The 1,153,433-nt window shown below is 34.8% G+C and overlaps 1 protein-coding gene, 1 long non-coding RNA gene and 2 pseudogenes across 2 annotated transcripts; 1 reads left to right on the top strand and 3 right to left on the bottom strand.

Annotated features, from left to right (window-relative positions):
• Positions 1 to 57,962: 57,962 nt before the first annotated feature.
• LOC126950831 (B-cell CLL/lymphoma 7 protein family member C-like) lies at positions 57,963 to 58,569 on the bottom strand (annotated as a pseudogene).
• A 110,039-nt stretch (positions 58,570 to 168,608) lies between these two features.
• On the bottom strand, positions 168,609 to 169,345 carry LOC126950833 (elongation factor 1-delta-like; annotated as a pseudogene).
• Positions 169,346 to 248,160: 78,815 nt separating this feature from the next.
• SEMA3A (semaphorin 3A) lies at positions 248,161 to 784,031 on the bottom strand. Its single transcript, XM_050785247.1, has 20 exons — positions 783,630 to 784,031; positions 668,263 to 668,339; positions 604,452 to 604,536; positions 473,765 to 473,958; positions 414,413 to 414,570; positions 407,744 to 407,806; positions 388,069 to 388,188; positions 336,981 to 337,074; positions 328,909 to 329,028; positions 297,229 to 297,371; positions 294,179 to 294,293; positions 294,018 to 294,087; positions 290,681 to 290,825; positions 288,678 to 288,897; positions 285,291 to 285,382; positions 274,897 to 274,938; positions 270,610 to 270,767; positions 266,745 to 266,812; positions 253,020 to 253,162; positions 248,161 to 251,636 (listed from the first exon to the last, which is right to left on the bottom strand). The coding sequence occupies exons 4-20, from the start codon at positions 473,874 to 473,876 to the stop codon at positions 251,181 to 251,183; spliced, it is 2,319 nt and encodes a 772-aa protein (XP_050641204.1). The 5' UTR covers positions 473,877 to 473,958; positions 604,452 to 604,536; positions 668,263 to 668,339; positions 783,630 to 784,031; the 3' UTR covers positions 248,161 to 251,180.
• Positions 784,032 to 819,030: 34,999 nt separating this feature from the next.
• Positions 819,031 to 870,664, top strand: LOC126951260 (uncharacterized). Its single transcript, XR_007724406.1, has 4 exons — positions 819,031 to 819,161; positions 836,399 to 836,505; positions 858,402 to 858,530; positions 870,498 to 870,664. It is a non-coding gene; the product is annotated as an uncharacterized LOC126951260 (long non-coding RNA).
• Positions 870,665 to 1,153,433: the final 282,769 nt, after the last annotated feature.

A 1,153,433-nucleotide genomic window follows, 5' to 3' on the forward strand; every position in this document is an offset into this window, starting at 1 on the left:
AATCTTAGAACACACGTATTGATACTTGAGTTCTGTTCACACCTCTTTGACAATTACTCATTCCACCTCTGCTTGAGTACTTTTAGTTATGGGAAAATGGTCGTTCTTGATCTGGTGTAATGTTCTTATTTGAGTAGAAACATGCTCGAGTTTGTACATGATAGTTTCAAATTACGATGCCCAGAACTAAATAAATTACTTCATATCACCTCCTTTATTATGAATTGTCATTCATATTCACCAACATCACCATAACTTTTTTAACTGAATGTATCACTGGAAAATAAAAACATCTTCTTTTATTCTTAATTCTGAAACAGTTGTGAATATTTCAATTTGTGTTTTCCAAGATGCAATATGTCTACGAATGGTGTTATAAAATGTGATTTTAGATGATATATAGAATAACCATTTTCTGTTAATAATTATGTTTTAGCGGTCATGTGTATTAGAAAGCAACAGCACATTCTGCTTGTGATTTAATAAACATTATCATTTAGAACAATATTAAAGTTAGATTTAATTTTAAGAGGTTAGTGCAGTTGATTCTCATGTATGATGACATGAATAAGAGACATTTGGCATAATGGATCTTTGCTTCTAATTGTAGTCCACTTGTGAGAGAGAAATGACTATGTTTGCATGTTATCTTTCACTTCAAAGCAGTAAAAGATTGGAATAGAAGAATGTTAATTTTCTAAAGAAGTATATTGTTTTAGGTTTATTGAACTTTGTACACAGATCCCTTTCCAATGAGTTTTCTTGCCTCAGAAACTCAGGAAATGGAATGAAAGCAAATGCTTTAGTGTAAAATAAATCCGGACTAATGAGGAACTCTCTTTTCATAGCCAAAACACAGTAGAATCTCTGTAAAACACAATTTAGCAGTAAGTCTCACAGCACAAGGCATTTAGTGGAAAACTTTTAGAGGATGGTGGAAAGCATTGAAGAAAAGCAATATACTCTTCAAAAATGTGTTAATTTAATGACTCTTGAGAAAATAATGTACTTCTTTTGCTTTTGTATTATATTGCTTTTTACTGGCAGCAAAAAGAGGGCTTTTGACCTAGGGATGATCCTTTGATGAGTATTTCTCCTTCATTTGCAACCATGGTGTCTTCGAATGAATTATTCTGTTTCTCCAGAAAATTGTCTCAAGTCATCAACTCATATTAACTGTCAGGACTTCCTTGCCTTCTCCTTGCAAGTAAGTTGAAACTAAAAGCTGTCAAACTATAAATTAGGTATTTGGTAAAATATAAGTTTTATATAAAACATGCAATTCTACTGGCATACATGTCTGAGAAACAAGGCCAAGCCAACAGAGCTGTCTAGTTCAGACAATATAAATTGTCAAGTTGAACACTCATGATCCAAATAAATGGTTAAGTCACTAATTTGTGGCATTTGTTACGCAGTAAAAGCTAACTGTTACAAGACTTAAACTAACCTGCTTGATTTCAGACCCTGAAAGTAAAATGAACATCATAGTGGGTCAATGAAGCAAATAAAATCCTTACAATATCCTAAGTTGTCTAAATAACAAGAAAATGAAAGGAAAAGTATTAGAACAAAAAATAGTGATACAGCATCTGGATTTTTAGTCTGTATTTTACTGGAGTTAGATTTACTCTGTATGAAACTAAAGAAGGTTGACAGTAAAGCTGTATAAAAATATAACAAAGTCCTCTTTTTACATTGCACCTAATGTGGGAAAACAGAACTCTAATTTAAAAAAAACGACGACAACAACAGAGGTCGTTTTAGGAAGATTGAAACACCTTAAAGTAATAATCTAATGGAGAAATAACATTCCATAGGGTAAGTTAATGGAAATTATAATGATGGCACAGACACAATTTTCTCAGGGAAAAATTGTGACAGATTAATGAATAACTTGTTTCAGAAAGAAAAAATTAAACCACATTCTTGCTTTCTGATCTTAAATAGTATTGTTATTCTAATAACATGTCACAAAAATAGAGATATAGCAACCCTTAAACCATAGCAATGATTGATGGTCATACAATTAGGAAAACAAACAGTAACTTTTACACTGTTAGAAATTAAGTTATGTCAACATCTACCGCCGATATAGTTTCACGATTAGGGTGGCATCTAATTTATATGAGGTTATATGTCAATTCTACTAAGCAGTCCAAAAAAAACAGTCTTATTATTTTATGTTCATTTACAATGTGCAAGCTAATTTTATTATACACTATTCTTTCTATTGCTGTGTAACAAACTACCTCAAACATTGGTTTAAAAATAACAACCATTTATTTTGCTTGTAAATTTGGGTATTGGCTGGACTCAAGTAGGCAATTATTGTTCAGGGTCTCTCATTAGATTGCAGTCAAACAGTGGCTGGGGTCATCTCAAAAGTTATTTTTATGGATACATTGTGATTGTACATATTTATTGTGTGTATGTCAATGTTTTCATGCATATATATGTCATATAGTGATCAAATCAGTTTATTTAGCTTATGCATCACTTCATGCATTTATCACTTCTTTGTGGTGAGAACATTCAAAAGCCTCTCTTGTAGCTACTTTGTAATATACAAGAACTTGCTCTTAACCATCATCACTGTAACTGTGCAATAACAGGCCAGAACTTATTTTTTCATCCTCTCCTGCCTTCTTTTCTCCCCAGTCTCTGGTATCCAGTGCTCTGTTTTCTGCTTCTGTGATATCATGTCTCTCACTGTCTCTTTTAAACTTCACATATGAGTAAGATTACAAGGCATTTGTCTTTCTAAGTCTGGCTTGTTTCACTTACCGTGATGACCTCCAGGTCCATCCATGTTGTCACAAATGGTGATATTTTATTCTTGTTTATGGCTGAATATTATTCCATTGTGATTCTTCACTCACATATCTGGTGCCTAAGCTGGGAAGACTGAAAGAGCCGAGCTCTGTGGGCATATCTCTCTCTGCCTTGATTTGCTCTTCATGGTATCTCTACACAGCTGCCTAACACTACCAAAGCAAGTGTCCCAAGAGAGGCAGCAGAGATTACATGGCCTTTTCTAGCCTATCATCACCATGTGACTTACGTTGCATTCTGCTTGTCAAGGCAATTATAAAGCCCCATGCAGTTTCAACAGGAGGAAACATAAGCTCCACTTCTTGATGGAACAGCTATCAGAGAATTTGAGGACATGTTTTAATACCACTATATATACGTATATATATTGTATGTACATATAGTGATATTTTACATATACATATAGAGTGGTCTATATATATACAGTGGCATATACATTATATGTGTATTATGCTATACTATACATGTATATATAGTGATATAGGTATACATGTATATATATATTTGTGTTTATATATTGTATTTACGTACCTTTTCTTTCAGCCTACTCCTACCTCCAATGAACACACCACAGACATATTCTAGGAACAGTCCACCTATCTTTACAGATCAAGGGCCAATGGGTTCACTTAAACTTACTGCTTTAATTGTGTACAATATATTTTCATATTTTTCTTCTATGACTATTTAAAAGAATTAGCATATATTTGTACAATTTCTTCTTGGTTATGCATGTCTAACTTTTCAGTAAAATTTGTAAAAATATTTTCTTTTACTTTCCAGATGTTATGTGAAATCTGAGGAAGAGTACTTTGAAAAATATTAAATTGGGTTATTCTCCCTTATAAGTGAGGTAAGGACTAAAAGAGGCAAGAGAAAAATTAACATACTTTGTCCTATTATTTTCCTATATCTCTACAGGAATATAATATGTTTCATTCACAGAGCAAAATTTTTACCTTTATGTTGAATAAAGTGAATCAAAACCTTGTCATCTGTGAAAATGAAAACGCAGCTACAGCCTTAGGTACATGATTATAATGACTAATTAAATCAGTGATTTCAAAGCTTTTAGACCAATGATTTCAAAGGGTTTTTGAAGTATTGCTTTGATGTATTGCACTTCTTAACATCTTTTAATGGTTTTTCTTGCTTTATGTAAAATTAAATAAACAATGTGTGATTCAACTAGTAATGAATTGATAAATAGAATACAAGTTTATCTAAATATGGAGTTCCTTTCAATTTCATTGTAAGTTTATATTTAGGTCAGACTCTAAGAGACTACATTGGGGAAATAATGAATTTTTCTTCTGTTTTTTTGCACTCATGTAGTTGTTAACATAACCAAAATTTTGAAAACTCTAAGCAAATATTTTATAAAGTCAGCACTGTTTTAGGTTAACTAACAGAAAATAATTCTCCCAGTCTTCCTTAATACAAGAACTGCATTTGTATTTAATAGCCAGAGGCAGCGGGAAAAAAGAGAAAGGAGTGGGGGAAATTTTACACTTTCCCCAACCAGTCTACAACTATATAAGCAGTTAATTATCAATATGTGAGTAATAAATGTTTAATGAGAAGAAAAAACACTGCAAATCTAAATAATTTAGCTGAGAAAATAACTTTGTAAAAATGAAGTATTTTAGAGCTTTTAGGAATAGATGGATGGATGGATATAAATAGTAGATAGAAGCCAATATTGTTTTGTGAACAAAAACAAAAAGGACTTTTTATTTAATAAATCCTTAAGCAAAGGTCTGATATATGTGTAGCACCACACATGAGGGAAGGAGGGACCCTCATACAGTGATCTCAGCCTTAGGCAGTTAGGCTCCCTCAGTCTAGGCCTATATTCATTCACCAATGCTCTCTTCTTTTTTCTGCAGTAGAACCTTCATGCTGTGTTCTAGATCTGTCTGGATCATGCCTCTGAATCCTAAGACTGGTCAGTCCCACAAGTAGCACTCTATATTTCCCATCCTGGTACTTATCATACTTTGTACTTGTTCGTTTGTGTGATTGGTTGATTAATGTAAGATTTTAAACTTCAGGAGTGAAAAAAAGTTTGTTTTGCTTATTTTCTATAAGCTCATTTCCTAGCACTGTGTCTAGAATAGAGTAGTAAGTCAATAAATATTGTTTCAATTACATGATGGACGTTTCTCAGACAGTCTTAACCTTAGAGGAAAGGCAGGGAGTGTCTTCATGACGCCTTAAATAAATACAGTTATATCATTAGTAGAATGCAAAAATCCCATAAGTAAAAGGGTAAGAGAAAGAAAAGAAGGAAAGGGAGGAAGGAAAGAAGGAAAGAAGGAAAGAAGGAAGGAAGGAAGCAAGGAAGGAAGGAAGGAAGGAGTGAAGGAAGGAAGGAAGGGAGATAAGAAAGGGAGAAAGGGAGGGAAGGAGGGAGAGAGGGAGAGGGGAGACTAAGCAAGTCCTCTCTTTTACTCTTCCTCTCCTACTCCAAAAATGCTTTTTCTATCTTCATAACTGGAGGTAGTTTTACAACTTGGAGCAAGGCATTTGCTGTCACCTTCCCATAGACACTGGGAGATACGGGCCCTCTCTTCCTTAAAGACTACGTTTCAAAGACATGGCTCATAGTTCCTTGAGAAAGACTATCCTGTGTTGTAAAAGTGGGAAGAGGCTTTAAAAATATTTACATGTCAAAATGAAGGGGAAAAAATTCACAATGACAGGTTTTCTAAAGTAAAGGCTCTAAAAAAAGGGAGGTTGGGGCCTAGAGCCAGAAAGAAGTCTGCGTAAAACTTAGTTAAGGGGAGAAGCATATTAAGTCTGTCTTGGTCACCTGCAAAGAGCAATCTCTTCACACTGGATGAGCTATTCCAGGCCTAAAAAGTATTTCCCTGCATTAAATCCCTACCCTACAGGATCTCTGTTCATGGTTAAAGAAAAGAAGGTGAAAGAGATGAACTGATCTCTGGGAATAGAGTCTGCCGCCACCTTCCTGCATCAACCAGGGGTGCTCTTTTCAGGGGTAAGAGTTACATTTTCTTCCAGTGATATATTCAACCCTAATCGAATCAATTTCCTAAATTTCCCCTGAACCCCTGGACACTTATATCCTAGGGTTATTTTTTTTTTCTGGTAGGAAAGTCCTCAGGACTCCATTGGATTCCTGCATATTCTCTGGGGCTGCTGGATCTCAGAACTATCCTGCTGAAAAATGTTTCTTTCTCTTGCTCATCTAGATATCTCATCAAACCAGAGACCCTAGACCTGACCTCTGAGCCCTTCAGCTGCCTCCCTCATATCTGGAAGTTCCCAAGCCAGGTTTCTCCAAACGTGGGTTTCAGCCAACCATTTTCTGCCATCAGCCTCCACAAGATGTGGCTGGAAGTCAGCATCCTCAGGCTAGGGGAAGACCTCTTGGCTTTGCAGCATTGATAGGGCCTCCTTTATTCCTGAACCCTGCAGAGAACTGATCTTCCTACTGTTTAGGCAACTACTGTTTTGTGGTATTTGTGTGGTTTTAGCAGCCCAGGGTTCAAAACTCTGTGTGCAAACAGTGGCTGGCAGCAGCCAGAGGGCCTGTTTGTTTCTCTGAGCTCGACCTTTTCTGAAGAAGCCAAGAGAAGCAGTTAGGCCATACTTGCAAGTGAAGCCCTACAAAGAGTCTGCTCTCATAATTTGTCTTTACTGTGCCTTAAACTTCCCAAGAGAATATTACTGCTTCAGCCTCCTTGCCAGGCACTGCTGGTGGAAATAGAAAACTAAAACAACTGTTTTGTCTCCAGCAATATCTTGCCTTTACTGTGTTTTTGCAGAGGGCTTCCCTTTTTTACACCCTGATTCTTGTAAATAACATATAGGACTAGGTGTTAAGAGAGTTTCATTTGTTTCTTTATCATGATCATAATCTATAGAAGGAGGAAGGTTTACACTAATTATTTCTTTCAGTTTTGAGCTAAATTCAGTATTTTTTACTCTACAAGTAATGCAAAGTAGTAACCCACATGCCAGTACTATCTCTTACCTACCTAACCTGACTCCAAACTCCATCCAGTTTAGTCAGGTTTTTTTTTTTTTTTTTTTAAACAAGAGGAAATTCTGGAGAAATCATCCTTGTTGGTAAAGCAAAAAGATAATGTTTTTAACAGAAATAGGTGAAACAAAGAATGTTCATTCATGCACAGATATGGCCTGATAAAATTTCTTTACAATATTCCTGCTCATGTCAAAGAGATCCAGTATCAAAAAAGGCAAAAGGACTACAACATTCAATTAATAAAATGCAGGCTGGGCGAAGACAAGAGGTAGGGTCCTTTAATGAAGAGCACTGACAGTCTGCGTGTGGTGACTCATACCTGTCATCCTGGCAGTTTGGGAGGTTGAGGAGGAAGGATTGCTTGACGCTGGGAGTTTGAGACCAGCCTGGGCAACAGAGCAAGATCCCTGTTTCTACAAAATATAAAAAAATTAGCTGGGCCTTTTGGTGCAGAAAGAAAGAAGGAAGGAAGGAAGGAAAGGAAGGAAGGAAGGAAGGAAGGAAGGAAGGAAGGAAGGAAGGAAGGAAGGAAGGAAGGGAAGGGAAGGAAGGAAGGAAAGAGAAAGAAAGAAGGAGGGAGGAAAGGAAGGAAGGAAAGAAAGAAAGAAAGAGAAAGAAAGAAAGAAAGAAAGAAAGAAAGAAAGAAAGAAAGAAAGAAAGAGAAAGAAAGAAAGGCAACGCACTAGCAAAAACCCAACTATATGAAGAGATATAGGCCATACTCTTCAAAGGATAATTAGTGTAGTAAATATTAACTCTCACCATATTGATCTATAAATATGTGATGGAATTCTAATCAAAATCCTAATGGTGTTTTTCACAGAAATTGACAAGTCATTCTTAAGTCCATATGCAGTATTAAAAGTCCAAAGTTAGCTAATGCATTAACAAAAGGAACAATGGTGGGAGAACACCATTCCAGATAACAAGGTTTAATATAGTGTTATAATAATTAAAACACTACAGATAAATAAAAGACAATACAGAACTCAGAAATACAAACATGAACGTGAGGAAATTGAATATGGCAAAGATGGCATTCCAAATTAGAAGAAAACATAGATTGGTGTTAAAACAATTGGCTATGCACATGGAAAAATATTAGATAATTACCACATACATACATTTCAGATAGGTTGAAAAATGTGAAAGGTAAAATTATATATTAAAGCAAAACTTTAGAACTTCCAGAAAAAGTATAGAAACATTCTTATTGTAAGATAGGGAAGAATTTATTTTTTAAAAAATTATTTATTTATTTATTTATTTATTATTTTTTTTATTTAATTTTTAAAAATTTTACTTTAAGTTCTGGAATACATGTGCAGAATGTGAAGGACTGATACATAGGTATACATGTGCCATGGTGGTTTACTGCACCTTATCAATCCGTCATCTAGGTTTTAAGCCCCGCTTGCATCAGGTATTTGTCCTGATGCTCTCAAGATAGGTAAGAATTTCTTAACATTCAAAAACACAAAACATTAAAAAATATATTTAAAAAATACCCTTCTGTTCTACTAGTAAACCTAATTTTTGACTTCTTGAACTGATGGTCATTACATGGGTACGTTCACCTTGATATAATTTATTTGCACTTAAAATTTGTACATTTTTAAAATATACTTTAGTTGGAAGTTATATTTAAAAATCCTTGTTGATTTAATTTAAAAAATAATTAAAAATTAATTTAAAAATTCAAAGCAAAGTCACATTCCTCAAGAAGCTATATTTGACACATGCAATTAATAAAAGCTTGAAAACAACATCAAAGAACTGTGAAAAATAAAAAATATAAAATGAAAGTTGTTCCTGGAAATTATTGAATGGCCAATAAGCCTATAAAATGATATTTATTTTCAATAACAACTAGGATAATACAAAATATAAAGCAATGTCACTTCATGTTTAAAATATTTGTGTAAAAATTACAATTGTTTACCACCAATTGTTAGTGAGCGTAAGGAAAAATAGACAGAAAACTGCATTGAAGTCAAGAACCATTGTTGTGAATGCTTAACAATGTAGAGTGAACAATGTACAGCTGCATAGGTGTGAGATCCAGCTGTCGGGGCAGTGTTAACATAGATTAAAATGTAAGTTGTGCCCCTGGCAGTTATGTTTGTGGCAGTCCTGCATATATACCTCAAATCAAAAGATATCACAGTTATACTCTATATAATCATGTTTTTATAAAAATCGCATGAGCACAGACAAAACAAATTTCAAAAAAGTTAATAGAGCATTTTATTAGAAAAATTTAATGTCTATCATTAGAGAACTGATAAAAAATTGACTAATACTTGTTCACAATGTGAGCTAGTAGATAACATTGAAAAAGAATGAACAGAAGAATCTCAGCATATATCTATAGGGAGATCTCAAAAATAATTTTGAGTGAAAAAGCAAATTGTAAAATGTCTACGAAGAGTAAAATTCACTATAATATGTATTTATGAAAATATATACTTGCAGAGACTATATAAACATGATAGAAAGACATAGATACATTTAAGATAGTGATTTCTCTTTTAAAAAGGAAGAAAAGACATCGAGTGAGAAGAAGGCTTTCAATTGAATGTAAAGCATTTATTTTTGAACAAATATTTGAATCAAGCATGGCAATACTTAGCATGAGTTACACTAGAGGGGTGAGGACATGGGTATTTCATATTGTTCTTTGTACTTTTTTTACTTTGGAGTATTTCAGAATTAAAATACACATGTATAAAGTTGGAAGTGTTCAATTAAGTTTTTTTTTTGTTTTTTTTTTTTTTACTGAAGGCCAAGCAACATAAAGATGTGACATTGACCAGTAGCTTTGGACAAGAGCTTGATTTTCAAACTTTAGTGTCCATCAAAAACAACTGTAGGACATGCTAGAACACAGATTGCTGAGACCTAGAATTTTCGATTACATAAGCCTAAAAAGAGCTCTAGAATGTGCATTTTAACAAGGTCCTAGATGATATTACTGCTGATCTGTGGACCACACTAAGAGAACTACGGGTATAGGTTACAGGTGACATTGATTAGAGACTTTTCAGATGAGTTAGTTAAAGAGAAAATAGATGGGCAATAATGAACACATTTTTATGGTAAAACTGTCAAAAAATAATGTAATGAAGGTAGAAAACTATGTGGTCATTTCCTTAAATAGAATATATTTTGAATGTTAGAATCAGAATTCATTGAAGATATAAAAAAGTGCAGATACTTACCAATTATCCCAATTGCTTAATGTTTGATATGAAATATTACCAAACTGAATTGTATGAATTTTATTGTATCATAATTTGTCCAAAACGTATTTTGAAATACATCATAGCATATATGTGTGTATACATATATATGCATAAATTTATACATGCATATATTTAGAAATTTATATTGGTTTTCAAAATTAAACTGGTATTTGCTATTTTGGAAACTAATAATAAATTGATATTTGATAAGCAATTTAAACCGTCTTTTAAACTGAGACTCAAATTTCAATATCATATTGGTTTCAAATGCTAAAAGAATTTAAGACTTACTTGCATGTAGCTAAATAACTCTCTGTATTATCTGTTTCCTTTGGGGATTAAGCATGAATTAGAATTACTCGTGGATTTCCATCAAAATCCATTAAGGGAAATATAGCCCAGGGAGATTCTCTTACATCTGACATTGCTTAATGTGCTCACAGTATTAAATGGATACTCTACAACTAAGGATTAATTCATTATATAGAAGTCACATATGTGAAACTGTCTCTTTTTAATACTATTCTCATGCTTAAAAATCTGTCATAATAAAATTAAATAGAATCTATATACCTCTTGATTCCTTTTTAATTGGGAGATTTTAATTGGAATTACAAGGTAATCCTTCAAAGTGACTTTTTGTTAATGAACATTTTTTCTTTCCAAAAATTTAGGCTAAGAAGTTATGGTACTTCTCTTTGTCCTTCACATATTAAGTCTTTTTACATTATCAAAGAGGCAGTATCTACACAGCATGAACCTGGCGCCATAGCTATAATTTGCAAAGTGTCAAAATTATCTTGAAGAACTTGTTAAAAATACAGATTTTTACGTCATATCTCTATTTCTTATCAGTTAGAATTCACTGTATGTTGGGAAGGATCCAGAAGTTAATTTTCACTCCCATGTTGCCTGGCTACATTTGAGACTGATCTGCCTACAGAGGAAGCTCAGGGCACCAAGGCTCCTTAGGGAAAATGGCAGATGTTTCAAGGAGTCCCTTACTTACACCAAGGGTTCACACTATTTTTCTATTATTTTTTAATTTTTTATTTTTTTATTTTTTGTTCTAATTGCTGAGGTCATGAGAAATACTCACTTTTGGTGATTCTGGAACCTAACATCTTTCTGGCCATGGAAAAAGAAAAATACCTGAGAAGTAAGTGTGACTTGAAAATATTTAACATCAAGCATGACAACACCTGCCCTCATGAAAAATAGTTTTGACTGTATGTTCCAGCTGTATCTTTCTTTGAGAAAAGAGTTAAATATGCCTTCTTCCTTTGCCTAAGGCAATACACCTGCATGAACTTTTGTTACCAAAGTGTTGTATCTCTCATGCTTCTAATCTCTTGACAGTTTCACTACTATCATTGCCCCTTCAGGTTTAGTTAGGACACGGCTGATATTCGGCTCTCCTTGTAAACTCTACCAGCTTTACCACTTTGGGTTTTTCAGGACAAAAGGATGAAAGAAGAAAATGATTACATGGTTCAAAATGGAATTTTCACTGACTTCTTATTTTAAATATAAGCCTGGAATAAGCCAAAAGTATGAGTGCACCTGTGTGGGACTTTCACTCTATGCACATCACAATTCTTTTTATTGTATCACTGTTTTAAAATAATCTGGGTATGTGTTTGTATTCTATGCTAGTCAAAGACTCCTTAAAATTACAGGATATCTTCAACATCAGAAAGACCAAAGACAGATTCATCATAAGATTATTATATAATATTTATTGAATGCTTGCTAATATTTTATTTAGCAAGCAATTATATAGCACATACTGTGGGCACTTTACAAATGGAATCTCATCTAAACCTTCAAAACAGTCCAATGAGGCAGGCATTATGCTGCTTTGTGTGAGTTCAGTTATTTCTCTCAGCAGTTACCTAAGAGGTAGATTAATATTGTTCCTATTTTATAAACGTAAAGAGGGAAGTTTATATTAATGGTATTAGAATCCGTTCCGCTTCTGACCTGCTCTAATTATTTATTTATATATGTGGTCTATATAAATGCTGGAAATTACAATGCAAAGGGATACTAGAAGCATATTGGCCCTGAGCAATGAGCTAGGGATACAAAGTTAGGATATTTGTTGAGAGAATGCTTAATGTATCAGGAGAAGAATGACTTGGGCTATTAAGTAACAATTTTACAGATGTATGCCAGCACTGCCCTTTTCTCTGCCTTGGAAATAATGCGGTTTCCTTTTTAACCATGGCATTGTCCTTTGATCTAGCTAGGGAGCCTGAGGGAAAAAAAAAAAAAAAAAAAAAAAAAAAAAACACCAGGGAGGAATTCAGCACCTTCACTGGCTGTGTTTGTGTAAACACACAGGAGAAAAACACACCATCAATCAAGGAAAACAGCCCCAGATAAACATGTATCCTGAGGAATATTTTATCTCTTTTAAATTTATTAGCATGAATATTTGAATGTTTGTGCTGCCTCCACAGGTTTATGATATGACAAAGCCCAGCGCATTCAGCTAACTGCAGGGCATCTCCTCACTCCGATTAGATTGCTATTGTTCTCTGATGCAGCTGACATTTCTAAATGAGTTTTTGTTGGATTAATTATCTTCATACATTGTTGTGACCTTATTGTTCAGTTCTGAGGGCTTTTGTTCAAAAGCTTAAACATAAATAAATAATGTGTCTCCAATTACTGCACTAGTATTTCAGAAATATCCTGAGGGAATAGAAAAGTAAACTTTATGCTTGAATGCTCTCCCTCTCTACCCTCTTTGTAAGTTAATCAAAACTTCTATGAATATTATTTCCTATTTTGGAATAAATTATTTTTCTAAAGCAAAATTTGAAAACCAACATTGCAGTCATCTTCATGTGGCATTTTCACTCTCTTTTCAAAATAAATAATGCCTGTACTTTATTGCAGTATTTTAGAGTTTAGTAAAGAGCGTTAAGATTATTAGGTAAAATTCCTTTTAATAGCCATATTTTGAGATTTGTTTCCTATGTGTAAGACCAGCTTTCACGGTGATTACTAATTCTGTCTAGTATCCATATCCCCAACTAGCAGACATGGAAGAAACAAGATTTACCACCCTTGACTGTCCACTTTGTATTATAACTTCTTAAATCACTCTATTGATCATAGCCTCTACAGTTAAGGGAGTGTGAGGTAAAATAGAGGAAATGAGGTTATTCAGGTTGCCATAGAACATCTAAGGGTAAATTTGGAGAAGATTTTCAAGCACACAGAGCCTGTGATCTCTGTCTCCCCTGAGGTTAGAAAAGGAAAGAGGAGCCTTAAACCACAGCCTAAGAGGATTATGTTGGATATATAATCATCGCAGATCAGAAGTGAAAAAGTCTATAAAATCATCTAGTGTAAACCCTGCTCTTTTCAGAGAGGAGAAAACTGAAACTCACAAAGGGAGGGTCAGTGTGTAAGGTTACATTGTAGATGTTGGAACTAGACTCTGTAGATGGACTTTGCTTAAAGTCTCTGTCTCCTGTCAGAGAAGGTAGTTTGATCTGCAGATGGATTACTGAGAGATGATGAGTTTTCCTTTTGAGGGTGACAAGATGTTATAAGCAATCCAAGGAAAAAGTTATCACCTTAATATTTCCATGAATCAGCAAAGAACATTTTAAATATTTTTACATGGTCACATTTAAGGTCACATTTCTCCATGGGTACGAAAATTTGTTTGGATTGTTTAATCATTTAGAAAACAGCTTGATCACAGTGTCATATACTGTGCTAAGGAGAACAATGTAGTGAATCTGCCTAAGAAACATATAGCTTAGTGCAATGACTCCCAAATAATAACACATGGATGGGTGCATGCTTACTTATGAAAACATTTTAAAAGCCTGGAAACATAATGTGTTCCATAAAACTAATCTTTTGTTTTTTAAAAATATGTCATTCTTACCTTTTAAGAATTAAAATACTATTCATTTCATTTGTGAAATGATGTTAAGAGTAAATCTGATGTTAGGATTTTTACAAAATTGCCCTGACTTACTAAAGAAAAGTTACTGCTCCATGAAATTTGTAAATCTGGTCTAGTGTAAAAAGACAATTATAATACTGAAAAATAAGCAGTGATAGAGGTACAGGCATTGTGGAAGAACACAGGAACACAGCATCAGATTCATCCACTTTTGACAGAAAACAAAACGATATTATATAAAAGAGTGGTTGGACTCTATCTTATTTAAGTTCTAGGGAAGAGGATGTATGAAGAGAAGCAGCATATGACCCTTTTAATAAAGAGATTTTTCTGGGATAATTGCACAGTGAGTCCATGATTGTATTAGCGACAAGACAGGCTGAAAAATGTACTCTTTGAGCTAGGCATCAAACATTAGGATTAGTTTTTAAGAATCGGAACAAAATACATAATGGGAGGCAATCTTAGTCTCTACTTTAAAATTAAGCACTAACCCAATTGTTGGAATGAGAGAAAATGCCTATTAGGCTGCTGCATAAGTAGGCTGAAAATATTATCTAAAATAAAGATGAGAAACGGGTGAAAAAATGTGTTCCAGGAAATATTTAGCTAGGACCTGATACCCTCATGCAGAAATAATAATTAAATCTAGTTGTAAGAAAGTAAGATGAAGAAACGTGAGGGATAAATAGAGTTTGGATTACAGATGGCTTTGTAAATTATATCAAGGGTTTTAGAACTTTTTTTAATGGCTTTGGGTATTCATTAAAGGTTTTAGCCAAGTGTGTGATGTGATCTGTTTATGATTTAGAGATAATTTCAGCAGCTTTATAGTAAATGAATTGAAAGGAGTTTAAGACTGGACTCAGGGCAACATGTATTAGACTTTTGCAATAATTCAAATGAGATTTGTCTTCTAAGAGAATAGTGGTAATGGAGCTAGATTGATGTGAGTGGAGCCAAGATATTTAAACAATTGATTTAGTATGTCATAATGAATGATTAGATATAAGGGAAAAAAGGAGAGAGGATTGCAAGGTAACACCCTAGTTTCTGTGTTAGATAACTAGGTGCATAGTAGAATAACTCCCTGAAAGAATATAAACTGATTTGTCGGGAAATTTCACTTCATTTTGGACCTACTAAATTTTAGACACCTGCTAGATAGTCAAGTGAGTATCTCTGGGAGACTATTGTATATGTGCATCTGTGGCCCAGGATAAGTATTTGTGTTGGGATTATAGTTTGTCTCTTATCGCATGTAGCTGCTACTTGATACCTTGTAGTAGATGATGGTGTGTGCAAAGTAGAAACTGAATCGAGACTAGATGAGAATCCTAAGAAACAATCAACAGAAAAGATATCTAAAATGATAACAAATAAGAATTAGCCTGAGTTTACAAAGAAAACTAGCAGACTAAAATATGACAGAAACAAGAAGAAAATTAGCATTTTAAGAATGAAGTTGGTTCACTGCTTTAACTGCTATGCTGTGGAAATAAGATACAACATTCCAATGGTCTATTGACTTCACCAAGCAACTTTTGGTGATTTGGCAAGTGTAGTTCTCTTAGAGCATTGTGGTGGAATTCTGACTACAATGGTAATGTGTATGGAAGTGTGGAGAGTGTGGAGACAGGTCTTTCAAGAAGTGTTGTGAAAAGAAAAGCAGAAACATAACGTATAATGACAATGGCAGAGGCATGGAGTTGAGAGAGGAATTTGGAAGAACTACTAGAAAAAGAGAGATTGAAATTACAGGAGAAGAATAGTAAACAAAGCAACATTTCTAGAGAAGTGAGAGGAGATAAAATCCAAAGTAAAGGTAGAAGTCTGCTCCTTAGTAGAAAAAGGAATATCTTTTCTAGTTTAATAAGAAGAAAGAGAAAAACCATTGGATTAAATACAGATAAAATTGTCATTTGGGGAAGAGTATTGAGAGATTTTTCCTATCATGCTCCCACATTCTTCTCAAAGAAGAGAGTAAGTTTGTGAGATAAAATACTTATAATAGAAAAGGTATTTCAGGTAAATTTTTCTCATTTTTTCTCACACTTTTTATCATGCTATCAGTTGAGATTACATTCACTTGAAAGTTACAGATACCTAGTTGGATTAATGAAATAGAGATTTGTTTGTTTCATGTGAGAAGAGTAGCAAGGGTAGAACTTCCAATACTGGTATTGCTGCTCTTGGAAGTCATCAAGTCCTTCTCCACCATCCTTTGCAGGTGATTTTTCCTCCTTCTGGTCCAAGATAGCTATCCAGCATCCAGTTACAGGCAAAAAAAAAAAAAAAAAAAAAAAAAGGGAAAAAGGGAAAAGAGATTTAGGGGAATCTATCTTTTTTTTTTTGGAGACGGAATCTCACTGTGTCACCCAGGCTGGAGTGCAATGGTGTGATCTTGGCTCACTGCAACCTCCTCCGGGGTTCAAGTGATTCTCCTGCCTCAGCCTCCTGAGTAGCTGGGGCTACAGGCATGCACCACCACGCCCAGCTAATTTTTGTATTTTTAGTAGAGACGGGGTTTCACCAAGTTGGCCAGGCTGATCTCAAACTCCTGACTTCAGGTGATCCACCCACCTTGGCCTCCCAAAGTGCTGGGATTACAGGCATGAGCCACAGTGCCTGGCCTGAAATCTATCATTTTTAGCCATGCTCACTTCTGCTACAAATAAGACTGGGGTTTTGTTAGATTGTGGCAAAAGCAGTAAGAGAGTCTTGTCAGTTATTTAGTTTTAAAGTCCCAATATTTTGAGTGTGGATGAGAGAAAAGGAATGGGGAATGGCAGGAGCTAGCAAAGAAAGTTTACGTATTATTATTTTCAGACACTATTAAGTAACTTTATTTTATTGGAAGTAACTTTTTACATTCTGTGTTTTTGTTTTCTAAAAAAATGGAAATATGATTTTTTTTCCAAGTAAGGGTAGACTATTGAATGCTTCATATTTCATGCATAAAAGAGTTTGAAAATTCAGTTCTGTGTGATTTGGGGTGAAATAAATGTTAGTTTTGGTAGCATTCATAATTTCTCCTTCCTGTTGATGTCTCTTAAAATGAACTGTTAACATAACGTCAGTGTTAATGAGTAGAGGAGTTCCTATTTATTTTCCAGCCTGCCCTGAAACAACTGTAGAGAATTTCAGAAATCAATGAATTTCAGTTTAAAACATGACTTCCAAATAATAGAACATAAGTTGATGTAATAAAAATAAGCCTGTGTGACATGTATCTATACATCATAAATTAACAAAAGAAGTAGTTTATTTTGTAAACTAAAATACCCAATTTACTTATAAACAATAAACCAGGCAAGATATTTTCTAAATCTTTACTCTTTAATTATAAAGGCAAAGATTGAACTATGCTTACCCATAGGCAAAAATGGAATATTCTTTAGACAAGTTAGTGTAATGTTTTCCACAAATGTGTGATTTGGGGTGAAATAAATGTTAGTTTTGGTAGCATTCATAATTTCTCCTTCCTGATGATGTCTCTTAAAACAAATAAACTGTTAACACAACATCAGTGTTAATGAGTAGAGGAGTTCTTATTTATTTTCAACCTCACAAATAATTTTATGTTCAGATTATGTAAAAGGTGTCACTAGTAAATGTTTGAGAAATAAAATATTGACTTTACAGTAGAATGCCTTTTAACTTTGAAGAATTAGGGTTAGGTTTCATATCTAAACCATGATGAGATCTCTGTTTTTCAGACTTGAAATATGCACATAAATCTTCAATATTTGAGAAACGGTTTAAGTTACATAACCTTTTAAATTTTATAACTGGAATATGTAATCAAGCCAATCTTCAAATTTTCAACATGCTTATAATCCTATCTAGAGTTATTTAAATTTAGATACTAAGTATTGAGGCCGTGCATGGTGGCTCACACCTGTAATCCCAGCACTTTGGGAGGCCAAGGCGGGTGGATCATCTGAAGTCATGAGTTTGAGACCAGCCTGGCCAACATGGTGAAACCCTGTCTCTACCAGTAATACAAAAATTAGCCAGGTGTGGTGGCACGTTCCTGTAACTCCAGCTACTCCGGAGGCTGAGGCAGGGGAGGAATCACTTGAACCTGGGAGGTGGAGGTTACAGTGAGTCTAGATCACGCCATTGCACTGCAGCCCGGGCAACAACAGAGATCACTCGGACTCAGGAAGGGGAACATCTCACACCGGGGCCTATCATGGGGAGGGGGGAGGGGGGAGGGATTGCATTGGGAGTTATACCTGATGTAAATGACGAGTTGATGGGTGCAGCACACCAACATGGCACAAGTATACATATGTAACAAACCTGCACGTTATGCACATGTGCCCTACAACTTAAAGTATAATAATAATAAATAAATTAAAACAAAACAAAACAAAACAAATTTAAATACATTAAAAAAAATTAAAAACAAAAACAAAAACAACTCTTGATTGGATTTTCCATTTTATGATAGACATCTAGATGTGTCTAAATTCCATTTTTATTTTGCTTTGCTTTATTTAATTTTTGTTTGTTTTTAAATTACAATCCAATATAATCACAAGTAGGTAACCTAAATTTATTTTAGTGGGATCTCCGTATTAAAGTAGCTTGATCTAGATATTTGCACTCCATTTTAGCATTAATTGTGTGTATTTTATTTAGTCCCAAGAATACTAGTACATTATTTTCTCTTTCAATTTAAGCTAAGTGTATATAAACAAGTGTCATCGCTTATGGCATGTATGTGTGTGGGAGGTGAGGGGAGGGAGGAAGGGAGGGAGTTTCTCCACTTATGTTTTGCATTCCATAGTTTTACTATAATACTGTGTGGCAAGTCTCCAAAATCCAACTTTGATCTCATTTTGTGGGTCATCCAAATTACTCAGAAGGACAAAAACAACAGTGAACAGTGAGTCATTTTATTTATAAAAAACTCTGCTTTTCTGTTTTTAGAACATAGTAGACTTTGTCTTTCCTGCTTAGAAGACAACTGCAGTTTGTAAGTTAGATCTGTGTTTTGTTTCTTCTGTTTGATCTAAAAGTTTACAAGTTAATATCACATGGAAAATCCAGTTTATAATAAAGTTACATGATGTTCATTAATTGTGAAGTGAAAAAAATGAATTTCTTAGTAGCAAATTTTGGAGGACAAAAGTATATCAAAATACAAGGTTTAATAGACACATTTTCCCTACATAACTGCATATTTTCTTTAAGGATGATCTTTTTATAATTTCATTATCTGGTAAACAGTTTGCCTTTGAAAAGTGAAATTTTTGTATAACAGCATACAAAAAATGAAGAACAATATTTAATAGGTAATATATTTACAGAGTTCAAAAATAGTAAACTGTTAAGAGCTGTATATTGAAAAGTCCCCAATTCGTCTGTTTTCCATCCATACGTTATACACTTCACTTCTACCCATAACTTCTATTGTTAATTCTTATACCTAATTCCTGTCTTTGTCTTTGCTTTCTTTAAGCATACACAAATGAACATAAGTATGTAATTTAATACCCACTTTTTGACATAAAATGTAACATGCATGTTTTGAATACTCATTTTACCCCTTTACATATATCATGGAGGTCTTTCAGCATCAGTCTATTCATGGAACTTAATAAAAAGGCACTTTTACTGGAGAGGAGTGAAGTTAGAATAACTTCCGAGCCATTCGTAGATATAGTAGTAAAATCATAAACCTCAGGGCAGTAAAATTATGTATTATCCTTGAAATTAGAAAAAGGCAATATAGCAGTAGATTTTCACTGATCTATAGTTTTAACATAAAATTTAACATCAATATTAATTCTACCTAACCAATAATAAATTTATATTTCAACTGTTATTTTAATTGCACCATAAGTCTAATTCAAAAAACAGGTAACATTTTCTATTATTTTAAGAAAATTATTTCATATAAAATAAGATAATAAGAAGGGTCTGCATAGGTACATCGTATAGAATGGGAATCTCTGAGCAACTGAAACTAAAATGGGGGGGTTACTAAAGTCTAAATGCGTTCCCCCAATTCATGTGTTGGAAGTTTAATCCCCAGTGCAACAGTGTGGCAAGGTAGGGCCTAATAGGAGGTGTTTAGGTCATGGAGGCTTCAACCTCATGAATAAATTAATATAACCATAAAAAAGGATGGCAGGAGTGGATTCCCTCTCTTCTGATTTTTGGCCATGTGAAGATACAGCCGTTCCTCTTCTCTGGTGGATGTAGTAACAAGGCACCATCTTGGAACAAGAGATCAAACCTTCTGGTGCCATGACCTTGGACTTCACACTCTCTAGAACTGTGAGAAATAAATTTCTTTTCTTTATAAGTTACTCAGTCTTTGGTATTCTGTTATAGCAGCACAAACATTTCAGGATATTGAATGAACTAAATATGGATTAGACTTGAAACTTTTCAAATTGAAAGAACCCATTTGAAAGGCCAAGTTAAATGAAGACTAAATTAGGATTTTAAAATAACATTTTTCTTGTAATATACCAAATTTTGAATTATAGAGGAAAATTATTTACTCTAAATTATGTTTACTCTAAATGAAGTATTCACTCTAAGAGATGTTATCTTTTGCATTATATATATGGCAAATATATATACTTAATTTTAGTATAAATAAAATATAAAATAATAAATAATAAAATAATAAAAATATTAAAAAATAATAAATATATATATTTAATTTTGGTGGTCATGAGGAAAGACTGCTAAAAAATTTTTAGCTTCAAAAGGGAAAAGGACTTACTAAAAATGTTAAAAATAGACTTAGCATGAGACCTAGCAGTTTCAATCATAGGTATATACTTAAAATATTTGAAAACAGATTCTCAAAAAAAAAAAATACTTGTACACTCATGTTCATAGCAGCTCCATGCACAATAGCCAAAAGGTGGGAAAAGCCCAAATGTTCATCAATGGATAAATGCTTAAACAAAGTATGGTACATACATACAATAAAATATTATTCAGCCATAAAAAGAAATGAAGTGTTTATGCAGATACAATAGTGGAAGAACTTCACAAACATTAAGATAAGTGAAAGAAGCCACACACAGAAAGGTCACATATTACGATTCCATTTATATGACATGTCTGGATAAGTTAAATTCATAGAGACAGAGTACAGACTGGTGATTGTCAGAGGCTAAGGGGAGGGGATGAGAGAGAGAAACTGCCTAACGGATACAGAGTGTTATTTTGAAGTGATGAAAACATTTTAAATCTAGTTAGTTGCGGTGGTTGTACAACATTGTAAATGTCCTAAATCCCACCAAATTGCCCTTCCTAAAATGGTTAACTTTATGTTTTATAAATTTCATCTCAATACATTTTAAAATATCAATTCTAGAGTCATGGCCAGAGGAAAAATAAAACTTATTGAAATGATTTTTTTTTCTATTTTCTTTCATTTATTGTAAGCAAAATAACAGGCAACTTAATAAGCAATCTGTACAGCTTTATATATTGTCAGGATTTTTTCTTAGGGCACTATTCCTACCCTGTTAAAAATAATATACTTTACCAATAAATTGCATAAATATGAATAACATATTTTCACCAGGATGCTTTTGATTTTATTACAGTGTATTTTCTCATTTAATATTGTGAATATTAGCATTTGATGAACAATGTTAATTTGTAGAGGAAATGCCTTGACTACAGCATATATTCCTATATGTTTACAAGATGGGCTTTAGAATAGATATGAGAACATTCTATCTTTCATTAAATTTTGTATATATGTAATATTTTTAAGCAATATCTATATTAGTCTGTTTTCACACTGCTAATAAAGATATACCTGAGACTGGGCAATTTACAAAAGAAAGAGGTCTAATGCACTTACGGTTCCACATGACTCGGGAGGCCACACAATCATGGTGGAAGGCAAGGAGGAGCAAATCACATCTTACATGGATGGTAACAGGCAAAGAGAGAGAGCTTGTGCAAGGGAACTCCTCTTTATAAAACCATCAGATCTCATGAGACTTATTCACTATCATGAGAACAACATGAGAAAGACCCACCCTCATGATTCAATTACCTCCCAGTGGATCCCTCCCACGACACATGGGAATTGTGGGAGTTACAATTCACGATGAGGTTTCAGTGGAGACAGAGCCAAACCTTATCAGTATCCTATTTGCATTCATGGAAGGGGAGGAGGAAATAATGGCTTCTAAACTTCTATACACCTGCCACAGTTGCTCCATTTTCACATCTCTGGCCACAAGGAGTTTTATGTGAATATCATCTTTTTCCAATTATTAATATTTCCCTAAGACATTTTTCTTTCATTTTAATAAATTCAGTAAATCTCTTAAAAAAAGAAAAAAAAAAAGGAGAAGTCACACATGGTGACTCATGTCTATAATCCCAGTACTTTGGGATGACAAGGCAGGAGGATCACATGAGCCCAGGAGTTCAAAATCAGCATGGGCAACATAGTGAGACCCAATTTCTACAAAATATTTTTAAAAATTATCCAGGTGTAGTGGTGCTCACCTGTAGTTCTAGCTACCTGGGAGGATGAGACAGGAGGATGGCTTGAGCCTAGGAGTTGGAGGCTGCAGTAAACCATGTTCTTGCCACCGCATTCCAGTCTGGGTGACAGAATGAGATCCCATATCTAAAAAGAGTGGATAATAAGTCACTTAATTACTAAAGTTACTAAAATCACTAAATCTAATAATGGTAAACCTCAAATTTTATTTTGTAAATTTGGATAAAATTTTGCTATACAGATTGACTTATTAAAATTAAATACTAGAAATTAAAGTAGATAATTTGGAAAACAAACATGTTGGGATGCTGGAAAATAGCTGTATTTTTCTGTATTCTGGGTATAAAAGAAGGTTGATGATTCGAGCTTGGAGAGTTCATTTGGTTTCCAACTAAATGTGTGTTGACATTGATGCCCTCCCACATGTAGAGGACTTTAAATATAAAGCTATAATTTGGATGTCATGTGGTTCAGAGATCTGAAGAAAAATCAGGTCTTACTTCAAAAATCCAAACTGTAAGGGATTCTGGAAATTCTTATTTTTCATACCCAAGGAATATAATCAAGCTTAGTTTCTGGGCCTGAATTTTAAAATCTCATACGCAAAGTAAATATTCTTCATAAGAATCAGTTAGAACACATAAGCTGAGAGAATTTTGTCTGACTTCAGCAACATTGAATGTCAGGTTCAATGTTTAACATTCAACTAGCTGTGCAGGAAAAAATATATATTTTTTTGTTTTGTTTTCCTGTAAAGTCTAATACAGGTAAGAAAGTGGTTTGTTGGATAAAGTATTTACTTTGGCAAAGTCAATGGTAATTTTTGGCCACGTTTTTCCTTTTAAAAAATAGTTTATGGCCAGGTGCAGTGGCTCATGCCTCTAATCTTAGCACTTTGGGAGGCTGAGGTGGGCGGATCACCTGAAGTCAGGAGTTCGAGACCAGCCTGGCCAACATGGTGAAACCCCATCTCTACTAAAAATACAAAAATTAGCCTGCTGTGATGGTGGGTGCCTGTAATCCCAGCAACTTGGGAGGCTGAGGCAGGAGAATCACTTGAACCTGGGAGGCGGAGGTTGCAGTGACTCAAGATCAAGTCAATGCACTCCAGCCTGGGTGACAGAGTGAGACTCCATCCCCCCAACCCTGCCAAAAAAAAAAAAAAAAAATTTGTTTACTCAGGTCATATGGCTTTCTGACTATAAAATGGCATGGTTTTCGTATTTATTAGAATAGTTGTTGTATTATACTAATGTAGCTACCATGCACAAATTTTATACATACTTAGCTTATATTCTTATGAAAATAGTGTGCACTGTGGAGGTAATTTCATTAAGATAAGACTATTGTCTTCCCTTTGTGTTGTGGGAAGTCAGGGACCCTGAACGGAGGGACTGACTGGAGCCATGGCAGAGGAACATAATTTGTGAAGATTTCATTTTAATATGGACATTTATCACTTCCCAAATAATACTTTTATAATTTCTCATGCCTGTCTTATTTTAATCTCTTAGTCCTGTTATCTCCGTAAGCTTAAGGATGTACTTAACCTCAGGACAACTGTGATAGTTGTATCTAACTGTACAAATTGATTGTAAAACATGTGCGTTTGAATAATATGAAATCAGTGCACCTTGAAAAAGAACAGAATAACAGATTTTAGGGAACAAGGGAAGACAACCATAAGGTCTTACTGCCCATGGAGTTGGCCAGAATAGAGCCATATTTTTCTTCTTGCAGAGAGTCTATAAACAGACTTGCAAGTAGGGAAGATATCACTAAATTATTTTCCTAGCAAGGAATATTAATAATTAAGACCCTGGTAAAGGAATGCGTTCCTCAGGGGAGGTCTATAAATGGTCGCTCTGGGAGTGTCTGTCTTATGTGGTTGAGATAAGGACTGAAATACGCCCTGGTCTCCTGCAGTACTCTCAGGTTTATTAGGGCAGAGAAGAAAACCCACCCTGGTGAATTTGAGGTCAGACCAGTTCTCTGCTCTCGAACCCTGTTTTCTGTTGTTTAAGATGTTTATCAAGACAATACATGCACAGCTTAACATAGACCCTTATCAGGAGTATTTGATTTTGCCCTTTGCCTTGTGATCTTTGCTTTGCCCCTTGCATTGTCATTTTTATTGACCTCAAAAGCATGTGATCTTTGTTCTTCTTTGTGCCCTTTGAAGCATGTGATCTTGTGACCTACTCCCTCTTTGTACACCCCCTTCCCTTTTGAAGTCCTTAATAAAAACCTGCTGATTTTGCAGCTCAGGTGGGCATCACAGTCCTACTGATATGTGATGTCACCCCCAGAGCCTCAGCTGTAAAATTCCTCTCTTTGTACTCTTTCTCTTTATTTCTCAGCCAGCTGACACTTAGGGAAAATAGAAAGAACCTATGTTGAAATATTGGGGGCGGGTTTCCCCAATACCTTTGTGTCTAGAAAAATTTCTTGCTATTATTAACCTGTGCTTAAATTTCTATATAGCTTATCTTGCCCACAAAATCTCATTTTATAATGCGTTAATCAACATTGATTTTTAATCTTTGTTTTAAAATTTTACTTTAAGTTCTGGGATACATGTGAGAACGTGCAGGTTTGTTACATAGGTATACATATGCCATGGTGGTTTGCTGCGCCTATCAACCCATCATCTTGGTTTTAAGCCCTGCACGCATTAGGTATTTGTCCTAATGCTCTCCTTCCTCATGTCCCCCTCCCCCAACAGGCCCTGGTGTGTGATGTTACCCTCCCTGTTAAGAAGTTCAGTCTTATCTGAAGGTAAAATTCTAGGGATACTGTGTTTATTTATTAATATTATAATAGTTATTTTTTTTAGAGACAGAGTCTCACTTTCCCCCCAGGCTGGAGTGCAGTGGCATGATCATAGCTCGCTGCAGTCTCAAACTCCTGGGCTGAAGCGATGCTCTCACCTCAGCCTCCTGAGTAGCTGAAACTACAAGCATATGCCACCGTGTCCAGCTAACTTTACTTTTTATGTAGAAAGCAGGTCTCACTATGCTGCCCAGGTTAGTCTTGAACTCCCTGGCCTCAGGCATCCTTCTGCCTTGGCGTCCCAAAATGCTGGGATTGCAAGTATTGGCCACCACGCCAGGCCATGAAACTGTATTTAAACAGGGACTTCTACAGGCTATTGTCACTTAAATGCAAATGAAAGGAGAAGGCAAAGGAGGGAAGGGGGTAGAGAGACAGAGAAATCATAAATATAAATAATTCAAGCACAAAATTTCTCAACCTTAGTATGCTTCTCTTCTCTTATATTGCAGTCTCAGATTTTCCAGCAGACAGTTCTAATCAGAGCACTAAAACCAAATTCTCATGTGTATAATTAAGTTCTATCCATTTTAAATGCCTCTTATGTTGTGGGACCTGACCTGGTCAATGATGTTAGGCTTTCATTTCAGAGGCAAGTCTATTTTCTAAAATCACTCGGAAGTCTGGCCAAGTCATGCAGGCCTTGTTGCTTTTTTGAGGACAACGAAATAAAACAAAACCAAAAACCTGACAAATAAGAACAACTCAATATAAGCTGTTTTCCTAGAATGATGAGTGTGCTGAATTACAGGACTCATTTTCAAGGGAGGAAATCCTGAACAGCATCATCCAATATTAAATATAAAAGTACAGTGAAGACTATTTGATGAAATGTCTGTATGCTTGTATCAAGTTTCCAGAAAGATATAAACAAAATTTCATATGTCACATTTCATCTCAGTGTGTTGTATGCATAGTTACTACATGCAATGCACTACATCTATTTAAAATGTTTCAGTCTTTGCTGTGAGTTAATTTTGCCTCCTATTATATACCACTATGCTGCTCATGTATTCTTCGTGAATTTGTATTCATTACCACATTTGGTTGCTAAAAGTTAAGGCAAACCAACATTTCAAGTCACCGATCATTGTCATTATCAATTAGTGCAAGACTGCCCTTAGTTCACTTTACCTTACTTCATTTCATTCATAAGAGAGAAAGATCTCATTCATAAGACAGGGATTATTTACCTTAATGATCTCTCTCTTATTCCACTTCTTACATAGGCATTTTCTTTTATATGTTTGCTCTATGTCCTTAACCATTTATTATTGGAAAATATGCAGTAATTTCTCTCTCTCTTTTTTGCTTTTTTAGAGATGTGGTCTTGTTATGTTGCCCAGGCTGGTCTTGAACTCCTAGTCTCAAGCAATCCTTGAGGTAGATGTTGATTTTTCTTGCCATGTTTTTTAAGACACTGGTCTATTCAAGTTTCTTGTTTCTTTTTGTGCCAATACTGAACTTATGTTTTCTAGGATCTTATCTACATTATCTAAATTATGGAATTTATTGGCATCAATAGTTGGCCTTTGAACAACACAGGTTTGAGCAGTGCAGGTCCACTTATATATGAGTTTTCTCAATAAACACAGTCGGCTCTTTGTATTGGTGCATTCCCAGTTTGCAACCAAATGCAGATCAACAGTAATCACGGAAAGCTAAACCCACTTATATGAAGGGCCAATTTTTTTTCCTGTCCTAGGGTTCTGCAGAGCAGACTGTGCGACTTGAGTATGTGTGGATTTTGGCATCTGTGTGGGTCCTGGAACCAATACTCCATGGATACCTATGAATGTTTGTAATCATTTTTATGTCTTTGAGCATTTTAATATTTATTATCTAGAGATATTCTCCCTTTTGTAATGTGGCTTGTATCTTTTGATCATCTGCCTTTTCATTTTGATTATTATTGCTGTATATTGTATATTTTATCTAGTTTTTCAAAGACTTTTGTCATCTCTGTTTTGTGCTCCTTTCCTTTGCTCCTTTTTTAGCCATTTCCTTTTACATTGTTTCTATGACTCTATTTTTATTACTTTCCTTCATAACTTCTTAATTTGAATGCCTAAGAGGTTTTGTTTGTTTTGAGTTTTCTGTTTCCTGACATAAACTTTCATTTTTATTTTTTTTCCAACTTTCATTTTAGGTTCAGGGAGTAACACGTGCAGGTTTGTTACAAGGCTAAATTGTGTGTCTTAGGGGTGTGGTTTACAGATTATTTCTTCACCCAGGTGAAGAATTTTACAGATTATTTCTTCACCCAGGTAATAGCATAGTACCCGATGGGCAGTTTTTTGATCCTCACCCTCCTCTCACCCTCCACCCTCAAGTAGGCCCTGGTGTCTAATGTTGTTTAGCTTGTGCTTTTAAGTGATGCAGTATTTTTTTTCTTGTTCCTGCATAAATTCATAAATTCTCTTAAGATAATGGCCTCCAGTTCCAGCTGTGTACATGTTGCTGCAAATGACATCATTTTGATCTTTTTAACTTTTATGATTATAGATTGCATTCTGAGTATTCATATTCATTTAGTTATGTTGTACAATCTTGAGATACAGTTTTTTCTTGACTTTTTTTTTTTTTTTTTTTTTTTTTTGAGACGGAGTCTTGCTCTGTCACCCAGGCTGAAGTACAGTGGCGCAATCTAGGCTCCCAGCAACCTCTGCCTCCCGGATTCAAGCGATTCTCCTGACTCAACCTCTGGAGTAGCTGGGATTGCATGCCACCATACTCGAATAATTTTTGTGTTTCTAGTAGAGACGGGATTTCCCCATATTGGCCTGGCTGGTTTCCAACTCTTGACCTGAAATGATCTACCAACCTCGGCCTCCCAAGGTGGTGGGATTTCAGGCATAAGCCACCATAGCAGGCCACTTGGCCATTTTTAAATAAGTATTTTGAAATTTATAATTTTCTTTCCTGCAGTTTCCTTTTTAACTAAAAACATATTAGCAGTACTTTAATTATTTTATAGTGTAATTTAAAAACTATATTAAAATTTATTTTACAAGTATTTATTGAGTGTTTAGTATGTTCAGAACTGGGAAACTTGGTGCACAAAGCAAACTAATAAATACCAATCTTCATAATACCTATATTCAAAAGAGGAAGACAGAAAATAATACAGGTCACTATTCAGTTACATAATATGTTATATAGTGATGAGTGCTACAGAGCAATACAGAGTTGAGAAAGCATGATTAACAATTGAGGATAAGGCCGGGCTCAGTGGCTCACACCTGTAATCCCAGCACCTTGGGAGGCTGAGGTGGGAGAATCACTTGAGGTAAGGAGTTTGAGACCAGCACTCCAGCCTGGGTGACAAAACAAGACTCTATCTAAAAAAAAAAAAAGAAAAGAAAAGAAAAAGAAAAAGAAGCTTTCAATTTTAAAGGGAATAGGCAAAGTTTAGCCTTATTGAGAAAATAATGTCGGAGCAGACTGAACTTCAAGGAGTGGAATAGAAAGCAGGCCCCCGGGGGCATGAATGGAGGGAGGAAAAGGGAGAGTTCATTTTCTACTCTGTGACATGGTAGTTGAAATCACCTGACAAGAGGAAGTAAGTGAAGTAATGAGATTGCATTCTTTTTATTTTATTTTATTTTATTTTATTTTACTTTATTTATTTATTTATTTATTTTTTATTTTATTTTATTTTATTTTATTTTTGACGGAGTCTTGCTCTGTCACCCAGGCTAGAGTGCAGTGGTGTTATCTCAGCTCATTGCAACCTCTGCCTCCCAGGTTCAAATGATTCTCCTGCCTCAGCCTCCTGAGTAGCTTGGACTACAGGCACCCATCACCACGGCTGGCTAATTTTTGCATATTTTTATTTATATTTTATTTATTTATTTATTTATTTATTTATTTATTTATTTAGTAGAGACAGGGTTTCGCCATGTTGGCCAGGCTGGTCTTGAACTCTTGATCTTGGGAGATTCACCCACCTCGGCCTCCCAAAGTGCTGGGATTACAGGTGTGAGCCACTGTGACCGGATGAGAATGCATGTTTTTAAGAAAACTTTGAAGGTTTGAAATAGTTATTGTAGACAATGAAGAAGGAGCTGACTAGGAACCCACACATGCATTTCTATACAGGTTGAAGGGCAAGCTTGGTTTGAAGTCCATGGCATCTAGCAAAATCTTTTGACACTTGAAATTTTTCCAAAATGGTATGTCAAAAAGCATACAACTGGACATCATTAACTGGAGTTTTCCCAGGTGGATGAGGGTAAAGAATAAAGAGGCAATCACTGGCAAGAGATTGAATGAGTTTTTCGATTCAGTTTTATAGAACGTAGTTTTTTATAGGGAGGCAGAGAATTCTTAGATAATGGAGAAGTCTACTGAAAAATCAAAATATGATATAGGCATGTGTGCACACCTGTGAGGTTTTTTTCTGCTAGAGTAAGAAACCTTTTTGTCTATACTTGTGATGGTACAGGACTGCATAGTCAGCAAAAGTGACTTAGCAAATAAGTCACCAGGAAGAAATAGTAGTCTGTATTATATTCCTTTGAGGAAAAAGAGGTCTTCTTACTAGTGACTGGCATTTTTGATCTTCAAGGAGTAGCAACCCATTTTGTTGTTGTTGCTAAGAATAGGGTTCAATATGGCTTTTCCAATGGACCATAAAATCCCGTAATTCTAGTATAGCACCAGAATGAACTTTTAGGTAGGTCTTTACAGCCTAACGAGGAGACAGAAAGAACACAAATAAAGAGAGAGTGGGCTTGGGAAAGGAAAAGGAGAAAGAGCACTGGAAGTAGGGAATATGAAGAAGGACTACTAGGCCTCTTTTCTGAAAGTGGTCCCATAGGTGGTGGCAGAGGGCTAGGGCCCAGGAACTGTGCTAGATCAGATGATCGTCCCCAGGTCTGCAGACAAATCTGTAAGCCAAGTGCTGTATCATTTGAGTAGAAATATGGCCTACCTGCGATATTCCTGCCTGCTGGTGCCCAGAAGGTTCACCGTTCTGTCTTAACTCCGAAACTTCACCTGCTACGCTGTAATCACATTAAATCACCGACTTGAAATCTTCTAAGATATTAATTATCCCTAAAAGACCATTGTATTAGTCTATTCTCACGCTGCTAATAAAGACATACCCGCGACTGGGTAATTTAAAAAGGAAAGAGGTTTAATGGACTCATAGTTCCCCCTAGCTGGGGAGCCCTCACAATCATGGCAGAAGGCAAAGGAGAAGCAAAGGCACATTTTACATGGTGGCAGGCAAGAGAGCTTGTGTAGGGGAACTCTCCTTTATAAAACCATCAGATCTTCTGAGACTTACTCACTATCATGAGAACAGCATGGGAGAAACCTGGTCACATGATTCATTTACCTGCCACTGGGTCCCTTCCATGACATGTGGAAATTATGGGAGCTACAGTTCAAAATGAGATTTGGATGGGGACATAGCCAAACCATATCAACCATTAAATACCATTAGTTTCCATGCTTGTATAGTATACAGATTGAAAAGGTCACATCAATATCATGTTGTTTTGGGGATTTTCTCTGCTTCTTTTGGAGCAATAGGTTGAAATATGCCAAAGTTTAAAATGATTAAAGATATATTTTATTTGGGAAATATGAACTATTAGGTTGTTACATGAAATACAAAGGAATGTATCTCTTTTATATATGAATAGTTTATTTTCCTTGCTATATTGTACTTACATACATTAAATACTGCATTAGAGAAAATTCACACACATGTTTAAATAAAGTAATCCAATACAATAGTCTCAGAAATAGGTATTAATATAGACAATTAATCTTTGAAAATTTATCAATCTTGAACTGTGGATAAGTTAATCATCTGCAGCTGTCACAGGTTAATTTCCACTTTCACTTCAATAGCTACTGTGGTTAAATTCAACATATGGACTCATAACTTAAAGAATGTTCTTACTTAAAGGGCCTTTATGATAAAGAAAATTAATGCCAAACAGATCAGGCATAAGCTCCAGCACTTGCAGAATTCATTACTCTATTTTCACTATTTTTAAACGTTATGATATCATTCAGATCAATGTTTTAAAGTTATCGTTTTTCACTCTTGCAGAAAGAATACCTGTAAAATAGGTCTTTCATAAAGTTTGTACTTCTTTCGTATAGTCTGTTTTTCTGTGTGTGCCACCAGAATCACTCAAGAAAATTTAAACCTATTCTCTTACATACTCAGTAGGACCTGTTGTTGGGTTGTGCTTCTTGGTAAAATACACAATTTCTAGTTTATCTGTTTAATTTGAACTTTCTACATTTTGATTGCTCATGTATATAAACAATTAAGTCTAGAATTATATAACGAAGAATACACAAAAATTATTTTTATCTCCTTTAAAGTTTTAATAGGGTATATTTTATATATTAAGGTTTTTTATGGCACATTTTGTTTTATTCAATTAGCAGAAGATTTTTTTGCACATAGTTCACTTCACTTTTGATCACCTATATTTAGGATTGATTTGTATAGAAACTAATTTTCTGAAACAGAGCAATTATGATTAAGAGTCTCATGCCAGTTACTGATGCTAGTTATTAGTGCTATGATTTGATGTATTTTATTTATACTGTCATTTAAAAATATTGCAGTCATGCAGGCAAATTGTTGATTATTTGTCAAATAAGCACCTAAATGCAATCTTGAGCAGATGTAACATATGCGAAGACATCATATGATCTCTAAAATAAATCCAAATCCCTTCTATTAAGATACAGCTGTCCTAGTGATTTTTGAATTCCCTTTCCTAGAATGCTATAATTGAGATGAAAACTGACATAATTTTAACATGTTCCAATTCTAAAATACAAATTTTCCATTAAATGCAATAATCACTCAGAAATCTAGCTAATTAATTCCATCTACTTTGGAATAAAATTTCAGTTGTGTTTTTCCTTAAAAGTCTTATGTAGTACTTTGAATACTATGGTGTTAAAATGTTAAAATATCTTTACATTCTTCCACTTTTACATTTGTGGAAAGATGCAAAATATTGAAACAAATAGTAGGTTGCATATTCAGGTTTGACTTTATTAATTTGCGATCCAGAATTTTATAGTTTAATTTGTAAATCTTTATTGGGGAAAATGTGAAACCCAGACTGTTCCTGGCACTGAGAATCTATAAAATTACCTTTAATGTTTTGATCTCAAACACAAAATAGTGTTGTACTTAATAATTGTGTTGATTCATTTCCTATTTGGGGCTTATTACATGTGCTTTGAGAAAGTATGTTGTTAAAAATGTTTTACACTTATTTACAGTAGTGTAAAAAAATTGGTGGACTTTAAATTAGATTCATTCAAACCCTTCTAAATAGGAATAGTCCCGGATTTCAGAGAGCGACGCTTCTAAATGAAATCTTACCCAATGCATCGAGCAGCAGTGTTTACAACACCTCAGAAATGAGACTCTGACTATTCCAAGGGAGATGATTACTGCCATGAAGCTGATTTTTTTGTTTGTTTGTTTGCTTTTGAGACTGTGTTTCACTCTTGTCACCCAGGCTGGACTGCAATTGCATGATCTCGGCTCACTGCAACCTCTGCCTCCCAGGTTCAATCTATTCTCCTGCCTCAGCCTCCCGAGTAGCTGGGATTACAGGCGCCCGCTGCCATGTCCAGCTAATTTTTATATTTTTAGTAGAGATGAGGTTTCATCATATTGGGTAGGCTGGTCTCGAACTCCTGATCTCAAGTGATCCATCCACCTCGGCCTCCCAAAGTGCTGGGATTACAAGAGTGAGCCACTGTGCCCGGCGAAGCTGATTCTTTTTTTAGCACTGCTGTCTAATTTATACAAGCCTTGGTATGAAAATGGTAGAGCTGCCAAATCATTGATCCTCTTATGCTTGCCTACATCAAACTCCATCATCACCAAATTAGTATGAAATCTCTAGTAATAACACTCATCTTACAGATTTTTTTATATGGTAAAAGACATAGGGAATTATATTCATTTTCTAGTGCTAGCATAACAAATTTTTATAAACTGTGTGATTTAGAACAACTGAAATGTATTCCCTCAAAGTTCAGGAGGCCAGAAGCCCCAAATTAAGATGTCAGCAAGATTGATTCTTTCTGGAGACTGCAAGGGCCAAACTGTGCCATGACACTCTCTTAGCTTCTGGTGGTCACCAGCACTTGGCATAGCTTGACTTGTGGACTCATCTCTGCCTTCATGTTCACAACACGTTCTTCTCTGTGTCCTTGTGTGCCCCTTTTTGTCTCTTGCAAAGACACTCTCATTGGAGTTAGGGCGTATCTTAATCTAGTATGCTCTCATTTGCCTCTTTACCTTAATTATATCAGCAAAAATCCTATTTTCAAATAAGATAACATTCTGAGGTCCTGGGTGGATATAAATTTATGGTAGGGACACTATTCATCCCACTATAGGTATGGAAAAATACACTGTCCTTGGTAAATACTATTGGGAAATACCACCCTCTATTTCTAGGTGTCAAGAATATTTAAAACTTCAACTTTTACTATGGATCAAGCATTACCCATTAATGTATTAATTCATTTGATACTCAGAAAACCCCACTAATTAAGTACTGTCTGTTGTCATCTCCAATTTACAGATGGAAAAACTGAAGCACAGAAGGGTTGAAGATGTTTTGACAGTTATTATAGCTGTTAAATGGCAGAGCTACATTTAAATCCAAATATTCTCACAGAGAGCTCATGCTCTTAACCACTATCATATTCCCAATAAGGAAACAGGATGGGGAAGAAAGGAAAAGCAAACAAACCAATGATTTTGAGGGGCTAATATGCCTAGGTGCATGTGCTAGGTAATTTAACTTTAATAATAGACCACTTTAGTAGGTCTTATCAGTATTCCTCATTTTCCTGAATTAAAAATGACGGTTAAGCAATGGGAATTTTCTCAAGGTTCCATAGCTAGTCACATTCAAGTCCTGTTGCGGCTGCTTTCAAAGCTCACTCTGATTCATCACATGTTATTTTCCTTGTTCCAGGAATAATGGGTTTTAACAACCTTCTCAGAATTTATATGTATATTTCTAGATCAATTAATTTCCCAATTCTCAATGGTGATTTGCTGTGGAATTATTAAAAATATAAATGTTATTTCCCTTCAAATTTATAAATGACTTAAACGTATTTTTCAAAATGTGTCTGGTCATTAAATATTCTACAGAAAATATTATAATACCACTACTCATGAGTGAGAAATAATTAATATTTTTATAGATTGTAGGAAAATATAAAATTAATAGAACTAAATGGATTTGGAAAAAATAAATATATTTCAAATGGGAATATTATGTTGCTGTAACTTTCAAGTATTTAAAATATTTCTAAGGCAAGAAGATATGCATGCTTCAATTACAAGATTTGAAAGTAATGATTTAATTTTGCAGCAGTGTAAAAATGAACATACATTTGGGCCAATTTCTCGTCTCATTCCCATGAACTTAAAATTGGAAATAAGTGCTCACAGATATTTCCAGATTGACTATTTTAGAAACCACATGGAAGTTCTGGAAGGTGAAAAATCTGACTTTTTTATAATGAGATTTCATCAGGGAACACTGACAAATAAAAAATATTCAGCAATATTTTTCTTGTAATCTCGTGTACCTTATAATTTATAAGAAAAAAGCTCTATTTTTAAAATTAGTCTGACAAGTTTTCTTCTTACCATGTATTTTATATATAACTGGTATCGTTACCACACAGCATATTATGCTATGTTTGCATTCTTGGCATTAAAAGACTTTTTATATACTTTGTACAGAATGATGTATTAATAGAAGTGGTGCATTTATTTGAAGAAATTGCCATTAATTTTGGCTGGAAATTTTTTTAAAGACTCATGCCAATCATTGTAAAATGAAATAAATAAAAATAACAATTTTATTGAAGTTGAAAGAAAGCAAAGTAGAATGGTATATTTATAGTCTCCAGTTTGGACATTTGTAAAATAGTGCAAGTTTGTGTCATATTCTCTTGAACAAAAAAATACACTTTGTCATTTATTCAATTTGGGATTCAAATGAAATGCTAAAGGTACACACACTATTGTAGTCATTTATGGTAATATTCAAACCGCTGAAAGGCTTTTGGAGAAATTTCTATATACATCATAATTTATTCACCGAGAAGACCCTTATACAATTACAATTCTTCTTTGTCTCATGTAATTTAAGCTGCATTTACCATTTCCGGGGAAGAACATTAACACTCTTCAGTAGGAACTAGCAACAAATATGTAATGGAAAATACATGTGGAAAATTTTTCTCAGTGTCACATCAAATAATCATGTATTAATTACTTCAGAATATTTACTAAACATCTACTTGTGACAGGTTTTTGCTAGGCAATGAAGGCTTATTGTTTAGTGGAGAAAAGGCACAGTTCCTGCCTGACAGCAGGCACATGGTCACGCAAGGTTGAAAACACGTGGGAGTAGTATTCAAACATTTTTGTTGCCCAAGGATAGCATAAAAAAGAAGAGCTAAATAAATAAATAATTCATGGAGATGACGAAGAAAATCCTTTGGCATTTGAGTTAGTATGTTACACATGGGCCTGTTTTATGGGAATGGCTTTTTTCTTCTTTGCGGGTCGAATGAGTATTTGCATCACAGATCAAGACTATTGCCTTTTAAAAAATGTGCGTCTTAAAATAAATCAATAATTTAGGGTAGAATATTTGCCTTGCACATTGTTTTTATCTCCACAATCTTGCTCACTCTTCGCCTACTGACTGCAGACATACAATTCATACACTATTACACAACCATGTGCAGTGTACTGAATACTCCCCCTGACATCCTTCCTTATTACAAATTCACATCAATACTTTAAAAGGCAAGTCTAAGTTTTAATCCATCTTAGCATCTATTGCAATTCATCTCATGCCTGCATTTCCCTAGCAATTATTTCCTGTACCAATTATTTGGTTCAAGAGAGGGACTTGCAGTGATGCCTACTATAGGCTCTCCGGAGACAAATTGCTTGGGACAAAAGCTGAGTCTTATTTTGCTAAGTGTTACCTTAAGCAAATGACATAGATCTTGGTTTCTTGGGAAGAGTAGGTAAGATAAATATTCAGCTCAATGCCTAGAACGTTAAAAAGTGTTTAGTAAGCAGCATTTTCTCCTACATTTTATTGCCTATTTTTCTTTCCCTTTTAAATTATGTTGTTTCTATATTTATCCAAGAATTCCAAGAAAATTATTTTTAAAAGCCAATAGTGTTAAAAGATTTATGATAACAACCAGAATAAAACTAGTTATTTCCTGCCCTCTTTCCAACTCACCTACTTCATTCCTCTCCCAAGATGCATTGTGATCTATGGCACGTATTTGAAAACTGTGGCCAATACAACAGTGAAATATTTGTCCATAAAACAATGCAGGAATCTCTCATTAATACAAACTGAATCACAAAATATAGTCAATATATAACAATGTATAATATTTGTAGTGAAATAAAACCAAAATAGAATACAATAAAATCAATAGGTGAAGTTAAACATTTTAAATAACTCTTACCATAGTATCAAAGATACTGTGTAAAGTTCCTACTAACAAAAACAGTTTCTTTCTCACTTTCCTAAAAAAAAAAAAAAAAAATCACGTTAGAGTTTAAAAATTTGATTGGAATTTTTATTAAGGCGCTCCGGAGCTAACAAAGCCCATCAGAGTTGTCCCAATTTGGGCTACGTTTATGAGTTTTTCCTACCCCCATATATGGGCTGATTAATACACCCTATATCAATCAGTCATTGGATATAGGCAGCTGTGGAAGGAACATAACCTTGGGTAAAGTGGTCTGCTGCTGCTGAGGCAATGCTGAAGGACCTGGCAGCTGTACTCACTTCCCTGACAGCACTCTGCAGTTCTGATAGGTCCCTCTTTGAAAAGAGGTATAAGCAATACTTCTCTTTGTCTATTGGAGTAACTTATGTAAACTTTAAAAAACATTATATCGGTTCAAGAAACACTTTCAGACAATGAGAAATACCTTGGCAAGACCAATTGAACATTTAAGAAGAAATTATTGACAGATAAGTTAATGGATTTTATTTTATGAAAATATACTTGTTATTTTTGAGGTCATTATTTGGGATGAAGATCTTAAAACGAATGACTGTGTTCCACATTATGGCTAGAAATAAATACACCATGGAAGCCTAGTGATTTGGATTTTTTAACAAATTTAAGAAATTTGTACGATTAAAAAATGAGATTGAGTGTTTGTCTTGACTTCAATGAATTTTAATTCTATTTTTTGTTAAATGGTCACTCAAGATTTATAGTTCAACAGTTCTTTCACAAGGGCACCAAAGGTTATTGTGGAGTTCTGTTTCTGCTATTTTCCAAAGGATATTGGAAGGCTTATAGCTATAATCAACTGTATTTTTTTTTTGGTTCAATGAATTGGAGACCCATTAATCATATGACTTTAGAATCAGAATTGAGAATTAAAGAACATGAAATGAAGTTTCCAAAATGGTGGTTCACAAGCAAAAGCTCTCTGCTGACAAATTTTGTTTTTCCCACTTGTATTCATACACATTATAAATTACTTGCTATTAGGTTGAATTAGTTGCTCTTCTCTTCTCCACTCTGGAGAAAAATTATATTTTTTCCAACCAAGACATTAGTATTGGCCATATGACTGTTTTGTCATGTGAAATGTTATTGACATATTTTAACTTTAACAACCACTGGATACTTTGCCACATTCTCTTTTCTCTCTGCTGCAACTCAATTAGCCTGGAGTGACTATGACGTGGAGCACACAAGCAGCAGAGCTGCAGGTAACCTGTGATGGCCATGTAGGATGGACAAGAAATACAGTTTGTTGCTGTAAGCCATTACAATTTTCAAATTGTTTGTTACTACAGCATTACCTCATCTATTCATATAGATTTGCCAACATTTAAAACATGATAACTATAGCTTCTGGTCTAATTAGAATATATGATTATCTCACTACTGGATAGTGGTTACTTCTTCAAGTAAGCAGTGTATTCTCCAGTTTGCCAAGGTGCCCACATAGCTTTTAGCTACATATCTGTACCCTATAGAAAAGCATATTTGCAGCTCTGACCTAAGACTTCCCTTGTCATTCAAACTATTCTATATAAATGTGAATTTAATATCTATGTGTGCATACAAACACACGTATACACATATACTTACCGTTATCACAATATTACTTGAAACTCTAGAAAATTTCTATTAACATTAGAAATAAAATAATCGTGTTTATTACCATTACTACTTAACATTTTATTGGAAATATTAGCCAATTCACAAGAGGAATAAAAGGATTTTGAGCCACAATTATTAAGGTTTACAGGAATGCAACTGTCTGCAAATAAATTCCAAAATATTTAGTTATATAACTATTAAAACTGGTATGAGATAACTAATGTCTTACAGAAAGAAATATACCAAAACCCATAGTTTTCTAATCTATTCACATAAATAGTAATACAATATAATAAAAAATAAATTTACAAGAGGAACTATTATGGAGCTCCTTGAATAAAAATTAAAAGACATTCTCATCAACTAGTTTACATGTTTAATACAACTTTAACCTAAATTCAAATATTATTTTAGAAAATATGATAAAATTATTCTAAAATTCTGCTGACATACTACTGAGACAATAAAAATGCATAACAGCCAGGAAAATTGTAGAGAAATAAAAAATAATGCCATTATAATATATCAAGAAGTTAAAATAACCAAAGTAAGTGTAGTAATATCTTAAAAGACAGAGAAAGTACAACAAAAAAGGCAGAATCCTGAAAGTGACAGAATTTAGTATGTGGTACAGATGGGAATTTTTAGAAAATAGGTGAAATTAGTAAATGTAGTATGATTTTATAAATCTGTAGTTACCTGAGGAAGAAACCATAAAGATTAGACTCAAATACATAAAGTAAGAAAAATATAAGATTATCAAAATTCTATGACAAAAACATCATAAACACAATTAAAAGAAAAATAGTAATCTGAAAAAAATGTTTACATAAAAAGTGTTCATATTTTCAAAGTAAAGAAAGTTCTTATAAATCTATTTTAAAATGGACACTCCAAAAGAAAAAGAGACAACATGAATAATTGCAGTAGTCAAGAATCTTTCTGCGTTGACATCAAAAAAAACCCAACACAAATTAGCTTGAATAGAAAGGGGGCACCTTTGTTCATTTAACTGGAAAATCTATGAATTGCTGGATTCAACTGTTTAAGCAATGATATTGGAACTTTTTCTCCATCCGTTAGTTCTGTTTTCCTATACGTTGGCTTCATTTTCAGACAAGGTCATTTGCTATGGTGGCAAGGAGACTTCTGGCAGTATCAGGGGTACATCCCCCCACCTTTTTTAAAAGCTATTCCAAAAGTAAAAGGGCTTTCCATCAGCAAAATATAAAATAAGCTCTAATTTGCTCGGATTGGCCCATGTACCAATCGTGGACTAATTACAGAAGTAAAAGATGAGTTCTCTGGACACAAGGAGGGGAGAAACACACATTGGGGCCTATCAGGGGACAGAGGGCAAGGAGGGGCGAGAGCATTAGGACAAATACTAATGCATGCAGGGCTTAAAAACTAGATGACAGGTTGATAGGTACAGCAAACCACCATGGCACATGTATACCTATGTGACAAACCTGCACATTCTGAACATGTATTCTGGAACTTAAAAAAAAAAAAAAAAGATGAGTTCTCTGATTGATCAAGCATTGGTAACATGAATCCTTGTATGTGACATCAGTTCACCCAAGCTATGTGGCCTGAATGAACCAGGAAGTCTGACTTACCAAAGAAAATAGCCAAAGGATTATAAAATATGCTTACTGTAAAGACACATGCACATGTATGTTTATTGAGGCACTATTCACAATAGCAAAGACATGGAACCAACCCAAATGTTCATCAATGATAGACCGGGTTAAGAAAATGTGGCACATATACACCATGGAATACTATACAGCCATAAAAAAGGATGAGTTCATGTCCTTTGCAGGGACATGGATGAAGCTGGAAACCATCATTCTAAGCAAACTATCACAAGGACAGAAAACTAAACACCGCATGTTCTCACTCATAGGTGGGAATTGAGCAATGAGAACACTAGGACACAGGGCAAGGAACATCACACACTGCGGCCTGCTGGGGATTGGGGGCTGGGGGAAGGATAGCATTAGGAGAAATACCTAATGTAAATGACAAGTTGATGGGTGCAGCAAACCACCATGGCACATGTATATCTACGTAACAAACCTGCATGTTGTGCACATTTTGCAAATGTACCCTAGAATTTAAATTATTTTGAAAAAATATTATCTAGTTCATTCTCCTAGCCAATGGAGAGCAATGGAATATTTCTTATTCTGTGCATCTGTCTACAGTGCCTCTTTCTAATTATTACAGAGTTCTACATTATTTTTAGTAAATTTACTTTCTATTAATGTTTTCTCTCTTGTCAAAGCTTTGCTGTCTGCAACATCATAGCTTAAGTATCCTTCACTCTGCAGAACCTTAAAATAGTGAATAAAACAGTTATTTCTCAAAAGAAAAATAAAAGTTCTGTTCCCAGAAAAGTGAAGGCTAGGTCAGATGACAAAGGACCAGTCCAAGTATGAAAATAGACCAAAATGATAATTTAGTTGAATTTTTTTTCATTTTGATCTGTAATAGAAACAGAGAAAAACTCTATTGAAACATCTGTATTAAAAATAATGAAGAAAGCTCCTTAATGCCCCCGTAGTTCCTTGCTGAGGCATACTTGAAGTTTTGTACACAGATGCTCCTAGGCTTATGATGAGATTATGACACAACAAACCCACACTATGTGAAAGATACAGTAAGTCAAAAATGCATGTACTACACCTATCTACTGAACATCATAGGTAGCCTAACCTACCTTAAACACTCATACTATGCTACAGGTGGGTAAAATCATCTGACAACACAGTACTCTCCAGAGTATACAGAGTACTCTCCAAATCACTTGGCTGACTGGCCCAGCATCACCAGAAAGCATCCTACTGCTTTCTGCTGACAGCTATTGCCTTCACATCATGGTAAAGTTTGAAAATCATTAAGTAGTACCATTGTAAGTCAGCAACCATTCGTACAATGCTTCATGTGTTGCGATCTGCCAGTCAGAAGGAGTGAATTTCAGGTCCATTGCCAAATGTATACTATTAGCCTGGTGAAGGAAACACATGAGCATCTGAATTCTACCTGCTAGTGTATAAGGGAATTCTTGCTGCCTTACAATCGCATGCTCCATGTTCTATTTCTTATTGTGTCCCTAGACTATTCTAAAGATGGACTGGAGCTGGGCATTAAATGCATGTTATTTAATGTATAGCAAGAGAGAGAAGTAACAAAAGAAGAAAAGAACTGTAAACAGATGAAAGATGGTAACATGAAACAGTAATAAAATAACCGTGAATTAATGAAATTCTGAAGTATTTTTCACTTATCAGGTTGCAATGGTTTTAAAATTTATGCTGTTCTAATTGGGTGAGAGTATAGAGAAATAGTCTCCCATGTACTGTTCAAGATATTTTAAACTGGTGATATTTTTACAAGGCAATTAGCAATGAATTTATCAAAGTTTTAAAAGTAGTTTTTCCTCAAAATATTAATATTTATTTCACTAAAATATTACTGTTTACTCTTGGAAAATGTATATTTATAGAAATATATGTATATGAATGTGTAAATGTTTTAAACGTTGAATGTTTCAGTGGTTATTAATTGATGGGAAAAATTAAAAATGTATATATTAAAAACATTTGGTTAATCTACTTTACATTTCCATGACAGAAATGCTACTGTTTTCTTAAGTTTGAATCTGAGTATTGTAAATTTTGATTGTAGATATTTAGAGTTCATTTAGAAGAAAGAGTGCTAACCTCTAATTTTACTTAGAGTTTTCCAAAAATATTTTCTAAAAGGGATTAGATTTATTTTACTCATAAAATGCATATGTCATTAGTCAATTACCCTCAACATACTTTGAGAATGGCTACATTGTCAAAATTTTAAAGATGTACACTAAAAGGAGTGCATTGTTAGTAGACGTCATATTTTGAAAAAAAGAGCATCTGGGTAATATAAGATGTCCTCGTTTATAAATTTATGAGGTGATATTGGAAATATAATTCATGTTCTGAACCCTAAAATGCTAGAATCACATAGATTTTAATGAAACACATGTATTATGTAGTATAGTCCATGTATATTATTTGGTACCCACATAGTAAACCTCATATCACTGCTTTTTTCTCACTATATTGAAAAAGACAAATGTAAATTACATTAATAGCTATTATGGAAATACTAACTCACAAACCCATAACATTATATAAACACTATACTAACAGTTCATTTTGCATAAAAATTTGACAATTAAATGCACACGATAGCTTAACTTCAGGATAATCAATGAACTGAGACAAATCAGAAACCGAAAAATTAACAGATGCACATAAAATATTCTTTTAGCAGATATTTAAAACTAAAAGTTGCAAATTTGAGATGAACTTTTCAGTAAAATTAAAGTAAAATCTGTATTGGTTTCTATCAAGTGAAGTTTTCCCATTAATTTTTCCAAAACAGAGTGAGCCTGAGAATCTTATGACTCCACATTACATTTGTTTTTTCTTTTTTTTTTTCCTGAAACCTAAAAAAAAAAAAAAAAAAAAAATTCCCTTTTGTTTCTAGGAGGCTGAGCATCTCCATATCAATTTTAGTCTAAATTACTTAAGAAATAATCATTTTTTTCCAGTCCAGGTTTTGGAGACCAGATTTTCATTAATCTGGAATAAATGGAGTTTCGGGAATTTTCCTCACTGCACAATTACTGAAATTTTGATCTTCAGATTTAGTTATGATTGTAGGATATGCTGTTATTCCCTGAACAGTCAGGAGGAAATTGTTGGACTGGGTTATTTTTCTAGATGCTGCTTGTAAGTGTTAGTCTGTTTCACCTGGTTAATGATCCCGGCATTAACATAACATGTTTCCAAATACCACTGCCCATGCAGAGCAAACGTGCTTTCCCACCTATTGCTCTTTTGATCAAAAGCCTACATTGCATTCATTGTTCATCATTCTCTCACATAATTATGTCTTATTTTGCAGGGTCAGTTGAAGTTCTTTCATTATGGGCCAAATTGTTTCTTTAAAAAAATTTTTGAAGCCATTGGAATTATCATGTAATCCAGTTTTGAATGAAAAACTGAAATAACGTCTAAGTTCCAATTTCTAATTCAGGTCCACATGAGATGTATACTTTAAAAATTATCCTCATTTTTAAAGGTATTATACAAAGTAGGTACAGTGAAATCCTTGGTTGACAAGGCTGTCATGTAGAACAGTGATTTTTAACCACTACTATTGCTTCTATGCTCCTTCCAGGTATAATAGATAATCCTCCTTCTCAATGTTTCCATGTCTTCTAGGGAAGGGCATCTTGGAAACTCCAGGATTCCTAGGAAACTGGAGTAGGGTGTATCTGGTCATCTAATAATGGTGATATTTATGAAATACTTCTTATTCCCTGGCACTTTGTTAAGCACTTTATATAAACACTGTCTTTTAATAAATACAATGCACAAAACAATCTCCTAATGTGAGCATTAATATGAAATCAATTTTTCTAGGAAACTCAGTCTTAGCAAAATTAATTCACCCATGTTGAAAATTAGTGCCTGGTTGGGTCATAATTCATACTCACAACTGTCTGTCTCCAGAGCCACTGCTCTTATCCACTATATTTCTTCTGTTTGACAGTAACAATATTCTGTGTTCTTGTTGATACATACAGTGCTATGGAAGAATAGAACAGGGAACCATCTTTTTTTCTAAAACAGTGCAGAATAAATTGTATATTTAAAAAAGAAGATAATCTTATTTGTGTCATTCACCGTGCATCAATTGTTTCCTAATAGCAATGGGATTTGAACAGAATCTTAGGATACTTAGAAATTTAACATATGGAAAAAAAGCCATGGTATTTCAAGATAAAGTTATGCCATGAGGAAAGATGCAGTCATGATTGATGAAGCATAATAGCCACTGAAGGTAGAAAAATAAATTTTGTTTGTAGAGGTAGTTGTGATTATTGATTTTTTGCTTGCTCTGTCTTTATGAACTTTAGTACTTCACATAGGGTGTCGGAGGATGACATATTCACAAATAAAAATTACAATGCAGTTTAACAAGTCTAGAATAAGTGTACCTAAAATACAAACATGATTAGCAAGGTAAGAGGCATTAAGTTTTCTTGATAGAGCAATGTATTGATTTTTTTTAATGTGAGGATATTTGAATGTTTTTATGTAGAATACAAGGAAAAGGTCTTTCCAAACAATGGTAACGTGAGCAAAGACATAATAATTTGAAGTAGGACTTTGGATGGAGAGAATACTTAAAATTATCTTATATATTCAGACCGTGTGTGGGATTATGGGATGGTGACAGATGAGGACCGTCAGATAGGTAGAGTTCTGTTCTGAGAAACCTGGTATTTGAGGAAATAGCATCAGATTTGTTTTAGAAAGTGTGGCAGTGTGGAGTTTGTGAAGTGAGAGAGATGTAGAGCAGAGAAACCAATTAGTGGAAGATTAATACAGTAGCACAGATTTGAGATAGTGAATCTACCATTAGGAATGGGATTGGAAATACGTGATGCAAAAGTGAATAACAGGTACACGGATGTTTGATGGGTCATAGGAAGAGAGGTTGGTAGGTTATTGGGTGACATAAAGGATCAGATGTACAGGAACAGGGTAAGCACCCAGGGTCCTCTTGAAGGGATGTGCCCATGGACAGTTCCAGGGAATCTTGTGGGAGTGTGATAGCCAACTAGTGAGCACTATGCCTCCCTTATGCTGAGGTCCATACTATTGTCTTCCCACTGGTGTTGAAAGTGCACCTCCCATCACCTGCGGCTAGCACGTTGCTTGCTGACTCTGCAGCATAAGTGAACCCTCTTGAGCATAAGTACATTTTCCAAGACTTTGCTTTGTCCTCACTAGAGTTACCTCCGGTAGTCAATCCTTATATTGTTTCAAGACAGTCACAATCCCCAGAAAAATCAGAAGGTGAATCCTGGACCCCCCAAATGTATGAAAAGGACAACCTGTCTTCAACATTCCACCCAAGTATTATTAAATAAAATCAGTTTGAGTATTTGTCCCAGAACCAAGGCAGTGGAAAAGTACTCCTCTATTGAATTCAAATAGGAATTAATCTTTTTTTTTTTTTTTTTTTTTTTACAAAAAGGAAAGGAAAATAGCTCTATATAGTTTTAATGAAGAACCATTGATACAACATATATGAAAGCAAAGATACTTTGAAGAATTACACAAACATAAATTTTTGTTATTATAATTCATTTGACAATTATAATCCATGTATTTCTTATGTTACATTATCTCAAATTAAACTGAAAAGATTCCAGAATGATAGTTAATTTGTGATTTATACTGAATTATACTTCTTTGTTTCCTATGAGCCTTTTTCATACTGCTTTATATTGTGAGGTTGTCAGTTTGTACTTGTTGACTCGTCATAGGAAACCTTTAAATGTGTTTGGTGGCAAAATATCTTGGAATTTAATGTTAAGGAAAACGTGAAGGAGAAATTTGACTTTAATTGTCATTACTATAAATACTAAGTCATATTATAAAATGTTCAAAGAAAGTCTCTTTGACATTACCAAGGAAATAAATACAGTGTTAGCATAAAATAATTTCTGGTTTCTGAAGAATGACACCTAATTTTAAAATCAAGTTCTAAGTTAAAAGTTAACTTGTTTTAAATATCTTTCTTTATATAGTCTAAGAGACACCACTTACTGGCAAAGCAGGAGCTCATAAATGGTTTGATCTCATCTCATTGCATTAATCAGAAGGAGGTAGAAGATAATTTTTACAGTTTACTTCAAAACATTTAAAAAGCTCATCAGAAGTCAATTTTCAATTTTTATGAAGAATAACACAAAAAGAGACATGGATTCATAATTCCAAGGCCAATGTCTTTTATATAACTAATGATGTGATTTGACTTTGAATGCAATTTAGACTACAAATTTAGTTCTCTACTAATCATTAGTCTTCATTTAAAATATTCTAATTGTGCCAGGGAGAGAAACGTGATATAACTGCTTTTTTTCTCTTTCACATACACACACATGTGTACACACACAAATGTATACACACACACACACACAAACACACAAAATGCCTACAAGTCTCCAACCTTGAGCATGGTATGTATATTAAACTGTCTTAAGATCTATTTCATTTCCCATAGTAAGCCCTAATTCATTTTCCTGTATTAAGCTGTAACTCATTTCCGTTGAAGGAATTATTTCATCCATTTTTCTTCATGGCTCCTCGATCCACCACCCATTTGTAAACTCATTCTAGTCCTTTTTTCTCTTTGGTCACATCTTAAATAAGTGCTAGAAAGAATACCTTCCTCTGAGCTGTGGATTATTCACGTTGTGCCTCATGCTGAGGGAAAATTGGATTCTCAAGGTTATTACTATTTATTTATTTATTTATTTATTTATTTATTTATTTATTTATTTTAATTCTGAAGCAGTCAAATTTCTGACTTTTTGACAATAAAATTTTCTTAAATCAGGAGAGCTGCTGATTTGTTTTATTCTAATTTTACATGTACCAGTAATCACATACTCAGAGTTCTTTTCCAGATGTGGTTCTCAAATTTCTCTATTTCATTGCTTTTCACCAACTTGCTTACCTGTTACTTTAATGGTAAACACCTTTTTAAGAAAATGAGTGGGAAACCATGCCTAAGCTTATTAGTTTCAGCTTTGATTTATTATATTTATTTGAGACATTTCACTGGATCTTGTTCAATCCTTTTAAAATTCCATCACCAACTGTTAGGAGTCTATAAGCAGCTAGCTTTCCTAACTCTGGAAGGCACAGAATTTCAGGACTCTGTTCCCTTTTATTTCAGCTTGCAAAATGGTCAATTTATTCTTAAATTGACCTCCTCCTTTTGATGGTAATATTTTGTTAAAGTAGTCCATAATCTTCAAAATATATTAATTCAGTATAAATATACTAATATACTAATTATACTACTATATTTTTCCAACTATATCCTCTAAAGTTTCCAGATGAATAGGAAATAGGAATAGGAATTTTCTGCTTTCAAGTTACTATATGCAAAAGTTTTATCAAATGTTTGCTTTTGCAAAATATGGTTCATCATCTTTCTAAATTTCAGTATAAGGTTTCAAACTGTCCTTTTCCTGTTCAGTAAACATATAATACATGTTTTAGGTCTTTGTTACAGCTATATCTCTCATATAATATTGATTTACGAATTAGGATAAGTTATGCGATGGTTAAAAATAAAGCATGAAATCCTAGTGGCTTAGTAATAACAATGTTTATCTCTTGCTCTTGTCAATATTGTATTGGTCTAGCGCGTATTGGAATTGACACTCTTTGGCAATTGTCATGGACTGCATGTTCGTGCCCACTTGCCAAACCCAAAGGTTGAAATCCTAAACCCCAATGTGATGGCAAGGCCTTTGGGAAGCGATTGGGTCATGAGAATGGAGCCCTCATGAATGGGATTCCTGTCTTTATAAGAAGAGGCCAGAAAGCGAGCTCATTCCTTTTTTACCATGTGAGGATACAATGAGATGTTGGTAGTTTACAACCTGGAGGCAGGTCCTTTCTATAATCCAGTGATGTTGGCACCCTGATCTCAGATTTCCAGCATCCCGAACTCGATAAATTAATTTTTGTTGATTATAAGTAACTCAGTCTGTGATATTTTGTTATAGTAGCCTAAACTGACTAAGACAGCAGTTTACCTTCAAGCAAGTACTCAGAAATTCAGTCTCTTTTCAGGTTACAATCCTGGTAATTTAAACTCACGGCTCCTAAAAAGGATCAAAAAGGGACTCTGGAGACAGACCAGAAAGTACATATATTATTGTCATCAACCTCCATTGATCAGAAGCAAGAAATCTACTCAATCCAGCTGCAAGAGTTTGTAGTCATTCTGTGTTTCCCAAAAGAAGAATTTGATGCACATCTAGGCAGTATGTGGAATATTATCTCCTGTGGTTACTTTTTTCAAAAATATGAAAAGGATCTCAATATACAGTGTGACAAATGCTTGTTAAATATTATCTGATTAATCAAAAAGACCATCCGTCTTCACCTCTTACAAACTGTCATTGAAATAATATCACTCCTCAAACTTCCTAAAAATAAAACAACTTTTCCATTATTCCTAGTGGCATCAATTTTCATTTTGTTTACTCCTCTCTTTCAGCATATGATTATGAACACTTACTTTACCTCATTGCTTAATAAATTATCTTGCATTTGGGGAAAGAAGATTTCACCTTACTTTCTTCTGTAAAATTTCAGAGTTTGCAAGAGGGAAAATTCCTAGGAAAAATGCATGCCTGTTTAAGAATAGATTCCTTAACCCCTTGCTCCTTTTTCTTCACTACAGGGAATAAATAACTTTATAGTAACAGTAATCGTTAATTGTTTTGATTTGCCATGACCAAAGCAAGTGCTGGACAGCATTCAGTCCCCAAGGTTTTGAGTAATATGGGAGTATCCTTTGGAAATGATTGCTAGATTTAGTTTATCTTACTCCCACCAGAGTCTGAGGTCTGGGAAATGCCAGGGATTGAGTCACCAATCAGTCATCATTATAATTTCGAGATCTGAATCTTTGTTACTCCCATAAGACAGTAAAGGTCACCCGTAGAGTGTGAATCCTCATAACTGCAAGTCTGTAAATTACCTTTACAGGTCCTTAGAGATATTGATGGAAATGGGAAATGATCAGTCTGGTTCTAAATCTGTTCAAACTTTCTGTTTTCTGTTGCATATCCTAATTATGATTCAAAGTTCTAGATTTTGGCTTCTGGAATGGAACTCCTAAGACTTTCTCAGTTTTCTAGTAGCAATTACTCAATACCAGCAATCCCAAAGTAAGTCTGCTTACTTGCAAGGTCCCAGGTAGACACCTAGGGAATCGGGTCTCTATTGGTGGCACAGGGCAGATCTAGCCTAATCTTGGTTGCACCGAACTCTTCTCTTTCCAAAGGACTCTTATTTCATTGCATAATCCTGAGATTGGTATACATACATAAATGTGTTTGTGCATATGTATGTGTATGTGCGTATGTATGTGCATGTGTGTGTGTACACCATTTTTTTCAACAGATTGAAAATCATAGTAAAAGGGTACACTCAACTTTGGTCTCAAATGATTATTTAATCTTAGGCCCTAAATTCCAGAAGATTACTCCCAAAATGTAATAATTATAAAACAAAGAACTCTGTGATTGAGTTTCTCAATATGATTTTTAAAAAACTCTAAAAAATAAATAATTACCAAAAAGTACAAATTTTACTGACATTTATTTTAAAAAATAATGAAGGGAAAGGCCATTCCAATCTGGATGGGGCCTAAGAGAACAATTGCAGGCACATTAAGTTTTTGGATACATGATTATATGCTTATCAAAAAATAAGAAATGATAGGGTTTTTATTTTTATATTTTTAAGTGGAAGGTTTCATTATTATCGTTTTTACTATTTTCACTTCTGGCTTTTTAATTTTTAACTCATGTTATGTACTTTAATATATTATTTTACAGTGCAGGCATATGAGACCTGTATTCTGAAACAATGAAAGCTTTTAAACTAGTTTTACTAGATATCATAATATACTTAGTGATCTAGAATGTTTCATAAAAAATAAAACTCCATATACTTTTATGCTTGCAAAATGCATAAAATTTTTGCAAATTCAATTATATGCATCAAATTATCTGCTAAGAATTCCCTATCTTCTTAATACAGCAGTCCCTTGGCATCTGTGGGAGATTGAGTCCAGTACCCTTATGGATACCAAAATTTGCAGATACTCAAGTCCCTTATATAAAAAAGGCTTAGTATTTGCATATAACTTATGCACTTCCTCTGTGTACTTTTTGTCGTCTCTAGATTACTTATAATACCTAATACAAGCCAGGTGTGGTGGCTCATGCTTGTAATCCCAACACTTTGGGAGGCCAAGGCAGGCAGATCATGAGGTCAGGAGTTCAAGAGCAGCCTGATCAACATGGTGAAACCCCATCTCCACTAAAAATACAAAAATTAGCCAGGCATGGTGGTGCGTGCCTGTAATCCCAGCTGCTCAGGAGGCTGAGGCAGGAGAATCGGTTGAACCTGGGAGGCAGAGGTTGCAGTGAGCCGAGATCACGCCATTGCACTCTAGCCTGGGGGACAGAGTGGCACTCTGTTTCAAATAATAATAATAATAATACCTAATACAATGCCTACACATCACTTCATTCAAATGGATTCAGTGAAGTACTCGGTGACAACAAATTAAACTATTGTTTTCTGGAACTTAATATAATTTTTTTCTTGAATATTTTCTATCCGCAGTTGGGTTGAATACATGAACATGAAACCCATAGATATGGAGGGCCAACTGTATATACCTTACCAGATTAAAAAAAAAAAAATAGTGCTGGAGTATCACTGTACTTACGGACTATGAAGGCTTTCTGCATCTATGAATGGAATAGCCAATATCAATAGTATGCCGTAAAATAAGACCTACTTCCATAGCAATGAACCTAACACTGGCTTCTCTTTAATGCTAGTAAGTCAAAACATAATGAAAGTGATTGTCAACATTTATATCTGTTGCACATTTTTAAGAACACTAATGTCAAAAGCAACATATTTCCTAGAGAAATACCTTTTACTGGGCAAGTGTGGGCATGGCCTAAGAGTCTATGTTAATATTATTCTTTCAAGTGTTTTTAACGTATATAAACATGATCTTTTATTGACTCATTTAAGACTCCTAGTGGAAATCTTATAGAACATGTTACCATAACTGATCTTTAGGGATTCAAGTGGGTAATTACTCAACTAAATAAAGTGATTGCTTTTCTAATCTCCTCTTGTAATGTTTAGTTAATATGTTCAAAACAAAGCACATAGTGACACTATTTCTTGTTTCCTTTTACTTGTGAGACTCATGGGACTATTAATGAATTCCAGCAGAGCTATTATTAACTGGATCGTATACATGCATTATGTTTGAAGTTCTGTGCAAATATCACAAACGTGAAGCAGAGAAAACATTTTAAAATGTTATTCTAATGTTTCAATAGGCAGAGAAATTTTTAAATACTCTGAGAAAGAGCGTGTTTCTTCCATGATTTTAAATGTATAATGGAAAGCTGTGCTTCCCCATTAGGCCAAGAAAGCATAAAATACTCTGTTTGGAAACAAAACCATCACAGATACTCTTCTTGCCTATCTGACAGAGAGACACATTCTGGAGACTTCAAGTATCAGTACTGAGTGCATATTTCTTTTTATGAATATTCTGGAAATATATCCTCCCTGTCACTGAAGATCCAATATCAAAGTAAAGATACAAGTTGGGTAAAGCTGAAGAGTTTTGGCTCACATAGCTAGAGGTGAAGAACCCCATAGGGAGGCTGTGAACGTATTCTGACACTTGTTCCGAGGCACATAAAATAAAATAAAAAGTTTGCTTTGGTAAACTCCAGACATATGGTGACAGAGATAAAACATAATATTAGCTTGGTGCAAAATTAATTACTTTTTTGCCATTACTTTTAATTAAAAAGTAATGAAAAGTAATGGCAGAAACCACAATTACTTTTGTAGCAACCTAATAGCAAGCACAGGTAAGTATCCATAGTTCGACTCCCTAGATGGGGATATTCACTCAGGATTACTCTGGAAAATCTGGAAAGTTACTCTCAGTGTATTTTCTCTCAGTACTACTGGCTCAGGAAGTCTAACTGTCATGTTTTCAGGGCTTTGGGCTCTCTTCTCGTATGTGTTTCAATAAGAAATCTCATTTACTCTTGTGATTCTTATTACTACATATAAACTCATGACTTGCAACCTTTCCCTCTCTCTGAACTCCAGACTAGACCTTTTTGTTGGTGTCTCACAGTAACTCAAAATGAATATGCCTAAAACTGAATTCATTGTCTTCGTGTCTTCATCTTATTAAACACCCCACCACTTGTTCGGCATTCAGCTTTTGGTGTCTTTTATACTATGTAACTCTGAGGATAGCAGAGCCATGTATACAGTCACTTAAGTACAAATCCTGGAAATAAATTAATGAAGAAAAAAGTCCAAGACTGTAGAATTTTTAAAAAGTGGTTGCTGGGCAACCCCCTTTGGGTCCCCTCCCTTTGTATGGGAGCTGTTTTCATTCTATTTCACTCTGTCAAATGTTGCAACTGCACTATTCTGGTCCCTGTTTGTTACAGCTCGAGCTGAGCTTTCGCTCCCGGTCCACCACCGTTGTTTGCCGTGGTTGCAGACCCGCCACTGACTTCCATTCCTCTGGATCCGGCAGGGTGTCCACTGTGCTCCTGATCCAGCGAGATGCCCATTGCCACTCCTGATTGGGCTAAAGGCTTGCCCTATTGCTCCTGCACAGCTAAGTGCCCGGGTTCGTCCTAATTGAGCTGAACACTAGTCACTGGGTTCCTGGGTTCCACGGTTCTCTTCCGTGACCCACAGCTTCTAACGAAGCTATAACACTCACCACATAGCCCAAGATTGCATTCCTTGCAATCTGTGAGGCCAGGAACCCCAGGTAAGAGAACATGAGGCTCAGCACCATCTTAGAAGTGGCCTGCCACCATTTTGGAAGCAGCCTCCACCATCTTGGGGGCTCTGGGAGCAAAGCATCCCTGGTAGCATTTTGGTGACCACAAAGGGATCTCCAAAGTGGTGAGTAATATTAGACCACTTTCGTATGCTATTCTGTCCTATCCTTCCTTAGAATTGGAGGAAAATACCGGGCACCTGTTGGCCAGTCAAAAACGATTAGTGCGGTCGCCGGACTTGAGACTCAGGTGTGAGGCTATCTGGAGAAGGGCTTTCTAACAACCCCAAACTGCCTGGAGCCAGCTTCCACTTTCAATTTTCTTGGGGAAGCCGAGGACCGACCTAGAGGCAGAAAGCTGTCATCCCGAACTCCCAGCAGTAGCTGGTTGAGATCATGGTGCAGTCAGAAGTCTCTACTCAACAGTCGCCCATGCGTGTGCCCCTACCTTTCCTTCTAACCCATACCTCCTGGGTCCTGACCATGATTTTCTTCAAAGTGTAGCCCCAAAATCCTCCTTACCTCTGAATCTACTTCTTCTGATCCCTGCCTCCTAGGTACTAATGGTTCAGGCTTTCATATCATCTAGCAAGTTGTATCTCCAAAGCGATCTAAAGAAGCTCAACGCTGTGTCATTAGGCACCTAGGCTATAACCCAGGGAGTGTTATCCCTGGTGTCCCTCCCGATTTAGGTATACAGCTCTCTACATGGGCAGTTATGTGGGACCCATTCCCCATCACCCTTGCCAGGGCCCCAAGTTTGTAATGGCTAAGAGAGAGAGACAGAGAGAGAGAGACATAGAGAGAGAGAGATATGGAGAGAGAGAGAGAGATGGAGAGAGAGAAGGAGAGAGAGACAAAGAGGGAATCAAAGAGAAAAAGAAAGAAAAAGATAGAAATAGGAAAAAAAAAAAAAAGTGTGCCCTATTCCTTTAAAAGCTAGGGTAAATTTAAAACCTCTAATTGATAATTGAAGGTCTTGTCCGGGACCCTAAAACACTCCAATACCACTTTGTTGTCAGTGTAAATAAGGGCGTAGCCCTGAGTAGTCCTCAGTAGCACTGAGGCCACTGACAACCCGTAGCTTTCCTAATAAAAATCCTTAACCCAGGACCCGTGGATGGGCCAAATGCATTCAAGTCGGTAGCGGCAACTGCTTTGCTAAAAGTAGAAAAGCAACTTTTAGAGGAAACCTCGTTGTGAGCACACCTCACCAGTTCAGAATTATTCTAAGTCCAAAAAGCAAAAAGGTAGCTTACTAACTCAAAAATCTTAAAGTATGGGGCTATTCTGTTAGAAAAGGCTAATGTAACTCCAACCACTGATAATTCCCTTAACCCTGCAGATTTCCTAACAGGGGATTTAAATCTTAATTACCATACAAAGGTCTGAGCAGACCTAGGAGGAACTCCCCTCAGGACAGGACGATAGATGGTTCCTCCCTGGTGATTGAGGTAAAAACCACAATGGGTATTCAGTAATTGATACGGAGACTCTTGTGGAAGCAGAGTTAGAAAAATTCCCTAATAATTGATCTCCTCAAACGTGAGCTATTTGCACTCAGCTGAGCCTTAAAGTACTTACAGAATCAAAAGACTATCTCAAACCTGACTCAAAAGGTTAGCTACACCCTCTCTGAAACGAATTTGCATAAGAACTGTTGTTTATGGGAATGCATCTTGATGGGCAGCTGGGTTGTTATGAAATACTCAGGAACCCAGCCCAACTCTAGGACTCACCCCTGAGCACAAAGGCAATGTTGGGCATGCTGGTAAAGGACCACTAGAATTCAGCAGCCTGGACCCCTTTCTTTGTGGTCAAGAAAGGCAGGAAAACAGGTGCAGGACTGCTACATTAGTGAGCGTAACTAATCCGATAAGCAGAGGTCCATGGGTGGTTACGCACCCTGGAAAGGTGTTGGAACCGAACTGTCGATTCCTTCCTGGGCAGGGGTCGCCGCGAAGGATCACCGACACGAGATTCACAGCAGAGAGTTATTTATTACTAGCGCGCTAGGGTCCCAAGCTCTAAGTTGGCCCTGGGACCCCGACTGCTTGTTACAGGCTGTTTATATAGGCAAACACAAGTTCAAACACAGCTTATGGCGCGAAATTTAAACAAAGCTTAAGGCGCAAAATGATTGGGTCTAGCTATGGCCTGAGCAAGATGTCTTACGCTAATTGGTTAGAGCAGGACCTTATGAGGTTTTTTTTCTGGAGTTGTTGATTCCGGGAACTTCGAGGCAGGGTGGGACCCCCGGAATTGGCAGGGTGGGACCCCATGAGGTTGTTTCCCGGAATTGGCAGGGTGGGACCCTATCAGGGTGGGTCCTTATCGAGGCAGGGTGGGACTCTATCCAGAGCCACCTGGTGTTAATTTTTTTTATATGAGGCCTAGTTTCTAAGTTTTATGAGGCCTAGTTTCTAAGTTTTATGAGGCCTAGTTTCATTCCCTCCTCTTTTTGTGTCAGAGGCTCAATCTTGAGCCTCTTTTTCAGTCCTGAGGGTCTGGTATTGTTAGGTCAGAACCATAGCATGTACTATGTTTAATCTATTTTTAATAAGGGTGAGTAAGTGGTTGAGTATGCATGGCCCGAAAGTCAGGATGAGCGTGAGCAGGATGAGGGGTCTTAAGATGGTGGAGATTAGGGTGCTAAGCCAAGGGGATTGGTTGTACTAATTTTTAAACTAACTTTGTTGAGATTTTTTCTCTTTTTTCTTTGTCTAATCTTTTTTTTAGTTTTGCCATAGAATCTTTAACTATTTTTGAATGATCTGCATAAAATCAACATTGCTCTTTTAGGGCTGCACAGAGCCTGCCCTCTTTCAGAAAGACAATTTCTAGTCCTCGTCGGTTTTGTAATACAACTTCAGACAGAGAAGTCAAGGACTCTTCAAGTTTTGTGATAGATTGTTCTATGGCTCTAAGGTCTTCATCTATGGCTACTTTAAGTTGTTGCAGATGATGGTTACCATGCACTAGGGCTGCTGTCCCGGTCTCAACTCTAGCCGCTACCTTAATTCTTAACATGTCGGCGAGGGTGAGGGAGATTAAGGGCGGGGAAGTGCTTTGAGGAGCTTTTAGTTGGGGCTTCTCCGATATGGAAACCGGGGGCTTCCTAGCTTCTAATAAAACCTGGTTTGACTTTACTGCAACAGGGGCAGTGTCTGGATTGACTAATAGTCTGATTTGGAGGGGAATTTTAGGCGGGTTGTGCTGGTATAAATAGAGACCTTATATTAACCTTGTTGTTATCTATCTGTTATCAGATTTTGCCACATCTTCAAACTTGATGCGAACCAGGTTGCAATTTTCTGAATATCGGGTTGTGGTACAGGGCTGGACAAAGGACATGGTTATATACTAAGGTTTTGTGGCCTATTTCTACTCTTTATTATTAGTAGTTACACAGGACCAGCTTTTGCAATACAAGTGAGTCAGATTTTTACAAGTTTTTCTTATTGGTTCTGTCCTGCATCCAGGACAGGCATAAAACCTGTTCCGGCTGATGGACATTTTTCTAGCCTGTCCTTTCTATTTTTGTCTATCCTGAGGAGTCCTTAATAGGACTCCTGTGGGACCAGTAAACTGGGGGCCTGTGTCTTTTATCTTTCCTGCTATTTTTTTTTTTTTTTTTTAGGTTGAAATAGAGGTCTGGAAACTGTCTTTATAGGAGTATTCTCGGAGGTCTTATTTAAGACCTCTTGATTATTAAAATTAATTATCTGTCAGGTCAGGCTAAATGGCCGGTGGGGGGTTAGCGTCAAAAACTACACTAGAGACGGCGCAGGGAAGAAGGGCAAACAATAAGCAAGGAGTTAGATACGAGAGAGTCTTATCTTGAGCGGGTCCGCGGAGCGTCGGAGTTTCTATGTCTTAAGTGGTGTTGGTCCGGACGTCTCTGGAGCAGCCTTGGCGTGGGATGCGTGGATCTAAGTGGAGATTCCGTCAACTTTTATGTCTGTGGGCGTGGTCAGGAGAACAATGTAGGGTCTTTTCCACTGAGGCTCTAGTCCTTGAGTGTGGTGCCGTCTAACGTAGACAGAGTCTCCTACCTGGAAGGGGTGACTGGTCTGTGGATGTCCTGGTTGGTACAGTTCTGCCAAGGGGGCCCAGATTTGGGCCTGTACTGCTTGGAGTCCTTTTAGCTGGGCCTGTAGGTCAGTCTTAGGATCGGAGGGGGAGAAGGAATTAAGCAAGGTTGACAAAGGGGGAGGTCCTCCGTAGAGGATTTCATATGGAGTGAGCCTAAAACGGTTAGGTGTATTCCGGGCCCTTAACAGAGCTAAGGAGAGGAGGCGTCTCCAATCTTTTAAACCAGTCTCTAAGGTCAATTTAGTAAGGGTCTTTTTTATTGTTCTATTTATTCTTTCTACCTGTCCTGAGCTCTGGGGTCTATAGGCACAATGTAATTTCCAATTAATCCCCAATATCCTGGCGAGCCCCTGACTTACCTGAGAAACGAAGGCCGGCCTGTTATCTGACTTAATTACCTTGTGAAGTCCGAATCTAGAAAAGATTTTTTCCAAAAATTTTTTTTTTTTTGGCTACTATGTGTGCCGTTTCTTGCCGGGTGGGGTAGGCTTCTACCCATCCTGAAAAGGTATCTACAAACACCAGTAAGTACTTATATCCAGCATAGTGAGGTTTTACTTCTGTGAAGTCTATTTCCTAATAGACTCCTGGGCGGTTACCACGAGTTCGTTTCCCTTCTGGCACTCGGGTAGCCCCAGCGTTTACCTGCTGACAGATCTTACAGGCAGATGTCACTTGTTCTACGAGGGTACTTGCCTTTGGGATTAGAAAGTCAGTTTTTTCAATCAGTAATTTTAGCTTTCGATTACTCAAGTGTGTCTAGGCATGCATCTGCTGGATCATTGCCAGGGCCTCCTTGGTCAGCATTGGGGGTTCGTCAGTGCTGCCAGCAGTTATGCCCCCCGGGATTTTTCTTTTGGCCCAGCCGTGGGGGCTGAGCTTTCTCAGGGACCCCTTCTGGGGGTCCGGCAGGTGACACAGGGCGGCTGGGCTGGGGGGCGCCCCCAGGACTGGGCTCTGTGCCTTTTTGCAGGGAACCTTCCGAATGGAAAATCTGGTTGCTGTTCTCATCATTGAGATCCAGCAGGATGAGAGGGCCACCCCCTCGGGGACTGGCACCCCTGCCCCGACGTTCCCGGCCACGGGATCTCTTTGCCCCGCCACCTGCCCGCCTTTGCTCCTCCTCCTGGGAGTCCACCACTGGCACTCACTTGAAGATACGAAGGGAAGTGTCACCCACAGTCACTCATTGCTTCTTCCATCTCCGGACCTTCTCGATGGTCGCCATTACCTTCTTGATGTCATCTTCGGCCCGGCTCCGGGTTTCGGCCCGTACGGTCCGGCCGGCCATGCTGGCGGGGCTGGGGCCGGAGCCGAGCCTGCGGCGGGGCCGCCTCCCGTCCGGCGGGCTCAGGCTCGGCGCCAGGCCTGGGCGCTGCTCTCTCGGCCTGCCGTCCCCCCCGGGAGTTGGCCGCGCCCTCTTTCGTCCTTAACGCCTCCGCGAGTCCCCTGTTCTTTGCAGTAGGCACACTGGTCTTTTTCCACTTTTGGCCGCCTCCGCTTTTTCCTCTCTCCTTGGTCCTTTCTCTCTCACAACTGCCGCCAGGATTTTTGTTAAATGCTTATCCTTTACTCGGTTCTTACGATCCTCTCGCTCTATCTGTTCCTTCGCTGACCTGGCTTCCCTTTCCTCAGGGGTTTCTTTCTTATCTTGGCCAAATTTGTGGGGCGTTTTCCTGCCCCTTTGAGACCCGCCAACAGAGCCTGGCGATAGATTTGGAGACTCTCCCTACCTGGTGCCGTTTCATGGTCCTAGTCCGGGCGGGGGAGGGGAAATCCCTCGTCTATTTTATTGGGAAGTTGGGTTGGGAGGCCTCCTGGTCCTGGCACATTTTTCCGGGCCTCCAAGAGGACCCGCTGCCTTTTTCAGTGGTTAAGAGGACCTGCAGGAGTTGCTGGCAATTATCCTAGGTGGGCTGGTGGGTGAGGAGAATGGATTCTATTAACGAGGTTAGGGCCTGAGGGTCTTGGGAAAAGGAAGGGTTATGGGTCTTCCAGTTATAGAGGTCAGAGGCAGAGAAGGGCCAGTACTGGACCGTGACAGTACGGAGGGGAAAAAGGGAGGATTGCTAAGTGGAAGGGCCTTCTGGGTCCTCAGTCCGACGCAAGCGGAGACGAGGAGGTGTCGGCAGCGGCGTCCGAGGGGTGAGTTTGGGCGGGGCTGGAGAAGGAGACGGGGTGGAGGGAGGGGCCGAGGGAGAAGTTGGAGAAAGGGTAGGGGCCGAGGCGGTAGAGGAAAGAGCTGGGGACAAGACAGGGGGCAAGGGTGAAGCGTAAGGTGGAGGTCCCAGAAGGGGGTTTTGAGGTGGAGGAGGCAGGGGGTCGAGAAGGACGAGGTCCCTCTGGGGTTCATCTGGGAGGACTGGCTTATGCGGGTCCGGATTCCGATTCTTTGGGGCTTTTAAGGCAAGGAGGGTAGATTGGGATGGGGAAGGGGAATGGAGGAAGGGTTTTACCCAAGAGGGAGGATTTCGGACCAGATCCTCCTAAATAATTATGTAGGCCACCTGGTCCGGGTGTCCGAGTGGCCCAGGATCCATCACTGTTGCTTTAACCTGTAAGATAATTGGGAGGTCAAATGTTCCGTCCCGGGGCCACCTAACATGGAGGGTAGGCCACTTGGACGAGCAGAATTTTCGCCATCGTCCCTTACGGACTTTTATGGAGAGGTTGTGGGCTCGAGCCCGAACGTCAGGGAAGTGAGTCAGGGTCAGAGACAAAGGAGTTGTCAACGTCTGTCCTATTTCGTCCACGTATAACAAGGACAAAACGAAAGTAACAAAAACAAAGACCAGACAAGTAAGGAGAAGCCGCGCGGCCAGGGAGTGGCGCCACAAGATCACAAAATATTCAGATGGCAGGGGCGACCTGCCTACAGATTTGAGGAGGCTGACTGAGTCATTAGCCTTCTCCCAGACTACCGCCAGGGCGTCCCCCGGGGCGTGAGTGGGAAGGTGCCAGACACGTCTGTCCCCCTTCCCCACTTAATTCAGAAGGAGTACTCCCCAGAGTTCAGAGTTAGCCGGCAAGACAGACAGAACAAAACGAAAGTACCTGGTAGGTCCGTTCAGTCAGCAGTCCGTGGCCCGGGCCAGATGGGTCTCCGCCAGATGGGTCGGGGGTCCTCGGACAACCCCACTTCCCGGCCAACGCACCAAATGTTGGAACCGAACTGTCGATTCCTTCCTGGGCAGGGGTCGCCGCGAAGGATCACCGACACGAGATTCACAGCAGAGAGTTATTTATTACTAGCGCGCTAGGGTCCCAAGCTCTAAGTTGGCCCTGGGACCCCGACTGCTTGTTACAGGCTGTTTATATAGGCAAACACAAGTTCAAACACAGCTTATGGCGCGAAATTTAAACAAAGCTTAAGGCGCAAAATGATTGGGTCTAGCTATGGCCTGAGCAAGGTGTCTTACGCTAATTGGTTAGAGCAGGACCTTATGAGGTTTTTTTTCTGGAGTTGTTGATTCCGGGAACTTCGAGGCAGGGTGGGACCCCCGGAATTGGCAGGGTGGGACCCCATGAGGTTGTTTCCCGGAATTGGCAGGGTGGGACCCTATCAGGGTGGGTCCTTATCGAGGCAGGGTGGGACTCTATCCAGAGCCACCTGGTGTTAATTTTTTTTATATGAGGCCTAGTTTCTAAGTTTTATGAGGCCTAGTTTCTAAGTTTTATGAGGCCTAGTTTCAAAGGAACAAGCATTGGGACCATAGAGGACGCTCTATGACTAATGCTCGTCGGAAAATGACTAGGGGTGCTGGTATCCGTGTGTTCTTTTTTCAGATGGGAAACATTCTGCCCAAGGCAAAAATGCCCCTAAGATGTATTCTGGAGAATTGGGAACAATTTGACCCTCAGATGCTAAGAAAGAAGACTTATATTCTCCTGCAGTACTGCGTGGCCACGCTATCCTCTTCAAGGGGGAGAAACCTAGCTTCCTGAAGGAAGTATAAATTATAACGCCATCTTACAGGTAGACCTCTTTTGTAGAAAAGAAGGCAAATGGGGTGAAGTGCCATATGTACAAACTTTCTTTTCATTAAGAGATAAATAGCAGGAAGCCCTCAGAGTCTACCTCCCTACCCCAGCATCCCCCTGACTCCTTTTCCAACTAATAAGGAACACCCTTCAATCCAAACAGTCCGAAAGGAGATAGACAAAAGGGTAAACAATGAACCAAGGAGTGCCAGTATTCCCCAATTATGGCCCCTCCAAGCAATGGGAGGAGGAGAATTCGGTCCAGCCAGAGTGCATATTTTTTCTCTGTCAGACTTAAAGCAAATTAAAATAGACCTAGGTAAATTCTCAGATAACCGTGATGCCTATATTGATGTTGTACAAGAGTTAGGACAATCCTTTGATCTGACATGGAGAGATATAATGTTACTGCTAAATCAGACTCTAACCCCAAATGAGAGAAGTGCTGCCATAACTGCAGCACAAGAGTTTGGCGATCTCTGGTATCTCAGTCAGGTCAATGATAGGATGACAACAGAGGAAAGAGAACGATTCCCCATAGGCCAGCAGGCAGTTCCCAGTATAGACCCTCACTGGGGTGCAGAATCGGAACATAGAGATTGGTGCTGCAGATATTTGCTAACTTGCGTGCTAGAAGGACTAAGGAAAACTAGGAAGAAACCTATAAATTATTCAGTGATGTCCACTGTAACACAGGGAAGGGAAGAAAATCCTACTGCCTTTCTGGAGAGACTAAGGGAGGCATTGAGGAAGCACACCTCCCTGTCACCTGACTCTATTGAAAGTCAACTAATCTTAAAGGATACGTTTATCACTCAGTCAGCTACAGGCATTAGAAAAAAAATTTCAAAAGTACTCCATAGGCCCAGAGCAAAACTTAGAAACCCTATTAAACTTGGTAACCTTGGTTTTTTGTAATAGAAATCAGGAGTAGCAGACGGAACAGGACAAATGGGATTTAAAAAAAGGTCACCGCTTTAGTCATGGCCCTCAGGCAAGCGGACTTTGGAGCTCTGGAACACGGAAAGGCTGGGCAAATCGAATGCCTCATCAGGCTTGTTTCCACTGCAGTCTACAAGGACACTTTGAAAAAGATTGTCCAAGTGGAAATAAGCCGCCCCCTCGTCCATGCCCCTTATGTCAAGGGAATCACTGGAAGGCCCACTGCCCCAGGGGATGGAGTTCCTCTGAATCAGAAGCCACTAACCAGAGGATCCAGCAGCAGGACTGACGGTGCCCAGGGAAAGCACCAGCCCATGCCATCACCCTCACAGAGGCCCGGGTATGCTTGACCATTGTGGACCAGGAGGTTAACTGTCTTCTGGACACTGGTGCAGCCTTCTCAGTCTTACTCTCCTGTCCCGGACAACTGTCCTCCAGATCTGTCACTATCCGAGGGCTCCTAGGACGGCCAGTCACTAGACACTTCTCCCAGCCACTAAGTTGTGACTGGAGAACTTTACGCTTTTCGCGTGCTTTTCTAATTATGCTGGAAAGTCCTACTCCCTTGTTAGGAAGAGACATTCCAGCAAAAGCAGGGGCCATTATACACCTGAACATAGGAGAAGGAACACCCATTTGTTGTCCCCTGCTTGAGGAAGGAATTAATCCTGAAGTCCGGGAAACAGAAGGACAATATGGATGAGCAAAGAATGTCTGTCCTGTTCAAGTTAAAACTAAAGGATTCTGCCTCCTTTCCCTACCAAAGGCAGTACCCCCTCAGACCGGAGGCTCAACAAGGACTCCAGAAGATTGTTAAGGACCTAAAAGCCCAAGATATAGTAAAACCATGCAATAGCCCCTGCAATACTCCAATTTTAGGAGTACAGAAACCCAACGGACAGTGGAGGTTAGTGCAAGATCTCAGGATTATCAATGAGGCCATTGTCCCTCTATACCCAACTGTACCTAACCCTTATACTCTCCTTTCCCAAGTACCGGAGGAAGTAGAGTGGTTTACAGTCCTGGACCTTAAGGATGCCTTTTTTCTGCATCCCTGTACATCCTGACTCTCAATTCTTGTTTGCCTTTGAAGATCCTTCGAACCCAACCTCTCAACTCACCTGGACTGTTTTACCCCAGGGGTTCAGAGATAGCCCCCATCTATTTAACCAGGCATTAGCCCAAGACTTGAGCCAATTCTCACACCTGGACCCTTTTGTCCTTTGGTACATGGATGATTTACTTTTAGCTGCCCATTCAGAAACCTTGTGCCATCAAGTCACCCAAGCGCTTTTAAATTTCCTCACCACCTGTGGCTACAAGGTTTCCAAACCAGAGGCTCAGCTCTGCTCACAGCAGGTTAAATACGTACGGCTAAAATTATCCAAAGGCATCAGGGCCCTCAGTGAGGAATGTATCCGACTATACTGGCTTATCCTCAACCCAAAACCCTAAAGCAACTAAGAGGGTTCCTTGTCATAACAGGTTTCTGCCGAATATGGATTCCCAGGTACGGCAAAATAGCCAGACCATTATATACACTAATTAAGGAAACTCAGAGAGCCAATATCCTTTTAGTAAGATGGACATCTGAAGCAGAAGTGGCTCTCCAGGCCCTAAAGAAGGCCTTAACCCAAGCCCCCATGTTAAGTTTGCCAAAGGGGCAAGACTTTTCTTTATATGTCACAGAAAAAACAGGAATAGCTCTAGGAGTCCTTACACAGGTCCGAGGGATGAACTTGCAACCCGTGGCATACCTGAGTAAGGAAATGGATGTAGTGGCAAAGGGTCAGCCTCATTGTTTACGGGTAGTGGTGGCAGTAGCAGTCTTACTATCTGAAGCATTTAAAATGATACAGGGAAGAGATCTTACTGTGTGGACATCTCATGATGTGAATGGCATACTCACTGCTAAAGGAGACTTGTGGCTGTCAGACAACTGTTTACTTAAATATCAGGTTCTATTACTTGAAGGGCCAGTGCTGCGACTGCGCACTTGTACAATTCTGAACCCAGCCACATTTCCTCCAGACAATGAAGGAAAGATAGAACATAACTGCCAACAAGTAATTGCTCAAACCTATGCTGCTCGAGGGGACCTTCTAGAGGTTCTCTTGACTGATCCCAACCTCAACTTCTATACCGATGGAATTTCTTTTGTAGAAAAAGGACTTCAAAAAGCAGGGTATGCAGTGGTCAGTTATAATGGAATACTTGAAAGTAATCCCCTTACTCCAGGAACTAGTGCTCAGCTGGCAGAACTAATAGCCCTTGCTCAGGCACTAGAATCCGAAGGAAAAAGGGTAAATATATATACAGACTCTAAGTATGCTTACCGAGTCCTCCATGCCCATGCAGCAATATGGAGAGAAAGGGAATTCCTAACTTCCGAGGGAACATCTATCAAACATCAGGAAGCCATTAGGAAATTATTATTGACTGTACAGAAACCTAAAGAGGTGTCAGTCTTACACTGCCAGCGTCATCAGAAAGGAAAGGAAAGGGAAATAGAAGGGAGCCACCAAGTGGATATTGAAGCCAAAAGGCAGGACCCTCCATTAGAAATGCTTATAGAAGACTCCTAGTATGACATAATCCCCTCCAGGAAACCAAGCCCGGAGAAATAGAATAGGGAAATTTACAAGGACATACTTTCCTCCCCTCAGGATGGCTAGCCACCGAAGAAGAAAAAATACTTTTGCCTGCAGCTAAACAATAGAAATTACTTAAAACCTTTCACCAAACCTTCCACTTAGGCATTGATAGCACCCATCAGATGACCAAATTATTATTTACTGAACCAGGCCTTTTCAAAACTGTCAAACAGATAGTCAAGGCCTGTAAAGTGTGCCCAAGAAATAATCCCCTGCACTGCAGGCCATACATTTCAATCCCTGTATCTTTAACCTCCTTGTTAAGTTTGTCTCTTCCAGAATCAAAGCTGTAAAACTACAAATTGTTCTTCAAATGGAGCCCCAGATGCAGTCCATGACTAAGATCTACCACGGACCCCTGGACCAGCCTGCTAGCCCATATTCTGATGTTAATGATATTGAAGGCACTCCTCCCGAGGAAATTCCAACTGCATAACTGCTACTATGCCCCAAATCAGCAGGAAGCAGTTAGAGTGGTTGTCGGCTAACCTCCCCAACAGCACTTGGGTTTTCCTGTTGAGAGGGGAACTGAGAGACAGGACTAGCTGGATTTCTAGGCTGACTAAGAATCCCTAAGCCTAGCTGGGAAGGTGACCTCTTCCACCTTTAAACACGGGGCTTGCAACTTAGCTCACACCCGACCAATCAGGTGGGAAAGAGAGCTCCCTAAAACGCTAATTAGGCTAAAACAGGAAGTAAAGAAATAGCCAATGATCTATCACCTGAGAACACAGCAGGAGAGACGATGATTGGGATATGATCCCAGGCATTCAAGCCAACAACAGCAACCCCCTTTGGGTCCCCTCCCTTAGCATGGGAGCTCTGTTTTCACTCTATTTCACTCTATTAAATCTTGCAACTGCAAAAAAAAAAAAAAAAAAAAAAAAAAAAAAAAAAAAAAAAAAAAAAAAGATGATTATTTTGGTGTATGAGTGTATGATAAATATATATTGTATTTATATAAAAGATGTTCAAAATTTATGGACAGAGCAGAGATTCTAAGGTATATGAGACAATCTGTTAACAAATATTAAACTAATGCATTTTAATCCCCACCAAAAACCTGTTCTTGAAAGTTCTCACCCTAATATAAATTCCAGCGTTTGCCTCTCCAAAGCAAGAGCTGACGGGCAGTTGACCTCCTTGTTGAGACAAGAAGTCTTAAGCCAGGCTTCTATCTTCAGAGAGGATTTTCTAAAGTCTTTCTCTTTTCTTTTAGTATGTGAAGAATCAAGCCTGGAGGGTTCAACTCAAAACTTTCTCCCTTAGTATGGAAAATATACAATTGAGTTTAAGGCTTTCTGTTCTATATTGGCAGGTAGTTATAAAGTGCTTGAAGAAGCCCATTCTGATCACAGAGATTGGTGCAGAAAATAGGAGTGAGACAGAGATGAAGAGGAATATTTAGTATTCACATGCATGCAGCCAAAGTTTGTTCTCTGGGTGTTTATGGGAGTATAGCATAAGGTCTAAGATTAAGAGCCAGTATTTGGGGAAAACTGAGAGGGACTTGAATGACCTAACCTCAAGTTGCCCTGCCCACTCTGCTCCTGTGGATAAGGTACTGTAGCCAAACAACCTTCCTTATCACAAGGTCCAGGCATAGTTCCTGCTTATTTCTGAGTGTCTGGCTTCAGTCTTCCTGCAAGATCACCAAATTATTCAAATAAAGCAATCACATTCTCCCACTGGAGTCTGGTGGCACCTCACCCACTTGACACTACAAAGCCTGCCTCCCATGACCTCTCACAACACCCCCAATGGCCCTGTGTGGTGTGTAGGATCCTTTTCCCCCAGGCTATGAATATATGGAACTAATAACCTGCTGTCAATCTCACCTAGTCAGTGTTGTATATTGTGTATTCAGCCAGTGCCATAATCTTAGGAGGATCTCTGCTGTACCAAAAGGATGAAGAGGATGGTGGTAGCTGGGCGTGGTGGCTCACGTCTGGTGGATCACCAGGTCAGGAATTCAAAACCAGCCTGGCCAATACGGTGAAACCCTGTTTCTTCTAAAAACTACGAAAATTAGCTGGGTGTGGTGGTGCATTCCTGTAGTCCCAGCTGCTCAGAAGGCTGAGGCAGGAGAATCTCTTGAACTCAGGAGGCGGAGGTTGCAGTGAGCCAAGACTGGACCAGTGCACTCCAGCCTGGGCAGCAGAGCAGACTCCCATCTCAAAAAAAAAATACAGTGGTATATTATATATGACTGGGAATTCCACAGGAATACAGAGTCCTGCCTGTTTTATTTAGGGCGTTGGAAAGAAACAAAACGTATTGGAGTGAATTTGGTGGTAGAGTGTGCTGAAACACGAAATCCCTAGGTGACACACAAGGAAACAAAAGTTCTTTGGCTACCAATGCCTTGCCCATAGTACAGTTTCAGTAGTTAGTACTTATTGATTTAATAATTGAAACACTATATGACATGCTCTAAATAGAAAGGAAAGGAAATGACCAATGTTTCTGATTTAGGAGTTGAATTAGGAGAAAAGACCATAATGGAACAGCTAACAACAAAATCAAAGAATCACATTGAGGTTGGTGTTGTGGGATTCACAAGTAAAACCACATTGGAATGCATTTCTCTACCCTTTTCAGTAAATCACAATGCGGTTACTTCCTTCTTTTTCTTCAATCTAAAATTCTTTTATCTTTCTGATATTATCATTGGGAATATAAAAAACTTTGCAAGAGGAAAGGAGGCAACATACTTCTTTGAAATTGTCTCTCTGATTTTCTTTACCTTTAAGGTCTTCCTTTCCCCTCTCCTCATCTCTTTACCAACAGCCATGGAAAGCCATTTAGTTGGATTGGTCTTTATCCTCATTTTACCTGATGGTATTTGTTGGAAACATTTTGGTAGGGGTGGGGAGTGTTAATTTTATATTATTATGTGTAAGTTATTATTTACTATCCACTTTAAATATAATTGGATAACACTCTTTTAAAAGCCTGTTCCACCTTTGCTAACTTTTTTTTTTTTTTCTTTGAAACAGAGTCTTACTATGTTGTCCTGGCTGGACTCGAACTGCTGGGCTCAAAGAATCTCCTCAACTCAGCCTCCTGAGTAACTGGGACTACAGGTTTGTGCCACCAGGCCTGGCCCGTTTTGCTAAGTTTTTAAGGTACTATGAATTCTAGAGCAGTATTACTATATAACAAAATTTAATAATAAATATAGCTTTAAATCTTATTCATCAGAATTTTGAGCATGGTAAGTGTATAGTTATTTTCACATGAATTTAAATATTAGATCTTGGAGGAAGGATAAGATCAGGAGAAATAACTAATGGGTACCAGTATTAATACCTGGGTTACAAAATAATCTGTAGAACAAACCCTCATGACATGAGTTTACTTATATAACAAACCTGTACATGTACCTCTGAACTTAAAATAAAAGTGAAACATGTTAAATCTTTATAAAAATTGGGTGGGGTCAATAGAACAAGAACTTCATAACTATTTTAATATTTTTATAATCTTTTTTTATAATATTTTTATAATCTAGGCTATATAATTTCCTAGACTATCTATGGAAGTAAAGGGAATGCCTCCTTTTTATTTTATTTTTTTTTGAGATAGAGTTTTGCTATTGTTGCCCAGGCCGGAGTGATCACACAGTAGCCTGACCTCGGCTCACTGCAACCTCCGCAGCTGGGGTTGAAACGATTCTCCTGCCTCAGCCCCACGAGTAGCTGGGATTGCAGGCACCTGCCACCATGCCTAGTTATATTATTTATTTTTTTCTTTTTTTGTATTTTTAGTAGAGACTGGGCTGGTCTCTGGCCAGGCTGGTCTCGAACTCCTGATCTCAAGTGATCCACCTGCCTCGGCCTCCCAAAGTGCTGGGATTACAGGTGTGAGCCACTGAGCCCGACCCCTATATTTCTTTACTTAGGTATAGAGAAAAAAATCCTTCAAGCATGACACAAACTCACACATACACAAATGTGCACACTCCTGCTTATAAAGTAGATATTTAATTCTCTATCATTTGCCAAATTTTTAAATCAAAGTCAGCATTATTTATCTACATCTTATTAAATAATTTAGTGTTTGATGGAAATTTGGGGCAATAATTATATTTCTACATATATTATGAAATAAATTCAATGAATATCATTTGTTTTCTCATCAAAACTGTCAAAATTAGCTTTTTTCTTTGAATAAACAGAAAACAAATGGTTACGGATCCTATCATAACCACGCGAGATGGTTTTTTGTTTATATAGTGTTATCCTTTGAGATCCCTAAGTTTCTATAAACCATGTCATATGTATATCAGTGTGTTCTGAAAGAAAATGAAATTAGAAAAAAAGTCCATGGAGTATCTAACTACACTCAGTTTGATCGATGAAGCCTTTTTCTCTCAACTCGTCAAAGTCATTCTCCATCCAGCTTTGTTCCGTTGCTGGCGATGAGCTGCGTTCCTTTGGAGGGGGAGATGTGCTTTGATTTTTTGAATTCCCAGCTTTTCTGCAGTGCTTTTTCCCTATCTTTGTGGTTTTATCTGCCTTTGGTCTTTGATGAGGGTGACGTACTGATGGGGTTTCCCTGTGGGTGTCCTTTGTGTTTGTTAGTTTTCCTTCTAACAGTCAGGACCCTCAGCTGTAGGTCTGTTGGAGTTTGCTTGAGGTCCACTCCAGACCCTGTTTGCCTGGTTATCAGCAGTGGAGGCTGCAGAAGATAGAATATTGCTGAACAGTGAGTGTTGCTGTCTGATTCTTGCTCTGGAAGCTTTGTCTCAGGGGTGTACCCCGCCGTGTGAGGTGTGAGGTGTCGGTCTGTACCTAGTGGGGGATGTCTCCCAGTTAGGCTACTCAGGGGTCAGGGACCCACTTGAGCAGGCAGTCTGTCCGTTCTCAGATCTCAACCTCTGTGCTGGGAGATCCACTGCTCTCTTCAAAGCTATCAGACAGGGGCATTTACCTCTGCTGAGGTTTCTGCTGCTTTTTGTTTAGCTATGCCCTGTCCCCAGAGGAGGAGTCTACAGAGGCAGGCCGGCCTCCTTGAGCTGCGGTAGGCTCCACCCAATTCGAGCTTCCAGGTGGCTTTGTTTACCAACTGAAGCCTCAGCAATGGTGGCGCCCCTGCCCCAGCCTCGCTGCTGCCTTGCAGTTAGATCTCAGACTGCTGTGCTAGCAATGAGGGAGGCTCCGTGGGCATGGGACCCTCCAGGCCAGGTGTGGGATGTAATCTCCTGGTGTGCTGTTTGCTAAGACCCTTGGTAAAGTGTAGTATTAGGGTGGGAGTTACCCGATTTTCTAGGTGTTGTTTGTCTCAGTTTCCTTTGGCTAGGAAAAGGGATTCCCTTCCCCCTTGCGCTTCCCAGGTGAGGCAATACCTCCCCCTGCTTCAGCTCTTGCTGGTCGGGCTGCACCAGTTGACCAGCACCGATTGTCTGGTACTGCCCAGTGAGATGAACCCTGTACCTCAGTTGAAAATGCAGAAATCACCCGTCTTCTGGGTCACTCAGGCTGGGAGCTGGAGGCTGGGGCTGTTCCTATTCAGCCATCTTGGGCATGCCCAGAATATAATTGTTCTCGCTACTCCTTTTTAAAATTCCGATTTTACCGAATACAATATATTAAAATTATATTCAGATCAGGTAAAGAGGTACCTCAAAGTATGGATGAAAGAAACTGAAAAATTTTAGAATACTAAATTAATTGCATATTTAATTGTGACAACAACTGTTTATAATATCATTGGTAGGCATAAAGAATGTCATTAGGGCCTCCCCGCAATGCAGGCCAGAATGACTAATGACTCCCATAAGAAAATGTTTCTGAAAATAGTAATTCACTTCTGCAAGGAGCAAATAAGGAAAACTAAGACTGAATATTCTTGTCTATTTTATTGCCTTTTTTCCCTTTTTAAGAAGTAGCTGTAAAATAGCTGTAAAAAGCGAGTGAGTTTAAGAGAACAAGCTAATTTAAGAAGGAAAAAAAAGCACTTGGATTGAAATACCTTGAATCCCCATCAAAAATTTTATTATTTACATGCTTTTTCCTTATTTGGTGACCTTCAGATTTAACTATGATAGTAAAATCCTACAAAATGGGAAAGTAGCAACAGGAAATTACTACTAAAATCCTTTAACAGGTAATAGAACCTCTCTCACTTTTTAAAAAACCTTGCAGTATTGTTTGATTTTTCTCATAGCTTTTCTGTTGGTTCTGGGAGGAGTGTTTTTTTTTTTTTTTTTCTTCCTTCCCCTCCTTTTTCTTTCATTCTCAAAAGCAGTGTAGCACATGCCAGTTTCCACTCCACTTGCCTTCCTACCTGTGGTAATATCAGCCTCCAAGGCTACCGTTGCTCCCATGAACTGTGCTTAGACTGCAGAGACATTGTCTCAGAAGTGCTGATGCCATAGTCCATCACTCCAGAAAATACCGGAGAGTTATACTACCACCTTGTGCCCTGAGTTTCACCCAGCAAGTTAAGTGAAAGGAACTTTTTGAGATGTTTTTATTTTTCTTTGATCTCATCTATGCTTAGTCACCAATCAAGAACACGCCATGAAGACTGGACAAGAGGAAATTCTGAGCAGCAGATAAAATTCTTCCACTCACACTAGCCCATGTCCATGGCTCTTTGTTGGGGGTAGTCTTCCTTCCCGTAGGATAAATAGACGTTCATAGGAAGCCCAACATTTCTTCTTGCAAACTGAACCCTGGTGGACTCCATGATCATCCTTCTGAGGGTGCTGCGGAGACTGACTCCTGCAATGTTTAATTTTGTCTGCCAAGTTGGTACACCTGCTATAAGTAAAATCGTTTAACTTCTGCAGCTAGTAGAATAGAGTGTTTGAAAATGATGTAAATTGTCATAAATTAAATGAGAGTCTTTCTTAATTTTGACTCAATTTGCCTACTGCTTTCTCCCATCAAGATATTCTTTTCTTTTCTCTTGCTCATAACACTTCAGCAAATATACAAGGAGTACAAGACAGTGCCATACAGCTCCACACAGAGATCTGCTAATCCTAGAAAGTGGTAACTAGCACAGGCATTCTTTCATACTGTTTCGGAAGCAGAAAACCTCAGATCTGTGCAAGGAAATGCAAAGATTACTGGACCAATAGAAATCTAGGTGATGGAAACTCCCGACTTTAACATCTGAAATGAGAAAAATCATGGGTTAAGATGGAGGTGGGATGAGGAGTGACCATTTTCTACAGTCAGTTTTATATTCTAATGAAGATTAATACAAAAAATATTCATAACGTGTAGAATACTGGGAACAATGAGAAAAGGTCATCTATACTGTCTTTCATGAAGATAATTTTTTTACAGTCAGTTAATTATTTCAAGTTGACACTATTTTCTGAATTGGGAAGCATTGAAAATTTATGTGAAAAGGACTGTATTTTTTCTAGTTCATATTATCTATCTGCCTGAAAAAACTACCAAACACTATTGTCTGAAATGATTTATGCAAAGAGATGTATACACGGTCTTCTTTTAGTGTTTATAAAGTCCTGATTAAAGAACACCTTTTGTTACCTCTAGGTACCTGGACATAGAACTTAACTAAAAATTATAATCATAAATTTTTATGTACTAAATAGCCTAAACAAGTTAAGAAGTTTACTTCCATTGCCCCATGCTAAATTACTACAGTAAACTAACACTTGTTAATGAATTCATATGTTCAATTTTTCTTTGAATGTTGTCAAGTTACTGGGGGTGATGGATATTTATGACTATAAATAATTTATCACATTAATGATATTAAATGTTGTTTATGTTACCAAAAATGAATTTATAATTTCTTACAGAAATTTGTTTATAATTACCTACTCACTTTCTTAGAATACTGAATACTGGTTATAGAAGATCTTTTGTCTACTGAAAGGAAACAAATTTAGTATTTACAATAGTATACATTCATGTATATGAAGACAACACTAAGTGAAGGTGAGAGGAGCCAGGTTTGGAGAAACTGAGACAAAGCTGAGTTGTTGTGTATAAGAAATGGAGCAATGTATAGAGAAGATTGGTGTGGGATGGTTACTAGACAGAGAACACTAGAGTCAGTGACCCTGGTGTGGACAGAGGGAAAAAGGGTGGTGGGGTGCTCAAACAAAGGCTGCAAGAGAGGATCCCAGAAAGAGAGGTAAAAGGAGACATTTGGGGGAGGTCAAATGATGTCCATGTGTGGTGTTATATACTCATTTTATAATAAATGCTTATATAGCACTTACTGTATGCCAGGCCCTATCTAAATATTTCACATATATTTAGTCATTTTAGTCAGTAGTTATCAGTCACAATAAACTTATGAGGTAGGTAAATTATTTCCATTTTATGGATGAGAAAACTGAGGAGGAAGAGGCCAAGGTCACTCAGCAAATAAGTTGAAGAGGCCAGAGTCCAACCTGAGTTCTAGAATTGGCTGGTAGTACTGACCTTGATGCTATTTTGGGTTTGCTTTTGGGAAAAGAAGAAAACTGTGATGTCCTGTTCCAGTGCTGGCACATGATGGAAACAGAGGCTGTTTTCTCAGCCCAACCATATCTTGATGTCGAGTACATAATAATACAAAAGAAAGATTCATAGATGAGCTCTTTGTATTATACTTATTTAAGAAGTTGAATTCTGTGCCAAATGGTTTGCTGTAACCTAAAACCAAACAAAACAAAAAGCATTATTTCTTCTAAACCACTTCTAAATTTGCTTTTGGTTTTATTATGCTATGCCTTGAAAAACTCATGGTGTCTCTCAAACATGCACAGATCTTAGCAGACATGACTTTTAGAGACAGTCAACTTCAATGTAGAATTGAGATTCGATTCTTTTTGTTGTGTTCCTCTTTATTATCCAATAAGCTTACAGTGGGTCATACAGATATTGGAAACTAATTGGTTTTAGTATCAATTAATTGCTGCAATATTTATTTATAATCTAGTGTTTTATTAAGTTTGATCCTTATGATAGAAATCTGAGATTATTTTTTTCTTTTATTAAATATTAAACCATAATTAGCTGAGTTTAGTCCACAAACATGTGCTTACTATACTTCAGACCTGGAGGTAATAAAAACAAATTATAGTCAATTACCTACAATCATCTCTTTCACAAATAAATATCATAACTTTGAGCTATGCCCACAGATGCTTATTCTGAAAAATTGCTCTCTTAAAAAAATAAAAGTACACTACAGGATTTGACAGGTTCTAGGGGCTAAGATTCCTGCAATTATTTTTATGTTTTTTTTCTTTTATCGTTCTTTCTTCATCTTCTTTTCTTTTAACTCTCTGGCTAAATATGATATGATTTAGAAAAGTTAATTTATTCTCTTAGGAGACAAACTCTTTCAATACCGATCTGAAGTTCAGTGTCACTCAATACTGACTAGCACAGGGGAAGGAACTCACTGGGAACACCATTTTACAAGAAGCTGACTGCTGAATGGAGCCTATGTAATCGAATGGCAGATGTTGTAAGTAAATCATTGGGATGTCTACTATCAGCCACCTGAGTATTTTTCAGTTGCCACTGAATAGCCATAAATTAGTGAAGTGCTGAAAAGTCTGTCGACAATGTCACATGCCTGGAGTGACCAGGCTTTCATCTTTTCTTACGTAAACAAAATAAAGATCAATCACAATATGATTAACAGTTTAAAGGGACTGCTTTACTTTTTAACTTGAAAAATAAATGGAGTCTATCTATATCAACTTTGTAATGAAAATATCCTATATACCATAAAAATTTGTTAGCTGTCAGTCTCTTTGTTCAAGATAACAGTTAAATAACAAAGATCTATAAAATGAATTATTTCTTAAAGTCAGATTAGTTGCTCAAACTAAACGCATGTGGTGTGTAAGAAAGCAATATATATCTGTAAAATTTAAGCTCTGCTTATACAAAATTAAGTGTAAAATACAAGCTCTGTTTATAAATTAAAATGACACAGTCCATTTTGTTGATGTTTTTACTTATTCAACACTCTAAGAGCTTTAGGTGTATTTCCATTATACAACAGAAAACACTCCAGGCCTTAGGTGTATTTCCATTATACAACAGAAAGAAATGACATTCCTCCACCTTCTTATGACTATTCGGAGTTTGTTTTCAGTTTTTATAGCTCAAGACACACCTGTGCTGCTACTCATATAAGTTTAATATATTACAGTCATAAAATGCCTCTGATGGTTAGAATTTAGTTCCCAAGAGATTATCTAAATACTAAGTTTCAGAATTTGTTTAGCAGAGGTTGCTGCTGCTCATTCAGCACTACTCTCCTTGTCCTCTGCTGTTAGCCCCTAGACTTGTTCTAGTGGGATTAGCCTCAAAGGCCCAATAATGACATTAAATTATAGGCCCAGGAGCAGAAAACTGTTTCAGCCATCAAATTTGCTTAATATTGGCCTTGCCTCTGTTTAGTGTTATGCTACTCTTGAAGGCTACCCTACCAATGAGCAATTCCCCCAGAGCCAGAAAGAAATGTCTACTCTTTGGTTAACAAAATTCTTTCTATGCTATTTTGTAGTTCTAGTTTCTGCACTGTTATTTGCCCTGGCACAGACCTTCCTTTCAACTCCCCAAAGCACTTCACTTATACATTTCCTACAGCATTTCTCTTACCTTTCCTTGCATTATAGTTACATTTTTACTTATGTTACTGAATGATTAAGTGCTAAGATCATAGAAAGAAAACAGTATCTCTCACTCTTCTCTCTAACTTTTTGTATACTCATCCCAGAGCATGAACTAAACGTCTGTGACTTTCATTTGACTCTTGCTTTGGTAGGAGAGTATAATTTTGAGAATTTCAGTTTTTAGGTATTCATTCTTTTTGTTGTTCTAACTAGATAATTTTTCTTTTCTTTTCTTTCTTTAGTTTCCCTTTTGCAAAATGATTACCTAATTTCAAGCCTAGAATTTTGTAAAACAGCCTGTTCAAAAAGCTTGTTCTAATGTCCTTCCCAACAGTTTTTTTTTTTTTTTTTTTTTTTTTTTTGAGGCGGAGTCTCGCTCTGTCGCCCAGGCTGGAGTGCAGTGGCGCCATCTCGGCTCACTGCAAGCTCCGCCTCCCGGGTTCCCGCCATTCTCCTGCCTCAGCCTCCCGAGTAGCTGGGACTACAGGCGCCGCCACCACGCCCGGCTAATATTTTGTATTTTTAGTGGAGACGGGGTTTCATTGTGTTAGCCAGGATGGTCTCGATCTCCTGACCTCGTGATCCGCCCGTCTCGGCCTCCCAAAGTGCTGGGATTACAGGCTTGAGCCACCGTGCCCAGCCCCAACAGTTTTGTAATAACCATGGCTATGTGTCATTGGACAAAGTAAGGAAAATACTGCAGGTTTAATTGAACAGCAGAATTCTGATACCTCACAAAAGATGAGCAATGAGGGACTCCTCAGTTATGAGGAAGCAAACAGGAGTAGAATTAGCTCCAGAAAGAAGAATCTTGCTGTAGCAGAAAGTTAAGAATGTTCTGGACATTAATTTGTCTTCCACTTACTAAATAAAGCATAGCAAGTTTAAATATGCCCTCTTTCTCATCTATAAAATGTATGTAGTAACATGTACCTTAAAAAGTTGCTGTAACGATTAAATCTGGTAATATTCATTCAACCCATTTACTGGTGACTTTATCAATGGTTCATTGTCTGAAGTATAATGGCAGCCTTTGGTCAATGGTTCATTGTCTGAAGCGTCGTGATCAGTTATGGGCCAAATATGGTTTCAACTGATATAAGGTCACAGGTGATAGTGCAGAAGGGTTACTATCATAGAGGACCCATAGATCAGAGAACTGAAAATGCTTATCTTGTTTAAAAAATTGCTCAAAGAGCAGGTGCTATCTCTGGTCAATATGTATTCATTCTGAGAATGACCTTTATACTAATTGGGGATTTCCAAAATAGAGCTACGAGAGTGGGACTTGATGTGGTATATGTGTATTGTGGACGTTGCAGAAAGAGAATGTCAGAAAAATGAATACAAAAATGCCTTTCCAACACAATTTTCTATGATTATACATATACAAACATATAATTTACTCTGCATTTTTTTTTCAACAGCAGCTATCTTCCAACTCTTCATACACTAACTGGATGTCCAGCAATTCAATGCAATTCTGACACAAACTATCCAGAATTAGCATAAACTTCACAGGTTGAGGACTCAGTCCCACAAGACCACTCCCACTTCAGATGACAAAGGCAAGTCACAGTCTCCTGTACTTCTGACAAACTGCTTATAAACCAGGGATTCCCATGATCCCATTCTCAGGTTCAGTGATTTGTTAGAATAGCTCTCAGCACTTAGGAAGGCACTTTACTATTATTGATTTATTGTAAAGGATACAACTCAAGACCAACCAAATAAAAGAGGTCCATAGGGCAAAACATGCTGGGAGAGGTGTGAAGCTTCCATGTCCTCTTTGGGCACGCCACCTCCCAGCACCTTGTGTTCATCAATCCAGAAGCTCTCTAAGCCCCACTGGGTAGGAGTTTATTTTTTTATTTTTATTTATTTTATTTTATTTTATTTTATTTTTTGAGACGGAGTCTCACTCAGTCGCCCAGGCTGGAGTGCAGTGGTGCGATTTCGGCTCCCTGCAAGCTCTGCCTCCCGGGATCACGCCATTCTCCTGCCTCAACCTCCCGAGTAGCTGGGACTACAGGCACCTGCCACCTCGCCCGGCTAAGTTTTTGCATGTTTTTTTTTTTTTTAGTAGAGACGGGGTTTCACCGTGTTAACCAGGATGGTCTCGATCTCCTGACCTCGTGATCCACCCACCTCGGCCTCCCAAAGTGCTGGGATTACAGGCATGAGCCACCACGCCCGGCCTGTTTAGGACTTTTTATAGAAGTTTCATCATTGTAGGCATGATTGACTGTTAACTCAATTGCCAGCCCCTCTTTCCTTCTTGGAGGTTGCAGGGAATGGGGCTGAAAGTTCCAAGTCTCTAATGGAGGTTCAGTCTTTCCAGTGACCATTCAACCCATTTACTGGTGGCTCTGTCACATGGAAGGCTTTGGTCCACGGTTCATTATCTGAACCCTTGTGATCAGCTATGGGTCAAATATGGGTCCACCTCATACAGGGTCAGGCCATGCTGGAGTTATTGAGGGATATGACAAGAGCTGGTTCATTAGAACAAAATACTCTTCTATCACCCAGGAAATTCCACAGGACTTAGGAGCACTATTTCAGGAATCTGACACGTAAACAAAATGTGTATTTCTTATTATGTCACACCTGCACACATGCACACACGCACACACACGCATGCATATGTTGTTGTTAGAACAGGTCTAACAGTACAGCTGTGATTGGTTCTCGTCTTGAATTACAAAGAATAAAAATGTCTAGTCAGATTCATCAGTGGAGAGGTAGAACAAGAAAATTCTTCAGAATTCTATACAGGCACATGTGAAGATCTGAGCTGAAGATAAAATTTGGGAGTAATCAATATATAAATGTAATTTTAAATAATGAGACTTACTGAGATAATTAAGGGAATTAATACATGTGAAAAATTGAATATACAGGTAGTGAGGCCTAGGACATTTCAGCTTTAAAGAGGATCACGAACCAGCAAAGGTAAAGACTGGCCAATAGAAACCAAAAAATGTGAATGATTGTATTTTCCTAAATGACTGCAACATTTTTCATTACACCTGTTCTTCTTACAGTGTAACTTTGACACTCATTCCATGAAGAGGTGAGTCTCTGTTTTCTCCTCTTATACTTGACAGGGGCTTTGTGACTGCTCTAAGCAATAGTGTCAGTGGAAGCGATGTTGTGACTTCTGAGGTTAGATTATAAAAAGGATACAGCTTCTACCCGGCTTGCTTATTTGGGTATGCTTTCTCTGGTGAAGCCAGCAATGATATGGAGCTTGAGAAAGCTCAAACTAGCCCACGTGGAAAAACCACATGGAGAAACCCACACACAGAGGAACTGAGTTTCCCTGTCAACAGCCAGCATAAACCTTGCAAGTGATTTTTACTCACAGTACTTTCATTTGTGGTTTCAGACATTTCAGAGTACAACAAGGCCAACTCTGCTGTGCTCGCTCTCGCTGACCCATAGCATCCGTAGATGTAATAAATGATTGTTTTACAGCTCTAAGTTTTGGAGTAATTTGTTACCTAGTCATAGGAACTGGTACCACAAATTGGCCATAAGGATATGCTACCCAGACATCTTAAATAATAATAATAATAAAATTATATAAATTAAAAACTTTACTTACACAGAAAACAGGTTGTATAGCAATTCCAAATAGTTATTAGTTAATCACTATTGCAATATTTCTTGAGATCCAAGGAAGGGAAGGAGGCTAACATTAATAGTTTTCTATTCATTCATTTATTCAATCAACATTTATTAATTCATTCAGTATACAAACATACATGCACATAACAGAGATATATATGTATATATAGTAAATACATAAATACACACACACATCATTGCATGGCTATAGGCACTTGGGATATTAATAGAGAACAAAACAGACAGAACTATCTGTTTTCATACATGGTGCCCTGTACTAGAAACAGGGAGTAGAAAACAAACAAGCAATATGCAATTTGTCAGATGGATAAAAGTCCTAAGGAGAAAAGTAAAACAAGAAAGAGAAATGGGGATTGCAATGAGAGGAGACAGCAGTAAAGGGTCATGACTTTCAATAAGGTAGTTACGGGAAGCCTCTATGATAGGGCAAACTTTGCAGGGAAAGAGGAAGGAAGCTTTGTGTAAATCTGTAGGTGGAGGAGATGTGTTCTAGGCACAGAGCATTACAATTGAAAAGGTTGAGGTCTGGAACAGAGTGAGCAAAAGGCAGAATAGCAGTGTATGAAATCAGAGAGGCAAGGCAGGGCACAGGCAGAAGACAGATGGTTACTAATGATTAGGCTTTTCTGGTTCTTTTGTATATCCTTTGTATATCCTTTCTCTCTCACTGTTTATCATTTTGTACTCTGAGAAACCTGGGAGGTCTTTGTAGGGTTTTGAGGAGAGTAGCATTGTCCGACTCACATTTTAACGTGCCAATATGGCTGCTGTGTTGAGAATAGATTTGGGTGGAGGGGAGGCAGGAGGAATATGGAAGAAAGAAGGGTCAGTTTGGAGGCCGTTGTGATAATCCAAGATGTAGATGATTTTAGCTCAGACGAGACAGGCAGCGGTGAAGGTAATGAGAAATGGTTTATGTTTTGGGTGTATTCCAAAGTGTCTGTACTGGATTAAGTGGAGAATGTGACTAAAAGAGAAGAATCAAATATGATTTCCAACTGTCCTGAACAATTGGTAATATAGAAGTCTACTTATAAGATGAGGAAGACTGTAGGAAAAATAGATTGTGGAGAAAAATATCAGGAATTCATTCCTGGACAAGTTTAACATCCCAATTAGACATTCAAATGGAAAACTGAACAGTCAGAAGTAAGAGTTTAGAAATCAATGGAAAGATCTGAGCTGAAGATAAAATTTGGGAGTAATAAATATATATATGTAATTTTAAACCATGGGACTTACTGAGATAATTAAGAGAATTAATACATGTAAAAAAAATTGAAGATCCAGGGAGCAAGGTCTAGGGCATCCAGCTTTAAAGAGGATCAGGAACCAGCACAGGTAAAGACTGGCCAATAGAAACCAAAAAAGTGAAATACATCAGGGAATTGAAGAAATTGTTGCAAACAAGAGGAGTAATCAACTGTGACAAATGTTTCTGACAGATGAAGTAAGTTGAGGACTGAGATGGACCATTGGATTTAGTAATGTAGAATCATAAATGACTTTGGCAGATGCAGTTTTGGTGAGGTTGTGGGATTTATAGACTAATGGACCTGGGTTAGAGAGAACCTAATAAGTGGTATTAGAAAAAGTGAATGTATTAATAGGAGAATTGTTCTAAAAGGGGGATATAAAAGTAGTCTAGCTGGCAGGAAAAATTGGTTAGAAAGTTTTGTTTGTTTTTAAAGATGGGAGAAATAATAGCATATTTGTATACTGAAGATTTTATAATGATGACCTAGTAGATCCAGTAGAAAGGGAGATACAGAAAACATAGGCAGTAGAGAAGAGAATTCTAGAGCTGTGTCCCTGCAGATGGAAAGGCAAAAGTTCCATCATATACATAAATGGGATTTGTCCTTAGAGAGAGATACAGACTGTTGGTCTATGGAGATGGTAGAAAGACAGAGTAGATGGATGCTAACAGAAAAGGGGTAGATTAGGGATTAAGAGCCTATAGACCTTCCTTTCCTCAACTTTCTCAGTGAGGAAGCAAGATCTTCATCTGAGAATGAGAATGGGGAGCTGGCACAAGAAGTTGCAACATAAGTGGATGATTTAATGAGCTAAAAAATGTAGTAGAATTGTAGTAGAAATGTAGTAGAATTACCAGGCAGGAAAAGGGCCCTCTCTAGGTTGGCAGTCACACATTTAAAGTGAGATAATTCACCATTGTGTAAATTTATTTACCATAATTCTTGGTTGTGTGTTTTTCTACAGCCATGTTCAGCTGTGCAGGAATAACCATGGAGAAAGAAAAGGGTTATATTTAACCAGGCATGAGACTTTTTCCAAATAAGGATGGTAGAACATAAGAAGTGAGAGAGTTACAGATTTTCAATAGGAAAGGATTACAGTGATTGCCACAGGATTCAAATTGGATTAAATGTCCAGAGAAGCCAAAAAGGGGGGCTGAGGAAAATTAAAATAGTAGTAGTATCAGTGAGTTGAAGACATCAGTACTTTTGCAGTCAGGAAATCAGAAGAGAACTGGAAAGAGGTAGTGATCAGCGCTGAGGAATGTTTATTAAAACTATGGAAAGTGTACATCTACTGGCAATAAAAGGACTAAGTCACTACCATGGAAATAAGTGACTAAGGTGGAATGGAGGAAGAGGTCATTGGAGGAGAAGAGTTGAAGGAACTCCAAAGCCAAAGAACTAAAAGCTTAACCTGCCTGGGTATTCAAATCATCCAGAAATGTAACAGGAGTCATTTTGGCCTGAGTGATGGTAAGCCAGGAGTAAAAATCTCCAAGTAATGAGTTACGGTATCCAAGAAGTCAGTAGTTTCTAAGGTTCTAGAAAAGAGATTTGAGTGTTTTTGTGTGAAAAGAGAAATTTTGTGTGTGTCTGTGGACAGGGCTTGGGGTAGGGTTCAACAAGTGTGAGAGATAGAAGGAGAGAAAAGGAAAGAGGATACAGGTCAAGTGCTGTGTGATGGAAGGGCCAAGAGAACACCCCCAGATGAGGGTTGGCCAACAAGGGTTTCGAAAAACATAAGTGTCTGATTTGCCTGTGGCTTGCTGTCCACTGAATTTTGTGACTCTGTCTCTTACACTCACCTTTGGATTAATATCAATCAGACTTGTAAATGTTTTGTGCATATTTTTTCAAAATGTTAATATTATTTTGTGAAATTTTATGAAGTTACTCTCTTCCACATTTTTATCGTCAGAAGAGTGAGTAGAGACTAACAGAAAGATGGAAGTGGCCAGGCGCAGTGGCTCACGCCTGTAATCCCAGCACTTTGGGATGCCAAGGTGGACCGATCACGAGGTCAGGTGTTTGAGACCAGCCAGGCCAACATCATGAAATCCCATCTCTATTAAAAATATAAAAATTAGCCAGGTGCAGTGGTGGGCACCTGTAATCCCAGCTACTCAGGAGTCTGAGGTAGGAGAATCGTTTTAACCCAAGAGGTGGAGGTTGCAGTGAGCCAAGATCGTACCACTGTACTCCAGCCTGGGTGACGGGGCAAGACTCCGTCTCGGAAAAAGTAAAAAATAAGATGGAAGAAAGAGGTAGAGGAGGCTAAGAGAATGTAAACCTCCTATAAATTCAAATAAAGTTTGAGGAGTGCTTTGGAGATCCCTACGTTGCAAATTTGGTGGACTGTAAGTGGAGAGTTTTAGTCAAGTTTCCTTTACTGTATTAGGAAGTTAGGAGCAGATGTGCCCACCTGTCTTTGCTCTATATCTCTATATGTGGTATCCATGTTATAATTTACCTACAGCACTGTTTCTCAGCTTTCTAAAAAACATTGTCTCCCTGTGAAACCTTTGTGCACAATTTTTTCCTAATTACCCCCACCCCATGAAATTGTAACACCACTGATATAAGGCACAACTGTTTATGTACTGGGATCTTTTGGAAGGCCAAAGACCATTGTAGGGCCTAAGATTTTTCGCTCTACCCAAGAACCAATTTTGCCCCTTTGAAGGTGATATTGGTTAAACAAGCAGTAGAATCTAGAGATATAAATATATATATGCTGAATTTTTCAGTCTAGTGTTCTTTTTACTATAATTGTATTCTCTTGTTCAAGGTAAACTTACTGCTTCCTAGAAATACTTCTTTAGGGAAAAATGGTCTGTCACCTTTCACAAATCCTATGCTACAATGTTATTTATTTTTCTTCATACCTATGTCCAGTGAGGATTTCCCAGTAGATTTTCCGAACCAATTTAATTCCTTATTAGTGTGGCTGATTCATGAACACTTAAGCAGGTTTCTACTTTCCTTGGGGGTCCAGGCACATGTTAAATGGTTTTGTATCATCATGGACTAATCCTTAGTAATAAAACAGGATCCCAGAACAGCTGCTTAAATGACTTGGCCTCCTGGTACACATTTCAATTTTTTTAGAACCATAAATCTACAATCATTTGTAGCTAACATTCTCTTCACTTACTCCAGATGTGGGTGGAGGAATAGGATGGAGATGAAGAAAGTGAAGGTAAATAAAATAATTGTATATTTTTGGTCTTTTGTCCAACTTGGACTTCCAAATTCCATGTTCGATGTATCTTACCATCCCCCATTGATATCATGAGTTAAGGTAGAAATTTCTATCTGAATGTCATAGCTTACCTTTTATTTTACCTAATACAGTGATATTGTGTTATATAACCTTACACATTTCTCAGTGTGTGTGTGTATAACAGATACAAATGCGTTGAGTATATATATGTGTATATACATATATATATACACATTGCAGCTACAAATACACATTTGGAGCTGGAATGTCTATTAAATACATAAATGTTTAAAATGTTTATATATGTGTGTGTGTATCTATCTATCTATCTATCTATCTATCTATCTATCTATCTATCATCATCTATCATCTGTCTATCTATCTATGATGTATTAGTCGGCTTAGTTAGGTAGGGCTGCCATAACCAAATACCACACACTAAGTGGCTTAAACAACAGTAATTTATTTTCTCGCAGTTTTGAAGATTGGAAGTCTGAGATTAAGGTGTTGCCAGGTTTGGTGTCTCTGGAGGCCTCTCTCCTTGACTCGGAGAGGTGCCTTCTCATTATGTCCTCTCATGATCTTTTCTCTGCATGTGAGTGTCCCTGGTGTCTCTGTCTCTTTTTTGCAAGGACACAGTCATATTAGAATAGGGACCCACACTAATGACCTCATTTAACCTAGTTTCCCTCTTAGGGGTTTCTCGAAACACAGTCACATTGGGGCTTAGTGGTTTAGCATATTGGTGTTGGGAGAGCACAATGCAGTCAATAACATTTATTTATTTATTTGTTAATTTGTTTGTTTATTTAAGACAATAGCACTTTTAGTTACTATGAGTTTGGTTACAGATGTATCCAATATAGTGACCCTAAAAATGGCAATACAGTAACTTCATACACAGGAACCATGATATCAATTTGTATCTAGAATATGCATCTAATTTATATTATAATATGACTTATATTACTAGAGCCATTAGAAAGATGATGCAGTGATATGTACTTAGCAGTTTTCATGTAATTATTATAATTATTTCCAAGACTAGTGATCTCTAAGACCAGGGATAGTTTTTTCCTGAGGTGGGCATGGATGTTAGGAATAAAAGAGGAGGGTAAGAATTGACCAGCTATGCACTTTCTTCCTTAATCTATTACTTAGCTTCTGAATAATGAATATTGATGACAACTACACATTTTTCTTGATGTGAGCAGGATAATTGAAGTTTAGGAAGCACTATAACTATTTTAGCACTTGAATTTATTTTTCTTTTGAAAAATCAGTATAACCAAAGTAAATAATCTACCCTTCTTCCTGTCTAAAACATTAAATACTTAAAGAAAACATCTGCATGACAGCAATATAAAGTGTTAAGCCAATCCAGATGTTTAGATCTCTTTATATTGGATTTGACTTAAACTAAAACTTCAGTAGCATAAATTTGGCCTTAAACCATAGCTATACATACCATTATATATTGTCCCCTAATTTTGTTTTTACAAAATGGCATCACATTACAAGACATTAAAGGGCAATTTGCCTGTTTTCCCCTCTAAACAACATATTGTAACCATTTGCTTTTCAGGTCAATTTTTATAGATCTAACTAGTTTTATAAATGTAATAGCTACATAACGTGGATATTGTATAATTTATTCAATTTCCCTAATAGTGGTCATTATTGTTTCTAGTTTTTGTCACTCCAAATAATGCTGCAATAAGTACTATTATAATATAGTCTAATTTACTGTTATATTTATTCCTGAAGGTCAGAGTCTTAGAAGTAGGACTGCTTTTTCAAAGTGTATGTGTACTTGACAGTTTACTGGAACTGCCAAGTATTTTTAGAAAAATCTTCCTGCAAACTTTATATACATACACTTACATCAGCATATTTTTAGGATCATCAGTTTCTTACACCTAATCAACACTTGGTAATATTAATTGTTTTAAATTTGTCCGTCTAATGTATAAAAAGTGGTATCAGGTCATGCTGGCATTTTTATTTCCCTGGATTGGATATTATTTCATAGATTTATTATTCATTTTTACTTTTCTGATCAACTCATTTATTATTGAACCGATTATCCCACTAAACTTAAATGCAGCTTTTATTACACAGTAAATGCATACATATATACATATTTGGAATTGTTTATATGCTCTATTCTGTCCCACCAATTCATTTGTGGTGTTGTAGATATGTATGTACATGTGTCTGTCCAATTCTTTTGATCATAGTAACCCATTAGCATAATTTAATGCTTATGATTTAGTACCCTATAATAAAATAGGTTTCCACTGCCAAAATGTAAGAAAAAAGTAATCATCTCATCTCGAGGATTTATTAAAAGTATGGTCATATTGTAGCCTTAATTCCTTAGGTACTTACTTTGATGCTCGAGGTCTTCATTGGTGGTGATATGCTCAGGATAAATGGGAAACTCCTTTCCTTCAATACTTAATATGGTGGCATTGTGAAAACTGCTGCACTTAATTTTACAAATACAGTGTTATAAAATGCAATACAAAATAGTTCCATTTAAGCTAAAACATCTTTCAGTTATGACATAATACATTTCTGCTTAAAAATTTAAATACATTTGTTTAAAACAAAAGTGTATGGCAAAATAAACTTTGAAAATCAAAGATCCATTTCCACCTGACAGAAAAAGAAACATTCTTCCTTTCCTATAGAGAGCAGCTGTCATGTTACAGGCACGTCGTTCTGTTGGGGAATTTGATGATGGCTTTAAAAACCTTGAAGTTTCCAGAGCAATTTAAATATGATCTTTAATGACTTTGGAGTGGATTAGCCCTTGACCTTTCTGTTCCCATGGCATTTTTCTCATCTAGCTTTGACATATGTAAAAGAAAATTGTGCTCTTCAGATCACTTTGAAACTTCCAATTATGTCAAGAGGCTTAACTTTATTTTTGATTGACTTATAATGGCAAGAACTGATCTCTGGAGGGGGTACAGATGCAAATCAGCGTTCTTTAGGACTCTATTTTATCAGATGTAATTTTCCTAATACTAAAAGGAAACATTTAAAAATAATAAATTTGTGATGTGATTTATGTTTATGTAATTTTTGAAAAAAATATAATTGATTTCCAAAAGAATGCAAATTATATTCTTTGGTATGATTGTTGTTCCTATATTATTTCTCATAATTTCCCATTTGTTTTTAAAATCCATATAGAAGGTAATATTTTCATATGAACTTAATTTGGAATAATGTCATAATAAGGTTAAAACCGACTTTCCAAATTGAGTAACTGACGAAATGCTCTTCTAAAGCAGAGCTTCAGGTACAACTAGAGGAGGGGGGAAGCAGATACCTGTATAGAAAGCAAGATGAGATATAGAAGACGACACGTAGAAAATCTTAAGATGGTTAAAAGATACAACGAAATGACCACTAAAGTAGTCTGTGCTTTAAATACAATAAAGTCTGTGTTATATAAACATTGCTGTACAGCAAAAAGAGCATTTTACAGAACAGATGTACTTTAAAAATTAACTTTATAACTTTAATTATTTATGTAAATCTATATAGAACGAGAGTCCAGACTAGGAAAAAATAGATAATTCACATTAAGAATGTGGAATTTGAAGGTATTGATGAATAGAATATTTCTGTTCATATTTATAACTCTTGAATATGATTCTAAATGAATTATTCTAAATGAAGAGCAAACGAAAAGAGAGACATTGTCATTCCTGTGCATTAGAAAATTAGATGAAAAAATAAAACTTTTTTTTTTTAGCCAAGTAGTAGTCTACCAGCCACGATGTAGTTTTGGTTTTAATTATTGTGCCCTAGTAATATAGACCCTTATCTCATTTACAAGATTTACAGTGAAGGTGTTAGACAAGTGCATGGCAATTTGTTTTAGTTAAATTTGTGCAATCATTTAATTTCTCTACAAATTCTTGTTTGCAAAGATAATAAGTGTTATGGACTGAATTGTGTCTGCAAAAATTCATATGGTGAAGTGCAAACCACAAATATTAATAGAATGTGACCTTATTTGTAAATGAGGTCATTGCAGATGTAATTAAGTTAAGATGAGGTCACACTAGAGTAGAGTGGGCCTCTAATTCAGTATGACTGGTGTCCTGATAAAAGAATGCCATGTGAGGAGAAAGACATACACAGGGAGAATTCTGTGTAAAGATGAAGGCAGAGACTGCAGTGATGTTTCTACAAACCAAGGAACACCAAAAATTGCTAGCAAGCCCCCATAAGCTAGGGGAGAGGTATGGTATTTGTTCTCCCTCACAGCTCTATGAAAAAAAACAAGGGTGATGCCTTAATCTTGGACTTCTAGCTGTCAGAACTGCAAGACAACACATTTCTAGTGTTAAAGTAGCTCAGTTTGCAATACTTCGTAACAGCAGCTCTAACAAACTAATATAATAAACATCAATTAATCCTTCTAATTTTTTGTGAAGTTAAAACCAATAGAATGGAAATAAATAATGACAAACAATAAACATGTAATAGAGAAAGCATGGGTTATAGTGCCAGCATGAGGGGCAAAGTCTGGTAAAATCAACAATTCAAGTGAAAATTTACCAATATATTTGCAAAAACAGAAAATTAACCAAGTACATGTACTAAATAAGGAGCAATGTTATGATCTCAATACCTTTTGTTCCTGGGCCGGTAATTAAAATTGCATTGATTCTACAAATGGAAAAGTACCATTTCTTACTCTGCTAGTATAATATATAGTTCTCCAGTTCATCCATAATCTGTCTACGTATCTTCAGCTACTCTATTTATTTACTGGTAACAGTAAATTCTACTAAAAATTAGCTGTATTGAATATGTTGGATATTGAATATTGATATATTACTTCAGCCTAAGACTTTAGGCTCACAAATAATTAAAGTGTTGTGAATAGAGTTCTTTCACCCTGCTGATTTTTCTGTTGGAAGGAAAGAAGGAAGACAGGAAGGAAGGAGGGAACTTACAATCTTTGGAAAAATAACTAAAATATGATTGAGACCTTTTGGGAAAGGAATAAAATTTAAAAATTATATCCCCAAAGGCATCCCTAAAGCATTTTTAAATAAAGCTAAATTTTGAAATTTTTATTGGATTTAGCTAGCTGTGTTCAAATATCAAGGTATAGGTTTAAACAGTTGCTTCAAATTTCCCAGAGTTGGGGAGGAAAAAAAAAATCTGGAGAACTAAAAGTTAAACAATTAAACAGTTTATTTAGATTACATCATTATATTATTAATAATGCCCCCCAAATAGGACCTCCCTCTGTATGTCATGCAATGCTTGGAAAGGTCTTTCACAGACCAGCTTATACACTGAAATACTAAACATCTCTTTTTGCTACTCAAGTTTCTTAGATATATAGCAAGATACAGTACTACACAAGACACATACTTTCACTCGGAAAAGCATGTCTTATTGAACATTACTATATTATTTATAAATATATTTTCAATTTTACAAAAATGAAGGACAAAAGTATGCAAAACAGCAAAAATATTGAAGTAGCATTTTACCTAAATTAAAATATACTATGTTATGTTTACCTTGAAACTCTTAAGACTTCACCAAAGAAAGTCAAATAAAATCACGCATGTGAATTGAAGTCAAAGCTCTATTTTTGTGTGATTTTGAGCAAATAAAATAATTCTTAGCTTATTTGGAGGGAAATATTGGGTGAAATGAATATTCTGCTGTGCTTTTCGATTTTACGGAATTATTTTTTATTACTACTTGAACTGTTTTCTGAGGAAGTAATGCTGAATTTATGAGAAGTTTGTTGATTTCAAGGAATATCTTTTCTTTCTATAAAACAGGGGTAACCCCTACCTAACTTACTGGATGAGGTTGCTATGATGAACTCTTAAAATAATGCATATGGTGTTTTTGTATATGTGTCAAGTCCTATACCAAAACAAGGGATTATTATTTTACATGAAGATGTCTCCAACTGACTCAGTACATTTGTTTTTTCCTTTTCTCTGAATTATGCTTGTACTCTCAGTTAATGACACACATGTCTGTTCATGTTTGAATCCTTTCATTTATTTAATACAGTCAAATTTCAATCTTTAAAAGACTTTTATTTACATTTTTAGAAGAAGGTTTATTTGAGCAACATAGAAAAGCATGACAGAACACTTCACAGGTCACTTTACACAATAAAATAGGCAATAATAACATACTTATTTTGTAAGCATAAACATACACTCTACTAATGACAGACACGTGAGTATAACATTTATGAGCAGATGAACAGTACTCATTAAAAAGTTCCAAAAGCAAGGTGTATAAACATATATCACTATGGTTGGTAATTGTGTGCAACCAACTTTATAATTGTAGTCATCTGAAGTATTGTGACGGACAACCTAAATCTTCTTTTTTTCAACTTTAATTTTAGATTCAGGGAGTACATGTGTAGGTTTTTTTTTACCTGGGTGTATTGCGTGATGGTGAAGTTTGGGGTACAAATGATCTCATCACCCAAGTACTAAGCATAGTACCCAATAGTTAGTTTTTCAATCCTTGACCCCTTCTTTGCCTTCTCCCTCTAGCAGTCTCCAATGTATTTTTGCTATCTGTGTGTCCTTGAGTACCCCTTGTTTAGCTCCCACTTATAAGTGAGGACATATTGTATTTGCTTTTTCTATTCCTGCCTTAATTCATTAATGGCCTCCAGCTGCGTCCATGTTACTACAAAGGACATCAATTCATTCTCTTCTACGGGTGTGTAGTATTCCATGGTGCATATGTACCATTTTTTAAATTCAATCCACCACTGATGGGCACCGAGGATGATTCCATGCTTTTGGTATTGTGAATAGTGCTGTGATGGACATATGAATGTATGTGTGTTTTTGGTACTGTACGTTTTTCAACATGGTTTTTCCTTTTAAATGTTTTGTGCCTATTATATGTTCTCTGTGTGTCCTTATAAGTACAGAAAATAAATTTCTATTTTATGTCTGTACATGTAAAATATTATTGCATATGTAATTTAATGTAGATTAAATATATGTAGAAATATATGTAGAAAAATATTTATATTGCCCAATTTCTTGTTCTTTGCCTATTCTTTTGGCTCAGTATATACAATTTTTTCTTTCCTTATCCACTTAAAGCTTCTACTTATGTTTTAACCTTGCTTCAAATGTCATTTTTTAGAATTTGCCACATTTATTTAAATACTTCTCTTTTCTCCTAAATTATAATTTCCTTAAAGGCAGGAAGTTATAGGGTTTTGTTCTATTCCTTTTTGTATTCATAGCATCTACCTCTTTGCCTGCACATAACAGATCCTTAATAAATGTTGAATGAATGAGTTATTAATTTGAAGAAAGTTCAAAGTAAATATGTGACTAAAATATGAAATATATACACAATGTTAATGAGACATTTGACATTTAAATATTCAAACTGGTGTGAATTGATTTGATGGCATCTTTAAGTGGTCAAGATAAGCACTTTTAAATGAATAATAGTGCTTACCAATAATGTAGATTTATTTTTCTATGAACTTACTTAGAAATATATAAAGCTAATAATGTTTAAGCTGAATAAATGTTAGATACTTTTTATTATTATTATGAAATACATCACACAGATATTTGGAGGTACACACACACACATATATATGTGAGTATATATATGAAATAATGAAATATATGAAAAAACATGAACAAACATGTGTGTCATATATGTGTGTGTGTGTAAAGGCTGAAAAATTAAGTTGTAAACACAAATCTATATAATGAGATGTTACTATTTTCTAATAAACATTAGATGAAGTTCCCAGGAAAAGATAAGCTAATGGACTATCTGTGTAACAGACTGGCTTCAGTTTTCCTGAGATTGTCTAAGAGTCCCTTAGGGAAGTCAATGGACAGGGTCATGAGTGAGGCCTGGAGTACACACGGGGCAGCACTGTGGTATGGACCTGGTAGAATACATCCAACAGAACTACAGAAAGAAAGAGTGGGTGGCTCTAGTTATTGTCTTATTATGAGTATTCTTATTATAGCCCTCCTCTACATTGCAGGAATATGTCAGATTAAAATATATTTGCAGTGAAATGAATGACCCAACTGATCCAGACAGCAGACATGCATGATACAGCAGTAACTTTACCACATAAGACAAACCAAGGATAGATAAAAACCTAGGCTAGGCTTATCCATAAATTCTGTCCTGAGGCAAAAAATCAGTTCAATGGGAGCAGGTATCTTGCTGATAACCACTATACTTCACCTTTTTTCTTAAGTTATGTGACTCTGGTTTATGTTCATTGCTGTCGAAATCTGGGGGCATAGCTGTCATATACGATCTTGCATTTTCACTTTACTTCCTTCTTGTGTTGAATCTCCTGGTTCCTATATTCCATACCTTCTTCTTCTGAGGTTAATTATTTTGTCTTGCTAAAATTCAACCTCCAGAAGTTTCCTGAGACTATTCACAGAGACTTGCGTTATTCTAACCTCATATTCAATTGACATTTTAAGTGGGTACAGAATTCTAGGTTGGAAATATTTTTCTCCTCAGAAATTTTATTTTAAGTTCTGGGATACATTTTGCAGGATGTGCAGGTTTGTAACATAGGTAAACATGTGCCATGGTGGTTTGCTGTGCTTATTAACCCATCATGGTGGTATTAAGCCCAGCTTGCATTAGCTATTTATCCTGATGCTCTCACTCCTCTCAACCCCATTCCCTGATGGGTCCCAGTGTGTGTCATTCCTTCCCTGTGTCCATGTGTTCTCATTGTTCAGCTCCCACTTATGAGAAAGAACATGCAGTGTTTGGCTCTCTGTTCCTGCATTAGCTTGCTGAGGATAATGGTTTCCAGCTTCATCATGTCCCTGCAAAAGACATGAACTTGTTCTTTTTTATGGCTGCATAGTATTCCATGGTGTATATGTACCATATTTTCTTTATCCAGTCTATCCTTGATGGGCATTTGGGGTTGATTCCATGTCTTTGCTATTGTAAATAGTGCTGTAATAAACATATACATGCATGTATCTTTATAATTGAAGGATTTATATTCCTTTGGGTATATACCCAATAATGGGATTGCTGGGTTAAATGGCATTTCTGGTTCTAGACCTTTGAGAAATCGCCACACTGTCTTCTACAATGGTTGAACTAATTTACATTCCCACCAACAGTGTAAAAGCATTCCTATTTCTCTTCAGCCTCACCAGCATCTGTTGTTTCTTGGCTTTTTAATATTTGTCATTCTGATTAGTGTGAGATGATATCTCATTGTGGTTTTGATTTACATTTCTCTAATGATCAGTGACATTGAGCTTTTTCTCATATGTTTGTTAGCCACATAAATGTATTCTTTTGAGAAGTACCTGTTCATGTCCTTTGCCCACTTTTTACTGAGGTTGTTTGTTTTATTCTTGTAAATTTGTTTAAGTTCTTTGTAGATTCTGGATATTCTACATTTGTCAGATAGATAGATTGCAAAAATTTTCTCCCATTTTGTAGGATGTCTGTTCACTTCTTTTGCTTTCCAGAAGCTCTTTAGTTTAACTAGATACTATGTGTCAATTTTTTGTTGCAATTGCTTTTGACATTCTCCTAATTTTGAAACCATTAGTTCATTATCTTATTTTTAGAAGTGTATTTTATTTTTAGAATTCTTTTTAGAAGTGTAAAGCACCCTAACCTCTTCTTTCTTGAAATTTATAGAATCCCTATGCTCTGAAATGTGTTGATATGCTTTTATGTGTTTTTATATTGCTATATTATTTTTGAGAGCACTATGGACATTAAAATCTAATATCACATGTTCTCAGAGTTATTTCCTTGAATTATTTCCTTGAATTATTTCCTTGAATTATTTCCTTGACAATTTTCACTTTCTATATTCCCTAATTTCTCTTGTTATAACTCATATAATTTGGATATGGGCCCTACTGGAATAATCCTCTAATTGTTTTTATTTGCTTTACCTTTTTTTTCTATTTTACCGAGTCCTTTTGTTTTAATTTCTGTAAATTTTCCTCAAGTTTACCCACGTGTGTTTTCATTAATATTTTTAAATCAGGTGCGTGCCACCACGCTCAACTAATTTTTGTGTTTTTTGTAGAGACAGGCTTTTACCATGATTTCTAGGCTGGTCATAAACTTCTGGGCTTAAGGGATCCACCCGCCTGAGTCTCCCAAATTGCTGGGATTACATACCTTCTAATCCCTTTTTTTGGTATCTGTCATTATCTTCTTTTCCATTCTCTTTTTTCTTGTCAATTTATAATTTTCTATAATTTTCTTTACATTCACAGAAAGAGATTAAAAAATTTTAAAGAGCATTTATGTCAATGGATCTTTTTATTTGCTATTTTGGACTGCTATAAGATTGTTTATATTTTAAATAATAGACTGTGAATTGTTCTTTTTTTTTTTAGTGTTTGTGATGTTTTAGATAGAACATGGATAAATATTTTAATTTTAATATTTCTGACCTTATTTTAATGGATACTAATTTTTATCTATTACTTACGGCAAATGACTCTGGTTTATATTTACAACTGTGATATACATTTTATTTTCCATATGGATTATAGTTAAACAGTAAGTTGGCTTAAAATTTAAAAACTAAATAATAGAACATGCAGTTTGCTGATATGGCAAAATTCATTAAGGTGAATTGTAAATGATGATAACTTTAGAAATATATGAAAGCTTAGTTTTATAAAGAGATTCCTTTCTCTGAAAACAATTCCTCTTTTGTGAACATCTATCTGTTCCCTGGACACTAATAATTTGTATACAAAGAACCAAAGAAAGAAATATCTGCTTCTCATACTGTATAGCATGGTCATCTCAGTGTTACAACTTACGGTGGTTAACACTAATATTAGCTGTCAAGCAAGAAATAAGTGTCAAATTACTAACACTTTGATGTAAATAAAATTACCCATCCTTTTTCAGTCTGATCAGCTATGAACAAAGACATGTTAATAACTGACCAGACTTGGGAGGCCGAGACGGGTGGATCACTTGAGGCCAGGAGTTCGAGACCAGCCCAGCCAATATGGCAAAACCTTGTCTTTACCAAAAAATACAAAAATTAGCTGAGTTTAACAACTCATGCTTATAAGCCCTGCTATTCAGGAGGCTGAGACTTGAGAATCACGTGAACCGCCGAGGCAGAGGTTGCAATGAGCCAAGATCGCACTACAGCACTCTGGCCTGGGGAACAGAGCGAGACTCTGATTCAAAACAAAACAAAACAAAACAATTAAAATTACTGGACATTTTACACAGAAAGAGGTACAACAGATCCAGATGAATATTCAGAGCAGATGAGCTGAAAGGAGAACAGAAGCCAGAGATGCTTTGAGGTAATGATAAGAGTAGGAAAAGAGTTAATGAATTGTCAGTGAAGATGATAAGAGGAACAATTAAAGAAACATGAATAACCTTGGTTTATTACAAAATTTTTGTGAGCATAAGTACTGTAAATAAATATTAATACTAATTCATACATCTTTCAAATATGTATCTTATGTGTTATAGTCTTTAATTCTCTTGTATAGGTGAGTGAAAATGGCAGTTATTGGAAATTATTAGTGCTTGTTTATCAAATTTATATAGCTCTCAAAAGTGCTTTTTTAGATACATGTTTCTTCCCTGAAAATCTTTCAATTTGAAATAAATATAAGATTCTTTCCAATCTTTTACATGACTTTTTGTAAACTCCCCTGTGATATTTCACCACTTAGTAATAAATGAATTGCCCAACTTTATTTAAGACCAAGTTGATAACATAATTTAACCAATATATGTTGTGACAATTTTAAGGCATAAATTATTTAAGTAAAAGTAACAAAAGCAAAGAGCTAGAGAAAATTCTAATTAGGGGAAATGAGTGCCTGCAATTAAAGGTGAGCTCTCCATTCTCCATCATCTAAATTAATTACATCACCTGAAATGTATGGGATATATTTCTTTGGCTCCAAGAAACACCTTATTTAGTTAGTATGTGTTCTTTGGACTATATATTATACCCAAATTTCTTTTATAGATTTTAATATTTATAATAACCCAGGCAATGAAAATACTGGTTTTTTCAATTCAAATCTGTTAGTTTTGAAATATTGCCATTGGGAATTTAATTAAATATTCATACTTAGTATTAAATATTTATGGCACACAATTTACAGCAATATTATTCAAACAGTATGATACAATTTTTTAATTAAAGCATTTGATCAAACTGTGATGTTTTAACAAATTAAAATACTCAAAATCTAAGTGTCATAACATCAGGGTTTTGAAGTCATGCATTTTTGCCCCTAAATGGCTTACTCATTACTGTTATTTTCTAACTAGTTCCCAAATGAAAAAAAAAAAAATGAACTTATGTAAAAACTGTAAATTCAATAGCAAAAGCTACATTTTAAAATTACAAAAATTACAATTAAAACTAAAATTAAAATTACAAAATTAATACAAACTAAGATAAGACAAAACATAAAATATGCTTTAGTTGGACTAGGAAAAGGATGGTTTTTGCTTTTGCATTTTTACTCTCTAATGTCTGGTTTGAGCTAGGTTCTACTAAGAACGTGAACACATATAAAAACAAAGTATTTGCTTAACTTATGAAAAAAGTTAATATTCCATTATTATAAGACAGTTCCAACATTACTACATTAATGATGTAGCTAAAAGGGAATGAAAGATGATAAAAACTTAAAGAGGCTTTATTTGGGTTTTAAGATAAATGTTTATTACTCTAAAATACTTTTTGGCATTAGAAATGTATTTGCAATGATTTAAGTTGCAATGGTATTTTCAGATGTGCTCAGTCTTATCATCGGGTGAAGAGAGAACCCATCTATTGTGTTTTGCTTTCTTATTCTATTTTAAATCCATTCCAATCAAGCTTTCATCATCATCATGCCACTGAAACTTATTTTACAAAGAAACCAATGATCTTCATGTTATGAAATTCAATTGTCAATTCTCAATCCTCATATTATTTGGCTGTCACCCAAAACTCACATTTACTCACTCTACAATAGATTAAAAGTAATCATAAATTCTTTTACACTCCTTTCAGTGAGAGTCAAGGTCTATAGACCCTCTCCTGTATGGTAGAGGACACACTGCCAGTTTCTGGACCCAAATCTTAAGGCAGAGGCAGTGTTTATGTCTTGTCATAAAGAACACATTCATTGTCAAAGCCCTAAGCCAGTATGTAATAAGACTGATTATGCCGAGATTTGGAGATGTCATTTATAGGTGCTTTGGTAGACAGTCCTAGTTGAGCTCAGCCTTCTAGACATCACTGCTGAGAAACCAGAAATGTGAAGGAAACTGTATTGGACCCTCCAAAGTAGCCACCCACTAGCTGAATACCACTAAGGACCCCAGTCAATGTAATGAGGAGAAAAAAAAATCCTCTTGGTGCTTCCTACCTTATTTTCTGACTCACAAAAATAATGACATATTAATAAAATAATTGTTGTCTTAACTATCTAAGTTTCAAGGTGGTTTTAGTCACACCAATCTATACCTAGAACACATAGTCTCCTTCTTATTCTAATTTTTTCACATTGTTTCCCAGACTGTGACATTTTCTTGGTTTTCTTCCCACCTCATTGCAACTGAGTCTTTGTTTCTTTGATGGTCGTTTCTTTGCTGATTCGCTCACTCTTTAATGCTCGTATCACTAGACTCAGTCTTTGGCCCTCTTTTCTTTCTATCTGTCTTCCAATTTTTTGAAGATCTGATGTAGTTTCACAGCTTTAAATGTCATCCATGTGCTAATGAGTACCAAATGAGATGGTATGAGATATGAGATATTAAAACTCTCATATCTAACTGCCTAGTCAACCTTCCATTAGCATTTCCTGTAGACAAATCAAACTAATTATTTCTCAAACTTAACTGCAGATCTTCCCTCAAAATTCTGTTTCCTCCAGTATCCCTCATTTCAGTGACCATAGGACAACCATATAATTTGTCATTTAAACTAGTTGCTTTCAAAGTAAAAGGCATACTATATTAGAAGGCACAAGTTGGGATGGAGGAAACCGGGATGTAGGGTTAACCTGGAAATCCATGCTTCAATGTTCAGATAAAAAACAACTTGGAGTCACTTCTGATTTTTTTCTTTCTCTTACAAATGCCACTTAATCCTTCCCCAACTATTATAGTCATGCTTTTGTGCAAAAGCCTGTCTCCCAATTTTACTCACAGTCAGAGCCAATGTCTTAATACAAGCTACAATACAATTCATGTGCTGGCTCCCTCACATCTCTTCTATATTTCTAACTTTTCTTCCCCTCACTCAGGCTGTTCTAGCTATATTGGCCTCTTTGCCTTAGGGCCTTTGCAGTGGCTGTTCTTTTTGCCTAAATTATCTTCTAGTTATTATATAGACTTGCTCTCTCAATTTATTTGTGTTGCTTCAGTGTCATCATCTCAACGGGGGCTACCCTGAGCATGCTTTTAAAATTGCATTATTGCCCTAACACCCCACCTGACATTCCTGGTCACCTTGCAACATTATCAAAAGACAAAATTACAACAAATTTAGTTATAGATCTAATGGGGTTTTTATTCATGAATCACAAATGGGAGCAGCCTCTATTCTACAAAATAGAATAAGAGCAACCAAAGGGCCAGGCAGAACGGTGAGTTTTGTAGGGTGGAAACAAGAAAAAAGAATAAAAAAAGAGACTGATCAGTTAACATCACGTTAGGTCAAGTTAATTTTTTTAAAAGGTGAAAGTAGAGGGGTCTTCCTTATTACACTAATTCAGGTAGACCGGAATCTTGTTTTTAGGAAAAACTGGTCTGTTTTAGGATCTATCTGCTTCCTTAAAGTTTGATCATGTGGCATTTAATAAGAATGACACCATTTTGGTTTCATCTGTTCTGTTGAGTCCTAGTGCAGGAACTCAGTCGAAAACAATGGACCTACAACAAGCTACATAATTTATTTATTGGTTTTGTTTTATTTTATCAGTTATTATTAATAAATGTAAGTTCTGAATTTTTCACTGGTACATTGCAAGTGCCTAATGTGGTGCCTCACATACAGTTGATGCTAAATTTATTTATACATAAATTAATGAGCATATGTTATAAATTTCGTACATGGCCATAGGAATTGCATTGATCAACTCTAAGTATAACAACAAAGAGAGTCATGCAATTATAATAGGATTCTTTAATTTTTGAGCCAACATTGTTAGTGTGTTTTTCTCATGTAATGTTTTGATATGTCTAAATGTTATGTACATTTGAGGCAACATTTGTATTTTCTTTCAGATAGCTATTTTATGGTTTTTAATCATCTTATTCTCTATGCTTGAAATTATTATTAATGCTTAGAGAGAAGTGAGAGATAATATGCAATCTGTTACATTATGCTTCCAGCTTGACAGTTTTGTCAGCTCTGAGATTTGCAGTCTTGTACACATTTTGATTTCTTTAAATGACACGTTCAATCATTTTTGTCTTTACTCTTTCATATAAAAACTTAAAAATAATTGCTTAAATGTAAATCATTTTTAAAATATAAAATTGCTATATCTTTGAAACAAAACCCTAGGTCTTATTTTGATGTGGGTGTGAATAAATATTGTATTGATCTCTCCCAGACTGATGAATCTCTGATATGCTCTTATCCCAGCAACTGTTATCACTTTATAACAGATTGGCTATCATATAAATTGGGTAATTTCTTAGTCATGATTTTAAATATAATATTTTCTGAAAATCCTGGGTAATCTTAGGTATAAACTGGGTAATTTCTTAGTCATCATTTAAAATGTAATCTTTTCTTGGATCTGATTAAAATGTACTTCAGTCAGATATTTATTATGTGAAATGAAAACTAATTATAAAAAGGACATTTACAGACAACTTATAAAAGGGGCATTTTATAAACCATTTATAAAAGGGGCAAGTAAGGCAGATGATTTGGTTTGGCTCTGTGTCCCCACTCAAATGCCATGTCGAATTGTAATCCCCATGTGTCAGGGGAGGGGCCTAGTGGGAGGTGATTGAGTCATGGGGCAGACTGCCCCGTTGCAGTTCTCGTGATAGAGTTCTCTGAGATCTGGTTGTTAAGTGTGTGGCACTTCCTCCTTTTCTCTCGTTCTCTTGCTGCCTTATGAAGACGTGCCTTGCTTCCCCTGTATCTTCTGCCATGATTGTATATTTTCTGAGGTCTTCTCAGCCATGTGGTACTGTGAGTCAATTAAACCTCTTTTCTTCATGAATTACCCAGTCTCAGGTAGTTCTTTATAGCAATGTGAGAACAAACTAATACAGAGGATTTCACGATTGCTTTCTGGTAATCCACTTTCCACTTATTTAAAATTAACTGAATTCATAAAATTTATTTTTGGTGTAGTATGATTTTAGAAAACTCCTGAATAGTTGTTAAAATAATGAATAATAATGTGTCTATTTTTTTCTTATGATGTTGTCATTGGTCATTTCAGGTATGTATATTAAGAAATAAAACAATTCATTATTTTTATTTTAGAACAGACAAGTAGACAACTCTGATCCCTTAAATTAGGTGAATTGTATATATTTTTCCTCTAATAGTAATCCATGCTAACTTTTTCAAATGGAATTGATATAGCTGGCTTTCTGATGTCTCTCTTACTAAACTATAAACACTTAAATATATAGTCACTGAATACACCTAAAGAGTAAATACATTGATTCATCTACTGCAGGTGCTCACAATTATTATGTGAGTTAATACATGGTGTTTTATAATTCATACGTGGTAAACCATAAGAAATATACTTGACATAATGCCAAAAACCTGACAGAAGACACCACACACATAAATAGATGTGCAGTCCAAATTTTCCCAAGATATGCTAAATATGATATGAAATACCAAAATAGATGCCCCTTTACCAACTAAGACAGATCCTATGGTTAAGAAAACTCAAGTTACCTACAGGTTGAGGGTTCAGGTCTCGGCTTGCATGATAACTTCCTAAATTCCTATAACTACAAGAAAAAAAAGCCTTTCTTACCAAACTCCCTAAAAACAGAAGCTATCAGATACCCCAACTCTGACTTAGAACTCAGACTACTAAAACTCTGATTGGACAGAGGACCTGCCTTGTGCTCTTTTCTAATAAGCAACTGCAGACGTTAAGCCTGTTCAGTCAGCTTATAGAGACTGTGCACAAACTGTCTTTGTGTCCTGTAGTTCACCTTTTGATGTAAAGAGCCAAATTCCACCCCACTGTAATGTTAAAACCCCACCCCTAGGTGAACAAGGGATGTTTATGTTACATATATGTTTGCATATTTGCAGGACCCCATCATAAATATGTATAACTTTCCCCCCAAACATGCTGAATATGTATGACTTTATTGTCTGATATAGGCCCTGTGAGGCATAAAACCCAATCTGCCCTTTCCCTCTTAAAAGAGGAAACACCTTCAGCCCATGGTAGAGACTTTCTTTTCCCAGATTGCAAATTATTATCACCAACAAAGCTCTCCTTTCTACTATTTAGCCATCCTGGTGGTCTTTTGGACAACATGAGTGATGGAAGCCTTGTACAAAAGAGCACAAACTGAATGATTCTAATTACAGGTAGTTTTATAACAGGCAAAATTAATCTATGGTGGGGGGAAATCAGAATAGTGTTTGTGTACTACGAAGTGCAGGCAAAGACGGAGTGGCAAGGGGCATGAGGGAACTTATCCAATGAACGGCTATGTTTAAAAGCTATTTATATTACATAGTTGTATGCATTTGACAAAAGTTGTAGAAGGATGTAATTAACATTTGTGCATTTAATTGTATATAAATTTTACCTAAAAAAGAACTATAAACAAACATTGAAAATTTTAGTTAATAATATACATGTTAAAATGTTTATGCTGTTGTGATAGTTCATTTTATGTGTCAGCTTGACTGGATTAAATAATACCTAGAGAGCTGATAAAGCAGTATTTTTGGATGTGTCTGTGAGGGTGTTTCCAGAGGAGATTGGCATGCTAGTCATGGGTGGGGAAGATTGCTCTCAGTATGGCCATTCAGTCAGCTGGGGGCCTGGATAGATCAAGAAGGCAAAGAAAAGGCAAAAATTCTTGTCTCTCTCTTCTGGAGCTGGACATACTTCTTTTGTCCATGGACATTAGAACTCCAGCCTCTCTGGCCTTGGGACTCTGGGACTTGGACCAGTGGGCCCCTGGGCTCTCATGTCTTTATCCTCAGACTGAGAGTTATACCATCGACTTTCCAGGTTCTGAGGCTTGTGGCTTGAACTGAGCCACAACTGACATCTGGGTCTCCAGCTTGCAGATGGCCTAGAGTGGGAACTTCTCAGCCTCCATAATCACATGAACTAATTCTCCTAATAAATTCCCTCTCTCTCTCTCTTTCTGTATCCCATTTTTTCGGTCCCTCTGGAGAAGCTTGACTAATGCAGGTGTTTACTGTAACCTTTTTAAAACTGATATAAAAGTTTGTAAATTTTCATAACAAAAAAGAAAAATATTCCTGAGAAAGTGTGGATATTATTATTTCAAATTGTTTTCTCAAAGATGTTTTAGTGAAATTATGCTTTCCTTATTTTAAATATTTGCAAAATCATATTATTAAAGATTGTAGAAAATTCTACACAAGAGTAGAATCTGATTATATAATTTCAGTTTAGTTATATTTTATATTGAGCTTCTTTAATCTCAATTTGTTAAGCAAATTGATTTGAGAACTTGACTAACATAAAAGAAAATTTGTTGTTGTTTTTTTTTTTTTGGCCATAAATTGCTACAGAGAAAAAAATAATTATATTTCTAAAAAAGTTATATTTGTGGCTTCTTTATGCCAGAATACTACCGTTAACATACACATTCCTAAAATTATGGTATCTTCAACAAACTATTTTATAGAATCCATGATTTTCACATAAGTAGCTGGCTTACAAGTAGAATTCTATTGAATCTCAGGTAAATATTGGCGTACCAATTATGTAAATAGAAAACACTAAATATGCACTTGTTCTGACAGGTCTGACTTGATGCCTTGGCCCCAGTCAAAAAGAATGCACTAGACCGGGGCCAGGTGGCTCATGCCTGTAATCCTAGCACTTTGGGAGGCTGACGCGGGTGGATCACGAGGTCAGGAGATCGAGACCATCCTGACTAACACGGTGAAACCCAGTCTCTACTAAAAAAAAAAATACAAAAAAATTAGCCGGGCGTGGTGACAGGCGGGCGCTTGTAGTCCCAGCTACTCGGGAGGCTGAGACAGGAGAATGGGGTGAACCCGGGAGGCGGAGCTTGCAGTGAGCGGAGATCGCGCCACTGCACTCCAGCCTGGGCGAGAGAGCGAGACTCTGTCTCAAAAAAGAAAAGAAAAAAAAAAATAAAAAAGAAAATAATAATAATAATGCACTCTATTAAGTTATTGCTTTTTTTCTGGCTTGTTAAAAAGCCAAGGGAAGCATAACTGGACTTATAATTAATCATTTGCCTTTAGAGTGAAAGCAACATGAACATCAGTAAACTAATGAGTGGGACTAGAAGGATGATGAGATGGTCAATTTTATGTGTCAACTTGGTTAGGCTATGATGCCCAGTCGTTTGGTCAAATATCAGTCTACATGTTGTTATGAAAGTATTTTTTAAGACTTGATTAACATTTAAATCAGTAGACGTTCTGAGTAAAGCAGATTACACTCCATAATGTCTGTGGGCCTCATCCAATCAGTTGAAGGCTTTAAGAGAAAAGACTGAGGCCACTAGGAGGAAGGAATTCTGCCTCTAGACTATCTTTGTTTTCAAGATGGCAATATAAATTCTTGTTGCAATGTTGGACTTGCAAAATTGGTTGGAATTTTTAAATTTTTTTTTTAATTTTTTTGTAAAAAACAAAAACAAACAAACAAAAAAAACCGGGATATATGTACAGAACGTGCAGGTTTGTTCCATAGGTATACGTGTGCCATGGTGGTTTCTTGCACCTGTTGACCTGTCCTCTAAGTTCCCTCCCTTCAACCCTACTCCCCGCAATAGGCCCTGGTGTGTGTTGTTCCCATCTCTGCGTCCATGTTTTCTCAATATTCAACCCCCATTTATGAGTGAGAACATGTGGTATTTGGTTTTCTGTTCCTATGTTAGTTTGCTGAGAATGATGGCTTCCAGCTTCATCCTTGTCCCTGAAAAGGACATGATCTCATTCCTTTTTATGGCTGCATAGTAGTATTCCATAGTATATATGTACCACAATTTTTTTATCCAGTCTATCACTGATGGACATTTGGGTTGATTCTTTGCTATTGTAAATAGTGCTGCAATAAATATACGTGTGCATATGTCTTTTTCTCTCATCCCTTTTTCTATGATCACAACTCTGCTTTTGACTTCCATCAGCTTCCACCTAGGTTATTTTAGTAGTCATTCTTCCTCTGCCTTTATTCTACGCTTTAGTCTATCCTCACAGAGCAATGTTGTTTCTCTTATTACTCAGACCTTAGTCACTTTTCTTTTACTACTTATCAGCAGTATTCTATTTCTGTATCCTATGAAGTAGAAATCTTTACTATGTAATTTTCAATTGAACTAGAAGATAATTTTACCAATTTGTGTTCTAAGTGGCAGCATAGTGTAGAATTAAAGGATGTGGGCTTTGGAATAAGGTAAGAATTTCAATGCTGGCTTTCACTTTTTTGCCTCATGTAACTTGGCAGAATTCATAATTTCTCTCATTTTCAATTTTCTCATCTCTAAAATACAGATAACAAAAGTCTCTGTACCTCATGCTGTTGAGAGATCTACATTAGGTAATGAGATAGTGAATATAAGGTGCTTATTTCCTATAGTTCTTGAAACAAGTAAGCATTCAAGAAAGGCCAATAGTGATTAAGTTAAATGTATTATTTAATTGAAAAATATAGAAAAGGATTTAACCTTATAGAGTATTTCAACTTTGACCAATTTAAATGTATACTTTTATAAGAAGCAACTTCCTTAAGTATGGACATTTATTTTTCTTTGTAATATCTTTAGATGAACAAATATCTAAAATGTTTTCCCTATAAACTGATTTTTAAATGATTTGTAACTCAATTCTAATATTCTTACTAGTAACAGTAGACATTCAAAGGTGAAAATATGTAGTGAATAATTATACTTACTTCTGGTTGAGTCAGGTAATTTTATTTATTGTGATGACTTAATAATCAGAAAATATGTCTTTGACTTCTGGTTATCATTATATTTATTGAGCATGGACTTTTAAGTAATTGTTTGAGGACATTATTTGCATTTATGAAAGGTGTTTTTGGTCCTTTTCATGTAAAGTTCATTTAGGTACACAATGTGCATATAGTTATATGGTTACAAAAATGATCTAAAAAACTATTTTGAAAAAAATCATGGCAATATTCCCTTCATTCTGTTTCTGAATTTTATTCATTTAGAAACATCAGAATTAAATAACAATGGGTATTAATTTTAGTTAAGAATAATATTCAAAAATAGGGACAAAATTTATGAAATTAAGTCTGGAACACTTTATGTAACATAGAAAATGCATTTACATTTTGAATTTTGTTACTTGATGTGAAAAATTATTTTAATTTGGCAATGCTGTAAAAAACTAGGTGATCCCAAAAAGTAAAACACAGTTGTCCCTCTGTATTAGTAAGGTATCAGTTCCATAACCCAGCCTAGATACCAAAATCCATAGATGCTCAAATTCCTTGCATAAAATGGAGCAGTATTTTCATAAAACCTATGCATATCCTCCCATATACTTTAAATCATCCTTAGATTATTTATGATACCTAATGAAATATGAATGTTGTGTAAATAGTTGTTATGCTGTATTGTTTAGGGAATAATGACAAGGGAAAAAAGTCTGTGCATGTCCAGTACAGATGCAACCATCCTTTTTTTTTTTTCCTCACATATTTTTGATCTGCCATTGGTTGAATACATGGATGTAGATCCGAGGGATACAGAAAGGCAACTGAATTCAGTATTCTATAATTAAATATTAGTTTGTTATGGGTTCATATTTTAAGAAAATTACACTTAGTTTTCTAAAGTGTGTTAGCAGCAAGTCACTAATGTGTTACAGTTTTTTAATTGCACGGTATTATTAAAATAAACCCTGTTTATTCATGAACAAACTTCCTCTCAATATTTAATTATTTATAGTAAATGAAAATGCATTTTAAAATATGTTTATAGTATTGTTACAAACAAGAGTACACTAAGAGTTGTTAATAAATGTTAATTTAAATCTTATCTGTGACATCTCAGATTATTTCATCTAGTTAGCAATTCTGACCTTGTAAAAGCTTTCCAACCATATTGGCCACTTTATTCTATTACTTGTCTTTACAGTCTTTCGTAAGTGGTGGTTTTGTGTTCTACACAGTATCTAAATTTCATGTTAATTATATACATCTTAAGAAAATAGATTATGTACAATTTGATAAAGAATTATCTTTCACTTGGGAACAATATCCATAAGCTTTATGTACATTAAGTTAATTCAGAATCATATGGTGAGTGGAATTTTTGTTAAATTTTATACTTACCTCTTTGTGTCTCAGAGTGATTTATCAGAGATCACAGCAGCCAAGCTACTTAAAATGTTTATTGTACTTATACCAGACATTTTACTAGAAGAAAGATCATTTGATTGGCAATTTTTTATTCTCATGAAAAATGAGAATAGTGCCCCTTTTCATAAATAGTAGGTTGATGCAAAAGTAATTGTAGTTTTTGCCATTACTTTCAATATTTTATTTATTTATTTTTAAATATTTTTAGTGTGAAAAATCACCAAACTTATAGGTGAAGAATTTCTAAGCAGTGGAAAACATCAATAAGTTACATTCTATATTTTAATATAGGGATAAAATTATGATAAGTAACTGTTATTTATTTATTTTTTATTGAGACAGAGTCTCGCTCTGTCATCCAGGTTGGAGAGCAGTCCTAGAATCTTAGCTCACTGCAACCTCTGCCTCCCAGGTTCAAGAGATCCTCCTACCTCAGCCTCCAGAGTAGCTGGGACTAAAGGCATGCACCACCATGCCTGGCTAATTTTTGTAGTTTGCATTTTTTTTTTAAGAGACGGGGGTTTCGCCATGTTGACCAGGCTTATCTTGAACTCCTGACCTCAAGTGACCTGCCTTGGCCTCCCAAAGTGCTAGGATTTCTGGCATGAGCCACTGCATCTGGCCCAATTATTGTTATTTTTAAGAAATCTAATTATGTTGCAACATTTAAATGAATATATTAAAAATGATAGGTTTTAAATTTTTTTTTTTTAATGCTAAGTAATCACCGAGTTTGCTTCAGACAAAATACATTCTGACAATCACCAACAAATCTTCAAATAACTAGGAAGGTAGAAGCCTAAATGGATTAAAATCATGGGATTTATCAGTATCACTCAATGTTCCCATGTACCAAGTCTGCACATGTACCACCTGTATCTAAAATAAAAGTTGAAATTTGAGAAATAAAAACATGGGGTTTAGAGTCAGACTAACTGACTTTCTTCAGTTATTGTGTGACCTCTGGCAAGTCTCTTATATTTCCAGAGCCTAATTTTCCTCATTTGTAATGTAGCCATAGAAAAGCGTATCTCCTCATAAGGTGTTCTCAATTAAAGAAGGTATTGCATTAAATGTCCAAGAGAGTAATCAGTCAGTAATTATGAGTTTCTTCTCCCTATTATTTGACTAAAAAGAAAAAGCAAAAAATAAAAATGTAAAAAGCAACAGGAAGACAAATCACTGAATATAAGCTATTTTGGATTATTTTATATTCAGCAATACTCAAAATGGAAACTATATTTCCTATACAACCAAACTTTAATAGTGTTCTCTTCCTGGAGCAAGCAAATTGAACTCACTTTGAACAATTAACTTGCTCACAAACAATTAAAATAAGTGCTTAAACTAATTATTTTGCATCCAGGCTGAGACTTCCGGGGTATAGCTGGCATATCTCATTATGTAGTTTGTTTCTACAGTTTTACCTTTCTAGAAACCACACATCCCAAAACCTATATGTGGTATTCTTATTCAGGCATGAATTATATTGGTTGATCTTTTCTGTGCAATTTCTATGACATTTATCATACAAAATGTGAAAGGAGAGCTCAGTTCTATCATTATCAATTAGTATTTATATCCTTGGTGTTTTGAAGGTATTAAGTAGTGGGTTTTTATTATATACAAAATACATTTATCCACACTGTTCTGATTTTTGTACTGTTGAAAAGTTTTAACAATGCATTTTTAAGCTAAGATATGCCTTCCTCAAAATCCAACTGCAGGCTCTCTAGTCCATCTTGAAGTTAAACTGCAAAATATATTGACACTCATAACACAATAGGCAACGAGGACTCCCACTTCTGCAGTGAGTAGGGAATCAGACCAGTCCAGGTGCTCTCAACAACTAATTGTATGTGGCTGCCATAGTGGCCCCAGGTTACCATTTGCTGAATGAACTGAAGCTTTCCCATTATGTCAGCAAGCACCATGTCTGCCTAGACGATATGAATGAGCTTGCTATCTTGCTGTCCTGGTTTGCATGTTGGTTTCTTCTCTGAGACTGAGGTCCAGACCATTATCTAGTGTGTTCAGACTCTTGAAAACCTACCAGGTTCACCTAAAATCTGATATAGCTTGAATGTTTGTTAATATCCAAATTTCATGTTGAATTGTAATCAGCAATGCTGGAGATGGGGCCTGGTGAAAAGTGTTTCGGTCATGGGGTTGGATCTCTTATGGCCTGGTGCAGTCTTCAGGATAGTGTGAGTTCTTATGAGATCTGGTCATTTAGAAGTGTGTCACACCTCCCCCTCCACTCTCTCTTGCTCCTGCTTTCATCATGTGACATGCCTGCTCCTCCTTTTTCTTCCACCATGATTGTAAGCTTTCTGAGACCCTCATCAGAAGCCAAGCAGATGCTGGTGCCATACGTGTACATCCTGCAGAATTGTGAGCCAGTTAAACCTCTTCTCTTTATTAGTTTCTCAGTCTCAGATATTTATAGCAATGTAATCATGGCCTAATGTCATACAAAGTCCTAATCCCCAAAGTTGGATTTCCTTCATTGTTTTACTTCTACCGTGCCTGGTGTTCCTTTCAAAGACTATCTGCTGTACTATTATCCTGCCTCTGAGCATCTTGCTACTTATAAATGCCAGCCATTGAACTATATCCAACAGAGAAATCATTTATCAGGGTCAAGTCTGTTTCTCTATGACTTAGAGCACTGGTTCTTGAATTTGGGTCTACATTGGAATCACCCAGGAAGGTTTATAAACTCTTTATGTCTGCTCTCAGACTCAGACATTCTCATTAATTTGATATGCACTGTAGCATGCAAAGTGGAATTTTTTTTTTTTATTATTATACTTTAAGTTCTGGGGTACATGTGCAGAAAGTGCAGGTTTGTTATATAGGTATATACGTGCCATGGTGGTTTCCTGCACCCATCAACCCGTCACCTACATTAGGTATTTCTCCTAATGCTATCCTTCCTCTAGCTCCCCAGCCAGGCCAGGGTGTGTGATGTTCCCCTCCCTGTGTCCATGGATTCTCATTGTTCAACTCCCGCACAGTGGAATTTTTAAAAGCTCAGCGAATGATTCTCATAGGCAGTCAAGATTGAGAACCACGGATTTAGAGTGCTGACTCCAGGCCTCCCCTGATGCCTGCCCTAACCGAGGTTATTTCACTATGCCTTAACTACACCTTTTCCTCTTCTACCTACATTTTCTTCTGCCTTTTTTGCAGATCCCGATTGTCTTTGTAGCTGAGTTTATTTGAGTAGTGACAACAGAATTCTGAAGTTTGTGGTGTTGTTGCTATTATTTTTGTTTGTTTTTGGTAGGTTCATTTGTTTTGGAAAGGTTAGATAAATGGCAGAAGTAATTGAATTATTTCAAAGAAGTTTTTACTGACATTTTACTGCTGCTTTTGAGCCAGAAATGAAAAAAAAAAAAAAATTCTACCAATTGACAAGTCAAGGACATATAGAGATAAATTTTGGGTTCATTACATTAGCAGTCACCAAAATAATATGGAGGGAAGTGTGCAAGATGGTCTGTTAGCATATCAAAAAATATTTGAAATTCTATTTATGTGATTGTTTTGGTAAAAAAGTAGAAAAAAATGAAGATTTAACAATGCATACAGCACATGAATTAATATTGGTGCTCTCACTTAGTCCTTCATTTACTTGATCATTTGGTAGAAAAATAGAAAAAAATGAAGCTTTAACAATCCATACAGCACATGAATTAATATTGGTACTCTCACTTAGTCCTTCATTTACTTGATCACTTGCCTTGCAAGTTATGTGAGAGGAAAGCCCTGCAATTTATTATAGCTTTTGTGTGTACGGGTAAGTGGGTGTCAATCTGATATGTAACATCATGGAAAATGCTCCATCACAAGATAGAAATAGCTTAAAACCAATCTCTTAGTTAACTGTAGATTGAAAACTATAGGTTGAAAATGTCAAAAGATAAAAGAATAAAATTATTTCTAATTTTGGCTTGTTTAAAAACTTATGGCAATAACTCCGTATTTCAATTTTTATCATTATTTTCATTTAATAGTAGCAAAATAGTGAGCAAACTAGGAAATTTTTTAATAGCTGAATTTCTTACTTAATATGATGTCACTCAAAAATTATTGTGAATTATTTATTGGATACCAATAAATGAATAAATGGCTTACTTTTGTAAGCATTTTATACACTATCTCAGCATACACATTTGATCCCCAAATATAAAAATAATATTTTTAGTTGAGCACTCTCAAAATTTTTGTGAGGTATCCACCTTTCAAGATAAACCCAGAAATTCCTGCCTCCTGGAATTCATGTCCTTTGGTAGTCCCATTTCGCTTGTACCAGAGTCAGTCAGGTAACCAGTAGCTCATTGTGGAAATGATGGTATGTCGCTTACATGTTTAGGTTATATAAGATTGTGGTAGCCAGGTGTGGTGGCACATGCTTGTAGTCCCAGCTACTAGGGAGACTGAGGCAGGAGGATTAATTGAGCCCAGGAGTTCCAGGCTACAGTGAGCTGTGGTATCACCATCACACTCCCAGCGTGAGCACTCTCTCTCTCCCATTTCTTGTTCTTTCTCAGATCACTTACATGGGAGGAAGCCAGTTTCTATGTTGTGAGCTGCCCTGTGGACTTATGGAAAGGTCCATATGGCCAGAAACTGAGGAAGGCCTTTTGCCAACAGTCGGAGAGGAACTGAGCCTCTCAGTTCAACAGGTGGTAAGAAACTGAGGCCTGCCAACAACCACAAGAATGGGCTTGGAAGCTGATCCTTTGGACCCAGGTGAACCTTGAGATGACTGCAGCTCAAGAAGACAGGTAGCTGGATTGCAACCTCATGAGAGACGCTGAAGTCTTTCTTAACATAATTACTGTTTTTTTTTTTTAAGAAAAATAAAGTGAAAATATATATTAATAATTTTAAGGAAGTATTAACTTTTTATTTCTTACTCTATATGTCCTTTTTTTTACACAGTTGTATTGGATGTCAGATGATTTGAGATCTACTTGATTTGGAAAAGTCACCTAATTTAATGTTGCTTCTTCCTCATTTATGAGATGAGACTTGCCATGATTATTCTTTACTGAATACTGACTATTTACTAAGCACCTATCTTATACTTCACAAGAGCCTTTTTGGATTTTGATTGTTATCCCAGCTTTTTATGTTAAGAAACTGAGGTTTAGTGATTGTTTATCATTATGTGGCTAGCAGGTTGAGATTAATCTCACCTGAATCTAGCTCCAAATTTCTGTTACAACATACGACTTTCCTTGTTAAGCATTTTCTTACTGAGATTTCAAGTGTTTTATTAAGAAAATTCGGATTTTGAATCAAATTTTGCATTTTCCAAGAATAGAGCACCACATACTCTCCAGAAGAGGAGAGTGGATGCCTCACTGAAAAAAAAAAAAAAAAAAAAAAAAAAAGGAAAGAAACAAAGAAGGAAAGAAACATTTTGTACTTTTATCACAGTTACAATATTTTCTACAAACATGGTGACTTTTTTTTCCTAGTAATATATAAATGTGGGGAGAGGTGTGGGGATTTTCTTCTTTCAGCATAAAAAGGCCCATTAATGTCTCTCACATATACATTATCCCTTAATGCTCATTTTTCACAGCAGCAGGTCTTTGTAGAAGGATCACATGGTTGGAATCAGTCAAATGTGGCTTTGAATCAACAAGTTGGTTATTCTGTCTGAAACTCAATTTCCTCATTTACGAAGTGGAGCTAGTAATGCCAGCATTCAAGATCGTTTTGTAGATTAAACGGGCATTAAAAAAATAGCAGTGTGTAGAAATGGTAAATATTGTGGGTTCACAATTCTGAAATCCAAATACTTTGAAAATAATAGGTGTGAGTGATATGGGGTAAATAATATATTTTTTCTCTGCAGGCATTTTGATGAGTTTCATTATGAATTATAGTCCCAGACTCCTGAGGAAATATGACATGAGGTATGGCATATGCACCATTTAACTGTTTCAAATATTAAAAATCCTTCATTCCAAAAGAAATCTGGCCTAAAAGTTTTGGGAAAAGCATATGGATATATTATTGTTATTATTAATATTATTAATTATAATTAAATATGGATTAAAACTTCTATGTAAAATAAGAACTTTTATACTCAGTGAAAGTATTCATTAAGTTTTACAGTGAATGTTCAAGATTTATATCGAAACACTTTGACTTGAAATGACAAAATTATCTTCACAAGTGGCAATCAGTAAAATTAATATGACCTTTTGAAAGCTGAAGAAACTGAATTATGAAAGACATATGTAATTTATGTAAAATTAAGTTAAAAATTAAGATTGAAGTTGAGATTTGAAATCTTTAACTTACTTTCTTTGTGTTTAGCTCTCTGATTAGGCATCTTTTATTTTCAGCTCAAGTACTTTTGGAAATGATCAGCTTTGCAAAACAATCTTTATGGCAACAAAAAAAATAGCAGCCTATATTTCTAAACTTTTTTTTTCAGATTAAAACAAACTAAAATTTTACAAGCAATTTTTGCATATAATCTTTATATTGGCCATTTGTTCATATGAATTTGCTCAAGCAGAAATTTTGAAAACCACATTATAAGAATATGTGTGGTATGTAAGAAAACATGAACACATACATGCGAACCTATATATCTATGCTTGTTAGCCATCTAGTGGCTTTGAAATAAAATTAACAACAAAAGTAGAAATTACTGTGTTATCTTAATTGCTACTATGGAATATTTATTGTGTGAATTATATAATGTGTTCTTAGTTGTTAAACACAATCATTTTGATAAATTTTGAAGTCAAGTTTTATTTAGAAAATCTTGCTTTCGGTTTTTTATGAACTCTCCCTAGTCTACTTCTCACTTTCAATTGACATAAGTAAAGTTTGAAACACTTGTAATTTTAATTTATTTTCACTCGCTATGGACATCTATGCCAGTGCTACACAAAAGTATTGTCCTTTTGTTTGTTAGAAGATTAGCCTTTCTTGCCACAGGATTGCTATAGAATTAAAGAGCCTAAGGCCTCTGTTATTTTAGTATAAGAGGACTGTAAAATGTAGTCATCCTTTGGAGTTTATGTAGTCTCCAATCAACAGACTTCTTCATATAAGAAATCACTTCTCATTTTATAGAGTATCCTATATACTATGCAATTTCATATATTTTATAACATCAGACAGTGAAAGATAAATTAAAATATCAAATATAAAGAATGTTTGGATTATTTTCCATTTTGGAACGCTTACTCTATTGTTGAGTTATTATTAGCCTTGCCTACTTAAGGCCTGTGTAAACGTTTTTATTACTTATTTTGTGTTTGGCTAGATTTTGTGAGAGTGTGTCTGTGTGTTTTTTATAACTTGGTAGGCTTCTTTACATAGAGATGGAAGGAGCTAGAGATACCATGTGATTTATTTAATTTCCTTCAAAGTTTGCCATTCTTTACAATTGCTGAGTAGCTGTATTAACATTTATGAAAATGCTGTATTAACACTATGCCACGTGTGTTGAGATGATATAATCTCATTTATTGATTAAATTAATGTATCTTTATATTTAAATAAAGTATAAAAATATTGTTCCAAAATCTTTATATTTACTACAGAAAGCCAATCTAACAAAAATTATTGTTTTATCATTTCTGACTAACTTTATAAACTATAGCTGAAGAGGTGTTTATTTCTAAGTATTTGTTAATTTTCAGCCATTATTTTGCAAATTCCTAAGGACTATTTACATGTCCAGTCAGGGCGTTGTGAACAATCTTCTCAATCCATTGAGGAGGGCTCTGGGTCATATTATTTTTTGGTAGAATTGGTGTGATCAGCTCTGTTTCAACCACATCTCTGCACTTCTACATCTTATCAAGGGAACACAAACTAGGTTCGATTGTAAAAATTTAGATTCTGGGAAAAGAAAACACGAAATCGTTTCCTATTTCGTTCTACCAATTGCTACGTATGGGGGGACTCTCTATTTCACTGCTAATTTTATACTTTATTATCTTCACCCACTGACTTTGGACTCTGCCTCAGAATTATAGTTTTATTAAGTAAGGCAACAGAACTCAACATTTGTTACAGCAGTGTTAACGTTTTCAGGTGACTAATAAGTGTTATATTCTTACACATTTTCTAAATGTGCATTAATCAATGTATAGGATTAGTTTACTTCTTCAAAATTGTGAGTCATAATATATTCATTTTCTTGGGGTAACAGACTAGTATAGAAAGATGTTCCTTGTCTTTCCAGAATGGAAAGACAATATGTCTTGTATCTTGATAATGTTGTTTTCTTTTTTGTTATTTTCTGAGATGTTACTAGATTATAGATACTAGTTGAAAAACAGATGTTTCATTGTTAAAGCAAAATGAACAGGTGTCTTTCATGAGTAAAATAAAAGGTCTTTCTTTAACATTCTTGTGGATATGATCCTTATTGTTTCTTTTTTAAATTACATAATGGGAATGTTAATCTTTATATCTCAGTTTAAATTGGTTTTAAGTAACTAACACATTTAAAAGTTGGAATACCTTAACTACTTCTATTAGGGATTTTGTGTTTAAATTACTTAATCCTTTTTACACAGAACTTGCATGTCATTTCTTGAAAGAATACTGCCTGTGAGTTAATTACATGAATTAGATATTTGTGTTCATGGTTTCTTGGCATTCAATCAAATATTTGGCTAGAAATATTTTGAGGTTTTAGAAAAAAAATACATGGGAAATAAATTTAAAATATAATGCCTTCATTCAGATAGGCAAGTGCATGGCAAACCCTTACTTTTGCAGATGCACAATAGGATTTAGGACAGCAGAACCCTATCTAGAAAACATAAATTAAAATGTAGAAACTAATCCTCTTGGATGGTTTCTCCTGCTTCTGTCAAAACGTGAGGCCCTTTATCTAATTACAGGAGCAGAAAAGAACATAGAAGAGAAAAATTTTCAATAAATTCAGAATGTTGTGACAGAAGAGAAATAAAATTCCTATCTACTTGAAAAAAATTGCCACAATTTGAGACAAAATTTACTCACTAATTACAGCCAGTTGAAATTACTGGTGACATACTGATTGGCAGAAGGCACAGTTACAAGGTGTTCAATGCTATGCACTCCCTCTGAGCTAATTAAACCACCTTCAGGCTTTAGCCATGGGCTCCATTTTCAGCAGAAGGATAGATGCAGGCCTCAGTATCTTTTCATTACTCAATGTTCAAACACCTGAGTGCAAAGCTGAGCATTGAGATTGACTAGAGTTGGCAGCACCTCTTCAACATTTCTCACATCCTCTCTCATTTCATAGTAGTTTCAGAAATTCTAAGTGTTAGAGTGACATTTGGTGACAGACCGTCAGTGCTGTCATTTGGGCATTAAAAAAAATCAACTGATTATTGACTTTAATTAGCTTGTTATTCCTACTCTAATATTAACTGTAATTTGGAATTTAGGAAAAGAGATGGCACCAAACCCTGTTAGTATTCGTCTATTTTTCTCCTTGGTGAATTCAGTTGTTGATAGCAGTTTTATTATTATAGATATAACATAACTTAAAATGTATGGAAACTATGTATGTGTAATTTAATATAATTATGATTATTTTGCTGATGCATTGAAACAGAAACTTTTATGTTAGATGACATACTGTTTTTATTTGGGAATCTAAAGACAGTCCCTTAAAATGCATACTTGTACAATATTTGGTATTTCTTAAAAAAATGTAAAGTAGGAGAAGGTAGCACAGAGATGTGTTCACTGAAGCAATTTTAGATTTAGACATACCTTAGTTTGAATTCCAGTTCTTTCACTTACCAGGCAAACAAATTAATCTATTTCAATTTTCTTGTCTTTAAAATGGGAACAAAATGTTAGAGGTTGGTTTCGAGGACTACATTAGTTGCTATAGAGTGCTTACTTCAGTGGCTAGCACATAGTATGTACTCAATGAGGTGTTTTTTTTTTTTGTTTTTTTTTTTTTTTTTTTTTTTTTTGAGACAGAGTCTCTGTTGCTCAGGCTGGAGTGCAATGGTGTGGTTTTAGGTCACTGCAACCTCCGCCTCCTGAGTTCAAGTGATTCTCCTGCCTCAGCCTACTGAGTAGCTGGGATTACAGGCATCCACCACCACGCCTGGCTAATATTTGTATTTTTAGGAGAGACGGAGTTTCACCATGTTGGCCAGGCTGGTCTCAAACTCCTGATCTTGTGATCTGCCCGGTTTGGCCTATCAAAGTGCTGGTACTACAGGTGTGAGCCACCGCGCCCAGTCTCAATAAGGGTTTTTAATGCAATAATGTGATGATATTAAACTTGGTGTTAACGAAGTATGCATTCATGATTATAATTATGTAATTGCATAACAAAGTAATATACTATATAATATTAAAGATGTATATTATAATAAAATATGTCATGATTGCATTCATTTAAAATATAATTACAGTGTATACTTTATAGTATAATATAATATACTATTAATATAATATACCATAGTAGTAACAATATAAAATCATACACAGTATATTTAATATATTAAAGTTGAGTCATTAAAATACAATAATATATACTTAATTGTTATTACGGAGATTAAATAAATGAGGAAAAGCTGGAAAGTAATATAATTTATCTGATTTTTTTTTCAATAAATTATATATTTTAAGCTTGTTACATACTAAACACCACATTAGTTCTGTGAGTAAAATTAAATTTAACTATTTATCTTTAACTCTTGGGGACCTACATTAAAAAATAGGCTATTCAAAATATAGAGGAACAAAATAAAGTATGTTTTGGAACATTTTTCCTTTAAGCTGAAAATCACATAAGTCCCAAACGGCCTCCCGTCTACAATGTCCTCCACAAATTGAGACCCGATGTAGAATGGCAATTTGTTCTGAGAATGCTGACAGTAATTGTGAACTTCACTTCTCAGAACTGGGGCAAGAAAGTGCAGTTACCGTAAGAACAGATGTTCTTTAAGGCGATTTCTATTCTGTGAAGTCAGGAATTTCCCTTTTCAATGTTATTCTCTCACTTTATTTCAGCCTTGTCCTTAAACTAGTTTCTAATACTGATTTCATCTTTTTTCTTTTCTTTTCTCTAAACTCAAAAACAAAACTTGAAGTTCAGTACCACACTAGTTTCTAATACTGATTTCTTTTTTTTTTTTTTTTTTTTTTTAACTTTTCTCTAAACTCAAAAACAAAACTTTCAGTTGGGTATCAAACTGGTTTCTAATACTGATTTCATCTTTTTTTTTTTTTTTTTTTAACTTTTCTCTAAACTCAAAAACAAAACTTTAAGTTGGGTACCAAACTAGTTTCTAATACTGACTTCATCATTTTATTTATTTATTTTTTTACTTTAAACCCAAAAGCAAAACTTTGAGTACCAATTATTTCAATATTAAGTAGAGTTGAAATGTGAAGCATTGACCATTAATAAAATAAGATTTTGTTGACCTAAGCTGGCATTGTAATACTGGTTTGTTGTATTTCTTGGGGGACATTATCATAAATCTTAGCTTTTGACATGATCATATGATCTTTATTGGAAAAAGCTAATGTTAGAAATAGAAGAAAACAGAATGTTTTATTCAGAATTATTAAGTAAAATATATAATTTCCTTTTAATTTCCAGAAGCTATTTCTAGAAGCTGTTTCTAAAATAGCTTCTCAAAAACTGATTTCTTAAAATATACAAGAGTGATCAAATAGGTATTCGATATTATGGCCTATTATCTAGTTGGCAACTCTTTAACATGGCTGCTCAGTCTCTATGACATTGTTTATTGTAAAATGCAGCTTCTTACCGTCAGGAAAATAAGAAAATATGAAAAGCCTGCTCCCATGACACTATCACATTCTTGACAGTTACAAGTACCCCCCAAATTTGGATTTCATCAGAATAGTGAAAATAGGTAGTTGAAACCATGTGATGAGATGAGATCTCTGCATGAATTAAGGTTTAAAAAGATAAAATTATATTCAGGGAAGAACATTAAGAAATCGCTGAATATTAAGAATGTCTATATAAGGATAGTGTCAGTAATGGGAGAAATTCCACGTAGTTACAGAGCTGTGATCTGCGAGTAGTCTTTAGCATTCTGGCCTGTGCTGTGTCTACGGTAATGGATCTGTCATTCTCAGCCAAAAGAAAGATCATCAGCATAGAGAATCAGCAAAGTAGAGAAAGAAACCTCACATTTTCAACAAAGATCAAATGACAGTAATACCAAGCATTGTATATGCCAAAGATTATGCTAGTCTATGATGTTTGTCATTCAATAAGAAAAATATTTTTCTAAAGTATTGTTTTTAACATTTATATCTTGTAGAATCTGTCTTGTAGCAGTTCTAGTCTCTCTCCATCTTCAAACATCTCTAACATGTTGCTCATTAAAGAACAGCCATCTTCAAAGTAATAGCATCAGTACACAAATGTAACATCATTAATATGAATTATCTGTATAAGGTTAAGGTCACTAAAAAGTTAAATATCTCTCAAAAAGTATGTATGTTTTGAGTGTTTGTGAAGTATTAAAAGCATAAGCGCTCTCTCTCTATATATATATATATAAAATGATATATAAAATTACAAAAAAAAAAAAGCTGTATAAAGTAAGTAAGTTAAAACCTTCCAAGCTGTGTAAAAATTTAGAGAATCAATGTGTGTTCCAGTTGGGAAATTCCTAAATATATACAAAAAACATAAGCCATCTTACTTTTGGGGTTTTCCAGAGAAACAGATCAATAGGATACAAATAGATATATAAAAGGAGAGATATTGTAGGAATTGGCTCTCATATTATTATGGAGGCAGAGAAGTCCCACAGTACATTTTATGGAAGCTAGAAACTCAGGAAAGTAGTTGCTTAATTCAGTCCTAATTTGAAGGCCTGAGAACCAAGAGCTCAAGAAGAGAAAGAGAATTTGCCTTTCCTCTGCCCTTTTTCTACTATCTGGGCCCTTAAAAGATTGGATGATGCCTACCCACATTGTTAAAGGTGGGTCTTCTTTACTCAGTCCATTGATTCACATGCTAATCTCTTCTGGAAACACCTTCACAGACTCGAACAAAAATAATGTTTCACCAGCCATCTGGGCATCTCTTAACTTTACAGTCAAGTTGACACATAAAATTAACCATCACAGTTACTATTACAGAAAAATATTTTAATATAGAAATAACTTTTTTTTTTCTTTTACTATTAGGAAATAAAGAGCTAAATAAACACTAAAACAAAAAAGATATGAGAAGGCTGATGCACAAAAGAGTAGATTTATCTATTGTTTTCTCTTCCTGGAAATAATTGACTTCACTTGTAATTTTAAATGGATTACTAGGTGGTGACCCCCTTTTAATAATAGGAAGCAATTGTCATAAAATAAAACTAAGTGACAATATGTTGCAATTTTGAAAATTGAAACATGTTTAATAAAATACAAAAAGATGAAGATCTATATGGATCTAGATCATCAGGAAGTGTGGGTCAAGACTTTTTTTTAAATTGTGATGAGGTTCTGGTATTTGCTAACACAAGTATTCTAAGGAGTTAGAAGATGTATCCTTAAATGGAGAAGGTAGAATAGCAGCAGAACTGGAAAGCGTTGTGTCTAAGGCCCTTTTATTTGACCAGCTACCACAGGGTAAACTTATCTTACTGTTGCACGTGAGCTTTTCTACTAGCAGGTCAGCTGCCACTGATCATGCAACATGAAGATTTTAGGCTGATTGTCAAAGTGAATTTTAAAATAAAAAATAATAAAATCACCTCTTTAGGGTTTGATTACTGTGAACTCCAATACCTCATACAATCAATAAAGTCACACGTACACATGCACACACATGAACACACAAAATTAGGAAACTTTCAAATATAAAGGCAAAACTTGGATGATCCCAAGAAACCATTCTAGTTTTAGAGCAATACAATATCATTTTCGTAAAGAAACTCTAAAACAACAATTAACTAAGTAATTATATTTCAGAAAAGGGCCACAACAAAATGCACAGGAAAAAAAATATAATTCAGAGATTTAAAAATTACAGCAAGCAAACCAGACAGTTCTCTGCATATACATATTTATAAATTATAAATAATGAAATACACTTTATTTTTGTGCATTGTGATATTCATTAATTTTATTGCATTATATTTACCACACTCTGCAATATGGTTATATTACAATCTTCTTTTTATTTCTTTTTCTTGCTTCTTTTTTTTTTTTCTTTTTTTTTTTTTTTTTTTTTTTTTTTAATTTATTTATTATTATTATACTTTAAGTTGTAGGGTACATGTGCATAACGTGCAGGTTTGTTACATATGTATACTTGTGCCATGTTGCTGTGCTGCACCCATCAACTCGTCATTTACATCAGGTATAACTCCCAATGCAATCCCTCCCCCCTCCCCCCTCCCCATGATAGGCCCCAGTGTGTGATGTTCCCCTTCCTGAGTCCGAGTGATCTCATTGTTCAGTTCCCACCTATGAGTGAGAACATGCGGTGCTTGGTTTTCTGTTCTTGTGATAGTTTGCTAAGAATGATGGATTCCAGCTGCATCCAAGTCCCTACAAAGGACTCAAACTCATCCTTTTTTATGGCTGCATAGTATTCCATGGTGTATATGTGCCACATTTTCTTAATCCAATCTGTCACTGATGGACATTTGGGTTGATTCCAAGTCTTTGCTATTGTGAATAGTGCTGCAATAAACATACGTGTGCATGTGTCTTTATAGCAGCATAATTTATAATCCTTTGGGTATATACCCAGTAATGGGATGGCTGGGTCATATGGTACATCTAGTTCTAGATCCTTGAGGAATCCTCAGAAATAAATCCACACATCTACAGCCATCTGATCTTTTCTTGCTTCTTGAATGAAATTTTCAGCTGCTGGATCACAGGAAACACCAGTATATTCCTTTGTATTCCACGTGTCAGTTTAACTCTGGCTATACATGCCAGTACCAAATATATATCCATTGAATACAATAGCTATAATATAGCTTATTAAGTTATATCTTATAGAAAAAACTAAACAAACAAGTTTCCCTGATAAAGAAGAAAAAGTCTGCATCATTTAATTTAGTAACCAGAGGAGTTTCGTATAAACTAATCAGACAACTTAGGTAATTACAGATGTTTACATAGCAACAGGTGAGAATGTTTACTTCTAAACAAATATAGCTGAAAAATCTATTTGAATAAGATTATATTAAATATATTATAATAAATATCAACAAAGTTTTCCAAACTTTTAGCAGTATCAAATCATGATGACAGTCATTTTTTTTCAAAGCTCTTTGAAGAGTAAGCATGGCTAATTACACCCTCAAGAATTTTTAACTGATATGAGTCATTATGATAATTTGACAGATAGAAAAATAAAAGGTACAAAGAAGTACAATAACTTCTGATGTCACCATAGAGGCACTGCAAATACAGAGAATAACATTAGGCCTTTAAATACTGTTTACTCTATAAGCAAATTCACATTATCCTTGACAAATTTCTCCTGAAAACTAATTATTTTTAAAAGTTATATAATGAGATTTGTGAATTTTTATTGACTTTGATAAGTACCCCTCACTATTATATTTCAGCTTTTATGGAAGCTTGAATATTTCAGGTTCCTTTAATTTTCTAACACTATTCCTTGTGACGGGAAAGCATGGACGATGCTTGTGTTGATCACCTCCGGATCTCCATTAACTGGGATAGTGCCCAGGACACTACAAAACTCAACATATATTCATAGATTTCATACGCATTAGCTTCAGTTCCCTGACCCTAACTTTCAAGAAGACTTTTTAAATATTAGGGCTATCATTTTCAGTAATGATTTCTATCTACACGATTTTTAAATTTGGTGGAGCCTAATTCCTTTAGTATTGTCTGTGTTTTGTGCTGGTACTCCTCTTCTCTGATTCAGCAACTAGCTTTAGATATTAAGTGCTTAATACAAAATAGGAATAGAAGTTAAATAAATAAATATTAACTTCAAGGTAATTCACATGTCTACTTTTTTCTTAGTGTAACAAAATATTTAATAAAAAGCAGTTGAAGTCTTCTTTTCAATGTGATATTGTTCTTATTCTGTTACTAGATATGTTTAAAGATTGTATTTTATTATTAACTCAAATGTGTTTATAAGCAAAACATTTTTCTACATCTACCATCATCGGTAGGGATAAGGATTTTGTAAAGCTGATGTAGCATAGTCTTATGTCCTCATAAAGCGATCTCACCTTTGTCATGCAGATACATAAATGTACCTCGGAAAGAAAGTCTACTCAGTGTTTCGATGTTATCACAAATAATTTGTTCAGTGTTTATAGTTGTCAACACCACTGAAATAGCTGGGGACTAATTAGCTCAGTTTGAAAATGTAAATTCAGTAAGGTTGGCACCCCTTTTAGAAACTGAATTTTTGTCATCAATAAACTTCCTAGGGATAAGGTACAAAAATGCATTGAACATTTGCCAGGGCACACCTCTAAGTTATTTATATGACATATTTTCCATTGGTGGAGTTTTGCTTGACTTGCAAAACAATATCTTTTAATAGGATTCCTGTAGCATCAATTAGCATAGTGTGCACCTCATGTCATTTCAGCTACCTGCAACATTTAAAGAATAACTTTAAAAGATCAGCACCCTCAAATAAGAAAGGCAGTATATTGCACTGTCTGAAAGAGTGGATTCTGAAGTCAGAATACCTGGGCTTAAATCTGCCTCAATGATGTGTTACTTTGCAAAACGTATTACCTAATAACCATTTGCCTCTGTTTTCTTATCTGTAAAATGGAGCCAATAATAGTATGTGAGTCATTCTGAAGAGCAAATACAAGCGAAAGTATTAGCTTGGTACGTATTAGGTGTTTGATATGGTTTGGCTCTGTGTCCCTACAAAATCTCATCTTGAATTGTAGTCCCCGCTTGTCAAGGGAGGACGCTGATGGGAGGTGACTGGATTATGATTTCCCTGGTGCTGTTCTCATGATAGTGAGTGAGTCTCACATGATCTGATTTTTTTTTTTTTTTTTTTTTTTTTTTGAGACGGAGTCTCGCTCTGTCGCCCTGGCTGGAGTGCAACAGCGCAATCTCAGCTCACTGCAACCTACGCCTCCAGGGTTCAAGCAATTCTCCTGCCTCAGCTTTCCAAGTAGCTGGGATTACAGGCACCTGCCACCACACCCAGCTAATTTTTGTATTTTTAGTAGAGACGGGGTTTCATCATTTTAGCCAGGCTGGTCTCCAACTCCTGACCTCAGGAGATCTGCCTGTCTAGGCCTCCCAAAGTTCTGGGATTACAGTCACCAGTCACCACACCCAACCCGATGGTGTTAAAAGTGGCAGTATTTCCTGTGCTCGCACTTCACTTCTCTTGCCTGCAGTCATGTAAGACGTGCCTGCTTCCTCTTCTGCCATGATTGTTAAGTTTCCTGAGGCCTCCCCAGTCGTGCAGAATGGTAAGTCAATTAAACCTCTTTTCTTTATAAATTACTCAGTCTTGGGTATTTATAACAGTGTGAAAATGGATTAATTAGTGCTCAATAAATATTAACTTGTTCTGATGATTAATATAATAATTATTGATGATTCCAATGTACAAAATGTATTCATAGATGTTTTCAATAATCTGGCCTCTCAGTTTGCTGAATACTTCTTCTCTACTAATCTTGTCCTCAAATCTCTTTCAGACACACTTACAGCGGTACTGAAGTGTTTAATATGGTAAACACATGTGACTATTTATTCTTAATGTAAGTGCAAAAAATTAACAAAATTAGAATTGTGTTTCTCAGTTGCACTAGCCACATTTCAAATGCTCATTAGCCCTTTGTGGCTAGTAACTATGGTATTGGACAGCACAGATACAGAGCAGTTCTATTACAACAGGGGATTTTATAGAATAGCACTGCTATAGACCTTGCATTCAATAATGTTAACTGCTTTCCTATCTCAATTCTCTGCATTATACTCTTATCATCACTTCCTATCTTTGAGCTCACTTTCTTTTACAATGACTTCAACAAAGTTTTGACTTTATCATTTCCTCTAATTTATCAGTTCTCAAACTTTTTAGTCTCATAAACTCTACACTCTTAAAATTATTGAGGATGCTTAAAAGCTTTTATTTATATGAGTAACATCTTTGTTATTTGTTGTATTATCAATTTAAAGTGAAAATTAAAAATAATTTATATGTTAATTAAAATAGCAAAAATAGATTAGTTATATGTTAACAGGAACAACCCATTTTAAAATCAAATTTTATATTTGGGAGATTGTTATATTTTCCAAAGCAAAAGCAAATTTAGAGAAAACAGTATTAGCATTGTTTTACATTTTGCAAATCTCTTTAATGTCTGGTTTAAAAGATGGCAGCTGGATTCTCATATTTTCTTTTGCATTAAATCTGTTGTGATATCACCCACTATGAGCTGTAAAACTCCACTGCAAAGTCATCAGCAATAAGAGTAACAAAGGCAAATAATATCTTAGCAGTATTATGAAAACTTTGATCTTCTGGATTTCCTGAAAGGATCACTGAGAACCTCATGACCATACATTGAGGACTGCTATTCTAGATCTGACTCTCTTTACAATGTCCTTCACTCCCTTGGATTGTCTGTCCGCTTTCTACCCAGCTTAAATACTTTCTTGTATATAAAATTAATTTTCTTACATATAATTCTTTGGCATGCGAGCTTGGGAAAGTCGCAACCACAGTTAAATGCTACTTTTTCCTATTCCACAGCTGCATCTGCATCTGCGCAGACGAAAGCAGGAAAAAGATCACACGAGAATGCGGTCTTGTCTCACTTGATGTCCTCTCAGTATTGCGAGGCAGGGATGCTATGCATCACAGACTGTTTATCCCTCACTTTCATCTTTATCCCTCACTTTCATCTTTTGTCCCTAACCCCCTATATCTCTTCCCTACAGTCACTCTCGATGACTGATCTCACTAAGAAAAGCAAGCATTTAGGAGAGAACTTCCACGGATTCTTTCCATTTTATGTAGACACTTCCAGCACCTATTTGTTGGTGCACGGTCTCTGATTCTATCTGTTACTGGGAAAGAACACTTCATAGGCCTGACTAATCCATCAGTTCATGGGAGCATAGATCCTTTTTTCCTTCATCTAAGCAAGAACCTCTCTCTATGATTTATTCTCTTTCCTCTTTACACTACCAAAGAGATCAGATCATTCCCATTATCAGATCATTCCCATTATCACACAAACAAACTATTGTTTCCCAACTTAAAACATATCTTCTTTTGACCCAATCTTCAGGAGCTACCATTCTATTTACAACAAAAAAAAATTCCTGAAGTCACTTGGAATTCCAAAAGTCATTTGGAAGCCCTATTTCAAATACCCCTCTCCAGTTCATTCTTAAACACATTCTAATCAAGCTTTCATCCCTGCCTTCCTCAAAATCTGCTTCTGTCAATTTCACCTCCAGGTTGATAAAATCTAATGATTAATTTCTGGTTCTCACCCTAATTTCCTTATCAAAACATTTAATATTGTTGATCACATTTCCTCCTTTGATACACCCTTGTTACTGGGTGTATTAGTCAGTATTCACACTGCTGATAAAGACATACCCAAGATTGAGTAATTTATAAAGAAAAAGAGGTTTAATAAACTCACAGTTCCCTGTGGCTGGGAGGCCTCACAACCATGGTGGAAGGCAAACCCATGTCTTACATGGTGGCAGACAAGAGACAATGAGAACCAAGTGAAAGGGGAAACCCCTTGTCAAGCCATGAGATCTCATGAAACTTATTCACTACCACAAGAACAGTATAGGGGAAACCACTCCCATGATTCAATTATTTCCTACCGAGTCCCTCCCACAGTATGTGGGAATTATGTGAGCTACAATTCAAGATGAGATTTGGGTGGAGACACAACCAAATCATATCTCTGGGCTTCCAGGACGTAACTCTCCTATACGCTTTCCTCAGCTTCTGCCAGCCTTCTTAGTTTTGGAATACCGAAAGTCCCTTTCTCTTCTCTATGTATTGTTGTTTTGTTGACCTCATCCAGGTTTTAATATCACTTCTATACTGCTAACTTCTAAATTAGAATCCTCAACCCAAAACTTTCCCCTGAACACCAGATTGTACAGCCAAACGCCCCCTTGACAGTTTCACTTAGTTGTCAAATCGTTATCTTTAATGTGTTCCAAATGAATTACTGATCTCCATTCACAGATGTTTCCATCTCAGTTGATAGCAAATCCACTCTTGACAATGCTCAGACCCTAGGACTTAGAATTAACAGTACTCTTTCTTTTCATCCCTCACCCAGTCTGTTATAAAATCCTAATAACTCTACTAAATGTGGCTAGTGAGACTGAGGAACTGAATTTTAAATTCTATTTCATTTTAATTAATTTAAATTTAACATTCACCTATAGCTAGTAGCTAAGTATTGGGCAGCACATGCCTAGATGGACCACTAAAATAATAAAGATTAAATCACTATTAGGAAAAATTAATTGATAATAGTTTTCAGTACATCCAAAAGAAAGTAGGATAGAAAAGAAATAATATAGACCAGTCAGGATGAAGAGAAAGCAAACAAGACTCTTGCATTCTCCATTTACTGGTATATTATGTTCGTCTAAAGTAGTGCCTGGCACATTGTAAGCGTTCAGTAAGTATTGAATGGATATTACTGTTAGCTTTTTATGCCTCCTGATATTAAACTAAAGATAAATATTTTGTATGTTTTTTGTATGAATTCTGTTTTATTCTTAACATTTAATCCCTAAAATCAATATTTTATGTCACAACTTTAAAAAATACCATCATCTTTACACAATGATTATAAAAATGTAAGTTTTTGGTGGCTTAAAGCCCCATGCTAATTGTTTTCCTAACACACAGTTCTTTGCACTATATTAAATGTCACCTACATGTAAAAGTGCTTTACTGCTGACTTTTGGAACTGTAGATACATTCAATGAGGCAGATAATGTCCCTCAATAGTTGCAGAGAGACTAAGTTTCTTTATTTTGATGACTTTATACTCTGGGTAGATTATAGATAAACATATTTTCTCCAATAAAACTGTTGTTAGTGAAATTTATGTTTTTCATTATTTTGCTAATAAACTTATTACTATTATTTAGAAGGAGTTGTTTCCTGGTTTTTCATGGCTTGAGCATGATACATTTTATTTTAAGGGATTCATGCCAAGATAAATGCCATATGTCAAAAAATACCTCCATTGCCTTCAAAACTTAAAGTTTGGTGACCACCTAAAAGAAAAAAAAATGACAAAAACCTAAGGAAGATTCTCTCATTTCATTCATTAACATAATTAACTCATGGAAATGCTTTTCTTTCTTGTGTGCTAGCATTAATAACTTATTTATATGGGCACATTTACAAATGCCAGGACTATTGAATGGCACAATGTGTATCTTTTACCAAAATAAAAAAATCCTTAATAACAGTTTATAAGGATTCATTGCACAGAGTAGATACAGTAATATATACATACAATTTATTAAAATGTATTTTTTATTAAGACTTTAAATCAAGTTTAGTTTTCGCTTACTGTTTCTTGCTAAAATTGAATGCTCAAAATCCAGTATTCTGTTGGGAAAACACTTAAAAATACTATGTTAAAATTCAGCATATTTTCTCAGCAAATTCTGGGAAAAATATAGTAGAGATATTTTATATCGTTTTAAATCTTTTGTAAGACATACTCTATGGGCATCTGCAAAAATGAGAATTCTGCTTGTTATATTAATAATTTATTAGTCTCAATTACATGACCCCAGTGTGTGTGTTTATGTATATTACACATATCCACCTCTCTATTTATCTCTCTTTTTCTAACTCTCCTGCAACATCCACTTTGTAAAGTTAAAAATTCAATCCATGACCTACTTTTTAATTATATTCACATCAGATTCACAATTCTATGAAACAAAATGTAGAATATTTCTCACTGGAGAATAGATAAATAGATAAATAGAAACCGTTTCTCTTGACTTAAATAAATGTAAAGCCCCTTATAAGTCTCAATGTGGATCAGATTGTCTGGACTGTAAATTACCCTTAAAAAAATAAAATTAATGTCTGTTGAAACTGAATCATACTTTACAACTTGCTTAACTTATTCCTCACATGAGACAAATAGCAATCTATTCTCACCTCTTGTTCCTTTATGACATTTTTAAAGATTATTTTTAAAATTCTAATATGTACAAGTTCATAGAGAATTTCTTATTACATTCAATTCCTGTTTAACTTTTAAAAATTCTTGATGCTTAGCCATAACCTACTGTAATTCATTTCATTCCATTTCTAGAAGAAAATAGGAATAAAAATAACAGCTTCTTCAATCATGAGCAGTAGGAATTGCTGGAATTTGTTGATGTGATGGTGCTGCCAGCCTGACCTAACAAGTATAAAGCAGAGTCCTTGCTTACATTGGCGCCTAGTCCAGGCAGGTGCAACTCCACTCCCATCCACACGTGTTCATCTACTCACTCTTAAGAAATGGGCCATTTTGTCCTTGTTTAGATTTATATGCATATGCTTCAAAAAATCAATTTTAGAGCTTGAATATAACTTTGTTCTTTGTAGAAACAAATGAATGTGATGTTAAAATAAAGTTTCATCAAAGCACATATACAAGCCTCAATAGGAATTTACCCAAAATATCAGTATAAATTTTATAAAATATTAGGTTCCTACAACACAGTAAATTAAGTAAACTTAGACTCAAATTTCTTATTGTAACCAACACTGACCAAAGCAAATGAGAATAGTCAAGGTGCGTTGGTTAAAGCACATCTGCAATTTCACATTCAGCTTTAGATATCACTTCTGAAGTTCTGTGTACAAATTAGAATTAATTAGAAAACAGTGACAGGGAAACGAAGTGACTCCAAATGAAATCAATTTCTGTATTATTTATATACCTTTCTTCTGTTTTGTCCTAAAATTGTTTTGAGGTAGCTTATACAGATACATGTAAGAGGTAGAAATTCAGTTAGAATGAAGAATCAAGAGCAAGAGAAAAACAAAACTGTGCAATGCTTATGTAGTAATGTAAGTTTGAACAACTCCATACAGTGTTGCGGATACGTGGTCTTATTCTAGAGTTTCCTGGCATCCACTTAGAAAACATGATTATGAACCTGACTCATGTTGTCCTAAAAATAAAATGAAATGCACGCAAATTGCTGAGGCTCTGTGTTCTGGCCCTAGGCCTGAAAGCAATTATTCACATGACTCTTTATATTAAAAACACTGAGTAATGTAAAAACAACGTCCTCAATAACATCCTCTGATAAATAAAATAAGAAGTTCCATATGTTGAGTATGGTGTCTCACAGAATAAGCTCGGGACAAAATACTCTGTGTAAAGAAGTTCTTCAAGGAGCTAAAACCATGTTGTATAAATGCAGTATTTTCTGCAGTTTTAGCTTAATTGAGATAAAACCTAACTATCAAAACATGGTAGACTTGAGACCAAGTCACCAGGGATGTTGAGGAAACTTTGGCGGTGGAGGTAGTGGAGGCAAAGGCATGAGCTGTAGAGCACAGTGCTTTTACTGAACAAGTTTTGGGGAGGTGCCCAGGATTTCTCCCCCCTAACCTATTAACTGTCTATGCAATTTGAGTGAATGCTGGAACCCCTCTGTGTTTGTTTGCTTCTTTGTAAAACAGAGATGATGACCGTATTTCTATTTTATATAACTGTTGTCAGGACTGAGTGAATAAATACAAGTCAAGTCCCAGGAAAAGGGGTCTGGCAAGTATCAAATATGCAATCAGCATTAGCTATTAATTTTATCTTTAAATCGAAAGGGATTAATATAGTACACAAATGAGGATAAGGATTGATTTGTTCCACTCTAAGCAGTGGAAGTAGGACAAATTCAGTCGATGCTCATTCATGGACTTGGTATTTTTTACTTCCCTTATTCATTAAAATTTATTTATAACTTCAAAATCAATAGTCGAGGAGCTTTTGTTCTCATTTTGTGGACATGTGCAGAGCAGGAGAAGATTTGAATTGCCCTGTAAGAGTCGCCCAGTTCTCAGCTGAGAGTAACAAAGCGATGCTCTGCCTTCTTGTTTCAGCTCTCACACGACAGAGTCCTTTTCTAGTTACTGTGACATTTTCCACACTTTTGTGCTTTTTCTTGGTGATTTTGCTGTTTAAAATGGCCCTTGAGAGTAGTCTCGAAGTGCTGTGTAGTGTCCCTAAGTGCACGAAGGCTGTGATGTGCTTTTGGAAAGAAGAGCACTGGGAAGAAGGCAAAAAGAACAAAAGCGAGGCAATCGGACTCAGGAGGCTGAGCTGCTTCAAGAGTTAGTGTGTCTGTAGTTGTGATGTTGAAACATACAATGAATGACCATTTATGCCTGATTCTGTAAAGGGGAAGCAAGCAAGATTCATGTTCAAGTCATGAATCTAATAACTGTGAAAAAAATTAAGACATTTATAGAAAACGAGTGGCATTTCTTCAGATTAAAAATAATGGGGAATTATACAATATTTAAGAATAACGCTTGGTTTTCATTTATTTTTAAAGTTTAGCCAGAACTATTGCTAGCTGTTGTTGTTGTTCCCATGCTTAACTGATTTCTCAAGTATTTGTATTTATGTCTGTCATGGCAAGTTGAATTTACCTAATTTTACATACAGTATCTACAATATGACAAACTTCTACTGTAACAAGGTCTTCATCAATGAGTTTCTTTTTTGTTTAAGAGAACCTGTTATATTTGGATGGTCATAAGGTCAAACTAAGTTTATTGAGCTTGCTATAAAACACTTTTTTCTATACCCAGCACTGGTTCTTTTGAGAAGAAAGAATTACAAAATTATATAAATATTGTAGCTCTGCATCCGGTTATATATTCCTAATTTCTATTCTCAGTCTAAACAATGCATACCCACAGATGAGGAGGAGGTTTGCTCAGCCTGTTGTACCTACTTTCTCTACACCTCTGGTCAGGTGGCTTATGGAGAAATCACTGATGCATTTTTTTATAACTCATAATTCCTTTGTGGTTACAAAATTGTTTTCCCAGACTGGCCTGCAGTGACTTGCCATGAAATGGAATGTTAACAACGAGTAATTGAGGGTCCGGGGTAGGAGAGGCACCTTTTTCCTCTGTGTGTAAGAAGGACGTTTACTAGAGTTCCAGGGAAATGTGGACTCATTGTTTACAGCTATTTCTCAAAATTGATTGATTTATTTTTTTTCTCTGCTGGCTTCGTAAAAACAACAACAACAAAAAAAGCACATACTTTGGTGGAAACTAATTCAGCTCAACTTTGAATCAAGTTTAGTTACTTTTTAATACAAACATAACAATCATTTAATACAAATGTAATACTCATAGGAGTTAGGAAGCAGAATAATAAAATGTACACATTTTATTGTCACCACTGAACTTTGGACCTAGAATATTGCTAATCTTTTAAAACTGCCTGTGTAAACTTCCCTCTTCTATGCCATTTTCTCACCGCTGATCATTTTTTTCTTTCTTTTAAAATTTTTATTAAATGATTCTATTACTTTATTTATGTATACACACCATATATTTGCCATTACGTTATAGAAATGAGCATGTGCAACCTTCACGACCAAGTGATTCTACTCTTGAATAGATGTGCCAAGATACAGGTACGTAGGTGTTGTAATAGCTAAGGCAGGAAACAACTCACATGTTTTCCAAGAAGACAATACATGAAAATATTGTGGGATAGAGTATATATATATGGAGAGAGAGAGAGTTTTATTTAGTTTTGAGTTCAATAAAAATGTTATCTTATTGCTTATAATTCATATCTTTCCACAAACATATTTCTAATATTATTCTATGCTGTTACAAATAGCTATAGTTTATTTAATTTCACTCAATAATTTCAATAATGGCTGTATAATATTCCATCATTTCTATCCCACAATTTGTTTGTGTATTGTCTTCTTGGAGGATATGTGAGTCGTTTCCTGCCTTAGCTATTACAACACCTAAGTACCTGTATCTTGGCACTTCTATTCAAGAGTAGAATCACTTGTTTGTGAAGGTTGCATATGCTCATTTCTGTAAGGCAATGGCAAATTATCCTTCAAGATGGCTCTCTGTAAACATTCCTACAAGTTGTGTAGAACAGTTCCATTCGTGTACACGAACACCAACAGTTGGGAACATTAGGTATCTTAATGTTTGCTAATTTCCTGGGAATAAAAGGAACCAGTGACTCATCGCAGTCTCAATTTATAAATTTCTGACCATTATCATGGGTGAGTAATTTTCCTATGTTTAAGAGTTTTATTGTTTCTTCCTCATTGAAATGTTTATTCATGATTTTTTTTTGAATGTGAGCTTTATTTTTTAGAACATTTATAGTTTCACAGTAAAACTGAGCAGGTGAGAGATTTCCCAGTTCCTACACACATGCACAACCTCCCCACTATCAACATTCTGGCTGTTCATCAATTTTGTACTGTTCTCTAGTGATTGGTATTATTTTTTTTTTTTTTTTTTTTTTTCTGAGCAGTCATCTATTTTCTAGTTTCTGGCTTGTCTTTTCACTGTTTTATGGTGTTTTTTGAAAATCATAACAATTAGAAGTTACTAATTCAGGTGTGTAGTTTATCAATCCTTTTTTATATGGCTCACATTTTTCTGTTTTATTTGTAAAAGTATATTCTATACAAAAGGCCATGAGGATACCTTCTTACACGTTCATATAAATTTTTTTCTAGTTTCTCCTTTCACATATAACACTTTAATTCCCCTAAAATGAATTTTTGGTACGATAATGTAAGGCTCTAATAGAAGGTTTTTTTTTCTATAATGACAGTATAATCAGTATATTAAATTCTCCCACTCAAAATAGTAGGGGTTTAATAACTTTAATTCTGATCATCTCTTTCTTATATGTACACTATAATGTTGCCACGATTTTATTTCTGTCCTTATTTTCAAGTCTTCATATTAGACACTTTATATACAGATAATGTTTCATTTATTTATATGCATAATTTTCAGTTTATTTGTTTTCCATTCTAGCATCTCAAATCTTCATTTTTTCTTTTAATATTTTTTTTCTAGAGATCATATGAGATATTATAGGTTATTTAAATGTGTTTGTTTTCATACTGAGTGAAATTGGGGAGACTTTGGAAGTTTTGGGTAAAGATGATATGGTCTTACATAAAATTTAAAAGGATCACGCTGGTTGCTCTGTTGTAATAGAGGTACAAATAGAGATAAATTGGCAATAAGGAAGAAGGCTATTGTATTATACAGGAGAGAAATGATGAGAACTTAAATAAGGTTGGTAAGGGCATAGAGAGGAGTGAATATATCTCAAAGTAGAAACTACAGGATTATAATATTATTTTGCTATGTTCTTAAAATATCTTTATATAATAAGATATAAAAATAATACCCAAAAACAGTTGGAGAAAAAAATGTAATATTCAACAATTATGTATAGACTCTCTTTTGGCAGAAAAATATATAGTGGAAGCATTTTTTTTAATTTAGCAGTCCAGAAACTGTAGTCATTCATCATCTCATGTTCCCAGTCTAACCTATTGTTTTTCTATTGATAATTCTGCTTTATTTTTAAACATATTGTGTTATACCGAATTATAAAATCTGCTTTGAATCATTTTATATTACGGCTTGTTTGTTCAATAACCTTTGGTACTCTGATGTCTTGAAAATTCAATATGTTAGGATGTGACTATGTTTTTATTATGCCCATGGACTTAAGATTTCACATGTAACTTTAGTTGCTGGGCAAAACTATCTGTCTTGAATAGAAACAAAGATAACAATGTGTTTCTGGAATAAATGTGGGTATCTTCAGTTTTGGAAAAAAGGGAGTTTCCATAGGGAGGTGATTGAATTGGTAAAGAAAAGAAGATAACAGCTTAAGAACAGATCAGCAAGAAGGATAACATTATGACCCTACTTAAAGTATTCAAACAAAGATACTTCAGTTCCTAAGCTAAGAGAGATTTAAAAAATTAACTCTTGCTGTAAGCAAGAAGAATGTGATGGGAGTTATACACTGTGTTTGCAAGAGTAGGTTGAATTGCCAGGAGGTGAAATTCAGGTAAAGCATCAACTTTTTCATTCTTTTTAGATTTTTAAAAAAGTTTCATTGTTTCTATTAATACTAAGATAGAACATTGTGAACTCTGTGAGCTTAGTTTTAAAATGTAGAGATCCCACATCTTCAAAATCAACCCAATACTAGAGAATCGTCCGTAGTTTCAGCACTGGAAACAATAGGAAACCACTTACCAAGACTGTTCTGAAAATGTGGAGTGGGAAGTTCCAAATTAGATGTTAATTCTTAACCAGGGCCTGAGGGAAGAGCTGTAAGGGCAGACAGAATGTCATAGCGGTAGAAACAGAATCTTAAGAGCAAATGAACACAGGTGTAAGGTGAATCTGGTGGCTAATATCAAGTAGCAAAATCAGGAGGGGCTGGGACAAGTGCCACATCATATATATGGGTCAATGATGGAAGTCAAATGATCAAAATGAGTCAGATATTATTATATAACTACAGGCACACAGATATTCAAAGTAAGGGTCCAGGATACTGAACCAAGTGGAAGCCATGGAAAGCTGAAGGTCTGTATAATCAAAATTTATTTATTTATTTATTTTTTGCTGATGGGTAGTGTGCTTTGGCTGCCTTTCATTCTTGATTTCAGGTGTTTCTGTCTCTGGATTTCAAAATTTCAAGACTCTTGTCTTACACAAGGGTATGTCAAGTGTAGCTTAAAAGTGCTAAATGCCTTGCACATTATAGGTGCTCGATAATGTTTATTTAATTAAATATGTATTTAATTTAGTTATAGTATATAGCATGCTAATGAGTTGCATGCTCTCATATAACCAAATTAGAAACATGTGTTATTGATCAATAGATATTTCATGGGAGGGAAGAAAAAAGAAAGGAAGGCAAAAGGAAAGAAAGAGATGTAGAAGAAGAAGGAGAAAGAGACAGGCAGGAAGGAAGGCAGGCAATAAGAGACTTACATTTTCTAAGTCCAGTGTCAGAATATTATTCAACAAAGTTTTTTAGGTGGCTTCAAAGAGGATATAAAATATAATTCTGTGGCTGTGAATGTTATAATTTAAAAAGTAATAATTATAATTAATAAAAAGCAATATTAATAAAAGTAATTATAATTAATAAATTAAAAATGTTATAATTTTAAAACTTTTCAGGATGGAATGCTTTTTGTGGATGAATAAATGGAAGGCTCACATGACAACAATTATTTTCAATCCTCAGCTGGAATACATCTATAGAATAATGAGGAAGCATGTAGCAGGGTCAGGGAAATCTAAACACCAGTGAAATATACATATATATAATGAGGCAATGTAAGTGTGAATGACTCCTCATACTTCATTTAGAGCAGGTTCACTGTGCACTAGTTACCAATTTGTCTGAGTTTAATGAGATAGAATACCTACACACACCACAAACTACATGAGCAGATTCATTGCTTACAGAGAGTAAGGAAGGGGCAACAGAAACTTATGACTCATTGCCAACTGAACTCCCCCAAGACCCAGAAAAGCTGCCCAAGGGGGATGGAATCTTACCTTCATGGTCTCCACACGAACTGCAGCTGAGAGATCCCAAAAGGCAGTCGATCCTGAGCTTTATGCACTGGTGTCACATGAACCATGGGGGAAAATCCTTGTAATAAATCCTTTTCTAGAGGGAGGCTGGAACAGAGCATGACGTATTCCATTGAGGTTCTATCTTAGTATGTTGTAGTTCCAGAACATTCTACAATTATTCTTGAGAACAGGAGAGAAGAGAGAGAACTGGATTGGTTCAAGACCACCTGAAGGAATTTCCAGTGTCTCATGATATAAATTCAAAATTAACTATGCTTAAAAAATGAAATCATCATAAGGCTGGAAGATAAGATGAAAAATATATAATCATTAAAATGGAAAGGCTTGTTTATGAACCAAAATTAATTACCCTAATAGAAAATATTAATCAAGTATAATTACATATAAACTTAAACCATCAACAAGAAGAACAGCTAAAAGTAAACTAGTAGATCTAAGGAAGAAGATGCAAGAGAACTACATGGCCCAGTGACCAGATACCAGAGAAATTTGGATGATTCAGCATATCTAAATGTAGACAGGTAGCAAAGAACAGGTGGAAAATTGTGTTTTCCTTTTTTTTTTTTTTTTTGAAACGAAGTCCTGGTCTGTCACTCAAGCTGGAGTGCAGTGGCACAGTCATAGCTCACTGCAGCCTCTATCTCCTGGACACAAGCGATCCTCCCATCTCAGCCTCCTGAGTAGCTAGGATTACAGGCATGTACCACTACACTTGGCTAATTACATATTTATTTATTTATTTTGGAGAGACGGGGTCTTAATATGTTTCTCAAGCTGGTCTTTAACTCTTGGCCTCAACCAATCCTTTTGCTTTGGCCTCCCAAGGTGCTGGGATCACAGGGGTAAGTCACTGTGCATGGGTGTGCTTTCTACTAAATGCCATTCGAAGATATGCCCACAAAGATGGGCAGTGTGTTAGCCTCCTAGAAGTTAGACTTAAAGATAGAAATTTGAGGAAGAAAATGCCCGAATTGATCAAGATATCCCAGTTTAACTGAGTTAGGCTAAAGGGATTATCTTTTTGCTTTCAGATAGAATGGGGAATCAATAGTAAATTAAATCCAGCTTTTAATTTTTTTTACATAAGAAGCAACATGAACAGCAAAAAGCACCATAAATAAGGCCATAATGCAAAAATAGATTATTTAATTTTACTATGTAAAAATTATAATTGTTGCAAATATAGTATTATATTTGATACAAAGATACAAAACACTGAGAAAAAGCATTTGCAATGTGTAGCACATGAAAGGACCAATCTCCTTAAGGTATTCCAGGAGCACCTAAAAGTCAATAGGAATTAGCATGAAAGCTCCTGAAAATCAATAAGAATAAAGACATTCAACCCCCACTTCTCAAAACACAGCCAGATACTAATCATGGAAAATAACTTATGAAAATTCACCCAGCCTTATTTTATAAATTAAATTCTAATGCCAATATTTAGCAACACATTTTGTTAATGAATCTATGGGGAGATAGGTGTTCTCAGATATTTCTGGTGGAAGTGTAATAGGACTTTACAAACACCTTGAACGATTAAAATTACAAATGTATAATAATTTGACCTAGCATTTCATTCTAGAAGTTTATTTGCATGAGTGTGAAATGAATATGTTTGGTGCTTTATAATACAGCATTGTTTAGAATAGCATATAACAGGGAGCAATTCCATATCCATTAATGAAGGCCCAATGAAATAGAATATGGCATATCAATAAAATGTAACAGTATGAAGCTATGTAAAAAGTCTGAATAAATGTTTTAGATACTAAATGGAAAAGTTTCTCATGTGAAAATTTTACTACATACCTACCTATATATTTTACATATTCAAACACATAGATGTATCACCTATTCAATCACATTAGTAAAAATTAGAGATTATATAATAGCTTTCATATAAAAGCAATGAAAATTAGAGAAATATTCTCTTATTTGAAGATCAGTGAAATAATATGTTTGTTCAACCTCTTTATTACAAAAATATTCCTGCAAATTAAAACCATATTGTGGTACCATTTTTCATCTATCAGAAATGGAAAATTTCAAAGTTTGACAATCCACAATGTTGGTGAGGCTCTGAGGAAATAGGCACTCTTGTACCTAGCTGGTCTTCCAACCCTGCGATTTTATTCCTATCAATTTTTTTTTTCTATCAGAGACTATCTCACACTGTAATAGATGAAAATATCAGCTACTTTCTTTCCCAGAAAACACTGCAGCTAACACATGAGCACGGAAACTGGTACAAATAGAACCTAACAGGATAGCTGAGTAGCTGAGACTCCCTTTTATTTTATTTTAGTTTTTTACTTTTATTTTTTCTAACAGAAAGGAAGAACACAGAAGGAGAATATTTCCCACTCCATAAGAGGCTTTTGACGGTAGGACTGTAGCAACCATGTTGGACCATACTGGGACAAGTTAAAAATGCCTTACATTTCGATTTTGTATTACATGAGATGGTATGTCTGTAACTTTCAGCCACTTTTAGTCTGTTATTCATAGCTGTAAGCACTCTAACTGCTACACAAATTTATCAGAAAGTAGATCAAATGTAAGAAATGGCGCAACTTCAAGTAATTATTATAACTTTTTCACAGGTTAATAGTAGAAATATAGAGAAGTATAAGGATAGAGAAAGACTGCAGGGAGTAAACATCTCTATTTTCTGTAGATGTGTTTTGCTTAGCTTTAGCAATGATACTCCTTACTTGTGTGGTTTATGTACATATGGTTTTAATATTTAATCACATGAAATTTGTGAGTATAACAAATGTTGATATAGTTTACTGAAAGAATGCAGAATTCAAGAAAATCACTTCTCAATGAACAATGATGATACTGAGGTGAGTCTCTTTTATATGTTTGTTGATTTTATTTGTTTCAGATGTCAGCACCTCTTTGGGATTTGGACTCTTAAAAATTGTGATCATTCAGAATAGAATCATGCTACTGGTATCTCCTAAGTTATTCAGTGATCAGTTATTGACTTGTGAAAATTGAATCCATCTATGAGTCTATGCAATTCCTACACAATTATTACTCCCTTATTACTACTACCTACCAACCACAATGTGTTTTTAGGTTTTCAAGTCTATACTCTAAGGTAATACCAGAGTATTTTTTCTCCAAATGAAGTCATATGAACAAGTAGTGGATTGCTAAGGAATTTGTACATAACAAATACATTAATGGAATTTACAAAGAGAAACATAGGTAAAGATTTCTATTAACAATGACTGAATCAATTCAAATCAAAGAGCTGACTGAGATTATTAACTTACTGGACTGTAAATAACTCTAATTTTTTGCTTATATATAGAAGTATATGTTTATTCTCATTTTCAATGAAAACATTCAGATGCTACTGAAATTGAGAAATTATATCTAAACCAGTATCTAATAAACACTATAAAATTTTAAATTTAGGAGATCTAAAGACTTACTGGTTTCATTATTTTGCTAGTACATCTATGTAAATATCATTTTTCTTATATAAATTTATTTTTGTACTTACTATGTTATTATATTTCTCCCAAACCTTATAAAATCTAGATGAAATTGCAACCATTCTACTTTCAGAAATGGCAGCTAAGAAATTATAAAACCTCTGCCAGGAGCAGTGGCTCACTCCTGTAATCCCTGCACTTTGGGAGGCTGAGGTGGGTGGATCGCCTGAGGTCAGGAGATAGGGACCAGCCTGACCAGCCTGGTGAAAATCCACCTCTACAAAAAATACAAAAATTAGCCTGATGTGGTGACTGGTGCCTGTAATCCCAGCTACTCGGGAGGCTGAGGCAGGAGAATCACTTGAACCTGGGAGGCAAAGGTTGCAGAGAGCTGAGATGGCACTACTGCACTCCAGCCTGGGCAATAGAGTGAGACTCCATCTCAAAAATAAATAAATAAATAAATATAATAATAATAATAATAATAATAATAATAAATCCCCAAAAGTATTTAGGATTTTATTTTCCAGAACTACATGATTATGTAATATAGAATTTAGTGACTAACAAACATTTGGTTAAACATTAAATTCTAAGTTAGCTATTCAAAATGTTTTACTCTATTGTTTATAATGATTTATCTCCTTTTTCTTAAGTATTTTAAGCAGTGTAAGATGTATATTGCTTCTTCAGCTGGAACAGGAATAAATATGTATAGCAAGTTTGGTTGATTTTCTATGACTTAAGGAAACTGAAATTACACGTTGTTTCCAGGAGTCATCTGAGGTTGACAGACATGTTATGAAAGGAGGAGGAAAATGACTAGGGCACAGGAAGAGAGAGCTGAGATTATCTGAGCAATGCATGGTCATATCTTGGTGGGGGGGGGGTCGGAATAACATATAAGAATAATGTAGATTCCTTGGAATAATTCTTGGTAATACTGGGGGTGGTGGTCCCCATATTTCATCACATGTCACAAAGCAAAACTTCCTGAAAAAATTCTTGAACATGTCTTACTCATTACAGCTTTTATTTTCTAAAGCAGGTGACATTCATCTTGTTCTCCTTCTATTCCTGTCCCCAAGGATTTTTCTTTAGTCTTCCTCTACCAATATCCCTTTCTTTCCCCTTTCATCCTCTCCTTATTTTTGCTTTTCTATCCTAGGAAGGAAAAAATGGCTCAGCCATGAGTCCAATTTAGACAAGGCATTTCTTCTAACATGGCTCTTGAAAGAGTGTGTACTTCTTGGGGGATGGGGAAAATCTCAATGCTTCCTGCTACATATGTCTTGCATATGTCTGAATTATAAGACCTGTAAGATATATGTCTTATACATGTCTAATCTGTATTGCATGCATACTATGGACCTAACACTGATTTGACAGTGATAATGCACAGATATCTACACATACACACATAAATACATACATGTACATATACACAAACACACACACACACGTATGTGTATATATCATTTCCTCATTAAATTTCTGATTGGACTATCATTTTATCCATTAATGCTCATGTGCAAGCACAGATTACATGTTTCTCTGAGGCTGCTTTCCTCTCACAGATGTTTTGATGAGATATTAAAGTAATTTTGCTGATATTCCAGTTAACCATAACCTTCCCACTCACCATATTCTTTTGCCTTCTGTGAGTTTCAACTTGTTTCTGCCTCTTGGACTTTATTATGGCTCACTTAGATAAGCTTCCAAAAAGAGTTGAATGTAAAGGTACAGAATTCCAGAAACATTTGTTTGAATATCCTTCAAATATGCTGCTTGCTTCATTCCCAGCTACTCTCATTTTGTGAAGCCCTGTCCATATTCATGATGAGCCTATGTCATGTCCTTTCTCTGTGGCTGCATGCCTGCCCAGATAAACTTTTCACCCATGTAAACATATGCTGGCTTTAAAATCTCAATGGAGGAAAAAGTCAAAGTTGGTTTTCCAAAACTCTTTCCATTCTTTTTTTAAATTTAACAATGTTTACATAAAAAATTTATATATTTACCAGGTAAAACATGATGGGTTAAAGTGTGTGTATATATATACTCATGGAATGACTATATCTAGTTAATTAACATATTCATTAACTCATATATTTATTTTGTGGTGGAAGGAAATCCTGTCAGTTGTGACATTATGGGTGAACCCCGAGGACATCATGTTAAATGAAAGAAGTCAGGCACAGATAGACAAATATCACATGATCTCACTTAAAAGTGGAATATTGAAAAGTTGAACTCATAGAAGCAGAGAGTAGAATGGTGGTTACCGAAGCCCAGGTGCAGGGCGTCTTGGGGAGATACTGGTCAAAGGATACAAAATTTTAATGAGGCAACAGGAGTAAGTTCAAGTGACCTGTTGTACAACATAGTGACTACAGTTAATCACATTTATTTTTACTTATGTTCCTCTTTGTTTAAACATGAAAACATTCCCTTTTGTCCTATTCTTAGCAATAATAAGGAATAATACATCCTATTTCAATTATTTCTCCTTTATCTAAAGGTCATCAATGTTCATGTTCTCTGTTCTATTTGATTTTATCCCAAATGCTCTCTGTCATTTTAAGAGGCAGACTAAGATGTAACTAGCTGTATTTCAGTGTATTATTGTAATGTGATTTATTGTCTTTTATTTCAAGTGTGCCTACCTTTTAAAAGATAAATATCACAGACATTTTTACATCTAATTTTAAACTACTACTGGTATTCACAAGCATTTAACCAAATCTTTTAACTCATTCTGAAACACCAGCTCCCTTCAGATATCGTTAAGGAATGTGTGTTCCTATGTTCTTTTTTTCACCTCCGTATACAAAGCAGTATTGTGTTCAGGACTAGCAGGGCACCTTAATAGAATAAAGCTTTGTTTCATTTAACTGACAAGAACAATAGGCTTCCTCAATGCCAACAGGTGTTTTGCTTCTTTCTTTTTTTTTAAATCACTCATCTACTCCAATTAGAAACATTAGGAAAATATGATATATACTATTTTTGGACTCTAAACTTCTTTGTAAGTAAATCTTTATGGTTCCAGTAGTTCATAGAATAACTATAAAGAAACCCCTTTTATTTACCTGACAAATCATTTTTAAGTAAATTTGTGCAGAGACGTGTGTAATTGCAGTATTTCTATCATAAGGACTGGTAATACTGCTAATGAGTATAACAATATTTAGCTCTTTCTAATCATTAGCACTAATGCACTTGAATGGTACATGCATCTCAGTATGGAAAGCTGCTCAAATGAGTATCATTTTCTGGCAAAATTGCTTAGAGTAAGTCAGCTTCCTTTCCCAAATAACTTTCTTTTAGTGCTAAGGAGGAAAGGACTCATTAGTAGTCACGGAGCATTCCCTGCCAAGTCATTTCCATTTCCTCAAGGTAGAAAAAGGCCCTGAAAAAAACATTATGGGTAATGATAGACAAGCAACAACAGAACCATGTCTCATGACCCGTGGGAGTATGGGAAAGAGAGTATCAAAAAAATCAGGAATCGTTTAAAACAGCTTTATTTGTGCTATATATATATATATATGAGAATATATATGATTATATATATATGAGAATATATATGATTATATATATGAATATATGATTATATATGTGAATATATGATTATATATGTGAATATATATGATTATATATGTGTGTGTGTATATGTATATATGTATCATGAAGAACATTTTGGATCGAAGTTTATTCTTTTTACAGTTGGCTGCATGGTTTCCCAGTATCAGTTATTCAAGATTCAATTATAACTACAATCACCTTAGCCTATTTCTGGAGTTTCCAGTGGCTTACATTGCTCTATTTATTCACATGTCTGTTGGCATAGTTTTGATTATTTAGGCATTCTAATATATTTTTATATCTGCTAAATTAGTCTAACCTTTTTATTCTTCTTTTTCAGCTCACACTCCTCCCCATCCCCAACCACATTATTTTTCTAATGTGAAATTTAGGTCATTAACTAAGGTGATATGAATATTATATATATGTATTAAAATGAATCATTAAATATTTACTTAAAAATCAGTGGATTTCTCTATAATAGTTTCTTCCCCTTTTCTAATGATATGCACTGAATGTTTATGTCCTCTTAAAACTCATATGTTGAACCTAATTCCCAGTGCGATAGTATTTAGACGTGGAACCTTGGAGAGGTAATTAGGACATGAAGGTAAAGCTTGCACAAATGGGATTAGTGTCCTTAAGAAAAATGATATCTCTCTTAGTCATGTGAGGAGACAGCAAGAAGGAGGACTTCTGCAAACCAGGAAGAGGACCCTCACTAGGAATTAAATAAGCTGGAACCTTGATCTTGGATTTCCCAACTTCCAAAAGTGTGAGAAATAATTGTCTGTTGTTTAAGCCATCCATTCTATGCCTTTTAAGTAGCAGTCTGAGATGACTAAGACACTTAACACATGTTGTAGTTTATAGGAGGTTTTTAGTTTATATAACCATTTTTTACTTTTAAAAAGAAAAAAAATTCTTTTTAGTTGATACATTTTAGTTGATACATGAAGTCACAGAAGCATGAAATTCATTCTGGCATCACAATTTAGAAAAAAAAAAAAACATGTTTTTGATATTTTTTATTCTTCTCCTTGATATTTTGTGTATCTCATCTCAATTCAGAGAACCTAGAATAATTTAACTAAAAAAAATACGATTAATTTTTGCTTCCTCTCCAAGGTTGAATGCTTCATAAGAAGCCTCTTGAAAATGGAGTTCTCAGTATTTACCATCATAGGGAATATTTGCTAGTCGCGCAGTGCAATAGCTGAGACTCAATAAATGTGCACTGAGTTGATTTGATTAGCATTACCAGGTATTTAGAATGTCTTGCCAAACTTTAGCTTGCCAAGCCACTACTTCTCATCATTTGAAAATTGTCTCACATGAGTTTTGATTTCACTTCCAGATGTGATATAAAAGAGCTCTCAATTTCCTCAACCGTGTCCTGCCCTCTCATCAGAGATTTTGAGATTGTTCTCCTTCAGCCATATACATACTCTTGCAATGCTTAATGATTCTGTGGTACACTGTGCATCTCCGAAATATTTTATTATCTATTAATTTTATTTTTTAGGGCAATAAAGTCATCTAACAATGTCTGTAAATTATTATAAACCCTCAGAAAGCAAAGACTTGATATAACAGTAGAACTTTATACTTTATAGTCATATATAGTCAGAAAATCAATGAATAATTTTATGTGACTTTGAAGATTAATATTATCGTAAAGTTAGTTTTCTTTTCTGATCTACTGCCTGTTAAGTGTTTTTTGCTTATGATATACTCACATTTTAAGCTAAGTATAGACATGTTATGGTATTATTGACTACTAATATGGAGTTGTATAAAATACTTAAGTTAATTTTCCATGTACATTTTCCTGAATTTTTAAATGTATGTGTAACTTAAAGGAAATATTACAAAACCCACATGGTTTCATTCATTTCTATTTTAATTGTGAAAATGCTCACTCAAAGAACTCTTTGAAGTTCAAGGATATTTTTAATAGCCCATTACAGCCTTTTTATCTTAAAACTAGGATTGCATTTTGCCAAGAATAAACAAAGACAAACACCTAAAGGTTATGGTTCAGCTAGAAATTCCAAAGTATCATATTATCCTCCATGTGTTCTAAACTTAAAAATTCATAATAAAGCCTCTTTTCCCTCTTTTCCCATTATAATCAATTACTAGAAAACAATCGAACATTTTATTTTGTATACTGACTTAACTGAGGAGAATTTTTTTTTTTTGCTTATTTTAATATACAGCTCATGATGCTTGTTCAAAACTGTCATTTTATGCTATAAATGTTTTTTTATTTAATTTCCATAATACTAAGTTCCAAAGATAAAGAGAGAAAAATCCACTCCAGTAGATAGGACAGTAAATAAATAGAAAATGTTAAAGATCTAATAAAGTTGAAGAACCTTTTGTAACAAAGCATGACACTTTTAAAAGTGATAGATATTTGAAAAATTAATTGCTAATATGTCATCAATATGTTCGATAGATACAACATACATATTCATATTTCATTTTCCATTGCTTAATCTATTACCCATACTCTTATTCCTATACCTTAAGAAGATATTCATTATTTTTTCTCTAAATTAGTCCTAAAAGGGCACTGTTAGCACCAGAGCTTGCATGGGTGTGGTTTTTCCTTAGGAGAAATACACTATATGTCTAGATGTATTGATAGTTAGATGTTATGCCTTCAGCATGTTGAAATGTCAATGTTATGATAACCATTTCAACTATTCAATTATGAAGATAGTATAAAGAAGAGGACAGTATAGAAATAAAATGATATATTCAAGTTGTATTATCTTATTGATATCCATGGTCATGACAAGCAAATATACACAAAATATGCTTAATGTGAGTACATATGACAAAAAATTGGAAGAAAATGTGAATAGAAAAATCTATTACTTTTTAGGTAATAATAGGTTTGCAACATTACATTATAGCCACAGAATTATGTAATAGATGGAAAACATCAATCATAAACCCTCTATTTATCCTATCTGCACATTTTTAGCAAGAAATTTTTATTCATATTGGTACTATATACCCAAGGCTTATAATAAAATTTGGCAACCCTTACCTATGAATATTGGTGAAAAATTTAGTAAGTGGATATGGCAGACCTCTTATGTAGCATTTTATCATCTACATTTTTCTTTAATGATTTTGAGATATAAGCTACGCAAAATTGTAATTAGGAAGTGGTTCTAATAATGGCAGCTTTTCTAATTATTTTCCTTTATAAGGATGACAAAAATTGTATGTTTTGAAAATAAGGCTAATTTTCTGAAATGTAATTATTCTTTCACATATAAAATACATATCTTATTATATAATCCTACATGTATCATCAGAGAAATGGTCAATTATACTATAATATATATTAAGTTTTGCTATTAAGTAAAACACAGTTGAATGTCTTTAAGCTGATCCACCTTTCTTTCCTTTCTGAGTGTAAAATATAACATCTTTATTTTTATTTACAATTTTGTTTTCAATTTCCTCTCTAATATTTTTAGCCTTTCATAATTTATTTTGCAGGGTGCCTTTTTTCCAAGGTAACATAGCAGGGCCTGGCTACCCTACAGAAAGAATTTTGTACATCATTAGTGAGTTCCATCTAGTATGGGTTTGACCATATGATGAAAATTGTTCTCCAAGTGCATTAGTAGGATTTTTTCTTCCCCAAATTTTCTTATCTGTATATTTCTAGTGTACTTGGGCAAAGAGATGTGGGATAGGGCAAGCATGTTGCACTCTCTGTGAAACTCTTCTATTAAGCGAAGAAAAAAATGACTCTGCTGCGAACACTAGTACATGTTGGAACTTTCTCAACTACTAATCACCTAGTAGTTTAATGACTGCAGAAGATAGTCCATATGACATTTTGAACTGACAGTCCCAAAGTAGGCTGATTCTCTGATATAAATGGAATGATGTAATCCGTCTCAAGATTGAAAGAATGAGACACAAGCTCATTGCATGCTATGGAATCAGCTGCAGGATGCTGTACGGAGATTAGTGATTACTTTGCCATAGTAGTTTCAGGCAAGCATAGGAACAAAATCCTGATAAAATTATGTTGAAGTGAAATGGATTGTTGAGAAAGTGTAGGAAGTGAGTATAGATACATGTTGGGATAAGATTTTCTATAAAGGCTACAGGGAAATAGGCAGAGAAAATGATCCTGTGGGGAATTAATTTTTATTTTTTACAATGTGATCTCTTAGAGTGCATTTATATTTTTATGAAAATGAGACAGTAGGAAAAATAATGATTTAGGTAAGAGAGAGTGTGTGATTACAGAAACAAAGTCTTGGTATGCTAGAGGAGATGAGATACAGTGTAAAGGTAGAGGGAATGCCATTCATAGCAGAGGGAAATTGCATTCCTTAAAGGAGGAGGGAAGGTTGAGCTCCTAGGGTCAATTCCAAAATCCTGATCAACTAGAAGACTTCAAATTATCTTGCCATTATCTTCAGCCTTATGTGTCCTATTCTTTCTTTCACAGTCTCCTCTGCAAAAATGATGGCCTTCTCTTGGTTCTTTCTATAGTCCCTCTTCGTTCTTCCATCTCAGTCTACACACACATTATTCCCACTACCTGGACCAGTCTCTCATCCAAATCTCCCTTTTTTCTACTCTCTCTGTTTGCTCAGTTAATGGCAACTTGTTTTTTAAGACTAGACTTAAATATTATTTTCTGAGTGATACCTTTCTGATCCCTAAAGTACGCTGTGAGCTTTAGTTACGCACATAAACAGCATCCTGTGTTAGCCTACAACATTTATCTCACCCACACTTATTTATTTGCTTTTCTTTCTGCATCATGAGCTCCATGTGAGTAGAGATTGTTTTCCCTTATGACATTTCTATATCCTATAACAGTTGACATATGATAGATTCTTTTTTTTTTAAATTTATTTATTATTATTATACTTTAAGTTGTAGGGTACATGTGCATAACGTGCAGGTTTGTTACATATGTATACTTGTGCCATGTTGGTGTGCTGCACCCATCAACTCGTCATTTACATCACGTATAACTCCCAATGCAATCCCTCCCCCCTACCCCCTCCCCATGATAGGCCCCAGTGTATGATATTCCCCTTCCCGAGTCCAAGTGATCTCATTGTTCAGTTCCCACCTATGAGTGAGAACATGTGGTGTTTGGTTTTCTGTTCTTGTGATAGTTTGCTAAGAATGATGGTTTCCAGCTGCATCCATGTCTCTACAAAGGACACAAACTCATCCTTTTTGATGGCTGCATAGTATTCCATGGTGTATATGTGCCACATTTTCTTAATCCAATCTGTCACTGATGGACATTTGGGTTGATTCCAAGTCTTTGCTATTGTGAATAGTGCTGCAATAAACATACGTGTGCATGTGTCTTTATAGCAGCATAATTTATAATCCTTTGGGTATATACCCAGTAATGGGATGGCTGGGTCATATGGTACATCTAGTTCTAGATCCTTGAGGAATCGCCATACTGTTTTCCATAATGGTTGAACTAGTTTACAATCCCACCAACAGTGTAAAAGTGTTCCTATTTCTCCACATCCTCTCCAGCACCTGTTGTTTCCTGACTTTTTAATGATCGCCATTCTAACTGGTGTGAGATGGTATCTCATTGTGGTTTTGATTTGCATTTCTCTGATGGCCAGTGATGATGAGCATTTTTTCATGTGTGTGTTGGCTGTATGAATGTCTTCTTTTGAGAAATGTCTGTTCATATCCTTTGCCCACTTTTTGATGGGGTTGTTTGTTTTTTTCTTGTAAATTTGTTTGAGTTCTTTGTGGGTTCTGGATATTAGCCCTTTGTCAGATGAGTAGATTGCAAAAATTTTCTCCCATTCTGTAGGTTGCCTGTTCACTCTGATGGTAGTTTCTTTTGCTGTGCAGAAGCTCTTTAGTTTAATTAGATCCCATTTGTCAATTTTGGCTTTTGCCGCCGTTGCTTTTGGTGTTTTAGACATGAAGTCTTTGCCCATGCCTATGTCCTGAATGGTACTACCTAGGTTTTCCTCTAGGATTTTTATGGTATTAGGTCTAACATTTAAGTCTCTAATCCCATCTTGAATTAATTTTTGTATAAGGAGTAAGGAAAGGATCCAGTTTCAGCTTTCTACTTATGGCTAGCCAATTTTCCCAGCACCATTTATTAAATAGGGAATCCTTTCCCCATTTCTTGTTTCTCTCAGGTTTGTCAAAGATCAGATGGCTGTAGATGTGTGGTATTATTTCTGAGGACTCTGTTCTGTTCCATTGGTCTAGATCTCTGTTTTGGTACCAGCACCATGCTGTTTTGGTTACTGTAGCCTTGTAGTATAGTTTGAAGTCAGGTAGCGTGATGCCTCCAGCTTTGTTCTTTTGACTTAGGATTGTCTTGGAGATGCGGGCTCTTTTTTGGTTCCATATGAACTTTAAAGCAGTTTTTTCCAATTCTGTGAAGAAACTCATTGGTAGCTTGATGGGGATGGCATTGAATCTATAAATTACCTTGGGCAGTATGGCCATTTTCACGATATTGATTCTTCCTATCCATGAGCATGGTATGTTCTTCCATTTGTTTTGTGTCCTCTTTGATTTCACTGAGCAGTGGTTTGTAGTTCTCGTTGAAGAGGTCCTTTACATCCCTTGTAAGTTGGATTCCTAGGTATTTTATTCTCTTTGAAGCAATTGTGAATGGAAGTTTATTCATGATTTGGCTCTCTGTTTGTCTGTTACTGGTGTATAAGAATGCTTGTGATTTTTGCACATTAATTTTGTATCCTGAGACTTTGCTGAAGTTGCTTATCAGCTTAAGGAGATTTTGGGCTGAGACAATGGGGTTTTCTAAATATACAATCATGTCATCTGCAAACAGGGACAGTTTGACTTCTTCTTTTCCTAACTGAATACCCTTGATTTCTTTCTCTTGCCTGATTGCCCTAGCCAGAACTTCCAACACTATGTTGAATAGGAGTGGTGAGAGAGGGCATCCCTGTCTTGTGCCAGTTTTCAAAGGGAATTTTTCCAGTTTTTGCCCATTCAGTATGATATTGGCTGTGGGTTTGTCATAAATAGCTGTTATTATTTTGAGGTACGTTCCATCAATACCGAATTTATTGAGCGTTTTTAGCATGAAGGGCTGTTGAATTTTGTCAAAGGCCTTTCCTGCATCTATTGAGATAATCATGTGGTTCTTGTCTTTGGTTCTGTTTATATGCTGGATTATGTTTATTGATTTGCGAATGTTGAACCAGCCTTGCATCCCAGGGATGAAGCCCACTTGATCATGGTGGATAAGCTTTTTGATGTGTTGCTGAATCCGGTTTGCCAGTATTTTATTGAGGATTTTTGCATCGATGTTCATCAGGGATATTGGTCTAAAATTCTCTTTTTTTGTTGTGTCTCTGCCAGGCTTTGGTATCAGGATGATGTTGGCCTCATAAAATGAGTTAGGGAGGATTCCCTCTTTTTCTATTGATTGGAATAGTTTCAGAAGGAATGGTACCAACTCCTCCTTGTACCTCTGGTAGAATTCAGCTGTGAATCCATCTGGTCCTGGACTTTTTTTTGGTTGGTAGGCTATTAATTATTGCCTCAATTTCAGAGCCTGCTATTGGTCTATTCAGGGATTCAACTTCTTCCTGGTTTAGTCTTGGAAGAGTGTAAGTGTCCAGGAAATTATCCATTTCTTCTAGATTTTCCAGTTTATTTGCGTAGAGGTGTTTATAGTATTCTCTGATGGTAGTTTGTATTTCTGTGGGGTCGGTGGTGATATCCCCTTTATCATTTTTAACTGCGTCGATTTGATTCTTCTCTCTTTTCTTCTTTATTAGTCTTGCTAGTGGTCTGTCAATTTTGTTGATCTTTTCAAAAAACCAACTCCTGGATTCATTGATTTTTTGGAGGGTTTTTTGTGTCTCTATCTCCTTCAGTTCTGCTCTGATCTTAGTTATTTCTTGCCTTCTGCTAGCTTTCGAATGTGTTTGCTCTTGCTTCTCTAGTTCTTTTAATTGCGATGTTAGAGTGTCAATTTTAGATCTTTCCTGCTTTCTCTTGTGGGCATTTAGTGCTATAAATTTCCCTCTACACACTGCTTTAAATGTATCCCAGAGATTCTGGTATGTTGTATCTTTGTTCTCATTGGTTTCAAAGAACATCTTTATTTCTGCCTTCATTTCGTTATGTACCCAGTAGTCATTCAGGAGCAGGTTGTTCAGTTTCCATGTAGTTGAGCGGTTTTGATTGAGTTTCTTAGTCCTGAGTTCTAGTTTGATTGCACTGTGGTCTGAGAGACAGTTTGTTATAATTTCTGTTCTTGTACATTTGCTGAGGAGTGCTTTACTTCCAATTACGTGGTCGATTTTGGAGTAAGTACGATGTGGTGCTGAGAAGAATGTATATTCTGTTGATTTGGGGTGGAGAGTTCTATAGATGTCTATTAGGTCTGCTTGCTGCAGAGATGAGTTCAATTCCTGGATATCCTTGTTAACTTTCTGTCTCGTTGATCTGTCTAATGTTGACAGTGGAGTGTTGAAGTCTCCCATTATTATTGTATGGGAGTCTAAGTCTCTTTGTAAGTCTCTAAGGACTTGCTTTATGAATCTGGGTGCTCCTGTATTGGGTGCATATATATTTAGGATAGATTCTTAAAAGTTTTACAGATTGACCACGCTTCCTAATTAAATGAAATTCTATCTTTAGTTGTTTTTTTTTTTAAGTCTTTAAAGCCATATAGTTCTGTGAAATATGAATTTAGTATAGAGGAAGCTATTACACTGATGTCCATTGACACTACAATTCAGGTTAGTAGAAAGCAGAGCAAGGTAGGGATGAAACATGGGCTGTATAAGCTCCATGGCAATCGAAGGGATCAGTAAATATCTAAAGTATCAGATACTAAGGATTCAGCATGAAATTGACTTTAATGGAGGGAATAAAGTCACTCTGTTCTCTGTGGAAAAAATACAAATTTCCCTACACTCTGTTTTCAATTCAGTAAAAATAACACTGGTCTTTTCTTTTTTGTTAGCCCAATCACGCTCCAGACTTATGACCAGTTTAGAGAAGTTGATTACTTTCTAATATGGTTTGGCAATAGCATTTTCCAGCTTGCTCCCATCAACTGAGTATCTGCTTTATATTATTTTTTTCCAAATTTGTTTTAGCAGTTGAATGCCAACCAATTTTCCAAAGTACATGTTGTTTTTGTTTTCATTCTGTATTTCTGACATAGCTACCTTTTTCAAATTGTCCTTGAGGAATCATTAAGTGTTCAATCTATATTTTGTGTATATGACAAATATTTATTGATAATTTTTTACATTATAGGCATTATTCTTAGTGGAGAGGGTATACATGGCATTTACTCCTGACTCAAATTGGTATACAACTAATTACAAAATATAATAGGAGGTGATTGGAACTATTGAAAGATTTTAAGTGGTATGCTTTTAGGGTACAGATGAAGAAATAATAAACTGTCTTGAGAGAACTGAAGAGAACTTATAGAAAACTTTTGAATGGGGCCAATGCTAAAAGTAGTAACTCAACAAAATATTCAAGTAGAAATGGAGGTAAGATTACCAGCACAGAGGTATCAAGTTTGTTTGGATAAGTGACTTCTCTGGTGTGACAGGAACACTGTGTATCTGAATGAAGAAGAGTAAAGACATGAAGCAAGAAAAGGAGGTTAGTGCCAAATTTCACAGGACGTTGGTTTCTAAAACTTAAAATTTTATTCTGTATGTGACATAGTGTAAATCAGACCTACATTTTGAAATATAACTTTTTTGCATAATTGCTTCAAAATTTGGGAAAGAAGGAGCCCAGTTAGACAGCAAGAGAGAAAGAGGGCCTGAATTTTGGAGAAAAGAAACTCCCATCCATTTATAAAACTACTACTTGGTGCCTGGCAATGAGCTGAATGCTTCTAAGAAAGTCTGAGCTAAAACTTTCAACAGTCTTACGAAGTGGGCATTTGTACTGAGAAGAGCAAGTAATCATAATAGCAATATTTATGTGCTTATTTCTAAGTGCTCTTCATGAATTTTAACTCACTGAATCCTCTCAACAACCCGAATGGAGTCCCGGAGAGAATAAGCAACTTTTACATAAAGTTACATGGTTTGTAAGTGGCAGAACTAGGATACAGACTCAACGAGCACAGCTCCAGGGGCCTTTTCTTTAACCCTATGTATTACTGCAGATAAAGTGTCAACATACTGGGCATAAGGCTGTTGTTCTTTATGGGTTAACAGCAGACATCACAGAATCATATGAGATAATGGCAGGAGAAGGAGTGGAAAGAGAAATTATGAATCAGGTACTGAGTTCTTTTAAAGTGATTTTTACTTTTGTTACGAATTTGAAAAATAAAATTAGATAACAATATCCAGCATAGTGTGTTAGTAAAGAACATGAACTCCAAAGAAAGAATTCCTGGATTGAGTTCTGGCTCTGCCAGTTGCTGTGTGACCTTGAGGAAGTCAATTAAGTATAACACTTCTTTTCCTATTTTCTTGTATGCATTATTGGTGATATCAAGTATTGGTAAAGTACTTAGAACAATGTCTTGAGTGTACCCAAATTAACACTATATAAATGTTAAATACAGTGAAAATAAAATGTCAACTTAAATCTTAATTATAGCAACGTCAATTCTGTTAACTAAAAAAATCTTAATTCAGAGCAAAATAATAAAAAGTCTGTATTTATGTACAGGCTCCACCGATTTATGACCTGAAGGGGAGTATATCTACATCTAAGAAAATAAGTGGGTCATCCAACAAGGGTAGTCTTGCTGCTTGTTTGGTTCTGAATGGACTTTTCCTCTACCTGGGAGAACTGGTGACTAAACTTCCTAAAAGGTTTGATGGTAGTAACTATCCCACAGAAGCGGTTTATTTTCTAGCACAGTAACAGGCATCTGGTGATTTTCTGCAACTATCTTTCATAAAACGAGCTAAATTTTTACTGGATTGGTTGTTGAGATTTTATTATACATATGTGTCTCTTTTCCTTTCTTTTTTTCTCTTACTTAAATGTGACTGCCTAGAGTAGTAGACGGTTTTGTGAGAAGTGGAAAATTTGTTAATTTTTATTTTATAAAATGCCTGAGTTTTTCCTTATGTCAGCATGTTTGGAGAAATACCTATGTGTATGAAATAGCCTGATAGGTTTTAAGTGGAATTTTTGTTTCAGAGATCTTTCCCTTATGACTTTGATTCAACGAAATCAGCATCATAATGTCTAAGGTCTTAATAACTAATATCTAAATAAGCATATTTCATGGTAAATGCTTGCATTATATTTGAGCAAAACATATATTTTTAGAATCTATTTCAAAAACCAGTACCAATACAGTGGATCAAGTATGAAATAATCCTTATTCTGTGTAGAACGTGGTGAAATTTACTAGGGCAGAGCTTGCATGTTTATTTGCACTTATTTGGAACTGTCTTTAATATTATAGATATTTTATTCTCTCCAATACATTTACCTTCCAAAATAGAGCAGGCTTTGGATTGGCAAATAAATCCGAAAAGAAAACCTTGTATGAGTCCAGTGAAGTGCTAAAGCAGTTTACAGTAGCCCTGAAAGGATGAGGGAAAGGACGTTTAAAAATCCTCTGGGGATATTTGACAAGCAGCCTCCTTTCATGCTAGAGAAAGCTGCTGATATACCTGGCTTTTTTTCTCACATTAGTTTCTGGGTCATGACTCCATCTAACATAAGCTGCTTATGCTTAGCAATTTCCAATTTCCTCTTCAATGATAAAAACATTATATTTGAACACACACATAGGTTAATAAAAATTCCCCATGCCTTTTATTTAGCAAACAAGATCATATATTAGGCAGAGATAGGATAATAGTTTTAAAATATCCAAAAAATAAAGTATTATTCTGATTTACAATCACCCTTTACAACTAAATCTTACTGTGAATTGTCACATTGTCTACCATTTAAGCAAACCATACATTTACAGTGAATGAAGTCAATTAGTTTTTCCATAAATGTTGATAAAATCTTTTTAAAATATTTTTTGACGGCCATTTTTTAAAACATTCAGTTGTAAGAAAAGCAACATCTGAGAGACAGCTTTTTTTTTTTTTTTTTTTTTTTTTTTTTTTGAGACGGAGTCTCACTCTGTCGCCCAGGCTGGAGTGGAATGCACGATCTCGGTTTACTGTAACGTCTGCCTCCCAGGTTCAAGCGAGTCTTCTGCCTCCACCTTTTGAGTAGCTGGGAGTACACCAACGCGCCACCACGCCTGGCTAATTTTTTGTATTTTTAGTACAGACGGGGTTTCACCGTGTTAGCCAAGATGATCTGGATCTTCTCACCTCGTGATCAGCCCGCCTCGGCCTCCAGTGTGCTGGGATTACAGGAGTGAGGCCCTGCGCCTGGCCCAGTCTTTACCGTTCTGAGGTGGACGAATATCAAAATAGTCCCCGGATTAGAAAAGAAAAGCACTTGGTGGATGAGGCTGCGAACAACAAAAGCTGAGAGAGAGCAAAATCATCTTATATAAGAAAGAACATAACTCAGGAGGACTCAGCCCAAGATAGTGTTGGAGAAACTCCAAGAAGGTTCAAGTCTACAGGCAGAATAAAGGTATTTAAGAAATGTAGCAACTGCTTTGAGGGGTGAAATGCTAGGCAAAACTGATGGTTTAAAAAGGATTTTAAAAAAGCTTTGTTTTATATCTGTTCTTTCTCCTCTGTTTTATGAAATCTTCAGAAAAATATTTATTCCCCCTTAATGTTATTTTAGAATCTTTATTTACCAGTTATAGGAGTATATTTTTTCTCTCATTTGCTTACTAAGGTATTATTTAAAACAATACTATTTGTTTATTTTAAGTGCGCAGTTTGGTGAATGTAGGTAAGTTATATAATTGTGCAACCATCACCACAAGTAAAAGAGTACTTCACTCTAAAAAGTTTTCTCCTGCCCCTTTCCACCCCATAGGCTTTCCTAACCATGGCCCCAGGTCACCGCTGATTCACTTTGTCACTATAATTTGCCTTTTTGAGAATTTCATGTAAATGGGGCATATAGTACATAACCTTAGCACAGGGTTTCTCTGTCTTTTAACTACTAACATTTTCTCTATGTTTTCCTCTCTTCTACATCATTGATTTTTCCCTTTGTATTTATTGTTTCCTTACTTTTGTTTGCATTGTGTTCTAGATTTATCTTCTTTTTATGGTTTCCTAATGTTTAACCTTAGCAACAGAAATGTTTAAGTAATAATGGCAGTAAGAAGCCTAATTAATTTACTTTCATCTATAATTCTGTGCATTTTCTTTGCATTGTTTTTGGTTGGTTTGTTAAGAAACTAGGGTCTGTGCAATTTTAAATGGAGTATGAGTAACAGTTTTCTCTAGTTCTTTAACTGGGAGCAGCTTTTTGTGATACTGCTAATCATGTGTGGTGTGAATAGGTTTTCATCAAACGCCAAAGAAAACAAGAAAACCTATGGTGGATGCTGTGTTTACCACTGGGTTTTTCTTTCCGGACCAAAGCTATCATTTCCCCAGCTGCCAGGACTGTTGGCATTGCACTCCTACGTGGAAATTACCTGTGGTCAGGTGCAGCTGCCTCACTTAAACCTACATACTTTTTTTTCTAGGACAACTCATAATCAATGATATGAGTCATGAGATAATTGTACATGTAGGGAGAGAAAAGGTTAATGATACTTCTTTACCTGAAATTGGGATGGCACTGAAGAATCATGCTAGCTCCAGAGCTCCCCATGGGCTCAGCTGAAGCACTGTAACTGCATTGTAATTCAACCTCTTTCCTTGCCCAGTCCTGCCTTCTTCAGAGCCTTATAGGTATTGAATAGAGTGTGCTCCCTAATAAATACCTCATACACAAATACCCATCTCAAATTTTATTTCCAGAAAATCTGACCTAAAAGAGTTGGTGCCGCCGGGCGCGGTGGCTCACGCTTGTAATCCCAGTACTTTGGGAGGCCGAGGCAGGTGGATCACCTGAGGTCGGGAGTTCAAGATCAGCCTGACCAACATGGAGAAACCCTGTCTCTACTAAAAATACAAAATTAGCTGCGGTGGTGGCACATGCCTGTAATCCCAGCTACTCAGGAGGCTGAGGCAGGAGAATCGCTTGAACCCGGGAGGCGGAGGTTGCGGTGAGCCGAGATCGCGCCATTGCACTCCAGCCTGGGCAAAAAGAGCGAAACTCCGTCTCAAAAAAAAAAAAAAAAAAAAAAAAAAAAAGAGTTGGTGCCGTGTATGGCACCAGGAAATAAACTTTAAAATGCAAATTGGGAATTGAATCACCTACCAGCCAGATGATAACAAAGACCCCATCTCTGAAAATCAGTAGTGTTTCCATAGCTCTTGATATTCTGTAGTGATGCAGTTATGAAAACTCTCCCCTGTGGTAAGTGGGATGAGATACCTGTGGAAACAATGTATGGGCTAATGAAATTTCTTAAGCATTTGAGAGATATGGGGAAAGTACTAAGTACTACAAAATTAAATGGTTGTTGGAAGCTATGGATGTGGTAGAGAAACAAACGAAAGGCTGAATGTGAATGATTGCCAATTTAAGGTGAAATGTGAGTCAGAATGTTTCTTTGGTTCTCTGTAAAGAAACTTATATTTTGGCTAACAAAGGGTTCTTCCATAATATGAGATTTAATAGCCTGGCAGGGACGCCATGAGACAATGCTCACATGCTACTATGATTGCATTTGGAAGTATAGAAAAAGTGATGGGCTAAGCTAAATATAGAAGAAGGGTTCAAAAAGCTCAATGAGGTGTGCATGCTGGAATGGCTATATTAAGTAAGGTTTAAAAAAAATCTACCAGCCTATGTTCCACGGGAGGGCCAAAAGGACACTCCATTTATCAAAGAAATATGTTAGCGAGAGGAAACCAGTATCAGTGAGCTCAGCAGTGGTTGTTCTCTGTAGGCCAGGTTCAAAATAGAAAATGCTGATTAGGAACAGGGCTCCCTGAAAGTAATAATGACCCTGATATAATAGAGGCCAGCTGGCAACATTTAACCATCAGAATTCAGGTGGGAGCAATTTCCATAATAGGTTGAAAGGTCTGAATGGCAGTCCATGATTCTGCCCTGTGGAGAACTATTGAAAAAAGAGAACAGTGTTCCTAGGCACAAGATAGTGGAAAAGCAAACATGAATACTTTGTAAACTATACAGTCATAATATATCAAAGATGGAAGATGAGGAGGCTGAAGGCAGTCTTTCCAATAAAATGTCACATTCTTATGCCTAGTTCTGAGACTTGAGCCAGCTCTAAAACTGGAATTCACAAGTCCCCATAGGAAAGATCCTGCAACACCAGTGCAAATATAAACAGCAATGATAGCCCCAGTGGTTTTCTAAATAAACTTAGGACTATTTACTTGGAAACTACGTATAGAGAAGAGGGAAATAGAAACTTTGGATGTAGGACACAAGGTCTGAGTGTATACAGATAACCCAGGTCTCAATGTCATCATGGTGCCATTATTAATTAAGGTAGACATGTATGGGAACTTAGTAATAAAAGCTAAATCCTGACCAAAGTATGACTTACAACGTTTTCGCTAGGTCCACAGATCCAGTAAGTGTCTTTTTTTTTTCTTTCTGATTCCTGAATTTCCCAGAAGTTCTGGAAAAATAGAGTGAAGGGTAATCTTTTGAAGGTAGAGATGTAAGACCAGCTTAGAGAAGATACCCTGCAAGGATGGGGCACCATTCTCTATGAGAACATGGTATATATTCTATATTAATGAACATTATTGTATACTATTTATTCAAATAGTAAAGTCTATGGGCCCTGGAACCAAAGGACAGAAGTAACATCACTCCCAGTGACCCAGTTTGAAATCTGTATTCCCCAGTCCCTCAACTTTAGGTTCTGTGGGCTTAGAGCAACTGGAGATGATTTTACATCCCCCAACCCCCTTCCCTCAAGGTACATTTGGCAGTGTCTGTAAACATTTTTGGTTGTCACCACTGAAGAGTGATACTGGAAACTAGTGCCTAGAGGCCAGGGAAGCTGCTAAATGTCCTGCAATATACTAGAGGGCCCAGAACAAAGAATTACCAGGATTAAAATGCCAGTAGTGCCAAGGTTGAGAAAACCTGATCTGGAGAACATGCTTTCCAGAGGGAAATATGCTCTCAACAGGAGACACAGTAAGAGTTCAGTTGAACTTTAAACTATTGTTGCCATTCAATCACTTCAGAATCCTGAGCCCAAAGTAATGCATGTAAGTGAAGGAATCAGCATCCCAGATGGTGTAATTTGTCCTCATCATTAGGAGGCAGTAGGGAAGCTGTCATATTACAGGACAGGGAGGTTCACCCCTAATACTCGGGTGACACAGTGCACCCCTTTTTTTTTTTTTTTTTTTTTTTTTTTTTGGTACTCTCATGACCAATTTTGATAATAAGTGAAAAAGTGCAGTAGTCATGGCTTGATGAGGACATAGTGACTGGGAGCTCAGTTCTGGGGCATCTCACCAGGTATGCCACATAGAGAAACAGAGGTTCTGTCCATGGGCGTGAAGAATCAAAAGGAGGGATATGATGAGTTTTTAGATGAGCTGCATCAACAGAGATTATGATCTGTTCCACTAACCTTCAACTTTTAAGTTTCCTGAGGAAATGAGACAAAGCAGAATTTTGCAAAAGTAGTTGCAACTTACAGTAAGAAGTAAATGGATCTAAGTGGGTGGTAATAGATCTTTTGGTGCACTGTTCATTCAGGACCAAAGTACTTATTCTCCCAGCAGAGAGGCCTTTGACTACTGAGATCTCAGAGCTTTATCCCCTCCCAGGAATCCGCCTCACTCATTAATGCAGGAGTGAGAGTTGCCTCCATGTCAGATTATTCTCAAAGCAAACCATGGGGCAGGTGACATCTCTTTTACAATTGCATTACAATTGCAGTTGGTCTCTAGTACCCAATCCTGCTTTCCTCATATCCATAGAAGTGTTGTTCCCAAGTGCACACTTTAGTATATGTCTGCATAAAAATTTTCTCTTTTTTTTATTATTATACTTTAAGTTCTAGGGTACATGTACACAATGTGCAGGTTTGTTACATATGTGTACATGTGCCATGATGGTGTGCTGCACCCATTAACTTGTCATTTACATTAGGTACATCTCCTAATGCTATCCCTCCCCTCTTCCGCCTTCCCAAAATAGGACCTGGTGTGTGATGTTCCCCTTCCAGAGTCCAAGTGATCTCATTGTTCAATTCCCACCTATGAGTGAGAACATGCGGTATTTGGGTTTCTGTTCTTGCAATAGTTTGCTGAGAGTGGTGGTTTCCAGCTGCATCCATGTCCCTACAAAGGACACAAACTCATCCTTTTTTATGGCTGCATAGTATTCCATGGTGTAGATGTGCCACATTTTCTTAATCCAGTCGGTCACTGATGGACATTTGGGTTGATTCCAAGTCCTTGCTATGGTGAATAGTGCGGCAATAAACATACATGTGCATGTGTCTTTATAGCAGCATGACTTATAATCCTTTGGGTATATCCCCAGTAATGGGATGGCTGGGTCAAATGGTATTTCTAGTTCTAGATCCTTGAGGAATCGCCACACAGTTTTCCACAATGGTTGAACTAGTTTACAGTCCCACCAACAGTGTAAAAGTGTTCCTGTTTCTCCACATCCTCTCCAGCACCTGTTGTTTCCTGATTTAATGTTTGCCATTCTAACTGGTGTGAGATGGTATCTCATTGTGGTTTTGATTTGCATTTCTCTGATGGCCAGTGATGATGAGCATTTTTTCATGTGTCTGTTGGCTGTATGAGTGTCTTCTTTTGAGAAGTGTCTGTTCATATCCTTTGCCCACTTTTTGATGGGATTGTTTGTTTTTTTCTTGTAAATTTGTTTGAGTTCTTTGTGGGTTCTGGATATTAGTCCTTTGGCAGATGGGTAGCTTGCAAAAATTTTCTCCCATTCTGTAGGTTGCCTATTCACTCTGATGGTAGTTTCTTTTGCTGTGCAGAAGCTCTTTAGTTTAATGAGATCCCATTTGTCAATTTTGGCTTTTGTTGCCGTTGCTTTTGGTGTTTTAGACATGAAGTCCTTTCCCATGCCTATGTCCTGAATGGTATTACCTAGATTTTCTTCTAGGGTTTTTATGGTTTTAGGTCTAACATTTAAGTCTCTAATCCATCTTGAATTAATTTTTGTATAAGGAGTAAGGAAAGGATCCAGTTTCAGCTTTCTACTTATGGCTAGCCAATTTTCCCAGCACCATTTATTAAATAGGGAATCCTTTCCCCATTTCTTGTTTCTCTCAGGTTTGTCAAAGATCAGATGACTCTAGATGTGTGGTATTATTTCTGAGTGCTCTGTTCTGTCCCATTGGTCTAGATCTCTGTTTTGGTACCAGTACCATGCTGTTTTGGTTACTGTAGCCTTGTAGTATAGTTTGAAGTCAGGTAGCGTGATGCCTCCAGCTTTGTTCTTTTGGCTTAGGATTGTCTTGGCAATGCGGGCTCTTTTTTGGTTCCATATGAACTTCAAAGCAGTTTTTTCCAATTCTGTGAAGAAAGTCATTGGTAGCTTAATGGGGATGGCATTGAATCTATAAATTACCTTGGGCAGTATGGTCATTTTCACAATATTGATTCTTCCTATCCATGAGCATGGTATGTTCTTCCATTTGTTTGTGTTCTCTTTTATTTCACTGAGCAGTGGATTGTAGTTCTCCTTGAAGAGGTCCTTTACGTCCCTTGTAAGGTGGATTCCAAGGTATTTTATTCTATTTGAAGCTATTGTGAATGGAAGTTTATTCATGATTTGGCTCTCTGTTTGTCTGTTACTGGTGTATAAGAATGCTTGTGATTTTTGCACATTGATTTTGTATCCTGAGACTTTGCTGAAGTTGCTTATCAGCTTAAGGAGATTTTGGGCTGAGATAATGGGGTTTTCTAAATATACAATCATGTCATCTGCAAACAGGGACAGTTTGACTTCTTCTTTTCCTAACTGAATATCCTTTATTTCTTTCTCTTGCCTGATTGCCCTAGCCATAACTTCCAACACTATGTTATATAGGAGTGGTAAGAGAGGGCATCCCTGTCTTGTGCCAGTTTTCAAAGGGAATTTTTCCAGTTTTTGCCCATTCAGTATGATATTGGCTGTGGGTTTGTCATAAATAGTTGTTATTATTTTGAGATACATTCCATCAATACCGAATTTATTGAGAGTTTTTAGCATGAAGGGCTGTTGAATTTTGTCAAAGGCCTTTCCTGCATCTATTGAGATAATCATGTGGTTATTGTCTTTGGTTCTGTTTATATGCTGGATTGCGTTTATTGATTTGCATATGTTGAACCAGCCTTGCATCCCAGGGATGAAGCCCACTTGATCATGGTGGATAAGCTTTTTGATGTGCTGCTGGATTCGGTTTGCCAGTATTTTATTGATGATTTTTGTATCAATATTCATCAGGGATATTGGTCTAAAATTCTCTTTTTTTGTTGTATCTCTGTGAGGCTTTGGTATCAGGATTATGTTGGTCTCGTAAAATGAGTTAGGGAGGATTCCCTCTTTTTCTATTGATTGGAATAGTTTCAGAAGGAATGGTACCAACTCCTCCTTGTACCTCTGGTAGAATTCGGCAGTGAATCTGTCTGGTCCTAGATTGTTTTGGTTGGTAGGCTATTAATTATTGCCTCAATTTCAGAGCCTGCCTTTGGTCTATTCAGGGATTCAATTTCTTCCTGGTTTAGTCTTGGGAGAGTGTAAGTGTTCAGGAAATTATCCATTTCTTCTAGATTTTCTAGTTTATTTGCGTAGAGGTGTTTATAGTATTCTCGATGGTAGTTTGTATTTCTGTGGGGTCGGTGGTGATATCCCCTTTATCATTTTTTATTGCATCTGTTTGATTCTTCTCTCTTTTCTTCTTTATTAGTCTTGCTAGCGGTCTATCAATTTTGCTGATCTTTTCAAAAACCAGCTCCTGGATTCATTGATTTTTGGAGGGTTTTTTGTGTCTCTATCTCCTTCAGTTCTGCTCTGATCTTAGTTATTTCTTGCCTTCTGCTAGCTTTTGAATGTGTTTTTCTTGCTTCTCTAGTTCTTTTAATTGTGATGTTAGAGTGTCAATTTTAGATCTTTCCAGCTTTCTCTTGTGGGCATTTAGTGCTATAAATTTCCCTCTACACAATGCTTTAAATGTATCCCAGAGATTCTGGTATGTTGTATCTTTGTTCTCACTGGTTTCAAAGAACATCTTTATTTCTGCCTTCATTTTGTTATGTACCCAGTAGTCATTCAGGAGCAGGTTGTTCAGTTTCCATGTAGTTGAGCGGTTTTGATTGAGTTTCTTAGTCCTGAGTTCTAGTTTGATTGCACTGTGCTCTGAGAGACAGTTTGTTATAATTTCTGTTTTTTTACATTTGCTGAGGAGTGCTTTCCTTCCAACTATGTGGTCAATTTTGGAATAAGTGCGATGTGGTGCTGAGAAGAATGTATATTCTGTTGATTTGGGGTGGAGAGTTCTGTAGATGTCTATTAGGTCTGCTTGGTGCAGAGTTGAGTTCAATTCCTGGATATCCTTGTTAACTTTCTGTCTCATGGATCTGTCTAATGTTGACAGTGTGGTGTTAAAGTCTCCCATTATTATTGTATAGGAGTCTAAGTCTCTTTGTAAATCTCTAAGGACTTGTTTTATGAATCTGGGTGCTCCTGTATTGGGTGCCTATATATTTAGGATAGTTAGCTCTTCCTGATGAATTGATCCTTTTACCAGTATGTAATGGCCTTTTTTGTCTCTTTTGATCTTTTATGGTTTACAGTCTGTTTTATCAGAGACTAGGATTACAACCCCTGCTTTTTTTTTTGGTCTCCATTTGCTTGGTAGATCTTCCTCCATCCCTTTATTTTGAGCCTATGTGTGTCTCTGCATGTGAGATGTGTCTCCAGAATACAGAAAACTGATGGATCTTGACTCTTTATCCAGTTTGCCAGTCTGTGTCTTTTAATTGGACCATTTAGTCCATTTACATTTAAGGTTAATATTGTTATGTGTGAACTTGATCCTGTCATTATGATATTAGCTGGTTATTTTGCTCACTAATTGATGCAGTTTCTTCCTAGCATCGATGGACTTTACATTTTGACATGTTTTTGCAATGGCTGGTACCTGTTGTTCCTTTCCATGTTTAGTGCTTCCTTCAGGATCTCTTGTAGGGCAGGCCTGGTGGTGACAAAATCTCTAAGCATTTGCTTATCTGTAAAGGATTTTATTTCTCCTTCACTTATGAAGCTTAGTTTGGCTGGATATGAAGTTCTAGGTTGAAAATGCTTTTCTTTAAGAATGCTGAATATTGGCCCCCACTCTCTTCTGGTTTGGAGAGTTTCTGCTGAGAGATCCGCTGTTAGTCTGATGGGCTTCCCTTTGTGTGTAACCCGACCTTTCTCTCTGGCTGCCCTTAACATTTTTTCCTTCATTTCACCTTTGGTGAATCTGACAATTATGTGTCTTGGAGTTGCTCTTTTTGAGGAGTATCCTTGTGGCATTCTCTGTATTTCCTTAATTTGAATATTGGCCTGCCTTACTAGGTTGGGGAAGTTCTCCTCGATGATATCTTGCAGAGTGTTTTCCAACTTGGTTCCATTTTCCCCGTCACTTTCAGGTACACCAGTCATACATAGATTTGGTCTTTTCACATAATCCGTATTTCTTGGAGGTTTTGTTCATTTCTTCTTACTCTTTTTTCTCTGCACTTCTCTTCTCGCTTCATTTCATTCATTTGATCATCAATCGCTGATACTGTTTCTTCCAGTTGATCGAGTGGGTTACTGAAGCTTGTGCATTTGTCACGTAGTTCTCGTTTTATGGTTTTCATCTCTATCAGTTCTTTTAAGGTCTTCTCTGCATTGATTATTCTAGTTATCCATTCATCCATTCTTTTTTCAAGGTTTTTAGTTTCTTTGCACTGGTTATGTAATTCCTCCTTTAGCTCTGAGAAGTTTGATTGACTGAAGCCTTCTTCTCTCAACTTGTCAAAGTCATTCTCCGTCCAGCTTTGTTCCGTTGCTGGCGGTGAGCTGCATTCCTTTGGAGGGGGAGATGCGCTCTGATTTTTTGAATTTCCAGCTTTTCTGCACTGCTTTTTCCCCATCTTTGTGGTTTTATCTGCCTTTGGTCTTTGATGATGGTGACGTACTAATGGGGTTTCCCTGTGGGTGTCCTTTCTGTTTGTTAGTTTTCCTTCTAACAGTCAGGACCCTCAGCTGTAGGTCTGTTGGAGTTTGCTTGAGGTCCACTCCAGACCCTGTTTGCCTGGGTATCAGCAGCAGGGGCTGCAGAAGATAGAATATTGCTGAACAGCCAGTGTTGCTGTCTGATTCTTGCTCTGGAAGCTTCGTCTCAGGGGTGTACCCCGCCGTGTGAGGTGTGAGGTGTCGGTCTGTACCTAGTGGGGGATGTCTCCCAGTTAGGCTACTCAGGGGTCAGGGACCCACTTGAGCAGGCAGTCTGTCCGTTCTCAGATCTCAACCTCTGTTCTGGGAGATGCACTGCTCTCTTCAAAGCTGTCAGACAGGAATTTACCTCTGCCGAGGTTTCTGCTGCTTTTTGTTTAACTATGCCCTGTCCCCAGAGGAGGATTCTGCAGAGGCAGGCTGGCCTCCTTGAGCTGTGGTGGGCTCCACCCAATTCGAGCTTCCAGGCGGCTTTGTTTACCTACTTAAGCCTCAGCAATGGCGGTTGCCTCTCCCCCAGCCTCGCTGCCACCTTGCAGTTAGATCTCAGACTGCTGTGCTAGCAATGAGGGAGGCTCTGTGGGCGTGGGACCCTCTGGGCCAGGTGTGGGATATAATCTCCTGGTGTGCCATTTGCTAAGACCCTTGGTAAAGCGCAGTATTAGGGTGAGAGTTACCCGATTCTCCAGGTGTTGTGTGTGTCAATTTCCTTTGACTAGGAGGAGGAATTCCCTTCCCCCTTGCACTTCCCAGGTGAGGTGATGCCTCACCCTGCTTCAGCTCTCGCTGGTCGGGCTGCACCCGTGGACCAGGGCCAACTGTCCGACACGTCCCAGTGAGATGAACCCGGTACCTCAGTTGAAAATGCAGAAATCACCGTCTTCTGTGTCATTCACACTGGGAGCTGGAGGCTGGAGCTGTTCCTATTTGGCCATCTTGGGCGTGCCCCCCCGTCCAAAAATTTTCATCACAGAGTCTGCTTGCAGGACCCCAGACTTAATCAGAATTGGTGAAACAATTCTAACAAGTTGTGATGATGAAAGCATTGTCCTGAAAATTCACATATAAGAGGTATATCTAAAAATTATTTGGTACATGAAATAGAAACATTTTGAAACCTTTTTTATTAACAATAAATTTTCTTTAAAAATTTTAGTAAGCTGGACAGAGAATAAATGAAATAAGAACAGAATGGAAATCAACTAAAAAAGCTATAGCAAAATCAGTAATATCAGTAATAACACTGAAAGCAAAATTCAACTGCTCTACACTTAATTGTTGATATCAGTAACTAATGTCAGAAGCTTTGAAAGAAAATAAAGGTAAAATAGGAAGAGATAAGTTTTGTGAGAGAAAATTAAAGATACATGGACAGAATGTGGACACCAAACCATGAATTCTGAGTTATCACAAGAAGATGATCATAATTTTACTTTTAAAATTTGTACAAAAAATTACTAGAAGATTATGGCTACAAATTATTAATGAACTGATAGGATTATACCTTTTGTTTTTTCATACTCTTGCTTAACAAAATGATATGGAGTAACAGTGAAACGAAAATATTAGTTTATTTTTCAAATTCAAATAGTACTTTGTGTATAAACTTTAATATAATAGTGTACAAATAATACTATTTGTATTCAAACAGTATTGTATATATACTAATAGCATGAGGAACAACAATCTTGCACCATATATTTTTTTTTTAAATAAGCCAAAGTGCAAGTACAAAGGAAAAAGAGGAAGGTCTAATTAACACTGCCTAGTATTAAGGTATAATAAAAAGGAAATGGCTGGATTTTAGTGTAATTTTGACACCACTGGTACTCTATGTTGGCAAATATTGGAAGAAAATCAGTGAGTAGCACAGTTTTTCATGAGGGGCTAAACAGAGATCCCAGAACACAACAAAGCCACTGTATCATATGCAGTGATCAGTGATTCAGTGGATGAGTACACTCTCCTAATATGGGCACATGAGGAGTCAACACTGTGGGTTTGCTCACTCAGGGAACAGATTCCCTCAGGGGAATAGAGAAAAATCTATGGATAGGGTGTGAGTTGTCTTGGGCTATGAACCATCCTGGCAGGCTTAATAAGTTTAGACTTGCCTTTGCCTTGGCTGTCATGCTAGGCAATCACAGTCCTTAGGAAGAGAAAGCATGGATTTATATGAACTGTTATTTTAAACTTACAACAAAGTAAGCAAACAAAACAACTAAAAACCAAAGAGTAGAGGAAATCACAAAGCATTTTCTACATGCAAATTGAAAAGTAATATTAGTCCAAAGAATAAAATGAAAAAGAAACAACAAACTAGGGACACTGTTTGTTAAATTTCACAGAGCATGGTTTGAGGGTCTGCTCTGTGTCAATCAATCCCGTGTTAAACTCAACTCAGTTTAAACTAAGACTGTGGCTTTGGGCAGGTACATCAGCTGCTCCACATCTCTGTGCCTTTGTGTGTAGAATAGAGATAATAATGGTATCGATATCATGGTCTTAGTTTAAACTAAGTGAGAATTATGGTGAGAATTAAATATAATGAAAACTGTAAAGGTCTTGGCACAATTCCTGGCCCGTATGTATTATTATTACTATTATTAAAATAAATGAATGCAGATAAACACAAATAAAGATATATATATATATAGACACACACACACACATTAGGGTATGAAAAATAATTTTAAACATAGAAATTCACATGGTTAATATGTATCAAAGTGTTGAATATCAGTAGTAAAAGATACGCAGTTTAATACTCCTAATTTTTCCTACCAAGTTAGTGAAGTTTAAAAACTGATGGCATAGTTTAAATTGCTGCCTCACTGTTAGCAAGGATGAAGTAAAAGAGACATTTCTATATGGTCCTGCTAGAATTATAAATTGGTGCAACCTCTTCACAATTCTGTTTGACTATAATAATAGCCATAAAATAATTTGATCAAGTATTTCCTCTATTAGAATATATTTTAAAGAATTAAAAAATTAGACAAAGATTGATGTATAAAGGTATTTATTACAGTATCACAGGATATTTGAAAAATATCAGAAACAAATTATCAGTATTACAGATACTGTTTTTTTGATCATTTGTTTTGTTTTGTTTTGCCAGTCTCCGTGTTTTGTTTTTTGTTTGTTTGTTTGTTTGTTTTTTTTGAGACGGAGTCTTGCTCTATCGCCCAGGCTGGAGTGCAGTGGTGCGATCTCCACTCACTGCAAGCTCTGCCTCTGGGGTTCACACCATTCTCCTGCCTCAGTCTCCCGAGTAGCTGGGACTACAGGCGCCTGCCACCACGCCTGGCTAATTTTTTGTATTTTTAGTAGATACGGGGTTTCACTGTGTTAGCCAGGATGGTCTCAATCTCCTGACCTCGTGATCTGCCCGCCTGGGCCTCCCAAAGTGCTGGCGTGAGCATCCGTGCCCAGCCACTGGTCTGTTTTTAATCCTGGCAGGGCCTCACACACACGTGCATGCACGCACACACGCGCGTGCACACACCCACAGGCTTCAGATCTTCTTGAGAGCTGTTGTGTCGACACCCTGCACATGTTACTCAAACTTTGTGATCTCCTCTTCCAGCAAGTCTGTCCCTATCTTGTCATCCCCTGCCACACACTGAATCTGCAGCTTCTGGATACTGTAGCCCACGGGCACCAGCTTGGAGCCCCCAGACCAGTCCGTCCAACTAGATGGAGCACACACAGGCCTGCAGCTGGGCCATGTCCATCTCATCATCTCAAGGCTTGACATCCAGCAGGATGGAGGACTGGGCCACCAGCGTGGGCTTCTTCACCTTCTTCCCCGTGTGCTGCCGCAGCCGCTCCTCCCGCAGCCACGCTGCCCCCTTGTCCTCCTCCTCATTGCCACTGCCAAACAGGTCAGTGTCATCGTCCTTGTCATCCTCTGCTGGTGTGGCAGACTTCTTGGCCGGGGGTTCCACTTGGTGCATGGGAGACACGTGCTGGGTCTGCTGGGCTGTGGCCAGGTGGCCAGGCCTCCAGCTTGGAGACTGCCTGCTGTAGCTCCTGCACTACGCCTCGCAGGTTCTCCACTTCCAGGCTGGCGCTCGGGACGTCGAGCTTGCTGTCGTCTCCTCTGGGGCCATTGGAGGCCCTGGGTACCGAGCTGTGGCAGGAGGCGCCGGCCACAGTCCCGTTTATCTGCTCCTAGAATGTCCTTTCTGCGTCATCATATTTGAATTTGTGGAACCAGATCTTCTCTTGTACTAGGAAGTTTGTAGACATTTCTCTGACGCCAGCCAACGACGCTGGGACCAGAGAGGAGGAATCGGCAGGCACGTGACGCCTGAGGAGAGGGCCAGTATTACAGATATTGTTAATCAAATTGGAAGCCCTCTGTATAATGGACTATGACAAGTTTTTATTTACATTAAGAAATTGTGCATGATGGAATTAGCTGCTCTGGGAACTGCCTCAGATCCCAAGCCTGCTCTTACATGCTATGAAAACAGAGAAAAGCTAGTTAGAGGTGGGAAAGGACACTTTCAGCCCATCTCTGTCATCACAGTGTCCACGGGCTTCCAGAGGCTTGCTCTGAGAAATGTCCTATCTTAGATTAAGAGAATAGCCGAGGGAAAAGGTGTTTTCTGAATAAGTACTGAATTATCAGGCAGACTATTATTTTAGAAGCCTAATCCTGAAGAGTGCTTAATTAGACCAGCTTCCCGCAATGTTCAGGAGGAAATTAGATATGAGAATAGTTCATTAGAAATTGGACATTGTGGCTTAACCTGTTGAGCTCTTTACATTGTGTTTCATAGTTCGTGGTTCATCACTTTGCTAGCCATCAAACTTAATAGAGGAATTTTTAAAACATTAGATTTCTATGGAGATTCTGATTTAGTAAGGTACAGAGCCCAAGAATCTGGGTTTTAAGCCAGTTTTCTGGTTCCATTATTTAATAAGCATAGAATCTATACCTTGAAAAAGCAGCATGGCTATCACTATTGGAAATCAGAATTTCAGGTCACACCCTAGCCCTTCTAAAACAGAATGTGCATTTTAGTGAGATCCCCAAGTATTTTGTACAAACATTAAAATTGAGAAGCTCAATTGCATTAAGTTTGATAAACAACCAGGTTTGTTAACTGATGTGGAAGTTCAGGGAAAGCCTGAGAGTAAGACATCATTGTTTAATACGAGTTGGTTGCATTTACCTCAAAAGTATTTGGTCTGTTAACTTTTTATCGGAGTGACTAACATATAATTAAATTTCAAGGACTGTTTACAAAAAAAAGAAAAGAAAAATCTTAGCCACGGAATGAACCTATTTCATAATAACAGAGCAATAACTATTGTACATAACTATTTTCTATAGTATATTTATGACCATGATTAGTATGGAAAGCATCAAGATATCCACAGAGCTATGAGAATGAACTAGAATAGAGAAGCTAAGTTACAACACTAACACAAACTACTAGGACATAACTCGGAGCAATGTCTTAGTTTTGCTATATTTGGCAGTAGTAGTAGCAACAAAATAAAGGTAGCTGGAGGCTCCTTGTACCACACAAATTTAAAAGACCAAGAAGCCCAGAGTAACAGACTTTGAGTCTTCAGTTATGGTCTATGCACGTTTATACACTGTTCAAAGGAGCATTTGTCATGCATCCCAAAATTGTACCAAAACAAACCCCATTTTCTACAACAAACAAACAATAAGCAAAAGAAATAGTATGATGGAATCAGTTTTTAAAATCATTTCAATAGGAACAAAATATTGTTATTGCATGATCAAAGCTTGCCACCTTTCAGGAGAATAATTAGTACAGTCAGTCCAGATCTGATAATAATGTTATAAAATCGGACAAATCACAGTTGGAATCCTACTAGAAGAATGAAGAGAGAGGCTAAGAATCAAATGCTTAAAGGTTTTGTTTGCACCATAAAAGGGTTTAGAGGTGCAGCTCAGCTGAATTTGGAGTCAATAATTCTTTATTTTATTTATATAAAGTGTTCTTGTATTCAAGTTTTTTAATCACTGCTGTCATATGATTGATTTACACAGAGGAATATAATGTTGATTTGATTCTTTACCTCACACAAAAGAATATACCTTTCTCTAAAGACAAAGGCAATAAGTGAATTGTGTGTCCCATTCCTTTATTATTTTATGAGACCAAATTTATTTTAAGCTTCTGAAGAAGCTGCCTTCCTCTGCTTGGCTGGGTTCGTAGCCATCATTGCAAGTGTTGTGAGAGACTTAAGGAATCATGTTGCCAGCACATTGGCAGAAGATGAGGAACAGACAAACATGGAAAATATTTTTCAAGAAGTTACTTCACCCTAGAAGAAGAGACAAATAGAGACATAGCATGTCTGATTAAGGGATGGTGTAAGTACCACTGTGTACACCACCTATTTTTATACATTTATTAATCACGAGCAAGAAAGAAACTTCCAAAACATAAACAGTACAGCAAAGATGTTAGATATGAAATAGTGGCATTAATGTCAAACAGATAAATGAGAAATAGACAATTACAGTAACAATAATTTCATGTTACTTAAAGTGTAACTTTTGAGAGGTTATGCTGTTTATAGAGGAAAGTTACGGCAGCACAGAAAATTGCGGATTTAATGCAGTATAATAATTTATGGTCAGAAACTACTGTGGATTTTTTTTGTTCTAAATTTCTGTAGGGTTTATATAGCTTTAGGTGGATTCCCATCTGCAGTAAAATCAAATATATTTTATTAGTTATACTAATTACCACAGTCTACAGAGGAGCTTGGATGTACATACTAAAATAAAATACCCCCTAAAAATATTTGGATAATCTGAAATGCTTTCAAATTATAACTCTACCCGAGATTTTTGAGGTTCCTGCTTTGCTATTTTTTTTTTCCAAAAGCCACTGAGTAAAGCTCTGAATTCACAGCAATTGGTCTCCATTTCATGGCTTATTGCTTGAGGATTAGACATCTGGTCCAATCGGAGCCAATTAAATTCCTCTAGTTTCTAGTTTACATTTATTTGGTATTAGAAGTTGCATCTGGCTGTAATGGCTCTTAAATGTGTAGAGTACCTGGTTTTTGGAGTTCTTTGGTTGCAAAAGAAGAGACCAAAGAAGGTTTCCAGTGAAAACATAGCTGGAATATGCCATGCACATGGTTCAATTAGAGTTCCCAAATTCCTGGTTGAGGAACACTCTCCCTTAAGGTAACTGCTAGTGCCACAGCCTTGGCCGCAGTGTCACTAAACCCTTTTGAGGTTCCACAGTACTCAATGCCATCATTTAAAAGAAGGTAACAACAACAAAAACTAACCAACTATCTCTGTATTGTCGGATTAGTCCCTAAGATTCAAAGTCTCTGTTATGATTTAATTACATATATCATTTTTTGAAAAGGAGCACAAATATTTAATGTTTTAAATAACTGCTCACAGTCTAAACCATATTTTATCATTACAGAATTTACGACAGTCTATTTTAATCATTACGTTTATTGCATAATTGTTTATTTCATAATCTAGCATATTATCATCACAAATATCTAAATTATGCAATAAATATAATGGTTAAAATAGACTGTCTTAAATACTTCAGTGATAAAACATGATTTAGACTGTGAGAGTCAACCCAGAAGTTATTTAAACTCAGCTGTTCCAACTTTTCAAAGACGTATCATACTCAGAATATAATCTAAAATTCTTTATGCATTCTGCAAGGTCCTATGATCAGACACCGGGATGTCTTTCCAATGGTATTTTCTGCTGTATTTCCCCTTGCTCAGATGCATCGGCAATACCAAGTCACCTGCTATTTTTTAATCGTATTAAGCAGAGTCTATACTTGGGTCCTTGCTATTGACTGTTCCTGGGACTTTGGTCCCTTGAATATTCAAATGCTTTCATTCAAGTGTCTACTTAAATGAAATTTCATCATTGAATCCTTTCCTAACAATTCTATTTATATTGGCATCCCATCTCCATCATTCTCTACACCTTTACTTACCTTAATTAATTTTTTCTTTGACTTCTAACAACTTGACATCTTACATATTCAGCTTTTGATTCTTGCCCGAGCACCACACACATACACTCACACACACACGCACACACACACTCCATACTGAAAGGAATGTAATTGTGTTAGTCCGTTCTCACGCTGCTATAAAAAACTGCCCAAGACTAGGTAATTTATAAAGGAAAGAGGTTTAATTGACTCACAATTCTGCAGTGCTGGGGGGGCCTCAGGAAACTTATAATCATGGCAAAAGGGAAAGGAGAAGCAGGTACCTTCTTTACAGGGCAGCAGGATGGGGTGAGTGCAAGCAGGGGAAATGGCAGATGTTTATAACACCATCAAATCTCATGAGAACTCACTCACTATCACAACAGCATGAGAATAACTGCCCCCATGATTCAATTACCTCCCACCAGGTTCCTCCCACGACACGTGGGGATTATGGGAACTGCAATTCAAGATGAGATTTGAGTGGGGACACAGCCAAACCATGTCAGTAATGTAAACTCCAATTTAAGGATTCTTTTTCATTGTAATATTCCATACACTTTTAAGGATTACTAAATTATGGTATGCACTTAATCAATATGGGTTGAATGAACTAGCAATATGGCAATAGATTACTACAGATGATTTTTTTCAGAAGGTAATACTCAGAAACTTTCAGCATCCGTGTTTCTTGATATTCCAGATCCTTAATTTTTTTTTTTTTTTTTTTTTTTTTTTTTTTTTTTTGAGACGGAGTCTCGCTCTGTCGCCCAGGCTGGAGTGCAGTGGCCGGATCTCAGCTCACTGAAAGCTCTGCCTTCCAGGTTCACGCCATTCTCCTGCCTCAGCCTCCCGAGTAGCTAGGACTACAGGTGCCCGCCACCGCGCCCGGCTAGTTTTTTGTAGTTTTTAGTAGAGATGGGGTTTCACTGTGTTAGCCAGGATGGTCTCAATCTCCTGACCTCGTGATCCACCGTCTCGGCGTCCCAAAGTGCTGGGATTACAGGTTTGATCCACTGCGCCCGGCCCCTGATCCTTAATTTTACAGTTGAAGAACCTGATGGTAAAAATAATGAATACTGTGCAGCTGGGAGACTGAATGCCTTGATTCTATTTTATGTTTTCGGGTGGGTTTTCTTTTAGATGATAAATCATTTTTAATACACTTGTAATGCATATATTTAGAAAAACTACTTATAAATATACAAGTAATTGACCCTCATCTCTAGGCCTTGTGGTATTTGACTTGTAAATTAGGGTGTAGGGTCATTAAAGATTAAGATAATTTTTTATTGTGTTTAGTATCTTTTTATTATCAGAATATAGCCCCAGTAAAAATACAGAGCAAGATAGTTACACAGAAAAAAAATTGTTGTATGTTGAGAAAATTTGTGTTGCCAATTTTATCACTTGTCAATGAATGAAAGACTTGACAAGTTGAGGAATATAAAGAGATTTTGGATAGATGACTTTCAGATATCTTAAAGTCTATTTGTGGATATAATATATGTATAGGCAAAGAAATTACAGTGCAATTTAAGAATATGACAAACTAATGGTAGAAGAAGCAAGTTAAACTTTGATCGAAGAAGATAGCTTAGAGCCAGGGAAGTCTTCATAGAGGAGGTAAAATAGCACCTATATTGGTGATAAAATACAAACATTTTCCTAGATTACCCAAATGAAAGATAATTTAATAAATTAATAGCATATTAATTATTTAAACCTGAAATAGAAAAACAGAATAAATAATATGATTAAGGCTTTCTAACCCAACCAGGGTCATATGTAAAACTCTAGGTGGCCACTTGACTACTACAAAAGACGTTATAATTCCCATTTACTCTAGACGTAAAGAGTTACTGCTGGCACAGCTTCTTCTCTTTTGAAAAGGAACACGTACTTTAATGTTTTAAATGCCTGCTGAGCTGACTATAGCTCAGAAGTATAGACAATGTTTATCTTCCTAATGAACCCAGAAAAGTGATGACATGTCAAAATAAAGTGAACAAACAGCCCTTTTTAATGCTTACAATAGTGAATGGGTCTGGGCAATTTGCATTCCAGATCAAACTGAAAAGGAAACTAATCAAAAGCTCCATGGACCAGTGACACAATATGATTTCAAATTTGATCCTTGTTATTCAAAGAATCTGAAAGTCTGTTCGTGTCAAGCTGTATTGCTCTATTTTATTAAAAGCCTTAATGATCATATGAATAGGGCAGTTGTTTGAGGGACTTGCTTTATTATATATCTACCCGAATCGATTTGCTGCATCATTTCTATGCACATTTTTGTTGTCATCATTTAGAAATGCTGTATATCTTTTGCCTCTCTTTCCTCCTCTCTGCTCCAGACTTTCCTTTGCTCTAACTGTACGCACATTGGAACCCAAGCACACACGTACACAGCACAACAATAGATGCACAAATGGCAATTACTTCATTATCCTTGTAATTGAAATTAGCCTAAGGTCAGGCTCAGGCTAACTAGTGAGAATCTCTGTAGATACCGAACATAAAGCTTTTCATTGAAATATGAAGAGTTAGAAATGAAATCATCAAGTGAAATGAAGAGTTAGAAATGAAATCATCAAGTGAAGTGGTCTCTGCACACTTCCCTTCATGTTACAAAAAGGGACTCAAAATGAGTAATTTTTACATGAAAGGAACTTTTTTATTGTCCTTCTTTTACTGTCTCTAATATAATTCTTAATAAATCTGCCTAATATCCCAAAGAACAGACAGTTCAAGAAAACAAACAAGTAGGGTCAGGAGAGAGTAAATCTCTAACAAAGAAATGAGAGATTAAATAAACTTAAATAAAAAGGGAAATGTATAGTAGAGTTTTGCCACTTGAAATAGTAAAGACCAGTGATATGAAAAATTTGATGTAACTGAATATCTGATTCCCTCACCTATGTGAGAGAAGTAAATCATTATTGCATATAACTTTCTTTTCCACTGATAAAACTTCCAGCTCTTTCTGAAACTTATTCTTTGTTTACTTCTCAGTTATAACCTTGTGACATGGTTGGAAGTTTTATAACAGATTTTACAATAAAAACTTACGGAAAGATATGAAGTATTTCCTTGAAAGATAATTTCAAAAAATAATAGAACTTGTGCCATTAAATTGATATTTAAAAATTCTAATTATCTTATTACAATTAAATTTTATGTTCTAAAATAAAAAACTGTAGATGATTATCATACTTAATTTAATTTAAAATTAAAAATTGATACTTTATGATAAAAATTTATTTCAGGATTTATACACATGGAAAATCTATTGCCTGTATCCTTGAGACAGCAGTTTCCTGCTTTCTCAAAGAAAGAGACCTTAACATTAATGGATTTCATATGTTGGGTCCTTTCCTGTATGTACACAAGCAGTTAGATGTCCATTCTCCAAAACTATGAAATTATTTCAGTGAATCTTAGACCATCCCAGAACTAATATTACTCTTTTTCTGACTTTTTTTTAGACGACTTTGTTGAGAGGCATAGGAAGAAGAAAGTCTATTTCTATAAACTCAGTTGAAATTTGAAGCTTTAAATAAGCAAAATCAATTTCCATCAAATAGAAATCCTTTTGATAACTCTGAAGGGATTTTTTTTTGTTTGTGTGCAAGGAACAGGATAATTCTAGGGAAAATTTCAGATTGCCGGGGAGGGGGTGGGGGGGTTGTGGGGGGGGCAGATACTACGAAGACCTTATATGGACTTCACTGGATACATTTAGATGCTATAAAATTATAGCATTTAATGTGTTAGAAATGTCTTCTGGTATTATTCTAACTGTGTTCCCCACACCCAGAAACATTTCTCAAAGATGTTCCCACTGGAGGTAGCAGTGGGATGGGAGTGGAAGTGAGAAAGGAACTCTTGAACCATGAATCTTGCTTCAGTGAGAAGAGGTCCATTTTATGAACTTCCAGTTTTGAGCTTTCCTGTTGAGTTTCACTCAAAGCAAAATATATGTCCATTTTGGTCCTCTGGAAAGCAGATATTGATATGAAATTTGGAGTGTAAGGTATTGGTTGTGGGAAATATCTGTGAAGGACAGAGGTGAGAATGAGCAAGCATACATGGATTAGAATAATCTTAGTCCTTAGAGAAGTAGATGTGAAAATGGGATTAAGGATATCCAGATTTAATATAAGAAACTTGTATGAAAGGAAACAGAAGGCCAGAGAAGTCTTGTATGCTTATAAAACCATGGTACAAGTCTGATTGTAAAGAAAAGAGAAGGAGAGATGGATGGGAGCCTCTCAGACAACTGTCTAATCTTACAGAGGATCAGCAAGACCTTTCAAAGAATTCTCAAGTCAAGGTTGGCCTTCCAAAGATTCCCATGTCTACCAGGAATGGGGCTGCCTTAGCATCCTTGCTACACTCAGTCCTTTGCAGGGAGCATCACATGGATAGTGGAGTCTAATTACAAACTTGGCAATGGATGTCTCATTACAAACTTGGCAATTGATGAGAGCTAAATGATACCTCATGGACATAAAGAGGGGAATAACAGACACTGGGGCCTATTTGAGAATGGAGGGTGGGTGGAGGGAGAGGATCAGAAAAAATTAGTTAAGTACTAAGATTAATATCTGGGTGAGGAAATAATCTGTACAAAAAAACCCTGTAACACGAATTTACCTGTATAACAAACCTGCACGTGTACCCCTGAACCTAAAATAAAAGCTTAAAAGAAAAAAAGAAAGAAAGAAAGAAAGAAAGATCTTTCTGGAAGAAAGACATGGGTGGTACACCTTGGTAGCTGCCACAGGATTTCATAGAAAAAACAAGTTTGAAAATGACTTATCTAGTAAATCTCTCATTTTACAACTTTATAAAATTTAACAACTAAATGAAACGACTTTCAAAATCACAGTTACTTGTTCTACAGACAAGACTGAAACCCAAATATCTTTATCCTCTACTGAGAATTATTTCTACCATACTTCTGGGCTTTTCCAATATTTTCTTATGCAATATAACCAATTCTGTGAATCTTTGTTGTTCTCACTATCAAAGCCTTCAAATAATTACAGGATGAAGAGATATCACAATTTGGACTTGCATTCTAATTAAATTTTTATTTTCCTTTACACATTTTGAAATTATTAACAAAATTCTCAATCAGAGATTACCTTATAGTCAAGTGTTAAGGATAACATCTTTCAATTAATTTTTAAAAATAAATTGCCAATGATTTGTAAATGAAGAAATAAAGCCATGGTCAGAGGTAAATTGCCTTTACCTGTCTGAACAGCAAGAGACTATGCAGGATGGTGTAACTCATCCAACCAAGAGAGCATCAAAATAAAATAAACATGATTTATTTGCATGTGGTTATTTTCATGCATTTAAAGATGGTTCTGTTGACAAGATTTCTTGCTTTCTGTTAACAAGGAAGTCATAAAAGTCAACCTGCTGTGTTCAGTGGCTCACGCCTATAATGAGCACTTTGGGAGGCCAAAGATGGAGGATTGCTTGAGCCCAGGAGTTAGAGGCCAGCCTGGACAACATAGAGAGACCCAGTCTCTACAAAATACACAAATAATTATCCAGGAGTGCTGGTGTGTGTCTGTAGTCCTAGCTACTTGGAGGTTGAGGTAGGAGGATCACCTGGGCCTGGGGATGTCGAGGTTGCAGTGAGCCGTGACCTCACCACTGAACTCTAGACTTAATGACATAGTGAGACCTGTCTATTTAAAAAAGTAATAATAACTAATTTATCATTCATTAAATGGTATGTGCTCTTAAAGCCCTGCCTCTGTAATTTTTAAATTATGACCTTATAGAAATACTTTATGGTATTTGCTTTTTGACACTCAAGACAAATAAATACAATGAATGTTAAACTTTTCATAAAACAAATTTAATAAATAAAATTAAATGAAAAAGGTAGATTTTTAGTGCTGTTATTTCTGTGGTATTGGATCTCTCTAAGAAGTTATAGATTAAGGTTTTTCATATTTTCATCTGTTCCCTAACTTTTTGAATTGTTGAATAGTATACATGTTATTTATTTCTTAACTTTGCTCTTATGTGTATTCTAGAATAATGTTTATAATTTATTGCCAATATAGAAATTATATGATGGAATGGCTTTTTCCTCATTGTTTCAGAAGAAAATAGAATGAAACAAGACAACAGCATAAAATGACACTGACATTAACTGTATCAGAACTGATTTTTAAAATCACAATTATATTTTATATTTTAAATTATATTTGATGCACAGCTATGAAACTTGTGGTATTTTGTGTTTTATTTTATTTTTAATTGGCATATAATAATTGTATATATTTATGGGGTACAATGTGATACATTGTATAATGATCAAATCAGGATATTTAACAAATTGGTCACCTCAAATATTTATCATTTCTTTGTGATAAGAACATTCAGAATTCTCTCTTCTAGCTATTTTAAATTATATAATAAATATTGTTAACTATTTTCACCCTGCTGTATAATAGAACACCAGAATGTATACTGTATCAATTGTAACATTGTACCCATTGACCAACCTCTTCTTATTCACTGCCACCCATCCACCCTAGATTCTGGTAATGGCTATTCTTTACTTCTATGAGACCAACTTTTTCTAGATTCCAAGTATGTGTGTGATCATGAACTATTTGTCTTTCTGTGTCTGGCTTATTTTACTTCACATAATGTTCTCCAGGTTCATCCATGTTGTCCCAAGTGATGGGATTTCATTTTTTATTGCTGAATAGCAATAAAATGTGGTATATATACCACAATGGCATATATATAATTCCATTGTGTATGTATACCATGTTTTCTTTATTCATTCACCTGTTGATAGACATTTAGGTTGATTTCATTTCTTGGCTATGCTGCAATGAACATGGAAGTGTCGATACCGCTTGACATACTGATTTCATTTTCTTTAAATAAATACCTTGTAGTGGAATTGCTGGATCATATGGTAGTTCTATTTTTAATTTTTTTGAGGAAACTCCATGCTATTTTCCATAATGGTAAAAAAGCCAATTTTATAAGAGATTATGTATAATGTTTTTTCTTTTGTGAGAGTTTTGGCTTTACATTCCAAATCATCAAATAGTAACTTTTAATAAAATACTGTGAGCTGTGTTACACATTATAGCTTTAGAAAAGAATTTAAGACTCTCTTTTGGTGCACTAAAGGCTTAGTCACCATGATCTCAGATCTAATGTGAATTTAGATATCATTCAACACAGTTTATTCCCTGTGCATTCCTTTTGAAAATATCCAATAAATTAGCAACCACTTGGGTCAGAAACAACTCTTATTGTTAACGAACACCTTCATTATGTTGGCTATGCCTATCTGATCTTCTGGTTTTATTTATTCTTTGTGAAGCAATTCAAAACTTTTTTCATCCCTTTTTCCACATTATAGCACTTGAATGCTGAAGAGAATTCCCGTGTCTCTACCTAATAATACACTTTTGTCTAAATGTATGCTAATATACCTTTTCTTTTAAATTACATATCTTGCTTCTGTGCCTTTAAATTCATCCTGGATTTCATGAAGAGCCTAAATAAAGCACATTTTAAGAATTGGTAGGAGTTTTTATTTCGTTGACTTCTTTACAAACCAAGAATCTTGATGAGAGTCAAAAGAGGGTGGGGGGGGGGGGGGAGGCGGGGTGGGAATTTAGCTTCTTCAAATCCTTTAGAATCCAGAGAGAAATCTCTGGAGAAATTGCAGTAGAGAAGGCATAGAAGGATAAGCTTTAAAAATAACAGAATCTGGCCGGGCGCGGTGGCTCACGCCTGTAATCCCAGCACTTTGGGAGGCGGAGACGGGCGGATCACGAGGTCAGGAGATGGAGACCATCCTGGCTAACACGGTGAAACCCTGTCTCTACTAAAAATACAAAAATTAGCCGAGCGTGGTGGCGGGCGCCTGTAGTCCCAGCTACACGGGAGGCTGAGGCAAGAGAATGGCGTGAACCCGGGAGGCGGAGCTTGCAGTGAGCCGAGATCGCACCACTGCACTCCAGTCTGGGCGACAAAGCGAGACTCTGTCTCAAAAAAAAAAATAAATAAATAAATAAAAATAACAGAATCTGATGATTAGATTTGTTTGGGTCATCTCCTTACCATCATCATCATCTACTTTCTCATTTAGTGTTATTACACATCAAGTGAAATAATGAGAACACTTTCGTAGTGAACAAACTGAAAGTCTGTTAAAAAGTGAGAAATTAAAAAAGAAAAAAAAAACAGAAAAAGTCATTAATTTGTAGCTATTTTAAAAATTAGTTAATATTTGTGCATGTATGCATCCTAGTTTCCATTATGTAAATTTAGAATGCATTATGTAAAACTTATATAATAGTGAATGGGATTTTTCAATTCTAAGTGGAAGGTAAAACTAAAACTAGAGTTCTTTTCTTCTTAATGTAAATGTTTTACTTATTTTAAATAATATAAGAGACATGTCTAAGTACTACAGAAATTAAATTTAAACTAGCAAATATGAAATCTTCTAAAACCCAAGATTTACTTTCAGTCATGTTCTCATAACATCCCTTTACTGTAAAGTGACTTTTTAAAGTTATCTTCTAGGAAGCAGATGCATTTGGTTTCAATTGCACAGAAACTTATGGTGAATTTATATACATCATTTGCAAACATCTCCATGCACAAAGGCACAATATGGTATTTTACCAAAGTGTATATTGTACATACTGCTCTCAATTTTGTTTCTGTATGTGTGTGTCTTCTCTTGGTGGTATTATTTTAAATCAGTTCATATGATGATACTGTTATTTGGCACTTCATTCGAGTTAACTGTTAACATTAATTTATATATTTTATTTCACAAAAGTGAAATATTTGCTACATTATTCTAGAGCCATTATGATTTATATATATATATATATATTTTACAAATCTCACCAGAACAGCAAGAAAGAAATAAATGCTGAATATGAAGCAAAATTATTTTCTATATTCTAGCTTTCTACTTTTGTATGCAAAATTACTTCATTCAAAATAACAACTTTGTGCCAAATAAAGTAAAATACTGGCTGAGCATCATGGCTTATCTCTGTAATCCCACCACATTGGGAGGCCGAGGCAGGCAGATCACTTGAGGCCAGGAGTTCGAGACTAGCCTGGCCATCTATTGTTTTTGTTTTGCTAGATTCCTTCTTAATTTTTTTCTGAAAATAATACTCTAGTGAGGCCCTAATCACTAAACTCTATCCGCAATTTTAGAAGTATCCCCAATTTTAACTAAGGCTTGGCCAATAAAAACGTTTTTTATCCTTCAAACCACAATGATTGACACAGAAATCTGAAAAAAACCTTAAGCTTTTATACAAAAACGTTGAGAAAGAGGTATTATCTTGACTACCTGCACTGATGTAAGCCTGGATCTGTCAGAGGTCATAGACTTCCGTGGCTTCAAGTAAGTCAGAAGAGGGAATGAGTCCAACTTACTGGGTGAGGTCTAGGAGAGAGACAGATGACTGAGAACCTAAAGACATGATTGAAACTTGGGATTCCCAACTAAAAACACCAATAAATCCCCTTTTATTGCTTATCCGAGGTTGACTTAATTTCCCTATTTCACAACTTGCAGTGTCTTCACAAATACAGGGTGCAATAATGTAATCGCCTGCAAAGAAGAGTAATGTGCAGTAACTTATTCTACTGGGAATTAAAGTGTCTAGTAAAATTACAATAAATAAAACAGTGACGTGACATTTTGGTAAAAAAAAATTGACAAGGCAAACCAATGAGAAAGAAGATACTGCATGGAAAGGGCCTGTGTGTGTGTTAATTCTAGTTAATTCTTGTATGAGTGTGTGTTTACATGTTTGCATGGGTATGTACTGACACCTGATGGGGCAAGGGGAGTGGGATTGCTACATACCCATAGAGGATCTGTTGAATATCCACCAAACAGTGCTAATGTATTTGTCATTTGGGGAAAAAAATCAAGTCATACACTTAGTACATTTACATACTAGATGTCTGTCTACTTGCCAAATTTACATGCTAAAAAGTTATAATACATAGTGAATAAATGTCCAAAATTTAGATAAATTATTAATGACTTTAGAGATCAGAAGGACATGTTATTCTGAGAAACAATGAAAATAACAAAAATAAATGCATTTTAATATATAAATATGATATCCTATAAATCAGAAAACAAAAATAGTAAATATTACTAAGCAAGAGATAAGACAATTAACTAAAGAAATACAAATAACTAATAACTGTATATAAATATACAATGTTATCAATAATAAAAAAATATAAGACAAATTACAAAAAATTAAAATGAAAAATATATAGTGTGATTTGAAGATGGCATGATGGCATACACCTATAGTTCCAGCTACTCAGGAGGCTGAGGAGGGAGAATTGGTTGAGACCAAGAGTTCAAGGCAACAATTTGCTATACTTGTGCCACTGCACTGCAATCTGGGTGATACAGTCATATCCAATCTCAAAATAAAATAAAATAAAATAAAATAAAATAGAAGATGGCAAAACAGGCAACCTAACAAACACAATTCTGATAAAAGCTTAATTTTGCACCCTTTCTACAAGAAGCTCTGCCCGTCTGAATAAAACTTCTTATATTTTATGGGCTTTTAATGACCCTTCAATGAGTTCTCCCAAAACATGTACTTTTATAATTGTTTTTGCATAGTTATTTAAAATAAGAGAATACAACAATAATGTTAGTCCTAAAATAGTTAATTCAATTATGTTACCTTCACACAAAAATTTTGAAGCCAATTATTTTTTTTAAACACAGATAAATGTAATGTGCAAAAGTAAAGAAAATAAAGAGAAAGTCCCAGCCAGAGCAATCAGGAAAGAGGAAAAAAAAAGTCACCCAAATATGAAAAGAAGAAGTCAAACTATCTCTCTTCATTGATCGTATTATTTTATACCTAGAAAACCCTAGGGACTCTGCCAAAGGGTATCTAGAACTGATAAGTGATTTTAGTAAGGTTTCAGGATATTAAATCAATTTAAAAAATATCATTAATACTTCTATACACCAATAACATCTAGGTTGAGAGTCAAATCAAGAATGCAGTCTCATTTACAATAGCCACCAATAAAAACAAAAACCAAATCCAAAAACCTAGGACTACTTCTAACCAAAAAGGTGAAATATCACTACAGAGAAAAAACTACATAACACTTCTGACAGAAATCAGAGATGAGACACACACACACACACACAGACACACACACACACAGATAAATAAATGAAAAAGCATTCCATGCTCATGGATTCAAAGTATCAATGTCATTAAAATGGCCATAATGGCCAAAATAATTTACAAATTCAATACTACTATCAAAGTACCAACATCATTCTTCAACAAATTAAAAAAAAAAGAAAAAAACTAACTTTGTATAGAACCAAAAAAGGGCCTGAAGAGCCGAAACCATCCTAAGTAAAAAGAATAAAGCTGGAGGCACCACACTACTTGACTGCAAACACACTGACCAATGGAACAGAATAGAAATCTCAGAAATAAAGCTGCATAACTACAACTGTTTGATCTTCAACAAGGCCAGCGAAAACTGTCATTGAGGATAACTGGTTCCGGGATAACTGGCTAGCCATGTGCTCAAGAATGAATCTGGACCCCTTCCTTATACCGTAACTCAAGATGGATTAAAGACTTAAATGTAAAGCCCCAAACTGTAAAAACATCAACTTTGGCAAAGAATTTTCAGCTAAATCCCCAAAAGCAATTGCAACAAAACCAAAAATTGACAAGTGGGACTTAAACTAAAGATTTTCTGCACAGCAAAAGAACTATAAATAAACAGATAACGTACAGAATGAGAGAAAACATAACAAACTGTGCACCCAACAAAGGTCTCATATTCAAAATCTATAAGGAACTTACACAATTCAACAGGAATAAATAAATACTCCCATTAAAATTGGGCAAGAGACATGAACAGATATTTCTCAAAAGAAGACATGCAAACATCCAACAAACATGAGAAAAGGAGATCATCAGAGAAATCATCAGAGAAATGCAAATCAAAACTGCAATGAGACACCATCTCACACCAGTCAGAATGATGGAGCTGGAGGCCATAATCCTAAGCCAATTAGTGCAGGAACAGAAAATCAAATATTGCATGTTCTCTCTTATAAGTGGGAGCTAAACATTGAGCATGCATGGATATAAACATGGGAAAAATAGACACTGCAGACTCCTACAGGGTGGAAGGGGAAGTGTGAATGGGGTGAAAAGCTACCTAATGGGTACTATACTCACTACCGAGATGCAATATACTTATGTAACAAACCTGCACATGTATCCCCGGTATCTAAAATGAAAATTTAAATTGAAAATAAGAAAGTGAAGATCATGGAACAAAGCCATATGCTATTATTATTATTTTGTCAACAAAAGAAGGAAAAAGGGAGAAGAAGGAAGGAAGGTAGCCAGAAAGAGGGGAATGAAGGTTTTTCAGAAAATAATTTTTAAAATACTAATTTTTGAAGTGGGGGATGATTACAAGGGATTCACCAGAAAATTAGAATACCTTGGGAAAATTCCTTTAGGTAACAATTAAGAATTTTATTACAACTACTTTTTATTACAGGGATAGAAACACGTGCGTCAGCTATTTTTCCTAATACTCTTCCTCCCCCCACCCCACCCCCCAACAGGTCTCAGGGTATATTGTTCCCATCTCTGTGTCCATGTGTCATTATTCAGCTCGCACTTATAAGTAAGAACATGTGGTGTTTGGTTTTCTGTTTCTTTGTTAATTTGCTGAAGATAGTGGCTTCCAGCTCCATTCATGTCCCTGAAAAGAACATGATCTTGTTCCTTTTCATGGCTGCACAGTATTCCATAGTATATATGTACCATATTTTTTTAATCTAGTCTATCGTTGATGGGCATTTGGGTTAATTTCATGTCTTTGCTATTGTGAATAGTGCTGCAGTGAACATACATGTGCATGTTTCTTTGTAATGGAATGATTTATTTTCCTTTGGATATATATCCATTAATGAGATATATTAATGACCTTTGGGGAATTGCCACACCATCTTTTACAATGGTTAAACTAATTTATGTTCCCACCAACACTGTAAAAGTATTCCTATTTCTCCACATCTATTGTTTCTTGACTTTTTAATAATCAGCATTCTGACTAGTGTGAGATGGTATCTCATTGTAGTTTAGATTTGCATTTCTCTAATGATCAGTTATTGATATGGTTTTGCTCTGTGTTCTCACCCACATCTCATCTTGTAGCTCCTATAATGTTGTGGGAGGGACCCAGTGGGAGATGACTTAATTATGAGGGCAAGTCTCTCCCGTGCTGTTGTTGTGATAGTGAATGGGTCTCACGAGATCTAATGGTTTTAAAAACAGGAGTTGCTCTACACAAACTCTTTTTTTTTTTTTTGTCTGCTGCCATCCATGTAAGATGTGACTTGCTCCTCCTTGCTTTCTGCCGTGATTGTGAGGCCCTCCCCAGCCATGTGGAACTGTAAGTCCAAAAAATCTCTTTCTTTTGTAAATTGCCTAGGCTGTGGTATGTCTTTATCAGCAGCATGAAAACAGACTAATACAGTGATGTTGAGCTTTTGTTCATATGCTTGTTGGCCATAGGAATGTCTTCTTTTGAGAAGTGTCTGTTCATGTTCTTTGCCTACTTTTTAATGGGGTCATTTGATGTTTCTTGTAAATTTGTTTCAGTTCTTTGTGGATTTTGGATGCTAAATCTTTGTCAGATGGATAGATTGCAAAATTTTTCTCCTATTTTGTAGGTTGCCTGTTTGCCCTGATGATAGTTTCTTTTGCTGTGTAGAAGCTCTTTAGTTTAATTGAATTCCATTTATCAACTTTTGCTTTTGTCGCAGTTGCTTTTGGTGTTTTAGTCATGAAATCTTTGCCTGTGCCTATGTCTTGAATGATTGCCTAGATTTTTTTCTAGTGTATTTAATACTGAACCAGGAAGAAGTTGAATCCCTGAATAGACCAATAACAAGTTCTGAAATTGAGGCAGTAATAAATAACCTACCAACCAAAAAAAGCCCAGGACCAGATGGATTTACAGTTGTATTCTACCAGAAATACAAAGAGAAGCTAATACTCTTTCTTCTGAAACTATTCCGAATGATGGAAAAGAAGGGACTCCTCCCTAACTCATTCTATGAAGCCAGCATCATCCTGATGCCAAAACCTGACAGAGCTACAACAAAAAAAAAGAAAACTTCAGACCAATATTCCTGATGCAAATCGATGCAAAAATTCTCAATAAAATACTGGCAAACTGAATATAGCAGCATATCAAAAAGCTTGTCCCACGATCAAGTTGGCTTCATCCATGGGACGCAAGACTGATTTAACATACACAAGTCAATAAATGCAATTCATCACATAAATAGATCTAAAATGGACGCAGAAAACGCCTTTCATAAAATCAACATTCCTTCTGTTAAACACTCAATAAACTAGTTATTGAAGGAACATACCTCAAAATAAGAGGAGCCATTTATGACAAACCCAGAGCTAATATCAACCTGAATGGGCAAAAGCTGGAAGCATTCTCTTTGAAAACCAGCGCAAGAGAAGGATGTCCTCTATATTAGTCAGGGTTCTCTAGAGGGACAGCACTAATAGGATATATAAAGAGGAGTTTATTAGGGAGTATTGACTCACAGGATCACAAGGTGCAGTCTCATAATAGGCTGTCTGTAAGCTGAGGAGCAAGGAAGCCAGTCCAAGTCCCAAAGCTGAAGAACTTGGAGTCTGATGTTCGAGCGCAGGAAGCATCCAGCATGGGAGAAAGATGTAGACTGCAGGCTAAGTCAGTTTAGTCTTTTCACTTTCTTCTGCCTGATTTTATTCTGGCCATGCTGGCAGCTGAATAGATGGTGCCCACCCAGATTAAGGGTGGGTCTGCTTTTCCCAGTTCACTGACTCAAATGTTAATCTCCTTTGGCAACACCCTCACAGACACACCCAGGAGCAATATTTTGCATACTTGAATCCAATCAAGTTGACACTCAATTAACCATCACATCTCACTACTCCTATTCAAAATAGTATCAGAAGTTCTGGCCAGGGCAATCAGACAAGATAAAGAAAGAAAGGGTATTCAAATAGGAAGAGAGGAAGTCAAATTTGTCATTGCTTGCAGATGACATGATCCTATATCTAGAAAACCCCATTGTCTCAGCCCAAAAGCTTCTTAAGTTGGTAACTTCAGCAAAGTCTCAGGATATCCCCCAGTTTTCATCACAAAACACATATATTATCTGCCTTATAATCTGAAGGGAAATAAAGTAAGACTTAGTAGAGAGTGTCGAGAAGTTCACTTCTGAAGTATAGAAAACCTATAAATTTCTTTCAGCGCTCTATAAACTTATTATACATTTTTCTATAAGAATAGCCTTTTTCCTTTGATTGCAGGAAGCATGCCAATCTCCAAATGTCTGTCATATATGCTTCTGGTTAGGAAAACTTTTTAAAAATACTTTTTTTTTTTTTAAAGGAGACACAAAATAAGAGTAGGGGTGAGGGACAGGGAGAGAATGTAGAGAAGGAAGAAATGAATGTGAAGATGAAGGAACGCATTCCCCCACTTCTCAAGTCCACCCAGGGGTAAGGGACCCTGTGATACCCACTTGCTGTGCCCTGTGTGATAAGGTTGAGTTGCACTTGGAATACTTGCTCTTAGGAGCTCCTTTGGTTTTTGAACTTCTATCTAGGTCTGTGTTTGTTGTTTACCCTGAAAAAATACCTTTCTCGGCGGGGCGCAGTTTCTTACGCCTGTAATCCCAGCACTTTGAGAAGCTGAGGCGGGTGGATCACGAGGTCAGGAGATCGAGACCCTCCTGGTTAATACAGTGAAACCCCCTCTCTACCAAAAAAAAAAAAAAAAAAAAAAAAATTAGCCGGACGTGGTGACCAGCGCCTGTAGTCCCAGCTACTCCGGAGGCTGAGGCAGGAGAATGACGTGAACCCGGGAGGCGGAGCTTGCAGTAAGCCGACATGGCACCACTGCACTCCAGCCTGCGCAAGAGAGCGAGACTCTGTCTCAAAAAAAAAAAAAAAGAAATACCTTTCTCCATGTTCTCTATGTGGTAAAATCTTACTAATCCTTTGAAAGACAGTTCGATTTTGGTAGTTATGCCACTCCCGTTTATCTGTCTTAAAGCACATGCATATATCCTTGCTACTCATCACCTAGGAGCTTGTTAGAATCCAGATGTTCAGATATATTAGTCAGCATCACATGTGACAAAATCTTCAGATGATTTGTATGTACATTCGAGTTTAAGAAGTATTAGTTCCTATTGCCAATCATTTTAATCATTTTATATTTTAAAAATTTATGTACATAGAATATCTTCAATTTTATAGTGAGCAACTATAGGTAAAATATTGTAATTTATTTATATTTGAATCAACAGGTTTTAACACTGTATTTGTTCAGTAAGTATTCTAGAAGTAAATGAAAATAAATGGAAAAGTACCTGTAGCAAAAAAAATAATAATAATAATTTGCTCAAGAAATGTAAATTTCAAATGTTGATCAACAATTATTACAAATACTGTTATTAACTTTATTCACCATTCTGCTCTGTGCTTCTATGAGTTAAATTTTTTATATTCTACATACAAGTGAGAACATATGGCATTTGTCTTTCTGAGTTTGGCTCATTTCACTTAGCATAATGTCTCCAATTCCATTTATGTTGTCGCAAATAACAGAATTTCTTCTTCTTTTCAGGCTGAGTAGTATTCTATTGTGGATATATACCACATTTTCTTTATCCATTATTTCACTGATGGATAAAACTTAAGTTGGTTCTATAACTGTACATTTCAATATTGCTTAGAGACTATGTCTCAAATGTTCTCATCACAAAATATGTCAGATATTTCGGATGATACTTAAGTTGCTTAGTTTGATTTAATAATATATTACACATTGTATTCAAATATCATAATATCACTTTTTACCCCATAAACATATATAATGATAATTTGTCAATATATAATTTTAAAAATTAAAATATACTAAAAAGATACCTAATGATTATATTTTATTACTTAAAATTTTCAAAGCAACTAGTAGTAATATCATTTTTCTTACATTGCTGGTGAACAGGTCAAAATTCCACATTGTACCCCAATATACACAATTATTATTCATTTTAAAAACAAATTAAATATTTTTATTCATCTTAATATATTTATGTAACTTGGAAAATGATATTTGTTGACTTCTCCAGGACAGAAATTGAGAAAAGGAAAACTCTTTGTTAAAAGAACAATTGAGTCATAATCAAGATGTTTATTTCAAAGCCTTCCTTTGTGTATGCAGAAAGACATCACTAAGAGTATCATACTTCAGAAATTTATCTACTCTCTTGTTCTTTTAGGCCTGAAAAAGGACACTAAGCAGAACTCTAAAACATGAATGAATAACCTTTGGGGAAAAGAGGCAGCTTGTAAGTTATAAGAAATCTATTTGCTTCTTTTTCATTTTGTATTAAAATTACATTGTCTTTAAAAAATGAGTATTTTTTTCTCTTGAAAAGGGTGTATGTAAATGTGTGTGTGTGTGTGTTTGTGTGTGTGTGTGTTTGAACAACTACACTGTGGATGCCTGGAATAATAAATGGGTATGTCTAATTTCCCATTGGGAGGGAGGTCTTTAAATAAAACTGTTTTGAAGGGCTCAAGCCCTTGCTGTACTTTATGGGGAGACTAAGAGCAGCCAGATACCCTAGACTTTGACATTCTGTTTTTCAAACATTATTATGTATGTTTTGTGGAACTCCAGCTCTGGTGTTAGTTTTAAAGGAATATCTCAGAATTAGGGAAGTGCACTACCCATGAAATAATGGAATTATTGATGGGCATGGGGTAAGACCAATTCCTCTTGGAAGGAGGCTTCTAATTGCTGAGTGAAGAGCAGAATGCTAGAGCTGAAGAATATGAGGCATGCAGCAGGGAGTCAGCAGTGAGAATGCCCATTGAGAGAGTTTAACCTCCCCTTAATCCAGACACTGCCAACCCAGGTGCCTCCCAGGTGAGGCAGGCAACAGAAGTGAATCTAGCTGCCAGGTGGAAGGGTGTCTGCATAGTCAGTGTGAGTGGTAGAAAAATGAAAAGGCACATTTTTTGTTTAAGTGGGTGGCTTACTTTGCTCAGCTGCTGCAACGAATGCCATAGACAGGGTGGCTGAAACAACAGAATTAGATTTCTCAAGTTATGGAGACTGGAAAGTCCAAGATTAAGGTCCAAGCCGGCAGATTCAGTTCCTGGTGAGGGCCCATTTCCTGAGTTGTAGGCAGCAACCTTCTTGCTATGTCCTCACGTGGCCTTTTCTCAGGGCAAACACATGAAGAGAGAGGAAGAAAGAGAGACAGATTTTCTGTCATTCTGTTCTTAAAAGTGCATTATTCCATCCTGAGGGGTCTACATTCATGACCTCAACCTAATTACCTCCCAAAGGCTTCATGTCCAAATACCATTTCAATGGGAGTTAGGGCTTCAGAGTATGAATTTTGGGGAGAACGTTAAGCATTCAGTCCATAATAGGAGGAATCCATTCAGCTCCAGCCTAATGCTGCCACCCACACACATCTACTGGCCAAGTACTCTCTGATAATTATTTTACAAAAACAGTTGGAAATCTGGATTTTCCTGTAAATTATATCAAAATAACAACACAGTTTTCAGATCAGCTATATCTCATAACGGCTGGTTTGTAACCTCCTTTTTGGAGTAAGCAAAATGTCTTCTGTCATTAGATGTCAGCTTTAAGTTTTCTCCTCTTTTTGGTAATCCTCTTTGAAAAGCAAAGCAAGGATTGAAACAACTGAGTACACGAGAAATACAGATGATTCGCTATCAACTGGGTTTCCACTATCTGCGGGGAAATATAGATGATTCGCTATCAACTGGGTTTCCACTATCTGCAGGGAAATATAGATGATTCGCTGTCAACTGCGTTTCCACTATCTGCAGGGAAATATAGATGATTCGCTGTCAACTGCGTTTCCACTATCTGCAGGGAAATATAGATGATTTGCTATCCACTGGGTTTCCACTATCTGCAGGGAAATATAGATGATTCGCTGCCGACTGGGTTTCCACTATCTGCAGGGAAATATAGATGATTTGCTATCCACTGGGTTTCCACTATCTGCGGGGAAATATAGATGATTCGCTGCCGACTGGGTTTCCACTATCTGCAGGGAAATATAGATGATTCGCTATCAACTGGTTTTCCACTATATCTGTGGGGAAATATAGATGATTCTCTATCCACTGGGTTTCCACTATCTGCGGGGAAATATAGATGATTCGCTATCCACTGGGTTTCCACTATCTGCGGGGAAATATGGATGATTCACTATCAACTGGTTTTCCACTGTCTGCTGAGTAGCCACCATCTCATTACATTCGTTGCCTCTAGTAGTTTCAAGGTCTGGGATCACTGTAGGGTGGCGGTAAATAAAAAGGCCTATGACTTGAAGAATTGACGTTAAAGTGGCTTCTCAAAGGGGTTATGAGTAAAAGGTCCTCTTTCCCACTCTTTGTTAACTAGGCAAAGACAGACCTTGGACTGGAGTGGAGGCTGGATGAAGTAGAGGACAGCATTATATTTATGACTTATAAAGGCCTGATTGTCCTCTTACAAATACGAATTCAAACTTGAAAAAGATCATTCAGTATTCCAAGCAGATTTTATTTCCTTCCTCTTGTAAAAACAAAAAAAAACAAAAAAAAAAAAAAACAAACAAACAAAAAAAAAAAGTTACTTTTATTTTACAGAAAAAAATGTATGAGGTTTTTAATGTCAGGCTGGAGGAAAATTTCAAATTAGTGGTTATGAAAATCAGCAAACAGGGATAATTAAGACACATGTATGTATTGAGCCCACAATCAAAAGAATAAGTCCAGTAACTGTTGAAAATTCCTTTAAATTTAATAATCGTTAATAAGAAATTTCCCAGATTTACTCAACAAAAATAAAAATAACATTTTCTCCTTCCACCTACTTATGATTTAATGTTATTTGCTATTTTAAAGTTTGAAATTTACTAAAAATTAAAATGTCTCAAAATGTTAGAATTTGTAGTTTATATTATGCCTTATAATCACACATCAATTTTTGTGGTCCCTGAAAAAACGATGTAGGGAATATGTTGCCTATTTCAAAAATATACATCTAAAAGTAGAAAATAACATTTGTAAATAAAATTAATTCATACATCAAAAAGATAAAGTCACTTTTGAACTTTGATTTCACATATCTGATTATAATAAATATAAAAGTAATTTTCAAAAATAAGATTCTCAAGCTCAGTAATTTATAGAATTCATCATTATAATGTAACTGATAGATTATATACCTTACATAGATGATAATTTGTTGGTGTGTGTTAACTTTGCCCTGATATCTAGCATTCCCCCAACATGACCTCGCAATTTGAAAATGTTCAGTCTTTCATCACAGATGTCAGATCTTCTGCTGAGCATGATAACATCAATGAATTCTTTCAATGCACCATTATTCTCTGCTTTTCTCCCTTTTAACTTGTAAGAAACAGGTATGCAGGTGCAGAAACACTCTCAAAATTTCTAATAACCATTGGCACATAACTAATGATCCAAGTGATAAGGCTTGAAATTGCTGCCGAGTAAATCCAAGCATTGTTTTTTGTTGAAAAGAAATGTGAACAATGTAGAATTCTGAGATGGAGTGAATAACAAGAAAATATTTAAAATGTCTGAATTATTACCTTATTGAAATAATATTTAAATCTTTTTTTTCTAGTAACATAACACTGGGAATCAAATCATCTGAGATTTAGGGTGAAATGTGTAAATCTTGGTTGAAAATTTTACTTTTTGACCCAATTTCTAATTCACTCCTCTATGTAAATTATATAGTCAGCGTGATTTAAATTTTATTTTTATATAGAAGTAGAGAAGTGTCTATTGTGTGAATGAAGTATATGTGTACATATATATATATGCCAAATTGGTCATAGGCTATTAGGCTATTTAAGTACATTTAACTTTACACATTTCATTTAATATATATTAAATATTAGGGTATTTAACTTTATACACTTTAAATTTCCAAGTTCTTCATACTGTGTTAGTAAAGGTCATTTTGAAAAAATTGTGGTAGGTTCTACAATCCACGGAGACAGCTCAAATTTGTTCTTATGAACCGTGACGGTTGTTGTAAACCATCCAAATTTCAGAAAAATACTGATTATTTCTGAATAATAATCCAAATATAGATGCTTATGGTTAGATTGAGCCTGGATTGCCCTCAATTAAGGATAATTGAGTTTTTTTGTTGTTTGTTCATTTTACGTGTCGTATTGGTGCATGGTACATGTACTAATGGTTTTCCAAAGTCCATGTTTTTGGTAACTTATATAAGAAATTAATTGTCAGCCAGGCACGGTGGCTCACGTCTGTAATCCCAGCACTTTGGGAGACCCAGATAGGGGGATCACGAGGTCAGGAGATCGAGACCATCCTGGCTAACACGGTGAAATCCCATCTCTACTAAAAATGCAAAAATTAGCCGAGCACGGTGGCGGGAGCCTGTAGTCCCAGCTACTAGGGGAGGCTGAGGCAGGAGAATGACGTGAACTTGGGAGGTGGAGCATGCAGTGAGCCGAGATCTCGCCACTGCACTCCAGCCTTGCGACAGACAGAGTGAGACTCCGTCTCAAAATAAATACATACATACATACATAAGAAAAGAAAAGAAATTGTCTATCACAAAGCCCTGAAGATATTCTCCTATGTTTTCTTAAAGAATATATATATTTTTTAACTTTCACATTTTAATTATGGTATGAGGTAGAAATCTTTTTTTTTAATGGATAACCAATTGTTCTAGCATCATTTATTGAAAAGACCATCATTTCTTTTCTAATTGCAGTAGTGCAAATCAAGCACCCATCCTTGCACAAATATCCACCCAGCTGTCTTAACTGTTGCTTTAGTGTATGTGTTGAAATATGGCTAAGTTCTGCTTTTTTAATTTTCGTTTTGAAGTTTGTATTGCCTAATCTAGGTCCTTTGTATTTCTACATGGTTTTAGAGAGTATTTCCATTTCCGCAAGAAAAAAGCATCCTGGGATTTGGATTGTTCTTTCATTGAAGCTGTAGATCAATTTGGAAGTGCAGGATTGAGTTTTCCAATCCATCAACAGGAAAATATCTTTATTTACTTATGGGTTTTTAAAAATTATCTCAGCAGTGATCTATCACATTCCTCTCAAAAAGATCTAACACATTTGATTTTTTGATGATGTTTTATATATATATATTTAATTCTAGTTGGCTGTTGACCAGGCATTCAGCAACTTTTCTAAATTCACTTTTGACAACCTTAACAATGCATACTTTATTTCTTTGGTTCTTTTTATTATTATTATTTCAATACAGTTTTGGGGAACAGCTGGTGTTTGGTTACATGACTAAGCTCTTTAGTGGCGATTTCTGAGATTTTGGTGCACCCATTGTGTGAGCAGAGTACACTGTACCCAATTTGTATTATTTTATCCCTCAACCCCTTCCCAAACTTTCCTCAGAGTCCCCAAAGTCCATTGTATCATTCTTATGCCTTTGCATACTCATAGCTTAGCTTCCATTTAAGAGTGAGAACATATGTGTGGTTTTCCATTACTGAGTTACTTCACTTAGAATAATGATCTCCAATTCCATCCAAGTTGCTGAGTAAATTCACTTTTTAATACTACTATTTTTATTTATTTATCTTTTGAGACAGAGTTTTGCTCTTGTTGCCCAGGCTGGAGGGCAATGGTACAATCTTGGCTTACTGTAGCCTCCGCCTCCCAGGTTCAAGCTGTTCTCCTGCCTCAGCCTCCTGAGTAGCTGGGATTATAGGCGCCCGCCACCACGCCTGACTAATTTTTTGTATTTTTAGTAGAGACAGTGTTTCACCTTGTTGGCCAGGTTGGTCTCGAACTCCTGGTCTCAGGTGATGCACCCACCTTGGCCTCCCAAAGTGCTGGGATTACAGGCGTGAGCCACCACGCCTGGCCAATACTAGTATTTTTATAGAGTCTTTCGAATGTTGTAGACATATGATGAAAATAATGTTCCTTCCTTTCAATCTTTATAGGTTTACTTATTTTCTTTGTATTGCATTGGATAGGCCTTTTGGTAAAAATTGAAAAAAAGCGATGAGAGTAGATATCATTGTCCTTTTTTCAACTTTAAAAAGAAAGTATTACATATTTCACCTTTTAGAATTATACTAGCTCTAGATTTTTTGGTAGATGGCCCTTTATGATTAAATCAAAGAAGATTTTTTTAATGTCTAGTTGTTTGAGAATATTTATTATAAATATGTGTTGAATTTCATCAAATATCTCTTCTGCCTCTAGAGATGGTCATATATTTTTAGCCCCTATTGTTAATGTGGTAATTTATATTGATTGTCTTTGTAACTATAATTAATTTCAAATTTATAAAACAACTCCCTCTAGGACATAGTGAGATATATACAATGTGACTATTTTGTTTTTGATTGTTGTATCTATGTACATGAGAAGTGTTATAATTTCCCATTCTTGTAAAGTTCATACTTCACATTAGTATGGTGATTATGCAGGATGCAAGAACGAACTGAGAATTATTTCTTCTTTTCTATTCTCTAGTTTTATAAAACTTATATATTCCTTTAATATTTAGAGAAATTTATCATTGAAGACAACTGGGCCTAGACTTTTCTTTATGGGAAGATTTTAAATTATGATTTTAATATTTACAAAGTTATTTCCTAGATTGTAATTTTTATATTTTATCTTCAAGCATAAGTAAGGTTTGGAGCAATAATATGGAGTAAGTGTTGAGAAGTGAAACTCAGGCAAATGTAAGAACTCCTCAGGTAGTGGGGGAAGAGTATCACTTCATACAGAAATTCAATTCACTATTGTTAGAAGAAATGGAAGGGTGATGTGTGGTTACTTATAAGTTCCATTTAAAATGAGCATGAATTATAATTTAAAAACAGTACACTTGTGTTGAGAAACAGAAAATGTTATGAAATATTAATAGACTTTAGAAGTATGAGGAAGTTCTTGGTTTACTTTGTGAGATTATTTTTACATCTAAATGTAATTCTCTAAATTCACCTGTGCCAAAAACCATAGTTTTCTATATTTTTTCCTCTCTCACTTCTGCTGATGCACCTAAACAACCTACATATTTCAGAAAGCAGAATGAATTGCTTTGCATTTGGTTTTAATTATGTCCCCTGATTGGCTCAAGTATGTCTTAAGGATTTCTCTTTTGAAATAATTGTAACAATTTGTTTAATATCAAAGACATCTAGCATAAATTTGTTTGATTTTTTTTAGTAAGAATTCATGCCCTTCTAATTTAAGCTGGCATGAGAGAGAGACAGAGAGAAAAGCATATTTATTCTTTATTTATTGAGTTCTGAAATTTTACCAGGGTCATTCATGAAATAGTTCCATATGCCACTACACAAAATGTTTATTTTAAATTATGTACCTTCCATGTATATGGTGATGTTACATTAACCATCACTTTCCTAAAGCAAAGTAAGAAAGTAAAGGACAAAAAAATAATAATTATTTATATTGGTTTCTCTTTCCTCAAAATAGAATTAGCCCTTAAGAATATAAAAACATTATTAATAGGACTTAATAAAAAATGATCACAATTATAAACTTCAAAATCCAGCTTTTTTCTACTTTTTGTATTGCATAATATGGAAAACAGGTTTACGATGCTTACTCTTGAGTTATTCCTTTATTGAACAATTTTTTATTAAGCATCTGCATTAAGTGTTCATGAACTGAATACGAGTAAATGGCTAATTAATTATTCTTTGTGCTAAAGTAATGTTAGATGTTTATCTTCACACAATGCAATTTGTGATTGAGTACAGAATCTTAAATTATGTATTTCACTATTTAACCTATTAAGAGAATAATGAATTATCTTAATAAGGAGAATAATATTTTAAATATTTTTTGTCTGACACTAGGATTTTTATTACAATTTAATGTAAGTATTTCATTAAGTACATCATTAAATTATGAGACTAATTTATTTTGTATTTAGTGTTCATTAGGTAGAATATTTTACAAAAATAGTTTTAATAAAAGATTCATCATCTCAACTTAGTAGATAGCATTTTACATTTTGCTTAAAACTCTTAACCTGAGTATAGCATAATCCTTAGCAAATGTTAACAAGTTATTATCAAGTTTTAAAACATATTTAAATGTTTAACATTTTTTCTGTACTTCAGAATTTCACCCCACTAAATTATAAGCTACATTTTTACTGGAAATATATTTTATTTTTCATTGAATTCCTGACACCAAGCTGAGGTTAGGCATTCAATAAATGTTAACAGAATGAGTTTTAAAGTTTTATAATATTTTTTTCTTGTGGAAATAAAAGACAAATTATCATTACTCTGTAGTGTAGACTGAAGTGGGCTAAAGTCACCAATCTAAAAACATATTCAACTTTGAAAAAGCATAATGGGACATATTTTAAGAAAATAACTTGCATACATTTGTATTTAATTACAGTGTGAGTTTTTTTTTTTTTTATTGGAAACACGGAAAAACCCCCAATTATCTCATCGTTTACTTTCCAGTTATTCTTTTGATCAGAAGCCCGAGGTCATGCTGTGACACCTCCCAGGTTTCAGCTACTGAACAAGGAGACCTGGTTTAGAAAACATCTCATCAGAGTTAACACCAAAGGGAGCCGATTCTAAGTTTGCTTATTTGTAATAAAGCAGTCTTACATGGAGCAAGACATTTTCATTTCTCACTCTTCCGTAGTTGAATTTAAAGTCAAACGATCTTCTAACTAGAAATGGAGATTGCCACACTACTCTTATTTTTTTCTACTCAAGGCAATTTAAATTTCAAGGATTCATGACTCATTTAAGGAAACACCAGGTAGGGACTTTCAGTGTAGAAAACGCTATACTGAATTTGAGGAATGGAAATAAGTCGAAACTGGTCTCACAGACTGGAAAGCTGTCAGGAATTGAACTTAGTCTGTGTCTTTCAGAGATGACACATCTCCCATTTGTCTTTGCTTATGTGCTATACTTTCCTGTTTCTGTAAGCAGAATGGCCTTTCTGTTTCTTTATTGCCTTTACATAACTCAAAGCTAAAAGCTATAATCCCAAAGTATATGATTGCTTGACATCCATTATTGGTTGACCATATTCTGTGTTCTTGATTTTTTTAATTTAAATTTTATTTTTATTTTAGAGTAAGAGGGGTACAAGTGCTTGTTTGTTACACAGATATATTGCATACTGGTGAGATTGGACTTCTAGTGTACCCATTACCCAGTAGTGAACACTGTATCCAGTAGGTGACTTTTTAACCCTTGCTCCCCTCCTGGCTTTTCCTCTTTTGGAATCCCTATTTTCTATTCTTTCTATCTGTATGTGCATATGTACCCATTGTTTAACTCCCACTTATAAGTGAGAACATATGGTATTTGGATTTCTGTTTCTGAATTAGTTCACTTAGATTAATAACCTTCAGTTCCATCCATGTTGTTGCAAAGGACATAATTTTATTCTTTTTCATGGCTGTATACTATTCCATGGTGTCTATCTACCTATCTATCATCTAATTATCTGTATGTTTATCTATCTATATGTATTTGTATATCTATTATATATGTATACCACATTTGCTTTATCCAGTGAACCATTTATGGACACTTAGGTTGGTTTCATGACTTTGCTATTGTAACTGTCTTTTTAATATAATGATTTCTTTTCCTTTGGGTTTATACCCAATAGTGGGATTGCTGGGTCAAATTTTTAGTTCTTGAGAAATCTCCGTATTGTTTTCCGTAGAGATTGAACTTATTTATATTCCCACCAAAGATGTAGAAACATTCCCTTTTCTCCACATCCATGCCAATATCTGTCACGTGCTTTCTAGTAATAGCCATTCTGACTGGTGTAAAATGACATGTTACTGTGCTTTTGATTTGCATCTCTCTGATGATTAGTGATGCCGAGCATTTTTTCAGGTGTTTGTCGACCACTTGTATTTCTTGAGAAATGTCTGTTCATGTCCTTTGCCCAGTTTTTAGTGGTGTTGTTTGTTTTTCCTTGTGGAGTTTTTTAGTTCCTTGTAGATTCTGGGTATCGGTTCTTTTTCAGAGCCATAATTTGCAAACATAGTCTTCTAGATTGTAGGTTGTCTATTCACTATGTTGCTTATCTCTTTTGGTGTGCAGAAACTTTTTAGTTTAATTAAGTCCCATTTGTTTATTTTTGGTTTTGTTGCATTTGCTTTTTAGGTCTTTTTCATAAATTCTTTGCCTAAGACAATGTCCAGAAGAGTTTTCTCTAGGTTTTCATCTAGGACTTTTGTAATTTCAGGTCTTACATTTAAGTCTGCTATCCATGTTAATTTTAGAGTATGGTAAGAGATAGGGAACCAGTTTCATTCTTCTTCAGAGGAATTGCCATTCTACAGAAGGCAATTTTCTCATCACCATTTATTGAATAGGGTATCCTTTCCCATTGCTTATTTTTGTACTTTTTGTTGAAGATCACTTGGTTGTAGATATGTGGATTATATCTGTGTTCTCTATACTGTTCCACTAATCTGTGTGTCCACTTTTGTACTAGTACCATCCTGTTTTAATTACTTTAGCCTTGTAGTATAATTTGAATTTGAACAGAGTGATGCCTCCAGAATCGTTATTTTTGCTTAGGATTACTTTGGCTACTCAGGGTCTTTTTGGTTCCATATGAACTTTAGGGTTTTTTTGTTTTTCATAACTCTGTACAAAATTATGTTGGTAATTTGATAGGGATTGTGTTGAATTTGTAAACTTCTTTGGGTGGTATGGTCATTTTAACCATATCTTTTCTTACAATCCATGAGTATGGAATGGTTTTCCATGTGTTTGTGTCATCTATGATTTCTTTCAGCAGTGTTTTATAATTCTCCAGTAGAGATCTTGCATCTCCTTGGTTAAATATATACCAAATATTTTAATTTTTGTGTGACTATTGTGCTTGAAATTCTTAAGAGAAATAAGCTTATTGGCTCAGTTCAGCGCATGTATCCCTCCCTCTACCTGTTGGTTGTATGTGTATCCTAATGTAACCAGTCATGTCCAGCGCTGTGGATTACTGTGATAACAGATATAAATATTTACACTCTCATCTAGAAAAGACACTCTAAACCCAGAAGCTCTAGATGTGGTAGATGCTGTGGAATGAGCTGTGAATGAGGCAGGTAAATACACTAACATGACTGGTAAAATACCGTATGAATTTAAAGAGAGCAGTTGCTCGTGTTTACTGCCATAATGGAATGTAAGTCTGTTTCCTTTCTTTTTGTGTTTTTCTTCTATTCTCTGTTTAGAACCTTTTCAAGATAGACAACTTTAGCACAATTTTTAAGTGGTTTTGAAATTACTATTTTTGTTTCTATTGTCTGCTTGGACGACTTCTTTTTCCTTACTGTGCCTTTTTTTCCATTCTCAAATACCTGAACCCTACATAATATTGATATAAAATAATTAAGAGATAATTTTAAAAACATTTTAAGATGTAATATTTCTAAGAACTTAGTTAATATTTATACTCTTATCACCAAAATGTTGACAATTAACTTACAAATGGGGGCAGTATAGCATAGTGACCAACAGTTCAGACTTTGGAGTTAGACCATTTGGTTTCTTACATAACTTTTATGATCTTGTACAGTATGCTGAATGCATTTAATTTATTATATATACTAGTCATGAACTATCACTGTTAGTACTACTAGTGGTATTATTACTACTTTCATTGCTTCTATAACTAGTACTATTACTACTAGTCAATTGTCTTTGAAGCTTGTTAGTTCCTTAGAGTTTGCACATTAATGAAACATATTTAATTGTACTCTTGTGGCTTTTCCAACAAGAAGAAGATTTACTATTTTAATCTGAACCTCAATGATAACCTTCTGTCAACTTTACCTTACTGAATATTTGTTCATTGGGGAAATTCTATCTTCTGAAGTGAGATCCAGACAGAAACACTTATTTCCTTATCATATGAAAATTGTCATTTTTCAGGGCTGTATAATTGCCATTTAAAATCTTCTCTTCTCATGCTCCACTCTAACCTCAATTGACAATTTAGAGTACTACTAGATTTTTTAAAGGCAGGGAATTTTATTTTCTAGGTTTTACTTTTTATAGCTTTTACTTTTATTTAAATAGTCTTGTTTTCAATGATCTTATATAAGAAGAATAAAAACCAACAGACTATTTAATATTTCATTTCAATGAAAATTCTATGCTTTTACTGATGAATGTTTTACTGTAGTCAATGAAATGAAGCTTCTTAATGGGCAGCCTTCTGATATAAATTTTGCTATTATAGGTCAATGTGCATCCTAGTTTCTACATCTTAATGTACCTACCATATTATTAGAGGAAAAAAGTAGAAAGAGAGGATATAGGACTATGTTGAGAAAGGAAGCACACATAAATTTCTTTACAAAACCTTACAAAAATAGTTGCCTATTTCATAAGAGAAGTGATTATGAGTAAAATATAACTCAAAAATGCACATAAATTATAAAGGCAGGACAACCATTTTCATTGAGATAATTCACATTGTGGCAACCCTTGATTTGCCGCACATCTTGGCGCTATGTAAATATTTCTATAGTAAGTACAAATCAAGAGGAAGATCTTTTTTAGATTAGTGTTAAATTTGAGAACACGTGGAAGCTTAGTTGCTGGAAAAGAACATTCTCTGGTGCCTTCAATTTTATTTCCGAGAATGACAATCTTAATACCCACTCACCAAAGCCTTTCCAGGAAAGACTTCTTGAGCATGTCAGCTGATTTGAAGCCATCAAGACATTTAAATTCTTTGGCTGGTCATCCTGGGGAGGAGAATTATGAAACAAATGTATGGGAAACCTTACATATACATGTAGCAATTGTAATTCATGTGGACATGGTAGAGATTAGATTTTTCTTTCCCCTTTTTAAAAGCCTAATGTTATTTAACTGAAACAATGCTGTGTTGCTCCAAATAGGTAAAATAAAATTACATTAGTTATAAACATTTGAAACCAAATAGAGGCTTTTAAAAATCCCAACTAAATAATCTTGTATGTTCTCGACTTGTTTGGTTGATCTTTCTTTCTCTCTTTTTCTTTTTCTTTTTGCTTCTTTCACCAATAAGACTTGTATTCTGACAAATAGCAAGATTATGGAATATATTGTTGAAGTTACTGAATTAAGTGTTTTGACCAAAAATAAAAATGAAAACCCAAATCAAACTGTATTTTTGTGGTTTCTAGTTTTGAAGTAGAAATCAAGTTTTGTGTTGGAATTGAGTGATTTAGAAATTAATTAATTGGTTGTCTTGATGTGATTTGTTTATTATAAATTACATACTTCTGGCAGGACTGGGCTCTCTATACAATAATTTAAAGAGAAATGATAGCTATGTAAACCTACTATAATCTGTAAAAAGACAAATAGCATGTAATTCAACTACATTTATTTGGTCCTCAACTTACTTAAAAATGAGAAGACATCATATTACCATTTATGCTACTGTTCCTGATAGCATATTTCAGACTTTAATTATTCAGGTTGTTATTGGATAGGAGCTAACATTAAACTTGGGACTCATTGGACAAGAAACATATAGGTAAAAAGATGAGATATTTTCAAAAATGGGAAATCAAGTTACTAATTCATTGATTCATTTGTTCAATGTGTCTTGGGAAAACACTATGCTGAGTTTTTTGGGTATTGGGGTTGAGAAAAAGACAAAACAATATACCTTTCTGTAAGCTATTTGAATTATAGATGAAGGAATAATTATTTACATGTTTAATATATCTTTATTAATATAAAATTAATGCAAAAAAGGATGTGTAAAGATGAGGTGGAGAAAACATTTTTAGTAATGAACTGAACCAAAAAGTAGTAGCCCCTGTTCTACACTGATGTTACAGTATGAGTCTCTATAAAATCTCATTTTAGGCACACGACTAGAAAGAATACCAGATGGCGGGGTGATTTTTAGATCCCAACTCAGGGTCAAAGTTGATGGCCAGATGTAACAGATCTGGAGAAAAGAGTCTAAGCCAGATGGAACGGGTAGTTTAAGCATACACACAAACATACACGCTCTGTATTTTTAAAAGGCTAGAAGTTTGGTATTTCTTTAGTAAGTCATAATCATATGTGTATTTTCTAAGTGTAATTTTTAAAAGTTAAAGATATTAATATTAAGAAAGCTACTAGTTGTAGACTTACGTTGTAAGAAATTATATAACCTGATTTGTTTTGGAAATGTTGTAATATACTAACTTGATATTCAGCCAAGTGATACTGACAGTAAGTCTTGATGTATTGGTATCTATGACCATGAATCAAACATCTTATTATATTACAACAATTTTCAGAAAAGTTTTCCTCCAAACTTCCATCTCATTTAATCTCTTATAAGGCAACTTAGTCCTTGATTTGCTCTCAGTCTCTTGTGTAAACATACCTTTCTTAAGTCTATATATATTTATTTCCCACTTCTTGTACCAGGCATTCAAGTCAAAACCCTCTGCAATATCCATTCCTCTGCAACACGTGGTCTGGATATTTGAAGAGCCCTCTGGAACTAAAACAATGAGAGCTTAAATCAATGACAATTCACATACTTTGAATTCATTAATGGGATATAAGAAAGTTAAGGAAATCTTCAGGAGCAAACAAAACAAAACGATCAACAAAAGCAACAATAAAAAAAAGTGAGCTGAGGACCAGGTGTGCTGGCTCGCACCTGAAATCCCAGCACTTTGGGAGACCAAGGCAGGCAGATCATGAGGTTAGGAGTTCGAGACCAGCCTGACCAACATGGTGAAATGCTGTCTCTACTAAAAATGCAAAACTTAGCCAGGCATGGTGGTGTGCACCTGTAACCCCACCTACTCAGGAGGCTGAGGCAGGAGAATCGCTTGAACTCAGGAAGCAGAGGTTGCTGTGAGCTAAGATAGCACCACTGTACTCTAGCCTGGGCAACAAAGCAAGACTCCACCTCAAAAACAAACAAACAAATGAAAAAATAGTGAACTGAAACTAAAATGGGTAAAGACGTTTTTGAATGACTGTTTACATCAATATATCTGCAATAAGAAATTTCTATAAGGTATGTTTTTTAAAGATGGGAAATGACCAGAGAAGGAGAACAGTTACGAGAAAGAATAACAAACAAAGAAACAAGTAAATTGAAATGTGTATCGTCTATATAAAATAATAGTATAGTCTAATTTATAGTGTTAAGGAAAAACAGAGAAATATTAGGAGAAATCAAAATTGAAAAAATCTAAAGACCTTGTATTGTTTGGTAGGGGATGAAGACACCGAATAACTTTAGAAAAAATGTTAATTTAAATATATACATAAGTGATACAATTTCCAAATATTTTTATTCAAAGGGAAAAGATGAAAAAGAAAAAAGGCAGTCATGCCAAAAAAGTAAAATATAAAAAATTTGAAACTTAAGAAAAGACACATTCAAAATGCAAAATAAAAATGGTAGAAATGAATCCTTTGTGTCAGTTGTTGTAATCAATGTATTAGGTAGGTAAAAAAGTAATTGCAGTGTAGTATACATAGAGCAGGATTTTACATCATTATCCTATTATCCCTAATATTGGGTTGGTGCAAAAGTAATTGCAGTGTTTGTCATCCTTTTATGGCAAAATGCACAATTACTTTTGCACCAACCTAATAAATAGGCCAAATTTGACAGGCAGAGAACAGAGGTCATCAGGTGGGATAATGATGTAAAATCCTGCTCTGTGTTTACTAGCTGTATATAGATAATATAAAGATGCAGAAAGATACTCAATGGTAAAGTTATGTAGTAATTATCCAGCTCCAGAGTATAGGATACTCTAAGAACAACTATTCACAAGTCTATGGTATGAAAATGGTGCTGGAAGTGAAGTGAGAGAGATCAGTTCAAGAGTAAAATGTATGCCTTTTTGCCTTTTGTATCTGTATTACATTATATAAGTTTTTTTTTTTTAAAAATTACGCTATCCTGACCCAGTTTGGAGGTCCCAACTGGAGGTCAGCCAGTTCCCTTCTTGAGCAGCTGAATAAATTCTTACTCCTATCCATTTTCCTTATCAGGCTCACATGCTCCAGTCAGATACCAGACAATGAGAAACAGCCCCTATGCCCCCGATCTTACAAAATTATTCAACTTAGTCAATCCACAGGGAACAGAGAAACCTAGCTAACTCTGCTTGCCATACGTAAACTGCCTTTTACAGCGTTAGTTTACTGTTACTCTATCCAAAGTGCAACTCCCAAAGTGGGTCCGCCTGGCAGCCTTCTCTCACTTGGAGCTGTAAGTAACAGAAAAGTTTTGCCTTTCATCTACTGAAGTATTACTGTGTTATGGCTCTCCATCAAAAAGATCCTTAAATCTTATAAAAGGCATAACAACTGTTGAAGTGTGTTTTGTGTTGCCATAACAGAACACCACAGACTGGGTAATTTATAAACAATAGAAACTCTGGAGGCTGTAAAGTCCAAGAACAAGGGGGTCACATTTGCTGAAGGCCTTCTTGCTGTGTCATAACATGGCAGAAGGCATCACATGGTGAGAAAATGCACAAGTGAGCAACAGTGGGCTGAATTTGCTTTTATAACAAACCTACTCACATGATAACTAACCTACTCCTCTGATAATGACATTAATCCATTCATGAGGGCTCTACTCTCCTAACCTCACACCTCTTAAAGGTGCCACCTCCCAACACTGTTGTATCAAGAGTTAAGTTTCCAACCTGAGGGGCCATATTTAAACCATATCTACAACCCTAGCCTTGAAACTATGGGCAGCCACAAAAAATAATTAATTCAACATTCATATTCAGGACTCCAAGTAAGAGGTGTTTTGTAGAATTTGGGAACAAAAGACTTTCATAATGAAAAAGCCTGAACATGATTGCTCTGGAGCAAACAAAGAAAATGTAGCCAGCTACTATTTTTAACTAGCTTTTTAACTTCTTAAAAGAAGCAGTTATACCTTATTCCTCACGTATATGCCTAGCATAATATGAACTTAAAAACAAATGCCAATCAGTTGAGTTCAGAAAATATTATAGATCTTTCTTTTTAGATTGGACATTCTGGGAGATACCTTTTAGTGTTTCATTATTTCTGTGTGAATGATTTAGTCCAATCTAATTGTATTAATTTAAGGTAGGCTTAATAGACCCTGAGGTCAAATAACATAGACAATAATTACATTGAATTCAGACATAAATAGTATTTTATCATTTTAAACTAAGCTGGCTGCAACTAATGTTCTTTTTCTGCAGTCTCCAGCGTCTGCTGAATTTACTCTATAGCTTGTATTGTCCTTACATTTTGGCAGAAACATAAGAGAGAACATATTTTCCTTACTGCCCCTCACACCCTTTGACTGGAAGGTTCCACTACTTTATTTGGACATTTTCCATTTTACTTCTTATAGCATCCATATGCTAGCTTTTTGTGCCTATTAATGTTTTCTTTACTCTGGGCACCTTTCCAAACACTACTTTGAAATATGGAACTTCTTATTTAGTTATATAGCCAATATCTAAAAAACCTCAACTAAGAAAAGATTTCCACCAGCATTTTCGAAGGTGCTGTTAAGATCAATCAATGCAGTCACTCAGTGAGTATGGAAAAGAGTCTTATATCAGCTCAGGAAATCCACCCCATTAAAGCCTCTACCAAACAGAACATATCAGAAGACACAGCATACAAACCACTATAAGGAAAAACTGTAGCCAAACTCAGCAGCAACAGATGTAGAATAAATGCACTTATTGACTAACTTCCTTGTGAGGCTGTATTTATGTTTCTACTTATTGGGTGCAGATTATATTTTCCTGCCAACAGTAAATGCTGTTGATTTAATACATGTGACAGCTCTATACCACATTGTAGCCCCATGAATGTTGGGATGGAATAGAAACATAGACTTATTTTTCTAAGATACAGAAGGTAACCCACAGAATACGCAGACACTTTTGCTCAAGAGAGGCTCATGGCTAAGAGGAACTTATATATTGTCTTTGAAAAAAAGTACAGACATGAAGTAAAAATACATTTTGGATGGGGATAAGCAACGTTGCTTCTTTTCCAGATGTCTGCCTAATCTCCTTGCCAGAAATTTCAAAGATGTGTATAAAATTTTCCTTAAAAATATGCTTACCAATGTTCTGTGAAAGAAAAAGCAAGGCACGTAATGACTTCATCATCTCAGAATGAATCATAATAGACCAGATACTGCATCATTACTGAGAAAATATGAGTCCAGAGAAAGCAGAGATCAGGGCTCTGGCTACTGGCAGAGCCATGCTGGCTAGCATGAGCAGAGGCTTTTGATCCAATTATAAATTTTCTACTTTGTGATGATGAGATTCCATCTCCAGCATTTAGGAGGTAAACATTTTAAAGTAACTGGTAACATCATTCCAAAATCAAATCCCAGAGATGCTGGCTGGAAGCCTAAGAGTTACCCCCTATGTATAAGAAAGTGGTTGCCGCATAAAATTAGGTTAATGCTGGACTAGACTTGCTTTTGATGAGTTGGCAACTGTCATGACTGCCTTGCTTTAAGTGGGCTGGTGCCTGCAAGGAAACTATACCTATGGGACTTAACAGGAGACAAGCACCAGAAAGCAATTGAAAAGCTGGAATTCCTCAACCTTTTAAATAATGGAATCACAGAACAGAAAGGTCATCTGTTCGAGTTCCTGACATTACATGCATTTTAAGTTTGAAAGATAAAATTTGATCCACTCTTCATTTATGTCCCCAAAAGGAGACTCCACCATCTTCTTTGGTAAAGGTTTTAAGGTATAATATATCAAAAACTTCTTCCATATGACTTTTCAAATTCTCTGTGTTATAGTTCAGTCCCAGTACACTTTTTTCTCGTAATATCTTTTTACATACACATATGTGATTCTTTCATATTAACTGTTCCAATATCGGTACTTTTTTATTAGTCACGTTCTATACTGTGAAACTGTTAATTTTTCAGTGGTTTAAAACTGATTATTATTCCATTAAAAACATGATTCGATCCAATTCTGATAACATGGAAAATGTTACACTCTGGTTCTTCTTGGATTTTTCAAGTCTGATTACTTACAAAAATAGCATGTTTGTGGTTATTTGATACTTTATTAATTGAAAGATACTATGAGGGGCACTAAATACAAAGTTTGCCCAACGCTAAATCGTTAAATTACTTAAAATCAAATTTGGATGAAAGTGAGAATTAAAAATACCAATATATAGAATGAGTTTCTGGTATATAAGAAAAAAATGCTGATTTTATATAAAACAAAACAAAGTTATTATTCAATTTTATTTTTAAATACATAGAATTACATGTATATTTAAAGTTGTACACTATTGCAGGAGCAAAAACTTTTCAAAAATGTTAACTGCTGTAATGTCCCTGAGTTATATAATGATACTAAAAATATGAAATACAGTCACTTTCCAACAGCACATTTAATAGAACAGATGATTTTTTTTTTGTACTCTATGGAATATAATACAGGGAAATATTTTTCAGTAGCATGTCTTACAGAAGGAATTTTTAAACCAAAGATTCTAACTTGAGAAAAATCTCAAGAATACATTATGAGGTTTGAAAATGATTGGCAAAGTACAGCATTCATTTTGACCAGGTTTGTATTGATATGAAATGTTAGCGTCTCCTAAGCGAATTAATGCAGGAACAGAAAACCAAATAATGCATGTTCTAACTTATAAGGGGGAGCTAAACACTGAGTACACATGGACATAAAGATGGAAACAATAGGCACTGTGGACTACTAGACAGGGGGAAAATGGAAGGGATCACCCACTGGGTACTTGGCTCACTACCTGAGTGATGGGTCATTTGTACCCCAGACCTCTGTGACACACAATTTACCCTTGTAAAAAACCTGCACATGTACCCCTTGAAACTAAAATAAAAGTTGGGAAAAATGTTAGCCTCCATAGACAGAAAATTACGAGAAATTTTCCACTTGAATTATTCTCATAAGTACACGATTCTGAACTTCGATGAGAAAGAACAAAAATGTTGTGGCTACATACTTTGTTCTTGCAATTTTTTTGTTCCTTTAAACATTGTATTATTAATCCTGTTGCAAACCAAGTTGACTTGTCAATGATTTTATGTATATCACTTTAAAATTTTTCCTCCTACTGGATTTTTATGTCTATGTTGATATTTTTCTTTTAATTTATCATTAGGGAAATAATTACCAGATAGTTTTAAAGGTGTTTTTTCTTTGCAATGATCGTGGCCTAAATGAAGTGAAATAACAAAATATTAAGGCTTATTGAAAATTAAGTACTGTATAATGTTATAAATTTTAGAATTCAAAACAATTCTACAAGGATTAAAAGTACTAGATACTTAGTTTTTACAGTTTTGTGTTAATATTATTTATATTATTTTTAAAATCTACCCGGGTGCCATGGTATGTGTCTGTAATCCCAACTATTCAGGATCCTGAGTTAGGAGGATTGCTTGAGGCCAGGAGTTCAAGGCAGCAGTAGCTATGATTGCACTACTGTGCTCCAACCTGGGTGGCAGGGCGGGTCCAAAGCGAGTCTCTCTTTCTCTGTCTCTGTCTCTGTCTCTCTCTCTCTCTATATATATATATATATACACACACACATATAATATCCTTTAATTGTAATAAATAAATTATATATAATTTAATATATAATTGTATATTTATATATTATTTATATTTATATTTTATATATCATATAAATTATATATTTAAATTATTAAGAAGGATATACTTTTCTTAAAATATCTGTGCCCAAGCTAATATATTTTGTCTTTTAAATTTTTATGGTTTTTCCATCATTCTCAGCAAACTATTGCAAGCACAGAAAACCAAATACCGCATGTTCTCACTCATAGGTGGGAATTGAACAATGAGATCACTTGGACACAGTAAGGAGAGCATCACACACCGGGTCCTATTGTGGGGAGGGGGTGGGGGGAGGAATAGCATTAGGAGATATACCTAATGTAAATGATGAGTTAATGGGTGCAGCACACCAACATGGCACATGTATACATATGTAACAAACCTGCACGTTGTGCACATGTACCCTAGAACTTAAAGTATAAAAAAAAATATGGTTTCTTATCTCTTTGAAATGTATAATTTTATTTATACATATAGTAATGTCCTTCACAATCATGATGCATTATTGTAGCATTTCACACATTCAACTATAAAGTATGCTCATATATGTGTACGTTCAGAAAAAAACATCTTGAAATAAGGTATTCGGAAATTCTAGCCACATTTAATGGGTCATTTAGGGGCTATATGTTAGTCTCTACCAGGCACTTGTACATCCTTTGATGTACAATTTTTTTTTTTTTTAATGAAAGAGTGTCCCTGCCTGGCTGTATGTGTGTGTATATTTCATCTTTTGCTTTTTAATTAAAATGTAGTTTAGTCGTTTAAACAATACAATTCACTCATTTAAATTGTAAAATTCTTCATATTTTAGTATATTCACAGAGTTGTGCAATCATTACCACAATCAATTTTAGAACAATTAATTACTCCAAAAAGAAACTTGACATGCGTTAACAGAGTCTCCATTTCCTCTCAACCATCTCAGCCCTAGGCTGCTGTGTTTTCTGTTTCTATAGATTTGCCTATTCTAGACATTTCATATAAATGCAGTCATACTGGTCATACAATATATGGTATTTTGTGAGTGATTTCTTTCACTAAGCATAATGCTTTCAGGGCTCTTCTATATTATGACATGCCTTAGTGCTTTACTCTTTTATCTTACTGAATAATATTCCATTGTATGGAATATTGAATGTTATTTATTCAGTCATCAGTTGGTGGACATTTGCATTGTTTTCACTTTTTGGCTATTATGAGTAATGCTACTATTAATATAAATATTCATGTAAAAGTTTTTGTGGGGACACCTGTTTTATTTCTCTTAAGTATATATCTAGAAAGGGAATTGGTGAGACATAGAGAAATTCTATGTATAACATTTTGAATAACTGCCAGATTGTTATTCGCAGCAGCTGTACCCTTTTACATTCTCAGCAGCAATGTACAAGTGTTCCCATTTCTCCATATCCTCAAGACTCATTGCTGTATGTTTTTTTGCTTATAGCCATCATAGTGGGTGTTATGTGGTATCTCATCTTTTTTTTTTTTTTTTTTTTTTTTTTTTTTGCATTTTCCTGATAACTGATGGCCAATCATGTCAAACATATTTTCATGTGCTTAGTGGCCATTTGTTTTTCTTCTTTGGAGAATGTCTAATTGTATACTTGCTTCACTTTTAAATTTGGTTTTTGTCTTTTGGTTATTGTGCTATGTGAGTGATTTTTTAAATAAATTTTGAATACAAGTCCCATATCAGATATATAATTTGTGAGTATTTTCTACCATTCTCTGGTTTTCTTTCCACTTTCTTGATAAGAACCTTTGATGTACAATTTTTTAAAATTTTGAGAAAATACCTTACATTATTTCTTATCCCTTGTGCTTTTAATGTCTTATGTAAGCAGGCTTTGCCTAATCCAAAGTCTCAAAAATGTATTCCTACATTTTCAGTTAAGAGTTTTACAGTTTAGCGCTTACATTTCAGTCTATGATTCATGTTGAGATAGTTTTGTGTATAGTATGAAGAAGGCATTCAACCAATTGTTTTACACGCGGATGTCCAATGTCCCAATGCTATGTTTTGAAAATACTGTTTTTCTCCCATTGAATTGTCTTGGCAATGTTGTTGAAAATCAATTGACCATTAGTGTAATTGTTTATTTCTGGACTCTAAAATAAAGTTCATTGTTCTATATGTCAAGTCTTATGCCAGTATCACACTGATTACTGTAGTTTTGTAGTAAGCTTTGAAATTAGGAAGTGTGAGTCTTACAACTTTGCATCTCTTTTTCATAATTATTTGGCTCTTCTGGGTACCTTGCAATTCCATGTGAATTTTAGGGTCAACTTGCCAATTTCTACAAAGAAGGCAGCTGGGATTCTGATATGAGTAGCTGACTCACCCTGGGAGTGTCAAGAGGACACAGCTTTCACTAAAACTCTGAGGAATAGACTTGTGAGGGCAGCCCTGATATCCATGGAGAACTCTGTGGTCATTATTCTCTGTAGGTCAGAAATTGTACTGGAATTTGCTGCCCTGAACTAGAAGTATTAAATGCAATGGGGATAATCAAATCCCATGGTGGCAGAGTCCAAGTGGTGTCACTTAATTATAAAAGAAAGTGATTGTGCTTACTGTAAAGAAGCAGAGTCAAAGCAGATCAGAATAGCCTGTCCCTAGAAGTGAAATAGAGGAGCATTCTATTAAATTCTCTCTTGATCTTTATAGATAAAAGAGTTCTAGGTCAAGTAAATAGAAGTCTAATTTCACTCAGGAAAACATAGTTACAGCTTTTTGATCAATTCCCAGACTTGAGTCAGTTTACAGACCTGAAACTCTTTGAATGAAGGGGTGGCCAGGTTACCTTGAAGAAAAACCTGGATACACTGCCAAAAAATCCATACTGTTACTCTTTCATCAGTTTTCTGCCAAGGAACCTGTAGACTTTTACTAGGATGACTCTGCACTGGGGAAAGAAAACAATCAGACATTTGGTGTATTACTGGACACTGGCTCTAAATTAACACTAATTTTAGAAGACCCCAAACATTACTATGGTCCACTCACCAGTCTCACTAGGGGCTTGTGGAGGTCGGGTGATCAAAGGAATTTTAGCATAGTTCTGTCTTACAGTGGGTCCAGCGAGTCTGTAGATACATCCTCTGGAAATGTTTCTTTTCTTAAATGCATAATAGGAATATATTATATATATTAATTATATATATTAATATATTAATATATAATATACTCAGCAACTGGAAGAATCACCACATTTGTTTGCTGACCTGCAAAGTATGGGCTATTATGGTGAGAAATTCCAAGTGGAAGCCACTAAAACTGTTGTACCTAGGAAAATAATAAACCAAAAATAATACTGTATTCCTGGAGAAATTACAGATGTGAGTGCCATTATCAGACACTTGACAGGTGCAGAGGTGGTGATTCTCATCATGCTACTCATTCAACTCATCTATTTGGCCTATGCGGAAGACAAATGGATCTTGGAGTATGACTGTAGGTTATTGCAAATTTAACTAGGTAGTGACTCCAGTGACAGCTTTTGTACCAGATTTGGTTTCATTGCTTCAGAAAATTAACCCATCTTCTGGCACCTAGTGTGCAGCTGTTGATCCAGCAATATTTTTTTTTTCTCAATATCTGCTAGTGAAGACCACTAGAGCAGTTTGCATTCAGCTGGCAGGGCGAGCAATGTATCTGTACTGTCCTACGTTAGGGGTATATCAGTTCTCTAGTTCTAAATTGTAATTTAGTTCAGAGGGATCTTGACCACCTTTTCCCAACCCCTGGCCCCCAACAAACATAAGATATCACCCTGGTCTATTAAATTGCTAATATTCTGCTGTTTGGATCTAGTGAGCACTAAGCAGCAGCTACTCAAGACTAGGTAAGGCATTGTTATGTCAGGGGTGGGAAATAAATTGAACAAAAATTCAGGGATCCTCTACCTCAGTGAAATTTTTAGAAGTCTAATGATGTGGGGCATATAAAGATATCCCTTATATGGTAAAGGATAAGTTGTTGCAGCTGGCCCCTCCCACAATCAGAAAAGAGACACAATGCTTAATGGGCCACTTTGGATTTTTAGAGACAGCCTATTTCTCATGTGAATGTGCTACTCTGGCCCATGTATGAATAGCACAAAAGCTGCAAATTTTGAATAGGGTCCCGAACTAGAGAAGGCTCTGCAACAGTTCCAGGTTGCTGTGGAAACTCTTCTGCCTCTTGGGCCGTATGATCCAGCAGATCCAGTGGTGCTTGAAGTGTTAATGTAAGATAGGGATGCTGTTTGGAAACTTCAAGAGAGGTCTCTAGATGAATCAAAGCATAGACCCTTAGGATTGTGGAGCAGTGCCCTAGCCTCCTCTGTGGATGACTATTCTTTTGAGAAACAACTTTTGACTTACTGTTGTGCCTAAGAAGAGGGCAGAACCACAGACAGACTTGATGTGTGTGTGCACACATATATGTGTATATCCTGAGAACCTTCTGTTATGCAGCCTCCACTGACCCCAAGAAGACCATGTTTGCTTCACTAGAGCTTAACTCAAATAGAAATGCACTGGACCAAATCTTTGAAAAATAGGCCAGAAAGAATGTACAGTTTTATTTGAAAATACTGAAAAGCATTTAAGTTCTATATTTTTAGGCAAAATATATTTGCCTACAGTCACCAAGATGAAAATGATGATCTTCCAATAATGGAAACTCTATTGAAGATATCAAATTAATTACTGAATATGACTTAATTTTTCATGATTACTTGGAAAACATCAAAATGAAAAAAGTGACCAATCTGAAAACCCTTAAGATGAATGAAAATACGTACAGAATAATAATAAAGCAAATAAATAAACTAGAGACCAATTTTTACTTATAGCTATAGATTTTACATCATATGACAAATGCCAATCATTGGCAATTACCTTGTCTTGCTGTTGCAATAAAAACCTTCAGAGTCAGAGTGATTTTTAAAAATTGTTTTAGCATCAGAACATCAGTTATATGTGACTTTATTTAGCACAGCATGATTGTAACCTTCCTTTGGATTTTCAGTCTGCTGTAAGCCAATGTTATTTTTAAGAACTGTAAGAATCCTATGGAAACATCAGTAAATACACAGAATATGTGCCACAAGCAGCAATTAATCTCAATGTCATTAAAGAAAAAGCTACCTCTGTGGTAACAGATGCTGCTTTAGTATTTTGCCATAATTACAATTTTTCTCTTTGGTTCTTCTTAAACACTCTTGATAATTTGGGTTTTCCTCTAAAAAGAAAGTCTGTTCTTATTGTAAAGCTATAAATATACTTCTGAAGATTTGAAAGTGAAACCAGAACATAAGCAAAATGCAAAAGTTCATTTAAAAGTTGATAAAGCTTAAGTGTACTATTTTTATTGTAATTAGGAAAGATGGTTAAAAATGTTTAATGAAACTAGAGAGAAATTACAGATTATTGACTTGGCTATTTTTGAAGGATACTTTCTTCTGTCATTTAAAATTTATTAAAAAACAGAGAGAAAGTTCAGGTAAAGCTGAAATATAAAACAAAGTGATGCACAATAACAATAGGAGAAATCGTTCTCATATCCAGTAGTGAATTGTAACAAAAAAATTAGGTAAACACTGAAAGTAGTAATGTAAGAAATAGAGATAAATTTTGAGTGTGACACACCAGGGCCTGTTGCGGGGTGGGGGGTGAGGGGAGAGAACTTAGAGGACGGGTCCATAGGTGCAGCAAACCACCATGGCACATATATACCTATGGAACAAACCTGCATGTTCTGCACATGTAACTTTTTTTTTTTTCCTAGAAGAAATAAAGAAAAAATAAAAATAAAAAATAAATAAAAATCTTCCCTGTCAAAAAAAATTTTTAAGTGTAAGTGTTGAATAGGTTCTTTCATTGTATGATAATCAAATTATTGAAGAGCAATAAATCATATGAACACATCTGAAAATACTGATGGTAAAAATAATATAAAACCCATAATGCACTGCTACAATGAGAATAGGAAATATTCAAGAAGCTGTGATATTCTGTAAAATACAGTATTATGATTTATGCAGAGAAGTAACTTCATAGATGCTTTCCCCAATTTGATAACAATCCTAAGAATTTCATGATATTATCTCAGTTGCGAGGCTGAAATTTTTCTAAGCTATTAGCAATTTAAGACAGAGACATTTTTATTATCTCTATAGAAAATGCTATTACAAATTGTTGTAAAAGTAAGAGGTAGTGAAAACTATGTAGTTAAAAATGTAAGAAAAAAATGTGTTATTAAGGTGTATCAGTCAATTAATAAAACTTTTTTATTTTATAATGTTTTTGTTATTTGTAGTTTTAAAAGATGGTTTATTTGTTGTAATTTCATTTCTCATTCTAAATAAATATTTGTTTTCTTATTTAAGTTTGTATATAGTTTATATACAATTTTGTGGGGTTTTTCAGTGAGGGTTTTTACAAATTGTATAATCTTCAGGTTCTATGGAACTGAGTCTTGCACTACTGATGAGGACCAATTCCTATATCACAAACTTACAGGATTCTATTGAGAGTAAATAAGACTTTACTGTATGTTATTCTGATTTGGTATTTTGCTTAACCATATGATGGATTCTAAGCAGTTTTTCCTTTCATTAATACACAAAGCATATTTTTAATTCTACTTTTTTTAGTTTTTGTCTCTAAGTACAATAGTAATAAAAGATTATTTTTTTAACTGATTAATATAAGCTGGATTCCTTCTCTGCTTTTCAGTATGTTGGTACCTCTGTGTGATATGAAACTATCAGAGAAAACTTTTTAATCAAATATTATGAAATAAATTATTTGTCAGGTTTAAATAATCTGTCCAGCCCTGTCACTGATAAGACTATTTATTAAGTCAATAGAAACATTATTCACCGTGCTTTTTAAGATAGGTAATATTAAAACCTATTTTATCCTTTCAAAGGGAAGGAGTGTCATCTTTACATTTCCAATGTCATAACATGTATTTACAAAATACTAATCTGTGTAATTATACATTATATATGAAAAAATATGTTATCTTGTATACCTAGAGTACTAGAAAATGCTAATGACTTCCATGACTCACTACTATTCTTTTGCAAATATTTGTTGAATGCACATTCTTTTAAAAATCAAAAACATGGGATTAGTTATCCCTTATATTAATTTCTTATTGTCACCAGAGAACAATACCAAACATTTGTAAATTTGTTGTTCACTTCAAGCGATATCCATTTATTATCTCTCAATTTCATTGGGCCAGAAGTCTAGGCACCATGCAGCTTGCTGCTTCTCTGCTCTGCGTTGCAGAAGGAACACATCAAGTTGTTGGCAAGACTATTCTTTCATGGTGAATCTAGTGACAAATCCATTCCCAAACTAATTCAGGTTGTTGTCAGAATTCACTTTGACTGGCATTGTTTTATATTTTAGCAAATTTCTATAATATCTGGCAGTAAAAAAGAGCTAGATTCTCTGTCATCTTCTGTCACATTGCACACAGAGAAGGGTGCCTCTGAAAAACTCCACTGTACACCTATGAATATATGAAGGTGAAAAGGCAAATAATGCATTAGTATTATTAATGTATTTTTGACCTTATGAATCCACTGAATGGACTTGGAGTTCCCAAGGGGTCCACAGAAAACACATTGAGACCCACTTTTCTAGTGGGAAAACATTAAAAAAAAGATTATTTAGAGGAGTGACAAGTGAGGAAAAGGGTCATACAAAGTGTTCATTTGTAACTAGGTCTCTAGCTTATCATGCTATAGAGGGCATCATTCTCAACGTTAAACTGTCCTTCCCAAGCCGGAGCATAAGAGGAAAGGACAATAATAAATTCCAACATGTATTTTAATTTACTTTAGAATGAATTTAAGAATAAGTAGGTGTGTGAGAAAATGTATGAAGATTTTCTATTTCCTTTAAAGAATAAATTCTTTAACAATTTATTCTTTTTTTTTTTTTTTTTTTTTTTTTTTTTTTTTTGACCTGTAGTTGGAGAAGCCAATGCTCTTAGGTTTTCAAACTATCGTTTAGAACCAACTGCTCCTCACTAAAACTCATCATCGCAGGAGCTAGGTTTTCTACTAGCAACTGGTTTAAGTTGCCACCTACCTTCTATTTATAATAAATTGTCAATACTTTTGTATATATATTTGTTTTTCAACTTTTATTTTTATTTCAGGAGTACATGTGCAAGTTTGTTATGTATTAGGTTGGTCCAAAAGTAATTGCAGTCTTTGTCATTAAAAATAATGGGAAAATGACAATTACTTTTGCGTTAACCTAATAGGTAAACTCATGTCAAGGGGGTTTGTGGTGCAGATTCTTTCATCACCTAGGTACTAAGTCTAGTTCTCAATAGTATTGTTTTTCTGCTCCACCCTTTCCTCCCACCCTCCACCCTCCACCCTCAAGTAAGTGCCAGTGTCTGTCGTTTCCCCTCTGTTTCCATGTTTTCTCATCATTTAGCTCCCATTTATAAGTGATAACATGCAGTAGTTTTCTGTTCCTGTGTTAGTTTGCTAAGGGCAATGGCCTCCAATTCCATCCATGTTCCCACAAAAGACATAATCTAATTCTTTGTATGGCTGCATAGTATTCCACGGTGTATATGTACTACATTTTCTTTATACAATCCATCATTGTTGGGCATTTAGGTGGATTCTGTGTCTTTACTATAGAGACACATGTGTGCATATGTCTCTATAGTAGAATGATTTCTATTCCTCTGATATATACCCAGTAGTGGGATTGCTGGATTGAATGGTAGTTCTGTTTTTAGGTCTTTGAGGAATTGCCACACTGTTTTTCACAATGATTGAACTAATTTATACTCCCAATAACAGTGTATAAGTGTTCCCTTTTCTCTGCAACCTGGTCAGTGTCTCTTATTTTTTGACCTTTTAGTAATAGCCATTCTGACTGTTATGAGATGGTGTGACATTTTTGTTTTGATTTGCATTTTTCTAACAATCAGTGATATTAAGCTTTTTTTCATATACTTCTTGGCCACATGAATAATTTATTTTTAAAAGCTTATAACCATTTCTCTCTTTCTCTACAAAAACAAAGGAAATACTGGGCAGCTGTGTTAGTCCGTTCCTAGGCTGCTATAAAGATCCTACCTGAGACTGGGTAACTTACAAGCAAAGCAAGTTTAATTGACAGTTCTGCAAGGCTGAGGAGGCTTCAGGAAACTCACAATCATGGCAAAAGGGGAAACAGACACCTTCTATACAATGTGGCAGGAAAAACTGTGAGTGTGTGAAGGAGGAACTGACAAATACTTACAAAACCATCAGATCTTGTGAGAACTCACTATCATGAGAACGGCATGGGGGAAACTGTCCCCATGATCCAATCCCTTCCACCAGCTCCCTCCCTTGACATATGGGGATTACAGGGATTACAATTAAAGATGAGATTTGGGTGAAACAGAGCCAAACCATGTCAACAGCTGAACATAATCTTTTAGTGGGTGTGTACTTAAAATAATTTTCTCTGTGGTTGCTGACAAACTGCTCTCTGGCCTCAGCTCTTTTATTCAGAGTCCTGTTAGAGTATTTAGTTCCTGAATATAATTACCTTAATCCTGAAGGGAAAAATGAATACATGAATGTAATGTTCATATACATTTCATTCATTGGAACGATATTTTTTCATTCATATTACTAGTCGTTAGGCCCTATAATTCACAATTTCTTTTATCTTCACCTATAACAAATGGCTCTGTGAGTTTTTTATTTACCTGATGTAACACCAGATTTCTCTACTTTATTAGCTGGTTTATAAACTGGGAAATTAAGAGTTGTCTAGCATCCTTTGTGAATCATTTTAAAAAGTTGATGCTTTTAGAGCAGATGGGAAAAGAGCAACAGATTAGGAAATGTGCACAGAGATACAGCATGTGATGTTGGGCAAAATATGTTTCAAAAAATAAAATCAGTTATGCTTTTGGTGTAATAATAAGCTCTTTCCCCATTCATTTTCATGGATTCATCAGTTATTTAGTTATTTATTAACAGCTCTTGATCTTGGATCCTGAGTCAGGCACTGGACTGGGCACTGAGAATACATATGTCAAAACACATACAGTCAGGCCTTGGTAAGTTTACCTTAATCAAGGGCATTTCAAGCTGGTAGCATGCAGCCTAAATCCAGCCTAGAGAGATCCAAAACAGTGTGCTTTGTTTTTGTTTTTGATAGTTTTATCACTTATCAAGTTTTATCACTGGCCCCAAACCACAGGTAACTGGCTTCTAAGCCATACTCTAGTTAGTGAAGCAAGCACACCACAGAAAAAATAGTTTCCTTGAGATGCTTTCATTGTACTGGGGGAGGTGGGTAAACACAAAATTCGTTGGAAAAGGCACTGTCATTTTATGAGATTATTATCAAGGGAGATGCTAATTCTTTGGTGGTAGAAAGAGTTGGAGAAGATTTTTATAGAGGTGCCATCTGAGCTAGAATTGTAGCATTATTAACAGGCACAAAAGCATCTTCTGGGTAAGGACTGAGAAAGGCAGATCATGGTATATTTGAGAGAGTACCAATTATTATAATACAAGTGAATTTTAGCCTGCATAGGAGGCTGAATAATGGGAAGTGGCCAGATATAAAAGTGAGGGGACTATAGCTTGGAATAATATCAGTGTATGCAAGGCTATGAAAAAGATGCTAAGAAAAAATATAAATAGAGGAGTGGCTTCAGATTTGAGCTTCAAGTCAAATCCATGGGTGGTTACTATTATGCAATGTAGAAATAACATCCTGAATATTCCAATAATATTGAAAACTCTTCTACTTAGAGGAGAGACACATAAACAAGATATAGAGCTTGATTTGGTTATAAAGTGTGTGAGTCCACAGCATTAACTACCCAATACCATATGCCCATTGTCAAACATTAAGCATGAAGAAGGACTCAGGATTATCTAAGTTCAATTTCAATATTACAACTTAACTGCTCATTTGTCTACATAGCTTTTGCTTGAGCAGGAAACTCAGTTATTTAGATTCAGTATACTTTAAAATATTATCACCATTAGGCCTGATCCCATATGTAGAATCTCCAAATTCCCTTGATACAAATACTTTGCATTAAGCTATGTGTGTAAAGTCTCTTACTAAAAGCATATATATGGTACAACATAGAGATAACAATGATCTTATTAGATAATATTTCCAGGATGTAGAATATTTTATAACCTTATTATTATTATTATTATTATTATTATTATTATTGAGACGGAGTCTCACTCTGTTGCCAGGCTGGAATGCAGTGGCATGATCTCAGCTCACCACAACCCCTGCCTCCCGGGTTCAAGGGATTCACCTGCTTCAGCCTCCTGAGTAGCTGGGATTACAGGTGCTTGCCACCATGCCCGGCTAATTTTTTTTTTTTTTTGTATTTTTAATAGAGACGGGGTTTCACCATGTTGACCAAGCTGGTCTCTAACTCCCAATCTCAAGTGATTCACCCACCTCTACCTCCCAAAGTGCTGGGATTACAGGCGTGAGCCACAGTGCCCAGCCATAAAATTATTTAAGTAGTCATTTAGAAAGGCTTTGAGAGTTTGTGGCATTCTTTAAGGATAGATACATGTTAAACATTTTAAATTCAAAATGGCTATACATTATTAAAAATTCAAACTAACACTGTTATTCATTTTCACATAATTGTTTTATTAACCATAAAAATTTGTTATAAAGAAGCTTTCTTTAAATCAATTTTTAGCTATCAACAAAATGATACTCCAAGTTTGTTGCTGTTTGATAATCAAACTTATGGCGGAATATATTTCTGAAATGTTATAAAATGATGTGTAGCTGTTTGTCATTCTGTTTTCTTCTCCTACCTGGGAATATGAATGACCTCAGCTTTTAGACTCTTGCAGTAAGATGTTGCCTGTAAATAACCACTGGCCACAGAATGGCAGTGAAATGATACATGCAACTCAGACCATCTGTGTGATTACATTCCATCTACAAGCTGGATTTTGATGCCCAAGTTCACCCGAGAGAGCATGAGTTGAAGGTATTACAGTTTCCATAACCTGAGACCCTTTAGGACTTCCAGGAGAATACGTCCCTTCCCTACTCCTCCCCACTCCTCATCAGCAACACTTCATTGAACTTCATATGGACTAAAGTAAACAAACAAGCAAACGCACACATTTTTATTATAATGTGCTACTGATATTTCAGGAGTTACCTCTTATAGCAACTATCCTTACCCTGCGTTGAACTACTTGTAAAAAACGCTAAAACTGTGGATGTGTTTAAGAGACTGAAGTTACCCAGGAGCAATTTGTAAGCAGCATGTTAGGTCTCACTTTGGGACTAACTTTGACAAGTTCAGGGAATATCGATGATGGAGGCAGTGGGATCTTGTAGGATCTGGAAAAACTTTCTTTTCCCCATTGCTCATCTAATTGATAGGATTCAGGAATTCGCTTGAGTTTTATTTATTTTCTTGTAGTGGAGAGGAGGGCTCTGAATTGTTATGCATTTGTGAATCCCTCCTACTGGTAATACAGTGAGTTTCCTTTCCTTTGTTGTTTTGCAAAACCTGAAAAATTACTCTGTAAAATTTTAGGTGTGTTGTGTATGTGAATTAGTATTCCATAATGTCCCTGGACAATTGATTTAACTCCAGGTTCTCTTTCTGATTTGAGATTCTCGTTTTATACAGTCACATGTCTCGAATGTTTTAAAAAAGGAACAGCAACAAAGACAACCACCTTTAGTTCACAAAATATAAATTAAAAGATTGACGCTTCCTAGAAATACTGCTATAAATGACATTTAATAATTAAAGCAAGTTTCCTCTCACTGTTCTCTATCTCAGATTTTTGTTTGTTACCTTCATTTTATACACTAAATACGGAATTATTTTAATTGTTTTATTTTTGAAATTTGTCTAATTCTCACCATAATACACATCAGAAGAGGCCTTCTACCCTTTTTTATTTTATTCACAATTGTGTCCTGGAACTTAACCAGAGCAACCAAAGCATAGTAGAAACTTAATAAATATTTGTTAAGCACATTAATTTAATACAGTAAAAAGTATTTTCTTAGTATTTACCACTAGAGGGCATTTTTCTTCTGTCTTAAATTTCTAGTTCTTAAGACAAAAAGCCTTTTTTTTTTAAAAGCTGAAGGTACTAAGTACCACTTTATTAACTTGTAAAGATAAAATAAACCATCTCAAGTTATCAAAAGCATATATTCTTTATGGTACATATTAGCTTAAAATACATACTTTAAACATTCATATTCTATAGTAACATCAGCTCAAATTTAAAACATTGATCTAATATTCAGGATTTACAATTTAGATTAATACATCAGTATTTTAACACATAGACATACATATAGGATTATGTAAAATATTTCAATGATGTAAAATAGACATGATGGCCAAACACAATGTATTTTGTAGCATTTTAGTTATCTAAACTTATGGATTTGATAAGATTTGATGAGAGATAAAGATATTTTGATTAAGTTGAAGAATAAAGCCTTTTTTTTATAGAAGAGGACAAAACAAAATCACATGGTCATAACAAGGCTGTCTTTCAGCTTGAATTGCTGTTTCGGTTTCTCTGGAAGCAGGAGATGGAGTTCCTGCAAAGTGTTCACCAGAGAATACTATTGGGGTCATCCCATGTGGACAAGAGGATAAGAAAGCAGAACTGGGCCAAGACAAAGGCCAAACTCAAGTTAAGAAGTTGAAGTTGATAGGAAACAGCCCTCCAAGAAGTTCCGGAGCTACCATGGCGCATCAGAGGAGTGCCAAATTAAGTCAAAATGGCTGGCTTTTATATTCTTGATCCCAGCAGCCAACAGATGTGGGTGGACAGAGGAACTGGAGCAGTCAGCTTGCTGCAGCTGAGGAATCTCTGAAGAAGCCTGCAGCCGAAGTGTGAGGCAGGGAGTCCTTGGACAGGATCTCTGGGAAGGGCCTGGCTACATTTATCACAACTTAGTTTTGTGACGAATTTATGGGAAACGAGGGTTAGGTAGGGACTGTGGAACTGGTAAGTATATTTAGAAACACAGTATGTATTGTAGATGGAATAGAATTGTTTCAATGTAATAATTTTTTAATGCATGGATATTTAAATGACATTATTAAAACTTAAAAGTCAGAAATTGAGAAAAAAGTGTAAAGTGTCCATGCATAAATGAGGTTTTAAGTAGAAGACATTGTGAACATAATTTAACATTAATAAATCAATTTTAGGCCGAGGCGGGCGGATCACGAGGTCAGGAGATCGAGACCATCCTGGCTAACACGATGAAACCCCGTCTCTACTAAAAATGCAGAAAATTAGCCGGGCGAGGCGGCGGGCGCCTGTAGTCCCAGCTACTCGGGAGGCTGAGGCAGGAGAATGGCGTGAACCCGGGAGGCGGAGCTTGCAGTGAGCCGAGATCCCGCCACTGCACTCCAGCCTGGGCGACTAAGCGAGACTCTGTCTCAAAAAAAAAAAAAAAAAAAAAAAAAAATCAATTTTATAATTCGGTTGTATTTTTGATATATGCTTGCTCTAATTTAAATGTTAATATTAATGTCCTTGAGTAAAGAACATTTTTTTGTTGTTGTTTTTATTTTATTTTTTATTTTTTTAGACAGACTCTCTCTCTTTCGTGCAGGCTGGAGTGTAGTGGCGCGATCTTGGCTCACTGCAAGTTCCGCCTCCCGGCTTCACGCCATTCTCCTGCCTCAGCCTCCGGAGTAGCTGGGACTACAGGCGCCCGCCACCTCGCCCGGCTAATTTTTTTTTTCTTTTCTTTTTTTTTTGTATTTTTCAGTAGAGACCGAGTTTCACCGTGTTAGCCAGGATGGTCTGGATCGCCTGACCTCGTGATCCGTCCGCCTCGGGCTCCCAAAGTGCTGGGATTACAGGGGTGAACCACCGCGCCTGGCCAAGAATATGTTTTGAGCATCAAGAATTTCCACACTACTTAATAGCTAATTTACCTGAAGGAATTTACAATAAAGTATAAATAACTAGTTAGGAAATGAAACAAAAAGACCCTCTCTTCACAGTAAAATTAACTGCTGTTAATGTTCTCTGTCAAAATACATCCCTTTGTCCTCCTTCTTCCCCTTTCATTCCACTTTACTTTTTAGAGTGCATTTTTTACTTCATTGTATGCAACTGGAAGTGGAGTAATATCTTGATGAGGAAATGATATTTTTAGCAATTCTGTAATTCAGCTTCAAAGAAATGAAAATTCTTTGAGCAATAATTTTCTTTGCGAAGAGATTCAGTCTTCTGTGTGTGCTCAATGTTGTTACCCAGCAGATGGCACTCTTGCTCCTCGGCAGTGAACCTGGAGGCTTTGAAACTTGTCAAGAGTATGGGTCAAATATCTTCCTTTGAAAGAAGTGTAATAAAGAAGGCGCCTTCAGCCTGTATATCTGAACCAATTGAGATTCTTTATGTGCAGGTGCAACTAATCCTTTCAAGATGTAATGAAGTTCAATAAATCCTCCTTTTGCAATATCTTCACTAATCTTTCAGGCTGATTTTGCTTTCTGTAAGAAGAAAAGTGCAGAACAGCTCAGCACAATGCTATATGTTTAAGCAATAAGGAAACTGACCCATTGTCTCATGTCAAGCTGCCTGGGACGCAATTTCCTTTTTCCTGTTCTCAAAATTAGCTGATGAGAGCAAGTTCCCTAGGCGAGCATAAGTTCCCCCAATTTTTTTTTTCTTTCTTTCCTGAAGTAGGTGGCCAAAGAACTACACCTTCACTAGCTGTTATTCTCTATTTTATGTGCTGGGAAATTCACTTGAGCACAATAAGTTATTTTTCATATCTCCATCACTGCTTCTTATTCATGAAACAAAATACTTACCTGTTATTTATTTTCCTTTTAGCCATTTCATAAATTCTGAAACTACCCATTGGAAATATTCAGAACTCTTATTAACACAGGGATCGATAGCATGCATTTTTTTTTTTTTTTTTTTTTTTTTGGTACAGGTAAATTGTTCTTTGTTTATTTATTTATATCACACAAGATAACCAACCTTTTGGACAGCATATTCAATACCAGTCATTTCATGTTAGCATTTTTTGCCATTTTTAAAGGAAATCTCAAATTCTCAGATGTGGTTAGCTAAGAATATTATTGCTAACTATCTATGTCTATAAGAAATAGTATAAATGAAAAAGAAATAGGACTTTACATTATTTTTAGTTCAAGAAAATTACAATGTCAGTAATTTCAATTGATCAACTATGAGTCTTAGCCCTTCTTCACACTCTCAGTTTGGAAAACAAGCAGTTGCTTCTGGGAGTGGATGGAAAACAAAATGAGAGGAGGGCTGCAATTACTCATATGACAATGACTTGTATTTGGTGTTGGCATCATCCTCCCTTAATATTCTTCCATTTTTCTACTGTCATTGTATTGATACTAAAACACGCTGCCAAAGACAGGATTAAGAGTCTGGAAATAGCATGTTGAGCCTACTCCAAGCCGCTCCTCTTTATGACTATATGCTATAGACAGAAATACTGGGTAGAAGAGGGCAGTTACCCACCAAAGGCCCCACCCTCAAGCCTGGAAATCTGTGGCCCTAAATGAGAACAGGTATTCCTATTTTCATGCCCAAAAAGTTGCCTTTTGGCCTGCTATGTCCCCTATCCTGTACCCATATAAACTCCACATCCCAGGCTCCAGAAGTGGCCGAGCAGATGAAAGGCAGAAATGCAGGACATTTCGAAGGAGAGAAGAGAAGGAGTGTCTGAATGTCGAGAGGAGTTTGTCTGGGGACTATTGGAAAGGAGGTTGGCCACTGGACAGCCAAACTCCAGGGGAAGATCATCTCCCCACTCCATTCCCCTCCCAACTCCCCATCCATTCCGTGGAGAGCCACCTCCACCACTCAGTAAAACCCTAGCTTTCACCCTTCTAGTCTGTGTGCGACCTGATTCTTCCTGGATGCTGGACAGGACCTGGGTGCCAAGAGGATCCACTGAGCTGTCTAACACTTAAGCTATCCATGGATGGCAAAGCTAAAAGAGTGCACTGTAACTCATGCCCACTTGGGCTTCAGGAGTGTCAGACATCCACTCCTAGATGCTGCCATGGGGCTGGAGCCCAAAAGCGCTCCCCTTGGTTCCTGCACCTGCCCGTCTGCATGCTCGCCCTCCCATAAAGGGTTTGAGCTTGTTCAAATGAGAGTTTGAGAGCTTGTTTAAACAGAGAGCCACACCCCTGTGGCAAGTCCTGTGAGGGTGGTCAAGGAACTCTCCCATCTCACTAGTAATTGAAAGGCCAACAACACAAAATACATTGCCAGGTAGAAATCAGAGAGAATTTTTTAAATGTTAAATACTGAGTCTACTTTTTGTTTACTTCAAAATTTTCACACAGTTTCAAATTGGATTTAGAATTAAAATCTGTATAAATTCCTAAGTTACATGAATCTTGAATTCCTTTCTCACCTGTCTCCTACCCTTCTATCCTTAGTCCATTGAGCTTTAGCCTCATTTTGGTTCCTTAAATTTGCCACACTTAGGAGTTTTGCTGTTGCCGTTTCTTCTATTATGAGCATCCTTTCTGTTTTTCTTTTTTGTGGCTAGCTCTTTATTTTCACACAAACCCCAGAATCAATCTCATTCATTGATTTTCTATTGTATAATTATCTTCCTAATTCTTTACCTCCAATGGATCACTGCTGTATTAGTGCTGCATTAACAAATTACCACAAACTAGGTGGCTTACAACTACAGAAATTTATTCTCTCACAATTTTAGAGGCCAAAAGTCTGAAAGTCAGGTGCTGAAAGGGTCATGCTCTGTACAAAGGATCTAGAAGTAAATTCTTCCTTGATTCTTCTGGTTTCTGGTGGCTCCTGGCATTTTTTGCCTTTTGGAAGCATAACTAATTCTGCCTCCCTCCAAGCTCACATGGCCTCTTCTTTATGTGTGCCTCTCTGCGTTCCTCTCCTTTTCTGGTAAGGACACCAGTCATTCAATTTAGGGCCTACCCCAAGCCAATATGACCTCTGCAAAAACCCTACTTCCAAATAAGGTCACATTTTGAGGTTTGGGTAGACATGGATCATAGAGGGACACTATTCAATCCACTGTAGTCACTATTTGATATTTTTCTTGATTTATGTATTGTATACTTTATTGTTATCCTTCTTCACCCATGGCAACCACCTTGAGACAAGAAACACTATCTACATGCTTATGTGATATACTGATATATAAGAGAATTTCAAGAAATCTTTTTTCTTTTTAATGAAGAAGCGATGGTTCCAATAATCATAGCCTGAAGCTCTCAGACATTTGAATCATATAACTAATTCCTTTTGTCCAGATTTCATGCTAAATAGAAACATTCCATTGCATGCTTTTCTATCTCATTCACAGTTATATTTATCATTGCAAATTAGTAAATTATCATTCTGTTTTCCACATTGAATTTTGTACCACTAGATTCAGCATCTCTGAGTACATAAGCTCTGGAAATCTGGCAGATCAGATTTCTGAGCACGTAAGGACTAGACAATGGGCCTTGTTGAATACAATATCATTCTACTTTGTGTGGCTTTTTAAAAATTAATTTTTAGAATATTTCCTGGAGATACCCTAAATTTACTGGAGCCGCTTTTTATTCAAATAATAGACAATTGCAACAGAGGAAAACCAGCAGAGGATAAAGATAATATCACAAATCCTGGAATGCTCTTTCAATTTTATAATAGGCATCATAGATTCAAGCTCTTCCTCTCCTCTATGAGCGTGTGTGTGTGTTTTAAATTCTTGTTATTGATATCCTATCACAGAAGGTTGCATCCTTGGCTGGATATAAATGTCACTTGAGAAGCTTTTAGAAATCCTGATCCTCCGGCAGCACCCTGAACCAATTTTATCATAACACCTAAGGGTGAGACTCAACACATTTTTCAACACTAAAGTTGAGTTCTCAACACTTTTATTCTTTAAAAATATCTGGCAAATAAGAATTGAATATATTCAAAGCCAATGTAAACCTACATATACATTGTCTACCGATCGCCACAGTCACAATAATTAACACATCCATCACCGCAGATAGTTTCCTTTTTAAACAGATTCCCATGCAAAAACTATCTGCTGATAGTCACTGTTCATCTAATCTGTTTTCTCTAGTTCAGATTCTCCTGTTTTATTTTTAATCTTTCATGGGGCAGATACTTTTAGGGTGTCTCGTGATTCTATTGAAGTGTTCTTATTGGTATTTCAGCTTCTCTTTCAGGTGTTTGGTTATTTTAGCTTAGTAAGTCTGTCTGGGGTGGAACACTCGAACTACAGCTGGCCCATTTTCTACCCACAGTTTTCAGTCATTCTAGCAGAGGGGCAAGATTAGCCTTAGGTAGAGGCTAACCTGCTCTTCTTTCTTTCATTTTTTTCTCAAGCATTCCCAGCTGCCTACGGCATCGTCTTCTGTCTCCGTCCATGGAGTTCTAGCTGGAGACAAACATAAATGCTATAGATTGTACTGGTGGAGAAGTGTGTGTGGTGTGAGATGGCAGAGGAATAGGAAATGGGCTTGGGCTGACAGACTATTCCTTTTGTGATACCCCAGTTAATTCTAATGTGCGTGCTCCAGCCTCCTCCCACTGCAGGCCTCTACCATGGAATTTCTGTGGCTTTACTCCTATCGAGTTTTAAAAATCACACTTTTCCAAAAGTTTGATGAGCTGACTTTCTTCTGCATGATCAAAGTTTGTTCCTTTTCAGTCTCTTGGGAATAACTCTGTTTTGATCTTCAGAAACTTTACTTACTAATTCTGAGCATTACCCTACATCTATGTAACGTTTAAAAACATAATTCTTAAAAAATATTTGGTTCTAGGGTTTAATATGAGTGAAGGAGACTATGGCGTGTCCTCAGTGTGCCTTTTTGTTCAATGCTATGGTGCAATATCAAGTTTTCTACAGTTGATACTATACTACGTATATGTGTACACTCACACCCATTTGTCATTCATACTCAAATACAGCACTCTCATTTTAAAATATATGTTAAAGTCTGACATGTTTCTAATAGTAATGCAATTACAAATCAACCAATTAAACACCGATTGAGTACCTACTGCTATGTGTCTAGAACTATGCTTGCAGCAACAGACATAAAGACAAATCAGATTAGTCATTTTTTTTTCCCAAAAAAGCTCACCATCTGAGTTAAGATGCCAGTCAGATTAAAATGTAAAGTATATGTTGTATGGATATATAAAACAGGAAGTGCTAGAACAGAGACATATGGGAAGCTTTTCTGAAGAAAACAAAAGATAAAATAAGTAAAATGGCCTATGCCTTTGAAGGATCAAAATTCAATATCTGTCATTACTTTTCTGGTTTGTGTGAATTGTCAGTTTCCTCTGCGTTCTTCACCTGAGTTCAGGGAATTTTACTGGAAGGATAGTGGTGCTTTTGTTAAGTCCTCATAATTGGGGTCATCTGACTTCCTATGGTCATGGTTATCTGAGCACTAGAAGTCTCTGTTAGTTTTCCATTCTTTATACACTTTGACATTGCCTATTTGTCTCGTGAACTGTGTTAAATTTGTGCTTAAAATGTGTCACTCTATCTTAGCTCAGTGTCAGACTGACCTGCCTTGTTACCATTGTTTCATTGGTAACTAATCTACGTGGCAAGTGCATTTCGTCAGTGGTGTTATTGTGTTCTTTTTGCCTGGGGTCACTATATTTGATTTTAGAAAATATCATTTTATTGCTGTTTTTCATACATACTTATCCCATAAGAGTTTGAGTAAATTATATCAATTTATTGGCATTAAGGTGGCTTTTCCTTATCCAGATCTTATTGGAGAATCTTGTGTTCTTTCATGACTAAACTCTTCTGAGAAAAATACATTTTCAAAATTGTTACAACTTAATTGTATGAAAGTGTTAAGTGGTGGTTTCCTTTTTAATATTAGTTATTTTGATATATTGCATTAGCTGGTAACTGTGAAAAATAGAGAAATTACATAACATCATTGCAGACTGATGTGTTCTATGACATTTCGTATATCTTTCTAAAAATTGTAGTTGATAAACAACAATCAATCCTGATATTATTTTCTGCAATTTTATACAAATGTTTCAATATTCCTTTGTTTTCCTATTTCATTTTTGGATTTAATATTCTATAAACTTGATCAAGGCAATAAACATATTGCATTAATTAGAAAGTACTGACAAATTTGAGGAACTATTGAGAAGTGAATTAAAATATTTACATTGCTAGTTTAACTGCAGGGTCAGCTTTTGCACAAATATTTTGGATAGTGGATATCTTTATTATGTAGCTAATTGCACATACCTAACTAGCTAACATTTGGAGTTGAGTTGGGTGGCAGTAAGTAAGAAGCCCCGTCTATTTTATATTTTTCTTTTTAGAGATGTGAGTCTCACTATGTTGCCCAAGCTGGACTCGAACTCCTGGACTCTAGAAAACTTCCAGCCCCAGCTCCCGAGTAGCCGGAACTACAGACATTCATGTCCAGTAGAAGCCCGCTCTATTTTAAATGTAATACATTTTAAATACTTTGGGAAATAATTCACCATTTTTAAAACATAATTTTGTTATATCCTAATGGGAAAGTCTTTTCCTCAATTTTGATTTGACTCTTTTTAAACTTATTCCTTAGTTTTAAAATATTAGGTGCTATAATAATATGTAATTAAGATTAATAGTCTCTCATTTTAAAAGTAGGGGAATTGAAGTTTTTATAAATGTACCTCTCATTTGAAACCACAGTCATTTGGAGAATTCATACAATATCAGTTTTCTCAGTTAACAAAGAATTTGGGAGAATCAATCCAAATAATAAAATATAATATTCAACTCCGCTGGGATTTCAGAGTTAAGAGATAGTGGCAGAAAAGAGGTGTTGTTAGGAGAATGTTCCTGAATAAGTAGATTGTCTACATTTTTCCATGTTACTCTGTCCCACTTACTCATTTAGTTTTATATTACTTCCTTTTCCCTATTAACTAGATTTCCCTTCAATTGCCTATGAGAAAGCTAAGAAAGAAAAGCATTTTCTCATGGTATTGTTTCTAACAAGGAAGGCCTTGGAGGCTAAAGAAATATTTTTTAGGTGAAGGTTTATTTATTCTATATTTGCAGATGTACTTATTCACTTGTTAATTTTGGTTCCCCATCAGTGAAATATATTATAATTTTGTGATTTATGGTACCTACTTACCTTTTAATAAAAATAGGTGAATTTAAGCAAATGAACTAAACTCATGTATGGAATCTACATATGTCAAACACTTTGACTCTATTCGTGTAATTACAACCTCAAATAGCATTAGTTAAGTTTTACCAACTGACACTGATGGAAACTATCATAGATTTACAATGTGTCATTTTTTTCTTTTCCTGAAGGTTTTTCATTTGAAGAAGGACAGATGTTGAGATCCAAACTGAGTGAGGCCAGTTCTCAATTAAGTGGTTTCCACTTGATTATATGTTCATGGCATAATATTTGCAAGTGCAAGTTCTTACATGGTTGGATAACAGGAATCAGTTTAAATAGACTGATTTTAAGGGTTAGTTAGCTAAATTTTATGTTATGATAAGATACAGAGGAGTTTGTCTCGTATTAAAGGATTTCTGTGTGTATATGCACATTTTCTGGAACATTAGAGGTACTCAATTATTTGTTGAATTAATAAATTAAGGTGTGTATTATCATCAAAATTTAATTATTAGCAATGATAAAAGGAAATGATTATAGCACAAATAGTGGAACTATCAAATTATATAATAATCAGTTTTAGCACTTATAACACATTTTATCCCCCTACTTGGTATATCTGCCATTCTGGGTGCTTTCACCACTTCAGTTTGTATATTGAAGCCACTTTGAAAAGACTAATTTTCAGCCACAGCTGCAGAACCGCTTGACTATTTTAGCCTGCACGCTAATACTGACCTATTACTCATTTTACAGAGGTATCACCATCACTTGTCAGACTGATTCAAATAATTAGCTGAAATAGCTTACTCTTTTATATCTTTTAATTCTGATTGATTGTGAATTGTCCATTGTGAATTTCACCACCCTTGAAAGTGAAGAAGGAATAAGATGTCTTTATTCCATCCTTCCTGATTCATTCAGGTGCAGCCACCCCTACTTAGCTGTATCTAACCACCTACCAGAACATCACTAACTCCATGTCTTTAATTTTTGTAACACTTACAATGTGTTGTGCATAAGTTTGTGTTGAAGTGAAGTGATGCTTTCCATGATTTACTATGTGGTAGGCAGTGTGATTTACACATTTAGTACATTGTGTTTTTAAAATCTTTACAGAAACACTGTAGATAACTCTTTTTATTCCCATTTAGCAAAGATGATAAGTAGCTTGTTAGTAAATAGCAATGACAGGCTATATCTTTCATTCAACAAATAGTTGTTAAGCACTTACTATGTATAAAGCACTTTGCTTAATGCTAAAGAAAACGGTGGGAAAAACAGATATGCTAGATATATACTTGTTTAATGTTTTATTGTGGGTTTCACACGCTGAAATGTAAAAGCCTTTAGTGTAGGAATTTTGCCTTTTTCTCTTTCACTACGAAATCCTCAGCACTTAGAAACAGTTTTAACATAAAGTAGTAGCCCTCATAAAACATTTACTGCATGAATAAATGAATGAATGACCAAAATATGTCCTCTTGGAGTGCTGATATATGGGTCAGAGGTCTAGGTGGGATATCACCTTCAGAAACAATTCCTTGCGCAGGATTCCAAATCCAACTTAAAAACGAGAGGCAATGATGACAATCTATTTTCTATGCTCATTATCTAACCTCATTAATTGAGTTTTGTCAAAGATTAGATAGATTTATGATTCTTTCAAGTTTTTCCAAAATGCAAGAGGAAGAAGGCAAAAATCAAAAAAGGAAAGGAGATTTCACCACTGAAAGTAGGACTCTAACAGTTGGAAATAAGTTCAATGCGATTTATAAAAAGCTTTTACTTCATGCAAGGAAATCACACAAGCGTAAGTCCCCAGGGAAAATGTCAAGTGCAGGTGGGCTAACATCATGGAGTTTTTAAGTTGCCATACTCGTTTGGAATCCTGTAATGTTACATTCTTCAAGATAATGACACATGGAGATGCCTTTCAACTGAAAAATAAAATGTCAAAAACAAAAGTTGCCACAAAATTCAGACAGACATTTTATGATGTGAAAATAGCCTTTGCAAAACTCCTAGATGCTCATATCCTGAGAGGTCTTTACTTGAAAAGTTGACAGACTGTTGATGTTTTCCCCCAATGCAAACCCATTCTCAAGACTGAACTCATCCCAAAGTATATTTTAAAAAGTGAACACACAATTAAAAGTTGTGCATTATATTAGCACAATGTGAAAGAAATGAGTAATCTAAACTCCTAGGATCTTTCTTCGTAAAAGCAAAATAATTATTAAGAAGGGGTTAATAGGAACCAAGTCATGGAAGCTACTAGTAGGCAAATTGAAAAGCAGAGCGTTACCAGTATATTTGTTTTGGAAATATAAAACATATTTACACATAAGCAAATTTATATAAAAAGTACATTTGTATAAATATTTCAATTATCATAGAGAAACATTTATGTTAACTTCATACATCATAGAGACAGTGCTATTTAGTATGATCAGCACTGTAAGAGACATTAATCCACCTGGACGTGGTGGCTTACACCTGTAATTCCAGCACTTTGGGAGGCCGAGGTGGGCAGATCACCTGAGGTCACGAGTTCAAGAAAAACCTGGTCAACATGATGAAACCCTGTCTCTACTGAAAATACAAAAATTAGCTGGGCGTGGTGGCATGCACCTGTAATCCCAGCTACTCGGGAGTCTGAGGCAGGAGAATCACTTGAACCTGGGAGGCAGAGATTGCAGTGAGCCAAGATCACGCCATTGCACTCCAGCCTGGGCGACAAAGCAAGACTTGGTCTCAAAAAAAAAAAAAGAGAGAGAGACATTAATCCTAGTGTCAAAGCCTTCAACCACATGCCAATTGTCTGTATAATAGGGCTAAGAAAGCTGGATGTGCCTGACAGAAGGAAGTGGCTCTTGAATTATTTCTGAGGCTTTTTAATTTAACTACATGTCTCATGAATTGTTGTAGCATGTAAACCTTTTTTTTTTAAAGATGCTCATCACTTTCTACTATATATTTCAGCATCATCAACTATCTTATCTCAACTGGCAGGTCGTAACCCCCTAGAAGTCAGGTTTATATTCCTATGCTGAACACACAGTAAGGATTTGATAAATAATATTTGTCCAGCAAGTAAATGAGATATATCAATATATTTTGGTCTTCCTGAGCCCATTGTCAATCCCTTCATCATGCATGTTTGATTAATTTTTATATATTCTAAGCATGTGACAGACAATTGCCTATCATACGCACCTGTTTCTGATTAATAGATCTCTAAATAAATCATCAAATTATGATGATAGTATGGATGCATTATAGGAGACAGCATGACATTTTTTAAAAGTGAACTCAGATTCTAACAATAGTACAAGTGCCTGGGTATCCACAGTTGTGAGCAGTGTTGAACAGGTCTCTCGTGGAAGGAGAGACTAAAGTAAAGTAAATTTCGCAGGAAGGCAGAAGAGGCAGTAATGTGGTAGAGGAGATTTGGGGAAGATCCTTCCTATTCCGGAAATACTTTCCTGTTAGTGTATTATGTTGTAATTCAGATCGTTTCAAATTCCATCATTTACAGCAATTATTTTATGTATGTTATGATGCACAACCTGGAAAATTGTTAGAATCACATATGAAATCTGTTTGGAACAGTCCTGTGATACTTGTTGCATATCCCAAGGGTCTTCCTTGGTTCACCTTCTTTCCTCTGTAATCTATGGAAGGTTTTGAGGAAGAACTTGAAAAAAGCTTCTCCTAAAAAAAAAAAAAAAAAAAAAAAAAAAAAAAAAAAAAATCACTCTAGGAAGAGAATGAGAACAATTGCATTTGGGCACTGTCACCTGAGACAGAAAAAAAGTCTGATGCAAATCTTCATCTTGCCTGAAGTCTCTTCTGGTTAGGTTTACATTGAAAATTCTTAAAAGAAATGATTAAGGACATTTGAAAATGTGTGTAGACTTATTACTACTATTGGTCAATTGTGTGGATCAAACCAGGAACCAGAATATGTCAGATGTAGGAAGGCCAGGGTAGTAGAGGAACTGGGATGGCACCATCGAGTGGCACAAGGAACTGCTGTGGCTTCCGAGCACAGGGATCTGGTGCTGGGTATGTGAGCATCAGCTAAGACAGGCTCTTAGTTGGATCTAAAAGAGCAGCAGGAACTGAAGGTGGGTAGTGGCAGGGTCCAAGACAGAACTTGAGAGTCAAGAATTGTAGGAGGAATGTACAACCATGAGGTGTATATGGCATTTTATTTCTCCAAGTTCTTCTTGAGTTTTGTGGGAAAGATGGAACTTTTGAGTTTCTTACCACTGAAATGTACATCCCTAGTGAAGCAGAAGTTACAGTCCGTTCTATAAGCGAATGGTGTATAAAATGCAAAGATGAGGAAGGTGAGTGGCTGCTTGCATCGTAAGAAATATTGATTTCCAACAGCAATTTTAGCTTTGAATATAAGAATCCTACAAGTGACTTGTTTTTAAATATAAATAAATAGGGCTATAATGTGGACATGTTTAAATTAGTTCAAACACACACACATACACACACACACACACACAGAGTACATAGGTGAAACAACCCAAGATTTGAGAATCTGTGTTTCCAGCTAAATTAGCTACTCTCTGAACAAACCATTAAGTCATACCTTTTTTCAGATTAACCCAAACCCCAAAATTATCTTTCCTGTAGCTTCACTGTAACTATTGTCTTGAAAATTCAGATTTCTAAAAGGAAGAAAGGTAAAGTTAGTTATCCTTCCATTTTTTCTCTCACTGATCTTCTCACTTCTACTTTTGGGCAATTACTCTGAACCCTCAATCATATGTAGCTCTTTTGCTTCGACCTGAGGAGACTTTTCTCCTCTCTGGAAGTGGTCAGAGTGCTCCTGTTCCCACCCTGTGACCTTGCTATGTACTTTGTGGTTCTCTCTTCAACCCCAAAGAGAAAAGGATGCAGGAAAGCATAGTTCTTCTTCCATGCTGAACAATTTTCCACTATTTTTGACTAATTAACTAATTAAAATGCCCACTTTACATTTCATTTGTGTCATGAGCTACTGGCCACTACTCTATGGTGGTCAGCACAGGATTTGAGCGGAAGGCATGTGCATTCTCCACTGCATCTGGCCAAGAAAACAGTTCCTAAACGGTCTTGGTTCTAAGTAACTTCCCATAAATATGTGTCAAGACAACACATTTATCAATGCGTACCTAAGAGTGGACTCTTTGCTATCAATGGAGATTTGGATTGTAAGATTCTGTAGCACTAGGCTTTGTGTCTAATGACATGGCTGTTAAGGCTATATGAAATTTTTATTTAAGGGCTATCGTTTTAGGATAAAAATAGAAAAGTACGACTTTTACCATCATATTAAGAAGCCTAGGCAGGGCGCGGTGGCTCAAGCCTGTAATCCCAGCACTTTGGGAGGCCGAGACGGGCGGATCACGAGGCCAGGAGATCGAGAGACGATCCCGGCTAACACGGTGAAACCCCGTCTCTACTAAAAAATACAAAAAAACTAGCCGGGCGAGGTGGCGGGCGCCTGTAGTTCCAGCTACTCGGGAGGCTGAGGCAGGAGAACGGCGTAAACCCGGGAGGCGGAGCTTGCAGTGAGCTGAGATCCGGCCACTGCACTCCAGCCTGGGTGACAGAGCAAGACTCCGTCTCAAAAAAAAAAAAAAAAAAAAAAAAAAAAAAAAAAAGAAGCCTAACACATAATGGTACAGATGAAATGGTTATGTTTTATAAGAGAGAAAGTAAACTAGCACTTCTTTGTTAGTGTCTTAATTTTGTCCTGTAACAACTGCTCAGTTAGTGCATCATATCTGCTTTAGAAACTTTCCTGCACCTCACTTTGCCCCCTGATTCCCAATCCCATTGCTCCCAAATTATCCCTTCTCTCCAACAAAAATTTAGGAGTCTGTGTTACACATTAGCAAATCAGCAGTATTTTAAGATGATTTACAGAGAGCTTAAGATAAAACTGTACTTTTCAAGCTCCATAGCTGGAAACTCCCTTGAGCTTTAATTTAAAGTCCCTGCTTCCTGAAATCTCATTGACATAAAACATTCAGGACTTCAGTTCTAAATGATTTTGCGGAAGTGATTTTTAATAGGCACATAATGCTGCTGCTATTTAATAAACTATTTTCATACAAATAATAGTATAGGCACTTTTTTTTTTTTTTTAGTTTTCTTAAGGACAGACATTCTATTTGACAGAATGTATGATCTATGGCAATGGACAGTCCAAGAAGTTCACAGCCTTCTTAAACACATAGTGTCTGCTGCTTTGATGTGCAGCAGTCAGTACAACATAAAAAAAAAAAAATCATTTCTTCATGATCCTACTTGAATTTTTCAGGACAAATTATTGGGTGATTTTAACATTATTGCAAAATTTTAATTGTACAATTAATGGTAAACATTGATGAGGGCGGTGAACGGGTAAACTTGCTGAAACCATTGTAAATATCCTCTGGTACTTAAACAATGCACACATGGATTTTATTTATGATGATTTTCAATAACCCTGAACTTGGGATCATTTGGTTGTAGTGTAAAAAGCAGTAGTAGACCACCCAGTAAGAATTGAAAAATAAATCTTAGAAATATACAGCATGTATGCATGCATACATTGTTAATGTTGGTTGTATTTTTAAATATTGGCTCTATATATTATTGGATTTCAATGGCACCAACATATTCTAAGGAAATAGCCTCTGATTACTGTTTTTGCTAAAGTTGCATAGTTTAGTTTAAAAGGTCTTTCAGTTGGTAACTTGAGTATTTCTATTTATAGGAAATATTTAAGTTACTGTATTTCCTTCATGGAATAAAAATACTGTGAAAATTCCTGGAAAAAATTATGGAGAAATCAAACAACTCTCACTGCTGCCAAACTTCATGAAGCCAAATACTGTAATAATTCAGAAAAATATGTACTTTCATTACACTGAAAGCCTAAAAGAAATGAGAAGATAACATTATCTATAAAGTATACTCTTCCATTACATTACCATTACATTGCAATGCACTGACTCCCCTAAGGATGTTATTTGTCAGCTGGATAAAAATATTTCTATAGTTGAGGTGTTCCATATTCTTTTTTTATCAATTTTTTTTAATAAGGGATGCATTACTTTTGAAAAGCTAAATAGGGGCCAGGTGCAGTGGCTCATGCCTATAATCCCAACACTTTGGGAGGCCGAGGCCGGTGGATCACTTGAGTGAAGAAGTTAGAGACCAGCCTGGCCAACATGGTGAAACCCACCTCTACAAAACCTACAAAAATTAGTTGGGCATGTGGTGGCATTGCCTGTAGTTCCAGCTACTCATGAGGCTGAGATGGGAGGATCACCAGAGCCTGGAGAGGTTGAGGCTGCAGTCAGCCATGATGGCGCCACTGCACTCCAGCCTAGGCGACAGACCCTGTCTCAATAACAATAATGATAGTAGTAATAATAATAAGAAGAAGAACAAGGAGAAGAAGAAGAAAAGCAGAATAGTAGAAATAGTAGGAGTAGAAATTATCCTACCTCCAATTTACCCTATATCATTGCTGAGTAAATATTACTTAGAACACAATACTTTCTAATGATTTCCATCACAACCACTCTGAGATACTTAATAGTCTCTTTTTCATCAGCGCACTAAGTAATTTTAACCTGATGTTTTAGGGCCCTTACATCTTAGTATCTGATCCTCACCCCTAAGGACAACAAACCTTGGAAGCAGGTAAGCCTTCTTAGAACTCAGACAGGAGAAAGCCTGAGTAGAGCCACTGGGTCAGTGAAATCTTGACAAATCACTGGGTAAGAACACTCTAAATTTGTGCCCCTGAAAGAGTGAGATACAAATTTATATGAATCACTAGTTAAGCAGTGGTTCCCAACCTTTCCGCTTCAGGAACTGGTTTTGTGGAAGACAATTTTTCCACAGTCGGGGGTGTTGGGAATGGTTTCAGGATTAAACTCTTCCACCTCAGATCATCAGACATTAGTTAGGTTCTGATAAGGAGCACCCAACCTGGATCCCTGGCATCCACAGTTCTCAATAGGGTCCGTGCTCCTTTGAGAATCCAAAGCCACCGCCGATCCGACAGGAGATGGCGCTCAGGTGGTAATGCTGGCTCCTCCACCACTCACCTACTGTGCGGCCCATTCCTAACAGGCCATGGACTCCTACTGTGCGGCCCATTCCTAACAGGCACTGTGGCCTGGGAGTTAAAAGCACTGGGCTCAAGCATTGTTTGCACACAAATCACCTGAGAATTGACTAAAACGTTGATTTTGATTCTGTAGGTCTGGTGTGGGTCTTATGTATCTGTATTTCTCATGAACTCCCAGGTGATAGCAATGTCCATATTCCACACTTTTATCACGTTTTGAGTATGCTGGACTTAGTGGATGGTTACCCATGTTAGACAATCTAAAGAGAGATCGATAGCTCATAAGATTAGGATCTGCAGAAGGATAAAAAAGGAACAAGACAGTAATCCAAGCATTTGCACTGTTAATAAGAGATGATATCTTTGTTCTTTTTCTGCTGTTACTTCCTTTTAAAATCAATGCATTTTCTTTCCTTGCTTTTTTGAGCCCCTATTCTCTCTTTCAACCCTCCCGGCATTGAGATTTTTCTGGTTCATTATGTCTTCATTTTCTAAAGATTTTGAGCACTTTGCAATTCAATCTCTTAATATTGTATTAAATATTTTAGCATGATGTGACTAATAAATGAAAGCTGAGTATGTAAACTGAACTGTGTTGTATTCAATGAAAGACGTTTAAACATAGGACAACTGCCAAGAAGCACTCAGAAACTTAGATATGCCTAGAACTAGATATGTATAAATGCATGAAATATAAATATAAAATATAAATATAAATATAAATTCAATGCATGAAAGAAATCTTAGTCCAAATTTTATCTGAAAATTATCCTCAGTGCTATCTACCATGACTATATTTAGACACACTTATGTATAGCCTATTGGGTTTTTTAATTAATTCTCTTTTGAGTTATGGACAGTATAAAATATTTGTGTACAGGCTTTACTCTTTTTCTCCCTTTTAGATTGTCTAAACTCTAATGTATACAATTGTCTTTTCTGGGGGCCAGCCCAAATGGTGTCTTTAAGTTTCTATGAACAAAATGATTATACTTCAAAGCCTGCACTTTCGTTTCATCTTTTTATGCTGCTTTTTATCAATTTCCAAGATAGTTAAAGCTTAAAGATGACAATACTTCAAACAAAAGCAATTATTTAAAAAAAGATTACCAAATAATTGAAGTCAATCAGTGTTCACACTTTTGGAACTTTTATCCTTTCCTACCAGACCTTGAAGTCCATCAGATTTTGCTGAGACCTTCATATTAGTGAACATCTGGATCATGTCATAGTTTGGTTTTATTTTTGCCTAACAGTTTCTTTGTGGATTTGCCTCCCACAACACATATGGTTTATTTCTTATGTTTATCCCTAGCTTGGCAGGGTTTTGAGGTGTCACGTCTCTTTTCATCTCTACTTTTTAAAGGGAATGATTTTGCATAAATTATCATCTTTTTAGGTGTGAATTATGGTAGTGGTCTTTTCATGCATTCTTTAGAGACTATGAATAAATGCCTCTGCTTACATTTTCTTCCTGTGAATTATATCTTATTACAATAAATAGAATTTTTTCAAAAATATATATTTTTTGAGTTTGATTTTATTTTTGAAAGCTCTTCATTAGCACTTGCAATTGCTTGGACTGTGTCTCAAATCTTTTCATATATGAAAACACACTTAATATCATATAGTTTATTTCATTGAGCCTGTATAAAAATAATCATTTTGTCTTCTGGAAGATACTTTATTAAGTAGTGAATAGAAAACTGTCTCCTTTTTGAGCTGGAAAATGCTAACTTTGAAAACTATATACTAAAAGAATTAAATATGTGATTACTTCGTAAAAAATAACTGCCTAATGTATTCTAAAATACATTCTTAGAGGTCATGATGGCAGACAGTAGCTCCAAAATTAGGAATTAAAAGTTAACATGGTTGGAAATTAAGATAAAAGTGCTGGTATCTTAATGCAGTGTTTTTTTAGAGGATAAAAAGTCAAACATCTGTTATCTTTGATTAGGAGTCATTTAGAATTTCTTTTGCAAATATTTATGGGCAAAGGTAAGCTGTAGAAAAGTGCTCACATGAAAAACATGACTAAGGGAGATTATATCTATTTTTTACAACTACTACTTTAAAATGGGAAGCAAGAGAAATGAATGACAGAAAGCAGAGGGCTAAAGATCTACAGAAGGTGGTAATAGATATAATAAAAAAATTTTATTTGGAAATGAGAAAGAACATCATGTTCTCATCATTATCAGGATGGAAATCAAGAAAAGTGAGTAAATTTTAGTGTTAGCAATAAACATTATATGTCAATGTTAACAATTACCCCAATTCTGTGAATAAGTTTTCTATCATTTATCTCATATAGATGGAAGAACTGAGATATTAAAATCTCATACATGGGCGAACTGAGGTCCAGAGAAGTAAAAATAAATCAATCCTAAAAGACATCACTAAGTACATGGGTATAGCAGGTATTCAACCCAGGTTTGCAGGTCTCCAAAACCTGTGTTTAACTACTCTGCTGATTTCCTATTTGATGGTCTCTCCCATCTTAGTGAAATATATATTCCCTTCTTTCTAGGTCAATTCACTCTCTATTCTCTCCTTCATGTTCTAAGAGTCTTTGACATCTTTTTTCTTTCTTTCCATACAGCATGGCACCTTAAATTGTATTTACAATAACTAGTTATCTTTCTGGAAACACAGGTAATTGTAAACCATACTTGAATTAGAACTTTATGCCTACTGCTTTTGATCATGTGAATTGAGCAGTTAGTTATGTAACCATTCTGTACTTCAGTTTCTTTATTGAAAAAATAAGGATAAAATAGGATTTTTTGAGTTGTTATAATAATTAAAGTAATACAAATAAAGCACTTGATAAGGAAAACAGTATGTTGTAAACACTTGATATTACTGCTATCATTACTAATGTGACTGCTACAACTATTATTATATCCCTTGTATGACACATCATGTTAAATGTTGTGTTTCCCTCTCTTCAATAGACTGTGAGTTTCTCAAAGTCAGAGGCTAATTCTCACTCACCATAGAAAACCCAAGTACAGTATGTTGTGCGAGATCCTTAGGCTGTGTGTCTTACTTCATACGAAAAGGCCTACATGATATCATAAAAATATTTAGATTATAATATCTAAAAACACAATTAATATAAAAATAGGTAGTGAATATAATATCTAAAAACACAATGAATATAAAAAATGTAATGTTACTATCACCACGCAGTAACTGTGGCACTTTAGGATGTATTAATGCTTCTATACTTGAGCTTGTGTTGATTTTGTTTAATATTATATTATTACATTTAAATTAATACAGTACAATGTATTATAAAGAGTTTCTGCTTTGGGCTTATTGATATAAATTTTATACATTATATAAATATTTCCTTCTAGAAGTTCAAGAATATTGCTTCTCAATAATGAATATAGAGCTTCCTGATATGATGTAGTTTTTAGAAACGACGTCTAAGGACCAAGAGGATCTTAGAAGAAGAAAACCAGTATGGTCACAGTTGAAAATTACATTCAAATCTTCACTGAGGGGAAGAGGACCTGCTACTTTTTAATGATAAGTGATTTTGCCATCTAGATTACTTGTTGATTTTTTGTTTGTTTTGGTTTTGGATTTTAGAGAAGTCAGAAAGTTAAAGAAGAAACCTAAACAATGTAATGTGTCTAAAGTTAATGACTACACAATTGTTTTGATCAAAATAGAATAATCCTGGGATAAGTATTCTCTTATGTTTTGAGTAAATAGTTTAAGAATTCAATAAACTCCTTGACAGTATTCTTTTCCATATGGATAACAGATTATTTTTGTGATGCTGTCTAATATTCATTGGGTAATAATTTAAACCACTTCTGAAGCCAAATACAATAAAAATAATTTCAACAGGCATGCTATTAGGGTCAAAAGTTCTGCAAAGAAGAAAATGAGCAATGATTCTGAAATTGATAGATGGCAACAATGCAAATTGGATACTTAGACCATTATTCATCAGAATCTAAATTTAAATTGAATACATTGAATGGTATATACAGACCCAGACTTAAACTAAGTTTTTCACATTTATCAGCAATTTAAAACACTGCATGAGTAAAATACAAATATTTGAGGGCTAATAAAACTGTCAATCTTTTCTGAGGGATGAAAATCCCTAAAAATTGTGGTGTATTTAAAAAATTCCTAAAGTGGCTGTTTGATTTTAGATGAAAACTTTGTCTGAAAATGTTTAAGCTTCTCTGGAATTAGTTATCAACAAGACAAACAAAACATTAAGAACTGAGCTACACAAATGACATGGATTTTTTACAAATGTATTTACTTGAGGTCTAATGCTTCAGTGAGATTTACAAAGAGAGAAGATGGAAGTTGAGACTTCAAATTACCTGAATTGTGATGACATGAACACATCTATAAAAACTTTTGCTTAGGTCCTATATAAATAAACATTGTATATACAAGTATAGTGTTTAGATTAAAAGAAATAAAATCCATTCTTTTGTTATATGAGAAAAACATGACATTTAATACAATGGTGGTGTGGGATTGACATATTCAAGATGAAGGTGGGTCTCATTTTTAAAAAAAAACTTTTTTGGTTTGTTTGTTTAAAATAATAGAAGTCTGCCTATCTTGGCCATGGATTACTCCAACTAAGGTATGCCTTGAACAAATGCAAACTTCATATTTTAATGCTATCTTTGCTGAAGTCTTGTTTGTGAGCCCCCTTGCTTTTTAGCAAGGCAATGTTGGAGCTCATTGCTGAGTAGTCTAATGCTAGCTAAGTGAGGTAAGGCTGTAGGTAGGTGAAATATAACACAAACTTTCGTTTGAACTGAGTCAGAGCACAGAGGAGTCTCTCATGAAGTTAGCTTCCTGTAAATATTTATTTGTAGAATTCAGAGTTTCAGCTGATGCGTGGTGGTTTGAACTAGAGAAGAGATTATGAAATAAGGATTAGTTTGAAGATGGTTGTGGGAACACTGCCTAGTGCCATGACTTTAACTGAGTAAAGATAAATGAGGTGAACATTAAGAAGGAAGGTAAAGAGATTGTGGGGTGGAAGTGTGGGAGGCTGAATGCATGACATATGACAGTCTGTGCCAAGGATGAGAATGTGGGGTACAAACAGAGGGTGATAAATCAAAACCCAGGAAAAAGCAAATGCACCATTTTGACTCATAGTAGTGGGACATTTAACTTTTCTTCATGAAACCTGTGTTTTATCTGTTTGAATACTTGTTCTCAGAAAAAGGACTTTTTTTTTGCACCTCTCCTCCTTTCTCCTTATTTTTTCTACTCAGATTGCCATTTTGTTTCTTCATCTAGTCATATCTGGCTGATTCACAGCTGGAAAGTCACTTGTTCTCTGAAGCACCCATGATCTCTCTCCACAAGTTAATTCCTCCTTTTTTTTTTTTTCCTTTGATCCATACTACTTATTGTGAGCTTGTATTTGGCAGTTGTCATATGGTAACTTGGTTCTTTTCAACAGTGATTTATTGGGCTCCCTCTTTGTGCCAGGCATCATGCTAGACACTGGGGACAGAGATCAATTAGATACAAATCCTGCCCTCAAGGAGCTCACAGTCTAGAAATGGAGATGGAAACATAAACAAATAAACCACACACTGGGGTAGTGTGGCAATAAAAGCTATATACAAGGCACAGGTTTAGCACAGAGAAGGTGGTTAGCCTGAACTAGGGACGGGTGGATCAGGAAAGACTTGCTGGATTAGATGATGATAAGTCATCTCTCTCTGTTTCCTTAATTTCAGTGTGAGCTCTTTGAGAACAAGGGTTATGTCTTATTCACTTTAGTGTCCTCATCACCTAACATAATGCCTAGGACATTGTAGATACTCAAGATCTATCAGTGGAATTTACTCGGACATGTAGGAAGCTGGTTCTAAAAGGCGAAGTGTCTAGAGGCCCAGTTTTTTAATATTCAAAATCATCTTTTTGTTTGGTTTGGTTCCAGCTTTGCCTCTACCTGTGTGTGCCTGCATGTTTGAAATGATAACAAAGCTGTTTTCCTTGGTTACGTTGATTGTGAAACTGTCCTTACTATATGGACTGCCACATATATTGATTTCATTCTCTCTTTCATTTAGATATTTTCTTAATTTATTAACTTGAAAAATTATGTTCACTTAATTAACTAGTTTAAGAAAATTTTTAGCGATCCAACAAACTAATAAAATTTTACAGATTTTTGAAAAATACTGTTTTCTTTTTTATGGAAACGTGTATTTGTAACCATTAACATTGACTTCAAATAATTATTACAAATCAAGTTAAAAGTAATAGATGTCTTTGGTGTTAGACTAGTTAAATTCTAACATGTTATTACATAATACGGGAATGTTGAATCCTATTTAAGTCTGTCTTTGAAATCATGAAACCTGATAGAGTTTCATTAAATTGAATGGAAATTTTAAAATGAACTAATAAAACAAAGATTTTAACATATTATACTAATGGCTGCATATTAATAAAACGCTTGTCTGTGACCTTTAAGATTAGCTATTTCAATAACAATCATCTGACATCTTTGTAGATCCTGAATAAAACCAAACTGATTATGAAAATGACACATTATAAAAATTTATCCCTACATTTCCTTTTTAGGTATGACATTAAAAAGAACAATATTTAATTTAAAGGGCGTAAAAATTCACATCCTCACCATAAATATAGAATCCAGTTTACAGATGATTACAATGAAGAAATCTGTTAGCTAATTATGTAGCAACCTGACTCTGGTTCTCAACATTTTATGAGCTTATGTTCCTTAACACCATATGTTATAGGGAACAGTAAAGACATCTGAATTCAAATATTTTGAAGAAATGTGTATTTAGCAAGTGAATACATGCTAAAAGGAATAATTTACAGCAGCAGTTTCATTACATTTTTCTCTCCAGTTTTTCTAGTTCCCATCTGAAATGCAATGATAAATACAGATATGGAACATATTTCCTACCTGGCAAAAAACATGCTTATTGAATGGGCACGCACCTTCTGCCCTTATATAGTACATAAACCACCTTGTCACCTGCGTGGGAAAATCTTGCATTTTAGGATGTTGAACACACTGAAATGGAGTACCTATAGAAAGTTTTATTTTACACTGTTCTTTCTCTTTTTCTCCCAAATTATTTACATCTTTTTTGCCTGATGTGTAGGTAGCAAAAATATTAAACACATACCATTGAAAATTTCTAAATAATACATAAAATGAAGTGTGCATTTACATGCATTTACATTTTACATTTGATATCAACTGGGCCATAATGTCTCTGCTGTGATGCATCATTTTCATACTCTAAGACTGCTGTTGTAATTTTCGTAAGGTCACATGAGTCTCTCAAACAGTTTCATCTCTGATGATTCATGCATATGACAAAGTCTATTAAAGCTGAATTATTAAATGGGCCAATAATTCTTTTTCGTGCAAACTGCCCCCTCTCAATACACATGGGTAGAGATTATAACTGTAATGAGTTACTTATCTGCAAGTTATATCTACAATTTTCTTTGAAAACTTAGACCTGATGGTATATAAAGACATGCCTGTAGATTTGTTTGTGTAACTTTTAATTGAAGTCGAGACTTTTTTCTATTGTCATTTCATAACGCAAAACAAAATGCATTCAGATTTTGAAAGGCTTCTATAAAGTTATCATATAATCTCTATCCCTTCAAATCCTTTATTTTTGAGGATGAATAATAAGATATTTCTGCTATTGCAAATAAATTTATTTCAGCTGCAAAATTTAGAATGAAACACAACACTGACTGTTAGTACAGTTAAGGTACTTTATGAAAATAAAAGAATGACCTATTTTTTGGAGCACCCTTTGTTCTTCGATTTATATTTCAAACACTATTTTCTGTACAGTGGTGTGTCCTTCAAATAATTTAACGATTCGGCTTCCATTTGAGGATATACAGTACTTCCAAAAGCAACACCATATTAGTCAATGGAGCCTAAAATTGAATGTAGATTATTTTTAGGCTTCTGTTTGAAACAAGTGGCAACAACTTGTTTATTCAAGGCAATCATTAAAACTGAAACATGAGCTTCCATCTGTGAAATATTTCAGCTGATAGAAAATAAAAATTCACTGTAGTCTGAGGTGAGAAATTGATGCTGAGTTAATTAGAATCCAAAGACAGCTAGAATTAGAATTTCAATGTTGCTTCATTAATTACTAATAAGATGTTTTCTTTGCATTTTGGTGCATGATGAGGAACCTGGGGGAGGAGTCCTGAATAGGTGAGTGCAGTGCAAAAAGAAACCACAGTATAATGCTGAAAGTTTTAAGTATATCAAAGTCAGTGATTCTCAATGAAACGTCTTAGGACAATGAAGGAAGCAAATCTTGAATTTTAGTCTTTTACCTTATTTTGTAAGTTGTTGCAGGAAACAAAGAGTTTTACATTGTTTAAATGTGGGTTGCATCCTGGAAAATACTTTGTAGAAAATTCCCTCCCATTGACATGAAAAGAGTCATCTGTTTCTTGTACAAATAATTGTCTTAAATAAGGAAAGATAAGAGGCACCTGATACAGATGTAAATGGTTGGAAACTTTGCCTTTAACATGTTGCTCTGAATAGTTATTGATCTCTCTCTTTCAAAAAAATTCAGTGACAAAGATAAAATTCTTAGTGGAATCATAAGAGAGATCTTTGTCTCAAATATCATGCAAGAATTCAAGCACAGAATTAAGACACATTTTCTATTAACAGTATATTAAGACAATGCTTATTATTTTCATGAAATATGCAGTTCCTTTTCCCTTCATTGATTCATTATAGTAAAATATACTTAAAAATCAATTTATTTCTTCCTTTTTTCCTGGTTAAATGTTCCGTTTTTTTTCTAAGAACATTATGAAAGTAAAAATTAATTTAGATAATGCTTAAAGAAGGGGAGGTGTGAACAGCTTCCATTTGTTTGATTTTCTCAGAGAAATAAAGCATAATTTCTATCCTGGTTTTAGAGGTTCACTCTTAATGATGTATGTTTCTAGAACAATATCATCTATCCCTCTTACAGAATTGAAAATAAAATGTCCAAAGAAAGCAGCACACCATTGGAATTTTTAAAACAAAAACTATATAGCACAATAATTGTAAGACAAATCCTACTCTAGCTTAGAAAACAACTAATTTTTACTGCATATTTGTCATGGTACATTTAAATTATAGTTTTAATAAAATACATCTTTAGATCAAAGCTGAAAGAAGACATCAGTAGTAGATCAGTGTACTCCATTTTTCTTCTGGATGATGGATGGCTTATGTTTTCTTTTTTTTTTTTAATATTTCCACAGAACGTTTCATTCAGTATCATTTTACTCATTTTACTCCTCAAGTACATACAAACATGAGGGCCGGTAGACAAAATATATCCTTGAATCCAACCACGTTTTGGAATATTCATCAGCTTAGTAAATCCATGCAGTTCATTTTAAACTTTTAGTTCAATACAATGGCTTTGCTGATGCAGTTTTTCTCCTTTAGATGGCAATATGGCAAATGACATTTTTATTTCTCAGGCAAAGAAGAAAGACAAACCTGTACAGTGAAATCTCATAGGAAACATTAAGTCTGCTAAAGTGAACAACTGCATTCACGTGTGTTCTCTGTTAGGTGTTGGTATTAGGAAAAAAAGCCTATTAGGAAAGTTACTCATGGATTTAATTTATAATTGGTGGAACTCAGTTGAATTTCCCACCATTGTAAACATCCACATAATGCCATGAAAAAAGTTCATGTATATTGCATTTTTTTTTCCAGTTATTGTCTAGGCAAGTTTCACTTGTTTGAGGTTTCTAGAGGTAATGCAGCTCAGACACTCCTGGGTGCCCTCTCAAATTCGTGGGTCCTCCTGTTTCTACCTTTCTTATTTTCCTGTAAGTGCTTCCATTTGTTACTGTTGCCTTGGGTATGTCCTGGCCTTTGCCGACGTTGTTTTCGGTCCCTTTTCCAAACTTGTTCACAGAACTCATCCATCGTGTTGAGATTGGGGTGGTTGATGAGCTGCATGAAGTCTCTGTACCAGACCTTCTGGCTAGGTGTCATGCTATTGGACATTTCTTTGGTCTTAGAGCCATCTCCATCATCATCTTTATGAAGAAGTTCTTCCAGATGCTCTGTGTCAATGACTTCCAGGGTCACCTTAAGAAGAGTTTGTATGAACCCATGTTCCACCGCATGGCAGAGGTAACTGCCTGAATCCTTCCGTTGTAGACTACGCAGCAGAAGGCCTTGATCTGTCCTGATGATATGATCATCCACTCTGATCTAGCAGGTTAAAAAAAGGCAGTGTAAAATATACATATTTAAAAGAAATACAAGCTCTAAAACTCTGTGTCTGTAAAACTTTAGATTATGTATCGAGGCACAGTTTAACAGTTAATAAAATTTTTAATTTAAGAAAATTGATAGCATTTTTCCAGTAGGAAAATTATAATATCTGTCAGTTGTTTTTAAGATGTATTGGGGAGTATTGGTTATATTACTGTATCCATAGAATTTCTTATTATAATGATTAAAATAGTCAAGGTAACTGGAAGAAAGAGCAAAGATACTTTATAAATTTGAAAGTAGGTATGTAAATATAGGATAAAGTTAACATTAAATGTTGAAATTAGAACTACAGAACCATGACACTAGAAAGATATGAGGCATTAGAATGAATTTATAATAAGATTTCCAAAACTGAAATTTAAAAAAATAGAAGTTAAACAAGCAGAAAATTTCATGCTTACTAATTATTTATTTCATTTAGTTGGTCTTGAATGGGAATATATATGAGACCATATTTTTGAATATTTGTAACCTTGCTTTTATTTTGAACACTGTTTACAACAGAGGTCTCAAAAAGCCTCACCTGGTAATGCATAAAGTCAATCTTGCGTTTTATGGTGGGATTATATAGTTTTAAGACTGATTAAAATGTCAAAAGATAATGGAGGAGTTTTTACCTTTAACATCATATTATGTTTGTAAAATTGTCTGAATATAATACATTTTATTAATCAACTTAATAGTCTGTTTACACTTATTTAAGGCTGTTAAAAAGTTTTAAAGGCTCATAGTGCTCACTAAGATTTTCTGTATACAATTCTTTACTCTTAGGAAGTTACAAATGGAACAAATGAGCAGGGAAATCTGCCTCATCCTGCATCAATAGTTGATGTCAGAGCTTATAGTGCAGCCTTAAATCCTTCATCCTACATCTACTACTATCTTTTCCCAACCTCCCTTCCCCATTTAAGGAGGAAGGTAATGGATAAAGAAAAACAGATTTTGATAACATAATTAATTTAACACAATTTAAAATTAGTAGGAGGGTTTTTTTTTTTTTTTAATTTGTGCACAAATTTAGATAACACAATTTCTTTGTAGATAAACACAGTAAGAAATAAGGGGAGTCTAATATGTATCCCTAAACTGCTTCTGGGACAGAAACTCTTACCAGGTTACCTTTCTTTGTCTAATTTCTAGTACAGAGTCTATCACATCATCAGTCTGCACCAAATACTTGTTTAATGAATGAGCGATTGATTGGTTCAGAAGAGGATAAGCATTCTCAGTGCTTTTTCTTTCCTCAAGTAAAAAATACAAGGGTTACTTAACAGTATATCTTAGATATAAATAATCCGGTCAGTTTCATTCCTGTACCTCTTCTTTTCGCTCTTCATTTCGCCTCTGGAATTGCCAGTAGACCAGTGCTCGCTGTGACTTCGGACTGCATTCCAAAAATGTGCTACTATTCTCTACACCATAGATGATTCGCTCTTCAGGGCTGTGGCCATGGTGATTATCTGGTCAGTGATGAGAAAATGAAATGAGAAAATATTAGAGAAGTAATCTCAACTTTCCAAAGTTTTTATTTGGAAATTCAGGAGACAAGTTATTGCCAAGTTTCAAGTTGTTTCATATTGATTGAGGATGACAGAAATGTCAATGATGTAAGGTTTCAGAGCCCAAATGCCTACCTAAATCGACTAATCATTTTGGTATGGGTTACATAAAACAGACGAGATTTATCTACCAGAGATTTATCTACCAATTACATTTACAAAATCAGTCATGTGTATAGCATAACTATACGTCTTTATATGTCATGATAAATACTCTACAGGAAATTATTTTCACTGCAAAACTCCGTGCTTGGACTAATGGGGCCAGTTTGTATTATATTATTCTGTAACACAAAAAATTATTGGATTAAGTTTTTGGAAACAAGGATGTATTTCAGATAAATTATTTTGCCTCTGTTTATTTTTTATCTGTAAAATTAAATTTGCCAACTAATATTTATCTAGCATTTTACAGAAGGTAGAGTGCAGGAAGTTTATACTACCCACTAATAATTCCTAAATAATCTACAAGTTTGTTCTGAAGATCAATTGGTGTGAAAATTTAGGGATGGCTTTGAAAAACAGATGCATAATTACAATGCAATGTGGTTTCAATTGTTCTTATTTTAAAATGACACATCTTTTATTATTTTCAGGAATTAGGCTATGGAATAAGGCAAAAGTACATAATAAAGTGCAGCTAAAAGAAAACCTGTTTCCTGATTAAGTTTCTATTATTTTACCCTTTATGTAACCTCCTCCAATGTGGTAAATGAAACACAGTTCAGATCAAAAGTACAACACAGGGAGTCTAGGTACAACTCATTTAGAGAACAAAACTGCTTATTATCTTGCATAATCCTGTTTCCATTATGACATCCTGTACAATCTGAAACTCATTAAATTAATTTAGAAAATAATAAATATGTTTTACATGCACAGAAAGCTGAGAGTATAGACAGATGAAAAATTTTTGCTCTCTACTTCAAACTCAGCTAGATTTTTAATTTAAAAAATGTTTCCCCCTTTTTTTGTCATCACTTTGACAGTTTTACTCTTGTCATGATCAACTGAATACTTTTGACTGTCATAGCTGATATGATTTGCTCTCACTAGGTTTAAAGCCTTCAAAAATGCTACTCCCATACAATCCCTGCACAAGGCCTGTGTCTATCATCTCCTACTCTCATCATACCCTACCTACTTCATTCCACCTTCTAGCTTCAATTGCTATCTCCAGGAGTGTTAACCTCAGCACCTATTTCTCAAATGCCCTAGGTATGAAACAAAACTCTTCCAATATTGGGAACTATCTGTCCCTTCTTACTGAAAAGATCGATACCCTGGAAATAGGAAAATAAATCAGAAATGATTGCAATGTAAAGGAACAATATTTAACTGATTCCAAGTCACATTTTAAAAAATATTGGAGATGCATATCTTCATGTGTCAATATCTACATTGTATAGGCTGTGTTTTTTTCCCTTTGAAATTATTAGTGTGTCTTGAATTGAATGCATATGGAGCATGTTGCTATACTCATTTGTAAGATATCTGCTTCCTGGGATACAGGCGAATTTAATTGCTGTGGCCAACAGGGGCTGGAAAATCTGTAATTCAGGAGCTACCATGAATAATTAGAATGCATTGTCACAGAAGTTAATGCTATTTACATTGAATACATTTTTTTTTTTTTCTGCCTGTTCTGTGGTTTAAACTTCTTTTTTATTAAGAAATACTTTTAGGAGGAGACCTTTCACTCAATCTCTGTATATGAATGAATTATCATATAAATGACAGCAAAACATAGAAAAATCCACTGGATTTAGAAACAAACAACCCAGTGATCTGCCAGCATCTCCTTTCTCAACAGCCATGTCTCTTAGGTCTATTTTCCCAGCTAGAAATTTACAATTATAACTGACTTGTCTCTTGCATAATCTGCTAAAGCTACTAAAGAAAACTATGGTATAAGTAAGTTATTACTCTCAAACATAGAACTTCATATAAATCTTTCAATACATTAATTGACTAAGATAAGAGGAGACATGTAACTAGTATAATAGAAAATAAGTGTTTCAATACCAATGTAACACCAATGGGTACATTTTTTAAAAAAATCACTGAGTGATTCTAACTAATTTAATCATTCTAGTTAGTCCACAGAGATAATTTTCTGGTAATCTTTCTTGTAGTTCTAGGTAATTGCTCAGTTTTCATTTCCTCTTCAAGACATCCTCTGGTGGTGGCAAGCTTTTCCCAATGTACCAGAAAACATACAAAAATAATTCTTTCAATAGAAAATATTTTCTTATATTAAAAAAGTATTTCATTTGATCTGCTACTTCTTCATAGTGGAATCTAGAATATATAGACTATAAGATGGTGTTTGATTCCGCAATGATGATAACAAATTGTTTTTAGTTTAATATAGTAATATCTCACGCTCTTCAAGAAACTTTCTGATATTCAGGTACTTTCTCACCTAAATAAGGCAAGAACCACAATTGGTTAATTTGGTTTATGAGCTTGGTGCCCTTAGTAAGTTTGCTTTGATAACTACTCTTACCAGTACCTCAAAGTCTCATTATTTCCCAAGTTGACCCTTTCTTTCCCCTTTTCGTCCAACAAAAGGAAACAGAATCATCCAGTTGGTAACCAGTGAGGCTAAAAGCTCTGTCATGTTAACTATCAATCACGGTCAAGATACAGTGATACTATTGTATTTCTTTGGTTTAAGATTATCCTATTTTATGTTTTGTTAGGTTCTGTTGCGATCAGCAGTAATTACTAAAAATAATTTTTTTTTTTTTTTTTGAGATGGAGTTTCACTCTTGCTGCCCAGGCTGGAGTGCAATGGCACGATCTCGGCTCACCACAACCTCTGCCTCCCAGGTTCAAGCCATTCTCCTGCCTCAGCCTCCCTAGTATCTGGGATTACAGGCATGTGCCACCACGCAGGCTAATTTTGTATTTTTAGTAGAGACGGGGTTTCTCTATGTTGGTCAGGCTGGTCTCAAACTCCTGACCTCAGGTGATTCGCCCTCCTTGGCCTCCCAAAATGCTGGGATTACAGGCATGAGCCACTGCAACCGGCCAAAAGTAAATTTTTATTGGATGCAGTTATTTCTATTAAGTCTTCTGCCATAGGATGTTTCTACAAACAGCAACGTCTGACTTAGGAACAGAACTTTTATTCAAAATGACCTCAGCCAAGCACCCATATATTTGGGTGTTCAGAAGTAAAAAATTTTCTGTTAATTTTCCCTAACCTGACATCCTATAAACAGATACCTAATCAATGTTTTAAAATAATAATTAGAAGGCATTCAATAAATATACTTTCCATTTCCTGACTGTTCTACCGCAACCACTTGCATAAATTTTGTACAATATAGGAAACATTAGAAATCCATTAACAATGTGTTCTATCTCCCTCCAGCCTCCTTCTCTCCCCAGCTCCAGAAAAAAAGTACAAAAAGAAATAATATTTCAGTTCTTCTTATAACCTTATTAAGTTCTTCACATTTTCTTGGGATGTCAAACATATTATCAATTTTGCCGGGCATGGTGGCTCATGCCTGTAATCCCAGCCCTTTGGAAGGCTGAGGTGGACGGATCACTTGAGGTCTAGGGTTCAAGACCAACCTGGCCAACATGGTGAAACCCCATTTCTACAAAAATACAAAAAATTAGCTGGGCATAATGGCGGGCGCTCACAATCCCAGCTACTCCGGAGGCTGAGGCAGGAGAAGCGCTTGAACCCGGGAAGCAGAGGTTGCAGTGAGCCGAGATAGCCCCATTGCAGTCTAGCCTAGGTGACAGAGCAAGACTCTGTCTTTAAAAAAAAAAAAAAAAAAAAAAAAAAAACTATGAATTTTAACTTTTTGTTTTGTTTATAATTGACATATAATACGTGTACATATTTATAGGGTACAGTGTGATGTTTCCATACATGTATACATTGTATAATGATCAAATCAGGGTAATTACCATATCCATCACTTTAAACATTGATCATTTCTTTGTGGTGACAGGTAAAATCCTCTAGCTATTTTGAAATATATACTACTTTATTATCTGCTATAGTCCCCCTACTGCATGCTATCAATTTGATTCTTTATTAAAGCAAACAGCCATACACAGTATAGCTCTACTCTAGGTACTTTTCAGAGAGTATAATATTTAATTCATGGTTACCCAATATAAACAAAAACTCAACTGAGGAAGTATTGGTGATTACGTATTTTCTGAAGGATATCAAATCTTATATATTCAGGATAAGAGTAATATAAAATCTCCTTCTGGATTAAACCAGTTGATCTGAGAGCAGTTTACAAGGAACACACCATGTTAATTACATCAGACAATTGATTTTATTAAATTGGTTTTGGCAGGGTGTTCCCACCCTATGCTAAGTAAGACTTTTCTCAATTCTCCATTACTCACTGTATTTATGTCACAATATTTTTGATATGATATTGATGGCATTGCCGTGTTTACTCTGTTTACCTTTGTGAAATTTTTCTTTCCGATTTTACTTTCTAGAAATTATTGAGATTCTCTTGAACAACAGATTCTTTTATTTTTAAATGAACTTTGTGATCATACTTCCATCTACATTGACTGACAAAAAGCAGTTAGACAAACATATGTCTTACCCTTATAACTTCTTGGTAAATATTCTTGCCACGTGTCTGTCTTTGTTCTCTCTCAGTCTGCTTGCTCTACGTGTGTGATGTTGTTATTTTTATCTTATCTTTATTTTTACCAAACAATTGCAACTCATCTTGTATATATTAGATAGGTCATTTAGCAATTTTAGACAGTGAAATATTTTTATAGCCCTTTCTTTCTTTCTTTCTTTCTTTTTTCTTTTTTTTTGAGAAAGAGTCTCACTCTGTCACCCTGGCTGGAGTGCAGTGGTGCAATCTCTGTTCACTGCAACCTCCGCCTCCCAGGTTCAAGTAATTCTCCTGCCTCAGCCTCCAGAGTAGCTGGGATTACAGCTGCCTGCCACCAAGCCTGGCTAATTTTTATATTTTTAGTAGAGATAGGGTTTTACCGTGTTGGCCAGACTGGTCTCAAACTCCTGACCTCAGGTGATCTGCCTGACTCAGCCTCTGAAAGTGCTGGGATTATAGGCATGAGCCACTGCCCCAGGCTTTTATAACCTTTTCTATTTTTGTTATTCTTAAAATATTCTTGTACAAAAATATTGGCACAGTATCTGGGCACAGCAATAGTCATAAACATGTCAGGTGACATCATTATTATTGCTGTTGTGATAGTTTAACTGCTAATTAAATCTTAAAATCCTTTATTGAGAATCCAAATGAAGACAAATTACACTCTTCAGCGTGAATCTCACTCCCCTACAACCATCAAAGAAAATATTTCCTCTTCCATATTGCCAAAAAAAACTCTCTTTAGTTATCTTCTTAGAGTTTGTGTAGTTACATTTGTTACAATTTTTTTTAATCTGATTTATTCCCCTCGTCCACCACACTGTGCATTCATAATCCTGGCAGAATGGTAATTGTAAACGCTTAGCTGATGTTTGCTAAATGGCAAATCCAGATAACATGTTGAATTTAAAACCTGAAATCTCATGTAACTTTGACATTCTCAAGACACAGAGTTATCACAATTATATAAGAGTAATGAATAAAAGTTTAATCAAGCAAAAAGTAATAGGGTTTATAACTCTGATTATGATGGAATGCTTCATTGAACTGCTGGAGGATGTAAGCATTTCAAATATTCTAAATTTGTTAAGTTTGATAATGTTATAAAAATTGACTTGAGAGAGGGTGGGAGACAATGATGACTAATCATGTCTACGCCAAAATCAAAAATTCCAAATAGGGAATAAGAAGAAGAGAAAGAGAACTGAGAAGTCACATGAATATCTTCTCATATCTCCAAGGATACCTGTAACACTAAAGGATGTCATGTAATAGATAATTTTGCGGGCTTCCAGAAAGAAAGCAATCTCACTTTAAATCATTTTTAAATAAATTTCACACTTAGAAAGCAACTGTTTTGAATACAAACTTTTGTCATGAAAATTGCCAGTAGAAAAGAAGGGTATCCTTGTTAAATTAGCATAGTGATTCCCCATGGGTTCAACCATCTGAATGGTTAGAACAAAATAATTGAGAGCAACAAAACATTAAAATTCTTTTAAAAGCACCACAGTGTGTTTGGATAACACAACGTTTCAGTATGTTGCAGCTGTTAATGACAAGAAATAATGTTTTTAAGGAAGCAATCTTCAATTAATCATTTCCTCCTTTAGTGGGATAATTTATGGAAATGAAATGAAGCTAATAAACCAGAAAGAATGGGAGGAAAGAAAATAGTTAAATAAATTGCTTCCTTTTGTAACAACAAAAAAGTCATGATATCCATCATTTGACCAGAAATATCATGTTGCTAAAGGCCTTATTGAGCATTTGATTTTCTTCCAATATAGCAGAAACAGAAGGCATCACATTTCAGCTTTCTATTTATTCACTCTCCATTTTAACCCCGTAAATGTCTCGCAAGATTGAAATGTTAATAATGCAACCTATCTGAGGAAATTTGATGTTCTATAGAGAAGACAGAGATGGATGAGGTTGTGAATCATATTCATTCAATTTTGATTTGTTATCAATTTTAGTGTTCTTCCACTTTATTATGAGTTTAATTTGTAAATAATAAATGTAAAACTAAAACAATTTAGGACATGGGTAAATGAATGCCAATTATTTTACATATTTATTTAGGTTATTTAACAAATACAGTTAGTTTCTGTACCACATAAAGCAAAATAAAATTCCAGTTGTTTTCATTATAATTTTAATATTTCTTTCAATAATACTCAGTGTCAAAGGTCAAGAACAGGAGGAAAGGAAATGTTGCCCATAAACTCCTGGTGACACAGAATACTGTACCAATGCCTAACTTAAAGTATAAGCAGCATTACTTAGATTTTTCTCATTGGATTCTATATGATTTTCTGCAGAAATACAATAGATGCTCTATCAATAGAAAAGACCAATTAACTTCAAGTGGATGGAAAACACTTCAAAGATGGGTCAATATCTCTTGAGAAGACATAAAATATTTAAAAATGTGTAAAATGAAAACAAAAAAATTCATTCCTTCTTAACATTCCTGAATATTTTGAACCTGAGTGTTAAGATGGCTAACAGGCCGGGCATGGTTGTTCATGCCTGTAACCCCAGCACTTTGGGAAGCAGAGGAGGGTGGATCACTTGAGGTCAGGAGTTCGAGACCAGCCTGACCAACACAGTGAAACTCCATCTCTACTACTAAAAAAAAAAAAAAAAAAAAAATACAAAATTCGCCAGGCATGGTAGTGCATGCCTGCAATCCCAGCTACTTGAGAGGCTGAGGCAGGAGAATTGCCTGAACCCGGGAGGCAAAGGTTACATTTTGCAGAGATTGTGTTATTGCACTCCAGCTTGGGCAACAAGAGTGAAACTCCGTCAAAAAACAAAAAAGAAAAAAAAATGCTAACAAACTATTTGATAATATCATATATTGTAGTGCAAATAAAACAAAGTCTACAGCATATACTGGAGTACATAACAGTGATTTTGTTTACTTTTCGAGGTAATGTCTAGTACAATGTTTTTCCAGTGTCTAGTATGATATTTTCACCAATTAGATTCTGTGTAAATATTCAATGTGAGTTTGCAGGCATGTATGTGTGCATGTACCAACAAGTGTGGTTAAGAACATGCATCTGTGCTTAACCCATTTACTAGAAATAGGACCAATAAATATGAAGTTAGTGGATGTAACTTGCCAAGTATAAAAAGACAATGAAACCTTAAAGAAAATTTAAACTTGTAATTTTTCAACTGGCTAAAATTTTAGTTTTAAACTACTTTGCTTTATGCCCTACATTAAGATGGCTTTGGTGCTGGGAAGTAATTATTAACCAGGATATAGTATTTAGAATTTTATAGTTTAAGTGTTTCTAATCTTTCCTGAATCCATAGATTCCTGAGGATTTGAACTTAAAATTGGCTAATCTGTGTGTATATGTGTGTGTACATATATATGTGTGTGTCTATATATATGTGTATATATGTGTATGGATGTATGTATATACACACACAGAAATACACATACATATGCATAGATATAAGTATGAATATATATACAAACGGTTAAACAGTCATAGGGTCAACATATTTTAATGTTATTATTCATAAATATTTTTTGGGGGTAGAGTCACCAGTATCTTTCAGAGATCATTAATTTGAAATATGATAATAAAATTTCATAACTTTGAAGCCACTTGAATAGTTACATAGAACACTGTACTTAATATCTTGTGATGTCATGGGTAATAGGCTTCCTTAGTATACGGCAGGCTGAAACTCATTTACTTGACAAGCAATACCAATATGAAGATATCTACTGTAATATTTATTTAGTTTATATTGAACATCTGGTATGTTTTATTTTCATGATTTTACAGCAAATGCATTACAAAAGAAAGCACAAATAATATCTATGCCAGAGCAAAATTACCATAGGAACGTTTACTTTAAAAAATCAGGAAACATGGACTTTAATGTTTCATTTACTTTTCCCCAAGAGATATGACGGGAGATGGAAAACACCCATTTGCTGAAGCAGAAACCTTCCATAAACAATAATGAAAATAGCATCTTGTATTTTAATAATATGTGATCCTTATAACTTTTGAAATAAAAAAATGCAACAAACTTTAAAAAACAATCTCAGTTTGTAACAGTTGAATTGTAGGTGTATGAACAGGTGATCTCTGATGACATACTTAAAGACTTCAGTGGAGAATAATGATACGTAAGCTATTTCAAACCTCTTCTTATTCATGTTATCTGTGCATTTGCCTTGCACACGTATAATATGAATATTCGATTTTTTTTCCTAAGCAGAAGACAAGTATCGTGATGACTGATTATCTCCAGTGAAAATATTCAAACAGGGTTTACAAAACTCATAGAAGGTAATACTGCAAGTATTTGATTCTAAGATGCACACTTCTTTATACTTTAATATCTCTGATATCAGAATGTGTCTTACAATTTTTCTTGATCTGAGTTGAAGTTGCTTTCTTCTAGGAGAAATTCTTTCTTACTTCTGCCAGACATGTGGGATCCTACTGACATGATACCTCTTTAAATTAAAGTCTCTGTCTGAAATTTGGGTCCATTCTGTTTGTGTGAATTCAGAAAGTTAAGTCTTCATAAATACCACCTTGTAGTTCAAGGAGTATTTTTTAATCTCTTTCCAACCAGACATGATTATGATTGAAACAGACAATTTTCCTTGCTATTATCATCTGAATAAGAGTTTATTTCTCCTTTAGACTAGTCTTGAGTCATTTGGTGTCCCAATTTGATGCTGGGATCATCTGGCAGACTGACCATCTTCAGCAGTTTTTTTTTTTTTCTTAAAAGTACATAAAAGAATGGTATATTTTATATTATATCATCTGAGATTTGATGAAATTTGATAATTTATTAAAGGTAGGGATTATTTTTAAGGCTGACATCATGCTCATCTATCAAATCTTGAAGCTCCTCTTGGGGCTAAATGCTCAGATTCATCACTGGAGGAGGCTAAGGCACAGATTATAATAGCACTGCTCCAAAATACTAACTTTACAGTTCTGCAGATCATAAAGATGGCACTGCCAAAGACATTTTATGAAATTCTGGAATGATTCTGATGCCAACCAAGATAATTGAGATGGACAGTTTAGGAGATAATTAAGAAGATTGAATTCTGTGGACATATTACTTTGAGGTGTCAGAAAGGTAATGCATGCATGCAAAAATATTAGAAAGTGAAATTCAGTCATACCATTAGACTAGAAGATAGGACATAAAGTATTTCAAAGATTCAGAAATCTAACATGATGGTATGGTTAAAAAATTAGTACTGATGGTGTAATTTTTTTTTTCCTTTCTGGACATGTAATCATAATATGGCCCATTCTTAGTGAGAAAGAAAATGGGAAGTAGTTTATAGGTAAATTGCCTTGATCAGTCATTTTCTTGAGTACAAGGTCAGGTGAGCTCCAATTTTGTACACAACAATTATTTTAGGGAGGAGAACAGATTGGAAACAACCTGAGATTTCTCTGTAGCATCCTGTTTGAGGTGTGAGTGGGAAGACAAGAGTTTGCCAGCACACGTATATTAAGATTTGATACTAAAATCTACCCTAGGTGACCAGCCACCAGCAACAGAGGAGAGTATCCTGGGATCAGGAGGAGGTGTAGCTGGATTTTTCTGTTTCACCTGGCCTAGTTCACCACTTGGGCCACTTTACATATAAGGGAGCAGAGTGCCAAGTGAGTGTTAAATGTTTCATCTAAAGTGAAATTTCTTCCACCTTACTTCTGAGTTATTTTGTATACAGTCTCTCTATTAAAACCTCTGGATGTGTAAACTATAGAGTGTTACAGAATGTGTTTACCATTACAGCTGGAACTGATCATCCTGAAGTATGTAATTTGGCTCCATGTTGCTTACCAGCTTTCTGTGAAAATATCTCATATTTTTACATGTTTCCACATGAGCACATATATTTTATTCGATGAGATAATTGATATTAGCAAGGCAACATACATGATTTAATAAGGCTGGGTTCCAGATTTTTGCTCATTTTACTTTCAAATACTGACGTCAACTATTCCAAAATAATCACTGATTCCTAACGGTAAGGCTCAGCCTGGCCAAATGGGAATGCCTGCCTTAGTTTCCAAATATTTGAAATTTAGTGTAATCTATGGTGTATATGGTTTATGTGTGGTCAGTTATCAAAACAAGCAGACAAGGGAAAAAGAGGCATTCAAAAAAGGAATGTTTTATGGCTGCAGGGCTTGTTGGGCTAGTTTACCCTTTCCTCCCAGATATCACAAACATCTAGAGTTGTTTACCACAACCCTCCCCCAAAAGACCCTGTAACATTAAACAGTAGCACTTTCTTTTCTCTCTCCAGTATGCATTCTGACATAAGAATCAGGAGAGAAATTTATTTACACTCACTTTACTTCTTTCTTCTTGTAGCTAAGCCATTCTCTATGCCAAATTTTAATAGTCTTTAACCACTCTAATTTTATCAAAACACATCTTTAATATCTGAAACACTCTCCAAACCCCAGTCATTCAACAGTCAAAAATATTTATGTATCCACAGTCTTATTTTTCATAAAAATTCCTTTGGTCCATTTTTCCCTGTATATATTTACACTCATAACTCTAGCATTAATATAATTTTGAAATACAAGCTGAATCTATAAAGGGATCCCTAAACAAATGAATGTGCCATTAAGATTATATATGCATATAATCTCTAACAATTTTCAAAACAGCATAATGTCCTACACATGATGGCATATAATCAATATTCATTAGCTAATTGATAAGTTCATAATGATGCTTCCTAAGAGAGATTTTGTTTTTGAATATAATGGTGTTAATAATAACATTATATTAACCTTACATGTTAATGAATGACATAAGGTATTTTTTACAAAAATCAATAAGTGCAATTAGTTCAAATCTCTACTGAAAAACAAAAGTACCAATACAAGTATCTAGATTATAACTTGGAATTTTTGGATCATTCATTCAACTAATATTTGTTATCTACAATACTCATAATGTTGTATCGATATAAACCTAGAAATATACAATGAGCAAAATAATGTTTCATTTTGACATGGAGATTAATGTCTGATTGATTCAGTTACATTCTCTTGATTCTTTTACTTCCAGTAGTTATCATTAACTCTCCACATAAAGGCAAATATATTATTTAGTGTAATGAATTAATATTTCAAAATACTACATTGCTGGAATGGTGCTGATCATAATTCAATATTTTCCCATGAAATAGATTAATGAAAGACTAGCAAATATTTTATGATCTGATTTAAATATGCCATTTGAAAAAAATTAAGGAAAGCGTTCAATAAATGCGCCATACTAATGCAGGGACAGTCATAACATTTACTCCAGTTTTGTGGTATCTTTCTTATGTATAGTGAAGATAATCACAGATAGGAAAGTCCCTGGTGAGAAAATTTGCAAGCAAAGTGGTTCCGAAACACTGGCTTCATTCGTGGTTACCTGTCTCCTGGTATTAGGATTCCCCAAACAATCCTGTGAGCATTCAAAAATCAAATACCAACCCATCCAGCTTATGCCACAGGGGATCTGAATTTTAGAAAGTAAGTTTTGGAATGTATGCTGGGGTGCTATGTATGGTAATGTTTTCTTAAAATTCATAAACAGGGATATTCCACACATAGAATTAGTAAATCAAAGAAAAGTTAATTGATAAATATTAACTACTTTTAGAATAAATGGCATCAAAAAATTAATAGAATAATTATGTTAAGTGACAATGTTTACATTGTACATTTCAGCCATTTTTAACTATGTTCATTAGCAGTATTGTTATTGATAAGTTTCCCCAGCAGAGGGAAGCATAACCTCATTATTATTTCCATAATAATATGGCATAATGTTTGAATTATGGAAAGTGGGGCATCATTACAATTTTACTCCATTTTAAGTGAAGGTTGGTTGATGTTTCTGCATTTACTAAGCAACTTCGACATTAAATATGCTTTGACATCCTTTAGGAAGCAAAAAATGAATTTGGTATAAAAGGCCCAGTGTAAGGGAGTACCCAACTAGTAATTCAGTGTAAGGATACCCACATTATCTTCTGCTTGACTAGAATGCCCAATAATGATATATTAGATTTATATCATGAGCATAGAAAAGAATCATTTGTAAGGCATATTTTAAGACTATAGTTTTTTTCTTTGGTATATTTTAATGAAAATTTCCATTGCCTACTTATCTCAGGTTGCTACTATATGCAAAATGAAGTACTTGCACATGGCTTCTTGTTGTTAATATAAGAAAGTTGAGCTTTAAACCTTGTAAGCATCTAAAATTTTGAATTTATCATCATAATAAAACAAAATTCATGATAATAAAACGTAATTCAGTGTTTTGTGTTCTTTTTTTTTTTTTTTTTTTTTTTTTTTTTTGAGACGGAGTCTTGCTCTATCGCCCGGGCTGGAGTGCAATGGCCGGATCTCAGCTCACTGCAACCTCTGCCTCCCGGGTTTACGCCATTCTCCTGCCTCAGCCTCCTAAGTGACTGGGACTACAGGCGCCCGCCACCACGCCCGGCTAATTTTTTGTATTTTTTAGTAGAGACAGGGTTTCACCGTGTTAGCCAGGTTGGTCTCGATTTCCTGACCTCGTGATCCGCCCGTCTCGGCCTCCCAAGGTGCTGGGATTACAGGCTTGAGCCACCGCGCCCGGCCAATGTTTTGTGTTCTTTAGCATTTACTTTCTGTAAGATTTTATTTCTCTTCGGCTGCATTTCTTTAAGTATTCCGGGAGAGATGCATACATTGCATGCATGTGCGTGAATATGCATTATTACTTAGGCTTTTAGCCTGGTCTTAGCAGGTTGAAAAATGAAAAATGTGACTTACCGTGGTGTTGTAAGTCGGAACAGTGAGTCAGTGGGTCTCCATTTCTTATATCTTGTCGTCTTGTGCGTCTGAAACAATTGCATTTAAAAGGTCTTATTGTATCCTTATTTTTCCATTTTAGGAATTTGTCATAAGAATGAAAAAAAATTTAAAAAATATAGATATCATAGACTCTAGGAACTTACAGGAAGAGATGAATCTACATCCAACCAAAAGACTTTTTTTTAAAACAGTTCATTATACCTGTAAGAGCAGTCTCCAAGATAATCAAAATGGGAAACAAGATCCAAATGTACTAACAACATATTAAAAGTCTTTAAAATAGTGATAACAGAGAATTCATGGCTTTTTCATGACCAGATGTCAATCAATAACAATCTAATGTCTAGAAACTCAAGGCTTAACTTCTGTGGAAAAAGCACAACATTTGAAATAATAATCAATTTTTTTCAATAAAAGAAATTAAACTTTTTCTGATTATTAATGAAGAAATAAGCTTGAAAATTATAATTCACATGAATATTCTCTTTCTCTGAATGCTTATACATAATTCCTTAAATAGACTTTTGTTGAATTTTATAATATTAAGACTAGAAATTATATTTTTAAGCTAGTTTTAAAATTTCTTTTCTTGGTTGTTATATCGACCTGTTCTTTTTTAAAACCGTTTCTTTTATGATCATACAGCTATGATTGCAAACCAATTTAACTGTGAAGTGAATAAAAGCAACAATAAATGTTGAACTTAAAGGCAAGGCCTCCTCTTGCCAGAGGAATGAAAGAGAGAATAAATGAACTTACATTTAAGAGAAAAGCAAAGTTTGCTTATAAAAAACAATTTCTTCTACATTCTACCCTCAGATCACATGTGAGCTGCAGCACATCGTGAGTTTCCTTTCTCTATGTTTTGCTAATGGTTGCCTGGGAAGGAGGAGGTAGGCTCTAGTCATTGTGGTGCAAAAAAGATGTGAAGTTCCAGGAAGAGGCTAAAAATGGAGACTGGCTATGTGTAACAGACTGGAAAAGATTGGGGGACACTTGCCCAACTGTTTGCTGCTGCTATTTTAATGGGTATTGTTTTGCTGCAAAATTAGTTACCATCCCTAAAAAGAGCTCTCACAAAGTCCATTGAGAATTGCAAATATGGAATTTGTTACTGTATTCATAAATTTAGAAGTCTAAAGTATTTATAGATTTCTATTTGTAGAATTAGTGAAACAATCAAACAGATGTTGCACATTTCAAAATTGAGCCAACAAGAGAACTTGTGAAACACAAACCACAAAGCATTTGGGAAGGCATTTTTCACTGCCATTTAAGCTTTTGAAAAATGCCATCACAAAGAATATACAAATCATGAGGCTTCTAAACATCCTTTTTAAAGACAGAGTGTCACTCATGAAATTGGATTAAGTAAAATCTGTAAGGCATAACAAAAATGTGCTAATGAAAATTCCTTCAATCTTGAATTGTAGGTATACAATAAATACTTTTTAAATATGTAATAACATATAGGTTTTAACTTATTATAGATGTGTTTATGATTTTCTTTTTATCTCTTTCCTTATTAAGAAAAGCTTAAAATTCAAATAGATTATTACTAAATTATATAACATTATAAACTTCTCATGAAGAAGAAATAATACTCATTTTAGTTCAAACACGAATTCCACTTTTTTTTTTTTTTTTCGAAACAGTCTTGCTCTGTCGCCCAGGCTGGAGTGTACAGTGATGCAATCTCAGTTCACTCCAACCTCTGCTTCCAAGTTCAAGCAATTATTCTGCCTCAGCCTCCCAAATAGCTGGGATTACAGGCACCCGCCACCACATATGGCTAATTTTTGTATTTTTAGTAGAGACAGGGTTTCACCATGCTGGCCAGGTTGGTCTCAAACTCCTGACATTGTGACCCGCCTGCCTCGGCCTCCCAAAGTGCTGGGATTACAGGTGTGAGCCACGACGTCAGACTGAATTCCACATTTTTAAGTAAAATAAAAGCCACCTAGAGTAAAACGTTTTTGAGAAGCATTAACTTTTAATCTTAAAAAATTTAATTTCACTGCTGTAAAGACTGCATATCACTACTCCTTAAATTACCTACAGTTTCTTTAATCAACAGACATTATCTCCACACTAAGTTTTATTTTAAATTTGAAATTTCAACAAAATGAATGTTTATATAAAAGTAATACAAACATGTTACCTCAATTCTGAATGTTGAAGGTTTAATAATTGTATTTCTTATATGATATAATACTGCATATAGATTTAATATTATTAACAGGGTACTGTGTTTTAATCCATTGGACTGATTATGTAACAGACTAAATTGTAGATTTTTCTACACTCAGTCAATGTTATCTAAAGTGTGTAATCAGAAGATTTAAGTAGGCATTAGGGCCATTTCTTTGGTTAAATATTTTACGAAATATTCAAGCTGATACAAATGTTGTAGGACATACTTCATTAGCTATGAAAATCTACATTCATGATTTCTTTGAATAAAATAGCTATAATAAACAATAAATAAATCAAATTATATTGCTTCTAAATGCAGAGGTTTCATAAAGCTGGTTTTCATTTTATGTTTTAATAGGTTGATATACATGCTGTTAATCTTTGGGCTCATATTAACGAGATACTGTATGTTAATTTCGTCCACCATTCTCATTTCCTAAACCCTGCTAAGTAATGATAGAGAAAGACATCCTTCAGTGAGTAGTAAAGGATACGCTGTTGAAAGGGCTATTTTGTCAAATGAAGGCAAATGAAGGAAGAGTTATCTTAGCAACTTTTATTCAATCACGTCCAAAAAATACTTTTAAGTATTATCAAGAGCATATTTAAGAGATATATATGTATATATATTGCCGGGCACGGTTGCACACGACGTAATCCCTGTAATCCCTCCCAAAGGCTAAGGCGGGTGGATCACTAGGTCAGGAGATCGAGACCATCCTGGCCAATATGGTGAAACCCTGTTTCTACTAAAAATACAAAAATTAGCTGGGCGTGGTGGTGCATGCCTATAGTCCCAGCTACTTGGGAGGATGAGACAGGAGAATTGCTTGAAACTGGGAGGCAGAAGTTGCAGTGAGCTGAAATCGTGCCACTACACTCCAGCCTGGTAACAGAGCGAGACTCCATCTCAAAAAAAAAAAAAAAAAATAATAATATATATATATGTATGTGTGTGTATACATATATTATGTGTGTGTAATACATATATACATATATGCATACATATATACATATATATTGCATATGCACAGATATTTTACTACATGGTTTTATGTTTCAAGTTCAAACACTGCAAATGCAAGGTGATACTATAATAATATAATACTTAAATTTTCTTGAAACAAATAGACGTATTTGGGGATGTTAATCAAAATTACATATATCACATATTAAAATGTAATATTTTTTAAAGTAGAAATAAATTATTCTGGACTTTTTATAATTAGGCACCTGTGTATTACCTAAGACTATAAAGGAAAATAAATTCCTTTCTCTGATCATTTTCTGTTCATCCAGAGACATAAATTGCCTTATTAAAGTTTAAAAATGAGACAGAATGTTGCTGGATAGAAATAGAAGAACATGTTTGGAAAACAGAGTATGTTGGTCTAAAGGGACAAGGCTCAGTCTAGATTCCGTTCATGACTTTCTCTGTGACTTTTTTCCTGATTGTTTTAACTATTTGAAGAAAAGAGAAAAAAACAAAACAAGCCCCTCCCTCTGCCCTCACATCTTTTTATTCATTAGAAAAAGTTGATGCACTTATTTGAAGAAAGCTATTTCAAGCTTGGAATCAGATAGGATAACTAGCAAACATTTCATTTATTTTGAATATTGTTCCTACCTCTTTGCAGTGGGAAAATAGCGAGAGCATGAAGAACCATCCCAAGCACAGTAAGGGTCTCGGGCGAGGCAACACTCAGCACAGGCTTTCCCGTAAATATCACACCGGTGTAAAGGGAGCTGGGCAACCCCAGCTGTTGAACCAATATATAGTTGTTGCTGTGGAAAGAATTTACTGTTGTGACAAAAATTATCTTGTTTTTTAAATCTCTTTTTCTCTTAAAAAAGAGTTTATTTATATATAACTTCTCAGAGATAAATTAAGGGTTTAAAAAATCGTCCCTTTATTGATAATTTCTTTAAAGGCCTGCTAGACAAGATGGCAGTTTAAAAAGGAGCAAGAGCAAGTTCTAAATATTTGACTGAAACAGATGTCTTTTATTAAGTGTAAAACAAAGGGAAGATGAAGACAGTAATATACCAACCAATGTAATGTTCAAAGCTACAGTTTTGTCTTTGCAAGTTTGCTTTTTTTACCTTTACTGTTTATAATACTCATACACCAAAATGTCTTTATTACCATGTGTTCCATATTGGCCAGAGGCAGGAATCATTGCTGCTGACTTCTCAGTACCCTATTGTATTGCCTGTGATGGACCGTGCCCTTTCCTATGATATGGGAAGGGGCAAAAGTTTGGTGCTTACATTTGAAAAAACTTTGGGCTCAACCCCAAGAACTGTCTTGCCTTGCACTACCTCCAGGAAGATTACTTTTAAAAAGACTACTAAATAACTACCCTTCAGAAACATCTTTCAAAAGAGGAACTAAGTGCACTCTGGTGCAGTCTGCCAAACCAAAAGCTGAGGTGTTTTGGAAGAAGCATAGGATCGGGCATGAAGGTACCTGGATTCTAGATCTCGCTGCCCATTAACGCCCTGTATGATCTTGAGCTAATCATATAATTTTTCTAAGAATTAATTTCCTTATTAAAATGAACATGTTTAACAGGTCTTTAAAGTATGCATTCAGATAAACATTCTACAATACATTTATTCTCAATTAAATTGGTGGTATTGAAAGAACCAGAATATGGAAGATTTAAAAAATTGTTTTTCTACTAATTCAGGATTTCAGTACAAGTTTTAAAATGCCTTTAACAAAGTTGAGCCAATGTAGCATATTAGCTGCAAATTTATGTAAGCACAAAATGAAATAAAATTATTTTGCAATTTCTCCACATTGGTACCATAGCTCTCTTTTCTTGCACTAGAGGATTCAATCATTGTGGTAAGCCTTAAATAAAACTTAAATAAATACTAAAACATGTAATGGTATACATTGAAAAGAGATCAAAAGTGTATTTTAGTTTCTCTAAATAAGTTTAGTTTCTCTAAATAAAAAGTAAGTTTTAGAAAAGTCGGTCTCTGAACAATGATATGCTTTTTTAATACTACACATTTTGTAATAGTTAACAATGAATATAAATAAAATTGCATTTCCAAAGACATTCATTTATAAACTGCATGTATAAGTAACCAGATAAATTGAATGCAGACTGAACTGAAGTACCTATGATAATCTAAGAAAATATTAAGGTTATTGGGAGTGTTTACATAGAAAATACTTCTCTGCTTAAATCTCACCAACTAACTTATACCTTATTACAAGCAAAGTAAATAAGGGGAAATGTAATACAATAAAATCTAAACCATTGTGGAAATATTTATCTTCATTAATATTATTATTCCATTTCACTACATGGAAAAATGAAATTACAGTGTATATTACTAAGTGCTCAGTTTTTTGCTATATTCAACTTTTATTATAGTATTGAATTTTGCTATAACCCAGGACAAATTAGGAAATGATGGTTAAATTATTTGGGCAAAATAGATTAAGTGTTGTTAAGCTTTCCTTCTCCCTTTCCTTCCTTCCTTCCTTCTTTCTTTCTTTCTTTCTTTCTTTCTTTCTTTCTTTCTTTCTTTCTTTCTTTCTTTCTTTCTTTCTTTCTTTCTTTCTTTCTTTCTCTCTCTCTCTCTCTCTCTCTCTCTCTCTCTCTCTCTTTCTTTCTTTCTTTCTTTCTTTCTTTCTTTCTTTCTTTCTTTCTTTCTTTCTTTCTTTCTTTCACAGCCTCCTTTTTTAAGAATGAACTTACACACTAATGAAAGTAAGCACTTTCAATATATGGACATGTCAATCCGTACATTGTGTTTGCAACTGTTTAGGAAAGCTACTCATCAAGTTAGTCCTACAATCAAAGGATCTCTATGTTTGGCCGATAACTTCTAAGAAGCATGAACAAAATATATATTTATAGATTTTTTTAAGAATATGACATTTAAATAGGAAAAGTGTTATTACCTAAATAACAATATCTAATTATGTCACATTCCTTTAGGGAAAAACAGAGAAATAGTATGTGCAAAGAATAGAAAACCAAAATATGGCAACTGAAATTATTATAACAAAAACCTGAAGTGTGATAAAATGCCAAAAGTAACTATAACTCAATGTCATGTTCATTTTACCATAATTTTGCAGTATTATTAATGAAGTGCAAAAATAATTATGCTATCCACATGAAATATAGGGTAAGCCTTTAGGCACCATTGAGCAGAAACCAGTCACTAGTAAGTAACCTGATGTGCTTTTTCTGCCCAATTTAACATCACCACAGGCTCTCTCACTATCCTCCTTAACAAAGTGTGGGGTATAGGAGGAGATGGGTTCATTTATCCAGAAAATTACTTGCAACACTACTTGTGTCTCTTGAAACTACTATCTCACTTTAAAAATGCCCATAAGCCCATAAGCGTGAATGAAATTGAGTCACATCTGAACGAAATCAAATCATTTCCTCCAGTAATGGAAAATAAAGGAAAAAGACACTTTCTTCTCTCACAGTATTTTAAATTGATAGATTGTTTTTCTTTGTCAGTAAAATGTTGGATTAATGTGTAATTTTTAAGTAGCTTTAAAAATGTAAAACAGAAATAAATGGTTTACAAAAATAGATGCAGATTTAATGTAATTAAGATTGGCAATGAGGCTTAGCAGAGAATAAATAAATAATTTTAAAAATCATTACAGGAAAGAATATACCAGTCTAGCTTCCATCCTGGAAATCCCCAGATTTATTTGCCAACCTCTAACAATTTTTAGATTACAAGAACAGGTGAACACATACTTATGCAGTGTTAGATAACAGTATCAGGTCAATCATATCTGTTCTCTGGGTTGCTCTAAATATCTTGGAGATTATCAATCTATTTTGATATGTCTGTGTGGGGAAAGGATGCACACTGAATTTTACTGGCAGAGTAATTTAATGTCTTGTTCAAGGGATAAAGTATGGTCAGAGATAAAACATGTAAATGGTTCAGAAATAAGATTTGCCAAATGATTCTCACTTTACAATTGTGTAAATAAGTTTTTACTCCAGTAAGTGAGGCATACCCTACTTCATTCTGGCTTTTTCTATTTTTTGTTTTTGTTTTTGTTTTTGTTTTCTGCTTTTTTTTTTTTTTTTTTAAAGTTACCATTGATATACTGACAGAAGAAAATCTAGGTAACATTTATGGAGAAAATATAATTTATTAGACATTAAAACTATATTTGTTTACACATATTACACAGTATTTAGAAGCAATTGACTTTTCTGAAGTGTCTTGCCAAAGCATTCATTCTATATGAATAGAAAGACTATTAACATGTTGTCCTTAATCTTTGAATTCATGAAGTTTTAGAACTTATTTGGCAGTGACCTTTTTTGTTTTCCTTTGATATTTAGGCAAAGTTAAATGCACAATTTGTTTTCTCTAGCATACATTACTACGGGAAAAGTAAAATTAACTTTGAAGTCAAGGTCCTCCAAACACATATAGCCAGTGAATAATTTTGCTAGCTTCTAAAAATGCATTTTTGTTTATATTTGCAAAGTAAGAATCAATTATAATTTTTTTATTCCTGAAATATCACAATGCTATTTCAGTGTATACACACACACACATATATATATAATCAGAAAAGATGAAAATTATTATTGACTATTGAGTAAATTATATTAAAATGACCAAAATACGCTGTAAGTAAAAATTTATAACAAATAATGATCTGGAAAATATGTTTATAGAACACAGATGAGATTGATCAAAAACATGAGGACAATGAAAACTATCTTCAGTTTCTAATCTACTAGCTTATTGTAAGAATGATATTTGTTTTCTCCTGTATTTTTGTACAATTGTTAACAAATCTGTGAAATTTGATAAATAAATAGATGTATCTATTTGAAACACAAGAATTAACAAAATATTGGATATCAATGGTAATACATAATGATAGTACCTGCTTGGTGGAAAGCTCCATTGCTGAAATAGTAGTCGGTTCCTAAAGGAGAAAAAGAAATATGTGAGGTGTTTGGTCAATTAGAACAGTCAGCTATTAGTTAATTAACTGAAGGCACTGCTATTAGTTTTCAGAGAGAGAGAACTTCAGTGTCCACAAGAAGCAATGTGATTGGGAAATAAGACACATGAAAGAAACTACATAGATAAGGGTCAAATATGTGGAGCAGGCAATAAGATTGTGTCAATGTCATACAGTCTACATACCTGTAGTTGACCAAGTTGGGGTTATTGTTTGCTAAAATATAAGGGAAAACATGAGCCTGCGCAGTGAGCACAGTGAGAAGGTGTTGGAAAAAACATGTTTTGGACTTGTGTTAGGTGATTGAGGGAGGGTTCAAAGAAGTAGAGCTTTGTTCTACCTTGGATGTTGTCAAAAAGCAGGGGTAATTCTATGGTTAAGTGTCTTCATACATCATTTGGAAGGGAAGAACAAAGTAAGGCTAAAGCTGTGACTGGTGAAGAAGTAGCAATAATTCGTGATAGGCAGGATAGGGTGTATATGGTCATTTTTGTGGTTTGGACAATGTTCTTGTTTTTGTCTGTGGACATGATTACAAAATGGTTTTGCTTTTATCTTGATTCATCATGGTCTCAGAGTGGTCCTTTCTGATGTTGGTATTCTGTGAAAATTGTTCTGTTCAACTGGAGAATGCTGCCTTAGCTGAGAGTGCCAGCCTCATTCCTAACAACACCAGTAACAGCTGATGAGAGTATGTCACTTTCCAGTTGACAAGGACTACAAGAGCTCAGGTGGGATGAGATTACTTCATTATTATGAAAAACACGGTTTCGTGTGCAAGGACTTACACCCAGGTCTTTGCCAGAGAATATAATCTCTTTAATGTCTATCAACAGGTTAACATAGAGGAGTAATAACTAGAAAAGTAACACTCACCAATGCACTTCATTAATTGTTCTATCTGGAGCTTATCATGAATGTGTATAGGCTTGCATAAATAAATTGTGTTCTTTGATATAGGCAGATACCAAACCCTATATAACTGAACACATGAGTTTACATCCTTTAGGTTCACTGTCAACGAACTGTGCTGCAGGCTGTATCTTTCATTCAAGACAAACATGATGAGAAGACAGAGACTGCTTGTGGGTTTCTGAGAGGTCTGATAAGAAAGAGGCTTAGGTGGAACGAAGGATCTTAAAAGACCTCACTGTGTAGGTGACTGAAGCTACTAAATTAAGTGTGAAGAGTTGGACTCTGGAGCCAAACTGCCAGATCTCAAATTGTGATTCAAATCTGGCCAGAAATGCAGTATTAGGCAAAGTGTGTAAACTTTTTGTAATTCAGTTTTCTCATTTGAAAGTTAGATGGTGCCTCTTACAGGGTTGGTGAGAAGACTGAATGAGTTAATACATGTAAAACAAATTACAAATGTGCTTGGCATATAGTGTTTATTCAGATCTCTCCTCCCTCTCTTCCTCTCTCGTCTCTCTCTCTTTCACATACAGCCACACCCACATGCACACACACATTTCCATCTCATTTCCTTGCTTTAGTTTTTCTTTTTAGTGCTTATTACCAGTTATATATATATACACACACACACACACACACACACACACACACATTATCTAACACACATTATTTAATAATATATTATTAATATGCCTTAATAATCAATAAATTTTATATAGATACATATAATTCATTTTTTTGTCTTGTAAGTTTCTTCACACTTCCCAAAGCAGAATCTGAGATAAAATCTTGTTTGCAGGTTTGGGGCAAGAGTAAAGAATTGAGGATTGAGAAGGTGGAAAAAATCAATTAAAAAGTGTATTATGGAAGTCAATACTAAGAAAAAAAATCTAAGGATAGTTGACAATGACTCTCCAAATTGTCCACTGAGGTTTGTACCAAGAAAAGTACTTATTCATTCCATTCCACATTCCATGCTCTCAGGGGGTTAAGTCTCCCACAGCCCCAGCTGTGACTCTAGCTTGTTTTTTGGCCTGCCGGGGTATAAAGAAAAGATTCCTCATAGGAATCAGAAGTGAGGTGAAAGGATGTGAGGAGGCAGCTGAGGCATCTCACGTGTCTTTCCAATTGCCTGTCCCCCTCAATTTGGGACAGAGATTTTGGCTGTTTATTTCACAGCCATATCCCTAGTACCTGGAATTATGCCTGGTATTTACAAGTTCTTAATACATATTTGCATGAATGAATAAATGAATGAACAAATTTTTTACCAATGTTCCTCTTTCTCTCCTCTCTTCAACTTACCCCACTATACTCTCTTTCTTCCACTTAATTTATATTTAAGATAAAGATAGCCGTTCTATTAAGTCTTTCTTTGTTTCTTATAGCTTAGCTGGAATTTCTTCAAAAATAATTTAGAATAGTCTACACTCACTGCTTTTGCTTGTTCATCTCTCATCCAATGCCTTCCCTGCTCAACCCACTGAGTCTAACTTTTATTCTAGAGAGGTGGCCTACTATCTTCAGAAGCAGAAATCACCAATGAACTGGGTATTGCTGATAGGACACTTTTCTGTATCCATAACTATTATTAGACTTTGTTTTATATGTTACTATTGACGACTTATTCTTTCTTGACTGCTTCCTCTAATAAATTCCATTATGCCTTGGGATTCTTTATTAATTATTCCTTAATGACCTTTAACACAGTCTTCTTCTCATCCTCCAGCCACTCCTAACATATTTACTGTTCCTTGACTACTCCTTTCTACTCTCCTTTGGATGCCGTTTTTCTTCCCTAGTAAGCTCTTGTGTTTTTGTTTGTTTGTTTGTTTGTTTGTTTGAGACGGAGTCTCGCTCTGTCGCCCAGGCTGGAGTGCAGTGGTGCAATCTCGGCTCACAGAAAGCTCCGCCCCACTGGTTCACGCCATTCTCCTGCCTGAGCCTTCCAAGTAACTGGGACTTACAGGCACCCACCACCAAGCGCTGCTAAATTTTTTTTGTATTTTTAGTAGAGATGGGGTTTCAGCTTGTGTTAGCCAGGATGGTCTCGATCTCCTGACCTCGTGATCCACCCACCTCAGCCTCCCAACTCTTGTGTTTTTAATTACTCCCTATGTGCTATAGAACTGCAAATCTCTACTTCAAACCTGATGGATGAGCTGAGAACAGAATTTTCTTAACAAATTTAAGACAATCTGCCTGAGACACAAATGAAAGAAATGATTTAGGAGGTACATTAATGTAATGGTATAATTTAGAGATTTTCCATAGTTTCCCATTTTTATAGCTTAAATGATTTATATTAATTATTAAATATAATAATTTTACACAAAAATCATCAATAATAAAGACAACTATGAAGAAAGGAATGTCTATCAACTTTTTCTATGCAGAGATATAATCTTTAGAATTTAGTAGCCTCAACTCAAAAACTAAGGGCACAACGTATCATGGATATTTAGCCTTAAAAAAAAAAGTTGAAGACTGTATTTAGGTTTGTATAATATTAGAATCAATAACCAAAACAGAAAATTTAGAAGAGTAAGGAAAATTTTCCACAGATACTTCTTTCATTCCAACAATTTCACAGGAAAAATAGTCATGCGGTTATTAAGGAGCTTATTTCATGAAGACTTTTATGACGTAAAGTTTACAATCAAATTTCAAAGAAAGTGTTTCTTAGGCAGAGAAGTATTAACAGCTAATGTAATTGAAGTGAAATTAGCTAGCTCTAAGTACTTTCAAAAATGAAGGCGATTAATATTTATACATTTCATGTTCCTTAATAATACAAAAAACAAACATCTATAAGGTAGATAAAAAATATTTCGTTTATGAATGGTAAAACATAAAAGAAACCCTAGTACGTTGTGTCATATTAAGATTTTAACGTTCTTAAGATTCTAGAATCCATTAATTAAAGGAACCTTATTTATTATTTAGACCAGGAAATTAATAACAGTTTGGAATAAGATGAACTATATGCTGTCTGTGGTTGAATTTTAATAGACAATATATTACGATGACATTCATTTAAATAAGCTATGGGGATTTTTTTCTGAGAAATAGCGGGTAGTGAATATGACTTCCATTTAAAACAGATGTAGCTTCATAAGCATGTTTTCATGAAACTGGTTTCAGTTGCATTTAATTGGTGTTCAAGTAAAAATAAAATTAAAACTTAGCATCTTTTCAAGGCTTTCTATGACTCCAATTTACAATTTTTTTCAGATATGTTAATCTAGTCCTTATTAAACTTTCTCACTTGCAAAGCTTTTCAACCTGCTGATCCCAGGAGATTCTGACACAGCCTGTTGGATGCTAAACACAAGGGCACTTTTTTAGAATGAGTTAATAGACTAGGTTAGGAAAGTATCAATTATGTTTTCATTTGAACAAAAATTAAACTCTTTCATTTGTCTGCTCAGCTGTTCATGGAGTATTTCACAAATTGGGTTTAAAATGTGTTATCAGTGTAACTGCCTTGCAATTCCATGCATTCAGTAGAACTATAAATAAAGCCCACTGTCCTAAGAGCATTGCAACTTGATATAAACTTTCAGTTTCAAAACTAAACCCTCTTTGATTGTACTGGAAAGAAAATCCCAAACTGACTAGTTAAATAGAAATCAGCATAAATTAGGCTTTTGTATCTTCTGAGTATTTTTATAAAACAAGGTATATGTATGGAATTTTCAAGCATTTTAAAAGAGATTTTCATTTGTATAACTAGTTAACAATAGCTACAATTTACTAGTAATCTTTTTTTTTTTTTTTTTTTTTTTTTTTTTGAGACGGAGTTTCACTCTGTCGCCCAGGCTGGAGTGCAGTGGTGTGATCTCAGCTCACTGAAACCTCCACCTCCCAGGTTCAAGCGATTCTCCTGCCTCAGCCTCCTGAGTAGCTGGGACTACAGGCATGCGCCACCATGCTCAGCTAATTTTTGTATTTGTAGTAGAGACGGGGTTTCACCATGTTGAAAAATCACTCTGGTGTCAAACTCCTGACTTCGTGATCCTCCCGCCTGGGCTTCCCAAAGTGCCAGGATTACAGGCATGAGTCACCGCACCCAGCCTTTACTAGTAATCTTAATTTTAAAACAAAACACTTTTTAAAAGTATTTATAATCACAGTCTTTATTGTCAGACGAAAAAATTGAGGCTCAATTGACTTTAACGTGTTCAGAATCACATAATAAATACGATTGAAATTCAGGTTTATGATTGCAAATCATTTTTGGAATTAGGCTTGTTTCTTAGTACTTTAATGTCATTTAGGGTATTTTATAGCAAATCAAAGTCATTTTTAGAGTCCTATACCAATGCCAGTTTTATTTCACCTCTTATTACTTATTAAAAATTTTACTCAAAAATGAAAATGTTCATTACTAAGGAATATTTTTCTTTCTATACTCTGATCGAGATTTGATTTCACCCCAAATAAAAGTATATTGGATGTAATTGAAACCACTGGAATATGTGTGATTAGTCAGGGTGTTTTCCTGAAACCAACCTCAAAGTGGGAATGGGTGTAGTATTGGTTTTAATTCATGTATTTATATGAGGTTTGGTTATTCATTCTGTCAAGAACACGTAATGAACATGGTCTCATGAAGATGATAATATGGTAAAATTAACTGGTTGGGTATCATTAAATGTCTTTAATAAAATCCAAGAATATCAGATACTACCACTACCCTAAATCTTTAACTTTTCTATTTACCTTGTCAAATAATCCCTGACCTTTTTTATAGTATTTTATTTTAAATGGATTGCCTTACATGGCTCAAATAGAAACAAAGAAACAGTAAAATTTGTCTGCTTATTTCACTGTATATAGCTATGGCTTTAATGTGTTGTGGGGTTTTTCTTCCTTCCCACTGTAAAATTAAACAAAGTTTGACAGTGAAATATTCCAATTGCTAGACCACAATATATGTATGAACTTTGCCTGATAGAATAGAATGTTGAAAGTAAATATTTCTCTAAACTCTGCCCAAATATGTTTTGTCTACTTGAGTGCCAAAGAAATAATAATGACAATAATGCATAGCAGAGACTATAGAAGAGAACTCAAATGGTTTTCTATCAAAGGAATATTGTTCACGCACAATCTCTTTCCAAAATTGTAAAGTCCGAAACAAGCATTTCCATGCCAGCACAATAGTATTCATTTGCATTTAATTGTTACAGATTGATAATAATGAAACATTTTTTTTTTTTCTTTGAGATGGAGTCTTACTCCATCACCAGTGCTGGAGTGCAGCGGTGCAATCTTGGCTCACTGCAATCTCCATCTCCCAGGTTCAAACTATTATTGTGCCTCAGTCTCCTGAGGAGCTGGAATTACAGGCACCTGTCACTACACCCAGACGATTTGTTGCATTTTTAGTAGAGATGGGGTTTCACCATCCTGGCCAGGTTTGTCTGGAACTCCTGACATCGTGATTCGCCCGCCTCGGCCTCCCAAAGTGCTGGAATTACAGACGTGAGCCACTGCATGATATCTTAAATGCTACACAAATGTCATCTAATAGCTATCAAAGGTATAAGTAGGTTATGTATTTCTCTGGAAACTGCAAAAAGCTAAAAAAAAAAATCTAATAGATATTAAATACTTGTACCATCATGTATGGGTTGATGACAGAGATACATTCTGAGAAACACATCATTACGTGATTTTTGTCATTGTATGAAAAATCATAAAGTACACTTACCTACTACCTAGGCTAGATGATACAGTCTGTTGCTCCTAGGATACAAACTTGTATAGCATGCTACTGTACTGAATATTTTAGGCAATCATAATACAATAGTATTTGTGTATCTAAACATAGAAAAGGTACAATAAATGTATGGTCGAAAAGATTTAAAAATGGTACACCTGTGTAGGGTATTTATCATGAATGGAGCTTGCAGGACTGGCAGTTGCTTTGGTCAAGTCAGTCAGTGAGTGGTGAGTGAATGTGAAGGCCTAGGACATTGCTATACACCACTGTAGACTTTGTAGTCACCATTTTTCTTTCTTCAGTAATACATTAATCTTAGCTTTCTGTAAATTTTTTACAATATAAACTATTGAATTTTTAAAACTTTTTGACTCTTTTGTAAAAACACGTAGCTTAAAACACATATTATACACCTGTCCCAACATGTTTTCTTTCCTTATATTCTTGTTCTATGAACTATTATTGTATTTAAAATTTGTTATTATTATTTTACTTTTTAAACTCCTTTTGTTAAAAATGAAGACATAAACACATACACTAGCCTAGGCCTACACAGGGTAAGGATCATCTATCTATATCTCTGTCTTTCACCTCCATGAAGGACCTCAGGGTCAATAGCACATATATTTGATATCTCTATATTATAGGAGATAACACATTATCTCCTACAATAACAATGCTGCGTTCTGGAATACCTCCTGAACGATCTGCCTGAGGATGTTTTATAATTAATTTTTTTATAAGTAGAAGGAGTACAATGTAAAATAACAACAGAAAGTAAACTATTGAAAATGTTAGGCAACAGGAAATTTTAGGCCCATTATAATCTTATGGGACCACTGTCATATGTGGGATTTATTCTTGTCCATAATGTTGTTATGCAGTGCATGACTATACTCGCAAGATTGTTGATTTCCAACATCTCATAATTTTCATAATTTTGTTAAAAGTCTTTTAGTAGGTCAGTTTAAATTAACACCTTTTTAAATTAAAATTCTTATTAATGTACTAAACAACATAGCCAAGATGTGAAATATAAACTTAAAATCCCTGGAGATATAAATAATAAAAATTCACTAAGATATAATATCACTGCAAAATTATGCACATTCTAATTCATAATATCAGAAAATAATTAAATAATAAAAAATAACCTTATTTTTACAATGTAGTGATATGATACAATTCTACAAAATAAAATGTAATTGCATTAATAGGTAGAAAAGTAAGTCGTAGAAACTGAGATTGATAACACATCATAGTCTTTGAGCTGCATGAAGTCAGAGACCACTTTTATAGTGTTCATCTCTGTATCACCAGAATTTAGCATTGTGCCAGTCCCATCATATCTACTAATATACATTTATTTACAGTGGAAATTAGTTAATGAACCCTGTTTTAAAAATGTATTACAGCTGAAAGGAAATATGCAAAGGAACCATGACAAATGCAAAAGTAAGAGATTCTGGAAATTAGAAATTACTAAGATAACCGTATTTTAGTGTCTCCTGTAACTTCATTTACAACAGTAGTGGCAAAATTTGTCTCCAAATATATGTTGGTAAAGGTTTTCTACTGGAGAATAATATCGTGCAGAATCAGGATGATAACTTGTGACTGTTCCTAGTTTATTTTTCTCATACTTGGGCACCTCACTTTAAGCATCGTCTCCTTGAAGAAGGCCTTAAATTCTTTAATTTCTTGTATTTCACTTTTTCATCAATACTAATTAATTCACTCATTTAATACATGTTGGTTTAAAAGACATTTTAGGTTTTGGAGATGTAACAATAAAGACAAGACAGCAATTTATATATCCACCCCTGAGTGCCCGTATAGTTTTCTAAATCTAAACATACTCTATAGTGGCCAAACAGAGTCCATTTGGATAGTTGTTAGCTGTTGTTGTTTTTAATTTCTAAGATAAAGTACCAATGTGTTTGTTCATTGGGGTAACCTATGGGACATGGTGATTGATAAGGATTAGTCATCATTCTATACCGAACTGATAAATTAGATCACTTTGATACTTTAGCATACAAATTATTATAAAAAAATAAGGCTAATGTGCCTGATTGTAAAAATCATAATAGAATTATGATTATTTTATTATTTTGAAGACTTAAACCAAGAATTAGTAGGAAAGGCTACTGGGAATGTAGCTCATTTTCAGTTTAGCTAAACTAAAATAATAAAATTATATTAGCAATGACATTTTGAGCTAAGTGCCTGTTATTGTCTTTGATGCATGACTTACAGTGTTTCTAAGTCTTCCAGTGTCCTGGTGAAATAGGTATTATGCTCACTGTTTTACTGATGGTGAAGTTCAGAGGAATGGTTTAAGTGTTCCAAATGGATTTGTCATGTAGATATGAGTGTAGAGTCTAAACCCTTTCCAGTAGAACATTGTGTAGCTTGTTATCATAAAATATCGATGTTACAATTCACCAGTTATATGTTTCAATGTTAATTATAATGCCAGTTGAATGACTATGTATTAGAAGTTTTCCATATTATACTTCATTTTTTCTTTAAAATACTACTGAAGAGGGAAGAATAACTTATTGTATATAGGTATGAAAGTATTGGGGTAAGACATCTTGGGAAAACTGCTTACCATTAAAATATTGAATCAACTGAAAATTTTAATGAAGCCCATTCATTTCATAGGTAAACTACCACAGACACCTGAAGACTAAATGAGATCACTTGAAGTTGTCAGACTAGATGCAATATTTTCTCATTTTTCTGTCTACCAACTTCTTCTAATACACGGTTTTGGTGTTTTTTGTTTGTTGGTTTGTTTGTTTGTTTGTTTTTGCAGTTATAAATGTCTCAACAGATGTTTGCTCTATTCTTTTATCAAAAAATTCAAATAACACATTTACAGGCATATATTTTTCCATCATATGTCATTAATCATGTCAAGATGTGCTTCAATTTAAACTATTTCTATTAGCTGACTTCCCAAAAGGAATAACAGACATGTGGTATATGTTAGACTACTCCAGTTCTCCTCTTTCCCTTCACCCACCCAACACCCCTCTCACCTGTACCCCCATTCCTCCAACCCTATACAACTCCCCTGGGCTGTCTGTGATTCAGGATAATGGGACTAATATCTGTACGTTTCTTAAGCATGTAGACTAGGAATCTATAACAAATTTACTGTCAGTGATATAGATCTCTCAAATTTTCTTTTGCTAACAAATGATTTCTTTAAGAAAATATAAAATAATTCATACATAAGCTAAAAATTGATTAAAATGTCTTCACTATTCTGTCATTCTGAATGTATTTCCTTTAGTACATTCATAGAAGTTACATATCATTTCAGTTATACTATCATGTGTAAAATAGATTTTAGGAGTAGGGAAGAGTTTGTTCATTGAGGTAACTTACATAAATAATATAAAATGTAAATAATATATTTTATCATTGAGAAAACAAAATATGAGCCAAAACTATATTTCTTTACATCTTTAGGTTTAACCAGCATTGAAAGTTTCAAGGTTTATTTTGACTAGTGTCTGGTTTTCTAATTGACAAGCTAATTAGAAGGGTATGTATGCTAGACTACTTGTCCATACCAAGTTCGGTGTGCAGCTGTCCTGGGGGAAAGACGTACAACTGAACTTGTTGACACTTGAAATTAAGCAGCACTCACCCGAAAAACTGTCATTTCTTCCAGCAGAACCTCTTCTAAATCATGCCACGTCTCCTTAGGAATTGAAACTACTTTAAGGACGGTCCCAACATCTTTGAAAGAAAGAGGGGAGAAGACCACAAGTTAAGTAGATCTGAACAGAGTTTAGTGTTAATGAATGAAATATGTATTTGTCAGACAAAGAACCTTTGATATCAGTCTTCCTTTTAATTTATTTTTTGGTCAAAACACGAGTAAAATACATATTCGAATGCATTTCTTGCAGTTAGACAAAGTATAAGGGTAAACTATAAAGACAAACTTGGAATATAAAAGACTGAATTTTTAGAAATATGTTAAGCCTTGAAGAAGGTTTTACCATGAGACTGCATACATTTTTAAAAATATAATAATTATTACAGAGATTGCCTGGGTTGGATCAATTCTTTTCATTATTTCTAAAAATATCTCCTTAATTGCCTGGTGTCTCTGAAACAAAACCTAAAAATAATATCAGTTTGTCATGACAGGTTCTTCCACTTTTATTACAAAATCAGGGTCCTACTATGAAGACTCAATATAAATGAAAAATGCAAGGAATGTTGTCAAGCAACGGAAGTAGTCAGAGCTTCAGAGCCCTGGTTGCTCATCTTGTCATCTAAAAGTCTTTAGTACTTAGAAGTTCCTAATGATGGCTCAATGGCCATTATGTGATGAATGACAATAACCCGATTTCTCAAAGTTAACACCTAGGATTACTTATTGCTGTGGTCTTTCAAAAATGCACACTTTGGTTATTCCATTTTAGAGCATTAAGGAAATTTATCATTCAGAAACCAAAAGCATAAAAATATTGAACACATTTTATAGAGATTTCAAACCTTATTTGTTTTTCTAATTTGCATTTTTGAAAGAGACAACTTGTTTTAATAACAAGGGTTGTCACTCTTATTTTAAGTTGGGCTTAAAAGTTATTAATTTTCCAGTATTACAAGTATGTTCCTGTTCCTTGATGGAATGAGGAACAGGGGCTTATTAAATTCAAAAATTGTACTCTTCAGCCTTCTAGTTCTGACTAAACTTGATCAAATCTAGTTGGCCTCAATTGGTTCCTTTTAATCAAGTTCAACAAAGTAATTGTGAAGAAAATCTTGTCAACGAAGAATAAATTATATGAGAAAAATAATTCATTGATAACTATTTTTAGAGAACCAACACGATATGTTATATGAGATCAAGAAAGGTTGCTAATTTATCCCTTGTAAAGTTAAACCAAAAAACAGTACACTTTTAAGAAGATCCTTCTATATTTACAGGACCTTAGGCTACTCATAACACTAAAGATTAAAGGTAAATTAGGTTAATCTACTCAGTGCCTCTGATCAGGTCTCTGGTACCCAAACACAGCTTTATCTCTTTTCCAGATCAAGTTTTACTGAGTAGTATTTCAAACAATTTCACACAAATTGAATCAGATTACTCAACTAGGATCAATATACTATGATGTGCAACTTAGTTAAAAGATAAAATTACTGTAATCAGTTTACTTTGCTGACAGATGACCCTGGTCTGTACTGACCGATAGACATCCAAATCATCAGACAGTCAACACACTCATGAAATTGGTGCCTTTAAAGACATGTTGCGTCCAAGAGGAATTAAAAGCTCATGATTAGGTTTATTTGGTCAAATACCCGGAAGCAAGCTTTGTTGCTTTGACAGTGAGAGACTTCTCAATACATTTAAGCCAGAGGTGAAGGAAAAGGCAAGTGTGACATGACTGAACAAACTTAATTACTCTGAAAAGAAAAGAAATTATAATTTGATGTTGAATGATAAACTAATATTTATCTGAGAGAAATACTATTTCTTATATGTTCTAAGGATATTTATAACCAGAAATTGATACTTGCGATTCATTGACTTTTATGAAACCCTGGGTCTGCTTGAGATTCTTTTATTTGGTAGAGAAACTTTCTCACTCATAAAAGTGGACTTTAATGTATTGCTCAGAACCTGACACTGTTACACCTGATAACATAAGTATTTCACAATTTTGTTATAAAACTTTAAGTCTTTAAAGCACTTACTATATGGTTGCCATTCCCCTGTAGTTAATGCAATTTTTTTTTTCTGTTTCTCACTAAGGGAAAATAAATGTTATTATACAAGGTTTCAGTGGAGCACTCACTCTGTTCCCCATTGATTTATGTCAGTTAACAGCGTTAATGGAGACTAGAAATTTATTACCTTGGAATCTGACCCTAAGTAGCAAGTATCAGATTTGTAACTAGGACTTTCAAAAATAGTATTACTATTAAAAAGAGCAGGGAACAAAATAAAATAATATATCATAATAACAATGGAATTCATTCTTAAAATATACCTGAAAAAGTCTGTTTCTAATTATGGAATTAGTAAAATGAATTGTTAAATGTCCATAGAAATGTATCTAAGAATTATTTGAATCAATTATGTTGTTTTTCTAATGAATTTTTTTTTTCTTTTCATTGTATGGCAGAAACACTGGAAAAATTTTATTGCTAACATTTATTTACTAGACGATGTTCACATTATTGTAATTTTAAAGTTCAGATAATTTTGCACTAATATTCTGAAACTATTATTGAATGTCTTGGGAATTTAAGGCAGAACTTGAGTAATATATCTTTGTTCTAAAAAGCCACTGGTCAGAAGAGTTATGATGCAATTATAAATATTGATTGCTTACCTAATCATTAGCTTTACCTGATTAAACTTACCAACTTTTCACTGAAAAGGGAATTTATTTTAAATTAGTATGTCTCAGCTTGTCTGAAAAGATAATAAATTTGAAATGAAAGAATATTCATGTTATTTACTTATTTATTAAAGGTGAATTATACCTTGAAGGTAACTATAGAAACTGGCCTCAGTTCTTAGTATACATTTGAACATTGAACAACGTGGATTTGAACAGTGTGGGTCCACTTATATACAAATTTTCATCTGCTCCTACCACCCTTGGGGGAGCAATGCCAACTGTTACTCTACCTTCTCTTTAACCTACTCAACAGGAAGACAATGGCAATCCAATTCCACTTAAGGAATATTAAATATATTTTCTCTTCCCTATAATTTTCAGAACACTTCCTTTTCTCTAGCTTATTTTATTGTAGGAATACAATCTCTAATACATATGACATACAATATGTGAAGCTAATCAACTGTTTATGTTATAGGTAAGGCTTCCAGTCAACAGTAGGCCATTAGTAATTAAGTTTTGGGGAAATCAAAAGTTACATGTGGATTTTCAATTGCACAGAGAGTTGGCACCCCAACCCCTGTGATGTTCAAAGATCAACTTTACTTAATCATTTAAACATAGTGTTCTGGAAAAAAGTTTACAGTTGAAATTTAAAAATTTACCTGTTCCGATAAACATAACATCATACTGTCCATCTTCTGCATCCACTCGGTCTACTACAATTTGTGTAAATTGATAATTTACATCCGTTTTGATCATTATTGGGCGATTGTTTATAGGAAACACTGGATTGTACATGGCTGGATGACTTCTTGCAAAGGTTATAACATCATCAGGTAGGTCCTTTGTAGAGTCAAAACCACCAAATGTTTTGCTGGGACACTATTATGATAAAGAGAACAGTATCCTTTGATTAAAATCTAATAAACATAACTGTACATCATATAATAACACATGGCCTCAATGGTTCTACTTAAAATAGCAGTTCAGGCCAGGTATGATAGCTCACACCTGTAATCCTAGCACTTTGGGAGGCCGAGGCAGGTGGATCACTTGAGGCCAGGAGTTCCAGACCAGCCTGGCCTAACATGGTGAAACCCCATTTGTACTAAAAATACAAAAATTAGCTGGGCGTGATGGTGCATGCCTGTAGTCCCAGCTACTTGGGAAGCTGAGGCAGGAGAATTGCTTGAACCTGGGAGGCGGAGGTTTCAGTGAACTGAGATCATGCCATTGCACTGCAGCCTAAGCAATAGAACAAGAATCTGTCTCAAAAATAAAATAAAGGAAAAGAGTAGTGCAATATATAGTATATATTTCCCAAATATATCTTAATTCTCAGTGAGATTTAGTTATGTCACTAATTCTTAGGCAAAATTACAAATATATGTAATGAATTCAGTGTACAGGAGAAGTTTGGTGCCTCTATTAGTGCCACAAGCATGAGTGTTATTAGTAAAATAGGTGAAGTATTTGACATAATGAATGGAATATACTACAACTAAATGCAATTAATCTTTGAATTAGAGATACTCAGAATAATTTTATTGAATACATTTAACTTTTTACTATGGCATCATGCTAAAATACAAATTCTCTTTTCAAACTGAAAAAAAATATATTCTTTATTGTTTTGTTTCTAACATAATGCTAAAAAAGTACCATCGAGAAATGTAATAAATAAAATAATCCCAGTGATAAGGAAAAGTGTTATTCAAAGTGTTTAACAATCTGCATTGCACAAAAAGTGACCAATCAGAATGCACGTCATGACCAAGCAGAAGAGAAAATGGCCCCAGCAGCCAGAAAGATGCTGGTTTTGCACTGGCATAACCTCACCTCTGGATGTAAACACTCTGTGTAAGACAATACAACAAAAATGACAAATTGAGATTTCACCACCTCTTTTCACTATAGTTATTGATGCAGTGCAAGCATTTTTAGAGTACAATATCTCCAATCTCTTGCTTTTAGCCTTACACTTAAGTAATTTCTACCATTTAATGTAAAAGCTTGGGAGCTAAAATGTAATTATGAGAGATTCTTGATCTTACAAGGAGCTTAGAATGAGAAATCAATTGTCTTTGCCACTAGCTTGAAAAAGATTAATAATTCATGAGAAATAAAATGAATGTGTTTTGAAATGGGAGGAGTATATATAAATACACACATATATATGTCTATGTATGTGTATATAGATGCACAATAGTACAACAATATAACAGTTAAGGAATGTGAGGTTGTATTTCTTGTTTTGTATGTAAATTATAAAATTAAGGTTATAGAAATATCAAACATTTACGTAAAAACCTGGAAGACACGATAAAGTGTATTTTCATGAGATTGAAAATTATTTCTGCACTTCTCTACTACCATGTAAAAAATAGTTTGCAAAAATTTAGAAATGTGTGATCAAAAATTAAAATAAGATTTAATAATTTTAGATTTATATCTTACACTGAATTTAAGCAGAGACATCTGTAAAGAACATGTTTTTAAATGTGAAATTTCATTCACTCATGGAAAATCTTTGTCTTGCTTTAATTTATAATCTTGAAATCTTTTTTTTTACATTACAGGATACATTTAACATCTGTCTGTAACTGCATTGTTTTTTGGCCTTTGGCAGAAATATATTCATCTCATAAACACCTAAGCTACTTACAGTTCCCGGCCGTGGATAGGGGACTCTTCCTTGATAAGGCACCCACTGATAGTTGGGTCCATCCCTGTGGGCATATGGACCGAGGAACACCCTTCTCACATCACTCATGCTATACATACACACGGCTGATCCCTTGAAAATGTTACTGAACAAGACAGCAAGAATAAAAACAGATGTTCATCTTTATACAATGGTAAGGGAAATACTGATACTGAGTTCTTACATTTTTGATATTTATTAAAATATAAATATAAATTGTTAGCAATAATGTTTAGGATTTTTCTAGTCACATATATGCATTTAACAATACACAAAAGAACAAAAAAATGTGATTTCTTAAAAATAGAAGGCATAGCTGAAAATGGCTTTACTACTCAGAATATATGCCTTCATATGAAACATAGAGTACTAGGTTTTGATAGGAAAAACGAATACATATAAGCTATAAATGAATATGTAATTTTAATATCATGGGGAAATTTTTAAAAATGTAGATTAAGTCTCAAGCATTATTACAGAACCCAGGAAACTTTTAAATTAGCAAGAATGTTTAAGAACTCACTTTGTAGGCTGAAACTAGTACAAAAAATAGTGTCAAATGATGTGTCACATTATATTATTTTTAAATTCCCAAAAGTATTAGATCAAGTAGGAAGTTGATTCTTGTGAAGACACTTAAAATCAGCTCTTTCTAACACAGAAAATAATTATGTTAGTACCTATTTCACTCAATTAAAGTGGATAATTACAGCAATTATACTCATCATTTCACTAAACAAAAATTTTGTTCGCTAAACAAAAAATCAGGTAAACTGGAAGCAAGCCACTGAATTGCCACAATTTTCCATTTTATTAGGCTTATAGAAATGCGGCTTGAGTAATGTATTTATGCAAAGATATTAAACAGTTGTGCACATTTAAAATATGGAATGCTTATCTTTTAACCAAACTTTCCCCCTTGAAAATCACATATAAATCAGACTGAATGAACAACATGTGCTCTCTACAGTTTATTATTGGAAACTGCTGCATATAGACAGCGTTTCATAGACTCTAAGCTTCATGAGGGAAGAGACCATGCCTGGCTTCTTTTCGGCTACCCGAATTATATATCATATGGCATTTCAGAGAGTAAACCTCAATAAATACTTATAGAATTTGGTAACATTTTCATAGCAGAACAAATAGCAAATAGTGCATACTTGATACATCACACCGTGTAATGTTTGGGTTATATATCCCCTTTCAGTTGTTCTTTACTTTGCTTATCTTTGATTAAATCAGCTATCATCGAAATACTTAAGGAATATGATATGTAGCTATTAAGACTCACATACAAATATCCATTCTATTGAAATGAAGAGGTGAAATTATTTTATCTCTAGCTCTCAGAAGGTGGCAAACGGCACGGGCATCACCTGGGTACTTGTGTGAACTGCACATTCTTAGATCGCATTTAATTTCTATTGAGTCAGAAACTCTGGAGGCAAGGCCTAGGAATCTGAATTTTATCATGCTCTCTAGGAGAGACTTAAATTTGAGCCACTGCACTAAGCAGTGAGGAACCAGAAGAAATGGATTAATATTTGTTTGAGTCTCTTAAGTTCTATAGCTTAGTCATTCTGTTTTTTTTTTTTCCAAAGGGAAGAAATATTATTTAGGTATGAAGAACTTCAAATAGTTTTAGACATACAGATTTCTTAATTTTTATGTGATTTTTAAAAATTATTGAGTAAAACATCCAAGCAATTTGTAGTGGCTTTAATAGTCACAGAATAAAACAGTGTTGGACATTGCAGTTAATCATTTTCTTTACTATCAAAGTTACTTGCAGTACTTGTTCTGACTTTTGATTTTAAATTATTTTTCTTTTAACATTTCGTCCACATCCCAATGCAGATCCTTCTTTATATGCATGTAAATGTACATGTATTTCTTTCAAATGTACATGTATACACGTACAGTATAACGTGAACTTTATACTGAATGTAATAGTCTGGAGGGAAATAATCTCTGCTTAATTGACAGCAAGAGACTTGGGGACCATGAAAAATAGGAAAAGGAGAAGTGTGAGGAAAGAGGGAAGGAGGCAAGAGGAAGACAGAGAAAAAGAGGAAGCAGAAGGGGAAAGAAGAAGGGAAGGAGCCAGTAGAGAAAGAGCAGGAAAAGCAGGGCAGGGATAAAAGGGGATAAAAGGACAAGGAAATTAAGTTTGAGTTTGACACTGGTTCCAAAAAATAAAAAATAATAATAAAAAAATCATGCTGTAACACTGAAGGTTTTTGTTTGTTTTTATTATGTGCTGTAATGCTGAAGATTCTTGTTTGTTTTTATTGTCTTTTTATGTGGTTATAATGTAACCCTAGTGCTGTAATGCTGAAGGTTTCTGTTTGTTTATTTTATGTCTTTTTACATGATTATTTTAAAATCTGTGTTACAAGGTAGATAATAAAAAACCAAATGGAGTCTCAGAAAAAAAAAAAGTAGATTTTTTTTACAAAGATAATCTATTTACTGACTTAAAAAGTTTTAAAACTATTTATACTACGCAAAGGGTCTTCAATTGCTGTATTAAGTTTCACACAATCTTAAAGGTTGAGAGGTGATGATTGTATTAATAATTTTTTTAATTACCTAAAGGCAATTAAAAATTTTTTTTTGTAAACAATCAACTTTCTCCAAACATATACATTTCTAGTTTAGTTCTAGGGTTAAAGGTTTAAAGACCAAAGAAAAGCGTAGCAAATATCCCATCTGTGGAATAGACATACTGGGAAGAACCATGAACTGTTTTGACATTTCTAGATGTATTTTGTCCCCAGATTCCCATACTAATCATCTGGTCAAAGATAGGACTTTCAGTGCAATTGCTGATGAGCTTTTCTCTTATCTCGTTCATTAGCAATTGACTAAAGTGACAGAGAGATCAAGAGACAGAGAATTGTTTCCGTCATATTTTCAACAAATTTAAATTAATTTTTCCATCCTTAATTTGTATCCCTACAAACTCTTCCCAAACCTCAGACTTCCATCTCTATAATATCTTACATTTTATTCAAGGTTTAAAGTCAAAGATATGCATAAGATGACATAACCATTTCAAACTGTTTCACCATAACACATTCACATCATTACAATGATGATTTTTTGTCTAAAATTCATTTAAAAAACAAACATCTACATAGATCATAACTTCTTTCAGTCACCCAAGAATACACAACAGCTCAAAGGTTAAAGCAACACTTGTCTTTCAAAAATATACTTTCACAAATTATGGGTACTTGGGTACCCCCTAAATAACATGAAGTTTCTATAAGGTAGTTAAAAAGTTGTTTACCTGGAAGTCGTAAACACTCCATATACAATTGGGTTTTTAGGATCTTTAAAGTTCATTAGGAATACATCCTCTGTTTAAAAACAAAATTGGAGAAAGTTGCTTTTTTATGGAATGGCAAAGTCTGAACAAATATTCTCTATACATAAACACTAGCTTCTTACGCAGTTCATCAAAATGAGTGTCAATGCCATTTGGACCTGGCACTGAGCAAATCAAACGAGCTTTGAGGAATGTTGTCCATTTATTCACCAGACTTCTGTGCCCTCCAAAGTCATTCTGAAAGAAGGGAACACCAGTATTAGGCACTGTGAATGCAAATGATAATTTCAAATATTTCTGTTTTCTTCGTATCTTCAGACAAACATAAAATACAGTTCTTCATGTTTTAAAAGTTCCCAATCATTTTAAATGACCAGATATAGGTAGCTATCACTTATTGTTACATTTGTGGTCAAATCATTCCCTCAAGTTTTTTTGACTTTTTAAGGGATATTTATTGTGAGTAGTTCCTTTATTTATTCAAGGGATTACTTATAAAATCAATTAATGTTCATCTACAGATCAATGGATAAAGAAATTGTAGTCCATTTACACAATGGTCCACAATTCAGCCTTAAAACAAAGGAAATCAAGTAGATAAGTGGAAGAAACAGTTTTCTCTTTGAGATATGTTGCACAATGTGGTATCATAAATAATAATGTATTATACATTTCAAAATCATAGTAAGAGAGTAAATTTCAAATGTTCTCACCACAAAAAATAAGTATTTGAGGTGATGGGTGTGTTAACTAGTTGATTTAATTATTCCACATTATATTCATAAATCATAACATTGCTTTGTAATCATAAATTTATGTAGTCATAATTATCAATTTACAGTTTAAAAATAAAAATCAAGAAGAAGGAAATCTTGTCATTTGAGTCAACATGAATAAACCGGGGGACATTATGTTAAGAGAAATGAGATAAGCACGGAAAGACAGATACCACGTGACCTCACTTATATGTAGAATATAGGAAGCTGAACCCAAAGATGCAGAGAGTAGAGCGGTGGTTACCAGGGGCTTTGGGGGAGGGATGAAGAGATTTGGTCCAAGATACAAAATTTCACTTAGATAGAAGAAATGAGTTTAAGAGATCTATTGTACCACATCATGACTTTAATTAATAACAATGAATTATATTATTGAAATTTGTGAAAAGAGTAGATTTTAAGTGTCCTCACCATGAAGAATTATAAGTATGTGAGATAATGCATATTAATTAGCATGATCTAGCTATTTCACAATGCCTACACATTTTAAAACGTCATATTGCACACAGTAAATATATACAATTTTTATTGTCTATTAAAATAAATAAGAGAATCTTAAAAATCACTTAACTTTCCTTTCTACTCTGCAATGAATGAATTCGTTTTGTTTTGGTATAATGCTCTGTCTCCTTCCTACTGTGCATTGAGATCTTACCAACATAGGCGGGTTCACAGCCAGTGCTTGTACACAGTAGGCATTCAGTGAGTATTTAAAGAATGCATGATAAACATATGCCTTAAATACCCATACAAAAAATAGATCTCAGACAAAAGCATGCTAGCATCAAATATTTCATAAGCTGAAGGAGTTGAAGCAATTTATGTTTTACAAACAACACGTTGAGAAAATATTTGAATAACCCTTAATAAAGGAAACTCATTCCAGAGAAAACATTTTGAAAGGCTTCTCACCTTGAAGAAAACTGATTTAACCTAAGCATAGTAATAAATTCTATTATTGTGGTAGGTGTTTACTAGAAACTATAGTTTTCAAAAATGATATTTATGTACATATATTGAGAGAACATGCTCCTTTAGAGTAAAACTGATTTATATTTTGTTTATATACTTTTATACACCTTAAAGATTTTTTTAAGCCTTGAAAGTAGTGCTTTTAAATATGACATGTTTTTTGTAGAGAAAAAAATCTCACTTCACATGTTATTTGTATGTTTTCAAGTATTGAAAACTTTTAATTTTTCAGTAATTGAATACACTAGAGATAATAATTAGATCATATTGGGGTAACAGGTCACACATAGAAAGAAACAGATTTTTAAAATTTCAGGATGCTTTCTTCAAAAGACAGAATTCAATTTTAAGATGATCATGGAATGTGGCTTATGATTTTCTTTATTTGAAGGGTGCTTTAATATATACTAACAGTTAACTTTTTCATATTGCATAAATACTGCACTATGCACCATAGAGGGAAACAAATGGCACTATTGTATTTTCACACTGATGATACTAATTAATCTATGTTTGTTGAGCAATTTTTTTCCATGTATCTAACAGTATAATGCAATATTACATTTGACATTAAGCCATACAATGAGTGAAATACCTCAGATAGGTAAAGCTCACAGCTTCAAAATTGTTTTTGTATGGGTGTTTGTGTGTGTGCTGTGTGTATATGTGTACATAGGATGCTACAATCAGTTTGTACAAACGAGCTTTCATGTTTTTCTCTCTTAAATGAATACTTCACATCTTCCAACAACAAATATTTATTCAAAACTTACAAGGTAGGCCGAGCGCGGTGGCTCACGCCTGTAATCCCAACGCTTTGGGAGGTCGAAGGGGGCAGATCATCTGAGATCAGGAGTTCAAGACCAGCCTGGCCAACATGGTGAAGCCCCGCCTCTACTAAAAATACAAAACTTAGCTAGGTGTGATAGCAGGTGCCTATAATCCCAGCTACTTGGGAGGCTGAGGTGGGAGAATCACTTGAACCAGGGAGGCGGAGTTTGCAGTGAGCTGAGATTGTACCACTGCACTCCAGCCTAGGGGACAGAGCAAGACTCTGTCTCAAAACAAAACAAAAACTAACAAACTTACAAGGCATCGAAAACTGTGCTAGGACTGAAAAAACATAAATTATCTTCTCCCAGGTAAAATAAAATCATTTTATTACTCTAGAATTTCAAACAGATATTATGTAATGTAATTATGAAACAATGCCAGTTACCTCACAACCTCTACCTGCATATTTGACTGTGTAGAGTTACTCATAACCAACTATAATATTCAATCATTATTTACCATTTATTTGTTATATCAGTCAAACTGTAGCCAAAATTTTATTGCATGTGCACACAGGTAGAAAATTTTAAAAAGCAAAGTCGTTATGGGAAAATGACATCCTTCTCATTTTTTTTTTTTCTTTACCTCACCTTGCATATCTGACCTATTCTAGCGTGAGTAGCTTTTCCAGAGTGTTCTCCATCTATTGCATTTTCACGGAAGAAAAAGTATACTTTGTCATCTTCAGGATTGTCACTCTCTGGGATGAGGTGGGCACTAATGAACCTTGGATCTGAGAGACAAATTATAGCATATATATTAATTCACAGCTTAATAAATAATACCATTCTTTATGGTCCATTTTTACTTTTTCTTAACTCTTAATTGATATATTTCAAGAAACGTATCTTTCCTTTTTCCATTGTGTAGGTACATATTAACTGTTTTTTATGCATTATAAAGTATCTTATAAAATACCTTATATCTCTAGAAAAATTTTTGTATTTTGTTCTGAAGGTTAGGAGTAGGTGCAGAAAGAAATCTTTAGAGTGATCATACATTGCAGATCCATCACTGGATATTAAAATATTTTGCAAACTATAAGTACTATCAAATATTACTTATTGCTGTCACCATTGTTATTCTTTCTTTTAAGCATAAGAATTTAAATCAAAATACTAATAGGTCTATTTCAGTTTTCAGCAAAGACTGAGTGGGAAGGGAAAAGTGAAATCTATATAAAATAAAACAAATCCTCTCCTGTCATTCCCCTTTCCTGTAAATGGCAGTGTCATTCCACTAGATACACAGGAAAAAATCCCGGTCACCCTTGAGTTCTCCCTTTCTCTCATACCCAACATTCTATCTATCAGCATATCCCTATTTATCTCCATTTCTTTCCACATTCTTCAATACCACTTTCCCTCAGGAAACTACTGCCAATATGAATTACTAAAGTAGATTCCTAACTAGTTTCTCAGTTTCTACCTTACCAACCCTTGTCTCCACACAACAGCCAGAATGAACCTCTGCTCTATCACTCCTTCTCCAAACTCTCCAATATCTTAATTGGATTTATTGTCTGATATGATACATCTCCCAAAGTATTTATTGATTAATCTATCCATTTGTCTATCTAATCTTCCTTTGCTTATGTCTGTCTCCCCCGCCACCCCAATGAAATATACGTTCCATGAAAATAGGGATTTGTTGTATTTTTTTTTGATGCGGTGAACCTAAAGCTTAAAACATGATAGGCAGTCATGAATATCTGTGCAACAAGAAAAGAAAAGAAAAATGGTGAGGGGAGGGGACTGCCTAGGTTATGCAGAATATATATCAGGGACATTTAGAGCTCCACTTAAAAGAGCACTTTTGAATGTTCTTGGGTTGATATGCCTGTGTCTCACAAACTATATAAAATATGTAATAGTTTCATAGCCTTAAGAAACTATGTGCTATGAACCTAAGGGTACCTCACTGAAGGCACTTAGGATACTGCAGACATTTATATTCTTACAATAATCTACATTTATTCCTTAGTGTATTATTTTATCCAGGTAACAATGAAATATACACGTACAGGTCAGCACCATTCTTAAGAGACCAGGAAGAGATCAGAACTTGAAACTAGCTTTATCCACATATAATCCAAGTTATTTAGTCCTGATCTTTACACCTGTGAATAATCATCATTATCATGTGTCCTATGCTTGTAACCTTTTAACATTTGCTCTGGGACCATGCATTCAACTATATTTCACAAGGCCAAACTTTACTATCCTTTTTAGGCAAATTGTACAGATTCTGGAAATAACGTGAAACATATGAAATATTGCCTGTTCATATATAAAGCTCAGTGTGCCAGTGAACAAGAGTAGGAGAATAATAATTTTAAAGTAGAATTGCTTAGCACCAGATTTTTTTTAAAGATCCATACAATAATATATTACTTTAACCTGGATAACTGTTCAAAGCTTTCTTTTGTTCAAAAATTCCTACTTGTTCATATGGATACATATCTATTATATATGTAAATATGCATGTATAATGAGGAGTATATTTTCTCATAACGGATGGTGAGCAGAATAATTAATGTGACATGTTAGGAATTACTGTCACAAACTAAAGAATTACAATCACATTGGTAAAGTTAGGCTCCAGAAATGTGTGTGTGTGTTTGTATGTGAGCACATATGTAACACAAACCTGTTTGTGCAGTGATTAATTTAGTCACTTGCAGCTTCTGTGTCCTTTAACAAGACTCTTCCCTCTCTGAGCTCAGATGCATAATTTTCATATTATGTTTATTTCAAATCGAGTTACTTCAAACTGGGATCTATTCACCTTGTCTGTCATAAATAGTTAACATAAAGACACATATTTTAAGCCTAAGACATGTGAAACAAATTTGTAAAATGTTAACAAATACACTATATTAATATTATTATGATGATACTGAAAGGAAGCCTCCATCACATGATAAGTTTGAGGATATTATAATCCAACTGCAGAATAAAAATGAAAACAATCATACATTCTTCTGCTTTAACACTGGAACAATGGAGGGAGAAGTTAGTCTACTATTACCTCCAAAATAGTGTAGTTGTTCATACAAACACTTGAATAACTTAAAGAACTCTGAGTAACTAAATTCAGTTGCCTGTTGTTAGATCACAAGTATGTGCAAGACGCCATGTAGAAAAGATAATCCATAATATATAATCCTTGTTCTCAGAACGTCACAGTCTAACAAAAGCAATGTTAAAAGCACGAAAATGACAACAAAGAAAACAATATTTTACATGTGCAGATTCTTATGTTCTCTTGGTGTTTGGGCATGAGTGAAGATGTTATTGAGCACTGCACTGACCTCTCTAAAATATGTGAGGATAATTATTATCTTACAAATCTGGACTCTAGTGGGAACTAACTCAAGCAAATTATCAAGAATATTCATTGCTGAAAGGACCTTCAATCTTAGTCTCTTCTTTAACATATGATAACTACAGATGTGGGGAGTTTTGCAGGTGAATTAACAATCTTATCCAGTGTCAGGTACAGCCAAAAAGTAGAAGTACACACAGAAAATGAAAACCAAATTCATTAACGCAGAAAATGAGACTATCCAAGAAAAACACTGTCAATTTAACATAACTTGTGTTCAAGAAATTTAGGTTATATCTCAGACTTGAAAAACAGTCATTCCCATTTCCAAATATAATAGGCCTTGATTTTAGCTGATCTCTTCCAACAATTTAAAAGGAGCCATTCTTCTAATGTTTCACATTTAGAAAATCTGCTTTTTGGTCAAAACCTCTGCTCACCACACATTTTCTACTTCTTCAGTCCCACAAACATTGCCTTCCCCTTTCTTGTTATGTTTTGTCGTCTTAGCCCTCTCTCTTATTCTCTAAGTGTATTCATCCCCTCACTGATGAATCACCTCTTTATTCAATCCGAACCTTAAAATCAGTCATTCCAACTATCCTATTATCTAGGATTTCTTGGCTGCTGGAATCTCCACTGTAGCAGCTATATAAATCCCCAGTTTTTTCCCCTTTGTCCTTACACTTAAGCAAGGGTTTAAAAACCCATGTACGCATAGTAAATATATCTGCTATAAATTGAAGCTATTTTTCCTAAACAAGAACCCTAGTGTTGCTAAGAAATTGTTTTATTTTCTTCTAAGATCACTATAGATTTATTATCAACAACTATTTTAAAGCACCTGCTCTTCCTCAAATCGACAAATATACATCTTTAATTTGCTCTCTAAAGATGGTGTTGTTGCCTGCTGTACTGATAGGACCAAAGCCATTTAGTAGTAACTCTCTCCTTTTCCTTCCTTCACCTCCTAATTTCTCTTCTTTCAGGGAAGAATGATCTTTTCTTATTTTTAAGTCTAAGGTCTCTCACTATGTGCTCTGAATCCAATATTCTACAAACTTTTGCACAAATAACTTTATTCTTCATGCAATCACTTACCATTTATATTTTCATTTATAAAATAAGTGTAACATACCTACTCTATACTCTGGATTGTGGAAGATTAGGGCATATTAAGGTAAAATGTTTTTTGTCTAGATTGTAGTTATTATCTTCAAGGGAATTCTGGTAATTAAACTGAACAATTGTTAAACTGCACAGAAAGAACAAAAATAAGAGCTTAGAAAAAAAGGCCTTGGGAGATAGGGCATTGAAGGAATATACCAGAAATAATTTGCATAAGTCTTAGTCAGAAGATATGACATATACTTCAATATCTGAAGAATAACCAGAAACATCTCAGGTGAAGGAATGCATTTGCAAAATCACAAAAACAATGGAGAAAGTTGTACACACAGAGAGTAGTCAAGAAAATGGGAGGTGGTCAGAAATGATGACAGAAAGTTAAGCAGAGACAAGAATATGCAGGAAGTCATGTTCAGGAATATATCTGTCCTACTGGCTCTGGACAAAGCCACTGAAGTGTTCTAGACCTAGTAATGACATTGTCAGGAGTATATTTTCAGAGGATCACTCTGGCTGCTGCAGAGAAAAACTAAACAAACAAACAAAAAACAACAAAAACAAAACAATTCCAGTGAGGCCAAAATGAAGGGAGGAAGACCAGTTTGGTGGCTGTCATAGAAACACAAATGAGAAAGGACAGTGACCTGGATGTGGATGGGATAGTGAGGATAGAGAAAGGAGACATGCAGGGATCAATTGAAAATACAATTGATGAATTATGCTCATTGATAATATGTCGAATGTAAGAAATAGTGAGAGCAGTCATAAAAAAGAAACTTCTGATTTGAATAATTGCTTGTAGAGGAGTTACTAAGATAGAGAGCATGTGAGCAAGGGAAGATTTCACAGATGGAAGGAAGATGAATTCTGTTTAGTGTGTCTTTAGAGTGAGAGCCTTGTGAAGACCCAGAGGTCATGAATAAAAAAGCTTAGGAAGGAAATGTGGACTAGAGTTGAAGTTATTTGAAAGTGAGCCAGTGGAGTGATTAGGAGTGTACAGAGTAAAAAGAAAAACAAATAAACAAACAAACAAGAAACAAGACAACCTAAGACCTTGAGAAAGGTGAGGAAAAGTAGAAAGCATTCTCACAAGTGGGGAGTTGCAGAAAGGAAGGAAGGAGATATATTTCTTCCTTAGATTTTTTATTCTTTCCCTTTTTAATGACAATCCTTAAATACAAATATGCATTTAAAAATTTCTTTATCCTGAAAATAAACTCCCACAGTCACTGTATGCTGTTGAGTCTCATGATTCCTTGCATTCATTCTTTAAACCGGAGGACTTCTTCAATGGGTATATATATATATATATATATATATATATTTGCCATTTTGCATCCTTCACTGTTATTGTATTGATAATCAACAGGAACTAGCAAAAAAAATAGATTTGTATACTTATCCTGTTTTAGTTGTCTTCAGACATTGGCACAATAAAATTTCACGTGTTTCTAATATTTCCATTGCTTTTTCTGGCTTCTTGTGGCTTTTCTGACCCAGGACCTGAATTGTAAGCTATATAAACTTCACTATTTCATTCATGACTTCTCTTTCCCTTTTTCTAAATTTCTATATATACTTCTTAAATTTTTCTTTAAGTGCCCTTTATTTTCTTTTACTTCTATAAATGAAGTCATCACCTAGTGTTTCTTTCACTATTTCAATATTGTTAATGATCTTTCTTTCTTCTTTCTTTCTTTCTCTCACTCTCTCTCTCTTTCTTTTTTTCTTTTTTTTCTTTTTTTAGACGGAGTCTCACTCTGTTGCCCAGGCTGGAGTGCACTGGCATGATCTCAGTACACTGCAACCTCTACCACCCGGGTTCAAGTTATTCTCCTGCCTCAGCCTCCCAAGTAGCTGAGATTACAGGCGACGCCACCACACCCAGTTGATTTCTGTATTTTTAGTAGAGATAGGATTTCACCATGTTGATCAGGCTGGTCTTGAACTCCTGACCTCAGGTGATCCACCCATCTCGTCTTCCCAAAGTGCTGGATTACAGGCGTGAGCCACTGTGCCCAGCTGTTAATGATCTTATATTTGCTTATTTCTCTTTGAGAACTTATATACTTCTGCAGCTTCAAGTTCAAGCTCTGTCAACTTTCCTATTTTTTTTTAGACCTAATGCTGCATTTCAAAATTCTGCATAAAAATTTCTATCTAGATACCTCACTGCATAAGTATATAAGTTTCTTACTTATAAACTTTCCTCTTGAAACTGCTTCTGTTCCTACCTTTTTCATTTTGGTTAATCTCATCATCAGGCATATAAATAAAATGTTATTTTACCTTAAAAATTTCCATCTCTTGCAGGACTTCTTTTTCAGTGCTCTAAATTTAATACCAAAAGTATTCCTATGGTTTTCATTTCCTTTTCTTGTTTTATAATCTTAATATTGCCAGTATAATTTGTGTCCTCATTATTTTACAGTAATATTTTGGAATAATGTAACTGGTCTTCTGCCTGCATTATCTATTTCCTCTAAGTCCCCCATACAGTATATAAAAACAAATATGAATGCATTTATATATTACATTTTCCAGAACAGATTTCAGGTTTCATAGATTTGAGAAATTAACATAATTTAAGACATATAAACAAAAAAGACAAAACTGATGTACTGATGTTATTCTGTCAGGACAAAGGCTAAAAGTATCTACCACGTGGATCAGTATATATACTTGAGGTGGGTCACGATTTTGGCTCCCAAGTCTTTTAGCATGATAGGGAAATGAGAAACCTTGTCAGTTACATTTTCATAGTGTTCCTAACATGCATTAATTAACCTTGATGTATCTTTCCACCAGAACTGACCACAGACTCTCATTATGAATCCTTTAATTAAACTGTTTATCATTGTACAACACCTTATCTACTATCTTAATAAACTTGTTGTTCATGTGACATGGAAAGAATCTTTGCTTCTACTTATTTTATAACATTTAATTCTCTTTATAATATCGGCATTTTCATACTTGTCTTATGACAGGCATTTGTCCTATATTTCTTCCTCTCTCGCCTTCAGCTTCTATATATAACAATGTTTTCCAGTAAGCTTATTTTTAATCTTTCCCACTGCAACTATCCACATGTAGGCCCTTATCTTTTCTCTCCTGGCAGTCACATTCACTCTGTTTTCCCTGCCTCCAGCCTTACCATCTCCAAACCACGTTGTATGGTCTATTGCCTTTTAACACACAAACCTTTCCCTGGCATCTGGTGCGTATTCCACAATTAGAATCTACAAAAGTCTATCTTAATCACTTGTTTCCCTCCATCCATCTTCTTGTAAACTAATATCCCTATTTTTTTCTTTTTCTTTCTTGCTAAGCATAAATCCTGAAACAGTGCGTAGTTCCCAAATGACTTAATGAATGAATTAATACATAAATGAATCTCCTAAACTAAAATGGTAGGTTCCTTTGAAAGAAGGAATTACATTTTCTTGTTTTTTGGCAAGGTTTACAAGTTTTTTGGATGAGTTGAGCTTACCATAGACTTGAAAATGTTTAGGATGTCAGTTAAAGAAATGCTTACACATGCTTCTTTAAATTTGCTACTATTTCTGCAAGATATTATACAATGGCAGGTTTTCAAAATGCTTTTTTGAAATTTTATGAATGTTCTTTTAACCTAGAAGCTGTTCTTTTCTTTGCAATAGATAATTAATGCATTAAAATTTTCTATTTGCAATTCTTCAGAATTAGATTTTGTCAATAGGATTAAAATAATAGAAAACATGTCTCTCCATTTTATGTAGCTAAGAACAATGCATATGTTGGAGATCAGAGATTCCCATTGTCCTGTGAAACCACAAGAAATTCAATAACTTGCCTTGTCATCAAAAACTCCCTACGGAAAAGGTTTACCAATATCTATTCAGATTGACCTACTTTATTAATTCCCCTTGGTAACCTAAGAAAGTTTGTGATATTCACAAAGGAAGCTATTCTACGTCCAGTCACTCCCATTAAATGCAAGCAGAAATGAAAAACTCAAATCTAATAATTAAGTTTTCTTTTTAAACCTGTGTCCTGTAGCCCATTAAAGTAAAGAATACCTATTTTCAGCCTGCAGTTACAAATTGTTGATTTCAATGTGGCTGCTGAAACTAATTGACACAAATACAGATCTTTAATAATGTATACAGGGACCCTGGATGTCTTTCCACATGAAAATGCCATCTACTCTGTTCACAAAATGCCATCTAACAGTAGTGTAACAAAATAGTTTTGAAATTAATTTGAAAAGATTTATTGCTTTGTGAAGGAGAAAGTCATTGTGAATGTATATTAAAAGCTGAACATCAAGAGAAAGGGGCAATATCCATTTTAGCAAGATCAAAGTGCATTAATCTCACTGCCATAAAAACTGCAATGTAAACACTATGAAAGGTAAATAGAATTGGAAAGGATTCTTGCATTTGCATAGCTTAAATGGTATGCCTTTGGGGAATAAACTTTGTATTTACAGATACTAGGGCAATTTTGCAATGTCCTCAGCACATAGTGGAAGCTGAACAAACAATCACATTTACTAATCTTGAGCCAATGCTATCATGTGAAGCATGGAAACTTTAGTCATGATAACAGCAATAAACGCTGAGTAAATAACACCACTTTTCTCTCTTTCCCCTTTATCTCCTTTACCACCCCCTTGACATTCTTCCATACCTCATCCCACAGATGGCATTTCTTGCAAAATTCGTTTGGGCACCACCTGCCACTTGTAACAGTACCACTCTGTTGAAATATTTTTAGCAGCTGCAAATTAAACTGTCCTTCAGGTGCAATCTTACACTTAATGAAAATGACACCTTGGCACAGGACACGCGCTGCACTTATGATTCATTTGGCAGCTTGAGCTTATTTAAATAATGAATGCATTTTGCTGCTCTCAGCATTAGAATCAGACTGAATGTCTAGTACAGCAACATTTTGACCAGCATTTAGCTGGACCTATCCCTTCCACCAACAAGCCCCCGAAAGGACAAGAACAAAAATATTTTTTCTGAGAATGAATCAAATGTACAGAATGATTAAGTAAGGCATTTGGAGTATCTGTAAATTTAAAAGTTGGGATATGTATTGGTTTTCTAGGACACAAATCATATAAATTTCATTTGTAAAAAGGGTGGAATTAATAATTATAAACTCTCTCGCACAAGTGCTGCAAGGCCTAGTTAATTTCACACCATGAACCACTCAGCCAATCCTCTTGTAAAACATGTCAGAGGTTGCAGAGCAGGGAAGGAGGAACATAACCCCACTGCAGAAAAATGACAGAAATCCCCCCTCTCTCTCTGAATCAATAGTAACACCCTCTTTGAAAGGAAAAAACAAGGCTTTAAAATGTAGATATTCCACAGAAATATACATACACATTCTTTTCTTCACACTTTAAAGGAGATCCCAGTGACAATATAACTATGAAGGAAAACTCTTTCAGAAAGCAACATAAAAAGAAGCAAGTTTTTCCTTCACTGTACTTATATAAAAACTGCTTTGTGAAAGGATTCAGAGAAAATGGGCAGAAATTAGGCGTCTCCCAGTCACTAGATTTATTACTTCAAAAATATCAACTTGGCCGGGCACGGTGGCTGACTCCTGTAATCCCAGCACCATGGGGAGGCCGAGGCGGGTGAATCACTTGAGGCCAGGAGATTGAGACCAGCCTGGCCAACATGATGAAACCTTGTCTCTACTAAAAATACAAAAAAAAAAAAAAAAAATTAGACGGGTATGGTGGCACACACCTATAATCCCAGCTACTCGGGAGGCTGAGGCACGAGAATTGCTTGTACCCTGGAGGTAGAGGTTGCAGTGTCCTGAGATCGCACCACTGCACTCCATCCTGGGCAACAGAGGAGACTCTGTTCCCCCATGCCCCACCGCCCCCCCACAATAAAAGAAAAAAGAAAAAAATATCAACTAGCCTCAGTTACTTGACTATCAGAAAGTATATATCTTTGAGGAATGTTGGGAGAATTAATTAGGGAATACATATGCATCTATCTATCTGCCAATGCCAAGCATATTACTGGTCTTGAAAATTGCTAGCTGTTATTATTTTATAACATAGTTTTTAAAACTTTGTGAAATATTGTATAAAATATATGTTTAAAAGTTAATGGTAACATAAGATCAGGTGCGGTGGCTCATGCCTGTAATCCCAGCACTTTGGGAGGCCGAGGCAGGCAGATCACTTGAGGTGAGGAGTTCAAGACCAGCCTGGCCAATATGGTGAAACCCTGTCTCTACTAAAACACAAAAAGAAGCTGGGCATGGTGGTGGGTGCCTGTGGACCCAGTTACTTGGGAAGCTGAGGCAGGAGAATCTCTTGAACTCAGGAGGTGGAAGTTGCAGTGAGCCGAGATGCTGCCATCCACTGCACTCCAGCCTGGGTGACAAAGTGAGACTCAGTCTTTAAATACATAAATATAAATAAATAAATGAATAATGGTAACGTAACCTTAGATTACCAGTGGAAGCAAGTTGATAGCTGATAAGGATTCTAAAAACCTGCTAAAGACAGCTAAAATAACAAAGACTAATGACAAATTATGTAAATTATAACGTTATATTAATATTTCCAATATCACAGCCTCAAACTTCAAAATATTTACAAAGAAACTAGCTGGGAAATTGGTAATGGGGAATAATTATCACCAGATGACTGCCAGCACACCAGGATGGCAGCCACAGTGACTGGTTTCTTCCCTTTTCAGCTATGCCACAACATACAGAAAACAAAAGCCCCAAAGAATCAATAGACCATGAATGGGAACTTTCAGTGCATTAAGAATGCAGGGAATGCAACATAAGGTCATCTCACATTCTTAGCTAACAGCCTAAGCAGAGTAGATATATCATTTTTGGCTGTGGAATAGAAAAACCTCTGGCTGCCAAGGAACAGGCCTGGAAAAACTTCTGATGCTAGCTGGCTGGGAAACTGTGAATAGCCCTTGGGATAGTTTAACCCCAAGAAAAGTTCAAGATGAGTCACATCAGGAGAGAGGGAAGGGCTGATTAGAATGAAAGATAAACACAGAAGGCAAGTGAAAATAATAGGTACTATTTATTGCACCCTTTCCTTCTGTACTATCTGCATTATCTAATCCACGCATACCCCAGAAAGAAATCCTGGGATTAAGACCCAGTGAATGTTCCAGGTACAAACTAGTAACTGGCAGAGCCAGGGCATAACAAGAGCCGAGTTCCTTCTACTGCTTCAAGCTACACGGAGTGTTTGCACCTATGTAATTTGCAACATGTCTCTAAGTTGCAGGTACTTCTACACTATTTGGTTATTTGATTTACTATTTTAACATACTTTTTAATCATTAATCAAGAGAATAGTAGGAAAGCTTGCTACCATCTACCACTACAAAATAAGGCTATTTGAACTAAATGGACATAACCAAAAGAAATGGTTTATAGTTTTCCTCATAAAGGCAAATGACTGAAGAAGAAGTAAAAGGCTTTGGGATATTGGACTTACAAGCATAAATAGATAAAGTCATCACGAACATCACTGTGGCGTGGAGTGACCTTGACTCTGTACCTTAAATCAAATTAAGTACCTTGTATCTCTTATTCAACCCTGCCTTTGAGGAGAAAATGTTTTCCACTTTCATCTTTTCAGTTTCAACTCCCATATCTATTTAAATGGCAATTACTACCAATTCTCCACTAATAATTTTTAGAATATTTTTCCCTTATTTACTTTTTTTCTATTTAAAGTCTTCCCATCTCTCTCTTAAAGGATTGATGTGACCTCTCGAACGAGTCCCATGCTTTGAACTACCATGCAACCCAGCAAACCCATTACTAGGTATATATCAAGAGGAATATAAATCATTGTACCATAAAGACACGTGCACATGAATGTTTTTTGTAGCACTGTTCACAATAGCAAAGACATGGAATCAACCTAATGATAGATAGATTGCCCATCAACGATAGATTGAATTTAAAAAATGTAATTAGTACATGTACACCATGGAATACTATGCAGCCATAAAAAAATGAGATCATGTCTTTTGTAGGAACATGGATGGAGCCAGAGACTCTTATCCTTAGCAAACTAAAACAGGAATAGAAAACCAAATACCTGCATGTTCTCACTTGTAAGAGGCAGCTAAATGATAACCACTTCTGAACACAAAGAAGGTAACAACAGACACTGGACTCTACTTGAGGGTGGAGAGTGGGAAAAGGGAGAGGAGCAGAAAAAAATAACTATGGGCTACTAGGCTCAATACCTGAGTGATGAAATAATCTGTACAACAAACCCCTGTGACATAAGTTTACCTAAAAAGCAAACCTTCACACGTACCCCCAAACCTAAAATAAAAGTTAAAAAAAGAAACTGCGAGCAAAATTATGGGTGTGTGCCTACAAAAAATGGACCATTGCTTTAAATAATTTTCTTCCAAATCAATATTTTACAATATTTACAAGGTATATCTCTAAATATACACAGTTTTTTTAATGGTTTTTCATTGGCTAAGCAAATTCAGATGCCTTTAAAAGACATGCAATGTCTCTGCTACCTAGCCCCAAAATACAAATTCTAGGCTAAAAATTACATAATTCTAGGCTCACTTCCAGTTGAATTTCCTTGTATCCTCCTACCCTACCACTTGGGATTCCCAAAACTTTTATTCTTAAATTACTTTATTTATGAAAATTGCTTTACCAAGAATCATGACAATTTTTCAAGACTACTTTCAAATATATTTCACAAGTCCTTTCTCTAAATTTGTCAGGTGGAAATTTCTCTTCTGCATTTTTATAATACAGTATTTTGTCTGATTTTCAATGAGTTACCTGCCAACCAGCACTAGTTTATTCTTTAGAGCAATACAAATCTGGGTTTCCATTTCTATTTCACTAAGTTTTTGTTTGTTTGTTTGTTTGTTTGTTTGTTTTTAGTTAGAGTTTTCCATTCATTTTTGAATCCTCTCTAGTTCCTAACAATATATTACACTTTAGGATACTTGTTTACTTGAACTCAAACAAACACTATTATATATACTTACATAATTGGCTTATGGTTTATAAACCGCCTTCATGGAGATGGTGGCAGTGTTAAGAAGCTGTCACAGTATCCAGTTTAGCTACACCACTTAGTTACTGTGTGATCATGAGCAAGTTAACATCTCTGTCTTGAGTTCTTACTCATAAAGTGAGCATTTGGAGACATTATAAAGATAATAGAGCTGATACACACAGGCTTAGAACAACATACTATTGTGAAATAGCTATCCTTATTGTTATCCCATGGTTGATTACTTCTGCTTCATTATTAAGAAATGTGTTTACCACCAAAAATCATTTTCTGAAAGTGTGTCATTGACGTCATCAAAATACAAGTATTCTTTCTGAAAACTGAAGTGGAAGACATATCATTAATCATGTAAGAAGGGTGTACCGATGTCTGAAGCTACTTTGCCTTAATAAAAAGAAAGATGATTGATGAATGGAGAGAGGAGTGACTGGATAAATACATGATACATTGTAGTAAATTGTAAATTTGTAGAATCTAGGTGGAAGACAAAGGTTTATAGCAGTAAAATTATTTTAACTTTCCTGTATTTGAAATTTTTCATATCAAAATATTAGAAAAAATACTTTTATGCTTCCCAAAAATAAAAAGCAGATTCAGCAAAGGTGAACTTAGGTGAATATAAGGATTAAGGCAAAACTAAGAAAATACAATATGTAAATACAATAATTATTATAATGGGTGAATGATTTAGTTTCTTTTACCAATACTGTACTTATCCTAATGGTTCACACTTATCCTTAAACTGGAACAAAATCAACAAAGTATGTTGTTTTTACTTAAATATTGTGGTCGTTAACATTTTATAATTCAATAGGAAACTTAATTTTTTTTTTTTTTTTGAGATGGGGTCTCTCTCTATTGCCCAGGGTGGAGTGCAGTGGCACAATCTTGACTCACTGCAAGCTCCACCTCCAAGGTTCAAACCATTCTCCTGCCTCAGCCTCCCGAGTAGCTGGAATTACAGGTGCCCGCCACCACACCGGGCTAATTTTTGTTTTTTGGTTTTTTTTGTATTTTTAGTAGAGACGGGGTTTCACCATGTTTGCCAGGATGGTCTCGATCTCCTGACCTCGTAATCTGCCCACCTTGGCCTCCCAAAGTGCTGGGATTACAGGCGTGAGCCACCACGCCTGGCCTTTTAGGAAACTTTTTATAATGTAACCGGCTATATGCTATAGAATTGCTTTTGAAAATTAAATGTATAGTAAATAAAGTTTGTTTGTTTATTTATTTATTTTTAGATGGAGTCTCACTCTATTACCCAGGCTGGAGTGCAGTGGCACCATCTCGGCTCACTGCAACCTCTGCCATCCGGGTTCACGTGATTCTCCTGCCTCAGCCTCCTGAGTGCTGGGACTCAGGCGTGTGCCACCATCCCCAGCTAATTTTTATTTATTTATTTTTTGTATTTTTAGTAGAGACGTGGTTTCACCATGTTAGCCAGGATGGACTCGCTCTCCTGACCTCGGGATCTGCCCACCTTGGCCTCCCAAAGTGCTGGGATTATAGGCGTGAGCCACCGCACCTGGCCATAAAGTTTGTTTTTTAAGACAATTTATTCTGTCACATTTCAACTTTGTATTTCTATATTATTGATTGATTGATTCCCATCATGATATCTTAAAATAGCTTTTCTACCATGGTGAATGAATGCCTCAAATTGAATTGCAGGAATATAGTGCTGAGCACAAACGTATCTTAAGGAAAATGCTGGGCATATTAATCTAATTTGGACTAAATAGATATATGAAAATTTATTTAACTTTTTTGTTATTTTATGTCATGATTTGATAATTATTATCTACTAAATTGTGACCTATGCTTAAACTCTTTTATCTTATAAGTATGTGGTGTTTTCTACTGACTGTTTAAGAGACAATTCTTCAATATTTCAATGTGGAATAACGTAATTATGTGCCTTTAAAAAAATTTTTTACAGTGGTTTTTGTCCATTGCAGATGGCAAAAGTTGCATATAATGTCTTGTTATTTACAAGTTCACTATGAATAATGATTTAGAGGTCTGTATCTTACAATGTTAAATATGGATTAGAAGGATTTCAATGTGTTTTGATTAATCTAGCTACTTTAACTATAATATTTATAGGCATTTCTGTAATATTTGGTTATTTATTCCCTCTTAACTACAGGAAGCTGCCATATTTACAGATGCTTCTTTGCATTAGGTCTTCAATAAATAAATTCATAGTGTATATGTATTCATCCATCATCATCAACTATCCTTGAATAATTTACATTGTTATGCTTTTGAATTACATTAGGTATAAACCTAGTGTGTGATTAGATTAGATGCTCTTGTCATTTGAGTATATCTGATAGAATTTCATTAGGTAAATAATCTCTAGGAACAATTTTTTTATTATCTCACAAGGTTACACATATACACACACATCCCTTCCACATACACACACACACACACACACACACACACATTTTAGAAAGTAGTAATTTGGATATTACCCTTGATTACATTTAAAGACATAAAGACAATACACAGGTTTTTAATGAGTTTCTATAAAACTGAAAAGATTTGGAGGACAAGATGATCATCTTTTTACATTGTCAACACAAGAAGGTCGATTTAAAAGAAAAGTGGAGTATAAATAAAAACATTCTGCTCTTTAGAAACAAAATGGTCCTCTCAGTGGGGCTCATGTTCAAGAAGTAATTAAAACATTTTTCTACAATGCAATTAAAAATAACTTTTGAAGTTGGATGAAGTAAAGCAAGGCAGCAAACCTTCATATCCTACACCCAAATAATAGAGAACTTTCTATTTAGAAAACCTTTCCTCTATGATAACAAGTAATTTATATGATTTTATTTAATCGATGACTTCACACTAAAACGTTCTCTTTAAAGGGAAAATTGGTAGTGATTCAAGAAACATGGTATTTCCTAACCTACCTCATTTTTAAATTAGAGCACGTTTTTCTTCCCTTTGCCAGGAAGTTCATCAAATTTTTAGACAGTGTGCTTACTCTGCTTTATTAAATGAGATGAAACAAGTACATTTAAGTGTGTGTGATTTATTTTTCTTAAAGTTTCAGTGCTTCAGCAGGAGCTAAAAAAACTGAACACACCAAAAAGATATAGTACAGGCATGATTTAAATCTCTCTGAGAAAAAAGAAAAATATACCAATTCTTGTTTCAACTCTTTCTCCAATCCACAGTCATATCTTACTCATTGGTTATGTTTAAAACAAGGAGTCTAGATAAGTTTAAGATGCATCTCATATACGCATATATATTTTTCAAAGAACAATTATAATAACAGATTCCTTGAATTAATAACGTGTTTGTATCCATTAAGAACTTTAATTGGGATTCAACTGTTTCTTGGTTATGTTAAGAACATTTTCTTCTTCTCCTAGCTAACATATTTAAATTGATCACACAAAAAAAAAGATTTTTATCTAATTTTTAACATTGTACTGGGGAAAGCACGCATTTCATTTTAAATATTAAGTTAATGAACTGAGCTAAGAAAATTCTTTAATAGAATTGATTGTATAATTTTATTTGGAATATTTGGATATTCATAAACATATTTGCTTCTAGTTTTACCTTTTGTACACTTTTTTGTTTTGTTTTGTTTTGTTTTGATACTGAGTCTTGCTCTGTTGCTAGGCTGGAGTGCAGTGGTGCGATCTCGGCTCACTACAACATCTACCTCTCGGATTCAAGCAATTCCCATGCCCGAGCCTCCCGAGTAGCTGGGATTGCAGGTGTGTGCCACCACCCCTCATTAATTTTTTTGTATTTTAGTAGAGACAGGGTTTCACCATATTGGCCAGGATTGTCTCAATCTCCTGACCTTGTGATCCACCTGCCTCAGTCTCCCAAATTGCTGGGATCACAGGCATGAGCCACTGTGCCTGGCACTGTCGAGTATTTTTATTGGTGATATTATAACTCCATGTAAGTTGGATGACTTGAAAATCTTTTTCATCTTTGTCTGTGCTCTAAAACATTTCTTAAAGGTTTCATATAATTTTTTTGCCCACATATTCCATACATGAGTCAAAGATAAACTGATTGACAATAAACATAGTCAAAAACCAAACAAGAAAACCAATAAGCAACAGAAAAACAAAAGCAAATACATAATAAAAACTTAATGTTTTTTTTGTATTAAGGTGTCCTAAAATATAAGCAGATACTCAATTTATGCGTACTTTTTTTCCTCTGAAAAACAGGTTAGAATCTACAGAGAAAAACATGGATATTTGTGAATTCCAGTAACTGTTTAATTCAAAATACAAAAAGATTGTCAAATAATCATAAAATTTACTTTATCAAAAATTGTTGAATACGTAATCTCACAAAACATTTATACCGTGAAATAAAAAGTTAATTTTATGCAAAATGGAGAAAGTTTGTTTTGATGACCACCTGTTCCCTAGGGCATGCGAGGAGTTCAAGCACTCATTAGAGGATGGCATTGGCAGCATGGCTTGTCCTCTGAGTTGCCTCTGATTAGGCCCTAGGGGTCTAGTGAAAGGGAGATATCTATAAGAATGTGGCCTGATTCTTAAAATAAAATAATGAGTTAGGGACCAGGAAAGATTTAGGTCAATTTTTATTTGACACAGACCGTGGCAACTTTTTAAATAACATGAATGTGATTATAGATAGAACCTAATTATACTGATTGCTACACAAGAGGAGCTTCAGCACTTCGATTATTCCATGGTCAAAAAATGTTCTCAAAAACACCAGAAATTCAGGATCTTTACAAAGAAGAAAAACATGTTTAACTGCAATATAATTAGCAGTTTCTATGGCTTTTGTTCATAAGAGACAATAAGAGTTTTGATTCTTGAAAATGCCTAATTATATGAGAAGGAAATTCAAGGCAGAAAAGCAGATAATTTATAGCATAATTTTCAAAGTAATTAGAATTCGTACAGAACAATTCTTATCACACATTCTGTTTAATCTGAAAGATCTTATTATCTTTTAAGAAATAAGAATTCAAATTCAACATTAACTACCATGGTTTTTGAACTTTTCTAATCATAATATATTGAAAATAAATAATTATTATTTATTTGTTTAGTATCCTACCTTGGTGAACTAAATAGTACAAAAGTTGTTACATTTACATGAATTTGAAGAGTTCTTTTTATATTGGGGAAGTGATATTTTATTTGTATAAATCATATTATATATCTATAATTTAAAGTTTAAGGTTATGACATAAAATTTAAAGTTTTAACATAAGATGTATAATTTGTGGTTTCATATTTGAGTTTTAAGTTATTGTTTTGCACTAAAAATCTTCCTTGCTTTCCTTTCCTGAGAGCTTCTGACAAAAAGATGTTTACAGGGAAAAGATTGCAGATTACCACATATTATAAATACTATTTGTTGTTTTATCACTCTATTTATTATTTAAAATACACCATTAGTCTTTGTGTGGTTCCAGTTAAAGACAGTTAATTCATATTAACCTCTTCTGAAAACAACTTTTTTAAACCACTGTACTTTGAGACTTTTCTTAAAACCCAGAAGTCACGACCTCTACTACATATTTTTAAAATTCTTAATATGTAGTTATGGAAAATTTTTAGGCTATCATAAAGAGCATTTTTTTTTTAAAAGAAAGGTTTAAACACAAAACTTTGTAATAGTGCTAGCAGCTATGTTAATCTGACACTGCCTCAGTGAAATGAGTCAAGCAGTGTTAGATGGGCTTTCACTGATGGTTGCTTGAAAATCCAACCTACCTGTTCAAAGAATACACTTAGACTATGTTTTCATCTTCCCAGCTTAAATGGAACAAGCCACTAATTTGAGATGCACAAAGACTTTATCCCTCTTAAATTGCAAAATTTGAATTACATCACAAATGAGCAGTAAACTGAATCTAAATAATGATGCACCTGCCCTGCCATACACATTATTTTGTGCTAAAAGTAGGGATATAAAAGAATCTATTCAGGTAAAAGGGAACAAAAACTATTTTTATGTCTCTTTTAATAATCAAAAGTATAATATACTTTGGTAGTTTAGTTGAGTTCTTCTCAAATTTTAATGTGGGCTCTTGAGAGAGGACAGATTCTCACTCAGTAGAACTGGGTGGGCCCTGAGATTCCACATTTTGAAAAAGATTCCATGGATGCACATCCTGTTAGTTCAAGTGCCGCACATGTAGTAGCAAGGGTCTACACAAGCTAAGTTTTCATTGATTTTAACTATGTATAAATAATGCAAATCTTTGGTTTGTGAACTATGGTATATAGAATCCTTCAACTTCGACAATTTTTTGTTTTTATTTATTTATTTTTTTCTAGGCAGAGTTTTACTCTGTCATCCAGGCTGGAGTGGCATGGCATGATGTCAGCTCACTGTCACTTTTGCTTCCCAGGTTCAAGTGATTCTCCTGCCTCAGCCTCCCAAATAGCTCGGATTACAGGCACATACCACTACACCCAGCTAATTTTCGTATTTTTAGTAGAGATGGGGTCTCATCATGTTGGCTGGGCTGGTCTCGAACTCCTGACCTCGAAGGATCCGCCTGTCTCAGCCTCCCAAATTACTGAGATTACAGGCATGAGCCACTGCGCCCGGCCTGCTATGCTCTTTTATCTTACCTTGCAACAGTATGTATCTGACTCGACAAACATTCCTTACATGTAAATATTTTGCAAATTGCAGAAATGTGTAAATTTTTAACATGGTAAAATTAATTTCATAAAATTAATTGTAAAATGAATTTAATCTCAGTTATCACTAAATATCAGTTTATAACTAACGTTTTGCAGGTTACTTAATTTGATTATCAACAGTTTTCTAGTTCACAGGGTTTTTGGGAAAAAGAAGTGCTCTTGTAGATAGCACTTTGAAGATAATAAAATACAATACAAATATAGTCTCTTTGTTGTTCATGATTATTTCAGTTATTTACTTCTGTAGGACTGCCAATTTTTCAAATATTGCTTTTAATGATAAAACTTTCAAATACTCAGTGTAATAACTCCAATGTCACGACACCTACAATTTGGTGGGTACAATTTTAAATTCCTGCTTATGACTATCAAGTATTGGTCTTTGTTCAGTGCAGGCACGCCATTAATCCTATTTCCTGTTTTTGTTTTATTGTTGTTGTTTTCCCCTTATTGAGTGCTGATATGGAGTTGTTTGCATAGGTACCTTATCAAGACTAATAAAGGTTTTTCTAAACTAATCTGATACTTCCAACTTTCTTTTGAATAAGCACATAGTTCCTCTCATTTTATGTTATTAGCACAAAGAAATGGTTTCCAGTATCTTCATATAAATTAAAGTTAGGTTTACTTTCTAGTTGACCTACTATTTTCTACCTTTTCCCATAAAATAACTACTAGAACATACCTAGAATCATTATTCCTGGACAATGCTGAGTTTTCTATAATTAGATATTAATTAGAATAAAATTATTAGACCATCTATAAGAAATGTTATACATATATTTATTAGTTAAAAACAACAAATAAAATATATTTCACCATCTTTTAAAATAATATGCCTCCAGATCTTACTGAGACCAATGAAAATACTTACAGATTTTATGTAAATAGAAAAGCAATTTAAAAAATATGCGAACAAACACAATTTACACATTTATATAGTAAAACCCAAAGAAGTTGGGAAATGACTGTGTTTTTTATTTTCTTTAATCATAAAATAGGAAGGCAGTAAAATTACTGGTATATAAAAATTCTATAGCAAATAACATGTTAAATATTTTTTGTCCATATTGTAAGTGTATTATTGTGTTTATCATTGATTAAGATGAAAAAAATTAAGAAATTTTCTCAGAACATGTATTTTTTAGGTTCCTATTTATTCACTCCTTTAAATAATCAAAGAAAAAATTAAAATCTTAAAGCAAAATAAAACCCCTTAACTCTGGGAAAAATGTCTGGATCAAGAACCACGATTATTCCTAATGATTAATTTATTATCATTTTACATGTGGCTTTTAAAGTGCAGAGACTAGCTGAAGAGACCTTATTTTACTGTGATAACAGTCCATGGTGTCAGTTATCAAGCTTCTACTGAATAGAAAAGAATACTGTTTCTGGTTTCTCCCCACTCTCTGATTACTTCTTTCTAGACACCAGTCTTTTTCATCTCATTATTTTTTCAATGATTTCTGTTCACAATTTACTTATAGTTAGGGACATTTGTCTCTGAGATAACATAATTTAAAAATCTACAGTCATATAATCTAGAAATAATATATAGTTTTTCTGGTTCCAACTGATTCCTGTCCTTTTCTTCAAAACTTAAAAAAATAATTTCCAATTTCTTGTTGTTTTGAACTCTCTTGTACACACAGTCTCTAACAGAAGACTGGATATATTTAGACAAAGGAAAGCCTGCCTCATAAGTTGTCATCTCCTGCTTTCATTTTATAGTGAAATCCCCAGTCTGTAGTTGTAATACTAGGTTGAGAGCCTGAAAATCAATGGGATCCAAAAATTTGTTTAATCTAAAGGAAGATGGATAGTAACTCCTCCCTTTCCTATGGGTTAAACAATGGTCTTGAGATATAAAGACGTTTTGGGAATATATGAATATGATCCTATTGATGTGTTAAGACTTCTAGGGTTTTTCATCAGATAAAAAAGTACTATAGGTATTATCCTGGAAGGCAGGTTTTTCACTTAATTTTGTTTCTTATAACAACAGTTCCTTGAACCTAGTAAATACTATTTGCATGTAGAAAATGGAAGCTGCCAGAGTATATATTGGTAGCTACCAAATGTAGTTCATACACTGTGCTATTATCAGTGATTCTAGGAGGACTTATATCAGCAATAGGGAAATGAGAAGAGAATAACATTCTGTGTAGGTAACTGGAGTGATTTAGAAACCTAAATTTTCTACAGGTAAACAGAAACATCATTGAATGAGAGGAGAAGAGACTAGACTTGGGAATATAAAAATACTTACTGAAAATCAAAATTTCAAAAAGAAACAAATTGATAAACAGTAACTGAAATGAATAGCTTAATCTCTGTAGAAAAATACCTAGTCTTAACTTCTCAATAATAATGTAGCTATTTTACCTCTATCATATTATGTTACATAGTATCTTAATTGTTTTTATGGACAACCATATGGTCAGATATAAAATGGTAATCTGAGTATTCTTAGGAATTAATATATGTTCCAGTAGCATTTTAAAAAATGTTTTGAGCCTATAAAAAAGTCCTTAAGTATGTATCACCTATAACTTGCATTATAAAATTGAGAGTTAAACCTTTGGATAGAAGACTTTATACAGTTTGGGGATATTTATTTCTTTGTTGATGTCATTGATTTTATTAAGATGATACATGTTTAATATAATCAAGTAATGACAAAAATCTCATCAGGAAATTATTATTAACCATTAGGAATTATTTTCTTTTTTCCCTTTCTTCCTCCCGCTCCTTCATCATTCTTTGCAGATTCCTTCCAAATAGCTGAGTGAGGTTTTTTTTTCTTTTTCTAAATTTTGTATTCTCTTTAGGATTACCTGTTTTCTTATCCTAGAGAACATGTAATAATTCCAATTCAGCAATGAGAATAGCAACACCAGTTTTCCATAAATACCCTTACAAATGTGTGGGAAAGCTCTCTGTGATATCAAAGCCCTGGTATCTTTTGTTTATTTGTTGTTGTTGTTGTTGTTGTTCTTGTTGTTTGAGACATGGTCTGGCTCTGTCACCTAGGTTGGAGTGCAGTGGCATGATCACAGCTCACTGCAGCCTTGACCTCCCAGGCTCAGGTGATCCCCCCACCTCAGCCTCCCAAGTAACTGCGACTACAGGTGCATGCCACCATACCTGGCTAACTTTCAAATCATTTGTAGAGATTATTATTTGGATTCATAAGAATTCAGGCAAATTTGTAAACACATTGAAAAGTTACATTTTTGATGAGTGTCTTATGCAATTAGCCTATGTGAAATCCAACAGTAATTAAAATTTAGCAAATCAAGTAAAATAATAAAAACCATACTTCTAATGACAAAACTGCACCCATATTAATTTATAAAATTATTACTAGAAACAAATTGTGATTCATTTTAAAAGTAAAACTCCATTTTTGAATAGATTTTTAAATAATAATAATAAATATATAATGGTATGCAACTTAAAATGCAAAATGTATGTGATAATAAAAAAGTGCCATAGGAAAATGATAATTGGCTTAGAACAAGGATTGTGATATTCTCTTGTCTAATTTCTTCAGTCATGTAGTAACCTGTATATTTCTACCTTGAAAATGTTTATTTTAAGGGCATCTAAATACACATATTTTTTTACCAGTATTATTGGGGAAACATTTTTAAAGACCCTTTACCTGAGTAACACTTTTAGTTGATATATGAAGCTTAGCACATTTTTAATGCCTTTTTGTCGTGTGTAAGTAACTTAGCAATAAGTATGTCACTAAGCTTAGAAAAATACTTTTTCTTTTTATGGAAGCAGAGTCAATTTATTTTCATCAAAATGAGCAGACACCATTAGGCAAGAAATCCTGTATGTATAGATTCAGTCTAAGGAAAGGACATAGATCACTATCACTTCATCTGGTCTTGTTTTCCCTAAGCCACTTTGATTACTTTCCTAGAAATATGTGGCTGCACAGTTTACTGAGATTGTGCATTTTACTACATTTTTAGCACTTGGTGTATTTATGTATTTTAATTGTTCCATTCATTAAAATTCTTACACAATATTAACACAACATCAACTGAATTTCTTGTGATTTTTGTAGTAGTCACTTTTCCAAATGCACTACATAATTAATTCATACCTGATTCTCATAACAACCAAATGAGAGAGAAACTGCAGTTCTTCTCATTTGAAAAGAAGAAATTGGTCACAGAGAGCTCACACTGGGTCACAAAGAGATCTCTTTACAGCTGCTGAAGTCAGACAGTAGGTCTCCAGAAACTCCATGCTGTTATCATCCCAAAGATTATAGTTGACGACCCCTCATGAAAAATTTAAATATTAAACTGCGATGTAGCAGGAGAGTCATAAATGCAGTTAATGTCTTCTTAACCATTTTATTGAAAAAAAAATACTGCAGAATTAACCTAATTATTTATTTAAGTTTATTAAGTTAAAAGTATTGTACTTACTAGAGATAAATTAACACACACAGAAACACATTTCATTACAATTTGACCTTGGCTGTTGTTTATAATTTCATTGTTTCATCTTCTAATTTTGTAAAACACAATGTGTTTTATGATTTTAATACTAAAGCTAAAACTATTACTAGAAACATATTACATATTCCTGATGTACTAATTTCCCCATAAAATGATAGTAGCTATCAGTTAAAATATAACCAAATAGCTTGACAATATTTAAAGGAAGACAAGCATAAACTTCAGAGTTGTTTGTTGTATCAATTTGCTAAACATGTATTGTCTGCTTTGCATGGAGGTGGATATAGGTAACAGCAGCAGCAATCACAGTTAACATGAGCATTTACTGTATTATCAGATACTGTTCTAATTATCCTATATACACTGCCTCATGCATTCTCAGAAAAACAGTATGAGGTATTACTATTAATCCTTTCTTACAAACCTTAAGTGTGTGGCAAATACAAATAACTTAAATGACTCCCGAAGTCATGTAAGTAATAAATGGAGGAACTGGGATACAAACTGAGGCAGATTAACTTTAGGGTCCCTGAAGAGATTCATTAGTTTCCTATTTCATATATCCTAGGGTAGGAGGCTGGATGTTAGGCCCTGTGATAACTACAAACATACATCTATCTGGTCTTGGGGTTCAAAGGTGCAAACACTTAAAATCCTGTGGGCAAATGGTAAGGCTATATGAAAAAGATAGCAAATTTGAGGGCCACCAGCTCTATTTGATTTGAGTATGGTACAGTTTAATATTGGAGAGGTCACTTAGGATTAGATGATAAAGGACTTGACAGGCAGCAGAATCTGGATTCAATTTGCTTGTAAATTGAGAGACATAAACGATTTTTGAATGAGAGAGTATTGTAAAGTAATCAGTGCTGTATTTAGGGAGAAATCTATCAGTTATATCCAAAAAGAAATGTATATATGGCTTAAAGTGTTATGCAATCTTATAAAATTAAGCATAATCAATAACTTTATCAAAATAAATTTTAATTAATAAAAAAATTGCATCTAGAATTTGTCCTAAGCCTGTAGACACAATTTCTAGGTATAATTATCTAAACTGATATTTGTAAAAATAAACACAAGAAAATATATTCTCATAAGTTAACATTTCCCTCTGTCTCAGTATTAATTTTATAGTGCATCTGAGGATTATATCTTATATAACAGTAGAGTAGATATATGAACACATATTTTATCAACATGGAAAAGCAGGTTATTTTGGAACTTTAAAATAAATATTATATGACCTTTTGAGATACTGTCATTAATATCTTCCACTGTGAAAGTTTCTGAAATCTTCTATTCTGAAAGTATTTGTATCAAACCTACATTGAATATTTCATAATATTGTAAACCCATTCCTTTCACTCAGAGTGATTAGGGTATAACAAGTGGCTTTTTTTCTTTTTTTTTTTTTTTTTTTCTGGTCAAAACTATCCATGCCATTAAAATTCAATGGCATTGCTTCCTGTCATTCAGCTTGATCTGGGTAAAATCCTTTAATTCCCCAGCCCCTGCTGTTGGGGAGCTCTAGGCTCATCACACTTAACCTCTGCCTGGGCTTCTCAGAATAGAATTTGTTTCACTCCATTCATAGCTTCAATAGTTGAGCAAGCCACACGCAAGTGCACACTGGTCTTTTACCCTGAGCACACTAATCTGATTGTTTTTCCACTCTACAAACTCTGGGTCAACAATCAAGCTGCCGCCAGAAACTAATTAATTTGCAAACAGGCTTCTGTTTTCACAGAGGGAAAGCTTTTGAGAGCCATGTCAGGGAGGCCGGTCACACCATGGTTACATGCATTGTCATGGCATCCACTTCTCTTGGTAAATCTCTTGCTTGATGTCACTGCACACAGGAACCCAGATTACCCAGTCAGCAGTAAATCCCCATTGAGGCCCACCAAGCTTTGAATGTAGTGACTCTAGAAGAGGAAATTGGTATAGACAGGCTGTGTATTCATTAAACTGATGGTGAGACAAGAGAGAAAAAAATGTAAAAAACAAGAAGAAAAAGGAAGCTGCCTTTGATATAAAGAATTGTCCAATATATTGTCTCATGTGATCAACTTTCATTTAAAAAGCAGGATTACCTTGAGAAAATATAATAATACTTCTAACTCTTATATTTCTACTCTCATCAACTGTTAATTTCAAAGCAAGACATTCAAAATTTGCTGCCTATATGCCACATCTGAGAGTTGTACGTTTTAGCCCAAGATTTAAAAAAAAAATGAAATGGCAAAATTTGAACAATTTTTTTCAGGTCGCTTTTCTTAGAAGCCTGGAAGAAAATAAAATCAGTTTTTAAACATATTGCCATTAATGAGTTAATTTTTATTCCAAAGCTTTATTCATATTTCCTCATTAGTGATTTCAAAAAACTCGCTAAAAGTCATTATGTTCCTTAGACAAAAAGTTACAGAGAAAGTATGTCCTTGATAAAGGATATCAAGTGATGGTAACTTTTAGCTTTTGGAAACTTTTAGCTCTTTATGAAAAAAAGAGATATTTAGTGATTTGATTAAATGTATTATTATTTAGAGAGTAGAATAATTTCATGGTGTATACTTATTGTTTAAAAAGATACATTTCTAATGGCTGTGCATTATTTGTTAAGATGAAAATTTTTCTGAGTAATAGATTCCTGAGAAAACAAAACTTAACAACTAAGTTGTCTTTAGGTATAGACATAACTATTGTTCTAAAGTTTGCATATTCAAATTTTCAGCGTAATTTAAAGAAAATAACTGTAAGGATTGTCATTTTATTTCTGTTACTTTATACATTGATACTCCAGAATTGCTAGCTAATGCATACACTGCTTACTCATAGAATGCATAATTCAAATGTTTAAAAATACTGCATTCTTGTTTTCTTCTTTCATTGACTATAAAAACTAAGAGGACCTTTGTTGTTGCTGTTGTTTTAACTGAATGATCTCTCAGCTCCTCTAACACTCATCTGCTCAAATGAGCATGAAATAGGCTTATAGAGGGCTTTTTCCCCAAAGGTCAGCAAAACATTACTAACTTGCTTAAGCCAAAGAAATAATCAAAAATGACATCATCAGAAGTCTGACATTATGCAAAACTAGATGATCTGTTTTACTTATTAAAGAAAATGCAATTGGATACTCTGACATTATGTCTCCAAAGATAGTAAGATCAAAATAGTGTATTAAAAGAGCTGTACAAGTGATTTGAGATTGGGTATCTGGTAACGTGTAATGTTAACTTGTGTATTCATAGTTTATTTGCAGTCATATGTTCCGTCACTGGGTCTAGTTTTCTAAAAACGCATGTTGTGGAGAAATTTGAATCTTAAGAGAGTACGAAATATCCTAGTACATGACCACAGAGGAAGCTATGCTGATTCCAATAAGGGCAGGCCATCAGGGTATGAATATTACAAGTGAGAGGAAGTGGAGTGATGACTTGCATACCATTTCAATTACAGAAAAAGAGCAAATGGGTTAGTCTATCTACAGGCACGATCCTTTTAGGAAATTCCACTAAAAGAAAACAGGTCTTCCTGAAATGAGTGGGAAGGCGTCACACTCCAGGCATTGTAATTAGGTCTGTTTGTGTTCCCCAGGCCTTGGGATCCATGTGGTTTCATGTATTAAACCCGACTCTGGCTGCCCTTTCACCCTGACTCAAACATAATCACTCACAGAATGAGTCAGGCCAAGCTTCCTAAGTGTGCTCCACCCAACAGAAGTGGGATAAAGGGTACCCAGATAATTAGCATTTATTAAGTGCTTACTACATACCAAGAACTTGCTCAGTGCTTTTTATACATTATTATGTGGTCATTTTCCACAATAACTCTAGGAGACAGGTAGTACCTCTGTTCATTTCATTACTGTAAGGGACAAAGTAAAGTGAAACCATGCCTCATTCTAAAGATAGTCTTTCTTCTAAATCATGTATCATCCCACTATTACTCAAAGACATAAACAATACTGGAAAACAGTCTCCATCAAATAAGAAAAATAAATTGGGCTAGTAATCCAACTGCTCTAATGAATTGTTAATATGGATAATAACTAGGTAGTAGTATTTTCATAATAAATGCTAAGATATCATGATAACAGCAGCATAAATTTATCTGTTTCCTTACTATAAATATATACAGAACAATTTTACTTTATTTCCACATTCAGCTGAAGTTGGAGTTGAAATTTGAAACCATATAATACTGAGAGAATTTATGTAGTATCAGAAAAAACTACTGGATTTTGGCACATCATGCCAAACCCCTAGCAGTATATTTTCTGAAATAAAAAATTGTTATAACATTTAGAAACCCTAAATTAGGGTTTATCGTAACTAATGAAGATGTTTTAAGAATGTTATTACATGTTAAAATGTAAAATACACAACAGATTCCATTGTCTGAAGTTTCTTAATCTGAAAGTGTTATTCACTCCTAAATTTTCCTGTTAAAACTGAATTTAAATGTTTATTGGCATCATTATATAAACTTTCTAGTTATGAAAGTAGTGAAACTCCATTTTAATAAATCAAGATATTTCAAGTTCCAATTTTAGACAACTGTTTTGTTGTTTGTTTTTCCTTACCAGGAACAAAAATTAAAAGTCATCTAAAATAGGTGAACTGATTCTTCCAAAAGAGTTGAATTGATTTGAGAAAAATAAAGTCCTATGCTGAAATTAATTTTAATAACCCTGAAGACCCTTGAAAAAAAATACTTCGCAAAGCAATGTATTAATTCTGGAACACATATGATTGTGTACTCTATGCTGATGCCTCAAAACTTGTTTATTTTATGCATGAATGTGTAAACATTACATTTTCAATTTTATTGTGTAACGGCATTTAATGTCACAAGGCTTGTGATTCAGAGTCCCTTGGTTCTATCTCAAACATGTCTGTATCCTCCATCTTGCAGCAGTTCTGTTTTTTGCACCCTGTCAGATGTAACCTTTGTGCTAATTTGGAAAAATCAGTTCTCACGTTTAGTGCTGAGAGACTGATAACTGAATTCTCAAATGAACTACACATTTTCAGAGATGAAGTACAGAGCTGTGGACAATGACTGTGTTTTCCCACAGTGTAAATTCTTCAGACTCAGCTGTCAACATGTGAGTGTGCAGCATAAAAGCAGCTTTAACTTGATGGCTTTTTTTTTCTCCGAGGCCATAAAAATGAAATGGATACTATACTTTCCTTTATGTTATTCCATCTTCTAATGAGATTTTGTTTCTCATGGACAGAGAAAGCCTGTATGCCCTTTAGGGTACTTAGTAGATCAAAGTCTTCTTTCTAAATAGAAAAACAAACATTCTCCCTCCCACACAAATATTTCAGTTTGTGAACAAACCAGATAGCAAAGTTAAGAGGGTTTTTTTTTTTTTTTTTTTTTTCCTACTAATTTTGCCTCTGCACACATCCTAGGGCTAATAATTTATACTGGATATTCTAGAATATTCCTGTGGGTTTTTGGAGTTCTGCACATGCTCTTCTCTTCATCTCAGCACCTTTTCTTTTCCCCGGTGAGGCATCAAATTTCTCACATGGTCACCCAGGTACCATGAAACTCTGTCTACCCCCGGTGGCAGAGGAACATTTGACTACATGTCTAATCCCCTTTGATTACCACAGTGTTTGTATGCAATCATCAATTATGTTAGCCATCATTAGGATTTAAAATAGTAAAGAAGTGATGTCAAATTTAAAGAAAACTTGGGAGGTCAAGAAATAGGGGAAGCTAAGAGAAGAGACTTTAAAAGAATGGGCTAGTTAATGATAAATGCTGCAGGAGACATTGTCAAAGTAGATATTAATAAAAAGTAATAGAAAATCATTAGTGTCCTTTGGAGGAATAATTTCAAGGAAGTAATTATTGGATGAATGCCAGGTTTAAAGTAAAGGTAGTAACATTGAGGAAACAAGTCCTAACCAGGCTATGAACTTAGATATATTGGGACTTTGTGGCATAGCATGACAGAACAGTTTTGCTTGGGATAAGTAAGATTTTAGCTTGGGGGAAGAAATTAGTACTGAAAAAGAGATAAAGATAACAAATGAAATGTAAATTGACTAAATTAATCAAAGAACATCAATGCCATTAAGAGCCAAGGCTGAAGGGTCAAACGAGGAGGAAGGGAGCATTGCTTTGTCACTACTACATGGAAAATTATAGGACAGTCAGAAATGCTGTCACAGGAGGGAAGAGTTGCTGACTGAGGTAATTTGAGGTATGTTTTGTGTTTTGAGTAGTCACTTTGAAGTATAAGATGGATCAGAACAAAGGTTGTCACACAACTCATGGTCTCTTGGAATTTCAATGAGATCTAGAGGTAGACCTGTGATTTTTCTCTAACAATCAATGAAAGACAGAAGGGATGAACTATATTTTGGGGTTCCTGAAATAAGGCAGGAACAACAACTGTGGCAGAAGTTCATAGAATGAGATATTCAGGCGTCTTACTGAGAACATGACTATAAACCATAAGTGTCTTTCTTAGTAATGAATTATGTATAACCAGGAAAAATTTCATGCTTCATTCTTATTAATGAGTTATGTACAAGCAGGATAAATTTCATGGAGGGATAATTGGAGATTGGGTGGCTTTGTTTTTTAAGATTGGAGGTAGGCATAAATATAGATCATTAAGTAACAATAAAAACAACCATGGTTAATATACTAGGGACTTTTATAAAAATTTAGGTAAATGTGTAAATGACTAACCCAAAAAAAAAAAAAATGAACTCTAGATAGGAGGATATGAACAGATTGCTTAGTTAAAATTTTGAATAAGAGTAGTATTTATTTATTTTGGGTATATACAGCTTGTATATTTTCTGCTATGCCAAAATTATTTTCTATACTAAAAAGAAAATAGAGAGTAATAGTAATAAATAATAATAAGCATCTACTTGATCAAGTAGTTAAGCCGGTGCCTGAAGTTCAGAAAACTGGGTTTCTGTTCTAAACATTCTTCTACTGGATTAGATAAAATATTGACCTTAAAATCCTAACCTATAAAATGGGAGAGGGGTTTTAGGATGATTAAGATTAAATGTGAATCATATGAAATCATGATTTAAAATACCTTTGAAATTTTGAAAAGACTATTAATATGTTATTCACACTGCAATAACATTCAATTTTTGACATTCACTAGTATATAAGATGATGTTTTCAAGGAAATAATAAGAGACGTAAAGGGAAAAAAAAATACTACCCTGTAAGATTTGTTGTGGTGTCCCCATAAGACAGAATTGGTAAGTCATCTTATCTTTTTCCATTGCCTCCCTTCCGTAGCTCTGATCCAGATCTTTCTTTCCATAGCTAACTACTGAGAAACTTCAACTTTGGCACTAAATGAATCTTTTCCTGAATATTTAATCTCTCTTTTCTTTCTTTGCCGAACTTTCTCACACCCAACATCATGAAGTCACCACCATTAGCTTAACTGCACACTAAATTTCAAATCATATTGCATGTACTGTAAAAGAGTTCTCCAGTAACTTAATACAGTTACATATGTTATATGTCTATTTTCTTTCATAAACCACGTACCATTAAGCCACCTGGAATCATGCTGCTCTGTCCTGATTGGGTGGTGGTGCCCAAGAGTTCGGAAGATAGCAAAGTCTCGCCCCATAAAATCAGCTGCAGTTCCAGAGTATAATTCTCCATCTGTGTTGTGACAAAACCACATACACATTCTTTAACTCAGTTAAGGCAAAAACAAAGCAAAACGAACAAACAAAATGCAAGTTTCATGTTATGAGAATGCTAAGAAGAAAACTGAAATGCTCTCTGCATCATTATGCAGCGTTACTTATTTTTTAATCCTATGTCCTTATTGAAGGAATTATTTTATCAAATATTCACTGATTTAGTATATGACTACTTATCTGGTACAAACTTAGAAAATCTGAATAAAGTCCAATTCAGTGAATCTTGCTAAAACATAAAATTATATTCTTTTCTACTATGACCACTGACAAACTCACAAAATGCAAACTACATTTATTATATCATTTGCTGTTATATGTGTACAGTTACCATGGTTCTAATATCCTTATAACGTAGAGTGAGGTATCATTATAAAATTTTATTCATAGCTTTATTCTAATGGCAATTAAATCTTTTATATACTTCTTTCTCAGTGGGATCTGAATTAATGAGATTTTGCTATGATTTAGAAATGCTGATTTTTTTTGCCAGAATTTTTTTCTTGCTTCTTATTTTTTAATGTATCTAGTGGGAGAAGTGTTTTTATTTGTTATAAGCTATCAACCAGTCCAAAAATAAGTCAACCACATGACCTCATATACAGCAGAAATGTGTTTTAAGAGGAAGGAATTTTGACAAACCCAGATCATAATCACTCCAATGCAAGATTCCATCACTTTTTGACTCATTACTACTTAAATTGAATTAACTCTAGGTCAGAGTTTAATAATGGAGGAATCATAACCAGACGGTAAAGAATAGAAGGGAAAAGACAAGGGCGGGGGGGTAAAAGAGAAGTTAATATTTACTGAATTTCACTCCGTGTTTTTCAGGCAGTTGGCACTGGCTTGACACATTCAAGTTATCTCATTTAGTTCTGTTAACAATCCCATAATGTAAATAATGTTATCCCTATTTTACAGTTCAAGAAACTCAAGGTTGCTCGGCTAATGGCAAGTCAAGGTGAAGGTTCAAACCCAGGCTTGTTTAATCCCAAGCCTTTTATACTTAACCATACCACCTTTCAATAAACTAAAGTTTGTAAAAATCACTCTTTCTTACTTGGAAACAGAAAGGGCCTTGTATTCTCTCTTCCAGAAAACATGTAGTTGCCTTTCTACATACAGTGAATTATTTGAAAACAAAACAACAAAACTTAAATATTTTCCTTCAAATAATCCATGGCAATTACAGTATATCTTAATATTATCTTGTTGATCGAATAGGTTAATGTTTATTTATTGATTTGGGAAATATGCAGATAATAAAGAGGGCAAAGATAAATTATAACTTAAGCATTTGTGTAACATTACCATATGTTCACATACCTAATTCTTACTTGCAAATAAGGGCTTTGCAATGTAAAATTGATATTCATAGTGGCCCAAACCAAAGCAATTCCTTTGGTAGAACCTTTGTCTCACTTATATGTCTGAACAGACTTGATTTTGGAGACCCTCCAGAACAGTGGAGAATAGCTACACAGAGAAAATCACTGAGCAACATAAACATGTTATTACTCTAAACATCCATAGATATGAATCTCATCTTGAAAACTGAGTTTAAAAATGTGATCTTTCATTTTGGCTTGTTGTGACTGAAGATAAATAAAAATGATGGTTAGATAATTTATTGAGTATAAATTATTAGTAAGTGAATTGTTCTGTCGTGTCATCCTAAATTGTCACAGCATGGTGTCTTTGGGATTCAACAGCACTTTATACTCTCTTCACTTACTTAACTATCAAGTGGAATCTGAGTTGTTCTCACTAAAATATGCCTTTTTTTTTTCAGAAATAGCCCTTTTCTGAAAATGCACAAATGTTATGATAATCTATGTATAAATTTCAAAGCCACTTTGAAATACATAAATGCCTGTTGTCTCCTTAATATTAACCAATATTCAAGCACCACAACATTTTTATTAAGGGTAATATCTAAACTTTTCCCAAAATATTAGCAAATAGATGATGTATTTTTAAACATCCGGTGAATAATTTGTTGTTGGTCTGGGTGAATAAGAGGGTCTCAGTTAAAAGTGTATTGTCAAAACATCATAAAATGGTCATGCAAATTTCAAACATTTTCATGATGGAACACCTATGAGAAGATAGCTTGTGTCTTCTTTTCTTAAAAAAAAATTAAAAAAATTAAATTACTGGTTGAACCTCTTTGCCTCTAAACCACACTTAAAAAACTAAAAGTAGAATAATTAAAAAAATGAAAACTGAACAATTTAATATCAGAATTTAGTCAAACCATGCCAACAGGAGGTTTAATAGGAAATATTAGAGTAAATAATGTAATCAATCAATCATTCTTGTCATTTAGCTTGCTTTAGGGTAAGAAAATCCATACTTATGATGTTTATTATATTTAAAGTCTATTCAAGAAGCAGTTGAAATAGTAAAATCAACAACTAAAACCTGTTACTTGGATAGAAAAGGTGTTTATCTCTCTCTTGCATTTGGTTGTTTTATAACATTTTTTTACCCACCCTCATATTAGAAAGACAAAAATCAATGCAAAGCAATGTAAAGGCAGAAATAATATTTTCTTTCTGTTTTCACAAAAGTTGAGAAGGTCCTTCAGAGAAAGCAGAAGAGGTATGCAGTAAACGAGCTACTCCATTTAAGACTAAAAGAGAATTAAACAAGCGACTTACAAACCAAAATAAGTATGCAGTTTAGGCACCAGTTCCTCCAGCTATAGGAAATTACCTCCCACATGAATATGATTTTTGGCAAGAGTTAGATGATTTTATTGAACTGGAGGGTACCAGATGATTAAGTGGCCATGAAGGGCACATTCCCATCTTGTCCATGCTTAATGTCAGTGACTGTTTAGTTGCACCAGGGCTTAGATCACATTTCCTGGTGAGAATTCTATGGGGAGTCTTATCAATGATGATTGCTCTAGATAAGGTATGACATCTTTGTTGTTTTGCCCAAAAACATAGGCAGTAGTATATTCTATCTTCTCTTATTTCTCATTAAGAAGAAATGTAATATCAAACCAGAGTATATGCCATTTAATAAACTTGAACATTTACATTCTGTGGCTTTCTGAAATAAACTAAAGGTATCTGATGACTATAAGAAATTTACAATACCTCAGTTGACTTATTTTGGAGAATGGACATATTTTTTTTTAAATGTTTACTCAGCAAACTTCTTTTGTGGTTTCTAGGTCACTTATGAAGTTATCAAATTATATGTTGATTCTTAAGCATAGTGTTAATTTGACAATTTTCTGATCCTAATATATGTCTTATTGAGAATCTGAAGTAGTGTATTAATTGTTATTCTGCAATAATTCAAATGGCGTTATGATTGAGGTACCTACTTTAGGGCTGTTCACATATACTAAGCCAATTGTGAAAGAAATAAACATTTGTCCAATTTTATTAAATTGATGGTAGAATCATATATCTAGAAATTATTATCTACATTAAAAGGTGGTTGTGAATACTATACCCTACAAGATCTTTAAGCCTCTAGAAAAAAGTACCACACGGGCAGTTTAACATTTCAAAAAAAATATATTGAACTAAGACAAATTAGTGCTGACAGATGTAAACTATCATCCAGAAACTGTCAAATACAAAAGCTGCTATTTGAGTATATGACCATTCTTTCTTAACTGGAAGCTTTCTTAACTCTCTCACAGGAGAGCATACTGTACTGAGATGAACAAAAACAGTTTTGTGAACTGCATTTCTATTATGGCTTAGTTGCCTGAGAAGTATGTATTAAAAACAAAAGTTCATATATGCTCTAGACTTTCTGTTCAAAACTCAAAATGAAGTAAAAATGTGGCTTAGATCAGTGAATGTATTGGATTACAATTCCTAAGCAGGGTGTGGTGAGGAGAAACAGAAGGTGGAAACAAAACCACATTTCCTGATGATATTGCAGCATTACTAACACAGGTGAAAAGTGTGACATGGATGTGAGCAAAATATCAAACAAACTTAAACACCAAGCCATTATGTTGTTAACACCTTAAGTAAATTCCACTCACAGAGCAGCAAAGAAATTAGAAACAGAAGGGAAAAAAAGAAAGAAAGAAAATACTCCCTCTATCTCACACACACACATGCACACACACACACACACACACACAGCATGGATGAAATCCATGGATGTAAGAAAAATTTTTCACTATTACATTTATTGAGCACCTTCTCTATATCAATAAATATAATATGTTGGCTTCATTACTCATGTTGTTCTTTTAAAATTAAAATTTTTCAACAGTTTATATGTCTACATGGTATAAAATTGAAAATGTAAAATTTATAAGGTACCAAATCTCCCTCCCAGCCTTTCTACAGGCAACCACTGCTACAAGTTTGCTTATTTTATCTTTGCTTATATTCCGGAATTACACAAGCACCGAAAATGGTAGTATGCTGTTATGTTGTTTTATTTCTCACAACGAACTAGTGAAAGCAAAACTGCCATGCCATTTCATGTACAAGGAAACTGAGCTCAGAGAGCTTAAAATAATTTTCTCAATTGTATGCAATTAACTTAGAGAGTTCCTTATTTGCTCTAATATCAAGTGAGAGCATTTTGTAATGTCAAATTATGCTCTTTCCTGAGACAAGACAGCATTTTGACTTCAGGATATAACCTTAGCTAAAAGTCTCAGGACTTTGAAATAGGACTCAGTAATACCTCTTAGGGATGGAATATTTCTAAATTACTAGTGCTGCATTGTCTGGAAAAGATTTTAATGAAAAAATAAAATTGCTCTCAAGTTGACTATTCTTTCACATCATGAAAATGTGAGACAGTACTTAATTAGTGTTGGAAAATACTGAGATTTATCCTTGTGCTATGTTCACACCTGGCATTTATTATTAGCAGGTGAGTAATTGCTATCTGTAATAAAATATTTTTTTAAAAACAAATTCATAAAAAAACATTTGCAGGTGGATGAAATAAGAAAGGGTAAAAAATATAAGGTCATGCACTGTGGCTCACACCTGTAATCTCAACACTTTGGGAGGCCAAGGTGGGTGGATCACCTGAGGTCAGGAGTTCGAGACCAGCCTGATCAACATGGTGAAACCTTGTCTTTCCTAAAAATATAAAAATTAGCCAGGCCTGGTAGCACATGCCTGTAGTCTCAGCTACTCAGGAGGCTGAGGCAAGAGAATTGCTTGAATCTGGGAGGCAGAGGTTGCAGTTAGCTGAGGTCATGCCACTGCACTCCAGCCTGGGCAACAGAACAAGAAAAATAAAGACTACAGCAACTTCATCTTGACAAAATTATCACTTTTAAAGGAGATTGCAAAATTAACTTTACCATGTTGGTTTGAAAAACTTAGGACATGTTCTTGGATTTGGGGACTTAATTCGGTAACTTTGCATTACTCAGGAGATAATCCAAATTCTCAACAGTCCTCAGCTTAAAAACCCATGCCTTTTTGGAGAGAAGTCATACTAAACCTTGCTAGTTTTGGAAACTAAAAATTTTAAGCTGTCGTCTCATTTTAAAGTTTACTACTGTTTGAAACTACTTCTTTCCTAGTGGGATTGATGGTATAAAAAATATTTGCTGCCAAGATCCATCTAACCAGTTTACAGATGGTTTGAGCCCAGGCTGAAATTTTATTTCCCAGTATTGGGGAAGGAAGCAGCCTGGAACCACCTTGAAATGCCTATCTTATTTATAAAATGAGGAAGATATCCAAAAACTTTTGGGAAGATAGGTTTTCCCAACGGCCATTTTCTGATATACAAAGTACAACCTGTTTATTTCTGAGACAGCTGTTACCCTTGTATGTAAAAGAGTTTGGGAAGTGCCGTAGAAAATATTTATGTTAAAAATCTCCATTAAACTAGTGAGCATTCTTTTTAGAGAAGTATGAGAGAAAATGCCAAGGAAAACCCAACAAGGGGAATTAAATGTACCATAAGAGGAAAACTTTATAGCACAGTTATAAAGAAAGCAAATAACTTCAACACAGAGAGTTACAGCTGTTGAATTAAAATGGTGTTTCAGGTATGAAGGATTTTACCAGGTATAATACGGCCTGTTTCTTTTTCTGTATCTTGCTATCAATGAATTCAGAAGTTAATTTATTTGGTCTTGTCAATAAGCACTACATGCCTCTGAAAGTTACTAAACCATTTTACCATATTAGATAGGTTAGGTCTGCACTTCCATCTGAAAGTTCTTTTTCTGAAACACCTATTGTTCTTTCTGGCCATATCCTCTTCTTGACCTTCTGAACTTCACTCATTCTCTTTGCCTTTTCATAAACCTATATGGCTTTTTCAAAGATATTCAAATATAAAACTAGAACTGTGGAGTTTCATTTTCTTTGTGGACTTTGGGTGGTTGCATACCATATGAACTATGTAATACCTACTTGTCATCATTCTTTCTTAGCGGAATATTAAAATAAATAATCAAGCAAGTCCCTACTGAGAAACACAGCACAAATTAAAGCTGCTTTGGGCACACTTCAGCACACTGCTTTTTAAGGAATATCTATCCTTTTTTCAGTGTGCAATTTAAATAAGTATAGGCTGTAAGTTCATACAAAATATGACTCCTACCCTTTGTTTAAAAGAACGTTCAAATTTCAGCATGTGTTTTTGAGGAAGTCATCCACAAATAATCACTAGGCCATCCGTAAATAGGAAAATTGTTAAGTGTGCTAGGTATGCTGCATTCCTTCAGGTCTTAAACTTTTGTTAAAATGCTGCATAAATGCATGAAATGGACTAAAAGTGTCCCCATTTGAAAAGCAACAGAGGAGATAATTCATGCCACAATGGATTTCTTCTTAATAGAATAAGGATCAGTGAAACATGGTGATAAAAGAAAACACTAGAGAATACAGAAAAAATATATATATCTTCATGGTTAATATGGCAGTCACTATGACTAGAGTTTATTTTTCTGAGTAGAAAAAAAAAGAAGAGAAACATGGAAAACTTTATAAACTTATGACACATCAGATTACTTAAATTTAATTTTTTAATCAATATTTATTATTTAAAATTTAATTAGAAATTTTAGATTTGAAAAGTTTCATTATTATTTTGTTTTGCTATTAAATAATTCTTTTGCATATTTTACAGAAAAGGGAAACAAAAAGGTACATAATTTCTACACATATATGTAGAAAAATACATTCAAGAACAGAATCATGACCCAGAATTTTTTTATGTTTTAGGTTGTTGGTATGCTCAAAATTTCCAAAATAAAAAAGAAAGAAAGAAATGATAAAAGAAAGAGAAAACAAAAATTTTAAAAATTACTTCATGATTTGCCACTTTTTGTTTGTGTATTTAGTTAACTCCAGTACAGAGGTAGTTAAAAGAGTCTGGAAAAAATTCTTTGTTTTTCAGTACAGACTAAAGTTTTATCTTATTTGTATCTACGTCTATTATTTTGAACTATAAGCATTCCCCACTTATAAGCAATGCTAAATGAAAAGAGGAGAAAACTAGAAAAGAAGGTGGTTACAGAAAAGGATAGAGGAAGTCACATCAAATATTTTGTTAGATTTTCCAAAAAGAAGAGCTAATTTCAATAAAGGTGAATACAGAATGTATCTTCCCTTAGCCAGTATATGTAATATGATATTAGGATGAGCCAGCATAAGGTAACACAATGGGTCTTTGCCAACTGTACCAAGTGGGGATGAACAGTAATTGAGCCATTTGAAGATCCTATTCCATTTCAATTAAAAGAATCAGAATAGTTGGTGCAATAATGAAAATACCATTTAGTGTTTCTTCTTCATTTTCAAACATTTCAATATATCACAACTAATTGCCTTGTAAAACAATTATCATTTCAATAATGGAAAATCTTGGTAGGTAAAAAAGAACATGGAAACTGTTATCTGTAGAAAACTCACTGTTTGATTGTTGACTACGCACCTATTAAAAGAGATGCTGTCAGCAGCTTAGGGTCATATGGACTCTTCCCACGGCCGTTTTCAAAATGTGAGTTCTCCAGCTTAAAAATATTGTCCTGTAGATTTAAAAAAAAAAAGAGAAAAGGGTTTCCTTTATATATAAAAGGGAGTGTTTTCAACATATCAGTTAATCAAAGAGATGTCAAGTATTCATGTCCAACACAAGAGTTATTTTTATTTGTTCAAATTTCTAAGATGGCAAAAAAAATCAAGTGTATTGAAAGTAGGTAATGCTAGCCAAATATCTACTTAGCTTAATGATATTTAGTAGCAATTAGCACGTTACAAGTAATAATGTGTAAATGAACGATAAAGAACAGGATGTGTCATGATAAGAGGAGAGTGATTATTTTATCACACAGGTATGTTAAGATCTATCATAATGGCTTTTGAGGAAAGAATGTTAAACTTAAATAAAATGACTCATTTCCTTCCTTTGTAGAAGAGAAAAATAGCAATTCACTACGCTAGTTGTCTAGAATAAATTACACAATCTTGTCTGTATGTACTTTCCGGAATACATGCTAAATAGCCATCAAATTTATTTTCCCCACTATGTCCTTTGTACATCTTTGGTGGCTACATGCTTCTTGTGTATTTTTAAGTTACATCAGCAGCAGGTGAAGTGCCTGAAATGCCTCATTCACTTCTCTAAGAGGGAAATATCCCAGGTTAGGAGAGCAGCGTGCCTGGAGGTGCTGTCATTGGAATAACAAGCGCATTATTACCACGGGAAAGCCTGCTCTGTTGGGTCCCTAAGTACTCAGAAACAGGAATAAACTTTTGACTACATATAAAAAATATACACATGTCTCAAGGTAGAATATGTGCAGGAAAGCATGACATCAAAAATCTTGATAAGGAGATAACTAATTCATGCTTGAGACCCTGTTGTCAGAATGTGTCTACCTACTGCAATCTATTTGTGACAGTGGAGTAAATCTGGGGACATTTCTGAGCATTCTTTTAAGAACCAAGTGCCCTGGGAATTAATTAGATAAGAATATGTATGCTTTTTCCAGTAGCACATTAAGTTATCCACAGACTGAAATAAAATAGCTTTTTATTTTTTGGCAATTTCTCTACTATTCACATAAAAGTATTTTCTACCATCTTGGGAGAGTAAATGATGTCCATTTTATGATCAATAAGGATCGTTTTATTTAACATTTAATATTTCTGATGGAACTAATGGCAGGGTTTCAAATTATTACTCTTAAAACTCATTTGAATTAAGGACGAAAGTTAAAAAAGGAAGAAATTCCAAGTGTTCTGTTTTTATTACCGTGAATGAGAATTACTAATTCTATTCTTCTTTCTTTGCATTTATTCTGTATTTGGCAATTAGCTGTCCCGTACTAATGATATTTCTTTAGCTTAGTTCTAAAATCTCTACTGTGAAATAATTTATGGGCTTTCACAGAATTGTGCTAAGTTACAGTGGAAAACGCAATGAGCCAGGCACCAGACTTAGCTCTGGTTTTCTGGTCACCGTTTCATATCTCTGAGCCTCTAGTCCTAAAATGTCAGCGCAGATAAGGATATTTAACATCACAAGTTAATTGGGAGGGTTATATAATTTATTTGAACCATTTTAAAAGCAGCAAAATTTTTAAAATGCTTTTCATTTCTATTCTATTAATAATGTTAATATTACCAGTATAACAAATATGAAAATTAACACAGGTTGTTGCCATTATTTTCAACTTTCCTAACATAATATGAAATATTACATTAAGACATTTATATAAATCACTAAATTCCAAACATTTTCACAAATACAAATTTATCGTAGGCATTTAAATATTAAAATTATATGAAACAACATATTCTATTCAAAAACTTAGAAGAATCATTAAAGAAATACCCAGATATATGTGTGTTTTGATTAAAAATTAGGAAATAGTAAAAAGGAAACATAATAAAAGACATATACCCTATTGTCACAGTTCATACAAAATATTAAAATGTGTATATGTGACTATATATTACAGATTAAAAGAAGCAGCACAACGAAGTGGTAGTGTGGTAGAAATTATTGCTATAAATATTATCTTTTCTTGTACTCGAGAAGATATTTTACACTACTGATACAGACAGAGGTGCTATCTCCTCAAAGCATAAGATACTTTATGTCTGGGATCATATGTCCAAGTTAATCAGACAATGCCAAGGTAGATGAGAAGTACTTCCAATTTCATGCAGTATTTGATTTACAAGGTAAAGGATTAGACCTCATAGGAAGAGAGGTTAAGCGTGTCAGTTATGGTTCAAGAGAAGATGAAAAACTATCCTTCGTCATGGTGTCAGGTAATCAAAGCTGGCATCCCTTTCCTTTCCTCCTTTTTGTTCAACCCCATAAATAAATACTAAGTTAGTCACCTCTTTTGCTGATACATAATATGTTTCCTTTTAATATAACTCCTACCCCAATTTCTGGGAATCTACCCTGTAAATCTTCTATATTCTTACGTGATTCCATAGAGAATCAAAATAAATTGAATTTCCTTTCCAGTCTAGTGAGATGAGGATCTGAAATAAATATAATTTGATTTTTGGATAGGGAGATAAAATGACATTTCTTACACATGTTTGTAGTGTAGAATTCACGCCCATTACATGTAATAATGGACTTTAAGGATGTTGAAATCGGGCAGAACTGGGTGTTATCTCTGGCTATGCCTTTTATTAGCTCTGTGCCTCAGGCAAGTTCCTACACCCTTCTGAAACTCAGACTCCTGTAATAAGCAGATACGAAAATCCCATAGTTGAAGTGAAGAGTTCTTGTAATAATGTCTACAAAATATTTAGTATGCCCTTGAAACAGATTTATTAATTTCCCTTAACCATTGGTTATAGTCGTTACAGTAAACTTATTCTGTTCTACTATGATTGAAATATCTTATGTCACAGTGGAAATGCCAGTCTATATTTTTATCAGTCTTAATTATAACGCGTGTTTGAAATATACGTAAATATTTCGACCTTTCACAATGCATTGAAAATTCTTCTTTCTTATAGGTAGATGAGAAGCTAATTGAAAACATTTCAGGAAAAAATAATTTAAATTAGAAAAAGTACATTATTTTTCTAATATGTGACATTCTTTCAAAAGGAATATAACTGCCAATTCATTAAAATATTTTCTTGAGAATCTCTAAAATTTACAACATTATTACATAGAATGCATGTGAAAATCATCAATTAAAACAGTGTCCTCTTTAATATATCTGACAAATTTAATGTCATTGATATAAAGAGACACTATATTGCTGTTTCTGTTATCTAATGAGCAAGACCTTAATTTAGATGTGTGAAGGTATTGAATTATCATGAAAGAACAGTGCTAATACAATTACATATTAACACCCTTTGTTATCATATGAAAAATATCACAGAGACCACTATCTAGCTTTACTTGGAAGGACTTTCAAAATCCGATTGCTACCCAGTGGATTTCTGTTTTGGAAGAGTGTAAAATAGATCACATATGCAAGTAATAAGACTGAAAATCCTAAGACCAATGTTTACAATTAAACTGTATAGCTTATATGTCTTACTTGGGCTGAAAGAGTTTTCACTGTAGAAATACATGAATAAAACTTTAGCTACACGGATTCTAATTGCTTTAGCAGACGCTATGAGCATATCATATAAGGTTTTGTGCTATATTTTATTACATGATTGCATCAGTTTTCAACGACTGTTTTTAGCTTTCAAGACCACTCTCTCCCCTTTGTCTTTTGGATTTCCTGAATGTGATTAGACTGTGGTGAGGTAAGGCATTAGAGGAAATAATAACTGTGCTAATGTCTAATCCAAAGTCTCATAAATTATAAACCATTGGTGACTTCATGGCAAGAAATTTCCTAAATCTCAATCTTGTCCAAGTCATAAATTTAGGTAACAAAGTTGTAATTTTAGTTGTTTTATTTAATGATTAAAACATAAACGATGTTTGTAAAAGAAAAAGAAAGGAAAGGAAAAGAAAGGAAACCTTTATATATGTGATGGGATAAATATTTTAGGTGGGAAATGGCATAAAATTATGTGAAAACTAATAGTTGGACAGTATTGAAAGAATGCATATTATCATTATTTTTTTCAAATTGTATTTCCTGCCTTTCTGTTTCTCATAAAAGACACTTTCTATGCCAGTTATACTAAATTATTGAATATTCCCCTGGTCATGCCATCCTTTTCTCATCTGTGCCTGAGATCCCTTCATTCTGCTCTTACTCATCCTCAGCCCCCAACCTGAGGGTGACCTTCTTTTCCTTTGAGATTAAATTCAAAAGTCACTTCCTGGAAGTCTTCAGAGATTCCTGCTGATATAATTGGTTAGTCTTCCTTTCCACATACTTCAATTAACAATAGTATACAGGCAATAGCTATATAGGGTGAAACTACTGGCTTCAGCAAATAAAGAGTGTAATAAGATCTCAGAGGAAATATTGTGACATATTGCACTTTGACCAAAAGAGATCCTTCTGCAGATCAAATTTATCCATAATTTACTTTTCCTTAAAAGGCAACTTTAGATATACACTGTGCAATATTACAGTCACACGTTGCTTGTGGTTATTTAACTTTAATCAAAAAGAAAAATTCCATTCTCCAGCTTCATGAGTCACATTTCAAGATGTCAATAGTCACATGCAGCTAGTGGCTTCTATAATGGATAAAGGCAAATACAGAACATTTCCATTGAACAACACGTGTCCAAATCCTGAATCCTATGCCCTTAACAGCACACAATAGAGAGTCCACAGTCAGAGGACCTCCAGGAAGAGAAATTTTGACATCAGATCACAATCATAGTAGAAAAAGTCCATGAGATCTACAAGGAGGGATCACACTGAAAACATCAGTTTAGTTTTTGGGTTGTTTTTTTAGGCCAGGAGTTATGCCAAGTCATATTTAATGGTAGTACAGATGAACAAATACTCACTCTATTTTTCCTGTATGTCATTCTTCATGAACTTGGAGTCACTTTTCCCTAATCTAAGCAGGTACAAATTTTACCTATTATGTAAAGATTAGGCCATGATGCACAGTACATTAAATGTCCAGTTATTTTCCCCAGGAGAGAAAAATGTATTATCTCTGGAACTTGCATAGCAATCTATTCACATCTTTCTTCTGTTATTTTCTTTAAACTTCAAACTTGATATTTGGTGATGCATGTATTCCTTTTTTTTTATTAGATTTTTTTTAAAGGTAAGGGACAAATCTAACTGCATTTCTTTCAAACGTAAATATAGAGCTTTGCACTGAGTTAAAGCTCATAAAAGAATCAATGAATGAGTGAAAAAATTAGTAACTGGATGGAAGAGACTGGAAAAACTACATACAAAAAGTAGCAAAGACACATCCCAGGAGCTAATAATTTCGCCTTCAGGAGTTAATAATTTAAGGATCTGACACAGATGTGAACACAATTGTGTGGGAGATGTTAGCCTACAAAATTCAAATATTACCAAGTTTTAAAGTGAGTTTTGGGAAATACGATACTCTTTACCATCTTGGTGGTACGTGTGTTATTATTAATATATTATTGATGCTTACAGACTTCAAATATTAGTCTACTCTTGTTACAAAAGATTAAAAAATAAAACCTATAGTTTAAAGTCCCTTTATCTTTATACTAATCTTGCTCCTCTTTAATTTTCACTGGGCCTTGTAATTCTTCACCTGATTTTTTTTTTTTTTTTTTTTTTTTTTTTTTTTTTTTTTTTTTTTTTTTTTTGAGACGAAGTCTCGCTCTGTCGCCCAGGCTGGAGTGCAGTGGCCGGATCTCAGCTCACTGCAAGCTCCGCCTCCCGGGTTCACGCCATTCTTCTGCCTCAGCCTCCTGAGTAGCTGGGACTACAGGCGCCCGCCACCTCGCCCGGCTAGTTTTTTTTGTATTTTTTTAGTAGAGACGGGGTTTCACCATATTAGCCAGGATGGTCTCGATCTCCTGACCTCGTGATCCGCCCGTCTCGGCCTCCCAAAGTGCTGGGATTACAGGCTTGAGCCACCGCGCCCGGCCTTCACCTGATTTTTATATTAAGCTAATCAATAAATGTTACCCCTCTCAAAAGGGTCATCCTCACTGATAGGTAAAATTATCAAATTATTTATTTGTGGAACATAAACTTATTTCTGATTAATGTAATGTCTCTCCTGTGTATCCCATCATTCCAGTAGTTTTTTTCCTGACTTCTTTTGCTCAGTAGAAATTACTGCAGGCAGCTCTGGGATGTAGGCAAGTGGAGGAGCAAACTAGAGAAACTGCTTGGGTTTGTGAAATGTAATTTTTTGTTTATGGAAATACATAATTGATTTCTGATATTTTCACCATTGTATTTGTTTTTGAGGTTTTATTAATTTATGTAAGTCTTTGAAGCACTAATATAAATATTGATGACTCAGTAGATACATATCGAGCTGTTTCTATGTAAGATTTATATAGGTATTTGGAATATGGAGGTGGAAGATGTAGTTGCAAATCTCAAGGAGTACACCACAGAGTAGAACAAAAATTATATAACAATAATACATTATGTACACTATTATAGAGTTTATAAATTATTTGTTAGCTATTTTCATTTAAGTGTTAACATTTCCTTAAAACTTCATGTATATATTATTTCACTTAATCTTCATGACAACCCTACTATTATAATACCTGCTTTGCAGATGAGAAAACTGAGACATTTTGCATATAATAAAAAATCACAACGCTAATAATGGAGGGAATAAGAACTTGATAACATCTTTTTCCAAAAACATGGTTTTAACCACTATAAAAAATGCAGGATTCACAAACATAGTATTATTTACACAAAATAACACGCTAAAATAGTAGAAACAATTTTATTTTAGTATATTTATAATACACTAAAACTATTTTATTTTCGAGTATTCATAACACACTAAAATAGTAGAAACTGGAAACCATAAGAGTTCAATATGAGTGGAGTGAATGTTCTGTTTTAGTATATAAATAATACCTTTATTTGATTGAATTATTGAAAATATATTTTGTAGAAAGATGTGTGTGTGTGGGTGTGGGTGTGTGTGTCTGTGTGGACTGGATATGAGTGTAGGAGGCCCATAGAATCCACAGAGAGAGGGCAGAGGAAAGCAGGGAGACAGATTATTCTATCCAGAGGAAATAGCACCAGCAAAATTTCCAAAGAAAATAAATACAATTCATACTTGAAGAATAACATAAAGTTGAGTTTGGACAATGAAGAATATATACATACATTAAAAAGATGAAGCTGAAAAATAAATGTGGGGACCAAACTTTGGAGAGTTTTCTATGCCAAAATAAGCAATTTAGTCTGTATTCAGAAGGTGCCAGTGACACAGTGATAATTTTAGTTGCAGAACAATAGCATCAAAGAGGTGCAATATGATGATGAATCTGACAGGGACGATTTAGAGACACACAAACCTGGTAGAGGGCAAAGAATGATTTGCCATAGCTTGGGAAGGGAAGAATTAGGTCTTTTTATGCATTACGGCCGTTTATAATTAAGTGTTGTATGCTGCAACTTGGTCAAGTCACTTAGCTTCTTTAACTCATGTTTCTCAACATCTGTAGCATCAGAATCCTCTTTGATATTCCAACAAAGCTATGGCTTAAAAAAAGCTATTTTAAAAAAGCTTAAAAAATGAAGCAAACCATACATATGTTTTATCAGCAATCTTAGAAAGTTATGGACTTTATGTAGTCATGGTAAGAAGTTCTAAATTAATTATGCAAAGGTCTTTCCATTTCTAACACGGTGTAATTTTAAGGTCATATCACTCTGAACATCTACATTTACGTCTGGTTTCATTCCTTGTCTCCATCCTTGTAAATAAATGCAGAGATTATCCAGATTTTTAAAATACCTTTCCCTTTGCACTGTCTACATACTATTATATGGAATTCACTTATTTTTACAAATTCAATTATTGAACCTCAGCCCTCATTCTTCTGCTAATGAAATTGCTTAAACTTGGTTTCCTGACCTGTATGAAATTTCCTTACTTTCCGTAGTTATTTCAAAATTGCAAGCTATTAAGAGTCCTTGGATCTTCAAAAGAATATGAAAGCAATTACTAATTATAAGCTTCATAAAATTAGTCTGTCAGAAGTAGTTATTTAACAATATACATTGTGGGAAGATGCAAAGAAATGTAACCCTGATCTCTGTCACCAAGTGCTGAGGAATTTAAAACATAAACTCACACGAATAAAAGAAAGTATAATTTTCTGCCTTGTTTATAATATATTAACCCTACTTTAGATTTAGCTATGATTTACAGCCATATTCCATTAGAATTTCACCTTTCCCTTCAATAAAGCAATAAATTGCTGCAAATAAGTTACTATTATAAATTGAAAGAAGAACTTCAGTGAAAGATAAAAGTTTAAGGAAGATGTGTACCTATAAGGAAATTTGGGTCTGAGTATATTAACTTTTTAATATTAATTAATAGTTTTGAGTAGCTTTAGATGTATAATAATTATAATATGTAGTTTTAAATCTAAAATGTAGTTGCTAACTAAAATGTTTTAATCATTAATTATACTTATTTTGCTTACTCAAATAACAACCACTATTTTTTCAAAAACTCCACACTTTAAGAAAAAAATCTCAGCAACCACAACTACAAAGCAACCATAATTGCTTAATAATTGTTTTGACAAAAAATGCATTTTACCTATTAAACAGTAAAATTATTCCATCTATATAAATATGATCCAGTTTAATATTCATGTATAATCTGTATGATTGATCTTTAGTTATATCTAGGCTAGAATTTATTTACTGATTAAAACCTCTGTTCCTAGAGAATCTCTACTAGAATCTAAAATAGAAGGAAAGATCATATTTATTATCGAGCTAGACAATATTCCCAGAAAGTTGATGTACAGGCTGAATCTAAGTAGGAATGCTTTGTCTCTGCCCTCATTGACCTCAACTTTTTATTTTTATTTTTATTTTTTGAGACGTAGCTGTTACCCAGGCTGGAGTGCAATGGGGTGATCTTGGCTCACTGCAACCTCCACCTCCCGGGTTCAAGTGATTCTTCTGCCTCAGCCTCCTAAGTAGCTGGAATTACAGGCACCTGCCACCATGCCAGGATAATTTTTTGTGTTTTTACTAGAGACGGGGTTTCACCATGTTGGCCAGGCTGGTCTCCAACTCCTGACCTCAGGTGATCCACCCACTTCAGCCTCCCAAGGTGCTGGGATTACAGGCATGAGTCACAGGTTGTTTTTTTTTTTTTTTTTGCGACAGAGTCTGGCTCTATCACCCAGGCTGGAGTGCAGTGGCGCGATCTTGCCTCACTGCAAACTTTGCCTGTTGGGTTCAAGTGATTCTCCTGCCTCAGCCTCCCAAATAGCTGTGATTACAGGCATGTGTCACTGCCCAGCTAATTTTTGTAGTTTCAGTAGAGATGGTGTTTCACCGTGTTGTCCAGGCTGGTCTCTAACTCCTGACCTCAAGTGATCTGCCCACCTTGGCCTCTCAAAGTGCTGGGATTACAGGAAGGAGCCACTGTGCCTGGCCATTGACTTCAACTTCTATTGTGTCCATTCAAGCACTTCTCTATTGTAGCAGAAATCTTACCTTTGATATTGGTCACCAGGCATTATATGGCTTTTCTGTGACTAAGAATTTCCCCATTACTTAACCTTTAAGGTGCATGTAGTAAAAATATTATGGTTTATCGACTATGAAATCTAGAATCTCTGCCTCATTGTAAAATTATTGATTGTATATTCTAAAACAAGTTTTAAAAATATCTTTGAAGTGTCAATATTCTTATCTAGGAAATGGAAATCCTCTACCGATTCCAGGATTAAATGAAATAAAATATGTATTAACATAAGGAAGCATATGTAAAACCTATAGAAATTTAGTTAATTATAATTTATTACCACAGATACACTTACGGTACACTTATGGTGTAACTTTGTTATGATAGATAGCATGTGAATAATTCATTTTCTAGGATAATTATTGCTAATAACTGTTAGGCAGCGATCAGCCAAGAACAATCTTTTAAGTGCTTTGTAGATATTTACTTTTTTACCTTATAATGCCCCTTGAAATACATGGTGTGATTGTTCCACTGTTGTAGATAAAGTAGCAGAGACAGAGACAAAGTAAAGTAATGATTAATTTCACAAGCTGGTTTGTAGCAAAACCACATAACCTATTTCCAGAACAGTAGTTAGTGGAGAGATCATAAAAACCTGATTTTTTTTTTCATACTTGATTTACTCAACTATGCTACTTTACTGATACACTTCAGACATAAAGAGTTGTTATACCATATATACTATCTCTTAATATGCCTTTGCAGTTCCTTTAGTTCAAGCATGTATTAGACCTTGAATTCATCTGAACTGAATTGACCGTGACAGATAGTGTTGTATTTAATATGGTCTTCAAGTTATACTGTTAACATAGTAAAGGTAAATAGAATGAATTAACATATTTTCTACTTTATTTGCAAAAATATATAAAGTCACTTTGTTTCCAAGTTTGTGAAAAGTTAGTATCATGTTACCCATTCCGATTCTAATACAATATGTACATGCACAGAACCCTTAGAGTTGGATTAAATAGGATTTGCCCTCTTAAATTTAAGGGACCTGAATTTATCTGGGTTCCTCCAAAAAACATTGGGGTCATAATTCATCTGCTTTTTGTCATCATTAAAATTAATGGTAGAATCCAAGGAAAACAGAAAGCATGTGTGTTCAAACTTCAAGTAGATTATGTTTTTAATAGGAGCTTAATTTGAGTTTATGCAGATATCATATGCCTGCCATGGTATAATTATTCAGCTATGAATGCCTGTTAACTCCCAAGATATATAACAATGAAAGGGAAAATTCTATCTTGGCTAGAATGAGAAAGTCCAGAACATGAACAATTTACTCTACAACATTTTGCCCCAGTGAGACCTGGTAAAGTAAGCTGAGTCAGAAAGCAAATCAATGGTCTACAAAAAGTAAAGTAATAGAACAATTGACTTGATCTCTTCATATGTGCATTTTAAGTCTTCTACACTCAAAACAGTTATTTTTATTTGTGATATTATAATTTCTTAAAGCATCAATGTTTTTAGTACTAAATTGTGAAAGTAAAGCTATTACTTTTTTATCACTTCTTTTTATAAACATGTTTGTCAAATCCACGATTAGACATCACTGGGAAATTTTATCAACCTAAATGTAAATATGTCAACAGAAAAGAGCATATGTCCTGTAAAAAGAATTGGAATCTAGTCATATGGTTTCTTTACATTTCAAGATTTTTTTCAGAGATGCCATCTGGGAAGTGACGAGGCCAAAAGTATTAACATTTTATTTATACCAAACTTTGTTTCAGCAAAGCCTTGTCATTCAAGCGCTGTCATAATGGTATGATGTAACTATATGATTTTCTTTTAGCAAATTAGCGAAGACTTCAAAAATAATTGTTATTTTGACAAAGTTATTCTGGGAAAGAGACAATTCTGTCAATTCTTAGCGATAATGCACATTTTAGAGAATAATTTGGGAATTTGGAGGATCGTTAAAAATGTCCGTACAATTTAACTTGATTATTTTACTGTAAATATATCTTTATGAAAAGAAAAAAGAAAAAAAAATCAAAGCAAGAAAGTTCATCATGGTGAACTCAGTATTTAAAATATTGAAAAATTTTAATGCCAGTTGGGGGAAATGGCAAAGTATTGCCTATCTATGTAATTGAATATGAGATAGGTGTTAAAAACAGATGTTTAATAACTCTACTGTTTCATTGCAGAAGGAATATGGAATGCTGTGACAACTATTTAAGATGTGTGGAGAAACACTTTGAAGAAAATGCATTAAAATATTAGGTCTTTAACATATGGGATTTAGGAATTTATTCTATTCGTAAATTTTTTCTCTATTTAAAATATGTTTTACAAGGACCATACGAGACATGTATTACAATAAGTAGGGTCCCTGTATCCCGTTATGCAATTTCTTTAACTGACAGTGTATGGAGTGAATCTAGCCCAGAAACAGGCTTTATTTACTTGAGACAGAGTTGTGAAATCTTGAATTTGAAGGCCTTTTCATGAAACCTAAGGGCTTTTCAAGGGCGAATTTAAAATTTCAATTACTCCTTATTATTTTGCATTTTTAAAAAAATCTATTAAGATGTTTCTATATTTTTATATCAACTGACTGAGCACTGTAGACATTTGAGTTTGCAAGCCTTCTAAAGCATTGTAACTCATCTGATCTCCAAAACTACACTGCATTTATCTTCTAAATACTTGCCATTCTCTAGCTTTACTTCAAATAGCAAAGTTTTCAGAGGGTTGTGGTCCCGCTGTCCTATCTCATGGTAGAGGTACTATATAGTTTAGCAATTAATTATGGATGGACAAGGAAGTTAATGGGAACTTCAAAGTGATTTGAAACTCTAGTTTAATTGTCATAGTATCATAAATCTCCATAGCTTTTCACTCATTGCTTTATTATTATATATATGTAATTATGTAATATATATATATGTTTTATATGTATACAGACACACACATACTGCTATTTAACACTATGTCTCTGTTTTATTTAGAAAAGGAAAACTGTTTCAAATATTTATGTCTACATTAAGGGTTGAACTGTAGGGATATATATTTAATGATTTCAAAATACAGGCAGGGCGGTTCTTAGTTATCTAGATATTAAGTGACTTATTTTGCTATCAACTTAATCACCATAGAGGGTACTCTGTATTACCTGTTGAATTGCTTTTAGGTCATTATTTATAATCCACTATAATTAATACTTGAATTATTTATAAATAATTTATCTCACTGGTAAAAATTTTTGTCTAGAGAGCAAGACATCTTTGCATCAAATAAACAATTATGATTACATCATCTATAATGAATCAGGCATTTAATTTGTTTTTTTAACTACAATGTTTGATGTTAAAAATTATACTGTGGGCTTAAAATTAGCATTCATATTTATTGGACATTTATCACTCCAAATTATATTTTCATTTGGAGAAAACATATTAAATATTTATTATAAATTATTTTGAGTAGTTGAAAGTTTGATTAATATCTTGCTCAACTTACTAATTGCAACTTACAATTATTTAAAAATATACTTTAATCTCTGTGATTAAGAACTTTTAAAGTTTACATGTGGGGACAATATTAACACAAATAAAAATATAAAAAATAGTAAAAATAATTACTGTAAGTTATGATATAAATTCCTATATAATTTGTGTTACATTTGTTCAAATTAAAACAATGCAAGGTTTAAATAAGTTGAAGAAAGAATGCACATGATTCATATCTATATATGAGATCATTGCATATATATATAGTATATGTTAATTATCTTTGTAGCTAGATCTAGATATAGATCTATATTTAGAAGAATTATCCAACCTGAAGAGTAGACTGATAGGGGCATGATAGGCAAAAAAATTGGGGCATATTTATGTTTTCGAGCTGTCTAGGCACCATTGAATTAAAAAAAAACTGGTAAAAATTTCCCAAGCTCGTGTGTTACCAATGTTGATGAGTAATACAAACAATTATAGTCGGATAGCCCCTAAAAACTATGCAAGCAAATAAATAAACTGAATGGAAATATGCAGATATTAAAACATTACTTTGGACTACTTATTACATCCATATATACATTTGTACAAATGTACAAATAAACGTACAAATAAAACATGTTTTATCTCATATATTTTAAGTAACATATAAATATGCATATGACTTAATGTTACATGTTATATTTATAATCTCTTACATATGCTCTTTTGTTTACAAATATTTAAACATCTAGATACACACAAAACAACAATGTCTATTTTTGAAGTTAAGAATAAAGAAACATTTAATTATCGGATTAACTAAAAGTTTCCCTGTTTTAATTTTAATTTATGCTCTCCTCCTTATTTTTGTTTTTATTTTTTATAACACTGCTGGAAACAAGGCTAAGGGTGGTTTGCCCCAAAGTGGTAGAAGAAAAGGACTTAAAAATGAATTTTACCTTTTGAGTACCTTATCTGTCTGACTCATGGTTTTGCTTTAATGTCATTCTTTTCTAAATTGTATCATCCTAGTGATCTATTGTATTGACATGTCCTTGAGTACACAGAAGCAACAGGTATATGATGTTGAAAGATAACATATTATATGTGTTTCATTCATTTCCAATTGTAAACTATCTGAGCTATGTTCTAGCTACAGAGCTACATGGCAAGAATGAGCAGCAGGAAGTGGGAAGTGGAAAATGGAAGGAACCTAATTTGCTATTAACAGATCATAAGAAAGGAGTGCAAAAGATAACAAAAAAGACACTGGGTACATTGTGAAGTAGTAACTCCTGAGAAATTAAAGTAACTTCTAATATTATAATCGTAACTCCAAAAATTCTTTATTACTAAATAAAACAAAAACTACTTGGAAAATAAATATATTTTAAGTCATCTTTATTTATGATCATGTATAAAGACACTATTCCTTACTTTGAAAAGAAAAGGTTATATTTTGTTAAACTTGAAATAATTTAGTCCCAAGGTCCTTTTTAAGGATTGATTAAGAAAAACCTAGGAGCATGTTGAATATGGAATATCTACAAGCAAAGTCAAAGATGCTGTTAGATTTCGAGTTCAAATAATTTCTATAAATTACTGCTATTACTCAAACTCAAAAAAAGTCAGTAGAAAAGCTAGATTTTGGCTTTGGCAAAATTAAAATATTGCAGATGTCATCATCTCAGAGCCATCATCTATACCTAAAAATGCAGACATTCAAATCTTGTCTCCTTTTTACAGGGTCACTTAAATAATGTATGATGCCAATTGACAGTGATATTCATACCTGTATTAAAATAATTATAATAAAAATAGAAGTTTCATTCACTAAATTTTATGTAATAATTTGAGTCATTTGGACATTTATCTTCACAGTAATATATAACAACATTTTAAAAACTTAGACTGTCAAAATGTAAACCAGGCCCAAACTTGATTGAAAACCGATGAATTAAAATTTTTTGGTAAATAAACCAATGTATGATAAGATTTCCTATCTTTAAATTTGTATTAAAGGGCATTAAATGATGAGCATCTGATATGAGATGGTTTATTTGTACCTATATATATACACACACACATATTTGTACTTTATTATATACTATTATTATATTGAATACTAATTTGAAACCATATTTCTTTTTCTTTTTTTTTTTCTTTTTACTTATTGTGGATACATAATAGTTGTACATATTATGGGGTAAATGTGATGTTTTGACGCTAGTACACAATGTGTAATGATAAATCAGGGTAATTGGGATATCTATCACCTTAGGCATTCATCATTTTTTTGTGTTAGGAACATTCCAATTCTACCCTATCAGGTGTTTTGAAATATACAATAAATTATTGTTAACTAAAGTCCTCCTATTGTGCTATCAATCACTAAATCTTATTCCTTCTATTTAATTGTATTTTTGTTCCCATTAACCATTCCCTCTTCATTTCTACCTCCCGACTATTCTTCCTAGCCTCTGGTAACCATCACCTGATTTCTTTTAAAATTTGCTATACAATTGTATATCAATTCAAATAATGGCAAAATAATGACTGACCCAGGTAAGTAATAACCATGACTTTTAAGTAATAAAGACTTTTTTATCTTAACATTTTATATAATTCATCCAAATATACAAAAACACTAAAGTTCAGAGAAATTAAGTGACTGTTCAATATCAAGATTCAAAGTTTTCAAATCTTTTCCACTAAATAATTTGGCTCTTTCCATGGTAACCTCTGTGGGTTACTGTCATATTTATTATAAGTTCATAGCTAATGATATAAAAGGCATTATTCCATTCACAATAACAGCTAAATCTCCAGTGTCACTACTAATTATATTATATTTCTTTTTGCTGACCTGTTTCAAGTCCAAATTTCTGCTTGGCTGAGCATCACTGATCATACAAGCAGTGGCCAAAGGGTAGGTCTAAAAGCACCAATCGTTTCAATGCAATTCCAGCTGGTCATATATGTTTAATGCCTTTTGATTTTTGAGTTTAATCTGGAAGAACCATGTATAACTTTTCTTTTTTTTTTTTTTTAATTTATTTATTATTATTATACTTTAAGTTGTAGGGTACATGTGCATAACGTGCAGGTTTGTTACATATGTATACTTGTGCCATGTTGGTGTGCTGCAACCATCAACTCGTCATTTACATCAGGTATAACTCCCAATGCAATCCCTCCCCCCTCCCCCCTCCCCATGATAGGCCCCGGTGTGTGATGTTCCCCTTCCTGAGTCCAAGTGATCTCATTGTTCAGTTCCCACCTATGAGTGAGAACATGCGGTGTTTAGTTTTCTGTTCTTGTGATAGTTTGCTGAGAATGATGGTTTCCAGCTGCATCCATGTCCCTACAAAGGACACAAACTCATCCTTTTTGATGGCTGCATAGTATTCCATGGTGTATATGTGCCACATTTTCTTAATCCAATCTGTCACTGATGGACATTTGGGTTGATTCCAAGTCTTTGCTATTGTGAATAGTGCTGCAATAAACATACGTGTGCATGTGTCTTTATAGCAGCATAATTTATAATCCTTTGGGTATATACCCAGTAATGGGACGGCTGGGTCATATAGTACATCTAGTTCTAGATCCTTGAGGAATTGCCATACTGTTTTCCATAATGGTTGAACTAGTTTACAATCCCACCAACAGTGTAAAAGTGTTCCTATTTCTCCACATCCTCTCCAGCACCTGTTGTTTCCTGACTTTTTAATGATCACCATTCTAACTGGTGTGAGATGGTATCTCATTGTGGTTTTGATTTGCATTTCTCTGATGGCCAGTGATGATGAGCATTTTTTCATGTGTCTGTTGGCTGTATGAATGTCTTCTTTTGAGAAATGTCTGTTCATATCCTTTGCCCACTTTTTGATGGGGTTGTTTGTTTTTTTCTTGTAAATTTGTTTGAGTTTTTTGTAGGTTCTGGATATTAGCCCTTTGTCAGATGAGTAGATTGCAAAAATTTTCTCCCATTCTGTAGGTTGCCTGTTCACTCTGATGGTAGTTTCTTTTGCTGTGCAGGAGCTCTTTAGTTTAATGAGATCCCATTTGTCAATTTTGGCTTTTGCTGCCGTTGCTTTTGGTGTTTTAGACATGAAGTCTTTGCCCATGCCTATGTCCTGAATGGTACTACCTAGGTTTTCCTCTAGGGTTTTTATGGTATTAGGTCTAACATTTAAGTCTCTAATCCATCTTGAATTAATTTTCGTATAAGGAGTAAGGAAAGGATCCAGTTTCAGCTTTCTACTTATGGCTAGCCAATTTTCCCAGCACCATTTATTAAATAGGGAATCCTTTCCCCATTTCTTGTTTCTCTCAGGTTTGTCAAAGATCAGATGGCTGTAGATGTGTGGTATTATTTCTGAGGACTCTGTTCTGTTCCATTGGTCTATATCTCTGTTTTTGTACCAGTGCCATGCTGTTTTGGTTACTGTAGCCTTGTAGTATAGTTTGAAGTCAGGTAGCGTGATGCCTCCAGCTTTGTTCTTTTGACTTAGGATTGTCTTGGAGATGCGGGCTCTTTTTTGGTTCCATATGAACTTTAAAGCAGTTTTTTCCAATTCTGTGAAGAAACTCATTGGTAGCTTGATGGGGATGGCATTGAATCTATAAATTACCTTGGGCAGTATGGCCATTTTCACGATATTGATTCTTCCTATCCATGAGCATGGTATGTTCTTCCATTTGTTTGTGTCCTCTTTTATTTCACTGAGCAGTGGTTTGTAGTTCTCCTTGAAGAGGTCCTTTACACCCCTTGTAAGTTGGATTCCTAGGTATTTGATTCTCTTTGAAGCAATTGTGAATGGAAGTTCATTCCTGATTTGGCTCTCTGTTTGTCTGTTACTGGTGTATAAGAATGCTTGTGATTTTTGCACATTAATTTTGTATCCTGAGACTTTGCTGAAGTTGCTTATCAGCTTAAGGAGATTTTGGGCTGAGACAATGGGGTTTTCTAAATATACAATCATGTCATCTGCAAACAGGGACAGTTTGACTTCTTCTTTTCCTAACTGAATACCCTTGATTTCTTTCTCTTGCCTAATTGCCCTAGCCAGAACTTCCAACACTATGTTGAATAGGAGTGGTGAGAGAGGGCGTCCCTGTCTTGTGCCAGTTTTCAAAGGGAATTTTTCCACTTTTTGCCCATTCAGTATGATATTGGCTGTGGGTTTGTCATAAATAGCTCTTATTATTTTGAGGTACGTTCCATCAATACTGAATTTATTGAGCGTTTTTAGCATGAAGGGCTGTTGAATTTTGTCAAAAGCCTTTTCTGTATCTATTGAGATAATCATGTGGTTCTTGTCTTTGGTTCTGTTTATATGCTGGATTATGTTTATTGATTTGCGAATGTTGAACCAGCCTTGCATCCCAGGGATGAAGCCCACTTGATCATGGTGGATAAGCTTTTTGATGTGTTGCTGAATCCGGTTTGCCAGTATTTTATTGAGGACTTTTGCATCGATGTTCATCAGGGATATTGGTCTAAAATTCTCTTTTTTTGTTGTGTCTCTGCCAGGCTTTGGTATCAGGATGATGTTGGCCTCATAAAATGAGTTAGGGAGGATTCCCTCTTTTTCTATTGATTGGAATAGTTTCAGAAGGAATGGTACCAACTCCTCCTTGTACCTCTGGTAGAATTCAGCTGTGAATCCATCTGGTCCTGGACTTTTTTTGGTTGGTAGGCTATTAATTATTGCCTCAATTTCAGAGCCTGCTATTGGCCTATTCAGGGATTCAACTTCTTCCTGGTTTAGTCTTGGAAGAGTGTAAGTGTCCAGGAAATTATCCATTTCTTCTAGATTTCCAGTTCATTTGCGTAGAGGTGTTTATAGTATTCTCTGATGGTAGTTTGTATTTCTGTGGGGTCGGTGGTGATATCCCCTTTATCATTTTTAATTGTGTCGATTTGATTCTTCTCTCTTTTCTTCTTTATTAGTCTTGCTAGTGGTCTGTCAATTTTGTTGATCTTTTCAAAAAACCAACTCCTGGATTCATTGATTTTTTGGAGACTTTTTTGTGTCTCTATCTCCTTCAGTTCTGCTCTGATCTTAGTTATTTCTTGCCTTCTGCTAGCTTTCGAATGTGTTTGCTCTTGCTTCTCTAGTTCTTTTAATTGCGATGTTAGAGTGTCAATTTTAGATCTTTCCTGCTTTCTCTTGTGGGCATTTAGTGCTATAAATTTCCCTCTACACACTGCTTTAAATGTGTTCCAGAGATTCTGGTATGTTGTATCTTTGTTCTCATTGGTTTCAAAGAACATCTTTATTTCTGCCTTCATTTCATTATGTACCCAGTAGTCATTCAGGAGCAGGTTGTTCAGTTTCCATGTAGTTGAGCGGTTTTGATTGAGTTTCTTAGTCCTGAGTTCTAGTTTGATTGCACTGTGGTCTGAGAGACAGTTTGTTATAATTTCTGTTCTTGTACATTTGCTGAGGAGTGCTTTACTTCCAATTACGTGGTCAATTTTGGAGTAAGTACGATATGGTGCTGAGAAGAATGTATATTCTGTTGATTTGGGGTGGAGAGTTCTATAGATGTCTATTAAGTCTGCTTGCTGCAGAGATGAGTTCAATTCCTGGATATCCTTGTTAACTTTCTGTCTCGTTGATCTGTCTAATGTTGACAGTGGAGTGTTGAAGTCTCCCATTATTATTGTATGGGAGTCTAAGTCTCTTTGTAAGTCTCTAAGGACTTGCTTGATGAATCTGGGTGCTCCTGTATTGGGTGCATATATATTTAGGATAGTTAGCTCTTCCTGATGAATTGATCCCTTTACCATTATGTAATGGCCTTCTTTGTCTCTTTTGATCTTTGATGGTTTAAAGTCTGTTTTATCAGAGACTAGTATTGCAACCCCCGCTTTTTTTTGTTCTCCATTTGCTTGGTAAATCTTCCTCCATCCCTTTATTTTGAGCCTATGTATGTCTCTGCGTGTGAGATGGGTCTCCTGAATACAGCAGACTGATGGGTCTTGACTCTTGATCCAGTTTGCCAGTCTGTGTCTTTTAATTGGAGCATTTAGTCCATTTACATTTAAGGTTAAGATTGTTATGTGTGAACTTGATCCTGCCATTATGATATTAACTGGTTATTTTGCTCATTAGTTGATGCAGTTTCTTCCTAGCCTCGATGGTCTTTACATTTTGGCATGTTTTTGCAATGGCTGGTACCGGTTGTTCCTTTCCATGTTTAGTGCTTCCTTCAGGGTCTCTTGTAAGGCAGGCCTAGTGGTGACAAAATCTCTAAGCATTTGCTTATCTGTAAAGGATTTTATTTCTCCTTCACTTATGAAACTTAGTTTGGCTGGATATGAAATTCTGGGTTTAAAATTCTTTTCTTTAAGAATGTTGAATATTGGCCCCCACTCTCTTCTGGCTTGGAGAGTTTCTGCCGAGAGATCTGCTGTTAGTCTGATGGGCTTCCCTTTGTGGGTAACCCGACCTTTCTCTCTGGCTGCCCTTAAGATTTTTTCCTTCATTTCAACTTTGGTGAATCTGGCAATTATGTGTCTTGGAGTTGCTCTTCTCGAGGAGTATCTTTGTGGCGTTCTCTGTATTTCCTGGATTTGAATGTTGGCCTGCCCTACTAGGTTGGGGAAGTTCTCCTGGATGATATCCTGAAGAGTGTTTTCCAACTTGGTTCCATTTTCCCCCTCACTTTCAGGCACCCCAATCAGACGTAGATTTGGTCTTTTTACATAATCCCATACTTCTTGCAGGCTTTGTTCATTTCTTTTTCTTCTTTGTTCTTTTGGTTTCTCTTCTCGCTTCATTTCATTCATTTGATCCTCAATCGCAGATACTCTTTCTTCCAGTTGATCGAGTCGGTTACTGAAGCTTGTGCATTTGTCACGTATTTCTCGTGTCATGGTTTTCATCTCTTTCATTTCGTTTATGACCTTCTCTGCATTAATTACTCTAGCCATCAATTCTTCCACTTTTTTTTCAAGATTTTTAGTTTCTTTGCGCTGGGTACATAATTCCTCCTTTAGCTCTGAGAAATTTGATGGACTGAAGCCTTCTTCTCTCATCTCGTCAAAGTCATTCTCCGTCCAGCTTTGATCCGTTGCTGGCGATGAGCTGCGCTCCTTTGCCGGGGGAGATGCGCTCTTATTTTTGGAATTTCCAGCTTTCTCTGCCCTGCTTTTTCCCCATCTTTGTGGTTTTATCTGCCTCTGGTCTTTGATGATGGTGATGTACTGATGGGGTTTTGGTGTAGGTGTCCTTCCTGTTTGATAGTTTTCCTTCTAACAGTCAGGACCCTCAGCTGTAGGTCTGTTGGAGATTGCTTGAGGTCCACTCCAGACCCTGTTTGCCTGGGTATCAGCAGCAGAGGCTGCAGAAGATAGAACATTTCTGAACAGCGAGTGTACCTGTCTGATTCTTGCTTTGGAAGCTTCCTCTCAGGGGTGTACTCCACCCTGTGAGGTGTGGGGTGTCAGACTGCCCCTAGTGGGGGATGTCTCCCAGTTAGGCTACTCAGGGGTCAGCGACCCACTTGAGCAGGGAGTCTGTCCCTTCTCAGATCTCAACCTCCGTGTTGGGAGATCCACTGCTCTCTTCAAAGCTGTCAGACAGAGTCGTTTGCATCTGCAGAGGTTTCAGCTGTGTTTGTTATTGCCCTGTCCCCAGAGGTGGAGTCTACAGAGACAGGCAGGTTTCCTTGAGCTGCTGTGAGCTCCACCCAGTTCGAGCTTCCCAGCAGCTTTGTTTACCTACTTAAGCCTCAGCAATGGCGGGCGCCCCTCCCCCAGCCTCGCTGCTGCCTTGCCGGTAGATCACAGACTGCTGTGCTAGCAATGAGGGAGGCTCCGTGGGTGTGGGACCCTCCCGGCCAGGTGTGGGATATGATCTCCTGGTGTGCCTGTTTGCTTAAAGCGCAGTATTGGGGTGGGAGTTACCCGATTTTCCAGGTGTTGTGTGTCTCAGTTCCCCTGGCTAGGAAAAGGGATTCCCTTCCCACTTGCGCTTCCCAGGTGAGGCAATGCCTCGCCCTGCTTCAGCTCTCGCTGGTCGGGCTGCAGCAGCTGACCAGCACCGATCGTCCGGCATTCCCCAGTGAGATGAACCCAGTACCTCAGTTGAAAATGCAGAAATCACCGGTCTTCTATGTCGCTCGCGCTGGGAATTGGAGACTGGAGCTGTTCCTATTCGGCCATCTTGCTCCGCCCCCTGAACCATGTATAACTTTTCTACAGTTCTCTATTCCTTTCAAGTCACTAAGAAGTATTTATTTACTTATTTTCCTAATAATGCTTTCAAAAAACTGATTATAAAAGCCAGACAATGACTACCTGGCTATTGTTTTTACTTAGTCTTTGAAATTATTTTGAATGGTCAAATAGTTATAAGAAAAAATCATATTTATATTTTGTTTGAAAACAATTATGAAATTAGCAGGGGTAATAAAAATGACACAGTAGGAAAAATATGTCTAACTAGTGAATTGTAATTCTATTCATGCGGTATTACAAATTTTCATTCAGAAACTTTTGAAAATAGAAAGGATACCAGTCAGTTTGTTCAACAGAGACTGTAAATTGAGAATAAATGTAAAAAAAATAGCTAAAATCATTTACAATGTAATCTGGTCACTCCAATGTTCCATAACATAAATCATAAAATAATTCCTATTCTATTGTGTTTAGAATGCCTAATGGCTAATTTGAAATTGAAAGTATTTGGGGGGAAAATGAATTTAGTACATTAAATGGTTAGCAAAATAACTGTGGCTGTTCTATATGACATAAAAAAGTTATTTTAAGAAACACAAAACACTTTTTTATAGGGCTTCTTATTTTGTGGTTTTAAAAAATCAGCATTCCTGGAATTTGACCTTAATTTCCCATCATTTAAATGTATGTTCCCTGATTTGGCATGTATTGGAAAGCTAGCTCTTGTTTATTTGAAGACACTGAAATATTGCTAATTCCAAGACAGTATGTGTAGGGAAAAATGGAAAACTTAGCTTTACAGTTGATTACTACATATCCACAACAATATCTGTTTGCCTAAAATATCCTGTTGCTTAAGTCAAAATCTCTGACCTTAAACAAAATAAGATAGGGATCTAATCACAATGGTAAGTGAATTATTATTTTTTTCTTTATAGATACATTTAGAAAGGGATCTCTTTCAAATAAAGAGGATGTCTATGTAATGTAAGACCTACCAATGTGGATTTCTCAAGGAATGTTAAGAATAAGGGTCAAACATAAACATGTGTCAGTATTAGCGAGGGTGGATGCTTCATTGGGAATGAGATTTTTTTTTTTTTTTTTTTTTTTTGTGGCTAACTACATCAATGGACTGCATTGAAGTTTAGGAGGAGCAAAGGGAGGATGAGTGGGGGTGTCATAGGAAATGAGAACATAGATGTAGGAGGATATCATATTACACAGGGATTTGAAACTGACCATAAAATCGTAGACACTATTCTGGGAGAAAAAAAAAAAAGTAAACTGGTGGGCTGGATGAGAGCAATGAGTGAACACATATGGAAGTAAAAAAACTGTAGCAAGACCAGTACAAGAGAAATAATGATAGGAACTGAACTGAAGAATATCCCGAATCATGCGCTAAAGCTATAAACTATAGCACAACTGTGAATTTTAAAATGTTTATTTTTTTTGCAAATAAAAAATGTCTGTTAACATTTAACAGGGAAAAAATGATTAGAAACATGGAATCAATTTGTTGAACTATTTATATCATAATATTAATTTCCTCTATAACACCCTTTATTTTATCCTACTTTTTTGGTATCTTTCTTAACCTTTTAAGGTAAATGAAGCCAGCATTCTCCTCTAAACTTTTGCATCTTCCTTTTCCTTTTAAAAATAAATGAAGCAAAATGGAAAAGATGCATATGCATGGGTTGTCAGAAAGTAAAGTTTTGTTTTTAGTCAGAAGCTCTGACATATCCTCTTTTTTGGAAGAGAGATGTACAACTGAACCTTAAATATACTGTCAACCCAAACTGTTTGGTTCCCACAATTTTCTTTTTGCCATTATTGGACACACTGTAAGAGTTTCAGCTTCTAAAGATATGTAGCCACACGGAATCAGGGAAGGGGCCAGAATAATGCTATTTTTCCTGCTCTTCTACTACTGTTGCTATTATAAATGCTCTATGAGTGCTCTGTGTGATAAAGTCACAGAACCAGAGAATGTATGTCAAAGGCAGAAAGTCTGCTGCTGATGTGACTACTACAATCACTACTACTGCTGTCAACCTTTGTCAGCACTCTCCCTGGTACAAGCATTAAACTATAGCAGCACAAGCTGAGAACACAGCGCTGGGTCCTGCACTGGTTCCTACAGCAGTCTCTAGATTTAGCATACCTGACTTTGAGTCCAGAATCTGCTGCTCTGTAGTTGTGTAATCATGACCTTAATCTCCTTAAGGCTGTTTATTCCTATGTGATGATAACATATACACTCTTAACTATTATTATTATTTTTAATATTTCATATTATATATATAATCCTCACAATTCTCACAAAAATAAAGGTCGCTTATGCTCCAGAGGGCACAACTCATAATTAACTATGCCTGAATTTATAATAATTATATGCATGGCCAAGATAGGCATAACTGTTCGAGTTGTTGCCATATGAAATATATGATTTTTACAAATTCATAGCACAAAAGATGTGGTTGGTATACTGAAGAAATATTCTGGGAACAAGAAACTATTATTTCTAATCTTACTCTGCCACAAGTTGTCTTAACTTGTTTCTTCTTAGGTTCAAAATGATAACGAGGGGTCTGGTTAATCTGCTGGCTATGGGTTAACAAATGATAGAGCTGAGAAACAAAGGTAAGTCCTGATTTTTTCAAAGAATTAATTGGGAAACAGATTTCATACCTATAAAGATAAATTTAGTGGTCACACAACTTGTTTTGCCTCCTGACCAAACTCTCTTGAATTTGACTCTTTTCACCATCAAATTTCATAACATAAGTCATTTTATACTTGCTGTTTTCCCTCAATTACCCCTTGTACATTAACACTTTATTCTGAATTTCATTCCACTCTTCCACTAAAAGGTCGTATAAGAAAGCACCAATGACTTTCTTGTTCCAACTCCCCTGGAGTTTTCACAAGTCTTTTATTGTTGCTTCTTTGAATATTAAAATTCTGAGTGCCTATTTATTTATTTATTTATTTATATGTTTATTTTTATTTATTTTGACAGAGTCCTGCTCTGTCGCCCAGACTGGAGTGCAGTGGCGCAATCTCGGTTCACCACAACCTCCGCCTTTTGGGTTCAAGCAATTCTCCTGCCTCACACTCCCGAACAGCTGGGACTACAGGCACCTGCCACCACGTCTGGTTAATTTTTTTTTTTATTTTTAGTAGAGACAGGGTTTCACCATGTTGGTAAGGCTGGTCTCAAACTCCTGACCTCATGTGATCCACCCGCCTTGGCCTCCCAAAGTGCTGAAATTATAGTCATGAGCCACCGCGCCTGGCCCTGAGTGCCTATTTTAAGTTACGGTTTTCCTTTTGACTCTACTCTGTATTTGTTCTGTCCCATCTCTATTTTTATTGTCCATTTCATTTAATACTTCCTTCAGTTTCTTAATCACTCCTCCCCCAGCTTAATTAAAGTATCTTTAGTAAGATTCAGTCTTTGGCTTTCTTCCATTGTCTCTCTCTAATAATATCAATAATATTGAATTATTACTCAGAACTTAAAAGTTATTGATACCTCTCCTCCTTCTTTTTCCTTTTAGCTCAATACTAGCCTAAGTCATGGCTTGCTTGGATGCCCCTTCCCAATCTTAACCTCAACAGAGTGAAAGTCAAGCGTGTACCTTCTTACCTCAAACAGCAGGATCCTATTGTCAGGCTAGTTCTCCTAATGATGCTCCAAATCTTAGCAATAAATCATTATTATTCGTTACCCACATTAAAAGCTTAGAACATGCTTTTGGCTTATCAGGTTCATGTGTTCTTTATCATATCTTTTTATCCTTTACAAAGGAGCTCATACATACATATATACATATATGTGTGTGTGTGTGTGTATATATATATATATTTTTTTTTTCACACTCACCTTTCAAGTATTGGCTGTGCTTACATTAACTAGATTTTTTGCCCAGCTTCCTGATGGACTTCTTTAGTGCTCTATCCTTCTTTATCCAATTACTTCATCACATACTCCAATAAACTTTATAATGCATGCTTTCATCATGTTAAGTAGCTACTCAGTAATTCTCAGCAGCTCTCTCTTTTCATATACATGATTTTCTTTCAAGATTCTTCATAATTTGACTTAATCCAAATCATCAAATTTGTCTTTCTACTATTTTGTAATATTCAAAATGGTTTGTAAAGAACATTCTCTTTATTATGCAACAAAAATGGTACATTTGCTCTTACTTTTATGTCTTTTTTGTTGTGTTATTCTTAATGAAAATATTTACGTTGTTCCATCCATTTATCCAAATATTTCCAGGCCATTATCAGTAGTTTATCATAGTTACTGTATTAAGAGGTTAGTACTCATAAGGCTCTGAGTTCAAATCATGGCTCTGTGATTCCTTAGATGTGTGATTTTGTGTTATTTCACATTTAATTCTCATTTTTCTCATCTATAAAATGCAAAAATCCCATCTGCCTATTTAGAATGTTATAGGAATTACATGAAATTGGCATAGTGTGTAGACATGGAGTCATTCATTTCTACAGTATTTGTTGTGATCCTACTTCATGCCAGGGGCTAGGGTTCTACAACTGGATAAGACAGATCCAGTATTAGTCCTCTGGTGCTTACAGTGTTGTAGGGAAGATCAGCATTAAACATATACTTTCACAATATTCATGTAATTGTAATGAATATTCCTACAAGGACAATATCATACGAAAATATATGATGGTGATTTAACTTGGTTGGGGACTAGAAATGAAATAGAGATGGCTTCCCTAGAGGACATCTAAGTAGAGATGTGGGGGAGTAAAAAGAAGCTATGCCAAAATGTGTTTAGGTGTAACTCAATGTGCAGTAGTTGATTATTGTTATATTGGCATTGCTGTTACTACCTTCTTGAATCCTTTTCTGAACATTTCATTCCCATGAACTTCTGTTCTCTGAAAACGTATTGCACAGCATTTTATTCTTTTACTATTGTTGGCCTTACTCTATGTTTTTGCATTTTGTTTTACTCTGATTCCACTTTGCCTTGCAGTGTTCTTCTCATTTGCTGAAATGATCCTATTCTTGTTTCGACCCTTTTTGGAACTAGCTCAGATATTCCTAGGCATAATTAAATATCACTGTTTTAGGGATCTTGTAACACTTTGTAAGTAACTGTAGTATACCAGTCATTGCTCTATGCTACATTTATTTTTCCCCCAAATATGTAGTTCTGAGGGCGAGAAACATGTTAAATTTATCTTTTCATTATAAATCCAGATGTTGTCATCACAAAATGAAAACAAAAAAGTGTTTATTGAAAGTATGCTTGCCGGGAGCGGTGGCTCACACCTGTAATCCCGGCACTTTGGGAGGCGGAGGCGGGCGGATCACAAGGTCAGGAGATCGAGACCATCAAGGCTAACACGGTGAAACCGCGTCTCTACTAAAAATACACAAATTAGCCGGGCGTGGTGGCGGGTCCCAGCTACTTGGGAGCTGAGTCAGGAGAATCGCTTGAACCCAGGAGGCAGAGGCTGGAGTGAGCCGAGATCGCACCATTGCACTCCAGCCTGGGCTACAAAGCGAGACACCATTTCCAAGAAAAAAGTATGCTTGACAACTATACTAGCTTTATGTCTCTAAGTGAATTCTAAAAGTTACTTAAGGGGAAGATTCCTATCTTAATTTCAATTTTATTTATCATTATTATAATATTGTAAAAATTGTATTATGTATGTGTCTATATGCTGGTTGATTAGGAATACATTTTTCGACATCGATTTAAATATGATAAAATCATTAACATTTGACAATAAAATTTGACATATTCAGAAAACAATATGAAATGCATGATTCTATTTATTTTTCCACCTTCCTCCCCAACATTAAAACTACAAGAATATAAAATAGTAGTTGGAGAATTTAAAAATGCATGGGGTGCAATTTGATCTAGTTGATGTTTAGTTACTTGCAGCATGATTAATACATGAAAGTATTCCTTTGTGAGTGAGAAGGCTCCCTTGTTGCTCAGAATGTTCTTTCATGTTAATATTTTTTTTTTCAGGATTTTAAACAGTGGTGGAGGGGGTTTTATTTGTTCAAAAAAGCAAAGTTATTTTCTTAACTTTTTAGAGCTTACAGTAAGAGTAAAAAAAGAAAAGGCATTGAAGTAATAATTCTCCTAAGACACAATAATGTGTCAATTTAGAGCTGTTAGGAAGAAGAATGCCATTTGGTGAAAACGTATATGTAAACACTCATCTTGAGCACTACTTTGCAGCATGTTGTCAGAGGAGTAGTGCGAAATACTTCCCTTTAAAGAAGAATAGAAATCTCAAAATCTCACTTAGTTTAGTCATAACCGTTCTGTTTAGTAGTCTGTTTGCAGGAGAAGATACGCTGTTGTACACGCACATATAATGCAACTAGTATAACTGGTAGTAATTTTGCCATTTTTTAAATGAATGAAGTCCTATGCAAATGCAAATATGTCAACAAAAGTAAGAATTTTCAACTACATAGGTAACAATCCTCAAAATTTGTCAATTATTAACATATGAATAAATACCATATGGTAAATGTTATTTCATAGATAAAAATAAGAAGTGTTAAAATTATTGATTTTAATGTAATTATGGGTTTGGAGTCAACCGTATAACAGTCTGTAGCCTTCAGTTATTGTATCGCCTGTCCATTATTTTAAGATCAATACATAAAGAAGTTTTAGAAATAGAAAGGAGGGAGTGTATCTAACGATGTAGCAGTCATTAGTTCTCTCATTGACAAAATCTCATCTTTTTATTAAATACACATGATGATCTTTCCTATGTAATATTAAAAATCACTTTCCTAGTACCTAAACTCACATAGTTTTACTTATAAAGTTATTACCAACTTCTTTCCAAATCAAACTTTAAATCTGGGGACTGCATAAAATTACTCCGTATGGTAAACGTTATTTCACAGATAAAACTAAGGAGTGTTAAAATTATCGATTTTAATGTAATTATGGGTTTGGAGTCAACCATATAACAATCTGTAGCCTTCAGTTATTTGACTGAAATCATACATATCTAAAATATATAAACTTATGCTGTAATTGCAAATTGTCTAAACATCTAATAAAAAATATAGTGATTCCTAGGATAGGTGCAGTGGCTCACGCCTGTAATCCCAGCACTTTGGGAGGCTGAGGCGGGCGGATCACAACGTCAGGGGATCGAGACCATCTTGGCCAACATGATGAAACCCCATCTCTACTGAAATACAAAAAATTAGCCTGGCATGGTTGTGCTTGCTGTAATCCCAGCTACTTGGGAGGCTGAGGCAGGGGAATCGTTTGAACCCGGGAGGCGGAGCTTGCAGTGAGGTGAGATCGTGCCATGGCACTCCAGCCTGGCGACAGAGCAAGACTCTGTCTCAAAAAATATATATAGTCTTTCCTTCAAAGCAATTATTAGTATTTGGATAGTAAATCATTATGGGACTTCTTTTATAAATTGATTTTTTTTATAATTATATAATTCTATAAGGACTTTTATCTATATACACATTTGGTAAATATATGTATACAGATAAATAACTTATAGACATTTGTGTATCATTTTATATAACTAGATTTATTAACAGAAAAGGAAGCCTTTGGTGCTATCAGACTAAATTTTAAAGGTTATGAACTGTGCTGAAGATGCAATATTGATTTGTAAACTTGATACATTTAATAACTATATAGAGACTAAAGTAGGACATTTACAAAATTCATTGTTAGAAAAATATATTTGAAAATACCATTATTATATGATGGATGATTTGAAGTTAGATCTATTTTGTTATAGAAAATAAATTTGAAAAATTATGCTCATGAAAATTTGAAAGATTTTGAAGTTTAATCCCATTCTCTGAGTAACAAAATAATACAAAATATTATACAAGATGGTTTTCATTTTTTTTGTTGCAATGGAGGAGTAATTTTATGCAGTCCCCAGATTTAAAGTTTGATTTGGAAAGAAGTTGGTAATAACTTTATAAGTAAAACTATGTAGGTTTAGGTACTAGGAAAGTGAGTTTTAATATTACATAGGAAAGATCATCATGTGTATTTAATAAAAAGATGAGAATTTGTCAATGAGAGAACTAATGACTGCTACATCGTTAGATACACTCCCTCCTTTCTATTTCTAAAACTTCTTTATGTATTGATCTTAAAATAATGGACAGGCAATAAAATGTTTGCAGACGATTTGTCTAAAACTGTGCAAGAATAGCCTACTACATGGGAATAACATGTTTTCTCTGCAAGGAGGAAAGATTCAACCTAAATGCAAAGAAAAGGAAACACAGGACACAAGTTGAACAAACAATGCAAACGTGCATTAAAGCTTATGTGTTGAAGAAGTGAAAATAAATAAAAGGGGGACCAAATGTATGCTTTTAACTAAGCAATTTTTTCTTTAAAAAACAAGAATATTATTTAATATTGATAATTTTAAAGTTATAATTATGTTGACATGGGTATCTATATTCATTTATTGAAATTAATATATATTATCAAGTGTGCAAAATATTCCAGATAATACACTGTAGAAAATTGTGTAGGTTGGCCGGGCGTGGTGACTCATGCCTGTAATCCTAGCACTTTGAGAGGCCGAGGCAGGCAGATCTCTTGAGGCCATGAGTTTGAGACCAGTCTAGCCAACATGGTGAAATGCCATCTCTGCTAAAAATACAAAAATTAGCCGGGCGTGGTGGCTCATACTTGTAATCCCAGCTACTCAGGAGGCTGAGGCAAGAGAATCACTTGAACCTGGGAGGCGGAGTTTGCAGTGAGTTGAGATCATGAGATCATGCCATTGCACTCTAGCCTGGGGAACAGAGTGAGACGCCAACTCACAGAGAAAGAAAGAAAGAAGAAGAAAGAAAGAAAGACAGAAAGAGAGAAAGAGGAAGGAAGGAAAGAAGGAAGGAAGGAAGGAAGGAAGGAAGGAAGGAAGGAAGGAAGGAAGGAAGGAAGGAAGGAAGGAAGGAAGGAAGGAAATTGTGTAGGTTAATATAAAGAATATTCTTTTACACAAAATATTTTATATTTCACATCTAACATAAAGAGTAAGCTCCAAACTAAAATAACACACACCTTATCAGGGTGTGCTGGGTTAAGAATGTGGGTGGAGATTTAGAATGATAATTATTTACTGTCACAATCAGAAGCTATTCAGCCGAGTGCTTTACTAGGTTATCTACATTTGATCACAGTATCCCTTTGAGGTAAAACAATATAATTAAACTTCAGTCTAACACTGTGGACAATCCAAAGCGGTTTCTAAAAATTCAGTCAGGATTAGAGAAAACTGCTTTAATTTGGCTCCAATTTTTAGAGAATGTCTTCATACTTTTCTCAAGAGGAATATCCAGAAACTTAATGATGTATTAATAACCATTAGTGAAGAGTTTAAATAGTCATTTTGATGATAATGTTCTTTTTCTAACCTGCAAAGCATATAATTCTGAGATGCTTTATTTAGAATCTAAATCAGTTAGTTATGAAAAAATGAAATTCCATAATATTAAAATGTTATACTTTTTCCTAATAGATATGCAGGTTGTATTTTTATATAAGTCTACACACTATGCTAAATTCTGAATTCTAGGCAGAGTACCACAAGAATACTCTATTAGTATTAGAGTATCAGAATACTCTAGAGTATTAGTGAATTAATGTTATACATGTGCCAAATGTATACGTGCTGTTCACATAGATTTTTTAAAAGGCATTTTTTTAAATGCTCCCTCTCAACCTTCTCAATTTTCAAAATACCCGATTGTTAAGCAGGTTGTGTCATCTCCTGCCAATTGAAATCTTGATGGAGGAAGATAAAAGGCAATTTTTTTATCCAAATAAAATTTACCATTATCCTCAGAGAGCTTTAATTTGAAACTCAAACTAGTGGAGCATAGTTTTCTTGTAGCGCCACTTTCAGTGATTATCTTTTGAATGTCCGCATGTACGTACGAATGCCTTTGTTTCTACTTGTCTCCTTTGCACTCTCACTTTAAAAGTCCCACTTCCCTCCAGTGCCGGGAAGAAAGCTGCCACTGAACATCACTTCACTTTTCATATTTATTGCTTCCTGTGTGTCAGTTTCCAGGAATAAAATGTAAACTTTAACATAAACATGCTACTTTTTTTCAACGTAACAAATGAGTGGGAAGATCCCCACAAAATTTTTGTGTCATACCTAATTCAGAATATTGAAGTTTACAGACAAAGCATTTCTATTCTATTTTAAGTAAAGGACATGAAATAAAAGTTAACAGATATTATTATCTAACAAATTCCAGTATTAGCCAGATTGGTTTTACCAAAATAGATCTTGAGGTATATTTCTTACTTCCTCCTTCCCTCCATGCCTCCTTCTTCCCTCCTTTAATTGTGGATGTGCATAACCTCCAACTATTTCTTTGCTGACTTGCTACATAAGGACTTTAACAGAAAATAACTTTTACTTGCACTTCTGTGTAAATGTTATTGTGAATAATTCATTTAAATTTATTTTCTGTTAGGTCATATGTATATAAGGGAAAAGACAATTATATAATACCAACCAAAAAAAAATCAAATGTGTTAAAATTACAGGATAATATTTGTTAATCAGTATAAATTATTCCTGACATCGGTATTGATTATTCCTGACATATATTGATATAGTTCAGATATAGGAAATGACTCATTGAAATATGGAGATATTATATTTTATTTTTGAGAGACTTCTTTGGTGTTATTTATCTAAGAATTTGAACTGGCTGGGGACATTTATTTCATGCTCTAATTTTAATTTGCACCCTGTAACTTTTTGCAAAAAATAAACACAAAAACAACTAACATTTGGGAGATGAAGAAATGGTCTTCAATAGTTTAGAGAGTTTGTGAATTCTACATGCAGATAAATATCCTACTTCAGACAAACTCTTTAATTACTATTACAGCACTTACCACAATATGTGTATTTATTTACTCATCTGACTTTTTGCTGTGTTGCCATGAAAGCATATATAATGATAGACTACAATAGAAGTTAGTGGAACTTGTTCTGAAGAAGTAATGCATGAATTGAGATCAGAAGGATGAGATGGATTTATTAAAGCAAATATCCAAGAAAAGATTTATCCTCCCAACAAAAACAATAAATGCAATGTCCTAGAGAAGAGAGATGAGGAATGAAAAGGAATGGAAAGAACAAGACATACAATGTAGTATATATATACATCATAAAATACTATGCAACCATAAAAAGGAATGAGATCATGTCCTTTGCAGGGACATGAATGGAGCTGGAAGCCATAATCCTCAGCAAACTAACACAGGAACAGAAAACCAGACACCGCATATTCTCATTTATAAGTGGGAGATGAACAATGAGAATACATGGTCATAGGAAGGGGAACAACACACATTGGTGCCTTTGGGGAGTTGGAAGGAGAGCATCAGGAAAAATAGTGAATGCATGCTGGGCTTAATACTTAGGTGATGGGTTGATAGGTGCAGCAAACCACCATCGCACACGTTTACAATGTAACAAACCTGCACGTGCATCCTAGAACTTAAAAAAAAAAAAAAACATGCAGAAGTAGGAAGCACCAAGAACCAAAGGCCAATTTCTCCAGTTGCTAGGACAAAAGGTAGGCAAAGGAACGTCTGTAAACAGAGGCTACCAGGCTACCATTTGTCTTTTTTGAAGTTTGTTCTGGCTTTGATGTGGAAGTCAGACTGGATAGTGTAAGTCAGGCCAGAGAGGGGAGAGGTGGAGAGAGTGGGATGTCAATTAAGATTGTTGGCCGGGCGCGGTGGCTCAAGCCTGTAATCCCAGCACTTTGGGAGGCCGAGACGGGCGGATCACGAGGTCAGGAGATCGAGACCATCCTGGCGAACACGGTGAAACCCCGTCTCTACTAAAAAAAATACAAAAAACTAGCCGGGCGAGGTGGCGGGCGCCTGTAGTCCCAGCTACTCGGGAGGCTGAGGCAGGAGAATGGCGCAAACCCGGGAGGCGGAGCTTGCAGTGAGCTGAGATCCGGCCACTGCACTCCAGCCTGGGCGACAGAGCGAGACTCCATCTCAAAAAAAAAAAAAAAAAAAAAAAAAAAGATTGTTATTTCACGAAGAGGAACCATACGCCTTGGTAATGCTTACACTTCTGGTCTGCTGCCCAGGAGAAAAGTACACTTAGTTCATTACATACAGGCACCATCTTTGAGGCAAACGTCCTTCTTTCTGTATTTTTAAATTACTTTCTCCCTACATATAAGATCTTAAGTTTGTGCCCTTTTTTTTTTTTTTTTTTGCCCATGTTATAGTTTCTCTGATCTTAAACAGGCTCTGTTTTCCTGAACATAAATTACATATATTTTCAATAGCATTCTTTTTATCTTATTATTTTACAGAAATTAAGTCCAATTCGAGGTTAAAGCTCTGCTGGCATTATTTTATCTACTTGTATTCTAGAGCATTCATATGCATATAACGATGGGTGTTCTTATGAAAGAATGTCACATATGTACATATCATCTGCTAGATATAAGATTGGGAACTGCAGCTATGGCATTCAAAATCTTAGAAAATACTATGTTATGTGATAGTGGAATCTATGTTTCTGACACCATAATATGACACTGATTCTAAAATAAAAAAAAAAAAAAAAACACCACCACCGTTAACAACTAAAACACACTTTGCAACACAAAAGCTCACAAACTTGAAAGTACATCAAATTTATTAATTGCCCATTGAAATATTTTTGCTTTGAGTATTAGCTGTAGTTGAGAGATGGACAATGCCCAGGTAAATACATTTGTATATAGAACTGATCCACTTCAAAGGAATCACCTTTCCCATAGCAGACATTTATTTCCTTAAGTGGAAAACTGATTGAAGCCTACATTACAAATATATATCCAATCAGTCTAACATTAATTATATTGTTTATATAACACCTTCATAGTTTTGTCTAAGATATTGTCACACACCATGAGTAAAAACACACACACACAATATATAGTGTATATATGTAATTTATAATGTATATAAATAAATATGCTGTGGATCTCTATATATATTGCATTATATGTAATTATATGTATTGTATATTATATAATTATATTTATATATTATATATAATTATATATATAGTGCTGTGTGTATATATATATATTCCCATTGAAAACATTTTAAGAAACTCACTTCTGGATTTTTACCTACTTTAAACATAAATCTAACTGCATTTATTTCAATTTTTTTTTCTAAGTCAGACTTTATCTCTTTTGACTAGTAAGGTCTGAGGCTATAAATAACTTGGCTTATGCATTTTATCTTTTTTTTTTCGTGCCTTATGTCTTATGTCAAGTAGTCTCCATTCTGTTCACTAAACCTTTATTCTAACAGATGTTGCTTTTTTTTTTCTTTTCCTCTTTCATGTTATTCAGGGGAGATCAAAGCATTTAGTCATTCTTGTCCACTGAATGCAGAGGTATGTGTGTGAAATTTTGCATGATTCCTGTGTTCAGGTTGCTTCTCTAATGTTTCTAATTATTTTATTTGATAATATTTGATATGTGTTGACTGCTTCAACTGATAGAAATCACCTTATATCCAGCTACTTTAATGAAAATAATAGTTCCTAAAGTATTGAAACAATATTCACATTTTGTCTACTTTGATTTGGCAGTTGATTCATTTTCAATAAGTAATACTATTTTTATAAAAGAAATAATAAATATTTTCCCTGAAATTACATAATATAGTTTATAATCAGACCATTTATGCATGAAGAGGTAAAAGACAACTGTATTTTAACAATAATTATTAAATGTTACTAATGAACATTCAATTTATTTTGATTTTTGAATACAAAACCTTATAAACATCTTGAGGTACATGGAAAATTGTGGCTTTCATTTCCTTTTAAACATTTGGCAGTGAGAGTGAAGGCAATGTAACATAATGGAAAAGACTCTGAATTAGCTGTCAAGAGAATTGAGCTTAAGTTCAGCTCTTACCACTAAATAGCCGAGGGATTTAAAGATACTTTTTAACTAATTCGAGTTTAAATTTTTTATATTATAAAGGGAAGGATAGGAACTAGAGAAGCTGTACAGTAACTGAAAGCTATAGTATTTTATAAACATATTTTTTAGCAAGAATTTTATGGAAATTTTGGCCACAGCTTTTCTCTGGACATCTGTTTTTCTCAAAGTAAAATACCATATATTGTTGAGCATTGTGTTCAGTATTGCATTAAGCATAAGGAGTTATGAGTAGATAAAAATTTACAAATTAATTTTTTGCACTACAATATTCCAGATGAAAATTATTTTCTTAGAAGCATTAGTTGAAAATAACTTTCATTTGTGTCTTAGGATATTATTAAATCTTTTAGACTTTTCTAAATACAAGATAGAAAAGTAAATAGGATAAACTTTTTGTCAGTTATGTGTCAAGCACATCATTTCATTTTGTCTTTTCATTTTACTTGAAGTTGATTTGAATTCACATACAGGAAATTACTGATTGCTTCTGATGCACCCCAAAAAGCAGGTACACAAGTCACTTCTATTTTGCTGGATTTTCATATGATAAAAAATTAAGATATTTTGTTTACCACTCACATAAATTGTTCCCATTCTTCTGTTAGATAAATTATTATACATTTCTAGAAAATAAAATATTTTTACATATGTCTAAGATACTGTGCAATTTTAACATGAATTTTAAAATGTTTCCATATTGCAGTTAGAAAAGTTTGATCTGGTGTCAGGGTAGTACCTAGGAATGCTATCTAGCGTGACAAGAATAAGGATTCTTAAAGGCAAAGGTTACAGTTGTCCCCAAGATTGAGGCCAGCAAAGGGCAAGTAAATGTGGGACGCCAAGCATCCATCTGTTCCAGGTGAAGCAATTTAAATATGAGGTAAGACAGTTATGAAATGCCAACCAAAGATAAATCAGAAGAAGACAAATTTGCCAGAAGAAAAGCACTTAAAAGGATCTTGAACCCTGGCACGTATACAAAACCTCATTTGCAACACAAGAAAAATACAGACTTTTAAGCCTCTGTGTAAAGCTTTGTGCTAATCTCAAGTGAGGTAACTGATTGAAACAGAAAGTAGTCTAATATTTATCAATCAGTAATCTATGTTCTTTAGTGTACATGCATAGTGAATAGATAAGTATTTTTTCATCACAACAAAAATACAGAGGTATAAAAATGCTGGTTTAAGAGACTGGTTTAATGTCATTTCAGTGGCAGCAAAAGGCACACAATGAATCAGTGGCAGACTTGCGAATTGATTTTAGATCCCATTAGACTCGCTTTTTAACCACTCAGCAATTCCTGGGATTGCTTTCAGGGACCAAAGATACACAATGGAATTAAAATGGCAGACTGGAAAATAAAGATAAAACCAAAATGGAAAGTAGTCAATGGATGTGGTTTGATTTCTGATAATTTGAAGTAATATTATTTTTCACCTATAAATGTATAAATCTTAAAGCTGTATTTGTGTAGTATTACCAAATATTCTATCATTTTTACAGAAATAGATTTTAAATTACTAAAGAATAATAGCAAAATATGCAAGGATAAAAATAATTGCATTCAATGAAAGTTGAATATCTATGGCATTTGCTTTTTTCACGCAATGATTAAAGGATGAACCTTCACATAAATATAAATTTCTCCAAATGCATTTGTTCCTGCTGGAATTTCCAAAGATTCATAAGTACAAAATTAGAGTAAAACATAGCCTTTGGGGAAAAAAAAAGGTAATATTTCAATATTCTTACAGCTAAGGATAGCTTGAAAAGGCCCATTTACATTAGAAATAATAGAAAAAAGAGTATGCCCATCTTCTGATATTTAATAATAATTTATGCCATATAAAATTAAGTATTTGCTGATTCTTTGAGTATCTATAATTCGTTGATAGTATACTGGTATTCAGATGTTTCTGTGTATTTGAAATATTACACGATCAAAATATTAGGAAAAAGTAAAAGGACATGCTTCATTGGTAAACTTACTTTGAATGAGAGTTGGAAAACATTTATTTTTATTTTCTTTTTTTTTTTTTTTTTTTTTTTTTTTTTTTTTTTTTTGAGACGGAGTCTCGCTCTGTCGCCCAGGCTGGAGTGCAGTGGCGCTATCTCGGCTCACTGCAAGCTCCGCCTCCCGGGTTTACGCCATTCTCCTGCCTCAGCCTCCCGAGTAGCTGGGACTACAGGCGCCCGCCACCTCGCCCGGCTAATTTTTTTTTTTTTTTGTATTTTTAGTAGAGACGGGGTTTTCATTGTGTTAGCCAGGATGGTCTCGATCTCCTGACCTCGTGATCCGCCCGTCTCGGCCTCCCAAAGTGCTGGGATTACAGGCTTGAGCCACCGCGCCCGGCCGATAAGTACTCTATTTCAAACATATGTGTATTAATGCTACAAATCCTAACTTTTTCCTCTTGGTAAAAAACATAATTACATTTTTCTCTGATTGTAATACATGTTACAATTCTTCTTGTCCCGGTAGATGTAAGGATAGGTGGGTTTCATTTATCTTTGCTCAGTCCCTAGAATTTCTACGGAGATAATTAGTAGTAACAAAATAACTGTTTTGTGGGGTATCTTAGTACTAGTTTTATTAAAACATAACTCCAGTTTATGTTATTACCATAATCTTTTAAAGGACTCTGTGAATTTGCCACTGCCAAGGAATTTTACCAAGGTGACATACACTGTCACTATTTCAGCATGAAGAATTTAATGCTACTTTCAAGAAGTAGCATTAATAATGTTACTTGTAATTTAATAATGCTACTTGATAATGCAAATTGTGATAGATTTGATTTGAAATTCAAAGTTTTGAGAGTGTTTAGAACTAAGTACTAATAAGCACATCATATAGCATAATCTCAAAGGGGTATAATATTGATGCCATTAGAGAGGCCATTTGTTATGACGGGTATGAGGACAGATGATTTACTAGCTGTGTGATGCTATGTAACATGTTGAACCTCCCTGAGCCTTAGTTTCCTCAACTGAGAGACTGAGATAATGCTTCTTTCACAGAATTATTAAAATCAAATTATATAATTTTGATAAAGCTATCAACCATGCCTACAATAATAGCCTGTAATAGTAATAAAAGTAATAACAACAATCATGGGCAATAGTTATAGCAGAAGATAAATTGGATAGAATAATCAGAGATTAATTAGGAATTACATTTTCATTAAAAATTCACATAATTATTATAAGCTGTAATATAGTAAAGAAGTATAAATAAAGCATAGCTTAGTGAGTCTTGATGTTAAAATTCACTGTTTCTAAGTGCTATATATTAAATCTTTTTTCTTTCTGTTTAGTTGATTTTTGTGTTTTGAATTTTTTTTTTAAGAAAAGTGCATTTGAATTATTTTCACATATACATTCCCCAAAATAGCATTTTCCTTATTCACAAGTACGGAGAAACTCTTCTTTGTGATATGCTATCAATGCAAAATTCACATAATTTTGCCTATAGTGGCTTAATGTTTTATGTACAACGTAAATGCAGCTTAATGCAGCTTATTTGCAGGCTCAGGAGTTAAAATTAAATGTGCATGAACCACAAAAGGCTATAAAATAAGTTTGACTAATTCACAAAAGAATTGTAAACTCTTTTTTAATGAGGAGTTTAAACAGTGTCATCACCTCAGTTATATTTCATCTAATGGCTTATGAGATCTGGTTATTACTCAGATATCTTGATGTTTTCATTTGAGAATTGTAACTTTATGCAGCATCTTTCAGTCAATATCAGAATAGAGTCTTATCATGTCACTACTGAACTGTTGCTATAGCCTCAAAAGAGGATGTTATGTATATGTCTATTAATTTTTCTCCCATATTTACGCCAGAAATATGTTTCAAAGTGAATCATGGCAATAGTGGCTGTGTCTTGCTGAAAACTTGCATGGTTCTTGACTAGCTTCCCTAAACTGAACTTGATCCTAACTTTCTCGTCTCCTTTTTTTGAAAAGCAGTAAACTCTATGCACACTGGGCTATTTGCCATTTCCCTGTTGGACTACAATCATTTATGTTTTCTCCTTCCATTCGCTGTTCCCATAGCCTGTCTGTCTTCCAAATCTATCAATACCTTATCCATTTCCAAAATCCAGGTCGAATAAGATGGCCTTTGTTTACCTCATCAAGTGTTCCTTTATTTACACTCATCACTTTGTCCAAACGAAGTGTGCACTCAGTATTTCTGAAGTATAAATCCAGGAGAAAAAAATCACTCCGACATAGTCCTCTAAACTAGAACTAATCATTTTACTTTTCTTCTCCTACTGTTTGGTCCTGGAATTTCCTTTTAAAGGCGCAGGTTCTGGATTCAGATATGAACTACTTAACAGCATGCTTGCCTCGGGTCTATTACAAAACGATCGTGAAAAACCTTACTTTTCTCATTAGTAAAATGAAGATACTGAGAGTAGCTACCTCATCAGATTTTATGATAATTAAGTAAAATAATACTTTTAAGGTACAGGATATATATTCATCGTTCAATCACTATTAGTTGAGTATGATTTGTGTTATTGCAGATGTCTTTACCAACGCTGAAGTTAGATATTTGTTTCTATGTGAGCCCTTTGAGGGAAGATATTTGTGTTTGTTATTCCTTACCATTAATATTAGAAAATTAAGCAAAAATATTCCTAGGTTTTTATTAAAGCTATTTTATCACTACTGAATCATTCATGTGAACACAAATTGCTTCCAAGGTCATCTGGGCATTGTTAATTGCAGTTGAGCAGTATTGTAGCCTCAAACCTGAAGAAACATAGAGATGAATGTTAAGCCTCCATTATTTTCTAGTACTCTCTCAAATATATGTAATAAAACCTTTATTGCAGAAGGTTTGCTCATGATGCTTTTCTTTTTGACCTCAATGCTAGTCTCATTACTTCATGCTGATTCTCATCCAAGTCCCTACTATTTCTACTTCCCCAGCTCTCATCCTGTAGGAGAATCATGGTGCAATGCTGACATTAAACACAAAGATACAGCAGACTAATCAGACTGCTTCCCCATGGTACCCTATGATGTCTTTTTTTTTTTTTTCTTTACATTGCAATTGCATTTATATCAGTACAAACACATCTCAGCAACTTAGATTATGATATATCTTCTGGCTTGTTATAATTGCATGTGTATGCTCTTACAGCGAAACTGTTAGATCCATAAGGTTAGGTCCTTTCCAAACCAAAAGCACAAAAGCTTTCATGAAACGTCATGGATAACAAGAGGAGTTCCATAACTTTGGATACAAACAAAGCTATGACATCATTATCCCCCTTTTCACTATTCCAGAGTAACATTTTTTTTCTCTTCTCTTGAATAAGGACTCTTTCCCCATATTTGTATATTGGTGAATGTCAACTGACATTATGCAATATTTGAATCTTTCACCATAAAATGATTTGAAAATTTACCATCACGTTAAAACCACTGTGCAACTATAACACAATATAACACAAGTTCAATTGTGCAACATGCCAGCTTTGCTGAGTTATACTCCAATTAGTTCTAACCACTAGATTTCATTCAGTTTTGTTGGGTACATGTAAAACAGGTTAAAGAATATTATCATAAGCAACAATATTGGATTTCATCTATCGGATATTGATTTTTACACAAATGCTCATGTAGATATGATGATCACCTGTCATTCTGTATTCTATCTTTGCTTTACCTTGTAGGACTGAGCTGTCCTATACGGGAGCCACTAGCCAAATGAAGCTATGGAACATGGGAAATGAGACTAGTCTAAATTTATTTGAGCTATAAGTCCCACAAAAACTCTAAATTTCAAAGGCAGTACAAAAATAATGTCAATGTTATTAACAATTTTATATTCATTACACATTTAAATGCTATTTTGGATATATTGAGTTAAAATAAATATATTAAAAATAATTTCACCTGTGGTTATTTTTATTCCTTTTAATATAGCTACTAGAAAAGCTAAAATTACATATGAGGCTAGCATTATACTGCCTTTGAACAGAGGTGTTCTAGAAAACCCTAACTTTGATAGACTCTAATGGAAATGACAAAAATGAAGTTTTAAACAAGAGTACTAGTCTATGCCCTATCACCAATAAACTGTGTGAATTTGTGTTAGTGATATCAACTCATACAATTTATTTCAAGATGCTAATTTAGGATAAAAGTGTGACTATTAAAGTGTGCTTTTCTACTTATCTGCCTTAAGAGAGTTTCTTGACTTATTTTTTACAAATCATGGTAATGCTTCTATTATGACATATGAGTTTTAGTCATTTTTTTAAACCACAAGCTATCTGACTTTGACTGTGGAAGACAATGATCTACATGTTCTAATTGAATGAGACATTAATCCAGTAAGGAGAAAAGCAGAATTAAAGCTATACTGACCAAATGTGCTAAGTCTGGAGCAGCAGAGAGCCATCGGGACCCATAGACCAGGGCTATAAAATTAGGGCAAGGAGAGTATCCTCTGGTGTGAACACAGAAAAGGAGATTGCATTATCTTTTTTTTTTTTTTTTTAAACAGTCTCACTCTTGTTGCCCAGTGGCGCAATCTTGACTCACTCAACCTCTGCCTCCCGGGTTCAAGCAATTCTCCTGCCTCAGCCTCCAGAGTAGCTGGGATTACAAATGCCTGTCATCACACCTGGCTAATTTTTGTATTTCTAGTAGAGAAGGGGTTTCACCATGTTGGCCAGGCTGGTCTCGAACTCCTGACCTTATATGATCCGCTCACCTTAGCCTCCCAAAGTGCTGGATTATAGGCGAGTCACTGTGGCCAGCCTACACTATCTTTTTAAAAACACTTGTAAGGTGTCTTCTAGCATGTTGTCAGAGTTACTACATATTGTATGGGTTTTTTCAACAGCAACTAAGTATATGCTCTTTATATTTAAAATTGAATACCAACAAAATTGGAAAACAAATCCGATCAAAATTAATTACAGTAATGTAACGTGACAATGACATTGCTATGTATACTGAAAAGTAAATACATTTTTGCTGTGTGAACATAGTCCTAGTGCCCAGAAGCTACAGTCACTGAGGCTGCCAATTAAACTTTCCTGTGCTCTGGGATGATTTAATTCTCGCACCATTTTTCTCTTTTTCAACCACAGCAAAATCTTCCTTCATACTGTGCACTCTGGCCTTACTTTAGCCCTTAGTTGGCAGAGTATAGCATTTGCATATCGAGTCAGGCTTTGTTTCTTTCTCATTAGCTCAATACCATTAAAGGAGCATTTTTGGCATTTAAATAATCACAAGCTTCAAGCAAATGAGGGCACTAAAATTAAAAAAAAAAAAATTATGACTATGGGATAGCCATCCAAATAATTTAGAATGTGCTTACATCATTTTTTACATTATTATCAGAATAAATCATCACATTTAAAAACAAGACTAAGAGATAACTTACTGATTCCATTTATTAGAAACACACTGCAGGAGGAGATGAAGGTATTCTGATTTCAGGAAATTCAGTCTAAGTTTGTTATGCTACTTTTCTTACATTTTTAAGAAATAACAAACTTACTCCTTCTTTCTCATCTGCAGACTCAAGCTGTATTTCCACTCTTAAACTTTGGTTTTAAAATGAAATTATTTACACAAGGAGACAAAGAGATAAAAAATGAAAACAAAAATAAAACATAGAACTAGAGTCGAGAGGTAAAAGAAGGATCATGATGCCTGGAGAATGAAAAGGAGATGAAAAAGTACCAAACAGGTGAACAGGCAATGGGATTTAGTGTTGTTCTTCATGTTTTTGTAAATTTAATATTTATAACAAATAAATGGAAGCTTTGATGAATAGAAATTTCCTCTTAAAGTAGGTTATATGGGAAATGTGTGTAAGAGAATCAATCAAAAGAGAAAGAGTGAGAATCATCTATGAGAAAGAGTAAGTAGGAGATAAATAACTCCAGTAACTGTCTCACCCCAGTAAATGTAGGAGCTTTGATCCAAACCAGGTATTAGTCTACAAGGAATGGGAAAACATGTTTATGCTTAATATTAACTGTATATGATGTAGCCCTTATCTGCACTGATTTCTGTTGAATAAAGAAGTCATTCAAAAATCAGATACTATAGTGCTCGCTTCGGCAGCACAGATACTAAGACATAAAGTACTATAGATAATATATTATTTTAACAGGTGATTGAGAAGGGCATTATTGCACCAATATGGCCTTAGAAAAACCGTTTAAATTTGTCCAAATACTTTACCTGGCAATAGGTGTGCTATATGTGCTAAAACACAAAACTAAATATCCTTCAAGGTAAGAATTTAATGCTAACATTTCCATTTGTATCTGTCACTGTTTTTAGGGGAAAAAAGACTGTCAACTAGTATCAGAAAACTTTACAATTGAGCAAACAAGTGGTACAGGATAAATGAATGTTAATCTCAAAACTATGGGGTTTATATATCAAATATTCGGGGAAATCAAGTCAAAATATAAAACGCTGCCTTGAAACATTTTAATTAAGGGTGTGAAGGATGTTCATTTGGATTTTGGTATCTTTTTTTTAGCATTTTAAAATTTTTTCTTGTTTCAAATTATGACTTAGGTCACCTTACTCCCTCACTTAAGCACTAGTTCTATTAATTTTGAGAAATAGTCTTACTGATAATATTTAGAGTTTAGAACTTTAACAGTTCATGCAAAAATACACTAGTGAGTTATCTCAGAATTTATTAACTGTAAAGCTTCTCCTCAAGTACAAAGAGCAGATCATTTTAAAATTTAATTTTGAATATAAATGATGGTGTCCTTTATTAAGCATAGTAACTTTTACAAGTCCATCTTCCAACATGATTCCAGTATTGAAAGATTAGGAAAGAAAAACCTAGAAACCACTATGGACTTAACTCTAATCACATTTGGCTCGGGTCCGTAGTGCAAATGAGGGATACGCTGCATCTGATGGAGACACTGAGCAGTTGAGTTGTCAATAAATCTCAACTTTTCTCACTGAGGCTAGTGTGCTACAAAATAAATACAGACTCCAATGTAAGATCTCAGAAAGATGATACACCTACCCCAAAGCACCTCCTCATTATTTTCCCAAGATATCTGAATTTCTCAGCTCCAGTACCAATTCGTAGAAATAAACTTGCTCTTCATTGGACTAAATAGTATAATAAATTGAAAGAAGTAACTCAACTAGATTGGGTTAGATTAGATGAATAAATTAGTCGACAGAGCATTACCTCGTACTTAAATAACATTTTGGCCTGGGGGACTGTTACTAAGAGGATTGATTCAAAGTTTTGCATCAGAGCACACTCCTATTTCTAGTGGAAGGGAAGAACCAGACAAAACATTTTATTTCTTATATAGATATATTGGTTGTCATTGTGGAAATGACCTTAGAGATAGCCATTAAGCCTCATTGCATTTATTAATGTCCCTTTAGTTCTATCATAAATCGCAATCATGACATTATGAGAGTATTTATGGAGTTAATACAATTCAGCTCTCATCTGTGCCTGCCTTTTTCTTTTTTTCTTTCTTTTTTCTTTTTCTTTTCTTTTTTTTTTTTTTTAGATTTCCTGCCAGTAAGTAGAAAAGACCCATTTGGAATTTGAGAAAACATCCAGAGACGTCTTCGAAAATCTGTACTTCTAAATTCATACTTTGTTTTATTAACAGATGTACATTTGAAGGGGAAATACCATATACTGTAAGCCATTTGGGAATATTCTGCCTGTCAAGGATGACTCACGCTTTTCATTTCAATGGCATGGATGCTGAGAGCTTAAACTCCAGACTCATCTGTACTCTAATTCTAAATCATTTTTTCCATGAACTCTGCAAGCATTTTATGATAAACACACACATGTGTATGACGTATGTGACCTCACCGGGAGTTTTCTGCAGTGTCAAGTGTTATTGGAAGATACCCAAGAATTGATTGACACATATCTTACAGAACTGGAGTTAATTAATAGGTCTACCAATTCCCAAATGTACCACAGGAAAGAGAAAATCTGTTTAAGACAGCAATCAATGACATACTGTGTGTGGTCAGGAGGTATTCATGATACGGCAAAAGTAGATTTTGCAATACGCTATTCAGGAGTGTAAATATAGTCAGGTGGCACATAACATTTTGGTTAATGATGAACGGCATATAGGATGGTAGGCCCCTAGGATTATAGTGGATCTAAAAATTTCTTATTGCGTAGTGACCTCATAGCCATTGGAAAGCCTTGTCTCTGTTTACATATGTTTAGATGCACAAATACTTATTATTATGCTACACATTGCCTACAATATTCAGTACAGTAACGTACTGTACAGATTTACAGCTTTAGGAGCAATAGGCTCCACCAGATAGCCTAGGTATATAGTAGGCTATCCCATCTAGGTTTGTGTAAGTACACTCTATGATTTTTGCACAACAGTAAAATAGCCTAAGGACATATTTCTCAGATTCTATCTCTGTTGTTAAACAACTCATGATTGTATGCTATTAAAACACTTGAAGGGTAAAAGGTCTATTTTCATAACTAGAGGACGAAACTGAAGGTTATTTTGCAAATGGTTGTATTATTACTTTAAAGGAGCTATTAATTTCCTCCTATAAGATCCAAAACTATTAAATAATTAAGTAAGCCCTGATTTCCTTCAAAGTGATGTTTTTACTTCTGGGGCATTCAGCCATATAGGATGCTAAGTCTATAATGTCATTTTCTGACAATGGAATTGCAACATTCTTGAAAACAGAATGTAAGATGATAAGTTGTTTTAAAAGGAAGAGCACTGCAAAGAAAAAACTGAATGTTTAAATGTCCATAAAAGTCTTAATAGAAGCAACAAATGAAATGTCTTTTTTTCTATGATAAAATTATTTGTAATATGTCTAGACAAAATTTTAAAAGGAGATTAGTCTTTCATCATTTTGAGTGGGGCAGGTAATAGCAAAGTACATACACAACTTCTAAACTAGAATTTAGGAGAAAAATGGGTTCTTTATCTGAAGAGTTGTCCTTGAGAAAAGAAGTTGATATATTCAAACTCTGTGAGAGTTTATGAACTCTAAGCCAATAATCCTGGCCTCTGTTTCGATTGCTATTTTATTTCTCACTCTCCCGATCTTTCTCTTACTGTCTTCTCCCAATAGTACGAAGTATACACTGTCTCTTTTTTTCAACTTCACAAACAGCATAACAATTTAAATCCAAAGGTAGTGTTTTAAGTATAATATAGATGAATTTAAAGCAGATTCTCTCTTAAGGCAGCTTAAGCATTGAAAATTAAATTTGATGTAGTCTAGACAAGCTATATTGATAATATCTTTTCCAGAATTTCATAGATTGACTGTCTAGACTGCTTCAAATTCCCCAGGTAATTGCATAATCATCTTACTTCTGATCCCCTAAACAGTCTGGAACAGCATTTCACAATCTATAGTTATCATGCAAATCAAAATCACTGAGCTTCTGAAGGAGGACCTCTCTCAAAGCCTGTGAGTTTCAGAGTCTCAGGAAAATACTCGCATTTCAATCTTCCACCTCAGAATGCTTGGACAGGAAGCTTTATATATTGGCTATTTGGGTAGAGGAAATCCTGGTAAATGGCCTGGCTCCAGAACCTGTACCTCTTCATTTCCCCGGCGGCCCACCCATAGGGCAGCAATGAGTAGTTGATGAGTGGAAGAGGAAATAGACTGTTAACTCTGTTAAAATCTCAACTTCAAAAATCAACATTTCGGGAAAATGATAAAAATGCAAGGATAACATATGGCGTTTTAATTTAAATGACCATCAACATCATGTAAGCCTCGCATTTAAAAAGGGGAAATTAAGAAAGGTGCAGAATCACCCGGCAGCCATGAGAATCCAGTGCCATAATTTACAATCTCTGATGAAGTGAGAAACATTTAAGAGGCAAAGTGACAACTGCTATTAAGCAAAACAGCAACACAGGTTTTAGGCTGTGATGCAGAATTATATTTTGTATTAAACAGGTATAGACTTGTATTTTAAAATAGTTATAGTTTCTAATATTAATTGACTTTTTTTTAGCCCTTATTATCCATTAGACAATGTTTAACTTTCACAACTGTATGAGGTACAGACCATTTTCCTTAAAAATTTCTAGCTTAGAAACTTAGATACAGAGGAGGTAAATAATTTGCACCAGATTAAGCAGCTAGTACCAAGCTGAGGTTGAATGCAAGCTCTGCAGTCTGAGGCTAGCAGATATGCTTTTAACAATGGTGGGATTAAAACTCCTTGAGTTTCTACAGGGACAAAAAAAAAAAAAAGTCAATGGGTCATACTGTGCTCAGAGCGGTAGAAGGCAGTTAGAGGTGATAAGTTAACCTTGCATTTAAAATATACAGACCCCGAGAATCAAAAGATTGTTTTTAGCTTGTGTTGCATGTGTGAGACAGAGTCTCAGAGAAGTTAAGTAATATTTCCAGTGCTCCACAGCTAGTAAGTTGTAGAGCAAGATCTGAAGACAGATGCGACACCAAAGTCCAGGTCCTTTCTGCTAATTTGTGCTAAAAGTTCGGCATTCCTGCTGGGCTCTGTCACTCACGCCTGCAATCCTAGCACTTGGGGAGGCCGAGGTCGGTGGATTGCCTGAGCTCAGAAATTCGAGACCAGCCTGGGCAACAAGGTGAAACCCTGTCTCTAGTAAAATACAAAAAATTAGCCAGGCATGTCGGCATGCACCTGTAATCCCAGCTACTTGGTACTTGGGAGGCTGAGACAGGAGAATTGCTCGAACCTGGGAGGCAGAGGTTGCAGTGAGCCAAGATCACGCCACTGCACTCCAGCCTGGGCAACAGAGCGAGACTTCATTTCACACACACACACACACACACACACACACAAAAGTCAACATTCCTGATTCCATTGCCAATCATGTAGAGCATAATTCCTGATGCATGTAAAAAGTGCAATACCATGACTCATGTAAAAAGTGCAATATCATGTGGAGGGGGTTCTCTAGAGCTACCTTCAGAATATAGAAAAGTGAGACAATTGCCTTGCACGCAAGCTTTAGGACAACTGATGTATTACAATAAGAATTGGTTGAGAAGACAGCAAAGAGAGAGTGACTAAATCAGGTGCTAAAACAAATTACATGTACAAAGTCTCCAGTACCATGTGCATAAATTTATCCCCAATTTAATCAATGTAAAACAAGCAACATCAGTAGAATTGCCTGTCCTAAAGTTGCTTTTTACTTAAAACTCTTCAGTCTGTCGCCGGGCGCGGTGGCTCAAGCCTGTAATCCCAGCACTTTGGGAGGCCGAGGCGGGCGGATCACAAGGTCAGTAGATCGAGACCACAGTGAAACCCCGTCTCTACTAAAAATACAAAAAATTAGCCGGGCGCGGTGGCGGGCGCCTGTAGTACCAGCTACTCAGGAGGCTGAGGCAGGAGAATGGCGGGAACCCGGGAGGCGGAGCTTGCAGTGAGCCGAGATCGCGCCACTGCACTCCAGCCTGGGCGACAGCGTGAGACTCCGTCTCAAAAAAAAAAAAAAAAAAAAAAAAAACTCTTCAGTCTGTCAGCATAAATATACATATGGGCTTATAAAAAAGAGAAGAAGGAAGGATATGGTTGGGGAAATAGGATGAAGAGATACTGCCAACTAGTGAGATCTTGGGAATGTGTCTTCCCTGGTTCATCAAGAAGAAAAAATAATTGTGTTTAGTCTAGAAACTGCATAATATCTAAGGTGATTTCTTATACAAAGAAGATATAACAAACTATTTTGATTTCTAATTCATTTGGGTCAAAAGACATATCACTTTGCGACACTTTATGAAATTTAGGGAGAGAGTCTAAAGTTTAAGTTATAAAGAAGTGAATACCATGTCAATTTTATTTTATCTTTAGGATATCAGAAATATTTCAAGAATAAGTCCTTTATTTGTTGAGTATTTCTGAGTTCCAGTTTTGAAGAAAATTCTGTCACCAATGATTTTCTCATCACGTGAACACTTTTGTTCCTCTTAGGATTTCATGCCAAAAATTACAAGAGGGTTTATAATTGAAGTCTATTGATAAGCCAGATTCACCAAACTGCTTTCAACATTAGCAACTTTTTCTTTATCTTGATTTTTACTTAAATGTACATAATTTCCTCACTAAAACATCTTTACAAGGAATAGAGAGATTAAAAAAAAAAACATTTTTTCTTTCCCATACTTCCAAAATAATAATCAAAAATATAAAATCAAAGCTTAGCCAAGCAAGAATACAAATGTGAATAATGTGAGTCAAACCTGAGACCAGATCATTGTGCAAATGTATGGCATCCTTTCTTAATCCCTAGGCAGAAGAAAACAACTGGTGGCAGACACTTCTGGCTGAGGATGGAAATGGAGGAGAAAGCTGGCAATATACAAATGAAGGAGAAAACACCGAACATTCAGCCTGCTGACATCTGCTGCACATGCAAAATGGATTGGACTCTAATCCAGGGTGAAAACAAATGCTTTCTTCCTTCCTTCCTCCTGCTCCCTAGTTTTTGTTGAGTGATGTTCTCATTCTTTTTGCATTCACAGATTAAAATTAATAACAGCATCTGAATTTGAAGTAGGTCCCACTGAATAGTGAACCAGAAGCAAAATGAACTGAAGAAATTAGTAATGAAGCATTTTGAATAGAAAGGGGTCATGGACAAACATAATTTTTTAAAAGCCAGCTTTACCTCAGGATGATGTCCAATTTCAATGTAGGTGCAAATTGGATGAAAAGCCCCCGTTCCACAGGCGTACAAGTGAGTCTGATTATATGCCTTAAGTACCTTGATGAAATTAGCACATTCTTTCTGTAAGACAAAAGGAAAACCAAAGATTTTCAGCAATCAGCATGACTGAGGTATCCTCTAGGGTGCTAGGCATGCTGGAACAGATTTGTCTTTTGTTTTCTTTTTTTAGCATCCCTTTCACAACATTGTAAGGACTTACTTATTTTTCTATTGTTTTGTTTATATTATAACACGCATTAAAATATAGAGTTTCTTACTCTGGTGAGAACAATTATTTTATGACCTTCCATCAGTCTTTCATTAAAACTATTTTTAATTTATTTATACAAAAGCAGAAAAAAAAATTAGATAATCAATAATCACAGGTGATTTTTCCAGAAATGAGGAGAGCAGCAAATTACTTGATTAACTAATGAATTAACTAAACAAAATGATGGTGAAAATTTACTTGCAAAAATCAGTTTTCAGTTCCATTTTAGGAAAAGAAAACAAAAATATAATATAATATGACCCTCTAATAAACATAAAGTTTAAACATCATTAGTAACCCATTTTGGAAATATCCAAATGAGTATTCACATGGTAAATAATAAAAACTGCATTCAAAATGATTTTGTTAAAGGCTATAGACTTCCTTAACTACCTTTTTTTTTTTCTATGAACATTTGGAATTAAGAACCAAATATGTAACTATAAATGCAATTAAGGATCAAGTGTGGACAACAGTACAAGCAAGGCAGGCACACATGACAGGACTGGGTTGTTCCTGGGACTTCTAAGTGTGTCACACTCCCAAAGTCATTCTCTATGACTTGCCAGTTTTCAAGTGAAAGCTCAGAGTGCTTTATGTAGTCAGTTGGAGCTTACAACTGAGGTGGTAAAATTATTTGAGTACATTTCCACATGACATCTGTATTCTATATTTGAGGCTGATTATTTTTATCTTAATTCCATTGCCCCCGTAAAATAAGGATCAGGTAACCAAACTTAAGCAGATTAATTGATATTTAAATTCAAATAATTGCTGTCTATTATCACTTATTTTTCTAGGATGAAACCTGATGATGACCCTAAAATACATTGCCCTAAAAATGAATGTGGCCCATTTAAAGTAAAATGCGAAAGTTTCTAGTTATGACTCCTCCCTCATGCTTTCCTAACATATGCTGAGTACTTTGGGGGTAACTAAAATAAACATAATTTCTTCCACTGTTTTGCTACACAGATCCTCAGTCTTTCTTTTGTCTGGTAAGGCACTACAATGCATAAAATTACTCTCTGAAATAAATTGATCTTGCAAGTTGTTATGAGGAAAAATTTCCTAGCTTAAAAGGTATGTGGCTCTCATCCGTGTTTCACTTTAAATAGGGTACCTCTTAGGCAAAACTATGAAACAGATATAACTTAACTTCCACTACTCTTAGCAACAAGCTCTCCATTCTGTAAGAGTCTCTCCTCCTTCCCCAAGAGAATAGGGCATGAAGGCTTGGGCAGAGCAAAGAGGTTGTGGAAAGGGAAACATCTGATAAACTCATTTACAAACCAGGCATTCATGAGCCTTACCCAAAGGATTTATTTGTGTTCTTAAAAAAATTTCAGTCATTTGCAAAGAAGCCATTTTCAGGAAAATGTTTACTTTGAAACACGTAGGTGGCCACATACTCTGCTTTTATATAAAGATAATCATCTCTGATTGTGGGCTCAATATTATAGTATTCCAGATTAGAAATAACCAGTTCCAGCACCATATGCTGAAACTAAGAAATTGGCTGTGTACATATTGGTAAGCAAACAGATATTCTAATAAATAATAGTGGCAGACCCAGATGGATGTCTTTTTCATTCTAGAAAAAAACAGGATTTCAGTTTGCATGCCATGCCTTTATAGATATGCATGCAATTTTTTCCACAAACCCCAATTTTTTAGTCTTATCAGTATCACCTAACTGCCTCCTTAGAAATACGACAGTGGAACTTACTTCTCCATAATAAATAAGGAAGAACATATTTTACCAGTAAGAATACTTGTGAACAAAACAAAGGCTCATGTCACCTCTGCAACTGTTATGAATCATAATATCACAGAATTTGTGGGCTCTTTATCTCTTATAGATTGAATAACTGATTAGCAATTTATAGTGAGTACATCTGTCCTTCGAAGGAAACTAGCAGATTGTAATTAATGACTGAAAAACTCTCAGGGTTCTTGCTAACTATGAAATTGGGCTCCACTGAATATCATAATTTTAATTTGTTCTCTATTAACTACTAAAGAGGAACCACTATAACATGACAACAATTCCCCTACAGAGCTGTTGGAACAAAATCAATCACAGGACCATAGCTGTGAAACCTGGCAAAGGGTTCTACCGAGAGTGCTGATAACGGGATTCTATCTTTTTACTAAGCAACTAGACCCACCCTATTGGCCTAAGGCCTGGAATGATCCCCTTCATTTCCCCACTGAGCTCTCCCAGTTGGCAGCCGGTTGTATTGTTACCATGCCCTGGGGGCAAGCTCAATATTATTTTGAAAGTGGAGGTTGATGCAAATATAATGGAGAGAAATTTCTTGGGCTTAGAGGATATAAAGATGCTTGAAATAAAACAAAGGAATGGAAGGAAATACTTTCAAATTTGGTTAAAAATAGCTGAGAGAAGACCCATCAAGAACAATGGAGGAGGAAAGTGTATTAAAAGAACTGGACAGAGAAGAAGCAAAAGCTTGACAGAGACATTGTTAGTAAGGATTTGTTCTTAATAGAAAACCTACATAAAAGAGTATCAATCCTGTCATTCATTTGCCTTCATTCTCTAGCTTGTTGCTGCCAAGGTTTTCGAGTGTTCCAAAACAGGATATTCATTTTATTTGGAAGCAGCTTGGACATTCCTCTAAAAAAGAAGGAAGCGTGGCAGAAAAAGGAAACACACTTCACACATTTCTGCTCTAGGGAGACAGAAGAAGAGTGTTTCTGACCTTTTCTTGAACCATGACGATTCTTAAAACTCAGAATGTAATGTACTTTTTGGCCTTAAACTACTGCACTGCTTTGCTCAGCACTGGAGGATTTACAATGTAATAAAGAGAGTGGAATCAGTTCAAAATGAATTCATTTTTCAAACCTTGATCCTTTTTGGAATTTAAGTTGATGAACACAGACAAGTTTAGCAACAAGTTGACTTCCCAAGAGTCAGGCAACCATACTGACCTCTTATTTTACTGAAATGTTCTCCAGAGCAACAGTGTTATAGATTGTTAGCTAGAAATAAAAGTAAGGCCAGTTATAAACCAGTAAAATCCAAGGCCACACCTGAGGAGTAACGATTCATCACCCTTAGTGACAAACCACTTACACTTATGTTTTTAAGGGTCTCTGGTCTTTCCAGATCAAAGGAATGAGGAATTATGTATAAAGATATTACCTGGAGTAATAAATTTAGAAGAAAATGTCTACCCCTAGAAAAAGATACAGGAGCCAAAAGCACAGTGATTCAAAAACAAACATTGCAGATATGAAGCACTGATTAGACTGTGTTACACAGACTTTTCCTGGACGGTTACAAAAATAAAGTCCATCCATCTGTCAAAACAACTGCTCCATGCATGAAAATTAAAACAGAACTGAGGTGTTTTTAACTAACTTCCGATAATTATACTTTCTACAAAAGAATATGATTTACCTCCAATTCCAATTACCTCCTTGCATGTTCTTAAATTCTGGATGGAGCAGTTAAATTTTACTCTAAGTAAGCGAAGAGAAAAGGAGAGAAGACTTGTGAACGTGAACAATCTCTATTCAAATATATTCAGTTCATGATTAAATCAAACAAGTTGTTCTGGCTCAACTACGAATCAGTCCAAAATGAATGAGTAGCATATAACATTGACTCAGGTCAATGAGAATTCATGTAAAAAGAAAAAAAAAATGCTTCTATTCCATCAATAGTTTATGTAGAAATATTTTGGTGCATAATCTAGCAGCTGGGAAAGCAAAGGAAATCTTTTCCTATCATGATGGGTGGATACATTTATGCCTGAAAACCCATTAATAAGCTTAATTCCTGAAGTTAATCTGTTGACTTTCTTTTTCTCTGGTCAATTTATTTGGCAAGCTAGCTGAATACTGGAATCTTCGTGCCAAAGCAGTAATCCGTGAGATTGTTCCTGTCACTCACTTCATCCCTTCCTCTATTTAAGCTTTTCCGCACTTATCTGGCAATAATGTTTAGTCTTTTTTTTTTTCTTTTAACCTTGTGCTATTATAGCTGTAATCCGATCATCCATAATTGTGTCTTTCTAATACTTTACTATTCACTAAAGGATGTTAGAAATCTCTTCTCCAAAGAGGCTTATCTAATAAAACTAAAATATAAACCATGTTATAATTATGATATTAGCCTTCTAATGTTGAATTTGTGACTTGGAATTTTTTAACATTCACCTTTTAAAGTGATGAATAGGCAGTTCTGTCCATTTTGGGAGGCATTTTTACCATCAGTATTTAGAATATGCCATAATAAAATGAATTGAACTTTCCATATCAATGCTTTTATATGTTTTAGAGATTTAAAATAATACTGATTCAACTAACACAACAAAGTTAGCAATGTTACATAGCCAGTAATTTTGGTATGTAAGCATATTCATATTAATTGAACTATATCACCATTAAACCTATGATAACTGAAAAACAACTTTTAAAGTGGCTTGAATTATATGATTAAACTAAATGAAGACTCTCTGTATAAGGCTCACAAATTATTTTACTTAAATGTTCATTGCAGTTAAGTGCCCAATTTGACTGCTCTTTTCCCTCTAGATTGACTATTTGTTTTGAAGTTCTACAAATATTGTTCAAGATTCTATAAACATTTTTCTTTCAAATTACTTGAAACCTTCAAACATGTTCAAAATGATTATCCACATAGGCACTATAGACTATGCTATTAGCAAAAGCTGACCGCTGTGATTTTCTTTTATTTAAAGGAGTTCAAAAAATTCACTTTGAAGTTCTGTGTGGACCATAGAAGCTTATGATATCAATGTTTAGGCTTATGTTTTCTTTTATATTATACTGTCACTCGGATTCATCATGATGTGTGCCATTCATTTGCATGATTTGACTGTGGTCCATTATATGTACCTAGCATAACCTTTCTTCATCTTATATTGCAATAAATGCAGACAATTGCAAATATTCTGGGAAATCTACATAAATATGTTTCCTACCAAACCAGGAAAATGATGAAGTACTCACAATCCTCATCCTTATTTCAAAAATGATATTCAGTGGTTTCCAATTTTATGCAAGGGGCTGAATATTTAGTGTTCATGCCTTAATGCAACCAAGTCATTTGTTTACATCAAGTAAGGAGAGTTACAATCTAAAGGAATTTATTGTGGACAAAATTATTTGGCATATTTAATTCTAACATACATGCCTTTACCATAACAGAAATCATTACACATAAAAGAGAGATGAACTGCATCTTTAATTGCACGTGAGAGGTAGCCTTAGGGAAAGACAGAAAAACTGAGCCCATATTTTAGAAGAATGCTTGATTTTATTCACATCTACCTCCTTTCTACCCCTTGTCTTGCCTAATATCAAACATTAATTTTTGTTAGAGTCCTTAAAGTCCAAAGTACTAAAGTCTGGTTTTTGTTTGTTTGTTTGTTTGTTTGTTTTTGTTTTTTTTTGAGACAGAGTCTGGCTCTGTCGCCCAGGCTGGAGTGCAGTGGCCGGATCTCAGCTCACTGCAAGCTCCGCCTCCCGGGTTTACACCATTCTCCTGCCTCAGCCTCCCGAGTAGCTGGGACTACAGGCGCCCGCCACCTCGCCCGGCTAGTTTTTTGTATTTTTAGTAGAGACGGGGTTTCACTGCGTTAGCCAGGATGGTCTCGATCTCCTGACCTCGTGATCTACCCGTCTCGGCCTCCCAAAGTGCTGGGATTACAGGCTTGAGCCACCGCGCCCGGCCCTAAAGTCTGTTTTATAGTTATAATATAAAATATTATCTGAATGCATCTTATAATAATTGGAGACTCTAATCAAGTTTAGTGTTTGTTACATACACACTGATGTATCATTTATTCAAATGCAAGTGCCTATGGCATATTTCACATGTATACTCTTGTCCTTTTCTTCCTTTTTTCATGACCAAAAATTTAGTTGATTTAAAAGGAGATTAAAAAGTAGAACATTCAGAAAGAAAGAACTTTTACAATATAAAAAGGTTTGAAAAGAAGTCAAGTGCCCACAGGGTAAATGAACTATCAAACCAGAGTTGTGAGATTGTCTTATAGTCTGAACTCCATTTTCTCAAAATTTATACCTTGAAATTCTAATCTCTACCATCTGGGAATATGACTCTATTTGGGGATAGGGTCATTAAGGAGGTGACTAAGTCAAAATGAGGCCCTTAGCGTAGACCCTAATCCAACCTGGCTGGTGTCTTTATAAGAAGAAGAAACTTGGACACATAAGGAGACATCGGGGGCATGAGTGCACAGAGGAAGGGCCATGTGAATAGGCAGCAAGAGGACAGTCATCTGCAAGCCAAGGAGAGGAGGCTCAGAGGAACTCAACCCTGCTTACACCTTGAATTTGGACTTCTAGCCTCCAGAACTGGAACATAAATTTCTGTTGTTTTAGCCAACCAGTCTGTGCCACTTTATTATGCTAGCCCTAATGGAGTAATACAAACATTAAAAAGAAAGTGGATAATTGGAGGCAATCTGCTGCTTAGTCAAAAGATACTTAAATTTACCATTACTTAAAATATTTTGACCGTCAGAACATACGTGGTATCATAATTTTGTCACCCATAAGCCAACTTTGGATCTTCTGCTTTGTACAGAATTAGATATTAAAGAGGACGTTTTACAAATTTCATTTTTTTCTGGCATAATTTTATTATTTCTTCAAATATCATCCATATATCATAATCTTCCCAAATATGCACATATATGTGGATATTTGTATGTAAACCATATGTATATATCAACTTGTAGAAATAATTTATGCATGCATTTAAATTTCAGAAATTAGGAATTGTTAAATTTATATTTATTGATATGTAATGAAGATGTTACTTATTCAAGGATATTTGCATTTGAAAAGGTATTCTCAAAAACTTTAAGAAAAAACATGTAGGGCAAAACGAACAATTTCATAACGGTGAAACAGAAATGGGGGTAATTACTTGTATCAGTCTTACACCTTAGAGCAGGGGTTCCCAAACCCCAGGTAGACTGGTACCAGTCAATGGCCTGTTAAGAACAGGCTGCACAGCAGGAGGTGAGCAGTAGGCCAGTCAGCACTACTGCCTGAGCTCCGCCTTCTGTCTGATTCACTGCCGCATTAGATTCTCATAGGAGGTTGAACACTTTTATGAACTGTGCATACAAGGGATCTAGGTTGAGGTCTCCTTGTGAGAATCTAATTAATATCTGACGATCTGTGGTGGAACAGTTTCATCCCAAAACCATCCCCTTTTTTGCCCATGGAAAAATTGTCTTCCACGAAACCAGTTCCTGGTGCCAAAAAGATTGGGGAACCACTGCTTTAAAGTCAGTTAGACATGGGTTAAAATTACTCAGGCATTTTCCATTTGCTGTGTGACTGTAACAAAGTTACTTAGAATCTCTGAGCCTGAGTGCCCTCAACTGAAAATGAGATTAATGATATATTCATGTAAATTACTTAGCATGATGACTAGCACTTATTAATTGATAGGTAACTGGTTATCCAATTTTTTTGTTTTGTTTTGTTTTTTGAGATGGAGTTTCGCTCTTGTTGCCCAGGCTGGAGTGCAATGGTGCGATCTTGGCTCACCGCAACCTCCATCTACCGAGTTCAAGCGATTCTCCTGCCTCAGCCTCCTGAGTAGCTGGGAATACACACATGTGCCACCACCCTGACTAATTTTATATTTTTAGTAGAGACAGGGTTTCTCCATGTTGGTCAGGCTGGTCTTGAACTCCTGACCTCAGGTGATCCACCCGCCTCGGCCTCCCAAAGTGCTGGGATTACAGGCGTGAGCCACCGTGCTCGGCCCCAATTCTTAAAATAATTAAACTTCACTATTGTTTGGATATTTCTCTGACTGCTTAACTCTCACACTCTTCTACATATTATGCCATTTCACAAATTATGAGGAGCTCCATTATGAATAGTTCATTCTTTGTAAGGATGCAGTTAACAGAGTTTAAGCCCATACTTGGTGCTAAACAGAGATAGATTTTTAAAAATTGGTTTTGAGTATTACTTTATGCCCATTTCAGCTACCAAGGGCAATTGCATTTTGTTCAATAGAATTTATATGAAATCCTAGTCCTCTGGCAGTGAAGACTTATAAATTATAATCACTGTTGTTATCAAAGCAGTAAAAATGCCATGATTCATTGTCTCAATACAACAGCAAATACAGCATGCGTTAGTCAATAGCTGTGGCAGAATTGTACTGTGCCAACTGAAATAAGCTAGAAAAATATTTCCTCAAATTCCCTTTCCTGCAGGTTGGTTTAGGCTGGCTATCAATGAAATCCGCATGAGGTTTGGGAGGTATAAATTAAGCTGCAACCATTACACTCCCTAGGTTGTTCTGATCTGCTGGCCACACCAGGGCCTCCAGGTCCTCTGGCTTCCACCAAATCTCATTTGTTAGTTTCTACCAGACTGAGTCCTGATATTTGTATAGCTCCATGACAAAAGACATCCGTTTCTTCTTTAAGTCACCCAAATCAACCCAAAGAAAGTTAGAGGTAGTAAAAGACAGACTCTGGTCCTAGTTTGTGCTGTGGGTCTCAGTTCATCCTTACTCTTCCTACTTCATATCTGGCTTTTCTTCTATAAACATCAACAACTATAGTTACCTACAACAACTTCACACCCACTACCTGTCTCAGGCAGTAGCCTTCCATAGAATTCTTCACCAGCTCTCATGATTGTATAAGGTCTAATTCCCATAATAAAACTCTTTCCATATCAATCACACAGGTGGTCTCTGATAAAACCATGATGAAAAGATATATCTTACTGCCATAGACTAGCTCATTATGATATGTAATATAAAGGGAACATAAATTTGACCTGTTTAAAAACACACACATGCTCACTGTATGAACTAATGACTAAAGGTCATTAGTTAATAATTTTATTTACTTCTAAATATGAAAGATTTCTTTTTTTTCTTTTTTTTTTTTTTTTTTGAGACAGAGTCTTGCTCTGTCGCCCAGGCTGGGGTGCAGTGGTCGGATCTCAGCTCACTGCAAGCTCCGCCTCCCGGGTTTAGACCATTCTCCTGCCTCAGCCTCCCGAGTAGCTGGGACTACAGGCGCCCGCCACCTCGCCCGGCTAGTTTTTTTTTTGTATTTTTTAGTAGAGACGGGGTTTCACCGTGTTAGCCAGGATGGTCTCGATCTCCTGACCTCGTGATCCGCCCGTCTCGGCCTCCCAAAGTGCTGGGATTACAGGCTTGAGCCACCGCGCCCGGCAGATTTCTGCTTTTTAAATGCATATTAAAATCTATAATCAAAAAGTTGTATTAATGTTGGTATCATTTCAAGCACAATACTAAAAAACCTATCTTTTAGCATTGAATACATGTGGAATAAACACATGCACACATGTATGCATACATAACAGTTACATTTAACACCATGGATAGCATGGATAGTACAGTATATTTTGCACCTAATTTGAATGGAACAGTGAGAAGCTTCAGGAATTTTCTGCTCTTAAAGCCAAAAGCCAAGATTCTTCATCTCTAGAAATAGTGTGTCAAGTTTTCAGAGCTACCATAATTTTTGCAGTCTCTTTTCCTTGCTACCAACTAAAAAGGCTAAAAGTAAGTAGATGTATATTAAAATTAAATGGCAGAGCTTCGGGAAAGTTTCATGAGGTCCTGTGTATATAAGAAGCTGATGGTTTTTATTGTTATTGCACAAATGAGTTTTACTGTTATTGCACAAATGATTTTTACTGTTTTTTTTACTAGGTCAAGCAAAAGGAAAACAGTCAAAAATTGGTGATAGCATATTTGTCTTGAGACATAACATATCTAAGTAAAATATTATTAGAGTCCCTGTTTATTACAAGATATGATGGACAGTGTGCTATCGGAAATGAGTAGAAATCTACTTATGAAGATTATCAGACACATATAGAAGAATACTAAACACAAGTATTAGAAACTACGTGTCAGTGGGACTTGGATCAACTTGCTAAATATGAGGAAAGAAGATACTGGCCAAAATCTTTTCTCCTGAAGGAACTGGTCAAATCATGATAATGGACCTTCCAGATTGTAAAATACTTACTCTAAAAGTATGTACACTGATGTACGGATGAAATATGGTGTCCAGTCAAATCTAAATAATAATTTGTTAACCAATGCCAAATATTTCATCTTCATTTCAGCCACTTAAGGATGCAATTGAAATTTCCAGTAAAAAGGAAAATAAATCAAAATCTCCAAATCTTCTAAAAGATTTTTATAAAATGTCTCTATTTCCAATGCTAGCCTTACTTTGCAAAAATAAATAAATAAATAAATAAATAAATAAAATGCATTTAAATTTTAATCCTGACCCTAAAATGTTTCCAAAAATTTCAGTTTATCTGTATGAGACTTGGTGCATGGCAAGTCAAACATAATTAATACCAACTTATTTGGCTGTATTCGTAAAATGTATTAATTCAAAATATGAATACTACGTAAGTTCTGAAATAAACTTCATGACAAAGTTTTATTTGCCATGTATCTTTTACCTTACATGCAAAATTTGCTTGTTTAATTACTTGAAAAGAAATATGGACTTGTAACCAAATACAAGTCACCCAAACGAGTTAATATACGAAATGCATTTAGATCAATACCAGGTATAAAGCAAGCTCTCCATAAGTGCTGGATATTATTATACTACTTCTGAAGGCTAGAGTTAAACTGTAATTATTTGGTTCAACATATCAGATATTTACCCACACACAGATATATACATACATATGAAAGGTACATACATATGAAAAGCTATGCTCATTTCTGTGACATGTGATAAGGTATTTACTGGAGTTCATCAAAAATCAGTTATCTGTACAACTGAAGTGCCATCAAAATTCTTGATGAAAATCATATTTTAAAATGGATAAACTGACCATATTCTTTCATTTGTAAGATTATCCAGAGTGTCTACATAAAATTACAATCGATATTTTCAAAAATTATAAAGGGTCTGGGGTTTTACCCTATTTGTAAGATAATGAGTTAGCCTACCATGCTTTCATGAATACTAACAAAAGATTTGTGACTAAGGGGTCAGAGATAAAGGACTTTATTACTCACAGAAATAGTACTAGCCAGAGTATTAGAATTTCTTGTGCTATTTCCACTGGGTATTCGGAAGAGGATCAGGTAATACCCATACACGTGGTGAGTTGCATTATTGGAGAGGAACTCTGGATGAGAAAACCGAAATATTATATAATAGGTATAGCATGCTGACCTTTAGATATTGAGGGAGATATTATGTTGATTGCACTGGACAGTGCACATGTCTGCCCTTTGCTTCAGAGGGAGGTATTCTCTCTGTTTCCCAAGACCATTTGCAAACCAACCTTCTACTTCAGAGGAAGACACTATCGTAACTGTATAAACAGTTTAAAAAAAAAAAAACTTAACAAAACAATTTTTTATTATACTTTAAGTTCTAGGGTACATGTGTACAACGTACAGGTTTGTTGCATATGTATACATGTGCCATGTTGGTGTGCTACACCCATTAACTCGTCATTTACATTAGGTATATCTCCTAACGCTATCCCTCCTCACTACCCTCACCCCACGACAGGGCCCGGTGTATGATGTTCCCCACCCTGTGTCTAAGTGTTCTCATTGTTCAATTCTCACCTATGAGTAAGAACATGCAGTGTTTGGTTTTCTGTCCTTGAGATAGTTTGCTCAGAATGATGGTTTCCAGCTTAATCCATGTTCCCACAAAGGACATGAACTCATCCTTTATATGGCTGCATAATATTCCATGGTATATATGTGCCACATTTTCTTAATCCAGTCTATCATTGATGGACATTTGGGTTGGTTCCAAGTCTTTGCTATTGAGAATAGTGCTGCAATAAACATACGTGTGCATGTGTCTTTACAGCAGCATGACGTATAATCCTTTGGGTATATCCCCACATGTGCATGTGTCTTTATAGAAGCATCATTTATAATTCTTTGGGTATACATCCAGTAATGGGATGGCTGGGTCAAACGACATTTCTAGTTCTAGATCCTTGAGGAATCGCCACACTATCTTCCACAATGGTTGAACTAGTTTACAGTCCCACCAACAGTGTAAAAGTGTTCCTATTTCTCCTCATCTACATATCTGACAAAGGGCTAATATCCAGAATCTACAAAGAACTTAAACAAATTTACAAGAAAAAATCAAACAACCCCATCAAAAAGTGGGAGAAGGATATTAGCAGACATTTCTCAGAAGAAGACATTTATGCAGCCAACAGACACATGAAAAAATGCTCATCATCACTGGTCATCAGAGAAATGCAAATCAAAACCACAATGAGATACCGTCTCACACCAGTTAGAATGGCGATCATTAAAAAGTCATAAACAGTTTTTTTTAAAAGTGTGCAAAAAGGTAGTCAGGACCTCTGCTTATAAGATGTGAGAAATGTGAAGAACCATGAAAAACTATTCCAACAATTATACATGAGGATTTTGAAATTTAATGTAATTTTATTATTTGATAGACTCCTAAATTAGAAGGTAATTCTAATTATCCACTTAATGCAGTTTTATTATGTCTCGATGTGCCCAAAATAAAATTTAAAAAAATGAAAAGTTAAAGTCAAATTTAACCTTTGAAAAAGTAATGAAATTTAAGGGTTGACATAGGCATTTTGGAATGCACTGTAACTTAAGATGCATGTGCAGCTTTACATTCTCAATTGCATTCACTTGGCAAAAATTAGTGCTATTGAGGTCCTGCAATTTGAGCCACAGTAAACATGATAGACATTATAATATATCATATCATTAAGAGGAGTAACAACTAAGGACAAATATATAAAAATAAATCCCTCAAGAATTTTAAAAAGTCTCAAAGTTCAGGTGCATGATACAACACTTTGAAATGTATCCAAGAATCAGAATGTTATGAGAGTCTGCTTTTTTGTTCCTCTCAGATGGTTGAAATTTTGATTTCCAATGATATTCAAAATATTTCTAACAGTCATACGGTTGCCATTTGGTTTTATTGAAATTTAGTGCAAAGAGAGATGGTTTAGTAGGATAAACAAAGAAGATTCAGAGAGCTATTGATTCAAAACAGATTCTTTTACCAGCTTAGAATGTATTCAGTTTTCATTTGCAAAACAGGGTCAACGAAGTTAAGCTATCAATAGAAATGTTACTGTGTATAACAAGTGAATTTTAAGCACTAGAAAAATACCAAAAATGGGAGCAAAGGTGAATAACAGCAGCCAGAATACAGGTATCTTGACTGTATTTATTTCCTTATCCAGGGTCTTTGTTCAATACTATTATGTGCTGTATTATATATATATGTTTTTCAAATAACAGCTCTCAAGTAACAGCAATGGAAAAATTCATGAGCATTTCACTACTCTAATGCTAAAAATTCCATAGCAATTTGAAGGTTTAGAATCTACAATACCAAAAAAGGCATATTAATATGATGATTTGTTTTATATCCTGTACATTCTGTTCTACAAGAGAAAATGAAATTTAGATGAATATCATAAATGTCATCACCAGCACATGCATGCACATGCGTGCACAGGCACACACACACTCTATATAGAAAAAATATATAAATACATAGAAAAGCAATATAAAAAGAATAAGGGTTATCAGATAAAATATATATATATCAGATAAAATATATGTATTTAAAATATACAACTTATTTCTTATTAATATATATTTTTATCTGATAACTATATATATATATTTATCTGATAACCTGATATATATATATATATATATGAGAGAGAGAGAGCAGAAAGTATAACTATGTGCCTCAAGCTACAGGCTTGCTCTTTAACAACAAAGTCCATTCTTGGTGTAATAGTTGCTTGAATTACAGCTGTTGGTTTAATATATGTGTTTGGTGCAAAACTGGGCAGAGAGTAATGATGAGTTATATTATCCCAGCTGCATGAGGGAATGCGGAGAGGTTTCGCTTTTCTGTATGATACCATACTCAGTGACACAGAAACTATGTAGGTTCAATCCAGTGGCATGTCCTGGCTTCTGGTTTACTGTGTTGTCATAGCCATAGGAATGAACTTTTCCTTAACTAGGCCTAAGAATGGCCCACTCTAAAAGTGCATAAGATTAACCAGTGTCTTGACCCCGCTTTTCCTATTGTAGCCTTCTATCTGAATCTAATGCTGCAAAGACAGTCCTTTACCCAGTGTGACTTGTTTAAAGGCACTTCATTTCCAGTAGACTTTTCAAGGAAATTAGTAGGAAATGGTAAGCACAGGCTCCGGAAATCAGGGATAACAAGTAAGGAGGTTGTTTGTTTACTTTACTATAAATGTTCAGGTCAGTTCCTATTTTGGTTACAATCCTGTCTTGGAGCCCTGATGGCTGCCACAGCCACTCACACCTATTCTTGTGGTTTTCAGTATTACAGGAGCCCTTTGAAAGGAATTATTGTCCATAAGTCACAGCTGACTATTATTTACTCAAGATACAGTGCAGAATTTCCATCAAACTCTCCTTGTGTCACTTTGGAAATCAGGTGTCAAATGAAAGAAAAAGTCTCTTTCTTCTTAATATTTATTTCTTACTGTTTATTTAAATCATTGTTAAAAATAATAATGTTATTTATTTTCTTATGTTTATTAAGGAAGGGATGGTACAAATCCCAGGAGCCATCCAATAGCTATTTCTAAAATCATATATTAAGAAAGAAATGCAAAAATTGCATCTGTAAATTAAAGTCCAAAAATAACCAATGAATGCCATGAATCATCTTGAAGTGCACAAAATATGTAAACTGAGGCATTACTTAAATGAGGTTAACTGAAAATGAAAATAAATTTTAATAAAATTCTAAGTGAATAAAATATACCTTGCATAAAAAAAGTATGAAAAGCAATATTAAAGGATCTATAAGGGTTATCAGCAAAATAGCATGAAATATATTTTAATGTTGAGTAGAGCTGGAAGAAAAATATATTTCTCCTTGAAATAAAATATATAAAAACTTCTGTTTTCCTTTCACTATATAAATCTTAATGGAGAAAAATCAAAATCTCGATTTAATGCAGAAATACCAAAACACAAATATTTTATAATGTTACAATTAATTAATTGATTTTTGAAAACATTAGTAAGGCAATATTATCACACCGTCGCACTTTTAAAAATGTGTGTCTCTCTATGCACCTCTATCATAATGATTTATATTTTTTCAGGATCCTTATATACAAGGTGCTGTGAAATGATCTGGTGTCACTCTATCAGATTCAGCAAACTCCATGTCTTAGATCCTTTTAATTAATTTCCATAAAATTCGAAAAAAAATTTAGTAAGCGTGGAAAAATGCAGTGAAGTTGCTTTTCTTCTTTGAAAGTATTCTTGACCAGCCTGGCCAACACGGTGAAACCCTGTCTCTACTAAAAATACACAAATTAGCCGGGTGTGATGGTCACCTGTAATCCCAGCTACTCCAGTGGCTGATGCAGGTGAGTCTCTAAAATCATGATTAAGTGATTAAGTTATCCTCCACAGGGCATTGTGGATCATGAGTTTATTGCGGCTGCTGAACTAACTGCATTTGGGCTAACCACAAGAATCCCTTAGTTGTTTGTGTTAATAATAGGGAGAGAGAGGCAGAGATAGAGAGGGAGAGAGAGGAGAAAGTTCCATAAAAGATGTGGGAAATGCCTTGAGGTGAATAATTTTAGAAATCACAATCACAAACTACATCTGCTATCTCAGCCATTGAATGAGTTGATCCGATTATGAAATCAAATATGCTTGATTGGGTTGATTCATTCGTGAAATCAAATAAAGCTTCAGTTTGTATTATAATATGCAGATAATTTGTAAGATAACTAGATAAGCATGGTTATTACCTTCAACTTTCAGACCAAATCAGATTCAGAACAACGAAACACTGCAGTGGTCACGACCGTTAAGGAGTATTGAATTAATTTCATTAACAATGTTTTCACTTAGAAATTGTCCATACTACTCTATTACATATACTAATAATAGCAATAATGACTAACATTATATTTATATTGTTAATTATTAATATCTCAGTTACATAATATTTTGTATGGGTTCCTTTGAGCCTTACAGGAATTCTGTGAGTTAGTTATTTTATTTTACTTTTTCTTTGAAAGAGTCTCGCTCTGTCGCCCAGGCTGGAGTTCAGTGGCATGATCATGGCTCACTGAAACCTGCACCTCCCGGGTTCAAGCGATTCTCCTGCCTCAACCTCCCCAGTAACTGAGACCATGGGCACGTGCCACCACGCCTGGCTAATTTTTGTATTTTTAGTAAAGATGGTGCTTCACCGTGTTGGCCAGGGTGGTCTCGAACTTCTGACCTCAAGTGATCCATCCTCCTCATCCTCCCAAAGTGTGAGGAATACAGGCACGGGCTACCATGCCTGGATGAGTTGATTATCATTATACTTACACAGTTGATGAGCCAGAAAAGGTAATATATTTGTTGAAATCTATTACTTATCATCTGTGTGTTAATGGACAAGTTCAAATCCAAATATTCCAATTGCTATCAAAACATCATCAGGGACACTGAAATTTTGATCTCAATGTCTAGAATAGTACCCAAAACATGCATAAATTTTTGAATGTAAAGATTTTTAATGAAGAATCTGAATCATTATATTTCCTGATCAAGCATAGGAAATCATTCTATTTTCTGATCAAGATCAAGAAAATGGGATAACTATATCTGCCTCATAAAGCTATTGTTGAAACTACATTTACTAAATGCTAGTTATCATAGTAATTAGTAGAGGAAAGATTCGATTTTAACAGAAAGGGAGAAGTTTGCATTTTCAAAGGTAACAGCTGTATATAGGTAAATTAGCCATTTCTATCATCCTCAGGTATTATCTCACTGAATATTTTAACGTAATTTGTTCATGGTAAATGTAGCTTTTTGATGTTAATAGATTTTCGTTTGTTCAGTTATACTTTTAGCCTTATATTATTGAAGATTTTTCTACTTTTCAAATAATTTCCACAAAAACTATTAGAGTTGTTTCTCACAGTGATATATATGTTGTCTCACTTAATAGATGAGAAGCTAAAGGCCAAAGAAAGTTAGCATACTTGCTCACTATATTCATGAGTCAGTAGGAGTATCAGCACAAAATTCTCAACCTCTCTGGGTTCTTATTTCATTGTGTTTTCTATTTACTCCTTTCCAAAAGTTTCAAATTATGCATCAGCTAGGGATAGTATAAAATTTGATAGAAGAACACACTTTTTTTTGATCCACTGTTACATAACCAGAAAAACATTTGCTGTACTATAAAAGTGTGAAGTGACTTTCAGTTGACAGGTTCTCTCCCTACCTAACTCTAGTCAGACTCCCCTGAACTCTCTTCACAAGAAGGCCCTGACTGTCTGATTTCCATGTTCATCTCTGCTTGGTCCAGTTTTCACAAGAATCCTGTTTAGTCAGTTTACAGAAATTCTCCCATCGTTGATACGTGTGATCAAATTCCTACCCCACTGCCCTACCTCACTGTCAATATCTTATCACCCTGGCCTGCCTTCAGTAATAATCCTATCTAATCGATTTACCCACGATTCCCATTACTCCGATGTTTCCTCTGGGCAATTTTCCACCCACTGACTCCCACTTTGCTTCTTAGCTATAAATTTCCACTTATCTTTGTATTCAGGATATCCTGTATTAAACTCAATCTCTTACCCCCATTACAAAACTTCATTGTAGCAGTACCCCTGAATAAAGTCTGCCTCACCGTCTTTAATACGGGTCATGAATATTTTAACATAATAACTATATATATAATATGCAATTTTCAAGGATGAATTTCCCGTGTTTGCTAATGTATAGGTATTAAAGATGGGGGATACCTTTGCTTTGTGATCTTCTACCTAACTTCCTTCACCTATAGGCAACATTGCTGCTAGATTGAGTCAGTCTTTTCCCAGGAACTCAGATTCCAACTCTAAATCCTTCTAAACATATACATCATTGTAGGCAGCTGTAACAAATCAATCAAGTTGTCCCTTGAAAATATCTATGTATCTATACACATATGTACAGTTTGATTTATGTCTTTAGGCAACACACAGAATAAATTTATTCTAAATCCTAATACTTTTAAACACAGATAAAACTTTTAAACATATTGCTTTCTATTTTAGACATCCCCAAATATCAATTAAACATAAAATTATATAAAATTATATATTTTAAAAATTCTGTAATTCATTTTAATTAATTTATTTAAATGATTATAATTACTTTTCATGATCTGTGCAAATACTGGGCTATTCCTCAAACCAGTCACCCACTTAATTTTCCTGACAGTTTACTTTACAAAAAATGGCCTGTGTCTTTTAACAATGGTAAAAACATTATAGGGATTTCTTACTATTCATCTTTCACTCCAGAGTGCCTAGGACAATTCCTATTACATGGTCCTTTTCCAACCCATATTTATTTAAAGGATGAGTACATGGAAGGAAAGGAGAGAGGAAGAAAGAAAGGATGAAAGAAAAGAAAAAAGATGGAGAAAAGGAAAAGGAAAGAAAAGAGATTAAAGGAAAAAAATGGAAAGAAGAAAAAATAGGTAATTTAATTATGACTCAGAAATGGAAACATTTCATAGCATTTCAAGAAGAATTCAAGGGGAATTAACATAAAAATCAACCTGTGGAAAGAACTTGACTTATTGAATATAAATATGTATGCTACAAAATCACATTTTGTTAATTAATTTTTGCATATATAAACAGCCAAAAAGACCAGATTTTTGCTTTAAGGAATATTATTTTTACATATATTCTATACATAAATCTGTCAGTGTTCCAAAATTGAATGCTATCATTTTATTTCTCGAGTGATAAAGTTTAAAAGTAAAATGTGGTGCTTCATAGAACACTAAACAAAAATAGATGACAGAGTAATAAATTACTTATGTCATTACTACAGGTAGAGCATCCCTAATTCAAAATCCTGAAATCTGCAATCCTCCAAAATCTGAAATTTTTTGAGCACCCACATGACCCACAAGTGGAAAATTCCACACCTAACCTCATGTGATTAGTCACAGTCAAAATGCAGACACACAGCAGAGTTTTTTCAGCATCCCTGAGGGGAAAATAAAATTACCTTTAGGTATACCATGTATAGGAAAAATAAATACATCTTGCTTCTAGTCTTGGGTTCTATCTGAAAGATATCTTATTATATATATGAAAAGATTCTAACCCCTTCCCCACCAAAAAAGAAAAAAAAAAATCAGAAATACTTTGTTCCCAAGCATTTTCAATGAAGCATACTCAACCTGTATAATAATTTAGTAGGTTAATGCTTACCAGGATGTCTTTTCCAGCCCACTTGCATTCATCTCTTCTGGTGTAAGATACTGGCCACACAATCTAAGGACAGAGAATAAACATTGTTTTATGTCAACTAAGTTGTCTCAGAGATCCAACACCATATAGTCTTTTAGATGACATTGGGGCAACTGAAGTAAAGAAAGTTTCGTAAAGACTCTTTCAGGAACCTTTCACTTTAGATCTTCCAATGGCGTCAGTTAATTGGTGTGAACATAAGTCACTGATTCTCCATCTACCCAATAGCCTTTGCTGTATAAAAAAGTTGAGCAAGAGAGAAACTGACGCAGACAATAGATCTAAGCCGTGCAGTGTGGCAAGAACTGGCACACAGATTGGGAAAGGGAGATCTTCTTGAGAGGATGTGAGAATTTAGTGAAGAGAAGTAGAAACTGGCATAGAATATGGCTCAGATTTTTCTAAATTGGCCTTTATCATGAAATAGTGATTTTGTAATTTTAACATTTGGGTGCTTTGGATACATTTCTCTGAAACAAATCTCAGCATGACATTTTAGAATAAGTAACTGAAAGGATTAAAAAAAATACTTAGAATGGAAACTTCTCTTTTTTCTCCTCTTTACTGTTTTTGTTTTTTTTTGGAAAGGGAAAATATTTATAAGTAACATGGTATATGCTAGAGAAATAAAGGTAGATTGAAGAAGCAAATAGATAGCTCTAAAAACGATTACCCTCTCTAATGTGGGCTAAAAGACTAGTTGAGAAACAATTATTTGTGTTTTTATCCCTCATATTTAGTCTTCATCCTTCCAGAAAGTCTCATATTGTGTGAATACAGTGACAGTAGTAGATGAACCATGATGTTAGTGGTGGCTTGGAGGACAGTGGATTCATCCCCCCAACAATATTAATCCAAATACTCCTCTCATTTGATTTTAATATAAAATCCCCTGAGCAATTCCAATGACTCTTATCTGTATAGGGGCAGAACAATTTGTTTTTTATTCATTTTTCCTTTCTAGTAATATTATTAATAGTTAATTTCAGTGGGAAAAAAATCATATATAAAAAAACAGAAATGGTGGCACTTAATCATTCGTGTCTGCTGGAAAGCTTTTAGTCTAAAATGACTGATTATCATTCATTTGGGAACCTCTAGATAAATCTTTTTCTTGTTCTGTCGTCCAGGCTGGAGTGCAGTGAGTGACGCCATCTCAGCTCACTGCAAGCTCTGCTACCCGGGTTCACACCATTCTTCTGCCTCAGCTTCCTGGGTAGCTGGGACTACAGGCACCCGCCGCCACGCCCGGCTAATTTTTTGTATTTTTTAGTAGAGACGGGGTTTCACCGTGTTAGCCAGGATGGTCTCGATCTCCTGACCTCATGATCCACCTGCCTCGGCCTCCCAAAGTTCTGGGATTACAGGGGTGAGCCACTGTGCCCAGCTAGAGAATTCGATATAAATGATCATAAACTTGGGCAAAAAATATGATATTCAATCTGGAGAATTGCAAAGCAAAACAAAACACATTTACAAACAAGGATTTGGCACATACTGAAGTAATGTATGATGACTTGATAAATGCATTTCAGGTCCATGTCAAAACAGTATGCCCTAAAAATTATTGGATAGGGATACGCATTCTTTTTTTTTTTTTTTTTTTTTTTTTTTGAAATGCAATCTCACTCTTGTCACCCAGGCTAGAGTACAGTGGCTGGATCTTGGCTAACTGGATAGGCGTTCATTTTTAACATTAAGTTCTAAATTTGAGTATTCTTTCTATTTTATGTGCTTTCCTTTTCACATTTGCCTGCATATGTAAATTAAAATTATAGTTGATTTGTTCCACAGGCTTTTACAAAGTAGTCATATAAAAAATTCAAGATCAGTAAATGTATTGTTCTTATAATTAACATTACTCTGACTGCTGGATTTCTATAATGATTGCTGGGCAATCCTAGCAGTTGAGTCTTCACATTGGATATGGAAAGGCAAGGGGATCTATTTTTATTTAAGGTTTATAATGTAAGAGGGTAAAACATAACTTTTCTCTAGGGCATAACAGTAATAATATATAACAGTTAAGATTTATTGACTTTCATATTCAACTTTCCAGCTAAATTATGCTGAAATCACTGATTGTTAAAACATATATACGTTTAAAAACAAAGTTACAACATATAAATATATATATTTTAAAAGACAAGTTATTTTCTCATAGTTTCCTAGCTCTTGTTGCTTAATTGTTGAGACAGCATGGACGTCATTTTATGATTCTCTGTGATTCTATTATCTAAGTAAAATATTTATAAACAATAATCTGTATAATATTCATGCTAAAAATTCTTAGACCTAAAAGGGTCTATTAACTTTCTAGAGTTCCAGGGTTAATAATAATAATAATAATAATAACAACAACAACAATTAAAAGTTTAGAAGTCTGACATGAGTAAAATAAATTTTGATGTAGAAATGTTCTTTTGGAGAGCAATTTAATGAGGATAAGTATAAGCCAGTGGAACAAAAGTAAATGTATGTTTAATAGTCTTTTAAGTATTCATTTCCATAAAGAATAATTACTAACATTTTGGTTGGATTTGTTTAACTGTTGGTTGTTGGAATTATCTTTTTATTCTTTGCTCACAAATTTCTCAGTTAACTATCTAAATTTCTTATTCTCATTTTCAAAATGCTTTATAATCTATTTTTTACTTTTTCATCCTTATGCCTCTACACTTCCATTCATGGCAGGCCCATTTACACATGTTAGGTAATAAGCATTTATGCTTTAAAGAGATCGTACCTTTTATCAAAGCCAAGAATCTTTCCACAGTTCTTCCAAACCTGAACATGTGTTTTTGCCTCTGAGAGGGATTTGCCTAGTATTTACCCAAAAGATTACTAATTTACCTTTACTGCTAACCTTGTAAGGTCATCAAGAATTATTAATAACATATCATAAATCTCCTGTAGTGTTCATCACAAAAAATAGGTGCTTAGAAGAAAGCTATTTGAACATTACATATGCTTAGGTTAAAAGGAATATTAAAACACCCCAAATATATGTATAAACAGATCTAATATGTATGTATGTATGTATGTATGTATGTATGTATGTATGTATTTTGAGACAGGGTCTCACTCTATTGCCCAGGCTGGAATGTAGTGGTATGATCACAGCTCACTGCAGCCTTGACCTCCAGGGCAATGATTGTCCTGCCTCAGCCTTTAGGTTAACTGTGACTACAGGCGTGTGCTACCATGCCCAGCTTATTTGTATATTTTTTTTTGTTTTTTTGGTTTTTTTTGTAGCGACAGGATTTCACTATGTTGCACAGACTGGTCTCAAACTCCTAGGCTCCGGCAATCTGCAGGCCTTGGCCTCCCAACCTGCTGGGATTACAGGTGTGAGCCACCACATTCAGCTGATATAAATTCTTAAGTAAATTGGGTTCATTTGTATAAACAATGTGACATAATTAAAATTAAATAATCTGTTTGTAATAAGATGTTTTAAAAATTAGAAATATACCTTTTATTGGGCCGGGCGCGGTGGCTCAAGCCTGTAATCCCAGCACTTTGGGAGGCCGAGATGGGATGATCCCGAGGTCAGGAGATCGAGATCATCCTGGCTAACATGGTGAAACCCCGTCTCTACTAAAAAATACAAAAAACTAGCCGGGCGAGGTGGCCGGCGCCTGTAATCCCAGCTACTCGGGAGGCTGAGGCAGGAGAATGGCGTAAACCCGGGAGGCGGAGCTTACAGTGAGCTGAGATCCAGTGAGCTGAGATCCGGCCACTGCACTCCAGCCTGGGCGACAGAGCCAGACTCTGTCTCAAAAAAAAAAATTAAAATAAAATAAATAAATATACCTTTTATTATTAGTAGAATGATTTTAAACTCAAAGGCAAGCACTATAACAAGAATATCACAATTTTGGACAAATGATTTACCTTGTAATTCATTACTTTAAAATAGTTCATTTTAAGTATATTTGGTAAAAGATACTGTGATATATTCTGAGTGTACAAATGGCTATAGAGTTTTTCTTAGATATAAAATGGTAAATTTTTTATTTTATAATTTGATTATTTTCAGTTTTAGAAATAATGGAATAGTTTAACCACATTCAGAATATATAGTCACAGAAAAATGTTAAATAAGTTAAATATATAATCTTAGGTATTCTATGCTCATAATGCTCTCTGTCTATAGATATATACATACATGAATATCACAAAATGATAAATTATTATAAATACCTACAATTTTAACTGATACAATTTCCTAAAATCAATATATCTAATATTTCTTAGTTGACTTAGATTTTTTTTTTTTTTTTTTTTTGACAGAGTTTTGCTCTTATTACCCACGCTGGAGTGCAATGGCATGATCTCGGCTCACTGCAACCTCTGTCTCCCAGGTTCAAGCCAGTCTTTTGCCTCAGCCTCCCAAGTAGCTGGGTTTACAGGCGCCCATTACCACACCCAGCTAATTTTTGTATTTTTAGTAGAGACAGGTTTCACCATGTTGGCCAGGCAGGTCTTGAACTCCTGACCTCAGGTGATCCACCAGCCTTGGCCTCCTGAAGTGCTGGGATTACAGATATGAGCCACCGCACCAGATCTGTTTTGTGCTCACTTTAAAAAGAATGGTTTTCTTTTGGTGAAACAACAATAAAAATCTGCTTATTTTATGATATTTTCAGAAGACTAAGATAAATATTTATCATTTCAGAAAAACAAATGAATAACCAATATTTTTAGACAATAGATAACAGGCATTTATTATTATCATCTGAGGGGGCTATGAAATCAGTTGAATTGAAAAATCAAAATAGAAATACCCAAAGTTACTTTTTTTGAGACGGAGTCTCGCTCTGGCGCCCAGGCTGGAGTGCAGTGGCCGGATCACCTCACTGCAAGCCTCACTGCAAGCTCCGCCCGCCACCTGGGTTTTTTAGTAGAGACACGCCATAAGAATCTCGATCTCCTGACCTCGTGATCCTCCCGTCTCGGCCTCCCAAAGTGCTGCGATTACAGGCTTGAGCCACCGCGCCTGGCCTCCAAAGTGATTTTTAAAGCTGGCATATCACAATTCTAAAGTACATTATAAGTGTATTACCATTTTATATGACGCTATATATAATGAATCAAATTTCTTTATGCCGTGGTCAGATTTTTAGTGTTCAGGTAATGAAAGAAAAGCAAACGTCTTAGGTTTATGCTATACTCTATTAAAAATATAAATCAGCTTTGAATTTAAAACTGCATTTTATCCCAAAAGCAACACTCTCCAACCAGAAAAAAAAGCTTGTGAAAATTCTGTTACTTCTTAAAAATCATCACCAAATCTGTTATTGGTTGTGAGTAGTTGGGACATACCAGTTCAAAGCCTACAATATTAAGAAGTAAAACTAATACAAATAGAAACAGACAGGGAGGTATTCCAAAATGAATATTCTACTATTACCTTTATGAAAGCTACTGCATAAAGGCCTTTATTCTTCAGATAATTACTATCAGAAATATTGACTGTGATAAAATGGTTCACTTAGACATACTACATGTAGACTTAATAGCACAATTTTCACTAATTTGTCAATCCATGTTTTTATTTGTTAATCTGTATAGCTTATAAAAGGTCGGGCGCGGTGGCTCACACCTGTAATCCCAGCACTTTGGGAGGCCAAGGCGGGCAGATCACTAGGTCAGGAAATCGAGACCATCCTGGCTAACATGGTGAAAACCCGTCTCTACTTAAAAAAAAAAAAAAAAAAAAAGTATAAAATTAGCCGGGCGTGGTGGCAGGCACCTGTAGTCTCAGCTACTTGGGAGGCTGAGACAGGAGAATGGCATGAACCTGGGAGGCAGAGCTTGCAGTGAGCCAAGATCACACCACTGCACTCCAGCCTGGGTGACAGAGCGAGACTCCATCTCAAAAAACAACAACAACAAAACAAAAACAAACAAACAAAAAAACTGTATAGCTTATTAATGAAATAAGCCAGAAATACTATAAAGAATAAAGATAGAACTTATATCCTGCTGATGTCTGAATGACCACATTTTTAAAAAATCTGATACTTTGATCTTCTAGATCAGGGTTTGGCAAACTCTTTGTTTAAAAGGCCAAATAATCGTTTCTGTAGACCAGTTGATATCCTTTGTAACTACTGAATTCTGCTATTGTAGCACAAAAACAGACACAGGCAATATGTAAATGAATGAGAGTGCTTGTGTTTCAATAAAACTTTATTTACAAACACTGATAGCATGCCAAATTAGGCATGTGGGTAATGGCTAGATAAACTCTTCATTTTCTGGAAATAGAGAAATATAAATTTATACCTACACACATATGCATAGTTCATGAAGTCAATTAAAATGTATTGCTACAATGGTTCAAGTATTTACTTTTATGTAGGAAAAATAGATATGAAAGGATAAGCTGAAGTTCATATTTCTTATACTGATTACTGCAAATACTGTGGTTTCATCCTTGATATTTTTTTAATCTATTGCATCCATTGATTAATTATTGTCATTTTTATTTGCATCAGAAAAGACAAAATATTAATTCAAAACAACTTTCTGTCAGTAATCATGCTTTTAAATAGCTAGAGAATTATCTATGACTTGAGATGCTTCAAAATAACTATAGTGCATATATTAGAATACTGATACCTTTTGAAAATCCTTGATATTAACCAGGTTGAATGAAAATATGTGATCCTTTGCTCCAACATACAGCCTACTCCGTTCCTCATCCAAAAGGAAGGTATGATAACTGGAGCTGTTGGCCAAGCCATTGAAAGTGATCACATTGTTGGATTCCAACATTTCTGCAAGGTAACAAAGCAAAACATTGGGTATTAATGTGAAGCACTATACAAGTATAGACTGTCGGTACATGGTAACCTGACTATATTGACTGTTGTAGCTATCAATCTGTGCTTATTCTTCAGGGTACTAAGAAATATCTTGGAACCGGAACCAAAATGTGTGCATTTTACTTTTTTTTTTTTTTTGAGATGGAGTTTTGCTCTTGTTGCCCAGGTTGGAGTGCAATGGCGCGATCTCAGTTCACCACAACCTCCGCCTCCTGAGTTCAAGTGATTCTCCCACCGCAGCTTCCCAAGTAGCTGGGATTACAGGCATGCACCACCACACCTGGCTAATTTTTGTGTTTTTAGTAGAGACGGGGTTTCTCGATGTTGGTCAGGCTGGCTTCGAACTCCTGACCTCAGGTGATCTGCCCACCTCGGCCTCCCAAAGTTCTGGGATTACAGGCGTGAGCCACTGTGCCTGGCCTGCATTTTATTAAAATGGGAGTTATATTCCTATTTGCTGGTTTCATACTTAACATGGTACAGTCCTAAAGACGAGAGGAAGAGAAATACCTGTACTTTAGTAACAGGAACACTTTCAGATTAAAAATAACATTAAATTTAAGTCCACTTTTGTGTTAAGAAGGTAATTGTTGGCTTCTTAAAGATACGTTTTGCTCAATGCACACACACACACACACACCCACCCACCCACACACACACACACCACCCCCATGAGATAGAATTTTTGAGGATTCTCCAAAACTGTATCTCCAAAACTCTATGTCCTGAATCAGTGCTTTAGATTTTTCGGGTGCACACTTAGTAGGAAACTTTCAGCAGCACACACAAAATGTAGAATGCGATGTGCCTTCCAAAGACAGAAAGCTGCAATGTAGACCTGTTCTAACACCTGTTCCAGCTGTTAACATCAGGAAACATATATTAGTCATGTGACCGATTGCCTTGTTTTATCTATTTGTCCTACTGACCTCTTCATTTTATCATTTTATCATCAAAAATATGATTTCAACAGAGGATAAAATTCATACTCTTTAACTTAACACTAAAGATCAGGTCACTATCATTTCAGTTTAGACCCTATCCCAGTACTTCTCATGTCCTCTATCATGAGGAAAGTCATGCACTGTGCTCATTCACTCCTTGGCCTTTGTTACTATTTTTCCTGACTCCGACAGCTACAGAATAGATCCACGCTTAAAGCTAGTTCAAATGCAACTGCCAAGAAATTCTCAGAGAGCTTCCTGTTACATTTTGCTTGAATTACTCTTATAACCTGCATCCCACTGTCAATTATTGTAATCTTATCTACCAGAATGAACATTCCCTCAGGAAACAGATAATTAATAGCTCATCATGCCTAACTCACATGTTTTTTTCATATTACTAGGTCAACAACGTAAAATGGAATATCTATCTTTTTGTATATTTACCTATCCTATAGGCAAAAATTGTTAACTAATTGTTAAAAGATACTTTTCTCATTTCTTCATGAGAAATAGTATAATACTAGACTGGCCTTACTCCCTACCACACCCCACTCCCCACACACACACAAAAAAGAAGCAGGAGAGGAAGGAAGGGACGGAAGGAGGGAGGGAGGGAAGAAGGAAGGAAGGAAGGAAGGAAGGAAGGAAGGAAGGAAGGAAGGAAGGAAGGAAGGAAGGAAGGAAGGAAGGAAGGAAGGAAGGAAGGAAGGAAGGAAGGAAGGAAGGAAGGAAGGAAGGAAGGAAGGAAGGAAGGAAGGAAGGAAGGAAGGAAGGAAGGAAGGAAGGAAGGAAGGAAGGAAAGAAAAGAGTTTAATTCATGTGAAACACAGCTGAAATAAATGAGAGGGGTTAGTCTCCAGAGAAGAGGGACAGATAATCCACTACATAATATCTTAATTGAAATGGAAGTCATTGGCTGGGCACGGTGGCTCACGCCTGTAATCTCAGCACTTTGGGAGGCCAAGGCGGGCAGATAACAAGGTCAGAAGTTCAAGACCAGCCTGGCCAACATGGTGAAACCCCGTCCCTACTAAAAACACAAAAAATAAGCCGAGCGTGATGGTGGGTGCCTGTAATCCCAGCTTCTCGGGAGGCTGAGGCAGGAGAATTGCTTGAACCCGGGAGGTGGAGGTTGCAGTGAGCCAAGGTTGCACCACTGTACTTCAGCCTGGGTGACAGAGCAACATTCAGTCTCAAAAAAAAAAAAAAAAAAGACATAACATTCATTTCATTGGCACCCCAAAGATTACAACTGATCGATGCTACACTACGCAGAGTCAAAAGACTGAAATTTCAGGCACTCTGAGTTGTGTGAGGATGGAAATGGACTTCTGCCAGAGGCAAGGGCTCTGTCACTGGATATGTTCAGGCCCTGATTGAATGGTCATTAGAAAAGATCTGTTTATCAAATGGATGCCCTTCATCTTTACTTCCAATTCTAAGATCTATAATTCTACCTTAGTTTCAGAGAGGCCAAACTTAAAAAAGAAAAAAAAGCCCACAAACTTAAAAAAAAAAAAAAAAGGCCATCTCGGCCTAAACCAAAAAAATTACATAAAGATATTAAGCAATTAAAGGGTCATGTAAGAGATACAAGAATGGATTTTAATTGCAAATGCATAGAAACTACATAGGGGATCTCTAAGCATTAATTGGAAGAAGTTGTAGGAAAATAAATACTATAGCTATAGATTTTAGAGTTATACAACTATAAGTAAGAACACAAGCATCACCACAGTACTTATTTTTTAGGTGTACAAACGAGGACAAGTTCCTTAAACTCCCTGGCCCCAAGTTTTATAGAAGATGGGGTGAATAATGTATCTTTTAAGAGTTCATGTATCTTTTAAGAGTCACTGAGGTGAAATTAGATAAAGCCTGTAAAAAACCTAGAACAAGCATTTCCTAGTAAGCACTCAATTAAATATTTCCTGTTTGTATAAGTAGAGGTTAAATATTTGTAGGTTGATCTTCTTGACCAGATGTAGCAAATTACAGTCCAGATGGAGTAGACTGAAAACTACATATATAAATATATATGTGTGTGTGTGTGTGTGTGTATATATATAACCTATCTTACTAAGTGTCCTAACTTGTTAACATCAGTAATTTTGTTTGGTAGAGGGAAAATAAGAATAGCAATATGTTCTTTGATTTACACTAATATTAAATGTAATGACATTTTAAGAACAATAAAGTATTCCTTCTTCTTTTCCAATGTATGTATTCTCAATTCTAAATAATAAAAGGAATGGCTTTCTATATCACAGTTCCAAACAATGAAAATACTTTCTCAATTGAAAAATATGTTCTAGGGTGAATTTTGCAAATTAGTTTGGACAGAATTATTGGTCCCTACGTACAGACAATTTATGGAAGTTTTTGGTGGCTTATATTTGAAATCATCATGAAAACAAACCACAGTTTTAAAGTGTTACTTCTCAACAGTTTGATTTTTTAAAAAAGACAATACTTTCCTGGCATATGTGTTAGTAGCTGTTTTCCATTGCTCTCAAATGTGCTTAATTTTGTCTCATTGTTCCTTTCACTCCAAATCCTTTAGATGTTCTTCTCCAACACGAGCTTTTTATATTGCTTTATAACTTAGAGAAGAGTCTTAAAAACAAGTGTCAGTGAACAATACAAATTCTGGATTGCTTAGGTTATATCACTACTTTCCAGTGTGAGATTAAATAGAAATTGGGTGAAATTTTATTAGATTAAATAGAAATGTGGGTTAAAATCAGACACATTTTTTTTTTCCAAATCTAGTTCTCAGATTCTTCAGTAATTTGTTTTCCTCAGTTAATGCATGACTTTGACTTTCCTAGATGTAGAGACAATTAGCTGCATCTGATAGTAAATAACTTTGAATGTACTCCTTCAGCATTTTAAGTCTTTCTTTTGTTTCATTTATGTATCTTACAATGACATAAACTGCTATGGGAAGTATAGTAAAATTCACTAATGTGAAATGTGTAGTATTCTTCTAACTTCTTACATCTTACCTATGCTCCTATTCAGTTAAACAACAATTGTTATTTTTAAAAAACAACCGAAGTTTCTATAAAATTAATTTGACTATGGTGAATCTGAGTAGGACAAAGCTTTTAAAGGGATTAATTCTCTTTGAGTGTAGTTGTTTTTCTCTGGTTGAGAGATTACTTCAACTTCCACACGCTGTGTCGAATTATAAGAGAAGCAAATGTAGGATTGTAATTAAAGATGCCATTTCAGAACACTCTTTAATAAAGTATGTATTCTTAAATTTGGAAGGTGAGTAAAGAAGCATTCTGTTCACTCCAGATTCACCAGAGGATTTAGTGTATTTATGAGTTGCTTAATGACAGCATGGAAAACACACTGACTGTAAAACCAGACAGAGACAGGCAGTTTGTGCTCAATAAGTGCTAATTATTGTCACCATTCTTACTATTATATAATATAAGACAATGAAGATGACAAGCTTTAGTGTATATAGCTGGCAAGGCCAAAAAAAATCAACTTAAATAATTTCAAGTGTAGTGTTGTCAATTATAAATAAATTGTACTCTCTTGTGATGTAGTTTCACAAGATAGAGGAGTCTCATGAAATTCAAGACTCATATATAAAGTCCATTTGACAGATTTCTATTTAAGAGTATGTTACAAAAGAATAAATTATAATTGATCTATAATATGCTACCAGTTAATCATGGGAGAAAAAAACATATTTTATAATGAGTCAATTCCAATTTTTATTCTATTTATCTATAAATGTTCATATTTGCTTTTCCCCCCAGAGTAATCATAATCTCTAATGTATATTTACTTTTGAAAACAAGCATTTGAAGGGAGAAATTCATAGCAATCACTATCAGTCCCACATTTGAGATATTAAAGGTTATTTTCTAAACTAGTGTTCTTCTTATGCATGTGTTTTGTTATATGGAAAGAAAAAACACACTTACACCAAAATCATGCATGATGATTGAGAACACTTACACAAAAATAATAAAAGATGATTCACCCCTACATAACAAAACTCTATGTTTCCTGTTATGTTCTGATTTCCTTTAGGATGAACACAGATTTACAAAGATGGTTACATTACAATGACTGGGTCAGATTCTCAAAAAGGCAATGAAATGAATACAGATTTCTGGTTTGCAGGACTGCCCGGAACTAGAATTTTTATAGTGGGATGAAGAATTCCTGTATATTTGACCTTCAAATCTAGACAATATCCACCCTGTTCTTTATATTTCTGACTTCTGTTACATTTTTCTGTCTCTCTTTTTCCCTTCTAAGTTTGGTAACATGAAAGGTAATAGGACCCCACCAGTTGCTGGACTCAAATGAATTGCCTGTATTCATTGATGGCTTTAGGCTTATGTCCTTTTTCCATGACTTGAACTTTGTCCTTTTCATAGAACAGTCAAAGAACCCATTGAAAGTAGTCAAAGGCTGAGTCTATATGAAGCCAAAACATTTTGGCTACATGATGACCACATCTAGATATTTGTAAATATTGGAAAGTTCAGTAAGGTCCGACAATTTTAGATCCTATATTTTAGTACTTCCTAGATTTTATTTTTAATTTCATAAACCAAAAAAGTTCAAGAATAGAGGCTGAAATAAAGGTTCACAACTTTTTCTTGTACTATAATAACAAAAAAGAAACAAAGGCAAGGACTATTTGCTATCATTGTCATTTCATTAGGAAAAAAAGGAGGGGGGAGCCATTTTATTTTATGAATAAAATGATCAAAGTGAGCAAAGACATGAACAATGAATAATCTTCAGTGATAAATATATTTGCATAATGGAAAAATTCTATTTATTTTCTTTATTTCACCAAGGACTAGTTTCTAACACTTTATTACATGCAAGATTAGGACCTTTCCACAGACTGATGTTTGGCAAATACAGCTCTAAGGTAACTGTGTGGAGGATGAATTCTACTCCTACTATTTCTGGTCACTGCATCTTGTCATTGTGTAGATGGAGCCAATACCAGTGGGGATCTATATGCTTTTATTTATTCGGTGATGCTGAGAATATTCTTTCATTCTACACTGTTTGCTAAGTATTGTTTGAGTCCATTTATTAAAAATTATCTTCTAACTTCTATCGTAGTAAACACTTAAAATATGCATCAAGCTTACACATCCTGATCTGTTACTAAGTTTTGCCTTGACTAGTCTCTCCAGTTGGTGCCAGAGGCCACAGCAATCTATGAAACACAGCTCTACTACCTTTTCCTAGGACATGTTTCCAAGCTCTTCTTCCAACTTTTCCCTTTGCATTTATTGATGTTCTGTACTCTAATGTCTCTATCCACTGAATTTATGCCAGGATTCTCCTCTGCCAGATGCTTATTTTTAGTTAATATGAATAATTGGTTTTACTTGTATAGACTTTCTTTTTTTTTTTTAACATGTATTTTAAGTTCAGGTTACATGTGCAGGATGTGCAGGTTTATTACATAGGTAAATGTATGTCATGGGGGTTGGTTGTACAGGTTATTTCATCACTCAGGCATTAAACCTAGTACCCATTAGTTATATATCTTGCTTCTCTCCTTCCTCCCACCGTCTACCCTCCAATAAGCCTCTATGTGTGTTGTTGTTCCCCTCTACGTGTTGTTCCCTTCTATGTGTCCACGTGTTCTCATCATTTAGCTCCCACTTATAAGTGAGAACATGCAGTATTTGGTTTTCAGTTCCTGTGTTAGTTTGCTAAGGATAATACCCTCTAACTCCATCCATGTCCCTGCAAAGGACATGGTCTCATTTTTTTATGGCTGCATAGTATTCCATGATGTATATGTACCAAATTAAAATACAAGATGCATGTACCTGAGCTTTGTACAACTAGTAAAGGTTCATTCTCATCCCAAGTCCAACTCCCATACTTCTAGACTCCACACAAGACACAAGTGTCCTAGGCCATGTTGTCAGGGAGATACACTATATTTTTTCTCAAATATGCTTATAAAACTTCAAGGGCAGAACTATATGTTATATGAATTTATTTTTCATTTTGTATATGTGAAAAATATTTATGTAAAGTAAGTTGTTCATAATCTAATTTTATGATTCAGATTTTTATCACTTAACTATCATTCACCTACTAAAGTCAACAAAAACACATTTAGTCCATATTATATATAACATATAGACCTTGACTAAAAACTATGTGGAGTATTAAGAATAATAAAAACTTTTATGCAAACGTAGACAAATACCTTTATAGAAGCAAAACCTAAATCAGTAAAAGCAACAACAAAAAGAGGCTAACTATAGTTAAGGAAGTTAATAGGAGTTCATTCCCATTTTTTTCTCATGAAGAAATTGACTCAGTTAGTTAGGCTATCAGGAATATCCTAGGTCACAGAGCTAGTATGATGTAGAGTTAAGATAACTATTTCCATCTGACATCAAAGGTCTGGGTCTTTCTGTTTTTATCCATAATCACTACTAAGGAGGGTATATTTTGGAAAATACTAAGAACTGATTTTTGAAAAGTTTGTTACCTTTCACTCTCATATAATTTGCTTTAGCTAACAGCTCTTGCATATTTATATTATTTTATTTGCTCTGTACTTGGTCTTTTTACACATTAATAACTTGGTGGCTAATCTTATCTACAACTATGGCTTTCATCACTAGCAGTATTTTGACATGTCTCAAATATATATCTTCCAAGAGATATTTCCCTCCAAAGTCCAAACAAAGGCTTACTGGAAACCTCTATTTAGGTATTGTACAAACATCTCAGAGTCTGCATGACTTAAACAGAATTCACTCCTTTTTCTTCTTTCCATTACTGACATCATCACCTTTCTGCATGTTTTAAATTTGTTGTATCAATCATCACAGACCCATGCAAGTCAGACCCTTCTTTATCATTCATTGATCTGATCCATCACTTCATTTTTGCTTAACACAATAATTTGTCCTGTATTTTCTTTTGCTTACATACTCACTGCCACTGTCCTAATTTAACTCCCCATAATATCTTCCCTCAATTACGGTAATCATCTTCTCACAGAACTTCCTTTCCAGGTTTACACCAACAAACCATGTTACATACTGCCCCCAGAGTAAACTTTCTACAAAACACATGCACTTTCTACTGGTGCAAGATGACAGAGTAAAACCATGTGTATTCTATCCCCTTCTTTTGACTCTCAGGAAAATAAAAAAGATGAAAAGTTTAAGAGGAAAATATACATATTAAATAAAGAAATAACACCAATTGATATCTAATTATTAAGGAAATATTTCAAATATACTGAAACTTGAAACATTTTGATATAAAATACTGAGATCTGGCATATCTCTCCATATATTCCAAGTAGGATAGAATTAGTTAACAAATCATAGAGATTGCATCCACAAACGCTTGTATTACAAAAACACGCTCTAGGAGTCTACACAACTATAAGATTACTGGAACATGCCCATAAAGAGTGGAGGTACAGATCGAACACAGTGGCTCAAGCCTGTAATCCCAGCACTTTTGGAGGCCAAGGTAGGAGGATCACTTGAGACCAGGAGTTCCAGACCAGCCTGTGCAACATAGCGAGGTCCCATCTCTACTTAAAAAAAAAGTTGCTGTGTGTGCTCAGGCTGAGCAGGAGGATGGTTTGAGTCCAGGAATTCAAGTTTGCTGTGAGCTATGATTACAGTGTGAGACCCTGTCTCACGAAAGAAAGAAAGAAAGAAAGAAAGAAAGAAAGAAAGAAAGAAAGAAAGAAAGAAAGAAAGAAAGAAAGAAAGAAAGAAAGAGAGAGAAAGAAAGAAAAAGAAAGAAAAAGAAAGAAAGAAAAAGAAAAAGAAAGAAAGAAAGAAAGAAAGAAAGAAAGAAAGAAAGAAGGAAGGAAGGAAGGAAGGAAGGAAGGAGGGAAGGAAGGAGAGAGAGAAAGAGAGAGAGAGAAAGAAAGAAAGGAGAGAAAGAAAGAAAGAAAGAAAAAAAAAGAGAAAGAAAGAAAGAAAAGATAGAAAGAAAAGAAAGAAAGAAAGAAAGAAAGAAAGAAAGAAAGAAAGAAAGAAAGAAAGAAAGAAAGAAAGAAAGAAAGAAAAGAAAGAAAGAAAGAGAAAGGAAAGAAAGGAAAGGAAAGGAAAGGAAGGAAGGAAGGAAGGAAGGAAGGAAGGAAGGAAGGAAGGAAGGAAGGAAGGAAGGAAGAAAGAAAATAAAAATAAAAAGTGGAGGTATAGGTAAAATATAAAGGCATGGTCATCATCATTATAATCATCATTTCAACTAACATGGGCAAGCCAAGCTAGATACTATTCTAATCTCCCTCTCCCTCTGTCTCTCTCTTTCTCTCTCTCTCTCTCACATACACGCACACTATTTATTGTGTATGCATTATCCTTCTTCTAAAGGATATCACTGTAGGTAAATTAGTATGAGGGCAAAAGTGAAAGGTATGAATACCTGACTATCCCACAGGGTGTTTCTGATGGGGCTTCATGAGAAACACAACAATCACACCAATCAAGATATGAAAAATAATAATAATAATAAATAAAGTGAGGTGTATACCCAGAAGAAAATATATTAAAGATCACAGTGTGTTTAAAGTCAAAACAACAAAAATCATAGGCTGCAAATTCCTCCAGCTCATTTCCTCATTGTCAGAAGGAGGAAACAAGTTCACTAAAATGTAAATGAAGGGCATAGGAAAGAAGAGGAGTTGGCACAAGAAACAGAGGATTAATTCTGGTTGCAAAAGTTACAAACTAAGTAATAATAAAATCTAATTTTTTGAAAGAGATGAATTGATTAATATGATAATAGAAATGAAAGATAAGGAAATAAAACATAAAAATAGAGTTGAATCTACAGACCAAAAAGTTTCTTATAGAAGTAATAATTAATGGAATTTACTAAATAAAGAAAAAATACATTTGGAATTTATGTGGAAAATTGAGTCACGTACAAGGGAGGATATCAGGTGGACCTCATACTTGTTCAAAACAGCATTATTTGTCCCCAGGGAAGCAATTTGCACAAATAACCAAGTGAAAATATCTGTGACACAGCAATTTGTTTTTCAAATGAGAGACGTATCACCAGTCATTCTCAAACAAGTGTAGTTTAAGGAAATAGAGCAAACATTCAAGAAACTATAACAATAACAACTTCTTAATAATGAAATTCATTCAAACAAGGCATGAATCAGAATCAAACAGATATTACATTACTTGCCTCCTTAAAACCTGGCTAGAATTTTTCATTATCTATGTGATTTGGGCTCTTTATATTTGACATACTCATTTGTTTGCTCCTTCACCAATAGAGTGTATGTAAGTGTATATGCATGTGTGTTTACCCCTATATACAACAATATATAAATATGTATTTTATTTACATACACAAAGAATATTTCCAATTAGCTCGATGACATGCCATCTATAGACTCACAAATTAGAATGCTCTTTATCTCCCCAGTGCTTTCCATCTTCCACCCTCACTTGCTTAGGTAGATTTATTCACCTTTCAACACCCACATCAACCCTCTTTTGTGAATTCCTTGACCTTCTAAGAGACAATGCATCATGCTTTCCTTTATGAAGCATAGTGCCCTGTACATACGTAGATTAACCACTGCTTTATCTCCTTAGCTCCCCTTCTAGAGTTAAAATATGCTGCCTTTACTTATTTTTGTATGTCTAGCCCTAGAACCTACTCCTGGAATATACCTATTACTGACACACAGAAGCAAGTGAGTCAATATATGTGATTTGAACCACATTGTTTTTTTAAAGCAAAAAAGCTTTAGAAAGAGTAAATATGATAAAAATATCTAAGAAAAAGCAAATGTGGCAATATAAATTATATGTCAGGATATACATTAGCTTTGCTAATTAAGTTATAAATTATGTTCAAATGACTATTAAAATTATACCATCTAAACCTTAAATTATTTATAAATTGGCTATGAAATAACAATTAAATGGCTAATGTTTTTTAATTCTATGTGCTCAGCACTGTTATGGTTGTTTTACATACAATAATCACATGAATAAATTTCTTGAGAGTTCTGTTTTGCCAGCAGCATTAAACACAAAATCTACTGAAACAGCAAAGTAACTTGTCTTTATGTTCAATTTCTCTCAATTTTAGTATACTCTTCAAGTCACCGACATATAAATTAATGAGAAGACATTTCAAAAATGTAATGCAGCCGGGCGCAGTGTCTCACGCCTGTAATCCCTGCACTTTGGGAGGCTGAGGAGGGTGGATCACGAGGTCAGGAGATCGAGACCATCCTGGCTAACACGGTGAAACCCCGTCTCCACTAAAAATACAAAAAAATTAGCCGGGCGTGGTGGCGGGCGCCTGTAGTCCCAGCTACTCGGGAGGCTGAGGTAAAAGAATGGCGTGAACCTGGGCGGCAGAGCTTGCAGCGAGCCGAGATCATGCCACTGCACTCCAGCCTGGACGACAGAGCAAGACACCGTCTCAAAAAAAAAAAAAAAAAAAGTTATGCTTTTATTAAAACAAAGCACAGACCTACACCCACCACCTTTACCTTAGTACCATCTCATTAATAGCAGTTGCAGTCCCTAATCTTGTTTTGCTATCTCATTTTATGCCTGTTTCTGTAAGTTTCCACAATTCACTCTTTTCTAAACCTAGGTTGCTGCCTCCCGCTTCTAGTTTATGTTCCCTTTTCTTGTGCTTCAAGCTGCAGTTACAAGCTATCTCTCCCATCAATGACTTGAGAATTAGCAGACATCTATCCTCCGATGGATGCCTCACTGTGCTTTCATTATAACACACAGTCATAAATTAATTGCATGCCACTTTTCTGCTTGAGTATTAGAGTACACACATTAGTTCACTTAGATGTAAAGGTTAGCACAATGCCATATGGGTCAAATTATACGTGGAGGAAATGGTTAACTAGATAATCAATCATTAAATTAAAGATCTAGAACGATCTTTAGACTGTCTGAAGTCTGACTACTTGCATTTAGAAAAGAGCATACATGACTTCACCATTAACAGTTGCAGAGGTCAGATTTAAATATAAGTCTCCTGGCTCTACATTTGATGTTCTTTCTAAATAATTTTCTGGAAAAATTGTGACTTTAATATTTCTCCACATTTTTTGCTCCCTGGTCCCTGATATTGATAGTAGCCTTTTGCACAAGAATATAGGCAAAAAATAAAAGTTGCAAACAATTTACAAAATAACTAATGAGCAACATTAATTTTTACTTCTTAAGGGAATAACTGGAGTTTAAATGTAATGATTGCATAAAACAAGTAAATGTCATAATGTGAACAAAAATGGATAATTCAAATGTGCATTGCCATCGGTCACTCGTTTTTGTGTGAGATGATTAGTCAGTAAAAATTTAGGATTAAAGTGCAGATTCTTCTTTTAAAATTCCCATTGGTTTTATTTAATGCTTTGGGTGATGGGCTAGTAATCTAGAAATCAAAATTTTGTTTCTGATTCTGCCTTATATTTTAATTATATATGAGACTCCTCTATAGGCAAGTCTCTATTACCAATCAGTCCACTGATAAGTGCTCATTAAATACCTATGAGTGGTACGGATTGTATTATCATTAGCAAAGTGAAAAAGAGGAGGCTTCTCTGCTTCATACAGTTGAAATACGATTTTTTCAGTCAGTCTTGCTCAATTATTTACTGTAACACAGCACATGTTTCAGAGTGTTCTTCAAATAACCATATTTCACATGGCTACAAGAAAGCACGTGTTTTTTAAAAAAAGAAAGCACATGTTTTCTGACATTTACAAATTATATATACTACATTTTCCAGTAACAAAACAGTGGAAAATATTCACATATGGAGAAATAAATAGTGATAAACCACTTTGTCACCCATTACCTGTTGCGTATGTCTACTATAAGGCATTTTTAAAACTAAGAATGGTTTATTTAATTTGTTTTAATGCTGAGCAAAATGAGTGTTTTTAGAGATAGAAGCTTAGTATTTTATCCAGGATATTTCTATCATTTCCATCCCAAGATACATTTTGGGGAGGAAAAAAGTCTTCCTTATTCACTGACAAAAACTGATCTGTATAAGTGCAAATATACTGGAGAACATATTCCTATCAGTGTTCATGGACTGATATATATCTGAGGCAAGCGTCTATTTCATTCTCAGAGTGAAAAGAAAGAGAACTCAGGAGATCACATAGACATACTCAAGGATCAATCAAGTAACCAGATCAGAGAGGCAGGCTTGTGTGGCTGGTGGTAGGAATTACCTAAACTGTAGATTTGTCTGACAACAGGTGCTTAGTATATACTTATTGAATGAATGAGTAAATGGATTACGGAATAGTCGGATAAAGTAGATATGTTTATGAACATGTAATAGTGCATATGGGTTAGATAGCTCATAATTTATCATGCTGCTTTTACTAGTTTTACTCTCTTCATTTTTTTGCAACGTGCCTGGTGTTATAAGCGAATGCAATTAAATTTGTCATTTTAAAAAATAGTTGTTTCCTTCAGAGGTTATTTTTTTCTTTGTCTTTCTTACTCTCTCTTTTTTCCTTCCTCTCTTTTTTTTAAGACACTGTCTCACTCTGTCGCCCAAGCCGGAGTGCAGTAGCATGGTCTTGGCTCACTGCAACCTCTGCCTCCTGGGTTCAAGGGATTCTCATGCCTCGGCCTCCCAAGTAGCTGGAATTACAGGCATGAGCCACCACGCCTGGTTAATTTTTGTATTTTTTTTAGTAGCGACGGGATTTTGCCATGTTGGCCAGGCTGGTCTCGAACTCCTGACCTCAGGTTATCCACTCACTTTGGCCTCCCAAAGTACTGGGATTACAGGCATGAGCCATCACACCCCGACCCCCTTTTTTTTTTTCTTTTCTTTTTCCTTTCTTTTTTTTTTTTTTTAAGAGGCTTCTAGAGAACATTGATATGACATTCCTAGCTATGTCCTGCACCTTTATCTAGAATAAATACATTTTGATTACAAAGACTTCTGGGTTCCCCATAAAAGGATTTCGTTTAAATCAGAGCTCCATGCAGAGGGATGGAAGGAGATGGGAGAGCAATATGTTGAAAACCAACAAATTCAAAGAATCTCTCATGAAAACCATACAGTGTAGTCCGGGTACATTGTTATCTTAGTCACAATAATGTCCTATGTCCTATTTATGATAGCACATTATAAATTTGTCTTCCCTAATAGTGTGCTTTAATTTTGGAGTGGACACATTTTGGAGTTTATGAAGTCAGATACCCTAATGAAATTTGTACATAACAATTCATTGATATATTATAACTTTTCTAAGTTGACCCTTGAACAACATGGGTTTAAACTATGTGCCTCCACTTATATTTGTATTTTCTTCTACCTCTGCCACCCCTAACACAGAGAGATGAATCCTTCCTCTTCCTCATCCTTCCCCAGCTACTGGACAAGAAGACACTAAGGATGAAAGACCTTTATGATGATCCACTTCCACTTGAAGAGTAAATATTTTTTCTTTCTAATAATTTTCTTAATAATGTTTTCTTTTCTCTAGCTTACTTCATTAGAAGAAAATAGTGTATATAGTACATAGAACATACAAAATATGTGTTACTTGACTGTGTTATTGGTAAGGTTTCTGATCAACAGAAGGCTGTTAATAGTTAAGTTTTTGGATAGTCAAAACTTATATGTGGATTTTTGACTACACAAAGGGTCGATTCTTCTAACCCCCACCTTGTTCAAGAGTTAACTGTATATACAAAGAAAAGAAGGAATAATTGGATTATCATGTAGATAAGTTGGACAAGATTAAGTTCTACTATATCCAGCTCTCCCCAAGTAATTATTTAGTGAAAACTATCTGAAAGTATTAATTCTAGAAATTATTTTGATGGCAGAGAAAAAACAAATAACAACTTAAGGATTTTATCTTAATTGGCAAATGAGAAAATGTTAAATTCTTCCATTTTGTTTCCAAATACTTTCTTGCTATTAATGTAATTGTCTAAAATTGGGTCATATTTAGAAATGTTGTAAGATTGAAGTTAAATATTATGTGAGCCATGTTTGGTTTAAGACCCCTAAGGACAACTCATGATTCCCTTGAATGAAGCTAAAATTCCAGCTTGTTTGTTGAAAATCCCTGCTCTCCCAGGACCCATTAAATCAAGCACACCTCTGGGTTGGAAAGGACAATAGACTAAAGATTTTCTAGACCAATGCAGGACACACAACATTAATCCCCACAATGTCAAATGTCAAATTCAGAACCAGCTTTACCTCTTGAAGATTGGGCAAAAATATAGCATAAGCTAATTTCTCATTAAACTTCCTTCTCTACTTCACCATAAAACATGATTGTGTACCATTGACAAAAGCAAAACAAAAACAAAACACTACTAACAATGTTAAAATTACAAGTCATAAACCTTGTTTAGAGTGAAATATGATCTCTATTTAATCCCTGCTGGCCACAACATTCATTGAAAATGAGACACTAACATTAGTTTGAAGGCAGAGAATAACAAGGGTAAAATTCACCTTTCCACATGAAAGAAGGGGAAGTAAGTGTTATTGCTCTTAAATTCTAACAAACTCTCATGGCAGTTCAATGTGAGCAACCAGAAGAGTCATGTAATATCACTAAGGTTGCTGATTTCTTAATTCTTTCATTTTTCTGATATTTATTTTGCATGTAAAGAGTTTAAAAATGAATATCTTTGTCAATCACATCTTTATAACAATATTGTCATTAATCAGTTTTGGATTGAATAGTTGAAAATAGTTTTATGTATTTAAAATTGAAATATTATTTATTTGAGGATAACTGGTAGGAATTATTTTTTAACTTCATCCTCAAGTTAATAAATTGTTATGAAAATAATTACCTATGTATGTCTGCCTCACGAAATTGCTTTAGAAGCTGAGGTTATGTACTTGGCTGTGTCTCTAAGTGGCAATATATTTTCACAAAATTTCCAAGATTTTAAAAATTTATTTTATTTTTATATTTTCTATAAGATAATTATGTAAAGCAGGCATTTGTTTTTATTAGCTTAAATGCTACTGCATTTAAATGTAAAAAAGTTGTAAAAACTAGCAGAATTATAAAATTGAGAAAAAATTCTAGCTTTTCCCAATTATAGCTGTTATTTTATCATTTCTAAGTACTCAAGGTGGAAAAATGACTTCCACTTAAAAATACTTGTACTTAAAAGATCAAGAAATTAGTTTAAAAGTTCATAGTTGAGTTTGTTTGATGATCTTAATGACTTTCACCTCATTTAGTAAATCAGAATCTAAAAAATGCTATACCCTCCTTTTGATAAGCTCTGGAGTTTATCAGCCCTGCTTTGCCACTTCATTAGCTGTCAAGAACCAGTAAGTGATATTGCTATGAAAGTCTTGATTCAGGTAGTTGAAAATGCTCTTGTTGCAAAAGTACCAATTATCAACAGACTTGAAGTTAAAAGAGGGTCTATCAGGAGAGGCCTGTCATCCACGTACATACAGTTGGTTATCATCTTTGTGGACATCAAAGAAAGAGGGAGCATTTGAACTATCAGTAGTTCACTTATAACATTCAGAGGAAAGGACACACACTGATTTAATATACACTGCAGCAGAGTTATTACTGACCTTAGAAATCTTACCCTATGATCATGTGATGGCAAGTAAATGAGAATAAAAGGTGATTTGTTTTTCCCCAAAGGAAACAGCATAAAATATGAAAAGATGCATGTTTTAATCTGTACGTTTAAGTAGTTTCTTAAATTTAGCCTTGCATTGTTTTATGGTGAATGTTTCCTTAAATGTGTTTTTGTTATTTAAACAACTCTGCCATGAGTTTCCCCTTTAATATAGATACACCATTTGAGGTCTAAAATGGTACTTTAATAAAATTTACTTTTAATTACAAAGACTTTTATTTCCTCTCTAGCTTCTATTACACTTCTCTACAGTTAAGCATAATATTAAACAAGAAAAGCGTGTTGATATAAAATCTTGAATAGTTCAAATAAAAGTTAAAAATATTTTCTATTTACATAACACTATTTACATATTAAGAACAATTCACCCATTTCTTTGCTTGAAGAAAGCAAACATACATATTAATGAATGAATCCTTTATGGACATGTTCCATAAAACACTAGTTCCTTGTGATGTTCAATGGAAGAAAGGGTTCCATGAGAAAATGAATTCAGGAGAACACTACATATTTTATTATATTAATTTCAAATAAATATATTAAAGATTTTGGGAGGTCTAGCTGTCAAGACATTTCCTTATAGAAACCTTATTAAACCAAATGTCTCTCAATTCTATACAAGATAGAACCATTTTTTTAATATATAGTGTAACTTAATTTTCAAGGAATATTTAGAGAGATACTGTAATATTAATAATAAACTGATTATTAAAAATACAATACAATTTATGAGTAAAGCTGGGATGTCAAAATATTTGGGGGAAAATAGTTTGATGGAAATTGGTTAAAAATCATAGATATTTCTTTGGCTAATTATTTTGAAAAGTCAATACAGATAAGCTCCTTTCTTTAAGGTAAATAGAACCTAAAGACAGGTGATGACGCCAGGCACGATGGCTCACGCCTGTAATCCCAGCAATTTGGGAGGCCAAGGCGAGCGGATCACAAGGTCAGGAGTTCGAGATCAGCCTGACCAACATGTTGAAACCCCGTCTCTACTAAAAATACAAAAATTAGCCAGGCATGGTGGTGGGCACCTGTAATCCTAGCTACTCAGGAAGGTGAGGCAGAAAGATCGCTTGAACCTGGGAGGCGGAGGTTGCAGTGAGCCGAGATCGCACCACTGTATTCCAGCCTGGGCGACAGAGCAAGACTTACTCTCAGGAAAAAAAAAAAAAAAAGGCAGGCGATGACATTAGTGCAATAAATATTTTAGATCTAATTCAGATGAATTTATTAATTCATATTGTCTAAATAAGAAATCTGGATGGTTTCCTAGAATTTCAATCATATGCCTAGAATTGAAAAAAAAAATAGAACATGTCACTTTATATTTGCTGTAAGTTTTAAGAGGCAATATTTTTAGAAAATACATTTATATCAATATATTTTTGGTCAAGCCTGTTATTGGTTTATTTCGAAGACAATTATATTTTCATGCTGAAGCAGCATGTCTGAAGGTCTTGGGTCCAAATGTCCACCTCTCTTTGAGAGTTGTGGAATCCTTAAAATGACAGTAGCTAATTTAATTCCATTTGTGTGCAAGATACTGCATTTTACAAAAGCAGCTGTTTTTCGTGGACTAAGTCCAGGTTTTCTCCTCAGGATATGAACCAGTGACCTCATACTTCCAACTCAAGACCTATCTATCAACACTCTTTCCCATGAAGATTTTCATGACGCAGGATTCTGCCTATGATTGAATCAGCATATCCAGGACCATATAAAATAGTGTCTCTTTTAATTAAGCTCAAATATGCGCATCTTACATTGAATTTTCATATTTTTAAAATTTACTCCAACTCTCTGGGAGAGTTGTGGTCTATTTTAGCTTTCATCAAACTCTATACTTTACTAGTCCACTGCTTCCACATTTTGAGAAGTCAATGTGCTTTGGGCAGGTATGCTTCCTTCTTCCCAAACAACTTGGCAAAATCATTTGACCTCAAATAGGCCATCTTTTCCACTTTAGGAATTTCTCTTCGTTGGATTATAAATTGTGTCAACTTTTACCAAACATTGCCTTAAGTGGTTACCAAATGCAGCGTTCTTGGCTTGCATTACTTGGTTCTGCTTTACACTCATTATCTTAATTTAATCATGTAGGAGAGGATAAGGAAGATTAAAGTCAAAATGTTTTCTTACTCTAACTTTTCCAATAAAACAGAATTTAAAGTATGTATTCCATTTGCTGGTAAGAGCTGCTGAGATTTTTTTAGAAGTTATGTTAATAATTTTTTCCTTGTATTTATATCAACGTAATATAATTTTCAGATTCAAACATATTTAGTTTAACTGTAGGGTAAAAGAAGATTCAGAAAGCTCAGTTTTTGCTCAGAGTATTTTATTTAACCCTATGATAGATTTATGAAAGAACTAATGGCAAGATTCTGTGTCTTTGTCTGACTCTGTTTGACCACATATAAAATACCTGTCTGTAAATATTTTTCAAGCAAACTTTAAAAAGTATGATGAAATGTCTGAATATCTTTAAAGCCCTTTTTTGAGTTAAAATGATTCCAATTTTTTAAAGTTTCTATATAGCTTTTTATAATTAGGATTTTGTAAATTACAACAAGTCACATTTTGTTTTTGCCTTTTTCATATCATCCTTTAAAATCAAAGGTTATTCATGTTTACATGACGCATCAGAAAAAAATAAAGAAATTATGGTGTTTATACTTTCTTACTTCTTAGGGTGTATTTCTGACTAAAGTATAACATCTTTTACTTATGGCTATGACAACAACTTGGTTATTTAGACTCAGTCAAATTTGAAGTCTCCACTGGTGAACGTTAGGTGACAAAAGTAATCTTTCAAATATAACCCATGACAGGTAATCATGAACCTCTGAAAGTGTAACATTTTATAAATGTTATTGTTAGAGCTATGATAGCATTCTCAACTTGCCAGCATTTCCAATATAATCCATTAGAAAAAATGATTTAGATTATTGTTGCATAATTGAGGAGGCCACAGAAATTATTATTTTATCACTTCCTTTAATATTCATTGACTGGATTCTGTGTGAAGAAATTATTTGTAAAATATACATTCCGATTCTACGTATGTGGCATGTTTCTGTGGGAAAGTTTGTACGCATGCGAGTCTGTATACAGTGAAGATACACATGTCAAAAAGACATGAAATGTATGTGGGAAGATTATGTTTTTTTACCAGCTGTGTGTTTTAGCCATAAGATTTTTTTCTCTATATATTTATTTGAACGAAAGTCATCGTCCTCTAGCCTGACCCATAAAATGTTAATCCTTTCAAGAACATTTCAATTTCTTTTGTTAAAGGAACTCTGTATAACATTATCAATCCCAGAGCTGGTTTTACAATACATTATTATCAAATTCTTACTTGTAACTAACCTTTTCACCTGCAATATCATGGCCATGCTTGAAATGTCTACTATTCATGCCAGCACTGATTTAAAATACATGTATAGAATTTGTTTTGTCTTTAAATTCCTGAAAAATTAACAATCAGCAATGTAATTTTCAATCTGGGTACATTTTGATCAAGAGATTAAATGCTCCATGCAATTTTTACATTACCTGAATATGTGCGTGAGTAAAAATGCACTCTTTTAAATGGCAGTAGATGAAATGCCGATTATTAACATGTCTTTGAGTACTAAAGTCTGCTAATTTTCCTTCACACTGGTACTTCTGCTTTTCCAGACTTCTCATAACAATACTTTACAATGTGTGTTTACATGCAACAATGCAGGTATAACTACTAGCTTTAAACCATTTTTCCATGCTGTAAAATGACTACATCCTTTGAAATACCATACTTCATTGTTGAGAGATGAATAACATCTGCAGGCATCTCAAAAGCCTTGAGTTCACAGTCTTTTGAGTACTAATTTGAGAATTCACACGCACGGTTTTGTTGTTATCATTGATGACCACAACACTGTTTAAAAATCTCTTATGTTAAGATGAGAGCCAAAACATTAAAAGGTGGGTGTTGTGTTCAACTGTTTAAAAAAATCTCTTAATGTTAAGGGGATGCTGGAGAGCAGATCTGCTGGGAAAACATTAAAAGGTGGGTGTTGTGTTCTTAACTGCTTTGTGTGTATATGAAAATAGCGCTGGAGCATATGGTTAGTTCAAGCAATTTTAATATTCTGACTAAGGTATCTTCTACATTTTAACTATGAGGGAATTGATAGAAAACCAGTCGTTGAAATTACCCAAATTTGGAAAGTCATTGTTAACTCCATCCTTGGAATACATCTCAATCTTACACACATCTTTCACTTGCCACCACTACTGCCCTAGTTGAAGACACTCTTTTCTCCTTGTACTCATGCAACAGAATTCTAAATAGGCCATAGCCTATTATTTGACTACAGCATTTAATGTATTCCACACAGAACTATCAGGCGTATACCCTTAAAACATAGGTCATATCATACAATTCCCTGCGCAAACTTCCTACTATGTTTCCCTTTACATATGGGATAGAAATCCCAACATTTAAATTTTCCTTAAGTCCCTGTCATACTAGAGTCAGTATCTAATTAATTCCTCCCTCCTTCCTTATACTTAGAGATAAAGTTCTTTTCTGTCATAGGTCTTTAGCTGATGCTATAACTTTGGTCGGGAATCTTCCAATCCTCTCTACCTGTTCTTCCCTTTGCTACATTGAACCTTATGCTTAATTTAACGGCTACTTCGTTGTTTTTTTTTTGAGACGGAGTCTTGCTCTGTTGCCCAGACTGGAGTGCAGTGGCGCGATCTAGGCTCACTGCAACCTCCACCTCCTAGGTTCTAGTGATTCTCCTGCCTCAGCCTCCCGAGTATCTAGGACCACAGGCACACACCACCACACCTGGCTAATTTTTGTATTGTTAATAGAGACAGGGTTTCACCATATTGGCCAGGCTGGTCTTGAACTCCTGACCTCGTGATCCACCTGCCTCGGCCTCCCAAAGTGCTGGGATTATAGGCGTGAGCCACCCTACCTGACCAACAGTTACTTCTTTAGTGATGCCTTACCTGATGTGACAACATAAAATAAACCTCCCTGTTAGATTTTCTTGTGAGGGCTTACTTGCTTCACAGCATTTATCACAGGATGAAACTCTATATACGTACATTTCTCATAATTTTGTGCACTGCCTCTCTTCCCAACTAGATGACAAGTGTCATTTAGGTAGTGCCATGTATGTTTGTGCTTCCTTACATAGCATGTACCTAACACGGTGCCTAGCACACGGTCAGTACTCAGAAGAAATTAATTAAATGAAATTTGGATTAAAAATTATTGAGACAATTTTTATTGCTAATAATTCTTATATTGACACTTGCAAATTGTTGTGGTACCCTGAATTTTAATTTCTTTCTAGATTTTTTATCATTAAAATATCCACAAGATGGGTTGGGCGCGGTGGCTCACGCCTGTAATCCCAGCACTTTGGGAGGCCGAGACGGGCGGATCACGAGGTCAGGAGATCTAGACCATCCTGGCTAACACGGTGAAACCCCGTCTCTACTAAAAATACAAAAAATTAGCTGGGTGCAGTGGCAGGCGCCTGTAGTCCCAGCTACACTGGAGGCTGAGGCAGGAGAATGGCGTGAACCCGGGAGGCGGAGCTTGCAGGGAGCCAAGATAGCTCCACTGCACTCCAGCCTGGGTGACAAAGCGAGACCCCGTCTCAAAAAAAAAAAAAAAAAAAAAAAAAAAAAAAAAACCCACAAGATAATAGCAAAGAAAACTTGTAAATTTTCTATAAAAATTAATGCATATTAGTTTCTGTAGATCCCAAGCATTTCCTGAATTTATATAATAGGTCATAGCTCAGTCCTAAATTAAATTTTACAGACCACATTTTAAAGTTGGCATCTAGGAAAGTAGGCAATTAAAAAATAAAAAACAAACAAACAAAAAACACCTTCACGTTACTTGCTGGACCTGATAAATTAATGACTTCACATTATCGTTAACTCAGAAGGTTTAACGTTTTTCAACTTTTTTTTTAAAGAAAGGAACTGCATATTCTGTCTGCCTTCCCCTCTTTGTAGAAACTCAGAACTATCTGCCACTGTACATAATACATAGTGAACAGCCACTATAAGTTGTTTACCAAGGTCTTAAAGGTAAAATAGTCATAAAATTATAATTCACATTTTAGTGCTTAATATAATTACGGTGATACTAAAAGATTATTGCTACATCTACAGAGGCATTTCATTCTAACTGCTACATCTTGCAAGAATAGCAATTTTTTTTAAAAAAAAATCTTTTTCTGCACCTTTTTATTTTTAAGTAATTTAAAAGAAGTAGAATGATGTTTTTGGAAGCACTGATCTTTACAAATGTATTTCTCTCCAGGAAATATTACACATAAATCCTGTCAAATAGCTAAACAAGTTAGATGCAAAACTCCTACGTGAAGCTCTGTCATTCTACCCTTGCCTTACTTCCAAGAGAGTTGACATAGTAATTGTGGGGGAAATAAAATTAGAACACCACCTCTTCACACCAGTAGAGAAAAGCTTTCCAACATTAAGGCAATTTGCAGTTGGAGAAGCATGCTACTTAATGATACTATAATTCAATCACAGAATAAACCATCAAAAAATATAGTTAGACCCTTAGCTCTTGATGCAGTCTCAGGATTAATGCTTCTTATAATTTGAGGACTGGAAAGACCCAATTTTGCCATTAGTTTTAGAAAATGACTTATATGCTAACTGGATGTGAACAACTGTATTCTAATGAGCTTAATACGAGTTTCATAATTTGTGCATTTTGCTGTTAGAAAGCCAGAAAACAAAACATCAAAACCAGTGTGAACAAGAGTTACATGAAGGAAAGCATCAATTTTCACACCAGAAGGAATAAAAACAGGCAAAAAGACTGTAAGTTGACCCTCAAAATATGATTGATTTTAAGCCTTATGAGATAATTGTGAGGTATTAAAATCTGAGGTATTGAAAACTTAGAGTGAATATATATTCTTAAGAATTATAATGATTCCACATTTATCCTCATTGACAGAATTGCACCAAATATTGGTACTTAAGTGTTTACTATAGACCATTTCGTGAGATAAAAAAAACTATCTGTCTGTCTGTCTGTCTATCTATCTATCTATCTATCTATCTATCTATCTATCTATATATCTATCTATCTATCCATCCATCTATCTATAAAAGAAAATACAAAAATTAGCTGGACGCAGTGGCACATGCCTGTAGTCCCGGCTACTCAGGAGGCTGAGGGAGGAGAACCACTTGAACCCAGGAAGCAGAGATTGCAGTAAGCCAAGATCGCACCATTGCACTCCAGCCTGGGTGACAGAGTGAGACTCCATCTCAAAATAAATAAATAAATAAATAAATAAATAAATAAATAAATACACACACACACAAATAAACAAACAAAAAAAAAACTCCATGGGGGTCAGGTGCAGTGGCTCATGCCTGTAATCCCAGAATTTTGGGAGGCCAAGGCCGGTGGATCACCTGAGGTAGGAGTTCGAGATCAGCCTGGGCAACATGGTGAAACCCCGTCTCTACTAATAATACAAAAAAGTTACTTGGGGGTGGTGGCACGTGCCTGTAATCCCAGTTACTTGGGAGGCTGAGGCAGGAGAATTGCTTGAACCTGGGAGGAAGAGGTTGCAGTGAGCTGAGATCCCGCCATTGTACTCCAGCCTGGACAACAAGAGTGAAACTCCATCTCAAAAAATAAATAGCCGGGCGCGGTGGCTCACGCCTGTAATCCCAGCACTTTGGGAGGCCGAGGCGGGCGGATCACAAGGTCAGGAGATCGAGACCACGGTGAAATCCCGTCTCTACTAAAAATACAAAAAATTAGCCGGGCGCGGTTGTGGGCGCCTGTAGTCCCAGCTACTCGGGAGGCTGAGGCAGGAGAATGGCGTGAACCCGGGAGGCGGAGCTTGCAGTGAGCCGAGATCGCGCCACTGCACTCCAGCCTGGGCGACAGAGCGAGACTCCGTCTCAAAAAAAATAAATAAATAAATAAAATAAAATAAATAAATAAATAAATAAATAAATAAATACATAAAATAAAATAACTCCATCAGGTAGGTAGTATTATTTTTACTTTGTTGATCGGAAGACAGGACCCTTATCACAACTGCACTTTCTGTGAGCCTCAGCAGACATGGTCACCAGAATTAGGATGAAAGGTGGTTGTTACATGGATAGAAGAGGATAATACTTTTTATTTAAGAATTTTAAAATTTAGGCTGGGCGTGGTGGCTCATGCCTGTAATCCCAGCACTTTGGGAGGCTAAGGTGGGCGGATCACGAGGTCAGGAGATTGAGACCATCCTGGCTAAAATGGTGAAACCCCGGTTCTCCTAAAAATGTAAAAATTAGCCAGTTGTGGTGGTGCACTCCCAGCTACTTGGGAGACTAAGGCAGGAGAATCACTTGAACCCGGGAGGCGGAGACCGCAGTGAGCTGAGATCACGCCGTTGCACTACAGCTTGGGCAACAAGAGTGGAATTCCATCTCAAAAAAAAAAAAAAAGAATTTTAAAATTTAATCTAGAAATTAGCATGTGAAAACACAATCCTTAGACTACAAAACACTATCTACAGCACAAATCATCCCTAACACCCTCATGGGACATTAGGTCCCATGAGGCTCTTCTACATTAGAAAAATCGGTGTTAGAAGGTTTTCACACTACCAAACTATAAAAGTCATTGGCAAGCTCATGAAATAGGTGGCTAGAAGTGATGTGTGAAATGATTTCATTGTACAGTGTGTCTTTCCCTGCTTTTGGACGTTGTAAGAATGCCTTGATTTATGGAGAGAACTGCTAGATCTTTATGGTCTAATTTTGGAACTGGTACAGAGCAGACACAAGATAGGGGTTCTTTCATATATAAAAATATTTGCATGTAGTCTTTACTAAAGAACAAAAGCAAATATATGTTTAAAATGTGAGAGGCTGACTGTAAGAAGAGATGATATGAATATATTCTATTTTTAAAATATTCTAGAAAAACTAATATTTAAGTTCATTTAATACTATTAATGTTTCATTTTTCTAGCACCTTGATATGAGCTTATTATTAAAAACAACACTGACAATATATCAGAAAACTGCCTGGCTCTGCAGCAATTTAAATCCTGACCCTAATTCGCAGTGCTGAGAGTGTAGCCTGCTTAAGTATACAATATTTAACATATGGTCTTATTGGATTTACTAAAAATAAAATGTTTATATTTTGAATTTAATGTTACTGGGCAAGAATATTTAGCTTCATATAGTGCTTGTTGAATAGGATAAGTATATGTTTGAATAATTCATTTTATATCAGTGTGCAGAAGCTCTTTTATGTTTGGAATTTGTTCCAAAATGCCATTTATTAGGTCTATTTTTTTCTCTAATAAAAGAAAGAGTCACTACAGAAACAATTGGATGTTATTATGCTCTGTGAGTGGCTGGCATTGTTGACCCTGTGTGTATACGATAGTATGATTTTACAAATGTAAATGTGCAAAGGATGAGGAAGGGTGGGGAGAGAAGAGAAAAGCAACGTGATCAGCTAGAGTCAAACCTGGGATCCAGGCTTGGCTACATTTCAGGAATTGGACCTGGGGACCCCTCATTTGATTTAGGGCCTGTGAAGGGAGAGACAAGAGAGAGAAACTTCATAACAACTCTCAGGAATAAAAACTGAAGGATGATTCTGATTCTAAGTACAGCAATGGTATTAATTTGTCTTTTGGCTCATATCCTCGATTTTTTTTTTTTTAATTTTAGGAAAAAATAGATATGATTTGCTTAAAACACTTTTCAGAACACAAGTAGCAGCTTAACTCCCTTTATTGTAGAATGTTGCACAGTCTGGGAAGGCATCATTACTGTTAACTTACCCATAAACAACCAGAGAGGTTGGGCACCTCAGGTTCTTAGAAGCAATACCTTGCTTAGAAGCTCTATAAAACTTAGCAAAGCTGTAGCCATGTCCACCCAGTACTACTAGGCCCAAGGAGAGTAGAGAAGCGCAATTAAGCAATAGTATTATCTGCGCAATAGTTCATGCCAGCTGCATTAGATTTGTTTCATGAAATAGACTCTGGAAACTTCCATAAGTACCTAGGGAGAGAGCTACTACATGGAGGCTAGGATCTTGCATTAGGAGTTGTATATCAAAGTCAAGAAAATACAAGTGATTAATCAGTGTAATTGCTGGTAAGTCAAGAAACTCAAATTCTGGGTACTCTGCAAGATAAATACCACTAAATTTTATTTTATATGTAACCAAAAGTAGGCTATTAGTGGTAAAATAATTTCTCAAAATCCACATAATAAATTGCTAGCGCTAAAATTTGATTTAAAATTGTTGATTCTAAAATCCAAGCTCTTTTCTGTATTCGTATGCTTTGTAAAATATTTTAGTTCCAATCAATTATACTTAAAGGTATAAATGTATCATTTTAAGCCATATATATGTGTGTGTGAATGGGTGTACACAGGTATACATACTTTTTAAAACATACTTTGAAAAGCAGCACAGTGAGTGAAGATAGATGGTAACAGCAAATATATAGTAAGAGACCAAATAAAAGAAATCAACTGGCCGGGCGCGGTGGCTCAAGCCTGTAATCCCAGCACTTTGGGAGGCCAAGACGGGTGGATCACGAGGTCAGGAGTTCGAGACCATCCTGGCTAACACGGTGAAACCCCGTCTCTACTAAAAAATACAAAAAGCTAGCCGGGCGAGGTGGCGGGCGCCTGTAGTCCCAGCTACTCGGGAGGCTGAGGCAGGAGAATGGCGTAAAACCCGGGAGGCGGAGCTTGCAGTGAGCTGAGATCCGGCCACTGCACTCCAGCCCGGGCGACAGTCGAGACTCCGTCTCAAAAAAAAAAAAAAAAAAAAAAAAGGAAATCAACTGTCCTTATGTTATATGAATATGTGTAGATCCACCTACAATTTTCAAAAAGAGCAAAGTTAAAATGATGAACTCACGACTCAAAATTCAGCTTAAATAATGTGCACATTCTGATATCAACGATGCATAGAAATACCTTGAACAAAATTATATAATAAAATATGAAATTGGAAGAAAGCAGTATCCCTCCATATAGTTTTATATGTATTTTTACATGTTAAACAATTAATAAAATAAATGGTATAAATAAATATTTTTTCTATATCCCTAAAGTTTATCAATTCAGGTGGACCAATATTTGGGAGAAATCTTATATGTAAATTCTTGATCCCCATCCAATTGAATCATTTTTTCCATTTGCCAATATTTAGGCTTTTCAGATAAATCACATTCATATGAGAAAATGGCAATTAATTTCACGCAGTACAATTTTGTTTTTGTTTTTGTTTTTTTTAAGATAGAATTTTGCTCTTGCTGCCAGACTGGAGTGCAATGGAGCAATCTCGGCTCACCACAACCTCTTCCTCCTGGGTTCAAGTGATTCTCCTGCCTCAGCCTCCCAAGTAGCTGGGATTACAGGCATGTGCCACCACACCTGGCTAGTTTTGCATTTTTAGTAGAGACAGGATTTCTCTATGTTGGTCAGGTTGGTCTCCAACTCCCGACCTCAGATGATCTACCCACCTCGTCCTCTGAAAGTGCTGGGATTACAGACGTGAGACACCGTGTCCAGCCACACAGTACCATTTTTACCAGATATGTTTTATCATAAAACCAAAGGTGAAAAATTATTTTTAAAATACTTGAATAAATCATGGGAACCATCTTCTGTAACTCTACTAATTTATCACTAAATGCATTGCCGTGACTTATCCTAAATTGTTACTAAAATAGAAAGATGTTTCCAATAAAAAATTTTGGAATAAACTTCATACTTTTAGCTCCAAAACTTTTACATAATTATGAAAAATTAGAGTTGTAGTTAAATAATACTCAGTGACTGAGTAAACATTTCTTTATCATGCTTCTTTATCATTCTCTGGAATGATAATGGGATAATCTTATCCCATTGGATAAGATTGTATATTTGGATAATCTTGTGTATTTGTCGATCACAATAGTCTGATAACAGCATCAACTGCTTTGACTTATGGAATGTTTATACAGGCCACGCAGACCCATATGAACACATTTAGTCCTAGCAATACCTTATGAGGTAGATATTATTATTATTTCCAGTTTACAGTGAGAAAATGTATGTTATGTATAATTTGTGTGTAGTAAATCACTTGAGAACAGAACAAGGACAGCTTGGCTTAAGAATACTCTTGTCTATTGTACCACACTACCTATATGCCCTGAAACAATGAATCAGAAAATAGTTCTTAACTCTTAACACATTCCATACTAGCAATGTAGTAGTCCCAGGTGACAAATAATCTGCATTTTAATATAATCATATAAAGAGCTCACCAAGGAAAATTATTAATGTGTGTATTTTAGAATATGCTCTAGTGCTACCTTAGAAAAATCTCAAAGTACCGTAAACCCAGCACTTTAGGAGGCTGAAGTGGGTGGATCCCTTGAGCTCAGGCATTCAAGACAATCCTGAGCAATATGGCGAAACCCCGTCACTACAAAAAATACAAAAATTAGCCAGGCATAGTGGCACGTGCCTGTGGTCTCAGCTACTTGGGAGGCTGAAGTGGGAGAACAGCTTGAGCCTGGGAGTTGGAGGTTAAGTGAGCCGTGATTGTGTCATTGCACTCCAGGCTGGGTGTCAGAGTGAGTCCCTGTCTCTAAATAAATAAATAAATAAATAAATAAATAAATAAAATATCTCTACTGTGACAAGAACCCATCAACATCTCATCAAGAAATGCTGCTCTCCTCTCATCCCCTCTTAAAAGTAGACCAATATTTTGAAAGAAATTTGGGCAAAAATATATATTTTTAGAAATAGTTAAATTAAAAATAATTATAATTATGTAATTATATGGGGGCATTTAGGTAACACCTGATGCCAATAAGTTAAAAAGTAAATATTTATTGAGTACTTAATATGTTGGAAGGGAAAATCTTTTCTGTTCTAGTGAAAAAAAAGTATTATATATGGTGGGCACGTGAGCTCACTTACAGCATGGCTAGTTATATACACCAGTACCTTCTTTTTTTTTGAGATGGAGTCTCACTCTGTCACCCAGGCTGCAGTGCAGTGGCACGATCTCGGCTCACTGCAACCTCTGTCTCCTGGGTACATGCGATTCTCCTGACTTAGCCTTCTGAGTAGCTGGGATTGCAGGTGTGGACCACCATACCCGGCTAATTTTTGTATTTTTAGTAGAGACAGCGTTTCACCACGTTGATGGACCTAGTCTGGAACTCCTGACCTCAAGTGATCTGCCCACCTCTGCCTCCCAAAATGCTGGAATTACAGGAGTGAGCCACCACTCCCGGCCTGCCAATACCTTCTTAATAAGATCCTTGTCAACTTACAATTCAGCTTGTATTTACACTAAACATGAGTATATCTAATATGTGAAAATATAAAACATGGAGTGTGTAAAGCGGTAAGATAAGAAATATGAGATAGAGACAGATGAGGTGGTTCATGCCTATAATTCCAGCACTTTGGGAGATCAAAACAGAAGTATCACTTGAGCACAGGAGTTTGAAACCAGATTGGGACAACATACGGAGGCACTCTCTCTTCAAAAAGTAAAACAAATATTAGCTGGGCATTGTGGCGAACTCCTGTAGTCTCAGCTTCTGGGGATGCTGAGGTGGGAGGATCGCTTGGGCCCAGAAAGTCCAGGCTATAATGTTAGCAGTGATAGAACCACTGCACTCCAGCCTGGGTGACAGAGTGGGACCCTGTTAAATAAATAAATAAATAAATAAATAAAAGAGGCCGGGTGCAGTAGCTCAAGCCTGTAATCCCAGCACTTTGGGAGGCTGAGGCGGGCGGATCACGAGGTCAAGAGATTGAGACCATCCTGGCCAACATGGTGAAACCCCGTCTCTACTAAAAAATATAAAATTAGTCAGGCATGGTGATACATGCCTATAATCCCAGCTACTCAGAAGGCTGAGGCGGGAGAATCTCTTGAACCCAGGAGGCGGAGGTTGTGGTGAGCCGAGATCATGCCATTGCACTCCAGCCTGGGCAACAAGAGCAAAACTCCATCTCAAAAAAAAAAAAAAAAAAAAAAAAAAATGCCAGTCATGGTGATTCACACCTGTAATCCCAGCACTTTGGGAGGCCGAGGTGGGTGGATCACGAAGTCAGGAGTTCAAAACCAGCCTGGCCAAGATGGTGAAACCTCGTCTCTACTAAAAATACAAAAAAAAAAAAAAAAAAAAAAATTAGCCGGGCCCAGTGGCAGGCACCTGTAATCACAGCTACTCGGGAGGCTGAGGTAGGAGAATCCCTTCAACTTGGAGGGCTGAGGCTGCAGTGAGCTGAGATTGTGCCACTGTACTCCAGCCTGGGTGACAGAGTGAGACTCTGTCTCAAAAAAAAAAAAAAAAAAAAAAAAAAAAAAACAAAAAAAAGAGGTGGGTAGCAGCAATGTTGAATTAATAATGGACAATATATTCTATATAAATTTGTTTGTGCCTATTTTGCTTATTATTGTATTCCCACTGCCTAGAAGAGTGTCTATCATATACTGAGTGTTGAATACTTGCTGAATGAGTGAATGAATACTGCAAAAACAGCAGATTTGCTTGATCATTCATAGAAATGACAGACCAGAATTATGTAATAATAAAAAGACAGGCATATCCCCAAAATACAGTGCATCCTGTAGGACATGTCAAAAACATACATTTATCCAGAAGATGAAGAGGAATCATTGCAGAGGAAAAAATAAATAGAAGGGACCTAATCAGGATTTCAGGATTGAACACTGGAAAGGTCACATGTGGTTCTCAAGCTGCCTTTGGGGCATGTGGTTGATATGTCTAGGTGGCAGTTGAACAAAGCTTGAAGTCATACAAATTCTTAATATATATCACAGCCACAACCTTCCTCTGAATAATAGAAACAGTAGTTCCTGGCCATGCTTTATATCATGCAACCACAATTTAATGGAATAGCTATCTTTGGCTGAGCCACAGTCTCTATTCTATATACATCTGACATGGACTGGTATCATAACTCTTTTCAGTAGTAGAAACATTTTGTTATTGAATCCTATCTGAAAAGATTACATTGAATCTCTTAGGGAGTTTGAATACTAGAGACATAGAGAGTTCAGGGTGGCAAACATCCAGACACATAGAGAGATGATTGTAAGAACTCATGACAATAAACGTCACGAAAAGCAGAAACTATGAGGTGGGGTAGAGTGCAGAAGAATTGGTAAGTGGTGTTAACAGAATAAGACAGAGGGAAATGATAATCATCTGATGCAAGCTTCTCTATGTAAGACAGATACACAGTTTGAGAAGTCCCAATTTCTTCATTTTTCTAGTTCAGCTTAATCTCACTCCAAGAGAATAGGATAAAAGTTAGCATAATATCCCTTCTAAAATACAAATGTAAGAAACAAGAGCCATAATATTGAGACGAATTTGGTGTAATAGCTTAATTTTGTAAAGGATTCATGATCATGTCCATCTTTTGAAGCTAAAAATGAATGGCAATATCTAAGTGGATCATAGATAAAACCAACAATTAATTTATTAGAAGAAATTAGTGTTTAGAGTTCCTCTGTTTTGTTTAATCATATTTACTATTTTCATTCCTGTAGATTATAAAACTATATCTCACTCAGTAAGTGAGGTATTACCTATGAAGAAATAAGGCACCATGTTTTAAGGTCAAGGATAATTTATACGCAAGTGAAATAATATTCTGGAATTCCATGTTCCAGGTTGATACTCAATTACAAAACACTGCTTCTGAAAAAGGACAATGAAAAATAAACAAAGAGGTAGCAAGACAAAATAATGTGCCTCTTGGGTTGTTGTTTCCTATGTTGTCATGATTTCTGCAAAAATCAAACTAAATTAATGGGTATACCTCCCTCTTTAAACTTGTTTAATTTATGATGCATTTATAAACTCTTTTGTTCTGTTTGCAACCCACATGCTGAAATAGCAATTTATTTTCTATTGCTTTAACTTCTAACACTTTAATATTTTGGATTTGCCAAAAGATGAATGTATATAGGTCTCTTTACATGAAAAACAGCTGGGTTTCCACAATGTTGATTGTTTTATTAAATAAAAATCACAGTAATACTACAAATATACACAGAATTACTAAAAGGAAGAAATATATATACATTTATACAAATGTAACTGGCAGCAAGAATCAATGTATTTTCCAAATTAAAGTAACATGTTTTTTTCAACCTACAGAGAAATAAATGATGTCTATCTAGTTATGAAAATTATAAACTTTATTTTAATCAATTTATGTCATTTTATAAATAAATTAGATAATTACTAGAAAGTCATATTATTTCAGAATCTGGTGAGAACTAATTGACACCTCACATTATACCTACCAGTTTAGAACATATGAGATTTTTTTCATTTGCATTAATATTTTAATGTAAACTTTTACAATTATCTTCACTATCTAAATTTATCAGATAATAGTTTAAATTTCTTTTCTACTTGTCTCTAATATATAACTTTATGTTCTTGAGGGTTCAAGTTTGTATTGAATTATATAATACTAGAACAGTGAACATACATTAATGTCACCTGACAAGCTTAAAAAATGTTGAGGCTAATATAATTGATCCTGAGTTGAGGTCAGGAGCCACTATTTTATTTTTTAACAATCTCGCCAGGTGATTTTAATGCATACCAAGTGTTTCAAATTCTATATTGTCTCTAAATATATTAATCATTGTGATGAAAATGACACATCTATTGTAAATTATAAATATTTCCATTGCTATTTAATAAAAACATTTCCCAAAAAAGAGAAAGTTTCTTTATTATTTATGAAAATAGTGCAATATGATCAAATGTTTTAAAAACCTAAAATGAATGGGCCATAAACCTATCTCTGTCACAAGTATTTGAAAGTGAAAGCCTAAGTTTAAATTTCATAATTAATAAAGTTAATATATTGGCTTATAGGATGTCTAATGTAATATGACATACTATTCTAAAATTTGAATATTGCAGATAATCATTTATGTATTTAAATAAATGCTCTTCACTATAAGTTTTGTTTACTGAAGCAGTATGTAAGTAGTAGTGAAGGATTTTTAAATTAATTACAATAAGTTCACTGTATTTCCATATAATTATATAATATTATATATAATAATAATTATATAATTTCTATTGTTCAGATACTGAAACTTATATTCATAATATTAAGATGGAATAACTTTTCCAGAAGTTTCTTCTTGGCTTTAAAAAACAAAATACCCGGCCGGGTGCAGTGGCTCATGCCTGTAATCCCAGCACTTTGGGAGGCCGAGGTGGGTGGATCACGAGGTCAGGAGATTGAGACCATCCTGGCTAATATGTATTTTCCTACGAAAAATACAAAACTTTTAGCCTGGCATGGTGGTGGGCGCCTGTAGTCCCAGCTACTCGGGAGGCTGAGGCAGGAGAATTGCTTGAACCCAGGAGGTGGAGCTTGCAGTGAGCCGAGATCAGGCCACTGTCCTCCAGCCTGGGTGACAGAGTGAGACTCCGTCTCAAAAAAAAAAAAAAAAAAAAAAAAAAAAAAATTTCTTTGTTGTTATATCACATAGATAGTCTGCAATTAATCACAAAAAGAAAGATGCTTTCTTTGGAAGTAAGATTAAATAATGCAATTACAAACTGCAATGAGATTAACTTATTAAGGCACATAATAAAGTTAATTTAAAAAATAAGACGCTATTTGTTACAAATGACCATAACTGGTTACAATTCCTTTGCATAAATCTTCACAATTTTTTAATAGAAAGGATATTACTCTTCTCATTAAATAGCTTCATACTTAACAAATATTAAAACCCAAAGCTCCTCTTCTAGTCTACATTTATTTAAAAATAAGGTGCCCTCATCAACTGAGAATTCTAGCAAGAGAAGTAAAAATTTTAATAAGAAAAATGAAAAGAAAGGAAATGACAAATATTAAGTGTCACCAAGAACACTGCAATTTCAGTTTTCAGTTTGCAAAGATGAATGATACTTCAGGTGAAAATAACTTTGTTAGAATAGTCCTGATGTAAGTTATGGAAGATGAACACAGCCTGGAGCTCTCAGTTACGATGACTCATTATGTTGTAACGATAAAAAATTTTAAACATGCATTGCTTTACATTTTTTCAATATTTTTATTTTTAAAAACCTTAACATTTCATTTAGAAAGTAAAAGTTACTTTTGTAATACACAAAATTAAAATGTACATGATGTGCAGCTACTGCAGTTTCTCAAGGTGCTTGATTCCACATGGCAGTGATTTTGTAAATGAGATTTGAGTCTTCACTGGTGCTTTTTATGCTAATAACGCTACACTTTAGCAAATACTTTATTTGGTTTATTCAGAAAATGTTATTGCAAATGTTATCTGTTATTTGCTATATTTATATTTGCAACAATCGTATGAGACACATTTTATAGTGTGCATAAAACTTTATACAGAGTGAGTTTTCAAATTGAATAAAACAACTGAAAATTATTTTAGGGTATTTTGAATAAAGTAATTAACTTGTTTTATATAGATAATTATATATTAAAATCTCTGAGAATGTTTTCCGATTTTTCTTGCATTTCAGATTTTAATTATTGGCTGTGTACAATTGATCCTCATGAAAAGCTCTTGCTGCATAAAGGGATTTCCAAGTTGGAAATAGGCAGTGTGTGGCTTTACGTTTGCCAAGTGTTGCCATCTTAAAATCTTGACTGTTGAAACAATAACATTTTGGCTGCTTTTATAACACTCATTTAATGTTTACAGTTTAGTAAATGTGCATTTTTATAAACAGAGGGCTTACCTAATTAAACTGGACGCGTAAGAACTAGGTCAATGTATTATGAACAAAATAATCCCAATATGGCTGGGTTATGGAACAGCTCAATTTTGCTCATTGAGTTCTATCGATTTTTGGCAGAGAGAAAAGAAGGAAAGAACAGATGGTGAAAGAAAGAAATTGAGCTGTCGGTGATGGAATACACTATCACACTGAATTATAAAGAATGGTGCTCTAATCCCCTGAATAGTTATTTCAATTAGAGTACAAAATTAACACATACTGCTTATTTCTGAAGCAACATAATATTTTAAACAAAATGAACATACATTTAAGTTTCATGTTGTGATGAACCAGTGTTAAAATATGACATCATACAAAGTAGGAAGGTTGCTTTGCGCAGTTAGATTAATGAAAACAATAAATTGTATTTCCCTCTTTGGGTTGGAGAGTGGAGAAAGATTTGCACTTCTTCATTGACAATTTCAGTGTTCAAATCTGAGGAACTTACAACACTTAGAAATAGGTGAAGCTTCTGAATATATGTTAATTACCTGTAAATATGTGAATTAACACCTTTGCCCTGACAAAGATTGGAAAATGTTCTACCTTCAAATAAACAAAATCACTAAAAAATTAATCTATTTCAAAATAATAACATAAAGGTCTCAATTTAGAATAATATGCAAATTAAGTTTCTATAGACAGTATCAATTCAAATGTTTTTTCATATAAGTTTTGATACATAATATCTTAAATGGCTTAGCGGTAGTTTAATGTAAGACTTGTAAAACCTAAGATGATGCAAATGTAAAAATATTAATCAAGAAATTATAATTCTCATACTTGAATTGTTTTGATTAAAAAACATATTAAGGGAGGAGCAAATTATTTTAATGCTAAATATTTTAATTTTTTTTTTACTAAAAATTATATTTTATTCTGCTTAAATGGAAGCCTAATTATTTTAAGTCTTTTGCATTTGTTGTATCATGAGAATAACAATTCAAACCATATCAGGCTGCTTCAAATAACGGTCAAAAAGAGAAACAACAGCCATTAACTGTTATGTTCAAGTGGTAGCAGAAGAAAGCCTCCTCAAAATCAAAAGTAAGAATTCACTCTACTTTTTTCAAATCCAAATTTCTTTTTAAGTTTCAAATCAGAATTTGTCTATAATTTGTGAGTAGACTGATATATTCATTTTATACATCTCTAGGATTTTAGTCATTGGTATTAAATAGACCTTTGCTCTCTAAAAGAGCAAAATGAAAAGCTCAGTCATTTTCCAGTGTCATTTAGTTAGCCATACGCTCACTTTTCCTTTCCTTTCCTTTCCTTTCCTTTCCTTTCCTTTCCTTTCCTTTCCTTTCCTTTCCTTTCCTTTCCTTTCCTTTCCTTTCCTTCCCTTTCCTTTCCTTTCCTTCCTTTTCCTTTTCCTTTTCCTTTTCCTTTTCCTTTTCCTTTTCCTTTCCTTTCCTTTTCCTTTCCTTTCCGTCCCGTTCCTTTCAAGACGTCGCTCTGTCGCCCAGGCTCACTGCCCAGGCCCGATCTCGGCTCACTGCAACCTCCACCTCCTGGGTTCGCTGGGATTACAGGTACCCGCCACCACGCCCAGCTAATTTTTATATTTTTAGCAGAGACGGTGTTTCACCATGTTGGTCTGGCTGGTCTCGAACCTGACCTTGTGATCCACCCACCTCGGCCTCCCAAAGTGCTGGGATTACAGGCGTGAGCCACCACGCCCGGCATATGCACACTTTTTCTAAGGGCCACATATATATAATAAATATTTTTGACACTCCAGGTCAAGAGGCAACACTGAAAATATTGTGTATTATATATAGCAAGAGGGAACACAGTGCCCTACATCTTTTATTGACAAAATTAGAAGCTTTATTTATGGAACTGAAGTTTGAATTTCATATCATTTTCATGTCACAAAATATTCTTTTGATTTTGCTTTCAGCCACTTTTTTTTTTTTTCTTCTTTTTTTTTTCTTTTTTGAGACGGAGTCTTGCTCTGTCACCCAGTATGGAGTGCAGTGGCACGATCTCGGCTCACTGCAAGCTCCGCCTGCTGGGTTCACCCCATTCTCCTGCCTCAGACTCCCGAGTAGCTGGGACTGCAGGCAACCGCCACCTCGCCCGGCTAATTTTTTTTTTTTTTTTTTTTTTTTTTCCAAGTAGAGACGGGGTTTCACCATGTTTGCCAGGATGGTCTTGATCTGCTGACCTAGTGATCTGCCTGCCTTGACCCCGCAAAGTGCTGGGATTACAGGTGTGAGCCCCCGCAGCCAGCCTGCTTTCAGCCACTTAAAAGTGTAAAAACTCTTCTTAGCTTGTATGCTGTCTGAAAACAGGCAGCAGCCTGGATTTAGCCCACAGACTATGATTTACCAACCTCTCAGTTAATCTATTGTTTTACTTTTGTTTTGGAAAATATTGAAGTTCTAGAAAAAACATAAATTTATTTTCCTGACTTATTACAGGTCACTTAACCTGAGATTTTTGTTTCTGAGATATGTACTTGGGAAAGTTTTGGGAAAATATTAATCCATTCAATGACAGAATTCTAAATTATCTTGTGTTCCTGCCCACAAGGTAAAGGGTAAGTTTTTGTTTCTCCCACCACTTTATGACCGTATTTTCAGAGGAAAAGTACGGTAGGAAGCAATAACTTTTTGAAGCAAAAGCATAGTTATTATTTAATATTTCACTTATTATGTATGCTCCAAGTTTCTCTCTTGTGGGCCTGTCTTTTGTCATATAATTTTTAAAGTATCTTTCCTAATCATTAAAAACAGTAAAAATCTTCTATTGAACCCTCTGAATTATCTTTAAAAGTCTTGGCTGGGCGCAGTGGCTCACGTCTGTAATCCCAGCACTTTGGGAGGCCGAGGTGGGTGAAACACCTGAGGTCAAGATTTCAAGACCAGCCTGGCCCACATGGTGAAACCTCACCTCGACTAAAAAGATACAAAAACTTAGCCAGGCGTGGTGGCACATGCCTGTAATCTCAGCTAGTCGGGAGGCTGAGAGAGGAGAATCGCTTGAACCCTGGAGGCGGAGGTTGCGGTGAGCCGAGATCGCGCCATTGCACTCCAGCCTGGGCAACAAGAGTGAAACTGTTTCAAAGAAAAAAAAAATTACAAAAATTGTTGTTTTACTTTTTAGAAAGATGTATTTGATTAGCAATCGAATACATTTCTACATAATGGAGAAACCCTGCATGACTCAAGGTTTCTACTCCGCTACCCCATAGTGCCATACACCAAGTGGTAGAGCACGGCTTCCCAACCTCCCTGCCACAGATGGGTACCAGCCCATGGTCAACTGGGAACTGGGCCGCACAGCAGGAAGTGAGCAGCAGGCGAGCAAGCATTACCGCCTGAGTTCCGCCTCCTGTCAGATCAGCGGGGGCATTCGATTCTCATAGGAGCGAGAACGCTATTGTGAACTGCACATGAGAGAGACCTAGGTTGCACGCTCCTTATGAGAATCTAATGCATGATGATCCAGGGTGGAGCTGAGCCGGTGATGCTAGCGCTGGGGAGCAGTTGCTAATAAAGATTAACATTAGCACTGAGGTTTGACTGCAGAGACCATAATAAATCAATTGCTTGCAGGCTTATATTGAAACCCTATCAGTGGGTGGCAAGTGACAAATAAGCTGCATCTGGTGGCAGGCTTTATAGTGGCAAGTGAGTTGAAAAAAAAAAGGGGGGAGGCACAATAAATGTAATGTATTTGAAATATCCCAAAACCATTCCCCCCCACCAGCCAATCCCAGTCTGTGGACAAATTATCTTCCATGAAACGGGTCCTGGTGTCAAAATGGTTGGGGACCACTGTGGTACAAGACAAGAAAAAAACTTTGGAAATTTTACATGAACCAGGTCCAAGTTGCCAGCAATGCTGGAGTAATATTTGGATGTAAGGAAGGAACTTATGGTTTAAATAGTGAAATGTGTGAAGCATAGACGTTTTACGTTATTTAGGTCTCAACCAGCAATCATTTAGAAGTTTCACTTGAGCTTTGCATAAAATTTTCATTAAGTCTATAATATAATTGTTTATATACTGAAACAGCTTACGCATCCACAAAAATCAGAAGGTAGAACTATTTACTTTTGCGACAGTTACTATTTACTATGTTTGTTATTTCAGTAAACTTAAGTATGTAATGGTATATGATTGTGTGCTACTGGAGAGCTATACATTATAATTCACCTCAAAAACAATGAAAGTTTTTATCCAAATCATTTATTAAACAAAGAGATAGAATAAGTGAAGATATAGTTTATAATTAGTATTCTTGTAGTTCTAATTATTCATCTTTATATGTAGTCAATACCTTTAGAAGAAAGCTTTCAGTTTTTCTGAAGATTTTAGGTATTGTTCTGTGTTTTAAGTGAGGAAAAGAAAAAAAAATTCTGGTTAAATTCTTGGAAACATAATATTCTCTAAAATGTTTAGCATCTCAAATCTAATAGAAGTAACTTATAGCAAGAATTTTTAGGACTCCGTGATTTGACTGTTAATTTTTTAATTTTTTTTTAACTGTAATGACTATGCATAATTGAACTCTTGCAGCCTTTGAATGAAAGTCTCTTCCAGTTGTCTGGAATCATATATCTTCAGCCAGAGCAGTGATTAAAAGTAAGAGGCTTGGGTCCAAAAGACATGGAGATTCTAGCTTTTTCCTACTGCTTGTTCTACTTTGAGTCCTGGTTTCCTTATCTGTAAAATGACAGAAAATGCCTACTGTCTGGGTTTGCCATGATGATTACATGGGATAATTTACATAAATTTATAGAATTGTTTCTGGCCAAAAATGAGTATCCATTAAATGGGAATCATTAATATTATTTTTAATATCACCTTTATTTACTGTAACACAAACATAGGAATTATATTTTTTAATTAACATTAAAAACAATTGTTTTAAAGCTAACTTTACTTCAAAATGCAGTATGTATGAACATTAGGAAAGACTGATCTCCAGCTGGCACCTGGCTGTGTTACCTAGTCCCATAGGGCATCCTGAGTGTCAATTTCCCTTGTAGGGTTCACCACCAGGAGGTATACAGCAAGTAGTAATCAGTAGTCTGTATCATTTAAGACACTGGTTCTAGGGTTGGAAAGGGGAATTTTCTTGTAAACAAGTTCCATTGCCTTCTTTCAGAGTCATCTGGATGTCTGGAAGGTAGAGTATGAAACAGACAAATGGTTTTTGTTATCTAAATGACAGCTGACAAATGTTTCAGTTGGAAACCTATAGCAACCTTATTTTTTTTTTCTTTTCTCTGTTATCGCATCCATTATTTTGAATAAAACAAACTGATAAATAGTACATCAGTTGTAGATATGTACTATTAAAAGCTGGGTACATGAATCCTAAATGTCTGGAAGTAGGTACAGGAGCAGACTCTGTGAACCTTCCTTGCCCCACAAAAGAATGCTCTGAAGTTTTATAGCACTTTTTATTTATGGTCACAGTGATTCACCAACACTAACAAGCATTAAATTTTCACAGCACTCCTATCACTTTATTTGGCATGGGCAATTGTTAGTATGCTATGGCCTAAATATGCAAATTCTGAATTAAAATGTTCAATGCTTATCTTCCTTAAGAACAATTATTTCTATTTAGTGTCTTCCCTTTTCAATAATACAATAATCTTGTTTCCTGGGGTTTATGAATTGTTTAGGATGCAGTTCTCCCATTTCAGTTGACAGAAATCTTGGTACAAAATGTACATTACGAGGCTAGTCTGTGGTATGCTGTAAATTGCCAAAGCAATTTAAGTGAAGGTCCCAATTAGTATAAATAGTAAGAACTTTAAAGAAAAGGACCAGCAAGCCAAAATATTAGTATCCAGACTGGAATAAAGATCAGAGCGGTGTAAATATGTTTTCTGTTGGGATTTCTCCCACAAATGGTTCATTTTCCTTGAATTTAATGGAAAACATACGATGAGTTTGATGTAAACCTATCAAAAAGTATTTATTATCTTCTAAGATGTATGAGCATATTTATTTATGAAAGATGGTATGGAACATCACTAGGGTGCCAGATTAATGCCTATGAGTCTGGAACAGTGGCTCAAAAAACCCAAGGATAATAGTTTAAAGAATCTGTACTTGTAGATCAAGTGAATAGTTTAACATCTAAGACTCAAGAGTGGTGTTTAAGAATGTAAACACATTTTTTAAGCATTTAATCCAACTTTTGGACCTGAAAGGGAGCAATTCCTGACATTCCCTGTTCAATCACATTTCCAAGCCACTCTGACAATGCTAGTTTGTGAAGTGGAAGCAATGACTTTGACAAAAGTAAATAATTCCAACAATTCAGTCTAGTCATTTTTCCTAATAGAATGCGCTAAAGTTTAGGGTGTGCAACATGCAATTTCAGTAGTGAAGATAACTGACTATGGAAACTGGAAAAATGCTACCATCTAACCCTTCTTTCACTGTTGCATAACAATGTCTAGCCCTGAGCCATAAAATTAGACTACTTCGGTGGTGCTGTCAAGTTTCTTGGCAATACTTTTGGAATAGTCTTCTGTTATTAGGAACACGTAGGGAACAAGTTAAGAAAATGCCTTCAAAAAGTAAAAAGAACATGATGAAGCATGTTCATTCAAGTAAAGCTCATGCATCTACATGAATCACTTAAGTAAAAATAGTTGAAAGAATAAACCCATAATCCAGTGGAATGCCTTTAGAACTGTTATATCAGAAGAGAGGATGAGAAAAAGATACAGCATTTACTGTATGTAGCTGGTATGACTCATGAGGTGTATTTTGATCTATCAAATATCAGAAGGCACTTTATAATCAACATAAACATAGGTTACTTGTATTTGGTTTACCTCAGTAGGCCATGCATTTCATTCTCCTGTGTGGTTATAATATAAAGTTATCACCTCTGTTCTTTACCTACAGCCTCTGTCCATTATTGTTACACAAGGTAAAACACTCTATTTTCCTGGGCTAGAAGAAACTACATATTCTTAAACACAACTTCAATAATAAATGAAACTTAATGAAATTATGGGAACATGTTATTCAGTAATAACGATAAATTATTTTTTTAAGTTTTGTTCCACGCATGATAATTATTATGCTCACTTTTTCTAAAGTATATTGAGAAAAAAAAACTAGTAATTTTTATCCAACAATTAAATATCCTCTACAAAAGTGTAAATAATTTTGTAAGTTGGAGTTGTTTCCTCTCTAAAATGAATAAGAGATGTAAGAAGAAACAAAAGTGTTAACTGATTTATTTTTAAGGAAAGTTTCTCGTCCCCAATTGCACCTCACAACATCTTTTCTTTTCTCTGGATTCCATTCCTCTGACTTGATTTACTTCCATCCCTTTAATTGTCATGATAAAATTCTGTATTTTACAGAATACATTGTATTTAACATCTGTATTGTTAGTTGCAACTACTGGAATATCTTGTCATCTTACTCTTTCAACTCTCTCCTAATATATACATCTTGGCTTAGTCACTCCTCATCAATACTTTCAGAAGACAAAGAGAATAATAGAAAGTCACACACAACAATTACTATGTAATTCATCAAATGTAGCCACACTGAATGAAATTATTTATTCAACTGAATGGTTAATACAATGCAGGGAAAAAGCAAACATATTATCTTTTTCCTCTCCAAACATAGCTTGTGTATTTACCTAATTGCCCACACCATTATCTCAACTCTTGAGTTATCTTACTTGTCTCGTTCCTTCAATCCACAACTCTTATCTAATTCCTTTGTAAATAAGGTCTCTCTTTTGCTTTTTTATAACACTTATTGTCTATTCAGCACTTTGATCACTTGACCTGATACTTCATATTGTGAGTCATTCTTACATTTTCTATCAACGTATAATATTCACTAAGCCTTTACCATGCCAAGTCCTTTGCTGAGTGCTCCGTGTGCCTCATCCATACACATTTTTTAACAGGCACTGTCCAAGTCTGATGTAATCTACACAACAATCCAAAAGAGGTAGATCTTTTATTATTATATCTATCTTACAAATAATTATTAAATTTTAGTGGGCTATATTGTACAAGGTCACACAGAAAATTAGTGTCAGACTTGAGTTCAAATCTCTCTGATTCCTAAAACCAAGCTGTTAATTACTATACTAATTCCAACTAAACTGTAGTTCTTAGTGCCTTGCTAATGTACCCAAATATATAAGTTAAATATAATAACTATTGCAATTTTATAAATTATTTAATTATTTCCATTGGAAACTAAAGTGAAAGAGGGAATAATTACTGACTACCTCTTTTGTGATGTCCTTTGTTTGCTTATAAAAGTAACTTGCCCATGGTTATTCAATTAGCACCTGACCTTACCTGACACAATTTTCTTACAAATGTCTTGGCAAAGTAAAATACTGAACATTTAATCAGATGCTGTTGACACTTTCTCTCTTATTTTTTATTCATTCTACTTCCTTCAGCTAGAATGTTCTCCATTCTTTCCCACCCCTCCATGCCTGCCAAATGGTTCTTTGATTCCTACTTCAAATACTTCTCACATAAAGACGTTCCTGATTTCTTGACCCACTGTGATATCAAATTTTCTCAACACTCACAGTTCTTTATTGGGATATATCACACATCTTCCCCATAATGTGTGTTTTGACATACTTGCCTACCTTTCCCATTGAATGTAGGCTCTTTGGTGCAGAGTGTATCATACTTATCTACACATATTCCATAATTAATATTGCACCACCTTGACTATTATATTAGTACTTATTAGAAGAACGATCAAAGATTATACAGAGTCATTGATCACTGACATACTTGGATTTTCAAAATTGGCTCCCATTGTCTTATTATCTGCCACTCCATTCCATATGAGGTTAAATTAATTTGCTGTTTCTCAGATACACAGTATACATTAATGCCTCAAGTCTCCAGACAGTGTGCTTCTACTATAAAGCCCTTCTCCATGTTTTCCTTGCAAATTTTTTCTCATCCTATGTAAGTTCAGCTTAATTTTCTCCCCCTGTAAAACATATTTTCCTCATACTTAATAGCATATCTTAGAACAATTAACAAATCATTGTCACCTCTAAACATTATAGCATTTGTTTTACATCTGAATGATAGACCAATTTGTTTTGTCATTGTGTGGTGTATTTTCTCCAGCACTATGCTGTGAGGTCTTAAAAAGAGAGGCTAATCCTATGTCTTTCTACTCCTAGTAATTATTACAATGATTGTTGCACAATCATACTTAATAAATCTTTGTTCATTTGAAATGGATTTAAAAGTTTTAAAAGAACGTTTTTCTAGATGAGAAAGAGAACAGTAAGTATAGAAGCAAGAGTGTAATATTATGAAGACAAACATCAAGAGTGATCAGAGTTACTCCAGAACCCTATACCAAATTGTAACAACAACAACAACAACATACAAACACTCACATATTTTGAGTTTTCTCTCTTCTGGCAATTTTCATATCTAGTATGTTTAGTCAATGCATCTCTGCTTAGCTGTTCTATTCCTGGTCATTCTCTTTCACCTTCCTTCCCTCTGCCATTGCTGCATGAAATGAACTCCAAATGGCAATTGGCATTTATCTAGTAGACTATAGAATTAATTCGATTCTTGAAAATTTTGTAGTTTTTAAAAGATTCACCTGACAAGGCTGGGTGTGGTGGCTTATGCTTGTAATCCCAGAACTTTGGGAGGCCGAGGCAGGTGGATCAGCTGAGGTTGGGAGTTTGAGACTAACCTGGCCAACATGGTGAAATTCCATCTCTACTAAAAATACAAAAATTAGCTGGGTGTGGTGGCACATGCCAGTAATCCCAGCTACTTGGGAGGCTGAGGCAAGAGAATCGCTTAACCTTGGAGGCTGAGATTGCAGTGAGCCGAGATTGTGCCACTGCACTCCAACCTGGGCAACAGAGCGAGACTCCATCTCAAAAATAAATAAATAAATAAATAAATAATAAACAATAAATAAAAATAAAGAAAAATAAATTAACTTGATGATACACTAAATCCTAAGTAATCCAAGCTATTTTGAAGATTGAAGGTCTTTCTGTACAAAGACTGTCTTTTATCTCTGTCCCAGTTTCTCACAGGTCCCAGTTTACTAAATGAAGGACGCATGTTGACTCAAGATGTGAAGGCTATTTCCTTTGTTGAAATACTGTCAGTTTTATTTAGATATTCATTATAATGATTCACTTATTGGTTCCCTTAAGTAAATATGTTAAAATAAGCAATTTATTTCTAGTTTTTATAAGAAAATTGGGAGTACAATACACTTGATTTCAGTCTAACAAAATATGACCTCATGCTTTTTCTTCCCTTGAAAAGTTGATAAGGTAATGGTTAAATATTTGTCTGATTTCTTTTCTTTTGCCCCTTTTTCTTTCCCACCTCAAATTTTATATATGTGTGCATGATGTCTAGTAACAGTACTTTGAATTTGTGTTGTTTTAATATCTGGGTTTACATATAGCAGATGATAAAAATATTTTATCATTTATTTTTATCATATCTATCTCTCTGTATATATATACTACACACATATATATATGAGTAGAAAGAGTATATGACAGGAAAAAATTGATATCATGCTAACAGGAAAAGAAGGGGACTTTTTTAAAATGAAAGTTAACTGTAGTCAGTCTAAAATGCTACTCTTGGCAAAAGTAGTTTTTCAGAGATAGACTGACATAATTATGTCTAACTACAGCTACTTACATTTTAACAATTACTTAAGGAAAAAAATATTTGTCTTTGAATACTGTATCCTAAAAATAATGTAACAGCACAAAGCAGAACTATAATTTACATTTATTGGACTTTACTAAGAAAACACTAGTAGTTTTACAAATTCATCACTGATTATTTTTACATTTAAGTTGCTATTTTTAAAAACTTGTTCTTTGTGATGTGGTTATAATTTATAACCACAGACAGTCTAAGTTTTTAAGCTAAAACTATACCTCACCTTCACATATCATTTACATACACTGATTGCTTCCACATGTCTGGCATAAAGTAAAATAGTTTATGAGCATTGTAGTACAGCTAAAGCCACAATGAAATAAAATTCATCTTTGTCTAGAGTGCCTCAGAAACTTAGGTTGGTGCATAAGTGTTTTCTAAAAGAATTTCTGTCTTCCAGAAAAACTCTATAAAATCTGACTGTGGTTAGTATCACCTCCTTTTCTAATGACGTCTAGATTTCTGAATCTGGCTTCCAAGTGTCGTCTGTTAGACAAAAGCCCCTTTAAGTTGCTCTCAACATGTTCTTCATTCTATTTACTAGATTGAGACTGCAAGTTTATTTTCTTGAGTGACTGAATATCCTCTTTCCTGCAAATGGGTTATTTGCGATCACAGGTGGTTCACAGAATTAGTCAGCTAGACTCAGACTTTATATCTACAAGGTTTCATTCAGACTTAGAGACATATTAAATAATTCCTATGTGGATTCAATACTCCTTAAGTTGTCATGAAGGATGTTGTGTCTTCATGGACCAAGTCATAACAAAATAATATTCAAGGCAACCATTACGCCATTTTAGAGGATATGTTGTAAGTACAGAAGCAAATAAAACTAGTCATTTCCTGGTCATTTTTACTGAATATTAAATGACTGACTTCAGTTCATGTTGAAAACATAAACTGGAACTTACAGTCTGAGATGCAGCCAACCCTTTCCTGAAGAAACAGGTGCTTCCTTGCTCAGCCTGGTTCAGTAGGTACTCAGATCCAGAAAAACTAATAATTAGGTCTCCTTTCATCCTCATCATTAACTTCATGTACACACTCATATGACTCCAATGAAATTACACTGAAAACAATTACACAAATTACATTGAATTTATGCTTAACACACTTAAAACTGTGTTAAGCAATAGGTCTACAGTTAAGACATTTAGCTTCACCTAAATGTAGGTGAAAGACTGAAAATCCTAATGTTAGACTCAGGTTTTCTCATCAGTTGTTTACTTGAAACATTACCATTTTACAAAGCTTCCTCGTGTCTTAATTGACTAGCAGCTATTGACAAATTTCATGTTTTAAGACATTCATGGTATTACGTTACATTTCTTTGAAAGACACACACTACACATATAATATTTGTAATTTAGTTTTCGTTATTACTTTTAATATAATCTCCAAAGCAAGTAACAGCTAGAGAATACACACAAGTAAACCACTACAAGGGAGCAAAACATTGTAATCCAAATCCTAGGCATTACTAATCTGCCTCAAGTAATTAATAGTTAATGAATATCTTCTATGTATCAAGCACTGGTTGGGCACCCTACATTCGTTATTTACATTGTCTCTGTAACAGCTTCTAAGTGGTAGCTATTCTCCCCATATTAAGAAAGAGGAAACTGAAGCTGAAAAAGAAAATACCATGCTGCAGTCCCCACACCTAGAAAGCGTCAGTCTATTCAATGTTTTTGTCACTCTAAGGTTCTTCCGGTCCTTGTGAAATTTGTTTCAGTAGCTATGTATGAAAACTCCATTAATTTTCAATAGGCCAACAAGTAGGTACTTGGATACTGTAAGCAGAGTATGATCTATCATTCAATAATAAGTAATGACAATGCATATTACCAAATATATTTTTAATTTGAATATATGAAATTTTAAATTGAATATATGAAAAAGTACTTTCTGACACCTGTGAAATTACTTGGCAAGGCAGATCAGTGTCTGCTTTGCCCACTCGTGCTTCATCAGACCTAAATTAATTTTCAATAAGCCAACAAGTAGGTACTTGGATACTACGAGCAGAGTATGACCTATCATTCCATAGTAAGTAATAATAGTGCATATTATCAAATATATTTAAAATTTAATATATGCTATCATTTGGACGTTCCAAGAAAGTAAAATTTTACCTGTTTTGAAATATAAAAAGGCAATAACTCTGGCACAATAGAGACATTCAGCCATGATCTCCTTCTATAAAGAACACTAAATGGTATAAAATATGTGGTATGATATGAACAAGAGAGCATTCATTTGTGTGAAAGTGTCCATAGTGTGTGTTATGTGTGGTACAGCTCAGTATTATAGACTGAGATTTGTATGAAAGAGATAAATTACTATACCATCACTAATTTCACTTCCTTACATGGAATCTGCTTAAAATAGACTAAACGGATTCTGTCAGTATTAATGTGCTGATGTTTATATAGTTGTGAACAGAAGTATTGTCACAGAGGAGATAGTTTTTCCCTACTTGACAGCTAAAGAGAAAGGCCAATCTTGGATAAGTATTAATTTAGGTCCGATGAACCACAAATGGGCAAAGCAGACATTGATCTGCCTTGCTAAGTAATTTCACAGGCATCAGAATGTATTTTTTAAAATCATTTGGTCTCATTTTGTTATGTTAGATCTTAAATAGTTGTCTGGAAGAAGGGCTTAAGTGACAGAGAGGAGGTCTGTATACTAGAATTCTGTACTGACTAGGCACCCTGGGAAGTAAAAGAAGTCTGAGACTCCACTGAACATGGGGATCATGTGGTGGAAGTAAGAAACTGTAGCTCTGGGCCAGTGTGGGAGAGCCTAGCTTGAGATTGATCTGCTAAAAACAAAAGGTTTCATTTTTGAGGCTTGGAAAGTTTTCCCATACCCCAAAAAGAGAATTAACAGGATTTTGTTTTTGAAAGGATAGCCGTAAATGAGATTTATTTGGAGAAGTCAAAAGATATAGATTGAAGTACTACCAGATAAAAAGTTGGGGGCGTGGGTGCGGGGAGAAATACTGTTTTTTTTCCGATATATTTCAAACCTGGAAAGATAGAAGGCTATCATATTGGGGGAATCTGTGTGCTGATCAGACCCTGCCACGAGCATAATCTCCACCCTGGAGGTGGAAAAAACCGAATAGAAGCATGACGTGCACGCCTTCAGAGGCAAGACAAGCACTAAGGTCCAGAGCCAATTTAATGAGGAGGATTAGTGGAAGGGTGGCAGAAAGGAGACTCTTGGTAACTTTTTAAAGTGGCAGTGCCCAGAAAAGAGCAGAGAATTTGGTTAGACAGCAACACTGAACAATGGAACGTGCCCTGGGAAGGTCAACCACAAATGACAGATCACAGCCCATCACAAACTGCTTAAGACCTGACACAAAGCAAAGGGAGAGACTGTCTCTCAAGATCTGCGTCCAGATCCTTTATTCTTGTGCTCTAATAATTGGTGTTTTAATTTCAGTAATTCCCAATTAAATGTAAAAAAAAAAATTGGAAAAATAACAGTATATGACTTTTCTTGTACTTGTGTATTATGGATATACACAAACACACACATACACTAAATATAAACCCATGAATTTATTTATTTCTTTATCAATATACAATTATTCAAGTACTAGGAATTATACTCTTTTGAACAAAATTCCAGAAGTGACTTTTTTTCTGTGTTGCCAGGTACCATGAACCTACAACATTATCTAATACATATTATCAAATATTCCCAGACTTGTTGTGAATACTTTATTCACAACCTGTTGAATTAAAGAAATAGTAAGGGGCTGGGGGCGGTGACTCATGCCTGTAATCCCAGCACTTTGGGAGACCAAGGTGGGCAGATCACCTGAGGTCAGGAGTTCAAGACCAGCCTGGCCAACATGGTGAAACACTGTCTCTACTAAAAAAAAATAAAATAAAATAAAATAAATAAAAAATATTACAAAATTAGACAGGAATGGTGGTACATGCCCATAATCCCAGCTACTCAGGAGACTGAGGCAAGAGAATCACTTAAACCTGGGAGGCGGAGGTTGCAGTGAGCAGAGATCATGCCATTGCACTGCAGCCTGGGTGACAAGAGAGAAACTCTGGCAGGAAAAAGAAAAAAAAAGAATAAAGAAAGAAAGAAATAATAAGGAAAGCAGAAATAATAAGAGTTAATTCAAAAAACATAAAGAAACCATCATTATAAATCATTTTATGTTATAGTTTTTAAAACTGATAATAAAAGTGTTTTCTACATCAGATAATCAAAATCAACATTCTTTTCTTTTTCCCTTTGGTTAGAAATAACTTTGCTTCTGTATTTTATAGATAAATTCCAAAAAAGAAATAGAGAAGTCCAACTGACTGACCACTCTAGAAGGTCCTCACAAGTATGTGTCACTTGTCCCTCCTGATCTCACTGTCAGTCAAACATAGACAAGCACGTATCAATTCTATGAAGTTCCTAGCCTGCTATGCTGCAGCTCTAAGTTATATAAATTATTTTAAATATATTGCTGTTTTCCTAAAAATAAAATCAAATCACAAAGAAATAGTTTCTGATACAGTAGTTACCATTCTTCTCTACTGTTACCTTCTCATATTTCTCCTATCATTCAAGGCCCACCTCCTTTGTGTCCTATTTTTAAAAGCCACCCTAAAATCTTTAGGTAGATGTGATATCACGTTTCTCAAAAATTCTACTATATTAACTTTATTTATCCAAGAATCTATTCATAAAGGAATCTGACAGATGAGTTATGTGGCTTTATGTGTCTATTTTACACATAAAACACAAGTAAGAAATAATTAGTAATGGTGCTTTTGTAAATAAAGTTTGCAGAACTTATGAAAACATACTTTCATTTAAGCTAATTCTTAAAGGATAGTAACAACAAAATAGCATTTATTCTCTTGAAATTCAAATTTGAAGGTTAAAACAAAACAAAATTTCTGACCCATATTATGAAGATTCATAAGCACTTTGACAGTTTGATTTGACCTCAGGTATAAACAACTTTGTTTTAGCAATGCCCAAATATATTTCTAAGAGTTTGGATTACGTATCAATCATTTTTCAGTACCGCTTAATAACTATGATTTGTACGTAATAATAGTGCTATTAGTAGTTGTCCCATTGTCTTTTCCTGGCAATATTTCTACCATGTCACAATGACTATATATATGTATACATATATATATAAAGAATTTTCTAATGAACATTTTAAGTTCATTTTATTTTAAATACCAATCTACAGATCTATATATAAGTGGCCTGAGGAAATTAGCCTACTATCCTCTCCCACCCTGTCAATCAGTATCTTAAACAAATAATTCAACATATATTTTTCATATTCACACTTCAGCAAAGATTTCCATGGTGTTTCCTATCATATCTACTCTCTTGAGCAAGTCTGAGGATAGAAGTGGATCATACTCTGAGGCTGTGGAACGCAAGGCCAAGGGAAGAAAAAGGATGACTTGGAGATGTAGCTCAGGGAGCAATGAACAACTGTTGCTCTTGACAAGTGTAGGAGGGGAAGCAAGAAAGGCTCTGAATTGCTAAATCTCAGCAAGCTGTCAGAGAGCCATGTCTGGATTCTCCTAAAAGTATGGCCAATGAAAAAGAACCAATTGAAATTACTCAAGGATTACACTTACAACTTCATTTGGTAGAACTGATTTGATCTACACAAACATCCAGATACAATGAGACTGAGAAGGGGATGCTTTCAGTTATCTTTAGCTACTACTGGGTTTTAGAGTAGAAACCTCACTTTCTTTTCTGGCTGTATATATTGTGATCTGATAAGAAGATAAGGAAAATCAGGGTTTTTATCCAAAGGAAAGCAATAATTCCTCAACCTGGTTCCTGATTCCTAGAGCCTTCCAATGTATTTATTGTACGTTTCCTATCCCTTAGCTGCAGACTACCAAATATGACCTGGATACTTTCTGATTCAGTTCTGGAATAGGCCTGGTTCAGAAGGAGATACTGTTTATGGAGATAGTCTTACTCTCACAGTCCTTTGTGCACTCTTAAATGCCTTGACTGATATCCTCCTGCCCTGGCACCTAACACTAAACTTACTTTCTCTACTGTATATTATAATGCACAATTCTTTCATAATGTATTGATTTATTATAAATTTTCATTGTTATTATCTCCAGAAATAATTTTGTTTTATTAACAGACATATTATTTGTTAATTTTTAAAAGGTGTGCCAAATAAAGCACAAAATCATTCAACAATGAATAATTCCGTGCTAGCCATTGAGAATATAAAGATGAAAAATAATACATATCCAGCCTTAAGAACCTTAGAATCTGGTACAAGAAGATGATTCACATAAGTAGTTTCACAGACTGAGTGAGTCAATTGACGTATTCAATAGAATGAAGCTTCATTTGGCTTGCTGATGAAGCCTCAAGTGGGTCATGTTATATTTTATCTAAAGACATGTTTATGATTGCTGCAACACTTTAAGTTACTGTAAGTTTTGGTCAACATAGTTTCCCACGCCACATTTCTCCAAGTAAGAGAAACCTAGAAATGCAGGTTTAATGACTCATTCAGGAGATGACAAGATTCCTTAAAATGTGTGGTTCCTTTAAGTTTTACCCTAAGCTTGTAAAAACTACTAAGACCAAACTATTCTTCATATTTATCAACAGAATTTTATTTTTGCTTATCTTCATTCCCCAATTCAAGTATAAATTGTATATTTTCTTATCCTGGGTTTGACAGACTCCAGCTTTGTTACTGTTTGGAAATAGTGTGTGGATTGCCTATTTATACTGATGTTTATGTCTTGGCAATAGTGGGAGATAGTAGCTGGAGACATTCATACTTATTTGTGTCAGACAGAATTTATTGATTCTTCTATATGTTTAATTAACTATGTTAAAGAACCTACAAATTAAAAGGAGTCAGTCTTTTAAAAACATACCAAATGTAATTTTCTTAACATTATTTTACCTTTTCAACTACCTACTCTCCAATCATAAACGGTTGTAATAATGGGCCACAGGCAGGCTACTTCATTCTTGTAAGCACACATCATATAATATATAATATTTAATATATACAGGCACATGAATCTCTGCTTCCATCATTCTAATTGTTTAGTACCATTGTTTCATTCACTATTTTCTTTTACTTTTTTACAGATTAATTTCACATATCAAGTCTTATTTAAGTTAAAATATATGTATTTGCTTTTTACTTAGAAATTTTAGTTTTTCAGGATCAAAATGTACAAATAAATGCAAGCAAATAGCACATCAATATCTTTAGCAAATTTCATTTTAACTAATGCTTCTTTTTGTGAATGTTAAATTTCATGACTATTACACCAATTTTTCCGAACTTGGTCTGCACACCTTATTCTGTGCATATTTACCCTAGTAGCCTGCCCATTTCCAAATTAATGAAAGAGTTGTCACAAATTGCTAGTGCCACCTATTAGTGGAAGCACAGAACTGCAAATCATGATAATTCTTTTATATAGTACCTTAGAAATCATGACAGGTAAAAGCCATCCCAAGATTCACACTTGTTCTAATGTATGTTTACAACTGTTGGTCTTTTTAAAATAAACCTTCACTACATGTCCAAAACTTATTTCCATACTGTCATGAGTGTTGGAGAGTTTGCCTCTATAACTTTGCAGCAATGAATTATTTATCACATATTACTTTTTCACAGAGGTTTGACAAGAGCAATATCTTAGTCAATTAATATGTAACTCTGTAATATCATGACTTTGTAAATAAAAGTTGTTGGATAATGATCAATTCAAAATTTATATTAGTATTGATCATTTTGGAAGATTTTGTAAAAATTCAAGTTAAACATTATTCAGAATAATCCTGACTTTAGATTTTGAAATTCTTCAAAGCTTGTGAAGGTGTGGTATTTTGACTTTTGGAGCTATGATACAAAGGTGTGTCACTGGAGTTAAAATGAGAAAAATTGGGATAAGTTAAACCACACAATTTCTTACAGACAACTTAAAATTCATAATAACTTTAAAATACAAGTTTCTTAAAATGCAAACCTTAAAACATGATAGAAAATTTAATGCCCTATACAATTATATATTCACATTGAGCATAATATCCTCCATAACAACAATTTAACATTAATTTTTATTACTAGGAACATATGCAATCATATTAATTAATTCTAATTAAACTTATTCCTGAAAGATCCTTGAGATACATTAAATCTTTACTACAGAAGTATAATTGACCCCAAATTATAATATATGATTTATATAATAATTAAAATCAGAAAATAAAGGAAAATTAGATATTGCAGATCAATATATCTGTTTAGTTTGCTAATATTTTAGCAAACTATGTATTTCATGTCACTGACAATCGTAGAACTCTAGAAATCACTCATATGAAGAGAAATAAACCCTAAACCCTAAAAAGTTAGAATCGGGAAAATTATCTATTCAGTATCCATATTTATTTAAGCTGTTAATGACTGAATATCATTGTTAAAGCTGGTGAGTTAGAGGCTTATATGAATTTGTTTTGTAGTCTCAGTTATTTTCTTATTTTATTGATTGCTAAAGTCTACACTGTATAAATTCTTTCAAAGGTCAATCAGGTTGGCAGCCTTAAGCAGAGTATCCACAAATTGGAGATTTGTATTAGCCCTCATCTGATCTGACCAGCATTGTATCACAAGACGTGTGACTGTTTTATTTTATGTTCATTTTACATTATTTTGCCAGGGTATACTTGTTGTATAGATGAATAAAAAGTTCTAGTTTTCAGTGTGTTTAAATTCAAGATTTCAGAATCAAAATATGATTTATAAGGTTAATAGAATTTGTGAAGAAAACGTCATCCAAAGTCCTGGTGACAAATATACAGTGAGTATTTGAGAAAAGTCATTGCAAATAATTGATAACTTCATCGCTCTATGCATGTGTGTACGTATGTATGTGAGTGTGTGGGTGTGTCTTCCCCCTCAACTCTCACATCTCTTTCCTAAAAATATTTGATTTTAGCTGTGAGGAGATTTTTAGGGTAAGACTAACTCTATCTTATACTGTTATGTGAATGTTCAAGACATCCATGAAAACTTTTCATGGGACACAAAAGACAATACCCCCTCTATTATTTTATATATATACACGCAGGTATATATAATTTAAAATATCAATGTCATTTTAAACTGATAATTTTATTTATGAAGAATTGTATTGTGATTCACAACTTGTAGATTGCTGAGGTTATTTTCACAATTATAAAATGAAGTTATTTTCTGAATTATAAAATTATAAAATGAAGTTATATTTCCTATGTATTGAAATATATGTATATGTATACCTATGTGTACACATAAATGTATTGGTGTATACACACACACACAAACACACACACATACACACAAATACTGCTCTGGTGAAAGTAAAGAAAATCTTAAAGGAAAGACAAAAAGTTTAATTAGAAAATCATTATTCATATTAATTAACTTTTGAACTAATTGTAATTTATTGAACAAAAGGTAAAGAACTTTTGCAAATTTTACTTCAGAAATTTTAACTAAATAAAATGATCTTCTCTTGTCACAAATATACATGAGAATTTTTATTTAATTGATAACGTCATTCTTATAATAACACCTTGACTGAAAAAAAGAAAAAAAACTTTAGAAAATAGAAAAAAGGAAGCCTTCAGAATGTCTACCACTTTTTAAAGTTCTATTTACTAAGTCCTTCCTATTGAAGTTAAGGTTAAAATCATTGATTTAACCTTTGGATTCACAGCATCACCATCACATTGAGACATGCATGTGTCTTTGATTTCTACCAAAACTGAAGCACACAGTGTCCTGGAATAGCCCATTACATTGGATGATGGAACATTTGTCATTTGTTTAAAACCCAAACCCTAATTATTTTCTTGTGATTCATGCAGGTTTTTCTGAAGACTTCATTGTATCACATATCCCAAGTGGAAGATTATATAATTTTCCTGTATTTCATGAGAAAAGTGAAATTTGACTAGTTTTGTAGAAGAAATAAACACTTAAGCATGGACCACTTTTTAAAAGAAGGATTTTATCATTTAGCTATATTACATATATTTAAAGATGACAAAAGTATTTCTGAGTAAATGTTTCTTAAGGATAATTTCCATGTAACTGCTGAGATTTACAGAGTTCTCACATTTTCTTCCCCCATAAGGATTCTAAATCAGATTGGTGCAGAGGAAAAGCCAGCATACCCCATTTTTCTAATATTATCACTTCTCCAGATGGTCCTGAACACATCTATTCAATTCCTTTTTCCTAGAAAGTAAAGAGGTATCTTATTAGATATGTACACCCGCTACAAAAGCCACCTTCCTGTTTTTACTTCTTTTTAACATATCAAGTCTCTTTCATCTCCTACCAGGCAAAAATGACAAGTAGAAACTAAGCACAGTGATTGCCTGAAACTTCATCTTGGCAACCTGAGCAATGACAGAGTTAATGGTGGATCTTTGAAAACAAGTGACCATGGGAAATTAAGGTTGGCAGGGATTTAACTCTTCATGAATCATGCTGGAATATTTTTAAGGGCAATGCAGTGGATGTTTTAACTGTGTTTGACATCTAATTAAGGAGAAACAAGAAGTAGCTTAAAAAAAAATCTCTATTGTACTTTAGAAACAAAGTACTGGCAATTGGCTACCACATACTTGCTTTGGCCAAACAAATGTACATGTAGAGAAAAAAGGTAATGACAGATTAATAAAATAACAGAAAAAAAGATTCCCCGGGCCATTCCTTTTATTCTTCTTGCTGTTGTTCATTTCACAGTTTATTTTAGCAAATTATTAAGCTCTAGGTGTATCAGTGGAATTGTTATGTAGCTGTAGAGCAGTTTTTACTTAAAGGAAAGCAGAATAATTCTAATGGGTGCCACCACTAAAACAAGGCTTATAAAGACAGCATCAAACATATACACCTTGCTAATAAATACTGCTTGCTTCATCAGACAGGTTTAAAGCATATGTGCACAACAAAGGATATTCAAATTAAATGCAGTCTTTTTAACGTACAGCAAGAACAAGCGCCTCCTCTATCATGGAGAGTAACCTATTACCATGGAAATAAAATTCTTGCCAAATAAAAAAGTTTAATTCCCTATTTTTATTTTCTTTCAAAATGTATTTCGCATTTAGATATATTCAAACCTAGATTTTTAAAATATATTTCATGATTTTAAGCTGTTAAACCAAAAGTATTACAAATAGCCAGTCACATCTTTGAGAACTAAAGTTGCATGTAAAACTTACTCATAGGGAACATAAACTTGGATAAAGTGGACCATCAACTTAGACTTATTTGATGTCATCTTGTCAAGGAGTGAAAACAGAAAGCAAAACTGATAAAAACACAGGCACCATAATATCATATACTATGGAGATAATTTAAAGACAGTTACTAAATTAATTAAATAATTAATGCTATATGATTTTTTAAAACTTACATAAGTACAATTGCACTTCTGTTTGTTGATGTTTAAGTCTCTATTCCCAACTTGATACTCAGGAAAACATTACACCAAAAAGTAAATAAATATTCTAATTCAATGAATTTTATCTAACGAGCACTAAGTCCAAACAAACACATTACTAGGTGTTTAATTTTCTAATTCAAAGTGTGAAAATTACATCTCTCTTTCTGATTTGAGATCCTCATTCACACTAGGGCATTCAGAAAAAGATGTTCCCCATCATATGAGAATTAAGTAGTATGTTTTCTGGCATAAGGGCAAGGTAGAGTAGACAGACATCTCTACAAATACCTTCAATAATTTTTCTTTTAACTTATAGGCTAAAAACTAAGCTTAATTAGAGCTTCTCACTGCTCCACTCCCAATTTTAGAAATCTGAGAATCATAAGAAATCAACACCTTAGGGAGTAAAACTACTTGAGTTAAAGCAGTTTAATCTTTAACTCCATTTTAATAATACCTGAGTTATAGAAAGATTTACTGCGATTAAATTTATGCATATCATTTTGGGATCTACTTTAGCATTACTTTACACATCATCTATCTATAAGATCTATCTAAGCAAATGTAGAACAAATATTAAAAATCCTCATTAAAATAAACACATACATTAAATTGTAACCAAATAAAGCACTAATGATAAAGCTCTTTTTTCTCTCTTAAATTTATAGTTTTTAAAAGAGAAGTTTACACAACTACCTATGCAAGTAGATAGTAATGCATCTGCAGTTCTTATTGAAGTACATATAGAATTAAATAACATAATATTTCAAAGACTTTAGCTTTACATAATTAGTCAAATACAGTCTTTTGTACAATCATAACACGCTGTGGAAAAACTAGTCTGTTCCATCCAGTTTATGTTCTCTTGGCAAACCATGATCTACTGCTTATGTTAAGCATCTGATTGTCAGATTTGAACAAACTGAATATTCATGATGACGATTAACCATTTCGTGTCTAAAACTAAGAAAATGCAATTCATCATAGTAATTATAGGTAAGGCATGCACATCTACAAAGAGACCATTTTTGCATTTCTATTTTTAAGAAAATATTTTAATAGAATTAAAGTCGGAAAAATGAACAGGCATAAGATAGGATAATAAGATATACAGATCAGCGTGTACCAGGCATACAGCTCTTTTCGGCAAATGTGATTAAATGTTCTTTGTTTGCATTTAAATTGTCATATATCAAACAGAAGACATGCTTTTTACAAAAAGGGTTTAAAGTATCAAAGAAAGATACACATAATCACATAGGTTTACCGGGTTAAACTAAAGGTTTGATGATTTGGGGTTGGGAGGGAGTTCAAGGAATTAAGGAGGGGGGGTTATTACAAAGATAACCAAATAAAAGAAAAATAAGATTTACCTTTGTAGGATAATTTCAGCCTTGGCACATTATTCTTCCCATTTTGATAGTTTGCTCTTGCTGTAAGTAATACTCCCCAGAAAAGACAGACAATCCTAGTTAACCAGCCCATGCTGCAGACGCTGTAGGTCCCTTTGCTTCTTTAGTCTTCCTTCCTGTATTGTGCGGCCAGAGAAGTTCAAACAATCTGGAAACTGGAGGTAACAGGTGATTTAGGTCAGTTTCATTCATAAATGCAGACAATCAAGACCTCATGGCAACACTAACACCTCTTCTTCTGTAACAGTCACTGAAGCACAGAAACTTCAAACCCTCCAAAAAGAAAAAAAAAAAAAAAAAAAAAATCCGAGCCAGGCACCGGATAATGAGGCACAACTGTTGTGTGGAAAGAAAGAAAAAAAAAAAATTAACAAGGTCTGCTGCAGTGGTGCTTAAGAAGCAGTTCCTTTTATCTAAGCTCCTCTGATAGCCGGTGGCAGACTCTAATCCTGCTCCCTGCTTCATTCGGCTCCGGGGAAGCAGAATGAAAGGGAAACAGAGAGAGAGAGAGAGAGAGAGAGAGAGAGAGAGAGAGAGAGAGAGAGAGAGAGAGAGAGAGAAACCGTGAGCAGCGCGGACTTTTCCTGTACGCATGTAGGGGGAGATGACACAAGATCCCACAGACAGGTTTCCCCAACACTCACTAGACTGGCTGACAATGGGAGAACAGGCGAGCTCAACCCACTCCCCTTCCCTCCTGTCACACAACACATGCAAAAAACATCTCGTAGAGATTAGAGCCGGGAGCAGAACCCTCCGGCGTGCCTGTGAAAGGCATGTAGCTATAAATTTACTTCCCAAGGCAAGCGTTGTTTTATAGCCATTTTTGGGTGCAATTTTGATTTAAAAAATCTGAATTCTGCTACCTACAAAATTTACAATTCATGCTCATTATACAATCCTGTTGAACTTGTGCATTTTGTGTGTGTGTGTGTGTGTGTGTGTGTGTGTCTATATATCCTCATCAATACAACTTTAACCACTGAAGGTTTTAAAGCCTTGTTAGAGATCATTCCCGCCTCCCAACAAACCCCCTGGGCTCAACCACCCCCTTCCTCTGTCCCACTGCAATTTCAGGGAAGAAATTCCTAGTAAAGCCCATTCCAACAATCAGTTCAAGACAAATATAGGTCCTCTGAGAATTATAAATTACAACGAGGGATTCTCAAAAGGATACTCAGAATTTAAAAACATCTATGGTTTTCCAGCTTCTGGAATGCTCTGGCTAACATTTTTAATGCATCACATCTCATTAATTAAAGACACTTCCCTAGTTTTGGTTTAAAGGGCAGCGGAAGATGACAAAGTTCACAAAAGTCCCTGCTGAGTGTCAAGGAGTAACATGAAAAGAATATCTCTGTGTCTTCATGAGCTGCTGAAGGGTTACTAAATTTTCTGTGGTTCGCATAGGCATGTGTTCAGGCAGTCATACGAACACCATTAGTTCTTCCTTCTGAAACAAGTAGTTGTCTGTGGCCTCTCAGTTTTCTCTCTTATTTTTGGTTCAGTTTTACTCAAAGCTGATATTTTTATAGGAATCTTTAGGGGATGTACAAAAAAGTTAACAGAACAGAACTTTCTCTCCTTTATTCCCCAACTGATTCTGCCCTACCCTCTCCTACCACCGCTCCCCACCCCCCACCTCCACATACAGCACTTGGAATCCAGAGACTCATCTTCAATAGTATGGAAACTTCTTGATTGAAGGGAGAGAGTGAGTCTTACAATTAAAAACATAAACACCTACTGAAAGTGGCTTAGTATTCTTAAGTAAATGATCTAAGCATTGTCACTACAGCTTTCATTACTTAATGTCTACAGACCAACAGAGAAAGCACAGCGCTCTCTCTCTCTCTCTCTCTCTCTCTCTGCCTTTGAATGTGTGGCTTGTGTGAATGTAGGTGGAGAAGGAGGAAGAGGACCAGGAGGATTTAAAGAGGGGGAGAATGGGGAAAAGGGAGGAGGAATTATCTCTACTTCACTAGATTGACTCATCAAACAGATCTTATTGTATTTGTCAGTTTCCGCAAGCCTATTGATCAGCCAGTATTGTTAAGAAAATAAAATCCAAAAATAATGTTGATTTTACTGATTCCCACACTTGTTATCCTGGGCACTTTTCATGCTCTAGGCAATGGATTAAGGCTACAGATGACAAGAGGCTTGTCTGTCTTCCATGGATTACTCTCTATAGACATTCATTCTGCAGAGGAATTCATGTCGCTTTGGGATTATTTCAAGGATTGGACTAATGAACTATCCTATTGAAATCTCACATATAATTAGTTTAAATGCTTTAAATAGTTTTACCATTTTTATTAGTATATATTTTATATCTTTAAAATATTTTTATATGTTTACTCTTGTTTTCTAGAATAGAAGAGCAAGTTATTTTGTCAAAACTAAACAGGATAAAAAAATTTATAAGTGTATCAATTTCACCCCGTAATGTCTAATCCTGAAATATTTTGATATGCTCCAAGTAAAACAAAAGGCTGTAAATTTAGATAAAACAGGGTCAAAAATGGCTACATGGGGGAAGAAAAACATAAAATCTGGATTTTGAACCACAAAATCAGGACAGAGTTATTTCACTTCAGAAAATGAAAAATTTAAATCAATGTTGATGCATGGAAGTTGGTAGCACAGACACCTCCACATATACACTATTTTTATAAACTGTGATCTGATTCTTTTTTTTTTTTTTTGAGACGGAGTCTCGCTCTGCCGCCCAGGCTGGAGTGCAGTGGCCGGATCTCAGCTCACTGCAAGCTCCGCCTCCCGGGTTCCCGCCATTCTCCTGCCTCAGCCTCCCGAGTAGCTGGGACTACAGGCGCCCGCCACCGCGCCCGGCTAGTTTTTTGTATTTTTTAGTAGAGACGGGGTTTCACCGTGTTAGCCAGGATGGTCTCGATCTCCTGACCTCGTGATCCGCCCGTCTCGGCCTCCCAAAGTGCTGGGATTACAGGCTTGAGCCACCGCGCCCGGCCTTGATTCTTTATATTTGATATTTTTCTTACCCTCCAAATTATTTATGATCTTCGTGTTTTTCCAGATGTTTAAAAGTTTCATGAGTTTGCATTTACATTTGCTTTTCTGCAGATTTTTTATTTAAGAAATGTAAAAATAGTAAATTCTTCAGGCAAACTAACTGTCCTAGACAGATTAAATTGTAAAATATTAGAAATGTCCGGCCACACACAGTTAATTCAAATGTTAAATTAAAAATGAAAGAAGAAAGTAAATGCCTGAAAAATACTCACAAAAGCATTTAGAATATTATATTTCTACTGCCTTCTCATTCGAATTTGCTCAGAGTTGAATAAAATTGTATTTAAATTTTTTTTAATATCCCCAAACACCTGAGGATAATCAAACTTCAACCTATTTCTCAACTAAAGTAGAAGCAAGATATGGGTAGACCTGGATGTGAGGTATCAGAATCTATCGGAATCTGACTGCATGTGTACATTGAAGATTTTAATCCACTCCTCCAAAGATCAGTCCTTTTTTTTTTTTCTTTTTTCTTTCTTTTTTTTTTTTTTTGAGACGGAGTCTCGCTCTGTCACCCAGGTTGGAGTGCAGTGGCATGATCTTGGCTCACTGCAACCTCCGCCTCCCAGGTTCAAGCAATTCTCCTGTCTCAGCCTCCCAAGTAGCTGGGATTACAGGTGCACGCTGCCACGTCCAGCTAATTTTTTGTATTTTAGTAGAGACGGGGTTGCACCATGTTGCCCAGGCTGTTCTTGAACTTCTGAACTCAGGCAATCTGCCTGCCTTGGCCTCCCAAAGTGCTAGGATTACAGACGTATGCCACTGTGCCCGGCCAGATCACTCCTTGCTCTGAGAATCTGTGGCCTAAATTCTGAAATTAGAAAACCTGCTGTATTTGACACCATAACTATTGATTTTATTTTACTGTATCACTTACTACTTTTTAAAAGTCACAAATATTATATTACATTGGCTTTTTTTTTTTTTTTTTTTTTTTTTTTTGAAACAGAATTTTGCTCTCGTTGCCCAGGCTGGAGTACAGTGGCACGATCTTGACTCACTACAATCTTCACCTCCCGGTTTCAAGTGATTCTCCTGCCTCAGCCTCCCGAGTAGCTGGGATTACAGGTGCCCACCACCACACCCAGCTAATTGTACAGCTAATTGTATTTTTAGTAGAGACAGGGTTTCACCACGTTGGTCAGGCTGGCCAGGTTAGTCTCAAACTCCTGAACTCAAGTGATCCACCCGCCTCAGCCTCCCAAAGTTCTGGGACTACAGGCATGAGTCACTGTGACCGGACTTATATTGGCCTTTTAACATTGAATTTTATTTAAGGTATAAGTGAAATATTCTTATTTATTTCTTCCCCGAAGTAGCCTATTTTCAATTATTTTCTAACCCACAATTTACATCATGTACTATATTTAACTGTATTTGTAACTGAGTGTCTAATATGTTCTAACAATTCGAGTTTTCAAATATGATTAACTTCTGCCATGGAGTTAAATTTGAGCAGTTGCTTAATAGGATGATCATGCCGTTGTATACTTTTCTGTCAAATAAATCAGTAGTTTTTAACCTCACCTCCCTCTGTATTGAGAAAGAGTGCTAAAATTTTTGACAGTGGCAACTTTCTGGATGGTGTGCTTGATCTTCTAGAGGAACAATACTTCCCGCTTCACAACAGGATAGTTAACTTGTTTTTCAGTAAAGACCTCTGTAGTCATAGAAGATACATATTAAAGTATTTACACATTGGCTATGTATTTTTTATCTTTTCAAGAATTGGATGAAACCAATGGGTATAATTTTAAAATGTTCACTCTCTATGTTTTGCTATTATTGAAACACATTTGGATAATAATAAACACTGTAATTTAAGAGCAGCATCGTTGCCTAATTTGTGAGATAGTCGTCTAAGTACTTTCCTAGGTTACACATACCCTGATCTCTCTGTGAATGGTTAGGTAGAAATACTAGCTGTATTTGTGCATAAAAGAATATAAGGAGAAATTGTATTTTAGATGTATTTCAAAGATTTAGTGGACAAAATGTATCTGAAATTACGATGCACTTGATTAAATAATCTCAGCTCTTTCTGCAGTTCACCTTCCCCACCCATTTTATTGTGATCAGATACAGGAAATCCCCAAAAGTGTGCCAGTCTCAGAAGCAGATGACCTCTTTAAAGGAAATTACTAAATTAGGAATTTTTAAATGGGTTAGTTAATCTGTTCTTCTAAGAAATAACACCAAAGAGGAAACCAGTACTAAAAACACAAATTTTAGTGTTCTTGGCAAGGTGTTTTTCAATTGAGACATGTAAAAAACATATTATTTTTCAATCAGCATCTGTTATTTCCGTTTTTATCTTCAAGGAATGCTTCATTCATATTTGAAAAAGGCTTACGATCAACAGAACTTCAGCAAATGTCATAGTCAAACATTTGCCTTGCTCTGACTTCTGATGTTGGAAATTCATTTTTAATGAGGGTTTTTCTATACAAGAAATTTGAACCTTTTTTTTCTAAAAAAGAATTGTGTGGGTGAAAAAATTCTTTAGACGATCAGAAGACACTCTATTAATTGGGGAAACTAAATAGTTGATGTATTTAGTTCTAAACTAAATAGTTCATTCTAGCCAAAAATGATAGTGATTTAGGAACTACTACAGTTGTTGCTGGAAACTGGGGGTGAAGGTTAAAAGCAATGTTTAAGAAATTAAGTTAAACTTTTAGAATCTGACCCTTATGAATGCTTTCAGTATAAGCAACATGTGAAAGCAGGAGTTGAGAGAAGGAATTGATAAAATGCAAAGAGAATTCAATCTCTAGGGAAGCATTAACTCTTCCCTCTCCCTTTGACTCTCCCACCCCCCATGCCCCGATCCACCCTCATCATGAATAGTGATTTCAGTAAAAGAAGCTCTTACTTCTCCTGGACTGAATTTGTAACAGTTTGGAGAAAAAAAAAAAAAAAAAGTTTTGTGTTTTCCTGTTTTCTTTTGCAATATTAATGTTTATAATACTTTAAGGTAAATAGGGACTCAGAACATAAAAATATTCCTTGTTTTTCAAATGAATTGATGTGATAAGTCTTAACATTAAAACAATATAGAAGGAGAACAAAAACTGTTCAAATAGTCATTGATGATGACGGTAGATTTGAAGAAAATCCTAGACAATTTAGGTTATCAGAAATTACAGAGAAAGTCTTCTAGTGGTAAACTGTCCTTTCCCTGAGAGTTTGAGTAATGGAGCCGGTAGGTGAACTTTATTAGGTTAGTAAGTTTGAGTGGGGGATGAAAGAGAGTGACAAGAGAAGGGATGCATAAAATTTCCTAAGTTATGGTTAGTATCCCACTTGCCAAATGTAGCTAAAATCCAGTTATAGGAATGATTTATCATTTCTATGGTCTCTCTTTTCTTTTGTCTTCTTAAATTTTTAACATTTCAGAATGTTTGAAAGTAGCATTTTCTCTTTGCCATTTCTATCTGCTTAAGGGTCTTGTCATCACTACAGCTACTTTGTGAGATTATCTGAAGTATGAATGCAGTGTTCCTGAATATTAATATATTAAAAGCAGGGAAACACTGAAAATACCTGTTTTTTTTTCTTTTTCTTTTCTTTTTTTTTTTTTTTTTTTTTTTTTTTTTTTTTGAGTGAGAGTCTCCACCTCTACTCAAATGGAACAAGAAAGTTTTCAAGTGAGACAAAAATCCCATTGTTAATACTGATCAGTACAGGCTAGGCAGTGAGGAGGAAAAAATGAGGCATCTGTGGAATACAAATGAAATGAGCAGGTTGGCTATCGGGTGTTTCAGGATATTAAGTTATTAGTTATTCACTTTCAGTAAAGGCATACACACACCTTTTCACTGAATAAATAAATAAGTAGGTCTACACTAAATAAACAAAGTGAAGAGACTAAGCAATATGGTTGAAAGGATTACTTTACATCTGAGTCACGCAAAGCAGATGCATAGAGTTTCCCTTTGTTATCCACTGAAAAAGAATGTTGCACCTCAGATGTAAGTTTATTACAATCTCTATAGCCTAGGAAGAGGCCTTTTTTCTTTGTTTTAAATGTTTTTAATGAACTTGAAGCTGATAAGGATTAAGAACAGGAATGCTGAAACCTAGAATTAAAGCTCCTTAAAAGGGTTTATTATAATGGCAAAACCAACTGTTTGGTAAACGGTGATTCAAAATCTACAGTGCATTCTGCTTTTTAAGGGCACAGATTTCTCTAAGTTGCAATAGTTAGAAAAAAAATGACTTCAATTATTTTTATTCCATATTGTCTCAAGTGTAAAATATCATTTGATCCAGTTTATGCTTTCCCCGCCCCCCAATGTGTAGAGTAGCATTATATTCCAGGTTTAATTTCACTGCCTTGGCTACAAAAGCAGCTGTCACCTTATGGAAGAGATTAGAAAATGCCTTGTTTATTAGTTAACAATGTTTTTATTATGGACAATAATATGTTTTTAAATATCCCCTTTTTTATTAGAGCATATCCTTAGAACTAATCTCTTTGAAAATCAATCAACATAAATTCATTTTCCTTTTCCTGTTGTATCAAGGAGAACAGAAATAACATGCAATACATCTAACTTTGAATCTTCTTAAATTACAGATTCAAGTTGAAAAAGTTTGACTTGAAGACTTAAGTGACAATGTGAGTATTCCTTTGGTTGATTTTTTAAAGTTGATAAATAACTTTGGTGACTTAAAGCACTTTAAACATCCCCAAACATCTAATTAAATTTTATAATCTTCCTTTTGAGACAAAAATGATGTTTGCCCAATGCAATTGTGTTCTTACATACACCTGGCCATCTCAATTAAAGCTTTATCTGTGAACTGCCATAATGTGCTGATTATACGTGAGGAAAACAAATTAATTTATCTTTTGAAACTATTATTTCAGACAATGAGTGTAGCTCTCATTGTGTAACTTTGTTGAAATGACATTTGATGTTTTTGATAGAATGGTACAACACGGCAACTGTAGTTTGCAATATATTGAATTTTAGAAAAATGCTAAGAGAGTGAATGCAAAGTGTTCTCACCACAAAAGTGGTAACTATGGGAGGAAATGCATATGCTAATTAGCTAGATTTAGTCATTTCACATTGTATATATGCTTTAAAACAATATGTCCTACACAGTCAATATATTCAATTTTATTGTCAATTTTAAAAATAATAAATAATAATCTGATATTTTAGTGGTCTAATTTCATCTATTAAATACTCACTGCACATTTATTGATGCTGTGAAGCCTCTTTCTGTTCTGGTAAGTCAAAATTGCAATCACTTATGGAAATAGGAAAACTGAAATTGAGCAAATCGAGTTAATGTGGTAGTCTCTTTCTTGGGTTGTTGACATGACTTGGTAGGTGCTTGCCACAGTGTGCAATCCAGCGCACTTAATTTGTTTCTAGAGAAATAATTTTAAATATACTATTTCTCTACTCTCAAAACCAGTAAACATTGAAAACATTTTACTTATCAAATATCTTGCATTGTTTCCTTTATATTTATCCATTCATTCAACAAAATTTTGAGATATGTTTAGGCACCAGTCTTTGTGACTTACAAAACTAATCACAGGTTATCTTTTTAGGATAGCAATGTATATTCCTAGTCATGAACGTGCTAATGCCAATTTATCTCTTTTTTCCCTGCCCCAAGTTATATAAACTATCTATAAATCTTCCTGTATCTATTTTGGCATAATGTGCTTAATTTTTTAATACATCTATACTGTTATACTCATTTCATTAATTCCTGTGTTGTTTTTCATCCCTTCTATTAACACCTTCTATATTCTTCTAGAAGACTCTAGCAGATGACAGATTGTCTACATATTTTGTTGGATTACTCATGATTAAGGGCTATTGTATTCTCCTAAAGCTAATCTGCCTACAGTTTGCATTAGCGACTCAGGATATAAGATTTTGCATTAGGGACTCAGTATATAGGATTACTTTACATACTTTTGAAAAAGGCTTGCATAATAATCACAATATTTTTCAAGTATTCTAGGAGCTCCTTCTTCCTATGTTTCTATGGTGTTGAGTGCATTTATCTATTATAGCACTTATTGCTTTGTATCACATTTCTTCAGTGGACTCTAAATTCAAAGGGAAGAGAAGCCTATTTTATTTTTAATTCTCAGCATAAAATTTGGCACAGAGTAATGCCTATCTTATTAATTAATGGATTAATTAATTAGTCAAGGAAAATGTATACTAGTTAAAATACTATGTTCAGAAATCTCCTACTTTTAACAGTTTTGTAGAAATTATTTATTTGTGTGTATATAGATTATATACTATATACTATATTATATTTTATATAATATATAATATACAATATATAATCATACATTATATATTGTATATTATATATTATATGATATATATATTATATAGTATGTGTAGTATATATAACATATAATTGTATATTACATCATATATTGTTGATATAATATATATGTTATTTTATATTTTTATATATATATATATATATATATATATTTTTTTTTTTTTCCTGAGACAGAGTTTCACTCTTGTTGCCCAGGCTGGAATGCAATGGCATGATTTCGGCTCACTGCAACCTCTGCCTCCCAGGTTTAGGCAATTATTCTGCCTCAGGCTCCCAAGTAGCAGGGATGTGCACCACCATGCCTAACTAATTTTTTTTATTTTTAGTAGGGACGGGGTTTCACTATGTTAGTCAGTCTGGTCTCGAACTCCTGACCTCAGGTGATCCAACTGCCCCAGCCTCCCAAGTGCTGGGATTACAAGAGTGAGCCACACACCCAGTCTCTTTGTAGATATAATTGCACTAGTTGTTCATGCTTTTATATTAAGCATGTATTGGAAGGTAGCCCATGGCATTAGAGAGAATTCTAAAACACTGCTAAAGTAAGTATATTATAGTTCACAAAACAAAATATGTTTAGTTTATCCTTCAAAACATAGAAAATTTCATGGTTATTAACTTTTATGCAATTATATATCTCTTTTGAGATTAAAGACTCCTCTTCAGATTTACCATAGTTACTATGATTATTATGTTACTCCTATAGATAATAATCAAAATGAGTATTCTACAGTGTTTCTAAATGTGTAGTGTTTCCAAATGGTAATGCTCAATTTTTTTAATTTAAAAATTAAGAATGATAGTTATGAAACTCTCAAGAAATAAAGCACCACAACTGTGAAAATTCATGTATTGTGTAAGACAGAACATCTGGATTTAAGTCATAAGATCATAATTTGTAGCAATATAATATAAATGTCAGTTTCTTTGTCTAGAAAGCAGTTGATCACCATCATGGCTGTCAAATGGGATATATTTTTTTTATTGCCAAATACAAGGACATCCGGGGTCCCACACTCCCTGACATTGTGGAGTCGGATTTTGCAGTCACAGAGTTTGGGTAAGCTTCTGGGCATCAGAATTGAACATGGGGCATGAAGATATCAGGTAGATACTGAGGAGAAAAATTAGTGATTCCGAAATGCCCTTTAGGAGAAAGAGGAGGCAACTTCTTGAGAATCACTTGCCATAGGTACCACAAAGGCTAAATGAAAGAGAGGAGGATCTAGGCTTTTGTTAATATTATGGCTTGAAAAGTTGCCCTTGGCCGGGCGCGGTGGCTCACGCCTGTAATCCCAGCACTTTGGGAAGCCGAGACGGGCGGATCACGAGGTCAGGAGATGGAGACCATCCTGGCTAACACGGTGAAACCCCGTCTCTACTAAAAATACAAAAATTAGCCAGGCGCGGTGGCCGGTGCCTGTAGACCCAGCTACACTGGAGGCTGAGGCAGGAGAATGGCGTGAACCCAGGAGGCGGAGCTTGCAGTGAGTGGAGATCGCGCCACCACACTCCAGCCTGGGAGACAGAGCGAGACTCCGTCTCAAAAAAAAAAAATAAAATAAAAGAAAGAAAGAAAGAAAGAAACGTTGCCCTTTAAGTATTACATGTTAGATTTTAAATGTGCTAAATTTACATATCAAATGCAGTAGGTTTTACCATGAAGAATCAGATCATCTGTATTAAAACGTGAAGATTAGAGAGGGCAGTAGTAAGCAGAGAAAGCATGACTTAAGACTAACAAGTATGAGGTTGCCTTTACTAATCAGCCCTGCAACTGCAGGCAGCTGCAAATTGAAAGAGAACAACATTTCACCACTTCACAAATTGCTGGTGACTCACTTGGCCAGATGTGCATTTGAGATCCTCCATCTTTCGTGGCTTGCACAGAAAGAATGTTATCTTTTATGGTAAATCAAGCTTTAAATTATTAGAAGACCCATTACTGGCCGGGCGCGGTGGCTCAAGCCTGTAATCCCCAGCACTTTGGGAGGCCGAGACGGGTGGATCACGAGGTCAGGAGTTCGAGACCATCCTGGCTAACACGGTGAAACCCCGTCTCTACTAAAAAATACAAAAAACTAGCCGGGCGAGGTGGCGGGCGCCTGTAGTCCCGGCTACTCGGGAGGCTGAGGCAGGAGAATGGCGTAAAAACCCGGGAGGCAGAGCTTGCAGTGAGCTGAGATCCGGCCACTGCACTCCAGCCTGGGCGACACAGCGAGACTCCGTCTCAAAAAAAAAAAAAAAAAAAAAAAAAAAAAAAAAAAAAAAAAAAAAAAGACCCATTACTAGTACTAAATCCTCAACAGTGAGTGAGTTTTAATAACCTAAGTTACAAACTGCATGAGTTAGTGAATATTTATTTTTCAGAGCAAATTATTTTCCCAGATAAGTGTCATAGTTAACTTTAGGAAGCAGAGAAGTTAAGGTCAACAGGTGAAACACCTGTACAATTATTATGGGAATATCTCCTGCTACTATTTATATTTCAAGTCATTACATCTCATAGGTCAATAGCACTCTTTACTATTTTAACTACTCAACAAGTTTTGTTTCATGCTGTTTTCAGAACACTGGGGAATCCTGATTGGCTGGTAAATAAGTTAATTTTCCATTCTGGTGGAATTTTTACTATAATAGTTTCAACAGGAACATTCTCTCTTTACCTTTGATATCATTGTTAAAATAGCTTGGCAAAAACATGACAATGATTACAGTTATGCAACTATCTTTTAACAGTTTCTCAGATCTGCAAATGGACACCCACAAAAATATCATTTAAATTCATGAGATGAATTCTTACAGATATCTAAATTTTCAAAATAATTCATGTCCATATTTATTTTTTCATAATAATTTCCAGAAGTCTAGAAACAGTATAAAGTTAAGCATGAAAACATAACTGCCATAATCTGAATAGAATTACAATTCCTATGCATAAGTCTCAATCCATGACAAAATTCCTAGATTTTTTAGCAATAAGTAGTGTGACATATTCAGTAGACTTTGAAGAATCATGTTTTATAACACTATCCAGAATTTTGAAAGTTCATTCCTATTGTAGTCCCTCAAAAATACTGTTTCACATGTATTCAGCAGTACTTTCAAATATGAATTAAATAAATGTAGAAAGCCACTTAGTCTCTTACTAAATTGAGTCTATCAGAAAGTGGTTCGAATGTCACTAATTATTTTATAGCAATAATCATGTTGTAGCTTTAAACAAACTTAGGCTTCAGTCTACTTTAAAACTAGCGTGCCAGGATGAAAATAAAGACCTTTCTTTCAGAAATAGAGATGATTGAGTTACATTTAACAAGATGCAGGATGTGGCACTTCAGCTATCTAACAGTGACGGGCTGTTTGCAACCCCAGCAGCTAGATCATATTTCCTTTCCCTCATACAATTTCAGAATAATTTCAAAAAATTACATGATTGACACTACAGCATTCTTCCCATTCTCATTTATTTAAATGTTAATACCTCCATAATAAATATATACTTAAAAAGTATTAAGAAAGAAAATAAAATAAGCCAATTTTACTTTGGTGAATTTTTAAAAGCTTAGTTTATTGTAGAAACCAAGATAGCATTTTATTTACTCCAAATAAAATTTAGATTAATTGAATGTTCTGATTGCTGTTACTTATCTATTAAATGGCCTCGAACTCCTGACCTCAGGTGATCCAACTGGCCCAGCCTCTCAAAGTATATACTATTAAATAGGTACTTTCTATAGTTCTTTCTTGTTCGACTGCATAAACAAATGACAGGATATGGTAAAAAAAAAAAAAAAAAAAAAAATAGTAAGATAGTTTTCTATGTTTTATATCACAGTAATTATATATTATAGTAAATATCCTTTTCTGTAACTTACTCTATCTGTACTTCGATTACTCACCTTTAAATATTCAATTATTTACAGAGTCTTGCAAAATTATTTATCCTAATTATAGGCACCCAAACAGTGATTATCATTATTAGTTAAATCTCTATGCATATAGGTGTTTGGGCATGTTTACCTGTATTCATCCTGTCATACAGTGCGTATTTCATTAATATATTTGTCTTGCAGTACTGCTTTAATTGAGAGACCTCTTCAGTGGTGAGGCTCATATGGACTGTTTCCTGTGAGGTTCCTAGTAACATTCCTTTCGCACAACGGGACCTCAATAAATGTCAGTGAATTACTTCCTGACTATTGTCATGGTTCCTGGGAGATGCCGGGTGGGGTTGACAGCAAGAGACAAAGCTGGCTGTCAAAACTGTTATTTAGATGAACAGTGAAAGTAGGATTTGAAACAAATTCTGAAGGTTTTCAGAACTCTGCCCATTTTATCAAATCCTGATTCAAACGATTCTATGTACTCCACAACCCCCTAAGATCCATTTGAAAAACAAACTCCAGAATTAGAAAACTGGTCAAAGACCATTTTCTTACTTAAAATATAATTGCTTAAAAGGGCTATATTTAGAAACTATGTTTAACTGCAGAAATTTCTGTGTTCTGTTTTGGGATGTGTACAAGAGTAGTTTGTTTTAGGATAATGAAATATGCTTAAATAATAGAATTTCATTAGGTATAGGTCTGGCAAAAATGGCTTTCATTTTGCCGAGTTCTCTGACCCATAAGCTGAAAATCAGGCATGATAAAATTTAAGAGGTCAAGTCGTTTTCCTGTGGACATAGGTGTAGGAAAAATGTGTCTTCCTTTTCTTTTCTTTTCTTTTTTTTTTTTTTTTTTGAGACGGAGTCTCGCTCTGTCCCCCAGGCTGGAGTGCAGTGGCCGGATCTCAGCTCACTGCAAGCTCCACCTCCCGGGTTCACGCCATTCTCCTGCCTCAGCCTCCCGAGTAGCTGGGACTACAGGCGCCCGCCACCGCTCCCGGCTAATTTTTGTATTTTTTTAGTAGAGACGGGGTTTCACGTGTTAGCCAGGATGGTCTCGATCTCCTGACCTCGTGATCCACCCACCTCGGCCTCCCAAAGTGCTGGGATTACAGGCTTGAGCCACCGCGCCCGGCCGTGTCTTCCTTTTCCTAGGAGTTTGGTGGGGCTGTTGCTGTGGGAGGCAGGTTTCCGTGCAATTGCGCTGCAATAAAGGAAGACTGCTGTGAGAGAATAAGGCTGTGTATGGAATGAGGACCCTAAAACGGAGAAACAGTGAGGAGATTGCTGTCATGTGGATGTTTCTCTTCCTAAAATTATAAGGCATTTTGGTATTGTGTATTTTATATATGTGTATATGCACACACGCACATGTATACATACCTGCACACATATGTACACATATTTATGTATAAACGTATATGTGTATATACTTATGTATACATGCATGCCTACCTTATATACACACGTACATATTTAATGTAATTCAAAATAGCTATTAAACTTTTATGCCAGGTTATATGCTAAAATGTTAAGAACGGAAAGACAACCCGGACGCGGTGGTTCACGCCTGTAATCCCAGCACTTTGGGAGGCTGAGGTGGGCGGATCCCGAGATCAGGAGATCGAGACCATCCTGGTTAACACGGTGAAACCCCATCTCTACTAAAAATACAAGAAATTAGCCGGGCGTCGTGGTGGGCGCCTGTAATCCCAGATACTCCGGAGGCTGAGGCAGGAGAATGGTGTGAACCCGGGAGGCGGAGCTTGCAGTGAGTCGAGATTGTGCCACTGCACTCCAGCCTGGGCTACAGAGCGAGACTCTGTCTCAATTAATTAATTAATTAATTAAATAAAAATAACGGAAAGGCAAATGAATACATTCTCTGCCATCAAAAATTTGCAATTAAATCAGGGAGGCAATATAAGACTAGCCTTTTAGAAATATACAGCAACAATCTACATGTCATTCAGCTATAAACTTTAAAACATGATGAAAGATAATTACTCTTATCTTTTAAAAAGTATTTAGTTAAGCTGAGGTAGTTTCCAATAAAGTGTCATAAAATAATTCTCTTCTCTACTGAATGATACAAACTCATGAGTGATTTCTGGCATCTTAAGTATCAGTGGAACGGTTGACTTTGACCCATTTCCTTATTCCAAAGAATTGCTCTCAGATTTCAGTCTTGCAAAAAGTGATAAAGGCTGGTTTCAGAAATCAGATTCAGAACACAGAAAACTGCAGGTTTCTTATTTCTGCATTATACATGGATCTAAAGGTAAACCCTATCACCTGAGTCTCATTACCAGAATTGGATACTGAGTATATGTAATGCTCTAAAAATTATATTCAACATCTAAATAGAATGCTATTTTGCAACAGATGGACTAGTGGCCTATTTACACCTTAATTCAATTTTAAATATTTGTGACTAGTATTTGCACTTTAGAATCTTCTTGTTCCTCCAAGAGTTTTATTTCATATATGCTATGGAAGAAACATCACTTTTCAGGCTTTCATTTTGTTACATATACCTGCATAGAATCTGGAATGAAACTACAAAGCAGAGAAGAACATTGTGTAACCACTTCTTAGTGATTCAGTTAATTTTCGAGTTGGGCCTTTTCTATTACTCAGTGGTCCAAGTAGGAATGACAACACAAGGATTCTATTATTTAATCACTCCGTGTAGTAGGCTGTGTATGTGCGTATGTTTGTGCATGTGTTTGTGTGAGTGCAGGCTTAGGTTTAGGCCAAAAATGCATAGATTGTATTATTAAATAACAAAGGAAGAGGCAGTACAGTATGATGAGGGAATCCCAACCTGAGTTCTATTTCCAGTTTGGGCACTAACCAATTATGTATTATGAGTTAATGAATTTCTTGGGGGCTCAATGTCCTTTTCTATACATGAATGAGATGGATTAGATAAATTCCACCTTCAGTTCCTTCTAGTGCTGAAATAGTATATCCAAAAGTGTATTTCAAAACCATAGTGTAAAATGTATCACTTAAATTATTAGCAATATTTAATTATTTGGGTTAGGAGTAAGAATTTAATGGTTCATATTTCTCCATGCAAATCTATAATTTTAATTGGAGAATAAAATGTAGTAACTGTTATATAATACTCTGCCATTCAAACTATTCAATAGTAACTATGATAGCCCCAATAACAACATCTTAATTTATTAAATAAAAGTATTTGTAATATACCTCCTACACTAGACTCTCAAGTAAGAACCTGGGATAAAGTCAATTACATGCTTCTGACATTAAAAGTAATTGGTATGGTGCAGAAGAATTTGGCTGAAGTTAAAGTTTCTGGAGGGTGTCTACCATTCTTATTATTTTGGGAAGAAGGTTACTTTTTCCTAAGGGGATTATTAGAGACAATAATGTACATGTTTGATTGACGTTCTTTTACTCAATTACATCAAGATATCCATACAGCAGAAAGAAAACCAGTATTATTGATAATAATTTTATCCATCTTATTTCAATGAATAGCTATCGTTTTCAGCCCTGGAATCATTTCTACACACTAAAGTATTTTTTGTGGGGAAGAAAAAAATGAGTAAGGTGTGATTCCTGCCCTTGAGGAGGTTCCAATCTAATGAGAGAAAGAGTTGCATAAAAATAAAAAAACAAATACAGCATGGTAATTGTTCAGATAACACAGATGATAGGCACTGAGCCCAACTGGTTTTACAGGAGGCTTCCCGTGGGAGAGGGTGTCTGACTTGGGTCTTAAATGATGAGTAAGAGTAGGTGAAGAAAAATAAAGAGGTCATTCCAAGCCTTTGGCCAAAGTAAAAAATCCACAACATAGGAGAGCGTGTGTGAGTGCAGGAAATGGGAACAATTTTGTCATTAACAGGGTGTAAATTGCAAATAGGAGAGAAAGGAGAAATCAGCAAGTACCAAATCAAAAAGCATTGCTGTAGTCATGCTTGTAACTCTAATGTAGGTGATGAAAGCCACGAAAGGATTTTAAGGAAGAAGATGCCATGGGCAGATTTTCTTTTTAGAAAATGGAATGTGGTTGCAGTGTGGAGTGATGTATTTACTAGGAACAAACATGGAGCTAGGAAGGCTATGTAGGTTTCTTCTTTTTCTTTTTTCCTTTTTTTTTTTTTAGAAAAGGTATTTATTATTTACACCACTGAACCTAGTCCTGTGAGAACAATATACACCGTGTTTCTTTAAAAGGATCAATTCCTTTCAAATACAAGAACTGCATAAAGCAATGTTGTCAACACAAAAGAGTGATAACATTACATATCTGCAGGCTTAAGCATTGCAAATAATATATTTTTTTAAATTTTATGGCTAGATATTTTTACTGAAACAGTGTTAGCCCTTAGACAAGATATATCTGGAACAGAGCAAATACCTTTTGTTCATGCTTTTTAGAAATGAATCAGTGATATGTCCCTTTTACAAATTTATTGCCTTTAATTGCTTTTATGACAATGGTTTTAGGCAAATTCTACTTGGCCACCAAAAAGAGATTCATTCTCGTTCTTTAGTTTTTATTCTTCAGTCCATGTAGGTTTTTAATGGAATGGTCTATACCAGAGATGACTAAACCCCAAATCATAGCAACTGAATATGAGGAGAGAAGGCACATTAGGTTTGTGTAAAGGAGGCAAATATGCTAGCCTTGGTGAAAGGTTGCTTAAAGAGGAGGATAAAGAAGTGGGATTTTAGGGAGGCGGAGCTTGCAGTGAGCCGAGATTGCGCCACTGCACTCCAGCCTGGGTGACAGAGCAAGACTCCGTCTCAAAAAAAAAAAAAAAAAAAAAAAAAAAAAAGAAGTGGGATTTTTTAAAACATTTCTTGGCCAAGTGGGATTTTTTAAAACATTACACACCTGTAATCCCAGCTCTTTGGAAGGCTGAGGCAGGTGGATCACCTGAAGTCAGGAATTCGAGACCAGCCTGGCCAAAGTGGTGAAACCCTGTCTCTACTAAAAATACAAAAAAAAAAAAAAAAAAAAAAATTAGTCGGGCATGGTGGTGCATGCCTGTAATCCCAGCTACTCGGGAGGCTGAGACAGGGGAACTGCTTGGAACCCAGGAGGTGGAGTTTGTATTGAGTTGGGACTGCACCATTGCACTCCAGTCTGGGCAACAAGAAGGAAACTCCATCTAAAAAACAACAATGACAAAACATTCTCATAAATCCTTTTATTTTGGCACAGATAAATAGAGACATTAACTGAGACCAGCAAGAAAAGAAAAGGTGTGAATATGCCCGAGGAGACAGAAGGCAGTTGAATTTTGAACTTGCTGATTTTGAGATTAACAAGTTTGTATTTTACGTACACATAAGCACTTGGGAATCAGTTTAAAGCTCACATGCCAGAGACAAAAATTGGTCTATTTGTGGGACTCAAGATCAATGTAAAGATAAAAAGTAGGCTGAGGACAGAACTCTGCATTGCAGTGTGGAGCAGGCAAAAGAGTATAACTTTAGCTAAGATAATGAAACAACCAACCTGGGAAGAACCGTGGAAAGTAATCTCATGCTTATCCAGGTAGAAACTATTACAGCAGTCAGCCAAATATGGAAGATGAATATCTGGGAGCTGAGCATTGCATGTACTATTTGAAGGAGTTAGATGGAAAACATCGCTACCCCATGAAGAACAGAGGTGGCAATGGAAACAGAAACCACACTGCGGTTGGTTTGGGAGACCAAACTACAAGAGAAATAATCAACTAATAATTATCTGATTTTGACAAATCAGTGCTCTCTCCTTCTCAAATATAAAAAGATTTAAGAATTATTTTCTGTCCTAGAATTTTGAATTCACAATGAAAGTGAAAATATTAACTGTAAAAACAAAAACTCTTTAGAACACACAGTTTTTCATTTAACATCACCATATTGGGGAAATTAATTCTCTTTTCTTTTAAATGATTCAATTTCATTTACTTCTCCATTTCCCCACCAAGTGTTTTCACAGGCCTCTAACAGAAATTGATTCACTTATCACAATGTAATATTATGCCCTTAGCTTTTGTTTTAGGTTGCCATAACAAATGATCTTATGATGAATACTCTTACAATGTCTGCAAAACCACTATTCATTATACTAGTCAGCATCTCAAATAATGACACATATGAAAAATTTCTCCCAGAATTTAGTGCTAGAAAGTGTTTCCTCTGATGAAGAACTGATATACTTATTTTTATCAGTAAATTGAAATGTATTTCCTTTTTAACCTTGGTGTATAGGAAGTTTAACATGAAACAATGTGGCGTGGAAACCAACTTTTTCACATTTCTTAGTTGGTAGCTGAATATATATTTTCCTTTCTTTTATGACTTTTCTTGTTCTGTAATAGTTTAATTGTTTATAAATGTCTGCATATTTGTGTTTGTCAAAGTCATCATCAAGTTTTATTAAAAATAAGCAGTACGTAACAACAATACAAATATTAGCAATATATTATTTGGTTCACGTTTTATTTCAGTCTCTCTTATTTCTTAATTTTTTTTTAAAGACAAGTCTTGCTCTCTCACCCAGGATGGAATGTAGTAGAGTGCAATAATAGCTCACTGCGGCCAGGCGCGGTGGCTCAAGCCTGTAATCCCAGCACTTTGGGAGGCCGAGACGGGCGGATCATGAGGTCAGGAGATCGAGACCATCCTGGCTAACACGGTGAAAACCCCGTCTCTACTAAAAAATACAAAAAACTAGCCGGGCGAAGTGGCGGGCGCCTGTAGTCCCAGCTACTCGGGAGGCTGAGGCAGGAGAATGGCGTGTACCCGGGAGGCGGAGCTTGCAGTGAGCTGAGATCCGGCCACTGCACTCCAGCCTGGGCGACAGAGCATGACTCCGTCTCAAAAAAAAAAAAAAAAAAAAAAAAAAAAAAAAAAAAAATAATAGCTCACTGCAACCTCAGACTGCTGGGCTCAGTGGATCCTCCTGCCTCAGCTTCCCAAGTCTCTTGGACTACAGGCATGTGAGAGATAATACTGGCTAAAAAGTGTTATTATTTTATTACGCTTCTCTTAATTTTTAATTACCTAATTTTGGGCCTCGTACCAAATAGTACTTTCATTGATAAGAAGGGAGACTGTCCTGGCAACCAAACTCAGCTAATTTTTTATGTTTAAATGTTTTATACAGATGATGCCTCACTTTGCTGCCCAGATTGGTCTTGAACTCCTGGCTCCCAAGTGATCCTCCATCCTTGTTTTATTAAAGTGCTGGGATTATAAGCATAAGCTATTGTACCTGGCCTCTTCTTTATTTTTGAAGCTCCCATTTCCCTCCCACACAAACATTGGCATAATAATAATTTTTGTAGTATCACTTTAATTCAAGATAAATCTTTCTCTACTTGAATTTTCTTATCAGTTACTTTCCTCCTTTTTCATATATTTAATTCCAAGAAAAGAGATGAAATAGAATGTAATACTGGCTTAAAAAGTGTTATTAATTTATTACGCTTCTCTTAATTTTTAATTACCTAATTTTGGGCCTAGTACCAAATAGTACTTTCATTGATAAGAAGGGAGACTGTCCTGGCACTATCATGGAAATAGAGGCATTAGGCTATGGCCCTCAACACGACATCCAAGTGTGTTACTAACCTACCTTTTACTTGCTCCAAGTGGTATGCTTATAAGAAGAGAATATGATAGTTATGAAAATATGAGCATCGTGGTTTTGTGACATTTAAGTTGCTTATTGTACCTTAAGAATAAACATTGCAATTGGTTTCATGATAATAACACGCATCAGTTTTCAATGCCCACAATAAACCAGACATTGGACTATGAATAGATACTTTTTTGTACAAAAAGTTTAATCTCACAACAGTATGCTGCAATATAAAAAAGAAATTATCACTATATTGCCAATGACCAAACTAAGCCTGGGCAACTTAAGTAATTTTATGATTGACAACAAAGCTCCTATTGCATTTTTTGTTAACTTTTCCTCTATACAGTTGCAACAATGTCTATCTTCGCACCTCAGAAGAGTTCCTAGGATAGAAGCCCTAAGCTCTGCATTCTTACACATAAATAATCAAAGGCCAAAAGCCACTGTTCCTCCTGACATGCTCCCTAATTGCTACAGCTCTTTCCTGTATCTACTTAAAGCTTACTTTTTTTTTTTTTTTTTTTTTTTGAGGTAGAGTCTCGCACTGTCAGCCGGGCTGGAGTGCAGTGGTGCGATTTGGGCTCACTGCAACTTTTGCTTCCCGGGTTCAAGCAGTTCTCCTGCCTTAGCCTCCTGAGTACCTGGGATTACAGGCGCCTGCCACCACGCCCAGCTAATTTTTTGTATTTTTAGTAGAGACAGGGTTTCACCATGTTGGCCAGTCTGGTCGCAAACTCTTCACCTCGTGATTTGTCTGCCTTGGACTCCCAAAGTGTTGGGATTACAGGTGTGAGCCACCATGCCTGGCCCTTATTATTTTTTATTATTTTTATTTTTTTTGACCTGGAGTTTTATTCTTTGACCTGGAGTTGCCCAGGCTGGAGTGCAGTGGCACGATCTTGGCTCACGGCAACCTCCCCCTCCTGGGCTCAAGTGAACCTCCTGTCTCAGTCTCTCAAATAGCTGGGTTTACACCACGCCTAGCTATTTTTTTTTATTTTTCATAGAGATAGGGTTTCACCATGTTGGCCAGGCTGGTCTTGAACTCCTGACCTCAGGTGATTCGCCCCCCTTGACCTCCCAAAGTGTTGGGATTACAGGCGTGAGCCTCTGCACCCGACCCAAATCTTATTCATTTTGAATAAGATTGTGTTCTCCCTGACAACTCAGTTTAAACCTGTAACTCTTTTTTCCTGTCTCCTAGCTCTATTTTTCCCCACAGCCCTTATTGCCATCTGCCATATTGTATGCCTTACTTGTTTATGTGGATTCTATTAACCTCCTCTATTAGAAAGTACTCTCTACAACACATCTGTTTTATTCCATATTACTAGCATTTGGAATTGTGCCTGGGACATAGTAGGTATCGCTAAATATTTATTGGATGAATAAATTCATAGCATACCTAGTATAACTGTGGAAAATTAATGAACTCATTTTTCATTCACTGTGAAACAAATATTATTTTTCTAAGTCATGTAGAAAATATGTAATCTTTTATAAAAGGGCAAGGACAAGACTAGTGTCAGTTAAAAATGTATATATATACACACATATATACACACATGTAATTACCTCAAAATTAGAAATGAACTGTTAAACATTAATATTCATTTATTGAACAAATAGCTGTCAAGGATGATTTTTGTCTTTTATTGAAAAATGATTCCTTTGGTAGTAAAAACTAATCTATCCTTCAGAGGTTTTTTTGTTTGTTTGTTTGTTTGTTTTTTCTTGACGGAGCCTCGCTCTGTCGCCAGGTTAGAATGCAGCAGCGCGATCTCGGCTCACTGCCACCATCTCGGCTCACTGCCACCTTCGCCTCCTGGGTTCGAGCGATTCTCCTGCCTCAGCCTCCCGAGTAGATGAGATTACAAGTGCGCACCACCAAGCCCGGCTAATTTTTATATTTTTAGTAGAGACGGGGTTTTACCGTGTTGGCCAGGATGGTCTCGATCTCCTGACCTCGTGACCCACCTGCCTTGGCCTCCCAAAGTGCTGGGATTACAGACATGAGGTACCTCACCAGGCCTCAGATTTTCTTATAGATAAGAGCGGTTAGAAGAGTAGCTCATTGCATTAGGATATTAAGAATCTAGGATGAATATTTTTTAAAGCATTTTTTCAAACCTGATCCTTTCTCCAGCTCAAATTTTACTGATTTTTTTTTAGATAGATTAAAACAGCACGACAGAAGAGTAACCTCAAGTTATGCCACTGAGAATAAGACAGAAATTGTTCAACAGTCATGCCTCTAAGTCACGTTAGGCAGAATGACAAATGGACAATGATACACGTAATGACATGGGAGTCTCTGGCTTTGTACAGAGGTCCATAAATATTTTGCACATGCTTGGAATACATGGACGTCCAGTTGACAGACTCTCCAAGAAAATTCTAAAATTAGATACTAGATCTAAATTGGTCTCAAGAATTTAATAAAAAGGAATGTCCTCAGAGGCTTTCAGGTCATCACACAAAGGGGTATTCATTATGCTTTATTTAGCATTGCCTTGCAAGCCATTTTGGAAAAATTGAGTCAAAAGAGCTGAATATTAAGACATTGATTCACTTTCCCCCCATATTGCAATCAATTTGAATAGCAGCGGATATGCGATTCATGTTAATTGTGCCAAAACAGCAGCAGCATGAATGTTAAATTATTCACCATGTTCACAAACTGTCAAATGGAGCAAATAGCCAACTATTCAAAATAATTGCAAAAAGATTGGCACAGCTGTAATGTGTTTTCAGTGTGTATTTTATATCCTCCTGAAACCAATAGTTAATGCAGAAAGGAATGCCTCTCTTTGATAGACTTAGATGGGAATTTAAATTTCATTCATAAGTGTTTCAAGTAAAAATTAATTAATTCATCTGTACTATAATTTCCTCCTCTCTAAAAAAGTAAAAAATCAAAATATTTCCAGGATAGAAGAAATCAGCAATAAAAAGTGAACCTTCAAAGATATGTTGATGATGCATTGAGAGGTACTTTGTCTCCTATGGTCAAAAGGAAACGAAGTCATTATTTCTAAATTGCAGCCCTGTCTATTTTTATGCTAATAAACACACTTGACCCTATATAAAAAATTTGTTTCCATTCGAAATGTTATGTTATAATATGGCTTACTAAATCTACCATGTGCTGTGGTGTTTAAATGTGCTACATTTTGAAAAGGTGAGGGGAAAAGATGGGATGTGGGGAGGGAAGCACAGAATAGGAGGGCAGAAATAAGGAAGAAGTAAAATAGTTCAAGGTTTAAAAACTTTAAAATATCTTTCTCAGATCTCTTGAGGCAAGAGTTCAAGAGTTCAAGACTTCATTGAGCTATGATCCTGCCAGGGCACGCTAGCCTGAGTGGCAGACTGAGACTCTGTCTCTTAAAAAAAAAAAAAAAATTATCCTCAGGCTGCTCAGGCTGGGTACCATCGCTCATACCTGTAACCCAGCACTTTGGGAGGCAGAAGCAGGAGAATCACTTGAGGCCAGCAATTTAAAATCAGCTTGGGTGGGCAACAAAGTAAGACGCCATCTCTACAAAAAATTTAAAAAACATATTAGCTAGTGTGTTGCTACGCACCTATAGTCCCAGCTACTTGGGAAGCTAAGGCCTCAGGTTAGGAAACAAAAAAAATTATCTCATACAAGGTTAATTGACTTTTGTCTTTATTTCAAAATGTCCTGGTGATTTTTTTTTTTTGTATAATTTAATATAATTCTTACCTGAGAAAAATATCTTAAATGTTACATTTGTATAATAGAATTTCAGATAAACTGTATATTTTGTTTCTAAATTTTTTATATTCAAAATCATAATAATTTGAAATATTTTTGGTATGTTTCTTTAATCTGCATATTGCAGATCTTTGGTCCTTATTGATGGCATTTTTTAATACTAATAATGATTTTAAAATTAAAGATGTTTTATTATATAAAAAGAGTTTTGCCCCAACGACTAAGTTGCATATAGTACTTCAATCTGGAAAACAAAACAAAGAGAATTACAATTCGTAGACTTCTCATGAATTACATGATCTTATCTTCTGCATTCGGATAGGTTAAGGATCATTGTTTCATAATCCCTATTTTTCTTGCTTCCTAATAGGAAATTATGTATACAAGACATAAAAATAATTTAGGCAAAATTGCTTAGAAACATCAAACTGAATATCGAAAACCCCAAATCTGCCCATTATTTTTTGGCCTCAATGCAATTTGATATTCAATCTGAATTTTTGCTATTCAGTTGGTCTTCATTAAATAATGGAGATGAATGACGTTTTTTCTTAAAAAGATATAATGCATTGGTGATAGGTAGGGATTTCAACTGTATATGGTAATATAAATGACACGTTTAGCATGACCTTATCTTCCTATAGCTTGTCCCTTTAATTTTTCCTAACTTAGAGGAGATGACTCTACTCTGGGTGGTGAAGGCATACAATATTCTATATTTAACCTCCCCATCATATTACTCTATGCCTTCCTATCTTCAATTATGTTGAAATCATGCCTACCTATCTTAGGCAGGATCCCAACAGGAAACTGACAACTCAATCCTACTCAAAATAGGAAAGTTTGAATAAGGTTTATCTATTTACAAAGGAAATATTTCAAAAAATATTGATATGGAGGATCCACAAAGCACTCACTGCTCCCCTCAAGGAGACTGACTCTACATAATCTTTTCTATCGGAGTTCTAGTAATGGCTCCACATCACCAACAGAAGACTGATAAACCAGTGAGAATAATGTGTGACAAAAAATCATCTTCAATAAAAATTAAAAGGACCTTTACTAAAGATACTTATTTATTTATTTTTATATCTAATACTTTTATATTTTCACCTCCCTTCCAAATAAAATGAATATGTGCAGCCTGTCAAAGGATAGGAAGTCTTTTCAGAAGTCTGACAGATCTTCAGAACTACTCCTTAGTATGGTATAACGTGGGAGAACATATCTAAATGGATGTAGATCTACAGAGATCCTATTAAGACTTTAAGTATGATAATTAAGTACACACAAAAATAGTCAGATAACTAGCTATAGAACTGTCTGAGGAAGCCTGGCTTCATCAGTTCTGACTATCTCTGAGTCATAACTCAGAGATATAGCAGGTTAGATTCCAGACCACCCCAATAAAGTCAGTATCACAATGCAGTGAGTCATGCAATTTTTTTTTTTGTTTCCCAGCACATATAAAAGTGATGTGTCAACTATACTGCGGTCTATTAAGTTTGCAAGCATTATGTCTGAACAAACAAGGTCCACATCTTAATTTTAAAATACTTGGCCATGCCGGGCGCGGTGGCTCAAGCCTGTAATCCCAGCACTTTGGGAGGCCGAGACGGGCGGATCACAAGGTCAGGAGATCGAGACCATCTTGGCTAACACAGTGAAACCCCGTCTCTACTAAAAAATACAAAAAACTAGCTGGGCGAGGTGGCGGGCGCCTGTAGTCCCAGGTACTCGGGAGCTGAGGCAGAATGAGCTGAATGGCGCACTCCAGCCTGAACCTCAGAAGGCGCGGAGCTTGCAGTGAGCTGAGATCCGGCCACTGCACTCCAGCCTAGGGCGAGGTGGTGGCAGTCCCAGGTACTCGGGAGCTGAGAGCCAGACTCCCAGCCTCAAAAAAAAAAAAAAAAAAAAAAAAAAAAAAAAAAAACTTTATTGCTAAAAATTGCTAATAATCATCTCAGCCTTCAGCAACTAATATCCGTTGTTTAGTGTAGTTACCTTCACTAATTATCTTAGCTATATCTTCTGATGCCTTGTTGCAGCTTCTCTATCCGCATTTGCTGCTTTGACTTGCACTTTTATGTTATGAAAATGGCTTCTTTTCTAAACCACATGAACCAACCCCTGCTAGCTTTTTTCTGGTGAAGGGTCTTGACTTAATGTTGATGACTGTTGACTGATCAGGGTGGCAGTTGCTGAATTTTGGGGTGGCTGTGGCAATTTCTTAAACTGAGACAACAATGAAGTTCACCATATGAAAAATTTCTCAACAGTATGTGATGCTGCTTGAGAGCATCTTAGCCACAATGGAATTTCTTTCAAAATGTCTCAACCCTGCCACTGCATTATCAACTAAGTTTATATAATATTCTAAATACTTTGTTATTTCAACAATGTTCACAGCATCTTCAGCAGGAATAGAATCTATTTTAAGAAACTACTTTCTTTCTTCATAGGAAGGAATTCCTCATCATAAAAGTTTCATGATGAGATTGCAGTAATTCAGTCACATCTTTAGGCTCCATTTTTAATTCCAGTTCTCTTGCTAATTTCACCACATCTGCAATTATTTCCTTCACTGAAGTCTTAAAACCCTCAAAGTCATCCGTGAGGATTGGAATCGACTTCTTCCAAATTTCTGTTAATGTGGATATTTTGACTTCTCCGCATGAATTATGAATGTTCTTCATGGCAACTAGAATGAATCATTTCCAGGTTTTGGATTTACTTTGATCAGATCCATTAGAGGAGTCACTATCAATGGCAGATATAGCATTATGAAATGTGTTTCTTAAATAATAAGACTTAAAGTTCAAAATTACTCCTTGATCCCTGAGCTGCAGAAGAAATGTTGTATTATGAGGCATGAAAACAACATTAATCTCCTTGCACATCGCCATCAAAGCTGTTGGGTAACGAAGTGCATTGTCAGTGAGCAGTAATATGCTGAAAGGAATCTTGTTTTCCTGAACAGAAGGTCTCAACAAAGAACTTAAAAGATTCAGTAAACCTTGCTCTAATCAGATGTGCTGTCACATGGACTTCATCGTTCTATATGCAGCGCACAGGCAGAGTAGATTTAGCATGATTCTTAAGGGCCCTAGGATCTTCAGAATGGTAAGTGAACATTGCCCTCAACTTGAAATCACCAGCTCTATTAGCTTCTAACAAGAGAGCTGCTCTGTGCTTTCAAATGTTGAAAACAGGCATTGACTTCTCCCTAGCTATCAAAATCTTGGATGACATCTTCTTCCAATAGAAAGCTGTTTCATTTACTATGAAAATCTGTTTAGGGTAGTCACCTTCATCAATTACTTAGCTACTTCTTCTGAATAACTTGTTGCAACTACTGCATCAGCACTTCTTGCTTCACCTTGCACTTTTATGTTACGCAGATGGTTTCTTTTCAAGATCTCATGAACCAAGCTCTGCTGGCTTCAAACTTTTCTTCTGTAGCTTCTGCACCTCTCTCATCCTTCATAGAACTGAAGAGAGTTAGGACTTTGCTTTGGATTAGACTTTGGCTTAAGAAAATATGTCTGGTTTGATCTTCCATCCAGACCACTAAAATTTTCTCCATATCAATAATAAAGCTGTTTTAACTTCTTATTTATGTGTTCACACGAGTAGCTCTGTTGAATTTCCTTCAAGAACTTCTTTGCATTCATAACTTGGCTAGTTTTTTGGTACAAAAAGCCTAGCTTTTGGCCTATCTCAGCTTCCAACTTGCCTTTGTCACCAAGCAAAATCATTTTCTAGCTTTTAATGTAAAGTGAAAGAGGTGCAACACTTCCCTTCATTTGAACTCTTAGAGGCCAATGTAGAATTACCAATTGGCCTAATTTAAATACTGAAATTATTATTCTAAAACAAAGTATTAGGAAGACCCTAGGAGAGGGTGAGAGATGAGGAAATGGCCAGTGAGTAGAGCCGTGAGAACACATAGAGCATTTATTGATTAAGTTTTCTGTCTTATATAGGCACAGTTTGTGGCATCCCAAAATAATTATAATAGTAACATCAAGGGTCAGTAATCACAGATTATCATAACAAATATAATAATCTAAAAGTTTGAAATATTGCAAGAATTACCAAAATGTGATACAGACATGAAGAGAGCACATGCTGTTGAAAAAATGGCGTCTATAGACTTTCTCTATGCAGGTTTGTCAAAAACCTTCAATTTGTAAAAAAACACAGTATCTGTGAAGTGCAGTTAAGTGAAGCATAATAAAACAAGATATGCCCATATATCAATACTTAATCCTCTGTCATTACGATTCTCTACAGTATTACTTACTAATATAATCTAGTCATTGCTCCCAAAATTCATTTTTATAACTCTGAGAGACTTCTCAAGATAGCAAGATATATGCCAAGGATAAAAAACTTTTCCATTGATTATCATCTTACACCCTATGCTATTAAATGAAAAAATGATCTAACAATATTTGAATTAAAATATAAAGGGAATTAAATTTCAATTTTTATATCTGTGACACTAAGTATAACCTCTAAACGATCAATATCACATCCTATCTTCAGGTACTCTTACACTTATGAATAAAGCAAAAGTGCACAGTCACCAATGATAAACACATAGATGCAAGGCAGGTTACCATGCCTTCTCTCAAACACATTAAAATCATGATATGGAGGACAGGACAAGCAGGAATAGCTATAAGCAGACGAATCCATCATTTGTAATATTGTAAGCAGATAAGATAAAAAACAATGACAAATTTAAAATTTCATAATTACTTAGCAATTGGCATAACTGTTTGCTTGGTAATGACACTTCCTAACAAAGCAGCCTGTAAAGAATTAGTTTACTTTTGTTCTAAAGCTTAATATTAATTGTAAACATATGGTAGATTTTCCCTAAGAAATGCATATAGTTTATATAAACAACAATTATTTTTTAATTGCAATAAACTTGGTTTTAATATAGAAATGTTTATTGATCCTAAGTAAATATTTTCAGCCTTATTCATTTACCCATTAAATCATTATTTAAGCACATAATGCCAATAATGGTGCCAAGCTGTTCAAGGGCAATGGTCCTCAAAATTTGCTGTGTTGGTATCATTAAGAAAGCTTATGCAAAATACAAATATGCAGAAATTATTCCAAACTTTCTCATTCAGGATCCAAAGATGTAGAACATAATTATGTTTTCAATAAGTTCTTCAGATGATTTCTATGCCAGAAACACAGATTAAACAAATTAAAAAGCTTTTTAATATAAAATCTTATAACAGAATTATTTCTGGACACATTATATAGGTACACAAATACTGTATAGCAGGTTCCTTTGGCACGGCAACTTACAAAACAGATGTAGACTGAGAAAAGATTTGCACCTTCATTGAAACTTTGAGGACTAAAGACAGGCAAGGGAAGATCTTTGATAAAACTCATGCTGACAATATGAAAAGTGCCAGAGTCCCACCAAACTTTAGTTAATATTTCAAGAAGAAGAAATAGGGTAGGAAGAAAAATCATCTGAGTAGTAAGTAAAGCTGGTTTATTACCTCTCTCCATATAGAGGTGTGTATGTATGCTTGCATGTGTGTACACGTGTAAATGTGTGTGTGTGCATGCATATACATGTATGCTTGCCTACATATATACATATACATACACACATATTTACCCTACATGTTACACTATCTGTAATATTGTCTTTGTGATCAACGGAGCGGTTAAGCCACTGATAAAGTTCAAATCTTACTGATAGAATCTCTTTTTGATATCATGATGCTTTAATATTTTAGAAAATAACAAACTTACTTGATGAGATTGCATATAATTACAGACACAAAACCTAAAATTTAAGTTACTTATGTTTCAAAATTCAACTCAATATACAGTGTGTTTCTCTTGTAATAGTTAACCAGTTAGAATGGGGATTCTAAAAACCATAGAAAACAGGCTCTGAGGAGGAATACTTTATATGTATTTGAAAAACTAAGGCTTTAACATATGAAACCAATATAGGGAATAAAGATAATAAAATTAACATGACATGTAGAGAGTTCCAGATATCATGAACTTTAGGAAAGATAAGATGATATCATAGTTTAGAAATAAAATAGAAATCTTAACTGAACCCAGTTGCAGAGTTCACCAGTAGAAAACCTTACGGCTTATATTACATACTTCTATTGAAATAAATGTCCAGGCATACATAAGGATAATTACAAGAATAAAATCTTGCCAAAAGCAAGGACCAATATAGAAATAAAAGTGCATGGCCAAGGAATTTCTTTTTTTTTCTTTTTTTTTTTTTTTTGAGACGGAGTCTTTGCTCTGTCACCCAGGCTGGGGTGCAGTGGCGCGAACTCGGCTCACTACAAGCTCCGCCTCCTGGGTTTACGCCATTCTCCAACCTCAGCCTCCCGAGTAGCTGGGACTACAGGCGCCCGCCACCTCGCCCGGCTAGTTTTTTTTGTACTTTTTAGTAGAGACGGGGTTTCACCGTGTTAGCCAGGATAGTCTCGATCTCCTGACCTCGTGATCCGCCCATCTCGGCCTCCCAAAGTGCTGGGATTACAGGCGTGAGCCACCGAGGAATTTCTTTAAAAAGCTTCTATAGAAATGTATATTTAAAAAGGGGTTAACAGGATAATGTATTGAAATTGTACATTATTAGACGTTAAGAATAAACAAAATGAATTATAATTTTCTGACACATTTTCCCCATCTTTAATTTAGTCATTCGTTTGCCTTGTATTCTACGTGTCCTATTTCATACTAATTTAAAGGTGACTAATTTATACCAAAGGATAGAGGAGACATATAAAAGTGACCTATGTAAGAGATGACACTCATAAATCAATTATTGGTGTTTCACTTTTTATCTGAAGGTTTAACTCAAAAGACATTGGTTTTGCATACAATGAAAGTGTTTTACTTTGAAAATTACAGAAAAATTCAAATATTACAGTGTTAATTGTGTTCTCTGTATGATAGAAAGGAATTTTAGAGATGATCTTCACAACTCAAATTTTCTGGATTTAATTATTTATAAGAAATTGTCTGGTAAACACACCAAAGGGTAAGAGGTCACTTAATTTTTTGCTCTATTTATGTTTTAAGAAAACAGACAACATCATGATGAATGAGTATTGACCCAGAGCTGAAACATTCCCAGGAAAATATACATTATGAACTATACACAATCCATTAAACAAGACAAAGTCCATTCCATTTTAGTTTCTTTCTAGGCAGTGTGAGGAAAGAGAGAGATTTAAGACACCTTGAGCACCCTTTCGAGTGCCACTAATGAAATAAATAGTATTTGTTGTCACATCACCCACTCAGAAGTAGGTATGACTTCATGCTTTTTCATTTGTCACTCTCCAGTTGAATAACGGTTCCTTTATAGGCAGACTTTTCCCCCATAGCTAGTAACTACCCACATAGAAGTTAATTGATTCATTGGTTTTCACTAGAATCTGTGGATCCTTGGGATAGTAAGCCATCAACACTACATATTATTAGGTCCAACCCCTGCTATGAAAATAAGATGATCCTGCTTTATAGTCGCCCCCAGTATACGTAATGGAACTCTATGTCATTAGAAGGAGCAAAGTTGGGAAGAAATTAATTACAAAGTACAGAATGAGAATAAGTTTCTTGTAGGCCTAATAGGAAATACTTTAAAATAGTATTTTTGTGTTTCATAGCAAAGTTAAATTTACTTTTCTAATTGGTTATACATCAGTGACTTCTATTTCTATATCTCATGATTCTCAGTTTCAGACTTAATACAATTTTAGAAAAGTATTGAACATAGTGTAAAGAGAGATGAACCATGATCAAGAAGTCTAAGTTTGTGGTCACTGCTCTGTAGAATATGAACAGCATGTAATTCAATAATTAAACATTTTATCATATTGCACACATTGTGCTTGATCTTGATATGCCACAGCTTGTTTCTTATGGGGAAAGGATGACACATCCAAAGTTGTGGTAACACATTAAAAATCCCCAAACCAGTTTATCTATTTAGAGAAAGTAAGACTATTGCTTTTGAGTGACCCATAAGAAAGTAATGAAGTAGGTCTTGGAGGTTTGTTGATCTGCCATTAGTGGAATATCTCTTTCACAATCAACAAAGAATGAATGCAGAAGAGGTGTCTGGTCCTTTTGAAAAGTGAGGAGACTCTGTTTATAAACTAAAGAAGTTGTTTTTAATATCTTAAATCTTGTGCAACATATTCAGTGTGTTTGCCTGCATCCATCACCCTGAGGGCCAAATGTAAATTCCTAGGTCATCTCACGGAGGCAACACAAAGACACTCACGCAGTATGTGCTCTATCTTGTGGAGAAGCATGCAAGAAAGCTGTGTGTAGGACGTGGACATAATAGTATAAAAGAATTCTAGGCAGCTAGAGTGGGATAGTAGGAAGTGGAAAGAAAGTGAAAAGAGTAAGATAACGTGCTGTCTACTTTACAAGCAGTTGCACGAAGATTAATGGGCTAATTTCAGAGAAGCACTTAAACAGTTGTGGATGCCAAGTTTAAACATTATTATTTATTAGTTGGCTATGTGGTAAATTTCCCCTGAGAGCACAAGTGAAAGCCATATAAAAATGTATCTTGTTATGCAATTTCAATATGCATATTGCATATACGGTAGATTTTAATTGTGTAAGAGTATTTGGAAAGATAATAAATTATCTTGAAGTAAGTCTAAGATAAAAATTATATTTATCCAAATATGTAAGCATGATCAGTATTCTAGGGGTGAAGAATCAGAAATTAGCCATTAAACAAGACTTTCGGTCCCTAGAGAACAAGATTCAGGACAGGGAACATAAACTCAGAATGGTGTTGTTGGGTAAAGAGAAGGTGTCAGAAATCACACATTTTGCCATGGACTTCTCTATAAGAAAGTCTGAAAGTAAAATGTCTTTAAATATACAAGTAGAACCCATAAAGCTTTACAAACACACAAAAAACAGAGGTTTAGGGAACCCAGACTTTCAAGTGTTCTGGAGAAATTCTGAAGCACTTTAAAAATTTGTCTACAATAAAATTATAAGGCATAGCAAACAAGAATAATTGTTCATGCAGTAAAAATCGTATCTATAACTTTTTCAATGTAGTTTGGTGCCCATGAGAGTAACCAAAAGTTTAAAATATATTATCACTATTTAAAATAAGTGCGATTTTTAAAGCACCACATTGTAGCTGGGCAAAAATTTATAGCCAATATCGTAGTCAAAATACCATATTCCAGTTAAAAGCCAGAGAGCCAAATATTTACAATCATTCTGTATTTTCTATTCACATAGTTATGTTCTGTAATAAATATCTGATACTCACTCCACAGTAACCAATATCTGAAGTTTAAAAAGCAAGATAATTTTGGTATACAATTTTGAAAAACATCTAGTAGAAATGACGTATTATTCTATTCTTAATGGCCATGGCATTTTGGAAATGAAGATTTATAGTCAGTTATCATTGCCTATAATTATAGAGATGCCATTAAAAACCCTCTGTGCATTAAATATGCCTCACTGATTCAACCCTCATTATTTAATGCTTGAGGATTTTTCTTTGTAGGATAGAGAGACAATAGAAATGAGAGCAGCTATCCTGTACAAGGTTAATTTGTGAATGATAAATGAGTGGTTTAAAATGAACTGCATAGGTTACAGTTTAAACAGGTTTTGGCAGAAAACCAGTTTTCTCTATTGGGGAGATATATATATACACACAGATAGATATAGATAGATATATAGATATATATGAGGAAGATTCAACAGCCAACAGCACAGGAGAAATATAATTGACTACTGTAGGAAGTCTTTCTTGAGACAGATTAAAGAGTTTATCAAGATATTTTTTAATCTCAAAGCAGCCAAGATTTGTGATCCTAACTTCAAACCAGCAAGCATTCATTTGCTACCTCATTTCTTGAAACAACAGCAAAACTAAAATTATATTTTTTTTGCTTTAAATAAGTGTGTCTCGTGTGACAGCTGAAAAAACAAAATGCATTTCAATGAAATAGCTGCCTGGAAAAGTCATCCTATCCATCTTCTCAATTTATTCAATTAAACTCTGGTAAATCAAAGCCACTTTCTTATTATATTACTTCTCTTTAAAATAGGAGTTCTACAGCCATGAGTGATTTTCCAATAATTCTGAGTAGGCGTCCTTACAGGCATTCTACTTCAAGGTATTAGTCCTGACGCCTGGGGTGCGGTGAGATTGGAGGTGTATTACTTCTTTACTATGTAGGACCACCTGTGTGATGTGATTTGAATGGAACTGAAATATCCGGCTTATGCAAAATAACTCCCCCACCAGACTCTCAAAGAAACTAACCCTTCTTTGCCAGTTTGAAATTCTCATTGTCAAGTAATTTTCTCCTCTTTCCCTAGCTACTGAAAGCTGGTAGATGATGTAAATGATGTAAGTCTCTCTGTGTGTGTGTGTGTGTGTGTGTGTGTGTGTGTGTGTGTGTGTGTGTGTGTGTCAGGGTGTCGGGGTGGGGGCAGGTAGTAGTTGCATGGGAATGGTAAGAAAAGGAAACAGATGAGGAGATTAGAAAATTATTAAAACATGAAATGTGCCTTTAATACTTTGATAAATTCTTCCATTCTATTAATATGGAGGGCAAGATATGGGTTGGGTTGGCTGGGTACAGAGATTTAGCAACATAGATGTGCTGTAAAAATGGGTGATGAAGCCAGAGTACAATGAGCTAGGATGAAATAGTTGGGCCTGGAATAAATGGAGGACTAAGCGATGGGTAAATTGGAAACTATGAAGTAAAGGAAACATTTCACTAATAAGAAAATAGAAATAATCTTAACCAAGATCAAATCAAAATTAGGTGGACCTTAAGGAGACTACAAATACCATACCTCATCACACAAATATTCTGTACTTATTTAGCATTTATTGATTGGGGCTACTAAGAAACTGATTTTCTTTTAATGAAATGTTACCTCATTATATACATTATATATATAATATACATTAAAAATAGACTATATATATGCTGAGGATTTTCTATTTGCCCATCCAAAACTTTGCTTTTGAGTGACCAAAAATAATAGAATTTTTTCTATTTGCCCATCCAAAACTTCTCTCCATCTTATTTATCTTCTGTGTGCACAAAATGATTAGCAGTTAAGGTAAAAATTCATGGATGTATAGTTCAACTATCATGTTATACATAGTAAATACATAAAAATGTATGCCAATTTAAATGAATACATTTAGGAAAAAAAAATCAACTGAGTCTGATGTTTTCTGGGTTCTATTTTGGGTTTGCCAATGAGGATTAACAGCAGGAGATCAGAGTGAATGAGAAAGGGAATGAAAGCAAGTTAAGTACCACGTTCATTTGCCGGGATTCCTCCCTGCAGGATTTCATTGGCTGACTGCATGCTTCCTGTCTGTTTTTCCAAGTTCTGTAAACACTTCCTGCCTTCCACTCCTTTAAGTCCTATGGCTGATCATGGTGCCTTCTATTGAAGCCCTGTAATACCTCATCGAGGTTTTTCACTTGAAATTTCCCTAAACCCCACCAATATCTTTCTAAATTGTCCCTTTATTAAACTTTCCTCAAATTAACCATTTTCAGTGTGCCAGCTGTTTTCTTCCAGGATTCTGACTTATTTTTCTTTCTTTTTTACTAATTTGAGATTGTCTTTCATATCTCCTTTTTGGTTTTTTGTCACTTGTAACTAGCAGCTGAGGCACTCACACTAAAAGTGGATGATTAAACACGGATATAGTTTTACAAGGTTGCTTTAAAATTCTGGAGTAAATTTGGCAAAATAAAAAGTTTTTTTGTTATGTTTTTCTCGTCTCTTTTTGAGCAATAGTTTTTTTCCCTTGATAATAAAACCAAATAATTCAGATATTTATTCACCATGAACAATTAAAAAGCATTTTTAAAAGTTTAATATAACTCTAAATTGCAAATGAAACTCATTAGGCTCCCTCTTAGTAGTATATTTTATTTCATACATAGAGTGAGTGACACAGCATTTACTAGAATCTCATAGATAAACATACTATTTTTCCTTCAAGTTTCATTATCAATCTATTTAACCTTGGATTATTATTTAACCTTGGATTGCTGACTTAAGCACAACATGCCATCTGGCAGAATTTGCTTTCCCAGACAAATTCTCTTAAAAATATTTCTTAGTTTCTGGAGACTACCAAAATGAAATCTTGTGGCCTCTCTAGTTTTTCATTGTCTTCAAGTCCTATATTTCTATGTCAATGTTAGTTCTTAATGAAAAGTTTTCTGTAAAGTGGAAATAAAATAATAAAATTTAATTTTGATTTTTGTAATGGAACATGATTAATTTCTGGACTCTCTACCCAGAGAATAGTTATATTAATCCCTTTCTCTATTATCTCTGGTATACCTCCCTACTTTCATCTTTCCTTGGTTCTTTTCTTTCAAGTCAACAAGCATGCCCAATTTCCTGACTTTATGGAAAGAAAAAGAAAAACAACTGCAGTAAAAAAAAAAAACCTCCTTGTCCTCATATGTCCCCCTTTTGCTTTGTATCAATCTCTATTTCCCTTTACTGTCAACCTTTTCAGACAACAAATTAACTGAGACTAGCTCTGATCTTACTCCCCTTTTCTCTACTCAGTTCTCGTCAGTCAACAGAATGCCCTAAGTAAGTTACTGATGATCTTCTAGTTATCTAGTTTTCATCTTATTTCAAATCTCTGGCATTTGACATTCTTAACCAATTGAAATTCCTAAAATGCCACCTCCTTCCTTTTTTATGATATGGCCTTCCCTCAACTCTCTTACTTCACAGGTCTATAACCCCCATCATGAGCTTTGTTAATTGACTCTCTCTCTCTTCCTATACTCTCTTTTTATCGAGGTTTTATCCCTGCTCTTTTCTCTTTTCAGTCTAACAACTTTTAAAAATTAGATTTTACCTCATTATCATGACTTCAATTATGACATATATTCTGATATTTTTTTAAATCAATATCTGTAGCCTATAACTCTCTTTCAAACTTGAAAACTCTTATTTCTAACTACTTTGGAGTAAGGTCCACATAAACAGCCTCAATTGAACTCAACTTTAACAGGGACAAGTTCAATTTAATATTATCCTAAATAAAGCACTCCTCTTTTATTTGTACTTTCTCCAATGCACATAACTTTGAAATCCCAAGTCAATAATGTTCTTTCAGTTATTTTAGCTCATGCGTCTCCTAGGTTTTATTTTGTTGTTAACCTAATCACCATGTCTTTTTTTTGATTCTATGGTCTGACCATGTCTTGTCTGGTTCGGCTCTTATGTTTGTTGTCATCAGCTTGGTTTGCTGTCTCAACTTCTCTTGATTACAGTTTTGCAATAATGTCCTCAAGCTTGTAATCTTGATTACACAGTTATCTAAGTTAAATTAAAATTGTTTATATTTCTCTATTACACATGTTTTTAATGCCTTCTCTTTCTTTGTTGTTATTTTTAAAAAGTTTTTGATATTTTCATAATCAAGCTCCTGTTGTTATTTCTAACTTTATCTTCTAGCACTTCCCTGTTAGCAGTCTGTCCCAGTTATTCCAACAGTATTTACAATTTACCCCCAAATCTTAGGGTATCACAGTAAGGTCTGTATGCACAACCATTTGGGCTGTAACGCTATACTACTAGGTTTCTGACTGGAATATCCTTGTTATACTTCAAAAAATTTCCTCACCTGATGCTTCTTCCCTGGGATGATTCTTGAATCTCATAAACAGAATGAATCACACCAACTTTGGAGTATCTACATATATTTAACTGCACATATCTCACTATACTGAAATGTTTCATTTACACATGAGAATCAAGTTCTTCTGTGGCATTCTAACTGTAGAGTATGTGCCTTTGTTACTTTAATTCCTCAGTTCCTAGCACAGTGCCTGGATCATAGCAAGCAGTCAATAAATATGTGTCTACCCACAGGGAATAAGTGTAGGAGGGAGAAGGAATACATGACAATCTCATAGTTGTCTATCATGTAGTCCAGGAATAAGAATCCATGAGGTTAGACGGAGAGAGACCATGAGTCACCATCCAGTGGAAGATCAGAAGGAAGAAAAGGTCTTTGAACATAATTTTTCTGGGAGTGGAAAGTATAAACAAGGTGGTAACAGCATTCGAAAACTAAAATAAAATGAGACTGTATGTTCCTCATTTAATTTTTAAGGAGAGACCTATTACACTACTTAAAAGCCAGTTAACATAGAGCCCCAGATAACCATGGGAAGCTGCTGATGAGGTACAGTGACAGAGTCTTGGGAAGTTTGAGAAAATATTTGAGGCCAGAAGGGACTGGAAAAACAAATCCTGTAAAATAAATTAGCACCCTGAGGACATCCTTTTGACTGATCTTTACTAAGCAAGAGTGTGTTTTAGTAAGCTGAGTCTAAAAAGACAGCAGACAAAGCCAAGGCCAATGTCAGGTTGGGTAGGAAGCCACTTCAAAGCCAGAAAAATAGCTCTTCTACTTTGGGAAACAGAAAAATAACTTCCCTGGAGAGGATATATGGAATGCTTAGCCTTGGTTCTTAAACTTGGTTCTTAGAGTAGAAGGAGAGCAAGACAGACAGTAAATAAAAACAAAGGGGTGTGTGTGTATATATATATACACATACATATGTAAATATATGTTTGTGTATATATGTGTGTGTGTGTGTGTATATACGTGTACATATTAAGTCAACCAAGATGTATTGGTGTTTAAATAATAATTCAAATAACAATTGAAAGAAAGCCAGTATAGCCTTATTAATACCTGCCAAAATTCTCTTTAAGTTATAAAGTATCACTCATGAGAAAGAGGTTCACTAAACATGACAAAGCATTTAATTCCATAGATTTTATACATACATATACATATTTTTCAAATTTTTTTGCAACTAAGGTCATATTTTGAAAATATAAAAGGAAAAATGTCCAGTTTTCCAAACAGAAATTGACAGACTCATGACTAGAATAAAAGATTTTAAAATATCTCTGTGGGCCGGGCGCGGTGGCTCAAGCCTGTAATCCCAGCACTTTGGGAGGCTGAGACGGGAGGATCATGAGGTCAGGAGATCGAGACCATCCTGGCTAACAAGGTGAAACCCCATCTCTACTAAAAATACAAAAAATTAGCCGGGCATGGTGGCAGGCGCCTGTAGTCCCAGCTACTCTGGAGGCTGAGGCAGGAGAATGGCGTGAACCCGGGAGCTGGAGCTTGCAGTGAGCTGAGATCTGGCCACTGCACTCCAGCCTGGGCCACAGAGCCAGACTCGGTCTCAAAAAAAAAAAATAAATAAATAAAAATAAAATAAAATAAAATATCTCTGTGATAGATTGTTTAATCTCTCTCTCTCTCTCCCTCTCTCTCTGTCACACACATACACATACACACACACGCTCATCAGTAAAGATACAAAAGATTTAAACAACAAAACTAACAAACTTGTACCCAACAACTGAAGAATATAACTATCCCTTTGTAAATAAGAGCCATGCTATCCTTTTGGTTTCAATTATATTTCTTTTCACGTATTCTTTTCTTCATTTTAACCACAGCATATAATAAAACACTGTATTCAATATCACATAACTTGTCTGAGACAAGTTTAAGAGGTTTTCCTTCTAATTTTCTTACAAAACTAACTTGGTGTTTCTATTTTCATTCATTTTCTTGAAATGCCTCCAAGTTCTCTGTAAATGCAAAAGAATGCTTTACACAAACACAGATTGCTATTTCACAAACATTTTGTCATCTTTGCTCTTCTAGGTGCTTTCCCTTCTCAGCATCACCTCAAGGATTCTTTCCATGACTCTGAGCCAAGTGTCAGCTCTTCCCTTAGTGGATAGCTTACATAGGGTTCGATGTCAACAAGTCCCTTCTTAGGATGTATTGAGCAGTGAAGGATTAATTTAATAAAGAACATTGCTTTACCCCTAGGAAAATGACAAGTTGCTAAGGTGGAATTGGTCTTTGGAGTTATTCTATTTTTTGAGGTATTTCAATAATTTGTAGACTTTCCACTACCCAGTGGCTGACTTAATGAATTAACTTGTAACTTCTCAATCATGCAATATTTTCTTCCGTTTAATTTGTTTTTGCCCCTTTTATGTAGTTAATACATTCACTGGTTAAGAACAAACTTTTTCTTGCATACATGTATTGTCTTGAGTAAAAAGTATGTTCTGTTGAACGCTCTAGTGGAGCAGAAACACCGATAAACATTTTAAACCCCCATTTCACCTCTTTAATAGTTGTGTGATTTGGCTACTTATGTAACCTCACTGTTCTTTGTTTTCTTTTATACTCCCCTTAAAAGGAAGCAAGGCAAATAGCATTTACTTAATAAAGTTGTTGTGAGGATTAAACGAATGTAGACTATCTGCTACAGGATATTCTGTGTCATATAATAAAATTTAATGGGCAAATTCACAACTATGCAATTTTTACACATAATGAGAAATGAAAATTGTTTATTGTCAATGAATATAATTTATATTAATAAAGGAATTTTAATTTAAAATATAATAGAAAAGTGAGTCAACATTTTTAAAAAGCCTTGAGAAAGATTTCAACCATGGAATGATATATTCAATAATACCATAGTGCTGTCTCATTCCCTGAACACTTATTGTTAGCTGAATAGATTCTTCCTATTGTTTTCAATTCAGTTTGACTAAATCAAAAGAAAAAATATTTGAAAAGCAATACCTTTACTGAATTTACTGAGTGGCCAAACAATGTCTGGCAAATTTTGCCATGCAAAGATATAGCAGTGATTTTGGTGAAGCATAGAGCCCTGGTAGAAATGCAACATTAACTGACTCTTCAAATGCCTGAGATAAATGGAATAATAAACGTACAATATTTTGACTATCATGTGAATCTAACCGATGCTCTATACTAAAAAAAAAAAGTCCTTTTTTAATAAAGTATTTTAGAACCACAGTTATTAGTCCTATTTGTTCATTTGTTTATTATAATGATAACCTTGAAACCATAATAAAATATAAGATGTCAATAGTAACTACACTGCATAAAAAGTAAATACACTGTTTTAACGGGGATGGGGTGGGTGTTAGTGATGGCCATCATATCATTTGTTCTCATTCTCTACTTCTAAACTGGAATTGCTTCTAACTAAATTCTGGATCTTTTAAAGACGTTAAAAATCCTACAACCTAATATTTTCCTGGAATACAGTCTCCAATTTCTCACCTGAACCGAAAACTCACCTTCCTCTGGTGGTGCTATTTACCCTAAAACCCTTCCACACTCACATTCATGAAGAGGTTAGTGTTCTCATAATGCTCGCTGCCATGTTGAGACCATTGCCCTGGTATCATTTATCAGTAACTCTTTTATTTTGAGACATGTACTATTCAGTTATGCGGCCTTCTTCCCATTGATTTGTCTTTATTTCTCTACTGCATGGGGTTCTTCTTTTTCCTCATTGATGTAAGTCTGCTGTGATCACAATATTCTTTGATTACCCTTCCTGCTCTGGTTCTTAACATTCAAATTGAGGAGCCTTTGAACCACACCCTTGTTGTGCTTGGGCGTCTTCAACTCCAAAGACCTCGATATTTATTTTACCCGTATGTTTCTCTTGACTTTTCCTATTCTTATAAGTTTTATCTACTCCATTCCAGCCCCAACACTCACTGTAGGCTTATTCCTTTTAGATTTAATAGCAGGCAGTTTCATTATTTATTTTATATATTTCTAGATTTACTAATTACTCAGTCTGACCTTCTGCCTGCCATGTGTGTGTGCCATTTCAATTTTCAAATCTAGGGTAATTTTTTGTAGTTTCGTTACTGAGTACTGAGCACTGTTGGAGAAGGTCAAATAACAAAGGTAATTTTATCTATTACAGATGAATTCTAACTAATATCATTTAATATCCCAATGCTGTTTTCCTGCATTTTTACTCTGCATGTAGCATAAGGGGAAACTTTTACATCCACTTGCCTAGAGTGCAACTTCATGGAAACATTCTGAAGGGGCATTTGGTAATATATATGAAATGATTTAAAAATAAATTCTTTAAAACAGGAAGGCCATTATTAGCCAATTATCCAAAGACAAACATCAGATGTCTGTACAAATATGTATTTTTTCAGTTGTTCATAATAAATTTGTTAAATAAATTATATAAATATAGTAGACTAGTATGCATTCATTAATTGCATATTATATTAATAATGACTAGATATTTTTCCGCATTACTGAGTGAAATGAAAGATAAACTGCTATGATACATATGATTATATACATTACTTTATATTTAATATAGGCAATCATTTACAAGTGTCTTGTATGTGAATAACTATGTATTTTGTAGTTTGGAAAAATGTTAGCTGGATTATCAACAATTATTGATTTAAGGTATTGAAATTTTGATTACTTTTGATATTATTGTTTCTTCTTTATTTCTTTATTTTCTTCTCCATATTTTCAATGTTACTTGAAATACCTGCATGAATAAATATTATTGGAATAAGAAAAATGATACAGTAAATGCTATTAATTTTTTTAAAAAGTAGTTTGGGTATAACTGTTTTAATTCTTAATTCCTCTTCTCCATTTTGTGTCCAAACAAACTAGAATCTACTTTCCTCACTCCATCTATTCTACTAAAATGGTTCTCATAAAGACCGATTATCAATGAGCTTATTATCCAACCAAAGTACCCTCTATTCTTGGGCAACAAGGAGAACTCTAACATGGTCGAGTATACCGTCTTCACGAAAACATAGCTACTTTAGCTCTGTTTTCCATACTTTATGCCATTGCATCTTAAGCTTTTTCACCAGTTTATTTTCCTTCACTTGGCTCCTAAGAACAGATGTTTCCTAAGGCACCATGTTTAGGGTGCATTCCTTTCCACCCAACACACTTTTAACTAATCTATTTTCCTCCCACAACTTCAAATATCACCCTCACTGGATGATTCTCAAATCATTATCAAAACATCAAAGGCACATGCCTAATTGACTACTGTTTACTGCACAAAACAAGCCTGATGTCACCTCAAATTGCCTATGTGAAAATTAGAATTCATTTGTTTCTCTTCCAAACTTTCTCCTATGCCTTCAATTTTAAGTGCACCACTGCCACTCTCCTTTGCTTGGGTTAAAAATTTCAGTTTTCTTGAACTTCCTCTTCCTCCTGTCTGTTAGCTAGTCACCACATCTGTATTGATTATGTGCCTATCACATATTTGTCAGTGGGTGAATGAAGTAAAGTTTCAGATGAGGTGTTATTTCCTTTATGCTCCCAGTTATACTAGCCTAATTTGGACATTAATCACTTCTATCCTGGATATCCAATATAACCTCCTAACAGAGGTTTCTAACTCTCCCTTCAGTTACACAGTCAGCAGCATTAATTCACTATAAGTTCTGAATATGATTGCCTCTCTTTGCAAGAGAAAATGAACATTACTAAAACATTAGTCTGACATTTCAAGCCCTTCCTCCAAGATGTTATTGCAATCTTCCCGTTTAACTTCCTTTTCCATGCACAGTTTATCTTTATCTCACAAATACTCTATTAGTCACTAACGACTAATCCCATTCTCCTAAGGGCAAGTCTTTTCCATCTATGATACCAATTTGATATAGTAAAAGAGTTTGAAATTCACTTGGAATACAGATAATTATTGATTTTGCCCTATCCTCTTGGTCGTTTTGCCTCAGTCTATCAAAACCAATTCAAGTGTGTTATCTTCCATTTCCTTGAACAAATCTCTCTTCCTGTTGTTTATGGAGTGTACATCTGAGGTGCAAAGTATTTCAGTTAATTCTATATGTGAGTCACCTTCATGACTGTGAATACCCTCAAAGCAGAGGCCTTAAAAAGGATAGTCTGTATTAATTACCTGGAAAAAATGGCAGTAACTGATATACTTAAAGCAATATCATATATATTCTATTTAAAATAAATTTAACAGTGTTAGGGAGGGAAGGAAGTTAAACTCACATTCTAAAATTTAAAATGACCAAATAAATAAATTGGGAAAAGCAATGCCGAACATTAATAGTGAAAACATATTTTTGAAATAATTAACACCTGAATCATAATTAGCAACTAAGTGTAGGAAGAAACTGATGATGCTGAAAACAAAATGTGTTTACTTTATCCCAGAGTTAAGGAAAAGACAAACATAAGTAAGTAAGTGAATTTCTGAGCAACAACTTCTTAGCAATCAAAGTCTAACTTACCAAATTAAATATTTGAGATAGTTTACATCAACAGGTAAATTTCATTATTAAGCAATTAGCCACTCATTCTCTTACTCAAATTTATTACTCATTGAGTTAATACAACATACAAGACATAGTATTAGGGAAAATGTCTTTAAGAAGTTCATAATCAAGAAAAGAGAATAAGAAGGAAAAGGAGAAGAGGGGAGGAAAGAGATGAGAGGTATGAGAGGGAGAGACAAAAGTAATACTGAATGCTTACAACATACCACCTATTTTCCTAAGTGGTTTACATTATCATCTCTTACACTGTGGCAAGATAGCTACTACTATTGTCTTTATTATATAGGTAAGGGAACTGAGGCATGATGTGACCAAATACTTTTTTTTTTTTTTTTTTTTTTTTTGAGAGTCTGGCTCTGTTGCCCAGGCTGGAGTGCAGTGGCACCATCTCGGCTCACTGCAAGCTCCGCCTCCTGAGTTCATGCCATTCTTCCGCCTCAGGCTCCCAAGTAGCTGGGATTACATGCACTCATGATCACACGGGGCTAATTTTTTGTATTTTTTAGTAAAGACGGGGTTTCACTGTGTTAGCCAGGATGGTCTTGATCTCCTGACCTCGTGATCCACCCACCTCGGTCTCCCGAAGTGCTGGGATTACAGGCCTGAGCCACAGCGCCCGGCCCCAAATAACTTCTTAATAGGAATCATTCAGCAAAGAAAAATCTGAGCTGAGTTTCAGTCCCAGAACACATAGTCACTATGGTTTACTAGAGTTAACATACTGTGCTGAGACCCAGATGCAACCAACCAGTAGAAACATACTTCAGGAATGCCTTTAAAAAATTCTGTGAGAATGCAGATCAGTGTGGGAATCCCAGGTGACTGAAGTCCTAACAGAAAACTTAACAGTAGAAAGAAGACTGTGCTATCATAGAACACCATCTCCACGGAGGAATAGCAAGAATGTATTGGAAGTACTAAGGAAGCCAAATTTGGTGGAGCATGGATGTTTTGGCAAACAGTAGATGAGAGTGCCCCAGAGGGATATTCAAATTTTTTGTTTGTTTGTTTTGTTTTGTTTTTAGATGGAGTCTCACTCTGTCACCCAGACGAGTGCGTGTGATCTTGACTCACAGCAACCTCTGCCTCCCAGGTTCAAGCGATCCTCCTGCCTGAGCCTTCCGAGTATCTGGGATTACAGGTGACCACCACCACGCCCGGCTAATTGTTGTATTTTTGGTAGAGACGAGATTTCACCAAGTTGGCCAGGCTGACCTGGAACTCCTGACCTCAGATGATCCACCTGCCTCAGCCTCCCAGGCTGGAGAACAGTGGCATGATCTCGGCTCACTACAGCCTCCACTTCCCTGGTTCAAGCGATTCCCCTTCCTCAGCCTCCTGAGTAGCTGACACTACAGGCGCACGCCACCATACCTGGCTAATTTTTTTGTAGTTTTAGTAGAGGCGGGGTTTCACCATGTTGGCCACACTGGTCTCGAACTCCTGACTTCAGGCAATCTGCCTGCCTCGGCCTCTCAAAGTACTGGGATTACAGGCATGAGCCACCATGCCTGGCTGAAAACTACAATGATTTAAAGCCATGTAGCAATGTAGACCAAAAGAATGTAGACCAAAAATAATTATATCATAATGCTAATATTAAAATAAGTTTTTAAAAATAAAAATAATATATTAACATTTCAGAAGAGTCTGCAAGATTTCATGATTGTGCAACTGTGAATATTTGCTTTAGGTAAAACCAAGCATTTAAAAAATTAATAGTTTTTTAGTTTTCTACTTATTCAAAAGTTTGTCATAAGGAAATTATATTTATAAAACATTAGGCATGTTATCTAAAACAATCAAGCAAAGGCTTTTGTTGAAAATAAATTTAATATTTTGCCCATGGGCAATCGTACTCACTAAATACTCTGGAAGTAATCCACTTTTTGTGGCCAAGTGGCGTACTCATTTTACACCCAAATATGAAAGAAAAATGGAAGACATGGGTAATAAACAATATTTTGGAAATATTGGAACTGTTGCTTGAGGGAATAATTACAGAACAATTTTTGAGAGTCTTGTATAATGAATTCATTTTTAAAGCATCTGGTTATCTTTCTGACTAAAAATGCAGTGCCAATTATATTTTATAGGTAGCAATTTCTTTTTATAGTTTAGAAATTGGATCGTAAAAAAACAACTGTAATTTTTCTAACATATTTTTAAGGATAAAATGATCTGATACACTAAATTAGAGGACTTAGGACTCAAAGATAAACCACACACTAATTTTTACTATCTTTGGAGGCCATCTTAATGAAACTGATTTTGTGAATGTTACAGATGCATAAACATTTATTACTGTCACTGCGTCTAGTCAAAGAATATTCTGATTTGAAATAAAGAGATCATAAAAAATTTACCCATCCCAAATAAATATTAAGGTGGATGCAGTATGCTAGATTAATATTTTCTATTATTTCATCAGTCTGACTAATGTTAGATGAATGTTTTAATTAAAAGCAATATATATAACTATAAAGCCACAGTATCCTATAGATTTTTAAGTGTTTCAAATTACCAATTTATACCCAAGGGGTAGGTTGATCTGTAGGATCCCAAAAGAAATAATACTACTTGTAAATATTTTAAAACTACACCCAAACTTGCCTAGATATAGCATATTCAAATGGAGAGTAAAGAAAAGATGGGAGAGAGATTTATAAGCAGTCTTAAAATACATAAGCAAATATTTCATTTGTTATACATAATTTTTAAAAGAAGATTTTAGTAGGTTGAATAATGGCCATTCCAGGATCTTCAATGCCTGGAACCTGTGAATGTTACTTTGAGTGGTGAAGTTTTGCAGATATGATTAAGTTATGGATCTTGAGAGAAAAAAAAAAAAAATTCTTGTTATCCCTGTTTGGACCCTAAATGTCATCACGAATGTCCTTATAAGAGAGAGGAAGAGGGGATTGGGCATATACCCAGAAGGCCAAGGCCATGGAAGATGGAAGTAGAAAGAAAGATTTGAAGATGTTGCATTGCTGACTTGAGGAAAGGGCCACAAGCCAGGGAAGACAGCTTCATAAATTGGAAGAGGCAAGGAAGAGATTCTCCCACAGAGCCTTGCAAAGGAGCATAGGATGGCTAACACATTCATTGGACCCAGTGGTACTAATGCTGAACTGGCTTCCAGAATTCTGACGAAGTTAATTTTTTGTTTTTGTTTTTTTTCCGATTTATTTTTATTTTTGTTATTTTAACTCACAATTTATATAAAAGCAATGTACATTAAAGTTAGATTTAGATATGAAAAGAGGTTTTGAAATAAATCAAAGTAGTAGCAATAGAGAACTTAACTATTTTGTTGATTGAAAGTAAATGCAGGGCCGGACGCCAGTAATCCCAGCACTTTGGGAGGCCGAGGCGGGTGGATCACGAGGTCAGGAAATCGAGACCATCCTGGCTAACACAGTGAAACCCCGTCTCTACTAAAAATACAAAAAAAATTAGCCGGGCCTGGTGGCAGGCGCTTCTAGTACCAGCTACTTGGGAGGCGGAGGCAGGAGAATGGCGTGAGCCCAGGAGGCAGAGCTTGCAGTGAGCCGAGATCCCACCACTGCACTCCAGCCTGAGCGACAGAGCGAAAGAAAGGAAGAAAGAAAGAAAGAAAGAAAGAAAGAAAGAAAGAAAGAAAGAAAGAAAGAAAGAAAGAAAGAAAGAAAGAAAGAAAGAAAGAAAGAAAGAAAGAAAGAAAGAAAGAAAGAAAGAAAGAAAGAAAGAAAGAAAGAAAGAAAGAAAGAAAGAAGAAAGAAAGAAAGAACAACAAAGAAATTCTATTACTTAGGATACAACATAAATTTATTCTATTTGGATGTTTACCTTTCAAATATATATTTAATCTAATTTCATTTGATATAAGTATTCTGAAATCATTCAGAATAAATGTCTAACATATTAACTCAATATTTAGCAATTAATAATTTCCTTGATATGTTTCATAACTTTCCTTGACTCTATTTTTTTTTTTTTTTTTTTTTTTTTTTTTTTTTTTTTTTTTGAGACGGAGTCTCGCTCTGTCGCCCAGGCTGGAGTGCAGTGGCGCGATCTCGGCTCACTGCAAGCTCCGCCTCCCGGGTTCACGCCATTCTCCTGCCTCAGCCTCCCGAGTAGCTGGGACTACAGGCGCCCACAACCGCGCCCGGCTAATTTTTTGTATTTTTATTCTGAAACGGGGTTTCAGTGGTCTCGATCTCCTGACCAATGATCCGCCCGCCTCGGCCTCCCAAAGTGCTGGGATTACAGGCGTGAGCCACCGCGCCCGGCTCCTTGACTCTAAATAAGATTCTTTTTAAAGATGTATTCCTGTCTCCAAGTTTTGTATTTTCTCAGTAATAGGTCTAGTATTTTGTTTCTATAAATTTATTAAAATGTTTTGTTGACACACCTCAGCAATGAAGTGAGTATCCTCATAAATAAAGCTTAGATTTTAGACTGTAAAATTTAACCATTACCATAGCAGGATTTGACACAAACTTTGCTTTGTTCTGTACAGCAGTGTTGTTTTGTTTAAAAAGCCTTCATGAGATACAATCCACATACCATGTAAATCACACATTTAAAATATACAGCTCAGTGCTTTTGATGTATTTAAATATATGTGCAGCCATCCCTCCACAGTTATTTTTAAAACATTTAATCACCTCACAAAGAAACTCCATATCCGTTAGATACCAATTCGCTGTCATACCACTACCCACCACCCCTAAGAAACCACTAATCTACCTTCAAACTCTATAGGGTTACCTATTCTGCACATTTTCTTAAAATTATACTTTTTACGTTCTGGGACACATGTGCAGAACGGGCAGGTTTGTTACCTAGGTATACACGTGCCATGGTGGTTTGCTGCACTCATCAACCTGTCATCTACATCAGGTATTTCTCCTAATGCTAGCCCTCCCTAGCCCACTACCCCCTGACAGGCCCCTGTGTGTGATGTTCTCCTCCCTGGGTCCATGTGGTCTCAATGTTCAACTCCTACTTATGCGGTGTTTGGTTTTCTTTTCCTATGTTAGTTTACTGAGAATGATGGTTTCCAGTTTCATCCATGTCCCTTCAAAGAACATGAATTCATCCTTTTTTATGGCAGTATAGTATTCCATGGTGTATATGTGCCACATTTTCTTTATCCAGTCTATCATTGATGGGCATTTGGGTTGGTTCCAAGTCTTTGCTATTGTGAGCAGTGCTGCAATAAACATACATGTGCATGTGCCTTTATAGTAGAATGATTTATAATCCTTTGGGTATATACCTTGTAATGGGGCTACTGGGTCAAATGGTATTTCTGGTTCTACATCCTTGAGGAATTGCCATACTGTCTTCCACAATGGTTAAACTAATTTACACTCCCACCAACAGTGTGAAGGCATTCCTATTTCTCTAAATCTTCTCCAGCATCTGTTGTTTCCTGACTTTTTAATAATCACCATGCTAACTGGCATGAGATAGTGTCTCATTATGGTTTTGATTTGCATTTCTCTAATGATCAGTGATGATGAGCTTTTTTTCATATGTTTATTGACTGCATAAATGTCTTCCTTTGAGAAGAGTCTGTTCATATCCTTGGCTCACTTTTTGATGGAGTTGTTTGTTTGTTTCTTGTAAATTTGTTTAAGTTCCTTGCAGATTCTAGATATTCGGCCTTTGTCAGATGGATAAATCACAAACATTTTCTCCCATTCTGTAGGTTGCCTGTTCACTCTGATGATAGCTTTTTTGTTTGTGTTTTGTTTGTTTGTTTGTTTGCTGTGCAGAAGCTCTTTAGTTTAATTAGATCCCATTTGTCCATTTAGGCTATTGTTGCCACTGCTTTTAGTATTTTAGTTATGAAGTCTTTGCCCATGCCTGTGTCCTGAATGGTAATTGCCTAGGCTTTCTTCTAGGATTTTTATGCTTTCAGGTCTTACGTTTAAGTCTTTACTCCATCTTGAGTTAATTTTTGTATAAGGTATAAGTTAGGGTTTCATTTTCAGTTTTCTGCATATGACTAACCAGTTTTCCCAAAAGCATTTATTAAATAGGGAATCTTTTCCCCATTACTTGTTTTTGTCAGGTTTGTCAAAGATCAGATGGTTGTAGATTTGTGGCATTATTTCTGAGGCCTCTGTCCTGTTCCATTGGTCTATATATCTGTTTTGGTACCACTACCATGCTGTTTTGGTTACTGTGGCCTTGTAGTACAGTTTCAAGTCAGGTAGCATGATGCCTCCAGCTTTGTTCTTTTTGCTTAGGATTGTCGTGGCTATACGGGCTCTTTTTTGGTTTCAGATGACATTTAAAGTAGTTTTTTTTTTTTTTTCTAATTCTGTTAAGCAAGTCAATGGTAGCTTGATGGGGATAGTGTTGAATCTATAAATTCGTTTGGGCATATGTGAAAATGGCCATTTCCACAATATTGATTATTTCTGTCCATGAGCATGGAATGTTTTTCCATTTGTTTGTGTCCTCTCTTATTTTCTTGAGCAAAGGTTTGTAATTCTCCTTGAAGAGGTCCTTCACATCCCTTGTGAGTTATATTTCTAGGTATTTAATTATCTTTGCAGCAATTGTGAATGGGAGTTCGCTCATGATTTGGCTCTTTGTCTATTATTGGTATAGGAATGCTTGTGATTTTTGCACACTGATTTTGTATCCTGAGACTTTGCTGAAGTTGTTTATCTGCTTAAGGTGATTTTGGGCTGAGACGATAGGGTTTTCTAAATATGCAATTATGTCATCTGCACACAGAGACAATTTGACTTCCTCTCTTCCTACTTGAATACCCCTTGAATACCCTATATTTCTTTCTCTTGTCTGATTGCCCTGGCCAGAACTTCCAATACTATGTTGAATAGGAGTGGTAAGAGTGCATCCTTATCTTGGGCTGATATTCAAAGGGAATGCTTCCAGCTTTTGCCCATTCAGAATGATATGGACTGTGGGTTTGTCATAAATAGCTCTTATTATTTTGAGATATGTTCCATCAATACCTAGTTTTTTGAGAGCTTTTAGCCTGAAGGTGTGTTGAATTTTATTCAAGGCCTTTTCTGCATCTATTGAGATAATCATGTGGTTTTTGTCATTGGTTCTGTTTATGTGATGGATTATGTTTATTGATTTGTGTTTGTTGAACCAGCCTTGCATCCCAGGGATGAAGCCAACTTAATCGTGGTAAATAAGCTTTTTGATGTGCTGCTGGATTCGGTCAGTATTTTATTGAAGATTTTCATATCCATGTTCATCAGGGATATTGGCCAGAAATTTTCATTTTTTGTTGTGTCTCTGCCAGGTTTTGGTATCAGAATGATGCTGGCCTCATAAAATGAGTTAAGAAGGAGTCCCTCTTTTTCTATTGTTTGGAATAGTTTCACAATGAATGGTACCAGCTACTCTTTGTAACTCTGGTAGAATTCAGCTGTGAATCTGTCTGGTTCTGGGAATTTTTATTGGTAGGTTATTAATTACTGCCTGAGTCTCAGAACTTGTTATTGGTCCATTCAGGGATTCGACATCTTCCTGGTTTAGTCTTGGGTGGGTGTATTGGTCCGGGAATTTATCCATTTCTTCTAGACTTTCTAGTTTGTTTGCGTAGAGGGGTTTATAGTATTCTCTGATGATAGATTGTATTTCTATGGGATCAGTGGTGATCTCCCCTCTATCATTTTTTATTGTGTCTATTTGAATCTTCTCGCTTTTCTTCTTTATTAGTGTGGCTAGTAGTCTATCTATTTTGTTAATCTTTGCAAAAAACCAGCTCCTGGATTCATTGATTGTTTTGTGAAGGGTTTTTCGTGTCTCTATCTCCTTCAGTTCTGTTCTGATTGTAGTTATTTCTTGTCTTCTGTTAGCTTTTGAATTTGTTTGCTCTTGCTTGTCTAGTTATTTTAATTGTGATGTTAGGGTTTTGGTTTTAGATCTACCCTGCTTTCTCCTGTGGGCATTTAGTGCTATAAATTTCCCTCTAAACACTGCTTTAGCTGTGTCCCAGGGACTCTGGCACCTTGTGTCTTTGTTCTCATTGGTTTCAAAGAACTTATTTATTTCTGCCTTAATTTCTTCATTCACCCAGTTGCCATTCAGGAGCAGGTTGTTCGATTTCCATGTAGTCATGTGGTTTTAAATGAGTTTCTTAATCCTATGTTCTAATTTGTTTACACTGGTCTGAAAGACTGTTTGTTATGATTTCCATTCTTTTGCATTTGCTGAGGAGTGTTTTACTTCCAATACTGTAGTCAATTTTAGAATAAATGCGATGTGGTGCTGAAAAGAATGTATATTCTGTTGATTTGGGGTGTAGAATTCTATAGCTGTCTATAGGTCCCCTTGGTCTAGAGCTGAGTACAAGTCCTGAATATCCTTGTTCATTTTCTGTCTCATTAATCTAATATTGACAGTGGGATGTTAAAGTCTCCCACTATTATTGTGTGGAAGTCTACGTCTCTTTGTAGGTCTCTAAGAACTTGTTTTATGAGTCTGGGTGCTCCTGTATTGGGTGCATATATATTTAGGATAGTTAGCTCTTCTTGTTGCATTGATCCCTTTACCACTATGTAATGCCCGTCTTTGTCTTTTTTGTTCTTTGTTGGTTTAAAGTCTGTTTTATCAGATACCAGCATTGCAACCCCTGCTGTTTTTGATTTCCATTTGCTTGGTAAATATTCCACCATCCTTTATTTTGAGTCTACGTGTGTCTTTGCACATGAGATGGGTCTCTTAAATACAGCACATGGATGGGACTTAACTCTTTATCCAATTTCCAGTCTGTGTCTTTTAATTGAGGCATTTAGCACGTTTACATTTAAAGTTAATATTGTTATGTGTGAATTTAATCCTGTCGTCATGCTAGTTGGTTATTTTGCCCATTAGTTGATGCAGTTTCTTCATAGCCTCGATAATCTTTACAATTTTGTGTTTTTTAGTGGCTGGTACTGGATTTTCCTTTCCATATTTAGTGCTTCATTCAGGAGCTCTTGTAAGGCAGGCCTGGTGGTGATTTTCTTCTCTCAACATTTACTAGTCTGTAAAGGATTGTATTTGTCCTTTGCTCATGAAGCTTAGTTTGGTTGGATATGAAATTCTGGGTTGAAAATTCTTTGTTTTAAGAATGTTGAATATTGGCCCTCACTTTCCTCTGGCTCCTAGGGTTTCTGAAGAGAGATCCACTGTTAGTCTGATGGGCTTCCCTTTGTGGAAAACCCGATCTTTCTCTCTGGCTGCCCTTACCATTTTTTCCTTGATTTCATCCTTGGTGAATCTGATGATTATATGTCTTGAGGTTGCTCTTCTCGAGGAATATCTTTGTGGTGTTTGCTGTATTTCCTGAATTTGAATGCTGGCCTGTATTGCTAGGTTGGGGAAGTTCTTCTGGATAATATCCTTAAGAGTGTTTTCCAAATTCATTCCATTCTCCCCATCAATTTCAGGTACACCAATCAAACACAGGTTTGATCTTTTCACGTAATCCCATATTTCTTGGAGGCTTTGTTCATTCCTTTTCATTCTTTTTTCTCTAATCTTGTCTTCACACTTTATTTCATTAAGTTGATCTTCAATCTCTGATATCCTTTCTTCCATTTGATCAATTTGGCTATTGATACTTGTGTATGCTTCATGAAGTTCTCATGCTATTTTTTTCAGCTCCATCAGGTCATTTATGTTCTCTAAACTGATTATTCTAGGTAGCAATTCCTCTAACCTTGTTTCAAGTTTCTTAGCTTCCTTGCATTGGAGTAGAATATGCTTCTTTAGCTCAGAGGAATTTGTTATTGCCCATCTTCTGTTCATTAGTTTTCCTTCTAATAGTCAGGCCCCTCTTCTGCAGGTCTGTTGGAGTTTGCTGGAGGTCCACTCCAGACCTTGTTTGCCTGGGTATCACCAGCGGAGGCTGCAGAACAGCAAAGATTGTTGCTTGTTCCTTCCTCTGGAAGTTTTGTCCCAGATGGACACCCACTAGATGCCAGCCGGAACTCTCCTGTATGAGGTGTCTGTCGACCCTTGCTGGGAGGTATCTCTCAGTCAGGAGGCCTGGGGGTCAGGGACCCACTTGAGGAGGCAGTCTGTCCCTTAGCAGAGCTCAAGCACTGTGCTGGGAGATCTGCTGCTTTCTTCAGAGCTGGCAGGCAGGAATGTTTAAGTCAGCTACAGCTGTGCCCTCAGCCGCCCCTTCCCCCAGGTGCTCTGTCTGAGTGAGATGGGAGTTTTATCTATAAGCCCCTGACTGGGGCTGCTGCCTTTCTTTCAGAGATGCCCTGCCCAGAGAGGAGGAATCTAGAGAGGCAATCTGGTTACAGCAGGCTTTGCGGCACTGTGGGGGGCTCTGCCCAGTCTGAACTTTCTGGTGGCTTTGTTTACACTCAGTTGGAAATGCAGAAATCACCCGCCTTCTGCAGTGGTCTTGTTGGGAGCTGCTGATGGGAGCTGCTTCTATTCAGCCATCTTGCCCAGGAATATAATTTTGTTGTTTTAAGTCACCAGGTTTGTAGTAATTTGTTACAGCAGTGCCAGAAAATTAAAACAAGGACTTTCCAAGCATAAAATCAATAGAAAAAATGGTTTAAAAATACACTCGACAACATAAAATCTTAAACTTACGTATGTCGAAAATAAAATGAAATATAAACTGTTCATATGGTTTTGCTAAAAACATTAAAAAGGATTAATAATTTCAATATATAAAAAATGACTAACACCCCCACATTAAAATAAGACAGTTATATATAGTAACACAATCTCTGGAATAATAAATTCAAGAGATAAAATATACATGTATATTATATATCCACAATGAAAAGCAATCATATAAATGCAAATGAACTAATAATTGCTACTAACTTGTCAAAATTCTCAAACTCTCTTTTTTTTTTCAGTATAGATGAGGGTATAAAATTTTTTTTTTTTTTTTTTTTGAGACGGAGTCTTGCTCTGTTGCCCAGGCTGGACTGCAGTGGCCGGATCTCAGCTCACTGCAAGCTCCCAGGTTTACGCCATTCTCCTGCCTCAGCCTCCCGAGCAGCTGGGACTACAGGCGCCCGCCACCTCGCCCGGCTAGATTTTTGTATTTTTTAGTAGAGACGGGGTTTCACCGTGTTAGCCAGGATGGTCTCGATCTCCTGACCTCGTGATCCACCCGTCTCGGCCTCCCAAAGTGCTGGGATTACAGGCTTGAGCCACCGCGCCCGGCCGAGGGTATAAAATTTAAATACTAGCATCCTCTTCTCATGGGAGGACAAACTATATCATCCTAGAAAAGAGCTTGATATGTATACAAGTACAATGAACTATAAGTGTGTTTTTGATTCTATAATTTAACTTTTAAAAATTAGTCTTAAGGGAGTCATCAGAATGATTTATACAAGGTTATTTTTCACAGAGCTATTTATAGTAGAAAATGATTGAAATAAAAGCAAGAGCTTAACAATATGAGAATATATTTATAATTATTGCAAAATGATTTAATGTAATACAAAGGGATGACATGATTAAAAATCATGGTTTTTAAGTGTCATTAATGACATCAGAAATGTTTTTAGTGGTGAAGTCTAAAAGCCTAAGAAAAAAGTAAAATATCAGATTGATATTTGATATTAGTATATAAAGATTTGTGGCAGTAAAACAAACCAAGAAGAATTATGAGAAGGTACATTAAAAAAGCAAGCACAGAAAGACTTATCTGATTTTTATAATAACTAATTCTGCATGGCAGTTATGTAGGTGAATTAGTTTTCTTATGTTTAATCTCTAGTAGTTTTATAATGAAGCTTTATTAGCTTTACAAATTTTTAAAATATAACTACTTCAACTTCACAGAATATGTATAGTACACATTCATTCATTCAGCATCAAGATTAACATATTGTAATATTTGGTTCTATTCTATCATATTTTCTAGTTTTTAGAAAAATTGAAAAAATGACATTAAAAGTAGACTCCCTCTCTGTTAACAGTTATCATAAAATTGGTATGGATAACCTATGTAATTGGGAAAAATGATATTAAAATTTTAAAGAAAATAAAACCTTTGGTTAAGAAGGGTTAAGCCAATAAAGAGTAACACAACTTCCCAATATTTACAGCAAAACATTTTGACTGGCCAGGCAGACAAAGGAAGAAGAAGAAAAGGAAATTATCTGCAAGATGTAGAATAAATAGCTGTTTCTGCTTCTAAAATTCATTTAATAAATTCAGTGAGCCACTGGAGAGTACGTAAACCATAGTAACTCCCCTTACCCCAGTGACCACCACCGCCTGGTAGCTGTTGGTAGTTGTCCAGAAGAGAGTGCGAGAGTACTGCTGCCTGGAAAGTATGAGTCTTAGAAGAACTTAAAAAACTACAGACAGTGACGACTCAGTGTTTAGAAGGTAAAGTATGTGATGAGTTTAAATTATTTCTTAAAGGTCCTTTAAGCATGATTTACCTTCTGGATTACATCTGCATGAATTGACTACCTAGGCTCTTTTATAGTTTATATTTTATGTTTATATTTTCAACATGAATCATTCTGCTTTGTGTTGGGCAGTATAAAGAAGTCATTCTCTTGTCACCATCCAATAAATAAATGCGTACATAAACAAATAATCATTCATACTATGTACCTTTATTGCTCCAATATAAAAACTGACATATGTGGTCTCCTTTCCAGTAAATGACAAACATAATGAATGCTTAAAAATATGTATTTAGGCTGGGCGCGGTGGCTCAAGCCTGTAATCCCAGCACTTTGGGAGGCCAAGACGGGCTGATCACGAGGTCAGGAGATCGAGACCATCCTGGCTAACCCGTTGAAACTCCGTCTCTACTAAAAAATACAAAAAATTAGCCGGGCGAGGTGGCGGGCGCCTGCAGTCCCAGCTACTCGGGAGGCTGAGGCAGGAGAATGGCGTGAACCCGGGAGGCGGAGCTTGCAGTGAGCTGAGATCCGGCCACTGCACTCCAGCCTGGGCAACAGAGCGAGACTCCGTCTCAAAAAAAAAAAAAAAAAAAGTATTTAAAGATAGTTTTCCCATGTTGATGTTTTCCCTCAATTCTCTGCTTTCTCTTCAAATAACTTTTAGTTCGTCCTTTAAAATGGCTGTTAATAATTTATTTGAGGGAGGCCGGGCGCGGTGGCTCACGCCTGTAATCCCAGCACTTTGGGAGGCCGAGGCGGGCGGATCACAAGGTCAGGAGATCGAGACCATGGTGAAACCCCGTCTCTACTAAAAATACAAAAAAAAAATTAGCCGGGCGCGGTGGCGGGCGCCTGTAGTCCCAGCTACTCAGGAGGCTGAGGCAGGAGAATGGCGTGAACCCCGGAGGCGGAGCTTACAGTGAGCCGAGATCGCGCCACTGCACTCCAGCCTGGGCGACAGAGCGAGACTCCGTCTCAAAATAATAATAATAATAATAATAATAATAATAATAATAATAATAATAATTTATTTGAGGGAAAATTATTAAAATTGATTTTTTTTAAAGTACTTCAAATTCTTGACCATGCCACTCTGACAAATTAAAAGCACAAGTATTTTCTACAGCCCTCCTGTGTGTGTGTTGTATGCCCGGCACGCAAATACTTCACAGCAAAAGGGAACTGGGAGAAAAAACCTTTTGCTTGGAGGCTGTGGCATGTGGTCAAGCAAATAATGTCATCATAAACTGAGCATTCACATGTCTTTTTGTGAGAGTCAGCAGATACACATTTATATTCCTCTACAATGTGTCTCTATTCTGCCTAGTGTTAAAAACTGTTTTTTTTTTTTTTTTTGGCTCTGCTATCTATGAGGTAAAATATTTTTTTCAGACACACGTTTCAATAAACAGCACGTCAGTGATTGTTTATAGTGTTAAAAGGTTTTCTCTAAGCATATCACCTAAAACAACTCCACTCTTTGATCTCTCTCTCTCTCTGTTTCTCCCTCCCTCCCTCCCTCTTTCTCTTTTTAAAATTACACAGTGTGTTTTAGGAGGGCCTCTATCTAGGAGAAACTACAAAAATGTTCCTTAAGACGTAATAGCCCAGCGTTCCCACTATGAGGAAGTGTAAGGCTTCAAGGAACAGGAAACGTACTGCTCCTCAGAGACTGCGTCTTTCCTCATGGCGTGATCTGGGTCAGTGGAAGGCTACATGTGACTAGATGTCTATGAACAAGTTCTAACCTCATGAGGAATGAGAGTCATGGGTGTGTCTAGGCTTGGCAAATCATATACAATATTTCATGCAGTTCAACTTTTAGCTTCCCTGTTTCAGAAGAATAAAGTGCTTCTCTGAACTCTGCTAGATTGCCAGTCCTGTGGCTCCTCAAGGGAGCCATGTTCCTGCCTTAGCTACTGTATCTGGAGATTGCCCAGAATCTAAAGTATCTCTTAAAGGGTCATTCTTCAAACCGGCCCTTCCACTTGTATTTACCCACACTGAAACACTTTTATATTAACTTCAAGTAGATAGTGTTTGTTCTGAGAATAGCAATTAAGACCAAGATGGAAAGGAAATTAGTAAGGAGGAGATTTGTGCTGGTCACAGTCTCTCTGTCTCTCTCTCTCGTTCTATATAGATATAGATATAGATATAGATATAGATATATACATATTTAACTTCTTTTTGCCACCATATGCAGGTAAAATAAACACATCTGGCTTTCCTGTTCCGCATGATGATGGGTTAAGATATATTTGTCATATACACAAATTTCAGTAAATAGTATGTCAACTATTGTTTATAGTGTTAAAAATGTATTCATTAGGAATGCCACCTGTTTTTTAAAGAGATAAAACGAAATACTCTATGATACTTAAAAGAACCATGATTCCAGGTCTTATGTCATGTACATGTAATATGTGGAATTAGCAGTGCATTTGAGTCTGGTTCCAACTCTTAAGACATTAAATATGTCATCTTGGGCAAGTTACATCATCTTCCTGATATTCCTTTCTGAAAAAAAAACATTGTCAAATATCTCTCTGCCTTACACAATTATTTCAGAAGTCAAGTGAGATAAAAAATATGAAAATTATTCACATAAAATAAAATAGGCTGTGCTTGCTTAATGCTCTAAGGAAGGAGAAGCAGTTGCATCCTGTTTTTTTTTTTTTTTTTTTTTTTTTTTTTTTAACTCTGAGACTGGTATTCTTTCTAATTGACTATGCTCAAACATATGAAATATTATTACCACATTTCAACAAGCCTGATTTCTTTCCTCTCTAATCCAAAATTATAGACTTCCCAAGTCTTCAGACAACATATTGCAAAGAGAAAATCTTATAATCAGTTACTTGCTGGAGATATACAAACTATACTGCTGTGTGATTTCTTTTGAAAAATTAATGTATAGAAACATATAATTAGGCATAAAATGCAATTTCTTATGTATCACTTTATTACTTAGAGATATATACAAATTTTCATTTTGGTTACATTAATAATTTTTTTCCCATCTGTGGTTTAAAACCAAACCAAAAAAAAAAAAAAAAAAAAAAAAAAAAGTAACATTTAACTGTTTAATTGCTTCCATTTTGTTTGGGAAACTTAACCTCAATTTAACCTTTGTGGCTACTGTGCAAGTCAAAATCAAATGACTTTGACGATCTCAGTCCCAGAATAATAAACTCATTGGGGGCTTTAAGACTCTTTACCTTAAGCAGGGGGAGCTGAGCAGTCTTCAACTTGTTTGTGTTCATTGATTGATAATGAGCAGTTTCTCTGTCTACATCTGTGTGGGACCATGTGAGGTCTGCTTTAGCCTGCTGGGAGTTGAGAGGAGGGAGAGGCAATCACAGTGTGTTTAAAAAATTGTTCTAAGGATGACATTTGGGAGGCAAATATTTTGGCCACAAGCCAATGTAATTTTTTTAATGCTAAGACAAGCTTGGCACTTTACATTTTAACTTTAATCTGTTTTCATAATTCAATATAAATTGACACATCACTATGTCTACGTAATGGAAAATTTCTTCAAGTGGTTACTTCTATCAATAGATTATTTTTAAAATACAGTTATGAAATTTTATTCTGATTTCATCATTTGCTTAAAAAAATCTATTAGGCCCCAACTCTTACTTGCCAATCATTAAATACCAGTTTCTTTTTTTTTTTTTTTTTTTTTTTGAGACGGAGTCTTGCTCTGTCACCCAGGCTGGAGTGCAGTGGCCGGATCTCAGCTCACTGCAGCCTCCGCCTCCCGGGTTCACGCCATTCTCCTGCCTCAGCCTCCCGAGTAGCTGGGACTACAGGCGCCCGCCACCTTGCCCGGCTAGTTTTTTGTATTTTTTAGTAGAGACGGGGTTTCACCAGCCAGGATGGTCTCGATCTCCTGACCTTGTGATCCGCCCACCTCGGCCTCCCAAAGTGCTGGGATTACAGGCTTGAGCCACCGCGCCCGGCCTAAATACCAGTTTCTTACTTTTGTTTTCTATTCAATTTCACAAAGTATGCATGTATCCAGGACGTAGATAATCTCAAGAGATAATTTTTTCTTATTAAATGGAGATGAGACAGTAGTGATTAAATTCTTAGAGCTTACTCTTACTAAGGGTTTCTCTTATCTTTAAAATTTCAAAGTATAAATAGGTTCAAATATAACCATTGCATTTTTTCCCATTTATGTAACAAAAGAAAGGTATGTCAAATTTCAACATATCTATGGTTTAATGACACCATTAATTTCTTTGTTCTTTGCTACTGACTAACTTTAATTATATCAACATTCTGGTTCAGTATTGTGTTTTCAGGAGTATTGGTTAAAATGAAAAATGTCATTTGTTGATCCAAGGTACTATGTTTTGGAAGTGATCAGGAGAGCAGCTGGGCTGGAATTTCTGATTGAGAAATTCAGCAGGGTAGGAGCCAGGAGAGCTGATTTACATGATTGTTAGCCAAGAGTGTGCTTTCAAGTGGACAGGAGGACTTGAAGCAGGTACACATGGTCAGAAGAACTAACTCCAGCATAAGCAGCAGGTTCTCATTTATTTTTAAGTGAGGACATCTATGCTAAAGTGAAGACAGAGAGATTGTCTTTGAGCCAGAAGGCTGACTCAAGAAAACTATATTCCTTTATATCTTGAAAGGCTATTCATGGAGTGGGTGTCCCACAGAAACCATGCTACACAGTTAGTGACCGCCCTAGCACTCTTTACATGAAACTTATTATTATGTGACTCATCCAGCCTCACCACATACTGAGCTTCTCCTAAGCAGCAAAAGCAGTTTGTTTTATCCTGAGAGTAACTGGTAGGATTTCCTGGGTCACTGAATCTGTAGAATTCTTACAAAATTTAGAAACTCTTTTCTGATTAACCTGGGACAAGAGAACCTAGACCTTCTTTTCCTACTTATGTGAGCTACTGATTAAAGAATGAGGATTAAAAAATTAATTCTTAAGAATGTGATTCAGTGTTCACAAAATAAAAAGAAAACAATTGCAGAGAACATATACTTATTGAGACTAAAGAATATGGAGGGGGAATTATTCTTATAATTAAAACCACGAAAACAATATGGCTTTCAAAATGTCCTATAATTCCAAAAAAGTAATTCTACCTGAAGTCAAAATGATGTAAATTTGAATACTCATCTGAATCCAACAATGCACTCTTCTGAGTAACTGCTAGACTGGATAGAAAGTACATGCTCCCAGCAATCCTCTTCTCTGAAAGTCACTGTTCCCTGCAGAGATTTTGGTAAGCGTTCAACAGGAGTAAGATCAGTGTTAGACCACTTAATTGTTACCTGGTGGGCATTATTCTATGGTGTTGCTGAAGTGTAGCATCACATAATTTAATAGTCAGTCATGGGGAAATAGGATTGACAGTCACTTATGAAAGAAGAAAGATGGGAAAGCAATTCATAGTCAAATAGAAGAGTACTGACCTCCGTATAAGGGCAAACCACACAATAACACAGAAAGAAAGAATTTTTCCAGATGTGGCATTGAGTCTGCTATAGCACACACAACAAAATGGGCTACATGTAACAGAGCCATTGTTGAAAGTGAAGTCTCCTTCATCAGTTATGAGACTGTCATAAAAATTACTGCTGACCTCAGATACTTTCCTAATGCTTGAAAGACATTTATCATTTATTGAAAACCAAATTTCCCCATATATCAACCAGGAAAACAAATTGTTACCTATACAGTAATTCAGGATGACATGAATATTAAGAGCTTCTGCTATATAGTGAATAATAAAAATATATGGATGATATAAAACATGATATTTCACTTATCTATTTACAGAAATTGTATGTATAAAATTATCAATTTATTTTAAAATACTAAGTGTAAATTTTAACAAAGTTTCTAAGAGAACTTGGATCTAAAGACTTTGTGGGTGTATATTTCTGTGCTGAAGTTACTTATCTTTATTTTTATTTTATTTTTATTTTTTGAGACAGGTTGGAGTGCAGTGGCAAGATATCGGCTCACTGCAACCACTACCTCCCGGGTTCAAGTGATTCTCCTGCCTCAGCCTCCCGAGTAGCTGGGACTACAGGCATGTGCCACCATACCGGCCAATTTTTGTATTTTTAGTAGAGAGAGACAGGGTTTCACCATGTTGGCTAGGCTGGTCTCAAACTCCTGATCTCAAGTGATCCACCTGCCTCAGCCTCCCAAAGTGCTGAGATTACAGGCATGAGCCACGGATCCCAGTCCTGAAGTTACTTAGAGTCATACTTTCTACAAAGGCCTGGTTAAGAGCTACATGGCGTGTTATAACATTAATTAAATCACACAGTAAGTATTTCTTGGGCATCTTCATTGAAGGGTTTGGAAGTATATGAGTAGCAAGACAGAACTAGCCTCAGATTATACAGATTCTCTAGCCTGGTGGAGAGTCCAAAAAAAAAAAAAAAAAAAAACCCCAAAATGTGTGCTAAGGGTCACAATGTGTCTATTAGATTAAGTGACCCAGTTACTTGCTATCTGCAACTTTAATGAGGTCAGTTTTGTAGAGATAAAATGTGTGCAAGATATGGATATATATTTATGTTATATATTTATATATATACAGTATCCATTATGTTAGATATGGATGTATAATGTATGTATTCCATATATATGCATATAATATGCATGCTTTATATTTAATACAGGTGGTGCAAAATTGGGGTGGTTCTCTCTCATCTGATGGTTAATATTTTCTCCATTGCAGTAAGCAGTTGAACTGTATCTTGGAAGGAGGGAGGGATAGAGGAGAGCAAATGCTTTAAGAGAAAAAGATAAAGATACCTTGAAATGACTTCTGTGGAGAATTGCAGAGAGGGAGTTGACACAACTAAGAATCTCTGGGCAGGATTAGGACCTGGCTGCTGCTGGTCATCGTGAATGTGTACCATTACCAACTTGCATTGATCTGTGATTTTCTTCAGTAGTTCTAGTGGAAGCATGGAGATGCTAGACTAGTACAAACGATCCCAAATTGGGGTTTAGCAGAAAGATGCAAAGGTTTGATGAACTCAGATAAATAAAATATTAACATGATAGTGAATAACAAGGAGGATAGAAAGGAAATGACAAAAATGACAACAATTGAGAAAATAGAGAGATCAAGCCATCAAATGTGTGAATGAGACAAAATCTTGAACTGCTCTCCTGAAACATCTGAAAGAGAGAACTGGAAAGAAGGAGGCCGTGAGAGATTTAGTTATCTCAGTCTTTTATTCTAAACTTCTCATGATGACAACAAGGGCCAGATGTGACTATTGGGATTTTTTTTTACTGAGGTTGAATCAAGTGGAGATGAGGTCAAGGAACTGAAAGGGCAGGTTGTCATCTGAGCAAAAATAAAGACATTAAATTTCCTTAAGGTAGCTATAGGTTTTGCATGGGGAAAACAAAACAAAACAAAAACTTGAGTTGGTATGCTAAAGTTTTCAGCAAATTACAGGAAATGATTTGAATGTGAGTGAAACTCACTAGGAAGTAGAATGAAGAGATAGATAGAGCTGAGTGCTATGGCCTAAAAGTATATGTGTTTGTACCCGAGTTGATCTTCAGTGGCTTAGAAAATTCCCTGAGAATTAAAATCAGAGGATAGTGACCCATAATATGCCAATGAGAATTCTAAATATTGTACATTTCATGAATATCCTTAGTTCTTGATATCTCTTCTTCAAAAATGTAAGCAGTTTTACTACAATATGATGATTATAAAGTACACATATTTTAACTGCCAATTGACACGTTTACAAAGTGGACTTTCCATGTAATCACCACCCAGTCAAGACATGGAATTACCTACAACCCTTGCTTTGTAAACCTAATCTTTATCCATACTCTGACTTTTGTCATCATGGATTGGTTTTGTCTATTTTTGTCTGCTTTTATAAACTGCTTGACCTATTTGATGGCCTACACATATGAACCAAAAGACATTTATATGAAGTTAATGAGTATTATTTGCAATTTACTTCCTCAAATTTTAATGAAATAAAATTTGGCATATACTTCATTTAAGAAGAATGTGAGTCTTTTCAAGTTCTAGTTTTTGACTGCTGGGGAAAAAGTTCAAGTGAAAAGCAGACAGAAGTAGGATGAGGCTCCAAAGCTTTGGAAGTAGAAAGTGGATTGTCATCATGGAGTGAAGCACTTGAGGACATTTCGTACCTGGCTATATGTATGAGTACTTGTCCATGGGCAGAACTTCATTCAAAGGTGAATTTATCAAAAACACCATAGCAAATAGAAATATTAGTTAAATTTTTATTGAGCATGGATCACAATACAGGTATTCTTTTAATAGCTGCGTATATATTATCTTGGTTATCTTCACAGCCATTTTGCAAATTTGCTATTCTCCTGCTTCCATTTTATATCTCTCTAAACTGAAACATAAATAATTGAGATTGTCTTCACCCAGGATTTCCATCCAGACTATCTCCCTCAAAGGCAACACTCTTTCATAGCCAGACTCCTTTCAAACCAAACCTTGACCCCTTTCACAAAGATTGTAGAATTCCAACTGGAAACTGACAGGAACACATCTGTTACCCCACAGCAACTCTGATGAAATCTGATACCTGAAGAATTACTCAAATAGATAGTCTTCGGTGAGTGTTTCTGGAGTCTACATTCTCCCTTTTCTTTGGTCTAAACTAGAAAACTTCAAGGACAGATCTCTCCTGTGTTCTTGTCATAATTTCATTGATTGCAAAAGTCTTAATGGTTTTATGCTAAGGTCACATTCATTATCAGCCTCATTATGAGAGCTGATTGGTAAAGAGAAAAATGGCACATAGATTAGTAGGCATACCAAAATCACCTCCAAAAATAAAAACAGAAACACTCGGCATTGATTTTTTTTCTGATCCTTTAAACAATTGCCAACTGATAAAATAGGCAAGACTTTTAAAATTTTAATGTCCTCTTTATTATGATGGCAGATAAAACAATCCTGCTTCTATCACTTTTTAATTCAGATTTATTGAATATCTAGAGGTTTATAATCCTTTCCCCAAGCACAAGAATAAAATGTAATATATAATTAGCATCTGGAGTTTTTTGAAAATGATGTGATTGACGGACGTGACAGAGATGATGTAAAGGTGTCAATAGCACTTAAGTCAATAGCACTCTGCATGTTTGATTGTGTGCATTTACAGTCCCATACCTGCTTAAATACATACCAAATGCAGAGAAAAATATGAATATGACTATCTTCCACAAGAAATGACATGCTACAGTAGGTGAAAGAGTGTTGCTTTAACATATAAGTGATATGTGAATTTGTGAGGTAAATGTAGTACATACAGATGCACTATATACCCTGTGATACTTACAGTTACATCATTATTTAAAAATAATGATTTGTCTCTAACTCATTTATCTTTGAACAAGGTAAATATATTCTTAAAGCCCTATTGAAGTGTATTTCAACTGCTCTGAGACTTAGAGATCCTTTGGACATTTTTAAAGCCATTATTTAAATCACTATTTTATCTAAAAATATTGTTTTAAAAAAAGGCAAATAAGGAAAACAAAAGCCTAGTGAATTTTAGCATCTGTCTGAAAGTAGTCTAGTAAACCACTGTAATAAAAATGATGTGATATACTGAGTTTGCTGAACAAAGGGAGCTTACAACACACTCCAGGGTAGCAATGAAGGGGTTACTGTTTATCATAATGTACAACGGGATGGAAAATGCATACTGACTTTCAAGTTCAAAGGGCTTGAAGAAACTTTGGTAACTTTATCCCCTTTAGTTACAAACTGTGAGATGACATATGGTTAACATCCTTTTTTTGGTGTTATTTTTAAACTTGTTTATAAGACATAAATGCAAAGCATTCTAAACCCAATAATGACTTTTCTCTCTGAGTGGAAACTTGATTGTGATCACCAAGCATTACTTCTTGCAGTTTGACTATCTGATGAATTTTCTCTTCACTGGTGAAGCAATAATGGATGCTGGAGAAACCAGAATCTAAAAGGCTAATATATTATATTGTTGCTCTTCTTTTTTTTTCTCTTTTGAGTTTTCTTACGGCATAGGTATTCCAGACATAGACAGCGTCGATGGTTGAAAAGGGGATTTAGAGAACTGTCAAAAATCATTTGGAGAAAGAGAGTGTCTCCACAATTTTCCATGAATCAAATGGTAACAAGGGAATATTATTTTCTGACTAACTTAATTTCTGACTCTATAGCAGCTAAAGGTTTGGTCCTCCTAAATCACACAAGATTTTTTTTAAAGAAAAGAAAAGCCAAAGGAAGTAATAAATGTCAAACTCTCATCAAAAACAGGCTGGGCACTTTAATTTTTTTTTTTTTTTTTTTTTTTTTTTTTAGTCTTCACTGGAGTTCTTTGAACTTATAAAAAATAACCCATCTGCAGTTCAAATCTACTGTAAAGCTGGTTTACCATGCTACCTGTTTTAAAACTTACATTTTTTTTCCAAGAGATTAGGAAACTGGGACCATAATACATTATTAAATAAAGGCATCTATTCCCTTTAATTTTCTTTGGTATATATTTAGAATCCCATACACTGTAATCAGGTAACGTTTAAAGTATTAAGATGCATAAACATGTGGGTACTAGCTATAACACTGAAGTCATTTGTTTTAGGACAAGAATGTGTACCTGCTCTGAAACATTAATCCCCGCAGAGGATGGCCAGGGCCTCCCAGTAGAAATTAAACAGTGCCTGCTGTGATTTTCTCTAATCTGATTCATCAACTGTGTGTGTATTGGCTCTCCTTAAATAAAACTGAAAAGCAATAAAGACCCAGAATGAAACTTCATAAAGACACTACTTTTTTTCTAGTGCTTAATTGTGACAAAAAGTGTATGTGTTTTTATTCATAAAATGTAAAGAAAATGGTTTATATGGAATGAATATCATGACACAAACAAACTAGTGAGACAAAACATGTGGAGCAAAATAATATAATATGATTAACATTTTATTTCTATATTAGACATATAAACAGAATGGTATTTCATTTCTTGTGTTTCTTACTTTTTCTGTGACAACTCAAATGTTATTGCAAATACTTGTGTGACATATCTGATATAAGACAGAACAATGTCTCATTTCAAGCTCTGAGATACAGGTCATTGTCTTCGTGTTCAAAGACTGGTTCTCCCCTTTCTTCTAGCAACACTACCTCACACAGGGTCAGCATATCACTGGTTCCCCTTTCTTCATCATGTGGATTCACATCCAGTATTTCATTGACTTAGGGTGTTTCTTCTTGGGGGTCAATTGGTAGAAGAGATCTGTGGCTTTCAAGCAATCCTAATATAAGCTGGTATTTCCAAAGGTCAGATGCTGCTATTGCTTAGTTTGTAACTGTTATTACCTTGACCTCACTTCCTATGTATAATAGGTATTCACGGATGGATGTTTAGTATTGTAAAGTTTCTACTGAACTCTTGGGGAATTCTTTCCCACCACGTAACCATTCAAGGGAAAGAGAAAATGTGACATAATAATCCAAAGAAAGATTTATATGCTATATTTTGAGAAGATAATTCTACCCAATTCAATATTATGCTCTCAACCTTGTGAAAAATAATAGGGACAGTCACTTTGGTTTCTGCAGTATTTTACACATTTTCAGACTAGCAAAAATATCCCCTATGTTTCATTTTTTGCTATCTGAGAGTTGAATAATATTTTAAATACTTCTGGTCACAATGAATATTTGCTCAGTGTACTTTTCACAGAATCCTAGAAACAGTCAGTCAATTTTTATTTATTAATCAGTGCTGCTTTACTGCTCCATGAGACAATGAGTAAATGGTGCAACCAAAATTATAGCCCAAGATTCCTCACTTCTAGTCATAAATTCCAACCATAAAACCTCATTTTTCTTTTTAAGGTATTGCTGTAGGAAACTTGTTTTATTCCAAAGCCAACACTCTAGGGATTATCTAAACCAGAAGGGATGATTTTTTTTTTTCTTTTTTCTTTTCTGAGCTGTGGCCTTGCCATCTGCTATATTTCCCGTGTTTCACAAAACTGGTTTCTATGACCAACAAACTTAAGCTCCAGCAAAGAAATAGGATATCTTATGATAGTCTTTTAGTTTAGAGAACAGTATGTTTCAACAATCTCAATGTTGAGATACCTGTATTTTACATACTTTCATATTATTTAGTTTTTCAAAGAATAAAATAAAGCATTTGAGCATTAAAAAATCCACAAGTATCTTAAACTACTCAGTAATAATTTCCAGCAACTTTTCACTTAGTTTACACTACAGATGACAGGTTATATGTTATACTATTTTTCTATTAGTTCTATGCAACACACAATTTATGAAGAGAGTTTTGTTTCTTCTATACTTGGTCTGAATAGTATGCCACCTCCAGGATAAAGTATGACCAAAGAGACAAGTATGTTTTTTTCCTCTTTCATATCTCCACCCACTTCATTCTGAAAACAGAAATTGGTTCCCTACAGCTATGCAAGATTAACTTCTCAGTTCAAAAGTATGTAAGATATATATATATTTGTCCATGAGGTGGGGAGAATTGGGGGTGAAATGAGGAAGGGGTTTGGAGAAAGAGTTACTTGAATATACAACTGAGAAAAAAAGGAAAACATGAAAATAAATAATTATTATTTAATTTTCCTGCAATAAATCCTAGGTACTTTTTAAAGAAGAAAATAAAGGAATATTTACGGTACTGAAAAAAAAAAGGGAATCTTCCCTTGCTAAGATTAAATGTTGCCTAGGAGGAGATACAGATGTCATTAATGAAAACCTTGGGCAGGAGAAAAATTAAAGCAAGCTACAAGTGAAGATCTAAATGATTAGTGCAGTTAAAACAAACAAACAAAAAACAAAACAAAAAAAAAAGAAAAGAAAGAAGAAAAAAGAGCAAGCAAGTAGAGTAGTTGACATAAAACGGCATAAGGTGAAGGCAAGCCCCTGGCTGTTCTCTGGAGAAGGGGAGTGGTCTAGAGCACAGCTCACTGTAGATGTCAATACACAGCAAAAATTTGATGCTTTGTGTCATGTGCCTACAGTTATTTTCAAAGACATTTTCTTATATACTTTGCTGCATCTACAACAAACAGAATGATGCTTAGCATTTAGTTGGTAGTAAATAAATACTTCCTGAGTGAACAAGTAAATGAATAAATGAGAGAATTAATAAAATATGAAAATAACTGAATCATTTAAGTGTGGTATACTTTTAAGAGATTCATAGAACAAAATAAGTAAAACGTTACTCTCTCCATAATACTAGGTCACTTTACATCAAATAAATAATGTGTACTATGTACCATAATAGGTATACTACTGATAGCAGGGGGAGCCAGGAACAGGCTACAGGGTCACTCACCACCAAGTTTGTGGTGCAGGAGCCCACACTCCCAAGCTCAGCCACAGCTGCCCAGACACAGCTCCAGACCGCAGCATCCCTGTACTCTTCAGGGACCAGGAAGCCCTTTGTCCCTGAAGGCCTGAAAGTGCCTTCTCCCACCATCTGGCCTCTCCCCACTCCCGGCACCCACTCCAATTTTGGACCAGAGTTGTAGCCAACCCCAGGTGCTGTCACAACCCAGTCAGATATGAGTGCTTTCAGGGGTGGCTCTGACATGCTGGCCCCTGCTGCCTTGGCTCCCTCTGGACTTTAGGCACCAGTGAGCATGGGAAGGAGGCCAAGAGGGGACTGAGGGAGGCTTGGCATAGGCCTTCAGGCAACCCTCGGCATGAACAGCCTGTGCGTCATGGATGATATGTTGATGGCAGCAGAAGGCAGACAGCCTTAGGGGCAGAAAGGGGAGTATCCTTGGTGAAACCCCACCTTCAAGCCAGGGATGGCCTGAAGCTTGGGGCTCAGACTGTCCATTCCAGGTGGAGTCTGTGGCCAAGAGCGAGAACTTATGGGGCTTTGTCTGGGCCCATCCATGACTGTCCATGGACCAATCAACATGCATTTCCTCTCTTTTGAAGTCCATAAAAACCCCAGACTCAGCTCAACTCACGCAGACATAGGAACTACCAACTGTGAGAAGGAGATACCCAATCTGGGTCTCCTCAACTCATTGGGATGACCTGGCTGTGGAAAGGAGCTACCCACTGAGGGTATCCTTTCTAATGAGAGCTGGAGAACCTTCAGGACTACCTACTTTGAGTCTGTGGAGAGCTGTTCTGTCATTCAATAAGGCTCCTCTCTACGTGGCTCACCCTCCAGCTGTCTGCATATCTCATTCTTCCTGGACACTGAACAAGAACTCAGGACCCACTGAAAGGCAGAACTGAAAGAGCTACAACACAAATAGACTGAAACAACCCCCTTGCTGACCACACTGTGGGCAATGAGAAGGAAAAAAAAGCTGTGGCCCTTTAGGGATCCCAGATCTATGGGCTCCCCGAGCTAGGACTGTAATACCTTATTTGGGGCTCTGTGATTTTTGGCATCTCCATGCTTCCAGAAGCTACCACATGCCCCTCATCCAGACATGGGTGCCCACAGCAGAAGCTGTTTGAGGTGCATCTGATCCAGCTGTAGGCTTGCACAGAGCCAGCACCTGTGCTGATGCCTGGAGCTGCCCACCTTGCTGCACCAGCTGGCATACTTCGCTGTGCACAGAGACCAGATCCAATGGTCGCTCACTCATGCACACCTCACTGCTCTCCGCCTGGCTCACCCTTGGCAGGCATGGCATCCAGGCTGGCTGTGCAAGCTGAGCACAGCCTGCCATGCCAAGTGTGTGGAACAAGCTCAGTGGGCCTAAGAAAAACCCAGACAAAGGTGCCACCAGTCACAGAGGTTTCAGCTGGAAAAGTGATACCATAAGGATCTTGTGATACTACTAATATTTATAACGCTTATAGTCATTCTTTAAAGTGAATATTATTATCTTTCTTCTTAGAGAAGAAATCTTCTTTTAGCAGATCTGCAGAACCCTTTTGAAGCAAAACCATATGCAAAAGCAAGATTACATATTGTGACCTTGTTTGTGAAGACTTTGTATGCTTACATTGAAGATTATCCCTAAGTTTAATGACACTTTTTAAAAATCAAATTACTGCTTTATATCAATGGAGAAACTATAGCAGGTATACTTTCAACTGATGGTCAGCACACTTTTTAGACTTGCCTCTATTTTCAAGGTTTTTATTTATTTATTTATTTATTTATTTTGAGACCGAGTTTCACTCTTTTTGCCCAGGATAGAGTGCAATGGCATGATCTTGGCTCATTGAAACCTCCGCCTCCAGGTTCAAGAGATTCTCCTGCATCAGCCTCCCAAGTAGCTGTGACTACAGGCACCTGCCACCATGCCCAGCTAAGTTTTGTATTTTTACTAGAGACAGAGTTTTGTCATGTTGGTCAGGCTGATCTTGAACTCCTGACCTCAGGTGATCCACCCGTCTCCGTCTCCCAAAGTGCTAGGATTACAGGTATAAGCCACCATGACCAGTCAATGTATTTTCAGTCATATTAACGTATTTATTCAATGAAACTTATTCAACATTTTAAAAAGATGGAAACTTTTGCCTTAAATTACTTTTTATAAGAAGAAGAGCTAAGGAAATCTATACCCATATTCATATCTACTTCTATATCTGTAAACTTGTAGATACATGGGTGATAAAAAATGCTTTCTTAGAAATATAATCAGTAGAAGTGCTTAAACTTAAACTAGTTTTTATTAACCAATTCTGAGAAGACTAGTCTAATGTTTGGCAAATACCTAAAAAATTTTCCTGTTCATATTCTATGAGCCTTACATGTCAGATGAATATTTCAGGAAGAGTAGACTAAGAACTTGTATAGCCTCTGCCAGGCTTTATTCAGTGTATCAGGGTCAAGCTCAGAAAAAGAACAGATATTTCATGGATGACCCATGGAAGAGGAAAACATGTGGTTTGTTTTTGGAGGAAGTGAAAGGTTTGGCTTTAAGAAGCTGTAATGTTGGGTATAACATATACATTTATAAGTCTTCTTAAATGTGGCATGATTTTAAAAATAAATTATGACATTTATACATGTTCCCAAATGTGACTTTTTCATTTACTTATGGAATCTTCCCTCTATATTATTTTTTGGGCAAAATATTTTCCGACTTCCTTAATTTTTGAAATATATCCCCAAATTCCAAAATACATTGCATTATATGGATATGTGATGGAATTTGTGCTCTTATTCAGTCTTGTGGACAAAGAGCAGGCATGTGTAGGTGGGAATACTTGAGGTCTGGAAGTCTCAGTAACTCCCACTTGGAAAATTGTGTAAGTAGTGCAGAACACAAGGTCAGACTTCATTGCCTCAGAGCAAAAATATCTGTCTTTTACAGCGTGTAACTTTAATATTGGCAACAAGAGCTATGGTATTTTTTCTTAGCTTGTCTTTGTATTACTTTTAGTTTCCCCATTGAGATATTTTATACTGTATATACCTCCGTGTCTATGGAATGGGTTTAATAAAAGTATCTAATGCACAGAGTTGTTGTAAAGATTAAATCCGTTTATACACATAAATCATTAGCAACATGTCTGGTACATGGTCAATGCCATGTAAGTGTTTGCTATTATTATTCCCTCTCTCTTTCTTCTCACTGACACCTCCGCCTATTGCATTTAAAAGTTATCTCTGAAAATGATGTTCCATGCTCATTACTTCCTGTATCAGTTTTTGGAGTATTTGAATGGAGATCTGTTCTATATCGTTACAGTGCTTAGTAAAGATGGAGTACTTGTTAGGTATACATGATAATCATATAATCATAGCCATGACTCTTGGTCTTAAAAGGAAATAATGCATTCCAACCTAAATTATACTAACAATTAATAAAACTTTTCTTTATAGAGTTACAACGGAGATTTGAATAGTGGCAACACAATCTATTCTGGCATATTTCAAACTGTTATATGTAAAATATAACATATACTAACTTATTTTTAAATGTAAATTGTAAATAAATTATGAAACAGTCAGCATTATCACTGCTACAACCACAAACAGACATTAATAATTGACCCTCCACTACTGTTTATGATAGTATATATATTTGTATTTTTTTTTACATCCAGTCTTCTTTATTTTAATCAAATAATGAATATTTTAAATGTTTATAAGTCTGTCTGCCTTCTAATACAAGTTTAGAAATCTTTCTCAGCTATTTGCATAGAGGGAATACTTTAGAAAATTTAACCTGATGATTCCAGAATGTGTTAGGAAAGAATGTAAACATTTGACCTAAATAAATAGTAACCTAAAGCAAACTACTTGGGGAGCCTATAACAACAGTGTGGATAATTCTTTTTCTTGTTCTTTTTAATTTTCCTGAATATTTATGCACTGGGCTTCTGGCTAAGGATGGCAGCAGAATAGCCAAGAGTCTGTAACAAAAATTACTCCTGCGGTTTTTTCTGGCTGCTGTAACAGCAATAAATTCAGGGATACCAGATACATTAAGATAACGTATTTTCATTAGCTTTCTAACCCAATTGTGGATCCATGTGGTTCAGATGAAATGCATTCATGTATGCAGATCTGAAATGCTCATCATAACCAAACTGAACTCAATGCCCTGGAGCATTATTCATCATGAGAATGAGCCACATTCATGCCTAGAAAAACAAAATCCAGTTTGTAATTTGGGTTGGTAGGGGGAGGGTTTGGAAGGTCTTTATTACACTGCTTAGAGCTGACTTGAGCCAGGGCAGACTCAGTCTTCTATCTTTTCTTTGTTCTGCAGTGAAAATTTAGGTACCAAGTCACTGTCTCCTGTAAGTAATCCTGGGTCATAGCATCTCATGTTGACTAGTTTGTTCCCAGATTCTAATAAGATTTCAAATTGTCTAAGCTTGTGTCCCTATTTTCTGAGCCAGGTTTCTTGTGTGGTCTCCACTTTGAGTTTCTCTCTCAGTCATCAGTTTGCTTATCCATTTCCCTAGTACACTAAGGCTCTACCAATAGCACTACGAATAGCACCCACTTCCCAACCCAGGATACCCCACTTCGAAGATGAAGGCTTCTACTTGAGTTTTGTTTGGAATTTTCAAAATGTTATATGGTGCTTAGGAAGTTAAGGAACTCCCCAGGAACGAGGACTAATAAACAGCAAAGTTGAGTATATTATTACACGTAATCATATTCATTTCATTTCAAAGCCTGTGAATTTCTAAGCTATTACTTTGATTTAGCTTTTGTCTTTTTTTTTCCCATGAATATAAAGAGTACAGAATATAAAGAGTACTTATATACATTTTGGAATCTGCACCCGATTCCAGAATGGAGCACAGCAACCCCTGGAACCACTCCTTAAATGCTGTTGGATGCCTGATCTTGAAGTAGTATTTAACCTGAATCCACTGTAACTGCGTTCTGCTTTCTTTAAATATAATATATATGATATATATTTTTAAATATATTATATAATATAAATATAATATATCTTATATATACTAAATGTTATATAATATATAATATGTATTATATATAGTATATATAATATATATTTTTATATCTTATATATAATATATATTTATATGTATCATACATATATATTTAAGACATATATATATTTGAGAGGCTATAATACCCCATTAACTGATATTTTGAACGAACTGGAACTAAATATTTCATTCCTATTTGTCTACCATGCCTGCCTGAAAATTTGAAAATCTCCTTTCTTAGTAGTTCTGTCTATACTCCTAGGCCCAGCCTAGTAGACTAAGCTAGTAACAGGTCTCATCCCTGCCACCTCTCCCACTGTCCCCTATAATTCTGAATACTTTGCCTTTTGTGAGCAAAAAGTCGTATTTAGGTGAAGCCAAACTGTGGGTGAAAGCACAGAAAATGTAACTGATATATTGGCTACTTTAATAATTACTGAGAAACAATGCTAGAAAATTTTTAGGATTATGGCATGGATGACTTCTTAAATGTTAAAGAATTTGAATATAATTTAGTAATAAATAAGATTCTAGGACTATTTGGATGGGTCAGAGAAATATTTTAGAAACATTTTTCTAGCTGGGCATGGTAGCTCACTTCTGTAATCCCAGCACTTTGGGAGGCCAAGTGTGTGGATTACCTGAGGTCAGGAGTTCGAGACCTGCCTGGCCAACATGGCAAAACCCTGTCTCTACTAAAAATACAAAAAAATTAGCCGAGCATAGTTGTGCACTCCTGTAATCCCAGCTACTCAGGAGGCTGAGGCAGGAGAATTGCTGGAACTCAGGAGGCGGAGGTTTCAGTGAGCCAAGATTATGCCACTGCACTTTAGCCTAGGTGACAGAGCAAGATTCCGTCTCCAAAAAAAAAAAAAGAAAAAGAAAAATTTTTCTAATTGTATCACAGTAGCAGAATAAACAAGAGGCCATTTTAGAAATACGGAGTATGGGGGGGAGAGAGGAGGGATTGCATTGGGAGTTATACCTGATGTAAATGAGGAGTTGATGGGTGCTGCCGAGTTGATGGGTACAGCACACCAACATGGCACAAGTATACAAATGTAACAAACCTGCACGTTATGCACATGTACCCTAGAACTTAAAGTATAATAAAAAAAAAAAAAAAAAAAAAAAAAAAAAAAATTTTTGATTTTATTTTTCGAAATACAGAGTATGGGTGAGAATGGCTATAAAAGAGTGACTGCAAATTGAGAGGCTTTTTTGTGGGTCTGTAAGTGTCCAATATAAAATCATTATTCTTTGATTTGAGCAAATTTGGAGAAGTTAGATTTTGAGTTAACAAAAATGTAAAAAAAAAAAGACTCATGAGTCATCCAGAGAGAAAGGTGTACTACTTAAAACTGCCATGAAATGGAAGGCCAGATATAACTCAAAAAAATTAAAAACATAATTGAAAAGAAACGTAAGGTGCCAACTGGCACATAAATGGAAGGAAATTGCTTTAGCTGGTGAGTGAGAAAATAGAAATGATGAATTAGCTGAAGTTTGGACACCACAGGACTTGCTAGTATGTTTCGAGAATGTTACGAATATTACACACAAGAGCTTATTGAGAATATTTACAACCTTAAGTATAATATAAGCATTACCTAATCATTGGTGTGTCTATCAAATTACAGTTACAGATTATTTATCATTATTATAGACACGATACAGATTATAAGTGAAATATAGTCAAATTTATGGAAATTGTTTTACATTCTCTAGCTTTATTTTTAATACATTGCATTAAAATATATAAATTCAATTTCACTTATTTTAGCAAGGGTACATATATGATGCCATCCTTTGAAATACATACACACTACTGAGTACACAGGTTGAACATCCCAAATCCAAAAATTCTAAATCCAAAATTCTCCAAACTTCAAAACTTAAGTGACAAAATGAACTCAAAGGAAATGTTTATTGGAGCATTTCATATTTTTTGATTTGGGATGCTAAACCAGTAGAATAAAAATATTCCAAAATTTTAAAAAGTCTAAAATCCAAAACACTTCTGGTCTCAAGCATTTCAGATAAGGAATACTCAATCTGAACTACCAAAATAATATGTTTTCATGACTCTCTTACCCTTATCCATCTTTCTTGGTCTTTTGTTTTGTTTTGTTTTGTTTTGTTTTTGGAGACAGAGTCTCGCTCTGCCACCCAGCCTGGAGTGCTGTGGTGCGATCTCGGCTCACTGCAAGCTCCACCACCTGAGTTCAGGTCATTCTCCTGCCTTAGCCTCCCAAGTAGCTGGGACCATAGGCACCCACCACAAGGCCTGGCTAATTTTTTTGTATTTTTAGTATAGACAGGGTTTCACCATGTTAGTGAGGATGGTCTCGATCTCCTGACCTTGTGATCCACCTGCCTCGGCCTCCCAAAGTGCTGGGATTATAGGCGTGAGCCACTGTGCCCAGCCACCCTTATCCATCTTTCTTACACATGCATGTACACACGAGCACAATTAACAACTTCTCAATGTAGGAATTGTTAAAACATGTTAAAAATTCCCAGAACCTATTACTTTTGCTTGACAATGAGTAAATTTGTTAGTAAATAGTGTTAAACTATGTCCCTTACCATACCCAACAAAGTATAAATATGATTTGTAAACAGTATTTCATGGTTGTTTAAAAATTTATTTTTTTCTATAAATATCTGTGCACACGTAGGCCTATACTTGAAAATGTATACAGTTTTTTTTGCGAGTTTTCATAAAAATGATGACGTGTGTCACAATTAACAAGATGATTTTGTGGCTGTGTCTGCAAAAAGTAGACTGAAAGACAGCTAAAATAAAAGTGATTTCATGGTCATTTACATGTCTAAAATATTTAATAAAATCACCAACTGTTCTTTAACACACACATATGCAAACACATATACATAGACTACTCAACCAAATTAAATCAACATTATATTTTATATGTAGCTATGAAGTTCAAGTTGTAATTTTAAGGCAGCAAAACTTTATTCTTTTCTAAATATTTATAAATGCTTGCTTGTATTTCTTATGATTAACAGTCAGCTTGGTGTGTTAATTTCTACTTTTGTTTGTAATGTGTCTGATTTTCTTATAGAAATAAACATACAAAGTTTATTTGAATTACATTAGGGCAGCTATGAAAATGGAACTGATAGCTGTGTAACTATAATACTTTATTGCTATTCTCTAAATACTGTTGAAGCGACTAATTGGATTAAGTAGACATAGCACCCAATTTACTTCTGGTGGGGGCTGCACTTCATTAAACAATGGATATGGTACCTTTTCCATATGGTCATGGTGATTTTCCTATAAGACAGAAGGGGCACCAAACTGAGCAAAGCAGAGATTTTTCCTGAGAGACACGTGCGTGTGTGTGTGTTTGTGTGTGTGTGTGTGTGTGCAGGTGCTCTGAGAGAGAGAACTCTGCCTTTCCTGCTTTTCCCTTTGGAGTTTCAAGGTAGGATGAGGCTAGTTGTGACATTTTCCTTCTCACCTCCAGCGTGGTAAAACACATGGTCTGCAGTACAGAAGAGTAAAGTTCACTTGGGACTGGGTGAAAATGAGAGGGTAAGGCTCTGTGAAATATCTGAGTGCCTACTTCAGTAGAGCCTGAAGCAAAGCCTACTCCTGTCCTTCCTAGTATTTTCCCTTTTTCTTTAAGATAAATTGGGTTGGCTTTGTGTAACTTCAATCCATAGTATTTCCTTGACGTTCTCAGAAAGAGAGGGACTCACACTCAGGGTTACGGACAATTTACAGTCCTCTGTTATACCACCCTTCCTTTCCTCTCTAGATAGAATGTCAGAATGGAAGCAAGGAGGTTATTATTACAGGCTTAACCTAAATGTGTTCTGATTTACTTTAAAGAAAATCATTTGCAAACTTTGCTCCTTTAACAAATATCAAATTACTTGAAATTCACCTCCCAACTAATCACGATCCATCAGTGTATCCACACCTCTCTTGAGAACTGCAACTCCAGCACAAGGAAAATGAATGGTTTTAATTTGCTTCTCATACATGGGCCTAATCAATGAGCAATTTCACAGTGACTCCTCCTCCTGCTAGCAAAATGGACTTTACTGTACAACTAGAAGAAGGCTTTCATTACTCTTACTACTCCTTGCTTCTTTCCTTTCTTCATTCTTTCTTCTTTTTATCATTCTTTCTCTCAGAAATAATTTCTCCTTTCTCCCATCACTCTGGATCAATAAATAGCCTGAATTTGTTATGAGTAGGTTTTTTTTTCTGTTTATATCTCGTATGTATACTGTATTGTAATTTTCGTCATCCCATACAACTGGAACACTCTGCTCCTTCCGTAGTTTATCTTATTTGGTTTAATTTATTGGAGTTAAAATGCTAATTATTTGATGAATAAACTTTAAATGTATTTTAACAAAACCTATAAAAATGTGAAACATGGCTTTGAAGTACTTTATTCTTGGACATACTACACATGTCAGTAATCTTTATGAACCCTGACAAAAACTGGGCCATGTGAACTGATGGAGATGGGAATTATGTGAGGTTAGCCTACTAGCATCACAGAAATTTTAGAGCTTATAGGGACCTAGGAGATAATGCAGTCAAACTCTCCAATTTTAAGGATAATTAAATTTAAATCAAGAAAGGGTAGGGGAATTGTATAAGATAAAACAGCTAATTGATGGCAGAGCACAGATGAAAATTGGGGTCACCCATCTCACAAGTCAAACATCTTGCTTCTGCAACATGATCTATGTTAGTCTAATGTTAAGGAAATAAACATTACTGTATAATTATAGTGTATTTTTATTATTATTTAGGTTTGCAAAAGCAACTCTCCATTTAGAGCTTCATTTTCTAAATAATGTTTGTTGCTTCATATTCCATTAACATTTACCTCTGCAACATAAATTACTTTTAGGTAAAATATTTAATTTAGTGTTTTTGGCATATGTATGCTTTTTTTAACCAACTTTCATGAAATATATAAACACATTACAGTAGTCATTTTAAAACAAAAAGTAATTTTTTAAAAGAAGCTTAATTTAACTTCTGAAGATGAAAATAAAGAAAGCAATTTCTTTATAAGGAAGTCACATTTTCTCAAAACAAAAAATGCTTTTCTCCTCTACAAAACTTGTTGAGCAAGTGTGGTTTAAAGCAGGGATATTCAAATGGAGAATATGATTTGGCATCCCCTGAGGTAAGATCACTTTTCAAAGGATTAAGCTTGGGAATTTTCTCAAATGATTTACCTGCTAATCTGGTTGGCCATGAGAGCCGGAGTGGCACTACGTTTTGCTTTATTTTTCAGCCTGGGTGGGCTTAATTCTGGGAATAAGGTAGAGAAATTTGTGCTCGGAATAATGGAAAATAAAAACTGAAACATCTGTGTGTCAAGTACAAATATCTGTATGTTTTGCAAAATATCTGTGAAACACACGGTATCTCAGAACTTTACCTACTGTGCAAGAGAATACAAGTGAAGGGAGTGAATAAAGTTGAAGATGAAAGATTAATAAATAAATCCATCTCTTTAGTTGCTCTCAGCAAGTACTTCTGACTGCTTGTTAGTTTTGTTGTTTATCAGCCTTTGGCAATAATATCTTTTTCTTTCTATTCGTATATATATGAATATATATATTATTCATATATATGTGTATATATATTCTATTCATATATATGATACATATGAATTTATATTCTATTCATATATATGAATATATATTCTATTCATATATTTGAATATATATATACATATATGCATCTTTTATTTGCTTAGCTTTCTTGTTTGGTAAATCTCAGGAATACATTAGGAATGAGTGTTATTGGTTATAAGAATAAAAGTACTTGCAAGTATTAAATTTTAAAACAATCTAACAACATTTCTAAAAATAGAAGCACAATTTATAGGTAGCAATTATGCTTTGCAAGTTCTAACAGTAGGGCAATTTCTATAAAATGGAACTTTCAGGCAGATTACTTCTTTTAATCCCTGATTCTACCTGGTTCACCTATTGAATGGGTTGACATTTTTTCAGATTAGTAGTATTCAGTTTTGCTGTTTCTATTATTGATTTATATCTGGAATCAATTTGCTATTATGGGACAAATTTAAGAATAATTAAATTTTGTAAGAAATATATAAGGACTATATATTGTGGACAATATCATCTTTCTAATCACAATCTGATTTCTTCTTTCCTCTTTCTTTTTTCTATTTATTTTTAGCTACCTCCTCTGATGTGTACTCATTTTAATGTTCATATATTTTTGAGACAAAGTCTCACTCTGTCACCCAGGCCAGAGTGAAGATGGGTGGCAGCTGGGAGCCCGATCGCTATGATTGCTCACTGCAGGTTCAAGCTTCTGGGCTCACATAATCCCCCCACCTCAGTTTCCCATGTAGCTACGACTACAGGTGTGTTCCACTACACCCAACTTGAAGTGTGCTAATTTTAAAGACACAAGTACACACATTTAAAGAGACTAAGATAATGGACCAACAAAATGAAAGTGGCTCTGTAGTTTTCAACTTCAGAATAACCTCCCTCAGGTCATTATTCTAATATCTGGACAACCACAATCACTAAATCTTTAATAGAAACACAAATGTAAATAAAGAGAAAATGAAAATATCAGCCATATAGAACCATGTTATCTGCTTTCTGACAACTGTTATAAACCTGTTGTATCAAGTGTCTAGGTAATTCTGATACTTGAGGAGAATACTAATAACACAATCCTAAGCAATCTTACATAAGCCACCAACTCTCTTTTATGTTGCAACCATGACTCCCTTTTTAACCTTAGCAACCAAAGATGCAAGATGAGGCAATGGAGTGGGCACAAATCTGTCAGCACTTTTCAAAGTTCACGCCCCACTGAAATCTAGTCAGAAAAGTCTTCCTCAGAAATTCCAGAAAGCACAGTATCAGTAATGTAAACATAACAATTGTAATAAAAAGCTTCTCCTAGTTCAACTTTTGTCTTTGATATAAAATAATACTTTATACTTCATGGGATTTCTCTCAATTACTAAATGCAAACACTGAGTCTGTTTACTTGCCACCGTCTGTTTTTCTCACTGTGCATATAAGCTCCTTACAGCAGATACTATGTATGTCCTGCTGATAGATATACTCAGAGTGTCTAGCACCTTGCCTGGCACAGCTAGGATACTTGATGTAATGAATGGATGAAATAACTAAAATAAAATATGAGCTTTATAAAACTAATATCATAGATTATGTCAATAGAGTCATTACAATTAGTTGCAGGAAAAGATTGAAAAACAAAGAAAATTTAGAATCTGTGAAAAAAGAGCAAGATATATTGGGAACTGGGGTAATTTCATGTGCACCTGCTGCTGATTTTGTAGACTTTGGAATCTGTTTCAGTGATAATCAAGAACATAAAGCTTTCAGATGCTTGCCTCTCTAATAGGTTATTAACCGAATAATTATTTAATTGTTTATTGTTACATAATGGACTATTCATATACATTCTGATCAATAATTAATACAAGATTTAACTGAGTATTAACAGCAATGAAGTGATAGAAAAAGAAAAAAACATTTGGTTTTCTATTCAAATATATTAAATGATTATGGCCAAAGGAACCTAGTTCTGAGGAACTAGGCAACAAAATAAGGTTATATTGGTAATAGCATCTAGGACCTTCTTAAATACTATTTTATTTCACCAATTCTATTGGCTCTATTTTATTCTTCAAGCTTTTATTGATTGTAAATGAGACTAGATTACAAAGCCCAGTGCAAAGAGATATTTTCCCACACTTCCACCAAGTTAACCTTAGTATAGGCAGGTCAGGTTACGCCATTATCTCTGAGCATCTGGAAAACGGTAGTATTTGGTCCCTAGCCATCTCCAAGCAAATCTTTAGGGAATTTTCCATTTTTCCAGCTCAGCTTTTTTCCACCTTAAGAAATAAATAATAATCATGAGTTGAAATGTAAATGCAATTATTTACAATGGTACATTTTATCATCCCAATAGCATCAATGATGATTTCTTACATTATACTTTTGAGAGTATATCTATCTTCTTTTAAAAACGTGCATATTGCTTAGAATAGATATAGATATGGGCATACTAACCTTTATCAAATCAGAGGTTTAATACTCAGGAATGTTTCAATATTATTTGTCAGGTTCCTAGTCAAGCAGGTCTTTTGCTGATACATTATTATTTTGCTACTACATTATTATTAATGTAGGCATGAAAATAACACTGCTGTTTCAGATGTAGAGGAATGCCCAAATAATTAAGCAATGGAAATACAAATTTACCTAAAATATTTTGAAAAAATTGTACAATGCTATCTTTGATATTCTTTAAACTTAGGTATTCATGTCAAGTCCAACCACATGCTAGGAATAGAAATATATCAGCAACATTCCTCTAGCCCCCAATTTCCATAATGTTTTCTGTGGGACACTAGTCTCCTAGAATATTAATAGATTGTATTCAAACTAAAAGTTCTGTAGTTTAAGAAGCATAATTAATGATGGAAAAAACAACGTTAAACAGCTAGACTGGCTACTGCAAGGAAATCTAAGACATTTTAGTGCATGAATGCATAAAGTGAATTTTACTTAGGACAGTAATAGAGCACACAAGTTTCCTACATTTACTTGAATGTGGCACATTTTCCCCAAAGCATATTAGAAAAGCTAGTGTTCCAATAGAAAAGCACATTTTGAGAAATGTTGTCCCACTCAAACCATCATTATGTGAAAAATATTAACAACTGTTTTAGGCAGTGTTGAGGATGCTGAGGGAGCAATTGCATGGTGATTAGACATTCTGTAGTTTAATATATATACATGCAATGTAAACTTTTGACATTCCTTGTCAAATGCTTGTTATATTTTTGTAAGCTCTGTGTCCTGCTCTGTTTTTTTTTTCCTTACTATTAGAGTCATATATAACAAATAATCCTACATTTCTTTTATTTCCATATTGCAGGGTTATTTAATTGTTGATTCAGTACATCCCTCTTCACATGATTTGTCTGTCTCATTATGGGTCATTGAAATTTCATAGTCCATTCTCCAAAATTTGTTAATCTCATTCTTTTCAGTTTAAATAAAAAATAAAATTATATTTACATGGAATGGAAAAGTACATTTATGTAAGTTTTATTTTCTTGATATAGAATTTTGGAGTTTCAAAATATTTTCAGAAATTACATAAGAATCCATTTATTTCGAGTTTGGCCCATTTTTAACCATTTAAAATTCAACTTTTGCTCTTTCTGCTTAAACATAAAATTTCTATTTCCAGCATAGATGTAACTTATCCCAGGTGAACCATTTAAGTGGATGATCCACTTTGTGGTTTGCAAAGGGGCCTGTAAGGTCTCACAGGCCACTCTGATTTGATTTGGTGAAGTTGCTGCCTCCTGTTCTTGCGCCTTTCCTTTGGTCAGTAAACAATCCACCATGCAGGAAAGGCCCCTGAAATTCCTAACAATTATTTCTCCCTCTTCCCACAATTAAGGGAGTAGAGAGAAGAAAGAGAGTAGAGAAAAGTACACAGCTCTGCTTAGACTGTCACTTTGCATCAGTCTGAGAGGGAACACATTCCCAGGCTGAAAGGGGTTGCCCGGAACAATTAAGCATGGGCTAAGAGTGAAACTGGGAAACATTCCAGCTTCTCAGAAGTCAAGTCTTCATTGTGTGATCTTCAAAATAACAGAAAATAAATAAATGGATCTCTACTAGAATGCATGTTCATTCATTCTAAAATTATGCATAGGTACTCTACTGTACTTATAAATTTTTTATATATTATAAAATACCCAAAAGATACATTTTTTGTGTGTGCATGTGATAAGCAGCGTGATCAAAAGATTTATTTTGCAAACAGGGCTGGGCTTCTTTTGAAAGCAAAAGGAGGTGCTTTAATACTTACATTGAGACAACTCAAATCAATTGGAACTCCCTAGGCAAACCTGGACATAAAAATGCCTAGCACAGATTAAATAAAAAATAGTAACAATATTTTACTAATTATAATGGCTTTATATTATCATTAAGTAATATCTGTAAGTATGATACTTACGTGGAGCCAAGTTCACCATTAACTATAGGGTTGTTAATCTACATTTCCAGTAGATATTTTGATAATTTTACTACAAGTTTCACTCTGCCACTTCATAAGTCTGATGATACTATTATTACTTTTTACGTATAATTCAGATTGAGAATGACTCTCTATAAGGATTGAAAGGGTTAGCTCTGCATTTGTTTTCTTATGTATTTGTAAAAATATTTTATAACCTTCATTTTGTGAGAGTTAGTTTAATCAATGCTAGGAAATATAATAATGACATCCATACATCTATTTACCAGACATAGATAAGAGATGATATATACTCTCTCACTTTTGCATAACTTTAAGTCTTACCTCAGGCTGCCAGATATTAATGACATGAGACAATCTGATATTTGGACCAAATAAAGGCATCTATGTCAATACAATATCAAATATTTGTAAACTCTAATTCACTTTGTACTTTTAAGACAAAATTAATATACTTTATTGTCCTAATCCAATCTTCTTGAAGACCAATAGCATTTATATTGTCTACCATCAGGGATGCACACAACTGACATTACAGCTGAGTCACCTGGACTTGTGCTTCTCTGATATCTACATACTGTCACCTGGAGAACTTGAGAAAATACAGATCTAATTTTGTTGATCTAGGGTGCAGCCAGGATTCTGCATTTCTAGAATGTTCTCAGGGGTTGCTGGTCTAGGGATCACATATTGAATAGCAAGAATCCTACCCCTGTACTCTTTAATATAATAACCATTAGCTACATGTGCCTATGGAACATTTGAAATGTTGCTAGTCTAAGTTGAGAATTACTGTAAATGTAAAATGCATACCAAATTTCAAAGACTTACGTAGGGCAAAAAAGGAATGTAAAATATTTCATTAATAATTGTAATTTTTGATTACATGTTGAGATAATTTTATTTTTATGATATATAAATGTTTAGTGTGGCATATAGACACATTAAATATGCCTCCTGGAAATTTAAAATTATTTGCATGGTTCATATTATATTTTTATTGGATGATACTGCTTAAAACCACAAAATAATGTCCTGGTCATGTAAAGTGGTAGTGAAATAACTCACTATGTGCCTCAATTGATCTTCCCAGACTTGCCTTTTTCCACTCTCTGTTCCATGCCCTAAGTTCCAGGTATATGTTACTTGATATTCACCCAAAATCTATTCTTTAATTCTTTCGTTTATTCAATAAATATTTATTGAGTGCCTACACTGAACCAGGCAAAACTAGTAGGCACTGTATGCACAAGGGTATAACATTGAAGAAAGATGAACACGAACCAAGTCTCATTTAACATAAGAGCTCTAATTCTTCTCATTTCTTAAAAGCAAAAATTCCTTTTAACCCTTACTCTCTCTTTTTCTTGAAGTCACTCACTGGCTCCTTAATCTGTACTTCTATAGTGTTTTGTCTGTTCCATAAAAAACATTGCCTTATAACTGATATATATATATCGCACATGTTTTTCTTCAAACAGGTTGTTAATTAAGTCTTTGATGGCATGATTTAATTATGTCTTTCATTCTAGTACAATTTCCAGCACATAGTAGGTACTTAAAAAGCCAGTTTTGAATGGATTATTTCACAAATAAGATGGTACAATTTTAAAACAATTTAATTTCAAAAAAGCACTGATTATTTTAATTTGATTTCCTTTTGACATGTTTCATTCCAACCCTTCTTTTGTTATTACAAATATTTTATATAGTAATGTACTATCAAGCTCAGCTGGTTTAAAATCGATTCAACACAATTTGATCTATGCCTGACTAGTGTTGTTATTATACTTTAAGCATTTCATTTAGTCCTTCTGAATACTGATCTCATTAACAAAATGGATTTTTAATTCCTGCTACATGTTTTGTTGAAAAGATTGAAAGATTCAATTTATGAGATTGTTCCTAGATCATGGCAGTCCCTCAATAAATATGAAACTTAAATAGTTCAGACTTAGTCATTTTATTTCCTTTTTCTTAACTAAATGTAAAATAATGTTTTGTGGGTAAAGCATTAGGCCACTTGTGAGTTCCAAGTCAAATTTAGGGCTTTATATGTACCTAAATGTGCTGCTTTGCCAAGTAGTTTCACTTCCCTCTATATCAATTATCTTACATGTAAGATAAGATTGGACAAAATGGCATCCCTCTCCTATCTATAGTTGTATGAATCTTTGAAGATGATGATGAAGTCTTTTTTGAAAATCAGCAATAACAAAGGCCTTTTAATCTTTTCCTTCCCTCCTTTCTTTTTCTCTCCAGTTGCAAACATTATTAGGCATGCATGAGTGATAGTAGGTTAAAATTGGGAGTATTGGTATGAAATCATGGTTTAATATATAGATATAGATGTAATGATAGATATAGATAGAGATGTAAAGTCGTGTGGGTGTGTGTGTGAATACATATACTTCCTAGTTCTGTACACTTAAAGGGCCTGTGAATAGTGCAATCCACAAAATAATGAGCACATCTAGTACTGAAATTTTGGTTGCTACATACTTTCAACGGAAAGAAATCAGTGCTTCTTAAAAAATGGGCTGTGACTGAGAAGAACCTGAAATATTGTGTTGTGCCAGATAGCAATGAAATACTCAAAGAATGATGTTGTGTTAGTCCACTCTTGCATTGCTATAAAGAAATACCTGAGACTGGGAAATTTATAAAGAAAAGAGGTTTAATTGGCTCATGGTTCTACAGGCTGTCCAGTAAGCATAACGCAGGCATCTGCTTCAGGGGAGGCCTCAGGAAACTTACAATTATGGTGGAAGTTAAAGGAGAAGCAGTGTCTTGAAGCTGCAGCAGAGTAATGGGAACCTAGGCCTGGCTCACAAAAGCATTCTTTCCTTCTAGGCTTCAAGACCTCTGATGGGACTGGCTGCTGCACAGGTCTCTGAAATGCCTTGGAGGTCTTTTTCCTATTGTCTTGGATATTACTACTTGACTTCCTTTTTGTTATGCAAATTGCTCTAGCAAGTGGTAGTTACACAGCCTGCTTGAATTCCTCTCCCCTAAAAGCTTTTTCTTTCTCTGCCACATGGCCAGGCTGCAAATTCTTCAAAATTTTATACTCTGCTTCTTTTGTAAATATAAGTTTCAACCCCGACCCCTTCTCTCCCTGTCTCTACCCCTTCTCTGCTTTTCTGGGGAAGGGGCAAGAACCCCGACCTCTTATTTTTGCACCCTGATCTCTTATTTTTGTGCCCCAATACCTTATTTCTGCTCCCCAACTCCTTTCCTGCTTTTCTGGAGGACAAGAACCCCCGAATTCCTTCTCTCCGTATCTATACTCTCTATTTTCTCTGGGTTTGCCTCCTTCACTATGGGCAACATTCCACACTCCATTCCTCCTTCTTCTCTCAGCCTGTGTTCTCAAGAACTTAAAACCTCTTCAACTCACACCTGACCTAAAACCTAAATGCCTTATCTTCTTCTGCAACACTGCTTGGCCCCAATACAAACTTGACAATGGCTCCAAATAGCCAGAAAACAGTACTTTCAATTTCTCCATCTTACAAGACCTAAATAATTTTTGTCAAAAAATGGGCAAATGGTCTGAGATGCCTGACGTCCAGGCATTCTTTTACATATCAGTCCCTCCCTAGTCTCTGTTCCCAATGCAATTCATCCCAAATCTTCCTTCTTTCCCTCCTGCCTGTCCCCTCAGTCCCAACCCCAAGCGTCACTGAGTCTTTCTAATCTTCATTTTCTACAGACCCATCTGACCTCTCCCCTCCTTGCCACACCGAGCTAGGTCCCAATTTTACCTCAGCCTCCGCTCCCCCACCCTGTAATCCTTTATTACCTTGCCTCCTCACACCTTGTCTGGCTTACAGTTTCGTTCCTCGACTAGCCCTCCCCAACCTGCCCAGAAATTTCCTCTTAAAAAAGTGGATAGAACTAAAGGCATAGTCAAGGTTAATGCTCCTTTTTCTTTATCTGACCCCTCCTAAATCAGTTAGCATTTAGGCTCTTTTTCATCAAAAAAAAAAAAAGACTTAACCCAGTTCATGGCCCGTTTAGCAGCAATCCTGAGATGATTTTCAGTCCTAGACCCTGAAAGGTCAGAAGGCCGATTTATTCTCAATATGCATTTTATTTTATTATCCAATCTCCTCTCGACATTACATAAAGCTCCAAAAATTAAATTCCAGCCCTCAAATCCCACAACAGGACTTAAGGAACCTCGCCTTCAAGGTGTACAATAATAGAGTAGAGGCAGTCAAGTAGCAACTTATTTCTGAGTTGCAATTCCTTGCCTCCACTGTGAGACGAACCCCAGCCACATATCCAGCACACAACTCCAAATGCCTGAACCGCAGCTGCCATGGGTTCCTCCAGAACCTCCTCCCCCAGGAGCTTGCTACAAGTGCCGGAAAGCTGGCCACTGGGCCAAGGAATGCCTGCAGCTCGAGATTCCTCCTAAACCGTGTCCCATCTGAGCAGGACCCCACTGGAAATTGGACTGTCCAACTTGCCAGGCAGCCACTCCCAGAGCCCCTGGAGCTCTGGCCCAAGGCTCTCTGACTGACTCCTTCCCAGATCTTCTTGGCTTAGCGGCTGAAGACTGACGCTGCCCCATCACCTCGGAAGCCTCCTGGACCATCACAGATGCTTTGGGTAACTCTTACAGTGGAGGGTAAGTCCGTCCCCTTCTTAATCAATACGGAGGTTACCCACTCCACATTACCTTCTTTTCAAAGGCCTGTATAACTGTTGTTATAAATTGCCTCCATAACTGTTGTGGGTATTGATGGCCAGGCTGCTAAACCTCTTAAAACTCCCCGCTCTGGTGCCAACGTGGACAACATTCTTTTATACACTCCTTTTTAGTTATCCCCACCTGCCTAGCTCCCTTATTAGGTCGAGACATTTTAAATTATCTGCTTCCCTGACTATTCCTGGGCTACAGCCACACCTCATTGCTGCCTTTTCCCCCAGTTCAAAGCCTCCTTTGAAACTAGGCCTCATAATTCCTAAGCCTCATAAAATTTAAAAAGCTTGGCCATCGTGAAACTTAAACCCCAGATGGCCACGGATAGCCCCCCGATGTTCCCAGAACCCAAACAGAAAGACAATTCCGGGAAATAGCCTCATGGGGTCCCACCCTGATAGCCTCATGAGGTCCCACCCTGATAGCCTCATGGGGTCCCACCCTGCCTCAATGTCCCCGATGTTCCCGGAATCAGCAATTCCAGGAAAGAACCTCCTAAGGTCCCGCCCCAACCAATCAGAACAAGATACCTTGCTCAGGCCATAGACAGACCCAATTACCACGCGCCTAAAGCTTTGTTTGAATTTCGCGCCCTAAGCTGTGTTTGAACTTGTGTTTGCCTATATAAACAACCTGTAACAAGCACTCGGGGTCCCAGGGCCAACTTAGAGCTTGGGACCCTAGCGCGCTAGTAATAAACAACTCTCTGCTGTGAATCTCGGGTCGGTGATCCTTCGCGGTGACCCCTGCCCAGGAGGGAATCGACAGTTCGGTTCCAACATTTGGTGCGTTGGCCGGGAAGTGGGGTCGTCCGAGGACCCCCGACCCATCCGGCGGAGACCCATCTGGCCCGGGCCACGGACTGCTGACTGAACGGACCTACCAGGTACTTTTGTTTTGTTCTGTCTGTCTTGCCGGCTAACTCTGAACTCTGGGGAGTACTCCTTCTGAATTAAGTGGGGAAGGGGGACAGACGTGTCCGGCACCTTCCCACTTATGCCCCGGGGGATGCCCTGGCGGTAGTCTGGGAGAAGGCTGACGACTCAGTCAGCCTCCTTAAATCTGTAGGCAGGTCGCCCCTGCCGTCTGAATATTTTGTGATCTTGGGGCGCCACTCTCTGGCTGCGCGGCTTCTCCTTACTTGTCTGGTCTTTGTTTTTGTTACTTTCTTTTTGTCCTTGTTATACGTGGACGAAATAGGACAGACGTTGATGACTCCTTTGTCTCTGACCCTGACTCACTTCCCTGACGTTCGGGCTCGAGCCCACAATCTCTCCATAGAAGTCCGTAAGGGACGATGGTGAAAATTCTGCTCGTCCGAGTGGCCTACCTTCCATGTTGGGTGGCCCCGGGACGGAACATTTGACCTCCCAATTATCTTACAGGTTAAAGCAACAGTGATGGATCCTGGGCCACACGGACACCCAGACCAGGTGGCCTATATAATTACTTGGGAGGATCTGGTCCGAAACCCTCCCTCTTGGGTGAAACCCTTCCTCCATTCCCCTTCCCCACCCCAGTCTACCCTTCTTGCCTTAGAAGCCCCGAAGAATCGGAAACTGGACCCGCATAAGCCAGTCCTCCCAGATGAATCCCAGAGGGATCTCCTCCTTCTTGACCCCCTGCCTCCTCCGCCTCAAAACCCCCTTCTGAGACCTCCACCTTACGCTTCACCCTTGCCCCCTGTCTTGTCCCCAGCTCTTTCCTCTACCGCCTCGGCCCCTACCCTTTCTCCAACTTCTCCCTCGGCCCCTCCCTCCACCCCGTCTCCTTCTCCAGCCCCGCCCAAACTCACCCCTCGGACGCCGCCACCGACACCTCCTCGTCTCCGCTTGCGGTGGACTGAGGACCCAGATGGCCCTTCCACTTGGCAATCCTCCCTTTTTCCCCTCCGTACCGTCAATCGCACGGTCCAGTACTGGCCCTTCTCTGCATCTGACCTCTACAACTGGAAAACCCATAACCCTTCCTTTTCCCAAGACCCCCAGGCCCTAACCTCGTTGATAGAATCCATTCTCCTCACTCACCAGCCCACTTGGGATGATTGCCAGCAACTCTTGCAGGTCCTCCTAACCACTGAAGAAAGGCAGCGAGTCCTCCTGGAGGCCCGGAAAAATGTGCCAGGACCAGGAGGCCTCCCAACCCAACTTCCCAATGGAATAGACGAGGGATTTCCCCTCACCCGCCTGGACTGGGACTATGAAACGGCACCAGGTAGGGGGAGTCTCCGAATCTATCGCCAGGCTCTGTTGGCGGGTCTCAAAGGGGCAGGAAAGCGCCCCACAAATTTGGCCAAGGTAAGGACCATAACTCAGGAAAGGGACGAAAGCCCGGCAGCCTTCATGGAAAGGCTTCTGGAAGGGTTCCGAATGTATACCCCATTCGATCCAGAGGCCCTAGAACATAAGGCTACCGTAGCTATGGCATTCATAGACCAAGCTGCATTAGATATTAAAGGAAAACTCCAAAGGCTAGATGGGATCCAAACCTATGGATTACAGGAATTGGTTAGGGAGGCAGAAAAAGTGTATAATAAGAGAGAAACCCCTGAGGAAAGGAAAGCCAGGTTAGCGAAGGAACAGATGGAGCGAGAGGATCGTAGGGACCGAGTGAGGGATAAGCATTTAACAAAAATCCTGGCGGCAGTTGTGAGAGAGAAAGGACCAGGGAGAAAGGGAGAGAAGCGGAGGCGGCCGGCTGGCCCCCGTGTCTTCGCATCATGGCAGCCACCGCTATGCTGGTCAAGGACTCTGCTAAGTTAACCCTTGGGCAGCCACTAACTGTTATTACCCCACATGCCCTAGAGGCCATAGTGCGGCAGCCCCCGGACCGGTGGATAACCAATGCACGCCTAACTCACTACCAGGCCCTCCTACTGGACGTGGACCGCGTCCAGTTTGGCCCTCCGGTCACCTTAAACCCTGCCACGCTGCTGCCGGTACCAGAAGACCAACTAAGCCCACACGATTGTTGGCAAATACTGGCTGAGACCCATGGAACGCGGGAAGACCTTAAAGACCAAGAACTCCCAGACGCGGATCACACTTGGTACACAGACGGCAGCAGTTACCTTGACTCAGGTACCCGGAGGGCGGGAGCGGCGGTAGTAAATGGCCACAACACCATTTGGGCACAATCACTACCTCCTGGCACGTCTGCACAGAAGGCTAAGTTAATAGCACTAACCAAGGCCCTAGAGCTGTCCAAGGGAAAGAAAGCTAACATTTATACTGATAGCCGGTATGCCTTTGCAACGGCTTATACTCATGGAAGTATCTATGAAAGAAGAGGTCTCCTAACCTCAGAAGGAAAGGAAATCAAGAACAAAGCTGAAATAATTGCCTTATTGAAAGCCCTTTTTCTTCCTCAAGAAGTGGCTATAATTCACTGCCTCGGGCATCAGAAAGGACAGGATCCAGTCGCAGTAGGAAACAGACAGGCTGACCAAGTGGCCAGGCAAGCCGCCATGGCGGAAGTACTGACCCTAGCCACAGAACCTGACGAAACCAGCCACATAACTATTGAACATACTTATACCCCAGAAGACCAGGAAGAAGCAAAAGCCATAGGGGCTATAGAAAACAAAGACACTAAAAACTGGGAAAAAGGAGGAAAAATAGTCCTTCCCCAAAAGGAGGCCCTGGCAATGATCCAGCAGATGCATGCCTGGACACACTTGAGTAATCGAAAGCTAAAATTACTGATTGAAAAAACTGACTTTCTAATCCCAAAGGCAAGTACCCTCGTAGAACAAGTGACATCTGCCTGTAAGGTCTGTCAGCAGGTAAACGCTGGGGCTACCCGAGTGCCAGAAGGGAAACGAACTCGTGGTAATCGCCCAGGAGTCTATTGGGAAATAGACTTCACTGAAGTAAAACCTCACTATGCTGGATATAAGTACTTACTGGTGTTTGTAGATACCTTTTCAGGATGGGTAGACGCCTGCCCCACCCGGCAAGAAATGGCACACATAGTAGCCAAGAAAATTCTGGAAGAAATCTTTCCTAGATTCGGACTTCCCAAGGTAATTGGGTCAGATAACGGGCCAGCCTTCATTTCTCAGGTAAGTCAGGGGCTTGCCAGGATATTGGGGATTAATTGGAAATTACATTGTGCCTATAGACCCCAGAGCTCAGGACAGGTAGAAAGAATGAATAGAACAATAAAAGAGACCCTTACTAAATTGACCTTAGAGACTGGTTTAAAAGATTGGAGACGCCTCCTATCCTTAGCTCTGTTAAGGGCCCGAAATACGCCTAACCGTTTTGGGCTCACTCCATATGAAATCCTCTACGGAGGACCTCCCCCTTTGTCAACCTTGCTTAACTCCTTCTCCCCCTCCGATCCTAAGACTGACCTACAGGCCTGGCTAAAAGGACTCCAAGCAGTACAGGCCCAAATCTGGGCCCCCTTGGCAGAACTGTACCAACCAGGACATCCACAGACCAGTCACCCCTTCCAGGTGGGAGACTCTGTCTACGTTAGACGGCACCGCACTCAAGGACTAGAGCCTCGATGGAAAGGACCCTACATTGTTCTCCTGACCACGCCCACAGCCATAAAGGTTGACGGAATCTCCACTTGGATCCACGCATCCCACGCCAAGGTCGCTCCAGGGACGCCCGGACCAACACCACCTGAGACATGGAGACTCCGATGCTCCAAGGACCCGCTCAAGATAAGACTCTCTCGTATCTAGCCCCTTGCTTATTACTAGCCCTCCTTCCCTGCGTCGCTGGCAGTAATAACCCCCACCGGCCATATAAACTGACCTGGCAGGTAACTGATTTTAGTACTCATGAGGTCTTAGGTAAAACCTCAAAAATTGCTCCTATGGGGACTTGGTTCCCTGACCTCTATTTCAACCTAGACAAAATAGCAAGGATAGATGACATGGAAGGGAGAGAATGGAGAAAACAGGCTAGAAGGGTGTCCGTAAGTCGGAATGGGTTTTATGCCTGTCCCGGATTCAGGACAGGAAAAATGAAAAAAACTTGTGGAGAAATAGATGCCCTGTTATGCGCTAGTTGGTCCTGTATAACTACTAATGATAGAGAATGGAAATGGACCACGAAACCCTGGAACATAACCATGTCCTTTGTCCAGCGCTGCACCAGAACCCGATATTCAAAAACTTGCAATCTGGTCCGCATCAAGTTTGAAGATGCAGCAAAATCTGATAACCGTTGGATATCCGGGTTAACATGGGGCCTATATTTATACCAAAAGCCACTGTATGGAATCCCTATCCAAATCAAATTAATAGTCAACCCTATCACAGCCCCTGTCGCAGTAGGACCAAACCAAGTTTTATCAGAAACAAGGAAGCCCCTGGTTCCTGCACCGAGAGAGCCCCAACCAAGAGCTCCTAAAAGCACTTCCCCGCCCTTAATCTCCACCTCCTCTAAATACACACCCTCAGCCCAAAACATCACCCGCGGGCCCCTTGACCTGGGAAGAGGTGACAGGCTCCTAAATCTCATAAAGGGCTCCTATTTCACTTTAAACCAGACAAAGCCAGAATTTACCTCCTCTTGCTGGCTATGTCTGGCAACAGGCCCCCCTTACTATGAAGGCATCGCCTCCACTAATAATTTCACTAACTCCGCCAATCCTACTGGATGAGCGTGGGAACAACAAAGAAAACTAACCTTGGCTGAGGTTTCTGGGTCGGGAACCTGCATAGGCCAAGTGCTCCCTAGTCATCAGCATCTTTGTAATGTAACCTTGACAGTACCCAGCTCCAATCACTATTTGGTCCCCTCCGAGACGGACTGGTGGGCTTGCAACACTGGGCTCACCCCCTGTGTATCCACAGCTGTTTTTAGCAGCGGCACCCACTATTGCGTATTGGTACAAGTTGTTCCCCGAGTATACTATCACTCTGGAGACTCCTTTGATCTCCTGTATGAGCAAAAAACTCATATTAGACCAAAGAGAGAACCTATCTCCCTCACCCTCGCCGTCATGTTAGGAATTGGGGTAGCGGCTAGAGTTGGGACCGGGACAACAGCCCTAGTGCATGGTAACCATCATCTGCAACAACTTAGAGTAGCCATAGATGAAGACCTTAGAGTCATAGAACAATCTATCACAAAACTTGAAGAGTCCTTGACTTCTCTGTCTGAAGTTGTATTACAAAACCGACGAGGACTAGAAATTGTCTTTCTGAAAGAGGGCGGGCTCTGTGCAGCCCTGAAAGAGCAATGTTGTTTTTATGCAGATCATTCAGGAGTAGTTAAAGATTCTATGGCAAAACTAAGAGAAAAATTAGACAAGAAAAAAAAAAGAGAGAGAATCTCAGCAAAGTTGGTTTGAAAATTGGTACAACCGATCCCCTTGGTTTAGCACCCTAATCTCCACCATCTTAGGACCCCTCATCCTGCTCACGCTCATCTTGACTTTCGGGCCGTGCATACTTAACCGTTTACTCGCCCTTATTAAAAATAGATTAAACATAGTACATGCTATGGTTCTGACCCAACAATACCAGACCCTCAGGACTGAAGAAGAGGCTCAAGATTGAGACTCTAACACAAAAAGAGGAGGGAATGAAACTAGGCCTCATAATTCCTAAGCCTCATAAAATTTAAAAAGCTTGGCCATCGTGAAACTTAAACCCCAGATGGCCACGGATAGCCCCCCGATGTTCCCAGAACCCAAACAGAAAGACAATTCCGGGAAATAGCCTCATGGGGTCCCACCCTGATAGCCTCATGAGGTCCCACCCTGATAGCCTCATGGGGTCCCACCCTGCCTCAATGTCCCCGATGTTCCCGGAATCAGCAATTCCAGGAAAGAACCTCCTAAGGTCCCGCCCCAACCAATCAGAACAAGATACCTTGCTCAGGCCATAGACAGACCCAATTACCACGCGCCTAAAGCTTTGTTTGAATTTCGCGCCCTAAGCTGTGTTTGAACTTGTGTTTGCCTATATAAACAACCTGTAACAAGCACTCGGGGTCCCAGGGCCAACTTAGAGCTTGGGACCCTAGCGCGCTAGTAATAAACAACTCTCTGCTGTGAATCTCGTGTCGGTGATCCTTCGCGGCGACCCCTGCCCAGGAGGGAATCGACAGTTCGGTTCCAACACCTTCACATCCTCCCCTCGTTTCCCCCCACATTAACCCACAAGTATAGGATACCTCTCCTTAGCGACTGATCAGTCACCCCTTACCATCTCATTAAACCCAATCACCCTTACCCCACTCAATGCCAATATCCCATCCCGCAGCACGCTTTGAAAGGATTAAAGCCTGTTATCACTCACCTGCTACAACATGGCCTTTTAAAGCCTGTAAACTCCCCTTACAATTCCCCCATTTTACCTGTCTTGAAACCAGACAAGCCTTACAGGTTAGTTCAAGATCTGCGCCTTATCAACCAAATTGTCTTGCCCATCCTCCCTGTAGTGCCAAACCCATATACTCTCCTATCCTCAGTACCTCCCTCCACAACCCATTATTTTGTTCTGGATCTCAAACATACTTTCTTTGCTATTTCTTTACACTCTTCATCTCAGCCTCTTCACTTTCACTTGGACTGACTCTGACCCCCATCAGGCTCAGCAAATTACGTGGGCTGTACTGCTGCAAGGCTTCACGGACAGCCCCCATGACTTCAGTCAAGCCTAAATTTCTTCCTCATCTGTTACCTATCTCTGCATAATTCTCATAAATACACACTTTCCCTGCTGATCCTGTCCGGCTAATCTCCCAAACCCCAATCCCTTCTGTAAAACAACAACTCCTTTCCTTGCTAGGCATGGTTAGTGCGGTCGGACTTCTTACACAAGAGCCCGGACCGCGTCCTGTATCCTTTCTTTCCGAACAACTTAACTTTACTGTTTTAGCCTAACCCTCATGTCTGCGCACAGTGGCTGCCACTGCTTTAATACTATTAGAGGCCCTAAAAATCACAAACTATGCTCAACTCTCTACAGTTCTCATAACTTCCAAAATCTATTTTCTTCCCCCAACCTTTGCTCAAGACAATGCTTATGCTGATAAGGTAAAAAAGCAGCCATCAAAAGGCATCAGATCCCATGGCTCAGGACAATGCTTATGCTGATAAGTTAGCTAAAAAAGCAGTTAGCGTTCCAACTTCTATCCCCCATGGCAGTTTTCCTCCTTCACATCGGCCACTCCCACCTACTCCCCGCTGAAACTTCCACCTATCAATCTCTTCACACACAAGGCAAATGGTTCTTAGACCAAGGAAATTATCTCCTTCCAGCCTCACAGGCCCATTCTATTCTGTCATCATTTCATAATCTCTTCCATGTAGGTTACAAGCTGCTAGCCTGCCTCTTAGAACCTCTCATTTCCTTTCCATCATGGAAATCTATCCTCAAGGAGATCACTTCTCAGTGTTCCATCTACTATTCTACTACCCCTCAGGGATTGTTCAGACCCCCTCCCTTTCCTACACATCAAGCTCGGGGATTTGCCCCTGCCCAGGACTGGCAAATTGACTTTACTCACATGTCAGAAAACTAAAATACCTCTTAGTCTAGGTAGACACTTTCACTGGATAAGTAGAGGCCTTTCCCACAGGGTCTGAGAACGACATCGCGGTCATTTCTTCCCTTCTGTCAGACATAATTCCTCGGTTTGGCCTTCCTACCTCTATACAGTCTGATAACGGACCAACCTTTAATAGTCAAATCACCCAAGCAGTTTCTCAGGCTCTTGGTATTCAGTAAAACCTTTATATCTTTTACTGTCCGCAATCTTCAGGAAAGGTAGAATGGACTAATGTTCTTTTAAAAACACACCTCACCAAGCTCAGTCACCAACTTAAAAAGGACTAGACAATACTTTTGCCACTTTCATTTCTCAGAATTCAGGCCTGTCCTCGGAATGTTACAGGTTACAGCCCATTTGAGCTCCTGTGTGGACACTCCTTTTTATTCAGCCCCAGTCTCATTCCAGACACCAGAACAACTAGAACTACACCCCAAAAACTTAGGGCCTAAAAACTCACCAACCAAGCAAGTAATTATGCTGAACCTCCTTGGGCACTCTCTAATTAGATGTCCTACGTCCTCCCAATTCTTAGTCCTTCAATACCTGTTTTTTCTCCTTCTCTTACCTTGTGTCTTCCATTTAGTTTCTCAATTCATACAAAACGGCATCCAGGCCATTACCAATCATTCAATAGGACAAATGTTTCTTCTAACGACTCCACAATATCACCCCTTATCACAAAATCTTCCTTCAGTTTAATCTTTCCCACTCTAGGTTCCCACGCCACCCCTAATCCCGCTTGAAGCAGCCCTGAGAAACATTGCCCATTCTCTCTCCATACCACCCCCCAAAAATTTTCGCCGCCCCAACACTTCACACTATTTTGTCTTATTTTTCTTATTAACATAAGAAGTCAGGAATGTCAGGCCTCTGAGCCCAAGCCAAGCCATCGCATCCCCTGTGACTTGCACATATATGCCCAGATGGCCTGAAGTAACTGAAGAATCACAAAAGAAGTGCAAATGCCCTGCCTCACCTTAACCGATGACATTCCACCACAAAAGAAGTGAAAATGGCCAGTCCTTGCCTTAAGTGATGACATTATCTTGTGAAATTCCTTTTCCTGGCTCATCCTGGCTCAAAAAGCTCCCCCACTGAGCACCTTGTGACCCCCACTCCTGCCCGCCAGAGAACAACCCCCCTTTGACTGTAATTTTCCTTTACCTACCTAAATCCTATAAAACGGCCCCACCCTTATCTCCCTTTGCTGACTCTTTTTTCGGACTCAGCCCGCCTGCACCCAGATGAAATAAACAGCCATGCTGCGCACACAAAGCCTGTTTGGTGATCTCTTCACACGGACACGCATGACAACAAGAAGCATAGAGATACCTGCTCAGCTTCTGGGGACATCTCAGGAAACTTACAATCACGGTGGAAAGCAAAGGAAGGGCAAGCAGAGCACAAGGTGAAAACAGGATAAAATGAGAATGTTGGGGAGGTGCCTCACTTTTAAACAATCAGATCTTATGAAAACTCACTCGCTATCATGAGCACAACACCAAAGTGATGGTGCCAAACCATTCATGAGAAATCCGTCCCCATAGTGTAATCACCTCACACCAAACTTCACCATCATCATTGGGGATTACAATTCAACATGAGATTTGGGTGGGACACATATCCAAACCATATCACATGTCAAAATGATTAAGGATCTAGCTTAAGGGACTTCCATTCATCAAATGTGAAACAATAATAGTAATTATTAGAATACTCTAAATAAAATAGGTGTTCATTCATTCACACTGATATAAACAAATGAATAAATGGTGCGAAGGTAAATCTTTTACTTAGAATGTCAACTAATAAATGCATTAAAATAATTTGAAAATAACAATTTGACAATCATCAATCATAGTAATAATATAGGCAAGATTATCAACAGTTTATAAAATAATGGATAAAATGTGATTAAGAATGGGATATGTATTTAGTTTCAAAGTATCTCTCTTCAAAGTACTTACTGATTACAAAGGAAAAAAGAAATGCAACTTTATAGTGGAGAAACCTGGCAGTGACCAGGTTACTTGGTCACTTAAGATAACTTGATAAAGATAACCTAGTATCACCAAAAATGGAACACATCAATATTATATACTAACTAATGGGATGTAATAAGAAGGACATAGCATCACTCTTGTACTTTCCCACCCAAAATGCATAAAGTAGATAGAACCTTGTAGAAATCCTGGAAAATTCTGCATTGAGGAACATTCTACAAAATCAATACCCTATAATCTTTAAAAAAAAAAAAAAAAAAAAAAAAAAAAATTCAAGATTGTAGAAGTTAAGGAAAGACTAAGGAAATGCTCTTATTGAAGGAGATGAGAGAGACATGGCAACTGATTTCAAGGGACCATCCTGGATTGGATTCAGTTGTAGTAAATGCCCGGGAAAATAGGCAAAATTGAATTTGGGGGAAAGGTTATGTGGGAGTTCTTGTTACTACTGCAATTTTTCAATAAGTTTGAATGCTTTCCTAATAAAATTAATTTTCATAAGAAGACATAAAGCCAACAAAAGATTTTCTAATATGAAATAATAGACTATATGTGAAAACTTGTAGTCAAATACATAATAGTTGGAAGCCAGTGTACTCACTAGGAATGTGTGATATTGACTGTATCCATGCTCTCCATTGTTACATTTTTCTTTTTTGTCTCTTGATAAGTAATAACATATTCATGTATTTTTATTTTTACTTATTTATTTATTTTTGGCATAGGGTCTCACTCTGTTGCTCAGGCTGGTGTGCAGTGGTGTGACCACATCTCACTGCAGTTTCGAACTCCAGGGCTTATGTGATCCACCCACCTCAGCTTCCTGAGTATCTGGGACCAAGGGCACATGTCATCATGCCCGGCTGATTTTTGTATTTTTTTGGAGAGAGGAGGTTTCATATGTTGCCTTGGCTTGTCTCAAACTCCCGGTCTCAAGCGATCCTCCACCTCGGCCTCCCAAAGTCCTGGGATTACAGATATGAGATACCGCACCCAACCTCTTATTTTGAGTGACAGTTATCTCAGTCGTTGTTCATCCTCCCAGTCAATTTAGATGTTATTCTTTCTGTATGTCCACAGCATGCTTTCTATACATTTATTAGCACAAATCACAGTATCTCCTAAGCTAAGATCTGTGATGGCAGGAAGCTGGTTGCAAAAGACCACTGTACCATGGTAATTTATTTCAGAATTGAAGTTATGCTATGCTCATATTGTGAATTATGTATCATTTATCAATATGTAATTAATCCTTTGTTCCATTACATCTGTTTATTCTTTAAAATGTCTGTATAGTGGCCAGGCATGGTGGCTCACGTGTGAAATCCTAGCACTTTGGGAGGTCGAGGTAGGCAGGTCACCTAAGCTCAGCCTGGCCAACATGGTGAAACCCCACCTCTACTTATAATACAAAAATTAGCTGGGCATGGTGGTGCACGCCTGTAATCACAGGTACTGGGGAGGCTGAGGCAGAAGAATCCCTTGAACCTAGGAGGCAAGAGGTTGCAGTCAGCTGAGATCGCCACTGCACTCCAGCCTGGGTGACAGTGAGACTTGGGGTCCTAAATAAATAAATAAATAGGTTGTATAGAAATAATAATATAAAAATTGCATTGGCATTTTTCACAATAGCAAATTTTAAGCATTTGGTCTTTCACATAGTTTGTCATTGAATTTAGTTTATTTTTTTTCCCTAAATGACAGATGAATCTTTTAATATGGAATGTTCCCATTTACTATTATAAATGATACACTTCTATGTCCTTTTCTTTAATGCCATGGCTCCTTGCCATCTTCTTTACTTTTGTTATATGGGTTATGTGTAATTTTATTTTGAATTCACTGCTATGTTAGAAACTGAATGCCACATTTGGATTTGCCAGCCATCGCTCTTGAATTTTCAAAAGCAGTTTTAAAACCGTTAGTATTTTTTTCTAGCTGTGAGTGAAGATTGAGCTCTAGGATAACCCATATCTGATAGAAGACTCTGTCTCCTTACTATCATAATGAGGGTTGGATTGAGGAGGATGGCAGTGGAATAGAGATCATCCATAGAGGAGGTCTGCTGTGCTGAAAGGAAAAACCAGCCTTATGATAACCACTTGAAGAGAAGAAACAGCAGCCTGGGGATACTGTCAACATGATCCACCGTAGATCCAAGGACTTACATGGAAACTGGGTGGAAGTTAGTCAACATGTGGAGTTAACGTGTTAACAATCATGTGAGCATCACCCAGGGATTACACTTGGATAGGATTAGATAGGGATGACCCAGACTACATTCCACAAAGAAAGGGATAAACGGTTTAGTTAATGATAGCCTGGGTTTCTTTCATTAAAAATGTATTTTTCTCAGTTTATTCCAACTTGAAATCATTATCAATTTCTTATAGATTTTGATATTAGACAGTATAGTGTAGTGTTCAAAAGAACAGACTCTGTATCTACATTCAGTAGGTTCAAATCCCATCTTTGTTGCTCATTAGTTGTGCAGTCTTGAGTGTTTTACTTAGCTTGCCTGTCTCAATGTCTTCAGTTATAAAATGGTGGAAAATGTGGATAGCCATAAAATATTTGAAAAGAGAAATGCAGTTAATATTTATGGTAATACTTTTTTGGCATAGCTAGAATTCAACAAATGTTCATCATTATTAAAGTGTGTTTTGATAGCGTTGATATGTTTTCTTTTTCTTCTGTATCTTCATGGATATTTAAAAGAACAGAGAAATTGCCATGTGTCTGCTACCCAGAAGCCATACTGAAATGGAATTTCTTGATCATCCATTTTAAATGATATTTTCTGAAATACTCAGAATCACCTGAGCCCTTAACTGCACCAACCTTGCACTGACCAAGATGATGTATATAGAAATCCCACCATCTGCGTGCATGTCACAATGTCATCCTTTTTGGAATAAATCCACCACTATTAATTAGCTCCACAGTAAATTCATGATTTTTAGTCACTGCTGGATCGTCAAAGCTGGTTTACAGTTAAAATAAATAAATAAATTATTCCTAGTTTCCTAGCTGACTCCTCGTTGCATTTCCTTTTGTGGCTGTTATAAAATAATTTCATTCTCCTTGACCTTGCCAATTATTTACTCAACTTCCAGAACAGCTAACCGCCAAAAGCTTTGTAAATAAGCCTACTTTTTATGTTAGCAATTAAATTAATATGTATTCTAAGCATCCTCATATATTTTAGCAACATCGTAATTTGTTAAAATGTTATTATCTTTACTAAGTTTCCTCCATTTATTAACAAACATAATTGTCTTTCCTATCCTAAAACATCTTCTGTTATCTTCTCATTTGTGAAGTTTGTAGGCCTCTCTCATTCTAACAACTGTGCTATCTCTCACACTTTCTCCAAGAAAACTCCACCAAAACTAAACAAAAACTCCCATGATAAAATAAATTTTGGCGCCAGGTGCAGTGGCTCAGGCCTGTAATCCCAGCACTTTGGGACGCTGAGGCCGGCGGATGACTTGAGGTCAGGAGTTTGAAACTAGCCTGGACAACAGGGTGAAACTCCGTCTCTACTAAAAATATAAAATTAGCCAGATGTGGTGGTGGGCACCTGTAATCCCAGCCACTTGGTAGGCTGAGACAGGAGAATCACTTGAACCTGGGAAGTGGAGGTTGCAGTGAGCAGAGATTACACCACTGCACTCTAGCCTGGGCAATAGAGTGAGACTCTATCTCAAAAAAAAAAAAAAAAAAAAAAAAAAAAAAAAAAAAAAAAAAACACTTTTTTTTTTGAAGTAATGAATAAAATTATGTAAATTGTATTTATAGAAAAATAAGCATTTTAACAGGTTAATGTAAGTTGTTAATCTTTAAGAGTTTTTTTTGTGTGTGTGTGTGTGTTTGGGGTTTAAAGGTTATGAACAGTAAGAGGAAGCTTGGCTTCCAAACCTACTGGAACACTTAAATCTTCTCAGCACACTCAACATTATACCATTCTAGAAGCAGTATACCAATGAACACATAGTAAACATTTCCAGAATGCATGGAAAGCAGATACATCAATACATGCATGTGTTAAACTATGGGTTGGAACTTCTAAAGTAATGTATCAAGTCAAATCTCCTACACTAATTTTTCTCCTCAATGTTTCTGTTCAACTATTACTGTTAATGTTACACATCATTAGGCTTAAAATCTGAGAAAAACACTCAAAATAGTATTTGATTATTTTCCAGTGCTCTAATTTACTAAGTAAAACATGAAGAGGACCAAAAAAAGGTGTTATCAATGAAAATGGAATTACAGAAATAGATATATTTTACAGAAGAATGTATAGAAGTTGGCAACTGACTGCATGTGGCAGAAAAAAAAGAGGATATTAACAAAAATGACATAATAGAAACAAAGTATCAAGCTAGCTGCTTATTAGATATATATGCAGGGTTTTTTTCCACATAATTCATATAGTAAAAGTGTTATTAAACATAATAATAAAATAATAAGATACTTGGAATTTACTAGTTTAAAAGTAAATGCTATATATGCCACTGATTCACTGGTCTTATTTTAATTTTGCATATGGAAATATAACTTCTTAAATTCCAGTTACAAAGATTGTCAGAATTTTTAAAATGCCACTTTCTTTCATTGTATAAACATACTTTGCATTTTTTAAGAATAAAAAAATTAAATTTATTCCTTAAATTTTTTTTCCTGGATACTGGACAATCAATTATTTAAGATTTACGTGCTTTGAATATGTTGGTTCCAGAATTGCTGACAATCCTAGATTGGGGAGGCAATAAATGCTAAGTTGCATACAAAACATATGAATGAGGCCGTTATGGTTATTAACATCAAGTCTGAAAATTATCTTTTTGATTTGTTTTAAAATTTAGATAGTTGTATGATACAAGGAAATCAGATGACTTATTTATTTATTTATTTATTTATTTATTATTTTATTTATTTATGTATTTATTTATTTTTTGAGACGGAGTCTCGCTCTGTCGCCCAGGCTGGAGTACAGTGGAGCTATCTCAGCTCACTGCAAGCTCCGCCTCCCGGGTTCACGCCATTCTCCTGCCTCAGCCGCCCGCCACCATGCCCGGCTAATTTTTTTGTATTTTTAGTAGAGACGGGGTTTCACCGTGTTAGCCAGGATGGTCTCGATCTCCTGACCTCATGATGCATCCGCCTCGGCCTCCCAAAGTGCTGGGATAACAAGCGTGAGCCACCGCGCCCGGCATGATGACTAATTTATATTTAAAGGAAATTTGAGCATTTACATTCTCTTTTAAAGTAAATGCTATGTGTATCTGTCTCTGAGCAGGTCTTTGTTTCAAACTTTCGGCTGACACTAGTTGGTAAAAACAGCAAAGGGACTACCTACTAAAGGAATGTTCAATCTAGTTCTCCTGACAGTCAAAGGATTCGATTATCATTTTCTAAGTATCATATTCTTTTTGTTCAATCGCTATGATTCAGGAACAATCTTCAAAATTGACTTTGAAATACTGAAACAAAGACAAAACAGGAAACACAGCCCTAAATCTGTCCTAATTGAGAGTATTACCATCTAAGTTCATCAGAATCTCTTCCCCGAATTTTGGGGTGAGATCAGACAAGGCTAGGGAGATGGCCAAATGTAGAATGATAAAATGCTTCATCTTCTAGAACTCATCAAAATGAAAAGAAAACTTGACCTCCAGCTTCAGTGTCCCCTTCTGTAAAGAGTATTGAGCACTTTAAATGGGATACTGAATTCCAGTTCGAAATTGTGTCTTATGAACTGAATGATTTTTCTTTTCAAAGGTATTGATAACAAGGGTCATGAAGGAGGAGAGTGTGCTTATTTTTTCAACTCACTGTCAAATCTATTCTCCAATTTTCTAAATTATATTTTTTTTTTTTTTTTTTTTTTTTTTTTTTTGATTGATGGACCTATTAAGTTTCTGGGAATAAAAGCCAAACACACACATCATACAGAGGTTTGCTTTAGGCACACAAATTCAAGTTCTGTTTAACACAGTGGGGTCACCAAACATCTAGTAAAGCCTTTGCCAATGTTTGTGTTTTCTTGCAATTAGATGAAAATCAAAGCCATGTGGACACCAACAGGGAAAACAGCAGGTCTCAATGTGTGTTTGGCAGTGCACGTTCTCCACTTCTCTTGTACGCTTTTATTTTTTTGACAATGTAACCAAAGCTTTATTTTATTTTATTATTTGTGTTGTGGTGGTGGTGGTGGTCTCAAACATTTTTCTCCCATTTTACTTATATTGTTTATCTACAATTCCCAGGTGGCTTCAGAAAAGAAAATCAAACTTCCCTCTGTAATAAGTCTACTTCCCTTACTGTTTAAATACAGAAGACAATATAGCAGGTGCCTAAAAACCTGTGGGAAGACATTAAACAAAAGGCAAATACAAAGAATTTTTGACTTTATGCTCTACCAAAGGTTTTTTCCAGGAAATGAAAGCAATACAGGCATAACAAAAATATATAAGAAAAAAATATGTGCACATATACACACAAGCATCCATGCGAAATTTAATTTTTAAAACACGTAGTTATGGCAATAGGAATTAATAAATTCCTATTTATTTAATAGAAAACTTACTATATTTCTTTTTCAACTAAATATTACAATGTAAAGGCTGGTGATGCCAACAATAGTAAGTGACTAATATAAATTCAAGCGTAAGAAATCTTTATTACTTTTCAATTTTCTCAGAGTTTCATTTAATGTTTTGTTTGTTTTACCTTTGGCTCTCATAAGAGAAGTTGAATATAAAGAAATAGTTGGCCGGGCGTGGTGGCTCACGCCTCTTATCCCAGCACTTTGGAAGACCTAAAGTGAGTGGATCGCTTGAGCTCAGGAGACCAGCCTGGGCAACATGGTGAAACTTAGTCTCTAGAAAAGACAGAAACATTAGTGGGCATGGTGGTGTGGACCTGTAATCCAGCTACTGGGGAGGCTGAGGTGGGAAGATCGCCTGAGTCGGGGATGTCCAGGCTGCAGTGAGCCGTGATTGTGCCTCTGCACTGTAAAGCCTGCGTAACAGAAGGAGCCCGTATCTCAAAAAAACAAAAAAAAGCAGAGGAAGAAAGAAACATTTCCTTTGTTAACAAAAGCATGGCCCTCAAATTCAATGTATAAACTGTAAGGATTAAAATTCCATTGACGTCTTGACAGGTTCAATTTTGTTAAAAAATTTTAAAAGTCACCTTCTTTTTCTATCTCAACTTTAAAAAGTACATATTAGTGGACTTTTTAATCTAAGGGAAGAAAAATTAAATAGATATGAGGCACCTCAATGGAGCTGTAATGACTTTGATTTGACATTCATCCAAACTAAATTCTTTCATTCACATATTGAGTTCACATCGAATTCAGTGCCAGACAGTGAAGAAATGTAGAACAGATAGAGAGTAATGTAGATAAAGGAAGGAGTGGGCATAGAATTTCATTGTGAAGTAAGATGCCATCCTTTAAAAATTATTTCAAGAATTGCTGAAAATTTTGTATCTAAAATAGTAGACTTTGATAAATAATGAATATAAATATGAGTCTCTAGGAAATAAAACAGTATTTAAAGCTCTCTGATTTATTACCTTTAGTTTTGTAGGATTCATATTTTATTAGATAATGATAGCTAATAATTTTTTGATAAAAATTATGTTAATACTTTTTCTGATTCATCCTCAGGATGGCTCTTTAAAGATACATGGCTCAGAATATGGGTAAAAGTTAAGAGAAATAGAAGACAAGGTAGCTAGAATTCAAAGGTAGTCCACTTTCCCCACCAAAAAAATCCCCTTTCCATCCACACCCTAACTCAGAGCTCTTATTCTTCAAGAATATGTTGTACTGTTTTAGGACCTTGGCAAGGTTTTGTTTCAAATTTTTAATTGCAAGAAACTATATTTGTATCATTAAAAAAGTCTTAATCATGTATTTCCAAGGATCTAAATATTTGATGTCATTTATATCACCAATAATCTATATTTAATATTTAAAAGAAATAATTTATATGTTGCATAGAATAATATGTAATGTTTAAAAAATATATTTACCTTTTATAACACGTACACAGAACAAGGAATTCCTTCATGTGTTTGACTCAGTACATACTCACATTAATTAAATAATTCAATTTTTAAGAATGACTGACTACAGCTACATACCAAGGACCATACTAGGTTCTGCTTCATACTATAGTCAGGCTATTTTTATCTCTCGAAAGTAAAAAATAAAGTTTGCATTACCTTAGTTTATTATTAGCAACTAAACTTGTCACGTTCTCTTAATTTTTCATTCCAAATCATCTGAAGCCTAGAATCATAGCATTTTGGTTGTTTCAATATGATTTTTTCCAGCTTTACTGAGGTATAATTGACAAACAAAAGATGTATATATTTAAGGTGTTCAATGTAATTATGAAATAATTACCACAATCAAGGTAATTAACACATTCTTCAACTTACCAAAAGACATCACTCCCATTTTTGTTTTGTTAATTTTGTCCTTACTTTTAAGGAAATTAAAAAAAAAATTTAGTATATTCCATTTGCTTTGAATGTATTTCTGTTTTTCAGTAATTTCAAAAGAGCATGTATTTCAGAAGTCTTTCTAATTGGAAGAATGGATTGTGAGAAACTGTAAACCTCAGTCAACAATCTAACAGATGATCTTCTCAAATAATGCAATTTTTCACTTCACTAAATTTCCCTATCACTTTCTTCAATTTGTTTAATTTTTTCCCTATCTATATATTCCTTTACCTTGAAAAGTGGATAAAACTACTTTTTCAGATTTATGATTATGTGTATTACTTGGAGGAAAATGTATATTAAATGAAATTAGTACCACCAGTATTCTGTTCAGTGTACCTTTGTGTGGACCAGCCATGCCAAGCACTCAAATGTTGTTCATTTGCCACTGATTTGCCATAGTTATCTGAAAACTCAGCATGTACTTTTGTGGTTTGCATTAGAAAGTTCTTATAGGACAGTGAGAAGGACTATGTGACTAGTTAATTTTTCAACTCATAAAAATGTACAAAAGTAATAGTAACAGGTTTCAAAGCTGGGTTTAGAAAAATAGTAACACAAGAGAAATTTTCCTTTTATATTCCAGTATCTCTCTGAGAATCATCACTGCACCACATGTAAATACAATGTGAAGCCCAATTTTCCCATGCTTCAGGAAATAGATACTTCCATCTTTATTACTTAAAAATTTAACATCTTAAAATGTTTATATATGCAATCTTTTTTTTTATTTTATATTTTTGGAGGCAGTGTCTCACTATATTGCCAAGGCTGGATTTGAACTCCTGGGCTCAGAAGATCTTACTATCTCAGCTTCCCCAGTAGCTGGGGCTACAGGTGTGGCCCATCATGCGCAGCTAATCTTTAAACAAATTTAAAGTAATTTTTCTAAAAAATATTGAATTTTTAAATGATTTAAATTTATGCTACCCTATTTCACAAATAAGTGGCACCCATAAAGTAATTTATGTCATTTAAAAATAGTCAGGACATAAGATATTTAATCTAATCAATGCATTTTATAAATGAACACAATGAGGTCATAGAAGTTCAAAGACCATTTGGGAGGCCAAGGCGGGTGGATCACTTGAGGTCAGGAGTTCAAGACCAGCCTGGCCAACATGGCGAAATCCCATCTCTACTAAAAACACAGAAATTAGCCAGACCTAGAGGTGCATGCCTCTAGTCCCAGCTACTCAGGAGGCTGAGTGAGGAGAACTGCTTGAACCCGGGAGGTGGAGTTTGCAGTGAGCCGAGATTGCACCACTGCACCCCAGCCTGGGCAACACAGCAAGACTCTGTCTTTAAAAAAAAAAAAAAAAAAAAAAAAAGCAACCATGTCTGTGTGTTCTTTGAACTTTTCTTACATATTGTTTGGTGGGAATGTGAATTAATACAGCCATTTTAGAAAAGAGTACGAGGTTCCACAAAAAAACAACTATAATCCAGCAGTCCCACTAGTGGGTATATATCCAAAAGAAAGGAAATCCGTACGCTAAAGAGCTTACGGACTTTTCCCATGTTTATTAGAACACTATTTGCAATAGCCGAGAAATGGAAAAACCTATGCGTCCTTCCATAAATGAATGGATAAAGAAAATATCGTATATATACATCCAGTGAAGTACTATTTGACTGTTTAAAAAAAAAAAAAGTAATCTTCTCATTTGCAGCAACATGGATGAGCCTGGAGGACATTATGTTGAGTGAAGTAAGCCAGGCACAGAATGACAAATACTACATTTTCACTCATATGTGGGAGCTAAAAGAGGTGATCTCATAGAAGTAGAGAGTAGAATAGTGATTGCCAAACTGGAAAGGGTAGGCGGGAGGACAGGATAGGAAGTGGTTCATTAATGGGTACAAAACTACAGTTAGACAGGAGCAATTAGGTTCCTGTGTTCTATAGCACAGCACGGTGACCACAGTTAACAATAATTTATTGTATATTTCAAAATAGCTAGAAGAGAGGATTTTGACTGTTCCCAACATCAAGAAATGATAACTGTTTGAGATGATGAATATGCCAATTATCTTCATTTGATCACTGCACATTATACACAAGTATAAAAACACCATACTATACCCCATAAATATGTACAATTATTATCAATAAAAAATTAAAAATAATACAGATAGACACACAAACATAAAATAAATGCAATTAAAACCACAATGAGACACTACTTCACAACAACTAGGATGGCAATAATAAAAAAAATACAATGACAAATGTTAGCAAGGATATTGAGACCTTGGAACCCTCACATGTTGCTAGTGAGAATGCAAAATGATGTAGCTGCTGTGGAAAACAGTGTGGCAGCTCCTCAAAAAGCTATACCTAGTGTTACCATGTGATCCAGCATTTCCACTTGTAGATATGTACCAACAACGAATGAAAACATGTCCACGTAAAAACTTATACAAGAATATTCATAGTATTACTCACAATAACCAAAAAGTAGAAAACATCCAAATGGCAATTGATTGATAAATGGTAATATAAATTGTGGTATATCTATTCAATGGGATATTATTTGGCAATAAAGAGGAGTGAAATAATGATACATGCTAAAATTGAATGAACTTTGAAAACATGCTAAGCAAAAAGTCACAAAAGAACATAAATTATATAATTTCTTTGATATAAAATGTGAAGACAGGAAAATTGATACAGGCAAGAATTTGATTAGTGCTTGCTTAGGGTTAGAAGTGGGAGAGAATGGGATGTGACAGCTAGTGGTTTCTTTTAGGGAAGATGAAAAAATTCCATTATTAGATTGTGATGATAATTATACCACCTTATAAATGTACATGGCATTGTATACTTAATATTGGTGAATTTTATGGTATGTAAATTATACATCAATAAAGCTGTTTTTACAACCAAAAACCAAACCAAACCAACCAAACAAAAAAACTCTCTGTGTCCTTGACTCATCTAGAATCTGAGGACCTCTTCTTTGATCTCAAATACCCTTAAAAAGGGTTATCTTTTGTATTGCTTTCCATGTTATACTCTTTCCATTTTTAGATTTTACACATTTAAATTTTTTTGTTCCTATTTATCTTAACTGTGTCTAAGGAGCCATAATATTCTGAGTACTAGCCAGTGGATTCACACAGTTGAAACTTCACCTTCCTTTCATCATGTGACAGCCTTCAAATTGTCTCCTTTCCCAAATTCCTACAGCAACCCCCACAACTCCCATGGCATGGTAAGTCCTCTCGCCAGAACAGCAGTTCTCTTCTGAAGTAAGCCCCTTTTAAAAATTAACTATTCATTTGAAATCAAACATAATTTTGTGGATGTATTAAATGGGCCTATTGCTACTGTTGTTTCATGTACTAAACTTCAAGTGAATATGTTACCTTTACTGGACCACTTCATTCAGAGATGAACATTTAACTGTGGATTAGATGACTGTACCCTCTTGAAAAGATTTTACATGAGCAGATTGAGAAATAATTTGGAACAAAAACCCTTTTCTTTGCCCCTAAAATCTGAAAGCATTATTTGTCTAATCATTGTATTGTATTTCTTTTACTTTGAAAACCTCAGGTACCTAAATGAGAGCTAACATTTCTGATAAGATTGCTGATTAACTGTAAACCCATGTCAATGTTCCATAAAACCTGGACTTTAAGGAGTTAGACTGTATACCACATACTGTTCCTGCTGGTACCAAGGAATCAATCATAAATTATTCTCAATAAACTCCTTTCTGTGTGTTATATTACCTTGGAATGTTGTTTGTAGCATCTCATTATTTATCATATTATATTTAATGAACTATAAGATAAAAATTTTAGATAATGAATTTTTAGATAAATAAATGATTTTAGGTAACATTATTTAGTATTTCTTTGTGTAAAGCTTAAAACAGAATTTATTATTTGCATGACATAGATTTGCATTTCAAATTATTTATCTGTTCTTAATATATTTTACCCATTATTGCAACATACAACATTTGCACACAGCCAGTACAGAAATCTTGGGATCATAAGACTATGGATTATCAGTGGTGTATCTAACATTCAATTTTTATTTTAAATTTATTTTATTGAATTCCTTTTCCTTCTCCATTTCCATCTAATTTGCATGACCTATCAGAAAAACTTAAAAAATTATGTAATGCTATCTCTTCCATTAAAAAGAAAAAAAGAAAATCTATTTCATAAAACATTGAACATTTCCATTTGGAAATTTGTGTTACCATGCTCTTTCAAGTTACAAAATCAGGTAGTATGATCTCATAAAATTTTTAAAATAAGAAAAGGCCATGCAGAAATATAATAGAAGATGATTTTCTTCCCATAAGTTGTTTAGTCTTTATTTATTACTAGGCTAACATTATTGACATCTGACACTGGCCATTCCTCAGTTCAAAGTGAAAAGCTTCTTAGAAAGCAAAACCGCTCCTCCATTTTAATTCCCTGAAGAGTTTATTCCTTTGGTCAAAATAGTCATGTGGAGCACCTGTGGTGCAAGTGCTAAAGAAATATCAAGCAAAACCCAGCCACAGCTGTGCTGTAATCATTGAAGTGTGCCCAGTGCATAATGGCACATTAGGTAGGCATTGATCTCTGCCAGTTTATGAGGTCTCTTACAGAATTAGGCAGACTTTTTCACTGAAACCCATGGAGCAGAAATTGCTACTTCTAAGCTAATCCATTATCAAATTACCAACCAATTGTGACTGATGACCTCACTACAAATCCGCTTATCTACCTCTAACCACTCAACAAGCAAGGGAGAATAAATCATTATTTCCCTCTATGTTCAAATCTTTACAAAAGAAAACTCTTCTTGCCATTCTTAATCACCTTCAATGCCACTGCAGCTGTGAAGATAAGCATGATAAATGTTAAATGCTGCCTAATTGTCAGTGCTTATTTGTAAGGAAAATGAGAAGGTAGAATATCTACTTACTATGATACATGGCTTTATTAAGATTTAGTTTAAAAATTTCTGCTAAGCATTATTACTAATTTTATGTATTTATTAAAAATAATTTATTCAGAATTAAGTGATATTGAATACTTGATTTAAAAAAAACCTATTAACACATTATGCAACCATTTCTTGGTGTAAACCCTGGGTCTACTTTAATCACCTGAGTAGATAAAATTCAAAACATGTAAGAGAGGAGCCTTATTCTGAAAATAGAAGCAACACTCAATACCTTTGTAACTGAAGTCAATACTATGTAAAAATCTGTAGGAGGTAGAAAACGCACAAATTAGGGTTGGCCAAAACCTATTCCTAAACTCTCCCCAACAAACTTTACCACAGAAGGTAACATTAGTGATGTTATGGTCCACAAAACTTGACAGTTTCAAGAATGTGTACAGAAAGAATGTAATAAAGTAATGCTGACTTGCATTTCTTTCTATTAGAAATTATATTTTATTTTACATTTCATAGCCTTAGGACATATTTTAAACCAATATTTTAATATATTTTATAGGTTATTTATGTTGTGAAAAATATATTGCCCTATTCTCTGAAAGATTTTCATGTTGACCATGTAGATGAGGCCTAAATGGTAAATACATTAATACATGTATAAGAAATTCATTTACGTGTTTATTGCATTACATTTTATAGACGTAGAAATTTAAAAACAGCTCTAGCAAAATTGTAGAATTTCTATTTACAAATTCACTGGACAAAGCACTAGTTATAAAAACTTAGTCTTTGCAGTGTGACGGATAAGGAAGAAAAATCATTATTTCTATGTCTATACTTAAAACACATTTTTAAAAATGTTTCTAACTTGAACTTAATTAAAATTCAAAGATCTGGACCAACCATTGCTGCGAAGCATCAGCCTAGCTGTTTTATCCATACCCTATGCCATAGACTGACATAATTCCTATTCAGAGTCAGTTAGCAACTCTTTGTTTTTTTGAAAGAATAGCTTCTCAATGGAGTTAGAATTGCTTTCTCATATTTGCCTTTTGATTGATGTAACTATGTCAGAGTTTCTTTCTGAACATGAATCAATAATTTTTTTTTTGTATTTGGCATGTAGTCTAGGGCAAGTCATTTGTAAAGCAGGACAATATTATCTACTCCAACCTACTTACTGATAGGCATGAGAAAAGGTATCAAATTAATTTTCAGATGCAAAAAATATAACAATTACATATTTTGTTAAAAATCTTAATTTTAAAAACAACATTAAATTCTTAATTATCTATACAAGTGGATGGGGAGAAGTCACAGTTCCATAACTTACAAACATTAGTAATAAAAAATACTTCAAGTTCATTCCTGTCATTACTTTACAACATTTATGTTTTTGTTACAATTAATATTTTCAAGCAAAATCATAATAGGTTTACCTAAATTAGTCAAAATATAAGAATCTGTGTAAGGGGAAAAATGAACAACAATCCATATATGAACTGCATTTCTTATGCTACAGGTTTCTAAGGTTAATAACAGCCTTTTCCATATCCTTCCTCACACAGATGAAAAGATGTATACCTATATATCATACACAATGAGTTTTATGTTATTTGTTTAAAAAACAGTATTACAGTGTCATAATAAAAACACTGGGAAAAATGACTTTTTCACAAAACATGTCAAAAGAAAGCCTCCAGTCAAATATATGAATCTGACCAACACTTTTAATCAAGGTAAAATATTCAATAATATGGATCAAAACCATAATATTTAACTTTTCCCCAGTGATGAACATTTTGGATATTTTTGGAGGTTTTTTTTTTTTTTACTTTTCTCCTTGTTTATTTGTCTTGCTAGTTAGTTACTATTTTATTAAGATTATATGTGTTTATTTTAGTAGATATTCCTTTGCATGAATTAATAGTAATTTTGGATTTTTACAAGCCATGAGTGTGCCTACTTCCTGGCATCCTAGGAAACACTGACTGGCATCCCCACTTTTAATTTTCACTGACCTGAAGGAAGGAAAACGGTATCTCATCGCTGCTGTAGTTGGCCGTTTCCTACTAGTAAGCTTTAGAACCTTTCATATGTTTGCTTCATATTTTAGCCTGGCTTGCAATAATCCCTTATTTATATGATTTGCCCAGTTTTATATTAGGTTGTTTGTCCATATTTATCACCATAATAAAATAAATTAAATTCCTATATTCTTCTCATGGGAGTTATATGAAGGCTAAATGAAGACTGAGAAGTGGGCACTCTGCCATTTTAGCACTTAACATATTTCACTGAAAAGTTCACTATATTGCTCTCATGATGGCATTTTTTTTTTTTTTGATTGTAGGAAATTTACTGTTACTCCTCTTTTACTCTAATAATTTGTAATAATACTTGTGATACTCTAAATATTCAGAAAATAAAGGTTGAACTGGTAAAATAGTGAGAATACATCTTCAATCAAACTGTCAGATACTTTGATCAAGCTGCGAGTGAAGGAATCACATCTCAGACATACGTGTCCCCTCACAGAAAGTTGTTCAGAAAATACTTCTGAGTTAATTGTAATTGGTTGCTCAATCTTGAAATCCTTTTCCTAACCTTCCCAATTCCTCCCTGGAAGTAACAGTAGGTCAGCTTCAAGTTTAAATATGTGAGCCGAGAATGCTGGGGGCCCTTCTTTCCTGCTGCTTTCTGTAGAACATTTATATAGTAAAAAGTTTTTATGTTAATTTTTCTTAGTTTCCTTACTTTTAGTATTATGTTCATTGCATCCAAACTTGGCAGTTGAAGACTGTGTGGAATTTCAACTAACACATCTCAGATGTGCATGATCTCAGTCTGTGGGATATAAAAGGATTTGATTTAGAAGGCACCTCCGTCCAACTTTGTAGTCTAGACTAGCAATTGGTCTAGAATATTTCTATAAGACAATGGTCTCTTGGTTCAAAATAGACATTAATCAAAATGCTGACAGTATCATTTTGTTGTTAAATGAGTGACATTAGATTCATTATTGTTTTGGATATCCTTGCATTAAGTCAACCAGGCTGTAGAGGTAAAGATTTCCGTCACTCACAAAATGTGAATGTTGCAATTTATCTTTTGCTTGGGGCAAAATTTTTCAAAAGAATATATTTTTAAATTTGGAAAATATCTGAAATGAAATCCACATGTTTGCAGTCGGAAAACTGTCTTTGTAGGTCTCAAAATTAGGTTTCCAAAACTAGGCTTTCTATCAACTGTGTGATTTGGGACAAATCATCTTGCCTTTCTTTTTTTTCAATCATTTCATCCTTATACTTAAATAAATTATGCAGAACAATCTATAAAATCGATTCCAAGTTTAATTTTGCTGTCTTCCGTTTTAAAAAAAAGCAACTGATAAGTTAACAAATTTGTAACTATGCCCTCTAATATTCAAGTCAAAGTTTAAAAAATGATTTTTTTTCCACTACATTTTGTACGTCTTCTTGGTTGCACTTTACTCTCAGTTATAATAAAATACTTTCATTATGATTCTGAAAATAAATAAACCAATATATTGAGGGTAATGATTGTAAAATATTTTGATAACATATTACCATGTCTGGATTTGATAACTCAAGTTATATCTATACATCCACAATTCAAAGCGACTTTTACAATACATTACTCATATTGTGTTAGAAGCAGTAAGAAACCATGAAAATAATTCAGCAAAATACATCATATTTAGATGTAAGCTTATTTAATCACACAATCAAGTTACTAATTGAGGAACTACAAGAAATAAAACAGTACATAGAAAGAGATTTAAAATTACCGACTTAAAAGAAAATGTAATATACAGAAGACCTGTCTTAAGAAACAAGTATACTCCCACTTCAGCTACCCTAGTAGCTGGGATTACCGTAAAATATGAAGGTTTTTGTTTGTTTTGTTTTGTTTTGTTTTGTTTTTGTGGTGGTGCTATTTAGCTAAGATATGAAGGTTTGTATAGAGTTAGCTAGATTAGAGGATGAGATTAAAATTAGGCATTTTGGCCGGGCGCGGTGGCTCAAGCCTGTAATCCCAGCACTTTGGGAGGCCGAGACGGGTGGATCACGAGGTCAGGAGATGGAGACCATCCTGGCTAACACGGTGAAACCCCGTCTCTACTAAGAAATACAAAAAAACTAGCCGGGCGAGGTGGCGGGCGCCTGTAGTCCCAGCTACTCGGGAGGCTGAGGCAGGAGAATGGCGTGAACCCAGGAGGCGGAGCTTGCAGTGAGCTGAGATCTGGCCACTGCAGTCCAGCCTGGGCGGCAGAGCGAGACTCCGTCTCAAAAAAATAAATAAATAAAAAAATAAAAAATAAAAAAATAGGCCGGGCACGGTGGCTCAAGCCTGTAATCCCAGCACTTTGGGAGGCCGAGACGGGCGGATCACGAGGTCAGGAGATCGAGATCATCCTGGCTAACACGGTGAAACCCTGTCTCTACTAAAAATACAAAAAAAAAAAATAAGCCGGGCGAGGTGGCGGGCGCCTGTAGTCCCAGCTGCTCCGGAGGCTGAGGCAGGAGAATGGCGTGAACCCGGGAGGCGGAGCTTGCAGTGAGCGGAGATCTGGCCACTGCACTCCAGCCTGGGCGACAGAGCCAGACTCCGTCTCAAAAAATAAATAAATAAATAAATAAATAAATAAATACAATTAGGCATTTTGACAGACCAATCATATGATGTAATTCTATCAAAATGGCCACTTCACATATGTACCCTCTTTTTAATTATAAATTTGAGCAACATACTTATCTACTAGTTTAGAAATTACATGAGATTCATGGTAAGAGGTGGAAGGATGTTTGTTTTACATATTATCCAGTAATAAAAATTTAAATTCCTCATTCCATCAGGTCTCATTGCTTTCTTGGATGAATCGATAGCAGAGTGGCAAGCCTATGGAGCAAGTTAGAGTAGTGCTGCTTTAGAGGGGCTTCTTTACCACTTAAAAAAGAAATTTGGGATGTTATTTAAATTTATTATAAAACTGCAATTGATTTTTTTCTAATGGTATAAACAACTAGAATCTAGATGTCCCGAAACATTTTTATGATTGCATATGCTTTTATTTTACTCATCTTTGTATCTCCATACTCTTTGTGATAGCTTTTAAATCAATATCCAAGGGAAATTTCATATTGTGAGTAGCAAATTCTACAAGATGTTAGGGGAACAATCTTTTTAAATGCCATTATTATTTTATAAAAAAATGTTTTTAATGGCAAAATTCCAATGAAAATGTCATACGTCGATGAAATGATAACATATTTAAAGGTTGAAAACCACTTCAAATTATGTGAATTTTGACATAGTATTCAGTAAGATAGCTTTTTTAAAACAGTTTGGTGTTCTTTTCTGAGATTTATTTTTATTTTTATTTTGGGGATGGAGTTTCGATCTTGTTGCCCAGACTGGAGTACAATGGCGCGATCTCAGCTCACTGCAACCTCTGCCTACCAGGTTCAAGCGATTCTCCAGCCTCAGCCTGCCGAGTAGCTGGGATTACAGGCATGCGCCACCACACCCAGCTAATTTTGCATTTTCAGTAGAGATGGAGTTTCACTATGTTGATCAGGCTGGTCTCAAACTCCTGACCTCAGGTGATCTGCCAGCCTCGTCCCCCCAAAGTACTGGGATTACAGGTGTGAGCCACCCAGCCCAGTGGAGATTTTTAATCACACTTGATAAAGCACTACTTAAAATATAGATGGTTAAGTAATTTTATCTGAACTTCTCTGTTCTGATTGAAAAATAATTCCATAATTTGATCTTATCTTTTTTTGACTTCACAGTTGTAGAAACCAAACAGAATTGTCCTTAACAAAGAAAGCTCAAGGGCACTTGCAAAGACATATTTAGAATAAAATGAGAAAAAATTCCCTAAAACTTTGAGGGTCTACTTTTCAACTTTTGTAGTATAGATGAAAATAAATTGTTCCAAAATACCAATCAAAATACCTAATCTACATAGATCTATGTGCAATGATCTACAAGTCTCACTTTTGTTAATGCCCTGCTGCTCTATAATAACTTCTTCACCTTTGTTATTGTAAGTTTTGGCTAACTGTTGGTTACATTTCCACTAAGGAAGAGGGAGTGGGACAGTTTTCAGAGCAACTGTCTCATACCTCAGGCAAATTCCCGATGACTGTGGGTAGCACTCCTAGACATAAATTGTTGCAAAGTCCAGTTGTAGCTCAACAGGGATTTAGTTTTAATGAAACCCAGATGAGCTGCAACTGTATTTCAGTCTATACTCCCACTTCAGCTCTAGTCAATTACCTATGGTAATAGGAGGACAGAAATAACATGAGTAATGAAATCTGCAGATAATCCCAAAGCATCATTTTAGCCAATAATTCCCAATCTCTCCTGTATTAAACCTCTTACTAAAACTTCTTAGCATGTATTAAAATGGACAAATGTGAATCTTTGTCTCTTCCTATGGTAAAGATGCCAATAAATTATAAAATGATCCTAAAAATATGGTCACAAAGGAGGGAGAACTCATTAATTACTGGCATTGTAGATATTTATTTTTGAGAACCTCAGGAAATTATTTCTTCTGCCTATCAAACCTATGGAAACATATTGCCATCATTCATAAAAACATTTGAGTTAAATAAACCTATGTAAAATTATGTAATTATTTATTAAGAGCATAATATGAATTCTAATTAAACTAGACAGATTAAGCACAAAAGTCAACCTCCCCTCCTTTTCTTAACCCCAGGAAAAGCATAGCAGAGAATTAAAACAAACAAACAAATATATTCATCCATTAAGACAAGGGGGAAAGATAAAGTGACCACCTCAACATAAGATTTCAAGGAACTGGGGGAATAATGAATTCACATAAAATTTATTAACTTAGCAAATGGGAGTTAGAGACCTCTCAGGATAAGCAAGCCCATTCACTCTAAGGAAACTGGGAGATGATCAGCACTTATGGCATTCTCTACCAGAAGAAGAGATGAGGAGGCAATAGTTGCCTACACCTTGTTCCAAAAATATCAGTAATCAGCAGATATTTCTCCTTTGCCAACTATTGAAGAAATTAGAAAGCACTGAAGAACTTTCTACATATTATCTGTGATGGTTAATATTGAATGTTAACTTGGTTGGCTTAAAGAATGCAAAGTATTGTTCCTGGGTGTGTCTTTGAGGGTGTTGACAAAGGAGATTAACATTTCGGTCAGTGGACTGGGAGAAGCAGACTCACCCTCAACCTGGGTGGGCACTATCCAATAAGCTACCAGCAAAGCTAGAATAAAGCAGGCAGGAGACGATGGAAGAGCAGACTTGGTGAGTCTTCCGGCCTTCATCTTTCTAGTGGGCTAGATGCTTCCTGCCCTTGAACATCAGACTGCAATTTCTTCAGCTTTTGGACTCTTGGACTTACATCAGTGGTTTTCCAGGGGCTCTTGGGCCTTCAGCCACAGACTGAAGGTTGCACTGTCGGCTTCCCTACTTTTGAGGTCTCGGAACTCGAACTGATCCACCACTGGCTTCCTTGCTCCTTAGCTTGCAGAACTTGCAGGCAGCCTATTGTGGGGCTTTACCTTGTGATCCTGTAACTCAATTCCTTTTAATAAACTCCCTTTCATATGTATCTAAACCAGTACATATAAATATATATACATACACACATATATATGTGTATATATATGTATATGACTAGTTTTGTCCCTCTAGAGAGCCCTGACGAATCATTTGGTAGTCCTGAGTAAAAAGACGGATACACTTATTGGTCAATATAAACAGCAGTCTGATAATCTACAAAACACCCTCTAACCTCTTTCATACCCAGGCTAACTCCCACCCAGCACAGTACTTTCAAAAATGGCTTTATTTCTCACTTATAAATATCAATGGACAGCTTAGCATTACTTGACCATGAGGAAAACGGATAATATAAATAATGAACAAAACCCTCCAAAATCTCTAATATAAAGAGAACTTGGAGGAAATAATGAGGAACGTGAAGACCATGTCAAGTCAAAACTATGATATTCTCTAGCAGTAAGAAAATGCATTTAATCTATTAAAAACAAACAAGCAAACAAATGAATAAAACTATTAAAAACTTACAGCTGGGTGCAGTGGTTCACATCTGTGATCCCAGCACTTTGGGAGGCCGAGGCGGGTGGATCATCTGAGGTCAGGAGTTCAAGACCAGCCTGGCCAACATGATGAAACCTCGTCTCTACTAAAAATACAAAAAAATTAGCCAGGCATGGTGGTGGATGCCTGTAATCCCAGCTACTTGCGAGGCTGAGGCAGGAGAATTGCTTGAACCAGGGAGGTGGAGGTTGCAGTGAGCCGAGATCACACCATCACACTCTAGCCTGGGCAACTAGAATGAGACTCAGTCACACACAAAAAAAAAAAAAAGAAAAGAAAGAAAAAGAAACTTAGGAATTAAAACTATGATAACTGAAATAAGAACTTCAGTAGAAGTGTTGGAAGATAAAGTCAAGAAAGCTTTTCATAAAGGAGAAAATAAAATGAAAAAAATAAAAATAAAACAGAATTAGTGGATCAGTTAAAGAAGTCAAATATCATATTTTTGGGACTAACAGACTAGAGGGAAGAACATATATGCATATATTTCCTATATATATATACATTTCATACACATATACACATCTTGCTATAAATACACAGAAAATTTCCCATAACTGAAGGGAATGAGTTTTCAGGTGGAAAGCGTGTACTTAATCCTTAGTATAATGAAAACAAAATAAAACAAATCCAAAAGGCATAACATAATTACACTTGAAAATATCAGTGATAAAAATAAAATCCTAAAAGCTTTTTATTTTGGTAGGGGATACACGTTACATAGAAACAGAAATCAGAATATTTTAAATATTCAACAGCAGTACTACACATATGGCTTAAAATGAAGACACAAATAATAAGCATGAGAATGCTGGAATGACTATATGAATGTCAGCTAAAATAGACAAAAAGCAAAAACATTATCAAATATAAAAATAAATATTGGATGATAACAAAATAGTCAATTTATAAGTCTTTAAAAGAATTACAAAGTACAAACGAATACTTGGCTGAATTGAAGGAAGAGAAAGAACATTGCATAGTTATTATAAGAGATTTTATTTTTAAAAAGAACCAAAAATATTGATGAAATCTTGGTGCATCTAAATAATGCTTTGAAGCATCTTGACCTAATTGACATTTTTAGAGGATATAGTCATTAACTGAAAAGTAATGCGATGGACCAGTCACTTAGATCTACACATTCTGGGCCTTAAAACAACTCTGAATAGATTTAAATTATTTCTATCAGAGTATGTTCTCTGACCATAGATTTAGAAATTAATAGTAAAAAGATATCCAGAGAGCATTAATTGTTTCATGGATTAAAAAATTTCAATAAAAATTTCAGGAGATGTTTTTCCTGTAGGGTAGCAGAGTTAAATAGATCATAAATAGATTATAAACTTTGAATACAAATATAAAACTCTTAGAAGAAAACATTGGAGAAAATTTTTTAACCTTGGGGTAAGCAAAGGCATCCTAAATAGTACTCAATAGCACAAGTGAAAAAAATAAGAAGAAAAACATATTGTACTTCATCAATAATAAAATTTTTGCTTTTCAAAATAAACTGAAAAAGAAAATCACAGAATGGTAGAAAATATTCACAAAACACACACATGCATATATCAAAGAATTTGTCTTCAGAATGCATAAAATGCTCCTGTAATTCAATAATAATAGGTCCACAAAGTCAACAAAAAAGATGAGCAAAAGTTTTGAATAGATACTTAAAGAAAGAAGATATGTGCAGGTGGTAAATATACAAATTTAAATATGCTCAATATCATCAGTTATCAGACATATGCAAATTAAATACCTATTTAGATACCACCACATACGCATTTAAGACTCAAAACATGAAGTTTTGCTAGGATGTAGAGCAGGGGACAGCAAAATTTTTGTTTTAAGGGCTGAATAGTAAATATCTGATGGTTTGATGGCCATAAGGTCTCTTTCACAATTACTTAATTTTGCCTTTGTAATATGAAAGCAGCTCATTCATAAACAAGTGTGTCTGTATTCCCATATATTTCTATTTACAAATAAACCCGAATCTGGCTTAAGAATTATAATTTGCAGAGCCCTGATGAGGAGCGACAGGAACTCTCACACACTGCTCAGGAAAATGTCAAACGGTACAACCGTTTTGGAAAACTGTCATTTCTTCAAAGTTAAACATACACCTATCAAATGACCCTGATTTTCCAGTCCACGTATTTTTTCAAACTAAATGAAAACACATATTCATACAAAGACTTGTATACAAATACTCATAGGAAAGCAATTCACAAAGGACAAAAGATGGACACAACTATATATCCATCAAGTGAATGAATAGCCAAATGTATATCCATATAGTATATCCATTCAATGGACTACCATTCAGTAATAAAAAAAAAAAATCAACTACTGATACACATAAGTCATAGATAAATGTACAAATTATTTGTTAAGTGAAAAAGTATACACTTATATTTATATACTTATTTATATGAAATACAAATTAATGCAGCGTATCAAAAAAGGAAAGAGGAAGAATTTTTCCTGGGTGATAAAAATATTCTAGATTTTGCTTGTGATAATGGCTTAAAAGATATACACTTCATAAAAACTCAAGAAACCTGAGCACTTTAAAATAGATGAAGCTTGTTTCATTTAAATTATTCCTCAATTAAGTTAATGAAGAAAAATAAACATGTAGAGAGGACTCCACCAAAACATTTTTACATACCTCAAGGAGTTTTATGCAGAGTGTTTTGCTTTTCATATATATATCAACAAATATTTAGCCAGCCATAAAATCCCCTTCCCCAAACAGAGTGGTTTTCTGAAGTGCTATATTAGATGTGTATTTTTAAAATTACCCAATCTTTGTTGCTCCATTAATTTTACTCATTGACAGACTTTTATTGGTAGAACAGGGGGTCACAAATTTATTTTGTTCACAAAAACAAAAATTGCTACTTATGACAATGATAATAAATAATGGAAATAATGGAACCTATCAAAAAATCCCCAAAATAAATGAAAAAGAAAGTTTAGTAAAAGGAATATCTTGAGAGCCAGATCTTACTACATAAGGGCAACAAATGTAGAATTAGATTTGGGGTTTGGGGTTCTTGGTTTCTGTAATTTGTATTCATCTTTGTCCCACTTTCTTAATGTAAACACTGAGATGATTTTTCTAAGTTCCTTCTGGCTCAGAAATTCTGTAGACTTAAAAACATTTAGTACAGATTATCAAAGAAAAAGAAAAACAAAAGAACAGTTTGAGGAAAGAAGAACTAATTAGCCAGCAAAATAAATAAATAAACTACTCCATCTGAATTTGAAGTTGGACTTGTGAAAACATGCAATGAAGTTTTTCAAAGAGGTAGGTGACATTCCACACCTACTCATAGCCATTCCAATCCCCACCCTCACTGGGAGCAGAGGAGGTTAGGCATGTATGCTAGATTTTCTCTGGGGCAAACCAAGCCTCTAAGCACTCTTTATGACCCTGTGGATACTAACATTTGAGTCAAGGCCATGAGGTAAGAACTTGCTACTTGACTGGGTCACCAAGGTTACTTGTTACTAAAACTGAATTTGAACTCACTTGCAGCATAATTTTCTTAGTATGCCCAAGCCATCTCTTAAAAAAAAAAAAAAAAAAAGTCTAGGAATTTTTAAATAGGGAAAACATATTCTAGTTCCATCAAACATCTTGTAAGTGATCAGAAAACAGACTGAGATATAAATATGGTATAAGGTAAGACAACTTATTTGAAAATCAAAATTAAGTAACAATTAGTAACAGCTAAAATAATAGGTGAACATACTGACTATTCTTCATTTGAAAAAAAAAAAAAAAAAAAAAGGTATTAGTTTGTTAAATACGGATGGTCCCCGACCTGGTGCTGGTTCAATTTAAAAGTTTTTCAACTTCACAATGATGCAGAAGTGATACACATTCAATAGAATCTGTACTTGGAATACCCATACAATCATTCCGTTTGTCACTTTCAGTACACCACTCAATAAATTACATGAGATATTCAACATTGTATTATAAAATAGCTTTGTGTTAGATAATTTTGTCTGACTTTAGGCTAATATAAGTGTCTGAGCATATTTAATGTAGTTCAGGCTACGCTACCATGTTTGGTAGGTTAGTTGTATTAAATGCATTTTCAACTTACTATATTTTCAACTATGTGTGGATTTATCAGAACATAATCCCATTGTAAGTTTGGGAGCAGCCATCCTAACATTTCCTAGAGAATTTTAAATGTTCTTTTTTTTTTTTTTTTTTTTTTTTTTTTGAGACGGAGTCTCGCTCTGTCGCCCAGGCTGGAGTGCAGTGGCCGGATCTCAGCTCACTGCAAGCTCCGTCTCCCGGGTTCACGCCATTCTCCTGCCTCAGCCTCCCGAGTAGCTGGGACTACAGGCACCTGCCACCGCGCCCGGCTAATTTTTTGTATTTTTAGTAGAGACGGGGTTTCACCATGTTAGCCAGGATGGTCTCGATCTCCTGACCTCGTGATCCGCCCGTCTCGGCCTCCCAAAGTGCTGGGATTACAGGCTTGAGCCACCGCGCCCGGCCTTAAATGTTCTTAATGGTTTTGTTTTAACTCAATTCACTGGCAATATTTCTATACCAAAAGGTTCTTATTCTTTCTTTCACTCACTCACTGAAGTAATATTGTCTGTCCCTTTAAACTGGTGTGTGGAGGCAGACATAAGGAAGAAAAAAATAGAGGTTCATAAAGCATTCAAAAGAAGCTCCTCATGGAGGAAGGTGTTTAAAAACCAGAAACATGGGCAGAAATGCTTTAATTTACAAAATAGATGTATTTCTGAAAAAATGTGTGAAGTAAACATTCAATTATATAATATATTGAAGCAGAAAGCTCTGAAGTATACTGGGAGAAGGCACAGAATCAGAAGTCATGTTCTAGTTTCTAACCCTGGCTCTGCTTCATTAGCCTTATCCAAGTCACTTATACACTCTCTGAACCTGTTTCCTCACCCAAAATATATGGGTAATTTTCTATCTGCTCCAAGTACTTCACCGGATTATGAGGATCAATCAATAATACAATTTTTGAAAAGTGTTATAATAAATAATTACTTGCCAAATAAAGAATGCTTTTCAAAAAAAAAGAAGAAAAGTATTTTTCACTTCAAGAAGCTTACAATCTTGAAAAGAAAAATAAGACATACTCAAACAACCATTAAAAACAGTAGAATGCTTTTACAAATAAAATGAATATAGTTTCAAAACTAATCACAGAAAAGAAAAAACTATTTCAAAATTCAATTTATAAAATGTTTCAAAATATTTGGATAAGTTTAAGCAAATAAAATTAAGTACTACCAGCACTAATATATCAATGAGAAAATGAAATAAGGTAGAATAATTTTCTCAAAGTCAAATACTGATACAGCTTGGAATTCCAGTACTATCTGAATCTGTAGTGCAATCTCATATGAGATCATTTACATGCAAACCAGATCAAACTTATTCAATGATCATATAAAAATAAATGCATTTAAACTTGAAATAGCAAATTATATACTACTGTTGATCTTAGCATTCTGGTTTTTATCTATTTCCTTGTTATCTACATATTTTCAATTTCACTTTTAGCTAATGTGGAATTTTATTTACTTTCCACTTTTAAAATAAATGCTTGAAATCTTTATTATGAGATTGCTAGTAAGGCATTTATATATTTAATCTAGAATTTGTTTAGAATCAAACATATGTGGAGTCATGTTGAGGGAATCGTCAACCATGGCAGAACTATTCTCAGATTTGGAAGAGGAAATAGATTTATCGTGGATCCTGCTATGTAGGCATTGCTTAAGCAAATAAGTTATTTACTGATAGACAAGAAAAATACATTGTCTATGTTTTTAAATCATTATTTATATAAGTTATTTCAAAACTCATTTGATATGTTAACAATTCTTTTTCAGGTTACTTCCATTAAAAAAAAAAAAAAAAAAAAAAAAAGCAAAAAGAATAGATAAAATGAAGGTCTGATAGCCCCCAATTTGAGATGACCAGATATTTTCCAACCAATTGATATTTATGTATGCTAGTTTATATGTGTGTTACCCAAAACTTAAAATCATAAATTAAGTTCTGCAAATAGTTCTATTAGATGCAATATCTGGAAGCAAAATTTCATCAGATTTTAGTTAGATTTGCTAAATATTTTATAAATTTTCATTGGTTGACTTCTATACACTATCCTGTTTCAATTCAATATGTATATTGTCAATTGCATTCAGTCATTTAAGACTCATCCATATGAACTCTTGATGTTTTTATAAATTAATTTTTAAGAACTGGCTTGATTCCAAATAAACATTACAAGACAATGGTGGCAATGACAGCAACACCAGGTCTATGTATAACTTTGGCCTTTATACATTTGAAACAGATTTTAATTATTACTCAGGAAATTCATCTCATGAATTTTGCCTCCTTTACTGGTGAACTTGGAAGTAGTTGTAAGTGGAGGAGCAGAGGTTTATTATTTACTGAAAAAGGAAGCAAGTGTTTAGTCTGTGTGTGTATGATGCCCTCATGAAAAATAACATCCAGAAAATTAGTATTGTGGAAGTCTGAAAATTATTCTAGCCAAATAATGACTATATACACATATGTATTTATTCATATATGTATATATGCACATATAAATTTACATATATGTGTATATATGTATGTATAAATGAATATGTATGTATTAGAGAAGTGGCACGACAAGTCATTTTCGAAGTTTTTAGTGCTCTACCAATTCTAAAGATATGAGGTATATTTCCCATAAAAGCATCAAACATCCTTACCAACTTGATGTGAACTCTAACGATTTCAACATACTTCTTAAATCAGTAAATTTTTGCCTTATGTGATAAATGTTTTTGTGTCTGTAAATGATGTTTCCATATAGCATTGCATATTTTTTCATAAAATTTTTACTTTTATTGGTACTAATGTGGATAACCTAGAGACAAATGTATTCGTTCACATTAAATGGGAATAATCATCCAGTTAAACCAAAAGGAACCCAATAAAATTGTGAATTCTTCAGATTTACTGTAATAAAAATCAAAACAAAATTGACAAATGAATTTCATTCTACTCAAACTTCCATAAGAGAAAAAGAAACATATTTAAATTAAATGTTATTTTCTCTTAACAGTCCCATACAGTATAGATCATCAAGAATGTGTTTTCATTTCTTTGTTCATTGTAGCCATTCCTTCTAATAGCAACATATGTAACCATGGTGGAATGGTAAACTTAATGTTGCCAAATTTTCTTCCTACTTTATACAATGAAATGAATCCTGAGAAACCTTCATGGTTGAAAAGCCTTAAAATAAGTAATACGGTATGTACACATTCGGATTTCCTGACTGTATTTTACTTTACAGGTGATATTTCAATCTCACACGTGAGGTCAAAATTAAGATGGTGTAACACATTATAAACTGACTTCTCCACCCTCAGTGTGGCACTCAGCCTTTGAGTGGATTCTGGATGATAGTAACCATATGTGGGCCAAGAAATGTAGAAGGGGCAGGTTAGCCAAAGGATTTTTGTGGACAGAAATATGCTCACATTCCAGCTATCTCTGCTCTGTGGCTCCTGGGGAACATCACAAACCCAGTGAAATTCCCAAGTATGGAGGTGTTTTTTTGTTTTGTTTTGTTTTGTTTTGTTTTTTAACCAAAATGGTGGTAGTAATCCACCTCTTAACATTTTGAATGCAATTCCTACAAACTGATTTTTATTTTAAATGTTGGAGCCCTCTCATCTACCCAAGTAATTCTACAGAAGATTATATAAACAAAAAAAGAAAGTGCTCTTAATTTTTAAAAATTATCTTATAAATTATATGCCACAGAAGCACAGAAGTATCTCTAAATTTTCACTAAAACTTATTAACATGCGAATGTGCATAAGTTTAATTATCTTACCTTCTTTTAGGAAAAATTCTTAATTCCTGAGGTACATGTGTTCAGTCCAACTTGTTATTGTAAGTACCTGGACACTTTAAATACCCTATAAAAATAAACAAGTTTATTCTTAAAATTTAATATAAATCAAACAATTACCAATCAATTAATATATGCTCCACTTAATTAAAAGTCAGTTTAAATTTCTTCAAACAACCCCTCTGTCTTGTGTGGGATAATGTAATGTATGAAGGTAAAGGAATTATGGAAAGCAGGTACTGAATTTTGCAAACATTTTACTCCGGCTCATCCAAACAAATGACAATTTGTAATCACTAATCGGATTTGATGTAGTTTGAAATAATTCATTATTTAGGCTCTGGCTCTACTAAAGAATAACTGATTTATTTGAGAATTAGGTGAAACACTAACATGTTCTATTGATTTGCCCATAATACTATGATGTCATTAACATTTGTCACCGCTGATGATGAAAGGCTCACACTGACAACCCAGCTAAGCAGTAATTTCATGGCACTGTTAGTAAGTAACCAGATTTCACTTTAACAAAAGCTTTTCCTCTTTTTCTGGATAAAGGAAATATACCGAATATTTAAAGTAAATAGAAATTTTAAATAATTGGATTTTTCAAACGTGAAATTTAAAAAGTGCTTTGGAAAACTTCACTATACTAAAATAGATGCTTTGTAACATTAGTTGTACACATTTCATAGTTGAATAAATAATGTAAACAACTTAGAAAAGAAAATAAAGACAATTCAAAGCTGGGCCAAAGAATTAACATATTTGACAAAAAAGTAAAATTTGGTGAAAACAAAAAAAGTATGCAATGGAGGTTCATTAGCTAACTTATTAGCCTTATTAAACATTTTAATCTTATTAAAGTAAAAAAAAAAAGATACAGGTTCTAAAGTAGTGTGTGTTTCCAGTCCTTGTTTTTTCCTTACTGTACTATTTTGAGAAATATAGAATATTTCTATATTACCATATATTTAAAAATAGAATATATTATCCTATATGCATTTTTCAGCAGACATTTATTGGATCTCTTATGCTGTGATTGGATTAGATAAAATTTAGTGAATTAATTTAGGCAAATAATTTATGCTAGGTGTATAGGTAAGTTATCAGAAAATGGTACCCCAAATGTATATACAAGCATTTAAAACTCAAATGTCAATATCATACCAAACATCCCTTGGATACATGCATCATGAGATGGTGAAATTATTTGAAGCTAGTGATTAGATGAAAAACAAGTTCTTTGTGGGAGAGGAGTCAATCAACTGAGGAACTAGAATTTTTGAAGACTCATCTGGGTGGTTATTAGAATTGCTATAATATATGACAAGAATGGAGTTGAAGACACTGACAGTAAGCTACAGCTAAAATCTTAACAGAAGAGGAGAAGGGGCCCGAGGTTGGTGGAAGATTTCTCTAAGGGGTAGTAGCAGAGTAGCAGAGAATATCTACTGATGTCTGGAGAACATAGCTAGGAGATTTCAGGGAGGAGAAATGGTACTGATCAGGAAGTGGCACTGAGGAGCAAAGAACGTTATACCAATCCCAATCTCAGTAACTTAAGTGGAATGTGAGAAAAATATCACTTTTTTTTTTTTTTAGTTGGAGTTTCACCCTTGTCGCCCGGGCTGGAGTGCAATGGCGTCATCTCAGCTCACTGCAACTTCCGCCTTCCAGGTTCAAGCAATTCTCCTGCCTCAGTCTCCCAAGTAGTTGGGATTACAGGCACCTGCTCCCACACCCGGCTAACTTTTTTATTTTCAGTATAGACGGGGTTTCACCATGTTGGCCATGCTGGTCTTGAACTCCTGATCTCAGGTGATCCACCTGCCTCAGCCTTCCAAAGTGCGGGATTACAGGCGTGAGCCACCACACCCAGCCAAAATATCCACCTTTTAAAAGTCGGTGTGTGATGCAGAGTCATCAGGCTTCATTTGGGGTGATGATAAGGGGGAAATATACAGAAGTGAAAGATAAAAGGGCTTTGTTGTTGAGTTCCAGAGAGGACAGTGAAAGAGTATCCAGAGACAGAGAAAATTAGAGGATGAGGATTAGAGTCTTAGGGATCAGGAATGACTTGGAAGTTCTGAGTTCCTTCTGGTGACTGACATAAAATGAGAAAATGAACATGATGAGTTAAGTCCTAATTTTTCCTAAGCAGACAATAGTGATGAGGCTATGGAGGTCAGTGGGAACAGAGAGAAGGTTATAAGGTTATGTCAGGAGTGTTCAGATTGTTCAGGTGTCCACTTAACTCTTGAGGATGGGCTTCTCTGACACAGCAAAGGGTGTGTAAATTCCTCTTGACTTCTACTGATGGACCCCTCTAGTCTAGCAATGGGTCAGCCTTTCTCCCTTGATCCTAACCAGCGGTGGCCTGTAGAACATATACCACGCGCAGGCTTCTTTCTGACATACTCAGTGTTATGAAATGACAGGATAGAAGGAATCCCAGTATTCATTTGCTTGGGACGGTCAGGGCAGTCTTCTGTATTGGTAACATTTTATCTGAGACCTGAAGGAAGACTATGCTGATATTTTGAGGAAGTGTTTACTAAACCGAAGGGGCAATAAATACAAAGACCCTGAGGCAAGATCATGAATTGACTATTCCAGAAACAGCAATAAAGTCAGCAAGCAATGCGTGAGAGAAGGGTGATGAGAGAAATATGAAGATGTAAAATAAAATATGGTTATAAATATAAACCAAATTTAAATGATAAGAAAATCAACTGCAAACATTGGCAAGATCTATAAAATACAATTCTTATTTTAAAAAAGTGTATTGATCAAATCAAAATATTGTAGAAAACATACATAAGCTACGTTAAATATAATTAAAATAACCTAATTACACAATGGAGGTTTTAACTATTTCAGGTATCTCCATTCCATATTGACTCAATGCAGTCATCATGTTGGTCGAAAATATCACTCTAATACACAGAATATTGTTGAATTCAGTCCTGTAATGGCAATTAGAATATACATGTCTAACGAGAAAAAATATACATCTTCTCTAATAATGTAGAGAATCTGCTGGTACAAATGAGTTTTTCACCTATTTTTGGGGAAATTATGTGAGCCAAGCAGGTACCGGTAGATACAAAATAACTGATTCAGCCCGACAGTCTTTTTTTTTGTTTGTTTTAATTCACACCATATAATTTTTCTTTTAAAAAAAATCTGTCAAAAGAGGTTCCATTAGTGTCAGGTAAAGATTCCTAACAAGCATACTTTTCACTTGTTCTAAATGATAGTAAAAAGTAAAACTTAAATGGGAAACTCCTACTACAAATAGATGATAATTCTTTATCTTATCTATTTCTTTTCTTTGATCCTGGTGTTCTCCTGGAAATTCTAAAGGAGTTGTGACTTAGACAAATCTGATGTCTGCTAGTTCTTACAGGGCCGTACTAAGGACAAATAAAATATTATGCTTTCTGCTGTACTTGTTTTCATTAAGCCATGATTTACTAGCAGTTAGAACTGCAACTTACACTGGTCATTTTCTTTTAAAATAACATAGTGAAATTATTGGAAAGACTTAAAGCTGTCATTAATATTGCTAGAAAAGTTCATTCCAAATTTAAAATATTTCCCTCTCTTTCTCTTCTCTCCATCCATTTCGCCTTCCATTTGTCTCTCATGAGAGGGTGGGAAGATGAGGTAATTTGGGCAATAGATACAAATAAATTAAAAATGAATCAATTAAGGTTTAATTTCATTTCACATGCAGATTTCCAAGTGATTTTTATTAGAATTAGTAGATGTAATATATATATTTTTATATAATGTTATATATTATTATTTCTAATATATAATATATAATAACATATATTATATATATTATATAAATATACATATTTCTAATGGCTTGAAGTTGTTATACTGAATATTGAATGTATACTAAAATTATGTAAATTTAAGTAATTTCAAACAATCTTATCTTTAAACATGCAATTTCAATATTTTATTAATAATCTGAAAATACTTTTTAAACATACTATATCAGGCAAGGTTTCAGGTGCAAAATTAAATTAGACATACAACCAAAATATAACTTTTTAGCTGGCGGGGCTTGTTTTTTAGTTGCTTCCATACCCTCAGTGAATAGAACAGTGCCTTCAGGGAGTTACATTAAAAAATCTCTAACGAATATACATTTTATGTGAATGTCTCTATTAGAATAAATGTATGTATTTGAGTAAATGAAGGAATGTGTTCCCATCTCCTTTCCTCTGTTTTACAGAGGGAGTCACACAAATAAAGTTAGTACATTGTAGTATGTGATAAGTATAATGATGGCCATATATACTGAAGGCTTAGCAAATGTAGAAGTAAGAATCTAAATCAGATTACAGGGATTTTTGCGCTCCCAAGTCTATGAAGAGAAGATTAAAGATGAATGGTAAAGATTTATGGTACACACTTCAGGGGTTGAGATATACCTTAGGCACCATAGAATATTGCTCAAGGAAGGCAAGTACACTTTTCCAGTACCCAGAAAAATATTTAAATTTTGAAAAATGCTTTAGTTTCTATTAAAAAAGATATGCAAATTAAAAACTAAGAAATTTTAGCTAAATGTCTATTAATTTACCCCCAAACTTATCAGTTGCTCAACTGAAACCTTTTCATAGTGAGATTTTCTCCCTTTGCAAGTATCTCCCAATATGCATAATAATTATTTTTTAAGATTACGGACAATTGTAATGAAGTGAAAACACACATTTATAAAATGTTTTCCAATTTTTGCAAACATGAAAACCCATAATGCTTAATATTGGGCAAAGGTAAATTTTCATATATTTAAAATATTATGGGGTGACGCCACCAAAACAAAGAAATGACACCTAGGACATCAGAAGACCTACAACACCTCTGTATCATCTCGTCTTATACTGCCTCTGATGCAGGCTGAAAATAAATGTAATTGGTCTTGAATGTGTATGGTATCTATCTTTTAAGTAAGCAACTTCTAAACCTAATTTGTTGTTGATGGTCTCTAGAGTAGAAACCTGAAACTCAAAATTTGATCATTTTTTATTTTTCAGTGAGATCATAAAGAATATACAAATAGAAAATTAACATATGTGTCCTTCAGTTAAGATTCTTTAGGAAAATTGCTGCCTTAAATAAAGTTCTTAATGCCTTTTTCCACAAACTTTACATCAGCCTGGAAAAATTTCTTGGGACAGTTTTTGTTCATGAAAAGGTCATGAAGAAAGTCCCAGTGGTAAAAGATCGTTCCTGAAGGTTTTTTAAAAAATTACACTGAAACAATATTTCCCTTAGAAAATAAACAGAAATTCTATAAACTATCACACAACATACATTTAAATGTTTGAGTTTATTCATATATGACGATCTTGTAAACTTTCATACATATGTATTTTATAATATATACACATTATTTACATGTATATATACCTTATGGAAACGTACAGTATTTAATACAAAATGCATATCCACAACACATATGCATATGTACATATTTGTGTGCTTGTACACACATGCGTGTACACATAGATGCTTTGGAGAATCCTTAGTTGAATTGCATATGCTTTGCTATCATTTTAACTTGGTAACCTTTGAACCTAAATCACTCAAGTGCCCAAGTGTTCAGTACCACCAACATTTCTGGAATCCCTATTTCTTTCAGAAGATATTTTGATGTTCTAGTATATATATATATACACACACACACATATATAGTTACATATTATATATAATATTTATTATATATGTGTATACATATGAATGTGTATGTATATTATATATGTGTGTGTGTGTATATATATATATTTCCTTATTCTGAATATATGACTCCTGATAAGAGAGTCTTTCTTGATTACAATTATGAACCTTGGTACAATCACTATTTTGGAACCTTCCTAATGCTTACAATGTCTCCTATTCTAAAATTATTTGCAGTATAGTTTTATTATTCTTCTCTTTGAAATATTATGTATAAAATATTTCTCTTTAATCACAGTATCCACTTGACTCTAATTACATCATGCATTGGTATTTGTCATTGTTTTTTGAGAATCAGCTTGATGATTTTTGTTTGTTTGTTTGTTTGTTTTGGAGACAGAGTCTCGCTCTGTCACCCAGGCTGGAGTGCAGTGGCTGGACCTCAGCTCACTGCAAGCTCCGCCTCCCGGGTTTACACCATTCTCCTGCCTCAGCCTCCCGAGTGGCTGGGACTACAGGCGCTTGCCACCTCGCCCGGCTAGTTTTTTGAATTTTTTTAGTAGAGATGGGGTTTCACCGTGTTAGCCAGGATGGTCTCGATCTCCTGACCTCGTGATCCACACGTCTCGGCCTCCCAAAGTGCTGGGATTACAGGCTTGAGCCACCGCGCCCGGACCCCTGATGATTTTTAAATACTTATTTTTTTCTGAAGTTCTGTTGTCGTCCTAAGCCACAGAATCCAATTTTGAAAGTAAAACGGCTAAAAATCACAGGAAGAGTAAAACTATCCTTCTATAAGTGCTCTCACGTAAGCTATTTGTTTTGTAATTCTGTGAAAGCAAAAATATTGACTCATAGTTCTTTGAGAATAAATCAAGTTAATTACTTAGTTTCCTCCTCTGTGGTCTTAATCATTTTTAACAGTAGGCTTTCATTCTTTAAATTATCTGATAAGAAACTGGTATTGTTTTTCTTCTTCAGTAGGATGACACCACATACAGCTTTACACTTAAGGTAATAGATAAAACTGTGCTCGTTGAATGAGTTTATGATAGCAAGGTCTTGAGGTGTATGCCCAAATATGTCTTATGATGAGTGAAAAGGGATTATCATTTTACAAATATAATACTCAACATTTATACCTTCCTATGTGTGTATGATAGCTTCTCAAGTTCATTCTAAAATGGTCTGTATCCTAGACACTTTAATAGCCTGATGTCTATAAAATCCTGTCAGAATTCAGTCAGTGAGTCTATCTAGTTTTGCAATTAGATAAAGAGATAACATTTTAATTAAGGCAGAGATCATCATAATCAATGATTTAGTTCTTTGGTAACATCAGAGATGTAAACATTACAAACAGACATCCGTGCAATAGGATTAGACTTGCCACACTACTGATTTTACACTTAGTCATATGACTTATGTAGGGTAATGGGACATGACTACAAGTAACCTGTACCACATCCGAACAGAGGTTTTAAGAGCCAGCTCATTGTTCTGCTCTTGCTCTTTTCTTTCTGCCATGAGACTAGTATATCTCAGATGGGGTTGGTTCTTCATTTTAGAATGATGATGCAGAGCCAAAGCTGTCCATGATAGACATATAGCGTGTGCAATATATAAACTTTGTTGCAATAAGTTATATAGATAGATGTTGAGATCATTTGTTACCATAGTATGACTCATTCTAGACTCACTGAACTATGCAATATAAAGTGCACAGATGCAAAAGGTGTATAGAATACAGCATATCAGAGACAATAGTCACTTTTGCTCAATCAAACAATGCTTATTTTAGACAGGATTGACTTTATGCTGTGTCTGCCTTAATACCTCAAGAATTTGAGGAAATTGCCAGCTAAGACTCTATTAGAAAGCCATTTTTCAGTACAAGCTGGTTTTCTTTAAATATAAATGAGAGGAAAACAATGAAAAACTAATGAGGAAAGTAATTTGACTTGTTTTAATCTCATAATAAATCCAACACAGTACTATAAAATCATGAAGAATAAATAACAAATTAACTGAAAATACTATCTGGAGAGCTTTCGGTTTGCTATGAATAATTTTCTACTCACTGTTCTAGCTGGTGGAGTGAGATCAGCAAGCCAATCATTTCCAGAAGGGTAATTAACCTTACCAAAATCAAACTCCAAAAGATCAAACATTGTATCAAGTTGAAATTTAAAGATTATAAATGTAATCAGTAAATTTGTCAGATCACTGAACAGGTATGATATGGAACAGCAGACGATTAGGCTGGAGAGGACATGAAATATTCTCCTCCAGATTTTTCTAACTTTTGAAACTCTTAATTTCATTAATGACACTACAACTGCAGGCACAGACCCCATGAAGGGAAGACCACAATATGTAAGAGTCTACACATTTTGTATGTCTCCTTGCATACATACATACATATTGGACTGACAACAATAACAATACACAGGATTTTGAGCTCTATTTTTAAAATAGCAGGTATGATATTAAGTCATATAATCATAGGATAGAAACAAATAATAAAAGATCATCTAGATGGTCTCTGGTTAAAAGCAGACTTCAAATAGTTTATCTCTTTCTAAACTATGTAAGAAATCTTTGGTGATTTAAAAAAAAAAAGAAATCTTTGGTGATTTAAATCTTTCTCAGATTTCATCCTCTCTTAAAAAAAGATGAAACTGATAAATGGAATAAACTACATATTCTTGTTCTAAATAAATAAATTTAGCAAATGTTTCAGTAGATATGTGGTTAAGAATTTCTGGGGAGGGGCAGCAAAAAAATTCATAAAATTTTGTAAAATATTATTTCAATTACATTCAAATAGATTACTGCGATAACTATGTTTTATAGTAAGATGTTTTGATGCTATTTAATTTTAACTACAAATTCACCCAATATTATTAATCTAAATATATTCATTGAATAAAATCGTAGGGATTACTCTTTTTCATATTTTATGATTTTAGCATTTTTGTATTACTGATATATATATATTTTGTTTTTAATATTTTGTCTTTCTTCCTTTAATTCTATTTCCTTTTCTCTTTTGTTATTTAGAAAAAGAATGGGAGCAGGGGTGCACATCTGTAGTCCCAGCTACTCACAAATTTGAGGCAGGATGATTTCCGATGACCAGAAGTTCACTTGAAGGCCAGCCTGCACAATATAGGAAGACACCATCTCAAAAAAAAAAAAAAAAAAAAAAGGAAAAAAAAATGCTCCCTGTTTTCAAACTAAACTTCTTTTATCATCTTTTTTCATTTTAATTTGAGAAGAGTTAACTGTGATAAAATTGCTCAAATTAGAAAGACCACTGGTTACTTTACTATGTATAATTTTTAACTTGCAGCATAACTATTGTAACCAAATTAAATCCAAAGTAAGCACCAATATAAAGAGTTACTTGGAAATAAATTAGTTAATATTTTCAAGTAATAATACTTTAAAATCCTTAAAATGAAAAAAGGAGTTATTTCACAATGCACAGAACGAAGGTACACAAAGTAAAAATTCACTTACAAACATACAAAAACTTCTTAGTTTTTGGATCATACATCGTATATTACAACCCTATGAAGTCCACCATTAACAAGATAAAAGAGGTGCTATAAGTCTATATATCAAAATTATGCTTGGAAGCATTAAGAGAGGAGATAGAGATAGAGAGAGAAAGAGAGAGAGAGAGAGAGAGAGAGAGAGAGAGAGAGAGAGAGATTTACCATTTAGGAGCTCCTGTGAATCTTCTCTCCTATTACTTGATGATATTTTTATAAAGTGGATTTTTTTAAATCTTCCATAATCACATTCTATTACTTCATTTTAAAGCTATAATCCAGAAGCAGATTTCTTTTTCCAAAACTGCTAGTGGTCAAAGAAAATAAAGGACAAGGAGAGGTTGTGGGGTGCCCACAATCAAGCCAATTAAACTGCAGGATATGTGGTTTGTCAAAAACCTTTTTGCTGCCTCACATTTTCTAAAAATGGAAAAGGTGAAGCTTTCACAAATAGCAGGCTCCAAATAAACCAGTACACCCAGCGCAAAGCTTGTGATAACAGCAAAACATTATTTTTTTTCACACATTAGGAAATTCTACTATTAGCTGGTAACCATCATCATAATAGTACACTTCTACATATTAATGTGAGATTTGGCTTAATGGACTCTAAAAACTCTTTCTATCCCTCAGGCTATATTTGTTCCAAAGAAGCATAGACACAATGTAGCCTTGAGGGACTTTTATACAAAACTTATAGGAGTATACAGATTCTTTCCTTGGAAGGGAAAAATACAAAACAAAACTGGGTCACTAATGGTGATTGTTAGTACAGTAAAGCTAAGAACACTCGTTTACTCTTTCTTCTTCGTTTTATTTTCTGTTTTACTCTCTGATTTTCTAGAGATAGAAGTACTGTGTGTAGAGAATCCAATATGGACTATATGATAGTCACACATGATGCTATGTATCTGTGACAGCATACTCTATCAAAATTCATTTATTTCTGTCCATCACCCTATCGAGGTGTTGAAGTAATAGTCTAAGACTTTTTTTATGTGTGTGGAATAGAACTTTATCATAAGATAGCTTTCTTCTTTTTATATTTTAACTTATATTTTTACAAAATCTTTCTTTACCTAAATATCACTATTTCTCAGCTTAAAATATTAAAAGCAAATATGACATGATTTTATTGGTATTATTCTTCATTTTTCCAGGTGTCTGCTTTTCCTATTATAAAATTTGTGGTATATTTCACATTCACTATACTTGACTACTCCTTGTCTCAACATATTTCATCAGTTATTGTGGTTGCTGAGTTGCCAATAAATTATTTAAACGAAATAACTGTTCTCTGGTGGACAGCATTTCTTAGGAAAAACTCCATGAAAATGAAACTACTTTAGGAAGTCTTGAAAACACAAAGCAGTATTAAAAGTATCTGATTTCCAGGTAAGCTTTGAAAAAAATATGATTTTAGGTATATTGTTTCTTAAAATTCAATTTATCTAGAAACAACTGGTGTATTGTTATGCCATAAAAATAGCATGAATAATAAAATAAGCAAAAGAAAACAAAAAAAGAGAGAGTTGTCCATAAAATGTTTGTAGGTCATATCTAAGCCTCCATTTTTTAATCCATTAAAATTAATAAACAATAACAAATTCTTAGGCTTTTAGTATAATATTGTTCTTTTTAAACATTTAAAATAAAAGAAAAATATGCACTTAAAAATAAAAATATACATTTTCATATCTAGTACCATGATTGCTTTAGCTATTACATGTTAATACCAAATTGATAATCACCAACTAACTTAAGAATGATGATTTGTGATGACAATTTTGAAACATAGTCTAAATAAGGAAGCCATTAAACATTCTGTATTTATAACTTGTGTGAATAAATGATTTATTTGTTTTATACTCAATGAGATTTATAGAATAGAGCCAACGGATCAGTGGGCATAAAAAGCCTTTCCTGTACACTTATATTGCTCAATAATATTTTTCAACAGCCACTCTTATCTTGTGACTTGGGTGATAATATGCAATCCCATCATACCCAGATTATACATTTAGGTATGGTCTTGGGAATGCATTGCTTAATGTATTTATGTAAATGGCTATCACAAATGATATAAACACACCAGATAACACAAATAAACAAGGCTAATGAAACAGTAACCTTAATTTCAAGGGACTTATTGTCTCCTAATATACTACATAGATGTCGATTAGTGTAGTAATTCATCATGCATCAGTCATGGAGGCACGGAGGTAAGAATAACAGCAGCTACTCTTACTGGACATTTATTGTAATTCAAGGACTTTTCAAAGCACCTAATACCTATTGATTATTTTCATACTTACAATGTTTCAGTGAGTGTGTTGTTTTTAATTCACTGTACAGGTAAGAAAATGGAGGGAGATAAAGCTCAATGAATTTGGATAACCAGTGACAATATTAGAAAATTATTCAACCTGATTGAAAAGATTCAGATCTTAATCAGGAGGCTCTGTGGACTTTGCATCAATGTTGTGATCAGGAACATGTAGAGGGAAAAGGAAACCTGGAAGAATCAACAGACCAGAGTGCTCAGCTCATTGATGCTAGGCTCTAAGAAAGCGCAATTTTTGTAAAAAATACAAATGCATTTTTGTTGAGTAAGTCTGGTGCACCAAACAGGAAGGGGGCAAGGGGTAAAGAGGTAGATTATATCAAGGATTTACTTCAGTGGCATAATAATTTCCTTAACTTCCATCAGTAAAAATGACTAAGAATCCCAAGGCTTATTAGCCAGGAGATACACAGACCACCAAGAATTCCATGTAAAATTTGCCTGCTGGATGAACTTGCATTGGAAATTTTTTAAAATAACATTTAACTGAAGATTGGCATTTCCTTCATTTATAAAAATAGATAACAAACCACAGTGGCATTAGCAATATCTGTGACATTATCACCAAAATACATTGCAGATATTTTCATATCATATTATATTTCTTTTGTAAATCTTAAAATCTCATTTATACTCTCCACTTTTTGAAAGTTGTGTTATTAACAGGTCTTTCACCACACCCTCTTATTTAATGATTTAAATAAAAAGCACATGTATTACTAAATCACAAATTTGTATTTTTCAATACTTTTATAATTTTCACAATATAATGGATTTTCCTTGTAACACTATGTATTTTATATTATGCATTAAAAAATATCACCATTCTAAGAAGTGATTCAGAGAATTCACCACACTGCCAAAGACAAGAAAATAAATGATTTCTTGTTGCCAAACCCAAACTAGGAGCCCATTTGATAGCAAAGACTTCAGTTGAATCACTTATCTGTTACCATATCTGAAAATGTCACACTTCTGTTTCTTACTTTCTGGGCCTACACTATAATTATGATAATGGAAACACTGATTCCCTTGACCACACATCAAGATAATTTGGTAAAAAATGTATATATCTGTGTGTGTGTATGTGTATATATATATAAAAAATAATCCCCTTCCTTCCACAAGAAAATAATTTTTTGTCTCTGAATATTATAATGTATTGCCTGTTTTGTCCATCTTAGATTAATCATCTGTGTATAGGATTTTTGCTTACTCTATTAGGGTACAGTTAAAATAATAAGTTTCTTCCAGTACAATGAAAAAGTTAAGTTTCAGCAGGAATTCCTCCAAAATTTTCTAAAAGTTTATTTAAAAAATCTAAGTAGTTGTTTCCTATGCTAGCCTAATTATATATTTTATATTGCTAGCATCAACTAATAATATTACTGAATGCATGTCGTTGGAAATGTAGAATTATTTATAAAAAGTAAAAGTGAAATACAACTTCTTTTTTTCTTTTTTTTGAGACAGAGTCTCACTCTGTCACCCAGGCTGGAGTGCAATGGCATAATCGTGGCTCACTGCAAGCTCTGCCTCCTGGGTTCACGCCTTTCTCCTGCTTCAGCCTCCCGAGTAGCTGGGACTACAGGCGCCCGCCACCACACCCAGCTAATTTTTTGTATTTTTACTAGAGACGGTGTTTCACCGTGTTAGCCACGATGGTCTCGATCTCCTGACCTCGTGATCCGCCTGCATTGGCCTCCCAAAGTGATGGGATTACAGGTGTGAGCCACCGTGCCAGGCTGTGTGAAATATAATTTCATTTGCAAAAATAAAGAGTTTAAGGTATTTTTGTTAGATCATTTTGGTCATAGAAGGGAAGTTTGTAATGTACTTTAGAAATAAATTAGGTATGATTTTTTTTTCTGCACATGGGTTATATCTCACTGTAAAAATATAAACTATGTATAATCGTCAAATTGCAATTATTATACAATGTGGAGTGTCATGATGTAGTGAGAGGGTAGGAGATTTGAAATCACATGAAATTTCTCCAAATTACTTGCTGTGTTACATTAGTGCAGGTTGCTTAATCTCTCTGTGCCTTCTTTCTTTCTTTTGTAAAATGAGTATGATAGTAATTTTCATGCAGAATTATTGTGAAGATGAAATGATAAGATATATGAAAATGTTTGACTCACTGGTGTGTTAAATATATTGTGGCCAAATTTGGTGAATTACCTCATACTAGCCCAATATGTATTTAGCTGAATTTTATTCCTAGTTGTTGACTTTAGGAAACAGTACTTATTTGATAATAAGTTTGATTACAATCACAGTTTTCTAAATCTTTTTTTTTTTTTTTTTTTTTTTTTTTTTTTGAGACGGAGTCTGGCTCTGTCGCCCGGGCTGGAGTGCAGTGGCCGGATCTCAGCTCACTGCAAGCTCCGCCCCCCGGGTTTATGCCATTCTCCTGCCTCAGCCTCCCGAGTAGCTGGGACTACAGGCGCCCGCCGCCTGGCCCGGCTAGTTTTTTGTATTTTTTAGTAGAGACGGGGTTTCACCGTGTTAGCCAGGATGGTCTCGATCTCCTGACCTCGTGATCCGCCCGTCTCGGCCTCCCAAAGTGCTGGGATTACAGGCTTGAACCACCGCGCCCGGCCAGTTTTCTAAATCTTAGTTTACCTTGAAAAAATCAAGTGATTTGGAAACAATGTATGGAGAACACCACATAGTTCGTAAATCTAAATCCAGTTGATAATTCTAATCCCATATCATAATCGTTAGTTCTCTATTTTGGTTAACTTTAACTGTATTATTGCAGATTTAACTCGACAAATATTTATTCATGAAAACTGCTCTTTATTGTATGTTTTTCAAGTACATTACATGATTTGTGAAACAGAATGAACTATAATTATCACTAAAATTAAAATGTTAGGATAGTACTTTATGAAAGTTCAACAGAGACTAAATATAACACCATCTCTCTCCACAGCAAACTCAGCAATAAGCATAAGAAAGTAAAATACACAAGATCTAAGATCAGACTGCCTGGGTTGATGTAATTACTCTGCAACTAACCAGTTATGTGACCTTAGTTTAATTGTATGTAAAATGATACTAATACATAGCAATACTATGTACTGGTCCTTTCTCACATTGCTATGAAGAAATACCAGTGGGCTCACGCCTGTAATCACAGCACTTGGGATGCCAAGGCAGACAGATCACGAGGTCAGGAGATCGAGACCATCCCGGCTAACACAGTGAAACCCCGTCTCTACTAAAAATACAAAAAATTAGCCAGGCATGGTGGCAATACGTTTAGTCTCAGCTACTTGGGAAGCTGAGGCAGGTGAATTGCATGAACCTGGGAGGCGGAGGTTGCAGTGAGCCGAGATCACGCCACTGCACTCCAGCCTGGGCGACAGAGCGAGACTATGTTAAAAAACAAAAAAAAAAAAAAGGAAATACCTGAGACTGCACAATTTATAAAGAAAAAGAAAAGAGGTTTAATTGACTCACAGTTCTGCATAGCTGGGGAGGTCTCAGAAAACTTATCATGGCAGAAGTCACCTCATCACAGGTGCCAGGATGGAGAATGAGTGCAAGTAGGGGAAATGTCAAACACTTATAAAACCATCAGATGTCATGAGAATTCACTCACTATCATGAGAACAGCATGGGGGAAACTCCCGCCGTGATTCCATTACCTCCCACCAGTTTCCGCCCTAGACATATGTAGATTATGAGGGTTACAATTCAAAGTGTGATTTGGGCGGGGACACAGAGCCAAAGCATATCATACTACTTACTCCATAGTGTTGTGAGAATTAAATGAATTAATACTTGTAGAACAAATGCCTGTCACAAGCATCTCGCAATAAAATACACTTATTTTCTCACTGTTGTCATCATTCATATTTTAATTATGGATGTGGCTTAGCTATGTCCCCAACCAAATCTCACCCTGAATTATAATAATCCCCATGTGTCAAGGGCAGGGCCAGGTGGAGATAATTGAATCATGGGAGCAGTTTCCCCTATGCTGTTCTCTCGTGGTAGTGAATACGTTCCACGAGGTCTGATGGTTTTATAAATGGGAGTTCCCTGCACAAGCTCTCTCTCTTGCCTGCTGCTATGTAAGATGTCCCTTTGCTCTTCCTTCATCTTCTGCCATGATTGGGAGGCCTCCCCAGCCATGTGGAACTGCGAGTCATTTAAACCTCTTTCCATTATAAATTATAAGTCTCAGGTGTGTTTCAGCAGCAGCGTGAGAACAGACTTATACAATTATTGTCAAGGAAAACATAACTTTTTAGAAAGATACAAAAAATATTATTTGAGGATTTAAAAAATGTGAAATCACATCAGTCATGTTTAAACTCCGTACAGACTTCTTGAAGGACTTTGCATTTGAGAAGAGGGACTTCCATTTCTAATACTGAGGGAGAATAGCACGGCAGGTATGTGTGTATCCAGTAGAGCCACACTGCCTAGACTGGAAACTTGATTCTACCATTGCATTCACTGGACAAAATTTGGCAAACAACCACAACTGTGGCTTTCATTTTTTACCCTGTAAAGTGAGGAAAATAATAGTACACCCCTTGTCAGTTTATAATGAAGATTAAATCACTATTTAAACGAACATGATCAAATACTATGATTAAATGGATAATAAATGCTCCGTAAGTATTAACAACAATGCTTCCTTTAATGATCTCTGAAGATTAGCTACCAATAGATTGATATTAATTAAACTTATTGTGCATTTTGTTCTATAGTTTAATATTTATGTCAATCAAAAGTATCAATACTCAAGAGTACTTGATTTCCTCTTCAAAAGATGCAATTCACTGTGGTAGGGTTGCTAAAGTTTGCTAATATTCATGTTAGCAAATCTCTTAATCTGCATGTTTTTTGTCACTAATCACTACATAATCAAGTATGCCACATATGACAGACAGATCACCTTCAGCTAAAGCAGAACGTAAGTACTATTCCTTTCTTATAAAGAAAACACTTCTCTGATGAAGAGAAATCATGCCATTTCCTGAGCAGAAGTTCACAAGGGGGTACTTGCAAAGTGAAAACGAGTCAATTTTGAGTGGAAACATAGGGAAAACTCGGAAGAAATAGTATAAAGTAAAAAAAAAAAAAAAAACTTCTTCCATGCTAAATATGACCCTTTCTTACAATGAACTATAGTTCTTTAAAAATGGAAAGCTTATTCTCTGATTATATTCTGTCATAAATCATATGGACAGATGTGCGCCTTAGTCATGCATCATGGTTGATTACCATCATTCAAGGTTTATGCAACACAGGCTGAGGATTTTATTTTTTAATTTAGAATTTAATTTTCTGATATTGTAACAAACAGAAAGTAATATCCCATGAATTTTTCTTTGTTATAGTACATCTGCAAAATAGAAATATTTACATCAAACATCTTTCTTTGTGACTTAAAATCATATATAAATCTGTTTATTCTCTTCTAAAGAGTAGCATATTTTAGCTTTTAAATGTGGTTTACAATAAAGTGTTTGAAAGTTTGTAATTATGTATTACCTTTCCTAGTTGTTAAAATAAATGGTAAATCAACACAATGTCAAAACGTGTAAATAAATAAAATTATCTGAAGAACTAATGTTTAGCAGTGTGATGGCAGAGCCAATTTAAATTTTTGGCACAAAGTCAAGGATTTTAAAAAATTACAGTGTGTGTGAAGACCTTTCAAATATTGTTGAGCTACAGCAGCCTGACTTAGGTGGGTGGGATAAATCCATAGGATGGTTTCCTTCAAAAGCAAACTCTATAGGACCAGAGTAATCTATTGGAGTTTCCATTCAAATCTTGTTGATTAGTGCAAGTTAAAACTGTTACACAGAGAAGATTAACATGAGATTACTCAATATTTCTATTAGACAGAGTTCAGATTTGACATTGGTCATGGATATAAAGTTAATGCTGAATTGGCTTCGGAATTCCAACTCAAAGTTATCTGCTAGCTCCAATGAATGAACAAAAACAAGACTGTCATAAAGCAAAAAGAAAAGAACATATGGCTGAAACAAAACAAATGCTGTTTTTGGCTGATAGGTAGCAAAATGGTAATTATATATACATTGGCAATCATATTTTATCAAATTAGAATTCTAGATAACAAAATATGTACTTTTTTTACCTTTAACAAGAAAATTCAAAATAAAGTCTGAATTTATTTTGCAAAGAGACTTCAATTTATTATGAAGCACATGGTCTTAAAAATCATTTTCTATTCTTGTGAAAAATACATAACAAAATATGCTTAGCTGAATAGACTATGATACATAGGTGAAAATGGAAAAAAAAAACAGACTAGAATATAATCATTAATCATAAAAATAACTTCATTCTTTCAACATTGAACAAATACTTATTGATTGATAAAATGTATAAGGCATGTGTGGTATTGTAGAAAACACTATAATTCGGTAGATTCAACCCACTCTGCCCCTCAAAGACCTTACATTCAAAAGGAAAGACAAAAAGATACTTTATATAATATGAAGCATGAAAACAAGTGGTGTCTAACAGAGTAAATGCTATATATACCATAACTTATATTTGTCTTTTTAAATAACAGACCTACAGACCTGTCACAATGGAGAATGTATATCTCTATCTATCTATCTATCTATCTATCTATCTATCTATCTATCTATCTATCTGTCTATCTATCTATCTATCTATCTATCATCTATCTATCTATCTATCTATCTACATATTTTTTAAACAGTTGTTTAGTTGGGTCAAGTATGGAGCAGGGTTCTGAACTCTGAAGTTATAGTAATGGATACATGAAGTTCCTGCTCCTATAAAACTTACATTCAAGTGAGAAGAAATAGACAATCAACTAATCAACCAAACAATCAAATTATGATTTTAAAAAAATACTACCGAAGTAGGACAAAAAAGAGAGTGATGAGAGGTGCTGTTTTAGATTGGAAGGTCAGGGAGAACTTCTCTGGAAAGGTCACATTTACACAAAGATCTGAATGAAGACAGAAAATCTGCCACAGGATGTCTGAATCTGAGACAGAAGAGACTCAAAGTATATAGGAGGAAGTATTCTAGGAGTAGCAAGGAAGGCTGTGTGGCTGCAGTGGCCCGAGCCAGGGGACAGATGGCAGAGGAGATCAGAGACATATGAGGGAGTATAACCACCAAGAGTCTTGTAGACCGTCAAGGAATAGGCAGGCCATGAGGAAACTTGTGTTTGCAAGGTTTTGATCAGAGGAGTGGTATGATTTGCCACATTTTATTTTATTTTAGAGAATAAAATATTTAATTATCCAGTAAAGATTGAATATATTCAAGGAACACAATGATGTTATTCAATATACATATACATTGTTTAATGATTATCACAATCAGATTAACACATCCATCACCACTTATGCTGTAATTTAAATCACCAGAACTTGTTTATCTTATAACAGAACATTTGTATCCTCTGGCCAACATCTCCCCATTTCCCCACCCTCAAACACTAGTATCCGCTGTTCTGCTCTCAGCTTCTGTGAGTTTACCTTTTCAGATTCCACATGTAAGAGAGATCATACAGTATTTGTCTTTCTCTGTCAGGCTTATTTCACTTATCATAATGTCTTTCAGTTTCATCTTTGTTATAAAAATCGGCAAGATGCTCTTCTCTTTATGGCTAAATAATATCCCTCTGTGATCTGGCCTACTTTAAAAGAACCACTCTGGCAACATGGTGGAGTATGGACTATAGAGCTGCCGGTGCAAGCATGGAGATAATTTAGAGAGCTTTTACAATAGTTTAGAGGAAAGATGCATGTTGGTTGCCTATGCAAGGGCATTCATAGTGATAATGGTTAAATAAGTATTTCTGATCAAATTCTAAATTGATTAATTCTATAGTATGGAAGAAAAATATAAACCAAAGTTAAGTGATTTATGAAGCATAAACAATAAATATTTTCTTGAATTATTTGCTTTTGACTGATTTGGGTTTTTGAATATATAACTAAAACCCATAGGTAAATCACAGTTTCAGAAAAGATACAGAGTGACTAATTTTATTTTGTAAAATTCCTTGTGAAAAATTGAATTTATAAGTGGTATGTATTTAATAAATATTTTATGCATATTAGTTTGATGATTATTTTTTAGTTTTGTGAAAATTTATATGATATAAAAATTTATCCTTGTGTTGAAAATAGTCTAGAAGGCTGTTACAGGCACAATATCATAGACCTGTTTTTAAAATGATAGTTGGACAAAAACAAGCAATAGGGAAAAGACTCCCTATTCAATAAATGGTGCTGGGATAGCTGACTAGCCATACACAGTAGACTGATGTTGGACCTCTTCCTTACGCCATATACAAAACTTAACTCAAGATGGATTAAAGACTTAAATGTAAAACTCAAAACTATAAAAATCCTGGAAGACAACCTAGGCAATATCATCATGAACATAGGCATGGGCAAAGATTTCATGACAAAGAAACCAAAAGCAATCACAACAAAAGCAAAAATTGACAAATGGGATCTAATTAAATTTAAGAGCTTCTTCACAGCAAAAGAAACTAACAGAATAAACAGACAACATACAAAATGGGATAAAATATTTGCAAACTATGCACATAACAAAGGTTTAATACCCAGAATCTATAAGGAACTTAAATGTATAGGAGGAAATAATAGGTTGTCTGAAATATGCAAAATCTGTTGACGAGTTTATTGCTACTCTTAATAGATTCACAATATTTTCAGAGAGGTGCAAATTTGCATATGAGAGAATTCCAAAAGATCTTTCAAAATAAAATACGTAAAATAACTTAATTCTAGGTCATTGGTTATGTTCAATGACAGTCAGAAAGCAGGTAGTCAGTTTTCATTGAAATAATCAGGAGGCACTTCATGTAAAATGAAGTAGTCATGATGGGGAAAGGGTGAAAAAAATGCTAGGAAGGAAAGGAAAAAGAGAGAAAGGGAGGTAGTGAGAGAAGGAAAAGCAGGTAGGCAAAGGTAGTGGGAAATGATGAGCCATTGATATATGCCAAGAATTATACTAGGATTTTTTCACATATAGCAAGATACTATCAAAGAGCATGTGTAATTTCTAACGGAATGCATGACAGCATGCAAAATTATTCTTGATTTTATAAGCTCTCTCAGGATTTGTATATGAGATCTTTAAAAAATCTATAAAATTATGAATTGTATATTATAACCATCTTTTTTTACAGAATGTTTAATTTTTCAAAGTAGCATTTTTTTGAACTAGCTCCAATTTTATAACTTTCACCACTGCTAGCTACATGCAAGTAATGTGACGTTTCATCACAGATTTCAAGCATAAAAGCATGCAAATGATGCAAGCTTCAATATAGAAAAGCAGCTATGGAACACGGTCTCTTTGATAAATGGATAATCATAAGGCTGTTTTCCTTTTTGCTAGATTTTTTATCCAGAGTTAAAATGTAAACTAGGATTAATGGCAACAATGTAATGTAATATTCACATATATTTTCCACACAATCAAACAGAAAGATAATTTATAGTATGCTCTAACTTATGGGGATAATGGTTGACAGAATACAATTTTGAGTTTATGAATTACATCTTTATAAGTGCCTCCATTTACCTTTCAATAATCAATTTTGTTGGGTTGCATATAATTTCTTTTGTACAAATAAGTGTGTTTTTAAATTATTTTTTAAGAGCCAGTGTAAATCTTTAGGAATATTACTCAGAAAACACAAAATGAATCAAATGAATAAGGACTAGAAATAAGATAAGTCAGTTATTTTTTTTGGCAGACCTATGTGGGAAAAACTATTTTAGTGTTCTCATCTTTACATTTCATAATACTCATTTGCATTGTCACAATACCGCTTGATAAACATATGTAAACATGAATGACCCCTTTAACACCGTGTCCTAGAGAAAGTTCTGATATAACATAAATGTTCAGTTCTTGAAAGAAAGAAACAGTCAAAGAGAAAGAAAATGAAAGAGCAGGAGATAGAGGGGAAGAGAGACAAAATAGACAGTAATTTTTAGAACAAGAAGCTTCTTATAGGAGAAAAATATCTTTGAAAAATGCAACGTTGCTTGTAATGCATAAAATATTTGAAGGTTTTCCTTTTGATGAGATAGACTCTTATTTACATTGAATCAGTTGATTATAACTGATCTATTTCAACAACCCATGGTAAATTTATACAGAATGAAAATATCTTTTATTATATTGACTTTTATTCATTTTGACTCACTTCCTTCCTTTGTTCATTCAACAAATATTTTCTAAGGATTTGGGGCCTCTACAAGATACTACTAGAAACACAGTTGTGAATGAAATTCAGTCTCAGCAGAAAAGGAACTCAAATTCCCATAGGAGGGAAAGGCATACAAATACATGACGGAAAGAAATGCAAAAATTTAACTGAATCACAGACACAGAGTTATACAAACTATCTGGGAAATAATTTCAACTTCCTCTCACAGATAATTTCCTAACAGAGGTCATTTTGGACCTGGAACTTTTTATTCATTTATTTATTTATTTATTATTGTTATTATACTTTAAGTTCGGGATATATGTGCAGAACGTGCCGGTTTGTTACATAGGTATACATGTGCCATGGTGGTTTGCTGCACCCATCAACCTGTCATCTACATTAAAACCTGGAACTTTTAAGAAAAAAACCCGGCTGCATCAAGCAAATGAGGATGCCGTGAAGGGGGTTAAGAGAAATCAATGACATTTTGGCAGAGGTAATATTATGTATAAAGGCATGAAGGCAGTAAAACATTGAGTGTTCAAGACATTACATGCAATTTTCTGTTTCAAACCAGACATTTTAATGAAACAAGTTGGACAAAGATGAGTTTTGAGATGTTGTCATTCAGCCAGGTCCAACCCTTTGAATGTGAGAACCTTTTTGCTTAAATGTGGTCGTGGATATCACCACATTGTGCCTGGTCTTTATTTTATTTTATTTTATTTTAGCTCATTAATTATTGTTAGTGTTAATGTATTTTACATGTGGTCCAAGACAATTCTTCTTCCAATGTGGCCCAGGGAAGCCAAAAAGATGGACATGTGTGGTCATGGCAAAAGATTTGAGGAAGATTGTAATCAAAGAAGAAACATGCACATATCAAAATTTTAGGAAGGACAGTCCCCCAGAGGCCTAGAAGAAAGACTGAACAATTAGATCATGTGACTATTATAATATCCAAGTGAACAACAATGAGATTCTAAAATAAGATGGAGGCTGTAGTTTTGCTTACTATACCCTTATAAAATATAGTGTTACATTATATTTTTGAATTGAAAATTAAAATAAACATTTAGTGCAAAATAAGAGGGAACACAATGTATAATTTCAAAAGCTGTGTTATTTTATATTACATACTTGCACTTCTCTTCTTGCTCTCTGGCCTTGAAATAAATTACAATCCCACGCTGCAAAATTTTATGGTATTATTTTTCTGGCCAACTTAGGGCTTGTAACTGCTGGTTTAATTGATGTGTTCCACTCTATGATTAATTCAATAATAGGGATTTTGGGCCAATCATAATAATCCATATCAGATGCCCGACACTTTTACATAATAAGCAAAGATGAAGGCATAATCTAGAAAACACAGATTCTCATAACCAATAACGTAAGTAAAATAAAGGCAAGGCCAGTTATGTGCAATATATTTTAAGGCATCATTGGCTTATACTTAGCAGAAATAAATATTTTATATCCTGGATATATGTCTCATTGCTCATTTTTACCTATATAACAAACCTGCACATGTACCCCTGAACTTAAAATAAAAGTGAACTTAAAAAACTAGATTGCATTATTAGGTATTTTCATAGCACACTTCAAAAGTGAAGTTGATAATTATCTCAAAAGTAAAGTATGGGTGAGAAAAATGACTTTTTAAATGTGCCTCCTGAACAATTAGGAATTATAATATCAAACTCTGAAACAAGTAAAAAAAGTAATAAATTATCATATGCATTTAAGTAGTAAGATCTACTGACTTAAATGTTTCCAATGAAGTTCATGTGTTTCGATGAATATCATAGTAAACATTTGGAAGATACCAGTGGCAGAGATGGTGAGGACATAAAGTAGAAAGGCACATGTACATTTTCATTTGTCTTATCACTGCAAGGGTATTACCTAGTTTATTTTTGCTTTACCACCCAAAATAGTCATCTACAATTGACTTTCTATCACTTTTTCCCCCCTGTAGTACATGGGATATGGTAGTGGTTTTTTATTTATTTTTTTGCATGCTTAAATGACTAGGTATTTTAGAATTCTACAAGCACTTTTTTAAAAAAAATATTTCAACTCCTCCATGAAGCATATGCTAATGTCTGCAACGATCCTTTCCTCATATTCTGAGATAAGAATGGTTTGGATTTTATTAAATCAAAGAGGATGAAAAGTATAGAAATGGATTATGTCCTATATCTATCTCTTTGATATGCATATCTGAGGGTGGCTAGCCAAGGTATCTAAGACATAAACCAAGGATTCCATGCCATGGAAACAAAAGAAAGAATCATACACTGTTTTTATAGATCAAAGTCAGTATCCCAGGTTTTATATTTGAATGTCATGATCTATGTAGAAATGTACTGAATGAAGTTTCAAGTAGTCAATACCTGTGACAGACATAGTTTTCTTTTTGGAACTATTGATTGCTTTTCTGAGTAATCTCCAAATCCCACTTTGAAGCCATTCAATCTGGATCACAAAAGGACATCTTAGATGACTAAGGAATTTGTCAAGGGTATTTGGAAGAATTTTTGGCTTTCTTCCAAAGTATTTTTTAGCTTAAAATAGAGGCTTACTGTTTTATGACAAGAGCTTTTTACCTTAAACAAAGTCTGTTGAGTTTCTACTTTTAATCCCAACACACAATTTTATAATAAAGTTTGAAAACGAAAGATTCAGGTGATTCTAGTTACATTAACTGTTTTAAATTCACTTAATTTTTAAGTTTTCATTGCCCCTTATCTACAATTCATTGAAATTGTTCTTTATTACTAGCATTTTGTGGTTTTATATGCTTCTAACTAATCATTGTTCATTATACCAAGAGAATCAGATTTCCAACTATGGTTTGATGTCATTGTGTATATACAGGACGTCCACAGGTGCCTGGAAGGCCATAAAGAAAAAGAAGGAAACCAGCCAAGATTAAAGTTTCACAGGTCCAGATGTGGCTGCTGCTGCTGTTTGGGGGGAAAAAAAAAAAATTTAGACCTTGGCATTTCAGCATTACAGCTGGCAAGTAATAAGAGAGAATGAAGTCTGTGTGCGTGCGTGTGTGCATGTGAGCATGCTCTTTTTGTGACAGAAAAGGGGGAAATGGAAGGCAGGAAAGTCCAATCTGCTGGAGTAAAATAGAAATGTGGATGAGAGACTGTTCAACCCCACTGGCAATGAGGTATTTCCCTTTTATTAATGAAATGTTCTGGCACAGTGGAAAAATATAATTTGCATGAATGAGCACATCAATCTAAAAAAGTAAAAGTCCTGACTTGTAGTCATTTCTTTCAGCTTATTCACAAAATTATCATAAGCAGGATTCAGTTGTCTTCCTCATTAGTTATTATTATTTTTTTCATATTATTCAGCTATATATATCCTTCAGAGAGAGTTCCAACAAAGGATCTGGAGACTACATAGTTCATTAAATCATGTGATATGTAAATATGGAGTGGCTCACAGCAGATGTTCCTATCAGGATATTACAAATAAATCCAAAATTCTAAGTCTCAATGACTCATTTCCAGAACAAAAATAGCATTATATTTGCTTAATATTAAAATGTCATCAATGTGATTGCAAATTATTATGAATTATTTTTCATGTATATGTAATCTACCTCTTTTTATTTTTCACAGTGCCCATCACTGGATACACCACCAATGAAAAGAGATGTTCTTAATTCTAGTCTAGGAAGTCTTGGAGAGTAGTCTGCAGAAATCTAAATGGCAAGACAAGTTAACATCTGTTCATTCTGGCCGGGCGCGGTGGCTCAAGCCTGTAATCCCAGCACTTTGGGAGGCCAAGACGGGCGGATCACGAGGTCAGGAGATCGAGACCATCCTGGCTAACATGGTGAAACCCCGTCTCTACTAAAAAAATACAAAAAACTAGCCGGGCGAGGTGGCGGGCGCCTGTAGTCCCAGCTACTCGGGAGGCTGAGGCAGGAGAATGGCGTAAACCCGGGAGGCGGAGCTTGCAGTGAGCTGAGATCCGGCCACTGCACTCCAGCCTGGGCGGCAAAGCGAGACTCCGTCTCAAAAAAAAAAAAAAAAAAAAAAAAAAAAAAAAAAAAAAAAAACATCTGTTCATTCTTTACTGTAAGTCTACACTTACAGGATAAAATTGAGAAAAGACAATTTAAAATCGTCCTAATCTGAAGAAACTAATCCTTGTTTTTTTCAATGGCAATTTAGTGTGGTAGTTAAAAGAACACAGCTTTAACATGTGGCCGTGACATCAATCCAAGGCACTGATGAGTTGAAATGTGTGTGTGTGTATACACACACAGACACACAGACACACACACACACATATAAATCTGTGCTTTATTTAAAAGGCATAGAAGAAAAAATATTTTAACACTATTTATTAGTTCTTACCCCTGAGTAAATGTTCACATTCTTGACTATATTAAAACATTCAGTATCTTTATTAAGTTTGCTACACTGAAATATGTTATTGTTTACATGTCTCGACTTATTACATATATATTATCAATGTAGTGACTTAACATTTCAGGGTTATAAATCATTTTATCATTTAGGATAAGAAACCGAAATAATGCAATCTCATTCTATAAAGAGTCTTGATTCCAGCTAAGACTCTTATCATTAATAATATATCAGGACTTGATTTAGGGAGTCACTTCATTAGTTCTTTAGTTACCTCTATTGATACCATTTTCGTGAAATTGCTGGTCACGATGGAGCATGTCTTATATAAGATGTGAAAATGACAATAGTAACTTCGTAATTCTTGTGTCAAATTAGAAATTGCTTTTAAAACTTGCTATCTTCCAAAATCCTCAGTTGAAGCACCTACCAAGATTTTTATCACAAAAAAACTTTAAGACTTCCCTTGACACTCCCTAAGTTGGTGTTTTCACCTCCCCTAGATTGTACAAAATGCAACACAAGGAAGAAAGTATTCCTTAATACTAGTCGGAATGCTAGTTGGCTAGTATTCCAACTCAGTAACACTCTAACTTGACCATAATGATATTGAAGCTTTTCTACAACACTGACTCTAGAGTCTTTAGCCTCATCATTTACTTCTTTACCATAATGCTTAGCACACATAGAGGAAACTAAAACAAGCAAAGAAACAACACAATGAGGTGAGGAGAGTGGCTTTAGTTAATAGAATGATACCAAGGAGTACTTTATTATTATTTCAAAATTTCAAACTGTTTTAGCTTGCCAGGATATACTCTACTTTCCAAAGAAAAATTGAAATGAAGAAAAATACAGTTCTAAGACAAGAAAGTAAGAACATAATCTGATAAATATGCTAATTTTGAAATGTTTTAAGGAAGGACATTTTCAAAGGTGTAATGCCTATGAGCACTGACACTTTTCTCTTTTGTTTTCAGCTTGTGACTTTTAACCAAGACATATGGTATACATACAAAGTTACTAAATATCTGTTATAATTTAAATGAATTCTAAGCCTTGGGGCATCAGGGAGGTTATTTTCAAATTTTAAAGGGAAACTACTTTTGAATTTGCCATACCACATTGTGTTCCATTGCAAGAAATTTAATCTGAATGCACTGAAAAGAAGAGATGTAGTTTTTACTTTCTGGATTGTGCTATATCCTATATTTAACATATTTTTGTCATATTCTTAAAGTCCACCAAATGTACTGAAAAGTAATAGTATATATCCATGTCTTTCTTTTCTTACAATTGATTAAATACTAAAAACAATAGTTTTTTCCTTACAAGTTAATCATCTAAAATGCAATAAGTAATCACAAACTAAACTTTGATCACTGCTAGTTTAAGTTCTGTCTACATAATTGCAAATCTCCGAATTGATCTTTTTAAAAGTAAATATTTTGGAATACAAATTTATTTTCCATTTATATATTTGCTATTCTATAAATTTTGTTTTCATAAATATATTTATAAATTTTATGTAATGAAGATTTCAGAGTAACAATGAAAATATTTTTATAATTAAATTCTAAAGTTAATCTCTACGTTCATAATCCATAATTTACCTCATGAATTTCTATCTAATTTCATATAACCTGAGATGAGATTTTATGGATGAGAAAAGTTTCCAGAAAACTAGACTATTTACAACGTATAATTAAATAAATAATAAAAATATTTTATTAAACTAATGGCTTGTAATAAAATAATTTTAGCCCTCCATTCTTCCCCTTATTTCCTGCCCTCTTCCTCCAACTGTTTCCTCACTTTTCCTCCTTGCTTCCTGTCTTGCTCTTCCCTGGTCCTGGTCCTCGCTTCTCGCCACCTTCCCATGCTCTGTCTTGTTTTCCTATTTCTCCCCTAACCTGCTGCCTCCTGGTCACCTCCATCTTCTTTTCCACAACCTCGATCCTCCCTTTTGCTACCTCCCCTTCCACTTGCCCCCTTGCTTCTTCCCTCCTGTCTCGATCCACTTTTCACCCCTCCATCTTCTGTCTTGTTTCCCTCTCACACACACCCTCTGCCCTCCCACCATTCCCACCCTTTCCTCCTGGCCCTGCTCCCTGGCTCTTCTGCGGCCCTTCCTCTTCAATTTCCCCCTAAGTCCCACCCCTCATTTTCTACTTAGACCGCCCCCTCATTTTCTGCTTAGACTCATGCCCTCAAAAAAAAAGAATAATCGTTTTATTTTGACATTTTGTGTAAAAATCTTTTAAAAATTTATTACAATTTCAATATGCTGTATATACTTTCTACTATACTTTGATATTTCCTTACTGATGTGATGTGAATTCACCCTTAAAAATTTCAATTATTTGAAATACTTTGAATCTATTCTGTAAGATAGGGAGGACAAATTCTCTAAATTACTAGAATTTCCTATTGATTTTTGTATTTTTCTCCACTATTAATTTATTATGAATGTCGGTTGCAAGTAGAACTTAAAGGTAATAGGCTTATAAAATACACGTAATTGTACATAATTTCAATGGGTCTTGGTATAATGACGGATCACACTACTTTTATAACAAAAAACCATGAGTTTTACAAATTTTGCGTCTTTATTCCTCAGATATTTTGTATTTATATTTTGAGAATGAAGGGACATTCCCTCATAAAAAAGATATTTTTACATTAGCAAATATAGGTTATAGTTGTGGAAGATAGTAATTTATTAGTCCAACTAAGAAATTGTGATGTGTGTGTGTGAGAGAGAAAGTGGGAGCGAAAGAGAGATCTAAATATCTGTCATATACACACACAATATGTTTAGTTCTTGCTGAAAAGTGAAGATTATGCAATTCACATTTTCTTTGGGAATTTGATCCTGTTATCTTTAAACGAAAGACATTTATGAACTACGGAACGGCATCTAAAGCAAAGGAGTTATAATTAACAATAAGAATGAACGTATGACCTTAAAGAGTGAATATACTAACTAATTTTGTTTACTGACATTATCTCAAATTTCAGAAATTTGGTCAGAAATTTCAGAAAATTGGTCTAAAGAAGCCCTGCCTATTTGAAATACAACGTGGGCTACGTATTTAATTTTAAATTTTCTAGCAGTCACATTAAAAAAAAAAATTAAATTAAAAGGTGAAAGGAACTTTAATAGTAGATTTTATTTTACTTAATATATCTACTAAAGTATTATTTCAGTGTGTAATAATTTAAAATTTATTGACATATTTTATGCTTTTTTTTTCTTATTTTGTCTTCAAAATCTATACATTTCAACCCAGATTAGTCCAGTTTAAGAAATCAGATGCCACATGTGGCTACTTGGTATTTATAATATTGGACAACACAGGTCTATAGTGTAGCTAAAATCCAGTAACAGCATGATCTTCTTTAAAAAATATCAGAGCACCTTCTTCCTAGACACCATATTTAGAAGAATATAAGCAGGCAACTGTCACATTTAAATATTACAATGACTATAGAAACAAACCTTCTATGAGTGCAATTAAGAGGAAACTTTTCAAAACAGAGGAGTTAATTAAGTAGAAAATGTGTGGTTAAATCCACACAAAAAATGTTGGATGGAAAGATCCTTTTCTAAACAGAAGAACACCAAACATAAAAGGACAGGGGAGGGGCTGAAACTTAGCATAGGCAAAAATTACCATATTTACTGAATAGAAGGCCAGTTTGGCTCTGGAAAACTTCTTCTTTTTTCCCCCCAGAGAGAATGGCCACACGCCAATAGATACAGGCCTAAAATAGAGTATATACTATGGTAACCATAGTAATGAGTAGATGGAACTAAAAAAAGCTGGTCTTGGGTGAGCAGATGTTCAGTCAAAGCAAGAATGAAAACATGAACTGCATTTCACAACCTCCATTTTATCTACATACAGTAGGACAGTGTTCTATGAGCCTGTGGGAGAAATGTACTGAAGGAGGAGGAACCAGAATGCCAGGAACGCCTTGTTATCAGTACAGGCACACAAAGCTAGGTTCCAATAGAAGAATTCATCAGCAAGAAACATCCCCAAGTAAGGCTATGAGAGATTGATACATATTCCAATTACATCTATATCTACATTCATGCATGTACACTTTACTAAGTAAAGTAGCATGTCTTGTAATCTTGTAAAATAGTCTCTCTAGGTTGAAGTATGAAAAATTATATACTATTTCTCAATTTCCTTCAGGAAGTCTAACTTAAATATAATTTTTCTAAGAATAACATGGTTATCTATATCATGCCAACACCTTCCTAGACTTCAAGTTATTTTTACTGCAGAACTAGATCAGTGTTGTGGTTAGGAAGGAATATTATGCAGATTGCCTGAGTTTGAATCCTAGCTCACCAGATGACTTTGGACAAGTAACTTAAACTCCTTAAGACTCAGTTAACTCACCTTCAAAACAGAATTAAATAGTGTCAATTCATAGTATTGATATGAGGATTAACATGAAGAAATTAGGAGTGTCTGGCACACAGCATTAACAAATTTTAGTTATTTTTAACAATAATTCATTGTTATTTTTATGCCATATGCCAATAAATTCCCAAAGACCTGGCAAGAAAAACATTGAAACTATGTTTTACTGTGCCTAGCACATTTTTGTTGATGCATGTGTAATATATACATAAATGCACGAAAAATGCACAGAGACCCATGTCCACATATACTTCTATATTTTCCATACCTTAAAGCAGGCATCTGATGAGAAAATAAAGTCATACCCAGAGAAGACAGGTAGTTCTCATCTTCCAATGTGCTGTTTGGCTAACAATCCATCACTGCATTCTTCTGGCAGTGTTTCAAAACATATCCCAAGCTGCAGAAGACTACTGAGCCAGAGGAGCACTGAGTCATAATTAGCTCAAGATTAAAGTTCACCAAGGAATGGATTCAAATTCAATTTAACACAAAAAGGCTTTAGAAGGAGGGATCATTGTGTTGAGATCTCAATGAAGCAAGCTTGCATTCTTGATTATTGGAAACTCCTTGATAAAGAATCTCCCTAGATCCTTAAATGCTTTGTGCAGCTGGGGTTTGAGGTCATACTTTTCACTCCACTTGGTGTGGGAAAGAGAGTTGGCACATGCTCGTCTTGATCTACATGTAGCCCCAAAGCATTCTCAAAGAAAGAACAAAAGCAGACAGAATTGCCTTGCAAGAAATGTTTCTCAACAATAAATTTCAGAAAGCAGTGCTATATCTGGGAGGAGAACATTTCAAATACAAGTTGAATGATAAACCCCACTGGTCAGGGACAGAAAGTCTTACCAAAGGTCTAAAAAAAGCTTTATGTTATCCAAAGTTTAACAAAAGCCTATACATAAAGACTTTTATCATAATGTTATACACACTTATACATATATATACACACATATCTCTATACACATATACCTATATAAGTGTGTGCATATACTGAGTATATGTGTGTGTGTGTATGTGTATATATATATATAAAATAGAGTATATGTATATATATGCATATATAAAAATAAAATAGTGGAGAATGTTCCATATATCCCAATAAGGGGTCAGTACATATGAAATGAATACGAATTATGTTCTTATGTAATACAGAAGAGAAAAAGAAACCCATTAAGATAGCTAGAGTAATAAAAATCTGTGTGCTTCCATATCATTTTAACTATAACCAAAGTGTGGGTTGAGGAGGAAGTTAAACCAAAATTAAATAATTGTTTAGAATTACATTCCTCCCAAATTTTTGCATCACCCCACTCTTGCATTAGGATAGACAATAAGAGTAGATTATTAAAATGGTAATACTCTTAATGTTTTATAGATTGACATTTATGATGCCCAAGAGCTTAAAGAAATGTTAGTGTCACCTTGCATTTAAGTTACCCTCAGACTTTATTTATAATACTCCAGGATTACTCCTTTTGCAGCTAAGGATAAATATTTGAAGAAGTAGGAAGTTTGGCACAGAGATTAGGCATAAATGAATACAATGGTACTAAAATGACAGAGATGTGGATTTAGAAAAGCTTGCATCCATACAAGAACAAAAATCTTTAAATTCCAGTTCTATCTTCACATGGACCTTGTCAATAATGTTCATTGAACTGAAAAAATTTAGAAGCTGGAAGAATAAAAGACCAATTTGCCAATGTAGTTTGCTAACATTCCGTAAAAGAAGACGGACAAAGTTTTAAAATATTAAGTGAACTTGTTTTAATCACTGATGGGAACAAGAGAACTGCATGGCCAAATCTAGTTTTGAAAAATTGGAACAAAAACATGTTTTAGGTTATTTTCATCAGATGTGAGGTTTTACTTGAATTTGCTCTTTGTTTTTATATGTTATAGCTCAGATATCTGTGGTAGGTTCCATTCTCCAATTTGGTATATATATATATCCCATATATTGGATCTGTAGTATTAATTTAGTGCCAGGAATTGCTTTAGGCTTTTCAGGAATTAACTGTTCAAATGGTGTGCCCTTGGAAAATTACAAATCAAAGCATGGGCACTAACTGAATCAATATAATTGCCCTCTATTTGGTGTGGGCTTGTGTGTTGAAAAAATATATAATCCTAACAAAAGTAGATGTTTTGGGGACTAATAGAGGCACAATAAGAGAGATCAGACTCTCTTTGCAAGGTCAATTAGAGATTGCTTGTGCAATTTCCCTCCTGTCTAATGGCCTTAATATAACCACATATTCTTATTATTGCTCGAAAGTTATTGAACATATGTAATTGGTGTATCTGCCTTTGTGGGTCCCTTCAATATTTCTGTTCAAGGCAGCTGCACTTGAAACTTAAGGGTTTGCAGCTGTTGGAAGCTATATCAGGAACGTGAGGGTTTGGCACTCATTTTCATAGTTCCTACTGTGTAGAAGTTTGGCAAGAACTGTGGAAAGGGTATGGTGACTTAAAGAATGTTTGTAAAACTTTCCCCCATCATTGTGGTTCTGAGCACATAAGGTCTGGAGTTGGAGAATATAAGGGTGGTTATTTTGATTGGGGCATTTGGGTTCCATTTATACAATTAACCGTAAGGGCAAAACATTCTGAGATTCTGCTTAAATTTCATTTTTTCCTTGATAAGTACAGTAAAAAGAATTCCGTGAAGTAGAGCTCAACAGTGTGTCATTTTCTCAGTTCCAAAAACAATTTTCAAAGCTTTAACATGATCATTCATACATGTAACATCTTTAAGGAACATATTAATGATGGTAATCCTAAAAAATTTTTCAAGCTCATAAAACTATTTTATTCACATACATTGGGGAAAAATTATAATCCTCAAATCATCACATAGAATATTTGAAGTCACTTTAGAAATAAACCAGTCATGGAGGATTAAAAAACATTACTTTAGAAAGAAAATTTAATGAATTTTAGCTTTGCCCAAAAAGGATATTTTGTAAAATTACCATACTGTGATGTAGTGATATTTATGACAAGATTATTTAGTTCCTATAAAGAAAAAGAAATAGTTAATATATTTTTACAATTTCTGAAAGTGTGATTATTATAAACTATGATTCTCAACGCTTGTAAGAGGAAATTTGAGAAGGTGACATTTTCCTGGGTAGATTTTAAAATAATATGTTAGAAGAGATTAATAATTCAAAGGTATCTCTATTTCTTGATTGATCATAGCATGTAATTAAAAGATATTTTTCAACTCTAGTAATTTTGAATTCAGTTTAGCCATAGAATCACACTAAATTCAGAATGAATTTATCTAGATGGATATAGATATAAATACTTTGAGAATATTCGTGTCAGGTTAGCTATGCTATTAATCAATTTGTAATTGTTTCAACATTTCTGATGAAAATGCATCAAAAGGCTTAGTGTGGTGGCTCACGCCTGTAATCCCAGCACTTCGGGAGGCTGAGGCAGGTGGATCACCTGAGGTCAGGAGTTCGAGACCAGCCTGGCCAACATGATGAAACACCATCTCTACTAAAAATACAAAATATTAGCTGGGAGTAGTGGTGTACGCTTGTAATTCCAGCTACTCAGGACGCTGGGGCAGGAGAATCACTTGAACCCAGGAGGCAGAGGTTGCAGTGAGCCTAGATCACACCACTTGTACTCCAGCCTGGGCAATAAGAGCAAAACTCCATCTCGGAAAAAAAAAAATGCATCAAAATAACTATATGTACATCAAATACATCAAAGTATGCATATATACTTTTTAATATATATACTCTGATGCATTTATTTACATATTTGATAGATTTATATTTTTGGAGAAAATATTTACATTTCTCAGTGAAAATATAATGATGCATAAAAACAAAATAGTAATTAATAATAATCCTCCATAAAAATATTTGGAATGTGAAAGGGAAATTTCAATTCTTCTGATAGGATTAATCTTGGCGATGGTTATATTTCCATGTACAAATCAAAATAAAGAAAAACAGATAAATGAATTCCTCAAAATTAGCTTTTCAAGCATATCAGTGGAATAATTTAACAAGTAAAGTTTCTGCTACACTTCATGTAGAAGTGATTTACCACAACATCAACCATATGGTATGCACATACTCTGTACTATCCCTTGTTCAGGCTGTTAGCATGAGAGTGTATCCAACTAAGAAATTCATCTAGTACCATTTATTAAACATTTCTTTTGTGTGAAATATTGGAGATTCAAATATAGTTTTCGAGTTGTTCTCTGTATGTTTGTTTTATCATCTTCAAAGAATATTTCAGGGTAAGATTAGTTTTTCCACCTTTTAGGAAATGTCATTAAATTCCAAGTCATTAAGATAATTTTTTTCTAAATTAAAAAGTAAATCACAAGCAAGTTGTCAACATTCTGATTCTTACACTCGTTCATAAATCTAGTTGTCTGAAACCTAGGAGTCATTATTTCCCCTGTATTCTTTTCCATTCCACATTCATTCCATCAGCAGGTCCTGTGAATAATACTTTCTGAGTAGTTCTTGATTCCCTCTTTGTCTCTATTTCTGCCCTGACAGTATCTATCTAAGCCTTCACCCTTCATCATCTCAAATCTGGGTGACTGAAATAGCCTCTTTATTATCACATTCACTGTAGTTATCCTTTAATGTAGTCTCCACACTGCTTTCTGCTAAAGTGACTTTTAAATCTACAAATCCGGTCATGTTAGCTACATATCCCAGCATGTTCCCCCTTTCAGACTTTGAAATCAGCAGTATGACTGCAGAGACCACCTTTTTAACTAAAAACTTCTGGTGCTGCTTTTAGGAGTTTATGCCCCTCACGCTTTAGAATCTTTGCCCACCCTGCCTTCTCCCCTCCAAATCAATTACTTTCTATTCATTCTTCACATGTCATCTCAACTCAGTGAAGCCTTTCCTAAATTATCAAGTCAGATTCATTTGTTCCTTGCCACTATAATATATATATATATATTTAATGGAGTTTAGCCCTTGTTGCCCAGGCAAGAGTGCAATGGCATGATCTTGTCTCACTGGAACCTTTGCCTCCCGGATTCAAGCAATTCTCCTGCCTCAGCCTCCTGAGTAGCTGGGATTACAGGCATGCACCACCATGCCTGGATAATTTGGTATTTTTAGTAGAGATGGGGTTTCTCCATGTTGGTGAGGCTGGTCTCAAACTCCTGACCTCAGGTGATCTGCCTGCCTTGGCCTCCCGAAGTCCTGGGATTACAGGTGTGAGCCGCCACGCTTGCCACTATAGAATTTTTTTACTTTACTATTAAAAGTTACAATCATATTTTTGTGATTGTTTATTTAACATCTACACGATGAAGGTCATGAACACAAGAATCTCTATGTTCAAATGAATTAAATGAAAATTGAGATTAAAAATAATTCAGAGGAATATAGGCCTTCAAATTATATTTTTCAAGTAAATGAACATTTCAGGGAAAATAAGAGGTCTACAAATGCAGGAATAAGGAGAACCTTATGCACGTGTGCATGCCCGTGTGTGTGTGTACATGTTTTTCAATAGACTTGCTTCAGTTGTAAATTTTCCACATCTCTTGAACAAACACACTATTTACTATGGTTGGCAATTATGTGTATAAATAATTAGTTGCTAATATTATTCTTAAAATTGGGGAATAAACATTGAGTTATGAGAATGCAAAAGAAGAAAATAATAATTCTACCTGTAGACAGTGGGAATTATAGAGATGAGGGATTTTGTGCTAGGCCTTGAATGGTGACAAAAATTTCAGGAAGCGCATGAATGGCAAAGAACACTATAGGCAGTGCAAACTATGTGAGCAAAATTATGGCCTCCTGATTGTGCTTAGTGTATTTTTGAAATTTTAAGCAGCTACTTATGAGTGAATAATACAAATAACAAGTATTTAATGAGCATTTACCAAGTATGCTTTGAAATGTACACTTTCACTTAATATCATGTATGAAATGTACACTTTCACAAGCATATCATGTATGCACTGCTGTTACCACTAAAATTCATACACCAGAGTGTTCCAAATGCTCAAACTAAGCATTAGAGCATTTTAGTAAAATTTGCATGAATGAATAGCAAAGGAATAAATATATCTGAACTCAGACGCCCACAAACTTGACTACCAAATTATACTTACTCTTGAGGAGTAGAGGCAGAAAGGGGTGAAACTGGAATTATAAATGGTAGTTGAATTGTGAGTGTATTGGATTCCATGTATAGGAGTTTAAACTTTGTCCTGTTGGCAACTGAAAACAATGGAAAGTCTAATCATAGGGTGATTATAATCCAATATAATTTTTTGAAAGTTTTGTAGGGTGGACCATATGGGAAATTAATGAATGCAAATTGATTAAATTGCCTATGACTGCATTAAATTGCATATAACTGAGCTAGGCAGCTAGAAAACTTAAAGGTAATTTAATTCAGCCAGTTTCTAAAACTAAATACTGAGTGATTATGGAATCCTGCTTCAAATTCTGCCAAATGCTGACTCTCTAAGGGAAAAGTGTCTAGTGAGGGTAAACCGGCTTTGAGAAATAGCTGAGGTGCTATGAGACAGCCAAGTGGAGATATCAATATAAAATTAGCAATATGGATGGGGAGAGGAGGGCTAACTCATGATACAAATAGAAAAATTGTGGCTGGGCGCAGGGGCTCACTCCTGTAATCTCAGCACTTTGGAAGGCGGAGGGGAGAGGAGAGGATCACTTGAGCTCAGGAGTTTAAAACAAGCCTGAGGCTCTTTTCCTTTCTCCGCCATCGTGGTGTGTTCTTGCCTCCACTTCTCACCACGTCTTCTCACAATACTTTCAGGATTAAGCGATTCCTGGCCAAGAAACAAAAGCAAAATCGTCCCATTCCCCTGTGGATTCGGATGAAAACTGGAAATAAAATAAGGTACAACTCCAAAAGGAGACATTGGAGAAGAACCAAGCTGGGTGTATAAGGAATTGCACATAAGATGGCACATATATTTGTGATGTCTGAAGGTCGCGATCACATTACCATATCAAACTGAAACTGTCACCACTCTCTGGAGAGTTCGACGTATTTTCCTCTCTGAACCTATTATGAATGTGTTGGTTGGCTGGGTCCAGTAATAAATATGTGAGGCCTTTCATTTCAAATAAATAAATAAATAAATAAAAAATAAATAAATAAAACAAGCCTGAGGAACATAAGAAGACTTCATTTCTATGAAAAACAAAACAAAACAAGCAAACAAAAAAATAGTCACATGTGGTGACATGCACCTGTATTCCTAGCTACTCAGGAGGCTGAGATGGGAGGATCACTTGATCCCAGGAGGTTGAGGCTTTGCAGTGAGCTATTATCACACTGCTGCACTCCAATCTGGGCAATTGAGTGACACCTTGTCTCAGGAAAAAAAAAAAAAAGAAAATTTGTAATATTCGTATAGACATTATTTAAAGAAGGAAGTAATTTGACTTTACAAAAATACATTAATACTTATGCAAAATATTTATTATATCAGAATATGGTTATTCCTGGCACTGCAATTCATTCAAATGGAAATGTTTGTCCATACACTCAGTATAGATTTTTTGACAATACTTTCAATATTATGAAGATAAACATTAGTGTTTCCAGCTAATGCTGCATAACAAGCAAGGGCCAGATTTACCCTTCCACTTAAACAAACAGAAAAACAAACACAAAATACACACACACAAAAAAGGTTGACAGGCATTAAACAAAAGGTAGAGCAAAACTGTGATCTCTCAGAGAAGAGCAATTAATAAGGTGAGCCTTACAATTGCACCAACGTGTTTCTGGGGAGTGGTATCCAGAGGGCAGTGCAGAGAAAGGGAGAAGACTCAAGAATTGAACAAAATTTTTCCTGAGTTGAGGATAGAAAACTAAGTTCCAAAAGGCCAATGCAGTTAGACTTTGATGGTTAGAGTCATGGAAAAGAGAGAGATGCACAGGGCAAGAGAGAGGCCTCTGTCTGTTTGCCATGTGCTCTGTCCTCAAGTCTTTAACTGACCACTGATCTACTCAGGTGTGAGAGTAGACTACAAAGGGAAGGAGAAAGAACTATTTTAAAAAGGAATAGGCAGAAAAATATCTGGAGCTCAAGGATTACAGTTCATGTTTCCATTATTTAGAGTGGGAAGCCTTCTTAGCACATGAAGAGTTAAGTAGAATCCTTAGATTTATTCAAAATTAAAACATCACTTTGAGAAACACTGTTAGGGAAACAATAAGGCAAGGCATACACTGAAATAAAATATTTTCAAAACACATACTGGAAAAACACTTTTACCCAGAATACGTAAAGAACATCTACAACTCATTAATAATAATACTATTTAAACAATGTCTGAAATATTTACATAGACACTATACCAAACAATAAACAGGTATACCTCAGAAATATTGAGGGTTCAGTTCCAAACCACTGCAATAGAGCAAATATCTCAATAAAGCATGCCACAGGAGTTTATTGATTTCCCAGTGCATATAAAAGTTATGTTTACACTATACATAAAATGCTAGCAATCATTTGAGCCTTAAGTGAGTCATAATCTTTTTGTTGGTAGGAGATCTTGCCTCGATGTTGACAGCTGCTGACTCATTAAGGTGGTGGTTGCTAAAGGTTGAGATGACTGGAGAAGATACTGAAAATAAAACAATAAAATTTGCCACATTGATTGGCTCTTCCTCTCACAAGAAAACTTCTCTGTACCATGCGAAGCTGATAGTGATTTACACACAGTAGAACTTCTTTCAAAATTGGAGTCAATCCTTTCAAATCCTGCCACTACTTTAGCAACTAAGTATATGCAATATTCTAAATCCTTTGTCATTTTTACAGTAATCACAACATTGTCACCAGGAAGAGATTTATACTCAAGAAATCACTTTCTTATACACCCATAAGAAGCAACTCCTTATCCATTGGAGTTGTAACATGAGATTGCAATAATTTAGACAGAACTTCAGGCTCTGCTTCTAATTCTAGTTCTCTTGTTATTTGTGCCACATACGCCATGACTTGCTCCACGGAAGTCTTCAACACTTCAAAGTGATCCATGAGGGTTGGCATCAACCTCTTCCAAACTCCTGCTAATGATATTTTAACCTTCTCCCATGAACTACAAATGTTCTTAATGACATGTAAAACGTTGAAGGCTTTCTAAGCCAGGCATTGACATTTCTCCAGCTATTAAAGTCCTAGGCAACTTCTTCCATTAGACAGCTGTCTCATCTGCACTGAAAATCTATTGTTTAGTGTAGTTACTTTTGCCAATGATCTTAGCTAGACATGGATAACTTGCTGCAGCTTTTACATCAGCACTTGCTGCTTCACCTTATACTTGTAAGTGATGGAGATTGCATCTTTTCTGAAACCTCATGAACCAACCTCTACTAGCTTTAAACGTTTCTTCTTCAGCCTCCTCATCTCTCTCAGCCTTTATAGAATTGAAGACAGTGAGAGCCTTGCTCTGGATTAGGATCTGGTTTAAGGAATGTTGTGGCTGGTTTGATCTTCTATCCAGACCACTAAAAATGTCTCTTTATTAGCAATAAGTCTGTGTTGCTTTCTTATCATTTGTATATTCTCTAGAGTAGCACTTTTAATTTCCTTCCAGAACTTTTAATTTGCATTCACAACTTGGCTAACGGCTTGGTGCAAGAAGCCTTGCTTTTGGCCTATCTTAGCTTTTTAAATTATTTATAGCTTTTTATTTTAAGTGAAAGATATGTGACTCTTCTCCCACTTGAACACTTAGAGGCCATCGTTGAGCTACTAACTGGCCTAATATCAATACTGTTGTGTCTCAGGGAATAAGGAGGTCTGAGGAAAAGGACACACATCAACAAATGGCTGGTCAGTGGAGCAGTCAGAACACACCAACATTTATCTATTAACTTTGCTGTCTTACATGGACATAGTTTGTGATGTCCCAAAACAACTACAATAGTAACATCAAAGATAACTAATCACAGATCAACATAACTATAATAATAGGGAAAAACTTTAAAATAATGCAAGAATTACCAAAGTGTGACACAGAGAAATGAAGTGAGCACATAGTGTTGGGAAAACGATGCCAACTATTGCTTAACGCAGGGTTGCCAGAAACCTTTGGTTTGTTAAAAAAAAAAAAAAATTATCTGCCATTTGCATAAAGTAAAGAACAATAAAAGGAATTATTTCCATATAGCAATGGCAAATAAGCACATGAAAAGAAGCTCACCATCATTAGTCATGAGATAAATAAAAATGAAAACAAAATGAGCTACTAATACAATACGGGTAACACTAAAATGCTAACAACACCAAGTGTTAATGAAGATGTTAAATTTACCTATATTATTTGTGAAAATACAAAATTGTATGACTGCTTTGGAAAACAAGTCAGCAGTTTCTCATAAAGGTAAACACAGATTGTTTCATACCCAGGGAATCGCAGTGCCAGATATTTATCCAAAAGAAATGAAGACATGCATTTCCACAAAGACTTACTCAACTTTATTCTTAATAAACAAAAAAGGCAGCTTTATTCTTAGTAGGGAATTACTAAAAAACAAAACAAATTTCCAACAACTGACGAATAAATAAATAAATTATGGTGTATTCATAAAATGAAGCACTACTTAGCAATAATAAAAACAGCTTACATGCAACAAGAATGATTCTTCAAAGTTTGTGTGTGTGTGTGTGTGTGTGTGTGACAAGACAGAGTCTCGCTCTGTTGCCAGGCTGGAGTGCAATGGCATGATCTCAGGTCATTGCAACCTCCGCCTCCAGGGTTCAAGTGATCTCCTGCCTCAGCCTCCTGAGCAGCTGGAACTACAGGCACGTGCCACCACTAGCTAATTTTTGTATTTTTAGTAGAGACGGGGTTTCACCACGTTGGCCAGGATGGTCTCGATCTCTTGACCTTGTGATCCGCCCACCTCGACCTCCCAAAGTGCCGGGATTACAGGTGTGAGCCACCGTGCCCGGCTCTTCAAAGCTTTTTTTAAGTAAAAGAAGCCAGCTACAACAGAATATATTCTCTATAATCCCACTCTTATGACATTCTAGAGAATGCAAAGCTTTAGATTCATACAGCAGATGAATGGTGATCAGTAGCCAGAGATGAGATGAGGAAAGCGACTGCAAAAGGTATAAGGCAACTTTCAGAGTGATGGACATGTTCTAGAACATGATTGTATAGGCGCATAGATGATTATCTAAACCCGTCAAAACTCATTAAATTGTACATTTGAAGTTGATAAATTGTATTATATGATTAAAATATTAATGCGAGTGTTGATTAGTAGAGGGGTTGTGTGGGGGGCCAGGGAATATATGGGGATTCTGCATTTTCTGCTCAATTTCACTGTGAACATAAAAGTACTCCAAAAAATGTCTGTTTTTAAAAAGTCAATAAGAAACACTGCTGAAAATTAAATTTCACTTATTAAAAAAATTAATGTGGCTTTGCTAAAATCCTAATACCTTAATATTACAAAGGAAATAGATAAATAACATTTATAGGATTTTGTTTTGTTTTGTTTTGTTTTGTTTTGAGACAGAGTCTCGCTCTGTTGCCCAGGCTGGAGTGCAGTGGCCAGATCTCAGCTCACTGCAAGCTCCACCCCCGGGTTCACGCCATTCTCCTGGCTCAGCCTCCCGAGTAGCTGGGACTACAGGCGCCCGCCACCTCGCCTGGCTAGTTTTTTGTATTTTTTTTTTTTTTTTTGTAGAGACGGGGTTTCACCGTGTTAGCCAGGATGGTCTCGATCTCCTGACCTCGTGATCCACCTGTCTCGGCCTCCCAAAGTGCTGGGATTACAGGCTTGAGCCACCGCGCCCGGCCAAGGATTTTTAATTAATTATTGTTTTAGTAGAAATATATGAGAAAATACTAAATATTTATTAATATGTAGCCAAAGTTAAGATTAGTTTTCCCTCAGTAGATTAAAAATATAAACTCTCTTAGCATTAGCAAAATTTCTGTTTACCTTTTTGGTTTGGGAAACTATTTTTGTAAAAATTATTATTTAGTATTTCTGAAGGTATGTTCTAAAATTTTTAATTGATTTTTTTTTCAGAAGAGAAACAATCATTAAAACATCACAAGGAATCTAGTAGTTACAGTGCTGGGTAACAGCCAGACCCCTAAAGTACATACTGTATGTTTCCATTTACATGAATTTCAAGAAAAAGACAAAATATAGTAATAAAAGTCAGAATGTTGGTTCTATTTTTGGGGCTAGTGTCTGGAGATTGGCATGAAAGAATCTCTGGGGTTTCCATAAATGTTCTGTATTTTGGCCAGGTGCAGTAGCTCACGTCTGTAATCCTAGCACTTTGGGAGTCCAAGGCAGGCTGATCACGAGTTCAGGAGTTTGAGACCATCCTGGCCAACATGGTGAAACCCCGTCTCTACTAAAAAAAACAAAAATTAGCCAGGCGTGGTGGCAGGTGCCTGTGATCCCAGCTACTCAGGAGACTGAGGCAGGAGAATCGCTTGAAACCGGGAGGCGGAGGTTGCAGTGAGCCAACACCGCCTCGCCGCACTCCAGCCCGGGCAAGGGAGTGAGACTCCGTCTCAAAAAAAAAAAAACCAAAAAGTTCTATATTTTTATTTCAATAGTGGTTACTTGGATATATGTGTATGTACATGTGTGAGTTTCGAGTTGTGTAATTCAAGTTGTGTAAGAATAGTTCACTTAGTCCATGTATTTTGTACTTAATTTTTGAAGCACTTTTTTCTGTATGGGAGTTACATGATCTATTCATTTTTTTGTCTGAAAATCTATTAATTGCCCCTGGCTTCTTGTTCTTCATTTCTTCCCTTGGTAATACACTTCCATGTACCTCATGGCTTCAACTCTTCTTCTTTTTTCCTCCCTCCAATCCTTTCATCTTTCTTTCCTCTCTCCTATCTTTTCCTTAACAAATATTTTGGAAAACCTGCAATATCCTCAAATATGGTAGGTACTAGGGATTCAAATGAATTGCTGAAATGGGTATTGTCCTGCTCTCATGGAGATTAAATTGTAGGAAAAGCGACTTAATAGTTTTCAGAAAATTCAAATAAATTGAGAAATGATAAATTGTGCTAAAGGCATATAATGTCAGGTTGTGAGCAAGGCAGTAAGTTCACAGATGGTTTTCCTGAATAAGCAAGCATAGGTGGATGAAGAAGGGGGGAAGACATTGGCTGCATAGTACATACGGACAGACTCTGTGACCAGAGGAAAGCATCAATATAAAAGAAAAATATTCCCCTCACTTCAACTGGCTTCACCAAAACAGTACTCTCTCTGTTTATCTATGGCCTCTATATAAATTATTCCAACTGTATAGTTTTCAAACCTAATCTTAACTGATAACAATATTAAACCCTATTGTTATCTTGTCTTAGAATAAGTTATGGGTCTTTTTTCCACTTTTCAGTATAATCTCTAGACCTTTTCATATATATCTATGACTTCAATGAATAAGTCTTCAAAGATTTGTCCTAATTCTAACTCTAGCCCAGATTTTCCCTTTGCACCCCAGATTTATATATCTATCTGCCTTCTTGACATCCCCAGGGTATATAAATATATCCAAATTGGAAAAAACATCCTCTCTGCCCCAAATTCCCCCAAATTGACCTAGTTACTAGTGTTCCCTGTTTTGGCATCACGTCTATTCTGACACAAAGCCAGAAACCTAAAATTTAACCTGGACATCTCTTTATTCTTGTGTTCCACATCAGTATATATTTCCATGACATTTCAGATAACCTCTATTGTTTAGGTTGATTAAATGTTTCTCATACCAATTCATATTTCTTATTTTTATTTTCATTGTTTTTGTTCATTCTACATCTCCTCCTTTATTGTGCCCCAACACACTTCCCAATAACTTCTCATGGTGCCTGATACGTGATAGGGCCTGGTTAGGTACTTTGCAGGGGCTAGGGAATGTCTTAGTCATTTCTTTTTAATTGCATATAAAGCAGAAAATTTTCACTGAAACATAGTACGTTTATAATATTTCTAATTGAATAAAAGTTGTATATGTTTAGTAAGTTCATTTTTATTAAAACTGATTTATTTATACAATTTGACATGCATTCTGTGGAAATGATAGGCCAATGACCCAAATTACATCTGCACAGATATTGTTACCGGGGTAATTGCATTCCATATTTTCTTATATGTGAAGATGTGTTTACTAGTAAAAATGGATATATTCATCTTTCTTCCTCCTTTACCTTGTTTAAAAATACAATGTCTGCTAAATAACACATTAACTTTTAAACGTATAATTCTTAGAAAGCATCATTAATGCTGCTTAAACTGAAGAGTGATTACAGCACAACTATCTCAACAAACACCTAAGTCCTTAAATACTATATGGTTGCTATTTTATTTTCATAACTTGCACTTCTGAATTGTCTTTATCTCTCATTTATTATTTCCAAAGGTTATTTATGTAACCTTTGAAACATAGTTAATATGATTGGTCCTGACACTTGGTGTCCTTGAAGAGTTGCTTGTGATTGAAAAGTGTAAAAATAAGGTGAGTTGTGTATAGTTTGTGATTCTCCTTGAAGATTAGGTTATTTTCAATATGGACTACGACGAGTATAAATACAAAGTTATATAAACTTAGGGAAACACAAATGCATGCAGATGTACACATGCATACACTCACACACACTCCAAAATAACACACTGGAACATGTTTTTGAGACACACATCAGAAGCTTGTAGAGGGCAAAAATTCATTCATAGTGCTTATGTAAAGTCAATGCCCACATTTCTAATGAGTTAGGTGGCTCTCAGTACTCCTTCCCATCTTTCCCATCATAACACCCTTTTCCTCATTTACAGATGGACTTGAGGGTTTGCTTGGTTTCCTCCAGGGATGTCACACCTTACATAAACCTTTGAAAAACAATGACTACAATTTGTTTTTACCAAATATTACATTAGAATTTCAGGGCTTTTTGATCTTTAACTCAACATGATAACTTTTGCTTCCCTATTCTAGAAAATGTAAACAGTATTTTGAAAATTTGACCATCCATATGGCAAAGGATTCATAACCAGAATATATAAGGAGCTTAAAACATTCAATATGAAAAAAATCAGATAATCAAATTCAAAAATGGATAAAGATCTGAATAAACATTTTTCAAAAGAAGATATAAAAATGGTAAATGTGCATATGAAAAGGTACTCAACATTATTGATCATCAGATAAATGAAAATCATAACTAAAATGAGGTATCATCTTACTCTAATTAAAATGACTATCCAAAAGGCTGGTAATAAAAAATGTCAGCAAAGATGTGGAGTAAAGGGAACCCTTGTACGCTGTTGGTGGGAATGTAAATTAGTACAGTCACTACGGAGTACAACATTATGGAGGTTCCTCAAAAAACTAAAAATAGAACTACTGTATGATCCAACAATCCCACTGTGAGGTATATACCTGAAAGAAAGGAAATCAGTATATCAAAGGGATATCTGTATTCCCTTGTTTATTGAAGCACTATTCATAGCAGCTAAGGTTTGCAATCAATCTAATTGCTCATCATCAGATGAATAGATAAAGAAAAGGTAGTATATATGCACAATGTACTATGCAGCCCTAAAAAAAAAAAAAAGGGGTGAGATCTTGTCATTTGAGGCAACATGGATGGAACTGGAGGACGTTTTGTTAAGTGAAATAAGCCAGCCACAGAAAGACAAACTTTGCATGTTTTTACTCACTTGTAGGAGCTAAAAATTAAAACAATTGAGTAAAGAGTTAAAAAGTTGAATGACAGTTACCAGAGGCTGGAAAGGGTAGTGGAAAGTGGGAGAAGTGGGGATGGTTAATTGGCATAAAAATATGGTTAGATAATATGAATAAGATCTAGTATTCAATAGCACAACAGGGTGATTATGGTCAACTATAATTTATGATACATTTAAAAATAACAAAAAGTATATAATTGGAATGTTTATATCACAAAGAAATGATAAATGCTTGAGGTCATAGACACCCATTTACCTTGATGTGATTATTACACATTGTATTTTGTTATCAAAATATCTCATGTACCCAATAAGTATATGCACCTATGTACTCATAAAAATAAAAATTAAAATTAAATAAAAACGAAAATTTGTCCAAATTTTTAAAGTAGAACTCTTTCTAGAATGAAGCAATAAACTACTTGCCCATATAGTCAGTATAGTGAGGGCCAAGACTAAACATAAGCTGTGAGGCATCTTAAGGGCCGTGGAATGTCTCAGGTACTTGATTATGTAACATGGATACAGTGTGGGGAAAAGAAAGACACAGTTTTTTAACAATATACTGTTGTATTCTAAAAAATTCCCAAACTATTGGAAAGTAAGTAGATTGGAGTTAGACGGCCACATCAATTATTAATCATTCATTACATCCACAGCTATTTATTGAGATAAAATAAGCTGATCTGTCATGTATGAAAAGGTATGAATTAGAATGTTTGGATTGGTAAACATAAGTATCAAATTCATCTATATTAACTATACACAGTCTCCCCTTGGTATCCATGAGGGATTGGTTCAGAACCTCCAAGGATAACAAAGTCCACAGAAGCTCAAGTCACAGTTATAAAACGGCATAACATTTGCATACAACTTATGCACATTCTCCCATATACTTTAAATAATCACTGCTTATAATACCTAATATAATGTAAATGTTAATGTAAATAGTTGTTACATCATATTGTTTAGAAAATAATGACAAGAAAAATGTCTGTACAAGTTCAGTGCAGACACAACCATCCAATTTTTTGATTCCTAAGTATTTTTGATTCATGATTGGTAGAATCCATGGATGCAGAACCCATGGATATGGAGGGCTACTTTACTCTCTCTCTATATTTTATATATTAATATATACACAAATATGTATACACATACATACATGTCTTCCTTTCTCTTTTAATATAATAGAGGTGTTTCTGAAATTGGGTTATTAATTTTAATGTTTCTCAGAATATCCTGAAATAAAAAAGGAATGTGAGCCAAAAATAACAAAATTTAACATAAGGGACTCTACTCTATGAAATAAATTATTTTTGGGTATAGTTTCCAGATGCATAATCTATTTTTGTGATCATAAATACCATATTTTATATAGCAGGTATAAAGATTCAGATGGGTAAAGCATAGTTCAATGTCTATGAGTAAATTAATATAAAATATGAAGAAAAAGTGTTTCATTTTCTTTGTCATATTACAATAGGCACAGACATGCCATGGTAATTTACAGAATCTGAAATCAAATTCTCAAATTTTCCTTTTATTCCATAGTATATTTTGGGGGGAGGATAAGGAAGCATTGGATAATCACAATGTTAAAATATGGTAAAATATAGAATATAACATAAAAAGTAATTTTGTACATGAGCTTTTAGGTTTACATTTTTTGTCGATTTTATCTTCTATTTAAACTGTATGTTACATTACAAATACTGAAATTGCATCATTAAATCACATTTTTCTTCTTTCATATGTCAGTTACCTATTGAGAACAGATGCTATCTCTACACATTAATGCTTACTCTCAAGTCATATACTGTAAGCCTAATGTACTGAAAAAAGAGAGAAATAAAAATGTCATCATATTTTAGCTGAAAATAAAGTTTCATCAAAATGATATTATAAACTTTTAAAATTAAAGCAAAAAATATAATGACCTAATAAGACATCTACAGATTTCTTGGACATTAAGAGATATACTAAAAAGTATTCACAATGTATTTCCCTCAGTATGAAGTCTCTGCTTATTATCTGCTTGATCTACACAGTTAAGACAACTCAGACCAAATTTGTGTTCAATTCAAGTGATGTTAGTTTTTAAAGTGGTAAAATGGCTCTGCATTTACACTTAATAAAAAAGTCTTATTTTCTTTTTTATACAACAGATATGGTGGCTTCAAATAAAATTCACTAGTAATTGTAAGATGGTATATATTTGTATTATTTTTACCCATTCAATTTTTACCTCCCCTTTCATTTCTTTTCCTATACCCCCACTCCCTTAAAATAAGCATTTTGAATAGTTTATTTTAAGAGAATTTTCAAAAGAAAAAAATAGGTAGTTAAATAACAGTAAATAAGTGCTCTACTTTATGTTAAGTCATACACAATGGATTTTATTCTGCCAAACACGGATAGAGAAAAAAATAGTACTGCAGAAATTTTTCTGCCTTTGGGGTGGGGAAAAGTACCTATTCTGTCAATTATTTCATGTTTTTTTTTTTTTTTCATGATGGTCCAAGAAAGAAGAATTTAATGCCTTTTTAGATGTGAATTATATATGTCATATTTTCTGAGTCCATGTGTTATGTATGCCCCACACGCAGAACAAATAGTTGTATAATTGGTGTTTTTAGGAACATGGAAGAGATAAGTATACTTAAAGTCACTAAATTCGGGTCATTTCTACAAAAATGATATGAAAATATGGTATCATTCTTTATATTATAACAGATTTTATTCTCCCAACTAAGTCATAAAATCAGTTTTTCTCCTACTGCAACTTCTTCAGAATGGAATACAGCATCTGCATACCAGACCTTCATGACTGGATGAGAACACAGATTATTTCCAGTTAAGATTCTCTGGGAAATTAAGTATACAGAATGGAATTCTCTAAATCAGAATGTTCACAATATGAGAGCAAAAACTGCTTTGACCAGAAACCAAGTCTCTAGTGTTTCACAAGTTTAGTTTAACAAAAACAAATCGGCTTTTGAAATCCTGAGCTCTGCTCAATTTCTCAGTTGTTTTGCAGCATACTATGATTTTATTCATTCAATAAACTAGAAATGAAGGCCATATTAAAGTACAGATATGCCTTTTCTCTGACCAAAATACATGTTCCTCCTCTAAGCCTTGGACTATCACTGTGATTTTTGTATTGCTTACAATGATGATACATCTATAATATGTTATAGACCCACAGAGTCTTTAGTTAGGTAGGAAAAATTCATCATCAACACAGGAAATACACAAACACACAATTGTATCCTTTAGTAAAATATCAACTGCACAGAGAAAGAAGAGTGCATTTCTTAAGCTCTAAATTTACATAACTAATATTGACAAGAGTGAGAAGAGGTTGATACTGTAATAATGGGATAATCAGAACCTACATAACTATTTTACAAAAAAGCCCCTAATTTATCAACTGAACAACTAACTTCTATATTAATCTCATCAGTAATTTCTCAGTCCAATCTATTTTTATAATCTGATCAAGGGCCCGTATCATATTGTTCCACTTGGAAGAAACTCTGTTTGCTCAATTCGGACAATCAAACCTAAGGAGAAAATTGAAGGAAGTTAAAAAATATATAAGCCCAAGTTAATGTTGTAATAAAAGACCAAGAAGAAAATATCTATCTGTAAGTGCTTGAGAATGTAATTTCTTAACACATATTCCTTGGCCAATAAAATGTGAATGAACATATTGAACTGATGAGCCCATGGCCTTCATAATGCTATTCTTGGAAATAAATGGAAATATCCTATACTTAAAGGAAGTATCTTGGAAAAATTCTACAGAAACTGCTTTAACAAGAAATAGAAATGTTATACTAATCTTTGCTACATGTCTAACTCATGAATTGTATTCTACAGACTTCATTTATCCATCGTGCACAATAAATGGTATAGATATTTGAATATTAAAAGTATTATTTTCCTTCTGAAAATTATTTTAGTGTTTTATTTTGAAAATTAATTTCACATTTTTTGAAAATAACATTAATGGGTAGGGATTTGGATTATATTAATATTATAGTATATACAACACATAGATTTTAATTTTCCCTTATTAAAAGGTAATTTAGGGGTTATGACAGCTAATTATTTATTATAACTCAATGCAAATTAATTTTACTTCTTTTAAAGTATATCCAATAATGAAATCCAAAATTACACTTCATTAATTCACTCGAATTTCAAGAGTATAAATAGCACTCTACTTTTTAACCTATTGTATATTATAAGAAAATGGTGTGGACCTTACAAGTTAAATTTACCTGTATATTTAAATATCAAAGATTCTGAAATTTGTTTCTTTAATTATAAGCAGTGATTTAGTAGTGGCCTATCAAATAAATAAAAATTGAATTCCATAAAGTAAAACTGAATCATTATGAAATCCAAACCTTTACAACATGCATTTTAATAAGAAAATATGCAGTTTGAAAAGTCTGTGATTTTTTGTTTGTTTGATATAAAGTAAACTTAGTGCACGCTAGAAGTCTATAAAAGAATTTCAATTAGGTCATTAAATTTTAACAATTATTTTTGAATTGTCCTCCCTTTAAGTAAATATAAATATACCTCCATTTAAGTAAATATGAATATAAATACAGAAAAAAATACAATGATATGAATCGTGGTTTAAAAATGATAAAATAATTTAGTTTTGATAAGCCTGTACAATGATATTTAGGTTTTTACTATTTTGAAAATATGCTAGGTTCTAAAATTCCACTTATACATGATGTGCTACAAGTTAAAAAAAAAAAAAAAGTTGCTAGGCAACCTTTAATGATCACGCAAAGCAGCTATAGTGTCAATATTGATTAAGTCTGTCTGAGAACCACACACACTAAATAATTTGGCACCTTTTTCTGTAATTTATGTTGATAAACTAATTTCTAAACAGACAAACAACTTCAAAATCCTTGCTTTGCTAGATCTGGAAGGTGTTACATTTAAGCAGATTATAGTTTTAAAAGTATTAGTACATTTTTTATTTACCCAAAGCCTTGCAGCATGTCAAGATTATATTATATTATACAATCTATTACACAGGTTGCTGCTAATGTGCATAGTATTCACAAATTAGCTCAATGTCAAAGGGGAATAGAGTAAACCATGTATTTTGGCCAGCTATCCCTACTAACAGCAATTTTTTAAAATCTGCCATTTTTTAATTTTTTTGAGATGGTGTCCCGCTGTGTCACCCAGGCTGGAGTGCAATGGCATGACCTTGGCTCACTGCAATCTCTGCCCCCAACAGGTTCAAGTGAAAAGTCTACAAATTTAAACAACACTGTACAAATCTATTTTCAGGAATTAAAATTTAACTTAAAATTTAAAATGTACAACTAAAAATGTTATTTTAAACACTATGCTATCAAGAAATCAAAATTAGTTTAATATTCGATTTTCTATTTTTTTCTGTTGAATACTTGAAATTGTTTTGCAACTTCAAATGCTTATTATAAATTTTATTGTGAGAGATACAATTTTAACAGACTTCATTGACCTTGGGAAAAATAATCTTGTTTTCTCAGTTTCTAGAAGGGAACCACAATGACTGAGTTTCACTTGAGATTCTGATCCAAAGCAGAGAGAGTCAACCAGGAACACGGTCTTATGAAGTGCTAAGAAGTACAGCTAACAAACTTCAATCACTTTTAAGATTTGTAAGATTTATATTGAATGGAAGAAATCATGCAAAATAGAAACCGGTGATTATAATATTCCTGAACAAGGAAAATAAATAAATAAAGGAAAAATAAGAAAACTGAAATAAAAATGGAAAACGGAAAGCTATTGCATGGTAGAGGAAATTCTACTACTCAGCTATGGAGCAATGTTTATAATGCAAATAAATATATCTATCCTTATCGAACATGGGAGTTAGATTTTCTAAATATGAAGCAATAATCTATTGAAATAAAATGGATACATGGACACCATTAGGGAGAAGGAGTAATATAAAATAAGAGTCAAGGGAAGACTCTTAATTAGTAATGATACCCTAATTACAATGAATCTTATGACACAGAGAAGGAACTTAAGCCTTCTGGAAAAGTACATTGAACAAGGGAAATTTTAAAAGTCTATTGCTAACTCATATAAATACTAATGACATCATCAAAAGGGTCAGAGAAGCATCTTCATGGGTAGGCCAGGGAAGTTAACTGAAGGACTCTGTGGAGGAGATGGTGTCCTTCATTTTCATTACCTCCTGTGTAAAGGATCCTAGAAGAGAGAACTGCAGGGTGGACTTGGCTCTAGGCTCTCTCTTATTCTATTTCTATGGTAGTTTTACGAATCCTTGGAAACAGATTATAGCTTTCAGTTGTTTTTCTTTGGTTTTAAAAATTACTCTAAGTATAGATATTAATGTTGTGCGTATAGTTTTGTATGGTATATTTAGTGGTTAAGAAACAGAGGTCTGAAGACAATCTCTCTAAGATAAGCAGTCTTCCTTCATGACTAAATAATTGGATGACCTTGGCCAGTTGTGGTGGCTCACAACTGTTATGAACTTGAGAAAAGGAGTTTGAGACCAATCTGGGCAATGTACTGAAACCCCCACGCTAAATAAATAAATAAATAAATAAATAAATACATACATACATAACCTTGAATAAATTCTTAATTTCTCCCAGATTCAGTTACCGTACTTATAAAGTAGCAAAAATAACAGTACCAACATCAGAGTGGTGTTGAGATAACTAAAGGTAATAATTCTCAATTTCAACCATACAATAAATGTTCAATGATTGTTAATTTTATTATCATTATTCAGAGTTTTTATAGTTTCATCGCCAATATTGGAAGACATTTTTGTAAACTTGTTCTATAAACATCAGAGAGATTCAGCACACTATTTGCTAGAGTTAAATAATGATGGATGATGGTGAACAAGGGTAAATATGTCACTGTGAAATCATAATTGTACTTTGTAATCTTATCCTTCAATTATGGCTTCTTGTAAAACTTTACACCTTTAAATTTAATATGGTCCAGAACATATGAAATCCCTTTCTATAGTTACAATAGAATAAGTATTCGGTTAACTATTCATGTTTACGTAATTACATGGAACTCTAGTATTTTTACTGATAATTTTATGTTAACATCCATTTTCTAATGTTAAGGACGTATGTAAGAGTATGGGAAGGCAGAATAAAGATAAAAATGTAATTCAAATAATAAACATAAAGTAATAGTCATAACATATAGGACTATCGGCTACTTCCAAGTAGGACTGAGTAGACTCTATCTAGAGCCCTGGTCTATGTCTGCAAAAAGCATTGTTCATTCATTAATCCAAGTATGGAAACATGCTACAGATCTAATGGATGAAGAAAAAAACGGGGAAATTACAAAGTAAATAGCGGTATGGGAGTACATTGCTGTACAACTAGCTAGAGCAGGACATAGATGATATGCCCTGACCCAGATCACCATGCTGCCTCAGAAGCCACAGTAGCAAGGGAAGAGTTAGTCTACGAACATCTGCTGAAATTCTCTTTCAGCAAAATCACATCATCTGACAAATTCCTGACACACCTTATTGAAAATTCCATCCATCAAAGATAAAGGAAATGAATTATTTGGGGAAGAGCTATTCTGGACCTAATTCTAAACCAACAAAGAACTGATTCATTAAGTGAGAGAAATAGAAATCCTGAGAGAAAAGTTTCATGTGATCTAAAATTTCATGACAGTTCAGGAGATAGAGACTAGATTCTCACTGCTTTTTCACTCTCGGACATTTGAAAATACATACCCACGTGCCTTTGCCTTAAAGGCAAGTGCTGATTTTTTTTTGGTGCATGTTCTTTCAATTTTTCACCCCAGTTCTTTAAAAACAATAGTTGTAACAGCTTTCTTTAGATCTATATCTATAAAATATCTATACACATTTAATTGACCTAAACCTTTTAATTTTGTAGTTTTTGCATTTAATTTTATAACACAAACATGTATCCAGTTAATTACATGGAATTGGCCTATTGTGAATAGTTCAGTGCAATAAACTTTATGGTTTAGACAAATTGTGATGTAACTTTCACAGCTATTTTTTTCTTCTTTACTTCTGTAGCAGCTGTGCTGTTTACTATTTTTGAGATATCGTTATTAATTCCAGCTCCCTGTATAGTCCTGATTGGTCTAGGCCAATCTTTCTCATAGTGTGATCCAGGGAACTCAAAGCTTTCTTAAGAACTTTTCAGGGGCTCTGCAAGGTCAACATCACTTTTAAAATAATATTAGGATATACGCTGTTTCTTCCCCTCTCATTCTCTGGCGAGTGTACAGTGCAGTTTTTCAGAGGCTGCAGATGAGTGCCATCCCCACAGATTGAAAGCAGATGCAGGTATGAGAACCCATCTATTAAACCAGATGTCATAGATATCTTCAAAAATAATGAAACAATGGTACTTGCTCATTAATTCATTCTGTTTTGAAAATATATCTTCTTTAAAATATGTATTGGTTAACACATGATTAATTTATTACAGTTGTTAAATGACATAATAAATATATATTATAAAATATCTATTTTAATTTCCAGTATGGTAAATACTGATAAACATAAACAAAACCTTTTAGGGTCCTCAGTGATTTTTTAAAGAATGTAATTAGATTCTGAAACCAGTAAGTTTTATATATTGACATAATCCTTTGTCTTATTCCCTTAAAACATTCCCTGAAAACACCTTGTACACTGACCTTAGTTAAAGAAAGAAAATACAGAGACACTAATATATAAAATGATTTTTTCAAATAAAACTTTTAATTCTGTGTTATTAAGTATTTACTTCTTAATTCCATTTCACAATTCAAGCCTGGAAATCCATCACCCTTTTGGATTACAGCTGTATTTATTACTTTTTTCGAATTTAAAAAAATCATTTGAATTTTGACATGTAATTATTTCAGCCACAAAAAGTATATTGTCATATGGCACAATAAATGTTTATTACCCAAAATGTATTTTGTTATGTGACATGGAAACCTAAGCATTTATTGTGCTTCCAAACAGCAAAAAAACAGTTTTCTATTTGTATTACTATGCTGTCACTTTATTTCAGTTAATTATAGATTAGAGGCAAAATTTATTTTATAAGAAAAGGGGAAAAATAACCAAAAGTAACTTTTGGAACTAAAAGAAGTTAGTAAATTCAGAAAAATCTGTGCAGGTCAGGCAGGCCCTGGGGCCATAGAGAGACTGAGGAGTGAGAGAAAAAAGAACAAGAGGAAAAAAAAAAAAAAAGAGGTGGAACTGTAGAATTGTTTGCATTCTTGTAACCACAAGAATGAGGGCAGTTAAAAACACAGAATGCATCTGACCAAATAAAGCTACAATTCTTGATCAAAGCTGCATGGTGCATTAACTCTATTCCCAGCTGCCCAGCAATAGGACCCTGCGTTACCATTACCTTGTGGTTATGGCACTACAAAGGGAATAAAAAACATATGACAATTAAACAATAATCATTAGGAGTAGTGATATAGGCGATAGAGTCAATTCAATCCTGTAGGGAGAATTGAGGGGTGTTTGGGTGGGGTTTATGCCACAGGAAAATAAATGATGTTGTGACCAGGAGAAATAGTTACAAAAGCCTACATACCGGAAAGAACATTATCTTAAACCGTTTACTCAAGTACTCATGTTTGGAAAGAAATACCATATATATTTAAAGTTTGGAACAAATAAAAGATGTTCTTTTGGTGCCTTTATGGTTCAGAATAGTCTAGGTATAAGTGTTTGGTTTGAGCTCTCTCTCTCTGCATTTGTTTTATAATGCCCACTCTATACTTGAAATACAGGCTGAAAGTGTATTACTTGTTCAGTGTCGCAGAGCTCATAGGTATTGAATGCAGGATTCAAACCCTCATCTCTCTTTGTCTCCAAAATTAATTCCCTAAATGAGTTCTTCACTTTTGCGAAGACTTCTTCCTCAAAGTAAATATGACTGTATCTCACACTGTATTATTATTTTTTCCACTGATCTGCTTGTTTAAATTGGTAGCCACATTTTTAATATGCTGACTTCTAGTTATTTATTATTCATCATATTAACATTTTTATGTTCTTACTTTTTTTGCTGCAACAACTTCAAAATCACTGTTAGTCTTAAATGAATTTATACGTTTATCATATTTCTATTTACAACCAAATCTAGACACAATCTGATATTGAGAAATGTATGAACATCACAAGATAATTATTCTAAGAGATTATGAATAGATAACACATCTGTAAGTAACATGAGTTTAACTAATATTTAAATATTTTATCTTACATTAAATTATAACATTTAAATTATATAATAATTTACATTTGAGTAATTATAACATGGTTATGAAAACATAAACTAAAAAATGTGGAGACACTACTCTTTGACTGAATGATTTAAATATCACATTTGCCAATAAGGAAAAACAAAGGCATTTCTACCACCTTTGAAAAGCTTGCATTGAACCTGTCACAGACAGATACATTATTATTTTTAAAAAAGACTCTTGACCTGTCTATATGTCAAAGACCTCCTTCTCCATTAATTTTTTACTTCACTTTACCCCCTCTGATTTAATTTTATGTTAGCCAACATGGTACACTTGCTTCAGAAATGAAAATTTACCTCATCATATATTTCCTGTGAACCTAGTAGTAGGTTCCACAGAACTGAAGTAGGCCCACTAAATACATTTTCAACTAAAGCAGAAATATATTATCCCATTATAAAGGTGGCAGTGTAGTGGAGAAACTTAAGCATTAAACAAATAAGTACAATTGTAATAAGCAGTACAATAATGTAATATTAAAATGGTAAATTATGATGACGTGATCAATATTCATTTACCAAAACAGTAAATTGCTCCTTTTTATCAATCTGCTATAATCAGGTTTCTAAGCAAACCACCGTATGGAAAATGGATCCTTGCTATCTAATTCTCACTTCGTCCTCTGTAACTCCGTGCTACACTCAAGCATACTACAACCATGCTTTACGCTCAATCAAGCAAGAACATGGAACACATACTCTTTCTGCCTTCATAGACAAGCACTCCAAGGCAGAGTTACTTAAGTCTCCCCAAGAGATTCACTTGGTTCATCCATAAACAAAAACTGAGAAAAGACCTTTCTGTGCAATAAAACTCCACATGTCATTTTCTGAGGTATTTTAAAGTGATAAGCATACTAGAGGTAAATTGCTATTCCAACACTAACCATATAAAAAAGATAATTCAGATCTAGCTACTAGGTTATGCAGGATTTTTTTTTTTTCTTGTGCTCTCACTTGATTCTATAGGCAGAAACCTGACAGTTCCAGCAATTCAATGTTCTAAACAATTTGCATACACTAAAAACAGCAGCAACAACAAAAAAAACTTAGTTTTTGAATAAATTGAGGTGCAGAGAATTTAAGCAACTTGTTCAGGGGCTTGACCATTTATATATGACATATGTCTATGAATCTGATTCATAGACAGTTCAATTAATGTCCTCAAGTAAGGGTCAGTCAGGCCCCTCTAAGAATTGTGGCTAGAGTTGAAGTAAGAAAGACATTTTCTAATTAAAAAAAATGTATAGGTGAGATGTGGAATTACCAATTATGAATATATGTCCACAAAGTAGTTTAATTACTTAATTTTTCATCTTGTAGAAAGAGGCAAAAAAATGCTACTTGATTTAATTCAGGTTATATGCCATTGCCTTTAAAGGAAGTATTATTAAAGTAGGACAGTGAATCCTCAAAAATAATCTACATAACTTGTTTATGTCTTTAAGAATCCTAAATATATTTAAAAAGCTAATGTATGTGTATAATTAAAATGTTCCTTCTTAAGAAAATAATCGCCAAACAATAGTTTTGCCAAATATTTCTCTTGATATTCAAAGGACAGATTTGCTACAGATGATCAGGAAAGATGGCGATCTGGTATAACTCCACACAGCTCTTCCAGTTACTTCAGAGAAAGAGGACTGGATGTGAGTTGAGGCTTAACAAGAGCCTAAGATTTTGATCGGATTTGCAGATGGAAAACCTTTCAGACAGGAAGAATGGAATGAAAAAGGCAGATAGGTGAGAAAGCAAGACTTGCATTTGGAATAATGAGTAGACTATGTATCTTTAGATAGAGGCAGATCCAGTTCAAAATGAAGATGGAAATCAAACTATGAAAAAATCTCAAAAAGTAAGCTAAAGAAACTGCACTGAATTCTTTGGAGTGTCATAAAATTTCCCTTAGTCAAATCTAAAATTTTGTTTAAAAGAATCTTGAAGAAATCTTAAGTTTATAAAATATTGGACTTTCTGATTAACATTCAATAAGTATATAATAATTTTATAAATATTTAACATCACAAAGGTAGAAGTAATGCTTTCAAGGATGTTGTCATTTGAGTACATAAGTGAGCACAATGTAATGCTATATGTGCTATATAAATTAAATTTATAACAAAATATTTAAGCCTACTTATAGATAATAACCCATGGTATTTCTAAAAATAGGTTATAAGCTTCAAAAATTATATTTTCCTAGCTGGGCACGGTGGCTCACGCCTGTAATCCCAGCACTTTGGGAGGCTGAGGCGGGTGGATCACGAGGTCAGGAGATCAAGACCATCCTGGCTAACACAGTGAAACCCCGTCTCTACTAAAAATACAAAAAACTAGCCAGGCCTGGGGGCAGGCACCTGTAGTCCTAGCTACTCGGGAGGCTGAGGCAGGAGAATGGTGTAAACCCAGAAGGCAGAGAGTGCAGTGAGCCAAGACCGAGCCACTGCACTCCAGCCTGGGCGACAGAGCGAGACTCCGTCTCAAAAAAAAAAAAAAAAAAATTATATTTTCCTTTACAACTTTAAAAATAGTCTGCAGATTCTTTCACCATAATGTTAGTAAATCCTGCTTAACAAAACAGTGAGATTCTGAAAAGAACACAGTATTTTTTAATGAAATTTAATCCTTTATTTTGTATGCAATCCAATAGAAAGTGACTAGCATGTCACAACCACTTATGGATATAAATCATTGTCATCTTCAGATGAGTTGTAATTAAAAGCATGTTATTTATCTTTGTAATGAGGATTACAAGGATAAAGATCATTTTAAAAGCAAGGTAGTTGTTTTATGCATCACTTAAAAATTACATCAGTAGGTCAGAATTTTGGTTTGGCTTTATAGTTTTATGTTATTGCTTTAATGTACTGTATAATGTATTTATACAGTATAAATGTAGTATATACATATAAACATACAGGCCATATAATGACCAAGGTAAGATAAATTTAAAGCAAAAGATGAACAAAAATAAGCATCTTACCTAAATGACCAGCAGTTTCTAACAATTATTATTATAATTAATGTATAAAATGCATGTTAATTCTATATAAGTAATATATACAATTTATCTCACCTTGGTTATTATATAGCAAGTGTGTATGTATACAGATACATATACACACACATATCCAATATATAGACTTACATATTCACTGTATATATCTAGCATAAATATATATGCACAAACACATATATAGGCTATATAATAACAAAGGTAAGATAAAGTTATATATAACTTGTATACATTTGTATATACACAAGTTACTGGATTTTATATCAATCATGAATCTTCAGTACAGATTTTCCATCAAATATATATCCAGCCCTGAAATTGCAGGTATCACTAGAGTACAATGTTAATTTATCTCACTGGGAATTAGTATATTGATGTTTTCACTGGAAACAATAAATTCATGTGGCCAAAACTGAATCACAATGGAAATCAAAAACATAGAGATGGACAGATAAAACACACAAACCTATATTTGGAGTCCAGGCAAAACTTCAAACCAACTTAGAGCCAGACATTTTGCGAATTTGGGATGTCTGGAAGCTTTCTTAAAAATATGTATTTTAATATCCTGTGTTCTGTGTGGACTTATCCCTAATACACCAAATGTGCATTATTATCTTTCTTTGGAACCAAGCAGAAGAATCATTTTTAGTCATTCCAAAGTTAATAATGTGCTATTGAAAGTGATTGGAATGCAACATACTTTTTTTCCATCAGTTTTGTAACTTCAAGCGACAAGAACAAAGGTGATAATATTTATCACTATTTCATAAATAGAAACTGAAATGTAGCTTGTTTATGAGACTTGCCATGAAATGACAGACTTGGTACAAAAGAAGAATCTAGTCTTCAGATGTTTATATTGAACAGTCCTTTCAAGAAATATATTCAACACCCAAATTCTGCAGACTAGAAAAGACAACATATTCCTAATCTAGTTATTTGGAAATGTTAATTTATTTATTCAAGATGGATTAGTTGAACATCTAATATATTTCAGGTGATAATCTAGGTACTGTGGATAAAATGGTGAACAAAACAAAGACTCACAGATATGCCATTTTAAAAAGAGGTGACAGATATTAAACAAATGACCAAATAAGTAGAACATATACTATTAAGTAGTAATAAGCATCATGATGACAAATAAAGCAAAGTGAATGGATATTGAATGGGAGGATCTATTTACTTTAGGCTGGTCAGGGAAGGCTGCTTAGGGAAAAAAATGTAGTGATGTGTGCTGAGAGGTGAAGCATGAGCAAAGCTGAAATCTCCAAACAGTCCTTGTCATGTTCAAGGAGTAGCAAGGAGGTGAGTGTTTTTCAGGTGAAGTGAACCATGGGAGGTACTTAGTAGTAATCTAGATGGAAACATTGAGATTACAGGAAGGAGTTGTGAAAGGGTACCATTGAAGTGTCTGGACAAGAGAATTATCTTATTGACATTTTAAAATGATCATTCTGTTGTAAGAAGATGGAAGTGTAGAGGTAAAGGTGAAAGTAGATAGTCAATTCCAGATAAGAGATTATGACTGCTTGACAGAAGACTGAGAAGCAGAAAACATTAAAAAATGATACTTTAGATTTGTGTAGAAACACTATACAGTTACATGCCACAACTGTTAGTATTTCAAAAGCGAAAAGCTTTTTCTTGGGTTCCTACTATTTAGAGAGTGTATATAATGTGGCACCTGTGGTTAGATGAAATTATAATATCTCCTTCTCTCAAGTAATAATATAGTTCTTTATTAGTTTTTACATTGTTTTTATTATCATAAGTTGGAGATATAAATATATATATTCTGGATAAAGAATCACACTATAAGGTAACTCATAATACTTTATAGCAATCTGCAATTTACTAACTTAATGACTCTTGTAACACTCATTATTTTTAGTCAATTAATTATATCCTCAGTGATAAAAAATAACATCAAATTTTATTAGCAATTAGCAAATTAATATTTTTCTATGAATAAAATTAGTAATATAAATATTACTAATTATTTTCAGATAATGGTGAGATAATTATCAACTAAGATGATCCAGAGATACAGCTAGGTATTTAAAGGACGTATAAGCTTTTGTCAAGATGGAAAGTCATACCAAATAGGAAAGGAAGCTGCAAAAACAAAGTTAAGTATGTAGACTTCTTTTGAAATTGTAGATTGAATGAATAGGTTAGTCTAATCAAAACACAAAATTTTAATGGGCATAAGTAGAAAAAAACCTTAAAGAGGTAGAACGGGACCAGATTCTTGAGAACTTGGAATAGCAATCTTAGGAACTAGGAACTTATTCTGCAGGCAAAGGAAGCAACTGCTGGTTTTGAGTACATGCATAAACTGATAAAAGAAGTTGTGTTTAAGAATTTATAGGAATTTAGTGTGATAATATATGTGAGTCACAATCCATAAACTTTGTTTCCACACTGCACCATGTATGTTTCATAGCTCCAGAGCCTCATTAGAGAATGAGCAATGTGTCTACACATAGGCCAGTACCTTATATTTTAGCATAAGTTTCCTTTCAGATTTATATAGTTTAGCAGACACCTCTTAAGATAAAATATAAAATACCTATGGAAATCACAAATAATTTATAATTTTGTGTAAAAGATTTGATAGGCCTCAAATGCAATTAAAAATAAAAAGTCAGAAACATCTTGGTTGCTCTGTTGAATTCCCACTTTTACCACGTGCCAATTCTAGTTTTTCTTATTGTCTCAAAGCCATGCCAATTTGTAATTATTTACCTTTTCAAGGAATTAAATTTAATATATAATATTTTGTTTAGAACTTGAATATACCTTTGTAATTTATATTTTTATTCTAATTTTATAGGGAAGGAAATAAATTCATAGGGATGAAGTTGTAAGATATAAAGTTTCTTTAGGGACAAAAAATAAGGAGACATACAATGGTAATTATATAAACCGCAAGTTAATATAGCGTGTTCTGAGGCAGAAGAAAAGATTCTCAGTTCCCCCAAGTTTTTCCATGCTAGCAACAACTATGGATGAAACTACTAATTCATTTATTTGAAATAGATTAGTCGAGCATCTAGTATCTAACAAAAGATAAATATAGAACATATAACCATATAGAACATGAGAACAGATGACAGAAGGAGGGAGAGGAAGGAGGGAGATAGGTAGGTATATAGATAGATAATATGTATATCTACCCTATCTAACATATATACACAGATGTACACACATAGAGGTTAGAAGCACCGGGTCACATCAGTAGTTACTGACAGAAACTCCTTCCAGTAAGATTAGGTTGGTGCAAAGTAATTGTGGTTCACATTGTTTCTTTATTAACTTGTTCCTTCAGAAACTTGCTACAGAATCAGATATGCATTTCTGTACCAGCATGTTGATGTTTACTAGTGAGCAACATATAACATGGCTCAGAGACTTTAATCTATGCCACATAGTATGGGGGAAGTAGACAGTTGAGGCATTTAAAACAATAAAATGGGAACAGTAATCATAACATCTAGAATTGGCAATTATCTTTAGTTTCTACCCAGATATAGAATACTTGAGTTTTTTAAAAGTAATTTTCTAACACAAAATTTTGAGGTTTTGTAAATTTGGAAGAACATTTAGGTCTTAATTGTTCAGACTATAGCATCAACTCATAATTAAGATGTAAGAAAATAAAATATTAAATCATGGAACATAATTATAGGCATCTCATTACTTCTATCAAGACAAGCTCTATATCTCATAAAAGTTGAGAAACAATATTATATGTATATTTGAACTTGAAAAAATCAATAAACACTTGATTAGATTTTTCACTTTGCATTGAGGTTGTTATTTTGAAGACGTTGGCTTTAAGAATATAAAGATGTTAATCTCCTTGAAACTTTTTCGGTTCCACTGAAAGTCAACCACCAAGCAGTCATGTGCCTTTTAAAGATGAAGGGTTTCCTCACACTTACCTGTTAAAGGGCCTCTTCTTGATGAATAATTCCCTTTGTTGTGTTAGACTGTCCCAAGGATTGTTTTTTTAAATATTCTGGAAAGTAAAGCAAACAAATAATTTATAAAGTTTGAACTTTGACGCAAACTTGAACCTAGTTTAAAAATCAAAAAAGTACACTTCTGTCCTACTGCCAGCAGACTCTTCCATGACACCTTGGAAACATTACTGATCCCGTCTCTCAGGCATCGTTACCCTCTTTGTTCTCTCATCACTAGGCACTCAGAGCACTATTATCTCCCTCACTTCTTCCCAAATTGGATTCTCAGAGATTATTGCCACTATTTGTGAGTGTAAATTTGGCTCATGTCTTCTCACCCTCTGTTTAGCTGCCTTATCTTTTTAGACAAAATCTGTTCACCCTCTTAACTGCTTTGGACATTTCCGGCTATCTTCTTTCACACTCTGGGGCTGTGACTCCCTCCTTTAAGTTCCAGTTAACTCACAGTGAGTGAGTAATAGTCAACTTAGCATCTGGTTACAGAACAACCAAGCTATTTTTCTTACAATTATTCTCAAATGCTCTTAAACTTAAAGGCTTAGTGTTTTGGCACAAGTTAAATAGGAATTCTGGATTCTACAGTTTTCATGCTTATGTGACACAGCAGCCACAGATTCGGAGGCTGTGGCAAGAGGTTGAGTGGGTGGATACAATGGTGACTAGTTTAATGAGTCACTCATTGAGAGTTTTAGTGCTGAAAACTGCATTCAGAGAAACACACAAGTGGTTCTTAAAGGACATAGGCAAAATCATTTCATAGGAAGAAATTACCTGACCAGAAATTAAAAACATCTGCAGCATACCCTCTCTCTCAGGAAACAAAAAAACTTCATAGTGTCCCATGACCAAATAATTAAAAATATAAGTTAGTTTTTAAGTTTAGAATCAGACTATCTTTTCAAGTAAAAACTCAGTTGCTTTGGTGCTAGGTTGCATTACTGGCACCACTTCTCCCTCCCGTCTTATCTCCATGCTTTTTGCCACATGAGTTTGCCATTCTTCCCTCAAAGGGGAACAGCTTATTTCCCCACTCTTTGGCTATGAGTTTCATCATGAGACGTGCTTTTGTAAATAGAATGATGTAAAAGTGACAATATGCCAGTTCCAAAAGCTGAGGCCTCAAGATATGTTGTATGTTTCCATTTGCTCTCTTATCCTTTTGCCATCACCATAAAATGTACATACCTGGGCTAACCCACTGGTTTCAGGAGAATGATGAAAAATACATGGAATGGAGAAGCCCTTGCTAAGTTGCCCCAGCCAAGCCCAGACTAAGTAAGTGTTCCCAGTCAACCTGTAGAAACTAGAGTGAGCTCACATCAGATAACTGCAGTGGACCAAGCTGATGGTTTCTTTAAGATCACCAAATTTCCTGTAGCTTGTTATTCCATAATAGCTCTTCAATACATGTTGAATAGAATCATTTTTGAAATAAGCACAGAAATCAGTTACCTACAAGCTTGCTCAAATTGCTACTCCATTAGAGTTACGTGGACATATTTTCAACTAGGCATCTCTTAGAAGTTGTCTGCAATCATTATTAACAAAAAACAAATAGGGTCAGTAACTTTTTATTATGGACTAAAATAACACATATTTTCTGAAATAATATGAGATCAGCCTGACTTATCCCAAAGTAAATTTATATTTTTTATCACACAGTAATTTATCAATAAAATTAATTTACAAAATTGTGCCTTTGAAACGTTGGTAAAGCTCTAAATTTGTTCCTGAATTTCCAAATGCAGACAGTACATCATGGTGGTTAAGAACAGAATTGCAATAATACAACCAAGGATATAAGCCCAAATATGCTATTTATATTTGTCCTTGGAAAATACCTAAGATTTTTCTGAGCTTCAGATTTTTATTGCAGAGGAAATTAATAATAATAATGTTCAATTTTCATATAATGCATACATATACTTTGTCAGTGTCTGGAAAATAAAAGTGAGTATTAATATTTTCCAAGAAAGTTTAAGTCACATTCATTAGCATTAGTATTTATTATTTTGTCTTATATCTTTTAACAAGCAGTTGTTGAAAATATGGCATGAGATGAGTTTGGCTTTAGGTGACAAGAAGATTAGCAAGGAAGTCCTCAAGTTTGAAGAAAGGGCTAAGCTAAAAGAGTCATTGAAAAAGCACAGTCAAGAAGGCCTGGTCATGACATCACAGGAGAGGAATGGATCTCAGGCAACATCTCATGGGCAGAAGCCCAGAGGAGAAAACAATGTAAATAGAGAATGAAATTCATGCAAACTTTAAGACACTGCATGTCACTGAGAACAAAAGTTGGTAATTGATTTGTGAAAGCCAGTATGTATCAAAAATGTGAATGTGTGTATCCTTTACCCAACAATTCCATTAAAATAATTCATTAAAATAACAGCAATAAATATGTGTACAAAGATATTTATACCCAAAGAAGTGCACTGATGCACTGCTAATAATAGTGGAGGTAGAAAACTTGCATGTTCATTGCAAAACATATTTAAGTAAATTATAGAATATGAACACTGTACCCATTAAGATACATATATTAAACACATGTATTTCATACACGTACATTTTATGAATTGATGTGTGTGTGTGTGTGTGCGTATGTGTGTCTACGTGCATATGCAACTACAATGAAATGTTTAAAAGGACGATGACCATCTAGTTTAAAACTGTCTCTGGTTTATAGGTGTTGTGCTTATATTATCATCTTTATAGTTATCTGCATTTATAGTTAAGCTAAAATAATAATCTAAAATTATTCTGATCACAAAAGTATAACAATAAACCATTTAAGGTATTTCTAAAAGTATTCTTTTAAGAGAGAAGAGTTAGATGTAAAAATGGAAAACCAAGTTTCTAATAATATAATTGGCCTAGTGGATTGGTAACTTTGTATGGTTGATGCTAGGTATATCTGGTGGAAGTAATTGTTTTTGAAGTATATGATTGCCAGTATATAGGGAATCAGAGGCTTAACTGTGCTTATGAGATATATGTAACTGAATCAGCCACTCTGCCATAACCTCTTCATGTGATAGAACCGTGTGCACTATGACTCGTCGTCTACAATCCTAGGTAGGAGTTGTGTATGTTTGAAGCATAAATTGGTAATTTAAAGAGACTGTTTCAGGGAATAAGTAATATTTTATTTTATTTTATTTTATTTTGAGGTGGAGTCTCGCTCTGTCACCCAGGCTAGAGTACAGTGGCGCCATCTCGGCTCACTGCAACCTCTGTTTCCTGGGTTCAAGCTATTCTCCTGCCTCAACCTCCCAAGTAGCTGGGATTACAGGTGCCTGTCCCCACGCCCAGCTGATTTTTGTATTTTTAATAGAGATGAGGTTTCACCATGTTGGCCAGGCTGGTCTCGAACTCCTGACCTCAGGTGATCCTCAGCCTCCCAAAGTGCTGGGATTACAGGCATGAACCACCGCACCTGGCTGGAAAAAGTAATATTATTGAGGGCATTGATTGCACCAAGTACCAAACTCCATTCATTGTTTATGTATGCCACTTTGTCTCTCTAATAACCCTATGTGATGACTGCTGCCATTCATTAAAATCTTTTTCAGTACCAGGGTTGAACAGAGTGCTTTGGGGAATTATTTCATTTGATCCATACCCCAATCCAATGTGGTAGGTATTCTTTCTTTTATTAAAATTTATTCTTATTTTTATGTGACACATAATAATTGTACTTATTTATGGGGTACTATATGATATTTTAATGCAAGGATACCATGTGTAATAATCAAATCAGGTTAATTAGCATATTCATCACCTCAAACATTTATCATTTCTTAGTGTTGGGACTATTCAAAATTCTATCTTCTAGCTATTTGAAAATATACAAAAAATTGTTAACTGTAGTCACTATAGTGTTATTAACTATTGAACACAAGAAATTATTTCTCACATGTAGTTCCAGTTTTGTACCTATTAACCTGTCTCTTCCTATCCCCAATCTGCTCTACACTTCCCAGCCTCTAGGAACCACTGTTCTACCCTCTGCTTTTATGAGATCAACTTTTTAGCTCCCACAGGTGAGATGAAACATGTAGTATTTATCTTTTTGTGCCTGACTTATTTCACTTAACATAATGACCTCCAGTTCCATCCATGTCCTTACTTGAATGATAGTATTTCATTCTTTTGACGGCTGAGTAATATTCCATTGGGTATCTATTAATAGACCAGTTTTTATTCATTCATCCACTGATGGACACTTGGGCTGATTCCATATCTAGGCTATTGTGAATAGCACAGTAACAAACAGGGATGCAGATATCTTTTTGAACTACTGATTTCCTTTGGATATATATCTAGCAGTGGGATTGCTGGATCATAAGGTAATTCTATTTTTAGTTTTGTTGAGGAACTTCCACACTGTTTTTTATGGGTTTGCTAATTTACATTCCATCAACAGTGTATAAGAAGTGTCCACATCCTCACCAGCATTTGTTACTCTTTCTCTTTTTGATAATATAAATTTTAACAGGTTTAAGATGACTTCTCATTCTGGTTTTGATTTTCATTTCCCTGATGATTAGCAATGTTAAGCATTTGTTCATATATTTGTATGATGTTTGTATGTCTTCTTTTGAGAAATGTCAATTCAGATTATTTCCATATTTTAATCAGATTTTAAAATTTTGTTTATTTATTTATTTATTTATTTATTTATGTTGCTCTTGAGTTGTTTGAGTTTTTTGTATATTCTGGGTGATAATCCCTTATCAGATGAATAACTTGGAAATACTTTCTTTTATTCTTTAGGTTGTTGATTAACTTTATTGTTTCCTTTGCTGTACAGAAGCTTTTCAGTTTGATGTAATCTTATTTTTCTATTTCTGCTTTGGTTGCTTGTATTTTTGAGGTCTTCTCCGTAAAATCTTGTGCAGATCAATATTCTGAAGCATTTCCCCTATATTTTCTTCTAATAGTTTCATAGTTTCAGATCTTATATTTAAGTCTTTAATTCATTTAAAGTTGATCTTGGCATATGGTCAGAGATAGGTGCCTAGTTTCATCTTTCTGCTTGTGGATATCTATTTTTCCTAGCATGACTTATTAAGGGCACTGTCCTTTCCCCAATTAATGCTCTTAGTGCCTTTGTTGATAATAGTTCTTCAATACACATTGGATAGGATAATTTCTCAAATAAGCACAGAAATCAGTTACTTATAAGCTTGCTATTGTTGACAATCAGTTGACTGTAAATATATGGCTTTGTTTTTCTGGGTTCTCTATTCTGTTCCATTGGTCTGTGCGTCTGTTTTTATGCCAGCACTATGCTGTTTTGGTTACTATAGCTTGTAGTAAATTTTGAAGTCAGGTAGTGTGATGCCTCCAGCTTTGTTCTTTTTGCTCAGAATTGCTTTGGTTATGTCAATGTCATTTGTGATATTCTTACTCTTATTTTGCAAATAAGGAATAAGGGACCCTGTTTGAAGCTAAGTAACTTGCCTGAAGATGTACAATATTAAGTGGCAGTGCTGGAATTCGAATCTTTACAGTTTGATAGATAATAAGCTTAGATTTTTATTCACTGATCCCTGCTACCCATCATCAGAGAAAGAATTTTTTTATATGGAGGTGTCTCAGGGGGAGGTGTCCATCATTGCTTCAAAGTGGAAAACCAATTGAACTTCAGCTGTGACTCAACAGATGGTCTAATTTAGTCTGGAGGACCTTCATGTTATTGGTGGTGAATCGCTCAGATACCACTGATCAAAAGCTATTTACCTGAATATAGCCATGTCTCCAGTAATGCGTGGTGCTATCTTAAGGGATATAATTTATACTTGTCCCCCGGACTCATCTGATCACCTATCCCAAAGCCCTTCCCAAGTGGCCAGAAGAGAGTTCCTCTCTTTAAAAACTTTCCAGTGATGGTCATTTCCATTTCGCACAGTGGTGAGAGCAGATTATCTTAGGCAATAATGGATAAAATCTCATTTTCCAATATTTCTGGGTAAATGAAGTTATCCATAATGTCATTCTATGATCAATATGATTTTATTAATATTCACAAGAAATCTAAAATTTCTTCAGTTTATAAATAAACTAAAGAATATATATAGTGGCACTATTTACAACAGCAAAGACTTGGAACCAACCCAAATGCCCATCAATGATAAACTGGATAAAGAAAATGTGGCACATATGTACCATGGAATACTATGCAGCCATAAAAAAGACTGAATTAATGTCCTTTGCAGGGACCTGGGCAAAGCTGGAAACCATCATTCTATGAAAACTGACACAGGAACAGAAAACCAAATACTGCATTTCTCACTCATAAGTGGGAGTTGAACAAGGAGAACACATGGACACAGGGAGGGAACATCACACACTGGGGCCTTTTGGGGTGTTGGGGACAAGGGGACAGATAGCATTAGGAGAAATACCTAATATAGATGATGGGTTTATGGGTGCAGCAAACCACTATGGCACATGTATACCCATATAACAAACCTGCACATTCTGCACATGTATCCCAGAACTTAAAGTGTAATTTTTAAAAAAGAATATATATATATATATATACACACACACACACACACACAGTGAATTTAGACACGAGCATACTTTTTATATAACTTAGACTATACTCATTTAAAAACTCAGAATGTAAATTGGAAGATTTTATGTGGGTCTACATTTATTATTTGTTTTTTCTGATCAATAGGAAAATGAATGAATGAAAATGAATGAAAATAATGAATGAAATGAATGAAATTTTTTTTTTTTTTTTTTTTTGAGATGGAGTCTGCTCTGTTTCCCTGGCTGGAGTGCAGTGGTGCCATCTCGGCTCACTGCAAGCTCCACTTCCTAGGTTCAGGCCATTCTCCTGACTCAGGCTCCTGACTAGTTGGGACTACAAGCGCCTGCCACTACGCCCGGCTAACTTTTTGTATTTTTAGTAGAGACGGGGTTTCACCGTGTTAGCCAGGATGGTCTCCATCTCCTGACCTCATAACCTGCCCACCTCGGCCTCCCAAAGTGCTGGGATTACAGGTGTGAGCCAACATGCCCAGCCATGACAATATTTTTAATTATTTATTCTAAGTTTTAATGAAATGGAGGAAGCCTTACGTTTTTTCACAACTTTGTAAGTTAGTTTGTACTTCATGGAGTTAATTTATAGCTCTATGGTTAATATCGCCAAAGCTTATCTAACACAAGTGAGCACATATATACAAGATGAATTATATGTTTATGAGGAAAAAGTATTGACATCAAGGATAAACATTCCTCAGACTGAGTTGTCTCCATTGGCCAAATTCAATTTTACTCCACAGAGGAAACTACCCATGAGAGACTGTCTTCAATAGGCACATTACTGAATTAGTCTAGCAAACATATGAACATAATTGTATCTATTTATAAGAACAAAGCTTCTATTTGAGGAAGTGGTCAGATTTTGAAAAATATCCCCGAAATCACCCCCTTTTTCCATAACTAGAATGAAATGACAATCCTGAAGCTGGGAAAAAACAACAACAAAACTAAAGCTCTATGTTCATCAAAATTAATATGAAAACCCATGTCACTTTTGTAACCAATAAACTTCAAAGTATTGGTGGCTTTTCCTTCATGTGTTACTGCTTACAGTATTTTTTAATTAGGGACAATTTGTTACAAGCAAGGCAAAATCACTGGCAGTATGACCCACACACAATGGCTAAAAACATAATTAGATTTGTTTGGCATCTAATTTTGGGCTATTTTAATTCAAATATTAAAAACATAAATGAAAATTATGGTTTTGGAGTGAAATTGAGTTTAGTATATTGGACTTTGGAAATCTTATTTCCATGAACTACATGGCAATATGAGAAATTCCATGGCAGATTTTGTGTGCATTCAAAAAGAGTTCAGCATATGTTCCCAAATAAATGAGACTTATTTTCTGCAATATATTTTAATTATTTACATCATAAGAAAGTATCATAAAGATGGTCCAGTAAATGAAAATAAAGAGCTATTTTTCTGGTTTGAAGAAAAGAGATTTGAATGATTGATGCTGTTGCTCTAAATGCTTTTAGATCAATAAAAATGCACATTGTCCCAGGTGTACTGGAAAACTCAAAAGAAAGATAAACATGAAGAATTCCTATGAAATGTTCACAATCTAGTTTGATAGCGTAATTTGAATGAACAAAATCTTCATGCACAGCAATTCAGTAGAACTATCATACAAATTCTCTTGTGTGATATGGGTTACAGGAAAACTCTGAGTACTCTTCAGAGGAGGTGATGGTTTTCTCAAATGGAATTTACAAGCACATCTTGGGTAGGCAGTGGAAGGGTGAGGACACTTTGTTAGAAATCATGAATAAATTCAAGAAAAGTGAGTGGATTTAGCATGGGTATTAGGTTTCTATTGATGTTATGAAAAATTAACAGAAAATTAAAAAGTTAGTGGCTGAAAGCAACACCAATTTATTATATTACAGTTCTACAGGTCAGAAATCTGCAACTTTAAACTAAAATCAAGAAGTCAGCAGGGCTGAGTTCCTCACTGGAGACCCTAGAGGAGAACCCATTTCACTTCTATTTCCGGTTTCCAAAGGCCTCTCTCTGGTCCTTGCACAAAAACCCATAACGTTCAGAGCCAGCAACAGGGAGTTGAATCCTTCTCATGGAGTCATCTCCCTTTGACCACCGCTGGGAAAGGTTCTCTGCTTTAAAGAACTCGTGTGATTAGATAGGATTTACCTGGCCAATGCAGCATAATCTCTCCATCTCAAAGGACTTTACCTTAATCAAACCAGCAAACCCCCTTTTGCCACATAAGGCAACATATTTACAGCTTCTGAGATTAGAACATGGACATCTCTGGGAATCATTATTATTGTCTACCGGATCCTACATATGGGATGGAATAATTTTCCTCTCTTTCATTCTTAGAGTTTTCTACGCTTTTAAACCTTGTCCCTTACACTTTATATTAAGCTAAACTCTACCCAATAAAGAGAGTGTGATTCTAATTTGGGTGTGGAGATTGGAGCAATGATCATGGTGGGGAGAAAAATAAAAGCCTTGCTTTTAATTGTTTTCTGATTTGTAGCAAGTCAGTCATGGTGTTAGCGTAAAAAATTTAAGCCCATTTTCATAAGAATATTCTAGCTTGAAATCCCAACCTCATCCATATAATGATACACATAGACTTTATTGGTCATGGTTTACAGATGGGAAAACAGATGGACTGCTCTTGTCTTGTCCCCAGTCATCCAAATTACTTCAAGAATGAAAACCAGTATCTTCTGCAAAACAGTCTAACTCAGACTCTCTGGCCTTCAGACATCAAAACATACAGAAACCTAAACGTTTAACAAATTGCTAAAAGTACTCAATTTCTGCCCATCACCTTCTCTCCTATCCCTTTGGTCACACCTGCCACACAAAATTCCACTGTTTAATCTTCTATTTACTGTCCTACATTTGGGCTCATCCTTCTATATGCTGTGGTATGTAAAGCCAACCCTGTCCAATATGGCCTACCCTTTTTTGTCCAAGCCCAAATCTTGATAGAAGAGACTAAGAACACATTCCTAACAAGCAAAAGTTTTGTCTTGAACCTCAGTAGCAAATACAGTTTGATGGATATTTTGAGGTCATTCTATGAAGAGTCTTAAATTTGGGGAAGAGAATTTTGCCTTGATGAAGTAATTCATCAAGAATAAGAAAGTTTGAGGACTTAGTTGTTATTTTTAAACATTTACTTAAGTATGCATGCTAAAAGAACAAGAATTGGGTAGTTGAGGATAAGAGCCCAGGTGTGAGGTTTGCATAGTAGTTGAGGCAATCAAGATTATGACAATTTGAAGAAGGACTGGCTTCATTCAGAAAGTTGTAAAAATTTTTAAAGTGGCACTTCTCCTTTCAAAACACATATGCTATTTTTCTTTTCTTTTTGAGTTGGAGTCTTGCTCTGTCACCCAGGCTGGAGTGCAGTGGCATGATCTCAGCTCACTGCAAACTCCACCTTCTGGGTTCAAGCGATTCTCCTGCCCCAGCCTCCCTAGTAGCTGGGATGACAGGTGCCTGTCACCAAGGCCTGATAATTTTTGTATTTTAGTAGAGATGAGGTTTCACCATGTTGGTCAAGCTGGTCTCAAACTCCTGACCTGAAGCAATCCACCTACTTCGGCCTCCCAAAGTGCTGGGGTTACAGGCGTGAGCCACTGTGCCAGGCCTCATATGCCATTTTTATGTAAATGATATATTTTAGATACTAGTTTTTTATGTATGTATCTGTGGGTGCCTACATGAAGAAAAAATCAGAGATTGAATGAGTGATAATTTTACCATTTTAGATTGTGTTTGAAATTAAAATCACCATCAGTTTTCAAAGTTGTATACGAATTGGCCGGGCACGGTGGCTCATGCCTGTAATCCCAGCACTTTGGGAAGACTAGGTGGTCGGATCATGAGGTCAGGAGACGGAGACCCTCCTGGCTAACATGGTGAAACCCCATCTTTAGTAAAAATGAAAAAAAAAAAAAATTATCCAGGCATGGTGGTGGGCGCCTGTAGTCCCAGCTACTCAGGAGGCTGAGGCAGGAGAATGGTGTGAACCTGGGAGGCGGAGCTTGCAGTGAGCCGAGATCACACCGCTGCACTCCAGCCTGGGTGACAGAGCGAGACTCTGTCTCAAAAACAAAACAAAACACAACAAAATTTGTGTATGGATTTCCCATATCATAAAAGCTAACTTGTGTTTAGAAAATGGATTCTAGATTACAATAAACATAAGAGAAAACTGGATTTTTTTTCCTTATAATAGGTATGTGTAAAGGTACCTGGAATCACTTACTGGAATAACTCTCAAACACTTACATCATTATGCAATTTTAAAAAATTATATCTAAAGTTTTAGCCTAAGAAGATGTGAATAAAAAAGAAACAACAAAGGAATTCTTCTGCATTGCAAGCTATTAATTTTAATAATGAACTGGAGAAAACCAAGTTACTTGGTAATACATATTTAAGAAATTGAAAAATAATGAATGATTGAAGTGTGCTAAGCCAATGAACTTCTGTACTAAAGAATATTACATAATTTGGGCAAGTATAATTGAATATTCCAACTAATAACTAACTTTATCTGATACAATATTAAATAATGGAAGCATTGATTATGAAAACAAAGTATAAAAACTGCTATCTTTAAATACAAAGAAACAACCAAAGTACAGTAAACTTGAAAAAAAATTATAGTTTACTTGCAACAGGACACTGCAATATTAACTTTTCCTTAAATTCACTTTTAACATTTTACTTCAAAATTACAGCTATAGCAAATTTATAGAAGTGAAAGTGAGAATGTAATCACTGATGCAGATAATTCCAGCCCTTAGCAAACCTAAGAAGGCATCTAATTATAATTTATTTAAAGGAGCTATTACTGTGATCAAATAGAACAGATTGCCATACAACTTTCTATGGTGTAAAAGATATTTTAACCAGTTCATAGAACAAGAAAGTGGAAAAATATCCAATAAATTATTACTTCTGTATTATTCAATGCATTTGTGAAAGGTTGTTACTACAATGAACAAGATTAAAAGATCCCTACATCTAAACCAGTCATAATGAGAAATTTGGAGAGAAAACTTCAGAAATTACCCCCTTACTTACCTTGCGTATTAAGTTTTTTACATTTAAAAAATACATTTGTAAGCATCTAATATTGGACATGATCATGAATTATTTAAGAGACAGGTATCTCCTTTTTTCCTGGGCCTCACAGAGGTTTGGCTAACCACAAGTTCACTCCCTTCCATGTCGGTCAATTTAGAATATTTGGAAACCTCATTAATCATTTGTTGGAGGGTACTTCTAGGACACGACTCTCTCAATTACAAAGAAGGTCACATGAAAGTTAACGAGTCCTTTAAATAACTCATTGCTTCCTTGTTCCATTTATTTTTGTGAAGATATTAGAGCAGGAATCACTTTTCTATGGCGTTGGGAAATTAAAAATAATAATCATCTGCAGTTTTCATATTATTTTGATTTTGTTAAATGTGTTACATTTTATTTTAGGTCTATGTATTAGAACATCCTAAACATAGAAACTAATTCTACTATTGTGGCTTCTGAAGAGTCAGAGAGAGTTAGATTTCTAATAATTACCATATGTAAGAACAGAAATAAACATATAAATCTGTTAAAACTATTAGTCTAACAAATTTTTAATTCTGACAACAGAAAGCAGAATTGTCTAACCATAATTTCCAATAATATGGTAACAGGGTATGTTAATCAGGAAAGGTTTTTTATACAGTAATCTAAAAAATGTCAGAAACTTAATACAACAAAGATTTATTTCTCATTCCTACAAGTGTACTGTACACTGTGAATTCCCATGACATTCCCAGGTCAATATCCTGTGTGCAGTACACAGTGGTTCAGGCAGCTTCAGTCACGTGACGGTGTCATCTCTTGTCCTAACTTGGGAACAAGTTAGAACAAGAGAGATATTGAAGAAACAAAAATAAGCCAAACTTCCCTCCCTTGAAATTTACACTCATGTTCACCATTCTTGAGTACGACTAGTTCTTGGACCTTCCTAACCTTTGGAGCAAGGAAACATAGAGGAATAAGGTAATATTTAGGGAGTATTATATGCAGTTGAAAATTGCAGATGAAGCAGTCTGCAATTCATCTACAAAGAAACACTCTCAACTACTATCTACATGAGACAATTCAAAGGATTAATCCAGTCCAATCTCCAAGAACACCCAGAACACTGGGTGAGATGTGAGAGCTTCTATATCAGTTCAGATGTCATTACTTTGGATTAATACATATAAACTAAAAAGCCAAGTGAAGGGAACATTCACAAAACACACACACACACACACACACACACACACACACTCTCTCAAAGTGGGGGAACAGACACAGAACAGATACCATTAGGAGAAGGGAAGAGGGGGAGGCATGCAGAAGTCACCAGTCCATAGACGTTTTGGTTCTAGTGAGGAGGCATTGTGAGGGGTGCTGAACTGGTGAGGAGTGCTCCTCCATTGAGCCTAGATTTGTCTTTTGGGAAGTCTTGAGTCCATGGTTCTCTGTGCCTCCTAGCTTCAACTTTAAGGATGCATTTCCTTGGCCATTATACTTGTACCCATCAGAAGTGGGTTTTGGGGAATGTCCTCTACTTGGAGTCCAAGGAGCTTTCCCAGTTAACTTCCTGCTCACAGAAACTTTTAAATCTGTAACAATCTTTTGTTAATGTGTGATCCAAACTCATAGTTTCATTGCCAGTACAACTTTCAAACACCCAGTAAGCTTTGATTTAAATCTTCTTTATGAACCTGGAACATACCCAGCTCTTTCTATCTTCTCCATCTCTACTCTTTTATTCCATTATTCATTCTCTCAATATTACAGGGTAACTAGAAAGTTGTTTGAATTTCCCAGAAGAGCCACACTCTTAATCTGATCTTTGCTCTGAGTCGTTACACCAAATTGTTGAGTACCATGTCCGTAACCTATTTTTTTGCTTTGATGCGGTTTAATCAATTGGAAATACATTACCAGACACTTATCTGTAAAGACCTTTTCACTCTTACCACTTTTTAGGACTATAAAACAATTATTTTTCCAACACTGAAAAGCTCTGCATTGGACTCTTCTCACCTCTTACAATTCTACTTGCAAACTAGCCAAATCTATTCTGAGCTCATTTCTTTCTTATTATATATTGCCAAATACAGTTAATAGCAACTTGCAAACATTATGAACATGCTGCTGCTCACATTCTTCTAAGATTTTTTTATTATGTGAAATTTGTGCCCATTTTTCCAAAGCCACTAATATCAGTTCTGTCTGTTTGCTCACTGTGGGATCACTCAATTGATACCAAATATATTGTGTTTATTAAAATAACATCTCACTTCTGGTACTAATTTCTACAAAAACCAAGGTAAGCTGGGTTAGTTAGAAACAAAAAATGCCCATATCTCAGTGCTCAATGCAACAAAGGCTTATTTCTGATTCATTCCAAATCTGCTACATATTTGGGCATCTCTTTGGGCACTGTTCTTGTAGCAACTCTGTAATCCATAATCCATGCTGTTTCGATGTTTTGGATCCACAACACAAGGCCTCCTAGTAACCACAGCAGGGAGGGAGAGAGACTGAAGAATGGTGCCTGAGATTTCACTATTTTAGGCCAGCAAGGAGAGACATGATACTTCCTCCCACACTTTATTCTCCAAAATAGTCATATGGTTTAAAATAATTGTAAGGGTATCTAAGAATGTAGGGGAGAAAAATGGAATATTCAGTTTTATTCTGTGCCACAAGAGAGAACACCTTCCCATATACAATTTTGCCTAAATCTTTGTAAAAATAGTACTGTAATGTATTTACCTACTTTAAGAGAGTAAATAACATTATCAAATAAAAAACAGGCAGTATATTCCAATACTTAACAGTGCAGGTTATTTTATAAAGTCAGTTATGGGCCTGCAATCCCAGCACTTTGGGAGGCCGAGGTGGGTGGATCACTTGAGGTAAGGAGTTCTAGAGCACCCTGGCCAACATGGCCAAACCCCGTCTCTACTAAAAATACAAAAATTAGCCAGGCATGGTGGCATTTGCCTGTAATCCCAGCTACTAGGGAGGCTGAGACAGGAGAAACACTTGAACTCTGGAGGCAGAGGTTGCAATGAGCCGAGATCATACCACTGCACTCCAGCCTGGGGGACAGAGCAAGACTCCATCTTAAAAAAGGAAACAATAGTAATAATAATAATATAGTAACTTATGGCGTATGTGTGATTTGGGGCCCAGAGAGGTTAAACGAGATAATTTGTATAAACTACCAGATATCTATGCTGTATTTGGTGGATATTAGCTTTAATTTGGAAATGCACACCATTTGTATTTTCTCTTCTTTTACATAAGTACTATTGATATTTAATCCACAGTTTTCTGCTATATTAAGAATACATTTCAGTAGAACCTTGCCAGAGAAATCTACTTCTTTTACTACTACAATAAATAAATAAATAAAGCCACACTTTTGCTTGAAAACTTCAAATTTAATTGGGCTTCCTAGAATTATTTGAAATGGTCTGAAAATTGAAACACATGGTGTGACACCATTCTAAGAAAACTATCATCTTAGGGGAAAAGGGATGGTGAAGGAGAGGTGAAAAGGTTAGAAGAAGGACAGATTAAATTTAATGGCTCACAATATTTAATTTTGTTTTGGACAAAAACCTAACGGTAATTATGGTTAATTAATAGACACATATGCCTTCAACATCTTATTTTAATACTTGGCAATACGATTCCCTGTTTGATCTCTTTTCATTGGAAACATTGGTTAAATAATACAGATACAGATAATTCTGCTCTAATCAGAAAATGGGTTTTGACTTTGAATCTGATCTGTAGTCTGGCTCTTTTATAGCCATCCTGACTTCTAAAGAAACAGATCTCTTTAAAAACAGAAACTGTTAGAATGTAGACATGGTTGACATATTAAAACTCTACGTTTGTTTGATCTTACCAAATAATTTGAGTTTATATCAACAGAAAGAAAGCTCACAGCTGCCACAACAGGCATGTTTACAATCATTTTAATGATACCATTAGATGTTGCTCTTCGGGGCTTGCTAGTCCAGGCTGTTATATAAAAACCATGTGAGATAAGTTTACCACCTGTGCACAATGGAAATAACCTATTCAGATGAATCATTCTAAACACAGATATAAGATAGAAGTCAACTCAGTTCCTATGTTAAAATACTGCCTTTAAAAAAGATGCTTAAGGCAGAGAAATACCTGTCCTCTAAACCTATATAAATACACACACACTATAAACAGACTTTTCCTAATCTCAAAACATTTGAACTTCAATGCCTCTGAAAAAGTTTCTTAGTTGACAGGTGAGTACTTAGCTCATATAAGAAACGTAAGCTTAAGATTTTGCGAGGCGTTTACCTGGTTCTTAAGCCGTTTTGGATTCAGATATTCTCAGGGAAGTGGGTAGTTAAGTAACCATAACCATAACCTTTTATACTTTTCTTTAAAAAGGCGTGGAAATTGCTGTATGCTTTTTGAAGACTCAAAGAATTATAGGTTAATTCCTCCTGAATCCATACTGTTTTAAAGTACATGTTTTGTCATTTTTTAGCCCAGGGATTATATGAATATTCTGTTCATTACACTTAATACCATTATTGAAGAAATTCTTTTTAAAAAAATTGTTCCATTTTCACTCTCTTGACTTGCGTGTACTTTCTATATTTCCAGACAACAAGGCCGCTATTACCCGAATTTGTAGTGATATTTTATCCAACTATATATGATAATGTGGAATACAAAGGAAAACTGATTATAATTTTTTTTACATGCTTTCTATGTGCCAGAAATTATACTTAGCCCTAGGAACAGAAATATAAATAACAGAAGCATAACTATGTTTCTAGTAGTTTGTAGGTTATTAGAGGAGATATGGTATTTAAGGGACCTTCAGTTTCTTAAAACAGGCAAAGAAGCATTTCCCCTGAAATGTTGTATGATTCTAGGAAAAATTCCTGATTTTCTTAACTGTTCTCAAGAGCTGTATAGAAGCAAAGCTTCATTCATATGATTCTAAATGATTATACACAAAAGTGTGACATTTAATTGGAATACTTGCTCACTATAATGATCGTATGTAGCAATCTAGAGCATCAAAATCAAAAGCTGTCCTTGAGAATTACAAAGGAACAAATTACAATATGCAAATTACAAAAAGGAGACATTATGAAGGGAAAAATAAGTAAAAGGGCTGTATTTCTATGCCTCGGGTTGTAAAAATTTGAAATACTTGTAGGAGAGTTCATTGCAAGGAAAGCTTTTTTTCTGTCAGACACAAAATCAAATGAAGAAAAACATGATAGGAATTTTCCTGTTTAGATAAAAATGGAGTCAAAGTGTATTTAAGCTTTGATCTTCTAGATGTATTGGAGTCATCCCACTCATGAAAAATTGCTAAAGTGAATCTACTCTTTCTATGCTTCTCCCGATGTCAATGTGATGTTATCTCTGATTTCTCTATCAACTATTTACAGGAAGGAAGACTATTTTGTGAGTCTGAAGTATGTAATGATTCACCCTGAGAGTGCATTTGGCTTTCCTGTCTATACAGCTTTTATGGTTTCATTTCCCCTTTTTGATTTTCAAGTATGTAATTGCGTAACTCAACAGTATACACCTGGTTTCTGAGTAGTGTAGTCCATGCAAGTAGGGAAACAATTCACAAATTTCTAAAGTCTTGGTAACATTAATATGTCAAATGTAATAAACCTGTACAAAGATCCTAAACATACCTGCTAAATACACATTGGAGATATCCTTCCTATATATAATACAGGATTCATTGTTTTAATTAAGTAATTATACTTAGAAGCTTTAAAGTAGTCATTGTGGTAGGGAAAGACATTATGTACTTGAATGAAAATGTATTTCACTTATATTCCAGCTGCCATACACCACAAAAATTTCCTTTAAAAAGTTTATAATATTATACAGAAATAGAATGAAGGGATGTTTATGTTTTAAACATAACAGATAAAACTGTAATCATCTAAAACTTTTTTAAAACCAAAATTAGACAGAGAGAAAGAGACAGATAAATGATAGCCCGCAAAACATTTAAAATATATTCAAGGACACTCAAAACTTTATAGAATTGGACATTGTCTATGCAAGCTGAGTTTAAAAGAAAGCTATCTAATTTCTTAACACTTTTGTCAGTCTTATTTCCACATGGTGACATATTAAACTCAGTTTGTGATGATTATTTTTTACCAAAATAACAGCCACAAGTATCCTCTGCATAAAGTAAAAACTAAATAAATATACAATAAATACCCAATTGTGTTTTGGGACACTTTATATTCATAAACCAAGGGCAACCACTGGTGGCCCTGAATGTTCTATTGAGACCTGTAAAATTTCTTTCCAATCCCAATGCCATTATGGTAGGAACCCTCCTGCACATCTGGCAGTGCAAGATTTTTTTTTTTTTAATTGAAAAAGCTTGTGATATTCAAGAATTATTATTACTATTATTATTATTATAGCAGCTGAGAACCATTGCTGGGTCAATTTCAATGCCGTTTAGAATATTAACCCCTTTACTATGATAAATAAAAATAGCATTTCTGGTCATAAATATAATTTGTGAGAACACTATCTAGATTTTCTTTTGTTTTCTGTTTTCTCCCTGAAGTGCTACTGTGCTACTTGATTCAGTGTATATAGTAATTTTAATGTCACACTTGTCATTCTAATACAGAGTCATACAATCATGCGTAAGATTCTCAAGCCCTCAGTAAGTGACAAGAAGTACTGTGAACAGAACAACTGAATTGGGTTTATACACGTACCCTAAATGTAGTAGTGCTTGATAATAGGATAAAAAGGAACAAGAAACCAACTATTCCTGCCTTCCAGAGACCCTTATTAAGATGTGGTGTAATATTTTCTCAAACTGTTACCTGAATTATTTTGGGATATAGATAATGTGCTAAAAATAGTGGCTGAACTGCTGGTGAATGAGGAGTTAAAAATCAGAATGGTGGCCTGTGTTTGGTTACTTTTTGAGGCTTTCAGGGGCAATAGTTAAAAGAGAATAATAAAGTTAGACCCGAAATGGTCAGTTTGAAAACAAAGAGAAAAGTACATATGGTTTTGTTAACACAGGCACTCTCTGCCTGTAGCTTGCAATCCAGGGTTACCAAGGGTCCACCTTCAAAACTTACAGCTCGGCAGGGTTAGAAAAGTCAACTTTTGTTTGTGAAGTTGAAGCTTGTATAAATGTTGGCATGGAAACATCAGCCTGATTAGGAGGATTCAAGTGACATGAACTCCTCAGCACCTCTCATAGGACAAACTTCAAGCAAAGACTCAATTATAAGCCTTGCCCACCTATCCTAGCTTAAATATTGTCAGCAATTGATGTTGACTATAGATACAGGACTACAAGATTGATTAAAGGCAAATAGACAAGAACCTACTAAAATCTGAGGGAAATATACTAGCAACAAAATACTAAATCTGGCTAGGAAACATATGTGGAAATCCCCAAGCCTCCATGCTTTCATCAATGTGAAGAGGGATGCTAAGATGGTGGATCTTATGGAAGAAGGCTCTTCCCCAGTAATCAGTTTAGATGTGGATGGGAAGGAAAACAGATAGAAAAATACCTCCTTCAGTGATAAAAGTAAATATTTTGGAACAGCAGGAACAGACAGACTGCCTACTCTGGAAATGTACTTCACTTCCAGGTCAGGATTTTCTGCTGTTATTATCTAGCAGGGTAAGAAATGTGCTCTCAATAGCATTTATTGTGTGTTTGCAATGATTCTCTTGAAAAACGTTTTAAAAATTACCCATTGACAGACTAGGCATGGTGACTCACACTTGTGATCTTAGCACTTTGGGAGGTCGAGGCGGGAAGATTGCTTGAGTCCAGGAGTTCAAGACCAGCTTGAGCAACATGGTAAAACCCCATTCTCTAAAAAAAGTACAAAAATTAGCTGGGCGTGATGGTGTATGCCTGTAGTCCCAGCTACTTGGGAGGCTGAGGTGGGCGGATCACCTGAGCCTGGGAAGTAGCCATGATTGTATCACTGTACTCCAGCCTGAGAAGCAGAGTGAGACCCTGTCTCAAAAAAATAATCTATTGAAAAATTTTAGTTTTATATATTTATTGAGTATACAGTAATGTTATAATTTTTGAGTACAATGTGGAATGATTAAATCAAGCTAATCTTTCTATCACCTCAAATATTTGATGTTTTTGTGATGAGAACATTTGAAATTTATTCTTTCAGTGATATTGAAATGTACAATATTAAATTATTACATGTATTCATCATGCTGTGTAATAGATCTAAAACACACACATAAACAAATTTATTCCGTCTAATTGGTGTTTTACACCTTTGAAAATCATCTCCCTATTATTTACACCCCACCAATCTCTCCTTTTATGAATTCAATTATTTTAGATTCCACATATAAGTGAGAAACTTGTGATATTTGTCCTTCTGTTTGGTTTATTCCACTAAGTATAATATTCTGCAATTCATGTTCTCACAAATGATAGGGTATCTTCCTTTTTTTAGGCTGAATAGTATTCTATTGGGAATACATGCCACAATTTCTTTATCTGTTCACCTAGTGATGGGCATCTGGATTGATTCCTTGCTTGGCTATTGTGAATAGCGCTGCAATAAACATGGATGTGGAAACGTCTCTTAGACATAAGAAGTGGAACTACTATAAGCACCATTAGTTTGTTTTCCACAATTCATTCCTAACTTTCTTGCCCCAAGACAATTCACAAAAGAGCTTACTTTGTAGTCTCTCTTGAAGCCAGAAATTGTCATGTTGCCCAATTCTGGCCAAAGTAATCAAAGAAGAATTTTGCTGAGGACTTGTTCAAATATAATTTTCTGAGAAGAAATAAGCACAAAAAAATAGCTGGCTGGTATCACTTTTTATCTTTGGTTTCTGCCTTAAAAATGTGATTTCTACAGCTATGGAAACTATTTATCACAATATACAGGAAGGATTAGGAAAAATAGCAGATTAAGAATTAGAAATAAAATAGTTATGCTTGTAGTTTTCTTTAATTGCTGGATTATCCATAAAACAATCATCCTTTTGCTGCCTTTTAAGATAAACAATAAATAACATTATAGTGAAAATTTGTTACTTGCAGTTTAAAGTATTTTTAACTTCTATGTGTTGATAGACCATTAATTAATAAACTTTACCTCAATGCACACCATATGATTTAAAAAAATAAGAACTTGTAGACTGTCATGTTGGGAGATATTTTTATATAGAATCAATGAGTCATAGCATTCTGTGCATTGTTTGCTAGTCTTTAAAGAATAGCTCAGGTAAACTGGGATGTGATTTGTCAAGTATAATTTCTAGAATCCCAGCTGTCTATAGAAGATAGAGGCTAATTTCATATGTTATATCTAAACATTAAGTTGCCTTTTGCATCAGTTCTAGCAAAGGGCCCAGATCAGTATGAGAGTCATAGTTGATGGCTGATTGGAACAACAAATAAATGTTTTAAAACGAAAACCTACAGATTTAATATATGAAAAGAAATATTCACATACAAGAACATAAGAAAGCACATGTTACTGAAGTTTTGAAAATGATACAAATAGAATTTTCATTGCCAGCAATTAGTAGAAAAAACTGAAATGTATCTTCTGATGAAATACTAATAAAAGAGCTGTATAAAATGCAACAAATATATTTTTAAATGCCTTTCTGAAGTGGAAATAAATTAAGGCATTCACAGAGGTTAAAAACAGTGAAAGTGCAATCTAGGAATGAGGTGTACTAAAAGTTAACTTTTACCCTTTGTTAAGACACCAAGTCCAGGGGATCTTAAGTGTCCATTTTGATGGCTACTCCGAGTATAGAAGACATAAGATAAAGCCCTGGACATGCTTAAAGTAAGGGAGAAGACAGGAGATTGGTCTATAAAGTTGAGTTCCCAAAAGATTACACCTAAAATAAACCCACAGCAGAAAGGATGGTAAATAAAATTTCTTATGCCACTAGTATTGTATGAGGAGGAAAAATTATCCTTTGAGAATGTATTACCATAACATAGTTTTCACGTAGACTTGATCCTCAGCTTTATAGAACTCATTTGGTGGGAGTCCCCAGGCAACTAACTAAACTAACCAACTAACTAAACGCAAAATCAACACTAAAAAATGTTAACTGCCATTCAGAATTCTTATGCATAGATAAAAATCAAGAAACCCATAGGAAAAAAATGTACCATCAGTGAAAACTAGTAGAAGTATACTTTCAGAGACATCATATATTAAGTATCTTAGAAAATGATTTAAATAAACATGTTGTATGTATTTCAGAAAAGTTTAAATAGTTTAAACATTTGAATGAGAATTGATACGGTTTGGTTCTGTGTCCCCACCTAAATCTCACCTTGAATTGAAATAATTCCCACGTGTCAAGGGTGGGACCAGGTAGAGATAACTGAATCATGGGGGTGGTTTTCCCCATGCTCTTCTCAAGATAGTGTGTGAGTTCTCATGAGATCTGGTGGTTTTATGGAGGGTCTTCTTCCCTGTTTGCTCGGCACTTCTTCCTGCTGCCCTTTGAAGAAGGTGCCTTTCTTCCCTTTCACCTTCTGCCATGATTGTAAGATTCTTGAGGCCTTCCCAGCCATGCAGAACTGTGGGTCAATTAAACCTTTTTTCTTTATATATTACCCAGTCTTGAGTATTTATTCATAGCAGCATGAGAACAGACTAATACAAGGATCAAGAAAGGTAAAAAATGTATGTACAGATTTAGAAAGAAATCTAGTGGAAGTTTTAGGAATGGAATTTGTACCCAAATGAAACAATTAAGTGTATAAAAGCAGAATCAATAACTGGAAGACAAACTAAAGAAAATGTTCATGAGATAATTCACAAATATTTAAAAATATCAAATACTGGTTATGAGACACAGAAAGTGAATTAAGGAAGGCTGAATTAAGTGTAATTAAAATTTTAAAAAGAAAGACTAGCAGGAATAGGTGAAAGGCAATAATTAAAAATTAAATATACTTATGAATTTTGAGATATAATTACAAATTATGAAATTGTGAATATAATGTACACAATAAATATAAAATATTCAACATTTTATTCTGGAAAAACATGAAGACATCAGCAACAGGGGTCAATACAAATAAATTCTGAACAAGACATAATACTATAATATGCAATATAATAATAGTACTATAATGGTAACTATAGTAATATAGTAATGTAAAAAGACAATAAAACCTCAGTGACAAAGAGAATGTTTTAGAAGTGGCAAGAAAAGACAGATCTTTGGTAACGAAATTACAATAGGCTGGTATCTCAGCAGCAACAATGGAAAACAGAAGGCACTGTAATAAGAAGTTCAATATGTTGAGAGAAAATACCTTATAAATTTATAATTTCATAATAAGAACTACTATCTTTCAAGAACCAAGGTGAAATAAAATATTTGCTTTCAGAACAACAACAAAAAAAACTTGAAGAAATTGACTTCCAACTGGCCCACTGAACAAACCTCCAAAGGTTGTAATAGCTGTAGTTGGAAAATGATTTCTGCTTGAAGCTTTAACATATAAGTAAATAAGAAAAATAATGTAATTTTTCTAACTGTATAATCTTTATTTTACTTTCTTATCTCAAAAAATCACCTAGGATTCATACTCTTATCCTCAGTTTCCTTATCAAGTCAGTATTTACTTCATTAGGTTTATATAAAATATGGATAAATTATTAGCCAAAAAATTAGTAGATAATAAACAATAGATATACATTACACATAATTTTAATGATGTCTTTGTATCAATATCCAACATAAGCTAACAAAGGTATGTGTTTATTTTTGTTCTGTATGTATTAGAACATAAATGGCAACATGACAATTTATAGCAAAGAAAGTACAAAAATATAGTTATGGTTTGAGATGTCAAAAATCTTGATTTACATTTCCATGTTTATAATGAAAGTTGTGAAAGGCATATAAAATCATAAGGTTGAAAATCTGAAATTTAAAGAAATTTTTAAAAACCTAAGGCTATTGTGTATGCTTATGATATCAAATGATAATCTACTTTATCATGTCTATGACTTTAATTGCCTGGTTCTGATTAAAATTGTGAACTCTAGAGAAAAGTATGTGAAAAGTATCAGTCAACTGCTCAAAAAACATTTACTAAAAATTTATTTTACTTAAAATTTATCTTTTGGGGGATAATTGTGAACACTTAATGTTTCTCAAATCTATGCATTGCAAAAAACAAAACAAAAACCAAAATATATATGCAATAAGCATTATATATAAAATATAGAATATATATTTTACATATATAACGTATACATAATATGTATTATGTATAACATGTATACAATACATATATTCCATATAACATATATACACATAGAGTGTGTGCATAGTATAATTTTTTTTAACTTTTATTTTAAGCTAAGGAGTACAAGTGCAGGTTTGTTACCATAGGTAAACTTGTATCGTGGGAGTTTTTACAATTCCTAGCATTTCTGTGAAAATACATTGTGAACTTTGCCAATGTAATCTCCATGAATTTCTTCCCTTTTTATAGATACAGAGGGACAGGTAACTTTGAACACTTAATGTGGCACCATGAAGAGGAGTCAGACAAAATCTTCTAGGTAAATAGTTTTGAAAAGTTTAGTCTACCTATAGGGACCTTAGTTTCCTTATGTTTTGACATAATAGAATGATATGCCATTTCTGGGAGGGTGACACATAGGCCATGGGGTTTTAGGATAATTAAATAAGATAAATCATGCAAAGTGTGTAACAATGGGTATGACACATAGTAAACAAAAATATTACTTCCCCTTTGCACCTTATGCCATGCATTGTGCTAGATGATTTATTTCTTATTTGATTTGCTTTTTCTAATGACCAGAGAAGTCTGATTTTGAAGAGTGAAGATAAGCAAATCAACCGAACAACCAAAACACATTTTGATTGACATCCCTTTTTCAAAGCAATTTCCTCAACTTTCAAATATGAATATTCTGACTGCTTCCTCATTTTGCTAGCCAACAGGTCTTTTAAGACACCAAAACTAATTTTCCTTCCACCTCTTGTTATTGAAACTAATAGTAGCTACCATTTATTGTAGAAATTGTATACAATTGTATGTATATGAGGAGCCTTCTACCATTTAATTTGACATAAATGTCTGGTGCCTTTTTCTTAGTTTTTGTCCTGATTAGTATTATTGTAGCATGTAACATTCATGACAATTTGTGTCTTAAAAAAGTGTTTTTCCTGATTCAGAGGTATCGCACACTTCAAACACATCACCCTCCTTTCTCAGTTCCTGACTGAAGCCATTAAAAAATCATACTTAAGGTCTAGTAATCCTAGTATTTGGGAAGCTGAGGCAGAAGGATCACTTGAGGCCAGGAGTTTGACACTAGTCTGGGCAGCACAGCAAGACTCTGTCTCTACAATTTTATTTTTTATTTTTTGCAACATAGCAAGACTCTGTCTCTAAATATTTTTTTTTTGTTTTAATTAGCTAAACCTGGTGCCATGTGCCTGTAGTTCTAGCTACTCAGGAGGCTGAGGAAGTAGGATCACTAGAGCCCAGGATTTTAAGGCTGCAACGAGGTATGATTGTGCCACTGAACTCCAGCCCAGGCAACAGAGTGAAACTCTGTTTCTTAAAAGAATAAAGTAAAATAATTGAATTAAAATTAAAATCACAGTTATATTGAGGCTATGGAGCAAGACGGCCTAGTAGAACCCTCCAGCAATTGTACCCCCCTTGCAGAAACATCAAACTGAACAACAATGCAAGCAACATGAAAGCACCTTTGTAAGAAATAAAACATTATTTGAGAGAACACAGTACCTGGTCTTAGCATAATGACAAGAAAATATGCATTGAATAGGATTGGAAGAACAGTCTTGAACTGCGTATACCACACCTCCTCCAACCCCAGGGAGCACAGCCTGAAAAGACAATCTGTGTGCTTGAGGAGGGAAAGCAAAGTGAGTGTGGGACTATGCATTGGAACACAGTGCCACCCTGTCACTATGCAACACAACACAAGAAAAAAATGTGCCAGTGCCCACAGAGGAAGCATTTAGAATAGCCTCGGACCTGAGGGGAATCCACTGTCCTGGCAGAAGGAATGTGAGTCCCAATCTTCTTTACCACTGGCTGACTAAAGTGACCTTGAGCCTTGAATAAATTTCAGTGATAACTAGACCATCCTGACTGCAGTCCTTGAATGAGCCCTGGTACCACACTGCTCTCAGAGGCTGTGGGCTCGGGGTACAACCCAGAATGACACTAGCTGCAGTGGCCACGGGAGAGCCTATGGCACCGCTCCCCCAATGCCAGACAGTGCACTGTAGAGAGCGACTCCTTCAATTTGGATGAAAGAGTGAAGAATACAGAGGACTGTGTGTTCCAACTGAGTATCAGCCCAGCCACTTTAAAATAAAGCACCAGGCAGAATCCCAAAGCCCCCAATTCCAAGTCATTGTTACTAGATCATTGCCTCTAGACCCATTGCAATCCAGAAAGAAATCTACTTCCCTGGTAGGATAGACCAAGTCTAGCAGGATTCACCACAAGGCGCTGGTTAAAATGGCCTCTGGCCTTGAATAAACATTGGTGGCAGTCACACAATAGCAACCATGGGTCTTTGGCAAGCTACAGTAATGTGCTTGTCTGGGAAACTATGGGCTTCAGGTGCAAGGTGGTGTAATGCCAGCTGCGGCAGTCATGGAATTGCTAACATCACCCCTCCTCCAACTCCAGGCAGCTTAGCATAGAAAGAGGCTCTTTCTACTAGAATAAAGAGAAGGAAGAGAGCAAGGGACTTTTCCCTGGGAACCTAGGGAAATCTCCCTCATCTTCATTATGCCCAACAGGGCTGGATATCTAGGAGTCTGCAAGAGTTGCAGCATATTGGGCTTTGTGTGCCACGTAGTGTGAAAATGGCTGCAATGACTATAGACTTACAGAACTCAAAACTCAGTCCCCTTTGAATTCTTGGAAGACCTCTGAAGAGGAGCAGTTACAAACAAGACCAGACGTGAAGACTAGAATAAATACTCTTCAGTGCCCAGACATCAATGAATGTCCATAAGCATCAAGGACATCCAGGAAGATATGATCATGCCAAATGGAAAAAATAAGGCACCAGTGACTAAACCTGAAGGACAGAGACATGTGATCCCTTATCCAGAGAATTTAAAATAGCTGTTTTGAGGAAGCTCAATGAATTTCAAGAAAACAGATGGAAGGAATCCATAAATTTATCAGATAAATTTAACAAAGAAATTGAAATAATTTTAAAAATCAAAGAAATTTTGGAGCCACAAAATAACAGTTAACAAACTGAAAAATGCATTAGAGTGTCTCAACAGCAGAACTGATCAAACAGAGGAAAGAATTAGTGAGTTCAAAGTCAGGTTACTTGAAAATTACATAGAGGAGAAAAAAGATGAAAGAGTGAAGAATGTTTACAAGATCTAGAAAATAGCCTCAAAGAGGCAAATCTAAGACTTATTGGCCTTAAAGAAGAAGTAGAGGTAGAAATAGGGGTATGAAGTTTATTCAAATAAATGACAACTGAGATCTTTCCAAACCTAGATGAAGGCATATTCTTTGAAACCATGTGATCATTTTAATAAACGCCACAAAAGCATTCAATAACATTCAACACCGTTTCATGAACAAAGTTCTCAACAAACTGGGTATAGAAGAAATACATTAAGTCAATATAGGTCACATGTGAAAAACCCATGGCTATCATCACACTGAATTGGGAAGAACTGTAAGAACTGGAACAATAACAGGTTTCCTATTTTCACCACTTTTATTAAATATAGTACTAGAAGTCCTAGCAGGAGCAATTGGACAAGAGAAAGAAATAAAGAGCATCCAAATTAGAAAGTCAAATTGTCCTTGCAGATGACATTATCTTATACTTACAGAAACCTAAGGATTCTTCAAAAACACTGTTACAACTGACAAATTCAATCATATTGCGGTATACAAAATCAAAATACAAAAACCAGCAGCATTTCTATATGCCAATAGTGAACAATTTGAAAAAGAAATCAAGAAAACAATTCAATTTAAAATAGCTACAAAAAATACCTAGAAATAAATTTAACTGAAAAAGTAAGAGATCTCTACAATGAAAGTGATAAAACACTAATGAAAGAAATTGAAGATGACACAAACAATGGAAAAATATTCCATTTTCATGGATTGAAAGAATTGTGTTAAAATGTTGATAATACCGAATGCAGTCTACAGATTCAATGAAATCTCTACCAAAATACCAATGATTTTGTTCACAGAAATAGAAAAGAAAAAAAAAAAAACACTAAAATTTGCATGGAACCACAGAAGATCCTGACATAGCCACAGCAATTCTTGGCAAAGAGAATAAAGCTGGGGGTCTCACTTCACCTGACTTCAGAATATACTGCAAAGTGCAAAGCTATAGTAATGAAAACAGCATGGTACTAGCATAAAAGCAGACACATAGACCAATGGAACAGAATGGGGGACCAATAAATAAATCCACACATTTAAAGCCAAATGATTTTTCGGAAATGCACCAAGAGCATATGTTGGATGATGGAAAGTGTCTTTAATAAATGGTGCTAATAAAACTGGATATCCATATGCAGACAAATGAAACTAGCTAGACCCCTTTATCTGTCATCATATAAAAAATCAACTCTGGGTTAAAGACAAACCTAAGACCTGAAACTATGAAACTATTAGAAAAAAACAGGGAAATGCTTCAGGACGTTGTTCTGGGCAAAGATTGTCTGAGCACCTCACAATCACACACAATCAAAGCAAAAATTGGCAAATAGGATTACATCAAACTAAAAGCTTCTGCACAGCAAAGGAAACAATCAAGAAAGTGAAGAGACAACCTCTTGGGGGAAAATATTTGTAAACTATCCACCAGACAAAGAGTTAATTGCCAGAATATATAAGGAAGTCAAACCACTGTGTAGCAAACAAACAAACAAACAAATAAAACAAAACAAAAAAATAACCTAATTTAAAAATAAAAAAGCCCTGGATAGACATTTCTTAAAATAGACACCATGGCTGAGTATATGGAAAAATGCTCAACATCATTCATACCTAATTATCAGAAAAATGCAAATCAAATATCACCTCATCCTCGTTAGAATGCTATTAACAAAAGTAAAAAAAATAACAATTGCTGGCAACAGTGTGGAGAAAGTGGGGAACACTTGTACACTGTTGGTGAGAATATAAATTAGTACAGCTATTATGTATAATAATATGGACATTCCTCAAAAAACTATAATTAGAACTACCATATAATTCATCAATCCCCCAGCTGGATAAGTATCCCAAAGAAAGGAAATCAGTATATCAAAGAGGTATCTTCACTTCCATGTTTATTGCAGCACCATTTATAACCAAGATATGGAATCAACCTAAGTGTCCATCAATGGATGTATAAAGATAATGTGGTGTATGTACATGGTGGAATATTATCCAGCCATAAAAATAATATTACTATTAATGGATGAATAAATATAATGTGGCATATATATATGATAGAATATTTTCCAGCCACAAAAAGTATAATATTCTATTACTTTCAGCAACATAGGTGGAAGTAGAGGGCATTATGTTAAGTGAAATAGGCAAGGTATAGAAAGACAGATATCATATGTTCTCATTCATGTCTGGGGGCTAAAACAATTGACCTTATGGAGATAGTGACTAGAATGTTAGTGAGGCTGGGAAGGGTAGTGGGGTAGAGAGTTGAAGATAGATTGGCTTATAAAAATATAGTTAGATAGAAGGATAGGTTCTATTGTTTGATGCACAATAGGGCACTATCATTAAAAATAATTTATTGTACATTTCAAAATATCTAGAAGAATTCGAATGTTCCCAACAAAAATAAATGATACATCTTTGAGGTGATGGATATTTTAATTACCTTAATTTGATTATTACACATTGGATGCTTGTATCAAAATACCACATGTACCCCACAAATACATACAACTATTAAGAATAAATTTTTTTAAATAAAAAACATAGTTATATAATAATCTAGTGTTCTATTTTGCTTCTGTATTCCTCTAAAATCTGTCATACTGCCACATTACACAAACAAATCCCAATTGCATATTTCACATTAGCCCTTTTTGTGTCACTTCCTTGGCATTTTACAACTGCCCAAATGTTTTTAGATCAAGACATAAGGGGGAAAGAAACTTTTACATTATTACATTTAACTTAATATTTCCTTCTGATTCATAGCTGAAGTTTACTTCTCTGAAACACATTTAACCATCCATAGGTATAAAATAGCTATTGTGTAAATTATTTTTGTATTAAAAGGAAAAAAAGCTGATTTGTGTTTGATTTAGTAGTTCCCAAATGAGAATAATAAAGCAAATGTGTTTTCTCCATTACTGACTTTCTTGGACCAAATTAGTTAGGTAAGAAAAACTAAGCTATGGCATATGATTTGTGGAAACAGGTATTATTGAAACAAATTAATTTAGAGAAGTTATAAAATTTATGTACAAATTTTATTTATTAGATAATTATGCATTAGCTTCCAGTTCTCCTATTGTGAGGTATAAAGTACAGAAATATGAATTTTACTAAAATAAATGTAAATTTTACTTAATCTTTTCTTAAAAGCTTTCATTTTTCTTATTTGGAAAAATGGTTCATAAGGATCACATAGGGAGTAACACTGGTTATATCATAACTGATTTTAAAGAAAATTTTTCCATGGAGAAAGACAAAATTGAGTTGAAAATACAAGATTGTAAATTGTTGTTTTATTCCTGTATAAGAATCAACAAAGGTAAACTAATTGTTTCATCTTATGTTATATAACTGTCTGCTCTTAAAGAAAAACACAAATTCACATAATCCTTTATACTTTCTATACAATAATATACAGGTATTATTTTGTATATTTACCTTTATGTCTATAAATATTCACAATATATTTTTCATTTGTAAGAATTGACTGCAGTTGTTCATCGGTGGTCATTTTCTTGTATAGTTTTCAAGATAAAAGACATTCTTTGCATGTCAGCCTCATGGCTACATGGCCATGTTTTATACTATTAAGCAAGCAACCTGGATTTAATTCCCAACCCAGACTACATGCTCCCCAGGCTACTTTGTTCAACACCTGTAAAGAAGAGTTTACTTATGCTACATGAAAGCACCTATTTTAGTTTTAAAGAGAGGTGCTAGTTTCCAATAAAGGAATAGAGTGTATTTTTCTTTGTTTTCTGTTGGAAATGTAGTAGTTGTGGCCTTTCAGCAGAATATGTCAAGCCACCCCACAAAGAGCTCCTTTCCCTGTGTATTCATTGCTGCGTGCCCACCACATGTTTTTCGCATAAAGAAAGGAAAAATGCAGGTATTAGAGATTCTAATTATATGTTTCTACAAACTGAATTAACACGGAAATGTCAAATTGCTTGGGGGAGCATTTAACCCTGTGCCTCTAGAGCATTCCAAAGTACTTGTGTTTCTATACACTTGGACTCTTAAAAGCTATTTGACCATTTTCCCAGGGTATCTGCACCTAAGAGACTAAGTAACTTTATACTGACACAGTGACAACTATTAGATAGAACTTATTTCAGGTTTTTGTTGTTGTTGTTGTCGGGGGATTGCAACTTTTTATTCCACTCCAAATCGGAAGATTTAAGATAGAGGAACACAAACTTTCAATAGGTCAGTATATTAGCAGATGTTTATATTGTCTGTGTGTTTGTGTATCTGTGTGTGGGTGTGTGTTTACGAGACAGAGGGAGAGAAAATCCAGCTAACTGTATCTTAGAAACATCAACGGAGAGGTGGAGAGAGACCATTCTTCCCCGACCCTGTAATACTTGATTTCTGGACTAGGAAAAAAATTGATAGCGATCCACTTGGGATTTTTTATAATATTGCAAAATGACTATGAATATTAATTTATGTTTTAACAAATAACCACATTAAGGGACAAAGTAGAAAGCACAGTCATTGGAGCATAAACTTGAACAGGAATAATAGGACATTTTATTGTCAGGAGAGATTTATCTCTCAGGGATGCTAGAGCGCTGGGTTTCCTTTGCTTACCATGAATTATTGATGCTATGTCCTGTTACTTTCATTATGGTGTTTCCAAAATATCAGCCTAACCAGTCTTTTGTATTAAACCTATTTGAAAAAATAGACTACTAATATAATTGCATCAGTTTCTTAAAATTGACATTTGAGTATAATTATATATATACTTTTATAATCTAGTATTATGTAAAAAACTGAGAAAATGATGTGGCCTCAAATATATTAAATATCTAAATTTCAAAATCCATGTAAACGTTTTACTGAAAAATTGTTAGGCTTTTCCTTGTGTATGTTGAGAAATTTTTTGGCATTATTTATTTTCTCCTGGCAACATGAAACAGCTGGGTTAAGACAACAGTTTAGATTCAGGTTTGTTTTCTTTCTTTTCTCTTTCAAGAAGAGGTCATGGACCACCTGTAAACTGGATCTTGATGGATTAAATAAAACTTGTAAAACTGAATCCTGGTAAAAAAGTAGATTCTATAAAATAGACACCTTGTATCTCTCTCCATTATTCCATTCTTTTGTGGTTTCCTTGATTCAAAATGTGCACTTATTTTAACATATGTAATTTCTATAAATTCTACAACACTTCTTGCTTTCTTTTCTAAGACACCTATAGTGACTTTTCTTATTATGCTGGGCAAACTTTGAACTCCTAGATGCCATTTATGACAGCTCAAAACGAATGCCTTGATAAGGCTACGAAGCAAAGTGGTGGTTTGAAAAGCCTTTTGATGAAAGGTTGGCAGGGAGGCTGTGCTAACCACACACAAGGATCATGCATGAGGCTACAGGAGGTCACAGGTTTTTAAGGAGCATGGATCAAGCAGGGTCAGATTGGTTACAGCCAATTGCACAGCACATTCTTCTCCATTCATCCCCAGCTGAATCTCTAATTATGACCTACACAATCAGCGATGAAGCATTAAAAAGTGGAACTGTATTGTTCCATGGTGAGTGCTTAGCAAAAAAGCTGGAATTTGATACTTAGTCACAGTTTGCAAACAATGTGGTTGAACCACCTGAGGGGTCACAGTTTTACGTTCTGAGGCAATTTATTAGTAATGGTACCTGTCAGTCAGAAATCCCCCTAAAGCTCTTTCATTACTAGTCATGACTTTGATACAGAAATGGTTCAAAGTAATAGGCAAATAAAACAAGAGCTAGATCATTTACAAAGAAAGATCACCACATTCCCTTTATCCCTTCCTGATGAGCCATCTTTGTAGTTGAGCTCTAAATGATATAAAGATTACACTGGATGGGTTATTTTGAAAGCAAGCCTTTTTATTTGTCAATGAGGAATTGTTAAAACTTCTAAACTATTTCCATGATTTCTTCCATTTTAACTCAAAATATAAACACAAGCCAACACTGTGGTTGAGGCACTGCAATGACACTTCTCCCAGCTATAGTAATCTAGATAGGAATGACTCAAGTTTACAAAGCTGGTATAAATTTGAAAAGAGTCCTGCATAAAGATGTTTCACAACTTTCTTCCAAAACACACACACACACACACACACACACCACTCATACACATACATACATGCATTTATTTTCAAGACAAATTTAAAGAATTCAACACAAAATGACTTTTCATATTTTTGGATGGAAATGCCACCTTTCATCAACAGATGCAACATTTTAGTAGTTTTAATTTTTCTATACATGCTTCTGGAATGATCACTGTTATACATTTCTCTTTTCATCTACTGACTTCTATGTAGGAATTTACCCTTCGTAACTGCTGCAGTTATGACATCACAAGATGTATTATATGTGTAGAACAATGGTTCTATTGCCAAAGCCTCTCTAAGTGAAGGTTTTTTAACAATGAAAGTCACGTTCTTAAAGATTTTATAGGGTCCATTTTTAAGCAATAAACAAAGATTTAAAATAAGAAGTAGAACATACTGTAGAAAGTAGGCCGAGTGTGGTGCCTCACACTTGTAATCTCAGCACTTTAGGAGGCTGAGTCAAGGAGGATTGCTTGAGCCCAGAAGTTTCAGACCAGCCGGGGCAACATGTCAAAACCCTGTCTCTACAAAAAGCACAAAAATTAGCTGGGCGTGACGGCATGTCCCTGTAGTTCCAGCTACTCAGGAGGCTGAGGTGGGACGACCACCTATGCTTGGGAAATCTAGGCTGTGGTGAGCCGTGATCATGCAAGTGCAGTCTAGCCTGGGTGACAGGATGTCAGAGTGAGACCCTGCGTCAAAAACCAAACCAAAACAAAACCAAAAAAGACTTAGTAGTAGTAGTAGTAGCAGTAGAAATAAAAAAGAAATCGATCAATTGAAATTGCATATGTAGAGAGAAAAGACTTGAAAGTAGTCTAGATTTTATTCTATTTCTTTGTTTTTTACTAGTCATTAAAAAAAGAAACAATAAATAATGGGATATGTAGGAAAAATACAATGTAGCGAAAATAACGAAGATTTACAAATCATTTTTACATGTCAGGACGTATCATCTGTGATTTAGATGTAGTATCTCAATTAATCCTCAAAACAGTCCTATGCATCATTTGACTCTCTAAAGCCTTATGAAGCATGTATTATTATTCCAAATTTAGAAGACAGAAAAATTAGGTTCAAGGTCACATATACTGCTTCACTATAAGTTTCTGATTACTCTATTAACTGATACTTTATTAATCTTATAATGATGTTTGTGACTTAACCCCTGCACCAATTTGAGCAACTTGATTCCAGTTTAAAAAGTAAATTATAGTGTTTGTTTACTTGTTTTATACTTAAAAGTTTTCTAATGGATGTTCACCATTAGTGTTTGAAATCTGGAACCTATGCACCTGTGTATGAACATCTACGCATGTATCTTTTGATCCCATTCTTAAACTCCCCTAACCATTTCCATTGCCCATAAACATTAACATTTCAGAGTGAAAAATTTGGTTGTGTAAATGTTAATGTAATAATTAACTCAAGCAAAAGTCATCAGGACATGATAAATAATTGGCTAAAAGTAAAAAAAAATAAATAAATAAACAGTATCATTATGTAGCCTCAAAGCAACACCCCCAGAGATGGCTTGATAAATACATACAATAAAATGAAACTTTACAATGGAAATTCCCACAGAAATCACCTTCACCAACAGGCCGAATTTAGCATCTTCTAAAAAGACACAAATGGTCATTATGTAATTCTAATATAATAGGAAGTACACAACATCACTTGCAATATTCTTGTCAAACTTGTTCAACCTTAGTGTAATCATGAATAAACATTCAAAAACAATCAGATGGTGGGACATTCTATCAGAAAATTTGGTTCTATTATTAAAATAACAAATGTCAATATCATGAAAAACAAAAAATGGTGAAATGAAGAAAGTGTTATTTCACATTGAACTAAAAAGACAGGTAACTAATTAAAATGAAGAATCATTGTTTGAATCCTGGATCAAAGTAATCAAATTAATAAATGAATCAGCAAAGAACTATTGAGATAGTGGGGAAATTCAAATAAACACTATGTGTTAGATAATATTATTGTTAAAGTTTGATTTACAGAAATTTAAAAACCATGAGGAACAAGAAAAAAATAAATACATCTAAAATATTTATCTAGCTCACATCACTTAATAAGGGAATCAGTGAGATATTAATCCAAAGATTATATGAAGACTTAGGTTTCTATAAGGCAAATTAATAAAGGGTTATTAAGATAATATTGCTGGATTAGATATAAAACTAGAACAATAAACTATAGTTGTAGAGTTGTCTTTTCAAACAGATAGAAATAATTTGCATCTGTGTAAACAGAAATCTACCAGATAACCTCTGTTATTTCACAAATATGTGTTATGAAAATCTGTTTCATTAATTTCATAAATCTGTTACAAAATATACCAGTCAATAGAAAATTTACCAGAATTGTAAGCCTAGAACTAATGGGTATACCAAAGGATATCTAGTAATCTCTTTCACTTATTAACAAGTATCAGAATTTGTTTTTTTGCTTAATATTAATATATCAAAGTTAAAGTTCTCGTGTGAAGTAACAGAACTTCCATTTTTGTAGAACACTGTCCTAGCTTTTAAAAATTACATGCAGAAAAATTTTGAGATTGTATTTCACAATTTTTTTGAGATTGCTTTCAAATGGACCTGATAAAGATACCACTTGGGGAAGGCAGAACGTCAATTTGGCAAAACCATTTATACCTGATGAATCTAGATAATGGGTATGCAGGTATTAACTTGCTAATCTTCCAACTCCGGTTCAAGTTTGCAATTTTTTAAAGTCATCATTTGAGGACATAAATAATGAAATATTTAGCATGTTTTGGCATTTTTTCTTTTATATATTTTAAGGTGATATCAATTTGCTTCTATATGTGTCCTAATTTTTCAGTCATAGAAAAACCATAGCCCTTAGGACATAGCTTTGAAGTGACAGGGATTTTGTTTTTTTTTTTTTTTTTTTTTTTTTTTTAGCAATTTTCAAATATCATAATTGCTACTTGCAAGCTGTGTATCATTAGAAAACTTAATTACACTCTGTGTTATGTTAGGGATATGGCACCAAAATTATCAATCATATATTTAATACTCAATAAATTCTGTTAATAGTATTAAATTTTATTTCCTTAGTAAGTAAATCAGCAATCTCCATTTAGTTAAATAGACTCCAAAGATTCTTATAAAGTATAATGTGAGACTAATTTTAAAAGCCTCTAAAAGTATTGATATGGTTTGACTGTGTCCCCACCCAAAATCTCAGCTTGAGTTGTATCTCCCAGAATTCTCATGTGTTGTGGGAGGAACACAAGGGGAGGTAATTGAATCATAGGAGCCAGTCTTTCCTGTGCTATTCTTGTGATAATGAATAAGTCTCATGAGATCTGATGGGTTTATCAAGAATTTTCGCTTTTGCTTCTTCCTCATTTTCTCTTGCCACTACCACGTAAGAAGTGCCTTTCACCTCCCACCATGATTCTGAGGCCTCCCCAGTCATGTGGAACTGTAACTCCAATTAAACCTCTTTTTCTTCCTAGTCCTGGGTATGTGTTTATCAGCAGTATGAAAATGGACTAATGCAAGTATATACCTGTAATGTCGACTTGCTTGTATTGCACTCACTTACCAAAACATACAATATCTTTTGTTATTGGCTAGGCATTTATGAGCTCATTTTATTGGTTCTGATCATGCCTTGCTGATCAGCATCTATAAAATGCAGTTGTATTCACAAATATCTAGCTTACAAATGCAAAGGTTTGAAGTTGAAAAACCTCTTTCAAACAGCAATCTTTGAGTTTCCTATTGACTGAATTGAATAAAGGTAGAAGCTATCTCAACTTTTAGTTGGAAACCAGATTGGAAAAGTTATAGGAACTGTAGATTTCGAAAAATCGTTGTTCTCAAGTGTTCTCACTTTTCTTTGAAATTGGACAGATACAATTTACAGTATTTGGAGAAAAACTTGGAGCAAAAGACAAACTTTCAGAAGAATAAAATGATCCAGACACTATTTTTTAATCCAGATGGAGTTGCAGCTATAATATAGCAGACTTCCAGGGAGAAATAAAAATTCAGTTCTTTGCTTGTTCATTAAGAATCCCATGGTACTTGACAATTTTAAAACTTTAAAAAAAAACTTTAATTTGTTTGATTAGTGTAACTGACCATAGTGTTTTTTTGTTGTTGTTTGTTTGTTTGTTTGTTTGTTTTGAGACAGAGTCTCGTTCTGTCGCCCAGGCTGGAGTGCAGTGGCCGGATCTCAGCTCACTGTAAGCTCCGCCTCCCGGGTTCACGCCAATCTCCTGCCTCAGCCTCCCGAGTAGCTGGAACTACAGGCGCCCGCCACCTCGCCCGGCTAGTTTTTTTGTATTTTTTAGTAGAAACAGGGTTTCACCGTGTTAGCCAGGATGGTCTCGATCTCCTGACCTCGTGATCCGCCCGTCTCGGCCTCCCAAAGTGCTGGGATTACAGGCTTGAGCCACCGCGCCCGGCCGACCATAGTGTTTTTTAAATTTAGGGTCTGCACTACACAGTTTGATTTGGCTACATTTACAATAAACACTTAATTCCAGTTCAGAGAAATCTTGCTCCAACCATGAACAAAGGGTACATTACTATATTGTGATTTAATACTTTATTACAAGTAAATAGCACACAGTTATTTCAGATATTCTGTGCATAATACAAGACTCACTACGAAATGTAAATGTGAAGTAAACATAGAGAGCTACACTGTTGTTTGGTCCAGAACTGGTAACTTGATGAAAACCTTCCTTTAGCATTTGAATCAATGTATAGTATTAAATTAATTAGATTGATGAATAGTATAGTGTAAAATGTTTATTTACATAATAGAAGGCAGAGACATTCACTTTAAAGCTTCTGAAAAAATAAATTGATAAACATTTATAAATGTAAATATATTTCTTCACCAAAAATTTATGATGAGTTTGTTTCCACGTAACATCAGTGATAAACTTATTCTCATAAACCTTTAAACAATTTCTGTTTAAAGTTTTAAACTTTTCAGTGATTTTACCTAATACTATGAAAAACATATTTGTTGCTTGAATTTAAATATACAAATTGTAATAACAAATTACTAATTTTAGAAATGACTTTTTCTTTTTATTTATTATATATTGCTGTTAATACTCAGTTATTCCTTAACATTACCTTAGATATGAAGGATATAGTAACCTAATCCAAATTAGTTCATAGTTAAAAATGCTGAAGTAGTTATTTTTTTTCATGGGGGTTGGATGAGTGGATAGAGGACTCTTCATAAATTTAAATTACAGCTGTAATGATTCAGAATTATGACTGAACACTGAATGTATGTATTTAACATTATATAGATAGCAATTACTAAGTACCAAACACTAGTCTAATTATTAACCTAATATTAAATATTTATTTGTCATACCAACCCTTCTAGGAAGAATGATACTGTTTAGGGATTTTCACATATAACTGATGTGATTGTTAATATTAAGTGTCAACTTGACTGGATTGAGGGATGCTTAAGTGACTGGTAAAGTTTTGTTTCTGAGTGTGTGTGTGAGGGTGTTGCCAGAGGAGAATGACATTTGAGTTAGTGGAATGGGGGAGGAAGACCCACTATTCTAATCTGTTCTCATGCTGGTAATAAAGATATACCTGAGACTGGGCAATTTATAAAGGAAAGAGGTTTAATTGACTCACAGTTCCACCTGACTGGAAGGCTTAACAATGATGACAGATGAATGAGGAGCAAAGTCACATCTGACATGGTGGCAGGCAAAAAGAGAGCATGTGCAGGGGAACTCCACTTTATAAAACCACAGATCTTGTGAGACTTATGCACTACTATGAGAACAGAAAGGGAAAGACCCACTCCCATGATTCCATTACCTCCCACCAGGTCCCACCCACAATATGTGGGAATTATGGGAGCTACAATTCAAGATGAGAATTGAGTGGAGACACAGTCTAACCATATCACTCACCCTCAATGTGGGTGGGCAACATCCAATTTGCTGCCAGTGTGACTAAATCAAAGCAGGCTGAAGAAGAGGGATAAGCAGGTTGCTGAGTCCTCTCTTTTTCTATCTTCCCATGGCTTCCTCTCCTCCTGCCCTTGGACATCATACTCTGGGTTCTTAAGCTTTAGTACTCTGGCACTTGTACCAGTAGCCTCTGGGGGGTTCTTGACCCTCTAGCCTCAGACTGAGGACTGCACTGTCAACTTCTCTGGTTTTCAGGCTTTGGGTCTTAGACTGAGTCTTGCTGCTGGTTTCTCTCTTTCTCCAGTTTGAAGATGAACTATCCTGGGACATGGCCTTGTAACTGTGAGTCATTTCTCTCTAATTAAATCTCACACATATATATACACACACACACGCATATTTATACATACATACATATCTTACTGGTTCTTTCCCTCTGGAGAATGCTGACTAATACAATTGGTTTTCTCTTTCATGTTATATAGTAGGATTCAACTTCTCCATGGATTGAATTTATGTATGGCTACATGAGATTACTTGGTCAGTTAAAGTGGAAATGATATGTGTCACCCTCAATTCTAAATAATCAGTGTGAAATTTTCTCTCGACTATTTGAAGAGGCAATTATTTAGATGTAGTCTGTATCCCTAGGTGACTACTTTAACTACAGCCCCTTTCTGACAATCAATACAAATATGTCAAGAACATGAAAGAAGCAAATTTGTTTTAAACTACTGATATTTGGGAAGGTTTTGCTATAGTCACACAGCCTAGTATATCTTAAATGATACAACTATGTATTGTTATCTCCATTGTATACATAAGGGACAGGAAGGCTAACTGACTTCCAAAAAAGCAGAGCTTTCAGCAAAATTAGAACTCTTTTAGGGTGGAAAAGCAATGGATATACTTCAAAACCTTGTAAGGCAAACATAATCCCACAACTGCATGAGACCAAAAAAAAAAAAAAAAAAAAATCGAGACCTAAAATAGACTGCCTAAAGCCTAGGGGGAAAAGCATGAGGGTTTGTTTCCTTGGGAAGGTTTGACATTCAAAAGTGCCTATGTAGACTGGAGGATTTAGAAAGCCATGTACAGAGTGGAATGTATGCTTAGCAAAAGACTTGAGAAGATCATAAGCTTTCACATCTGGGTGATCTCTATCTGATAAGTGCAATAACTAAATTGAAAATTTCACTAGGGTATTCAGCAGCAGATTTGGACAGTGTAATCAGGAAATAAAGGCTAAGGCAGCATTGTTAACAGCCTGAAAAGTACTGAAGGAATGCTCCAGAACAGACGCAATCTACAAAAACTGTTTTTTTGTTTGTTTGTTTGTTTATTCATGTATTGCCTCTGGCATTCAAGGAAATTTCTGCCAAAATACTAGTTGAACACATGCTAAAGGAACTGACAGCTAAATGACCTACATGACACTGAATACAATCTTTGCAAAAACAAGAAAAGTTACTAAACATATTTTTACAGTCAAAGATCGTGAGTTCTGGGGAAGAAGGAGAACTTTATTCCCAGGATTTTTCATAGGATTCAAATATTCAGATTTGGATAAAATAGTCACATGACATACAAAGAAACAGGAAACTATGTCTCATTCACAGGAAAAAAAAAGTGACAGATACCATCCCTGAGGAATCCCTGACATTGTGTTTACAATATAAATAGTTTAAATAAACTGTCTTAAATATTCTCAAAGAACTAGTGGAAACTACAGAGCAAGAACTGAAGGAAACCAAGAAAATGATGGATGTACAAGTAGACACAAAAAATATTTTAAAAAGAAACAATTAGACATTATGGAACTTAAAAGTACAATAACTGAAATAAAAAATCCAATAGAGTGTTCAATAGGAGATTTGAGTAGTCAAAAGAAAATAACAGCAAACTTGAAGATAGATCAATTAAAATTATCCAGTCTGAAAAACAGAAAGAATGATAAAGTGAACCAAGTGACCTGGGGGATGAAAAATATATGAAGAATAATTGAAAAAACTTTTCATATTTAATAAAAAACATAAATCTCCACATTCAAGAGTTTCAACAAATTCTAACTAGGATAACCTCAAAAAGATCCATTTTGAGAAACATTACAAACTTATCATTGAAAGTCTATGAGAAGATGTTAATTTTGAAAGCAGCAAGAGAAAGAAACTCATCATGTAAAAAAAAATCATTACACTGATATTTTATGTAAAACCCTGGAGGCCATATTTAGAGGGGTGACATATTTAAAGTGCTGAAAGAAAAAAGTCAAACAAAAAAATTTATATCCAGCAAAAGTATCCTTCAAAAAATCAAGGAGAAATTAAGACATTGCCACATAAAAGTTGTGAGAGTTTGCCATCAATAGATGTGTTCAGAAGAAATGCTAATGGGAGTTCTTCAGTTTTAAGCAAAGGGACACTAGACAATGACTTGAAGAGATACAAGAAAATAGACCTCCAGTAAAGTAACTGTAGAAGTAAATATAATTTGACTTCCTTTCTTCCTATTTGAATACCCTTTATTTCTTTTTCTTGCCTGATTGCCCTGGCCAGAACTTCCAATACTATGTTGAATAGGAGTGATGAGAGAGGGCATCCTTGTCTTGTGCCGGTTTTCAAAGGGAACGCTTCCAGCTTTTGCTCATTCAGTATGATATTGGCTGCTGGTTTGTCATAAATAGTTCTTACGATTTTGAGATACATTCCATAAATACCTAGTTTATAGAGAGTTTTTAGTGTGAAGGGATGTTGAATTTTATCAAAGGCCTTTTCTGCATCTATTGAGATAATCATGTGGTTTTTGTCATTGGTTCTGTTTATGTGATGGATGACTTTTACTGATTTGTGTATGTTGAACCAGCCTTGCATCCCAGGAATGAAGCTGACTGATTTTGGTGGATAAGCTTTTCGATATGCTGCTGGATTCAGTTTGCCAGTATTTTATTGAGGATTTTCGCATCAATGTTCTTCAGTGATATTGGCCTGACATTTTCTTTTCTTGTGTCTCTGCCAGGTTTTGGCATCAGGATGATGCTGGCTTCATAAAATGAGTTAGAGAGGAATCCTTCTTTTTCTGTTGTTTGTAATAGTTTCAGAAGGAATAGTACCAGCTCCTCTTTGTACCTCTGGTAGAATTCAGCTGTGATTCCATCTGGTCCTGGGTTTTTTTTTGGTTGGTAGGCTATTAATTACTGCCTCAATTTCAGAACTTGTTATTGGTCTATTCAGGGATTTGATTTCTTCCTGGTTTAGTCTTGGGAGGGTGTATGTGTCCGGGAATTTATCCATTTCTTTTAGATTTTCTAGTTTATTTGCCTAGAGGTGTTTAAAGTATTCTCTGATAGTACTTTGTATTTCTGTGAGATCAGTGATAATATTCCCTTTACTATTTTTTATTATGTCTATTTGATTCTTCTCTCTTTTATTCCGTACTAGTCTGGCTATCCGTCTATCTATTTTGTTAACCTTTTCAAAAAACCAGCTCCTAGATTCACTGATTTCTTAAAAGGGTTTTTCGTGTCTCTATTTCTCTCCTACAGTTCTTCTCTGATCTTAGATATTTTTTGTTTACTGCTAGCTTTTGAATTTATTTGATCTTGCTTCTCTAGTTCTTTTAATTGGGATGTTAGAGTGCCGATTTGAGATCTCTCCCGCTTTCTCCTGTGGGCATTTAGTGCTATAAATTACCCTCTAAACACTGCTTTAGCTGTGTCACAGAGATTCTGGTACATTATGTCTTTGTTCTCATTGGTTTAAAAGAACCTATTTATTTCTGCTTTGATTTTGTTATGTACCCAGTAGTCATTCAGGAGCAGGTTGTTCAGTTTCCATGAATTGGTATCAGTAAAAACTGGAATGTTACAAATTTAGAATGTTAATTGTAACCCCCATAGGGACCAAAGAAACGTATCTCTAAAGTACCAGCATGCAAACTCAGTTTAATTCCCCAGTCTATCCTTTTAACCATATTATGCTACTTCTTACTGTAAAAGGAGATTTGAATCATTCACAGATTCATTGAACAAGTACGTATTTTGACCATCCAGTGATTAATATTGTAATAGATTCTGGCATTATAATGATGAATAAAATATTAAACATAACTTCCAATAGATGATACTTTTATCATTGTACAATATTTATTGTAGCAATTGAAAAATGTACAAAAATCAAAACATTTTCTATCAAATAAGCACAGTGTAAGAGAAGACATGTTTGTAGTTCTGGTACTGTGAGAATACATTGGAAAGACTTGTAAGTGTTAGACTCTAATATGAATTTGTTACTAGGTTAATGTTTGTAAGTTTCAAGTAGTTTCTCCACCTCTTTTACCTCAATTCCTGTCCTTCTTCCACTGCAGTACCACTGATATCCTTGCCATTTCTTAAAAATACTGGGCATATTTCTGCCTTGAGACCTCTGATTTGCTATTCTTTCAGCACAAACTCAAGTCAATGCACATATCCTGGAGGCTCCTCCCTCACGTATGTCACTTAACCCAAGAGGTCTTCTGTGGCCACCCTGAAAAAATGAATTTCATTCCCTCTCAGACACTTTCTATTGCAATTTATTTCCTATCCCTTTCATTATTTTTTGTCAAAACAGATAGTTATATCATCTATATTTATATTTAAATATCTATCTGTATGTTCATTTGTTCATTTTGTCTCCCCAAATGGATATAAGCTTTAGGAGAACAAACATTTTATCTGTTTTGTTCCCTAGTTCGTAGAAAATGTATTTCTAAAAATATTTGCGAACTATACATCCAACAATGGAGTAACATCCAGAATCTACAAGAAACTCAAACAAATAAGCAAGAAAAAAAATAATAATTACATAAAAAAGTGGGCAACTGACATAAATAGACATTTCTCAAATGAAGATATACAAATATATTTAAAAGAATACTCAACATCACTAATCATCAGGGGAATGCAAATTAAAACCACAATGAGATAACACCTTACCCCTGCAAGAATGGCCATTATTAAAAAATCAAAAACAATAAATGTTGGTGTGAATGTGGTGAAAAGGGAAAGCTTATACACTGCAGGTGGGAATGTAAATTAGTAAAACTTCTATGGAAAACAGTATGATAATTTCATAAAGAACTAAAAGTAGACCCACCATTCAATCCAGCAATCTCACTACTGGGTATCTACCCAAAGAAAAAGATGTCAATATATCGAAAAGACACCTGCACATGTATATTTATTGCAGCACAATTCAAAATTGCAAAGATATAGAACCACTCTATGTGCCCACTGAGCAATGAGTGGATAAAAAAAGTTAAATATATATATTTATTATAAATATAATACATGTATATAAATATATAAATATTTATTTATATAAATATATCATACATAAATATATAAATATAGTATATTTATATAAATATAAACATATTATATATAAATATATATTTATATATCATAGACATATAAATATATATGTATATGCCTGGTTGTTAAAACTTTATGTAACTGTAATGAAGATTTGACATGAAAAAACATTTTGATGCAATCCCAGCACTTTGGGCGGCTGAAGTGTGCAGTTCACAAGGTCAGGAGTTTGAGACGAGCCTGACCAATATGATGAAACCCTGTCTCTTCTAAAAATACAATATATTCGGCCGGGCGCGGTGGCTCAAGCCTGTAATCCCAGCACTTTGGGAGGCCGAGACGGGTGGATCACGAGGTCAGGAGATGGAGACCATCCTGGCTAACACAGTGAAAAAAAAGTAGTCGGGCGAGGTGGCGGGCGCCTGTAGTCCCAGCTACTCGGGAGGCTGAGGCAGGAGAATGGCCTGAACCCGGGAGGCGGAGCTTGCAGTGAGCTGAGATCCGGCCACTGCACTCCAGCAAGGGGGACAGAGTGAGACTCCGTCTCAAAAAAAATAAAAAATAAAAAATAAAAAAATAAACAAAAATACAATATATCATATATATAATATATAATGTTTATATAACACACACACACACACACACACACACACGTACACCATGGAATAACTACTCAGTCTTAAAACCAAACAGAATAATGTCTTTTGCAGCCACTTGGATGGAGCGAGAGACCAGTATTCTAAGTGAAGTAACTCAGGAATGGAAAACCAAATACTGTAAATTCTCACTTATATGTGGGAGCTAAGCTATGGGTATACAAAGGCACACAGAGTGGTATAACACACTTAAACTCAGAAAGGGAAAGGTGGGAGGGGAGTGAGGAATGAAAAACGTCATATTGGGTAAAATGCACACTACTCAGGTGATGGGCGCACTAAAATCCCAGACTTCATCACTATAGAATTCATGTAATTAAGAAACACTTGTACCCTAAAAAGCTATTAAAAGATAGCTAGCTAGCTAGCTAGATAGATAGATGATAGAGAGGGAGATGATAGATAGATAGATAGACAGATAGATAGATACATAGATGCCTTGAAAGAAATAAAAATATATCTGTAATTCCTAGAAAAATGTCAGGTTCTAAGTATTTGTTGATTGATATGGTCGATGAACCACAATCAATATTATATAATTTATATTTCACAGAGAATGTAGCAGAATGAAACTAACATTGCACAAATTATGGAGCGACAAGATTAAGAGAGATTTCAATATTCCCTGAATCTGTTCTTCTGCCTTGAGGTAAAGCAGTTTGTTTTACAACTTATAAGAAGAAAATGTTATAGCATAACATTTCTCTACTCCTATCATTAATTTATCAAATCATAGGATTCTTACAAATTTATCTTAAATATCTCCTGAGTTTTAATCTTTCCTTTTTCACTATTAGCTGAGAAAAACTTGTAAGTATACCCATTGTAATAGCTTTTGAGACGTAAGACCATTACAACTTCTAATCTTTACCATTTCAGAATAAGTATTTTAGCTTTATTTCTATGTTTCATATTCAGACTTATAATTTTTTCTTAATCTCCTTTGGAAGGTGATAACTTCAGTGTTGGTACATATGCAATTCTCCATTTCAAAATATTTGGTAACAAAGTAAAGTAAAATGGTAGCAAAGTAACGTATTACCATATTTATGTACATTCTCTCTAATCAAGAGCCAGAAGACTGACCCTTGATGTGGGGACATGCATAATGAACGCATAGAGGTTCCAAAGAGAGGGTTATAACTATCGAGTAAAGAAGAAAATAATGTTAACACAATTCTGGGATGTTAAGTTATTCAACTATTATAATAAATACCATCCCTTTTCTCTATGTTTTCTAGAAGCAGTTGAACAGAACCTGGAGAAATTCTCTGAGATTCACTATGCTCACTTGCCTCGACCCTCTAATCATTCTCCACAATGAAGAGAGATACCTATGAATTATTTTTTGCTTATACCATCACTTCAAAATAAAAAATTTAAAAAACGACCATGACTAGGAATTACGAAGGCATGAAATGAATGCTTGGTGGTTAAAGCTTTATATAATTGTAAAGAAGATTCGACATGAAAAAACATTTGATGTAATCTCAGCACTTTGGGAGGCTGAAGAAGGTAGATCACAATGTCAGGAGTTTGAGACTAGCCTGGCCAGTATGGTGAAACCCTGTCTCTACCAAAAATACAAAAATTAGCTGGGCATGGTGGCAGGAGCCTGTAGTCCCAGCTACTCGGGAGGCTGAGGAAGGAGAATGGCGTGAACCCAGGAGGAGGGGGTTGCAGTGAGCCAAGGTGGCCCCAGTCCCACTGCACTCCAGCCTGGGTGACAGAGGGAGACTCCATCTCAAAAAAAAAAAAAAAAAAAGTATTCACTCATATGTAACAATTAATAGTTTTTTATGTATTACCTTTTTAGATGCTGTGAATAAGAGCTACATGGTCCATTCATACTGAATGGGGAATAATAAATACAAATAAACCTGGTCATTTTTGCTGATATACCACAGGTAAACTATCTTTGATAGCAAGTACATAAAAAAATTATGAGAAAAATACATAGGTGATAATTGCAGTGTATTACTACTTTCTATTGTATAATACGTCTATATAGCATTGATATAGTAGGTCTATATCCAAGAATCAATGTAGCATGAGTCAGAGTTTATAAACTCAAAAGTAATGAATGTTGTATTTAGCTTCTTTAATGTCATCTTTAAAAATCATAATATGAAAAGAGTTCAACAAATACGTTAATTTCTATTACTTTAAAAACTCAATAATGAGAATATTTTAGTCTCCAGAGCGTATTCTACCAATGCAAATTAGAGAATTTTGATTACAATATCAGATTCAATAACATTTTCCTATAGAAATCTGTATGCTCATAGATAATAAAGCAACTTATTTTGCGTGGAAGTCAAGTTCCTCCTTTGTAGTGAATTTGATATGCTTGTCTTATTTGTGTGAAAGCTTTGGGAATATCTCTTTAGCAATTATTATAAATGTGAAATAAAAGTATGACATGTAAATATAAATTTTTCTCCTTAAAGGTAGTCAAAAGCATGCACAATATTTTATATTACTAACAAAGTAGTATTTCATAATCACATCAAATTTCATATTTATACATGATTTCTTTTTTTTTTTTTTTTTTTTTTTTTTTGAGACGGAGTCTTGCTCTGTCACCCAGGCTGGAGTGCAGTGGCCGGATCTCAGCTCACTGCAAGCTCCGCCTCCCGGGTTTACGCCGTTCTCCTGCCTCAGCCTCCCAAGTAGCTGGGACTACAGGCGCCCGCCACCTCGCCCGGCTAGTTTTTTTGTATTTTTTAGTAGAGACGGGGTTTCACCGTGTTAGCCGGGATCGTCTCTCGATCTCCTGGCCTCGTGATCCGCCCGTCTCGGCCTCCCAAAGTGCTGGGATTACAGGCTTGAGCCACCGCGCCCGGCCTTATACATGATTTCAAACATAACAGCTATCCATCACATATAGTTTACCTCTTAAAAAATACTGGTACTACATTCATTCTACTCTAGTTGTTCATAAAAAGCATTTTCTTGTATATTTTAAAAATTTCTTTGAATATTGTCCTATTTGAGTCTTTTGAAAATATTTCTTCTCTATTATTGCTTATACCTCAAACACTTCATAATTTAGAATTATCTGTGAATTCCATTAGTATAAAAATTTGCATTCATACTTTTGAGTTTGACAATGCAATTTTCATTAAGAACTTTCCACCAAAACTGTATAATTTATCAGTAAAAAGAAAAACATAATAAAACTTGATCAATACAAGTCAGATACTGTCCCTATAAACAATTTAATAAATACAAAACAATGACTATCAAATGTAAGTAACTTATCTGGGATGAAATTTTTTGACTAATAGAATGTAAGTTATTTAATGAGAGGGACAAAGGAGCAGAATAACTGTTCTCATCTTTATTCTATGGGAATCAAAAATCTCTATAAGAAATTACTTTTCATTTTCACCAAATTTTAGGAGGCTCAAAGCGAGAAGGGATCTATGATGAAGTTCAAGGGTGAAGTGGAAAACCAGAGCTGCTTATTGGGAGACTCACGTTCCAACACAAAAGGAAGTTATGAGGAATCCAAGAAGAGGGAGATAGTGGTTTAAACCAATGTGAAGATAATTCAAGCTGAGATCAGTTAGCATAATTAAGTTACTAGTTGAGAATATCTACTTTATTTATACCTACATCAAATAATGTCACAGTAATTTACATTTTACCTACTAAATATATCTGCTTGATACTATAAAACATTTCTGTACTTTTCCACCAACTTTCTTACCAATACAGATACTTCAAAATTGAACTAGTAGGATATTCAAATTTCCTAATAATAGTTTCATTCATTTGTAATCATAGTGTGAACAAGAGATCACTAAGTTATTTAATTGTTTCAACTATTTTATATATAAAAGTTTGAATATATCACATTAACAGAAAAAATATGCAATATATTATGTAACATGGTTAAATTTTGAGTTTTGTATTAGTAAAATATAGAATTTGTCATAAATAAATATATAAATATTTATAATATAAATTATAATATACAATATATAATATATATAATATAATATAATATAAATGTGTATAACATACATACACACACACACACACAGAGAAAGAGAGAGTTACAATCGTATCTAGTGTATCTGATTACATGTTATCATTCAACTTCTCCCTTCTCTGGTCATCCTACACCCTTCTCCTAAAAATAGAAAGATAGAACCTCAGCATTTTAGGTGGGGGTAGGAGAGGATATAGGGCAGATCCCTTATCCAAGGGTGTCCTGTCAGGTAAGACACACAAAAGAAAGACATGTTAAAGAAGGAATAGACAGTTTAAATACTTACATCATCTTAGTTTAATTTACTGTCAGGAATAATGTTGAGAAGAAGAAAGTGAGGCAGGAAAATGGACATGAAACCTTTCCTTCTGATGGCATCTTTAACAAGAATACCAACACATTAATCATCATAAAAATTCCACAGGCACTATAATATGCTACCTAGGAGCTTTATGCTGTTGCAAAAGTGACTTTCAAGTTGGAGAAACAGAAAGAGAAAATACACATTAATCTTCAAACTAAAAAAAATCTCACTCAAAATGTTGAGTAGTGTAGGATTGTTTCTTTGTCAATCTAAATGAAATGTAAACCCAATCGTGGAAGCTATGTCTTTGACAATCTTTTTATTTCATTAAAATATGGCACAATTTTCTTTCATTTGTCGTCTATTTTTAAATAATCATATTCTCTCAGTGTACTAATTATGACAGATGTTCAAAATAAAACATACATATTTCAACAGCCTTTAGTTATTGAGAGAATAATTAAAACGAAATGTACTTAAGGTAAGCAAAATTAAGTTTTAAAAATTCTGACATACTTATTTACCAAATATAGTTAACTAAATAACACACTTTCTAAGCAAGGAGACATTTTGCAAAAGTACTATGAAATTCTTAAAACACTTAATAAAATAGAAAACCTTTGTTGACAAACATGGTTGTTAAAGAATAAAAATAGGTAAAATTTCATGTAGAATGGACAAAAATACAAATTATTGCAAACTCGTAAGGATCTAAAATGGTCAGTTTAGACACGTACTTTTCAAATTAGATTATTCAGTCACATCAATGGGAAAAATAGGTAATAATTATAACTCTTTGTATGTAACATAGTAATCTGACTCCATGTTTGATAATTTAGCAAAGAAGTAGGTTTCGTGGGATGAATATTTGGGAAACAGATTGACTGAGAGGGCCAGGCGTAAAATATAGGTTCAAGGTGAAGACGATTTGTCTCAAGGCCTTCCATCTTTCTTCTATACCCACACGACATCAAATTTGTGTGTGTGTGTGTGTGTGTGTATTTAGATTTTATTGTGTATTTTTACTGTATTTAGATCAGCATTTAGTTTTGGAAAAGAAGCAACTACACTGTGTAACAGTAGCATATATTTTATTTTTTAGAGGACTTTCAGATTGATAGCAAAATTGAGAGGAAGGTACACAGATTTTCCATATACACTCAGATATAATAAAAGTTGTATAACATTTTCAAGAAGTTTATGAAGCATAAAGCCCCAAAAGCATTAGATATGCAAATATAGTCGTGCAATATTATTTTCCTAACTCACTTGATATAATGAAATTTAACATTGATTGCTACTATGTGCAGCTATTTAGACAATTAATTTCTCCTAATAATCTGGCTGCTCTAATTATTTTACACAAAGAGCAGCCCTAATGAAAACATTTTAGGATTTTCAAACAATTTTATTTCAAGTCTGAGAAAAGCTAAGTGCATTTAAACTTGCCTTTTCTGCCCATGAAAATCAGAAGGGCAATTTTGTTTTCATGACTGTGATTCATTGATATCTAATTCATCAAATAATGCCTTATGAGGGCTATTTGATGTTTATGGGATCTCATGAGTCTATTAGCCTTTTAAAGTTCTTCTTCTTTGAACCAGGAAGCTATGCTTTGCCAAGCTTAGAATATAACTAGTTTTCCAAACAGCATATGCTCACTCTTAAGAATCAGATTTTACTAGATTTGAATTGCACTCAATGACTAAAGAATTTTTTTGTCATTTCCTCAGGATAATATGAGAAGAAAATAGTGTTTGCTCCAAAGAAGTTACAGAAAATTAAAAATCAGAGATTTTTTTTAGCAAGGCTACCTAGAATTAACATTAAAAATAATTTGATCTAAGAATTATAGAATAATCGATAATGCCAGCTTCAATAATTAATAACAAAGGGTGAGTTCTGAGATTCAATTAATTTAACAAGCATATATTGACATTTACATTACAAAGATTCAAAGACTTACGGGTATCCTGTCTTCAAAGAGTTTACAGTTGAGCAGTAGAGGACTCTATGTAAAGAAATTATTATATATTATGATAAGTGAATTAACAGAACTACCCACACTGACTACAGAAGAAAAAATGACCTTCTCCCTCTGGTGAGTTCAGGGCAGATTATATAAAATGAAATATATTTGTAACTGACTATTAAAGATAACAGAAGTTTTACACATAGGCAAAGAAGGGGGACTGTGGATTATTGACCCCCAAAATACCATCAGAAGTATTTTTTTCCAATGGTAAGTGAGGCAGAGTGATTTGTCTTCACTGTAATAATAATAGATAAGAAAAATCCACCCTATCGTCATTTATAAAACCTTGTACAAAGCCTAATAATGATGAAAGCCATTGAATGCTTTAATGTCGAAGTGACAGAACAAGGTATGTGTTGTAGAGAGAAAATCAGAATCAACATATGTAGATATATATTCTGTTTCCAGTAGTGCCATCAGTGTGCTAAAAATCATTTTGTTTTTTCAGCTTCACTAATCTAATTTTTCTCTTTATTCTCTTGTTTCTCTTTAGTACCACAATTATTTTTATTATTTCAACATTTATTTTAGAATCAGAGGGTGCATGTGCATGTTTGGTACATTGGTATACTGCATGATGCTGAGGTTTGAAATATGAATGATCCCATCACCCAAGTAGTGAGCATAATACTCAGTAGTTTTCAACCCTTGACATCTCCCTCCCTCCTCTTTCTAGTGGTTTCCAGTGTCTGTCGTTGCCATCTTTATTTCCATGAGTAGCCAATATTTAGCACCCACTTATAAGTCAGAACATATAGTATTTTGTTTTCGGTTCCTGCATTAATTCACTTAGGATAATTGTCTCCAGCTTCATCCATGTTGCTGCAAAAAGACATAATTTCATTTTTTTTTTTTTTGTGGCTGCATAGTATTTCCTTGTGCATACGTGCCATATTTACTTTATCCAATCCACCATTGATAGACATCTAGGTTGATTCCATGTCTTTGCTATTATGAATAAATGCTGTGATGAACATACAAATGTGTATGTTTTTGTTGTTGTTGTTGTTGGTAGAACAATTTATTTTCTTTAGGGCATATACCCAGTAACAGGTTGAATGGTAGTTCTGCTTTAAGTTATTTGAAAGATTATCAAACTGTTTTCCACAATAGCTGAACGAATTTACATTTCCTACCACAGTTTATAATGGTTTCCTTCCTCTCCATAGCCTCTCTATCACCTGTTATTTGACTTTATTATTATACTTCAAGTTCTGGGGTACATCTGCAGAACATGCAGGTTTGTTACATAGGTATACACATGCCATGGTGGTTTGCTGCACCCATCAACCCATCATTTAGGTATTCCTCCTAATGAATTAGGTATTCCTCCTAATGCTATCCCTCCCCTCCTCCCATCTCTCAACAGGCCCCGGTGTGTGATGCTCCCCTTCCTGTGTCCATGTGTTTTCATTGATCAACTCCCACTTATGAGTGAGAATATGTAGTGTTTGGTTTTCTGTTCTTGTGTTAGTTTTCTGAGAATGATGGTTTCCAGCATCATCCGTGTCTCTGCAAAAGACATCAACTCATCCTTTTTTGTGGCTGCTTAGTATTCCATGGTGTATATGTGCCATATTTTCTTAATCCAGTTTATCATTGATGGGCATTTGGGTTGGTTCCAAGTCTTTGCTATTGTGAACAGTGCCGCAGTAAACATACGTGTGCCTATGTCTTTATAGTAGAATGATTTATAATGCTTTGAGGTATATACCCAGTAATGGGATTGCTGGGTCAAATGGTATTTCTAGTTCTAGATCCTTGAGGAACTGTCTTCCACAATGGTTGAACTAATTTACACTCCCATCAGCAGTGTAAAAGTGTTCATATTTCTCCATGTCCTCTCCAGTATCTGTTGTTTCTTGACTTTTTAATGATCACCATTCTAACTGGCATGAGATGGTATCTCATTGTGGGTTTGATTTGCGTTTCTCTAATGAGCAGTGATGAGCTTTTTTTCATGTTTTTTTGCTGCATAAATGCCTTCTTTTGAGAAGTATTTGTTCATATCCTTTATCCACTTCTTGATGGGTTTGTGTTTTTCTCATAAATTTGTTTAAGTTCTTTGTAGATTCTGGATATTAGCCCTTTGTCAGATGGACAGATTGCAAAAACTTCCTCCCATTCTGTAGGCTGCCTGTTCACCCTGATGATAGTTTCTTTTACTGTGCAGAAGATCTTTAGTTTAATCAGATCTAATTTGTCTTGAATTTTTAATAGTAGTCATTCTGAATACTGTAAGGTGGTGTCTTGTGGATTTGATTTACATTTCTCAGATAATTAGTGATGTGGATCATTTTTTCATGTTTATTGGCTGTTTGTATGTCTTCTTTTGAGAAGTGTCTGTTCATCTATGCACACAGACTAGAAAATATAGAGGAAATGGCTAACTTTCTGGAAACACATAAACTCCTAAGATTAGATCAGGAAGAAATTGAAACCCTAAATAGACCAATATTGAGTTCCAAATTGAATCAGTAGTAAAAATTCTACCAACCAAAAAAAGCCCTGGACTAAATGGATACAGCAAAATTCTACTAGACATATAAAAAGAGCTGGCACCAATTCTACTGAAATGATTCCTAAAAATTGAGAAGGAGGGACCCCTCCCTAACACATTCTAGTAAGCCAGAACCACCCTGATACCAAAACCTGGCAAAGACACAACAAAAAGAAAACTACAGGCCAATATCCCTAATGAGGATAGACGTAAAAATCCTAAACAAAATATCAGCAAACCAAACCCAGCAGCATGTCAAAAAGTTATTTTACCATGATCAAGTAAGTTTCATTCCTGGGATGTAAGGTTCATTCAAATTACTAAAACAAATAAATGTGACTCATCACATAAACATAATTAATAACAAAATGCTATATGATCATCTCAATAAATGCAGAAAAGCCTTCAATAAAATCCAACATTCCAACATGATAAAAGCCCTCAACAAACTAGGAATTGAAGGAATATATGTCAAAATATTAAGAGCCATTCATGATGAATGCATAGCCAACATCATGAACAGGCAAAAACTGGAAACATTCCCCTCGAGAAGTAGAATAAGACAAAGATGCTCACTCCCACCACTGCTATTCAACATAGTACTGAAAGTTCTAGCTAGAGCAATCAGGTAAGATGAATAAATAAAAGACATCTAAATTAAAAAAAAAAAAAGCAATCAAACTATATCTCTTTGCTGACTACATCATTCTATACCTAGAAATCCCTAAACATTCTGCCAAAAGACTGGTAACTAATAAACAACTTCAGTAAAGTTTCAGGATACAAAATTAAGGTACAAAAATTGGTAGCATTTTTATACACCAATGGTATTCATGCTGACAGATAAAGAGTATGATCCCATGTACAACAGCCACAAACACACTCTGTCTCTCTCTGTCTCTGTCTCTGTCTCTGTCTCTCTCTCTCTCTCTCTCTTCTCGGGAACACATCTGTCCAAAGAGATGAAAGATCTCTACAAGGAGGCAGGGCGCGGTGGCTCCCGCTTGTAATCCCAGCACTTTGGGGGCCCGAGGCGGGCGGATCACGAGGTCAGGAGATCTAGACCATCCTGGCAAACACGGTGAAACCCCGTCTCTACTAAAAATACAAAAATTAGTTGGGTGTAGTAGTGTGCACCTATAGTCCCAGCTACTGAGGTGGCTGAGGCAGGAGATTCACTTGAACCTGGGAGGTGGAAGTTGCAGTGAGCTATCGAGCCACTGCACTCCAGCCTGGTGAGAGAGAGAAATTCCGTAAAAAAAAAAAAAAAAAAAAAAAAAAAAAAAAAATTCTCTACAAAGAGAACTACAAAACATTGATGAAATAAATAATAGATGACACAAACAAATGGGAAAACATTCCACTGGACTGGAAGAATTAATACTGTTGAAATGTCCGTATCACCCTAAGCAATCTACAGATTCAACACTATTTCTATCAAACTACCAATGTCATTTTTCACAGAATTAGAAAGCACTATTGTAAAATTCACATGGAATCAAAAAAGAGCCAGAGTAGCCAAAGCAATCCTAAGCAAAACAAAACAAAGCTGGAGGCATCACATTACTCTACTTTAAACTGTGCTATAAGGCTACAGTGTCCAAAACAGCATAGTACTGGTATAAAAACAGACACATAGATTAATGGAACAGAGTAGGGAACTCAGAAACAGAACTGCACACTTAAAACCACCTGACATTTAACAAAGTCAACAAAAATAAGCAGTGGGGAAAGAACTTCCCATTCAATAAATAGTATTGGTATCACTGGCTAGCTATATGCAGAAGATTGAAACTGGACCCCTACTTTTTACCATATACAAATATTAACTCAACCTGGATTAAAGGTTTAAATGTAAGACATCAAAGTATAAGAATCCTAGAAGAAAACCTAGGAAACACCCTTCTGGATTTTGCCCTTGGGAAAGAATTTATGACTAAGTCCTCAAAAGTAATTCTAACAAAAACAAAAATTGATGAGTGTTACCTAACTAAAGAGATTCTGCACGGCAAAATAAACTATCAACAGTGTAAACGGACAACCTACACAAATGGAAGAAAATATTTTCAAATTATGCATCCAACAAAGATGTAATATCCACAGTCTATCAGGAACTTAAGCAATTCAATAAAGAAAAGTATTTTCTAAGCTAATGCAATATGCATAACATTTTACTGGGCTAAAGTCTTTCTTTTATTCTTCGTAAAATGTTGAAACTTTACAAGATTGATGTTTAAACATATTTTGCACTTCTCAGGTATAAGTTCAAATTTCTTTGTATTATAATATGATTTTTAAACCTATATTTATGTTTGCTTTGATACTGAGTAAATTTGTGTTTATGCTATTTTCTCATAAAACAATCTATAAGATCATGTTTTGGAAGCAAGTCTGAACATAGATTGCTTGTAGGACACTTCTTTTATGCAAGTGTGGAAAAAGTAAACACATTCACAATTTATAGAGACTAGATTTAAGCCACAGTTTCCTTCATAAATTACTTATCCTATGTTTCCTGAGGATGTAAACATTAAATTTTAAGTGCATGTGAAAACAATGAAAAATTACTTTTGTCATGAAAAGTCTTTTCATTCACCTTCCTCAAAAGTCTTAAACTGCCATTTATGTTAAATACCAGTAATTCAATTCCATGACAGGAACACAGACAAAACAGAATTGCAGTGATTGCCACTTAAAACAGCTTCTCAAATCTATGTATTTTCCATGTATCATCTTTCTGACTGAAAGATCACAAGGGGTTTTTACAATAAGCTCTCTTGATTGTTGAGGTGATTCTTAAAGGGTTAAACAATGAATGCTCTATGGTAATTCAGAGGAAAGTATATTTTAATGGCTAAAGGTTCCTAGAGATCAGCTGTAATAAAGAAAGGAATAATGGGATGAACTGAAGTAGACAGAAATGGAAGGTGGAATTTGGCGTCATGTGAGCTAGTAATTAGTTTTATTGCTAGTATTCAAAGTCACTCCCTGCTTTGGCCATTCTCCTTTGAATGTTTATTTCCAGTTAATAGTCCGGCATGAACATCTATTATTTAAACTGATATTATTATTCAGACAGTATTAATAGCTCATAAGATTGAATACATTTTCCCCTTTTTGTTTTATTAGAGCATATTTTATTTAAAAACATTATAAATTTAATTTAAAACATAACCAGACGCCTTCATATCATTGGCTTTCTAATGCTGGCTTTTTTCTTAAGTAAAAGAGGAGAAAGCTGCTTTAAAGAAAAACATTTAAGGAAAGATTTTGAAAATCTGGATATCCATCCTGATACATAAGAACAGAGTATTCTGGAGAAAATTACACACTGGGAAGGCCAATAAGAAATTATCTTAAAAGGTACAGTAATCAGATTGACAGAATGAATGCAAATATTTAATAGAACATCAGAAAACGGTAACATGTAAGTCTTCCAAAATATTTGCCATAATCAGGAGTATATAGATGATACTTTTCAGAAACAATTCATATAAACTATAATGCAGTCCAATTTTTTGTTTCCTCAGGCCAAAATGGCACTAATTACTCTCCTACAAGTCTCAGCTGATTTTTTTAAAAACCTAAAAGAAGTTTTCTTTTTACAGAACATGAAAGTTGCTGGCTAAAAAGATCAAGAATGAAAGAAAGTCTTTGTGAATCAAGCAATCTATCCAGAAAAGAGCTAGAGAAAAATTTGTAAAAATTGTATATTTTCAAAAATTTCCTAAGATTTCAGACTAGGGGATATGCTTTATTAATTATAAGGAGGTTAAATACTATTCTCTCAGCAGTCAACAATGATGTATTTGCTGTCTGTCTATTATTGGCATAAAATAGAAAAACCAGAATGACTTGGATACAAATACTGTATCCAAGAAGTTTTCAGTGTTTTAGAAATAATTTTATATGTATTTATATATGTGTGCAGGCCTAAATTATAAAATAAAAATAGCCAGAGGAAGATGGCCTATGACATTTTGTATTAGGCTCAATCAATTCATTTAACTTTTACTACCACTTCAAGGAACCAAACTGATGTGGTACAATGGAATCCATAGAAGACCAATACAATACTTGCAGTACGTGTGCTACAGTAAGTATGGTAGTCATATAGCTAAATTTCACTAGTCTATGAAGCTGTAATGAGCTAGATAACATTTCTCTAGACAGGATGTTGGGGTTAGCATGAAGTGTGAGCTACTTCATTATGTGAATTATCACAGATTGCCAGAAAACCATTGGGAAGTCATGCCTTTCAAACCAAAACTTGAAAGCAAGAACATTTTCCCCATGATCTGAGTAAGGACAAGCACTTGATATCTTAAAGACTTCTTCCGTATGGTAAGTAATAAGATGGTACCCACCACATAGAAACAACCAAGAGTTTGAGAGATCAAATAATATCATCAAGGAAATGACTTGAATTTTGAGGTTTCACAGATATTGGAAGCCCATCATCTATATATTGTAATAAAATATTTTTTAAATTTTCTTATTTCAGCTTATAACAGATTTAAATGTGTTACTTCTTTAAATTATTTTAAACATGTAATAAGGCAACAACCTAAAATATCAGTGTGTCTCAACTGTGCAAAAGAAACTAAAGGAGTCCCTGTTTGCAGATGACATGATTGTATATTTAGAAAACCCCATTGTCTCCGCCCAAAATCTCCTTAAGCTGATAAGCAGCTGCAGCAAAATCTCAGGATACAAAATCAATGTGCAACAATCACAAGCATTCTTACACACCAGTAACAGACAAACAGAGAGCCAAATCATGAATGAACTCCCATTCGCAATAGCTTCAAACAGAATAAAATACCTAGGAATTCAACTTACAAGGGATGTAAAGGACCTCTTCAAGGAGAACTACAAACCACTGCTCAGTGAAATAAAAGAGGACACAAACAAACGGAAGAACATACCATGCTCATGGATAGGTAGAATCAATATTGTGAAAATGGCCATACTGCCCAAGGTAATTTATAGATTCAATGCCATCCCCATTAAGCTACCAATGACTTTCTTCACAGAATTGGAAAAAACTGCTTTAAAGTTCATATGGAATCAAAAAAAGGCCCCACATTGGCAAGACAATCCTAAGCCAAAAGAACAAAGCTGGAGGCATCACCCTACCTGACTTCAAACTATACTACAAGGCTACACTAACCAAAACAGCATGATACTGGTACCAAAACAGATATAGACCAATGGAACAGAACAGAGCCCTCAGAAATAATACCACACATTTACAGCCATCTGATCTTTGACAAACCTGACAAAAACAAGAAATGGGGAAAGGAATTCCTATTTAATAAATGGTACTGGGAAAATTGACTAGCCATAAGTAGGAAGGTGAAACTGGATCCTTTCCTTGCTCCTTATACGAAAATTAATTCAAGATGGATCAGAGACTTAAATGTCAGACCTAAAACCATAAAAACCCGAGAAGAAAACCTAGGTAATACCATTCAAGACGTAGGCATGGGCAAGGACTTCATGTCTAAAACATCAAAAGCAATGGCAACAAAAGCCAAAGTTGACAAATGGGATCTAATTAAACTAAAGAGCTTCTGCACAGCAAAAGAAACTACCATCAGAGTGAACAGGCAATCTACAGAATGGGAGAAAATTTTTGCAATCTACTCATTTGACAAAGGGCTAATATCCAGAACCTACAAAGAGCTCAAACAAATTTACAAAAAAAACCCAAAAAACCAAAAAAAAAAAACCAAAAAAACAAAAACAAACAACCCCATCACAAAGTGGGCAAAAGATATGAACAGACACTTCTCAAAAGAAGACATTCATACAGCCAACAGACATATGAAAAAATGCTCATCATCACTCGCCATCAGAGAAATGCAAATCAAAACCACAATGAGATACCATCTCACACCACTTAGAATGGCAATCATTAAAAAATCAGGAAACAGGTACTGGAGAGGATGTGGAGAAATAGGAACACTTTTACACTGTTGGTGTGATTGTAAACTAGCTCAACCATTGTGGAAAACAGTGTGGCAATTCCTCAAGTATCTAGAACTAGAAATATCTTTTGACCCAGCCATCCCATTACTGGGGATATACCCAAAGGATTATAAATCATGCTGCTATAAAGACACATGCACACGTATGTTTATTGCAGCACTATTCACAATAGCAAAGACTTGGAATCAACCCAAATGTCCATCAGTGACAGACTGGATTAAGAAAATGTGGCACATATACACCATGGAATACTATGCAGCCATTAAAAAGGATGAATTCATGTCCTTTGTAGGGACATGGATGCAGCTGGAAACCATCATTCTCAGCAAACTATTACAAGAACAGAAAACCAAACACCGTATGTTCTCACTCATAGGTAGGAATTGAACAATGAGAGCGCTTGGACACAGGAAGGGGAACATCACACACTGGGGCCTATTGTGGGAAGGGGGGAGGAGGGAGGGATAGCATTAGGAGATATACCTAATGTAAATGACGAGTTAGTGGGTGCAGCACACCAACATGGCACAATGTATACATATGTAACAAACCTGCACGTTGTGCACATGTACCCTAGAACTTAAAGTATAATAAAAATAATAATAATAATAAAGAAACAAACAAACAAACAAACTAAAGGAAAGGGCATTTCCTTCATGGACTGTTGTGTCAGAGGGATCTGAGCAGGTTGATACAGCAGTAGCAAAATTTTAAAAGAGTATCAACTTCTACATACATTGACTACTCTTCTAAATCTAGTATGGAATTAGAATAATACACATTAACTACCTGTACTTCTTGGGGTGTTGTGATTTAAGGACTTACAGATAAAAGACTGGCAAATGACTTTTCTTCTTTCTGATTTGTATCTATTAGAATATAGGTAAGAATTTAGAGAGGAAGAATATGCACATAGCTTCCCACTTTAAGCCCAGGAAGAATTTTCTATACCAGGATGTAGAAAGTACAAGGAAGCATGAAAGGGTTAGGGCAAGTGAAATTTCATGTGTCTACATGGATAAATTTTACCTTACTTTCCTGTCTGCCTTAAATCTTGGTTGTATTTCAAAAAGTAAAACTACTGTGTTATTTTAGGTTACTGACTGCAATGCTAGTTTTATTTACAGTGTTTCTATTGAGCATAAGCAAGGCAGCAGTTCTGATTATTTTATTTTGACAGAACAAATATGTGTGCTATGTAAATTTCTGGATTATGTCTGATATTAAAACAAAGCCATGAAAATAGATATTTCTGATGAGACTTTTCAAACAGTGACTGTCAAATGTTAGCCACCCACTAAGAAGATTTAGATTAAGGCTATAAAAAGCTTGCTTAAGAAATTACTCACTGTTCGAAAGTGGAAAAGAAATTAAATCTGTAAACACAAAAGAAATGGGTGAAATGTGAGAATTTATGACAACATTACCAATGCTCTAAGAATCACAAAATAGAAACAAGCAAATTGAGTACATAATTAATTATTAAACCAAGAATATATGTATTTTTAAATGATAAAAATGTAAAGATGAATAAAAATCAGGTTAAAAATTTAGTTAGTAAACCCAGGATATGCAAGATGGATTTAATTCATATATTGAAATATGTATTAGGCACTGTACTTGATAAGGTGATAGAGAAGTAAACAAATATGCATGACAATTACATTGGCAACAGAGGAAAGAAGTAAGTGAGGAGGTACTTTGTTAAAAAGCAATACATCAACAGAAGATTCTGGGAAAAACGGCAGCATGTAAAGCACCAGGAATCTGTCTCCTCACCTAGATAACAATTACAATGGCACAATCTGTCTGATGTAACTATTTTTGGAAATCTGGAGTCCTTTGATGGCTTACATCTTTCAGGGGAAGATCTGGATGGGAAACTGTGATTAATTTTGATTATTTTCAACTCTTAGCACAAAAGTAGCTACCAATCTTCCACCCCTTAGCACCATGTCAAGCAGCTGTCCATATGCTCCTGGTGCAGCTTGAACACAGCTTGTGGAAGCCAGGGTAGGTGAAATGGGTCTTGCTTTCCAAATGTCATAATCTATGCTCTGATCCCTGATTGTTTCTTCTGATCATAGAGGTACAGATATTGTTGTGAGCTCTGGCTGAAATGACTTTTAGCGGAATTAAAGGGCCTATAAATCTCTTGCTTTTCTGTTTTCCTTTTTGTTCTGAGCACCAGACATTGAAGACTAGAACATCAAAAAGCAACTGCAAATTCATGGGATAATAGAATGCCACCATGCATGCCCAGGGGAAGGCACCAGCAGAGAAGTCTTGAGAAGACCATAAGTTTATATCTCAGTTTAGTCCTCAGCACAGAGACAGCTTACAACAATCAAAGAAAGAAACAAATAACAAAAAAGGGCAACAAATCCTGGAAAGGCAGGGAATCTCTTTTCTAGTTACATTATTAGATTCAAATGTCCAGTTTTCAACAAAAATTCACAAAGCACACAAAGAAACAGGAAAGTATGGCTGACTTAAAAATAAATAGACCGGGCACGGTGGCTCATGCCTGTAATCCCAGCACTTTGGGAGGCCGAGGTGGGCAGATCACCTGAGGTCAGGAGTTTGAGACCAGCCTGACCAACATGGAGAAACTCCGTCTCTACTAAAAATACAAAATTAGCCAGGTGTGGTGGTGCATGCCTGTAATTGCAGCTACTTGGGAGGCTGAGGCAAGAGAATCACTTGAACCCAGGAGGTGGAAGTTGAAGTGAGCTAGGATCGTGCCCTTGCACTCCAGCCTGGGCAACAAGAGCAAAACTCCATCTCAAAAAATAATAATAATACAAATTAAAATTAAAAAATAAAATAAATAAATGGAAACTGACCCTGAAAAGGTCTTATAACAGACATAGTAGACACTTTACAACAGATCTATTTTAAGTATGCTCAAAAAAACTGAAAGAAGACATTAGGAAAGTCAATAAATGATGTATGAGCAAAATGGAAACATCAATAAAGAGAAACTGTAAAATAAAACCAAAAAAGAAATTCTGGAGCTTGAAAATGCAATAACATAGGCCGGACGTGGTGGCTCACGCCTGTAATCCCAGCACTTTGGGAAGCTGAGGTGGGCGGATCACAAGATCAGGAGATCGAGATCATCCTGGCTAACACAGTGAAACCCCGTCTCTACCAAAAATACAAAAAAATTAGCCAGGCGTGGTGGCGGGCACCTGTAGTCCCAGCTACTCAGGAGGCTGAGGCAGGAGAACGGTGTGAACCTGGAAGGCGGGACTTGCAGTGAGCCGAGATCGCGTCTCTGCACTCCAGCCTGGGCGACAGAGCAAGACTTCATCTCAAAAAAAAAAAAAAAAATATATATATATATATATATATATATATATGTGTGTGTGTGTGTGTGTGTGTGTGTCTGTGTATATATGTACATATAATAACGTAATTAAAAAATACTAAAGATATTAAAAGTGTGATTTTAGCAGGCAAAATAAAGAATTAGTGAACTTGAGGATAAGATATTAGAAATTTTTTAAGGTGCTGACAGAAAAAAAATTAAAAACTGAACAATGCCTTAGAGACCTATAGAACACCATCAGTCAGACCAACATACACAAGAGAAGAGAGAAAGAAAGCATCATAGAAAATATTTCAAGAAAAGATAGCAAAAACTTCCCAAATTTAGTGAAAGAAAAATATACACATTAAACTTCAATGAACTTCAAATGTGATGAATTTAAAGAGACACAGATGGAGATATATTATAGTTAAGCTGTTGAAAACCAAATAAAAGATAGAATTTTAAAATAAGCAAAATAGATGTGACTTGTCCTATGCAAGATATCCTCAGTTAGATCATCAAAAAATTGCTTGTTAAAAGCTTTGGACACGAGAGGTAATGGGCTAAATTCAAAATGCAACAAACAAACAAAACAAAACAAATCTCAGGGAGAAATTAAAACATTCCTATATAAACAAAAATTGATGGAGTTTGCCAGCAATAGACGTGCTCTGCAAGAAATGCTGAAGAGACTTACAGGTTGAAATGAAAGAACACTAGATAGTAACTCAAAGACATATGAAGAAATAGTGATCTCAGTAAAGATAAATACATGAGCAATTATAAAATATAGTATTGTAGTGATGGTGTGTAACTCTACTTTTTGTTTTTGACAAGTTGTAGAAGACTAATAAATTACAAAATTATGTATTTGCCTAAAACTAATATCATTGTAACTTTGGATTGTAAATCCAAATTTTGTTTTCTACCTAATTTAAGGGACTAGTTTATTGTAAAATTATTATTTTCACTTTTTTAACACACAATGTATAAAGATGTTAATTTTTAACACCTAAAACTAAATGGGATGGGGACAAGCCTCTTAAATAAGCAGAGAGTTTGTATTTTATTGAAGTTATGCTGGTGTAAATTCAAATTGGAGTGCTATAATTTTATACAATTAAAGATGATTCCCATTATTACAATACAGAACAAACACAATAAGCAATGAAGATAAAAATCTGAATGTTTTACTACAAAAAAATCAACTAAACACCAAAGAAAATGTAAGAAGTGAGAACAAAAAAAAGGCATGTCATATAAAAAACAAATAGTAAAATAGCAGAAATCTTTCCTTATCAGTAATTACCTTAAATTTAAGTGGACTAAACACTCCAGTCAAAATTAAAAGATAGCAGAATGGATTAAACAAGCAAATGAATATAAGCTAACTATGTATTGTCTATAAGAGACTCACTTTAGATCCAAAGAGGAAAATGGGTTGAAGATAAAGATTATAAAAGGATAGTCCTTGAAAATACTAATAAAAAGACAGCAGGAGTTGGATTTAATAATATCAGATAAAATAGACCAATAGGAGACCATCAAAATATATGAAGCAAAAATTGACAAAACTGAAGGGAAAAATAGACAATTATATGATACTTGTTGGAGACTTCAATACATCCCTACTAATAATGAATAGAGCAATCAGACAGAAATATGCAAATAGAGGATTTAAACAACATAATAAATGAATTAGATCTAACAGACTCACGTAGAACACGCTATCCAACAATAGCAGCAATGTTCTCTCCAACAATAGAACATTCTTCTTAAGTGCACATGGAATAATTTCAGGATATATCATACATTCGACAACAAATTACACCTCAGAATATTTTAAAATATAGATCATACAAAGTACAAGGGAACTTCAAAAAGTTCATAAAATAGAATTAAGAGACACAAATTAAAAACACAGACTTTATTTCTCAAAATAAATTCCATCAAGGTCAAGACACTTTTTTTTTTGTAGATATTAGCCATTTTGTCCACCCCTAAAGAACTGAAGGTCCTGCGAATCTAACCACGTCAATGGTTAAACTGACATTTTTTTTTTTTTTTTTTACATTATTAATGGAACAAAGATCAATGCCCTTTACAGAACTTTTGAGAGTAGGAAACAAAAAGCGTCAGAAGGAGCAAATCAGAATGGTAAGGTGAATGACTCATGATTTCCCATTGAAACTCTCACAAAATTGCTCTTCTTTGTTAAGAGGAATATTGTCATAGTGAAGAAAGACGCTCAGGTGAAGCTTTCCTGGTTGTTTTCCTGCTAAAATCTTTGGCTAACTTTCTCAAAACACTCTCATAATAAGTGGGTGTTACAGATATTCTCTGGCCTTCCAGAAAGTCAACAAGCAAAATTCCTTGAGTATTCCAAAAAACTCTTGCCATGATGTTTGCTCTAGACCAGTCTACTTTTGCTTTGACTGGGCCCACCTCTTGGTAGCCATTTTGATCGTGCCCTTCCTTCCTTCCTTCCTTCCTTCCTTCCTTCCTTCCTTCCTTCCTTCCTCCCTCCCTCCCTCCCTCCCTCCCTCCCTCCCTCCCTCCCTCCCTCCCTCCCTCCCTTCCTTCCTTCCTTCCTTCCTTCCTTCCTTCCTTCCTTCCTTCCTTCCTTCCTTCCTTCCTTCCTCAGAGTCTCACTCTGTTGCCCAGGTTGGAATGCAGTGGTGTGATCTTGGCTCCCTTCAACCTCCGCCTCCTGGGTTCAGGTGATTCTCCTGCCTCTGACTCTGAAGTATCTGGGATTACAGGCACCTGACACCATGTCTAGCTAAGTTTTTTATTTTAGTAGAAACGGGGTTTCACCATGTTGGCCAGGCTGGTCTCAAAACTCCTGACCTCAAGTGATCTGCCCAGCTTGGCCTCCCAAATTGCTAGAATTACAGGTGTGAGCCACCACACCCAGCCTGATTGTGCTTTTCTTCAGAATCATACTGGTAAAGATATGTTTTATTTTCTGTTAAAATTCTTTGAAGAAATCGTACAGGATCTTAATCCCACTTCTTCAAATTTTTAATTAAAAGCTCTTCTTTTCTCTGCAGCTTATCTGGGTGCAAAAAATTGTGTCACCCATTGAGTGAAAAGCTCTCAACTTTAATTTTTCAGTCAAAAACAAGTGAGAAGTCTTTGGTGTTGGTCATATTTCTGCTGTTCATCATTGGTCTTCTTCAATTAGAGTACAAACAAAATTAATTTTTTTCTTTACACATTAAATTAGATGAGCCATTGCTGTGAGCTTTATCTTCAACATAGTCTTGTACATGCTTACAGTTATTTCCATTTTTTTTTTAGATGGAGGCTCACTCTGTCGTCCAGGCTGGAGTGCAGTGGCACGATCTCAGCTCACTGCATGCTTCACCCCCTAGGTTCACACCATTCTCCTACCTCAGCCTCCCAAGTAGCTGGGACTACAGGCACCTGTTACCATGCCCGGCTAATTTTTTTGTATTTTTAGTAGAGATGGGGTTTCACTGTGTTAGTCAGGATGGTCTTGATTTCCTGACTTCATGATCTGCCTGCCTTGACCTCCCAAAGTGCTGGGATTACAGGTGTGAGTACAGTGATTTTCTTATTTGTAAACTGATAATTTCCTTGGGCATTGTTCACAAACTTTTCATAAAGCATCAGTGATTTCACCTTTCTTTCACCCAAGCTTCTACACAAATTAGATGTTTGTTCTTGCTTCAATTTTAGCAGGATTCATGTTGCTCTGATGGAGGCTCTTTTGAAACTGATATCTTCTTCTGAGTGCCTCAAACTAGATCCCGTTCTGACATAAAAAAAAAGTATAATTTTTTTCTGATGCAAATAAATTATGAAATCAACATTTAGTTTTTAAATAATATGCATTTTCCATGAACATTTTTAAGTCCCATATATCTTCTCTGACCACGATGAGATGGTATTAGAAATCAATAATGAAAGGAAAACTTGAAAATTCACAAACTTATGGAAATTAAATCACACACTCTTAAACAACCAATGGATCAAAGAAGAAATCACAAAAGAAACCAGAAAATTCTTAGAGATTAATTGAACCAAAAATACTGCAAGCTGAAACTCACAGTGCATAGTGACAACAGTGATAAAGAGGAAGTTTATAGTTATAAATGTTTACCATAAAAATCAAGAAAGATCTCAAAGCAACACCTAACTTCACAACTTGTAGATCTAGGAAAAAAATACAGCAAAAGGAAGAAAATAATAAAGATTAGAGCAGTTGAAAACAAAATAGAAAAGATAAAGGAAAGCATGAAGAAAAGCAATAAAACCAAAAGTTCATCCTTTTAAAATATCAACAAAATGGACACACCTTTAACTATATGTACTAGGAAAAAATGAGAGATGACTCAAATTACTAAAATCAGAAAGGAATGTGGGAATATTATTACTAATTCTACAGTAATAAAATTGATGAGAAGAGGTCACTTTAAGCAACTGCATGCTGATAAATTTAGTAACTTAGATGAGTTGGACATACTCCTAGAAACAAAAATCTACCAAGATAAATCTTGAAGAAATAGAAATTTGAATACAGCAATAACTAATATGGAGATTAAATCAATATTCAAACATCTCTTGGTAAAGAAAAGCATCAACTCTGATATCTTCACCAATGAATTCTACCAAATATTTAAAGAACACAAATCTTTCTCAAATTTTCCAAAAAAATAAATAGAAGGGAACCCTCTCTAAAATTCTATGAGGTCAGTGTTATCTTGCTACCAAAACCAGCCAAAGACACTACGAGAAAACTAAAAACTAATGTCCCTGATGGATATTGATGCAAATGTGCTCAACAAAATATTAGCAAACTGAATTCAGCAACATATTAAAAGGATTGTACACCACAACTAAGAGGAATTTATTCTTGGAATGCAAAAAAATGGTTCAACATAAGAAAAAGTAATCTTTTAATACACATAGACAGAGTAAAGGGAAAAAAAAGTCATCTTAAGATGTACAAAAAACATTTGACAAAATTTAACATTATTTCATGATAAAAACACTCAACTAACTAAGAATATAACAAAATTACCTCAAAATAGAGACCATATATGAAAACACACAGTGAATATCATCGTTGGTGAAAGACTGAAAGCTTTTCTCCTATCAGGAATAAGGCTAAGATACCTGCTTGCACTACTGATGGTAGTGGTGGCCCATTTGGAGCAGCTGCTGCGAGGATGCCAGTTGCAGTTGGGGAGGCACAGCCAGGGTTATGTGCTCCGTGGAGCTGGCGGGAGTCAGGATAAGGTGGGAGCCTCACCTGCTTCCAAGTTGGTGGCAGGAGCCCTGCACTCCTGGGTGCAGCTGCAGCTGCCCAGTCACAGCTGGGGACCCAGGCATCCCGGCACTCTTAGGGCCTGGGAAAACCCCTGCTCCTGCAGGTTTGGAGTGCTTGCTCCCACTACGTGGCCTCGCTCCGCTCCCGGTGCCTGCTCTGATTTCAAAGCAAAGTTGAAGGGAGCCCGGGTGCCATCACGACCTGGCCAGGTGTGCACACATGCGGGTTGGTGCTGACATGACAGCCCCTTGCCGCCTTGACGCCCTCTGGTCTTTGAGTGCTGACGAGTATGGGAGGGGGCACCAATGGGAGGCTGAGGACAGCTTTGTATGGGCCTGCAGGGTATTGGGGCAAACAGCCCAGGCACTGTGGACAACATGATTGATGGTAACAGGAGGCAGATAAGCTCCTGGGCAGAGAGACGGTCCTGGTGAAGCCCACCTTCAAGCCAGGGATGGCCTGAAGCCTGGGGGCCAGGCTGTCAGTTCCTGGTGGAGTGCCCCCCACAGAGTGAGAACTTGTGCTTTTTCCTGGCCTGCTGATGGCCGCCCATGGACCAATCAACACGCATTTCCTCCCTTCTGAGCCCATAAAACTCCCCGAACTCAGCCAGACTCAAACAGACGTCAGAACTACCAACTTCAGTTAGGAGATACCCACTTCGGGTTTCCTGGACTCATTGGGATGACCTGCCTGTGGAAAGGACCTACCTGCTTCAGGTCTCCTAAGAGCTGTTCTGTCGCTCAGTGAATCGTCTCTCCACCTTGCTCACTCTCCAGTTGCCTGCATACCTCATTCTTCCTGGACGTGGGATTGAAAGAGATGTAACACAAACAGGTTTGAAACGTCTCCCCCAACACCTGCTTGCCACGTTGCGGGCTGTGAGGGGAGAAGTGCTGCAGGCCTTCAGGGAGCCCAGACCTAGGATTACCCTTCTGGGGCTCTGCAGTTCCTGCCATCTCCAAGTTTCCAGGTGCCACAACGTTCCTCTAGTCCAGACACAGTTGCCCACAGCAGAATCTGCATGCGGTGCATCTGGTCCAGCCACACAGCCTCACACAGAGTTGGCACCTGGATTTGCCCACCCTGCTGCAGCAGCTGATGTGCCTGGTGTGCCTGGCTGTGGTGTGCCGGACCCCGCATTCACTTGCCCATACACCCCTTGCCACTCCCTGCCTGGCTTGCCCTTGGCAGGTGTGGGATCTGGGCCAATACTGTGAGACGTGCACAGTCTGCCATATCTAGTGGGAGGAACGAGCCCAGCAGGCATGCGCAAAACTCAGGCAAAGGCGGCACCAGCCACAGAAGTTTCTGGCTAGCGAAGTGACACCCCAATTTTCCCGTGAAACTATTTCTATTTCACACAGTATTAAAAGTTGTAGAAAGAGCAGTTGGGCAAAAAGAAAGAAAGAAAATCCAAGTTGAAAAAGAAGAAGTTAAAATCATCTCTGTTTGCAGCCGATCTCTTATATATAGAAAATGCTAAAAATTTCACAAAAAAAATTATTGTTAGAACTAATAAATGAATTCATTAAAGTAGCAGGATACAAAGACAACACATTAAAAATTAGTTGTATTTCTACACACTAACAGTGACTAATCTGAAAAGGAGATGAAGAAAGCAATTTCATGTACAATAGCATCAAAAACAAAAACAAAATTAAAATGTTAGGAATTAATTTAACAAGGAGGTGAAAGAATTATACAAGAAAAATTACATCAACCATTATGAAAAACAGTATGGTGATTCCTCAAGGATCTAGAACTAGATGTACCATATGACCCAGCCATCCCATTACTGGGTATATACCCAAAGTATTATAAATCATGCTGCTATAAAGACACATGCACACGTATGTTTATTGCGGCACTATTCACAATAGCAAAGACTTGGAATCAACCCAAATGTCCATCAGTGACCGACTGGATTAAGAAAATGTGGCACATATACACCATGGAATACTATGCAGCCATAAAAAAGGATGAGTTTGTGTCCTTTGTAGGGACATGGATGCAGCTGGAAACCATCATTCTTAGCAAACTATCACAAGAACAGAAAACCAAACACCGCATGTTCTCACTCATAGGTGGGAACTGAACAATGAGATCACTTGGACTCGGGAAGGGGAACATCACACACTGGGGCCTATCATGGGGAGGGGGGAGGGGGGAGGGGGGAGGGATTGCATTGGGAGTTATACCTGATGTAAATGACGAGTTGATGGATGCTGACGAGTTGATGGGTGCAGCACAGCAACATGGCACAAGTATACATATGTAACAAACCTGCACGTTATGCACATGTACCCTAGAACTTAAAGTATAATAATAATAATAATAAAAATAAAATAAAATAAAATAAAAAGAGAAAAACATAAAAAAAAGAAAAATTACAAAACATTTCTACAATGAACATTAAAAAAAGTAAAGACATGGAAACATTTAGTTTTCATGATTGGAAGACTTAATAATGTTAATATGTCAGTACTACACAAAGTGATTTACAAATTCCATGCAATTTCTTTGAAAATTCCATTTTTATAGAAAAGAAAAAAAAATATAACATGTGCATGATAACACAAAAAAAAACTCCAATACCTAAAACAATCTTGAAGAAGAATAGCAAATCTGGGGGCATCACACTTCCTGATTAAAAAATGTAGTACAAAACTACAATAACCAAAACAATCTGGTTCTGGTGTAAATATGTATAAACAAATAGAATAAAATAAAGACTCATGAAATATACTCTCACATATATGGCCAAAAGTGTTTCAACAAAATTGCCAGGACCATTCAAGGGAGAAAAGACAGTATTTTCAACATATGGTGCCAGGAAAATTGCATATGCAAAAGAATAAACTTGGACCTTTGCCTAACACCATATACAAAAATTACTTTAAGATGAATTCATGGTCTAAAGGTAAGAGCTAAAACTATAAAATACATAGACAAAACATAGAGCAAAAGTGTCACAACATTTATTTGTGAATTATAGCTAACGTAGGACTTTGAATGAAATGTATAGATATAAAGAGAAAAGTATGAAATCACTTATCTAAGCAGCCATCTTTAGGAAGCTATAAACAAGAAGAGAAAATTACCTACAAACTAAGTACGAATCAATAAAATGAAAACTGACAAACACAGAGAACAATCAACAAATTGTTAAACCTCTAATTAGACTAACCAAGAAGAAGAAAAAAACAAAGAGAAAACACAAATTACAAACAACAGGAATGAAAGAGACACCACTACAGATCATGCACATATAAAAGATTAAGAAGAGGATATAGTGAACGTTGTTATTCAATTAAAATAATTGAATTTATTATAAAATCCTTCCCACACAGAAAACTCCCAGCCTAGATGTCTATACCAGTAAATTGTCTGACACAATGAGGGAGGAAATAATATACTCAAATATACATTGAATATATTAATAAATATACTCAAATATACCTTATAGAAACTTTTTCATTCAATAGCAACTCCCCACTTCCTCCTTCCCATGTCCTCTGGCAATCATCATTCCACTGTCTGCTTCTGTGAGTTTGACTATTTTAGACATCTCATGTTAAGTGGAACCATGCAATATTTGTCATTTTGTGGCTGAATTATTTCACTTAGCATAATATCCTCAAAGTCCATCCACGTTGTTGAAATGGCAGGATTTCCTTGTTTTTAAAAGCTAAATAATATTTCATTGCATCTATTACAACATTTCCTTTATCCATTCATCCATCCACGTACATTTGGGTTGTTTCCACATCTTGTCTATTGTGAATAATGTTGCAATGAACATGGAAATGCAAATATCTGTTCCAGATTCTGACTTCAGTTCTTTTGGATAAATATCCAAAAGTTGGATTGCAGGGTCATAAGATAGTTTTATATTTAATTTTTTGAGAAACCTCCATAATTCCATAGCAGCACTTTTCACATTCCCACTAACAGTGTATAAGGGTCCAATTTCTCTACATTCTCTCCAACACTTCTCTCTCTTTCTCTCTCTCTTTTGATAACAGACATCTGCAGGCATATAGGGCCCCAGATGGTCTTGGATGACTAAGCTCTTCCACTCTTGCATACAATTCTTGGACAGAATATACCAGGAATGCAACATTCTGAGATTAAGAGGAACTTTCTGGAAAAACCTGGGCTGTGTCCTTATTCCTCCCAGAACAGGACGTTCTGCAACTCTTGACCTCAGTGACATGAATGTGTTCAGGCTATAAAACCCAGAGCTTAGTGCTTTGAGGAACACTCATCTGTGATGCAATGTATGGCACATGTAGATAAGACTCCATCCATTCTGGAATGCTTTCCTAAACTGTGGAGTACTAGCTTGCCATTGATTATAGAATTCAGTTAGTCTTGCTGCCTTTTTGTAAGTAGTAAATTTACTTTGTCTGAATTGTGGGAGAGTTCTGTCTCATTGTACTAGACCTAAAAAATTTACAATATCCTAACAGGTGTAAAATATCTCATTGTGCTTTTGATTTACATTTCCCTAATTAGTGATGTTGAACATCTTTTCATAAACTAGACTATTTGTTTGTCCTCTTTGTAGGAATATCTATTCAATTCTTCTGTCAGTTTCTTAAAGTTGATTATTTGTTTACTGCTACTGAGGTGTTAGAGTTCCTTCTATGTTTTGGATATTAACCCCTTAGCAAATATATAGTCTTCCAAATATTTTCTCCTTTTCAATAGGTTGCCTTTTCACCCTGTTAATTGTTTGCTTTACTTTGTAGAAACTTTTTAATTTGATGTAATTCCAAGTCCGTGTTTGCTTTTGTTGCTTGTGCTTTCAGTGTCATAGTCAAGAAATCATTGCCCATATCCATGGTCATAAAACTTTTCCTTATGTTTTCTTCTAGGGGTTTTAGAATTTCATTTCTTAGATTTAAGTTTTTAGTCCATTTTGAGTTGAATTTTTTGTGTGATATAAGATAGGTTCTATTTCATTATTTTTCATGTGGATATCCAGTTTCCCCAGCACCATCTCTTAAGAAAAAAAATATGTGTACACATAACATTTCTTCTAACCCTATATAGACACTTTTTTCCTTCCCCCTTGGGTCATATTTAAAGTCATTTCCACCAGTATTCAAGGTCATAGGGAAAAGTCTCTGTTGTCAGTTTTGAATCATTCTGGAACAAATTTTGCGCAGCTATCACAAATAACTCCTAAATTGATTAAAGATGTTTATAGCCCTAAAATGTTGTTGAAAAGCAAAACTAAATGGTTAACCCAAGATTTTGATTACTCTTACCGGTGAGAGTGATGACTTTTATAGAGTATGACAATAGATAGAAATTTGCCTCATAGATGCATGAATATTTGGTGCAGAAGGAACTAAGCTCTCCTGTTTATAAAGCCTCTACAAACGTTGAAATCCAGCACTACTTTACAAATTGATATGGTTTGAAAAGTTAAAGCAAATTTATCACAGAAAATATGCCTTGGCAGAACTTCTGCTGGAAAATCATCAATGACCCAATTTTATGTTGAGTTCGTGTTTCATTGACACTTTATTGCAAATAGGAACATAGTTCCCATTTTTAAAGATGTGTTATCCCTCTAAATTCCCCTCTTCTAAGCTAGTTTGATGAAGTTGGAATCCAGTATTTATGTTTTTAACTCTGTAGTCTACATAACCTTTTTTAGTATCATTATATTTTCCATAAATAAAGGAACAATTACATGGGTTAAATTTGCAATCTTTATCTCCTACTCTTAATCTATAAGTGAATTTAGTAGCATATATTTAATTGGTTGTTTTTCAAATACATTTTAAAATTATATTTCTATCTTTACTTGTTACTTATTTAAATATAGTTTTAACGTCCTTTGTTTTACATACCTGACAATAGCCTGAATAAAAACATTCAAATAAAGATCACACATTTTCCCTATTACTTTTTTTTTTGTTTGTTTGTTTGTTTGAGACAGAGTCTTGCTCTGTCGCCCAAGCTGGAGTGCAGTGGTGCGATCCTGGCTCACTGCAAGCTCCGCCTCCTGGGTTCACGCCATTCTCCTGCCTCAGCCTCCCGAGTAGCTGGGACTACAGGCGCCCGCCACCGCGCCCAGCTCATTTTTTGTATTTTTAGTAGAGACGGGGTTTCACGGTGGTCTCGATCTCCTGACCTTGTGATCCGCCCGCCTCGGCCTCCCAAAGTGCTGGGATTACAGGCGTGAGCCACCGCGCCCGGCCTTCCCTATTACTTTTTAAGGCTTCAAAGTTCAGTGTTTAGCGAAACAGAATTATCACTTAATAAATACACTCAAAGTTATTATTTTAAGGCAATCTTTTTTTTAAAGTAGCCAGTACTAAAATAATTGAATTTAAATATGAACCTACTTAGATGTTTTTTTGGATGACTGATGTGCCATAAGGCTTGCTTTATGAACGACAGCAAGGCCATGGGCAGCTTAGTGGAGAATGAATCCTATTATTTGAGAGTTGACATTGTCAGCAAAACAGATAGGTATCATACACTTTGTGAGTATGATATGGCCATTTGAGAGAATTTTGTTATTCCCAGAAACATTCATCAAGATAATATATGGTGGCATGATAGATAATACAAATATGGTGTATGCTTCTTTTCCAAACCTACAGGTTCCTTTTTTATCAGCTCTCAGCATGAAATTTTAATACTGTTATGTTACTATGTATAAAAAATAGTTTTAAAAGAGTTTAAAAGCCAGAATATGTAGTTAGACACTCACAGGACAACTATGTATTTTGCCACAGGCACACCTACATAGGGTGCCTCTGATGAAAGACTGCGCACAGCAACAACAATTCATCTAGCTGTTTTCCTTCTAGCAAGCCTATGATGGATGCAACGTTCGTCTGTCATTGACCAGAGGTGTCATTTTTCTTTTTGTTTTGCAACTTGTCTGAACTTGATGCACTGGGTCACTTGTCACTCTGTGTGACCACTTGTGCAAGCAAACAAGGGCCTTCTTAGGGGGGAAGTAAATCTTTATACACTGTCAGAGTCTTTGCTCTTCTTGTTAACATTGGAAGTTTGCATGGTAACATCCTATAGATTTGTAGCAGGTCATTTTTACTAGTAATAGCTTTAAAATTTTCTCAGTTAACCTAATCCAAAACCTTCCAGTGTTTTGTCTCAACTTTATCAAATGCAAGGCAATATGGAGAGAAAAAATTAGTCATACCCTTATACACATTGAATACCTGCTGCTAAGCAAATTTAACAGTGAGAAAGGTGGAAAGAGAGATCTGAATCTAGTTTCAGGGAATATTGTGGTTCATGAGACTTTGTTTCTATTGAGTGATAGTGAGAATGCATCCTGATTCACACAGTGAAATGCTCCTTTCTTCTGAGTAAAGTCAAGAAATGAGGTATAATGGAGTCACCAGACAGACACATTCTCAGTTTCTACTTAAAGTCTACATTGTCTGTATTAAATATTCTTCTATCATGTACATTATCTCAGTAATAAGTACCCCCTAACTTATCAAGAATAGCTGTCTGCCTTTCTTTGCAAAAAACTTGTGTAAAATTGTTTGCTAATATGCAGAGGACAGCTGTTGTTCAAATATCACTTCAATAAATGAAACCTGACTTGATTAGACAATTTAATTCTGGTTACACTTTTTTTCTAGAAAAGAAGGTAATACCTAAACTTATTGATACTACAGTAATATGTTATTACAAGATAAAGAAGACTACTGCCTCAAAAAATGAAGTAGATGGGCTAAATTATTCTTAACAGAGCAATAAAATGTATCCACAAATACATGTGCTACAATTATTTAAAGTACATGGAGATGTAATTTGTTAAAATATTTGCCTCAATTATCTGGCTTGCATTCAAAGTGTTAAGGCATCTGAACTCTTTTCTTTAAAATGTAAAAATATAAAAGAACTGTGAAGTCTTGCTGAAATTTTGGAAATATTTTCTCTCTTTTGCCACTTTTTATTCCTGTTTTGTAATGGCTTTTAAAAAATTACCTACAGAAGATGTCAAGCAGTGTAATACTAAGACTTTAATGTGTTTATTCTGTGAAACAGTAAGACATACATCAGACATAGATAAGTCATTGCTTGGCCTTGACCAAAGAGTTGCTAACATTAAGGTAACAGCTTAGTTACTTTTTCCATGCACTTTCTTTCCACCTGTGTATAGAGGAGCTGAGTAACCAGTTATTTGACATTGGTAAGTCTGAGGATTCACAGTATCAATTATTACAGTAATTTGAATGTTACTAAAACAGTAACTTTAAATATAATTTTAAAATTCATGAAAACAATAGCATGAGTATGGTAAATGGTATAGCACAATTACAGTGAAAAATAGAAAACATCAGTGAGATATTGTATATTTATGTAATACAAATGATGTCTTGGGCTGTATATAAAATATTATAGAAAAACACCCAAAATGAAAACAAAAACAAAAACCCTCATTCATATTGTTCAACAAAAACTATTTGACTCTGATTTTTCCTGCCATCTGGTGGCAAGATCAAAACTTAGGCAACATATATTTAATCATATAAACAATACACCATTATTTTAAATATTTTTACAACTGTCAAACAAAGTACACTCGAATTAATTTTATATGAACCCAGTAAGAGATTATATAAGCCTAGTAATTTCATGTAAAATCTAAATATAATAGTTATTTTAATTATATTAACAAGTAGCACCTCATGGTTTAATGTAACATTTAAAACTATAAGACAAATACAATAAAAAATGAAATTCTCTCAAATGAACCTGAATGTGTAGGTCAATAGTTCTCATTTTATGACATTGAATAATTATTACAAATTAAGTAGATAGTATTGTAATATATTAATTCTTTCTATTAGAAAGTGAATTTTGGTTAAAATCTGAAAGATCATTTTTCAACAAGAATATGACAGAAATATGAATACTCTTACTTTTAATTTTTTATGAAGTTAAGGGGTGGGGAAGAATAGCTCTTTCTAAAAATGTTTAAAAATAAAACAGGTAGTTTAAGATTAAAATAAATATAGTTTCACATAAACATTATATAAGTTAGATACTTTCAATGCATTCTTTTCAAATATGACTTCGATGTTTATTTTACAAAGTACATTTAAAACTACTTTATTTAATATTTTCCATCCCATTGAAGAATAATATTTAAAAGGCTGTATGTTCAACTAATATTTCTAAATGTTCAATATGTTTTATTAATAAAAATATTTTATAACCTCTTTACAATAGCTTAGAAGCTATGAGATAGTAACATATATTACATGCTAATTTCAAGAAGGCAAGCTGAGTTAGTGATATCAACAGTTGGCAAACTCAGTTCTTCATTTGAAGATTTTTTTTTTCAAAGTGATAATTTATATAATTTCAATGTGAATAATTCTTATAGTTTGGTCTGAAGCTTATCAGAAATGCATTTGTGTACAATTAAGAGTATTCTTAAGTTTAAAACTAATAAGAATTTTCTTAAAATCATAACTGTAAACCACTTTAAAAGTTATAAATTTTTCCAAATTTCAAGAAGTAAATATTGGTTTCATTTTATATATGGGAGAGGGAAAAATATCAGAAAAAGATTTAACCAATGTAGTAACCAAAAAATACTCTAAATTTCATGCTAATGAATATCTTTTCTTACCTAGTTGGCAATAGGCAATAGCTCACATAGCTTGTGAGACAGCTGAATAGCTGATTCATGAAGGTCATATGGATACATATTCTGTCTACACAGCACAAACTGAAATGGAAATTTGGCAGCTACCCAATTTATGTGATCCTTGGCAATTCAGGCCTTAAAGTGGATTCAACACTTGTGAATGAGATGACTAAAAGTAAGGATGTTTGAGATGATATTCTAAATTATTTCATGCAATTCACAACTTAAGATCTTCTATGAAAAAAATATTTAAAAAAGAAAATATCCTCCTTTTTTAAATCCTCTGTGCTTATAAAGACATGCTTATAAAAATAAATTCAATATTCCAACATACAGGTTGCTTTGAATCAAGTCGATTTGGGGAGTAGGAGGTGGATAAAGTCTTAATATGGTAAAATCTTTTATTCTGTGTTGAAGGCCCAAAGAATAATCCAATTCATAGTACTCTTGGAATTCTAAATCAATACAGGAGTCATTCATCAATTTTTTAGCATTCATATATCAGACACCCTGATTAAGTAAGAGATTTTAAAGCACCATCTTTTAACCATTTAACTTTGAATGGGCCAGATACCAAATGATAATTATTCAACCATGTAAAACTAGAAGTCTGACATTAATCAAATAGAAAGATTTATATTTTGTAAATATTGATTGTTTAGTAATCATTAATATATTGATTTAGGTAACTGCATACCTAGATTTAGGTAAGTATAACATACAGTAAAGCCTTTATAAAATAACTTCATTGGTAAATTGTTCAATTGAAAAACAAAGTTATCATTTTAAAAAATAAAACAAAGAACCATGTTATATTTGGCTTTATTTACGTTTAGTATCTAGAATGCTACTTCAATGCTTTGTAGGGGTACATAAACAAACACAAGGCAAATATATATCCATTTGTAGAAAATGTTTAAAAAGATTCTTTTAACCTTTGAGCAATTTTGTAAGTTAAATCTTCATATATTCACTATGATGATAAATAAAACAACTGAAGCTAATGGACCCTAAGTTACTTGCTAACGTCAGCTAATAAGTGATAAAGCCAGGATACTCCAATTCAGGTTTTCAGATAGCAAGCATATTGCTTTGGGTAAGCAAAGCAGTATATTTATATATTGCTTATGTAAATATACTTGCATTTTGGTATCAAAAATAAGTAGACCCCTGTCTCAAATTTCCCAATGACGTAACTGGTACCATTGAAAAAAAGTCTGATAAGATTGTTGCTAGTGTGAATGAAGTGTTAGGATGAGTGGATGAATAGGAAAAATGACAATTTTCTAGTTTCTCCCAAGTCAGTTATTCCACAAGCACAAATATACTCTTGTTTGTATATACTAATACATTGTATATTTCATCACTATCCAAGACAATTTTACAAATTTCAGTTTTGCAGCTCCTGTGCTCTCTCATGAGTAATCAAAATCTACATGCAGAGCAAACTCCTTGGAAGTTGCTAATACTAGGTAAGGGGCTGCAGTCAATGGTGAAAGATTTGATATTTACAAGAGGATGATTTGCCTTTTACATTTTTTTTTTTTTTTTTTTTTTTTTAGTGACTGTGAAAATTCAAAAATAGTGCTTATGTTATAAAATTAAAGTAATTTAAATTTAAATAACTTTTAATTGAATTGATGTTTTTGCCCAATGAATCCTTTGAAAATGGGACTAGAAAATATTTGTTTAGACGAAGCATTTCTGCCAGATTAAAAAACGTCATCTCAAATGTTCCTGTTTAATCAACTATTACATTTACTGAACATAACATGACATAATGAACCTCTGATTATCCATTTGAAGTGTTCTGACTTGAGAATACAAATATACCCAATTGTAAGTAAGGGAAAATACATTTCTAACTATTCTTAATTTCTTCTCAAATATATTGGTCAATCAATCATTACAGAAAGATAATTATTAGACAAAAAATATTTGCTTATGTAGCTATGGAAACAAATATATACATCATATGTTAACTGGTGTATGGGAAGGTAACAAACAGATAGATAAACAAATAAATATATCAACTGATGTAAATGAAATGAAGAAAGTCACCTTGGTAAGTGACCAGGATCTAAGTATACTTGACTTTTAGTCTTAGTACTTCCACTGATCCATTATGCAGTCTTAGGTAAGACTTTCTGCTTACAACCTGTTTCTTCAGTTGTGTTGATGTTACCCTAAGCTCTGTTTGAGGATGATATATTCAAATTTTATGAATAATTACTCTAATCACAGAAGCATTTCATACACGGGAAGATTCTGAGTTTGTGATGTGGCATGCCTCATGTTTATAGGTAATGCTTCACGTTTATATCAAGGGAGTGAGTTTCCTTCTGTAATTTTTTCGTAAAAAGAATACATCTTGGCGGTTAATTTAACATGTACACCAGCTTTTATTTGTGTCTCTCTTTAAATAAAGGAAATTCATGATCAAAAGCATCTTCACTTAACTTTAGTATTATTCAACGTATTATTGCCATATTAATTCAGACAAAAAATTATCAGTCAATTTTACTATTGTTGCTATTTAAACATACAAAATCTATTTAATAGGAGGTATATATTTTTTTGAATTTTGATTTCATTTTCTAATGTACTCCAGTAGAATTATTTATTTTTCAACTTACATACGTTGTACACCTGAAACTTAGATTTCTGACTTTTTGCCTTCCCTTTCTTTGAAGAAAGATCCTCTAGGCTGTCAGGTTTGTTACTAGAATCCTCCCACCTCTCTGCCTTGTCATCATCAGAAATCACTTTTGCTTACTGATATATCATAGTCGATCATATTTTGGTGGTATCTGTGATATTTTGATACATGCATACAATGTTTAAGGATTAAATCAGGGTAATTGGGATATCCTTCACTTCAAATATTTATTTTTTCTTTGTTTCGAGAACATTCTGATTCCTCCAGTACTTTAAAAAATATAATATGTTATTGTTAACTATAGCTTCCCTGCTTTACTATTGAATACTAGAACTTGTTCCTTTTATTTAATCATATTTTTGTACTCATTAGCCAACTCCTCTTCATTCTCTTCTCCTGGTACTTTTCTCAGCCTCTAAAAATTATTTTTTGACTCACCATCTCCCAGCTCTTAATAAAATTCATTTGTGTCTGGAGCACTAATATCATCACCCTCCCAGCACCTGCTTTTTAATTTTATATATGTATAGTTTTGTTCTTACTCTATAAATATCACCTAAGGACCCATTACTTTTCCAGCATGTCACTTACTGTCATGTTGCAGAGAGCTGATGTGGTATTAGGAAAAAAAGGCCACGTAAGATGATAAATGAGTTGCAGTTAAAAACACATACTCATATCTCTAAACACTTTCTCAAAGTTTGAAAAGGAGATAATGTAGCTACTGAAATATTAAAAGTAAGAAGGATTCACACTAGATCTTTTGATACAAAAGAAATTCTCCACAGAATGCTGATTATTACACTTCGTGTTTTATTTCCTATAATACACCAAAAGTAGTAATGATGAGTTGCAACTGTTTACAATTCTCTCTAAAAAGTTAAGATTTTTTCCAAACAATAACTTGTAACCTTTGTAGCAGGTAAACAGTAAATGCTATTAATGTTAGTAGAGATGAAATAAACTAGATATTCAAATCAATGGTGTGAAGAAAATCAATAACAGAGGAATTGAAAGAAATACAGGATCTGAATCACAAATTTCCTGAAGATTTACTTGACAGCCTAAAAAGTGATTTTTGCATTCAATAAATGTTTTATGATTTCCTTAGATAACTTTAATAATCTTAAGGAATAAGTTTTTCTCCAAATCAATTTTGATTTGATTAATAAAATATTTAATCCTGGCAGAGCACGATGACTCACACCTGTAATCCTAGAACTCTGGGAGGGAGGCCAAGGCACGTGAGTCACTTGAGCTCAGGAGTTTGAGAACAGCCTGGGCAACATGGCAAAACCCCATCAATGAAAAAAATACAAAAATTAACCAGACATGGTGGCACATGCTTGTAGTTCCAGCTACTCAGAAGTTCGAGGTGGGAAGATTGCTTGAGTCTGGGAGGTCAAGGCTGCAGTGAGCTGAGATAGCATCACTGCACTGCAGCCCAGGAGATACAGTGAGATTTTGTCTCAAACAACCAAAAACACCCCTAATTCTTATCACATATAACTTTTCAGAGACATTAGGCAGGATTTCATCAATTCAGTTCAATAATGTTTTTACTTCTACTTTTCAAAATGGTAAGAATTTTTGGTGTAGAATGTTTTAAACCAATGTAAAAAAATTATTATAATCCTGGATGTATCTTTCTGATAGATTTTCTAATCCTGCAAATAGAAAGGCAAAGAAATCAACGGGATAAATGTTTGGCTCTGTTTTCCTAACGTATTCAGGAACTAGTCATATAGTGCTCATCTTTGTGTCAGGACTTACGTTTTTGGGCATTTTTCCAAAAATTTAATGAAGCATGTGGAACTATAATTTGCAAATCAATTCTCAGAAAAAAAAAAAAAAAAACAGTGAGAAGGAAGAATAATATTAATAGTCATTTTGGAGCATGCTTATGCAACTTGAAGGTTACTATGTATCTATTTTTCTAACATTTAGCTATGAAGAAAATAATATAAACTCATTTACTCCTTAAATCTTACCACTTGATAAAATCAAGTTAAATGATTATTCACAATTTAAAGGCATAATAGCCTTCGTACAGTTTCCAGTCCACTGGTTGACCATAACCTGGAAACCAGCAATTTGAATTATAATATACTTTCCTGTTTGATCAGTGTTTTACGTTTTAACCAAAACTTTATTATATGCTATGCAGTTTAAGATACACAAAGCTCTATGGATAGACGAAGATTTGTCCCTATTCAAAAACAAGGAAACTGAGGCTCAAAAAGGAAGTCGAAAGAGCCAGGGCTTCAGCTTCCTGGGTTCAGGTGTTATTTTGTGACTACCTGCAACTGACACCTAAGTACTCCAAAGTGGAAAACTGAGTCACATAGCTTCATGAAAATGCCAATACTCGTACATAGAGATTGCCTTACATTTCAAACCAAGAAAAGTCCCAAAACATACAGTTGAACAGCAGGGTTATTCATTCCAATACTTTTAAAATACTTCCCTTTCTTTAAAATTATTTATCACCCAAATGGAACCTTAAAATTCATAGGGTAAAGGAATGTTGCTTATTAAAAAAAGGGTGATGTGCTTCAATAAACTTCACCCTAAATGCCATATAATAGACATGATCTTCTATACTTGGGCTGTGAAATGAATTGCCGATTAAATATGTTGATAAATGCTCTTGGTAAGCAGTCTGCAACTGCCTTATGTTTCAGTCATTTACATCCTTAATTCAAACAGAGTGAAAATTCAGTAATATCCACTGAACGTCCTACTGTGTCCCTCCAGGAAGGACACAATACCACAGTATAAAGACAGGTTGTAACTTTTAACTTTTTCAAAATTATAATGTTGCCCCTTGAAAAGAGCACATTTTTGGTGGGTAATTTTCCATCATGAATATGTATTTTTGATGCATAAATACTTAGAAAGCTTTTTTTTTTTTTTTCAGCTGTCTTCCCTTCTTTTAAAGAAGACAAACTTCGATGCATAATTTAGGAGACTTATGCATGAAGAGATAATATTTTGTGAATTATAATCAAGCAAAGGCCATGAAAAAACAATGGAGATGTCTGCCATTACCACCTTCCTTTAAATTACATACAAACCTTTTGGGACCTAAACAATGGCATTCAGACAAGGGTTAAATCCACTTTAGAATACATAATCTATTACTGTTCAGCTAATTCATATACTATTAGGGTACATTTGATTCATACAGAAAAAAAAAAAAACTAAAGCACATTGAGAAAGTGGATTTGTTTCACGCTTATGTACGACAAATTTAAGATTTATTATATTCTTCTCTGAATCTTATTTCTCATTTAATTCTACATTGTTCAACTCTTTTACAATTTATGTTAACCATCTTGGGCATAAAGACTAGTGTTTCAGTAGTAGGATTTGGAGGTTTTAGGAAGATTCTACTGCCTAGCCATATTGTTAAAATGATGCGATATTCAGGCTTCTGAACATCTCTTTTGATATTTAACTATCTCAAAGTCTCTTTCTGATATTTTTTTTTTTTTTTTTTTTTTTTTTTTTTGAGACGGAGTCTTGCTCTGTTGCCCAGGCTGGACTGCAGTGGCCGGATCTCAGCTCACTGCAAGCTCCGCCTCCCGGGTTTACGCCATTCTCCTGCCTCAGCCTCCCGAGCAGCTGGGTCTACAGGCGCCCGCCACCTCGCCCGGCTAGATTTTTGTATTTTTTAGTAGAGACGGGGTTTCACCGTGTTAGCCAGGATGGTCTCGATCTCCTGACCTCGTGATCCGCCCGTCTCGGCCTCCCAAAGTGCTGGGATTACAGGCTTGAGCCACCGCGCCCGGCCTCTTTCTGATATTTTTAAGCATTGGTGATAACCAATATATATTAATAATCTCTCTCTTCGTGAATATACGATGTCTCATACAAGACTAGCCCCTTAACATTTATAAAGCATTTTCCCATATAGCATTAAGCATTGACATGTTATTTATTGGATGATTTTTTTCTCATAAAAAATATACCTTATTACTGAATCATTCTGAGGAATTATAAAAAGATATATGGCCTGATTTTCAGCGAATATTACATTTTCAGGATATCATTACTGCAATATTTTATAGTATAGAATATAATTTAGGGAGCTGAAATTAATCAAGTAACAAGAAATGACAAAATTTTACATATAACAACTGTGACTTCTGGAGTCTTCCCAAGGAATTTTATGCGAAGAAGCCAACATGTCCCTGAAAGAATGTGAGGAACTAATTTTCCATGATCACTGATACTGACACTAGCTCCACAGGATCATTACAGACTCTTATTTTTGAAATTAGAATAGCTATGGTCTGTGCTTTGGTCTGGCTGGTTTCCTTTAAATCACATTTATTCTTCCTCACAGTCTGGCACTCTTAATTAGTCATATTCCTTAGATCTTTATTTTAAGTGCATCTGTAATAATAAAGGCCTGTTCTAAAGAAGAAAGTAGCCATCATGTGTGAATACCTACTCTAGTAGAAAAGCTCACTTTTGTAGCATGTAACCACACTGGACCCACAGTAAAGGAGATACGAGGGGTTTGGTGAAAAATTGTCGAGAAAGAACATCTACATAGCTATAGCGATAGATAGATAGATAGATAGATAGATAGATAGATAGCTAGATAGCAGTTGTTCAACTCACAAGGTCTCAAAATATCTATGATGGAAATCCTCATCTCTTTTCAGGGAGAAAGGTGTCTGAGTCCTTCCACCAAGGCCTTGATTACTTGTATTTTCAGATGTCCTCTGTTTACTAGCCCTTCTTCTTATGGTTAGAAATTTCTTCCATCTTAATAAACTTCTTCTCATTACTGTAGTTTCTTTTTTTTTTTTTTTTTTTTTTTTTTTTTTTTTTTTTTTTTTTTGAGACGGAGTCTCGCTCTGCCGCCCAGGCTGGAGTGCAGTGGCCAGATCTCGGCTCACTGCAAGCTCTGCCTCCCGGGTTCACGCCATTCTCCTGCCTCAGCCTCCTGAGTAGCTGGGACTACAGGCGCCCGCCACCTCACCCGGCTAGTTTTTTGTATTTTTTAGTAGAGATGGGGTTTCACCGTGTCAGCCAGGATGGTCTCGATCTCCTGACCTCGTGATCCGCCCGTCTCGGCCTCCCAAAGTTGGGATTACAGGCTTGAGCCACCGCGCCCGGCCTCATTACTGTAGTTTCTACACATTTTCACTTAATATTTTACTTCTTTTGAATAACCACCGAAGTATTGAATCAGCAGTTCTACTGTTTTCCATTTTTTAACATCTCTCTTCCCTTAGCACTCAGAATCTACATTCTGCGTGCATTATTCTAAGGCAATAATTGTTCAAAGATTTACCAGACACCTCTTCATATTCAAAGCTTATCATTACTTTACTTTTTTGTAACGATGTTTTTTAATTAATTAATTAATTAATTAATCTATTTATTTATTTATTTTTGAGACAGAGTCTCACTCTGTCGTCCAGTCTGGAGTGCAGTGGCGCGATCTCGGTTCACTGCAAGCTCCGCCTCCCGAGTTCACGCCATTCTCCTGCCTCAGCCTCCTGAGTAGCTGGGACTACACGTCTGGCTAATTTTTTGTATTTTTAGTAGAGACAGGATTTCACCATATTAACCAAGATAGTCCTGATCTCCTGATCTCGTGATCCACCTGCCTCGGCCTCCCAAAGTGCTGGGATTACAGGCAGAAGCCACCACGCCTGGCGGTTTTAGTAACTATTTAGCTTTTGTAACTATTTAGTTTTGAAATAGTTTTGTAACTATTTAGCTTTGACCTTTATTCCTTAAAACTCGCTTCTGAAGCTTCTTATTGCATTCTTGTCAGTGTTAGAATCTGCTGAGGTTTCATCCTTGGATTTCTGTTTGGAATGGCTTTTCTTCTCCCTGTTAAACACCTGTTCAACTTCTGAGAATCAACTAAAATTGAACATATATAAAACTACCCTGCCATCCCTCCCTCCATCCCTCCCACTTTCCTCTCTCCTTCCCTCCCTTCCTTTTCCTATAAAACATGTAACTTTATTCCTAACATATATTACAATATAATTATGTGCTTTTTCCTCTATATATTTTATATGCCACTGTTATTCTTCCAGGGACAAGGTCAGTACCTGATATACAGTGAACACTTAGCATTAATGAATAAAGAATGAATGGATTAATTAATTAATGATAGGTCCTGGGCATGGCTGATGATCTAAAAATGTTACTCATCCTTTGACATAATTTTCAATTCAAATGCTCACATTCCTAGTTTTCCTCATCTTTAAACTCAAAAAAAAAGTAAGTCGAATTCATTTTAAGCTCAGGAGAAACAGAAAACAGAAATTAACACAGATAACAGTTTTCCCGTATTCAACTCTTAATTTTACAACAACCCTGACAATAAAATAATGCTAGCCATATTTTTTCAGCCTAAGCAATGTTCAAAATGTTATGTGCCTGAGTTTGCATCACAAGCGAGTTGCAGAACAGAAAGTGGAACTCAAATATTTCATCCCAAAATTGTGCATTAAGTTATAATGAAGTGAAGATGTAAGAGAAAGTTGCTTTGAGGAGCTGAGATTTAAGCTGAGCTCTGAAGAATAAAGAGCTTGCCTGGGAAGATATGGGGAAATAATCTTCTAGGCAGAAAATAGAACCAAAACAACGACCTAAATTAAAATAGCACTTTTTATAGGTTTAAGAATGAAGAAGTAAATGAAAAACTGAAATAACTCCTGGAGTGAAATAATGGCAGAGGTAGGCAAGAAATACATCATTTGGAACCTTAAAATTCATGGTACAAATTTACATTTTCCTCCAATTGCCATAGAAATCCATTAAAAGGTTTTAAGCTGAATAGTAATATGATCTGTATTTTGTTTTCAAAACATCACTGTAATCAATGCATAGAAATTAGCTTAGAGAGAACAGATATCAAAGATGGGGAACGTTAGGAATAACTAAGAAATATATGAAAGTCATATTTAGTTGGTTTTGGAAGACAGAGGTATGAGAAAATAAACTTCTCATAATATAGTCAATATCTTTTTAATTTTCTGAATCATGGTCATCTATTCCTATCGATGTAATAAAGAAAGAGATGTTTAAAGTAGGAAGAATTGTTTCAAGGCTACGTGACTATACAGAAGTTTTCTCTGGAAACAGGGACCTATGTGAAGTGTAAACATAAAGACCCAGAGACTGTCACATAAAAGCCATCTCCTGTATGGCCCTAAAAGATAAAAAGACTTAAGGATAAAAAGTCCTGAAGATTTTACTCGACCATTATTGAATTCTATAATTGTATATAAATGTGTCTGGATTTCATGCAACATTAAGCAAATAACCTAATTTTTTCTAGTATCAGTTTCATGTATATTAATTAGGAAGATTATATACAACCAGTGACTTTCTAATTGATCCTGGGAGTCCTAAATATTCTGTAGGAATACCAGGGTCTTCAAATTGGATAATCATTGACTGTATTGGCAAGGATCCTCATCCATACCCCAATCAAATAACTCAATTTTTTTCTCTTGTATATGTTAGACATATAATGAGGCTAAAGAACATTGAAAACCAAGTGCTAAATTATCTCTGAGGTTACTTTCAGATACAACGTTATGTAGATCTATTATTGAATTTCTTTTCTGATTTTTTATATTTATTCATATGTGTTCTCCTGTATGCTATTACCACATAAATACAGAAAATTTCCATTTTGTATTTCAAATGTAGTCTTGCTTTCTAAATGTGGATGATCATTTCTAACTGCAAATGTTTATCTGAAACTCTTAAAAAGATCCCAAACTCAACATACAACAAATAAAATACTTGATTTCTGTTTATTTAATTTTTATTACATAAGCCAGAGATCCAGAAGAGTCATTCTATATTTTTCATTTGCTTTATTTCAAGGTACATCCTTGGACCCTATATTCTACCTCCTAAATATCTACCAAATCTACTCTACTCATTTTGACTACTTACTGCCTTCATGACAGGCATCAATATTTCTTTGGAGGGTATTATATAGTGTCCTGAAGAGCTTCTTGCCTCTAATTTCCTCCTCTTCCCCAATATATTTATCCCAACTTTATCTCAAAACTATCTTCTATATGAAGCTGATCACTTTTATTTCCTTATAATGGCTTCACAATTTATCCAGGACACACTTCATAGTTTGATATAGCCGACATCTCAGGTATTCATCACTCATTCCATTCCAATCACATTTTTGTTGTTTTAATGCGAATCCAGTATTTGCAACAAGTTAGTCTGTGACAATCAAAATGCAACTTAGTTTTTGTCTCCAACTACTTTTCTTTTTTGTTGTTGTTGGGTTTTTTGTTTGTTTGTTTTTGTTTGAGACAGAGTTTTGTTCTTGTCTCCCAGTCTGGAGTTCAGTGGCAGATCTCGGCTTACTGCAGCCTCCGCATCCCTGGTTCAAGTGATTCTCCTGCCTCAGGCTCCTGAGTAGCTGTGATTACAGGCGCCCACCACCACACCCGGCTAATTTTTGTATTTTTAGTAGAGACAGGGTTTCACCACGTTGGCCGGGCTGGTCTCGAACTCCTGACCTAGGGTGATCCACCTGCCTCAGCCTCCCAAAATGTTGGGATTACAGGTGTGAGCCACTGTACCCGGCCTCCAACTACTTTTCAAAAAACATTTTTAAATGAAGATTATATTTTCCTATCCATGGAAGCAAATTCTAGCAGGCCTATTAACTCTCTGCTCTTTCTTAAGTAAGAGATAGCTCTATGATCTCTGAAATCTGAAAACACAGCCTCAATTTTGTATTAGAATGTAAGTCTTCATCCAAGATGAACCTGATTTACCATCAGATCTTCTCCCATATGCCTGCACAGGCCAACCTCAGGCTGAGATTAGATGGTACCCTGGACCTGGAAGAAGCTAGAAGTTGATTGTTTCTACTGGGGCAACTTTGTGAGTGAGTCCCCAGCTGGGATCTTCTCCTACCTGTAGTTTACCTTTGTGAGCTTGAGGTGATAGAGGTAGCACCACTTTATCCCTCACTTTAATAGGAATAGATGCCTACAGGTTGGCAACTACTCTTTTCAAAGAAAGTTCTTCATAAACTTTCCTCCTCAGTCTTCTCTCTCAGCCCATAAAGAGTTTCAAACTGGATTATTGGTGTTCAGAAATTTCCCTCATACATCTGCATGTGATGATTCAGTATGTCAATTTTAAATTTAACTTTTCTGGGATTTTGGTATTTAGTTGAAGTTTCAATATCAGTATGCATGATCTCAGTTACTCTTTAGCACAACCCCGTAAGAGAAACAAATCTAATCATCTTTATGCACTTGTGGAAACTGAGGTTAAGATGAATTAAATATATTTTCCTAAGTTGTAGACCTCATAAATGACTAAAGTAGAAATCAATTCCAGGGCCGGGAGCAGTGGCTCATGCCTGTAATCCCAGCACTTTGGAAGGCCGAAGCAGGGTGGATCACGAGGTCAGGAGATCGAGACCATCCTGGCGAACATGGTGAAACCCCATCTCTACTAAACATACAAAATATTAGCTGGGTATGTTGTTGCACAGGTGTAGTCCCAGCTACTTGGGAGGCTGAGGCAGGAGTATTGCTTGAACCTGGGAGGTGGAGAGTGCAGGGAGCTGAGAGCATGCCACTGCACTCCAGCCGGGGTGAAACAGCGAGACTCTGTCTTAAAAAAAAAAAAAAAAAAATCAATTCCAGGCACTGGACTCTGAGTCCATGACCCTAAACACTGGACTATGACTTCCTACCCAATTTCTTTTATGATCTTGCCTCTGTCTACTTTTAAAGCTATTTTCCTGTTTTCAATGCATCCCAACATCATTGACTTTCTAAGAACTCTTTCCATTTACCAAACTTTCCTCACCTTCTGCCTTCACACAGACCATTTTCTCTACCGAAAACAGCCTTCCCTTTTTTTTTTTTTGATGTAAAATACCTAATGCATTTTTGTTCAAGACAGCTACTTTCTTAACCTCACCAAAAGACTTAAAACATTTCCTTCAACATGTCTGTGTATAACATGATTATAGTATTTTTATATTTTCTAATACTCTATTTACATTTCTGTCTTGCCTGCTATAACTCTGGGCTCAAGGCAGATACTGTTTTTATTTATCAAGCCCTACCAAGAAAAATTTTTGTTGAATGAGTAAGTGATAGACTGTATGTAAGCTCCCACTAATGAGATTAAATGCTGCTAAAAATTCTAGAGAGTAAATCTTTGGAAATAATCTAGTTCAACAAACTCATTGAAGAGTCTGGAAAATTTAAAACTAGGGAGAAAAAGTTACTTGTTGGTAGCATCCAATACTGTATTTTTAAATTGGAGTACTCTCTTCCCCCATGTTTTGGGATATTTTGAATTTCTTATTTGTGCAAAGTTTTCATTGTGCAAAATCATGTGGTACAATGCCAGTATGCAGAGCCATTTTTCCCATCTTCCTAAGACCTAGCAGATGTGACTAGGCTGTGCCAGTACCACCTGGGACTCATTCTTAAGTGGTAACACGGTCTTATTTATGTAAAGTTATAACTACAATCCATAGCAGGTGCCTAGTTTACTGCATTTAAGGTCATTACAAAAGCACTTTGCGAGGTTCTTAGATGCCATAAAGTTTTGATCTTTTTTTAATACTTCTGTCACACTAGTCGCACCAACAACATTAACTTGGACTGCTCCTTCTCCTTGTTGTTATCAACTATTAAAATCAATGGTTTTTGTTATCTATAACTTTTACCATGAGTCCTCTTTAGAGCTAATGTATAAATTCTGAATGAGTAAACTAAGGAACTCATGTTAATATCAGTCAAGAAGAATGAATTAAAAATAGGTGTGAGACAAAGAGATTTCTTACCTTCATGTTCAGTATAAAATTGTGCTAAACAATCTGATTCCCAGGTTTTTCTAATAAAGATTTATAAGTATTAGATTTATATCAAGAATAGTTTTCATTTTCTTTTTTTTAGAAAAAATGATTCTCTTTAGTAAAATGCTCTTATTTCATAACAACTGGGTCAATCTTAGTGTTAAATTTTAGTTTTCAAGTTTTGCTTGTGGTTATATAGGTAACCATATATAGTAAAAGCATAGGTGATTTTCTCTTTTTTATTTTATTTCAGGAAAAGTAAATAAAATGGTGGAAATGTAAATAAAATTTTTGATCTGCTGAGGATAGAAAATTGATTATTTCATTTATAAAATAAGAACAGGCTGAACTGAAAAGCATGCCACGTGTGTTTTAAAAGTACTATCCATGTCTTATGTTTTGATATTTTTGAATGATAAACTGTCTATTCCTTTCTGGGAAAGAGAATGTGTGATTATGCATATGAATAGCTAAATGATGTAATATTACTTCCTGTCTTTGGGAGACCTTCGCTCTTGTTAGTACTGCTATCCTATCCAACTGTAACTCTGTATAAGCTTTCAAGAATGTTTTTAGTCATGGACCTTCACCTTCCAGTGATTTCATCCAGATATAGTTTCCATAACTTTTACTGGTTTGAACAGAAGAAAAGAGCAGACCATCTGAACAAAATAAAATGTCACCATTAAATTGTTTTTTGTAGCTTAAGGTATAGTGTAATGATATTTTTCCAGCAGCTGCTTTCACTTGGATTTAAAGTTTAGAGAAAGCTTTGCATCTGATACAAAATAATAAAGTGCAGGTTGAGTTACTTCCTTCTTTTGTGTTCCAAAACATAAGGAATATTTTTGTGCTTTTTCCATGGTGACTTATGATCATTAAGTTTTTTTTTTTGTTAACCTAAATCATTGTCCACATGTGCTTAATGAAGTATATGCAAAAAATGCTTTTGAAGAAAGTAAAATCATTCTTCTATGAATATAAGAGTTACATGGATCAATTTCTATTATTTCTCACACACAATTTACTTCCCTTTACAAAATGGTTTAATTGCTAATGTAAAATGAGATGTCTTGGTGATAAATCTGTTGTAATTGCCAAGAGGTAAGAATTTCTTACATATAGTGAGAGTAATGAATTTTAGTTCCAAATCATGTTGATAGTTTGTGCTATTCATGAAGAATACAAATGTTAGAAAAGTGTAAATGTTTAATATAATATAAAATAATGTTTACATGGTATTAGATTTTTTTAGTTGTTAATGAAATAAAAAGGATAAAATGAAACAAAAACATTAAATATTCTAAACAAAAATTAATTTGTAAATGGTTTTATCAGTTCTATCATTAGTACAGGGAATATGTACTCGCCAATTACTAAATTTATTAGTAGATAATCTAACAAAGAATGAAAAGGAGAGAAAACTGTTAGGAGATTTCTTAAGTGCCTGGGATTCTACTATATTTATAATTTTAAAGAATTCACAAATGCTCTTTTGTTTCCATTATCAGAAGTTTCAATGTCAGAATTAAATAAGGAGAAGTGTTTTCCTTCAAAACAATATTCTTAACAAACCTCATTTTTGTTTCTATTAATTTGGTCAGATTTATCTTCCTAATCAAAAATATATTTTATTCTAGATTTGAACTAAGCTGTATGATGAAGCATTTCTGGAGATGTATATGATCCTGTGAAAAGAAGAAGACAGTAACAGTCGTAAAACATTGCTAAAACAAACAAATCGATAAAACAAATTCTGGAAGGTGAGAAGATGGGAGAGTACAGACTGTGCCTTTGTGGATGGGTCTTATCTTTGCCGTGCCCTAATGGTTTAACTTAAAGCATCATGAATGTAAGACTATGACTGTCAGTTGATGCTAAAATCATAAGGCTCATATACAGATCATGGCTAATAGTTACTAACTTGTGGTACATAGCAAGGTTTATACACACAAATCCCAGAATTCTTCTCCAATTATTATTATTTTTTTAACACTTATCTTTTAGCAATAATCTTTAGCATTAGCTCTAGAAGAATACTGTAAAAGAATAAAAGCAGGCCCAGCTCAACTCATCCCCATTCACCCATTAGGCTGCCTAAGATTTTAATTCTTTCTCCTTATAGACTGTACTTGACATCTTTTTAAAATAATTGGATTTCACATGTAAAGTTATTTGGGTCAGAGGGAAAAATAGATTATGATTATCTACTGGCTTGCAACCAGTAAAGATGGGAACACTGAGAGTGGACAGGAAAAAAAAGAGAGATGGGCCTATTTTAATAGGCTTTCCAAAAGGCAAATACACTGAAATAGGAAATTAGGATGTTTTAATTATGTATTCCAGCAAAAACTTTGAGGTTCATAACCAGCAATACACAAATAGACTGCTTTTTGAAGCCTATTAAACACAGACTAAGTCATTTTCCCCCATCTTCTGTAATGTTTCTTTTCTGTCCTGGATCACAAGTATTAATGCTTATGAGTAGCCTTGCAGGTGAACTGATATAAACTACGTTGTTGGTTCCCACACCCCCAACAGTGTTTCTTGTTAGCTATCAGAGTGACTGCTTGGCTCACTATCATTTTAAAAGGCTGACAACTTTTCTGATTCACTATATTTATATTTCACTTATTAAACAGATATATAAAGCTTTAAAAGGACATAAGGACATCCCTAAAGGAGACACATTCAAGTATCTTTTTTCAGTGCAAGATTTTTAATGAAATGTTGGAAATGTTGCTTAATGTAATATATCTTGTCTTTCTATGGCATAAATAAACACATCTATGCGGGTAGAATCAAAAGACCTTGAAATTTACAGTGATGTTAAAAAAGCAAACCTTAGATTTGTGAGACAATAATACCAGGTTTTTCAGGGATAAAAATAGAAATTGTGTTAGCAACCTATCCCAGTGGCTTTATATCCTCATGAGAGAAACAGAGAATGAAAGCGTTATGAAATCTAGACCTGGAATTGCTAGAGTGCAACAAAATTCCCAATTCCCCCAACCAAAAAGAAACAGTCTAAACCATCCATATTTCTATGCATATTTTTCCTGGTTTCTAGGGAAACATACTTTTATACATAAGGCTGGCTGGGGAAATCTTTTTTTAGATCCCTTATTCCAATACAAATTTGCTGCTTCTAATTGTAAAAAGCACATTAAGATTAGTGGATCTTCAAATCATCTGACTTTCAGGTTTTTTTTTTTTTTCTTTTGGTATCTTAGGTTAATGCCCATGATTATTATTAATTGAATTGACCTGACACTGATCATTAACCACACTTAATACAGTTTTAAGAGACTAACTCAATAAGTAAATAGTATATAACTCTGAGGATTACTTAACCTAAAATGAGTGTCCAGTCTATAATAAAATGCTAATACATATGGCTATAATAGAAAAGAAGGCATGCATGAGTGTATGTGATTACATGTTCATATAAGTAAAAGAGAAAAATGATAATATTGTTCATGAACTGAGGAAAAGTTAGGTTGGAGTCAAGAGCTACAATGACAAACATGAGTTGTATTTTCCCACTCCCCTACTCGAACACATGCTTCAGAAACATGCAGAAATTTTGAGGAGGATTTTGGTCTTTCATGGGATGTGGGTTGGGACAAGGAGGAGCTGAGGTAAAGATGTAGATCTTAAATTGCAAGGAGAGCTTAACTAACATCTTCCTTATTAGACACATAGGCTAAAACGTATTAGTGCTTTGTATTGTTTTATGTGTATTGTATTTGTATGGTGAAGCTCCCAATGCTTGTTCCATATTTCAATCTGTATTTTGTGTGTCTTTCTTTCTGTTTTTCAGCTAAAACATATCACCACATTTCTATCAGATACAGTGTTAAATGTTTGTGAATTTCAAAATACCTTTAAATATTTTAGAACTAAATAAAATCTTCTGTTAAAAGTAAACTTATATGCCATACAGGATCATATAAGAGGAACTCAATCAGAAAACAATATCCTGCTCTTAAACTGTTAGCATTACCTAATTTACCGCATTATTTCAGAAGAACATAATCCCACTAAACCACAGCTATTGATAGAATCATATCAGTAGCTTATAATAGGGAAAAATAAACTTCACACAAAAGGAAACATTGACACTTAAGAAGTAGTATTACCTCCCAAAGTGGTAGATGATATAATTAACAACAGTTTTTAATACTGCTCTTAGTTTAGAGAGATAGTCATGTGACAGCATTAGTGGCAGTAAAAATGGTACTGTATATTCGGTGTTATAAAACTCAATTCTGGAATTAGGTCTAGGTGTAAATTACAGCTCTGCCACTAGATCTAGATAAGAAACTCTACAATGTACTTAATCTCTTTGGAATACTGTATATAAAATTGCTTCAGAGAAGTATTGTTTGGGCCTAATGGGAAAAAAGAAATGGGGTGTGTGTGTGTGTGTGTGTATATGTGTGAAACCTACATACTTCTTAAGTATTAGTTTCCTTCCTTGTTATTTCCTCTGAAGGTTTTATTATAAATTTTTGTGTTTAGTCACTTTTTTATTCTCTGTAATTATAACTTTACAATGAATAAAATTATTCACAGGAACAAAGAATTGGGAAATATTAAAATGCCATCTATAGATACATATTATGTACTCCATAGTTTTGTATTATTATTATTATTATTAGTGATTGACTCTCACTCTGTTGCCCAGTCTGGAGTGCAGTTGTGCACTCTCAGCTCATTGCAACCTCTTCCTCCCCGGTTCAAGCAATTCTCTTGCCTCCGGAGTAGCTGGAATTACAGGTGTGCACCACCACGCCTGGCTAATTTTTGTATTTTTAGTAGAGACAGGCTTTCACCATATTAGCCAGGCTGGACTCCAACTCCTGACCTCTAGTTATCCACCCTCCTCGGCCTCCCAAAGTGCTGGGATTACAGGCATGAGCTACCACTCCTGCCCTAAATATTTTAATTTATATGGAATAGTTAAATATAAATATCTGATTGATCAGACTGCACAGAAATTAACAAAAACATTTTAAATAATGACTAGGAGCCTCAAAATTATAGAAATAATACTAAACATTTGTTCTAAGAGTAAAATTTTAAATTAAGAAAATTTAGAAAGACAAATATGAACAACACTGCGTTTTTCCATACCTTTATTGTTCTATTTTCCACACCTTTATTGAGCAAAAGACCAGATCCCTGCGCCGTACGTAAGTCAGGATCTTGTTGGAGATCTGAATCAGTTCCAAACCCTCCATGGCTGTGTGTTTTCCATCACTGCAACAACGGCTTTCAGTCTCACCTACTAAGAGGTGGGAGAATCCTAACTCTTTCAATTTTCTTATCTCTCAGCCTTGGAAATAAGTTTCTTTCTGATTTATCTGACTATAACATGAAATTATGAAATGATATGATTAGAGAAAATAAAAGAGCTAGACCTGAACTTTGCTGGAGAAAACAGTCTATTATTTTAAATGAAAAAATGAATAAAAAGATGCAAACTGTATTTCAAAAACAACATTACATAGAAACTTAACCTAGGACAAGTCTTTTTGGGTAGTGAAGACAGACTTTGAAATAAGTGAATGTGAGTCTTGTTCCTAAGACAGGTTGTTTCCTAGATAAGAAAAGGACTGTATGCTCCCCTATACAGATTGTGTAGTTACCTCCTTTGATAATATGTTGAGGACTGCTCCTTTTATTTTTCCCTCTCCCAGAGTAACATTTGAAATCACTTTGAAATACTTATGACCACTCCTCTTTGTGGCAGTTTTTACACTTGACACTGTATCCTCTAGGTAGGCCTAATGAGGAAGATGACTCTTTTTCCCCATCGAAAGTGTAAGAGCTGGTGGGTCCAGAGCCCAAAGAAGAGAGCTGAGTTATTACTATTTGGCATTTATACAGAGTGCTTACTCTGCAGAACGTGAGACACATCATAAGCTGTTAATTAATAGGCAGTATTCTTCAATACATCCCTAGAGATGGGAACTGCTGATGATGATCCTGACACCCTTGCTTCTACCCCGAGAAAAATATAAGCCCCATCCACAGTAAAAATGGAGATAAAATACAAAGGACCAGTAGGAATAAATGTTTATATTCAGTCAGAAGAATTGTCTCTCTATTTTAGGGGATCACAGAGCTTTGGAGAAATGTTAGAGGTTTAAAAAAAAAGTGAAGAGAAACTATAAAGAGAGAAAACTATTTAAAGTCCTAAGAAAAGAGAAGGAAATAGGATGAAGAAAAAACAGTGAAACATCTGTGACATCATTCTTCTTACCTAAGGCCTCAGATGGGCTAGAGGCGCCAGAGTTCTTGCTCCCCCTTCTCCCCCCACCCCCAAGAGTACGGGGTCCCAGGGGTGCAGGGGTTGGGAAAGGGGGGAGTGGTACAGCCCCTCTCATACTCCCTGGTGAATGTGTGTGTAGTGTGTGTGTGTATGTGTGTGTTTAAACTATACATGTTCAACCTGAAATTTCCTCGCAATAATGGATCGTTAGAGAGTCTGTTTTTGTAGTTGGTTTGTTTTTTCTGCCTGCTTATATGTTTGTTTGTTCATTCTGTGTCAGGGTGTCTGTGAATGTGATGAGTGCTTGCGCTGTTCCTTCTCATTGCTTTTGGAGTGGTGGTGGTTTGTTGGGTTGCTGTTTTAAGGTTAAAACATTCATGTGAAACAGATAGAATTGCCTAAATTTTTAGCATTTGGGAAAATCTCAAGTGAGAAAAGCAGCCATACAGATGTTAGAGCAGACTTTATTGGGGTAGGTTTAAAACGCTCACCTAAATCTTTTACATAAAAATATGATCACAAAATGAATTTCAAGGGCTGACTTTTAAAAAGAAAATTCACATAACATGCAACCTGGTGGTTCAGTTGGAAAGTCAGAGGTGCACCTATTTGCATTACTTTTTTTCCAATATAGCGTTAGTAACTAGTGCTGAGCAAAAAAAATGTTAACTTACAGATGATGAGTAGAGGAATATGGGTTTACTTACAGAACTCCAGATTACCTGTGGCACTTGTTTCTGCTTTCATCCCTAGACACTTGGATCTAAGCAAACTATTCCCTATAGAATAGTCTCAACCTTTGGAATTCTCCCTAAAATGTTTCAACATAATTTTTGTGGACTGGTTTTGTTGTCACAGTAGACTTAATCTGTGGTTTTCACATGAATCTAGATTAAGACACATCTTAGTAAAACATACAAATAAAGCCAGTTTTGCAGGAAAGATACAATATGCATGATGGTAGTTTCCAATTTCCATAAAAGTTTTATATTTCCTTAGAACTTAGAGATAAGGTAAAGAAAGTTAAGAATTTTTTTCAATGTGTCTTAGTTGTCTAAATGTAGAGCCAAACAACAATGTAGACTCTGGAAAATAATGCAGTAGAGTGGTAAAACTTGAAGTTAGTTTCATTAAATTAGACTGACAGTGATTAATTGAAACAACATTCAACAAATAGCATGAATGCCTACAACATTGTAGGCATTCAAGTGCCTGAAAAAATATAAAATTCTATCATTTATAAATACTGAATATATTGTATTGCTATTAACTAGAAAAATAAGATATTAAAATCTTTTATTCCTTAGATGCAATAATTAAAATGGATAAATTAACCAAAAAGTGATAAAGTAGAAAAAAAAGTTAGAAAACAAAACACAAATTATTTATTCCAGATTCTTTACATTGTAGCTGAAAATCTAATGCAAGAAACAAACTTGCACAATATCAATACTTTGCTCTTCACCGTGCTGACATTAAGTTGGCTGTTTCTTGTAACTTAGAGACATAGTTACCATTATAAATAACTCTTAGCTATGTTCTGAAGGAAAAAATAATAAGATAACATTTTGATCAGTTTTCCAGTATTTAATTAACCTCTTTTACAACACTTAACACTTGTGCAAAAGGAAAGAGACTTATCTTACTTCTAGTTGTTCCTCTGTAAAGTAAAAAGCAGTATGGTAGAGTATATGCCATGTGTTCGGAAAAAAAAAAAAAAAAGATTTCAAAAACACATCCTTCATGTGTTTACATAACCATTTCAACAATTAAAAGGACTTAAAATAGGCAGGGTGCTGCAGCTCATACCTGTAATCCCAACACTTTGGGGGGCCAAGGTGGGCGGATCACAAGGTCGGGAGTTCGAGACCAGCCTGGCCAATATGGGTGAAACTTCGTCTCTACTAAAAATAGAAAAAAATTAGCTGGGCATGGTGGAGGGTGCCTGTAGTCCCAGCTACTCAGAAGTTTGAGGCAGGAGAATCGCTTGAACCTGGGAGGCAGAAGTTGCAGTGAGCCGAGGCCACAGCACTGCACTCTAGCCTGGGCTACGGAGCGAGACTCTGTCTCAAAGAAAAAAAAAAAAACTTAAAATATTATTTGCATAAAATGGTTCCTCAAGCAATGTTGTTTAAATAAATAAAATGCATATATTGGAGGAGACATTCTGTAAAGATAGAAATTTACTCCCACTTATTTGCTCAGATTCTCAGCTAAATTTGCTTGTTTTTTCATCATCTTGTATGAAAAGAAGGCCTATGTATACTGATATAACTACGATATATTTCCATATCTATAGAGGTGTTGGGGTGTGGGATCTACAAAATAAAGAATGAAACAGTGAATTAATATCCTCTTAGCATATGTCTATCTCCGAGAGCATCCTCTCAGTCATGAATGACTGTATGGTGAAAATGTTCAGTGAGTGAAATAAACATACAACCTCCAATTTCCATGAAAGTTATTGATTTATTGATTTTCAAAACACATGGTCAATGTTGGCATTTGATTTGCCTTTGTGGAGCTCATTCTGCCTGGACTTTGTTTTGCCAAGTCACCCTCATTATCACCTTTCTCCTATGTTAGGTAACTGTAAAATTCCAAATGAACAGCTAAGCAGCCTGGTGTTGAGGTAACATCTTTTTAGAGTTGAAGTCCTCGTGTTACACTGGTTTGTTATTCCAGTGAGATTTCACATTTGTTAAAATATACTTTGAAATTTAGTGGTAAGAGAGACCCTCCCCTGCCCTCAGTTGCTCACACCTTCTAGTGTCAGTTCCCTGCGGGACTTGGAACAAAACTGAGCACTCTGGCAAAGCTAAAAATAATCAGTCCATTAGTATCAAGTTGCTTTCCTGAATATAGCAAGGTGTTCTTTCTACCTCCCCATCCCCAGCCATCCTCCCACACTCTACCTGACCTCACCCTAAGATGTATTATGTTCAGAATACAATGGGAACTTCCCTGACTTACTGTTTTCACCCCAAGGATTAGTCATAAAACATAATCGCATATAAAATTATGCACAAAACTTTTTGCAACTTTGTAATGTTATTTTACTAAATTCATACTTCATAAATGTAGATCTCGGTGAAAATAAAACCATGATATAAAAAATATAATAAATTGGAATATGTTGTCATGAAATTTTGTTTCTTTCCAATAATGTATAATTATTATTTTATGTGGTCTTTGTGAAACACCCAAAAGAGAAAATATAGATTTTATAGACTACAAAGAATTATTTTAAAAGGTAATATTTCAATATAATTAGTTAGGTTTATGGGACAATAATATTTAAAAAAATCTAAAATGTTATGCTTAAAGAAAGGAATTTCATTTATTCTTTTTCTCAGTTATAATTTGACATTAGTTAGAAAATATCAGTCTCTATTCTTAAAATTATTAGCTACTTCCACATGCCTGGAATTAACAATAATTAAAACCTTTTAGCAATAGCTATAGAAAATATTATTTTTTTAAAATAAATTTTCTAAGTTAAATAGAAATGATATGATATGCCTGTGATTATCAACCTTATATAAAATCATACTTATAAAAGCATACTCTAGTCCTTCTCCTGTCAAATATATACTAACGTAGTCCTCAAAATAATTTCCCAATTTCTTATCTTTCTTTGGACATCTGGAAAATACATTAGTAACTATTAAAAAAAATTAGGTCAAGTGTTCTTTTTCAAAATATAATTTTTACAGCTATCCACAGAACAACAAAAACATTCTATTAAGATTATTTTTCATGGTAAAAAAAATGCATCGAGTAGGGTCTGCTTTGGGGGATTGTAAGGGGAGAAACCTGGGGTGCTTTAAGGTTAATGGACAGTGATTAAGGTTAATGGCTAAGTGCTTAAGGTTAAGTGCTATATTTACATAGCTGTCAATTCCTTAAAAAAAAGTCTTTATGTCTATCAATCAGTTCTAGCTAATAGCCAATTAAACAGCAAATGGGGGATAGAGACGTAGGTAAAGACCCTTTAACCTGCATTTATAGGGTGGAATGGTCAACTTTCAATCAAGAAGTACTTATTGAACACCTATTTTGTCATGGCTGTGTTGCACACAAAAACGTAGACATCATGGCCCCTGTGTTAAAATGCTTAGTATCTAGCAGGGAATAGAACTAGGTATGGAAATACATCAGTATGGGCAGCTATCAAATAAACGACACAGATGAGACATGCTACAGAATTCAGAGGAGGTAAAGATACTATGTAGCTCAAGATTTCAGAAAATCAGGAAGGATATTTAAAATAAGCCTTAAAATTAATGTTTGTCAAAGAGCTATATTTTATTCTTAAAAAAAATACAATCCCAAATAATGTGAACATATGTCAATGACATGATGCGCCATACATACTGCTCTGCATTAAGATGACTTCAACAATTTAACAACAATACTAATAAATAAGAAGCTCAATAGTTAGGAATATACATATGTTCCTCTTTTTCACACACAAAATCTCAAGATCAATTTAAAGCAGCAGCAACAACAAAACAACACAGATAGCCAAAGCAAAGCTAGGTTAGTGCATTAACTGTGAATCCAATGCAAACATTTTTAAGCGAGGCAAACCAGAAAAGTTTAGGATAATATAAGGTCTAAAGTATCCAGCAGTTGTTTAAGGCAAACTGCATCATGAACCCTTAAATGACAACATGATTAATTAGATAAAGAAGTTTACTAAAACAAGATTAATGTTCATTTCTACAAAAAACACTGAGAACAGTGCTTCATAGATAGAACGGCCTCACTTTTACTCAATTACCAACATTCAGGCAGGGCTCTGGGGTTTTTATTTGCCTGTTTGTTTTTTATTTTAACATCTTTCACTCTCCCTGAATTTCCAACTGCAAGATTAGATTTTGACTGCAGAAGGAAGGTATACTAGAAATGGAGAATGGGAAGATAAGGGACTGAAGACAAACACCTGGAATGAAGCAGAAGGTGAAAAATAGTAACACAAAAACATTAAAAGTAAATTTTAAAACGCTCGTAGGGAATCTTTCTTCAAAATGTTAGAGCCTGAGCATAAAACAGACAGAGATAAATGAGTACCAGAGATTCATAGCAAATTTTAATACATCCCGATCTCCTGACAGCCAGAATGCTGTCCAGGTAGCAGTGTCCAGGGTCAGAGTCAGCCTGGGCAGAAGATTAGAGCTCTAAGGCAAGACTGAAGGGCCCCTCAGCTCCTTGGACTGAAATTCATCTCCTTTTGAGTTTTTCTGAAACTGAATAATTACCTGTTTTTGAATTCGAAGTGTCCTCTTTTTAAAATATAATTACCCCCAAAGTGTTAGAACTTTATCAATTCAAGGTTGTCCCATCAAACTGTATTTTTCAACATACTGTGTCTATGTTTAATTATCTTTGCTCCCATAATGTAGCAGTGAATATTAAATAGGATGAGTGTTTTGACTTAGGAATTAGTGGGAAAGAGCATAGAAATACCAAAAAAAAAGTAATAATAAAGACTTTAATAGCATGGAGCTTTATGAATTGGAAACACTGATGTTGGTAGAAGTTCAGTATTGGGAAAAATCTAAAGTCAGTAAGAAGCCTATGGCATGAGGGTGACTGTTTTGAAAGAAAGGTAGAGAAGTTACCCTGATTTTGGAAAAGTGTGAAGAGAGATAGAGTGTCAAAAATAAAGCTCATGACACTTGAAATTTGCTAAGGAGCAATCCTGTTATTTGTATTTTCTAGCTCCAAAGGCTTCTAAGTAAAGAAAGATACAACCTAATGGTGGAGTTGATCAATGAAAAGACACGAGGGCAAATCGAAATCTTCAGGGATCCACTGGTCTTTCAAATATTGACTACCCTCACCTTTTGCATGCGTCTCATTATTAATGGCTTCTGCTGCACAGGGTGGACCAAACCTAATTAAAAATGAATATTATTTCAAAGCTCTTTTGGGGTAACTCTGAAATGTTCTCCTAAAGGAAATAAATCCAAAAACTCTTTAAGTATATTATCCATCTAAATTGAAAGAGCCAGCTACAACTGATGTTGAAATCCAATATCTGTTAAATAAGAAATGCAGTGTTTAATAGAAAAAAGATCTAGCATAAACTTCATGTATCTGATATTTCCCCAAAATTTATGTCTTTGATTTCTAAAGGAATATGAAATAATTGCAATACTTTTTTTATTTAAGTAATGCTAAATATGATTTCCTACGTTTTTTCTTATTACACATAATTCAAGATAAATTAAGTTCACTCTTTTCAGCTAATTACATTGCACTATCTCCATTTTATTATACTGTCTATAGCTTGACAGAATAAAATGTTACCTTTAATAGAAAAAACGCAAATTATTATCTATTTAAAGTCGAAGAAATGAATTTTAATTATTTAATTTATGATAAGCACTGAAAAGAAGACAGCAAAGTTAACTAAAATAATCAATGCCCTCATTTTTCAATATTCAAGTAATGAGGACATTTAATTACTCAAGAGTAGTTTATTAATTTAGTCATGATTGACTGTAAGTCATTAAAAAGCATCATAAAAGTAAGATCGGTTTAAATTAGTACATATCTTTTTAGGAGTAATATAGCTTCTATCTAAAGTTTATTTTTAAAAGCTTGTTTTATGTCTTAATGTTGATTGATGTTAACTTATACATGAAATTATATATATAGGCATTTGAAAAATTAGGCATAAAATCAAATTCATCTATTTCAAACTTCTCATTTTACAAGTGAAAATATTGAGGTAGTGTTATTAATAATGTAAGAAGTGTGTAAGTGCTATTAATGTTACTTGTCCAAGCTCATGTTTATTTTGACTTTACTATAGTAGAATCCCTAAACTTTTGATTAATTCTCTATTTATCATAAAACAATGTACATATAAATGCTTATGTATTTTATAATTATTGTATATCTAATATCTATTCCTAAACAGTAAATTAGTAGACTCAATTTTATTCAACATATATTTAGTGTTCATTAATGAAGTATTCTTTTGAATTTTTAGTGGTGCTTTTAAAATCTAATAAATAGCATTAACAATAACATAGTAAAAGCACCTAAAATGTTTTGAGACTGTTCAACCCAGGGCCCTTCCTAAAAAAACAGTTGGAGTAAGTCTTTAAACACTGATGATCATAGCTATAGGAGTTTACAAGGTGTTATTTGTCCATTACACTGCTTCCCTATAGAACAGCCCGAGTACCGGCCACATTCACATTTTTCCCTTAAGGCATGCCTACCTCATGTGTGGCCTATATATGGCATTATTGTTGTGGCCACAACTGCTGTTAGATGGCTGGCTCCTGTTATAGCCTCTTCCCACTGTTAAAGGTGGTGCTGCATACTAGTATCCTGAGTTTTGGTAGAAAATCTATGCTTTTCTTAGGCGAAACCTTATTTATTTCAAAAAGTTACATGATAGACTCAAAATTCTAGTTTTCTTTCTTTTTTTTTTTTTTTTTTGGAGTGTAGTCTCAAACTTTCTTAGTCTAGTCTCATCTGAAAGATGCAAAATACCCTTGGAATGTTTAATTAACAAATCTAAATCTCTTTCAGCCCTTTGAAATGTTTACTTGTAGGTGTAGTTTTTAAAGTTTACAGAAGAGTCAGACATACATAAAATGTTTTGGAAGCAAATCAAAACTATAAATAATGAGAGCCCTACGTGCAATAACTATAACCATAAACTAAAGCACAGGATTGCATTTGTAGACATAATGGGAATAGGCCATGCTAGTCCTTAAAATTAATTTTCTCAAACTCCATGTTAACTACCTGTGGATAAAGAGCTAACAATAAAATTTTCACTTTGTGATAATTTGACCTTTTGTTAACTATCTAGTTCCATTCCCCTTGAAAACAATAAAAATTAGAATGTCAACCACATTGCTAGGAAAATAGGCCTACAGGAAAAATGACCCTTAACTCCAACAACGAATCAGGACTAAGACAATTCTAAATACCTGATAGTAACCCTAATGTTGGGTATCCCTGAATATGGTGATGATTTTTGCTGGGCAGGCCCTTTGCAGGAATCCTAGAAGCTGTGTCTCTCTTGTTATAAAAGGTATCAGTTTTTATAGAGAAGGAGGCTTTCGAGCCAGGAATTTCCCTCACTTGCCCCATTTTGACCTTGCCTGCTAGCACCTGAGTTGTTGGACTACTTAAGGACTGCCTGCATTGTTGCCCCAATGGTGCTTTGCTGGTGGTCCATAGTTCATTCTTATTCTATCTTTTGAGTAGGGTAGCATCAGATGTAGCCAATGGTAGTCTTGTGAGTAGGTGTTAATGAAAGTTTTCAAAGGCTTTGAGTGGTGAATATACAACTCATATCATACTAATTAAAAAAAAAAAAAAAATCTGGGCCAGGCGCGATAGCTCATGCCTGTAATCCCAGCACTTCGAGAGGCTGAGGTAGGCAGATGACCTGAGGTCAGGAGTTCAAGACCAGCCTGGCTAACACAGTGAAACCTCGTTTCTACTAAAAATATAAATAATCACCAAGGTGTGGTGGTGGGCACCTGTAATCCCAGCTACTCGGGAGGCTGAGGCAGGAGAATCGCTTGAACCCGGGAGGCAGAGGTTGCAGTGAGCTGAGATTGTGCCACTGCGCTCCAGCTTGGGCAACAAGAGCGAAACTCTGTTTTAAATAAATAAATAAATAAATAAATAAATAAATAAATAAATAAGAAAAAGAAAGAAAATCTGGGTTTTGTCACAGTCAAAAAGTAAAGTTCACAATTTCCAAAATGGACTACTTTAAACAAAACAAAACAAAACAAAAAGAACAAAAAACAGTGCTGGTAATAATACAGTACTAAAAATATTATAATCTACCTAGAAGACCATTGTGTAAGGCTGTGGGTAGCTTTAGCACAGTTTAAAGTTACACATTAAATAATAAAAAAGAAGTGTTCCTATAGCAGCAGAGAATAGCAAGTGGTTAACCTAAATGTTCAAGACATTAAAAGTCTGAAAAAAACAGGAAACAAATATTTTAAATGCATACATTTTTCTTGTTGGTGCATACAAAAATTTGTGATGAGAGCTTTTTAAATTATAGACTATAGTTATTTAAACAAAATAAAAATTCTTCTTTTTAATTTAACAAACCTATCACTGTGGAATATCTAATAGGAATGCTGCCAAGTAGAGTGTTTTACTTATGTATGCACATATTCACTTGTTCACTTTCACACACACACACAGAGCAAGTTTTTATCACATTGTAACACTGAAATTAATAAACATACCTTAACACAGGATGTAAAGATTTTATGTAAAAATATAGCATTTACAACTGGTGACATCTTCTTTAGCATTATATCCTCATAAAAGTAAGTAGAATACATTCCAAAGAATGGCATTACTAGTTTCTTGAATCAAAATATGATGGCAATACTGACGCTCTTGACACTTATGACTCATACAAATAAAGTTTGTATGCTCATCCTTAAGGATCAGAATGTATTGAAGTAGTACAAGTCTCTAAATTCCAGTCCAAAGGAATGGAACTATAATACAAACAGTTTCTATTGCAACCTGCACTGCATGTGGGCATCTTGGCATGTTTGTACACATTTACTGCCTTTATAATTGGATTAGTCATCTGAATAGATTTCTGTGTACTTAATCTTCCTTAGAAATTCAAGAAAATAGAACACATTGCTCATCTGTAAAATGGAAATGACAAATCTACCTTTATTCATTAATATAAAGATTACATAAGATAGTGTAAGTCACACGACACACAGTAGTTACTGCAGTAATGTTCCTTTTCCAAATTTAACATATTTTTAATATTTTAAATAAAATTTAAATGTTTGCACATAAACTAACATTACTAAAATTTTCATGTATAAAGTAAATATTTGGCCACAGTATTGGATGTGATAAAATATACTTTTATCATTATTTAAGAAGTGAAAAAAATCAAAGTTTTTTTGGTACTATTTCATGAGGTAGCTGAGAACAAACATGAAAATACACGTTAATATTTTATGTATTTTTTTTTTTTTTTTAAAGGGTCTTACTCTGTCACCCAGGCTGAGTGCAGTGGGGCGATCATGGTTGATTACAGCGTCAACCTCCTGGGGTCAAGTAATTCTCCTGCCTCAGCCTTCTGAGTAGCTGGGACTACAGGCACTCACCACCCCTAATATTTGTATTTGCTTTTTGTAGAGGTGAGATTTTGCCATGTTGCCCAGGCTAGTCATGAACTCCTGGGCTCTGGCAATCCTCCTACCTAGGCCTCCAAATGTGCTGACACTGCAAGTGTGATTTACTGCTCTCACTTTATGTGAATTTCAGACATCCTTACCAGTACTAACAAGTTTCTCTTCTTTACCATGCTTCAAGCCAATATTAGCTGTGATTGAATGAGTAAACCGAACTTAATTCAAAGGTTCAGTATTGTAGGGCTTACTTTCAAGTAATAAAGATTTGGGGCTCCCATTGTTAACTTTGTTTCATTTCTGAAATTGTAGAAAACTGGGATAGAGAAGAGGCTCATTTAGAAATAGTATTAATCAAATATGAGTCTTTCATGAAGTTTACAAATTGGGAAGAGGTTTGATAAGTGTTTTCTTGGCCAGAGAAAGAAATTTTGATTCCTTCGTGAAATGGAAATTAGACTCAGAAAAATGTTTAATGATTAAATATCATTACAACATATTTTAATCTGAAGAGTAAAATAGGCATTATGATGTATATGACATAAAACAAATTACAGGCCGGGCACAGTGGCTCACGCCTGTAATCCCAGCACTTTGGGAGGCTGAGACAGGCAGATCAAGAGGTCAGAAGATCAAGACCATCCTGACCAACATAGTGAAACTCTGTCTCTATTAAAAATACAAAAATTAGCTGGGTGTGGTGGCAGGTGCCTGCAATCTCAGCTACTAGGGAGGCTGAGGAAAGAGAATCACTTGAACCAGGGAGTTTCAGGTTGCAGTGACCCGAGATTGTGCTATTGCTTTCCAACCTGGCGACAGAGCAAGATTCTGCATCAAAAAAACAAAAACAAATACAAAAAAACAAATTACATCAAACATTTATTCTTATACTACAGCTAAAATCTTTTAAAGTCTACCAAGCATATTACATGAAACATCATACATATGGCTTGTGCATGCTCCTGTGTTCTGTTCTATCTTATAATAACTTCTTAGAATTTCCTATAGTACTTTACAAATGGTTTTGCAAAGTTTATTCACAAGTATTCACACAAATGTTGCATGATGGATATTCTGTACATTTTGAAAACAAGGTAGTGATTGCCACAAAGAAGACCCAAGCCCCAGTATTTTTACTTAATGCTCACTATTCTCTTTCTAGAGAATTTTGGATTTGTGAATTAGCCAAGTATAATTATAAACACAGAAATGTATCACATAGTTAACAGCATTTAATTTATTTCAGGAAAATAAATTTCAGAGTGACCAAAAATATTATTTATCGGAAAAACACGATTATGTAGCATGTAAAATTCAAGCATATTAGTGCATCTCACTAGAAAAAATAAGGTTAAATCTTCAAGCTTTTAATAGAAGTACAGATAGAATACTAATGATTCTTCTCTGTCTCTTCCATACAAATTTGAAACGCACAATATTAAGTAATAAAACAAAAGTGAAGTTACTACTAATTAGATGCCTCTTTGATTTCTTGCTTCAGACATACCTGCAGCTAACTTCTACTGTGAACATATAGCAATGATAATAATAAAAATGTATACCCACGTTTTAAAAAAGGGTATTTTAATGGGCCTCAAATGAAAAGAAATATTTAATATTAAGCAGGGCTAGAAATGAAAAACTATTAGATTTTGGCTGCCTGCAAATCCAGACCCAGGTGGCCAGGAGTCTGACTCATGTAGGGAAACCGGGACCAAGCCCCCCCCACCTCGCCCCGCCCCATGCAAAGGGAAAATCATGAATTGGGTTGATTGTTGTGACTGCTGGCTGGGACTTCAGGGTGTTTGAAACTGTGGAAGTGAGCAGAGATAGCTAGCACCCAGATCTGGATAGAAGTGTCCACCAGCAATGTCTAGGTCTGCAGTGTTCCCAATATTTCCCTGGAACATGAGCCAGAAGCAATTAGATTAAGAATTAATTCCAGACTGGTTCCCTGGTGAAAGGCTTGTAATGTCAAGTAAGAACAGAAAGAGGGAGAGAAACACTTTTCCACTTAAGATGAACGTACAAATAAAAATAAAGTAGTTACTGGATAATTCAAAAAGGATTTATGAGGATAAGATTAACTTCAAGAAATTAACCTGTGGATCTCCTGATTAATGATAGTGATAGAGGAAGTCTTTGACCACTGCTTTCAAGTAATCATCAATCCTCAAGGTATTTAGAGCTTTCAGATCCTGTCACCACAGATTAATTTTTCCAGGATCTTGAGATTAGTTTTTAAAAACTGTTTTTTACTCTTTAAAAAAATAAGACTAGTCTATGACTTTATAAATGCTGTTCATATTTAGATATCTTTTATGCAAACCAAAGGAAAAATGAGAATTAAAAGAACATTTATTTCTACCTACTCTTTTGTAGAAAATGAGTTGGGGTTGCTCACGTTTGGAGGAATTTCCCCATGTTCATTCCATTTGCCTTGCATGAGTCTGCTTGTGTTTGTAAAAGTAAACTATGTATTGGTTTAATAATTATAATAATATGGACTGTTAAAAATAAAATAAAATATCTCTTTAAAATGAATATCCTGTGTTTATATGGGAAAGGATAAACCCATAATATTGAAAATATAAGATATAAGGCTTTTTGTCAAAAATATTTTGTTTTTATTATCGTCACTAAGAATCTCAATCATAATGATGAATGTCTGTCTTGAGAAGAATGTTTTCCACTAGATAGACATACCACATATGTAAGTTATAGGAAATTATATTTTAAATAAAATATTACAAAGAGGTGTTTTCCAGGCTATGTTTTTTAGAAGTCTACCAAGCATGTATATATGTGTGTGTATACACACACACACACACACACACACACACACATATGCACCAACGGTGTGTATATTTATATACACATACACATACACATGCATATATATATTCATACTCCCCACAGATAAGGAGAAAATTCAATTGGCATTCTATCTTTCAAAAAACAAATATCCAGATAGTCCTATTGAATAACTGAGGCCTAAAAGTCTTTGAAAGTGTTTGACAGCTCTTTTTTTTTTCACTGCCTTGAAGGTGGGAATGTGTTTAGGTGACTCTCATTGAAAGACTATTGTGATTAGAGTGATCTCTGTTTGTCAGTCAGCCAGACATCACTGGGTTGGAAATACCCTGAGGAGACAAACTTCCCAGAGGCCCACTATTAACAGGTGTGGACATGTGAAATGAGTGAGAGTTGAAGGGTCAGCTCTTCCTCACATGTCAGAAATATAACTGCAACTCCTTCTTTACCTATAATAAAACCTCTGAAAATAGTGGGGTAAAGTACTGAGAAATGTAACCTGAAGTGAGATCATACTGACTGATTGACAACCAACTACTTACGCTTTATTTGATTGGGCATTCCATCAATTTCATTCTGTACCTTCTTTCTAAATTCAAGTAGTCCAGATAAGATGGTCAGAGATAAAGCCAACTTTCCACTAATAATGAAGTCACCCATTAGAGAGGTAGTAGATTCCGGTGGTTGGGGTAGCATCTTCCCTCAAGCAAAGTTAATTTGAACCCATGTTACACTATTTACTACGTGTATGAGTTTGTTCTCGCACTGCTATGAAGAAATACCCGAGACAGGATAATTTAAAAAAGAAAAGAGGTTTAATTGACTCACAGTTCCACTTGGCTTAGGAGGCCTCAGGAAGCTTACAATCATGGCAGAAAGCACCTTTTTAAAGGGTGGCAGGAGACAGAATGAGTGCTGAGCAAAGAAGGAAGCCTCTCATCAAACCATCAGATCTCGTGAGAACTCACTCACTATCAGGAGAGCAGCCTGAGGGAAACCACCCCCATGATTCAATTATCTCCACCTGGTACTGCCCTTGACACATGGGGATTATTACAATTCGTGGTGAGACTTAGGTAGGGACACAGAGCCAAATCATATCACTATCTGCATGACACTAAGCAAGTCCCTTAACCAATCCATTTTCGCATTCGTAAATGGGAATAGGAATGCTGCCTACTTCATTGGACTATAAGAACTAAATAAATCACGGCATATTTAGGACAGTTTCGAGGAATTTATTTGTGAGAGCCCCATTAATGTTATTCATTACAACTCTGGAAGTAGTTGGCTTCCAATTCAGAGCAAAAAAAATGGAATTTTGAATAATAGAGTACTGGGAAGACGTAGCTGTGGCCATTGACAAAATGTGACACATCCGGGAAGCACTGTGCCCATTTTACAGAGGTACTAGATTTTTCTCTTCCTTGAGTGGCTGTTGAAAACTCCTCTTGTGTGATGTTGGCATTCAAAATTGAACTCCTTTTTTCTACACTTTCAATCTTGATATCTAATATAATTCCTTCACTATAAGTGAACATGAAGTTATTAAGTTCTATATGTGTTGACATGTGGCTAAAAAAAGAAAATTTATTACAAAGAGAATATCCCTTAGAATAAGTTGATATATCCTATGTCTTCTAATGATTTTCCTCTAAGCATATAGCAATTTTCATATGTGATAAATATAGTATATATACTTATATTATTTGTATTCTTTAATTACTTATATTGCAATCTTATTTGAAAACGTGTAGATAAATCTACAGGGACACAAAATGAATAATGCATGAAAAAAATTTTTTAAATATATAAGGACCACTTGATTTATTCATTTCCTTAACTTTATATGATATTTATTAACAAATTATAATTCCAGTAAAAAAGAATCATTTAAAAAATATAAGTTGGATATAACCACAATGTTTTTCCAGCAAAAAAAAACCCTTTAACTTGAAAGACTGTAACACCACCACCATTATAAATTTGATCCTTTGAGATTGTCACTAGGCTTAAAATTATTCTCTTCATCCTCACTCAGCTATATTCATCAATGATTTTTCACCATTAGTGAAAAACCACTATCTTCATGAGTTACTTGTGTATATTCACTTGCTAGCACATTTAAGCATAATAAACGTAGGTTAAAAAATCAAACCTTTTCCCCACTCTACCTTTATCCCTACAGAGCCTTTTAAAAGTTCATTAAATTAACTGAAACTTAAGCAAAGTTTATATATTCCATTTGGATAAAGAGTAAAATTTTCATTCACCAATTATTAGCTCGATTGATTTTTTTCACTTAGTTGTTATTTTTTCTTTACTAAACCAAATATACTGTTGTGTTGCTATCATATGAAAGCAACCACAATGCATTAAAAATGTGCAATATAATACTACTTGATTTTTATTACACTTTGAAAGGCAAATGGAGTAAATCAAGAAAAAACAAATCTAAATGCCGTGCTGAAGTGAGGTCCAGCCTTTGAAACCAGCTTCCTATTAATCACAGGGCTGACCTTTTCATTAAGGGGCACTTGTTGAAGTCATTGACACGGTTACGGCATTCATATGTGTGAACTGTACTCTATGGCATTCATGTGCTGGGGAAGGCATAGTGAAATTAGAATCTCTCCCTGTAGGGGGTAGACATTGACCGCTATTCAATGCCAACGATTGTCGGTTAAAGTATTTCATGAAGAATGACTGTGAAACTCCGTTTACTCCTCCATCAGTAATGTCAAATGCAATTCTTAAAGAAATATATTTAACTAGAAACAATTAATTAAACCTCTCATAGCAGCAACTTTATCCAAGCTAAATCATTTCTGAATATACACAAAGGAGTCATCAGGATTCTACCGTCATGGCTTTTAAATCATCATTTTTAATGATGTCCATCTATAATAGTTAGAAAATAAAAACAAAACATTAGCCGATGGGGAATTATGTAAACAGTGCAATACTGTTTTGTCTAATTTTGCCTGTCTATCTACTCTACATATGTGCATTGCCTTTTGAGATGACAATGTCTTCCAGACTAATTTTTCAAATTAATAATGGTTAAATTTTTAAAAATCAACTCAAAGGACTATTAATAGATAAGAAGTGCGGACAGTTTTTGTTGCATTTTCTTTAATCTGATCAGCTTTGTGCAATGTTTGATGGATTAATTTAGAAATAATAACTGGAATCTTTGGTAGGGCATATGTTTATTTCTTACATGAAGCATCATACATTTGAGCAGCAAACACATTCTTTTACATTGGCTGACATTCCACCTGAAAGTCCACCACAGTTAGCCTGTTAACACAATTCAGAATATATGGTATTGTAGTAAAAAGATTCCCCATAGTCAAGTAAAAATCAGAGTAGGGGGCTCAAGGAACAAGTCTGTACCTAGATCAAATCTGAACTTCAAGTTCAAACATAGTTTAATGGTGAATCCAAAGTTGTAAATGCAAAATAAACGCAAAGTGAAGACTGCTTTAAACCAAGCATGAAAGACTAAAAAGTCAAAGTTGAGATTTCATACATCTGGTTTTAATATATCTTCTTATGTTATTAGACAAATGACCTTTTGTTTTGTTTTGTTTGTTTTAAAAATTCACTCCCATTGTCATTGCTGCTACAACCTAATATTCTTTTAAAGGAGTTTTTAGTGTCACTTTTCTAGTAAGAGATCAAGCTATAGAACAGATGTGTTAAGCAAAAATTATAAGCAAATTCCTCACATCAATGTATGAGGAGTAATGTAGCAGTATAGTTATGCATAAAAGTGAAATCCATTTTCAAGAAGGGTATGTGCTTCTTAAAGATTCTTTTTTGTGTTCTTGAAACTGACAAAACACTTGCCACCATCATTTTTGACAGTAATAAAGGACATTTCACCCAGAAGTAGCAGTTAATATGCCAAAATACAGGATTGAATTAACAGTATTATTAGCACCACATTTCAGTTCCGAGACCTTCTGAATGAGGAGTCACTTCAGGAGTATTTAAGTATTAATGACAGTGCCAGGGCATTGTGCAAAATGAAACTGGAGAAAATTCATGGGGTTATGAACATAAGCTTTGTCTTAGTTCACTTTTGCACAGTCTTTAGAGGATTCCCTGGGAGTAAACACCCTTAATTAATTCCCAAGTAAAAGAAAGAAAGATAATTTTTTCCACTTACTGAATTCGTTGTCCTTTGTCCATGCGTTGAAGTCAAAGGGCTGTTCTGTTCTTACCTAGCTCCAGGTTGCCCTCCGGATTAGGCATAAACGTGAGCGGCAAGAAGCGTGTTCACTTTGTAACTGTACCAGGAGCAGCCCATCGCACTGATGCTAGAGAGCCCAACAGGACACAGTGCTAAACTTCACCATGAGAGCACAGCATCTATTAGCCCTGAGGCTCTACCATTTCACCTACACCTGGGCGGATCTATCAAGCTTCATCTCTATTAGAGCTATTTGACTCTGTGGTTTAAGAGAGAGGAGGAAAAAAAAAAAAGAGGCTTGCCGTTGTCACACTTGTTTCCTATTAAAGAGCCTTACGGCGGATTGAGTAATTGTGTACGAAGGTAGTCTGGCTGGCAGATGTGTGCAGCCCCAGTGGAGCACTAGATTCAAGGCAGATGGGTTGTACCAGGGCGCAAACAACATTGAGAGAGAGAGAGGCGTGATTAAAACAGCAGGCCTCTGTTTTATAGTGCTGGAAGTGGGGTAGCATTAAAACTCCTAGGAGACAGAGTTCCCCAAATGCTATTGCTCTGTAGCAAAGAAAACAATAAATTCAATAAAAAAGAAAGATTCTCAAACTATAATAGTTATAGAGATATTTATAATAATCACATTAACTATTAATGAGGGGCTAAATAATGCACCCTTCCCCCAATACCCTAACCGAACTTAATTAAAACTACTCAATCATGGGTCATAGTGGGTTATTGATAGTGTTAACGTGATGGATTTGAAACAGATCCCTCATTCTGCTACATAAGCCAAGTTATCTTTTTAATCTGAATTAAATTGCTTTAAGGAGATTTACACTGTCAGGCAGATTGACATTCTCCAATTGGACATTTATTTTAATGTTCTTGAAGGCAATTTTTACGGAAAATGTCCTCATCTAGGTATTTCTGTATATTACTTATTATTTCAGGCACCTTAACCCATCAAAACTTTAGGGTTTTCTGTGTCACCACTCTTTTTCACAAGAAAAAAAAAATGCGCAAGAAATCAGAATGAGTATAATTAACTTCCAAAAATCAGGCTGTTGGATCTATTTTCCTATGTTGCTGAGAGCTATTTTCCCGTGTTAAACAGTGTGCGGCTACTATTGTTAATCATGATGATGATGGTAATTGAACAGTTGCTACATGACAAACTATGTAAAGAGCGTTACACAATCATTTCTTCTGAGTCCTACAAGGACACTGTAAGGTCAATATTGCTATTATTATCATTTTTTTTTTTAAACAAATGAGGGAGTCTCTGAGAGGTTACTGTACCCAAAGTCATGGTTTTGTTATGGTTGGAAGCAGGATTCAATCTGATCTGCCTCTAGAATTCTCACTCTTCCCCATGTCAGACAGTCTCCCTGAAGAATAATTTTTATCCAGTACAGAATCAGATGATTATTATTGATCTCTTTTATAAGAAAATAAAACATAAACTCTTATTTATATGAATACTTAGAGTTTAGAAGTAGATATTCTAACTTCATGTGCCCAGACAGGTAGTAGAAATATAGTCTAGTCTACTGATAGAAGTGTAGACTCATGTTAGAGGGACCCAGCAACTTAGGAATTGCCTAAGCAGTTATATTTTTAAAATAATTTATTGGAACTTTTTTATAATGAAAATCTCTTGAAAAAATGTTTCTTTAATATCCCTAATTCATTTGCAGCAAACTTGTAAAATATAGTACAGGATTAAAAATTAAAAAATATCACATCTATTTTCCATGTTTCCGTAAGTTGTCCAAAATTCATTCATTGTTTGATTAAAAATTTTTATGATCCTTTTCAGATTTTATCATTTCTCTGTAAATAATTACTTTATTCTAATAGAAGCTTGTTTGACTCATCAGTAAAATAATATAATTTAGCAGACTAAAAAGAAAAAAGCTCTTTTCACTTCTGGAAACAAAAAAGACAATAAAATAATTATTCAAAAAAAAAAGGTATGTTAAACTTCAGTAAAAACTGTATTTAAGTTATGAGAGTAATATTTATTGAAAATTATAAAAGATAAACAACAATATAAAAGTCTGATTTTTAAATAATTGCATTGTTTTATGCTGTATGGCAGATCACACTAGCATCCGTATCTTTTGTCCTCTGATTTTGGATATTTATAATAACCACACTAAACAATTAGAAAAGTGTCCTCTCTGTCATTCCATCTAAAAAAAGGAATAAGAAGAAACAAGCTTCAAAATGTAAAACTATTTTTAAGGGAAATATTAAAAGGCAATAAAGGAGAATAATAATGTATGGGAAAAATGGGGATAGGAAACCAAGGAAAAGACAGATGGAAGCAAAAAACACAGATAACAGAACCCAAGAAAAAAACTGATAAACAGATTGTGATTTCAGTGTACCCCAAGGGGCCAATACAATTTGAAGAAGTCTAAACAGTTCATAAATATCATTTGAATATAGCTGTGGTATGAGAAGAGGGTCTCTTTAACAATGTCTGGTTATTTTAGAGAGTGTTTGTGTATAAGTATATGTATGTATGTGTGATTTTCATATCCTAAAGACATTACAAGCATGTGTTGATATTCAGGTTTCAGAAATCATACTACTGGATGAGCACAAAATTATCTGCAGAAATATTACATAAGAGAGCCATTTATCATAACTTTCTTTAATTGGATTTAAGTAAATTAGATTGAAGTTTCTGGCTATCTGAACTCTCTATTATGAACTTTAGCATTTTCAGATTTCAGAAATTTTCATTGGAAAAACAAACAAAATTTCTGCATTTTCATGGTTTCACATAATTTGCCCTGAAGACTGTCATTGTGATATGTTTTTACTATCTTAGTTGAAAATGAAACATATTGGAAACATCCCAAGAGAAAAATATCCTGGGGAGTTTCCAGTCTAACTTTTATACCAAAACTTGGATAAGATTTAGAGAAGCATACAGTTTCTTTATTTTGATTTATATCTATGTTTTTTTCCCAACCCATCATACAAGCCTATTCACAAGGGGGTCCTCTTTAACAAATGCTCTCTAATTTATGAACTAATGATTCAATGCTTGCTGGTTTTTCTTTTACCTGTAGGAAGGCAAAAATCAAAATTTCCCCAACTCACGTCTAGCTGGCCACATCATTCCTGATTTGGATCTGTTTTCAATTCTATTTATTCCCATTCTATTAAATCACACATTCACCTTTAGTTTTACTAATGGAGGCTATGGCAGTGGTTGTGGTGTCTGTGAAGTTACTATTAATAAGATTCTTTTAATAAACTTCAATATGGTCTGTCATTTCCAATTAAATATCAAAATAGTTTGCTGAAATGATGTACAAATATTTCTCTTTAATAAATATGTTCAACTATTTATGATATGTGATTGAAACAGAAATTTAGGGCTCTTTTAATAATCTGGTTTAAGACTTGATTCTCTTTTAAATATGTGTCTTGCTTTGATCAAGCCTTCAAAGTCCAAATGGTAAATAATTTTAGTTCCAAGCCACTTATTTCTGAGTTAAAGGTAATGGAAAAACAGCATGATGATCCCTAGTATCAAATTGGCATTTCTGAAAACAGTGCTTCAGCTCCTAAATGTAAACACACTTTACGTAAATTCCTTTAAAAAAACTTTCTGCCAGACATGGTGGCTCACACCTGTAATCCCAACACTTTGGGAGGATAAGGTGGGCAGATCACCTGAGGTCGGGAATTCGAGACCAGCGTGACAAACATGGAGAAACCCCGTCTCTACTAAAAATACAAAATTAGCCTGGCATGGTGGTGCATGCCTGTAATCCCAGCTACTCGGGAGGCTGAGGCAGGAGAATCACTTGAAACCAGGAGGCAGAGGTTGTGGTGAGCCAAGATGACGCCATTGACCATTGACTCTAGTCTGGGCAACAAGAGCGAAACTCCATCTCAACAACAACAACAACAAACAAACAAAAAAAACCTTTCCATATTTTTATATTTTTCACGCCATAGTTTCAATTTTATGCCTCATTAACGCAAGGATATAAAACATATGGAGTTCCTTAAAGCACAGGGTTCACTGACTCTTTTACAGATATATCGTCTTCCCAGTGTGGTTTATTGGAGTGCGATTATATGTAAGGTGAAGATAAAACAGGGTTTGTGTTTTTGTTGATTCACCAGTTTTAGAGAATGGGACTGAAATGTTACTTTATGTTGTTGTGGATTCACTAACTCTAAAATATGTCATGCAATGGGCAAAGAAAGTAAAAATTTAGGTACCAGACCATTAATATATTAATATTATGATATTACATTAATAGGATAAGCTATCAATAGAAAAAGATTGGATAGAATTGTAGAAAACGGTATATTTCTGTGAGCAGATCTGATAAAACTGTCAGAGATTTGCCAGTTGGGTGTGAATAATCAAGAATTCAACAAATATTTGGGGTAACTCCTTCTATGAGACTAGGCTTGATTCATATAATTTTATGATATAAAAATATTTCCAACATTGGTTCTCTTCTCCTTCTATCACGCTGGTGCAAAAGTAATCACAGTTTTTCCCATTAAAAAGTAAAAAGTTACAGTCTAATATTAGATCTTAAATATCATCCTAAAAAGTAATCCGGCCAAGGTAAGAACATTCTCTCCAAAATTTTTATTATAATAAAAATGCTAGTGATCGAGGAGGAGGATAAAATGTACCAATTAAATATTTTTAAAACTTATTCTTTATTCTCTGTGTTAGTTTAAGACATTAGCTAATAGTAGTATGATATAGTATACTTTTCAAAGGACAAGCTGCATCAGGGAATAATTTCTTTGGGGAATATGAATAGTACGGGTTGTCAAAAGTGGTACAGGTGGTGTGATCAAAAAGGCTCCAGGTAGGTTGAAGTCCTTAAAATCATAAATCTCCATGAGGTGACCAACCCAAGGAAAACCATTATTTTAAAAAAGATACATTTGGGTGAGTTCAAAATTAGGTAACATTTGGGGGTGGGGGACAGAGAGATAGAGGAAAATTTAAAGGAAAGAGGTCTCAAAAAAGTTCTGCCAACTTTACAATTTTGCCTAGGCCAACACTGGGAAATATGTAAGATAACTGGAGGCTATTTGTGAGCCAGTTAGTGAAAAGACTAAAACCCTTGCATAAAAATTATTATTTTACCATGTTTTTAAGATTTGCCAGACAATTTTTAATTTAGCCATCACTGATACATAACAATGCCTAATGTCTGATCTCAACATTTTACAAACTCTAGGGGATGAAAATATACATACAAAACAAATTAAAGAATATTTCATTTCAAGAATGATATATACAGTAAATTTAATAAAAAGTAAGAAAATGTGAGTTCAATATGGATTGCATGAATTCATAAGTACTCAAGGACTTTGGTTCAGAAATGATGACAAAAGTAGTCAAATAGAAGTTTTAATTTGGGGAATCATGAATAAATGTGGGAAGGGCAAGATTGTGTAGAACAAAGAAACACTGTTAGAAGTTTTCTGGTAAGTGTCTGGCATGATAAATATCATGTTTGGGAAAGATTAATTGGAAGGGATTAGCAAAATGCAAGACTGCCTTTGAGGCTGCTGCAATAACTCAGGCACTGACCTACTTTCCTGATTTGATCTTCACTTTTCCCTCAGCATAAAAGTATCCCTGCAGACTGATACACTCTAGTCCTTGTAGCATTCCATTCTCATTTCTGCTCCCATGTTTATGCCACATGCTTGCAGTTCACTGGAAAGGATAGGATTTAAAAACAGTCTTTGACCCAAATCCTGATTCCACCACTTAATAGTAATTTAACTTCCCTAATCCTGTTCAATAAATGGAATTGCAACACTTATTTTTGAAGTTGAGCCATGATGAGGTCTCTAAACTGGAACTTTATAAAATGAATTCAATATAAATTTGAGGTAGTTAATTAATGTCTTTATATCTCCAAATTCTTACATCATGACTAGATTCTAGTATAGATGTCCAAAATATTTTTTTTTCAAATGTTTGTGTATCATAATATTTTTCATAGTGTGTCTCAAAAATGTAAAAACACTTACCAGGTTTAATTTTGTAGAATTACCAAATGGACTTGGTTAATGATAATGATATTAGAAACAAACTAACAAAAAAAAAGTCTTATATTCAAGAGAAATTTCAAAGCTAAAAGCAACAATACTTGATAACAAATTAGAGATGAAGGGGGCTGAGTCAAAATTGATTTCACAAATAACAGAAAATTACAGTGGATTAAACAAGACCACTGTTTATTCAATGTCTCTTTCTTGTTCAAATAAGAGAAGTCCACCAGTTACATTCCAAGTCTTGCACGGCATCATTTCTCAAAACATAAGAGATCCACCATCTTCTTTGTTTCTTCTATGTTTTAAATTTTGATGCAGTCCAGTTTACCTCTTCTTTTCTTTTGTTGCCTATGCTTTGGGTGTCATAGCCAAAAAATAATTGCCAAACCCAATAATAGAATGATTTTCCTCTGTGTTCTTCCAAGAGTTTTATTGTTGTAGCTCTTACATTTGTGTTCTAATCTATTTTTTATTAATTTTGGTATATGGCATAAGGTATAGTTCAAATTATTCTTTTGAATGTGGATATACAGCTTTACCAACACCATTTGTGGAAAAAACAGCCTTTTCCTCTTTGAATGGTCTTGTCAATCTTGTTGAAAATCACTTCACCATATACGTGAGGGTTTATTTTTGGGCTCTGTATTCTGCTCCATTGGTATGTATGTCCAGTTTTATGCCACCTTATGCTCTTCTGATTACAGTAGCTTTGCAGTAAGTTTTAAAATCAGAAAGTGTGAGACCTCTAACTTTGTGTTTTGTGATTTTTTTTCAAGATTGTTTTGCCAAATTGTGGTTTTTTGAGACTGCATATAAATTTTTGGAAAGCTTTTTCTATCTTTGCAAAATCATCTTGAAATTTTGATAGAGATTACACTGAATCTATAGATCACATTGGGTAATACTGAACTCAACAATATGAAGTCTTCCAGCCCATAAACATGGAATATCTTTTCATTTTTTATGTGTCTTTAGTATCTTTCAGCAGCTTTTTAAAGTTTTCAGTGTACACATATTTTGCCTCCTGGGTTAGATTTATTCCTAAGTATTTTACTCTTTTTGATACTCTTTGTAATAGTATGTTTTCACACTGCTGATAAAGACATACGTGAGACTGGGTAATTTATCAGGAAAATGAGGTTTAATGGACTCACAGTTCCACGTGGCTGGAGAGGCCTCACAATCATGATGAAAGGTGAAAGGGACATCTTACATGGCAGCAGGCAAGAGAGGATGAGAACCAAGAGAAAGGGGTTTCCCCTTATAAAACCTTCTGATCTCACAAGACATGTTCACTACCACGAGAACAGTAGGGAGGAAACTGCCCCCATGATTCAATTATCTCCCACTGGTTCCTCCCCAAAACACGTGGGAATTATAGGAGCTAAAATTCAAGATGAGATTTGGGTGGATACAAAACCGAACCATATCATTGTTATAAATTAAAATGAAAAACTATTTAGTATTTCTAAGAGTAATTATTACAGAAGGTTTGAAGTCTCTAATATTCTCTGTTCTCCCAAGCTTGATACCCCTTCTCTCTCTCCAAAATCTATACTGAACATGAATTCGGTTTTTATAATTTTAAAAGGTAATAGTATTAATTTGCATTAATAGTATTTTCTGGGTTTTAAAGTTTACTTTTTAAAATCCGACATTACAGACAGATTTTTTCATGCTAATATAAATAGAGTTAATTATTTTAACAATGGTAACAAAGTTTATCATGTGACTCATACAATATTTTTAGTCAGTAAACAGTTTTAATCTATATTATTTCGATTGTTTTTGCTTTATTTATTTATTTCCATCTATTTTTTATTCTAGATTCAGGGATTATAGACACAGGTTTATTACATGGCTGTTTTTTGGATAATATCTCTTTCTTGATACATTTTTAAACAATATTTATTTACTTTTTAAAATCAACACAAATTATATATATTTATTATGTACAACATGATGTTTTGAAATATATGCACATCGTAAAATGGCTAAATTAAGCTAATTAACACATGCATTATTCCATACAATTATAATTTTTTTTGTAGTGAGAAACTTAAAATCTCTGTTATCAATTTTAAAGAAAATGCATTGTTATTAACTATAGTCACCCTGTTGTAAAACAGATCTCTTGAACTTATTCCTCCTAACTTAAATTTGTATCCTTTGCTCAACATCTCTTCAACCTCACACCACCCCACCCCTAGCACTTGTTAACTACCATTTTACTCTGTGCTTTTATAAGGTCAACTCTTTAGATTTTACATATAAGTGAGATCACGGCGTATTTGTGTTTCTGTGCCTGGCTTCTTATATTGTGTTTCTGTGCCTGGCTTCTTACATTTAGCATAATGTCCTCCAGGATTATCCATATTTTTGTAAAATGACAGGATTTCCTTCTTTTTTTGAAGCCAAATAGTATTCCATTATATATAATATATATATAATGTTTTTTTGTTCATTCATTAATTAACACAGATTGATTATAATCTTAGCTATTTTTAGTAATATTGTAATAAACATGGGAGTGTAGATATCTCTTCAACACACTGATTTTATTTCCTTTGAATATATATCCAGTTGTGGGATTACTGGAATATGGTAGTTCTATTTTGTTTTTTAAAGAAGCTTTCACACAGTTTATCTAATCACTATGCTAATTTATACTTCCCCTATAGTGTGCAATTATTTTATTTTCTTCACATCCTCACCAGCACTACTTATCTTTCACCTTGTTAATAACAGTCATGAAGTAATAGTTCATTGTGGTTTAAATTTGAATTTCTCTGATGATTAGTAATGTTGAACATTTTTTCATATACCTGTTGACCGTTTTTATGTCTTCTTTTGAGAAATAGAAGACATTTTGGTCCTTTGCCCATTCTTTTAAATGGGTTGTCTCTTTTCAAACTATAAACTATTGAGTTGTTTGAGTTTCTTACATGTTTTGGATATTAACACCTTAACAGATATGTGGTTTGCAAACATTTTCTTTCATTCTATGGGTTGTCTCGTTACTTAGTTAATTGTTTACTGCGCAGAAGCTTTTTAGTTTGATAAAATCTTAGAATGTAAATTTATTTGGAAATAAGGTTTTTGCAGATGTAATTTAGTTAAGGACTGTGGAAAGAGATTATTCTCTATTTAGGATTACCTCTAGATTTAATGATTGGTATTCTTATGGGAGAAAAATCTGCAGAGACACACAGAGGAATGTGCCATGTGATGACGAAGGCAAAGATTGCTCTATGTGCCAAGGAACAGGCAGTATTCCTGGCAACACCCAGAAACGAAGAATTATGGAACAGATTCTCGCTCAGAGCCTCCAGAAGTAACCAGCTCTGCCAACTCCTTAATTTTGGACTTCTGGTCTCCAGAATTGTGAGAGAATAAATTTTTGTTGTTGTTAGTGATGAAGTTTGCTGTAATTTGTTATACCAGCCCTAGGAAACTAATGCATTACTTTACTTGTGTTAATCATTTATCTCTCATAACAGTTGTATGAATTAGTTACTACTCTTATCCAATTTTATAGATGAGGAAATAAAGTTACAATATACTAAATAATTTACCAAAAGTTACACAGCTGGGAAGTGGTGGAGACAGATGGTAAGATACAAATTACTAGAAACAAGCCACATTGCCTCTTAATCTGGGCTAATTTAGTAATTATGGTCATTCAAATGCATATAGCTAGCTTGACTTGCTAGCATTGACCATCAGAATGATTACTAAATCTTTACTTTCTACCTTGTATGTGTTAGAAAAGGACAGTTAACTGTATTTCCATATGTCAAGAATATTTCTATAAGTTTTTATATAAAAACATTTTCTACCACCAAGATTTAAAACTTGTCACCATGATTTAGTAGAAGTTTACCATAGCACATTTTGATTATACTTATTTGGACATCGCTTTTTAAAGAGCACTGAAGGAATTTGAAAAACTAAAGCAAATGTTAAAAATCCTTCAGGCAGGAAGTATCAGAGGAGTGAAAGCTGGTTTTCATTGTTCAAATAATCATTCTACAATATTTCAACATTTCACAGTGGCATGTTACATGTGTCATTTTATGTATGTGATGGGAAAGTACAAGGAAGTACAACTTATTTAGTAAATCCAGATTTTGGTAGAGCAATAATCAAGAATAAAATTTTATTATAACATGTCCATTCATAAATTAGCAAATTTTTCTAACTCATCTAAACACAAGTAATTCTTCCTAATTTTCTAACCAATCTAAACTCATCTAAGTTTTCTCAAATCTTTATTTTAACAATGCTATGTTTACATTTAAAAAAAAATAATCAATTGTTGATACTTTAGCCATACATGTATGAGTTTCTTTTCTTTGTAGGCTTTTTTTTTCCCCCCCACAAAGTCTTGCTTTGTCACCTAAGCTGGAGTGTAGTGGCATGATCTTGGCTCGCTGCAAACTCCGCTTCCCAGGTTCAAGCAATTCTCCTGCCTCAGCCTCCTCAGTAGCTGGGATTATAGGTGTGCACTACCATTTCTGGCTAATTTTTGTATTTTTAGTAGAGGCAGAGTTTCACCATGTTGGTCAGACTGGTCTCGAACTCCTGACCTCGCGATCCGCCCTCCTCGGCCTCCCAAAGTGCTAGGATTACAAGTGTGAGCCACCATGTCCGGCCTCTTTTTGTTTTTTATCTTTTAAATTTTCTCTTTTTTAAAAAATTGTATTTTTCTTTTAAATGTTCTATTGCTTGAGCTCTTTCTTGATAGAGTTTTTATAATCTTTTAGACTTTTAAACATTGATTGAATCTTTAATGTATGTTAAATATAATTAGGGTTTATGGAATTGTAAAATATATTTTGTAACTTGTCGTTGCTTAATGAATGAAAGTAATTTCATCCAAAAAGAAATTCTTTAAATTTAGAAATAACCTCATATAATTTTATATATCCTTGTACTTCCCCTCATTAATTAATCTTTAACCACTGTCAAAAATTGCCTATGATGCCCCAAAAACATCGTGCTTAACAGGCGCTATGGAAACCTAGTATTTCTATAAGGTTTTCTTATTCTCTCTCATTTTTCACTTCCCTGTACACATTTATAATATAGGAAAATGAAGTTAGAAATGTATGTCTTTATGTGCCTATGCTGACAAAGAAATAATTCTTCAACAGTTTTTCATTGAGAATCTACTATATACAAGCCATTATACTAGATGCAGTGGGTAAATATAACATTATCAGTATTGTTTAGATAAGACAAACTACAGTTAAATTATTAGTAAATAGTTTTAAAATATTGTCCTTTGGCTTTTTGAAATTACAAAAACCTATTAGGTAATGTTTTTAAAGGTTCTTTTGTATTCTCTTATAGTGGCGTTGATTATCAACGATGCCAACAGCAATCTCCTTTAAATTTTTTTTTTTTCAGTCAGTAAAGCCCATCAACAAATATACATTGTGTTCAAAACTACTTACTCTACATGGGAATGCTTCAAGCTACTAGTGACTTGTGGATTGGTAAAGATAAGCAAATTGATAAAATAATAATGATAATAATCCTGCTAATAAAAGCGTATCCTAAGTTGCCAGCAAATGTTGCTTTAAATTACGTTAGTGATTATGGAGACACTGTGTTGGTAACCGTGCTTGCTCATCAGAATACTATGTGTGAACTGAGCTTTAAGCACTGGAGAGTAAATGTTAACAAGGAGAAGGCCCTGAATACCACATTTGGCGTTTTATTTTATTTTGAGTGTCAGTTGAAAGGCACTTGTGTATCTTCAGAATGGGGATCATGAAACATTATATTTGACAAGATATTTCCCTCTGAGAGCTTCACAAGAGTTTAGAGGCAAGAATGCCATCATTTGAAAAAAAAAAAATTCAGTAGTTTGGCTACAGGTAGTGATGACTTAAGCTGCGGCTCTAACTGTAATAACATAGCAAAGAAAAATTCCAGAAAATAGCATGATGAGCTGCATTTGGTAATTACTCAAACACAGGGGAAAGAGCATAACAGATACAAATGAGACTTGAAAACAAATACAGAATATTCTGTGACAAAACAAGAGTGATCAACTATCTTTCTAATCACAATGTTTACAAAAGGCCACATTGCTAAGTTGACTACACAAACCAAAAATATAATTCTCCATATACAAAAGAGATTTAATTTCTAAACAGCATGATCCACTGTTCTGCATATTTTTAGTGTGGCAGAAGACAAAGTGCTTTTCCTGAAACTTTTAAGTGAGCTCATTTTTTTCTGCTCTGTTATTTTATGCCAACAATAGTCAGTAGATTGAATGGCCATCCAAACCCAGAAAAATGTTACTGATGAATTAGTGTCAGCCCGGGGAGACATAACAAGTGATGTTTTGAAGGGGTCACCTTTACATCGAGGACTGCTTAAGTGTTTCTTCAATGACCTGGAAAATGAAATAGAGAATAGGCTCATCAAATTTGTAGATGAGTTCAATCTCCTGAAGAGAATAAGGACAGAACGACTCATGGAAGATGGATTCGGTATTCAAAATGAACTTGGCAAATTGGAAAGGCAGTGAGAGATGAACAGAATAAAGTTCAAAGAGGTCAGATTCAAGTTAGTGCAACACAGACAAAGATCCAATGTCAAAGGATACACAACAATATCTTTGTACTAATGGGGTAAAGGTGATTTAGAATAGTGTTTGAAATACTCTCTTTAGTGATGCCATGCCAAAAAAGAGTGGGGAACGGTACCTGTAATGGCAGCCTGGCACAGTAAAACCAAATTCACCACATTCTAAAACTTTCTTTGGAAATTACCTAGGGGCTCAAATCCTCACAAAGATTTTCTATGTCACAGTTCAGCAATAGATATTTACTAGTTGGATTTATCTGTGCTGTTTTTGTTGTTTTAATGCTACATCACAAACATTTGCTACATACATGTGTTATGTAGCATTAAAACTATATTTAATGTACCTAATAAGTATACATAAGTCTAGTTCAAAAAATTAGGCTCAAGTAGTTAAAGAACAACTTATGCTCATAAAAAAATGGTTTTGTGTATTTTGCGTATTTTGAATATTTTTTCTTAATCACATTGTTTACAGTATTAAGTCATTCAACAAACAGTCAATAAATAATAGTTAAGTGATAACCGTGTGCGGCACTCAGTTAAGTACTGGCATGCGGCTGTGGAATAAGCAATAGAATCTCTGACTTCAATGAGCCCATATCTAGAACAGAAGTCAGCAAACTGTAAAAGGGCAGACAGTAAATATCTTAGACTTTTGTTGACCGTATGGTATTTGTTGCAATGACTCAACTCTGCTGTTGTAGCACAAAAGCAGCCATATAATACACAAATAGGTATGACTGTGTTACCATAGACATTTCTATATTAAAAAAAAAAATAGGCAGTAGCGCAAATCTGGCCCATGGGTCTTAGTTTGCCAACCCATGTTCCAGGGGATGAGATAGGCATTAAACAAGTAAAAACTTGATATAAACACAAATAGAGTGTCATGTGGTAAAATACTGAGAGATGGTCAAGAAGACTATCTTAGAGCGGGTGGTTTGGAAAGGTTTTACTGAGGAAGTGACATTTCAGATGAGACATGAAGAATGTTCACGGTTTGCCAATCCAAACTGCGACAAAGGCTCTGCAGCAGAATGACATTTGTGTAGGTGATGCCCTAAAACAGGCCAGGCGGCAACAGATATAGGGCCTGTTCTAAGTAAGGGGAAGGAGATGGTTAAAAAGAAAAGGTTGCTACCATCCAGACTGAGTATTATGTTCCGATGGAATGAGGCAGTTTAAAAAATAACTGTACACACATAAATGAGGTAGAAAATTTCAGATCATAAAAAGTGCTATAGAGAAAATAAAACAGGCCGGGCGCGGTGGCTCAAGCCTGTAATCCCAGCACTTTGGGAGGCCGAGACCGGCGGATCACGAGGTCAGGAAATCGAGACCATCCTGGTTAACACGGTGAAACCCCGTCTCTACTAAAAAATACAAAAAACTAGCCGGGCGAGGTGGCGGGCGCCTGTAGTCCCAGCTACTCGGGAGGCTGAGGCAGGAGAATGGCGTAAACCCAGGAGGCGGAGCTTGCAGCGAGCTGAGATCCGGCCACTGCACTCCAGCCTGGGCGACAGAGCGAGACTCCATCTCAAAAAAAAAAAAAAAAAAAAAAAAGAAAACAAGTTCATATGATAGTATGATTGGGTAGCAAGGGATGTATGAGCATGACACATTTGACCTGAATATAAAGAAGAATACAGCTTTGAAAACACATGAAGGGAGGGAGTTCCAGCCTGAGGAAACAGTAAATGACAAGGCTCAAAGATAAAAGGAAGCTTGGCATGATATAGGGTCAGAACAATGGCTGAGGTGGACACAGCGTCTTTTGGAAGTGGTGACATTTACTGTGATATACAAGATTGAGGGAGGAGCAGAACTAGAAAGAAATGTCATAAATTCTGTTTTGGTTTTGTCGAGTTTTCATTGCTTCATAAACATCTTATCCAAGATCTACAATATGCAGTTGGATACATGAGCCCAGGGCCCAGAGCTAAGAAAAAGGCTAGGGCTGTAAGTGTAAATTTGGGAAGATGTTTTAAATGTGGAAAGTCAATGTCTTTGGGCATAGTGAGTTATGAAGACTCTGGCACAAGAAATTAGAAAGGTAAGCAGAGTTATATCATGTAGGGCCTTGCATGCCATATGTTAACTAGGTTATATTTTATTCCAAAAGTACTGAGAAGAAATTGCATTATGTTTAAACAGGGGAGTCATATGATTCAGTTTCTAGGAGATTGTCACTATTTGTGGATTTCCTATTTGTGAATTTGTCTACCCATACCCACGAAATCTATACTCACAGCATTTGTATGGTCACTCACAGACATACACAGGTAGTGAAAATTTGAGTCTCCAGATGCCGGTGTGCCCAGGTGAGGCTGAACAAGGTCATGTTCTACTTTCTTACTTCAGTTCTCATACGATGTAAGTTTTCTTTTTGTGGTCTATTTAGTGCCACATTTACCTCATTCTTTTGCTTTTTGTTGCTGATTTTGTGGTTTAAAATGGTGTCCAGTCATAATACTGATGTGCTGTCTAGTGTTCCTAAGTGCAAGATGTCTGTGATGTGCCTTAAGGGACAGATATCTGTGTTAGATAAGTTTTATACAAGCATGAATTATAGTGCTGTTGGTCCTGAGGTTCAAAGTTAATGAATCAATGCTATATATTAAATAAAGTGTCTTTAATAGAAACACACTTAAAACAAGATTATGTATTGACTGACTGATAAAAATTTTGCAGCCAGAAAATCTGCAGGAACCTAACCTTGTGTTTCCCCAAGGAGCAATTGGTTCCATATTCGCTAATTCAGTGTTTGCAGCAACGTTTGCAGCAACTTCCTAAAACATAACTACCTTTAATAAAGAGGATTGACTGAATATCTCAAAAAGGCTACACTGAATTGCATAATGAAATAGTTGGGTTTATTATAAGGAAGCTTTTCCTGTAGTTGTGTATAACATTGGCAGAACTTCTTTAGGGAACAAGAAAGAAAAGTAATTTCTTTTTCAAATGGCTATGTTTTAAAAAAAAATCAACCAGTAATCGAGAAATTTTAGCACACAGATTATGCATAATTGTTGGATTATTTTATCTGTCATTAAATAAAATGTAAAGTGCAGTTTTAGTTGGCTTTTCCTGTCCTGGTCTTGAAATCAACAAATACAATTATATACATGTGTGAAACTAAAGCCAAGGACTTAGCACAGTGCATGATGAATAGTCTTTCCTCCGGGAAGTGTTAGCTGCTGCTGCTGCTGCTGCTGCTGCTGCTGTTTCCAATGCCCTATACAGGAATGTCCTATTTCTACCCTGAGATGGCATTCCTGAGGAACAAAGGTGGCAGCCCCAGCAGATTAACTAAGATATGTTCCCTAAAGGTAGTTATGACCGAGACAGTCTCTGCTCATGCCCGTTGTTTCAGCCAGTATCCCATTCTGTTGGTGGTCCCTTTATTGGTACAAAAAATTATTTGCTCATGCTATGCAGAGATGTTTCAAATATAAAATTATGAAATATGGATTTGGTGGTGGAGCAGCTGCCACTTAGCCTCAGAATCAGTTAGACAAGGGGCTAGGGATTGGGGAGTGTTCTAGGCCAGTGTGTTCTAATCAGGAACAGAATGGGAGGTGGCTGTCTTAGAGTCAAAGAGAGATGTTGGAGCTAAAAGTCAGAAGAGCAGGAGATTTTCAGAGAAGGATTTTGGCAGTGATGGAGCAGAAAATATGTTTACAACAGCATCATGGGGAAAAGGAAGTAACAGGAATGCTGCAGAGAGTTGAATTTGGAGAGAGTTAGCAAATCGCAAAACGGAAAAAGCAAATTTTTTAAAATGTGAAAAAAAGAGAGTCATAGATATATAATGAAAACAGAAAGGATTACATAAATGTAAACATAAAATGTTGATTTCATTCTTGACTTTATTTCTTCAATTCTCTTTATTTCCTGTCATTCTCTACTTTTCCTTCATGACTTAAATTATTTTAGAAATCCATTATTTAATATCTAAGCTGACAGTGATCCATTCCATCCTCCCTTGCATCACACATCTAGTCCCTTTGGTCACGCAAGTTCTTCCTTCTCAATGTCCTATTTTTCCCCAATCCCTCCTGCTCACACTCTTGCCTGAACTATGTCAGCCACCCTCAATTCTTTGCCTCATCGCTGATATCTCTAAAGTCATACCTTATAGACATTTTTAAAAAGTAAATTAAAGATTTTCTAAAAATGTGTTTTACTCTTCTCTTTCGTCTTTATATCTATCTGTTGAATATTGTACTAATCTCTTTATCATTCTGGAACCCTGTTTTCACTCTCAGTCAGCTCTTATTCTCTGTTCTCTTCTTGTTAGTTTCATTTTTCTTTTCCTTTTTTTTTCTTTCCTTTTTCTTTGTTTCAATTGGCCAAATAAAGTACAATTTTAATGTTTCTTCTTTTTTTCTTATGTTCCAAAATTTTAGTGAATTGTTTGTTTTCTTTAAAAAATAAAGTTTACTATAATATTAACATTTACTAAGAAGACTTGCTGTGTGTGTGTTCTGACTCCTGTCCAACTCTCCTGCTGCATCTAAAGCCACTATTTACTAACCTGTACCCAATCCAGAGCCTTCTTTCAGTTTCTCCCTAGAGCAAGCTCTTGCTAATTTCAAGGTTTGTGAAATAACAATTCCTTCCTCTTTGAATACCTTTTCATAGTCTTCATTACTCTTAGTAATTTTTTAGTTTAAACGTCACTTCCTCAAATAGGTCTGCCCTGACCAGACCAATCAATAGATATTCACTGATTACTGTGATCATTAATATTGTGTGTCAACCTGATTGGATGCAAAATATCGTTCCTGCATGTGTCTGTGAGGGTGTTGTCAAAGAAGATTAACATTTGAATCAGTGAACTGGGAGAGGCAGACCCACTCTCAATCTGGGTGGGCACCATCCAATCAGCTGCCAGCACAGCTAGGATAAAATCAGGCAGAGGAAAGTGGATGGGCTAGACTGACCTGAGCCTTCTGCATTCGTCTTTCTCCATGCTGGATGCTTCCTGCCCTTGGACATCAAACTTCAAGGTTTTCAGATTTTGTACTCTTGGACTTATACCATTGGTTCGCCAGTGGCCCTCAGACCTTCAACCACATACTGAAGGCTAGACTGTCGGCTTCTCTATTTTTGAGATTTTGGGACTCAGACTGGCTTCCTTGTTTTTCAGCTTGCAGACAGCCTACTGTGAGATTTCACCTTGTGATTGTGTGAGTCAATACTCTTTACTAAACTCCCCTTTATATATACACCTATCCTATTAGTTATGTCCCTCTAGAGAAACCTAACTGATACAAGTACTTACTACACAGCAGAATTTGTCTTAGACAATGCGAATACAGCAGTGAGTATATCAGACAAAAACCTCTGCCCTCATGGAGTTTAAAGGGTAGTGGGAAGACAGACAAGAAAGCAAGAAGTAAAATCCTGTTGTGACAGATGGTCTGAGTCACAGGAAACATAAGGAGGGAAAGAGAATGAGAAAGACCGGTGTGTTTGGAGGTTGTACGTTTCAAAATGTTCTTCAGGGAAGGCCTCTGTGAAAAATTAGTTCTCTACTAAAGACTCAAGAATGTGAAGGCATGTGCCACATGGAAATATGCAGAAGAGTATGGCAGGATGAAGAAATGAGTAGTCCAAAGGCAATGAGGAGGAAAAAGCTAGGAAATGCAAATAGCTGGAGCCTGCTGAGCAAGGGCAAGTGCAGCAGAAGATGAGGCCAGGCAGGCAACTGGGCACCAGGCTGGGATGACCTTAGGTTCTAACCCTGATTGAGATGAGAAGCCATGGACACTTTAAGCAGAGTGACATGCTCTGTATTACGTTTGAACCACATTACTCTGACAGCTGGGTTGAGGCCATACTGAGGCAGAGCAAAAGTAGCCTAAAGGAGCACTTCTCACTCCTCATAAAGTGCATTATTATGTATTCAATTTTACATTCATTTATTTAGTATCATCTCTCTCATCTGTTGAAATATATTCACCATGAGGACCAGAACAAAGTCACTTTGTTTGCAATGTCCCTTTTCCCAACAGGTGTTGAGCCTGGGTTTTTGGACACATAGTAGGTACTGAATAAATAATTGCTAGTGAAAATATTAAACAATCCTATGATGCATGATTTCCACCTTAGAAATAGATAAACTGCATTTCTGGGAAGTTAGATTGCCCAGGAAAGTGGGATAATGGGAATTGAAATCTTTTCCGTTTCCAAAGTCAAATGTTTTAAATAAATACAATATTCTGTTAATAGTTTATATATTTTTCTATAAAGATTGTAATCAATACTTGAGTTATAAATTAACGGAACACATTAAAATTCAAGTAACTATTTTTGATTGCCATTTTAACTAGGAAGATTCACACTTCTTATCATAGCTTAACATTGCATTTCCCAATATTATTCATGGAGTGTTAGTCCATTATATGAACTACATATATATGGAAGACAAGGAAAAAAAAAAAAAACAATCTTCCCTCTTCCTTCCACAATGATGGAATACGTTTCAAAAACAACTGTGGTTTTTGTTTATGGCAGCATGAAGATCTCTATGGATTTGAATCTTTACAGTATATCTTGGACTCAGCGAAGGTAGAATAGAATCACATTTCCAGGAGGTTACCTAATATCATAAAAGGCTTTTGCTAAATCTCAAGTGATCTGCAGTAACATTTTACTGCTCCGTTGCTATAGCTTTCCACATGTAAGTGTATATAAGCTGTTTGAGAGTCTTCAAAAGTGAAATTTGACGGACAATACATCATTAGTATACCTTTCCCATTAAAAGAAAATAATGGTTAATGTATTACACCAATGATGCTCAAAATTCTGAGATTTTTTTCTATTTTAAAAAATGTCATTCCAAACTAGGTTAAATTAATCTGTTTTTTAAAGTAATTTTAAACACAAAATTTTTCAATAATATGTTTGTCTGTCTAAAGCAAAACATCAGTTGAGTGGTCTTTTAAATGGAAAAATGGGAAGATGTGATAACATAAATTCCAGGAATTTCTCATACAAATGATATAATCTTATCCAGAATATTCATGTGTTCCTATGTTTCAAATATGTGTATTGAAGGAGGAAAATAGTAGGAATGGTGGAAAGAAATGCTTTCTACTAACATCAAAGATTTCTTCTTCAGAGTCTTGAAGCTACCACAAATACAAACTAACCTCGAACTAAAAAATTAACCTATATGATACAGTCTGCCTTGTGAGCAATGAAATAATGCAGTTTTGTTATGATGTTTCTTTAATTTAGAACATTAGTTACCAGTCAGATACAAGTTTCAGGGAAATAATATGCAGTAAGAATTGTTTATGGCCGGGCGCGGTGGCTCAAGCCTGTAATCCCAGCACTTTGGGAGGCCGAGGCGGGCGGATCACGAGGTCAGGAGATCGAGACCATCCTGGCTAACACGGTGAAACCCCGTCTCTACTAAAAATACAAAAAACTAGCCAGGCGAGGTGGCGGGCGCCTGTAGTCCCAGCTACTTGGGAGGCTGAGGCAGGAGAATGGCGTAAACCCGGGAGGCGGAGCTTGCAGTGAGCTGAGATCCGGCCACTGCACTCCAGCCTGGGTGACAGAGCAAGACTCCGTCTCAAAAAAAAAAAAAAAAAAAAAAAAAAAAAAAGAATTGTTTATAATTTATTTTCTTAATCTTCTGTTCAAGAACATGTTAGTAACTGTAAATAAGACCCTGATAATACAAATTTCATTTTAGCAAACCTTATTTTCCCTCTATAACACACTGAAGCTCTGTAATATACAAGCTAGTCAATTTCAACTCACTATAAATTGAACTAACGATTAAACTAATCTAGATATTTATCATTTTATGGCAAACATTCAGATAGCTAATTGCATATTTCAAATTAAATTTATGTTTTCTCTGAACACGCTTTTAGGTTTATTTTAAAGTTTATAAAGTGGTCATTTCAGACTTCTGGAGTTTATTTTTCCTGTTTAAAAATTAGTCAGAATAAATGAAGCATACAGTAGGAATTATCCTGGAAACATATAGTTCAAAGAAATTTCTGGAGACGTCGTTGTAGCCCTGCAGAGCCTTTCTTTGTTGCCTACAAGGTTTCCCCCAATTAAATATTCTATCAGTGCTGTGGGCCTACCAGTATTTTTATAGCTTCTGATATCCGGGATCTGGTATCTGCTTCTGTCATAGTTCTATTTATTTCTTCTGTATGCCTTGCCACTTAGGAAGAAAACATATTTTATGAAAAATACTTTTCTTCTACCCTTGGGAGCCCCAGAGAAAGAAGCACAAGGTTGGGATGGCCTGTAACACATTGTTTATGGCAGTATCCACAAGCAACATTTTGTATGTCTACATATGGTACAAGTCTTATTTTAATTCAGCCCTTGGGACTTCAATCCAATAATGCTGCCAAAATATACTCTTCTAAGTTCAGTGATAATAGAGTCTGAGGACAGCACACTTCCAAGCTTTCCAGCTTATAGATGGCTTACTTTTTGTACATATTTTATACATATGCATAGTAAAATATATGTAAGTAGTATTTGTTACTTTATTCTATGCTTAAGCCTGAACTCTGATGTGGTAAGTTAATGTCTGTTTACTTTTACTAATAGAATTATGTCTTAACTATTTTGGTGTATTTTTCTTTTGTTTACAGTGCAACCAAATACAAGTGACATCTGTTAGGTGCTTGAACTTTCTCAAACACAGGTACACATTTTTTTTTGTAACTCAAATGCTTTTTTTACAAAGTGAAATATGGAATGTCCAAACACGTTGTAATGTCCCATCAGAACTGTTGCTTTTTCTGGATCTGTTTCAGGGTTTTGGGCCCAAGCATAGAAAGGTGTCCACTGATTTTACAAGCCAAGCCTGACATATGTTTTTTTACAGAACTCTAGAATGGAGTAAAGAAAATTGTTCATATTTAGGTCACAACAATGCCTTGGGGAAGAACAAGTGTGCTCACTAAGTCTGTATTACCCTTAATGCTCTGACCTCTGTGTCAAGGCTTTATTTTGTGTTTTTTTCTAGATTAGAGTGTTAATTATTACTACAAGTATATCACATATTTGTCTTTAAACCTTGAATGATTGTGAGCAGAGAAGCAGCATGGGTTGACATAGCTCCCGTTAAAATGCAAACTATGTACAGGGTTTGTTTTTTTCTTCTCACTGCCATGTAATCAAAAGGAAGGACAGCAAAACCACTACAAATGGCTTTGCAGTATTTTTTCCATGATGCGTTTAGTTTATTTCTGGCCTTAAGCTAGGTCAACAGTCACTTAAAATCATATTCCCCAAACTTGTCACTTCTTATTAAAAGCCTAAATAAGCCAGATGAAACAAAGATTGTTTTTATTTATAAAACATTTAGCGTCTCAATCCAAATCTAATAGTATTGAAACATTTTAATTCAAATATATTGGATGTAATTTTATTGCAAACTAACACAATTATTCATATAGATCAAATAAGACAGTATTTAAACAGAGCCACATCTATAGACTGAGTAATGGCAAATCCAATATTCTTTGCTTTATAGTTACAACCTAAAATAGGTTATCTAGGCATTCCCCATTAATGTCAGTAATTCATTTCTGAAAATCAGAAGTTCTGTTTGAAAATAACTACTGGAGGTCCATTTCATATTGTATTAATGGGAGAAATTATAATGCATTGCGTGCCAACCTCTAATCTTCAACCAATTATCTAATATGAGTATGTGTAAGTAACAAAGTACCACGTTAGAACATTAAATGTTTTAAAACATTAATTCCTGATGACCAAAAGAATAATATGTGCTGTTTAAAAGAAGCAGTAGGTGCAGTACACTGTGTAGTTTGCAGTCCTTACCATAAGCATTTAGTTTTGATAAGGCATGTCAAATGCAATATAATAAACATTTAGAAACAAAACGCAGTTATACAAAATATAATGAAATTATCTAAAAATATAGAATGACAAATGAAAACTAGGGGATTGTTCTGATTATCTCTTAATGCCTAATATTATTAACACTTACAGTTCTGTGGGTTGACTGGACTCTGCAGGATCCTTCTAGCTTAGGGTTTTTCATGTGGTGACAGATGGAAGCTGGCATTGTAGTTATCTAAAGGTGCAGCTGGATTGGATGTCCAAGATTGTTCATGCACACAGCTGGCAGTTAATACTAGCTGTTGCCCAGGACCTGGAGCCGTCAAGCAGAGCACCTACACCTGATCTTCTCATGGTATTGCGACTAACTTCATATAGGAAACATTCCAAGAAAAAGCATTTCAAGACGTCCAAGCAGAATCTGCAAGCCTTCTTATTTAGCTTCAGAAGTCCCAGAACATTATTTCTGTTTCATTCTCTTAGTGACAAGTTTATTTTAAGATCAGCTCAGATTTAAAGAGAAGGAGATTTAGATTCTACCTCTTGGTGTCAGATGCAGCATAAGCATGTGCATATAAGGAAAGAAAATAATTTATAGTGAGCATATTTGAAGATTGTCCACCACAGAAATTATCAAACTACAACTTCCAGGCAAAATCTATCTTACCATCTGGGTTTTTAAATACAGCTTTATCGTAACAGTGCCACACTCATTAGTTTACGTATTGTCTATGTCTGTGTTCACTATATAAGGGCAGAGTTGAGTAATTGTGACAGAGAACATATGTCCCACAAAGTCTAAGGTACTATTAGGCAAAGGTTGCTGAACACTTCTTTAACAGCAATTTTCTGGAGCAAACGGTTATTAGCTGAGTAGGGACTTGAAGCTTTAAGAAAAGTTCAGAAATAAGGTGGGAAAGAGAAGTAGACCAGTGTCACTGGGTGTGAAAGATGATGGTGTGGATGAGCCAAGTGAAAAAGGGAGAGTTTTAGGTAACCTATTAAGACTCAGAGCTTCTACTTTAGATTTTTCATTGTTTTGGTGTTCCTATTGACATTCCTAAGCAAAAAAATCTTAAAATATTTTTAGTGGGTTTAACAAAGTCTTTTGAATATTAAAACCAATGCAAAATGCAGCTTTACTCATGTTCTTATTTGTGTGTATGCGTGTGTGTGTGTGTTTGGAATTATGTGAATGGTGTGTTATAAAGGACATCAGACCATTTTAAAAGGAAGGACACTCATGATACATTCAAGGACAATGCTTATTGTTGCATAATCCACATTTCTTCAAGCTAATGGTGTCTTGTGTTTTGATTGATTGCTCTTTTAGGTTTTTTACACTATGGTCTTCTTCACACTAGGTGATACTTAAAGGCTTTTCAAAGTTATGTCTTTGATTTCTTCTAAGCTATTTACTATTGCAAGAGGAAAACTTTTCCTTTTGGCATTGACTATCTTTTCAAAGCTTTTGAAATTAACAACAATTGCAGGATCTGTTTCTTCAATATTCTGTTAATCATTTGTAGAGATACTCATTGTCATGCCTTATCAATGATTTCTAAAACTGTTTTTATGTAAAAGCATTCCCAAAGGCCTTTCAGTGAGTCTTCTTGATTGGCATTCACACTGCAGACCACATATTGTTTGCATAGGGAAATAAGCACGAGAAGCTATAAAGGAGGCAATACCGTACTAGTTCACAGGATGCATTGGAGAGGTCCGTTTGGGAGAAGGAAAGCCAACTGAATGTTGTCACTACATATTACAACACTGTGTGGTTGTCTAGGAATATTGTCTATAATGTGTAAAGCCTTCTTCGTGAGGTTTTATTTGACTGTTTTCTCCTTCAGGAAGCACAGTTATTAGAATTGTATGTCATTTACAAAAACCTTCTCATTAACTAGTGTTGATATTGAAACTCCAGAAACTTGATAATTTTTTTGAACATTTTTTAAGCACATGGAGATTTACAAAATGGTCATTAGAAAAGGTTGAAACTTAACTCCCAGCAATGAAGTTGATCTCTTCTGGAGGCTTTCTGATCCAATGCTTTCTTCTCCTCTAGTAAAATAAATACTGAGAAAGACATACACTTTCAAAGCTAAAATTTGTATTGCCTATAATTTTTTACATTGAATTATGCTCACTTTTATAGACTCCTTCATCAATACTTTTTAAAAATTAGATGGTAATATGATGTTCACCTCACTGTCAGCTACAGCTGCCTCCCCTGTTGTCTTGATATTGTGGAATATGGCTTAAATATACAGCAAAACTCAAGGCTTCCTCCTTCATTAATTTATCCTTCTCTACTACATTCTTCCTCTTAAGCTTCTCAAACATGTTCTCAGTCTCCCAGATCAACATAGTACAGAAAAAGTGTCTTGATCACTTTGGTTTAACATCTACTTTTCCAGGTTTATTCTAAGCTTTCCTAACATAGAACAGTGTATTATTTCCCTCACCGCACGTATTGCTACCAAAGTGCTTTATGGCTTTTTTTTTTTTTTTCACTCCTTATTATGATAGTACACAAGGTGATGATTAAATAGTGTAGTATGCACATGATGTCTTTGGTGGGCAGGCTGTCCATTGTTAAAACACTATTAACTTCATTTTCTCTTCTATTGTAATCATCCCTCACACTCTTTCCTAACTTTTTCATACTTTTTTTTTTCAAAACTTTTCCAAAGTTATGAAGACATTTTATAACATGAGACAAAAATAAAGGCTACATATAAGTATACATTGTAAAAATAAGTTTAGGACATTGTATAGCTGAGGAAAAATAATTACACTAAGTGCGATCCTGTGATGACCGTCTTGGTGCTAGCAACAATTGATATTCACATCTCTTTTATTAGCACTCAAAATACCTTTTAAAATATCACGTGATTTTGCTATTTCACTGTTAGATTTCAAATGTAACATGAGACGTTACTTCTACATAATTTTGTAAACATATTTCAGTTTGGAGATTTATACACCCACACACATGCACACACACACACCCCAAAATTACCCTCCAAACTTAATATACACATATTTTATATATACATCCACGTTTAATATCTGTATGTATAAACTTCAAACCTAAATTAAGCTTATATTTATATGTAAACTTTAAAAATTGTATATAAACATGTGCCCACATATGTTTACATATGTATTTAAACATATATGTACAAGTATATACATGTATGTATATGTAATTTTTTCTTCAACAAGCATCAGTTGAAAAACCTATTACTGAGATATGTCCTAAGAAATTTTGATATAAAAAACTAGATGGTATTTCAGCAAGATTTATTACATATATGCCTACATAAGTTTTGTTAACAAAGGAAATGTTTATGAAAAATGACAAATAATTTATTAAATTATATATAACCTTTACCTTACGTTATTTTAGATACATTACTTTCACTTCATTAGATATTAACATTTGTTGCACTCTCTAAAATAATCTTTAAAAAATTATTAAAGAGACATATCCTTTATTATACATAGAAGGAAAAATATATGTATAAATGCAACTAATTCTGCCAGTAATATCAGAGACCGAAAGTCAAAAAATCAGACTACGTTTCTTCTTTTTGTCAATCAAGTATTTTAACAGAAACCGTGGTAAATACCACTACCTGTCCACCAAATTCCAATTTTTTTTTTTTTTTTTCTGTGCAGTAGAATTAGAGCCAAGCATATGACTGGACTCCATTCCCCACCCTCCTTGAAGGTGAATATGACCATATTACTAAGTTTATCCAATATTACAAAAGTCGAGGCTTCTGATAAGGGCATATGTGCCCATTCCACTCTGACTTTCTGCTTTGTCTCTCTGGAAGTGGCAGGTGACAATGTCACAGAAAAGGGTGGAGCCCGAAACTCCTTGTATTACCATATGAAAGATAGCTACCTACCAACAAGGAATGTCTATTTTGTTTCATTATGGGAACAATAAATAAATTCCTGCTGTGTTCATGTCATTAAGCATTTTGGGTTCTGGTTGTTACTGCAGTTTAGCTTACCCTTACTATTACAGAAGTAATTTAATACATTGAAATTTTTGTGCAAAAACATCAAAGATTTGTAACTATTTTTTCATTAAGAGAGTAAGAATTTAAAAATTCAGTCATCAAAAACATTAAGCATGTAGAGTTCTAAGTTTGTTATAACCTCTAAATATACTAACTCTTTATATCTTTATTTTGGCTACTTGGCTGGGAATATTAGCTATATGGTATGGTAACTACATTTTCTATCACTTTTAATTTTATTTTATACTTTTTTTGTGTTTATAGTTTCCCTCACAAAAACTATGAAACTCTTCAGGATCATATCATGTATGTTTTATAAATGATCCATCCCACCTAGTATATACTAGTTACATGTTAGGTTCATAACAGATGCCATAAATAAAATTGAGAACTTTGGTGTTTTTTGTCATTATTCCCTCTCATATATACCAGTCTTTGTCCATAAGGTAATTCTATGAAAAAGGATAATGATAAGTATCTCAAGTATTAGAGCAAAAATGCACAATTTTCATATGTTCTTTTCATTGTAAATGAAGATACGAATACATTTTTAGAAATTCGTTACAACACTGTTTTATCTTGGGGGTTGCTTTGAGATATTTAATATTTTTCCCTCTGATAGTTAACACAAAAGTTACAAAAAAAACAAGTGTGGATCTCAATGATCTCACACATTGTTATTTTAAATTACTTTATAACAGGGTATCATTATAGAATTAAAACAAAATGAACGTGAACAATATTATATTACTATAATAACAAATTCTAATTTTTTCAGCACAATATTTCAAAAATAAGCTACTTTGAGAATAAAGCAGTTAAAAATAAATTGAATAGATTTCAAATAATTTTCATTTAGGCAACTTTTCATTCTAACCATAAATAGTGTAAGCATGCAAGCACAGGCTTTGAATGCATATATATGAAAATGAAATACTTACTTTTAAATAACCCAGCCTAATCACAATATTGAAAATAGTGATATATCATCAATCATTGAAACTGCAGTAAAACATTTTAATATTCTGAATTCATTTTATTTTTCATAAACTACATCACTAGTATTAATAATAATTATTAACTGGACAAAACAGGATCCATAGTATTTATTACTTTTTACATGGTTAAATCACCAGTTGAATCAACGCATTGTGAAATATAAACTGAATCATGTGCCTTTTCCCTCAAAGTTCTTATTTCATTCGTGGTTAACATTATCTTTTTGTTTTTTTTTTTTTTACTTGTTTTAAGGCTACAGTTAGAAACATGCTTATATAATCAAACACTGCCTAGTGTATTGGGTAACTATAAATAAACAATAATTCTTAGTTCTTTCCTTATGTCATCAAACACTGCATTTGATTATTAATAATATTAATAAATTAGCATAATTGTTTATACAAACGTGCTCTTTTCCTGTGTCATTTTCAGCGTCAGTGTTGGCATCCTGTTGAGTCAAATGGAAGATCATGCACAGTGATGTCTTAAAAACAAATCAACAAAACTTAGAAAGAAATGACAAGAAACAGCTAGACAGTTTGCCAAACATTTAGATGCCAAGAATTCTTTACAGCAATCCATCTCCCTCTTTTACTAGAATAAAATATGCAGGAGTAGGGACATTAGACTTTTGAAATACTTTTCACCACATGTAGTTATGCTAGCAATTTTTGTTAAAGTTAATGAAAAATGTATTACAGACTCTAGGCACTATCACAGATATGCTATTCTTGGATCCCTCTCTCAGGTCAATAGGGCTGCAGTACTGGCTGGCATGCTCTTTGGAGTTTTGTGGACTCGGGTCAATAGGACTGCAGTACTGGCTGGCATGCTCTTTGGAGTTTTGTGGAATTTGAGATGGTAATTCTTCATGTAGGTAATGCAAGCAATGCCTATGTTACTAGAGAACTAGGAAATATGAAAATTTGTCATTTATTCATTTTTTCCTATTTCTTCCCAAAAGTCATGAATAATAATGTATATTTAATTTGCTATGCATATTACTTTACTACTTTCATGTCTTTTACTTTCCAGTTTCCACAATCATATGAAAACATTCTAGGACCTTATATTTAGAACTTTTATCTTACAGATTCTTTCTTATCCACAAGGAAATTTACATTGCCCTCAGGTTTACCCTAACACAATTTGCAAGTATGATTGGGGTAGGGAGAAATGTAACAAGTTTTCACCTTAAACTTACTCAGGTTAAAAAAAAAATTACACACAATGAGGGCCAAGAAAAAAAAAACATTGTTTTATGTGTCGATGTTTTTTCTTCAACAAGGTAGTCTGCTATAAAAACAGATTGGGATTTTTTTCCATTATATTTGAGGTATTGCCTTATATTAGAATTATTAAAATCCCAGTAGTTATATGATGTAAGTTATATATTAGGTCTGGAAAACAAGCATCATAATTTTTCAAGCAATACAAAATTAGGGTAGACTTCAGAGTCTTTGTGGAAATTAAGTCTAAGTGGTTAAAGTCGCTGAGTTGTCACTTTCATAAGGATGGCTGAAAATAGGGCAGACAACCGCTCCACAAACGACTGCATCTCTACCATGTTTAATGTGTTTCAGATCCTCTAAGTTATTCCATTCTTTTCTAAGTATAAAAGTCTATAAATTAATTATGAGCATGGTTAAGAAAATCTAAACAGAAAGTAATATTTAAACGTTTGTTATAAAAAGTAATCATACACTTAATTCAATACATAGCTAGCAGCTATTAATATGATTATTTAACTTATAATAATAGATTTTTACATACTCCTCTTACCTTTTTTATAACACTATGAACACCCCCAAAATGAGTCACACTGCTTGTATGCATGTAACTTGGTAGGCTGTTTACAAAGAACAGTGGTTTCCAATACTGGTAAAATATGTATTTTTGGTTGGCCTCGAATTTTTATACCTAAGAATGAATATAAAGGATCTAAGTGAATGAAGTAAGTGATCAGGATTTAAGGAATTAGCAATAAGGATTTCATCACAGTATTATTTATGATATGAAAATGTTGATAATAGCCTAAAAGTAAATAAGTTAAATAATGAGTAAAGGATTATTTGGTCACTAAAATGATATCATACATATTTCATTATGTATGTGGAAAGATAGTCACGTAGTATCAGGCAAATTTAAGCTTAAAAACAATGTGTGGAATATCAGCTTACTTTTTATGAAATAAACATAAATATAAAAATTTCTGGGAAGATATAAAATCTGTTGATTTTAAAAAGTAATGATCAGACATCTAATACTAGAAATAACTCTGTTATAAAACTTAGTTGTAACATATTGTACATTTACTTCACTCTTTTTCTGAATTATTAATATTATTATTATTTTGCTGGGACTGAAAAATGCTTGATAATCAAATGCAAAATACTTTAACATCTACTGAGTATTAAGGTAGAATTAACAAAACATTTACTGCTTACGTAAAGCCCAATGTATTGGCAGTCTTTCTACTGGCATCAGGCAATCAAAAAGAAAAAATATCAGTGATGTGATAAAGGATGTAGCTCATGAACTCATATAAATGTTTTGTTAATTCTACATTAACACTCAGTAGATGTTAAAGTACTTTGCATTTAATTATTAAGCATTTCTCATTTCCAGCAATAATAATAATAATAATAATTCAGAAAAAGAGTGAAGTAAATGTGCAATAAGTTACAGCTAAGTTTTATAAAAGAGAGTTATTTCTAGTAATTAGATGTCTGATCATTACTTTTTAAAATCAACAGATTGTATACAACAGTGAAAAGGATATTGAAACTAAATGTAGCTCAAAGAATACCTCTTTCTTGGTTTTGCTCCATTGATCATAGTTTCCTTATTAAACATAGGAAATTGTGCTTGGAGTTGCCTTAAATTGTGTCATGTCAATCGAATTGAGTTTAGGAGGAAAATGTTTTGAAATACTAACATGAATGGAAGTAAAACCTTAGAGTCTCCTCTTCATGCACTGTGTGCTATCCTCCTGATAATACCACAGAGCTTGTGCCAAACTCTGCAGACCTGTTCCAGAGGTACGTCTAGCCCACAGTGTGTGAGCAGTGAATTCTGGGCACTCTTAGAGCTTGAACAGATCAACTTTGGAAGTTCAGTGAATCATTTTAGCCCACGTGGAAATGTCAGTAGCTGAAATCTTAGTAAAAACAATTAGTGGTCTGAAATACTAAACTCACTTGAAAGTTTGTTTTCACTTTAAACATCTTTTTGGCTTGTTGTACATCGAATACAGGTCATATCTGTTGCCTACATACTTGTAGATTAAAAAAATAACAACCAAGGATGTCAGCACTGTAAACTATAATTGTAATCAACATATATGATGGGTATAGTTGCTTTATCTTTTCAAAAGTAGACACGTTTATTAACTGACCAGGTTACAAAAATAAACACAGCAAATGTCTTAGTTCATCCTTCTAAATCTTTTGATTCTTCTAAGGCTTTTGATCTGGCCTTCCTTGTTGTCAGCATCTCCACTTTCTACAAAATGAGTGGTCTTTTTCTTTATTGAACATCCTGGAGAGGATGATTTGAAGGGCCACAGGGAGTTATCTGCTTCTTTGAAGCATTTTCTAACAGTATAGATCTCATAAATGAGGTACTCCGTGCTGATGATGCCGTATTTACCAAGAGATGGACCAAAGTGTTATCTGTGAAGGCAATTCACTTGTTACTGATTTGGCCATAACCATGCTTATAGATTAGTTCATTTATTGACTTCAGGTTTGGGTACTCCCGTGCAAAATATGGTTCCACAATTCTCACGTTGTTAATTGAAGCCTCGTTGAGGTTAAAAAAAGTTCCTTTCAAGATCTGATGAAGGCAAAGAAGCTGGAATACCTTTTAGACCTTTGGACTCACACCGTTAATACCTCAGATCCTGATGACAAATGCCAATTTGGGTTCTGCAGGTACATATAACTTGTCAGTTTTTCTTGCCATCTTATCCAATCGTGTATCAGTTCTATACATTTGCCTATATTCTTTGTAGCAGTGCTTCACTTTTTCATAGATAAGCTTCCTCCTTGCCTTCAGAAGCATCTTTTGGGCTAAACTTCTTTCTCAGGCATTTGATCTTCAGGTCTGCAAAATTCCTTCAAAGTTTCTTAAGGGTTTCTGGAACAGCAGAACCTTCTTCTTCCCTTTGACATCCTTCTTGGTTCCAGCTAGAAAAGAGTGGTTGCTTTTTCCTTTTAAGAAGTTGTCATTTTTTCAAAGCATTGAATTAAGGATTTCCATGGTGGTAAGAAATGCAGAGAGAGCATGAAAATTCACTGACAAGGCAAAAAGTTGACAATTGTTTGTGGGCAAGCATCTTTTTCTTAAATATAAAGTGTGAGTTAAAGAAATGAGCCAAAGATGTAGGTGAGCCAGATGGATACAACTTTCATTTTATGTTTTTCTCACACCTGTATAAAATATTGTTTTAGTTCAAGGTATTGGTGTGAATATTCAAGTCCCACTCAAGCCACCCCAGAATGTTAAGATTAATAATACATGTCAAATAAGAAAAGCAAACATTATGAATCCAGGTGTAAATGTTATTTGTCGTGTTTCTAGCTTTGCTGAGGACTTTTTTTTCCTCTCTCTGCCAATTAACTTTTTTTTTTTTACAGGAAGTAATCTTTTATTCCATGGGTGAGATATGTTTCTAATCTTTTACTCCATGCAGAATAGCACCGTTAAGGAAACTTAACTTTCTTTTCTTTTTTTGAGATATATATATTTTTTTAAGCCACAGGTTTAATGTGCTGCCCTTGACCTGAGAAGAAAATCTTGGATTTGTCTTTAGAGGAGGGATTTTGCTATGCCCCACAGTGTTTATGACCAAAGCACATATTTGCTTCCTTTGTCACTGCTGTGGGGTTATCATGTGCAACTGGGTTAAACAAATGAAAAATACATTCCTATCACACACCCACCTCTGAGTCCAGATAAAAACAAAAGAACGGCACCATAAATGTCATCATTGGTTTGATTTCATATGTATGCATATATATTAAATGTGTGTTTGGTATGTACCTATTTGACAATGAGTCAAAAAATATTCTACTATCATCTTTAATAACTCTTATGTAAGCCAAATGTGGCATGAAGTGATGTGATCCAGAACTCTGAGTAATCCCAGCCACAGTTTACTAGGATTTTCAGTAGTTATTGAAGCCTATGAATGTGTGTAGCTTTTCTTTAAGTCCTTCTGAAAACAGGTCTGTCCTTGAGGTGTCAGATTAACACTCCACTCAGAAGACAAATTGTTCGTGGGCACACTGGACATATGAGAGCCATTAGAAAGTGTGCTCTGCATTCTTGAAAAATGAAAAATTCTAGGCAACATTACATCTTATAAATGCAAGATGTTTATTATTACAGTACCAGCAATAAATGTTTAGAAACTGGAGAGGGTTCACAATGGTTCTGACTAGGAACATATGCCTATCAAGTTCATTGGAAGCGGAGCCATTGATTTTTGGCATTAAGGAAAGGGTCTGGAAGCTATTATGCGTTTAGGCTTCTATGAGTATTTAATTATATCAATAGGAGAACACAATTTCTGTTGTGTGTATAGTGCTGAATGTCTCCATTTATTCATGTTACTGTGCATGATAGATGAGTTTAAACCAGATGCTGTAACTTTCTTGCTATTTGGCCAAATTATTTAAATCATATTCTTTGAAAATTCAGAAAATACCCTCCTAAACATCATTAAGGAAAATTCACCCATGGAATCTGTTTACAGACTTTTCTAAGGATGCTATACACATTAACATACACACATACACACACAATTGTGTATAAACATTTCCACCCCTTGATGTAAACTAATATATACTACTATATTGCTCTTACCCTTACACACTTTTCCAGGTCTGTCATTTCTGTCTTTCAATGATGCTTGCTTGAATATATGATTACTACTGTTTATTTTATATTTGCCACCGCACACTCAGACATTATCTAATGATGCAATCCAAAGCTTTTTGTCTGGCAGCTTTCTTTTTATATGACTGCAGTTAAGATATGGGCTCTGGTACTCTTCTACTGTTTTTGATAAAGGTGATTTTACATTTAGAGTAAAACATCTTTTAAAGAAACCCATTCCTAGTTTGAATAAGATAAATACATTTTATATATAAACTAACACTTTGCGTTAGCACTTAGAACAATCAATAACTTACACGTAGTAAGGATACAAAAAATATATATCAAATGAATGACTGAATGAATGAGCTTATGAAAGCCTCCAAACAAAAGAACAAACAATAAACATACAACTATTTCCAAAGTAGTCGTTTTCTACCATAAACTATTTCTTTTATTTTTCTTTTTTAAATTGACAGATACAATTTTATGTGTTTACCATATACAACATGATGTTTTCATGTATAAATCCATAGGAGTTAATGCATTTGTTAATTAGCTGTACTAAACCATTACTATGTCGTTCTGATTTAAGTAAGATTGTTGTTCTTGAATTGTTCTATTGGCCTGTTGGCTTGGGAGGAACCATTGGAATTTATAATTCCATTTAAGTTTATACTTTATTTAAGCTCTGGATCATTACTACCCAATAGGTAATGCTAGTCATTATTTTTTAGGCATTGTGCTGTGCCCACATATTTCTTATCTTTTTTGTGTCTTCAGATACATGATGTATTTGTTCCATTTGCAGTTCCTTGTTACTCCATGACAGACTCCATGACAGAGAGAATCTCGGGAGACTGAAAACAATAGGCTCTGAAGTCAGATTTGGCAATAGCAATAAGTTGCCTCATTTCTAATATAAGAATAATTGTATTACTTGGGTAATGACTTTGAAAAATACAGAATTAATGAATATAAAGCAGCTACCAATATGAGTATTATAAATTAGATCCCCTCATTAGGTAAGCTACTAGTAAAATATCTCCTAGAAAACAATCATCACCTGTCATCTTTGGGCTCTCAATGGGTATAATTTTGTCATGGTGCACACAATATTACTTATCCCTGGTAAACTGGTTAAAAAAAAAAAAAAAATAGTGAGTCCAAATAATTTTAAATAGCAAAATAGTTACTAAAACTGAAATTTAATAAAAAGTAAATATGAAAAGGATAAATCAATATAAAAACATCACATTTGTGTTTTCATTCTTGTTTTTTCCTCTTCCAATGCATTAAGTTAAAGTTAAAATTCTGAATCTAGTATAACAGCATCAATGACAAATTTAAATGTGCAAGTCAGAGGAAGTTGAGGGAGTCAAAAAAGTTAAATAAGACTAACCAAAAAAGGAAATCTTAAAAAAGTTAGATGGTAAGACATGGTACTTACTGTCAAGATGTAAATATACCAGTTTTCAAATTCAGGAAAATTTTCCACATGGGTGGAATGAAACACAGGAGAAGAAAGTAATTTGCCAGTGTTATAAGGGTAAGCCCATGTGTGAAAAAAAAGAATAAAACAGAAGAACAAGGGAGAGTAACAAAGCTAGGCCATTACTTTTGGGTTGGGAACCAGATGATGGATAATCCAAACGCAACATAATTGTGCATTTAAACTAGGACAAGGTTTAATTCCTTTAATATGTTTATATCTTTTTTTTTTTTTTTTTCTCTTGCTACATTTTTCCTGTGCTCCATGACAGTGCTAGGACATAAATTGAAGACATGGGGCGGAGGGGCAGTAATCAAAACCAAACAAAATAACCCTCTTGTTATTTAGTAATTCCTCCTTCTGTGGTATTCTAGGAATTCAGATAACTCGTTAACAGCTATCTTTTATTTACAGTGCCTCAAGCAAGAGGAGTACTTTCTTTTTAAATGTTTATGGTAGAAGAACATCAAGTATAGTTGTCAACAGACTTCTTAACATTACTGGTTGTGCCTTGCCTCCAAAGCATGGATTTGATAGCTCCAATATTGTAATCTAAATTTCCTGGTAAGAATTTTGTTATTTCATTACGTGCTTAGGTAAAACAAAGTCTTGGTACTTTTTAATGGCTCTGACACCTTATTTCTGATAAGACAAAGATGCTTTAATTTCTTCGCTTGTCTTAATTTGGTTTTAGCTTGCAAATAATTCCATGACGTAAACATGCATGATTAATACTAAACACCATGAGAATATCAAATAGTATTTGTTACAGTAGTAGGAGTGGGAGCAGGAGGAGTAATAGCGTCAGTGACTAACCTTTGTTTTCAAATTCCGGATTTTGCTCTATCTACTTCATATGTATCATCTAATCCTGAGTAAATGCTCATTTTAAAGATGAAATAACAGAAGTTTTAAAACATTATGTGTCAGGCCTCTGAGCCCAAGCCAAGCCATTGCATCCCCTGTGACTTGCATGTATACGCCCAGATGGCCTGAAGTAACTGAGGAATCACAAAAGAAGTGCAAATGCCCTGCCTCGCCTTAACTGATGACATTTCACCACAAAAGAAGTGGAAATGGCCGGTCCTTGCCTTAAGCGATGATGCTATCTTGTGAAATTCCTTTTCCTGGCTCATCCTGGCTCAGAAAGCTCCCCCACTGAGCACCTCGTGACCCCCACTCCTGCCCATCAGAGAACAACCCCCCTTTGACTGTAATTTTCCTTTACCTACCCAAATCCTATAAAACGGCCCCACCCTTATCTCCCTTCGCTGACTCTCTTTTCAGACTCAGCCCGCCTGCACCCAGGTGAAATAAACAGCCATGTTGCCCACACAAAGCCTGTTTGGTGATCTCTTCACACGGACGCGCATGACATTATGTAATTTGCCCAATGTCACCTAGCAAGTAAGTGACAAAGTCAGATTGGATATTAATACTTTTACCCATTAAGATATATAAACTATTTTTTTCTTATTAAGTTTATAATTTAGTTAAGATAATTATTTCCTTTATTGAAAAAAGAATAGTCTCTTGAAAACTGTTTTTGAATATTTTATATTTAGTAGTTTATTCATAGGTCCTGGCCCTCATTAGATCATGACTATGACACAAAAATCATCTTTTTTTTTTTTTCTTGCCTATGACAATTTTGTAGTACTACACAAGAGGGGAGTTTAACTCAGCTTTCCTGTCATCCAAAATAACAGCTTCTACTTTTTTTGCCACCTCCTAATGCAGCTGGAACTCAGCAGGGCTTGCTTGATAATGGAGCATTCTACAATGAATGCATCACACGCTGCCTGGCCCCAGAGTAGGCTGCCTTTACGTAGTGCTACTACTGCTGCTTCTACTTCAGAATACTGTGCTGTTGTTGACTGCTTTGTCAGGTTCATGGAGAAAGACCATACATCATGCATGGGAGTCAGATTTTCCTTGGGAAGTCATTAATTACAGCCGGGAATACTGTAAGTATCTGACTTGAGGTGAGGAGGAATATACTCTATCTAAATCCAGTGGGAGGCTGAGCTTACACGCTGAGGTATGGAGAGTTCTGGATCTCTGCAAATAATGGAGTGCACCAGCATAACTAGTGAGAAACAAATAGACCAGGAGTGGCAATAGGAGTGAGCAGTAATACCAAGATTCAATATTTAATGAGAGGTGGCAATACAACAAATCAATTCTGCTTGAGACTATTTTCCAAAGAGGTTACTGAGTGTTCTTTCCATGAAGTGTGGTGTGATGCTTAATTGACCCTCTACGGGTTATCTGATTCAATTAGAGTTTGGTTTTCTATTGAAAAATACCCCAAAGCTCTCTTCAATATAAAACACTCTCCACCTTCAGCCAGGTAGTTTCAGGTGATAGATGATAATGGGATAGACAGAAGCAAAGTCTCAAAAAATTCTGGATCAAAGGTTTATGTTCACAATAGAACCTGGTAATACAGGTTCATTTTTGAATGCAGAGTAAGAAGTTGTGGTTGAAGTTTATCAACTAGAGGGTCCATAAAAACATATACGTTATAAAAGTAGACTTTCATCCAAGAAACAGAAATATATACATCACATCATTTCCTGAACATTAGGAATCCATTTTTGAAAATTCATAGGTTCTGCATGAAAATACTAACTGGGGGCCTATATTAGTTTCATGTGGCTGCTGTAACAAATTACCACAAACCGGGTGGCTTAAAACAACAGAAATTTATTCTCCCACAGTTCTGCAGGCCAGAAATCTGAAATCAGTATCGCTGGACCCAAAACAAGGTGTTAGCGTCATTGCACTCTCTGGAGGCTCTACAGGATAATCCATTTATTGTCTTTTCCAGTTTCTGGTTGCTATCAGCATTCCTTGGCTTGTGACCATATAATCCAACCTCTGTCTCCCTGTGCAGAGTGTTCTCCTCTCTATGCATGTCTAATTTACCTCTGCCTCACTTTTATAAAGATACATGTAATTGCTTTTAGGGTCCACTCAGATAATTCAGAATAACCTCCTCATCTCCAGACCGTTAACTTAATCATATCTACAAAGACCTTTTTTCCAAATAGTGAAACATTTAAAAGTTACAGAAATTTGGATTTATTATAGTATCTAGAGAGTATTATTCAGCCTAACACAGAATGTATTTTCTGTTAAGTTGGAAAAATTATAATGGGCTACATGTTAACCCAAGACTCTCACGCGATACCATGTAACTGAAACATGGTAAAACACTTTCGTGTAAGAAATATAATACCATGTAAATATATAAAATACATACTTAAAATGCTACTTCCTGACCATTACCTGATGAATATGGATATTAAAATAGAGTTTTATTGTTTGTGTTTGTGTGTTTATACTCTACTAGGAGAGTATAAACCAGGAATATATTCTGTGGGGCATGCCTAAAATGAGAATGTTGTTTTCTGAGAATTGCCTATAGATGGGTCATAATGACCCATATGATAAATGGATCATGGAAGAGAAACAGTTTCTCCTCAGAGAAAAAGAATGAACAGATGACCAATGTGACAAGATTGTAGGTTTTACATCCACCAAGATGTATTTGTGAGTCTTTAAATCATTAAGAAAAAAATAAATAAAGTCCAACATTGGGAGAATCAATCCTAAAACGGATCTTCCTTTCACTCAACCCAAATAACACTTCTCAATTTTGTGTGTGTGTGTGTGTGTGTGTGTGTGTGTGTGTGTGTGTTGTGCTGTGCTTTGATTCGGTTTGCTTTTTTACTCTAGGACTCTAACAATTTTGACTTTCTGATTCTGGAAGATACATTATCCAAAATACATCTAAAATTTTTCAATTGACTTCGTTTCTACTACTACCACTCTGGTCTAAGCTATCACCTTTTGCCTCAATTGCTCTAATAGTCTTTTAACCAGTCTTCTTTATTCCACTCTTGCTTCTCTGCAATTCATTTCCCACACAGTGATCATTTAAACATGTAAGTCAGATTATTTCAGTTTACCAGTTACAAGCCCTCTAATTTTGGGATCTAATCCAAATTTGTACTGTGATGCTGGTTGATGTGCCCCCAGCTTGCCTCATCTCCTACCACTCCTTCCCACTCTCACTAGCCACATTAGCCCTCCTTCTGTTCATCATTAACTGTGCTGAGCTTATCTCCACTTTCAGAGCTTGCTGTATCCTGAGCTGGAAGGTAATTAATTCCCCCAGAAAATACACCACTGTTGGGAATCATGCAAGTCTCAGGTGATCTTGAGACAGCCCTGTCATGTCGGTCCAATCTAAAGCAGACTCTGAACCCCAGTCACTTGTGAATGCCTTACTCTGCTTTATTTATTTTTTTTTTTTTCAGGGAATCATCATCCTAAGAATTGATCTTATTTATTCACTTGCTTATAGTTGGTAAGCACCACAAAAGAGTTACTGCTCTGTTTATAGGGATGAGAATAGTTTCACTTGCAAATTTGCTTTTAAGAGAATTCTTTATGTCCTGGTTTTAAACACCAACTCATCAGTCTGTTTATACTGCTGGACTAAGGCATTTCTTAAGGACAAAACTTAGGCACAAGGCCACACTGCAAGTAGATATGTGGTTTCTTTAGAATATCAAATCCTAAGGTGTGTCAATATTGAGAGTCTGCTGAAATTGTACCAGGGATTTAACTGGTACACCAAAAATGGGTTTTAAGATGCCCAAATATTTATCTTTTTTTGGAGTCTGTTGTGTGAGATCTAGGATGTCTCAGGAGGATGTCATGACAATCCTCTTGTGTTTGCCCAAGTATGCAGTGTAAACAACAAATGAATCATTTTCTGAGTTGCCATGACATTTAAGGAATGTTGAGAAGTGCTGCACAGACACGACTAAATCCTTGCTGTGCCCTTCATAAATACCTATGCCTTTCCTGGTACAGAAGACATGCTCCAGTACTCTCCTGACCCTTGCCTCGGTCCATTCGTATTGCTGAAACAGAATAGCATGGACCAGATAGCTTATAAACAACAGAAATACATTTCTCACTTTTCTAAGTCTAAGATCAAAGAGCCAGCAGGTCTGGTGTCTGGTGAGGGTTTGTTTCCTGGTTTATTGTTGGTGCCTTCTTACTTAGTCCTCACATGAAGTCAGCTTGCAAACAAGCTGAGGGATCTTATCACATTTATGAGGGCTCTGTCTTCATGACCCAAATACTTCCCAAAGGCCTCACCTACCAATATCATCTCCTTAGTTGATAGGATTTTTACGTATCAATTTGGAGAAGACACACACTTTCAGATCACAGCACTCCTGAAAGTCCTGGACTTTGGGTAAACTAAATGGAAGTTGTCACCATGTTTAACAAAAATTGCAATAATGGTACAGTGTCTGCTATAATTTATATAGTCTTTGAATATTGTTGTTGGCATTAATAGTGAATTTTTATAAATAAAAATAAATAAATTTATTGGTTTGAGGTTGATGAAACCAAACAAAAGAGTCAGTAAACTCCATTTGATAAAGGAAAACATACAGGAAATTTTAAAACAAGCAAAACAAAAATATAAGCAAAAACAAAAACAAAACACAGTTTAAAACAAATTATAAGTGGCATTTTTTTTTTCTGTATGTCATGCCAGAAACATATATATTAGTGACACAGATTCTTTTAGGTTGTCCAGGATGTTAAAGGTACCTTATCCTTTTTGTTCTAAGTATCAATTAGGTTGAAACACCATTTCACATCCTAGCTCCCATCAACATGCCTTGGGTTTAGTAAGGGGCTTAAACTTTGTGCCTGATCATATACGGTCCCTATTTATTGCTTCTCAACAAACTCTTCATCTTCCTCAAGTCTTTCTACATATGGCTGTTTCTGTCTTTTCTCTCATGTCACGCAAATCAGTCCCTCTTCCGCCCATCTATTGTGTAGGAGACTTCTACTAAAGATTGAGGAGAAAGGGAAACACAGTTGAGGTACAAGAAATAGTGCTGCGTCAATGAGCAGCACATAATTGAAACTGGTACATTATGTAGCCTTCTTTAATATAAAGGTGAGGTCAGTTCCACACTGAAAAAATATTCTTTTCACTTATGGGGCCATCTCTAAATTCACAATATCCCAGACACGTGTATATTTCTTCATGGAAAATTACAAATTACACATTTCTTTACATTTTCTTTAGTATTATTTTTATTACTTTTTTTTTCTTTTTCTTTTTTGTTTTTCGGAGATGGAGTTTCACTCTTGTTGCCCAGGCTGGAACGCGATGGCACAATCTGGGCTCACCACAACCTCTGCCTCCTGGGTTCAAGTGATTCTCCTGCCTTAGCCTCCCAAGTAGGTGGGATTACAGGCATGCACCACCATGCCTGGCTAATTTTGTATTTTTAGCAGAAACCAGGCTTCTCCATGCTGGTCAGGCTGGTCTCAAACTCCCGACCTCAGGTGATCTGCCCACCTCGGCCTCCCAAAGTGCTGGGATTCAGGCATGAGCCACCGTGCCAGGCCTCCTCTTTACATTTGCATTTTCAGCTAGCTTCTCTAGTCTAGGCACTTACATAAAACTGCTTTTTCACAAATTGAAGACCTATCAAGGTAATACTCCAATCAATTCTTAAAAATTAAACTTTTTCTGCCCTCTAAGATTTGTAATTATTTATTATATTTGATAGCAGATCTTGTAAAAGCTGTAATGCTACATGAGTCTTCATAACATAAAAAAGGTGTTTTGTTTTTTTTTTTTTTTTTTTAATTATCCTAAATTAGTGGGAAAAAGGATTAGGTCTGAATTTAGTAACCAGATCCTAGTTAACATTTAAAACCTAGAGGCCCTGTTTATACATTGGCAGAAAACAAGGCCAACAAACAGAGCCCAGTGTGACTGCTCTGGAATAGTTTCTTCTTTCCCATTGAGATGAGACATAGGAAAACTCTATAGCAACTGGAATCAAGAACCAAATTGGGCGGTAAGATAAATACACTTTGGCTCAGCCAACAGTTGAATTGATAAATGTCCACTTCAAGCCAAGCTGTTTTTAAAGAGCATATATTCCTTATAAAAATATCTGGGTGGAGGGAGGCGGAGTTTGTAGTGAGTCGAGATCTTGCCACTGCACTCCAGCCTGCGTAACAGAACAAAGCTCTGTCTCAAAAAAAAAAAAAAAAAAAAAAAAAAAAAAAAATGGGGTACAGAGAGGTGAATCCTAGCCTAAAGTGGGTTGGCCTGGAATACTTAAGAATACAAATATCAAATGAGTAGGGCCTTTAAAAAATATGGGAATTTATAGGGTGGTTTTCCAAGTGGAGGAAACCATATCCTTAAATGCCTTTCCTTTTCCGTTCTTGAGTTTCTCAATGGTAGAGATACTCAATCCTCCATGCCTGATATTTCACATGTTAGTCTATTACCTCAACTGGGAATGTTAGAGAGGTTAGACACAAGCTTAACATTGGGTAAACAACTTGTATATCAGTAAATAGACTAATTTTGTGGTTCTCTGACTTAAATTTCACTTAGTACATTTCAAAAATAAATATTAATTAACTATAGCTACTAAGTTTTGTAATTTGGGTAAGTGAAAAGTTAAAAAACAAAAAACAAAAAACAAAATGACCTTATATATAATCATTTCACAAAAGAAAAGGTATTTTAACACCAGAAACAGTAAAAAAGCTTCTTAGACAAATAATGAAAAAGTCCTTAAAGAAAATAAATGTAGCTTTGTAAAAATTTTTAAATATTATGTTCTAGTTTTCATTTGGCCCAGACCCAAGGGGAATTATTCACAGACTGACTCCAAAATACAAGCAAGTGATTGGGTATATTGGAATAGCTCTTTTTGTTTTTTCTTTCTGTCACCACTTTTCTCACTATAATTACCTGGAAGAAACTTGCATCTTCAAGCACATAGGTTCACATAACTTCTGAGTCTCCTTCTGGTTTTCATTTGTTTATAACTTTAAACCACTACTGACTTTAAAGTGTTCAGCATAAAACCCAATTTGTGCTTTTATTCATTTACAACAGATGGGGTCAGAGTGAAAAGAGGGGCAGCTTATAGCTTCCCTTTTTTGTAGCCCCCTTTATTAAAATCACTTGCATCATTTTTATAAGGTTCACACTTTTCTCTAAGATGTAATGTTTATAAAGGATACTTTATTTAGAAGTGTTTAGTAAGTAGTAAACCTGGACCCTGAAAGTCTCTATAAAAAAGTTATGGCCAAACTGACCTTCATCTAAATCACAATACAGAAACCTAATAATTTTTCAAACATGCAGAAGCCTTAAGCAGAACGAAATTCCAATAACACATGCTACAACTGATGACAATGAATGCAGCCAATTGCTTACCAAGAGCTATTGCTTACCAGGGTGAGAAACAAGATGAAAAAAGACTTACTACTCTTTTTGACTGAAAAGACATTGTCAGTCAGTCTGCCAATGGACTGGTACTTAAAATTGGTTTTAGACTTACAACTACGGGGATATTAGTAACCATTACTGATAACACACACACACACACACACACACACACACACACCCTTTATATATTTCTAATTCCAATTTTAATTTGAAAGGGAAATGCAAGAAGCAGGCCATGAAAGTGAAGGGCAACGCATGATAGGCATAAAACAAATTAATGAATAATTTTAATAAAGAAAAATGTATTGAAAGAAGGAAATTGCTAGAAAGGGAAGCACACCTCCATCTTCCAGAATATGTCATTTCTTTCTTAGCATGTATGTCACTGGACCATGTAAAATTCCTGTCAACTATCCTCATACTTTGCAGTTTAGCTTACAATATACAGGATAGACTATGGTAATAAATTGTGTTGGTCTGATAAGGTAATATGTGAGCTGGATCGCTGAGTATGTCTTTATAGTAACAAGTATATAAAAAGTACTTTTAAAAATCACTTAGCAATGATGAAGTTCTTTTCACTATTTATATAAAAATGCAAAATGTATTTTCTATTTTATATAGAAAAGGACAAGCAGATATAAAATTCCATGTGCATCACCACTTATGCCCCGTAGAAAATATTATTTGCATAAAAGTAAGTGTAGCATTAAGTGGCATTTGGTAGAAGATAAACTAACTTCAAGAAAATCACGGTCTTTCAACAAAGAGTGGTTTGAGATATTTTACATATTTAAAATTATAAAATAATAAATAATTAAGACCAGTTTTGACTCAATTTGATTGATACTATTTCTCTTAAATATTCTTTTTGTTTAATACAAAGGATTTATATTCTCAGATATAATGAAAGATAAGGGGAATAATTTTAATGATTATAATAATGTTTTACATTTACGTAAAAGAAAAATATCACTGACTCTAGTATAGAAAAAATTGAGAAAAACTGAATTTATGTTTTATTTTTTAAATAAAACAAATTTCTATTATTACTGATAGTAAATATACATTGTAGAAAATAAATGAAGCAACAAAATTAATATTTTCCCAATCTAAAGTATAACTAGTATATTGAATTTTGGATTTTTTTATGTGTAAGTATTTATATTTTATTCTTTTTCTGATCTTATCTTACATTCTCTTGCGACCTGTTTTTTTTTTTCCCACCAGCATCTATTTTCATTTCTCTATTTCTATAAAATTATAACTTTTAAATACATAATTTACATTTAAATTATCTTAATGGACTCCAAAATGTTCAAATCAGTGGCTAGTTCCAGACAAAATATTGTTTCTGCTTTTTACTTTTTTATTTTTTTTGAGACAGAGTCTCGCTCTATGGCCCAGGCTGGAGTGCAGTGGCGTGATCTTGGCTCACTGCAAGCTCCTCCTCCCGGGTTCACACCTTTTTCCTGCCTCAGCCTCCCGAGTAGCTGGGACTACAGGTGCCCGCCACCACACCCAGCTAAATATTTTGTATTTTCAGTACAGATGGGGTTTCACCGTGTTAGCCAGGATGGTCTCGATCTCCTGACCTCATGATCCGCCCACCTCAGCCTCCCAAAGTGCTGGGATTACAGGCGTGAGCCACCGCACCCGGCTGTTTCTGCTTTTAATGTTTCTTAATCTTCTTTCCTCTTTATTAGACGTTCCTTAAATCTCTTAATTTAGGATTTGTTTCTACTGTCTCTTCTTAAAAATGTTTTATCACTGAGAACTTCTAACATTTATAAAATAGAATAGGATGACTTCCTGTGTACTCATCAGCTAATTTCAACATATGTTAACTCAAGTCAATCCTTTATCCCCAAAGACATACTTCCTGTCCCTGCATAAAACAAAACTAAATTATTTGCAGTAAATCCTAGTCTTAATATTATCATATCATTTTCCTCTTTTTTTTTTTTGTTTTTTTTTGTTTTTTTTGTTTTTGAGATGGAGTTTTGCTCTTGTTGCCCAGGCTGGAGTGCAATGGTGCAATCTTGGCTTACCACAACCTCCGCCTCCGGGGTTCAAGCAATTCTCCTTCCTCAGCCTCCTGAGTAGCTAGGATTACAGGAATGAGCTGCCACACCCAGCTAATTTTGTATTTTTAGTAGAGACTATGTTTCTCCATGTTGGTCAGGCTGGTCTCAAACTCCTGACCTCAGGTGATCCGCCCGCCTGGGCCTCCCAAAGTTCAGGGATTACAGGCGTGAGCCACCACGCCTGGCCTCATATCACTTTATCTGTAAAACTACAGTTATATATCTGTAAGACAGGTGCTCTTTCAGGGAATAGAATGATGGTCACTGGAGGCTGGGACAGGTAGTGCAGGGGTTTGAGGGATGAAGGCATATGATTAGTGGAAACAAAATGGACTTAGATAGAAGGAATAAGAAATAGTGTTTGATATCACAGTAGGATAACTATAGTCAAAAATAATGTATGTATATTTCAAAATAACTAAAGCAGTGGAATTAGAATGTTCCTAACACAAAGAAATGGCAAATGCTTGAGGTGATCAATACCCGAATTATCTTGATTTGATCTACACCTTGTATGCTAATATCAAATTTTCACATGTATGCCATAAATATGTACAATTATTTATTCATAAAAATGAAAATTAAAACTATAAACAAAAAAGCAAAAAAGTGCTCTTTTAAAAATATAACATAATAACATCAATATACATACTATGTATATGTAAACGTGTGAATATGGGTTTTTTAAGTATCTAAAAAGACATGTACATATACACACACATTTCCTGTACATGTGTTTGCATATGTAATTACATGTGTTAGAATAAAAGTATTAATATAATGAATCACATGTAGTAGACTAAAAAATCTATTGAATACAGTCTATTAATATTTTTAAAATGGTTTTTTTCCTTGTGCTGTATGTATAGGGGTATACAGTCAAATTATTGTATTTTAAAGGCATTTGGAATAATTTCACTATGTGTGGTTTTATCATCAATTCAATATATAGTTTAATTTGCTTCACTTTGTTTCAGGTTTTAGGAATTACTATTTTTTCCCCACTTAAAATATTTTTTAGAATTATGCAATACATTTTCATGGATATAGAATACAAATCTACAAAACACAGTATAGTCGGAGAAGGCCAACTCTTATTTCTTTCCCTCTAAGCCTTGTCTCTCCTTTTCCCGTGTGTGTGTATGTGTGTGTGTGTGTGTATATATATATATATATTTTTTTTTTTTTTTTTGAAACGGAATCTTGCTCCGTCATCCAAACTGGTACGCAGTAGCCGATCTCGCCTCACTGCAACCTCTGCTTCCCGGGCTCAAGCAATTCTCCTGCCTCAGTCTCCCGAGTAGCTGGGATTACAGGCACACACCAATATACCCAGCTAATTTTTGCATTTTTAGTACAGACGGTGTTTCACCACGTTGACCAGACTTGTTTCGAACTCCTGACCTCAGGTGATCCACCTGTCTTGGCCTCCCAAAGTGCTGGGATTACAGGTGTGAGCCACCATGCCCTGTCGTTATCTCTATATTTTCTAAATTTAAAATTACTTTCCAGCTTTTAACATACCGATATACATATGCATATATTAACCTAGTCAATACATGTTGTCTATATCCTAATATTTTGCTATTTATACATAATATCCTGCTTATGTTGTCTCTTTCTTAAACGATCACATATTATACCCATTTTTTCTTGAACTTGCTTTTTATATCTAACAATATATATTAGAGAAAACTTCTTAGTAGTTTGTTGAGGTATTCCATTTGTCATTTTAGTATTATCTGGATTTCCATTGTGTTACTATACTGTGTTTATTCAACCAACTGCAGTATCATACTTATGTACATTTGTTTTTTTCCCAGTTTTTACAATTCAGATATTGCAGCATAAATGGCATTGTACATATTGTTCTCTTTTTCATATTTTTGTCAGTATATCTTTGGGATATGTTCTTCAAAGTGGGATTGCTGGGTCACAAGACAAAGGCATAAATGTTGCTAGACTTTATTAAATTTCCCTTCATAGTGGTTTTGAACATTTTGCATTTTCGTTATCAATGTATGAGACTGTTTTGTTCATCCTTACCCACAGAGGACATTGTCAATCTTCTGGATCTTAGCCAATTCAATATGTGAGAAATTGGATCGCAGAGTATTTTAATTTGCAGTTTTCATATTATGAACAAAGCAGAACATTTTTTCATATTTTAAAGGTATTTATATTTTCATTCTTTTTGAGCTATCTGTATATTTTGCCTATTTTCTATAGTGTTAAGGCTTTTCTTTATTTTTAGAAGATATTAATATGTTTCACATTCTAACTTTTTTTGTTGTGTGCGTTACATATTTCCAGTTTCTCATTTGCCTTTTACACTGAATTTTTTTGCATTTACAAATTTTTATATGAACAAATTTATCAATATTTTCTACTGTTTTGTGTATAAATTGTCATAGTTTGAACACTTTTCTCCATTCTAGATGTACAGTGAAATTAACCTTTGTTTTTACCTAGCACTGGTATATAGTTTTTTCATTTTAGATTTTTAATCCATTTAAAATTTATTCTGGCGTAATAGGTAAGACTGGAACAAAATTTGTTTATTTTTCTTACATGGCTATTTCATCACAAGATCTTAATTATTAAAAACTAGTATATTTTACTCACTGACTTGAAGTCTCACCTTCGTCTTATACCAAATTTATATTCACAATTTGGGCTATTTCTGGAATATCTATTATAAGGTACCAGTTTTAGTCAGATGAGCTTGTTGAAATTAATGAAGCAGCTGTCCAGAAGAATGTCCTGCCTCTCGGGTTTGTCTGCTTGATTCCTTTTGAGGTATTTGACTTTATTTTTCATTTTGCTAGAAGTTAAATTTAAAAGCTTTATAAAATCAAATGAAGCATTTTTGACTAGAATAAAAACTGATGAAATTATATCCTTCATAGTACATCATAGCAGAATTTACGTAATATCAGTTTGACCCACCATTAATTGCACTATAATTTGTCACTAAACAAGTTAACACTGATGATCCCTCTGTCATACATTTTTCCTTGAAATTTGTAGAAATAAAATTTAGAATACATCAAAATTTAATTAGTTAATTTTAATTAAACTTAATTTATTTATAATTTTAAAATAAAATTTATCAATGATTTAATATAGATTGCTATATTTTATAAAAATAGTACTCAAACTATAAGATAAAACATTGAAAATATGTTATGGCAGCTAGAATTATAGTTGCTTAATTTTTAAAAAAGTTATCTGTAGTTTTCTGTTTTCCTCTACTTTTATTTTTATAATTATATTAATAATATCATTATTAAGGTAAGGGTCTAAACTTGCCTTAATAATGATACAAGTATTAATACTTATTATATCAAATCATATCAAACCATCATATAATCAGTAGACATTTTAATGACAAATGAATGATTTAAACAATTTTTTTTTACTTGACAAATGAATGATTTAAACAATTTTTCTTTTTACTTGTTCCCTTATTCTAGGCAGACAAGGCAAATTGCAAAAAAATAAAATCACATTCAACAAAAATATGTGAAAAAGTTTTTAAATTGATAATTGTAAACTATGAGTTTCAAAAATATTTTTGTATTCAGTTTTAATAGAATAATTGAATATATATAGTACTTGTTTTGATAAATAATTTTTAAACTTTTTTTTCACTTTTTAATGAGAGCATGGATATTTCCCCTCTAATTATTTTATGCATGCATGGGTAAATATGACTTGTTTCTAAAATCATCCAAGATGCAGCCTTAATTGTTTTCCCTTTTTTATTTTCAGAAATGTCAGTAGTTACTAACATTTTTCATATTTCAAATAAATAAATAGATGGGAATACAAGGAATTCTAACATAGTTGTATCACTTAATTACCTAAATCCCTTTTGTATTGTATGTGGAAACTGTATTGTGATCATTTACCAAACATTACTTTTAATGATTTATTAACTGACAACCGTATTTGACCATCTTTCAATTTTGTTGAAAGCAAATATTGGAAAGCACTTGAATTGTAAAAGCATTTGTTATCCAATCAGCAAAGTCATGCACACTTTCAATTTTGGGGAAGTCTAAAAATTGACATGATCAAGATCTGTCAAATGTCTTAGTTTTCGTACACATGTTAGAAGTTAAAGGATGCTTCTTAGGCAACAGTAAATTTAATTGTTTTTTGTTTAGTAGTACAAAGTAAGTGAGAATGAATGATGGCAGGGAGTTGGTCAGAAAGTGTGGGAACTGACAGAACATCTTTATAGCAAGTGTCTTCTCAGGCAAATAGATTTTAGCAAATAGTATCTATGAAAGTGAGAATATGATCTGGAAAGTGACTGCCTAAAAAGTGTCCATGTCAGCTTCTCCTTTGGTAAGCATGTATTCCAGGGTACACATGTCTCTCAGTTTGAAGAACACTGTCCATAGGTTCCCACAAAGTCATGTAGAGTGCCTTTCAAAAGGAAAGAAATGTTGATAGAGGAGATGCTGATAAGTTTCAATAAAATAATTCAGGAACAAGCACTTCAAATTTGTTTAGATTATCGTGGGTTTTAAAAAATACATATTCTGGGAGCCTGTGTTGTCTCTTTCCTTAGAAGACTCTAAAAATAGTCAACTGGAATCTGTTTCTCCTTTGCATTAATCAGCTTGTGTTAATCAGCTCAATTAGAACCTCTGCCTATTCGCAAGGACAGAGGGCTTTCTGTATCCTGAGTTCTTGCCTTAGTGTACTGGAAAAATCGGATCACACATGAGCTTGGAGAATGAGTGCAAAGTTCTGTTGAGTGGAAGTAGCTCTCAGTAGCTCTCACTGAGTTGAATGGGGAGGACAGCAGGGAATGGAGTGGGAAGTTGGAATTGAGCCACCAGATTCTCCTTCTGCCTTGACGTCCGCATCATTCCTCTATGGATGGCCTTCCAGGATCTGACAATGGGTTCTGCCAGGGTGTTCCTCTAGACATCTAGCCGCTTGTGTCTGTGCCCACTAGGATCTCGGGGTTTTTATAGATTATGGGGGCGTGGTAGGCCAGGGTGGTCTTAGAAAAGCAACATTTCGGCATGAAAACAAAAGTGCTTGTCCTCACGTAGGTCAGTGGGCACAGACTCAAGGGTGGAGCTTTGGCCAGGGAACCACCCTTCTCGACGCAGCACTTCTCTGTCCATCTGCAGTATCATGTGATATATACTTATACACAGTTAGACATTATATTTAATATACTATTTAATATATAGTGCCTAAGGAAAGCACATAAACAATTCCACCTATTATTTGGTATGGTTTTTGGCAAGAGGAATTGTAGCCTTCTCTGTAAACAATTACTATTATTACCAACTTATATTACTTAAAAGGTAATCAGGAAAGCATTGGTAGTGAAATGACATACATATGTTAAAGTACTTAAAATGTTGTATAGGATGAGATACGGTAAATCGGACAGAGATGACAAAATGAATGGAAAATGGCATGGAGGCTAAGCATGATAATAATGTGTCTTATTCAATTATAGGATTTAACGATATTTTGATTTAAGGTTAGATACAATCCAAATCTCTCAAAATTTAAATTATTAGCAAATGTAAACTATTTTTTATTTTTCCCCCAAAAACTGAATTAAGTAACTTATAGTGTATTAAATGGGGCCATTTGTACATTCAATAGCTCTATTTAATCAGAAACATTCAAACTGTTTCCTTGAAAAAATATATGGGTGTAAATAATAGTGGAAAATGAGCTTGGCAAGGTATCTTTGGAGCATGCCAAACCCCAGACATCTTAGAAATACTTGAAGATGTTATAATGAGCAAAACATACTACCAGTTCACTGAACCTTGGCGAAATGTGTCAGGAAAGCAGACAAAATACCAAATATGTTGTCATACTTTCACTTAACCAAAGCCATCCTTTTGCATTTGAATTTTACTAAAGACTTATCCCATTTTTAGTTCAGCTCTGAGATGAATTAGTGTGATTAAACCAATGGCAGATTCCAATAAAACTTTTCATCAGTTGCTTATATTAATCTCTGAAATGGAATTGGGCCTGTATGCTTTGAAGACTTTCACAAAAGGACACAACATTTAATGAGTTGCCCAAACTTTATATGGAGGAATGAATTTCCTACCAGTGGTACATGGAAATTTTTGCATTAGAAAAATGTTAGTAAAAACACACACCATATGCTTCTGTTGCAGGAACTTTCAGAACCTTATTATGTCTCATAATAGACAGAGAGCAGTACAAATTCTTACTTTTACATTGTACACTGTCTATTCTTCATGTCAAATGTGTACAAAATGAGTTCCTCTTCTACTGATCCAAGACTATTTTCTTCTTCCTTTTATTACCTGAAGTCTACTCCTATGTTATCATTCTTTTAGATGAATTGAAATTGAACGCATATTTTATGCACTACATGAAGTGCAGCATAGCTTATTTATATATGAATTATTTTGCTTCTAATAAGAGAACAATCCACAATCCATCCTATATTATATATTATATAAAGTGGGTTAACAAAGAGGAGATTCTAGAATGTATAAAAACTACTGGGTGAATGTTCTGTTTTTTAGTTTGCTGCTTCCATTTGGATGCCTCTAAACTGAGCTAAGAGAAACTCTTTGATTTCATTCTGAGGAATTACTAAAAGATTTCTGACATTCAGGTGAGAGGGCAGAAGGAACCAAGAGGCATGTAAAGCTAGCGGCATGCAGCTCATTCTGATTTAGAAATATCCAAAGGCCCAGCCACAAGTGGAAAAACCACTGGAATGCCGAGAGTGCAAATGTTTTAAGAAGACAAGAATTCTAATTAGCCTGGATGGGAAACTCAGCATGATGTTCGATAGCTGGTTTGGTGTTTAGAGTCATTACACTGAACTGTGTCAGTAGGATTATACAATACTATTGTGATAATACAAATGTTAAATAAACCACCTACCTCAGAAATTTCTAAACAGAACTTTACAGTTTTTGGAGCAAATAAAAAAAAAAAAAAAACGTAGTATTTTTCTTTGTTAGATTTCCTAATGAATTTAGCAGTCTTTACACTTAGCAGGAAATCTGGACTGATCATTTGAGGCCTGTTTTCTTTATACATTTTGGAGTACGGGTTTGCTTTTGGACACCTAATAAATCATGATCTAACATCTAAGAGAGACTTATTGCTATACTGTGAAATCAAGGGAAGAAAAAAAAAAAGAAAACAGTGTAAATACTTGTACTATCTTGCTATATTCTTTGACCTACAGGACAGTAATGAACCAAAAAGCAAAATTCTCTAGCAATGATATGTTAGTGCCCCAGTCTTACTATGTGGAGTTAGTAATGGTTTTGTGTTTGAAAATGTTAAGCCTTACCTTGTTTGTAGTTCACCAAGGAATATGACCATATGTGATGCTTTTTCTATTTCAGGCAATGCCCCCACTGCTGGATAGATTGCTGTTGACAGCTTTTGACCAGAGGGAGCCATTAGATTTTGCTGGCTAGCAAACAATTACAGCTTTGATATGAGCTACAAGGTAAAGATTAAAAGGAATACCAATGCCCCAAAATATGCTAGGCCTGTGTGGTCTCTAGTCCCTTCTTGTGCAAATGAAAAATTGTTTAGATGTAAAAACTAACAAAAGAAAACCAAAAATAGCCAAACTTTTTAGGATTCTAACAAAGGTCATCTGAATGGTGAAAGATCCCTTTAAGAATAGTAAAGACTTCATACCATTATAAAGAATTCAAAGGTTTCATTTAAAGATAACAAATATCTTTCAAATGATGCTATTAGTAAGGGAGGTTTAAAAATAATTTTCATATTTGGAAATGTGCTGTTTTTATTTCTAGCAGTGTAGTCTTATGGGAGCAGTTATATCTTATATATTATGGTGCAATAGTGCATTTAAACTGACTAGGCATATGGGTCAATACATGCTGTCAAACAATAAGATAAAAAGATTGTTCATATTGTTTGGGCATTGCTGAGAATAAGCTAAATCCATAGTTTGTTAGTTTGAAAACATTGCTTGGAATAGAAAAAGAGACAGGAACTATAGTAAATTTAGTATTTCATAGATCCTGATATTATAAGAAAAATCAACTTAAACATTTTTATAGGCAAGCATATCTTCCTTTGGCAGAAAAGAACCTTACATAGATTCTGAAGGGAATCTTACAGAGAAAAGATAAAAATACTCACTTTTTTTGTGTGTGGAGTGTTCTGTGCTCTGAGATTTTCAAAAATTGGAAGGAAATAGTAACCTATGAGTTCAATTTTAAGGAAGTAAAAGCTTTTGATGTCCTAAGACAAATGCAACCTTACAATCTTTTACTGTGGTAAAGTGAGATATATTACTCCTTATGAAAAGTCTATGGATTTGATAATTTGTCAAACTACTAATATATAACTTAATTTTTGTTTTGTTTTTAACTGCATGAATATTAGAATCATTTTTCCTCTGGGTATTTTCATCAGTATCTATAAGTATAAAGTAGAAACTGATGTATTAAACATAATATATTTAGGTTGACTATAGTATGAAAACTGACATGGTTTGGATGTGTGTACCCTCAAAATCTCATGTCAAAATGTGACCTCCAGTGTCGGAGGTGGACCTGGTGGAAGGTGTTTGGATCATGAAAGTGGACTTCTCATAAATGACTTTGCCATCCTTGTGGTAACAAGTGAGTTATCACTCTATCAGTTCATGCAAGAGCTAGTTGTTTAAGAGTCTGGCACCTGTTTCCCTGTTCTCTTGCTCTCTTTCTCTCTCTCTCACCATGTGGCAGGTTTGCTTCCCCTTCACCTTCTACCATGAGGAGAAGTTTCCTGAGGGCTCACCAGAAGCTGAGCAAATGCTGGTGTCATGTTAGTACAGCCTGTGAAATAATGAGCCAAATCTCTGACATTTATAATTTACCCAGGCTCAGGTATTCATTATAACAATGTAACACATATTAACACAATAGTTAAAAAAGCATAGTTTTATCATGTTGTTTTCAAATATAGGCATCTTGTATAAATACAAACCTGCCTTACTTAACAAATCCATATACTAAATACGTTCCCTTGTATTGTCTCTTACAAGATTTCTGAAACAACTTTAGTCTATTTTAATGTGTTTGCTACCCTCTTCAGTTAAGACCAATAATCTGGCTTTTGGAAATGAAAATATGATTATCGTACAACTGTCATGATGACAACAAAAAATATAGTCTTTTTTGGATTCTCTGGATCCAAAATTACTATTAAATAACCTGCATAGGTGAGAGAGATGACTTACTTTACAATAATATGGAACCAAATAAGAATCACTTCCTATTCCATGTCTGAAAGATTGTCTTAATGGACCCTCTTCCTCCAAATTTTGGGTTTATGAAAGGTCTGGCTGTCTGGAATGTAGAACTACACGTAGACAACTGCATTCTCATTTGGCTTATTTTCCAAAGTACACCATTTTTTCCACTTTGCTTCTATTTCTATATCTGTTAATGAAGAATAACAATACTTAGCACAAGAGTTGTTACGAGGCTCTTAAATTGCTTTGCGCACTGTCTGACATATGGTAAGTGCTCAAAAACTTAGCTAATTTTATAACTGTAATTGTTTTTACCTACTTTTAGGGTACAGAGTCTTTATCATATCATTAAAAGAGCAAATGAGTGATTTAAAAATCAATGAATCTTCTGTGGAGAGGTTATGAAAAATATGTTGATTTAAAAGTGTCTTAAATGATATTTATCTTCTTGGACGTCACCTAATTGCAAGTCTTTCTCTTTTCTCTAAAAAATAAACACACACACAAAAACAAAAAACAAAGTAAAAAAAAAAAAAAAAAAAAAAATTTCAAATCTTGGCTGGGTGCGGTGGCTCACTCCTGTAATCCCAGCACTTTGGGAGGCCGAGGCTGGTGGATCACCTGAGGTCAGGAGTTCGAGACCAGCTTTGCCAACATGGTGAAACTGCATCTCTACTAAAAACACAAAAATGGCCGGGCGCGGTGGCTCACGCCTGTAATCCCAGCACTTTGGGAGGCCCAGGCGGGCGGATCACAAGGTCAGGAGATCGAGACCATGGTGAAACCCCGTCTCTACTAAAAATACAAAAAACTAGCCGGGTGCGGTTGTGGGCGCCTGTAGTCCCAGCTACTCGGGAGGCTGAGCCAGGAGAATGGCGGGAACCCGGGAGGCGGAGCTTGCAGTGAGCTGAGATCGCGCCACTGCACTCCAGCCTGGGCGACAGAGCGAGACTCCATCTCAAAAAAAAAAAAAAAAAAAAAAAAAACACAAAAATTAGTCAGGCATGGTGGTGCATGCCTGTATCTTAGCTACTCAGGAGGCTGAGGCAGGAGAATTGCTTGAACCCAGGAGGCAGAGGTTGCAGTGAGCTGAGATCAAGCCACTGCATATTGCAGCAGGGCTGCAGAGCAAGACTCTGTCTCAAAAAAAAAAAAAAAAAATCATTAATATTCTTCAAAAGAATCAATAGAAGCTTACAGTAGCTAATAGCCTATTCAATCTCTAATAGAATATGCACATTTTTAAAATTCTGATAAATGAATTCATATATATTTGAAAGAATCAAAATTAATTGAAACAACATAAAAAACACTCAAATTTTATAAATGAATGATTTTGAAAGAAGTAAACATTTTTATATTAAAAAATACTGAAAGAGAAAGTAAGCTATATATTACATTGTACTGCTGGATATATTTTGATCATTTATTGGTTTTGTATCTGTTTGGGGTATTCACACATATCTCAATATGTTGGTGACTTGACTTTCTTTATTCTTCTACCCTTTACTTGAATCTTTTCCTTTTCAGTTTTCTTTGTCTCTCTACATTTGCCTAAGTGAGAAGGCTTATTGTCACCCTTCAAAACCCTCTTCTCCACCTTCTGTATGCAGTCTGACACAAAGATATGGGAGTGCTGGGAAGGAAAGAGCGCAGTCTCTTTAAATGATATGGAAGGTGGGAAGAGAAGTGCTGGATAGAGAAAGGCAGGTCCTTGGCTAGGGTTCTACCCCCACGGACTTCAGTGAGGACAGGTATTTCCTGCCCAAATGTTGCATTTTCCAAGACCCTGCCACTCCCTCATCCTGGGTATATAAAAACCCGAGACCCTAGCATGCACAGAGGTGGCCAGATGTTGAGAGAAGCACATCAGTGGAAGAAGACACAAGCGGCTGGTTGTGGAGAGGGGCACACCAGGAGAGGAGCACACCAGGGGAGGAGCACACCAACAGATGCCAGAACTCAGGCAGGCCATTCACCAGTGGAATGACACAGAGTTCGGCTGGGGTGGTCGGAGAAGAGTCAGGCCAAGCCTGACTCCAGGGGAATAGCATCTCCCTTCTGGCTCCTGGATCTCCTGAGAGCTACTTCTACAACAAAACGTTGCACTCATTCTCTAAGCCAACATGTGATCCGATTCTGCCAGTACACTAAGAGAAGAAAGCCCTGTATATAGGAATCCCTCTGTCCTTGTGATAAGGGAGTCTAATTGAGCTGCTTAACACAAGCTGCCTATAGATGGCAACTAAGAGAGCACCCTGTTACACACCCACTGGGGCTTCAGGAGTTGTAAACATTCACCCCTAGACACTACCGTGACTTCAGAGTCCCACAGTCTGCCATCTGTATACTCCCCTAAAGGTTTAAGCAGCAGGGCACTGAAGAAGCGAGCCACACACCCCCATCATATGCCCTGCAAGGGGGACAAGGGAACCTTTCCCATTTCAATGATTCCACTTCAAACAATATCTTAGATTGGTCCATGTTCTTCTGCTTACACTACCATCGTTTCTTTCCTGAAGAACAACAATCACCTTCGATTTAGTGTCTCCTAGAGTCTTCCTGTAGTCTTCCCATAATCTAATGCAATCTTAAAATGTAAACTTGTTTTCTGAATTTCCCTTCTTAAAATCATTTGACTGGTTCCTTATTGTGTGTGAATAAAATGAATATTCCTTGCTGTGGTCATCTTCTCTCAGGTCCATATCATCTTTCACTGTACTCAAGCCAAAGCGGCTTTTTTTTTTTCTATTTCTAGAAATGTTCAAACTCTTACTTTTCTCAGAGCTTTAATATCTGTCCTTTCTTTGCCTCGAATGCTCTTTTCTCAATTGTGCCTCAGGAAATATCTATCTAAATAAAAAGTATGAGTTTTAAAAGTTAAGGTGTTAGAGAGAACTGTCCTAATCGAACAATGTAAATTATGTTCTTTCTGTTACTCTGCTTTACAGATGCACTGTTATTTTGCCTGGTGGACTCAATGTACTTATTTTTTCTTAAGACCTATTTACTGTTTCTTTTCTATTGTTTGCCTATGAAATTGATCAAACAGAAAAGTATAGGCCCTTAAGAAGTACACAATAGTGTTCCTACCACTGAGATTTAATCTTACATACACTGCCCAATTTTCTTAAATACGTTGCAATAAAAAGTTACCAACATCAGCATTTCTAGAGGGCATGTTTATTTTCACCCTTTATGGCAATATATGGAGCTGTTATACTCTCCTAATCCTTGTTAACACTAACAACACTCATGAGTAGTAAATGAAGTCTCCTAGTTTTAAATTGTTTACTGATTGCTGTTTTCTTAGGGAACTTTCTCCCTGTGTACTGCTTAAGTATCCTTACTCTTCTTTTGTGACTTGCCTTCATAATATTTATCTATTTTATTCTTGAGTTGTACCACCCTCTCACACCACCATTATCAGCTTCTGGGAGATTTTTAGATGTTCAGCATCTTATCATTTGTTTATAATATATGTTGCAAATGTTTGCTCCTAGTGTGTGTGTGTGTTTAATTCAATTTACTTTTTTTGTTTTACAGTGTCTTTAGTTACACAGGAATAGTTCATTGTAGTGTAATACAATTATCATTTTTTAAATTATGACATTTAAACATTACAAAGAAGGACTGGGTCACACTTAGGGGTAGAAAGGAATGAAAAAATGCTTTTAGGACTTCTAAATCTGAAGTTCAAATATGAAGATGCAGGACTATGGGTAATGTGAGGCTGCAACACAGGAAGGACCCATGGGACTGAGAGGAAGGAGAAACTCAAGGAGAAAGAAAAGAGGCACAAGCTGAGAGAATGTAGCAACCTGTGGAGTTCTAAGGCTGCAACTTTATTAGCATTGCAGTAGTTCAGGGAAGGAGTATAAAAAGAGTATAAGGTGGGTATTGAGATCTAGGAGATAGTGCTAGAAGGATTAAGTGATGATTTTTCAGGGCTAACCCAGAACCGGAGACAAGTTTGAGGAAAATGTTTTTAATATGAGCTCAAGGCCCCCAAATGAGTAAAGAGAACAAGGAAAATGGGCAGAGAAAAGTGTGCATGCAAAATGAGTCCCAATAGATCATTCTGTGCTTGCTGTTTTCTCAAGACTGGATGATCAATGTCATGCACCCAGTTAATGTCTGGTGAGTATGACCTACATATGAATGAAGTCCTTATCATGCCTCAGTTATTTTGCACACCATAGATCAGACATGCTTTCACTATAATTCCCCATTCATGGCACAGTTCCACTCAGTTGTGAGAAAACCCCTCAGTTCCCAACTTCTCCCTAGGGAGGAAGCTGGACTATGCATTAAACATGCCACCGTTTTCAGCGATTTGTTGAGGAACTGGCTTTCTTGTGTCACCTGTCTAGGAGCACTGACAGAACGCAACATACACTAAACATCTAAGGGCTACTGTGAACAAAGGCAGTGGTTTGACCTAGTATGTGGGCACTCACCACAAATCATCTCACTAACTCTGCCTACAGTAAGTGGATAAAGAAGAGCCTCAGCGCATAGCTTTTCACTGGAAAGAAAACAGTTGGACCACAAATTCAAGCTTCCAAGTTTTTCAGGAGCTGCTCAAGAGTCTGACTTCTGTCTTGCTTTTCTCAGAGTGCTGACAGAACCAATCACAGTCTAGAAGCCTGATAGTCACTGAAAATAAATATTATTTTTTAAATTTCATTTTTGTTTAATTTGAATATTTTATTGTTAAAAATTCCATTTATATTGAAATACAGATAAAAATCAATGCATATAGTTACAAAATACAGACAGAAAATTTCCCTTCCAACATCTCTAGCCTCTTACTCATGGGTTCTATTTCTTAATAGCAACTACTTTTTACTGTTTTATTTTTAGTCCTTCTGGCTGTTTCTTTCATAAATTTAAATTATATGTTCATCCCTGTATTTTTGAATAATCTATGCTAAATAACATCTAGTAGTTTTTATTTAAAAATTAAAAATTATTTTACTTTTAACATTGTGTCGTCTCTGAAACTTCTCTTCATTGTTGAAAATATTTTTATTTTTACCTTTTTATAGATTATGTTTACTTTTTAATTGACACACAATTGTACACATTTATGGGGTTTAAACAAGCACAAAAGCAACCTCCATCAATTCTCTCCCCTGCCTCGTGAAGAGTGAGTGAGTGAAAAAACTTTATCTTCTATCTTCTCCCTGGGGAGGTAAAGAGTTGGACAGTGAACCCAATGATCTAACTCTCTGGTTTCTATATGACAGAATGGCTTCTGTCTTTGATATCTTGGAGCAGTGTCAGGATCTGCTCTACTCTAGACACTTGAGGGTGGCTGGGAACTAAGATAGCAGTATGGACTACCACAAAGGTTTGGGATATCCACAGATAATCTGGCCAAACTGATTGAAGAAAGTCTTTTACTGCACAAAGCAAATATGTGAAGACTGAGTGAAGTGATTTTTTTCTAATGTGTAGATCATATCAACGTACAAAGTAAAGGAAATGAAGAAACAAGAAAACACAATCCAAATAAAGCAACAAGATGAAACTCCAGAAACCAACCCTAATAAAACAGATAAATATAAATTAACTGACAGAAAACATGCAATCACCATTATAGAATGTTTAATGAGTTTAAGTGAACAATACAAGAAAAATAGAAGAAGTTCAACAAGCAGATAGAAAATTTTTAGAAGAACAAAACTGAAATCTTGAAGCTGAAGAATATAACTGAAATACAAATGTAATAGAGAAGTTTCAGCAGCAGACTAGAGCAATCAGAAGAAATAATCAACAAACTAAAACACTGGTCATTTGAAATTATACAGTGAGAGTTGCAAAAAGAAAAGAAATGAAAAATAGTGAAAAAAACTTAAGGGGCTTAGGAGAAAACATTAAGCAGATCAATACAAGCATTATGGACATTTCAGAAAGACAAGAGAGAGAGAGAAAGAACCATAAAGTTTACTCAAAGACATAATGGCTGAAAACTTCCAAAATCTGGGGAAGAAACTGGAAATCCAAATGCAGAAAACCCAAAGGATTCTAAGTAAGATGCACCAGAAAAGAAACAGAAAGAAAAACACACCAAGACACATTAAAATCAAATTGTCAAATTCAAAGAAAATTCCAAAATCAGACAGAAAGAAAACTTTCACATACAAATAATCTCTATAAGACTAACAGCAGATTTTTACTTTTCAGGCCAGTAGTTAGAAGTATGATATATTCAAAGTGCTGAAACAAACAAACAAACAAACAAAAAACTGACAACCAAGAATATTATACTCATTAAAACTATCTTTCAAAATTGAAGGGAACAAAGATTTTCCCAGGTAAACAAAATCTGAATAATTTTATTACCACTGTATCTGCATTACAAGGAGTACTAAAGGGAAGTTTTTCAAGTTGAAATGAAAGGATACTAACCCATAACATGATAGTATAACAAACCATAAAACTAATTGGTAAGGGTAAATATATAGACATATATAAAATGCTATAATAGCAGTGGATAAATAACTTTTTATTCTAGTATAAAAGCTAAAAACAAAACGTATTAAAAATGACTAAGTAAAAATATGTTAATAGATACACAATATAAATAGGTTGAAATTGTGACAAAAATAATATAAAGTGTGGGAAAGGGAGAAATAAATATGTAGAGTTTTTGTATGCAGTTGAAGTTAAGCTGTTATCAGTTTAAAATAACTTACATAATGATAAGAAATTTTATTTAAATCTCATTGTAACCACAAAGAAAAAAATATATTTATATAGATCACACAACACCACAAAAGAGAAAGTAAAGGGTATAAAAAAATCTACTACAGACAAAGGAACACCACACAAGTGGAAGAGTGACAGAACAAAAAACAAAACCTCATAGAAAGCAATTAACAACATGGCAAGAGGAAAGTTTTTCTAATCAATAATTACTTTAAATGTAAATGGATTAAAGTACTCAAGCAAGAAGCACAGAGGGGTTGAATTAATCAGAAATAAATATGATCAATCCATATGTTATCTACAACAAATTCACTTTATGTTTAATGATACACAGTGACTGAAAGTGAAGAAACGGAAAAAAATACTCCATGCAAATGGCTGCCAAAAGATAGCAGAAGTGGCTAGACTTGGATCAGACAAAACACACTTTAAATACAAGACCTTCACAAGAGATAAAGAAGCACATTATATAAGGATACAAGAATAAAATTGTCTGAAGATATAATTATATATATATGTATAATTGTGATGTTACATATGTGTGTGTGTACCCAACATCAGAACATATAAATATATACAGCAGTCATTGACAGAGCTGAAGGAAGAAATTGACTGCAATATAATAATAGGAGACCAGAAACAGCCAACATGAACAAAAGTACAGATTGATAGATCTACCAAACATACACAGAGCACTCCACTCCACAGTAGCATATATATTGAGTAGAATATACATTCTTCTCAAGTGTACATAAAGCATTTCTCAGGGCAGATCACATTTTAGGTCACAAAAGAATCTTAACAAATCGAAGAAGATTGAAATCCTACCAATTATATTTTCCAATCACAATGGAAGAAAACTAGAAATCAACAGCAGTAGGACAATTGGAAAACACACAAACATGTGAAAACAACACAATTTGAACAACCAATGAGTCAAATAAGTAATCAAAATAGAAAATGGAAAATATCTTGAGATAAATGAAAGTAAGAACACAACATACAAAACTTACGGGATGCAGCAAAGGCTGTGTGTACTAAGGAAAGTTTATAGTGATAAAACACTAACATTCAAAAAGAAGAAAAATCACAAATAAACAAATTAAACTTAAACCTCAAATGATTGGGGAAAAAAACAACCTAAGCCCAAATTTAGCATAAAAAGGAAATAATAAAGATCAGAGCAAAATATATAAAATAAAGAATAGAAAAATGATGGGAAAAAATCAACAAAACTGTTTTTTTTTTTTTTTTTTTAAATGAAGTATTTATCTTTTCAAAGCTAAAAAAAACCTTTAGCTAGACTAAGGAAAAGAGAGAAGATTTGAATAAATAATCAGAAATAAAAAAGGAGACATTGCAACGGATGCCATGAGAATAAAAAGGATAATGAGAGAATATTACCATTGTATGCTTTCTGAATAACCTAGAAAAAAAATGAATCAAACCCTAGAAAGATATAGCTTACCAAGATTAAGTCAAGAAGAAACAGGTAACTTAACCGATGAAATACAACTAGATTTAAAGAAAAATTAATGCTGGGTCTTCCCAAACTCTTCCAAAATATTGAAGAGGAAGGAACACTCCCAAACTCATTTATGAGGCCAGTGTTACCCTGATAACACAGCAAGACAATGACACAACAGGAAAACTGTAGGTTAGTATCTCTGATGGATATGGAATTTAAAATCCATAACAAAATACTAGCAAACTGCATCCAACAGCACATTAAAATGTTCATACACCATGACAATGTAGGTGTTATATCTAGGATACAAAGATGACTCAACATAAAAACATCAATATAATATACCACATTAAAAGAATGAAGAATATAAATTACATGATCATCTTAATAGATGCACAGAAAGCATTTGAAAAATTCAACAGACTTTCACAATAAAATCTCAGCAAATTAGGAATAGAAAGAAATTACTTTAATATAATAAAGAATATACATGAAAAGTCCATGGCTAACATCACATTCTATGGTGAAAAACTGAAAACTTTCCCTCTAAATTCAGTGAACCAAATACGCCTATTCTTATCACTTCTGCCATAATAATAAATGTCCTAGCAAGAGCAATTAGACAAGAGAAGGAAATAAAGGTTCTCAGAGAAAAAAGAAGTAAAATTGTCCCTGTTCGTGGATGACCTGATCTCACATATTGAAAATCCCAAAGACTCCACCAAAAACCAAAAATGAAAAAAATCTTTTAGAATGAACAAACAAAGCAATAAAATTGAAGGATACAAAATCAAGAAACAAAAATAAGTTTTTGATAGTAAGTTTTTGTGTTTCTGTGCATTAGCGATGAAATATCTGAAAAGGAGATTACCAAAACAAATCCCATCTAAAAAAGCATTTAAAAAATACTTAGGAATAACCTTAACTAAGGAGGTGAACAATCCTGTGCAATGAAAAGTACAAAACATCAATAAAACAAAGATGCAAGTTGAAATACATCCTGCACTCATCAATTACCAAGCATAATGTTTTTAAAATATCCATAGTTAACCAAAATAATCCACAGATACGAAGCAATCCTCATAAAAATTGCAATTGTTGTCTTCAGAGAAGTAGAAAAATAGCTTAAAATTTATATGGAAACCCCAAAGACCCCAAATAACCAAAAAAAATCTTGAGAGAGAATAAAGCTGGAGGCATCACACTTCTGATTCCAAAATATAGTACAAGGTTACACTAATTGAAAGAGTATGATATTAACATAAAGATAGACATATAGATCAACAGAGCAGAATACAGAACCCAGAAATATATCCACACATTTATGGTCAACTGATCTTTGACAAGGGTGACGAAACTATAAAATGGGAAATGATACTTTCTTCAACAAATAGTATTGGGAAAACAACATCCAAATGTAAAAACAATTAATTTGAAACTTTAACTTACGTCATACACACACACAAAAAAACTCAAAATAAATTAAGGTCTTAAATTTAAGACCTGAAACTGTAATAGTAACAGAAGAAGAGATGGAGAATAAATTTCATGACATTGGTCTTGGCAGTGATTTCATAAATCTGACACCAAAGGCACAGACAGCAAAAACAAAAATTAACAAGTGGGATTACATCTAACTAAAAGCTTGTGCGCAGGAAAGAAAATAAGCAACAAAATGAAAAGGCAACCTATCAAATGGGAGAAAATATTTGCAAACTAGATATCCAATGAGATTAATTTACGAAATAAAAAAGGGATTTCTACAACTCAAAGTGAAATCATATCAACAAAAACAAACCTAATCCTATTTTAAAAATTGGCTAAGGATTTGAATAGACGTTTCTCCAAAGAAGTCATACGAATGTCCAGCAGGCCTATGAAAAGATGCTTAACATCTCTAATCTTCAGGGAAATGCAAATAAAAACCACAATACAAGTTATCACTCCACATGTTGATATGGTTAATATTAAATAATAATAATAATAATAACAAATCTTGGCAGTTAAGGAATTGAACTCCCGTGAACTATTGGTGGAAATGTAAAATGGTGCATCTCTTATGGAAAACCATATGGGTTTTTTTCAAAAAATAAAAATAAAAAATACCATATGATCTAGCAATTCTACTTCTAGGTATTTGTCCAAAATAACTTAAGTTAGGATCTCAACAAGATAATACATTCTCATGTTCATTGTACCATTATTCACAAATGTCAGGGTGTGGAAACAAACTTAAGGTCTATCAGCAGGATAGGTGGATAAAGCAAATGTGATATATAAATACAATGGAATATTTTCAGCCTTAAGAAAGAATTTTTGCTATATACGACAATGTGGATGAACCTTGAGTACATTATGCTAAGTAAAATAAGCCAGACACAGAGAGGCACATATTTCATGATTCCACTAATATGCACTATCTGAAATAGTCAAATTATTAGTAACAGAAAATGGCATAATTGTTGCCAGTGTCTGGGGTGATAGAGTGACATGGGAAGTTGCTAATCCATTGGCATAAGTTTCAGGAATGCAAATATGTTAGTTTTTTAAAGATCTGTTGCAAAATACTGTGCCTGTACTTGACAATACTGTTATTGGACACTTAAAAATTTCTTATGAGGGTAGATCTCATGTTAAGTGTTCTCACCGCTATAAGAACTATAAATAAATAAATAAAAGTAAGATAACTATTTTCTAACGGTCTTACAATGTGCAAGGATCCTCTCTCTGGGACAATACTTCATTTTGTCAGTCAGGTCAGAGAGTGCCAGTTCCATTCCTTTATCAATGAGTTCAAAGTAAACACTTTCAGTTTGTCTGGAATATGAAAGTAGTTGAAAATGTAGAGATTCATTGTCCACTCTCTGTGAAAAGAATGGAGTCACAGAATTTTGTGATTACTATTAATACAGGTTAAATTGTAATCATGGCTCAAAGCTCTCACCTTCCTCAATATGCGGCAAATCGGGAGGAGTATTCCTTTGGTTACATTAGAGTACAGCAATAGTTCAAAGACCTGTTATATAACTAGAGAGCTTAGACAAGTATGTGTTGTATGCATGATAGTTGATTTCTAGTTTTACATGCACCAAATAATTGTCAAAGTGTTCTACATTCCACTGCATATAAATTTCCTCATGCAGTCTATTGATTTATTTTTTATTTTTTTGGAGAGTAATGATTGAATGTACTATGTTCCAGAAATACATTAGAGTCTGAGGTTACAAAAACATGTTAGATGTAGTGTTTGCCCACAAGGAATATTTGAATAAGGGATATAGGCATGTAATTCATAATTATAGTGTTATAAGTGCCTATGATTAGAGTATGGAATGGGTAGTATTGAATTACATAGAAGGGATATCTAAATAAGGTGAAGGATTAAAAAATTTTTGAAGAGATAAACTATTTCAGTTATACATAAAAAAACAAGGGAGTAATGGGAAAGATATAATATAAAATTTCATAAAGCTATTAAGTAGGGGAATTAATAACCATTGAGGGAGAAAATACTGTGCTTAATATATCACTAAGTCTAAGTCATAAAGTAATTATATTTTATATGAATTTTGTTAATTTTGATCATTAAAAAATGATCTATTTAGTTTTTGTGTCAGGGCTGCTCATTGTCCCCATAAAAACATTATCTTTCTTATCAGTAAGGGAACTTTAGTATTTGGTTAGGTACAGGGCCTAATATAAAACTTGCAGCTAAGATTGGTCTATAATTAATGATTAAGTTCTGGTCCATAGGATATAAACAGGAGTAATGTCCTTAAAAAACAGTAACATATCCTTCTCTATCCCTTCCTCCTTACAGGTGGTGAGAATACAGATGTGCTGGCTGGAGTCGGAACAGTCTTTTTGGACAATGCTGTAATAATTTCAAGTTGAAGATGACAGAGAAAAACAGAGGAGCCCAAGTCCCTGCTGACCCCATGGACCAGCATCCCATCTCCACCCATGGATTAGCTATCCTGGGCTTTTGTTTTTTAATTGGAGAGAGACACAAATATGCATATCGGAGTTTTCAATTACTCAGAGCCAAGCGGTCATAATGAATATAGTTTTATTCTTACAACACTCATTTAAAAAATACTTTGTAAATGAATGACAACATTAATTAGAATAACAGTTATCATTTTTAGGTCACCTCTGGTGGTCTAACACTTTACCTAGGTATATGTATCTCATCTAAGTCTCTCAGCATCCCATGAAGTAGGCCTTATTATTAGCTGCTCCAATTCATAGGGGTGAAGGCTCAAGGTCAAAGAAAGAGATCAGTCAGGATTTGAACCAGACCATTGAAATCTAGTGTCTGACTCTTCCTGTTTTGCATATTCTGCCTTCCCTAACTAGATACAAATTAAGAAAAACAAAACAATTTATTTTTTTCTGAAATCATGAAGACAAAATTAATAAATTCATTGAGTTTTTGAAATGTATTTTCTGTCTTTTTCAGTAAGCATGCAAACTGCAATACGTTTCAAAAAACAAAGCTATCTGAAAATAATACATTTTAGACATATGCGTTCTAGGAATAATGTTCGTGAACTTAAGATAGAAAAAGATGAAATATCAACAGCATATAGAAACATAAACTTCTGAAAATATAAATTAAATAACAACTTTTTAAATTACTTTTAAATAGACAGTCATCCAATTCATATGACTCTACCATTCCTGTATGTTTTCAACTGATGTGTGACTTCTCCTATTATTCAGTCAGCAATGAGAGTAGGAACTTTTTCCTGTACAATATAGGTGGTCATATAATTTATAGCCTGGATTGGACTTAGAGAAATCCTAATTCAATCTGTTTAATTTATCAATAAAAAACTATTAGACAATAGTTTCTCTATTAGAACGACATGTTATAGCAACTTAATTACAGTTTGAATTGTATTTAGATCTAGTTCTAATTGTAAATCTAGTAACAGTTTCACTACATCTCATATATGAAAAGAATCTTCTGCCTCCATTTGATGGAAAAGTAGTCAAACTGCTTAAGATATTTGCAGGCGAAATATCCTTGAACAGATTGAGGGTTTCATGGTGTCTATTATTTGATTTATTTATTTATTTATTTTTATTTATAGAGATGGGATCTTGCTATGTTGCCTAGATTGGGCTCAAACTCCTGGCCCCAGTGATCCTCTTTCCACAGCTTCCCAAAACACTGGGATTATAGACATGAGCCACCATGCTCAGCCAAGGTGTCTATTATTTGATAGTAGATATAATGTTGTTTGAAAGTAGTAGTAGTTTATTGTACTCAATGTATCAGCCAGGCAAAAGTTTCTAGTCTGGAGATGGTTATTTGTAGGTTTGTAAGCCACTGAAATTGCATAGTAAAATATTTACAAGTAACCATACATTGTTCTGAGGAGTGAGTACATAGTTTTGTTAGATATTCAAAGTATTGAATAATTGAAAAACATTGAGAGAAGTGCCTACTTCAAATGTCCTGATTATCTGCTGAAGCATTATTATGCACCACTTCATTCACAATTATTTGCTCTTGTTTTTTTTTTTTTTTTTTTTTTCTGCCATAATTTGGAAAGTGAGACATAATCCAGATAAAGGGATAAAAAGGATGTCCATAATTGCTTTGGGACAATTGCCCCATTAAGTAAAACAGTAAAATAAACAAAAACAAAACACAAAATGTGAATGGCTTGGATGAAATAATTGCAATGAGAAGGCAGCAGTGTATTTGTTGCCATCATAGAACACACAGGTAATCCTGAGAATGAGGCAGAAGAGAAATGTTCCTTGAATAAGCTCTCTTCTTATCTTTTAGCAAAAAAAAAAAAGAAAAAAAAAAGAAAAAAAAATAATGAGCTGGTTTTTAAATATCACACCCTTTATGAAAATGGATCATGAAACACATTTGACTTCACAGGTATTTCACATTAACTTATTCTTTAGGAATGGTGATGGCTGAAAGACACAAAAGAAATAATTGTTCATGAGACTGTAAAAAACACCAATCATGCAGCACACCTCACACTCTTAACTAAGAACATTCGGCTCAGTTAGGAGTCTCCATCTAAAAAGATTTTCAATATAAAGTAAACGTGGCAAATGAATTCTCCTCCTTCCTTTGGAGAGGTCACATTTGAGGTTCACCGGTAATGCAAATGGGAAGGCCTGGCTTGTGCTCACCTGCTAAGAGTTCAACAGAGAGCTTGTGCAATCAATGCCTGGTGTTTCATGGGCAGCACTGAATTTATCACCTGAAACTCTAACAAGCTAATAGGCCATTTATTAATTTGTGTTAGTTTGGGTACCATAGAATTGCCCTAACTTGAAAACAGCCACCCTCTCAAGATACGCGAAAATTCTCAGGCAAAATAGTTGCATTCATTGCTTTGGAAAACCAAGTTTACCAGGCAGGTTTTGTTGTGCTCTTCTCAGCATGGTTCTTAGTATCTAAAGTGCCACCACATGTTGTAACAATAAAGCTATTGCTTATCAATCAGACCAAGTTGACAACCAACAAATGCTGCTATGAGTTGTTGTAGGCTGGGTTACAATCCTCTCCTTGGTTACCCATCAGTGTGTGTCTAATAAGCAGTGTTCAGTAATGTTCAGGGTAGTAAACTCATGTAGAAACACTTAGAAATTAAAACAAAAACAACAACAAAACAAACAAAACAAGAAACAAAGGCTATGTGTGGAGAAACTTTTCCAGAAACAACTAATTGTGAAAGTACACAGTTTCCACAAGGGGAAAAATACACTATTTTTTAAAGATGAAAAATTCTAGACAACACCATGTTTTTTATTAAAATCTAACCTTACAAGTAACACTGAACTATTCTTAAAGATAGATGGGCATTCATCACCCTCCTCTTTGATGGAAGGTGTTGATACATTTTTGGTGGTAGCTTAGCTACATTGTTCTTTAACTCTTTCAGAAGTTTTAGATGAAGACCATTTGAACAGGGTGATTTATGGCCACTTAATTTCTCATATTTTTTCAATCAGGTCTTTGTTTTGATTTCTCTGACAGTTCTCCACCTTCTTTCTTTGTACAAAGTAATTCCAGAGTAGATACTTCTTCATCATCCTGGAAAGCAAGCTAGGCACAAAGCATCCATTCAGTCTCTTTGTATTTTTTACTATCTCTTTGGAATGTTTCATTCCCAACATGGTCTAATAGGTCAATATAATCTTCAGTGGATTTTGCTGATATATTTGTCACCTGTCTGAAGGGAATTCTTTTATTATGCACTTGGGAATGACTTTTGATTTTTTTTTTAACATTATCCCTAAAGATCAGTATTGTGGTCTCCAATCACATCTCCTCCATCTTTTCCAAACTCAAATATTTAGCCTCATATTTACTTTTGTCGGTGTTCACAAGTCTCTGATAATGTATCCTTAGTCAGGGTATATGCTATTTCTATGTATTTAAGTTTCCTACATTTTTGCTTTTGGACCTTTCTAACTAATCTCTTTGTTGTTTTTCTTAAACTTATCAAAATTTGAGTATCCACATATGTCCCTTTGATGTAAAGATTTCTACAAAAATGTCAAATGTGATTGTGTCATCACTACTGCTAATTTTTAAAATTTATCATCTTTCACCTTCAGACCAATGTGTCAAAAGTGACAGAAGCTATAACAACTCTCTAATTTCCTCAATGGTGTACTTTTAAAAAATGTATTCATCCCACAGTGATACAAGTTTCATGACTTAAACTAACAATGTAAAAATCTTGTTATTTTTATGCCACCTTTTGAAATGTGCCACTCATGCCCAAATAGCCAGAACAAGTTTCCCCATCTACCAGACCTGCCATTGCTGTCCCATGCTCTATATAACATGCCTTTGCTGTAATGCAAAGCTTATGTCTTGTATTTTAATATGATAAATCAATCGCAATGAAACATAGGTTTCTTATTAACATATGTCAATCACCCTTTGGTACTCCACCAACACTTATGTATAGTAACCATAGTTTATCCTTCTTTGTATAAATAAAACAATGTGTCTCTCTCACTTTTCTAACCATTTCAATGTAATGCCTAGTGTCAGACAAAGCAAACTAAGCAGTGTTGAACCTATTTTTACTCCTTCCAGATTGAATAAATCTAATCAAATAGTTTTATATTACCACAGATTCTCTTTTGTAAGAAACCATGAAAGAATTGCCAAATTCCTGGATTAACTGAAAAACATACAAATATTTCAGCAAAATCTTAAAGTGACTTTGTAAAAAATCATAAAGCCAGTATATACTTTGCCGTTACTAGGGACATTTGTTCTGAACTTAGATCTTAGACTATTTTATAATCATCTGTTTCTCTTATATGGATTATTCAGATTGCCAGATAATTTGCAGACCTCATTGTCAATTTTTCCCAAATGTCCAAAGTTTACAGAAAGCACACCTGGCTCTGTACCCATTTGTTAACATTTGCATTTAAATTCAGATTCAGAGTATCCTATCCTTGGAGGGAACTCAGGCCTTTCACAAGATAACCAGGCTTCAGACAAATGTTATGGATGGATTCTCTCTCTCCCAGATTCACATATTGAAGTCCTAACCCCAAAAATAACTTGAAATGTGGTCTTATTTGGAAATAGGGTCATTGCAGATGTAACTAGTTAAATTTAGGTTATACTACAGTGGAGTAGGCCCCAAAACTATATGACGGGTATCCTTATAAAAAGGAAATATTTGGACAGAGAAATACACACACGGGGAGAATTCTATGTGAATATTGGCATTAAAATGTCACAAGCCAATGAAAAACCAGGAGCTAGGAAAAAGGGTTGGAACTGATCTTCCCATATCATTACAGGGAATACAGCCCTGTCAAAACCTTGATCTCAGACTTTTGGTCTCAAGAACTGTGAGACAATTCCATTTCAGTTGTTTAAGCCACCCAGTTTGTGATATTTTGTTATGGCCTTTTTAGCAAAATTCAGTATAGTTAATATCAAATAATGAATCAGGCAAATAACGAATGATGGGCAGAGTAGAGAGAAATTTGTAATATAATTTTGAAGGATTGTTATTTTATACAATCCTGAAGTATAAATTTTTTTCTATAATTGCTGGGTAATTATTAGCTTGCTCTTCAGAACCCCCATAGCACTTGTTTCATATGTACATTAATAGTGCTTTTCACACTGTTATGATCACTTATCCTCAGGTCTGTCTCTCATTATCTCGAAATTGAAGAAGCCTGGGACCACGTGTAGCTTCTTCATCTCAGAATCCTATGACACATAATACATGCTCACTAAATGTCTTCAAAAATGATGAAACTATCTTTGCCATCACATTTAGAATTTTTGTCAGATTGTTCTTTAAGTAAGATTTTTACTCAAAATAGTAATAAACGAGACACACAAAACAGTTCAAGACTGGACTCTCACCATATCTTTTTTCAACATGATTACTACAAAGGAGATATATTGTTTTTTAAAAGGTTTTTAAAGACCAAATTTACTGATGATATAGTGGACTGAAAAGTAAGAGTGAAGAGACAGAAAGCAGTCCCTGGCCTCTGAACTAGATTTCTATTTGTAGATTTGTAGTTGTTGTCTGTTTCTTACAACTTAGTATTAAGAGAAGGCATAAAAATATTGCCATGTGTTAACCTCTATCATAGACACAGCTTGTCCTGTTAGGCCAGGGATGGAAGTATGTGAGCTGAAACACACATCTTAATGTGAACCAGACTTGGTGGGGGATTCACCACTGTATCTTGCCAGGTATTCAAGCCTTCCAGATACTCTTCGTCTTTTGATGATCTGCCTATAAATTCTTTCAGTCTCGGAGACTGAGCCCAATATTTCTTCTCCTCCTCCTCCCTCTGACCTCCACTGTGTCTCATCTGCATTGTACAGTCTGACACAAGCTACCATGGTTTTGTCTCACTTTCATTTTGCTGCATCTGTTTTACCACATAACACAGATCATTGTGTTTTCAAGCATAGACTGGAAATCTGACTTCTCTTCCTGATAGATAATTTAGTTTTATTTTTCTGACTCTGTGTCTTAACCCACTAAGAAATGTCCAAGACATAGCAGTTAATCACAAGTGTGGAAGCATAGATTTCTGATCTCTGTCCCCAGATGTATGTGAAGTGGCCCTGCATTTGATCTTGAAAGATGTGTTCCCCAGGTAACTGTGCTATGAACAAGAGCTACTATTGGTGGGCTCCTGTATTTTAATCAAAGGGGAAGAAATAAAGCATTTACAAACACTATTTTTCAATTTCATTAGTTTAAAACATATTGGGTATATATATACAGCATTGCTGATTAAGTTTGCTTTGCACTGAAACTCTTTATTGTAGATTCTTATTGATTTTCAACAATCTTCCACGAAATTTAAGTTATTTAGAAAAAAATTGTAAGTTTTCTCTCACTGTCATTATTTTCCATCTCAAAAACAGTTGATAAAAATATTTGATACTACTGTAATGGAGATTGAAAGTTGAAAGACCCCAGATGAAATGTTTAATGTAGTCTGTTGGGCTGATAAAATGTTTTTAAGGTTTATTTGTCAACAAAATTTAAAGGCAGTATATTTCCACCCACCTCCCTTCATGCAAAACAAAAACAAAACTAAATTCTGAATCTCCAACTAATGTTGAAAAAAAAAAAAAAAAAAAGAAAGGTCTGGAAACATAATATTTCCATTTCCACACGACTGAAATTGATTCTAATATGGTATGGTTAGTTTGCCAGATTCCCCACCTCTCCCTCTTACCCCTACCAAACTTACTTCATTCATGAGAGATAGCTGCTGGCTCCTGTATTAATTTAAATAACCTGTAAATTGCCCGATATGTTGATGTTTTATGCAAGTGATTTCAGTAGGATGAATCCTACATCTTACTGAAAAAAAAATGTTTTTCAATAGAATTGTGTTTACTGTTGTGTGTAACTTGCTCATAAACTGACCCACTCAGTACAGATACATATGTCCCAAGTGTTAGCCTTTCTTAAAGAGCAGAACTTTGACCTTGTGGATATAGGCTTTTTGTTCAATAAGGAAAACCATCAATTACATTACGTTGTTTGGTACCAAAAATGCTTTGATCTTTTTTAAGGGTATTTATTACAAAGGAAAGCAGGGTGAGAACCTTCTGACAGACATGAGGCCATGAGGCTTTATGTGAAAACCTTGAGCATCTGTGACTGACCGGCATAAAACCATGGGTATAAAATGTTTCAGATCTGATCCACCTCACCTTTCTGGATTTGATTTCTAGCTTTTCTACTTACTAGTTATGTATTTGTGGAAAAATCCCAACCTTCCTGTGCCTGAATTTTTAAGTTTGTCACATTATTTCTTTTTTTCATATATGTTTTAAAATTTTTATTTTAGGTTTGGGGGTACATGTGAAAGTTTACATATGAAGGTTTGTTACATACATAAACACATGTCATGGGGGCTGTTGCACATATTATTACATCACCCAGGTATTAAGCTCAGTACCCAATAGTTATCTTTTCTGCTCTTTTCCCTCCTCCCATCCTCTCCCCTCAAGTAGATCCCAGTGTCTGTTGTTCCCTTATTTGTGTTTATAAGTTCTTATCATTATTTCTAAGATTCCAAATATGATCTCTGAAAACCCACTGAATTTCTTAGAAAACCTTAATAAGACTCCATGGCATTTTAAAAGTTCTCATTCTAATTAGCACATTAGAAATTCATGGCCACAACTCAAATGTTTTACAGTAAAACCATTTTGCAAATTAACCTAAAATTGCTGAACTCATTGTTGTTCTATGGGTAGTGTATTGAGTTTTAATTTATTTTTGCTAACTTCATGTTTTCATCACAGTATATTAAATTTCAGATGGAATTTCACCCTAGAATCTATTCCAACTGCTAAAGGTTTCGAATGTATTAAATTGCAATTCAACTCTCTGACACCTCCCCACTTTCTGTTTCATCTTGAAAACAGGCTCTACCTCTCCCCTGAGTATTAGAAGTCTGAAAAGAAGAGCTGTCTCCATGAAAATGGGCCACATGTCCTCCCTCCTGTGGCTGATTGTGCTACATCATCCCAGCATGATAAACCATATATCTTTGAGTGAGTTTAATTTCCTATCCCTCCGTGATCCTGCAAAACCCAACTAGTCATGTAATTTGTGCATTACTTATATCCACCCCCAAGCCCAACTGCTGAGGTTTTGTAACAAACTCTTTGCCCAAGGCCTGCCCCCTTAAAAATCTGTGACAGTATTTTCAAACTGGTATTTCTGCAACATGTGCTTAACTATTTCTTTCTTTTTCATAAAACCATTGTCCTCTTTCTCACAGCATTGTGAAGTCAGCATGTGATGGTCATAAGAACACAGAGTTGGGGAAGGTGACAAGCCAGAGTTTATATTGATGCTCTCCATTGTCAACTATGTAGTCACAGGAAGTAGCTATGTTTGAAATGCAAGTATGAAAAACATTGCTTTAGGGAAAAGAGGTATATAGGTTTTACATGTCACCACAGAAGGCAAAACTATGACTTCCTGATAGATATGATAGAGGCATATATTTTCAATGTAATACACTGAAGAATCTTCATTGAAGCAACTTCAAAATGAAATTTAATGTTTTATGAAACACAATTTCTCCATCCTTAAAAGTATTTTAGTCGAGAAAATATGACTATGAGTTAAAGAAAGAAATGCATGTATCAGATGGGAAAGAAGCGAGGTTGCATGAGGAAGCAGCAAAGGATGTTTCCAATCTGAGATTTTCCAATTCTCTTGTTTTAGTTTAATTGAATTGGCTTAAATTAAATTCTCATTCAAGTATATTTTATACTTGAATTTCAGGACTACATTCATTTATAGAAACAAAGTTTACTAAATGTAAAACTTCTTTATCAAGTGGATATATACTATAAAATAACTCTTTCAAGCTTAATTTGTGTAGAACTTGTACTTGGATTTAGGGATGTATGAGATGATATTATGTTTAATTCTTTGGTGGTTAACTTGAGAAAATTTAAATACATTTCTTGGGGAATCTATACACATGTACACACACACAACAGAATTATCACAAAAATTCAAAATATTTTACTTTCTTTGAAATGAATAGATTATTTATCAAAGAAATTACACTATTAATCTTAGAGTTTCTATAGTGATTTAGACATAATTTACATTTATTTACATTTACATATATTTCAAGAGTTTTATTTTGAAATATATTTTTTTCAGCATCTGAACAATTTTTGTCCTTGAGAAAATTTGTTGTTGTTGTTGTTTTGAAATAATGTTTTTGTTTCATTTAAGCCTAAATGTAAGGAGATAAATTGCTACAAACCCTAATGGTCTTTTTTATGATGTGAATACCTGTCCATGGAATTGAGACCACCAACCAATTTCCTATAAAACATCAAGCAACATCATGTGTTAACAATTTTCGGTCACTTTTAATCTGGTTTGGATTCAAAATGGTAAAACAGAGGTGAAAGGTCGGATTTAAAAAAAAAGAAGAAGAAATTCTCCTGGGATAACCAGCCTTTTGAATTTTCCGAATTTAAGTTAATTATATTGTTAGAATTTAATGAAATTATCAACATGTTCAGTTCCATTTCACAGTAACACTTCCCTGTTCAGATTAGAATCAATCTTTTAATGTTTATCTAGGTGTTTATAAAGAGAACCACGGAGGACCTAGTGTTTTTATAATGCACTTCATTATTAGATTTTGAAGTGAGACCATAATTTAAGATTTGGTGAGGGAAATGCTTTTTTTAATGGTAAATGAACAATGTTTTTGTTATGTTCTTATGGAATTTATACTTAAAATTTACTCACTGGTTAAATATTCGTCTCAATGCTGCAGTGCTATTTTTGACCTGACTGTTATTATATTTTTGTCACAGTTACTTATTTGTAAAATTAAGAAAATATTTAATATTTAAGTAGTTTAATAAAATGACTACTATTTCTTTTAACCAATATAAATATAAAATAAAATAAATTATTCTAAACTTTAATATATGGATAATCTTTTGAACTCAGATTCTAAAAAGTGAGAATGAGTTTATAACTATATTATAGGTTTCATACGTCACATATTATTGTGTTTTTAGATTATCTTACCAAAATAGATGATTCTGTGAAGGCCTTAATGACTCTAGCTTAACTTTATGAACTCAGTCACTTTAAAAAAAAATTTAAATATTTTAGTCACGTTATTATTGTAGGTTGCTTTCTCTTGTTATTTTAAAATTTATTAAATAACAAAAATTTAGATAAATATTAATGGAATGTGACATAAAAGTGATAAAGATGAAAGATAACATAGAGTATTTGTAAAATTTGTTTTTCATATGATACCATGTGAGGTAATTAATTAAGGAGATATAAATTTCAGAAAGAAGTAATAAATAAGCTCTTGGATTTTTGACAATCTGTTTAATAATCAGTAATGAAATAAGAACATATTTTTAAAATTTTTAAATGGCAGTTTGATAAAAAATGCATTCATAAAGAGACTATACAACTCAGAATACACCTCAAAATAAGGACCACCATAAGTATCTCATGATTCAATAAAAATATAAGTTGAAATAAATATTTAAATTTTAAAATTAAAGCTAGTTTATAATCAGCTGTAATCGATTATGATCATTCTCTTCTACTAAGATGATAAAGGTGACCTTTATAAGTTTTATAGTTGTTAAATATTTGTATGTTTGTGGCATTTTTTTTCTCTTCAAAAAATCCTTTAACACCCAATGTTGTATTTATAATTTTATCTTTGTTTTATCTTAAAGAGGATAAAAACATGTTTTAGGCTTCGGGCTCCACAAAACTTAGATCATCTCCTTTGTTCAAAGTAATATTGCTTAAGAAATATTTAAAATTCACTCAGATGAAGAATGGTGTAAATTTCTAAACAAGAAGGGGAAATTACAATCACTTTGACTTTCTTTTACATTCTTCCTCCCCTTCCATTTTCATCTCTGTGCAATGCTAAGTTGTCTAATGCAAAGCCTTCTCTAACCGTGCAATCGGGAAAAGGTTTGAGTACATAGAATGAGAAAGCTCCTAATGTATACCTCAACAAAATGTCTTAGCCTAATTTTTGAGACAAGAGATTCTTATGATACTCATTATTTCCCATTTATTTTATTCCTTCACTGACACATTGTTCATCAGTATAACTAACCTGAAACACAACTTCAACTCTGCCAACTGACTTCTGCTTTGGAAGATAAATTAATCTGTAATTAACATAAAATCCAAAATAAGTGTGGTTTAAACAACAGAAAAGTTTATAACATTCCGAATTAATTGTAAGCAGTCTAACACTGGTCTGAAGCCCCATATTATCAGGGATGCCAGCTCTTTCTCCTTTGCTGATCTGTTGATCACAATATACAGTTTCTACAACATTTTCCAAGGCAGCTATTCAAGTAAATGCCTGAAGTAAGAAAAAACACGGTAGTAACATATTTCTCCTTTAAGACACTTCCTGGATATTCCACAAGGCACTTCTGCTCATAGGTCATTGGTCAGAATCATGTTGCATGGAAAATGAATTATTTATTCTGAGTGTCCCGGGGCATAGCTAACCTCCAGGGTTGATATAAAATGTCCATGCCGTATAAACTGTGTTATGTTTGTAACTACCGTTTTCCAGTTCATTGTCTTTATTGTGGCTATCTAAGAACTTGAAAGTAGCCTGCTCAATTCTTGTCACTGCACAGTTTCCATTTGTATAGAGATGAATAAATTGTTGGTGTCATTCACAGCCACTATTTTTAGTTGTCATTCTTAGAAAGTATAATTTAAGATAGGAAATTAGTATTCTTTTTAACTTTTTTCCCTTAAGGCTAATCTTAAGAGATGAGCCTAGGAGTGCACAGTTCTCTTAACGCAAATGTAATATTGTATTAGAATATTATGTATCATGACATTCTTAGACCTAAAAAAGTAATATTATTTCACATCATCTGAAATCCTAAGAAATAAAACAAGAAAATAAATAATTTAATATGACATATCAAAATTACATATATCAAAAATAAGATAAATTAGTAAAGGCAGAATACTTAGTTAATGAACTACGGAAGAAGTAAACCACCAAAGGTGCTTAAAGTTTCAAATAATAGCAAGGAAAGCAAAATGGAAGGGGAAAAGGCAAAATGATTGTTTGTATTATATTTTTACTAAATGGGAAAAGAATGAAGCCAATAATATAGTTAAAATTGTGGGGGGAGGTGAATAACTTTGATGGCTAAACAATACATTTTCATGAACAACATAGAAGGGGACAGGAAAGTAATATGATTTTATGTACCAGTTCTTTATTTTAAAAATATATATGGTAGGCCTACTATATTCTAAGTTGTATTCTACACTCTGGCAATAAAAGAGTGGATAAGACGAAGTCTATGACTTCAAGAGTTTATATTTTAGGAGTGATAAAGGCAATAAAAAATAAACAAATATAAAATTAAGTGATATCAGTTAATTGTTAGTATGTTGAGGAAAATAAAACAGCATAAGAAGACACAATGATTTACAGGAGGTAAAATGGCAGGCATTTACAGAAGGTGGAAGGGCAGGGCACAGAGTGATTTACAGAAAGTGGCAACTATTTTGCAATTACAGTCTGAGAATGTCTTTCTGAAGATGCTGTATTGGAGCAGAGCAAAATTGTGACAACAAGATTCTTGCAGAAAAATGTTCCAGTCAAAGGAAATGTCTCACCTTGCACCCAAATTCTGAAATTTGAAGATAGATAAGGCTCTAAAAGAATTGCCGTTAGGTTTATTACAGATCTCATCATCCAGAGGAGTAAACATTACTTTGAACATGTTACAAAAGCACAGAATGAGAGGAATAACAGGATTTTGCCATCATTTATAAAAGGCTGAAGGTCGTGAAGCAAATTATTAACCCTACAAACAATGCCAAATGCACAAAAAATCAACTGATAACTTAGATAAGTTTCCTAAATTTCCCTTTTTTAGGTAATTAGCAATGATATTTTTAAATAAAAAAAAAGAAATGAAACAGGATTAATGTTCTCTGTCATATTTTGAAGGGACTCAATATCCCTCCACCTCTTCCACATTGAAAAAAGATAATATATCAAATTGCTCCTATTCTAGAAAAATAGGCATAAAACTAAAATAAAATTACATTAATATGTACTTGATGCAATGATATCAATTACTACATGTTACTAGAAAACCACAGAACAGGGGTTTCTAATTCACCCCAGAGAACATTCAGTGAAGGCATCAGTGATTAAGTGTTATTTGATAAATGGTATGTTGCTGCAGTTTTCAGGCAAAATATGAGCAGCATAACAGAACTAGGAATGAACAAAAAAAATGACTGGAGAAATATCCAGGTGAGAAATTTTTTGAATAGTTAGCAGGACTTAAGGAAATGGACAAATCAATCATGACTCCCAAAATTTAAATGTAGGGCTACTAATTTAAATGGATCCTACAAGACTAGGAGATGGGAAATGAGTTAGGCATACCACCCAAGGCCTATTCTATTAATGCTGAATTTAATTACCTGGCATAACTAGATCAGTAAGGGACCAAGGGGAGAAGAGTTAATTTATATGCCCCATCTCCTCTGAGTTGCTATTTAGGTTATTAGAAAAGCACATAGTAGGGGTTCCTAACCCCTAGTGTACATCATTTTATATACTAATAGGTTTGGAAGCTGTTACTTCCTTGTATTTCCTCTCTCTCGGTATTTACTCATGATGATAGTTATGATTTCACATGAGACTAAGAAATAATGGGATAATATTATGCTTTTATTATAATAAAAGATATCCAGTGGCAGTTGAATACAGAAATCTCAAAATCAGGGTAAATTTTGGAAATCATCAGCATACGAGTTGGGGTGAAATCATAAACACAGATAAAATAACACAAAGAGAGTATAAAGAGCAAAAAAGAAATTTAACTTGGAGAAAGGGACTCACAAATAAAATTAAGCACCAACAGTAACAGAAGGATAAGGCAAATCACATGTATTCAATAATTCAATCAATTATATAATCTTGCAGTTCCTAGACAATAAGTCCACAATGTCAGATTCTATTTAAGTTACGCACTTTTAGTTAATGTTTTGACACGAATTGTTATTTGATCATTCCAAGTAAAATTCAAATGCTCTAACTGCTAATATTTTGCTTGTGGTAGTACTTGAGTACTCTGAAAAGCATATTGACACATTTTAATTATAAATTAATAAAAACAATTATGTAAATATTTACTTAAAAGCTCTATCATTGGTTGTATTTACAAGAATACCTTTTGGTTACAAGTCACAAAAACTCAATCAATAGTAGAATATGTTGGTTCAGAAACATAAAAATCTAGGGTCATTTAGGTTTAGCTGGATCCAGGAACTCAACAAAATAATCAAATATCAGATAGCCTGCCTCTTTTTATGCTCTGTCTCTGCTAAATTTTACTTTCTAATGGTTTCAGGCTCAAGAAATTTGTCTCCTGGCCATCATCAGATATAGTTTGGATTGTATTTAACAACTAGCAATGCCAGAGAAAAGTGCATAGCATCCCATTCCCAAGATTTATATCAATCTTTGGAAGACAAAGTCACTGAAGCTTTTTCTTTCATATGCACCATAAAATTCAGGAAGTGAAGCCAGGTGGTTATAGACTCTACCAAGTGAAAGAAAGAGCTGTCCTCCTTAGAGCAAAAAGATGCAAAGAACAGGATGCCAAGAAGATAAAAACAACAAATATCAACTGCACTACCTAGGCATGTTATAGGTAAAAAGGATCAAGAGTCAGTATTTGAAAAATATTATGACCCATCAAAGTATGTTTTTTATTCCTATAAGGAAACATAGTGTTCTTTCACTCCTTACTATGATTTAGAATAGTTCATAGTCCAAATCAAAATAATTAACTATTACTATAATGTTTCTTCACCAGACATACATAGAAATGAATACTTCTAATGAAGGATTTGAATTGCTCTGTTTTGAATTTGTTAACTATTTGTTTAACCTGTGCTGTCAGAAGTACTATAAATCTATCTTGGATAATTGTATGTGTCTTTTTCTTTTGCTTGATACCCTTAAATGTCACTAGAGACTATCTTTTCTCCACGAATGATTAATTTAAAAAAATTATACATTTAGATTGAAAGATGTGGAAATAGCATAAAATATCAGGAAATCCACCCAGGAAGGAAAGCCAAAAATAACACACCTGAAAAAGTAAAGAGTATAACAGTTATGCCAATGGAATATCAATTTAAAACATAAATAATTATAATTTTGATTGACTATTTCTAAAGCGTTTTTACATATGCATATGAAAGCAATGCTAAATTGTGTTTTTCTGAAAGCTTCTCATCTATGGTTTAAGAAAAGATTTACATATTTTACATAAAAATAAATTTTGCTGCTGCATTCATTAATCATTCAACAGCTATTTGATAGCACCTGTGGCATGCCAATCACTGTTGTCAATTTTGAAGACAGAGAAAAGTACCTACCTTTAGACTTTGCAAAATTAAGAGTTTAAATGATTACCATTTGGATAAGATATAAGGAGAAAAAAGAATCAAGAATGACTTCCAGGCCTTTGGCCCTAACACATGTGTGAATAGTGATTCTTTTCAGTGAGATGGGGAGGAAATGCAGATTGGGATGATATGCAGGGAAAGGGCAGTTCGGTTTTGGACATAGTTTGACATGCCTGTTATAATGCCAAATGAAAGCATGAATTAGACAATTGGATACAGAGGTTCCTGATCAAGAAAGAAGTTCAGCCTGCAGACAAACATTTGGAAGTAAAAAATGGAGAGATGTTAACCAAGGCCATCAGACAAAATGAGATTCTGTAGGGAGAGAAAAAATTAGAGAAGAAAGGGCCAATGATATCCTTGAGGTGCTTGATAATTTAGAGTTATGGAAAAAAGCAGGAGTCAGCTACAAAGATAAATAAAGTGATGTAGGAATGTAAGGCCAAATAAAGAAAGGATTTCAAGATAGATGCAGTTGAGTTAACAGTTGCTAAGAAATCAAAAAGGTGAGGACTGAGAACTTGGCAAGATGTGATTATTAGTAATCTCAATAGGACAAGTTTCAATGATGTTGTTGAAATAAAGAAATAATTAAGTTGAGGAAACAGATAAAAGGAGAAGTAATAATTGCTTCGAAGAGTGTTGCACTAAAGAGAAGTAGAATAATAGGGTGGCAACTAGAGAGTGAGTCAAAGTTTTTAAAACATGGATCATACCATGATGGGAATTATACAGCAGAGAGTGAAAAACTGATTATATAGGGGAAACAAGATGGATATTTTAGGGAACAAAGCCTTGAGAAGTTTAATGAATTGGATCTAGCAAACCTGTGGAGGAATTAGTCTTCAATACAAGAAGTGACATTTCATCCATAAGTTCAGGAAGGAAGATCTTATGTACAAATATAGACACAAGTGGTTTTGTAGATTTTCTTCCTTCCCATCTGGGATACAATAAACAAGATCATTAGTGAGACCCAGGGTTGGAGAAAGTTGTTGGCAATTTGAAGAGAGAGGAAAAGGTGCAAAGTAGTCCAGGAGACTGGAAGAGCAATGCTGGAGCCCATGAAGGGTTACACTATCAGAGAATGTGCTGGGAGAATGAGTGTGATGGTGCACGACATGTTTAGACAGCAACCATAGGGCATGATCCTGATCCTATCAAGTGAACAACTGAGATTGGGCTGCAGGCCATAGTCTAGGTCATAGATTAGGGAATATATTTTTGACTTGATAGGAGTTTGTTGGTAGAAAGTTTTGCAATTTGTAATATGCTGAAAAAAAAGAGCTATAGCCATATAGATATAAAACCATTTAATCTCACTGGTAAATAAGGAAATACAAATTATAAAAACCATAAAATACCATTTTATGTTTTGAAATTTGCCAAAAATTAAAACACCATAATATAAAGTCTCACAAGGATTACATTCCCTGCTGGTGGAAACATAGTTATACCCAATCACTTTCAGATTATTTTGTCAATATCAAGGAAAGTTGAAGGTGCCCAAATTTATGTGGGAATATACATTAAAGAGACTCTTGTCAGCTTCATTAGACATACACAGGTAATTATAATAAAAAATACATGTATATTGGTAGGAAAATAGGAGAGTAAATTGTGTTATTGTTATAAGAGTGTTCTGGAGAGATAAAAATGAATGAATGAGCTCTATGGACCAATATAAAGGGAAACAAGAGGGAAGATAAATATTTCAGTGCTGGAGAAAGTTGGCTTATAGAATTGTTGGTGGGAAGATAATGATATTTCCATCCTTTTGTTGTCTTAATGAATTGAAAGATTAGATTAGTAGCTAAAATAGGATGGAGGAAAGAAGAGAAATTTGGAGACTTGAGAAAAAGGAAAACTGTACAGTAGTCTTCAGAAAAATAAATGAAGAAAATTCACTAGAGAAATCTAGCAATCATAAGCAGAGTTACAATTCCTACAGTTTTCATCATTTCGATAGCAATAATCATTTCAGTAATATAACTGAAATTTATTTGTATCTACAAGGTTATACTGCTAGACCAGAATGATTTAAAGTTTCCAAGGGCAATTAGCTGAAAATTTTTTAAAAAGGTGGAGGTAAGGAGGCTAAATTTCTCTGAGCCTTGAAGATGCTTGTGCAATTGCAGCTCTCTTAAAGGATGATACACAATCTTACAGAAGCATTTTACCAGAGAACACCTAATTGGACTTGACTAGAGAGACCACTTTATATATAGCCTCATAAACTTAGTAAAATATTGTTTATCATTATTAATATTCATTTAAAAAGAAGTCTTGATTTAGCAAAATTCTACCATGTTAAAAAAACCATTATAAGTACAAAGATCTAGTAATATACTTAACAGCGTTCAGGCATTGAATCAAAGAGGTTTGAAATACTATTGAACATGTTTCTTACAAATACAAGTTGTTGTACAGTTCTTGCAATTATGAGAGGTACTTCAATATAAAATCTCTGGAATGAGATGGAATGTATTTTCTAAAGCAACTTTAAATTTCAGAGAGATATAAATAATAGTATATCACATAGTGGTTTTTCTAAGTATATGCCTTTAAATTTAGATATTTCCTGTTATTTTATTTCCTAGGAGTAATTTTTAAAGTACAATTGGTTAAGGTTTTAGCCTTCATTATTTCCTAATACATATCTATATGGAAAAAGTATTCCAGGTATTGTTATTTATAGAAGGGATTATTTTGCACTGTATTAACAAGAAAGGAGTGTATCCAGCTGAATATTAGTATTTTTCTTCAGTTTCTAGGAGTGGTTCGAATTCCTAGTCTCAGATACAATCTTAAATTTCTGAAATGGAAACTCTCTGTTCTGACTGTTCCATATTTGGCATCAATTTTATTATTAAGCTATTAATACAGAGTGCTTCAAACACTCATCTCCAGATTATTTAGTTTAAGCAATTCAAGTGAACTAGAAATATATAAATTTATTTTTCAACGCTTATTGGAATGATAATTTGGGGGATAAAAAATGTCAATTGAAAGCATTCAACCACAATAATCTTATTTAATAGTATCTTTCAGGCAAGGTAATATGTATCAATGACACAGATAACTTTTAGACTAATTTGATCGTTTTCAAAGAAGTACCCTCTTTATGAACAACTTACCTTGAAGAAGAAGGACTGGGGAACAAACATTTTAGGATTTACAGATCAAATAGTGTCTGCATCAAGAACTCAAGTATTCAGCTCTGTTGTTGAAGTGTGAGGGCAGCCATAGATAATTTGTAAATGAATGGCTGTGACTGTGTTTCAATAAAACTTTATTTACAAGAACAAGTTGCAAGCCAGATATGGTACCTGGCTGTAGTTTGCTTACTCCTGGATTGGATCACTTCTATATAAATAAAATCCATTTACTCAAAGTTATGTATTATTAGTAAATATCTGTCATATGCGGCTAATGAAGTAGAAGAGATTTTCCAAGAAAAATATTAATAAAATACTGATGTAATAAGATAAATTGTATTGACATAAGAAAAATCACTTTTGTATGTAACCTTAAGATAAGATATAAACACAATAGTTGATGCCTTCTTTCCGTTTTCTTCTGTTAAACGTTCCCTCTAAACTCTCCAATGTTGCTTTTAAACACATTCTGTATTGGTCAAAGACTTTTCTTTCTTTTCTTTTCTTTTCTTTTCTTTTTTTTTTTAAGTTTCCAGTAAGTTACAGAGTACATGTTAAAATCCACATCTTTGTATTCCAATTTTGGTTTATTATTGTCAAATTTAAACAAAGAGGCATCTGTCTAACTCTGAAAGACAGGAGTTTACAAATATTAATGTTACTGCAAGTGGAGAGCTATTTACCCACTACTCCAAAGGAATTGTCATTCTGCCAGAATGCTTCACTGGTATCTATTAAAACTCCACTACACAGAACACTGATCCCCTCCAAAGCTCTAAAATTTTCAGGGCTTTGCAGTGTTTTAATGATGTATCTCTATAAACTCAGATTTTTTTTTTCCTGAGTTTGAACTGTTTTATTTCATCTCTCTAAAAATAGATGCAAACCCCATTTTAAGTGCTGAATTTAACATTTTTAAAAGTTTAATTTACCAGAATGTTTAAGATTTTAAATAATGACGACATAATTCTGTAACTTTGTATTTTTCATCTTATATATTTTCTCTCTTGCTTATTCTATTTCATTCTCACATACATATATATTGTGTATATATAGATATAGTAATTTTGTTCATTATTGTGTGTAATTTTCAAACAAATAATTAGAAATAAAATAAATACTAATTTTTATGTACTTTACTAATATCTATAAGTTAAATTCTGATATATGGACTCCTATAATCTTTTATAATTTGTTATATTGTTAATTGGGTGGCAATTTCAGTTAAATAATTTTCTCTAGGCTAAATCTATAATTTAATGGCTACAGTAGAAAGAGTATAGAAAAATATATAATCTATAAATGGTTATAAGAGAAAGATTTCTAAAACATAATTTTCTTTTTCAGGTACCACATCTTTATTCTTATGAAAATCCAGATACCACTGATACTCTTTGCAGTAAGCATGCAAAAATATGTAATCTGCTCTTACTGAAGAAATCTGAAAGCATAATTTTTGTGACAAGAATAATAACTGCGTGAGAAATAAAAGCATTCATTTTTCAGTGTTTCCAGTTCACCTTTTATTAATTGATTTTCACTCTTTAAACAAAGAAGGCCTAATGGGATAGCATAGTATTAAGATATTAGGAGACTTGAGGTGTATACAATTGTTTTATAAGATTTAAGGATTCTTTTGATGGCAGAACACAATTACATTCAGGTAGAATAAAGACAGAGTTCTTTGTTATTTATATCTCCAAACAAGAGAAGGCTGACACACAGAGCCAGACAGGGAGTTGTACCTAGGGCCAGGGGAGCAGCAAGCTGAAGTTTGGAGAGTAATTTATGTGGGGAAAGTGGGGTGCCACTAGCTAGATGTCAGGAGCTCTCTGCGGACTGGTTAATTTGACTAACTTCATGGGCTCTGAGCATAGGTGCTGTCCCAGCTAGCTGGTGCCTGTGCCCCAGGCAATTAAGGTAGGTTTATATGGTTATGGAGTCTGAGAATTCTAAAAAAAGAAGTATTGGAGGTGTGGACTTCGCTGCTCAAGAAAATAAACTGTCAGTCTCTAGTGAAGGCCTCAAAACTGGGTAGACAGCATTTAAAACAAAAACCAAACTATGTTACAATTGACCCCTTTGTGTCTTGACATCAGTTTTAACATAAATTATTTGGGGTATCTGAATGGTCTAAATAGTAGAATCTCCCAGTAGATATTCCACACATTACCCCCAACTCTGTAGAAAATATTTTATGATGACAGTAAAAAGGAAGAAAATAAGTAAAAGTACAAGGCATCTTTATAGGTTTCCCTTAAAGGAAGTTTCCCATGTATAGAATATTACCTAGGAAAACAAATCTGAAGTATCTGAGGTGTCTAAGAGTATCTTTGTGGTGTTATAAAGTATGTTAGAAGTATGAATTAATTTGTATGCCAATAATATCTTGGTGTATTCCTGAGTCAAGGCAACAAGTCCAGTAGTTACGTTGTAAAGGGCATGAACTCATATTCAGTAAGGTACATGCAAAGTTAGGAATAATCAAAGTGAAAGGGACAGTTGTGGTGCTCCTGGTCTGAGATGTAGTATGCAGGGTCATGGTGGAAAGCTGGAATGGGGTTTAAGAGAAGGAGCTGTGGCTTGGGAAATTCTCCCTTCATGGGGCCGAGGAGTGGACTGATATGAGGCAGTTACCTCCTGGAGAAAGCAGTAATCTTGATCAACTTTTAGAATGGCACAGATAGTAGTAATGGCTACAAGATTTCCCTTTAGGTTTGACAGTGTAGGAATGCATGTATTGGAAGAGTGCAAGGATTATGGACTGAGGAAACAGTGGACTCAGAGAATATAATAGAATCTGAAATAGCAGAGGAAGAAAAGCAATAAATGCCCCGTCTCCAATTTGTCTGCGTCTTAGGAGAGGCAGTCCACGGGAATTGCTGAGGCAGTGTTCTCAGTGTACAGGATGTCATCTTCTCTGGCAGCAAGCTCCTGGCCTAGAAGATGTTATCTAGGCTGTGGAGTTAGGGTATCTTTCTCAAGTAGATAATCACTCAGGCCTTGTGGATCACATTTTTGTGGTTCTATAGTATAACAAGTCTGAACCACCTGTGAAATTTGAAGAAAAATTTTGGCCTGGGAGCTTGACTTGAAAATATCTTTTAAGTCAAGGGGCCTTTGGGTACAGGTGATGTCAGCATCTCAGATATGTTAGTAACTGGAGCACAGTGCCAAAACCTGTCTGGTACAATTAAAGCGCCAATTATTGGTGACTGAATCTAAAGGCCCCCAACTCTCCATGTTTTTCCCAGATGGATGAGGAGAGGGTTTTGAAACAAATATGTTTTAAATCATATGGCCTGATTTTGGTTCATGTGGTTAATATGGTGTGAAGTTGCTTGCCAATTAAAATACCTGTGGCTATGAGTAGAGCTGCAACATTAGCCTGTAGGCAGGCCCTCCAATTTCACCGATTACTATGGATCCATTGCATCAGACAGAGTTTGGAAAACGCTACTGTAAAATCTGGTACCTTGGCATTTGATGAAAGAGCAGAAGTAGGCCCTAAAAACTAGAAAGAATCCCCCTAGCTATCCTGAAGCAGGCCATAAAACCCAGCTTATTTTTCCCTCAAAATAGATTATAATACTCTCATTCCAGAGGGGTCTTCCTTCTACCCAGAGAGGAGAAAGATATCCTTAATCCTGAAGATGCAAAGACACAGAGAAGAATCTGAACACCAGGTCTTCATGAATTTCCTCCCCAATTGGTTACCATTACCTCAGACCCCTTTTTGTCCAATTACCTTTCACCACAAATATCTACTTCTTCTTCAGACTTAGCATAATATGTACAGAGTTGACCTCATTTTTCTGAGCATTCATTTTCTGAGGACTTTCATGTAACATAAAGCATATTAAATAAATGTTTATGCTTTTCTCTTATTAGTGTTTTTTGTTTGTTTGCTTGTTTTTGTTTTTAAGAAATTACTTTTTCTTCCTTCCACATCAGTTGTCGGGTTTTTTTGGTGAAGGACAAGCTGGTGAGGCCTTTGGGTTTCATTAGTCAAATTCAATATTTGCCATGCTTGGTTAAAACAATGACTTGGAAAGTTTAAGTCTGTGTATCACAAACCAATGAAAGTACCCAAACTGAGAGTAACCAGACTAATAGCCTGCAGAACGGTGTGCAGTTAGATTTGACAGGGTTTTGCTGCTTGATGTTGCTTTTCCTTTGGTATGTTATTACCAAGGAGGGTTTGACTGGTTTAATCTGTATGAAATATGGTGTAAATTCCATTATTATCTCTGAAGATAATTTTAATTTACTAAGTTGAGTTTTCTGTCTTCCTTCTGTGTAGTCTACACTGTCTGTAGGATTGGCCCTGGACCACTAATTTTAATTTTATGGAGGGGTGAGAAGGAGAACCCAGATTAATTATCCACCCCTTATAACACAAATATTGAGGGAAGTATTTAGGGTGGTGGCAATTCAAGTTCAATTGGGTCCCATACTACAGCGGCAGGTATCTGGCCTGTGAGACAATCTATGGCTAATGGGTCTCAGGAGAGTATGTGCTGTCCATATGACTTCCAGGCCTTATGAGCCAGCGTTATAACTGAAAATTTATAAAGGAAAGAGCAGACATTATTGAGGGAACTCATAAATAAAGAGTCTCCATATATACGGAGATGAAACCTACCCCCCATTATGTATAGGAATGGGCAAAAGGTAGGATTTTAAAAGTTGTATAAGGTGTAAAGTAAGCCAGTGGGCCTTCAATTAAGATAGATGAAAGTCTGGGGCACGATATGGACCCATTTATAAGTCTATTTGTCATTTCACAACTTAAATATAGTTCTCTGAGGAGCCCATTAGGCCTCTCAATTAAACCTTCTGTCTGAGGCCTATAGTGGAGATGAAAGTTCCATTGAATGTCTTTTCTAAGAGCTGTTATTGGGTATTCTGAGATGTGAGATGTATGCATTATTAATGTCTGGAACTTTGAAGGGAATGGAAAACACCCTGATGAGGCTTTATGTTGTTGTCTTAGGATATGTGAAGATACACGAGGACTTGATTTAGTTTGGATTTCTGTGAGGTGAAATATCTCAGAACTCTTTATCCTGAAGAGAACAGATCAGGAAATGGCCCAAGTGTTTGTAAAAATGTGCAGACGGGGTCATTTGTTGACTAGGGCATTCAGTGCTAAAATGACTTTCTGAAGTGTGGCCAATTGTCCTGCCCATTATTAAGGAATTCTTCGTTAACTATGGAAAGCAGCAACATTCTACTGAGCTTCACCACTTATAATGGTTTCAATGCCGTATGTTCAGTCTATGCGATCCCACAGCTATTCACTCAGTTAATCTCACTTAATTTACAGGTAGCCAAGGAGCTAGACATCCAGCAACATGACATCTGGCAAGGAACTGAAGACAGACAAGGCCATTCCCTCCTGCAAGAGGAATATGCTATAGGGCTCAGGTTCAGGTACATCCTGTACCAAGGATTACTCACTAGCCATGCTGAACTTGTAGGATGTTGTTGCCACGATCCAGGTCATAATGTGCAGGATGGTATGCAGGGCCACAGGCTTAGGGTTTTCAAGAGCTTCAATTTCCAACAGATTCCAATATGTGGCCAGAAATTGCCACTCTAATGGTGGATGTCTGAGAAGAAAATTTTCCAGCATTGGAAACCCATGGGCAATTTATGCCCATCATAGCTGGTTCAGAGACACCATGAGGCATGAGGGGACACTATTAAAGCTTCCACAGTGAAGAAGCCTTTGAGGATACTAACAGGAATGTCTGTTGATTTTAATTTAGACAAAAAGATGTACTCATATTTCCACAAAATGTATGTCCAACAAATCTACTCAGAAGGAAGTGTCATACCTGTGCTCCAGGAGAAAGTGTGATGCAGTTAAGATCTTACCTACAAAGATGACGTGCAAAGACAAATCTGTTGAGATATCGCATGAGTAGGCTAGGAGATATTGTAATCCCTTCAAAGGTGAAGGCAGACGGCAGCTGAGAGACTGATGAAATCAGCACCAAACAGAACATATTCGTCAAATGTACAACATAAAGATATTTACCAGCTGCTAATTTGATAAAGTTATTAATTTCAGTAATACTGAATTTTGGCTAGGGAGGCCTTAATGGATGGGACCTGAGAATTAAGATTGCAGTAAGACATTGTAATGTACTACTCATTTTTTATAGGTTTAAGAACAGCAAAACCGAACCTCACGCTTCCTGGAAATAAATTGTGATGCAGTGAGACCCTCTCCACTCCACACCCAGGCAGATCTCCAGATATTCAGAGTACAAGCTCACCTGGATTAGCAGCCTGAGCTGTCCCACCCTTCCTGTGAAGAGATCCTGGTGCAGGGCACGGTGCAGCGGGGGAGTGGGCTCCCTGCTACATGCCCAGGCAGATCTCCATGCATTCAGAACACCTGCTTTTCTGGTTCACCAACCTAAGTCACCTCCACTCCTGTGAAAAGATCTTGCTGCAGGGGAACCTTCACTCCACACCCAGGTAGATCTTCAAGCATTTGGAGCACCCACTCACTTGGTTCAGCAAGCTGACCTGTCCCAACCTTCCCATGCAGAAATCCTGATGCAGAAGGCCTTCTCTGCTTAATACCCTGGCAGATCTCCAGACATTCAGAGCACCCGCTCATCTGGTTCAGCAGTCTAAGCCACTCCTCCCTTCCTGAACATAGATTGTGGTATAGCAAGGCCCTATCTGTTCCACACCCAGGCGGATCTCCAGACATTCAGAAAACCTGCTTGCCTGGTTTAAGAGCCTGAGTTGCCCCACCAGTCCTGTGTAGACATCTGGGTGCAGTAGGTCCCTCTCTGCTCCATGCACAGGGAGATTTCCAGGCATCTGGAAAGCCCACTCTCCAGGATTAGAAATTTAGTATATCGTCATCCTCTTGCAGAGAACTTGAGCTCAAAGAGGTTTCACAGCTCCATGCAGAGACATACTTCTGGGCACCTGGTGGCCACCCACTGGCTTCTCCTTCTGTACAGGTATTTGTGCCTGCCCTGGGGGACCTTTAGGAGGACCTGCCAGGTCTGGCTCTACCCATCATGGCCTGATGGGCAGGTGGCTCAGACCACTGTTCATTATATGAATAAACCCATTCTCTGAGACAACAGAGAGCTTATTCCAATAAGCAGGGATCAAGCATACACTCAATCATATAAGATGTACCCAGCTCTTACCTGTACATGTTTTTTATTGGCTCATGCATTGAACTGCACAGGCCAATATAAAATCTGCTAAAAGAATTACATAGGGCTATAGAAGCAAAACCCAAATACCCCACTTAGTATTCTCTAGAGTTTTACCCTCTAGGGAGTGGGAAAGAGGGAAATAGAAAGAAAAAAATTAATACTACAGGAAGAGGGAGAAAAAGGAAAAATATATATATACCCACCCAAAAACAATTTAACAAATCAGAAGTGCCAGCATTTCCAGCTGACAAGGAACCAGTGCAAAACTTCTGGCACCATGAAAAATCTAAATGTTGTGACACCACAAAAGGATCACACTAGCTCTCCAGCAATGGTTTCTAACCAAAACAGAAATTCGGAAATGACAGAGAAAGAATTCAAAGCATGATTTGCGAGGAAACTCAAGGAGATACAAGACAAAACTGAAAGTCAACACAAGTAAACTTCTAAAGCATTAAATGAAGTAACAGATAAATATCTTAAAAAGAAATTATTCAGAGCTTCTGAAATTGCAAGCTTACTTAAGGAACTTCAAAATACAATTGAAAGCTTTGTTAATAGACTGGACTATGCAGAAGAAATAATTTGAGACCTTCAAGACTGATTTTTGAGTTAACCTGGTCATACAAGAATAAAGAAAAAATAATTTTAAAAAGTAAACAAAGTCTTTGACAAATATGAGATTATGTAGAGCAACCAAACCTACAAATTATCAACATTCTTGAGAGGGAAAAAGAAAAAGAAAATTAAAAAAACATATTTGAGGAAATAATTTAATAAAATTTCTCTAATCTTGTTAAGGTGGTCAACATCCAGAGACTAGAAATCCAGAGACTAGAAATCCAGAGAACACCTGCAAGATAGTATATAAACAAACATCACAAAGGCATATAGTTACCAGACTGTCCAAGGTCAACAATAAAGAAAAAATCTTAAAGGCAGCTAGATAAAATTTAGGATCATATCCAAAGGGAATCTCGTCAGGCCTACAGCAGACTTCTCACAAGAAACATTACAAGCCAGGAGAGATCATGGGCCTATTTTCAGCATTCTTGAAGCAAAGAAATTCCAACCAGTAATTTCAAATGACCAAAATAAGATTTATAAGCAAAGGAGAAATAAATTCCAAATTACTGAGATAATTTGTTACCATTAGACCAGCCTTACCTAAGATCCTTAAGGAAGTTTTAAACATTCAAATGAAATGATACCCACTGCCACAAAAACAAACTGAAGCACATAGCCCACAGACCCTGTAAAGCAGCCACACAATGGAAATTACAAAGTAAACAGCTAACAACTACATGATGGAATCAAATACTCTCATAACAATATTAACTTTGAATAAAAGTGATCTAAATGCCCCACTTAAAGGGCATAGAGTGGCAAGTTAAATACAAATAAATAAATAAATAAATAAAAAGACCCATCAATCTGCTGTATTCAAGAGACCCATCTCACACATAATGAAACTCAGAGGCTCTAAGTAAAGGATTGAAGAAAAATTTATCACGAAAATGGGAAGCAAACAACAAAAAAGCAGAGGTGACTATACTTAGATAAAAGAAAACTTTAAATCAAAGGTAAAAAAGAACAAAGAATTATGTCAAATAATGATAAAGTGTTCAATTCAACTAAATATATATGCACCCCAAATTGGAGCACCCAGATTCTTTAAAAAAGTACTATCTATTTTGTTAATCTTTTCAAAAAACCAGCTCTTGGATTCACTGATTTTTTTTGAAGGGTTTCTCGTTTCTTTATCTCCTTTAGTTCTGTTCTGATTTTAGTTATTTCTTGTCTTCTGATAGCTTTTGTGTTTGGTTGCTCTTGCTTCTCTAGTTCTTTTAATTGCAATGTTAGGGTGTCGATTTTAGATCTTTCCTGCTTTCTCCTGTGGACATTTAGTGCTATAAATTTCCCTCTAAACACTGCTTTAGCTGTGTCAAAGAGATTCTGGTATGTTATGTCTTTGTTCTCATTGGTTTCAAATAACTTATTTTTTTCTGCCTGAATTTCATTATTTACCCAGTAGTCATTCTTGAGCAGGTTGTTCAGTTTCTGTATAGTTGTATGGTTTTGAGTGAATTGCTTAACCCTGAGTTCTAGTTTGATTGCACTGTAGTCTGAGAGACTGTTTGTTATGATTTACATTCTTTTGCATTTACTGAGGAGTGTTTTACTTTAAATTATGTGGTCAAGTTTAGAATAAGTGGCTATGTGGTGCTCAGAAGAATTTATATCCTGTTGATTTGGGGCAGAGCCAAAATTTAAAAATGGGATCTAATTAAAGTGTTTCTGCACAGTAAAAGAAACTATCATTGGAGTGAACAGGCAACCTACAGAATGAGAGACAATTTTTGCAATCTATCCATCTGAAAAAGGGCTAATATCCAAAATCTACAAGAAAGTTAAACAAATTTACAAAAGAAAAACAAACAACCCCATCAAAAAGCAGGCAAAGTATATGAACAGACACTTCTCGGAAGAAGACATTTATGCATTCAATAATGAATGCATGAAAAAAAAAGCTCATCATCACTGGTCATTAGAGAAATGTATATCAAAAACACAATGAAATACCATCTCACTCCAGTTAAATGGCTATTACTACAAAGTCAGGAAACAACAGATGCTGGGGAGGATGTGGAGAAATAGGAATGCTTTTACACTGTTGGTGGGAGTGTAAATTAGTTCGACCATTATGGAAGACAGTCTGGTGATTCCTCAAGGATCTAGAATCAGAAATACCATTTGATGCAGCAATCCCATTACTGGGCATATACCCAAAGGATTATAAATCATTCTATGATAAAGACACATGCACATGTATGTGTATTGCAGCACTATTTACAATACCAAAGACTTGAAACTAATCCAAATGCCCATCAGGAACAGACTGGATAAAGAAAATGTGGTGCATATACACCATGGAATACTATGCAGCCATGAAAAAGAATGAGTTCATGTCCCTTGCATGAACATGGATGAAGCTAGAAGCCATCATTTTCAGCAAACTAACACAGGAACAGAAAACCTATTACCACAAGTTCTCACTCATAAGTGGGAGTTGAACAAGGAGAACACATGGACACAGAGAAGGGAACATTGCACCCTAGGGCCTATCTGGGGTGGGGGGCTAAGGGAGGAATAGTATTAGGAGAAATACCTAACATAGATGATGGGTTAATGGGTGCAGCAAACCACCATGGCACATGTATACCTATGTAACAAACATGCACATTTTGTACATGTATCCCAGAACTTAAAGTATAATAAAAAATGAACTATTAAAAAAAAAAAAGAAAAAAAAAAAAACAAGTACTGCTAGATCTATGGAAATACTTTGACAGACAAACAATAATAATGAGGAACTTTGAAACCCCAATGTCAGCATAAGACAGATAATCTAGGCAGAAAACTGAAAAAACAATTCTGGACTTAAACTTGACACTTGACCAATTAGACCTAATAGATATCTATCAAAAAACTACAATGACCAATGACAGAATATATATTTTTCTTCTCTACAAATGGAACATACTCCATGATTGATTCAACCATTTGCTTGACTATAAAGCAAGTCTTAGTACAGTCCAAAAAATCAAAATTATGCCTGTCATACCCTTGGGCCACAGAGAAACAACTTTAAAACTAAATAGCAGATGATCTCCTCAAATCACAGAATTATATGACATTAATCAACTTGCTTTTCAATGACGTTTGAGTAAATAAGAATAATAAGGCAGAAATCAAAAAGTTATTTTAAATAAATGAAAATGGAGACACAATACACTAAAATACCTGGGTTGCAACAAAAGCATTGTTAAGAGGAAAGTTTATAGCATTTTATATCTACCTAAAAAGTTAGAAAGACCTCAGATTAACAATCTAACATCAATCCCAGAGGAACTAGAAAAACAGGAAGAAAAAAAAAAAAACTACCAGAAAAAAAGAAATAACTGAAATCAACACAAAACTGAATGAAATCAGACCTAAAAATCCATACAAAGAATCGACAAAACCAAAAATTGGTACTTTGAAAGAATAAACAAAGATTTTAATCTTGTACATCAAGATATTTTATCTTTTATATATTTTATCTTGCATATCAGTGTACATCCTCTGAAAGGATGTACACTGATATATACATTTACAAACAGAAAAAGAGAAAATATTAAAATAAGCACAATCCGAAATGACAAAGAACACATTACCACTGACCACACAAAAATACAAAAGATCCTCAAAGTCTACTATGAACACGTTTACACATACAAAATAGAAAATGCAGATGAAATGGATAAATTCTTGGAAGCACAGAATTCCCCATGGTTAAATCAGGGAAAAATAGAAACCCTGAACAGACCAATTTCACATTCTAAAATTGAATAAGTATAAACACCCTACCAACCAAAAAAAAAGTTCTTGGCCAGATGGATTCACAGCTGAATTCTGCCAGACATACAAAGAAGACATGGTACTGATTCTACAGAAACCATTCCAAAAAATTTAGGAGGAGGGACTCCTTCCTAATTCATTCTGTGAAGTCAACATCATCCTGATACTAAAACCTGGCAAAGATACAATGAAGAAGGAAAACTATAGGCCAATCATCCTGATGGACGTGAATGCAAACATCCTCAACAAAGTACAAGCAAACTGAATCCAACAGCACATCAAAAATTTAAGTCATCATGATTAAACACACTTCATTCGTGGGATGCAAGGTTGTTTCAACATATGCAAATCAGTAAATGTGACTTACCATATAAGCAATTAAAACAAAAGCTATATGATCATCGTAATGGTTGCAGAAAAAGCTTTCAATACAATCCAACATCCTTTTCATATGGTTTGGATCTGTGTCCCTGACCAAATCTCATGTCAAATTGTGATTTTCATTGTTGGAAGTGGGGTCTGGTGAAAGGTGATTGGATTGTGGGGTGGTTTCTAATGGGTTAGCACCATCCCCCTACTGCACTCTTGGGATAGAGTTCTCATGAGATCTGGCTGTTTAAAAGTGTGCGGCACCTCCTGGCTCTATCTCTCTTCCTCCTGCTTCGGCCACATGAAATGTCAGCTTCCTCTTCACCTTCTGCCATGATTGAAGCCAAACAGATGCTGCCATGTTTCTTGTACAGCCTGCAGAACCATGAACCAATTAAACTTGTCTTCTTCATAAATTGTTCAGTCTTAGGTATTTCTTCACAGCAATGTGATAACAGACTAATAATGCACCTTGACGATAAAAACTCTCAACAAATTAGGCATCAAAGGAACACACCTCAAAATAATAAGAGCCATCTATGACAATCCCAAAGCTAACATCACACTAAATAGTCAAAAACTGGAAGCATTCCCTTGAGAACTGGAAAAACTTCAACACAGTAGTAGAAGTTCTAGCCAGGGAAATAAGGCAAGAGAAAAAAGTTAAAGGCATCCAAATAGAAAAAGAATAAGTCAAAGTATTTCTCTTCACTGATGATATAAATCAGTATCTAAAAATCCCTAAAGAGATGGCCTAAAGGCCCTTGGAACAGATAAACCACTTCGGGAAAGTTTCAAGGTACAAAATCAACATACAAATATCAGTAGCATTTTTATATGCCAGTAATGTTCAAGCTGAGACCCACATCAAGAATGCTATCCCATTTACAACAGACACACAAAAAAGTAAATACCTAGGAAAACATATAACCAGGTGGCAAATAATCTTTATGAGGAAAATTATAAAACACTACTGAAAGATATCATAGAGGACACAAATAAATGGGAAAAACTTCCCATGCTCATGGACTGGAAGAATCAATATCATCAAAATGGCCATATTGTCCAGAGGGATCTACAGATTCAAACCTATTCCTGTCAAACAACAAACGTCATTTTTCACAGAAATAGAAAATAAAAACTATTCTAAAATTTTATGGAATCTAAACATAGCCCAAATATCCAAAACAATTCTAAGCAAAAAGAACAAAGCTGGAGGCATCACATTATCTAACTTCAAAGTGTACTATAAGTTTACAGCAATCAAAGTAGAATGGTACTGGTATAAAAACAGACACATATACCAATGGAGCAGAATAGAGAATCCAAAAATAAGACATTATTCCCAAAGCCATCTGATCTTTGACAAATTTGACAAAAATAAGCAATGCAGAAAGAACTCCCTATTCAATAAATGGTACTGAGATAGCTGGCAAACCATGTCAAAAAGAAATGAAACTGGACCCCAAGTTTTCATTATATACAAAATTAACTCAAGATGGATTAAAGAGTTATGTGCAAATATTCAAACTATAAGAATTCTAGACAAAAACCCAGGAAACACCATCTGGCTATCAGCCCTAAGAAATAATTTATTGTTAAGTCTTTGAAAGCAATTGCAATGAAAAGAAAAAGTGAGAAGTAGAAACGAATTAAACTAAAGAGCTTCTTCACAGTGAAAGAAACAATCAACAGAGTAAACATATAACCTACAAATAGGGAGAAAATATTCACAAATATATATCTGACAAAGGTCTAATATTCAGACTCTGAAGAAATTAAGCAACCGAATAAGCAAAAACCAAACAACACATTAAAAAGAACAGACACTTCTGAAAAGAAGACATACACGCAACTAACAGACATGAAAAATTGGTCAACATCACTATTTATCAGATAAATGGAAATGAAATTCACAGTGAAATACCATCTCACACAGTCAGAATGGATATTATTAAAGCACCAAAAAACACAGACATTGGTGAGGCTGCAGGTGAAAGCAAACATTTATACACTGTTCGTGGAAAGAAAAATTAATCTAGCTATTGTGAAAAGCAGCTGATGATTTCTTAAAGAACTTAGAAAAGAACCACCATTCTACCCAGCAATCCCATTACTGGATTTATATCCCAAAGAAAACAAATCATTTTACCAAAAGACACCTGCATTCCCATATTCATTGTAGCACTATTTACAATAGCAAAAGCATGGAATCAACCTAGGTGCCCATCACCAGTGGACTGAGTAAAGAATATATGGTACATGTACACCATGGAGTGTTATACAGCCATAAAGAAGAACGAAATTGTGTCCCTTGCAGCAATGTGGATGCAGCTGGAGGCCATTGTCCAAAGTGAATTAATGCAGGAACAGAAAATCAAATACTGCATGTTATCTCTTATAAGCAGGAGGTGAACATTGGGTGTTCAGGGACAGAAAGACAACAACAATAGAAACTAGGCACTATTAAAGAGTTGAGGTAGGGAGGGAGGGAGGTAAGTATTGAAAAACTTCTGGGTACTATGCTCAGTACCTGGGTGACAGGATACTTTCTACCCCAAACCTCAGCATCTTACAATATACCTATGTAACTAACCTGCATGTATACCCTGTGAATCTAAAATGAAAGTTGAAAAATAAATAAATGAATGAATAAAGAATAAAGAATGGGTAAAACTGTCAAATGGAAAAGCTAATTAAGACTTATAGAGTGAGTTTTGATTCTTTAAATTCCTGTTTTACTTACATTAGGTCATATTAACTAATTTAACCAGAATCTATAAGTAATATTTTGTCATATCAATTTGTAAAAGTTCCAAATATTTAATTCAATTTTAATTTGTTAGTCATTGTATCAGTGATTCTACGCCCACTATGAGATATTTTAGGACATTGGGTACTATTATCTCGGGAAATTTAGGCATGGCTACAGTTAAAGTGAGGTATACTTATATTTCCTCCATTTTATATTTAGTTATTTTCCTCAGATTATAGAAGATAACATGTTTATATTCAGTGGGACCCCAGATATAATTGTAATTTGAGCTCCAGAATTAAGTCCACAAATCTTTGCCAATTGGTGAATTATAGTAAAAGTTAAGTTAATTAAGAACTGATGTTACAGAAAAATAAAAGCCAATCAGCACCCTTTTAAATATGTTTCTTATATAAATTATTTTTTCTAAACTTTGTATTTCCAAATGGGTCAAATTGTCAACCATTGTTTCACTTTGATAACAAATCACTCTCTCTCTCTAACACACACAAACACACACACACACCCCACATATACTTTCCCTCCTTGTATTTAGGCTTCCTTCTTTCTTTGGTGTTATTGTTGTTGATTTTTTGCACTGGATATATTTTGATGTCATCTTTTTGCAGTAGTCATAACATATATATTATATAATATAAATTATATGTTATGTATATAAATTATATATATTTATACATATATTACATATATTATACACTATTATATATTTATATATAATACATATAAAATAGCATACCATTATATATTATATATAAAATATACATATATAATATATTTAATATTTTTTTCTCTAGAGAATTTCCAATTAGTATGGTCAGGGTTAGGAATCTCCTCCACAGTAAGGGTTGTATGTTTTAAAGACCCTGGGCCTGGCTTACGTTTTTATTGAACTAACCCTTTTGTTGTGGCAAAAGGTACAAGAGTGTTTTCCCTTGCAACTCTGATAATTAGGCTACTATTTCAACAGAGCCATAAGTAGGATAGTTGTATAACAGAAAAGCACTAGGTCTCAGAGCACACAGACGGTTGGATTGAAACCACACTGTAATGTAACTCTGAATTTTCTCTTTGATATGGTATATTAGTTAAGGTTCCCTAGAAGGACTGAACTAAAAGGACAGATACATATACACAAGAGGGAGTGTATTAAGTATTAACTTATGTGATCACAAGATCCAACAATAGGCTGTCTTCAAGCTCGAGGAGCAAGGAGAGCCATTCCGAGTCTCAAAAGTGAAGAACTTGGAGTACGATGTTTTAGGGCAGGAAGCATCCAGCACAGGAGAAAGATGTAGTCTGGTAGGGTAGGCCAGTCTTGCCTTTTCACTTTTTTCTGCCTGTTTATATTTGCTGGCAGCTGATTAGATTGTGCCACCGGATTAAGGGTGGGTCTGCCTTCCCCAGCCCACTGACTCAAATGTTAATCTCCTTTGGCAATACCCTTACAGACACACCCAGGATCGATACTTTTCATCCTTCAATTCAATCAAGTTGACACTTGGTATTAACCATCACATATGGCTCTGCTTTTTCTTTTCACACTGTCCACTCTATTCCTAATCACCTCCCCACTTATTTCCCTTGTTTTGGGTTTCTAGCTGTGTGAAGCTGTCATTCTGTTTTTGCCATCTTTCTGTGATTTATAATGTGGACCTTCAGGTGTTTACAGAAGAGGACAGGAGTCTTGGTAACTTGCCTTATAGGTGGCTGATATGGCCTGGATACTTGTGCCCTCCAGATCTCATGTTGAAACGTAATTCCCAGTGTTGGAGGTGGGACCTGGTGGGAGGTGAGTGGTTCATGGGTTCAGATCCCTCATGAATGCTTTAACACCATCCTCTTGGTGATAAGTTAGTTATCACTCAGTGAGATCATGTGAAATCTACTTGTTTAAAAGTGTGTGGCACCTCCCACTCTCTCTCTTGCTCCTGCTCTCGCCATGTGACATTCCTGATCCTGCATCGCCTTCCACCATGAGTGAAAGCTCCTTGAAGCCCCAGCAGTAGCTGAGCAGATACTGATGCCATGCTTCCTGTGCAGTCTGCAGAACTGTTAGCCAATTTAACTTATTTTCTTAATACATTATCCAGCCTTGGATATTTATTTATAGCAAAGCAAGAATGGCTTAATACAGTGGCCACCTCTTCTGTCAAAATTTCTCAGTAAGTCCCTTGTGGAGGCATCTGAGTTTGTATTTCAGAGAGCTCTAGCAGCCTATCCTTGGGACAGTTAACTCCCTGTCCAAATTTAGTCCCTTCTCATATTGATATGAAGCAGAATTTAGTAAGACTCGAGTAGACTAGCTGAGTGTTTGACATTTAGTAATTGAGTCACTTTGGCTGGTGTTCTGCAGGCCCCAGGAATAAAGTATGTATACCCTTGCCCCTTTGAATTAACCACTAGTCCCCATGGTTGAATCTACAATATCCCTGGGGGTCTGGGAATTGTGAAGTTTTCTGGTGTCTGCAGCGTGTATGAAGCAACAAAGAAGGCCAGCAAGTCAGCTACCCCCACTTGAGCAACACTGACATCAAGATCAGGATGCCATTTAAATTATTACTTGTATTATTATGATTATTCTAATATATTATAACATACACTATGTATAATAGTAAAATATAATGTAATAATTAGTAGTACTATATTATAATATACTATTGTAATATTTTATTGATAATTATGATTACAGTGATGATTATGCATCCCTGTAACTATATTAGATATCATTATGTTGTACAATTTTAAAAAAGCAAAGTGGTTACATTAATACCAAATGAAATAAATTTAAGGATAAGGAAACATGCCAGAGACTAAGAGAGATATTACATAATGAAGTGACAACTCATAAATAAATCATAGTAATGCTAAGTGTGTATGTAACATATAACAAAGCTGAAAATTATGTGAAGCAGAAACTGATAGAAATGAGAGGAGAAACAGACACTTCCACAAAGATAGTTGGAGAAGTCAATACCCTCCTCTCAACAATTGACAGAACAACAAAAAAGAAGATCAACAAGGATACAGAAGAATTCAACAACATCATTACCCAACAGTATCAAATAGACCTTAACAGGACAATTCACCCATCAACATCAGAATACCCATTCTTTTCATGCATCCACAGAATATACAGAATATATAATGATATAGACCCTGTCCTGGGACTTAAGACCAATCTCAACAATTTAAAGAACTAAAATCATACAAAGTTTCTTTTCTGACCACAATAGAATCAAACAAGAAATGAATAACAATTTATTTCATTGGTATGAAAATATCCACAAAGTAGCTAACAACCATGTAAATAAATGGAAATATGTTCTGATATTTTTGCTACCCAAATCCATCATTAATTTTAGGTGTTCATCTTTAAAATGAGTAGGATGCTCCTCTGGATAAGACAGATATATAGTAAAAATCACAGACTTGTATCCTAATCCCACATGGAACTCTAAGAGGCTGTGTTATATTGAATAAGGCATTTACTATTTCTCAGAGATAGTACAAAAATGAAGATATCTACATTCCAAAGTTGTGCCAAATTATGAAGTAATCTCTGTAAATACCAAGTATAATACTTTAGTCCTACCAAGTAATACAATAAATATTGTTTCTTCCTCATTCTACAAGTTATGGCTTCTTAGAGATTGCAGACACAATACTGAGAAATGATGTTTTCAGCTAAAATACAACCTTGGAAAAATGTTTTCTAGATTTTAGTAATGCTTCCTACCAAATATATGATATACAATATAAGAACTGCAGAAAGGTATCCAAATTTATGAAACTACTTAGTTTTACAATAAGAAAATGTATAAATAAGGGTTTTTAGGCATTATTTGTATTTAAAATAAAGTATGTCAACATTACGTAAACTAGAATTTTAAAGGTGTAGAAACTACTATTTGATTATCTCTCATCATTTTAATTCTAAACATTCTTTCTTTCATTCATCTGTTTAGAGATAATAAAGGGAAAAATAGCAAGTCAAGTGAGACATACGGTGTTAATGGAATTATTTCTTTTCAAGATTGTATACATGTAATTCTGAAATGAAGTTCAATAAGCACTACACAAAGTAAAAATAAAATTGTGAAGATGATTTTGGAAATGTGCTTTTGAAATTTAGGAAGAGAAAGAACAAGCTTATATCTGTATGGTTAAAGTTCAAAAAAAAAAAAGCTCTGTAATGTAAGTTCCATTTCTGATAGTTTTATACTAAATAATAGGATTTTAGAAGACAAAGATGGAGAGAGTATTCTAGATGATGTCAATATTATAAAGAAAGCCAAATTCAGAGTGTGAGCATGTCTTGGCATAATAGGTACACCAGTTTGACAGAACAGAGGTTATTGGCATTGGAATAGTGAATGACATTCTGAAGACAGTCTGGTATTATTCAAATTTATTGGATTATTGTGTACAAATACATCCTTCTTCTGTTTTTAAAAATCTGCTTATAGTGGGCTAGTATTGTGTTTAATAATATAAACTTGAAAATATGAAAGATGGTTGACTACATGCAATTAGTATGTGCCTCCTCCACAGAGGGGAACCAGGATAGTAAGTATATATTCACATTTCAGATAGTTTAGGAGAAAATGCCTGCGTTCACTAGAGAAGAAACAGGAAGCACCAGAAGTAAGTAGAGAGTTCAAGGCAGCTTGCCCAGCTGCCGTGAGAGGCTCCTACACATAGGAATAACAGTAAGAGAGAAATCCTCTAGGCTCAGATTTTATAATCATGGCTATGAGAGAAAATTTTGATCCATAGGGACTTCAGCCTGACATACAGAGATGCCTAAAGATTGCAGAGAGACTTTACTCCAGAAGGGGCACCCAAAATAGAATCTTACAGGCATCTGAGCCTAGTCTATCCTCAGTTGGCATCCATTTTGAGAGTATAGATACAGGGGATCTACAAACATGGCTGCTGCCACTGTACTGTGGATGGAGAGGAGAAACCAGGTGCTCCCACGCACTGCAGGAGGGTCCCTATCACCCTATTGTGGGCTGATATTAAGACTGAGATGTGAGTGAAGTGCACTCCCCAGAGCTTCTTGCCTATGCTACTTGCCTTGAAGTTACCCTGCCCTCTCTGGTTTGAGGCCATTTTGAGAGTTTAAAGCTGCACTGCACTCCACTGCCTCCTGGCCAAGTTAAGGCTGATGCAGTGCTAGCTCCCACCTGGACAAGAAGTGACAGGGAACCAGGCTATCCTAACCAAGCAGAAATTCTGGAGCTAAAAAATTCACTGAAGGAAATACAAGGCACATTCAAATACTTCAATAATTGACTATATCAAACACATACACACACATACACACTCTCCCCCACAAAAAATGTAAAACTTGAACAGGTATTTTTGAAATAATCCAGTCAGACAAAAATAAGAAAGAAAAGAATGTGAAAGAATAAGCAAGGCCTTCAAGATGTCTGGGACTACATAAAGCAACTGTCCTTATGATTATTCGTATTTCCAAAGAGGAAGAGAGATCAAGAAGTTTAAAAAACATGTTAAAAGGAATAATCAATGAAAACTTCCTACGTCTAGCAAGAGAGACACACATTCAGACACAGGAGGCCCAGCAATCCCTGGGAAAAGACGTTGCCAAAAGGACTTCACTATGGCATATTATGCTCAGAATGCCTAAAGTCAAAGTGAAAGAAATAAGTTTAAAATTAGTAAGAGAAAAGCATCTACATACCTATAAAGGAAACACCTTCAGGCTAACAGAAGACTTTTCAGCAGAAATATTACAGGTCAGAAGACACATTTTTAAAGTGCTGAAAACAAGCAAGCAAGCAAGCAAACAAACAAAAAACCCATCACCCAAAAGTTTTATATACAGCCAAAGAAGCTTAATAAATGAAGGAGAAAAAATGTTTTTCCTGAAGAAGCTAATAATGAGGGAATCTGTCACCACAAGACCAGTCCTACAGGAAGTGCTGGAAAGGATCTTAAACATGGAAATTAAAGGTAGATATTCACCATCATAAAAACCCATGATAATATAAAACTTAGAGCTCTTATAAACCAATCACACAAAGGCAAAAGAGAAAGGAATCAAATTGACAACAGATTCTCATCAAACCACAAAGTCAAAAAGACAAAAATAATAAAACAATGAATTTATTTTAAAAACTTGAAAACAATTAACAATATGACAGGAACAAAACCTTGCATATCAATATTAACTTTAAATATAAATAGATTAAATATTCTACTTGAAAGATACAGATTGGTAAAATGAATACAGCCGTGATCAAACTATCTGCTGCCTACAAGAAACTCACCTTACCCATAAAGACACATGTAGACTTTTTAAAAATATCAGATAAAACAGCAAATAAGCCAACTGATCTTCAACAAAACATACAAAAACATAAACTGGGGAAAGGATACCCTGTTCAATAAATGGTGCTGGCAAAACTGACAAGCCACATATAGAAGAATGAAACTGGATACTCATATCTTACCTTATACAAAAATCAATGCAAGATAGATCAAAGACTTAAATTGAAGACCTGAAATCATAAAATTTCTGGAAAATAATATCAGAAAAACTCTTCTAGATATTGGCTTAGGTAAATAATTTATGACTAAGACCCCCAAAGCAAATGCAACAAAAACAAAAATAATAAATGTGACCTAATTAAACTAAAAAGCTTCCACACAGCAAAAGAAATAATCAATAAACAGACAACCTACAGAGTAGGAGAAAAATATAATAATAGTAGAGGACTGTAAATTATGTTGTACTTGACATGTCTTTCAAATGCCCTAAACAAAGAATGGAAATGCTTTGTATTTCTTTTTGACCAAACAGTGATTCTAGAATGTGTACCACTCTATGGTAAGTCAATTTAATCTGTTTGTCTAGATATGTGAAACCAAAATGTTTAACAAGAAAATAAACTTGGAGTGCAAAGAGCTTGGCATCAATAAACTGGGAAGCATTGGTAAGATACATTTTGATGAGGAGATGTGTTAGGGATAAGATGTCAAGTATAGGACAATTCCAGAAAGTCCTCCATGTGGTCTCTAGGAAATTTGGAATTGTCACACAGAGAGACAGAAGAACAAACAGCCAGTGTGACAACCGCTACAAGTCAAATGTAACTCATTTGGCAAACTCGCCTATAACAATGCTTATCTATAAACAGTTTTAGTGTCATGTCAAATAATTATTTAAAATTTAAATTTTAACAAAAGTTTATTAAACAAATATTAACCGGTTCTTTGGTTTTCACACTGTTTTAAATGGAAGGCATAATAATTTCCTTAGGAAATTTCTGGGAGTCATTTGGAAGAGAAAATTGTGGAAGAATATTTGTTCATTTTAATATTCATCACTTAAGAGTAGGTTTCTGAGAGTAGATTGTAAAAACAATAGAGTAGGGTTCCCAAAAACGTAGAAATATTTAGAAAAGCAGTTATGTAAAATACATGAATAGCCAGGTGCAGTGGCTCACACCTGTAATGCCAGTACTTTGGGAGGATGTGGCAGGAGAATTGCATGAGGTCAGGAGTTCAAGATCAGCCTGCCAACATAGCAAGACCTTATATTTATAAAATGTAAAATAAAAATAAATATATAAATAAATAAATAAAATATGTGAATAGACAAATATTTATAAACACATACCCATTCCTACATATATCTTATATCAGTAATATGTTAATATATTTATAATATATATAAAATAAGTAAAGAAAACAAATTACTTTTAGTTGAAAAAAATGATGTCATATGTATAACAAATGTGTGCACACACACATATTCATGCACTTAAAAACTAACATTCTAACCAATTTCTGAAAAACTATAAATATTTTGAATGCAGATTAATTTCAGGATTATTAGCTAGATTTTCCATTATCAAGTCTTCCTTTAGGAATTGTCTATGGAACAATAAATATGTAATGTAGCTTAGTTTTTCCAACACACTAAGAATCTTTTCAATTAAGCTATTTGTTTGTAAAATCAAAATGGAATGACATTCATTTCCTGTAGTGAAGGTTTAGTTTCCCTGAAAGCTGCCAATCACTTTTCCCACATTCAAGTATGGTTGGTCTAATTTTTTCTTTACTAATGCATTCAAATTATTAAGATCTGGCTAGACTTTTGGTTGGCAACAAGCATGACTGAGAATCAAGATTTAAAAATTGTGTATATCTATACTTAAATAATTTCTTCTTCCTGTTTCTTCTGGTTATTCTTCTATTCAGTGTTCTTCATGAAATTGTAAAATTAAATACCTTGAGTCACAATAAAATGTGTTTCAGTGTGCAGTCTTTACAAACAGATTTTCCCAAATGTATACTGATTGCATTGCATAGATTGCTTCAAAATTAAATCAAATTTATAAAAGCTAGGAAAGATAAAATTATTAAAGAGCTTTAGAAAAATTAATAAATGAAACACTTAAAAGTTTGGCATAGGGTAAGAGACAGATATGTTTTGAGGACTTTTGGAGAAGTATCTAAAAACTACTTCTAAGACTAAGTTGTACATATAGAAAGAAATGTTTGTAATACTCATTCTCACAATCCTTTAGATAAAGAACGATTAATGGGAATGTTACTCATTTTCTATATATTTCCGTTGGCATATTCTATCTTTCCCCTTATTATACTCTCATTCTCTAGTCCTGTGTAACTAACAATTTCGTCTTTCATTGCTTTTTCAGTATTTTCCGCAAGAATTTTTTTTATTAAATAATCAGAAAACCATTTAAATGTGCAAGAATAGTGCAGTAAATAAGTAACATAAACCCTAGAATACTACAAGACTGTGCTGAGTGTTAGATAAAAGATAAACAAGTAGCATTTCTCAGAGGCCAAGTGCACGATAATAAAAAGGATAGTTTATAAAGAGGTCAATAATTTTCTTTTCGTTTAGAGAACCTATTCATCTCAAATATAGGTCATTGCCCTTGGGGTGGACCCTTGACGAAGATGGGTTAACTTCATTTTCTCTCCTAGAAACTTAAAATGAATGGGCACAACCCATATATTTGGGATTCTAGATCACCATTTTGGGGTGATCATTATGTGTGTGTCATTTATCATGTGCAAAATGATTGATAAAACATATTTAAAAGAGAAGCAGAGACCAAAGCCACTGAAAAACTAGAAAGAAAGAAAAATGCTTTGGTTTCTGCGTTCTATTTGTCTTATTCCATTTGGGCTGCTAGACCAGAGTGCCATAAACTGGGCTTGGGAGGTAAAAGTTTAAAAACACAGACTGTATTTAACTCACAATTCTTGTTAATAGAAAAAGAGGAGTTTGGAGCTCCAGGGGAAACCCAATGAAAAAGGGTTGTCAAAGAGGAACAAATAGGTAGAGGTTAAAGATTGCAGAAAAGTTAAAAGAGCCAAGAAAGATATTGCAGATGGAGGTGCAGTTTAAAGAAATTTTCAATAAAATAACTTTCAAAAATAAATTGTAAATTTGTTTTGTAGTGCAATATAATATCCCCTCTCTCCTCTAGCACTTCATCACTATCTATTAAGCTAATTATCTTTTTTGTGTGTGTGTGAGAGAGATTATATATTTGTTTATGTGTGTGTCTGAGGGAAAGCAATGAAAAAAGGTGGGATTTCAGGTTCATATTAATATGGTAACCTCCTTGAAGGAATCAGTCAGTTGGAGCCCTGAGAGTGTTATTTGTTTCCTTCCCCCACCTCTCCATCCAAGAAACTATTGGAAACTTTGGGGGAACAGTTTAGACATCTCCAGATCTTAGAAGTGAGGAATTTGATGTAACTTTTCCTGAATTTGAAAAAGTGGAGTTTTTGAGTTTATACTGGGTTGCATTAATATTAAGCCTCCTTTTTACCTGAAATGTTTTTTGACTGAGCTCTGTTCTTTTAAACCAGACAAGTCCACTTCATTGAAGAACTTGAGCGGTCACCTTGAATTGTAACAAGTGTTAGGTCTGATTTTAACCAGATGATGGCAAGTGCAAAGGATACATGAGGAATTTGGATTAATAATTATGACACAGTGTGGTAAATGCTGTAATAGTAGAAGCATGCAACATTATAACAGTAAAGAGAAGACACAGTTGAGTACTTTTGAGATGCAGTAGTTCAGAAATGTTACAGGAAAGGGGATCCATAATTAAATCTGGATTGGTAATTTTAAGATTAGACAACTAACTGAAAAATGAGTAAATGACACAGAGATATAAAATAACTTAAAATATTTAAGATATAAGTATTTTAATGTATTATATAATAATATAAGATATTAAATGATTTGGTTTTGATTGAACACCAACTGTGTTTGTTTCTAATTGATTTTATGTAGCTTAAATAAGGAAGATTCTGAAGGCAAATGGAAAAAAAAATTAAATGGCTATATTTCAATCCTGTCAAAGGCAAATTTATGATAAGAAAACCCACTCTGGTGGCAGTATGCAGTATTTATCATCTGGACAATAGATAGTGTGGGGTAAGGGGACAAGTTTGGAACTGTTTATAGAAGAAAGGATAAGTTTTAGAGTCATATAGAAGGCAAAATTAATACAGCTTACTATTGGTGACTAAATATGTGAGTATAAACATAATTAGTAAACGATGGAATGGGGTAAGACTGCTGGATGAAACTCCAAGGCTTCTGTCTTGGGTGACTGGCCTCATAACGTTTGCTTTCAATGAGACAGAAACCAGGGTCAGTTTATGCTATATTCCTTCTATGAATATTCAAGAGATATAATAGATATATAATAGACTCATTCTGAAGATCAAGAGAGCCAAAGACATTTGTGAATCAAAAGCATACAAGCAGTAGTCAAAACCATAAACAAGAATAAAATTTTATCAGAACACATAGTTTGAGAAGAAAATAAGGATTGACAGAAAACTAATATTTTCCGAGGGGGAAGAAAACAAAAGCAGTTAGAGCCAGGTTAACAATAGAAAGCCAAAGATTATCAACACGGTGGTCAAAGAAGGTGAGTGCTAAAGAAGAGGAAGGCCTTCAACTGATTAAAGATAAAAAAGGGTCAGATTTAATAATTAATTAAAGAAATTGACAAATGGCTTTTTAGAGCTTACTATTGGCTGACTCGATTGATGCAAACCTCTGCAGACAGAATGGTAGCTCAGAGGCCTAGTCCTTATATTTGTGGGTGTTACTGTCCAATGACATAGACAAATAATAAATACATTAACAGACAAAGATTATGATTTAAGTGGCAAGAGATGGTCTCTTTCAAGTTGATATTGAGTTTATTTGAATAGTATTTTAGCTTAGAAATGATAAGCTAGGATAAGAAGGAGCTAACCAGGAAGAAAAATCATGCCAGGAAGAGGAAAAGTGTGGTTAAAAGGTGTCAGACAGGAAAGAGGATGGCATGTTTTCAGAAACATGAATAGAACCCACACAGTTGAAGTGATGATGTGGGAGGAGTAAGCACATCCAAGTCATGTTTGTTTTAAGCTTGGAGAGACATGAACTTGTGACATTTTCCTAAAAAAATTAAGAAGAGTACTTATGCTGAGGTAGAAATCTGTGAAGACTGAAAGATTTTGTAATAAATGAGGAAAAATGTGTATGTTCTATTAAAAGAATTGACAATGAAATAATTACTCCTACTTTGGAGTATGAATTTTTCTGATGTGTATTTCAATACCTTCCCCTAGTTCTAGCTTCTCTGTGAAGAAGTTTTTCAAAATATATGAATCTGGTATGACCTACACTGGAAACTGCCTACCTGCCAGAAGGCAGGTGAATGACCCAAAGTGAACACACTGAAGTGCTTCCCTGTTATTTTTCATTAAGTGCACCACATCTTCAGGGATAACCAAGGAAATAATTGCTTACCTCATGGAGAAGCTTTTCAGAAGAATGAAATTAATGCTGAGAGCAGCACAGAAAGACAGGAAATGAAGGGAGTTCTTAGGATTTTCAAGTCTTTGCGGGTAGTCATCCAGGAGACCTCTGGCCTTCTCGAAGTTTACCCATGTGAGCTAATAACTTCATCTTTTCATCTTTTTGTTTGTTTAGACCATTTTTAGTTTCACCCTTTTGAAATGAAATTGTGCTGATTCATATGATAATTAAATTGGCTGGAAGTGCTCTCTTTCAAATCGATACTGAGTTGATCTAAGTTGGTATTTCCGTTTAGAAATGAAAAATAAGAAGGAGCTAACCAGGGAGAAAAATCATGTCAGGAAAATCATGCCAAAAATCACGCCATTTATCTAGCGTGGTTTGAAGAAAGGGAAAAAGTTACTTGGAAACAATCACATAAAGCTCAGAATAATCAAATATGATGAGGATAATAATACTGTTTTGGTTGCATTATTTGTTTTGTAGAACATTGCTGTTACTATAGCAGGAATAGAAAGAAAAATAAGAGTCCACAGTCAGTTTTGACATTCAGAGTGAGAACAAACAGCAGAGATGAGCAGAGAATCAGCCACAGACAAGCCTTTACCTTCCCCAGGGCCATGAGAACTAGAACTCTTCCCCTCACAAACATGCATTTCAGAAGGAAAGGAAGGGAAAACAGTCTCTTAGGGACTGGAACTTTACATTGACTGAAAGCTTAACTGCGACAGACTAAGTTACTCCTATTGGTAAGTTTATGGATTTCTAATAAAATGTGGGAGGTTTACGAGAAAAATTAGAACAATTATAAAAAATACAGTTTTTAAACTCTACATCTTTATTGTCCATGTGAGTGCAAATGTATGATCCTTCCAGACTAGCAATAAAAGTGGAAAAAAAATCCGGATAACTTTATTAAAGAATCACCAATGAGGTGCTCAAGTTAATATATATTTAATAATGTCCAGCTGTTAGCCAGATTCCCCCACCACTATTACCCACCTGCTGGCAGAAAGTTTTTATTTTTAATTAAAAAATTATCTTTTCATCCCTACTCCTGAAATAAACATGCCATCACATGACAACTCATTTTATCAAGAGTTTATAACATTCATAAATGGATATGCTTTGATCTGGCAGGTCCCCTATCTCCAGTAAAATTTCACATCCATTTTTATTAAGTACCTTTGTGACATCGCTTTTTATTACTGCTGTGAAATAAAAATCTGGGCATCATTCAGGTTCAAGGTCACTTCTGTAAGCGAGGTAAAGTGCAGGACTTGACAAGCTTATGAAAATTATAAGAAGGATTAATAGTATCAAGGGATCATTAAGGTCTCTATGATTGTACAAAGACTATAAAGTTCCCGTGCCTAATAGCTAGAGATTATCTTAGTTTCTTGCTTTCTTTTTTTTTCTTCTAAATATTTGCTCCCCAGAAAGTGACCATTTAGAATACTAGTTGTATATATATCGACTGAAAATGCATTATTTCTTTCTCTTATGTAAATTGTATTTAGACAAAATTTAATTGTTTATTATTTGGGAAAAACTAAAGCATTTATTAAATATAAGAATTTCATGGAAATTGACTTTATAAGTTAATTTTTGTGTTTCAAACAATGTAAGTTTGTTAATACTTATGTTTCAGCACATTTAAAACTTGATGCTGCAGAGCATTTTGTGGTACTTCTAGAGCTCTTATGGCTAGATGTTCCAGAGGAGAGAATTGGAATAAAATAGATAAACTGAAAATGGCATGCTAACAGGGAAGGGCTAATTATCTACCTTTCCTGTCTAAGTAAAGTTAAATAACAGTATGAAGAGAAATTCTAAACATCACAAAGAACATAAGGGCTTACTGCTATGTTTTGTTAGGGGCATCCTGAAAGTTATTTTATGCTGCATTTAAATTCAAAAGATAAAAATCACAACAACAATTCAGGGTTAAATTTGAATTCAAAGTTTAAAGTACATGTTAAGAATGCCCAGGATTAAAAATAACTTGCAAGTTGTTTGATAATAGCTATAATTTTCTCCTCATTTTTGTCCTATTAGTGAATTATATCACCAGATAAGCAATTTAAGATGCTTGAATAAATATTCATTGTATTTACAAAAGAAAATCACATAGAGCAATAACACTTATATTTATTGACTCTCTTTTATTCACAATGGATAAACAAATATGCATGAACAATATTTTCAGGTAGAATTGACAAAGAGATGAAAAAATAAGTCAGTTTAAACGCTAGAGTTCATTAGGACTGCAAGCTTTTCTAAATCTGTATTGTGTTATTATAATCATACACTTAGAATAATTTAGTTATGATTTTATTAAAATATAGTATTTTACTCATTCCCAACAGTGTTGTAAAGAAATTGCAGAACATTTGGAAAGACTTTAAAGACTTATAAATACTTAACACTTTTTAGTATTTAAAAATATATTAAAGTCTCCCTCTTCCCACGAAATACATTTCTGGAAAGTCAAATTAAGTTAATATTGCAAGTAAAGACAAACTGAAAATATATTCTATGTAAATCTATCTTTCCTTATGATTATAATTCATATGTAGATAGGAACATTCCCAATGATTAGAGGCTAATGGCTGAAGTTTAATTCAAAGCTGTAATACCATGATTTGCATAGTTTAATTGACAGATGTAAAATAATAATATTTAGGACTCTTTTCTGAATATGTTCTACATATGAAATACATTACAAATTGAACTGCTGTCAGTTCTCCTTCCGGATTGGCTGGGACCATTATTACAGTCCATCAACTCACCATCAGACCATTACTTGCTCAGCAGTGTTCCCTGAGGACTTACATTGCTCACTTTGAACATATTGCTTTAATAAGGAGAATTATTTCAGAAAGCTTGAGTTATCTCAGGCCTGGGAAGAAGCACTTCAGAACCTGACAAAGGGGTTTCTGTAGTAAATGGCTTTGGAGATCAAAGAGTAAAATGTATATTTGACTTCATTTACATAAAAACATCCAGCACAGCATTTTATAAATTAACACAAATTTGATATAACACGGAATGATATATGACTAAATTCTTCCATTTCTAGGATTCCAGATGTGTTTTCTATGTTGGTTGATTTACTTTTTGATTAGTTGTTAGAACGTAAGACATCTGTTGCCATTGTACAGTGTAGAATATTTTAATGGTATTACTAAATGCCGTGCATCTCTCAGTGCCTAATCATGTGTCTAGTGCTAAAGCAACTCCCTGGGTAGGGTTTTCTAACAGATGTGGAACACCAGACTGCTGACCTCGAAATTCTTCCAAAACAGCGCTTATGAAAAGCAACTTCTTAGTATTAAATTTAGGTAGCAAAAAAGTGCTAAAACTGTACAAATATAATTCAGCAAGTTTCATAATTTTATTTGATTTTTTATTGCTGCAGCTGTACTGGCATATGGTTTCTGTAGTTGCACTGTATGTTTAAGAAACTTAATTTCATTATTATTGGTTACATCAGATTTTTCTGTTTCCTCTGAAGCTCAGGAAAGTAAGTCATAGTGTGCCTAGTGTCTAATAACTAACCAAGGTGGAACTAATGCAAATCAGACACTGATTAGAAAGATAATCATGTAGTTATCCCCAAATAAACTGTATATACACTTCTTTATTCCTGCTTAATTATCTAATTTTTATGGAATGTATGTCTGCTGAGAGGATTTACAGTGTTTATTGCCAATCCAGACTTTGTTTTCTTTAACTATTGATAAGAAAGGCTACGAAAAGATAATGACAGGATGAACAACTAGCTACCTGGTAAATTTCAGAAATCAATGAAAGATCGCAGTTCAAAAATAGTTACAATGATATATTGCCAGGTGATTTTATTTTACGTATGTAGAATTCTAATGATAAATAGAATTCTGAACTTATTTAGGTCATAAATACTATCGCTGTGCAAATCTTATTAAGAGGAAGACAAAAACGCATTCTCTCTGCACTGATGCTCAGCTAGACCTAAAGCAGTAATGACTGATCCCTTCAAATTGTTATGGGAATAGGTCAAAGTTAGAATTTTTTTGCTAAACTCTTTGTACATTATATGCACGTAAGTAGGCATCATTTTAGATAAAGTCGGAGATATCTCCTGGCCAAAGGAAGTAAAAATATGGTTAAAAAAAAAGTGTAGGGATTCGTTGCTTTCATGAATCTTTGAAGTCAAATAGAAGAATGCTCAAGTTATGACTTTGCCGTTACCTAGCTATGTTATCTTCAGTGAGTTAAATAGCCTATTTTTGTCTCTGTTTCTTAATGAAATGTGGAAATAGAGATGACTGCTTGGTAATAATTGTGAGAATTAAATATCATGTACCTCATGTTTCCCATATAAAGTTCACATATACCAAATTCAGTAAGCCTTAGTTATTATTATATTGTTCATTATCATTACACTATTATTTTTATTCTCTCTGATAATTACGTGGAGTTATCATTCTGAGCTAAAATGTCCTGTAAAGGAACAAAACCAATGTTTAATTCTCATTGAAAATAAATTCTCACTCAACATCAATTATGGCCAAAAGAAATATTTGTTTTCACACTGTAACTGTTTAATGGAAAGAATAGGAACTTCATCTAAGTGTTCAATCCATTCTGCCACATGGGGGCATATTTTGTGCTTAATTTGTTATGATGTATCAACAGGAGGCAGATTATTATGGCCTAATAGATATAAGACCTCTATAAGTAATATTAAATTAATCAGAATGCGCAATACAAATAGAGACATTTGTTTCTAATACTAATTTTTAAGATGTATACTGCATCTCCAGTCAACATGTCTGTTTCATGTAGAAATAAGGAGGAAATACAAAGGCATTCTTAAGGGCATCTTTAAGATGCTTACTTGGTAAGTTTCTACCAACTGCTCCCACATAGCACGTGAACTGAACTGTGTCACACATGCACATTATTTTTAAGGAAGACCTAAGAGGCGGAGTTTTCATTGTTATTGTTGCTGTTATTGGTTTGTTTTGTTTATTTTTCACTGGGTGGCGCGCCACTCCCAATCAAACTGAAGTCCTGTTTTCAAGGAAAAAGGATAAACTAAATATTAGGTAGACAACAATCACTCTTTGTCACAATAGGGTACACAATAGTTAACAAAATGTGATTAAGGCAAACATCATCAGTTCTACAACATGGGAAATCACAAGAAGGAAAGAAGGAAAGAGGCATAACTCTTGGAGATCACACGTTTCAATACTCGTTAAAAAAATAACTCAGGAAACAGTTCAGAACTTATTCGGAACTTGAACTTGCTATAATAATTACAGTTCTTATTTTAATTCTCTTTACCAAAAAAAAAGTGACTGAAGTAATGCATGTGAAACCCTTAGAAAATCCAAGAAAGCTCCAAACAGAAAGGAAAAATATTTAATATAATCATAATCTCAATGCAAGGACTAAAGTTAAGATTTTTACTAATATGTACATTTTTTAGTTATGTATTATATTTACACACACACAGTTTATAAACATAATTCTTTACCTATTTTATCTTTATTTAAAAATAAATTTAAAAACCTTCTACATTATTATTTTTTATGATTTTAATGTTACAGTATAGGCAATTTGAAAGTAACAGAAGATATATTGCTCCTTTATAGGAGGATACAATTGCTTATTATAAAGTTCTGTTGTAAAGAAGATCATAATCATGAACTAAGTGACTTAGTGAGATTATAATGCAAGAATTTCAATAGGGATTTTCATTTAAAAATTCATATGTTCTCTATTGTTTTGGTTTTTCCAATATTATTTATGAACTCTAGACTTTCAAAACAGACACACACACACACACACACACACACACACACAGACATATACATACACATAGCAAAGGAAAACAAAACACATTATCGTAACTCAACTTTTTATTGCTTCCCAAATTATCTTCTCTCATAATATGTACCCATTGAAATCACAATATTTTCAGCTACCACGACTTAAGTCAGAACCTTGAAGAGGACTCTATCCAAATGGAATGTGCTCCACCTGCTAGAGTTGAATCCAACTCAACCACGGATACTTAGAAACTTGGATTATCTTTTGTACTATTTTCTAAACTATAAAATGGGGGCAATAATTTTTTTGTCTAATTGTATGATTTGGAGAATTTAATGAGACGGCATGTTAAGAATTGTCCATTATTACCCGTTCTATTTTGGTCATATATTGGCCTGTTATTTCTACCTCTGTATTAATTATATGCATTTCAAACTCTTTGTTCTCACTATAATTAATCATAATCACAATAATCACTTTATTATCTTACATTCCAACCAGTCTCACAACTTCCAATTTCCCCTTTTTAAATTTAATTTAATTTTTTTTTTTTTTTTTTGAGACAGAATCTCTCTCTGTCACTCTGTCACCCAGGCTGGAGTGTAATGGCATGATTTCATCTCACTGCAACCTCTGCCTCCCAGGCTCAAGCGAGTCTTCTCCCTCAGCCTCCCAAATAGCTGGGCTTATAGGCACCTGCCACCAAGCCCAGCTAATTTTAGGAGAGACGGGGATTCACCATGTTAGCCAGGCTGGTCTCGAACTCCTGACCTCAGGTGATCTACTGCCTCAACCTCCCAAAGAGCTGGGATTACAGGCATGAGTCACCAGGCTGGCTGGATTAATTTTCTTAAAGCAAACCTCTGATACACTTATGCTGCTGCTCAAAAGTTGGTGGCAATTCTTCATCAACAATGAATGAGAGGCCACCTGACATTCAACATCCTCCACAATCTGGCTCAAACTCACTATCCACCTTTTTGGTCCTTTACTTCACTTTTTCATTCATAGGGTACAGCCATAATAATATTTTCTCTAAATCTCCCTATCTTTCCCCACTGGATATACTTTCCTTACATTTTCACATATTTTAATCTTACCTGTTCTTCTAGATTCCACTAAAAATACATTTTTTTTTCCATAAAATGTAGGCTTTTATTGTCTTCCTATCATACGCAGTCTCTCCTGGCACTGAAATCCTCTAGAGTTTTATTTGCATTTCGTATGAGTCAGTGCTTTTTACATTTGTCTGTGAGTTATAGAATCCATTTATGATTTCTACATATTTTAAGAATTGAAGAATTTTTGAAGTGGAATTATGCATTTTTTCCTGTCTCCATAGCATCCAAGTTTATATAGTGGGGATACTCAATGAAATGCAATTGGCCCAATTAAGTAAAAATTACTCTTTTAAGTATTTCCAAAATTGCAAGAGTGATAAAGAAAATTGGCAAATGTATGGTAATATTACTTCAGATTCTAACACTCCGTTCTATGATTTTACGAATGTCTCCTATAGTTTTTAAGAAATGAGTAGACCGATGGAATTTTACAGCTAATTAGAGATTTTAGGAATTACCTATTCCAACTTCCTCTTGTGACTGATGAAGCTTCTGAGGTTTAGAAATGTTAAGGAACTTGCAAACATAACATTTTTATTGGCAAGAAGCTGGAACCTGGAATCTTACTTTCTGACATACAGTCTAGTAAACTTTCCACTATTTGTCAGCCTTAATTTGCTTTGTGGTCCAACCTAGAGTTGGGTGTTTAGTGAAATGACTTCTGTTGATTTCTTTTCAACTTTGAGATATATTTTACATATTATAATTTAATTTATACAACTCAATAAATTTTCAGTAAATTTATTGAATTATGAATGAAATTATACAATATGTGGTCTCTTATGGTGAACTTATTTCACTTACCATAATATTTTTGAGTTTCACTGAGATTGTAACATTTATCAGTAGCTTGCTTATTTTTAATGCTGACTAGTATTCTGTTATATGGATATATAACACTTCATCTATTTCTTCATCTGTTGATAAGCATTTAGGTTGTTTCTAATTTTGGCTATTTGAATAAATACTTCTATGAATAATTTATAAGCAGATATTTTGTGTGGACATCCACCTTACTATCCACCTTTATGTCTCTTTCCTTCACTTTTGCATTCATATGGTACAGCCATAATAATATTTCGTCTAAATTTATCTATCTTTTCACGTACTTCTCCCCACTAGATATACTTTCCTCACATTTTCACATATTTTAATCTTAATTGTTCTTCTAGATTCCACTAAAAATATGTTTTAAATACCTAAGAACAGAATAGAACAGGTTTTATAGTATATTTATGTTTAACTTTTAAGAAACTGCCAACTGCTTTGCAAAGTGGCGGTACAATTTTACCTGTCCATCAGCATTATAGAAGGCTTCCTGTTTCTCTGATCCTCAACACTTGCTATTATCTGTCTTTATTATAGCTAAAATAGTGGATTTAAGTGATTTCTTATTGTGATTTTAATTTACACTTCCCTAATGACTAATGATGTTGAACATCTTACATTCTTACACATAAATATACACATACATACATACATACATATACATATACACACATGCATTAAATATATGTATGTATGTGTACGTATGTTTGTGTGTGTGTGCATCAGTGTGTGTGTATTCTCTTTGGTGAGCTGCCTATTCAAATCTTTGCCTAATTCAAGGTCTCCAAGATTTTTTCCTGCTGTCTACTAACAAAATTTATCTTTTTCGTTCTTAGATGTAGCTTTATGATCTATGTATAGTCTATTTTTTGTGTGTGGTATGAGGCAAGGGTCTAAGTTAATATTTTCTTGTGAATTACTTTGGTACCTTTTTTGAAAAACAATTGACCACAAATGTTAGAATTTATTTCTGGACTCTTAGTTTTAGTCTATTAATCTACCTGTGTATTCTTATGCCAATACCACACAGATCTGATAAATACAACTTTTAATAAGTTTTGAAATTGGAAAATGAAAGTTCTTTAGCTTTGTTCTTTTTCAAAATTGTTTTGGGTCTTTTAGATTTTCTACAATTTAGAATCAACATCAATTTCTGCAAAAAAAAAAAAAATCTGCTGGAACTTTGTTAAGATTTATATTAAATCTATTAATTACTCTGGGGAGAATTATCATCTTAGCAATATTAAGTTTTCCAATTCATGAACAGAGAATATATTTCCACTTATTTGGGTCACTTTTAATGTCTTTCAACAATGTTTTATAAATTTCAATATACTATTCTTGGACTTCTTTTGTTAAATTTATTTCTGAATAAGATATTTCCTTTTATTTATATTTTCTTCAGAGACAGAGTCTTCCTCTGCTGCCCAGGCTGGAGTGCAGTGGAGCAATCATAGCTCACTATAACCTTGAAGTTCTGGGCTCAAACAATCTTCCCACCACAACCTCACAACATCCTAAGTAGCTAAGAATGCAGGCACACACCACCACACCCAGCTATTTTTTACCTTTTTAAAAAATTATTATTTTTCATTGTTTTTCTCTTCTTCTACCTCTTCCCCCTACTCCTCCTCCTCTTATTCCTCTTTCTCTTCCTCCTCCTCCTCCTCCTCCTCCTCCTCTTTTTTTTCTACTCTTTTTGCAGTGATGGGATCTTTCTGTGTTGCTCAGGCTGGTTTTGAACTCCTGGCCTCAAGTCATCCTTCCACCTCGGCCTCCCAAACCTCTGGGGCTATTAGTGTGAGGCACTGTCCCAAGCTTAAGTATTTCATTGTTTTTCATAGCAATGTGAATAAAATTTTCTTCTTGATTTTATTTTTGGGTTGTTCATTGCTTATATATTAAAATGCAATTCATTTTAGACATATCAATCTTGTATCATATAATCTTGCTTAAGTTGGTTATTTTTTCTAATACATTTGAAGATAATTTCTTAGAGTTTTTTGGTATACAGGATCATATCATGATGCATAAAGACAGTTTTACTTATTTTTTCTAGTCTACATACCTTTTATTTCTTCTTCTTCAGTTTTATTCCCCCAGAATGTCTGAAACAATGTTAAATGATGTGATGACAGTGAACATCCTTGAAACTGTTCAGCTCTTAGAAGGAAAGCTTAATTTTATTATTAATTATGATGTTAGCTATAGGGTGTTTAGTATGTGGACTTTACTAGGTTAAATATACTGAGAGTTTTTATTATAAATGGGTGTTGGTTTTCATCAAATTCTTTTTCTACATATTGAGATGATTATTTTGATATAAACATCCATATATACACACAAAACATCTATATATATACACACGTGTGTGTGTGTGTGTGTGTGTGTGTGTGTGTGTAAGCACTTTACATTCTTAGGATACATCCCATGAAGTAGTAGTGTATACATTTTTATATGTTGTTGTACTTGGTTTACTAACATTTTGTTGTCCTAAATAGCTTCTGAAAAGATTACTCAAATGTTTTTCTTTGAGTGTCTATATGTTTCTAACATAAATTTTAGACTAGATATGCTACTTGAACTATTTGCTGATAAAGAAGAGAATACCTTATGCTTTTAATTCTAATGCAGTATGGTGACTATAAGGAGAAACAGACTTCCAACACCAGTTTAAATACCTCTGGGGAATTTCATAGCATACTCATTATTAGTCCAAAACTACTGTCATCAGAGAGCTGGTGAGACAAAGAATGGGGATTTTCTATTTCATCTAACTCAATTTCAAGCCCCAACACCTTGCTTCTGAACTCTCTCCAACTCTTTTGGGTATGTTAATCCTCATCTTTGATCAAACTATATCTTTGACTTTTTTTGTCATCTTTCAGTTCATTCATTCTGGCAACCACCTTCCTTCTGGGTACATTTTGGTTCCTTAATTCTACTGGACCCACTGAGTCATCCTTCTTAACTTTTAAATTCTGAGTTATTGGAGAATATTTCTATATGATGTTGGCCAGAATCCTTGTGAAATCACATGGCTTATTTATCTATAATCCCCTCCCCTGAATTGAAGCTGTTTTTGTGATTTGTCACATACAGTATGACAGAATTAACATTGTTCAAATTTCAGATTCTAAAACTAAGAGGTTTTACAGATTACACTCTTGTTCCTTTGGAACACTGTGAAAAAATACAGACTGGAGGATAGGAGGTCATGTGGGTGTGACCTAGGACAACTCAGCTCACAGCCAACACCAACTGCTAACATGTGAGGCCACGTCAGAGCATCCAACCCAGTGAAGACTTCAGATAATTGCAGCTCCATGAGCAATCCTAGATGATACAAGCAGAAGAAATGCCTGAACAACCAATCCATAGAATTATGAGGAATAATATATTTATTATTCTTTTAAGTCACTAAAGATTGGGATAGTGTGCCACACAGTTATAGATAACTAATACACTAAACGATCAAGATATTTCATCTACAACTTTTTTTTTTTTACTTACCACAGTCACTTTCATTAATATTTGTACATATTTTTAAAACCAAAAAACATTTCTTTTACCATGAAAATTCTCTTTGAGTTTGAATAGATTTAATTTTAAGAATTCTTTCTAATATCAGTGAGTCCTAGTAAATTATTAATATTCAACCTACAACTTCCATCATGTACATATTTGTTCTGTCAATATATAACCATACAAACCCTTTCCTGACCCATCCAGTATATTGAATAGCTCTTTTTTCTACACTGTGTATCTACTTTGTATATGCTTCTATAGTTGTATTGTTCAATCTCTACTGTAACTTTATGATTTTACTTGTCTATCTTGCTTTTTTGACTGTGTACTTCTCATGGTAAGGGATTGTGTTTTGTCAATGTAGGTATCCTAGATATCACACTTCTGGCACAATTCCAGAACTCAGTAAATATTTAATGAAATAATGAATGGATTAATGATGAATGTCAGAGCCAGCGATGGATGAAGAAATGACTAAATGAGTAGCTTATTTAAAAATATTACTTTGTTAGTTACTTTCCACTTTTACTTGTAACATCTCTAGAGTTCTAACATATTTTTCTTGTGTTTTTCTTGTGTGTTTCACTTTCTTCCCCAAATAGATTTTAATGGCTTGGGTGGTGAGACTATAACTGATACTATGGTATATATCTTGTACATAAGTGATTTTCTCCTATGACTACTTGTTGTCACGTATTTGATTGCTTTATTCTTAATTTCTCTACCTAATTCTCATAGAGACATATGAAAGTTTACATTCTCATAGTTAAATATTTTTGGTTTTGAAAATTTAATGACAACTGGCATTACTGGAAACACCACAGCATGGTACAGAAAAAGGCAAGAACTCTTAGCACTAGGAACTAATAAAATTATTGTTGGCTAAGACACCTAAATGTAAATCTTAACTGCAATAAGTAGTCCCCCAACTCCCTTCAACAGTGCTAGCAAAGCTTTAACTTTAAAGTAAAACATCTAGTAACTGCCCAAATTTTACATGTCTTGTTTCTGTTATTTGGTAAATTCAGTTGTTGAAAACATGATAGTTATTTCTGGTCCGAGGATGCCCTACTCCAGCCAGAGAATATGGATCTTTTGCGAAGGGATTAATCACTTGCATTAAAAAACAAGTTCAGAACGTATTCTCATTATCAAGGGTCAACAGCATCAATGTTACATGAAAATAGTAATGAATGGTATTCTTATTTAGATATTTTTAACTTTATAGACTAAGATATACATATTTTTTTTCTCAAACTAAGCTTTCTATACTACTAATTGACAAGTACATTACATAGAGGGCTAAATATGCATACATAGACATATATAGATATATAAAATATATGTGTTATACATGTATCTTCTGGGGAGGGAATTGCTTGTGGATGTTTGGTATACAATACTAATGAAGTCCTTTAAAACTTTCTATCTTTTAATCACTTAATATTATATATTTTGTATATTATGAAATTTTACTTGTGAGACTAGTTCCATAATTAACAATCCCAATTATTGTACTTCTGACTGCTGTTTTCTTGCTCTGGTAGAGACAAACAGTAATTGGAATAATTACTGCATTTATTACATGCAGTCTCTTGAGATTTATAATAAATTTTCCAAAAATCTAATGAGAAACCAAGAGTGCAGTGTTCTTTCTATAATAATTGCCAGAATTTTTTTTTTCTTTTTTTTTTTTTTTTTTTTTTTTTAGCCAGAGTCTTGCTCTGTCGCCCAGGCTGGAGTGCAGTGGCCAGATCTCAGCTCACTGCAAGCTCCGCCTCCCGGGTTTACGCCATTCTCCTGCCTCAGCCTCCCAAGTAGCTGGGACTACAGGCGCCCACCACCTCGCCCAGATAGTTTTTTGTATTTTTAGTAGAGATGGGTTTTCACCGTGTTAGCCAGGATGGTCTCGATCTCCTGACCTCGTGATCCGCCCGTCTTGGACTCCCAAAGTGCTGGGATTACAGGTTTGAGCCACCGCGCCCGGCAATAATTGCCAGAAATTTTTTTAAGTAATTTCGATTATTTTAAGAAATTCTCTATTCATTGATTTGATAAACAAGTAGATTACCAAAGTTTATACTTTATTTTATGAATAGTAACCTTAACTATTTTTTTTCAAAGTTGTAATCTAACAAATATTTTGAAGAAAAAACAAATAGTACACAATCATCTGACTCCTGTCTAAAAAATGTTAGTTTGAGTATTTTGAACAATGGGTATTGATTGCTGGGAAAAAGTGGGTTATGGCTTGACTAGACCTCACTGAAAGGATGAAAAACTACTTCAGAGTTTTCCCAAAGCAATTACTTCACCGAGTCACCTTTTGTCATCTTATGTTAAGTACTGATTGTCCTTTTGGGTAAGAAACATTTGACTAGATTCACAAAAGCTTTAATGAATCCAAAAGAAGTCAGAAAATAATTGCCACTTGTAAAATTCTTCTGATTTAAGGCAACAGCGTCTTCATAGTCAATCTACAAACTGAATTACATTCAACCTACTGCACTACTATTTACTTATACAGACATGCTGTAATGTGATTCAGTATTCAAACAAAAATAGACTAGCAAAGGAATCTATCTGAACAATGACATTTAAATAAACAGCCACAGTATTACAAAAGATATAATACACAATGGCATGTCTTTAGAATTTTTTTAAACAGAAAGGAAATGTGGACTTGTAAAGATATAAAACTTTTCATTAATTGAATGGTCATTATTGAAAATTTCTAGCATAATAAATTATAAAATGATAGGATATTTTATATTTCATGGCACAATCAATCAGCATTGTGGAAAACTCTATAATATGCTAACATGTTTTCTAAAAATTAATAAGAAACATATATGCTCTTTCCTGCAGTGGACTTTAGTATAAATAAAATTACCATGGGATTGGTAGTCACTACTTCTGATTCTTAGCTTATTGAGTGATGCTGATCTCCCTCCACAGATATTCCGTCCTCTAAAATCCTTTATCTGCATAGATCAGACCCTCTAAGTTTGAGTAACAAAAAAAATGCAAGGACATGAATTCTACAGATTTCAAGGAACAAAAATTTACAATAAAATCTATTGTTAGAATCACTATAGGATGCAATTTTATATTTAGAGCTTTTGCCAGTTTCAATATATGTGTATCAGCTGCTAGGGTGCTTCAAAAATTATGGTGGTCAAGATGTCTTAGTCGGTCCCAAGGAGGATAAGGGTTAGCAGAGTTGCTTGAATTTATATCTCCTGTTCTAACGCTCCATTTTCTCCCTAGAGATCAAGCACATGTTTTTCTTATTAAAGAAGTTTTGGGAGAGTAGATCATCATATTCCTGTCAAGATCACCCTTTGTCATGAGTCAAAATCATCTAGCTAATCTCTCGTGATTTCCTTTGAGCACACTGGTTCACTAGGAAAGATCTTTATATTAATTTTAAACCTCAGTGTTTCTTCTCTCAATAGAAAAACTTTGAGAAACATTAAAAATGAGTATGTTCTGGTGATGTGGAATACATTAGCAATATAAGAAAGGAGACTTCTTATGATGTGTTTTCTTCAATCAAAAAATGGCATTAGAAATATTCATATTTCACTGCCAACTTTAATATTAAATGCTAAAACCATGAAATTTTCAATGAACTTAACCTGATCCTGTGGCTATATTGACATAAGACAGGTTAGAGAGCTATTAGTCATTAAGAATTTACCATGATGATTAGATTCTTGTAACATAAATTTAGAGTAAAATCATCCTGCTTACTTCATACCCTGTTCTCCAGAAAAGGAAGTTAAAGAGCACATATACATACACTGTAACCCAATATGTGAAACATTAGGGAGTTTTGAGAAATTCCTTTTTTCCCCAAGTGTGTTCTCTTATTTTATATGTCTGAAAAGGCTCGCAAGACTAAGAGCTGTGATGAAAGCATCCAAGATTTCTCAGAAAAAATCAATGTAAGAAGGAGGAAAACAATATAGTGATCTATAAGAAGCATCACCTTCTTCTTAAAAGAGTCTAAAGCCCAATGTCTCATGTATTCAGTTGTAATGATATTTTTCTAATTATTAGGAATTAGAAAGGAAGCTATAATAATTGCAACTATTGTGAAATAAAAACAAATGTTTGTGTACATTTTTTATAACTGCAAATGTTTATACAATTTTAGTATCACTTATTGTGAAATTAGTATAATGTTTTTTAGATTTTTTAGTGAATTATTTTTATTCATAATCATAGTATTTTAGCATTTCCATCAACTATTTGATCCAAATAAAAACAAAGCTCTGTAAAATTATTATTCATATTTATGATACAGAAATTTTTCACAGATAAAAATCTTATGTTGGTTTCCCTTAACGCACTTATTTATTTATTTTTTTCCTGAAAGCCACTCCTAATACGGTCTGCCACATAAGTGAGTCTTTGGTTCTCAAAATAGTATTCTTGGTACCTAACACAGTACCTATTACACATTTATGGCTATTTGGTGAATGAATAAGTTCCTACTATCTTGAAACTAAGCAATATCTCAGTATTCTTCAAACTTTTTAAAATGTAAATCTCTTAAAGGTTCAGGTTCATATAAAGGAATACTCATATACTTCCAATATTTTATTTAAAGCTAAGGAAAAACAACATCATAGAAATTCTGAGATAATAAAAAAACTACAGATTAATTTTTTGGGGGGAGGCAGGGCACTAAATTATGCATTTAATGCAAGAGACATTGGTCTTTATAGTTTGCAGAATGAATCAGACAAATGAATTGGATAATGAATTATACAAGTGATGTCAGAGTCTCAAGAAATAGAAAAAAATGAACGAAAATCCTATTTTAAATCTAATGAAAGTCATAAACTAGAGCCTAATTGTTCTTGGGTATCAGACAGATTCATTTCAGCATGTATTTACTTGTCCCAGTTTCCTTGATCAATGATACTCACTTTTGTTAAAGCAGTTTTCCTTTTATTTTCTGACTACTTTTTATGTCTCACTAATATATTTTCATGCACATAACTCTGACATTGAAAGGCATATTCTATTTTTGTAATTAGTATTCTATTATTAATATTGTTTTAGAATTAGAAAACAAATAAAAATGCTTTATATTCATCTTACATATAGGTACAATTTTATTACTATAATTAAAAATAGTATTTTATGAGGAAACAAATAACACATGTAAAAGTTCTTTCAAGCAAGCAAATGGATAAATTACTCAGAAAGTTTCTTCCCTGTGTACGTTTCATTAGAGTGAGACATAATTGCAATACTGATTTTATACCAGCGACAGATTTTCATTGTTTAAACTCTCATGTATCGAGTCAAAAAAATAATCAGTCTCATGGCCGGGCGCGGTGGCTCAAGCCTGTAATCCCAGCATTTTGGGAGGCCGAGATGGGTGGATCACGAGGTCAGGAGATCGAGACCATCCTGGCTAACATGGTGAAACCCCGTCTCTACTAAAAAAATACAAAAAAAACTAGCTGGGCGAGGTGGTGGGCGCCTGTAGTCCCAGCTACTCGGGAGGCTGAGGCAGGAGAATGGCGTAAACCCGGGAGGCGGAGCTTGCAGTGAGCTGAGATCTGGCCACTGCACTCCAGCCTGGGTGACAGAGCGACACTCCGTCTCAAAAAAAAAAATAATAATAATAATCAGTCTCACAATACATTCTCATCTCTCTAGAAGCCTATAATTTAAGGAAATATTAGTATGCACATTAGCTGAAACATGGAGAATACTAAACCTTTTAATCATTGAATAGATAGAATTCAACCATTCCACATAAGGGAGCTCCAGAATTATCCGTCCCAACATTTACAATTTGATTGACAATACAACAAGTAAAAATGTCTCAGAATTATCCTATCGCCCTTACATCAGAGAAAAAAAACCTCCTTCTGGTTTTTCTTTGAAAACTTAAGTAGCTACCAAATTTTTGTATGTCAAAATTGAATCAAATTTTTCTATTTTTATTCAGAAATATATCTTTTTTATGATTTTTACTTTAAATAAAAACAAAAGTAGATTAAATAATTAATAACCCAAAGTGGCATTAGAGTATGAAGAAGACTGACTGCTTCTTAATCACAAATTCCAGGGAATATTTGAAACAAATGTCAAATGTACATAATTAAGAGACCATTCCATCCAACTTAAACATGAACTCTGAGTGTCATCCCACAATCATTTAGTTAGTTCATTCTTAATAGAATAGAACCATTAAGAATAGTTAATAGAAATGCATAGTTAATAGAAATGTTTTTAAATATGTGAAAACAAAATTCAACATTCAGAAAAGCAGCAAAATGGATAATATTCACTACACTTTATTCCACAGGTTTCTCTGTTTGTATATTACGCACATTATTATGCACATTAGAGGTTGTGTCATTGGTTTACTCTTATCAGAGTCAGTAAGAATGTATTAGCCTATTTCTGGATTTTGAATTCACAACAGCCCATCCATTTATATCAGTGCCTTAAGTTTTCTGGGCAATCTATTTCATTACACTTACTAGAGTTTTCCTCTATCCTAGAACTATAGCTTCCTAGCAGACAAAGTTATTAACCTCTGTGGCTTACCTCGCTACAATTGGGAAAACTTTTCCCATCTCATCACAGCCATGTTCCTATTTGTGCACAAAAGTAATTTGCTGTTCTATGGATCTGCTGAGAGGGGCTCACTAAAACGTCTCAGATACTTCCCTTGAATAATATTAAATGTCTCAAAATGCACACAAATAAAACTCTAGAGTACAGTCAAATTTTATCCAACCATGAATTTGATATGTTAAACTTACTATAAATTTGTTGGAAGTTAGCTTAGGGATAAGTCTCATTCCTTCTAAAGTATAAGCTATTATATATTGAATATCAGTCATTGTGCTATGCACTTTACATGCAGTTTCATTTATTCCTCCCATTAATTCTAAGAGTCAGGGCCCATAATTTTCTCTGCCTTGCATATTAAGAAGCTGAAGTTCAGAGAATAATTAACTTACCCAAACTTAATGGTAAAGCAGAAAATCATACTCCAATTGTATTTCTTCAAAGTTCTAGTTGAGGTTGTTATATACATGTCTGTTTTTGTTTTAGAGAAACCTTTTTGAGAGATAACTTTAAGTATACATATAAAAACACCTATATGAAATTTACATGTTGATGTCTTTTTTAAGAGCATAAACCTTTAGAATCACCAGCATAAATCAAGATAAAATGTTCATTATTCCAAGAAATTATTTTATATACCTTTTCAGTCACTTGCCCCCTTATTGTGAGCCACAAATAACCACTGATCTGCTTCCCATCATGATACTTTGGTGCTTTGTGATTACATAACATGGAATCTCCAATTATGAAATTTCTGTGTTTGTTTCTATTCCTCAACATAATGTTTTTAATATTCATTTATGTTATTGTGTATATCATTCTACTTTGTACAGATTGTAAATTGTTTATATCAGCTATTGTATAAATCAGTGAAATTTCTTTCTATAGTTGATAGTACTCATTGATCTATTTATCTGTCTGTCTATCTATCTATCTATCTATCTATCTATCTATCTATCTATCTATCTATCTAATCTGTCTATCTTCCTATCTTTCTATCTATCGATACCAAAATTTACTTAGCCATTCATCAGTAGACAGACATCTGAGGTGTTTCCAGGTTTGGACTCTTATGCATAAAGCTTCAATGAACATTTGTTTCAAGTCTTTGCGTGGATGTATGCATTTATTTTTCTTAAGAAAATACCTAGGTATACAGTTTTTGGGGTCATTAAATAATTACATTTCTAACTTTATAAGACACTACACTAATTTGTAATTCTAATTTTCCTAATGGTAAATGATGTTGAGTATCTTTTCACATAATTTTTGGCCAATTGTATTGCGTTTCTTCCTTAGTAAAGTTGTATTCTTTTTTTTTTTGTCAAAATGTTAATTGGGTAGTTTTTCTTTTTACTACTAAATTGCAAGTGTTCCATATTTTTTGCAGAATTTTATATCATGTGAATGTATTTGTTTCTCCCCATTATTTTCTCCTAGTTTGTGAATTTATGGTTCTCTCAAAAACAGAAGTTTTAAATTTTGATAAAATATAAGATTTTTCTCCTATGATTTGTGCATTTTGTGTCCTAAAATATGTTTGCCTATTCCACATTGTGAAGGCTTTTTCCCCCTCCATTTCTCCTAGAAATTTTAAAACTCAGCCATACATTTAGACCTCCCGACCACTTCAGGTCAACTTTTTATCTGATATAAGGATCAAAGGCTTTTTTTTTTTTTTTTTTTTTTCATACGGCTATCCAGTTTATTCAGCACTGTTGAAAGGACTCTTGCTGAAAATCAATTCACCAATAACCTTTCTACGACTGGCAAGGCAGTAGGTTTATTTAGACCTGCATCACCACAAACATGTGAGTAATGTGTAACCTACTGCCCTGCCGGTTGTATAAAAGTATAGTACATACAGTAATAGACAGTACATAATATATAATAATAATCATAAACATCTTGTTACTGGTTTATTTATTTATTATATTATACTTTTTGTCATTATTTTAGAAAGCACTTCTTCTACTTATAAAAATAAATGAACTGTAAGACAGCCTCAGGCAGGTCCTTTAGGAGGTATTCCAGAAGGCACTGTTCTCATAGGAGTTGACAGCTCCATATGTGTCATTGCCCTTGAAGACCTTCCAGTAGGACAAGATGTGGAAGAGAAAGAAATACTGATGATCCTGACCTTTTGTAGGCCTAGACTAATGTGTGTGTTTGCAGCTTAGTTTTTTAAGAAAAAAGTTTAAAAAGCAAAAATAAATAAATAAAATAGGAAAAAGCTTACAAAAATAAGCATTTAAAGAAAACCATATTTTATACAGCTGTACATGTTTGTATTTTAATTTGTGTTATTACAAAATCAAAAAGTTAAAAAATTAAGTTTCTAAACTAAACTGTTACAATAAGCTCCAAAAAACGTATTATTACAGAAAAAAATTTTGAACTAACTTAGTATAGCCTAAGATTATAGTGTTTATAAAGTATACAGTACTATACAGTAATCTCCTAGGACTTCACATTCACTCACCACTCACTGACTCACCCAAAGCGACTTCCAGTCCTACAAGTTCCATTCATGGTAAGTGTCCTATAGAGGTGTACCATTTTTTTAACTTTTAGAGCACACTGTTACTGTACCTTTACATGTTTATATATATTATATACGTTTAGATACACAAATATTAACATTGTCTTACAATTGCCTACAGTGTTCAGTACAATAACATATTGTACATGTTTGTAGTCTAGGAGCAGTAGGCTATAAAATATAGCCTATGTGTGTAGTAGGCTAGACCATCTAGGTTTCTGTAAGTATACTCTATTATGTTCACACAGTGACAAAATCACCTAATGACACATTTATCAAAATATATCCCTGTTGTTAAGCAATATGTGACTGTACATATATATGCACATACACATACACAAATATATAAAAATTATATCCATATTTATATCTGTATACAGAGAGACTTATTTTAAGGAATTGGGTCATACAATTGCAGGGCTGGCAAATTCAAATTCTGTAGGGTAGTCCGGCACACTGAAGACATAGGGAAGGGCTGAACTAGGGAAGTGTTGATGCAGCAGTTCAGGTCTTAAGGCAATCTGCTGGAAGAATTTCCTCTTTTTTTGAGAGAGATCAGCCTTTTTCTATACACATTTTCAACTGACAGAATGAGGCTTATTCACATTATGGAGGGTAATCCGCTTTACTCAAAGTCTACTGATTTAAATATTAATCTCATTGTATTAGGTCATTTTTACATTGCTAAATCTCATTACCTGAGACTGTGCAATTTGTAAGAAAAGCAGATTAATTGGCTTACATTCTGCAGGGAATATAAGCATGATACCATCATCCTTACACTTCTAGGGTAGCCTCAGGGAGCTTTTGTTTATGATGGAAGGCAAAGCAGGAGCAGGTACTTCACATGGTAAAAGCAAGAGCAAAAGAGAGAGAGAGAGATTATATATATACACATACATAATATTTGTACATGTTTATGGGATACATGTGATATTTTATTACATGCATAGGATATGTAATGATCAAGACTAGGTATTTATGGTATATCTCATCTTGAATATTTCTCATTTCTATGTGTTGGTGATATAGTTTGGCTTTGTGTCCCATCCAAATTTCATCTTCTCATAATTCTTACATGTTGTGGGAGGGACCCAGTGGGAGACAACTGAATCATGAGGGTGGGTCTTTCCCATGCTGTTCTTGGGATAGTGAATAAGTCTCACACGATCCAATGATTTTTAAAAAAGGAGTTTGCCTGTACACGCTGTCTCTTTTCCTGCTGCCATCCATGTAAGATGTGAGTTGCTCCTCCTGCCTTCCACCATGATTGTGAGGCCTCCCTAGTCATGTGGAACTATAAGTCCATTAAACCTGTTTCTTTTGTAAATTGCCTAGCCTTGGGTAAGTCTTTATCAGCATCATGAAAATGGACCAATACAGTAAATTGGTACCAGTAGAGTGGGGCATTGCTGAAAAGACACCCAAAAATGTGGTAGCAATTTTGGAACTGGGAGAGCTCAGAAGAAGATAGAAAAAATGTGGAAATGTTCGGAACTTCCTAGAGACTTGTTGAATGCCTTTGCCCAAAAGCCTCATATCGATATGGACAATAAGGTCCAGGTTGAGGTGGTCTCAGATGGAAATGGGAAACATGGGAACTGGAGCAAAAGTGACTCTTGCTATGTTTTAGCAAGGAGACTGGTGGCATTTAGCCCCTGCCTTAGAGATTTGTGGAACTTTGAACTTTAGAGAGATGATTTAGGGTATCTGACAGAAGAAATTTCTAAGCAGCAAAGGATTTGAGAAATAACTTGGCTGCTGTTAAAGGTATTCAGTTTTATAAGGCAAGCAGAAAATAAAAGTTTGGAAAATTTGCAGCCTGACAATGTGATAGAAAAGAAAATTCCATTTTTCTGAGGAGAAATTCAAGCTTGCTGCAGAAATTTGCAGAAGTAACAGGAAGATGAATGTTAATCCCTAAGACATTGGGAAAATGTCTCTAGGTCATGTCAGAAGTCTTCATGGCATCCCCTCCTATCACAGGCTTGGAGGTCCAGGAGGAACAAATGGTTTTGTAGGCCAGGCCCATGGTCCCCGTACTGTGTGCAGTCCAGGGAGTTGGTGCCAGAGTCCTGGCTGCTACAGCCGTGACTAAAATGGGTGAAGGTACAGCTCAGGATGTTGCTTTAGATGGTGCAAGTCCTAAGCCTTGGCAGCTTCCACATGATGTTGAGCCTGTGGGTGCACAGAAATCAAGAATTGAGGTTTGGGAATCTCTGTCTAGATTTCAGAGGATGTATGGAAATGCCTGAATACCCAGGAAATGTTTGCTTCAGGGGAGGAGCACTCGTGGAGAATCTCTGCTAGGGCAGTGCAGAAGGAAAATGTGAAATGGGAGCCCCTACACAGACTTTCTACTGTGGCACTGCCTAGTGAAGCTGTGAGAAGAGGGCAACCATCCTCCAGACTCCAGAATGGTAGATCCACTGACAACCTGCACCATGCACCTGGAAAAGCTGAAGACACTCAGCACCAGCCCATGAAAGCAGCCAGAAAGGGGGGCTATACCCTGCAAAGCCACAGGGGAGGTGCTACCCAAGGCCATGGGAGCCCACCTCTTGCATCACTGTGACCCGGATGTGAGACATGGAGTCAAAGGAGATCATCTTGGAGCTTTAAGATTTGACTGCCCCACTGGATTTTGGATTTGCATGGGTCCCATAGCCCTTTTGGCCAATTTTTCCCATTTGGAACATCTGTATTTACCCAATGTCTGTACCCTCGGTGTATTTAAGAAGTAACTAATTTGCTTTTGATTTTACAGGCTCATAGGCAAAAGGGACTTGCCTTTTCTCAGATGAGACTTTGGACTGTTGACTTTTGGGTTAATGCTGAAATGAGTTGAGACTTTGGGGGACTGCTGGGAAGGCTTGATTGATTGGCTTCGAAATGTGAAGAAATGAAATTTGGGAGGGGCCAGGTGTGGAATAATCTGGTTCGACTCTCTGTCCCCACCCAAATCTCATCTTGTAGCCCCCATAATTCTCAGGTGTTGTGAGAGGAACCCAGTGGGAGATAATTGAATCATGGGGGTGAGTCTTTCTCATGATGTTCTCATGATAGTGAGTAAGGCTCATGAGATCTGATGGTTTCAAAAATGGGAGTTTCCCTATACAAGCTCTCTCTCTTTGCCTGCTGCCATCCATGTAAGAAGTGACTTGCTCCCCCTTGCCTTCCACCATGATTGTGAGACCTCTCCAACCACATGGAACTGCAAATCAATTAAACCTCTCTTGTAAATTGCTCAGTCTTGGGTATGTCTTTATCAGCAACACGAGAATGGACTAATACAGTTGGGAACACTTCAAGTCCCCTCTCCTAGCTATTTTTAAATATCAAATACGTTGTTGCTAACTATAGTCACTTTACTATTCAACATTAGGTCTTATTTCTTCTACCTAACTGCATGTTTGTATGCATTAATCAAACTCACTTCATCCTGCCCATCTCAACCCACATACCCTTCCCAGCCTCTAGTATCTATCATTATGCGAACTTTTTGGCTCACACATATGATGATTCAGAATGTGGAATATTTGTCTCTTTGTGCTGGTCTAGTTTCCCTTAATGACCCCCAGCAACCATGCTGCTGTAAGTGACATGATTTCATTCTATTTTATGGCCAAATTGTATTCCATTGCTTATATATGCCACATTATCTTCATTAATTTGTCTGTTGATGGACACTGTTCTCCAGCCCCTTAGTGGTGTGTGGGGGTGTTGGCTGTAGTAGGTAGGAACAGGGTGATCTCTAGGACCTCAGTAGAATACTCGAGTAGGGGTGAGGGGCAACAGAAGTGCACTGTGGCTCTGCTTCTGGGGGTAGCAAGGTCATTGCCAATGGCTCACACACACCTTGGGCCTGTTTGCAGCAGCCAGCAGTGCCACCAGGCTGTGTGTATGTGGGATATCAGTGGGGCTCCAGGGCTGGGCTTGGCCCCAGGACTGGATGCAGTCTGGTGAGGACTGGACTCTCAAAATGGTACCTTGTTGTATCTGCTTAGGGCTTGAAGTGTGTGGGACATGGTGTGACATCCCCCGCACCCTTCCCACCCATTCCTGGAGCAATACCACTGCATGGTTTTCAGATGGCTTTCTATGTTAGTTTCAGGACCTGCAAGGATCAAATGGCTCTCTTGTGGCTAGAATTATAGGAGTTATATCCATTTTATTAAAGAACTTCTTTCATTTAATTTAGTTTGGAATCCAGTCATACATATTCTTAATATTATCTAACCATTCACTTCTTCTATCACCTAGAAGCATTTATTTCCCTTATTCATAAGGTACAAGGAGAGATTTTTAACAACTATGATGGCCTATGTCTTCAGCAATCATTTGATCTAGGAATCTAATAATACAGTTAAAAAAAAAAAAAAAAAAAAAGGAAATGACACTTGTTTGACATGACTAGCTTCTAGTAAATTCATGCTGACTGCCAGCATTCTCAACATTCCTAAGTCTAACTGTGTCATGTGCTAAGAAACCAGTCAAAAATTCTTTGGTGAGCTATGCAGTTTTGAGCTTTACTCATCTCCTTTGTTTGAAAATTGAGATATTTACTTCTCTGCTTATTTCTCATTAATCATAAATTCTGAAAAATTATCAGGAGTGGTTTTACTAACATAATTACAATTACTTTCAGTCTAAAACATAATTTTCTGGGCCTAGAATAATTGAGTGCTTTTAATTAAAGAGCTCATGATAACTACTTTTTACCCATTATAAAACATCTGAGCTTTTAAAATGCATAAAGATTAATGTAATGGTATCTTACATTAGTAGGTGTTAGGAAGCAAAGCAGACATTGTCCTCATCCTCACAAAACCCACAGTTCAGTAAGAGAAAAATGTAAAAATATTCACATTAACTACGTAAAATTACAAATGTGAAATGTCTTAAGAAAGAACAATCAAATAGTGTTGAAAAGGCAGGAGAATCTAACTGAATTTGGGATGCCGCAGAAGGCTTATCATAGGGAGGTTTTAAAAATGAGTAGCAATAAACTAGTAAGGTAGGCAGTAAAGATAAGAAGGCTAGCATTCTAAACAGACGGAACAAACAGCATGTGCAGAGGGGCTTGAAAAAAAATAAAAAATAATAAAAACAGGCTTACTTGAAGCCTTAGTGTTATATATTCAAAAATATTTCTCACTAGTTGCCTTTTCTTACTTTTCATTTATAATAAAATGGAAGTTTATTTCTCTTTCCTAATGTGCATCTAGACCTTACAACAAACCCTCACATGGTGCACATGCAGTAAATATTTGTTAACCACCTCAATGAATAAAAGAATGTTATTCATCAGTCAAAATTATCACCCAGTTTTAGTGCATTTACCATATTTATTCTTACCTTGGTTTGGTGTTGGGTGTCTTTTATCACTTGGTGCATTTCACCTTTTCTTCATAGTCAAAAATTTACTTTTATGTCTGAAGTCCAACGTTCATCTACAAATCCCTTTCTCTTGCTCTACTCTGGTTTAGTCTTTCTTCTTTTGCATCCCTGTCACATCATAATATGTGCTATGCTATTAATATTTAGTATCTCACCATATGCAACCATCATTGCTATTTACTTGTTTGGGTTTTGTTCATCTATGTACATATCTTTGTTTTTAAATATAACTACCTTCAAAGTGGTCAAGTTTATAGTCTCCCCTAAAATATTCCCAGTTTCATATCCTAACATTGTGATTCTTGAAGGCAATGGGTGCTACATATGTGTTTCAATCTTCTCTCAAGTTTCAGTTAGCAATGTGCTCAGTACATTAACACGTTTATATATTTAAAAAATTATTTCTTGTTAACTTATTGAAACATTATTATTACCTGATAATTATGAAGGTTGTATTGAGAAATTGGATTCAAGATGAAATAAGAGCGGTGAGGATTAAAGGAGTCTATAGGTACTAGAAATCAAAGCACACAAATAATCAAATTCAAAGAACTCAGACATCAAAGTAAGCTAGTGGGGTAGAGAGTAGATAAGAAATTAAAAGAACAAACAAAACAAATCACTGTAAAATAAATGTTTCTTCTGATACATCTGATGAGGCATGTTTGTTGGGGGTCTAGTGAGTGGTTAGCAGTGGAGCAGGAAAATACTATACCTTAATTTAGTACCTACTAAATTTCCCTTGCTTTTCTTACTTTACATATTAAATGTCATTTAATTCTCACAAATACAATGAAATATGTATTGTTATCGCTGTTTTATAAATAAATGATTTTAAAGAATATTGGTATATTTGGATGATATATGTAAATGTATATGCTCCAAAAGAAAAGACTTAACTACAACTACCTTTTCTTGGTATAAGTTTTCAATGAGGTTTATATTAAACAATACAATGTGGCAGGTGAAGTTTGCCGTTTTGTTGTTTTTGTTCTTATTTTCTGGTAATGCATGTTGAAATTTGTTTATATTAAAAGTTGAATTCCTAAACATTAGGCATTTTATATATGCAATGCGTTTTATGCATGTTGAGATATTAATAATAAGCTCTCTGCAATTATTAGAATATCATTAATTCAACCAAATGCTGTGAGAAGATTTAAAAGTATTATTTATTTGTTCATTTTTGATGTAATTCTTGATCTTTATTTGGAGGAAGATCTTGGTAATACCTTGTAAAGTGCTCCTTTGACTGCCTGTTTTGTTTTGTTTGTTTTGTTTTGTTTTAATCTGAGTTATGTTTTAACACCTTAATTTACTTAAGAATCTATCAACTTTACCAGCAGATCAAGAATGATCTGCAACATAATATTTACTCTCTAAGTTTTTACTGGAGCACGTAGCCCATCTTTTTTGATACAAAATTCTCACCAAAAGCATATTTGTAAGATAAAACATTTGTGGAAGCTTGCGTAAAAAATATGAAATCTATTCATAAACCTAAGAAAAGTTTTCTTATGAATTCTCTTTATTCCCATGTGTATATGTATGTATGTGTGTGTGCATAAAAGTGGAAGATTTCACGTTAAAATTAAGACTTCTCTGGAAAACAAAATCTGGCTGCCTGACAATCACATTTCTACAAGACAATGCCAAGATTAAGCTGAGAATGGCCCTCCAGTTTTCTACAGTTTTCTACTATCCTCTTAACCCATAAGACCCATTATCTAATCTGCCTGGTCTCTAACGGTCATGTGAGTTTACAAGTTCTGAACTAAGATTTTGGAGAACTGTATGCTTAATCAACATTGTTTTCATACCCTAAAGATTGATTTTATTGAACTATACTTGGGTGGTATGCATGTATTTTACACCAAGTATTGTTTATGCAAAACAGTTACATATAATTCCACATGGAAAGATGTGAAAATTGAGTATTAACTATCATCCACTGTGTCCTTTTCCCTCTACACAATAGGTTAAAACAAAGAAACAAAAAACAAAACAAAACAACAACAGCACTATTCTTTTTTGTGCAGTTGGCAGTAAATCATGGGGATTAAGGGGCCTGAATCTAAAAGCACACCGTCTGCACCTGAATCCCTGCTTTAACACTTACTACTCTGTAATTTTAGAAGTTATTGAACCTTCCACTGCCTCAACTTCTTCAACAGAAAAATAATCTGAAGGTGAATCATTATAATAAAATAAATAAGGTATTTTTTTTTTTTTTTTTTAGACGGAGTCTCACTCAGTCGCCCAGGCTGGGGTGTAGTGGCCGGATCTCAGCTCACTGCAAGCTCCGCCTCCCGGGTTCACGCCGTTCTCCTGCCTCAGCCTCCCGTGTAGCTGGGACTACAGGCGCCCGCCACCGCGCCCAGCTAAGTTTTGTATTTTTAGTAGAGACGGGGTTTCACTGTGTTAGTCAGGATGGTCTCGATCTCCTGACCTCGTGATCCGCCCATCTCGGCCTCCCAAAGTGCTGGGATTACAGGCGTGAGCCACCACGCCCGGCCAATTAAGATGATTTTAAAGAGTAAGTAAATTAACACTTGTAAATAACAAACTAACAGTAAGTACATCCACATCTGTAAATAAATTAACCAAGTGCCAGAGACATAGTTAGGACTCAATAAATATTAGTTATTATAACTTATATTACAAAAAATTAACAAAGCTGAAAAATAAGTCCAATCATAAGCCGTATATTCGTTCAATCCTAAGTAGTATTGAAGCCACTAAGGAATTTTTCTAGGGAAATGTATTTAGTTCAAATCTTTGTTCAAAATTAAAGATTGCATATTGTGCAAAATTTCCTAATTTTTGTTCAGTAGAAATTAAATTACTTCTGCCTGGTAGCACAGATAATATCAAAAGTTTAATATGTATAGGATATTAAACAGTTTCATCTCTAACACAAGAGACTTACAATATTAAATTATATATAATCATATCAATTTATATTTTTGTGTGTGTGTGTGTATATATATATACTTCTCAAATGATCTTTAGCTCTTTGAGCTAATTTTAATATCTTACTAATATCCTCTTGTAATAAGTTGAAAAAAAATCCCTAATACATGTTCATTTTGTATTTGTGTTATATCACTATTTTACCTCTTTTAATATTTACTCTAATGCCTATTATACTCCCTTCTTGGTTTTGTCTCCTAAGAAGCTCATACGCAGTTTATGACAAGTAGACAACTCTAATCCTGGCTTCAATATATGATTCTACCCTTAATAGCTAAACCATTTTACCTATATCTTCATAACACTATATAATACTATCAATCACCTTAAATGAGTTTTAATGAGGCAGACTGTACATTGCCCTAGAATCAATCCAAGAAACAAAACAATTTATACTTTTTATAATCATTTCCTATCTGCATCACGTTTTATCATCTTCTCTCTTATGACTGTCTTGAAAATTGAAACCATATCTTGTTTTAATTTATTTTATTTTCTTCTTATTAAACAAAACAATAAATATTTTAATAATCATAATATTTAAGAAACATTTACAGAATGTAATGGCAACAAGAGAATGCACAAACTTAAAGTTGTGTTTAAGACAGTACTAGGAAAATATCTCACAACCATGGCAGCTTCCATTTCTCTAAGGAAGAGTTTTTCATGGAGGGATGAACCTTTTCACATAACAAATCAATTGAATAATATTTTACACAGATGTATCACATTTTCCAGTGAACAAATCAATACCACTGACTATTTTACAGCACTGGATCCTGACAGACACAAAAATTTCCTGACACACCTTAACTCACCCAGCAGGCATACTGCAAATCTGAAAACATAATTCACTTTAAAATTAAAATGTTAAAAACTTTTTTCTACATTAAAACAATCAGATTGAATGCTTTTCAGTGAATAGAGTAGGTAGTACCCATCTGCGGGGAATACTGAAGGAGATAACAGTGATGAAAACCTGACAACAACCTGACACATGAAAGGAAATTCCCACTATGATGGGAGAAGTGAAAGTCACATCTGTTATTAACATTAAAAAGAAATAAAGCCAGTCAATAAAAATTGGTAGAAGGAAATGCAAACAAAACTGCAATTTTGATTTTGCCCTTTTAAAATGTCAGAACTTTCTGTTAATAGAATAACTATTGAACAAATATGATATGCATAAGACTATTAGCAATTTTATAGAGTTCTAAATAAGACAGCTGGTAACAGTCAATACTACCTTTATGTAACTATAAAAATAATCTTTATATTTGATGAGATATTTATATTAATTTTAGAATTATGAAGAGATTAGATGCTTAAGCAGTTGAAGTTTTTATAATTAGCAGATCAGATTATTTTTTTCATATTTTGTGGGTACCATCTGTTTATAAAGCAGTGTTTGCTCTACAGAATATACAGGCTATGCCACTTTACTGCAGTTTTAGTTTAGCCATTCAAACATACAGAACTCAGCTGGGAAAAGAAATTATCGCCCTTGTTATCTACCCTTTTCTCTTGGAGATTCACTGTTAAATGTAAATTCAACCTTGGGCATTTCTATGGCTCTAAAACATTTGCCATTTCTTGGGAATGGGTTCCAACCCTATACCAAAGTATCTGTTTCTAAGAGCATATATACCACATATATTTGACATTACCTATCAACTTGCATCTTCTCCAGAACAATTATTGACCACGGTTACTCTTTTTTATGTATACTTTGACCCTCCATCATGTAAGATGGTGTACATTAATGTAGTCAGAATTATTCCTTTAGCTGTCCTGAGGAGACATATGTTTTCACATCAAAAAATCTTGTGATTTCAGTTTGAGGGAAGATTGAGTGCCACTACCACTTATTTAAATGACTAATGCATGAAATTATAGAGATTATGATTATGAGGATACAGTTTTAAAAACTGCATCATATGTTATTTAACAACACAGAGACTCTTAGTAAATGCTAATTAAATGATCAACTGAAAAAGTCACTAATTCTGTTCAGAAAACAAAAACCCTAGAATGTTTGAAAAAATGGATTTTCTCTTTTACATTTGGCCATCATCATCCATATACTATAGCACGCTAATGGTTTTGTTGCATATGGATGTTCCTTATTCCCTGATTGAACTGTGGTTTTTCTAAAATAGGATAAAAGTAGAAGATGGGGGCCATGACTTTACTATTTATTTCTTCAGCTTTTTAGAAGGTAAGATGCCCTTTTTCATAGTGAATAGGTTTAGATAAGATTCAGAGGAATTTGAATTTCTCCTTTAAAAGCTAGAGGTGGTCCCTACAGCTAAAGTTCCATCAGTTGAAAAACTTCGATCTGTGTGAACTTGAGATGCTCAATGAAAATTATAATTTCTGCTGGACAATAAAGGATACCTTAAGTGACAGAATGATACTTAGATGAAGAAAACTTACTGCAAAAGATAAAACTAAAGGAATGAAGAAAGAATTCCAAAAATCTTAACTCTTCAACGTTTAGCTTTTCCTTAAAATTGACTAGAACATCGTTATCTTAGTTATTTGTCCTTTTGATTGTTGATCACTGAGGAGGGAAAGGGAGGCATGAGGATTATGATAACAATGTAAACTTAGGACACTCCTTAATAAAATTCAGAATTGTTAAAAAGGAATCGAGCAAGTGAAATATAGGAATATCTTTATTTGAATTGCTGCTTTGCCAAATTCTCCATAGGGTAATAAAGGGAAAAATAATTAATATTATAAATCTTAATTCCTTCCTCTCTAAAATGATGATAACAATAATAATGCCTATTTCACTAGATTGCTAAAAGTAGTTAGTGATATAAACATGTAAAGCTCCTAACACATTTCAGGCACTTAGTAAATAGTAACAATTACAGTGGTAGTAATAGTAACATCTTTAGACGTGAAAAAACACAAGACATAAGTGACAGAAAAAGTATGTAAACATTAATTGTAGGTGACTAGATATTACCTCAGAAAATTATTACTATAGTTAAAGATGAATTATGATAAAAGAAAGAAATTTATGAATGAAGTTGGTCAGCCCATTATTTATATTGCAATATTGAATATTAATGCTGTTTAATGAACAGGACACCTTTACCTATAGATTTAATTATACAGTCTGTCTCATAGATATACTTCTGTAATGTTGACAGACACATCTGGCCATTGTAACATATAACACATATTTTATACACACACACATACACACATATAACACACATATTGCACTATTGACCACCATATTTTGATTGCATGTTCACCAAGCAGTTGTCTAATTATTATTTGGTATTATGTTTATTTTGCCTACCAAGGTAGAATGTGCTTGTCAGTAAGCCTAATAAATGGTTGTTATTAACTAATGAACTAGCCTGTTTTATGCATCAACTGCCATAAATTTGGTTGATATTACATTAGCTCAATTTATTGAGTATGATCATTATGAATCACCCTCTTTGAAATCACCCTGACAATGTGACATTATCCAATAAACATTAGCATAAGCAACAATTTTAACTTCCAGGAAGAAGTTTTAGGAACATATGTATGAATTGTTACCTTCTCTTTGCCTGCTTTAATGATTATGGAAGCATGTACCAAGATGGAGTTTCTATCACTGTGCATGCCTGAATGATTACAATGAGCCTTTAGACCTTCCTCCCCCTGCAGTTCCTTGGTCATACAACAGAGTAAGCAGTTTGAATTCAACCCCTGATATGTGGGGTTACCTGCTACTACAACATAATCTACCTCATTCTAAGTGATGTAATAACTAATTGCACGCTTTTGAGAAATAATATTATAGTATTGTAGTAGTTAAGACTTTTTTTTTTTTTTTTTGCCTAAACATTAAATGATGTGTTCCCATATCATTTTTTTGTTCCCTTTCTGTTAGTCTTCTGAAGTATGGGAATCCATAAGTAATAGGAAAAAAAGTATTGTTTTGTTCCATTAAACTACCTTAACTGTAAATGTCAATATTGTAAAAGCTCTATTAATGGAAATATATATCTCTGTACCTCATACTCAAGTATTTTTGAGGGATATGTTGTTCCTGATGTGGAGGGAGATGAAATTTTATTCTTTAGAAAGATTTTCTACAAGTAGATATTCCTAGGCTTATCGCTAATTCTTGTTCACCTAAGTGTAAAGCCAATTATCTAGTTTAGTTCAAATTCATTTAACACTTATTATGTTCTTTATATTATGCTTAGTGTTTTTATTTATTATTCTAGTTAACCATTGCTATAATCCTAAAAGCTACTGCTATGTTGTCGTACAGGGAGAAAAATTAGGGATACAAAAATTCAAAATATGTCCCTGGGTATGAAAACAAAAGGTGATTGAGCAGCTGCCGCTTAGCTCTCTTGTATTATCAAAAATATTTGATCAGCAATTGATATTCTAACATTATCATTAACTGAGCATTTGTCCACTGTATTTTAACCTGTGTTTTTGGTCTAACGGTTTTCTTAGTAATTAGGAAGTAAAAATACCAAACATCTCAAAATTGTAAAATCTGATGCATTTTTTATGTTCAACCATGATTAATTATATTTCAATAAATACAATGTATGTTTAAACACACACTCCCGCCACAGAGATTTTTTTAAAAAGAGTATAGGACAGAAAGAGCAATGTGTGTGTATCTTCTGTGTGTGTATCTTAGGTCTCCAAATTGAGGTTGACATAAAAAACCTAGTTAGTAGGCACAGTAGTTTGTGGAACAGAAATATCAACTGTTGAGCTATTCTGCCCTTGGTTCATTGCGGTAAAGCTGCTGATGTCATAATGTATTAGCAGCATGTTGCCTTTCACTAAAGGCAATACCTGTAAACTCAAAGGTGGGTGAGGAGTATTATTCATTTTCAATTTAGTATTCAGCACAAAGCACATTTTTCTATTGGTATGCTTTGTAATGGGAAGATAAACATATCAAGAGTTGAAATTAACTGACAGAAAACAAGTGGAACAGACTGTTAGTAGAATGTTTGTTCATGGATGTCATAAAATAGATTAATACATTCATAAATAATAAGCACACAATAAAATTTTAATTTTAAAAATTAAAACTTACCAAGAATTGAAAATAACTAGCAGAAAACAAGTAGAACATAGTGTTAACAGAATGTTTCTTCCTGAAAGACATGAAAATTAATTAACATGTCCATAAATAATAAGAACCCAATGAAATTTTAATATTGACCAAATAAAATAGCTGAGATAGAGTTTCCATAGACATAGGAAATTTTTTGTTTTTCCAAAATAAAAATTACCCTGTAAGGTAACAAAAATTTTGTTTTCTCAAAACAAAAATTCCCCTTTTAGGTTGCCCAATGAATGATAATACATGTTTTATTATAAAACTTGATTTTGTTGTTAATTTGGAACAAGCTATAATGATTATTTTTCATAAAGTATTTCATTTTTTTTTCTGTTTCTCTGTGTTTTCATCTAACATACACTTAATCAGCTATTGCCTGAATGATACTGTGTAACAGATCATTCAGCATCATCTGCAATATATATCTATATAGGAAACTGTCTATAGATTTTTACTATAAATTAAAGTAATCCTATTTTAGTTTTCTTAGACTACAAGAATGAAGATTAAAATGAATTGGTTAGATTTTTCAGTCACTAATTTAAATAGGCTGAAATATTCATAAGAAACATCTTTCTTTATTAAAAAGTGCATATATTAATACCTTACCTCTTTCCTAAAAGACTTCAGGCAGTAGTGGAATATTTCTTAGAATAAAGCATTTTTTTTTTAGTCAACAAAAATTATAGCAGGCTGTTAGAACTACTATATGAGCTTCTTAATTTAAATAACTCAGGATACAAAGAGTAAAAATTAGAGACCCACATGAGTGAAATATAAGCTCTGAACTTCCTGAATGATTCACTTAGGGCAATAACAGGCTATCAATAAAAAGCTATGAATTCTCTCAACCATATGTAAAAAAATAAATAAATAACATTTTGCACACACAGCTAAATCTCATGTTGCAAATTGTTTTTATATCCATGCTTAAATATTAAGTTCTAAAGAGAATACCCAAGAGAACTGTGGAAAAGGGCTGGTGAACTAGGGACAAAAAAATGCATGGAATGCCTGGAAAGAGCTTATTTTACTAAGCTATGAAGTAACTAAAAATGGCAAGAGAATGGTTGGAGTACTCTAATTTCTGGGCCCTAAGCCTGTTCTTTAGGAACAATCTGTGTGCATTTGTTTATTCTAAAATGCTAAAATTCCTGACTCAAAGCTTATACAATGAATCTCATTCTGGAAATCATTCCAGCAACTGAAGAATCAAATGTTGTGAAGAAAAAACTAAGATGAATGGGAAATTATATCCAAAGCATCTGCTCTCAGTGTTGCTCTGATTGGACACAAAGACATGAACAAGTCATGCAAAAGCTTAGTTCTCACAGAAAACCATGCAAGTCGGGTGCCTTTTTGCCAAAAAAAAAAAAAAAAAAAAAAAAAAAAAGAGTAATGTACTAAATTTTAAAATGGTCAATAAATTAAAGAGAATTGTATAGATGATGTGATACTAAAACATCTGTGCATTTTGGGTTTTATATCTTGTGCACATTAAATTTTAAACAGGGCAATCACAGAAGGCATATCAGTTATTGCCACACAGTGCTAAGTAAAAACAACACGGTAACATACAACAACACATGTTTATTTAGCCCACAAGTCTGGGGGCCTGTTACAGGATGGTGATCTAGGCTGGGCTAGGCTGGGTAACCTAGCTCGGCTCCCATGTGTTTCTTGTTCTCCTTCTGGGACTGATGGATCAGCCTGGCTATATTCTTCTCATCTGGATAGCAGAGGTGCAAAAGGGAAGATTTAATATTACAAATGCTTTTCAAGCAGAAACAATCTGTATAACATTCCACTGGCAATTCACATGGCAAAGGCTAAAAGTCAAGGGTGCTAGCGGGGAGTGTAGGTAAGTACACAGCACTTGTGCAGGTGGGATGGGGGAATGCATGTTTCTAATCTGTAATATACCAGAGAAATCCCTTCTGAAAATAGCTCATTTAAACAAAGAACAATGGAACTAAGGAAGCAGAAAGCTGTGCTTATATTGGAAAAACAGCATTACTGGAAGAAGTAACACCAAAGAGCAAAGATACAGAGTTGGGAACATGACAATTGATGTATCCAGGAACTAGAACAGCATGATTGCAAAGTAGAGGACAGAAGAGTCACAGAGGTTAAAGAAGACTAGGTTGTGTATGACATTTTGTTCATTGTAAGTTGTTTGATATTGATTCTGAAATGGGTAGTTTCTGAAAACTTTTGTATAGAATAACAAGTTCCTTCCAAATGATCACCATAACAGCTCTTTAAAAAACAAAATTTTGAAAGCATAGCTGGCACCAGCAAGACAAGGTCAGAGGCTAATGCAGAAATTTATCTAAAGGTATAATGAAAGAAAGAGTGAATAGAGTGAGATTTGGTATATTTTGTCATTCGTCTCGTCTACGAATATTTATTGATTACCTAGTATGTGCCAGATACTTTATCTAGCTTATATCTAGAGAATAGATTATGAAGGCATGTAGAATTTGCTAATGAATTAGATATGGGAGTAGGAAAAGGAGTCAAAGACTCCTTTTAGCAAGGGCTTTGGCTTGAGCAAGTGGGGTGGATGGAGTTGGAGAAGGCTCTTGGAGGAAAAGGCTCCGGTACAAAGAATAGGTGTCTAAATTTTCTCATACTGAATTAATGCTAACTACCCAAGGAGAGATATCCAGGAGACAAATAGTTGCATGAGACTAGAGATCAGGAGAGACGTCTGGGCTGGAGATATAAATTTGGAGCCATCAGCCTGTAAATGTGTTTAAAGCCATGAGAGTAGATGAGATCAGTAAGGAGTGAATGTACAGAGAGAAGATAATTATGAACTAAAATCTAGTACATTCAAGCACTGAAATTCAGGAAGATGAGGAGAAACCTCAAAAACAAATGATAATTGACTAACTGAATAGAAGAAAAATCAGGAAATACATTGTTCCAGAAGAAAGGTAAAAAGAGTTATTCAAGGAAGAAGTAGTCAACTATAACAAACAGAGAAATTTCATGATTTAGGAGAGGAAAAGGAGCCTCCAGATTTGGTGAGGTGTCAGATCAAGCAGCTTAACTGTGTACAGCTGCTTCACCAAATCTGGAGTTCCGTTTAACTCCTAAATCTTGGGGCTTGTGTGTTTTAACAAGAAAAGATTTTCACTCACAACACAGGAAAAATGAAGAATGCTGTATTTAACCTGTATTTTTAAAGCTAAAAGTAAAATAAAAATTAATCATAAGAAGAGAATATGGGCTGGGCATGGTGGCCTATACCAATAATCCCAGCACTTTGGGAAGCCAAGGCAGAAATATCACTTGAAGTCATGAGTTTGAGACCAGCCAGGGTGATATAGTGAGATACTATGTAATAATAACAAAATATTAGTTTGGTGTAGTGACGTGTGCCTATAGTCCCAGCTAGTCAGGAAGCTAAGGCAGAAGTATTGCTTGAGCACAGAAAGTCAAGGCTACAGTGAGCTATGATTGTGTCAATGCACTCTAGTATGGGAGACAGAGCAAGAGCTCATCTGAAAAAAAGTAAATTTTTTTTAAAATTAAAGATTTTAAAACAGAGGAATATGAAAGCGATATCAGACTGCAAATATTCTACTTATTTAACTCAAGTTTAAAGCTTTACTTGCTTCCTTTTACATAAATGACAGCAGAAAAAAGGAGTTAAATAATGACAGCGAGTCAATCAGAGGACAAGGGACATTTTTCACTACATAACACACATCCCTCCACATGACCCGTGAAAAACAGAAAGAGACCATTTGCTGAGTACATAAGACAACAAACTCAGAGAAGATTTAATGAAAGGATGTAGCAGGAAAAAAGAGGAGTAGAAATTGAAACCAGCTCTTTGAGGTGGTAGCTTTGGAGCCTCTCTAATACATTCCTCTCTTACTACGTGGTACACATGAGGAGGTCATTTTATAAGGCTGATGTGTCTAATGATAATAAGTAAAGATGAGCTGGAACTGAAATCTGTGACATGACTTCTGACAAAGAGTGCCAAAACGCACATGGGAGATCCAACCTGAGCAGCTAAAAAATAACAAATCCCATATATGAACTTATACTTGCTCTTCAAACTCTCCAAATCCCACTAAAGATACTTATGTCATGGAGGATTATTCTACATATTAATTTATTAAGTCATGGAGGATAATTTTATTTATTATTCTGCCTTAATCTGATTTCTCCTGAGCACATAGAAGATATATATGTTAAATATTTTATTGTCACCAAAAAGTATTAGCAGTATTGCCTTTGATGAAATTGCTTAAACTGAGAACCGGTGAGATTACTTATAAAAATATGCACTATTTCATTCAGTAATTCTATTTTTTGGCTGCTATCATCTAGAAGCACATGGAAATACATGTTCATTTGTATTATGGAAGCAAGTTAGGTTTTAAGAAATCTTCTTTAAGACAGAAAAATGTCAAGAAAATACCTTTGAATAGTTAATCCAAATATAGTAATTTTATGTACAGCTCCTTTTTGACTCTAATTCTGATCTTAAACATACATGGCTCAGTAGAATGGTTACATTTCATCAACTACCCAAATAACTATTTACAGGAAGTAGCTCAGAAATATGAAAATTGTATGCTGTAGACAATATTGGAAATAACTTTTGGAGGAGTCAGGTTTATAGTTGTAAATTTGAGCTAAATTTATTAGTGTTGCTATTGAGCGATGCTTATGATATTTAAAATTTGTGTCAGTGCTTTCATAATAATATCTTAAATGTATCATACTAAGAGATGCCAAGAATGTCTGCTATATCTATAATGGCATACTGTGTGCAAAAATAGAGATTTAATTTTGCCTGGTATGGTTGCAGATAAGTTTGACAATCCCTTCAATATCTTTTGAGACTGAAACGTCAATTCTTCAAATTTTGTTTGAGCCCTGAAGCCCTCTGCTATCAACAGACAAGTACAAAAGATCACAACCTGCTCAGGCTGAGATATTTTAAATTCTAAAATTTTTTTTTTCTACAATATGAAGAATTATGTGTTAAATGAAATCAGTCCATGTACAGCATATTTAACACACCAGATTTTTGCTCAGTTTCTAAAACAAAAGTTGTCACCCATAAACAAAAGCATGTGATGTGTCCTCAAACAGCTCATTCAACGTCCTTATTACAATTCTACTCACTTAGCTTATATTCAGTTCAATAAACATTTGAGTGACTATTTTATGCCAGGCATCAGAAATGCTTTCAACGAATTTAGAGTCTAGGGAAGAAGACTGAAAACAAAATGGGAAATTTCAATAGTGAAAAGTGCTAAGCTAGAGGTTTGATAGCTCTAGGTTAGAACCCAGAAAAGTGCTAAGTTAGAGGGTAGCTAGCTCTAGGTTAGAACCCAGAGGATTGACATTTAGCCTCTGGTGTATACTCTGTAAAAAAGTAGGCTCTGAAATCTAGAATACCAATGAGGGAAAAAGGTAAATAAACTTATATTTAAGCATCCATTTTCAAGATGAATTGAATGTTAGAAAAAAATATGAATTTTATTCACATTAAGGCTGACAATTTTTTAAACGCACATGATAAAAATTGTCTTGTAATTTTGTGACTGTTTATATTTTTGTGTATAACTATATTAAAGATGAATATTATTATGTAATAATTGCTCATGGAAAGATACTTTAAAAATAAAGATAAGAAGTGTTTATATATAACAAAGGAATGGACAACACAGAAATAAGAAATTTTTTTTTCTACAGTTTCAATCAGCTATATTTATTTCAACTTGAAATTTAGATGGTCTTTTTCATGGGTTTAATAAAAACATAAACGAATGTAAATTCTTTATATCTTTAACAAAGTTAGCATTCGTTTGGTTGCATAAAGCTAGCAGGTAAATAATGCTGCTTATATTCTTTTAAGAATTTATACATAAATTAGAATAGATAACCGAAGATGTAGTTATTTAGGATAAAAGAATGTGGTTTAAGGACACTGGAGAAAAGTACCTTGAACATTAATGAAAAATGTGTTTCTTTTTAGGCCGGGCACGGTGGCTCATGCCTGTAATCCCAGCACTTTGTGAGTCCAAGGAGGGCAGATCACGAGGTCAGGAGATCGAGACTACCCCGGCTAACAAGGTGAAACCCCATCTCTACTAAAAATACAAAAATTAGCCAGGCATGGTGGTGGGGCGACTGTAGTCCCAGCTACTAGGGAGGCTGAGGCAAGAGAATGGTGTGAACCGGGGAGGGGGAGCGTGCAGTGAGTCGAGATTGCACCACTGTACTCCAGCCTGGGCAACAGAGCAAGACGCCATCTCAAAAAAAAAAAAAAAAAAAAAAAAAAGTGTTCCTTTCTTACATGAATCAAGAAAGAAAATTTTGGAGGATTACAATAACAAATAGAGTCTATGATGTTGGAAGTTAGAAAAAGTTATTAAAGACATAACCTAGAATATAATTTTTATACTTCATTAAATATATTCCACTATTCATGATAATAATTAGAAATATTTAATGTCAGCAAATATATCTACACTCTTATTTATATTTTCTACAAGTACTTTTCAAAAACGGCTAAATAAGAGTGAACACTAAAACTGTAAGCTCAAGAGGGAAATGGGAAATAGGCTAAAGGGCATTAACTTTTTGGACACATAGTGCCTTGGTTTCCACAGTTTTGGAGCCTTCCACGCTGTGCAGCTAATATTGGTAGATGTAAGGATTTAAATATAAACTCCATTTTATAACAAGACCATTTGTAAAAAATGTTAATTATCCCCTTTCCCATCATGTTGTTTGTGTGATTTATAATAGATTCTAAAGGTATTTACTGAGAAACATAGCTCAGTCTAATATGACACTTTAATGAATATATATGACTGCATGACCCCTTAGAGCAGTTCAGTATTTTATTTTTTAAATTTAACTTTTCAATAAATTAACATATTGCTTTTTAGCACTTATTGTTAATAGTCATGTTCTGTGAGAAACAGTAGAAAAAGGGTAAACAAACAACCCTTATAATGTCATTTAGCATGATTTTAAAAAAATTTTTAGATTTAATAGTACCTTTATACAATATTTGCAATAACTACTTAAAAAGTTATTTTTTCTTGGGAAGTTACTGAGATATTACACATTCTATTGAACAATATGGTATTATATATTGTAAAATCTATTTTACTTTGATGTACTAAAAAGAGATACAAGAAGGTTCTAATTAAACCATAACGAAAGCCTATAACATCATCAATGTTAAAATCTTGATACCAAAGATGGTTTTAAGAGAAGTTAATTCTAGATTTGATAAAACACAGCCATAATCAAAGCACTTATAGCTACTTAAATAAATTGCAGAGATTGGTTAACTTCCTCTTCTTTCTGCATTACGTTTCCTGCTCATCATTGCAATTAGTTATAGCCATGTGACTGAGTTCCTGACTGAGGGCAGCAGTAGTAATATATTACATTTAAGGATCTAGTTCCAAAGATCTCCCCTATGCAATCAATCATCCATGTTCTTCCCCTTCTGCCTGCTGAATGTGAAAACTCAGGAAAGCTTGGAAGTCATGTGTGGAAGACTGTAAAAAATTGGAACTCCATATGACAGCGTGAAACAGAACACTCTGTCCCCCAGCCACCCGGAAGAGCAGTATGGGATTGCTGCTTGAAAGAGAACACGCTTTTCCTTGAGTTAAGTTACTGGATTTAGGGATCCATTTACTGCAATAGTTATCACCCTAGTTAATATAATTTTCCATATAATTATTCCTTATGTTCATACCCTATGGACATAAAGCACCTTACTAGTATAATACATATTCTGAAAATGTAAGATTCAATCTTAAGAGTGAAAAGCAGGGGCTATTCAGCTCCTTCTCTAAATGCTAAGGAACAAATAACAGAATTGGAGAAATGTCAAGAAATACCTATTAATAGGTATTGCATGCAAAATAAAGCACTAGATGTTGCACGAGTACAAACTATATGTAGGGAAATGCAAAGTCCAATTGCGATTATAATGTAGCCTACTTATAAGTATGCATAAAATGATTAAGAAACGATAGCAACAAACAAAAGACTTTAAGCCATTACAGCTAGAGAGAATATTTGTCAGAGTGTTATGTAAAGAATTACAGAGAAATACCTATTAAAGTTAGAGAAGGAAATAAAGTGAAAGAGAGAGAGACTGGGAGAAATCACATTCTGGGAGAAATAGAGACTTCACATTCTCTTGTTAGATTTTGTGAATTATAAATATATGTAACTGCTTAATCTATATAATGTGCTCATAAATTTATTCTTTTATGAACTACAATATTAATATCTTATAGGACACACAGACTTCATTAAGCCATTTGCTGCCATTGAGAAAAATAATTAAAATATTTTCAATAAATAGAAAGAACATTACAAATACCTTCCCACCACTACCACAGAGATGGACAGGCATTCCTCAATAGCTTAGTGGTCAGTTTTGGGCAGTTTGAAATACAAAGGTTAATCTCATTAGATTTCTTGAAACTAAAACCTGTAGGAATAAGAAGAGAGATGTTACTAGTGAAGTTTATGGAAGCATAAATTGAAGAGTTTCTGCAATTTGTTTCAAAAAATCTGATGTGATGTATCATATATCTACATAATATAAGGATATCAGCCACTATATGCTAAGTTATACTATGGTAACACACAACCCCTAAATTTCAAATACTCAAAACAACAAGGTTTATTTCTGGTTCACACCATGACACACTCCTTCCTTTCACCAATCCTTGCCTCACTTGGCTGCATTTTTAGTTTTGTATCATCATTCTCTTCTGCTGGGAAGAAGCTATTCTCTGGAACTGTGGCAGAAGGAGAGTGTGGCAATTCAGAGGATGGCTCTTAAAGTTTCATTTGGAAGTGATACACCTATCAGTTTTACTCATATTTCATCAGGATGAACTTGTTACATGTCCCTACCTAATCACAGGATGCCAAAAAGTGGAATACTATCTGTCACATGGGTGAGAAGTAAAGATGAAAATGTTTACTTTGCAGCATTAATAACAACTGGATGAATCCACATAGGTCACAAAATGGGATGAATGTGGCATATGCAGTAGACTACTTAAGGAGAATTTTGACAGGAAGGGAAGCAGAGATATTTCCTTTATAATACATTGTTAGGATTTTTACCAATTTCTTCATGTTGATTATAAGAGTGTTGGAATTACAGCCATTAAAAAGGCATCTAGTTAGAACTGTAAATGAATGATTGATAATACAGATAGACATACACAAATACATATATCAACTGCCAGCTTAGTTACATACAAGTTATTAAAGGGCATGGTTTTGATCACTTTTAATTTAACCTTTTTTGTTTCAACTAATAAAGTTGCAAGGGGAAGTTGCTAACTTCCGTTGTCTAGATGCTATGGCATCCCTGGTCAGTTTCAGCCAAGGTTCTGGATTTCAAAGTCAGTAAATTATAACAACTGAATAAGGCAGGAACAGTTTCTGCTATGATTTTGTGTAAATTCCATTTAACAGTGCAAAATATGCTAGGGTGAAATACATTTAAAATTATACAAAGATACCCAGTATAGTATGGGGCTTAAGAACGTTTATCCTGGAGTAATTCTGGCTGAGAACAAACTTAAGTGCCATTATTTATTACCTATATTAACTAGATAAAGCTGAGGTTAAGGTTTATAACAGTACCCCTTAAGAGAGTTGTTGTTAGGATTAAATGAAGCAAATCATGTAAAGCATTAGCACAGTACTTGGCACATTGCAAGAAGGTGAACGCCAACAAAAGCAACAAGAGTAACTAATGTCTGGAATTTGGTGTTACCTCTACAGACCACAGAGTTTACTCATCTGTTTTTCAACCATGCTGAATTACTACTATTACTATCCAGAAAGGCAAGGCAGTGTGTACTCAAGGTTGGTAAAAAGCAAGAGAAAACTTGTAGTACCTTTTGAAAAGCCACCTGCAGAAGCCCAACACTGTTTTTTTCTAGATGGTATGGCTTTCCTCCACATCCCTTTCCTCTTTCTGAATAAAGTTTCTCCATCCACATTTGCAAATTCAGGAATCATCTCTGAACTAGTCCATGTGAATAAATATACATTTTTTAAGTCTTCCTAGAATGTATCCCATTATGTCTGGTGTGTAGGCTGACTGCCTAACAGCCTGGCTAACTCTTCTTAAATGTGTGTTTTTTTTCTTCTGTTCTTACTAGTTTATCCCCATGTTCCAAAAAGAAAAACAACACAAAGAGAGGTTAGTTGAGTGATTTGTCAGGTGATAGCAGAGCATGGTCTGAAATGATTGCAGAATTATTTGTGAAGTCCCATTTGATCACATAATTTCATTCTGGACAAATGAAAGATTCACATTGATAATCATGTGTGAGAAAATCGGCCACTTCTGTACTTCTATCAGTCATTCATGCTAAAATCCCTATGTCTGGACTCCGTGAAGAACAAGAATTGGATACATATTACAGGTATTCTGAAACAGCCCCATCTCCCCAGCTTCTTGCCATGCCCCCTCAATCTCCAACACTTGTTAGCTCATTGAAAGTTTGAACCTCTTTTCTCAAAATGGAGCAGCACTTCTCATCATATATCATTTATTGATTATCACCTCCTCCTCCCCGAGCTGCTTCAGGACTTCCAGCTTTTCATACTCTTGCTCTCATTCTTACAGCTGATGACCTTGTGTTGGACTGACCTGAGAATGTTTCAACTTGTCCATTCTGTTCCTGTCTAGCTGAGAAACATGCTTTTCAAATTGCAGTATGGTACACACATACTTGTTGTTATTTATTAATAACATTTACTGTAAATTATGACAGCATTTTTATGTGTCTCATTTTCATTCTTTGAAGGATCTAGAAATTCAGGTATTTCTGCCTCAGAAAACAAAGGCATGTAATGATCTTATGTTCTACAAAAGACAAGATAATTAGAGGTGAAAGTGGAGAAGAATCTAAGAAGTCTACCAATAAATCATGTGGTCTTTGGCACATAAAAATGTCATCTTTAAAGATTTAGGAATAAAGACAATTTGCATAAAAATTATCTCCTGCCACACACTATACCTTCAGATGTTCATTCAGGATGCCTGAATAGAAAATTCCTTTGATGATATATTTATATGAAAAACATTTCCGTCTAATTTAATGCACTTTCTATAATCTCTAAATTTAAGAATTTGAGCATAAGTTAGACTTAAAATTTTTTTTTTTTTTTTTTAAATTAAAGAATAAAGTTACATGAGTGGGCTCCTATTGGTGATTTGGAATCTTGCAAATTAGATTTCCTTTCTGTTATTGCTCATGATCGATGTGCCTCAACATCCCTTTTAGTAAAATTCTATTTAAAAGATATTTTTGATCCTCTGTTTCATGTTTAAACTAAGTTCATTAGCAGCTGTCAACCTCCAAGGAAAAATGTCAACACTAATCTAGACAACATCTGAAGGTGTCAGCTTTCCTTCATTTATCTCCTGTCCCCAGAAGGAACAGAGCCATCAAATGAAAAACTCCAGGTAATGACTGCATTTGTCATTTGTTAAATGTGATTAGAATGCAGTTGCACAGACATGAATGTTGTTTCAAGCTGCCAATGACACTTGTCTTTACTTTTTTAAAGAAATAAAATAATAAATATTAGAAGCCTTACCATTACTATAGGTCTGTACATGAGAGTTCATTTAGTTTGTTTTTGTACATCATGATACTGTGTTTATTTGTTTCCTTGCATCTGTCACAGGAGGCACATTCCTTTGTTACCTACTACTCCTTTTCGGCTTTTCCAATTCACAAATGAGGTCATATAAGTAATCAATAATTTTAATTCCATGTTCTTCAGCTTATAAAATAAGAGAAACTTTAGTAAAGTGTTAATGTCTCTGTGCATAAATTCATCCATATCTTTGAGAATAGGAGTATTGCTTAACTTTGAAGCTTTATTAGAGGATTTTTTTAAATGATGTAACTGAAGTGACACCTTCAAAAACAGAGGGTTTAGGAATTTTTTCATTTCAATTATTCATGTTACCAGAATGTGATGTGGCTTATTATATATGTATAACAAGGTCATACATTTATATTTTCAAGATCAGAAGAAAAGAAAATTAATCAAAAGCCAAGAAGTATTTTCAGTATAATTTCATGAATTAATGCTGTTTTAAAAATTTTGGGCAACAGAGAATAATGCTGTGCTTTTATATATATCAAGTGGCAATGATAGAAAAGCTGAAAGAAAGCTGATATGTGTTTAATAAATTGCAATTAGTATTCATTTACTAAGTTTCTACAATAATAACAGTCATTGAATTTCAGAGCAAAAGGAAGTATTTGAAATTATTTTACTTATTGTTCTTGATGTACACATGATTATATTCAGGCCTTGAAAGATTAAATTATTTGGTTCAAATCCATTAGTTAATTTTAGCAAAATCTAAACTAAAATTCAGACATTCTCCCAGTAGTCTAGTATAATTTGTTCAGTATTATTTCCTATCAACTTTTGTATTACTGCTATTTCTATTATTTTTGATAGAAATAACTAATATCATTGAACGTTAGCAAAATACTAGACCCTTTGCTAAGCGCTTTGCATAGATACCCAGACTGAGGTAACTTCTATTATTACTCTTATTTTCAGATTGGGAAACTGAGCCTCAAAGTTATCAAGTAAAGTTTCAAAGTCATTTGGATAAGTGGCAGAATATTCTCCCATTTAAAATGGCTTTTTCATGGTATCTAATGTTCTTGTTTTAGTAATCTGGTAACATGTAGAGAGCTGGAGTGGCTATATCAAACTGTACAAATGAGAAGGCCAAGTTTTCAAGAATCTTACTTATCTGAAATCATCAATTTAGTAAGCTGCAAATACATGAGTTCTCCCAAAGTCTCCAGCACCTGGCCCCTTGCTATTTGCATTATATCACATTATGGTGTTTTAAGTTTATTAGATGTTATGAGATAAGAACAAGTTGTCACATTCTTAATGTGCTAATGCTATGGCACAGAACTAATTAAGTTTTAAATGTCAGTTAAATTCTAATTACTTAAAAATATTGGTTTAAGAAGCAATTAAAGGTAAATGCTCATTCAAAACAATGTACAATAGAAACATTTAGACAGTATATGTGAGATGAAAATACAGGTAAACCTTGTTCAGATGAAAAACAGGTCTGAGCTGTTATTTTAAAATCTCCAGAGATGTATTTCTTTCGACACTTTTAATAAAACAATCAATTATTACCATAGAAAATGCAGCTTGGCCAGGCACAATGGCTCATGCCTATAATCCTAGCATTTTGGGAGGCTGAGGTGGGAGAATTGCTTAAGGCCAGGTGTTTAAAAAAATGCAGTTAAACTCACAATAAAATGTTAATGATTTTTTTAAATTATGCAAAAATTAAAATTATAGGGATTGGCTCAAAGCGCTTTTTTTATGGTCTTAAAACTCAAAGAAGTTGTGAAACATTTCTGAATAAAAATTAGTATGATATTGTCTAATCATAAAATATTAAAACAAGGAGAGGCTTTGTTTTAGTTGATAAAACTAAAACTCAGAAGAATTAATTGTCTTAGCCCAAGGTGCATAAGAAAAATAGCAGAATCCAGGTTAGAATACAATTCTGATCAGAGTTCTTTAGACATTTTGTTTTATTTTCTGTAAAAAAGTAGATGCATAGATATAATTAAAATCAAGAGTTTCACAAAACAAAATGACAATCATTAAACATTTTAAATTAGATTGTTCAAATTTAAATTTTCTTCAAGTTTACAAGATCTGTTTTTAATAGAAAATGTTTATGAATTAAGTCATAAAATGTGAAATTGGTCCACAGATTTATTTGCTTTTTCTAAAGATCAGAATACTATAGATTCAGCATAATACCTAATAGATCAGTAAAAATCCAAGAAAGCTTATGTTTTTTGTAAAAATTGACAAACTGATTCTAAAACTCACATGGAAATTCAGAGGATCTAGGACAGTAAAAATGATTTTGAAAGGAGCAACACAGTTAGAGGACTTAGACTATCTGATTTCAAAACATAATATAAAATTACAAAAGCAGGACAATGGGGATATTGGCTATGGATGGGCATGTAGATCCATGAAACAGAATTGAGAGTTCAGAAATGAATTCTTACATTTGAAGTAATTTTTTTTTAACAAAGACTCCAAGAATCCTCAATGCAGAGAAGGTCGGCTTTTATACCAACCAGTGTTTGAAGAATTGAAGAATTACATGCACACATTTGACATAGACATTTACTTCACTCCTTACAAAAAAATGCATTACAACTGATTTGTAGACCTAAATTTAAGAGCTAAAACTATGAAACTACTACTAAAAACAACAAAAAAAATTTTTTGTCACTCTGGGTTAGGCAAACAGTCCTTGAATACAACAATAAAGACATAATCTACAGAAGAAAAAACCGATAAATAACACTTTTTCAAAAGTCAAACCTTAAAAGACTTTCTTTAAAAAGATGGAAATGAAAACAATGAGAAATAATTTCAAATTATATATAGAATGCATTAACAAATCTCTTACAACTCAAAAACAAGAAAATAAATAGTTATTTTAAAAATAGATACAAGACTGGCATTTCACCAAAGAAGACACATGAATGGCTAAGAAGCACATGAAAATGTACACAGCATCGTTAGTCATTAGTAAAATGAAGATTAAAACCACAGTAAAATATTGATATATACTTACTTGAATGACTATAATCAAGAGGCAGAAAATGGCAGGTATCGGTGAGGATGAAAAAATCATAGAGGGAATTTGGAACAACAGTGTGGTCATTTCTTCAAGAGTTAAATATGAATACTCACATGGCACAGCAATTCTACGGCTGGGAATGCATGATGATAAATGAAGAACACATCCATGCAAAGATCTGTAAATGAAATGTTCATAGCAGTGTTAGTATCACAGCCAAAAACGGAAACATAGTAAATGTCTATCATCTGCTGAAGGAATAAGCAAATGTGGTATGTCCATACAATGGAATGCTACCCGACAATGAAAAAGAACAAAAGACCAAAAAATGCTACATCATGGATAAACCTCAAAAACATTATACTAAATAAAAGAAGTCAAAAGACTATGTAACGTATGATTCTTTCATATGAAATGAACAGCAAAGGCAAATTTATAGGGATAAAGAATGAATCAGAAATCGCCCTGAGATTGGGAATAAAAAAATGAATTGATGGCAAACAGGCTCACGGGAAGTTTTTGGAGAGATGAAAATGTTCTAAAATTGAATTGTAGGGATACATGCACAATTCTATACATTAACTAAAAATCATTGAATTGTATACTTACAACGAATAGATTTTATGATTTGTATATTGTATCTCAACAAAGTAAAAATGTCAGTTTAATTTCTAATTAAAATTATAATCTTCATAAAGGAAGAACATTGTGCAAGTAAGAACTTCATTTATTCTGAAGTGATGATTTATATCAGTATGCTTTTATCTGGGGGTGTGGCCAGTGTTTTTAAGCAAGGGCAATGATGAGAAGGGAATAGTACTAGATGATAACACTGACATTGTAATGACTTGTAAAATACTTTTTCTAATTTTCCCCTTGTATAGCTGTGCACATTGTCATCTACACATTCTTGTTATATAAGAAGACAAGTACAGGTCAAGGGATGTCACTTCATATTTTTAAACAGGAGTGCAAGAAGGCTAACCTTTTTACTGACATTTGAACTTGTCCTTGCCAAATAAGTCAATCAAGATAAGATTATTATTTTAGTAGATGTATATCAGTATATTTAATGAAAAGAAAAGCTGTTGCAATGCCATACTAATAATTCAGTTTTTAAACATTTACTACCATGTAAAGGTTTATGCTCATTTGATATTTTCATTATTGTGCAATGACTCACAGAATGTTTGATAAACACATTATTAACTCTATATACTATAGAAAAGATAATTTGAAATATCATAGACATGAAGTCTAAGCCTTTAAATATTAAATACCATATTTTATGGAAATAAAATAGAAAATAACATTTTTGCCTCTAAACTATTTTAACAGAATTACTTCAGATTAAAATTCTATTGTTAAAAACTAGGAAAGAGAATTTAAAAAGATACAGTCTAAAATTAATGCAATAAAAATAGAAATATAGTCATGTGCCACAAAATGACATTTTGGTCAATGACAGATCAATATTGTAACAGTGGTCCCACAAAACAATAATGCCATATTTTTACTGTACCTTTTACATGTTTAGATACACAAATACTTACCATTGTGTTACTGTTGCCTACATTATTCAGTTCAGTGTCATGCTGTACACGTTTGTAGCCTAAGAGCAATAAGCTGTGCCATACAGCAACGTATGTAGTAGGCTATACCATCTAGATATATGTAAGTATACTCATTGATGTTTGCACAATGATGAAATCACTTAGGGATGCATTTCTCAGAACACATTCCTGTCATTAAGTAACATACGACTGTATACTAAAATGAAAAATAAGTTCTAAAAGCTTGTTCTTCACAAACACCAGTAAGACAGATACAGAAAATCATCTCTGAGATCTGATAACAGCAACAGAGAGAAAAAATACATACAAAATAAAAAATACCTAAACATAGACAAAGAAACTTTAAAAAGTTAAGAGACTAATGCATGCCACTATTGCAATGAATCTAAAACACAAGGAAAACATATGACTTTGTAGCAAAGTAGAAATTACCAAAATTGACCAAATAGAAAGTGAAAGACTTCAAGATATCAATTAGTAAAGAAGGCATGAGGAATAAGTAAAAGCACTGTCACTGGGGAAAAAAGGCATTAAGATCAAAGGTCTTACAAATCCAGAATCTTTAAAAATACAGATAATTCAAATATATTGAAGCTTTCCCAGGCTTGATAAAAAGATGGAAAGCTTCTCATTTTATTGTATTATAACATAAATGTGATTTTTATAATAAAATATGACATACTATACCAAGAAGGCAACTGTAGTCCAATATTACTAATGAATATGTACGTAAGACTCAGATTTTTGTAAACCACGTTTAAAGTTGTGAAGTAGCATAAATGTTTTCACACCAAAAGAAGTGATAGTTAGGAACAGAAAAGATTTATTATCCAATCTTGTCTGAGATAAGCCCTAAAACAAAGAGCTTTATTAATGACTATTAATTTGCACTTTCAGTTTTCAAGTAAAGGAAATATTTCATAGCATTGAGATAAAGTAAGATCGGAAAAAAATACATTAAGATGAAAATCTGTGGCATTCTAATAATGTGATCATCTTAAACATAATTTCTCTAGCCTTCAGGAACTCAGGTACTGAAAACTATTGACAAACAAGAAATATCTCTGATAAGGTATTGATTTTCCCTTACTCAGTTGAGATCAGACATGATTAGGCAAAGTGTCTCTGAACTACCTTAACTGTTTCTTTCTTCCTTTAAACATCCATGATATCTTTTAACCTCATTTTCTCCATCAAACCTAGAACTCATATACTCTCAATCAATTATACATTTACCAAAAGCAGAGTAACCAATACCTGGCTCTTTATCCAAGGATATTTGCATTCTAGTTTTTTTGTGTCCTGAGTATCTCTTCAATGGTATGGAATGAACAACTATGTCTATTGAGATAAGAATATGTTCAAATACTAGGAAGCAAGAAAGGAGAGAATTGCCTGAGGGAAGATTTTTATTTTCTTCAAAAAATCTCTAAATTACACTTCCCAATTAAGATCAAACTTGTAGTTACAACGTCTTTAGTACCTTTCATGTGGTTTAGTGTTTCGGGTGTAGAAGAAGAGGAGAAAAGGCAATAAAAATGAAGATTGACTTTAATTCCCTCCTATTTTTCTAAGTAGGAAAAGTAGCCAAACTTGTTTTGAAATGTAGAGGCCTTTTGTCAGTAAAGAGCAAGAGAAAATTTAGGGCCTTAAATCTTTCTGTTCTTCAGTCTACCCATAGTCCATGTGAGAGGCACTGGGAATACAAATATAATGTACCAGTTCTTGTGGAATTACAGTAAATTTAAACTATTAAATTTGCACTTGTGGAATTTACAGTCTGGTAAAGGAGACAGACATTTAAATATAAGTGGTAGCTATTTCCATAGAAGCATAAACTCAAAATGCTATGAGAAGGCAAAAGAAGGGTGCTTCGTATCACGTTGGCAGGTTCAGAAAGGGAAAAAGTTTTGGAGCAGAATGTAGTTGAGTTGAACCTTGAAGGAAGGAAAGGATTCAGGTCTGTTGAGAGGATGTCTTACAACATGGACAAAAGCAAAGAGGAAGTCAAACAGCATCTGACTGAAGACTTGCCCTGCCGTCTTGTTCTTTGCTTTGCGTTACTTACTGTTACATACATAGAATCCTTGCTTTTAAAGAATGTGGTTCTGCACTGTGTGGTTTTATTCCATTAGCATAAAATTCAGGCCAGAACAGCAGTGGTGTGTGTAGGGAAGGTTGCCTGTTCACGTAAAGATGCCTTCTGCTTTAGAGGGTATATGCTTTTAAAAGGATTTGGAAATAGTCCAACCTTTTTATTTTTTTCTTTTTTCGCTGACTCTGTTGTCTGCATAGTGAATTAGGGAAGACAGTGCTGGTCCTGCTAGATTTTATCTTAATCTTCACATAGATCCTTTTAGTACTTAATGTTCTTCAGCAATGGACCAGAAAGAGATGCCAGAGTGTCTGTTTTTTTCCTTGCTTTGCTTTTTCTTTGGACTGTTCATATGTGCAATAGATTTACAAACAGCAGGTTTTAATCTATCTCTTTGAAAGAATGACTTTAAAATGAACTGTGCTTTGTGCTTTTAATTTAGACATACTACCTGCAAGAGTAACCTAATATTTATGTTTGTGTGTGCGTATGTATACACATATTAAGTTGGTGCAAAAGTAATTGTTGTCTTTGCCTTAACTTTTCATGGCAAAACCTGCCATTACTTTTGCACCAACCTAATATTTGCAACTAAATATATGTATAAACATTTATGTATGCATAAATGTATATAATGTATATAATATACATGTTTATAAATGTATGTAATATAAATATATATTTAAATTAGCAGATAATTAGCATTATATATATTTATGATTGACAAACCTCTGCAAGTGTGATCTCAAAAGCCTCTTTTTATTTCTCAGCTTTGATAGAAATCCATATTATAAAATGGATCACCTCAGGAGTGCTAGGTAAAGGTGGCTGTACCTAAAATATGAACCTGATTTATAGGTAGAGAACTGCAGAAAAGTTCTATAAAGTTTGAGTTTTAGATACGGGTTAAATATGAAGGTCGGTTCCAGGTTTTTGTGTTTTAAAAGAAATCCTTGCCATCTCAAATATCTGTTAATAAATCATTGCAACTGGAAACTGAGCCACCAAATTTAATTTGAAATAGACTTCTGATGATTTAAAAATTTGCCTACGTAGAATAATGATAACATACTAAGCTCTGCCTGAAATAATAGGTAAATTCTTGTACCGTTTTTGTACTTACTTCCCCAAGTGGGCTGTATATTTTTACACAAATTTTCCTTTTTTTAAAATGTCAGCACATAGCTACAGGATAGATTGTGTCCTTTAGTGACATACTGGGTTCTTTAGGGTTTGCTTCGTATAATCTCTTCTTTTCCCTTTTGTACTTTACATACTTAACACTCAAATGCTAATATTAGCACTAATGCCTGAGGCCTAAATAGCAATAATTGCTGGATGACATACTGGCTTCTATTTAAGTTGACAACTCAATAACTTGACATATGCATTACATCTCTATTACACTGGAATCTAAATGACACTTTATAAAGCATTTCTTTTATATTTAGTTCACTGACTGATCAGACTGGAGCTTGTGCTCATCATGTGTCTATTAAAGACTAGTGAATGTGTCATTATTTCTAAGTCCTTGCCAGTGATAGATAATGCAATCACAGAAAGCTGTATTTACAGAGAAATGTTGGGGTTGTGATAATATTATCGTGTTTTTTCGACAAGTAAGAGTCAAAGGTATTTTTATAGTTTTTTTCATATATATACTAGAAAAAGTATTTCTAAGTATAAAATGGCATACTTAAGAAGTCAACCTGAGATATAAAGTATAACTTTTATAAGTCCATTTTATTTTTAAAAAATGAAAGATGTTCAATAAACAAATCTACATTACAAAATACTAATTTTGGATTTTAGCCATTTTGTTATGGCAGTATTTCAGTTAGCAAAATACAAAGCATAATAATTATAAAATGTGTCTATTGTTGGTCTCAAAATCTCACACAATCTGGAATGTTTCAATTCATCTTAAGGTATAATATAAATAGTGTATAAAATATGAACACTGTTTCTTCCCTTCCATTCTTTATTCTCCTTCCCCTCCTCCCCATTTGCTCTCCTCTTTCTTCTTCTCCTGTGTCAGCTATCCCCTCTCCTAAACATAACTCTCTTCTTTTCTCTTCCAAGAGACATTAGTCAGCGATAGTAATGATGGCAGATATAGGGGTTTAAGCAGAGTGAGAAGTGAATATGGTCAGAGATGGCCAGTAATAGTAGCCAATGTGATTGCCTGTCAAGAGAATTGTTGAAGGCAGACTGGTAGTTTGGGAAGATTAGCCACACATAGGGGATTTAGCAAATATGTAAATATGTAAAGAATAATAAGAGCCAAGTTTCTCACTCACAGAATAAAGGTACAAATGTTGGAGAGCTTTGGCATTAAAAGACTCCATTAATAATGAACACACACAGTGGGTTCATTTTACTTCTTGACTTTTAAATTCCGTTCTCCAGTAAACAGGACTGGAGACAAAAGAAATAGCTGATTTCAGAGCTGGGGCAGAAAAAGAATAATATGCATCAGGAACATCTTGTTGTGCCAATAAAGAATCTCTCAAAGAAAAATGGGAGTATAATAAAATAATTCAGAAGCCAATTTTGTATAGGGAGGTCCCAGTGACCAAATACATGATGATCTAACCATTTAATTAGATAATGATACTAATAGTCTACAGACCATTGAATAAAAGAGGAATCAATGAGTCCATACTGATAATTTAGGTAAAAATAGTTGTACCAGTTAAATATATCTGAAAGAAAACCTGATTCACAGGTGGAGATTGCAGGATAAAATACACGAATGGGTAAATAAATCAGAAGTGATACATGTAGAAAGAATTTTTTTAAAAAAATCACAATGTGACATCCTAGCCATAATTAATTCACACAAGATATATTAATGACTACTAAAACTTGAGTGTGACAGTGGGATGAGGAATTGCATATTTACATAGCTTCAAGTTGCCTCTGCCAAAAATACTTATTAATTATGAAGAAAAAATACAGAAATGTTGCTGTCACCATCTTAATTATGTGAACAAAGTTAACACAAGTATTAGGCAAAAAACCACTATGTGTTACCTGGTAGGATGCAATAAAAAACACATACGCACAGTATCATTTCTGTGATGTTCCTGCCCCGAATATATAACCTGGGTTTACTCATGAGAAAACATCGCAGAAACCCAAATGGAAATATAGTCTACAAAATGACAGTGTTGTAATTTTGAAAAATATGAAGGTTATTACATAAAGGAAAGATTGAGGAAGGTTCTAAAATGAAGACATTTAGAATAATATGACAACCGGGTACATGTATGATTCTAGGTTGGTTACCGTTATAAAGGACATGAATGAGTAGAAACTTTAAAAAGGTTTACGGGTATAAACAGGAGTGTGTTGCACTTTTCTTGCACTATTCCTGCTACTTTTCAATAGGTTTGAAATGATTTCAAAACCTAATTAATCCTTTTAAAATGAAAAGGATATATTTATCTGCATTTCTAAATGCTTTTAAAAAACAATAACTTTATTGAAGTATAACTAATATACAAAACCTGCAAATATTCAATGAGTTTAGATATATGCATATATCCATGAAACCATCACCACAATCAAGGAAGTAAACATATCTGTCACCTTTAAAAGTTTCCTCCCGCCCCCTCCCTCTTTATTTGCTAAGAACAATTAACATGATATGTACACTTTTAACAAATTTTTAAATGCAAAATACCGTATTGTTAAATATAAACGCTTTTTGGAGAAGTTTTTTCTTTTCTTTTTCTCTAACCTGTTTTATTTGCTTGACACGCAATTTGTGTTTTGCCTAATTTCCAGCATATGCTCACATAAAAACTTCCCATGACATACTAATAGAGATATAAGATCAGCAACTATGGGAGGAGTGCTTTTGAACTTCCCTTTTATTTCCTTTGACCTGGACACCTGCATCCGGGATGGTATCACGCTAAGTTCGTCATGACAGTTTAATAGGAAATGGCAATCTTATCAAACTTCCTGGAACTCTCTTTCCCAAGGAAAACATGGACAAACCCCACTTAAGCAAAGTTTCTCTTCAGAGTGCTTCACTCAGTGTCCTCCAAAAGTGAATTTGTTAAAAGATAACCTAAAGGAATGCTAGTGTCATTGCAGAAGGCAAGAGCATATCCATATTTATTAACTGCCCTTCAAACACAGTGGCAATTTCCCATGAGACTGTGCCCTTACAAACAACATAATATAATGTCTAGCACTTCACATAAGACATGTCATTAACTGTAGTGCTATCTATCATGTGGCTTGTCTCATTGTATTCATTTCTTTCTTTCTTTCTTTTTTTTTTTTCATTTTTGCTGATGCCAAATGAACACAGAATTTCCCAGAAGGAAATAAATGGAACATCACTAAGAATAAATGCACAAGGCAGTTCATGTGCCTCATAGAAAGTAAGAAGAAAGCCAGATCAGGTCAAGGAGAAAAACAAGGCTGAAGGGCACAGTGGAGCTGAAGATTGGAAAAAGACTGATGGGAATTTGAAAGTGTGTATGAGTGAATGACCAAAGCAGATCAGAAGACACATTTGGCTATTCTGACAGTCTAAAACTGACCATTAAAATAGCCAAAAAATAAGTTGAAAATTATCAAAATGAATCTAAATGGCAGGTGTCAAAAGATTGTCAGTGTTCTCTAAAGGGTCTGTGGAAATATGTTTTCACTATGTTAAATTCACATCAATTTCACATATATCTGAATACCTGCTACTTCCAAAACAATGTTGGAGATAATGAAGGGTATACAAGAATGAATACAGTATAAGCTCTGACATCAGAAAGCTGAAAATCTATGACATTGCACTACCATAGTCTGGAGTACAACATGGTATATTGAGTTAGCGCTGCCAATTTTTGGACCAAATGCCTCTGAAAGGACAATTCAGAAAGCCATGATTCCGCATGCACATGTTTGCAGAAGAGAGAAGATGTAAAAGGTCCTGTGAGTGTCACAGGTAAGTGTGGGTAGGGTACAGAGAGTTCCCATTGTAAGGTGAAAATGACTCTTTCTACAGTGGGGCTGTGCGGTATTATTAAGCTCAGTCCCTGAGAAGTCCAAAAGCAACTGTGGAGTCACAGGCTGTGAGGAAAGTGAAAGAGAAACTACACAAGGAGGAGAAAGTAGGAGGAACAGAGAAAATACACCTGACCTCCTTCAATTTTTGCCTAAACCCAGCCTTAATAGTCAATCTGTCATGTTAAAACTTACATTGCTAATAAGGAAAAGAGGGACCCCTCACATTGGCCCTCACAATCCCTTTTTGTATACACCCCCCAAAACGTTACTGCCTAAATAAGATTCCGTTGTTAATGCCTGCTACTACTATGAATTTTGAGGAAGTTTCTGTTAAAATTTTAAATAAAATAATTTTGAATTTATTTTCAAATATTTCAAATGCATTCAAATATGTTTAAAAACTATAAGGCATAAAAACAGTTTTCATTAAAATCATGATTCATATAGGGATTATTTAGAACACTCTGCATTGTACCTGAGCAAAAGATTGTTTTCCCTTTCTAATAAGGGAATAAGGGATAAGAAAACCTGTCCTATATTGTCTGCAAATAAGCCCTCTTGCTCAAAGTTCAAAATCATCTTGAAAGAGATTTGCTTACAAGAAATATAAACATATGGAATTTCCAATGTTGTGCTTTACTTAATCTGTTTGAACAGAAAAATAGCAACATAGAGCAGAAAATATATATATTTTTTGTTATTTGCAGTGATTTTTTTTTATTATTTGTTTTACTGCTTGGTCTGGGCATTTGGTTTATTAACTGTAACTCTTAAAATCAGAGATAATTTTTGGAAAATATGAACCAGAGAGAGAAATTTAATGAAAACAAAATTAAATAAGCCTTTCAAGTGCCAAAAAGAGCACCAAACCCAACAGAGGTTATTTTAAAAAATACAACTGTAATATCCTGAATTTGGTCATAACCTAGAATGTACACAATCCTTCTGTTGAGTTAGTGAGGACAAATTTAACTTTAGGAATTCTCTGGGGAAAAAGAAATTGTTCATTCAAGGAATACTCCAGTTAATGTTTATTCCTTACCCTTTCCTTCCCCTAAAGTCATCCATTTTTCCATTGCTTTGAAGCAGCTTATAAATTATTAGTAGTAATAACTACCATTGCTGAGTGATAATTACTCTGGCATCCTGTGAATGAATTTATTACATGTAAATTACCACAGTATATCTTCAAGCAGGTTCAAATGCCCATGTGTATATCATCTGTGAGAAATTTTTTGATCAACTCCAGAATAGTGTAAAACAGTTGGGAAAAGAGTTGTCTTCAAAAAAACAATTTTAAAGAAATTGAACGAATTACCTCTAATTTTAGCAATGCTAATTTCACACGTTACTTTTTTGAAACTTTGAGGTAACTACAAGGTTTTTAGATTATAATAATGTTTCATTTACTACATATATATATATATAGAATATGGATAGACTATACAATAATTATTCATTGAAAATCAGCTTCCAATATACTTCCTTATTTTAATTATTATTATTATTTTTAGAGACAGTGTCTTGTTCTGTTGCCCAGCCTAGTGTACAATAGCATGATCATACCTTATTGCAGCCTTGAACTCCTGGACTCCAGTGATCTTCCCACCTCAGCCTCCCAAGTAGCTACGACTGCAAGCATGTGCCACCCCATCTAGATTATTATCATCATTATTATTATTTTTTTAGTAGACAGGATCTCTCTGTGTTGCTCAGGCTTGTCTCAAACTCCTCACCTCAAGCAATCCTCCCACCTTTGCCTCCCAAAATGCTGGCCTTATAGGCATGAGCCACCATCCCTGCCCTCCACTAAATTTTCTGTGCCCTCTCATGTGTTTTATACTTTGTCATCATAATTGAGTATGGCATCAATGAAAAATAAATATATGCAAAAGCTTTGCAACTTGGTTAATTGTTTACATACTTTTTAAAGAGTTCTATGTTGGCTATTTTATTAAACATATACCCAAATATTTGTATCTTAGAAATGTATAATACTGTATGCCTAATTAATATGTCTAAATATTATTATGTATGTGCATATATGTATATGAATTCTTTTGTAATATTAAATATATTGCTCCATTGTCTGTTAGCTTCTAATTTTGCTGCAGAGAAGTCAGAAGCTATCTTGATTCTTGATTCTTTTCATGTATGTTATTTTTCCCCTTTATGGAGGTATATAGACTTATCTATTTGTTCTCATCTGTTTCAGAATTTTACAATGATGTACACTGGTGGAAGCATGTTTTCATTCACTGCACTGGCATTTGATGTAGACCTTTAATCTGGAAACTTGTCCTTCAGTTCTTGAAAATTCTTGAAAGATTTATTTGATGATTTTTTTCTCTATTTTTATCGATTCCTTTGTTATGGAACTCTCATTAGTTGGATGTAGAACCTTTAGAAATAATCCATTTATTCTATTTTCTTATCTGTATGTTCCTTTTTAATATTGCTCTGTATTTTATTCATAGTTTTTTATTTCTTTTGGGAAAGGCAGTCCAATTCACGCAGTCTTTCAACCTGCACTTGGCCACATACGGATGGATTTTTTTCTAGCAAGAGATAAACAGTGCTCACGGCTTGGGCTAGGCTTGTTGCCTTTTGTGGGAATACCTTTATCTGTTTCAAACTCAATATGCACTCCTTTGTTTTGTTTAAGAGAACGTGTCAGTGACTGTCAGGTACACCACTAGCTTTCTGTATTTCCTACTCCATGGGTGAGAGGTTGAGATGCTTCTACCGTGGCACCAAGTGGGTTCTGTGCAGCTACATCATCCATCTTCACTGCAGAATGGATCCACCGGCCAAGGGAGATTAACCCATTGGCACAGGGCCTGATCTTGTGCACTTTTTCTCTACTTTTGCTTGAAGTAGATGCTGTACCACTTGAGCCTAGTGTGTGTGTTGTCCATTCACAGTGAACTTGAATCACTCACTGGTCTCTTCCCTGGATGGCACATACTTATCTGCCTTGTAACCTGGCTGCACATCCTGGCCACCCAGGGAATAGTGGAGCATTATCTCCTTAAGAATATTATTTTTATATATATATATATATATATATATATATATATATATATATATATATGAAATTTACTTTTCCCTGCATACATTATTTTCTTCAAGTGTTTTTGTTGTTGCTTGTTTTGCTCATTGAATTCCATATTGGGTGATTTCCTCACATGTTTGTTAATCATTGGTTTTCTGCTTATATGTAAGAGTAGGGGATCAAGATGCTGTTCAGAAACTCTGAGCACATGACTGTGGGTGGTCAACTGTGACTTTCATTGAAGAGTGGAACGTTTTCACTGAAAAACCAACTGTAACAAAACATTTATGTTTTGCCTTTTGATTTGGTCAAATTCTGCAAAGACTTCTCTGTCTTCTGCCTGGAGCCAAGATTCTGAGAGCCAAGGAAGAAATGAAGCAGGGGGCTGTGAGCATGTCAGCATTTTAAATAAATATACATACATGTGCCTAATATCTTAATAGCTGGATTATCTGGTATACCCCAGTTTAGAGATCCTCTTCTTTATTCTCTCCAGAGAAAAAGCCTCCATTGTTCTGTCAAGATTCGACTATCACCTGGCTACTTATAGTAGTATACAAGATTCAGGGGTTATGAGTTTTTTAAACAGACTTTTAACCAATTCTTCCTCTCCTAAAACTCTTTCCTCATTCAACTCATTTCCAGAGATAACAGGTTATATGTAGCATATGAAATGTTCCTAATTTAAATGTCAGTCTTGAAAGTACAGCCAAAGTCAGCAAACAAATCAAAAGACAAAACAAATCCCTTCCCCATGCAATCTGAAGTAAAGAGCAGAGAAAGGCAAATTACTATTTAGAAGTAAAAGAAAAAAAATACAGTAGCCCCTGGCATCCAGTATCTGGACTGATACTTAAAGCCAGGATGTGCAATTCACAAAAATAATCTCACTGAACACCACCCTCAAAGAAGTGTCATTCTGAATCCATTATAAAGTGAAACCAAACAAGGTCAATTCATAATTTTGTCTAAGCCCTGACAAACACAGAGCATTGTGCCAACCGCAAAATACCAAACACCTCCCTTTTTTGGCTACAAGGATGATTGCTCAGTATCCTTTAATAATCGACTTTATACTTATTCTAATCTTCTCTACCTATAAACAAAATGTATTAAAATACCAGTCATGAAATTGCTCCACTTTCTCACAGCATCCGACATAGAGCAACTCTCCTCCACCACTCCACCACTGCTGCTTCCTTAAACCCTTCCCCAAATCACTCAACCAAGCCCTCAAAATGCTATAATAGATTCTTTCTAACACCTTCTTACTGAGACACCTATGATTACCCATTGTGATGGTTAATTTTATGTGTCGACTTGGCTAGATGCCCAGTTACTCAGCCAAACACCAGTTTAGATATTGTTGTGAAGGTATTTTTTAAAGATATGATTAAAATTTAAATCAGTAGACTTTGAGTAAAGCAGATTACTTGCTGTAATGCAGGTGAGCATCATTCCATGGTGTGTGTTCTTCCCATGGCAAGGTGTGGGAAGCCTAATCTGTTTAATCATACTGTGTTCTTAGTGGTCTTTTGTTGAATGACATTGATACAGTTCTTCTCTGTGTTCTTTCATGTAACCAAAAAGAGAATAAAAAGATACTCTGCATCTCCATTTAACAAAACAATCTGGGAAATCAGGAAATTTTTTTCTCTTCATTTTTAATTTACTCTTTCATATAAAGAGAATGCTGAATATTTGAAAGTAATATGCAACTTGTGTTTTACACAATTATTGAAGACTTTAAACTTACTTGAAGCATCAAATCAGTTAAAAATATATCATTTTAAAGAAGGTTGTGTGCTAAATATGGGTAAATTTCAGTTCATAAATTACATATATCTTGATCTTGTCAAACCTAATACAAATACTGCTAAGCAGTTAAATAGTTAAAGCATATGAGCAATGTTAAAAGTATCTCTCTGAGAATTACAGGTTTCTCTTCAAGATCAGTGCTTCTTTCTCTTAAAACATCAGCAACGTTACAGGAATTGCACATCTTGCTGAATTCTGTTTCATGTACTTCCTATGTCCTAGACATCATTTTTTTCCATTTATTTGTACTTCCTGTACACAGAATTTCGACAATTTGTAATTTTCCAGTCATTCATTGCACTTTTAAAAATGTTATGAGAATCTTGAGTGTTAAGGCTTGTGACGAAAGTTAATCCTAATGGGAAACTGGTGAGTTCATTTACAATCAGGAAACCATTAAGGAAATTCTATGTTTCAAGAAATCCCATTTGGTCATACGTTAGTGACTAGTCCAGTGATTAAATCATCCTTTACGTAACTATTAGAAAAAATAACCACTTGCTTTCATATACTCATGGCCCACTGCCACCGTACCCCAGGCTATAATCTTATCAACCCTTGCAAACAGATCAGGTCAGATATGATATACATATGGATGGAAACATTCCAAGAAAAACCCAGGTGCTACAGGAAGTGATATGGGTGATACAGTAGGTGGTGATCTTTCCTCTGAGTCATTTCTGGACCAATTACCCAGCATGAGGCAAGGGAACAGTGCTGTGTGATGGCCTGTCACAAAACCAAGTTCTCCGTGGTGCAGTTTCTTACAGTCAAAACATTTTTACAAACTGCCAATTTATTGTGTCTCTCAAGCAAATATTTACATAAAATATCTTGCATTTTTGTATATTCTTTTCCTATCAAATAAGAATTATAAAACCGTTGTCAATTTAAATAATTTCAGCTCTGAATACTACTAAGGTTGTCGAAGGATCCTTAGGAGTCATTTGACCCAAATCTTAATTCTTTTTTTTTGTTTTGTTTTTTGAAAAGGAGTTTTGTTCCTTTCACCCAGGCTGGCTGGAGTACAATGGCCTGATGTCAACTCACTGCAACCTCAACCTCCCCAGTTCAAGTGATTCTCCTGCCTCAGCCTCCCAAGTAGCTGGGATTACAGGTGACTGCCACCAAGGCCAGATAATTTTTGTAATTTTAGTAGAGATGGGGTTTCACCATGTTGGCCAGGCTGGTCTCAAATTCCGGAACTCAGGTGATCCACCCGCCTCAGCTTCTCAAAGTGCTGGCAGGACAGGCGTGAGCCACCACTCCCCTCCCCAAATCTTAATTTTGTAACTAAATAAACAATTTTGCAACTAATCATTAATGTGAGTGGTTGCATTGGGACTTGGGCCACGTTTTCTGACATCTAATTCATCTATGTTTTCTCACTGCTGCTTCTCCTCTATTTCACACTTTCATCTTTAATCTTAACAATGTATTTCATTTTAATTCCAAACAGGTTATATGATAGTCCATTGGTGACTAAACAGCACACTGTTAAGTTTTTCAACATAAAATACTACTAGAATATTGCATTTTCCCCGTTTTTTTTCTTCGCAGTTAATCAACCCATAGCAAATTTAACCCAGATTTTTTGGGTGACCTTTAGATTTTTAATAAAATCACCAATGATTTCCAATCACTATGAATTTCATAGAAAAAAATACAGCATTTTAAAACTAACCTTTGTAGCCTTACTTATTGAATCATTATATTCTTCTTTTAAGGAAAATTTGTAGTAAGTCAGCTTTAACATTGATAATTCTATTAAGAAACACTGAATAGGGACAGATTAAAAAGTGAAGCATTCTTGGCATTATATATAAAATGATAACTTAATAGATATTCAGACAAGTTAGAAAATAATGTTAATGCTAGTTGCTACTTTTTTTTTTTAATGTAAGGAAAATACTAAATTTCTCCTTTGTCATTTAAACTAGGAATAAATGTTATTTCAGCCAAGTTTAAAAATCAATTTAGTAATTGTTTACAAAAACCTGCCAGATAAAAGGATGGAAGTGATGCGATTTCTCATCATTAAAAGGCAAAACTTTCTGTTATTTCAGTATGATGGAAGTAAATAGATAATAGACTGACTACATGAAAGCATTTTTATCTACCCAACTTTTGAACTATTCTGCTATACCCATATACCTGATCCATTGAAGCAGTTAAAAGCATTGGCACTTATAACAATTTATTTAGAAATTTCCCTGCCTCCAAGTACTTGTGCCATTTCCCAATTCATTCCAACTCTAATTCAGCTTCTGCATATTTCCAAATTCCTGACTCAGTGATCTATGGCTCTGGGCCCCAGATTTGTGCTTTGGCTACATTTGTTGTTGTTGTTTTTGAATCATAGCTATGTTCATTGGTATGTGACTTGCCTCTCCGCACCCAGGAAGCATCGGCGCAAACACCTCTGTCCGCATAAACCTCAATTTTTGAATCCAGTAAATTGGTCAGTACACAGCCCATACCAAAATGTCACTGAATTTGGCTTTGTATATTTGGCCACTTCATAATTATTCTGCAAAACTGGCCCAATTTTTACTGGCTAAAGAACAATATTGCAGGAAAGCAGAGGCAGACAGCTTGTTAAGTCCTTTAAAATGATACAACTGGTTAATATAATGATGGCTATTAGATAGAGAAAAAAGTCTAGATATTTTAATTTTCAAATCCATAGCTGTGCTGGATAACATTTTAGCTTAAAATATTGACACATTTCACAGGAAACAACAGGTGCTGGAGAGGATGTGGAGAAATAGAAGCACTTTTACACTGTTGGTGGAACTGTAAACTAGTTCAACCATTGTGGAAGACAGTAGCGATTCCTCAAGGATCTAGAACTAGAAATACCATTTGACTCAGCTATCTCATTACTAGGGATATACCCAAAGGATTATAAGTCATGCTGCTATAAAGACACATGCACACATATGTTTATTGTGGCACTATTTACAATGGCAGACTTGGAACCAACTCAAATGTCCATCAATGATAGACTGGATTAAGGAAATGTGGCACATATACACCAAAGAATACTATGCAACCATAAAAAAAGATGAGTTCATGTCCTTTGTAGGGACATGGATGAAGCTGGAAACTATCATTCTGAGCAAACTGTTGCAATGACAGAAAACCAAACACCGCATGTTCTCACTCACAGGTGGGAATTGATCAATGAGAACACTTGGACATGGGGACGGGGGTGAACATCACACACTGGGGCCTGTCATGGGATTGGGGAGGGGGGAGGGATAGCATTAGAAGATATATCTAATGTAAATGATCAGTTAACAGGTGCAGCACAGCAACATGGCACATGTATACATATGTAACAAACCTGCACATGTACCCTAGAACTTAAATAAAAATTTAAAAAAGCAAAAAAAAAAAAAAATGACACATTTCACATCACAGCAGAAACATCTTACATTGGGATACTACATCTTACTCTACTCTACTGAAGTAAAGTCTAGTTTGTGTATATTTTTTCCTGAAGATAGTATAATAGTACTTGATTTTAATACAATCAATCAGAATACTACTTTATCATCTCTTGTAGTGCCCACAAAATGTTTATTAATAAGAAGTAACATGTTTAATTTATTCATTTGTCCTAAGGATTAAATAAAAAGATAAGTTTAATTAAAATAAGAGATAGGATTAAATAAAAAGATAAGTTTAATTAAAATAAGAGATAGGTAGAACTGGGCCTTATACAATGTGGCATATTGCAATAGTCCCTACATTATAATCTAACTTGAACAGTTAAAAAACTGATTCGGTTTACCATTCTAATTAAAGGCTGTTAAAAGAACACGCTGAGTTTGTCTTCATAGATATTGGAGAAATTCTGAGCATTTTCCTAAGGATGACACCTACTCTATGTCATACATTACAATCTATTTTAAAGTACAAGACTAAACACACACAGTCCTTGCTCTCCCCTATTGCCTATTCTACTGAAGAAGATATACAATTAATAACATTGCCAGAAGTTCCGTGATAGTCACATGTTGATGGTACAATGACACTACAGAAGAGAAATACATACTTAATCTGAGGAGACTTTTCACGGTAGTGATATTGGGTCAGATTCCTGAAAGGTAATAGTTAGGGAAGTAGAAAAGTGATAAATAAATTGTTAAGGTAAAGAAAATAACATGGTTTAAGGATAGAGGCAAGGAAGCTTGGATTCTTTGGGAAAATATTAACAGTTAATTATGACCAGTGTTTAAAGTAGGTGAAATTCTGCTGTGAAGTTTGGCCTGTGTGATGGCTTTATACTGTATCAACTTAGCTAAGCTGGAATTACATTTTCTACAATTTCCTTCCCTGAATGGCTTTGACAATGATTTGCTCCCAGGAGAAAGTTATGTGAGTTTGGGAAGGCTCAAAAGTGAAGCAAAAACCATGTTTATGTTTGAAAGGATAGTGTAGTTAAGATCAGGTGCTTCCAGCTCACACAGGCTGCTGTGGATCTGCTGACTGACTTTGTTGGCTTGAAGAAGCTATTTGGTTCACTGGTTCTGCAGTTCCCAATATAGTCCACCTTCAATTTTCCAAGTATGCATTGGGTTGCCAGCTTCTCCTTCAGGTCGACTGCAAAATTATTGGAGGCGTGGAGCCAATGAGGGACCAATGCAGGTGTCAGCTCATCCAGACACGTTCTGATTAATCCATCCATGGAGGTCTCAGCTCATCCTTATGGGTTTCAGTTTGTCTTTTCTCTCCCCAAATTTATATCCATCTTTCTTTCCTGGCTGGCTGCTCTGCTAACTTCAGACCCAGAGCCAGATGCAGATGCAACAGACACATATGCACCTCTTAAGCAGTTCATACAATTTCTTAACAGCAAATCCTATAATAAATACATTATTCTGTTGGTTCTGCTTTTCTGACAGAAACCTGATGATACAGGTGGAATCCAGAAAGTGATCAGAAGCTCTTGAAAGGCATTAAGTGGTGAAGAAACATGATCAGATATGCAGGTTTTAAAAACTATTCCAATATGAATAATTGACTGGATGGGGGTGAGTCAAGATTGGAAGTAGAATGACATGTAAGCTAGTTGAAGTTATAATTTATTGTAAAAGACATAGAACCTAAGAAAAAGTACAAGTAAAAATGTAATCGAATGGAGAAGATGGATTCAGAAAATAGTCAAGAAATTAAGTTGTCAGAATTGGTAACTGGCTCTGATGAGTGCAGAGGAATAATAACTTTGTTTTACTGAGACGTGGTGTAGAGGCATGGTCAGATCTGAAAATGAATCTGAATATGTGTTTTCAACATGGGGAGTTGAATGTGGGACCACTGCTCTCGATTGTCAACCAGAGATTTTTCAGTACAAATCTAGCTATATGAGTTTGAAATTCAAGAATGAGATCTGAATTGGAGTTAATGTACGAGGAATGGAAAAGAGAAGTGTGCTTAAAAGAAAAGCTGGTAATACTTAAGGAAAGAATGTCACGGCAAGAGGGGTGAGAGATGGTAAAAAAAAAAAAAAAGGGGTGAAGATGTCTGTAGGAAAGCTCATTTTTATTTTAAGAGAAATGAGAATAAGGCAAAAGGAGGAAGGGTATTCACCCTGACACTGACCTTACAAAGGCATACTTCTGAGGCTTTCCATTGTTTTTATCTTGTAGGTATTGAGCAATAGGGTTGTTTGATGTTTATAGACTCTGGACCTAATGCATGGCTCTGCCATATGTTCGTGATGTGATCGTGGCTTATCAAAATATCAGCTTTCTTAAATGTTAATGAAATAAAAGTAGTATTGGATGCATAAAAATGTTAAGATGATTAATAAATACAAAAGAAGTGCTCAATAAATGGTTATGTCATTTATTGAATCATGTATTACAAATGATAATTACAGCTACATCACTATGTAACAACATACTTGACATTGATGATTTTGCCATATTTTGATAAATAAACCATGTACTAAGGACTCAAAACTAGAAAAGGTATAGATTCTCTACATCCCATTAGTAAAAGAAACATACTTGGTATGCTTCAGTCTATATGTCTAAAACCATTAATTTAATTGTAAAAAACTTAAAAACTACTATTAACATTTTAAAATGTCTCTGCTTATTATTTATAAAAGTCAAGTATACTAATTATAATAAAAAACATATATAAATTATGTGTGTATATATGTAGATACATGATATATAAAAATATTTATTTGTCTTCATATTTTGTCTAACTGCTCCTATTTCTAATATTGTCCAGGGTCACATATTTCTTTTCTGTATAATTATTATGAAGTACTTGAAATTTAAATATTTTATATTTAATATATTTCCTGTCAAAATGGAGACACAATAAAAATGAAATGATTATATTGTCAATAAATATTTACATAAAGTGGGATATTTCACCATGATTTAATGGAGTTTGAAATACTTTTTTACAACTATATCTATACTAGATCATGAATAAATATTGGAGAGACCTTTGTTATCTAGATGAGCAGCTATACCTTCCATTAAAAAGAATGAAAAGTGCATTTGTAAATTCTTTTCACCTTGCCATATCTCAGTGCCAAACAGCTAGAAATGTTTTGATGATAAAGCTCCACATGGAAAAAAAGTAAGTACATATTTGGAAATTGATTAGAAGAAAGTTCAATTGTTTTATAGTTTGATGAAAATGCAAATATTGAGACTGTGCTCATGGAATTTTTTCCTTCTAAAACATATCAAGAAATATTTTTCTCTGAAAGTGGATTTATTGTAACCAGTTTTAAGCTAAATAACTCCATATAGCATTATGTTAATTTCAGAAGAAGCAGACATTCTTAAGAAACTGAAATATTAATCCTAGATTTTATAAATAAATACAATGATTAGCAATGTGTTGAGAATAGTAGAGAATATTTTATCTAGATATATTTTACATATTATTAAACGATTTATTTATTTAATTATATTTTTGTTTTGAGCTTAGATTATAATTGTGTGAAATTTCACACATTTCTATGTGTGTGTATAGATGTGTGTGTGTGTGTGTGTGTGTATATATATATATATATTCAACATAAAGAAAGTTTATACAGATGGGACTGCTGAGACTCAAAAAATTTATGTGACTCAGCCAAGGTGAAAAAGTGACAGAGTCAAAACTAATACTCAAATTTTCATAGGTATTTGTTAACATAAAACTGTGAGAAACCAACTCTAAATGGCAGAGCTTCCTCTGATCTTTAAACATTGCAGGGGAACAAGCTTAAATTATATTTCCTACACTAATTCCCAGAAGTAGCAGTGAAGTAGGAAATCTCACCTGGGCCCCAACACTGCTCTGCCACATATTTATGCTTCATTGGTCACTACCTTTTTCACATTTTATCCTTCTTCTCAACTAAATTCAAATACTTCCAGCCTAAAACAAAGTCAACAAATCAACCAATCATATCACCAAATAAAACTCACATTAAAAATTTAAAAAAGCAAAAAAACTAAAAACAAGCAAACCTTTTCATTTTACATCCTCCTTTAGTCATTGCTATCTCTCTCCTTTATATCATGACCCTTCAAATTCATCTGTTCATTTCCTTGTCTGCCATTTACTCTCAAAACAAAAGTGCTCCCTGCTCCCCATTATTCTAGTTAAATCTTTTTAACAAGATGGTTATTACATACCCATCGGACTTTTAAATATATTCTTATCTAACTAGAACCCACAACATCATTTGACATTTTGGATCTTCTCCCACCTCTCCTACTTCACGTCTATTAAAGCACACACTACAAGTCTTCTTTCAGTAACCCATGTTTCTTTATCTGCTTGGAAATGCTGGTACGCATCACTGTCACGTTCAGGTCTTCTTCCTTTTCAACTGTATTCATGGATTCAGCAATCTCACAAATTATATGACATTAATTTTCATTCATTTTCAAATGATTGTCTCAACCCCAGCACATCCAAAAATCTAACATATTCCACTTGGATATTCTGTGAACTAGCATCTCCAAATTTGAACATGTCCTAACTCATAGAACTGTTCTTCCTTGTGTACCACAGAGCCTAGAGTACAGAACACATCCAATAAATCATTGTGTGAATTCATGAAAATGAGTGCATATAACCATGCTTCACTAATTATAAAATTAATTCCCGTTTCACCAAATCCCGATGAAAAGCTGAATAAGTTATTCCATTTAAGTATGATTTTCCTATCTATGAATTAAAAGTTTCATAAATATGAAAGAGAAAAATTGCATAATTATGAAAAGTTGCATAATTGTGGAAGTGAATAATTTTAAATAACGGCTCAGGATTAACATGAATTGAAGTAAATACAAAGAAAAGTTTGGGAATACACTCTTGGTTAATTTCTTTATATTTGTTAAGATGTAATAAGTGAGGTCACTTTAGAACTAAACATAAGTTCAGTTATGAACTAAACAGTAACATTTTCAAATAATTCTACAGCATTTAATAACTGTTCATTGCTGATTCTCTAACTAATTTTATACCTTAGATATAGTAAGTATTCAGGAAAATATTTGGATTCTCTGTTCTTATCTATTTGAATATACAACTGTACTTGATAACTTCAACAATTTGATTTTGAAAAGAGAAGTTTTGGCTGCTCCAACAGTTGCTATATTGTCAAATATTGAATTTACAATTTGTATTGCATACCACTTAATGTAATCCCAAGTAACTCAATCCAAAATAAATATTAAGCATACCAATTTTAAAGATTTAAGATTTCTGTTACTACAATACCCAAAGTCAGGAAGAAATTTTGCCAAAGCCATTACATAATCTATTATGTATTATTTATATTTCACTGAGTAGTGTAAGGGAAAATTAAGCATTCATTCCACAGTTACCTATAGAATTAAAATGATTATGAATACAACAATGAATATGGGAGTGTAAGAGTGAAATATTGTGGACACAGATAAAGAACAAATAATGTGAAGAAATTATTTTTCTGAAACAAAATACCAGAGCTTTTTAATTAATATGCTTATCTTAGTCAATAGCTGGATCATTGATAATTCAGTTTGAAAATTGGTCAATACTGTCATAATCAGAACTATTATATTTAGAAATACCAATTATATCATCTACAGAACTTACGCTACAGAGGAATAAATACATCATTTAGGAAAGCGTCAGTTTGAACACTTTCTCTAAAATTTAAAACAATTTAGATTATTATGGTCAACATGGTCAGGTGGCAATTTTAGTATTTTAAAAATTGGAAGAAATAATAAAATCTTAGAACATAAAGAATTTACAAAGTAAGCACTGGATAATATTTGCAGGTATTGGTAGTACATTAAGTAATAAGCTTGATGATACCTGTCTCTCTTAGACACCCTAAAATGAAAATCTCCAGACTATTGTGAAAGCACTTTGGTCTGGCTAATCCCCAGTCTCATCCTAGATGAGACTTGGATGTCTAACCCTTCTTTGTGCAAACTTCAATCAATCCTTACCTTCTGAGCTTTACAGCAATCCCTCATTTTTAAAAAGCCATTTGGTTTCCAATTTTGAAAATTTTCAGGGTTTTGAAGAAAAATTAGGGAGGTTTTGATTGCTAACCTCCTCCCCTATTCGTTGAAGAAGGATCTAAAACTTTATCAAAATCTTGTGGTCAATCAGCTTGGCCATGAACATTTAATCAGCAATGAAAGGAACCTGGAACCAGCCTTTAAAACCTAGCCTTTAAAACCTGAGGTATTTTCCTCAACAACATCTCAAGACCACTAGCTACTTACTAACAGTTTTGATGACATTTCTTAAGCAATGTTTACACAGCAACCAGAAGGTAAAAAAAAAAAAAAAAAAAAAAAAAAAAAAGACAATAGGTTTAGATTACACAAGACAACAGATCCAGATTATGATAAAAGTTATATCCTCTGTTAACAAGGTGATTTTTCTCTAGCGTGCCACCTTTCAGATAAAGATAAAAGCTATTTCATCAATATTATTTATTAAGCTTTCATTTACCATGGCAAGTGGACAACATGTGAAATACACAAACACAAAGCAAATTAAGTACGCATGGTTTTTGCCTTCCAGATTCTGAACTCAGAACCCATTATATACATTTTTCTATAACCTATGAAAAGTAATATTTGCATATTAAAAATTCTAGATAATATTATAGTGGGTGTTAATTAGCTGGAGGAAAGTCAGCACTTAAATCATAACACTTGTTTGAGTCAGCAAAAATGGCATGTTGCACCTTTGTACTCTGATAGACCACAGTAAAAATTGAAATTATACCAGTTAATATTTTTTTCAATCTGGAAAATGGTGGTGATAATAAAAGACATGCATAATTGTGGAAATTATGAAAGCATATATCCTGTGCCTAATGTTTCCTGGAATATACCAGGTACTTTTAAATGTAAAGTGATGTTATTTTATTTTTTAGCAAGTATCTTTTATGCAAATATTGTGCCTCAGGCCCTGTGTCATGCTCTGGATAAAATGAGGAACAAAAATGATGGGATCTGTATCTAGAAGGAGCACCAGCAATGGAATTCATTCTTTCATTATTTTTTAAATTTTCCACTTGTATTTTAGGTTTTGTGCTGATAATATGATGGTGAATAAACAAGACTGGGTCCTTATTCTTGTGGAGAGATAATATATGTAAAATTATCAAGCTATAATAATAAATTCAAATAAAAGCCCAGAATACAAAAAAGGAACTTGATACTAGGGTTTAGGAAGGAATATCTTGGAAAGGACATTTACACAGAATCTGTGGGGGTAAGATTAGGAGGCTGTAGATAAGGGAAGAAGTTGGCAAAACAATTCTGGAAGAAGAATCAGTATAGTCAATACAAGTGAAGTTCTACTAAGGGAAAGTATATGTTGTTTCACAGAAAGAGCATTAGTATTCGTACACTGGAGTGGAGAAGGAGAATGGCTTAAGATAAAGATGAAGAAGGAACAAGGGCCAGGTCAGAATGTAAAACATTGTAGACTGTGTACAGGTAGAACAATATAGACTGTGTAAGCATTTTTAAATTTTACTCTTCAAATAATGCATAGCCTTGGAAGGACTGTTACAGAAAATTGACATGATTTGATTTAAATATTAAGATTACCGTGGCTGCTTAGGGAAAAATGAATTCAAGGAAAAGTTGATGTAGGGAGACACAGTGGGAGATTATTGTAATTCTTCAGGCAACATAGGTAATTCAGAAATTTTAATGACAGCTAGAATAAAATAAACATTATGAATTGGCAAATAAATAGTATCTAGGTCTAAAAGAAAGGTGCATCACCTTGCTTTACAATGATGAGGCATTTTGACTATATTGGATTTGAAGGGATTACATTTAATTATGGGTTTTGTCCAGATTCTATGAATAGTATGTAGTAGGTATTAGTTTGAATACTCTTTCCCCCTTTCCTTTTAAAACCACCGTCTCAATATCCTCTTGGGGAACTTCCTCACTCTGTGTGAAGTCATAGTTGGACTTTGATTAGAATGTCTTGCTCTTCTCTAATTAAGGGATAGGACAACTGATCTATTTCTCCAGATTTTGAATCTTTAGAATGCTCAGCAAAAGGGGGAGAAAGTTTGACTGCTAATTATTTACAGAAGTTACTGCCTGATAAAACTATCAATTAGCTTCCTCCACTTGGAACCTTGATTCTGCTTCAGTTCCAGTTCCTTTAAAATTGGTTACACATTATTCTCCTTAAGTGTCTGAACTGTTTCACATGTTTACAATAAATTCCTATTTTTGCAAACACCAGCTAGACACTGTTACTGTTAATTGCAATCAAAGTGATGCAGCAAATATGCACTAAGTGATGAGTAACAGGTAGAACAAACTGGAAGACCTCCAGGAAGAATCTCTTGCCACAGTACAGTGCTTCTTAACCTGTCGTTAATGTGAGAGTGCTACAGGTCTTCTTTCTCTAAAACTTCATATATGCACAAACACGTGATACCTTGCACGCAATTTCAGGGAGTTCATGAACCCCCTGAATTGATTCCCTAGAACCCCCTAGGTGTCAGTGAAACCCAAATTAGGAACACTTGTCTAAATACACAACTCTCCTCAAAATGGTAAAATAGTAAAATACTGCAATATCCTTCACATTTATTTTAATTCTGAACTCCTCTTCAAAAAGTTGGTGATGTAGAATATGAAAGAAGCCACCAGACAACAATTGAATGAAAATACAATAGCTTTAGGAGTATACATCTTACATCAAAGGAGAGTTTTCTTAAAAAAAATTACATTTGACAATTTTACCAGAAAAAGAAATGACCCATGTTGCTTCTAATGATACCAAGGCCTCAATAACATGAAAAGTTGAATCTACTTAGAAATCACATACAAAAGAATGGTTGTTTGTAGGGATCTCTCTATAAATATTCTCTTATACTCCAAATTGGAAATTTTTGGTACCATGGTAAGTATCAATTAAGAAAAATACCCAAGTGAATATTTTAGTTTTTGTTTTTCTAAAGTCTTTTTTTTTGCTCAAAATTGGTACTCAGAAATTCATTATCAATTAGAGAATTTTCTAATTTATTAATATTGTCATATTATTATCATTGACATACATTTGAGATACTAGATGCTTTATAAAAGCATTTCAAGATTAGCATTTTATACAATAAACTAAGTGACATTAATTTGGAGAATTGGGAAAAATAAAGGGACAATTTTTCACTTTGGGAGAAAATTGGAGAAATCATTGAGTCTAGCAAAATATGGGTGGCAATAATTGTTTTACTGACTTAATTTAGAGAAAGTTTTCTTACCATTCTACCTGTCATGAAAAAATCCTAATTAATAAATGCCAACTATAGATTTTCAGCAACATTTTATTATTGAAAATATTTACTAAAATTGCTTTGAACAAAATAAGTAAAAAGGAAGATCCCTTAAAGCTTTGTTTTGTTAAACATCAAATCTACTTGAGTTACACAAATATACATAGATAAATAAAATATGTATTAATTAGGTATATTTATATTTGCATATATTCAAATTAAATACATTTATTTAAGCAGTTCTGCGACAGAGCTAGGCATCACCATGTGTTTAAAATGCATCACATTTTTTGAAGATTATGAATGTTGTCAATGTTGTAATTCTATCACATACTTAAAATAAATATGTGAAATGCATTTCATTAGGCACACAACATATGCAGCCGATGGAAAATAAAGATTGTTTCCGTATGGGGCTTCATATTCTGACTGCCTTCAGAAAGATAACTGAAACGTAATAAATTAAGATCATTTTACAGCCTGGATAGTAGCATTTGGATTTGGAACAACAACAACAAAAACCACCTGCTTATTAAAGTGGCTATAGTACAGCCACTGCAATTTGCACAAGGAATCCTAAAACTTTGATGCTCAAGCTTGTGTGCTCACTGTTTGAAACAACTAAATGAAACTCAGGTTAATTATCTCTCAGTCTGTGTAACGCAGATGTGCCAGATCTTCTTAAAAAAAAAAAAAAAAAAAAAAAAAAAAGATGTTGCTGATCAGGGTGATGATCTGCAGCTTATCAGAAAACATCTAAGATTCATTTTCTTTTTATAGTTAAACTGAACTCTTTTCCAGAGAGTCATGATCTTGCAAATTAGCCTCTCCAGATGCAGGGAAAAGCTTGTAAAGATTTTTTTTTTTCTCTTCACCTGCTTGAATTGAAAATGAGAAACAAGTGTGAAAATGCTTTAACATTACAAATGTGAAAATCAGGACTTTGATCAAGAAGAAACTCTAATCAAGATACACAGAACTGAAACACAGTTAAAAGTATAATATTTTATTTGGAGCAGATCTTGGATTGAATATAAAGTTTTACATAAAGGCTAAGAACATGATAACCTATGAAAGAGAACATATTTAATCTGTAGGCAATAGGCAAGTGTTTTTAACAGTTCCTCTCTAGTAATTCTTCATTCTGTTGTTCTAAAGGGAAAGCCCTATCATTTTTGCAATGGATATACATTCCATATTTCATGAAGCTCTATATTTCCATTGTGCTGTCTTTAATCATAGACATGGTTTCAGCTCTAGTCTGGGATTTCAGGAAATTGCAGAAGTAATTGTCATCACAGACACAGCTTAATTTCTAGTGTGGTGATGACATAACAATTTGCCCAAGGCCAAACCAAAACAGAAAAGTCTTTTATAAAATGATAGGGTGGTTTATTCCACAGCTTGAAAATTCACTATAATAATATTAGGGAATGTTAATTAGAAATTTAGTTTAGATTGAACTTTGAAACCTTAATGCAATTGATTGCATGGGAAATATTCAACATTATGATAATGAAAAAAATATATTACACCCTTTCTTACACATAGGAATTTCATTTAGTTTTTAGGGAAAGCAGATGTTACATGGCCAAGAAATGAAGAGAAACAAGAGATAAAACCAAGAAAGTAGAAAATAATATCTAAATACTTATGTATGACTATATTCATAGTTGGAAGTCAAGGAGACTTGTTTCAATTACTATTTGTTGCTATACAGTTACAAAATTTTGGTAAGTTTCTTAACTTTGGGTTTTCAACAGTATCGAAATTGCAAGATTTTCATGTGTGAAAATGACATTAAAGGAAAAAAAATAAGATTGTGAGCTATTTAATATAATACCACTTATTAGAAGCACAGTAAATGATGCTATTGCATTTTTCTAGAACTGTGTTATGCAGATCTTTTGGACATGTTTATATTTGGCAGAATTAAGAGCCCTGAGACCAATAAAATTGCAAGTGAACAAGATCTAAAATGCAATTTCTTAGGAAGAAGTGCTTGTTTATAATGTATAATCAACAACCTAATAGTTTCAGGGATAATAAAATTGTGTTCTTTGAACTGGAATTAATTCTGCTTTTTGTCATGTACTCCAACCCTTTCTTTACGTTTCATTGTCCTAACTAGTGTATTTTATTTCAATGCACAGTTTGAAAACCTTAATAATGTTTATTTTAAACCAAGCTGCATAGATTAAAACAAACATGCAAACAATTGGGGAGAATGCTCATCAAACTCTCACATTAGTCAGAAATTAAATACCACAGAAAAAAATATACAAGGGAGATGATTGGTGAAAGTTGGCACTTACAAAAAGTAATGTCCGCTAAAAAGATTTTGAAATCTGAACTTTTATAGCCTTCAAAAAAAGTTTGGAATGTAATTTACTTCACCTTCCTGCCTTACATAGAACCTCCTCTAAACAAGTTCAGATATATGGCAATCTCCTTTGCTTTTAAAGAGTTCTAAGTTCTGAAATTCCAACAACTCACTAGGTAATTCATTATATCTTATCGTAAATTTGTTAAATGCCTATGTTTAAGGGGCAATATGGTTGTTTTGTAAATGTGGTAATCTGAATAAAAAATTGAGGCCTACCAAATTACACTGCTTTGCAGGAAATTAATAAACATTTAATAAATCAGTTATGAAATATATATTCTTTATATTTAGGAAGTACTAGTTGGTTGACTGCATTGGGGGGTAAGGTATAGGAAGGTGTCATATAAGACACAATGTTTCTGCTGTACATTTAGATGAGCAGCCGGTTAGGATGTTTCCACCATGAGTTCAGTTTTGAACACACTAATTGTGAAATACCATTCAAGAAGAGGTATTCCCTATGCAGTTGGATACACAGTCTGAAACAGAATAGAAAGAGGCCTGCACTGATGATAGAATCTTGGAAGTGGTCAGCAGGTAAACAGCATTTAAAGCCATCGAAGTTAGTTGGATCACACAAGTAAAGAGTGAAAATGATTAACAAAAGTGTGAGCTCTGAGCTAACAGACTCCTGAAGGCAAAAAATAATGAAAAGGATCTGGGAGAAAGGTAAAAATAAAACTGGAGAGTTGAGTATCTGGGAGGGATAGGAGGAGAATCTTCCAAAACAGAATAGTCAACTGTGTTGGAGGCAGTTACGAAGCAAGGAAAGTAATGAACAAATTTCCATTAGAAATGATTTGTAAACATATCAAGATCATTCTTATACAAAAGTTTGGGGTCTGGGGCAGGAAGGAGTCGAAATGGGTTGAGAAGACAATGGGAGGTAACAGGAGGAGAAAATCTAATACTACAGGAATTACTTCTGTGAAGTAGAAGTGGAAGTGAAGTGAAGAAGAAGAAGGATATGGTTTGGATATTTGCACCCCAAAGTCTCATGTTGAAATGTAATCCCCAGTGTTGGAGGTGGGGCCTGGTCAGAGGTGTTTGGGTCATGGGGGTGGATCCCTCATGGTTTGGTGCTGTCCTTGCCATACTGAGTGAGTTCTCATGAGATCTGTTTCTTTAAAAGTGAGTGGCACGTCACCAACCCCATTCTCCCTCCTTCTCCACTCCTGCCATGTGAGACACCTGCTCCCCCTTCACTTTCCACCATGATTATAAGCATCCTGAGGTCTCATCAGAAGCAAATGATGGTGCTATGTTTTGCATACAGCCTGCAGAACCTTGAGCCAATTAAATCTCTTTGCTTATAAATTACCCAGCCTCAGGTATATGCTATAGCTATGCAAAAACAACCTGATAAAGAGATTATTTTTCATAAGGAAAAAGAGGAACAACAGATAGAGTGAAAAATTGGGAGGTGATATGAACCAAAGGAAATTTGAGGAAATGGCCTTTGATAGGAGGAACATTTTTTTTTTTTCATGATTTAAAATTATCAGCTAAGAATGAGAGTGGTAGATGGAGCATCTCAGAAACTGGAAAAAAGAAGTGGCTAGAAAAATATTATGATGTCTTGCAAGCGTTGAGGACCCCGTTAGGGTTAATAATAATGTGTTTACATTGATATTATTACAAAGATTATTAGTTTTCCCTAGCTGTATTCTGATGGCATGAAGAAAGCGAATGTTTTGTTGTAGAGTTTTGGGAATTGCGGTTTAGTCCAGCCTAATCAGGTCTTTGCATATAGTGAATCCAAGCATGATAGTGAAGTGAATATAACAAGAAACTGATGGGTAGGAAAAACTGGACGGGTCAAGCATTTATAAGAATAAGTGAGGTGGAAAATTATTAGCAGTGGAATAAGTTGTTTAAACAATTTAAGTTTGTGGACAGTGAGCGGGTTTATGTGTAAATATGTACTTACGTAATTGGGATTATCCTCAACATAGTGTTTTCAACTTGTCACTAAAAAGTCTTTGTACATATATTACTGGCTGAAAGATTCTACCATGTGAATGTATTTAACCATCTCCCCCCTTGTAGTTGTTTCCAGCTTTTGTTATCCTAAATAATGCTGTGATAAACATTCTTGTACATAAATTTAAGAGCCACTAAGAAACAAAAAGACAATTGCTTTTGTTCTCAGTAACCCTTATTACTAACCTAATATTACCTAATATTAACCTAATATTAATAACCTAATATTAAGGTAGAAACCTTAAATATTAATTTTTGCAATACTGACACCTTTGGTGTGGTAGCATTTTCAATTTGCATATTTTTCTTTAAAAATTATTTTAAACAATTCATTATTAAATAAAACTCGTTTTTGAAGTTTGAAAAAAGATACATTGCCCGTAGTACTTGGTTCAGGATGTAACTCTTTAAAAATATTACTTAAAATTAAAGTTTTAGAGTACTTTAATGGTAATCTATTCCAATTCCTTCAGTTTAAGATTATAGAGTTGTTGCTTGGAGAAATGATTCCTTTTTCTAGTCACATAATGATTACCTTAAAGAGACTAAATATTAAAGATAATATTTTTTGAAAAAGCCACAATTAGGACCCTTAAAAATATTAAATGAAACATGTCAAAATGATACTTAACTCATTAAACATTAAGGAATCAGTAAGATGTTATCACTGGTTCAAAGAACCATAAATATAATAAGACTATTAGGGATGGTGGAATACATTTATTCAATAGATGACAAACTGTTAAACCTGGTCAATATACACACAGCACAATAATCAACTGAAACTATACCAGTTTACATTTCTAAGGACAATAGTAATTTGCATTACTTTAAATATTCTGTAACTTAACAGAGCTGTAAAATAGTCCAAAGACAATGAAACACATAGGTAACCAGAAATTGTGCTAGCTAATCAGGACACCCAATCATTTTTTCTTGTTTATTTATAAGTATTTTGCAATTATCTAGCATCTCACATTTCCCATTTATTAATAGAAAACAATGATTATTATTTATTACATGATAAAACTGTTCTCATTATGGTTGGCAGGAGTATTTAGGAAGATGCTGCAAAAATGTTACTTTACCATGTAGTACTCTTGTAGTTTGCTTAGCAAATCTAAAGATACACAGTCTTAAAAAGTTATTGAGGTCACAGGATGCCTAGATGCCTAGATGTTTCATAATGAAAAATCTCAGGTGAAACTTTGAAAAGTCTCTCTCAATTGCTATTCAGAGTATAGGAAACCAAGCCCCACAAACTTTACACAATTGGATTACACTTGTGGTATCTAACAATTTGGGTAAATTCCTCTCTTCACAAGATCCCACAAATTTACTTAGGTGCCTGAACCCACTAAGTCTGGAAGCAGATATTTCCCTGGAAGAACTTTGTAGGCATTGGCTCCAGGAGTGAAACCACCTTGATTCCATAACAGTGGTTTCTTATACCATTTTATTTTGTATGTTCTATTTTTAATTGGCAAGTAAAAAATAAATATATTCATGATGTACACATAACATTTTGATACATGTATACATGGTGGAATGTCTAAATCAAGCTATTGAACATGTGCATTACCTCATGTACTTATTATTTTTGTGGTGAGAACACTTGAAATCCATATTCTTAGCCATCTTCAAGTATAAAATATATTGTTATTAATCATAGTCACTATGATGTACAATAAATGTCTTGAATTTACTCCTCCAGTCTATCTGAAATTTTGTATACTTTGACCAACATCTTCCCAATTCCCTCAATTCCCAGCCTCTGGTAACCAGCATTTTACTTTTCATTTCTAAAAGTTCAACATTTTCTACCCTCTACAAATAATTGGATTATGTAGCATTTGTCTTTCTGTGTCTGGCTTATTTCACTTAACATAATATCTTTCATGATTTTGCAAATTACAGGATTTTCTTCTTTTGTATAGCAAAATTGTATTCCATTTATACACATCACATTTGCTTTATCCATTCATTTGTTGATGAATTCACATAGGGTGAATCTATGTTTTGAGTATTGGGAATAATGTTGTTATGAGCATAGAAGTGTAGGTATCTCTTCAACACAATTATTTCATTTCATATATATATAACTCTAGTGATGGGATTGATGCATTACATAGTTGTCCTATTTTTAATTATCTGAGGAACTTCTATCCTGTTTTTCTTAGTGGCTTGGCTAATTTACATTTCTACCAATGATGTGCAAGAATTTCAATGTCTCCACCTCCTCTCCGACACCTATCTTTCTTTTATGATAATAGTCATCCTAACAGGCATGAGATGATATCCTTTTTTTTTTTTTTTTTTTTTTTTTTTTTAATGAGACACCATTTTGCTCTTGCCCAGGCTGGAGTGCAGTGGGGTGATCTCGGCTCAACACAACCTCCGCCTCCCAGGTTCAAGTAATTCTTCCACGTCAGTCTCCCAGGTAGATGGGATTACAGGTGCACACCACCACACCCAGCTAATTTTTTGTATTTTTGGTAGTGACAGGGTTTCAACATGCTGGCCAGGCTGGTCTCAAACTCCTGACCTCAGATGATCCACCAGCCTTGGACTCTCAAAGTGCAGGGATTACAGGTGTGAGCTGCCGCACCCAGACCATATTGTTTTTATTTGCAATTGCCTGGTGATTAGTGATGTTGAACATGTTTTAATATATCTATCAGGCTTTTTATGTCTTCTTCTGAGAAACAGGTTCTCTAACCACTTTTTAATTCTTGCTATTGAGGTATTTAAGTTCCTTCTATACCAGATATTAACCTCTTACCAGATATATGGTTTGCAAATATTTTCTCCCATTCCATAGGTTGTTCGTTCATTCTGGTGGTTGTTTTCTTTACTATGCAGAACTTTTTAGTTAGATGTAATCCAATTTGTCTATTTTTGCCTTGTTATCTGTGCTTTCGGGTCATATTTAAATAATCTTTGCCGAGACCAATGCCATGGAACTTTAGCCCTATGTTTTCTTTTAGAAGCTTTACAGTTCTGGCCTTATACTTGAGTCTTTAATTCATAATTCATTTTAAGTACTTTTTTATCCATGGTATGCAAATATGGTCTCATTTCATTCTTCTCCATGTGGATATCCAGTTTCCCCCGCGCCATTTATTGAAGAGACTCTTTTCCTTATTGTGGTACCTTTGTCAAAATTCAGTTGAATGAAATTGCATGGAATAAATTCTGGGCTTTCTATTCTGTTCCATTGGTTTATCTGTTTTTATGCACTGTGCTGTTTTAATTACTATAGTTTGCAGCATATTTTGAGGTCAGGAAATGGGATACCTCCAACTATTTTCCTTATGCTCAATATTCCTTTTGCTGTTAGAGTCTTTTGTGGTTCCATACACATTTTAGAATTGTTTTTTCTATTTCTGTGAAAAAAAAATCACTGGAATTTTGACAGGGATTGCATTAAATCTGTAGATCACTTTGAGTGATATAAACATTGTCATAATATTAATTCTTCCAGTCCGTTAACATGGGCTTTCCATTTACTTGTGACTTTTAATATTTATTTTATTAATATGTTATAGTCTTTAGTGCCATGTGTTTTACCACTTTGGTTAAATGTATTTATCTGAATATTTTACTTTTTGTAGATATTGTAAATGAGATTGCTTTCTTGATTTGTTTTTCAGATAGTTCATTGTTTGTGTATAGAAATACTATAGATATTTGCATGTATATTTATAACTTGAAACTTTACTGATTTTGTTAGTTCTGAGAGTTATCCGATAAAAAATTTTAGGGATATATATATAGTTATGTAATCTGTAAACAGAGACAATTTAAGTTGTTCAATGTGGATGGCTTTTTTTTTTTTTTTCTTTTTAACTTGTCTAATTTCTTGAGCTAGGACTTCCAATGCTATGTTGAATAGAAGAGGCAAGGATGGAAATCCTTGACTTGTGCCCGATCCTAGAGGAGAAGCTTTCAACTTTTTACTGTTCCGTGTGTTGTTGGCTTTGAGCTTGTTATAGATGGTCTTTATTGTATTTAGGTACATTCCTTCTGTACCTAATATGTTGAGAGTTTTTATCATGAAAGGATGTTGCATTTTGTCAAATATCTTTTCTGTATCTACTGAGATGATCATAGGCTATTTTCTGTATTCTGGTAATTTGTTGTATGACATTTATTTATTGTTTTGCATACATAGAACCATCCTTACATGCTAGGGATAAATCCCACTTGATCATGGTGAATGTTCCTTTTAATGTGATTTGAATTAGGTCTGCTATTACTTCATTGAGAATGTTTGCATCTATATTCATCAGGGATATTAGCTTGTAATTTTCTTTTTTATAGTGTCTTCATTTGGTTTTGGTATCAGGATAATTCTGGAATTCTAAAATGAGTTTGATATTTTCTTCTGCTCTTTAATTTTTTGGAAGAATTTCAGAAGGATTGATATTACTATTTTTTAAATGTTTCGCAGAGTTCAGTGGCAAAGCCCTTTGGTCCTGGGCTTTTTCCTTCCTTCCTTCCTTCCTTCCTTCCTTCCTTCCTTCCTTCCTTCCTTCCTTCCTTCCTTCCTTCCTTCCTTTCTTCCTTCCTCCCTCCCTCCCTCCCTCCCTCCATCCCTTCTTTCTTCTCTTTCTCTTCTCTTTCTTGCTTTCTCGCTTTCTTGCTTTCTCTCTCTCTTTCCTTCCTTCCTTCCTTCTTTTTCCTTCCTTCCTTCCTTCCTTCCTTCCTTCCTTCCTTCCTTCCTTCCTTCCTCCCTCCCTCCCTTCCTTCCTCCCTTCCCTTCCCTTCCCTTCCCTTCCCTTCCCTTCCCTTCCTTCCTTCCTTCCTTCCTTCCTTCCTTCCTTCCTTCCTTCCTTCCTTCCTTCCTTCCTTCCTTCTTTCTTTCTTTCTTTCTTTCTTTCTTTCTTTCTTTCTTTCTTTCTTTCTTTCTTTCTTTCTTTCTTTCTTTCATCTCACTCTGTCTCCCAGGCTGGAGTGTAGGGGTGCAATCTTGGATCACTGCAACCTCCACCTCCCAGGTTCAAGCGAGTCTCATGCCTCAGCCTCACAAGTAGCTGGGATTACAGGTTTGCGCCACCATGCGCAGCTAATCTTTGTAATTTTAGTAGAGACAGGGCTTCAATATGTTGGCTAGGCTGGTCTTGAACTCCTGACCTCAAGCGATCCACCTACCTCGGCCTTCCAAAATGCTGGGATTACAGGCGTGAACCACTATGCCCAGTCTGGGCTTTTCTTTAATGAGACACCTTTTATTACTGCTTCAGTCTTCTTAATCATAACTAGTCTATTCAGATTTTCTATTTCTTCATAATTTAGAATATAGTCTTGGTAGGTTACATGGGTTTAGGAATTTATAAATTTCTTCTAGGTTATCCAAATTGTTGACACATATATATATATGTGATACATATATATATATATATGCTGGCATATATAGGCATATATATATAAAATATATAAATATACATATATATAAGTTTATAATGCCTTTATTAATAATTCCCCAAACAGAAAGCAGCCAAGATATCCTACAAAAGGTAACTGCCAACAAAGTGTGTTGTATCTATGCAATCCAATATTATTTAGTAACAAAAAAAATTATTGAGCTATTAAGCTACAACAAGATGTCAAAAATCTTTTTAAAATAATTTCAAATTTTATTTTAGATTCAGGGGGCACACATGCAGGTTTGTTACGTGAGTATATTGTATGACGCTGAGAATTGGGGTAAGATTGATCCTGTTACTCAGGTACTAAGCATAGTACACACAGTTGTACAGTCTTTGATCTCCTTCTTCCCTGCCCCCTATTATTTGAAGGGGCAGAAGAGTAGCTACTATGTGAGGTAGAAGAGTGTATAGCCATGTCTTGTACTTGAGTTCCTCCATAGGAATGACTATTGGTCACCTCAGTGGCAAGCAATGCTGGTATCCTCTGTGAAAACAGGCTACTTGGGACTGCAGTGTTTCCCAAGTGTGGTTAATATCGATAACCTTCACCTTTCTTCTTTGCTCATTGCTATCTCCTGCTCTCTGAGGTATGCCAATCTTACCAAGAACCCTACTATGTAGATGTTATCAATACGCTTGCTCTACTGTGTTGTTCCAGATTCCTTATGGACCTTTGAGCCCTCTTTGAGCTATTCTGTTTTGTGAATTTCTGTATGTATTTGTTTGTAGGGGGATGAGGCAGATATATTCTACTCCACTATCTTGGCGACATCAGAGTTAGATCTTTTTAAATAAATGGGCATTATACTCATCAGTTTTCTCAAAAAAACATCCTGACTAAAAGGAGAATAGATTCTTATTAACCTAATTGCCATAAAAAGTAACAACACTTAGAGTTTCTGGATTTTGTGGGAATCAGTGAGAATCTGATATTATTTAAAATGTTTTATTTTACAAAAACAGAGCTTCTGAATTCTTAATAAAAGTGTGGTAAGGAAGACAAGATTATTTTTCATAAAACTAGAAAATAGAACACTAAATCAAAATCAACACGGCTATAAGGAACTAACTATAATAAATTCCATTTATGAATTAATTCATACTATGTAATTAATTCTTGTTCTGAAGCATCTTGGTTCAATAGTTTGTTTTTATAAAAGCTGTCTGCTTCTAGATAAAATGGAGCCCTGAAATTCTGACTCAGTCCACTTGTTTAATGTGAAAGTTATCTAAGTGATGCAAGCTCAGAAACCTGTACCCAAGGAGACCCACTGAAGCTTAAACACATATTTTTGTAGTACCCAAGTTTAAATCACCTGCCATAGTCCCTTCCCATGAGGATCTGACACTGTCATTTTTTTTTTTTTTTTTTTTTTTTGTGAGAGACACAAGCTGTTGTGTAGCATATACACAGAACTTTCAGGCAAGTATCAGAGTTAAATTAAAACCATCTGTAGATAACAAGAATTTAATAAATATTACTAATTTATTACTGCTAATTTTAAAATACGGAATGTGTGATGAGGGATCATAATAAGAATAATACAATCAACAACAAAATTTGTTTTCTTCTGTGGCATGCACAACAAAGATACTAAAGTCATTCCAAAAAAATAATTGGACAAAGCATCTCTAAGAATAATGATCAAGTATATTTTCAAAGACCTCATTGAATTTTATATCTGATGTATTAAAATTGATGAGTGTAACTTTGATGGAAAAACTATGTATTGAGATATATAATATTCGGAAACATAACTTTTAAATATGTCAATATCAGAGAGAGACTCTGTAAGACGACTGTAGGCCTAGCTACTTGTATTTTTATAAAACGTAATGGGTAAGTCTGATGCATATCCCCAGTGACCTAGAAGATGCAAATTCAAATGGAAGAAGTTGAGTTGTGGTTAGTAAATATTTTATATACCTGAGGGAGTTCCAAGATGGCCAAATAGGAACAGCTCCAGGCTACAGCACCCAACGTGAGTGACACAGAAGAGGGGTGATTTCTGCATTTTCAACTGAGGTACTGGGTTCATCTCACTGAGGCATGTTGGACAGTGGGTGCAGCCCACTAAGCAAGAGCTGAAGCAAGGTGAAGCATCGCCTCACCTGGGAAGCGCAAGGGGTAAGGGTATTCCCTTTCCTAGCTGAGGGAAACCGTGACACACAGCACCTGGAAAATTGGGTCATTCCCACCCTAATACTGTGCTTTTCTAAGGGTCTTAGCAAACGGCACACCAGGAGAATATATCCTGTGCCTGGCTGGGAGAGTCCCACGCCTACGGAGCCTCCCTCATTGCTAGCACAGCAGTCTGAGATCTAACTGCAAGACAAAAGTGAGTCTGGGGGAAGGGCGCCTGCCATTGCTGAGGCTTGTGTAGGTGAACAAAGTGGCTGGGAAGCTCAAACTGGGTAGAGCCCACCGCAGCTCAAGGAGGCCTGCCTGCCTCTGTAGACTCCACCTCTGGGGACAGGGCGTAGCTAAACAAAAGGTGGCAGAAACCTCTGCAGATTTAAATGTCCCTGTCTGAGAGCTTTGAAGAGAGTAGTGGTTCTCCCAGCACGGAGTCTGAGATCTGAAAACGGACAGACTTCCTCCTCAAGTTCCCTGACCCCTGAGTAGCCTAGCTGGGAGGCACCCCCCAGTAGGGGCAGACTGACACCTCACACGGCTGGATACCCGTCTGAAACGAAGCTTCCAGAGGAATGATCAGGCAGCAATATTTTTGCTGTTCAGCAATATTCTTCTGCAGCCTCTGCTGCTGATACACAGGCAAACAGGGTCTGGAGTGGACCTCTAGTAAATTCCAACAGACCTGTAGCTGAGGGTCCTGATTGTTAGAAGGAAAACTGACAAACAGAAAGGACATCCACACAAAAACCCATCTGTACGTCACCATCATCGAAGACCAAAAGTAGATAAAACCACAAAGATGGGGAAAAAACAGAGCTGAAAAGCTGAAAATTCTAAAAATCAGAGCGCCCCTCCCCCTCCAAAGGAACGCAGCTCCTTACCAGCAACGGAACAAAGCTGGACAGAGAATGACTTTGACAAGTTGAGAGAAGAAGGCTTCAGATGGTCAAACTTCTCCGAGCTAAAGCAGGAAGTTCGAACTCATCGCAAAGGAGCTAAAAACCTTGAAAAAAAATTTGACGAATGGCTAACTAGAATAACCAATATAGAGAAGTCCTTAAATGACCTGATAGAGCTGAAAACCATGGCACGAGAACTATGTGACAAATGCACAAGCTTCAGTAACCAATTCGATCAACTGGAAGAAAGGGTATCAGTGATTGAAGATCAAATGAATGAAATGAAGCGAGAAGAGAAGTTTAGAGAAAAAAGAGTAAAAAGAAATGAATAAAGCCTCCAAGAAATGTGGGACTATGTGAAAAGACCAAATATACATCTGATTGGTGTACCTGAAAGTGACGGGGAGAATGGAACCAAGTTGGAAAACACTCTGCAGGATATCATCCAGGAGAACTTCCCCAACCTAGCAAGGTAGGCCAACATTCAAATTAAGGAAATACAGAGAATGCCACAAACATACTCCTTGAGAAGAACAACTCCAAGACACATAATTATCAGATTCACCAAAGTTGAAATGAAGGGAAAAATATTAAGGGCAGCCAGAGAGAAAGGTCGAGTTACCCACAAAGGGAAGCTCATCTGACTAACAGCGGATCTCTCAGCAAAAACTCTACAAGCCAGAAGAGAGTGGGGGCCAATATTCAACATTCTTAAAGAAAAGAATTTTCAACCCAGAAATTCATATCCAGCCAAACTAAGTTTCATAAATGAAGGAGAAATAAAATCCTTTACAGACAAGCAAATGCCGAGAGATTTTGTTACCACCAGGCCTGCCCTACAAGAGATCCCGAAGGAAGCACTAAACATGGAAAGGAACAACTGGTACCAGCCATTGCAAAAGCTTGCCAAAATGTAAAGATCATCAATGCTAGGAAGAAACTGCATCAACTAATGAACAAAATAACCAGCTAACATCATAATGACAGGATCAAATTCACACATAACAATATTAACCTTAAATGTAAATGGGATATATTCTTCAATTAAAAGACACAAACTGGCAAATTGGATAGAGTCAAGACCCATCAGTGTGCTGTATTCAGGAGACCCATCTCACGTGCAGAGACACACATAGGCTCAAAATAAAGGGGTGGAGGAAGATCTGCCAAGCAAATGGAAAACAAAAAAAGGCAGGGGTTGCAATCCTAGTCTCTGATAAAACAGACTTTAAACCAACAAAGATCCAAAGCGACAAAGAAGGCCATTACATAATGGTAAAGGGATCAATTCAACAAGAAGAGCTAACTATACTAAATATATATGTACCCAATGCAGGAGCACCCAGATTCATAAAGCAAGTCCTTAGAGACTTACAAAGAGACTTAGACTACCACACAATAATAATCGGAGAATTTAACACCCCACTGTCAACATTAGACAGATCAACGAGATAAAAAGTCAACAAGGATATCCAGGAATTGAACTCAGCTCTGCACCAAGTGGACCTAATAGACATCTACAGAACTCTTCACCCCAAATCAACAGAATATACATTCTTCTCAGCACCACATCACACTTATTCAAAAATTGACCACAGAGTTGGAAGTAAAGCACTCCTCAGCAAATATTAAAGAACAGAAATGATAACAAACAGTCTCTCAGACCACAGTGCAATCAAACTAGAACTCAGGACTAAGAAACTCAATCAAAAACGCTCAATTACATGGAAACTGAACAACCTGCTCCTGAATGACTACTGGGTACATAACGAAATGAAGGCAGAAATAAACATGTTGTTTGAAACCAATGAGAACAAAGATGCAACATATCAGAATCTCTAGGACACATTTAAAGCAGTGTGTAGAGGGAAATTTATAGCACTAAATGCCCACAAGTGAAAGCAGGAAAGATCTAAAATTGATACCCTAACATCACAATTAAAAGAACTAGAGAAGCAAGAGCAAACACATTCAAAAGCTAGCAGAAGGCAACAATTACTAAGATCAGAGCAGAACTGAAGGAAATAGAGACACACAAAAAAAATCCCTTCAAAAAAATCAATGAATCCGGGAGTTGGTTTTTTGAAAAGACCAACAAAATCGATAGACTGCAAGCAAGACTAATAAAGAAGAAAAGAGAGAAAGAATCAAATAGATGCAATAAAAAATGATAAAGGGGATATCACCACTGACCCCACAGAAATACAAACTACCATCAGAGAATACTATAAGCACCTCTATGCAAATAAACTAGAAAATCTAGAAGAAATGGATAAATTCCTGGACACATACACTCTCCCAAGACTAAACCAGGAAGAAGTTGAAACCCTGAATAGACCAATAACAGGTTCTGAAATTGAGGCAATAATTAATAGCCTACCAACCAAAAAGAGTCCAGGACCAGACGGATTCACAGCCGACTTCTACCAGAGGTACAAGGAGGAGCTGGTACCATTCCTTCTGAAACTCTTCCAATCAATAGAAAAAGAGGGAATCCGCCCTAATTCATTTTGTGAGGCCAACATCATCCTGATACCAAAGCCTAGCAGAGACACAACACAAAAAGAGAATTTTAGACCAATATCCCTGATGAACACCGATGCAAAAATCCTCAATAAAATACTGGCAAACCGGATCCAGTAGCACATCAAAAAGCTTATCCACCATGATCAAGTGGGCTTCAGCCCTGGGATGCAAGGCTGGTTCAAAATACACAAATCAATAACTGTAATCCAGCATATAAACAGAACCAAAGACAAAAACCACATGATTATCTCAATAGGTGCAGAAAAGGCCTTTGACAAAATTCAACAGCCCTTCATGCTAAAAACTCTCCATACATTTGGTATTGATGGAACGTATCTCAAAATAATAAGCACTATTTATGACAAACCCACAGCCAATATCATACTGAATGGGCAAAAACTGGAAGCATTCCCTTTGAAAACTGGCACAAGACAGGGATGCCCTCTCTCACCACTCCTATTCAACATGGTGTTGGAAGTTCTTGCCAGGGCAATCAGGCAGGAGAAAGAAATAAAGGCTATTCAATGAGGAAAAGAGGAAGTCAAATTGTCCCTGTTTGCAGATGACATGACTCTATATTTAGGAAACCCCATCGTCTCAGTCCAAAATCTTCTTAAGCTGATAAGCAACTTCAGGAAAGTCTCAGGATACAACATGAATGTGCAAAAATCACAAGCATTCTTATACACCAATAACAAACAGAGAGCCAAATCGTGAGTGAACTCCCATCCACTATTGCTTCACAGAGAATAAAATACCTTGGAATCCAACTTACAAGGGATGTGAAGGACCTCTTCAAGGAGAACTACAAACCACGGCTCAATTAAATAAAAGAGGACACAAACAAATGGAAGAACATTCCATGCTCATGGATAGGAACAAGCAATATCGTGAAAATGGCCATACTGCCCAAGGTAATTTATAGATTCAATGCCATCCTCATTAAGCTGCCAATGACTTTCTTCACAGAATTTGAAAAAACTACTTTAAAGTCCATATGGAACCAAAAAAGAGCCCACATTGCCAAGACAATCCTAAGCCAAAAGAATGAAGCTGGAGGCATCACGCTACCTGACTTCAAACTATGCTACAAGGCTGCAGTAACCAAAACAGCATGGTACTGGTACCAAAACAGAGATATAGACCAATGGAACAGAACGGAGTCGTCCGAAATAATACCACACATCTACAACCATCTGATCTTTGACAAATCTGACATAAACAGAAATGGGGAAAGGATTCCAGATTTAATAAATGGTGCTGGGAAAACTAACTAGCCATATGTAGAAAGCTGAAATTGGATCCCTTCCTTACACCTTATACACAAATTAATTCAAGATGGATTAAAGACTTAAATGTTAGACCTAAAACCATAAAAACCCAGAAGAAAACCTAGGCAATTCAGGATATAGGCATGGACAACGACTTCATGTCTAAAACACCAAAAACAATGGCAAGAAAAGCCAAAATAGAGAAATAGGATCTAGTTAAACTATAGAGCTTTTGCACAGCAAAAGAAACTACCATCAGAGTGAACAGGCAACCTACAGAATGGGAGAAAATTTCTGCAATCTACTCATCTGACAAAGGGCTAATATCCAGAACCTACAAAGAACTCAAACAAATTTACAAGAAAAAAACAAACAACCCCATCAAAAAGTGGGCAAAGGATATGAACAGACACTTCTCAAAAGAAAACATTTATACAGGCCAACAGACACATGAAAAAATGCTCATCACCACTGGCCATCAGAGAAATGAAAATCAAAACCACAATGAGATACCTTCTCACACCAGTTAGAATGGCAATCATTAAAAAGTCAGGAAACAACAGGTGCTGGAGAGGATATAGAGAAACAGGAACACTTGTATACTGTTGGTGGGACCGTAAACTGGTTCAACCATTGTGGAAGACAGTGTGGTGATTCCTCAAGGATCTAGAACTAGAAATACCATTTGACTCAGCCATCCCATTACTGGGTATATACTCAAAGGATTATAAATCATGCTGCTATAATGGCACATGCACACGTATGTTTATTGCGGCACTATTCAAAATAGCAAAGACTTGGAACCAACCCAAATGTCCATCAGTGATAGACTGGATTAAGAAAATGTGGCGCATATGCACCATGGAATGCTATGCAGTCATAAAAAAGGATGAGTTCGTGTCCTTTGTAGGGACATGGATGCAGCTGGAAACCATCATTCTCAGCAAACTATCACAAGGCCAGAAAACCAAACACCACATATTCTCACTCATAGGTGGGAATTGAATGATGAGAACACATGGACACAGAAAGGGGAACATCACACACCAGGGCCTGTTGTGGGGTGGGGGGAGGTGGGAGGGATAGCATTAGGAGATATACCTAATGTAAATGACAAGTTAATGGGTGCAGCACACCAAACATGGCACATGTATACATGTGTAACAAACCTGCACATTGTGCACATGTACCCTAGAACTTAAAGTATAATAAAAAATAAATAAGAAAAATATTTTATATACCTGACATTTTGATTGATAACACTGTACTATTATTTCTAATATAATTTAAATAAGCACTGCCAGGACTCTAATAAATATAGGAAAACAACAGACTATCTTGGGCTTGGTTTTGATCAATGTGTTATCTGTGGGTAAATACACATGATGGAGAGCATGGGCAATTAAATATCTGTAGAAATATCTGAAAAAGCATACAATTTCAAACATATTCATATTAGTAATATTTTGCCTATATAAACTTGACCTAAAGCCAAAAGTATTTATATTAATAATATTTTACCTATATAAACTTAACCTAAGGCAGGCTGTCTTCATATTTGGGAACTCTTCCATGGCAACCCTTAAAATTATAATATATATCAAACACGCTAATTATTTCCACTATGTCTCTTTCTGTAATATGAAAGAATAAAATACTTTATGATTTTCCTATTTTAAGCAGAAATACATACTTAAAATTTTATTTTACTTTAAAAAAAAATTAGAATCCAATTTTGGAAGGCCAAATGAAGTTATCAGAGTGTATTTAAATAATAAAGATAAAATATCAAGTGCCAAAAAAACAATGTTTTGTTATGTATTTAAGTAAATGACAATAAAATAATTTAAAATAAACACAGAAGTTATCAGGCTTGTAAATAAATTAGCCATTTTATAAATGAAGGAGAAACATTTGTTCTTTAAAAAAACATGAATGTAATAAAATCAACAAAGATTGCACAAAACTACCCTGGTAAACCACAGAACCTTTGCTATCTAAGGTTACATAGGACATAAGGAAAATCCTTTTATATTATAAGCAAAATAATTAACTACCAACCCAAAGGAAAAAATAAAAATCAAGCAATTTTTCTAGGATTTTAACGTATTTCATAGATTATTTTAAACCTCCTATCTAATAAAAAGCTAAATAAAATTTACTAAATAAATAATTTAAAATAGAAAATATATTTATTATTTAAGAGTAGAGAGCTGGCCCTGACAAGCAGCGTGCCGTTTCTTCTCCCAGAATTTGTTTTTAACAATAATGTGAAAGTTACACTTACCTCAGAGATGAAAGATTACATTCTAGAATTAAATATGGTCAGCTCTGAAAATTGTTGGATGAATGGGTAGTTATTGCTATAATTAACAATGTGATTCATTAACATAACTATTTTGTACAGCTATAAATAGTTTTTCTTTACTTATGTAGTGATTTACTAAATAATAGATGGCTTTAAAAAGTCAATTCGCTAAAGGAAAATAGATATAGTTTTACCTATAAAGTTTCTATTGTCACTAAATCTGCCCAAGATAACAAGCTAAATTACAACTCCTGAGCCATATCCTACATCCTTCAAATTGATGGTGCTGGGTGCAGGGGCTCATGCCTGCAATCTCAGCACTTTGGGAGTCTGAGGTGAAAGGATCCCTTGAGGCCAGGAGTTGGAGACAAACCTGGACAAGAGAGTGAGACTGTGTCTCTAAAAAAATAAATAAATAAATAGCTGATCATATCACTGTACTGCATCCTGGGAAACAGAGCAACACCCTGTCTATTAAAAAAAACTAAAATTAATGGCATAGGAATGAGATGGGAGATTATAGCACCTCATTTTTATTAGTCATTGGGTAACTTTTTTTAGAATGTTCAAATTTATTCATTTATATTGACAGATACAATTTTACTTATTTTGTAGACGATAATGTTCTGAAGTACATATGCATTGTGGAATAGCTAAATCTAGCTGATTATCATGTGCATTACTTTACATAATTATCATTTTGTGGTGAAGACACTTAGTATCCACTGTCTTATTTTTCAAGAATACAATATATCATTGGGTAACTTCCTTATAGTACAACGTAATACTTTTCTGATTTTAAAATACCTAGAGTATGTTAGTTTATATTCCTTGTTTTCTTTTTTCTTTCATTTTCTAAGGAGATTGAAGTAAAAGATAAAGGGATTATCTTCTAAACAGAATCAATTCACCCATTTATTTGGAAGACAGAATATAAAAATGCAATAACTGTTCAATCACTATAACCTTTTAGAAAACCTCAGAATTTTAAAAGGTTTTGAGATTACTGGATTTACTGACTTCTAATTACACCTGTAGGATAAGCAAATAGATGGTCATCATTACATTCCAAGATGTTAATAAGCACAATTACTGATTTTTGAAACATGTTTACATCACAGTGTAGAGGTGTAGAGCACCATACATTTTTCCAGCTTTGTTAAAGTATGACTGACAAATCAAAATTGTAAATATTTAAGGTATACAATGTGATGCTTTGATATAAGTGTACATTGTGAAATGAATACCACAATCAAGCTAATTAACATATCCATCACCTCACATAGTTACTTTTTAATTTTTTAGCTGAGAACACTTTAGACCTATTCTCTTGGCAAATCCCAAGTAAAAAATACACTATTATTAGCTATAGTCATCATGATATACATTACATCTCCAGAATTTATTCATCCAGCATAATTGAAACTTTATATGCTTTGACCGAAATCATACATTTTTGATTATATAATTCATAAATAAAACTGGATATTTTGGAAACTATATCTTTCTTGAAACATGACTCTGAACAGTCTTAAATTGAAAGCAATTGTGTCTTTGATGTTTATGAATTCACACCTTTTTTATTCAATAATTTGTTCATCACTGTTTTTTAAATTTTATATTTCATAAACAATAATTTTCACTGAGGGTCTGTGATTCAGGTTGTCTGAATCACAATGCAGCTGTGTGAGGACAGAGATATAAGCACTAGTGTCAGATTATATAGGAAACACTTGAATTCTGGTGTGATCATCCAAAAATTTAGACAGAAACCCCTGAACAAGAAACAGTTTGAATTTTGATTAAAACTTTAAATCCAGGAATATTTATGATTTTGTGTCAGTCTATCTTTATAGTGTAAGAAAATATTAGAATTGTTTAATCAAATAAGAAATAAGAAAATATAATTACCATAAACAAAAACATAAAGCAGACAGCACAGAGCCTGGCCAAAAGCAAGTGCTTAAGGATTGATAGAGATATTATTGTTACTCCCTTCAATTAACGTCCTAAAAATGCCTGAATAGTTGAATCCTATATGTACCAAGGAAGAAAATGGGAAACGTATTCTATGGCAACAGTTCTGTGTTGAATCTGGATGCCTTTTCACACTTGAAATGCTTGGTAGAAAGCATGACTCATGACACACTAATTTGTATGGCTCATAAAGCAGATTATACCCCCCAAAATAAAAACTTCCTTTTAACTAATATGTGATGAAATATTTTCAAGAAATTTGAAAAAAAAAAAGCCATATTACTTAAATCTAAAGGTAGGATTTTGTAACGTGTGAACCAAAAAGTAAAAACTGTGAGGCAGAGAAATGCACCTTTCATTAATGTTTTAGTCAAGGTTCTTTAGAAAGACAGAAACAATAATATACATATATAGGAAGAGAAAAATAAATATATGAGAAGGAAATTCTTAAGGGAACTGGCTCACTTGATTACGGAGGCTAAGTCTCGTAACAGGCCATTTACAAGCTGGAGAACCAGGAAAGACAGTAGCACGACTCAGACCAAGTCTAAAGGTCCAAGGGCATGGAGGCTGCTGGTCAGAGACCCAGACTCCAAAGGTCAAAGAATCTGGAATTCTGATATCGAAGGTCAAAAGAAATGGGTCCGAGCTTCAAAAGAAACAGAGCAGGAACTCACCTTTCATTTGCCCTTTTGTTCCATCCAGACTCCTAGTTGATTGGTTAGTGTCTGCCCAAATTGAGAGTGGATCCTACTCAGCCGGACTTAAATAACAGTTTCCTCCAGAAACACCCTCATAGACACACCAGGGGCAACCTAATTATTTTAATCAAATGCCAAGTCACCTGGGTTTCCTTTTCAGCAGAGAGGCATAGGCTCAGTGACTACTGAGGCATGGAGAATAATTAATGCAATTATTGAGAATAAAATAATGCTTCACCAGCTACCCGCTTATCCCTTAATTCAGTCAAATTGACACCCAAAATTACCCACCACAATGAACAAATATTAATAATGTTTACATGTCTAAGTATCTACCACTTGGTAACATTATGCTGTGCTAGAGTCTTCAAACATCCAAATGTAGGTAGATTTGAAAAAAACAAAAATTAATAATCATTTAATAGAATATAAATATACTGTAAACTAACAAAATGTAAATCTTTGACTCTTTATACAGTCTCATAAAGTGCTTAATAGCAGGCAATTATGTGTTTTCATTCCTCCAAATTATAATCATTTATTTATCCCCTCTTAGAGAAACATCAACATTTACCCTCAATCTTGTTGATACAGTTTTCTATATTCCATATGTTATTGCTGCAATATTATCATAGATAACTCTAATGATTACTAAAGTAGATGCTCCAAATAATTAAGATAAAGTAATACAATTTATTTCCCAATATGTATGATGACTATTTATGGCTAAATATTGTTGGTCATTGGAAATTTTATCAATGTAGGCAGAGGGAACTAAGAATTTCCTCTTACGGGTTTTACTAATTTCCATAAAATATTTTCACCACATTCAAAGTAATTCTGGAAGGAGGAATCAGTCCTGTTCCTTGATGATAAATAACTCAAGTAATTATCAAATGATTGTGTGGCAAGCCCAAACTATATTTTGCAAAGTACTTAGTTTCCAATTTTATGCATATATTTATAGCTATATATACTTTAAAGAGAGTTTATCTATATGTTTCTGATTCATTTACACTTAACTCATCAAAATGCTGTTTTTAAAAGCATAGAAAATTAAGTATACTTTTTAAGTCTACGGTTATTTTTGAGAACTAGGAAGACAGAGTTTGCTAGCTGTAAATTAATTCAAGAAAATATAAATATTTTAGGCTTGGCATAAGACATTTTCTCTTCTGAAAATTTTCAATAATTAGATATATTGTTTTTCCTTTTGTTCTTGAAAACTAACCCACTGAATTCTTTCAGAAGGCTGAAATTAGACTGTGCTTCATAAGAAATCTCAAACCTGCAAGGATTTAGGATGATCCTATAGTAGGTATAATTAAGAAATAAAGGTATTAATTTCCATGGTGGATTTAAGAGTATACTACCTTCATTATTATTATTTTTAGTTTTAAATCTCTTTTTTTCTTTATTTATATAGAAAATAACAAGTACAATGAAAATACAGTTATGTTTTCTTAAGACCTGGCTAATTGGTAAATTTTCTTCTCCATGTCTTAGTTCTTAGAAGGAGGTTAGCTTCTACTCTATCTGCTGTTAGAATTTTATACAAGAATATATGTACCCCACTTAAGAACTTTATTATAAACTTTTCTTCTTATTGAAATGATAAATTTTGTCCTCTAAGTATATTGTAATTTTCTGAGAAACAAAATATGGAAATTAGTTCTAAAATGCCTATGAATTTGGAATTATTAGAAAGAGAATTATCTACAAATAATTCAAATTTTTTCACTTACCTTCCTTGGTAAATGAATATAAAATGCACTAATATTGTTAGGTTTCCTTTTGAGTTTAAATATTAAATATAAAATTATAAAGACAGTGTTCAGCAGTATAACTCTTATCATATGTCTTTTCAAATTTTTAGTGGTATCAGTATTATTTGATTACCAATTAAAATTATCCTATAGCACTTAAAGAAAAAAATCCTAAAGAAGTTTATGTGTGGAATATATAAGGTTAAAAAATATATCAGTTACTGAGCACAGATAATAAGTATCATTAATGGCATCAATATCAATCATAATTATTCATTACATTTTTGATTGGCTTTAATATTTAATATGAACTCTATCATACTTTATTCCATTGCTGTCATATGCATTAGTTATTATTACATAGAATGCTTAATAAAGAACAGCAGTCATGAAATTCATTTGCAATTGATAGAAGAAAATATATTTGTTTTCTATCTGTATTCAGTTAGAATTTAGATAATATATAGATAATATATCATTAATGTCAACTTCATTGGGATTCTGGTCACATCTGTGTTAGTTTCCTTGGCCTGGCTTAATTAATTATCACAAACATGATGCCTTAAACAACATAAATGTATTATCTTGCAATTATAGAGTCCAGAAGTCTGAAATCATGTTGTCAGCAGGGCCATGCTCCCTCCAGAGGCATTAGAGGAGAATCCTTCCCTGCCTCTTCCAGCTTCTAGTGTCTCCAAGTGCTGCTTGGCTTGAGTTTTCATGAGTCGGATCTCTACCTCGGTCTTAGCATAGCCTTCTTCCCTTTGTGTCCTCCTTTTCTGTCTGTCTAATCTCCCTCTGCTTCATTCTCATAAGAATAGCTGTCATTGGTCTTAGGGAACACCCAGGTCATCCAGGATGATTTCATTTTGAGATCATTAAGTTAATTATATATAAAAAGACCCCACACCCCCCACCCCAGTAAGGTCTTCACAGGCTGTAGGAGTGAGACCATGAACATATCTTTTCGGGGAGACACTATTTAGCTCACTACCTGTCAGTAGATGAGTGCACTAGGTTAACAGTTCTCTGGCTAGTGCAGAAATCAAAGAGAGATGAAAAGCAACACTAGCCTGGCTTTTTGGCAACCGCTACCCACTGTGTAAATCAGGATCCAATTAAGACAGAGAAACCACACTGTAACTTGAATGGGAAAAAGCTAATATACAGAATCAGTTATTATATAACAGGATATGTGAATAATGAGAGATTAGCTAGTAAGAGTTAAAGACAACTCTAATGAATATTGTAAAGCTGTAAAGCAACTGTAAAGAAGAAGGCATTACTTTTTTTTTTTTTAATTTATTTATTATTATTATACTTTAACTTGTAGGGTACATGTGCATAACGTGCAGGTTTGTTACATATGTATACTTGTGCCATGTTGGTGTGCTGCACCCATCAACTCGTCATTTACATCAGGTATAACTCCCAGTGCAATCCCTCCCCCCTCCCCCCTCCCCATGATAGGCCCCGGTGTGTGATGTTCCCCTTCCTGAGTCCAAGTGATCTCATTGTTCGGTTCCCACCTATGAGTGAGAACATGCGGTGTTTGGTTTTCTGTTCTTGTGATAGTTTGCTAAGAATGATGGTTTCCAGCTGCATCCATGTCCCTACAAAGGACACAAACTCATCCTTTTTGATGGCTGCATAGTATTCCATGGTGTATATATGCCACATTTTCTTAATCCAATCTGTCACTGATGGACATTTGGGTTGATTCCAAGTCTTTGCTATTGTGAATAGTGCTGCAATAAACATACGTGTGCATGTGTCTTTATAGCAGCATAATTTATAATCCTTTGGGTATATACCCAGTAATGGGATGGCTGGGTCATATGGTACATCTAGTTCTAGATCCTTGAGGAATCGCCATACTGTTTTCCATAATGGTTGAACTAGTTTACAATCCCACCAACAGTGTAAAAGCGTTCCTATTTCTCCACATCCTCTCCAGCACCTGTTGTTTCCTGACTTTTTAATGATCGCCATTCTAACTGGTGTGAGATAGTATCTCATTGTGGTTTTGATTTGCATTTCTCTGATGGCCAGTGATGATGAGCATTTTTTCATGTGTCTGTTGGCTGTATGAATGTCTTCTTTTGAGAAATGTCTGTTCATATCCTTTGCCCACTTTTTGATGGGGTTGTTTGTTTTTTTCTTGTAAATTTGTTGGAGTTCTTTGTAGGTTCTGGATATTAGCCCTTTGTCAGATGAGTAGATTGCAAAAATTTTCTCCCATTCTGTAAGTTGCCTGTTCACTCTGATGGTAGTTTCTTTTGCTGTGCAGAAGCTCTTTAGTTTAATTAGATCCCATTTGTCAATTTTGGCTTTTGCTGCCGTTGCTTTTGGTGTTTTAGACATGAAGTCTTTGCCCAAGGAAGGCATTACTTTTATATTTGAGGCAGGGCGAAAGAGAACCCTTCCCCGTCAGGGCTGAGATCTGAACTTTGTTATAGAGGGCATGGCTGTGATCACTAAAAGAGAGAGAAATTGCTGGGGTACCAGGCATACTGGCAGAACTTGTTAGAGAGTTGCCTTTTAGAATGCCAGAAAAAGCCATTCACAAGTAAGTGCTATACCGGAGAGGCTCCAGTATGAAGCTACTGACTACTAGAGAGGTTTCAGAAGCCATGTTATGTAGGAGCTGAGTACTGGGGAAGCCATCTGCACTACAGGAGCTGGCTGCTGGGGAACTTGTATGAAAGAACTATCCAATGAAACACCCCAGAACCAGGAAGAAAAACCCTTTACTCCTACCACTTCTTTTAAGCATCCTCAATTGACAAAGCATAGCAGAGTGCCAGGTGGCCAAAAAATAAAAATAAAATAAAATAAAAATAAATGGATTACCTCTATTTTCATAGAGCAAGCAATGAAGGGTGGGTTTAGATCTGAGAGGCAAAAGATTGATAAATGACAAATATTTGGAGAATAAAACTTGAATGAAACATGGTGTCTCATGCCTGTAATTCCAACATTTTGAGAGTTTGAGACCAGCCTGGCCAATATGGTGAGACCTTGTTTCTATAAAATACAAATTTAAAAATTAGCTGCGCATGATGATTCACACCTGTAATTCTAGCTACCCAGGAGACTGAGGTGGGGGGATCACTTGTGCCCAGGAGTTCGAGTCTGCAGTGAGTCATGACCATGCCACTGCACTGCAGTCTGAGAGACCCTGTCTCAAAAAAGAAAACAGAAAACATAATAAAAATTAAAAATTTAAAACAGGAAACTTGAGAATATAATTGGGAAAACTAAATTTATGAAAGTCAATCAGGTTTTATGTATAGGTGAAGAAGAACTGATGATGTGGATGGCATTTTCACAATCGAATCCTCTTGGTGAGTTCATGAAAAATGTATGAAATTTTTTACATGTCCTTTTCTCATACAAGACATTTGGCTCATCATTTCTCATGAATTATTTCTCTTATATTTCCAATGTTTTACTTCAGACTTCCAACTACCTTTCTATATTTTTGCAATATAAACATGTTTTTAAATTTATAATCTTAAATTATAACCTACCTGGCCATTTTCCCTATGTCTTCTGATGCCAAAAGGATGAGAAAATATGAGAACTATTTTATAAAATGAAGTCAAAAAAGAAACTTCAAGAAGCAAATACAACATGAAGAAAGACCTACAGGAAAGATTCAACTTGCAAACTCTTGAATTAAACTGGTTGCATAAAATATAGTGCTGTGCAGGAATAAGTATTTAAAATTCTCACAAATAACTGGACAAAATGGTCTAATTGTTACTATGTTTTGATTATGTGAAACCTAAAAAACTACAACCATAAGCTTAAATTTACATATTCATATTTTTAAGTGCATACTGTAAAGTCTTAATTAAGTTGAAAACACATATTCATTAAAATGATTATGACACAGTTTCTGCCATAGTCTGGAGGTAAGAAAAACAGAAAATTTTATTTTTTACACATTAACTATATATCAAAAAACAGTGATAATAAAATAAACCCCTTGTGACTGAAAATGACTCACTTATAAATTTTTCTTTTAAATATTCCTTTGCTGAATTTACCAAAAATGGTGACAGTTGATACTTTGTATGTGAGTAGAATTTGGGGTGTAAGCATTGATTTGTTAGGAAATAATCGGTTTCACTTGGCTTTCTAAGTAGTCTTCAGTGACCTTTACTCAGACAGATGGATTTGAGCACCAAGATGCTTTTCCATTTCATGGGATAATGAGCAGTTAGTTAAATGAGCTATAAAGTACATAGTAATTGTGCCAGAACAAATTTCATTCTTTAATGATTTTGATATAGCCAAAGAATTCATCATTTCCCTCTTATTCCACTCAATTTAATGCTTCCTTTGTTAGTTCAAGGAAGAATTTTAACAATCATGAGCAAAGATAAGTTATTTTTTCTAATTTTTTAAAAAGTCTTTGTGAACATTGCTGCACTGGACCCATCTGGAGATCTAAAGAGTAGAATACTCCAAGGCACAGTCATATCCCTTTAGCTTTATGTAAATCTGATAGAACTATGATATCCAGTATCTTCACCACTATCCGTATATGGCTTTTTTAATTTAAACTAAATAAAGCATAAAACATAAAATACGATTCTTCATTTGTACTAGATGTATTTCAAGTGCTTAGATAATATATTATCTGGCCATTACTGTATTGAATTATGTTATATTAGATTCAACTTGCAAAATCTTGAATTAAACTGGTTGCATAAAATGTAGTACCGTGCAAGAATAACCATTTAAAATTCTCACAAATAACTGGACAAAATGGTCTAACTATTACTATGTTTTGATTATGTGAAACCTAAACATTTACAACCATGAGCCTAAATTTACCTACTCATATTTTTAAATGCACACTGTAAAGTCTTAATTAAGTTACAAATACATACTCATTAAAAGGTATATATGACACAGTTTCATTATACTATCATTAATATATTACTATAATAGCTATTATAGTTAACACTGCAGATTTAAATAATATTTTCAATAGCATAAAAATGTTTATTGGACAAGAATATTAAATCATGTCTTCATGCTTTTCCACCTATCAGAATTATTTTTTAAAACAAAATATTGGCCAAAAAATTAAATTTGTGGTGGTATTCTGTAAGCAATATAATATGAGTATCATATTTATGTTTTCTAAACAAGGTGATAGTGATTTTTTTATGATATATCATTTTACCTACTTTTGGAAGGGGGCATTAATGCAGAAAATATAACAAGATATATTTTCTTATATATATTATATATAAGATATAATAATTATGATGAATAGAGTGTGAGAGTGAAATTTTTGTAATAATTTTATGTTACTTAAAAGCATTGATATCCTGTAATCCCAGCATTTTGGGAGGCCGAAGCAGGAGGATCACTTGAGCCCCTGAAGTTCCAGACCAGCCTGGGCAACATTGAGACCCTCATTTCTATTAAAAATAAATAAATAAATGATTAAAAATAGAACAAACATGAAATATAAAAATAATGGAGATCACTTTTTAGTTTGATCTGTCTTCCAATATCCTATTTACCAAGTTTGAAGAATAAGAAAAAAATTATAACACAGAAACCCAGGACACAGGATTATACAAACTCCTGGTTCCATTATGAACTGGGTATTTGTCATTTTATAATGTTTCTATTAAAATTGATATATGTAGGACAAAGACTTACATATGAATTATCTTCATTACTCTGGATCATGAATCCAAGATGAAAACCTAATACGTCTGGCAAAACTGTGTGAAGGACTTGTATTTTTTTTTTTTCCTTAGAGGAAGGCCTAAATTCTAGGAGCAGGTTTCCAATTGCCTACATTGATGCTTCCCATCTAAAAACACATACAAATTTGAATCTTATAATTTCTGTGTGAATTGATTTGTGTTACCCAAAAAAAGATATGTTGAAGTTCTAAACACCAGAACCTCTGAATGTGACCTTATTTGGAAATGGAATCTTTGTAGAGGTAACCAAATTAAGATGAGATCATACTGGCTCTGTCTGGGCTCTAAGTCCAATGACTGCTGTCTTTAAAAGAGGGTACTTTGGACACAGGCAGATCAGACATACAGAGGTAGTATAGCTATGTCAAGACAGAGACAGAAATTGGAGTTAAGCTACCACAGGCCAAGGGTCATCAAGAATTGTTGCCAACCACCAGACACTAAATGAGACATGGTAGAATTCTTTCTTAAAGCCTTTGGAGGGAACAAGACTCCACCAACACTTTGATTGCAGACATCTAGCCTTCAGGAGTGTGAGAAAATAAATTTCTATTGTTTTAAGCTACCCAGTTTGTTGTACTAATAATTTGTTACGGCAGCCCTAGGAAACTAATGCATACTCTGGTAGTTTACAAAGACTGTACCACTGAGAAGCAAATGTGAAAGCCTAAAAGTCACACAGTTTGGCCCATAAAAGACTTACTACCTATGGAATGTGCCTAATTAGTGGTATTTCTTTGATCAGGCCTAGCATCTCTCCTTGTCCTTGGTTGTGATGTAAGGTGATGTACTTGTCTCTGCTTATGGTCATTATCAGTAAACTATAGCAATGTAATAAATTCAGAGAATAATAAGAATCTGAATTAAATTAATTAAGTTGACCTGAATGAATATCATCTTGATATCTTTATTCTTTCCATTTGTCTATTGCATCACTGATTTTGAAGCATTTTGATTTATAATTTTATTTCATCTTCACAAACACCATATGAAGCTGGAGAGATAGAACACACAAAAGAAAGTAGTCTGTGCACTCCTTGAGGACATAACTGCCATTTTATACTGAATATTTTCAATGAAAAATGCTATGTGGAAAGAAGATGATTTTTTTTACCTGAATCTCCATTTCCCAGATAGAAGAGAAGCTAAGTCTAGAGTGGTAGATGTGAATTTGAACGGTGCCTGCCTGTGACTCTATTTCTTTCTTTCTTTCTTTTTTTCCCCACACTTCATCTGGGAGCAAAGGTGGTTTATTTACTATGAATAGGCTATTTCTGCCATGATTTCATAGGTGTTAAATGCATTTAACCTTTTCTTTAATAATTTCCAAATTACATCAAAATTTACTGATTCAATGTATGGAAAACATCCACTAATTTGGGAAATTAAAAAAGATATTTAAGCACAATGTATCCAGATTTCTTCTAAAATAATTCACCCACATAGGGAAGAGAGGAGAGGAACTAAATTTTCTCATTGGTTTGCTTTCATAAATTTCTAGAACAGAGATTACTATCTGTGGTACATTTGGCCAATGAAAATTCAAGACTGAGCAAAATAAAAGTCCCTTCGGTGATTAAGATAGCAATATGCAGTGGTACAAAAAGGATATTTAGAAGTACAACAAATAAACAATTTTCTCAAGAAGAGCAAGAATTAGTATTCTGGGCGGCTTTGCCACCCAGAGTGTTCATCAGGATATGATCAAATAATTCACATTTTTATTTATTTGCCTGAAGGACCTTACCCACCCTAAGAGCAATCTTGTAAAAAGCCGAAGTGCATATTTTATGCAATATAACTTCATACAAAACTGAAGCAAAGTGATCTCATGCAACACTGGATGGCAAACGGTGGGCTTTCTCTCTATATAAAATAAATAGAAACAGAAATAGATGAAAAACAGCTGGAGTTTAGAATTATATGGAGTCCATATTTCCATGCACCTTTAGGTGTGATGTTATTTTGACTAAATGTTAGTATCCTCGAGGAACTTTCAGGTGCTTTGACTAATAAGTAGCTCCAGAGCCATCATAAAATAATGCACCGGGAAAGAATGTGCTCCACCCTAAAACTAAGTGCCCAAAATTCAAACAGTTTATTATGCCCAGAATGACTTACAAATAAAACATAAGTTCAGTTTTATAAGGCAACATAAAAGATTGTTACTTAAGAGGCAAACTGGTCTAGAAAGCTTTATTGCCCCCATAATTTATTATGGAATTAATCCATTGCGTGTTTGCACCAGGTCAGCTCGCTGAAGGAAACCTGCATCTTATCGAAATCAGATTGAGAGGTACAAATTGAGAATCCCTAATGGAGTACTAAGCAGACTTCAAAAAGTCAAGCATATGGACTGTGTTATAGTTTCTGAATGGCTTCACTTGAGTCATAAAGTTAACCCCCACCTCTCCCCAAAAAAGCAGGGCTATTTTTCCTACCAGTCTGCGAATAATCTAGAAAGAAAAAATATTTTTTGTGAAAATACAAAAGCAAGTTATTTTGTTTCAAAATAAGGATTTCTTCAAAATGAGCTCTTGTTTTTCTACTTTTTTGGTTCCTTACTCTCAGAATTCTGAAAAATATATTTGGATATCTCATCATAAAATATGATAGTTATATGAGCTAATACCTATGTTAATTAGCTCAATTTAGCCATTCTACAATGTATACATATTTCAAAACATCATGCTGTACACAATGAATATGTATATATCATTTTTAATTAGTAATTAAAAATTAAACAATGTATTTATTTGTACAAAAATGTCAGAGGAAGTATGATAGGACATTTATTATTAGATCTTTAGAAAGATATCAATTACTTCTTCTTAAGATACAACAGTTTTATCCATCAAGACTTATTGACTGCAACCCTAAGGTGATATTTTATGGAAGACTTGATGACTGCAAAATATCAGATCAATCACATATTTAAATGATGTTCTTTTTAACAAAAACTTGCATTATACGTTAGACAAAAGATCAGGTTAGTTAATCAGAAAAACTGAATTTGGATACTTCATCACTTATTAATCATCTAAGCTATCATAAAGTTCATTATATTCAACTCTAAATTAGGAAAAATAATAACTACAAGCCTTCTGAAGGTTAAATGTCAGTGAGAGGGTCAAATGAGATTTAGTTTGTGAAAATATTTACATCTGTAAATTGTACTAACCTATAAGGCATTTTTGTTAATAGATCTACTTAATCCACGAATAAATAATTCATGCAGCAACATTTAACACCATTTTAAACTTTCTAAAAAAAAAGCATAAGTCTTTAGTTAGCAATGGCATCTTTTTCACACTTTAATAATACCTAAAATATATAATTAATACATTAAGTGAATAGCACTTCCTTCCATAAATATATGCGATATACATACACAAATATAAACATGTATATCCACATGTATGTTAACTTTACTTTTATAGATACCAGTAAAATCTAGAAATTGTGTCTGCAAAAAATATACAAGAAATATGTGTATGTAATAGCCAAATCTCCCCTATCAATTCTTTTTCCTAAAAGTGAGTATAAAATAAATGTATTTCTACTTTAAGCATTTTTTTCTCAAGTGTTTTATTTTGGATATCATTATACGTATTATGAATAAGACAACAGGATGACAGTATTAAGATAAATCACCATGTTTCAAGGCATTAAGATAAGGTAAGGGGGAAGGTGTTTTCCTTTACTCTCAGGTTTACATCCTACTTTATCTTTGATACCCATTTCTTTATATTTTTTCATTGTCAGTATTTTACTGACAATACATTTTGGTAGCTTTAACTTTCTTTTAACAATAATTTTTACTTATATTGATTTATAAAAAAGAGTTTAGCCTTCAATCATGCCATGAAGTATTTTATGTCTTTAGAGACTTGAAAGCCCAGCAATTTATTTTTCTCTGTCTCCTATGTGCTACTGCAAGCCTGGAATTTGACCCATAACTTCAACTAAAGACCCCATTCACCTATCACTTTTCAAAATGTTTAACCAAACACTCTTCACTAGTCAAAAGTCAGCGATAGGAGAGCCTCCTACTGTGCATCTTCAGTGTGGTGTGGCTCATTGACAGCTGGAGAGACGGCTCTTGTTAAGCATATTTGATGTGCCCTGGTTTATGTCTCCTCTGTTTTACTGGAAAAGCCTTCAGCAGGTCACTGGCTGGGCCTTCACAGCTGAGTACTAAAGATGAGAGTGTAAATGATGATTAAGTGCGGGCACGACTCTCAGATTTCCAGAGTCTCAACCTCACAGGTGTTCATATTGCAGCTGGAACTAAGGTCTCATTTTATCAGAAGTTGAGTATCTACTTTAATTGTGGAAAGTGTAAGGTATTGACTAAAAGGCAGTGGTTTTGTTGATCAATGCTGATGTAGAGAAAGCTGGGAAGTTTAACAAAATGTTTTAGAGAAAATCTTCTGGAGCCAGTGAAGTATAAAGGAAAATAATGGCATACTGTCTGAGAGAAAAGAATAACACTAACATATCGACAGTGCATTGAGCAATATGAAGAATTACACCAAGATAGTGAAGAATATGAATGCTTTCTTAGGTGATTTAGACAATTGACGATATTTCAGTAGTAATGAAATTGTGATGGCTATTTTCAAGTATTTAGAAGGACTGTCTATAGAAGAGAGGGATAACTGTGTGTGTGTGTGTGTGTGTGTGTTTGTGTGGGGGTGTGCCTGATTCCAGGGGACAGAATGTGGGCTAAACTGTGAAGATAATATGGCCACAGATCCAGTTCAAAATAAGAAAGAACTTCCTAGCCACTTGGACCATACATAAATGGAAGTTGGAGGTTATAAAGTCACCATTATTGAAGTGTAAAAGTGAAAGTTGTGACTATTTTGTATGGTGGTTGGAGTGGCAATTCCTACATTGAATATGATTATGAATTGAATGAAATATGTGATACTTTCATGCTAATATTTAACAACTCTAATAGTAAATGAGATTTGAGTCCACAGAGGAAATGTATTTTAGGCCAAATCCTAGGCCTAAAATACATAATAAATCCTTTCTTATTTACCCTTTCTTAGTAAATAAGAAAGAATATAGTTTTGGGAGTTACCAGGAGTTAAATCCTGGTATCTATATATTGGTCACTTGAGAAAATCACTTAAATGCTATTATAGCTTTCTCATACCTAAGTGAAAACTGATATCAAATTGTAATAGTGGGGATTAAATTACTGAAAAGTTGATTACATTATAAGGAGAGTGTCTAGCATAAAACAAACATTTAATGAAAGCTACCTAGCAGTACTACTTTCATCTAATATGTTTTGATACGTCATATGACTTTCAGTGCACCACTACACATGACATTTTACTCATGTAGCTGGTGCATGTGTGTGTGTGTGTATGTGTGTGTGTGTGTGTGTTAGCTGGATCTACCTCCCTTTCTCTTTCCTCCACCATTAAACGCAAGCTCTGGTTATGCTACACTGGCATCATGGAAAAAATCTAATCTCCTAAACTCTTCCTTTCACTCCCAACTTGGTTTGAACTTTTCTCTCAAATTACATATTGGGCTCAATAATGCAATGCTCTTTTCAAATCTCCCTAGCTGACTCATCCTTTGAATATGAAAAATCACTAACCATATACTGAATCATTATATTAGTTTGAAGATTAAATCCAATTATTTAATAACAGAATTATGTATTTTTCTGGTATTTGCCCTTAACAATAGAACCTCTATTTTTGTTGCAACGTTAGCTGGTCTTTTCCATTCCACTAAACAGGCATGTTTGCCTCTTCTCCGTTAGTCCTCTGCTTGACGCCTTGAAGTTCTTACCTACACCACTCAGCTACTATGAGAACTGCCTTCTTTATTTACTCAGCCTAACCCTCTCACTCTAATACTTTCTGCAGAACACGTTTTCCAAGACGCCTTTCCAGATAAACACCAACCGCAGACCACCCTGCTCATAAGTTGATGCATATCTTGTTTTACTGAATTTATGTCTGCTGCTAGAGTATCTGCATAGTTTTCCCCAGAATCTTTTAATATATACTTTATTTTCTCTATAATTCTTATTATTGGGTAATGCATGCAATAAACACTATACACATAGCTGAGACTAAGTCTCTTAAATATTCACTGACCTTTTATTTGTGAGAAGTACTGCATTTTATAATTCATGATAGGATTACAAAATTTGAATCTGTAAAAGCAAAGCAATTATGAATAAAGGAAGTGGTTAAAGAAAATTTGATAATGTCTGAGAATGTAACAAAATATTAACTTATAAATGTATGTATGTATGTATGTGTGTGTCTGCAAAGAAGGAGATTGTTCATATTACACAGAAAGAATATATATTCTTTATTAGCATGCAATTTTAGGTCTTTCTTAGGTAAATACAAAATAAAAGTTATTACAGACATGTTATATATGGTGTTTGATGGTAAAGTAACTCCTGCCTAAAGAAAATAATTGTCTTTCCTATTTTAAACTAAATTTTGTTATAGCTCCTAGCACCTGATTTTTTTTTAAGTACAGGGAAATTTATTTTTTCGATAATGTTTAAGTCAGGAAAATTTGAGATGAATATAAACATTGTCCAGGAAGAATCACTATAATTAGTAAAAAGTATATGTACAAGAAATACTGTGGTAGACAGAGCAATACTTCCCCAAAGATGTCCACATCCTAATCTTTTAGACGTGGGCTTATGTTACCTTACATTGAAGAAGAGTCTTTGCAGATGTGACCAAATTAAGGAACTTGAAATGGATAGATTAGCCTGCATTATCCAGGTGGCCCAGTGCAATTGAAGAGTTCTTAAAAGAGTTAGAGAAGGAGATGGGAAGATGAAAGCAAGGAGTCGGAGGATGTGATTTAGATTTAAAAACGCTATTCTGCTGGCTTTGAAGATGGCGAAGGGGGTCATAAGCCAATGTATGCAACCAGCTTCTAGAAGCAAAAATGGAAAGGAAATGGATTTTCCCCTAGAACCTCCAGAAGGAATGCATCCCTATTGACAGCTTGATTTTGGCCTAATAAAACCAATTTTAAACTTCTGACTTCTGGAATAGTAAGATAACAAATTTCTGTTGTTTTAAGCCACTAAGTTTATGGTAACTTATTACAGCATCAACAGGAAAGTATTACAAATGTTAGCTAAAGATTTTGTTGTGATAATTAGCTCCTGTACAGAAGTTTAGAAATAAGTCGACCTAAAATTGATTCAGTGGTGAAATTTGTCTTATGAAGAAGTTGTCAGGAACACAGGAAAAAAAAAAAAAAAAAGATGAAGCAAAAATTGTGTTTCTTCCTCATTTAGATAAGTCTGCCTTTGCAAGCTGTAGCAATGGCTGGCTTCATAAACATGTGGCCTGTCCAGTCATACAGGGCCCAAACTTACAAAGGCCATATGCTTGTGTAAATGCTCTGTTGTCATTTTTAAAACTTTAAACAATTCTTGAATTAGGCAACTTGAATTTTCATTTTGAAGTGGCCCCTGCAAATTATGGGATTAATCCTGGCAGTAGTCTTGTTGTTTTACAGTAATGTTAATACAATATTCACTCAGAAAGACAAGAATTATAAGTCACAACAAAAAATAAATAAAAGGAAAAGAACAAGAAGGAGAAAAAGAAGAAAAACAAATAAATGCAACATCACTATAAAATATTCTGTATATATAACCTCTCTCCCCTTCCAAATCTTTATGTAGCATTTATGTAACCAATAATTATGATAGTTTAGTCACGGTCACCTTCTATGTAGTGGAGTTAAGAAAGTAAAATGTATTTCTGTACTTTCAATTCAATATGCATGTACTGGACTACATAACATTGTGATATAGTTAAAATACTACAGAAAAAAACACCGTAGAACAATTGTATAGCAAGTAGAATTACATATTTTCAAGGCTACAAGATGCCATCCTAAGAAAATAATTACAAAATTTGAATTAATGAAAAATCCATAAAAACAATCAGTCACAATAAAATAAAATCAGTAAGGAAAGTTAAACCTGATGATATTTGTGTAAGATAAGTAACATTATAAGTAAGATAACTACACATTACAGAACCACTTATCATCAAAAAAAAACTTTCATAACCAACTTCACCCTATCATTATATAAAAATTTCCTGATTCCTGAAATCCTAAGCCAGACTTAAATCCTAACTATTAACAATGAAAGACTATTGCACATTAGCCTTTCCTTTCTGGAACCCATGTTAATCCAAATAAAATATTTAAATCAGCAGGTCAAACAAAGATTCTAAATATGGCATAGCAATTTATAAATTTTATATATATATATAATTCAAATATATATATATTTGAATATATATTCAAAAATATGTGCAAACCTATTGTTTCATTTGTTATATAATTAGGAAAACAAATAATGCATAAGTTAAACTAATAAAGAAAAATATTCCTTTAGAATATATACTGGAAAGTTGCATAAGTAATAGTTGCTTTATTTTAGGGGTGAGGGTATAAAACAGAAATCACAAAAGTACAACTTGTTAATACTTAAAACCAACCTTAGTGACATAATTAATAAAGCCCCTTTGCAAGGCTATCAAATGAAAGGAAAATATTGTATTTGGCCAAACCCAAAACAAAGCTGATACTTCAAAATATTGCCTAAAATAGTATTTGAATTGAAAAATCATTGAATTGAGGATAAAAGGTCTGTGTTTGATGGCCAAGTGTCTTTCTGTGTTACTTGAATGGTCTTTTTTTTTCCTCTGACTTTTAATTTTCTCATCTACAAACAAGAAGTCTAGACCAAATCATTTCTAAGGTGTTTTCCAATTCAGTTCAAAATCGCTTCAAAGGAAATTTTCGAAAGAGAAAGTTGTTGCTTCTATGACTGGTTGAAGGATAATAAACCATGGGAGTGAAGACTTTGCTTTTCAAATTCTATCACCTCTTAAATGAGAATAAATTTAAACGTTTCTCAAGTCCAGAAATGATCTAAGAAAATACTCTAAAATTTAAGTTCCATGGACATACCTATTGTGTCAATAATTTAGACTCATGCAAAAATCTGACTCATATTAATAAGCAAAGAGTTGCTATTTGGTTAAAGATAATTTTCTGTTAAAATTTAAGAATAGTTTAGTTGCTTGACTTTTCATACCAATGAAGCCTTAGTTTAGCAATCAACATCATGTGTTATCAGAAGTCTAGTGTCAAACTGACAGTCAGATTATTTATTTTTCTAACCACAGGCAGGAAGGATGTTTCTAAATGAATTATTTATAACCCCATCTTGAATAAAATGTCTTATTTTTTTTCCTATTTAAAACAACTCTTACAAAAATGTTTATTTGAGTTTAAGAAGCAGTTTACAATTCCCTACTAAATAAAGCCCATGTATTTTAGCCTGTCATTCAAGAGCCTACACAACCTGGCGCCAACCTATCTTTAGAACTTTATCACCTACTACCTAGTTTGACACATCCCAAACTTCTGAAACAATTAACTTGCTAAATATGTTTTGTGTTTTTCTGCTTACCTTCTTTGTTCAAGCTACTCCTCTTGCCACAAATACCTTCCAAGTCGTCCTTTCATTTCCAAGTCTAATCTACTTGAGGTCTAAGATTTAGTGCTGAATCATAAATAAAAATGTTCCAGAGCTAGAGCTTGCCTACATATCCATCTTCCTTTACGACATCAGTGTTAGAAATCATCTCATTTTTTTTTTTACAATTCTAAGATAATCTTTTCAAAATATCCTTAAGCTTATTTAGCACATCGAAATATTTATTTAAAAAATGTTGTACACATTTACCTCTCTGATGTGTTTGAAAGCTTCTTGAGACAAGAAACCATAATTTTATTCTCATGTCATAAAGTATTTCTTAGTTTGAGGATATGCACACCCAAAATAATACATGAATGAGTATATAACTTGTAAAAAGAATGGAGGGGGTCTTGTTGATTTAATTCCATAATAACAATATTATAGGGTGAAGTGGATAGTCTTTTAACATCATGGTTCTATTATAACTGCTTGTACAATCTTAAATTATTCAATATAACTGCTTTTAAATTTTAGGATGTCCTTAGAAGATTTCATGTGAAAGTAAGAAATAATCAGATAAAACACTACTTTTTGAAATTCTTACAATCCTGGAAGACAAGTCATTACTCTTTAGTTCCCCTTTCCCCAGACTTTTCCCAAGGCTATAATAATGTTTTATTATTTATATAGAGATTTATATTTTCAAAGCACTTTAGAGCCATTAATTTGTAAAGCCAAACAACATACAGTAGAACAAAGTAAGTGTGATTAAATGCATTTGACAGATAAGAAAACAGCGATAATGCCAAAGTGGTCTTTTCACAGCCAGTGACAATCTGGAGTTTCCTGCTGTAATTTGTCCCCTGTAAAAACAACAAAACAATATAACTGATTTTATTTATTTTATTCTCAATCCTTCATTTTCATAATCAGAGTTAGGAGCAAACTTGTGTTATTAATCTTTACTTCAAAAACATGAATATAAGGTAAAGTTTTCAAATTTCTTTATCATAACTGTGGAGTAAGACTATCATTCTGTTTTTAGTTTAGATGTGTGAAAATACTATAATCAAACAGGTTAATTCTTTAAACATTACTTAAAAAGTAATAGTAGCTGGATTAATCAAATGAAATCTATAACTCCATTTTATAGTATTGGTCATTTGCATTGAGTTGAAAACAATTTTTCCAAAAGACTTCTGATTTTTTTTAACTCTAAAATTAAGAACAAATAAATATCTAGATGATACAAATATCACATATAAGATGCATTTATCTTCAGAGATATAAATCTTTGCAAAAGATGACTTTTCCTGTCAGAGTTCCAGGTCCCCACTTGTCAATGCAAAATTGATTTGAAAGTAGATTTTTTCCTTTTATGTTCAAGGTTGTGATTTGGGGCATTGTGATGATAAATTATTTAAATTCATTTTCTCTCTACTCTTGCACCAAACAAATCTCCAAAGAAATTGTCTGTCCCTAGTCAGGGTCTCAGGAAAGTAATGTTATTTTATCCCAGTGGGTATGAGAGTTTTTCAACTTTATTTATGGCTGGCATTTTTATGCTTTTGACTCACACGGCCACTTTCTCACTATGAAACTATTCGTATTTCCTGAGAGAGGTTAAGATAATTTACTATTGCTGAATGTATTTTTTGCTTACACTGATGCAAAGAATTAGACATATGACTCCTGTTAGCGTCAATTCTAATGATCCATAATGTAAAAATCAGGACTTTGCATAAAAAGCATCTGCTTCCTTTGATTCAAAACCAAAAAGTAGGTTGTGGCCAAGATGGCTGACTAGAACGCTTGGCATTCGGAGGCTCCCATTGGAGGAAAAATAAATAAATAAATAACACAGAATAAGCATTCACCCACAAGCAAGGTGTCCAGATTCTCTCATCAAAATTGACTAGAAGGCTGACTTGACCCACAGAGAGAAGGAAGAGCAGTGTGGTGCGGTTGCCCACCTGAGAGCCCCAGGGAGAAGGGGAACACCCTCCCTCCAGTCAAAGGAGGCAGTGAGTGAGCAGGTTACCCAGCCAGGGAAACTGTGCTTTTTCCATGGAACTGTGGAACCCATGGATGAGAAGATACCATTCGCAAACTCAAGCCACGGGGATCGAGCATCCCGACCTCAGATGCACAGATTCTTACAGCCTCTCAGCTAGAATCTGCTTAAGCCTACTGAACTCGTCTGGAAAGGGGTGACCAGCACCGTCTGTGGCTGCCTGCTGTCTAAGCCTAAGCTGTTTGAGCTCCTGCAGGGAGGGGCAGCACTGGGGCTCACAAATGCATAACATGCTAAGCTCCCTGGGTGGTGGAAGGATGGCACCCATTTCTATAGCTCCAGGTTGCAAGCTTGTCCCTACAGCCCAACACACCAGTTGTGGCCAGAGTGCCTCTTCAGGCCTAACCCGAATCCATCTTTCCTCAGTGGTGGGGGAGGGGCTTCCATGCAGCATCTCCAGTAACTCCTGCCAGAGGCTCAGGGAAAGAATTTAGATCTCCTGGGCCTGAGGCCCAAAGGGAAGGGGTGGCCACAGTCTCTGTGGACCAGCAGACTTAGCCTCTCCTCCTGGTAGTTCTGACGAATCCGGGCAGCCCAGACAAGTAGCTTCCCCTCAGTGAAACACAACCTCTCTACCAAGGAACAAAGTGCTTCATTAAATGGGTCCTGCTCCCCATGCCACCCAACCGGTTGAGACCCTCAAACAGGGGTTGTTGGACACCCTATCCAACAGGGGTTGTCGGACACCCTCTAACAGGGGTTGTCGGACACCATCCAACAGGGGTTGTTGGACATTCCTACTGGCATCAGATTGGTGCCCCTTGAGGTCAGAGTTTCCAGAAGAAAGAGCAGACACCCATCTTTGCTGCTCTCCAGCCTCCTTGAATGAAATCTCTAGGCACGGCAGCGAATCAGATGAATAAGGCCTGAAGTGAATGTCCAGCTTACTGTAGCAGCCCTACAGAAGAGGGGCCGGACTATTGAAAGAAAAACAAACAAGCAGAAAGTGGCAATAGCATCATCATCAACGACAACAAAAACCCCATCCAAGGTTCAGCAGTTTCAAAGGCTGAAACTAGACAAACTCACAAAGATGACAAAGAATCAATGAAAAAATGCTGAAAACCCAAAAAGCCAAAGTGCCTCTTCTCCTCCATGATAAAAGTGTCTCTCCATCAAGAGCATGGAACTGGACAGAGGATCAGATGGACAAATAAACAGAAGTGAGCTTCAGAAGATGGGTAATAAAAAACTATAATGAGCTGAAAGAGCATGTTCTAACCCAATGCAAAGAAGCTAAGAACCTAGATAAAAGGTTATAAGAATTGCTAACTAGAGTAACCAGTTTAGACAGGAACATGAAATACCTGACAGAACTGAAAAACACAGCACAAGAACTTTGTGAAGCATACACAAGTATCAAAAGCCAAATTGACCGAGTGGAAGAAAGGATATCAGAGTCTGAAGACGACCTTACTCAAATAAGACATGCAGACAAGAATAGAGAAAAACAAATGAAAAAGAATGAACAAAGCCTCCAAGAAATATGGGACTTCATAAAAAGTCCCATGAACCTATGATTGATTAGAGTTGTCAGAAGCAGACAGAGAAAAATGGAAACAAGCTGGAAAACACACATCAGGATATTATCCAGGAGAATTCCCCAACCAATCAAGACAGGCCAACATGCAAATTCAGGAAATACAGAGAACGCCATTAAGATACTCCACAAGAAGGTTAACCCCAAGACACATAATCATCAGATTCTCCAAGGTTGAAATGAAGGAAAAACTGTTAAGGGCAACCAGACAGAAAGGCTAGGTCACTTAAAAAGGGAAGCCCATCAGACTAACAGCGGACCTCTCAGCAGAAACTCCACAAGGCAGAAGAGATTAGGGGCCAATATTCAACATTCTTGAAGAAAATAATTTTCAACCCAGAATTTCATATCCAGCCAAACTAAGCTTCATAAGCGAGGAAGAAGTCCTTTCCAGACAAACAAATGCTGAGGGATTCCATTACCACCAGGCCTGCCCTGCAAGAGCTCCTGAGAGAAACACTAAATACGGAAAGGAAAAACCGGTACCAGTAACTGCAAAAACACACCAAAATGTAAAGACCAATGACACTACAAAGGAACTGGTAGTGCATCAACTACTGTGCAAAATAACCAAATAGCATCATGATGAGAGGATCTAATTTACACATAACAATATTAACCTTAAGTGTAAATGACCTAAATGCCCCAATTAAAAGACACAGACTGGCAATTTGGGTAAGGAGTCAAGACCCATCAATGTGCTGTATTCAGGAGACCTATCTTATGTGCAAGGACACAAACAGACTCAAAATAAAGGACGGAGGAATATTTACCAAGCAAATGGACAGCAGAAAAAGCAGAGATTGCAATTCTAGTCTCCAACAAAACAGATCTTAAACCAACAAAAATCAAAAAAGACAAAGAAGGGCATTACAAAATGTTAAAGGGAACAATTCAACAAGAAGAATCAACTATTCTAAATATATATGCACCCAATACAGGAGTACCCAGATTCATAAAACAGGTTGTTAGAGACCTGCAAAGAGACTTAGACTCCCACACCATAATAGTGGCAGACTTTAACATCCCACTGTCAATATTAGACAGATCAATGAGACAGAAAATTAACAAGGATATTCAGGACTTGAACTCCGCTCTCGATCAAATGGACCTAGTAGACGTCTACAGAACTCTCTACCCCAAATCAACAGTATATACGTTCTACTCATTGTCATATGGCACTTATTCTAAAATTGACCACTAATTGGAAGTAAAAGACACCTCAGCAAATGCAAAAGAACTGTAATCATAACAGTCTCTTGGGCCACAGTGCAACCAAATTAGAACTCAGGATTAAGAAACTCACTCAAAACCATACGATTTCATGGAAATTGAACAACCAGCTCCTGAATGACTCCTGGGTAAATAATGAAATTAAGGCAGACATCAAGAAGTTATTTTAAACCAATGAAAACAAGGAGAAAATTTACCAGAATCTCTGGGACACAGTTAAAGCAGGTTTTTTTTGTTTGTTTGTTTTGTTTTTTGTTTTTTGTTTTTTGTTTTTCTGAGATGAGGTCTTGCTCTGTTGCCCAGAGCTGGAGTGCAATGCTGTGATCCTGGCTCACTGCAACCTCCACCTCCTGGGTTCAAGTGATTCTCCTGCCTCAACCTCCCAAGTAGCTGGGATTACAGATGCATGCCACCATACCCAGTTAATATGTATTTTTAGCAGAGACAGGGTTTCACCTATTGGCCAGGCTGGTCTCAAACTCCTGACCTTGTGATCTGCCTGACTTGGTGTCCCAAAGTGCTGGGATTATAGGCATGAGCCACCATGCCCAGCCTAAAGCAGTCTTAAGAGGGAAATTTATAGCGCTAAATGCCCACATCAGAAAACTAGAAAGATCTCAAATTGACACCCTAGCATCACAATTAAAAGAGCTAGAGAGTCAAGAGCAAACTAAACCAAAAGCTAGCAGAAGAAAAGAAATAACTAAGATCGGTGAAGAACTGAAGGAGATAGAGAAACGAAAAACCCTCCAAACAATCAGTGAATCCAGGAGCTGTTTTTTTGAAAAAAAATTAACAAAATAGATAGATCACTAGCTAGACTAATAAAGAAGAGAGAGAAGAATGAGATAAACACAATAAAAAATAATAAAGCAGATATCACAACTGACCCCACATAAATATAAACTACCATGAGAGAATACTATAAATACCTCGGCACAAATAAACTAAAAAATATAGAAGAAATGGATAAATTCATGGACACATACACCCTACCACGACTAAACCAGGAAGAAGTTGAATTCGTGAGTAGACCAATAACAAGCTCTGAAATGGAGGCAGTAATACATAGCCTACCAACCAAAAAAAAAAAGCCCAGGACCAGATGGATTGACAACTGAATTCTGGCCGGGCGCGGTGGCTCAAGCCTGTAATCCCAGCACTTTGGGAGGCCAAGATGGGCGGATCACGAGGTCAGGAGATCGAGACCATCCTGGCTAACACGGTGAAACCCCGTCTCTACTAAAAAATACAAAAAACTAGCCGGGCGAGGTAGCGGGCGCCTGTAGTCCCAGCTACTCGGGAGGCTGAGGCAGGAGAATGGTGTAAACCCGGGAGGCGGAGCTTGCAGTGAGCTGAGATCCGGCCACTGCACTCCAGCCTGGGCGACAGAGCGAGACTCCGTCTCAAAAAAAAAAAAAAAACAAAACACAACTGAATTCTACCAGAAATACAAAGGGGAGCTGCTACCATTACTTCTGAAACTATTCCAAACAATTGAAAAGGAGGGACTTCATTTTATGAAGCCACCATCATTGTGATATCAAAACTGAGAAGAGACACAACAAAAAAAGGAAACTTCAGGCCAATATCCCTGATGGATATAGATGCAAAAGTCGTCAATAAAATACTGGCAAACCGAATACAGCAGCACATCAAAAAGCTTATCCACTACAATCAAGTTGGCTTCATTCCTGGGATGCAAGACTGGTTCAACATATACAAATTAATAAATGTAATCCATCACATAATCAGAACCAATGACATAAACCACATGATTATCCCAATAAGTGCAGAAAAGGCCTTCGATAAAATTCAACATCTATTCATGTTGAAAACCCTCAATAAACTACATATTGATGGAACATATCTCAGATTAATAAGTGCCATTTATGACAAACCTACAGCCAATATCATACTGAATGGGAAAAAGCTGGAAGCATTGCCTTTTAAAATTGGCACAAGAAAAGGAGGCCTTCTCTCACCACTCCTATTCAACATTGTAATGGAAGTTCTGGCCAGGGCAATCAGGCAACAGAAAGAAAGAAAGAAAGGGTATTCAAATAGGAAGAGAGGAAGTCAAGTTGTCTCTGTTTGTAGATGACATGATTGTATATATAGAAAACCCATTGTCTCAGCCCAAAAACTCAAGTTGATAAGCAATTTCAGCAAAGTCTTAGTATACAAAATCAATGTGCAAAAATCACAAGCATTCCTATACACCAATAATAGAGAGCCAAATCATGAGTGAACTCCCATTCACGATTGCTACAAAGAGAATAAAATACCTAGGAATCCAACTTACAAGGGATGTGAAGGACCTCTTCAAGGAGAACTACAAATCGCTGCTCAAGGAAATAAGAGAGGGCACAAACAAATGGAAAAACATTCCATGCACATGGATAGGAAAAATCAATATCATGAAAATGGCCATTTTCATGGCTCAAAGTAATATACAGATTCAAAGCTATTCCCATCAAGCTACCATTGATTTTCTTCACTGACTTAGAAAAAACTATTTTAAATTTCATACAGAACCAAGAAAGAGCCTGTATTTGCAGTTACCTCCTCCACTGAAGGCTTAAACCCCTCAACATCATCCATGACGGCTGGAATCAACTTCTTCTACACCCTCACTAATGTTGATATGTTAGCTGCTATTCATGAATTACAAATGCCCTTAATGGCCTCTAGAATGGTGAATCTCTTCCAAAGGATTTTTAATTTAATTTGCCCAGATCCATCAGAATAATCACTATCTATGGCAGCTAAAGCCTTACAAAATGTGTTTCTTAAGTAGTAAGACTTGAAAGTCAAAGTTACTCCTTGATTTATGGGCTGCAGAATAGATGTTGTGTTATCAGACATGAAAACAACAGGAATCTCCTTGTGTATCTCCATCAGACCTCTTGGGTGACCAGGTGCTTACGCAATGAGAGGTAGTAATATTTTGAAAGGAGTTTTCTTTCTTGTTGTTATTTGTGTTTTGTTGTTGTTGTTTTGTTTTTTTTCTCTGAGCAGTAGTTCTCAATAGTGGGCTTGAAAAATTCAGGAAACCATACTGTAATCAGATATGGTGTCTTTAGGCTTTATTGTTACATTTTTAGAGCACAGGCAGAGTAGACTTAGCATAACTCTTAAGGAACCTAGGATTTTTGGAATGGTAAATAAGGATTGGTTTTCACTTAAAGTCATCAGCTGCATTAGCCCCTAACAAGACAGCCTGTCCTTTGAAGTTTGAAGCCAGACATTGCCTTCTCCTTTCTAGCTATGAAAGTTCTAGATGGTACTTTCTTTTAATAGAAGGCTGTTTTGTAAAAATCTGTTGTTTAGTGTATTTACCTCCATCAGTGGTCTTAGCTAAATCTTCTGTATTACTTGTTGCAGCTTTTACATCAGCACTTGCTGCTTCACCTAGTACTTTTATGTTGTGGCAATGGATTCTTTCCCTTAAATTCATGAACCAACTCTGCTAGCTTCAAATTTATTTTCTGCAGCTTCTTCACCTCTCTTAGACTTTATAGAATTTGAAAAGTTAAAGAAAAGTTAAGGCCTTACTCTGGATTAGGTGTTGGCTTAGGGGAATATTGTGGTTTGTTTGCTCTTCTATTCAGACCACTACAACTTTCTCCCTATTAGCAATAAGTTTTGTGTTAGGCCATTCTTGTGTTTCTACAAAGGAATACCTGAGGTTGGGTGTTTATAAAGAAAAGGGGCTTAATTGGCTCAGGGTTCTGTAGGCTGTATAAGTATGGCACTAGCATCTGCTTCTGGTGAGGGCCTCAGGAAGCTTCCAATCACAGTAGAAGCCATGGCGAGCCAACATATCACATTGTGAGAGTGGGAGCAAGGGAGAGAAAAAGGGGAGGTCCCAGACTATTAAACAACCAGGTCCCATATGAACTAACTGAGCAATAACTCACTTACAAGGGAATGGTGCTATACCATTTATGAAGGATTCACTCCCATGATCCAGCCATCTCCCACCAGGTCCCAGTATTGAAATCACATTTCAGCATGAGATTTGGAGAGGACAAACATCCAAATTATATCAAGGGTGTTTCGCTTTCTTATCATTCATGTGTTCACTGGAGTAGCACTTTTAATTTCCTTCAAGAACTTTTCCTTTGTGTTTGCAACTTGGCCAACTGGCTGGTACAAGAGGCCTAGTTTTCAGCCTATCTTGGTTTTTGACATGCCTTCTTCGCTAAGCTTAATTAATTCTAACTTTTGACTTAAAGAGAAAGACTTGTGACTCTTCCTTTCACTGAAACTCGTAGAGGCCATTGTAGGTTATTAGTTATCCTAATTTCAACATGGTTGTGTCTCAGGGAACAGAGAGACCTGAGGAGAAGGGGGAACAGCCTGTGGGTGGAGCAGTCAGAACACACACAACATTTATTGATTAATTTTGCTATCTTATATTGGTGTGGTCCATGGTTTATGGTAGTAAAAAAACAATTAAAATAGTAACGTTAATGATCACTTGGCACAGATCACTTACAACACAGTAATAATGAAAATACTTGAAATACTGCAAGAATTACCAAAATGTGACAAAGAGACACTAAGTGAGCGTATGCTGTTGGAAAAATGGTGCTGACAGACTTAGTCAATGCAAGTTTCCCACAAATCTTCAACTTGTGGAAAATGCAGTATCTGAAAAGCTTAAGATAGTGAAAGGCAATAAACAGGGTATACCTGCACCTGCTGCTTTGCTACACATCTGTACCCTGGCTCTGGAACTCCTTCTAGAATCTTTGAGAACTCGGGTGTTCAACTCTTTCTCCTCTCTGATACTGTTTGTTAAACTTGTGCCTGCATAAAAACAAACAAACAAACAAAAAAATTAAAGATCTTCTGCACAGCAAAAGAAACTATCATCAGACTAAACAGGCAACCTATTGAATGTGAGAAATTTTTTGCAATCTACCCATCTGACAAAGGTCTACTGCTCAGAATTTACAAGGAACTTAAACATATTTATGAGAATAAAACAACTCCATCAAAAAGTGGGCAAAGGATATGAGCAGACACTTCTCAAAAGAAGACATTTACACAGCCAACAAACATATGAAAGAAAACTCAGCATCACTGACCATCAGGGAAATGCAAATCAAAACAACAATGAGATACCATCTCATGCCGGTCAGAATGACAATTACTAAAAGTCAGGAAACAATAGATGCTGGTGAGACTTTGGAGGAGTAGGAACGCTTTTACACTGTTGTCAGGAATGTAAATTACTTCAACCATTGTGGAAGACAGCATGGCAATTCCTCAAAGATCTATAACCCCAAATACTATTTGACCCAGTAATCCCATTACTGAGTATATACCCAAAGGATTGTAAATCATTCTACTATAAAGACATATGCACACATATGTTTACAGAAGCACTCTTTACAATACCAGAGACTTGAAGCCCACCCAAATGCCCATCAATGATTGACTGGATAAGGAAAATGTGGGGTACATATACACCATGGAATACTATGCAGCCATAAAAAGGAATGAGATCATGTCCTTTGCAGGAACATGGGTGACTCTGGAAGCTATCATTCTCAGCAAACACAGGAATAGAAAACCAAACACCGCATGTGCTTACTCATAAGTGGGAGTTGAACGTTGAGAACACATGGACACAGAGAGGGGAACAACACACACCAGGGCCTATTGGGGGATGGAGGGTGAGGGGATGGAACTTAGAGGACAGGTCAATAGGTGCAGTAAATCACCATGGCACACATACACCTATGGAACAAAGCTGCACATCCTGCACATGGATCCTGTTTTGTTTGTTTGTTTGTTTGTTTGTTTTGTTTTTGAAGAAATAAAGAAAAAAATGTTTGCATATACTCATATACTCAAATGTTGATTCACACGTACAACACAAGAGGGGATTCAGGAATTTGGGCAGAAGATAGAGCCAATCCATGTAATTTTGGTACCAAATGATCATCTTTATCAAGCAAGACCTGAATTGGATATTTAACCCATACATTTTAACTCTTCTGTTAATTCTCCTATTGAATTTATTATGTACATCTAACAAAAACACAAAGGTTTATAACAAATCACTCATAAGAATATGTAGATTTGATCCAAATTATTCATATCCTTCAAGAAAAATTGTTCCTTTCAATTCCACACATTTTTTTGGTTAATATGACTTCAGTCATATTTCATATATGCAAAAGAGTTACCAACACTTAGAGCACTATCACAGACCTAGGGTGCCTAAGAAAACAACTTCCTCTAAAATGACTGATACCGGCACCTCTGTATAAAAACACAAGGCTCATCCTCTGAAGCAAACAGCACAGGTTAAACTTTTAATGCTTTCAAGCTACTCTCCTTTCAAGTATCTTGAGGGAAGTGAGAGTGTAAGGGTCAAACATACATCTGAGTTTAATTATAGGACACTGTATTGGGATACCTCTGAGACCTTTTTTCTTTCAAGTAACAGCATATGTTATGCTTAAAGGTGGAAAGGTTATTTTCTACCTCCACATCACTGGAAATCCAGACTTCTTACTGCATTTAGATACTTTGATGTTTTCATTGAGTTGGAGTTACTAAAGAAATTGATTTAAGAGAGACTTCTGTTTTAGCAACATGATTTCTTCAAACAGCAAAATAATTGGCAACTGGCTGGCTCAAATAAGGTCTTTAAAAAGACATACAAAGGGATGTCTAGTTTTCCAATCTTTACAATGTTAGGGCAATCCTCCATAAGTCTGTCTCTAATATGCTAAAGAAAGTAAAGTTAATGAGCACAGATGAAAATTCACTTTCTTCAGTGGATGTATGAATATATATACATGCATATATGTGTGTATAAAGTAGAATGGGAATTGTATGAACTACACAGGTCTCTTGAAATTGCATATGCTGCTTAGTGACTTTAGTGTTTGTTTAACATCTGCTTTCATTACATAGTAAAATCCATGAGGCACTAATCACTAAAGATTACCTCTAGGTAAAGTAATAATAACACTCTGACCTATCCAGTTAGTGTTTCCATTTGCTTATACCATATGGTGATTTTTTAAAAATGCAAGGTGGAAATGAAACAGCATCTGGAGAGCATTCTTCCCCCATCTCAACTATACCCTTCTTCCATCACCTAAGCACAAAAGTGCATTGTGTTGAAGTTTAAATATACCCACTCATTTCTTTTTGTTGACTGTCTACAGTGTGAAGACTTAATACATAGATTTATTTTCAAGTGGATTCTAAAGTACATGGTAATAGGCTCTAAATAAAATAAGCCGCTAAAATAGAAGCTATTTCTCATCCTATTCCTGCAGTGACCAGACAAGTTCCAACAGTTAATTTTGAGACAAAACAATATAAAGGTCTGTAAAAAGAGACATAAAGGAATGCCTGTTTTTCCAGTCTTTAAAATCATAGTACAATCCTCTATACTTCTGTCTCTAAAATGTTAAAGAAAGTAAAGTTAAATAAATGGACAGAGATGAAAATTGACTGAAGTGTATATATCATATATATGCATGTGTGTGTATATATAGATATATATACATATATATGTAGATGTATATAAGTATAATTTGATTTGATGTACCTTTTAGTATTTTTGTTATTTTTCTTTTTAATGAACTTTTAATTTTAGAATAGTTTCAGATTTACAGAAAAATTACAAAGATAATATAGAGACTTTTTATGTATCTCATACTCAGTTTCTCCTATTATTTATATCTTAAATAAGTATGGAACATGTCTTACAGTTAATTAAACAATATTGATATGTCATTATTAACTAAAGTCCATACTTTTTACTAATTTTTATAGTTTTTAACTTAATGTCCTTTTTTTTCATTTCAGAATCTCATCAAGGATACCATATCACATTTAGTTAGCATGTCTCCTTAGGGGCCTCTTGGCTGTGACAGTTTCTTAGACTGTCTTCTGGGTTTTCATAACTTTGACAGTAGTGTTCAGTACTGCTTAGATATTTTGTAGAATATACCTCAATTGCAATTTGTTTCATAGTCTTTTGATGACTAGACTGGGGTTACAGTTTCAAGAGGTAAGACAAGAGGGTTAAATTGGCATTCCTGCCAAATCATATCAAGAGTACATCTTATCAATATCACTTATCACTGTTGATCTTCACCTTGATCACCTACAAGGCTGAGGAGGTGTCTGTCAGTTTTCTTCACTGTAAAGTTACTCTTTCCACCCCTTTCCATTTGTACTTTTTGGCAGGAGGTCGCCACATATCACACTTAAGGAGTAGAGAGTTATATTCTAACTCCCTATTGAGGGCAGAATATTTACATAAAATAATTAAAATTCCTTTATATGGAAGATTACTTTAATTCTAATTTCTTTATTTCTTCAACCATTGCATTATATCAGTATGGTCACATAGATATTAATTTTATACTTTAAATTATAATCCAACCATTTTTCTAGTTTTGGTTACTATTAGTTTTTTAAGTAGCTTCTGTATCCCTTTGACATATACCCTGTGTGTATATGTCACTGCTATGTTTGTTGGGACTATAAGATGCTCCATCAGGATCATCTTGAATATGTTCCTTCCCTTAAATCAGACATTAATCCAGGAATCCCTGGTTTCTTTTATTGGAATATGGTAATAGAAAAAAAAAAATGGCACTAGGTGAGGTTTTGGTTTTGGTGAGGAAATTTAGATACATATATAATGGAATCTTGAGTAATCTACACACTAACTCCTTTTTTGTTGTTTATATTTAAGGAAGCTATTATACTTTACCTCTAGTTTAAAAGTGATATGTCAGAAGTTATATTCTCTGTTGCATTAAACATATTTGGTATTGACAAGATAAAGATGGGGAACAATTTTTGATATCACAACCTATACAAATTAACATGCTCTTATGACCATTTTAATGTTCAATCATGACTTTTTTTTAGTTTATTGCTATCATGGAAATGAAACTTTCTGATTTATGTGAGGAAAAGCAAAAATTAATTTTTAAAATGTTTCATGATTGGTTATCCTAAATTGAAACTACTTTGAAATTTTGAATAATAATACAACCATTAAGAAACTGAAAGCCATGTTAGGGTATGTTATAAATATTCTATCATTTCAAGTCACCACTTTCATGCCTACGTTTCTAGAAGTAAATTGCCATCGACATCACCATCGTAATCAATGCTATAGCTAAATTCTACTGAGAAATTGAAAAATATTTTATTTACTGTTCAGCACAGTTGGAAGACAGGAAAATAATTATATACAGAGATAAACTCATCTAGCATGAACTACGTCTTTGTGCCACCCCAAGATTAATAATTTGAAATTTTAACCCCCCGTGTGATGACATTAGGAGGTGGATCCACTGAGAGGTGGATCATGATCCCCTCATGAATAGGATTAGTGCCCTTATAAAAGAGACTCTGAGACCGGGCGCATTGGCACACGCCTGTAATTCCAGCACTTTGGGAGGCCGAGGTGGGCGGATCACAAGGTCAGGAGATGGAGACCATCCTGGCCAACATGGTGAAACCCCGTCTCTACTAAAAATCCAAAAATTAACTGTGCATAGTGGTGCGTGCCTGTAATCCCAGCTACTCGGGAGGCTGAGTCAGGAGAATCGCTTGAACCAGGGACTCAGAGGTTGCAGAGACTAGATCGCGCCACTGCTCTCCAGCCTGGCAACAGCGCCAGACTCCATCTCAAAAAAAAAAAAAAAAAAAGAAAGAAAGAAAGAAAGAAAAAGAAAAGAAAAGAAAAAAGAAGAAGAAAAAAGACTCTGAAAACTTTGCTAGCCCTCCTTCCACCATGAGAGGACACAAAGAAAGGTTGGAAGTTTGTAAACTGAAAGAGGACCCTCACCAGAACCCAGCCATGCCGGCACCCTTATCCCAAACTTCCAGCCTCCAGAACCTGGGAAATTTTTGTTTATAAGCCACCGGTTTCTGGTATTCTGTTATAGAAGCCTAACCGACTGAGGTATCATTTTTTTTTTTTTCAACAAAGTCTACTCCATAAGCATCCTGGTTGCCAGCCATACCCAATTTACCTTTTCTAATCTCTTTTTAAAATGTATAATAATTAAATTTCCCTCTCACATAGAACTGCAAGTGGTGGGACTGACCTTATTTTGTAAAATTCTGTGTAAAGTACATTTTGCATTTAAGTAGAAGGTCTTCTGAATTACTTAACATGTTCTGTTTTTTCCCCAGCCCTAATGTGGTTATTATTAAATTAGGAAGCATTTTAAAATAACTCAGACATTTATGTTTTGCTTAGATCTTTTCTATTATCTTTTATTATTTGATCCTAATGTCTATGGGGTTATTGAACACTTTTCATAGAGACTTTTTTTCCATATGAAGAAACGAAAGCTCAGAGTTACTAAGTAGTTTCCTTAGGACTTTAAGTAGTATTAGTGATAATTTTAAATTAGTGATAATTTCAGAACACCCTTGAAAGCCCCCCAAAAGTTCTTCTCTTGGGAGAAATAGTCACACGTCTGTACCAGGACATAGAGCAGTCTCTGGATATGAGAAAAGGGAAAACTTTCCTCTGCTCTCAGAGTTAACACAGGAAGACTGAAGGGGTGGCAGATTCTGGCCAGCATGAAACTTAGACTGGAAGGTACTCAATGTTTGCTCAGACTGAAGTGCAAGAAGGGGGCAGGCAGAAGGAGGGAGTGGCTCTGTATATATAAACTGAAAAGGGTTGCCTAGCTAAAATAGGTTTTAGAGTGGAATGCTAGGGCATAGATAAATGAAGTATTAGAACAAGGCATTTTTATCCTCCTTTTGGAGAAATCACAGCCTAATTACCATAGTGGCATAGTTAGTCACAAAAATATTTTTGTTCTGTAGATAGAGCCACCCAAATACCACATCACCAGCCATTAGTGATGGCTCATGTTTAGGTCCAAATTATCTAGTGATGTAACAAGAACCACACAAACTGAGCTACATCTGTGTTACAACAGATATTTGTGCTATAAACTGATAATATAAAATTTCATATGCTTAAAAAATGCCTCTGAAATCAAATTAATGTGTCCATCATGTCTCAAAGGTATGATAAAGTTCCTTGCATAGGCATCCGTATTAATGTAAAACTTTATCCTTCAAGACAATTTCATTTAAAGGAAGAATAAAGCAGAAATTGAAGATCAAAACTTCAGTTTAACCTGAGTAGACCTCAGTTCATATAGATAGATGATGGATAGATAGATAGATAGATAGATAGATAGATAGATAGATAGATAGATAGATTTGTTGATGTAGTTTGAGCTCGATACAGTTTTTCTTCTCTCACTGAAATCTTTTCTTCACTATATCACTTTTAAGTCTAGCAACAACTATACATTCCAAAGTAATTTTCTTCAGAGTTGTATAAGTAATAATTCCAGTGTCCCTATTGCTAGTATTATTATGCATTATATCAAAAGGATAACATTAATATTAATCCAACACTAGAGAAAATAACTTGAACTATTTTATTATAGGAGACAATCATCAGTTTGTCTTCTCATTAAATATGAAAACTGTGGTAGCAGTGCCATTTTATATTGGGAAATTTAAAAATGAATCTCTTAAAATAATTTTTATTTGCAGAATCTCTCTCACATCCTTTCAACCCTGAATATACCAAAAATATACAGGTATTGAGCATCATGTTAAGCAAGGCCAAGAACATATAGATAAATGAGGCACCATAATCACTCACAAGGAGATCCTAAACTAATGGGATGAGAAAATGAAAATAAATCACAAGGGTGAATGCAGCTTTTAGAAAAAGACAAAGGCATGGAGGCAAAGCTCAGGATTCAGATCCAGAACACTGTGAAGTACAAGTCTTACCAATCATTACCTTTTTATTTATTCAATGCAATCACCCAGAATATTGAATTTTAGTTTACTCTTCTGCAAAATGGGCTTTTATGTGGAATCAAAGGAATACTTTTTATATAGCCCAACATAACTTGAAAAATACTTCAAAATACAAGCTGATAGGTTTTGAAGGATGGATGGTAACTTTATTCAATTGTTAATGATAAGGAATGCATTATATCTGCACAAGTGTGCATTAATTTGCTAAGAAAGTGGTAGTAGAAGCTGGAAGACTTACAACTGCAGAAAGCAAGAAAGAAGACATTTCCAGAGTAGAAAACAGTGTGGAAAAGACATGGAGACTGTAAAATGTAGGCTGTGTCTGGGAACACAGTATGATTGTATTCAGGCAGAGAATGTGGACCACAAATACTGGATTAGTGGAAAGTCACTTGAAAAGATAGGTTCGGGTCATGACGCTAGGGCCTTATGTACATGAAGAAATAATCTCAATGCAATTTTCAATATAATAGGTAACAAGGAAGTGATTCATGAAATAGTGACACAATCTATTCTGAATAGAAGAAAGACACAACTAACAGCAACATTAAGGATGGATTGGAGTTCAGAGAAAACAAGGTGGAAGAGAATTACAATCACGTGAGTGATGTTGAACTACGGTAGGAATAGTGTGAATGGTACAGCTACTGAGTGAGAGACCCTGATGACTCTGAAATTCCAATTATTAGTGAAGGCCTCACTCCAAACAACTAGACCTCTTTATTTAACCATGAAATATAAATTTCCAACTTGTGATCTTAATAGTATCTCAAATTCAATAATTTTTTTTATTCTCTAAATGTGTTTTTTTCCACCATATAACCACTCTTTCACCCCTAGATTTATTCATTCAATTGTCCCCACAAATGTTGAAGCCAGAATTTCCTATTTTGGCTAAAGACATCTGCAATGCACCCAGCTTCCTTTATAAGAAACACTGAATGAGATATTCCTTATGTTTTACATCCGGTAATTCACCATATCTGGTCCCTTCCTTCTTGCAAATGTCTTTGCCGTCTGAACCCTCCTTTTCCCTATAGGCCACTGTCTTGAATTTGACTTTTATCATTTATCTTCTGCATTATTGCAAGTGTTTTCCTGCCCCCCGCCAGACTTCTTAAATCTTTCTCTTTCTACTTTAAGTTTATTAAGATACAATTTAAAATAGTAAATTTTATCCCTTTTAAAGGGGGTATATAGTTCAACGCTTTTTAAAAATTTATATAGCTATATTGCCACCTCAGAAAATACAGTATATTGCCATTAGTCTTCATACTCAGTTGTGTAATGCCCTCCTCTTAGCCTCTCCCCGGGCATCATCTATTTGAAATATGTTATGTAATAATGCACTCTGCATTGCTGTCAGAATGCTTTTTCTAAAATAAAAATTTCCTTGCTGAAAGACTTCAGCGAGTGACTTCCCTTTACATTAATGGTCTATGCATTCGTATGTCTGCTAAGACTCCTCATGATCTGATACCAAGCATCTCTCCTGTCTCGTACTTACCCTTGTCCATCATGTACAACCTCTTCAGTCCTTTCATGCTTTTTAAAATATTGAGTTTTTGTTAATTTTGGCCTTTAAATTATACCTCTTCTTTATTAATTTTATTTTATTAAAAAACAGTGGTTGCTTCATACAACATTAACCTACCATAGTCTGCCTTTAAGTAAAACTATACTATATCTTAATTTACATAAGCATTATTCTTATTTCTCTCTTCTTGTTTGCATTATTATTGTCATATAATTTATTTTTACATGTATTAGAAAGGTTCTAGGAAAAATTATTTTTCTTTAAATACTTAACTATCATTTAAAAATAATTTTAAATGAATTAATTATTTTATGATCGCATATATCTAGTGCTATTTATTGTTCTGGTAGTTGTGAATTTCAATCTGATGTCATTCTCCTCCAGCCGCAAATATCATTTTTATATTTCTTGTAGTACAAGCCAGCTGCTGATAATTTTTTTTTCATCTTTGCTTGAATTAAAATGTCTATTTGGCATTCAATTTTTGAAACTTTTTTCCAGATAAAATGTTTTATTTTTTTTTTTTTCTCTTATTACTTTAAAGATGTCATTTCACTATTTTGGGTGTGCGTGTGTGTGTGTGTGTGTTTTCTGTTGTTAGTTTGCTTTGCATTGTTTCTGATGGGAAGGCAGCAGTAATTTTTTTACAGTGTATATAAGGTGTTCTTTCTTCTGGTGGCATTTAAGATTGCCACTTTATGATTATTTTCCAAAATGTGAGTTTAATGTGCTTTGGATTCATTTTATTACCTGCCTGTGTTTTGTTGTGCTCCCTGGATCTGTGCATTTACATATTTTTTATTCAATTTGGAAAACTCTTAGCTAGTATTTTTTAAATATTGCTTTTACTTCCACCTCTTCTATTTTTTGGACTCCTATTATACTGATTATATTAGACTAGTTGTCTTATATATATTGTCTCATTTATGGGGGATTAGTTCCTTCCTTCCTTCCTTCCTTCCTTCCTTCCTTCCTTCCTTCCTTCCTTCCCTCTCTCTCTCTTTTCTTTTCTTTTTTGAGAACTTGGTCTTGTTCTGGTCACCCAGGGTGGAGTGCACTGGTGTGATTAGGGCTCACTGAAGCCTCAGTTGATCCTCCCACCTCAGCCTCTTGAGTAGCTGGGACTACAGGCCCCCACCAACATGCCTGGATAATTTTTGTATTTTTAATAGAGATGGGTTTTTGCCATGTTGGCCAGGCTTGTCTCGAACTCCTGACTTCAAGTGGTCTGCCTACCTCTGCCTCCCAAAGTCCTAGGATTACAGGCATGCGCTGCTGTGTCCGGCCTCCTTCTCTTCTTTTCCAGACTTTGTTTATTTTTCTCTCTGTGCTTCAGTTTGGATATTTTCTATTTTCCTTCCATACAGTTCACAGATCTTTCTTTATAATCTGTTGCAAACTCTGTCTAGGGTTTCTTTTATTTATTTATTTTTGCATGTAAGATATCACATATTTAGAATCTGGAAGTTCTATTTGATTCGTTTTATTTCCATTTCTTTCTTCATTGAATGTAAATATTCTTTATAAAGCTTGAACACATTTAAAATAGTTCTGCATGCCTTTCTCTGATTTCATCATCTCTGTCACTTTTGGGTCTATTTGTATTCCTTTTTTTTCTTCTGGTTATAAGACAAAGTTTTTTGTCCTTCGTATACCTTTTTCTTTTTTTAATCATAGGATGACCGTTGTAAAGGTGGAGTTGTTGAGAGTCTCCCTGTTGCTGGTTTCCTTTAATAAGGGTTGACCTTTGTGCCAGCAGGCAGTTTATTTACTTGAAGATCAGCTTAATCATTTTAATAGTTTGCGTTTTATGATTTTAGGGTGCGCTCAGCATAGTTGTTATAGCTAGCTTAACCCTACCACTAATATAGGGTATGTAATGGATGCCTGGTGTTCAAAGAGGTCTTTCCATTTGAGCCAGTGTGTATTCTTTCATTCTTAGACCCATGAAAGCTCTGGTAGTTATTCATATAACTCCCAGTGGTCACTTTTTGCCACTTACTATGAAGTCTCATCCTATAGATGCATAACTTAGTATTGAGCAAAATCTTCTAGGGGATCAAAAAAAAAATATGTAGCTCTTTCTATGAACGCTCTCTTCTTTCTGTTATTCAGATTGCAAATTCCAACTGTCCAACTTCTGTGAACTCTAATTTTTCTCTCCTCAGCTCAGCAAATATGTTTTATTTGTTTTCAAATATCGTTCTCTGTTTTATGGTTTGGAAAGCATCTCCAGGGAGAAACGTAATTTTAGAACTTCTATGCCTTATTTTTCTATTCTTAGGGATCATAGTCTTGCAATAATTTTGTCCAATATCAGAATACTCTCTCTTATTGGTGCTTTTGAAAAACAGAAATTAAAAATTTCCATATAGTCTAATTAATCAGTTTTTCCCTTATCTTTTCCTACTTCAAAGTAATAAAGATATTCTCTTATTTTTGTCTTAAAATTTTTTGTTGTGCTATCTTTCACATTTAGTTTTGCAATGGAATTGATTAATGGATTGATGGAAGTAGGGTTCAGTTTTACATTTGTTTATCAAAATAATCCAACACTATTTATTGGAAAGACAACTATTTTCCCCCACGGAACTACAGTATTTTATTTGTTACAAATTAGATGAGTGATCTGTAAAAGTATTTTTCTTAACTCTATATTCTATTTCATCCTTTAGTACACCTAATGTTGCTTCAAAACTTTTTCTTAAATATTATTGCTAAATAATAAGTATTCATATTGGTAATATAAATCTCCTATATTTGTTCTTTCTGAACTTTTTTCTTTTTGTTATTTCAGTACCTTTTAAATTTTGGTATACATTTTAGAATCAACTTGTTATGTATGCAAATATATCTTGCTGGGCTTTTTATTAGGATTGTATTATATCTCTTTATATATTATGTGGGTGTATATATACACATGTGTAATGCATATATATAAATTTGGAGAGGATTTATATCTATGCAATATTAAGTATTCGATGTATTTTGTTTGTTTGTTTGTTTTTGAGACAGGGACTTGCTCTGTCACCCACCCTAGAGTGTAGTGGCATGATCATTGCTCATGGCAGCCTCAATCTCCCTAGGCTCAAGCGATCCTCCCACCTCAGCCTCCTGGGTAGCTGAAACCACAGGTGTATGCCACCACACCTGGCTAGTTTCTATTTTTTTTTTTTTTTTTTTAAGAGCTAGGGTCTCACTATTTTCCCTAGGCTGGTCTTGAACTCCTAGGCTTAAGTGGTCCTCCCACCTTGGCCTCCCAAAGTGCTGTGATTACAGGTGTGAGCCATTGTGCCTGGCGTCTCTCAATCTATTAATATGGATTTTCAACTTCTTATTTAGATCTTAAAATTCTCTCAATAATGCTTTGTAGTGTCTAGAGGATTTTCATTATTGTATTAGATTTATTCCTAAAATGAATGTTTCTTATATTATTGTGAATGGCATTGTTTATTCATTTTTCATTTTGTGTACTGATACTAAATATAAGAATTTTTATAACTGCACAGTGAATATAGCAATCAAGATGAATTATATATGGCTATATGTAATGAAGTGGATGAATCTCACAAAAGTACTAGCAAACAAGAGAAGATAGACAAAACAAGGACTCTGGTATGATTATACTTACAAGAAGTACAAAAAGAGGTGATACAAATCTCTGCTGTCAAATGTCATGCTAGTGATTACATTTGGGGCGTCATCACTATAAACTTCAAATGAGATTATGAACTGATAATGTCCTATTCCTTTATTGGAATGCTGGTTACATGGATGTTTTCAGTGAGTGATAAGTCAGGAAACTGTACAATCATGTGCATATTTTTGTATATTTTTGGTGAAAAGTAACAAAATTAAAAGGGCATAGATGAATCTAGCTTCCAATTTGCTTTTACTACTTACCATACTTCATGTTTTAAAACTTATGTGCTACATAGAGAATAAAAATGGCAAGAATCAGTGATGGGGGTGGGGAGAGGTATAAACCTTGGGGGTGCTTTGCATGATTTGTACACTCTGTATTTCTCAGAAATGCCCAACCTATGACATCTTTCCTTGTTTCGTTTTGAAACAGCTGGCTGTAGTTGACTTCCTTCTAAATTACAAATATTTTTTGACTACTAAGTCTCTAGAGAGAAGCTGGGATGGGAGCTTCACTGAAAACATATTTGCTTTGCCAGTGACAGTCACGCAAAGCCACAGTAGGGGTGGGAGACAAGGCGGTGCTTGGTAGTGACAACAGCTGCTAAGCAGAGGCAACACATAAGGGAACATAGGTCAAACTTTATGGAAAAATGTTAACACACTACTTTCCAGTTTTATCTTAGGCACTGGGATGGCTTGTATTCTGTCGGGTGTGGTATTTACTTCCTAGTAGTTGCCATTAAAAGTATGCTAAATAGCCATGTGATAAGCATTAGAGAATTTCATGTTTCAGAATTGCATTTTTTTCTCAGATTAAAAAAAGTACAAAATAATGCAACTGTATTTTATTCTATATATTTATTTATGGCCTGCTTTTAGTGGATATATGAAATGAATTGCATTATGACAAACTCATGTGTTTAATAATGAAAAAGCCTTCCAGCAATCTCTCAAAGATTTCAATCAGATTGTTTTAAGAATGTTTTTCTGTATCTCCAGGTTTGATCCATATGCATATAGTGAGGATATAGAATTCATCTAAATAACCACAGTACGTGTCTACATCAATTTTAGCTCTGTTTTTAATGAATTTCCAGACTTGCTAACAGATCTTAACAAAATTATGGCCAAAAAAAATAAATATAATTTCCCTCTCCAATTATAGCCTTAAGAGCTTATGCTAACTCTAAGTAAAAATGTACTAATGTCTAACTTGCACTCTTTTAAATTAAGTAGAAATTCTTAGCAGAAAAAAAAAAAAACTATCTAAAATAATCCAACTTTATTTAACCCCTGTGATTAAGAGAGCGAAACACATTTTGTACACAGGTATTCTTAGACATTTGGATTTGAGATTTTAGGTTTGTATTTTTTTTTTTTTTTTTTTTTTTTTTGGAGTCTCACTCTGTCGCCCAGGCTGGAGTGCAGTGGCACAATCTGGGCTCACTGCAAGCTCCGCATCCCAGGTTCACACCACTCTTCTGCCTCAGCCTCCCGAGTAGCTGGGACTACAGGCGCCCACCACCACTACTGGCTAATTTTTTGTATTTTTAGTAAAGACGGGGCTTCACTGTGTTAGCCAGGATGGTCTTGATCTCCTGACCTCGTGATCCACCCGCCTCGGCCTCCCAAAGTGCTGGGATTATAGGCGTGAGCCATGGCGCCCAGCCGGATTTGAGATTGTTAAATGTAAATTAACAAAGAAACATACAACTACATTTGAAAGCTGTCCTTGAACTCAGCCTAATCATTTTATATTTAGTTAAGAATTTATACTTGGAAAAATCTTTAGTGAGAGTTTTTAATCTGCCTAGTTTATTTCTAGTTCTGTAATAAATATTAATTCCATAGTAAGTAATTGTAATTCCATGATTCTATGTTCACCTTTCTATATGTTATCATAAAGTTATATTTAATAGTGCTATTGATTAGCCATTGTAATGGCTGGTAAGAATTTTTGTAACTATATTCCTTAATGTTACACATCCAACACATTTAGTGTTCCGATTTAATGTTACACTGCTACAGTGTTATTAAGTCATATCCATAAGTCTGAAAGGAATAACTACTTAAATGCTACTGTTACCCAATAATTATTACATATATTGTTCTAGCACCAGTTTTAATTATTACTTCTATTCCTGTATAGGGAAAATATTTTGAGTATGTTAAATTAATTTTCAGGACAGACATCAGCAAGGTGGTGGAATATGACTTTTCAGCATTTATACACTTACAGAAACATCAGTCTAAACAACTATCCATGTGCAAATGTATCTTCATAAAAGCTAAGGAAACTAGGTGAGAGATCACAGTACCCGAGTGTAGCACAGAAATATTAAAAGACACATGGAAGAGGGTAGGAAGGACTGTCAGTTTTACACTACCTGCAACATCCCTTTTACCAACCCCAGGAAGTACAGTATGGAGAAATACCCTCAACTTAGGGGAAGAAGAGGAAAGTGAGTACCGGACTTTGCCCTGGACTCCAAAACCAGGCTTGCCGCAGTAAAACTCACTGCCAGAAAGGTCCCTACAGCCCCAGATTCCAGGCTAGCACTTGAAGATTGAACCTCCAAGCCTGCCTTGGCACCAGATGGGATCCCACAGCCTCAGACCCTAGGCCTGCCCAGCAGACTTGACCTCTGGATGTGCCCCAGTGTGGGGACTCAATTGGCACTGGAATGGGCCCAAAGCCCAACGTCATTGGGGCCCACCCAGTTGCCCTGGGCATTGGACCCATCCCAGTGCTAATTGAGTCCCTGAAGACTGAGACCCTGGGCCTGCCAATTTGGCCCCAGAACACAGCCAGCCCTGGTAGTCCTAGGCTTCAGATTGTCCTCAGCACCAGGCTAGCCCCAGGGTACCAAGCTTCAGTCTCACTTCAGCACAAGCCAAGCTCTGCAGCCCTATTCATCAGGTCAGCGCTTATAGACCCAGCTTCTAAGCCAGTCCCTGCAGATACAAGCTCTAGGTCTGCCCAGCCCCAAGTGATCCCCTGTGGTCCTAGGCTCCAGGCCTACCAGAAATTTCAGAACAGCCCAGAGTCAGGTCAGTACACATAGCCCAGAAATCAGTCCTGCCTCAGCTCCAGGTCAAATCTCTTGGCCTCAGACACCCATGGACAAAAGCTCCAGGACTTCCTGTACTAGACCCATAACCCTACCCTTGAGTCTGGCCTCTATGGCCCCACACTTCCCCAGACTCAGGTTCCATACCTGCTCAGCAGAACAAGGCTCATCCCAGTAGATCCCAGCATTGGACAAACCTCCATAAACCCAAAACCCATGATGGTCCCTGTGGACTCATTTTGCAGGCCAATCTTCACAACACAGGAACTCAGACCAGCCCTTGTGTACCTAGCCTTCAGGTCAGCACCTTCATACCCATCCTCCAGGCTAGCTCAAGCAAACCCAGGATCCAGTTGAGTCCCCATGGTACCAGACTCCAGGCAAGCCCTGTAGCTTCAGGACAGTCCTGTGGACTCAGGATCCGGTCCATCCCAGCACATGCCTAGCCCCTGCTGGCTCAGGCTCATGTTCCATCCCAATACTAGGTCAGCTTCTGTGAGGCCAGGCTTCATGCTGGCTTCCACAGATACAGGCTCCAAGTCTGTCATCATGGACCCAGCTCTAGGAACACCACATGGACGCAATCCACATGTCCATACTAGTAGATCCAGGATCCACACCTAACTCTGTGTACAGCAGCTCTGGTCCTACCCACCTGCTGATCCATGTACCAGGCTAGCCTTCCTGATGACTGCAGCAGCAAGCCTGCTCATGGACCACCCAGAGAGCCTGCTTAGAATCTCTAGAAGAGCTACTTGATGTGAGACATTAAGACATTCCCAAACAAAGCCAGCCTTCAAGGACTAGAATAAAGCCTTAATTCTTCCAATACACAGACATTAACATAAGGCAACAAGAAACAAGGAAAGTCAAATAGACACAGCACTCCCCAAATAGTATGATAATCTCCCAGTAGTTGATCCAAAGATACAAACTGCCTGACAAATAATTCAAAATAACTCATTAAAAAATGCTCAGTAAACTTCCATAGGATACAGGGAAACAATTCAATGGAATCAGGAAAACAATAAATTACCAAAAAGAGATATTTACCAAATTACCAAAATTACAAAATTACAAAATTACCGAAAGAGATATTTAACAGAGAGATTGAAATTTTAAAACAAACAAACAAACAAACAAACAACACCACCAAAATCAGACAATTTCTGGGGCAGAAAATTAGAGTGAATGAAATAAAAACCACCAGAGAAAACAGTAACAGAATTGATCAAGCAGAAAAAAAGCTTTATACATGAATTTGAAGACAAGTTATTTGAAAATATACAGTCAGAGGAGAAAAAAATAAAACAAAAAGGAATAAAGAAATTTATTTTTAGAAATTTTTAGGACTTATGGAAAAATATTCAAAGGACAAATTTTCAAGTTATGAGTTCAAGGAGAGATTAAACAATGGGTAGCTTTAAAACTTTAATTAAAAAAGCAACAGCATACATTCTGCAAATCCGAAGCAACATAAATATTCACATACAAGAAGGTGGAGGTCTCCAGTCAAATTCAATCCAAACAAGACTACACCAGGATATATTAATTGAACTGTCAAAAATTAAAGATAAAGAGAGGATCCTGGAAGTATAAAGAGAAAATAACTAATTCAGATATAAGGGACTTTCAGTAAGACTGTCAGCTTGTTCCTCAGCAAAAACCCCACAGACCAGAAGAGAGTGGCATGACATACTCAAAGTACTGAAGGAAGATACTGATAATAAAGAGTACGTGGCAAAAGCTGTCCTTCAGAAATGAAGAAGAAATAAAGACTTTTCCAGAGGAACAAAATCTGACTGTTCATCATGATTAGATCTGTCTTACAAGAAATGCTAAAGGGAATTCTTCAGATTAAAGAAAAAGACTCTAATAACAGAAAAACATGTGAAAGTTTAAAACTCACCGGTAAAAGTAAGTACACAGTCAAATAATGAATTCAGAATAATCCAGTGCTGTAATGATGGTATGTAAATCACTTAAATTTTTAATATGAAGGTTAAAAGACAAAACTATTAAAAGTAATAATAGCTACAATATTTGTTAAGGGACACACAGTATAATAAGATGTAAATTATGACATCAAATCATATAATGGGGGATGGAGTAAAAGTATAGAGCTATTGTATGTGATAAAAATTAAGTTGTTATTGGCTTAATATATCCTGTTACAACTGTAAGGTGTCTTATCTAAGCCTCATGGTAATCCCAAAGCAAAAACCTATAGTAGATACACAGCAGTTAAAATTAAGAATTCAAAAGACACCACTTAAGAAAATAATCTAATCAAAAAAGAAAGACAGCAATATTTCTAAAAAAGAGAAAAGAACCTATAAAACTATCAGAAATTAATTAACAAAATGACAGTAGTAAGGTCTTACTTAATAATTACCTTGAAAATACATTGATTAAATTTTCCATAAAAATATAGCATTGCTGAATAAATATATATATATATATAAATATATATATATATAGACCCAACAATAAGTTAAGACTCACTTCATCTTCAAGAGCAAATATGGACTAAAAGGCAAAGAATGGAAAACGATTTCGCATGCAAACAGAAACAAAAAAAGAGCAGCAGTACTCATGCTTATGCCAGATGAAATAAGCTTGAAGTTAAAAACAGTAACAAAAAAGGAAAAAAAAAAGAGAGATACAGAAGGTTATTGTATAATGATAAAGGGGTCAGTTTAGCACAATGATATAACAATTATAAATATATATACGCACCCAATTATCAGAGCATGTAAATATATAAAGAAAATATTAATAGATGTGGAGAGATAGACTGTCATGTAACAATAGTCAGGGACTTCAATAACCTGCTTTCAGCAATGAACAGATCATCCAAACAGAAAATCAATCAGGAAACATTGGACTTAAACTATGCTTTAGTTCAAGTGGACCTCACAGACATATACAGAATACTTTACCCTATAGTGGTAAAACATGCATTCTTCTCAAGCACACATGAAACATTCTCCAGGATAGATTATATGTCAGTCTACAAAAAAAAAAAAAAAAAAAAAAAAAAAAAAAACCCTCAAAATTTTAAGAAAATTGAATAATATTGTGTGACTTTTCTTACCACAATAGAACAAAACTAGAAATCAGTAACAGAAGAAATTTTAGAAAATTCACATTGAAATTAAACAACATAAATAATCCATGGGTCAAAGAAAAAAATAATAGGGAAATTAAAAAATTCCTGAGAAGCAAAAATGAAAGGAAAATATACAGAAGTTTATAGAATGCAGAAAAGACATCTCTAAAAGGGAAGTTTAAAGCAATAAATGCATATAACAAAAAAGAATAAAATGTTAAATAAATAATATTGTACCTCAAGAAACTAGAAAAGAAAACAAAGTCCAATGTTAGTGGAGGGGAAAAAATAATAAAGATCAGAACAGAAATAAATGAAATAAAAAATAATCAAAAAAACTAAGACAAACCTTTAGCTAGACTAAGGAAAAAAAAGAGAAGACTCAAATAAATAAAATAATAAAGCAGAGACATTACAGCTGACACCACATTAATATAAGAGATAATAAGAGACTATAATGAACAACAGTATGCCAACTAATTGGATAACCTAAAAGAAATGGATAAGTTTCTAGACACATACGACCTACCAAGATGAAATCATAAATAAATAAATAATCTGAATAAGCCAATAAAGAATAAGGCAATTGAAACAGTTATAAAAACTCTCTGATCAAAGAAAAGGCCAGGACCTGGGGGCTTCACTACTGATTTTTATCAAACATTTGAAGAAAAAATAATTCCAATTCTTCTCAAGCGTTTGCGAAAAATTAAAGATCAGGGAAAACTTCCAAGCTACTTTTACACTACCCTAATGAGAAAACTAGACAAGGACACTGAGGCGGGTGGATCACGGGGTCAGGAGATCGGGACCACCCTGGCTAACAGGGCAAAACCCCGTCTCTACTAAAAATACAAAAAAATTAGCCAGGCGTAATGGCGGGCTCCTGTAGTCCCAGCTACTAGGGAGGCTGAGGCGGGAGAATGGTGTGAACCCGGGAGTCAGAGCTTGCAGTGAGCCGAGATAGCGCCACTGCACTTCGGCCTGGGCGGCAGAGCAAGACTCCGTCTGGAAGAAGAAGAAAAAAAAAAAAAAAAAAGAAAGAAAGAAAGAAAGAAAGGGAAAGAAAGAAAGGAAAGAAGGAGGAAAAGAAAAGAGAAAATAAAAGAAAATTATAGGCCAATATCCCTGATCAATATAGAGGCAAAAAATCCTCAACAAAACGCTGGCAACTCTAATTCAACAGAAAATTTAAAGAATCATTCTCCGTCAACAATTGGAATTTATGTTAGGAATGCAAGGATAGTTCAGCATACACAAATCTATAAATGAGACACAACAGAGTGAAGGGACAACCTGTGAAATGGGAGAAAATATATACAAATTATTCATCTGATAAGAGATTAATATCCCAAATCTATAATAAATGCAAACAACTCAATGACAAGAAAACAAATGACACAATTCATAACCCAATGAGAAAAATACCTGCATAGACATTTCTCAGAGCAAAACACAACAGTGCCCAACAGGTATGTGAATAAATGCTCAACATCACTAATCATCAGATAAATGCAGATTGAAAACACAATGGAATATTACCTCATACCTGTTAGGATTAGTCTTATTAAAAATATGAAAGATAAGTATTGATGGGAATGTGGAGAAAAGGGATTCCTTTCACATGGTTTGTGGGAATGTAAATTAGTACAGGCGTTATGGAAATCAATATGAATGTTCCTCCAAAGCTTAAAAATAGAACAACCATCCATCTCACTATTGGGTATATATTAAAAGGAAATGAAATTGGTATTTTGAAGAGATATCTGAACTCCCATGATCATTACAGTGTTACTGACAATAGTCAAGACGTAGAATCAACCTACATGTCCGTCAATGCATGAATAAAGAAACGTAAATATATATCTATGTATAGAGATATATATTCTAGAAAATATGTATATATTCTACTGTATATACGCACACACACACAGTAGAATACTCTTCAGTCCTAGAAAAGAAAAAAAATCCTGTCATATGTGACAATATCAACTATCCTGGAGGACTTCATATTAAATGAAATAAGCAAGGCACAGAAACATGAACACTGCATGATCTCACATATGTAGAATCTAAAGAAGCTGAACTCGGAGATGTAAGAGTAGAATGGTGGTTAGCAGGGGATGGGGAGGAACAGGGATGATTGAGGAGATGTTAGTCAAAAGGTATGAAAAGTTTTAGTTAGGCAGGAGGAATAATTTTAAGAGATGTACTGTACAATATGGTAATTCTAGTTAATAATGTGTTGTTTTCTTTAAAATTGCCAAGAGAGGAGATTTTAAGTATTCTCACCACAAAGAAATAAGTATTTGAAGTAATACACATATTAATTACTTCAATTTAGCCATTCTACAATGAAAATATATTTCAAGACTTCATCTTGTACATATATACAATTTTTATTTTTCACCTAAAAATAATAAATTAATTTAAAAAATAAAATAAAAACTTTTTAAAAATTTTACAACTCTATCAAGGATAATTTGCTGTGAAATGATTAAAAATTAAATAATAGAGTGATGAGAATTTTAAAATATAAATTCCATGTCTTTCGAAATAATGAAAGTCCATATGACAAAATTTTACACTGGTGTAAATACAAGTGAGATTTTTCTAGAGAACAAATAAAAACACAAATAGCAAGATATACATCTGCCTTTTTTGTCCTCTTTGCACAATGCAATTAAAAGCTGTCAGTATGGCAAGCAAGAATGATAGTAAAGGTTAAAGTATCAGCTCAAATAATTAGCAGTTTTTCCAGTTTTATCATTTTCTATAAAGTCATAATACTTTAATAGTTGTGAATTGTCACTGCTGAAAAATTATCTAGAACACCTGCACAACAGATACTTTTTAAAGCAAATCAAATCAATTACACCAGATTGAATCAAATTGTACCACTTTTAGCTTTAAAGAGAAAATAACTCTCTGTATATATATATAGTTCTATAATCTCATATGTTAACATGGCTTGTCTTTAGTGAGCAAAGAAGTTTAAACTCTCAAAAAATTATTTTAACTAGAACTCCAGGTGCAAAATCAAAATAATAATGTTCTTAATGAAATGTGAAGCTTTTCATTTTCATTGATTCCTACTATATGGAATTATTTTATATTTTACCTATTGATCCTCAATAAAGGGAGGTATGTCAGGGTGAATTACATCCCATCTCAAGAAAGCCAACTCACAACATGTGTTAATAAATGCCAGCTCAGACAAATGCAGCTTCAGTACAAAGTAGAACTTTCAGATTTGAAAGAAGTAACTTTTCTAGTGAGTAGTCAATAAGATTTCATTCAAGAAGTAAACTCTCTATTTGATGGATTGATTAAAGAAGAGGCTAAAAATTCAAACTCTTATTTCCTTAAAAGGCATGACTGTCTTTGTCTTATCCTAACCCATTCTGATAATGTCCCCTTTTATCTTCTTGTTCTATTATTCCATGTAGAGGAAATGACTTAGTCTCATTGGGACACATTAAAATTGATCTAAAAAATGTATCTATATATCAGCACAAAACCAATTAAGAGGATGAAATATTTTTAATTTACAGCTGCTTATAAATAGCCCAGGTTAAAAGAAAATACAGAAATAGAAAGCACCTCATCACCACTAATTTCCTTTAACCTATTAAATCTAAGAGGTATGTAGAAGTGCATTTGTAAGTTCCATATAATTAATATTTTTGGTGTTTTATTGCTAGTATGTTTAATATAAATACAAAATGTAGCCTCTAATTTTAAAAACTTTAATCAACATTTTAACAATTAGTTTTATTTACTATCAGATGCATTATTATTCTTATAAATATCTACAAACATAAAGTCTATAGTTGCAGGATGAAAATTGACCTTTTCATATATCTCTATTTAATTTTGTTTGTTAATTATTTAGTACTGATATCATGAAATATTTAGGAGACAAAAGTTATAAAAATGTGCAACATTATCCAATATAATAAATATATTATGCTGACTTAGAGGGCTACATTATTTATTTAATAACACTTACATTCTTAAGTTTTGTGTTTTTCACAGGAGCTAAATAAAGTCCTTAAGGAGATACGCAATTCACTAGTAAACCTGAGTGCAATCTCAATTAAATATGAAGTAACTGCAATTTTAGATGAAATTGCTATATGTCTACCTCTAAATCTTTAGAAAATTTAGTCATGCAATACTTTCATTCTAATATTCATTGAGATACATGCTTTATAATGTATTTATCTAATCCATGGCCTGGTGTTAGTAATTTTCATAATGGTGCATTTAAACAAGATGTATTTTTAGCATAGGGCTATTATACCGGAGCGTTAATTGGAACAACTACATTTTCAGATTTTTCTAGACAACATACATATTTATAAATACTTTAGTAATTGTTTGACCTAGAAATGGCAATGTGAATACTTGAGTGTAGAACCCTGAAACCTGTAATGAAATGTTCCAGAAATATAGAGAAGAGCATGAGAATAAGGAATTGGTCTGAGGTCAATTCCTTAGCCACTCAAATTCTTTGCTATCGCTCATAGATCCAGCAAGCTAATGTGTGTCATCTGGTTGATATTCAGTTTTTAGAGCTGCAGAGCTCCTTTAAAGATTTCTTTCTCTGTTTGTTGAATCTTATTCTGCTTTGGAAGTTCCATAACCGCAAATGTTTGGAAGATAAATGGTCTGTGTCCTAAGGGAAGATGCTGTAGCATCAGAGACCTCCAGCCTCCTGCAGGAACACCAAGAAGAAGGCTTCCTGCTCCTTATCTTTTTACCTCTTCCTAGTTCTCATAAGTAAAAGAGGACTTGGCACATCCATCAAGCTTCATGGGTATCAGGGAGACCACTTTTAAACTCATAAGATACTTATGTGGGTCTAACCCATCAGCACCCATGAACCTACCACATTCTGATCCTTACCTCAGGGCTGTTCAATGCTGGTGTCTAGACTCTTGAATAGCCCCCTAGGACTTCAAGTAAGCCAAAGGCTTCACTCCCACTCCACAGCCTGACAGCTCTAGCAGCTGCTTGGCTGTAAAGAAGCACATAGATTGGAGTTAGCAGTAGAGGGGAAGCAGAAGGTGTCCCAAAAGATGTCCCCAGAAATCTCTCTTGATTAATTTTAGAATAGTTTTTAACATAATTGATTTATTATAAATCTGTACATTTTGTTGATCATAATACAGCTCATCACAAACCAAGTTCAGATCATAAAACACAATCTTCAAAGAGTTCTTGAAATACGTTTTCTAATTTTTGAGTTAGACACAAGTCTATCCAATAGACGAGCTTACAGCAATTACAATAAATTGATTGACAGTTACTAAATGAAAAGTACTAAGATTGAAGACGGACCTTTTTGAATACAAAAAAAAATTATTAAAGTATTTATTTCCAAGTAAAATGGGTACAAGAAACCAAATAGGTCATTTTATTTAACAGGTGCAGGCAAGCTCTGGGTACGGAAGACCACATCTTGACCTTGAAAAATACTTAGCATATGTGCCAGCAGGAGGCTGCAGCACACCCCGAGAGACCACAACCAGATGCAGCTGAGGCAAGGATTCAATTATGGAGAAAAGAGGATCGATCTATAAAGGCCTTTTAGGTGTTAGCAAGCAAAGCATTATTTGCTGCTTTTAAATTTGCAAGGTAATTGAATTTAGTATGCACTACAGAGCACGAAGGAGGGTCTATGTTTAAATTATTTGTTCCAAAGGGGAAATCGTAATTAAAATATTTTGAATATTGTGGAGGTGAGAGAAAGAAACCACAAATAAGGCCCCCTGACTGTGGCTGCCTCCACTGTAAATTGTGAAGCTGCATAAGAACACATCAAATGCTATTCTCTGAGAGATAAAAGTATAGGCGTGCATAAATTGATATTTTCTCCAAAGAGAGAAAGCGAATGGTGCCAAGTTTTTCTCAATTCAACCTTAGTTCTCAGTGGATTTTGGACAACTGTCATAAACAGTCGAACAGCCTGGTAAGACTAAACATAAGAATGTGCCCCATATCTACACTGCTTCATTCAAAGTCCATGTAACTTTTATTATGATCTGTGGCAATGCTTTTAGAAACAGAACATAAGTTGACCAGCTGTAACTGCTATTCGTATAAGCATTGACAAATCTAACCTCAGTAAGCAGGGGTCAGTACTGTGATAATCTTGTATGTCCTATCAAATTTTTGACTCTTAAATAGTAAAGCTCAAAAGAGATTTGGAGTTGAACAAATATAATTTCTGACTACCTAAAGGAACTACACTTGCTTGAGTTAGAGACAGCCTAGGTTGCTACTAAAATAATTCCAATGTATATAAAATGAGACCCTAATTTGTGGGTTTCAGCTTAAGTACTGAATTACGTTCACCCCAGAATTTATATTTATAACCCCCAACACCTCTGACTATGACCATAGAGGGTCTTTACAGATATGATTAGGTTAAAATGAGGTCATTAAGGTTGATCCTAATCTAAACTGACTGGCATCTTTATGAGAAGGGGAAATTTGGACATATACATGTACAGAAGGAAGAGGATGTGAAGACAAGGTAGAAAAGTGCTATCTATAAGCCAAACAGAGAGAACTGGTACAGAGTCCTCCTCCATGTGCTTTAGAAGCAACCAACTCTGCTATCACACTGAGCCGGGACTTCTAACATCCAGAAATATGAACAAATAAATTCTGCTGTTTAAGTCACCCAGTGTGTGGTACTTCTGACAGGGGCACTAACAACCTAATACACAGCCTTTGGTCAAGCTTACCTTTAGTGAAACGAGTTTGTCAAAAATTCTGTGAAAAGCATATTTGGTCATTTTGCCTTCCTTTCTACCTAAGTAGAGGGAGAGATTAAATAAGTTTTCCCTCTCTGTAAACTTAGTTTCCCTCAGATAGGTCATTTCATGGTGTAATAGTCAGCTCTGGCTGCCATAACAAAATGTCATAGACTGGGTGATTTAAACAACAGAGACCTATTTTTCCAAGTTCTGGATGCTAAAAGTCAGAGATCAGGGTGCCAGCATGGTCTGCTTTGGCGAGGGATCTTTTCCTCGCCTATAGAAAGCTGCCTTCTCACAGTGTCCTCACATGGCAGAGAGAGAGTGTGCTTCTTCTTACAAGGGCGCTACTAGTTCCTTCATGAGGTCTCCAACCTTATGGCCTGATCTAAACCTAATTATCTCCCAAAGGCCCCATCTCCAAATAACATCATATTGGGGATTAGGGCTTCAACATATGAGTTTGGGCATAGCAGATGGCCTCCACTGCAGGGGGCTGGAGGGTAGTAAGCCCATTCTGATACCTAGGTATATCTTTCTGGGAACATTCTTGTCATTTAGGTTTTCCATCTCTTGACTCTTGTTATTTTCTCAATTGTTTCAGAAATTAGGTAACCCGAAAGTGGGAATGCTGGATCATATGGTTGTTTTATGATTTTAATTTCTTGAGGGACCCCCATACTGTTTCCCATAGTGGCTGCAGTAATTTACATTCCAACCAATAGTGCACAAGGAGAATACGGGTGCTATTTACTGGGCCCCTCAAGGTCTCCAGGAAAATAGAACCTAATTTTAGATTGGATTGATGGAAAGGAGACTGTGCTCTGCTTTGATGTTAATGAAAGTTTGTATGATAATCACAAATTCCAATTTCTTTTTCAAACTGCCAAAATCAATTCTTTTTCTACCTTGCCCACTTTCCTGAGACACTGCCCAGTTCCCTGAGACATTAAGGAGGCCTTGATAAACATCATATTTAAGAATATCACCCGGATTAACTTTGCCCTAGAGTTGTTTTCACTTCCAAGACTTTCTTTTGATGTGTATTGTACCAGGAACAGATGAACAAACCACATTTGGGATTGTTAATCTATTTCTCAAAATATTTTTCAAATTTTTAAAAACCAAAATGCATCCTCATAAACACTTTTCCCATTAAAGCAATGTGTGTTGTAGAGAAAATTCTTTCCATATGGTTCTGATTTGTTTACACTTAACTCATCAAAAAGCTGTTTAGGAAAAAAATACTTGATTGCCTAGGAAATTGTTTTGATCTTTTTATTTTAAAAACAGAATAAGTTATCCAGAGTAAACAAAATTTACAGTGGACAGTTGATAGCTGAATTCTATTCTGGTGTTCTAAGCTTCAGTGTTCTACACTCAAGCATTCACATTGCCATTTCCAGGCCAAACAATTACTGCAGTATCTATAAATGTGTATTGCTCTCTAGAAAAATATGAAGATGTAGTTGTTGTCCCACATACCACTGGTATAATAACTATTCTGAAAATACAACTCAGTTAAAACACAATATAATGAAGATTACTAAAACCAGTTCCCAGATTAAATAAGTACATTACTAAAACATGTGTTTCAAAGAATATTGGAATAAAAATATTGATACTGCTAAATTCTATAGGGATTTGGAGATGCAAACAATAATTTAATATGAAGTTATACTTATTTTATACTTGAGATTGAGCTCAGGTTTACCAGTGATGAATAGAGTATGTCCTTAAGGACTGTACTTAACTCTTGAAACAACTCATAACTTGGGAATGTGAATGTTATTGAATCAGAAATGTGTCTTACCAATAAACTTTGAAAGATAATAAAAACTGATATTAAAGTGTACCTCCAAAATTATTATGATTTTTAACACATTTTGGAAGGTTAATATATTCTAACCAGATAGGCCACATTTCAGCTTTACTATCTTGTGAGTTATCACAGAAACTCACATTAGCATCACTATAGTATTTCATGGAAGGCCCAAATTAGAATGAGATGTTGAAAAATGTTTTAACATTTAATCATAATTAAATAAGGCCATGAATACCTAACTTCAAACTTTTAGATATAAATTGAATCAATTCAGATATCAATTATATGCAAATGGAAACAATTTGCAATATTCAGATGATTAACAGGGTATAGGCATACTACTAGTGGGATATTAACTTTTTTTATAATCAGGTTATGTAGAGAATAGAGAAGTTTTTCTTCAAAGTTTCCTAAATCCATAAAAGGTGTATCATTCCCTGGTTAAATGTTTGAATGTACATATTCTAAGATGGCTCCAACATGTTCCAACCAGTTCAGATAAGGCTAACCAAGTACCAGATCCAGATGCATGACATTGCTTATTTGGGAACCCCTCTGACCTCTTATCACTAATTTCCTCTTTTCTTTATATTCTTTTCCCTTCTCCCTATTTAGGAAAGCTTAAGATTTTTAGCCAATCGAGTTAAGTTTAGAGTGTGAGGTCCCATCCCAGCCAATGGGAATGGGACACAGCCATAGAGGATTGTGTCAGGATGTAAAAGTTATAAATGTCCTTGTTTCCTTTGTTTGGTGTGTTCTCATTGCTAGACAGCTGATGAGTGCACCCTTTCTAGAGAAAGTAACCTAGCCTTGCTGAAGAATCCTTTGTCTCAGTGTTGATCTCTCACAATATGGAACACCCGTGCCCAACAGGTTATTAATCGTTATATTCCTCCAGATTATTTGTACCAATAGATTAACAACATCCAAAGATGTGAAATCGAAATTAATAAAGTAAAATTATCTCCTCAGCAGAGTATGGTCAGTTATTTTCTATAAATCATGTCTATAAATAAAAATTTGCCTTCTAACATATTTATTTTGTAAAATCATACTAAATAATTATGACAGTAATTTTGAATGTCTATATATTTTCAATCAAAATTGTCTTGCCTTTTAGAAATGCTGTCTTAATCTTTTACACAAGAGAACTGAAGATCAGAGCAGTAATGTAACTTTTGAAGCTAATGCAAAACTAGGTTTGCCTTGAATCCAAGTCTGAATTGTTCTAACGAATTAGTTATTCGCAGTATAATGTTATTTCTCTTAAATCTCTTGATTAGAGTCTGAGGTAATTTTCTCTTTAACAGGGACTGCTACATATTTTTACAAGTTATTCATGGCTAAAATTCAGTAACAAGAATAACTTTGTAAGTTTTTTTTTCTTTAAAAGCATAGTTTCACATTTACTTATTATTAATATATAACAAAAATTGGGCCGGGCGCGGTGGCTCAAGCCTGTAATCCCAGCACTTTGGGAGGCCGAGATGGGCGGATCACGAGGTCAGGAAATCGAGACCATCCTGGCAAACACATTGAAACCCCGTCTCTACTAAAAACATGCAAAAAAAAAAAAACTAGCCGGGCGAGGTGGTGGGCGTCTGTAGTCCCAGCTGCTTGGGAGGCTGAGGCAGGAGAATGGCGTAAACCCGGGAGGCGGAGCTTGCAGTGAGCTGAGATCCAGCCACAGCACTCCAGCCTGGGCGACAGAGGGAGACTCCGTCTCAACAACAACAACAACAACAACAACAACAACAACAAAAATTGACAAAATACAGCCTATAATTAAAATCTATCTTTCCACCTATTTTTGTACAGCTTGGAGGATAAGAATGGTTTTAATATTTTTAAATGACTAAAAAAATTAATAAGAACAATATTTCCTGATGTGAAAGTTATATGAAATTTGAATTTCAATATCTGTAAATAATGTTTTATTGGAACACAGCCACACTCATTTGCTCATTGTCCATGGCTGCTTCTGTGCTACAATGACAAAATTAAGTAATTTCCATAATGACTATATGGCCTGGAAAACCTAGAATATTTATGTCCTGGCCCATTACAGAAACATTTTATGATCCTTTATATATAATAATATATTAATAGTATATGCAATTTACCATTTAAATAATATGATCACCATTTTAATAATATGAACCAAGGTTCTAAAAAAATTAAATGGTAAAAATAAACTTGGAATAAATTGGAATAAATGGTAACTAAGCCAAAATATAATTACATATAGGTCTTTAAGACAATGTGATATTATATATTATTTAAATTTTTTATTCTATATACTACCTTATATTTACACAACTTTTGATTCCTAAGTGTTATTATGTGACATCATTGGTAGAGTGGGTAGCTTCACAGAGAAAACTACTAATTTGGATATTCAAAAAGTGAAAGTAACTTCGATTCTCTAAGAAGAATTATTTGTACATATGTGAAAAAGTTGTAAGAAAAGAAAGTTGTCCTTAATAAGATTTAAAATGTCTGACTGGTTTGGGTTTAGTAGAAAGAGTTACATGTAGGAAATTAACTGGAAATCAAATATGTGAAATTAATGGGAAAAATATAAAATAATTGCATTAGTTAGCAAGTTTTCCAGCTAGAAAATAAACACTGTCCCTTTGTCTTGCTCTTTAATTGTATAAAATATGAGTTATGGCAGGAGGTCATCTTGCAAAAATGAAAATAATTTATTTTAATAGAAAAGATATTTTTTGGTCAAAAATGTATACACATCAGCTTCCACAGCAACTTTTGATTAAAATGATGTACTACCGTGCAAATAATGGATACCATAGGACACTTAGCATGAAACTGTCAACTTTCATCTTTAGCTTTCTTTAGAAACCACAAACATTTAGAATCAAAATGTATGAACTAATATAAGATTTGCTGTTGTTATTTATTTAAAAGTCTGGGAAAAGACACACTTACAAAACTAATGTAATAAAATACAGTGGGGTATTCTGAATGTATTTCCTAGGGCTATTTGTGTGTCTAGCACAGGAGTCTAAAGAGAGAGGAAGTGTGTGTATCCTACCACCTTCACATTAACCTAATTCCAGTGTTCCTCAGAGGCTTATCTTTGAATAGAAGGCTAATGATTTATTGTGTCCTCTTTTATAAAAGCGTTGTGAACATTTACATAAACTGAACTCGGGCATATAGTGCTGTGATTAAATTGTTTTTTCCGAAAAAGTAGTCAACGTAGATCACTGTAGCACAACCATACGATAGAGCTATATACAGAACAAAATAGAAGTATATTATGTAATTAAAATAATAAATAAAAATGAATAAATTATTGGTACCTAGAAGCAAGTTTCATAGCTTATCATATTTTCATTTACATAAAGCATATACAATATAAGTAAATTTTATTTTTAAGCAAATTTGGGGCGTAGTAGAGATCGTTTCATTACACAATTATTGACGGTAATTTTGAACTTTTAAAAAATATAAAATATTATTTCCCTTGTGTTAATGAATTATATGCTACATTTCTTTGATAGAAAAATAACTTCTAGATTTGTAATATAATCTAATAATCATGAAAAAATATATCATATACATAAAGATAGGTAAATTAATATATGATTATTAACACAGTGTGCAACACATTTAAAAATTCACAAATATGCTCAAAACTGAAGTCATCTCTAGTACTATAAACCATTTATTGGTACATTTATAGTAAATACTGGCAACAAAAAGAAACCCAAATTGTAAGATAAATATTAAAATCAAAATGAGACAGAAAGGAAAAACAAATACATCAGTAAAACATTGTCAAATGCAACAAAATAAATAACTTGAATGGATTTCTATACAGAACATCAACAACTTATGTAGACAAATGTGTCAGTAAAATAAGTACAAAACACAAAATAATAAATCTGAACACTTTCAAATAACATCATGAATGAAGTAAAAAACAAGTATTTCATTAAGTGTTCACATCAAGAAACGGGAAAAAAGTAAATGAATTACAATAAACACACTTTAAGCCCATTGATAGCAAGTACTACCATTATTTTGCACAATGGATTATAGTTACAGTACATTTAAATCTAAATCAAACATACAAGGTACATAGCATGGAATCTAGTCCTCATCAACTGTTTGGTTCTTGGTTTTGAATTTTGTTAAAATAAACACAATTGGGATGTTAAATTCATATCTTCACCATGATAATTTTTACCATTCTCATTCTAAAAACAGTTACATCATCACTGGTCACAGAGGCCAGTAGACCTCTTACTTTTGAAGCTTAATATTCATTCCTAATATGGGTGTACTGGCTTTATGAGTTTATGACAAGTTTTAGAAAGCAGCAGACTAAAGAAAAACGTGTTTAATATAACTAATAAAATAACAACCATACAGAATTAAGTAATACAATCTACAAAAAGTGTGTAATACTACATGATTATGATTATATCTCGGTCTTTTAGTTGCTCTCTGTCATGGGACTGTGACATTCACAAGTGTTTTCTAGCTTCAGCTACTCCCTCGGGGGAAACAGAAAAGCTAGCTAGGGCTGAAGTTAGAGAAATGTCCTTTCCCCATATGGGATAAAGCTCTGGTAAAGTCTCCTGCAGAGTAGACCTTGTTTATTAGACAATGCTCTGGGCATATTTCACAATGATTACTCTTCCCCTTCTTTTGGCAGAGACAAGAGGGGAATCTTTTGTGGCTCTTCACTATGAGAAAACAGTAGGGTTCCTAAAGGTAAATCTAGAAAAGTATGTTGTCCACTCTCAGACTGCAGGTCTAGATATTTCTCACTCTCAAGTTCATTCACTCTCAGCTTTTAGGAAATGATCAAAATTGCAATTTGAATGTCGTTACCACCAGTGGTGACTTCAATGGCTTCTGCTCCAAGTAAGCAGACCCTGGCTGTGACTCTGTATTAACCTATCTCTTCAGATTTTGGAGTGGCAGTTTGCCCTGCAAATTCTGTACTCTTATAGGTCCAAGAAGAACCATTAATTTTCAGTGTGTTTAGCTTTTTCTTGTTGTAAGGATGGGAGTGACCACTTTGAAGCTTTTTACGTTTTGGAGATGAAACCAGAACTGATTTATTTTTAGCAATGGATAAATTGATTAAGTTGTCCATACTGATCTAATTTTCTGAATCTGCTCAGCTAGATTAATATAATTCCTAATTCTTCTTCAAAATCTAAGCATTTTTAGAACATTAAAATCAAAGAGAGGATGAATTATCTCCTAACTTTCTAATTCAGTTTCAAGATGTGTAAAACAGGAGTGTGTCTTGCTTTGCCCTTTAAGTACAGTCATGCTCCTCATAGTGATGCAGAGGCCAACGACAGGACACATATATGATGGAGCTCCCATAGGTTATACTGTATTTTCACTGTAGCTTTTCTATTTTAGGTGTACAAATTATTACCACTGTGTTACAATTGCCTAAAGTATCAGTAAAGTAACATACTGTGCAGATTTGTACCCTCAGAGCAATAGGCTGTACCATATAGCATGGGTGTATAGGATTGTGTAAGTACACTCTATGATGTTTGCACAATAACAAAATTGTCAAAGGAGCATTTCTCAGAACATATTCCTATTAAGTGACACATGACTGTATTTTAAAATATCTCAATGAATTTTATATAATCAGAATAAATGACCTGTAACACTTGCAAAGGAAAATAATTTTTTGAAAAATGTAACTTGATTTATCAAATGTGCTCAATGAGAATAAATCTCTGCATTTATTTCACTTTTGTAGCCAAGAGCAAGTTAACAGTAATTTAAATTTCTTCCAGATTCTCCTGAATGTCAAAAGGAGTGCAAATAATAGCTTATAGCAAGTCTATAAATCCTCTCTTTCTGTCCATTGCTTTCTTATTCATCTGCAATTCTTAAATCTATCTCAACTTTGCTTTAACTTAAGTAAGCCTCTCTTAACCAAATCATACAGTATCAGGTTCTGGTCTTTATTCCTCTTCCAATATCTTCTTCTGCTTTACCTCTCATTGATACCTTAGTCCTTTCTAGTACTTTTAATTTTCCAATAAAAATACTTTTACTTTCTTATTTATATTTCCTTCCATTCTTAGGGTAACAGGAAATAGAGGGAAGATTCATACGTTATATATTTTGGTCTCCGATGCATATTTATAGAGATTTTTCCCCAAAAAACATTACTTCATTTACCAAATCATTACATTCTGTAAGGAAGTCAATTATCTTCCTTAAGTAACAGCAACACAATTTTAAAACTATGAATCAGCAAATAATATTACAGTGATAATATCAGAAGTTCCATAATATAATAAATTCACAGTTCAAATTGACTATATTAATTTATACCATGATAAGTCAAATCACCTAGTTAACTGGGATGCAGTTAACTGGAAGCCTATCAGGCCTTCAAAAAGAATGTAGCTCAACTAAGACCATTATAGAAACCGATGTATTCTTATAGTCAAATGAGAAAACAGGAAAATATTTCTTGCATTTTTAAATATAAGATTGACAATGAATGTATTCTTTATCTTATACCTTTTACTCTGGCTTCCTAGACCTATATCATCTGATGTCCCCAACTATAGGCTCAGACACTCCCAGTTTCTTCTATATTCCCTGACAAAAGCAAAATATTTTACAATGGCCTCAGACTTATTGGAATCCACCTGCCTCTGTCACAATTTCTATAATTTCTCCACTCTAATTACTTTCAGAATTCAGTTAGCCCTAAAGGTGCCCCTTCAGTAGACTTTGAATCCTTTCTACACTTGTCCAATTCCTAGGATTGAGTTTCTGCTTACGCTTTCGTTCCACTGTACCACTGATTACATTACTACCCCATTTCCTACAGACCTGGACTCTTTTCCTGATATACCACCAGTGTTTGAATCCTTAGAGCCCTGCTTGACTTTGGCCAGTTACTTTTTCTGGAAATAGAAATGCTGGATTTCTGTCTCTTTACTCTGACTCATCAATGGATGAACCCAAGTTCCTGAAATTCCATCATCCTTTCAACTATGACCAAAATTATGTCTACATTGCTCTTTTTGTTGCACTCACTGGCCTTAGGCAAAGTGTCAGAGATAAATCTGGATCACATTCATAAACATAATTTGATTTTCCCCCAACTACAAAACAAAAACAAAAACAAAACAAACACCCTGTAATCACTTTCATTGCCTTCTTTACTTTCTTTATAAACATTTAGCTTTGTTATCACTTTTTCATATACAAAGCATATGGATTATCTTCAAACATTATGGCCAATAATTTGCACTTCATATTTTCATCACGTAGTTTGACCTTGCATAGCTTGTTATTAGGACTCTGTTAAAACTTCAGTTTAGATAATTAATATCTAAAAGGTTATTACATTTAGAGCATTCTATCATTTAATCTGTGTAGGTGTTCTAAATTCTATTTCTCAAGCAAGTTATATGACATGAAAGCTATGTACCTGGAAGTCATTAGTTCTCCTTGCAACATAAAACACCTTCTATAATATGCATTTTAGTGTTATGTTCTCAGGTTTTATTGAAAGTCCATATAGATACTAACCATAAAAACAGTGTTTTGTATATGCTTTAAAAGCATTCCTAAGATTGATTTCAACTAACAATTATTGGATGGCTAACAAAAACCGGATACCACTTAAGGCACCAGTGATACAAAATAGATAAATAAGTCTATTTATCTACTTTCAATGGATTTATAGCCAGAGAATTGGCAAAGGATTGTATATAAACTAATAGGTATGTTTCATAATCTCCATTTAATAATTTTATATGATAAATATTTTTATTAAATTAATAATTTCCCATTAAATACATGTTTTAAATTAGTAAAAATGTTTTCTCTCGTTAAATAATAGACATATACACTTTCTACCATAGATTAGCTATTAGAAGGATAGAATTTTATTGTAAACCCATACTAAGAAATTTATTAGCTTCAGTAATAGGAAGGTTTGAGTTCCTCTTCATATTCATTTTCCCATATTGTATGTATAGCCTTATTATATGTATGGTAAAATACGTTATTTCTTAATCATTACAAGCAAAAATAAGTCCATTTCTAAAATACATACTCACAACTTTAATATCAATTTGTATAGTCTGTTATAATAAAATGTTGATAATTCATCTTATTAATAGTGTACCTAAAAATTAATCAAACTCATCATTTGATGTTAGTCCACAATGGTACTTTCCAATTTAGCCTTTTTTTTTTTTAACCATGTAGGAAATGTTTAGGTAAACATACTTTGTAAACTAACTGCATAATAAACTGCCCCAAGTTTGTCATCATAGATTCAGATTCATATTTACTTCTAGTCATTATACTTTTTAAAAATTCACATAGTCAACCAGTATTCAGGAAATGAAAACATCTTGAAACAAACTTTGGAAAATTCTTGACTCATGAAAATTTTAACTATGTCAGTTAGTGATTTGATAATAACTATTATCAAAGATTTATGCTTCTGTTCAATCATTCTTTAAATGAGCATTATGTTGATATCATAAAACTATTTTATAATCATCAAAGTATGGTAAGTAAAGTGCACATAATGTTGAAAAATGAGCAAAAAATTTACCTTTCATCCCGATGCTCAAACTTATTTGATGTATAAAAAATTAAAAATTTGCCCCTATAGACTTTCTGAATGGTAGAAGAAAAGAGGTTAAGAAGCAATTTATAGCTAACTCTCTTGAGGAGAGTATAATGAAGAACCAAGGAATATTTAAAATACAGGATATAGTTAATAATGCAATCCTTTTGCATTTTAGCATACTTAAATAGTACAGGAGTATTTTGCTTATTTTATGCCAAAAATGCAAATGCTATTTATTAATTATTCTTAAGAGAGAAAATCATGTAAGCTTTAAAAAATAGGGATTAATTATTGCGTTTATTCATTTTATTATAGGATTTATTTACTTACTTGTTATAATTAATTCTTTAGAGATCACTGAGCTTTAGGAGAGAAAGTATTATATCATACTATATGGTAAGATTATATGTCAATCCTTAAGCCTAGGAATTGACCTAATTTATCAACTACAAAAATTAAAGTATCATCTATTTATCCACTGGAAATATATATTTCCATGAATAATTATGTTATATAAGTATGTTAACTGACATGGAAAGAGTCACAATATGTGGCTAAATGATAAAAAGCAGACTACAAACCATGTATTCAATATGAGATTTTTTTATTTACACAAAAAGTACATACGAATAAATCTAGAGCAGTGATATATCCAGAAACACATTCATTGAATCACCTACCATGCTAGTTTAAATGCAATCCTAATCACTGACTCAAACTTGCTGAATAATTATCCTAGGGCTGGAGTTCAGCAAATTTTATCTTAACTAGCTTTTCTATATTTCATACTCACTATACTTTGACAACTACTAGTCTAGGAATGAAGGTCACAAACATTAAAAAAGTATGTAACTTTTTATTTCTAATTAAATAGATGTATATGAGTAACAACATTGAACTCCTGCATATTTATGCCAGTTTTAGCTTTTTTTCCTTCCTAATTCTTCATTTCCTAGGAAGCCCAGAGATGATGTACTAATATATTTTAAAAATAAAAAGTGGGTTGAAGAAAAGTTGTAAAATACATACAAGTACGTTGACCTGTAAGTGAAGCTAATGTAACAAATTATGTCAAATCAGTCTCCTTTTTAACTCTAAAATACTTGTGTATAGGCTATATTTCTGCCATCATCTCTCTTTCTCTCTCTCTCACACACACATATATACATACAATTATTTTCACTTCCTTACTCATATGCCATTATATCAATTTTCCATGGAGAGAGGCTGATAACTTTACAATAGCTTCCCTTGCACATGAAGTCAGGAAATTAAGTGAAGGTTTTTAATTGTAAAAAACTATCAACTCTCTTATATTACAACTTAGCCATTTTCCCTAACAATAAGTATTAATGACCTCTCTCCTTAATGAAAATTAATTGCTATTCTGCCTTAACAATTACATTGTGATCGATCAAATTTATAAAACCTGCAAGGGTCACTTGCTTTAATTCTACTGCAATCCATTAAATCTCCAGCAGATGATAACCTTTAACTTATTCACATATTAGGAAATTTTAATGGCAATTATAGATGTCACTATTTATATAAAAAGTTATACATCAAATTGCCTCCTTTTCTTAGCTCAATTAAAGTGGTTTGTCTTACTGATATGAGACATTTCCAATGCTACCAGGGTGACTTCAGAGCTAAAACATTACATTACCTTTTTTTTATTCACATTACCAACAATAACTAAGAAAATTAATGTTGGTGTGCTGTCAAGCTGGTAGCAAATAAAAAATGATAGTTTAATATGATAAACTTTTTCCATAAAAAACATATTATGTATCTTTTAAAAATATATTATTTACTTCAAAGAACAAGAAGAGAATATATGAGTTTATACCCATCAGAAAGGCAAAAGTGCAAAAAGATGGATAATACTATTAGAAAGAATGTGAAGAGATGGGAGTCAATTGTATTTTGGATGAGGCAATCTAGAGAGTATGGCCAATCCAGAAAGTTCTCTATTTCCAGAAGCTCTAGGGTATGAACTATATACACTCTATTTCCAGCAACACTATATATGAACCAATGATCTTACTCCTGAATACGCATCCCAGAAAAGTATTACAAAGTTCATACAAAGTGAGGGGTTGAAAAAAGTGGATGCTGACCCACTGTTTGTGTCAGCAGGAAGTTTGGGGGCAATTTGTGTTCATCATTAGGAGAACAGATAATTAAATGATTAAAGAAAAAGAATAAAATATGAGATGTTAGACTGAAATATTAAGACTATTTACAATACTATATAAGAAAAATATTATTTATCAATTCATTTATTGCAATGCATATTAGCACTTTTTTATTGACCTCATGTTTGAGTCAACTCAGTTTCACATTAAACTGAGGAATCCTACCAAAAGTTTGGTTTTTCCCTCTTGTGTTGTTTTACTCACTTTGAGACTTCTTCTTATGTTTTACATACTTCCTGTGCTTGCTCATGTGAAAGAATTTGTTGATTTTTTTTTCCCCTTTCATTTGGTGTATATTTTCTTTCTTCTATCCACTCAGGAGGTCAAGATTAAGGCCAACACTCTCCATAACTTCCCTGATTCTATCCTTAAAGACGTTTCTTTTCTTTGAAGTTCCATAGCACTACTAGCCTACATTACACATAATATTACTCTTATTACAACAGCTTTATGTCATTAATTTTTTAGTCCTCTACAAGACTTCTGATGAGTGAGACCAGATCTCATGTTGTACATGCCCCTTACTTTTCTTGGCATATGGCTGAACACATTATGAATATTTAAGAAATGCCTCTTCACTCACGACCAAATATGTTTGAGCCAGGCACTGTTCTATTTGCTATAGATATTTCAGTTAGTAGGATAAAAATGTATTCCCTCTTAAACTTGTATTTCAGCAGTAAGGATAGAGGAAATAGGTCTGTCAAAGTGTTCTATCAGATATTCTTTAATAGCTATAAAGACCTCCAACTGGCAATTGTAATCTATGCCTATGCAGAGAAATGATGGAGAGGAAAAATACAAAGTACTAAAGGAAGCTTTAGCTTTGGAATCTGTGTCAAGATATGGCAAAGAAATTGAGGAAAGGGCATGGACTTCTCTTCTTCCCTAATAGCTCCAGTGAACAAGCCCCTGAAAAACTGAGAGCCACGGCTTTGCTGAAGCCGTAAAATCCTTCATCACCATATCGATTCCTAAAATTTCTTTATTGTGGAGACTAAGTTTTGTATTTCACAGTTAGAGGTAAAAACATAAAAGTCAAAATCTGATTGATGTTTTTCATTGAAAAAATTTGCATTAAGTATAAAGTAGCAACCATTCTATTGTTCAATGTAAATAACAACAGCGACCTTACAATGTGTCTTTCAAACCATGACACTTTAAGGCAAAGGGGACCCTATTAATAATCCTAGCAGGACAATATGGATAAACAGACTCTTCCAGGCAAATTAGGATAAAATATCTTCTAAAATAATAATAGTCACTTTCCTGCTATGTGACTTGCAAGAACAAAACCTATATCCCAGCTGTTAGAATGAAGACAGAATCTCTACTCCATCCAGGAATGATGTGGACATATAGAAAATCAAACGTACATTGAGATATTGACTTGTGACAGTTCTTCAACCACTGAGAAAAAGTCACGCATTAAGATATTTTAGCCAAGTATGATTAAAATGCATGCAGCACAGTGGCTCAAGATTTCTCTAAAATGAGTTTCAAATTTCCAGGAATTTGTTAATCAAGCTGTCATTCATTGATTACTTACTAGGAAGTCTCTTGGCAACAAGTGCGTAACAAACTTTGATGATGTGAGTCAAACCATTTATCTCCTAAGAAAGTCTATATTCCTAATATTTCTTAACTACTCTAAAATATCTTTGATAGTCTTCCTGTTTTTGAGATTAAAAAGTGATTGATGGTAAATATTAACACTGAATTAGAATTTATTTTGCCCCTGTTTATTGCCATAGCACTGTGCACATATGAAGTACTTACTTCAACCACATTGTAATTACTGTTTCTTGACACATATCTCCGTTGCAAAAATGAGATCTCTAGGATAAATAAATGAGTTTCTGTTTTATTTATCTGTTTTCCCAACATCTAACTTTCTTTTGCTTTATTGAGATATAATTGACAAACAAAGTTGTATATATTTAAGTTGTATAATGTGATTATTTGATACACTAATATATGGTGGAATGACTGCCACAATTGAATTAGTTAACACATCCATCACCTCACATAGTTACTTTTTTGTTTGTGGTAAAAACATTGAAGATCTAATCTCTTAGCAAACACATGTACACAATATTTCTATTATTAACTACAGTCACCATGTTGTACATTAAATCCCCAGAACTTACCCATTTATAATTCAGATTATACTCTTTGATCAAAACTCCTCATTTCCCCCAACTCCTCAGCTCCTAGCAACCGACCTTCTACTGTTTCTATAAGTGTGACAAATTTTAGATTCCACATATGTCAGATCACACAGTATTTATATTTCTCTGACTTATTTCACTAAACCTAATGCCCTCCAGGTTCTCTATGTTGTAAAATGGCAGGATTTCTTTCATTTTTTTTTTGTTTGTTTGTTTTGGTTGAATCACATTCTACTTTGTGTGCATACAGACACACACACACACACACACACACACCACATTTTCTTTATTCATTCATCACTGACAGGCACATGTGTTGGCTATTGTGAGTAAAACTACAGTGAATGTGGGAGTGCACATATCTATTGAAGATACTGCTTTCTTAACCTTCAAATATACACTCAGATCTAAGATTCTGGATCATATGGGATGTGATTTAGATATGTCACTACCAAATCTCATGTTGAAATGTGATTCCCCAATGCTGGAGGTGGGGCCTAGTGGGAGGTGTTTGGGTCATGTGGGAGGAAACTTCATGAAAGGCTTGGTGCTTGCCTTACAGTAATGAGTAAGTTCTCACTCTGTTAGTTCAAGAGAGAGCTGGGTTGTTTAAAGGAGGCTAGTACCTCCCCCTTTCTCTCTTGCTTCCTCTCTCACTATGAGCACACCTGCTCCCTCTCCACCTTCTGTGATGAGTAAAAGCTTCCTGAGGTCTCACAAGAGGCTAAGCAGATGCTGGTCCAATGCTCATACAGTCTGAAGAACTGTAAAGCAAATAAATCTCTTTCTTCTATAAATTACTGTCCTTTGGTCTAGCATTTTTTAGAAAAACACTAAAAAACAGATATTTAACATATCATTTTCAATCCAATTCAGGCCAAGTGGATTAAAGTTGAGTAAGTACATAGCAGTCTTAAATATGCATGCCCATGTCTTCACAATAGAATTATTTATTATTCTACTATCTCAGGTATCCCTTTCTAGCAATGCAAAATGGAATAAGACAATATGGCAGTTCTATATTTTATTTTCTTAGGAACCTCCACACTGTTTGCCATAATGGCCATACCAATTTATGTACTCACCAACACTGCTCAAGAGTTCACTTTTCTTCACATCTTCACAACAGTTATCTTTTGGTTTTGTAATAATAAACAGGTGTGAGGTAATATCTCATTGTAGTTTTAATTTCAGCATCTAATTTAAAAAACAATATACTGCAATCTATCCATTTGACAGAGGGCTAATATCCAGAATCTACAAAAAACTTAAATTTACAGGAAAAAAAAAAAAAAAACCAAAAAGTGGGCAAAGGATATGACAGACACTTCTCAAAAGAAGACATTTATGCAGCCAACAAACATATGAAAAAATGCTCATCATCACTGGCCATTAGATAAATGCAAATCAAAACCACAATGAGATACCCTCTCATGCCAGTTAGAATGATGATCATCAAAAAGTCAGGAAACAACAGATGCTAGAGAGGATCTGGAGAAATAGGAATGCTTTTAAACTGTTGCTGGGAGTGTAAATTAGTTCAACCATTGTGGAAGACAGTGTGGTGATTCCTCCAGGATCTAGAACTAGAAATGCCATTTGATCCAGCAATCCCATTATTGGATATATACCCCAAAATTACAAATCATTCTACTGTAAAGACACATGCACACGTATGTTCACAATAGCTAAGTCTTGGAACCAACCCAAATGCCCATCAGTGATAGACTGAATAAAGAAGATGTGGCACGTATACACCATGGAATACTATGCAGCCATGGAAAAGGATGAGATCATGTCCTTTGCAGGGATATGGATGTAGCTGGAAACCATCATTCTCAGCAAACTAACACAAGAACAGGAAACCAAACATTGCATGTTCTCACTCATAAGAGAGAGTTGAACAATGAGAACACATGGTCATAGTAAGGGGAACATCACATTCTGGGACCTGTTGGGGGATCGGGAGCTAGGGGAGGGATAGCATTAGGAGTAATACCTAATGTAGATGATAGGTTGATGGGTGTAGCTAAGCACCATGGCACATGTATACCTATGTAACAAACCTGCACGCTCTGCACATGTATCTCAGAACTTAAAGTATAATAAAAATAAATAAATAAGAAGAAAACAAACAAAAATAAACAACACACTAAGAGGAACTAAGGAAATACACAGAAAGAAATACTGCAAGTTTTATAAAAGCCAAAACAAAAATAAAATAATAAGCTTGAATTGTGTAAGGAAATATGAATAGACAACACATTTATTAAAACAATGAGAAGACAAAAAATCCGGGATAAAAATTTTACTAGACAAAATAGAATTCAGACCACAGGGATTAAGTGTTAGTATGAACATTTCAAATACTGAAGGTTAAGATTAACAATGAAGACACAGCAGAAGGTCTATGCACCAAAAACACAGCAACCACTTTTGTAGTACAGAAACTATAGAACATGTATAAAGAAATAGAAAAATGCTAAAAGTAAATATTTAAAATATCATTTTCAATTTAATTGAGGCCAAGTGGATAAAAGTTTAGTAAGTACACAGGAGTCTAAATAGTATATTTCATAGAGAAACATAAACTTTACAACATAGTAATAAAAGACCCTATTCTCAACTACACATGAAGCACTCACAAAAGCTGACCAAATATATTAGAAAACTCTAAAACTTTTATAAGTAAAACTGATACAAATCAGATTATCTGATAACAATACAGCATAATAATGATATGCACAAAGAAAAAACTCTGTCCATATGGCAATTTTTTATACTTTTATTTTGGGTTCAGAGGTATAGGTACATGTTTGTTACACAGTCAAATTGCAGGTCATAGGGGCTTGGTGTACACATTGTTTTATCATCTAGGTAATAAGCACAGTACTTGATAGGTAGTTTTTTGTTTCTCACCCTCTTCCCACCATCTACCCTCAAGTAGGCCCCAGTGTCTTGTTCTCTTCTTTGTGTTCATGTGTACTCAACATTTAGCTCTCACTTACAAGTAAGAACATTCACTATTTGGTTTTCTGTTCCTGCACTAATTTGCTTAGGATCATGATTGCTGTAAAGGACATGATCTCATTATTTTTATGGCCATGTAGCATTCCATGGTATAAATGTACCACATTTTCTCTATCCAGTGTAACAGTGATGGGCATTTAGGTTGATTCCATGTATTTGCTTGTGAATAGTGCTGGGATGAACACATGTGGGCCGATGTCTTTATGACATTAACAAAAATATTTATTTTCCTACAGGTATATAATCAGCAATGTTATATGATAAATAGAAGTTCTTGTTGTAGCTCTTTGAGAAACCACCAAACCACTTTTCACCATGGTTAAACTAATCTATATTCCCACTAGCAGTATGTAACGTAAGCTTTCCTTTTTCTCTGTAACCTCACCAACAGCTGTTTTTTGGCTTTTGAATAATAGTCATTCTGACTGGTGTGAGATAGTATCTCATGGTTTTGATTTGCATTTCTCTAATAATTAATTAAAGTAGAGCATTTATTCATGCGCTTGTTGGATGAGTATATGTTTCTTTTGAATAGTCTGTTCATGTCCTTTGCCCACTTTTCAGTGGGGTTGTTTTTTGCTTGTTATTTTTTTCATTTTTTTTTTTTTTAAGTTCTGTATAGATTCTGGATAGGAGACCATTTCTGGATTCAAAGTTTGCAAAACTTTTCTCTCATTCTATAGGTTGTCTGTTTACTCTTTTGATAGTTTCCTTTGCAGTACAAAAGCTCTTTAGTTTAATTAGGTCCCATTTGTCAATTTTTGCTTTTGTTGCAATTGCTTTTGGTTTCTTTATCATAAAATCATTGCCAAGGCCTATTTCCAGAATGGTATTTCCTAGTTTATCTTTTGGGATTTATAAATACCCTAGAAAGCTTTAGGTCTTACATTTAAGTCTGCAATCAATCTTGAGGTGAATTTTGTATATGGTGTAAGGAAGGGGTTCAATTTCAACCTTCTGCATATGGCTTGCCAGTTATCCTAGCACCATTTATTGAATAAGAAGTTTTTTTCCTGTTGCTTGCTTTTATTGACTTTGTTATAGGTCTGTGGCATTATTTCTGGGCTCTCTATTTAGTTCCATTGGACTATTTGTCGTTTTTTGTATCCATACGTAGCTGTTTGGGTTATACTGTTGCCCTGCAGTATAGTTTGGAGAAAGGTATGCCTCCAGATTTTTTTTTTTTTCTTAAGATTGCCTTGGCTATTTGGTAAGTTTTCTGGTTCCATACAAATTTTAAAATATATTTTCTTTTCAAATTCTGTGAAGAATATCATTGGTAGTTTTATAGGAATAGTATTAAATCTATAAGTTGCTTTGAGAATTATGGCCACTTTAATAATATTGATATTGCCTATCCATGAGCATGAAATGTTTTTCCATTTGTTTGTGTCATCTCTGATTTTTTTTGAGCAGTGCTTTAATAATTCTTGTTGTAGAGGTCTTTCACCTCTCTGGTTAGCTGTATTCCTAGGTATTTTATTCTTTTGTGGCTATTGTAAATGAGATTGCATTATTTATTTAGCTCTCAGCTTGGGCATTGTTGGTGTATAGAAATGGTACTGACTTTTTCCATTGACTCTTTATCTGAAATTTTCCTGAAATTATTTATCAGCTTAAGGAGCTTTTGAGCAGAGACTATGGGGCTTTCTAAGTACAGAATCATATCATCTGCAAGCAGAGTTAGTTTGACTTCCTCTCTTCCTATTTGGATGTCTTTTACTTCTTTATCTTGCCTGATTGTTCTTACTAGCATTTCCAGTACTATGTTGAATAGGAGTGGTGAGAGTGGGCATCCTCGTCTTGTCCTTGTTCTCAAGGAGAGTGCTTCCAGCTTTTGCCCATTCAGTACAGTGTTGGCTGTGGGATTGTCATAGATGGCTCTTGTTATTTTTAAGTTTATTCCTTCAATGCCTAGTGTGTGATTGTTTAACAGGAAAGGATGATGAATTTTATCAAAAGCCGTTTCTGTGTCTATTGAGCTAATCATGTGGTTTCTGTTTCTTATTATGCTTCTGTAATGAATCACATTTATTGATTTGCACATGTTGAACCGACCTTGCATTTCAGGGATAAATCATACTTGATGGTGATGCATTAGTGTTTGATGTGCTACTGGATTTGATTTGCTAGTATTTTGTTGAGGATTTTTGCATCTATGTTCATCAAAGATATTGGCCTGAAGTTTTTTTTTTTCCTGTTGTTGTTGTGTCTTTGCCAGGTTTTAGCATCAGAATGAGGAGTTCTAAATGTTGAAACAAATCCTTGAAATACACCAAAATAGAACCTCTTTAAGCACAAATTTCACAGGACCTACATAAAAATAACACAATGAAAAAAAGGTATTCAGCAACAAATAGCACAATGAATAGAATTGTACCTTACATCTCAATACTAATGTTGAATAAAATGGCCTAAATGCACCACTTAAAAGACACAGAATGGCAGAATGGATAAGAATTCACCAACCAAGTTTCTGCGGTCTTCAGGAGATGCATGTAACATATAAAGACTCACTTAAACATAAGGTAAAGGGGTGGAAAAAGATATTCCATGCAAATGGACATCAAAAGTAAGCAGGAGTAGCTCTTTTTATATCACATAAAACAAACTTTAAAGCAACAGCAGTTGAAAATGACAATGAGGGACAATATATAATGATAAAAAGATTAGTCCAATAGGAAAACCTCACTTCATTCAGGCAGTGGCAACAGAATCCGTGCTTGCTTGCACATGCCATTAGCCACAGCAGTGTGGTGAGGTACACGTGTGTCAGCTGAAGCAGGGTAACAATGTCGATTGGGCTGTGACATTCTTGCATGTGCTTGTAGCAGCAGCATAGTGGTGGTGGGGCACTGGTAGGGACAGGGTTGCTGGCACCTGTGCTTGCATTAGTCCCAGTGGTGATGGTGGTAGGCATGGGATGCTGGTATGCATGGGGCTGCCAGCACCCCTACACATTTGCACTGCCTGCAGTGGCGGTGCTAGGGGGCAGGGTTGCTGATGTTCACACACAAGTTCACACCAGTGATTGTGACACGGCCAGGTGCCCTCACATCAGCAGGCAGGGAGCAGCAAGGTGTGCTTGGCTGGCAGCAGTGACACAGTAGAGTATGTGTGCTGGAGGGGGAGGGGAGGTGAAGTCTGCCTATGGGAATGCTGGCAAAGCAGTGGGTGGGGAGGGGGCTGTGGGCGAGTGCATGCCAGCAAAGAAACTCAGGGGAGGCTGCAGTAGGGGAAGAGTGCCTGTGGGCTGGTGCATGTCAGCAAGGGCCAATCTGTGGGAGCTCTCCAATGGTCAAACATGGTCTGCCAGCAAAGGAGCTATAATGAGGGTCCTTCAGAAGCACCCTGGTTGGGCCCCCGAGGCTGCACTGCAAGCAGGTATAGCCAGGCTAGGGTCCTGGGAAGGGCCAGCAGAAAGGAGGGCCACTCACATCAGGCTGGCTCTGTCTCATGGGCAAGACCTCTCTGCTCCATCCAGGTCTGACAGTCATTAAGGCTAGTCTCCTAGAGGAGCATTGCTGTCTTTGAGGGAGGGATGGGCATTTCTGGCCATGCTCCACTGCAGATGTTTCCATACTAAGCCCTCTGAGCTCTGCACAGGCTGAAGTCTGCCCCATCACCTCTCTAAGCAGTTCCCCCTGCTAGCTCAAGTGTCCATGATGTTGTGAGGTCTCCTGCTGCTAGGATTCTGGAGGTCCATGGAGAAAGTGAGCCACTCCTCACCTGCCCAACTCACCCCTTTACTAGGAGTCACTGAGGTCCAGGAACGAGTCCCAGTGCTCAGTAGCCCCTGCACTATTCCCAGATTCCTCCCCATTCAGCTCAACATTTATGTCCTCCCTCCATCGACTCTCAGTGCCTTCCCTTGAAAGATCTGCTAGGAGTGTGCCAGTCTCCCAAACTCCCTTTCTCTCTGTGGGAGATGTTCCTCCTGAATGCATCTATCCTGCGATCTTCCAATCGAAAATGTATAAATTTTATTTTATACCTTTTGTGTAAAACGGAAAATACATAATAAAATTGCAGAATTTCTAAAAATTAATGAAAAATCAAAACTGCATATGAGAAATTATGAAATAAAATTAAACAACTGTATAAGAACTTAAGGCTATGAGTTTTCTTGTGCTAGCAATAAAAATGAAAGAATGAAAATAAATAAATTCCTTTTGTGACTCATTATATAATGGAAAAAGAAATAAGGTTAACAAAGAGAAAACTGTAAAGTAATATATCATGAAAAAGATGCAAAACTCTGTAATAAAATATTTACAAATTGAAGTCATCGATCTATGAAAAAGATAATATATCATGACCAAATGGGTTTATTCCAGAAATTCTACGTTGGCTTGATATTTGAAAATCAGTTAATGTAATTCAACGTATTGACAAAATAATGAAAATTAATATATAATTAACCCAGCAGATTAAAAAAAATGTGAGAAAATTCCATACTCATTTATAAAGGCTTTTTGTGTAAGATCTGAAGCAAGGTTAGAATTTCATTGTCAGCACATGCCCAACATTTTTCTGCATTCCTAGCCGGTAAAAAAGTTTAGAGAAAAAAGATATATAAAGGAACAAAGATTTAGGGGGAAAAAAGCAAAACTGGCTATTTACAGATGACATAAATTTTTAAATAAATTTTTATGTTCAGTGATCAACAAAAAGCTAGTAAAATTAATGTCAATTTACCATAATTGCAGGAGAGAAGATCAATATGCAAAAATAAATTGCATTACTAAATTATAATTGCTAAACTAATATTAGAATAAACAATTTGAAAATATAATTTTTAAAATAATTCTGTTTATGATAGTATTTAAATTTTGAAAATAATAAAGATAAATATAATAAAAGATGTGTAAGACATAAACTATGAAAACTACAAAACATTACAGGAAAATCAGCCAAAATAATTGATGTGATATATAATTGTTAATGGAATGGAAGACTAAATGCTTAAGATACTGTTTTCCCTCAAATTGATTATCGATTCTAAAAGATCCCAAACATAATCTCAGCATGTGCTTACATAAATTGACAATATAATTCTAAAATGTATATGGAAAAATAAAGGATTAAGAATAGCAAAAACATCTTTGAAAAATATGAGAACTGTCTCTGATTTCAAGATTTACTATAAACCTACAATCAGCAAAACAGTGTTTCATTGGCATAAGATTAGATCTATTAATAAACGAATCAAAATAGAAAGTTCAGGAATAAACTGAGATGTGGTCAGAATGTTTTTGATATGGGTACCAAAGTAATTCAACTGGATGATTTTTTTTTTTTTTTCAAAAATGATACTAAAACCACCCACTATTCCTAGGGGATGATTAGCATTGTCCCTTTCTGACTGACACCATTGCAAAAATTAACTTGAAATACATACATACCTGAATAGAAGCACCTGTGTACATGTGTGTATGTGTGTATATAGTGAGATAAAGCAAATATGACAAAATGTAAATGTTAAAATGGGTGAATTCAGGAAAAGGTGTAAAAGATAGTTATATATTACCTTTTGACTTCTTTGTAGCTTTATATTTTTCAAAATACAAACTTTCGAGAAAAATTTCTGAGGCAAATACATAAAAAATTAACTTTTGTTCAAGCTGGTTGCTTGATACAAGATGGTCTATCATTATTCTCTATTCAATATGTATTTGAAATATTTTACCACTAAAAATAAAATGATTAAACTAATAGAAATACTACATAGCTAATTTTATTAACTTCATTTTACAATTAAATGCTGCCTTCATGAAGAGACGATTCTCTTGTAAGTGTTTAGTGTTCAAAATGTAGATTAAATTAATCACCTTGTGTTTTGCTATGAGGATATATATTAATAGTTTGTTTATATACAACTTCATAAATAGGTCATACTCCATAAACTTCCAACAGGTCTAAGTGGCTGTAACTTCTTATCATAACCATGAATGTACGGAGAAGAAAACTTCAACAGGTTCAAAATGAAGACAGTCCTTGATCCCTATTTAGATTCTGAGATTATTATATCAGATTAAATTCCATGACACTTGAGAAAAAGCATTCTATTGCAGTCTTGCCAGAGATAAAGCCAGTAAAAATTTGTTTAGTTTCATTTTAATCCCAAAGCAATACCTTTCTTCTTTGCTGTTATTGTCATTCATCTCAGAAACTCAGCATGTTTTACAAAAGACACAGTAATATTATCCATTACAAAGAAAAGAGAAAGGAGGTGGCAATGGACTTAATCTATTTCAGAGTGTCACCCAGGGCCTGAAGGAGTGGCTAGGGAATTGAGCAATCTAAACCTCTCAGAAGTGGTGCAAAGTTACATTCACTCAAATATAATGCCTGTTCTGGGTTAGTATTCATGTTTCAGTAAAGTTTCTCTTAAGTTAATTTTTTCCTACAAAGCCAAATACAAATCAGCATTGAACAAAGGTATTATGGCTTTCAGAAGTGGGCTTTTAAACATTGATAGGAGCACTGTGATAATGATGTTGTAGTGTGCTTTAAGGGAAAAGATGTGTGGGAAAAATACAAAGAAAGAAACAGTAGTGTGCCCAGTAATCTGCAAATCAAAGTCTGCCCCTTAGAAATAATTATTATGTTTCAGGAACTGAAGATGAACAGAAAACTCCAAAGTATATATCATTTGTATACTGAGACATTTGAAACCTTTCACATGGGTCATCTGCAATGGTAAAGGGGAGTGTTTCTAAAATTTCTTTGTTCAGAATTCAAAAGAAATTTCTCCACAGAAGCCATATTATTCATGATGTTTTTTAGGCTAGGTTTCAGAGCAAGACCACAAAAACCTCCTGTGTTCCAAATGGACCTAAAATGTGGTATATATAACCCTTTACTTTTTCCTTTGCCTCTGGAACAAATGCATAGTCCCTCTGAGGCTTTCTTAGACCTTTCTTGCAGGAAACGGTGGAAAGCCACGCATGGTAAAAGAATACCATGCCCTATATAAACTGGTCACTGGGGTCAGAATGTGACTTTATGTCAGAAATACCTGTCGTGAGGTGGGGAGGCTAAACATATCAGGCCCACTTCCCAAGCGGACCTGTTTTCTGGGTAAGGGTTCTCACAAAAACGTAGGAAGGTTAACGTAAGGAGAGTCTGGAAAAAGCCATGGATGTGACATTGGTATCTTCACTTCCTGCAAGTCCGAACGCCGTATGATATCATATGACTCATAGGATATTATCTTGTATTTCTAAGTGTTCTTATCATTGATGCCTTATTAATTATCAATAACAATTTTAAATTATTAATAATAATGATTAACCATTGGTGAATAATATTCTTAAGTATTATGTTTAATTAATAATGTCCAATGTTTTATTAATAATATTAGCTACATTTTACTGAGTACTTATATTATATATATATAAAGCGCTTAATTCACTTTATCCCTCACACTCATAACAATGCTGAAAAAAGAGATCTTATCCCCAAAGCACAAAGGAGGAAACTGATGTTTAAGGATATTAAAACTACACTTTGAGTTATTCAGCTCTAAATTGGTAGAGTCATGCTTTCAATTTAACTCCTCTTGCTTTAACTACCACATGTATTAATTAATTTATTCAAGAAATGTTTTAACTTTAAGAGGCAACCGTGCTGTAGGGGATTTTGTCCGGCCAGTAGTAAAGGGGAGTGATTCGAAAGGAGAGCTAGGAGAAGAGCAAAATGGACAAGTATAGGATGAAGGAAGAGAAATAATATGATAAAGGCTAATAGGTTGGAGTTGTAATTTATGGGATCAAATAAGAGATTTTTTAAGCATATATGTGTGTATGTATATATATACAATCTCTTTCATTTCATGATGATAAATCCCATTCCAAATATTATAGATTTTTATATTTGATTCCATTTGCTTTGAACAATAAATCCACCTACTGGATAGGCTATCAACCAGGAAAATGTGATACTGTGTATGTTTTCCAATTTCAGGTTTTTGAATATGTGAAGACAATGTTGCTAGTCATGGAAATACAGAGTGCTATAAAAATAATAGCTTTATGTGAAGTAAAAAGTTAAGCTTTTGACAAAAATGGGACATAAGTTAAAATATTCTATATGGGACATTTTAATTTTTTTTCAACTTCTAATCAGTGATGGCAGTACACAAATGGCAACCACATAAGGAATAAAAAAAATCTGCCAATACCTAAGTATATCTAGGAAAATCTGTGACTGGGAAATATGTGCTGGTTTGGAGAAAACAGAAAAAAATTGTCTTCTATTACATGAGATGACAGTACTTCAGAAACAAAACTATATCCTTGCTCGTAAAACTAGGGATATGAATATTTTGTGTACACTTGCCAGTTACTAAAAGTAATCTGGTGAATACGCATGGAAAATTAGGAGTTCTCTAGGATTCTCGTCACAATATGAATACCACATCTCTAATATTTATTGGCACAATGACATTTCTGAACCCTTGTTTTAAGAGCTCTCAAATGAAAACCACTTGTCTGTCTAGTAGCATGTTTTCCAGGTATGCTGATTTGAGCTCCAGCTAAGTGAATGCTTATTACCAGCATGCTCTCCTTGCCCATCCAAGCCTTTATGTCAGTGGCATTTCCAACATAAAAGTTATAAATGTATAAATCTGTTGAAGTTCAAGAGAATCAATATACACACCCCACTTTTTCCTGTCTGAGTTCTGAAACAATCAAGGTGGGCAGAAATAGGAGAAAAAAAAAAGGGAAATAAAAATACCAGCTTCACCACTGATGAAGTAAATATAGATTGTGGCTTATGTGGATTGTATCCTAATCCTTAAGTGTTGACATCCTCATCTTCACCCAAGAATCAGGAAGACTCCTCTGTACAGTTACAGGTAGAGGTGCAGAGCCACAGGTCTCCCCCTGTAGGCTTTATACCTCCAAGCCTACCACATGGTCAGGAATAGACCCAGGCTCCTGCTCTACATTGAGAGGTGAATCCCAATATGACATGACATGAGGACAAAAAGGATTAACAAACAAAGCAATCCCAGTTTCTAGTTCCAGAGTCATCTGTCACTTGCATCATTTCTGGGCTCCTGGGAAGGCATGAATGGGGGTAGAGAGAGATCAGGAGGGTTATTCCAATGGATATATCTCCAGATGGAAGAAAACAACAAGACTAGGCATGACTATTTCCTCAAACAAAAGCAACACGAGTAGTATAAAAGTACACACATAGTATAGCTCATCAATGCATGAAAAATTAGAAACTTTCCATCATTCAGAAAACATTTACTGAGTGTCTGCCTTACGACGAGCACCATGCTAGCAACTGAAGTACAAAGCAAATAAAACATGATGTCAAATCACAGTTTATATTCTTTAACTATGCAATGTATCCAACACAAATATTCAAAAGATAATTTAAAAAATAATGTGAGGTATTCAGAACAAATTAGAGATCTACATTAGAATATTAGAACCTTTGAATATTATTTGAATTATGAATGACACTCAAGATAACATCTGTATCATTTTATAGACAAAACATGGCCATAAAAATCAATAAGCTGCCGTAAATTCAACCAACTTCAGTAACTCGATTATTTGGCATACTACATTCTCAATACTTTAAGGACAAAACTTCAAAACGTTTGTATTTATAACGATTTGCATTTATTTTATTTTTACCTCCCAGACAAGTGATGCCTTTCTGTTAATGCCTATACTCCATTTATTTAGCATAAATACTATAAGAGCTCTGTAAAAGTAAAGAATAGTATTTTGTTCCATTTTTCTTCCAAAGATGGACTTCATTAAAACATGATTTGTTGGGTCTTTGCCAGGCAACTGAGATAAAGATAAAGTAATATAACAAGAACCTTCTGGTTCTTTCAGTAACCAGCACCAATCAATGGGATTATGCTAAATTTCATGCTATAGCAGGTCATATTTTATCAAGGTTCCACTGCATTTACAGTGAACAATAGACCACTATGTAAATCACTTTATTATAACCTTCAAGGTAGCTCTTTAGGCCTGCAGACCTTCTCCACAAAACTTTTAATATAAAAGTTGACAATATTATTTATTAAAACAGCAAAATAAAGTATTTTCATGGAACCTCTAAAAGTATACATTCTTAAAAAAGGTTATGTTATATAAAGAAATATTTGCATATAATAATGTAAATAAAAATAGCTAATCCCTATTCAGTGCTGTCTCATGGCTACCAGCCTTAAGAGACTTACACATATTATCTCAAATATTAACTTCACCATGGCACTATGAAATAGATACTATTGTTTCTGTTTCACACAGAAAGACACTGGAATATAAAGGAAACAAAATATTACTGAAAATTTAAACATCTAAATAGTTTCTTAAAAATCACAGTTAATTAGTATGAGCAAACCTGGAGATGAACTAGGGTCTGAAGAACTCTAGATCTACACTCTTAAAATTTTCTGCCTCTAATATTTCAACCAAATGGCAGAGTATGTATCTATATAAAATCTACATAAAGTTTATCATTTGCTGTTAAATGACAATAAAATATTTTATATAACTCAATATAAGATGTATTTATATAACACATTATATTATCTATCCATATATATGCATAAATACATTACAGGCACCTTTACCTTGTTTATAGGCATTATTATAGATGGATTTGAAACTTTCAATCTCCATATAGATTTTTAGGTACTCAGATTATGCTAAATGCCTACTTCTGTCTTAAAAATTCAAACCACAAAATAAAAGCAAATTGGCCGGGCGCGGTGGCTCAAGCCTGTAATCCCAGCACTCTGGGAGGCCGAGGCGGGCGGATCACGAGGTCAGGAGATCGAGACCATCCTGGCTAACACGGTGAAACCCCGTCTCTACTAAAAAAAATACAAAAAACTAGCCGGGCGAGGTGGCGGGCGCCTGTAGTCCCAGCTATTCGGGAGGCTGAGGCAGGAGAATGGCGTAAACCCGGGAGGCGGAGCTTGCAGTGAGCTGGGATCCGGCCACTGCACTCCAGCCCGGGCGACAGAGCGAGACTCCGTCTCAAAAAAAAAAAAAAATAAAAAAAAAAAAATAAAAGCAAATTACCTCAACTACTTATAGCAGTGATGCAAAAATATACCTCAAAGAAATCATAATATTATATAAACACATTTGATATATCTGATATAACATTATATACACACACATTTTTTTGTGTGTGTGATGTGACTGGTGAAATAAATAGATTAAAACCTTACCATGAAGTTGAATCTGAAAGAACTGGAATGTAATATAAAATGTAAATTATATGTTCCTTCAAAATATAAATCATAAAACAAAATGAGCAGTATTTTTTTGTTTGTTTTAAATCTTCTACTGAAAAATGGGAAAAAGGTATAAATACCTAACTGGGTTCTTTGGGCTTACAGTAGTTCCCAAACTTTAGTGGGTGTCAGTATCACTCGAAGGATTTATTTGTTAAGCTAGATTTCTGGATCCCACTCCCAGGTTTCTTATCCAATGGTCTAGATTGGGTCTGAGAATTTATGTGCCTCACTTGTTCCCAAGTGATGCAAATATTGGTTCAGGGCTCACACTTGGAGAAGCACACTTGAGAACCTGAAAGATATAAAGACTCTTACCTTCTTCTGTAGCAGACCAAATCTCTGAGCATCAACTGCTTTGCGAGGATGTGAGCAGGAAGGGGTATGCCCATCAGCAAGTAGTTAAAATAAGCTGTTCCCAAGACTCAGAAAACATTAGAATCACCTGAGGATGTTTTAAAACACCTGTTGCTCAGGTCCTATCCCAGACCAATTAAATAAGAATCTCTGGGTGTAGGATTCGTACATTAGTAACGCTAAAGCATCCCAGGTGATTCCAATGCAGTCGAATTTGAGTATAACCCATGAGACGAAGCCAGCAACTCTGCGCATGCCCAGTGGTGGCAAGCAGCAGCCTGCGTATTACAGAGCTCAAGGACGTTAAGATTAGAAGCGGTGTATGTTCTCAATCTTAAGTAAGTCACTGCATTTTGTTTTCTTATCAAGTGCATAAAACTTTATAACTGTTTATAACTTTACATCAATACTTACATGATTCAGCTTTATGTGTATGCTTAAATACTAAAGATATTTATGATACAATTATAGTTCCTCTCAGTAACCTCTCTCTTTTCCTTTCTCTCCTTTTCCTAACATTTGCATTTGTCTTAGCTCTTCAAATATGCCCCAGACTTACATATAATGTTCCATATACCAGGGTAATACAATGAAGAAACGGAAAGCTGTACGTAATCATTAAGCATACTTAATCCAGTGCTCGAGATTAAGGACTTGAATTTTGGGTTCATGCTTGTTAGCTTTATGACCTTGAGTAAAGTCTTCCAACTTTTGATCTGCAGAAAGAAGCTAATGACAGTACCTGCTGCCTAGAATCATTGTGTGAATTAGATGAAACAATGCCAGGAGGTATTTAACAAATAGGAAAGGCTCAAATATAAGCTGTTTCATTATATTTCTTTTCCCTTTTAAATTGGTATGTCATTTACTTTGGTTACAAAAAATAAAAACTCAATAGTTTCATATGAAATCTATGACTAAAATATTTCTGGTTGTTGCATGTGTATTGAGTTTTTTTTTTTTTTTAACAATTATAAACAAAAACTCATGTTGCTGCCTTTAATAGAACTAAATAAATATGGCAATAAAAGTGGGTAGGATTTTGGTTAAGAAACACTGGAGTCAGCTGACAAACGGAAATCAGTTGTAGAGAGATAGAAGGGGAAGTTTTCTGAAGAGAATGTAAGAAATTCTGTAAAATTCAGTTCCCAGTCTACTCCTAACACTTATTAATGAAATCTTTTTAATGAATTAATTATTTGCATTTTATGCCTCTATTCTTTGGGCTAGAAATCACTAAATTTAAACATATAGCTTTAAATAGACTTTATATTTTTTCAATTATATATTTAGCATTTATTTTTATAGGTAAGTGAAGTTCTCTTACATACCAAAACATGGTAATATACCATGATAAAATATTTACATGATTGATCTCTGGAAAACCTATATATCAGCCAGGTGCAGTGGCTCACGCCTGTAATTCCAGCACTTTGGGAGGCCAAGGTGGGTGGATCACCTGAGGTCAGGAGTTCAAGGCTAGCCTGGCCAACATGGCGAAACCATGTCTCCAATAAAAATACAAAAATTAGCCAGGCATGGTGGTGTATGTCTGTGGTTCCAGCTACTAGGGAGGATGACGCAGCAGAATCACTTTAACCTGGGAGGTGGAGGTTGCAGAAGTAAATTCCTCACATCTTTTTCGTACATGTTTTATACAATTAACTCATATTTGATCATGTATTTTTAAAACATTTGAGTATCATCTCTTAAAAATAATTTTCCCCTGCTTCGGATAATATAAACGATAATGTCTTTTATTTTTAATTAGACAATTTATATAAATAAAGGCATGATTACTCTAATAATTTATTTTCCTTTTACAGTAATGTTAGTTTTGTTACAATTTTATAAATAAAATAAAAATTAACAAATCACTGAAGTGAATAATATGAGTATCCAATATATTTTATTGAATTACTACTATGAACAAGGTATTGTAAAAGCAGCAAATAATTATGGTGGAATAACCTAAAACCAGGAGTCGATAAACTCACCATAAAAGGGGAGATGGTACTTACGGGAAGTCTGCGTCATTCTTTTTCTTCTTCTTTTAAACAAACATTTATAAACAACAGAACTTTTCTTGGCTTGAAAACTATACCAAAATGGGCTGTGAACTGGATTTGGCTTCTGGGCTGTAGTTTGTCAGCCTCTAATCAAAAATACTTTTAGAGTCTTTTACCATTAATATCAATGTGGTTTGTGAACCAAGATTTGACTATTGTCAGAAAATTTTCAATGACATTTAAAGAACATTCATGAAAGTGATCAATAATTGAAAAATGGTTAGAAATCAGCATAACTCATACAAAATTGTGGACACAATGATTCAGTAACACCGAACTGCACAATAGCAACACTACCAGAACAAACTTAAAAAAAATGCCTAAAATAGAGACAGCTGTGCATGATTTACTTCAGTTTTAGTCATAAAATTCAGTATTATGTGCCAAGAATCTGAATTATGAAGCAAGGAATAAAAAGGCACAGACTTCTTGTAATGAAGTGTTACCCACAGAAGGGAAAAATGAATGCAAATTGTACCTATATTTGAATAAGGACAATTGTCAGTAACATAGGGTGCAATTATTTGTTCATGAATCCATGTGCAAAAATATATACATAGTTTAATTTTTTAAAACATGCACAAGGACTTCTATTTTCATGTAAAAATATTTCTTATATCCTCAAAATATATATCTTCAGAATATAAGCTTTATTATTTGGAGTATATTAAGTTACACTGTATAAATACAGCATAAACATAATTTAGGTAGTTGATAGTATTTCATTAATGATGTTCTGGCTGAACCAGCTAAAAATTGCTTTGCAAAACTTTTAAAAAAATTTGTTATTTTTATTACTTGGAAGACTTTTGAAAAAGCAATTATATGACTGTATGTGCATATATATATATATATACACACGCACACACATATTTAAGTAGCAATTCATATATTTTAAGAATCATAGGTTTTGAAATAGGATATTTTCATAACAGACTGTCTTTACTTTTGCCTGGAAGCTTTCATAGTCATTATCAGTCTTCTATCCCAGGGAGAGGAAAAAAAACAAGGAAAAAAACTAAAAACTGTACTAGAAGAACCATTTCAAGACCAATTGATTTTATTGCCTGCATACCGATTTTGCAGAATTATTTGGGAAATGAAGCAGAAGGAAGCAGCTGGGAAAGCACAGTAGAAATCCATCAAGAGAAAAAAATTTATAAAAACTAAATCACATCATCTTGGTATATTACATAATGCTGTGAAGAAGTATGAAAAAACTATGTCTCAATTGAAAAATAAAAGCCAGAGTTATACACCTACAACTTATGAAAGACAGCTTATATTATACACACATAAATAATATATATAACATTTATATTACAGTAAATTATATTAAGTATATATAAATGTAAAATGTATACCAAAATACATATATGAAGATTGCTATTGCCTGCCTTTGAAAAATGTTCTAAGCAATTTAGCTCTAGTTTTCATGTTGTGTAATTAGAGAAATTCATCCTATTGCTAGTTAAAATGTGATCAGTGACCACAGTTTAGTGTTTGAGACTCACTAAATGTTCCACTGAGACTCCAGTGGCAGCCATTGTGGGTCAGTTAGAGCATTACGAAAGAAGGGAAAACAGTTGAAAGGATTGCTATAATAGAAATATGCAAGAAAGACACTGAAGGACTAAGAAATGTGGTGGTAAATTTTACCCATTGGGTAGTAAAAATTTTCGATAAGAGATAATGTTAGAGAATAATTTTTAAAAATTAGTAGCTGTTTCTTAGACATGATAAAAGGAGAAATTGAAGATGGATTGTGGTTTAGAAGTGTCAGAGGATTGTTAATATATTTGACTAGTAGGAAATACTATCACAAGAACAGAAAACCAAACACCACATGTTCTTACTGATAAGTGGGAGTTGAACAATGAGAGCACATGGACACAGGGAGGGGAATACCTCACACTGGGGGTGGGGGGCTAGGAGAGAGATAGCATTAGGAGAAATATCTAATGTAGGTGACGTGTTGATGGGTGCAGCAAACCACCATGGTACATGTATACCTATGTAACAAACCTTCAAGTTCTGCACATATACTCTAGGACTTAAAGTATAATTTTAAAAAAGGAAATTAAAAAAAGAAATGTTAAACCCTAAAGAGATAGTTTTTTTTACTTGTTCTAATATATATATATTTTTTTACTTCTAATAACAAAGTGGCAGAAATCCAGTAAATATAACTCGTATTAGAAAAGAGCAAAGACATTAAAATATTAAAAAACTGTCATTAAAGGTTACTAATAAGAGAACCACAATAAAGACATTTGAATTACTTATTTCTGCTTTTAATCTGCTATAATAAAATTTATTTTGAAGTAGGATATTTACTTGAAAGTATCTAAAAAATTTATCCAATGGTGAAATATAGCATAACTCAGAGGATGTTTGCAAATTGTATTTCAAAACTAAAATCTATTTAATCAATATTATATAAATAACTTCATGGAAGGATGAGAAAACAGTTTCTCCTGTTTATAGTAAGTGACATACAGATTAATTACATATAAAAAGTTATCATGGTCCCCAAAGCAAAAGCCCTCATGATGACAACTCAGATATCTGATAAAGAAAAGTCCATTACTTTTATTTTCTGATGTAAGCATGTATTCATTGCTTATGCTCCATTTAGGTCAAGAAAGTGGCTAAAACCTATTCAGCTGACAGGAGCAGGGGGCGGGAAATAAGTCTGAGATGAAAGTTCTTTATCATACTGAAAAAATAATGTAATTAACATGGAATTCTTACTGATATTTTTACTTATACAGAAAAAATAGATAACAAGGATTTAGGCCAGGTGCAATGGCTCATACCTGGAATCCCAACACTTTGAGAGGCTGAGGCAGAAGGATCACTTGAGCCCAGGAGTTTGAGACCAGCCTAGGAAAAATGCTGAGACCTTGTCTATAAAGAAGAAAAAAAAAAGCCAGGTGTGGGGATGGCACACACCTGTGACCCAGCTACTCAGGAGGCTGAAGCAGGAGGATCTCTTGAGCTCAAGAGGTTGAGGTTGCAGTGAGCTGTGTTCGTACCACTGCGTTCCAGCCTGTAGTGACAGAGCAAGACCCTATCTCAAAAACCAAAGAAAAATGAAAAAACAAACAAAAATAATAATAAGGTTTTGATGTTATGTATTATTTCACATAGCACATAACCATCAATGAAAGGAATGTTATAAGGATAATATTATCTTTTTTTGTATCTTTGTTTTTTTTTTTTTTTTTTTTTTTTTTTTTTTTTTTTTTTAGATGGAGTCTCTCCCTGTTGCCCAGGTTGGAGTGCAGTGGCGGGATCTCGACTCACTACAACCTCCACCTTCTGGGTTCACGCCATTCTCCTGCCTCAGCCTCCCGCGTAGCTGGGACTACAGGCGCCCGCCACCTCGCCTGGCTAATTTTTTGTATTTTTTAAGTAGAGACGAGGTTTCACCATGTTAGCCAGGATGGTTTCGATCTCCTGACCTTGTGATACATCCGCCTTGGCCTCCCAATGTGCTGGGATTACAGGTGTGAGCCACTGCGCCTGACCAAGGATAATTATTAATTAATTAATTAATTTATTTATTTTTTGAGACGGAGTCTCGCTCTGTCGCCCAGGCTGGAGTGCAGTGGCCGGATCTCCGCTCACTGCAAGCTCCGCCTCCCGGGTTCTCGCCATTCTCCTGCCTCAGCCTCCCAAGTAGCTGGGACTACAGGCGCCCGCCACCTCTCCCGGCTAGTTTTTTTTTTTTTTTTTTTTTTTTTTGTATTTTTTAGTAGAGACGGGGTTTCCCTGTGTGTGCCAGGATGGTCTCGATCTCCTGACCTCGTGATCCGCCCGTCTCGGCCTCCCAAAGTGCTGGGATTACAGACTTGAGCCACCACGCCCGGCCGAATAATCATTTCTTAAACCAATATTCTCAAATACTAAACTCTCAGGTTTTGCTTTATTTAAAAGATAATGAATTTGTTTGGTTGAATATTATCATCTCAGACTTAAATAAAATGGCAAGCTTCCAGAAATATTCTACTTTATTTACTATTAGTATCTGCAGAATATGGGGATAACAGTGATAAATTTGTTTGATAATTGACAATAAGGCTTTTTTCAAGAATTATACGAGATACCAAGATTGATACTTGCTTTATCTTCAAAATTATTTTTAATATGCCGAGCAGCCAGGAACTGGTTATATGTATGCCATCACACATTTTTTCCAACTACCAGAAAGTGTTGTGCAGAATCTTTCCAACAACACAGGAGTACACATCAATTAGAAACAGAAATGTTGCTGTGTTCCATAGGAGCAAAATGTCAAGAAGTGCTCATGTATTTCACAATAAGCATTTATACTTTTTATATACTATGTTTAGGCCTTTCAAACTTTTATTTTAAAATAAAATTATAAAAATTTATTAAAATTTTAATTTAATTTTTAAATTAAAATTATTCCTTTATGTGTACCATTAGAAATAAAAACTATGACATGAAGATAGTTTTTTTGTATATCAAAAAAAATTTTCTTTTGATAAAATGTATATGAAACTGACAATACACATCTGGTATTGAAATACTGTCACTATTTCTGAATCAACGCCTATCAAAGTGCGTTGATAGAAAATTGAAGAACTATTACATGAAAACGGAAACAGAATGGTTTTTTTTCAATTTTACAAATTCCGGGGGTACATGTGCAAGTTTGGTACATGTGTATATTGTGTGATGCTGAGGATATAATGGATGCCATCACCCAGGTACTGAGTATAGTACCCAATAGGAAGTTTTTTAACCCTTGCCCTTCCCCCTCCCTCCTCACTCTAGTAGTCCCCAGTGTCTATCGTTGCCATTTTATGTCCCTAAGAAACCAGAAATGTGGGTTTAGCTCCCGCTTGAGTGAGAGTATATAGTATTTGGTTTTCTGATTCACTTATGATAATGTCCTCCAGCTGCATCCATGTTGCTGAAAGGGACATGATTTTGTTCTTTTTATGGCTGTGTAGTATTTCATGGTCTATATGTACTACATTTTCTTCATCTAATACATCACTGGTGGACATCTAGGTTGATTCCATATCTGCTATTGTGAATAGTGCTGTGATGAACGTACGAGCACATAGGTCTCTTTGGTAGAACAGTTTGTTTTCTTTTGGATATATACCCAGTGATTAGTTTGCTAGGTTGAATGGTAGGTCTGTTTCAAGTTTTTGGGAAATTGCCAAACTACTTTCCACAGTAGCTAAAGTAATTTACACTCCCATCAACAGATCGTAAGTATTCCCTGTTCTCCACAGCCTCACCAACATCTATTGTGTGTTGATTTTTTGGTAATAGCCCTTCTTACTGGTGTGAGATGATATTTCATTGTGGTGTGATTTGCATTTATCTGATTTTTAGTGATATTTAACATCTTTTTTCAGGTTGGTTGGTTGGTTGCTTGTATATCTTCTTTTGATAAATGTCTGTTGATTTCTTTTGCCTGTTTTCTAACGGGGTTATTTGGTTTTTGCTTCTACAATTGCTTAAATTGCATATAGATTCTGGATATTAGACCATTTTTCAGATGTAAAATTTACAAATAATTTCTCACATTCTGTAGGTTATCTTTTAACTCTGCTGGTAGTTTCTTTTGCTGTGCAGAAGCTCTTCAGTTTAGTTAGGTCCCACTTGTCCATTTTTATTTTTGTTGCAATTGCTTTTGAGGACTTAGTCATAAATTCTTTCCCGAAGTCAATATCCAGAATGGTGTTTTCTAACTTTCTTCCAGGATTCTTATAGTTTGAGGTCTTACATTAAATTTTTTGACCTATATTGAGTTAATTTTTGTATATAGTGAAAGATGGGGGTCTAATTTCATTCCTCTGCATATGCCTAGCCAGCTATTCCAGCATCATTTATTGAAAAGGGAGTAGATTTCCCATTGCTTGTTTTGTCAATTTTGTTGAAGATCAGGTGGCTATAGGTGTGTGGCTTTATTTCTGGGTTCTTTAGTCTGTTCCTTTTGTCATGTGTCTGTTTTTCCACTAGTACCATGTGATTTTGGTTACAACAGGCTTATAGTATAGTTTGAAGTAGGGTAATGTGATACCTCCAGTTTTGTTCTTTTTGCTTAGGTTTTCCTTAGCTATTGGGTTCTTTTGTTTCCATGTGAATTTTAGAATAGTTTTTTTTTTTTTTTTCTACTTCTGTGAAGAATGTCATTGGTAGTTTGATAGAACCTATAAATTGCTTTAGACAGTATTCCCATTTTAACAGTATCAGTTCTTCCAATTGTGAGCATGTAATGTTTTCCATTTGTTTAAGTCATGTATGATATCTTTTAGCAGTTTTTTCTAGTTCTCCTATTAGAGACTTTTCACCTCCTTGGTTAGATGTATTCCTGGGTATTTTATATGTTTTGTGGCTATTGTAAATGGGATTGCATTCTTGATTTGGCTCTCACCTTGAACGTTATTGGTGTATAGAAATGCCACTGATTTTTGTATATTGATTTTGTATCTTGAAGCTTTACTGAAGTCATTGATCAGTTCCAGGAGCCTTTTCATGGAGTCTTTAGAGTTCTCTAGTTATAGAAACATCAGTGAGCAGAGATAGTTTGACCTCTTCTTTTTCTATTTGAATGCCTTTTTTTTTTTCTTTCTCTTGCCTAATTGCTCTGGCTAGCACTTCCAGTACTATGTCAAATAAGGATGGCTAGAACTTCCAGTACTATGTTGAATAAGGATGATGAGAGTGGGCATCCTTGTTTTCTTCCAGTTCTCAAGGCGAATGGTTCCAGCTGTTGCCCATTCAGCACAATGTTAGCTGTGGGTTTGTCATAGATGGCTCTCATTATTTTGAGGTATGATTCTTCAATGCCTAGTTTGCTGAGAGTTTTTATTATACTGGGATGTGTCATTTTATCAAAAGCTTTTTATGCGTCTGTTGAGATGATCTTTTGTTTTTTATTCTGCTTATGTGTTGAATCATTTTTTATCTGTGTGTGTCAAACCAACTTAGCATCCCAGGAATGAAGCCTATTTGATAATAGTGTAGTAGTAGTAGTAGTAGTAGTAGTAGTAGTAGTAGTAGTATGCTGCTGGATTCAGTTTGGTAGTATTTTGTTGAGAATTTTTCCATCTATGTTCATCAGGGATATATTGGCCTATATTTTTTTTCTTTTTGTCATATCGTTGCCTGGTATTGGTATCAGTGTGATACTGGCTTTGTAAGATGAGTTAGGAAAGAGTCCCTCCTCTTGGAATTTTTGGAAAAGTTTCAATAGAATTGGTACCAAACCTTCATTGTACGTCTGGTGGAATTCAGCTGTGGATCCATCTGATCCAGGGATTTTTAGGGTTGGTAGGTTTTTTTTTTTATTACTGATTTGATTTCAGAACTTGATATTGGTCTGCTCAGGGTTTCAATTCCTTCCTTATTCAATCTTGGGAGATTGTGTTGCCAGGAATTTATTCATTTCCTTTAGATTTTCTAGTTTTATATGTCTACAGGTACTCACAGTAGTCTTTGAAGATGTTTTATATTTCTATGGGATTGGATGTAATGTTGCCTGTGTCCTTCTGATTGTGCTTATTTGGATCTTTTCTCTTCTTTTATTTGCTAATCTAGCTAGTGGTCTATTCATCATAGTTATCCTTTGAAAGAACTTTTGATTTCACTGATTCTTTTGGATCTCAATTTCATTCAGTTCCTCTCTGATTTTAGTTATTTTCTTCTGCTAGCTTTGGGATTAGCTTTGTTCTTCTTTCTCTATTTCCACTATGTGTGATGTTAGATCATTAATTTGCAATCTTTCTAAGTTTGGGGTAGGCATTTAGCACTATAAACTTTCCTCTTAATACTGCTTTTACTCCATCCCGGAGATTTTGGTATGCTGTGTCTCTGTTTTCACTTGTGTCATATATATATATATATTTAAATTTCTGCCTTAAAATCATTGTTTATCCAAAAGTCATTCAGGAGCAAGTTGTTTAATTTTGATATTATTGTGTGATTTTGAGAGATCTTCTTGGTATAGATTTCTATTTTTATTCCACTATGTCCCAAGAGTATGAGTGGTATGGTTTTGAGGTTTTTTTTTTTTTTTTTTTAAATTTATTAAAACTTGCTTTATGAGTGAGCGTGTGGTTAATCTTGAGTGTGTTCTGTGTGAAGTGACAGGAATATATATTCTGCAGTTGATAGGTGGAATACAGTGTATGTTTTAAATATCATGAATTCACCTTTTTGTTTACAGAAAGCCCCGGTTTATTTTTGAATGAAGAAAAAGATGTAATAAACTGCATTTTCAACTGATAAATTTTCCAGAGTTTATATCCTCTTAACATTTTCCATTAAATTGTCATTTTATAATTTACAGAAAGTATGCAATCGCTTTTCTCTCAGAGATAAAAATAATAAGCTAAGTAAAAACATAACACCTTCTTAATGGTATATCACAACACACGAAACACATGTGGCTTTCTCTTACAAATTATAAATTAGACTTTCATAAAACTTATAAAATAATAGTCATTATAAATACATATCATAGTTGCTCTAAAATTCTCAAATGTAATAATTACTATTTAAACTAAGAAGTATACAATGGGATAATTTAAATTATTAGATATCTTGCTTGGTTTTTGAAAGGCTATGGTTTTATACTTGGCAATGTGTCAAAAATAATTTGGCCAAGAATAAAATACCCAGAAGTATTTGGTAAATAATAAGAAGCGAAAAAATTTAGAATATATCTATTTCAAAATTATTGTAAGTATTTTTTCTATGTAAAATTATATAATCAGGACTTATTTTTCATTTGCTCATTCCTATCCTTTTTATGTCCTTTATTATGGAGCCACCCAACAGAGACATATTTAGAGGCACTGATCTCAGTTGTTTCTCTTTCAAAATATAAAGTTAATATTTGCTCTAAAGAAACTCTGTAGGGACTGTTTAAGCCAACTGTTCCCCCAAAGTCTTTCCATGTTGTTTTACCGTGATTGTGTAACTAAAGAGTGTTGCATTTTGTTACCAGAATAAAATGTAAGACTGTGGGTAAGTTTTGCCCTTTGGCCAGAATTTTAGTTATTGCCCCAATAATTCTGTGTAACAAACCGCTTTACAAAGCTCATTTACTTATCAATCACTTATATCCTAACAGCTCTGAACTTCTATAGGCTGTGGTCTGCCTGATCCTCAGCAGAAAATTTCTGCTTCAGGCTGCATTAATGCAGCAGCCCTTCCTTTGCTGCCCAGCTGTGAGTTGGTTCTGCTCCACATGTCTCTCATCCTCTTCCTCTTATCAGCGGGCTAGCCAGCACATGTGATGGGGTTTGAATATTTGTCTCTTCCAAGTGTCATGTTGAAATGTGATTTCTAACGTTAGAAGTGAGGCTGAATAGGAGATGTTTGGGTCATGGGGTTGGACTTCTCATGAATGACTAAGCATCCTCCTCTTAGCAATGAGTAAGTTCTGCAAGTTCATGTGAGATCTAGTTGTTTAAGAAAGACTCTGGAAGCTCCCTGCTTCACTCTTTTGTTCCCTCTCTTACCATGTGACATGTGACCATGGATTTCCCATTTCACCTTCCACCATGAATAAAAGCTTTCTGAGGGTTTCATCAGAAGCTGAGCAAATGCTGGTGCCATGCTTGTATAGCCTACAGAACCATAAGTCAAATAAATCTGTTTTCTTAATAAATTACCCAGTCTCAGGTATTTCTTTATAACAACACAAAGTGAAGTTTGACAGCATGTTTACCACAAGTAATAACAGAACTACAAGAGAAGGCATGACCTGCTGCACAAGTGCTTTTAAAGCCCCTACTTGCATCATAACTATTTCTATTCTCGTGGCTAAAGCAAGACACATGGCTGAGGCTACAGTCAAGGGGCAGAGAAGTATGCTCTCCCCTTAGTAAAAGAATTGGGAAGTTATGTAACAAAGGGCATGAATACAGGTATGCAAGAAGAATTGGGTTAATATAATAATGCAATGTACCAGAATAGTATTGGCAGGTATTGTCTCAGCATATATCTAAATTCAGCTGTAATTTTAAAGACATCTCTTCTTTATCATGAAGACATAGACATGACAAATATATTTATCAAAACATACAGGTACCCTTCATTAAAAATATTCCCTAAAATTAAAAATGAAAGCCATTGCAAATGATATTTGAGTATATTTAGTATCATAGAGTATTTTAAAGTGAATGAAAATATACATTTTATTTTAATCATCTTTCACATAGTTTTTAAGGTGTACCTTATAAAATGATTGCCTCAATAATATCTAAACTTTTATTTGATTTGGTAAAAATTAGAATTGCTGGTCTTTGAACCCACCTTCTATTAAAATAAGGCTAGCTCATATTTCTTTTTTCCACTCTCATTTTAGGAAATAGTAAAGTCGTGTTTCCAATTTATCTTTTTACCCTGGATTTAGGTGATCCGTAGCTTCTGTTTATGTCAGTGTTTCTGAAACTCTGTTACATATTAGAATCACTCAAGAAGATTTAGAAAAACACTGATAACCAGAACATAACCCTAGAAGCTTTAGAAAACACTCATGCCCAGGACACAACCCTAGAAATTCTGATTTAATTGAATTAGGTGGGACTTACACATCATTATTCTTTAATAATCTCCTAGGTTATTCTAACAGTCATGATCAAGAACCCAATGATTTAACAACAAATTTAGTGTGTATAACTCTATAAATCTTTTGGCAGCAAATAAACAACAATGTCAACAAGAGCTGCCAAATTAAAGAAAAGAGATGTAATATATTGTGTGTCTGAATAGACTAGCATGGTTTTAGGCTCAATTTGAGCAAAGACTCAAATGCTATCCCAAGCCCCACCTCTCTTATTTCTTCCCGCTGGGTACTATTCTTTGTCTAGCTTTCCACCCCTGGTTACAAAATAACTGCAGGCAACTCTTGTGGTAAGGCCACATCCCTCTCCATTTATATTCAACATAAAAAGGACATCTTTTTCCGCCAGTTATGGAAGAAAACATTGTGCTTTATTTAAATCATATGTCCTTCCCTAAGTCAATCACTGTGGTCAAAAAGATGAACTCAAGCCTTTTGATTCAGACCTAAATCATAAGCCATACCCAAGAGCTAGGAGTAAAAATAGCCTCCTCTTAAACAATAGTGAACAAAATTTGGCAATCTGGTTCCAAAATATAGGATTATAGGAAATTATCAAAGAACAGAAATCGATCAGTCAATTTTTTATATTTGCATTTGTAATTTAATGCCATGGAGCATATATCTGTTGTGTTATACTGTTTACATTATACAGATACATCATTCTAAGTTATAAAAATCATAGTATTAGAATACGTAGCAATTGTAAATTACTACAACACCAAAGTCTTTGCACTAAGTATTCAATAAAATAAAAGGAAGTCAAATAAAATCAGTTTGCTTTTTTTGGCAGTAAAAGATATTTATTCAGTAAATTTACTTTAAAAACAAAAAAATGTTCTTTGGAACTATTTCCTGTTTTTGCCAAATATTAATTATAGCTGGTACAATATGAAGTCTAAACTAGCCTCTACGTGACTACTGATAGACTGTTGTAACTGAATTCCCAAAGCAGAGGTAATCTAGGAAATAAAATCAGAGCTTGACATGTTCCTAATGTTTAATAATGTTAAGATTTGAAATTTTGCAATTATTTTACTACATGAATCTAAATTACAAAATTATGGATATAACCAGTTATAAATTCCCAACCATGATTTCAAGAGAATGTTAATATAAATAATCAGGATACATGTATGCAACAAATTGATAGATCTCATTGTTCTCAGCCTAAAATCATCATAAGATCACTTTTGTAAGATTATATTAACTAGTCTAATTCAGACTTCATTCATAAAGGTCTAAAAGAGTTATTTATTGTTTTTATATAAGCATAGCTATATATTAAAGTAGAATATTTTCACATGAAATGCTTAGGTATATTTTGCCTATGGTCAACTTGAGTTAGAATATTCTTTTCAGTTAGGATATGATAATGTTGTTTCCTCCTTTACAAATGGTAGCATTGGAAAATGATAGGTGGGTGGTATCATGTTGTATGAATTTGACAGACTTCTGAATATTTTTAAATTAATCACTTTAAAATTAAACATCCATTTTATAATTTAAATAACTTTAAAAGAAGTCACTTTCTTTGAACTTTTAAATAAGATGTAAGTAAATTTGTAATTATATTTCTGAATAATTTAAAAATGGATATCAAGTTTCTTTTTCTAATCAAAGGTTTAAACTTTTAATGAGTATTTATTAAAATGCTAAACAGTTTGAGACAATTCTGAAAAACTGTAGAAATAGTAATTAAATGCAAGATGAAAAATCAAATGTATTACAAGACCAAAATAAGACTCCAAGATGGTGGAGTTGAAGAGAAAAAAGTGAGAGAGGGAGAGAGAAAGGAAAGACAGACTGGGGAGAGAGAGAGCCTGAGTGAAAGTAGCAGGTCATGGTAGAAAATATAGAACATAGGTTCTTATACATTTTAAAATTTCATAGGGAGAACTTTAGAAATTTCAAAATCTAACTTCAACTACATACAACTTTATGCTATTCTCTCAAAATTTGACAATTAGACTCATTAAGTGATAGATCTGAGAATATGATTATTAATGGTGTTCATTCACTCAGCACGTATTTATTGAGTCTTCTGTGCCAGGGATTCTTTTAGGCACTGAGGATAGTTTTGAGAAAAAAAATAAAACCACAAAATAGAATTTACTGCCTGGAGCTTCTAATGTATATAAATATATGTATATATATATGATATTATATTTATATATGATATTTTATATGTAATCTTACCTCCTGGAGTGAAACAGTCAGACAAAACTAAAATAAAATTAAGCAAATTATTTGGCATGTTAGAGGTGACAAGTATAAGAGAACAAGTTAAACATTAGGTGGGAATAAAAAGTAATGGAAATGGAGTGAGTGTTGAAAATTATAATTGGCATGACCTAGGAAGTCCTTACTGAGAAGCATTTTGGTAGAGACCTAAAAGAAGCAATGAAATAAATCATATTAATATTATTTAGACTGAATTTTTGTGTCCTCTCAAGATTTATATGTTGAACCCCTAGCCCCTAACATGATTTTATTTGGAGATGAGGACTTGGAGCTTAATTAGAGTTAGATCAGGTCATGAGAGTGGGACCCTAGTCCCATGGGATAATGAATTTGTAAGAATATAAATTCACTTTAAATCTGTCATGTGAAGTCACAGCAATTATTTTGCAATTATTTGCAATTTTTAATTGCAAATTAAAAAATTAAATTGCAATTAAAAAATTGCAAATTAAAATGTGGCCTTCTTCAAGCCATGAAGAGAGATCTTACCCAGGATCAGATACGCTGGCACTTTGATATTGGAATTCCAGCCTCCAGAACTATGGGAAATAAATGTCTCATGTTTAAGTCACCCAGTCTGTGATATTTTCTTATGCCAGCCCAAGCTGACTTCGACAAATATCAAACAGCATCCAGCATGCTACATCATTCCTGTGGTAGGAATGGGCCTGGTGTGTTTATGTTTGTGAAACAAAAAGACACTTTGGATTAGATGTGAGGCGGCTGATAAGGAGAGTTGTAGGGGTTACTTCAGAGAGGTACTGGGGGCATGATCATGTAGGTCCTTGTAGATCACAGAAAGAGCTTAGCTTTCACGCTGAGTGAAATGAGACATCAAGGAGGGTTTTCAGCAGAGCAGTGCATTTTTAAGTGTTTAATAGAATTGTCTAATGAAAATACCTGGGCCAAAGATCTCTTTTTGTGTAACTTTTTAAAAAATTTTTTCTCTTTTGAGACAGGATCTTAGTCAGTCACCCAGGCTGAAGTGTAGAGTGCAGTGGGGCAATCATAGCTCACTGCAGCCTCAACCTCCTGAGTCAGGTGATCTCCCACCTCAGCCTCCTGAGTAGCTGGCACTGCAGGTGCACACCACCACAGCTGGCTAAATTTTTGTATTTTTTGGTAGAAATGGGATTTCACCATGTTGCCCAGGCTAGTTTCAAACTCCTGGGCTCAAATGATCCACCCACCTCAGCCTTTCAAAGTGTTGAGATTACAGGCATGAGCCACTGTGCCTGGCCTGGGTAATTTTCAAATACGAATTTAATATTCTTAATAGCTATAGGGTTATTCAAACTACCCATTTTACATTAGGTGAGTTGTAGCAGTTTATATTTTTTGAAGAATTTGTTCATTTTATCTAAGTTGTTCAATTTATGTGTGTAAAGTTGTTCACATTCACTTATCATTTGGTTGTCTAATTTCTTTTTAATGATGTACCCCCATTTTGTTCCTGAGACTGGTATTTGTGGCCTCTCTCCTTTTGGCCCTGTTTATCTTGCTAGAGTTTTGTCAATTGTATTCATCTTTTCAAAGAGCAGCCTTTCTTTCATTAATTTTCTCCATTTTTTTTTATCTGTTGTCAATTTCATTTATTTCTGCTATTATTTTCAGTATTTCTTTCCTTTTTCTTGATTTAGATTTATTGTGCTCTCTTTCTAGTTTCTTGAGCTGGAAGGTAAAATTATTATTTGGAACTTTTTCTCTTTCTTAATGAAGTTATTTTTTGTTAGAAAATTTCCATTCGGCACTATTTGAGCTGCATCCCGTATATTTTGGTATATTGAGTTTTCATTTTTATCCTGTTCAATATGTTTTAAAATTTCCTGTGAGACTTTCTTTTGTTCCATGGGTTTTTATAATTGTGTTGATTAATTTCTAAATGTTTGGAATCTTTTTAAAATTTTTTTTGTTAAAAGTTTTTAGATTGATCACATTTTGGCCAGGCAATATACCATGTATGATTTTCGTTCTCTTGAATTTGTTGAAGAAGTTTGTTTTATATCCCAGGATTTGACGCATCTTGGTTTATATTCCATCAGCCTTTGAAAAGAGCATACGTATCCCATTGTTCTTGGTTGGAGTATTCTCTACGTATTGATTGGATCCTGTTGGTTGATGGTGGTGGTGCATTCTTCTATTCTTTCAGTCTCCAAAAGTAATTTTGGATTTGTCTTACTTTTCAGTTTGTACTTCACTTATTTTTCATCTTTGTTGTTGAGTGCACACACATTTAGAATTGCTATGTCATTTAGGTGAATTGATTACTTTATCATTACATAATGTTCCTTTCTGTTCCTGATAAATCTCTTTATGCTAACATCTGCTTTACCTAATATTAATACAGCTAATCTTGCTTTCCTCTTAATATTTGTGTTGTATATATATTTTAAATCCTTTTACTTTAAAACTGTATATGTAATTTTATTTAAAGTGAATTTCTTACAGACAGTATACAGTTGGATCAGTTATTTTAATCCACTCCTCCAATCTCTGACTTTTATTAGTATATTTGAAACATTTAATGCAATGTGATATTGAAAAATTGAAGCTTAATTCTGCATTTATATTGTTTGTGTTCTGTTTGTTCTCTTTTTCACTTCTCTGTTTCCTTCTCCTTCCTTACTGTGTGTTACTCAAACATATTGTAAAAGTCCATTTTGAGAGATTTATAGCGTTTTAAAGTGTATCACTTTATAGGGTTTTGTTGTTGCTGTTGTTGTTGCTGTTGCTGCTGCTGCTGCTGCTGTTATTGTTGCTGCTGTTGCTGCTGCTGCTGCTTTAGCTATTACATTTTTGTATTAGTCTGTTCTCATGCTGCTGATAAAGACATACCCGAGACTGGGAAATTTACAAAAGAAAGAGGTTTGTTGGACTTATAGTTCCACATGGCTGAAGAGACCTCACAATTATGGTAGAAAGTGAAAGGCACATCTCACATGGTGACAGACAAGAGAAGAGAGCTCCTGCAGGGAAGCTTCCATTTTAAAACCATCAGATCTCTTGAGACTTATTCAGTATCACAAGAGCAGCACAAGAAAGACCCGCCCCCATGATTCAATTACCTCCCACCAGGTTCCTCTCATAACACAAGGGAACTGTGAGAGTTACAATTCAAGATGAGATTTGGGTGGAAACACAGCCTAACCCCATCAGTTATGTATGCATAACTTATCAAAATCTACTGGTGAGTACATTTTACCATTTTAATTGATGTATAAAACCCTTGTCTCAGGCCCGGCACAGTGGCTAATGCCTGTAATCCCAGCACTTGGGATCAGGAGTTTGAGACCACTCTGGCCAACATGACAAAACCCTATCTCTACTAAAAATACAAAAATTAGCTGGGCATGTGGCACATGCCTTTAATCCCAGCTACTCAGGAGGCTGAGGCACGAGAATCACTTGAACCTGGAAGACAGAGACTGCAGTGATCTGAGATCACACCAGTGCACTCCAGCCTGGGTGACAGAGTGAGATCTTAGTCAAAATAAATAAATAAATAAATAAAAATAAAATCCTGTATCTCTTTATGTTCCATATTTTCTCTCCTCCATTTATAATATGTATGTCACAAACATTTTTTTCTACATACATTGAGAATCACAATTGATGGTTTATAATTATTGCCTCAAACATGAACATAATTTATAAAGCTCAAGAAGAGAAGAAAAGCTTACTGTATTTAGACACATGTTTACTCTTTTTGTATTCTTCTTACTTCCTTATTTTCCCAGATTCCTTCTTTTATCCCTTAATTTCTGATTGGAGAAATTTTGTTAACTCTTATTTTAGGGTGGCTCTGCTACCATGAAACAGGACTGCCATCTTACTCTTGCCAGGTGGGTTGGAAGCACAGGTTCTGCATTTAGCCTCCATTGACACCTGAGGTTGGGAAAGGGGTCCTCATTATTGCTGCATGAGAGTTAAAATTCTGACTCCCCAAGAGGTCTCCTCTGACACTATGTGTGTGTGTTGTGTATATGAAGGGATGATTTTGTTACTGCTGTATGATGGTGGGTGTCCTGATTCTCCACTGGGCTCCTTTGATATCACTCTGGTAAGTAGTGGGGAGGGATGGCTTGTCACTACTGGGTAGTGGTAAAAGTTTATGCTCCTTACATAGCCTCTACTGTTATTATGGGGTGGGTATGTTTGTGTTGGGGTATGCATGGTGAGGATGAAATACCTGGCATCACACTTCACCTTCTCTAATATCACCCTGATGAGGTTGCTTCGTACTTGGCCTTTGCTGGCAGAAATAGAAGTGTGGCTACAGTTTTTTTGATGATGTTGGGTGGGAGTATATTCCATACCGTTTGCTGCTTCCCTGATCCTTTTGCTAGAGAAAGCTGGCTTTGCTAGAGTCGTTTGTTTGTCCTGTCTCTATCTGTTGGTGTTTCTAAGTTACCTCTTTCTCTAATATCTAGGCTGGGATATATAAAGTCAAAGAAAACCCAGGAAAATTACCACCACATTTTTTCTTGGGTCTTGAGATTCTTAGCTGGTTTGCCTTCTTCTCTCTACTGTTAAGAAACTTCTTAAGTTTCTTTTACATTTAATGTCTAGAAATTTTAGTTGTATTTAGTGGTAAGAATAGGACAGAGTCTATCTTCCCAAAAGCAAATGTCTTGACTTAACCATTATTCAGATTACTGTCTTTTGAATGGGAACAAAGTTTAGAATGGGGCAGAATAGTTAGGATGTTTTGCTGTTATCCAGGAGACTTATGTCAGCATAGTAACTTTGAAAATAATGAACTGTGATTGGATTCTGTATATATTGTTAAAATAGTGGCACAAATATTTGGTGTATTAGATACAGAGTGAGGGGAAAAGAAAGCTATGAAGTATGACTTTAAAATTTTGGTCTAAGCAACTGAAATAATGGACTTGCCCTAAACTGAAATAAGGAAGACTGTGGGTAGGTGAAATCTGAAGAGAGCAGAAGACCAGAAGTATGGTTTTCACATAACATAGTGATTTATATTAAACATCAAATACAAGTATTGCATAGCCAGTCAGAGATGTGATCCAGAGTTTGGTGGAAAGGCCTGGGATAGACACATAAATTTGAGAATCATCGTGTTAGTTAAGACCCTGAGAGCAAAGATCACTAGGGGAAAGACAGAGCTGGAGACCAGAATGAAAGACTGAGTTCTAGGGCCCTGTCATATTAAAAGGTATTTGAGAAGAAGAGAAACAGGCAAAAAATAATTGGCCAGAAAGGTAAAGGAAAATCAGAGTGTGACATTTTGAAAGCAAGAAAATATGTCAAAAAGAATGGAGAGGTCAACAGTAATAGAATGTTTCTGATAGGTCAAATGAGAGGAGAAGAGAGATTTCTAATTGGATTTCTGTATTATCTTTTCAGGCTGTTATTGAAAAAAATACCTTAAACTGGGCAATTTATAAATAGCAGAAACTTATTTCTCTCACTGTTCTGGAGCCTGGAAAGTCTAAAATCATAGCGCCAGCAGATTGCGTCTGGTGAGGCCCCATTCCTCATAGATGGTGCCTTAGTGATACATTCTCTCATGGCAGAAGGGACCAGGAGACTCCCTCAAACCTCTTTATAATGGTATTAATCCCATTCCTAAGGGCGGAGCTCTCAGAGTCAAATCATTTCCTAAAGGCCCCATATTTGAATAATATCACATTGGATGTTAGGTTCCAACATATGAATGTGGGGAGGGTATGAATATTCAGACCCTATAAAGTTATTATTGTATAATGATAGATACATTAGTTTGTTATTTTTTCCATAACAAATTATCACCAACTGAGTGGTATAAAACAGGAGAAATATATTGTTTTCACAGCCCTGTCATCAAGATGTCTGATATCAAGGTGTCAGCAGGGCTGCACTCCTCCAGAGGCTCTGAGAGAATCTTTTCCTTCCCTCTTCCAGGAAAAGGTTGGTAGGGTTCCTGGCAATCTTTGGCTGTGGCCTTAAAACGCCAGTTTCTACTTTTCCCTCAATGTGTGGTCTAACTTCCTTTTTCCTCTCCCTGATAGACACTTGTGGAATTCAGATCCTAAACAGATAATTCAGGATAATTTCCTTATCTCAATATCCTTGAATTAGTCATGTTTTCAAAAACTTCACAATATAAGGTAACATTCAAAGGTTTGATGGATTAGGATATTGAGCATATATTAATATTTAGGAACTATTATTAATCTCCCATAATGGATAGAACACATAAAATATACTAAATTCATATTATTGTATCAGGATATTAAATGAGGCGATTCCTCAGTTTTCTCAGAATTCCAGCTAAAAGGTAATGCTGAGGTCAATAAGGACGCTTTGTGAAGCTTGAAACAAGATAACAAAATGAGCCTTACTATGCTTTCATAGCATATCTCACTGCTGACCTATATGAAAGATGCCGAGAGGCCTTGCAGAGATCCTTGAGAGATAATGTGGAGGAGAATCTTTTTGTGGCATTTCTCTTACTATGGACGAATGAGGAAAGAAGAAAAAAATAGTTACAGAGGTTAGAAAGGTAGTTGCCAGAAAAAAAAACTTACTTTAGCTGAATACTTGGAGGAATGCAGAAACTAAAAGGCCCAGAGTTGTCAAGAGGCTGCAGCAGAGAGTGTCAAAGATTAACATGTATCTCTTTGAGCCCGGATATCCTTTGCTAGAGCTGGAGGTTATCAGCATGACAAGGTTAAGAAAGAGAAAATTGGCTAAAATATACAAATCCTCTTGTGTGCCAAATGGACACATGAGACTGTAGCCCGGTTCAAACTATCTTGAACAAACACAATCTGAGAGAATTGGCTGCTTCTTGGACTATGTGGATCCCCACTAGATGTACTTGAGACATCAGACTGGTAATGGAGGAACCTATAGGAGATCACACAGGGAGTGCAGTAGCTGCACCAGAAAGAAGGAACTAACAACTAGAATCCAAAAACACGAGAAGGTAAAGTGGTCTCTTCCTCACATCCTTCTCTTCCTGCCCATCTCACTGTCCTTGGGAAACCAAAAAAAGTAGAATGAGTTGTGGAAAATAAAGAGATAAAGGACCTACAAGGTGCACAGTCCTTACAGCTGAAATGCAAAGGACTCCAACCTCAGTTGCAGTAAATTTGTTGTAAGATGGATGTTTTATTTAGATACAATAGTACTGGACTTTTTACTTAATAAAAATTAGGCTGCTGGTACCTGAAAGTACCTGAAGACTTATGAGAGCAATTGAATAAAAGGAGATTCTAGGCTGTTGCTACAGGAAAATATTGAAACGAAAATAACAAAAAGATTTATTTTTATTTTTATTTTTTAAGTTCCAGGATACATGCGCAGGATATGCCGGTTTGTTACTTGGGTAAATGTGTGCCATGATGGTTTGCTGCACCCATCAACCCATCACATAGGTATAAACCCAGCATGCATTAGCTCTTTTTCCTAATACCCTCCCCACCTCCCTCCCTCCCCTGACAATTGTACTCTTCAACTTCAGATTTTTTTTTTTTTATAAATAGATATATAGTAGTAACGTATTGGGCTTTTAATATGTGAATAAATGCACTCTCTTGATTTCACCATTAAATCAATCAGTGCATTGATTTAGTGCATCAAGACATGTATAAACTACCTTAACAATTTTGGATCGCTTCCTATCATGACCACGCCCTCTCTCCATCCCTTTCTGCCTCATGCTGGCACTGAAGAATGATGATCTCTTATTTTACAAAAGAAAGCTGATATTGATGATCTTCCTCCACAGCAAAGAAAATATACAGAACACATTTCTCTATGCACCACACTTTCCTAAACTCACTACATATTTCCAGTGTATATCAAAATGACAGTGCCAAAACTGCCCTAAGGGAACTATGAATAAAACTAAAAAGAAAGAAAGAAACATAATTTTCCCGTTCAAAACTGAAGCAACAAATCTGAGGGTTTGGTTTTTGTTTTTGTTTTTGTTTTTTTCATTTTGGAAAAGAATGGAATCTTTACAGTGGACATACAGAATCTGCAGTCCACATATTTTGTTGAGTGAAGCAGTGCATAAAAGGAATCTATGACAACATACAGAACAAAACAAAACAAACAACCAGAAAAACATTCAGAGTATCTTGATGTGCAGAAACTAGCAATCAAAATAAGCTTCACTGATGATTTGTGTGATTTGGGGAATGCAGCTGCCCATCCCACCAGCTAACCCAGAAAAGGTAACCCAGCTGTTTCTAGTGAAGAACCACAACAATGGGAATTCTGTTCTCTGGGAGACATGAGGATTAGCTGGTGATGATCTGGGTTGTGTGCAGGACCACACACATCTCAGTTCAAACAGAAACCCAAAGTGCAGCATTTGTGTGCTATGATACTTTTAAAAATCTGAACTAATCTCTTAACGTAATGCACCATTGATAAAATAATTCTAAATAGAGCAGTACTACTGCATATTATTTTTAGAAATATGACTTCAAAAATGTTCAATGGTTTCTGAGCTGTTTCAATAGCTGCCTATTTTATCTTAATTCATAGTAAAAGATTTTGACTTTTTCCCCCTTAACATGTGTTTAGAAGTAAACATTTATAGGAACAAGACTGCCTCCGTTGACACCACTCCCAATTCATTCATTATAATTCATTCATTATGTGGTCAACCTTCCTTTGAATATGCACTTTTCCTTCCTATTTTTATTTAAGCAAATAAAATTAGTTCTATTTTAAATTAATGATAAACCTTTTTGAGAAACTTTTTTTTTTTTTTTAAGAACCAGAGGTCTCGATATAAAAATAGAAAACTATCAATGCCAAAAAGGAAACAAGGCTGATCTTTGGCTTGTTTTACACTTGCTTAAAGTATTTATATAGTTCGTCATTACCCATAGGAGAAAGTTCAAACTCTTTCAGGGCTTAAAACTTTTCATTCCTTCATTTCATCTTCAGCCACATCTCTGGCTGCTCCCTATTTTACCCCTGTAGTAAGTAGCATTTCAGTTTTCCAAAATTTTCATTTTTTAAATTCCTCTGTGGCTTGTCAGAGGCAATGTTCTCTGCCAGTAATAAATGCCTCTCTGCCAACTCCAATCAACCTAGAAAACTTCTGCTCATTTTTTACAAATCCAGTTCAAATTTTACTTCATTAGGTAAATCTTTCTTGAGCAGTTTTATGCAGAAATCCTGTACCATCCCTTGTGCTTTGACATATTCTTATAATATTTCAATCACATTGTATTACAACAGGGTGATTATGGGTATGTCTCTCACTCGTGGATTTCTACTTCTTCAAAGACAAGGTCTTTTATATTAATATCTCTGTGTTTAAGGCCCAATATGTTGATTGTTTAGAATATAGTAGACATTAGGTAAATATTCCTTGGAGTTTTGAAACAGTTAATGTGTCAATGAGTAGAGTTTTCATGTATTGGTTCTAGAAATAGAGTGCTGCCTCTTAGACAACCTGCCGAACCCTGCCCTCATGATCAGGACTTGGAAATAAAAGATGGACACGTCTTTTGGTTGACTTAGCCCTTAACCAGGAGTGGAAAGATAAGCTAAAGTGAATTGCTCCAAAGTATCTTCCTGTTCTCTTGTCCACATCTTGTAAAATTGTCCTATTTTAAAAAATGTAAATAGTTAAGCCATCACCCAAACCCAATACTCGTGTTGAGAGAGAGAGAGAGAGAGAGAGAGAGATTTAGCTAGAGACCGTTGTAAACTGTGGATGAATAATGCAAAGGTATGTTATTACTGGACCTTTTTGTTTCCAGGCCCTTAACCCATTCAAGCAAATGCTACGTTTCCATTGTAACATTCAAAATGGTACAGAGAGATCTACAGAAACATGCCTCCCATACACATCTAATTCCATCTTCTAAAGTAACTGGGATTGTCAATTTAGTATGTGTCCTTCCACATATTTCTCATTTGGTGCGTATGTGTGTTTGGGGTGTTTTGTTTGTTTATTTATGATACTGAGTTTCAATATTATTATGCATCTTTCTTTTCCGGGTTTCACTTTTTTTCTTCTTTTTGTAGTTTTTACTAATATCTGAAACATGTCAGGACTAGAATTCCTAGTAGGTATTATATGTTTGAAAACTTTCTTCCTCCGTCATTAAACACTAATTGTGACATATTTTGCTCCACTTTGAAGCCCTTCAGTCAACTAGAAAATCAAATAGGATGATAATCCCTACACTTTAAAGAATGCCGTTTCACACAATAACAACGTGCAACACCCAGACAAGTCTGATTAGATTCTCTCTCCCTGTCTCCCTCTCTCTTTGTCTCTCTTTGCCTCTGTCCCTTCTGTGCAAAGACCATGGTTTAACATGTGAACTCCAACAAACTGTCTTTTGTAAATTGTGGCTACCAAATAAATAGTTGTCAAAATGAGTGAATTTCTCACTGCATTCATCCTGTTCCAGCTTTCTTTACAGATTACAAAATCAGTGGTATTCTGTGGATCTACATTATATTCCTTTGATGATTGTCAATGCTTAAAATGTTATCTAAAGAACTCCATATTAATACTGTATAAAGTCGTATATCCATATATATACCACATATATGAATGTGTATACATATATATATATCCACGTGTGTGTGTGTGCGTGTGTGCGTGTGTGTGTGCGTGCGCATATGTGACATTAGCAGTAGCAGTCCCCTTAGCCTTTCTAGTTATTCTCACTGGGCCTATGACCTTTTGCTTACCAAACCAAAGCACAAAAGATTTTAGCAGCATAAATCATAAACTACAAACATAATTTATGTTACAAGCTACCCTCTGATTCACTGAGAAAATAACAGCATTTCCAAATATTTAGGAAACTGTCTTAAAAAATAAGTAGGTTGTCTCCAGGGCCTTAAGGAAAGCACTATATAATGAGATAAATAAGAGTGTGGTAAGGGATGGCATCTATAAAATATTCTATTAATAAAATATGCAAATTAAAATATCATTTTATCTTATCTATGGAAATTTTGACATCAAGCTTCTGAATAGACTGCACCATAGTGCTCATGTGGTAATTGCAATTTACTGGCAGGTTAGTTTTCCTTAAGTTCTTAATATGCGACGTCTGTTCATAGGTGCAAAATGCAACACCTATTAGATTTAGTGGCATAGACTGATCACATGTAGGTTTTGCCCTGAATTAGCTAAATTCTTATGGTGTTCATTTTGATTTTTTCCAGCAGTCAGAATAACTAGAAAAAAATATGACTGCTAATTTTGGGAAGTGCCAATAATATCTTTATATACGGAAATTCTTTTCAATATTTTCTGTTAGTGACATCTTGAAAATATCAAAGAGTATAATTATTTTAAAGTGTTTATACATGTGCAATATATACATCTATAAAAGGGATTCTGGTTCACAATCACTTAATCATTCGTAAAGGCTAACCACAAACATTTTTTCCCCATTAAACTATTTCTATTGAATTAAAACAGAATTTTGATTACCTGCCAATCTTTGGCTGAATGAAACAGATTTGAAAGTGGCTCACGGCTTACTTTATAGAAGGTTTGTAGTCATATATTATTTACTATGAGATTCCTCATAGATACCTATTTTAAATTCTTGATTATTCAAAAAAAATCATATTTGAGTACTTTAGCAGGCATTGAAAAGTAATGTTTTAAGTGCATTATAAAAAACAATTAAACATACAATGTTTATAAATCTGTGAGAAAAATCTTCAATTAGTATAACCAGCGAAGTCTTCAATGCCAAGCCAGCAAGCCACCATTTCCTTCTGCTGTAGTCTGCCAGGTTCTCTTCCTTCCTTCCTTCCTTCCTTCCTTCCTTCCTTCCTTCCTTCCTTCCTTCCTTCCTTCCTTCCTCTCTCTGTCTCTCTCTCTCTCTTTTATTTATTTTTTGACAAGGTCTTGCTATATCACCCAGGCTGGAATACAGTGGCAACACCACAGCTCACCGTAACCCGGAATTCCGAGTAGCTGGTTCTAAAGGAGGCCACCACTACACCCAGCTTGATCATTTTGTTCTGTCACCTCCTCAGTGCTTTATACTTCTGCAGCACGTGTTTTGACCTTGCCCTTTACCTTTTAAATCACGGCATGCACATAGGTATACTAGTAAGGACCATTAAAATTCAGAATTATTTTATGCTTTAAAAAACTGAAATCATTTACATGCTATGTAAGCATAGGTTTAGCATGTGGATATTTGATATTAATGAGTTCTCAGAAAACTATGCCAAGAAATATTTGCCAGAAAGAGGAAATATGCAAGAGGATAAAATATAATATATATCATAATATAATTTATTTTATAATAATATATATTTAACCCTGTGCAGACATTCAGTTGTGTGTTTCTAATTTAAAAGTAGCAAAATCTCACCAACCCTACAAGATATTTTTAATAGAGATTTCTTGAAATTTATCAGTTATGTGGTTTTTTAATAGAATCAAAAGAATTTCATTGTTATATATATATTTATTTGAGCATTTTATAATATGGAGTACAAAATATCTACCAAATACCCCAAAACTCCTTTCAAATTAGTAAAAACAACATAATCTTTTTTTATACAATATAGTATAGCCAAATATTTTTGAAAACATTTTTTAAAGGTGAAAGTGGGTAAGCTAGTTGTTCTAAGCAAATTAAATTTCTTCATTAAGTTATTTGGCAAAGCTCCCTCAACAGTTTGACAAAACTGAATAGTTCAATGCTCATCAAATTAAGGTTTATACCCTTTAAGAATGGGACTTGGTACTTGTTTGCTGGAAAGCTGCTAAATTTGGGATTAGCAGGAGGAATGTTCCTTTATTTGAATGTATTTTGAAAACTGACTGCATATATGACATACCATCTGCAATTCATAATACTGCTAGTAATAGCTACCAGTTAGTTTTTTCTACCTGTGGATCAGAATGTTATTTTATCATCTGAGACTGTCTCGTTTTATTTGCACAATTCCCAATAAGGAAGTTTTACGTGAGAAAACTCTTTCACATATGAGAAAACTGACCCTCAGACAGAATACATATGTTCAAGATCGCGACAACAAAGGGAAGTGATCACAAGTCTCATGAAACCCCAATAGTAGTGATTATCAGAAGAAAAACATGAGTAAAAGCATTAAGGCCGCTAAAACACACTGAACAAACAAACAAAAAAAGGCAAAAATATGTGATATTTATAGAACATGAGAAGAATAGAATTGTTTCAATTCCAATAATTCAGTTATGCTCAATATTAATGACAGAAGTTTCCATCAGAAGAGGGATGTTGGAGTCTCCTTTCTGGTCCTCGTTTAGTCGTCTCTTCAGTGCAACTGTATGGTCCTTACAATGAAAACTATATATTCACACTGTAGCTTCCATTCATGTAAGCTTGTAAATATTAGTTAAATGACTTAGATATTCACAGGATAAACCCTTCTTATCTGAGGTTCTAAAATATTTAACCTAACTAGAATTTTTGAACTTATAAAAATAAAAGCTGTTATTAAACTTTTGCATAGAAAATGACAATGAATTTTCTGACTTATCAAATGCAGAATCGTAATTACTAAAAATCATCACTCTAGAAGTCCAAAGGTATGATAATTATCCCTTTGACAAAGGAATTATACAATTGCTAAGATGTGAACATGTCTTTTATATTCCACTGCGCGATATCTGGATTTCTATATTACTCTTAGAGACCCTGAATGTGCTTTAGAAAAAAAAAACATAAGTAACTAAAAATATTCGTCCTTTTATTTCTCATTGTGACTCTATTTCTGAAAAGAAAACTAGCATAAATTCTTAATATCTAGGGTCTTAGAAGAAGCCAATTACTCTAATGTTTTTTACATGTAGAGCAGCTTCTTATTTTCTCACCAATTCTAGATGACAATAATTACTAAACCATTAGGCAGAAGCTACTGGAAATGTTATACAGTAGTAATTACACAGATATCCTTAAATTTACTTATCTATAACCAATTTATATTACTCTATTATGAATTACTTTCTCAGACCACCAAAATCATTCCACATACATTTCACTCAGCAATGGTTTTTCAACAGTGATTAGCCAGTATGTGCTGTGCTTGGTTAAGCATTCCTTTCAATTTCTGTTCTTCATATTTTGGCAACCAACCTTAACTCCTTGACATGTGGAATTTACAATCATAACTACCTCAAATAAGCTGTTTCATTTAACATCAATGAAGAATGATGAAATTCAAGAAGTATAAAAACATCTCAGACTCATTCTTTCTGTTTTCAGAAAACTATCAAAATACCAGCATTTAGTGTGATTATAATTTTTCTGCTGCCATAATTGAAATTAACTCCCAAACAATAACAATCTCCAGACAGAAACATCAGGGCTAAAGGAATCCTAACATTAATACGTAATGTTTTCCATACTGGATGGTAAAGCAGTTAAAATCAGTGCTACCATGCTAGTGTTTACATTCCACTTTCATGCAACAGATAAATTATTATTTGTTTTGAACTTTAATGGTGATATACTTTGTTGTTTTTCTTGAATATCTACAATACAAATGCCAATAAATTTATGAATTTTTATCTGAACCTATTTATACTACAGGTAAAATATTCACATACACACAAACATGCACTCACACACATGAATGAAAAGTATTCTATTAAGAGACAGTGAGGATATAAACCACATTTATAGCTGAAATTTTAAAATACTATACTATACATGAAAATTAAATAAAACCTCACTTCCATGCATTTCAAACACAATTATTGCATCTGATTTGGAAAAATTTGAACATTGATGGAAAAATCAATTTTCTCCCACCAGGTCCATCCCATGACATTTGGAGATTATGGGAACTACAATTAAAGATGAGATTTTGGTGTGGACCCAGTCAAACCAAAGTGATTGACCTAAGTTACTTTGAAAATGAATGAAATCTGTAAAACTAAAGGCAAAAAGATAAGAGAAAAAAAAGATTACATAAGCACCATACTATAATTCATAAAGTTGTTTCCCACAGTGATGTGGGTTAGAAATTCTGAAACTATTATATATGTATACTGGAATTACACAGTTAAATACATGAATGGCAGATGGTTAAAAACCGGATTTTCATTTTTGGAGTAGGAGGTTATAAGTAAACAAAAGAGACTAGAATGATCCGTGTAGTAATGGATTAGAGTTGGACACAGTATAAGCTTATGTTTAACTTAATATCAATACAGAGGGTTACGTATAGAAATATTTATGGGTATGCAAATCTACATGGGTTAGTATGAACACATACATTTTCTTGCTCTGTCTTCTGAAAAGGCCTGGGAGCAATGACATCTAGTAGCAACAAGCATATCCAGTTATCAGATAGTTGTTTCTAATTGTCTTCTTCAATAAAAGGAGCAAAAGCCCTTAAATAAATTGTAACCAAACTTAGGTTCACCTGCTCAAGGGTAAAAAAGCCAGACACATAAGAATCAAGGTTTCAGAGGAAGGGAAACAAGTTTATTTAGGTGATAGCAGCTTGGGAGATGGCCAGATTCAAGTTTCAAAAAGCCGTCTTAAATTTTCAGACTGCCTAAAGGGGTTTTTAGGAAAAGTGACATGGAAACTATGTGCAACAGGGATGTGAGGTAAAGTCTGCTTGTTGTTTTCTGATGGATATTTTGGATAATGGATCATCCAGAGGCCTGGTTGATATAATCTCTATGGGAGTCGGGTTATGGATTAACTGGGCACTAACTTCTTCTTGCAAGGCAGAACATTTCAACCGCCATCTCCACTTGGTTCCTGGATTGTTTCAAGATTGGCCTTTGAAATTCTCAAGCAAACAGGTAGTTAGATGTATGTGTAGATACAAAGCAAGAGAAGGGTTACTTTTAGGGTAAACTAGCAAACTAGCTGTACCGGTTACACATTGGCTAAAAAATAAAAATAATAACTTCAAGGTGAAGAAACCTAGCAAAAATTGGTTTAGCCAGATGATCAAGATCAGTGCCAACAGTGATAAGTCATGTTGACTGTAGGTACCCTTAATATGATGTGACAAAAGTGGCATTTTTCCTCTGTGGCCTTCCTCCCAAGGATCTATAACCCCAATCAGTCTGTTATTGGAAAGTGGTTTCAATCCAAACCCCAAGAGAGGGCTCTTGGCTCTCCTGCAAGAAAGAATTCAAGGCAAATCTACATAGTAAAGTGAAAGCAAGTTTGTTAAGAAAGTAAAGAATAAAGAATGGCTACTCCATAGGCAGAGCAGTAGCATGAGCTGCTCAACTAAGGATATTTATTTTCACTTCTTGATTATATACTAAACAAGGAGTGGATTATGTATGCGTTTTCCAGGAAACGGGTGGGCAATTCTCAGAACTGAGGGTTCCTCTCCTTTTTAGAGCATATAGGGTAAGTTCCTAATGTTGCCATGGCATGTAAACTGTCCTGGGGTTGGTGGAAGTATTTTTTTAGCATGCTAATGAACTATAATTCATGTGTAATGAGCAATTAGGATGACCAGAGGTTACTTTCATCACCATCTTGGTTTGGTTGGGATTTGGCTGGCTTCTTTACTGCAAACTAGTTTATAAGCTGTATCTTTATGATCTGTATCTTGTGCTGACCTCCCGTTTCATTCTGTGACGAAGAATACCTAACCTCTGGGGAATGCAGCCCAGTAGACCTCAGTCTTACCCAGCCTCTATACAACATGGAGTCACTCTGGTTTAAACACTTCTGACATAACCATCAGAAAAACATCAGACAAATTCTAATTGAAGGGCATTCTACAAAATATATAACCAGTACTCCTCAGAACTATCAAGGTTTTCAAAAACAAGGAAAGCCTAAGAAACTGTCACTGCCAAGAAGGACCTAAAGAAACATGACAACATGACTCCAACATGTGGAGTCCTGGATAGAATCCTGGCACAGAAAAGGATAGTAGGTTAAAACTAAGTTAAATATGAATAAATAATGGACTTTATTTAGTAATACTCTATCAGTAATGGTGCATTGATTATAACAAATGTAGCATACTAATAATGCAAATGTTAGTAATGGGGGTGTAGGTGGGGACTGGGTACAGCATGAAAGAAACTAAAATATTTTACCCCAAAATATTTCCCTTTAACATATTTTGAAATGACTGCCACTTGGCACACAAACAGAAGTGGCCTTGCGAAGCTGTCTTTTATGGGGAAAATTTGCACCTGCAGAGAATCTTCATCAATGCAGCCATTTGCCCCTCCCCTTTCTATGCCTTCTCAGATCCAGGAAAGATTGAGCATCTGACACCTTTAAAAGTCTGAAAAGAAACACTTTCCATCTATTCTCTCTGAGGAAGCCTTCATCTATATAATGAGGTCCACATTTGCTAGCCAAGCCTTTATTCCCTCCACCCTTCCCATAACCGGTTTTACCAGATTCTAAGCCCTTGTTCTTTCTAGAACCTCAAAATGGTATATAAATTTCTATAACTCATTAGGAAATTGAGTGTTCATTCTGAAGCCTCTTGTGTACACAAATTAAATACATTTGTGTGCCTTTTCTTCTGTTCATCAATATGCCTCAATATGTCAGTGATTTTTAGCAAACCTTTAGGGGTACAAGGACAAATGGACCCTAGACAAGTATACAAGAATTCTCTGTACTATCTTTTCAGTTTTTCTGTAAATCTAAAACTGGTCTATAAATAAAGTTTACTTTTAAAATAGCAGCATTTGAGTATAAGCCTGATCGCATTCAAGGAGACAGTCATGCCTACATTTGGTGGGAAGAATATCCCAAGAAACGTGATGGCTCACGCCTGTAATCCCAGCACTTTGGGAGTCCCAGGCACGCAGATCATGAGGTCAGGAGATCGAGACCATCCTGGTTAACATGGTAGAACCCCATCTCTACTAAAAATACAAAAAAATTATCTGGGCGTGGTGGCAGGTGCCTGTAATCCCAGCTACTCAGGAGGCTAAGGCAGGAGAATGGCGTGAACCCGGGAGGTGGAGCTTGCAGTGAGTCAAGATCATGCCACTGCACTCCAGCCTGGGCAACAGTGCAACACTCCATCGGGAGAGAGGGAGAGAGGGAGAGAGGGAGAAAAGGAGAGAGGGAGAGAGGGAGAGAGGGAGGGGGAGAGGGGGAGAGGGAGAGAGGAAGGAAGGAAGGGAAGGAAGGAAGGGAAGGAAGGAAGGGAAGGAAGGAAGGAGAGGAAGGAAGGAAAGGAAGGAAGGAAAGGAAGGAAGGAAGGGAAAAAAGAAAAGAAAAGGAAGTAAATGCAAAGAGGAATAGGTTTGGTGTATTCACGTATGAGTTAACAGAAAGAGAAATGCATTGAGTGGTGTATACCCAGGGGAGAGTAATGAGAGATGCCATCAGGGAAGTAATTGGGGTGGCTAGGTAATAAGGGAGTTTATAACTCATGATGAGAAACTTAGATTTTATTCTGAAACAGTTAAGAAGCAATTGGAAAGTTTCAACAAAACAAGTTGTATGATTGGACTTAATTTTAACAGGACAATTGTGATGTGTCATGTGACTAGTGTTGGGATTCCAATTCTGAGATGACTGCATGGGCTCCTACCAGCCAGACCTCACACAAGTAACATCCCTAAATTTGAGGGGAAAAAGAAAAGCAAATACAAAATTCTGAAGTTTTTGGAGCATGAACAAAATTAGGAACTTTCTGAAGTATAAACACTTGTCAAAAGGGATGGAGAAGGGCGAGTTACCTCCTTTTGTGGCTTGGAGACGGGAACAATACAGGGTGATTGCAGAAGAAGAAAATTCCAGGTAGCAATTTCACATGATTTGGCAAAAAGAAATTCTTGAAATAACTGCATAAGCTAGGGGCCAATAAGACCCTGAAAAACAGGTTGTTGGCCCAGCCAGATAGAACCAAATATACCCAACAGGGTGCTGGATTTGGCCTCGGTTTCACCTACGACCTAGTTATACGCTCATTAAAATACTAAATCACACACTCATCAGCACCATGACATTTTCAAGCACATCCATATTTGCTGTAAAAATGGATGACACCAGCTGTAAAAATGGATGACACCACAATTCTGAGAAAACTTCACCTTTTTTTCCCAGAAATCTTCATGAATATTCCACCCCTTCCTTAAAGAAACCAGTAAAGATGGAAGCCCCGAGCCCCACTGCAAGCGACTCACTCTCTTGAGTTTGCGCATACTCCTTTTTCTTGAGTGTGTACTTTTGGCTTTGCAATACATCTTCATACTTTCACTATTTTCTGACTTGTCCTTGAGTTCCTTCTCACAATGGTGTCAAGAGGCTAGACACTGGCCAGGGTCATGGTTATGCTGGCATTTGGGGACCTCCCTTAGTCCACTGGTATCAGCTTAAAGCTAGGTGCAATGAGAGAAAAAATATCCATACATATTCTTGCTAGATGAAAGAACTTTAGGATAGGGTTCAGGGAAAATATGGCCACTGAATAGTGTGAGAATCTTCCTGAAAAGATCAGCTCCAATGCTAGCCAACCATAAATTCTATATATAAACTGTGCCTGAATCTATCCTTGACCTCTGCACAATACAAGTGTAAGGCAGACTGCAAAGACACCAGTCAAATTGATAGTGTTTGCAGTTTGAGCTCATGCAAGTTAATTTCTTACTAAAGTAAAATTATCAACTCCATTTGAAGGAATCCAATAGAATTCAAAGTTGTGAATATAAAACAATCACAATGTCTCAGATATAATGCAAAATTATTCAACATATAAAGAGCCAAGAAGATGTGTCCCAGTATCAAGAGATAAGCCTCAGATGTTGGAACTAGTAAGGGCATCTTTCAAGTAGTTATTTTAATTACACTGAATGAAGGAAAAAAGTATGCTTCTATGAATGAAAATATTTAAAATATTAGCAAAGAAATGAAAACTATGTAGAAGAACCAAATGGAAATGTGAGAATGAAAAAGTTATTTTATGAAATCAGTGAAGATTCAGATTATCTGAACAACACCTTAATCTTAAGCATACACCTTAATCTCTTGTTACTTGTAGAAAATTAAATTCATCAATCACAAAATATACATTGTTTTCAAGTGAATATAATTTGTTCACCAAGATAGACCATATCCTGGGCCATAAAACTAGTCTCAATAAAATTTTAAAAAAATTTAATAAAAAAAGCATATTGTCTGGACACAAGTTAGAAATCAGTAACAGTAAAATATCTAGAAAATATCAAATATATAAAATTAAATAATATGCTTTCAATTAAGTCATGTCAAAATACTACAAAGGCAATTCGAAAATACTTTGAGTTGAATGCTAAGAATTTAACATGTCAAAAATCTGTGGGAGATTACATAAATAATGTTTAGCAAGAAATTTGTAGCTTTAAGTGTTTGTATTAGAAAAGAAGATTAGGCTGGTCGCAGTAGCTCACGCCTGTAATCACAGCACTTTGGAAGGCCAAGGCGGGCAGATCATGAGGTCAAGAGATTGAGACCATCCAGGTCAACGTGGTGAAACCCCGTCTCTACTAAAAATACAAAAATTAGCTGGGCGCAGTGGTGCACACCTGTAATCCCAGGTACTCGGGCAGCTGAGGCAGGAGAATTGCTTGCACCCAGGAGGTGGAGATTGCAGTGAGCCAAGATCGTGCCACTGCACTCCAGCCTGGGCGACAGGGGCGAGACTCTGTCTGAAAAAAAAAAAAAAAAAAAAAGATTACTGTGAAAGGGTAGAGAATAGGAGACTCAGGAATAAGGATACCAATTTGAAGACTTCACAATAATCTAGGCTAGATGCTAGATGCTTATGCTTTGGGAAAGAAATATAACAATGGAGGTAGAAAGTAATGGTTGAATGAGAATCTGCGGATAAATGTTAAAGGTAGACCCAACTTTAACTGGTTGATTTGATGTGGGGTGAGGGGGAAAATGAGATATGCCTGTATGACTCCAAGTGTTTTGCTCTCATATGTATGTACATAAAATGAACCCTCCATCAAATGTAGAAGTAAAGACAAAAGATATATATTTAAAATAGTTGTGAATGTGGCTAATGACTTTGTTAACTAACTAACCCAAAATCAGATTGATTTAAAGGATAGAGTTTTCATTAGCCAACGTAGAGAGGACTGTGGCCGAAGCAGCCCTGAGGAAAAGCAGCAGTTCCTTCTTGGACAGGTCCAGTTGGAGATGCCTGTTTGATAGTTATGAGGAGATGGCAAGTAGTCAGTTGGACATATGAGTCTGGAGATAGAAGAATTACCAAGTGTTGTCAGTTTTGGAATTATACGTCCATACATTGTAGTGTAAGTCAGGAGATTACATAATATCAGAAAGAGGATTGAAAGAGGATTTCGGGGGGATTCTCTTTAATATATAAAGAGGAACATGCCAAGCAAGTTGGCTCACTCACACCTGTAATTACAATACTCTGGGAGGCTGAGATGAGAGGATCGCTTGAGGCCGGGAGCTTGAGCCCTCCAGCCTGATCAACAGAGCAAGATCCCATCTCTGCAAAAGACAAAACATCAAAAACAAGCAAACAAAAAACAGTCATAGTGGTGTGCATCTATAGTTCCAGATACTGAGGAAGACACAGCAGGAGGATCGCTTGAGCTGAGAAGCTGGAGGTTGAAGTGAGCTGTGATGATAACACTGCACTCCTGCCTGGAAAACAGAGGGAGACCTTGTCTCAAACAAACAAATAAACAAACACACAAAGCCAAACCAAAATATATTGGGCCCTTCCACGTTTACCAGATTAGGGAAAGAGGAAAAGAGGAGCCAGGAGAGAAAGATGAAGAGGGAGCAACCAGAGATATGGGAGGAAAACCAAGAGAATGACATCCAAGTGAGCAAAGTGTTTCAAGGAGGAGGGTGTGACCAACATTCTCACCTTTATTTATTTGGAGTTGGAATTTTTAGGTATTAACAAATATGTGGTTAAAATTAAAGTAAATGAAAGTAAAACTACATAGTAAAAGTATATAGATTTTAAACCTATACAACTATGGGGCTCCAAAGAAGCAATTTGCTTAAATTTGGATTAAAAATGCAATTAAGTTAGTAATGAATGGAAGCAAAAGTTTAAATATTTTTACACTTTTAAAATTTTAATTTAGAAATAATTTTAAACTTACAAGAAATTGCAAAACAAACAATATTATAAGGAACAATTGATTAACCTTTACTCAGATCTGCCTATTGTTGATATTTGATATCATTTTCTTCATGATACTCTGTGTATATATGGGTAAATATAGTATGGGGGAAGAGAATAAAACTGTATCTTTTTTTTATTTGACGGAATTAACTTTGAATAAATATATAAATAATTACTATAAATTATAAGGATTTTTAAACTCCACTTATCTTTTTGGCATACTTTTTAATTAACATGCTCTAAGAATTGATAAAAATGAACATTGAAAAGAAAATTGTTTAGATTTTTACAAACTTTCTTTTTTTAAAAAAAATCAATATTATTTTTACCATGATCAGAAATATAAAAATTTGGGTGACCTGATTTTGCTGGGATAATAAAAACAGAACTTTTTCTGTCACATGACTTTTTTTTTTTCTTTTCATAAATTTCTTCATGGTAAAATGTGTGGAGAAAAGGAGCAGTTAGGTGTTATATGTCTTTAAAGTGTTATTTTCTAGGTATTCCTAAGCCAACTACAATGATTAGGAATCTAGAATCTTATAAATTTTAAAATATAGTAGTTTTAGTAAATTAGTGAAAAATTATCTCATGCTTTTGCTTTCTATTCTGGCACGTGACCACCTAAAACTAATAGTGAAAAAAAAAAAAACACACCTGTTCAAATGTTTTTTAGATTCATATTTTCATGACAATTTTGATGACATAATCTTGTTCTACAATTAAATACAAGGCTAAACATGACTTACAATTCACCAGTTATTTGGCACTAATATATAACTATAAATATTACCATTCTAATCTACTTTTCACACTATACTTATCCCATTTCTAAAGCAACTAATTATTTGATTTTTAAATGTGTATATACAAAATATACACATATGTATGTATACGTGACACATATAACATCAACTGTAAAACTGAAAATTATTCAAATATGAGATTCTTTTTGAAAATCTTAATTTCATAAAAAACTGTTTCAAATCTGTGTTTCTTTTTGAATATAGCCTTCATCTTAACATTTCTATCCCAGAACAAAGTACTATGTCAAATTATATTACAAAATAAGTTTCTGCAATGAAGTCCTACAAATAATTTCAAGTTTTGCTTAACTTCTATTCCCCATAGCCCTCAACCCCAACTAGATTGTAATTGTAAAGCACACAATTATTTAAAACAAGGTGCAATTCAAGTGGAATACATTATTCAAAAGAGTACATTTAAAGCAATTTTCTAGAATCTTGTGGAATAAGGTTAGCTGGATAAATCATGTGTCTATATTTAGCTTAGATTAAATTTTAAACATTTTTTTCTAACAATAGCTGTTACAGAATTTATAGTAAAAGAGGCATCTCACAGTATTCATGCAAACGTATCTCATTTGCTCTGTCTGAACTGTGCTTGGGGTCCTGTTTAACATTTTAAAATAAGTGAGATTTATCACCCATGGTCTAACTCTCCTTCTCAGGATGAATCCCCTCCAGCCATCTCAGCATTTCTAAGTGGCTTCAATCTGCATTTAACAGGTTTCTCATTTAGAAATGGAAGTATGAGAGCTATTATTGTGTTCACAATATAAAGGCTAATTATAATATATGATTACATTGATTATACCCTACAATAATTTTAAAGCCCCAAATATAAAAAGCCTGTCCTTTTAGGGCATCATCTTAATTAAGCATATTCTGTTGCCTTTATAAAACTCTTCTTAAAGTTCTGTCGCCTCTTTGAAGAAACACAATAGCATAACTCTGGATGCTACTCAGATGTTATTGCCATCTGTAAAGTTAAATAGTGACTTGAAAGTCAGATCAGATTTTATTATAATATATAATTCTACAAAAATATCAGTCTGGAAGAATAAGCTTTGTTTTTTAATTCATAAATTAGATCATGCTTCTACAAGGGCAAAAAGTTATATTGCTCTAAGTTTACAAAATTTTGAATTATTAAAATATAGCTTAAAAGACTGTTGAAGGACAGAAAGAAAGTTTTTTGATTTTACTACAAAAGTAGAGTAGGGAAATCACTGTTTTTCTAATCAGGCTAAAAGGCACAGCAGGGACAATAATTCAGGCAAGAGAGTTTATCTGAAGGAACAGTTCCCTGATTAGAGCACTAGTGATAAATCAACCACACCATGTTCTCCAGTGGAGCACCCTGTTTGAGCCACTCCAACAAATGGAAACCCCATTAGGCTTGAAGTGTTAGTGAATGGTACAATGAAAGGGAATTTAGTAATCTACAGAGGTTAAGGTGTATGCAAATATTTCATTTCATTTTTCTTAAGGTTTTTAAAATAGTTTCTTCCTGGAAGTTTTCAACAAAGGATTTAAAGTTTATTCAAACACATCACAGTATCTAATTTTAAATATTTATAAAGTTATTGTTTTTAATATAGGTGATTGGCAGTACAAATCCTTAGACTTTGAACAGTTTTTTTTTTTTTTTTCAACAGAACCAAATGATCTTCTAACAGGAAATGTAAAGTTTATCATAGAAAAACTTTTAACTGGGCTAAAAAAAAAGTCAGGCCATCCCTACACAGTGAAATGAAAGTTAAAAATCAGGAAATTAACCAGTTAATTCTCATATCATTTCTCTGGAGTACTCTTTTTTCCCCCAAACTTTCTTGAGAAATTGTTTTATTTTGTATACACATGGCCAAGGAAGAAAAAAAATGAGGAAAAAAAAAAAAAAGCCTTATTTTTGTCACTTTGAGGTAGATGTTGTAATAAACAAGGAGATGTATCTCAATTTATAGCCATTTTTATTATGAAATAAAGATGGAAATGACTCACTTATTTTTGATATTATACTAAAATGCTTGATATTGGTAATTGATTTATTGTTTTTCTCTAACAAAATTGTGTTTTAACTTCTCATTGATTTATAACTATCCATCAAGAATTCTTTGATTCATACATCCACAGAAAAGTCAAACTGTCAAATGTAGTGTTGCAGAGAAAATGCCCCTACAAGAGGGTCTGATGTAAGACCCTCGGCCCTCAACCATCTCTTCATCTACCTAATGCAGAACCCACAATTTCCATCATCTGCCTCACTCTTGACTCATGTCCTTATTGAGACATGTATGATTTAATTGAGAAAAGACAGAAGCGCTCAGGGTGAAATAAATGCTTGATAGAAATGTGGTTACTGTGTTTATATATGAGAAAGTAAAGCTTTAAAAACTGTTGAAGTAAGATGGGCAATGAGAAAAGGTAAATTAGAGGAGAAAATTTACACTGGAGATAAACTTTTCCTTCTTCAAAATGGCTGCAGTTTGCTTTCTACTGTGTGAAGTAATAGTGAATTCATGACCGAATATAAATGAAAGTCCGTTAGAAAGAACTGACAGTGACTTAGTACAGACTATACTCCCACATGATGGAAGCTTTGAACATAATTTACTTTTTTTCCCCAGCCTTTCACTACAATCTTGTCATTATCAATTTTGTTATTAAAGTTAGAAAATTAAAACCCAAAAACATTAAAACTTTAAAATTTTCACCTAGTAGGAGCAGATGCAGATCTTTCTGATTCCAAAGCCCATATATAGTTTAATATAATATGAAGATAGGCAACTGACTGCAGTGGGCATATCAGTTTCTTCTTGCCCTGCATTAATTCTGGCATCTGATAATTGCAACTTAATTTTCTTTTGATGAATCCACCTCCTCACGCACGAGTTTTTGCAGCAATTGTAGCATTCTCTAGTGTCCCTGAGTCAAGTTTGTGGTGTGAGGAGGAACACTACAGTACATAACAAGGCAAAAAAGTTGTCCTAGTCTGGATGCTAAACTGGATAATAAATTCCAGTGTGAGATGAAGCTCAAGATAATTGTCAGCTATGAGTAGGACTTAGAAGCCAAGCCAGTCTCAGCGTTAACAAGGAGTGCATGCAATAGTCTCTTCTAGAAGTTGTCCCTGCCTTGCTAGTGATCTTTCTAGGTTGTTTGGTTTCTAGGTCTATTAGGGAAATTCATGAAATAAATGTTTATTGGATGGATAGTATCACAATCTCTACAAGGATTTTGGGCTCAGTTAGTGGTGTAAATCTCCCTAGAAGGGGAGCAAGACGATGATGTGCATAACAGAACAGGCTTTGGAATCAGTCTTTGAATTGGTTTCATGATGGGATAAAATATGGGGGATATTTTTCTTAGGAAGTGATAAGTATATTTTATATGCATACAGAAGAGAGGTAGTGAATATTTGTGGCCAAATTTGAGCAGCATGGTATCTTATATTATCATTTGTAATTATTTGCTCTTATCTTCCCTTGTGAGAGGTTTATGTATTTCCACTCATTGCCATGTGCTTGCAATGCCTTTCCATAGGAAAAAAAAAAAAATATATATATATATATATATATATATATATATATATATTTGTGAGCACCATTGAAAGACTGTGAATGAGAATTGCTTTGGTCAATAAAATGTGATCATAACTGATATATACCTGGTTTTGATCAGGTTTTAAGATTCATTGGTGGATGTTTCTGCTAGCTCTCTTGTTTTTGTTGTTGTTTTTCCCCTTTGTTACTAAAACAATATGCCCCAAATAGAAGTAGATATCTCAGCTTGAATTCTGAAATGAAGGCACATGAAATAGAGCTTCACAAAACCCCTTGAAACTGCGGTCAAATATAACTCAAATGTAACTCATATGGACATAACCAACTTGGAGGAATTTTACAAATTTAGGTTATGATTTTCAGCAAAAATGCTGCTGGTAATTTATATATAGGAATAAAAAATTCCATACAATAAAACAAATAGTGATCCTCAGCTCATTTTTGGCAGTAGTATATATATATAAATCATCAGATAATAAACCAATAAAATATATGAGTAGAATTTCTTAAATTTCAGAGGATTATTATTTTATGACTTGTCAAATTCTTATGAAAGCCTCAAAAGAGTTATCATAGATTGTTCTCCATTTTTCATATACATGAATGGACTTTCTTTCCCGTTGTTCTTCATGGATACAATTTCTGGGAATTAGGAAGTCTTAGAATGAATGCTTGGGAATAACATTTTTAGCTGCCTGTTTTATTAGTATAGGTAATGGGTCACCATAATGATGCCACCAATGAAGAATAAATATATATTAATATATTAATGTATTAATAAAATATTGGTTTATATTTGATAAATATTTTTCAACTGTTTGCATAAACTTCCTGAAAAGTCTTTTCTAAAAATCTTATTGACCAATTTTTCTCATATTTTGTGAAATCCAAACAGCACAGTTTGAAGAGCATGGTTACAGATAACAGGTTAAAAAAAGCATGTTACATCAATTAAAATTCTGCATCAACCAGAGAAATAATACATCAAATTTCAGGTTGTAATGACAATCAAGGAAGTAGACAATGTAAAGTAGAGAATAAAAACAACAAACAAAAACTGTAAATTTACCCTTCCTTCTTTTATCAGAAAAATGGTATATCTACAAAATTTAACATATCCACTCAAAGACAAATCCCAGAGCCATATTTAAATGTTTTATTTTATTAATAAATTATAGAAAAATTGTTATTCATAAAAATATGGAATTGATAATTTTTAAATAAAATCCACATGAATAAATGGCTACATTTTATTCTCTTGACTACACTTGGGTAATGTAATATGGAGAACAAAATAAATTTTATGTACAAGTTTCACAAAACAAAAACTCAACAACTCAACAAATTTTTTTCTCCCCTTTCAATGATATGAATGTTCTAGATAAAACTGACTCATGGCTCAAATCATTTAAGTAATTCTTTACACTTTTCATTTTTCCAGTAGTGTTTCTTTAACTACTGAAGGTCAATATGCTTAACCATACTTTCAACCCTCTGTGATCATCTATCCTTGATTTCCAGCAGAAGTGTGTTTACCATGAAATGAATGAAGCTTGGTTGAATGTCCCATCAGACCTTGGTCGCATGTCCCCTTCTGTGGTCCCAAGGAGGAGCTCTTGTTTTGTGTTCACATGATCATATATTACTTATAAGATGCACAAAATTCAGATATGTTAATGACAATTGGTTCAGGCACTGTCTCTTTCCACACTGACTCTCATCCATCTCACTTCCAATCAAGTTCAGTGTCAGTTAAGAAGTGGCTAGAGGTGTTTTCTTCTTTCAATATTGGGTTCTTATTTTAAAGAGGTCCCAAAATTATGTAAGACCATTGCTCCACAAAATCTGAATTTTACTTCTCATCTCCATCTATAGCTACAATTATTTCTGTATTCCAGCCAAATTGAGATAATGCTCTCTGAATAAAACCTACCTATTTGCTTTTATACAGATAGTTAAATTCCAGTATTATCTAAGATCCAAATCAAAAGTTACATTCTCCTTCAAATATATTAACCATACCCCAAATTAAAATAAAAAATGTCCTTCTTGGACATTTTCCCCATACCCCTGCATATTAATTCCTTTATAGATTTTGTCTGATGCACAATATTAAGTATCCTCTGAAGAAAATGTTTCGGCGTAATTAATTAGGTCATTCTTCATAGCACCATAGAGTGTGATTATTAAGGAAATAAGTTAATATGAGAAGAGGACTATATACTGAACCTAGGACACTCCAATATTAAAAAGTCATGAAAGAAAAGCTTCCTAGAGTACAAACACCATAGAGTAACTGACATGTTACTTACTCTATAAATATTTGCTTAAAAAATCAAAATAACAAATCTATTTTTATTGGTTTGATTTTGCCAACAACCTGAGGCACTTGGAAAATCTCTCCTTAGCTGAGCCTCCAGATGAAAGAGAAGCCAGCTGATATCTGGAGAGATAACTCAGTTAAAACATAGTGGACTTTACCTATAGAAACTATGAGACGATAAATTATCTCATGACTGTTTGTGATAATTTGTTATATAACAATATATAGAAGAGTAATATACATTATTTCACAAAGCAGCCCAATTTGACACAGTTTGTTACTCTCTCATCAATCATACACTTATTTTCCATTTGGCTTCTACAGCACCAAACTCCCTTGTTCTTCTTTCTACTTCCCTAGCTATTTATTCCTAAACCACTTGAATGAATCTTCCTTTTCTTTCATGGATTTTTAATATTGGAGTGTCCTAGGCTCAGTATATAGTCCTCTTCTCATATTAACTTATTTCCTTAATAATCACACTCAGTCTCATATTTTAAAAAGTACTCTGTCTATAGTAGTGACTCCCCAAGATTTATCTCTAGCCTAAACATTACTTTCTAACACTAGTCTTATATCCAACAACCTTCTTAACCATCCTAATAGATATGTCAGATTCAACCAGACCTGCACTCAGGGTCTTTTTGCACTACCCCACAGTTTTCCCTACTTCATCATTGGTCCATTTTTCCAGGTGCTTGGGTAGAAAACTTTGAAGTCCTCCTTGATTCCTATCTTCTCCAAGTCCAGTACATAAGCAAATGTTAGTAGCTCTACGTTCAACATATATATATAGAGAGGCATAGTAGTGGTACATGCCTGTGGTCCCAGCTACTTGGGAAGCTGAGGTGGGAGTGTTGCTTGAGCTAGGGAGATTGAGGCTACAGTGAGCTGTGATTATGCCACTGCATACTAGCCTGCATGACAGAGTGAGACCCTGCCTAAAAAAAAAGAAAAAATTGTGGAAGAACCCAACAGTCAAGGATGGCACAAGAAGGAGGAGTGGATAAGGAGTAATAAAACAGCATATGAAGGAAAAGGAGACATGATTAAAAAAAAAAATGAGATTTTTCAGCTATAAGATTTTAGAGTCAATAATGGAAAGGATATGCTATTATGAGTAGGATTTGAAGTAGATGTATGTGGGCCATTATAAAAGCTAATTATATTGAGTTTCAAGCTACAGTCAACTTTCTGGTGGTAACCTAGGATTTAGCTATCATATTTCTATACCTGCTAACTTCATACAAAAAAAAATATTAAATTATTGAAGACTGACAAGTAGCAATAATGATTGGTGTGCTCCCAAAATAAAATATATGCTAAGTAGGACACTTCTCTTTGTTTTATTTTTGCTATTTTCAGTTTTATTTTTCTTGGCCCACAAGATGACTGAAGCATCCAGATGTAAATGGATAGAAAGACAAGAGTAGAGGAGCAAAGAGAGAGAATGAAGGGAAAGGTAACACAGGTTTAAAGGGCACTGACAGACCAGCACAGCATACAGCACCCAGCACAGCCTCTGCTCATAAGTAGAACCATCTAGAGTGGAGAGAAGCCATATAAGATGCAGGGTTTCTATTAATATTATTTTTAATTGACAAGTCATAATGCATATGTTTTTGAGATACAATGTGATGTTCTGATAAATGTATACAATTTGTCAAATGTTTAAATCAAGCTAATCAATGTATCCATCACCTCATTAACCATTTTTGTGGGGAGACATTTAAAAGTGACTCTCAGCAATTTTGAAATATATAATACATTATCATTAACTGTGGTCACCCTGATGTGCAACAGATCTCAGAAATGTATTCCTACTGTCTAGCTGAAGCTTTGTACTCTTTGACCAACATCTCCCCATTAAGAAGTTGTTTTTATATATGCCGATTAAAGTTTAGGATAATGTGATTTTATTACTCGGGTGTTTTTTCAGGGCTAGAATTGTCTTCTGAAAAAAGAAAATCCAATCTGCCCTACTTCATGATCATGTGGAATATTTCTAAAGGCCTGACCACCAGCACATCTGTCCTCTTGCTGGCTTTTAGATCAGTAGATCATAGTGTAATAAATCCTTCAAGACTAAAGCATGCCGGGTTAATCTATGGCAATGCAGTGTGTCACCACAGAATATAAGTTTACTAACATATTATAGGCCTCTTTAGAGGTTAAGGAAAACTGGATTCCTTCAAGTCATCATCCAGAGGAAGATTTATTCTTGGTGCAGTAGAACTTATGTGACTGCACTTTTCTTAGTCATAATCAGGAACACTCAAGTTTACTTTTATTATGCTTTCATGTTTTCCAATCTCGAAAGGCTCACATGATAATGGGTCAGTTAACTTAAATAGCTCCCAGAGTAACTTCTTCAAAAGCAAAGCATTTTATTTCAAAGACATGGAATAAATCATAAAATTCAGTGACCCTTGTCTGAAAAGTGAGTGTTAATGATAAATTTTGATATTGTTAATGATCCCCATTTTAAGTTCTAGGAGTTTTAGTCAGAAACTTGTTTTCCTTCCAGAATTGGATTAGATACAGTCTATATGTGTGAAACGTTCTGATGAAGTCAGTTACTGAAAACATAAAGTTGGTAATAAATTAACTATACAGTAATGAGTATTTTATTTTGATAGAATTGTGGTATAAGAAATTCTGTAGTATATAACAAATCAATAAAAAGTCACGATTATTTAATATGTACTAAATATAAATTTAAAATTTGACTTACTATGCTTTCTCTTATTTTTTAGATTTCTATGGTAGTCATGAAAATGGTTTTATTGGCTCATGAAGAGAAAAATACTTATAATCTTTCCCAAAGATACGTGTGCAGAATATTCTGTAGTAATCAGAAATTATAACATAAAGGATTTAATCAAACTACAGTACTAGTAGTTTAGCATTCACCAAACAAGTGGACTTTGATTTTTAACTATATGATCAGCAAATTTGAAACTGAAAAATTCAAGAAAAAAGAATAAGAGGATCACATAGCTCTACAAAGTCAGAGAACCTTTCACCAGAGTGTGAGAAGCTTCCCTACAGAATACTGCTATGCTGATTCTATAGTAGTGGTTTACAAACTATTTTTTAAATTATTTTTTTAATTAGATACACATCCATATAAATGGTGCACACCTAATGTTTAAATAACAATAATAGAGCACTCATCTTTGTTCCTATCAGAGTTTAACAAGTGATAGCAATGGTTTAAAGCCTCCGTCACTCCTTCACAAATGCACCTTTAGCTCTCTCCCAACTTGTATACTAACTTTGCATGTGTAATTCTCTTTCTTTTCTTTACACACAATAGTCTTAGCAGCCGAGTGCAGTGGCCCATGCCTGTAATCCCAGCATTTGGGGAGGCCGAGGCAGGTGGATGTCTAGAGCCCAGAAGTTCCAGAACAGCCTGGCCAACATGGCAAACTCTGTATCTATACAAAATATGAAAAATCCACTGGGTGTGGTGGCACACTCCTACAGTGTCAGCTAGGCAGAGGGCTGAGGTGGGAGGATCACCTAAGCCTGACTGAGAAAGTCAAGGTTGCGGTGAGCCAACATGGTGCCATGCCACTGTGGGTAACAGCAAGACTCTGTCTCAAAAACAAACAAAACAAACCAAACCAAACAGGAACCTTAGCAATTTGCAATGTGAAATGAATCATATCACAGAAGGTATATAACATATATATTATAAAATTTATATATGTGTGTTTATAATTATAAGCAATATATACTCGCTATTTACACAAATAAAATAATACATATTTGTGCACAATTACAATTATAAGAACTGAAATTATTTATAAATAAGGAAATAAACTCAGAAAGGCTAAGTATAATAACCTAATCATGTTTATCTAATATTAAAAGAGGACTTGAACCCAATTCTTCTGACACTACGGGGCTCTTTCCAAAAATGTCATGATATGTGTGTATAGGTTATCTTGGTAAATAAATACTTGATAAAATATCACTATACATTCATTTATTTTTAATATAAATTTTTGCATTATAAAACATGACAGTGTTACATATCTATGCAAAATATTTTTTTTCAGACTGTGAAGAATGCTTGCTACGTGTCTCAATTCAAGCACCTCTTCCCCTAAATCCAAAATCCAAAGATTTCCAAATTTCTTGACCTTAAAGTAGGGAACATGATTAGTCTAGAGTCTAATCACTTTAGTTTTGAGTTACTCTGTATTATAATGCAGTACTTAATTTTCTCTATTTATAAAAGTAATCAATCCTTTGAGAAGACAATCACTTTACAGTAAAATCCAAACTGGAGTGTCAAATTCTGTTTCATACGGGAGATGTTATCTTTCCAAAAAACCATATGTATGCATAAATCAGAAAAATCTCACCTAACCCAGAAAAGAGATTATGGTCAGATTACTGCTTAATGCTCTCAGGAGATCTTTCATTCTGATCTGGGAAAAATACTAGGTCTCCTTATTATTGGATACTTTCTGAACTGCAATATTCTCTTATAACAGTCACAAGACAATGAAGAAAATAAAAATATTTGAACAATTAACATCATAGTAATACTATGCTGACCAGAATTAGAGAAAGTGGGAAGATAGTCTCCAGAAAGAAAAACTATTTTATGAATAAGCAAGTAAGGTATAATGAAATTATCACATAGACTGTATGCATACCTGCAAATTTTAGAATTATGCAAATGCACACTCATGTTTAATAAACCTAAGACTTTTGTTTTACTGATCTGATAGGAATTATCTGTGAATTTGCCTTAGTCCACACTGTATTGATTTCATTGTTACACATTATCTTGGAGGGGCCATATAGCAAGCCATGTTAATGTTCTGCTCTTAATTCCTGGGCACATCTAGTTCATGTATTGCTGCTATAAGATTTATAGGTTTCCATTAAGCTGACAGCTTCTCTCTTAAGTATCTTTGTCTCTTGTCTCTTCCTGAGGGTTTTCTTCAGCACCAGTAAACCTTGGTAACACCTCCACAAGCAATCTTAAGCCAATGGGTTGTGATGTTGTTAGTGGATAAATGTCCAGCCTTCTTTTTCCTTCCCCTTCCTCACCTTAGTGGGGTGATTCTAAGACATGTTCCACATGGGTTTTTGCAGAGTCGCCAGCAGGGCTGAGATCCAATACCCTCAGTAATAACCCAATCACTAACACTCTCCTTATGTTATTTCTGTTGCAGATTTTACATTCTTGTTTTCCACTATAATGCATTCCAGGCAGATCTTGCTCTAACAATCTACCTGCAACCAAACCCCTGTATTACAGTCTGCTTTTGTGGAACTCAGACTAAGACATTTTTCTCATTGTGGTTGCCATCATCATCATCACTACTTTCATCTTCGTCTTCATAAGAAACACGGATTAAGTACTTTCTATGTGCCAAATACAGTTCTAACGAGATTTATTAACACAATTAGTCTTCTCAAAAAATTTTGAGATAGCTATTATTGTCATCCTTAGTTTAAAGATAAGAAAACCAAAGCGAAGTACAAAATAATTAAATATATAGCCGAAGCTGTGACACCAGAATTTGCACTACAATGTGGTATACAAATTTAAGCTTTACTTTCTTTGTAGGTATATCTGCATAGTTTGTAAGATGATCTAAAACCATGGCTTTTTCCTTAAAACATGTTGATACATACATTTTTGTCAGTCTTCACGGCTAGATTAACTTTGGTCTTCACTCAAGGGAACCCAAACAGACATTTCTGCTGTACCTTTCCAACACTTCAAGTTCATGTGTGCACAAACCCTATAAGACCTGGAGATGACAGGTGTTTCCTGAGATGACCAGTCACATTACATATATTGCTCTGATAAGCAGATCACTCAACAAAGAAAGCCCAACTTGAATATGTTTGTAAGATCCTAGTTTCAAAACCTTATAATAAAACACCAGGTAGGTCTTGATAGGTCGCATATGCTTCTTATTTGGTAAATTTATTAAAATAGCCCATTTTGGAAAGTAAGGCCATGGCAGAAATTGATTATTTTCCATTCTCAGCCAAGCTTTTCATTTCTTGAACAGCATCAGAGATGAGGTGCACATTTAGTAAGTAACATGTAGTTTACTAATGACTCAGTATTTAGGTATTTAGCAATATTAAAATATTACATTAACATGTATCATAATACATACAAAATCTCTATATATTTGTGTGCAGATATACTTATTCTAACTGTAAGAATGTATTTAATGCCTTTGCCTTTTTTTCCCATCTCTCCCTGTGAATGCTGGTTTTTGAAAAGCCATTAAAAAACAAAAATCAAAAAAACAAAAATAAAAACCACTACATTTTGAAAATATTAAGATGAGAACTAGATTCATTGCAAGGGTACAGATTCTGATATTGCTCAGGGCACCAAAAAAGTGAAGTTTTGAAATTAAGGAAAAGCTAAAGAAGTAAAAAGTTTGTCATGGTTTGAGGTATCAAGACACTGATGTTCACATGTATATTTGGTGGTTTATTCAATGCCAAAATGAATGTTCACTGTCAGGGAGATTCTTCAAGTGATATATAAATGTTGGTTTAGTTTGCTGCTCTGTGAACATTATAACTCTCCCAGATAGAAAAATGTGCTAAAGTATATATTTCCACATATCTAAAGTCTCTATTTTTTCCTTCGAATACCAAATATTTTAAGAATTTATATGTGTCACAGAGATAGAAGGTGACTTAAGAGTGTTAAAAATAAGATAATTTATTCCACATATTCTGAATCTTCTAACAAATGTAATATTTTTAGTAGATAACAGCTAAATTATTATCTCTCAGATGTTCAACACTTGATAATAGGTGGCTAGATACATATATATTTAAAACATGAAGCTCTACATCTAAATAAAGAAATATTTTGACACTTTTATGTGTTTTCCTTTTTATAGTTAATATTTATAACAATTTATATAAAATGATGTGAATTACCCCATGGATGTCATGACCTTTATTTGTATATTTATATATAATAGAATTGATATCTAAATGTAATATCTCCATTAGTCTCTTTCAGTGCCACTATTTGTTTTGATTTATATGGTAAAAATAAAAGATTATTTATTTTACTTGATAATTTAATTTATCCTTTTGAATATTTATATTTTAATCTTAAATTGATAGATATTGACATCTTGAATTACTTCCCAACTGCATTATAATAACTTTTGGTTTTTCTAATATAATGATCTAGCTCCAAAATTTGCCATGATGTAAAATGAATCCCTCAGTATCTTCAGGAGATTAGGTCGAGATCCCCCTTGCTACCAAAATCTGCAGATGCTTAAGTCCTTTATATGAAATGGTGTAATATTTACATATGACCTAAATATATTCACCCATATACAATTGATGCTTGAACAATGTGGGTTTGAACTGCATGGGTCCATAGATTTTCTTCCACCATTGCCACACAAGAGACAGCAAGACCAACCCCTCCTCTTCCTCCTCCTCAGCCTATTCAACCTGAAGATGAATAGGATAAAGTGTTATGACACTCCACTTCCGCTTTATGAATAGTAAATATATTTTCTCCTCTTTTTGATTTTCTTAATAGCATTTTCTTTTTTCCAGCTTACTTTATTGTAAGAATATAGTACATAATATATACAAAATATGTTGATCAATTGTTCATGTTATTGGTAAGGCTTCTGGTCAACAGTAAGCTATTAGTAGTTAGATTTGGGGGAGCCAAAAGTTATATGCAAGTTTTTGACTGCCCAGGGATCAGCACCTCTAACTTTCACTTTATCCAAGGGTCAACTGTACATTAAGTCATCTCTAGATTACTTATAATATCTAATATAGTATAATGGCTGTGTAAATTGTTATTCTACTATTTAGGGAACAATGAAAAGAAAAAAAGTCTGTGTATGTTCAATACAGACAACATTTTTTATTTTTTTCTTACGAAATTTCTCAATCCTCAATTGGTTGAATCTGTAAGTATGAAATCCACAGATAGGAAGGACTGACTGTACTTAAAACAGGAGATACCTTCCATGTGAATATAAATGGAACCAAAACTTATAGTATGTGGTACATCAAATTATCTAATATCAAAATTAAATGTGATGTTGAAATTACAGAACCATCCTGTCAATAAGAAAAATTAGGTTCAAATCAATACCAGCGGTAAAAAACTATGTTTAAAGCCAAGACATTAAATAGGATGTGCTAGCAATAGGTGGCAATATTTATATATTTCTTACTTTGCTTGTGTTGGATTCAAGTTTTAAATAACACTATTTTTGTCACAAAATGTAACATTTAGAGATTCTTATTTTGTAATGTATATGTGTTTTATTGATGCTTTTCTAAAATTATACAGAATTGCACTTAGAATGCAAACATTTTAAGTTAAAAATTTTCCAATAGGCAAAAGAGATTAGATAATTAAAATCAAAATGAAAAGTGACTATTACTTTTATAAATGTGTTTGTTACCCATAATGGAAAAGCTCATTATATGTCTGTATTATTATTTATCAACTTATCTAACTCCAGCAATTATTCTGTAGCTATCAATTTATTGCTCTAAATTATAATTTGTTATGAAGTGGGTAAAGCTGGCTTATTGTCTTCTGGGTTTCCAATTTAAACCTTTGAAAAAGTGTGCCCAGTTAGACTGGAAATAACATCATAAAAAGCAAAAACACAACTTTATTATTATTATTTCCTTCCCTCCCTCCCTCCCTCCCTCCCTCCCTCCCTCCCTCCCTCCCTCCCTCCCTCCCTCCTTCCTCCCTTCCTTCCTTCCTTCCTTCCTTCCTTCCTTCCTTCCTTTCTTCCTTCCTTCCTTCCTTCCTTCCTTCCTTCCTTCCTTCCTTCCTTCCTTCTTTCCTTCCTTTCTTTTGGGACAGAGTCCTGCTCTGTTTAGGCTGGAGGGCAGTGGAAAGATCTCCGCTCACTGCAACCTCTGCAACCCTGATTCAAGCGATTCTCCTCTCTCAGCCTCCTGAGTAGCTGGGATTACGCTCCCACCACCATACCCGGCTAATTTTTGTATTTTCTGTAGAGACAGGGTTTTACCATGTTGGCCAGGCTGTTCTTGGACTCCTGACCTCAAGTGATCTGCCCACCTCGGCCTCCCAAAGCTCTGGGATTACAGGCATGAACCACCACACCTGGTCAACTTTTTTTTTTTTTTCTGAAATTGCAAGCTCTAGTGTGTAAAACAGGCCAAGGCCTAGACTTTTTTTTTAATCTCCCCTTAATAGAGCACTATTTATGCTAGGTTCAATTACAGAGTAGTCCAACATACTATAATACACACAGATCTCTGTTAATATGTAATTGGTGATTTTAGATTTAAACGCATGCATGTTTTAGCTTTGAGAACATGAGTTGTCCAATACATTTGGAATATTTATAGAGAATTTTTATTTAAATTTATTATCTATGTTGTTTCTGCTTCTCTCTTGCTTATTTTATATACAGGAACAAAACTCTACTCTTAAACTCATAGAAATAGTACAGTTCATGACTTCAATTGCAAGACTATTCATCACCTGCAGTATATTTTTTAGTTTAAAAATTGTATAGTAAGCATCAAATATTGAGTACTTTTTTTAGGCACTGCTGACAATGTTGAAAACTGATTAATATTTCACTTAATATTTCTATTTTTATTGTTTGTTTTCAATTTGATTTATATTTATAAACCTAAAAACAGATATTATAAATAGTTGGTGCTGACTTTGTTTATAAGGTCATTTATTTTTCAAAAAGCATAATTCTATACAATATAAGCTTGTAATGACATAAGCTATTTAAGTTGTAATTACCTAATATTTCTATTCAAAAAGGCATTATCTTAGGGAAGAAACTGATGTTTAATAGCAAGCTCTAATGCAGTATGAAAAATGCTGTAATACAAATGCCAATATCTAAATTTAATAAAAATGAGTCTTAAATTTATTGAAACTCATAAAAGTATGTAGGAAGAGAACTGTAAGGAAAATACCAGAAAATTATGCAAAATAATGTAAATAATTTTTAAAAAGAAATAATTTACATATTCAATACACTTTTAATGAAGGTATGTATTTGCCACCTATATGACTCTCCAAAAATACTTCTTTGCTACTCATATCATTTCTGAAGCTAATTTCCAAATTTAAGCTGAGCCTTGTCAGATTTTCTTTCTTACAATTCCCCAAAAGAAAACCATGTAAACTTTTTAGGCAAGACTTACATATATAATTTTGTATTTAAATTTCTAATTTTGAGAACTTTCAGTGTAAAACATGTTTTGCTTTGAAGAAGTCATCTGTTTCTATTGTGTATTTGTCATGTAAATTTTAATTCTTTACATTATCAGAATTGTTTGCATTGGAAATAATTAGGGCCTATGAAATGGAGAGCTGAAAGACGGAAAACTTGGCAGTGTGCTGATGGCCACAAAATGCTCAAGTTATTTTTGAATGCTTTGCATATAGAAATATTTTCAAGAAAACTTGCAAGCAATTTTTCTCTAAACTGTGCCAATCTGCAATATGTAGGAAAAAAAAAAGAAGCGTAGTAAATATGATCCCTTAAACCCTTTGTGGCTATTGAACACTATCAATGAGTCCACAAACTAAAAATAAACACTTAGCTCAGGCAACAGTTTCTATTGACTTTATTTTACCCAGTCCTAATTAAATACAGTTCTATTTTAGTTTCCTGTGTTCCAACCTAATGTGTATTTATATTCTACTTTTAAGATAAAGTATTTCAGAATATTAGAACATTAAAGGTAGTTAACGGTGAAAGAAGGTTGCAAAAAAAGAAGAAACTTTCAAAATATGTAGCCTTACTGCATATAAAAAAAATGTAGTCATATTTTTTCCTATGGATCTTTTAGTAGAATGAGCTTTTTGGGTTTATAAAAGTATAAATTTTTCAAAAAATTTAATCAAAATTCAAAAAAAAAAAACTTATCTGTATGGTTTCAATCAGTATACTCTAGACTTATAGAAAGTCTCTGGTGTTCCAGAAATACTATGAAAACTACTTCTTTGAACTGGGAAATCATATTTCTATAGCAATAAATCAAACTTGAACTTTAAGTGTTAAATTCACTACAATATTAGATCTTATATACTGTTTCCCTATCCTAACTAAAATTTGAATTTGAGTTGAATAATAACAAGTAGAATCATACAGATTTTTAAATACCATTTTCAGAAACATACATTAGGGAACGTAAAACCCATAAATATTGCTTAGGTGTCTCCAATAGAGTAAATATGTCTTAATAGGTAATATAACACATATATTGGGTAAAGTAAATAGGGCAAAAAATGCTTAAAGAATAAACAAATTTGAGCATTTTATGGATAAATCATGTCAACCCATGGTTTACTGCTTACCTCACACAAATATGGTGGCAACTAATCAGTGACGGAATACTGCTCTAGGAGAAAGACTATAATTTAACAACATAAATTGTCATTCTACTATTACTTATAACCCTTTTTCATCATTGTAATGCCATTTACTTAATTGTCTTTGTGTGATTTCTTTCAGCCAACCTACATGTTCCAATTTCATAGTCAATGCAGAACTTTGATGACTCTCTTCTTGATATACTCCAACCCATGTTTACTGAACATTACATATATCATGGACTTTGCTAGGATTTGTGAATGTCACCCCATTACTGAAGCAATTATGATATAGCTGTGGAAAGAGATGACCATAGAAGTTTAATGTTTTTTGTAGTCATTGTTATGATAAATATGTACAGAGAATGATGGGGGAGTTTGTTCTTGGGGAATTAATCAGCTGAATAATGAAACATACATAAAAGCTAGAAGAATAAAGAGGACTAGTAGATGAATATTTACACTTAGGAAATATTAGTAAAGGCATGGGGCTATGAAAAATTATTCAATACAACAAATGTTTGATACATGAGTCACGGAGTCACGATTAAGTGGTTATTGAAAAGGATAGGCATAAATTGATGAGAAGGTTTTAGGATAAAGACTTGTAGACAATTAAGCTTATTGGAAAAATATCAGGATTCTATGACTAATTAGAGGTGAATGTGAGAGAATAAAATTCTGAAATAAGGACTCAAGTTTTGAGATTGTGTTACTGAATATGATAAACTGAGATAAAGATTATGGAATAGGAAAGATTAGGTGGAAAGACGGATATTTTGAGTGTCATTGGCTTATGGGATATCTGATTAGAGGTACCCAGAAACAATAAGGAATATAATTCAGAAACTCGATAATCATGTTTATGTAGAATCACACATGTATATGAGATAGAGTAGTGGACAAATCACAGAGAAACCATGCATACATAAAAGAGTGTATGGAAGAAAGAGACCTGGATTGCAGCACTGTTTAAAGTCTGAGGACTGAACGAGAGACCAGAAGAAGATTGTTCCCTTGATTATAGATTGGAAAGTATTAAGAAGGAAGAAGATATAAACAGTGCAAAATACATCTGTGATAGCAAAATGATTGAAGAGTGTTAATAGGATATTATTGGTAAACTGTAGAAGTTTCCGAGTTTGGGAAGCATTTCAGAAAAAAAGAATAATTAAATAAATGCCAAAAAAAAAAAAAAAAGAAAGGGAAAAGCCAGATAAGGGTGAGAGCTGAGGTGTGGATAAAAAATGAAGAAAAAATACTGAGCATAGACTAAAACAAAGTTTGACTGAAAGGAAGAGTGAAAATGAGAAAATGAGAAGCTTCTCAAACTGAAAAAGAAACTCTCCCCATCCCAGAGTTTTGTTGTTGCTTTTTCTAACTTCTCTTTTTCTCTTTCTGCCTTTTATAAAAAGTTCTGGTAACCTTTACTCTGTTGATCATAATCAATTTCACACTAGAAACTGAAATATTCTTCAAATCATTCATAGGTCTAGAAGTACTCTAGGAAAAAGTAAGTTATATATTTGTAACTTAAGGGAAATTTTAACCAGTAAACAAAAACACAGAACTACTTTTCTTAATACTGGGGTTTTGTTACATAGAGGACTTTATTATGTTTAAGAAGTGGCTCAGAATGTTCCACATTGCAAAACTTCCATTCTAGTTCCATTGCACATGTTAAAGCCTGTTTTTTGAGATGGAGTTCCACTTGTCACCCAGGCTGGAGGGCAATGGCTCAATCTTGGCTCACTGCAACCTCCACCTTCCAGGTTCAAGCGATTCTCCTGCCTCAGCCTCATGAGTAAGCTGGGATTACAGGTGCCCATCACCAAGACTGGCTAATTTTGTGTGTGTTTGTTTAGTAGAGACAGGGTTTCAACATGTTGGTCAGGCTGGTCTCAATCTCCTGACCTCAGGCAGGTGATCTGCCCGCCTTGGCTTCCCAATGTGCTGAGATTATGGCTCACTTTGGGGAAGTGAGGTGTCTTTATTTATTTCCCATGGCATTTTATTTATTTTCTTCAGATTCAGTTTTTTTCATGTGTGAATTTAATATAAAGTTGGGGAGTCCATTTTGCAATCTAAAAACATTTACTTATTATAACTATATTAATATTTTAAAAACTACAGAAAAAAATAATGAGACAAACATGTACACTTATGGAACTGCATGTCAATCAGGCCAGTTCCCTGCAGAGGGAATTCCCAGCATGACTTCATTCATCTGTGAGGACAAAGAGCAGTCCCCATTTACACACACACATTTATTATCTGCTCCAGCATGGTCAACCCTCCACTTCTTGATGATTTCCTTCTGCTATGAATGTGTATGTCCAGTTGTCTGCTTCTTAGAGCAGACATTTACCTTTCTCATCCACCAGCCGTGGTGGCAGATGATTGATTTGACCCTTTCTTTGGGGAGGGTTTCCTGGTGGCCCTCTTCCATCATCATATCTGGAATCAGATGAGTTTCCATAGCTTCCTTTTATTTATTTATTTATTTATTTGAGACGGAGTCTCGCTCTGTCGCCCAGGCTGGAGTGCAGTGGCGCGATCTCAGCTCACTGCAAGCTCCGCCTTCTGGGTTTACGCCATTCTCCCGCCTCAGCCTCCTGAGTAGCTGGGACTACAGGCGCCCGCCACCGCGCCCGGCTAGTTTTTTTTGTATTTTTTAGTCGAGACGGGGTTTCACCTTGTTAGCCAGGATGGCCTCGATCTTCTGACCTCGTGATCCGCCTGTCTCAGCCTCCCAAGCTTCCTTTTATTAAGCCTTTTTGAAAGTTTTCTTAGGAAATAATTGCCAGAGAATAGTTGCCCCCAATACAAAAAGAACAATAAAAATTGATTGCAAAATGCAAATGGAATATTCAGCAAACATTAAAGCCTTAATAATGCATTCAAGAAAATGGTATCTGGAATTCTTGGAACTATCAGCAAGTATTTATGACGTAATAATCCATGCAGTTGCATCCTTTCCAGATATGCACTCTCTGCCACATGTATGCATATAATTTAGCATTATACATGTAATTTGAACAATTTATTATTTAGATCAACTTTTATATAGTAATTCAATATTCTTGCCCTATTCTTTTTGAGTCTATGGTTTCAGACATGAGTTTTCTTTTTCTTTTTTTTTTTTTTTTTTTGAGATGTAGTCTCGCTCTGTCGCCCAGGCTGGAGTGCAGTGGTACGATCTCCGCTCACTGCAAGCTCTGCCGCCTCCCAGGTTAATGCCATTCTCCTGCCTCAGCCTCCCTAGAAGCTGGGACTACAGGCACCCGCCACCACGCCCGGCTAATTTTTTTGTATTTTCAGTAGAGACGGGGTTTCACTGTGTTCGCCAGGATGGTCTCGATCTCCTGACCTCGTGATTCGCCCGCATCGGCCTCCCAAAGTGCTGGGATTACAGGCGTGAGCCACCGGGCTTGGCCACAGACATGAGTTTTCTTAAGTCCCAGAGGAAAGAATCATATGAAGATACAAAGTAGCAAAGAAACTAGGTTGTGCTTTCATATTTATTATGTTCTATAATTATCAGTAAGAGTATGCCAAAATAAAACCATATAGAGAGCAGTTGGCAACAAAAGAAAAATTGCATATGTATCTGAGCTTTGACTCAGAAGTTCCACTTCCTATTTTCTTATTTTGCTCAGGAAAAAAATATAGAAGGATTCATGACAAGGCTATTCATATCTGCGGTAGCGTAAATGTAGATGAAAAAAGAAAAAAATAAGAAACCAAGTGTTGCTAATATAAACTTTGAAACATGCACACCATAAAGTATGTAAAAGTATAAATAAAATGAAGAAAATCTCTGTATATTGCCATGAAAGAATCTCCAGAATAGAGAAAATAACAAAGTGGAAGAAATTATATATACTTTTCCAGTGCTTATCAAGGAAGAGAGAGGGGGATGATATGGTTTGGCTCTGTGTCCCCAGCCAAATCTCATGTTGTATTGCAGTTCCCAATATTTGGGGAGGGACCTGGTAGGAGGTGACTGGATCATGGAGGTGGATTTCCGCCTTGCTGTTCTCATGATAGTGAGTGAGTTCTCACAAAACCTGGTAGTTTAAAAGTGTATAGCACTTCCCCCTTTGCTTTCTCTATCTGCTCTGTCTGCCTTGCTCCCATATGAAGATGTTCTTCCTTCCCCTTTGCCCTTTCTCCATGATTGCAAGTTTCCTGAGGCCCCCCCAGCCATGCTTCCTGTACAGCCTGCAGAACTGTGAGTCAATTAAACCTCTTTTCTTCATAAATTACCCAGGCTCAGGTAGTTCTTTAAGCCAGTGTGAGAACAGACTAGTACAGGGGAGAATTGATTTAAATACACATCAGAATGTATATGATTTGTATATATACACATATATGCACACACATGTAAATACACACACTATACCTATCTGTGTGGACATATTTTCTTATATTTCAAAGGGGAAAAAGCATATATTTCAAAATTTTTACTTATAAAAGGAGAAAGAGAAAATCATGTGGAATGTGTTTGTAACAACACTTAGGTTTATTTGAATATATCTTGTTTGTACCACAGGACTTTAGAAATATTTTGCTTATATAAAATAAAATTAATTTTGTAAAAGACAATTTTTTTAAAAAAGCAAAATACAACAAATCAATTTGTGTATTAATTTGATGGAACATTTCAGGTAAGTTTAAAATCCAACAATTTGACTTCACATACTTAATGGACTACTTTCTTTCATCCTCTAATAGAAAAACAGAAAGCTACCAAAGAAAAACAAAAACTTACCCTGTAGTTATATGTTTGGTAATGTTATTGGTACTTTGAGGCTATTGACTTTGCACTGAGGGATAATGCAAAAGAAAAAAAGTAAACTGATATGTCATGAGAAGTATAAATTTTACGATGAGAGAAAAAAAGACATAGAAGTAGAAAAGTGCAGTTAAGTAAAACTCTTGAAATTAGCATGGACATATCAGAGTAATCTCAAATGTAACTTATGAAAAAAGAAATGCTTTCCCTAGCTCTGTTCACTGAAAAGGCTAAGAAACAAGAATGAATCTTATAGTAAAACATAGTAAGTTTACCTGTGTCCAGGTAAGCATTATGTTAGCTTTTTTCTTTGTTCGTTCGTTCGTTTGTTTTTTGCTGTGTAACAAATTGCTACAAATGACACAACTTAAACTATCAAAAATTTATTATTCTTAAATTTCCATGGGCCAAATGTCTGCATATTGTATTTAGATTAACTGCTCCTTTCATGAAATGAAAGGGTCCTTGACTGTCTCTCATCTGGAGTCTCAGTAAAATAAACATCTGCTACTAAGCTCCACAGGTTGTTAGTAAAATTCTGTTCCTTGTATTCATAGGACCCAGGCCTCTGCTCTCTTTGTTGGCTATCGACTGGTGTAAGTCCCCAGGGAATGCTCTCAGACCCTTGCATGGGTGTGAGAATCTCTCTCATGTTGAATCTCCCTTATGTCAAATTCTTCTTATGCTATGAATTTCTCTTTTGTCCATTTCTACAACCAAATGGAGAAAACTCTTTGCTTGTAAAGGGCTTGCGTGATTAAGTTAGAGATACCTGGACAATCTCACTATCTTAAGGTCAATTGCATCAGATAATAAATCTAATCATGCAAGTAAAACCCATTGTTTTCAGGATTCTGGGGATTATGTAGAGAGGGTACATGGGGTGGAAGGTGGGAGTGAATCTTGGAGAACATCTTGGAATCCTCTTTATCACAGTCATTATGCCCATTTTCCACTATAAATGAATCTTGCAGAATGTCTTAGAATCCTGTTTATCACAGTCATTATGCCCATTTTCCACCATAAGGTACCAGGACATGCTATAGAAATTGCTCACTCCAATTCTATAATAGTGAATGTACAAGATGAGTCTCTAATATCTTGTTAGATCAGATTCAAGAAAGATATCAAATTATACTAGTTATCAAAATTGAGGAATCAACTTGAAAAAACTCCTACTACCCAAAGATGAGGCAAACTGTGGATCAATAAGAATAATTACAATGGGTTGAATCATACCAAATATACATGCAATGAGTTTGCCAAATAGCAATGTCAGAGGGAACAGTCCTCCACAGGACTGCCTTCACTCCAGAAACCAGCTGGAATTTCAGAGGTCAGCAGTTCCACACTTACTTTTGACCAGCTGGCTACAAAGCTGGGGGTTCTCATTACCACCCTCACATGTTGGAAAGACTGACAGAACTTACAAAAGTGCTATCCTTATGATTACAGTTTCATCCGAAGGATAGAAATCAAAACCAGACAAATGGAGAGAAGTGTAGATGAAGTCTGGAAGTGGTCCAAACTAGAAGCTTCCGCCCTCCTCAGGGTCTCAACCTCCCAGGACTTCAGTGTGTGACAATCAGTAGAGTATTGTCAAATACGGAAGCTCACTTCAGTTTTCACTGGAGTTAATTCACATACTGCCCATGTGCCTTAACTTTTTTAATCTGCAACAATCGCTCTTGGAGGTTATTGTCAATACTGTTAGTCTCCAGAACATTGGTGTGTTTCAAATATCCCATCATATCTCACATTGTTAGACTACCTGGTGGTCAAAGACCCCAGCAAAAAAGACACTCATCTCAGGCAGGAAATTTTAGGGACTTGGAGATCAGTTCCCAGTAGCTGAAGGCAAAAACCAGACATCTCTTTCAGTAAAGTAAATTCTTCACTAAACAATATGATAATCCATTAATTCATAATAATGCTTAAAAATAATGGCACACACAATGGTCAAACTTGAAGAATGTCGTGGACCCAATTCATGAATTTTTAAAATGATAAGTAATTGAAAAGAATTAAGCATGTATTTTGCCTTTCCTATGTGACCTGTAACTCTTGAGTAGCAAATTGGTCTATGCTATCATATTAGTGTTAGCTAATAAAGATAATCACCATTCCTAATGAATCAAAAGATGAAGCCCATGATTTTCAGTGGCTTCTAAGATCACAGAAAGTGAAACAAGGAGATGTTATATGCCTCTTGATGAAAGTACACAGAAAGTGTGTACTTTCAAAGTACACTTTTCCAAAGTACACTTGAAAATAAAATATGACTATTAATTTACAGGAGATACATAGAGGGGAAAATATTTCATAGCACCACAGAGATGCAATACTCCAAATTCAGAGTATAAAATTGCAACAGAAAAAAATCACCTGCTATTAAAGAAAGAAAGAAAAAAAGAAAGAAAGAGAAAAGATGGATTAGGAACCTAAAGGTTAAAAGGAATTTAGAGACATATCATCAAGTACAAAGGAGGCATTAATTGTATTCTGACATAAATACTATAGAAAGTAATGAAACATTTGTGACAACTTGATGGCTATTTGGTAATATTGAAGTAATTATTGATATCCTTGTTTGAGGTGTGTTAATGCTATTGTGAGTTCATCTGGGGGAAATGAGAGTATCTTTTCAAATGCTTATTACAATACAGAAAAAAATGATATAATGTCTGGAATTTGCTTTTCTATAATGAAGGAAGAGTGGGCAGATACGTATCTGAAACAACATTGGGGAAGAGTTGATATTTGTGTCATAAGCTGTTTGATGAGGTATTAGCGTTCATTATACTGTTTTATATATTTGATCCTGCCTTTAAAATTTTTCATAATAAGAAATTTAAAATTTTGAAATTTTTCATAATAAGAAATTTAAAATTTTGAAATTAAAAAATGTATGTCAATCGATTGGAACTTATCCAAATTAGAGCCAACTGGTATAAAAGTAAACACTATAGAAATAGATTGGAAGAATAATTCAACTCTATGATGGCAATCAGGAGAAAATACAAAGAAAATCTTATTCCTTTCTAGTTAGGCTAAACTAATTTATCTCTAAAATAAATTTGTTTATTCTTGAATAAACTTAAGTGATTTCATTCAAACAATAGGTTATTGATTGCATTTTTCTAAACCTGCTCTCAATTTAGCAAAAACAATTTCTATTTACATATAGTTTTAATAATGAACCTTGTTATTTATCAATAAGGTAGACTATTTTTCCTCTTTGAATTAATAATTTGTGTTATAATCTTCAGTGCAAGTTATTAACTTCAGAGATAGTTCAAATTGTTTTAAATATATATTAAAAAGAAAACCTTTAGATATTTAAAAAGGCAGTAGAAAGCATCTTCACATTTCTAAAATTTATGATGGGTTTTGAGTGTGTGTATATGTGTTATTTTTGAAGATTATAACTTAATTATAAATGGTATTTGTATTATTTGGAAATTTTATGTATCAATCTCCAGAATGGTAAAAAAAAAAACAAAAAACAAAAAACAAAAAACATTAATCTTTGCCAAACATAATAAATGTAATTAAAAACACATTTAGGTACTTTATTAACTCAGCTTCCAAAATGGTTACAGAAAACAGATGTTGTTTCAATCTAACATGAAAGCATCATTTTGTCATGATTACAAATAATATTCTACATGGGTCTCTATTATAGCTAAGCATAAGAGTTTTTATTTAAATTATTATTTTAAATTGTATAGTTTTCTTTATTTGATAAAAAGACCACTGTTTCCAATTAGTATGTAGAAAGCTGGTATAAAGATATTACCAATATTTGCCTTTCTGCAGGATGACCTTATATTGTAGTTGAGGGGTGGAAAGTAAGCAAAGAAATGCCCTAAGCGAATGCAGAGTTGTCACTGAAAAAGGATTGCCATTCCTATAGGAAATGTGTCACCTTAGGTGTGATTTCAAAGTAGGGGACACAGTAATTTCTCTTGCATTGAGACATTGAAACACAAAGAGTTTTTAAAACAGTATAAAAGAAATTTAACTAAAGAAAGAAATATAAACTAGACACATTAGTACTTTTTTAAAACAAGTATGTTCCTGTAAGCATCAGTCTCTATTAATATGACTCATTTTATGCTTACTATTTATATATCTTTATTGTAGATCTTTCTACTTCTGTTGGCAGATTGTTGAATCATTTTACATAAAGTTTTTAATTTGTCCTAATTAACATATTTTTTTAAAAACAGCTATTTCATACTAGACACTAATTTCTCAAAGATTTATAATATTTAACTGCTTATTAACTACCTGATTTCAAAATTTTAGCATATTTAAGAATAATATTTTTCACAGGAGTATATTATTTCTTCATTGTGGTGATCCAGGTTTTATTGAGCCTGAAGCATTTTGTAGATAGATAGATATAAATATAAATATTTATGGGGAATACATATATCATATGTGTGTATATATATATATGTGGGGAAATTAGTGGGGGCAAATTAGGAGTCAAATTTAAATAAAAAAAATAGGAAGGCCTCAGGACACTTACAATCATAGCAGAAGGCAAAGAGAAATCAAGGCACCTTCTTTATAAGGTGGTAGGAAGGAAAATGAACATTGAAGGAACAAATGAACACTTATAAAACAATCAGCTCTTGTGAGAACTCACTATCACAAGAACAACATGGGGGAAACTGTCCCCATGATTCAATTACCTCCACTTGGTCTCTGCCTTGACATGTGGGGATTACAGGGATTATAATTCCAGATGAGACTTGGGTGGAGATACAAAGCCTAAACCTATCACTCTGCCCCTAGCCTCTCCCAAATCTCATGTGCCTTTCACATTTCAAAACCAATCATGCCTTCCTAACAGTCCCCCAAAGTCTTAATTCATTCCAACACTGACCCAAAAGTCCAACTCCAAAGTCTCATCTGAGACAAGGCAAGTCCCTTCTACCTAGAAGCCTGTAGAATCAGAAGCAAGTTAGTTTCTTCCAAAATACCATGGGAGTACAGACATTGTGTAAAATGTTCCTGTTCCAAATGGGAAAAATTAGTCAAAACAAAATTGCTACAGGTCTAATGTAAGTCCAAAATCCTGCTAAAACACAGCAAGATTCACCTTTACTTCAGTTCCCAGCAAGTTCCTCATCTCCCTCTGAGACCACATCAGCCTGGACTTCATTGTCCATACCACTATCAGCATTTTGGTCAAAGCCTTCGACAAGTCTCAAGGAAGTTCCAAGCTTTCCCACATCGTCCTGTCTTCTGAGCCCTCTAAGTCTCTAGGAAGTTCCAAACTTTCTCACATCTTCCTGTCTTCTGAGCCCTCCAAACTGTTCCAACCTCTGCTTATTACCCAGTTCCAAAAGTGCTTCCACATTTTTGGGTATCCTTATAGCAGTACCCCAAACTCTGAGGTACCAATATACTATATTAGTTCATTCTCACACTTATAAAAACGTACCCAAGACTGGGTAATTTATAAAGAAAAGAGGTTTAATTGAATCACAGTTCCTCATGGCTGGGAAGACCTCAGGAAATGTACAGTCATGGTGGAAGACAAAGAGGAAGCAAGGCAATAGGAAGGTGATGAACACAGGAGGACCTATCAAACACTTATAAATCCGTCAGATCTTCTGAGAAGTCATTCACTATCACAGTAACAACATGGAGAAAACTGCCTCCATGATTCAGTTACCTCCACTTGGTTTCTCCCTTGAGAAGTGGGGATTATGGAGATTATAATTCAAGATGAGATTTGGGTAGGAACACAAAGCCTAACCAAATCAGGCCTCAAGGACTTTTGTTCTCTTGAAACATGAAACTGACAATACCCTGAACCAAATAAGTATAACAAAACTACAAATGAATTTGATGTTATCTATGGGGTCAAAAAAAGAATCGTTTTGAGAAATTTGTTTGCTGACACTAGAAGATTGAATTTTCTCTTCCTATCTTATTGTGTTTTACTTAAATTGCTGTTGTTTTTTATTTTCATTATGAAGGCTATTTATTCTATATATTAACATAAACTATCAAAAACAAGAAGTAAGAAATATGTTTCTGTCTCTTTGGGTTGCTATTTCAAAAACGAAGGCTGTAGAGTTTATATGTAAGAAAGAGGTATATAATTTTATTGTTCACCTATTATGTGACATACGTGGTAGTCTTGTTATAAAAAGACAAAGGGTGATCTCAAGGGGCCTATTTTCTGGTTAACAAGTAACGGGCAAGTAAGTATATCATTAAAATAGACTACAGTCAGTGCCCAGAAAACAAGAATCTAAGAATGTTTTGGGAGTGCAGTTCAGGTGGAGCTTCCTGGAAGAAGTAAGTAACAGGCCTGAGTCTGAAATGATGAGCAGTTATTATCCCGTCAAATGTGTGTGTGCTGTGTGGAGATCTGGGGAACTGGGGGTTCACTGAGATACAGAGGTGGAGGTGGAAGGGAAAGAAAAGACAGTGTGAAGGGCATATGCACAAAGGGCTCTGGGTTCAGGGAATACCACTTGTAACTGTAGGGCTGAAACATGAAGTTCAAGAGGGAAAGCATATCATGCATTCACTGGAGGGGAAGAAAGCTGCTATTCTAAGCTGATGATTTTACATCCCTTAAAGGCCATGAATAATTACTGAATGGCTTTAAGTAAGGGAATAATATAATTGGGACTACGTTGTTTATTTGTTAAAACCCAATGTAGCTCCATGGTTTTTGTTTGTTTGTTTGTTTGTTTGTTTTTTAATTTTTGAAGAACGTAATATGGTTGTAAAAGTGAAAACAGGGCCACAGTATAGTAATAGAATGTTTAGAGTTCTCAAGTCCTAGTAACACACCCACATTCAGTTTCAAATCCTATGAAGTTTTAGCACTTAAACTCCACAAAATACACAGGGAGAGATTGGAAATTTAGGGAGCAATAATTTTATATGCAGGGAACCCTGTGAACACAATACCTGGGAAAAGAATAAGTCACAAGAATAATCATTTAACTCACAAATTACCAATACTGATCTTTTAAGTACCACTCCTTTTTATTTGAAATCTCTCTGAAATAGACATTTGATGCCAAATTTTCCAGCTGGAGACCATATCCACAGGTGATTCCTTGGATTTAGCTTAATCTAATCTTTTTTACAGTGTGACATTTTCTATCTATTTTCATACTGAAATTACCTTTATGACAGTAAAATAAACCTGACCTAAACAGCTCCATCTTGCTTTTTTTTTTTTGAGACAGAGTCTCACTCTGTCACCCAAGCTGGAGTGCAGTGGTGTGACCTCGACTCACTGCATCCTACACCTCCCGGGTTCAAGCAAGTCTCCTGCCTCAGCCTCCAGAGTAGCTTGGATGACAGGCCTCCGCCACCATGCCCGGCTAATTTTTGTATTTTTAGTAGAGGCCGCGTTTCGCCATGTTGGCCAGGCTGGTCTCAAACTCCTGATCTTGAGTGATCCTCCCACCTCAGCTTCCTAAAGTTCTGGGATTACAGGTGTGAGACACTGCACCTGGTCAAACTTGCCTTTAACCTCCAAACTACCCTTGGTCATTTCTAGGCACAAGCCAAGCTAACTTTGGGAAAAATTTAATTTATAGTTTATAGTATGATAATAGCCTTTTCCAAAACTAAACTACCTTTGTAAAACTAATGAAAAGAGGGTGAGAGGGGGCTGAATTCTTCTAAGATATAGGTGTAGTTAAATGATTACCAGCCATTACTCCAGAAGCCCAAGTTTTGCAACTTTCCTTGTTACTCCTATAAATAGCATAACTATTGAAGAATCTAAGATTGGCCTTTTGAGATGTTCTTTCAGTTTTTTTGTTTTGTTTTGTTTTTTCATTTCTGATGACCACATGGCCCCACCTGGACCAGCGAGTCCTCTGTGGCCCCCACCCAGAAGAGGACTCACACAGTAGGACTCTTTTCCATACCCTATGATTGCATCCTCAACCAATCAGCAGTACCCATTTCCTAGCTCCCTGTATGCCAAACTATCCTTAACAAACAATAGCCTTTGAATTTGGGGGGATGCTGATCGGTAGTAATAAAATCCCAGTCTCCCACTCAGCTGGCTCTACATATATTAAACTCTTCTCTATTGTACTTTCCCTGTCTTGGTAAATCGACTCTATCTGGGCAGCAGGCAAAATGAACCCAGTGGGAGGTTATAATACCCTTTTCTTCATATGCCATCGTGTAGACAAATATTTCTCCCTTATGTTATTATGAATAACAAAATTTGCATGTTTACACACACACACACACACACTACAAATAAGTAAATTCACTTAATACTCTTCTATTTTTCTGCTTAGTGCCAAATTTCTCACGGCTATGCTTTATACATCTTAGTCTCTTACAATCTGACTTTCGCTCCCATTATTCATTGGAGGAAATGGTGAAAAAAAAATTAACAGTAATCCTCCTTTATTTTCCTGTCATATCGGATGCTCAAATTTGAAAACTTGAAATCACCTATAACTTTTTAAATTTACCTCTCATTTAATTGATCATATATGGACTATTTCTTCAGAGCTACCTTCTTGTGATAAAATCTCATAGCTGTTATAAGGGCCTCCTCAAGGTCATCCCTTGTAATTTGCCTGGATGTCAGACAGGAACATTGGTGAGAATAGTTGATCCTTGGTGAGAATGGGGTTACCTAAGTGATTACCTAAGAAAGGTGTGACTGAAGACCTCTTCTCCTGGGCATTTTGGCCAGTGAAGGAGAATGGAACCAGAACTCCCAGGAATTAAATTGCTTTCTGGATAAGTGCCCATTGAAATTGTTTTGTTGAAAAATAATTGAATTTGATTATATGGCAATTCTCTGTAGAATAAAAAGTGAGGAGTGTGTATGTGTGTGTGTATAATTTTTGTTCACATTACACAGCCTTCTTGCTCTTCTTTCTTCTGCTCTCGGTCACTCTTACTGTTTAGTTTCTGAGGTCTCTGGAAGATGTTTATTTGTCTGTGAGGTCAATTAATTCCATTATTCTATTAATGTTTTCTTATTCTTTAAAGATTTTCTTGGAGATTAAAGGTTTTGCAGCTATGATGATAAGATTTCACAAAGCTTTCCAAACTGCCTGAATCAAGCACTGCAAATCATCCCGACTTACCCAAAGAATTAAGAAATAGGAATGCAGAGAAAATTTGGAATCAAGGTATTTATGCTAATTGATATCAGAATCAGCATTCAATAATCTGCAATGCAATACCTTCTTATAACAGAAGAACAGAAGAATTGTAGTACATTTGTTATGCTTTAAGTCTAAAGTAGGGACTTCTACACTGTCCCCCCTTCCCTCTCCAAACATTACCAACCCAAATGTCTTAACCGGAGATTAAACTTGCTACTCCTATGTGTTCCAAAACTCAAGATGCTCTTAGCCTGATGCTGCTACTGATATTGACCTTTCTAAGTTTTTGGCTCCAAAGATTCAGCAAAAATACATGATCTCTGCCACATGGCTTGCTTTCTAAATCTTGCTGTTTTTTGTTTTTTTTTTTTTAGTTTCTTTATTTTTTAATTTAATTCTCTGAGCCTTGTTTAACATCAACTGTGATTGTTTTACCAGGAATTACACCCAAGTATCTTGATGAAAACCAGCAATGGGCACATGTGAATACAGAAGATAATCTTAAATTAAGATAATCTTAAATTATTCTTCACAGCCATAGCTTGAAGGAGAAGGCAAATATGGTCAGAGGCCTTGTTGCCAGGACCACCTGGTAGATGTATACCATTATTTGCTTGTGTACTGCAGAGAGAGGACAGCACACAGGTATTACCTTTGAACCATAGAAAGATAGCTTATTAGGGAAGAGTTATCACTATAATTAGCCTGTTCACTAACTCCTATTTGATAAAAATGATAGGGAAACATGTAGGAGTAGGGGAGAGGAGAGACAAGCAGTCAACTATTTGTAGGCGTTTCACACCCTGTGCCCTATATTAGAATACATATATAACTAGGTTATTGAAATTGCCATTTTGTAGGTCAAATTATATTGAATTTTGGAATTTTTAGGTGATTCAAAATCAAGTGATCATAATTGGTTTCTGTCTGTAGGAATGATGAATGAAATGTGAGGATGCGTAGGAAAGTATCCAGAGTGACTCTAGCTGGATAGAAGATGTGGCCTAGTGCACCCACTCACAGTCAAAGATTAATTCTGTATTCTTAACAGGGACCAGAGAATGTTCTACTGGCTACATTGTTATAAAATTTAAAGATTATTTTGAAAGGCAGAAAACTTTTTGTTACCTACAGCTCTTAAGAGAGAAGGCTGCGAGCCAGGGTCACACCCAAGAATAGGGTTGTACCCAGAGATAGGGAAGCAGCAAGCTGGAGCTGTAGGGGCAGCTTATGTAAAGCAAGTATAATTGGCTAGGTTTTGTGAGTGTAGATTGGGTGATTTGAATCACATTCTGCACACCAAGACATAAAACTGTCTCTAGATGTCTTGTACCTGGCCACAGGATGATTAGGGAAAGTAGGTGTGTAGTGGCCCAAGATGGGAGAGTCAGATAAGAAAAATGGCTGAGCATATATTTAATTAGTTGCTCAAAAAGGAAAAGTGATTTGTCCCTAGTCAGGACCTAAAAACTGGGTGAAAATAGCATTTTTTAAAAATCAAAACACAATATGATTGATTGTTGTTTCAATCCCAGTTTTGAGCTTGATTATTTGGGGCATTTGAGTGGCCCTTATAGTAAAGAAGATTTTTAGAGGATCAGGCTGAAGTTGTTCTAAACAGCATAGAAAACATTTTTATTTTGATAGTAAAAAGGTGGAAAGCAAGTAGAGGAATAAGGCGTTCTTGTAGGTCAGCCAGTAACCAAGTTTCCCGTTTATATGGCCTTAGCCAAGGAAATAAGTCTGAAAATTTGGAGGTATCTAACAATATCTTGGTGGAGATTAAAAGTGCACTAGAAGTGGGAGTTACATTTTTTTTTTTTTTGACAATAATATCCTGGCATGTTCTTGGGGTCAAAGTGGCAGGTGTAGCAGTTACAGTACTGGAGAGTATTAACTGATGGTTTAGTAAGGTGTATGTAAAGATTAATGGTATATGTTTTATAGCTAAGGGGAGGGTGTGGTTCTTTGCTCATAGAGACAAAGCATGGGAAGTGTTGTGGAAAGCTGGATGGGATGTAAGAGATTACACCTGGAAGTGAAAGGTCCTCTTCCTAGAAGTGTGTTACCAATATGCGATAGTTGCTTCTTGGAGAAAGTAATAATCTCCATTCATTTTCTGAACAGCACAGATAGTGGAGCATCTACCAGATTTCTCTCTAGCAATGGAAGTATAAGGGTATACACCAGGCCATTGGTTGAGCAAACAGCGAGCTCCCTAATATCAGCAGAATAAAATAAACACATGTTCCCTGTCCAACTTGTCAGTGCTTTAGGAGAGACTGCCCATGGGTGTTGCTGGGGCATTAGTCTAGTGTTCAGAGTAAAGTTGCCTCTGACACGCGTCTTGGATTGGAACAATGTCATTGGAACAATGTCTTGGGTTGGAACAATGACATTGGAACAATGTCATTAAAGTGATTTCATCTCCAGAAGTGAGCTTCTGGACTTGGACAATATTGTCTGAGATATGGGACTGCAGTATATTTCCCAAGTGTATACCACTCGGGTGAACATGAGTACAACATTGGGCTTGGCAGCTAGACCTCCACCTGGAAAGGTGATACTGCCATAATGCATCAAAGTACCAGAACCTGACTGGCAAGAGAGTCATCTCAATTAAACACCGCCAGATCTAAACTCTCCCAACAGTTTAAAGTTTTCCCAGATGGGTGACGAAAGGGGTTAATAATAGTCTTTCATCTATTTCATGCGAATAGTCTTAAATTATGTGGCCTGATTTGGGTCTGTGTGGTTAATAGAGTGTTATATTGCTTGCCAATTAAAGCATCCAAAGCTACTGTTGGAGCTCCAGCATTATCCTGTAGGCAGACCCTCCAGTTTAGCCAATTTCTATGGTCTCCTCCTTTCTTCAGTTGTCAATGTGGTTGATGAGGGCAAATTAGCAATGTGTTTATGATAAAGGGCTTGTGTTAGCCACAGCTGAGCTTTTAAATCTCAGAATCTGTCCTGTTTGGTTGAAACAATGACTTACTTGGAAGGTTTGAGCTTCCAGATTGCAAAGCAATGAAAGCACGCAGACCAATACTAACAAGAATAGTCAACAAGTTGGTGCACAATTGTACTTGACAGGCTTTTGTTATTTAATGGTGATTCTTCTCCAGCATATATTATTACCAAGGAGGGGTTCTCTGGTATTATAATTATGGGATAATGTGTTGATTCTATTATTATCTTCAAATGTGATTTTATTTACTGAGTTAATTGTTTAATCTCCATTTTTGGCAGCCCTTATTGTCTGTGGGATTTTCACAAATAGATGATGAGAAGGGTTTTGCTGCAGATAGATCCTGTGTGTGTGTTAGGCCATTCTTGTTTATCTTTTTGAGACGGGGTCTCACTCTATTGCCCAGGCTGGAGTGCAATGGCATGATCTCAGCTCACTGAAACCTCCACCTTCCAGGTTCAAGCGATTCTCCTGTCTCAGCCTTCTGAGTAGCTGGGATTAAAGGTATGCACCACCACGCCTGACTAATTTTTGCATTTTTAGTAGAGATGGAGTTTTTCCGTATTGGTCAGGCTGGTCTCAAACTCCTGTCCTCAAGTGATCCACCCACCTCGGGTGTTGGGATTACACACAAGAGCCACTGTGCATGCCCAGCCCAGGCCATTCTCGCATTGCTATAAGTAAATACCTGAGACTGGGTAACGTATTTAAAAAATATATATTAAACAAACAAACAAACAAACAAAAAACAGAGAGAGAAGGCCAGGCGTGGTGGCTCACGCCTGTAATCCCACACTTTGGGAGGCCGAGGCAGGCAGATCACCTGAGGTCAGAAGTTCGAGACCAGCCTAGTCAACATGGTGAAACCCCCGCCTCTACTAAAACTACAAAAATTATTCAGGCATGGTGGCACTCGCCTGTAATCCCGGCTACTCAGGAGACTGAGGCAGGAGAATTGCGTGAACCTGGGAGGTGGGGATATCAGTGAGCCGAGATCACACCATTGCACTCCAGCCTTGCTCCAGCAGATCAAGACTCTGTCTCAAAAAATAAAAAAAAAAAAAAAAAAAAGAAAAGAAAAGAGAGAGAGAGAGAGAGATTTAATTGGCTCACAGTTCTGCATAGTGCTTCTTATAAAGTCTGCATGCAAAAACAGGAACAAACAAGAGAGAGTGTGGGAGGGGAAGTGCCACACACTTTTAAATGTCCAGATCTCTCAAGAACTCACTACCACGAAGACAGCAGCAAGCCATGAGGGCCCATGATCCAAACACCTCCCACCAGCCCCACCTTTACATTAAATATTACAATTCAACATGAGATTTGAGCAGGAATCAATAGCCAAACTATATCATTGCAATGCTAATTTCAATTTACTAAATTAAATTAGACCATCAGAGGGACAGCCCAGATTAATTATCCTCTTCTTAACCTGAATATTGAAGAAGATTATTTGGGTGGTAGCAATGCAGCCTCAAATGATTCCCCTAACAGATGAGTAGGTTCCTAGCACATGAGATAATTTGGGGAGGCATTATTAAAGGACCTAGTATGTAAAGAGTCTTTACATGGAAGTTAGACATATTCTATTTTAAATATATTAAAAAGACATGAAAAGGTTTTTTGAGGTTTGTTGTTGGTGTTTATTTGTTTTGAGTTGGTGTGAGGTATTGTTGGCTAAGAGGTCTTGAGAAAGATTAAGACCTGGGGCAAAACAAAGACCCATTTATGTCTCCACTTACCATTTCATAATTTAAATAGACATCATTTGAGGAGCTCAGTTGGACTGTGAACTAAACCAGCTGCCTGGGACCTATCAGGAAAATGAAAGTTTTAGTGAAAGTCTTTCAAAAGCCCAGCAATGTGTACTTTCAGAAGTGAAATATGTGTCTTGGTCATAATCAGTAATGTCTCCAATTCCAAAGGGAATAAAGAGTGTCCTGGTGAGACCTTGTGTTGTGGCTTTAGTATATGTAGTGTTATGTGTGATCTTGATTTATGTTTTTTGTTTTTGTAAGACAAGAGATTTCCACAAAGGGGGCAACTGTTAGGCAATGGCCCAAGAGTTTCTAAAAATGTGCAGATGAGGTATTTGCTGATCAGGATATCCAGTCCTACAATGACTGTCTGAAGTTTGGTCACTGGCATCCAATCCTTTATCATAGACATCCTGGTTAAGAGATAGAAAACAGCAATATTCCACTCACCGCCTTCATCAATGATGCTGGAAACAACATCTGTACAGTCTACAATTCCTATTGCTTTTCATTCAGTTAATTCCAAGGGAGTCCCAGGCACAGGTAGCCAAGGGGCCTTTTGGGGGGATGACCTCTCCCAGCACCCTGTCTATTGCATCTGGCAATAGACTGAGGACAGAGAGGTCATCCCCTCCCACAGATGGAATATACCGGAGGGGCCCAGGTTTGGCTCCACCTTTTATCAAGGGGGCCTCAGTAGCTGTGTAGAGCTTGTGGTGTGTTACTTTCATTGCTGAAGGCATAATGGGCAGCTGGCTATGAAGAGTCATAGACTCAGGATATATGATAGGCTCTATTTCCAGAAGAATACAGAAAGCAGCCAGTAATTTTCATTCTAATGATATACAGGCTGGAGCCAACAAGGGCAATATTTTGCTATCAGAAGCCTATGGGCAACTTATAGCTATCACAGGTTGTTCAAAGACCTATTAAGAAGCACAAGAATAAGTTACTAAAGCCTCTACAATAATTCACCTTGGGGTGCATTTATTCTTTCCAGGTTTAATAAAAGGTATAATTGGGCTATGAAACAAAAAGGTAGTGGGCATAATTATCTCTAGTTAGGTCTTATGTAATAAGTTTTAATCCTTGAGGGACCTGTTTTAACTTACATTGGGCCATTTTAGCTGTTTTAACTGGGGATTTATGGGATTCCATTTCATCCAGTCAATTTGCAAGTGCCAAAAGTGTGTTTTTCATTTTTTACTCATTGCATCAGTGTATCTATGCCCACTATGAAATGTTTTAGGGTAATGAGTACTATAACAATGGGAAATTTAGGCAAGAGGATAGTTAAAATGAAGCATACCTATTTTTCCTCTATTTTATATTTAGTTATTTTGCTAAAATTATAGAGGGTATTTTGTGTAAATTTAGTGGAATCCCTTGGTATAACTACATTTGAGACCCAGTATTAGGTCTATGAAGCTCTGTGAGTTCAATTGGTGTCTTTTAGCAAATGTAAAGTTATGTTAGAATCTGTGTTGTAGATATACAAAAGCCAATCAGTGCCCTTTGACCTCTTTCGTTATGTAATTTTTTTTCTTTTTCTTTTTCTTTTTCTTTTTTATTTTTTTTTGAGATGGAGTCTCACTCTGTCACCCAGGCTGGAGTGCATTGGTGTGATCTTGGCTCATTGCAAGCTCCACCTCTCGGGTTCATGCCATTCTCCTACCTCAGCCTCCCGAGTAGCTGGGACTACAGGTGCCCACCACCACGCCTGGCTGATTTTTTTTTGTATTTTTAGTAGAGACAGGGTTTCACCGTGTTAGCCAGGATGGTCTCAATCTCCTGACCTTGTGATCTGCCTGCCTTGGAGTCCCAAAGTGCTGGGATTACAGGCGTGAGCCACCGCGCCCGGCCTGTTATGTAATTTTTACAAATAAATTTTGAATGTCCAATTGGGTAAGATTTTGGATATTTATTTTAATTTAGTAAGATATTTGTAAGTATTTTTTTACTTCTTCCCTTTGTATCTTGTTTTTTAAATTTTTTTTTTAACTTTCTTTTTGTTTATTTTGTTTGGTTTTGTTTTGTTTTGGGCTCCTAGCCACCCAAAGCTATGATTTTTAGTTTTTATCTCCGTCTGATAGCTCATAGTGCCAATCTTCTAGGCAGTTACAGGAAAAGGGTTGGGGACCGGGTCCTGTGACCTGTCTCCTTGGTAGCCATCTCTAGTTCCAAGGCTTCTCAGTCCACCTCTGAGGATCAGTGTCAGCGCTTAGAGTGCTATAGCAGCCTCTCCTTGGATAGCTTCCTTGTCTGAAATTTCAGTCCCTTCACATGTTGATATACAGTGGCAGTTACTGGGGCCTGAACATGGTGGCTAGGGTTCTTGCATTAGATAAGCAACTAGGTAACTTCAATAGGTGGAGAGTAGGGGAGGGTGCAGGAATGAAATATTTGTCATCCCTTGCCCCTTTGAATTAAACAACAAAGTGCTGGCCTCCAGTGGTGAAACCTACAATACTCTTGAGGTTTGGGGAGCATGATAATCAGGGGCATCCAGCAAGTTAATGCAGGAGCAAAGAAAACAGGTTGAAAATTAAGTATCTGTAGTTTTAATTAAAAATATGTCAGAAAGAGCCTACTTTAGTTTTCTCATGGAAGATATGGATCTATTGAATTTACATAAAGTAGTGGGTATCATGCATTGGAAAATTCCACCAGAAGTCTGAAATAACATGTCTTCTTTGGTAGATTTTTAAGACTTAGAAATCATGTTTGACTGTGATTAACAGTTAGTCAATTCATTATTTGTTCACTATATTGACAGTTATATTTTCCCACTCATCTCCATTATTCATGTGAAACCCCAATTTCTTAATAATAATAATAATAATGGTAATAACAATTTACAATTATGGACTGTTTAAGCCAAGATCTAGGCCATTTTGTAATCCTTATTTACTTTCCTCTTATAGCAAAACCCCTTCACATCCAAGCTGACATTCTCTTCAAATAAGTGACTTAGAATTGGCACACTACTAGATATGTTACACACATGTTCCTTAAGTGAGAGTACAATGAGCCTGGATCCTATGTTTCTTTAAATTTTAGAGCCAAATAAAGTCCATTTTTCTTCAAGATTCTCTGAGTCTTTTTTTTTTTTTTTAAATTACATTTGTAGACTGAGATCCTCAACAAAGTTTAGCAAAATAAAGTGATCATGGCCAGAATTAAAGTCAAATTCTTGTGGAAAAAATTTCAAAAAATTATTTTAATTGAATTTCAAAAATTATTTTTGCTTATTTTAGGAAAAAATTATTTTTGTGTTTCAGAATTAGTTTCATTAAAGACTGAAAATACAAATCCCAAACATAAACCACAACATAGTTGTTTTTTAAAAGGCAAATTAATATAATGCAAGAAAAAGGGATGCACACATACATTTAATGCCAGCCTTATACACAGCCTTATACACTGACAGAGTTTTAATTCTCAGGAGACTCTGCCTACTGTGAATATATTCCTTCAGCATTTCTATTTAGAAATATGTAAGGTATAAAGATCAACATTAAGATGTATTTTGAAATGATTGAACTGCTCAACAATTTGTTGAAATACAAGGTAAACGAATTACAATTTATTTCTGAATTCATTTATAATCTTTTATTCAAAATAATTTGTTTAATATTTGGTTACATGTAAAAATGTTATTTTTAATCAACCACTTAATTGCCACATACAGAGTCACCTTGTAAATGTCACTGAGTACTTCTTCTACATGTAAGTAACAGTTCAAATGTAATGCCAACATCAAATAAAGATTTTCCATATTGCCATATAAAAGTCATTATCTGAAACAGAAACTGGGGAAATTTTAGAAATACTATCTCATTAACCATTATTGGTCTACAAAATGATGGCAGTAGAAATGCAGCCTACGATAATAATAAGAGTAGTGTGTGTGTATGTGTGTTTCTATAAATCTAATCTTATGCTTTCATTGGCTTCATGAGGGCATGGAGAGGGCAAAAATGTCTCCACCAAGAAGTGGGACATGAGAATAAGATTTCACTTTGGCAGTTAAATTCCAAATTCAACACAGCGTATGTAAGATTAGAGAGATACACAAATACATGAGAACAGAATCACTTGCCAGCAAAAAGAACTTGACAGTAAATGGATCAATAAATTACCTGCTAAATTTAAAAATGTGCCAACTGGAAAAAAAAAAAATTGTCAGAAATGTATACAAAGAAAAAAAGGAGGCATTTTGACAGTGGTCATCCATCATTAAGCAAGGAAAAGATTGCCTTGAACCAATTACTGAACCCTCATATGGAATAAAAAGTAAATCTATTGAGAAAATGGATACATTTGGTGTTTTAGCCTGTGGGCATTAAATATTCAAATGATATAACTGCTCAGCTGTATCGCAGCCTCTCTAACACCAGTTCCGGTTCCATTTTCAACCAGCAATCTTCTGATAATGGTCTTCTCATGTAGCTTGCCTAAAGGAAATTTGCTATGGCAGTTATATTTCTATTGTAAGAAAATAAATTGGCATTGTAACTTATATATGTCACTTTTGATTTTAATCAACATGAGATAGCCTTTTCAAGCTTGATCAACTTGATACTGTTGAACTGTACCAAGAATTTGTCCTTACAAAGTGGGAGACCAGGTCACCCTATCCTATACTATGTTTAAATAAACATGATAAATATCGTTTTGCAATATCTCCCTTTGTCAAACTTGTGATCCCTTTTTCACAATATCTTTAAGAACAAATCTACAAATACTATTGCAGCATACTACAAATAATGATAAACTTCTAAGTGAATATATTTTCTAATTTTAAGAAATACTTATGTATCTTTGTAATTCCATTATAGACCTTATCATAGACAAAAATATTGTTATCTATCTTCTTCCCTTTACTAAAAATTAAAATTTTCTTACTCTGATTTAAATATCTAATTTTTTTAAGACTTTTTAAAGTACACATACGTGTGAAGAAATTTGCATATTTTCTAATTCCTTCTTAATACAACTGTACTTATTATGATACTAAAGTATCTATCATTTGGGAATTCTGCTCCTATTATTTATGTCAAGATTTTACTTCAAGCACCTAAATTCCAAAAGGACATACAGATGAGTTATATTTAGGCCTCACATAATTGTCTCTGAATAATGTTTGAATTCGTTCTTAATCAAAAGCAGGAATCTTTCCATGTAAGGTTGAATCCTGTTAAATCAAGACTGAATTTTGTAGTATCTCAACGCTAGCCCTGTTACACATGATAATGACTATTTGTGATCTTCGTTAGTAATTTAAAATCCTTCAATTAATAGATAGTGAGATAAATGTTTAAATAAGCCTTTAATGCCTTTAGGCTTGTACCTCTGGGTTCAAGTTTCCTACTCAGATTCCACTTTCAACTAATTCGATAATTAAATGTTTAATATAAAATAATCATTGAATAATAAAATCAACACCTTATACATTTGGAGTGATGTGGGTCATTCATTCATACATTTATTCTACAAGTACTATGTCTAACTAATGGACACTGATAAATCAGGTTACAAACTGGTAATAGAGGTACCTCAATGCACAGAGAATATATACACATAGAACAATAAGACATATAAAAGTAGGTATTTGCTTTAGATAATTATTTGATTTTAATTAAATTGAAATAATATTTAGTTGAATATTTGCCTCATGCTAAAAACATGCTAGATAAAAACTGTGCAGAGTTGTAGAAGAAATAATTAAAGAAGACACAATTCAAAACAGAACTTATGTATGCTTTTATGAATACATATAGCATGAAGCTGGAAGCCACAATTCTCAGCAAACTAACACGGGAATGAAAACCAAACACCACATGTTCTCACTCATAAGTGGCAGTTGAACAATGAGAACACATGGACACAGGGAGGGGAACATCACATACTAGG

The sequence above is a fragment of the Macaca thibetana genome, chromosome 3 (assembly GCF_024542745.1).
Source record: "Macaca thibetana thibetana isolate TM-01 chromosome 3, ASM2454274v1, whole genome shotgun sequence".
Taxonomy (NCBI): domain Eukaryota; kingdom Metazoa; phylum Chordata; class Mammalia; order Primates; family Cercopithecidae; genus Macaca; species Macaca thibetana.

Bases quoted from the DNA above. Each gene is read 5' to 3' on its own strand.
- SEMA3A (XM_050785247.1), bottom strand. From the start codon at position 473,876: ATGGGCTGGTTAACTAGGATTGTCTGTCTTTTCTGGGGAGTATTACTT. The intron at 407,807-414,412 runs GTATCAGTATTC...CTCTGTCCTTAG, and splicing joins ATATCAAGGATTTTCAAAAG to ATTGTGTGGCCAGTATCTTA. The intron at 274,939-285,290 runs GTGAGTGCTGCT...TTTCTCCTTTAG, and splicing joins AAGAAATGACAGTTTTTCGG to GAACCGACTACTATTTCAGC.